The following is a 945,947-nucleotide window of genomic DNA, read 5'->3' on the forward strand; positions in this document are numbered from 1 at the left end:
ACCCTACCCATTACGAGGAGCGTACTCATAAATGTTCCAATTTAAATTCACCTCTGTAGTATTTCTTAAAACAGGCTATGCTGGCTTGTGAAACCAACTGTTTCCTCTTCCATTTTCTAAGTTCAGAGATGTGACCAGCATTTACATTGTTTTTGTGTGAAAGCTTTGTGATGATCCACCAGTGGATGGGTAGCTAAGTCAGCATCAGTCTGCGGGTCCAGCAGTACCACTGCTATGCATGCCTGTAGTGGTGCCTGAGACAATAAACTCTGTTTGATGGCCCAGGCAGCTTCTTTCTTGTGCTGAGTTATGTGCAGCTTTGTTCATCTGTAAAGCTTACAGTAAGCATGACACATGGCTAGAATAGTTTGTTGTAGTAACTTGGCCCAGCTTGCTCAGCTGGCCAACCAAACAAGCTCCAGATTTGTGTGTCATGGTTTAGCTAGTGAGTAGGCAAGATTGGCCATGGAGTAGGAGGACACCCCCCAATAGATCTGATGTAAAGTCTATTTAGTTCTCTAGAATTATTTTTATGGAATGTGGATTAGGTGCTAAATCCTGGAATGGCATTTAAAGGCTTCTCATCTAAGAACATTCAAATCTCCTGAGACACGAAGTGCACCTCTTCAGTTCATTTTGCTGAGACAAAATGAACCCATTGACTGAAAGTGTCAAAATAATATGTGTTTTACTTTTTTTTGTAATTTGTAAGTATTCTGGGTCAGACTTGTGATGAGACTACATAAATTAATCTGAGGAATGAATCAGGCACTGTCTTGTTATTTTTGAGCATCACAACTTGACTATGATGCTTAATATTCCTGATGTTAACGGACAAATTAAAAGAATTTATTTGGCTTTTATATTGCATTTTCTTTCAAACTGCCACACCACCTGCTTTCCTGTAGGAGACTTTGCATGCACATCCATTTTGGTGGACAGTGGACTGGGCAGGTTACTGCCACTGGCTTTTTGTCAGGCTAGAAGAGAGGTAAGATGTCATCTTACCCTGACACCCATCTATGTCTAGATGTGATGTGAAGGGTTGGAAAGATTGAGTGGAAAAGCAGGAATTTGTTCTGTATTAGTGTGACAGCAGGTGTGTCCTGGCCAGCTTCCAAAGTGCTTGAGAGTAGTGTCAGGCGCATTAATGCCTGTTCCACCACAGTATTCTTTTCACAGGGCCTTCCTTCCCGATATGTCCACTTCAGTAGAGGCTGGGCTAAGTGGAAGAACTTGAGATGTTCAGACTGCTGTTTTTGCCCTGGAGACAATTAGTTGGGATGAATGTTTTGTTTACTCTTTGTTCTTGGAGGAAGAGTTTTTTGTAGTCTGGAGAAAAAAAATTCATTAACTGTTGCTAGATTTTTTTCTCTGGTTCAATGAAAGATCTCTCCATAATAAACCTGAAACTACTTTGATGCTGGAAAGACTGCCAAAATGTGAGGACTCTTAAAATAAGAAATACCAGATCTTGAAATCATAACTTTGCATTTGTCAGGGGTTTCCACTGACTGATATTTTTGGGTTTGACTTCTTTTGAGAGTGTTATAAACTGAGTGATGCTTTCTCATATGTTTGAAAGAAATCGGTTTAAATACCGTAACTGGTTTCATTGTGATACAAGAGTTCAACTAAATAAATGTCTCATAAGCTTCTTTGGCTCTGTAGGCTCTAACAAGTCCCGTGTTATTTGAGAGACATATGTAGTAAATCCTGAGTGTTCTCAACTGCAGGTTCTTAAGCCTTTTAAAAAGATCATTGTATGGTGAAAAAATATTAAACTTCACAGAGACATGTCTTGTATGTTTTTCATCCTCCTCTTGCTTGATTTTTTCCAACTAAAGTTTTTGGCATAAAACCACTTCTTTCTGTGTAGGTGTTCCTCTGATCCTTCTGTTTTGTTCTTCACCTGAAGCATCATCATCACCCCTATAAAATCAGAGCTGTCTGCTGTATGAATAATTAAAGTGTTACAAGCAGAACTATGATTTCAAGTGAACAGAGGCAAAAGCAGATAAAACACTTCAAAAATGAGCTTTCAAGGAACATCTCCATACTAGTAAAGCAAAGTGAAAAGAAAAACTAGTAATGCTGTGTATATAGCACTGATTATTTTTTTATGTTGTTTTCAGATGTAGTTTTGAAATTGTCCCAAGGCTTCCAGCCTGACTTCAAAGGTTAAATGAGACTCTGTAGATTTGTGTTCATGCTTGCATGTGCATGCCCAAAAGCTGGAGAGGGACTCTATGTGCGTGAGTGTGTATATACAAAGAATGGTCAAAATACAAGTCCTGAGGTGTAACCTCTTTGTCCTACTGCTAGTACATGTACTCAGTGTTCTGGGGAAAAGCTGAATGATACACAATAGTGCATTAAGGTTGCAAAGTCAAGCCCTCAAAAAAATTAGGAGATGCCAGAACAAAGGTTTTCTTCAGAGTTTTAATTCAGCACCTTTATGTGGATTGCATTAATTCAGTGTTTGGTTGCAGGGCTGAGTTCTTTCTCCCACTCTCCTTTGCTCTGCAGCCGTCATACATTAGCAGAGAAAATGCAGAGAGCAGAAGAGTGCTGGTCTTCCTTCCCTGCTACCTGATGCTAACAGCTACTTCTGGATGAGGGGTAAATATTGCAAAAATACAGAACGAATCCTTGGGAATTTAGTTGCTACATTCCAACAGGTTTCTAAAGGTATTTTTCATGACTTAGGCAGTCACTAGTGTTTTTTCCACAGAAAATTTGTAAAACCACCTACTTGATGCCAAATTCTCTGAGTTGTCTTGAGTTTCAAAGCCATGGAGGCATACAGCTATTCAAACCTCATTATTGTTACATTTAAGGTACCTTGGTTGCTCTCGCTGTTGAAAATGCTCAAATTACTTAAATGCGGAAACTTTAAAATCTGCTTTATCCCCTGTCCCTTCTCCCATCCCTGTTTAAAAAAAAAAAAACCACCAAAAAGCCCACCCGACCTCCCCCCAAACTTCTTTGCAGGAGGCCTTTGGGTTGGAAGGCCAGGTAGCAGGAAGAGCCTTGGGCTGTGGCTGCTGGTAGTGCCAGGAGCAGGTGAGTGTCCCTGCAGTGTGGTGCGCGTCCCCGCAGCCAGGTGTGTGTCCCCTCAGCGTGGTGCATGTCCCCACAGCTTGGTCCGTGTCCCTACAGCGTGGTCCGTGTCCCTACAGTGTGGTGCTTGTCCCCTCAGTGCAGGGCGTGTTCCTGCAGCATGGTTCGTGTCCCTACAACGTGGTGCATGTCCCTGCAGCACAGTGTGTGTCCTACAGCATGGTTCGTGTCCCTACAGTGTGGTGTGTATCCCTGCAGTGCAGTACATGTCCCAACAGTGCAGTGCATGTCCCTGCAGCATGCTGCATGTCTCCACAGCGTGGTGTCTGTCCCTTCAGTGTGGTACGTGTCCCCGCAGCCAGGTGTGGGTCCCTGCAGCTTGGTGCATGTCCCTGCAGCATGGTGCATGTCCCTACAGTGTAGTGTGTGTGCCTACAGTGTGTTGCGTGTCCCAGCAGTGTGGTGCATATCCCTACAGTGTGGTTCGTGTCCCTACAGTGTGGTTTGTGTCCCTACGGTGCAGTGCGTGTCCCCGCAGCCAGGTGTGTGTCCCCACAGCCAGGTGTGTGTCCCCTCAGTGCAGTGTGTCCCTCTGCAGCTTGGTGCGTGTCCCTGCAGCACAGTGCGTGTCCCTACAGCGTGGTTTGTGTCCCTACAGTGTAGTGTGTCCCCCTGCAGCACGGTGCATGTCCCCTCAGTGTTGTGTGTCACTGCAGCACAGTGCGTACCCCTGCAGTGTGGTTTATGTCCCTACAGTGCGGTGCATGTCCCCTCAGTGCGGTGCATGTCCCTGCAGCACAGTGTGGTGCATGTCCCTGCAGCACAGAACGTGTTCCCTCAGTGTGGTGAGTGTCCCCTCAGAGAGGTGTGTCCCTGCAGTGCAGTGCATGTTCCTACAGAACATGTATGTCCCGACAGCATAGCACATGCCCCCTCAACTTGACAAGTGTCCCCACAGCACAGTGCTTGCCCTTGCAGTGCGGTGCGTGTCCCCACAGCTCAGTGCCTGTCCCCTCGGTTTGGTGTGTGTCTCCTCAGCTCGGTGTGGGTCCCCACAGCGTGGTGAGCGTCCCCGCAGTTTGGTGCATGTCCCTAGAGTACATGTATGTCCCCACAGCTCATTGCCTGTCCCCACAGCTCAATGTGTGTCCCTACAGTGCGGCACGTGTCTCCACAGCTCAGTGGGTGTCCTCACAGCGTGGTGCGTGTCCCCTCAGCTCGATGCATGTCCCCACAGCTCCGTGCGTGTCCCTACAATGCGGCACGTGTCCCCACAGCTCAGTGCGTGTCCTCACAGCATGGTGCGTGTCCCCTAAGCTCGGTGCTTGTCCCCACAGCTCAGTGTGTGTCCTCACAGCGTGGTGCGTGTCCCCTCAGCTCAGTGGGTGTCCCTACAGTGCGGCACGTGTCCCCATAGCTCAGTGCGTGTCCCTACAGTGCGGTGCAATGTCCCTAGAGCTCAGTGCTTGTCCCCGCAGCACGGTGCGTGTCCCTACAGCACATGTATGACCCCTCAGCTCAGTGCATGTCCCCTCAGCTCTGTGCTTGTCCTCACAGCGCGAGGAGTGTCCCCGCAGCTCGGAGTGTGTCCCTAGAGCACATGCATGTCCCTACAGCGTGGTGCGTGTCCCCTCAGCTCGATGCTTTCCCCGCAGCCGGTACCTCCCGGCCGCTGGGGAGGCTCCCGCACATCATCCCACGGACGCGTTTCTCTTTTTGTAAAGGCGTGAACGCAAAGTACTTGCTGCTCCCGCGCCTGCCGCATTGCACTGTGCCCGCTGCGCTGAAATGGAGCTTCGTGCGGGGCTGCCCCTTCTCGCTCATCCCTCGGGTTCGCGTCCCGCAGGCGCTGCCCGGTACCGCGCGCAGCCGCCAGGGGGCGCCCCGCGCCAGCCCCGCCGCAGGTGAGCCGGGCGGGAGGAGCGGGAAGAGCCGGGAAGGTGCCCTGGAGGATGTTCCGTGGCCTCGAACCGTAGGTCAGTGCACGTAATACACATCGGGCTGTAATTCTGGCACACCCGCGTGTTTGGGGAGCAGGCAGATGAGTCAGGGGACTGCTGTGTGGCAGGACAGAGGAACCAAGTGCCTCTTGCTCTTAGCAGGTTTCTCTCTGAGTGTCTGTTTTCTTTAAGAACGCGCTTTCCCGGAGAAATACCACTTATAGACCATTTTCTGCACTTATGGATATAAGTAAATGCTAAATTCTTTTCGGGTCAGGGCTTTTAACTCTTCACTCTGACTTTAAATAGTACCAGTCTCTCTGCTGGGTCGCCTTCATGAAAACAGTACATGAAAATCTGCACTGGAGATTTCAGCGGCTGCATATGTATGGTTTAAACCTTCTGTATAAGCAGAGATGATGTTCTGCTTTAGTTTACAGCACTATCAATGCAGAATAATTTTTGCTGGTGGAATCCTCAACATAAGAAGGGTATGGAGCTGTTGGATGGGGTCCAGAGGAGGGCTACAAAGATGTTCGGAGGGCTGCAGTACCTTCCATACAAGGACAGGCTGAGAGAGTTGGGGTTGTTCAGCCTGGAGAAGAGAAGGCTCCAAGGAGATCTTATCACAACCTTCTTTTACCTGAAAGGGGCCTACAAGAAAGCTGGAGAGGGACTGTTTACAAAGGCTTGTAGTGATAGGACGAGGGGGAATGGCTATAAACTGAAGAGGGGCAGATTTAGACTAGACATAAGGAAGAATTTTTCACTGGGAGAGTGTGAGGCACTGGCACAGTTTGCCCAGCGAAGCTGTGGATGCCCCATCTGTGGAGGTGTTCAAGGTCAGGTTGAATGGGGCCTTGGGCAGCCTGATCTAGTGGGAGGTGTCCCTGCCCATGGCAGGGGCGTTGGAACTGGATGATCTTTAACTTCCAACTCAAACTATTCTATGATTCTATGATCTTGTGATTCTATGAACTGAATTTGATGGTTGGACAACGTTGGATAACCCTTCTTCCTGTTGAAACCAACTTTGGCAGACCCATGCCTTTAGGTTGGAATTGCATATTACAAATGGGAGCAGAATATGACTGGCAGGGATTTTTCTGCTTGTTTTTAACATCTGCAGCCCAAATGTTTAGCCTTAAGGAGACTAATGCTAGGACCCTGAATCCAATCACTCTTGGAGTTATCAAATAGGAAACACTAGGCACAGGGGCCCATATGGATTTTAGGCTGTGTGAACCTAGGCTTACACAGATATATCACAACACTCAAAAATACTCCAGTCTGCTTATTCAAGGTGTTATGGGCTCTTAGCCCTTAGTGCCTCTGTATTAGCTATGTAATCCTGTTCTTATTCTAAATCCATTCTTTACAATATCCAAGTCTCTGCAGCCATTGCTTCCTAAATTCTTTTGCAGTCCTGTCTGATATCTGTGTTGCTTCTCCTCCCAGTCTTGTTTCCACAACAAGCCAACAGTATGGCTCGCCTTTAGCAAATGGATAGTATCAATGTTATTCGTAGACAATTATTTTAGTATTTTGCTAAACTAGGGCCTACTTTTTATGATATGCTTTTTGAAAACAGCATAAGGCTTCCATAAGCCTTTAAGCAGAGATATTAGGGTATTTGTGTAAGAATATGGCCTGGAAACAAAGCTTTGCTGGTGGGTTAGAGTATATATTCAGGAGGGAAAAACTGCAGTAACTGCAAAATGAATACCTATTGACCCAGCATTCTTGATGCTATGCAAACAAGTAGGCCAGACTTGAATGTCCCCAGCATTCCAATTTGGAATAGCGCCCAGCTTTGGAATATAACATGCTTACGTTTGTATCTGGAATACAAGTGGGATTCTCATGTTCAGTAATCAGAAGGAGGGAGTGTGAGTGAGAGAAACAGCTGCATGTCTCTGGCACTGGGCTTTGCATACTGACCCTTGTTGCATAACCTCTGTGCTCCAGAAGTTTGAATCCATTTCAGGAGATGGGCATTTATTTAGCTGGAAAAAGTGTTAGCTAGTGAATTATTACAAGTGTATAAATAGAGTAAGGGAATCCACTGCTTGTATGATAGGAGAGTAATCTTAAGCAATAAGCACCTCTCACCCACCGCAAGTACATTTCAGACCTTTGTATGCTATCCTCCTTCCCCCTAAGTGGATTTGGCCAGTGCCTATGTCTAGAAGAATGATGAGAGCGGATGGCCGTGATTGCTGGGAGAAATTATTATGTGTTTAATAAAAACAACTTGGAGAAGAACTAGCCAAAGGCTAGGAAAGGCTAAGAAGTGGTTGCAGGGCCAAAGGGGAGTGGAAATGAATGCAGGACAGTTTTGCTTGCTGATACCTTTTCTGAAGAGTCGTAAACTTGGTAAGGATCAATTATAAGGCTTTGTTTAGTGGCAACTGGCTGCACAGGGTTCCTGAAACCTGGATTCCCACTGCTTGCGCATGCTGAGATGCTGATGTTTGCAGTAGCCAGACAGGGAAAATCTCCTCATAGAAAATAATTTGGTAAGCTATTTGTGCAAACTGGAGCATTGCAGCAGCAGCTGAAACATTGTTATTTGTAGACTTTTTTTTATTCTGTCAAAGTTGTTCTAAAGCCTTTAAAGCATATATCGTAAGGGCTTTAACCATAGGCACCAGATGGGAGGGAACATTCTGCTGTGAGCAAAGTGGGCAAACCTTTTGGGTATCGCAAGTGAGTGCAGAATTCAGCACATGTTAAGACGCTGTCCTCAGTAGGTGACTGTTCTTATACCTTGTTTTACAAAGTTTAGCTCTGTTTACAAACTGTAGTGCTTGATCACTTCTGAACATGACAGGTACTAAAACATTCTAATTGCTACGAGGTTTTCTCAGGTATGTTTGGTGGGAATTTTTCTGACATTGAAGATGCCTGTGCGTTCTTTTTTCAAATGTACAGGCTTGCATGCTCTTAGTTGGCTATTGACCTTCAAAATAAACAAACAAAACCATCACAAGCAGGCACTGGAGGGAACAGAGTGGTAGGGAACTAGGGTTTTCAGCATGTGGCACAGTTGGCACGATGAAGAGTGTAAATGTTATGTGATGATGTTGAATTTAGACTCGTATTCTTCTCTCAGCTCTTGTGTAGCAATCTTTTTGTCCTGCTAGTCCGAGATCTGAAGATGGGTTATATATTTATATATATAGTGTATACGAGTGCTACTTGCAGCAATTTGGGGAAGAGTGTGTGGTTCATGGGCATACCAGTTAGGAAGCTTGAGCCTCTATACCTACTTGAACTCACTGATAACTGCTATTAACTGTGGGTTTTGGAATGGTGTTTGTATAAACTAACACTTGTGCTATTGGGGTAAATAGTAGTAGTAGTAATGCTCAGGTCAGTAGGCCCATGTTAGTAACGCACATGAAAGATGAGAATCTGGCCCTATGTATATGCATGGGAAATCCTGCACTAGGTAACCTTTCTTGTAATGGAACAAGGGCTCTACAGTTTAGTCCTAGAATTAGCCTAATAAGCAGAAACAGAGGTAGCAAAAACATGGGCCTTCCATCAAGCAGTATCCCATCAGCCTTTTTCTTTGCTTGAAATTTCATAATAAACTTTGACAAGTTCTTCTTAGCTCCTTTCTGTTGCGGCAGCACAGAGTAACCGTGTCAGCAAAGGGCTGCTGACACAAGCAAAAGCCTAAGTTTTTTAGAGAACTTGACACAAGAGCTTAGATGTGTGAGAAGAATGACCGGGGCAAGAGTTGTATGGCAGAGCTTCCTCCTGGAGGGGTGGCTCCTGCATTAGGAGGAGGTGTTCTGCCAGCAGAGGTGCTCCACCCTTGTTTTAAAAAAACAACACAACAACAAAACAAACAAAACCACCCAACAAGTAACACCCTTCTCTTGGCAATGCTGATTCTATGTAAGGGGTGGCTATCTCTGTTTAAAAGTATCAGAAAAGTTATTCTGAAGAGGAGAGTTCTGGCCTGAGAGCCTGTTTGGATTGGGGAAATTTATATCAGAATAGCTCCACAGGTGCAAGCTGTTGGGGAGTTTTAGGGGGCAAGAAAATCAGAGCTGGCTTACCTGTGACAATGACTGCAGTAATCTAGTCTGATAGATTCCCGGGATCAGCTTTTTGTTATACCAGCACCGCGTGTGTCCACTGAAATTTGCAACTGTCAACTTTTAAAGATAGGCTTGACCTAAACTGCTATTTTAGTCAAGTCAGTCTGTACCTTTCAGTTGTTCCCCTCTACTACCAAAGTAAAGTTCGATGGGAAATAGAAAAACGATTTCATTACAATTTTAAAGGTGTTTCTGTTTAGCAGGATTTAAAGCATAACTAAACAAAAGGAGTCTTATTTTTCCAGTAGTTGCATTTTCCTCTGGTGTCTGGCCAATCAATGCAATAAAATGAGATAGTGCCTTCTTATCTGCTCACTAATTCCAACCTGCTGCGTATGGGGATGTTTTCTTTTTCATCTCAACAACCCCATCAGGTTTTATTTTCTTATTCTGAACTTTTACAAAGTGGGAGATATTTCAAATTACAGATTGTTTTGAAAATAACAGAATAAAACAGAGGGAAAGAAAAATATTAAAAGCTGCAATGCTGTAATTCTTTTGTATTTATATGGAAGAGGGGGGGAACCATTGAAGGTGTTATTAAAATAATAAAAAAAATTGAAAATGAAAATATTTCACAAATAACATTAAAAACCTAAAAAAAAATAGCAGGTAAGACATTTTCTAGCTAAATCTAATTTTCCATGTAGGTTTTTTTTTTTTTTTAAGAAAAGGACTGGTTTTGTTGCAAGCTGTAAAGCTCTTGTGTTTGCTACAAAAGGAGCCTAATTCTGATAGTGCCTTCTCCCTTGGCCTTATACAGACCAAAATACACTTTATAAACAAGGAACCTTGAATACTGAAAGAAAGCAAGTTGTTACTCTCAAGCTGTGTCTGGACATCTCGCTACTGCCTACTCCACTAAAAAAAATAATTTTCCAGAATGGCCTCACCAGATAGTCACAGTGAAATATTCATTCCTTTCTCTGGGGTGATCTCATCAGTAATAGAGGAAAGGTGAAATCGTTCAAATCAACGGCAAAATTCAAGTTAACGTTCTCTTTGGATGAATGTGGCAGTTTATGTTTTTCTCAGAGTTGTTAATTTTCTCAGGTAGAGTGCTATTCATTATGCTCAATCCAAATGTTAAACCTGTCTTAGAATCATAATTACAGTGTGTGCTCTGTGCTTATTAGAGATAAGATTGTTTAGCAAGGTATTACGTTCTGTTTTCTACTCATGGGCAAAAGGAAGTCATGTTGCAGCAATCTTAGGGCACGTTTGAAACCTTTAAGGTGGTTAAAACTGTAGGAAGCTAGAATTCCCAGACTCCATCTAAAGTGGTGATGAGGAGCTTTTTTGGGGGGTTAAACTGTCCAAGTAATGAAGCCCTTATCTATACAACCTGCTCCCTCCAAGACCGAAGGTACCTTTGAAACTCCCTTTCAGCCCCACACTAGGAGTGGATGAGAACAGGAGACCTAATGTTATCTGAGATGAATCGGAGTACCACCCCTGTATCCCACTGACGGATATAGGAATATTTTTCGCTACCTCTAATGCAGGAAAGAGTGAAAAGAAGTCTTAAAGTATTTACTTTTTTCTTTAAAATTGTTTTTTTCCCCAGCTAGTTACTCACTCAAGTAATAAGGCAGGCAGATCTGTGACTCTAGATGTGCAGATCTTGTGCGTCATGATGGGAATTCTGTTTTGTCCCTTCTGAATTTTAGCAATGACTCCCCTCATGGAGCAGACAAGCATAGTTATTGTATGTGTGTTCTTCAGAGCATGTGTCTATCCGCATTATTAGATTCTTTTTCCTGCTTTTACTGGCGTACTGCAGTGGCTACCATAAAGATTTGTATTCTCTGTCTGAGGCAGTTGGTTTGTGACATTATTTTCTGTTGTTGAGAGAAATTTAGGAACAATCCATGATAACGTAATTTTCTAGCAACCACGTTAAATAGACTTTCAGCAGGTTGTTGAATTGGGGACAGGCTTGAACCAGAATCTGAAAACTTAAACAACTTCTGTCTCCCCAAAGTTTTGAAAACTTAAGTCCTCAATTTACTTCTTAGTAGTAGAGGCTCATCTTTAATGTTAAAATCTATTTTTTTTTGAACATCACATTTAAGAATAAAAGGGCTTGAGTCTAGACATCAGCATAGATGTAATACAGGTGTAACACGATAGAGAACTGAATAGTAAATACAAAATTAAAACTTTGAGGAGTCAAAATCAGGCCTGAAATCAAAGTATCCTAAAGGCATCCAAAAATTGTTGCCATAACTATAGAGTGGTATTTTGCTTGGGGGAAAAAAAAAAATTGAGGTCACATTTTAAGAGTGCAATTCCCAAAGTTGCAAAGAATGAGTCATTGGCGCCAATTTTTACGCTGTGTAGCTCCATAGTTGTCTTTGTTATGCTGACTGCGTAAAATTTTTGGTGATGTGTCTGTAGAGGGCTGATGTTGAGTCTGTAACATTGACACTCTGATATCTTTCCCTCCTCTTTCAGCTAACCAGATATTGGGGAAGATCAAAGACGGTGAGGAGGAGGGCTGACAAGAAACAGTGTGTGAAAGATGTCTGCACTGCTTTGAATAAATAAAAAGGGGTTAAGGCTTCAAATTTGTTGCAGGAGATCTGTGCATGTGGGGCCCTGTTTTGCTGTAACAATTACAGCACACAGAGCATGCTGTTATATTTAAACCTGTAAGAGTCTGGTCCTTTGAAAATCAATGTATTTGAAGAAAATAAAGCTGTATATCACTAGAAATACCTGGGAATATTAAAGCTGAAAAAGCGTATGGCTTCTGGTAAACCAACTACTGTTTGTCTTTTATGTTTCCCTCCATAGCAAAATTAGATTTGTGGCTTTCAATGTCAGCATCTAGTTTGTTTCACTTTCTGATTCGCAAGAGTTGAGGAATGTAGCAGTAAGAATCTAACCTTCCTTCTCTCCAGAAGAGAGCAACTCTGCGTTAAAACGTATGAAATAAAATGGAGAACAGGAGACAATAAATACAGGGTGAAAACTCTATCGCAGTAAAAGATCCTCAGCCAAAATAAGGCCTTGCAGGATGAGCAGGAATGTTTTTGACACCTCACAGAAACTATCAATGCAGTTGCATTATGTAAATAGTAAAAATGTTTGAAATAGAGGTGGAGCAGGAGGGCAGCAGTATGATCTATGAGACATGACACTTCCCAATATGATGAAAAGAAACAACACTATTTTACTTCTGCTTAGGTAGAGACCGCTGCAGTTCTGTACATGGGACCGGAGGTCAGGCAGTGGATTCTGCCTTCTAAAGCCCTGCTCATTCTGACCCCCGCGAGGCAGCATGCTTAGGCCCTGTGTTGTTGCTAATGATCTAAACCCTATGGGTTTATGTCAAAACTTACCCTCCTTTTTTTAAATGTAAGTGTTGACTGCCCAAGACAGCCTCTTATAAAAAAACCTACGTGGGTGTATTTTTAATGTCAAATATTTGTACAGTATTTATGTTTTCTTGCAGCCTCCTTGTTAAGTTTCAGGTGGATGTGGATAAAACTATCAGAAGCAAAGTAGGAATGTAAAAATCTTCTAAAACTAGAAGGAAAATTAATTTAAAAATTTAGTTCATAAATGATCAGTTGATGATGAGGTGGTGAAAATGGAGGAACTACAGTGTGGCTTAACATAGGTTGTCGTGGTTGCCTTACTTGCAAATAGTGATTTTGTACGAGTAAGTTATGTAGTTCATTGCTACTCAGTGCTCCACGCCTGCATTTTTTTCCCAGCTAAAATGACAACCTGTTTTAGAATTCCACATAAAATGCACTATAGAAAAACAGTCTGGACACACGAGCAAAGCTTGATGCCTTTGCTACCAACAAGTGAGACTTCCCACTGTTCTGATACGGCAGCTCTGTCCTTGGGCGTCCTGGAGATTCCTCTGAGCAAGGCAGTGCTGTTGACTGATCCTCCTGGCCAGTAACGTGGGGCCCGACTGGGAAAAGGGCTATCAACAACCCAAGGTCATCTGTGGCTCTTCTCACAGTTTGTTGCTGTTGCTGTTAGCTGATAAAGGCCTAACTGAATAACAGGAGCACCAAAGGATGCACGTGTAGCTTACTCCCATTTTTACAATACACTCCCTTCCAAGCTGCACCAAGAGCTCCCTGCCTGCAGAGCAGGAACAGGCCCATATATCCAACCAAACACAACCAGAGGGACTCATTAAACTCCTGAAAACATCTCAAACTTTTTTTTTTTTAAATTCTCTGAAAACGTCACAAGTTTGCATTAGAATATTTCAAGACTTTCCAGAACTTGGCTGAATTTTGGTGCCTTCTCTCAGTAGCACCAATCTGCCTGCAGTTCTGCAGCAGGATACGGTCCTGGGCTACTTTTTCTTTCATGTGAAGCAAAGATGTTGTTATGTGCAAGTGAATATTGCCCATCCTAGGCTACACACTAAAATGTGGTTGATGTTTGCTATTAGGTGAACATCGTGGCTGTAAGAAAAGCCAAACCAGAAATCCTCATGCAAGATGTGATATAGGGTTCCCTGCTAGCTCAGGATTGCCAATTCAGGTGCACGCTAAGCCTCTCATTTCTTTACAACATATGCATCAACTGTGTGCTTGCAAAAACTGCAGTTTGTGGTTAGCTTTTCCTGTGAACAGCGAGAGAGCACTGAAGAGGAGGGTCTGAAGTCACATTCAATGTCACCTGGGCTACTCCTGTATTAAATAATGTAATGTGATGTGATAATGGAAACATTCTTAAAGATTGCTTCCCAGAACTGTTTTGGGATAGATCTCAGAATCTTGGCAACTCTCCGGCTGACAGGAAGCTTATTTGTCCTAAGCAGTGCCTGTAACCAAATGGCTCAGATTGCTTTGATGGAAGAGGCGATTCCCTCTAGGGATATGTGCTTGGCTCGGTACCTAGGCTGACCTAGTAGCTGGAGTAAGGGATGGATGTTTTGGAAAGAAGAACCCTAAACAAAGTACAACTTTTTGCAAAGCTCTGATGAATCATTAATGAATGGGATGCTTGCTACAGTGGTCTCTTCTCCCCTCTTCACTGTGGGTAATAACGTCTCAGTCTTTCTGTTCTCTATCGCTCTTCCTTTTCTCTTCTGCTCCAGTATTGGGAAGTTCTGTTTTGTCAAACAGGTGACTGTTTGACAGAAACTTCACCTTTTAAAGTTCAACCCACTAGCTCAGAAAGATCGCTGTTTCTACTTCTGTTAACACCTGTTTACCTCACAAACATCGTTACTTCCATTCTTTTATTCATTAAGTTGTGAGTCAAGTTGATTCTGCTCTCTTTTACTGTTACAGCAGTGTGTTTTAACTGTCTTCAGTTGAGTTTCTTCTGGTTATATAAATGCAAAGAATGGAGCAGCAGGCTTAGTTTTAGTGGTTGCTGAGTTTTTTTTAAAGGGATAGAGGATGCCTGAAGGGAGACAAGACCTTTGAGAAAGAGGGTGCAGTAGTAGACAACGAAGCTTACAGTGATATCCGGCGAGAAGAAAACTTCTCGGTTCGATTCTGCTCTCGTCGGCACCCAATTTACACCGGTGTAACTTAGCGAACTTCAGCGGATTTACTTCTGAGAGCGAGAGCAGGCTTAGCACCCCCTAAATCACTCGGGTCACGCTCCATAACTCATTTGCAAGCGCTTTAATTAGTTGCAGGTAAGCCCAGACTTCCCGGAGTTCGCTGACTCCCGGGAGCGGGACCCGTGCGGGGAAACCCGAGCGGGGGCTCGTCCCCCCGAATCCCGGCGCTTCTCCGGGAAGCGGCGGGCAGGGCAGAGCCGGCTCGGGCGCCGCGCGTTATGTAAGGGCGCAGGGGCTGCGGGATGAGTGACAGCGAGAGGCAAATTCCTAGGGGAGGGGGAGCGGCGGATCCCGGAGACCTGGCTAGAACGGCGGCTTCGGAGAAAGGGAAACAACCCGGGAAGGGCGCTACGGGGGAGCGCATCCCTCCCGGCGCGAGGAGCCATCCCGGCTCTCCCCTTCCCGGTTCGATGCGGGAACTGCTGGAAAGCCTCCCCATACCTCGCCCCCGGGCGCTGCCCCTTTAAGACCTGCTCGCCGCCAGTGCCACGGAGAGGGAGTGACCTCTGGGCTTTGACAGCTCCCCTAATAACCGGCAGAGCCGCGGCTCCGCCCGCGCCGTGCGATTGGCCGCGGGGCCGGCCCGGCGCGCCGCGATTGGCCGCCCGCTCCCCCTGAGCGAACCTTTAGAACTCCGAGACACAATATTCTGTTACATTGTAGCAAAATGGCGACTGTCATTCACAACCCCCTGAAAGCGTAAGTAGGAATCAAAAAATGTAACATATTCCGCGTGGTTTAAATATGAAAAAAAAGGCGCCTTTCCGGCGCCGGCTGCCAGGCTGAGCCGGGTGCCCGCAGCCTCCCGGCGGGTCCCTCCTACCTCCCAGCCGCGGCTCCTCGCTCGGTTTTTGTGCAACGCATCGCCTCGCGCCGAAATTAACGAGGGAAAGAAATTGTTCGGTTCGGTTAATTAAGAGGGGAGAGGGGGGTGCCGGCGTCCCGCGGGGATGCGCGCCGCGTCCCGCACGCCCCGAGCCCCGCGCGGGGGAAGCGGCGAGAGGGTCAGGCTCCGGGCTGGCTCCGAGGCGCTTCGGCGGAGTTGGGATGCGAAGGAGAGAGCGGAGCGGCCGCTCCGCTTCCCCGGAGGGGGTTGGCACCGGGGCGCGAACTCGGCGTGGGTGCGGGAGAGAGGGAGGAAAAGCAGGCTTGGGCGAAATGAATGACTCGGGAGTGCCGGGCGTTGATTTGGGACAGGAAGTCCGGCAGATCGCTTTTATACATGACAAGCTTTCGCTTTTCGAAGTGGCCAAGAGAGTTGGTTGTGTTTCCATCTCGAGGGTTGCACCTGCCCCCTCCCTCCCTCCCGGCCGCCGCTGCTCGAAACGCGGCCAGGCTGGGAGCAGGGACCGCGTTGTCGCCTTCTGGATCGCGTCCTTTATTTTCCTTGTGGTCTGCAGCGCACGCCGTTAATCCCTGAAGGCATTAGGGAGAGTGGGATTTGGCACCGTACGCGGGGAGAGGAGCTGCCTTAACCTTTTTAAAGCGACTTCTCCGCTAACGGGGGCAGCGCTCTCGGTAATAGAACGCGGGGAAGCGGAGTACCTGGCGGTGACGCTCCGTTTGCACTTTCTGGCTGCGCTGAGTGGGTGTTTTTATACGTTTGAGTTTTCAGAGATGAAATCAGGGCTGCGAGCCTGGATTGGTTGGGTTTTTTCCCCCTCTTTCTTTCTTTTTTATTTATTTTTTTTTCGCTCCGACTTAAGTCTCTCCGGCTGGAGTTGGAAAAACACTTGAAGGTTTTTTCCAGGGATTCCTGCCGGTGTCTCTCTGCGCTTCGGCGGGAGAGGAAAGCCTCGAGCTGGGAAGGGGTGCTGACACGTTTATCACCTCTCCTGATCGGTCCTGGCGGAAAACCTTCACTTTCGCTTCCCCGTCCTCCCGGTAGCACCTCACACACCCCCCGGGAGATGGGAGCGCAGCTGCCGGGGCGTTGATCAAAGAAGTCCGAGTATCCTCGTGGGGGGGTGCTGTGGGGCTGAGCACGCTCTGAAAAACGCGGCCAAGAGCCGGCGCGGCCCCCGTTTGACGGCAGGTTCAGTACTTGGAGAGGCGAGAGAACAACTTCTCATGGTGCCTCTCCCGGGCGCTGCTCGGGCTGCGCACACCGGGGACCGCGGAGCGCCCCGCGCGGCTCCGCACCTGCGCTGCCAAGAGCCACCTCCGCCTGTTCGGTTCGCCGGGAGAGACGAAGCCCGGGCTGGATGGCCCCTGGGGGCGGCGGGAGAGAGGCGGGGAGCTCTCGGGGGAGCGGGCACGGCAGTGCGAGCCCCGCCGGAGGACGGGACGTCGCCTCCGCTCCTCGCACTTCGCGGCGCCGCGGAGCTCCCGGCGGTGGCGGCGGAGCTGCGGGAGGGGCGGATCCTGCCGAAAGGAACCGGGGGCTCCGATCCCGCTGCTGCTGCCGTCGGGGAGGGCAGGATTAGGCCATTTATAATTAGCTGTCTTCTCCTCCCCTCGCCCCTGAGGGTGTGAGAGGAGGAAACAATAGACATCAAGTGCTGGGTTCGCTGCTCTCCGTGCGCCTTTTAAAGTACTAGTGCTGCGTGGGGGAGACGGAATCGGTGCTGCCTGCCTGACGCCACCTGCGTTTTTAACTGACAACTTGCTTAATAAAACGTTTTATAATTCTCACTTATTCTTCAAAGTTGCTGATGGGGAAACAATACACGTGTAAATAAATTATGCATGGGATAAATTAGGACAAAAGCAGTAGGGCACGTAATAGGGGAAGGGATGCAGTGCACAGTGTTTTATCCTCATGTGTCCTTCTTGACAATGAAAGGGAGCCGAATGACATTTGCATTTCCTCTGCCTGCGTTTTGATTGTATCTCGAGCCCCACAAACGCCCCCTATAGAAACTGGCCACACAAAGGTTTTGCTCTGAGATGGGGGACAATGTAGAGGCTGAGAAATCCCAGCCCAGGTATGGAGCGGCTTCCTGTGTGTGCTCGTGCTTTTAAGTGTGTCCGATGTTCAGTTTATCTCTGGCACTTGGACACACATGTGGCCTTGTTCATGCTAGACTAGTCTGTTGAGATAATGTATTCCAGTGTACCTGAGCATCTGTGGGAATGCATTACAGAGAGTAGCTCAGTGCGTTGAGTCCCTTATTAGTGGTTGGCACCTCTTTACACTCAGCGTCTCTTCTCACTTTCTGGTTCTGTGTTGGTACTTTCACCCCTTTGCTCCTCTCCCCTTCATTTCCTCAGGTGATCCTGTCAACCTGATGTGACTGCCTGTTTTTTCTGCCATTTAATACCTTGTTGCTTACCAACGTGGTGCTACAGGCAAAAATACCAGAGATCCTAAGTTTAACAGATCTGCAAGGGAAAGGCAGCAGGTGTCTGGATAAGCAATTTCTTCATCTGTAGAAAAGACACTATTAAGATAGTTTTGATGGGACAGTGATGAATATGAAGGGCTAAATTTGTTGGGTTGGTTATTTTTTTCCCCCACTACTCTGCTTACCTATCTCCACAGTTTTTCTTTCCATCTTCTTCCCCTTTGGATATCTCAATATGGAGACATTTGAACAGTGCAGTAGAAGAAACAAATGCAGTTAAAAAGTATTCTGAATTACTTCAAATGTCAGTCAGAAATCTCAACGGACTTTGTAAACATTAATTAAACCTCTCAACACCCCAGTGAAGAAAGGATTATTGCCTTTGTTTTATGGATGGCTAAACTAGGACAAAGTGGTTCAGAAACTTTCTAATTCAAAGATCAAGTCTAGAATGCAGTTATTCAACTTTCAGACTTAGCATCTAGTCCCATTTCTTCCATCTCTGCCTTATTAGTGATGTGCATATGGTACTGCAATGCATTTAATGTAATTAAGACCTTGTAATTTACAAAGTCTTATCTAGAAGCAGAGCTGTTTCCCTCCCATCCCTTCTCTGTCTTTATCCCCACAGCCGACTTTTATTTCAGATTTAATCATAGTCACTGGAACATAGGTCAGGCTATTGCCTTTTCTGCGTGTGAGATGTCTCATGCTGTATAGCTCTTTGCCTAGATGCTCACCGGAGGAGCTGTTGCCTTCCAGTAGTTTGGCCTTGGAGCAGCAGTGCTGGTGCTCTCCCTTTCTTTTGCTCAAGACAACCTCTTGGACAAAGGAGGCTAACTCAGGCTCAATTGCTAGGCTGGGTTGTTTGTTGGCTGACTGTATTGTCAGATGACTTTGACAGGCTTGGGGACATTTATTCCCTGCCAGGTGTTTGGAGACCAGATCATCACAGACTTGTGAGCACAGTGCTAGAGCTGGCCTTATAAATCCTACCAGGCCTGTTCTGCCTCTGCGTTCCCGCTGCAAGCACACAGCAGCAGTCAGTTTTCCAACTGCTGTACCTTCTCAGATAAAATTGCCTTGACAGCCAGCTCCGACCCCTGGGCTGCCAAATGGCCATCCTTGTGATGATGAATTCTGTGGCATGAGGAACCTGTGAAGAAATGGGCTGTGCTCACATCCCTGTTTCATGTCGGCAACAGACCGGTATGGGTCTTGGGTTGTTGTATGGCAAGAGTATTTCATTAGTGATAACTCTGGCTTGAAATGAAGCTGTGGATTCTTAACTGGGAGGTCCTGTATCCCATTAAGCATTCCTGAAACAGTCCTGTGTCCTGATTAAGTGCTGATGACAAGTGCTTTTTTTTTTTTTTTTAATTTATTGTTGTATAAGCATCTGGTTGCTGATTTTTATTATTAAAGTGAAAGTATAATGTGCAGTGCTGCTTTCAGCAGGTGGAAGCAATAAAATAAGCAGACAGTTAGGTTGTCAGTTCAGTGTTCACAGGTGATGTGGAGGTGATTTTAATGTGGCTTTGCAGAAGGGAATTTTCTTCTGCTTGACAAAACAGGGTTGTTGGACATATTAAATTGCATACCAAAATATCTACAGCATTTCCAGTGTGGCTTTGATGTCACTTAAAAACATAAATGAGCCCTAGTGTGGCATATTTTGAATGCAAACTATTGTCCACATGAAAAGTGTATTTTCTGTATCTCAGCACCAGCCTTCAGAGAAAATGAGGGGTTGAATGTTGTTGTATTTACACAAGGAAACACAAGCATAAAACCAAAGTTGCTGAGGGGCAGAGAAGCAGAGTTAAGAAGATCTGAAGATGCACTGGTTTGAGTATGAAAGAGTCTGATAGATGGTATGTGACTAGTTACAGTGTTACGTCTGGTTCCATGAGTCGCTTGTGCATGATTAGTTGTTGCAGCACTTTTGTAATTTTTAGGTGCCCCAGCCTTTCAGTCTGTCCAATTGTGTGCATGGATGGAGGTTGCATCACAAAATTGTTGCTGAAGAAAAAGCTTTTAAACGTATTATTTGTGGTGTGTGAAAACAATATTGAACTGTCTGGGTTGTGCTACAGAGGTCCAAAAGCACTATTTTTTGGAGGGTGTAACAATTTCAAGTTAAACACATGCCCAGTGGGTTGGGTGCACGATGCCTGGTAGATTGGATTCACAGTGTTTGAGTGGGAATAGTTTGCCCAGACCATGCAGAAGTCCAGTACACAAAGCAAAATGGGGCTTGGTCTCCAGTCTGAGTCATAGTGAAGGTAATGTGCCTCATCCTTTGTGTAGCCTAATGAAAATTGATTTCTTCCTCTGCTTTCCTAAAACGGCAAGAGTGGTATTCGGAGGTTGCTTTCAAGAGCAGACTTTTCCCATCTTGTATATCTGCCTTTCGCAGTGTATGACAGTTGGCTATACCTCTGCTGTCCATTCCAATGTCTCCACTACTGTGAATAAGCCATCTTTTATTATTTGCAGAGTCTGGTGTTTTCTCACTCTGGTTTGCCTTTCATGTCAGAGCTGAATTTCTTTGCTTGGTAGATCAATTTTACAATCTTGGTATTTATTCTGGGCTCATCACTGTGTTGTCTGTATGTGATGTTGCCTTGAGCAAGAACCATCCCTGTATTGTTTATCCCCGAGGACTTGTAGGAGTGGAATGAATCTGGTTCCCGAGCTGATGTTTCTCTCCCCTGGACAGACTGACCTCTGATCTGAGGATTCCCTGGCTGGGGTGACATACTCCCATGCGCAGAGAAGCAGCTCCAAGGCAACATTGCTTAAGGCCTGTTCCGAGGGCTTCATTAGGACTGTACTGCTCTTCTGGCTTTGCCTGGCAGTTTTGCCCAGGATGCATCGTGTGCTAATCAGTTCCTTAGTGCAGGTCCCAGTTTAAGCACTGGTTTGTTTCAGTTAAGGAGAGTTATTAACACAATCTAAAAGAAATCATACTTTTAAAATCCTTCTTTTTTTTTTTTTTTAACAATTTTTTTTTCAGATTGAAGTGCTTCTTTCTTGTTTTTAAAAACTTCTCTACAATTTGTGGAACAAACCCAAACACACTGGACTAGTGCATGAGAAGCAGAAAGTTTTCTTTTCTTATTTCAAAAGAAAGAGCAGAACTGCCCAATGCAATTTCACTGTCTAAACTGACTGGCATGTAACACAAATATCGTGAGTGCTTGAATACCGAATGTTCAAAATTCTTATTTATGTTTAATAGCCTAAATTATTAAAGTCTGATACTTTTTTTTTCATTGTTATGTATGGTTTATTTCCCAGCAGAGCATATTTTAACCACAGATTCCCATCAGATGTCTCAAACAAGAATAATGCAGTGTCTCAATGGCTGCTGGCAAATATCCTTCTCACACCCCCATCCCCTCTGGTATGGGGATTGCAGGAATATGTCAGCATGTGTCTCGGTTTTCAGGTTACCTGCGTGAGCTGGGTGCAGTCAGAAAGTTGCAATTCCAGCTGCACGGAAGGTTTTACTGGCACCCCAGCACTGTTTGAAGGGACGCTTCACAGGGAGTCAGTGGAGCAGTGAGAGCAGGGCAGGGACGGATGGGTACTGATGAGTGCGCACTAGGTGGCTGTGATCAGCAGTGTGTGCTTGCCAAATCCTGAGTCATTAATTTCGTGTTCTGCTGAGCTGTAGCTGGAAGAAAGTCCCCTGTTCAGGTGTTGATGGGGACGCTGGCTACATCGATGTTATGATTCTGATGAGAAAGGCTGGAAGTGATATTTAGTATTGCAGTCCCATGTGATGTAATTGATCCAGCCTAACTGAGGATCATCTCCCCATTTGTACAACACCATGAGTTGTATCTGTCTTCTACACCTGAAAATGCTGTCTTTGCTTTCTGATTTTTATAAATTAATATAAAATGCAACTGTGTCATGCATATGAAATCTTAGTATGCAAAAGAAAAGAACCCTACACAACTTAAACATTCTCCACCTTGTTTTTTCTCAGATTCTCCCTTATCATACAAGGTACACGGCCTCGGTTAAGACATTGTGCTAAATTCTCTACTAACACAGGGCTTAATGCTTCCTGCCCTTTAGGTCTCAAAAATCTAAATAGGTTGGATGGTGCGAAGAAAATCAGGTGCAGTGCAGTGAAATAAGGCCATGCCCCGAGTTGGTTAATTCCAGTCTGCCCTACTGCATCAGCTGCCAGGGCTGATTTGATCTGATCAGATGCGGGCATGCTACTTCTGCCAAAACACAAAGTACAGTGCTTATGCTGCTTTTATGCTTTGAGTTGGCTTCATGCGAGCCACAGGAAGATAGATTATGCCTGTTGGAACAAAATTTCCTCTTGAAAACATTTTCGGTGCTTTTCATGTTTTGGAAGAGTAAGTGAACACCAGTTCAGTGCTTTGTGTCACGTGGCTGTGAAATTTTTGGTCTGGTACCAGGAACTTTGCAATTTCTAGTGTTTCTGTGGATCTACAGTCTAATAGTCAGAGAGCTGGGAGAAAAGTTTAAATGGCTGGAGTTACGGCCCAGGTAGCTCACTAACCAGTGAACAGTGCTATAGGGAAACTTATAATGGAGACACAAATTTTGTATTATTTCTTCAAGGGAAATGTAATGTCCATATTTCCATTTCCTTCAAGAACAATTCTGAAGAAAGTCTTCCATGGATTTGTGACTGTTGTCAGCGTTGTTTCCTGAGAGACTGTGTTTAGTCAGTGATGGGAACAAATATATTTTATGTTTATGATTACTTTAAAACCTGTGCAATCTGGATAAGGGATAATGGAAACAGTGCTTCAGAAAGCTGTCTTACTGCTAAACTCCTTTGGTTTTGACCATGAATAAAAACTGCATCAAAACTGCATCATGTTGGAGGCTGCTGTCCTCCTGGGTGTTTAGATAAATCAATCGCCAGTGTCCCATATCGGAAATTATAACATGAATCCACTTGTGTCTACAAGATACAATACTAAAGAGTGTTTTGAAGCCTGCATTTATTGTGTGATTTCTACTGGATTCTTTATCCCTAAAGTTTTCAGTTCATTAGCATGTACCTGTTGATGTGAAATAAGGAATAAACCAGGAGCACAGTTTTAATTCAAAGAGTAGTACCTTTTATAGTTGGGGTAGTGCGGGTTAAGAGGCATAGGAGATGTGATGGGTGAGAGTTGGCGGTGGGAAGACTCAGCAGTGAGCTCTTTGTAGGTGTGGTGAAACCCTCTCAATTGCAACAGTGCGATACTTCTGCTGCTTCATCATATCTGATTGACACTTTAATTTTTAGGAGGTGCTTCTCCAAAAAGGATGTGCCCCTCTTAATTTTGGTGATGCTAGTCCTCAGTGATCAAATGGCATGTGGATGAAAGTTATGTTAATACCTCCCCAGGTAGAACGGGGCTCTGAAGACTTCTTGTTTCTCTCTCTTCTCCTGTGCTTATGCAAATGAATGGGAACTTGGTCAGGTTAGCTGGTGTTATGTTGACAGCGAACAGTCATTCCTAATGTTGAAATCTAACCAAATATGTTGATGGGTGGAAATATGTGGAAAACCCTTCTCAGTTTCCTGTCACCAGATCTGATTTGTTTTTGTCAATAGTCTCAGATAAATGTTTTATCTTCTCCCATCTTTCCTCTCTCCTGCTTCCCAGCCTCTTTCCCCCATTGACCTCTACAAGCACAGTCCTAGCTGTTGATTTATCAGCGTAAGCTAGCTCAGCACTGTGTGGAGATTGCTTTTAATTAACTCTCTTCGTTTTTTCCAACCTTCAGGGAGCAGCAACCCTTTAATGATTTTAATATTTTATCTAGATTTATATCCACCTTATGTATGGGTTTGTTTTTCTGCTTCCTCATGTGTTCTTCCTGAGACATTTCCCAAAATGAAATGTTTGTTTCAAGGCCCCTCGTACAGGATGAGGAGGAGAGATTTTAATGGCTTCTGGACTTGAAGGATGGACTCTCTATGATCTACCCTGGTGTTTTGGAGGAGGATGAGGTTATGCATTTCGGTGCTATCTTAGGAAAAGACTCACTTCTGTGTTCTGTCTCCGTGCACACAGAGGGACAGCTTTGTTTTGTGGTTGCAGCATGGCAGATCATAGCCTACAGAATTAAATCTGACCCCTGACTTGTTGTATAGCATAGATAAGTTATGACCTTATTTTCACAGTCAGGTATGACTCCCATGCTAGTCAGGCTGAGTTGAGGAGGCCCTAATGTAATTACCTGTTGCTAAAATGTAGTTAACTTCCTATGCATGAATACAGGTCTAAAGGAGAGTCCCTCATTATCTGCAAAAGGCTACCTTTGCCTACTGTGAGTTGCTCTACCAAGCTATTGTGGTTTAACCCCAGATGGCAACTAAGCACCACATAGCCACTCACTCAATCCTCCCCCGTGGTATGGGAGAGAGAATTGGAGGGGTAAGAGTGAGGAAGACCCATGGGTTGAAATAAAGACTGTTCAGTAGGTAAATCAAAAGCTGTGCACATAATCAATGCAAATCAAGGAATTCAGTCACTACTTCCCATCAGCAGGCAGGTGTTCAGCCATTTCCAGGAAAGTAGGGCTCCATCATGCTATTGGTTTCTTGGGTAGACAAACGCCATCGCTCTGAACATTCCCCTTCTTCTTCCCCTAGCTGTTGTTGCCGAGCATGGCATTGTATGCTATGGAATATTCATATGGTCAGTTGGAGCCAGCCATTCCAGCTGTGTCCCTTCCCACCTGCTTGTGCGCCCCTAGTCTCCTCACTGGCAGGGCGGTGTGAGAAACAGAAAAGGCCTTGACTCTGTGTAAGCTCTGCTCAGCAATAACTAAAACATGCCTGTGTTATCAACACTGTTTTCAGCACAAATCCAAAACATAGCACTGTTCTAGCTGCCAGGAAGAAAATTAGCTGTATCTCAGCCCAAACCAGCATGCTAGTGAGATTTCTACAGACTGAGCAGAAAGCAGCTATACAAAATTTCTTCCACCTGGAAAATTATGTATGCTACAATGAGGATTTCAGGAGGTCCCAGCATGAAAGAATTAGGAAAAATATATGTTATTTGTAATGTAAAGTATGAGGCACTTGCAAGCTAGAGCAGGAAAATTCTTTATGATCATGCATCATAGTCCCTTTTGTGGGATATTTTTCTCTCTTCTTCCGATGGGAGGAATGGCATGCACTTACTGACTTGGTGATGGTCACACTAGTCACACTGTGATGGAATTGGAGGTTTAGAAGCCACATTGATTTGTTTTTGGTGTTGAGTGTTAGACACTGTATGTTGAAAGTGAATTTGAACCCTTCTTTAGCAGCGCTTCTGTGACTGGGCTAAAAGTAAGGGCACAGAGAAAGAGTGGGAAAGTGAGTTAAGACGATCTGCCTGGTCCTGATGGAAGAAGTTCACAGATAAATATCGCCACAGCATCCTTAATGCCAGTGGTTTATGTCTAGAGCTGATAAAGGCACCATTTGGGTGCAAAGATTTTACCATGGAAATGAACCAAGAGGCAAGTAGCTTTGCATTTCAAAATATATATGCTGCACACCATTTAGTTTGTTCAGTACAGTTCATGCATTGAATTAAAAGTTATTGATGTGAGAACAGTTTAACTCAATTTATTTTACAAGACTACTTGTAAGTATAAGTGTATTTAAAGCCTCTTTGTTAAAATGGCAGAATAAATGAAGAAGTTCCCAGATCTAGTCCTCCCTTATTGAAGAAGGTGACCCTGAGACACTAGCTGAAAGGCCCAATCGTTGGTGCTACTTATCAAAATATTGGCAGCACATCACTACATAATATCATCTATGTCATCTGTGGTTTGTCTTTCCTATCTTCATCTGCAGTCCTCTTTACTTTAAAAGAATAATTGTTTGGGTGTATTTTTTTCCATGTTGTTGCTGCGATTCCACAGTGACTAACTCCTGGCGTTCTCATCTGACCAGATTGCAAATGTATCCAGTTCAGGTATTCATTCTGCTGAGTAGATTGGAAAGTAAATTCTCTCCTCCCCTATTGTTAACTTTCTAGTTTTGTTTCTGCAACTGACTTATCCACAAAGTCCTAAGGTTAGGAGAGGCTGCCTCTCCTGACACATCTTCCAAATTCCTTACTGCTAAACACACACACTAGGCAAAGTCAAAACCTGACTAGCCTTCAAAGGGCAGTCTATTTACCATGCTGCTGTTTCTAGCTACCTTCTCCTCCGTGCACCCCTCAGAGAAGAAGAGGAGGAACAGATGAGGGGTAAGCACTCTGCCTTTGGGAAAGGATCTGACCTGAAAATGGATTGCAATTCCAGCCGAATGGTTCTTTCCCTTGGTAACAGAATTGCACGCCTGGGCTCTGAGCTCTTTGCATTAATTCCATCTCTGCTAAACTTTCCCAGTCAATTAACCATGTCCATCTCCTGCTCTAGCAGCCACATGTGCCTTTTCTGCCGCAGCAGGGTTTTGGAACAGTAACTCCCTGCAGCCTTTGCTGCAGCAGTTTTCCTCCAGCAGCTTCCCTCAAGCATGGTTATCAATCAGGACCTGTCAGGTTTTTCTCCCTGGCACATCTATTTTCAGGGCTGTAGGACTTTGACCTTTTGCTTTTGTCTTTATAAGTACTAGTTTTTCCAATAGACACCAGCTCAAATGCTGAGTGTTAGGTCTTTCCACTGATACAAAAGCTGCATGAAAATTTAAGTCTTAGTATGAGGAGATTCTGCTAAACCTGGATGTTTCTTTTGGTTTCTGACATTTTGCCTCCCTTGGATTTTAATTTTGCTTGTCCATAGGGCTGCATTACACTGGTCAGTGGTTCTCGCGTGGTGTTCCAGGCAGCACCTGCAGTGCAGAGGTCTCCTCTGAGAAGCTGGCTAACAGGACTGGACGAAAGAATAGTGAGTTCTTGGAGGCCGAAGTGCCTGGGAGATGCTCACCCATGGGGTTTGATATAGACTACCTTTGAAGGGAATTCTACGCACATCTGGGGAAGAACTGTTTGGATGCTGGCACTAATGGTCTCTTGGTAAAGCACTTAAGGGGCCATGGCAGTGGCTTGAACATGATTTTCTTGCATGTTGTACTACCATCAAGGGTCAGGCTGGGCTAGATTGCCTATTAAAGTAAAAGGCTATGTTTAATTTCTTGTCTTGAGCATATGGGTGAGCCTGGTCATGTTTCTAGTGGGTATGCACCTATACCATAAAGTCTGCCGTCCCAGTTGACTCTAATTGGTTCCTGTGTGAGTACTTTTGGACATGAAGACAAAGATCAAATTGGCCACAGAGGCTCAATTAATAGAAGTGTAGATTTAAAAAAGGGTTTCTGGGTCTTATGTCCAGTCCCCTGGTACCATGTCAGATAATCCCTTTCATAAACTGAAAAGTCCTTGTCTTAAATCCCCACTTGGACTGTTTGTTCCCATTACTCCTCTTGGGAGAGTTCCAGAACCCACTGCTCTGATGGCTGGAAATAGCATTTTAATCCCTCGCCTAGCCCTACTTGTGACCAGTTTATACCTATTTGCTCTGGTGCCAGCATGGAGTTGTTAATTTAAATACTATTTCTCCCTCCATGTCTTCCTCTCCACTATCAAGCGTTTGTATGACACTATTATAAGCCCTCTCAGTCTTTGTTTTGATATACTAAACTGTCTGTGCTATCTTTTCCTTTCCTTTGATCACTGGAGTATTTATTGTCTTTGCCTTCTCTGCTCCAGCTTGGATTACTCATATTCAACTTTGAGTGTGAGTAGACAGAATTGTACTCTGTTCCAAGTGTGGTTTTGCCCTTTGTGATAACTTTTATGTTTTACCTTTTCTGCGAACACCTTGCTTTTACATTTGTTTGTGGTTTTATTGTGCTGGTGGTTCATACCCTGTGGTACACTGACACTGTTATATTTCTTTTCCTGTCCTTTCAGCTATTGTTGTTGTTGAGATGATGATCTCCAAAGTATTAAGTGAAATTTCTACTGAATTCACCTAATCTAATTATTTTTGCTTGATTTTCTTAATTTCCTTGATGTCCCTTCCACTTGTGTAAGTGGCTTTTTACCAGCACACATACTTTTTGTGCCAAGGTCACTAATGGAAATGCTGAATAAGATCAGTCCCCAGACCAATCCTTTCTAGAACTCCAGAAGTAACCTCCCATCAGCCAATACTGTCTTTTTTAGGACTTTACCTGTGTCCAACCCTCCTTCAGTGATTTTTCAGTCATATCTTTTTTCTTGTACTAATCCTCACCTGCTCAGTTTTCAGAAATTTCACATATAGTGCTGTATGAAACATTTTCTGAAAGTCCAAACAGCTAAGAAGAATATGTCTAGAATATCGGTATCTGATGAAAGAAAGATGTCACTTTACTCTGGTTGGATCTTGCATCTTAGTTGTTTCCTAGTTATGGATCTTGCATGTTAGTTGTTTCCTTGTTCAAGAAGGTCCTTAATCATTTTGCACTTAAAAACTGCAGGTGATTCAACTCTGCCTCAGTTAGCCTTACTGCAATCATTTGCAAGGGTTGTGTTCTAAAACAATTAACAAGGCATTTTGTGTTGCTTGCTATATTTCAGTAATATAGTAGTGAGCAGGATTTGCAGTATCTGTTTAAAGAACTTGCCAGTACATGTATGATTTCATGTCACAGTTGTTGGACAGAGATTGTTCAGAATTTATGCCTTCACTGCACAAACGTCTTTGTATCTTCCACTTCAGTCATCCCACTGAAGCACAGCATTCCTTTAGTTCTTGGCTTGTACCGACATTATGGTTAATCTGTGTACCATTTTAACTGCAAAACAGCTGAACTTTCGTTGATCACTTTTATTTTGATGTCTGAAGAATATTACTATTTTTAATAGATTTTGCAAGTTCTAACTCTTGACTTTGGCAATTCTTCCTATACTTCCTGACCTTTAAGATCCAATTTTTCCTTCTGTTACTACTGTTTTCTGTTCCTGAAGGATATCTGTTTAATTCTGATGTCCTTTTCCAAGATAATTATTCAGCCAATAAATTATCCAGTCTTTCCATATGAGTTTCAAACAATTCTTGTGTATTTCTTCTAAAGAAATTTCCCAGGTTCTGCTGTATTTCACTTCTCTCATGCTTTTAAGGAGCAAGTTTGAAGCACTGAGGAATAGGTTTGAAGCACTTTGTGATGGGTATTGTACAATTTTGTACCTGTCCTTGAACTGTAGAAGACTTATGCCATGTTGATCTAGGGCAAGCAAGCAGCGGAAATTCTGCTTAATATTAAGTTGTTTTACTTAATTAGATCATGCCTAAATGTGGCTTTTAAAAGTTCACCAATGTAAAGCAATGCTACGTGTTTCACCAGAGCTGCAACCATTAAGTAAAAGTTGAAGTGAGCAACATAAAGTTGATTTTTTCTCAATTGACCTTTTTCCATTTTTCCTCTGATGTTGTAGGTCTTATTCAGAGGAAACTGAGTGCATGCATGATATATGTGTATTTGTGTGGATGTGTAATATAGGAAAAAAAGAATGTATTTACAGAAGGTGTTTAGGACAATGTGGTATCGTTCATTAATCAATGTCTTGGCTCTTCCTAAACATTTCCATCTCCTCCTTACTGATTTATACCAGCACATAATTAAACTCTTTCTTATTGGTCAGTTTCAAAAACCTCATATAAACGGGAAAATATTATACATATAAGCATTTTTTTTTCTTACTAGAGATCTCTGGGAACTTTTAAAATATTACATCTCTCTCTGGATCAATGCATATCCCAGCAATCCCTTGCATAAGTGACCTAAAATCGTGTGATCAAACCTCTTCTCCCCTCCCCATCCCTGGAGAGATATTTGTAATTAGATAAAATGAGGACAGAATATGCATAAGTATCTGTTATGCTGGGATTCCTGCCCAGAAAGGAAACTAATGGCCTGAGCTGGCCATAATCTTTTGCAACCTGTGTACTATTGAAAAGGCTACGGCTTGAGATGTTGGGAGTTCAGGAGCAGTTTTTTGCTGCTATCTTACGGTAACCTTTCTAAATTGACTCTTTTCCAGAACAAGTAGAATTACACAGCCTATATTTTACTTGTCATTCATTGTCAGGGACATTTTGCTTGTAAGAAAGGGCCTGATTCTTCACTCTCATGCCTAATGCAGTGGAAATGAGTGTAAATCACTGCTTCTGTGGTTTGGAAGTATTCACATTCACTTTGCGCAGGTATAAATGACCATGCGAAGTGCAAGACAGTGGAGAACTTGGAGCAGAGCTGTTGTTGGGCTTTTTCATTTCATCTAGCAACTACTACTTGTCTCTGGTTTGTCAGAGGAAGAGATATTGGGGTTCTATGGGCAGATCCAGCACTCTCCATAAGTAGCTACTTTGAAGTCTGTGACAGGCTGTCTAGTACTGTGATACCACACGATGTAAGAGGATCAGATAGGTGGGACTTCAGAAATCTGGAGGCTTATTTAGGCACTGTTGCTGTTTTCTTCTTTCTCTCAACGCATATGGTAGCTGTCAGCTCCCTCCTCATAAAATTATAATTTTTTAGTCCTCTTCTAGATTTGTGGGTTTTGTCTTGTGACTTGACAAAACTGAAACACAAACCCTGGGCACTTATAAATCTGTCTTCCTCAGATATCCCAGTCACTGGCAAATTGACTGATGAAGTTTTTCTTGGAACAGGTGGGCAGCCTATGTGGTAGTCTTCCTCTCTTGCCTTGCTTCAGTGTCTTTGGGGTAAATGTCACTGAATGTAAGAGAATTGTTTTGATAAAAGAATGGGCAAAGCCATGTAAAAATCATGCCCTCCTGCACATTTCCAAGGAAGGCACTATCCAGCATTTCCATTACTCTGCCCAGTGCAGCTAAATCAGGAAGTAAGAGAGCCAAAGCCATGCTGAAATGTGATTATTTTTTTTTCAATTTTTTTTTTTTTTGAAATTACGTCCAGTTTGGCATGTTTTTGAGCTGAGAAAGTTTGGCTTGCTCTCCTTCTCCACTCACAGTAATTTGCAGAGTGGGAGATTTGGGATGAATCTCTGTTTTCTATGCTTACAAGGCAGCGGGAGCTTCTATGGCTGGGCTGGAATGTGTTGTTTCAACACACTGAATGCAGAAAAAACCCCTTTAGCTTAGTACAGACTGTGGTTTTTGTTTGCACTCAGTCAGTGTGATTTCACTGAGGTCCAAAAAGTTATGCCAGTGTGAGAGACACACCAAGTCTATGCTATTTCAAGACAACTGTACTACCAGAGAAAATTCCTTTTATTCCCCCTCTTTAATTTTCAGAGTCTCCCTGCACCTCAGATATTTAGTAGCCACTGATGCTTATAATTTGGCAGCAAATGTTGACATCAGCAGCCACCTGTGAGATCCTTAGCAGAAGTCCATAGCTTAATGTGCAGGACAGGCAGTAGATGACTTCTAAGTAAGAAGGGTGAATCTGAATGAAATCCTGGATCTCAACACTTCTTGCAGGCTTCAAAAATTGAACCTGGATCTGAAGTTAAATGTCTTTAATGGACAGGATCCAAACACCCACATGCTTTGGCAGAGCTCAGATCCAAATTTTGTCTACCTAAAGAATCAAGGTTCTGTTTTCATGTAGATTCTTCTACTAGCGAGAAGCAAGGGAAGGGATAAGACAGAAAATGTGACACATTGGCAAAATTGTTTTTCAACACTATGTTTTTCAAAGTTGTTTCCATGAGGTGTCAGAAGCTCTTAAAAATCACAGGGAGAGTGCACAATTGTCAATGAGCCAGAATGGTTAAATGCTTTTAAATATTTGGGTTGTGTTATTCCTTCATCTTTCTTTCTCACAAACTTGTCTGGTAAAACTCCAGTAATAAAAACACTTGCTTGGGGAGGGGGATAAAATCCTTTTCCGCAAATAATGATGGTGACATTTTAATCATATCACAGCAACACTGTTAGCAATGGTTTAGGCTTGGCATTGAACATATACACAACATTTGTTCTTTTATACAGTATTGGTATTACACGGTAAAAATAGCACAATTGCAAAACTCGTTTGTTACCCTTGTGCCAACTTTGTTTTGCTGACAGTTGCTATTTGAACTTTTAAAGCCATGTTTCGTCCATATGTTAATACCAACTCTACCTTTAATTCTCTTTGCTTTCAAACAGTCTTCTTGTGTGCTACAACCTTGCAGGGTAGTTACTTTCCAATTTGAGATACTTGTAAAATCACTTCTGTCAGATAAGCTGTGCTCATCCTGAGTAATTCCATGCTTTGAGATGGTAAGGAGCAGCCACTGCCTTTAAATTTCCCAGGACATTCCTGCTCAAAAGTTTGTTACAGGAGCTTCACTTCACCGACCCATTTCAGGATGGTGCTGTTTAGAAATTTTTGTCTTTCTAGTGAGTCATTTGGAGCTACTCTGCAATGTTGCGGATGCTGTATGTTTTCTGATTATTTCCTGACTGTGGAGGGTGCTTCTTGTATAATTTCTCATGTTAGTTTAATAGGAGGGTTTTTGATTTTGAAGAAGAAAGAAACAAAATCAAGAGTGCAAAACCAAGACCAAAAGTGTTCATACATGAACACTACAAGTAGAGTTGCATCGTAACATATGGGCAGCATGGAAGTCTCCACTGGAGCACACTTAAACTAGTTTTGGATTAACAAACTTGGAAACCACAGCAAACGGGGTGGGGGAAGACCTCTACCTGGGTGAAATGGGGCTCCCTTGGGTAGTTACTAGCTGGGAACAGACTGACATACAGATAGACCTGCTGCTGCATCTTCCCAGAATGTTAGAATTCAACTGGAGAAGACACAAGTAGATTTTATTTTAAAACCTTTTGAATTCTTACTTGTTCCTACTGTTGCAGTTAAACCAGACTTTAGTTTAGGAAGGTTGTTGTTGTTTTCTGTGTTTACCTCTTAACAGTTTCTCAGGTGGGGAATGTGAAATAGGTAGGAAAGAATCGATAGGCAAGAGTTTGTGTGTACACTAGAACCTGATCTCAGAGAGGGGAATTGATGGGCTTTCACACTGGGGAGGGCATTGCAAGGGATGCACTTAGAGAGATCAGAAAGGAGCCAAAAATGCCATTGGTACTTAAGAAATACCATTTACCTGCAGTGGTTTTGTTTTCTGACAGGCCTGCTCAGAGTTTCACTCAGTGCTTCCTTTTACATATTTCTAAATATATAAAAAATGACAGTGAACTTGATTGGCATGACTGATATTAGACCTAATTCTTACTTGTTCCTAGATACCACTGAAGAGTCTTGGGGTCGGTAGACATTTGCTTAGTGGAGATTCAAGGGTGATGAAAATTACTTCATAATAAAATTATAGCTACACAGTGGGGGACTGCTTGTGTGAGACATTTGCTTTTTTGCTTTAAGTAGGCAGCACATTTATATAGCAATAATTCTTACAAAATCACTCTTCAGCATGCCTATGCAGGGCATCACCTACTTGAGTTGCATCGGTGCTCTCAGGGACTGCAGATGTCTGCTCTCTAAAGAGACTCGAGGCTTCCTGGCAGTGCAGGCATAGCTGCATTTTGCCTCTCCAAGGATGAGGGACCAAGGCTCAGGAGGTTCAGGGGTTGGAACTAGATCATCTTTAAGGTCCCTTCAAACCCAAATAATTCTATGATTCTAAGGCCAGTGCTATTCCACCTATGGGGAAGGAAGAGGTGGGAAGAGTTGGAATGTAGATCTGGGGGAGGGTGAGGTCTGCTTCGCCTTTTCCTGCCAAGAGGGTCGGACCGGTGGGAATGGCACCTGCAGCTGGGCGGCAGAGCTTCAAGCCAGTGGCAGCCACTGCCACTCAGCAGCCAGCACAACACTTAGCTTGATTTCCAAATGGCTTTTATAATGTTCTTCTCTAGAAGCTTTTAAAAAAACTAAGCTGCCATGGCAAGTCCTCTGGTTAAAACCTGGAAAATATAGGCTAGGAACAACTGGTCAAGTCACTTGTGGAGGCCCAGCTGGATCAGTAATTTGGCTTGTGCTGCTTGATATTTGTAAATGATCTGGAAAAGAAAGTAGAGAGCTGGCAAACTTGCTGATAATTTTAAGTATATACTATAATAATAATTATATGGGAAAAGTACAAGTTTGCAGCAAAGTGTTAAAGATGGATCTCATAAAACTGAATGATTGAGCTCATTAAAATGGCTGTTTATGTTCAGTTTAGGCAATGTAGATTAAGGCATGTGGGAAAAGGATCCCAAATTAATATACACAGCAACAGGGACAGAACTTGTTACTGACACTGAAGAGAAAAGTTTTGGGGTTATAATAGATCTACCAAAATATGAGCTTTGTGTATAATAACAGGGAAAGATAATAATGCGATAATAATAAGAAGAGAGAAAGAGAGACAGAAAGAAAGAGACACAGGCTGAGTGTTAGGAGTTATTCTGAAAGGAAAGAAAACAAAACAAATTTCATTACTATGGCACTGTATAAATGCAAGGTTTGCTGCATGTTGAATACGGTGAACAGTTTGGTCTCCTTGTCTTGAAAAGGATGCAATAAGCTTGAAGATGTACTGAGAAGGGCACAGGATGATATATAAGAACAACTTCTGTATAACAAATTACTAAATTGATTTGGATTTTCATGTTTGTAAAAAGATTTCTGATTGTCTCTATATGAGAGGGGTTCATGAGGTAGGACTGTCAGGGAAGGGGCAAATAGAGGATCATCCTCTCTCCTGAAGCCAGAAGTTAGGACATCAAATGAGATTGTCAAGAGACTGGTTCAAAAAGAATAAAAGGGGATACTTTTTCACTACATATGAAATAAAGCTATGGAACTCTTTACAATGGCATGTTTGAGGTATTAAAATTTACCCAGGTTCAAAAAATATCATCTTGGCAGAAGGAAAATCTTTTAGTGGCTATTGAACACCAAGGTATCTGAGTCACAGTTTGGCAGAAGTTGTCAGGTTATACCAGTATATTTCCTGCAGACTTACACTATATCCTCTCCATATTTTATGCGCCTTCTAAGGATTCCTTACTGGCTGAAGTTTGAGATGGAGTTCTGCATTAGATGGACCTTTGGTCTGACCTGGTATGGCCATTTTTATATTTCCAGAGCTCTGGCAGTCGCATAGTATTTAGCAGTGTTGCAAGAAGTTTCAAAATAAGAGACCAGCAATGCAAGATGGAATCATGATAAATGGCTGAATAATCAGAACTTTATTTTGTTCTTTGCAATGTTTGCTCCTTCATGTCAACCCTAGGGGGAAATCTGTGTGCCAGTTCACTCAGGTCTTGCAACAACCTGAGACAACCTGTTTATTAAACATACGCTTTGGCTGCTGTATGGAGGAAGTGGCATGATCCAGGCTGGTAATGCAGAGACTTGCATTTAGTTTCTGCCTACATCATTGACTTTATATTTTCAGCCAAGTCCCATACCTTGTTGTCCCTCTGTTTCCCTGTGCAAAGAATAGACAAAATCCTTTATATCTCTTTTTAAACAGTGGTTTGAGATTAATGGTTGTAAAGTGCTAAATAAGTGCTAAAAGTTGTGAGTGAATGCAAAATGATTGATGCTGATTTGTGTAATGGACATTGTAGTTAAGAAATTTTCATTCTTCAATGTCTGTTCATAAACCTCTTGTTCAGATGTACAAAGCAAAACCTTATATTCAGATTCATTCTAGAGGGAGAAAATCTATATTTATGAGTTATTAATTTGTTTGTGGTGTGTATGTCATAACTGGCAGAGGTAAAACCTGAGAAATCTGCAGTGTTCTGATCAGCTAGAGGAAGCGTTATTGTTTTGTCCTTTCTATTCTGTTGCATAGTTTCTTTTTGGTTTCGTGTTCTCACTAGGTCACTGTTTATGGGATGGATTTTCTAGTCATGCCTCATCATGTCATTCACATCTAGTCATTCACAATCATAAGTGGCCTCTGCTCTTCCATGTGACTCTCTTTCTGCTCCTGTGACCATTTGCAGACGTGTCTTCTAAGTTATTATTTATAATGAATGGCAGCCGACAGTACTTGCACATAAGGTGCTTGTTCTGTCCTCATGCTGTGCAGTACCATACCTGAATCCTGATGAGAAGACAAAGAGATGCTTTTGTTCATAATTAAGTGTATCAGAGGCTCCAGAACTTGCCTTAGCATTTGCTGCTAAGCTAGATGGCATCAAATTTCAGGGAGACATGATGGTATCAAATTTCAGGTGTCCAGCTGTTGTGCCCAGGGTACCTGCTACTTGCTTAAGTCAGGTTTCATCTGGGAAGTATGAAGCCATGAACATAACAAATTCTGTTCCTAACCTTCTCTACACACATTGTAAAAATGGAATGGATTATTTAAAGCTTTCTCTTATTTGGAGGGACTAAAATCTCTCAAGAGAGGTGACTAGAATCTCCTTGATTCCTGCCTGTCGTTGCTCTTACATCTGAATGCTGTTGTCCTTATTTTGCTCTGATGTAGTTGGGGTGTATGGGTATTTCATCTTGGCCTTCTCTCTTCCCCACTCACAAGCCCTGCTTCTCTCCTTTTTCTAGGAGAGGAGGCCTCCTTATTTGCTGCATTCCCACACTGGGGCTCCTCCACAGGACACCTGTCCTTACACAGGAGTGGCTGCTGCCATAGGTCAGCTGAATGATTAACAGTTGCATATTAGGCACTTGATCAGGCATCTCTCGATGTTTCCAGGATACTGTATGCATTGGGTAAAAGATCATTTAAAAAAAAAATCCATCTTTTTCAGTGCACTAGCTAGGTATAAACACAGCTTTCTACAGTCAGGAGGATGCTCTGCTGTGATCCTTTTATTACCAGCACTTGTGTTCTTAGACATCATGTTTTTGAAAAATCTTTGGAGATGAAACACAAGCTTTGGCAGCACAACGAAGAAGACCTACATGAATGCCTTTACTACTGGGATTTAAGTGCTGGGATTGTGTCAGTCCTCTGCCTCAAAGCAGTTATGGTTCAGGAAGTGTAGGAGAGGATCCAGGTGACTGTACAAACTACTCTGAGTTTCACTAATAAACTTCCAGACACTTTTGAAATGAAATAGCTGCGATTGTGAGGTTCCTATGGAGAACCTTGCTGCAGCAAAAGGAATTAGCAGCTCCTGTTAATGCACCTGCTTGGCTCTTGTACGTGAAACAGTCCGATTGGGTATGGGGGTAGTCACAATGTGCCCTCTTGCTCTTTGCATAAGTATAGAGAAGTGCCTAAACATGACTTAGCAAACAGTTATTTTATGCTATGCAAACAGTACCTCTGTACAAAGGGCATTCATCCCAGCCTATGCTGCCAGCAATGATACTCAAAGTGGTCTTGTCTCAGGCTTCCTTTGTTAACTTTACTTCTGATTGTCTGTGTACATTGCACTGCTTCAGTCTCTGCCCAGTGACCAAAGGCATCCAGTTATGAGGTAAAATAACTGGTTAAAAAAAAACCCCAAACACACAAAACAGTCTAGTTTAGGATATACCACCTTTTCAGACACCTTTTGAGGGGTGTATTGAACACTTGAAGTGCCCATGAAAATGGAGCAAAATGTTGAACTAAAATAGAAAAATTAACTCTAGTTCACTGTTAATGTTTCAGTTTCTGGGAGTATAGTACCTTAGTTTCACTTTCTACCTTTCTCTATGTGTAATCCCAGTTCTAATTATACTATAAAGATTTTCTCTACCTTTTGGGTGTCTGGAAACTATCTTTAGGTACTGTGAAAGTGTTAACTTTGAGTCCCCTCCTGCAGTTTAATCTTCCCTTTTAACAGGCTCAGGGACACTTGCATCGCCAGTCTTCCAAGCTCAATCCCTGATTTTGCTCATTTGATGTTATTTTTAGTGGAAGCAAGTAAAAATACTTCTATTCCTTTAATTCCTGGAAAGGCCAAAGTGAGATGGGGAAAGCTAAGCAAACCCCCAACAAAGTGAAGTGATGAGTTTACCACTGTTAAAGCAGGGCAAGAGGTCAGGATTGAGAGAAGAATTGGAAAGAAAATGTATGAATGTGAGGATGTGGGCATAAAAGTGCGTGCCGCTTTGCTTTGAGAAAAAGTTGGAGGAAAGCAGGTATAAAGGCATCTAAACCTTTAAAAGGTTTGGAGCGTTTTGATTGAAACTGGTATTCCCGTGGGACAGGGGGATGTATGCGTGTGTTTTTTTCCTTGGTTTCCTTGTAACTGTAACAGACACTCTTCCAAAATATAAGTTTTTGTGTCAGTGCTCTCCTCATCTACCAATAAAGAGTAAGGTAGTGGTGATGGGGGAAATCTTGTAAATTTTGCGGAGGGTGTGAAAGCAGATATAAAGGCCGGCTAAAAGGTGTGGTGACATAAGGAGACTGAGACAAGGTGTGGTGACATCAGGAAACAGAGAGGGCCATTGCCTGCATTCTAAGGCAGAACTGTTTTACTGGAGGAGGGCTGATAGGGAGGGCTCTGTATGAGAAAGAGACTGGCAAAAGGACATCGGAAAATGAATAGGAAGCGTGGTGGAGACATGGTAAGGTAGGGAAAGAGGTTTTATAATTGAGAATGGAATTGAAGACACAGAAAGAAGAACTGTAATACAAATTAAAGGCATTTTCTTTAATTAATTCCTTTAAAAATTACTATTATCTAGAAATCAGTATTGTAGGCAGCTCCCATTAGGCTGTGATTTCATTGCACTAACTGAGCAGTTTCTGACCCAGAGAACTTACAACAGGCAGTTACCACTGGTCCCAGTCCCTGCTATGTAGTGGGATGAGCGTATGTTAACAAATGAAAAACATTAAAGCAATTGGTTATCCACAGTGTTCCTTGGAAAGGAACAGCTTGTGGAGTCTGGCATGATATTTTTGGGTATAATGTTGAGATTTTGCATGAGAAGGCTCAGATCTGGAAGAATAACATCAAGACCTCTTTCCCAGGCCCAATACAAAACAGTGGCAAGGAAAAATTTGGGAAGGGTTGCAGTGGGAGGACGCTCATTGCTAAGGGGAGTAAAATACAGTTTTGGCAGCAGGTGTGAAAGCTGGTGATAATTGTATTCCTCTTCCTGAGGGGAGGTGTGAGGCAGAGACCCTTCTGTGCATCTGGATTTTTAGAGACTAAATAGGTACCACAGCTCAGGGGATCTGATCACTTTCCCTCCCACTTGTAATGGAAGGAAATCTCTTTTTCTCCTACTCCTCCCACTGAAGACTGAAGGCAGGAAAATCAGTGGCAACCTTGCTGGAAAGGACAAGAGACAATGTCAGGGATACCTCTACACTGCAATGTGGAAAAAAATTGCACAACTGTCATGTTGAAGCTTGTGGGTTACTGATCTGCAGGGAAGCAGAAGCAAGGATCCTTTTGCTCATAGACTTAACCCTCGGACCTGTTATCTGCCTCATCCAACCCAACTACTTAAGCTAAAGGGACAGCGTATGCTGTCTTCAAAGGTGTTGTATGCTTCAATAGATCCCCTCTCCAGAGCCATTGCCACCCACACTTCCTTCTCTCAGGGATCTGTAGGGACTGAGAAATATAATCCTATTATTTATTTTGCTCATGGGTATAGAATGGATTCTGTAACCACTGAATTTGACAAGGAGTTCCTGCGGGGAAGCCTGTAAGGGTAGCTCCCTCTAGGCCTGCCCACGTGTGAACAGCTAAACTGATCTGACCACCTCTTCTTCTCTGCTCCTCTTGAACAGACTTTCTCCTAAGTTCTTGCAGACTTTGCATGACCTGAAAGCATTTAGTCATAACTATCCAACAACAGCTTTCAACACTCAGCATCACCAAATACAGCAAAGGCAGTTTCCCACCCTTGCCATCAATCTGTCTGCACTAGAGTAATTTGAGTAGTTTCCTATTTTGTCATTTTGTGCGTTGTTTTTCTGTATTGGTCAGTATAAAGGAAGACTTGGTAATTGAGCTTCAGCCTCTGTTGTTTTCCTCGTATGGTGGTTTGTTCACCAAGATAGCCTGTAGAACAGTTCAGTTTGAAACCTGTCACATTTTGACACAGCACAAGGTATGCCAAGAGAGGCGAGACAGGCCTCTGGCTCTCTTGATATATAAAGTATTGGCTTAAGAGTAAATTATTTCATCTTGTCCTAAATAACTATTTCACCCTTGCGTTCTCATTTTTGCGGCAGCGAGTAGCACATAACAAGGCAAACATATTCTTTTCTTTCACATCATAAATATGAGGCAAAGGGATACAAAAGTCCAGCCTATGACTTACAAGTGCATGAAAGTGGAGTGTAGGCATCAAGCTCTTCATCTTCCAAGGGGAAGAATGAAAGCAGTACTGTTTCAGGAAAGGTTTTCTAGAAGGTTGGCATTTGCAATCAGTGTTGCAGTGGTCCTAAGAACATGGTCTTCCAGTTGTGGTTTGGAGTGGTGCTTGTCGGTTGTGTGCAAAAAAAAACATACAAGAAGATGCTACATAGTTTCTTGTAGAAAGTTGGTGGATGACTTTACTGCCCTGCTTTTTTCTACCCTGTCCAGAGCAGGGCTTCAAAACTGGCACTTGACATTGCACTGAAGACCAGGGCAGCTCTGCAGCAGGAGACCTCTCGTGTCCTCTGTGATGTGCACCAGAGACAACTTCTGCTGCTGGTAATGTACGTTCTTAAGAAAGGAGCCACAACCTGCCCTATTTTTGCATATGTTCATTACAGACTTGGTGGTAAGGAGACACATCTTACAGTCACTGCTTAAGTACTAACGGGAGTTTTACTGCATGCACTGGAACTACGGGTGGGAGAGTAGTTTCATGAAAGCAGCTCTATTTTCAAGAACTGTGCTGAGGAATTTTGTGCAGCCAGTGAAGAGACTTATCAGGATTTTTATACTGAATCCACTGTGTACTGGACAGGATTTTGCATGTTTAATGACTGCTATGTGACTATGCGTGTAGTGCAGAAATAGTCAAAAAGCATATAATTATGATACACCTCATTGTCCACTCTTCATGCCTTGAATTAAGGTGCTCACAGTAGCAGTTCACACCTTCAAAGCACCGCACCAGTTCTAATACCAGAAATTCCTGTGTTGAGGCCAAGTGATGTTATTCCATTTTTAGAATTAGGGAACTGAAAGAGAGAGGAGAGAGCTCCTTGGAAAGAGAGAGGTGAAGTCACAGGGCTGGGACCCTACGCTTGTGTTAAGCATGACAGAACATGCCTTTGGATATTATTTATGTAATCTTAGATGCAAAGGTATATTACAATTCCTCGTAAGTGTCAGTCATCTTGGAGGCAGAGCTTGTTAAGAGCTGTACTGAGGTGTTCCTGATACAGATTCACCTGCTTGTATCACTTCATCAGACCCCCTCTTTGACCCTTGTCACAAGTGTCTGCTTCTCCCTCATATGCAGCCTAGGAAATACATGGTCTGAAAGGTGGTATTATTGATATTCCATCTCTTCAGTTTCTTTTACATAACAACATTGAACACGAGAAACAATTAAAATAACTTAATGTTCTGAGAAATCGCAATCTAATGTCATTAGAGAGGAGAGATGAAGCCCTTCTCCTGTGAGGAGTGGCTGAAAGAACTGGGCAAGTTCAGGCTGGAGAAGAGTTAGCTTTGCAGGAATTTAACAGCAGCCTTTCAATACTTACAGAGAGGTCATCAGGGAGATGACGCCAGGCTCTTCACAGCGCTGCATGGTGGGAGGATGAGAGACAATAAACTGAGAGATCCAGGAGTGGGTGTAAGGAAAAGCTTTTTCACCCTGAGGACAGTCAATCAGTAAGAAGAGAGTCAATCAGTGTCCAGAGAGGTTGCACAACCTCTGTCCTTTGAGTTCTTCAAGACCAAACTGAACCAAAGCTCTGAGAAACATGGCTGACCTCAGCTGAGCAGGAGGTTGGAATGGAGACCTTTGGAGGTCTCTTCCAACCTGAACTATCCTTGGATTTTTATGCAGTATTTTGCCTCGTGTGCTGCAAATCAGTGTGCATATTGAATTTCCAGAAGGCTATGTATGCTATGGAAAGGAAGTTGAATGGAACAAACATGGCCGCAGGGATGGTACAGTAAAATGTTCCCCATTTCTGAAAAGTTTCTGGGTCTCTTCTGTTGTAACGGAGGTACACACAAGAATGTGATGAAAACAAAGGCTTGGCGACAGTCCCGTGCCCTGAAACTAGCAGTGTGAAGAACTACTTTCAACTTTCCACTGTTATAAACAAGTAATCTCTTTCAGATGGTACACATAGTTCCTGATAACATTAAAGGAATGTAGCTTATTCTTCTCCCCTTCTCTCTCCTTCCCATCAGAAGCATTGCCTTGGGGTGATTCTTTTTTACAGTTCATGGATGTGCAAAGAGGTAGAGGGAAGTCCTCACAGCTCATTTCTCTGGGTGGAGCACAACAGTGTTTACTTACAACCCCTGTTATCTCCTGAGACCATTGTTTGTGGTGTATGACATGCATATTTCCAAGAAATAATTTCTTTGCTAAACTGTATTTTTGACTAGGGTAAATGAAGACTGTCTAGGCCACAAGTGTTTGCTTTGGGAAATTTATCATACTTTCTGGAGAGAGATTTAATGGGGAAAATAATGGAGTTTTTGCAAATGTTACATTTTGGGAACAGAATAATATTAATCACTTAATAATCGTTCCTTAGAAAGAACAACACATTAAGTATGTTTAATTTTGTTAGATTTTCTTTGCTCAGAATTGTAGACTCCGCTTTTGTTGATTCATTGGCACTATACTCTGTCAGTAGAGCTACTCTGAGTGCTGGAAGCAGTAGGTTTTGCGTGGGATGGGATGTTGTATTTTTCATTTTTGTTCATGTATTTTGAAGTGCTAAGACTTCAGCTTGAAACAGTTGTCCTTGGAACAACTGCACTGTCTGGAGAAATGAAAAATCATAACTTCAGAAAAACATAATGCCAAGAAAAAAGGGCACATCTACAAAATAAGAATACTTGAGATGGGTACACTGTAGGTAGCAATGCAATGATAATGTTTCTGTCTGGAGCTCCTAATTTGGAAATAACTTTATGAAGTCCTTACGTCACTTCCCTCCACCCTTTTCTACCCGACTTGGTATCATATTTTGAACATGTTGCCTAACTTCCCATTTTCTGTGAAAACAAGGCTGTTAGACTGAAATAGAACCTCTGACACCTGGGAAAGGTAGATAGCATGAGGATCTATGCTTATCACTGAACACCCGAAGCTATAAGAGGACACCTCTGCTTTGCTAGGCTGAAGCTCCATAACAATTAGCAATCTCTCTCTTTCTTCCTTTGAACTCAGACAATGCCATTAGGACAGGAAAACTGAGACTGAGGTACAAGTGCATAAAAGAAGAGCCTCTTTCCTTTTCTCTGTCTAGTCACGTTGGGCAGGAAAATCCTTTTCGCAATTCAGAGTATGTGTTTCCAAAAAATGTTAATGTACTCTGCAAGCTACCTGGAGAAGCTAGCATGAGAAGCATGCCTAGCAGTTAGATTTCAGGCACACAGAATCAGAACACCGAACTTGTGTTTGTTGCATCCTTAGTGTCCTTGGACAGTTTGTTTAACTTCTCAGTGACTCAATTTCCTTTCCTATATAAGGAGAACAATAAACCTCACATGCACTAGAAGAGTGTTTAAGGGTTAGTTGATGCATACTTGTAAAAAGCCTTAAAAGGGCCTGTTGAGAGGCAAACTGTAATTATTGTGTGCATCATGATTACCTGAGATTGCTTCTATGTGTGTACGTGTACACGTACGCACACAATTGATTCGGGTACACAGGCTGCTCAGAGCGCCTGATCAGTAGTAGATTCTAAAGGAGTTCTTAGGTCTGGAAGGTAGAAGAGAAGTCTTCTGCTGAAGTCAAATTGTTTGTTTCAGTGGGAGTTGACATTTACTGAGGTATTAAATTTAGGCAAGTAGGGAGTGATGAAGGAGGAAAATTAGTACTCCTCCTTATATTTTGGTGGTTGCTGTTTTTTTCCTTTATCTACAGCATGCTTACAGGCAAGATCTTGCAAGACTCCCTCATTTTGCCTTAAAAAGATCAAGGGATACTTCAGTCAAAGAAATAACAAGATGTTTTATGCTCCACAACCCTTTTAAGGCTATGGCATCTCTCCAAAGGAGGTAATTCTAATGGTGCTTCTAGTGATGTGCCTGCTTGTCCACAGGAAACTAAATTGAAACACCTCTCCCCCCTCCCAGTTCACAAATGCTGTACGCGCCAAGCATGTAAGAATAGATCACTGTCATGAAGAGATGTGTGGAAAAAGCAAGAATGAATTTTGGCAACTGTAGTTGGCAATAGCTGTTTAATAGAGAAGCGTGGACTTTGCTTCAGTTCAGTGGTATTACAGATCTTGGATGGGAAGACAAGAAGTACAAAGAAATTAAAGATGTGGTTGAAGGTGGAGTCTTTCAGTAGGGCATCTTCTTCCTTCTCTGGATTTTCCATGCATTTTTAGTTTTCTGGCCACTGAGACCTTGAAAAGAAATGGAAGCCATCAAAGAAATACTAATTCATTTTTAATTGAAATTCTTAGCTATTTGTGTCTATAATGAGAGAATTACTAAGACACATAGAAAGGCAGAACTAGTCCTTCTAATTGAAGAGTTACCTGAATCTCTCTTTAAGTTGTTGCTCAAGAGCAGAATGCTGTGTGCTCAGCTTGTGAGGTGAGTAGAGGGAATAGTGAGTTTCTGGGGCAATTATTTGAAAACTAGAGAAGACCGGGGAATTTTTTTCACTGATTGTTTTGGAGTGAAGTATGCTGGTTCATCAAAAGCAATCCAGTTCACAGAACACGCTTGATTTTTGATTAATTTCCTAAATAAAGAATTGAAGTTGTTTTTCAGAAAACTTTTAGAACAACTAGGAATATTCCATTTTGATATTTTCTGGTTTATTTCTTTTTAAGTGGAAATTATTTAATTATCCAAAAGACCTCAAATGTTAAAATCAAAGGGAAGCGCTGTAATTGACTCAAAGATTTTTTTTTTTTTAAATTAATTGTCAGTTTATGCATTTATGTGAGATTTTAAATTTTTGTACTCTTGTGGGAGAGGGCAACAAACAGATCACCCAAGATGAGAGAATAATGTCACATCAGATTTAGTAAATGAGAACTATGAATCCAAGAAGTTCTAATAGTTCTCTGAATGTCTGAAATGAGAACCCTACACTACAATTGGGACTACTGCTGCTTAGGTCCACTGTGTAGCGTGGCTAATCTGAAAATTATGAGGCAGACAGATGCTTTTCTTCTCTTCAAGAGGGTTAAAAATTATGATTTTATGATGCCTATTTGAGAGTTTGAGCCTTTAGGGTACAAGTCCAAGGTATTCCCTGAAAATCCAAGAGTTAGAGACAGTTTTATACATATGAAAGCATAGATTGTGTAAATCATATGGCTTTGGAGTTGAACGTTGAGGAAGAATACCATATTGCACAAAATGTGAACTCAATCCATGGAAACTGGTAAGAGCTATTTTACACTTTCTGTGTTACTGTGGGTGAGTTAAGAACTAGTGGCAGCTTCTGAGAATCAGGATGGGAACTTGACTGTTCCTAATTCTTGTGATGGACTGACTATACAGCAGGCATGTGAAGGTGAATTCTTGCTTATAAAGTTCCCTGAAGTTGCAAAGAGAATGTGATTCATGCAGATTTTATTAGCTAGCCCTTTTTTTGTGTGATGAAAGCCTGTGTCAAACTGGAACAAAGTGAGGCTTACTCTTGTTTGCGAGAATATATTTAACTTTCAATTATTACTTTCAATTATTATATTTCAATTATTATTTCAATTATAACTTATTCACCTGATTTGGAAACTAGCTTGTTTGTTTTTTTCAGGAAAGGTGCCTGCTTTGTCCCGCTTTATCATGGGTAAACAGAAATGCAAGTAAGATGAGTGGCCGATACAAGGTCTGAGTTATCTACTTAGCTGAGTTTAGCAGTGTAGACCAGTCTGACTCGGTCAGGTGAATGAGGACCAACATTCTGGTATAATTCTACCCTTCTTTTCTCATTCCTCACATGCAAATAAGTCCTCGCCCTAGTCAGGGATCTCTTGCTTAGATTCTGATGTTTTGCCCAAAAGGCACCAGAATGGGGGCTTTAATGCGTGGGGTGTTTACTGACATTTGTGGCAAGCCTGCTTCCAAACCCAAATGAGTGAATGCAAGAACTAGATTGAAGACTTTATGAGGGCCGGAGTCAGTCATAAGAAGACCATGTCTGGGCAGAGAAAGACTGTCTTCAGCTAAGACATTAATGAGTCAACAAATCAGTTACATCTTCATCCCACAATGTGGGCTCATTGAAGATTTTCAGTAGTTATGGAAGTAAGGCCCATAGATATGATTAGCAGGACAGAGGAGGGACCTGTAGACGCTCTGAGGACAGCCCTTTCCCTTTTTTACAGTTGTATTTAAACAGAAATGATTAACATCCTTTTCCTTCTAACAACGTTCTCTTAAAAATGTATGTACTGTGTTGTGTGCATCTTAGTTTACAGAATGGCTGTTAAGGATTAGGCTCACTGTGGAGGCTGAGGTGGAGAACTGCTGTTGGTGTGGAGTGAATAATGCCCCTGTGCCCTTTGGAGGGGCAATTTGAATCTCCTCACTTAGTGTTTTTGCAGTGTGTTGTTGGAATGGCATCTGCCTGGCTGCTGCTCTCTCAGCCTGATCCCTGCTCCATCAGCTAGGTCACCATTTTAGCCTGTATTTTCTGTTGGCCAGATCAAACAGTATCCTGTTTTATCTTCTGTACTTCATCTCCCGTCATGAAAATCAATTCTCCCATCCCTGTTTGAGAATAGACTATTCCCTTGTGAAATGCCTCATGTCTTTCTCCTTCAAACTCTTACTTTAACTTGTTTATGGTTTGACCAGGTAGTTTGTTGTATTACCACATGTGGTTTATACAGCGGGTCTCTGACAGGGAAAGCCTCCTTCTAAATCTGCTGCTCACACATATTTTCCTCCATCTCCTCTTTCTTCTCTTCTCCCTGCCCCCCTACCCCCCCAAGAACTAATCAACTGTTGCATCTATTAAAATATTAGTCTGTGGGATACTACATGCAAGAGCAAATCCTACAGAAACTTCTTGCACCTGCAGGGGAAACGTTCCATATATGGTACGGGGGCTGGCAGACTCTTGATTCTGAATAAAATTTAAATTATTCTGTTCGTTTTGCCACATCCTGTTTCTCTCATTTATGCATGCACTATTTTGATAACCAGCAAAAATTTCTCAGCTTGCTGGAGCTAAACTAGCCTTGAACTGTAGCACTAGTATCCTACTCTTTTAGAAGTGCTTGGGTTCTCTCCCCCGCAGAGATTAGGGCTAACCTCAAAAACTGGGATGAGCCTTAAGATTCCGTCTTGGCATTTCTTTAGGGTTAGCATGATTTCATAACTAGTTTTGAAGTGTTTCAGAGTAAACCAAACATGATGAGCTACAGAGTTTCATTCTCTGGTTAGTCAAATGACCTGTATCATCTTTCTTTTTATTTAAACCCTTTGCTTTGTGTGAGATACGAAGTAGCAAGATAAAAGTAGTTGGTATGCTTCAGTTTCCTGAGTCTGCCGGAGGGCCTTCCCTTGTTAACTCTGCTTCTAGCATTAGGTCTTTTTTGGCATATGAGCTGTTCTGTAGATCCCTGGGCTGATTTCAGCACATCTCGTGTTTACATCCTGTTTTATTCTCCTCAGAGCATAGGTGTTTTAATACCAGAGAGAAAATTTCATCTTAAGAACTTTGTCAGTGGCCACAGGAGCAATCCCCACGTAGACACCTTGACTAAGATAGCAGCTATGCCATTTCAAGCAGCCTTCCTGCTGCTATCCCTGAGTACTGCAGCTTGCTCTGTAGCAGCCTGTGGTGATTCAGGGTGCTCCTTCAACCTTTGGCCGTGTTTGAATGGCCATATTTTCTCCTTTGCCTCCTCTGCAGACTCCAGTGGTACCTGGGTTTGGGATCCAAAAAGCCAAGCCACGTGCCTAAGATTGGATAGACCCACCTACAGCTTTCAAACTCGTGATGAAAAAGGGACACATCAAGAAGACCCACCAGGGCTCATTGCTTGTACTTGCTCATGCTTTTGTTTATTTGACTTCCAAAATTGTTTGGGTTAAGTATATTTTGTATTGAATAAGTGCACACAGTCTGTTTTGGAAAAACCATAGTGTTATCTGCACTGGAAAGAGCGATGCAGTTTTACTTTCAGTTATTAAGCTCATGCAGAGCTCAAATAGAGGGAAAATCTTCATGAAAATGTGTGGGTTTATAGTTCATTAGCTGTTGGAGTGAAGTGGAACTTAGAGTTTACCTTGATCTGGTAACACGTGTTAATAGGGTAAATGTTTTGTACAGTTGGAATAGTGTTTTCCCAGAAGAAAAGAGGTAGAAGGTTACAAATCCAGTTGAATAACTGGCAGGGATTAGAGTGGGAAATTGGTAGTTTAATAGTGGTCCCCTGCTGAAAAATCTCAGTCTGAGTTTCACACACCATGCAGTTGGTGTGCACGTTCAGGAGCTTATGAGTGCCGTTGGATCCAGACCTTCTCTTGAAACTTAGTTCTAGTTAAAATTAGTGTTTGGTTACTCTCGAATTTGAAGAATGACTAGGCTGGTATTTCGTGTAGTTCTGTCACATTTTTTGAAAACAAAGTTTTTCCTGACATTTTGCAATTTCTGGGCCTTTCACATAATGTATGTGAAACTGAATCAAACTTTGGTTTATGCAGGCTGGTGAGCTTTCTGAGATAAATGGAAAGATGTATATTTTAGCTACATAATTACAAAAGATTTTCAGAGAAGAAAAGTGACAACCAGCTCCTTCTACAGGCTTATAACTTCCTTATGCCTCTTTTCCTTGGTCTATCTGGAGATGCTAGCCTCCTTAATACACTACAGCCACTTAAAATTGCACACCAAAATACTTGGCTGTCCAAAGCATGATAACGCAGAATGCTGCAGCTTCTATGTGGCAGTAACCAGGCACACTAACCGTTATCAACATTTATTTGCTATTTGTGGATAAGTAGCATGCAGAGTAAGTATGAACTCAGTGAGACTGCTCAAGTGAGCACAACTAGAATTTTGGGGTGCCTTTCTGTCATCAGCAATCCTGGAACTACTCAGCTAAGTGAGTCTAATGATATTTGTATGCGTGTGTGGAGAGTTGTGTTCTTTCCATTAAACAAAATGTGACCTCTACAGGTTCTCCTTTTCTGGTGTAAACACGATGTCTACAGTGACCAGGGAACCTCTGTACTGGTGCTACTGATTCCAAATAAAGTAAGTTCCCTTCCTGGGAACTTACCCTGCCAAATTCATAATGCAGCAGTGCAAGAAACTGTACTCATTGGACCAGGTCTTGCCAGCTGTTGTAGATCTTGGTCACCTTACAGACTTTGCTGGAAGTGTGCCAGCATACACCAGGAAACAACTGGGAGTGTTCTCATTCTTTATTCTCTATCACCACCACATACATTTTCTATTACTTTTAGTATTTATATGTGACTGATGCTCTGTCTTGGAGGAAATACTTTACTTGGCTATTTTTTTGCTCAATGGTGCTGCTGACCTTCTGTGAGCAGTTCTGCAGGGCAGAGATGGGGTTTGTTACCAAGTTGCAGCACGCATTGCCCATACCTTCCACTTCCCCCTCCTTCGCGATTTTGTGGAGCAGATGGTGCTAATTCCCATGGTGGCTCTTGATGCAGATAAGATCTCTTCCCTGATGCCTCTACTGTATCATGGGAACTCCTTGTGGTCTTTTTAGAGAACACAGTTGATTACTATCTTTTGTTTATGACTTTCAAGATTCTATTAGGGTTATATTTCATTTTACTGTTCTTTTCCACCTCCCCTTCCAACCTGTCCTGAAGACTTTTGATCTGAAACTCCGTGCAACTTGGGGAACACTGTTTTTTTGTTACTGTTGTTAGTTATATTTGCATTCTTACAGATACTCACCCACCACAGGTTTACCTTTGTAAACATCTACCATTTTGATTGCATTTACATTTTTTTCTAAGCAGAAGTGCTCACTCTTTACACATAACAAAGGTCATTCTTTTATTGTCTATTTCAATTTAGAGGATGAATTACCACTTTAATTTTAAATTAGCCCCTTCTTTAGTGTTCCTTTTCTCACCCTTTGGGCTTGCCCTTCTCTTGCACTGTACAACAGGATGGTTGCTAAAAACATATTCATCTCTACAGGGTCGCCAGCGTATTTTGCCCACATCTCTCAGACTTCCTGTGGTCTTTTTTGGTTTCCTTATCTGATTCTAGCACCATGTCCCTGTCTTCAGCATGCTGCATTGCTCTTTCCAGACCTCTCTGATTCTTCTTGACCATGTGCTTTCCTCTTTACAATTAAGGTGGTGGGTTTATATTGGTGAAATCAGGAATAGAACTTCAACTTGTGTATCTGATTACATTATTTCTTGTGCTAGCTTCTGTGCTAATTCAGCTTGCTATATTGCTCCAGCATTCTTCTGCCATGAATGTTTCTCTGCATTTTTGTGTATAGTATAATGATGCCTCCTCATCCCTGTGCGTTGTGCTGCTCAGCTTTCCTCCAAACCACTCACAAAATCCTCTCGTTTTAGTCTAGTCTTCCTTTACTGTTCTCCACCCTTGCCTTTTGTGCCAGATATGCCTGACATTACTGAAGTAATTTGAAATGTTGCCAGTTGCTTCACCGAGATGAAGACTCAGTTCACTCTCTACAGATTTAAATACCATGAATGGGGGGGAAGCGTGATGCAAGAAGAATCATTAAGTTCTTTACCCTCGCTGAACAGACCCCGTGAACCCTTTCTGTCATGTCCTCCTGCACAACTGTTTTTTGTCATCCTTGTAGTGCTATGCTTAATTTAGATTGTAAATTCCTCACATCAGACTCTTTTCTGTTTCATTTTTCCTTAATGTGGCATGCCCAGCTGCAGCATCGTGCAAATGTAGAAGATATATTCTCCAGAAAATTTTACCCTGTTTAAGCAATTAAAATAATAACAATAAATAAATCACCTTTTCATAGTACCAGACAGGAAAACTCTGAGCAGTTGTCAGGATCTCAGTGGAAAGTCTAGCTTCACTGTGTGACGGGACATGCAATGACCACAGTAAGAGGCAGGACAGAAGCCTGTGGAGGAACATTTTGTTCATCAGCTTTGTATCTGTGCCAGGCTGAGAGGTATAAATCCTTAAAACTCTTTATATGGGCAGATGTAGTTTTCTCTTGAAATTATGCACACAGAAATAACCTTTGTAGGGTCCTGAATAAGTACTCTCCCTGGTTCTGTATTATAGGAGAGGACAAGCAATGATCCTGTATTTTCTTAAAGTACTATGTACAGTCTCCTATATCCCATCAGTCTCTCAGGTGAATCCTTAAAGGCCTAAGCTGTTCCAGTGACATCATGATTTAGAGTAGCTTTTGCTTTGTAGAGAGAATTGGGTTTGGTCCAGGCAGTCCTAATGATGTGCTGAGTGGTGGTTATGTCCAAAATGAAATGGGCAAGAAGTGCTTTGTTCAGCTGGAGCTCAGCCTAGAGGTGGGGGAGTGAAGCAGGCTATTTTCTGGGGAGCTCCATGACTCCGCCGCTCACCCCGTTGTTCATTAGTAGGTGGCCTGTAGCCTTCCTGAGATAAAATGATGTATTCCAGTTACATCAAACTCTGATACTGCCTGGAAGCAACAGCACAGTGGATCCAACTTAATTTTGCAGACATCACAAACTAATTTAATTCTTACTGTAGTCGCTGTCTGAACAAAACCAACATTACTTTTTCCTCCTCCTTTTTCTTTCTCTGCTTAAGGTCCACTTTAAAGCACTAAATACCCGATTCTCCTCTTGCTCCTGGATTTCACTGGTTTAATTCCTACAACTTGCACAGGTCTCTTAGTTTTGAGAGGTGATAAAAGAAAAACGGAGTATCTGTCATATCATGTGACAAGCCAGTGGTGGCATGGTGCGGTGGGAGGGAGCTGCTCAGAGCAGTTGCGAGCAGTGAAGGTCTGACTGTCTTGCTGCATCTGTTTCTTTGATATTTGAACAGGACTCTTCTGAGACAGTCTCTGTTACTCCATAATTAGCCTGTCACTCCAGGGGGTGAAAAAAACCTCAACAAAAAAATCCCTGGGACAGGAATCTAATCTAGTTTTCCTGGATGACAGGGCACAGCACAAGTCTGGCCAAAGAAATATGTATTTAAACAATTTGCTTCACATTTACACATTAACCTTGACTGAGTGTCTTGCATTCCTTAAAGAATCTACTTTGTAATTGACTAATTTCCCATCTTTTGCTAAGGCCAACAAAGGAATGCATCTAGGAGTCCCATCAACCATCTTTTTCTGCAATTATTCCTTCTCTCCTGTCTTTTCTGTCCTAGAAATCCTCCTCTATGTCACTCCCAGACAAGCATCTTGGAGTAGAAACCTTCTGTTCACCAATTCTTATACCGTTCTTAGTGTCCTGTAGTCCAAGAAGTGAGGGTGGGAAGCAGTTTCAGGCAGGAATCTCAGAATGTATCTTGTAAGCATAAAGATACTCATGAGAATAGCGGGGAAGGGAGATTGCAGTCAGTGATTTGCAGCTGGAAGACCTTGTGCCATACACTGTCTTCTAAGGATACTAGTGAAAGCATTGCATGACTCACTGGGAATTTGTGCATCTCCACATGATGTACCTGAGAAACAGCTTTACTCACTGTCCTTGTGGCCTCCACTGGAACAAAAGGTATCACAGGATAAAAGAGACAATATTTAAATACCAAAATATTTATATTATAGATAATATTTATATAGCATATATTATATTTAATATTATAAATATTAAAATTTAAACAGATTATGTTTAATATTAAAAATATTAAAATTTAAACATATTAAACCAGGCTCAAATGACCTGCTATGTGGGAAAGGAGGTTTAGCAGGAGCCAGTCACAAGCTCCAGAACACGTTTGAGCCGAGGATGAGAATGGTCATTGTGAGAATTACAGCAAATGCAAAACACAGGCTTGGCTATTGTCTCAGTCACTATTGAGCAGTCAGTAGTCCATTCATTTAACTCTTATGAACAAGTGTCCCTTTTTTTTTGTAAGAGACAAGAATTCATATTCTCAAGTACACAGCTCAGTTACAGTGCTTTCACCTAGTATTTTTAGCTAATACAACAACTCTAATACTCTGCAAAACAAGTGCTGAAGTCTTAATAGGTACCTTGATTTTCTTTGTAAGGTCAGCTGCCACCCTGCTTTTCCTGCTAGAAAAGATGCCTACAAGATACACTGTGTGAAACATCTTTTTGATTTGTTCCTGTAGCATGGTATTCTCTCCAAACAATATTTAACTAGAGAGTTCAGCTCTGGCATAAATCAAGCTTCACTAGAGTTACAGCAGAAACAAATTTTGTCTCTAGAAAACAAGTAATGGATCAAAGATTTATAATTAGAATCTCTCGTACCCTGTGGTCCTGTAAACATTTTCAGAGGCAAGATCTTCATTAGGATAGATGACATAATGCACTTTACTTCAGGCTTGTAGTAGCCATGTAGACTTTTTTCTCTCCTTATTTAAACAGATTTTACCAAAGTTAGTTCTTGTTATTGGATTTCCAGATCTGTTGACATAAATCTCATTCCTTATGAGCCTGTCCAGTATTGTCAGAAGGAATGGAAGCTTTCCCGCAACCTGTCCTGCCCATTTACACAAGTACTGGGCCTTGACTAAGTGAGATAACTGTATCTTTCTTATTCTTTTGATTAGGAAGTAAATTGGTAAGCAGTTAATTTAAGATAAATCAATATATTACTTATCTAAAGATAAATAAATCAATGTAGTAAGAGGCTGAGTTAAGCACATACGTGTTGTAACCAATGTAGTTAGTCCAGAAATGGACATCGTTTGATAAGTGATGTTGCAATTTTAAGCTGCTTGTGAATTCTATGCTTGCAGAAGTTGCTGCCGCTCCAACCTCCTAGCAGAGCAGTTTGTGTGCAACTGCTTTTATTTCAGGTTAAATCAGTTGTTTTAGTTCTGACCACCAGACTAAACTATTTAAGCTAACCCAATTTGTTTAGCTTAATGCAAATTAGGAACCTCCTTCAATAAAACTGGAGCAGTAACCTCTGATGTGGTGGTGCTGCAACCATTTCAGCTGAAGCTAGATCAAGATATCTGTGTGCCGCAGAAATTGGTACAATTTCCTTAGGTGAATTGCTCTTCAGGATAGTTCTCGGCACATGTGGACCTGGAGAAATAGGTTCACTGTGGTACAAGTGCTCATGGTATCATCACATGACCACTTTTGACTGGATTTAGACTTTGAAGACACTATGTGAGAATGCAAGTTTAATGAAATTCTGTCAAATTATTTTTCTACTTCTCCCCTGGCCACCTTTATTTCAAAATGTGCCTGAAACCCACAGATTTTGTTAGTCTTCACTGCAGAACTAAATGCCTCAGAACTGTGCTGTTTGTACTTTAGAAGGATGGTATTACAATGCCTTGGAACTGGGGCTGTTTGTAATTCACAAGGATGATATTACTTGCCAGTAACTCTTTTTGTTGATGGATCTTCATAGTTATCTATGATTCTCATAGAGAAAATATAATGGTCAAGGAATAGATTGACCTGCACCAACTGATAGTACTCTAGCATCTAGCAGATGAAGTATAACTCCACATTCACTCCTCAGTTGTCCCATCAGTATAAAGAAAAAAAGTTACATTCAGTGGCAGTTGTACAAATTGTCATTATTGCCCTCTACATAAGAAGAATCCTTAGTAACAATAGTACAAACAAGTTCAGATTTAATAAGAGCCTTTAGCTTGAGCCTTTACTAGAATTGAACCATCTTGGAAGAACAAATTTCTGAAAAGTAAAAGTTTCCTCCTCTATTGCTTTCACATTCCAGCTTGCAAAACAGAGTACAGAAGCCAAAACAGAGTGAAAATGCTCTTGCGGGATAGTGAGCCTGCTGGGAAGGCAGACGTTTCTGCTGTCCCGGAGGAGGGATGTGCTCAAGTGGAATCTTAGCTCAGTTGTGCCAGACCAGGGAGTTTGTGTCCAAATCACAACTGAACCGATTTGCTAGTGAGATTCCTAAGTGGCTGCCTAGAGAGCTGTAATAAAACTTCCCAAAGCAGTGAATTAGTCCTGAAACAATTAGCCAGCTTTGTGTGCCTGCCTGCCTCAAATGCAGGTGTTTGAGAGGAGGCTGTTTATTTTAGTTCACAGAGATGTCTATAGAATAAATTTAGTTATGGATTTCCTATATAGGGCTTATTCAAGCGTGAATGTGTATGTAAATTATGAAATATTTATAAGGATGGTTACAACATGGAAACATGTTGTCTGTTTCTGGCTGTACAAGTTTTGGAGGAAGAAGATGGAAAAGTACTCTGAATTGGAGGAATTAAAGAAGGTACTACTAGCATGAAACTCAGATCCAGTGCTCAGACATTAAATTTGCCATATTCTTGTTTTCTAATTGTTTTTCTGTTTTTCATACGCTTTTTTCTCATCTGTTCTGTATTAAAGATGTGAAAAATGGCAAGATCCAAATATAAGAAAGGAATAGTCAAAACTGCAGTGTAAGAAAACAGAGGAGCATTAGCTTTTTTTTATTTTTTTTTACTAGTGTCTTCCTTACAGTGACCTTCAGTACGACTTCTGTTAGCAGGATAAAAACCTTCTGATTGGAATGCGACTTGGAAGTTGATGGTGTTTCTTTGCCAGAAAGTTTTGTTATAAGACACCCCCAGCCTTTCCACGTCACTGTAGAGAGCCCTGGTACCACTGTGAGGTTTTTGTTGTAGATGGAACAGAAGGTGAGTGCTTTTCCCAGGAGAGTTCACAACCTAGCGCAAGTATTACACAATCATCACGCAACTCCTCTTCCTTCTCCCCTGAGAATAAGTGTCTCTTTTGTTTTCATGAGGTCAAATTCACTGCTGAGTTTTAGTGGCATGTCGTCTGCCCCTGGTGTGCATTTTATGCATGTGATAAATTCTATAGGATCTCCAGCAATTATAGTGCGTCAGGACCTCCACCTCAGAACTGAGTTGGGCATCCACGTAGTGTTCCATTAATGTGAGGTCTGGGCTTTGATTCAATAGTGACTCATTGAGAAGCGTTGCTTCATGAAGCACCAGCTCTGCCCTCTGTGCTGCCTGGGGTTTCAAACTAACTCATAGAAACACAGCCCTCCTTTGAAATAAGCGCACAAGCAGTTTGTAATACAGCAGTGTAAGGAGGGCAAATTTTGAGGACCAGTAACCATATTGGTGAGAAATCTTTTATTTTATGGAGCGTCCTAGGAGATTCTAACTAATTTCTGGAACCAATGGAGCTTTGGCAGTTAGGGGCTTGTTCTGAGACTCCTTAACACTTAACACTTAGGGAGTATTAGGAATGGTTGGACTCGATGATCCGGAGGGTCATCCTTTCCAACCTGGTGATTCTATGATTCCTCTCCTACTTGTGATGTACTTGACATCACCAATGATACTTGGTGGTTGTATGGGACACAGTGGCAGCTGATCCAGAAGAAACTAAACTTCTGTGTGTTTGTTTATTTACTGCATCACAGAAGATTGTTGAAGTTACCAAGAGCATTGGAAAGGAATATTTATTTATTTATAGTCACACTGTTTATATATCATAGCTTGATGAAAGGCCTGAACTCTTTACACTTGAACTGAACATGTGACTCTGGTTCTTTGCATCATGCTGGGTGAGTGTAGGCTAGGGCAATATATGTATGTACTCTGAACTGCAGTTGAGCAGCTGAAGCAGTTGGTCTCTTTCAGCTTGTCTGTGCCTCTCTGCTGAACATTAATGTCCCGTTGGTGTGCCAGCTAAGCTCCTCCTTTTAGATGTATTTTAAAAAAAATAATTTAGATTAGCATAAACAAATTATTTTAAAACTAGGTCTCTTTACTTGAGTTCTTCTCAACTGGCGAAGGTTAGGGCATGCTTGCACAAGCTTCTTGACTGGTGGCAAGGGTGGTAACTTCTGGCTGAGGCCTTTGGGGTTAAGTGAGGAGTAGCAGACTCTGTCTACTATAGTGGCACTTAGAGGACATGTGACAAAAGCATTTCCCTCCATAGTTTTTTATGTAAGTCCTGTTTTGCCTAAGTAGTGTCAACTCACAGGAACATTAATTGAAATGGAATACACTGTTCATAAAGGTTTCTTTCTGAATCACCATTTTGATTTAGCGTAATGGCTTTCTGTAGTATGTGAAGGAGGAGAGAGGGGGTAAAAGTCAAAGCAGATGCATTTCTACTTCCAAGCAGAATGATGCTTCGTCATATTCTGCTATGGTGCATCCAGTGTGAATAATATCACAAGAGTTATTCCTGCTGCTTATGAACAGTTGAAGAGAGACTTTTTTTGCTTGTGTTTTATGTTTACAAATGCACAAGAGTAACTGTGCTCCCTCATGACAGGGTGGCTTATGAGTAGCACGCAGACTATGCATTTGGAAAGAATTCCTGTGCTGTCTCTCAGGTGGTGCTGTCTCACTAAGCACTACGTCTTTCTTCTTTGGAGGCTTTTCTATTGGTGAGCCTTCACAGTATCATCTAGTTGAACAGGGAACCACATTTGGACTTGTGTTAAGGGTAATCTCTTAATGAGAGACCTAGTCATGTTTTTTATTATCTTTGCACTTGAAAGTACATTAGTGACTTGCTTGCATACCAAGCAGAGAAATTGGACACAGTGGACAGAAGAATGTATGATTGGTAGTGCAGGATGAGAGAAGAAAGTGGTAAACAGTGCTGCAAGAGGAAATAGCAGGGAAGTTGAACCTTGTTGCCTCATGGAAAGCCCAAGGTGGCAGGTGCAGTAATATTGAGTAGTCTTTTCCTCGGACAACTGTCTCATCCTCTTCAGAATGTCAGTATGATCACACTTAATTTGCAGCAGGGATGGCAGAAATTTTGACGGTGCTAACAGAGTAAAATGAGACTGAAATAACAAGTTCATGACTTCTGAGGGTGAGGATGATGATCCTTCAGACATGTTGAAACAACAGAAACAATTCCTATAACCTCCTTGCTTCTATTTCGTTCAAAATATGAAAAAAATGACTGGTCAGTGAAGGATGTGTAGGACTTGCTGACTGGCAGTGTAGATCCATAATTGTTTTAAGCCAGTGCTGCGGTCTTGTCTTCCAGCTGTTCCTAACTCTTAAGTCCCAACCTGACACTACCTTTTCTTGTACCGGCCAGGGAGTAGTTTAGGTCAGAGAACCAATTGCACTGACAACTTTTTTTTTTTCCCACGTCATTGTTTACATTTAGTGACTGTGTCAGAGCTTATGCTGACATGAAGAGGAGTGCAGTGTGAGGGTGGGAACAGTGGCAAGAGAAGGGTACAGGATATTTGCTTTAAAGGCAGTGCTAGCTGTTTCTGGCTTAAACTGATTATTGTGTGACTATGCATAGAGTGGCTGTGTAGTAGTCAGGGAAGGAGATAAAGTGTGTCTGGTTGATTAAAATAGCATGGGTGTAAAAGCTAGGACTTGTGCTTGGAAACAGTTCATGTCCTCACTGTGTCTTAAGCTTCTCTATCAGCAAAAGTGCAGATAATACCCTCAAGGGGCTCCTATAGGATTTAATTCAGTAAAGTCCTCAGGAGGGGAGGTTTGTAGAGATAGGCAGTGTTTGTACATTATAACCAGGTGCCCACACTGACCAAGAAATGTTGCAGCCTTTACACTTCATTGGGAGTGTGCAAGTTTCTCTGGCGTGGTGCAGACCTTGTTCAGAAATGGGAATCCCAGCTTCATAACCCTGTGTTTGTGCTACACCTGCTCGCTGCAGCCTTTTGGTGATGAAAAATAGGGCTAAGGCAGTGTGCGTTCAGAGGGACGATGCTTGCAGGGCCTGAAGTGACCTTGTCCTCGGTGATGTTTGCTGTTTGCAAATTTGTCCCTGTGTATGTGGTGGAGTGTCAACTTTCACTGAGACTCTACCTTTAAGTAGATTATATCAGGTAGCACCTGCAGCTGCATGATAGGGGAGATGGTACAAAACAATTGACCTAGCAGCCTCTCTGCTGGGAGAACGAGAGTAGGTTGTTATTTGAAAGGTCTTTAGTAGTGAAATTTGCTACTGGTTGCTGCCTTTTGGTATATATCCCTAGGCCCTGTCTAGTCTCCAGACCTGCCAGAAGGGGAGGAATAAGCCACAGTGACAGCAGGGATAATTTGTTGATGATGCTGAGGGGTATGAAGAAGTGGTGTTTAATTTTATTTTGAATGGGGGCTATTGCAACATTAATGAAAGTGCACAGAGGACAGGATAAGTGACCTATCTACTTCTCACTTGCTTCCTTGTAGCTCTGCAAAGCAGACATCTTTGTGATTACTCTTGGTTTTCCCACAACAGTTCACAAGTGCAATAATTTTATTTAAATCTGGTTCTGTTAAAGAGGACAAAGAAAGAGAGATCATTAGGTCCCCTAGAATGTAGTAGTTTTGGAGCAAAAGCTGAGGTCTTCTTTGATTCTTCAGTTTGCTTGTCTGTTTCCTTTGCTACTGATAAGTTCTATGTCTCAAGTCATGTATCATCTTACTATTCTAATAGATTCTCAGATCTAAACCTACTCTTGAATGTAATGTTAACTGTCATAGAATCACATTTAGTTTGGAAAAGACCCTAAAAATGATCTAGTCCAACTGTAAATCTAACACTGCCAAGTTCACCACTAAACCATGTCCCTGAGCACCACATCTACCCATCTTTTAAATACCTCCAGGGATGGTGACCCAACCACTTCCCTGGGCAGCCTCTGCCAGTGCCTGATAACCCTGTATGTGAAGAAATTTTTTTGTAATATCCAATCTAAACCTCCCCTGGCATAACTTGGGGCAGCTTCCACTTGCGTCTCTTGTTACTTGGGAAAAGAGTCTGACACCATAAACTAGCTTCCTCATGGAAGATACCTTTTGTCTCCTTTTATTTACCAGTCCTACAACAAATGCACTTTTACCTTCCCTTGGTCAAGTAGAAGCACCATAACAATATTTTAAGCAGGAAATTGTGTTACTTTGCAAAAATATCCTGCTCACTAGTGTAAATTGAGTGAGCTCTGACTTTGTGTCTGCATCTCTTTTGTTCTGAAGATATTCCTGCCTTCCAGCACATGCATGTGTGAGTGGAGGGGATATCAAATGCCATAGTACTTGGTGTACTTCATTTCTGGTTGTTCTTTGACTCTGCATTTTAGTGCTTTTTCTTTAATGTTCAAGTTTGTATAATAACACCAACTCAAGGCATAATTCTATCTCGGAACAGGTTGTTACCACTATTTTAAAATAGTTCTTAAGATGGCCTTACCTCAGAAAAAATTGTTTTAGTATTTTCCTCCACAGGTTGTTAACCTTGACAAGAAGTACTCTAATGGTATTCTTTGAGCAAGTTTTGAGTGTGTTCAGGAACAGTGGGTGAGAACATACGAAAGTTCTTGCAAGGAAATGGGATGAGAAGTGTGGGCCATCCTACGTAAGTAACCTGCGTGGGGCTCTGCTGGACTCCTCATGCCTTACTGTGCTGCTCAGCCAAACCTGCCTGGGCCCCCTCTTTAGTAGGAATAATGAGCAGTTGGTCAGTACTTTCAGTTCTGGAGGTTTTCCATGTAACAACACCTGTGGTGTTTCTGGGTCAGCTTCCTCTCTGGTTCTCATCTGATTTAAGTGAGAAAAGGATACAGGGACAGAGTGATTTCTGCTGAAAAAAACGGAAAGTATGAGAATAACCCTACCAGACATTGCTTTGACCAAAGCCAGAACAGGGGCAAGAGGAAGGGAAACTACTAGTTCTTCTAGGAAATCAAAAGACTTTCATCAAAAAGCAGTCCTGTGTATCCACCTGGCAGGACCACACAAGTTTATTTTTATTCTGGGAAGCTGGTTTTGGATCTTTGAAATGTAACCCTTGTTATGGCAAGTTTGAGGAGTTTACTGAGAATCAGACGGCTGAGGAATTTGCTTTGTTACATTTTTGTCTCCTTCCTTCTGCTCCTCTCCAAGGAAGACATCTTTTCAAGCTCCTGCCCCTTCCCAAAATACCATAGTAACCCACCAACTTTGCCAGAAAATGCTTAGCACATTAGCGGGTTTAAGTGTCATAGTTGTAATCACTCAGAAGGCCACAGAGCTGCATAGATTTCATTCCAGTATCCTTTCCAGCTGATGGCTTTTTGACAACACTTGGTGGGCAGAGTTACAAACTTGTGAAGTCTGTGGTGCAGATGAAATATGAGTTGCTGCACTGCACAGAGAGTATAGTCATGTATGTGTGGATGTGGCAGAGGGAGGAGGGTTATGAGATCAGCTGGGTGTCTGTAGTGAGAACAGTGTGAAATGGCAAGGGTAAGTTTTTCATTGCATAGTGTCCAAATAAAAATGGTTGTTATTGTTGAGGTTATCTGTTCTAGAGTGAAAAAAAAAATGGGTCAGCACTGCCCTATCTATCATTCTCTGTAAATAAGCTGTATTTATGCCCTGCTGTTTTGGCTGTCTTGGATGATTCCTGTCTCCTCTAACTTCTGTAATTGCCTGTGTGCCAGATTCTGCTCACAGCTTCAGGAGCATGACATCAGGAACCATTCTCCCCGAGTCAATGGAGTTATGCTGAATTTTTTCCTTTTAACCTGGTGCAACTGAAAGCATTTCTTGGTCACTGTATTAACACCTATTAGTAAGAACAGGGAGGCCCCCATGCTGCTGAATGGAGCCAGACAGCTGCTTATCTCTCTTGCAGATGTTTCTGTCTTTTTGTCTGCTCTGTGTGAGGAGGCACTATGGAGCCCAGGAATGTGTCATATCCTTTCCATCCGCCTCCCTGCTGGTTTGAGGCAGCCAAAAATGAGAGGGGACTAGGGACCCATTTAGCAAAGTGAGTGGGGGAATGCTTAATAGTCTCCTATTTTCCTGAGCATGGGATCTGACTTTTGGCTGTGCCTGCAGGCAGGGCTGCCAATGGGGATATATGCAGAGAGAATGCATACCTCTACTTTATTTTCCCCAAACTATGATATTGCAGGCTTTTGGTGTGCGAAAGCTGCTTTCAGACTGCTTGCTGGGTTCAGGGATAGTCCCACTCTCACCTTCCCCTTGTGGGACCTGACAGCAGGCTCACGAACTGGTACAGATTACAGAGGCAGAGGGCTGATGGTTGCACAGCTGATCGTCAGTACCTCACTTCTTTGGAACCAGTGGCCCAGTCCCAAGTTGTTTCCAACCTGGGAGCTTCTCCCTTGAACAGGGCAAACTGAACTTTTGCCTCCATGCAAAACATTCTCTTCCAGTTCCCTTTGCATTCTGAGCTCTGCAGGAACTTGGATTACTTCTCCTGCAAATTGCTGATCATTTCCTGCACTCAGCAATGACACGTGTTGAGTGCTCACCCCAGCCTCTAACAGTGGCATCTGGGCCTACAAGAACTTAACAGCTCTGAGCTCTCCCAAAGAGGTTAAACGCTCCCAGCTGGGTGATCGGAGGTATCCTGCTCTGGTGGGTCCTGAATTCTCTGTTCAACTTTGAACACTAGATGAGGTCTGAATGCCATTAAGGAACAGCATCCTGAGTACTGGCCTGCAACCTAGCCTGTCGCTACTGGGCACTAAATACTTTTAGTAACTCTTCACATTGGCATTTCCTAGCTACAGAGCACAACTGGCTTGTAGCTCAGGGAAGCATGTCTGACCACGTTGCAGGCAGAAAAGCTGTGTTAGGAATGCTCAGGCTTGGGTACAGCTGTACACAAGTGACATGGCCAGATCCCACAAGGGCTGATCTCTTGTTTAATAGAAGTTCTTTTTAATATTTGCTCATCGCTTGGAGACACAGTGTGTTAGAGTGGTTGGACATTCTCTCTGGAGGAAACAGGGCTCGATCAGTCATGTCTACAGGGAGGAGTAGAGTCCACCTAGAACAAGCGAAGGAGGAATGCTTATATTAGTCTGCTTTTTTTTTGCATACTCCTATGTGGTCCACTGAGGAGCAAACAATAGAGTTGCTTACACCAGGTTGTCATAGTTACTTACCCCTCCCCAACCCACAAATGCAAGGTGGAATATTCAGATTTTGCAGAACAGATAGGCTCCTCCAATTTTTTTGTTACTCTGGGACAAGAGTTAAGTGTCTGTCATAGTGTCTGTCTCTTAAAAACATACAGAAGCATCAAAAAAACACAGCTTCAAGTCTTTCTTCCAGTATTTCCCCAACATTGCATAACAGTGCAAATGCAAGCAGCATGTTTCAAACAGGTGTAGAGTTGTGCCTCACTGCTTCCTGTATTTCAGTACCTGTTATCTGATTGGAATGAGAGTGCAGGTATTGAGTGCCTGTGTGCCCTGTGTCTTGGTAACACTTAATTATGCATTCACTGAATCATCAGCCCCTTGCTTTTCTTTGCCCAGAGCTGGAATACATCTCCGTCCACCTTCCTTATCTCCCACTGCTTATATACATGGTGCAGTTATGCACTAGGCTGAGCTTCTGCTTGTGCCAAATCCACCATGCTGTCAAAGGAGGATGTTACAGTGCTGGAACCAATTGCAGTATGAAAGAAGCCAAGAAATGCATGAAAAAGGGAATCGTGTTTAAATCATCACATCAAATAAAAGAAAAATTCAAATGAAAGTGAAGAGCACATGAAGTTTCCTACTTGATGTTCTGTGCTGGGAAGATTTCAATCTTGTTTTAAAGCTCCTCGTCCACTCCCTTGCTTCTTATGGGATTGTATCCAATATTCCAATGTTCATGTAATGCCTTGACTTTGCTATCATTCTTCTCGGGATAATTATAGGTTAGTATAATGTACCTATTGTTCTGTTCTACAAAGCAGCACTGTCATATGGATGGCAGGGGTGGAGTGGGGGGGATCTCTGTGTGTTCTCCTGCATCCACACTGTGTCTTTAATTAGTGTTCTTCCTTGTCTTTCTTTTTCTTTTTTTTTCATTTAATTTTTTTCCTTCCCATGGTGAATGCTGAGCACTTCCCCTTCTCAGACTGCTGGTCTCTTTTTCTAGTTACACTGGGGCCCTGGTTTTTGCTTTTGGATGAGTTCATTCCCATCACAGCCGGTTTGTCTTTCAGATGAAAACAACATGAAACCCAAGTAATGAGCCATTGGTATTTATGGAGAAAGCAGATAAACGGTTCTTTCCCAAACTTTATCAGTTGAGTCTCTTAAATTATCTTGCATGATTTTTCCTAAATTCAGAAAGAAGTAAAAATGCCCATGGGCCCAGGGGCTCTACGCTGCATTTGGGCCCTGCTGCACAAGGCACCATGTAAACATGTACCAACACAGTTCCTGACTCTGAGTGCTCACACTTTTCTGTAACAGCATTTGTCTTTGCCCTCCAGGTGCAGGTGTGGGAGACTGCTGTTGAGTGTTGTAAAGTGGTTTTGGTGCTGGGGCTTTGCTTGTGTTTGCTAGGCAAGGTGCTGAGTATGTTACCGGGTGCTTGAGAAATATTGAGGAAAGGCTGGAGAGCCTGGTTAAATCTCTGTTGTTGTACACAGGAGATAAATGTTGGTTCATAATTGGTGGAGAAGCTGTGTAATCAGTTGCTCACTTTCTATTGTTGCTACCTCCAAGATAAATAATCCTTAGGGCTGGTGCTGTATTTTAGCCAGTAAGGCTGTATAAATAAATAGGTTCATCTTGATTAGCTGCTGTTTATTTCGTTGTAAACTACTTTTTGCCTTTGAGTCAAACAAGTGGTCTAGAGAGATGGTTCCTGGCTAGCCCATCAAAGGAAAACATTAGTGGGGTGTTTTTTTATTTTTCAGGACTTCACACAACTTCCGCCTCTTTTAATATGGGTTTACCAGGACAATGAAATGGGAAACCTCCAAACTATTGCATTTTTGAAACCTATAGTTATAAAAGAGAGAATTATAGATTTTGGAAGAATCTGGATTAAATCCCCTCTGCTAGGGGTGCCTCAAGTGCATGCAACTTCCCACTATAAAAGTGGATAAAAGCATGTTCAGAGGTCAGAACCTTTGTGTCCTCTTCTGCAGTCCCCGAGCTTCCTCTTGCTCCTGATGCACAAAGCCAAACCACACAGTTTTCACCTGACTGTCTCTTTTTCAATGACTTATGTGAATCTTGGAAGGGTAGGAAGGTTCATCCAACACTGTCATTGCTAGGTTGTTCTGTCCCAGGAAATGACTTCCAGTGTGAAGCCTTTAAATAGTCAGTGCCTCTGTACACCTTTGCAGATTTGCACATCTGAAAAAAGGTAGTGTCCATCTGTGGGTGTGTGAAACGGAGGAAAAGGGACTTGGTGGATGGAAGCGGACTTCTTTCTGTGCCCTGAGAATGTGATCTTTCTAAAACAAAAATTAATCTCTTTCATAATGATAATTTGTAGAATTGTGTCTCCAAAACGAAAGAACCAACACAGATGCATTGTTTGGCAAGCCACAAATATGAAAGAGCCAACCTCTTTCTCTCTGGTGTAATTCTATGGACTTGAAGGGAATTGAACCAGTGGCAGTGAATCTGCCTAAAATGCCTTTGACTAAAATTTGTTATTTTATGTCTGGTTTCCTGAGTAATGCTGCATGAGATTAGATGTTTCAGAAGTGGATGAAATATCATGTGTTTGGTGCAGCATGCTGAGAAACACACCCATGTGTGAGCACATACGTGTCCACGCATGCGCATTGATTGCATTCTGGGGATGTTCCCAGAACTGAGACACGCTTGCCAGGTGTGTTTTCAAGCCAGCTCTGGCTGTGTTCTGTGTGTTGCAGAAGCACAGGGATGCTCCTCACAACTGCTGCTTGCTTGGTGCTTGCTTTTTGTATTTTTCCTTTGTGTCCTGAAGTGGAAACCACAGAAGAATCCCAGTGAAATCCTGTAAATCATTGCCTCTGTTGGACCAGACTCAGAAAAATCCCTCCTGCTGACTTAAGTGTATTTACATACCACAGGTCATTACAAGTTGGTGCTCACCTTTGTATTCATTCCCACGTGTCAAAGCAGAGATACTGGTTCATTTTTCTTTTTTTTTTTTCTCCAATATTTCTTCTATTTTCTAGGTTACCAGTTTTGAAGTCAAAAGAGTGATCCCTGTGGGTACTGACATCTGCTGCAATCATTCTTACTCAAAGGAGACCTGGGGAAGGAGAGGGAACAGTCTGGCTGCAGTCTCTTTTTGTTTCTCTTTTGTGGGCTCCCACCCTGCACCCTCCTGGGCCAGCAATATACTAACTAGCTCCTCCTGACTCCACTTGTCATTTTTCCTTTTAATCTACTCCTCTCTCAAAGAACCAAATGTCATCTCTTGTGGTTCCCTTAGCTGGGGTCAGGGAGTCCTTTATGGGCTTTACTCTGATCAAGGATTTTTAACTGGGAATGAGAGCAGTAATCAACCTCATGGTTGGGGAAAGGGAGAGATTAAATCTGAGAATTGCCAGTGATTGCCCCACGTGAAGAACCGCAGCTAGCAAAACAGATGCTATCATTATGCTCCTATGATTATTTTATTCCCTTAGTGACAGTAAAATGCTATCTGTAGCACAAAGGTAGGACAAAGTCCATCCTTCTTTAGGGCTGTGGTATTCAGTGGATTTTCAGTGGGGTGAAATTGTGAAAATACAGATTTACTGTGAGGTGTGACTCATATTTTTGAACTGTCTCTCTGAAATATTTCAAGAAAGGGAGAAAGCAAATCAAAGATATGTGTTCTAAACCAAGGACCTATTTTTGTTCAAAAAAGGGCAGCCATTTTTATTTCCAATCTTGATTCTATAGCTATGAGGAAGTCATGGAAGTGACATGGCTGTGAGGGCAATCTGGCTGCGACATCTGTCACCCCACTGATCTCCAGGATTGATTCGGCTGATCTGGCTGGCTAGGTGGGTGTCCCCTTCCTCCCTCACCACTCCATGTGCGTCCTTCCCGAAGCTACATGGTCAGTCGAAGAGGATGACCTTCCCCGACAGAGCAAACTGTTCATCGGTCCAAGGGTATACGGTAGCTGTGCTCCCCTGCTAGAACCTCCAAACAAGCTCAAGGTCCATTTGTAGGAGAACGTAGGGTAGTCAAGCTTCCAAGTCTGCAGACATATCCAAGTTGAGGCACTGCATGGGGCAGTCTGCCAATGTTTTATATTTTTACCTTTCCTACAAGGACAGGCTGAGAGAGTTGGGCTTGCTCAGCCTGGAGAAGAGAAGGCTCAGAAGAGATCTTATAGCGACCTTCTGGTACCTGAAGGGGGCCTACAGGAAAGCTGGAGAGGGGCTGTTCATAAAGGCTTGTGGGGATAGGGCCAGGGGGAATGGGTATAAACTGGAGAGGGGCAGATTTAGACTGGACATTAAGAAGAATTTCTTCACTATGAGAGTGGTGAGGCAGTGGCAGGGGTTGCCCAGGAAGGTTGTGGATGCCCCATCCCTGGAGGTGTTTGAGGCCAGGTTGGATAGCGTGTTGGGCAGCCTGATTTAGTGGGATGTCCCTGTCCATGGCAGGGGTGTTGGAACTAGATGATCTTTAAGGTCGCTTCCAAACCCTACTATACTATGATCACAGAATCACAGAATCACCAGGTTGGAAAGGACCCACTGGATCATCGAGTCCAACCATTCCCAACACTCCCTAAACCATGTCCCTAAGCACTTCATCCACCCATTCCTTAAACACCTCCAGGGAAGGCAACTCGACCACCGCCCTGGGCAGCCTCTGCCAGTGCCCAATGACTCTTTCTGTGAAGAATTTTTTTCTGATATCCAACCTGAACCTCCCCTGGCGGAGCTTCAGGCCATTCCCTCTTGTCCTGTCCCCTGTCACTTGGGAGAAGAGGCCAGCTCCCTCCTCTCCACAACCTCCTTTTAGGTAGTTGTAGAGAGTAATAAGGTCTCCCCTCAGCCTCCTCTTCTCCAGGCTAAACAACCCCAGCTCTCTCAGCCACTCCTCATAAGACTTGTTCTCCAGCCCCCTCACCAGCTTTGTTGCTCTTCTCTGGACACGCTCCAGAGCCTCAACATCCTTCTTGTGGTGAGGGGTCCAGAACTGAACACAGTATTCGAGGTGCGGTCTCACAGTGCCAAGTACAGAGGGAGAATAACCTCCCTGGACCTGCTGGTGACCGCATTTCTGATACAAGCCGAGATGCCGTTGGCCTTCTTGGCCACCTGGGCACACTGCTGGCTCATGTTCAGTCGGCTGTCAACCAACACCCCCAGGTCCCTCTCCTCCGTGCAGCTCTTCAGCCACTCTTCCCCCAGTCTGTAGCACTGCATAGGGTTGTTGTGCCCCAAGTGCAGGACCCGGCATTTGGTCTTGTTAAACCTCATCCCATTGGTCTCGGCCCAGCGGTCCAGCCTGTTCAGATCCCTATGATACTATGAAGTGTGTAGTGGGATGTAACTTGTGCTGTGTCATGACACTTACACTTCACCAGGCAGTTTTGGGGCTGAATAGAAGTGGGTACAGGAAAGGTTCCTGGGATTACTGCTTCAGTCTCTGCCCATAGTTTATTTTTCTGGTTTATTAAAGGCGGTTCAGGCTCAAGGGACCACAACAGATTGCAAACTGTAAGTTTCATAGTCAAACCTAGGAAGGCAAAAGAGCTAACAAATGAGCTAAATGATAAGAATAACCTTTGGATTGATTAATTACTTTAATTTTGGTAGTCTAAACTGTCTCCTTCAATATGCCCTTTTTGAAGTCTTGTCAGTCCTCTAAAACATTCTGTGTTGTTACAGAGCCTTAGGAAGAATAGTACAAAGTGTCCTCATTCTCCTTTTGCACTGATAAAATTTGAAAGTACTCTGAAGTAGGCAGGAACTGAGTGAGCCCTCTTCCAGAAAAGCATTTTCTTCACAGGAGAAAAAAAGGCTGTATTTAGAGTTTGTTTACTTAAGGGAGACCTGGCTGATGGAGAAAGAGGTTTCACTGAACTCAAATTGCCAACTTTTTTCTAAGATGTAAGGGACTAACACACTGCTATTATTCTGTGTTTATTCTCTAAGCATTTGACAGTGATTTTGTTAATGCTTTCAAAATCTGTTCCTTTTTATCAACTCCAGCTCCTAGAAGTTAGAGGCTGCATGAAAATGTTGGTTTTATAGCTGAAACTTCTGGCTCTGCTGGCTCTAGAAATATCCACATCTAAAATAATCTACCAATTCAGAAACAGGACCCAACTAATGATTTTTTGAGTGGCTTGATTTTGGAAATACTGTAAGTACCAGATGCAGGTGGTAGCCACAATACAGGAAGAAAGATGGGAATATGAGGATAGAACACTTATTTACCATAACTCTGGGATTAAGCTTCTTGAACTTGGACTTTGTTCCATTCTTGTCTGTGTTTTCCAGTTAAAATAGATATGCCTGAATCTCAAGTTGAAGATGGAACCTATTGGTAAAGTCTATCAAATACTACATTGTGAACCTCTTGAACCTGGGGAGACATGGAGTTGTGCCTGACATGACTATTTGTGCTTCCCTATAGCATGGTGTTTCAGCTCTAGCATTTGGAATGGGCCTTCATAGACAGCTTTGAGTTCTAATCATCTGTTGTATCTATTGTGACATGAAAAGAAGGATGGATAGTAGGAGTCCACAGTCCTAGAGATGCTTGTCAACTATCTTCTTGCTCTCCTCCTTTGCTTTTCTCTGTAGCATGGGGTATGGATCACTCTAGAGCACTGGTGATGCCCTTTTTCTGTTTCTGGGGCAGATGATAGTACTTGAGAGTCCTGGTCTTTTTTACTGTACATCTTAAGGTTTTTTAGAATACTGATAATTTTTACTTATTTTTTTTTTGGATCTCTGTGTGCTAAATAATAGCTGTACATTATTTTCTTGGGTTTTTTTGGGCTGGGCTCCATCTTTCAGTTTGTAATTTCCAGTCCTTTGTTGTTCAAAGACACACAGTTCCTACTGTGTCCTGTTCCATTAACTGCTCCCTTTTCACTCTTTCCTTGTCATCTTTCCTTCCTTAGCCAAATTTGTCATTCCCAATGGTTGCTATTTTTTTTTTTTCAGTGGGAGCCATGATTAACAGTTTCCCCATTGGATTTGAATGGACGTCTGTCTTTTCAAAGACTTCTAGGTTGAACAAATACTCAATACACGGGCAAATACCAACACTGAAGCTCCGGCCTAATTATTCTTCCATCTTTTTTTATCTTAGTAGAAAAAGTCTTTTTATTAAACTAAGATTTTTTTAAGTCTTTTTACCTTAGCAAAGTGAATGAAAATACTAGGAGAAATCAAAATGGAGTGCTTGGTCTATGCAAGATTTAATGGCAACCAAGTGTATAATCGCATGAGTAAATGATGTTTCTGAAGTTTAGATTCAGGCCTTAAATCCAGACTGAAGTTAAAATGTAATTTGTCATAATCTATCTATCACTGCAATGCTAAATGTTTTAGAAAATCAAGCTGTATTTTTTCTGCTTCCATCTTTTTTTTTTTCTGTGCTGCTGCTGTACTCAAATGTATTCACTGTTGCAACACACAGAACACTATTACTACAGTAGCCAGTTTGGTCTTTCAGGACATAACACAAATATGTTCCTCCAGTTACTGTAGAACATGCAACCGTGAAGGAAGCAGGTAATTGCAGGAACAAAGCACTATATTTTTACTGCCATTTTTGGAACACTGACAACTCTCTAAGAAGTGGGTATTGCTAGAACTTGGCTCTCTTTTTTCCACAGAACAACATGTTCTGGGATTCTCCTCCGGTATTTCATCAAAATTTTATCTTTTATGTAGGTAAAATGAATAGAAAACAGACAACCAAACAAACTAAGCAAAAGCATGTAGCATAAAGATTTTGAAAAGTGTCAGATTTTGGATATTGAAAACAATCTCAAAACCACATCAGCCTATAGTAAATTATAGCCATACCTACTACCATTTCAAATACTCTAGGAATATATCCAGATGTCTGCTGGATGCTGCAGCAGTTTCCAGCTGTTTCTCCACTTTTGGTTGCACCAGGAAAATCTGAGAAACCTCATCAGTTGATGGACAAACTTATGAAGGGTAAAAAGGACTAGGAACTGCTTAATGGGAACGGACAATTCCATCTAACATGATGGACTAAAGACATAGGTGCCACTTGTTTATCAGCTGGCTTCATACTGGAGGTTCATTTTCCATAAGCATGCTCTGTACTTGTATTTCCCCTTCTTCCTTCAGTCTTTTGGCTTGCTAGACTAACTTAAAATTCATAGAATTGTATAATTTTTTTTATAATTGAGATTCTTTCTGGCAAGAAGTCACATGGAAAGTCAGAGAAGAGATCCTCCAGCTCACCATTGCCCCCCGCAACCAGAATGACCTGGAAGAGATAATATCTAAACATGTAAAATGTTAAATAAATTCAAGGTATTCTTTGCATTGAAAAACCAAATGTGTGTTCCTACAGTGCCTGCAAAGTAAAATATAATGGCAGCCTTATAAACAAGTATCAATGTGGCAGTGATTCATTTGTAAGTACATGCAATCTGTCTCTGTATAGGCAACACTATAGATCAGTGATAGTCAAACCTGAAAAGTTTGGTTCTTGAATGGTATTAATCGCCAAGGTGTGGTAACCCAATGTTGTGCTGTGCTGTCTTTGATGCTTTGTCATGATTGTTGCATACTGATGGTAAGCTGTGAGCAGATGCCTTAGTGCAGCGTCAGGTCATCACATCACGATTAGCTTGTAGAACTCTGCAATTGTGTTTTCTTCCTGACTGCTAGTGAAAATATTTGCTTCTCATCTCTCCATCTTTCTATCTCTCACTGACTACATGAAAGAGTAAAGAACGATCTCAAGTGCTTGTAATATTGGCTAAGATTTCTTGTTTGTTGAGCAAAGAGAGGCTCTGATTAAGCCTACCGATTCCTCCAAACCCCACAAGTGATGTTTTAAGGATCTCAAGTTGAGCATTATTGAGCTAGATAATACATTAGATTATTTCTGACTTCTGCAAAAATATCCTTTGTTTCACTGAGTGACACGATGCTATCTCCTAGTCTTTCTCTTTAGGCTGAGAAAGATTCAGAGTGTAGCCATTTAGTGTATGTTACACAAAAACTCCAAAGAAAGTATATCTGAAGAACTTTTCTCTCATAACTCTCATCAAAGATGATGAGAGTTTTTAGTATTCAGTGAATATGGCTTGTGGTTCTCCTTGGGGAGAGCAGGGGTGAGTGTGTGTTTGGAGAGAAGGGAGATTCTGTTGTGCATGTGATGGAGCCAATAGTATTTCTGTCAAATAGCAGCAGTTCCTAAACTAACCACAATGGAGAAACAGCAGTTGAGGACAGAGGAGATGTTTATCTACCTGTTTTGTGCTCAACAGCAACTACACCAAGATGATTCATCTGTGTGTGATGATTCTCAGAAGCAGAAGACTTCCATATATTCCTTATGTTGTGACCTTTTTGCAGTTCCTTCCATTCTCTTGCTGTCTCAACTCCTGCCCATGGAGGGACTCTTCCCTTCCCCCTTCCATTACCTTGGAGCTGTTTTGCTTCTCCTGATGAATGTCAAGTGCTTTGCGCCTGCAGCCCTGATGGGTGGGGGCTAGCACTTGGATCCACCCCTGAGACAGAGCGGAGCCAGCAAAGATGGGTTATTTCAAATTGTGTGGTGACAAGCCTTTTTTTTCCTCCTCCCTGTTTGTTCCCAGAGGATAGCTGGGGAAGTTTGTTGTGCCGAATGCTTGGAATGTGGTTTTTCTCCCCTTCCTCCGCCTTCAAAACAGAAAGAGAAAACTTTATGCTGTAAATTGTGTTAATTGGGGAACATAAATCCAAACTATAGTGCAGCTTTGCTGGGCCCAGGCAGCTATTGAAGTTTAATGAGGGAATAGCAGCTTTCTCTTGCCCTCCCTTCTTATGCTCTCCCCACATCAAACTCTTTCTTGTGGTACAGTCCTGTTCAGATGGGACTATGAGAATGTCAGGAGAGAGTGTGCGTTGGTCCAAAGTTCTCACGGGTCTGAAAGCAATAGGTGAGTCCTTTAAAATAATGCAAACAGAGTACAGCATGGACATTCTCCCAGGCCGAAGTTAATTGTGTAGGAAAAAAGAGAGAGAGTGATGTTCCTCTGGGCACCTATCTGAAGTGTCTGCAAGCCCATTTGAGGCAAATCCATGCTGTGGCAGAAATTTGATGGTCGGTGTGCCCTGACCATACGTTTCTGCACTGGTGACATGGTCCCGCGTAGGAGGTTATATGACTTTTTACTCCTTGTGTCAAGACTGATACTTTCTCACTATTTCATGATGAATCCTTATGATTACTGACTGGCTGCAGGAATGTGTCATTATATCCAGCATAGAATATGAGAATATTTCTCCCTGTCTCAGCCACAGTGCTGGGAATAAGTCGAGGCCCATCAGCTATACTGGCTGTAATAGTCCCTTACACAAAAAGCCAACTTAGGAGGGCCTTGATCAGAACATGAATTGGGACTATAACTGCTCTAAGTGTAATAACATATACTTAAGTAGAGATGGACAAGTTCATCTGAAATGGCTCTGAACCGAATGCCAGAAGCAAAAACACTTTGGCACTGATGTTTCAAGAAGAAAAGCAATTGACATAGTGGAAGAAAGGTGGATTGGGAAGGTAATGGGAAGAGAGCTTATATAGAGGCCCCTGTGAGTCCCAAAAGCTGTTAAAAACAATGCTGATTGCTTTGGGCTCTGCTGCAATAAAATAATAAACTTTCTCTCAGATAAAAATGCTTCTTATGGTCGTGCAAGACCGGTGCTCATTCTTCAGTTATGAATAACAAAGTATTACTACAGGAGGTATTTTAACCTGCTGGTATTATTTCACTGCATTTGCCCACAAGCTCGTTGATATTTGTGTAGTATTAAGCATTAAAACTCTTTATTTTTATCAACTTTGCCAGCCCTTGCTGATGCCCCACTGGGAAGAACCACTTTCTTTTGCTTTGAGAGATGGGATGAAAGGTTAGAGGGGGTGGATGGCTACTGCATGAGCAATGCAGGTCATGTTACTGGTGGATTCTTCTTGCAAGATAAGTGAGAGCCCTCTGAAAGGTAATTATTGGAAAGCATAAATTCCTGAGATAACCTGTCCAAGAAGAAATACTGACAGGAGCAGAGGCCATGTGCTAAAGGCAAACCATTACTCCAGGGCAATGGGCTAACCTCTCTCTCTTCGTTTTTTTCTGTGACCTCTCCTTGTTCTGGCAGTTGATTTCCTCAGTTCTTTTCCTCCAGTTACTTGTCAGTCTTGTTCTGGTCCTCTTTATAGACCACTGTGACACTTGTCTCCATTCTATACTAATTGGAGTGCAGACAAGTAGAAACTTAGTATGCAGTTTAGTTCCATGTCCAAATTCTCATTTAGTCATTGTCTTTGCTTGTCATTGTCATTGCAGTGTTAAGGTAGCTTTTACTGCATGTCAGGAAAAAAAAAAACCCAAATATTGCTCTTGTATTTCTTAACAGATTTTTGTGTAGAAGTGCTTCAGGTAGCTTTCAGGGATGATAGAGAGTCAGCTTTGCCTCTCGATGAAGAAAATTGCTGGACTGCAGTTGGGGAAGGAAATCTTGAAGAGTGAGAAAACAAATTTCAGAAGAAAAGATGGAGCAAAACTGAGAAATAAGAGAAGTGTCTTCTCTTTCTCTATGGCTTTGTTATGCAAACTCTCTGTGTCTCATCTGTAATGTAGAGATAACGATATCTACCCACCTCCTATTTCCACTGTTTGATTGATTAATGACTGTCTCATGATCCCTGGATTACACTTTTGTGACCTGTAGCTTTAACTACTGCGGCATATTACATTGCAGAACAAACATGGAAGTAATGTGTTAGCTCTGGCTAGTTCCAGCTGGGAAAACATGATAAACTGACCTGAACAGGCTTGCCCATGTGTACCTGCTTCTAAGACCTCATTCTAAAAGTGCACTAAAGCATGTGCTTTTGGTTCAGCTACCATCTCTGTTCAGCAAGATATTCAAGTATCTGCCTAACTTTGATTTGAAGGGGATCTGCACACTCAATGAAGTGCTTTGCTGAACTGAGACCACCTCAATCTAATACTTGAGTTAAGGTGGTGCTGGGAACAGGGGGCAAGCCAGAAGAAAATCATGTACAAGGGAAGTTGGTATATAGTGGAACAATGATCAGATATTTGAGTTTCTGGAAGCTAGCTTTTCCTTGACTTTATCAAAGAGTTCCTCTTTTATACTGCATAAGTACCTACAGAAACAAGGGCACAGAGGTTTCCAACATCACTCCTCAAAGTTAGAGCAATGTGTGTATTAGCAACGGTGGCTTTCTCTGCTTCTATGGGATTTGTTCCAGGTGCAGAAGATCCTGTGCCTAGACTTAGCATTGGTTCAAGTGTGTTCTCAGTACAGGGCATTCTTTGGGCTGAGGGAACTGTGAGATGATGTGTTGGAGGACACAGTGTATCTGTTTCACCTCTTGCTTCTAACTTTTACTGTCCCTTTTCAAGGAGGAATAATGATATTTAAGCAGAGGAATGCTCCTAATCTGCCCTACTTCTATTTGCGGGTAGAACTGGGGGAAGGAGGTGAGAAAAGGAAATGTATTTCACAGTCCGTGTGGGAATTCCCCTATGTAGCATGAGCCAAGTATATCCCTGCTGTATGTCTGCTGCGGTCAGTAGATTTATACAAGTAACAGAACGATTGTTCCTTTGTATTCAAGAGAAAAAATAACTCAAAGAAACATAAACTTAATTATCTAGGTTTAAGATGACTTTGTAGAGAACAGAAAATATTATTTCCCATTGTAAGTGTTTTGTGTGGTTAATAATTATCGACTGGGTACAGTAGATTTTTTGTATTTTCTTATATGTGTATACTATTTGTCACATGTATTGTGACTGAGGAACTGAAAGTGCTGCCCATTCAAGATCAGTAACTTTATCTTTAAAGTATTGACTAAAGCTGATTTTTTTCTCAAGGCTAACCTCAGAGGCAAAGTGAACTCTAAAATGATGTGATTTTTATTCTATATCTATACAAATCTCTGCTTTGCTGCTTGTGTGATCGTTTTCACCTGAGCTAAATGGATTGTTTCCTGCAGTGGGATTTCCTTTGCAGCAGGAGATACAATGTTCCTACAAAAGAGGCAAGTCAGTAGAAAAATGTGAGCTCACTAACTCTTCATAGTGAAAGGACAGGAAGGACCTAGGACGTTTAAGTAGTTACAGTTCTGTGTGGTGGGGAAGCTTGCCTGCCATTTAATGACATCTCTGCTACTCTCTACTTGCATATTTATTTCAATCTCTTCTAAGTTCTTCCATGTGGATTGAATGGCACTGTATATTTCTTCACTAAATAACTGCACAAGGTGCAGGGCAAATCCCAGCCTGGGAACTTCTAAGAGGGCTAAGGGAGGTCATTCAGACCAGGACTGTACTGTAGAGCTTGGATAGTTGTGACTTCGACATAGCTAAAAGTATGCAAACCCCTCCTGTTCCTTGTTCCTGCCTGTTGAGTTCTGATGGAGACATATGGCTTCATGAAATATGAGATGCACAGAGACACATGAAGGGGAATGCTCTTGTCAGCTTAGCTGATGTCATTTGGACTGATGATGTAACTGTGGTGGTAGGGAAAAAATCCTTTCCTTTCCTTTTATTTATGCTGTTTCACCCGAAAGGGCTGTGCTGATTGAGTGACCTAGCTGTTACCACTGATGGTGTGGACAGGATTTTTCCCATTGCAAACAAACAAACATGCTGCTTGAAGACTAACCCAAGCTGGTTGTACTGCTGGAAGCTACCTACCTCTGGTGGCAGAAGGGGTTTTGTGAGCTCATCATCAGCTCCTCCAGGCAATGTCAGCTGGGTTTGATAATATGGCCTTGCCTGAAGTAGATCAGGGAGCACTCATGCAAGTTTTGCTACTGATAGGAGGTGCAGGAGTGGTGAGCTCTAGGAGACAAGGAGTGAAAAGCAGCAGGGTAGGAGGGGAACAGATGATATTTTTAGCCAGCACAGCTAGAGTTAGGTGATGATGTCTGTTTATGATCTAAGCATCATTTAGTATAGACAGTTCCTAAAGTAATGCACATGATTTATTAGTAAGGTAAGTGTAGGGTGTTACCTGTGTTCTGCAGAGGAACTGTTAAAGCTACAAAGGAAGTCACAGCAGAGTAATTTGTAGATCTCTGGTTTGCTGGCTTCCCAGTGCCAGCTCAGGTGATAGATTGTTTTTCACTAATCTACCTTCCTCCTGGATTCAGGAAAGCAAAAGATAGGTTCACTGTGGGAAATTAGTGCTGTGGGAGCTGAATGGATAGACTTTGTTTTTTACTACATCTGGCCTCTAAGGCTATGATTGCACTAAGCCAAACAGACTTCTGGTGACCCCAAGTCCCAGTGGCTTGAGATGCTTCTTTAAGAATACATACAAAGAAAGTCTCTTGGATGTTGTCATGCCCAATCTAATATTGTTGCTAAAAGTTTTCATTAGTTCATTTCTTTAGTAATTGGAGAGAATTTTTGACCTTTCAGGGGAGGTTAGAACCAAGTTGAATTCTGACTACTGTCTTCGGGTACAAAATAGGTCTAGGTTATTACCTTTTGCACCTGTTGTTGGTTTAATTGGATGCTGCTGCATCTTTTTAAAAGAAACCCTGGCCTAAGAAAGAATAGATGCTCTGAGATATCCCCAAGGAGTCTGCCTCTGAGATTAACCTAATTGGTCACTGTGCTGAGTCTAATAGAGATTGTATGCAATGTCTGTCTCTGGAAACACCTTAGATAGCTTGGTGCGTGACATGGAAACTGCTGCTGTTGCTTGTCCATGAAAATGGAGGAAAAGTGGAGAAGTGGACGAATTACAAGCACCGTGGTATAATTGTCATGGCCCGGTATATTTGAATGGGCATGAGAAATTAATCTTCTGGATGCCTCATATAAGCACACATCATCTTGTGTCATACACAGATACCTGTTGCATCTAGCCAAAAGCTCTGTCTGTTAACTGCTGAGTAAGATAGGCATAGTGATCCACAGTGTTTCACCTTTGAGAGCTGGGAATGTCGCTGCAGGTCTTGTGTGAGGCTGTGTGCAGAAGCAAGAAGAGCAACCCCTCCAACTCTGGTCCTTCTTTCTGCACAAGATGGCAGCAGCTCTTGACCAGATTTGGCCTGCAGGCTGCTGTCAGTGAAATATCCTGATGTATCACACTCTTCTTGGCAGTATTGACTTGTGCTGCTCTTTCTTTTCTTTAAATGGAAATGCTGGCAGAATTCTCATGCTTCCACAATACTTATGAGGATGGGGCTAATCAGATCAACTTTCCCTAAATTGTAAGCTATGCTTACCTTTTGTCACTTTACTTCAGAGACAGCTTTTTGTGCATGAAGTGGTCCCTGTAGTTTCATTCTGGATTAAATTACAGTTTAAGACTTGTTTCTAGAGTAGTGAATTTAGCTCACTCTATGAGGCTGGGTTACCTGTTATGATTCAGCATCACAGCAGTGAGAAACATGTCAGTCCTGACCACAACTAACCAGTAGGGATTTCCAACCCACCAGGGGAACTCTGCTGGCAAAAGGGGATTCCTTTGCCCTTCTATATGTAAGAGATAGGCTAATGCTGGGTGCTTGGCGGAAGGTGCTGGAAAATCTCACATTACTCTTTCTCTGATCTAGTATTCAACCTAGACTTGTAGCTTAGTGCATCTCCTTGACTGCTGTAATGTCTGGGCTGTGCCAGTGCTGACTCAGGAACTTGTCATGAGCTCTCTGATGGCTCCTAATCTCTTCCACCACATATAGTCTGTGCACCTGGCACAGTGCTTTTGAAGAAGTGCTTCAAAGCTTGTCTATTTTGACCCAGCTGTATGAGTTCTTCCAATGAAAGGCATTAACTCTCCTTGCAAACCTTTCCTTTCATTTACCCTTCAATCATTGCTGCTTCAGCAACACCGTCTCTGTGTACAGCTGTGTACTGCTTTGTGGTCTCGCTGTGTACTCTATCTACTACTGAAACACTTCTGCTAGTCTTTTTTTTTTTGTCTGACTTCCATGCTGGGGAAAGTTATACAGTCCTCTTCTTGTCCATCAGGAGAAATTATTCAGTATGTATAGAAATTAAATAGATGTCTCAATGACTCTGGCTCTTGGAGAGTCTAGGATAGACATGTGTTTGTGGGTCTTTACAAAGCTGCCAAGTTTGTGTTAAAAAACTGAAAGCCCAGAAAGTTTGAGTCATTCTGTAGCCCATCTGGAAATCCTGCTTTGCCTTTACTCACATTCACACCCCTTACATCATTAAGAAGATGTTGCGCAGGGACAGATGCAACGGACCATTAAGAGAAAACTGAATCTGCACATTCCTTCATCTTCTGGCTTGCCCTCGCAGTTTGTAGTAGGATTTTGAGCAATCCATTGTGCTTCACCTAATGTCAGGAAAGCCATTCTGCATTTCTGTTGAGTCTCGGTATCCTACCTCTGCAGTCACAAAGAGTGCATAATTGTAGCATTTAGGAGCTGCCTACAGACTAAAAGTTCCAGTCTATGATAGTGAGTCATAGTAGGCCGGCCCAAATGTGCAAAACACACATGAACAAGGCCAGAACACTGCTTGAAAAGAAAATTATGCTGACTGGAAAGAGAGAGAGGAAAGCCCTTTTGATAATTGTGTCTATTAAGTTGTCCACATTACTGTCTGTCTTTGGATGTTAAACAATATTAGCTTATAGTTTGTAACACTTCTCTCTTCCAGCCATGCTCACAACTATTTCTTCTTACTTCAGCCTCTACCAGCCATGCTACCCTTGCTCTCAACACAGAGATTTGGGAGAGTCTTGTCTGCATGAGGGAGAAAAGATGCATAAAGTTGTGTGTCTTCAGCCTAATGGCTGGCATTGCTGCCCATATATTTAATCTAATTCCCTGGAGGTTTTGCATAGATATGAAATAGAAGTGGTGGAAGAATTGAGCCCTGTGGCATTCTTCATGTCAAGGCTCACGGAGAGGAGGAACAGCTGCCTGTCAGGGGCCTCCTGGAATCTGCTGGAAAGTGTAGCCAGCTCAGTGCACTTCTCTCAACACTTGCCAAAGCATATGTTTATCATCCCATACCTCTTGGTCTGCAGTGTCACGGGCAGATGATATCTCAGGTAGCATCTATATGATTTCTTAGTCTCTGTCCATCTTTGTGAGAAGGCCCGAGACCTCACCAGTGCTTCATTTCCAGACTCATTCATGAATGTCTCCAAAAGTAGAGTGCAAAGTACCTTCGGAAGCCACCCTGCATCACTTCTTTCCCATCATTTCCCAGACCCTGCAAGTTTGAAACTGGATGGCAGCACTTCTGAAGAACATTTTCTGATTTAAAATGTCTTTTTCGGTTGTCCTCGGAGCTTTTTACAGTATGAAATGATCTGAAATATAAGACTAGAGGGTGAAAGTATAATAACGGAAAACTCCATGGACTAGAGGAGAGAAGTCCCACATTTTTGATCATGCTGGGGACCATTGCAAACTTCAGAAGGAAAAGTTTGTTACTTTCTGTTACGTGATTAGTCATTTCTTTCTATGCTATCAGCTTTTTACTTGCCTAGTCATGTAGTGAGTATGGTGTTAGAGGGAAACATCTAGAAAGAGGCCTGGTCTCAGGAACTAGAGACAATCTCCATTCATACTCCAAGGATCCAGTGGAAATTTAAGTGCTGCTCTTAAGGAAGACTGGTTCTTTGCTGTACAAGTTTTCCAGATGTGATGTGGACCTGTAATCATGGTTGAGCTTGGCTGGTTATTTGTCTTCAGTGAGTGCTCTCCTTCTCTGGATCTCAACCTGAAATGTGACAGGCGCTACAGTAGAGGTGTGCTAGATTCTGCCCATTTTGAGCTTTTGTAAAATTTAGCATGCTCATATAGCTGGGACTTTGTAGGGTGTGCTGGAAAAGTAGTGGTGGAGAGCTGCTCCACTGCTTTCAGGGCCCATCAGGATCTCTTGTCAGCAGAGAAATGAATGTCCTGAAGCAGCTGGAGTGAACTCAGGCTTTTGGTCCTTATAGCTCACAGGCTTATGAGCCAGGCCAGTTCTTGTTTTTTTTCATTGAAGACATGCCTAGACAGACGAGTCATGATACTAGGTATTGTACAGAAAAGTAGTATGTTGAAACCTGCTCAGAAATCCTATGGTCTAGTTAGAGCTGGCAGGTAAAGGCTGAGAGAAGTGTTGTTCTTCACTGACTTTGTTATTAGCTGACCCGATTCCATGAGAGAAAGCCTGTTTCTGAAAGCTTAAAAAAACAGAGATCTCATGAAAGTTACAGGGTCTGATCCTCCATCCACCTATATGCTCTCATGATGGTGACTACCTACAAGGATGCATAGAATGGCACCTGCCTCACATTACTGTCCAAGGACCCAGGAGGGGAGGCTGGTGCTGCTTGGGGTGTCATTCAAAGTGCTCACCTATATGTTCACACTTGCAGTTCCATGGCTCTGAGCCTGCTGTTTAGTTTCAGTTCTGCCCTTTTGCACCAAAAAAGAGCTGCTAACTCCTACTAGATATATACCCCTCCTATGGAGCCTTGCAGAAGATTATAATAGCATAGTTTGCTGTTTTCCAAGCCAGGGAGCTTCTATTAGTGGGTTGTTTTAGTGTGCTTGGGCCGGAATGTAAATGCAAAGCGTGCGTGCATGTCAGCAGTGTCACTGGCCTGCCTATCCCAAGCATCTGGGATTTCACCTGTGGCCCTGCACTGGGGGGCTGCGTGTGCTATTCACAGTGTGCTGACAACTTTATTCTGTATTTCCTGTTGTGCTCTTTTCAGTATGATTTTCCTTCCTTGGCCAACTGTTGTTCATGTCTGCTCCTTGAGCTTTTTGCCTCACTATCTTTGAAATCTACACATACGCTGATGATTTTGTCATTAATATCAATCTAGACAAGTCTGTGTGACCTTTTGCTCCTGTGTCCAAAGGGAAGAATCAACCCCTGCAGTCAGTCACAGCACAGCACTGACTCATACATACTTTTAGTAAAAATAATGCAGAAATTCCCCATAGTTTTTACAGATACTTTTTTCAGGAGAAGAAATGTAAGTCTTCCATAGCAACACAGCTGGGAAAAACATGTAACATCAGATAATTAATCTTTCTGACACATGATATACTCTTTACTATTATTGTTTATTTTTTTCTCTTCATGTATCTCGCTTGCTCAAACTCAGCTGATATGTTCGAGTTTCATTTGAGCTCATGTGCTCTCCAATCTTATTCCTGCCTTTGCCTGTTCTCCAGCTCTGCTGTAAACCTCCTGGGAGAGGGCTGGGTTTTGTCCCACCTCTTTGACTCCACAGTGATGAGCACAATAGGTCCATACTTTCCCTTTTTTTGTCTTGTTCTAATAATACTCTCTGATTTTCCTGCATAAGATAAAATATGCTGTGTTTGGATATATAACACTGAAAACAAACAAACAAACAAAATTTATAAGTTTAAAGAAGTTCCTTAAAAAAAACCTACTGGAATTTGGAACGAGTATCAGTGAAGACTAATGGTAAAACAAAACAACCAGCCACCCAGAAGTAATTGCAGAGAAGCTATTTTCCATGGAGCTATGACTGTCAAAAGAAAATATTGTTTCTTACTTTCCTATATTTGATTATTTGTCACTTTTAAAAAATTCCACTTATAATTAAAGTCAGGGCAAGCCCTCAAGGTCCCAGCATCTGAATACCTTTCTGACGAATACTTAAGAGGCTGAGGTTTTTGATCACATTTGCTGTAGTGTAGCAAGGCAAGCTTTCATAAAGTATGAAAGTGACTAAATGCTTCTCCTAAATAATTATTTTTCTTTAAGGCCAAAGATGCATATTTAAAGTCTTTAAAATAAATGTAAGAAAACATGAAGGCCACAAGATTGTGTCAAGAGTGAATTTGACCCATGAACTTCATAGCTTCTCTGCCATTAGGATCTCAATACCCATCTTCTCCCTCTTAGAAATTTAATCTTACACCCTTCTTGACAAGGTCATTTAAATCCAAATATTTAACATTCTAAGATTTATAGTTATTTTCAGTCTTAGAAGAAGGTGGGAACTGAGGGCATCTCCAGGCAGATCCTATATCTGGGTTGCTGAGATGTATTGTTTTTGTTAATGTGGATGCTTTGTGGTGTGCCTATTCTAATAAATGGAATAATTTTTAGCTTAAAGAAAACATATGCAGTGGTGGCAATTCATTGTCACATATCTGTGCTCTTCCTTCTGGTAAACTCCTTGGAGGTAGTGAGCATCCCTGGCTTAATACAGGCAGAATCTTATATAGCTTTGTGGAAGCTCAAGTATTTGTGGAAAGAGCTGTTAATCTTTGATCAGCTGGAGTCTCCTTGTTACTGACTTTGATTACACAAGTGTACAACTTTAATTACAGCTTTTAATAAGCTTTCATTTCTTCCTAGTCACTTTCTTTGTATGGTAGTGCAGCTTATCTTTTCCTTTCTCCTCTGCTCCCCTTCCCTCCCTTGCCCATTGTGTTTTCATGGAAAAAGAGGTTTGAGGTCATTGTGGGCGATTGAGCATCCGAAGGGATCCCGCTGTAGGTGCTCTGCTTGCGGCTCTGCCTTCTGCTCGCTTGTGCGGTCCAGAGAGTTCTCTCCTTCAGCTGCCCTGAAAAAATCCCAACATCAACTGCTGCCCAGGAGCTAGTGGTCAGCAGCAGGGGAACAGGGCTGTGAAGGACCACATTCACACAGATATTTGCTGCTACACAAAACTGTTGAACAACCCTCAGAAAGGCTCTGTAGCCAATGGATTTACTGACTCCTGTGTGCAATTTCTGCTTGTGGAGGACTGCCTCTTATTCTCCGTTGGGGATATTCTGAAATGCAGAGGCTGGAGTCATAGTGGCAGAGAGCAGCAGGAAGCTCGTAGGGTCCAGCATCCGGCCATGCTGCTCATCCCACATCCATGTGCTCGATGTGCTGGATACCCTCTGCTCGTTAGAAAAACTACCCGGTGGAAGCTTTTTCTCAACCCATGGTCTTCTAAGTGTCAATTATTTAGATATGTTTTAAAAAAAGCATAAGGAAATGCTTTTTTCCCCCCACATGAATCATATTTCAGCTGTGAAGCTCATCATCCTACAATGTTTTAGGTATGGAAAAGATAAGTGGGTTGAAGAGTTGGTTGGACAAATTAATGGAAGAAAGATGCATCAAGGTCTATTAATCATAACATTCCCACCACTGAGTGGGTGATGATCATCAGAAGATAGAAGGAGGAATTAGAGACATCTCCCTCTGTATTTTCCCTGCTCTTGTATTCTTCCCTGAGCTCCTGTCAGTGAGAGGATATTGGGTCAGTACAGCCCAGGGGAAAAGAGTGTATTTCCCATGGAAGTCATAAGATGCAACTGAGGAGTGACTTAAAAGACCTGAGTCAGAAAAATGAGAGAGATAATAAAACACAGCAATTTGCACTGATTTAACGTGCAGAAATGTGCAAATGGAGTATGATTTTAAAATGCCAGTTATGCCTATGGAAGAGGGTAGTGGAGAAAACAACTAATAGAAAAGGAAAGAGCCTCTTTTGTCTCTGTGCGTGCATCCCTTTGGCTTCCGTGCTGTGCAAGCTGTACACTTTTTCCCCCACAGTAATAAATATCAAAGTCAGAGCAAGTTATGCTATGTATCACTCTACTCCTATTTTCTGATGGACTTACCCTTAATGGGTAGCTTTCCTAGATATTCATGTCACGATTGAATTTCACCTTGACAATAGATCAAGAATGAGGTTAGCAGTGTGGCCCACCTACTCTGCAGTGCTCCAGCATGACAGCTGCTTTGTGTCCTGAGGGCAGCTCTACTTTGATGCTTTTCCCTGTAAAAAAATTTTGGAGGGAGCATTTTGGTAATCTCCAGTAGGCAGAGTTTTTAAACATTTCTCAAGGGAAGATGAAGATTCTACAGATTTTTTGAACAAATAGTTATTTATGAAGTAATGTCATTGTCTTTAGAATGGTTCTTTCCACTGGGATCCAGAGGAAAGTGGCATTTGCCATGCTGAATCTTACCAGTTGCCGTTGTTGCCTGCTGCTGTGGGTGCCTCAGGCTTGACTGTGGAAGACTGTGGAAGTATTATGACAAAATATCTAGACTGACCATTGCATACATGCCCCTAGTTGTTAAGGGGTGTGTTTTCATGCCTCGGGAGCACGCAATGTGAGGGCTGTCCTTTACTTTTATGGATTTTATGACATAGAAATGCTGGAGTGAAGTTCTTCTGAACTTGGCTGTCTTTCTGGTTGCTCAAAATATACCACAGGAGTTGCTGTAGGATTGAAATTACTGGTTTGCTGAATCGGCTGGACAAACTACAGGGGAAGAGAAACAATAGAATGAGGTCACTGTGGTGCATATGTTGCCTGACCCAGGGTCATAGACCAGCGTGGTTGCCTCATTTGCTCATTCAGTAGCTTTGTCACTACAAAAAAGATCTGTGTTGAGTTCCTGAGAGTCTGATCTTTTGGTGGCACTTTCTGCATGATCTGCTTCAGCAGAGTCTCATGTCAGCAAGCTTTGCACGTGTTCAGGGAAAGTTTTGCTGCTTGTCCATTTTTAAACCAACCTTATGTCCCTTCTTTCGTAGTCTTCTTTGAGGGGCCAGTGCAATCCTTCTTACACTCTGCCTTGTCTCTTTTGGCAGACTCGGGGACCAGTTCTACAAAGAAGCAATTGAGCACTGTCGCAGCTATAACTCTCGGCTGTGTGCTGAGCGAAGTGTTCGCCTTCCCTTCCTGGATTCACAAACTGGGGTAGCTCAGAACAACTGCTACATCTGGATGGAGAAGAGGCACAGGGGACCAGGTTGGTAGCATTGTGTCTGTGTATGCATGTGCATGTATGGAGATCTGGCCACTGAGCCCTCACGGGGTTTAATTAATAAGAGATCAAACCTGCTACTGGCCACACAGAAGAGAAGCTGCCTAAACCTCTGTGCCTGCAGGGGATTTTCTTTGGTAACTGCAGAGAGCTCATCCTAATTATTATCTCTCTACCCAAAGAAGTGCCTGACACTGTAGTTTCTAAGGCTGCATCATTGTATCTCTTTTAATGCTATTGATTCCAGTCTGTAGCAGAAGACACAATACTGTGCTCTAAGCAGGACTGGAATCATCTTCAGGGTGGAGAGATGGATGTGAAAATGAATGCTGAAAATAAGGAATTATATTGGGAAGGATATAAAGCTGAGGTAAAATATAGGAGAGTCCAATTATTGGAACAAACGTTGTTCTGATGGTTAGAAATACACATATAATTCCTGGTTCTGCTTTGGACAAGTTACTCGGATATCAGTTCTGGACCCAAAGTTTCCTCAGGCACAGAAAGAAGTTTGTATATGTCCCTAAATGTCTTTGGCTAATGCTTGTTTCAAAGCTCAGTGCCGTTCAACAGAAAAGAGCACTGTTGTTTTTGTAAACTTTGGTCAGCCTTCCATTTGCTAGAGTAAATCCATCTGAAATCCTTATTTGAAAGGCAAAGGACAGTCACAAGTCAAAAGACTGGAGATGTTACTCAGACAGAAATCCTCCTGAAATCCCAGTGAGAATTTTGCTATAGTATGGCTCAGTATCTGACCCATCATTAGCTCAGGGAAAAGATTTTTGACAGGAGGTTTCTATTGTTATTTCTTTTTTTCTTTTTCTTTTCGGTACAGACCAGAGAATCCAGGCAGTGAGGTGGCTAGGCTGCATGGGCACTGGAAGCACAGCATGTACATGCATGCATATACACATGCCATTTCCTGTAAATCATACTGAAGAACCTCTCAAGACTCCAGATCTGGAATTATGGGAAAGTGCAGCCTACACTTGCCTCCTCCACTGACCAGTTTGCAAGAGGTGGAGTGGGAGAATTCATAGGATATTTCCCTGCCCTCCTGGGAGCAGTCTAAGAAAGCAGCTGCTGCCTCTAAAAGTTTCCCTGTCTTTCCTTGCATATACTCAGGAAAGGAACCAAAGTAGATTTAGTATTGTCTGACAGTACTATCAGAAGACTTGTTCTACAGTAAAATGCAGCCACTTCTGGTGCAGAAGACAACAGGTGTTTTACCAACATTAAAAATACCCTGAGAACGTTTCAGCTGCCAAAACAACCAGGATAAACTGGGACCGCTGAATGTGGTTTACAAGCTGGGAGTTGTCTGAGGTTTTGGGCTAGCCCTTCTTTTGTAGGTTGCTTCATGACCATAGTTGTTTTTTTTTATGTCAGCTGAAAATTCCCCATTCCTAAGAGATTTTTTTTTTTTTTTGGCTAATCTGTTTACCCAAGAAATTTCTGTTCTTGTAACATCTGGTTATGAGTAAGGTGCTGCTATTTTTATCCTTTTAAATGCAGTCATAGCAGGTGTACATTCCACAAACATTGTTTTGGCAAGAGCATCTGCTACAAAGAGAGACACAGGTAATCTTGTATGGGTCTCCTTGGTGTCTCTGCACTTACAGAAGAAATCATCATAACAGTGTTACAGCATCACACCAGGAACCAAGAGGTCTTAATGCTTTGCCTTTCTCAACCACAAGGTCTGCGGACTAATTTGAGCAAATTCACTGTGTGAATTTTTCTTTCCTCACTTCTGATAGCGAACTGTTTGGCAGCTTACCCTACAAAAGAGGATCAATGGCATTTCTCTTGCAGGTCTGCAGTGAGGACTAATGGTGAAACACTCTTCACAGAGAGTCTTCAGTGAAACAAGCCTCTTGCATCTGCATCGGCTACAAAATCTGTTGCATTTGTTGTTTTGAATTAGAATAATCAGTGTGAAATGAAGCAGGCCTCCTCCCCCATATTTGCTCTCCTCTGTCTTGATTTTTATTAGCCCATTTAGTGCTCCCTTGGGTGTCTTTGCATCATCTATTTCTTGTATTATTATGGTGGGTCAAGGCATCCCTCTGCAGTCTTTAGCACGCCTGTTTTCAAGCTATACAATGTGATTATGCCCATACTGAAGGGCTCTGAAAATTCTCTGCCAACCACCATGGTATCTGTCTTGTGTGCTGTATTCACTGCCATTTACTATCCCTAACCTGAAAAACTGTATAAAGACAAGTGGCAAAACTCCAGGACCTCTTTTCACTTACAGTGGGCTTGAAAAACAGAGAGGAGAGTCTTGATCTCAGCACATTAACCTGGTTTCTTGCTGTCTGCTTTGTTAAAGGAGTCAGAAAACTGCATCTCATGATAAACAGTTCAGGGTTAATTTCACACAGTACTGCACACAACTCCCTCTTTCTTCTCCCCTCCTCCCCGGCCTTTCACACCAGCTTTGAGTTATGGCTCTCCTACACTAATGAGATAAACAACATAACTCACTGCAGGTTCTGCTATTTCCTCTATAAGCAAATGGTTGGAACCTTCTCTGGTTGCCCTATAAGGTACCAGAGGGAGAGACAACTGAGCCAGTACTAAGGATAGTAAGACCTGTTATAAGCATTATTTCCACATGTGCTGCAAGATGGACTGTGGAGGGGCTAGATTTAAAGTGTTTAGGGATGACCCTTTCTTCATTGCCCCTCCTTTGTGTAAACAAAGATCCACACTTCATGTGAGCCAGCACACGTTGGGTCATCCATCTCTTATTGATCTAACTGCCACCTGAAGTGGGCTATAGGTCCTCTAGGGAAGACGGTTTCCTACCTTTGTCTTTTCAAGGATACCTGCTTTGTTTCTTGTTGGGTTTGCAGCATTTGTGGTTGCCTTTACTGCCCAGGCTGAATCTAGAACTACTAATTTGTATAAGAACACTCAATAATTGAACCCACATAAACAGATACTCCCCAAAATTTCAGTAGATTCCCTTCTCCTTTCTCTTTGAGACAAAGGCTCAAAGCTGTGGTGTTTATTTCATTCAAATTACTTCTCTGTGGAGGCCTGTGTAATAGAGAGCTGATTCTCTGTTCTAGTGCTTTGGTCTAGAAACCTCCATTTCAATCTTGTGAGTGAATTCTTGCATAGGATGTACTGTGCAAGGATGAGGCCTTTTGCCTCCACCTCTTTAATTACTCACATCAGAGCCAGACACTATCCACCTCATCATAATAGCAAATTTTTGCAGTGGTTAATGTTTGCAAAGTACCATGGAGAATGTGTCCAAACACTGTAGAAGTGCAAGTTATTCACATTTTTATTCCCAAAACAGTTCCAAATGCCCCACTTTGAAATGTATCCTTCTTGGGGTGGGCACAAAGCCCAGCAAGCTGTGTAGCAATGAAAGAAGGGCATGAAAAGCCCAGATCAGTAGCACTCTGTGCTCTGAAACTGCTAGGATCTCTGCAAATACTTCACCTCTTGGCCATACCCAGGCAGTGTGCTGTATATACTCCATTTATGCACGAAGGCCTTGGAAGTACGTGGAGAGTGCTGGGGTCTGAACTGGCATTCCTAGCAGCTGAAGTATTTCAAACCAGGAGCTTAGGCTTCACTTGTAGAATTTGATTAGCCCATTCTCTTAAGATGAATTATTTTGTTGTGTCTTCCCCCTGCCCAAGTAACAGGATATTGCTTTTTTCATTATCCTTATTTGGTTCAGTGAGTCAGTTTTATTCCCAAGCTGGTACACTTTCCTGGCCGCTTCAGAAGGGATGGCTGAGAACTCTTGGGCCATCCTGCTTCCTTTGCTTCACTGCTTTACTGGCACAGCCTTGATGTTGTCCAGCTGTTCATTGTTGGTACAGCTTCAGATATAGTAACACCACTTCTGCCTTCAATCTTATGTGATCTTACCTGTTTTCTAAGGGAAATGAACCTGGAATTGCAGTCATGTTTTATAGTTCCTTCAAGGCTAACAGAAAGAGCAGGAGGACAGAAGAGCTAAAGCAGAATTGGGTGGAAAAGAGGGCAGGGGAAGTGGAAGAGAGAATGAAATTCTTCTAACTTTTCTATGTCTTGCTGGTTATTTCTCTGTATCATGAATATCTGGGACAGCTTAGGGTACTTTGAAGCACTTGGCAGTGTGTTTCCGTGCCCCTAGTAGCAATGCATTCAGAAAGTCCTGCTGTGTTCTGAATACAAGAGAGCAAAGCGTAGCTTCAGTTTTGGCTAAGAGGTGTCTGTCAGGAGAACCAGGGCAGTTCAGAAGCCAGTAATGCCAAATGAGATTCAATGGAGCATGCACTAATATAAACATTAATGCTGTATCTCCTTCCTCGTTCAGGATGTTGGCATGAGGACGTAATAACTAGAATGAAAAATCTGTCTTCAAAGTCCAGAAATTAAGCAAAAACACAAAGTACCCAGATCTCATGGATCTTGGTTTGCTCCCACTATAAAGATGCAAATCCCCTGAGCTGCTTTGTGCATCAGGGCCTTATGGTTTGCGTGTTGGAACTTCATCTCTTCTCTCCCAAGGGGCTTTCTGTGCCTGTGGAGGAGGCATCACCCTTGTGACCCAGGAGAGTCTGAAATTCTATTTACCCTGAAGAAATCACAAATTATTTATGTGGAGCTCTGGTTTCAGTGAGCTGAGTGAAGTGTATAAGTGAGACTCAGATTCTCTGTAGGCCTGATCCCAAGAGGTGTTGAGGAGCCTCAGGAGCACTGGATGCCTTGAGTGTGTAGTTCTGCCTCACAATTTGAAGGACTGAACCCTTCAACAAGGAGACGCTGGAAGGGCAAGAACAAAGATGCTGGAGACAGTGTTTGTGGTTTGCAGACTAAAATGTTATTACATTTATTTTTTGCCTTTAATCTTCAGGCCTTGCCCCAGGTCAGCTGTACACATACCCAGCACGTTGCTGGCGCAAAAAGAGGCGTTTGCATCCCCCTGAGGATTCCAGGCTGAAGCTGCTGGAAATTAAACCTGGTAAGTATTTGTTTGCCTCTCTCTGTCTCTCCCCTGTGCTGCAGAGCAGCTGGCATACATGCAAATCTGGCATTTAGACCTTGGACTTTATCTTTGTTCCTCTCCAACCATTTCTCTGTAACAATAACCACCAAACCCTCTGCACTCAACTCATCCCTTACAGAAATGGGTACAACTTGTATTGTATGCAATGGGAGCTTCCACAGGGGTGAATATTGGCCTCTATTAACAAATTCATAAGAATGTAAAGTATCAATGTATTACTAGTTATTGCCTCAGTGTGCCATTAATACAAAATCTCACTCTGGCATCCGATGTCTAATCCTTGTGAAAAAGACTGTAGTGTTTGTGGAACAGTACTCTAATAAGATTTTTCATAATGAGGCTGGGGACCAGGGGTGTGAACAGATTATAAACAGCAATTAATAAAATTAGTGACATTTTTGTATAGGTGTGTATGCCTGTATGTGCACCTTAGTCCATTCTTTCACTCTTGTCCTTGGTATTCTTCCTCTACAATTAAACTACATGAAGTGATGAGTCTGTATGCGGAATAAATGGCTGTAAAGCAGATGTGCAGGAGCTACAGCTGTGTTAGGTAAAGCATCATGTTGTGCATTCTTCCCTGCAGTTAGTAATAAAGGCTTGTTGTCTTTGGGGTCAGCTATTATGAGAAAGAGGCAACACATGTGCTCACAGCTGTATGTGGTTTTTAAGAGGTGAGACACTGCCCGTATAAAAAGTACAGGAGAAAACACAAAAATGTAAATTAAAAATACTTAAAAACCCCTGTTTGTCAGAGGAAGGTACCTGGGAATGGAGCTATGCTTGGTAAAGCTAGTGACTTTGCTTCTATGCAGTAGTTGGTGAAGAGAGAGGAAGATGCAATAGAGACAAGTCCTAAACAGTAAAACCAGAGGCAAAATTTCTGTAGATTTTGGTTAAAACAGTTTTTGAAGGCTCCTGTTGTGGTTTGAGCTAAATTAGAGTCAGTTTTGTGGCTATTGCTGTAAGTAACTTCATTCTCTGAAAGCTAACTGTACGTTTTTGAGACAGTGTTCTTGTTCCAAGGTGATAACACAGGGCATTGGTATGCAAAAAGGCCAATGGTTACTTAGCCAAGGCCATCCTCAAATTGGCAGAAAAGGGGCTGCACCTGTGAGGAGGGACGAATGGGGCAGAATAAACTGACCAACAGAGTATTCCATCCCGTATATGTCATGCTCGGTATAAATTTGAGAGATCACGAGGGTCTCTCTCCCTTCTGCGATGGACAACATCCAGTGAGGACCTTGTCTGACTGGTTGCTCCTGATCCCAGATCTGTGCATTCCTGAATACAGCTCCTGAGTCCAGCTCCCTCCTAGCCACGGACCCATGCCCTCGTGTCTGCTCTACAGTATTTGTGGTGACTTACAGTCATCAAGGGGTGAGGTGGGGTGCAACCTCATATATTTGTATATATTTTATAACTGCCTAATTATTTTCATTATTATTATTTTTATTATCATTTCATTAAAGCTGTAGTTTTAGTTTCCAACCCACAAGTAATTTTCCTCTCATTTCCCGCTCCCTTTTCCCTGCAGGATAGGGAGGGAGAGGGATTATGGTAGCTCAACTGCATGGTTTTAGCTGCTGAAATTTAGCCGGGTGGGACTAAACCCTGACAGCTCCTTACCTTCAATGAAGGACATGTCAGCAGGCAGTTGGACAAGAGGAAGAAATGCCTGTAACCAATGAGCTGCGGTTCAAAACAAGGGCAAAATCTGAGCCAGCAAATAGAACCATAACTCACAGGAGAGCTGCTCAGAAAGACCTGGTGAAATTAGTTGGGCACACTGATGGAAATAAAACTGGACTCTAGGAAGAGGATAACGTTGGCCCACAGAAATGTCTATGTCAGGCTTTGTTATGATCCAAACACTCCCGTGCCTTGGTAATTTAGTAAGGTAAAGCAATAGTGTAGAGTTTGACTCTTCTTTGTTTGCATTGTGCTTCTTTCCTGTACTCACTGAATGCGAAATTAGTGCATCCTACATGCCATGGGGCATGAAAGGCAATTACCACAAAGTTATCAGATAAAGAGACCTCTGCATGTCTCTCTCTCGTGTTTTCCCTGGTATAAACATCTCTTCTGCATCTCAGGAGTACTACTTCCGTTGCATTGCCGGTGGCAGTCAAATAAGACAAGTGATATTGTTTGGCTCTACCATTTAAATGTATTTTCCAACGAATTTCTAACTAGTGATTAACTTTCCTTATCAGTTACACCACAAAATAATTTCACTCCATCTGTTCATGTTCAGAATAGATTCAGTAGCCAAGCATGATTTTTCCCTTTTCTGATTTGAAAGCCTAACATCTTTAAAGGTAGCTTTCGACAATTTGAGAAAAACATAGTGTAACTTATCTTCAACATGGACACTAGAAATACTGTATATTTGGGAGGGGGACACTGTGTTAAAGTCTGATGCTGAACCTAGGAAGCTACTTTATGCTGATATCTGTATTCCTTAGTGAAATGTTAGATGACTGGGGAGGCAAAGATGTAATAATTTAAGGTGCCTTAGAAAGCACAGAGATGACAACTGTAGAACACTTAAAATAAATTTGAAAAAAATTTGATCTAAATGTTCTGTAGTTTCACTTCACCTAGGGCTTGGGCAACCTGGTTGTGGCTTTGAGGGGTTCTCTGTTATGTAACATATGCAAATAATGCAATTCTACAACATCAAATTGGGCTAAACCTTAGTTTTATTATGTTTTACGTTTGTTAACTGTTTAGAAGTACTTCTTGTAAGACCACTGCTGTAACAGAAGCAGAAGGGGATCTTAGCTCCAGAAGCTGCCAGTCTAGGAGTCAGTGGGATTGGCATCCGGGGTGTGAATACTTGCTTGGACTGCACCTGAGCTTTTGGAGTGGCCCATTAGAACAGTAAGTTTTATCCAGAAGTTCAAGACTTCTGCATAATTCAAGAGATACATGCACCTAGGATTTTTGTTCTGGTAAGTCACAGCTAGTCACCAGCTGGTCAGTAAATAGAATCAAACTATTGTCTTGCTAGCAGTTCAAGGGTATAATAAATCATTCCGTAATAACATAGTTTTTCTAGTTAGAGCCTACTTTTGCAGTGTTGATACCTTGCAGGTTTAGGTGCATGACACAGCTCAGTGAGTGAGTTTCATACTTCGTAATACCAAACCCTAATCCTGTTCTTCCAGAGGAATGGATGAAGAAGAATAATTCTCAACGCTCCTACCATAGCCTTGAACTGCAGCTGTCATGACGGCAAGCACTAGAGTTCTGGCCCTCAGTAATATCAGAGCAGCTGGAAAGTTGAGAGAAATGGAAGAGATCCCTGATTACACCCAAGGCCCCTTGAAATGTTCATTGCTCGTTGTCCTAAATACCTAGTGGTTTTGTGGTACTGGATAGTATCATGATTTTGTGTTGGGTCAGATGTCAATATTATGGAAGTGGTATTAGGTATGGTAAGCCCTGCTGACAGTCAGGTATTACACAAGCACTGCGGCTATGCAGATGAGAACAGATAGGGTGTGTGTAGCTAGAAACTCTGGTGGACTTTAATTTGGTAGTGTCCTACTTCAGTTTTACAAGATGGCTAAATATAGACACATACATGCATACACACAGAGCTTTTATTTCATGTGCTGTGCTAAGTGTAAAGAGTATGACTGGAAAGCTTTTGTCTCAGTTCGGTGCTGTCCTTTGGTTTGGGACTGAAAGCCAACAGCGATGTCATGAGTAAACAGCCTTCCCACCCATTTGGAGAGCGTGGAGTAGAGTTAGTGTGTGCTGCTACTGTGATGAGATTGAGGTGGTGTCCTGTGCTAGTGTCTGGGGTTTTTTTACCAGTTGTTGTGGAGGTAAAAGTAAATAAAATGGTTTTTCATTTGCTATGATGAACCATGGCAGAACTGTTAGAAGAAAGTACATAAAAAATAACATATCTGATAATAGATTTTTAGATGCCACTTAAACAATTCCTAATCTGTTTTTAATCTGACATATGGGATATACCTGTGTAGGCGTGCTTGTGGATGAATGGAATCCTTACAAATAAGCTATTATCGCTTTCAATCATCTCAATTTACCTTGTAGAGACTGTGTATGATTGTACAAAGTACTGTTTTTTTCCTGGGAATTGATGAGCACCCCCAGCTCTTGTGGAAGAGGTTCAGCATGTCTGTGGAAGTCTGTGCACTTTAAGATGGGGCATTTCACCAAGATAAAGTTAAGATGAAATTAAAAGTAAAGGACAGAATTCACGTTAGTATCACTTATATGATAGTATCTAGAGACTCAAGCAGCATGTTGGATCATTATCCTAGGGGGTCATTTTGAAGGCTTCTTGCACTCTCTGCAATAGTCGTATATTATAACAAATCTTACAGTCCAAATATACAGAATATAGTAAAGGAAGTACTTTGATTCCAAGATGGAGAAATGAGTGACAAAGATAATAAATTACTTCTATGAAGGTTTAACTGCAGGTTTATGGTAGATCTGGAAAAAGAACCCAAGAACACAGACAAAGCTAAGTTGTTCCTAGTTCTGTATTCTCTTTTCTTTCCTTGGTTGCTGTGTCTAGTGTCACCCAAAGATGTTGGAGCCCAAAATAATTAAAAACACCAATTTTATGAGAATTTCCTCCTATCATCTTTCTCAGGCCAATTAGTATTGGCTAGTTTCACTTTTTATTTCAACAATTTCTACACCATCGCATGTAGGTTCTTGGTCAGTGCTACAAGCGGTGATGTTTCACGGTGAACACTGTAAGGAAAGGCACATCTTTTCTTATTGAAAAAACGTTGCTACTATTGCACATGTATGGAAACTTCTCTATGATTAAAGGGTCAGTTCCTGTTATACTATCAAACCTGCCTACGGCTCCTCTTTAAGATCTGCTAAGGGATCAAAACTGGCAGAATGAGAGTACAACTGTAAAATTCAGGTTCCTGAAGGGCACTATAATATCGATGTATTGATTATTCAGATTCTGACAGTTTTCTGCAGATGTGAATTTACCAAAGATTTCTTTTTGTAGAGCCGATTTTAGTTTTTTTTAAAAAAGATTATTCATGGCTTTTATAAACATTCCATAGCATCATAGAATCATAGAATAGTTTGGATTGGAAGGGACCTTAAATATCATCCAGTTCCAAGCCCCCTGCCATGGGCAGGGACACTTCCCACTAGACCAGGCTGCCCAAGGCTCCATCCAACCTGGCCTTGAACACCTCCAGGGATGGGGCAGCCACAGCTTCCCTGGGCAAACTGTACCAGTGTCTCACCACTCTCATTGTGAAGAAATTCCTCTTTATGTCCAGCCTAAATCTGCCCCTCTCTAGTTTATAGCCATTACCCCTAGTCCTATCACTACAGGCCCTTGTAAAAAGTCCCTTCCCACCTTTCTTGTAGCCCCTTGAGGTACTGGAAGGTCACTATAAGGTCTCCTGGGAGCCTTCTCTTCTCCAGGCTGAACAACCCCAACTCTCTTAGCTGTCATGAAACCTAAATTTGAGGCAGATAGGACTTGACAGCCAGCAGACGGGCACAACTTTGGTTTCTCTGATGGCTTGATTTAGTTTCCTGGTGTAAGATGGAGTTGAACAGCCTCTTACCAACTTCTGTGGCTTTTGCTGTTTTCTCTCCAAAGTCTTGAAAGGAATTTTTTTTTTTTTTTTGGTGTCCCGGGGATGGTTCATAGAATCACCAAGTTGGAAAAAAACTCTTGGATCATCAAGTCCAACCATTCCTATCATATCCCTGAGCACCTCGGCTATCCATCTTTTAAATACCTCCAGGGATGGGGACTCAACCACCTCCCTGGGCAGCCTCTGCCGGTGCCCAATGACCTCTTCTGTGAAACATTTTTTTCTGATGTCCAGCCTGAACATCCCCTGGCACAGCTTGAGGCCATTCCGCCTTGTCCTGTCCTCTGTCACTTGGGAGAAGAGTCCAGCACCCTCCTCTCTACAACCTCCTTTCAGGTAGTTGTGGAGAGCAATAAGGTCTCCCCTCAGCCTCCTCTTCTCAAGGCTAAACAATCCCAGTTCCCTCAGCGGCTCCTTGTTCTCCATCCCCTTCACCAGCTTCGTTGATTTTCTCTGGACACGCTCCAGAGCCTCAACATCCTTTTTGTAGAGAGAGGCCCAGAACTGAACACAGGATTCAAAGTGCCGAGCACGGGGGCAGAAGAACCTCCCTGGTCCTGCTGGTCACGCCGTTTCTGATACAAGCCATCTTGGCCACCTGGGCGCACTGCTTTGGGGCGGATTTATTTATTTATTTATTTATTTGATTAAACCTGTTTTTTTTATTCAAGCGCTTCTGCATTCTTCAGTACTTTGGCTTTTAAAGGACGTTTTCCTTCGGCGCGCCGGTTCCCCCCAGGCGCTGGCTGCGGGCTGAGCGCCGCGGGGCCGGCAGAGGGCGCAGTGAGCGGCTCCAGCGGGGGCGCCTGGGGAACCGGGGGAGGGAGGGGGCGCTTCGGCGGGTTTTGCTCTGTGGCAGGAATAGCCTGTTTCTAAATTATTACTTATTAGAAACAAGGGTTGATTTTTAGTAGGCGGTGCCAAAGCAACCGTCCTGCGGGGCATTTAGGTCAGGTGTTAGGCAAACATGAGGTCAAACAGCAGCACAGGGTGCAGGTGATGGTGAGCTTTGTGTCTCAAGAATCTGTGAGGCTCATGTCAAAGAACTTCGTGGTTCTATGTGGGTCATCGAGTTTCTGGTTGAGGTAGAGCAGATCTCATTTTCACCCATTCCCACCAGCCTTTATTTTTGGCACCTCATGTAGGAGTAAACAAAACAAAACCAACCAAACAAAAAAACCTTAACGTTCTGTGACAGGGAGGGTGGAGAGTTTTCATAGAATCATTTGGGTTGGAAGGGGCCTTAAAGATCGTGACCCCTCTATTCCTCCCGTGTGAGATCTCATCTGGAATATTGTATTCAGTTCTGCAATCTTCAACATAAGAAGGATATGGAACTGTTGGAATGGATCTAAAGCAGTGCTACAAAGATGATCACAGGGCTGGAGCACTTCCCGTATGAGGACAGGCTGACAGAGGTGGGGTTGTTTAGCCTGGAGAAGAGACGGCTCCCAGGAGACCTTATAGTGACCTTCCAGTACCTCAAGGGGCTACAAGAGAAGGCTCTGAGGAGACCTTATATCGACCTTCCAGTACTTCAAGGGGCTACAAGAGAGCTGGGGAGGGACTGTTTGCAAAGTCTTGTAGTGATAGGACTAGGGACAATGGCTATAAACTGGAGAGGGGCAGATTTAGACTAAATACAAGGAGGAATTTCTTCACCATTAGAGTGGTGAGACACTGGCACAGGTTGCCCAGGGAAGCTGTGGCTGTACCATCCCTGGAGGTGTTCAAGGTCAGATTGGGTGAGGCCTTGGGCAGCCTGATCTAGTGGGATGTCCCTGCCCATGGCAGGGGGTTGGAACTAGATGATCTTTAAGGTTCCCTCCAACCCAAACTCTTCTATGATTCTGTGATTCTGTGATTCTATGACCATCTAGTTCCAGTGCCAGTGCTGTGCCAGAAATTCTTCTTTCAGTTCTCATGTGATGTGTTGAAATGCACAACTGCATGCTGGCCATGCTACATCCTGAGGTTGGTCTGACGTGTGCCTGTATGTGTCACATTCCTGTAGCGCTTTGGAAGAAAACAAAGCTTTGTATTTTGAATGCAAATCTAGAATCAGGCATGCTGAAGATGTTAGTTTTTTTATTTTTTTTCGTTTTTTTTTTTTAAGGCTAGATAGGAAACTTCAGTGTGTAAGAAAAAAGAAGCATTCATCATGGTTGTAGGAATCCCTAAAATCCCCAAATGTTTTTTTCTTTCCTATAGTTTCTTCAGCAAATAGGAAGCCTATCATGTGGGGGGTGGGAAATTAATTTTTTACCACCTCTAGCTTTTATTTATATGAAAATAAATATTGATTTCTGCTAGGCCTTCTCCTTTGGACTTCATATTCAGCAAAGTACCTAAGTATTGGCCTAAATTTAAGGAAGTGTTTATTCATCAGCTAAGCCTGCAGCTTACAGATGAGTCCATCAATGCTACTGCATCGAAACAGTAGGCTCTAATTCTCCTCTAATCTTGCCTTCAGATTGTTCACAGCAGGACATGGCACTACAGGCAAGAGCTTCTGCTCTATGGCACTTACAAATCCAGCTATGATTTGGGTTAGAAAAAGTGACTTTCTGTTACCAAGAGAAAAATCAGCAGAGTGGGACTTCTTTGTGAATCAGCTTCTTCCTTTTACATGCATATTTAACCAGATGTTATGCTATCTCATCCACCACCTTTAATTTCTTTCTACAGTGGGGACCTTTGCTGATCCAAGTCTCAGGCTAGATAAAGTTTGCTTTCCTTTTCTTACGTGGCACTAAGAATACCAGAGAACCTGTCCCTTTCTGCACATATTTGCTCACACTAGATCATAATGTAGAAGTCCTATGATGAAACATCTTTGGACCATTGCTAGTCTGCAGTAGAGGTACCAACCTCTGCATTTAATGCCCTGCTCCACTATCACATACTTGCACTGCCTGTGCACCCTACAGGACTACACAGCACTAGGGACAATAATGGAATCATAGAATCACAGAATAGTTTGGGTTGGAAGGGACCTTAAAGCCCATCTAGTTCCAACCCCCTTGCCATTGGCAGGGACATCCCATCAAATCAGGCTGCCCAAGGCCCCATCCAACCTGGCCTTGCACACCTCCAGGGATGGGACAGCCATAACTTCCCTGGGCAACCTGTGGCAGTGCCTCACCACTCTCACGGTGAAGAAATTCTTCCCAATGTCTAGTCTAAATCTGCCCCTCTCTGGTTTGTACCTGTTCCCCCTTGTCCTATCACCACAAGCCTTTGTGAATAGCCCCTCTCCAGCTTTCCCGTAGGCCCCCTTCAGGTACTGGAAGGTCACTGTAAGATCCCCTCTGAGCCTTCTCTTTTCCAGGCTGAACAAGCCCAACTCTCCCAGCCTGTTCTCTTAGGGAAGGTGCTCCAGCCCTCTGATCATCTTTGTAGCGCTGCTCTGGACCCGTTCCAACAGCTCCATATCCTTCTTACATTGAGGATTCCAGAACTGGACACAGTATTCCAGATGAGGAATAGAGGGGCAGAATAACTTCCCTCCACCTGCTGGTCACTCTTCTTTTGATGCAGCCCAGGACACAGTTGGCCTTCTGGGCTGTGAGCGCACATTGCCGGCTCATGTCGAGCTTCTCATCAACCAGCACCCTCAAGTCCTTCTCTGCAGGGCTGCTCTCAATCACATCATCCCCCATCGTGTACTGAAATTGGGGATTGCCCTGACCCAGGTGCAGGACCTTACACCTGGCCTTGTTGAACCTCATGAGATTCTCACAGGCCCAGTTCTCCAGTCTGTCCAGGTCCCTCTGGATGACATCCTGCCTTTCTGGTGTGGCAACTACACCACTCAGCTTGGTATCATCTGCAGACTTGCTGAGGGTGCACTCAATCTTGCTGTCAATATCATTGATAAAGATATTGAACAGCACCAGTCCCAGTATAGACCCCTGAGGGACCTCACTTGTCATGGATCTCCATCTGGACTTTGAGCCATTGACCACTACTCTTTGAATATGACCATCCAAGCAGTTTCTTATCCACCATACCATCCACCCATCGAATCCATATCTCTCCAACTTAGAGAGAAAGATGTTGTGGGGGACCGTGTCAAAGGCTTTGAAGTAGTCCAGATAGATCACATCCCTTGGTTTACCCATGTCCACTGCTGCGGTTACCCCATCATAGAAAGCCACTAAGTTGGTCATACAGGATTTGCCCCTGGTGAAGCCGTGCTGGCTGCCATTAATCACTTCCGTGTCCTCCATATGCTTTAGCATATCTTCTAGGAGGATCTGTTCCATAATCTTCCCAGGCACAGAGGTGAGGCTAACAGGTCAGTAGTTCTCAGGGTCATCTTTTCTACCGTTTTTAAAAATGGGCACAATGTTACCCTTCTTCCAGTCACCAGGGCCTTCTCCAGACTGCCATGACTTTTCAAATATCATGGAGAGTGGCTTGACAACCACATCTGCCAATTCCCTCAGGACTCTGGGATACATCTCATCAGTGGGGGTATGTTCTCTTTGACCTTCCTCTTTTGATTGACGTGCCTGTAAAAGCCCTTCTTGTTAGTCTTCAATTCCCTTGTCAAGTTCAGCTCCAGCTGTGCCTTGGCCTTCCTGACTTCATCCCTACACAACCGGGCAGCGTCTCTATACACGTCCCAGGTTACCTGTCCCTGCTTGCACTGCCTATGTAGTTGCTTCTTCTCTTTTAGTTTAACCAGCAGGTCTCAACTCAGCCATGCCGGTCTCTTCCCTTTCCTGCCTGATTTTCTACATACAGGGACTGAGCGCTCTTGTGCTTTATGGAAAGCTTCCTTAAATATTTTCCAGCTCTGTTCAGCTCCCTTGTCTCGGAGGACCATGTCCCAGGGAGTTCTACCAAGTAATTCCTTGAAGAGCTGGAAGTCTGCTTTCTTGAAATTTAGTGTCCTGACTATACTCCTCACCTGTCCCATATTCCTCTGGACCTTGAACTCGACCAGTGCATGATCACTGCAGCCCAGGCTGCCTCCGATCCTAATGTCAGTAGTGGGTTCACTTCTATTGGTGACCATAAGGTCCAGAATTGCATCTCCTCGGGTGGGGGTCTCTATCAGGTGGACTAAGAACTTATCCTCAATGCACTCCAGGAGTCTCCTGGATTGCCTACAGCTTGCTGTGCTACTTTTCCAGCATATGTCTGGGTGGTTGAAGTCCCTGAGTAGGATGAGAGCTTGCAAGCGCGAAGCTTCTTATAGCTGGAGGAAGAAGACTTCGTCAGTTGTTTCTCCTTGATCAGATGGCCTGTAGTATACACCAACCACAAGGTTCCCATTGGTTCTTTCATCTTTAATTTTTACCCACAAGCTTTCAACCTGTTTGTGGCTACTCTTCAATGACCACTCTTCACATTCTATCCTTTTCCTGAGATAGAGGGCAACGCCTCCACCCCTCCTTCCCGGTCTGTCTCTTCTGAACAGCCTGTAGCCATTGATAGCCACATTCCAGTCACGGGACTCATTCCACCATGTTTCCTTGTTGTTAACTAGATCATAACTTTCAACTAGCACAGTAGCTTCCAGCTCCTTCTGTTTTTACCCAAGTTTTGTGTGTTAGTGTAAAGGCACTTCATCTGCCCTTCGGTTGCATCACCTTCCCAGTGGACCCTTTATTACCTATAAGGTGTTTTGGAGAAGTAGCCTCCCAAACACCTGACCCCTGATACCCATCCTTCCACCCCTTGTTAAGGGCTAGCTCGATGTTATCCGCCTCCCCCTTCATATCTAGTTTAAAGCCCTGTGTAAAAGCCCCGCAATCTCCTGGGCAAAGACCAGAGACAATAACATCTCTTTTCGTCTCAACTTCTCAGTGTGTAAAACTGAGGTACTAAAGCATTGATTTCATTTGTCTGTCTCAGAGAAGTGCTTAACAGGTAGCTAATAAATCTTTTTAGAGAGTTTGACAGGGGTAGGGGAGAGCTTTTTATTTAAAGGACTATATGAATAAAGCATGCCACTCGTCAAGCCTTTAAAGTGCTGGTATTAAATATTTTGGCCATCAGTATGAAAGCCTTGAAAAACTGGTATGAAAGTATACCAGCTCTGGTGCAAAATCTGGTCTTATGTGTAGCAGCACGATGATGAAAACCAAGTAATTTATTACACACCCATGTTTACAAATAAAGAAGCTCACCACAGGTGAATTTTTGAGGCAGTTTTCTCAAGGCTGGCTGTGCAGTGTAAGTTTCAGAAAGATATCTCAAGTTTTGCACAGTGTAACTCTTCTTGCTTCATTCTGGCCTTCTTTATGTCATGGCTGCCAGGGCTGTGATAACTTTTCCTTGAAATCATGTGCTGTTCTAGCTGGATATTCTTACATGTGATAAGCTGCAAATTCTTAGACTAATTTGACTCAGTATGTTCAAGGATGTGAGTGAATATGTATTTTTCCCCAAATCAGATTTCATGATTTTGCAGATAATAAACTCACAAATTTCTAGAAAAACAAATAATATTCTATAAATAGTCTAGTCAAGAAAACAAAAGCACTGTTTCTGGTGCTTAACTCTGCCGTCATGATGCTAGAATTTATGGAATTAACTCTGTGTAAATAGTTTCTCTTTAATTTGTGGGATCTGCAACAGGTCACTACAAGTATTTTATATTCATGGCTTTACCAGGAGAACTGTGTTGGGTAGTTAAGATTGCTTGTATGAATCACTTGGGATTACTCCTGCTTCTTGTGTGGCTGAGCCATTTTGCATAATTAGGAGAAAGCTATGTGAGGAAGCTACTGGGCTTTGGAACCTCTCTGGGTTTTGATCAAAAGCCCATTGAAGCCAGACCCCTCTGGCTCTAGTCATCAGGCTAAGGCAGAAGTAGCAACTGAACAAGAGAAGGCAATTTTGGAAACTGTTAAACCTTTATCCAAGTTCTCTGTGCCTCATCGCTGAGAATAGGAAAGTAGGTTGCATGTGTAGCAACCCACAGATACAAGCCTGTTGTAATTTCTGAAGCAATGCAGCCACTTAGAGGTGATTTTTCCTCCAGTGTGTAATCTCAGCTGTATTTAGTATATTTGTGGAAATGGAGTTACGGTGATTTTGGAGCCAGATTGTTTTGGAAAATGTGTTGGTTGCTACAGTAGGCTGTTAAATTGAAGGGATGGGTTGTGCTGGTGAACTCCTCAGAGCCTGTACAGTGTGTCTGCAGGTCGTCTCTTGGGACTTCATTTGCAATATGTGAGGAAAGCCTGGAGGGCTCAGGGAGCTGAGAAGGCATTGGCTTGAAATACCTGGGATGCTTGAGAGAGAGCTTACTTGTGCCACCACCCTTTCTTTATTTATCCAGCCCATTGTTTTGCTTTTTTGCTGTTCTTGGCTACTGTGTGTTTGACCTACATCTGGCTGCTAGGCGTCTTTGGGAAGAGGTTATTCAGCATGTGCCTCTTAAGCTGCCAAGGCCTGACTGTGAATGCCATGTCTCTAGGAGACATATTATTCCTACTGGAGAGGTAAAATGCTGTGGGATTTATTCCCTTACCATGAAGTTAACACCAATGTTTGCAAGTAATCATCAGGGTTACTTATTTCTGAAATAAACAGATTTAACCTTAAAAAGAGAGCAATGCAGGTGAGCTGAGGATGGAATTCTCTTCCTAGGGAAAAGGTGGTTTTGAAGGAGTGTTTGGTGATCTCTGAGTTGGTGCGGGGGGCTTAGGAGTGGGTTGCCCTATCAGTTCCTTTAAGTCTTGTCAGGAGGAAGGGATATGTGAACCTGTGGGGAAGCAGCAGGGGGTGGTACCTGGGGAAATGCTGGAGCCCTGCAGATTCTTTTCCCCTAAAGTACAAGTGATCAGCTCTCCAGCAAAGAGGAAGGCAGCTGGGAAGCTGTCTGCCCTGTAGGAGTCTTGCAGATAGATCTGAACCGGAACAGCTTTGCTGGCAAACCTCCTGGCACTTAGTATAGTCACTATGGATGCCTGAAAAGGAATAAGCCACACTGATGAAAGGATTTCTGTGAAGCACAAGAATAGTTTAGATGCAGCTACTGGGCACAAGATCCTCAGAAATGGGAATCTTTTATCTAATTCACTGCATCCATTTTGTACGTTCATGTGAGTAATCCTGTGAGTTCTCTGGTAATCACATGAAAAAGGGTTTATAGGATCAAGTCCCCGGGGCTTAGTCATGTAAGATGCCAAGCTGTCTAACCCCAGACAAGGAAAGCACCTGAGCTTGGGCTTTTAGAACATGAGTGATCTTTTTGTAATTAATGGGACTTGTCACATGCTTAAAATTAAATCCACATGTAAAGTACTGGGTTGGACCAGACTTGCAGGTTTGGTTATCAGTATCCTGCCAGACAGACTCAATAAAGTCACTGGTCTAGTAGATCAACTGTATAGTAGACACTGTGCACTATTTTATAGAAGAAAATGTTCACAAAAAATAGCAAAGAGATTACGGAATATCATTGAATTAAAAATATGATATAAAAATCCCACTATTTTCAATTTTATTGTTCTCCTGACACTTAGCAAATGAAATTGTTTTGTAGTCTAAAGTATTATAAAATTCATAACAGGTGATATTTTTCTGGAGTGTAATATAAAGGAATGAGCAATAAATGTTAATATAAAGTACAGTTTAAAATCTTACAAGCCAAGCTTCACGGATTTGCTGAGAGTAAAATGGGGACTGTGATGGCTTCCCCTCTCACATCCCTGCAACTCCTGGCACCGTCCTTGGTAGAAGTCTTCAGTCTGTTATTCCCATTCTGTCGGAATTGTCTTGTACCTGAGAGATATTACTGGACTGTAAATAATTTCAATATTCTGTGCATTTTGCATTTGATTGCCTAATGGTTTATTACAGGTGTTTTATGCTTCAGGATTCTGACACCTTTGGTGTTTGCCATGGTGTCCATTCCTGGTAATGAACTCCTTAGGGCAGGGAACGTTGATGTAAAGTATGTTTGGAGGGGAATTAAGAATGTGGTGGATGTAGCTTTTCTGTCTACCAGATTGGAGATTTCACTTAGGATGTACTTGTAGTATGGTTTCCCTCAAACAAACAAGGTAATTTAAGGTCAGAACCTTAGCTTAGCTGTTGTAGGTGATACAGTTCCATTAAAGACTACAGTGAGCAGCAATTCCATCAGATAAAGCTATGATTCTTGATCATAGAATCATAGAATGTTTTAGTTGGAAGGGATCTTAAAGATCATCTGGTTCCACCCTGCTACTATGGACAGAGATGCCTTCCACTAAATCAGGTTTCTCGAAACCTCACACAACCTGGTCTTGAACACCTCCAGGTACGTGGCACGGGGCATCCGTGACTTCTCTGGGCAACCTGTTCCAGTGCCTCACCACCCTCACAGCAAAAAATGTCTTCCTTATATCTAATCTAAATCTCCACTCTTGCAGTTTAAAACCGTTACACCTCGTCCTGTCACTGCATTCCTTGATAAAGTGCCCCACCCCACTTCCTGTAGGCCCCCTTTAAGGCTACTGGAAGGCTGCTCTAAGCTCTCCCCAGAGCCTTCTCTTCTCTAGGCTAAACAAGTTCAACTTTCTCAGCCTTCATTCATATGGGAGGCCCTCCAATCCTCTGATCATCTTTGTGACCCTCCTCTGGACTTGCTCTAACAGAGCACTCCAGAAGTGATGTAGGAGAAAGGCTGAAAACTTTACTCTTCCTGATGAAAAATATGCACTTCTGGATGCATGTGATTGCCCTGGGGAAGTGTGGGGTTAGTGACTTAGGAACACACATGGTCATGATTAATATCCTATGCATCTCCTCCAGAGCTGTAGTGACAATTCTTTTGTTGTTGGCCTAAAATAAACAGCATTGCATGATAGGAATAAAAGACAAATTTTCAAAACTGGCTTATACATTTCAAGTGTTAAAACTACATCTAAATTCTTTAAGCAAGTGACTAATTTCTTTGTGATTTTGAGAGACGGTGAATGCTTTTATCTTCTCATGATTTTCTTGGTGCAATATCTGTGAAAGATACAGTTACAGATATGTGCTATCCTGACAAAGTAAGGTTCATAGTTATAGGAATTTCTGGACAAATTATGCTGTATTTGTAAATGATGCTATGGGTACATCTGCCGTGTAATACTCATTGCCTAAGTGAGGTAGCAGCACAGCAGGAGAACTGGAAGCACAGAGGCTGTATCTATGAGCAGTGCTATAGACCAGGACAGTATCAGCAGACAAAGGCACTATTAACTAAATATAAAGGAGTCAGGATTAAGTGCTTTGTGCCTCTGAAGCTGCTATACCAGGGTTGGCACTATAAATATATTACAGTATATTTTTCCAGGGAGATTTCTGTTAATATCTGAATGGGCAAAATAAAAAAAAATTAACCTCTCTCTGCTAAAGATGATGCCCCAAGTACAACTGCACTCTTAGCAAGTGCTACAGATGGAACCAGAGTGCATCCAACTTTTTTGTTTTGCCTTTCAATCCTGAATCTTAATTAGTTCCCTACTGCTTTAGGACATGCACAACATTTTAATAGTCATAAGGACTTACTCCAATCCTCCATTTGCCATTTCCACGATTCACCCTTTCACACCAGTAGTGGCTGTCTTCACACACACACACCCACCCCCCCCCATTTAGGAATAGCATAAAGAAAACTAAATAGCCAAGAGTGTAGCTGTAGATTGATGAGGTTGTCACACCATTCTCTTCACTGTTTTCTTCCAACCTGCACTGTGCTCTAATAGACGGATGATTGCTGGGGGAGGGAGAGAGTTAGCAAATCCCACAGCCAGATGTTCAGGGATGGACAGAGCGACCTTCTCCAGGAACAGAAAGGAATATAACTGTGTCCTTCTGAGGGAGAAGGACACTCAGGTGCCTCCGGCTGCCCGTGTTTATCTCTCCTTTCAAAAGGAGCACAAATGGGCTCAGCATGGCTGCAAGGATGGATGTTTCTTGGTGCATCAGGGGAAATGACCAGTCATCCGTCTCTTCACTGTGGAGCCTGCCTGCAGCCATCAATCTTGTAGCCCAGCACGGCAGCTCCTTTGGCTTAGTTTGGCTCAACGTTAGATGAACAAAGGGAAATGAAAGCTGAGCAGGGGGGAAGAGAGAGGAGCAACTATTCTCTATTTCACTTCATTTTCCCCTTGCATGGCTCTCTCTTCCCTGTTATCATCTATTTTCACTGTGTTTTGTAAGGTGTGGAAAGGACCCAGGATGTACATTTTTCAGGATCTAGGTGATTACAGTGCTTCTTTGTTAGCAGAGAGGAGAAAGGAAAGAGATACTGAAAAGGCATAATTCAAGGCCTAGAACTTCCATTTTTCAGACTTTTCTGTGGCAGTTTCCAGAACAAGCCTGCCATAGTTCAGCTGTAGTAGGTAAGAAGAAGCAATAAAATAGCTTTCCTGTTTTTCTCCCTTGTTCTTCCAGATTCCTTCCTCAATGTCACTTTAGTGTTTTCAGGTGTGTGCTTAATCTCTCCATTTCTGTTCTATTCAAAAAGCAATCAACAAAGCCACATGATAGGGCTTTCTGGAGAAAGGTATGTACTGATATCCAAAACCGTGATGGTAGCTCTTGTCAGCAATTGCAAGCTCACTTGAGGCAAGCCTGCTTGATGCAGTGGCACGGGGGCTACACAGGCTTGTGCAGCACTTGTGATTCCTTCTGTGAAACTGGAGGTCATGCAGATATCTTTGTTGCAGTTGGTATGCAGCCCATCAAAATAAAAACCATTCAGATATGTCTGCTTGTACACCTGGCATGGAATTAACTGATTCCATCACTGAACTCAGATGGGCCAGTTTTGCCTGAAATACTCAGATTTGATGTACTTTGAGCAAGGCCAGAAGGAAAAGAGATGTGTGAATTCACTACTTGCTGGAGTCGCACAGCTAGCGTCTGCTTTTCCATGGTGACCTGCAATGTGGTTGCTTATACTGTTTTCCCCTAAAATTCTTGCCTCTGGATATCATAGCAGAACACTTGGCTTGTTTTGTAGAAGACTTGTTTAGAGACAGTGTTGTTCCCCTTAGCAGTACCCCACTGTGGAGTTGATGTATTTAAAAAAATGTGTGATTACATTTACTTTTGAATTTTCCTGACTGACCTCAATGATCTAAGCATCAGGTCCCCTGCAGAACCATAGCAGGAAACTTCTCTCTTCTGCTTTCTACTGTAGGCAAAGAACTAAGATTTCCCAGGCATAGAAAAAGGTTATTAGGAGACCCAAGGCCCAACTAGGCACTGAGACGGGGCAAGAGAGCCCTGTGAAAGCAATTATTGGACATGCAGATATCTGAGGAATCTTTACCTGCTTTCAACTCAAACGTGCCATCTGGAGTGAATAGACTTATGCCAAGATAGGGGAAATTTATCCCATCATGGGTTTAAAGGGCTGCTTTGCAGTTTGTGCTGAGATTTTGTTTTGGTTTTACCATAAACCTAAAGAATAAACCATCAAGGAAAACTTTTGTTTAGTGAAAACCAGCTTCTCCTCCCACATACCTTGCATGCACAGGCTTCATGAGTGAGCGCAAGACCTTTCTGAATGGGGATATTCAGGGAATTCTTTCGTATTTTCTTTACAAAATAGATAGCATCCTTTCCAATGCATGCATTTAATGGTGCTCATTTTGAATGAATGATCATATTTTCTGCTGCTACACATTTTGCCTACCTGCAAATTTTGAAAAAAGACAAATCTTGTGCATGTTGTTATGAGACAGACCCCAGATGGCACATCTGTGTCTCGGGATGCCCTCTGGCTGGCCTGTTGGCAGGCATTCCTGTGACTTTGAAGGTCACCTTGTTTACACCTTGCCTTTTTCCCCCTCCCTATTCAGAGTCTTGCTGAGCCTGCAGGCTGGGCTTCACCATCTGCATTTTCTCTGGTGCCATTAATCTTCCTGTTTACCATTCTGTTATTAATTCTAGAGTTCACCTTTTTGTCTAAACGCTTTATAGGCCTCTTGGAATTTCTTACCTTTTTATGGCAAGAGATCTGAGCATCTCAGTAGATGATTTGCTTTGTTCTTTCCCATTTCTGAAAGAATACCTACTAGCATCTCATGCCATTTTTCTATTGCAAGCATTCTTTCTTATAATAACATTTGACAATTATATAGCTTCATCTATTAGGTGCATCTTACCCTATGAGTAAATATCCTCACTCCTTGGAATTTGTGAATTGTCCACTGAAATCTGGTATCTGTGGAAACAGTCCCAGTTTTTCGGTGTTCTTCTTGGCTGGAAAAGAAAGGTGTTTAATCCTGGCTTTGTGAGAACCTGTAAAAACACCTGGCATGTTTGGTGTGCTTTATTTGAATGCCTGAATGCCTATGAATATTAAACAAACCCTACCAAATCCCAAAGGATAGATGAAGGCTATCTCCATTTGACAGATGATGGAAAAGCAGAGGGTGCCTTTGTTAGAGTTCGGTCCAATATCACACGGTAAGACTGCAACAATGCCAAGGGCAGCAAGCATCTAGAATGATTGTTCTCTGTCCTATCCTAAAATCATTGGCACTTTGCTGTGGCCTTTGGTAGTTTATGTAGGTTTGTTATTTACTGAGCCAGGCACACTGAACAAGCTCTGCTTGGTGTGGCGGACTTCTTCAGGCACTGTGCCATGCAAATGTGGCTATCCTTCTTCCCAGACCTGCCCGGGTCACAGAGCACTGTCTTCCTGCAAGTGGGAGCTTTGCAGATGGAGATGCAGGATCAGGACTGGGACACCTGTAATCTGGCTGAGCGGTGCTAATAAGCCCTGCTGCATCCATACTGATGCCTTCAGAGCCGACTGCACGTCTCTGCTGCTCCCCAGTGCTTTGAGTGTTAGAAGGGCCTCATTAACAGAGTTGCCACATCAGGTGGAGCAAACTGGAGCTGAGCACTGCACTCAGGCAAATAACACCCTAGTCTGGAATAGGAGAAATTGCAGAGCAGTCTCCCAAGAATCATTGCAGAACTCAGATTGGCTTTGGCAGGTTTATCAGCTCTGGCGTAGTGCTGGCTCTACTAGGCCTAGACTGAATTAATTGTGATGCTTGTGCACTGCATTTGAGAGATAACTGCATTACAGAGATTTATCTGTTACTAAAGGTATCCCCTCCCCTGTCCTCGATAAGGAAGAGTAGAAGATATGCAGAATCTCACAGAATTTGTAGCAAGGTTACAGCATGGCTGGTTTTATGTGTGGCTTATATAAGTTTGCATTCAGTATGAGTGGTTTTATTCATTGCTGTCACATATGGAAATAATAGAGTTGATTGCAGTGCCGGTCCACTCCATGTTACGATTTGCAGAGCATGCAGTGTAGGGGTGACTGACCCAGTCATGTGGTGTGGGGGTGGCTGGTGTTTGCTGATAGCTGTCAGGTTACTGGATAACAATCAGATTCCAGTTCTCCTGATGGGTCAAAAGGCCCATCCATCTATGTGACTATATCTGTATGACCACTTGCAGATGAGTAGGCCAAGTTATTCTCTTGTACCAGACAGGCCAGAAGCCCTGTTAAGGTGCTGCAAAGCTCAAAGGAGTAGACTTTGTACTCTGAAATTTTCTCTAAATTGTAGCCGTTACCCAGACTCTGTCTCTCAATGCTGCCTATGGTGTTCCCTGATGCTGCAACTGTCCCAGTGCAGTGCAAGCCCGTCTGGAACACAAATGCAAAAGTGACCAGAACACAAATGAGTGCAAGAATAAAATTATTGAATGGAGATGTCATATTCCTTTATGTGATTTGAGCCCTGAGGGTAGTTACCTGATCCAGCATTTAGCCTGATATTTTAATTTGGCAGTCTTTGAGAAGCAGGTACAGTATATTCTATGTGACAATGATTTATATCTGTGCTGAGAACTAAATCTGTACAGAACTTCCAAGAGACAGCTGACAGGAGGGCTGTGGTTTTTTATTGAGAGATTTTATAGAGGAATTCTAGTCTGCCAAAGAAATACAGCTGCTTGTAAAGTCCACATTTTGATGATGGGTTAAACTAAACAATGCTTCACCTTACATTTGAGAACCTCTGCTGTTTTCTGCAGCCTTATTTCTCCCTCCTGCTTTGTTGTAGTCTCCTAGAATATATTTTAGCTAGAGGCTCATAGAAGCTTTCCATTGGATCTTGGTCTTAAAATTCAAAGTTGTCCTCTGATTTTTCTGCAGTTTATGCCCAGGCTGAAGAGTGAAAGTGTACAATCTCTCCATATTACGGTTTCCTCTATCTTCTTCCATCTCTTCGCTTTCTCCTCCTGCTCCCTGCCCAACCTCTCCATGAGACTAGTAGCTTCACAGGAAGAGGTGCTAGGGAGACATTGGGATTTTCCAGTCTCCCAGTGATCCCTAGAACAAATCTCAGGAGTGCCTAAAGTATACAGCAAGTGTTTACTAAGATTCATTTCACAGCTTTATAAGACCCCATGGCTCCAGCCTGAAGAGGAATTTTCACTTAGTGGCAAATAGTCCTCCAAACTATTCTTTCAGCACAAAATGGTTTGTTCTCAGGAAACAAATACTTTCTTATCTTCAAGTAGTCTTGCTTTTAAAACTGGTTTATCATTCTCTTTGACTGGATTCTGTTCTCATCATGGCCCTGTTCACCTTGAGAGTGCAATAATATACGTGAGGTTTGAGGGTGGAATTGACAGTAGAGGCAAAGAGTTACTGGAGTAGCCTTAAAATCTCCAGTACAGCCATGGCTTTTTTTTCCATCAGGTTTTGATTAAAAATAGAGTGAATTTGATGTTTACTACTCTGTAGGGGCATTTGTTTGGCTTTACAGACCCCTTGTGAGAATCTGTGTTATCAGATGTCCAGTCCCAGGGGAGGCCCAGAGCTAGGCTGGCAGGAGATCCTACAGACCAGGGTTGGAGACAAGTTTAAGTCTAGAACTGGTACTGACATGTTTGCCACAGATGGGTGCTGAGTTACAGTAGTTTTGGGAGAACAGGCTGGGATAGCAGGGACCATGGAAGTCAAGATTAAAGCATAACAACAATGTCAGCACCTGCCCCCTGGGATAGCAGGGGATGGTGCAGTGAAAGAAGGGCTTCAGAGATCCAGATGTGCAGGAGGAGTGAAGATCTGTTCTGCATGGCACTGGTAGAGAATTGCTTATGAAAAATGCCTGCAGAACCCTGCCTTTAGTTTACATGGTTCTGGTCACTGCTGTGAATGCATCAGTTCCAAGGATGGTAACAAATAACTGTACTGACCACAAACATAACAAACAAGCAAGCAAGAAAACAAGCTAAGGAGATCCTTAGTCTGGTTGTGCACACATAGAAAAGCTACAAAATCCAGCTATTCACGTAAGGCATTGTCTCCTCTTTCTTTCTTAAGGGATTCCTACCCCTCCCCACCCCCACCCTTTGCACTCCAATGCTATATTTGTGCCTTGGAGATGTAGAGATGAGCATATGATGGATGGATGGATGCTGCTTGTCTGGGTTTTTCACCACCATTTCCCCTGGGGCACTCTGTCTGCTGGCAGAGAGCACCATCCCAAAAGATGGTATCTCTTGCAAACTCGACAGCTAACAGACAGCTTCTCTCTCTGCATATTTCCCCAAAGAAGAGCAGGCTTAATCTGGTTTTTATATGGCATATTTCATTCTAATCTTTTTGACTTCCCATGTTCCCAATACGCCATCATAAATAAAACGCTGGGGGTGGGAACAGCTAAGATGCTGAGGCTTCACACTCTTGTGACACTGATAGATTCTCATTTTAAACTGTCATGGGATTTAATTGCTTGCTGAGCCACTGCACTGCACTTTCAGATACATCCTGCCACATCCTCTTAATGAGCTTAGTGGCTGCATTCACTCAGTGGTAGTTCTGTTTGCTGTGAATTAGGTGGCTTTTTTAGACCACCTATATGATTTTAAAGAGGTAGCAGTTATTAAGGTAATATCCTTCGATTTATCCCTCTTAAGCAGCACTTCATGAACTCTTTAAGCATAGTTTCCTCTGGCACGTCCTATGTTCCAAAAAATCAGCACCAAGAAACAAAAATGCAAGAATCTATGTGCAAAGTCAGTATTTGTCTAAGATGGGTTTTGGAAGCCAGATTGCTTTGGTTTGCATAGTAGCTGTCTCTGGCATGATAGATCATGCTGGAACTCACCCAATAAGTATCTCTGTTCCCAATTAGAACTGGAAATGGAGCTGCTTACGAGTGCACAGAGATGATGGCTTGGGTGGCAGCTGCTACTGTGGAGATGGAAATGATCCATTGTAAAACAAATACGTTGCACTGTATAGAAAAAGGGATGATTGTTTTTAATTTATATTTCAAAGAGACACTGAAAAGTTGCTTAGCTCCCAACATGTTGTAAACCAAATGTAGCATATTTAAGGGCAGGAATTTGCAGTTATTTTGGTGACTCAAAACTTGAAAAAGCTTACCATTTTGTAGGGTTTGTGAAAATGTGCCTCTTTGGAGGCAGCAGTTCAGTAGAAAACAGATAAAGGAATGATGCTGGCGTGGGTGCTCATTCAGTTTCTACCACCATGGTCTACGGACCTCCATAAATAGAGAGGTTGCTGCACTGAGCTGGTAAGCAGAAATAACCATGTTAATTTAATCATCAGGAAAGGGACTCTGCCAAGTTAAGAAACATAAATTTTAATTATATGCACACACACGTATTTGAGTTACAACATATGCACAATATTTAGCTGTGACACCAATAATACCATGGTTTATTAAAGCAGGAAGATTTCTTAAATAAATTTTTCATTTATGACTTTTGTTGATTTGACACTTCCATTTTGTATGGTTCTGACCACTTCCTGTGTCTCCTACACTAATCAAGTGCTATTGCATTTGCAATACTAATCAAAAGGAAATTCATCTACAAACCCTCTTAATTTTTTTTTGTATAAATGAGTAAGCTTTTAGTTATAGTGCTTTTACTAGTAGTTATGATGTGTAACAAAGATTGTTTTCTGAATTGAAATGTCTGAAGAAGAGCTTGTGGTACAAACTAGGAGTTATAAAGAATTTAGAACAATTAGTGAGTAGCAACTATATCAACTACATTTAAAAGAGATTTGGATATAATTCAAGGATTTAAAGACCCATAAATTCTACATGAACATTTGAGAAATTGATTGAAACAGCAATTAGGTATAAGCAGTAAAGCACCTGGGAAATGATGATATAGGAGGTTTTAACTGACTTCTCTTTTTTCCTGCAAAGGAAACCCATGTCTCCCTACTTTCTTAAAATTCTTTGCATGATATATAAAGAACTAATAGATAAGAAGTTCAACAATTTATTTAGACTTTCTGAAGACCTTTGGTATGTAATAGGCTTCCAAAGAGAAATAAAGCATTGTCTTGTATCAAAACTTGTAGAATAAAAGATGAACCAAAGGACAGATTGAAAAAAAAGAACTTTCATATGGAAAAAGGCTAATGGCTGGTGCATGAAGGTTTGGAGTTTGGTCAGTGTTCTGTAATACTGTGATGAAGAAGCTGGAGAAACAGAGTACCTTGTAAGCTGTACAGATTTGCCCGTAGTACAAAGTTATTTAGAGCCATCGTGGCCAAGGGGGTCTGTGTAGACCTCCTTGGGAGGATCTGAATGGACTTCGGAAATAGGAGGCAGGATGGGCATTTTTAATTTGTCACCTGTGTGTTGGAAGTGTTACTATAGGAAGTTCTTGTCCCTGTTATGATGTTCCTAATTCTGCTTAGTATGCAGCTTGGACACTGCAGGACACTGCCTGAGGGGTAATATAAAGAGTATTGTAATGCATTTGTTTAAATGGGCAAAATGGCTTAATCTGAAAATATCAGGTGCAGCATTGGTCTATCTTGGGAAGGTTATTGAAGAATAAGAGGAAGTTCAGAGGGGTCTGACAGGACAAAGCCATATGGAAAACTTACCACAGCAGAGTAATAGAAAGGATTGTGACTGTTTATTCTTGAAAGAAGAGGAATAGAAAGAAATAATAAAAAGGTTTGATCAGGAACTTTGATCAGGCAAGCGATAAAGTGAAGCATTCCTTCTTTCAAACCATATTTTGACTATTGAACTCTCTCAGATGGGAAAAGATCAAGGGCACAGGCGTATCAAAATTCAGAAAAGGCTGGGTTATTTTGTGGATTTCTAGAAAAGCCAGATTTAGGATAACTAGAAACGATACTGCATTTATCCCACAGGACTGATGTCCTAGACATCAGTAGGAAATGTACTATTAGGGCAGGTTATTTTCTTTGCATTTCTCTCCTGAGAGACACTCATACCTTCTTCTGCAGCATCTGATGTGACTGAATAGTATAGGACAACAAATATCAAAGCAAACAGAGGCAAGTATGGGGTCACAGCTTAATTTCTCAAGCCTAGAAGACCCTCTCTGGCCTTGTTTGAAGCTTCTGGCATTGTCTGGTGCCTTCAAAAGCAGGACAGTGGGTGAAATGGACCCGGCTTTGCTTCTGTACAGCAGTTCCTGTGGTGTGGGGGAAGCCTTGATCTTTCACATGAAAACTAGATTTCAGGCATTGAGTTAGCTTCTCAGTTTTCTTTAGGATACAGGTATAAGAGAAAAATTACTTATCTAGCTTTTGTGGGAAAAATCTTGAGAGTTAAATACAAAAGAGAAAATTAGGGTTTAAATGAAATTAATTTAATGATCCATAGTAGTTTTTAACTGTTTGTCTAGATTAACTGAACCATTGTTTAGATTTTTGGAGGCTTTTATCACCGAGGATTCAAAAAGTAGTTTGGAAACATAACTTCCCGTCTTCGTTATGGTATCCTTTACAGACTAGGCACCTTCCAGGAAGGACTGAATTAATTATAAAGATTGAATTCATTACTGGGAGGTTGTCTTTGGGCCTTTGTAGGTTTTTATACAGTAAAATTTATTTTCCAGATAAGATAGTGTCTGCCATTTCCCACTTTATAGAGCTGCTTAGGAATGAAAATGATTACTCTTAGAAGCTGTCAGTGGAGAAGAAAATGAAGGAATTCAATAGCAGTAAACCCAGTGGGCAGATGAAGCAGCTGCCCTGAGCTTCTTTTCACTGGATTTCCTGCCCACTAACTTAACTTTTTGGTGACTCAACCTCCCCATCATTAAACTGGGAACAAAAGTATTACCTCACACCGCCATGTCAGTAGGATGTTAAATTTAATAATTAAAAAATACTCTGAGAGTTTTGGATGAAAAGTCTCCTGGAGTGTTGCTGGTGGGAAGCAGCAGCACCACGGCACACAAACATGCCTATTAAAGAGAGGTGCTGGTTTTTGACCTTCGAGCCTACCTTTCCCACTCACTTAATGTTCAATATCTCTGGAACAAACAGGAAGCAGTTTTACTTTCATATACATTCTACTTATCTCTCATGCCTTCCTTGCTCATTCCCTTTTCTAATGCATTCATTTGCTGAGTGTATCGGTATCCAGAGACAGGCATAGCTTGTCACTTTGAAGACCTGTTTGTTTCCAATGCCCTTGAGCTTGCTTGAAGCTTCTTCTCTTGCTGAATGAGTGATGACCACTTGGGTTTTGCAGTCCCACAAGGTTCTAAATACAAAGCAGATGTCCTTTTGCACCTAAGCACAGCACTTTGAAACCAAGCCAAGGCCACAGCCAGAGATGATTACGGAGGTTCCTTAGTGACTTTAGATTCAAGTGTTGGGATTTGCACATAAATCAAGTCTAAAAATCCCTTGTTTCTATTGAAACGCCCTCATTTAGCATCCAGAGGGAGGTACTAGGAGTTCATAGAGGGAAATTCAATCTATATGATTTTCTGTTGACTGTTTTGTCTGTTTTACGGTTTGAGTAAGGGAGATGTTGGCGAAGGTAGCATAATAGGGCTGGGTGTGCAGCGTAATGCTGAAAACAGAGGCCTGACTGAATGGACCTCCTTGTGATGAGAAGGAGGATCAATTCACTATTGACCGCATCCCATTGTGTGGGTTGTCCTGGGTGTTTCCTTTGAAAATCCCAGTGGTTTGGGTTTTCTGCATGGTTTGTACTCAGCTTTTCCCTCCATGAATAGAATAGGTTTTGCTGGAATTTTTGATGGATTTTCTGTGGTTATTGGCTAAGCAATTCTCTCTCACTTCAGAGGACTTAAGCAAGCGTATTGTTGAAGCACTGATCAGGGACCCTGAATCATTTGCTGGCTTAGAGATTTTCATATGTAGAACAAGCATATTCCTGGGACATAGTTGCCCCCAAGAAACAGATTATATGTTAGTGCCCTAGGTGGAAATGTTCATTCATTATTATTTGGATTGCGGGAGTGATTTGGGGCTTTGTAAACACATGAATTTCTGCCCTGCAGAGTTTACAACTTGTGGTGGTAGAAAGAAAGGGAGCTTCAGGCAGACTGGGGAACACAACGCAGTCCTAAAAGATGAGAAGTGAACAGAGCTATGAAATAAGGACACTAGATGCTGACTTTTGACCATCAGTCCTGTGCTGTATTACTTTATAAACCTGTTGGCCTAGAGTAAGGAATTAATTTTAGAAGGGAGAGAGTTCTTGAAAAATCCACACCTTGGCAGGTAAAAAGACCTTCAGGATGTCTCCCTGACATAGGATTTGCCTGAATGACCTCCTGCATGAGTCAGGTAGAGGCCAAGCTCTGCAAGGAAAATGGAATTCTTCCCCAGGTGTATTTCAACATATTGCTACAATTAGGATGTCGTATTTGCCTGTCTGCTGCACAGCCTCACAATCTAGTGGCAGCATTCAGAAGGGGAAAAAGGCTGTGTTCCTTCACTTGTATGGCAAGTTGCATCAAGCTTCCTTATAAACCTGTGCTGTGTCTTGGACTCCTGTGTCTCATAGCCAGCCTTTGGCTCTTCCTACAGTGGCTGGGGATCATCCTGTTTTATGGGCTGAATTCTGTACTCACAGCTGTGCAGACTGGTGTTTCTTCATTGGTGTAGGACTGTTTAAAACAAACTGAAGATTTTATCTAGTCAATATTAAACGAAAATTTGATACACATCTCCTCGTTTTTTCAGCGTAAGTTCTCAGCACTGGCCCCTCACACTAGCTTTCTACTTCCCCCGATCTGGTACATGCCTTGAGGTAGGAGAATGCTTCGTGTAGCCGTGCTGTGTAAACTGTGCCAGATGCTGAATTGTATTGAAGTACTTTTCTACTTTGTGAGATCAGATCCTCCTACTTGTTATTTCAGTATCGTAGAAGGCCCTGTTTCATTCTCTATTTGAAGCATAGGTAGTTTACATAAAGGAGAAGGATCTTTTCCCCATTTATTTCCTCCTGATACCATATGTCCAGGTTTTTTTTTCCTATAAGCAAACATAGCAATTGAAAATATACCAGGTTTTCAGTAAGATAGACATGAATCCTATGTGGGGATCCTTTGTGGTTAAAAGAAGAACTTGAAGAAATCTCCTTCAAGACAGAAACGAGCTTGAAAGTCTGTCAGTCTTCTGCTTGTCATCTCTGTCTTTGTGCTTGTTAGCTGTCTGTGGATTACACACACAGTCAGTGTGTTTTGTTTTTCAGAAGTTGATCTGCCTCTGAAGAAAGATGGGTTCACATCAGAAAGTACAACTCTGGAGGCCTTGCTACGTGGAGAGGGAATAGAGAAAAAAACGGACACTAAAGAGGAAGACACTATACAAGAAATCCAGGTAAAGGAGAGCCCCATGCCCTGACAACAAGGCTACATCTTACAATTTGTCTCAAACCCCAGCAGATTTTGTCCGGTGGCAAACCAGTGCACGTGTTGATACTTGTCAAGATGTTATCAAACCATTGTACCACACTTTGATGCTCAATATGAACCCAGCACCTCATGTACTTCTGTCACAAAATCTTGGTCATTTGTTCCAGAAGAGCTCCTGTTTCAGAATTGGTTTTGCAGCATTATGAGATGATTACATATAAAGCTGACAGGTAGAGATGAGTCCCAGCCATAAACTGCATTTTAGTGCATCAGATTTAAAAAGAATTTGGACATGGATTTGAACTGGGTTCATAGCTGCTGACTTTAGACAAAAATGTGTTATTGCCTGCTATGTTTTTTCTTACACTGAGAGGCCTTCAGGAACTACACAAGCAAACTAAAACATTAAAAACATTCTAATGTTAATTATCTCTGTTATTATTAGTGATGCAGGTATGAAAAATATTGCTTCTTTACACATTTAATGGCTTGAAAGTTATTGGTTTTGATTCCACTTCATCCTTTAACAATTAAAAGAAGAAACACATTTGTGGGTCTGTCATAGAATGAATTCAGCTAATATAAAGGGTTCTTATATAAGGGCATGACACTTTACAAAGGCATCTTAAATTGCTAGGAAAGCGGGCCTTTCCCAGGGGAGCAGTGGCAGATCTTTGGTGATGCTAAACTACTATCATGATATGAGTCTCTATTAGTGATTTTTAGCAGGACCCATTGTCAATGTGTCAAACTTGGTAACTTCAGCTGGAACACAGGATGATGCATTTATAGCTGAAACTAGTAAAAATTTGAGTGGGCAGACCCATGCCAAATGAAACAGAAGAGCGTGGGCATCAAATCTATATTACTTGGAGCTCACTCCTACTGGTCTTTTTGCTAGAAAGTTCACACATCAGGGCAGTGAGATTAGGTCTCCCATTCCCAGTTCCACAGGTAAAGGAGCACCATCAAAGAGGAAGCATCCCATGCTCGTGGAATGAGGAAAAGCTTGGCGTGAGAGCCTGTCTGTATTTTTTCTTCAGTAGCGTACCTCTGTCTGTTAAGCTGAGAGCCCCAAAGCTCTGTTTATACCTGCTTCCAAGGTCACAATAAGTCATGATGCAGCATCCTTATGAGATTGACAAGTGCCTTTGGATGTTGCTGTGTGATCCGAGCTCCCGAATTATCTCCAGCAGCAGTCCAAGGAGAGAAACTTCAGAGATGATGGAACTGACACAAGCCCGAGCATTGCGGGAAGCGGGTGCGAAAATATACAAAAATTTTTCAGCTAAACTGCCCTAGTGGTGACCTGTCACCTGGATAGTAGTTTCATCAGATACATGTCAAAAGACATGTTTTGCTGTTGTTTCTTACACAAGCACGGCTTATCTGGATTCAGTCTATAGAACAATGATTATTGAAGCCTTTACTAGTAGTCAGCTTTCTGTGTGTACTTTGGCACCTGGCAGCTAGACTGTACCAGATCAAAATCACAATCAGTGTCTTTTATCAGTATGACAAAGAGAAAATGCAAAACTTTCTTTTGTTCCTTTGCATGATTTTCTGCATTTTAACTTGAAAGGGCACAGCCTCAGTGGTGGTGAGAGTGAGCAGGTGGAGTAGACATAGGTGTAGTTCCCAACTCAGTCCTACCTTTTCAAACTCACAGTGTCTGGCAGGAGATGTCAACGTAGTGCTTAGCTGTACTGAAGTACATTGGGCTAGGAAACTTTCAGAAAGGCAGAATAGGAAAAGACAAGTTGCTTTGCTAAAAAGGGTGGGGGTTGCTTCTATTAAATAGATGCAGTCATTGGGAACTGCTGTACAGTTGGTACTTAACAGGGTTGAGGATTTTCCCCTACAGTAAACTGGTATTGATATGTCTCTCCATTGTTTGCTGGAGAAGGCTTAAAATAGCCATTTGACCATGCATCAGAAAGGCTATGCCCTTTCTATCAAGAACTAAAGTTATTACTCTGGCAGCATCACCAGATTCACACTTGATTCCTTATTATCGCTTTCCTAAATTGATGCTGCAATTGTAAACATAGAAAGTGATTTGTAATATTTCTCTTTACTGCCCTTGTGTAGTGTTATTGTTGTAAACTAACTTATTCCCCTTCCATGTACAACATGGTTTCAGCCTTCTCTTTTTATGGGCATATGTTAAGATATGAAGCAATGTGAAAATATAAACTCATCTCAGGAAGTTTGCTTATTTTCGTATATACCACTAGTCTCCTCACATACAACATTTTCCAAGTGCTTCAGTTTCCTAAGATGAAATCAATTAGTGTATACAATTGCACAAATTTTGAAGAAACATTTTATGATTGTAGAATTGGAACTTGCTTAACTTTTACACCCTCTGGTATTTAGTACTGTAGTATTATGTGAAATTGTATTTTGTGATGGTCTGACCTCATTAATAGCCTCCTGATATTTAAAAATAAAAGCAGCAAAACCCAGATAAAGACTCTACCACATTCTAAAAGTTATTTGTACTTTAAAAGGGACACTGTCCGATATTAGTCTTAAAAATTTAGCTGATAAAATAAGAATAAACTTACATAGTTGGTTCCACAAATATAGGATTTTTAAACAGTGAAACTTCTTTTGTATTCTTTCCAACAAATTCAGAATTTGATGCTTGAGGTAAGTAGAAAGGAGAGAAAGCAAGTCTGATTTGCTCCTGTTCTCCCTCTACTGGCATTCAAATAACTGTTAAGTAGAAATTCTGGGGAAGGGACAAATACAGTAAGACTGGAAAACCTCCCCATCAGTCTAATGTCAATGACTTGAATCTGTATCATGGCTACATGTTGCAATTTAAATTAATGTTGGCATGACAAAGATAAATTAGTGATCCAAGATTAACCCCTTAGGAAATGGCACTGCACCATGTATGGCAGGAGAGGCTGGGGCCCATTGTTTATTTCTAGCAGACATGCCAAGGATTGAAGGGATTCCAACAGGACTTTTTTCCACATTGATGTTGTAATGGTTTGTCTTGTCTTTTTCTGTGCAATGTCTGACTTGTGCATGATTTCAGAGTGGCCAACCTGTGTTTGCTTCTATAGAGGTTACATTTCAAAAGATTGAGGCAAAAGGATTGAAATTCCCTGGCCTGAGCATCTCACAATTATGTGAGAGGATGAATTACTGTTCCTATTAAATAATTAATTGAAGGAAATATTGCTATTGTTCCTATTAACCTAAACGAAATCTGTACTTCCTCAGAATTTTCATGCAGCAAGACCCCTGCTTCCAGATTACAGGGATGTACCTGTGGTGCAAGCCCTGAAAGATGTTACTTTCTAGATTCACTAAACATGCTGGAACATATGGGGGAATTTTCTCTATTTTTGCCAAACACAGAAAATTCTGAGCTGCCAAGGAAGAAACCATTGACTTCTGTCTTCTTAAAGTTCTTCTTAAAAAACAATTCAAGATGCAAGAAACCAAACTAAAAAAAAAAAAAAAAATCATGCAAACAATTTCCCATGCCGGATCTGCAGTTATGTGTACTAATACTTGTGTTGTCTTGGGACATCGGTGCTCAGAGATGCCACTGTTATTTCTTAGAAACCTTTTTTTCATAGTTGACTGATATCCATCGTATTTTTTAATAAGAGCTCCCTAGAGAACTGAGTGTGGAAAGGAAAGCAAATTCTGGTTTAGTGGAAACAACTAGGGATTCTGGGATCTGATTTGGAATTCTATCACTAATCAACTGTAATCTAATGACCTGCAGTCTCTGTGGTAAAGAGTCTCTGTGTTGGTTGTACGGGTGATCTACTTTTCTTCTAACTGTTCCTGGTTTTTGTTCAACCACAGAGGGTTTTAGAAAATGATGAAAATGCAGATGAAGTGAATGAGGAAGAGGATTTGGAAGAAGATATTCCGAAACGAAAGAACAGGCCTAGAGGACGGGTAGGTGGAGAGTTTACTGAAATGAAATGGGAGGAAGCAAACCTTTGCTTTCTAGCGTGTATTTGTCATATGTATTTTATATGCAAAGTTATATCCATGGATATATGATAGTGAAAACACTATAGGTAAATTAGGTAAATTGCAGGTGAATTTTTATTTTTTTTCCAGTTTATTTTTGTGAATTACCAAGAAAAAAGACTATATTTAGAGTAAAAAGTTGGGGTAAAATTATTATAGTGCCGTATTTACAATTTTAATGTGAACTGTAATAATGATGATGACATCCTGCTATTACAATGCTCTTACTTTAAAATAACATTTGACAATTACAGAAAGGCAACAAATTTAGTAAAAAAAAATAATAGTAACTTGAACTATGTTAATATGTTTTGCAGTTTTCCCCAAGGTAGCACTTTATGGCTGACACTGGCCCTCTTGAGCCCATGGCAAATCTTCTGTTTGCTTAAAATGGGCAATATTTTATCCTTAGGGGTGTTTGTGTCCCTTCTTTTACCTAAGATGTCTTTTCACAATTTCAGCAGGGCACCAGTTAAGTAATGAGGCCAACATTTTAAAACTTGGAATCAACGTTTTCAATTGTGGCCCCATGAGCTAGGCATCTAAGTAAACACGACCATGATTCTCAGAAGTTTTGAGCATTTTCATCTCTCTTTGGCTCCAGCTGATGCTGCAGGGGCACAGGAGGTCTAGAAGTACCTTTTGATGTGTTTGAGGAGTCAAGCAATATGGGCCACATTTTTGGCCAAATGAGCAGGATATAATAGCTTTTGAATAAGAGAAAAAGGCATGAAACCACATTGAATACTTGCAATGTACTTATGCATCAGACCTTCTCTTTTGGTTTCTTCTGTTGTTGTGTTGTTTCAGTTTTCTGCTCCTCTTTATTTTGGAGCTTAAGTCCTTTAATAATATTAAAGATCAAAGCACTTTAATAATTGGATAAGTATATATTTCACCTTCCTTATTCTCAAAATCACCTGAACCAGTTTCTTTCTTTCTTTCTTTCTTTCTTAGCCAAAGACCCCCACCTGGAAAAAAATTTTCCAGAAAAATGTAAGTTTCAGAAAATTTGTATGAACCAGTAACCAAAACCAGGAGTTAGTGTCAATACATGCACACAAACTTGACTGTAGTGATCAACTTATATTCCAGGCTAACAACTCTTTTCTAATAAGTTGCTCTCACATATATTGCGCGTGCTGGTCAGGATGAGTGAAAGAGATTAAATAGCTAAAAGATATGTACTGCTCAGGACAAGGGAAGTTGCTGTATTCATATATCCCAGGCCTACACAAAGAAATTCCTGAAGTTACAGTTATGTGTGAAGTTTTACTCCCCTGTTCAGGGAACTATTTCAGAATAACTTCATTACTTTTACTCTGCTACTGTCGGGAAAGGAGTTGGAGGATACTAGATCTCCCATCATTTTGAAGCATAAATTTGCATCTTCTTTTTGGCCCTAGAACTGGCCTCCTATTAAGTAGAGGAGTAGCAGCATCTCTTGCTTTTTTTCTTGCAACTAACTCCTGCTTTGCTAGTGCCCTGGCTTCATTCAGTGCGAAAAAGAGAAGTCCGAAGAGTGCCAAATCTTTGAGCAATTTTTGTTTTTATTTAATGCATCAATAACCAAAGAAAAATGTGGTATAAATTAGGATTTCAAAATTAGGGCCAGATTTCTTAGCTGTTGAAAACTGGTAAGCCTGAATTGTGTCTGGTCATGAGCGTTTTGCCACTCCTCAAGCAGCCCTTTTCTAATGTGAGCCTGACCCAGAGTAGAGAAACAGGATTAAGGATTTGAACTTACAGGACGTGCAACCTGGGCAACACTTTGTTTCTGGTAAAAAGTCGATTAGTGTATTTTTGGAGGGCAGAAGAGGGGAAGGATGGACATAGGAAACTAAATCCTGCAAAGCGTGGCCTTTGGGAGTTCTGAGAAGGAGTGAGAAGGTTTGACAGCATCGATGCAGGATTAATGTGACAGAATCGCTGTTCTGGACTTTCCAAATAGCACACATCCCTTCCTTTCCCCACAGCATGGTTTTATTTTTAATCCTGGGCACTCCATCTGGCCCTCTGGCTACTCTTTCTGGCTGCTTCAGGGCTGCTTCAAGGCTGCTGTGCCATGGCTTCCAGGCCTCCCACGTCAGATCTTGTAGTCTTTGCTGCATCCCATCAGGAGAATTAAGGCAGTCATGGATGACTGAATTCAACAGACTGGAGTGCCAGCAGCAAGAACAGGGCACTCAATTCGGTGCCTCTTGGGCAGCTATTCGGTTTACTATCCCCTCAAGGCTAGCCCTGAAATTGTGGGAGCATTAGGAAGGACACCGAAAGCTGAAGATAGACTTATGGAAGGAGCATTTTGGTATCTTTGCTGGGCATGGAGAATATGGTAGGTGCTGTGAAGGACAGTTTACTAGGAGATACAAGGGGAAGGGAGCTGCATCTGTACGGATTGTCTGCTTGTCAGATGAACATCCCGTGGGACAATTTCAAAGGCACTAAAGACATTTAGGAACCCAAGTCCCATTGAAAGTCATTGACTTGAAAAATCTCCCACTGTGTGTTCAGTGCATGAAAAAGTGTATTTGACATGCAGTCATGATACGAATCCTGTACCCTGGTGTTTCGGTAGAGAATGGTTTGAAGGGAAACAGCTGATTGTAAGACTAGTGAAACTCCAAGCAACAGACCTTAAGTTACCATCCTATTCTGAAAGGTCCCTATGTAAAAATAGCACCTTCTTACTCAACAGATCCTCTCTCAGTGTGTAAACAGAGTCAGACTTAATAACTGGTGACAAGAATAAGACTTTACAACTTTTTCGCAGCCCTGAACAGCCAGTGCAGCTGATAGGACAGGGAAATTGGATCCTAATCCAGGTATCAGCAGAAATATTTATTAAGGTCCAATCACTCATGTCTATGAACGCTCTTTGTTGAGCTAAGAGTTGTATAGGATCTGCCATGGACTGAAATTCAGCTTGCAGCATGTTTTGCAATAGTGAGGGAAGAAAGGAACTAGCCTGGGATTGATTTCATAGCCCAGAGGTGGTTCACAGAACTGACAGTGAAAATACTGCAGACTAGTAAGATGATTTTGTGTGATATGGTCAGTAAAGTAGCTTCCACCAAACAGTTGTTGTTGGGACTTTTTCCAGGGTGAAACTGCTTTTCAGTTCACCCTTACAAATCTCATTCTGCATGTGTGTGCTGTCTGCACAGAGGTCTTTGCAGAAAGCAGAGCTATACCTAATAGTATTTACCCTATCCAGTCAGCTGCAAATCCATGTCTTTCCTTCAGGACTGTGCTAAGAGTTAGACTTGAGCAGTGCCAAGGAAATAATGTGAGAAGTTTTTATAAATCCCTGTTTTGACATACTGTGGCAAGCCAGTGTAAAACTGTTATTTGTTCCTTCTCTTTAGATATCTGACAGAATGCAGCTCAAATAGTGCAAGTTCAGTCCCAAATCCATACAAGAGGGACAGAGGTTATATGACCCCTTTGTGTCTAGGGCGCTAACATTCTCAGAATTTCTACATTTTCTCCGGCTTTATTTGATGAAGCTCTCTCCCTTATTTATTTTCACATGTAAAATCTTGAAGCATTTGAGTCAGGTGGCCTTGTGTAGGGTGAGAAACATCAACAGTTTAAAAAGAGGAGCAGCAGAAACAGTTTTCTTGCTTTTACCTAGGAGTACCTGGCTTAATTAATAAATTGCTATCTAGCCATCCACCTGCAGATCACTTCCTCAGATTAAGATCAAGTCTAAAATCATTGTCATCTACAGACAGTACATTAGTGAATATGAAAGAATTGAAGGCCTTGGTTCAGTTCCCAGTTCCATATTGGATAGATATCGGCTGTTGTCGTCTTGGCATCTCAGCTGAGAAGGGTCAGGATGAAGTAACTTTGACGCTGAGTTCCACTCTTACCCCTGGAGCTCAGGACAGAGCAGACTGTGTTGTGGAGAAACACAGCTTTTCCGTTTCCAGGGCTGCCAACCTGGTGTGTTGTAGAACACAGAAATGCAGAGAGACCTTTCTGGGTAATTCCTGTTCTCTGTTATCATATATAGTCATGTTACCTAATCTCTTCCACTAACAGACCAAAGCTCCATTTTATAATTAGCCATGGTATTAGCCATTCGTACCAGAATCCCATTTCAAAACATTGATTTTCAGCTAGAAAACAAAACAAAACAAGACTCCCCCTTTGAAAATATTAAATGAAATAATTTTACCTCTGTTTTATTCAGGGCCTGTTTTCTTGCTGATTTAATGATTATATTTATCCTCCAACATATGTTCATCTATTCATTCATTTATATTCAGTTAAGCAAGGTATTTGAACATCTTCAGAAATGAATATGTGCTAATACTTGACTGAATATGTACTGGCAGCCTACTGATGATCAGTTTGGGTTATCTGTGGAGGGGTTCTCCACTACATTACAGGGTCCATTAACATAGCGTGTATCTTAGGAGATGAAGGGTCAAGCCCACCCTGACAAACCTGTATGGAAGCTGAGGATTTGTTTAGTTTATATTGCACACTTTTCATAGGAGGGTGAGGGGTACAAGACCTGAGGGTTCGTGGAATAATGTTAACATGCCTCTTGTCCTTGCAGGCTCGGGGATCTGGAGGTGGCAGGAGACGGAATGATGCTGCCTCCCAAGATGATCATGACAAACCCTATGTTTGTGACAGTAAGTAGCACCCAGACAGCTGACTCTGCTTCCAGCCTGGTCCTACCAGCTCGGTGCACTCAGGGCTACATTTTTTCCCTTCCAGAAGAATATTATGCTGCTCTCTGACTTGCATGTTTGCCACCTACTGCTGCTGCTGCTCTTGGTGATTTTGCATGAAGGAAATAAAACAAAGTCCTCAGCAAGGCTCTACTTCCCTTTGCTCTATAATAAATCATCTCTTATATTTTCTTCCTCTTCTTCTTTCTCTTTCTCTTTTTCTGGCTTCTCTGCCTTTTGTCTTCCTTTCCTCCATGTAAGATTCACCCTCTATTTCTTTCTCTGTTTCAGATAGTTACAAACAAAAGCATAACTCAAAAATCTCCGACAAAGGTACTTCACCCTTGTGTATCTCTTCATGTAATTGGTGATTCTCTTTCCTTCAGACCTTTTAAAGTATCACTGCACTGAATTTTGAAGGTCTTATTCTCATGCCTCACTCAGAAAGTGCTCTTCTGGCATTATCAGTTGAGCCCTCCTAAGAAACAAACAGAACTGGAATGCTTTGTTTTGTTACATATTCCCTTTGAATACAACCATTCTGTTTGACATCTTGCAGTGAGACTGCAGCTGAAGTAAGACATCGCCCCAGTGGAAAAATTATACCAGAGTCCAATGCCCAAACTGAAGAGGGTTCCCAGAGTCCTAGTATGAGGAAGGAGTCCAATATTTGATACACAATGTATTTTTTTTTTACAGTCTAGTCCTTGGTGCTTTCCTTCTTATTTTAATATTCTTTCTTGCTTCACTATGTAATCTCTGTGAAGGGTACTTATTTTACCGATGTTCTTTTGACATCTCCCATCTTAAGCGTTACTGTACAGTGTACAGGCCATAAGAATTTGTGCTCCCAGAATTTGTGCTTCTATCCTATATGACAATAACCTAACAAAAGTTAATAGAGGAAGGAGAATAGCCCGTTTGTCCACTACTTGCCTATCTTGCAACACTACTGACCTTAAACAACTGGCTGTTATTATGTCAGTCTGTGAGGGTATTTCCTGCTTATTTTTGAAAATATAAAGAAATAAGGAGCATGCATGGTAAATAAGTACTATAGTCCATGTGATGAAAACACTATTTTATTGTGAGATCAGGTGAACCTGCCCAGTGCAGTGATGAGCATGTTGGCTATTTTGCATCAGCAAGGTGAATATCCAAGAGCAATAAGCAGAAGTGGAAAAACTTGCAGTGGAGGAAGAGCTCTTTAGGATATGAGCAGTCAGGAGCTCTGTCCTTGTGTGTTGGATATGTCTTCTGACTTCTCTGGGAGCCCAGTATGTTCAGTATGTATGCTGAAATCCACAGCTTTCCTCAGCAGGTGTATGCATATCACTCTTTAGTTCTTTTCTGGAACATGCTTCTAAATCCAAGGACAATTGATAGTTGTAGTCATTTTGAACATAGTGACTCACTGTTGTCTGGTCTTGCTTTGCTTTTAGACCTTACAGAGAACTCACAACATGTGTAGTGGTGATTTGCATGGAGTAGATTAAACATCTAAGCTATCAAAGCAGGCAGCAGAAATCTGGGCTGAAGTCAAGGCTCTGATACATTGTTGTACTGATGGAATTTTGCACGGGCTTACATTTTGAAGCATAAATTTCCTCTTTAGTTTTGGAAATATAAACTTTCCCATTTGTCCCATTTGTCCCAATTGTAATGCCATAATACTGAATATCCTGCATACAACATACATATTACATACAACTAATTGTGAATAATTGGCTTAAGCTGAGGCCTCTTTCCTGCTTGGGTGGATTTCTTGAATCAATTTTTTTTTTGTTTAAAACTATTTGCTAAATATTTTTATAGATGAATCTCAATCTAATCATGGTAGGTTATAAATTGGTTTGCAGTACTTCATGTGCATATGTTTTGGGCAAATAATTTTGTTTTACATGGAAACATGCAGGTCAGAAATAGCAAATAATTTTCCTGTTTGGGAAAATATGATTCCCACATCACATTATTCGTATAAATAAGAACTATTCTGCTCTTTTTTCATAGTTACACATTCATATTTATGGGAAACAAGAATATATCATCAGGTTTCATCAGTAATAAAAAGGTTACAGGAAAAAACTAGTCTGTGTGTCAATAAGATGATAAAAGAGTAGTACCCAGCTGCCACTGCTCCTTATGCTGGAACATGGCGATGTTATTTCTGAAAAGGCCTGCCTTTTTTGAAGAGGCATTCAGCTATATGCCAATATTAAACATGGTCCCAATATTAAAACTGACTGGAAATGTGGAACTTGTACATGGAGGAAGGTTTTCAAAGCTCATGATGTTTTATCATTCTGTGTTTTTAAGAAAAAGTGATTGATTGCTTATTTCATAGAATGAAATGCTCTGAAATAATTCAGTTGATTTTATTGAGCATGAAGTGTATCAGAAGTTTGGATTAAAATGTTTGACCATTCAAAGCATTGATAAAACTGCTAACACAGTCATGAAATGCCTTGTTTCATCAAATCAGCAAGTGGAAAACTAGCTGGTCATATTTTCAGCCAGTTGCATTGCATAGTGCTGTGCTTTGGCTTAGAGCTCCCTTGAGATAAATGCTTGGATAATGAAAGTGTCAGGGTAGCCTAGTGTGAGATGGGTATAGACTGGGAATGGTAATGTAGCTGAATGGGTCAGCTGCTGTATAAGACCAGACTCAAACACATCTGGAATACCTGTCTGGGAGATAGAGCAGGTGCCTTAAAGGATAGTGAAAAGTAGGGCTTGAGGAGCAAAACAAAACCTCTGATGTCAAGCAGGAGCGGTGGAAGATATGCCACCACAGCTATTCATGATAAAACAGGCAGGTCATTTTTGAAGGAGGGACAGAGTGAATTAATTTATTAATAACCTACGTATATAATTAGAATTGATGTCCTGCCAATGGCAAATAATCATCTGGTGAACCGTCAGTTCTACCACAGCATTATTCTCAAAAATCATTCTACTATTTTTTGTATCACTTATTATATAACATTTGATATCTTTTTGAAAAAAAAAACGCTTCTCAAAAGTTTTATCTGGAAACCTGTATTCTGGTTTAGAAGTTGCAATCAGTTGTACCAACTGAGCTTCATAATTCCAGATAACTATTTCCTTTAGCAAGAGTGGTAGGTTTACTCTGAACCTCTACAAGACAACTTACCTGCTATCCATCCTCATTTACCTGCTTTCATCCTTCTTATGTTCCCTCTAAGACCTACCTACGTACACACCTTTGTTTTCTGTCCCTCTATCTGTGGAAGATTTCCCTTGACCATCTTCAAGAGGAGTTGTTTCTTTCTGTTCAGACAGGCTGAGAGGGTTGGGGTTGTTCAGCCTGGAGAAGAGATGGCTCTGAGGAGACCTTATAGTACCTGAAGGGGCTACAAGAAAGCTGGGGAGGGACCTTTTCAAAGGCTTGTAGTAATAGGACTAGGGGAAATTACTATAAATTGGAGAGGGGAAGATTTAAATTAGGCATTAGGAAATTCTTCACAATGGAGGTGGTGAGGCACTGGAACAGGTTGCCCAGTGAAGTTGTGGCTGCCCCATTCCTGGAGATGTTCAAGGCCAGCTTGGATGGGGCTTTGAGCTGCCTAATCTACTGGGAGGTGTCCCTGCCCATGGCAGGGGGGTTGGAACTAGATGATCTTTAAGGTCTCTTCCAACTCAAACCATTCTATGATTCTATGTCTTTGTCTCCTTTTAGTTTTATTCCTGTATAAACTTCTATTTTAGCGTAATGATGTATGTTTGTATCATATGCTTTATTCACAGTCCCTCTGAGCCTGAGTTATGCATCCATATCCATTCCTTGTGCAAAATGAGAATTGTCTGAGACTTTTCTGTGATCTTTGCTGGATCAGTTGACTAATGCAACCTTGCACATACCCAGAAATGCTGATCCTATAGTGTTTTGTAGAAGCTGATTCTTTTGTCAAAAACTTAATTTTCAGGTTTCTCTAGTTATTTGACCTGAATTTTCTCTGCTACATTCTAAGACCTTGCTCTGTTCTTAGTGGATAACAATGTCTTCTTTCTGTATCTGTAAACAGTTACCAGGGCTTCTTTCAGCTGTGTTTTCTTCCGCTTTTTTACTAAGCTTGTTTCTTTCCTCTGAAAAAGTCTCCAAAGGGTCTTATTTAAGTAGCGGTAGCCAGAAAGAAGCAGAATGTGCTGTTCTGAGAACAGAAGCAATTCAGAAGATGAATGGTTGATACATTTACATGTAACTTAGATTTACTTACAGAACTAGGATTTATGCAGCTAGCTCTGCTATGTATCTATGAGAGGTACAGAGATGGCTGATGGTTGTTTGGTAAACCCTTTTTCAATACAAGATGCTCCTCTCCACTGCTATGTTCACCTGAGTTCATACTTAATGCAGCATTTGCTATAGCTTCTTGTTCCTTCCCTGTTCAACCTGTTTCTACTCAGATAGATTATCTATTATCTTTAGTTTCCTCATTATACTGTTTTTTATTTATTTATACTTGATGCCATATTAATATTTACTAATTACATTACTCTTTGAAAGAATTCTTTGACATATTTTTATTATTACTCCAATATTTTTGCCAGCAATCAGTTCTAAGCACATTTGATTCTTTCACTCTCCATTCCACCCTCTGAATCAATGATATAAACAGAAGCCAGCACTGGACCCAAGCACCCTCAGGTGCTTGAAGATGCAGAAAGGCACCTTGTGAAGTTTTCAAAAAGACTAGGCTCCTAATTCTCACTGATTCTACCTACATGCAGGCTCCTAAACTATTTTTCCTGAATATACCACTAAGTGCCTTTCTGCTTATATTGTGCCCACAGGTCATATAAGGGTTGGTCCCTAAGTCGACACTTTGAACTTGACTTTAAACTAATAATTATTCAGAGCATGGCTTTGTTTTTAAAGATATTTGACCCTACATCCAAATCACTATAGCTTGAAATATCCTCCTGCTTTTATTCTGTAAGTTCATCATCCAGAAGGGAACTGGAATGTCATTATTTTGAGGTTAATTTTTTTCTTTCCCATTCCCTTTCTCCTCTAAATGTATTTAGGGTCTGCAACAAAAGGCTGGAGTCTTCAGATAATTTAAGTGATATAAGATGAACATATTCCAGTGAGTTTCAGTAGGTACTGAGAATATCTCTCTTTTAGTTTCCTTAGAAAATCCCAGTTAAATGTTACGTTGTTCTAGAATGACTTGCCAAATGCAATTCCCTTCTACCTGTTCTTTAGGAACTATTTTATTGTATATGTCCACAGAGTGATGGCTTTAGTAATTACCTTGCTAACTTTGCCTACCTTCTTTTTCATTTCCTTGAAATGGACCTGATCCTGTCATATGGATGTTAAAAAACATCTAATTGATTCTCTGGAAGTTTTGCTGGAATACAGAAGGTCTACAAGATAAATCACAATTTAGTTTGATTTTTACCAGTTCTCTAAATGGCAAGCTGGTTTGAAAGTGCTTTGATTAGAGCATTATGTTTTTACATGCTTCTCGTAAATCTCTATCATGACTTCAGCTTCCCTTTAAACTATTAGCAGTTTAAGCCCTAAATTATCTCCTGGTATTATCCTTTCTAGTGAAACACTAAGTAGTTAATAAGCAATAAGATCTAGAATAAGGTGATTGTTCAGATGAACCTAACAAATAACTCTCCCACCACAGCTGCTACACTTGGCACTCATTGAGCACATTATTGGTAGAAAAGCCAAGATTAAAGAGGCAAGGATTTTAATTTTTTTTATATTTGCATTTAATATTGAATAACACAGGTCTGGAGTAGAGCACATAGTGACAGGGGAACAGAGTTGACTCTGATAGTTGAATGTTTTCTACTCTGAGGGCTCTCAAACAAGGACTATTTTCTACCTACAGGAAATCTCCTATGAAATGGGTTACTACGTAGCTGGTCTAATACTAGAGGTGTGTAGAATGACAGTACTGATCAAAGATGGACAAATGCAGTACCTTTTCATCAGTGGAGTTCAGAATACACTCCAAGTATTTGAGATCTCTAGATGTGCCAGAGTGTGGACATAAGTATGAAAAAAGAAGATTACATAGAATCATAGAATAATCTGGGTTGAAAGGGACCTTCAAGATCATCCAGCTCCAACCCCTCTGCCATGGGCAGGGATACCTCCCACTATACCAGGCTGCCCAAGGCCTCATCCAACCTGGCCTTGAACACCCCTGCTCAAGCGTCTCAGCACCCTCATTGTGAGGAATTTCTTTCTAATGCCTAATCTAAATCTACGCCTTCCAATTTAAAGCCATTCCCCCTCATCCTATCACTATATGCCCTTTTAAAAAGTCCCTCCTCAGCTTTCTTGTAGGACCCCTTCAGGTGCTGGAAGGCTGCTATAAGGTAGGTCTTCCTGGAGCCTTCTCTTCTCCAGGCTGAACAATGCCAATTCTCTCAGCCTGTCCTCTCATGGGAGCTGTTCCGACCCTCTGATCAACTTTATAGTCCTCCTCTGGACCCATTTCAACAGTTCCATATCCTTCTTATGTTGGGGATTCCAGAACAGGACACAATACTCCAGGTCAGGTCTCATGAGAGCAGAATAGAGGAGCAGAATTGCCTCTCTCGACCTGCTGACCATGCTTCTTTTGATGCAGCCCAGGATACGGTTGACCTTCTGGGCTGTGAGCGCACATTACCAGCTCACGTTGAGCTTCTCATCAATCAGCACCCCTAAGTACTTCTCTGCAGGGCTGTTCTCAATCATGTCATCACCCATTTTGTATTGAAACTGCAGATTGTCTTGTACTTGGCCTTGTTGAACCTCATTAGGTTCACACAGCTCCACTTCTCCAGCTTGTCCAGGTCCCTCTGGATGACATCTCATCCTTCTGGTGTGACAACTGTGCCACTCAACTTGGTGTATTACCAAACCAGTGCAAAACAAGGAATGTTTTCTCTGGACTGGAGCTAATGCTGGGACAGGAGGTAACTCTGAAGAATGACTGCCTGCCAACAGTTAGCTTAAGATTTAGCATTTGACACAGCCCAGCTAAGAAGAAAGAACAGGAGGCAAAGGAGAAAAACAAACAAAGACAATGAGGGGTCAAGATTCAATGAAAAAAAAATGTACTCCCCAATTTCCTGTTTCCACTGAAAACATGGATTATTTCCTTCTGTCTCATACTGGTAACAGATTGTGCAAAATATATGTGGAGAGCTAACTGGAACATAGCTCAAAACCTGCCAAGGACCAAATCTATAACAGTTTCAAAATGACAGCAAGACAGCCATTAAATATTTGATGAGAATGTCTCTTAAGTCATAGATTTCAAATACCTTTATAAAGCAAGGGAAATATTTTCTATTAATTTTACTCACTGAGCAACGTACACCGAGTGAGAATTTCCTTATCCAAAGAGGCTGTTACAGGCCAGAACTTGGAACAGAGCTCTCTTTTATGAAACACTCAATGCTTATGATTGAACTGTCTGCAAATCATGTGTTCACCCCCATAACATAGTTGTGTAACCTCTTCGTTTCAGTCTTCAGATTAGAAAGAAAGTAAAGTTCATCATAGGAGAGTGTCTGGTGGCTTAATAAAATCTCCGTCCCCATTTGTGGCATTTGATCTGCACTACTGTATTACCGCTTGCTTACTAACATGGCATTCACATAAGGTTATAGCAAATAATTCCTTTGAACGCATGAGGAATTGGAGTGGGTTACGTTCTACGAACTCCTGCTGTTTTCATTGGGCTCAGCTACCTAATTAAAGATCAAGTCAGCTTCCCAGTGTTGAGATTCAGGATGAAATCTACCACATGCAAGGATGATGAGCCTATCGAGCAAGGAAAATTAAAGATAAAAAAAGTCAAAGCTACTGAAAGAAAGGCAAGGCTGCTTGGCGAAGTTTATGAAAGGCACATTCTCACTTGCTATGTGTGAGCTGCATAACATTAAGAACGTAATCACCAGCGTACATTTCAAGCTGGGGAAACCAGTTCTCATTATGCTTTTGTCATCTTGGAGAATGAGAAAGATGTGGCGTGAGCACTGGTCTGTATGCTGGAACTTACGAATTCCAGTCCTGGTAATGACAAAAGATCACTGTGTAGGCAAGTCACTTAACCCCTCTGTGGTTTTCGTTTTTCAGAAGTGAAATGAGAATAGTATTTCACACTCAGGAATGTGGAGGAAGATTAATTAATATTTGAAAAGCCGGTCTTGCAGTGGGAAGGGTTATATAAGAGCTGAGTGTTTATTAATGACTGCCCTTTTATAGAAACTACTTCTTAGCACAGTGATATGGTAGATTAATAAAATGTGCTCTGTCTGGAAAAGAAGTGATTAGGGTGAATTCAGGAAGATTCAATCTGTTGGAGAAATCATGAAGTTCTGGCTTAGCCGTTATTCTAGAAAGTCTCACTGAAGCCAATGGTTCTTCTGCCTGGCTAGCATCATGATACCTTTTATGCCCTGCAAAAGTCTGATTTGCTTGGGAAACAGGAAAAATTTCAACTCATGACATCACTTCAGACTTTTTCCATGAGAGAATATAAGTTTGAAAGGCAGGAAAATCTAGACACCAAGTAAAAATCCTGCTGGAAGCTGTGCATCTTTCATCCTATAAAGGATCTGCTGGGACTATGTAAGCAGAAATCCTTTGCCTCAGCTCTGGTGATGAAGTCCTCCAAATTCCTTTTTAGCTAGGCATGTCTCAGCTTGCTGCCAACCTTGAAGGCCATCTGAAAGCATTTTGGTAGTGGGAAGAGTTTAAATGCAAAATTACTGCTGCCTCAGCTTATATCAATACTTGCTGTTTTTTCCTGGTCAGCTGATGTATTTTGCTGGAGAAGAGTAAGTCTGCAGACCCATCTGATTTTCTATGCTATCCTGGACCCCTCAGCTATAATCCCTGCAGGATCCTGTAGGGAAAGGAGGCAAGGCCACAGCCTTGGGACTTTCTGCAAGGAATGCAGGTTTCCTTTTATGCTTTGAGAGAGAAAGATGCATGAGACCTGTATTTGGAGACATGGTGCTTTTGTAAGATAACAACAGTAGAGCTAGAATTGTGGACATATTTTCAGGTAAAGCTGAATAAAATAAAATCTGGTAGAAATTTTAGAAATATTTTTGATTTGAGATTTTAAACTTCCTCTAATAAGTAAATAGGACTGGATTTTAGACCCTATCTGATTTTGCAGCTAGGTTAGCATTAATGCTATATAAAAGCAAGGTAGATTTGGGTAGTATGTATCACACGGCTATTAACTTCAAGTGCCTTCTCCTGTGTCAGTACAGCACTGATCATCTGATAGTGCTCTGAAAAGAATTTTATTAGAAGTTTTTTGGCAGGATCAGTAATTCATAGTAGAATTATTTTTTAACTTTCATCTTCAAACACACACAAGCAAGGGGGATTGAGCAGGGTACTTAGTATGATAAATAATTTGCTAGAATGTTACTCTGTCTCTCCCTTCCAAGAAATGCTGTAACATTAGTATGATGAGAGGGGGTTATCTTTCTGAAATAATTTAAAGAGTGAGCAATTTGTTGTCTCCAGTTTGATGATTACTTCTGTGTCATACTTTCTCCAATATTCAAAAAAGCGGCGGCGAAGTCATGCAAAACACTGGATATCTTGTTTGGCTCCCTGTCAGCACCTGTTCCACTGCTCGTTCTTTGCTCTGTAGGACTGCAGAAGAGAAGTTTTCCTCTCCAGGATGCAGAAGGAGAATACATGGCTGTTATCAGAAGAAGTGAGACCAAACTTGCTTTTTATGGAGAGCATTCATCTGAGAGCAGTCTAGTTGTTCAAAATACCTGGCAATAGACTTAGGATTACATATGAAATAAGGGCAGATGCTTCAAAGAATGAATGTGCATATGTATCTAGGCATTTTATTTCTTTCCAATTCTTCCTCTTGCAGGAATTCTCATTTCTAAATCAAGGGAATTAAAAAATTTAAAAGATCTGTGTGTAAGGACTTATTACATTTGGAAAAAGCTTTTGTCCTGTTATGATGACTGTAAGATCATCATCTTGCATAATGGTAGTATCTAATATTCCAGACCACTTAGTCTTAACTCCAGGTTGTTTTACACATTTCTAATAAGGCAAAGTATTTTGCTTCAGGGAGTTTGCAAATCAGCTAGAAGAGATGGAGAATGAAATACGTTATCATGCTAAGCTTTGATTTACAATTTTCTATCATCTGTTCTAGAATGTAGTCCATCAATTGGCTTTTTTTTGAGTAGTATCAGGGAAGTATAATAATGGAAGTCTTACTTAGATGGAAATGGATAATTGGAGTGGATCCTTGGTTTGATTTTTTTTTTATTGGTGGAGCCATATGACATTCTTAGGCTGAGGTGTCTGGGGAATGGGAAGTCTCTTTACGCATTGCAGGACCCATTTTCAGTATTGGGGCTGAGGGAAGTTGGTAGGAATGGATGGTGACTTCCCCCTGGAAGGTTTTTTCAAGGGGTCTGAAAACAAGACAGAAAACTATAGACTTCTGAGTCCTACTCTTTCTTCTGACACCACTTCCTTCGCTTTCCTAAGCAAGCTGTGCAGGACAGAATACTGGGCGTGACATTTGTTCCTGTGTGAAATCCTTGGAGTTAATGAAGCTAATAAAGTGACTGAAAATGTATCTGGGAGTGAAAAATTTCAGGAAGGGCACTAAGCGTCTTCGCCTTTGTTTCCTAATCTTTTAAAATGGCAATAATTGTATCTGGTAGATGAAATAGCTGTATAAAAGAAAATGGACCTTCAGAGACTGCTTTGGAGATGAAAAGAGATAACTTCTAGAGACAATAATATGAATTAAAATCTTTATAGAAGGTGAATCTGTGTGTAATGGATCTTACGATGAAGCTTGCCCTTGTGGTGAGGTTCCTGTGCAAATGTAGACTTTTCCTCACCCTGAATTGTTTGATCCTGTTCTTAGCAATTGTTGACTTAGTCCAAAAATAAGTTCAGAAGGAGGATTCTCTGTCACACATTGTATTATTTATTGGGATGTTGAATATGAAATTTACCTGGACAAAGAAATATCACTACTAAATGTTCTAGCAAGAAAAAGTGGACGATTTCCATCTCCTCGTCTTGACTGTGAATCTGCAAATAAAGCTATTTATTGCCCTTTTACGGAAAGCCTTTTCTTTTTTAAAAAAAACAACGCCCCAAAGTATTCCCTTTTCTCAGAGAGCAGTAATGAAGAAAATAATGTCCTTTCTTCTTAGTCCAGTTCTCATAGGTGTGCATTGTGCAGCACCAACATTGGAACTGGTGTTCTGTTTAATTTTATGTGCAATCTTGTTAGTGATCTCATCAGAGAGGGTTAGGGCTGTATTAGCTGTGGAGACTGAATGTGCATTTGCCTAGGTCTGTAGGAAGGACTGCTGGCAGCATGGTGGGAACAAAGCTTGTTTTGGGACCTGCAGCTGCAGGGCTGCCTTTCTATTACCTTTCAAAAGAGACAGTTGGAAGAATTTCGGGCAGGCCCATGGAGTGTGCAGTGCTGCTCTCGGGGGAGAAGGGAGTGTTATTTGTGAGGATGCTGCCATTGTTGCAGATAACTGATGTTTCAATTTTCTCTTCCTCTTATTTTCCTTCCTTCTAGTCTGTGGGAAGCGTTACAAGAACAGGCCTGGGCTGAGCTACCACTATGCTCACACCCATCTCGCCAGCGAAGAGGGCGATGAAGCCAGTGAACAGGAGACTCGCTCTTCCCCTGTCCACAGAAATGAAAACCACAAACGTGAGTAGTATTTTCTCTTTGCCTTTGAGATCCTTTTCTGGGATGTTTCCTCCACCCTGTCTTTGCCTTAGGGAGGCTGATGTGACTGCCTGGCTCTGTTGTGAGTGATTGGGACCTGGATGCTTGGAGCTAATCAGCCACAGCTCATACAGGTGCTGGCTCAGCTAGTCAGGAATTCATTTCAAACTCAGCATTATCTCTGCAGCAAGTCACTTTTCCATTACTGCTCCTGTGGAGAGGAGGTGGCAAGGAGAGGGGGAAAAGAAGACGTGCCCAACCTGCCCATCATCAAGCAATCTCCCAGTGGCTGTTAGCAAAGATGCCAAGGAAATTCACATCCAGTTTGAGGGGAATTTCTTTTTTTTTGCCTTTGAATAAGATACCTTTTTCCATGTCTCAGTTATTTAGGAATGAAATTCACAGCACTTGTCCCTCTTATCCCTGCGTCTCCTCCCCAAATGACTTACCATCAAATTTACCAAAAGCCACTTCTTGGTTACAGTTTGGGAAGCTCTGTGAAAAAGCATCAGCACTTATCTGCAAGGAGGAGAGCTGGAATATGGGAGGAGAGGAGAGTTATGTGCTGAAATACCCCACACTGATAAAGGGCTGAAAGAAATCTTAGTAGTCTAGATAACCCTATTTGACTTCCTCTGCTTCATAGGCACAGAATTGGGAGTCAAGGAGACTGTGTTTTATTACTGATTTTACAAGTCTCTAAGCCCCTGTTACTTAGTGTTCCAGTATGCAATACTATGTGATGGTTGCTTTCACCTTGGGATTTGTGTAGATGCCTTTGCTCAGTTTCAAAAAGTCCTTTCAGATCACCATGTTAACTGGGTCATTTTATTTCAAAGTAATGAACAATGTGGACAAAGCAATAAAAGGCTTATAGGGAAAAATACCCAGGCAAACACTTTCTAATACATTAAGAAGAACTGAAAGAAATATGGAGGTAGGAAAACATTTTCTTTCTAAGCAGGATAATTGATAATTGTCCCCAGGGAGGTGTGGGAGGGGGTTTCCTTCCTCCGAAGCATCTGTTGCTAGCCACAATCTGAGCTTGAAGGGCCGTTTATTGTGATCCCATTTGGCAGTCCCTGTGTTTCTGTCACTTTCATGCTCTACCTTTTAGTTATTCACATGTTTTGTAGGTTTACAGCAAAAGTAATTTTGACTCTTCCAGCTGTCAATGCACTGAGATCGACTGCTTAGGCAGGCTGGAGAATGTCAGTGTTCAGCCAGTAGCTTTTGTTTATTTAGCATTTACATAATCTCTATTGTTTTGGGTTTTTTTTTCTGTGCCTGCAGTAATCAGTAATAGTTGCATATCTGAGATGCATATTGCAAACCTGTATTAAGTTAATATTGATAGTAGCTTTGCACAAATGCCTAAACAAAGAAGGTTAGTGTCCCCAACCTTTCAGCTTAATAAAGAGGCCAAGGACAGCCTAAGTCCTTATGCTTCTAGTGTTTGGGAAATAATAAAAGTTAACAAGAAGAGGAGCTAGAAAAGCTGTGGTAAGGTTAGCAGCAGCTGGCCTTCACCCATGTAAAGAAACGTGTACTCTACACTATGGGAAAGGGTAGAGCAGGAGCTTCTAAGTCTTGTGTTCCCCCAAAGCTCCTATGTGCAAACGGAAGCTGCTGATGCACAGATCCCCATACAGGTAGAAGCTGAGAGCCAGTGGGGTAAACTACTGTGAGATGCAGATTCCTGAGCAGAAAGAATCTGCTTAACAACCAGCCAGGACCTGAGGTACAGGCAACATCCATGCAAATGTGAAGATCACGCCTGGGGAAAGTCCCAGACGCTGGAAGGTAACTCTCCCAAATGGCTTTGCTGTTGCAATGGCTGTTTGTTCCTTTTTGTCTGTTTATTTGATTACAGCCTTGAGCTCAGATCTTGCATCTTTGCTCTTTCGCTTGGTGGTATTTAATTTATGCTGCCATTTGTCTTCCATGTGAATGCTAATTGTCCACATTGCTAATGTGCAGTCATTAAATGGTCCCTTTGTACAGGGGGATGGTGAGGAGCCAGGGCATCAGATCCTTCCTCTCCCCGAAGAACTGCAAGGCATGTGTTATGAATTAGATTTGACAGGTCTGCAGTGTTGCAGGGCTTGGGCTTCAAGAATCCTCTCTGCATGGGCTTGGGGGGCAGGGGAGGGGGAAGACAGGAAGAAAAGGCGGGAGTGATGTTAATCCAAATAGCTAATCCTTAACCTACTGAACAGAAGGACCAGAGATATGGTATAGAGCAGAGTCTGGTTATTTGCTTAGCAGTGTGTCAGAGAGATATGAGCAGCCAGATTTAGAAAAGGCAAGGAAAATTCAAACCAGCCATTTGGAATTTGTTGTGCTGTGGGAGGTGAGCACTGGGTCAGCAAAGTTCAGGCAGGCGGCTGCAGTATGAACTTCCTTCCTTTGTACCCGCATCTCCTGTGTAAACCCCATTCCTTGTACCTGTGGTAACAGCAGCCTAGCTGATGCAGAAGGGAGCTTTCTGGAGCACTATTTCTGCAGGATTCAGCTACTGTAGTCCTGGCTCATGCCAGCTCAGGAGCTGATGGCTCCTGAGCCATCCATCTTTCTGCAAAGAGAGTCCCCTTAATCTGTACTCTTCTCATTGGCTAATTTGGGTAGTTCGGTAAATTATCCAGGAACTGGAAAAGAAATGCAGATAGGAGGAACCTACCTGTAATTGTGAACCACTTAATATAAGTGTAATGAAGAATGGGGACTGGCCCAAGTCCCATGTGTTTCCTCCTTGGCACATCTATCTGTCCTTGACTGTTGTGGAATGTATGTTTATCTACATCTTTCTCTGCTGTTGTCCTTCTTCCTCACCTGAAGATTACCCTTTGCAATGTGGAAGATATTTCAACAGCCTTCTCTGGCCTTTTACTTTCCTAAAACATCTCAGCCTGTGCCTTGATTGAGCTTTAACCTAGCCCATTGTGACAGATAAACATCCCTTCCTCAGTGCCTAGTCTTGTCTCTGCCCACACACACATTTTTCCCCCCTTTGTATTTTATTTCACCTGAGTATGGAACTGTGAAAAAGAAGTTCTAGAAACCCCTTAAGAAGTCAACTCCCCCTCCCCCAGCTCCACTGATAAAAAGAAATGATCCCACAGCATTCTCAGCTTTTTTTTTCGGCTGGCTTTTCCTGTATGTGTTGGCACTGAGAGTGTGAGATTTGTGAGCCCAGGGTGCACCCAAGCCTGCCACAAAACACCTGCTGTTTTATTCCCTCTCACTCTATGGGCACAGGCCAGCTCTGGGGGCAGCTGGTGTTCACAAATTTTGAAGCATTTCTGATACAGGAATTACATTAGACTTCTATCTATTGAAATGTGTGTGTGAATGAGTGTACTAGTATAAATGCTCTTCCTTAATTCCTTTGAGAATAGGATAGTGTGTCTGCATGGAAAAATACTTCCTCTCCTTTAAATAAGAAGAGTTTTCAGTGGCACTTTGCTGTGTGAAACGTTGGTTACAGGCAGCTGTGCAGTAAACAGCAACTGAACAGATCTTATGCCCACAAGCACTTTGGCCAATGGCAATCCTAAATGAAGCACATTGAGTGGGCTGTTGCTGGCCTGGCTGCTCTGTGCAGGTTGGTCCATCCTGCAACACACATAGTTAATGAGAATGCAGTCCTGTGCCTTCCTGTGACTCTGCTATCTTATGCATCAGACCTGAAAAACTACACTTTCGTGCCATCAGCCTGTTGTGCCCAACTCCATTGCAGATTTTATGATGTGGATAAATCTCTACTGGAGAGACCATCCAAAATCGTTTCTGTACTCTAAGCATAATTGGATATCCAGTCTCCAGAGATAAAAAATTAATGTGTTAACCTCGGTGTGCCTCCAAGCTGTCCTCCAGCTCCCCCACACAGTCATCTTTGAAACATTTTTATTTCCATCCAGGCAGGGGGCTGGCCATGAATAAATGACGAGAGTCAGCCCCTCAGTTGGAGACGAGCTGTTTGTTCCTCTCCACAAGAAGCATCAATTTGAAAAGCTACATCAGGCCTACTTTTTTCCCTGCCTTGGTGCTGGGGCCATGTTGGGAGCTACTTTTAAATGCAAGGATGCATCAATGCCCACCTTATGGCAAGATACTCTGCAGCAGGTGCCTTTTCAGTGATAATATGTACATTACCTTGAGTTGACTTCTCATTAATTTAATCTGTTTAGTTTGTTCTTTTCCAGAGCTTGTTTTCATAAGGAAAAAGAGTCAGAATTCTAAAAGAAGCAGTGGTTGCATATTTTCAACTGCATAACAATTTACACTCAAGCCCTATTTGAAGCTGTAAATTTCTCAGACTTTTGTGCCTGTGTTTTGGGATGCTGAGGAAAAAAACAGATGAGTTGCTTAGAGTTTTGGAATAGTGGAATTTGTCTCCTGTGTACAGAGACCCATAGGGAACATTTTGTTTCGTTTGGTGGAGATAGGGGTTTTTATTTGGTAGTTTGGTCTTTTTTTGATATATTGCTTGGCCAGGACCGGAAATGTTGTTGTCAATGTGCAGCTGTCATTTATGAGATCACCTAGTGCTTCTCAGTAGTTCATGGGAAAACGTTTCCCATTTGACTAATTAGTTTTTGAAAACCATGTGTTACTTCAATATCATGTCAGCTCTGGAGACAGAATGGTATAATTTATGTATTTGTTTTATTTTTTTTTCTTTCTTGCAATCTCACCATGATTTTTTTCTGCTCCGTGTGAAATTTAAACAAAAAAAAATACCAGAAGTTTTGTCTGAATTTGAACTTAGGTGGTCTCCCTTCTCACACTTCTCCAGTGAATAATTTTCTGTTTCAAAGCTTACAACATGTCTCGGGGACTATTTCATGACACTGGCCATTCTTACTTGAATACTGAGGGATGCTGCTGGACAGGGTTATATATTGAGCACTATAATCCCTCCTTGAGATGATGGGAATGATGCATTTCAGTGTCCAGAGGCCAAATCTCAGAAGTACTCCTCAAAGTGAGGAAATCTGTACCTTAACTTTTTTTTGTCTGCCTTATTATCTCCTGCTGTTTATTGTCATGAGGCACTACACAGTTACAATGATTTATTGTGAACTGTGGGATTTTGGCCCATGCTTTAGGTATTCCTGCGGAAGACTCTATAAGATCAGTGCACAGACATTTCTATGATGCACTGTCTTTTGGTGCAGCGATGCTGACTCCCCAAATCTACAAGATCTGATCAGTTGATGTTGTATTTTCCTAGCTGTACCTTCCACTACGTACCTCCCAGCTCATTGATTAGCTGTTCCACTTAAGGGCCATATCGATTCATGTAAAAGACATGATCAAATGCTCTTCTTTTCCATGCGTTCAGAGGCTTCCTCTGACTCCTTCTTGTAGCAATTCTTGTAGCTTGTAGGGTTCCTTGGCCATATCTCTCTGTGAGGAGGAACTGTAGCAAAGGCAAACCTATCAAAGTTGCTAAAAACTGTGCAAAGGCAATAGCTTCTTCTATCTCCACAGCACCAACTAACTCAAAGAGGAAATAAAATCCTGTGACTAGGGAAAACTGGCAATACTTTGGGTGTGTGGTTTGCAGCACCTCTCACAGTAGCGTAGACTGCTTCTGTAGCTACCAGCAAAGGCCGTGTCAGTGCTGTGTGTGGGAATGTGGTGTGAGGAGCCTGAGCTAGTGGAGTCTGATTGGGCTGTGCAGGCTGATTAGTTCAACTCTGGGAACAGAACTGTTTCCCAGTGCTACATCTAAGTTCAGAGTATATTCAGTTTAATACTGTGCCACACAGACACAGATGTGTCACTACCAACTTAAGCTGCACTTGCAGCCTGCTGGAGAGTCTGTATCAAGTACCCCAACACTTCCCGGTTTGGGGTTAACCAACATGCTTATCTCCAGTGTTAATGACAGAGTAAACATGCTCATTTCCTCTCATTCAGTTTGAATTACATTTTTCCTGGAAAACTGCAATGGAATACCCCTGCACTTAATTAAGTGGTGACGAGGCCGCAGAAATGACTGTGCACATCCCTGCCTGGCTGTGTACATAAAAGAGTGCAAAAGTCTTGACTGCATTTCAGCTCATTCCTCACCATGCCAGGGTTTTTTTATGTTTTTACATTTTATTGTACCTTTCCAGAGCAGGCTCTGGCCCTGAGCATAGAGACACCTTCACAACCTACCTCTTTGATCCCTACCATTGCTCATTACACCCTGGCAATGACTGAGGCAGAACTGGGTGCCTGCCCAACCAGGCAGTTCCCTCTTCTTCCTTCAAGAAAAGCCACAGTGCAATCCTTAAATCCATTTTTTTTCATTTAATTATCACATTGTTCTTTCTTGTGCAAGCCTGCTTATCCTCTGCTGATGCATTTTGAGCAGCAAAGGAAGGGATCCACACTGCAATGCCTTACACTCAAAAGATAAACCAGGTGGCAAGGGCAGAGACAGCCCTGGCTGGGCATTCTGGTTGCCATGGAGACGGGCCAGGCATACCAGGGATGAGCACTGGCACTGGGGAGGCAGCGAGCAAAGGCGTAAGAGGGCGGTTAGGTTATAGGTTGGGACTACATGTCATCAAGTCCTCCAAGGAGCTTGATGATGGCAGGGTCAGGCTCTTGGCTGATGATTTGCTGCACAGGCAGGCAAATGTTGGACTTGTGCTTTAACAGTGAGAAAAAGGGAGGCATCAGAAAGGAAAACTGAGCCCCCGTCTTGGACAAAGACTCTTATAGACTTAAAAAATTGCAAAGTGCACTGACTTGAATCAGGACTACACGCATGTTCCCGTGGTCTCTATTGTGCTCTGTAATTTTTTGTTACAAACAGAGTAAATGGCCTGATTCAAAGCCTTTTGAATTGAATTGAGAACCTCCAGTCGGTTTTATTGGTTTTGGATCAAGCCCAGAAGAAACAGGTAAGAGCTGGACAAAATGTAGTTGTTTAAATAAACGATCCACAGCCTTCCACATTGACAGTGAGGTATGCACACTAATCCTCATTCTCCACTGCCTTTCCAGTAGTGTGGGTAAGATAGAAATAAGGATAAAATGCTACCAAAACTAGTTGTATGCCTTAAACCATGGTCAATTATTATGCTGTATTACCTACAGGCTGAAGGAATATATATGCCTGTGACAATACCAAGAAAGAGAGAAAGCAGTTTTTCTTTTAAACACTGCTTCCATCTCCAAGTTTTTAGAGATTGTGGTCCAAATCATCAAAATAACTTCACTTAGAAATTGGAAAATTGAAAACCTAGGATGTTCTATTTATTTAGGGTTCTGCCAGGCTGTATTCAAGAGTCACGTTTTGAAGAAAAGCATAGGTTGGTGCAAAAATAACTGCAGTTTTTATTGTTGTAAACTGTGATGCTTATTTTGGATTAAACTTTTATTTAACTTTATTCCTGTAGTATAGCATTTTAAAGAGCAAAAATTGCTCTACTTATTTATGTTAATGGTTTTCTTTTCACTATTTATTCTTTCTTACATTATGCGGTAAACTGAAGATGGAAAAAAAGCAAATTTGAGTGATTTTGTTGTGTAAGTTCAAAAAGGGGTGTAAAGCAGTGGAAACTGCTAGCAATATCAACCAAGCATTTGGCAAGTGGACCATCAATGAACTTGCAGGTTGACATTGGTTACAAAAATTTTGTAATGGGAACAAGAGCCTTGAAGATGACGGGGGTCATAGGCATCCTTCTGCCGTAAGACAACAACCAATTGAAGGCCATTATTGAAGAGGAACCAAGTAAAACAACTCGAGAGGTTACAGAAGAGCTAACTGTTGACCTTTCAACTGTTGTTTGCCATTTGCACCAAACTGGAAAATCAAAAAACGTGCTGCACAAGCTGAAAAAAATAAAAAAGACTCCGCTATGAAGTCTGCTCTGTGCTGCTTTTGCACAACAAAAATGATCCATTTCTTGATCACATTGTGACATATGACAAAAAATGGATTCTATATGAAAACTGATGGTATTCTGTGCAGTGTCTGGACTGAGATGAAGCACCAAAACTCTTCCCCAAAATGAAATTGTATCAAAAGAGGGTTATGGTCAGCAAGTGTCATCATCCACTACAGTTTCTTGACTTCTGGTGAAACCATTACAGGAGAGAAATATTGCCAGGAAATTGACAAAATGCACCAAGAACTGCAACATTTACATCCAACATTGGTCAATCAGAAAGGACCAACTCATCTCCATGACAACGCCCAACCATATGTTGCAGAAATGAGACATGCAGCAGAAGCTGCATGAGCTGGGCTACAAAATTCTGCTTCACCCAGTTTACTCACCAGACCTCTCTCCCACTAATTACCACATTTTCAAGCATCTCAAAACTTCCTGCAGGAAAAGGTTTTCCACAACCAAGCAGTAGCTCAAAATTCCTTCAAAGAATTAATCAGTTCCAGAACTCCAGAATCCTGTGCTACCAGAATAAATAGGCTTGTTTCTTGTTGGCAAAAATGCATAGATTCTAATGGTTCTTATTATAATTAATTTTATTCTAAGCTTTAAAGTTGATGGGGGAAAACAGCAATTATTTTTGCACCAACCTAATATTTAAAATATCTGTATTCTGAGTTTTATGATTAAGAAACAGGGACAAGAATTGGTTCTTCTGAACTTGCCTTCCATTCAAGATATTCTCTGGAGCCATGAGTGCTAGAAAATTGAGGTTCTTATTGAGTCCTATAGTTCCATGAGGAGATGTAGAAAAGAGGAATCCTAATTTCTTGATGTTATTTCTCTAGAAGCAGTTTTCTTTTATTATTAAACTGAAACCCTAAGGAAGATAACTTCCAAGTTTTTTTGTTTACTTGAGGAGGGGATAATAGAAGCTAGAACTCTGTTTAGAGCTCCTGCCTTCAATATCAAGAAGGCACAGAAGTTATTTTAAATATGGAAACTTAGTCAATTTGTTTAACTTCTTAGGTTTCGTCTATAGAGAAATTTACTGTGTGATATACTACAAAATTTATTTAATTAACAGTATTTATTTTGCAGGAAGACTCCTGTGAATGATAGTACTATATTTTAAGTAGCTCTTCATTCTGCTTAGTTTGATATGTTTCGAAATTAACTTGATGAGGCTAAGAAGGAAAAATATATTTCAGAATAAGTGCATACCAAAGTTATTTAGAAATATTGACTTTGTTTTCCGTCTGCATCCTGACTTCACGTGAATCAGCTTTCAGGTACAGGGAAACTATCATTTAAACTGTGAAGATCTTTCTGTGTCTCTCCTTAATCCATTTTTAAAAGTTTTGAAAAACTATCAAATAATTTATTTTAGGGTAGATGTAGATGTAGATGAAGACAGGGCCATAAATGAAACTAGAAAGTGACTAGTAGAAATGCAAAAAGCACTGATTTAAGTACAACCCCTATAAGCACACCTTAGCTCAGGCAGTACTGCTCAAAGCTTCACAGAGCTTTTTATCCGTTGTTGCAGTTTGTTGTGTGAAAGAAAATCAGAGGGATTTTGAGTAAGTTAGGACAAGATCATGGCTGGTTTATCAAGACTTTGCTTTAAAACAGTTTATGATTCTGGGTGAACATTTTTTAGACTAAATCCTTGGTTGTAGTAACTTGATCCAAATGACTGAGCTAGCAGTGAATTACTTCTTAGCTGAGCTATTGTCTGGTTTAAGCTACTACTTGGTGATTAACATCTGCAAAAAGTGAATACCTAGTTAATTTCTATGTCTCAGGTGAAACACAACTACATATTAATCCCTAGTAATTTAATTGCTTTCTCTTGTGAATCCATTCCCATACTTACTTTTGTAAGTATGTTTTATTGATTAAGGACTGGCAATATGGTTTGGTTTTTGGTGCATGATAACCTTCTTATGAATATTGCATGTTATTATTTCTTTCTACCTTTTCTTTGTTTCTTAATTCCCTCATCATTTGTGAACTACAGTAAAATTGAATTAAAAATTTTAAGGGTGTTCACAAAAAAAAGTATTTGAAAGTAGCAGCTCTGCTTACTATCATCTAGAAACCTCTTTAATTTAGCCTGGGTCTTAATTCATTGCACAGTGCTGATCAAGAAAATAAACTTGAGTTAGGATTGATTCTACTATTTGCATTGGTTAGAATAAAAAACTACTGAAGAGAATAACATTGCCACATTGCCTGGCTTATTTGGCTCTACAAATAAATTATTTAAGACATCATTGATGTAACTTCAGGAACATCTCACCTGTGTATGACTTTTCAGGCCTGACATCTCTATCACACTCCACTAAGCCAGGTGCATATTTATGAGTGGTGAGCAATAGATGAGCACATGGGCACTCACATTAAAAATTAAACTAAATTGGAGTAAAAAAAGAAAAAAATAAAAGAAAAGGAGGTGATCAAAACCCACGCTTGCTCCCTTTCCAGCAGTCTAGGAGAATCTCTTCATCTTCATCACAGTGAATACCCTCCACCTGTCCCACATACAGCAGACAAATTGATTAGTGTATGTATTTTCACAAGGTCTCCTGTCCCATTTCCAGTTTGATGGTCAGTGGATCTTAGGGTCATAAGCTGCATTAGAAAAATTTAAGTCAGTATATGGAGAGGTTTAAATCAATTATACCATTCCGAGTGGTGGTAGAAATAGAACTCTTTCTAAGTCTGCTGGCTGGCACCTTGAATGCTTGTTTTCATTTGTGGCCTCACCACAGAATTGTGTGTTCTCAAGTAAGTCTGTAAATCACTCTGCCTCAAAGTCTTTCAGCTGTAAAAGGCAGTGCTGCCTCCTCACCGCAAGACTTGATTAGGACTTAGAAACACTTTGCTTAGAGTCACTGGCAAAAGAAGTTTTTGACCTTGCTGAAGGATCATAGTATAGATCCTAATATGAAGGATCATAATAGGATTATAGTATCTGTAAGGCACTTTAAGAAACGTGGATGAAAGGTGAAGTAACATAATGAGGAACAACAACAACAAAAAAATAGTCATTGAACGTTGACTTCGCTGAATTTGCATTGCACATGGCCTGTCTGTAGATGCAGCGCAATATAAAGAAGTAATTACTTAACTTTTCCAGAATGGGGCTGTAGTGGGAAAAAATACATGCTAGGGAGATGTACTTTTCATACACAAAATATGTGCAAATAGCAACTTTATGATCATTTTGTTACAGCTCTTAAAATGAGCAGGTGTGCTAGACTTCCACCTGGTTCCTGCTTTTTTTTTTTGCTTATCTTGCACGCCCATACTAAATGCCTCTCTTCAAACAGGCAAAAAGCTGACTTAACACTGGGAGCTTCTCTTTGGTTTTGGGAGAACTGGGCATCTGCTAATCAGGACCATTTCAGAGTGAAGTCCATTGTTTAGTAAATACAGTCAGGGACTCAGCAGCCATGCAGGAAGATTTGTCTATTTGTATCCTTATACGTTTTATTTTTTCTTCTTAACTTCTCCTTACCTGCTATCTTTCAGTGTTCAGTCTCCAAAAAGCTCAGCTAATCAACAGCTGGAAGTAAATAAATAAAAAGATGCACGCAAACCAGAAAAGCAGATTGAACTCAGAGGAAATTTTAATTTTAAGTGTATGTTTTGGACTACTACCAGAAGCCCTTCAGAAAGTCATTGTTCTTTGAGGGAAATTTGGGTGTGGACAAAAAGACCATTAATAAAGGCTGTCAAAACATCTGTTAAAAATCTCCAAGTTACAAAATATGCATTAAAAAGATAATTAAGTAGAGATGGTATGGTTTAAAGGTCTTCATTTTCTAGTTTGCAGAAGTTTTCATTGTGTAGGCTTCGGCTATGTATACCACTGGAATTTTCATGTTAAAAAAGGTGAAACAAAGACAAAGACCAGCCGTTCTCTACAGTTCCCTTTCCCTTCCCCAGTTCCTAGTTAGGGTGTACAGGAACAAGATGTTTTCCCTCTCTGGAGAGTGTTTCAATGCCTATGCATGTTATGAAGTCCCCAAGCTGTACAGGGATCTCTGTTAGCAGGTCCTTGTGAGGGATAAGTCACGATGGAATTATAAAAACAATGAAGTGCATTTCAGGCAAAATAGATACAACGCAGGGTGTACTTAAAATGGAGGTGACTTAAATGGTTCACTTTTTGTTCTAATGAACAATATTTTGGGAAGACTGTAGGCAGCAAACGCACTGAGCTAACATCATAACAAGGAGAAGGGGGAAATGTCCAAACTGAGTGCTCTCTAAGTAAATCTGATTTCTAACCTGACTGCAGCCCAGAAAGGACCAGACGGGGTCATCATTCCCAATAACTACTGTGACTTCTGCCTCGGAGGCTCCAATATGAACAAAAAAAGTGGCCGGCCTGAAGAACTTGTATCATGCTCAGACTGTGGGCGCTCTGGTAGGTGACTCCTTCTTGCAACTTTCTTGTATCAAGGCAATAGTGTGATTTGGTTTTTGCTCCTTCTTTTTTGAAGAAAGGCAGCGCATTTGGGACGGGATAGAGCACAAGTTCTTACTTCTTGTCTGTGTTTATGGGAAAGGATAGCTGGGAAATTTTCTGTCATAAAACCCATTGTTGGATTCACATTTTTAAGATAATGGGATCTTAGAAAATAATAACGTTTTAATGTATTTATTAGCTTCTGTGAACATTGGTACATGTATTAGTTGTTCTTCAAATGGAAGGAGAAAATCCTATGACAATGTTAAAGAATGGGCTCTGTCTTCAAATGCTGCAATTACAACTATAAATTACTTACAAGATTTATGAAAGTTGCCTGACAAGCATTTCAATTGATTACACATTTCATGTGTTTCTTCATCCAAAAAAGAAAGAGGGAGGAAATTACAGGGTAGGGATGGGGGTAGCTGTCAAGAAGTATCCTCTTACAAGATAACTATCATTAGTTTTATTTAAAGACGTTTTTATTTCTCTGTTTTCTTCCCTTCCTTCTTTTTAAATGTAGGCAATTGTATCTTTCCCATTCTGAGTTGTCTTTATTTCTGGGCTGTTGTTTGGACTATCTTTTCTTTTCTTTTCTTTTCTTTTCTTTTTCTTTTCTTTTCTTTTCTTTTTCTTTTCTTTTCTTTTCTTTTCTTTTCTTTTCTTTTCTTTTCTCTTCTCTTCTCTTCTCTTCTCTTCTCTTCTCTTCTCTTCTCTTCTCTTCTCTTCTCTTCTCTTCTCTTCTCTTCTCTTCTCTTCTCTTCCTTTTCCTTCTGGAAATTTTATCCCAAAGCTAAGCAGATACTTATAGCTCATGTGGGAGGTGGTGGTGGTAGAGGGAATGGGAAACTTTTAACACCTGCATATTCCTGCTTTGGTCTGAGTTTCCAGTTGTGATATTTCTGGACAGTGGTGATACTATTGATGATAAGACCATCATATAGAAACCTGAAAACCAAAGACACACTGAAATTCAGTACTGCTGCTGCTCCTTCTGTACTGTAATCACTGAAAGATGTCTGTTGCATGATGGCTGAAATGTGATGTTGAATGTTCTTGTGCCAAAGTAACGGCCTTTTTATGCTCCTCCTGAACTTCATAGTAAGCCTCTTAACCACATTCAGTGAGAGCAGGACTAGACTCTCACTGACTAATTGCCTTCTGCAGTTGTTGTGACCTCTGAAGATTTTCTGAAGCGATACTGACTGGTCACCAGAGGACCAATGGCAACCCCTTTGGTTTTCTCCAGGGGTGTCCTTACGAATGCTGTGCAGACAAGGGCATGGACCTTTTAGTGTATGCATGTTTACTTCTTAATAACTGAAGGGGGAAGCTCGTGGGGTCTGTGGTGCCATCTTGGAAGATCATTGCCCTTCCCCATGATTGTTATAGTTCAATCAAACTCATTTCAGCATTGTCCTGGTATAGCACAGTGAGACGGATCCATATTTTTTTGCTATTTAAACATTGCTATGGTGTTTGTATCAGAATGTAACACAAATACATTAATTCCCTTGATTCCTTATGTGTAGTAGCACAAATAGATCAGCAGGTAACCTAAATTGTGCAAAATCAGTTCCATTACATGTTGTCATTGTACAAATTCTGACCCATCTGGGTCATTCATAGGGGTCTGCAATGGTGTGACTGATGTGTGATGAAAGTGATTAAGGTACAAACACACAACAATTTCTAAGCTAAAACAATGAAACCTCTTTGATGGCTGCCATCTTTCTCTTTCTTGATAATGGAGAACATTTTCATTATACTGAAAGAGAGGTCATAGAAATTACATCGTTTGTTCCCTTCACAAAGTCAGTAAAATCACGTCTCTACAAGGTGGTTCATCTACCAATTATTTTGTTATATTCATTTTATTTTTGCAAATAGGATTTAATTATTTGTTCTCAAGCAATGTAGTGTCCTTGTTATACGGTTGATTCCTGTAGCTGGAGCGGGGACTAAAAAGTTGTTTCCTTAATACTTTGCTATTGTTTCTGAATAATAAAATAGCCATTCCTTAAAATCTGACACTTCCGTTTTCCTGGGGCACAAGGAAAATACCTTTCCTGCAGAGAGAATTTGATGGTCATACTATTAATCATATAACATGTTTGATTAGGGAGCAAATAAACCTCAGTTTCACAGATTTCTGTATATAACTTCTTAAGAGTCTTTTTTTTTCCGTTGTGGTTGTTGCTGCTATTGATGTCCTGTATGGAGAAATTCCTGTTCCATATTGAAAGTTGGATTGACTCACACACATTTGAACTTTTCAGTGTTCCTTAAGATGGGTCACTTCTCATCTTAGTTGTTTTAGTTGTTGAATTATATATGTTTGGGGTTTTTTGTTTTGGTTTGTTTTTTGTTTGGTTTTTTTTTTTACTTTCACTTAATCTTCAGAATGTGTTTCATTTTGTCTACAGAGGAGGCTGTTTAGGATCAGGGGAGGGACAGCGATAAAAAGTAGTCCTGAGGTTGCTGAGCTATCTAGTGGGTTACATCTCTATAGCATTAAATTTGTGGCAGTTGATGCCAGTCTGAAGGACAGTCATTGTGCTTAGAGCTAAGAGTGTCTAATTTACTTATGTGGTCTAAAATTCTTTAAAAATTGATCTAAGTAATCATGTGGAAGTGTTTTAATGTCTTTTTGAAGAGAGGAAAACACGATTAACCCTTTCGCTGCCATAACCATGGGCACCTGTGTTGTCTGTAGACTATTTTCTTTGAAAGAGAAATTAATCCTTTTTCATATTTCTTACTACAATTCTACTGAGCTATGTTGTTGAGGTGTGCGGGCACATACAAGCACACACATATGAGCTCAATAGTCTGGATTGTTTTATAATAAATGATGATTAAAAAAATTATGATGATAATGCCTGTTGCTTAACCCATGTGCTGATATATTCATCATACATGTCAGCTCATTTGGGAAGAGAAGGCAGGAGGGACGAAGCAGCGCCAGCACGCACTACGGAGGACTTGTTCGGTTCCACGTCAGAAAGCGACACCTCGACTTTTCATGGCTTTGACGAGGATGATGCAGAAGAGCCTCTCTTGAGCCGAGGAGGCGGCTGTGGTGGCAGCTCTCCCTCTGCAGACAAAAAGAGCGGCTGCTAAAAAAACTAAAAAGACATACAAACTCTGAGCGATTTGTTGTCCTTTTTACTACTAGGATTATTATTACTTTTTCTTTTTTTTTTTTAAATTTACGTCCTTGTTCTTTTTTTTGGTTTTTTTTTGTTTTTTTTTTTTTGTTGTTATTTTTGTTGTTCTTTTTCCTGTGGGGTGTACACTGAAAGCACAAGCATTTAAAGCTCTTGACAACTACTTTGAAGAGACAGAAGGTTTGATTTTCCTGTTGTTTTTTTCATTTTAATTTGGTTTTCTCCCACCTCCCCCCCTTCTCTTCCTCTCTGGAAACATAAAAGGTGGATTTAATATTTTTTTTAATAGTGAGCAGAGTTGATTTTCTTGTCTTTTAATATATATATCAGCAAACCACAAAAAGTACAGATGGGTTGGAGAGCAGAAAGCAAACCCAAATAGTTTTTTTTTAATTATTATTATTTATATATTCTATATATTATTAGAAAAACTACTTTTTAAATAAAAATAGAAAAAACCCAACAAAAAAACAATGGATATCTACTTGATAATAGAACTATTTCTAGAGAACCACTGTGGGCGGACTCTAATGGAAAACAAGGAAACCCTTGATGTGATGGCTTCTGCGTTTTGAGATTTTGCACACATACTGTAGCATGTGGAGTTCAGCTCTTCTTGTACAGCTGCTACGCTTGTCTTTAACAGCCTGAAAATACAAGCAGCACCACTGAAGACTATGACCTTGGGGAACACATTTCCATCCATCCTTTGGACACCTTTACACTCAATAGATCTCTTCCTCCCTGCACGCCTTCATATTTTCCTCACTCCGTTCTGCTTTTTTTCCCCTTTTCCTTCACCTTTTACTTCATGGACAGCAATTTCCAAGCATAGGGATGGAATGTGAATGGCAAGTCTTAGACGTCAAAGACAAAACGGAGGAGCAGAATTGTGGAAGAAATGATGTGGCAAAATACCTCACCTATACTTTTCTTTCCAGTTTAAAATTTTAATTCACAGAATTTTTTTCCTGTGTCACCCAGTTTTTTCTCTCTCTAGTGTCTTGTGAGACACTTTAGTTGCTTTTCAATAGCTTCTCTTGAAATAAACCAAAGCAATACTCATTAAAGTTCCAAGGGCAATGGAGAAGAGAGTGACTCCCTTCCCAACGACTTTTCCGGAAAGGAGGAAACATACAGCAGGATTTGAAAGGTATGTCTGAGCTGAAATGTCTTTCACTTAATTGTGAAATCTCTGTGCCCTGGATTTTTAACAGACCCTTGACTGAGCTTTCTGGTAGGAGTAAGTTCCATGGATTAAATTTTGTTATGTGTATGCACCACATTCATAACCCTGGTGAAGTTAATGAAGTTCCGTAGGGGCAGGATCCAGCTTCATGTGCAGTCAGAAGTGACTCAGGAGTCAGTGTGTAGCTTACATTTGTCTGTTCTAATGCAAACAAAAATCTTCCCGGGGTAGGGGCAAAACTAGATTCTAAGGATGTATTCCTCCCAATGTGCATAATGCCAGACAAAGTGAAATTATGACCTTGTTTAAATCAGAGGCAAAATTTTTCTGGACAGTGCCTAATCCTGAAACTTGAGATGTGTGTTTTTGTTACCAGAATAAAAATATCAGCCTTGCAATGAATACTTTGGATATATTGTTCTAATCTATGAATCCAAATGGATTTCATTTCTCCTGTTTCTTTTGCTGGGTAGCACAATACTGTTGGTGAGAGTGCTTCCAACTCCCTTTCCCCCTAAACCTTTAAAAAAAAAAAAAGAGAAAGGATCCAGTCTTTAATTTTTTTATTGTTCACTTTAGACATGGAATAAGCAGTGGCCAGATTCTGAATTCAGGTACATGGGCATAACCACAGAAAATGTGCTAACAATGTCTGGATTACATTAATAATCTGCCTTCAGAATGATATTACAATACGTTACTGAATACCTCCATGTGTTTATAACGTAGGACAGTGCATGCCAGAGCCATGCACACTTGCCAGGAGAAAGCCTTGTTTAAGCTTTCCCCATATTAATGATAATTTTCCGTTGCTGTTCTGTTCCTGCTGATGTGTTATAATTGATCCTGTGTAATATCAATGATATTTTGACTTAATACTTTCAATGAGAAATGTACTTTAACTGATAAAACCATTCATTCCTTCCATAACCAGTCCTTTTTTCTCAGAAAGAGCACAAGATAAATTTATAATATTTTGCCATTCTTCCATATTTACTAGAAGCTTCAAACTTCCGATGGTTTCTTGGGATGAGGCACGGACATATAAGTGCCTGCTTTTTCAAAATCGCTGGAACAATTAGGACTTAGTTTGCATATCTGTGTAATTTTATATATTTGTGTGTATGCGTCAGTATAGGTAAACATATATCAGAAATGTATGTACACAAACACATAAGCACATGTAGGTAATGCAGACATTAAAATAAAGAGCAACAGAAGTCAAGATAGAACACACTTCCCAACCAAGAATGGGTGGAACCTGCCCTTGCGTGAGGTAATGTCTGCTCGCTTTTTCCATCCTGACTTTACTGTAAACAAAAAGTAATATTAGTAAAGTCCACTGGACTTTGTTTAAATTTATGCTAATGTAACTGAAAGCAGAATTTGGTCCAGAAGAAGGGTTGTTCCCAGTTCAGAAAGAAATACCACAAACCTGAAGTGTTATAGAATTTTAAAAAGGAAGCTCAAATTTATTTCTTCTGCTATTCCTGCCTTTCACCCCCTGCACTTACATTTCTAAGTATTATATTAGTATTGTATTCTCTTCCTTTCATAAAAGAATTTTTTCCTTTCTCTTGGTACTCTTTGAGGTGCCCATGTAAGCAACAGGAAAAACAGAAAGGGAGCAAGTGTGAAATGTGCCAAATCCATAGTAAACGAACAACATAATTTCTTGTATGCGTCTTGCATCTACTTCTTGTATTCTTGTAGCAGTCATGTCAGACTGATTAGAAGTTTAGAAAAGGAGTTTTAATTTTATTTGGTGTTCCTCAAAATACAATCAGAGTATGCTTTGACATGGAAAGGCACACAGAAGTAATGGACACCTGAATTATCATGAACTTGAAGAGAGATCAGTTTTCATTTGTCCACTTTGTACTGCCTGATATGTGTAGGCTTGACATGCTTGGAAACAGCCAGCTGGACTTGGCCACCGGTGCAGGGATGACAACACAGAGCTCTGCATTTACTAAGGCCTGTATTTATCCAGCTTTTTGCGTGCTATTGCAGCCCATTCTGAGCTCTGTGCTGCTCTGCTGACTATAGTCCTCACAGCATCTGAACTAGCTGCCTGAAACCTACCTAGATACGTCTTTCTGAAGAACTTCACTCACTGCATCAGCTGTAGGGAAGGCATACTCTAAACATATTTTTTTCCAAGTGGAGTCCTTAGCATTGTCTTTTGTGAACACATTCTGGGCTCTTCTGGAATACAAACAATGTTCAGATGCCCATAATTAAGCCTTGATTGAGTTTCACAAATGCAGTTACTATAACAATGCATACTGTTTTAGTTGTTTCGCAACATAACCACCCATCTTTGTGACAACTGGGTAGCACAGTACCCACAGAAAGAAGCCACAACTGCTCACAGAGTGCATAAAAATTGCCAGCTGACATTTATTGCAAATATAGAAAAATATACATTACCATTATTAACATGTATATAGACAGTTGCTTGTTCAATTTCATCCTGAGGGAGGAAGGAAGGTAAAATAACTTCATCGTTATGGAGAGCAGAGAAGTCCTTGGATTCCTCAAGATATCTTATTAGACTAAGATAACCAATATGAGTTCAGTTCAGCAGGCTGAGCAGATTAGTACTGACCATAGGAAAGCATGAATCGCAGGGAGGAAATTAAGATGTAGAGATGGAAGCTAAAAGTACTTTTTAAAGCTAGCTTGTAAAGTAGTGTTAACAGTGAATGTTGAATTGACTGCTGATATGGAAATGAAATATTCACAGGGCAGGTACTGCTGGAGTGAAGGCTGGGAACAGGGAAAGAAGGTTGTAGCTCGTAAGTTAAAGATTAAATCAAAGCCAAGGGGCTGCTACATGAGACCCTCTCAGATGGACAAGGGGAAGATGACAATGTTAATGAGGCAGAAAATATATAGGAGGAGATTACATAAGTGCAATGAGAAGAAAAGAGGAGCTTGACACTCACACAGCCAGATCAGAAACTGGGGAACTGTACAGTGTCAGTTGTATCTTCAAAGGCATATAAGTCCCAAACAAAACTAAGAAGGCCTAAAGACAGTTTTCGATGTGAATTCCAGTTAGTACCTGAAAAATACGGTTATCTTCGAAATCAGAAAGGAATGTGATGCTCTGTATTCCACATTGATTTCAGCAGTTCAATGAGACCTGCTGTTCTGAGCTTCATAAGAAGATCTTTGGAGGCACAGACCTTCAACTAATCACAAGCCTGGCTTTTCCAGTCCTCCGCCAAAGACATCCTTCTTATTAGAGGAAGGTTAGCACAAGGCCTGTCCAAAGATTGTCCTGAAACATGTGCTTCCACTAAAACCATATACCAAAATAAGATGGCTCTGATGTGAAATGTGAATAAAAGGATGTTTCATTTCAGGTCCTAAATTAAGACCTTTCTGTGTTTAATCATATGAGCTGTCTCCTCGGGCACCTTTCTACTGTTCTATACTAGAGGATCTTAGAAAAGACGCATTTCCTGAGCCATCCTCTGCAAACTCTGATTCATGGATGGGAGCAGGAGTAATAAGGAAGTGACGTGCTGCTTGAGCAGCCGATTAGGAGGAAGAAAGGCTACATAGAGTGTGCACTGCTCCTTAGCATATTCCCTTTTGCGGCTCTTAAATTGCCATTTTAGCAGGGACAGACATAAACATGTTGTTGCCATTTTAGCAGGGACAGACATAAGTGCTCTAGCGTAACAGTTAATAAAAGGAGACCATGAGGCATGTGGCAGAACAGGGATGGCACTGAAATCTGTTTTGCTTCACTTTGCATCTCTTTCCTCCACCTGGTAGCCTCCCAGTTTTGTGGGTTGGTTATTTATTTCTTGTATATGTAATGGTGCTTGGAATAACATTATACATATGTGGTAAGGTCATAAATGATGAGCCTAGGCTGCTGAAACAAGATCCAGACAGAACTTTGCCACTGGCTTCATAAGGATTAGCACTGGGCTTTCTTAGCTATTACTTTTATTGAATGAAACCTCACTGTTAATATGCTTGCTAGTATGGTGATAGGCAAGCTCTGAGATGACCATTTGTTTCAGCAGAATATGTTAGTAGAATCCCCTCCCTGTGTTGTTTTGCCTTTGAGCTTTTACATTAGTTACTCATTTTGAGCTCCAGTTTGCCATTTTACAGGCCTCAGCTTAGGCTCTTGATTGAAGACAGACTCAGTTTGCTGCCTGCTGATGCATGGAGCAAATGAGAACTGCACCCAGAAAGTTGTGAGTCTGGACTGTGCCAGGGCACCACTGCATTCTCTCCTGCTTGCTTGGCTTTCCTTTGATTAATTCTTGCAATGTTATTTTGAAATGGGCCCTAAAATTATAATTCAAATACCATGAAACTATGGACCTTTCAAAGCCTGGATCCTCATGCAATTTGCCTCTTCCTCACTGCAAGCAGTTTTACTGAATCTATTCCTCAAGCAAACATTGTATTGACCCCACCGGGAGTTGTATTATAAAAACTGCAAAATCTGCCCAGTGTATTTTGTGCTGCCACACATGTAGATGTTTCCAATAAACACCAATTTCTTATTCTTCGTGATTTTTTCTTATTTATATAAAATCTGGAGCTATGAGCTTATGTAAAGTATGAGGCACATGCATGTGTTCATGTTAGCATGGGATTGTTTTTACAAATCCTCATGGTGCAGGAATGTAGCCAGGCTGAATTTTTGCCATTACAATAAACCCTACCAACCTTTGTTCTCTTTGCCAGGGTTGAAAAAAGCCCAGCCTATATAAATACCATAGAATACTCAGATTGGGTCAAAACTATTTTCATGTCCCTCTCTGTATTTCAATAAGTGTGAAGCTGCCAGTTTCAGAGAAGACAAGTGGTAATAACATTCAGAAAAACACCCTCCAGCTGTCACAATTTCAGGTTCTAAAACCCCTGTTAAGAGGATACTGCCAGTTCGTATCTTTGAGTTATCCTTTAGGTCAGTGGCATCTCCCAAGATTTTGGACCTTCTTGTTGTCCAAAACTGGTGTGAGAAGTGTGGGGAAGACATGAGGGGGAGGCGTTCGCGCTTTGTGGAAATAAAGAGATGGTTTTATTGGCTATCTAATAATGCTTAGGAGCTTAGCATTATGCAACTTAGTCCATTCATGGATTAAATACAATGCAAAATGCAGTCTTTCACTTCCTTCCAGAAGTTACCGCATGCATCCACCCTATGTATATTGTTCAGACTTCTAAAAATGACTTTTGTGCAGCGCTACATACACTTGTGGCTCTATACAAGTTCTTAGTAATATAGCAGTGTAATCAGAGCAGGATTTCATAAGCAAAGGTCTTAAATTCTAGTGAAAAGATAGCTATCTAAGCTGAATGATGAGGGTTATTTAATGATGTTCACAGTAAGAAAGATTGACAGCGTTTGGTGCCTTTCTTTTGGATATGCTTCTTAATATCCTTCTTTTTTCTTTGTATTTGACTCCCATGGTCAGTTGAAAATAAGTCTGTTGAGCTATACTTTCAAAGAACTAGAATGCAAAGAGTGTTGGAAGATTGGTTTCCACTGCTTCTGTATTTTTCTGAACACTTTTGTTTTCTGTTTGAGTTTGTTTAGTTTTACTTTGTATTGCCTTTCCCTCTGCAGTCAGCCCTGCCCTCATGAACTCCACCATCCTTCAAGAAAGATATTTCAGAAGAAGGCCAAGAGAAGCCAGGATGCTTTGATGCTTCTCCTCTCCTTGCCCTGACCCTTCCACAGCCATGTTTCATCTGGCACAGGAGCCTGAACTGTGGGAAGTCAGCTGCCAACTGATGAGAGAAGTTCTGGGGATGCCCTAAGCTGGTGCAATATAAAGAAGCTTTTTACAGTCTTGATTTCACTTTCTTTTAAGTGTGTGTATAAACCCAGGTCAAACTGGAATTGATCTACAGTAGAACTGACTGAAAAACAAACAAACAAACTGAAAAAAGACTTAACTATTTTATTTATTTCGATATTTAAGAGAGAAAAGAAGTGCTGAAGTTGCACAGTATTTTTGTTTGAAATACATTTTACTTCAAATTTTAAATGCAATTTTGTGAAGACGTGAAATTTTGAAAAGCACTTAATGTAAAATAAAGACTGAATATTTACTTTAAGGAAAAACTTTTTTAAATAATGAAATAAAGATCAACTCTGCTCTCTCTCTTACTTTAAAGAAGCCATTCATACATGTGCTGGGTATCTTTGTTTTTGCAAATTGGATGTGGTAAGTGAAGATTGTTCTGGTTTACCTTCTCCTGAATAATATTATCATGTTAGATGCTTAAAACTTATTTTGCTGTACTATGTTAGGCACAAATCTGAACAAAACCTGTTGAAATAGTGCATACCAGGGTCAGTGGCTGGATTTTTTTATTACCAGAATTTGTGTCCAATTCAGAGTGTCTTCTCCCCGTAGGATTGCTGTCTGATGTCTGCACATTAAAAGAGATTCGCTCTTGAGCAACTCTGTGACGTACTTCTGATGAAAGAGGGATTTAAAAAAGGAAAACAACTCTGTTAAGTTTAGTAGCATTTTTTTGCTTTGGTAATTTCACAGCTAATTGTGAGTTGGTTGTAAAGGAAGTATCTAAACGTTTGAGTGCTCTTGGCACAGAGCTTCCTGTTGGAGTCAAGGATGAAGCCATGTGCAGAAAACTTGTGTACTTCAACCCTCTCTTAAGTGGTAGTGTACTTTGAAAAGTGTACAGGTGCACCCCTATGTAAGCAGCAAGCAACAGGGATTACTCAGCAGAAGAATGTGAATTCCCACAGCTGCAATCCTAAATTGTCCTGTAAGGCAGTGGTGAGGGACATTCGCATCTCAAAATCTAAGTTTTTAGTGATCTTCGCAGTAAAATAAGGTGCTCTGCTTTATACAGGCACTGGATGATTTTATTGGCTGCCAAATATGCTCACAGTGGATGGTGCAGGACTGTTTGGTGTCATGCGTGATGCAGTAATAGTAGGGATGTAGAATAGCCTTGTCACCTAAGAGAAAGGTATTGGACTTGGCTCGGAGATTAGCTTCTCCTCTGTAACAGGGATGCCAGATGTACCTATTGGAACAGACCCAGAGCTGAGATAGAAAACGTGGTTTTGTTAATGTGGCTTATGTTGACTTTTGGAGAGAAAAAAAGCAATGTCTACAAAAAATGTATCCTAACTAAATGAATCTGCCAGAGAGCCTGATTCTTCATCATGTTTCTTGCACACCTAAAACTCATTCTTACCTTATGGAGAGGTTTCCGTGTGTCAGTAGCAGCAGATTTTGTCCTCTTCTCCCTTCCTCTTCTCCTGCTGCTTCCCAGATTAACACACACAGCCAAAAATAACCATGTAAAATGTCTGGTAGACCTGAGTCCTGCTCCCACTAAGTTAAATAACAAAAATTATGTCCTAATCAGGCTCTTCTGCAGGATGGTTTAATTTCATTCATTTTAGTGGTTTCTAAACTTGCAGTGGTGAGCTGCTTCTAGAGAAAAAAAAAATTCAGATTTTATTTTATCAAAATATAACAAGACGCACAATTGTAATGAAGATTTGCGAACTGTAGGGTCTGTGTTCAGTTTGTGTAATATTCCTTCCAAATAAAAGTTCTGCTTCCAATGCCCCTACTGTATATTCCTCTGTAAATATTACTTTATCAAACCAATTCCACAAAGTCTTCTTTTAGTGCATCTTCTTTTAAAAAGACATTGTTGAATAACATACTTGTGCATATACTTTTCTAAGCTCTCCATTGTTTATAATACTCTCTTTGAAGCTTAAAATAAAACTTCCTCCTCTATTGATTTTGTTTCCCTTTTCCATTTTGTAAGTTATGACTTTTGTCCCTGGATTTTGTTTTGTATTTCTTAGTGAAATTTGACATTAATGAAGAATTCTCTTCCTTTCTCTCTTTTACTTCCTCTTCATTCGTTGGACTACAGAAATTGGTCCTGTTGCTTGCTATAGAGAAGGTAGGCAGGAAATAAAATACCGCTTTTGTGTAGAACTCATTTTCAGAGTGTTTCCTATCATTTGGTGATAGTAGGAGATCTTCCTAAATGTCATTTTAATAACCTTCTCCCTGAGATTAATAGAGTTGCATCAAGTTAATTTAGATTCAAAGGAGGAGTCTAAATGATATGCAAGTTTTTATATAGATTTTAGTAACATTGCCTTGAGCATTCCTGACCCTACCTATGCCTCTTCTAATCCAGTCACTGGAGTAAGTGGAAACTGTGCTTCCCTTTGGTGCATTTCCCAGTGCAGTCATGAACCCTCCCTTTCTCTTTACGCATGTCAGATTCGTAGTATGGTTGTATAGGATGGAAAGAGAAAGACGAAATACTGTTTCAAGTTAGATGCCATCTTTTTAGTAAACTCTTTGTCTCCTCTTCCCTAATAAGCATGCTGTCATTTTTATGAAGCTCTGTTGCCTTTCCTCTGCCTTCCCATCAATTTCTCTACACTGTAGAGGCTACAGATGGCACTTTTACTTTGGCAGCTGCTTGCAAAAATAGCAGCTGAGGTGCAGTTTTTAAGAGATCTTCAGGTATGGGTATAGATCCTTTACAGCAGTGGGCTGCCCCCTGCCTCTCCAGCAGATTAAATGGTAAATAAGTCCTAAAGAACACATTGGAATTTACTCCAGTCAAGCAATGTAGAAATTGTATGGAGTTGTACAGATGGGCTTCTACCTGCCTAATTTTTAACAGTTGTATGCGATGGAGTATGTGCCTTGCAGCAGTTTTGTTTTTCATCTGTGTAATCTTAATTCCCATTAGCATTTTGTTTCTCCACTCCTTCTTCAGGTTAATATGACTTGAAAATCTCACTGCTTGCCTTCAAGACCTTATCTTTACCTGTGCATGGCCTTTGGCTGATTTATTGGAGGAGGGAGAAAACCAAAAGGCAGTTTCAACTACTTTTGCTGTCCTCAGTCACTGTGACTTTGGGCAACCTCTTTAGGATCCGACAGAGCAGCTTTTGGACTCCTTACTGGCTTGTCCTCAACTGTTCTGTGGCTAAAAAGTCTTTCTTTCCTTGTTACCTGTTGGGCGCTGGGGGCCAGAGACAGCTGAAAAAGTGGGTGCTAACTGTATTTCTGAGCTGTGCTGTGAAGGTAGCTATGGTACTCTCTTTAGAGCGGATACTACCCCTCCTAGCAACTTCTGATTTCCTGTATACAGTTTGCTCTCAGATGCTATTAAAATAATCTGAGTTGCAGGTCTACAAGACTACTTTTCCACAGGCACTTCATAGGGAGGCAAGTAATCTTTTTGTGCCCCAAAGCAGAGAGAAGAGGGAGAGCGTGTGATGACAGATCCTGAGCCCCTGGCCATTGCTCCTTCTGTTGTTGTTCTCCTAGATCCTCTTGAGCTTTCTGCTTTGCTGCGTAGGACAGAGAGACCCAGATGGCGGTTGGACAGAGGGTAAAGCAGAATGCTGACAAATCAAAGAACGGAAAGCTGAAGAAAGAAAGGAAGGAAACTGCTGTGGCATCAGTGCACTTTTCTAGTTCAGTAGGTCATCTCCCATTCTAATTCACTTGTCATTTTCAGTGTCCCCGATGTGATGGATGCAGAGAGGAGAGCTAGACTTTTCTGCTAAGGTAACTGGGAGTGAAAGTTGAAATTGGCCTTTATAGATCTCTGTCAACACCCTGTTTCGATGAACGGGATCCTTCCTACCACAGCAGAACTATTGTTTCAGACTGTCAGACTCCAGAGAACAGCTCTGCTTAAGTCTTATTACTTTGAACATTTTTTGTGCCTTTTTGTTTGTTTGATTGATTTTTTTTTGTTTGTGTGTGATTTTTGTTTATTGGTTTGGTTTTTGTTATTTTTGTTTGGGTTTCTATTAAGCCATAGGCCTGGAAATAAAAATGTTCTGAAGGAAAGTTTTAATTTTGCAGAAATTATGTGAACAGAAAAAAAGACCACTGTTCCCTAAGCCCCAGAGCAGATTTATGTTGACATGCTGACAAGGAAGATAACTTGTTTTTCTGTCTGGAATAAGGTTCTTGCTGGTGAGAGTCAAGCGTGGTAGGAGGATGGAGTAAAAGTATCTGCCAGTGTTGCAGCAGCTAATGGGTATCCCCAAAAGCCAGGTTTCCCTGGGCTGAGACTGAGCTGAAGGCTAGCAAAGCTGAGCACTGAAATCCTGAGTTCTCTGGGTGGGCTGAAAATGACATTGGCTTCTTTACTTTGACCTGAACTAGAATATTGCACTGATTTAAGGTTTATCTCAAACTTAAATCTAGTTGAACTTGCATCCTGGAGTTGTGAGCCCTACCTGTAATCTGATCCATCAGCCTACACATAATAAAAAACCACCATAACCCTTTCTCTCTAAACCTAAATTTTTAACGCTCATTAGCAATGACACGAAATTCTCTGTACCCTGTCCCATCCCGAGTGTTGATGATGGCTGAGTAGGGCATCAAACATGAAGTATACTTAGAAAAGCACATAAGCAGTTACTACTCCCCTTAGCTTTGATGGGCATGTACAAATTGTGGTTTGATGTGTTTAAGATCTCCATTGTGTCTTGGAAGTTATTGCAAAATCTTATTTCCTTTGCTGCACCAAAGCTGGACATTTGCCACAGTTTAGTCTTATCACTGATTTTAATGGCTTAAGATGAGAGCCATCCATCTGTGACATCTTAATTTAAGACCTGACTGCATTCTTTTTTTACTGTTTAAAAAAATACCTTTGCTGTGTGTGTTAGAAGCTTTTACCACATCATCTGTTATTTGATGAAGTTTTGTCCCTGCAGCCTTTAATTCTTTATGATTCGTGGCATGTGCACAATGATGGGAGAAGGATGGCATTTGCCTTTAAAAAAATCAGGTTTCTGGAGCACAGTGTTGTGGCTAATATGACCATCTACGATATAATTAGAAACAGTTTTGCTTCATGTTGTCTAAGATGGCTGTGGTAGCCTACAAACCAACTATAGCACTGCTATGGAAAAGGCAATACACTGTCCGTTGAAGCTGGGTGGTGGGCTGAAGCTCTGGAAACTGCTGCTGCCTGCCAGAGAGAGGCAGCCACTCTGGGGAGCTCGCAGAGGGGTACTCCTTCTTTGGGATCCTGGCTGATGATACGTCTTGAGCAGGAACACACGTAGCGTCTCTTCAATGTTTTATGATCAGTGATTTTTTTGGAGTAGCATTTAATTTCTTAGTGCCGTTCATCTTCCGTAACCAATTCTCAGTGAGACCTTGTAATTTATCTAGTTTGCACGGGTATTGAGTCATATTTTGCTTAGACTGAAGCCCCTTCTCATCACGTTTCTTCAGTCTTCGCTGTTAGTGTCCTGGTGTCAGTGGCTTCATTGTGGATTGCAGGAAGGGAACAAATGTGACCAAATTTTTCAGATGCAGCTTTCTTTTTCTTTGAAAGAGATTAGAAATTTTAAATCATGCTGGAAAGAGTTTTGTCAAGCATTGTGAAGACTTAGGTTAGTAATTTGGATTTCTTTCATTAGCCAACAACCATTAACTTCTTCATATGATGATTTCGGGAGTCAGTATTGAGGCCAGCTCTCTAAAATGAGAGGAAGTCATTGGATGGGAAATAGTTGAAAGCTGCCCTCTCACTAAACTGGTACTTTTATTTTACTGTCACATAGCGAGAGAGATATAGCTTTTAAGTTCATGTAGCACTTTGTAGAGTGGAGTTTACATGAGGTGGTTTTAAGCCTTTTTTTGAGAAATTAGTTTTCCCCTGTTCATACAAATCGTAGTTGCTTCACATCAGAGCTCTGTCTGAGAGTGGCTTAAATGTGTTGAACAGCATTGGTCTTTCTAGCTCTCTTCTTGGGCTCAAGAACTTGTTTTATGGTGCAGTGGATTCTGCAGCTGGATCTTGGCTCAGAAGTCTCATCTCTTACAGGTCTCAACTCTTCTCAAGTTTTTCTACACTGACTGTGTCTCTGAACATATCCATCAGCCTGGAGTCTTAGGAGAGTTCTTAATTATCCAAAAACTCTCTCTAGGCTGAATTCATATTTTTGTACTCTTCAGACATCTGGAGGGTCCAGAGCCATGTATTCCTTCACCTGGAGAAGAGGACTTTCCCTGGGTTAAGGAGAAGCTTTTTCATTAATTAGCACTCCAAGACCCCTGTCTCACTTCCATTAAGGGTGCGATCTTATAAGTACTTAATGATGTGAAAGGAAAAATTGCAGAATTTGCTAAGGACATCTGCACTCGTGAGATTCCTGTGTGACTGTTTGCATATTTATGAATCTGGTATTTTGAGAAGAACTCGTCCCTATTGGGCTCATCGTAGCTATAATTAATAATTGCCAAACATGTCTTGGATGATGGGATGCCACCTAACAGTGAATGCCAAAGGTGATGAGCACCCTTAACAGCTCTTAAGGGTGAGAGGAGTTGGGGTGCCTAGAAACTGGTCAGACCAGCCTGTAGGAGAGGATGCCCCAACCTCTTTGCCATTAACAGAACTCACCAAGCAGCAGTCCTGCTAGCCAATGTAGCAGCTAGCTAAGAGGAGAATCAGAAGGCTCACAGATCCCTGTAGTACTGTGGAAGATAACTTCTGACATTAAATATAATAACATTCTACTTTTGTATCGGCTCTGTTATGTGATTCCTCTGGTGCTGACAAAGAGCAGGACTAGCGAACTGTTTAATGAGGGACATTTGTGCCCAGTGCTGTGGAACTAGCTAATTTGAGTTTAGTCTGATGTGATATTTAGCTGCTATGAAGTATGGTATGTGTAGGTTAAAGCAATGCTACTCACTTGCTACAGGTTAAAGAATAGGCTGCACTTTGTCTTGGCTGATCTGGTGTGGAAGGTCTCGTGAGCTCTGGGGAAGCAAATAATGGATTTTAATCTGGTGTTTTTCCAGTGAAAAGGAAACAAAAAAATTCTTATTGTTTTAGTGCCTCTGGCAGCATTTTATGGGACAGTTACTCAAAAAGGCTGTTCAAATAACTGAACTGAAAAATACCATGGTGAGGAGAAAAGACTTTGGTTTGATTAGAGATGAAATGTGTTCTCTTTTTCTCAATGAAATGACCCTTTCCCTTCTTTTCCCACTGCCAAGTGTGCCCGGGCTTGAATGAGACATTTCGTTTGTGAGTATTTTTCCCTCTCTTAAAAACAGTTCCAATGAGCTCATTTTCGAAGAAAGGTACTGCTCCAAAATGAAAGTCCAACTTCTTGTTCGTGAAAGACTGGCAGAAAATGTCTCACCCTTTCTGAAAAATCAGTTTCCCCCTCTGTTGTATCTTAACCCTTTCTCCCCTCCCCCTTGCTTTTGACAGCAACTACTTAATGCCGATTCATCCCTTCACTTAGATGTTTAGATCACCCTGAAATTGCATTTTTTTTTGAGATAAACCGAGATATTTCACACACCTGTCCTACTGAGCGTGTACTGATGCTCTGCAGGGTGCAGATATAGCTCTTACTGCTCTCTAGATGTTGAAGTTACTGGGACTTTGTTGGGAAAGTGAAAACTGGCTGCCTTATTGATGAAATCTTGATTGGCACTTAGAAATTCCCAACCAAACAAGGGTTTAACTAACAGAGAAATGAAAAAATCAGCAGTCTATGGTATTTTTCCCAGCTAATGGCATTGCATTTCATACAATGGAGGCTGTGCGTGGAGAAGCTGAAGGTGTTTCTTTAAATCAATGAGGTACTGAAGTAACTTGCTTCAGATTGTTTTTGTGTTTAGTTAAGTGAGGCAGTTCTACTTACATCTGAATATGCAATCACATTAGCAATGGTATACATTATGCTTGTGTGGGAAAGTCAAACCTCTTGCATTTGCAGCGTGGTCACATCAGTTATCAACCATTTACCCATCACTTGCTGGATTTCTTTACCTTGATGATACATGGTTACCTCATGTAACAGCAATGAGGTCACTGCCTATGCAATGGTGTAGTGTCTTCTAAGTGGTTAAGTTTATTTAATATTAAAATGATGACATTTAAATAACTCTGAAGTTTGCCATTTGATTTGAAACTTCTGGAACTGTGCCTGCAGGGGATTAGTCTAGAGTCTTTCCTTAATCTTTCTAGAAAGAAAGTTTTCCCAGAGATTAGTAATACTCTCCTTTTCCCATTTCTTGTCCTCTAATTCATCAGCATAATCCCAGCCTACCCCATTTTCAATTGGCAGTAGCTTTTATGGGATGGCTATTCCCTGGCCCATGGGTGAAATCATCACTGAAGTTCTCCCTGCAGCCCTTGGTGTTTGAGGAGGGCTGCAGCCATGCAGAGGGCTTGTCCTGATGCTCTCTGAACTGACTGGGTGGACACGGCCTGCTTTTAATGAGGACATGCCTGTGTCATGAAGCATTGCCTCTGTCGCGCTCTCCTGCCTAATCCCAGTGGAGAAGCCCTGGTTGGAGTGCCCCAGGGAAATGACACGTCCCATCCACTGCTGCCGCTGCTTGGGCCAGACACACGTCGTCGGGTTCAGTGTGAAAATGCTGGAGCCAGTCTTCTGGAGCACTAACTTGATAACACAGGTACTCTGGGCAGCACTGCGTGTCCCTTGCAGGCATGCTACTGTGTGTCTGACTGTGTTAAAAGGGCTGTTTGACACCAGGAATACTGGGGAAGGACCAGGTATTCACATAGCATGGATCCATGGGTTCAAGTAGGTAGCAGAGACCTCATTCAGCTTAAAGGCAGAGGAAGAGGGGCAGAGCTGATATCTTGTTTTATGGAGGGATTTAATGAAGGCAATGCTCCTGCAGAAGGCAATTTAGGCTGCTGTTTCCCTAGCATTTTAAATGCCACCCCACTCCTCTCATTATAGCTGAGGATTTTGGCTCTCCCAGGGGGGAGGAGATGTTCTAAATGGGCAAGGAGGGAGGGAGATTTAATGCACTAGGAAGATCTGGCTTCACCAAGTTAAAAAAACAAAATAAACCCCAATCCTCCATTCCTATTTTTAGTGTTTATGACCAAGTATTTTTGCTTGGTTGCTCATTTTGAAAGGGTTTAGTGAGCCTGCCAGTTGATTGAAAGCTCTGTGGTGTGTGAGCTGTCCTGGCTGGGGAGCCTGCAGTGCATAGTGACGAGGTCGGAGCTGTGCCGGAGGTTTTTTCCACTGCAGTTTGTTGAAGGGTAACGAAAATGTCCCCCAGGCAAAGGGGATGTTGGCTTTCCAGGTTGTGGTGATTCATCTTGTCTGGATAATCAGTCTTCCTCCCACTCCGCACTTTCATCTCCATCTACCTCACCTCTGCTTCGCGGTGCAACCAAATGCAAAACCTGCCCTGCATTGCATGGGTGGTATTTCTGGGGGGTCTCATGCAGCCAACCCCTACAAGATGTACCTGCTGAGCAGCATTAGCATTCGATGCCTGTCCTCCTGGCCAGTATGCACTCTATAAATGGGTTTATTCTCGTTATTAGGAGCTGCGTCCCTGGCATATGGAGTCCGTGGGGTGCCTGCAGGCAGGTTTCCTTCCTGTGGGTGTTGGTAAGCAGCCCAAGTTCCTCCTGGCAATTAGCAGATCATTACCCATAATGCGGAGCGCACTGATGCAGCCTGGTGGGTTTTCTGGAGGTCACTCTGACCTAATTCACCCCCAGGAATTGTACAGTGCTGGCATGACCAGTGCATTAACAAGCTGATGCTTCAGTATGAGGTTATTTGAGTGCTTCCACATTATTTTTCTTAGGCAAGAAATAGCCATTTTGCCTAGTGGCCAACAGGGGCTGGTCTGGAAGAGAGGGGGGGAAGAGTGCTGTCTGGTTTTGAGGTGGGACATCATGGGTGTGCTGCATTTCCTTTCACTTTAAAGGTTGGGGGCTATTTCTAATCCCCCAGGCTGCAAGTGTGCAGAGCCCAGTCTGTCACCTTACTTCTTCATTATCACAGCATCTTTGCTGTGAACTGAGCAGTGTGTGTCAGGCCTGTGCCTGAATTCCTGCTGCACAGCCTTGGACGGGAAGACAGAGGAGCAAATCCGTGCCTCAGCTCTGCCCCAGCTCTGCTGCAGCCCACACCTACAGGTGATATGAAATGGAGCTGCAGATCTCAGCCTGTCCTGGGTGGTTTTGGAGGGGCAAGTGTGCCTGGCCAGAAGGGGGCCCACGCACAGCCGTGGGTACCCCAGCAGAGCTCATCCTCTCTCTGGCAAACCCAAGCCCAGAGCAGAGGGCCTGGTTGCAGCATCACCAGACCACATCAGGGTGTTCTCCCAGGGTGGTGATTTGTATACACCAAAGTTAATTGTCAGTACTATCTAGAGGCTTTTAAAATCTGTAATTTCTGTTTTTCATTTCTCCCTGCTAGGATGTGTGTTTCTGGACTGTGCATGCTAAAGGAGCACTGCGCAGGGAAAGGCACACTCAAACTTATTGCAGTAAAACTGTTCTAAAAAATTTCTCAAGTAGTTTTCCTGTAAGCATCCTGTGGCGTCTGCTACCAAGGGGATGTTGTGTGGGGAGAGAGTGCTTTGACTGAGAAATGATTAGGATGCCCAGAACAACTCAATCCTTGCTTCTCTCTTTGCTTGCACTGAGGTCACCCCTGAATCCCACACAGCTTTTCTCACTGCCCTGTGCCAGACAGAGTTGCTCTGCCTTGTCTGTTCCTAATCTCTGTGGGTGCATGTGAGTCTGTGCAAGCACAGCTCCTTCATTCCTTTTAAAGTATGTGAGCAGCCTTTGAGCCAAGCTTTTCTCTTGGTGTACCCTCTTGTAACCCAGGGTCTTTGTCTTAGCTGATACTCTTGGTGCTTAAAAATGTTTCAGAAGAAATTATGTGGTTTTATAGAATCAAAGATGGGAGCAAGTTGAGCTGGTGGACAGACTATCCTCAGGCAAAATATCTCCAAAGAGTGCCTTGAGGTAAGGGGTGTTTCTGTGGGAGCTCACTCTTGTCAGTGCCCTTTGGTATTTGCACTGCTAAAACAACAACAAGATAGTGTAGGAGACTGAGCTGCGAGTACCACCTTCCATACACCATCATTTTTACAACTTCCTTGAGATCTCTGCTGTTAATTGCTTTCAAATACAGGTTTGTCCTGCTTTCAGTTCCCATTGACTCTAATTACACCTGCCTAACTGCGACTGGGACTATTGCACTGTCTTTTGAATATTTTGTCTTTTGTTTTATTTGTCCCTTGGGTGGGCAATTAAAGTGGGCTCTCTTCTACCAGTGCCGAATATTCAAGCAATTGCTTGTAATTTATGCCTGTTTTTCCACTGGAACTGGCAGTACCAAGAAGGAAACTACCACCTCCAGAGTGCAGCTGTCTGTCAGTCCCAGGAGCTAAAGTGGCAGAATGCCCCTTCTCTTTCTGTGGGCTCGGTTTAAGCTCTGTCCATGCTGGCCAGAATAACTATAGGGCCAGGAAATGAAATAATAGGAACTATAAGCTCTGCTACAGCTGAATGGTTTCAGAGCTCCATTAATTATTAAAGGCATTAATTCTTCCACAATTACTAGCATATTGCAGCATATTAGAGTAGAGGAAAGTTGGTCTCTGACCAAATCAGACTGACCAGCCTATTCACTGAGGCCCCTGAGTCCTTTTGGACTCACTTCTGCAGCAGAGCTGGTGGTGCTCAACACAGTGCCTTGGACACTGGGAGAAAGAGCCATGTTTCCTCATTTCCACCAGGACACGGAAATTCATAGTGCTATTATTTCCTTTCCTCCTCTTTGGTTTAATAGTAATAAAATCCAATGGTGCCTATGAGTGAGACTTCATTTTTGTGTTTATTTCTTTGTTTTTCTTGAGAAGCTGAATTAATCAGGGTTCTGTGCAGGATGGGGTGAGTCTGCTCTTCACCTGCAGACTCTCACACTCACCCCTGGCCACTGAGAAAGGTGGTGTATTTTTCTGTAATGAAATACTTCGGCTTGCCTGTATCACAGAAGTACTGTGGCAGGTGGTGCCTTGGATCCGCACTCCACAAACATTTCTGAAGTCTTCTGTTTGTGATTACCCCCACTGGAGCAGGCAGGCTTCTGTTCCTGCATCCCAACACCTTGGCTTTGCAAGGGCAAGGGAAATGCCAAGAGCTCCATATCCTCATCTCTTCAAAATGTTTTGTCTTTTTCTGGGAGTAGAAGCTCCTGATGATCTGGGATTCTGGCAGAACCAAGCCTTTTGGTGTCCTTGGATGGTTTGGGTTTTTAAGGGCCCTTTCTAATCCGTCTGTTGTTGACGCTACATGTCTGTAAGGATACTGCCTTAGACAGAAAAACAAGAGCAGCATTTTTGTATCATAACCATAAAATCATATCCCTTATTAGAATTACAAGTTACTTTTCCCTTCTTTTGTATGAATAACAGTAATAACACTGTCTAATTATGGCAGTAGTCACAACAATACTTAGTCAGTCTTAGCAGGAAGAAATTTTGCCATTTCTTTGCATGTAAAGCTTCCATTATTTGGATGGGGTTCCTGTGACATAAGTAATTATATCTGTAATATGTATTTATAGTTGTTTAAATACCTGAACAGTTTATGGAATAAATTCTGATGCGATATAGCTAGGAGCCCTGTGAGTTTTCATTATGCTATTGACTAAAAAACCCACCACTATTCAGTGAAGATAAGTGAAAGAATAGGAAACAAGGTGAAAATTCCTTTTACTCTATATAAATAATTTCACATCTGTTTTAAGAAAGGAGTCTTTGCTTATTTTTTTTTTCCTCAAGATAATCTCTGCCTTTGTTTGAAAAAGGTTATTGATTGGATTGTTAACTTAAATAGTCTGTGGCGGGTGTGACAGAGCACATGGCTGCAATTAATCTTGTGATGCAGAATCCATTATTGAAGAAGCACTAATGAGCCGTTCTAAGGCCTTCACTGGTCACAGAGTGCCTGGGAGCAGCAGATTGCTCCTGCCCTTTAATGTTAGTTTTGGTCTTTAGTATTATACTGCTAGAATAGGCAGAAGAGATTTTTAGAGGGCTTTTTTTTTTTAGGGTATTTATGTTAAAATTCTCCTTACTGCTAGCCTGCAATTACACCGGGTATAGGAGACAAGAAATGGTCCCTGAATGTGCTCCGCTCCCACTTCTCCGACCAGATGTCTGGTGGGCAAAGTGTACAATTAAAGGCAGTGGCATGTGAAACATGAGTGTCACTATAAAATACGATCTCAGTCACAGGGTTCAGATCCAGAGGAGAGTTCCGACAAATATGAGGAAGCTTTCAGGCCTGATCAATACTTTGAAATATTGCTTTAGGACAAAGGGATGAGCTGTTAGAAACCTTCTCACTGCAAGTTTTATTATCTATGTTGTTTATAGCTATTGCGGCATAGCAAAAGTTTAGGTAGAGGATAGTTATGGTAGATTAGAAACTGTTGATGTTAACATATCACCTTCTCCTTCAACAGAACTGCTCCTGGGATGTGTTTTAGAGGCCTGTCTATTGACTGTGGTGACACCATAAATATGTGTTATTTCTTCCCCCAGTTAGATCTGTAGAGCTGATACAGATATGTGAGAGTGAACCAGGGTTTGCCAGAGCTGAGCCACCACCTCAATTATTAACTGAGTTCCAGCTGCAGAGTCTTTGCTGCACACCTTTGCTGTAGCAAATGTTGTTTATCTCCAGATTAGTGAAATAAGAGCGATTTCCTCATCTTGACTTCACAAATGATGAAATTAAGCAAGAAAGCCTTTCAGCTCTCTGGCTCATATGCTACCACAATGTCTGCAGCTTGACACACATTTTGGACTGCCATTTGTGTAAATCAAAATTGTTGGCTGAACTAGCCCTTTTTTTGGCTTTTTAAAGGGCATTTGAATCTACCTACAGTAGCCTGCCATATGCAGCTACAGGACTTTGTCTTGAAGTATTCTGCTACAGGGGGAATGCCAAGGAGTGCTGGGAGATGGAGCGGTGATAGCGTTCACTAACAGCTCCAGGTAGCCTTGTACATGTGAATTTTCTCATAGGTCATGAAAAATGCTGGCTTTTGAACCAAAATAGCAGGAAAATAAATAGACAGATTGTGACAAACAAGACAAGGAAGAAGAGGAAAAAGTATTTTGATGTTTTGAGTATCTACTGACACGCTTGCCATATGCTACAGTGCCCTATCCTGCTGCTGGCGTAAGTGAAAATAGTCTTTCCAATGACATTAGGTTGGGGTAGTATACCACAAGGTATTGTTTAACATCAAAGAGGATCTGACTTGGAGGCTGAAGAAAGACTAGTCCAAACTAAATTCTTTTTCCCGAGACGTGCTGTAAGCCCTGGGCTAACAGAGAGCGACCTGTGGCTATGCAAACATGGCTGTGGGCATTTGTTGGATTCTTTCATAGTCACAGCATTTGGAGAGAGACAGCCCAATGGAATGAATAAATTGGTATTTTTTTGCAAAAATGCATCTTGCAGTGCTACTAAAAAGAAGCCACCATGGGCCTCACTCCATTATTAATACTTCCTAAGCGATCCTCAGCCCACAAAAGCCAATTTCTCTTAGGCTTGTGGTGAGTGCAGTTCTTAAGAAGGGCAAAATAGGATGAATCACTTCAAAGATGAGACATCATCGATATGAGATGCAGTACAGAAAACATGCAGAAGTGTTTTTGAGGCAAATGAGAAATGAGACAGTCAAGACTGATAACTGGAAGAGAACAGGAATGGCTGTGAAGGGACAAAGATAAAGTAATGAAGAGAAGCTGATCTTCATTTTGTTTGAGAAAGGGAGTGTTTCTAGCTGAGGTCTCTGCAATGAGTAATGTGTGTACGCTGGAAAGTGAGCACGTGAACGTGTATATGCATTTAGCTGTGATTTATTTCTGCAAGTTTGATTCCATTCTTTCTATTTCTTTTCAGATGTGACTGAAACTATTTAATTCTGATTAACTGACCTCCTTGTATGAGTTGTTTCATGTGATGTATTCCAGCACTGTACAACCTTTCTGAAACCTGACTTGCTGCCATTGGGATGAATTCCTACCCGATGTGTAGTGTGGCATATTTGTTCTATTTGCTGGTGTTGGAATGAGGTTCCACATTTGCTGTAAATCAAATCTGGAGGAAGATTTCAGTGTCATGTCAGGTTCTGCTAGTTTGGTATTATCAGAAACTATATTAGGTCCTCTCAGCATGAGAAGATATGGTGTCACAAAATCTCCTTCTGCACCACTGTGGTTTCAAGGTCCCCAGAACTTTAGTTTAGACTTGGTCCACAGTAAATCTCAGTAAAATCTGACTCTTGTTTTGTACTGACATTTCAAGGGCTCCGAAACCCAGTGATCTTCTTAGCCACTCTGAACTCATCAGTACTGTCAAAGCATTTCTTTGTTCAAGGGCTTAAGAGTGATATGAACAATGTCATTGATCTCTCCTTCCTTAAATATCTCCTTTATTTTCCATTCAATTTCCTTAATAAGTTATGTACACACATTTCTTTGCTTAGTGTTCCTATCCGTGCAAATATAACTGGAAAACCAAAATCCTTATTTCAACTTTTGATGGTATCGTGGGCACATAGAGGAAATATATTCCTTTACCCAGTAATTCTCAGCAACTGTTTGCTTCACTAGCTAGAGAATATAGAAGCTTCTTGTAGGGTGACGGGCGCTGTGATCACACAGCAAAATGCCACTGATAGACCTGTTAGTGAAGATAGCACATCTATATCCACATCTACCATAGCTATGCCCTTTTTTTTTTTCTTATTGGAGAAGCAGCCTTTTGTTTTTTCCACTCTTGAAAAGACATTTAGGCTAGTGGAGGTGGAAAAGATTTTTTTCCTACTACTATCTGTAGTCTCAGAGCAGCAGATCAGCTAGAGGTGAACCTGCACCATGCACCTGATAATGTAAGAGTCTAGAAACAACGCATGGTAGTGCACGATGTGTGCTCCTATATTTTTAAATTTTCTACGGATGAGCAATTGGCGCTCCCCGTCCCATGCCTCCTGCCCCTGACTATGCCTAGTGCCAATGCCTGTGTGTGTCCGAGAGGGATGCTCAGTGTGGGGCTCAAGAAGGCAAGCAATGGATTATTGCAGGTGACTCAGTGTGTTAGGGGTGGTTTGTGAGTACAGCACTCTATTTCAGTGGTGTATTTTTCTTGCTTTGTTTTGCAGAAGGAATGCTGACCCTACCTTTGGTTTGTTTGTTTGTTTGTATTTTCCCCTCCAGAAAACCCATTGCTGACCCTGCCACTGTGATACCGCTGTTTTGCAAAGCTGGAGTCGACACGCATGTAGGGGCGGGGGTTGTAACTCTGGCAATTTGTCCTTCCCGATTAGATGTGACTGTTCTGCTAGCTTTCCCTTCTTTATTCCTTTCATTTAGTTCATTGTGGGAGTTGGCTTGGGTTTTTTTTCCTTTCAGTTTCTTGTTTTGATTCTGGAAGGTTAGCTGTGCAGTTTGGTTTCTTCTGTGCCAACCAACTTTAGTGGCAGAGCTCTTAAAAAAATTAAAAACTGTATCCGTCCATCCTGTCTTGCTTCTTCTTTGTACAGTACTACTTCCATTTAAGCAAAGTTTACCTAATTGCTACACCCGTTTAGACACCAGGAAAGGAAGATCTGAAATGGTGAATAACCTTATTTCCACCAGGTCCTTCAGTCCAGTCGAAACAACGCTAATTGAAACTTGTAGTCCAATTTCTATTAAGACGCATGGCCCTCTCTCTGAAATTGGGTTTGTTTCTGATTTCATCCTTTCTCTTATTTTCTTTCCAAAAAAAGCCCCACAAACCCCAAACCCAATGCCAAATCCTTTTTAAGAGCTCTGAATAAAACTGCTTTGCCAATGGGGAACGGGGTGGGGATGACTCTGATTTTCTCTAGTGCCCGGCAGCGAAAGGGTTAATGCCTGCTTTCCTCTTTGATATCTGTTAGTTGCAGCCCATGTTGTGATCAGTCCATGTCCATGTGCGTTCTGTTCCCAAATTTAATACCGGTTAATTAACAAGCAATAAGTGAGCTTTAACAATGACAGTTGTTTTCGATCTTCCTCAGGACACCCGACCTGCCTGCAGTTCACCACAAACATGACTGAGGCGGTTAAAACCTATCAGTGGCAGTGCATTGAGTGCAAATCCTGCAGCCTTTGTGGGACCTCTGAGAACGATGTGAGTTCATTTACCTTTTCATGCAAATAAGTGTCACTGCAAGCTACTGTCGTGCCTGCCCTGGAGGAACACAGTGGCAATGGTGGGGGCCATGGTTTTACTGCTGCTTCCATACATCTCCGAGGAAAAGCCACCCGGACAGCAGAGGCGGCTTATCCCCAACGCCCCTGTTCTGCTGTCGGTCTCTACTGAAATCACTACAGGTATCATATAGGGCCACTTAAGCTGCTCATGCTAGAAGCCATAAACTCATGTCACAGGGGCTGCAAAAGAGTGTCATTTATATTCAATATCGCAATCAAGACTAGATGTAAAGGGGTGATAACCTGAGAGATAGTAGATGTGGGTTTTTTCTGTCCCTGATTTTCCTTACCTTCTTGGCATGATATTTTAATCTTAATTATAAGACTTGGGAAACATGAAAGCATTTGAACTAGGATGGCTAAGCCTCACTCTAGTCATGTTATCGCTTATCCCAATGATTTCTAAACAATGATCCAGAGCCTGCAATTGTACAGTGTCCTCTCTGTGGGGTTTTCAGTTCAAATCTAATGCTAGTCCATGACAGGCTCTAAGAAACTTGGAGAATGGACAGTGGTTGGAGAACTTTGGAGATGATGGGATAAGAGTACATTCCCTATAGAATAAAGTTGAAGCCTGAGATTTTGTTTTGCTTTAGCAGTAAATAAGGAAATCTGAAGATAGGAAGGTGTTCAGTGTTAGGAGTCATGCAATATTTCAGACTGGGTTTTTTTTCCCCCAGAAGTATGCAAGAGGTGCAGACTACATGGCAGAATCACATCATTTCTATCCGTTTCACAGTCCATTTGCTACTCAGCTAAGTTTTGAAGAACTTGATACACCCAGGCTTTTGATGAGAAAGCTGAAGGGATGAAATTCAGCACGTGGTCACATTGGAACCCAGCAAAGTGGGAATGCCTATCCTCTTATCTCAGTATAGTACATCCTTGGCCCAACAGCTTTTGCTTCTGCATCATGAGGCCACCTTGGAAAGAGAGTCTTGCATCTCTCAGAGAAATTTTCCAGTTAGAAACTGAACTGCCTGTATGAAATGAGGGGTGGTGGTTGATCTCAGACAGAAAATCGTGGGGCCTTTTACATTCCAAATAGTCTCTTCGTCTTTATGTTGCAGCTCTGCATTTCTAGCTGAGCACTGCTGCTTACCATGTTTATGTTTTCATCTTAGCAAGAGACTAATTTACATAATTTTCTCTCTCTCTTCTCTCTTTCTCTCTCTGTTTCCCTACTCTCTCCCAAACAACTCTGCCTCAGGACCAGCTGCTCTTCTGTGATGACTGTGACCGTGGCTATCACATGTATTGCTTGAATCCACCAGTCTTTGAGCCCCCAGAAGGTAACATATGTTAGAAATCTGCTTTGAAAGTCCTTGTGGAGAAGACAAAAATTTCAGAAAGGTGACCTGGGCCGTGTAAAGTCAAGGAAGCAGTAGCAAAGCACAAACACGTAGCACTGGAAAGAAAGAACTTCAACATAGATGGAGGTCCAGTGTGATCTGAGATATCCTGTGCAATCTTGCCTGGTGTATACCCACTCTTCCAGGACATGGCTCTTCTGTGGGTCATGAGTACCTTTAGATGTCCCAGATGACATTGGACTCTTCAGTTTAGTCCACTGAATTGAACTCCTGTGAACTGTGACTTTAGACTTCCTAAGAAGTCAAAATCCTAGAGACAAAGCCCCAGACAGGGAGGTCCTCTCTGGAATAGCTGGAAGTCTGAAGTCAGGAGAGTAGATTAAAAGGAATGACCTTCCTTGTTCTCTGGTTTGTCTGTGCCTCAGAAGGGTGAGAGCTTTATGGTCTGTATTACATTTGATATGTAATTCTGAACTCTGCAGGGAATTCAAACTGAATATCCTGCAACTAGTTGTATTTTTTCACTTGGGTGGGTAGATTAGGAACTAGTCCCTTATCATTATTGATTCTCTGACTAAAATCTGCAGAGCAGTGGAATTGGAGAAGGAGATGTGTAAGTGCAAATGACTGCAGCTTACATGAGGGGTGAGACAAGAATAATTACAAATCAGTCATGCATTCAGGAGTTAAATGTTAGTAAGTTTGATAAAGAGGAAACTAAATCAGGAGGAAAAAATTTCGAAATTCAGCTAATAATTAGCTAAAGGTTTCTGTTTGACTGGAAAGTGGTGTATTGAATGTATAAAAACATCAAATATGTAGTGACAATGCTCACCCAAACTGTGTTGTAACTTGTGTAGAGAGCCTGCATACGCAACACCAAGGGCAGCAGAGAAATACAGAAAAATACAAGCAATTCCATGTTAGGAATACGTGGTGTCCTGTTCAAGCTGATCTTGACATAAACTTTGAGTGCCTGGATTTGATGTCATTCCTACAAGAAGGATTTCTTCATTTGCAGGGAGCTGGAGTTGTCATTTGTGCCGAGAGCTGCTCAGAGAGAGAGCGTCAGCTTTTGGTTACCAGGCCTGAGGAGCTCCAGCAGTCAAGAAACACTTTCCTCCTGGTGTTGCCGTACCAGCACACTGTTCCTATCCAGAACACAAAGACAGAACCCACATCAAAAAGAATGAACACTCAAATACAGGAAGAGGTATCTGTGGTATTCACTGTCACTAATGTCGTGCCTCCTGGGCTCTACTAGAAGGATCATGTACTTCCTCAAAGCTCCAGATGAAATCTCTTCACTGCTATGCATGGTTGCTGCTTACCGTTACAGGCTCACATGCATTATACAAGGGGGGGTGGGTTGTTATATCTACAGGGAGAAGTAATTTTTGTGTGGCCTTGTGCTTTCTGTTTAGTCTTCTTTTTAAAGAAGAAATAAGATATGTCCCAAGCAGTTATTGGTGAGTACTTTGGCTAGGAGCAGCGTCAGTTGTTTCTCTTTACAGGTTTGACTGGAAATCTCTTTACTGCAGCCACTCAGTATTCACAAGGGGCTTTGAAAGTTGCATCAGTTCAAGACTTCCTGAGTCACGAACAGCGTGTTGTCACTGAGAGAAGCAATGATCACAGATTTTTAGGGTGACACTTTATCCTTTGGACCAGATACTTTGATTTCGCAGGTCTTTAGAAATCTAGTTTTCGTATCTCTGATGGAAGAATAGTACCGGTATGTACACACAGAGATACTTAGAAAAGTCTATTATTTTACATATTTCAAGGTATTCAGATACACACTCCCACTGCAGTGCCAGCATACGGTCCAGACTCATCATTGTATTTTTGTTCAGAAAATCGTGAATGCTTATGTATGTAACTGACTTGCTGTTTATCTCAGAAAACTGAACAAAAGAAAATGTCATCATAAGTTGATTGTAGAAAATAAAATTGTCAGTTTTCTGAGCAATCTAAAGTAAGCTGCAAAAAGTAACACCTTTGGTTTAGGGTCAAACGAAGAACTTTTGATTCATTTTTTTAAGTTTCTAAACTAAAATGTTCTGCAATTGAAAGTTGCATTTTATTTGGGGAATTGCCTAATCAGGAATTCCAGCATTTCCAAAGCATTACTGTTTTTTAACAAAGTAATTATCAAGTTCTAGCTGAATTTTCAAATAGTTTTGCTTCCAAATTATCTACAACCACATTTTTTTTTGAAAAAGATGATAATTTGGCAAATAACCTTCCCCATCTCTAAAGAAGGGAATAATTTACCAAGCCTAATATGAAAAGAAAGATTTTAATAATAATTTTAAAATTTAAAGAGAAGCAGTTGTACTTTAAGCAAAGTTCTACATGTGAAATGGAGAAACATTAAGCAAGAGCATCAATTGAAAAAATATTATTACAGTTGAATCTTTTTTGAATAATTTAAGACATCACTAGGAGGACAAGTGAGTACATGAAAGAATTTTTACCAGATATATCTCTAAGGTTAAAAACCTGCAGCTCCCCAAAATATCAAGTAGCCCAGAATGGCCATTTTCTTGGGTATGACTTATATTACTTTCTATGCATAGATTTAAGTGGGTTTATAATACAAATCTAGGAGAGTCCCAAGTAGCCTGTGACTAAGGTTGCTTGTACAAATAGGTAAGGACACTGAATATTTTCTTTGTCATATTTATATTGGCTGAAACTTTTCTGCAAAAATTAAATGTCCCTGAACACTTGAAAGGACATTATGAAAGAATATCAGTGAACTAATTTTTCTTTCTTCTCCTGCTAATTACACTTAGTTAGAATGAGCTGTACTAACCTACTGTATTTTTCCTCATTATTTAGATAGTTTCTTCACCTTCTGCATTTTGTTCAGCTTGCACACTGAAAGTAGCCATGTCAGATGCTGGATTCTCCCACATACTGTCACAACATCTTCCAGATTGCAGCTGGATTATTTTGATCTGTTAGAAAAAGGCTTAAAACCTAGTAAACTAAGGTTTAGAAAGTATTTATCCAAGTCGTATTGGACCAAATCTCTCCCGGAGCAGTCACAGTGGCTGCCTGTAATATTCATTCAATATCTTAGGGTTTCCGTATAGCGGCCCCTCAGACAAGCAGAGACTACAAAAAAATTGAGCGTCAGGTGCAGGGAGGGTAAAGTGGGAGCCCATGGACCTGCGTTAGGTGCCTGGTACCTGTTTGGACAAAACTCTAGAAAAAATGTAAAATTAAGTGTCTTCCTTTCAGTCTTGAGCTGCCCTGGCCCGTGGGAGCACTTGTGGACCACAGCTCATCCACACAAGCATTTGCACCTGTCTGTTGGTGTGATCGAATCCTGCTGACCTGGCACTTTGGGATTATTGCACAGTTCAAGCTCATAGGAAGTCCTGTCCTTGCTGAGGCCAGGAGTGCAAGAGTGTGTTCACCATGACACTGCTGGGCTTTCTCATGGAAAGTGAGTGTTTAGGCAAGAGGGACAGAGGCTGAGAAGTGCGTGCCCTGGAGGAAGGTTTCATGGTGATGGTAGGTTAGTGTTCGGGCTGGTGCTCAGCTACCAGGCCTGTTGGGCTTAAGGAGTTCCATCATAAAAAGACCTGTCATCCTCCAGTTTCCTGGCATTTGAATTGACGTTGGGAGAGGAGTAGGATAACAAAGGGAAGGAAAATGGTCATTGTTTTAGCCAGTGTGTTAGGGAGACAATGATGGCCCATCACCTAAGTCTCAGGTATCCCTGCTGGTGGGACCAGCTGGTGCAGAAAGCCAGTGCTCTCCATTCCTGTGACACAGATGGTGTTAAATGATCCATGCTCTCCATGCACACCTGCTTTCCTGTTTTGAGGTTTTGATCCATAGCGCTGACTGTTTTCTCCTCCCACAACCATTCTGCAGTGAACAGTGTCTGTCAAGCTTGGAAACGTTCCTCAGTGGCCTTGCTGAAATTAATCACTAATGAGGTATGAAGGAAGGAGAGATTGCTAGATCTTCAGTGGCAAAATGTTGTCTGCTGTTTGAAATCAGCGTAACGGGGTACTTTCAGTTGTTTGGCTGTGTTTCATCTCTCCAGTTCTGCGCTTTGTCATTGTGTATCCGGGAAGCTCCAGGTAGCTTTAGTAGCTGATGAAATGCCAGTTTCCCATGCTGAGAACTTCCTCTAGCTACAGTCTCCCTTCTCCACTAGCTTGGTCTCCAATAAGGGTCTGGGACAGACCTCTCAGTGACATTTTTAACATGCATTCAGAGCCATGTGTCTTAGCATGCTTTAGAAATAATCAATCCACCAAGCAGACAACACTGTACCCGCTTTACCGAGATACAGAGAGGTTGTGGCACAGCCATCAGGATGAGGAAGAGTTTAGAAACTCTGATAACTAGTTCCTTGTCACCTGGTATCCCCTTGGGGACATCCCTCTTGCATGGCAGTTGGTGTGAACTTCTTGGGCAAATCCAGCTGCTGTAAGGGAAATCTTGAAACCGCTTGTAGCAGTGGTCTGGTCTGCACAGCAAACGACATGAGGATTCTGGCTCTGTGTTCTCTCTCTTTCAACAGCAGGAATGCAAGTCTGTTGGCAATCCCTGAAGTGATCAAACTCTCACATATTTCAAAACTCTTCTGTATAGGCAAGACAAGCAATATTTTAACACTAAGGACAGACTAACACGGGGGATGGTAGATCCTGCATCCCTTGAAGTCTCCAAATCAAGAATGGGCAGCTTCCCAGAAGATGTATTTTAATTAAATGCAATCTTAGTTAATTACAGGAATGTCTGACTGAAAAAGGCTTGTGTTATAGAGGAAGTCAAACTGGATGATGTAATTGTTCTTCCTTTCCTTATTATAATAACAGATGTTTACTGGGGGAGAGGATGTATTTAAATACAAGCTGTGACTACATAATGGCCTTAAAGTATGTTCGTTAAACATATTCATGTAATCTTTCTCATTTTTAACCCATTTTGGACAACCTAAAAAAGATCAGTTATAGAAAATTGGCTTTACTTATGCAGTAAACTGCACATTACTTCCTTCATGCCTATGATTGCAGCTACATTGATGTTAGCTGCCTCAGGCTGTTTCAGAGACTGAACAATTCAGACAGTATTGCATGAAACCACGGCTTGGTTCTGGCTTTCCTTCCATCACGTTTGTGTGCTGTGTTGTCCCGTTTTCTGCCCCATGGTACGAAGGTGGGCTGGGAAGGGGAGCTGCTGCAGTGGCAACCTTGAAAACCTGAAGGGTGGAGACATGGTCATAAGAAAGGAGTGCATCCAAGTTGTACCCTTGAGGAGGTGAGCTTGTGTAACTGTCACAGAGTCAGAAAAGCTCTGTAGCTCAGAAAAGCTCTGTAGCTCAGAAAAGGCAACACATTCAAGAAACATGAGGTGGGTTCCATTCTGCCTCCAAACTGTGCTTCCTTACACGTCTTTGGACTGAGTTACAGCATTTCTTTACATGTACCTTAGACTAGTTCTTGAGATAGGGAAGCCACCATTAAGTCTGTTCTTTTGAAGCTAAGTAACTTTGAAATCATTGTTTCTCAGCTTTCTTTAAAAGGAGCTTAGTAAATTCTGCCCCTAAGTAAGACTCTCCCACACCTTGCAGTGTTATGGGACTGTTGCATGTTCTTTACGCCTACAGCATGTGTTTTGACAGGGGTCATTTGGGAGGTGAGGAGTGGATGGGGGTAGAAAGGCATATTAATTTAGCTTGTCACTGCCGGAGGTATATTGTGCATTGTGTTCAAAGATCTTCCAGGTAGAGCTGGACATGATTTTTTTTTTTTAGGGGAATAAATTTATTTTTAAAAAAATATGCTTTTGGAGGAACCACATATATTCACATCTCCAAGTTCTGGCAACTTATTTTATACAAAAAGTGTGGAGAGAATATTGGAAGAATTGAAAATGCTTGTTTCATTCAATCCTTTTAGAATGAATCACTTCAATATTAGAATTTCAAAGTTAATTTCAACATAAAGTAATTAAATAGCCTTTATCTGACATGTGGGGCTTAAAAGTATTTCAAGTCTAGCTGAACTGAATTTTGCCTATTTATAGTGTTGTATCTACCGCTGTATATCTGGTTAATTCAGTTCCAGCATGTCAAGAGATTATGTTAGAGGACACTTTATAGTACCTACTGAAAAGAAAGTTAGGAACTATGGACAAATAGGAATCTTTAACATGATGGAACTGATTCATCTAAAAGTAAAATAAGATAAATAAAATGGAGATATGTGATCTGGAATGCTGGGAGTGCTTTCTTAGATTGAGATGTCTTGATTGATATTACTTGTCTGTCTGTCTATCTAGTCAGTTGGCAATGCCAACTGTTACTGTATAAAGCTGTCCTTCAGAGCAGAAGGGGGAAATGCTTTGTGTTTCCCCAATGTACTAAATAACTGAACAAAGCAACAGAGACTATATTGAGAAAAGTTTGACACCAGTCTGAGAGGGCAGAAAATACAAATCTTACAGAGTAGATGGTTAAAAGACGGACTGTCTTGTCAATTTTGTTATAGGAAGCTGTGGGCTGGACAAGAGGAGGTCCTCACCCAAAATGTTGGTAGTTAACTTATTTTTATGAAAATAAGTTCAATGGAGAGGAGTAGGAAGACAAGACAGGAAAGTCCACTTCTCTAGCCATTCTGGGTTTGTTATGGTCTTAGCATTTCATATTTGTGCATGAACAAGAGAACAAGTCTTATGAGGAGCGTCTGAGAGAGCTCGGGTTCTTTAGCCTGGAGAAGAGGAGGCTGAGGGGAGACCTTATTGCTCTCTACAAATACCTGAAAGGAGATTGTGGAGAGGAGGGAGCTGGCCTCTTCTCCCAAGTGTCAGAGGACAGGACAAGGGGGAATGGCTTGAAGCTCCACCAGGGGAGGTTCAGGCTGGATATCAGAAAAAAATTTTTCATGGATAGAGTCATCAGCTGCTGGAACAGGCTGCCCAGGGAGGTGGTCAAGTCACCTTCCCTGGAGGTGTTTAAGGAACGGGTGGATGAAGTGCTTAGGGACATGGTTTAAGGGAGTGTTAGCAATGGTTGGACTCAGTGATCCAGTGGGTCATTTCCAACCTGGTGATTCTATGATTCTATACTTACTACATGGCAGGACAATGGAAGTATGCATTTGTTTTCTTAGTCAGCTAGGCAGGGTGATCGCCACTGCTGGGGCAGGAGTGGACGAGTGCTGCCCCCCTCTTTCCCTGCCCCCCACAACAAGACGTGTCTGTGGAAACAATGCACAGCTAAAGAGACAGAAATGCTCGTACACTCATAGCCATATTTAGGCCTTGGTTAACAACAGCTCACTTGAACGGGAGACAGCCTGTTCTGCAGAGCTGCTGGTTGTCACAGGCTGCCCACTGGTGAGGGGAGTCAGAACGGCTCTGTGGTTATCTGGAAGCACGACATTTCACCACATCTAAGAGGAGTTATAAAGTGCAAGGTTTGTTTCCACTTACAAAAGCGATGGTAGCACCGCTGCAGGCAGGTACCCAAACTCTCTGTGACTCACTTCTGGAGAAAAAGTAGGATGGCAATTCTTAGCTGGTTTTTTAAAGCATTTGGAGTCTGTCAACCGTATGCAAGCACTGAGTGCTGCCATTTACTTACAGTGCTGCAGACCCAGGCTATGGCAGAGCAAGCAGAGCCAAGTCTCCTGTGCTGTTCCCAATGCTGTTTCTTTCTGCCAGCTGTGGGCCTGTGACACTGCCTGGGGCGATGGGAGCAGATGACAAACCAGGAGTTGGATGCTGAAAGTCCAAGACCCTGCAGAGGAAACAAAAAATTTTAGTTACTGTGGCTGTGCTTGTCCTCTGGTCAAAGAGGGCAGGAGCTGGGACTGGCAGGCAGCCAAATCCATCTCCAATGGTGATATAATTGCTAACAATGACCTCCAGCCCCAGCAGTATTTAAATGGCTTTTCAGGACAGGCACCAAACCCTGATCTGGTTTACACAAGATAAACTCGATTTTGCTGGAGGGGAAGGGAGAGGAGGGGGTTTTCAGTTCTGACAGGGACTGATTTAGAAGCACAGCTGCCCAGCCCGCTCCCTGTCACGTTCCCACGGCAGTGCAGGCTCAGTCCACCTCCGTTCTACCAGTGCTGATGCCATCGACTGGGGCGAGTGTCAAGTCCCTGCTCCTGGGGGGCAGTTCTGCAGGCAGACTGCTGGTGCTGTCCCAGCTCCATCCCCTGTGGTGCCGATCGGAGCGTAGGGTCTCTGCACTGCAGAAAAGGGCAAGAGCGACCGATGTCGCCGGGCAGTGTCCCTGGGGGAATGTGCCTCTCTTGAAGTAACCGGGTCGCAAGATGTGGGACCACAATTTGGCTGTCCTGATGGTCAACTCTTAGTGTGGGGCAGAGGAGAGATACATTATCATCCTGTCTCTCCAGCTGCACAACTGGGTTGTTTGGCAAGCTGTGCCCCCACCATTGTATATTGAGGCACTTAAATGAGGGTGAGAGGAAAGGTAAGCAATAGCGATTACTTCTGGGAGATAAGAAGGGTTTTTAGGGTTTACCCTCTTATTGCATAAATGTCAGTAAGAGTGCCAGATATTTTGCAGTTGGGAAATCAAGCCAATAGTTTAATAATGTTTGGTGCATGTTTCTGCCACATTGGATGAAAATGCAAATTATTATTGAAGTATTCACCCATGCATTGAGAATACACATTGTTACTGCTATTTTGACATAAGAAAACTATTTCCAGTTCAGCTTACCTCCCTCTGCATTCATGAAGTTGCCAATAAAACACTTCATACCCTAAATTTACTGATTTTTCAGATATTGATACTTTCTTTCAGACTCTTGTCAGTCTAGTCATCCATCTGATTCAGTTCAGTGTAACAAACCATAGGTTTCAGCTCCACAGTGACTCAGGAAACGTTCCCTCTCTTCCCACTTTTCAGGAGCCAAGGAGAGAGAAGGGCAGGTCTTACTCTTCGCATTCTGAAAGAGTGGTGAAGAATGACAAGTCTGTTTCATGTTCATCTCCTTTCTATGTCTTGAATGAATGAATTGGTTGGCTGGGGGAGAGCTCCTTTCTGTAGCAGTCTGAAAGGTCTTTGCTAGCATCTGTCTCATCTGTGCATGAGATATCAGTCTGGAGTTTTGCCTCTCAGATAGAACTCTTCCTGCTGTTGCCACATAAGACTTTGAAACTGCTAATTCTTATCAAAGAACCATGTGCCTACAGTTCTGAAAACCAAGATAAGGATTTACCTTAGATTCTTCAAGATTTTCTGCCAGGAAGGCAGAAATCCCCCTGCTGATGAACTGTGCTGGAGAACAGATTTGCTTCCTGCCCAGACATCTGCTGCTGTTGGACTCAGGACTGTATTTTGATTTCCACGATGCACTGCAGTGCAAAACTTTGCCAGCAACTTTAAAAGAAAAGTATCTGCTGATATTCATCAAAGGACGGGACATGAATATTATGGCTCATGTACTCTTCTTTCATAGTCCTTCTAGGACTAAAGCAAGAGAGATGTGACCCTGCATACTTTTGGAAGGGCTATTGCAAGTGCACAAGGAATTTCCAAGTGTCATCTCCTTTGAGATTCACAGAATATCTTTCATTTTCTGTTCTCATTTTTCTCATCATCTGGAGAGCAGATAAGATACTGGATGTGGTGGTCACAAACACAAGCGAGCTAATCAATGACATCAAGATTGGAGGTAGCCTGGGCTGCAGTGATCTTTAACTGGTGGATTTTGCAGTCTTGAGGGACATGGGTGAGGTGAAGCCGAAGAAATGAGCTCGCAGATCTTTAAGGATGCTTTCCATAGAGTGCAAGAACTCACCATACCCAGGTATAAGAAATCAGGAAAGCAAGGCAAGAGGCTGACATGATCGAGTCAACACCTGCTGGTCAAACTAAAGGGTAAAAAGGAAATGCACAGGCAGTGAAAGCAGGGACAAGTCTCCTGGGAAGAGTACAGGGACGCTGCCTGATTGGGTAGGGACGGGGTCAGGAAGGCCAAGGGGCAGCTGGCACTCAACTTGGCAAGGGATGCAAAGAATAATAAGAAGGTCTTCTACCATTAGAGCAGCCAGAAAAGGAAGGTCATAGAAAGCGCACCCCGCTTGATAAGCAAGACCGGCAAACTGACGAAAACAGACATGCAGAATGCTCAGATATTCAACAACTTTCTTGACTCAGTCTTCACTGGCAATGTCTCTTCTCACACCTCTGGAGTGGATGGACCACAAGATGGGGACTGGGGGAACAAAGGCCCTCCTACTGTAAGAGAAGTTCAGGTTCTTGACCACCAGAGGAAGCTGAACTTATGTAAGTCTATGGGACCTGACAAGATGCATCCCAGATGCATCCCAGAGTCCTGAGGGAATTGGCCAATGTAGTTTCCAAGCCACTCTCCATGACATTTTAAATGTCACAGCAGTCAGGTGAAGCCCCCGGAGACTGGAAAAAGGGAAACACAACACTCATATTTTAAAAAGGGTAGAAAGGAGGACACTGGGAACTACTGATCTGCCAACATCACCTCTGTGCCTGGGAAGGTCATGGAACAGATCCTTCTAAAAGCTATGCTAAGGCACATGGAGCACAGGGAGCTGACTTGAGACAGCCAGCATGGCTTCACCAAGGGTAAGTCCTCCCTGACTGACCAAATGGCTTCCTATGATGGAGTAAATAGGTCAGTGGAAAAGAGAAGAGCTTCGGATGTCATCTATCTGGATTTCTGTAAGACTTTGACGCAGTTCCCTACAGCATCCATCTCTCTAAATTGGAGAGATATGGATTTGATAAGTGGACTCTTTGATGGTTAAGGAATCGGTAGGGTGGTTGCATCCAGAGGGTAATGGTCAATGGCTTGTTGTCCAGATGGAAATCAGTGACGAGTGGTGTACCTTGGGGTCCATAATGGGACTACTACTCTTTAATATCTTAATCAGTGACATAGATAGTGGGATTGAGTTCATCCTGAGCAAGTTTGCAGACAACACCAAGCTGAGTGGTGCAGTTGATGTGGCTGAGGGACAGGATGCATCCAGAGGAACCTGAACTAACTTGAGAATTGGGCCCATGTAAACCTCATGAGGTTCAACAAGGCCAAATGCAAGGTGTTGCACCTGGGTCAGAGCAAGCCGCAGTATCAATACAGGCTGGGGGATGAAAGGATTGAGAGCAGCCCTGCAGAGAAGGACTTGGGGATACTGGTGGATGAAAAGCTGAATGTGAGCAAAAAATTTGCACTCACAGCCTAGAACTCCAATTGTATCCTGAGCTGCATCAAAAGAAGTGTGCCAGCAGGTGGAAGGAGGTGATTCTCTCCCTTTACCCCGCTTTGGTGAGACCCCACCTGGAGTTACTGCAACCAGCTCTGGAGTCCTGGGCACAAGAAAGACATAGGCCTGTAGGAGCAAGTACAGAGAAAGGGTACAAAAATGATCAGCAGAATGAAACACCTCTCCTGTGAGGAAAATCTGAAAGAGTCGGGGGTGTTCAGCCTGGAGAAAAAGCTCTGGGGAGACCTTATTGCATCCTTTCAGTACTTGAAGGGGGCTTATAAGAAAGAAGGGGAATATTTTTTAGCAGGGTCTGTTGCTAAGGACCAAGGGAAATGGTTTTAATCTGAAAGAGGGTAGATATAGACTAGATTTAATGAAGAATTTTTTTACAGTGTTGGTGGTGAAACACTGGAAGAGGTTACCAGAGAGGTGGTCAGTGCTCCTCCCCTGGAAACATTCAGGGGAGGTTGGGGTGGGCTCTGAGCAACACAGTCTAGTGGATGACATCTCTGCTCACTGCAACAGGGTTGGACTAGAAGACCTTCAAAAGTCCCTTCCGAACTCAAATGTTTTATGATTCTATAATTTTTTTTCTTTTAAAATATATTCCTGGATTTCAGAGACTGTGTATCAAAGCTGATTTTAATGGTCAAGAGCAATTAGGAAATACAAACAATACAACAAACCCTTCATCATTGCAGGGAATCAAACTCACTTGCTGACTTAGTCCCAGATCAGCATTAAGGTCACACATTGGTTCATATAGGTTCTTTTGTAGTGATAAAACATTCTACCCTAACACAAGGAGAAATGCTTTCCATTTTTTTGTGTTGTAGTAGAGATCAACAGACCTCCTGTTTACTCTGGCTTTCTTTCAACACCTCAGCCTGGGTCAGCAGTGGTGGGGACAGGCCTGCGAATAATTTATTTCATTGAATTGCAGATTTAAAGAGAGGATCAAGAGCATTCAAGTAAATTGACATCAGTTCTAAACAGTCAGACCTCCTAAGAACCAGAAGTTTGGAATCATGTTAAGTTATTGTTTCACCTTTTCTTTATCATTCAGACTGAGTATGCTTGGTATGTGGGTTTTTTTTTTTTTTTCTTTCACTAGAAGTAATCGTGAAGGCACGCAACTAAAACTGAGAATGAGGAAGACTGAGTTAGGATCTTTTCTATTGATCCTTTTTTTTTTTTACTTTGGGTCAATATTGTCCCCATTATTCAAAAAGGGAATAAAAGGAGGCTAAATCTGTGACATCATAGTGAATCTCTCAGATGAAAACCGTGATGTCATGAACTTTTAAGTGCACTTTAAAAATGCTCAAGTAATGATCCCAAAATATTGAAATTTCCATTAAAACATCAGTAGGGCCTTAATGTGTGATGCTGTAGTACTGAATTTTAATTAGAGGAAGACTTTAAGTTATATATACAAATACACATGTATTTGTGTATCATATTAATGTTACTTACTGTAGATATTGCTCCCCTATCAGGAATAGATCTGAAGTCCTCTAAGTGTTATTAACCTTGAAGGAGAAGAAGGAGGAGGGAGAAAATCTTGTTTTGCAAAGGTGTACCAGCATTCTGACAAAATAAGGCAAAGCATTGTCCCTTACAACTTAATCTTAGTCCTATTTGAAACATGACTTATCAACACATGAAAGAATACCAGTACTCTAAAATATAGGACAGGTTCTCAGCTGCTCCATTGTCTTTAAGCCAAAAGATTGGGTTGGTGTCTTAGAGTAAGCCCAGTCTAAATAGTCTTAGACTTTAGTCTTTATTGAAATATGCATACTCCTTAACAGTTGAGCACACTCAACATGTGTGAGAAAACAGGTATTTCTATCCCAGATGAGTCTGGTCTGTTTACAGTCAGTTCTGGTTCAGCCGGGCTCTGGTGATGCCATGTCACAGGCTCCAAAGGAAAATGAGAAATCTCAGCAAAAGATAATGATGGAGCAGGCAATAACCAGAGTGAATTTCTCTCTAACTCCATGAAGTTCTGACTTGATTCATCACTTTTCAGTGTAATGCCTTTGATTTTCTGTAAACAGCCCCTTACTGCTGTATCAGGAAACAATAAACAGCAGTGTATGATTTTCCTTTTCCATATCAGACCTCACTTCATGCAGCTCTGACCTCCCCATTTCTAATATGTTCCAGTCTTTTTGATCTCTGTCTCCTCATGTGAAAGCCTTTTCCAGCCCCTATCATTTTTAGCATCTGTCCCTGGAGTCAGTCCTATTCAGCATCATTTGCTCTGAGGCAGCCTGAAGTGAAAGCCTGCATGACCAGGATATGCCATAGGTTTACTGAGTGGTGCTTAAACATCCTAAGCTTTACTGCTTTCCCAACAGTATGTCTTGACAGTGTCTTTGCTTTTTAGCCACTCCATGAGTAGACCCGTTATCAGCTCTGGAATATTTTTCCTTTGTGGTTACAGCTTATCTCAAAGAAACCTGTTTTACAGCCAGTGAAGCCACGCAGGCTTGCTGCCGGCACACACTCACCCTCCTTTCCCCATTGCTCCAGCTGGGGACGTGGTCAGGCTGCTGGCACGTGAGATCACATCCAGCACGGCTACTCCCTGGAAGCCAAAGTGTTGCTTAGTAACCCACTCATGGAAGTACCAGAAGCATTTTTCAATCTGTCACGCTGGCAAAAAACACTAGCTTCTTGATTTAGAGGCATTCTGCTGTGCATAGCTGAGCTGTGCTCCATTACCTTGCGTCCAGAGCTATCTGCAAGTGAGGAAATGATCCTCTCACTTAATGGAGGGGCTGGGGACATGGTGGGGGGGATAAGGCACACAAAATATTTGCCCAGGATTGTGTGTGAGGCCTTTAGCTGGTTCTCCTGGCATCTAGTCCTCATCTTAATGCCTTTCCTGGGGGAGATGCTCTCTCCTTATGAAAGTGCACTCCAGGGTCCTATAGCAATTGGTCAAACAGGACCCTGAAGCACCTTCATTTATTATGAGACATTACTGCAATAAACCACGGTGTGTCATACAGAAACTGGATGAGGTATTGCAATATTTATGTTGTAAGCCTTAGTGTCATGGACAATTGCTACAGAATAATGAACGTCTTCCTTTAATGCACTGGAGTCACAGCAGCTTCACAAGAGCACACAGAATACAGTCCACCTGGGATTACATGGTTTCCTCAGTTATTTTCAAATTATCTCATTACAGAGAGTTAAATGAAAAACATCCTCTTATTTAAAAAAAAGATCATAAAGGCTTTTAGGTTACTTCCCTTTCTCTTTTAAGAATAATTCAATTTGGGAGCAAAGCATCCAAGAGCTGTGTTCTCACTTCAGAAGCTTGCTCCTTTATCTGGCATTGGTTTATCCTTAAAAACAGCTTCAAAAAGTAACTTGAGGGCTTTTATTTGAGATACTTTACTGATTTTGCTCTCAAATCTCCTCAGTTTGGAAGTGAAAAGATATTTTAAACAATATCTAGCTTTGAGGTCTGGGTTCCAGCTGGGCTCTTCCCATCCTACTTCTTGTCATCAAAGAGAGTAGAGCCATAGTCCACGTTCAGCGATGGCATGACTGTTTCTGTGGCTTGCCTCTTGTTGTCAGATTGTGTCCTGGAAGTCCTCTGCAAAAAATGAAAGGGTTTTATAACAGTCATAGAAGGTCCAGAGTGATCTTAGAGGCAATTTTGGTCTTCAGAGAGTCTCTGACCCAGGATAAAGCTCAACGGTGCAGGGATGAAATCAGCAAGGTTTATTTCTTGTGCAAAGCCCTTTCAGTGCAACGTCAGTAACACACAGAACAGTTGTGGGATAAATCTTTACTAAGCTTAAAGATGGAAAAAACATCCCGCAACATGACAAGCATTTGACTAGATTTCTGAGGACTTTCTGAGTGAGCACATTCCTATAATCCTTCCTAGTTTAATAGATAAATTTGGGTATGGGCTAAGGAGTCTTTCAATTTTATTGCACAAAGTTGCATTTTTATTGCGCTTACTTTAATACAGACAGTGATCAAAAAATGTTCCTGATCACTGGTGTGTGGGCAGCCTAAGAGCAAGTGATGACCTGCTGTGGATCCAAGCTCAGAAGTGTCTACATCAGAAATATTCAGAGTGAACTGGCTTCTCTCGGAGGCAGGGAGCATTTTTTGGTATGGAAGCCAAAAGACTGTGAAGGTCTAATCTACATTTTAATTCTTAGAACTGGCTGTGCCAGCTCAGGACTGATGGAAATCTTGCCCTTGTGATGCTTTGCTCTGTGGAAAGAGGATTCAGAGAAGCACGAAGTGTACAATGCATCATTTGTTTTAAAAGTAGCAAGGTATCTGTTTCCAGTCTTCTAATACATTGACCTTGAAGTTTGTTTGTAATTAAATAGTCTTGTCTTACCAGTTAGCCATTGAAGCAAAAGAACTGTTATAAAGAGAGCGGGCTAAGGAAGAGCATTCCGACTGGGTAACAATAATGAGAAAGCACATCCACTCTCTTCATTCACAGGGGAAGAGAACCTCTTTCTTCTCATGCTCTGCACATTCTGCACAATAAAATTATTTGAGCTGAGAGAGATTTTACAGCAACTGAGTTAGCTACGAATCAGGGGACGTTCTACCAACGTTGATTATTCTTTAGTTTTTGAGGTAATATACTCACAATCGTCTTTTCAACATTGGGGATACTTTAGGTTATCTGTCTCACCTAACAGGGGTCTGCCTGCCCTTATGGAAACAACAAAACGTGGGTTGGAACCTGCCCTGCTTCCTGGCTGTACATACCCCTACCTACACACGACATATGTGTTTGTTGAGTAACTGCATCATAATGGCTTTTGTAATGCAGTACAAGTGATGTGAGGATAATGTGGTTGGAAAAAAACTAGGAATACTTAAAACTTTAAATGAATTGAAAATCAAAGTCACTGAAAAGGCAATACAGCTGAAGAAGTTCTCTCACTCTGAGCCAACACTGTGTTTTCTACGATATGCCAACTTCTGTATCCCCTAAATATACTTGTATCCTCTTCGCAGCAGAAAGGAACTTGACTTTTGTGTCTTTAGTGTAAGCCGGAGCCATTGGTGTTCAGTCTTTTCCTAATGTGCTAACGAATTGAAAAGCTAACTTTGTCTTGTCATGGGTTTGCCAACTTCTGCAGCTTCCCACCAAATTAATCTAATGTCAGTCAACGAATAATCTCGAGGATTTTTGGGTGCTGCTGACTGAAGTGTGCCATTGAAATGTTGGTCTTCAGGGCAAGAGGGATAAGGAGGTTTTGAATCCATGCTTGTGAGAAAAACCCAGCAGTATCAGATGAAACTGAATATCCTGGAAAACAGGACAGAGTAAGCATAGAGGCGAACAATGGAATGAGGGAAAACATAAGGGCTCCTGCCTGCATAATACCCCAGATATCACTCTTACTTCAGAGGGAAAACCCTTCTGTGACTGATACTGGGGTGGCAAGTAGGTGGACTCACAAGGCTAGAAAGACACATCACTGTAGTGTGTTTGTCACTGTGTCTTTTATTATGTAAACATACCAGAATAGGAGAAAAATGCCTGTCACATCTTTCAAATTCCTTTTCAGCTATGTACACTACCTCCAGGTTGCCTGTTGCTACCCTCTGTGAGGTCTTATTGGAGTTTACGCTATGCTGCTTGGTATCATTTACTTTTGGTGGCCATGGACTAAAGGTTACAGGTTTGGGAACCAGTACATAATTGTAAGGACAGTTTCTTGTGTTATTTTTTAACTCTTTTCCTCTTTTGTAAAGTGTGAACCTTTCTTTTGATCTCTGAAGTGACTGTATTGTTATAATGTGTGTATGTAGACATTTGTTTTGACATGGCTTGTGTGGATGACCTTTGCTCCTCTTATCACGTACGATATTATTAAGTGCTTGGTAGCTTTTCCAGCCTTTTGTGGGGGAGGAGAGGTGATGGGATGGGTTCTTACACCTCAAAACGTGACATTTTTTGAGGGAAATTTTCTCAGCTTTATCTAGAGCACTATAAGAATCCTGGGTGCTCCTGACTGTTCTTCAGTCAACCTGATCTGGTTTCTTCCAGGAGAAAGAGATTGGTCTTGAAACCCTCAGAAAAATATGTTGTTTAATCCTATAAGCCAGCACTAACCAAGAAGGCCCATCAGTTTTTCATGCACAGGAACTTGCGTGATGTTTCTCCTCTGTCTGAAGGTGTCTATCTGAGCGCAGAGTGAATCATACTCTTCCCTCATGACAACTGACATTGTTCCGTGGACGCTAATGGAACTACCACAGCTTGCACCAGCTAAGGATCAGCCCTTCTGTGTTTTGGTGGTTAGGAAATCCATGAGTGAAATCCTACAGTGGTTTGAGAGAAGAGGGCAATGTGTGTTGGAAGCCTCTTAACTTTGCAGGATATCTTTAATATTCACACACATTTGCAAGAATGTATTCCAAGCATCTTGTACTGTTATTAGTAACTTGTACTGTAGTTTGTTAGCAGTGTTGACTACCTACGTAGCTAATATTCTGTTGCAACTTATAAAACGTGTAAATGATTGCAGAAAACAGGAGTTTAGAACTTGTATGTACTTTCATTTTTTTTTAATATTAAAGCACTTCAATTAAAAGTACAAGGAAAAACCTGCTCTTTTAGACTTTGTTTTATGTCCGAATAGAAGTGTGGAAAGAGAGGGGAGTGCTCTCTTTCTGACAACTTCTCTGTTTGCTTTAGTACTAATGAAAAAGAGATGGTCAGACTCTGGGGAAGGACTCTGAATGTTAAAGTTTATTCCTCAAACAGAAGATGTCAGCAATCTAGTCCAGTATATACTATAAAACTAAAAGGAGTCCCTGTGACTGAAGCCCAAGCCTCTGAGGGATCGTTGAGCCATTACTAAGTAGTGATTCACACAGGCGTGAGTATCTATAAAAAGGGTGGTAGCTGGGGAGGAGTTAATGAATGAGTTCACTGTGTAATATGTTAAATTTCCTTTATTTTTATCACAAAAGACCTCAGATGTCACAGTGATTGTGTTGATGTGAAAGTGAAAGAAAAGCATCCACAGTCCAGGATTATTTCAGAAGTACTGGAAAGTTGTGGGTTTGGGTATCAGAGGAAGGGTATTAGAAAACAGCAGCACATTCAGGCTACAAATGGTCTTCAACACACATCCCAGAAATTGTTTTTCTTCTCATTCCCAACTTCCCCCCTCAAATATGCATATCCAAATACTTTTCTGGATCCCACATCACTGTGGGATCGGCATGCGTAAACAGTCATCTCTAAAGCAGTTTGTGATTTGGTAATCTCAGCTCAGCTTTTAGTAGCCAGATGCCCATAATATGAAAACAACCATCAAAACTGTCTCTTTTGCTGGCGCTGTTTAATCAAAGGGACAATGGGAGAGAATAGCAGTCTTGTTTCTACAAAGAGCCCTTCAATGTCAAATTTGCCATACAGTAGAGCAGCATTCACCTCTGTGGCACAGACCACAGCCACTCCAGGGAGGAACAAAAGCTCTCAGACAGCACGCAATTAATCCAGCATCTATTAAACCAAGCACGGGTAATTTTGAAGGAACGTAACAGATTTCTGCTTTAAATTATTCTAAGCACTATTTTTTTTTTTTAAACACTACGTGGTACACACAGCTCAAAGTACAAAACAGAAGGCTGTGTTTCTGGCAGCTGTTATCATCCTAGTAGCTGTTTTACATCCCTAGGATCTCATAATCCTGAGACAAAAATCAAGTAAAGCACAGCAGTGGAACAACATTAAACTGCCACTGGCTTTCCTGCCGTCCACAGCCACGATCAGGTGCCCAGGTGTAGGTGCAAACAATTAGTTCTATGACCAAGGGAACTATTGAAATCTGGTTTTCTATGGATTTATGGCAATATGTTGCCTTGGTGCCAGAGACTTCAGGAGTCAGTCTTTCTGCTAATATCTTGAATCCAGATGAGGATTTTATCACCACTAGTCTCTGGAATGTCTTAATGAACTTTGAAGTGGTGATGTATTTGAAAAAATAGGTACATTGCACACTACATATAGTGACAGATGAATTTTAGTGGCGGGAATTTACAATATAATTTAGAAGCACAGGTGAAAACAAATATAGCTTGTCTGTTAAGTCCTAAAAATGAGACTGCTGCTAGTTTTAGTTCTGTAATGTCTGTCAACACTTCTTCCAGTGCAAGTCTATTGAATCATAGAGTGATTGCCCATGCGGTGTTTCCAATGAAAGACACAGAGTAGTAGTGGTAGAGTATAGGAGTTGCAGTGGCATAGGGGTGTAAATAAATGATATGGTTTCACAGAGAAGGAAAACTACCCAGATCTAAGCTGAACATGTATTTTTAATCTATTTATAAGTGATTTGGAAAAGAAGATGCAAAGTGTGGTAAGAAGCTTACTGAGAATGAAAAACTGTTCTGGGCCATCAAAACAAGAGTTGGCTGTGAAGAGTTGTAGAAGTTTTTCATGATAATGAGGGACTGGGTTGTAAAATGACAGCTGAAATCTACTGTAGATAAATGCACAGTAATGCTTCTGGTGAAAAAAAAACCCACCCTAATTATACATGCATAATGAGGAGCTGTAAATCAGCCATCACTGCACAGGAAAATGATCTCGGCATCATTGCTAATTCTGAGAAAATGACAGGTCAAGGCTGAGCATATGTCAAAAAAAGCAAGTAAAATGTAAGGAATTACTAGGAGAGGAGAAAAGAAAGAAAAACCAGAGAACATCGTTATGTCGTGTCTTTGCGTAAATCTGTGGTGTGGTCCTGTGCTGTATTTGCAGTTTCTCTATGCATCCACCTCCCCCTTCCTGCAGCCCAGCACACATCCAAAAAATCTTTACAAGACCCAGAAGAGGTACAGAGGATAGCTAGAAAGCATTGGTGCTATGGGACAGATTCCATGAGGAGAGAACAAATGCTCTGGGATTCATTGGGTGTCAAGAGAAATGGCAAACAAGGGACAGGTTTGCAGGTTTGCCAGCAACCAGCCACCACTGCAAATAAGCTGCACCTCCAGCAGCAGACATCACGAAGCATCTGCCTTCCTGCAGCTGAGTGGATACAGCCCAATTGTGGGGTTCAAGTTCGATACACACCCTATTTGTATTTTTGACCTCCGAGCTTCTTTCAGGAAGATCGCCTTAGGAAACTTGCATTGTTAGGAAAGAATATTTCCCCAATCATCCTGGTATGTTGGTTCTCTCATCTTATACAGCAGAGTTTATTTCTGTTCCTACCACTTTAGAAAAAAAAAATCAAACCACTCTATTTTCCTACCACTTTAGAATATGCCTCTACTTAGGGAGGAAAATCTATTTGACAGTTTAACCGTAGTCCTTCTTGAGCAAGTTATGTTGTGCCTGCTTGTTTCATTCAGTACCATTTATAAAAGTTTATTAAACAGCTTATGGTTGAAGCTTTCAGCATTTTTCTGAGCTAAGAACTGTACGAAACAGTCAAGTTCAAACTCAGCAAACTACAGCTAAGCACGGGGGGCACAAACCTAACACCACGTAAGCAGAGGGTAAACCTCTCATCCACTTCTGGATGAGGGTTTGATCTCTAGGAGTAGGAGCTACCTAAGAAGTTACAACAGTGGCCACAAAGACCGAAGGTGGACTTCCACAACAGTAGAAATTGATTTAATGGCTTTTTATAATGTGCTGCCAAAAGGCCCTAGTGCAACTGGCTGTTCTGGTACCACAACAGTTCACTGCTGTGCAGCCTATCTTTTAGTGATTTTTTTTGCGTGTCCATCATATTCTCGGGAAATAAGAATCCATAGGAATTGAAAGAGCTTCCTCCCCAAGGCTGATTGCTTGTGCTGAAAGACCTGTCAGTCTCGAGGAGAAGCTATGGAGAGCAGAAGTACCTTCCTGGCAGCCTGACCTTGGCAAGGAGACTAGGGACTCAACATTCGCAACATGCGGCAGCTCCCTGTAATAAATATTTCACGGAAGAGAACAGCAGACTTGGGGAGAAAATGGAGGGCAGGGTTCAGCCTGTGACGCAAGGTGATGTGACCAGACCTTGTCTAGCAGGGCTGGAGGCCACCTAATTGGCATTCCCGCACCATGCTTATGAAGAACATTCTGTAGCCCTCTGGGAATGCAAAAATAATTAAAAGGCCCCTCAGCACGCAGTGTTGCTAATGGGCTATTGCCTGCCATGTGATGTTTTTGTGCTCAGTTAGAGCTGAGCAACACAGACTGCTAAAAATTCACATCTTCCTTTGAGAGACACCTGGGTGGACCAGGCCTCCTCTTCTGATGCACGATGGCCCTTGTTGTTCATCGCCCTGCAGCGTTTGTGATAAGAAGCTGAAGGCAGAGGCAGCAGCTAAGCTTCATGCGGCAGAGTACACATCACTATATTTACTGTGCTGCAAACCAAGCTCTTGCACTGGCACTCCGAGCAAGTAAAGCCGGTCAGTTCAGAGCAGTCATTCTAGCACACCCAGGCACCTCCACAGTGACCTTGCGCTGCAGAATGACTGTGCATATGGTGTGAAGCAAAGGCCTTGGATCTCTTCCAGGCAAGAGCTCGCTCGTGCATTACATGTCTGTGTGGACTTCTGGCTTCTCCTAGCGCAGTGCAAGGCTTAGTCTATGCCAGCTGCGGCTGCCTGGCAGAAGAATTCCTCCAATACCCCTCCTTTCTCTGTGCAGATTCTGTATGAGATGATACGGAGAGACCTATCAACACCTTTTGTATTTTCTCAGGAGAGATTTGGCCACCTCGAGGCAATTTCTCTGTGTGATCTCTGGTGTGCCTTCTGTCCAGGCACCACTTTTATTCACCAGCTCTGCTGTGGAGGCTGCCTTGCCAGGTCTCTGTGCCTAATGCCTTGTTTCTGATGCTCTCATAAGCCTTGATTTGCTTTGCAAGCCATCCGTGTTTCGTTCAGGCCAAAGCAACAATTCATCTCCAAGGTATGGTCGGTTGAGTATTCATGGGCTAAAGTTTAGGTAATTAGCATTGTTAATGTTCTCTGTGTGATATTACAGCTGTGGGCCTCATTAAAATGTTCTCCTGGGAGAAGCCAGGCGAAGAGTCAGGTGTCAGCATTGCTTCATGTGGAAAAGCATGCCTGTTATTGTGAGAGAATTATTTGTTTAAACAGAGGATTTACACATGACAGTGTATTTAATTGCCAGTGCTTCTGACAGCCTGAGAGGTAGACCGAGCTGCCAGGCAGCATCTGGTGTGGCTCAGATGGCCAGCCCCTGGCAGCATCACTTCCAGGAGGATACCTGGCCAAAGGGAGGAACTCAGCAGCAAGGGTCTCCGTCTTCTGCCTAGGAAAGTCTCGGGCCCATAGGCTCCTCCTCAAAACACAAACAGCAGGGAGAAGCCAAGAGATTGGTCTCCCCTGGTATGTACTGTCTCATCCCATTAGAAAGCCCCATCAGGTCTTACCTGCTGCTTGGTCAGCCTCCACCCCAGCCCTGGTAGCTGACCTGAGCAGCAGGAGATTGAGTACTTTTAAAAGAAAGGAGAAAGACAAAAGGACACAGAGGAGATCAAGCTGATCTGAAACGAGGGATGATCAGATGGTAAGAGAAGTAGAGGTTGCTTTTTGTTCTCTGTTCTTGCTACCAGGAATGCTCTGATGGGGAGACAGGAGAAGGTGGCAGTTCTTTCCACCAAAGACTAACCTCCCTCAACACAGGTTTCCATACCAGCTATCCTTGTGGTAAGGGCCATGCTGTCCTTCAGTATCTTCCTGGGGCAGCACCAACCCCTGCTCCGTGGGGAGGGGACCCATTGCCACCTTCCTGTGGCACCACCAGGAGCAGTGCTGCTCATCCTATCCTGCCTCTGTATTTCATACAAGCAGTGGGCAGCTCGAGCATGTCACCTCCTTGGGCGGAAGAGTTACACCCCAGTAAGAGGCCTGGAGGAGTCCACGTACATCAGGTGCTGGGCACAACACATTTGTGCTGTGCCGAAGGTTCTGCATTTGCTCTGTGACTTTCCTGAGCCCTTTTCCCCAGGCCTGCCAGCAACTTGTTGGGCAATTATTTATGAGAAAGAGCTGAGCTTCTTGAGCTGAAGGTGGTAGCTGTGGACATATGTCAGTACAACACATGGGCTTGCACCAGCTGTTTGTGGGCTCTGAGCACAATCAGGCAGAGATGTCCATTAACAGAGACAGAGATGTAGAGATCTGTGATGGCTCCAGACCTGGCCTACCAGCAACTGCACAGAATTTAAAGCATAGATGCTGGTGCTGTTGTTATTTTTTTAGGGTGTTTTAAAATTTGTTTTTGAAGTTTCACCAATTTTGCCCCCACTATCCTTTACCTGGATGCCTTCAGGGGAACACAGAGAACTCTGCTTTTGCCTGGGGGGAACAGCCAGCTTTGTGGCTAGCTTGATTGCTCTGTCCAGGGCAAAGCGTTGTGTATTGAGACACCACATGTGACTGTCATCTTGCCACCACGTGAAACCAATGGCTTGAGCTTCTAGGTAAGTTTCTCCAGCAACAAATTTTGTTGCTATTTCCCTTAGGGGTTTTGGCAGGCTGCTTGGTTGGGTAATGGCTCTCCCTCCCTTTTGATTTTAGCAAGTTAAATGTCCTCGCTTTCCATAGATCTTCTTGCTGCAAGTGGGAGTGGTAGATAGATGGCTGGAAAAGCAGGAAGATGGAGAAACACAAAGGAGGTATTGGGTTCCTGGTGTGAAGAGAAGCTGAGAGCCTGGATGCAAAAAAAGGGATGGTGACAGGCAGGTAGGAGGAAGCCAAAGAGGCTGTAAAATGGAAGAGAAGGTACAGTAGGATGCTGCTTTGAGTCAATTATGCAAATCACCTATATGCGTTGTGCAATGTTTTCTCAGGTTTGCTGTTTTGGTAGAAGAAAGCTAGCTGCTCCCTACACTGCTGCTGCAGCCACTACCAAAGGAAACTATGTCCTTCCCCCAGCTCTGCTGACACCATTGATTGTCAGCACCCAAACTCAAATGCAAATGAGCAGAGCTGTCTTGATTGCATACGCTCACATACACATAAAAACCTTAGGGGGGAAATTGAAACTGGGCTTTGTCTGGTGAAAACTTGTAGTTCAAAATCTTTGCCCAACAGCATAGATGGTCGAGAGACTTGCCCTCTAACACATCATTTTCAGGTTGCCGTGGCAGGACTGAGAAAAAGCAAAGATCCTCATCTTTCTGGAAGCAAATGTGGTGATGAGGGTGTTAATGGCCATCTGTCTGTCTTATGAGTGTTATTTAATAACTTCTGTTGCATTTCCTGCCTCGTTTTAGCCCAGCTTCTGAAGGAAAGATGACTAGTGGCATCATTAAATCATCTGCTTCCAGCTAATGCTTTCTAAAAATCTTTGTCATTGCAGCCAAGTATGATAAAACTATGTAGTTGTTAGGGTCTTATAAATTTTATGAAAACATATGGATGAGCAGAGGAGGGAGAAGGACTGCAAAACATCTTGTTAGTCCCTTCTGAAGTAAAGGACACAGCTTGACATTACACCATATTAAACAGGGAATGAGATATATTATGAATGCCCTCGTTGAATGGAAATCTGCAATTGAGGCCTGCATCTTAAAGGTATTGGAGAATCCATACTAAACCAATACAAAACCATAGAAAATAACACATCATTTTTTCTTCTGCTCATGGAGCATCATGTTTCTTGCTGAAGTTGAAAGATAAAAATGTCTTTTGGAAATTTTACAGTGGACAGCACAAAGAGAAGAGAACAGGAGGGTACGTGTGATCATCTTGGTCAGCCCTTCTGGTAAACACCTCATCTGGTTCATACTGGAGTACCTTCACTGAGTCATCTATTCTGTTGTGCATCTGCTGAAAATCCGATCCATCAAATTTTGTGCTGAGGGAAGTTTTTAGTTCATTTTTCACTAATAGAAGTGTAATACATCAGGAAAAGTACCTGTTATAAGAGGCTCTGCCTGCTCTTTTAGGAACATTTCACCAGAGCTTGCTGCAAAGCCTGTGCCATACCCAGCCCTTCATACACTTGCAGAAGCTATGGACACAAACTTCACGTAAGAATGGGAGTCATGTAAGAAAACCAATTTTGAGTCAGGAGAATTCAGAGCAGGTTTTCATACAATAGCAGAGGCCAGAACAGTGCGATATCAACTGCTGGCATCTTTACTAATAACACTAACTTTGGAGAATCACCGGGTGCAGGGATTTGATCAAATTTGAAAGTAGCTCTCCTGCGTTTCCTTTGCTCTGAACTTGCACAGATGAAGGGAAGAATAATAACTATCTCGCAGACAAGCAGTTCAACGTACCGGAGATTAGCAGAGGCACTGGCAAGGCTCAGGGCTCCTGCCGGGTGCTGACATTCCTGCAGCACTGAGCAGAGCCTGCATTTAAATTATTCTGAGGAGAGCCAGCTCTTCTGCAGGGGCGGCACAATGGATGAGTCAGGGACCAGGCAGAGGGGTGCTTGTTACTCACATCTCACTGAGCACAGGAGTGTCCACTCATTATCTGCCTGATGGACTTGTGTGTGCATCCTTTCCTGATGCTCCAGTGCACGTGTGTGTTTCCATGTGCATCTGTATCTCTTTCAGGGCTGACATATTCATCTGATGATACATATTTAAATAAAGTAAATAATTGATATGCAATAAGAAAATGTGCTTTATCAAATGAAGTAAGACCAGGCAAGGCCCCATATCAATTCATATTCATATGCAGTGCATTTCCTCCCTGTTTAATCTGTGTTTTAAAGGAACCTGTCCCTACTGGGAATTCCACTGCCAGCCCTTACTGGCCTCGTTTTGTGCATAGTATGCCTTCAAAACTAATCCAGCCTCAAAGCCAGAGGCTCATGTCAGCTTCATTTGGAGAGTAAGCATTTAATTTCTCCTTGCTCCTGTCCTTTAAAGAAACCCCAACATTTAAGCTGATAAAGGGAAAAGAGCTGGGATGGAGTAGAGAAACAGTAACCTGACTCTCTGTCCACCCATCACAGCTAAAGCCAACATTTTATTACGATGACGGATTGCTCCTTACCCTCTTTCGACACTCTATTTGACATTAGGACTCTGTGTAAGGTTCATGAGGCCCATTTCTCCTAGGCTTAAATTCAATGCCCCTGCACTTCTTTCTCCTGCCTCGAAAAGCATCTTCTCCCCTCTGTTCATTTCGTACTGGCAGCATAACATTTTCAATAACAGAACAGGGACTTAAATTGTTAGCACCCAGCAATCCTGATGGCAAGAGCCAGGTGAACAGTACATTCTTCCCCAAATCCTCCTTGTCTTTGAGCCAGCTGCTGTGTGTACCTTTTTCAGTCTCTCTGGCTCTGAATGTTTGCAGCGTTCCTTCTTTGTTTTTGGGAATGTGTGGAGCGGCATTTTTATTAATTGTGTGCCGCAGCTTGTGAACAAATTAGCATGTGTGCACAAAGGTGCTTTCCTGGCCACCCTATCGGTGCGTCTATGCTTAATTGTTGTGAGCATGGCAAGGGAAAAGCTGTCAGGCACGCTCTACATTTAGCTTCACACTTTCTTCCCCTCTCACTCAGGAATTCAGCTACACTATTTTTGAATCGGAGTCTCCAGGCGTCTTGTTTAATTTATGCTGCAACTTTCTTGTTGGAAATGCCACGGAATGCAATTGGAAAGAAAATATCCATGCAGAGGATCTTTAGGAAAAGGCAAAGGAAGGTGCCAATGGTGATTATGCAGAGAGACAATCAGCATAATGAGTGGCTAGTGCCTCTGAACAAACAAGTTACCAGTAAAAAATGGCAGCTTTGATCACTTTGTGTTTTCATTTGCCTCTGAGAGAGGCTGTAACCCTTTAGTTTCAAGTCCAGCTATTGAACTGAGACTGCTCTTCCTTGAAAAAGGAATATGTGGAGAAAACTCTCTTCCCCTCCACCTCTTGGTTTCAGGCATTTAGGATTAGCACAGCACCTCTGGGCTTATGCCTGGTGTTTCTTCACCTCCTCTTGAGCCTGGGATCTTTTCTTTGGCTTGCATTGCTTTCCTGTGCTTTCTCCTGTTTTCACTCACAGGCAGACCACGAAGAACCTGCTCATCTTCAGTGTTTTGGGGCAGGGGGTGGCAGGGGAGGAGGATGCTGATGAATGCACTGCTGGCCAGGGAATATGCACTGCGGAAATCAGCTGGAGCAAGACCAGAGCTCTTCAAAACAGTGTGAGGGAGTGTTTTTGTACACATTGCCTTAGGCATTTGCAAAGCTGCAAGCTGGAGGCAGAGTTCCTTCCATCAGGCAGGGAATGTCCTCCTACACCAGGGTCTACACTCAGGGTTTGTCTCTCCTGTGGGGGTAAAGGAGCAGAAGTCTGCAGCCGTCTCTCAGCCAGGGGGTCCCCCAGCACTCCCCAGATGGAAATCCTGCCACAGCAGCTGGTCCTGGCACCTCACCCCTTGCAAAGGGGCAGTTGGCAGTAGCACAGCACCACCCTTTCCCAGCAGCAGTGCTTTTAGGGAGTCAGTAGCCCAGCAGCACTTCGTGGTCTGTATGGCTGCAGAAGAAAGGAGAAATTAGCATGCATATCCCTGTGCCCCTTGGGCCCATGGCATCCGGGTCTCATAACTCTCCCTTTCTCTGTGCTGTCCTTTTGCCTCTTTTGTTTCTCATCAGCTCTCATTATGTTGATTTAACGTCTTCTGCCTTCCCAGGGCAGAAATAGCACTCGTCCTTCCCCTGCGTGTTCAAGACAACACTGTGTAGCTGCAGAGAGTCCTTGAGAGTGCATTAGAGGTAGCTCTGACCCACAACTATCTCTTACTTATCTGCTCAAGACAAGAGATTGAATTCCCCGGTCCTACAGACCATAATGAAAAGATGAATGGGAGACCAGGGTCATTACCTGGGTAAAGCAGAGCTGTCATGCTCTTTGCAGAGGCACTGATTTAGCTCCCCCTCAGTGGCCCCACTAGGGTATGTTAATGACAATTAGGACATTTGGTTTTGGTACTGTCAAACAATGCCTGTTGCCTGTTTGGACCATGTATAAATGAACAGGATCCCCACAGGGCACAAAATCCCTGGGAGGTGCAATGCTTGGCTTCTCCATGCTGCCGGGATTTACAGTGCTACATGTGAGCAAAGCAGGGTATGGTGCCCAGGGACTCAGTGGAAAGAGAAGCTGAGGCACTCTGTGGTGTACCTCATGACATGGTGAAAGAACTGCAGGTTTATTTTGTGCTGAAATCATGACAACATGTGACTGTCCCAAGTCCATACACTGTAATACAGAATTTGTTCAAGACAAAGTTTTGGCTCAGCTGAAATGAGGGACTTGCTGGAAAACACTGTCCCTGAAGTCACTCGAAGAGATTGCTGGACTCAACAACTCCACACCTCCTGTAGGGTTTTTCAAAAGGTAACAACAAGCTTATTAGAAATGTGGCCTGAGGCTTGCTTGGAAGATAGCTCCAGGCTGAGAAATCTGCTTTGCCCACCAACAACTTGGCCCAGTGCTGACTGTAGCCGGCCACTGCCTGGGCTGACTTGCTTGTACAGCAGCCCCAGGCTCCCTGCAAACCCAGGACCCCTGTGAAACATTCGTCAGTCCTAGACTGCCTGCAGCTGAGTCCAAGCTTAGCTTTGTGTCTTGCACAAAATGAAAAGCGAAATTTTCCTTGGTTTCACTGCACCTCCTGTTCTTAGTCTTTGCCTCTCATATGCGATGCCATTGATGTTCATTTTCTCCTAGGGATGAGTCAGACAGTCAGCTGCATCATGTCCTGCCTTTTCTCAACCCACTGAAGATTTCAGCCTTTTTTACAGAGGTGTTACAATCTCCTCTGGTTTGCAGTTTTGTGCATCAGCTTCTCCTTCCCTCTGCCACCTCTTCCAGCTGCCACAGGTGCATTTGCCCAGGTGTCCTCCCACACGATGGCTGAGTGATGCTCTGTGCACTCTGGCTGCTGCATAAACTGGGCCTGAGGCTTGCAGTTTCATAAATGGGACTGTGCAGCTGGAAGAGACTGTAGCATTAAGGCAGGTACCGTGACACAGATTTAGGGTAACCTGAGCCAGGGGGGATAATTTTTTTTTGGTACTTGGAAGCTGATGGGAAACTCAGTGTAGGAGCTGGAAGATGGTTGTTCCTGGGATTTCCAGAAACAGGCACCACTGGGAATTTTGTGAGTGCAGAAGGTTGGGCAGCTGGAAACTCTGGCCTCAGACAAGAACCATGTTGTTTCCTTGCCAGAAGCTCTTCCTCATCCCTCCTCTTTGGGTTTCTGTTTCCTTGAGGAGGCAAGTGAGTTGTGATCTTGAGGAACTGGCATGAACACAGAGCCGGGGCAAACGATGGCAGCAGGTGATCATGGGAGGTGTCATGGGAGAAGGTTAAAGACAGAGGGAGAAAGAAAACAGACAGGACTCAGAATCCACCTTCTACTGCAAGGAAGACAACCTTATTTTCAGCAGTGAATGACTCCCTTGACAACTTCTTCCCAAAGACTGTCTCAGAAATAATCAAACTATTTAGTTAATATCGCACTAGTCCAAATAAGTACAATCATCTTCCAGGAGTATTTACATGTTGGTCTATAATCAGCAGCCTCCTTGACACCAGCCCAAGTGAGTTGACAGGTCATCATTTCCTTATATACTATATTTTTCCATATCATTGCTCAGTCATGAGTGACTATGGAATGAGTTAAACAGACTCAGGAGAAATGAGAGACTGAGTGAGCTATGGTGGGGATCAGAAGAGGAGTAAGTGATTTTTCTCATCAGAGACTTGTTGAGAATCGTCAACACCCAAGTTAAATGACTGCCTGCTAAACTGTATTTCTTCAAAGGATGGTTTTCAAATAAACTGAGCAGTGGAATTTAAAAATTTATGTATTTCCTCTTGATGATGAATCATTTCTTCCTTGACTGAACTTCTTTCTCCTGCTGAGGTTAAGGGCAATACTTTGTCCAACCTACTGGAAGATGTAGCTTGTTCCAAAACAGGCAGTTAGGTGAAGGAGAGATTGCAGTTAAAAATGACAAAATGTTCTTGGACACCTTTTCCTCCTAGACCTTGCTGTTAGTTGCTCAGTCATGACAGGACACGTAAGGAAACCCAATGAAGCTTCAGACCAGAAAAAGACTTCTGCCTGTGGAGGAAATTTATTTGGTGGTGATCAGAGCCCTGGGAAGCTAAGTCCTTGATCATTGGCTTCCTTCACTGGATTGACTGAGATTTTTCCAGTGTGTGTCTCGTGTATTGCAGCTGTGTCCCATGCAATGCAGCCATGCCCCATACATTGCAGCAGTGTCCCGTGTATTGTAGCTGTGTCCCATGCGTTCCAGTCAACATCTGGGCTATGTTAATGCTACAACTCAGAAACAAAGGTAGAAATGAACCCTTACACAACTTAAATACCAACAGTTCTGTTGGCCTAACTCCTTAAAATAAGGCTTATTTAACTTAAATTTACTTAAATAAATTAAATTCACTAAATTCTGCAACTATAGTCAAGACCAGCTTCACAACGTTATTCTTCCCCTCTCAGGAAAGACACCACCAGCATTAAAGTGAAACTAGCTTAGGATTTTATTTATTCTTTCAATAATCTATTGTTCCTTTAAAAATATTTCTATTCCCCTCCGCCTTATTTCAAGCAACTGTTGCTATATATAATGTATATACATTCAAAGAAGTAACAGCTTTTATGGAAATGCCTCATTATAAGCTGAAAAGCAGTACAGGTCATTTGAATAAATAAAGTTAAAACTTCCATTGAACAAGTGAGATAAATGGACATTTTCCTGTGGAGAGGTTTTTTTTTTCTGTCAGAAAATGTTAATTCATCCAAACTAAACTTTCCCGAGAAAGATGACAATACACTTGTTAACACAATCTTGTGAAACAAACCAGCAAGCAAACAAAAAACCTCCCCTGATTAAAAAAGCCATGTCAGCTTGAAATGGTCAGTTTTGATCATCTTTAATGACACATTTTAAACTGCTTTCTTTTAATTATGTTAATGTCAAACTGAATTAAGTAATAAAATGTAAACGTAGAAGGAAATAATTTCCTTTTACCTAAGTCCAACACTTGGATCAAAATGAAAGACCATTTTTTTCCCTAACTTAAGTCAAAATTACTAGTCATTTTCCGTTTTGTTGTATCCTGCAGCAGAAGAATGCTTAAACCATAAAAATTCCATCCTCAAATGAAAAAAAATATCATTTCCTACATAGCTCTAGGGAGCAACGATAGCACCTGAAAGATTCCTTGTGAAAGCATGAAAACGTTGCCTTGTCTCTGGAGGCACCCAATTGGCATTTGACAGATTTGTGGTGCTACAGTAAAAAGTACAGCGAATCTGCTAAGGACTGCAAGGTTTGATGCCAGAAAAACACGGAGTTTAGAAACTCTATGAAGTTATTCATATATGTTTAAAATAGATGCATACATACATCTAGAAGAAATATCACTGAGCAAATTCCCACCTTTTCTTGTAAAAAAATGTTAGCATTCATATTCTTTTTCTTGGATGTGCATGTTGCTTAGTTGCAAGAGCTGTGAGCTCCAAAGATGCCTTTTCTGTATTGCTCCTCACTGGCCCACAGTGAGGAAGGATGAAGCATTTAGGGTGTGTGCAGACTTCAAGCTGATGCTCTGCCTCGCTGCCATGATGAGACAGGAGCATTGATGCTGAACCCAGCCTATAGGTTTTCCTGCAGCTGCAGCTTGACAGAAATGCTAACAAGGAAAAGCACCTCCTTAGGCAGAAAAAAGTGGGTGAAAAAAGTAGCTGCTGCTTTGCATAAGGAAACATAAATTAGGTGCTTCTTCCCAGTGCCTTACACATGCTGGTCCCCCATGCTGGTGACAGTGGACTGCCCTTCATGCCTTGGAGCATACAGGGCTCTATTATGCACTCACATGTCTCTCTCAAAATTGGCACCATCTGGACCACCACCTGAATGTCATTTTTTCCTGCACAGCTTCCCACATGATTTGCCAGCTTGTGTTTATTATTTGGAGAGGAGAGTGTGAAAGGTGATGAGATCTGGCACAGGATTTTACGTAAGTTGTGCTGCTGACAGAACTTTTTTTAGGGTTTAATTGATCTCTGTGCCTCTTTGGAACTCACCACTTATTCAGAGAAGCTCCCTAAATCTGTGTCACTCAGTCTCCAACCAGGAGTAAGTGGACTGCTGTGATCCCTCTAAAAGAATTAAGACATTGCCTGGCCTAAGGATAAACTCAGAAATAATAAGCAGCTTTTTTGTTTGCAGTGCTTCTAGGGGGAAGGGAGAGTATACTTGGACAGGACTTGGAAAGGCCAGTCAGTGTTGGGTGGCTGGTGGTTCAGGTAGTAAAGGCACTCCCCCTACAAACAGCTTTCACTAACAACCAGCTCCAGGATTCTCGTATAAAGCAAATGATGCTTTGTCATCTACAGTGCAGTTAAAGCTCTGTTCATACAAAAGTTACTAGGAGCACAATCTTCTTTTTAGGAGTTTGCTGTATTCCAGGACACAGACTTCTAAATTAGATTTTCATTTCATAAATCTGACAAATCCTGGCTGTTTAGGTGTTACTGCAGAGTATGTTCCAGTATCAGTGCTGTCTCTACTACCAGCCAGTTGCTGTAAGGATGGCACAGGAAAGTGATACAAAGGCCACCCCTCATATAGGTAACACTCAGATGCTACCTACACACACACTGTGCAGCTGTACAGGATCCAGTTATGCCTTGTTTCTCTTTCTGGAATGAACAGTAATAGTATATTGGACCACAGGAAGTGAAATTGTTTGCATACAACAATAAAACACAAACAGGGCAGACAACACATTTAAAAATGAAACTTTTAAATTGCTGAAGTTTTAATAATATTAAATATGCTACTACTTAGAGGGAAGCTTGGAAACAAAAGAGACAAAAGGTCACAGAGACCTTAAGGAAACAAAACTTCTAGTTATAAACTCTTTGAAATCATGCTTCTTCACAGTGTATGTCAACCAAACAAAGGCTTCAAATGTTTTAGCATATGCAGTTGCGCAGTCTTTTCACTACTCTTGCCATAACTAATGAGCTAACCTGAAAGTCACGTCTCTCTGCCTTCTCTGGTACAAAAGACTGTGTAGTTGACATCATTGTGGAAGCTCTGCAAATAGAGATATTTTCTAGATGCCTGCTAGCACTCGTCCTCAAGGATGAGGAGATCTAGCTATTGCCTCACCAATGGAGTCAATGGAAAGCTAGGAGCTAACCAGAGGATTTGCCATGTCCTTCTGGGAGCTAAGCAGGTCTAGGTCAGCCAGCAGAAGTTCTGCTAAGGAAGGGCCATGTGTCAGCCTTTTATTTAAAACTTAACTTCAATGCAGTGTCAAGAGCTCAGCTGCTGGTTCAGCAGAACCCTAATTAAAATGGTATCTTATGTCCCTTTAATGAATAGTGTAACAAATGAGTAGGCACTGATCACATACCAAAAGTCAGTTCGTTTTGGCTGTTCCAGTAAAACATGAGCAGTACTTGAACAGAGCTGCAAAATAGCTTTTGGCCTGATGCAAATGAATTAAGAACAAACACGGTGTTAACTCTAAAGAAACTTAAAGGAAAACATGTTTTTCATATAGAATCATAGAATCGCTTGATTGGAAAAGAACTTTGAGATCATTGAGTCCAACCATACCTGTCCACTACTAAACCATATCCCCAAGCACTTCATCTACCCGTCTTTTAAATACCTCCAGGGACGGTGACTCAACCACCTCCCTGGGCAGTCTGTTCCAGTGCCTAATAACCCTTTTGGTGAACAAATTTTTCCTAATGTCCAATCTGAACATTCCCTGGCACAATTTGAAGCTATTCCCCCTTGTCCTATCACCTATCACTTGGGAGAAGAGACCAACACCCACCTTGTTACAACCTCCTTTCAGGTAGTTGTAGCCAATGATAAGGTCTCCTTTCAGCCTCCTTTTCCCTAGGCTAAACAACCCTAGTTCCCTCAGCTGTTGTCCAGAGAGCTCCAAGACATAAGACTTGTTCTCCAGCCCCTTTACCAGCTTCGTTGTCCTTCTCCAGACACGCTTCAAGACCTCAATGTCTTTCTTGTAGTGAGGGCCCCAAAACTGATCAAGATCAAGATGCTGGGAGAAGATGTCCTTTTCCTCCCCAAATACAAGTCCTAAGGGGATGGATGGACAGATGGATGGAAAGAAGAAGATAAAAGAAATGATTGTAATCCCTGACCCGCTGCTTGTTTTTAACAGAAGGAATTATTCTGTTTTGCTTTGTTTTATTTTCCAGAAATAATCAACCACATCTTCCCACAAAGTCCAGGGGCCAACAATTGCTCTTTGCCTTCTAAAAGTTGAATGGTGTCAACTCTCAGAGAAATTAAGTGCTAGCCAGTGGCAAGAAAATGCAGTTTAATTTATTGTATACCTTTAAAGTGAGTGGTAGGCCTTTTCTATGTACATTAAAACCAGCAACCTTTTAATTATGGATTGGTTATTTCTAGTAGCCTTAAGATACAATTATTAAATTATTATCCATCTGAATGAAAAACCACATGGATGGCAAAGGCTGGAATACAGGCTTGCTGATTTTTGCCCAAACAAGGAAACTCTAACAACTTTCATTAAAGTTTTAGCTGCATAAATACCGTGGGCACTTACCCTGCAGCTGGATACAACTCTGTACATTCCATGTCCAGAGCACAGAGAATGGCACTGACTACAGTTTTTCAGCAAGTAAATAAACAATTGTTTTGGTTTGGCTCTTTTCACACTTCTTCTCTTTAAGGGAACGTTCTGAGTTAGAACTTGACTCTACAAGTTAGGACTTGTAGAGAAATATTTCTGGAAACAGTCAAATTAAAACAAATATCAGAGAAAGGTTGAGCAAACCCTACTGTAACAGTTATATCCATAATTTTGTGAGGCAGAGACAATACTAGATGACCTGCATGTCCAAGCAAAACTCTGTGAATTTCAACTGTCCAATGACAATAGCAATTGTTTTGTGAATGAGCTGCAGATCAAGGTTTTCTCTAGGAATAACTCTCTGGCAAGTAAGTATTTGGCAGGTATATTCAAATAGTGAATAATTTCAGAGATACTGCAAACTACTTGTGGGGAATTTGTTAACACAAGAAGAGATAGACATCTTTGCCCAGGAATGACAGGCTCACAGGGTAATAGAAATTATTGGGCACTACTTCTGCCTGGTATCACAGACCTTGACACTTCTTTGGCACGTGATATTGAAAACAGCCAGATGCAATTTGTTTTTGTTTTTGAATTTACAGTTTAGACCAGGGGGTAATGAAATGCCTCCTGTTGGGAACAAATTTGCCCCTCTGCTTGTCTCACATGCCCACACAGTGTCTGCAGAATGCTTTGAAGTTCCCTGTTAAACCTCAAAGCAGCCTGGCTGTGTGGTGTAAGCCCCACTAGGCCCTAGATGGAGGTCTGTCGCACAGTATGTGACCTCTCACAATGTGGCTGGGACAGGGACAGGTTGTCTTCAGCATCTTTGATGTTAGCACTTTGTGCTCTGCCTGCGTGTTCAAGCTTCCCATCATCACTGTTGTGTAGTGGCGATAAGCCTAGTATGGTCCCCTCCGTGACAATCATAAATTGCGTTCCTGATACAAGGGCTATCTTAAAGAAACGATCCTATATTCCAGGCCATTATCCAAACACTCTGGAGAAGCAGGAGGTGATGGCCAAGATTTACATACACAGTAGCTCAGCAGTCTCAGGGGATCTGAGATGGTGAGAGGGCAGCAGGCCAAGAAGATAAAAGGACTTTCTGAGTCACCGGCCCATCAACTGGGTCCTTGCCTTCAAGGTAGGGAACAGAGAGAGTAGGAAGGGAGATTGCTGGGAACTCTTTCTCAACCTCCTCTTCCCTGGAGATCTTCCATCAGTCTAAGAGGAATGCCTTCTTTTGTCCTGCGGAGATGCCAATTGAACCAGGTCAAACTCTAGTCTCTCTGCCGCACATATTGCCAGAAAAGACCCCATTGCTGTGGGTGCTCCCATGGTCTTTCAGGGGAACAAGAGAATCGGATCATTTCAAGTGTGCTTTCACACAAATGCTCATCTGGGATGAGTCACCAAGAGCAGGCTGGTAATCTCAGCAACTCCCATGCCTGGCTGCAGTGCCAGTACAGCATTGAGGGGAGCACATACTATCTGCAGATAAAAGCATCTCCAGGGTATACTATTGGAAAAAACACATTTGCCTTATTTTATGGGGAACTTGTGTGTAGAAAGCCTTACTTGACTGTGGAAATATCTGCTTGAATATATCTATGTATTGAGCAAGTGTTATGGTACAGTGTTGTATAAAGCTTTCTCTAACATGACTGCAGGATGGTTTGTATTAAATTCAAACAAAAAAACCCTGTGGATATGACACAAGCGTGTTCTGTGGAAAAAATATTCCAGGAGTGACCTAGGTGGTTTTAACATATTTTATTGCAACTGTCTTCAAAAAGACCTTCACTTATTGCAGCCAGGTGCATTAGTTTAAGTGAGGACAAATGTACAGGAGTTTGAGAATGTCATGCATGTCAACAACAGAATTATTTTCTAATGCTACAGATATTGCAGTTTTAAAGTCTTTGACGAACTGCTCTTCCTGAGCACAACTTCCTGGACTGGGCACAACCACTGATTCCTCGTGCAGTACTGGGCACAACCCCTTTCTGATGGGAGTCAGCTTCCATTTACAGCTACTGTGGCAGAATTGAAAATGTGCCCAACAGGAAAGCTGGAGCGAGTTTAGCATTGACTCTGTCTCCCATTGGCACTCTTGCAAGGGTAAATTTACGACTGAAATTCCAAATTTGGCAAGAAAAGAAGGAACTGTTTTCCTGGCAGCCCTCCATAGGTACTCAGGAGAGTGGATGGGGGTGGTAGCCACAGAACAGATGGCAGTGTGGGATGAAGGTAGGTAAAGCAGTCAAAGATGTGTAATAAATAGATTTAACAAATATGTTACACCACAACATGTGTGACACATGCATGTAGTTTGCCACAAAGAGCACAATGCCAGGCTGATACCTTACTTAGGCAAATGACTGTGTAATTGTGCCGTATGGATGAGTACAGTCCTTCTGTCTTCACATTATTATTTTTTTTCCTGAGTGATCTTTTAAAGAATAAGAAAGGCAGCAATGTTGATAACAATCTTTAGGAAACTGGTATATGATTAGAGCCTCAGCAGTTATAGTTTGAGATGAGGATAAGGCTGAAAAGAGACATGATAGTCCACAAATATCTGCACTGTGTCACCATGTAGAGTGCATGTTGATGCCAAGTACAATAAATTAAAGACAATGAAAAAAATACATTAAGAAAAATTCTACAGTGCTGAACACCTTTGCTAGTTGTGGCCTACAGATGGCTCTCACTGTTTTTAAATCCACTCAGCGATGGCTTTTTGTGTTGCACATCAGACATTTGCTTTTTTCCCTCTCAGTAAGAGTGCTTCAAATATGGAGAAACGTGTTCCTGAGGGCATCTGCTAAGGTCCCATCCCTGGAGGTTTCAAGGGTGTCCTAGATAAAGCAACCTTGGTGAATATTCAGTAGGCAAAATCCTGCTGATTACAGGGAGCAATTCAAGATGAGCTGCCAGACCTTTTATTATCTATGACTCCATGACTATTGGGAGTGAAGGGAGTGCTTGCACAAAAGCCTTTGCTGGCTTTATTTATGCCAATGCTGCTTCCAGGAAGGGGGAAATCCATCATGTCAGAGATGAATGCAGACACAGAGCTTTCTCTTTAGCCCCTCTCTCCTTTCGGACTGTCCTTTCATCTGACATGGAGACTGTGGTGCTCTGAGTATACTCTGCAACTTGATTTGCTTAGGCTCCCCAGAAACAAAGAGTCCATGAGGGCAGGAATGCCTTATTATAGTACCTTGACTGTTTGCTGGAAACTGCTCGCTTGGTTAGAAAAGAAAGTCAGGGAGGAAAGGCCAAGTCCCACAAGAGTGGGCTGTAGTGATGGCCTGACAGCCAGGCAGGGAGCCAAGAGAAGGAAGCTGATCCAGATCCCTTCACCTGCAGTCAGGGCACGTCATTCTTGTGACTCACTAGGGACCTCAAAGCCTTGGAAGATGGGTCATACCCAAACCACTGTTACAGTGATGCAAAATTACCACTATTTTCATCAGGTCAATAACAACTAGGGTGAGAAAGAGAAAGCCGATACAAGTAATTTCATTTCCTATTTGGTGCAGGTAGCTCTAGCAATGCTCTTGCCATTGTTTCCACATTTTAGAAGCCTGTGGTATGCTGTGCTTCTTTCCATATGGCTCTGACAACTCCCTGATTAAAGGATGTCAGAAGGCAGCTAAGCTCTGCCTGGTTGTGGCTGTGAGGGCTGGTTTACAGAGGAGGAAACAGAGCACAGCAGAGGAGTTCAGCATCACGGCAGAACAGCTCTGTGTCCAGAGGCAGGTCATTACAGGAGGACAGGCATTTTGGGTAGGGTAGATATCTATCCAAAATGCATGACATGCAGAAGCTCAGGAGTTCGGCTACAGGACAGGGCTTGTAGTATGCAAGTGGTCCATAGCAGATGTTCCATCACAGCAAGCACAGAAAGATGGGGTTTTCCCGCATGTGGGATATATGTGTGTACGAGGAGGGCTGGCTGAGGATCCTTTCTGGTACTGGCAAGGCAAGGGTTTTCTAGACCATGGAGAGCTTGAATTGGCCAGACCATGTCACAGAATCCGTCTGTGCCTCAGCATGGAGGATCTAACATCTGGTATCAGCCATCAACTTAGAATCATAGGACCATAGAATAGTTTGGGTTGGAAGGGACCTAGAAGACTATCTAGTTCCAACCCCCATGCCATGGGCAGGGACATCCCAGTAGATCAGGCTGCCCAAGGTGCCACCCAATCTGGCCTTGAACACCTCCAGGGATGCAGCATCCACAACCTCCCTGGGCAACCTGTGCCTGTGCCTCACCACTCTCATGGTGAAGAAATAAGTCTTAGGGAAGGACTTGAGGCCTTCCCTGCTGCCATTTGTATTAACAAATATGCAACTGCACTGACAGACACACATCTAGAAAATGGTGTCAGAGATTTCAGCTGTCCCAGAGCTGACAGAATGGCCAAGCAGTCTCAAACACAGTGTGCTGGCAAAGGCTGCTTGCCAAGGTGCTGTCACTGCCTGAGCTCAGGACGTGCCAGTCCTGCACACAGGCCAAATTGCACTGTGGGGCTGAGATTCAGAGACAGGTGAGTCCAAACCCACATACACATCCACTTCCCTCTGTGTTTGTATTTACAGAGCAGATATAGAGTTCAGTAAGGCTAGCATGTGGCAGCCCTTGACGAGTGTTTCTTTTAGTGAAGAGACTAATTCTTCAGCCAGCTGAAGGAGGGAAATGTCAGTTTGACAACCCCTTCATGAGCTGCATAGACCAGCCTCTCTAAGAAGGGGTCAGAGAGAACAAGAAAGAAGAGTGATGAGGGGGAAAGGCAGCTGAGAACCACAGATGCTGAAGCGATGGGACACAATACAGTCCAGTGTGACAACAGAGTGTGCCGGCAGCATGACACACGGAGGAGCACCGATTCTATAATGAGCAGAGCTGCAGAATGGCTTGAAGGTAAACAAACAAAGCAGTTAAGCCTAGACTGCAGGACAAAGGACTGCACATGGCAACACTTTCAGTCCGATACCTTCATCAACTGGACCCCTGTTTGACACGTGTAAGTGTTCATCTTTAATATCTTGGGAATCAGTTTCCCTGGGCTGTACTGGTCCCTTGCTTCAAAATCAGTAAAAGGTACAAGTTCCATGGAGGCAATAAAACACAGAAAACAGAGATGTCCTGAAGGATGAAAGCATGTAACTCCTTTCAGCTCAGTGGCCTCAGGCTGCCACAGTTGGGCACAGTTTGGGGGGAGGGATGTGTGTCGCAGGAGGTCTGGGAAACCGCATGGTCCTCAGAGCAGGGTCACTGGTCATTGCACCTCTCAGCTCTGCAGCTTCACTTCGCACTGGTGTGCCTGGGCTGATCTTGGTGAAGAGGAGAGCTTGGGCTGCAAACACCTCTCAGCTTTGGCACCTTTCAAACCTTAGAGCTTCAGCCAGCTACAGCTCTCCCCTTCCTGCAAGGCAGCTCACCAAGCTTGCTGATGGGATGCTTTCCTGATTGCGTGGGGGAGCAGAGCCTTTCACAGGATGCTGGTGCCAGGGGAAAGGACGAGGGTTACAGAGGAGAGCATAGCTGACAGCAGCAGAGATGTGGGCTGAGGGGAACCAGGTGGCTTCAACACACTCCAGGCATGACAGAGCTTTCAAACTCGGAGTGAAGCCTTTGTTTTCCATGTGTGCAAAAGCTGGAAGGTGCCCCAGGAAGGGTCATATCCCCCGCAGAGGCAGGAGGTCGGCATAGGCTGTGGCAGCCAGGCCGCTGCTCCCACAGCAGCAACTGAGGCAGTGCCCGCAGCAGGCGCAGCTGCTCCCTAGCACCGGCCAGCTGGCTCCCAGCCCTGCACGCAAGTGTCCATAGTCAAAATCCAGGCAACCTCCATGCCTATGTGAGGCCAAAAATACTCAGCAGCGGTGACACATTCACACTGTGCTGGGAGGGCAGTCAATGGAGAGTTCATGCAAGGGGACGCTTCCCACCTCTGCTGCCCTGGCTTTTACCAGCATACTTTGGAGCAGCACGATAGGATGATACTTCATGTCCCCTGCAGCTCAGATTCACAGATCCTATTTACAGAAGTGAGCCCCCACACCTTTGGGCTTCCTGTGCAATGGACACAATAGACCCCCACTGCCTTCCTTGGGACTTCCCTCCACCTGTCTCCCAGGGCTTGCCCTCTGCTAGCATGGGGACACGGCTCTGGAGAGAAGCAGTGAGCCTCTGGTCCTGGACAAGTCCCCACATACAGAACTTGCTGCCCTGGTCTGGAAGCCTTCAATCACACCATAAGTGTAGAAGGCTGTTCGGGTTTTTTTCCACATAGAGGAAAATTCCACAGTGCCTCATTTTTCTGTGTTTGGTCCCAAATGACCTGTGCAGAGAACAGTGTAGCATTTTAGAGCCCCAGATGCATTTAGGCTAAATGATATGTTGTATAAAAGCAGCATTTGAAATTTTTTTATCTGGTGTGCCTTAATCCACGCGGCATCAAACTCACACTGAATTATGACAAGAATCAGACAACCACGGTGCTGGGCTATGAAGCTGTGCAGCATGAGGGAATGACAGGCATGTAAATGGATATGAGAAAGCTTAACAATGATCCAAAAGGGAACAACCATTCCTGATATTCCAGTCTAGATGAGGTTTTCCTAGTCCACCCATAGAAGCTGGTGCTCAGGGCTGGCTGTTGCCTATTATTTATGGAAAGATGGTATGGTTTAATTCCCCAAAGATGAGAGAGAGAAGCTCAGTTTAGGATCTCTGCTGACAGCTAGCAATATTCCGGGATCAATGCCATTGCCCACAGAGAGTGGTTTCAGGGTATCTTCTGGGTTCCCAGACAGGAGTGCACTGGTAAACCCATTATCGTTGCTGTCAACTCCATGTGGAAGACCTGGGCACTTTTGGGCATCTCAAACAGTATTAGACTCCCTCATGTGCAACTCATTTGAGCCTCAAGCCTACAAATTACTCCCTAAACTCTGCCCACTAACATCCACACTCTGTGAAGGGTGAATCTGCAGTTTCCTGTTGCAAATGCGAGAGGGTACCTACTGACACTTGTGGCAGCAGCCATAAATTCACATGTAAAGGCTTCAAGTAATAGAATTGCTGTGTAAAGACAGCTTTTGAAAAGCTTGTTTCCAAATGCTTAGCAGCAGGATTAGAAGGTTGCAGGCCCTTAGCTGAGAGCTTTGCAGATGCTAGGGGCTGGCAAAGCAAAATCTGTATCACGTGAAAAAGTTGATCAGGTCTGACTCTCTCCTGCTGTGAGATTACTTTTCTCACTACAAAGAATTTCTCCTCACCACTAAGTTCAAAGTACGTATGGGCGTGAAGATAGTGTATTGTTCACCAGCTCACTGTTCTGCTGAGCGGCCACCTTGCTTGTTCTCCATCTCAGGCTATAAACAGTGTCGAGAAGCTGTAAAATTGCTCACAGCTTAAACGACAAAAATCATGATAACCTAGCCCATCTTACCCTACCGTGAGCTCTACTTTAATAATCCTGCTTAATCATTAAACCACAATAAGAGTAAGCCAAGGAGTTTAAGGCAAGAGCCCAGCCAAAGCATATCAGAGACCTGCTCAAAACTTGAACTGAGCACAATCAGCTGCAGACAGAGGAAGCCACATAAAGGGGTAGCAAAGCTGTTGTGCAAAGGGTCAGAGAGATGTGGTAGAAAATTCATATCTGTTGGGACTGGATGAAGGAGCCAGAGCCAGCTGTGAGCTGCTCCTGCTAGTCAGGAGTTTGCAGTAGTGCCCTATTTACATCTTTTTCCCAGGAGATCATCTTGTTATCTAGCACATACACTCCATTCAAGCCTTGCTGTTGACACAGATACTTCGGCTAAACCCTTACGCCTGATGATTATTGAGTATAACAGTGGTTGCTGCGTATTTTCCAGGATGCTTTACCCTTCACTGAAGGGTACAAATACAGCAAATGGACACACCTGTTCTTTGCCCTCTGTGCTGCATATTGTCATACGGCAAACTGGTTTTTTTCTAATGACATTTCATACAGAAGTGAGATTAAATTTAAAAACCAAAAACATGGAAAATCAGGAAGGGAGATAATACAAAAAAAGTAAATATTGAGAAGACACACTGCTTCTGTCGCTCAGCTGGAGACACTGAGAACAGTGCCAGGCCAAGCCCTGCCTATGGATGCATCCAGGACTCACACTGATTCCGGCAGGATTATTCACGTGTGCATGCATGCATGACAGACAGAACAGACTTGAGCCTTATTTCTTTGACTTTTCCAGGATGCTCAGTTTATTTGTGCATTTCAGGAAACAGACCAATACAGTCAGAAGTTCTGTACCCGGGTTCCCCTTCCCCCACCCCAAAACAGAAATAATTGTGGGCTAAAAGCATCGCCTGTGCCAGAAGATGAGAGATCCAAATCTTTTCCAAGGCAAAGGACTCACTGAAATCACTGGTGTTTCACCTGAGTAAGGACTAACTGAAAAAATTTCACCACGATCTGTGGCAATTTGGCTGAAGAAACAATGAGTCTAATTTGTATTTTCGAGCCAAAATAATAGACTGGATGGGGAATACTCTTGCCTCAGCTTCCTTGAAAGTGGGGAGTAATAGGATTGGTATTGCTGAGATCATTCCAGAATTTGGGTTACCAGTCGGAAAACTGACTGATCTTTTGCAGTCTGAAATGGGGCATATTTTGTCTTTATTGTCTCACTACCACCTCTTGCAGGATTTGATTGCAGCATGGAAGCATCCTGATATAACTTTATAGTGCGTCATGTTGTTGTTACTGTAGTAACTTATTACTAGGACACCTTGTGTTATCTTTATTGCTGCAGTACAAATGTGCCACTGTTTGTCCACACATACAGTTATTACTGCTTTATTCCCCAAACTAATTTACTGCAGCATCCTATTGTGTCTTATTGTTGCATTATCAAAATGCTACTTTACTGCAGTGGCCTGTGTTACCTTATTGCTACATTTATCCTGGTATTATTATGTCAGCTTACTGCCACTTTTTATGGCTGCCCTGCTACCGTTTTATTACAGTTCTCTATGGGATCTTAGCACTGAGTTATACTGAGAGTACATTAATCCATTTACTTTAGCCCAATGCTGTCTTCACAGGCTTGTCGAACCTTCGTAGTGCTTGTCCTGGTGTCAGTTTGCCACAATCGCCACAAATACACTGGATACTCTGTTATCCAAATAACAGTGTACAGCCATATTTCACAGCCATAGCGCTGTAAGTATGGGAAGCTTTGTAGCTAACTTGCACAGCATGGACGTCATAAAAGCTTTCCATACTGCCTTGCCTTGAAACAATGCCATTTAGAACAGAAATAGAGGTGGAAAGCTGATTTCCTAACTCATCTTCAGAACGATGAGGTAGTTGGAAGACATGGGACTCTTATAAAGCATCGGATTACTGCTTGCAACTCTCAATGGGATTTTGGTGAGAGTACAAGAGCAGCATCGCCTGTAACAAGCAATGTCATTAAAAAACAATAATTCAAGAATGAGGATCATGTGGAAGTAGTTACATGTTGGTATCATCATATGTGAAGTAAAAGACATGTGAAGAGCAGTTCATATGTGTTTCCAGGAGAAGGCCTTCTCTACTCTCATGTCTATTTTAGAGAAATGTAGTCAGGAAATTAGAAGCAGAGCTTTCTTCTCTCCAGAGAACATGCAGCTCTGTCTGCTCAGATAGCCATTACTGAGCAGATTAGCCTGCATGAGTGTGCATTTAAATGGCAAGCTGTTCAGCAGCCAGGCCCTCTGATGTATGCCTATATGCATGCTTTCAGTGCCTGTAAAAATTCCCTCCATACACTGTTCAAAATCTCATAGGCAAAACACTGCAGAAACCAACACAACTGTCCAGTGGGAACGTAGCAGGAAAGAGCAAGTGGGGCTCTACACTCATAAGGCAGTGGCACATCTCCCAGTTCAAGTCTGGCATTGCTGCTCCCTGCACAGACCATAACCTCAATTCCACCTGTCACGTGTATCCACCAGCATCCTTCAGTCCTGCCCATATGTGCTCCCCTGCTGCAGGACACTAAGGAGTACCTCCATGGAGCTACCCCACCCTTCCCCCAGGAGAAGACCCCCTGGTAAGACCTTGCTGACTCCACTCCTTGCTATACACCAGTTTCATGATTTGTGCGTACATCTCGCTCAGGAATGCTCTGCAGACCAACCTGGGGGTTCACAGGACAGACCTCCTATGGGAAATGCTTCAGCCTAGAGGCTGGGCAGCACTGCCAGTAGAGCAGCTGTTGGTTTACAGAGCTCCAGTAATGCGTGACAATGGTGGGTTTGACACAGATAAAAACGATGTCACCAAGGCTCTGAGAAGAGCCAGTCTTTGCATTTTCCTAGGGATTATGTAAGTGGACACATATGAATGTGCGTGAATGGATAACCAGGCCTACTAAGCAAAGATTACCCAAGGGGACCCTTTGGCCGGGTGGGCAACACGGGACAAATGGCTCCTGCAAGGACAGCTAAGTGACAATTTGGAGGGAACCAAATGTCCTGTTCAGAGGCAGGACAACACATGAATGCACAGGTACAACCATGGTGGTTCTGAAGTCCCGGAACTTGCTTGTGTGTCATGTAAGTGTAGGACAATTTGGTTGGAAGACCTCAGACAACAGGCTGTTTGTGGGAACAGGTATGTGTAAAGAACAAGTATCACCCTCAATATTATAATGTACACGCATGCAGGTGTAGAGGTTCCTACGGACCTTAGGTAAAATACATAATAGCAGTTTTCTGGGGGGAGGGGGAAAAGATGTATCAAGATAAGAAATGTCCTAGGGAGAAAGGAAAGGTCCTGTTTCTGACAGAAACTATGGTGGCCTGATTTTGTGCATATATAGGCCTTAGATAGTAGAATAATACTTGCCTCAGAAGTGAGGATTGTTGATAGTCAGCTGTCTACTTAGCTAGATGGCTTTCCCTATGTAGGAATGCAGACTTGTAGCCATACAGCAATTTCTACCACCTGCACAAAAAGCCAATTTACCTTATCACGAGTGAAGAAGATCAAGAGATATCTATTTTCACATACGCTTGATTTGAATGCCTGCAAAATACTGGAGGTTTTGTGGCACTAAGTCAATTGAGTCTTGAAAATCTGCTGTATAGACTATATACTGTATGTGAATGCAGTCCATTTTCCTATCTGCAGCTAGTGTAAGTGGGTTTTTTAATTAAAGTCACCTCCGTTCTGTTCTCATCCTAACCTCTACACTCCCAACAGTTTGAAACAAGCTACTGGGTCACCTCTTGCATTTGTATTTGTGGACTGTAGGTTGATTGAGTTTTAGTGGAAGCTCATTTCTGCAAGAGGTACGATTTCACTCTTACAATGGTGCTTCTCAGTGGAGTAAGTTATCTGAGCTTTACTTCACAGCTGGATGTGCTGCTGTTCAGGAGGGGTTACCTGGCACCCAGTGCCCTCTGCATTCATACCCTGCTTCCACTGGTCCCATCTCTATCAATTCCCTCCTCACTGTAGATTGAATTTTGACACCTGCCCTTATCAGAGTTGCCTTTCCCTGTATACACGTGAGCAGGTTTTTGCTCTCTGCAATTGGAGTTGGAGTCTCCTCTAAGTGGTTTAATTCTACCTACTTGGAGTAAAGCTTGAACATCCATCATTAAGTATGCAAAACCTTAAATAAATAGAAAATCAAATACAATATAAAACAATTCACTCTTAAATGCCGCATGGTGTGTTTGTGTGTGCACTACACATCTAAAACAGGAGATTTTGAGCATCGGGCAGAGTCTGATCACATTTTCACTAGACGTACATGCAGAGTGATTCCACTAACATCAGAGGATCTGCACCAAGATCAGAGTCCGATTTGATGGGGCAGACACTCAGGTGATGAAAATCACTCACATTCTCCTGACTTCAGCTGAGGATCTGGCCATCATCTCTGGACATGCTACATGCTATGGAAGGACAGCGAGTGATGATCTTCCATACTGTCTTTTTTTTTCTCTCCATTGCTTTAAAGGAGAGACATAGGAAAAAAACCCACAAAGCTAAAGTCAATGAATCTGCAGGAAAAATGCATTTGAGATTTTGTGAAAAGGAGAAGCAACTTCCAGCAGATATTTTATTGGATCCAGACAGCCACAAGAAAGAGAGCAAGTGGAATTGTGGCAGCATCTGTTACAGCCATGTTTCTGCAAGGGAGAGAAGAGATGAAGGAAAAATACTGATCTCTCTCAGCTCTTCTTTCTCCAAGTTGTGGTTAGGTCCATTTCCTTACATACCAAGACAGCAATTCCTTGCCTTGTTGACCTTCTCAGTATGGTGAAAAGAGCTCCTCCAAACCCTGCATGGAAACAAGGTAGCTGCACGGCGTCCTTACAAAGCGGTACAGGTAGGAAAGTGTCGATGTAAACTGTGAAGAGGTGCTCCCCCGGTGTGTGGCTTTCCACCTGCGCTGGCTCAGGCTCTGTCCCCAGTGAGGACCCACTCTCCCCAGAATGCCCCGTCCCCAGCAGCGGTCCCAGGTGTCTCCTCTGCGGGGCAGTGGGCTGAAGCCGTCAGGAGGACTGCATCAGGCCCGTGAGGCGCTTGCTTGCCAGAGACTTTCCCTGGAGGGAGGGACAGACAGACAGACAGAAAAGACCCAGAAGCATGAGTGATGCTGTGGGACAGTTTGGCTGCGAGTGAGGGACAGGGGCCTTCCCCAAGAGCAGGGTGCATGACTGCTCGCCCCAGCCCTGCTGACAGGGAGGTGAGTGAGTGTGTCCCCAGCATTTCAGCTGCCTGCAATTTTGCCCCAGGTGGATGGCTTGGCAAGGAGGGGTTGGGGCTAGTGATGTCCAGGTGACTACTACTCAAGGGGGTCAGTTGTGCCCTGGGACACTCTCTCATGAAGATGTTCCTTTTCTCTGTTACTTCGGAGCTGGTCAAAGCATATCCTGTCCTATGCTCACCTTTACTTGTCTTGCCCCAAATCACCCTGCCAGTGACAGGCCATGGCTCCCATGCAGAGCGCTGCCCCAGGCAGGAAAAGGCTGCAAAACTGAGGCTGCAGTGGAAGCTGGGATGCCCATCCTACAGCCTGTGAATCAATGTCACCTGCACATCACCCATTGGAAACAGATCTAGGGAAAAAAAGTGATTTTAGAAATAGCTTAGCCTGTCCCTGCCCTGCCGCCACTCCACGTTGACCGCTCCTTAGTCTCCTGTCTCCTAGCTTGTTGCTTGCCCACTCCTGCCTGCTCTTCCTGCATTCCCCATATTCTCCTTCAAGACACCACACAGCTATGTGGCTGTGGCACCCTTGTTCACTTGCTGCTGGCCTCCACATCAATTTTCCCACTGACTGGCAGGACTAATGACCAAGGAGTAGGTCACCTGCATGTCTGAATCCCTTCACTTAGGCCATGCAGTGTAAGTGGTTTCATTCAGAGCAAGGGAGGACCTACAGGTGATCTCCTCCATGAGCACACAGTAGGAGGGGTATATCTCCACTGGGGATGCTGATGGCTTTTCAATTACTGATCCAGCAGTGAAAAATTGTTTCAGGTATTGCATCAGTTGCTGTGTTTCTTTGGTTAGCTTTCCTCTTGAAAAATGATGTTTTTCTTCAAAGAAAAAAAGTCTTGGCTGAAATAAACATCCAGGGAATACCAGAATGTTGTGGAATACCGAGCAGATCTTAAACAACCTCCTCTATGTTACTATATTTAGTCAAGATTTCCTTTGCAATAGAAAGTCTTACTGATTGCTGTTTGAAAGAAAGATCCACACAAAGAGCAATAGAAACAGATTATACAGTAAAAATGAGTATGTGCACAATGCAGGAAAACTTGAATGTAAAATTTAGCAGGTAATCTGAAATTAGCCTTGTTTAACAAGTTAAAACTCTAAGAAAAAGACACTTTCCCCCCACTTTGATTTCTAATCTCTTCCCATTTAGGGCTGTAGCACGAGGATGTAAAAGTTACCCACAGAAGCCTTATTTCGTTGTTCAGATGAGTGCCTTCTACCAAATAATTTGCTCAGCTGCACAAACACACAAAGCCCAATCTCGCTGTTTTCTGTATATCAGCAGTTGGCTGCTGGAGGCACTGGTGTAATTTGGATGGTCCTGCCTGGGAAGAGAGGGCCACAGTCATGGTTCTGTGACTCCTCCTTCTCTACAAGGCATTAACACCCGGGTAGAGGCTCAGGAAGGACCAGCTCCCCCACCCCTGAGCTCAGCAGACGTGCCAGTAGTGCTGTTCTTCTCCTTTAGGAAAAGGTGCTTTCTTTCACTATAAATCAAATTCTTGAACATTATTGTTTTTAAATGAACTTCTGGGAAGCTCAGCCTTGTGCCAACCCAGGAGGTGGCCAAGTCTTCTGCAGAGCAACATGGCAGTGCCTAGGGGACTGTAATCGTGGCTGTCATTTTGCTGTCATTTAGGAATACTAGAGAAATAGTGCTAAGGAATTATCAGTTCCTGAATTCTCTTTAGAGGAAGGTAAAAGATATGGATGTTAATTTCTGGAAGAATAACATGGCTGGCTTCAAGAAAAGAACCTGTTAGTTTTCACCTATATTTGGATACTTAGGAAAAAACAAGTAAGCCTTGGGTTTGTATAATAACTATTCAGTCAGACTCCAACTAATCTGCGACAGCCAGTTCCTCTTGTTATCTTCTCGCAGGCAGGCAGCTTGGGGGCATGCCAGCTTCCCACATCAGGGTCCACTAGTGAGGAGCAAGTGCTGTGCCACATACAGCCCCGGATTTTGAAATGAACACATTCAAAGAGGGAAGGGAGAAATGCCAGTGCTAGCTTAGGCACAGGCGGGTGGGGGGCAGCTGACAGAAAGGCTGCCTGGAGAAAGCAGCAGGTTGGAAACGGAGACCATGATCGCAATTGTCACGTAGCAAAACCTCGCTCACAAGCTTCCCAGTGCAACTGCTTCCTGTCACAGGCAAAGGCGGTGGGCTCCATCTGCAGCTCCCCCATATTGTGGGAAAGATGTTAGCCCAGGAACCCAGATCTGCTTGCTGGCTCTGCAGCAAACTTCCCACCCTGCATCTCTGCTGGGATGAGTTCCCAGCACGGAGCCCAACTGTCTGGGAGGATAACTGCATCAGGAAAGTTTGAGGTGCCAAACAGCCTCACGCCTGGGGACACGTAGATGGGTGTGAGAAGCTCTGTTTTAAGACAGTGAGAAGCAGGCAGTGATGTTGTCTGCTCAGCTGTCATATCTACCTCTGTGGTAAGACACATGGTGAAAGGATCCCTAGAATCATACGCAGGGATTAACGCTGCAAAATTTTTGGCTACATGGAGAAGCTCTGGAGTGTAAAAAAGTGCAATGTTCAGCTTTGTTACCAAAGCAGCCCCCAACTACAGGATACTGATGTAGGGGATTTTGTTTAAACCCAACACAGAGACAAGTCTGAGCCTCATAGCATAGGTCTGAGCAATATGAACACCTGCTGGCTGGAGGAGGGTCGGATGCAGGCAATCAGTCTGGGATTCTCCCATCTTAGACATCCCCTTTAAAATAAAAATAAAGAGGATCAGGAAAAAACTGCATTTCATTTAAAAAAAAGTGGTATTTGTTTCCTTTTACTAAAATGCACAAGGGAGTAAACTGTTGCATCGCAGGCAGAAATGCTGGACGTGACCCCACTTGCTCAGGTGCATCAACATGGCTCAGTTGTTTTCACAGAACTGCCGCTGGTTTACACCAGCCAAGCAGCTGGTCCATGGCCATCTCCATTTCTGGTTTAGTCCTCCAGGGCTTCTTAGACACAAAGTCCAGCAGGAGACACAAGAGGCTTGTGCTAGCCAAGTGATATAAGCCATAGCAGGCATGACAGATCCTTTGGGGCAGCAGAGTGGCTCACTTCTCAGCCAGCCAAACTCTCCCTGGGGCCCCCAGCGTGTCCAGCCAAACTCACCCACTCCTGCTTACTGGGAAGGCGTCCATGGCCAAACAGTCCAAGCCAGCATTAGTGTGCCTTAGCACCATCACTTTCCTGTGTCCAGAAAAGAGGTGTCCAGATGATCATGCAAGGGTGGCCCATGTCTGCCTCAAGACAGTTGAGGTGAGATGCACCCCTGTATTTTTCACAATCCTGCGACCCTTTCCTGAGGCTTGCATGGAGTAAGAGCCCACGTCATCCAGGTGAAGGTCTGGTCTGAGAAGCTGGAGGTAGCTAAATCACTTCGTAGTTGGGTGCAATACACGCCAAAAAAGTTCAGGCCCAAGAGGTCATGTTGGGTCTCATCCAACACTTGGATGGGATTCCCTTGGGGAAATCTCTAATGGAGTGAGGAAGTTGCAGATTATTACGACATAGAAGTTTGGCACAAAGAGCACCCAGTTTCTTTAAAAAGGTTCAACCAAGATAAAAGACTTTTTTTCTTCCACAATTCGTTGTTTAGCAGGTGGCTGCCCCCACATTTCTCTCTCCTTTCTCCACTGAAAGAAAATGTCAACAACTGCCTTATCTCCAGGAGAAATTTCATGTAAGCTGCGCTGGCAGGGGATCCGGAAAGCATATGATTTCAACCTCAGCACAGTACAGTGCCTCTTTTACACAATTCTGTGCATACACTGAATAACTGAAAGCAAGATTAAGGTGGATGTAAGAAGTAAACTTTTTACATGGGGTCTAAAGCTTATAAAGAAATCCCCAGTCCTCCAGTTGCAAAATATTCGTCACTACTAATTACAGTTATAACAATTAGAAACCCAGACTGTTGTTGCTCAAACAGCACAGCGCACACATACTACAGTAGGGCATAAGTTGTAGGGCATATGTTGCATGTCTTGTTGGGCACAGGAAAGCTTTCTTTTCTCTCATTCCCTACAAACTGCTGAGCAAGGATCACCTTGCTTTCAAGCAAGGATCACCTGTGGCTTCAACCACATCTTGGTAAAGCTAACATTCAATTCTTGCTATGCAGATGAAGGAATGATTTTTTTTTACCCCTGAACACTGGCATGACAGCAGCCTCAGTTGTTAGAGGTAGTGTAAAATCTGAATTTGGAGTAACCTAAAGAAAACATCAAGGATTTCTCAATAAACCTGTGAAACTGCCCCCCAGAATCTGACTTCCGAGTATGTGGCCTATCATACTGCATGACTACATGGCGAGCAGAATACCAGGCCTTGGCACTTGCAGACCATCAGGGCTTTCACTGAGACCCAGTGAAGTGAAGACAAACCTTTAGGTCATGGGAGATGCTTAGCATCTTTGATAGATGAGACATTGCTGAGCAGCTACTAAACTAAAGTGTAAAATGCAATTAGCAATTATTTTAATGAAGCAGAATTCAGCAACTTGGCAAGAAGCCAAGCAAGAAGGAAAAAAAGTACATCTGGGATTTGATACAAAAAGGAGATGACACTCCTTTCAAATGTCTTGCATGAGCCACTGGAGTTTCATAGAATCATAGAATAATTAGGGTTGGAAGGGACTTTAAAGATAATCTCGTTCCAATGCCCCTGCCATGGGCAGGGACACGCCCCACTAGACCAGGCTGCTCAAGGCCCCATCCAACCTGGCCTTGAACACCTCCAGGGATGGGGCAGCCTCACCAGCCAGTGCCTCACCACTCTCATGGTGAAAAAATTCTTCCTTATGTCAAGCCTAAATCTGTCCCTCTCCAGTTTATAACCCTTCCCCTTCATCCTATCACTACAAGCCTTTGTGAACATTTCCTCCCCAGTTTTCTTGTAGCTCCTTCAGGTACTGGAAGGTCGCTATAAGATCTCCTTGGAGCCTTCTCTTCTCCAGGCTGAACAAGCCCAACTCCCTCAGCCTGTCCTCGTATGGGAGGTGCTCCAGCTCATTTTTGTAGCCTCCTATGGACCGGTTTCCATCTCTTGCTCTTTGCTTTTATCTACTAAAACCAGCACTTTGCATAGTTGGGAGAGAAAGCAAAGGCTATGAACTATTTTTTTTAAGTAGAAAGTTCAGTTCAGTTTTGTCCAGTACTTGTGGTTTCACATGATGTTAGTGTGCTCTGCCCAGCACAGAGTGCAGTTCATGTATTGAGCATGCAGACATTCACCACCACCAGCATGCATGAGCCATGCATGCCGCTAACAACTTACCTGAACACCCAGGCAGGATTTATCCCATAGGGAGCTTTTTTGCTGCAGTGACGGGGGAGAGGAAGCATGGAGGGAGTTTCTGGTATGGCAGCACAGGCTCTACTTTTTCTCACATCAATAAAGACCAAAATGCTTTCATGCTGACTCTTCACCTCCATGCTTTCAACCCACTAGCTTAGGACTTTGATTGCTATAGCTGATTCCACTTTTTGCTTTCTACCCCTCTTCTGCGTTCAGGGCTGTCCTTTCTCCAGCCTGCTGTCCAATCTGCTCCAGCTAGAAGCATTGCCTTCCTGAAGGAGAAGCCACCTCCTCAGGACTGGCGTTGCCCCATCCCTCTGTAAGACTACCCAGCAGAGGACTGGGGCTGGTCTGCAACTCCACTGGAGATGAGCAAACCCTACTTCCATCAGCTTGAATTTGAGGTTTTTCACAGGGTGACAGGCACTGTTCAGATTTCCTTCCTTTTGGCTAACATAAAAGAATTCTGGCAGTGGGCAGACAACATCCTGCCACCAAACTTGACTTCTGAAGGAAGAGATTACCATCATCCTAGACCTGCCAGCACTGTCTTCCGATGTTATATTACACTGCAGATCTTTGGGAATTTTTTCTTTTCATTTAAAAAATATTTTTATTAGATTTTTTTTATTAAAAGATACATTGCAAACATAATATAAAGTAACATAAATTAATGAAGTTAAATATGAAACAGAGTTAAAAACATAATAAAGGAAAATAACTTAGTTCAACCAAAATAAACACAGACATGTAAACTATGAACATGTATAACAAAAACTAGCACACAAAATATGGTGGACAATACCAGCAACTACATGCTGACACAGACTGAAACAGGAGTGGTGAAGTGGCTGTACGGGGTTAGGTAGGGGAGTGGCTGCTACTGGTGGGACTGGTGTTTACCCATTCTCACCAGCTCAGACTTACGTGTTACCCCCAAACTCCTGCAGAGTGGGCCCCACTCCTCTTCACAGGCTTGACTGACAAGTTACCTGAGCTTCTCGCCATTACCGCTGATCACAGTGAAGCTGAGCAACCATGGGTCAGGTTCCTGCATTTGATATTGCCTTTTTTCTCTTCCAGCTTATATCACTATGGGAACAGATCAGAGCTGCAGTCCAATTAAAATCAGTGTTGTCCATACCTGTTTTATTTTGTGAGGATTTCCTATGATTCCCAAGCGAGGCACTACTTTGCTTTGAGAAATACCAGTGTACTACTGCGTATGGCACAAACCAGGAGCTGATACAAGCCCTGAACTGATCCACTCCTAGAATAGAGCTTTATAGCAATTGGAGCTCTCCTCTACTGTCCCACCAGCACTGGGAGGAAGATCCTCTTCTGCAGAGGAGCAGTCTGGGCTCCCTGTATCTGAGAATGTGTTCAAGTCCACTTTGGCATTAGCTAAAGCAGCCTATGGATGGCTTAAACTTACCATATTCAAGGAGGGCATTTCAGCAGAGCCCGGCTAGCTGAGTGGCCTCAGGATAGGTATCTGGGGCCTGTCCCTCCCTCAGACAAAAAAATTTAAGATGGAGGCACACATGAATCATTGCATTCGGTATACAATGGTGTAGTTGAGTGTTCTTTTCATGCAAACTCAGGAAATGCCCATACTGCATGCTGCAGGTCTACCTTTCAAGCAGTGTGCGTTTCTGTTCTTTCTTTTGTGTGGAATGGACTCAGTTTCTTTAACTCCCTTCAGTGGGACTTGGAACCAGATATGCAAATACCTTACACAGTCAGAGGAAAACAGAAACACCACCTCTTGGAGTATCAGAATAAGCTTGGCTGAAATCACAGCAGAGTCTAAGCCTGCCCTCCCCGTGAAACACCTTGCTACGGTTCTGATTCAGAATCTGTAGCTAGCAGCTAGATCTGTCTGTAGCGGGAAAATACTGACTTTTATCTTCCAGACATTATATGTAGCTGGAATAAAAGGCAGTAAAGGAATAGTTAGCATTTGCTGGGCTCCATAGAGTACCTTTTGTTCAAAAGGATACCAGAGCACTTCACAAACTGCACACACAAGGATCACTCAACCACCACTGGCAGGTAGCGATATCTGGGGTAAAAGGCAGCTGCCATTCTGCGCCAGCATCACTACACAGCAGTGTTCATAGGAAGGGAAATGAAGAATAACTTATCCATGAGAAATGAGGAATACTTATCCTTTAAAGGAACCCCTGTATACAGAACAGACTATGCATCTCACATGCAATATGTGCAACCCACTGCTTACCAGACTGCAGCATAAGCCCACACAGCTCAGTCACTTTCCAGGTAAAGCAATATATTGGTACCAGGAACAGATGTGTTGTGCTCAAGCATGCAGCAAACAGTCAATATATGCACTATATAGGCCATGCACCCAGTCCTTCGCAGTACTAGGTACTGACACTGACTAGTTTTGAAGAACAATCAGAAGACAGGTTGCAAATGCTGACTGGAGCCCCTCACACTTCAGGTACATTCTGATGCTTTCCATCACCTACATAACGCAAGTGCCATCTCTCAGCTAAAGCCAGTTCTTGGTAATCACTGGAGGAGTGGAGCAAGCACACTCTTTTTAAGTAAAATATCTTCCAAAGATAAAAATAACCCTTTTCCCAGATGTCTTTTTTTTGTGCCAAATCTAAGAGATTTTGGCATATATTCCTATTTCCTTTCCTTCTTGCTGCTTGTTCCAATATCCACTTCACTAGCATCTCAGTGTATCACACTTTATACTTCCCAGCTTTTCTACCACTCTTCCCTACCCATACCCAAACCTTTGCCTTTATTATATTGCAGGTCATAATGGCTTAAACCTTTGCCCTTGTTGTACTGCTGGTTGTGAATATTTTCCATGCTCTCAAATGTTGTTATCTATTTATGCAAGCCGATGAGCTGGGAAAGTGAAAAAGCAGGCAAACTGGTAAGTATATGACCAGTCAACAAGCTTATAAAGGAACCAGTTAAAAAGAGAACCCTAATGATATCAGGCAGCAATTCTTCTTACAGCCTTATGCCTTCTTCATTGTGTTCATGGTTAGCATTTGTAATGCATCACTGTGACACACAGCTGTGCAATCTACCACAGAGTTTACCTGAGTAAGACAAGATCCCATCAACACATTTTGTGCTTATGACACTGTACTCGTGAATTAAGAATAGGACATTTAGAGCACCATTCAGATTCTGATCCAACAGCAGGCAAACCGAGAGGACATAAAAACCAGCACAAGGCAGAGCAGTGGCCAAGGGATGTAGCTGAGGATCAGGAAGATGGGAAAGCAGCAGGGAAGAACAAGGGTAACAATACAGAGCTGGAAGACAAGACTGTTGACAGCATCTAGGAAGGGACAGCCAGGCAGGTGGGGTAGGCACCAAGGCTTTCACAGCTGTATAATGAAAAAAATAGATAAATACAAAACTCAAACTAGATGTGGGACTTCTTTAAGTTTTACTGGGTACTGAATTGGGACACACTTACACCCCGAGCCAAGGTTTGTTCAATATGAAATAGCCAAACACCACCAGAAAACTAAAGCAGAGGAAGTGCTACAGTGATGCCAGTTTGCACCACTGCAAGGAGGAGAAAGGCATTTTAGGCTCCAGAGAGAAAGCATCCTAGCCACTGAGCTTGACAACGGTATCAAACACCAGATCTCCAGTCATATTCTGGTTCCATGTAAAGTCATCCCTGCATAAGAACCCAAGGTGGGACACTGACTCAACACTCATTAAGGATATAATGTGTGACTTTGTCCCCAGTGCTTCTGGATGAGAATACAAAACCATCCTGCTGCTGCTAATGCAAGGGCTACAGCAGCCCCTGCTTACCAGCTTCTGCTTTCTGCCTGCTGCAGCTCTGTCTCACGTTGTTAATAAAGCCAGGCGAGCCTGTCGATTCAGTTATTCACCTATGCCTGGAAACTGAGACAATCAGTCTTCCTTTTCTTGCTGCCCAGTATGTTCTATCCATAACATCCAGGATTCTTTAAAGAAAGCTCATTAGAAAACTTTTATTCTTACATTCCTTATCTACATTCTGCTTCCCGTGTAGCTTGAACACAGACCACCTCCTCCTTTACTTTATTCTCTTTCTGCACTGAGCTGAACTTACCACCTGGAAAAATTCCCTGCTTCTTCGTATCTGACCCCATAATACATTCCACACCACATCTCTTCTCTATACCGGGTGTCTTCTGTTTCATATTAAAATAAACTTCTTGACTCTTTAAAGTCTCACTACATAATCATATTTCCTCTAGGACTTAACAGGAGGACTCCATTTCCCATTTAGTATTACACTCCAAAGACTGTAATTATGAGAGATAAAATACAGCCTGTAGCTTACCATGTGCAAGCATGCACACAAGAGGCTTCGGTAGGCTGGTGCACACTGCACTGGGCTACTGCTGCTTGAGGAAGAGATACAAAAAGAAAACATAGGGAAAGGGATTTTCAACAGACCCCAATCCTCGGCCAAAAGTCTGGCATTTTCCTGTTTGCCCCACTCCATCCTGTGCAGCACTCCCTGGCTGAGGCTGTTCGTTTTGCCTGGAGCTGCCAGGTCCTGTCATTGCTTGGAATGAGTTTTACAGGGCGCCCTGGCCCGCAAATGCCTTGCACTTCTCCCAGGTTGTGCAATTCTTCTCTCCAAGCTCAGGCCATGGAAGAGAGGCACAAGAGCTTCTTTACCTCCTTCAGGTAAAGAGCTTTTACGGTCCAGGAGCGTAATGACTAACAGTGTGCCACTTCAGTCAGTTTAGATAGAAGTTGTAAAAATTCTGAATAAACAATTCTTGGTCTGGTCATTCTCTTGTCCTTTAAAACACAAAGATTGAGAACTCCAGTCCTGTCAAAAGCTGTATGTGTGTGTGCACCTTTTGTTCTTAAAGAAATATCAGCTGGGAATAAAACATAAAGAGATCATCTCTGCATTTGGGTCAAACCTTGAATCAGAGACTTTCAACACCAGTTTTCTCACACGGGAAGTTATTCCTTGGAACAGAACAATTTTGGGAATGTTTGAATTCAAGTCTGAGTAGTGTGGCCCAGGCTTATCTGAGTTACCTGCCAGGGCTAGTATCCATAGGTTCAGTCCTTGTTATTGCTGGAGTAACCATTGCTGCTTTTAGAGACAGTATTCAAGATGCTGCAAGACATAACAAAGGAACTCCCTCCTGTTTCCTCCTTTATTAAAAGTAAATGGCTACCATCACAAGTTAGGCAGAGACTTGGTGACTTCCTTCGCAAGACAAAAGCAGCAGTGTTTGCCCTAAATGTACTCATTAAAATATATTTTCTTGGCCCTGAAGGATCATCCCAGTTTATGAGAACTAAGCTTCTGTCTACCTGATTATTAAATCGTTTCCAAAGCAGATGGGAAACCACAGCAGTTTAAACAGCTAGGCTGAGACTGCATGGCTAAAAATAGTAGAGCAGACTCCTTTTAATTAGTAAGATGATCAAATATGACAGAATAGAGAGATGTAGATATATGGATTTGTGTGTATGTGTGTCTCTAAAATTAAGTTATTACCTCAATACCAGGTATTATTTATAACATATATGATACATGATGTCTGATTTTTATGATGCCATTTATCTTCACTTGGGAGAAAAGACAGGCTAGCTCTGCTTTCACAATGTCAATCGTTGCTGTATTCAAAAGGAAAATTTTAATAAGATAAACCTGCCACCACGCTCAGTGCCATCATGTTTTAAATGAGCTGGATTAGTAAGTGCTTCAATGAAAAAGACTGTCAGATCTGCAACTCCCTATGATTGACCTCTCCCCAGGGCCCCTGTGGAGAGCACAGAAGAGCCAGTCAAGCTTTATACCTGTGGTTTCGTGGCACAAGAGCCCAGCACAGGGCTGAAAGGGTCAGGCCATGATGTTTATCCTACCACATATTTTTGAAGACTCTTCAAAACATGAATGGGGGAGAAAAGAAATCTGCTGTTCCTCTGCTCCAGCAGTGCTAGGCAACACATGCCCTGTAGGGATCTGCTCCATCATGTGGATGTGGCCCTTTGGTGTTCATCAGATGACTGACGACCATGACATTTGGTCCTGGGACCACACAGCTTCTGCCCAAGCTGTGGTGGTGGGCTGCCATGAAACACACACTGATGCCACAGCTGCAGACTTCAGGCAGATAAGCTGAGGAGGCTGAGGATGTCTGTCATGTTGGGTGCTGGGTCATCACCTTACTCCAAGAGGAATGCAGACAGAAGCACTGCAAACTTTACTACAGAAGCACCTGATCAGTGGTGGGCGCAAACCCCTTCCTGGCCACTGCACAAAGGTACCAGCTGACACTTTGAAAGGACATTAAAGTAAAAGGCAAACCATCACCACAGTGAAAATTCTCCTGGAAAAATCCTGCTCTCAGTGTTCTGCTTAATGTGGACTAGATAGTGCCTAGCTTCCAGGAGCACCTGGTGTAAAAACTCCATGTCTTCATTAGTCATGAGGTGCCTTCTCCTGGCTAAAAGTACCGAGCGAAGGAAGATGAGACAGTTGAAGAGTGTTATGAAAAAAACCCAAACCTGTATACCCCTGTTCTTTCTTATTTCCCATTGTTCCCCTTGAAGGCATCAAGTCTTTGGCTTGCCAGCAGGGCTCCACAGTGTCTTTCTAAAGGATGTCAGATGGTCTGAGGTTAATCCCTGTCTCCTGGATTGTGACTCTGCGATGAGTTGGAGCCATGTGGGTAAGATGACTTTCATTTGCTCCAAGTCTGCACTTTCACACTCAAGCTGTACAGCTTTCCTCCCAGTGCAGGAGAGCAACTTGGAAACATTGAAAGATTTCTCTGGGGAGGAGTTTAACCCCAGTAACAGACAAAAAGCCTGCAATATTGTTTTCAGTTTGTCAACAAAGCTTTATTGTTTCTTTTTCTGAAGCCTAGTATATTTTCCTGTCTTTCTCAAACACAGGATGGTGAGATCCAAGCCACTAGAACAGGCAAACCTAGCGAGTCTGATTTTTTTCACTCAAATGAAGACTCACCCTCTAAGGAGTTGGGCATGTCTGGCATTCTGGCTAGAAATCGGCCTTCTCTGGTACTCCTTTAAGTACAGCACCATGAACAAGGAATGGGTCATGAACCTTCACTTTCACACTCCTGCTCTGGCTCTTCTATACCATGTCTTCTACACCATCAGGGGAAAGAAGTCCCTCAAATTTGAATACAGTGATGCAAAAGGAAACTATAACATCATTGATATATGTTTTCCCTGTGTTGCTTATGTTAGCTAAAAAGTTATAGTAGATTTTAAACAATACCGCCTTATTTGAAGAAAAGACGAGGTAAAAAATATTTGGCGAAGGTCCTTACTAGGCCTGAAGTGATGAAGTGTTACAGGAAACAATAACTGATTGATGCAGGAAGGGAATTTGTTCTGTATTTTAAAACCCATTTTAAATATTCTTATAATCAGGGTGGTGCAGGAAGAACAAACAAAACAAATCTGCTTTATTCCTCATTGTAACTGGCTTCAAGCTGTTCCTCAACCAGTAATTTTCCTGATGTTTTCACTAAATGACATAAGCCTTCAGTTAAACTGTGTTCTTGAAATCCATATTTAAATTTTGAAATTCAATTACAGTTTACTTTAAAATTACATTTTTATCTAAATCCAGAGTTCTGGAGTTCTGCCTCAAGTTTTGCATTATGTTTCCAATTCTCATAATTGTGGCAGGGTTTCCTGGTGAGTGCGAAGGCTGTGGAGCATTGCTGGCTGGCCAGCACCTCCCAGGCTGCCCCCACAGGTACCTCATCTGCTGAAGCGCCCAGCATTGTGAGATGCATGGCCCAGAGCACATCGCAAGGCTAAGCCTTCAATCATCTCAATTCAGTCATTTCCCAAAATGCTGGGCCACATGTCACAGCCAAATTTGAAAATTTCCCCGGGGTTCTACTGCAGTCTTCTAGAGCCAAACACAGAAGCCTACGGAGGTGGCCTACGCCCAAAGGCAGCTTACAGGATGGATGGTTTGGGAGCCACTACTTCATCTCAGCAATGGCTCCTTAAGGCAAACAAACTTCTAGACCTGTTTTTTTGAACGTTCCTCTTACAGCCATCACTGGAAATGGGTCCAGGACAACTGTCCACAGCCAACTCTCTGTGGGACACCTCTACAAGGCTGACTCTCTGCAGGGACAATTATAAGCAGGGACCTTGCAGCAAGGGGTCTTGCAGATGCTGCCAATCCTCTCCCCCTGCTGCATGTCAAGCTCTGCAAAGCCCTTGAACATTGGTGGGGGCTCCTGCCAGGTGTTCAGAGCTCCCTGCGTAGAGTTGTCCCCACACAGAGTCAGCTGTGTAGAAGTGACCTGTGGAGAACTGTCCTGCGGAAAGTTGGCCACTGCAGAGTTGTCTGCGTAGAGTTGTCCTTCTGTTGGAAAACTGACTTAATATTTTTCTCTTTGCAAAATAGGCTTAGGGCCCCCTTCTGAAGAAAAATGAGCATTCAGGCTCTGTTCCAGCCAAACTTTAACTGCATGCTTAACTTCAGTGTGCCTTTGCAGGGTCAGCTTGAATATGTTTTCCTCTACAGAGTAATCACTAAAGCATAGTGGAGCTCTGGGAACAAGGGTCTCTGTACTGCTCCATTTCTACGTATCTGAGGAACTGCAGTGCATTTTGGAGAATCTGGGCATGCAGAATTAACATTATCTTAATTTAATACTCTCTGTACACCATGAAGTTACTGCTTTGGTAATACTGTCCTCCAAAGGACATTATGACATGCCAACATTGAGACTACTGCCTCATCTGATGATAGTGACAAGCTGCCATAATGCAAAGTATAAAAACCCCAGAGCCTTCCTAGCTCTTGTAGCTACAGTGCCATCAGAGGATGACATAGATATATATAAGAAAAATGAAAGAAAATGTTTACAGTATGCTAGCCAGTAAGGAAAACAACAAAAAAAAAAAAAAAAAAAAGAACTTAAGTACTGGCCAATCTACATTGAATTTCCTTACAGGTACTTATAATTATAGCATCCCAAACTGTCAAGCTACCCTTGAAATCAAATACAAGAGAAAAATTTGTCCTTGGCGGGGCTACTTTAAACTCAGCCAGTCTAGTGAAGTGAGAGGTGCTCTTCCACGTATTTGGCAAATCTAGGAGCAGAATTTACCACTCAGTGTAAATATTTCTGCTTAGTTTGTTTAAAAAGAGATCTTGCCTCTGCCTCTTTCTGGCAGACTCTTACAAAGTAGTAAATATGCAGATGGGCATAGTGATATATTTTGTATCAACATATTTTAAATGTGTGCATATGCATTAACTATATAAATACATTCCCCAGGAAGTCTGCCAGTGGATATACTACAAAGCTCTGTGTGTTACATTTGGGTTTACTTGTGCAGTAACGTGGCAGCATCAGAAGGAATCCCTCTAGGCTTATTTGTTCTACAACAGCTCACACTTACCCGCATAGTTTCCTCTTTTCTATCTGTATGTACAAATACTATATTCATCCGTCATGCGCATGGATATAGTGTGTACATAAATATACACATATGTACACACAAATGTAATCATATGTACTGTATATACACATAGTCCAGTGCCTTCATTCTAAAGCTGTTATAAAGCCATAACAAGGTCAATGAACTTTTTATGAAATAATTGCTCTGTACAGTGGCTTCTATGAGAATCAACCACTTCATGACTCTCTGCTGTCCCAGTATTACCTAACAACTAGTAATGGGAAACATACAAAGACCACAGCAGTATGCCAAAACCATATGACATACTAAGTCAAAGTGTGCTTGATACTGAGCAACACGAGTAATTCCCCACTGACACAGTTGCTGCAGCTTCAGCCGTAGCCCTGTGCGTGTTCTGTGCCACCCAACATGCACAACCTGCCCTGTCCTATGCTGCCCATTATCCCTGCTCCACCACCCTACTTGAGGAATCTGGCTCTGGTTCTGCCCCCTCTCCCTGCTCTTCCTCTTCCGTAGAAGATCTGCTGCATATGCAGATCCACAAAAGCTCTGGGGTCCTGCCCTGGGGCCTGGAGAGAAGCAGCCCTTGACAGCGCCCAACGCCGCCCTGTGCTGCAGCATCCCCCAGCAGCCAGACCAGATTCCCCCACCACTGGACTGGCTGGAGGCTAGAGACTAGCAAAGGAAAAGATAAAACAAACAACATCTGTCTGCTGCCCTTGAGATCCCACCGTCCCCTTATCTAAAAGATTTAACAGTGTCATATTTCTTCCTGTTATTGGGCTCCTTTTCTGGTATCAATATCATGAATGAGTCAAAGGGTATCACCCATCACTATTTACGTGCGCACTGACAGGCGGGGGCAATGGAGGAAGTGCTGTGGGTGGGATATGTATGTGTATATACATACGGTATCATTAACCATGCACAGAGGTCAATACGGATACTGTTGCAATGGCACTATGAGAACCATGCTCTTCTACTTCATTGCGCAAGGAAAAGCCACAACAAATACTGTAGTGGAACACAGCAAAAAGACAAACTTGCATTTAATTCTAGACAAAAATCAATTTGCTTTTGCAGTGATGATAAGCTAGAATAAGCATTATGGAATTCTGCTTCCCGCTACCCCCTTCTTTAGAACTACTATTTAGATGAGCTACAGTATTAAAGAAAAAAAAGCTGCAAAGATGCTAGCTGCAAAAATAAAGGATGAAATAAAAAGTCAAGCATCCACATTCCCCCCCAACTAAAAGTGAAGTTCTGAGGAAAGGGAAGAGGGAAAAGAAAAGGAACTTACCACACTGCGAGTGAACTTTTCTAGAGAAGTTCTACGACTTTGCTCATTCTCTGGCTTAACAGGGAAAAAAGTGGGAAGAAAAACAAAATACAGAAAAAAACCCTTCAGCTTAAATGCAGTTTTTTTTCAAAACAGCAGTAAAATATAAGGAAGCAGCAAGGGGAAAAAGTTGTAAAAAAGTGTAAAAAGCAGAAATCAATGTTTGCAATAGCAAACATAAGAAACCAAAACCCCTTAAAGAATGACAGACATCACTACTTTTACTCTTGGAGAATGCCACCTTTTCTCCTGCAAGTTTTTGAATGGTTCAAACAGCATCTGTGCATTGCTGTGTCTCACAGCAACTGGTATTGATTTTTTATTCACTGAATTTTCCTTCTGTGGCTGTTTGCGCTGGGACCTCTGATTCTGGTTAATGTCTGCCCAACAGCTGATTGGAGGCTCCCATCTGCTTAGAGAGATGAAAAAAAACCCCAGAGTAACTTCCACAGCATTAAAAAGCAACATGTGAGTGAATACAGCATTTAAAGAAAACCACCACTGAACTGACTGCCAGGGAACTTACACTCTATTTATCCAGAGGATAGAAGCACATTTGCAATAAGTTTGGCTATTTCAAAAGGTAAGATAGTATATGTAAGTCTGCATGAGGCCATGGAGAGATACAGGCAGATCTGGGGCACTGCTATAATTGTATCTGGAGTATAGGACTATTCATAAGGAAGAAGACATTCAACTTCACTGCAAGAAGACAAGTGTGTGCATCATGGCTTTATTAATGTACCCCTGACAAGGTTGTTCGCTGCAGTGCTTCATTCATTTGGCACAAGGGAGATCTAATTGTCACTAACAAGGAACAACTAAATAATTTATTGGCATGTTTGCTGGAATATGTGAGAGAAAAAAAAAATACTTTGGAGAAGAAATTCAATAATATGGAAGAGAGTTCACTACAGTTGAAAAGCTGTGGGCACTGCTGATTTCCAGGAGAGAAACTTATTTTATAGCGGCGAGCCAGTAAAATGGATGCAACGGAAGTAAAGGTGCAGCGAAGGGAATAAGGAGCTACATATAAGGGAAAGCCACAGTAATGACAGCATGACAGTGTGCTGGAAATAAGCACTACACTGAAGGTGCTCATCAGTTTTGCCTACCTGGCATATCATCTGCCACAGACTCAGCTGCAGTAACAATGTCCAGGATAAAGCACCAGTGCAAAACCCAGTTATAGAAAATGTAAGGAAGTCAAAAGCGTATCAGATAAATTGGATGAGAACTTGTGTTGGTGAGTCTAGACAAAGCCTCGTGATATTTCTGCTTGTTCATCACAGCTGCCATAAACAGCAGCATTCTGATGTCTGAAGGGTTAACTGGAAGCATCCCAGGCAGAGATGTGACTGATGTGCCCTGCTGCATAACCAGAGGAAAGACCAGAACATAAGGCCTTGTTAAGACTTTTAATCTTTGTCCAGAAGAAAGGGTTAAGCAACATCCCCACTTACAACCACTTGAGGAAGTCACACCACCATCTCTGATATCCCAAACTGGTAACAAAAGTGAAAGCTAGAGGCACACATTGCGGATGGAGCCAATGCCTCAGATCATGTACCAAGCAACAAACTAGGTCTCCTAGTTGTCTGGGAGGCAGCAACATATGCAGTCCAATGCTCCCCAAAGAAGTATTTAACATGCACTAACCCAAGAATTAGTTGCCTCTCCCTCCATGTGAGAGAGGAAAGGGTAAAAAAATGTCAGCCTCATTCTTTCGCAGATCTCTTCCTTGAAGGAGCCTTGGCTGAATGTGTCATGATAAGCGGGACTGAGGAGAGCAATGCATGGCCACCGGGCCTCTGTGCCGGTCTCCCACAGGGGCAGCAAGACCCACTGGCACCCGGGGCACAATTTCACTCAGGAGAAGAAATACCTAGACAAAAGTCAGAGCACTCCACAAAGCTCCCTAGAGGAGAAAAGTACTTGGGGGTCTGCAGCATCGCATTGCTGCAGACGGCAAAATCTGCATCTGGCCCGACTGCACTTTAAAGTGGGGCTTTGGTGTCCACTGGGGACAAAGGAGAGGGAGCTGCTGAAAACAGGCCACACTGTGCCACTGTGCTTGCCATCAAAATTTAGTGTATCTGTTTTCACTATCAACAAGGTGATGCATCTTCTCATCCAGCAGGAAGACAGAACAGTGGTCACCAAAGATGATGAGCACCTTGTTCAGGTGCTGAGCGCTAGTCTAGTGCAGAGGGGGCCATACACAAGGCTGTTTCTCTACCATGGCTGAAGACATGCCTGAGGAAGCAGGCACAGAAAGCATGGGTGATGTCCCACAGAAGTGCTTTGCAAGCACAGACTGCAGTAACCCTGCACACTTGGCATGGAGATGGCAGGCTGGGACCAGCTGGATGTGTGGAAAGCTCATCGCCATAGCATCCAGCTCTGAGTCAAAGCATGACATTTTCTAGTAAAATAAAAAGCAGCTGAGGCAGGCTGGCTGCAGAGTGATGAGTTGGCCTGAACAGTTGTAATAGCAGTGGGTGTGGGTGCTGTCTGTATGGCTCTGCAGCTCTTCCTGCTTGCTTGCCTGCAGACCATGTGGGTGGCAGCCTGCTACGGAGCTGCCTGCCTGCCAGCATACCTCCAGTGCAGTGCAGAGGTGTGGAGGCTGCCTCGCACAGCAGAGGAAGGAAATTTAAAAATAACAAAATAAAAAAAAAAAGAAAAGAGATCGAGTCAGACCTTTCTCAGTCCTGTGAACAGACCTGGGGAAGTGTCTAACAAAGCTGCAGACCCTGGAGCCGTGCCTGCTGCAGCACCACAGCAGCACCTACACGGACACTGAGTGCAAAGGCAGATAAACACATGTACATACCAGGTGAAGCAGTCCTCCTGGGTGCAAAACCAGGGCATCTTTGCCAGTAAATGCACCAACAGACTCTACCACTAATAGCAAAGGACATGTAAATTTGGAGAAAATATGAAACAACCGCCCTCACTGCACATGAAAACCTCTTAACCCAGGTAGGTGCAGAAAAATAGTTCTCACCACTTATGAGCCATTCACTAATTATTGACTACCTCCTCCAATTTTTCCTTTTTTTCATGATTAATTATTTACCCAGCCATCCCAATTTGAAGGTCCTTTGTGTAGATTCTGCTGGCACAGAGCAGTATAAGTAGAAAAAGCTTATGAAAACCAGCTGACACTAACTATTAAAAGTAATTATAAGGTAATTGCTCAGCATCTTTACAACATTCAAGCCAAGCCCTGCCGTTGAATGAAACTGGTCATGTATGCCCTGAGGGGACTGAGACAGGGACAGAATCTGAAGTAGAAACCTTCCTGGACAATACAGAGCAGCTGGGACGGGGGGGGGTCTGGATAAAAGTAATGCTTCAAAAGGTGTGTGCTGAAAATGCAGCCTGTCCCTCATGGCATGAAGCTCCTAGACAATGCCTTGCTGACACTTTTTGCCAGCGAGAAGGGGTAGGAAATACATCCAAAACTTGGTCTTCTGAACTGCAGGTCTAGAAAAATGTCTTCCTCTCTCTCTCCATCCCAGGATTAACTTTGTTGGCTACTGAATCCCTTTTTTTTGGTGGGCGACTTTAGGGCTTGGGGTGAGTTTTTTTTCAAACTTTAACTTGGTGAAAACCATGTGTTCCAGAGGGAATGGCACCAGATGTAAATAAAGGATAACTACTTTCCTGGCCTTGGTTGAGGAAAAGGCCAGGAACAGGTCCCTGGCTTCTTAGGCAGTCATGTACACCTGGCTAAAGGGAGAAAGGAAAGGGCATGTACAGTGCTACGAAATGGCTGGAACAGTATTTTCCATCTGTTTTGTGTCCATCTGAACAGGATCACAGATATCTCACCTTTCTCTGAAACAGCTGGAGAGAGATGGTCTGGTTCAGAGAATGCTCTAACCAAGCATAATACCAACCTGCTCTTCCCCAGTGCGATGGGGCTCACTCCCATGACTTCAGAGCCAGCCTGCACTGCAGCTGCGGCTGCCTTTCCCGGATGTTCCCTTGCCTGCGGGAAGGGCTGGACAGCAGGAAGCCACCCCATGCCAGGTTGCCATGAACACCAGAGCCATGACAGCTTGGCTGCTGCTTCAGCTGGCTGTCAGGTAGCAGCCTGCTAATGCGGAGATGCTCACCAATGTCATTATTTCACCTTTACGGGGAATAATGGAAAGTACCTTGAGGTCTTTTCTGTTCCTTTCTCTCTTTTCCCCTTAAAAATAACTAGCAGAGCATGTGCCTGGCTGCTCTTTCACTGTTAACAAAGCTCCGGAGCACCCCCACCCCCTTCCATGGTGCAGTAACTATCTACATTGCTCCTTCCCTGGGGAATAACCCCCTGCTCAGCAGCCAAGTCACCCAGCCCAAACTCTTCATTGCCTCAAGCAGGGAGGTTTGTCATGGCACTTGTTCTAACATGAGGCTTGCTGCCATCTAAGGACACCCAGACACCATTTTGGCTACTGTGGAGAAGGGCTGGGGTGCGGTGCAGTGGTGATTAGCTGCTGTAAAGTAGCCTGCAGTAATGTGCATATCAGCAGAAAGAGGAGCAGGTTGATGCTTGACTCTGCACAGCACGAGTGGGACATGTTGCATAGATACACAAATAAAATGCAATGAGTTTGTTGGGGATGTCAGCACCATCCAGCCCTTTGCTGCTGAGCTGGCCACTTTCAGCATCCCCGTGATTTCTATCTGCTGCAGAGGGAAGGCTAAGAGTGGAGGCACAAAGCTCAAATTGAGCCAGTTGTAAGCTGTTCCTGCTGAGGTCAGAGCTCTGCCCTTGTCCCTTCTCTCCTCCAGGCTGGCAGGGGAGGAGGACTTCTGTGCAAGGCAGGGAGCTACACCCATCTTACCCCCTCTGCAGCACACTGTTTCCAATCACACCCTTGCTGGAGGCCAACCTCTTGTTCCCTGCTGAGAACTGTGAATCTGTAGGATTGAGGCCAATAATGCTGTGGTTATTTGTAACGACACTGAGGAGAACAGAGGGAAAAAAAAACAATCTAAAATGGATTAATGAAATATGTATGTCCAGTCTGTATGTAGCCTATGTCCACTGTCTTGCATCAGTTTGTGGTGTTCCTTTTATCCTCCCTGGTGCTTCTCATAATTGTGTTATTGCATCTCTATTCCAATCCATAACTTGTCCTCCCTCCCTCTCCTCTATTATTGCACTCCGAGAGCAAGGAGGGAAAGCTCTTACATCTGTAGTTATTGTATGGTGTGGAAAAAAAGTAACTCTTCAGACTTACAGTACCTTACAAATCTCAAAAATGTCAAGAATGTTTTGAGGCACTAATCAAAGCCTTGCCAGTGCTCCATTGAGGAGGTTATTGTTATTATTCGTACTCAACAGAGGAGAGTGTATGAGGCAGGCAAAGTTGAACCTTCTTTTCCCCAAGGACTCAAAAGAAAGTAAATGGGGGAACCAGGAGAAATGCATGGATTTTTGTGGCTCCCAGTCCAGTGTTTTAGCCACACAGTCAACCTTGTCCCTTCTGCTGCCCACTCAGCTTGCCACAACCCAGTGCTGAAGGGCAAAAGATCCCAAATGACATAAAATTAGCCACAAAATATTAATGTGTCAATCTCAAGCCATAGAGACGCTAATATGCTTTGAGCAAGCAACTCTTTTAGCCCAAGTCCATAATGTTGTGCTTCTGACAGAACTGATTTTCAGTAATAAAAGTAAAGCTGTGTCATATTCGTGTGGTATACAGGCAACATCGGGATAATGTCTTTGGGGCAAGACATACTCATGCCCTAGAGAGATGTACTCATCAAGTCTTAAACAACTGAAGTGAATTTCTACTCACGTCAGTGAATCCAGGACTTTGTATGCAGGCTCTAAACCAAATCCTCCATCCACACAGGCTCTGACATGCCACTGGTTTTCTCTTTTCCTTCCCTGTGCTTTCCAGCTATTTAGAGGAATTTTAAAGGGATGCCTTCTCAAAGCTGCACCAAAGTTACTGAAGATCTTACCATGTAGCTCAGCTTATAGAAGCTTCATGTTCTTTCTGTCAGCATCTTTGTACCTAGGCTGCTTCAGAAATGTTCACTTTCCCAATACAATGCCACGTGATTGCAAAGAGCTTTGCAGATCCTGCAGTAACGTCAACTCCCCTCCTGCATCATATGAAGCCAGAAAACAATCCATTTACATAGATCTACTCCTGCCTTTTTGTGCCTCACTTGGTTTACTCGTGCACCTACAGCTCTTTCTAAAAAGAAACCTGATTCTTAGTTCCATGGCTATGTTAACACGACATCAAAACCTACTGCAGTTTGTGGTAGATAAGAATGTCATGCTGGCACATTCAGGACCAGATGTGGCAGCAAATAAAGGACTGCAAATAAAACAAAACCAAAAATAGAGAACCACCTCTGGTTTGAACGGGCTCAGCCAGGAGGAAAAAAGTCTCCTGCTTTCAAGCACATGAACCCTCATGTGTTCAATGGAGATGAGGGCAGGAGGCACGATAAGCTGATAGGAGTAGGAAGATGGCAAAGGTCTTTATGCTTTACACCAGCAAAAGATTTCGCCTTGCACCTCCTTCTTTCCCCACCGCCTCTGAACTCTAAGTCAGGTCCAACCTTTTCAAATCTAACCAGCACTGGTTTATGCTGTCTCAAAACAGACATTTTGAAACATAAGCCTGACTGCTGCCCTCCAATACCTTCCCCTAATCCATCTGCCAGTAGTCCCAGGTACAGCAGACAGAGGGGTTTGTCTCCTTTTGTCACCGTATGCAAACTTTTAGGGCACAAAATGACAATCAGGACAAAAATACCACCGGGATTTCATTGCATTATGCCAATGCAATGTAATTTGGCAGAGAATGCAGCAGATACACAGAAGGGAAGATGGTGATGGGAAACCACACACTCAGGCTACAGTAGTCAGGAGTCAGCTTATGTATGGTCTTGAAAACAAAATGTAAGTGGGACAAGTACATGTGAACATGCATGCACAAGCACACAGACAGACAAGCAGACTTAGGGGACTAAGTCATGAAGTGCAGGAAACATTTGAACACAGCCACAAACGCATGGAACAGTAGCTTACTTCTCAGCCCCTCAGAAAGAAGGGACACTTGAACAGGAGCTGCTGTAACTCTATGTAACCACTCCTTTAGTACCAATAACTGGGTATTTCTGGCAGAAACATAGTCCCGGCAAAGCACATGCAGACACTGAAAAGGCCAAAAAGAGCTCAAACCCAGTTCTTCTGTAAAAAAAATGTGGCTGGAATTCTTGATTACTGCATGCATTGCAATTATTTCTTGTCTCCAGCAAAAAAGGAAACATCTCTGGGGAGCCAAAAGCAAGAGAAAGGGAGAAAAGGATCATGGCAATTCCTGCAGGGAGGTCTATAGGTAAGGCATCCAAAGGGAAAATCCCATGGTGAGGCTAGGGAAGAGAAAATCAGAATCGGTGATATTTGCACCAGTAATGAATATACTGATGAGTTCTCCTTCTCATAACAGACACCACCTTTGTCATGAGGAAGAGCTGGTACAATTTTAAGTCCCTGCACTGAGTTCAGGAAACAAAAGTGCTTGTGCAGGGCAAACACTTTCACATATTATTTTTACCTTGGGTCACTATGATTTCACCAAAACTCACACTCAGGCTGTGCATATGGATGCCATACCCTGTGACCTCAGTGAAGAGAACAAAAGTGCTCAATCCTTTCTTAAATAAAGGAAACAAAAAAAGGAAACAATATATTCATTTTCACACTAGCAGTAAGCAGCAGATGAGAATCAAGAGGTGCTAAGAGATGCAAGCACGTCCTTTCCAACAGATACCTTCTTCTTTGCCAGCAATAAGTCCTGGTAAGCATTTGAACGGAGGAAGCGTGCGTAGCTGTCACTCTTCATCAGCTTGTAAATGTGCTCCTGTGGGACAGGAGGAAATGAGAGACAGAGAATTGTTATCAAATCTCATTTAGACATCACAGGGATTTAAAACACAGCAAATTAGAAGGAAAAGAGACCGATCAAAGTTCTAATTAAGTCTGCTATTATTGATTATCTGTGTTGTGGTAGTGTACAAGAGGTCCATCCTGGGGCAGGACCCTGCTGTGCTTGGGGCTGTATGAACACAAAGCAAAGAGATGGCCCCCATCCCAAAGGCACATTATTCAGTCATCAGTGTTATTCTGCAAAGACTGCAACTCTCTGAAGTCCCCAGATTCTAAGCAGGTGTCTAGCCAGGCTGAAACTACTGGGATGTCTCAAAAAAGGAAGAAATAAACACCAGAAATTGTCCCATAGATTAGGTTTCATTTTACCACTCACAGATACTTGAACTATCACCTAGCACTCCCCTCTGGTTCATGGAGGGGAACTGATACTTGGACACATTTCATCTCCACTTAAGACACATACTTAAAGCAAGCCAGTCTGTTAACATGCTGAAAAAGCCTGCATCTCTGGTGACAATGCAGGGAGGTTATATAACTAGCTCAGATGTGGAAGGCTACATCATATGTATAAAGTTATACCAGGTAACTCCCTCCCATAGGGTCTTTCTTCTCCTAGCAAGTAAAACTACTGCTACCAGTTTGCTCTGAAAGCACTTACTATGTACTGCAAACTTACAGAGTAGTGTTTCATTGCAGCAGAACTTCATGCCTACCCTTTTCCTATTTCCTTGCTTAGTTTTACTTTCCTGCTGAGAATTCCTTAACACAGTCAGCTCTTCTTCTCCCAATTATCCCCAGATTTGTAATAGATACTATTCCAAACACCAAGAAAATAAAATCAAAATACTTTGACCAAATAAAGACTGAAAACACACCAAAGGAAATCAGGGAAAAAAATGGCACCATGGACATTTCTCTTAGACTTTGCCCAAGGAAGCACTTTTATAGACTTAATGAGTAATTTTATCTACACTGATTTATACAACATGAAATATTCTCTCCTGCCCTAAAGCCATTGTACATGAAACTTTAAAAGAGCCAAACCAGACTGAAATCGCATAGCTTATTTCACACTGCTAACAAGCCAGGCAGAATTCCCTTATCTTCGCCATCATGGGTAATTAGTGATGACCTGTCTATACACAGAAGAACTGCTTAATTCAGCTTTCTTGCACTATTCTATGCAGTCCTAAGAGAGGCATAACTGCCACTAGTTTTCCTACGACACAGCACAAACATATCCTTTGAGCTACAATCTGGTGTGGAACAATTTTTCCTGGTTAATTTCTATACTTGCTTTTAGACCTGACAAATCCTCATTTGTATAGCACTATCTATCTGAAAGATATAACAATATTTTGCAATATAAATGCTTGTATAAAGCCATTTAGTAAATGTCATCCTTCCCTGCTGGAGAAAAACACAAGGGAGGGTATAGCCTCATACTTTTTACCTACAGCACTGCCATGAGATTTCACATCTAGCTATGGGACATCAGTTCTTTTTATTCAGGACAGAATGAGCCAAGTATGGACTAAGACAAGAAGAGGGAAAACAATTCACGTCATGGATATGATTGTCAGAAGATTTCTATTTCTCTAGTGTGAATAAGAATTTTTAACATTAGCTTGCTCTCAAATACTTCAACTAGCAGAAACTCAGGTTTCAGTTGAACCCAACTGTATTGCAACCATTTCACCCAAATTGTTAGCTATTAAGGTTTCTCAAGGACACTCCATGTGCTCCTAATGAGTTCTTCATAATTATCTGGGGAAAAAACCAACCACCTAGCTATATACCTAAAAGGCTTTTTTCCTTCTTTTTCCAGGACCATCATGAGATTGATGAGTAAGCGGGGCAGCCACCTTGTAAGCCATCAACAGTAAAGGTCCCTCCTCTTAGCGGTCCTCCCTTGCAGCACCCAGAACACACAGGGTTCTGGTAGGAGGGAGTGCTGAGGTGGGCAGGAAGGTGCTGTGGGGCTGAGGTAAGGTAGTGGGTCACAGAGGTATTCTGATTAACATTTTGATAGTCATGTAATTAATTATTTTTTTACTACCTTTGAACTTCAAATGATTTCTTTACCTGTAGTTTGACAACTGGGTCTGCTCTGAAAAACAATATCATTTTTGGAAAAGAACATTCAGTTTTCATTGCCATGCAGACACATCACATGAGCCGTTTGCAGGCAAAGGAGAACACACCAGGCTGGTTGTACAACCCACTGACATACCAGCACGTTCTTGCTCGTGTCACGATGACTTCATATATTTCATCTCAAAACACTATAAACTCAATATCTGGCTGTGGGAAGCAGGAAAACTTATTTCAGTCCTGAGATGAAATAAACCACAAGCTGACTTTTTAACTGAAGCCCTTCCCTGAGAAACAGGACTATTGCACACCCGTGGCCCAACTGCCACTGCGGTTAGCTAAGTGGTATGAAGCATTTTCTCTACTTTTCACATCTTGGAATCACCAAAGAGCAACACTGCTACCTTTCAGCTGTTCACCAAAGATACAATCAAACAGGAAATAACTACTCCTAGGCTTTGAATACTAATGAAGAAAGAAGGTTGGGCATTGGAGAAGGGAGGGATATGCATAGCTTCAGAAGCAAAATTTACTGCTTAATTGCAAGAATTTGAAGGGCTTGCTTTGAAGAAGCTCTGGTCTGGAGGCACGAATGATACACTGATCATTTATTTTACAGCACAGCATTTCTGAAGCACCTACTGGAAGTCTGAGCAAGTTGCTCAGGTCAGCAAAGACTGCCTTCCAATTTGCAACAATACAGGACAGCTTACATTGCTGCAGCCAAAATCCCTGCTGAGACTGCACCATGAAGGTTTCTGCTAAAATTGTGGTTGCAGTGTGTGTTCAGCCAAGTTACACAACAAACCTAGCTGCAGGACAGGAAGTGCCAGTGGCTGGGACATTTATTTTGATCTTTAGCCTACTCTGTTCTTCACTACCAAGATATTTTCTATTTTCTGAAACCTGCAACTTGCTAGGGAGAACTTACAGATAGCATTTAGCAGCGCCTCATTTTTTAAATACATTGAGAGCTACTGGAGGTCTAGCAACTGAGTGTATCTGAGGAAGCCTGAGCAACAGGCCTAACAGGAGGTGTCTGCATAGATTTAGCTGTTCTATGCAACTTGTGTGAATTGACTTGTCCCCTTCTCTTATGGATAGACTCATGGGTCTCTCACTTCTCATTTTACTGAGCAGCTGCTTTTGTTCCTCCTCTTTGTCACATGGTGGACAGGGAGCATAGACTGACCAAAGACTGAAATCACCAACTGCAGCTAGCATGTCTAGTGATATACTTCATACATATGCATGCTTCCTGACATCCCTGACACTGCTTGCAAAAAAATTTGAGCATTCCCATCCTTAAGCTGTGAGAAATCTGCATTTTGTGAAGTTGTTTATTATAGGGTAGCAAGCTCATTACTACTAGTTCCCTGTACACGCAAAGCAAATCCACTACCTATGTAACCCTATGTAATTTTTAAGACCGCAGCATAAGCCCTGGACATTACAGTCTCCTGTGCTGCAGGCAGCTTGGCCAGAATTATCACTGTGACATTTCTTTGCAAGTGCAATACGAAGTTCTTGTACCACATCGGCACAGCAGCAGGAAGGAGCAACATTTCATCTGGGCATTGTAACATTTCTCAGCCATTGCTGGGTACCACTTCCCAGGTACTGTTCAGACTCCCAGCTCTAGACCGAAGACAGCAAATCTTTAGGGAGACACATTGCAAAACCAGAAATTCAAAACAATCTCCTAACAAAAATTGCCCAACTTATCTATCAAACCATTATACTAGGTAGCACCCTGCTTTTAAAAACAGATAGCAGGAAAAAAAAAAGCCTTTCAAGATTTGGCTAAGACCTGACAGGCATCATGTATCCCACTGGTCTCCCATGCAGCCTTCCCAGCTATCTCTGAGCACCAAGAGACTCTCTAGGGCCACTGTAGTGGCAGCTGTGAGTTGAGACAGGGACTGACTTGGCATGTGCAAGCAAGCCCTGGCAAGCTGGCTTTTTGAGCTGACTTGTCACTTAATCCCTCACAGTGTGTTTGATGAGTGCTGGCTGTACTGATGCTCCCCTGCAAGGACATATGCATATTTGGAATTGTCAGTCTAACATGGAGGGTGACAAAATAACCTGCTTTTGTAATTACAGTGGATTTTGCCACCAGGAAGCGAACAATTCCTTTATAAGACTCCTGAAAGCAGCAACCGGTTTGCTGTCAAACATCCCTAGAACTGTTGTTCCCCAGACCCTGAACCAAAGCAACAGAGGCAATGGGGTCTACGTGCATCTCTTCTTGAGTAAAAGGCAGACATCCCTTTCATGTTTTGGGCACCCGATCACATCTCTTCCATGGTAGGAAGAATTACGTAGTAGGTCTGACGGTCATCCAGCTCCACGGACCATATTCTCTACACCTAGGCTTATATCATGAGAGTTACACTTCAGACAGCATAGCCGTTCCACTTGCCATTGCCGTTGCGTGATATAAAAGAGAACAATTAGTAAATTTTAGAGGGAAATACTGTTACTTTTGTGAATTAGAATACAAAGGAACCAGCCGGGTAAATCACAATCCTTCGCTACAGTTCAATGAAACCAAAAGGAAATCCCACCTCAGCTACAGTTGACAGCTTAAGTGCAGGGAAATAAACCTTGATAAGATTCAGCATCTCTTGGCTGCTTTCCTTCCACACGCTCTATCTTTAGAAGGAGATGAAGGACAAGCTCTGTAAATTTTCTTGTCAAGAAGGGAAAGGAGGAGGAAAAAAAAAAAAAGTTTGCAATCCAGGCAAGAATGTGGGAGGTGGCTGAGATAGCAGAAACTGCCTCAATGCTGCACCTGCTTAAAATCAATGTGTTGCAATATGATCTCAGGTCTCGCTCCCTCTTTGCAGTCAAAGCATAGTGGAGAGCACAAGTAGAAGCCAGGCAGGGCCTTGGGAACAACTGAAGAATATGTGGGAAAACATCTAAATGATAAAGAAGTAATAACAAAATCTGACTTGCACAAAGCATCTGGTAGACTTCAGGAATTTTGTTCCCTGTTAACATTTCTTTGTAGTAGAAAAACTTGGTTCTTTGCCTCTGAATCATGTATATGAGACAAGAAGAGTGTTGGTGGCTACACTTCCATTTCTAATCCCACCATCCTACCTGTATCTTACCCACTGTGGGACTTTATGGCAGGTTTGAGACTTCTAGGAGCTTGTGAAGGCCAAAACCAATGTTCTCATGACCTTTGAACACCAGTTAAGATTCCAGAAAGCCCTTGAATTTTAACTTGCTGACAGAAAGTTTTCCATGTTTACACCTAAACACAGCTGTAAGCTTTAGATGGCAAGGGGGATACTGCAAATTCCTTGCTTGCTTCAAGCACAGTTTTCCCATTTAGCATATTTGTAGCCCATGCTGGGGGGCTTACGCTAAGGCCAGAAGCTGTTTAGATTCACTTGAGCCTTAAGGGACTACTTTGCTCTTCGTAAACTGGTCAGAAATCTCCTTGCTGTAGCTGTCTCACTAACACATTTTGGATTGTTTTGGAGCACCCCTTCACCCTATCATTAAGGGTGAGAGTTCCTTTGGAGACTTCTTTGTATTGTAAGCACACAAACACAAGCAGCTGCCCCTCTGGCTGACTACAAGGGAGATTTGCAGAATGTCAGACAAACCCATCAGAAGAAAAGTCTACAAGCAATGTAAAGCAGTAGATTAAATAACTAAATGAATAAAAGCAAACTGCACTGAATGTTTATGTTTGTTCTATATGTACAGTGGGCACTGGGGAGGAATTTACTGCAGATTTGCACATGAGAAAGCAGTGCCTCTGTGAATGCCTTGTGGCCTCCTCTGGAAGGATGATAAGGGATGTCAGCTGAGGATCTGCTCAGGGTTTGCTTTTTCAAGAGCTGTCTTCATAGCACAGAGGACATGGGAAGGAGAAAGCAGGGAGGCGTTTTTCTGAGCACACAGTTTGCGATTGCTGCACCTTCCAGTTAGACTTGGGAGCAGCTTAATGCCTTTCTGTTGGCAGCTCTACCTTGCACGGACATCTGTGGTGGAGCGAGTGAGGTTAACACCCGTGCCAGCAGGCATGCAAACTGCAGTCAGCAAAAACTGCTATCCAGAGGCTCTTAAGAGATGTATCCTATTCACCTTGTTGTACTCTTCCCAGCCCACCCTCAGGAACCCTGCCCACCACAATCCCTCAGGACTCCCTACCACACCACCATCAGCATCTTCCAAAAAGCCAAAGAAAGGAATGGAGATCTACTCCTCTTTAGCAGTTACCTGTGCCACTGCCAAACCCAAAAGTTCTTAGGAGCTATTATGATCAATTACCATTCAGTCGAACTGATGGCACTGAAATGCACTCAGAGAGTGCAGGAAATAATGGTGAATCAGCTCTGGAACCTTAAATAGTAGCAGACACAGCTGAGCTGACACAAGCAGTGAAGAAGCAGTTGAAGAAAAGGCCTTCACACTTGCCCTGGCTGAACCTGATGGGAAACACCAGTGAGGGTAGGAGGCAGGGAAACACAGGGTGTTTATTCCAGTTCCCTTTAATATCTCCGAATTCCCACTAAGAATGCCTCTGGATTTACTTCTTCTGGTCACTGCATTTAGGATTTTACTCTTCTCAACACTGTTGCACTGCAGGGTTTGAGCTGTCTGCACACATTAACCAGGGAGAGCCCCCTTTCTGAAGCCTCACTGGTACCTGGCAGTACTGCCGTCTAGCAGGGCGAGGGGTAAACAAGGGCTCTGGCTGCTGCGGGCTTTCCTTGATTTATGGTTTAGAAAAGAAATGTTTCAGGTTGGTAAGTGGCACATAAGGGTCTTGGTTTGAGTGTGAATTACTCTGGAAAATCTGAGCAATATCTTTTTGGCCACTCTCAAATCATTTAAGTGACTCAATAATTTACACCCACAGTTTTAGCTAGTGCATTTTCTTCACGCTTACCCAAGCTAGTTTTGTTACTAAGGGGGAAAAAAAAAAAAAAGATGAATAATTATACTGTAATATAGACTAACCACCCTGCTAAACTAAAAAGCATGAAACCTCTTTTCAGGCCAGAAATGAAATTACACTGGGCTGAAGGCACAGGAACATACGAAAGAGCTTTAGCAGTAGGGATAACTGTAAGCAATGAGAGCTCATTTTGAGTAATACACAGAAATCCTTTGTTTAGCCCTGTAGATACATAGTTGGAAACACAATGTAAATCTTCTGGGGGAAAGTGCATTGATAAAAGTAACACAAATTTAGCTTTCGCTCTGCTGTAAATTGATGAGACAACTGCTTTGCTTCATACTTTCAAACATACAAATGGGAAGGCAGAGCCGTTGGAGGGGGGGTCTGTGGCAGACACAGTGCAGAGGACTACAGAGGCAAAGGGTTGTCAAGTGCTGCACAGTTAAGGGGTCAGCCTGGTACTGCAGGAGGATTTAGTCCTAAATATAGCAAGGGCTATCCTGGGTGACAAGAGTGGGCTGCTGGGAGTATAACGCCATATGAGCAGCTTTAGGTTTTGAGACAATGATCATGGCTAAGAGGCTGATTCTCTCAATATGGGCCAAATCCTGGCTACTGGCAAAAAGCCCAAGTGAACAGGTTTTGCTTGGGAGGAGGGGACAGCCTGTTGTAGCACCTGGGAGACTGGCATCTCTTTTCCAAGCAATACAATATCTAAGAGTTATAGCAATGAAGATAGGTTTTTGCATGCCTATACATGCTGTGGTATAGCTATGAGATGAAACTACTCAGATTTGTGGCCTGATATTTGCAAGGCTGTCTGCAGTTTCCTCTTTCTGTTTTCTCTGGTGAAAATCTTGCCAGAAAGCTGAGTTGTACCATGGAGAGGAACATGCCATGGAGAGGAACATGCAGAATCCCCCACATAGCAGAAATGAAATTCTGTTGCACCGGGGCACTCAGTGACCTACAGGATATAGGGACAAGAGCAGGATGCAGCTCTAAAGAAACAAGCAACACACAGCTTCTTCATAAAGGTGGCTATGCTGAGATGGAGACCATCAGCCCTGTTTGGGTGTCTACCTAGAGAATATATGCTGGATACATAAACAGTCTTCCACACCTCATCAACTTTTTAGCTGTAGGACATCTACTACTGTATCAACTTAGACTTGCCTTTAACTGATTGAGTTCAAGCTTTTGGATTCCATGCTATAAATGCATATCAAATCCTTGCATTTGTTTGCTGATGAATCCTGTCAAGACAGTACAACATTCATACCTGTTGTGGTCTGAGAAGGGGAGATGTGAAATGCAATGTTGATAATTCTCCTCAGGGATGTATTTTTTAAAAGCTAGAAGCATGAACACTTCAAGAGAAAACAGACCTTTAGAAAAATTAGACTGCACTGTTCCCGCAGCACATAACATTGGCATGGTGGAACCAAGTCATCCACAAGAACATTCACCCATCATACACAAGAAGTGGACTTCTGGAGTCCTGACTCCTCTAGTAGAAAGGGATGCATTTACTGGCACCTTCACTCCCTGCTTGGGAGAAACAGAAGAGCATCAGCTGCTTCCTGACTTTCACACAAGAAGGAAATGCTCTTGCTCTGGATTTGACATGCAGTTGTTTCTTGTATTCAAGAAGCACAGTACACACTACTGACACAAGAGTCCCAGAGTCTGAGTGCTGAATTCAATTTTTAAACAAGGTAGAGACTTTCCCGTGTAATCCATTTAAAGGTATTTTCTTGGGCATATGAAGCACTGTTACTGCTCGTGCACGTGGTTCTAGCCAGCTTGGCAGGACTAACACAATGAATAACAGGCAGACTATTGTCCTGTGGGAATACGCTGACTGTTCTTGTCACCCCATTCTCCTGATCTTTCATTTGGAGAGATGTGCTGTCTTCTGTCACTGCATGCGCAAGAAGCAAGCTTACTCACATCTTTTCTTATCTCTTTTCCTGCCCATGTGTAACAGAGGAGTGCTAGCTTAGACAGTCATTTGAACCCTGATGCTTTCAGAGACAGAAAGGCAACAGCAAGACAAAGGCTGGATGTTAGATTTTTTTCATATAATATGACTACTAGACTACAAATTAAAATGTACAGCAAAGGATAAAAGAAGTACTTTCTGATATGCAGTACATATGCACACTTTGAAAAAAAAAAGCAACAGGAAAAGTAATAACACCAAATATCTGCTCCTATGTAGAGCACTGCTTCAAGTCTTTTGTTTCCTGCTTTGTGCAGCATCAGGCACATCAGCATAAGCCTCCATCACCACTTTCCTATTTTTCCTCCAGACACCTAATGGCTCTTCTGGGTATATTTGTAAAGATTCTTGGTTTTAGACTCTGCTTGGTTACACACAGTTTTGTGAAATCCACAATGGAAGGACCTTGCATTTTTGCCTGTGTCTGTAAAAAAATACACAGCAATGATGAAACTTTGCATGAAGGCTGTTTCTACAGTCACTGTAACCCACATACAGGGAAGGCAACTGGTGTGCATTGTATATAAGGAAGGATTTTTTACTTCAGTCCATCAGAATCAGAGACAAAGGAGAAGAAGAGAATAAAGGTCAATTCCTCACCCAGTCCCTAACCCTGACAGGAAGGTTCAGGCTGTCAAAAGCCTTCAGGAGGCCTGGGCACCATTCACATATACCTATGGATAGAGCACTGCAATGCTTTCAATTCCCTGTCGTGCAAGTGCCAGATCTCACCAGGTCTCTAAGCAGCACTGACTCAGGTGGACATAAGCCCCACTTTGAGGCAGAGTGCCTGAGTCTGCCCTGTGCCCCCTTGCTGACTGCCTGCTCTGCCAACCAAAGCTGCTTTGCTGTCACCTTGATTCTCCATCCTTAGTTACCGTCCTTCATAGGCATATATATAATGAGGGTGACTGGGTGAAACTTTAAGAAAATGGGAATAATGTTTCTTCAAGTTCTTATATGAAAGATGATCCAGATGAACAATGAATATTTTCATATTTTCCTTCCATGCTATGATTTTGTTTAAGAGCTACAAAAAGAGTTCTGTGTGCTCACTGAATAGGCACCAGGCATACAATTCTCCATATGCTTGCTTCCATGTCCTGCACATGCTTGAAAAACCAAAGTCAGTGAAAGAGAGGTCAGTCCTCATTTTCCCTTCTTGGTAGAAAATTGCATTCCAGTTCCAAGAGATCATTGCTTATACTTGGAGTTGGTTTTTGAATTCAACAAGATCCTCTAAAGTTCTGTCAATGCTTCCTGATGGGACTGGAATGCAAAACGAGGACTGAGCACTGACCAGTCCTGCAAGGGCTTGTATCTCTATCCTAGTCCAGAACAAACCAAACCAGCACCTGGGGCAGCTGAGAGCATGAATTGAGCCCAAATCATAAATTTCAGACTAGATTCAAGGAAGAAATTTTTTTTACAATGAGGGTGTTGAAACAGTGGAAGAGGTTTCTCAGAGAAGTAGTAAATGCCCCACTCTTGGCAACATTTATGGTCAGGTTAGACAGGGCTCCGAGAAACCTGATTGAGTTGAAGATGTCCCTGATCATTGCAGAGGAATTGGACTGGATGACCTTTAAAGGTCCCTTCCAACTCAAAACATTCTATGATTCCATCATTCTAATTCAAATCTGGGCCAGGTACATTTCTGGTTTGAGCAGCCTGGAGTTTGGCATTATGGACTAAATCTGCTCTGTAATTAGCCAAGGATCTGCCACAGTTAAAATCCCTAACTGAGCCTGGATTAGGACTGAATTTCCCTGAATCATCTTCACAGAAACAAGAGCTGATTAGTTCACATCAAGGAACGATAACCTAAAACTCTATTTCATTTATTAAATAAAAACAATAAACAAAGCAAACGGGAAAGTAATTCCAAAAACAGTTACATGTCTTACCTTATTCTCGTATACCTGGCTCTGAAGCCTGCCAGTAAATGCCTCTAGAAGCAAATGTTACTATCAGGGACACAACGTATTCTTGTGATACTAGTTCCAAACACTAAGGGATTGAGGAAGGGATTAAAGACTTTCTGAAGGCAGAAAAACATTTCAGAGGAGGCAAAGAGATGCTTGAAGGTGGAGGGGGGTGTGTGTGTGTGTGCACGCACGTGATGTTTAAAAACTAATAACATGTTGTACAGATAAGGCACAACTGTCATACTCACAGCTCTGGGTTCCCATGTTAAAGACGAATTACTTTGGCTGTCAGCAGCTTCATTAGCCAAAAGAGGTCATTCAGATGGACCTGAACCTATTTACTTCCCAGAGCTGGCTGTGCCTTCTTCATATAGCAGAGCCCCAGGTTGGTTGTTCAATGATGCTGATAACTCCTGTGGGAACTTACATCCTGCTAAGTAGTTCACTGTTTAATTGAACTGACCTTTCCCGATGGTGCCCCTTGTATTAAAAGCTGCTTTACTCCCCGGAGAAAATGGTTTGATAATCATAATATTTTACTCAGTGGACAGTTGTTTAAGAGCAGAAAATAATCAGCTAAATTGGTAGGCCAGCCTCTGGAGGGGCCCAGCACTGAAAGGACAAAAGGTGCTGCGGATCAAGATAGCTAGCAGAGCTGATGACAGGACAGAGCGGGGAGCAAGGGTTGCAATGCTCAAGGATGGGGGATGCCAGCAAACTGGATGGCTGGGGGAGGAGGCAAATGCAGCCTGAGCCAGCACAAAACACTGCTCAGAGGCAAGGTGAGCTAGCACAGGGTGTGTGAGGGCACACACGGAAGACACAATGAGAGAAGTTGGCTCTGTGCAAGCTGTGCAGTGCAAGCTGTGCAGTGCAAGACTGCCGAATGGAACAGTGGTGAGGGACACACAACAGGGCAAATATCTTAAGCCAGATGGGGAAACAGCAAAACACTTGCATCTGTAATACAGGAACCCATCTTAGAGAGAGCTCTGTCTGAAATAATAAATGCTCACAAATTCAGATTCAGATTAGGACCCTGCTGAAGATGTTTGGAGCTGAGATTTTCAGTGTCACTTTTCTTAAACAGAGGAACCGTTTGCCTCAGAGCGTGAACGGCCTTGGGACAAAGAGATCTTCAGTGAGAGGAATGTCTGCCAGAGCCTCCTTTTCTCCCTGATTTTCTTCTAGGCTAGTTGTCTCACCAGATGGTTGTGCAGCATCTGGGAGAGCTCTTTGGGGCTGGAAGCCAAGGCTGTACAAGAAGCACATCCATGTAGACCGTTAAGTATCTGACAGCAGATGATGTTTTGCTTTCAACTTAAGATTTTAACACAGTCACTGGCCTAAAGTGTACTATGCGTTGCTACACCTTTCCCTTCCCAAGTACAGCAGTGTGCTCATTCCCAGTACATTTTATACAGAATTGGCGTTTTGCATGTCTCCCATGTTAGCATAAGAGCTAGAGTGCCACATCACCTTCTCCTATTTTTCCACTGAAGGAGCAGCAATTTACTTTCCTCAGTTCAGCCAACCCTCTTCTTTCCTCAGTTTTTAGTGTCAGAGCTGCAGGCATTCAAAGAATGTGCTGTTCAGTAAACTAATTTTTTTCTTATTCTTTATTCACAAGGACATTTCAGTTGTTTTCCTCTTTGTGCTAAAGTTACACAGAACAGGACAACACTCATATTTTGCCTCCTACAGTGGGTTGGTTTGACTGGTTGTGTCTGGTTGAGTCGCCAGGAATGCAGAACATGTGGGAGCTCTCATGGGCTCCTGGTGCCATGGTACTGAGATAAGGCAGCTGGGCTACAACCTGCCAGATATTCCTAGACAACAGAGCCCTCGAGGTGGCAGGGTTGACCTTGAGGGAGATGAAAATATGGTTCCTGTGAGATTCAGAGTGCACTAAAGGGACCTACATTGACTCCTGTGAACTGGATGTGCAAACAAAAATGTTCCCTCTTCAAGATGAGGCAGAAACAGACAATCCTGCTCAAGCTCTGCTAGGGCACTTACAGTCTTCAGCAGTGTCCTCTTTCCTCCTGCTTTTGTTAGACAGCCTTAGCTATCTGGTCAAGCAGTCAGAAACAGCTTGCTTGGCTTTTGGAGACCTACCAGAAGTCTACTGCACAAGAAGGTGACTGAGTTCACCTTCCACATTTCTCTGACCTCTCTTGGCACAGACTGTCTCCAAGAAGATCATAGCTAGGCCTTTGCCTCATACTTCTGTTTCCGTGAACAAAAACAGATGAGCTGAGACATCCGCCAACACAAAAATCCTCTGACAGAAAATTAACCCAAGGAGCTAAAATTGCAGTCTAACTGCAAGAGCTCCAACTTGATTTCATCAACTCTCCTTTGAATGGCAATTACATTGTGAACTGATCAGTTCAAACCTAAATCCTACATGTCTTCTTCTGATTAAATACTCATTGTCTAAACATCCAACTTTTTCTCAGTACTTCTACTTAACAATTTAATCAACTCTCCCATTATTCACCTATCTGCTTTAGCCAGCATTTTGCCATTGTCACTTTTTTCAGCGATGCAAATTTGCAGAAGTTCTTGTTCACTGTTACTGCAAAGTAAAAAATACATTTTATCCAAAATGTCTTCATACTCCTGCGTTTCTCAGCTTTAAAAAAAACATTTAAGTTGCCTGATATTCACAGGGGATTGCCTTGAAACTTTGCGTACATTCCTTCTATGCTGGCCCCAAGGAGCAAGACTGCATTCAGAAAAATACCGTATTTGATAGTGGTTTGAAAAATTCATTGCCTAACCTTGTATAAGTGGTCCACAACATCTCCCCTGAGACGGAAATATTTTGTTAGTGGAGTATTTTGAAGAACCGTGTTTGAATGCCAATTTAAAGAAAATATAAGAACGAGGAGTCTTTTCATTTGCTGTTGGTTTTACTACATGCTTTTGATAAAAATGATTACAAGGAGGATATCTTTTAATTGTGTGTCTGTTAATATTTCTCAAATTATCCATCTCCCCTTTTCTTTTTCAGCATTTATAAATTGACATTTTCACTGTCTCAGAAGGTTATGCAGCTTTATCCCTGCTTGTAGCAGTTTTTCTCAAATTATCTGTTTTCCTAGAGGCATTTTCTATGTACAATTTCTCTGATAAAACCAGGGCTCTTAGGAGGGAAGGATTAAGCTTAATACACTGCCTACTGTCCTGTCATTATTGTAAGGTATTGTCTGGTGAATCAGCTTCTAGCTGTGTCAGAGGAAGCTGCTGTATATGGGGTTTGGTGGGGGTAGAGGGCTGTGAGGTAGGTTATAGAATCATTAGGCTGAGAAAGACCTTTGAGATCATCAACTCCAACCGTACCAGTCCACCAGTAAATCGCATCTCCAGGCACCTCATCTACCTGCTTTTTAAACACCTCCAGGGATGGTGATTCAACCACCTCACTGGGCAGTCTGTTCCAGTGCTTGATAGCCCTTTCTGTGAAGGAATTTTTCCTAATGTGCAATACTTCCTCTGATGCAGCTTAAAGCCATTCCCTCTTGTCCTGTCACCTGTCACTTGGGAGAGAACCCCTCACCACAACCTTCTTTTAAGTAGTTGTAGAGAGCAATAAGGTCACCCCTCAGCCTCCTCTCCTCCAGGCTAAACAACCCCAGTTCCCTCAGCCGCTCCTCATAAGACTTGTTCTCCAGCTATAAATAAATGAGTGATAAAAAAGTGCATTTATGAGGATTTTGGTATGATATCAGCCATTCTGTAAATACATCAGACTTTGGTGACAGAATCAAAGACACTCTTTCATCTTTGCTTTCTCTGAGACATGTCTCCAGCTCACTGTGACTTCCAAACTTGTACATTTTGGAGCTCTTGTGCCTACAGGAATGTTAGCCTGTTATAAATGATAGATACAAAAGAAAATAACATTTACCTAGCTTGAACAGATACCTTCGAAGTTACTTCCAACTGTGCATCTCCTTTTACTTAGAAATGAGCAGCGACAATGTGATAGTGGAATATCACAGTAAAACTGAGAGTTTTATTAGCAGTCATTCCGTAAAATCAAAAACAAACCTGTGCATCTTCATATGTATATCTCCCTGGGTCTTTGACATTTTGGCTTGTTTTCTCATAGCTGTGGGAATCCAGGTTGATAGCACTTTGGGCCCCAGGAGCTAGAAACTCTTGCCAGATTTCTTCCACTCTGGTGGTTACATCCTGTAGAGGTTGTTTCTTGAGATCTTGGACAGCCAACCAAAACCTATACACAGCAAAAATTGAAAGGGGAGAAAAGAGAAAAGGAGAGAAATCTAAATAAGACTTTGTGGATAAGCATGGGTGGAGTCCCAAAACACAAATGTAGAGCCTAACTCAGCATCTATCTGAATTCATGGAAGACTCTCCATTTAGCATGATTTCAGGGGAAGGTGTGGTATACTCTACACCAAATCCTTACACTGTGGCTAAGATCAGAACAGTGACTTTAAATTAGTTAAACTGCCCCTGCAGAAGTGTGACATTAAACATGCAAACAGGAAATGTCCAGGGCTGTGCAGCTGAAGAAAGGGAGTGGGCTCTGCCTCCCACAACCCTGATGTAATCCGCTGGTCATTCCTGCCTGTAGGATCGGTCATCCAGAGAGGATGCAGAATGCATTCATATAATTTTCCAGGGAGAAGTTACAGCAATGGCACTCGGAGGCCACATTCCAATTTTACAGAGATATTTTCTTGACCAGACCACACTTACTGACTAAGATAAGTCCATAAACAGCAAGAAGATAATCTCTTTGATCGCTAATGGCATAATCCACATCTTGATCTGTGAAACCAAAGGTCATGGAATAGTTTTGCAAGTGCATTGTCTTTTACGCCAGAACCCCCCCCAGATATTTTGTTGGTGGTGCTGGTTTTATTTATTGTTGACAGATATATGTTCTTTCAGGCGATTAAGTCAGAAGATGCATGGCCCCCAGTAGCCTTCAGCTTTGGTAAACTTTACATTCTAGTAAGAAAAAAAACCCCAAGGCCTTTGCCCTGGGTACCCAGGTCCCCCAACCTGGCCAAACTGGTATAATACTGCTCTGTAGGAAGTAGCGAAAACAACAGGGCAAATAGGTACAGAAGGGACCTTTGCAGCCACCTCCCATAGCCAGCTCTTTCCTACCCCATAGCAAAGGAGCCCATGGCCTGGGGATGACAAGGAGGGCAGGGCTTGCCTTGGCTGTTCCTGCCCTGCAGTGGTCTTGAATATCTACCTATTCTCAGCAGACCGTGCAGTGGGGACAGGGTTTGTTTGGGTCACTGCTCATTCGGGGCAACTGCAAGAGCTGCACAATTTTCAAAATCCTGTGTCTCCTCTTACTTTATGAGAGACTACTAAATATAGCAATTGAACTTTGACTGAAAGCCTCATTTCCCACCCTGAATGATTAAATGGTGCCAGTCTGCTGACACTAAGGCAAATGGTCTCCCATGGTGGAAGGAGGAAGATACAGCCTCTCCCAAACCAAAATCCAGTTGGCAGTGAGGATGGGCGGAGAAGCAAGCAGCCTGCTGGCTTCTGTGCTGGTTTTGACCTCTGCTTCCTTACCAGCTGCAAGCAGTACCTAATTACCCCAGAAACACCACAGTTATCATTATTAAATGAGGCCACTAACCCATTTAGCCTAGCCCCCTACGTGCAATAGAGGGAAATGGCCAATTTGGGAAAAAAAGACATACGTACTGTGTGCAAGGCCAGCCTAAATCCTCCTTGCCTGTCCTCTGTCCTTGCCCTGCTAGGCAGGCACGCAGGGCAAGGATGCTCCCTGCATCCATGCCTCCAATTTGAGCGGGCTGTATTTGCAGGTACACATTTTGTCTCTTGCTCCGCTGCTGCTAGGCTAGCCCCATCTTGTGCCCTCCTCTGTTGCGACAGTCCCTCTCTCTCACCCAAATAATGCATTTTATCCAACCATGAAGCCTGTGAGAGAGAGCAGGAGGCTGTGTCACTGTGCTATGGGCTGGGACCCTGTCTAGGCAGGACGCGCTGCCTGACCCTACCCGTAACTTGCAGAGTGACCACCTGCCCTTCGCAGCGTTGCTCCAGCGCTTGCAGAACTGCTACATGCATGGGGGCTAATGCCTCAGCCCTGAGTCAACCAAGCTAATTGATCATATTCCTTAATGCAGTTTTCTCTGCTCCCTAGCAGGTTGTCAGTAAAATCGACTGGGGTATGTTCAGGCACTATACCAATACCAGCAGAGTCCCATACTGGTGGTGCTCACACAGTGACATCGGGTTTGATAAACCAAAATAAAGTATTTGGGGTTAGTAGAGGGGCGTGTGTGGTTGGCCCTTTTCCATCTTCAAGATGTTAAGTGTGCCTGATGTCCTGCCTTGTTATCTGAACCGTAAGCGACACCCCCATCTATCACATGCACACAGAGAATAAAGGGTGGCATGCACAGTACAACAATCCAATACTATATGTAGCTTTTACTTCAAAAATATTTTATCATTCCATTTCAGATGGGATGGGAACATGCGAACACAGAAAAGGCATAAAGAGAAGAGATGCTAAGTAGTAGCATCTACTCTTGCAGAGTAGCTAGGACACTTCAGACAAACACTTGGCTAGAAAGAACAGTTTCTGCTGGCTTATCTTCTGCCCCTGGAGCTGGGGAGGCAGGCTGGGAAAGAACGCTCATGAGAGAACCAGGCATGCTGTGAAGTGACAGCTTGCCAGAACAGGAACACCATCCATTTTAATAACCATTTGGCTCAATCTGAAAACCAATCAACCAGACCAACCTGACACTAACAAGAACAAGCTCTTTTTACTGCAAGCAATTGTGAATTCATGCCCAAGGCTGGATGCCCTCTTCAAGGCAAAGGGGAGTTTTGTCTTGGTAAAAATTTCAAAGCTATTCACTATAGCTAGCATCTGAAAATTGAGGAACATCAAAGAGGGGTACCCAGCCCTGCAGCCTCAAATCCAAGGCAAATTCTCTGCCACAAGGAATCATCCTGAAGCCAATGCATAGGCAGGGCTTCCTATGGGATTTATACATAATTTACAAGAGAGAAGCAGGTATTTCTGCCCAGGAAAAGAGTAAGCATATGATGGCTGTGCTGGAATTTGTGCTCAATTATAAAGTGCAAATGTACTTCCTGAGTCAGACCCACGATTTCTGAAGCACAAACATAGCCCAAACCTCACAAGGAGGCAGAAGATTCCGCATTGCCTCCTCCCTTTATCTGGGAGGTGCAGGGGCAGATCTCCTGTGGACATCTTGCACAGGACAAAGGAAGAGGGAGATTTCTGCTTGCGTCCTCTCCGCAGGTGCCCTTTAAGCAGAGCGAGATTAGCATGGGGACTGTCTGCACTGAAGGAACAGCAGCATTGATCACATGTTCTTTGCCCAGCACATAAGATCTGGAGAAAAGCTGATATCATGGTGTCCTGAACTGTTGTCAGAGACATAAATCATTACAGCCACACCCAGCATGTAATTAAGCTGCTATCATTTGTAGAAGATATCCTGTAATGGTGCCTTCTCCTCCACAGCCCCCACAAGGCACAGAGAGTTTCAAGGCCTCAGCAAGCTCACTCTGCCTCCCCACTGGGCACTGCAGAAGTGCTTGGTCACCATGGGTTGCTGTGCACAGATGCCCCTTGGTGAAAAGACTGCTAGGGAAGGACAGGGGCTTGCTTCTGAGATATGTAGAAAACCAAAATTAATTGCAAAACCTGATGAAGAGGCAAAATATGGATGATGGCAGAGACTGAAAAGAGATGTATCAACATAAGGACAACTTTATACCCCTTATTGGAGGGGGACATAACACCCTTGGCTTGACAGTGAAATCCCTGACTATCCAATTCAGAAATATGAGCACACTCCTCTCTCCTTGCCTCAGCAGCTCCACGTAAATACCTGGTACCCCTCTCATCTCCCATCTCTCACCACTCACTACCTCGTTCTCTCTTCCTTCCACCAAGAGAAAAACAATCACTTTAACATCACACTTGGGAGGGGAAATGAATGACGGTAATAGAGCTAAATCAACATGCAGTTCAGACAGGAGAAACGTTTAGGTTTTTCTGTTGCTTAACAGCCAGATCCTTGGTATGGTACGTTTGGTGTGGCCGAGACCAGCAGGAATCTGCCCTGCATGCCAGGGAGGGACTGTTTACAAAGGCTTGTAGTGACAGGACGAGGGGCAATGGGTATAAACTGGAGAGGGGCAGATTTAGACTAGACGTAAGGAAGAATTTTTCACTGGGAGAGTGTGAGGCACTGGCACAGGTTGCCCAGGGAAGCTGTGGAAGCCCCATGCCTGGAGGGGTCCAAGGCCAGGCTGGATGGGGCTTTAAGCAGCCTGGTCTGGTGGGACGTGTCCCTGTCCATGGCAGGGGGTTGGAACAGGATGCTGTTTAAAGTCCCTTCCAACCCAAACTATTCTATGATCCTATGACTCTATGATTCTATGCCCGCGGGAGGCTGTGTGCTAAGGGCACGGCAGAGCACTGGTCTTTCACTAATCCATCATTTCCAAGGAAACCGCGGTGCCAGCACGAACAAGGGCGAGCTTCCCGCTGCTCAGCGATGTCTCCCCGACATCACCTTTCTTCTTCTCCTCTCTTCCAAGCCGCGCACCCCTTGTTCCAACTCTTATTGCTGCCTTTTAGTTTCCCGCGGCAGGAAATCTCTCTCTGTACTTAGGCAGCACCCGGCGTGCTTCGGGTGCTTCGCCAGCAGATCCATAAAGCCACAAGGTGCTGGTTGGCTCATAGCGACAGCAGGTGCGGACACACCGGGGTCTGTGTGTGTGTGCGCGGGCCCCCCCCAGGGCCGGAGCGAGCACCCCGGGTACGGCAACCGCCCGGGCGCGGGGCTGCGACGCCGCCTGGCGGCCACGCGGGGAACAGCGCTGCCCCGAGCCCCCCGCGCTGCCGCTCAGCACCCCGCCTGCCCCGCTGCCGGCAGTGGACAGAAAATGCTTCCTGCGTTACAACCCCCCCATTTGTTTAGAAGTACGAGGGGTCTTGGGTGGGTTTCACTTCAGAGATCTGCCCTAACTTGTCATTTCCTGATGAAAACTAAGAAGAAAAAAATAAAGCTAACCCCCGAAAACTGGCAACAAGTTTCAGCCATTAGAGGTTATTAAAGATATAGACGCTTTCTGCAGGTAAACTTCTTTTCCAGATAACTCGAGCTGTTGGAACGGGTCCATAGGAGGCTACAAAGATGATCAGAGGGCTGGAGCACCTGCCATAGGAGGACAGGCTGAGAGAGTTGGGGTTGTTCAGCCTGGAGAAGAGAAGGCTCCAAGGAGACCTTATAGCGACCTTCCAGTACCTGAAGGGGCTGCAAGAAAACTGGGGAGGGACTGTTTACAAAGGATTGTAGTGGTAGGATGAGGGGCAATGGGTATAAACTAGAGAGGGACAGGTTTAGACTGGACATAAGGAGGAATTTCTTCACCATGAGAGTGGTGAGACACTGGCACAGGTTGCCCAGGGAAGCTGTGGATGCCCCATCATGCCTGGAGGTGTTCAAGGCCAGGTTGGGTGGGGCCTTGGGCAGCCTGGTCTGGTGGGATGTGTCCCTACAGGGGGTTGGAACTGGATGATCTTTAAGGTCCCTTCCAACCCAAACTATTCTATGATTCTATAATTTAAGATATAAACACTTTCTGCAGGTAAAATTAACTTACAAATAACTCGATTTTCAACATATGTTCACAATCACACACAAAATGCCTGCCTTTGTGCATTGCAAGCTTTGTGCAGTGCATTCCTATAAAGCATCATGTGTTCTCTATTTAGGTCTATAAACAGGTGTGCAGTCCTTTCCCTTTGGGTAAAATTCCTGTGTGCCATATTCCTACATAGTTGTTTCTCTTCCCAGCTGACACTATTTGAAGTTGGGGGGGGGGAAATCAATCCACCAGTTAGATGAACATCTCAGCAATCTCAAGATGTCTCAAGAGATTTCCAGGTCATAAAAAATGTATAAGAACTCTCTGTTGGCTTTTTTCTTTCTTTTCTCTTTTCTTTTTCTTTTTTTTTTTTTTTTTTTTTTAATTGAGGCTTGGCATATTGTCTGTGATATTTTGGGTACTTCAAAAATCAACAGAGTCAAAACAAATTGTAGATGAAAGATAGCAATAGACTGGAGAAAGAAAAGAGAGCAAGAAAAAGAGTTAAAATAAAAACAGAGCAAAATACCCAACTGACTGGCTTTCCTGCTCTCACATAAATAATGAACAGCCAGTAAATAAATAAGTTACAGGGCTCAGCCAAGCCCAGGAGACTGGTGGACATGATCCTGCAAGTTTATTAGAACACAGAAACACAGCTGGAAGGAGACCTGAGGGGTCACTGAGTCTAGTCTGCTGCTATCTCTGGCAGTGCCTCACTCGAAACCCCCACTGGGACCAATTTTGTCTCAGCTAGGAAGATATGGAAATACCCCACCATAATCAACCCTATGATTTGGGACTTGTACCACTGGTGTAAGAGCAGAATATGGCTCCCTTGGTATTGCACTGAATTACATTAATTTCAAGGCATTCTCAAGTACACACTTCGTGAAATCTTTTCTAGCACTACCTGGCATTTCTAGGTTTCCCAGCAGCCACTTTCTCAGATGTGCCTTGAGGACAACACAGGGGTCTAGAGGACTCCTGCTGATGTTAACAAAAATCTTACTGACATTCCTAAGAGAGAATACATCCCTGTTGCAACAGTTCCCAGACCTCTGGACAGTTACTGGGAGGAGAGTCCTTAAAAGACAACTGCAAGTGTATTTTTTCTAGCAAGGTGCTAGATGCTGTGCCCTCAGAAAGTTCTTTACAGATTCCCAGGTTTGGGTGCAATGCATCTCACCTAACTGTAGATATCTACCGTGCAGACACTGATATTTGAATTAGTGTGTCCAGGCTTATAGATGGTAGAGAGAGACAGGTGCCTTACAGTGTGTTTTAGGTGCTCTGAGTTTTGTTTCCATTTAAAGTTGAAACAAATCCTTCCTGGGCAATTCACTGACTCCTCTTACGCTTCTCTTCTCTCACTCTGAAGGGAGCCTGGATGATAGAGAAGAAAACATATGCTTCCAAGATGCCAACTTAGGTGAGACAGATCCCAATCTTCCTGTTGGGTGCAATTTAACTTTTGCTTGCATGTTTAAGCATCCAGCAGTTGCCTTCCTTTCTGCCACACACTCATGAGAATTCAGGAGCTTTCTCTGCCACATCTGAACTCTAGAGAGCCACCTCCTCTCTAGCACCACTGCTAAGAATGTATACTATTCTAGATGTCTTCATCAATATTTCTGCCTTTACAACCTGTTGTTATTTAAAGTTTAAGCATGCTTGCTAATACTGTTTCAATATTAGAGAATAATGATACCACATAAGCCAATACCATTATAATGATACCGTAAGAATGACAGCAATGTTCCCATATTAACTAATTACAATACCAGTGTCTTCCAAAAAGGATGTGGGATTTAGCCTTTCTATCCCAAGCTCACTGACCTGCAGCCTTCCTTTGCTACAAGCACTCTCAAAACCAAAGGGAATGCACATCAGCAGGTGGAGCAGCTCTGACTGACCAAGGAAGGTACATGCTTCCTTTCTCATAATGACACTTATTCCATTTGTTTGGGTAGGATGATCATGGGGGACATCTGGTAGTCATAAAAGCTGCTGGATTTCATCAGCGCAACCCCAGATATATTTCAGAAAACTCACTTGAGGAGTATTTCAATACAGTATATTAATTTTGCATCTCATCACTACAATTTAATTGCAAATGAGCACCACTGTATGTAAGTGCAGAAGCATATACAAGTTCAGTATACCTGTTCAGCAATAAAATTTCAAGCTCATTTACAAGTTCAGTATACCTGTTCAGCAATAAAATTTCAAGCTCATTTACAAGTTCAGTATACCTGTTCAGCAATAAAATTTCAAGCTCATTTATTGTAATTTTGTAACACTCCCTTGTTTATCTTACAAGTTCAGTTTCAGGTTTTTAAAAATAACAAACAAAAGTGCATTGAATTTTCACTGTTTTGCTGCTGATATGCTTTCTGTATTTCTCCTCAGACAGGCAAATTGCTAAATATGATGGTCAGTTCTAATGTCGTTTAAAGTCACTTTCTGGGGAATTTCCCTTTCACATCTCAGAGGCTGCACTAAAGAGGCAACAGTTCACATGCTATACTAATGTATTTGATTTTCTAAGTGAAAAAAAATTAAACCCCCAAGAACTGAAAGGCTGTGCAATCAAGTTCTTAGCTGCTGTAATCCAAGAACAACATCAAACCCGCTCACTACCACTAAAGACACAAACCCTGACTGACTGCATGCTTAGCTGACAGCAGACTTCCTCATTCCAGGAGCAGACACAGATCTGCCAGTGAAACTGCAAGGTCTCTCGCCATCTCTGCCAATGATCACTGGAGCTACTGGAACAGGCCTGGCCCTAAAGAAAGCAAGTGAACTGTCCCCTGGGCCCGTCCATATGCTGACATGGCAACAGAACACCACAAGGAAGCCTCTGTAGTATAATTCAGAATCTTAAAAATAAAAAGGGGGCTTACCAGCTACCACCATATCTAGGGAAATAACATTACTGCTGGACTCTTCTGTGTCTCCAAGACTAAGCCAGGGAAGAAGCAGATGATATCTGTTGCAGATATCCATGAAGTGCCTCTGACCTGCTATACCTCAGCTAAGGAGCAAGTCTAAGTATTCCACACACAAAACTACAAGAGCACAGACTGGAACCTTGACACCAACTCAAACCCTCACCTTCAACACGTGCCAGTGGCTGCAGCCTGCCCTGCTGCCAACCACAAGTTATCCACTCTGCTGCTAACCACCACCTTCCTGCTTCTGCTCAAATGGATTAAAGTGGCAGTAAATTTGGCTGTTTGTCATACACAGGCAAGTGTCTGAACCATAACCTCATCCACTAAGTATCAATATCTGCCTCTTCAGGCTGCCCCTCCAGCCAGCACAAGCTGCCTCCCATTTTCTTTGGCGCTTCCAGCACCAAGCAATGAAGCTAGCATTTAAATGTCTGCAATCCTGACGACTAATTCCAATGTTTGCCCAGCCCTGTCTCAAGCATAATCCCAGAAAGCCAAATATCTTAGAGCTCACTGTAGTATCTTAGTTTCTGCTGTTATCGGACTTCTTGTGGTTTGGCTGTATCTGCGGGATACAATAATACACTAGCTCTCCCATAGACCTCACCGTCTCCACAGCAGGACAGCTGCTTTCCCTAAAATGAACTTCAGGGTTACGTATGGAATTACATTTATTAACGTGGAACCTGGAGCTATATCCTGGTTAATGCTAGGACAAGCAGGGGACTCAGATCCTTGCTATGTAAGCAGTGCTGTGGGTTTAGCTTAGGGCCTAGGAGTGATAACTAGCTAGACTTTTTTTTTTTTTTTTTTTGTCAGTATGAGAAGATACCTGGTATCAATAAAGGAAAATGGCTTAATACATTAGTTCCGGTGTATTGTAGAAGTGACTAGTGAATCTTGAGGCGCTGAGCTTACCACTTAGTTTTGCAGCTGGAAGGGCTGAAGAGAGAGGCATATTCTTTGAAGGATTGCTACCCCAGAATGAAGCATGCTGTTGGCACTTCCAACGAATTTTCATCAATTTTGCAATGAGATTGTATCTTGGAGAATCTTCTAAGGCCACTGATAGGGTTTAGAATGTTACAGACAAGGCCAGAGGGGCTGGATCTGCTAGGAAAGGTATGGGGAGTTTTTTACTCGGCACTGGTGCGTGGAGCGTGGGGCTGCCCGGCTCCCGCAGCCCCTGCTCTGGGCACCGCTGCGCTGCTGCACGGGCAGCACACAGAGAATTGCCCGAGCTGAAGAGTGCCCTTGAGGGACCTTGAAGAAGCGGACAACAGAGCAACGTTGCCAGGAAAGTACCTGCAAAAAGTACAGTCAACAGCAGAACAAAAGAAACACTTGTAGCCTTCTGATGCCCAAAGAAGGAATAGGGACTGCGTGTGAACAGCGAGTGATCAGTTACCTGTTGACCAGTTATTGTGAAGTTTGAGTGCGTGGACAGTTGTTAGTAACCAAACAGATAATGCCATGTTTTTTGAAATTCAGTAGAGTTGCATAAAAGCAGCCTGCTTTGGCAACAAAGAGTCTTCTGTTAACTCAAGTTCAAGAGTCCGTGCGTTCATGCCCTGAGAAAGGTTTGTTCACCAAAAAATGTCAATTTACTACTGCTGTCTAGTCCTGCTGTAGTTGAACTAACAGAATGGTGCACAATCGATCTATAGACTCTCAATCTGATGTCAGATTATGTGGATGTCTACATAATGTTTCATAGTAGAAGTTTTGTCTTCTTCACAACATGAGAAGGCAGGTACTCAGAACCCTAACACAGAGAGAGTGCTACTAAGGTGTGAGTCAAGCTTTCAAATAGGAGGTGCCACAATTAAAAGTAGCTGTTGCAAATCCAGTTTGGTGAGTGCCAGTACTGCAAGAGTTTTTAGCCACACAATCACCATCCTGTTGCCCTCAGACGACCACTGCCACGAACACATAGGTAAACTTTATATATTCTTAGGGGACTTAATAGCAATATGCTGTGCCTCATCACATTATTACAACTTTGCAAGCCTTTGCATATGATACTTGACAACATTGGCTCTGCTAAACACTGTTCCTGAGATTATTTACATAGTTCTAGTATAGCCATCCGTAGCAGTGCTAAGGGGCAAATCTTGCCATTCTCAATTTTATTCAAATGAATGGTTTTAGCAGTTCAAGACAGACCAAGCATTGCATTTCACCTATGCAAGAGAGTAGGATTATCTCCGTTCATTTACTTCAAATTAAAAAAGGTTTCACCTGAGGTTTTCTGAGCTGAATTCCGATTCCAGGAAACGAAGGAACTGGTCTCGTCCTACTGGGTCCTTCAGTACCTCATCCATGGAGAAACCCCATCTTTTCACACGCTGCTGACTAGGTTCCTTGCTGTTTAGAGAGAGAAGGGAAAAAAACAGATGGAATGTGCATCTCTGCCTGCTGTCTGAGCAGCTGCTGCTGTTTCTGCTAACCAGCAAAGGGAGGAAGATTACCAGATGAGGAGATGGCATTTTTTTTTTCTTAAGATTTTCCAGAAATACAAGTTGGCAAACAGTGTACTAAAAGAAGCTATAAAGACCAGGGTCACCATTAATGCAAGTGTACTATCTGGATGGTATGTACTCAACAAAATAAAAGACAGTGAATGAGGTGATTTTCAAAATAACTTCTGATAGGTTTCAACAGCACACCACACTTGAATGATTATTCATTATGCACTTCTTATATATTTCCTCAAATGTACCATAGGAATGTCTTATATGTCAAAATAGAAATCTGCCAGCAGTGTCACCTGGGCCGCTGATGAGCTCCAGATCACCTCCTTGTGTCCCACACAGTGCTGGCTGGTCACTTGTAACTGGCTTCAGATTTTCAGTTCCACATTCGCATTAAAAAAGCAATTTCACTAAAAAGCATTGCAGACAAGATTTGTAAAACCATTACTGGTTTGTGGTCTTTTATTTTTCAATGCCTCTGATTTTTGGATGGCTAAGTCTTGGAAGACTAAAAAGCAACTCTTTCCTCCCCTCCATGATAATCAGGCTTTTATTGTGTCTCTCAGCTGGGATACTGAGATGCAGAAATACCCAAAATCATTAACAACATTTCTCCTAAATTATTTCTTACTACAATCTCACTTATATAAGATGTTGTTTGAATTGCCAGACATTGCAGAGGTGCCTATGGGGAGAGGCAGTGCTTGGGAATGACAACAAGGATCCTATGAGACAGTCTGCATCAGAGTGTAATCTGGGCTCACAAAGTGTCTGAAAGCTTCTGGTGTGATGGCGTCATACTATGAGACAATCATGAAAATACAGCTCAGCTGCTCAGATTTGTGACAGCAGAGCCAGTGTTAACAGTACATATCTATTAAACTACGTGTCTTGTCATGTCCACAGTGAGTCCTAATCCTAGACCCTTAGGGGACAGTGGTGATCTGTGCTGAAGACAAATAAGCCAAAGGGGTAAATAAAATGCCCACTTTGATTTCCTCTTGGTGTAAAGACTAAGCAAAATTGATGGGCATGTCCTCGCTTGAAGTGCAGAGCACTTGGGATGGCTCCTCCTGTGCTCACCCAGGAGATGTGTGCAGATGCCAGTCTACCTGTTCAGTGAGCCAGACGTGGACATGAGAGTCATTTTTGTGCAGAGCTTTGCACAAGCTAAGCTTGGGGAATCTCCTGCTGATCACAGAGATCTGTAGCTGGTCTTCTTGCCACTGCACAGTGTTCTAACATGAATGAGAAGGCCAAAGTGTTATCTAAAACTGAAGGCTTTCCATGTTGTTTCCCATGTACTGAGTGCCATGAAGCATGACCTGTAGTGGCATAGGGTTGTACTAAGCAGCTGGCCTTACCATCAGACACGAGAGCCTCTTTGCTTTCTTGGGCAAGGTCTCTGCTCTCCTAACTGAGGAAACAGCTTTGCAGGCAAAGGGCTACTGCAGCTCTCAGAGATCATTTAATTATTCATGCAAGTTGCAACTTGATGCAGATGCAGCGAGTTCTCATACAATAGAGAATAAAATGGAGACACAGAGCTGTTTGTTCTTCCATCTTCCAGCAATACAACTTTCTCTTTTTCATCAGCAGGAGAATCACCTTCCTTAACTCCAAAATCATAGCAGAAGACAAGCATTTATTTTAAATGCCTAAAAAGGCTATGACATCAAGTTAATTGTATTCTTTGGGGACACAGACATTCTTTTCTGGGATTTGCAGTTATTTCAACAGATACAGAAATAATGGATGTCTGGATTACTTTGTGGGTGGGGGTTTCACTAGAGAAGTATTTTGCAGGGACTGTACCTGTCAGAGAGGATGGAGAAAACAAGAAACAGACTAAGAAAGGAAATACAAAATATTGAAATTATGCAAAGAGGGGCAGAGATTAGGAAAACTATGAATTTCTTTACCTATCAGAGAAGGAGATGAAAACATCTTTCACATGCCGGACCACATGGGTTTTAAAAAGGGAAATAACTTGCCCTTTCCCTGGAACACTGATTCACTATAAATTGGCTTTCTTAGGCTGGTAGCATCTTAAACTTTCTGTTATTATTCAAGAACAGATAGGATTAAGTTTGGAATTATCTTTTCAAAGATTTGCTAAAGTGAAATCCCAGTTCAGATTTTGGTACCAAACAACAACAGCTAAACACTAGGAGAATGGATTGAGAGCAGCCCTGGAGAGAAGGACTTGGAGGTCCAGGTGGATGAGGAGTTCAACATGAGCTGGCAATGTGTGCTTGCAGCCCAGAGAGCTAACCATAGAATCACAGAATAGTTAGGGTTGGAAGGGACCTTAAAGATCATCTAGTTCCAACCCCCTGCCATGGGCAGGGACATACCACTAAATCAGTCTGCCCAAGGCCTCATCCAACCTGGCCTTGAACACCTCCAGGGGTGGGGCAGCCACAACTTCCCTTGGCAACCTGTTCCAGTGTCTCATCACTCTCATAGTGAAGAAATTCTTCCTAATGTCCAGCCTAAATCTGCCCCTCTCCAGCTTATACCCATTCCCCATCATCCTATCACTACAAGCCTTTATGAATAGCCCCTTTCCGGCTTTCCTGTAAGCTCCCTTCAGGTACGGGAAGGTCGCTGTAAGGTCTCCTCTGAGCCTTTTCTTCTCCAAGCTGAACAAGCCCAACTCTCTCAGCCTGTCTTCATAGGGAAGGTGTTCCAGCCCTCCGATCATCTTTGTAGCCCTCCTCTGGAGCCGTTCCAACAGCTCCATATCCTTCTTATGTTGAGGATTCCAGAACTGGACACGATATTCCAGATGAGGTCTCACAGGAGAGGAATAGAGGGGCAGAATCACTTCCCTTGGCCTGCTGGCCATGCTTCTTTTGATGCAGCCCAGGACACAGTTGGCCTTCTGGGCTGCGAGTGCATGCTGCCGGCTCATGTCGAGCCATCAACCAGCACCCCCAAGACCTTCTCTGCAGGGCTGCTCTCAATCACATTATCTCCCATTGTATACTGAAAACTGGGATTGCCAATAACCATATCGTGGACTGCATCAAAAGAGAGGTGACCAGCAGGTTGAGGGAGGTGATTCTGCCCCTCTACTCTGCCCTTGTTGAGACCTCACCTGGAGACCTGCATTCAATTCTGGAGTCCTCAGCACAGGAAGGATATGGATCTGTTAAAAGCGAGTGCAGAGGTGGGCCACAAAGATGATCAGAAAGCTGGAGCACCGCCAATATGAGGACAGGCTGAGACAATTGGGGTTGTTCAGCCTAGAGAAGAGAAGGCTCCAGGGAGACCTTATTGCAGTCCTCCAGTACTTAAAGGCGGCCTACAGGAAAAATGGGGAGGGACTCTTTACCGGGGAGTGCAGGGACAGGACGAGGGGTTAGAGGACTAGATACTAGGAATAAATGTTTTACTGTGAGGATGGTGAGGCACTGGAACAGGTTGCCCAGAGAAGTCGTGGATGCCCCATCCCTGGAGATGTTCAAGACCAGGTTGGATGAAGCTCTGAGAAACCTGATATAGTGGAAGGTGTCCCTGCCCATGGCAGGGAGGTTGGAACTGGATGTAAGGTTCTTTCTGACCCAAAACGCTCTATGATTCTACTCTATGATGTGAATAGTGAAGGTGACACTCAGCATGGTGATTTCATTCAAACCTGCTGCGATAGCTGCTAGACACAGAGATAGGCAGGACGATTCTAGCCTCACTGAGAGGACTGTGGATGGCCTGTGATGACAAGACATGTAGACACCGGCCAGACTTCTCTTGAACCAGCATCACATGGGCAAAAGACACTTTAAATTGCAGAGCTGTGCTTGTTTTTTTGGAGAAATTCTCTGAGGTGCAAGCCATCGGTGCCCTACAGTCATTCCTCCTCTTTTCACCTATTAAGACACTAACAACTTTTCACCTATTAAGACACTAACAACTTTTCACCTATTAAGACAATGACAGCTGAGACCCAAACTCACTTTGTCAGTCTGTTATAATTCTGACCTTCTAAGTCTCACACATTATGTGTGAGCTACTCTTCTCTGGCTCCTGTGCCAAATCCAGGAATCTATGCAACAGGAAAGGCCACTGCCCTATATAATCCAGCCTATTCTCCCAGCAGCATCTTTCATGGGATCCCAGGATAGGAGCCAAACTGGAGCACTGCAGCTGGGGGATGACCAGACAGCAGGCTCTCAAGGGTCAGAGGAGATGTGCTAGAACAACTACCTCTTAGCAGTATCCTGTGTACTTTCAGACCTGAGTGTATGTCCTTCACAGCCATGAGAACATTTGTTACCTGAATTACAGAGTACCACATATCAAGCCATACGGAAAGACTGAGCAATTCACAGAAGAAGCAGTAAACCATAAGCTCCTGATTAAACTTTAGCTATGTACACATATCTTGTAAAGTTACAGACATAACAACTTCCTATCCAAACATGGCTGTAGGAAGAGCATACAAACAAAACAGCAGGACAACTCTAACATTACTTAAACCTGCCAATTCTTACCTCATTTCAATGTCCCACAGTGCTGTATCATCACTTATCCAGGGATTGGAAGGCTCAGCAGGAGTTATAAAAGGGTCATATTCCACATACTGCTCTGTGTAGGCTATTAAACTGACAGACAAAAAAGAAAAAAGAAAAAAAGAATCAGGGTCTGAATGCTCAGTTATGTGGCAGAGAGGTACAGCTTTTCTTTCATTTTCCCTTTTTTTTTTTTTTTTTTTTTTTTTTTTTGTGTGTGTGTGTGCGTCCTGCTTCTCATTTTTGCAGGCATCAGTCGGTTTCTCAGCAACCACAGGAGTCTCTTCTTCCAGGCCTGGTGCATGCAAGGATTTCTCTGCAAACACCCACCAGCTCACTGCAGTATTTTCCTCAAGCTCGTCTCTGTCAAGATGCCCACAAAAAGCCTGATGAAGCAACAACTGGATTGCTATGGTAGGACTTCTCACAGAGAGTCACGGGATGACTATGAAGTGTGTGTCCTCCTCTTCGTTCGTTGCATGTTGCTATTGCCTCTTGTCCTTTTTGGGTTTTGCAGACTTTTGTACTCACTTAACTTTATGCATTATGAGTAACTCATCTAAATCAGGTCATGCGCTGTAACTAAGAATACTTTTAAATCTTCAGAGGATCACAGTCCTGAGCATAAAAGCTTCATGCTATAGATAATTTTTTTAATTATGCTGATATACCATTTAGTCTAATGGCACTACTGTAAAATACTTCAACAATAGTTTATAATAATTAAATTAGAATGTAGTTAAGTGCTATGCACAATGGAAAAACACTTGGCATTTATACTGGCTTGCTTCATGACGAGTCACATAAGACATATAGCCTCTAATCCTCACTAGGATGAGACTCAAAGAGGTTCCTGGGAAAAAGACTGTCTGGTTGCATAAGTGATTCAGGAATCCCACTGGGGTTGGGGCTAGGAGGGCATTTTTGCAAAAGAAAGACAGCATGTATAAAATAAATCAAAAGAAATTTGTCGTAGTCTATACTGGAAATACTCTAAGGCACTTTTAAATTTTTTGCCTAGGCCTACCAAGTAATTAACTAAGTTAATTGAGTCTCATCATACTGAAAAACTATCTACTTACACTATGATTGTCCATGCTAAATTCTACCTCTGGTCTTCCACACCTCAAAAAGGCAGGATAATGAAAAGACTCTGTGAAACAAAGGGTCACAAAAGGCAGAAAGTTTCTCTGACCTGCTCTACAGTAATTATTTCTTTTTGTTTGTCCTAGCTCTTATCATGAGGCATTAAAATCATACACTTTTTCTAACCACAGCAGGTTCCCATTGCCCCTCAGGGCACTCAGGGCTGTCTCATCTCATTTCATTAATTACATTTCATGACTGCTGTGGGTCAAGGGTTGGAGGAGGGAGCAGCGTCCAATTTCTGAGAGCAGCAGCAATCCCTGAGACATCAATGAGAGAGAGATGGTTAAAAAAAAAAAAAACCAAAAAGGATCAGTCAGGAGATATCTGCTGTGAAACTTGAATCGCTCCTAATAAAATAATAAAAATGCATCAGAGGTGCTAGTACAAGTACTAGAAAAGAATAAAAGGGAAAAAAAAATAAATTAAACAACAGGGAATTGCTAAGTACATTTTGCTGATTCAGTATAATGACAGCAGTGGAATCATTGTCTTACCATCTCAAGGGACTCCTAAGGGGAAGCATTTCTGCCAAAATACAAACCTGGACTTTAGCCTTTCAGGTGATGCACTGTAATTCTGGTAGAAGAGGATAGCACAGATTTTCATCTAGTGAGCTGACATTGCACCTGGTGGCAGGATGCTCTGTTTTTTCCCCAGTCATTTCTCTATTGGGATTGCACCAACACTGTGTGATGCCGTCAGGAGAAACAGTAGGTAAAACCTAATGATAGCTTGGCTCAATAGTCCTCAAATCTCACTGCCAGATCCTAAACCTGTTAGTGTAGCAGTCCCAAGTAGGGAGAAAGGACGTGGAAGAAAGGAGAAAACTGTTTCCACAGTGCCTGAAGCAGCTGAAGGATACTCCCTGTGTTATTTCCTCCTTGTGATTTCCCTCATTCTGCCTGAAAGTGCCTTTGCACTGCATTGTACTCTAATGGCACCGCTGTCAGGTTAGGCTGTCAAAAAGAGTGTCCTGAGAACTCATCTGCTGCATCCTGATCTGCCACGGTGTCCCTTAAACTAGTCCCAAAAGCAGGGTCCTGCCTGAAAATTGTCTTCCTAATAACAGCATCTCCTCATGCAGCAGATTTGTTCCTGGGGTGTGCATGCAGCATTTTACATCAGGCTTTCAGGCCACATAGGTTTTTATTTCAGGCAATAGAACCATAGAATCACAGAATGGGTTGGGTTGGGAGGGACCTTAAAGATCATCTAGTTCTGCCCCCTGCTATGTACAGGGACATCTTCAACTAGACGAGGTTGCTCAAAGCTTCGTCCAACCTGGCCTTAAACACATCCAGGGATGTGGAATCCACAACTTCTCTAAGGCAACCTTTTCCAGTGGCTCACCACTCTCATAGAGAATTTATTCCTTATGTCTAATCTAAATCTACCCTCTTTCAGTTTAAAGCCATTACCCCTTGCCCTATCATGATATGCCCTTGTAAAAAGTCCCTCTCCAACTTTCTTGTAGCCCCCTTCAGGTACTGAAAAGCTGGGGCAAGGTCTCCCTAAAGCCTTCTCCTTTCCAGCCTGAACAACCCTAACTCGGCCTTCCTTCGTAGTACAAGCGTTTCAGCTTTGTGATCATCTTTGTGGCCCTCCTGGATTTGCTCCAATAGGTCATAGAATCATAGAATGATAGAATGGTTTGGGTTGGAAGGGACCTTAAAGATCATCCAGTTCCAATTTCCCCTGCTATGGACAGGGACACTTTCCACTCAACCAAGTTGCTCAAAGCCCCATCCAAACTGGCCTTGAACACCTCCAGGGAAGGGGCAGCCACAACTTCTCTGGGCAACCTGCTCCAGTGCTTCACCACCCTCACTGGAGCATGGCCTTCTTATGCTGAGGTGCCCAGAGTTGAACACAGTACTGCAGGTGGTTTCACCAGAATGGAATAGATGGACAATAGTTCAACTCAAGTGGCCCACATTCATTCCTCCTCACCTATCCCCATCTGTGCCAAGCTACTGGACTCACCATTCCCTCCATTTCCCAGCTGTCCTCTCTGTGATGCTCCACATTCAAGCTGCACTTTCCACCACTCTCCGCACCCTCGGGCAATGTCACCACCCAAAGTCGTCACATAACGAAACACTTCTTCATAAGATATTAATATCCCAATCATGATTTTAATTCTTTATAAATTCAAAATGAAACTTTCAAAACAGGAAAAAATATTTTTTACTGTTTTTACTTTATTTACTTTTATCCTGGCTATCAATTTCCACAGGTTTTGATAGTGGCATTTTCTTATTCAATTTGGGACCAAGAAAAAAAGGCCCATAGCCCTTTCAAACGAGTAAAATTATCTGTCCAGTTTTACTGTAAACTGACGGGGGGTTTGGCATTGACAATATTACATTTATAATGTCAGTAGCTCCTTATGAACTTGAACAACAGGTGCATTACGTGGACAGGATTCAATGTTCACACATCAATGAGTTTTACTGAGTCCATCTTATTGAATAAATACCTACCTAGAAAAAATTCAAGCAAAACAGATCTGCTTACTTGTAAATTACCAGCCTGGAAGTTATTACTGTCTTAGTATATGAAGGTCATTTTAAGTAAATTCAGTACAAAATGACATTTTTTGGTAAAGCACAAATGTATCTCCTTAATAAAAAAAACCCGAGAAAGTCCTAAACATAAATATGAATGCACTAATTTCAGTCATATAATATAGTGTATGCAGGATTGCAGGGAGTCTCTGAATATCTTCTTTTTAATTGAGTAAGTTTTCATTTTAATTGTTGAACTTTACAAGCCAATAGGCACTTACTTTGGGGGTCTCACCTTTTAATCTGCCTTGCTTAGTACATGCATGCTAATTACAGATGCAGGCTCTGCAAAGCACATTTCATAGGGTAATCTTTAACTTACTTAAATAAAAATTATTCTGTTATTTTTCTGCAAAGCACCAGCCCTTATCATGTCCCTCATGTTCAACACAGTTTTGCTCTAAAAGCTATTTACTGAAGAGCACACTGATCCCTACATTTGTCTCAGTAATTTCCCTGCAAACATGCACAACTTACAATATCTAAGTAAAGGAATTGTCGTTCTCGATTAAATTTGAGCTTGTTTTTTACCTGTTCATATTTCCCTCCCAGAACTAAATATTCTACATGGCGTCTCGTGCCTTGATTTGCCTCTATGAGAAATTCACCTCCTAAAACAGTGCCTTGAGTAGTCCAGGTACAACCCCAGTACTCCCACAGTATTTCACATATGTAAGTGGGAGCAGAAACTGGCCCTACAGCCCCAGAATGAACATGGACAATGAATACCTTGTGTAACAAGACACAAATGCAGTTCACTCCCCAGAGCTGTGCTAGAGTAACAAGAAATGAGCACTGAGAGTTCACCCACCAAAAAAAAAAATTTAAAAAATGTATTTTCATATTGAAATAGGAATGACTTTTGTGTAAATAAACTCTGGGGTTGTGAACGGGTGGGGAACAAAAGTACTGCAAGGGTTCTTTCTTCTGTGAATAACATATTTTTTGCTTTTACAGTAAAACAGCATTCTCATTCATCACCTACTTTTTCTCAGCGGCAGAAGAGAAAGTACCGAAGTATCAGTGGTCAGCAGAGAAGCAGCAAGTCCAGTCAAAGAGGGGGAAGGATTCATGCACAGAAAGGGGACCAGTCTTTGTCCTGCCTATTCTCTGTTTTTAGAAATGTCAAACTGGAAGTGAGGAAAGAATGGGAAATCATCCAAATGGGGGCACTTACCTTTCTGCTACTTTGGACATCTTTAAACAATGTCTCTCTATCTGCACATTCAGAAAAGTTATCTGAGGAGAGAGATGACAAGAACATTATCAAACCAGGAGCTCTATAGCATGCATTGATCAACACGCTATTGATTTCTCTTTCCAAACATCTTGAAAGTAAGTCAGAAGGAAATGGGACCCTTCCCTAGGTATTAGAAGAAGCTTATTGACTGCTTTAAACAGGAGTCTCCATTTCTTATGTCAAAGCCTCAGGGAAAGAAAGGTTCAGAAGATATAATTAAAAGTAGGAAAGGCATACATTTGGGGCTGAGGTTCCTAAACTACTCAAGGTGAAACGTGATCCCTTTTTTACGTCACATTCCTCTCATTCGTTTCTCTAACAGGCATCAAAAGACCAATAAGTCCTTTAGAGCACATTTGCACTCTGCTATGAATTAGTTCTCCATAGTATTCTGCAGCTTAAGTAGCCTATGATAGAAATAGATCAGGAAATTCAGTGTTCAGGTTTAGATTAGAAGAATCAGCCACCCTGAACTGGCTGTCTAAGAAATGTGTTCGAAGTTCCCTTTACTAAAATGCTGACCTAGAGATTCCTGCCTGTACCTCATTGCGCACTACTTGTTGCAGGAAAGTAATTTTGAGGGAGAGCTCCCTGTGCTGGGTCAAAGATGTGCAAGTTGGCTGGTCATTCCTTGGATTGATTGTGCAAATAACTTTTTCCTGGTTTTCTAAAAAGCTCTGACTGCACATTCTAACAGTCTTGTACCAAATGATGCATTTCCTCATTGCCCATTCCCATACTGTGCCCCAGTATGCTGGCTTCTTCCCTATTCTTTGTCGCTGCCCACTTTTCAGATATCCTCAGTTATCTGGAATTTGATCTATGGCCCCACAGAGAAATATTAAATTCAAAGGTCAGTATTACCCATTATACATATCATCATACAACTGCACTGCTCAATTAATGTATCTATCTTTAAATACTTACTTCTTTACATAAAGTATGTGAGGATCAAGAACAAGTAACACATACAACTGTTTTTGCTGATATCTCCATAACTTCATATGCTATTTTTTTTTCTTTGGCAGATAACAGTTCTCAGAAGAGTTGCCATTAAGCCATTGACTTACTTGTTTCCGGAAATCCTCCTTTGTAGTTTTGCGTATAGGTTGGGAAGGCATGTGTACAGGGCTCTGAGGCTGACACTCCTCTGTAATCCCATATACTGACTGTGAGAAACCAATAAACAAACAAAAAAGATTAGGGCATTTTTCTCTGTTATGCAATAAGGAAAACTGCAGTATGTAAAAGAGTAAGGTAACAAGACAGCAATTTCCTACCATTTATATCCACACAGGTCAATGATCATTCAGCCTGGAGCAAAATTTACAGATCAGACTGTGCTCACAGGCACCTGCACTTGGCAGGTCTGTGGGCACATTAAAAAAGGGTTTATTTTAATGTTAAAATGCAACTGATAATTTTTAGGAGCTCTGAGGACTCTGTGCTTCAATGCTTGCAGGATGAACACTAGGAATGATCATTGTGGTGAACCAAGTGGAGAAAGAAAAGATGAGAACCAAATCCCATGCCATTTTCTTCCACTTGCTTTTACGTCTTGTAAAACTACACACTGAGGAAAGAGCTTAACCAGGTCTCAATGGGTCAACTTCAAATGAGCTTCTCAAAATGAAAACCTGCAGGTTGACTTGTAGCCATTCATTTTCAGGACAAAGACCTGCACAGAAAGCATTATCAATCACTCTTTCATTTACTACTTTTGTTTTTTATTTAATTTTTATAAGAGACATGAATAGCTCTGCCGCAATTTAACTTCCAATAGAAGCTCAGGAGTCGGGTGTCACCTCCAAAACTAATGTATACACAGAAGAGTTAAACCTTGCCAGAAGTCAAAGGCACCTAAGTTTCTAATGATCCAGCATTGATTAAGGCGAGTAAACAGCTCTGAAAAATCTATGGTCAAAAGACTTCTGATAATGGGACCTAGGTATTTTTATCAATTGCTTTTAATTTTATGGGAGCACAGAGCCAGTAGGCATCTAGGACAGAGAGCTCCTTAATGCCCTTCTCAGCTATGCCAGTCACCTAACTTCTACCGCTGTGCTGGAACAGTAAATTCACCGATTAGAACAAAACAGAACTGATACTTGCAAAACACTTTTTTGGTTCCTGTTGGGAAACTCTGAAATACTATAGGTGTCAAGCATGATTTGCATTTAATTAAAAAAAAAACAAAAAGCAAAACCAGCAACAACAATCTCCCCCCAACAACAACAAAACCAGAAACTGATACTGACCTTTTTCACCTTCTGTGGGTTTTTCATACGACGACACTTTCTGATGTCCATTTCTGTGGTGTTCACACAGCCTGGCTGAAAAGAAATGGTAATTGTATTACTTCTGTGTTTACAAACCACATGCTACCTTACCTTTCTAAAATATACAATTAGATCTTGTCCAAAATTATTTTTGGAAGTTTATGTCCTGTAACCATGTTTGCTAAACAAGAGAGTGCATATACCCAAGTTGGCATCTCAGCATCAGATCCATTTACTCATAACTTTGGCACAAAAGGAAATATCTCAGCTAAGAGGAGAGCTTTATCTAGGAAGTCTGAGCCAAACTAAGTAAGCTGCTTTTCTTTTGTATGCACAATAAATAATCTTCAAAACTTCATGATCATTATCTATTTCCAAATTAATACTTCCATGCACAAGCCTAGAATATCTAAAATAATCTTGTAGACACTTGGCTTGTTTTGAATTGTGAGCAGTCAAGGCAATGTTTTTGTGCAATATATGGCACAGTGTTTACTAGTATTACAACTTTACCCTCAAAGCCTTGAAAGTCTCATCATTCTAAAAGAGTTTTACCACAGGCCTGTGCACATCCCAGAATGCTCTTTCCTGGCTGTCCAAAATCTTTCTTTCTGTTTTATCCTTTTTCCTGTCGATTCTGAAAACAAAAGCATAAACATATGAGTCAACACACAGGTAATTCTTTCTTCTTTGTTACAGGTCATAGCTGGGGTAAGCCCACAACTAAAAAACTGAGAAATCCACTTTTTGTACAGAAATGTCATACTCCAGCTTTCAAGGCCATGTGCCATGAACAAAATATCACTGACGTTTGCTCCAATATGTTCAAAAGAGATTTTCCTATAAAGGTGGAAAATTTATTTTAACATCTGCTTTTTCATCCGGTGAGGAAAACAACCTTTGCTGATACGCTGTTCCTGGACCCTAATTTGACAGTTTGGGGAAGCTCATGTTTGGCTTTGGCTCTATCAGGAGACCCACTGGGACCTCTTTACTCCAGCTGAAGCTCTAAGCCGGTGCCAGTCAGCACTTCTACGTCCAGAGGTCCTGTTGTACCATGGTGTGCCAGCAGCACTGCTGGTATGACCATGGATTGTGAAGGGAAAGCTATCCTAGGCATTCCCAGCAGCAACAGCATAGGCAGCACTTGGGGTCACCCTTCTTAAGGCTCTGATCTCCTGCCCTGGTGCTGGCACAGGCAACTGGAGTCGAGTTTGCTGGATGGCCTCCTGCAAGTCAGCGCTCACTCAAGAAACATACAGCTGAGCCAACACAAGTGCAACTCAGTAGTTTCAGCCCTGATGCAGCAAGTAAATTGACAAAGCGCGCACATCAAAGGCCACCAGAGGTGGTTCAAAGCAAATGTTCCCTATCTCTCAGCGTCATTGGTTGATGCTGCCTACCTCCTGTGCTCAGCTCTACATATGAGCACAGCAAAGCAACCACCAGCTTGGAAGATCTATCTGCAGAGACACTGGATGAAGCACACGAAAGCAGGAACTACTTTCACTTCCAGAGGAGGACTGAAAAGCTGACAGTGTCCGTGTTCTGAGTTCCTACACCACTGCCACCTGGGAAATGAAAGCAGCGAGGAAAAAAATATGCAAATTGTGATTTTTGACCATCAAGTTCTTCGCTCTCCTGTTTTTCTGTTTGAAGGGCAGTGATTCTTGACTAAACCTGTCCTAGAAATGTACCAAGGGGGTAGAAAATGACATACTGAAACTGAAGTTTCTGAACACGCTTCCCCACAAAAAGCCCAAGTCCTCTGATGTTTGGTATCAGTCTCTAAATATCCCCCAGCAAGGCTGACATGAGAAATCAGCTCTGGGACAGGCTCTGTCCCCACTGTCATACAGCAGCACTGTGGAAAACACTGAGGAGCAAACACTAGACACCCAACCCAAAACCTCCTTTTTCTTAGTGAGCCCTTCCAGCTTTGCCAAAGGGGAAGGTGAAGTCTTCCGCCTACCTCATACCACACAGCACACGAAGACTAGAGGGCCTCTTTGGAGGGTCCATAAATTATCTTCAAGGTTGCTTTGTCCTGAACCCAGGTTCTCGGCTCATATCACCAAACTTACTCGTAACTCAGTATTTCACACTTCAAACTATTAAGACACAACACGTCCTGTGGTTGTGGTTTTTGAGCAATGGAAATTCTATGTAAACAAAGTAGAAGGTGGAGCAGAACTTGATAAGCAGGAGGAATGTTTTCAGGTATTTTTGTTTGGTTTTCCTTTTAAGTTAATTCAGGATTGTGAATTACAATACTAATTCCAGCTCTGCCTTGCTAGAAACCTTGCTGGAAGACTGAACCATCATATGAACTGGGAACTAAGAAGTGGAAGCTAGCCAGCCAAAAAAGTTGATAGTGGCCAGCTCATGCTTACGTTTCAATGAAAATGGAACAGAGAAAAGATGAATAAGCAATGGTGATCATGTAAAGAAACTGATATTTACATTTCTTTCACAGGTAATAATTGTATGTCATAGATAGAATGCAGAATTTTGTTTTGACTTGAGGGTTTTTTTTTTCATGTCGGCAATAAACCTTTAAGTAACTGAAAATACAATTGCTATTGTAACTTCTAATGTTCTCTTCCAAACAGAACACTGGTGGTATTCTGGTCAGAAAAAAAATCTCTTAATTACCTTGTTATTTAAAGGATAATTACCATGTACTTAAATAGCACATAATTACAATGCTATAAAGCAAAGAATCAATCAAAATTCCAAAGAGTTAATCGAAGACAGAGACACACACTTCAACCACATGCTCAAGGAATGATGTTTCTTAACTTTTTAGCATCTAATGCTGAAAGCGCAAACTCTTTCTAGTGGTACAGTGTCAGTACTGGTGTCCTCATGTACCATCTTCATCAGCCTTTCTATTTATAGGTGATAACTACATGCATGAAAGAGACACGTAGGCTTTTGCAGCAATAATGAAAACATGCTCAAAACATTAAGAGGCTTCAAACTGTTTTCACAATGGAAGATGAGGAAAAAAAAATGTACATTTCAATTATAAGCAGAGGGTAGAAAAAACCCAGATACTAAATCTGAGTAAGTTTTATGTAAGTGGTACCCATTTTTCCACATTAATTTAGTAGCACAAGTTGAACTGCAGAGAGTGGAGGTAGAATGGAATCAACTGGGGAATTCACATAAACAAGAAAACCAAATGCAGTGTGCTGTAAACACCACCCTTATAATCACTTTGAATGTGCAGTATTTTTAAACTGAGAAATATTTTAGAACCATAGATTAATAGAGACATATGACAAGGTTCTGTTCTATCTATTTATACAAAACAAAAATACTATACAAAAGTAGAAGCAGAATGGGCAAGTGAATTGCACAACCTCCCATGTCGAATCCAAGCTCAGGAACTCCTGATCAACAATTCCATGTACAGATAACTAAATCCATCTTTCAGATTCTGGCACAAACCTTCAGAATTGCCTCTCTGTTCTTTCTAGTCTGCTGGTGATTAAAATTCATCAACACCTTCTGAGCTTAGTTGCAGTAAAGACTTTGACAGAGAAATTTTATCTTTACGGAATCTCCTTCCCTTCACAGCTCTTAATAGTGGTGCAATTCAGTGCTCCAGGATTACTCACTTCACTTGGGCCTCAGCTTGCATGAAGATAAATTCCCACTTTCTTGCAAATGCTCTCTGAAGTCTTGCTAAGTTTTCCTGACAAAAGATGAAAATAGCAAGAATAGTAAGAATGCTTAATCCTTGTAATTCCAACAACTGCATAAGAGCACAGTTAGCATGTTGGGTGTTTATCTAATTCTATATTTTTTTTTTTTTAGGCAAGAAAACTCAAGACACAGAAGTCAGTATTGATTTCAGGTGAACTATTCTGCAGGCAAAGCAAAGTGGTAACACATCCTTTTGGGCTGTAGCTCCATAGCTGCAGCCAAGAGGGACCTGACAGGGAGAAGTAATGGAGTGTGATGAAGACAGCCTGAGCTCTACTGTGAAAATAATGATGGGCTTGTTCCCAAAAGATAACACTGAGAAGCTTTGTGAAGATGACGATTTTCGTTTCGTTCCATAGCAGATGGCTGCCACCTGCATGTTTCCCTCTCATCTCCGCTTTCCCTTCCTGTCCCCCTCCACCCCCACCTCAGGCTTTTGTGAGGGGCAAAGCCTGAGTGTTCCTTGCTTTGCTCAGTCCTGGTCACTGCCCAGAGCATTACACAGCTGCCGAGCACTGAAGGCTAGGGATTGCCAGGATGATTCATGAAAGGAAATAACTTGTTTGTCTGAACAATGAACATCGCTAACTGCAAAGACTGGGTCCAGATGCAGGCTTGCTCTATAGCTGAAGTATCAGCTCTGGTTCAGACTCATTACAGAAAGCATCACAGCTCATGGTCAAACTAAGGCCATGGCAAGAATTCCAGGCTCAAATGGCACCCTAAACTCACATATTCACACTCACCCCTATAAGGAGGCCTAGAAGACCATTAACCTGATGCTCTTCTGCATTACAGCTGGTTCAACTGTTGCATCTTATCATTGCAATGAACACTATTAGTTTTATTTGTTTTTAATACCTATTTCCCTTATTTCAAGAAAGTACTTAAGTGTATGTATTTCGAAGCTAGAAGAAATCTTTTTACTATTTACTTTAAACTCTTGTACAGCACAAGGAATAAAGCTTGGCTTTGTCATCACCAAGTCCATGTAACACTTTCAGTCCCTATACATAGAGAAAAACAGTTAATCAAATGATATACAGTTGTGCTGAGTTGTGATGATTTCCTTAACTGTGGCTACAAGGAAGAACTACTTGTAATTATCCACAAAACAAAGTTTTTGTGTTTTTTTTTTAAAATTTTATTTCAAATAATGGTCACATGAGTAAATATGCTGATGCCAATGAAACATCATCAACTGAAGCAATATTTGAATCATTTACATTTGGCCAATTATAAAAAAAGGTGAATTGTATTATGCAAGCTTAATCATGTCACCCAGACCACTGCTCTACCAGTATAAATGGCAGGTGGAGGGTTCTTTATGAATACTGCAAGCAGAACTTAAAAATGACAAAATGTTCCCTGAGATGCTTTGTAGAGATTGTATTTGGAAACTCCAGGTCAGTGCTGATGCCTATAGGGAAGCATTCTCATACTGTATCTCCAAAAACTACTAAAGGTACAGGGCTACTTCCCAATCCTTTAAGCCTGTTTCTCTCACTCATCCTCAGCTTATACATCCATTTTTTGATCTGTTTTAGCTCCCATAATTATGAGGAAGAGTCAGTGCCATTCTTATCAGATTTTCTCTAATTAAGAGAGCAAAGTTTGAACGCAGAAGCAATCTCTAATTGTGCAATGCAATATTCGCAAGAAAAATGAGAGACTGCCAAGATCTAATTATTTGCCATCACTGGAGCATTGCTACTCTCAGCAGACAACAATGTGCAAAAGTACTTAGCCATAGCCTTGCTGCATGTGTGTGGGAGTTCGTGCGCTGCTGAACAGCTTTTTGTTGCTCTTTGATAGATCTTTAGAGTGCTTACAGTTAATTGGTTGGCTGTGAGCAATTTTAATGGTTTTAATAGTGAAACTGGCAATATGCAGAAGGAAAAATTCAGCAAAAGTATGTGTAAGTATTCCTTCCTTATGCCTGTATTTCAAGATTAGAATTCTTGGGATCTCTGAATACATTTCCAAGGTGGACTAGAGAAGTGGCAATTTTCGCATGCTCTTCACTGAAAGGACCAAATTATGTGTATATACATCCGCGCGCACAGAAGACCCAAAATGCAGAAGTAAAGGAAGAAGTAAATAGTCAATTCTTAGAAAGAAAAAAGCCCTAAAATATATGCAACATAAAGGTTTTCATGGTAATTAAATATGAACACAGAAGTCCACCAGAATCAGCTTTGTAAATAAACTCTCCAATGAAAAGTTCCACTTTTGAAATTCAGCTGCTGAGCTAGTAAACACACAAAAAAGTCAGTATAATAGGAAAAAAATGTTCAGCTGGTCAGTGTTACACTGCTGGTATTCAAAGAAACTCGCATCAGTCTTGCCCCTGCTGCCTCCATCTTCCCATTCCTTTCTACTGAAACACTGCACAATCTGAGGCCAAGGTTGAGGATATTTTTATAGATAATCATTTCATAATAGAAAAAATGCCTTCAATAAGCTTGAGTAATAGTTTTTCGTATGGCATATTGAAAACCGTCTAAGTCTAATATCTGAAAACTTTTGTAACTAGTGGGTCATCAGCAATTTAACTTCCCAATAATGCACCTGAAAATCCAACATTTCCATGTGTTAATATCTGCTATATAAACTAAGAACTGCCAACTGGAAACAGGAAACCAACGTAAACTTCTGTCTAATTTGCCCCAATCTTGGTAGGCTAGCTATACTGTGGATGCTTTAATTTGTGACATTGCAAAGACTAGGGATGTTCTCCAATCATGTTCCTGATGTTGTCTCCAGATCAACCTTCACACAATCCTGATAACTAAAAAAAGACACAGTAAAGGCTGAGCGCAAAGCACAAAATGGCAGCATTCAATTGGCAAGCAAAGCTCTCCCCGCACCCCCCAGCTTTAAATTCTAGCAGCAATATACCTACGGCTTCATAATCTGCCAGCTCCAGCCTAGCTTTGTTCTGCATGGTCCGTTTGCAAAGATAGATGGCTAAAGGGAGAAACAGAATGGAAAACAATGACAGACAGATTATTAGTACCAGGTCTTAAGAAAAGAAAAAACTGGTCCATGTTCTCATTAGAAAGCATCTTGAGCTGAGGAATGAGAAGGCTGAATACCTAGCTGACATTATCCACCAGTAATCTCAGAGGCTTTAAACATCTGGGATATCTCATTTAAAAGTGCTGAGAGATGCCAGGACCTAACAAGATGTCTAAGAAAGGCACAATTGCTTCTAGGCCTCATAAAAGATATAGCATTAACAACCTGTTCCCCTCAGCACTTTGGGAATATAACCACCAAAGTGAGCAGCCCTGCACTTCTTTTCCCCTTCTGTTTACAAAAAAAAAATCAAAATCAAGATATTGAAATGAAAACAGAAATACAGGTCAGATCTTAAAGGCATGATCTGAGAAATTTTTCGTATGCTCCATCCACTTATTCTACTCATTTCAAACCATAAGAAAAGTTTTCTCACATTTTACCACAGCCAGATACTGCAGAAACCACTGTGGTTTGGGATTCTGACAGTCAAGGTAAGCCCAGTGCATGATACCAAACCAGTCCCATGCTGCCTTCTTGGAAAGCCTCAGCTGGGCTGCTAGCTCGTCCCATTTCCATTACGGGCTGAAACACACAGTCTCCAGAGCAAGCTGGGTATACGGTCAGGTCTCAACTACGTAATCGAGGTTCAACGTTCTCATTTTGGGATGAATCTAGATATGAATGTTATAGCTTCCTTGTGTTTTGCCCTCCTCTCTCATGCTTCAGGTGCTGATTGTCCAAGAGAGTACCAAACTGCAGCAGAGCAAAAGCCAAAGCTTTATCTACAGAAACCTGCAATAACCTTTTCCAGAAAATTTCAGCTTTTCTTTGAAAACCACCGGGTTTTGGTTTGCTGATAAATACAATCTTCTGACATCTTCATGGATGCTTTCCATTGGAAACCTATTCTTATATTTAAAATATATGACAAAAACAGTGCTGTTCATGTAATTCTATTCTATGCTACTCCTATAACTCTAACATTCATATAATGAGCTGATATTATGCATGTTAACCAGAGCTGATCAATTCATGTATATTTATATATCTCAAGAGCAGTTTCATCTGTAGGTCATTTACAACACCAAATAAACCAAGGGTCAGTCATCTTTCAGTATTTCTTCATGCTAGGCAGTGACCTGCCATTAGCAAGTTAGTTCCTGTCCTGTGATCAGACCCATACAAATGAAAAAAGTATGAAAAGCTGCTGGGATTTCAGTTTTATTTGGGTCTACTGCTACTCTGGGATTAATTCCTGGGAAGACTCCATCTGTACAGACCTCTGCTGTGCAGCGACTGATTATAAACATACGTTAGAGATTTCTGGGACAGATGAAAATCTGTCACTACAGGGCTCAGAGCTAATGCAGTTGCAGCTTGTCCAGCTGTGGGTCAGCTCATATAGGGTGTCTATTTTGAGGTGTACTGTTCTACTCAATTCCCTTGCAGCACAATAATCGGACTGTGAAACCAGTTATTTATCAGATGCTATAGGGAAAATCAGAACTTCCCTCTTCAGTTTGTTGATCTGATATTTACTGAATACGTATTTGGCACAGTTCAGACAGTAAAATCTGGAAATTGGTGACCGTAAAATCTGGAAATGATTTTGCATATAATAAACAGTATTGTGTGTTCTCCTAGACAGTTCCCTCACGAGGATAAACACAAAAGCCTGTGCTAGCGTCCCTGCAGATGAGGACTGCAAATGAACTATCACATGACAGACACCATAACAGGCTACTTCTCCACTCCAGCAAATTATTTCCAGAATCCATAATGATGACTAATTAAGGCTCAGGAAAGAAAAAAACCCTCATATTCAGGAAGAAGTTCTAAACTGATCTTAGCTTATGAGATGTTTCAGAAGAAGCACTTTCAGAAGGTCCTGTTTTATAAGCACACACGTGGATTCACTTCCTCTTCCAATGCCACACCAGGATGCAACAATTGATTTTATTATTTAACTGTGAAAGTGCAGTTCTGGAAGAGACAGCAATATTGCATGCAGACAGCTAAAGATATCAACACTGATATATTTTCTTTTTGTATTATCACTGTCTGCAGGCACTGACATGTTTAACACACCATGTTCCTCTTTATTAGCTCATAAACCATGCTCAGTCTTCTCTTTTTTACCAGCTATCAGCTGGTAATCTTAAAAAAATGGGAAAAATAAGTCTGATGCCATATATCAGAGAACTTTAACTACGGGTTGCCATGAGTTATATACTGGTTTATTGATCAGCCAGATGAGTGTCCAGATGAGGTAACTTTTTATTGATCAACATATCAGATTCAGCCACAGATCACAGTATGTTCTACCACAAAAGCAATATCGGCATTATTTAAGATTCCCAAGGAGCAGTATTCTGCTTGACATAAATCCTGTTGAAACAAACACAGCTACGGGAGAACTAAGGTAACAGAATGTAAAACCAATAGTCCAACTGAACTCAATAGCTACAGCTCCATGAACTTGAGATACCCTGGGATTTCACTTCATGTATTTGAGATGAGCTCATTTCTGCCTCTGATTGCAGTCTGACAAGAAACTCTGCTGATGAAGGCTGCAGATGGCCAACAGTAATTATTTGAAGGACAATTCCATCACAAAATTTCTGTACTAACATTCTACAATGAAATAATTATACTCTCACCATAATCTGTGTTTTCTGGTTCCCAGCAGTTTGAAGGCCAAAAGTATGGTGCCTAAGAAACAAAATATGCATTTTTGTCATTTAAAAGATTAAAAACAATTCAGATGCTGATAATCATTACAAGTACATAGAAAAGAATTACAAAGTCTATGCCCCAGTCTCTGCCCTCAGGGGAAACACTGCTACAGATGTCAGTAAAAGCAAGGATGCTTTTCCAGGAAAGTATCAATATTTAACATTCCTCACTGCAGGTAAATGAGAATGCTATAATACAAATATCTCTTGAGGAGGATGCCCAGTATCCTGATGCTATTTTAGACACTGTTGCTTTCTCATCTAAATGTGGGCCTCTTACCCTCTATCCCCAGAACCTCCTCTTTCCCCAGGAATTCACAAGTACCCTTATAGTCTTTTATTGTTTGTTTGTTTGTTTTTTTAAGGAGCATGAGAATCATAGAATCATAGACTAGTTTGGGTTGGAAAGGACCTTAAAGATCATCTAGAACTTCATAGCTTTTTCTATAAACTACATAGTGCTTGCATTTCTGGAGCAGCTACGAGTGTGGTTGACAGCCTACAAAATAATTTATTTTTAAAATATAATAGATGGCTGATTTCAGAGTAATTCTGAAAGCAGAAGTCCTGCTTACTGCTTTTGTTTTGTGTCCAGGTCTGCATGTTGCAGTTGCTACAATTAATTCAAAATCTTACTACACGAGGCTGTATTTCAGTTGTACGTGAATGTAAAATAACGTTCATGTGATTACACAAATTATAGAACACTGTTTCGCATTACTGATGTAATGTCACAAATGGGTGTAGGATGTTAGACATACAAAGAGTACTCCTTGCAGCAAAGTATAGTAAGAAAACACGGAGGGATGAAACAATACAACGTTCAATGCCCCATTGATACATATTAACTTCACAAGAGGATGAGCAACTGCTAAAGGAAGGACTGACGCTGAGGTAGAAAGTGGCAAGAAGAGAGTAATGGAAAAGAAAAATTCTTCTATCAGCTTATTTTTTGTGGAAAACGGCTGATGAGAATGATTGCAGGAAATGAAAGCAGGCAAAGAATAAGAAAAAGTTGTAGGAAAATAGAATGGAAAGAAAAGTCAATAAGCAGTCAAAACAATTTGATGATATGGTTCACACAGGCTTAAAACAAGGAAAAGAAATTAAATTATACTCTGCTTTGGAAATCTAGCTTCTAAGAGGTGCACAGACCAACTTTTTTATGGTGTTATTCTTTCAAAATAGAGAAAAATGCAACTAAGTGGGCAATCAGTATTACCCCTGCTTCTGTCAAGTCTTGTATGGCAGGAGGAGCAAGATTTCCAGTAAAAACAAGGCAACTGTCATGAAAAACCTTAGTCTGAATAATGCCAGCTAACCAGAAGGCAGGGAGAGATAAGGGAGGTCTGTGATCTCCTGGGCTTTGTTCACTGTGCCATTGGTCTCATGTGATAGCATAACAACGCATTGGCAGTGAGCATGAGCAGTGGCAACATGAGATGCAAAGAGGAAAACAGGCTTTTCAAATAAAAACTGAAACAGAGAAGACAAATGAAAAGGAGGAACAGGAGGGGGAGAAGCAGAGAGGTTACAGGAAAGATAAGGGAGCTGGCTGGGATCATGTAACACAAATTCAGCTTCCAGAACTACGAAGCAGGACTCCAGGTTTGAACTTATTGCTTCTTTTAAAGTTATACAATCTGCCCAAAAGGAGTTTTTGCAGCATAAGCACTTAGTAATCTAGGTTGACAGCAACAGTTTTTGGAAAGGGTATGGAACTCAAGCACAGGATGCTTTAAAAATTCAACACATCTGGAGACGTGGGGACACTGAGGGATAGAGATGTCCCAGCTCAGATGACTGCCAAGGTTACAATACGCTTTGTGAAAGAGCCAAAGCCTGAAGCTTGCCCCCTCCCACATCAATCCATAAGCAAGAGATGATAAGAATGTGAATTTTTCTGCTGTGCCAGAGCTTGAACATCCAGCTCCAAAGTTTGATTTAGTCCCTTTTGCACAGGAGAGTGGCTTCTCAGTTCTGTGCCAGCATTAGAAGCCCTTTTATTTCTACTGGTTTAGTTGAACTCTGAGTACAACAGCCTTGAAATAATGTATTAAAAGTAATCACAGGACATATTTGTTCATTCATGTAAAAATTGTGGGTCAGAAAGTAGAAGACAGTGATTTGGGATTTTAAAGCAGGTCTTTTTGAAGGGACTTCATAACTTCCTAAGGACTCTACCAAGATAGCCTCAACCCCTGGCTTCATGGACTTAACAGGTGCTTAGAGATAAACAGTAGGTGGATTTCAGCAGTATTATTGCAGAGACAGTAGAAGGGTTGACAAGGGAGACAGAGGGCTCACCAACCTGAAAACGATAGAATGTCCCATCATCTTTCAGGGTAAGGACATGGTCTGAGATTGGAAACACATAACCCTGTGCAGCGATAAGACTTCCCAAGTGTATTGCTTCACCTGTGAAAGACAGAAACATCAGGGATGTGTCAGAAAGACATGTACTGCACAATCCTCTGATTTCAGCAATGGCTCTAGCGATGACTCATGCGAAGACCTGGTGCACACATGCCTCTCAGTATCCACGCTGCATCCTTATACCTTCCAACAAAACCGTGCAATGGAGAGCAGGAATCAGCCTTACTAAACAGATGGAGCATATTCAAATGTTTAACCTGCTGGTTTTATGTTTATAAATTGTCACACACCAGTTCAGCACTGGCCTCTGAAATTTGATTCAAAGCCTATTATCCACCACAGGTAGCAAGAAGCCTGTTCTACCAGTGAACCCGCTTGCCTCTACCAAACCTGACAAACACCTGCAACACCAGGTCATTAGCGACATGTTTATGCCTAAAGACAAATGCTGGCACCATAGCATTACCATTCGCTAGAGGAAACGGTGCTGTGATAAAGGGGAGTTCATATCCTAGCAATGCCAGGGCAACCTTCACCCCCACAGAAGTACATCTGCACCAATTTTCAACCAATGTCAGCTGTCAAAAGCTGCATCAACTTTCTCAGACTTGCAAAACACACATCAGTTTCTCATTCACCCCCAGGGAGATAATAAAGCTATTGTCTGCAGTTGAAATTCAGATTTGGCACTTGACTGGACTCCTAAGAAGGGATGTGTGCACAGGGATGCCTTGGGTGAAGCAATCCTGCCTCTGTCTCTAATTTTAAACGGTGACAGTAGGCAGCAGAAACAAACTGGGAGGTGAAATGCTGTATTATTTTCCTTTCCAGAAAAGGAAAAGAAACTTCTGGGCCTGCAGATCTTTTCTTCTTCTTTTCCCAATAGTTCTTACCTATGTTATGATTTTGGTTTCTCTGAAGAGTGAACTGTTTGAATAGTGCAGATGCAATGATCACTGTTCATGGCTGATTATGCATTTACCTATCTGCTGTGACAAAGTAGCCACCATCATCTGATCCCAACGTGGTGTTTGTGCCGTTCTTGGCCAGTGTGTTCAGTCAGTCAGCTACCTTTCCCTACACCATGAAAACATGCCACTGCATTTGCCTGCTTAACCACACATATCCACCAACCTCTTTTCTAAGTCTGGGAACAACTATAAAATCAATCAGTCTTTCTTATGTAGCAACAATTTCACAGGCAGGTTAAGACTCCTACAAAGCGCCTTCTGTGTATTGCAGTGTAAAGTATTAGACTTAATTAAGATGTTGATTCCTATCTCATTCCCTCCTCTTTCCCACCAAATGCTTAAAATCAACCTTGTTGTTCTACAAGTATTTCAGACTTGAGCAAAATAGTATCTACTGCCTAATGTCACACACAATACAGATTGAGTATGTGGTCAGCTGTGGTCACCTCACCTGGATCCTCAATGTTGAGGTTCTTCATAAGCCACTGCACAATATCAGCACCTGCAAAAATGGAAAAAAAAAAAAAAAAAAAGAGGTGTGTGCCTAAGAAAGCATTAAACACCGAGACCACAGGTTTTCTGAGAGCCCTAGAAAGAGATAACTTTGAGAGAGCTACAACAGAACTGACAAGAATTTTACTCCATTTTTCTTCTTATCTCTGCTGAGGTTTCAAAATGTTTTCCTTTCTTGTGCAATGCTATAATTATATAGTTATTGACAGGTACTAAGAAGCATTCTGTGCAATGGGAGACTTGATATACTTTAAGTCAGATATTACTCTAATGGTTCCATATAAATTCTTCTCTCCCAGTTGTGTCTCTCGCCTCTGCATACAATAAGTTAGATTTCTGCAAGCACTAGGCAGACTAGCAAGGAGATTAAGGAGCATTTACTGGCATTTTGCATGCATAAAGGTAAAGGCAATAATATAAAAGTGCAGGATTGAGTTATCAGTCAAAAAAACCCCAAGAAAGTCTCGATTACACCAAAGACAAGCAAGGTCTTTGAGAAGAAAGTCAATTCACCAACCATATCCTGAGCTGCACCAAAAGGAGCATGGTCAGCAGGTTGAAGGAGGCAACTCTGCCAGTCTGCTCTTATAAGACTCCACCTGGAGTGCCGCATCCAGCTTGGGACCTTCAGCACAGGAGAGATATGGACCTGTTGGAATGGGTCCAGAGAAGGGACACAAACTGGAACATCTCTCCTGTGAAGAAAGGCTGAGAGAGTCTGGTTTGTTCAGCCTGGAGAAGAGGAGGCTCCAGGGAGACCTTACTGAGGCTTTTCAGAACTTAAAGGCGGTTTCTTAGAATGAAAGGGACAGACTTTATCAGGAAGTGTAGTGATAGGACAAGGGGTAGCGGTTTTAAGCTAAAAGAGGGGAGATTTAGATTAGATACTACGAAGAAATTTTTTACTGTGAGGGTGGTGATAAATGGAACAGGTTGCTCAGAGAAGTCGTGGATGCCCTGTCCCTGGAGGTGTTCAAGGCCAGCTTGGATGAGACTTTGAGAAACCTGATCTAGTGTTTCTGCTTATCACAGGGGGGTCAGAACTGGATGACCTTTAAGGTCCTTTGCAACCCAAATCATCTATGATTCTGTTTCTATTTAGAAATTTATTCCAGAACTCTTTTTTTTTTTTTAATACATAGAACTAAGTTCCCAGCCTAAGTTTATTAATATGCAATTTATATGCATTTGATATCATAACTGTATTATTTAATGGAAATTTTTTCTTCCTTGATAGTTTCTCCTGAGTGTTTCTACAGAGGACTAGCACATTGCCTCCCTATCGCCATTACACTCTTCATTAAACTCTTTTAATGACCTCTTAAGATGATCTGTCCCTCTACTTTACTATACAGCAACTTCTCAAATTTAAGTTCCATTTTTTAACACTTGGGTCATCAGAACTGCAGGCAGGATCTTGCAGAATGTCTAATCAACACCTCTGGTGATGGTGCCAGCACTTTCGTGTCCTTACTGAAACCGGCTTGCCAGGTGTATCCTAAAGTCACATCACTTTTTTTGTGAATAGTGAGTTTATTCAGAAAAAGATGTCAGAGTTGTCCAACACTACCTGCTAGATGAGAATACATCTAGTAAACTAGTTATATGTTATTCAGTGCTAGCTAAATAACATATGGGGAAAATATTCAGAGCCAGTAACTGTTGTTTTGACAAGTTTGTTAATAAAATATTGTATTTTACAAACATGGATGTTCCCCTTTGCCTTTTGCAAAAGAAAAAGATTCTAAAGATAGAGCAACACATTTTGGACTAGAAAACCATTTCAATGAGACTCAAACTAAAGTGCTTCTGTATTGTTAGAAACAAAACCAAACCTCACAAAATGCTGTCTTGGTTCAACTTAACCAGAATCTTCCTTAGTTTTTCTGTTCATCCCTCAAATTAAACAGTTCACTATTTCCCTTAACTTTTATCTCTCTCAGTTAACATGTTTGCAGGATCTTATTGCCAAGTAATATGACAGCTGATACCCGAAAATCATCTAGAGCAGGGCATTGCTTCACTCAAGGGCGCTGAAGTGCATTCTGCATGGACCCTTTCCAGATATACAGGAATACTTAATGTCCCCAGCTCTACGCCTGTTTTGAGGAATGCATTCAATTTTCATCAAATTATAATGAAAAATTCAAGTAATACTGGAAGCTGGTTCACGAGTCTTTCTTCCCATGTTATTAAGATTAAAAAAGAAAGGTTTAAATGGGCAAGTAAACTGAAGGCACTGACTCAATCAGAACTCCCATGATCAGCCACTCCAGAATATAAGCAGCACTTGAGATCAGGGATCTTAATTTGTCTCTGTTAAAAACATGAAGTCATTCCTGAATGTTGCCAAGAGCCTGGTAGATTTTATAGCTGTTCTCTGGTTGTCCTGAGGCAGACAGATTATCTTTCTGCTGAGTTTGCTGAACCATTATTTATCACCTGCCAAGACTGATTACTCACCCTCGGGACAATGACAAGTCTTTCCTTCGTCTGTTAATTACTGTCATCATTAATAGCCATGTCACTAATTAATATTCAATCATAATGAAAACTCTTTACTGTCATTTCCCATAACACCCTCACTTTTTAGGGTTAACCTCACGCACTGGCTTTGCCTCTGCTCACGGCTGTTTCTAAGACTGCAACCTACTTTTGCCTACCTAGAAGCACTACTTGCATCCTTCCTCCAATAAGAAAATTCAAATTTGTTCTCGTAAGACACAGTGAAGACTTGAGTGAATCCTTTACAAGAAACTACTCTGTCAGACCAAGACACAGATTCCTTTATCTGTAAGTTTTTCAGAAAACCTCATCTTAACCTCCCCTGTAGGTTAAGCCCAATGGATGGTCTTCACATAACTCAGCTTCCCAAAAAAAGATCTTTTCCGGCTGACTTTCAAATTCCACATTTCACAAGCTCTTTTAGAGGACACCCAAAGGAAACCCTTGACCTTTCCATGTTTCCATGAAACACTAACAGGGCAAGGTAATGGCTCCCATCTCCTCTATGCTCCTCTCCATATATCTCTGAGTCAGTATGCTCAGTTCAAGGATAGTCAACAGCCTGTGAACACCTATTTCCTCCTCACCTACACTGAAATATATCTTTTTGCCTTAGGCTCTTCTTTGAAGCTGAAGTAGATTAAGTTGCTTAATACCAACAAAAGAGCTGTATTTCTATGTGCAAACAGATTCACAATGACCATTTATCCAGCTACCTGGTTTAGAGACAGACTAGTAGTTCTATATTTCTTGCTATTTTCTCCATTTTCTGTTTGGCCTCAGTGATCCCATAATGGTAGCTAGTATTCTCAGAAGGCCATTGCCTGTCAACTTGACAAATGAGTGGCCAGCCATGAAAAGATAAATTAAAAAAAAGCTCACAAGGTGTAAAGCCATCGGCAAGATGCAGTTAGTGAAGTGAGTCATCACCACTGCACTTGATACCTTTTCTGCTAAACTTAAGATGCTACACCTCTTCCAGAAAATCCAGGACTGACTTAGAAAATGTAGAGCCATCTATAATCAAATTTGCCCATCTTCCAAGCACTGTGTGAAAAGATGAAGGCAGACAGAATGATGTACTCTGGTCCAGCAATTTCTAAAGATCTGCTGCCTGGACTGGAGACTGTGACGCTGGTTCTGGGCAAAGGGGCCAGGACCACTGAAGTCTGCGTGTCAATCAGCAGACTGGGCACGTCCCTGACAAGGCACACATATGTACATACACACATATATATGTGTACAAATGAAAAAATATAAGAATGTTTCTGAAACTTCAGCAAATAACTGCATCTTTGCATTTCTTTTTGGGCCTGATAAGAAAACTGCATTTTTCGCTGAGTGTCCTGAGGTGGCAGAGTTTGCCAAGCACTGCCAAGTAGAGCTCCACACTGATCTGTCATGGCACATCTTGTGTTACCCATATGTGGCATCCGTGGCTAAGGACTGAAGTCTGTCCTTTCTCAACGGAGTTTCTAAGTAGAGTCCCGATCATTGGATGCCATCCAGCAACTACAGCCAACGAGGTGGGATGCTCTGGGACTCAGATTCTTCACAGCCTTACACTGCAGTGACAAATACGAACACTGAAGAAAGTAAGGTCTTAAAAGAAGACATCTGGTCACATTATGAAAACATTTGTCATATATACATGTCTACAGGAAAAGACATATGATTGCTTGGTTATTTCCTGTCTTTTTCCAGTGTTAATGCAACCCTAATATTTTCTGAAAATATTTTAATAAACATACTAAATATTTTTTGCATAGTAGGGGGTTTTATTACTATTTTACAAAAGGAATATGAAAAATGTGAAATGCTCAGCTTCTTCCTGGACATTATCTACACATTCCATGAGACAGTGTATGGGAAAACAAGCTATATTCCTAGCCTCTGTAGTCAGTCACCTCCAAACTCAAGATCCAGGCAGTCTTTTGATGCAAGGGTGAAAACGTGTTCCCCTTCCTGTCACTTCATTTTTGAAAACAGATGAATCCATTTTAGCACCAAATTTTCCAAACAATTTGCTCCTGAACTCAGATCAATCTTTAAATAGTTCTATCAATAAAACAGGACTGGAAAAATAAACAGTCACAAGCAGTCAAAATTATGTAAGAATACATGTGTAAGTGTACGAGCAGTGACTCAAACTGACTCCCCTGCCAATCACAGAAAACACACTATTAAATGGAAGCAATATGTTTTGGTCTCTCTCAAAAAAAAGCACTGGGTCCTTGTTAAATCTGGGACAAAAAGGTTAATTAATTACCTACACATCTACCACTGGGCTTGCAAAAATAAACAAATGAATATCATTCACAATAAAGACAAAACAATTTCATACAAAATTTCTCAAGGCCTCCGGCACTCCTTGCTACTATTTTTCTTACACAGAGCCCCCCACTGACTCCCACAGTGATTTCAGCTAGACTGGAAGTATAGGCTCCTGCACTAATTTTTATGTGAGGCAAATAAAAAACAATTAGAAAGAAATAGCTAGGTCCTTCCCTAGTATCGTGTTACAAATATTGGGGAAGCACTTTATAGAATTTGCCCACAATAAGCACATAAATAAATACCAATACCAACTGAAAAAAAATCTTAGCAGTTGACTCAGAAAACGTGGTAAGTGCAGCTCTCCTCCATCAGCATGTGGTAATTGCACCACTTGGTGTCAGCAAGAAGCATCTTCAAAGCTACAACAGCTTAGAGCTTCTAGCAATAGACATTTCCCTTTACATTATATTCACTTTAAATTTGGTTTGTGAACTATTAATAATCATTAGCAGCAGGAGCATTACCCCTTTTGATCAAAGCAGTCAAAGTTGCTAAGGAGTCTCTTTGTTCATGGTAACTTTTGAATGCTTGAATTTACAATTTACTTTTCTTTTAATAAAAAATTTGAAAATATAATACTTTGTGTGGAGTAAGAATGATGCTTCGTGGGAAGGTGGAAAGCAGCACACTGAGCTAAGTTGCACATGACTGTTCCACAATGATAAAACAATGACAAGGACAGAATATTTGTAAATTTAATGGGTTCAAAAACTCCGACAACTAAGTGTTGCCTACAGAAAGCTGTTCAGTATGCTTGCTCATTTATACCAAATATAGCTGTTTCAGAGATGAGACTCATATAAATACTAACCATGGGGTTTTGTATGTAGATTTTTGAACTTAGGAAGCACTGTACATCTGTTGCATGAGTGCCCATTTATCTGTAAACAAAACCATATGGCAATCTGATCAAAGATTTATCAAAAGCCTATTAAAATTAACAGCTACCATGCTTGACTCGTGCATATTCTTGTCCCTGATGCCAGGCCCTGACGAAAAATTAACAGCAAACCAATTAATAAATTCTTTCAGAAAAGGGATTAATGACCCAGACCCATTGCTGCACTGCAAGGCGTTGATAGTCAGGTGTGGTGTTGGGAGAGTGGCAGAAGATAATCTTCCAAGGACAGAGAAAATACCATGGGCTCCTATAGACACAGTAGGGAAAGAAGATGAGCAACTGAGGGAATTACCTCAGGGAACAAGACCAAGAGAAGGACAACACAGCACAACCACAGAGCTGCTTATGTGCTGTAATTAGGAGTTGAACAGGAATTTGTAGCTACTGAGTGCTAAAGCATTTTGAAAAAGCTTATGAAGTAACAAGCTGCAAATTAACAATTTAACCATCAGCACTGCAGTGTAAATTAAATCTTTGTCTCCAAAACATATTTTACATGTAACAACCCCCCCCCCCCCCCGCTCTTCTGCCTGCATTTTAAATATAGACAGACATGAAAGATGAAAAACAGATTTAGATTTGCAAAATCCAAATCCCTCATGTACTTCTATCCTGTTAATAGCTCCTTCTTCTGAACTGCTGTTTGGAGGGACTTTTATCTTCTCATCAAACTGGCCAGGCTTCCAAAGTGCACATACCCTCTACAATGCAGACCTGTAGAGGGAGATTTTCACTAGGCAGAAATCAATAAATGATCCAATATGACAGTTCAGAGCTCTGTGTGGGCTAATTTACCAGGTAACAAAGATAAATTGGATCGTAGGATCTTGGAGATATCATGGCCAGACTGCTTTCATTAAAGTGCTCCCCATCTAAAAATAGTTCAGGTAACTTTACAAGGCGTGAAAACAAGCAGCAGAAGATATACTCAAAGACAGGCTTCTGGCTTGCAACACCCTTCCTCCAACAACACTTAAAAGCAGGCAGCCAGAGCCAAGGAGCAGAAGGATGCCACTAGCTGAGAGCCCTGGATTTAAAATGATTGCTCTACAGTGGTATTAGTAAGGCTGAGTTAGCAAACCTCTTAATGGATGTACGGTTAATCCCAGTGAAAGAGGTCTGCCAGCACAGCTTAAACCAGGTTCTCAACTGGAAAAAAAGCGATACCAGCAAAAGGTCTTTTTCCAGTTGACCTGCACCAGTATAAAGAGTTTGGTGCCACGCCAGCCTCAGCCTTGTTCCCACTCTGCTTCTACAGAGCTGTGTCATGCCAGTGTCCGCCCAGCCCTCGCACTCAGTGCTCAGTGCCTTTGACTGCTTACATACTGACATTTGCTTGCACTGAGAGATGCCAAGCAGCGGTCTTATCACAGGAGCAGCCACAATGATTTATTTGTACTAAATGTTCCTCGCCTGCCTTGAAAAACTTGAGCTGCTATGAGGTCTGTGCTACATACAGCCAGGCCTTACATCAATAAGCATGGCAGTAGACCCAAACACACACACACTCATCCTCCAGAACTCAGACTACACCATAACTCCAGTGCAATCCTCCAACTGTTGTGTTAGTTAACTAGATTTTGACCCGCTCTACAGACATACTGTGTGACTCGTGCTCAAATCTTGTTCTCTCCTCAAATGCGACCCCAAACAAACTGCTGTTATTAAATACCAGAGGAAACTGCAACCTCCCCAAACCAACAAATCCACACTTTGCATCATTCAAACCTGTACCCATTCAAACCTGTACCATTCTCCTATAACACCCACAGCAGATGAGCGCATTGCCTTGCAAGCCACTATAAAGGTATGCAAGAGGCAGGAAAATTGCACCTTGTACTCCCAGCCTCCCAGCAGCAATAGTAGCAGGATTTCATAGTAGCATCAGAAGTTACGTCCTTTTACAAATCACTAAGAACTTCAGATTTCTCAAGATGTATCTTTACACCTAAAATTGATCATAAATTTACAGTTGCTTTTCAGGCTGCTCTGCCTCTGAATTACTCAGACTACTGAAGTGGCTTGTATAGCTTAGCGGCTTGGCTCTCTGCCATATAGTAGTGTTTAGACACTGTTCCTCATGCTGTCAAAATGATTCAGCAACAAAACAGCAAGGGAAGCATCTCTGAGCACTGCTGGAATCAGGGCTTTTGAAGATTCCTGTGTCAGATGTTGTTACGGCTGAAACATTTTTACTGCTATGCAATTCATGCACACAGACTTTAAATCAAAGGCAATCTTTCTGTAATTTCAATCATACATTAATATTTTCAATAGCAAATATTCTTGTCCAGAAAAAAGGAAGACTGATAAAATGTAGAAAGCAACTGGTGTATTTCAGCATGCGACTATTAGGTCACTTCACACTATGCCCTTGTTCGCAAAGTGGGTTTCAAAGGCTGTCACATCAAGGTCCTCCTTGCCCTTCACCAGTGTTATAACAGTTTCCCAGGAAAGGTGTAAATGTCACCAACCAGTGCAAGATAGTAAAGTGTTGTGAAAGCTGAAGCATTTTAGTCATTTTGGCACAATATTTATTTCCTAGGAGATCCAACCCTGTAGTCCTATCCTGTTCTGGGATTCTATGAATTTCCACAGTAATTCTGTTTGCAGAAGCACTTTATTTTTAAACCTCCTAAAGAGCTCTGGCCACAACAGACCTCTCTTTCACAAGACCTCACGCTTCCAAACTGCAAAACATTATTGTCTGTTCTCTGTTACAGGTAGGGATAATTAGCATCATTAAATTCTCTAAGAAACCAACTTCATCCTGACATGTTGCTATTCTTTCCCCTCTTATTCTTTAGGAAAGATACAGAACCACACACAGTGTTTATGGTAATGCAGTAGCAGTCACATTACCTGGAAAATGAAATAACTTGACTTCTGTAGCTCTTTTCCCTCCAGGAGTTCATTGTCCTGAAAATGAAATAATCGGTATTGTACAGCTTTCCTCTCCTTTCCCTGCTAGGTGTTTCAATTGTGTATAACGCAGGGTGCACTACAGAGCAGCTGGTCTCACTGGAGCTCCATGTTTGTGCAGCATCAGTTAGGGACAATTCTCTATTGAGATTAAGGTTGCACATATAATTTCTTTTAGTTAGGGTAATGCCAGATGAAGTACGATCATCTAGCAATTGCTGACAATTTCCATACTTCCATAGTGAAAAAACCAGACAGTGCTGACATTAACGCTAGAGGTCATATTTTAAACACAGCTCCTTAAACCATGTGTTTAAGGCGCTCATACCAGCAAAGAGCAATTGATTTTGTTGGCAACAGCTCGATCCTGCTTTTCAAACTGGGGCAGAGATACATACCAGTGGGAATTTGAAATGTGCAGAACAATTTAATGATAACACTGAAACAAGCACAAATCTGTCAGTACTCATAATTACATAACAAGTTCAAAATAGGTAAATTATTTGTTCTTTCTTACATTTCACAGATTTCACAGAGCTGTGCATAAGAACAGAAGCAGTAAAAACAACAATCAGCTTCTCTTAAATACCTGTATTTTAAAATTGTGTTTCCTGTCTGGTAAATCCTTCAAGTTGATTTCACCAAATAATCTCTGAAAGTAAGAAGCATTTTGAAAAGCTGCATTTAACAAGTACTATTCAGTTTAAATACTTAAATCAGAGAATCATAGAATAGTTAGGATTGGAAGGGACCTTAAAGATCATCTAGTTCCAACCCCCCTGCCATGAGCAGAGACATCCCACTAAATCAGGCTGCCCAAGGCCCCATCCAGCTGGCCTTGAACACCTCCAAGGATACAGCACAACTTCCCTTGGCAACCTGTTCCAGTGTCTCACCACTCTTGTGGTGAAGACAATCTTCCTAATGTCTAGCCTAAATCTGCCCCTCTCCAGTTTGTACCCATTCCCCCTTGTCCTATCATGACAATCCTTTGTGACTAGCCCCTCTCCAGCTTTCCTGTAGGCCCCCTTCAGGTACTGGAAGGTTGCTATAAGGCCTCCTTGGAGCCTTCTCTTCTCCAGGCTGAACAAGCCCAAATCTCTCAGCCTGTCTTCGTAGGGAAGGTGCTCCAGCCCTCCGATCTGTTCCAACAGCTCCATATCCTTCTTATGTTGAGGATTCCAGAACTGGACACAGTATTTCAGATGAGGTCTCACAAGAGAGGAAGAGAGAGGCAGAACCACTTCCCTCGACCTGCTGGCCACACTTCTTTTGATGCAGCCCAGGATATGGTTGGCCTTCTGGTCTGCAAGTGCACATTGCCGGCTCATGTTGGGCTTCTCATCAATTAGCACCCCCAAGACCTTCTCTGCAGGGCTGCTCTCAATCACATCATCCCCACCTGTGTACTGAAAATGGGGATTGCCGCGGCCCAGATGCAGAACCTTACACTTGGCCTTGTTGAACCTCATGAGGTTCTCAAAGGCCCACTTCTCCAGTCTGTCCAGGTCTCTCTACATGACGTCTTGTCCTTCCGGTGTGGTAACTGCAGCACTCAGCTTGGTGTCTTCAAATCTAGTGTCAAAACACCAGGTGGCTTAGAACTGCAAAATATCTCCCTATGAATTTTAGAGGGCATTATTGTTTCCATAATGAGACAGAGAGAACCTAGTAAAATGTTTTCCTTTCCTTCATTTTTTTCCCCTTTAAGAATCTGATGATTTACATTTTAACTCCTTTCCACCTAAGTATGGGTTTGCACTTGGAAAAGCTGATGGGCTGTGCCGAAGCAGCAATGATTTCGGATAGCAGCAGGCCCTAAATTTGGAAAGGGCTCAGAGCAGAAACAGCTACATATTTGGTTGTTATCCAAGCAGGAGCACAAAACACAGCCTTCATAAAGCCATTCATCATGCAATGAGCATCAGCCTTGTTCAAAGTAGCTCACTTGCTTCAGAGCTTTGTGGAGGGACAGGCAGTGCTGCTGCTTTCCTATTTCCATCCAACCATGCCTCAGTCTGAGGCCCAGCATCTTTATGGGCTTCCTTCTGGAAACCTCATGAAGGTGAGGGTAAGTTGTTGACTGTCATCACACACTATTAGAATCATAGAATGTCCTGAGCTGGAAGGGACTCACAAGGATCACCCTGTCCAACTCCTGTCCCTCAAAATTCACAGCACGTGTTTGAGGGCATTGCCCAAATGCTTCTTGAATATTGTTAGGGTTGGCACCATGACTACTTCCCTGAGGAGCCTGTTCCAATCCTCCACCACCCTCTGAGTTAAGAACCTTTTCCTAATATGCAATCTAAACCTACGCTGGCACATCTTCCTGCAATTGCCTTGGATCCTATCATTGGTCATCACAGAGAACAGATCAGTGCCTGCTCCTCCTCACCCCTTTGTGAGGAAGCAATGAAGTCTCCCCTCAGTCTCCTCTTCTCCAGGCTGAACAAACCAAGCCACTGCTCGTATAGCTCCCCTCTAAACCTTTCACCAACTTCGTGGCCCTCCTCTAGACATTCTCCAGTAGCTTTGTACCCTTTTTACACTGTGGTGCCCCAAACTGCACACAGTACTCAACACCTCTGGGGCTGCACCACTGCACAACAGAGCAATCACCTCCCTCAACCGGCGAGCATGCTTGATATACCCCAGGACACAGCTGGCTCATGTTCAACTTGCTGTTGATTAGAACCTCCAGATCCCTTCCGCAGGGCTGCTCTCCAGCCTCTTGCTCCCCAGTCTGTATGTACATCCAGGGCTGCCACATCCCAGGCTCAAAATCTGGCACTTGGCCTTGTTAAACTTTCTGTGGCTGGTGATTGTCCAGCTCTCCAATTTGTCTAGATCCCTCTGCAGGGCCGCTCTGCTCTCAACAGCTCACTCCACTTTCATGTCATCCACAAACATAGTTAGTAAACCTTCAAGTCCTGCGTCCAGGTCATTTATGAAGACATTTAAAGAGTGCTAGCCCTGAGACAGATCCCTGTGGAACTTGGCTAGTGACTGGTCACCAGCCTGGTGTAACCCCATTTACTATGAGCCCAGCCTGTTAGCCAGTTGCTCACTCATTACATCCAGCTGTATGCTGGACATTTGGTTCAGGAGAGTATTGTGGAAGACAGTATCAAAGACTTTACTGAAATCCAGAAAGATTATATCAACTGGCTTCCCTTGGTCAACTAGGTGGGTGACCTTGTCATAGAAAGAAATTTGATTGTCAAGCAGGACCTTTCCCAGTCTGGTACGGCTCCCTAGAAACACACCAGTGGGCACATCAGCTGCTTTGTGCACTCCGAACGCAGCTGTGTCCTGGCGATAGTGGCAGGAATGGCTTTGGTCTGCACAACATTTCTCAGCAGGCACTGTTTGCCTGGGCAAATTTGCACAGAACAGCCTTATAATGCAGGAAAACACATTCCGGTGCTTTTAGTTTCCAGATAGGTAAAATCCTCTCTGTGTAAATCAAACACTTGTTTCCAAGACCACAACACTCTGTTCAATTCTGAGTCCCTCGCTACATGAAGGGTGTTGAGGCTCTGGAGCGTGTCTAGAGAAAAGCAACAAAGCTGGTGAGGGGGCTGGAGAACAAGTCTTATGAGGAGTGGCTGAGAGAGCTGGGGTTGTTTAGCCTGGAGAAGAGGAGGCTGAGGGGAGACCTTATTGCTCTCTACAACTACCTGAAAGGAGGTTTTATAGAGGAGGGTGCTGGCCTCTTCTCCCAGGTGACAGGGGACAGGACAAGGGGGAATGGCCTCGAGCTGGACCAGGGGAGGTTCAGACGGGGTATTAGGAAAATGTTTTTCACAGGAAGGGTCATTGGGCACTGGCAGAGGCTGCCCAGGGAGGTAGTTGGGCCCCCATGCCTGGAGGTATTTAAAAGATGGGTAGATGAGGTGCTCAGGGACATGGTTTAGTGGCAGATAGGAACGGTTGGACTTGGTGATCTAAGAGGTCTTTTCCAACCTACTGATTCTATGACTGCGTTTTGTAAGGTCTTGGACAGTATTTCGATTCATCAGAAGCTTAGAGAGAAGTCTTAAGGTATCTACAGCGAATAAAGTTTTACAAGTGATTGGAGAAACTAGAACTATGTGAATACTTTAAGAAAAGATTTTCCTGTAATTTCTTTTTTTTTTAAAAAAAAAAAAGAAAAAAGCAAATACATTTCACTTACACTTACAAGACTTGTGTATTTGCTTTCCCGCGATACCGCTTCCCATTCCCATTGCACTATCCGCAGGGTCCCAGCAGCAGGCGCTGGGCGAACGCAGATAAGGCAGTCCTGGCTCTGCGCTCCCCACGGCAGCTCTGCCTGCCAGGGTCGCTGCAGAGCGGAAAGCAAACGCTATTCTCTGGATGTCAGCTGGAAACCCATTGTAGCAAGTCCCGAGCACGGCACGCGGACCACACCACACGGATTTTATACCAAATCAGCGCTTATTACAATATAAACAAATCTTTGCTGGGGCTACAAACATTCTTCAAGTACTTTCCGCTCACATTCTCGTTTAAAACACGTATAGCTCCTTCCCTCGTTTCACCTATCGCCTATTCTCCCTTCTCCTTGTCCCAAGCCTCGGGATGGCAGCTGGGAGGCTGAACCCTGACAGTCTCTGGTGAGAAACCGCACGGGGCGGCCGGGAGGTGGTGGTGTTGCTCAGGGAATGGGAGGCAGCCCCGGGCTCGGCGGCCCCTCCGACACAGCCGCTCGGAGCCTGCAAGCGAGGGGCCACGAGGCTGGTTTACAAGCCTCGCTCAGCATCTCCAGAGGTGATTTTCTTAGAATCACTAGGTTGGAAAAGACCTCTTGGATCATTGAGTCCAACCATTCCTATCAACCACTAAACCGTGTCCCTGAGCACCTCATCTACCTGTCTTTCAAATTCCTCCAGGCATGGGGACTCAACCACCTTCCTGGGCAGCCTCTGCCAGCACCCAATAACCCCTTCTGTGAAAAACGTTTTCCCCATGGCGAGTCTGAACCTTCCCTGGTGGAGCTCCAGGCCATTCCCCCTTGTCCTGTCCTCTGTCACTTGGGAGAAGAGGCCATCACCCTCCTCTCCACAATCTCCTTTCAGGTAGTTGTAGAGACCAATAAGATCTCCCCTCAGCCTCCTCTTCTCCAGGATAAACAACCCCAGCTCTCTCAGCCACTCCTCATAAGACTTGTTCTCCAGCCCCCTCACCAGCTTTGTTGCTCTTCTCTGGACACGCTCCAGAGCCTCAACATCCTTCTTGTGGTGAGGGGTCCAGAACTGAACACAGTATTCAAGGTGCGGTCTCACCAGTGCTGAGTACAGAGGGAGAATAACCTCCCTGGGCCTGCTGGTCACACCGTTTCTAATACAAGCCAAGATCCCGTTGGCCGCCTTGGCCACCTGGGCACACTGCTGGCTCATGTTCAGTCAGCTGTTAATCAACACTTCCAGGTCCTTCTCCTCCAGGCAACTTTCCAGCCACTCTTCCCCCAGTCTGTAGCACTACACAGGGTTGATGGGGCCCAAGTGCAGAACCCAGTATTTGGCCTTTTTAAACCTCATACCATTGGTCTCAGCCCAGCGGTCCAGCCTGTTCAGATCCCTTTGGGGAGCCTCCCTACCCTCAAGCAGATCAGCACTTCCTCCCAGCTTAGTGTCGTATGCAAACTTACTTAGAGTGCATTCAACACCTTCATCCAGGTCATTGATAAAGAAATTGAACAGGACTGGACCCAGCACTAAGCTCTGGGGGACACCACTTGTGACTGGACTCCAGCTGGAGTTAACTCAAGTCCAGCCATTCCTATGACACTAAACCATGTTCCCGAGCACCTCATCTACCTGTATTTTGCAGCTAATGACTGTAAACAGACTCCAGGCAGAGAGGAGCAGTGACATATCCCTCCTCTGTGAAGCTGCTTAAGGGCTACTGCTCTGCTAAGCCACGGAGTAGACTGGAGCTAGACACAGGTCTGGTGGCCATACCACACCAGCAGCCACATCAAAGCCCACGTATGCAGCAAGGATGAGTTGGGAAGAATGAACTAGCTATTATGTTTTCCTATCGGGATGACCAAACTGGCCCCTGGTCACCCGGCCCCTTATATCAATGCAGGTATGCAGAGTTACAGCATAGCCACAGAACAAAGAATCAGAGGTGACAGAAGTATCAATAAGATTTATGAATAGGAACCAGTATTTTTTGTACTTGGATGACTTATGGAGGTGGAAAACATGAGTTTTATGTGTTGGAAATGGCTTGATGTATGACCCTGGAGTTTCAGATTCCTACACATTGGTGGAGGTTACACCAGCAAGGGGGACAAAGCAACCCACCGTGTCCCTTATCAGCAGCACCACTCATCAAAGGTCAAGAAGATAAGGAGTTGGTCCAACTGATATCCCAGATGTTATCACTCCAGAAAGGACTATAAGAGAATGAGAGGAGCAGGTAATAATCAGAGCTCCCTCTCAGCTGGTCTGAGACCCCCACCTATGTCAATATCACATCATGGATCTGATTCCCTCTGAGCACCAGAGCATCTGCAAAAACTTCACTTCCAGCAGCCTCATGGAAACATCTAAAAAGACTTTATCACTAAACTCCAGACAGGTCACATAGTCTCTCACAAACCCTTATAGCATACTAATACTGATCTAGTATACTCTTGACATAGAATTGTAACATTATGTGTAATAAACTAAGTGCAGTTCTGGGTCCTACTCTGTCTCCCTTGGTGTGTGACAAGCAGGCACCATCCTCTCCCCACCCTGAGAGAAGCACGGGAGAGGGTTGATGCCTCTGCTGATGTCACTCACAGGGCACAAGAGCAGCGACACAAAAAGGTCCCAAGAAATTAACACACATAATTATAACAACACAGTAAAGTATAACAGGTCACACCATCAGGTTGTACCTGAAAACACGCATGGAAAGGCAGTGGAAGGAAAGGCCTCATTTGCCTTTTGTTTATTTTCCACTTTCACCTCAGGACTACAAATTTCCAAGAAACACGCTCAGCTATGCAATGCTCCTCACTTTCCTCAACGAGTCATCAGCATCTCGCATCAACAGCCCTCCAAGAAAGATGGCGATAAAGTGGACATGGTGCTACCACCACTGCACCATCGGCTTGAGGAGAGCTACAACGCAGTGTCTGTCACCCATCCCAGTGCAGCCAGCTCACCAGCCTTCTCCCCATAATAAAGTTAGCTACATACAAGAAAATTTACAAGACCTACTAGTGGGAATGCCAAGCTTCTCCCTGTGCTATAGACCTTGCCTTTTACTGGGGAGGCAAAGGAAAATCTTTATTTCTGTGGATCTCAGAAATACAATCAGGTAAAAAAGCCTGGACTCAACACGAAAAGATGGATGACCACCTGTAATCTGGACTCTGTCCTTACAGTAGGAAAACAATCCAGCCAAAACCAAATGGGCTGAAGTTATGGCCTTATGAATTAAACTGAATCACTTACGAGAGGGAAAGCGTAAGAAAAGATACAGAACATACTGAGAGGAACAAAGTTATGAAGAAGACTTGTTTTGATAGCAATACAGCAAATTCACCTAAAGAACAGTACAACAGAAACAAAGTCAGCTCCAAAAGAGATCATGCTAAACCTAGAGGAAAAAATGAGACAAAAGTCACTTCTGCCTAACAAAATGTTTTGTCACATAGAGAGAGGCAAGTACTAAAAATGAGATTAAAATACAGGAATCCATGGCTTTGTCTCTAAATACCCATACAATACCTCTCCTTAGTAGCACAGGTCAGAGAGTAAATTACTTGATTTGTCAATGTACAGTCCCTACTGCATGGAAGTGGTGTTTGGAGGAAGTGGGACCAGAAATCCGACTGTACAAAAGCAAGGTAAGTCAATGATAGTTAATCACCACACCTGATTTAGCATAATAATGCTGAGTACATCTATTAATATTATAAATAATACACAGATATCAATACAAAATACTCTTCCAAAGGCCATATTAAAAAAAAAGCATAAATTGAATCAACAAACACAGGCAAGGCCTCCCAAGTGGCCTTCCATTTTCTATGAAAACATACAATTGTCAAGTCCCAAGTCGAGAGTTCCGTCAGAAAAGAACTGTCTTTGGTGGGGTAGTGGAAAGATTTCCTGGATCGCTCCTCTCAGGACTGCCAGACCAGATAGATATCTTGACCACAACAGATACCATAGTGAAGCAGAATCAAGAATCAAGAAACTATGCAGGCTTTCATGCTACTTGTAAAACCAAGCTGGCATGGACTATTCTTCCCTTACTCTTTTCTCCATCAGCTGTGCATTTTATTATCAATATTTACTGATAAAAATGGTGAGAGACAGAATATCTATGATTCAGGTAAAAGCAAAGTACCAGCAGAAACCTTGTAAAGCTTATTCCAGACCACCTCTATGCCAAAACTCCACAGAGGGACTTAGCAGATATTTGGAGGATTATACTCATTTCTCCTTCTGGCCACTTGGCATTACCAAATAGACTGTGGACAGCAACTGCAGTTCTTTCTGATGTAGAAGTTTTTCCATAAGGAGCGTGTCCAGAGAAGAGCAACAAAGCTGGTGAAAGGACTGGAGAACAATTCTTACGAGGAGCAGCTGAGGGAACTGAGGTTGTTTAGCTTGGAGAAGAGGAGGCAGAGGGGAGAACTTATCACTGGCTACAACTACTTGAAAGGAGGTTGTAGAGAGGCAGGTGTTGGTCTCTTTTCCCAAGTCATAGGTGATAGGATGAGAGGGAATGGCCTCAAGCTGTACCAGGGGAGGTTCAGGTTGGATATTTGGAAAAATTTCGCCACCAAAAGGATTATCAAGCACTGGAACAGGCTGCCCAGGAAGGTGGCTGAGTTACCACCCTGGAAGTATTTAAAAGGTGGGTAGATGAAGTACTTAGGGATATGATTTAGTAGTGGACAGGTACAGTTGGACTTGATGATCTCAAAGGCCTTTCCCAGCCTATGAAACTGCAAGCCATAGATCAGTGCACATACAAGCAATTCTGAGAGAAATTTTGAGAAAAGCAATTTTAAGATAAAATATTCCAGAAAGACCAACTTCTTTGATTCTTTCTTTCCTCTGCCAAGTGATGTATGTAGAATAACCCTGTGGCCATAGCTCACATTCCTTGGTCAAATACTGCAAACAACGTTTCTTCAGCCAATTGCAATCACACTGCCTCACCAGTGCAAGTTTCCCCTTCCTTGCTGTGCCCAGCATTTCAGGTTTTGTACAGACTGCGCTGCTAATGGCACTGTCACAACTCTGCTGAAGCCAGTCGAAAGCATGGTCAGTCGAAAATCATGAGGGTCTCCTATATGTTTAAATTTGCAAACACACAGAGAGGTATGTCACAGATGTGGACACGATAGCCGTACAATAAAGTGCAGTACAACATGACAAATTATCTACCCACTTCTTATAGAAACATCTTTCACGCTAATGAGATCTCATCTTCCTTCAACATAGCCTTCCAGTATCTAAAATCATGAGCTACAGACAACTTTCCCTCTATGTCCCACTGAAAATAGAAACCTTTCTTCAAATTACACCTACAAAACCCTTGAATACTGGTCTAGCCCAATGACTGCGTTTCTGCCAGAGATGCTCTACATATTGTGACTTTAACTCTCCTTACATCATTAAAAACTGGTATCACTGAAGCCTCCAGAAAAATCAGAAAAAATCAACAGACTTGTGGCCTCATGAGTAGAACATAAACAGATCAAAAAAAGTACAAATAATTTTAACAGTAAAGATAGTTATTTTAGCATGGCTATACTGCTCTCCTACCCTTTCTCCAGACCATAGGAAACAGAACTGTGGCCCCCAATGTAGACAGGTAAGTAAAGAAGGAAAAGATTTATCCTTGTTTAAAATGTAAACGCAGAATGGTAAGGATATGTTTATTTCACAACTATTTCAGATGTAAGTTTGCAGAAAACTGACTCGTTCAGGACATGCAATGAAGCCCAGGAAGGAGAGCAGTGACAGCAAAGCAGAAAAGTGTACAGCAGGCTTACCATGGGCAACAAAAAAAGCAGCTTTCAAAGATTTGCAGATGCTGAGGAGCTAGACAGTTGTTGATAAGGGCCATGTGAAGCACTGCTTGCAGGAATGGCCAGCTTTTGGGCTACAAGGCACACATGAGGAGTTCAAGTGAAGTTCCACCCTAGGGATCTCCCTTGCATGGGAGCTTCTAGGTTGTCAAAATCCCTGACTACGGGAGGAAGACTGCTACACCACTGGAGGTGGGTATCATGGGAGGCCATAAGACCTCCATCTGCTCATTGTTCTTCCAACTCTTACACTTCTGAGGCTTATAAAGTAGGAATGGGAAGCTGGCTATCTCCAGTCTTTTGACTTGATCCTGTTACCCACTCTGTAGCACCAGAGTTGCATAGCTAGCCCAGAGAATTCTCTGACCTGCCACCATGTCAAGCTGTCCTGGCTAGGTAATAGCTGGTTGAGTTAAGTTCTGGTACTAAGGAAGAATATAATTGCCTGTAAATACAGATCAATTTGACCACTAATTAATTCCTCCCTGAGGAAACTGAGAGCTTCATGCAAAACCCACAACACCCCCTGCCAAAACACGTCCTAATGAAAACAGCCACACTGTTGATGGGGCTCAACTGCTTTCTTAGTACTAAAATAATGTAAGAAAAGTTCCTCTAGAACAAGAAATAGTGTGGTTTTTATCATCTTACTGTTATTTTTTTTTTGCAGGAAGGATATCTGTGGCTATTGGGAATGGAGTTTAGTAGGTTTCCAGGCTGGCTTAGATTAAACTAGATTATTTTTTTTTTCCATGAAGATTTCTTCAATTTTATCATCTGGATATTAAATGCATGTTTTTGTTTTAAATCTGTTTTGGAGTAATTATATAGATTATGCTGGTTTAGAATACTCCCTCTTATGAAACAAAATTGTTGGGTGTTTGTATGCAGTCTGTAATTTGGTATTCTAAAGTAATAATTCTGAGGGCAAAACAATGCACTTCCTTGCCTTCTTCTCCTTTTTGTCTGTTTGCATCTCTTTGCCTCCCTGAATACACAAAGACATGGACATTTCCTTCTGATTATTACTGGGCCATGGAAGGCTAATAACCATCCATGCTTTTGAGAATTTCGCCTAGATATATATAAAAAAAAAAATTTATCTTTTGACTGTAACGAATGTCAATCCCAGACAAAACACCAACACAATAAAAGGATGCCCTAAAGAAAACCTTTCTGTATTTTTAAAAGATAATGCTGGACACAAGTTTCAAAAATACCAAAATTATTTAGAACCCTTTGTTTCATTTTCAAACTGAAAGGTCCTCAGGAGCCCACATCCTATCACCTCTCGACAAATATATATTAGCATAATTGTTACAGCCTTTTTTTTAAATATCAAACTTACTTTGATATTATATTGTTTCACATAGCCATGTAGATACTGGAGTAGCTTGACCTTGGTTTCAAGCATTCAACTCATTCTGGAGCTTTCATATAGTCCCAGACTAAATGTCATAGATCATCAGGTTATCTTTTCCTTTTACAATTCAGCAGTGAGCATTTTGTAAAATAGATCAAGGTTTCTGAGAAAACCTGGGCATATTTTTTGTCTAGCTGCACTTCATGTATAATTACATATTTTAAAAAAAAACCATCCACAATGTGTAAATATCTTAGTTCATAAACAGTAAAATAAACAGCTATGTAACTCACATCAGTCTTACAGTACTACAAAGATTCTAAAATTATCAGTGATATGTGTGAGTGATGTGATTGAGAGCAGCCCTGCAGAGAAGGACTTCGGGGTACTGATCGATGAGAAGCTCCACATGAGCCGGCAATGTGCGCTCGCAGCCCAGAAGGCCAACCGTGTCCTGGGCTGCATCAAAAGAAGTGTGGCCAGCAGGTTGAGGGAGGTGATTCTGCCCCTATAGTTCACTCTTGTGAGACCCCACCTGGAGAATTGTGTCCAGTTCTGGAACCCCCAACATAAGAAGGATATGGACCTGTTGAAATGCATCCAGAGGAGAGCTATGGAGATGATCAGAGGGCTGCATTACCTCCCATTCGAGGAGAGGCACTGAGAGAGTTGGGGTTGTTCAGCTTGGAGAAGAGAAGGCTTCCTGTACCTGAAGAGGCTACAGGAAAGCTGGGGAGGGACTTTACAAAGTCACATAGTGATAGGACTAGGGGGAATGGCTATAGATTGGAGAGAAGAAGATTTAGGCTAGACATTCATCCAAGACTGCTGGTAGATGATGGAAAGGGGTTTGGCAAGCCCCTCTGCCAGCTCCCTTAATACCCTCAGGTGGATCCCATCTGGCCCCATAGACTTGTGAATGCCTAATTGGTCAAGCAGGTCTCTAATCACTTCCTCTTGGATCATGGGAGATTTGTTCTGCTCTCTCTTCCTGTCTTCTAGCTCAGGAGGCCGAGTAACCAGAGAACATCTTACCTTACTATTAAAGAATGAGGCAAAGAAGGCATTAAGTATCTCAGGCTTATCCTCATCCTTTGCCACTATTGTTCCTCCTGTGTCCAGTAAAGGACAGAGATTCTCCTTGGCCCTCCTTTTGTTGTTGATATATTTGTGTGTCCAATACCATCGCAAGAGGGAGCAGCCTGGCATCTGGGTGGCAGTGTGCACCCACTGGGTCTCTGTCTGGGAGGCTGCATCAGTAACAGCCAGTGCAGAACTTGGAGAGGCCTCAATTTTGTGCCAAGTGTACACCATAGTTCCCTGGTCCTTCTGGCCAAGGTCCAGCACCCTCCCTGCTTGCCCTCCCTGCACAAACTGCCGCATCACACTTTTCTGATGCCCCACACACCTGTCTATCTGCTCCTGTTCGCCACACTCCAGTCACTGGTTTTCCCTAGGGGCCATTTAAATCTCCCGTAGATGCTTCTGGAAATGTCCATACCCCTGCGTCAGCCACCACATGGCAGCTGCTGCTTCTGGGAGTCAGGAGCTGCCTGCCCCTCAGTCTCTCCTGGACTTTTCTCACTCCACGGAGCGCTTTTTTGCCTTGATCTGTGCCCGGCTGCAGAACTTACCATCCCTGCCATCGATTCTTGCTGATTTCCTTATATGCTACCCTAAATATCCACTATAGGATCCACGTCCTGAAAGAATATTGGCAAGCATTGGTTTGACTCAGGGTGGTCATTCTTACTACATCTCTTAGAGCCTACCTTTTGCAGTTTATACCTGCTAACTCGCTCCACATTAGTTAAGAGTCTGAAGTCAGAGAAGTCTTCTGTACACTTACATTTTGTTAGGTAACATCAGTCCCTTCAGCAGCTGCAGCTTATGAGGAAAAAGGCAGAAGCAGGAGGGAAGGGACACAACTGAAAAGGACATGGCTTATTTCCCATCCCTCACAACACCTACAGGGAGTTTGCAAAGATATTGCCTTCACCATAATGGTTCCAAGGGCAGCTGCATACGTGGACATCCACAGCAGCCTGGCTCCACTGGAAGCCCCCCTTTTAGAAAATGAGTCTTCCAACACTAGTAGAGATCCTGCAGAGTCTCTCTTGCAACTGTCCTGCATAAACCCACCTCAGAACAGACCACTTGCAGCTAATTCCCTAAATAGGTGAAGTGCAGCCCCTATAGGCTCCAAAGCCCCTTCAGAAAGCTCTCACCCAGATCATGATATTGCATATTATCATCACTACTACAGCTCTACCTGGCAGCTTTGATTATTTGCAGAGAGAAGGCTGTATATTATTCTGTGCCTTTATAACATACCATGAAATTACCACCTTCAACACCAGAAGCTTAACCTATAAAGCTCAATAATAAAAAAGATAAGGTTATGTGACAAAAAAAGCAGCTGCCATTCATGTTAATGTGCAGGTCTAGGTTTTCATTAAAGGTAGGACAGTGCAATTCAGTAATACCTCAAGAAATAAAGTTTGCTATGTGATGAGATAAAGCAGGATGAACTCCGCAAGTGAATCCCTCCCTTAGCAAAGAAGGTACAAAAAGGCTCGGAGATTCAGTCAGGCTGATCAAGCACTGCCAAGTGACACAGCTGAAGAGCAGATGCTACCTTCCTTTAATTTAGTAAAGCCAGCAAGGTGGCTTAACAGACCCATGCAGGCATGACAGAAACCAGATGTGAGTTTTACCTCTCACTGTGGCAGCATTATTAATCCATCTCTCTCGGTACCATCTGTGAAGGACACCCCTCCTGTTCTACACAGCAAACCTCCAGGTCACTGGAGGTGACTACTGTTGTTCGCTGTTACCCAGAGGTAGCCTGAAGTGAAAATTTGTAATTGCAGGTGACCATAACAATCAAGATGTGATGTATTTTCAACCTCTCCCCATATACCTCTGAAGTTCCCATTCCTGTGTGCTGTCTTGCCACCTGTCTGCTCTGATGCCTGAGAAACATGGACTATTTTAATCTGCCTCTGCCCAAGATTCTGTTTGCCATTTCTCCATCCTTCTCATAGTCATAGTGAGGAAAGGTTTGGTGTTCTACCTAGGTTTCCATATTCACTTGCACTACAGGCTTCATGTTTAACAGCAGGCAAGTCACTTTTTATCTTCACTACTTGCCTGAATGGATATAATAAAACCTTAGAAAGGTGCTGTCAGCCTGCACAGTTTAGCAATATAAGACACAGAAGGCCCATATGAAACCTCAGGCAAGGAGTTCAGCTGCTTGCATCTGACCTGCCTTAACTTCTTGGCGAGTCAGGGTGGTTAATACAGGTTTTGATTACTGGAAAATGAAAGACAGTAGAAACATGCAAAAGCTTTCAGAAAGCACCATTTTGACAATCGTCAATGTACCTAGTACACAGGTTGTGAGAAGCTCCTCCAAATACAAGAAATGGCAAGGAAGAAAGTGTGAAGGTGGAAGGAGAAAGGACACCAGAAAACAGTGGGGGTTGATGGTACGAAGTGCCATGGGCAGTGCAGAATGAAATGATTCTGGCGTTGAAGCAAACAGGAGAGCAGTGGATAAGGCTGTGCAGAACATGCCAAATGGGGGGAGGCAACACACACAAATGCAAAAAGAGCAGATGGGTACTGAGAGGTGAGCAAGGAGAAGAAGCAGGATTTCTTCATTTTAAATAAACATTTTTTTTAAATGTGCTAGTAAGGCACTTACTGCAACACACAAATGCAAATCTCTTAACCAACTGCCCCTAAAATGGGCACCCCGTTTTCCAAGAACAGACAAACCCAGCAATCCCAGGAAAGGGGAGTGGGTGGTGACAAAACCAGAATACTTTTTAAAAATAATCTCTTTCGACAGCATGGGTCCTAAGAGAGTGAACCCTACTTTAACAACAATAGTCACAAACTGACAAATCTTGAGAGTGACACTGAAAGAAAAGATTTTTTTTTCTTATCCTGGTACTCTACACCCCAGTGTGATATTTTCCAGTACTCTCACAATCTGCTTTTATAGTGTTGGTACTATTTTAACTCACATAATGTGCATCTGTTTCAGAAAATGCTTAGTGGCCTGAGACTATTTTGAAGAAAATTCATGTAACCCATCCCAGAGTTTCTCCAAACTGGTAACAAATCTTTTAACTGTTGAAGGAAGGTAATGAAAGGGAATTTAATCTTGACATTTGTGGATTAAACAGTCAACAGGGAAGGACTACAGGACTCAGAGGCACAGGGGACAGCTGTTTCCAAATTGAGAGTCTAGACATTATGAATGAGAGCTCAGCAGAGCTGAAGAAGCTTGTCACAGCAGAGTTGGGAAACCAAATATTAATGATTCAATTAAGAAATGCCAAGGCTTGTGGAAAACACTGAGCTATTTCTACCTCTATGTCCCTACGACTGCCCTGACGCTACCAGGGTGTAATTACGTAAGAGACACAATCCTTTGATGGAAGTGGAATTATTTAAGGAAAACAGCTGGCAAATTTAGAGCAAAGTAGGAGCACAGAAACGTCAGTGCTGACCTGAGAGTGTGTCGAACATGACCCAGATACCTAATTAGAAGTTATGCTCAAACCTAACTTGCACAGGGCTCAAGAAACAGGCTGACTGAATACAGTACAGAGGCTGCAAGAGTTATGTTCCTGAGCTCTATTGCCATGATTACATTAGATAATGTTCTGATCTCCTCACTCTTCCCCAGCTTTAATTTCACAATGCTGGCAAATTTGCCAGAGGAGGGGAGAGCAGCATTACAGAATAAGGATGCAAAGAGCCTCATCTGTGAGTTTGATGGCGTGCCAAGGCAATCTGAGAGCTTCCCCTGGCACAGAGAGATGGGAGCTCAAGGCTTTGTGTCTGTCCTCAGCTAACCCTCTTTCAGCCAGCAACTAGCTCTGGGGACTGAGGAGCTGGCAGGGGTTTGATCTCCTCTGCTCTCCTCTGCAGTACAGGCTTCCATAACCCCTCTGCCTTGAGCACCTCAGCCTAACAGGCCCCCGCATCCCCAGAAGAAAGATTGGAGGAAACTTGAGGAAAGAAAGCTGAGGAATGTGGAAGAATGCACTAAGCCTGAACACCACTCTGTCTTGAACTTATTCATGTTCACACAGAGAGCAGAGTCTGCAGCTGAGTCCCAAGCCACCAAAAGGATTAATGATATAAAGGAATATATAACAACATTAATTAGGAATGGCTCTCTGGAAGCTAACTACAATCAGTTGAAATATTACTTCATAAAACACAGCACTCCGCAAGAAGAAAGCTCTGGCTATGTTTATTTTAATTTTTTTTTTTTATGCTATTCTCCACCAGGGGAGAGAGAGACATTCCTTTGTGTTTTTAAATAAAAGTATCCAAATACAGAGGAATACACTCATGGAAGTCTGCTCAGCTGTCTTGTAAGAAAAATAAAAATCAGAGGAACCCACAGAGATCTTCAGTTATCCAAGTGAGACAGTCCCCACGGGACAGCCCGTACAAGTTAATGCGGAAGAACAGTGTGCAAGAAATATTTTAACGTGCCAATATGCTCTCTTATTGGAGCCAAGGTATGATATAATGTTTGTAGACTAGGTATGTTTATTAACTTGATGCTCAAGAAACATTGCTGACAACAGGAGCAGGAAGACAAATGGAGAACAAATGAGCAGCAAGCTGTTGACAGAGATAGTGCTGAGATATGCTAACACACTATATAAAAAGCAGAAACTCATTCATTTGTTTCTGTATCATGGCTAAGAACAAAGGTAATGAAGTACATACTAGACTGTTCTTGATGGGCATCTTCCTATTGGAAAGTTACACCCGGTAGGCAAACTGGTACGTTAGTGCTCAGTGTGGTATTACACCTCTGAGCGGGAAGGTGGCTGTGGAGCCGGATCAGAGAGGTTACACTACCCCGACATTTGGCACTAGTGTAGCAGTCAATGGAAAACTTCAGACTGGTCTGGTACTCACTGTTCAAAAAGTTTGTTAAAAATTTGGGACGGGGTCCAGGGAAGAACAGCAAGAGAACTCAAAGGCCTGGGAAACTTGCTTTGTAGTCAGACATGCTTTCAGGAACACAATTTATTAAAAACTTCACAGATAAATTGAAGTGGCTATTTCACTCTGAAGACTAAGAATCTTTTGGGGGAGAACAGATATCTTCATTGTCAACCACAACATCATGTTCAATACCAGAAGGTGACCTGGACAAAGGTAGATCAGAATTAAGGAACAACTTTTGGGCATATCGCTACTTTTTTAAGGGTGACAGTAACTTTTTTTTAAGGTTACAGGAGACTTTTTATGACTGGCATTTTTTAAAGTGGGTATTTTCTTATAAAATCTACAGCTGTAAAGAAGACTCGAGGCAGAGAAGCTCTATGTAAGCAGACCAAACCTAATGATCACCACAACCTCTTGCTGCAGAGGTCAGCACAATGGACAAAGGCCTCCATCGCTCCTCTGCCCACCCATGGCCAGTCCTCTCTGCCCAGGAACACGCACTGCACTTGTAACAGTTCAAGGACATGCTACAATAAATATGAGCATTCACATATGTATTATTTATTTCTGGGCACACAGCTGGGGTGTCTTAAGATAATTCCTGTCAGCTTCCATGGGGTACAACATGGAACCCAGATACACCCAATTTACGGCAAAGCAAATATCTAAACTCAGTAAACAAAGGCATATTGACAAGCTAATTTTGAAAGAGTGTCGTGTTATCTGTTTGATTGTGAGTTTTGGGGGGTTTCTGTTTGTTTCTTCGTTTTTACAATTTCAAGTTGTTATGCCTTTTCAACTTCTAAGCATGCATCATTTCCAAATACATCTTATAGCTCTCCCAGAAAGCAAGCTACTAAGTCAAGGACTCAACATTGTTTAAAGTTCTAAAATCAACTCTTCCTACTAAAAAAAATGCATAATGCAATATCTATATAGCAATGGCATAAATGATGCTACAATACAAAACTATAAATCATGTTTTAATAGATCTAGTCTTCTGATTCTACTTGACAAAAGAAATAAACTGATGAAAACAAACTAATGATGCCAAGTCATTAGTTTCAGCAACAACAACAACCTTGAACAGCCTTATAATTGAATTTTTTTCAGAATACAGTAACCTTTATTTCTTTTCCGTGGTGACTACTGTTCCCTTAGAAAGCTCACCCATCACTGTGTCTCTGGTAGGAGAAAAATGTAGACTGCACTCAACAAAATAACACTAGAAATTTCCAAAACAAACAAGACACAATTCTACCCACAATAAAAACCGGCACAAAAAAAAAGAAAACAGAATAAGACTTTCTATGCAATACAACACAAAACCCTTCAATAATTGGATATAAAAACTTCCACTGCTACAGACACACATTACTTTTCTTATCAGTCTATGTTCTTTTTTTTATTTTTGTGTGTGTATGTGTGAGTATAATCAGCATTTTACATTAACCCACTTCTCAATGTGTCTTGCATCTTTTATTAACTCTTACCCAGAAATGAGTAATCTGCAATCCTGGCCACATTATGGAGGTATTTGCATGGAGAAAATTCTTATTGTGCAAGGGACCTTGTAAGGGAGCAGAATTGTGAGACTTTCTTCTTGCAAAGCATGCAGCCATCAACAGGAATTAACTGAATGAAGACCTAATTGCTTAGTTTTATTTCTCTGCAGGACCAAAATATAATTTTCTTCCCTGCATGTGGTAGTGAATCATACATCAAAAATATCCAAGCTCATCAATTCACACCATATTCAAAACAAATCCATGGGAAACCAGCATGCAATTTTGAGAGATGTATCAACACAGGAAAAAAACTTTTAAAAAAGCATGCAAATTTGTATTATTTTTTAATGATGGATATGTATGGGAAGCTTGAAAGTTTTTTTTGTTTTCCTGTCTGCTATTTCTAATAGAAGATTCTAACGCCACATCTGATGTGCTTTCAGGTGCTACACAGTGCAAATACATAACAGACCAAAGGGCTGAGGATTTCTACTGGGACAGAGAAAAAAAACCAAGTTCTTCATCAACCATTCTGAGTGTCCACACAAAGCAGGTAATACAGCTTGTTCACTCTAGCTCTATGCCAACCCCCTTCAGCTACATCATCTTCTGGACATGTCATCAGCACAGCTTCTAGCAACAGTGATTTCTGACTGATGTGCTATTTGTGGCTGGTAAAAATAACCTAGTGCACTATGCTATCCTTTGTACTGCTATTCAAAGCAAAAAGCCCAAACCAACCCTTCCTTATCACCACACCACGAACAGTTACATTAATGGTATCTTCAATGTTGTAACTGAGGTAGATCATATATAGAAGAATCATTCACCTATTAAACATAATGTATGTGTAAAATAAGCGAAAATGAATCATGAGATCATATTCACAGTTACTAAAGTTAACTTCTGCATCTCATTGGAATCTCATTAAATGAAGTCAAGAAATTTAAAGTCCAGGATAAACTGTTGCGTTTTACAAAATAAGCCCTTTAATTAAAATGCAAGTGAGAACCTCCTCAATAAATAATACCCTGAAAATTACTTTGACTAAAAAGCCAAAGAATGATAGATAAGAATGAACAGAATATATGCATGAAATAATGAGGCAGATGTATTCACGGAATAATGAGGGGTTTATTTTTCCAATGTCTGGAATGGCATCGAATTAAAGCAACAGATTCAAAGTAATGGTTGTCACACCACACTCAAAAGATTTGCTTCTTCACATTACTGTTGATTACCACTGGGCACTTACATTTGACTGCTTTTGCAGTACCTCAAGGTTAAATGGTTTATCTAAGAGTCAGACCTCCACAAACGCCTTGGTGGCTATGTGGCCTCTCAAGCCCAATGTGAGTAAAGTTGCTCTGCTGGGTATTTGATGCTTAGCAGCCCACAGGAAGGTTGGAGGCAAGGCAGAAACAAAGCAAGAGTTGTGAAGAAAACAACACACTGTTTGAACATCCTTCACCACACAACTCCCAGGTTGCTATGAAGCGAAGACAGGAAAGGTGAAGCATTGCAGCTTGCGTGCAGTCTGCTCAACACTCACATCCAAAAATCCAAGCCACACAATACTTATAATTAATCTCTGCTCTTTTGCAGTGTCATTCAGATCTGGAAACAAAACTTCTGTAATAATGCCACGCTTTTGAAGATAGCAAGATGAGTGCAGAAAAGCATTACTCATTCATCCCTATGAATTTTTACAGGCATTGAAATATTATTGACTTTTCTTTATAATGCTTTACTTATTAGCATGTACAAAGTACATGGTTATGTAAAATTTCCAATTTTGGTAATTTTAAAAGTGGTGCTTAATTTCACTTAGTGATTTAAGATTTACTCCATAATGCGTGCAGGGATGCAGAAGCTTCATGTGATGTATAAGCACATTTATGTGATATGAACTGTCCTGAAGTGAACAGAGAACTATGAACAAGATGCATAGAAGTGGCATCAATCGCCATCTATGAAAACCATCCTTCCTCTCAAAGCTCAGAGTAGCTGTGAAGTCACATATATGGCAATACATGGGTTGGGTTGATAGCACGCAGCTGGGGAGGACCACTACAATGGAAGAAGCTGTACACAAACCCACTACACAAACTACACCTGAGCTGGGAAAATACAAACAGTGTAGCTTGTGATGAAGGTGAAAAGCTGCATGAACTGAAGTATAGTTTGGTTGCAGCAGAGGGCAGTGATACACAAACGCTAGCAGTCCTCATTCTGCATAGAATCTACAAATGTACAAGCCTTTGCTTGTTTATTTCTAGCATACAACACCACTCTTAGGCTTATTAAGAAAAATTGCATGCTTTTTATGAGTAATTAAGTGTACAAATGTGTATATGCACAGAGAGATATATTAAATATTCACTGTTTAAAGTATTAATTCTGGTTGCTTTCTCTTATTTCTTTGACTACCATATCCTATTCATTTAATCTACTATCCCCCCTCATAATCTGAAAATTAAATCCTTTAAAAACCTGTGCTTTGCGAGGTATTGACTTTCATCTTAACAACAGGCAAAGAATTGTTACACTTCAGAGAACTGATTTCTTTCTTTCCTTCCCCCATTCCTCTCACCCTTTGAAAGGTAGAAAGCCAGATGCACTTAAGGAAAAAAAGGGAGGGATGAGGGAGCTGTGGATGAAGCCAGCATAACTCTTCCGCTCCTTAACTGGGTTAATTTGTCTCCTGGCATGGGAATAGAGTGCTTAAAAGAAAGCTACAGAAAAAAAAAAGATTGCAAGGCGTGCACTCTTCATGTAGCGGCTGACATGCCTAATGCCATGTGATTCACAGCACCTTTGAAATACTGGATTAAAAGGTGTAACAACCTTCTTACTGAGAGAAGGATGGATTACATTTCCATCAGGTGCATTTTGTAGAAGAGATGCATAAAAGAAGAAAATACAAGTTGGGACGAAGAAGCTCAGTCTTGATTAGAATTAGTTTAAATGCAGCTTGTTCAGAGCAATTAATTTTTTTATTTGTATGCTTGACCAGTATTTTCAAATCAGTTTCCACCATGCACAAAATTTGAATTTACTGTGTGGGACGTGCTGTACATAAATGAGGAAAACCACCAGAAATCATAGAGCGCTATCTATTCATCTATAAATACATGCCTATTTTAACCCAAGAGCACATTCTTTCTATCAATTATAAACCCTTAAATACACTTAAAATTATTTTGGATATTGACTTCAGTTTTGACAAAAGTTTTTTTCATGTTTTTCTTGTTTTAACTAAATGGGCTCACTCACATTTAAGCAAAAGACTGCACTTGTTTTAGGTTTGGGCCTATCTACATCTACTAACTGCCTGAGACAAAAGTAAATACTGCATTCCAAGTTTTCTGTTTTTTAAAGCCAAACTGCTGGGGAAAGCAAAAAAAAATAAAAAAACAAAATTAAAAAAAAAAAACAAGGAAGGACAGAAGGAAGGATAGGAGAGAGATTGACCTGGGCTAAAAGTTCCAATTCAGACACTCATTTTGACAAATGTTCCAGCTGTTCAGGTTCAGAGATGGGTGTTGTTCCAGATGTAGGGATGGGTGGTTTACAAGTAGAATGAAAGTACCTAAATGTTCACGGAAATCGATATCGAGCTTAGTCCTCCAGTTAAAATCCTATGAGATCAGATAACGCGAGCAGCTGGACACGCAGCTCAGGGGAAGCCAAATCCTCGTGCAGCCAACTTACAGTTATTTGGTCCCAATGAAAACAGTTTCTTTAAGGCACCAAGTCAAGTTCTTCCCCTGAAAAAAAGCATTAAGAAAGCAAACACACTGGCAAAGCACTCAGGCCTTTGCAGCTGCGCCCTACTAGGGCGATGGGTGCTAGCTCTTGTCAGCACTGTCAGTCCTAGTTCTGCTCCCCAAACCACCAACCTCTTTCTTTGTATGGTTCTACTGAATGAGGACCTTCGACCTGGAGATGAGAAACCTGCTCTTCTCCCTTGCACCTCTGGCTGTTGTACGAGATGTGTTTGAACTTCTCTGAAGCAAAAAGGCAATAAATACCATCAAACTGGCACCACAGGAGCTCATTCAGCAAATGGATGCACAAGTCCTTCAGCAGAACTTGGCTGTCCCGAACTACACCATCAGGGAAGGCTATCAATAATAAATTCTCCCTTTCCCAAGACTATGGGATTTCCATACTCCGACCAAATGCATTTTCTTTGAGTAAGCGACATTCTGATGTGTTCTGGCACAACTTCAGAACACATAGGCATTAGCCAAGACACATGCTGGCTTCTTTGGATAGAGGCACACGGCAGTTTAAACTTGGTTTGGATCATGAGTCTTGAGTAACGACAGGCCATCTGGCACATTTCAGTAATACTGGCACTTTCTGCTTAGAGATGTCCGGAACTTAAATAAGACAGACATGGTAGGTCAGGAGTGAAATACATTGGTAGGGCTGTGTGCACAAAGCTTGCATGGCAGCACTTAACTCAAGCCGGTACCACTGAGACATCACCTATCAATCCATTCACAGCCACACAGGCAGCTTAGAGAGCACAGTAGGAAGACGAGTGAGTACTAGGATAAGGGTCAGTGCACAAGCAAGAAAGTGCCATCTAGGAGGTTGCTGCTGGAAGGAGGATGTATCACTCAAGGTGGAGCTGTGGGGACAAGCCTGCTTGAAGTCAGGGGGTTATGGGTTAGGATGAATTTGTGTCAAAACTTCTCGGGAGGAGTGTAGAATTGTGCAAGGCTTCTGGACTGCACGTCTCCCTTGGGCTGCAGTAGCAAATATGCTCGTATAGAGGATCAGACAGTACACAGGACTAGGAGAAATCTAGAATGAGGTTGTAGGCAGATTAGTGAGCATGAAGGAGGCTTTTTGCACTGGAAAGTTCAGCTCTTGCAGCACTGACTCCTGTTTACCCTGTTTCAGCAATATTGAATAGTGCCCAAGCCTCAATCACTAGGAAAAAAAGTATATGCATTGGGTCCTTCTACGAAACGGGATTAGTTTTAAGATGCAATTGTACAGAAATCAAAAAGAAGATTAGAAAGCCAGTTTTATTGCTGGTTAGTATAATGAGATGTTCTTACAAGTCTGATGACTGGGAAAACAGAGAATTGCCAATTAATTTACAAACCAAATCATTACTGAGTAAACTGTTTTCTTACTAAAAGAGAAATGTGAAACTCCGTTTATGGCAGCAAGTATCGTCATGTGCATTGACTGACAACCCAGTTGACCCAGTTTGGGCATGGATCACTGCTGCCGTCAGTTCTTCCTCCTATTTGTCCACTGTATTTGTACTCTAAACTTACTGTCAGACAATGTCATACACATGCGCACAGATGCCACACGGACTGGTTTCATTCTACTTTCATTCTCTGTGGCTTGCCCATAAAAGCAAAAACTTAATGAAGATAATGGTGTCATATGTCTTCCTTTGACTGACCTACTTTGAGCCAAAACCTGAGGAAGGGGATACACAAATCTGCTTCTAATGTGGATTAAAATGTGCCTTTGGCACAGCATTCCCACGCGACTCATCATACATTCAAAAAAGGTTTTTTCATCCTTTTCCCAGATTCCTGTTGTCAAGAGAGGACCATTAATGATAACTCCCTGAGGCTCCTTCTCCTTGTGTTACACAATGTCTCGTTCACAACTTCGGCATCAGGACAGATGAAAGCAAAACAGAGATGAGCAGTTCTTTCCCTGGTATTCCAACTTTAAATCATACACCCACTTCGTGGTACTATAAACAGAGCTGCCTGTTTAGAGCAGCAAGGCACTGCTACAATATTTCTTTTTTTTTAAGATTTTACATTTCTCCTGTGAGAGGTAATTACAACAGAAGTGTCAAGCAAAAATAAACCCCTGTTAATCACAGTCACTGTGAGCCTGCCAAGCAAATCATGTCAGTGTTGCTGTTCCATTTTTCAGGTAGAAATAAAAAGGCCGAGAATACCAAAATCTAGAGATTAAACTTTTCCCAAGAGGGAGGCCAAAGTTTTTGAAAATACAAGCTCTTCTTTTGTGTTTATGACATTGAGTGGAATTAGAAAAGCACTAAAATTGAGTATCCAATGATCATAAGAATAATTCAGATTAGGAGGATTCTCTGAAGGTTGCCTAGACCAACTTCCATCCAAAGCAAAGCCAAAGGCAGTTAGGTCAGATGTACTCGGGGGCTCCCAAATAGCTCCAAAGCCCTGGTTTCACGGCCTCTGCAGGCCACTGGGCTCATGCTCAGCTGCTCTGTCCACAAACAACTATCTTCCTAAATGCAGCTGGGGCTTTTGTTCCGGCAATTTGCATACATTGTCTTTTGTACTTCCCCCATGCACTTCTGAGAAAGGGTCTGATGCCTTTTTCACTACAGCCTCTCATTCCTTCCAGCTTTCCCTTTTTGAGACTGAACAAACCCAGCGTCCCCAGCTTCTGCTAAAATATCGGTGTTTCTGTGTTTTCAAGCATTCCAGCTCTTTGCCCACCCATCACAAATACTGAAATCATATATAAATTTCTTTTTTCAGGGATATGGTTTAGTAATGGACAGGTGTGGTTGGACTCAATGATCTCAAAGGTCTTTTCCAACCAAGCAATTCTATGATTCTTTTCAGTTTGGTCTACAAATAGGCAGGCCTATACATCTGAAAAGAGAAATGAGAAATGGAGAAAAACTTGAGGCTCTCCAAGTTTTTTTCCATACGGTTCAAACTCAAAGGCTTCATGCACTGCCTGGTGCATCACAAGGGAGCTACCTTCAAACCACCTGAAGGGAATGGCACTGAGGTTGTTCCCCTCCAAAGCTGAGAATTTTCTGTCAGCTTTGGAAGAAGGTTTTGTTCCTATTTTATCTTTATCTTTTCACTATTCCCTGTGCTGTAAAAAACCAGCCATTTCAAGGTGATGCAGCTACAGCTGCTGTTCCAGAAGAGCAGAGTGCAAGGGGCAGTTTCCATCACACCAGGCAGTTGCCAACCAGGGTGTTACCTAAGGATAAGTATAAATCAGTTTAAAGAAGCTGTGAGGTTTCCCATTTCCTTTTCTCTTTGAGTGACAGGCAGTGGCTTGGCAACTAGATTATTTGCTTAATCAGTGCTTTGAATATTAACAGGAATAGCAGAAACTTGTTTTAGCAGAATAAACCAGTTTGTGTATTGTGGACTTGAGCTCATGGAACTAGTTTTTAGATCAGATAAATGGTCATTTCCCCAGGAACTTGCAAGAACAGTTAGCTCATACCAGTTTCAGCCATAACTTGCAATTTAGTAACATGATTTTCGCATCTCATACTATATTCAGATTTCTTTTCCACAATAAACCCTAATCCTTCAACTGCCAGTTACACTGAGTCACACCCTGAAATCAATTTCAGACAGAAGAGCATGCTGCACAATAAAAAGGGATTAGCTGGACTGAGCCTTGCTCAAGTGAAAACTTCATTCCAATTTCCATATTCCCTGCCTACTTCCAAGGACTCTGCAGATTTGTATTCCATCCCTGTAGCTTAAGGTGGATATTTTTCTAATACAAGGATATTAAATCACACTCTGAATCAATAATCACAACCTCAAACTCTGCTCAATCCAACCATTCTCACAGAAAAGATATTTTTGAAGTGCTTCAGCTCAGACATGCTCCACCACAGGGAACCCTCTTTACAATGGCTTGACACTAGCCGCATTGCCAGCAGCCCTGTTGACAAGGGGTATTTCCCAATTATTTTACAAGAGTATAAACTCCCTGAGAGCAAGAAAGGTCACTTTGAACTACCAGTCTCCTCTCAGTTATTGGTAAGCTCCCTGTAGGCAACAATGCAACTTTCACATTTTAGCAGTCATCTGAATCTTACTCTCGTGAAGTTGCAGCCGCAGAAAAGGAAGCCTTTCACTTTTCAGAACAGGAAGGGAAACTTCCCTGAAAAGACTCATCAGTGTGTGTATCTGGTCTGATTTGGAAAGAGACTCTGCAGGACAGATAAAATCATATTTACTTTGCAGGCATAAAGAACATGATAAATGATAAGTCATAGGAATAGTTAGGTATCTCCCAATGGACAACAGTCTACTGGTAGAGAGTTAACTACTACAGAGTTAGTGAAACCAGGTACCAGAAACCCAAGTACAAATCCTCCAAGCAATTTACATCACCCTGGATAAACTCAGCATCTATCAATGTCAAAGTTATTTGTTGCACTGGAAGATATTCTGTCTGGAAACATGGGTAGGAATGGTTTGGTACTCCGACTCTCAGTTCACGCATAATCCACGCTTCTGTACATATAGTTTTAATAAAACACGATTCATGCATAAAAGGTATTTCACATTCCTCTATCTGTCGCAGATGCCTGATAAGATTATCTGGGTGTGAGTGAGAAAATGTTGTTTCAACTTTCTTCCTTCAGTTCTTCCCCAGGATTTTCCTACTTCTATTGTAGGAAATGACTCTGGTTATACGTTAATAGCCACAAAAACTATATAACATTTTAAAATATAACTCACACCAAAGAAATATAAATGCTTGCTTACTTAAACAAAATTAAGCAATCTTGGTTCATTATTTCACCACATAACAATGATGTGCAGAAAAAACAACCAGAGGGGCATTTTTTCTTTTGCTTAGAGTGAGCAAGTACCATCTCACACACTCTTCCCTGATAACCAGGGTCCTTACCAGTGACAACGCTGGGGATTTTGGACAGAAAGCTCTTGACAGTGCGGATGGGAACTCCACCTGTTTTGTCATCCCGCATTCTTGTAATGATATCTTCAATCTGTCGAAAGGAAGGAAAGATTTAGTGCTTTATTTAAAATGGTGACTGCAATGTTTATATACCGTGAGTGCTTTGGAGCCCTGCTGGTAGGATGGGCATCAAATACACCACATGTGTTACTGCACAAACACAGACCTAGAGAGTCAGCTAACACCTCCCAAATTTAAACGCTGAGACTAGAATCTGTGAGACAACACAGACGCGCCTGGACAACAGTGGCTTGATAATGACAATCCAGCTGCAATGGTGCTGGTTTTGCTGACCAGGGGAGACAGAACACTATGAACATCAATACCTTTTCCCCTTCATCTGAAATTTATGCAAGGCTATTTGGTGATTAAAACAGTTTCTTTCAGTCCAAGGACACCTGGAAGAGTAACTGCTTCTCTCAGACCGGATAAGCAACATTTCACAGCACCCCACGGTGTATAGAGTTGCCCAACAGAATCTACTGTCGTGAACCCAGACTTATGATGACAGAACACCAGACAGGATGGCTTGGTTGCCTACAAAGTTTGGACCAAGGTGGTCAGCCAGAGTAAGAACCACTTCAACGAGGCAATGAAAAAGCCTTTGTGTGACCAATTAGTCACACACCTCATCTGTATGCACTTGTAGCCGGCACTAGAGAGATTTTTCCATGCATGTTAGGAGGAAAATACTCTAGAATGTGTTGGGCCCCACATCTTCAGGAACACTTAAAGGACTTTAAAAATGCAACCATGAATTTTTAATAAAATTGTTGATTTCTCTTTTCTATTTCAATAAAAAAGTTCAGAACAAAAACTGAGCTAAAACATAACTGGTTTGATGCAGGAAAATAAACTTCTTACTCTTGCTGACTGTAAACTAAAGGGACTACCAGACATGTTTTTATGTCATTGTCACCCCAAGAAAAATTAAATTTCAAGCAAAATATATCTTTAATTATCTTAAAAGCAAAGTATATTGGGTTTTTTTCCCTAAACTATCCCTATTCCAAGCAATCAAGCAAGAACTGGCATCTTAAATGGAGCCACCAGTTTGGGTTTCAATTACAATTATAAAAGCCTACTGCAGTTTAAACCAAGATAATCAAAACAGTCCTAGAGGTAACTTCTTCCCCCAAAGAATCCGTCTTCCACTCTGACTGCTGGCACTTTTTGCTCTCCTTATGTCTGAGCATCAGATGTTTCTTTCTACTCAGTTATGCATCTCATTCCTTCCCTGTCCTCTCATCTGATCCAAACATTACTACGTATATCACCCTCCAACACAACACCAGCATTAGCAGTTTGCTGCCTGACAGCCTGTGGGGCTACAGCCTCAAAGTGGACAGCGAAGTCCATTCCAAGAAACATTTGATGATTGTTTTATCCTTTAAGTTGCAATCAAGTTTTAAATAAAATATTGAAAAACTGTATTTCATAACCTATGACGAGTATTTGTTCAGTCCACTACAAAGAGAAGATCTGAGCCCTTGTACCAGCCCTTGTACTTTCCATCCACCCACGTTTGCAGGTATTATCACTCTACATCCAAATTCCTACCTAGCTATAGAAATGTTTCATGAAATAAGTGATACAGTGACAAGGTGGAAAAAAAGTCATTACTACAGCTTCAAGCGCGGAAAAAATCAGAGAGAACATCAAGAGTGAAAGTCACTTTAACTGAAGCTTTTGTCTTAATTTTTACAAGAGTTACCTAGACACTTCACTGCAAATGATTCTCTCCCTTCAGTTTCTGCATGAACTATCCATTAGTTTTCCCTGTCTGCTAGACAGGCTCCTTGGATAGTTCACTTTATCAGGCTAGGAGGTAGGAACTAGTGAAACTAAGTGTTCCTCATATTTATTGCTCCTAAACCAGTGAGCTTCAGTGAACTAACTTCTGCCCAACAAAAGTCATGGTAAGAATAGGCAATGTTTTTTTTGTGTTTGGTTTTTTTTTCTGCTATGGGGGTCACTGCTATTTCAAGCTGGTTTCATTTCGCATCAGCAAAGAGAAATGTTACTTTTCCCTCTGAGTGGATTCTGTGTTATGTCCCTGACAAAGCCAAAGCAATTTGTGTGTGTGCTGTCACTGTTAGCTACAGTAATGTAGCTAACCTACTGTAACGTAAGACTAAAACTAGATCTGCCTTTCCTCCTGACTGGTTGCTGACAACTCTGCTCCCTACCTTTGTCCAGAATGATTTTTTTTTTTTCAAGTTATTTCACTTTCAATGCATTGAAAAGGACTTTTGGCTTCAGTATCACATTGTCAGTGGAGACAGTACTCTACACCAGGTAGTTTGAGAGCTTACCAACATATTCGCATACACATACATATACAACATATACACAGAAAGTGTTGGGGACTTAATTCTTATGTGGGATTTGCTGGTATTCATCAGACCTTCTTTTTCATTATTAGCACTTTTACTGGCCTAAGGAGGGTAAAGGCATGAAGCAAAAGACCTTGAATTTCTGTCAGAGCCTGAGATGTCTATTACTGGGAGATGAGAATTCCCTTTTTGGATGCAGGGGAAAATAAAATATTACATTTGTTGATGTGTTATAATAAATAAACCATACTACAACTACAAGTGTAATGATAACAGCCTGGCAATTTTGGGTCAGTGCCACACAACATCCCTAGTCTTACCATTATAAGGAGGAAAATTACTCTCTACATTAGCTTCTTTGTCTCAGCAACAAAAATCAACTGGGCACCCAGAACACAGCACGCTAGCATGCACAGCCTTGTTGAGATCTGGAAGTACTCTGCTCATGATCAAGGCTGACCTTAGAGTTGACACACCGAGGGAAGGGCAAGTCACATATGAAAAAGAAAACTAACAGCTCCCACCTCCCAAGACCCCATGCCTGGACACCGACAACAGCTTACTGGAATGACCTGGCTGAACATGCTCATGCTGGAAGTCACCACGGCCCCAGTTTGCCAGCTCATTTTTGTGAACTTGTGGGAGAAGCAGCATCCTTTTCATATTCTAGCCTCTAATGTAAAGTCACACATACTCCCTCAGACCCTACAGCGAAGGTCCTGCAGCCTATTTCTGAATATTTCAGTACCTATTTCTGAATATTTCAGTATGCACCAGGTTCCTGTCTGATTACTTGCAGCAGGCACCCTACTCTTGGGCATTCCTGTCACCACCAGTAACCTGTGGCTGGAGAGTCTCTGAGCATCACTCATTAGTGCCAATATTAAACATACAGGGTTGGATAGACAGCTCTGTGCAATGCCAAATATTCTCTTCACCCTGGCAGATGAGAGCTCTCATGAATATTGGTGAAGCTAGATGATACATGGAGGAAAGGATCAATCTGTTGCCAGCATGCATGATGGCAACAATTATAAATATATCAGATCATTTACTCTTAACTGAAATATGATTTTAAAATAGACTGTTTCTCACATTGCCAATCCCCATGGATCCTATAAGTGCCTCTGACTAGTTCTCTGACACTATCAGAGTGCCTATGCCTTCTGCACCTACCGAGTCTGGCCACGCAGCCCCACACATGCACAGACAAGTAAAGTTAATTTGATAGGATATCTGAAACCAATTTGCTTCACCAGTTCAGATTTCACTATGCTCAAGCACAGGAAGAGGAAAGTGGAAAAAGAAAAGGGCTGATATACCTCCCTTGGGCCACCCTCAGGGAGAAAGGACAACCTTGCCTCTGTGACGGTGCTGGCAAGCAGCAGAGCAGCACCACCAGAGAATTGCTGTGTAACCTTCAGCTAACAGCTTCATTTGTCTTGTCGCCTGTACAGTGGAGATAATACCGAATAACAAAGGGGCAGTGAAACTTCATTCAAAGATGTCAGAGAAGGACTTGGAGTGCCTTGGATAGCAGATGCTAAACAACTACGAAAGGTAACACTTCCCATCTCTGACAACCTTTCACAATCCCAGCAAACCCCAAGCATGGCAGAGCACTGATGGGTCAGCTGGTAGGGCCATTTGGCTGCTTCCCACACAACTAGCCTCTGACACTGGCTGAAGGCAGGGGCACCGATAGCACCTGTCCTCTTCCTTATGGAGCTTTTATTTCTGCTACTTTACAAATTTCAGAGCTCATTTCAGATAAGGGCAATATACAAGGTCCAACAACAACAACAACAAAAGATATTAGCCCTATAGCTCAGGAATCAAGATTATAGAGCATGCTCTGTCAACAGTGAGACAAGGCTCAGCTCTATTGCTTCACTCAGTATGAGTGGACATTTTCTAATCCTCGGCTGGAGAATGTCAGTGTGCACCAGCCCACAACACTTTGTCTATGAAGCAGTTTTTAGCTAATAACAACTTGATTGTGCTTAAGCATCCACCCTATTCACCAAGCATGGCTCCCTTTCCCCAAAGATTTAGTAGATATTCAAAAGAAGCCCACTTTTAGTCGGTTCAAGATGTGAAAGCAAAAAATGGCAGAGAAAGCAAAAAAAGCAGTCTTTCAGAAAATCATCTGTGGAGTTGCTTTGAATGTTGGCAGCATCATATGCAGTTGTGTCAATTCAGAAGAGAACTATTTTGAAGGCGGTCATAGCTGATCTTCTTAATGTGCAAAATAAAGAGAGCAGAGTCTCTTTTTTTTTTTTTTTTTTTTTGCATTGAACAAGTAACAACTATATTTGTCAGATGCTTATTGGGCTAATGTCATCTTGAAACTGGTAACATGCTTTAGCATTTATATATCTCTTTTCTGAATAGAATAGAAGGTTATCGGTGAAGGAAAAACTACCAAGACATGATTATTTGTACACTGCTGCTACGCTAGCTAGAGCTTCACAAAACAAATATCTATTTAGCAAATCATCATGTGTAGGGATAGGTTTCCCAACATCAATTGAATTATAACCAAAACAATACTGACAGAAAAACTGTGACACTTCTTATTCAGCCTTTAAGGTACAACACTGTGCTCTGGGGAGTACCAGGCAGCAGCTTTTTGATGAGCCTGTCCATCCCCATAACAGCACCGATGATATCAGCTCTGCACAGCAGCCCTGACTTGGCCTGGGCTACTTTATAAGAAAACATAGTCATAGAAAATGGGAGCTGGAGTTATTTTGCTCAGGCAGTATATGCATAGATGCAAAACAGGGTTTAATATTCAGAAGAAAACAAAGCGTAGCAAATTAATTCATCAGACAGACATTCTCCAAGTGAGCTGAACTAATGCAATTTTCTCCATCCCCAAAATCAAGCTTTTTAGCCCATCAGTGTCAACACTCAGACGCAGAAAACATCAATGCATCAGTGTTATGCAAACTCAATTATTCATCGAAAACAACTCCTGATGAGCTCAAATTCTACATAAGCTATAATTGCTTAAAAGAGGAGGCTATTTTGGCATGTTAGAAAGCCACACAAAATACTAAAAGTGAACTCTTGTTTACTGATTGTGCAACTGTAATTATGATAGCAGATTCTTGGGACTCTTTCTGTTGCATTTTACAGCATAACAGAAGTTTCTCGTGAATGGAGTGGTTCATTTCTTTCCCATGCTTTCTACAGTTATGGTAAAGATGTCACATATATGCCTGTAATGAGCCTGAGAGATCTTGTACCACTTAGAGCATGGCCATTCCAACTAGAAAACTTCTCAGGTTAGCTGCAAATTAGGCCAGATATTTACTTTGCCCTGCAAGGAAAAGTGTTAGGCTTTTTATGACTGTAGAAAAGTATGCAGTGAAGATGATGTGAATTTTAAATGGACCACTGAAATGGAAACTAAATGGCCATAGAATTATCACCAAGGTGTGATGCAAGTCACATTTCAGTAAAAGAAATTACACCAATACCGCCATACAGTATTTACTGATGGCTTGTGCATGACTTTTGAACTACACAAATACGTATGCAAGCCTAGGCACAGATTGTTTCAGCCAGGAAAATGTAGGGCAGAATTGTCTATAAATTGTTTCTCAGTGCGCAATCTGAATTGGAGGAACCACTTTGGAGAAAAAAAGGATGAAGTTCAGTCCCTCTGTCCCCTAAACAGTGCTACTTAAGAGAGCCACTGGTGCTGACAGCATCTAGGCTGTTGGTTTCTGTCAGCTAGTGTCAGCACTGAGCCTCCCAGATAATTTTTACAGGCCACCAGTCACCTAATACTACTTCTGACCACATCATCCTCAGTAAGACTTGAATGTATAATCCTGAAGGGCTTTTCAGGGGCTATCTGCAAAACAGAAGACTGAATCAAAATAAAGCAGCAGCAGGGGTTGAAATATGAAGGAACAAAGTTATAACAGGAAATCCAGAGCTGCACTTACAGCAACAGAGTCACTATAGTCCCCTTATGTCACTAACCAAGAGTGGCTGAGTGGGAGCACATGAGCATGTGCTTTCTTCTGATGAGCTTTTACTGAAGTCATGGATTGCAGGGACCGACAGCATTCTGCTGCCTCTCTCCAGCCACGGTCTGATGCACAGGTTGCTGTGGAAATGGTAGAGATTTTCTTCTCTGTTGCATCGTTGCACCGAATGTAGAACTATGCAGGTCTGCAGATCGCTTGTGTGGTGATGAATGAGAACAAGGGGAGCAGATGTACCTATCACAGCCCACATGGGGACCATTGTAGGAAGAGTTAACTCCATACACAAGATGACAGAGCTTCTCTGCACACTAGCTCCCCTCTCTCCAGGCACAGACGTACACGCGGGCTTCTTGCTGCATCTAGCACAGGCCGGGCACCAGGATGAAGCCCACTAACCCAGCTCCAAGAATGCCCAGAAGCAAAACTTTGATCCAGCTGCCATCTAAAATAACACTCCACAAACCACTCAAATTGGAAAATGCCAGAAGTAAAAGAGTTTTAGTCCGATAGTTTCAATTTTGTGAGTGCTTCTTTTGGGGGGGTTGGCTCCCACACACTGAATTTCACTTGGCGTTCTGGCCATAAACTAATCTCCACACAAAACAAAGTCAAGCTGAAACCTAGTTTTGTGCTGGGATGACTGAGAAAGCTCTAGGAATCTTAAATCCTCCAACAACACTGCACTGAGTCTCCAGTTTGTAGTGTGGCTTGAGGCCAGCTTTTCAAGCCCGATTAGAAGCAGCAGAAAGGTGTTCCAGTATTATACTAGATTACATGAAATAATCAATGGATGAGGTGATGACAGCAGCCAAGCAACTGCAGTTACATACTAATTCCTGGATTCATTGTCAAGACTCACTTGGGATCCAAGACAACGCTCTCTTCCCTGCCATGGCTAACAAGCAGTAACTAACAAGCTGCAGAAATGAACTAAGGGGAAGCTGGAGCAAGGCTGTTGTGAGATGCTAAATTTTCAGCAGGCAAAGAGTAGTCTCCTCCTGTTCCATTCTAGCCTAGGGGTAATACTGCATTAGGCTTTCCACTGCTAGTATGTCTTTGATGTTAATCTAGGCACAGTTATCATTCCTATATCCCACGTGTACATTAATTTTTAAATTCCTAGGCTGTAGTGGTCTATGCAGGATGTGGCACAAGAAGGCAGCGCCTCCCTCTCCCCTGTGATGCTGAATTGCAGTTTGATAAAGACAGTAATTCCACAGGAAGATAACTTTCCTCTGGAGCATCAAATATAAGGTGCTTCCAGAGAAAAAAACACTAGACTTAGGCAGATGACTGATCTGTTTCCATACAGGAACTTGCATCTCCCTAAATATTGATAAAAACGCAGAGCTGGTTATGAACTGCACCCAAAACGCTTCAAATCAAACCAAACCCACAAACCCAAGCAGACTCCCATTTGCACTTACCAAAGCTGGGAATTGGACAATAACCTTAAGGCTCATCATCATTCACTGGAGCTGGAAGCACACACCTGCCACCTCCCACCCCCCTCGGCTTGTCAACACAAGGCTGAGGAAGAAAGGACAACCCAGCAACCTCCTTCACGGTGCCACTGGCATGTGAAATTGAGCCTTCCTATGCAACAGGGTAGAAAAGGCCATTCCTAGGTCGGGCAGCAAAAAAATTCTTCTAAAAAATGCTGAGCAGTTGTAAAATGACAAGTTGTTTCTCATGAGTGACATTTTTCCCCCTTGCTAGAAGAAGCAGCAACTGTTAAATAATTTGTCAGATGTATTTGATTAAATACATTATTTATTGAATAGGGCAACGCCTCTGTATTTCAGAGACATAAATATTAAGCAGATAAGAAACGAGGATAGAGTTGGTAGATGTATGACCAGGGTTTTGGCATTATTACTGCTGTCTGTAAAAATCTGAGTAATAATGAGTAAGAAGTGTCATTGCACCACCTCCCTCAGAAGGGACTGTGTCCTTCTGCAGTTCTCGCTTTAAAACAAACAGATTTTCTACCCCACTAGCAGATATTGAACAGGGAGTAAACTCTACAGTTGGAGGATGATGTGTGTGTGTGCACGCGTGCACAAATAAATCTGCTGCATTCTTGACCATATTCTGCATACAGAGGAAGAAAACACAAAGAAACTCACTTCCATTTAAAGAGACTGTTTTCTGTTTAAGACTGTAAGGTCTTGGATTTGCACTTGTATGTAGGCCCCATGTCTGAGGGAAGATTTGTGTCCATACCCTCCTGAAAGGGCTGAGAGGTTATTTGTGGTAAAAACAAGGGCACACAAATTGCAATATAAGACTGTTAGACTGTGGAATTCTTATTTTAATTTGAGCTTCAACAAAAGCACTATCAACTGCAGGCAAAATCAGATGAAGCTATGTAGTATGAACTTGAGAATATTGTGATTTAATAAGAAATGCAGCATACCATCATTTCCTATTCACTTTGCCAAGCTTCATAAACACATTCCTAACTTTTCCCACAGTAATGAAGCTACTTGGAGCCATTCAGAAAGTAGTTCATTAGCTATTTCCAGTATGAGATGCAAAAGTTTGGTTTTGTTATTCCCTGCAGAAAAGCTGTATCACAGGCACCGAATCTCCACCATTGCCTTCCCAAATGAACTGATGAAGGAAACTATCCAGCATATCCCCTCCTTCTATTTTGGTAGCTGATGGACTCCTGTGGCTTAGCTAAGATAAATTATGCAGAAATATATATACACACACCAAATGTTTCTCTTCAAATCCACAAGAAGTGGGGCTTCAGAAATTGTTTTTTTCTGTCCTTTCTTTTTTTTTTTAAAGAGCATTCCTCTGTGTATATAATACCGCGGCACATAATACAGTGTGACAGGTCATTTCATGCATCATTTAACTCTTTGCAGAGCGAAGTACTATACAGCAATAAACATTAGATCCTTCCTCCACCCCTGAAATGCTGTGAAGTAGATGCAAAACAGTTCGTTACAGCAAAAAGAGGAAATCCTATTCAGCACCATCAAAAGGTTCTATTTCGTTTGTCTCCCTCTCCATGTGATAGTGTAAACTTGCAATTTTTATACATAAACCTTACACATTAAAGTATAAAGGCAAAGACACAGAAAAAAAATCCCACATTTTCCAACCAGGATTTAAAGGTAACCACTGCAAAAGGAAATGTTATTTTCATTCGAATTTCAGAATAGAGGAAGGAAAGAGGTCTTGTGACAATTTGTTTGTTGGAGAGTGAAGCAATGTAGATCTGGATTTTTTTTTCTTTGCTTACCTCTACCAACTATGCTTTTTAATGTACCTTTAAATACATGTATTTAAAAAATTACCAGTGTTGCAAACTGAAGAGATTGTTTTAGGCCATTATATGATAAAGCTGAAGCGTTTAGCACTGTAAGACTTTCTGTACTAGTGCTGGGAAAGAGTTCCAGATAAAGGCAGTGATGGGCAGGGCTGGTCTGCCCACTCACACCGTATCTGAACATGCTGCAAAGTACAGATGCTATTTTTTTCAGTGAGGTAATAAGGTTTGGACATTCAGCAATTATTGAAAAAAACATTAAGGGCTCTGTTTCACACTCAATAAAAAATGATGCCATGTCTGCTTTGCTTTTAAATCTCAGTGTCAAACTGCTGCTTGATTCAACTCGGGCATTTAATGTCTCCAATGCTCAAACGGGGCTCTGCTGTTCCTTTTAGCCTTCTATTTTACAATATATATTGAAATCTTTCCAAAAAGAGCCAGAAGAGCTCCAATTCTACAGAACACAAGTGCACTTCGGTTAAGCAGGAATGCCTACAATTTCCGTGAACCCTGCTGGAGACACCAATTCCAAAGACTTCTACTGCTTAATACCTAATAGGTATTTTTCGTAATTTGGGGGGTGGGTGGGGAGAATTACCTGTAGAATGAAAGTAAGAAATTACTATCTTCTCTACAGGGACCTGTGTAAGAGGCAACTGAAAACACTACCCACAAAGCAGAATTAGGCAACAAGGACTTGAGGCACTCTTGCCTGCTTCTCCTGCCAGCAGGACAAATTCAAAAGCCTGTCTCTGGCCCTGTGATGTTAACTTGCTGTTTTATTCACTGAGAAAGAACAGAACAGAATAAAAGGGGCAGACACTGCGTCTCGTGGCTACAGCTCAGTGGCTGTTTCAACACATGTGAACATACCAAGTGACAGTGAGCGAGTGAGCTACCTCCAGAGAATAAAATAGCTACCTTATTTTACCCTTATTTATATCACTGTCATGCGATATCTCTATCTATACACAGGGCTGTTATTTTTTAAAAAAATTTAAATGCAGAAAGTATTAGCTCCAGAACACAAATAGTAAATAATCTTTCAGCATGACATAGGTAATTTTTTTCTTATAGAGTTCATGTTCATTTAACTATGTTGTCATGGTGTAGAAAGAAAACATCTAGCATGGGTAAAAACTCCATAAATGTATAAAATCTTATTACACATAAACTCTTGGTTGTAAAACATGGTCTAGACTTCCACTCTACTTTCCAAGCAATGGTTTCTGCACTAGTATACTTTTGCTTGTAGAATATTGATTAAAAAAAAAGTTAAATGCCTATACATGTCAGTTGTGTAAGTCTACAAGAATGGTTAGCCACAACATCTTTTCCGCTACATTTTTAACTGCTTGATGCTGAAAGATGGAATTGTTAAATACAAAATCACATTGGAGGAATAATTTTTTTTAACTCCTGAATGCCAGCTGAGACACAGGTGGAGTATTTGGCCATCGGTCATATCTATCTAATGTACTGGACAGAGTATCAGACTAAGTAACACATGTGACATTGTGACCAGCTCCCGAACCTAAAAAATTATTCACATTATTCAGTTAGTTTGAGTAACAAGCTTTACAGTAGGCTTCAGTAACTACTCAGAACAGTTCAGTAAAATTCTTTTGTCGCCTCCTTTCTATTATACAATCTAAGAGCAGTTTCTTGCTCTGACACAGTGTCATTTTTTCTGTAAGACATGAAAAAACCCAATGTGGATCCTTCCAATAATGCATGAATACTGCAACTTGTACAAAGTCATGAACACATATTTGAAGTAAAACTCTTCAGTAAAGACAGATGCACAAAATTCTTACCTGTGTGAACGTGCTTGGCTAATGAAAAATGCATGCATGTGCACATGTGTACCCCATTAAAAAAAAAATCAGAGTATGAATGACTGTGAGAGAACAGAAATTTCTTTTAGACTCACAAGTCACAGAATGGTTGGTGTTGGAAGGGACCCCTGGAGACTGAGTCCAAACACTACTGCTAAAGCAGGTTCACCTAAAGCAGGCTGCATTGGAATGTGTCCAGGTAGATTTTGACTCAGCCATATTTGAATGCTGCATCTGCTCACATTTCCACAAACATGATTAAATGCAAAACAGTATACTGTTTACAAATACAGCAAACAGTACAAATACAGTAAACTTCTCATTACAATTTTTAATTCGGAGCATTCCTTTAAAAGTGACATTTTATGTCCTGTATAAATGTGACTAAATGAGAAACTTAAGAACTCCCTGAAATAAGTAATACTGACAGAATTTTCTATACTTATTTTAATGTAAGTCAAACAAAAGTGAGTGAGCAGCGAAAACCCACAGGAATTAGACACTTAACCCCCAACTAATGCGGTGTCTTACGATGTCGGTTGTCCAAAGTGCAAAGGCAAGAAACATGAGACAGCATAAATCTGTTATATAAAGGGGGGTTGGAGGTGGAAAACTCTTATACCTGCAGTCAACTCAGCAAGACACAGCTCTCCATTTCTCACCCAGCTGACCAGTAAGATACTAAACAGAAAACTAATGACTGAAAAACTGGCTAAAGAAGAAGGAAAAAAAAAAGTCTCTACAAGTTGTCTTCAGTTTCTGTTCCGGTATCAAGTGGTCCCTATTACTGCTAGGAGGTATGCACGTAAAGAAACAAGACCTGACAGCCTGGAGATCAGCTGCTCAGGCTCCATGCTGGTCCCCACACCTGCTTTGGCCCAGCGGTGCACAAAGGCTCTGCAGGAGCAGAGTGAGGAAGAGTGGTGGAAGGCCATCAATAATACATGTCTGAACAGTCAGAGGGAAGAAGAGAACTGCATGCTGCATGGTGATTTCAAAGCCAGCATTCTTGAGCATTCAAGGACATTTCTGTGAGCATGGCCACTCTGGATTTACCAGCGTCTTCCAGTATATAAATAAGCTCTTGAAAAGAGCTTACTCTAGACTGTATCCCAGACCTGAGCAGCTCTCCAACACACCTGCAGAGATGGAACACTCTCAACCAGAAATTCAACAGCAACTCCTACCCTTTCACTTGAGTTCAGATGCAGGGAGATGTGACTGCATTCTCACATTTGACGCTTATCAGAATTTACCTCCTGATACATGGGGTCCTAATAGGCCTGCAGATCAGACAACTAACACTGCCTAAGCTTCCCAAAAGCCAAACAGTCCATAGGTCTCTATTTTCTGTTGCTCACAGTCCTTAACCAGACAAAAGATCCATCACCAGCTTCCACATATTTGTCTGGTCATGTCTGTTGTTATCCTGCACTCTGATGTATTACCCCATGGAATCAGCAAGAGCCTTTTTTATTTTCCTGGGCCTAAGAACTAGTACACTTCAACACACTGGAGAACACAATCACAGTACTGTCACCCTCTGAAGTCCCAGTCATCATTTAAAAATCTTAAAACAGTAGCAATCCTTCCACAAGTTCTTCTTTTTTCTCAGTATCTCAAGGAATTGTAAAAATGTGACTTAGATGTCTTTCACTTATTAAACAAAAGAAATTTAGGAAGAGTTGATATTCTGCCTTTCTGGTTCTACCAGAATTGTGCATTTCTGTCTGCACAATTTTTAAAGTAACTTGTGATTACACAAATTACAAGATGCTGGTTTGTCCAAACTTCTGCTGCTTATATTGCACTAAATCACATTTATGAATCAGGTCTATCACCACTCTAAGGCATAAGCAACCTACAAACACAAAAGTAATTGCAATTATTAGCATTGGGAGTCCAGAACTTAGTCCAGGGACATCTTGAACCACAATTGACATGAACTTGGTATTTTTGCTCCAGTTAGCTGAGTGAGAAATGAGCATAAATTTGTATTTTGGGAGAGGAAAGCTGCCTTAAAAACCTGCTGCCAGCTAGGTAAGAAATAGTCAATGACCTTCACAGCTGGGTGAGGAATAATGGAAAAACAAACCCCAAGAAGACAGAGCCCCACTGACTCAGACACAAAGTGAAGACAGAATCCAGGCAATTTAAATCCCTGTCTGCTCCAAGTCACTGACAGCAATTGGAGATGAAAAGGAGAACTGCTTGCTTGTCTTTTCTTGAATTTTAAAGGTGCTTTGCTAAGACAATTAAAATTGAATGCCCAAGCATCACTTGAATAAACAAGTAAAAGCTGGAGCAAGCCCTGGGCCCTCACCATCCCTGCTCCTCCCCTACCCCAGCCAGCCCCAGGGAACGGCAGAGGACTCCATCATTCCAGCAGCTTCCCAAGACTGGTAGCTTTTGTCAGTAAGCATTCCCAGCCTCTTCACAAAGAGAAAAGCAGATACGTTTCTGGCTAAGGGCAAACTGGGAACCTAGGGAGGGGCTGTGCCACCTCCTCAGCCTGGTTCAAAACTGCTGCACCGGTGAAGGTGGATGAATCCAGTTACCTGTGCACATGGGACAGGTGCAGCTTCCCGCACAGACACAGCAGATAAAATGGCTCTCACCTAGCCAAGCAAAGTATCTTTAATTAGAAACACACCTTCATTAAGGTCTTAAAAAGGAAAACACAATTTGCACCTAATTTGAAGGTTTTTTACATTGCTTAATTAGTAGCAACTATCCTAGCTAATGAAAACTATCTTCTGCACAAGTTCCTACTTGGGAGGTCATGAGGTGCAGCTGTACATGCCAAGCTTTCACAAGAGCACTCTGGAGATAGAACAGAAAGGAAAACTGCACTTTGCCAAGGGCTGATACTACCGCTGCAGCAGCTTTTTGCAAGGTGCCTGGCCAAGCTCTCTGTGCAGCTGTTCTCTGGAGGGTTTCGATCTCCGCAGCTCTTCTGACAGGCTCTTCCAAGAAATGAAGGAATGGCATTTCTCATGTGAGAAACGTCCCAGCTGAAAGAGGGAAGCTGCCCTAACCATAGCACTGTGCCTCAAAGGGAAAGCAAGCTCTTTTGTTTCCTTGTCCTGTGTCCATCCCACCACACTGCACAGCAGTTCAATACTTCCAAGCTCCTGATCTTCACTGAAGAGAGAGGAATATTCATAGATTGTGTGAGGTTGCCATCACAGTTACCCTCACACAGCTCTTGAAATCATGCCATAGCTTCTGGTAGTCATAACTTACTTTAGAAATGCCAATGGGCATATCATGCTTCAGGGATTGCAAGGTCAAAGGGTTGCCTTGTCATACACGCAAAGTGCTTCAACTCACACTTCCTGAACGAGCCTCTGCAGCAGCTTAGGATATTAGTGCCTCTACCTGTATGTGTGGTAAGAGCTGCAAATTCCACTCAAAGTCTGCAGAAGCAAACCTATAGTTACACAGCAGTTTGTACTCAGATGTATTATGCTGGGCTGTGAAGGGGTGCAGCTCAGGCTTAGAGCACATTCTTTCCAGTCTCTTGTATAGAGGGTAACATGTAGGATAATTGTATCTGAAGTGATTCTAGCAAGACTTCCCTCAAGCTCATCCCTAGCACCCTCACCATGTCATAGCTGCACCGAACACTTGCAAACAGGCAATTTTATTTACAAATTTTCTGTTCCTCCCCTGTCCTCCAGCGTGCACTGATAAGGGCTTCTTAGGATACCACTTTACCGGCTAAACCCTTAGCTCTTGTCTTTTCAAGCTGTTAACCACTCACAATCAGACGGTAATGGGTATGTCTCTTACTAGGAAACACTAGCCTGTAAGCAATGAATCCTAAACTCAGTTCCTAAGTGGCATATACTACAAATTTAGTAACTCAAAAGCCTCAGAGTCTGGGTAGATCAAAGTAGAGCAGGTGTATGCAGTGTGTGCCCCTTTACCTCTCTTCCTCCTCAGATGAAAGCCCACCATCTGAAAGCAGGCTCACCAAACTCCAAACCATGGCACGTACCTAGGATCTTCTTATCTCACGTATGGCACATCATTTCTGCACAGTGACTGGAAAAACAAACGCCTCACTGCTCTCAGTGTCTGACCCTCCAGCTACTTGAGCTTTCTTTGAACTACTCAACTTCAGTAATTTTCTTTTGAGTACAAGTCTTTAATTGAGAGATAATCTGCCCAGTTCATTAAAAATTAGCCTGCACTAGCAAAAATCAAGCATTTTGCTTAGAGACCTTATTTCAGAGGATTTGCTTGTTTTCTTTAGCTATGTATTTCCTTGGCCCATATGGGATGTATGTATTTACCACCTTTGGCAAAGGTCTAGCGGCATTGCAGTATCTTTGACTGTTTTCAGAAGTAACCAATGACAGCAAGACTGCAATGTGGTGGTCACATCACTTCCCCGACAGCCCAGATGACGAAAAATATGCTGTGTTTTGTTCTTGCTACACTTTAGTTTCCCCTTGGTTTTACTTTCATCACCACTACTCCATACCTGTCAGCATCTTCCCACTCAAACCAGACTTTCTTTACCTTAGGTACTCATTTACAACAGTAAGAGCACAGGATGGAACTCAATATGAATACGCATTATATTGCCCTGAACACATTTGTTTTATTCATCACCAAATAACAGGCATCTCCTCATTCAAAGCAGCATCTGAAAACCGCACACTTACTTTAAATGAGACCTCAAACTATTTAAATTTACAATAAAACATCAAAGACTAACAAACTATGCCCATTGAGAACTGTGTGTGTTTAAACTACTTAAAAGCCTAACAGAAAATTGTAGAATTAAAGGAACTCCTCTTACATGCAATACACATTTCCTAAAAAATACTGACAATTTAAAAAATTCACCCTCCTGTGGCAGCAGTGACCCAAGAAAGCACATTCATTAGATCTGTTACTACTGGAAATATTCACTACACCACAGCAAAGAAAAAAAAATACAATATCCATTTTCTGGAATTGCCAGTGTTTCTCTGTGAGGCCTGGAAAGCCTAAAGCCAGCCCATGCTTTCACTGGCAGGTAAAAGTTAGCTGTGTCTACCAGGATTCTTCTTGCCCTAGTTAACAGCAACTGAACTAGAAGTACGTAACAGGGATTTCTCAAAGTTTCAGAACAGCACAAGACAAAAATCGCACCTTATTTACTCCATAGAGTTCAACAGCACTGTCTCCTTCCCTGGCACCGTTTTCTCTGTAAATGACCAATATATTACCTTTATCCATTTTCGGTGCTGCAACCGCTGATATAAATAACAGCACAAACTCACACGTACACCATTCAAGAAGTGCTAGGTTGCTTCAATTTATTATCAACTTAAATTTCAGCACCACATTTTTCCTGGACATCTTTTAACACAAGTAAAGTGCTCTGTCACTCCTGATTATAATTGTGTTACAACTTTAGGAGATATATGCACATTTAAGCTAATTTAGGCATATAAGACCAAGTTATATCACTTTTCCCTCTCCATACAACACAGATTAATGCGATTTGCCACAGTATTGCAGACCTGGACATCAGCAGAGTGATTTATGACCAGCAAGAAACTGTGCTCCAGATCAGATCGGAGTTATGTTGGCAGATCAGTAGCGAAGCCTGGGCTGGATTAAAAACATGGCACAAGAAGGGAGGCCTGTTGTTAAGAGCTGTACATGCATATGCATCTGTTTATGCGCCTGGTGAGGGCCACAGCAGGGAGGAGGTCCAAGACTGAAATAACATCAGGAACTGCTAAAAAACAGGATTAAGATGCATTGGTAGAGCTGTAAAGGAAACTGCATATAGACTGCCTACACTGTGTCTGACTCAGAGCTCTTAGTCACATTTGTATGAATAACAGTTCATCAAATGCTGAAATCCAACTGTTTGTGGAACAATATCAGTGTGACTGGGCTGATTCAAAGTGTAAGTGACTCCCTATAAGTAATTTCAGGATAAATGTAATATTTGCAAAACCTGCTTCTGTTTCAGATACTGCAAGAGGTATACAGAGAGGTATGTAGAAAATACACTATCATGGTCCTTCAACTGCTGCACCTAAATAAAAATAAACATGAAAGGAAGTGCAGTGAATGGTACAACAGAGGCCCAAGCTGTTCTGCCCAGCATGCTCCTCCCTGGTCTATTATTCTCCAAGATCACCCTGAGCACCTTCTCAGCTGATCAGTGATGTTTACATTTACTATTGAGGCAGCAGCAAGCACTAGCAGCAAACAGAAGACAAGACCTGTCTGGAAAGTAATCAAGTGAAAAGGTATGACGAGAGCAAGGCACTCAATGGTGAAGAAGGTAAGGGCTGTCTGGGGACCCCATCACTGTGGCTGAAGGCAAGGCTGCAGGCAGCCAGGGAGCAGAGCTGGGTGCTAGGCTGTCAACAGAGTGAGGGACAGTAGGTGCTGGAGCAGTGGTGTGAGTCTAGATACCGAACAGTCAGTCCCAATAATCACCAAAACTCATTAACTGAGATGCTGAGACTTTCTTCATTTCCATATATCTCTTTAGATCTCTATAACTGCAAAGCACTGTTAAATTTTTTGACCAGGGACGAGACTCTCAGAGGCTACTCAGTCCCAGTGACTTATCGCATGTGACCCCATCTGTCTCAGCTTCTCCATATTTCTACCTCTGACAAAATCTTATCTTCCCTTCTCTGAAAGGTAACCCCAAGGCAGGAGACTCTTCCTCACCTTTAAAATACATAACTTGTCAAATCCTCCAGTCATGTAGCTACTGTACACTATGAATCCGAAGTGACAGCTTTGCTCTGCCCCACATGAATGTGAATGCCTGACACAGGATTTTTGTTTAATCACTGGTGGGTGATGGGAAGACAAGCAAGTGTCTTAAAAGCTTATATCTGCAATTTTTTTTAATGACAGCACTCATCCACCTAACTTCTTTAAGTAATATCAACTAAGATATTTTATAATAGCTGCTGTACAAGATGATTCCAGGGTATACAGCTACTACAGTGCGATCAGTCCCATAGGATTAGAAGCAGTCTGCTGAGCTTAATGCTTTAACATCCGAGAATCATTTATCATCTCATGATAACCATATTTTCTCTAATGTATTATTACTTATATGTTAATGACACCCTTACAACATTTAAAAGCCTGTCACACCCAGCACCATACTGCCATTTATTTCCTGTACATACACCACTTGCTGTCATCAATACCTCTTCTCAAGCCTTTTTTGCTGGTGACCCAATTTAATGCCTTGCTTGAGATTGTCTTCCCAGCTGTAATTATAGTAAAAAATAACTTCACAATAAATTCATTTCTCCAGTGCCCACAGCGCCTGTTAAATCTTCTCTCAGTGTATGTGCTTGCCTATTAGACACGTTCCAAAAAGATACACACTTGGTAGCATAAATTCTGTCTTCGCAGCACTATTCCCCTCAGACTAAATATTTAGATCTTAGTAATGAAAACCCAGCTAATGTTTTAGCTGTCATTTCGCAGTGCTACACTTAAAAAGAGTGCTTAAAAAAGAGTTTGGACATGATAGCAATTTGTAGTGCCTTACTTGCAACACTGCAATCCAGCTTTACCTCTGTGGTGATTACATTATGGCCATCAGTCAATTTAAGCCAATTTGGTTGCTTTTTCTCTGACAGATTGACACTAAGATTGCAACAAGCTCTATCTACAACAGGATAATTAGCAACACACATTAGAATAAAGCAGCTCATACATTTCACTCATTAGCAATCTCTAAGATTACTTTAGCTGAATGACTTTCGGGTATAGCCTTTCAAACGCTATAAAGTAATATATGTTTGGGGTTTATTTGATTTTTCCTGATTTCCCAGGATTCCTCCCTTTCTGCAACTGAGATCTACATTAGAAATAAATAATAATGCTGACAATTTGCTGGATGATCCTAGTAAGTGATCATTCATAGCATCAGATCAGGTGTCTCCAAATACTAAAAAAAAATCCACAAACAGGCCACTACTATTTCTTTATTACCCACCACTCCCTACAGAAGAAACACATTTTGAGAAGAAAAGGAAACTGCACTGAAGGTGCACTTGTGGACCTGTTCTTCTTGTGCTCTTTGTATACGTAGGAGGGACATCATTCACTCTCAGCCTCTCTTCAATGAAAATTATTTCCCTGCCCATATGAACTTACTGGAACTTAGAAAACAGTTTGCCATCACAGTTGGTATTAGAATTTCCAAAGCTGGTGCACAGAGCTGATAGGACCATGCTGTCCTGTACTGATAACAGACAGCAGCTTTGAATGCAGAGTGAGCTTGGCTCACACATCTTATACAAGATATAGGCACATTTCATTCAGGAGCAGGCAACAGAGAGACATGTGAATCCCAACACCAGGTGAAGGAATCCTTTGACATCAGGACACCCATAACAGAAGGATGAAAAGCCTCCTATACATCCATATTTGTTAATTAAATCTGGATATAACACTCCAAGAAAGTTTATTGCCTCTTAACTTGAGAGAGATGGAGGAAAGAACAGGGCTTAGACACCGTCAGGGACAGATGAGAACAAATCAGCCATGTCAGTACCCACAGCATGTGTGACACTCGAAAGCAAAGCTTAGACTGACGTGTTGTCTGCCATTTATTAAATAACACCTTTTTTAATGACACGGATGCAAAGTGATGAAGCACAATTGAGTTCAGAAAAATTACAAATAAACTCACCAAAAGACTAAAAGCTTGTGCCAGTCCTGCACTAGCTCTTATATTTAGTCCAAATGCATACAGAAAATTTTCGCTACCAAATAACTTAATAAGGATAAGAACGTGGTTATGGCAATAGTGTCTCACTAGACTCAATGGAAAAAATAATTAAAAAACCTACCTGTTACAGATAGGCAAATGCTTGATTCTGAGACAGTCGTCTTTAGTACTAAGAACTGTACAGTAGGAAAAGGTTCTTCACCAAGAGAGTGGACAGCCACTGCAACAGACTCCCCAGGGAAGTGGTCACAGCACTGAGCCTGTCAGAGTCCAAGGAGCACCTGCATGACGCTCCTAATCATATGGTTTAGTTTTAGGTAGTCCTGCAAAGAGCAGGTAACCAGACTCAATCTTTATAGGTCTCTTCCAGTTTGAGATATCCTATGAACTGTTAGCTCTAAAGTAAGAACCATTTGTTCACCTTGTAGATAACATGTAGATAACATGTACCTTGTAGATAACATTTCCAGCCACACTTGCCATATCCATATTAATACTGCCCTAGGACAACTAAGCAAGTGTAGCTCATTGAATATTTGTTGATCTCCTATCCTTAGTTTTGTGATGCATCAATAGTTTTATAGGGGCAAACTGACAAGACACAGATTATTCAACCTGCCCTTGTCAAGGGCCCTCTGTATGGCCTCTTCTCAGATGAGAGCTACAAAGATGCTACTTACTTCTCAAAAAGTGAAAAAAAGTCAAAGTTTTGTGGCCATGTCTCTCCCGTGTCAGTATGCCACGTCATCAGAACTCAGCAGTTCTCCAAGTCACTAGTAAGAGATATTAAGCTGCTCTCAGGTATTACCAAAAGTGAGCACCACTATTCAATAAAATTTGCAGCCATGCAATCTTATACAATGGGACAGTTTCATCAAATCTCATGCTTCAAGGCATAATACTATTGCCTACACGATGAAGAAAACACTTCTTGCCCTCAGCATTTTAGAAACAGTTGTTCCTATCTTCCTCCAAAGCAGGAAAAGAAATAGGTGTTACAAATACAGCCAAAACATACAAATTCTGACAAATTGTGCTACTAATTTGCACAAAAGAATTATCAGAATCCTTTTTATCATTTCTACTTTGTTCTTTTTTAGTAAAAAGAGATAGATGGAAAAATCTGAAGTTCCATGAATTATTAAAAGAATATAAAAATGTTCTAGTCTCTGCCTTCTCTATTTTTAACATACACTTAACCTGAGTTCATTCATAGTCTGTTGATTACAACTATTTATATGCAGGTTTTGATCCACCTCGCATTAAAAGACTATTTGTAGCTATGGCACAGCTAAAAAACACCCTCCTCAACTAAATAATCAAGCGTGAAAAAAAGCACCATTAAAATCAAGTGATTTTAAGCAGATATTTTCTTGAAGTGTGGCAATATTGGCTAGCTTTAATTTATGATTCCCCACCCCCCACAGTGGCTAAGCTAGACTTTCTTTTTTAATCTATCCCTTTGTGATAGGCTTGAGTACCTTGCCTTTTAGGCACATCCCATGCAGGGGGGTGAAAAAGGTTAAAGTTGCATTCAGGCTGTAAAGTCAACCTCCAGAAATTAAGACATTCATGAAAGCAAGGAGAACACAATTAATAACTATTTATTTCAAGTGATTTGCTCACCATCAGTCAGGAACTCTTCAGCAGAGACAGAAAGCAGCTACATGGGCACCCATCACCCTGCCTTCTTCTGCTGATTATCCTAATCCTCTACACATCTGCTGCCTTCTGCAACAAGTGCAGCAGAGGCTCGTATGGGAACTGCCAAGCTGTGAGGAACTTCACAGAGCAGAAAAATGCATGGTAAAGAAGGTGCAACTGCAGGCTGAGGTGAGATTTGGGAGATGGAGACATTTAAGATCCAGGGAAGCACCGAGATGAAGAGATGTCAAGCTCTTCAGGAAAAACATGAAAAGACCCCAGCTGAGCAACACAGAGGACCATCCCTTCCCAAGGGGCTCTGGAGCCCATCCTGTCCCCACTCCCTGACAACTGCCCACCACATGCCTGATCAGGGCTGCTTTGCTCCCAAGTCCAACCTACTTACCTTATGTATAGCCCAATAAATACCTGCTTTATGTTTAACACTGAGTACGCTGCTTGCAGAGTCTTTGTGCACAGTAAGACGTACCTCAACAAGCTGACACAGAGAGAGACCATTACTGGGTTGCTGTAGAAAATCTAAGCCTGAAAAGTATGGGAACTGGAAGAATCTAGATTTAAAAGAATCTTGAAGATTTATCAGATTTTTGTAGCAGTAACCAAATAAAATCCATATGGGGAACATTCCTTGAAGAATGAATTTTACTTTTCAAGCATAATATGAATAATATATGACATGAAAGCGGAGCAGAAAAATATACATTAGTTTTTCTTTAAGACAAGATCACTGCATAGATGGCAAGAAGCTCTTATTAATCACAGTAACAATATTCCACTGTTTGCACAATAACCTAAAATGCTAAGAGCAAGACTTTAACCTCAACGCTGTGTAACTATCTAAAGTTATTGTCTAAATTACCAGCCAACCTGCAACGCGATTACTTCAGTTTTACAGGAAAAAAACCACCAGACATGCTGGAGAATACGTAGTAGATAAAGTTGTTCCAAGGTTTACTAGCACCGTGCCGTACAAACTGACAAAAGGTTTTCATGGATAAATCAAAGTTAGCACCAGTGGTCAAATTCCTATTAAAAAAAAAATTCAAAATTTCTCAAATTAGCTTAGCATCACACCATGAAATTCCTCTAAAGTCACAGTCCTCTCCACTCACTGATCTGTGAGTGACTGAAATGAGGGTTTGGAAAAAGGAGCTCTCATGAATACCAGACTTTTGCTTGCATGCTGACCAAATTTGGGAAAAAAATTTCTGTGTTAAGTACAAGAAGCTAATCCAACCATATTAACATAAGATTATTTTTTTTTCTGTAGACAGTTCTTTTTTTGTAGATAATTTGGGACCCAATTCTGCAAATAGGTAATGATAGATTGCAAAGAGGATGGGAGACTATATGAAGCAATTCACAGCCATTTCAAAGCCTCATTGCAGAACAAGGGGTATATGGGACCATTGTAGATATTGGAATCCTGTACAATGGGTTCTATCAGAATCACAGAATCATTCGAGTTTTTTTCCACCTCCTTAAAATTAATTTAAAGCAGATTTTAATTTGAAACACCAAGGTAAAACCCCTGGTGACCTTTCAAATTCAGGAAGAGGCAAGTGCAATGACTGATGCCAAGTCCTTTCCATTCTCCTCCTCATTTTTGTATACATAGCACAAAATGCCACTGAATTTTTTGCCAGTTGCAACCTTAGCACACATTTCTGGGAAGCTATAGTTCAGAGTTCCTTCCACTGCAGTTATATAGGAAGCTTTTCCATTTAAATCCAGGCACTTTTTCTGAAAAAAGGTGTAGAACTGGCAGTGAAGCAGAGTCCAAGACGGCAGAGAACATGTGAAAAAAGCCTGACAGTACTGAAATCTGAGAGAGGAACATTAATATTTTTTTTTTAATCTGGAGAGTGTGTGCTTCTAAATTCCATCTTTACCTGTTGCAGCTCCCAGGGGTGAGCTGTCATTTTAAAGCTCTTTCTTCCAAGTTTCTGAAATGAGGTTATTCATTTTACTATTGTCCCATTTTAGCAAAATTTCTTTTATGAAAACATCTCCTCTTCTCACAATGTGATTCGGAGCAAGCTTTCAATTAACTTTTCATCAGTTTGGATTTTGTAGAGAAACCTGCACGACTACTGAAAGTTTTTCCAAATATATTTTATTAAAAAAAAAATCTATTGCTATCTGAATTACTGTGCTTTGAATCAATGTATTTGTCCTCTGGAGCTCAAGATTTTATAGAAAGTACCTCACAGAGAAAGCTCCTGACACAATCCGCACCATTCTCACTAGACTTTACTGCTGTGATGTTTCAGAAAGTTGTTAAAATAGTAGGAGTGATTTTGACCGTATTTGCTGCATATCACTAGTATTTTATTGATCCTACTGAACTTGTATCAGCATAGAGGAACTAAAACTCAGGGGACACACGTGAAGTGGAAACAGGGATATCTGGGCTCATTCTGCACTGAGATTTCTGAGATTTTTGTCTGAAATCAGCTGTGTAGTAATCTGCGGCGCTATGTTCTGCTGAACAGTGAGTAAGCCCTGCAGCGCTGCACCATGTCCTGCTGCCTCACTTCCCTGCTTGTGGGTGGACCCCAGACCCTTGTTCCATTATATACTGTAGACATTCCCAACGTCCAGTGTCTTGGTACTGACTAAATATCACAGGGTTTGAGTCAGCATGAATTCTGTTTCTTGTTGATAAAATCCTGATGGTTTTATTTGCCTTAGGTTTGCACAAGCCTAAAGCAGCAGTGAATTAGACAAAGCACTTCCAAACTCTAGTTGTGCAAAAGACTGAGCTCTACCATCCCCTGTTTTCAAAACACTTTTTTTTTTAAAGAAGATTTTTAGTTCTTCATGACTGAAAGACTTAATTTTGCTGAGTAAATTAGGAACACATGGTTTGCCTCCTGCATAATCCCTTCAAAGAGCTCTAAAATTTTCCAATCCTTGAAAACAAGGGAGCAATTTCAAAATGTCAAGTTGAATTTGGCATGAAAATAAAATTAAGAAACTGCCTTTTATTTTTCATCATTGTACTGGCAATGCACATTGCAAATATTTTTGCCAAATAAAAGAAACAGGCAATGCAGAAGTACCTGGAAACTTCTTCCTTCTGTGTAACTGTAACCTCCCAGCAAATGATCTTCCAGCTGGCAGCTGGTCTACTCACACCATTTTCTTTCCATTAGTCTTGGTTTAAGCTCAGAGATATAAAGGTTAAGTGGGACACAGCTGCTATGCTGATGAGATCTTCCAGTTGCCAGCTGATGGATGACCCATCAGATCACGGCACCAGCCTGCACACCCTACCCCACCACTGCCTGCACAAGGATGGACATCATTCATGGTAGGAGAGATGAGGGAGAAATGCAAGACTTCTGTACTGCGTGGTTTTCCAAGGAGGACAGACTGGTCCAAGTAAGAAACTGAAAAGTAACTCTCTCTACCTCCAAATTATATGTTGTTCATGTTTTACAGTTCCTGGTAGTCTCTGCTCTGATTTTGTGGGCAGGCGAAGAGCAATAAGTTAGACTGTTAAGACTTGGGATCAAATGCACAGCAGGAAAGTGGGAAGAGTCTATGTATGGACTATATGACTTCAGAGACTTTCCATCAGAATTATGCACTGTAAGTTGCACATGGTAGGCTGAACTATGGAAAAATATTTACAGCTACACCATGAGCTGTGAGAAATTAACATGGTTATTTTTGAGTGTTGATACCTGCCAACACTTTTCTGAAGAGGAGGAACCATTTGATGGAAATGGTGCCTGTTTCAGGTGAGTACAGCAAAGCATGGCTTGGGAGCAATGTCACATTGCTTCAGATCAGCTCTGAAATGAGCCAGGAGCTTTCAAAACTGTAGATCAGGCCATAAATATGCCCATATGTAATTCAGTCTAGTTATTCTAGAATAAAAGCAGCCACATAACTCACAACAGAGACCAGATTACCCCTTCCACCTAACTTTTTCCTGCAGAAGAAGAAAGAAGCAAGCACAGAGACCAAAAGTTATAAAGGGATCAGATTAAATGCTCCTGTGCAACGTTTAAGCAGCCAGAGAGCCACAACAGGTGAGGCTGGCCTTAGAGTGGTGTGAACCAAGCGCTGACACCTCCCTCCCGGGAAGGTGCAGGAGACAGCCACAATGCCATGTCCCACTGCTATGTCCCACAGGGCCTTCTCCATTTCATATTTACGTGAAGGGAGACTCATGGATGACTTCTCTTTCCTTTTAAGCAGCACAACACAAAACCAGCAGTACTGCAGGAATCCACCGACCAAAAACTACCTGCCTAAAACACTGTCAATAGCATATGTCTAGAGAAAAGCATAAGGGCTAGGCAATTGCAAAGATATTGCCTCTAAATCTATTCCTAAGCACCAATTGTGGCTTCTGGACATTTGTTAGTGAGACCTGAGGGTTTTTTTGTTTGTTTGTTTGTTTTTAAAAGGGCTCCTTTCCACTGAGTGCAGAACATCATCTTTACAGGTATGGACTTGACACAGCAAATATCATTCTTGCTCCAGCTGCCCCTTGTAATGCAACACAGTTGATAATTTCATGCCACTTTAAAGTTATGGTCTGCCTTTGAGCATTCAGATCAGTTCATGAAACTAATTTGACAAATGAAAGAAACGAGCTGAGCAGAAAGTGAACCACCTGCCCATAGATATAAGAAAAGTTAGCAAGAAAGTTAAAAGCAAGTCCATAGCTTCAGAGTTTTGATTCTGCTTTAAAACCAGAGACTGTTGTTACTTTTACACTCCATTTCTGAACCCTTCAAAGAAAAACTAGAGAAACTAAAGACTTGTTATTGCTGTCACATTATGTCCAGAAATGCCATCTTCATGGCTGTATAGACAATGACATTACAGATGGTGACAAAAATCCAGGTACTGGTTTGTGAAGCATTGGGAGCGCAGCCAGTTTAACTGTCCAGTGAAAAACTCATCACCAAGATCTTCATTCAAAAAAGCATGAAAGCCTATGCCTACATCATTGCTATTAAGTAGAGCATTTAACTGGGTGTTTAACTTTAAGCATTCTGATTAAGTTCTGAATTACTTATTTGGGGAGTTAGTTGTATATCTAATACCCTTTAAAAGGTGGATGGTTTACTGATGTGATAACCAGGTAAGAACATAACATGTAACTGTTACAGAAATAATCCAGAGTTTTTCAGGAATAACACCATCCCTCCACCCAAGCTAACTGGGCTGGGCCTTAAACTGAACAAGCAGAGGGAACCCAAAAGCTGCACACTCCAGCCACCACCCAGCAGAACCAACAGCATTCATATGCAAGCACAGCAGTGAGAGCTCCCTGCCTTTAAGCTGCAGCACCGTCCTCTCCACTGAGGCTGCAGCAAGCCTGCATCTGCTAGAACAAACTGGAAAGACACTGTTCTTATTCATCTCGTGGTCAACCATGGATATACGGACATTTTGGTCTACATACATCACACTTCTTAAATCCATTTTTAAAGGACAAATATATAAAATCTAGTGTGTTTATACAGCCCAATCTAGCTTATTTAGATTTTACTACTTCATTCACATTATGCCTGTCTTCTATCACACCACATAATTGAATGTGCACAATGATGAAGAACACCTGAAGGAAGACATGCAAGGACTCGGTCCACAACTTTGCCTTTTTTTAATATATATATAGATGTTTGGTAGCACATTTGTACTGTTTTCTCACTGTATATATTGGTTTGAGGGTGGGGGTTGTTGCCATCGATACAGGTTTTTCTGGCACAAAAAACCTCAGACGTGTGAGTTTCTCCCCCCCGCTTGAAAATTCCTTCTGCTCAAGTGTTTTGGAAAAGCTACAGTGGGTTTCCCATGCGTTTTCTGGCAGCCTACATGAATCCCTTTTCAGCATTTTGAACTACATTTGCATGTGAAAGCAGATTATTCCAAGACAATTACAATGTCCACTAATTAAGAAACTCCCGCACTATCTAGGGTTGTGGAGTTTATTTAAAGGACAGTGAAGACTTTGTGGACAAGTGAACACACTTGAAGGACCTCAGGAAGCTTGAAAATTGCTTTATTCTTATAGCTCTCTCCCACAGAATGTGACGCGATCAGCTTCCCATAAGTTATATTCACTCAACCACACACCATTTCTTTCCTGTTGGACAAAGTTTTACATACTCTTTCAACAAAAGCATACCTGTATCCATTCCTCCTGAAGATGGACTTTAAATAGATACTCCGTGGAGTGATAAAGGCAGCAGAGTCACATGAAAAGGGTGTATGGAGTCAGAGAAACCCTCCTTAATCAGTCTAATGTGGATCTGAATAATAACTCTGCACTGGCTCTATTCACTGCTTCCTGGAATCTGTTAAACGTGATTAACTCTCCTTCAGCCTTCTCTCCAAACTCAGAAATCTCAGCCATTTCAGCATGTCCTCATGGCTACTCTCTGTCCTTGATGATTTGAGTTGTCCTTGTCTGTGTGTTCTTGAACTCCACCACATCCTCCGTGAGACGTAGACACCAGAAACATTAGCTTGCATGGACTTCTTGTGAGGCGAAGAGGTATTTGTTGGCTTCTCTAATGCCATCACTGTCAAAAAAACCTGACATCCCCTACAGCTATGTGTTCTCTACAAAGATAACCTGTTGCTGATGCCTGTTGTCAGCAGTAAGGGTAGTTTAGCACAGTGAAAATGATCTAGTGAAAATACTCTCAAGGCCATGTTTCATGTAGCTGGATTTCAGCAACTGCAAATTGGTTATATCCACCTCCACCACCAGAAAAATAAAGGAAATGGTGTAAAAAAATTTTTTTTTTTTGCATAGATGCATACCCAGCAAATTTGTTAGAGATGACACCTGCACAACTCTTCCGCTTCCCCTAGAGACAAAGTATGAACTCAAAGGACTGGGAACCATGAAGTGGGAAGTTCATTCTGCTAATATTTACATGGAAAAAGAAAAGTACAACCCTCTTGCATTTAGACCAGAAATACGAGACCATAATTCATTATGTCAAGCACAGATATAGGTTTGGGCAGGGAAAAAAGGTAGGTTCTGGCTTAATTTGGAAGCACATTGGATGAATCCAAAAGCAGGTCTGCACTTCTGTGATTTATAATAGAATATTTAATAGCTAGATAGAAATAGATTTAGATGGCCCGTATGTAGTTTAGATTCCAGAAGAGATGCAGTGTCACTTATAATGAGCTTTAGCTGTGAGGCATGTCCTCCATTCTCTTGCTTTTCGAACTTTTCAATTATCTTCCTTATACTTTGTTATAAATAAAGCTATAAGGAGACGTTCTAATCCAGGCTGTCCAGAGAAACTAAGGGCTCAAAGGAACCAAGATTCACTCATATAACTGGGTTTTAACTCGGAGCTACTGAAATCAGATTATAGTTAGACACAGAAAAAACACTCAAATTATTTTACTACCACAAAAACGCAGTTGCGTTTATCCAACCACTGATATTCAGTCACCACCATCTCTCAATTTGAAAGGCAAAACACTCTACGATGTGTGTAATGCACACTTCTGAACCCCTCGTTTCCAACAGCTGGCTTTCTGGTCAAGGAAAGTTCAGCCTTACTCTCAACCTTTTTACTTCTCAATTCCTTTCCTCTCCATAGTTTGCCCTGTGCTTTGTCACATGCAATAACTCTCACATTCCAAAAGACTACTATATGAATTAAAAATTCTGTAGCATTCATAAGATAGGGTATATCTATTCTCTGCTTCATATAATACTATACATACATATGATACCACTACATATATATTGCTGAGTTAGAATCATAGAATAGTTAGGGTTGGAAGGGATTATCCAGTTCCAATCCCCCTGCCATGGGCAGGGACATCCCACTAGACCAGGCTGCCCAAGGCCCCGTTCAACTTGGCCTTGAACACCTCCAGGGATGCGGCAGCCACAACTTCCCTTGGCAACCTGTTCCAGTGAGTTAAATGGACCTCCAACTTGCTGCTTTGCAAATAGATTTCCTGGCAAGTCAAGAGCTTTTTACAGAGATTACTTTTCCAAATACTTAATTCAACCTACACTGACAGTAACATTCTCCAGTCCTTTCTCACATACTTCCTTGCAGGCAGCCTTTGCTAAGACTTGTCTCTTATTTTTTAAGGCTCTTTTTAGCTTTAATAAGCTACAGCTTCAAAATATTAACTACAACTACAAAACAGAGAGTTTGAAAGTCAATTCCTGAACTGAGAAGACTACTATTTTCTCACCTGCACATCCATCCAGACCACTGAGATCTCAGAAAAACACATCTTAGAACAACAGTCCAGGACAGAACATTACCTGAGAAAGGTAAGGGGAATGACCTGGGGGCAGTAAATACCCAATTGTAACCACACCCAGAAACAAGGCAGCCTCTCTTACCTGCATTGATTTCACCTGAGCAGTTGAGTTGCTTTCCAGGAGCTTTCCTGGAAATATCTATAAACAGCCAACAAAAACTCATGAAATACAGATAATTTTCAGCTGGGCAGACATCCACTTTAAACTAAAATGCAATAGTGAAAGGTACAACACAATTTTACATTACCAAAGCACACCTTCTGTTTTCACCTCTTGAAATTCAAAGAGCTAATTAACAATGTTTTGTTTTTCTATGACTGAAGGGCAGGTTGAATTTAACCTAATTCCTCTGCCACAGAAGGTGACAGCATTTAAAGGCACCAACACCATCATTTTCTTGCTCTCAGTTACTTACGCTTCTGGACTTGACACTTACTGGTAGTATGAGGAAGCGCATACTGCTCCACTAATGATTTTTTTCAAATTTAAACTAGGAATTAAACCCCCTATGGTAACCTAAAACATCACATTGCACTTTACCGAATACACATCTTCCCAACAACGAGATGAATATTTGGATCCACTGTGTACTTTTCATCTGACATAGCTCTGTTTACGAAGTTTAATTACTCTTCCACAAATGGACAGGAACTGCTACATTAATAACCTGTACTACTCTGGTACAGTGTCTTTAGTATCACAACAATGGTCTGGGCAATTACTGTCTTCTTCTATCCTAGGAATCGTTAAGCACTGGAGGAGGTTGCTCCCTCAAATCTGAGAGCTATCGAGCCGAAGGGTGTCCTGAAGTGGCAAGTGGCAAACCTAGGGCCAGGCCAGGTCCCAGAAAGAGGGCTTTCTGGAAAAACGGCCTCATTAGAGTGACTGTGTGGACATTGGCAGATACCTCATAAAAATGGTGCAACCTGTTTTGTAGTTGCAAAAATATTTTTCAAGACTGCTACTCTTCTCAGAAGGTATAAAAAGGCTGCTGAATTACTGGTTATTATTGGCATTCAACAAAAGACATAAATAATAACTATCATGGAAGTGACCTGGATTTACCAGTTCATCAGCTATGCTGGTCGTCTGCCTCCTAAATTGGCTGCTAAGCAAAAAGTGGTAACTCAGTTCAACACCTAATGTTGCTAATTGTATGATTGTACTGCTTAGAAGAAAGAGGAAAATGGAGCTTTCTCCATACTTTTTTAGTTTGGAGCACACTTTGGAGTTGCACTAAACTATGGATGAATGGAGGCAGTGAAAGATGTGAAGGAACTGGTTGTGCTTACAGGGGATCCCCTGGAATACACCATGTACTTCCCAGCTTAGCTGAGGTAATGAGCAAGCACACACATGCGCATGTGCGTGTGCGCGCACATACACACACACAAAGGGATATATACGCATTTTATAAGCACAAAGGTATGCTCCTCTTTAAAGAAGCCTTTGCAGGGAGGGCAGGAAGCAGAGCATTTGCCATTATTCTATTTTAAAGCACCTGTCTAAAAACATTTTAATTGCTTATCAGCTACAAATAAGTGTACTGCAAGTGGACGTAAATGTAGGCTCATTTGAGAGAATTGGCATGATTATTTCCTTTAAGTGGCGAAAATTACTATGTAAATCAAAGTCATAAACTGAGTGGAATTATTGACTCCCAAACCACCATCCAAGCATTAAAATCTCCAGACTGATAGTAAAACACTTTCATGTTCAAGTAAACATTTCTTCCTTCTACTGATACTTAAATCTACGAATTCATGGTGGAAATTGTTACCACTGGAACTCTTTATCAACAGAATTAATAATGAAAACAACAGCAAAAACAACTGCTAATGATTATGCTATAAATTTAATTAACAAGAGTAAAAAACTGGCATTTTAATTGACTCAAGTGTCATACACAAGTGTAATACAAGACAATTAATCTCTGTGATAACAGAAAAATGTTAAGTGAGGGGGTAAAGGAAAACATATTTTTTTTGCAAATCATCTAAATACCAAAAATGTCATCTATATTATTTTTATAATAATATTATAATTTTTATGTTGTCACTATAAAAAACTGAAAACAAGTTGAAGTTTGATTAGGAAATGCTTCATGAAAGTGTAGAAAGTATAGCAGTAACCTCCCCAAACAAACTCATCTTGAAAGAGAAGCAACAGGAACTGAAAGAGCAGTCTCACATGGTTGTTAGTGCCAATTAAACTGCAGTTAGGTAATTTTAAAGATTCAGAAAATTAGTGCAGAAGAAATATAAGCAAGAACGAGGAAAGGATTTCTATCTTTAATAAATGTAGGGAGGATGCATTTGCCCAGACAGAAGCCAGGAGGACAAAGCAACCCCAGAGCAGAAAATGGCAGCTTCCCAATTCACAACCAGTTTAGCCACCGAGGAGTCTTGTCTTTCAGCATTGCTTAGAACTTCCATTTACAGTTTTAGATTTCCCTTTTCTAACAATGACCATAGCTTTGCATGGAAGAATATGAACTACTTAGCTAGATTAAATCTGTTCTTTTAAGTTTGTTTGATGATATTATCGTTCCCAAGTAACTTGCAATATGCTAGGAGGAATATATCTCCATAATAAAGGAGTAAGAATTCAGCAGCATGATTCCATAGACCGGGGGCTGGGTACAGGGTTGTTCCCAATGTTTTGTCCAGAGAAGAAAGCCCCACTGCCTTCTGCCTTGTGAGGCATATCTTGCCATGCATATCATCTGGATTTCTATTTTGTGAATCCTCAACTGTTTAATTAAAAGGAAGCTGGTAATTATAGACTTCAAGTTTAAACCTTTGAATTATTTCTTGACAGTGGTTTATGTATTTGCTTATTTAAATAAGGTGCCTTGTGTGTGCCTTCCAGCTGCCCAGCAACCCAGAGGCACATAGTAATAATCCTGCCTTGTAGCACTGAAAAAAAGAACTAATTTTGAGTTTATTTTTTAATCTGTGATATTCTAAATCATTGTGACAACAATTCTTGAAGAACAGATAGCTCTTTACCTCCTTGAGACAAACCAGAGGTGCTTATTTTATATCTGTATGAAGCAGGATCAGAGATTTTTTCTGGGTTCCCTTTCTGCAGATTGGGTGTGCTGCTAATCCTTATAAAGCTTTCACTTACTCCAGTGACTGACACATTACAAAAACCATCTAATACCCATAATCATCTGTGAGAAAGAGCAAAGTGAGCTGCTGTGAACACTAAGCAAGGATCTGTCAATTTTATGATTCCAGAATTAGAATAATTCCAATGTTTTGATACAAAGAAGGGATGTCTGAATGAAGAATAACTGTTCTTACAACAGTTTTATTTCTTATACACTCTCAGCTGCTAAAATGTTATAATACCTTCTGACACAAAATTACATTTCAGCATGTTTGGTGGTAGAGCATACTACTTCAGGAAGTACAAGCAATTCATTAGAGGAAAACATTAAGCTATTAGACCTGTGTTTATATATCTTTTGATGTAATACGGACACAGGTGACCCTAAACTGACCAACAGAGTATTTCTTTCCATATACGTCATACTCTGTATAAAACTGAGGGGTCATAAGGGTCATGATCCCTCCTCTTTGATGGCCGGCGTGCAGTGAAGACCTTATCTGTCTTTTTGCCCCTGATCCCAGATCCATGTGTTCTTGAATCCACTTCCTGAATCTAGCTCTCTTCTGCCGCTGAATCCAGCCAAGCACCTTTTTCCCACACCTGCATGGCAGCATCTGAGGAGATGGAGCAACTTTGTATATTTGTATATATTTTACTACTTCATTATTAGCAGTATTTTATTATTATTGTTTGCTTCATTAAAGCTGTTATAGTTCTAGTGTCCAGCTGATGAGTCTCTTTCTCTCATTTCCCTTTCCCCTTTCCTTGGGATAGGGAATGGGTTAGGACCACAACTGTTCGTGTCTGGCTGCCAGTCAGGCTGGGATGGGGCTACCATATATGACACTTTACATAAGCACAAACCATTATTCAATAGGTCAAACTCCAGACCTCAGGAATTGGATACTGCACATATTTGTACAAAAATAAAGAGGTGCAATATCAATGAATTCCTTACTTTCCAGCAGAAAATTTGTTCCATTCTGCATAAATTTGCCTTACAAACCACCTTATTTAGCTGAAACACCCTCCTGACCCACTGGGCATAAAGCAGCTGGTGTGTACATCAGAGACTCATCCAGCCTGCTCATCGCACATGGAGGTGGTCAGTAAAAGGCCCACCAGGCACAGCTGGTATTTGTACCTGGCCAGTATGGTTGTATATAATTTATTCACATGTATATGTACATAGATAAAAACCTGACTCTGTGCACAAGCAGAAATATTAGGAGTAGTTCAAGTGTCTTGTGGAAGCCCAATGTTAACACCATCAACAGCCCATGGCAGTCTCAGCTTAAGTCAGCACCCGTGCTCTCAATCCCCAAGCCACTGGGATGTGAATCACAGTCATGTTCTGCACTTGTTGAAAGAGCAGATTGTATGCAGGTGGCATTGCCTGCTACAAGAGCTTTATTCCATGTCAGCCTACCGCTGCAATTCTTGGACTCAGTATTTTACATGGCTCTTCCAAGCAAGAAGAAACAGCACAAAGGACAGTGGTTGGGGTTTTGAGATCTTCAGTCACTACTGTTCTCAGAAAAATGATTGTGTACAGGTCAAGCTGCTGAACACAGGCTGGCCACCGTGGGCTTCAGGATTGTTATTTCTGTTATGATAATCTCTCTTGGGAAGGCAGGAGAAATACTCTCAAGTTATGTGCTTCCTCCCATGCCACTGGCATATTTCTGTTGCTTAGTAAAAAACGGGCTAGAAGCTGTGAGTCAGGCTCTAGCCAGCCATCCCTGAAAGCCCAATCAGTGTGAGTCCGGAACTACCACTTTGCAGCTGGCATTATTTGATTTCAGCAAGTCCCTTCTTATTGATCTTAGTTTTAAATTGAACCAAGTTTTGAACATATTTCTTGCTTTAAGTATTTGCTGTCCTCACCGCACTTTCCCTTCACTTCCCTCAGCAGGCTGGATACGCTCTTCAAGTAAGTAAGAGTTTCTTCAGGTAGGCATACATGAGGACATTCAAATAGGATTTTTCAACGATCTCCACTCCCCAAGTCTCTTGCTACCACTGGTCTGTCCCCCAACCTGTATCCCCCTCTTCCAGTTCATCCACCATGGAAATCAGAAAAAGCAGGAAACCTCCAATGCCATCTTGCAAATAATAAGTCCTATCTACACTGATCACATAGTCCTAACACGGTAATAAATACAATATTTTAAGCAAAAAGCAAACCTTGTAGCCAAAAGCCATATACCAATAGTTTCCAGGTCTGGGAGCTCAAAAAACACCACCTCATTATACTCATTTCCTCTTCAAAGCAGGGGAAAAATACACATTAATTATAAATATGCACAAAGAAATGCTTAGCACTTTACTGAACTGCTGTGGTTCTCTTGTGTTACACCTATTCAGTGGTCACGTGTTTCTTCTGGGTTTGGAGGACTCAAAGTGAAAGGAAAATTTATGCTATGAAATATCCATGGACACCAACGCAAATCACAGAACATGCCCAGTGGAATTTCCCTTTCAGAAATATCACTTATTACTCATAGCAATAATTCAACCTATAAGCCAAAATATTAGTCTCTAAAGGTTATTTCTTATTTTTTGAGTTTGAGTTACAAACTCAATCAAAAGCCGAGAGCTTTGCCTGGAAGATAAGTAGAGGCAAGGGGACCAACAAAGCCACATTACTTATGTGAACTGTCAAAATGTGAGGCACAAGATATTTTGCTTCTATTCATACTTCTTAGTTAGGACTTTGGCTTTACATAGCTCCACAATCAGTGATTAGGTAGGCATAACAATTCAGATGAGATTTTTCTAAGCTGACCCTTCCAACACGAGTTTAGCAAGACTGCATTATTTTTAACATTGTTCTTTGAATGTGGCATCTGCCCTGTAAAAAGCTTTGAAGGCTTAGAGAAAATTAGAGGAAGTTTTTTTTTTCCTATTCAGTTTCTCACTCTTCATATTAAAATATAAAACCTGAACTACGTGTAAAGATAAAGAAGCAACTTCATAAAGCATGGGAGGAATTTAAATAAACTCATTACACAAATCATTGTATTAGGCTTAGAGAGGCCGTTTACAACATACAGAGTTATTAGACAAATTGTGATTGTGCAAAAAACTCCAACGAAAGCCCTCAGCCTTCATCTCCAGAGGTACAGCAACCCCATGCTGAAGCTTCTGCAGCCCAAAGCAGCAAACCTGGCTCATCCTGTCTTTGTCTCTCTCCAGCTGGGAAGGACCTCGCACAAAGCTGACCCCTGCTGTGTTTCTCCAGTGAAGCCAGTGGTTCTCGCCACCACCTTGATACCACTGCTAGACCCATTACTCTCCTTTATGCTGTCTAATTTATTTACACAAAGACATGTCTTCACATAGCCAGCCACACACGTGTGGATGCTGTGGCAATTCCCACTCTGACTGTGGGAGCCAGCTTCGTTCTCCTGGGGTAGACAGGCTAACTTATGAGCTAACTGCTGAAATAGGGACAGAAAGCTTCTGTGAATTGGGGTAAATGACAATGGTATTTTTATTCATATACATCTAAAAGCTATCATTAATGTGGAACTCAGCATTGCTAGGTGTCAGATCTCCAAGGTGGACTTGTTCCTTGCTCCTCCTCCCATGTCGTGAGTACAAGGGTGAGAAATCACTCATCCACTAAACCCACCAAATCTGACATTCAGCTTGGAGCTGTCTTCAAGCTTATAATTTCGTCCCATCTCCTGCAAATAAGCTATTCTTATTTATAGCAGATGTTAATTATTGTTTCCTTATCATCAGGATTACATTCAAACTGATTTGTGCGTCTGCAAGCTTCATGTTGGTATTTGTTTCTTCATCTGTCAGTGACTAATTTAAAATGTTTCATTAAGCCTGAAACAAAAGAACTGAGGCAGAAGGTTAAACCATCACCGCAGGATTCTCCACTCTCCGACTACTGTTGCTATTTGAAGAGAGAAAGTCCTTCAAATCCTTCAAATTATATCCTTCAGATATAATCAGACAGCCCAGTCTCTTCCCCACAATGAATTTACAACTTCCAGATGTAGCCTTCACAGTTTTTATGTTCTTTAAATCCCTCTGCATGGCACAATGGTCATCTATGGTTCAAGCCACGGTCTTCAAATATATTCCTGCTCAATATGACAGAATATACTATGTTATCTTCTGTCTGAGCAGGGCCAACACTGGCTTTATGCTCAGATTGCTATCTTGGCTAAAAACAACACAGAAGCAAAATATGATTTGTTTGCAAGGAATAGCAGGACTTCGGTATCTTACATCCTTCAAAAATCTGGATCATTTCACAGGTACCATCTCCCAGGCACCCTTGAGCCATAGCTCTAACGTCACCTATCCCAGATGCTCCATTTTCATTCTCTATTAATAAAAGCTCTTCTATAGTTTTCATTTTGTATCTGTACATACCTTCATCTTCTGTGCAAGTGCATTTGTGTGAGTACAGATGTATGGAAAGATGATAGGTGATCCTGTCATCTTTTGCTGCATGATTTGTTGTTTATCGAGTAACCTTTTCTTTTGAAGAGGACATAGTCAAGGAGCCATGCGAAGGGGAAGACAGACCTCTCTCTTCCAGTTATTTTATTTCTGGGGTATGGTAAGGGAAGTACTTCACCTGATAAAAGTCTTGTCTGCTGCTTGCTGAAGTGCTAAAGACGTGACTTGAAATCACACAGTCTTTTAAAATTCTGCCCCCTGTCAGTCTGCTATTTGTCATGTTTTTTCAGGGTGTTGGAAGAACATCCCCCATACTGGGTTTTCAATGGCTGCTGCAATGGGTCCACCATACACAGTGTACTACATATACCATAAAGGGCATCATAAGCTACCTGTGACAATGGGTTATTCTGAGTGTCTTTCTGTTTGCTGTTGATCTGATCATTCTCTCTTTTTCTTTCCCTCTTTTTTTCCCTCCCCCCCCAAGACAGTGCCTCTTCTCTCCTGGAACAGTCATCAGCTTCCACAACCACGCATCTGGAAGATGAATATTTAATGGAAATTAATGAAAACCTCTTGCTCCAAAAAGCATTTCCAAACCCAACAAGCTACATCAGCCAACATTTTCAACCTATGTAGATATCCAAGTAATCAGTCAAGGACCTACAGAGTGGTGTTAAAATGTTGATAGTCGAGTCACAGCTCCTTCCCATTTACAATGTGCTGTATAAATCATATATTTTAACTTACCGAGAGAGCGATGACTTGCAACTAGATCTAATAAATCAGAATTTTATTGTTAACTCAGATTTGTGATTAGAATTTCAGATTAAGCCATCCAAGCACACTTGCCCTATAAAGATGGGGGGAGGGAGGGCCACAATCTCTAGATAGATACCAAGATATGGGAAAAGACTTCCATACGTCACAGGTATTGAGCTTCTTTGACAGGCACATGCACTAGTTTTTGAAAAGTAAGGACTGTAAATTTACAGATGTTGGTATTTTCTACCTAAATACAGTTTTCTTTCCACCAAAAAGAAAAACTAACTAATAGAAATCCTGACAATAGCAGAACTGCCGATCAAAAGCGGTTAGGATTTTCTTGTTCCCCTCTTTGGCCTCTATCTGTTCTACTTAGCCATCAGCAACACCTTCATATTACTGCAGTACCATTTTTAACTTTCCAATTTTAAAAAGCAAAAAAATCTGAAGTATTACTGTTATTTTTCTGAAACTGGCTGTCACGTTTATGTTCCAAGATTAGTGCAGTTATTTGTCAGAACCTTCTCTAGCTCATCAGAACAGTAAGAGAAAAAAAATGTTTATGTTGGAAGCAAAGATTTGTTTGTCCTAGAAAGCCATTACCTGTTCTATCTCCTGACACTTGGCTTTTTCCACAGCACATTCATACAAATTGATAATATTTTGACCATTTTTAACAAGTCATAAAGTCAAGTCATTTCAGTGGAGACAGGAAAAAAAGACGAAACCTTTAAAATTTTTTTCACTTCCTATTTTGCATTGGTTAGTATTCTCTTTTTCTTTTGCTTGGACTGCCTGAAAACAAAACCTTAGATGCAGATAATCTATTTTCAAATGTTTTAAAATAAATGTAAATATAGGAAAGTTTAATACAATGAAACAAAATTATTTATGCAACAACAGAACCTATCCTGAGAAACCGTGACTTAGAGCAGCTCAGATTTTCATAAGAGTTCTCTCATCTCCACTCACACTCAACTCAGCAATGAGAGAAATCATCTCATTTGCTGCCATTATAATTACATACACGTTTAGCACAAGATTCACCCACCTTTACTAGTGTTGAATGTGCCTTTTCCCTAGACTTTGTGTAAGACCCTCCATGAACCTGCAGCCTTCACTGATAGAGAGGCAGTAGTCAGGCTGGTGGGACAAATGAATCCAAGTTACAAACGCTGCCTGAGGTTGGTCTGTTCGTCACAAAAGCATCTCTAAACACCTGCTTGTAAGGTTTCCAGGAGATACCTCAACAAAGGGAGCAAAAAGAGGCCAAATTTAGGGAATAAATCGGGACACAAATACTGTTTCCTTCCTGTCCCTCCTCAGATATGTGAGATAAATGAAACTCCCACAGGAGACTGCTCCTACAGAAGGAATCAGTGTCACTGGCAAGAGTAAAGAACCATGAATACTAGTCTGTACCTATAATCACTGAAAGTAGTTCCATTTCTTTATTCCTTGCATGTCTGTTGTACTTTTATTTTCAGAAGTCCTTTCATTTCACCACTTCCAGCTACTCCTCTAACAGTGACAGCACTTAAATGAACAGCAAATGATTAAAAAATATTCTCACTTACTCATTTTCCTTAATGAGAAAATCAGTCTTATTCAGAGCTAAATAATCCTGAGCTAAATAAACACGCACTTATTGACAGCAACCAAATCATGGCATACATTATGAACAGATTTATTTTCTTCTAGATTCTTGTTATAAATAAAAAAGCAGTTATTACTTTTTTTGATCAGGCATGACTGCCTCTGTCACTGTGTTATGCTGCATGATTCAAATGGAGATACTGTTTTCATTGCATTCGTTGGGATGCTCACAGGTCAGCCTGGTTGGTAACTCCATCAGCCCTTACATCAACTGCAGGGCATAAAAGGCTGTTCTGAGTGGGTTTTTTGGCTTTCTGGGAATATTTCTTAATCTACATGACCCACCACAAAGTGGAAACTGTATTTATGCAGAATGAAAATATGACTCTCCACTTCAGGAAGCAATTTCATAACAGCAAAGAAGCATCCCTCAGAGAGCAGAAAATTCATTAAGCAGTTCAGATTTTAAAACCAGATTACAGCTCATCATAGCAAGTTTTCTTGGTGGTGGCATCCTTTGGCGGGAAAGAAGGAAGAAACTGGGACATCACATAAGAGCATACATTGTTCGGCTAAACCATGGAATGTGATCTACAGGGCAACTTACATTCTATGTTCACATTAATGCTAACTCCATCTAATATCTTACTAGCTTCAGGTATAGAGTGAGGCAGGAGGAATACCCGTATCCAGGGCATGCAGCAGAAGGTATGCTGGGGAACGGATATTGTGCTATTCTGTGCTGTTCTGGAAGACAGCGTCTGTTTCAGAGGATTCTTTATACTTGACAAAGAACAATGATACACTACTAGGTTTTCACACTACTGAGGCCTCTCAGCACAACAACTACACTAAACAGAATGATAACAAAATTCAGGACTGGTAACCACAAAAAGTCTTTCCCCAAAGCCCAGCTTATGCACTTAGCCAAGCCTCAGCAACAGTGAAGTAGTTCACTCCCCAGGGGAGTCTTTGCATAGGGGCAAAGAGCTTCTAACCAGAGCACTTCATGGCTGTGAAAATGGGAAGTATAGAGTCAATCTTGACAGGCCAATTTTAGTCTGGGAAAGCCTGAGCTGTCCTTATACTTTCCCCAGGGTAACAGGACCATATGGACAGAAGTGTTTTTCTTTTTGAATTCCCCTTAATTTCATGTCAGCACATCTTTCTCTAACAGGCATTTTTCCTCTTGCTGTGACCCCCAATCTCTCCTGCAGCCTCACAAGGGGAAGAGCAGAAGCACATCACATGATGCATTAAGGATGAAACTACAGAAAACACAGGGAAACAAGACTGTAGGAAACAAACCGGGCTGACCCAAGGGGACTTGGTAAGATTGCTTAGTACATTTGTCTCATTTTTAATTTTTGGGATTCTGAACCATTGCGTGACTGTATAAAGAATCTCTGCTTTTCTCTTCATGTCCTGCAGCACTGTGTATCGTACAAAAAATCATAGCATGTCTGACTAGAGTGGTTTACAGAACGTATTAATAAATGCTCCCACTGCAGACCAGTATTTCTTTTGACATCAACCTATCACCATAAAAGTGACCTGGAAAAGTCCTGGAGTGGTCTGACATACTGCTGAGTAGATTTTATTCTAGCCAAAAGAAGAACGTGGCAACAATAGCAATATAATTTTAAAGAGAGAATAAGAGAGAGTCCTGAATACACAGATAAACAGCCAATTTGTTGGCAGATGGTAGTAATGAACAGTGAAGCACTGGAGTCTGTAATTTCTCTTTCAATTAGCAAAAGGAATGAACGCCATCACAAGAAGCTATCTATGCCCATTTCCAGCAGCACGTTCTGTACAATGTTTCACTGCACAACCCAACACCCCTTTACTAAATAAGGGATCTGAATGCTTAGCCAGGAGACAGCGTCACAATATTCAAAGGAAAAGCCTACCTTTCCCATCACGGCTGCATCTGCAGTTTATGCACAGATGGCTATTGCAGTGTCTTCCCCTCTGACCTAAATCACACCTGTGAAGTGTGTTAGTTATCTTTGAAATTTCCATCTCTCCAGGTGTTTATTAAAAAACACTTATACAACTCTTTATTCTTCACCCTCCCCCGAGTTTGCCTCTACGTCCAGAAAAAGAATTATTTCACCTTACAAGAAAACATTCAGAAAATTACTCCAAAGTATCAATGGAACTATGATTTTTTAAATCACACCAGGAAAAAAACTAGACATGGACTAATCTAAGAGCACAAAGAAAAAGCCAACCAGTTAAGTAAGTTACTCTATTCCTTTCACTCAATTTTTTTACATTCAGATTTTTAAAAAAAAACACAAACCAAACAATCAGAACAAAAAACTTTAGCTCATCTTCCAGCGGACTGATTGCCCTTGCCTGATGCATGCCTGTGAATTAAAGTGCATGGACTACTACCCAGAACTGATGCCAAATGATTCTTTGAATGCATTCACTTTCCTTCTCCAACTCCTTAAAAGATTCCTATCCCTTTTTTCTTGCTGCTACCAACCATGGAAATTTTTTGACAAAAGGATGAAAAATAACTGCATGGGGCCTAATTAATCTTTCCACTGCACCAGTTTTCAGCATTGCATTGACTTTGAGCAGATGTCTCATCTTTTGAACACAGTCACTAAAAAAGGCCTACAAATTCTGTTGCTGTCTTGCTGCTGCATTACATTATTGACTTAAGCCAAGGAATTAGTATGAATGCCACTAAGAGCAGAAGAGATGGGAGTAAAGACCGGTGACAGTAATAGACAGCAATAGCTTAGGTGTTTCCAACTTTAACAGCACTCAACTGATGTGCTAGAGTAAGTATAACGATAGTCTGTATGTTTTATGTTCTGCTGTTAGGAAGCAATGAATCAGAATTCCCCATAAAGCACAGAGCTCCTAACTCCTATTCTAAGGCCAAGTTGTCCAACCAAGACTCATTTGTAGGTGTTTATATATACACATACACACAAAACTACATGTAATTTTCCTTCTTTCTTGATAGATTTCCAGTTATTTTATCTTTTGCTGTGTCTTCTTGTGAAGCAATGACCAAAACAATATATTTCCACTCATATTTCTCCTCCACTGTATTTTTTCAAGCAATGGCTATTACTTAAGTGACAGCTTTTACTTTTATCTCCCCGAGGAATCCCAGTGGTTCAAGTGTTGGCTTATGTATATCATATGCAACTTGGCTGAGTGAATATCCTGATTCCAAATTCTGAATATACAGAGTATCGCACAATTCTTAATATTTTGCATAAAGAACAGAATAAGGTCTCTCTAGCTTCATTTTAGACATACGAAGAAGCACATGGCACCTGAAATAAGTGAGAGCTCCTAGATCTGCATACAAGCAATGCTGATGGCCAATGGCCATGAAAATTGGAATACTGTACCTTTTGCAACTAAGGCACAAAATACTATAGAGTTGATTTTATTACTGACAACAATCACAGAATCATAGAATCACTAGGCTGGAATTTCACTTCTTCACTTGGGAGAAGAGATCACCTCCCACCTCGCTACAAACTCCTTTCAGATAGTTGCAGACAGTGATAAGGTCTCCACTCAGAGACATACTTAAATAATACGCAGTTAAATAATACACACTTAAAAAAAGGCAACTCCATTTCATTTCCAGAGCGCAGGCTGAATATAACAATCTGATAAGTAAAACCATTATCTTTTAGATGGGCAAACTGATAAGAAAACACTATGGGGAAAAAATAGATAAAATCATGCTGTGTCAGTTTTTTATGTTTATTTCAACACATGGAAGGAGCAGACCTGAAGGCACTTACACAAGATGTTGATTAAGGAAAATACACATTCTAAGACCTACCCCAGTCCCAGACTGAGAACTATCATAATATAGGGCTTGTTCCTTTGTCTTTTTCTTTGCTATTACTGGCTCTCAGCTAGAATGGGTTCCAAGTCAAATACTTCCATCTTCTGTTTAACAAAATTATTTGCACAACCTTCTTTTCTTTGACTGCTCGTTGCTCTCCTGCAACACTTAACTACTTCCAGCTGAGCTGCTCCCTGCATCCTACCAGCCCCTGTTAGTAAGTGAACACCTGAGATAAAGTGTATTTCTTGGAAACAGGCTAGAAGGAACAAGGTTCCACAGTGTTTCCCTGAGGCACAGTGAAGACATATGCCTGAGATGGTGGAAAGCAGTGAATAAATGATGGAAGGCTGGGAGAAATACTATGGCAGCCTTTCCCACGAGTCCTCAGCACGACTCATAAAAGGGCTGGAGAGGCACACAAACTGTCACCCAGTAAAGGCAGTGATGGGAGACCACACTGCTGGATGACAACATCTCAATCTTCTCGGTGAATTGCAAAAATGCATCATCTCCATCTTAATCTCCATCTCTGAATGAACAATTAGTATACTGGGCAACATCGGACATGTCTTATTGTTACAGTTTGGATTAGAGAGCATCAGAAATAAGGTGAAATGTGGCCACTCTTCTTGGAAAAGAAGTGATCAGCTCTTCCAGCAACTGTTGGTACCATTAAGAAGAAAGGCTTTGCTGCTTGCTAACTGCCAGGTAGCCGGGTATGCTAAATAAACAGGCACTATGACAGAATTCACGAACACTGGCAAATGCATGAATTTACATCTGTACTTAAACCTTAGTGCAAAAAGAAACATCACTATTAGCAGGAAAATAAAAAGCCCAAATGCAATGATAATACCCTGGACTCGGCAAACGGAAATGGTCACAGATGGATTTTTTTATGTACTTGGCATATGGACATTATACTTCTGACACTGGCTGTAAACCAAGTGAAAAAAAATAATAATTGGATAAGTAGCAAATCTAAGCAAGACTGCTACATTAAAGGACACATGCTGAGCAAGTGATGGATTTCACTGCTGAAAAGATTGGAGGCTCTTAATGGACTGTTAAAATGATATTATGCAAATAGAAGTCCACCCTTTAGAGAGATGTAAGGACATTACTTCTACACACCAATCTGATGCTCAAGGCTTTGCATACATGGGCATATGGTACTTCTACAGTGGTAATTTGCTGCAACGAACATAGAGTTTAAGCTCATTTAGAAAAACAAAGAAAACAAAAAACGTGCTGATTCAGTACCTTGCACGAAATGAGTTGGTACTGTCAACCACCTTTACAGTTATGTCTACACAGAATCATAGAATGGTTTGGGTAGGCAGGGACCTTAAAGATAATCTAGTTACACACACACACACCCCACCTACCACAGGCAGGGACACTTCCTACTAGATCAGGCTGCTCAAGGCCACGTCCAGCCTGGCCTTGAACTCTTCCAGGGATGGGACATCCACAACTTCCCTGAGCAGCCTGTGCCAGTGTCTCACCACTCTCATTGTGAAGAATTTCTTCCTAATGTCTAGTATAAAACTTCCCCCTTCCAATTTAAAGCCATTCTCCCTAGTCCTACATGCCTTTGTAAACAGTTCTTCCCCAGCTTTCTTGTAGGTCCCTTCAGGTACAGGAAGGCTGCTATATGGTCTCCTTGGAGCCTTCTTTTCTCTACGCTGAACAACCCCAATTCTCTCAGCCTGAACAACAGAACCATAGAATTACAGAATCTTAGAATAGTTTGGGTTGGAAGGGACCTTAAAGATTATCCAGTTCCAACCCTCCTGCCATGGGCAGGGACACCTCCCACCAGGCCAGGCTGCCCAAGGCCCCATCCAACCTGGCCTTGAACACCTCCAGGGATGGGGCATCCACAGCTTCCCTGGGCAACCTGTGCCAGTGCCTCACCACTCTCATGGTGAAGAAATTCTTCCTAATGTCTAGTGTAAATCTGACTCTCCAGTTTATACCCGTTCCCCCTTGAACAACCCCAAATCTCTCTGCCTGTCTTTGTATGGAAGTTGCTCCAGCCCTCTGATCACCTTTGTAGCCCTCCTCTGGACCTGTTCCAACAGCTCCATATCTTCCTCATTTTGAGGATTCCAGAACTGGACCCAATACGCCAGGTGGGTTCTCACAAGAGCAGAATAGAAAGGCAGAATCACCTCCCTCGACCTCTGGGCCACACTTCTTTGGATGCAGCCCAGGACACCGTTGAGCTTCTCATCAATGAGCAACCCCTAGTCCTTCTCTGCAGGGCAGCTCTCAATCATGTTGTCCCCGATTCTGTACTGTAATGGCAGATTGCCCTGACCCAGTTGTAGGACCTTGCACTTGGCCTTGTTTAACCTTATGAGGTTCAGACAGGACCACTTCTCCAGCTTGTCCAGGTCCCTCTGGATAGCATCTTGTCCTTCTGGTGTGAGAACTGCACTGCTCAGCTTGGTGTCATTTATACATATCCCTGAGGGGCACCACTTGTCATGGATCTCTGTCTGGACATGGAGCTATTGACCACTACTCTCTGAATGTGACCATCCAATCAATTCCTTATCCAATGAACAGTTCACCTATTAAATCCATCTCTCTCCAATACAGAGAGAAGGATGTTGTGGGGGACTGTGTCAAAGGCTTTACAGAAATCCAGATAGATTACATTCATCACTTTTCCTATGTCCACTGATTTGGTCACTCCATCATAGAACGCCACTAGGCTGGTCAGGCAGGACTTGACCTTGTTGAAGTCATGCTGGCTCCCTATAACCACTTCCCTGTCCTCCATGTGCTTTAGTATAGATGTGACTTTAAATAACTGAATTTTATTTCAGTCTTGGAATGGGAACACACACCACAGAACTATGTCCAAACCTGATACTCTGCCTTTCATGATGACATGAGGCTTTCTAATGATAACCATCCACTTCCTTTTCCATCTTTCTCTCTACAGCAAAGTGCTGATAAGCTTTGCTGATGGACCTCACTGATGATCTTTTAGAACAGAAAAGATTACTCAGATGTATAAAATTTAAAGATAAGAAATCTCTTAAAAAATTAGCATTTACTACCTGCATGATTAAGAAGAGCTTGTACTCAGTGCCAGGCATCTGATTTCAACTGCTAGCCTATATTCCCAGGGGGCCTAGCTGCAAGTGCCAGATGCAAGACACCAGGCTGCTTCTTGCGGATGCAAGTTATTTTTAGTAGCACTTAGAAGTTCAAGAACAGTGATATATTTCTGAATCTATCCCCATGTTTGGTATTCTGACTGTCAGCCTCTGCAGGGTGGTCAAATATGGAGTGGTCTAAACATATTCACCTCTCCTCTGCCATCCCTTGCAGCGGTCACAGTCAAGTACCAAAGGAAGGACAGCTTGGACAAAGCTGGTATCACCCTGGTGGTATAGTCAGCAAAACAGTGAATTATTTCCACAGTAGACTTCTCAGACCTTGCACTACTCAAAATTCATATTCTCCCCCCATAACAGCAAGATGTGTTCCAGCCTCAGTTTTTTCAACACTCTCCTCACTAGAAGTCTCCTGTTGAAAAAGGATTTCCTCACTGTCTGCGCTTCTAGTGAGTCTGGACAAGGCATTGGCTTTTTTTCATACCTTATCAAATGTGCTGAAGTTATCGTGGAGGTATGTAGTCTGTACAGTTAGGCAGATAAAGCTCTCCTTGAGAGAGTTATTTTCAGAATTAATTTTCCCTGAAGAAACAATGCACATGTGGCAGTACGATCTATGCATCAGTCTGCGTCTGTCTGCTTTCCAGACTTCTTACTCTTCAATCAATTGGCCAGTTTCAGCCCAGTTAGGCAGACTGATAAGAATGAAAAAAACCTGCCAAGTTTATGGATGTGTTTGGAAAATATAAGTGACTAAGTGCAAAAGTTCAAAAATTCCATTAGTGCCATGCTGAGGCAAAGACAGTGAGGGGAATGCAAAACTTAGTGCCATTGGACAATTTAGCATCAAAGTAGGTTTTGTGCCTTTTGTCTCACAGAACTATTTCTGAGTCATTCCCTTTAAAGAAGGATCATAATTTCAATAACTACAGTGAAATTTAACCACAAGTGTCTTAAGAATCTTGATAGGCAAGAATATTTTACATGACAGTTATTCAGTCCAAGTGATGATAACTGCTGCCCCTTTTCCTTTTTCCATCATAATAAGGTGATGTTTTCCTACTACTTACATGGAATTCCCCTTGTTCTCAACCTTAACAGATCCACCTCATCAATCACACAGGCATTACACAGCTGCAAAAGAATAAAATTAGATTCCACCTGTTCAAAAGAAGGCATCTGAAAGCCAATATCTGGGCAAAAATCAGAACATTCTAGTGATAGAATGTAATGTCAGTGATGGTACAAGTAAATTTTTTCCCCTGTCCTAAAGGTGGAAGGTTAAGAAAAAGCTCCAGTACCATCTGCCAAAGCTAGCCTTAACTTCCAAAGACCACCTTGTGGTCACTAGTTTGTCAGAGAAGAGGGAGTGATTTCAACAGCAAACAGTATTTCAACAGTATCAGGAGCTCTCCATTGGGCAAAATACACTACCCCGGCAAAGACCAGCAGTGGTAGCTGTCTGCAGGAAGAGATTACAGGAAAGAGGGATCACTCTGCCTGCCTGGAAGTTTCACCTAACACTTTCTGACAGCAGACTTACTCCCTCTGCCAAGCTCTGCAGAAAGAGGGTATCAGAAGTTTGCAGAGCAAGGTTATAGAATAAAAGAGCAAAACAAAACCAGCCATCTTCAGCCACTGATCTAGTTCTTTGTGGCTTCCTTTTCCAATGACGTTACTACAGCAGGTCTTCCTCTCCAAAAAATTATAAACTTCAAAATAAATATTGAAATACAACCATTCTTATTTATATGGCAATTATAATAATGCTTGCTTAAAAGATCACAGATTCAAAACTCACAGGAACCCAGGCACCTAACTTTAGACCATAAGGTATTATCACAAGCTGGGTAAGCTAACTTGCCCTGTAAGAGCCAAACTTCATGTTCATGAAGGTTTTATTTCAAAATAAAACATATTTGCCCCAAACATTTAATTCAATGAAATGGACAGAAAATTTCAAACTAGTTCCTAGTTTGTCATTTTTTCTTAACCTCTAACTTCTAATTTTTGTGGCATTTTAGACTTCGGTATGCTTGTAATGTATTATACAGTGGTTCAAAATCTGTCTTACAGCAAATATTGTATACAAAGTTATCAGGCATTAGTTATTAGGCATCAGGCATTCCAAATAACAGAATCCTCCCTTTCTGGGATGTATAAAAATGTTATGAATTAGTTCAATTAATTACTTTTTCATATTTTCCTAAACTGCTAGAAAATCTAAAATAAAAATAATATCTATTTGCTGTGTTAGTCTATTACTATTAATAAAGTCTATTACTGTTTTGAAAACATAGTTTAACCCCTAGCATTAAAAGGATACAACAGGCCAAATCAAAAGAGTTTAGATAATTACATGCAAAATTACTTTAACCATAACATATAAAATTCTGTAATGCTATACGACTGAATGTTAAGGATACATATATATTCAAAACACCCACAAGTACTAGGATTTTTCTGGACTGCAACAGAAAGCTGCAAATTCTCACTAGAGTCTTGCATGGTTTGTATTTCTTTCAGCACCTATCTATCACTAAAAGGATCTTCAAATTTTATTCAATTTTTAGGAAGTTCTGTTCCTTCAACAAGAGTTAATTTTAGAACCCTTGGATAAAAGTTCCTGTGAAATAAGGAAAAAAGTTCCTGGATAAGTGAAATGATCTGTAAAACAATTATGTCAAAATTTAGGTGCTTAAGTGCCATTTTATTTATCTATTTACCCTGTGACAGCAGCTTGCAAAATCCCATGCTTCACCTTAGTTTGACTTTGAACAGTAAAACAGCAAACGCATTTGAACCAATATTTTATATATCAAGGAACATTTATTATGCACTATGTCTGTTTGTTTTGGTTATTATCTGGGAACGTTAAGATTTCACCCTTTTAGTTAATAAAAGTAATCACTAGCTTAATGCAAGTACAAGAAAGCATAATAGTTCTGTAAGGAATGCGCCTAAAGTGTGTACTTCTGAACTTAAACCCACGAATTTCACAGAAAACAGAAACACACAAATTTAACCCATAAGATGGTATCTGTGTGAGATGCCAGGGAAGATTTAAACTGGGCATTAGGAAGCATTTCTTTAGCAAGAGGATGGTCAAACACTGGAACAGGCTTTCTAGAGAGTTGGTCAATGCCCCAAACCTATCAGCGTTTCACGGGCATTTGCACAATGTCCTTAATAACACACTTTAACTTTTGGTGAGCCCTGAGTTGGTCAGGCAGTTAGATTAGATGCTCATTGTAGGTCCTTTCTGATTGAAAAAATCTAGTCTAGTCTAGTCTACTGTATTCTATTCTACACTACTCTATTCTATTCTGTCTGTGGAAACGAGTGGTTTCTGAGAGTGACCTGAGATGAAATTGTAGCTACAGTAAGGGGAAGATTTACCATTGGATTTAAGGGCTACAGAGTTTGTCCCTGGAGTAAAATAAAAACATTTTAAATAAACCTAACAAGTGGTATTGTAGGCCTGGCAAACAGAAGAGGCAACAGTGTGGCTCATGAGAGTTCCCAGTAGAGGCTCTCCCTGAGCTCCTCCCTTCCTACTTCTGCACACTGAATGACTACTCCTGTATTTAATTTAGCCTATTGGGACAGTGAATCCCCCCAGACAGGGCTACAAACAACTACCCTGGTTTCTACTTGCTTAAACCAACTCTGGGAGATCTTGTTTTTACATAGAAGCAAAGAGTAAATCAGGTTGGGGAGTGACCTGTGGAGGATGTCTGCTCCAGCTCTGCTCTCAGAGCAGGGCTAACTTAAAAGGCAGATCAGATTTGGAAACCTCCAAGGACGGTGCCCACAGAAGCTCACTGAGTGCCTGTTCCAGTGCTGAACTACTCACACCTTTGTACATCTATTTCCCGTAGTGCATATAAAATCCCTTCAGTCTAAGACTTACAAAAGTACAGATAGTAATATATTCGTCACTAGCTGCAAGGTATTCTTGAATTAAAGGGATAAGCAAACATAAAGTTAATGTCATGGAAGAAAATTAAGGACAAACTATTCACTCTTAGTCACTTATTTCTACACACGTTTTTCTAAAATGAAGATATCGCAGTACGTCTCAACAAAGTCAGTAGAGCCTCAATCTCTGCTCACCTATGCTTTTAAGAATGTCTTGCTTTTCTTCCATAAACAAACACTGCTATAAGAATAAGTACAGGTTTGACTTGTAGCCTCAAGCCCACTACAAACATCTCAAGGTGTTGCAGAACGCATGATACTCAGATGACCATCTAAATTCCCCAAGATGATTTACAGACTGACACCTGGAAGCACCAGTTTGCTGAATCTGTCCTCCTGTACATGTAAGGTTGATTTAAGGGTGCAGAAAAAGACCCAGAAAACAAACAAACAAAAAAAAGTGAGGACACTCAAGCAGCTGCCCAATGGGCTCAAAAAAGGGGGAAAATAAAAATTCAGGAGTGGCCTTATAACTTAATAAGATGAGGAACCTAGCTGCAAACCTTGAACTCTTACTAGGCTTTATATGCTATCTTCTCATAAAGAGGAGAATGCAGGCTGAAAAACTGCAGTACTGATCTTGCACTGAAAGATGGGATGCTCTTTGGGAACTTTTGGTAATTAGCGAAGATTAGAAACTCATGCTCAGGACATCTTCGTTAGGAGTGACACAGACAAACCAACCAAATCCGTGGTATACAATACAATGAATCAAGAAAAAACAGAAAGTAGGCACAAAATTCCCGAGTAGTATTAGTCTATCAATATTAGCATAACGTCATTATTAATTTAAACAAAATATTTTGTATATTTCAATAAACTGTCAATATATCTAATTTTAGCTCCACATTATACAATATTGCTATACTTTTTCTTTCTTCCTCCTGACAAATACATGACTCATTTTATATTCCATGGACATACGAATGGAAATTGCCTTCTTTCACAACAGCTAACAGACTTTTGTAAAGGAAACAATAGAGCACATTTTCAAATTAATACTTCCACAGAACTGATCCTTCCCACTCCAGCCATGCTACTGCCTGGGCTCCCTGCTAACACTCACTGTTCCAGAGTTGTTTAACAGCTTCAGAAATACCTTTGTATTATTATACTCAAGCTGAGGCACAGAAAAAGATGGGGGTGCTGGAGGGGAAAAGGTGTCTCCCACTCCCTTCTCCTGTTTACTCATTCTCCTAGAGCTAGAAATGTCTGTGTTCCCAGCAAAGCCCAAATTACGACTGCCCCTTGAGGAACCACAAATGAGCTGGAGTATTGCATGGGGGCCAAGGAAGGTCTCCACTGTAAGCACAGGGAGCTTGAGATGTCCTTCCAAGCATGGGGGAACAGTGTATATTCTGTTCCCATCTCATGTCCAATACAGGGCAAGGTGCAAATACATCCCCCATGCACCAGAATTGCTGCCAGGCATCATCACCCGCCCAAACACAGCTCTGATCCCGAGGGAAGGCACATAGCAATCATATACTAGGTCACACCAGCACTTTTTCTTGCTCATTAAAATTTTCTGACTGTAATCATCACAGGGTTCTTTGGAGGACGGAGGGTAACTGACCCAAATGGGGTTGTACACAGAAGTAGCTTAAAACAAATGGCTGGAGGTTTCAGTGAATGTTTGGTGAAAAGTCTGCTCTAGGAAATAAAAAGCAGGCCTGCTTCTTCATAGGCAGATTTCTTCTACCGTACAGCATTGCACAACAGCTGCGGAGACTATAATGAAAAAAAAATTCTACCTGACAGTATACACCTCCCTTTTACTTTCTGGGTCTTCAAATGAGCATATAAATTTATAAAAATATGTTTGCACTTGTATGAGTGTTCATATATAACTATATAAATACTGATATACGCAAATGTTTTGATCTCAGTAAAGCTGGAATATTGTTTTAAAATATTTTATGATGGAAAGATCTCTGGATGTTTATCATCCAATTCTGTTCACAGCCAAGTGGGTTACTCCAAGTTTTTGTGCAGTTTCACTTATGTCATGGCCTACTCCTTAAACTGGTAAAATAGAAAGCTGAAAGCAGACATCCAGAGCAGGACCTGCAACCGCCTCAGGGCTGTCTGTTTCTCAGACTGTGACTTGTTAGTGCTTCTGAGAAACATTTTGCTGATATGCGCTTAAATGAACTGTGTATGAAATGAGAGCTCCTTAAAGACTCACACTGCTTCCCAAAAGGATCATTATGAGGAAACGGAAATCTGTGTTAATCTGCCTGTAGAAAGGAGGATGAATGCTTTGTGAAACATTACAGCAAGCAGGAAGGCTTCATTTCCAAATCAAGCCAAAATGGATGGCAATGACTTCATTAACATCTTATTCATGCAAAGCACCAGCAACATATGCAGGACACAGTATGTAATGCTGTCCTCATTCTGAGTTCTGCATTATCAGAAATTATCTCCTTATGTCCCTTCACTATAATAGGAACTATTAGCAGACCTGAAGTGAACTTTTGCTGCTATCTTAAAACAAGCCACAGTAGCTGTCTTTTAACCTCTCAAAGGACATTTAGGTTTACTAATGGTTTTTGAAAAGGACAGTTTGTGCCTGAACAAAATTGCTAATGGAAAAGAAGATAATCATATACTACTTCTGTCATGATCATCTCACTAACGTCATCATCTCACTAATTTTATTGAACAAATATGAAACATAAGCAGTCTATGCACCTACGCAACTTTGATTTTGTGTGAAGTGTCAATCTGTTTCCATCACCAACAACCTGTATACATTGTGGATTTCTAACCTGTCTTGCTCAATTTTACCATTTGCTTACATTAAGGGAGCTGCTTTGTGTATAGGCTTTCAGCTCTTGGGCGATTTCTTGAAGAACAAAAATGATTTAGAGGCACATCAGGGTTCACCTGGCAAGGACAGATTAAAAATTAACAAGCAAAGTTTGACCCAACATGTCCCTGAAAACAACAGTCACATAATGGACTATCACTTAGGATGATAACAACCGGTTCATAAATGTGGTAGGGAAAATATTGAAACAGAAGGGAAAAGCTAGAACAATTGAGGAAACCTTCCTAACGCTGGGGTTTATTAGCTCCAAAATCTTTTTTCAACTGGCTGCTTGACAAGTAGGGTTTGTGGGTATAAAGGACATGGGTTTTCCCCTTCTTCTGCTTTAAACACAAAAATCATCAACTGACTTCCATTCAAAAAACATTCCTGAAAATGCTCACCAAAGGGTTAACTGTTAAAACTCATTTCACAGCAACTTCCTTTGCCTGACTTTTGGAAGTCATCACAGACCAAATCACTATGTCCTGCCAACCGAGGAGTACAAATCAGAAAAGTTGTGAATGCATAAACTACTTTCAGTGTTAAAAGTCGATACTCAGCTCTTCTCCATTGACACTATGCTGTTCCTTGGACCAACACACTAATTTCTGTAAGGATGACACAGAGATGATGCCAATATAACTAGAGATCACTTCTGCAAAGGTTCCCGTGTATAGGATGGCAAAAAGTTTGGAAACATTGCAACTGAAATGGAAGGCTTTGAGAGTCCCTAAGCTTTCTTTGCCGAGCTGATGTACAATGAAATCAATACAGTTTTACTGAAGTTGCAGTTCTGAGCTGTTATGTGAGTTACACAGAAATTTTGCAATTCATGAACATTACACACATCTCTTCCTAAAGAGCCATTTTTACGTTGTTTTAATTTACTTTGAAGAACTTCATGGGATTACAGAATCACAGAATAACGGAATCACTAGGTTGGAAAAGACCTCCAGGATCAACGAGTCCAACCATTCCTATCAACCACCAAACCATACCCCTGAGCATCTCATACACCCATCTTTTAAATACCTCCAGGGATGGTGACTCCACCATCTCCCTGGGCAGCATCTGCCAGTGCCCAATGACCCTTTCTGTGAAAAATATTTTTCTGATGTCCAGCCTGAACCTCCCCTGGTGGAGCTTGAGGCCATTACAGTAAAGTTCAGGTTGGAAGGGACCACAGGAAGTCTCTAGTACAATCATCTTAAACTAGGATTAGCTGTGACATGAGACCAGATTACTAGGGCTTTGTCCCATTGGGTCTCAAAAAACTCCAAGGACAAACATTGCATAATCTCTCTGGACAATCTGTTCCCTGCCTGACTGTCCCTATGGGGAAAATATTTTTAGCAGAGGTGTGAGAAACACCATTTCTTCTATGAAACCTATCAGAAGGAATTTGCACAGATTTGCTTTATGATAACTCGATTTCTCTTCATTTATTTACCTGTCAGTTGCTCTCCCCAGTGCAGTTTCACTATTAAGCAGCTCTACCTACCAGGTTAAAATGAGGTCAGGATCTGCTGACAAAAATATGACTGAAATGGTTCTGCGTTCCAGCCAGAAACAAGTCATTTCACAATGCCTCCCTATTTTCAGTTCAGCTAAAACAAAACAAATCTTTTCAGCATTTCAAAGGCTGAATCTTACTTAGCACAATGTAAAACCAATAGTGTAAAGCTGGCAGGCATGGCAGGAAAGAGGCAGCTAACACGAAATTTGAGGCAAGCTTTCCCAGTGACAGGTGGGCCTGTGCTGGCTGTGAAATCCACCTTTTTTTCTGGGAAGCTTGTGGACCCCAGAGTGCTTGTATGTTCAGTCACCAAACACACACTTAATCTCATACAGCAGTTTTAAGTTGCAACATTATTGTGACTGTAGTTCATTGATGGCTTTACTTTTTCCTCCACCAAATACTAGAGCACAGATGCTGTGCCAAGACAAGTGAATGCATCACACAACCTGGCTTAACATTTGTATTGAGGACAATGACTTCAACCATCTCCACAATGGTGGGCTTAAAACATTCCAGTCTCAGTCCCCTTCCCAGACAGCCCATAAAGGAAAACTTTATCCCAAATACTTGATCAGCTACATTTGCTAATTTCATATCCCACAGTTCAGGCAAAAGTTCCCTACTTGTAACGCAAAATTACTTTAGCTGATATCGTTCTTTTAATGTAATTTCACAGAAATTACATTAGGTCTTAAAACCACTTGGACTTGGATCACTGAATATATCAGCATTCAAAAGAACAAACAGTTCAGGAAAAGGCAGTGAACGTTATCCTTGACCATTACTGAGCACCAGCATCTCCTCTCAAACATAAGGCTGGCCTCAGTCATGGTCTGCTGAAATACTATCTCCATATTAGGCATCACCATCACTCAACCACAAGGCACAGGGCATTAGTTAACCAGGTTTCTTGTCTTCCTGCACATATTTGTCCAGCAGCAAGATATATCCCAAACGGCATCTGTTCCCTCTCTTCCCGAATAAGGTTAGAAGCAAGTGTTTGTTTCAACAGAAGGACAAAGGGGAAAAAATGAGCCTGTAGATAGTTCCTTCTGTCATCGCTTGTGTCACAAATACTGGGAATTTACCAGAGAAAAAGTTTTGTTTCAAGCCAGCCACTCATACTTTCCCCCAGAAACCAAATGTTGGCATTTACAGTATTTATGGCTTCAGCAGATCATGGCAAGGGTAACACAAGGCTTTTCCACAAGAGAAAAGCAACATAAATGCGTTGTTGAAGTTGCTTCCTCCACCAGTAGCACCAGCCATTTGTCCTAGTAATAGCTGTAGATGGGATTGGAAGGGCAAGAACTGCCTCCTTACAGCATAGGGTTGGGATTTTTTTTTTTCCTAAAAAAAAAAAAAGCATTGAGTAATGTTTCATTAATAACTTCTTACATAAAATGCATTCACTATTTTGCTTTTCACTATTGAGGCACTGTAGTTATGCACTTAGCCAACTCATAGCAATGTCTACAGTTTCAGAGGTACAAAACATGACCATAAACAAGTTTCCCAGCCCTTATTTTTGTAGAGAGGCCATATCTTTTTTAAATTTGACCATGTTGTCACAAAATGCATGAATACCATCAGCCTCTTTTTCTTTTTTCACATTCATAATTGGCTTTTGTCAGCCATTACTCCGTGTAATGGTGAGCACTCCTGGGAGGGTGGGGGTGTAAAATCAATCAGGACTCTTCACAGTGCCTGTTGTGAAAATTCCTGCCATCCCTATGAACTCCCCGAGCTTTTAGTTTTATTTGTTGTGTCTTTTAGAAATCATTACATACTTTGCAAAGGCAAAGAACTAAAACATGGAGAACTTACATCTAGGCAGACAGGGGGTGAAGAAGGAAGAAGCACAGTCTCTGCATCAGTACAAAGACCATACATTTCAGACTGTTTATTGTTGTTATGCTCTGGTTGTATTTTTAATTGCTTTAATCTTTTGTTAGTTTACTCATAGCCTTTAAACTACCTTTTCCCCTACAATACTATAAATTGATGTACTACTTGCATGTCAGTGGTGAACTGCATATTGTGCCTTTGGCAGGAACCATACTTAGTAATTTTTCTCCATTAAATGAGTGATAAAACATTGTTACTGACTAACATAAAAATGCAGTTTATTCCCAGCCTTACTGCCAGCAATTATTCCTCTTAGCAGTGTAATAGTAATTTACAGACCTGTGCTGCCAGTTACAGGACAGATCACTGGCTCACTAATATGCCAAATACACAAGGAAGCCCACATATAATTATGACTTCATGCTTTGATCTAGGCTGGGCACAAACACATAGTTCAGACATATAAGATAAGACAGGTTTGAGGGCGGAACCAATTTAGATCAATCCAAACACCAAAATAAATGCAAAGAAAGAAACATCAGAGATAGTGCAAATGCTGCCATAGCACAACATTTTCATCTGCACATTTTATATTAGATGGCATTAACATAATAACTTTCCATTTCAAATGTTTAACCCTTGCTTATATAAAACTTTGTTTCTGTGCTTCTGCTTATATGTATGCACAAATGTAGGAGGATGGGTTGGGGGATTCATTCCTCTTCTTTTCCCTGTTCTAGTCTAACATAACTGCAGGAAATCCAGCTGTTGCCTTGGCCCTTACACTCCCATGTAAACATTTTGAGAGACTCGCAGATTTTAGATGACAACTTCCATTAGACTGGCATGGCATTTAGTTGCTTCACACATATCTACTTATTTCAAAACTCCAGGTCGTCTGATTAAGATAAGCAAACAGCCTTGTCCACAGGAGGGAAAGAGCTGAGACCACTGCTCAATTCAGTGGTTGCCTCAGTCAGCAGGGCAGCTCTACTGGAAAACATCACAAACTTTCAAGGGATGTGTGTGATTACTTTTAGCCTCCCTTATAACTTTTGAAGACAAAGAGATACAGATTACTTGAAAGGTAAAGAGAAAAACTCGTATTGGTCCTGACAACACAAAATGCCACTGTTTTTTCGTTCTCTTTTACACTTCTAACTCTATATGCATCAGCACCTCTTCAGGTCCTGGACTTCACCTTTACCAACACCCTCCTTTCTTGATTACAGCTCCCCTTTCAGATTTCAGCTTGCTGCATGCACATATGGCTGTTTCCTTCATTCTTCCTTTTGCACAGAAGCACAACCTTATTGCATAACTTTCAAACAACTTCCAAGTCACATTGATTTCACGTGGTAGCTCACGACAGTTCATACATTTGGCATCTCCAGTCTCTCTGTTCCCCATTTTGATTTAACATTTAATTCTCATTGCCCATTCAGTTATTCTTGTTGCTGTTAAATACAGTAGCCTTTCTCTCTGCAAATCCTGCCATCTGGAACAGTCTTCTACTTATGTTTCAGCAAATCATTTGCTTTTAAAAATCTGGAAGAATATCTTATCTCCTCTTGCTCAAAACTAAATTCCTTTCTTTATCACTCAGAAAGTGATACCACTGCACATAGGGTTGGTTGTTCCCTTATACTCAAATGCACTCCTAAACTGCTGTCATGAACCAACTTCTTCAAAATTAAGACACACAAAGCAAACCCTAGATCTTTCAGACTGGGTTCACCTCTTTTTTTGTTGCTTTTTTGCTTGTTTGTTTTGTTGTTTTTGTTCATTTTTTTTTTTTTAAACAGGCCATATGACAAAACCATAAGGCATCTGGGGATACAGTTTGCATGAAAGCTTTTACACAAAATAAAGCTGTCTTACTCTCTTAACTGGCTAGTATTGCATGTTCTTGGAATTCCTTGTGATGAAACAGCCTCCAAATAAATAGCAAAAGTCAGTTATTTGTGTTGTCTATTTTGAAAACATTTGCTTGAAATAGAGCAATTAGTAATTTGTCAAACAAATGGTGATAGTTGATAACTGCTGCCGAAATACTGCCTGGCATTACTCTCATGTTTTAGAATCAAAAATAGACAGTAATGCACATGTATTTCAACACTTTGTGCACCACTAGCTATTTCTATGAAGACTCAATATACTATCAGAATTCTAACTGAATGGCCCTTGTTTTTTTGACACCATCACTCTATGAATATGGCAATATAATAATTCAGAAGATAGTGTTAGCCTCGGCTGGTGAATAGGTAACACCACTACCTTAGGATGGCAACTGAAGATACAGACAAAGTTCTACAGTCAAGATTCTCAAGTGATGAATCCCCTGCACGTTAAGTCAAGGATTTTTACTTGGGAGTCCTAAGTTGAAGAGCAAAGAATATCCACTGCACTGATGAGTTAGGAATTGTGAGCCATGAAACGTTTGATACAGGTATGACCGCTGCCACAGTAAAACGACAGCAGCTTTAAGCAAGTCACAGAAAGGTATGGGGTACTAAGCCCATCTCCTAGCTCCTAGAGAAAATGCTTTTATCATGCACTGTTCTCCAGTTGATCTGGCCTTCAGCTGGGGCATCACTTAAAATCATTGCCATGGAGATAGGTCCATGTAAGAGTTACTGCACCACGCAGCTCCATTGAGACAAAAAGAAAAGAGCTGTAAAAAGAGAAAAGAGATGGCACCATTTAATGACCAAGGTGCTGAGGCACACAAAAAAGTCAACAGTAAGATTTTCCTGGAGAGCCACTCCATCCTGGCTGGCCTTGCTGGGTGATCTCACCAAGGGTGAGCACCCATGCCAACATATGTGTCTCAGGCTGAGATGCAGGACTGCAGAAGCCTTCCAGCTCTTTTCATGAGGTCTTCAGTTTAGGCTGAAATTGTTTTTATCTTCTGCAATTTTAAAAGCTGTATTCATTTTCTGAAGTGAAAAAATAACTTGATTTCCCTTACAGTTATGGTACCATTCCAGTGGCCAAGGCTACATTAAGTATATTTTCTAGTCAGTTTTTCTTATTTTCTTACATTTTTATCTTATCTCTGTAAATCACAGAATTATGAATCACTTGGCAAAGTATGACTACCTCCAGTCTCAAGCACAGGAAATAGAAGAAAAATAAAACTCAAAGTTTTTTTTTTTCTGCTATAGATGTAAGAATTAATTTAGGAGAATGTCACTGGAATAAAGCTGCTACTTTTTCCCTTCGGGCACACAAGACTCACCATTAAAACTTAGAATTAGAGAAAGAGTCTGAAAGCAATATAGGTTTTAAGATGGACAACTATTTGTGGGATAAACAGGGAAAAAGCATAGCATCAGCTTAAAGCTATTCACAGCCGGAGATCCGAGGGAGCAAGAGAAACGTATATAGGAGGGCAGCAAAATAACTGAAGAGTCCTGGCACAGGAGTCTTGTACATGAACAGGACAGGACAGTAAGTTTTATTAACATCTGACCTAGAGCAGTGCCTATAGGATGTGTGGACATATACATTGCCGTGGATACATCTTTGAAAATCTCTGACTGGAATAGGCTACAAAATGCTAACAATCAGCCTTCTCTACAAACTCATACAAGGTATGCACACATTTAGCCTTATTCTAAAGTCTCTTGACATCAGACGATGATCTCTTCTCCTAAGGATCTGAGGTTTATAGCTCTATGTTTGGCATGTTTGTATTAGCTTTAGATATTAAGCTGAAAATCATTCCAGGTTGTTTTCACAAAGAAAGTAACGATCAAATTGCTGTTTATAGACAGAATGTTACCACTAGCTGAGACTCAGAAACTATTCTTTAGTTTGCTTGTAAGTATACTACTATTCCGACCCATTATACAGCTATTCCTCATAAGGAAGGATATCCCAGCTCCTCAACTTCATCTCTACATTGGAAGTAGTAGTCCTTACTCTGATGTGAAATGGGCAAGGGAATAAATTAATCTCACTCAGCCTGCACAGCACAGAGAAATGAATTAACTTGATGAGTATTTGCTGCTCTCAAGGCAGCAAACTGCATACTGGCTGAATACAAATAGAGACAATGCATTACAAAAGACTGCTGATTGGTTATACTTGACTGCCAAAAACCTGTTCAGGATGTACCAAAAGAAGATTTCTGCAGCCAGAAAAAAATATTTCTGATGCTAATAAGAAGCAGGGAAAATAATCACTCCCTCCTCCCTAAAGCCTGAAATTACCTAAAGGTTCTGTTGTTCAAAAAGAAAGAAGAAATCACATTGAATTCAGCTACAGACAGATTAAATTAGTCAGTTGCCTGTACTTCCAGATGAAAAAAATGCTACTTGGGAAACACTTAAAAATCTGTATTTTAAAACACCCTGGTTGGACTTTCTGCTTTTTTTTGCTTATGCTCCTTCCCAAAGATCAGAACAATAAGCTTAAGTTTGTGTTTTGTTCATGCACTGCATATAACAGGTTATTTCAGTAACCTCACTGAAAAGACACTGCTGCCTTTTTGTTAGGAATGCATGTGAGGAGAACAATTTCTTTTATTTTAGCCAAAGTTAATACTTTAAGCCATTCTTTTTTTATCTATTTGGAAGAAACATCACTAATTCTAACGAAGTCTTCTACTTGCAGTGCCGTATTAGAAGCTGCCTGACAATGGCTCTACATCCGATTTTGAAAACCATGTATGAAGGGAAAGAGACAAAAAAATTGGAAGAATACCGCATCCCCAGAAATGGCTAGAAATTCTGGATTTAAACCTTGCATCCACTCCTACCAAAGCCTGAAGAAAACCACGAGTATCTCCTTTAAGCCTCATCATTTCTAGGCTTATCTGTACAAAGAGAGATGGAAATATTTAGGTAGTCACATAACCTTATGTAGGGCACTGTCACTGCACAAGCATGTTCTTGGCAAGTTCAACAGTGACAATACACTTGGTGATTAAATAGAGTTGGCCAGCAGAATTCCAAGCCATGCCAAACCACTTGAGCTAAGTGCAGCACGACGGTACCCAGACCCATCGTGACTCTGGGCAGTGAATTCAGCCTTGCAGCAGACTGATTCTGACAAACGATATATTCAAAGCTCATAAACAAACTTTGCTAATAATAATACATGTATTTATAGCACATCCTTCTTCCAGGAATCACGAAGTGCTTTAATGCGTTCTCTGTAATAGACTTCTTGTTTAGCAATCCCAGGATTTATAACCCAGTATATATATAACTGACAAACAACATTTCACTTGAATGAGAGGTACTCCAGTGGTATGACCACTTGCTGGTTTAACAAAACTACTCTATCTTCATTCAAACTAGCATTTAAACACAATCTCTGTGCTTTCCAAAAGAAAAGAACAGCTGAAATCTCATCTCTGGCTTAAAGACTGTTGGCTAGGTTGAATGAAAAGACTATTTCAGTAGAATTGGTAACAGCTGGGAGTAAGTTATCTCAGAGTAACATCTGGGAATACATGAATAAACTGGATTTCATCCTGTTCTTTCAATGTTAAAATTCAACTGAAGCTGTAAGGCTACAAATCCAAGCAGAATAATTGGAATGTATTGCCAAACATATTTATTCTCTTAAGGCCACGTAAGCTCTAAAGCTAAAGAGACATTTGCATCATGATTTACTGAAATCATAGTTCATTTCAGCAGAGTGATTAAGACCCCAGAACTATTTGGACACTGAGCTGGTTGCTATTGCCTATTTTTATACCCGGAAGATACAATTTGCCCTCAATTCTTTTTGTTCATGCCAGGAGAGTGTCTGATCTAAACAAACTGATTTTTTTCAATCATCTCATTGATGGGTATTTTCCAGCCAGCCAACCACAGGCAAAAAAAGACAGCATTTTCTTTACAACCAACACTTGATGACCTTGAAACAACCTGCAACAGCAGCCTGTGCAAGTCTGGAGAGATCAAAGAAACAATTCAAGTTTGTATTCATTTGAGTGCCATCATATGTCTAGTACTGTCTGGAAGAACCACTTATTACTATTATGCTCAGCAAGCATAGTAACAGAGCTGCCGAGGCCAGCAAATAAAAAGCACTGTGCTGCACTCATTTAAAGTGCCAGCGGATTTTAGGAAAATAATATGAAACTGAAGCCAGGCCCACCTATAGATTTAAAACTTTCTTATTTACAAAGCGTCTTTTATGAGAGCTGACATCCAAGACCTCAGCTTTACATTTCAGGCAGGAGATTCTGCCTTTTATGCAACAAAAGGCTCTGGCCCAGCCAGACTACCCTATCTGGAGAGATGAGGAAAGAGAATCCAGGCACTGTGATACATCTCAATATTGGCTGTTTTAGAAAATTAGCAATAATAAATAACTAACTACCTAGCATTTATATATATTGTTTTATAGCATTTTTATATATTTATATCAGGGGATTACTTTAAGTATTTCTCTACTCCCACTTCTTCATACAGGACAGCAGACACGCATCAAGGTGAACAGCAGGATCCTGGAGAGGATCCCCTGGGACGTAACTCAGAATTATGTGGGTCTTCTAGTAGAAAATAACTAACATACATGTCTAGGGATAAGGAAATCCAGCCAGAATTTTCCATTCACTAGTGCAAGAACGGAGTGGTTGCACTTTGCTTAGTGCAAGCAGTTTTGTAACAGTCAAACAGTGCTTCAAAAGCATATCTGGAAAGATTCCCAGACTGTACATTTGATCCTTTGATTCAAACCTCCAAGAACGAGGGCAGCCATAGAAGCAATAAGGATTAAATTACTGATTTCCTTCTCCCTCTCCAGCACTGCTAGAAGAGGGTGAGTCTCACACATTTTTTTCCTAATTGCTGAGCTACAACCCACCTCCTCCCTTTCTCTTCTTCTACCTCCCCAAGCCTCCCCTCCCAGACTTGTTTGCTACTACCAGGCAAATACGAGGCCGGCCCTTCCCATGATAAATGTGTACAGCTGTCAGTACCTATCAGTAAAATAAGCTGCAGTTTCCATTTTCCATGACAAATCCTTTAGCTCTCTCTGTGCAATATAGTTACACAATTCAGTACCCTTCCTGGAAAGGAAGTTAATTCACCCAACTAAAACAGGAGGTGAAACAATGATGCCATTATCACAACTGAAAGGTGGCCAAGATACCAAAATGAGCATCCTTACTGTCACACTGAAGGGATGTCTGTGACATTTCTCACGTTCAGGACACAGAGGGATGCATTCACAATGACTTTTGTTAATTTGCCAGCTCCTTCTCTTGTCACTGGAGAGAGAGGCCACTCCAAGGGGAAATACAGAACAGCAGAAGTTATTCTCTTTCTTGGAATTGCCCTTTCTAGGAACTCTATGTGTCCTGGCTGACAGGCAAAGCAATGTCTGTCATCTAAGTCTCAAGGTATCCCCTATACTTTTTTCTTGGAGAAAAACTATGGGATTTGTGATTTTCTGTGCGACACCCAGAAAAGCTTGTTTTGCCATATTTCAGACCCCTCAAAGTACTAAAAGCTTGTTTACACCCTTTGTCTTTTTAAAACTAATCATACTGAAATGTCCAAAATAGTCTGCAGACCCACTGGACATTTTTTGGTGGAAGAAAAATGAAAAATACTAAAAATCACTTCTCTAGACAAAATCTGAGGATTATAAAATAATCAATCCTTGAAAAGCAGGTGCACAAGACACAATGAGAAGTTCATTATCAAACATGCTTAGTAAAAGTGTGCACGATCTTGTAGCTATTACAGGTGAAATAGTTGCTTAGTTGGTGATCTTCTGGGGTCTTCAGGAGCACAACATAAATTCACAACACCCCAAAGCTTCTTCCTAGTTAAATGAAACTGGCAATTCAATTATCATCAGAGACAAGCAATTTGGTGCATCACATCCAGCAGAGGGTAGCTTATATGCTTCATAATAGCTTAGAAAAATACCCACAGATGTTCTGATGTCTCTAGAAACAACTGTCCCAATACAACAAATAACCCATTTTCTACTGCACTAAACATGCAGCAATGATGTACAGAACCTCCCAGCAAGATTGTCCCAATGTATTTAGAACATGCCCATATACAGATATGTCAGCAAATCTGGGCTCCCTAGCCTCCTCGTTTTCAGCACCATGTCAATTTTAAATGATTCTGGCTGAGTGAGATGGCAGGTTGCTGAAAACACTGTCAGCAACTGGCAGGCAGACTCCATTAAAGTACTCAATATCGCTAACATTGATTCAACAGGACTTAAAAATGCCTCCCCTCTGAAACCAAATTCATAAGGTTCTCCCTCCCACTGCCCACAGTGCGAATAGCTCACAGATTTCTGGCTTAAGTGCTCCCTTGACCATGGGTCATTCTGCATTCAGAGTTCAAACAAAAATAGCATCGCAAATGGAAAAATTACTGGAACCACAGAGGATATAATTTTGACCATTAGTCAAAATTCGCATAAGTTCATACAAAACACAAGGTGTTTCACACACCAACTTTGTAATGATAGCCACAGCAAAGCTGCAGGTAGGGACAGAGGGAAGCGGAGTCCTGGGTTTAATGAAATGTCTTTGCTGAGGGATAGCAATGTCAGACTTTCTTGCATAAAAAAGCAGCTTTAAGGCTCAAAACTGTACTGCCAACTCCACAGACGGCTGAAGGAGATTATGCCACCCAGAGACTGGAGTCTGTGTTCAAATGTATTTCATCACTGAATTTCATTTGGCTTTAAAGTACAAATATGTTTTCATCATGCTGGTAAAAACCCATAAAAAACATGTATTTTGTAAAACAGTAATTTTGAAATTAACAGCTGTGATTATTTAAGAACATCTTATCTCCAAAGCCAGAAAGGCATCACTGTGCGTGGCCTTGGGAGAGTCTACGAATGTGCAGGGGTGGACCATTGAACTACTGCCTCAACCTCCACTTCTTAATACTGTCTGAGATCGAACAAATGCCCAAAACCTTTACTTGGTTCCACTGCACAAAGCTTGTGACATGTACAAGCTGGAACAGACAGTGTTTATGGCCCAACTTTTAAACATACTTATTTGGGCTTGAAAACTGCACAACGCAAACACTTCCATCACCTCACAGGGAATGTGACTGTGGGCTCACTAAACCCCTCGGAGGTGGCATCCTCATGGCTAATGCTAACTGTAGCCTGATTTATCTCTGCATTGTCAGATCAATAATGCTAGCAGCCTACTTCAAGCTGACTGTAGTTTTGTAAGAGTTTACGCTTAACTCTACCTTTGTTCATCCAAAACATTTTGCATTCTACTGGTGTTTAGGCTAGACTCAAACACTTGGCTTTTCAGTGAGACTGCTCGATCTCTGCATGATAGGAGCTCCTAGAAAAAGGAAAGCAATTAACCTCCATGGAATCCGTGGAACATATCAATATTCCACAACTTCCTTTTGAATTTATATACAAGTTGTAAATGGCCAAGTCACAGCAAGAACCTTATGAGGAAGGTGATTTCATTTTTCTAGAATTAATCTGTTCGATATGTATGTGAATGTCTGAATAGAGTCTCATCAGACAGCAAAGAGAACAAACATGGTATGCATCATTTAGTATCAATACATTCTACAGAAAAAGAATAAAATTAACCTGCAAAGTGTAAAGCATCCACATAGTATCTCACCTGAAACTTTCCAGTTTTGGAAGGCTGCAGCTTATTTTCAACCTTACATTTTTAAGATTTTGATGGCATGACCACTTTCACAATGAATTAATTGTTCTGTACACATTCTGTCCTAATTTACTTGCGGGAGTGTGGACCCAACTGCACAAGAATAATCTCATTTTCTTGGAAATCTGTTTTTCCAAGCAAATGGCCAAGGACGGTTAGCAAATTCTGCAGAAAAGTCTGGTTTGTAATTCTGGGGGCAAAACTGCAAATGCTCTTCTAAGTAGATTCACATGGACACTACAGGATATATAGATTTGCTGGATTAAGTCAAGCCTATCTGAAATAGTGATAAAACCAAGGTGTATGGCAGCACAACATCAATACACAGGAGAATTGAAATGATAATGGTTCAGCTATCAACACTATCATCTAAGAGAACAAACCACTGAAGCAAAACCTCTGTGATGAGTAAACAAGCTCCATCCATCTTCACACTCAAGTATGAATAATTTGCCAAGCAATGGTAAGATGTTAAGTCCTCACTGCTGAAGCCTTCACAGCAACCATCATTCCTCAACTCCCCTCTTCTAACCACAAGGGAAAAAAGGCCCTGCAGTCAGCATCCCAATTTGTTCTTCATCCATAACATCGCCTCAATGTGCCATTTTGCTCAGAATCAAAAAAATTTCAGCACTTACTAGTGCTGTAAAAAGAAAGTAATTTCATTCTGGAACTGACAAAGAAGTCTCTTTACCCATTTCTGAAGCAGAGCTAGAGCTGTCCAATCTTAATAACCTGCAAGACAAATCCTAAAAAAAGACTTGCTTGTTTAGAAGTCGTCCTGAATTCCCTATACACCTACAATGAATAAGAGACAGGAAACATTTCTATTAATTAATTTTACTAATGTATGGATTTATACAACCTTTTAGTAGTTTACTTCTTAATAGCAAGAAGTTAGCTACTCACTATCTGGCAGTAGCCTTGTGTACATGACCCTACCCCAAACCAGCATCCCACCTGGCAGTGCTCACTTACTACGCAGTAACTTTGTCTCCAAAGCTGCCATCAGCTTACCTCGCTGGCCCCCAAAATATACATCATGCCCTGTGGATCTCTCTGGGCCTGCCTGGGTTTCTCAACCCAGCATCCCCACCCCTTAAAGCCCTTTAGCAGCAAAAATATTTCCTAACCCAGACACCTGAGCTCTTGCCCCAGACATCCTTCTGTCTCCAGCCCTCTCTCAGCTCTCTCCATCCTTGGCCTCCTCCAACTGGTCCACGTGGTCAGACAAGAGCATCCTCTCCTCGACTTTCTCTGCAGTGGCTTTAGGGTGGTTCAAAAAGCGAGAGCCAGGCTGCTGCTATGAGAAATCCACCAAGGCACGACTTGGAGAGCAGAAAACCATAACAGGTCTGGGAGAAACCCTGGGCTGTATGGCAGCCCCGTCTGAGAAGCAGTCTCCATTGACCCATGCTGCTGCAGCCTGGAGAGTCAGGCCAAGAACGAAGAAGACGACAAGGTGCAGATGCAGATATAATTGGAGGCATTACACTTGCAAGACCAGGAGATGGAATGTAACTAATGCATTTAAGAAAGTGCATGTCCTGAAGGCATCTTATACTCTATTCTACCCCTAAGCAAAAAAGTAGGCATCTCCGGGAAGGAATAATCATAGCCACCCACTCTCCTTTATCCTGACAGACCCTTTTATTTCCAAAGGGCACTTCTGCTGGCCTAAGAGTCTCCCCCTGCTCTACAGCCTGACGCTTAGAGAGCAGCCAAGTAACTTACACAACTGCCTTAACTTGATAGTAAGTCTCCTTAGTTTCAGCATCTTTTATTATCTTTGTCTTTTCTTCTTTTTCTTCAGTTCTGCTGAATTCTTTTCTAAGTGGCAAACAGCAAAGAATTAAAAGTAATTATTAGAAGACAAAGAAGAACATCTGGAAAGTGGTATGCATCATACTAAACAAGCTTTATAGCAGATTCCTGTTTAATCATCTTGATTTATTTCAATATAGTTGATCAGGCGAGTATATTTTATTCTGTATCTAGGCCAAAGTTTTGACATGACATACTGAGATAGCTAGCCAGCTAGGTGCTCATCAAACCTTGAAATTAAAATTGGTGAAATCATGCCAAATGCAATTGAGTCAGATGAAGCTGGAACAAAAAAAACGCACAGTGGCTGACTACTGTTCATGTTCTTCTGAGTCACACATCACAAAAGGTATTTAAAATACAATAAGACTTCACACATTTGGGAGACAGAAGGCAGTCAGTTTTTCAAAATTATGCCAGCTTTGTAATAGAGATGCAACGAAAATTGACTGTGTTTCCTGATCAGCAAACTTTCTGTCTCAGTAATTAAAGCCTCTTGTATTACTGTAAAATAAATGTGATCTACTTTCAGAAGCTTTCAAATGAAGTTGGTTGAGTTTACAGGAGTATTCTCACATCTTATAAGAGATGTGTATGTAGAAACTTTAGCGGCAATAGTGTCTGGAGGTAAATGGCTGGATCCACTGAAAGCGAAGCAATAAACACAAACATATCTGTCTTTCTCTCTGAGAGTGAAGGATGATTTAGCACTACAGAGTCAGTTCCTTCATCTTCATTGCTCAGGCTCTGACAGCGGACACCGTGGAAGAGATGTGCCTCACAGGGATGTCTGAGTGCACTGCACTTTCCAAGCTCCTGCAATCCCTGCAACCCTGCAGCTGCCTCTCCTCCAAAGGATCTTCTTCTCCCAGGTGCCGCTACTTGCATATACTAGCGTCCACCTCACCATGTCCTCACAGCCAGTCTGAGCACTCAAATCAATACCCCAGGACACTCATTCGAAGGTAGTATCAGAAATAGAAACATATTTTTAACTAGAATTGTAAGTCTATCCAGCCTCCAAATCTACAGGAGAATTGTAATCTGATATAACACATTATAATACTGTTAGTAAAACAGTAGAATTATCTCTTCAACAGCTGAAAACTTTGATTAGAAACACTACAAACTCCCCTTTCGACCTTATGTATACTTGAGCCTGTACACTTCTTTGGACTAAAATGTCAATAAGTTATTCTCTTTCTCCATGAAAAATCTGAAAATTAGTTTTATCCCAAACCAATTGCTCTCATACATGGCAGGCACTTCTAGGTAGCTGCTCCAGTAGAAATTTAAAAAAAACCCACAGCATCAGCAACTATTTCTCATCCAATGTTCTGTGAAAAATTCCCACAATTAGAACAGCTTGAAATAAAACTCTTGAAGGAATTGCATCCTAACTCTGTGGTGTCCCACACTTCTCCATCTTGTGAGATGTGACTCGTGTACATCTGCATTTGGAAAGTGAAACACTACTCAGTTCCCCAAGTATGCATCACTTCTCTTGGGCAATACAGCAGCAGAGGTTTGTGGTGGTGCGACACCATCCCCCTCCTCGCTTGGGCCAGTTGCCGATCATGGCCAAGTCAAGCATGTTGTGGGAAGAATTCCCATCATGTCCTTCCCCATTGTAAAAACGCAGTGAGGTGGAGCATTGAGGCACTCCCTTAATGTACCTGAAAGTACTGTGCCTGGGAGGGAACCCCAAATGTCTGGAAAACAGGTTGACCATCAGCCACCTCCTGACAACCTGGTATACCTGCTACCTGGATCGTAGCCCAGGGAGGACAATATCAGAACGATACAACTGGAAAGTCCTGGACATATACAACTGGTGGGAAATGCCTGAATTACCTCATCTAAGTTGTGGCCAAAATGGAAGAATGCTGACCAAAGTTGATTATCTCCCAAGTGAGACCCTTTGAGGTATTCTGGACCACAGTGGGCTGTGACCAGCATCTCTCCTAGAAGTGGGATGCCTGTCAGAATCATCTGCTAATGCAAATGAGGACAGGGTCAGGCTCCTCACGGCTCAACCGTTATCCACTGAGAAGGTCGATGCATTGTATTTCACTAATCTTGAGAGGAGGAAAATTTTGGCCATAGGTTAACCTCTTTATATTCAAATTTATGTATCTCTTTTCTGTGTGGTTTGATTTAACCTTATAGTGAGTATAGTGTGAACTTTGCCATTTTCAAATCTTTAATCACTCTTTTGATTATAATAAATATTGTTGAATCACTTTGAATCACTTTGTTAATCAGCTGGTGATCAATTGCTATTAGAAATTATATACCTTAATTTTTGTGATCTACTTCAAGCTACTAATAAATCTTAAATCCCTGCTAAATCAAAGCCTTGTAAAAATCTATCCACAGTAAGGTTTGGATCCAGAATGTTTACAACATAAGGAAACACAATTCCACCAAACCGCTGTTGCTGGCAGGCATCTTTGTTGGCAGTAGCCAGCTCCACTAGCCATCAAGCAAACACTTCTGATGCAGACTGAGTTTAGGAGAAAGTTTCAGATCAGCTTACTTTTTGCTGTTAATCATGATTTTCTTCCCAGAGTAAACCATCACTCCCAGCCCAACAATGCTCTCATCAGGAGAGGTGGGCTTGACAGCCTGAAGTCTCAGGGAAAAGAAATCTTCCTGCCAGCGAATAAGAGCTGTCGTTTTCCACCCATTGCTCTCCTCCACTCCAATTACAGCTCTCTTGTGCAAGAGACCTGGGTGAATTCTGAGAAACAGACAAAAAAAACCCACGCAAGCACTGCTTACTAATATTTAGTCAGAGCTAACATCAACTTATTTTATTGCCACTCACTTCCCCGTGAACACGTATTGCACAGATGGAATTCCAGAACTGAATTTGCTGCAACACGCTTCCAAGTTTGTCAGACAGATAAGAGTCCAAATGCACGATACAGCCTGATCGCCACGGGCTTTTTCTGCATCAGTGACAATAACAACAGAAACAGAACAGCGATTTATTCACAAAAGTCAAGGCAAGGAGATGGTATAGCACTTTCAAGCCTGCCTCCATACCTCAGCAGGACACAATCGTATGTAATGCCAAACATGGGCTGTTCCTCTGTCTCTAGATATCAAACACCTCAGGACACTTTCAGAAAAATTATGTGTTTTGGTCTAAAATACGTAGCTTGATTCCCTGTAGCCTTGTATCTTCCGCAGTCCTTTACATTAGCATGAAGCATATTGATGGTCTGAAGAACCACTTCTTTGGTGTAGCAGCATTTTACATACATCACACAGTCACCTGTACTGCTGTAGATGTCTCAAATGGTGCAAGCCTCTTGTGTGTTGGAAGAAACAATACAGTCAATCTGTACAACGCACAGGCATACCTTTATAAAAAACTAAACAAACCACTGAAAACAAAAATCTGTCTATTACTGGAAAGAAAATTAGGATGGGAAGAAGACCGGTAGAGTAGACAGAGTCAGTCTTCATTATTACTGTTTTATACAGTTCACAAAAATATCTTAAACGTGGAGACTATTAAAAGAACCCTGCATTAAAATATTGTGCAAGTTTAAAGATTGCATTTTAAACCTTTAAAGAGATGTAGGGGGCCTATAAGACAGCTGGAGAGGGACTTTTTACAAGAGTACGCAGTGATAGGACTAGGAGGAATGGCTTTAAATTGGAGAGGGGAAGACTTAGATTAGACATTAGGAAGAAATTCTTCACAATGAGGGTGGTGAGGCACTGGCACAGGTTGCCCAGGGAAGTTGTGGATGCCCCATCCCTGGAGGTGTTCAAGGCCAGGTTGGATGGGGCCTTGGGCAGCCTGGTCTAGTGGGAAGCGTCCCTGCCCATGTCAGGGGGGTTGGAAGTATGTGATCTTTAAGGTCCCTTTCCAGCCTAAACCATTCTATGATCCCATCAGAATTACAATTGCTTCAGCAGCCTTAATCCAGCTATCAAGCATCCTTTCAAATATAAACTTTAAATGCCCATATAGTATTTTTCTACAGGGCTCTTTTTTCAATCAGTGCATAAAAACTATGGTTTCTATAGCTGCTAGACAACTATTAAGTGTGACTGCTTTCTCATCATGCTTCCACATTTAGCCACAGGTCGGGCATACTGTGTACTATTCACATACTGCTCAGAAGCCTGAAGTATTAATTTCATCCTGACCGTGCCTGTGTTACCACCACAACCGAACCCAATTGCTTCACAAATATTATTTATTTTTCTTGCACTGTATCATCAATTTTTTATATATTTGTAACTGATTCAGAGAGAGATCAAGGTCAAAAATAAATCCACTGACTTTCGGAAATCCCAGCTAGGAAGCACAGGACATGATCTTTTCTCTGGTTTATGTACGACTTGATTTGTGGTTGCAGTGCTTAACCTTTCTGCAAACCAGGACGTAAATCTAATTTGTAAGAGAAGATCTCATCATTACTAATGAATGAGAAGTTTGGTTTAAGCCAGTTCAGGAAAATGATTCAACAGGAAGAAACAGGTTGATGTTCTCCAGGGCAACTCTCACCTGCTTTTAACCATATCATTTCTTCCTGCAGTCTCTTACTTCAGTCACTGTGTACTTTTCAGCTACTGAAGCAAATAAAGTAAGTGCAACAGCCTCTGTTCTGTACTATAAATGAGACCAAGTATTGTGGAAAACTCGGCATGCAATCATGCAGTTAGAAAGACTTTATCACAATTTAGAAACAACAGGGAAGAAAGCAGGGCCATGGAGATACTCTTCTTTCCGATATTTCACAGTCTTACGAGAACCAACCTTTATAGCCTTAATAACAGTCTTTGGAATTACCTTGTTACCTGCACAACAGCCTAGAAAGTTCTGTGTTTTTTTAATAGAGTAATTTTTTAAAACGCCCAAGGATTCTACCACATGCCATAAAATCAATATCTAATTCTGTTTTAAATCTTGTGGTATCTGCAGTTGAGCGAGACAACCTAGACACTGCATGGGAAACTAGAGAGTTTAGGAATTAAGCACTCTTAATCCTCTGTGCTGGTTTTAGAGTGAAACTCAGCACTGGAGCCCATGGCAGCAGAAGCAGGGGCAGTGATGGTCAGTCCTGTGAAATGTTAGTTATTAAATTCAAAGAATTCAAAGCATACTGCATGGATTTCCACCTAGTGAGACAAAGACCAGAACCTTAGCTGAAAGTCATATTCTTGCCCCAAAGCACAGGACTGCAAGTCCTTCAAAGGAAAGTTCATGAAAATATTTACATGGGGGAGAGAAGATATTCTTTAACGCTGTTTCAGAAATGAGCCATCCATTCAGACCCATAATCATTAGCATGGAAAACTTCAGCCTAAACAGTTAAAGTGTGGCAAAGATTATAAGCATCTGAAAATAGGGTCTTAATAATTAGGTAACACAGACAGGGAGTGTATTAATGTTGTGCAGTCCTTACTGTGTTTATGTACTGACACTTTTTCAGTCTTTTCTGATATATCTGATCTAACTACAACATTAGTCTTGTCCTCAGCAGGAAGCTGGACTTGATGACTTCTGGAGGTCCCTTCCAGTCTGGCTCTACAACGACTCTTTGATGCACAGTTAGAGACCAATCCTGCTTTTTCATGAGACAAAGTGACATTAGCTCAAACTCAAGTATTATAAGCAGTGACTCCAAACTCTCAGCATGGGAAATCACCAAATAAAACATCAACAGGCTTTAGCTCATTGATGGCTTAAATTTCAAAAAAAAAGTCTTTTCACTGTAGGCGATCCTAGACTTTGTGTTCGTTTCTTAAGTATCACCTTGTCATACAGTATTTATGTGTAAAGTAAGTCATCGAGTTTTTATGATCACTCTGTGCCCTAAATTACTGTGTGAGAAAAACAGAACTATCTAGGATCTCAGTCAATTTACTCAAAAGAGGGAACAATCTAGGAGGTGCTAGATTTATTTTTTCAGTACTGTTTTGCTAAACCCACTTAAACTGCAATGAGGTTTGCCAATTTGTCATTTGGTCCCCTGGGTACTTGGGGGGCAAAGTGCACTTATTCTGTATGTAACTGCATCCTTAAGCTTGACTGAAATGTGCTTTTCATCTGACACCCTGCAAAGAATTTAAACTTAGCTCCTTTCATTAATACAAGTGCCTATGCAGCTAGAATTTCAGATCAAGCCCTTGAAGCACTGGGAATCTCCTTGGGCTTGCTATTAACAAGCAGATCATGAGGAGAAGGAGGATGGACGGAAGAGGAACAGAAAAGTAAGTGAGGAGGAGTGAATTTAAATATTCCTTCCCTATATAAAAAGGCCTTTCTGCACTCTACAGCATGTTGCCAAATCTAGAGTTTATCTACAGTGTGAGGTGGACTCTCGTTTGCAGATTTTAATATATTAAACTCATGATTTCTAGCTTTGAGGATACAATACATTTTCTGTAAATCAATAAGATAACAAGAAGGGAAGCAATGCCTTTCCAACCAACAATAACACTCTTTAGTTATAACAGATTAATTTCTCAATATTATATATATCAATGAGGGGAACTTAGCTACAGAGGTAGAAGAATAGTGAGGGTGCATTCTGAATAGATGCATTTTGAACCAGGATTGCTCCTCGCCTCGCTCACTTTATTACCAGGATCTTAAACTATGCCTTGTTACTGCAATTCTCTTCTTTTAATGTATCCACATACCAGCAAGAATGAAACCCACTAAAACTCTAATATCAGGAACATCATTGACTGCATCCTTCCCCAATACTATTAACTCTTTCCATACAGATAAATATTTAATTAGAACAATGCAAGATAGAAGGTGGGAGAGAGAACAGAATATCCCATAAGGTAAAATCTGGAGACGATAAATGAAGAGGAAAATAGCACAGTGAGGAAGTACATTTCAAAAGAAAGGCTGCACATGTTAAAGGTAGGATGCTCTAAGGAAGACAAGTTCAAATGAAGAAAACGGATCTCAAATGAGGGACTGGCAAGCACAACAGGATATGAAAGCAACAAGATTTGGCTTAACACAAAAACGCTGGGTCCTGCGTGCAAAGGAGAAGTTGCAGAGAAAGGTGAAGGATGCTTTGAAAAAAGGTAGAGAGATATATTGTAAGAACGACAAAGGATGATTACATGCTAAACAGAAGCTCTCAGTAACCAAGTGAGGTTTATCCAGGGTAAAGGAAGAAGAAAAATACACATCCAAGTATGTTGCCACCATGAGTTAAGGAAGGCACTACAGAGGGATGTGGACAGGCTGGATTGATGGCCTAAGGCCAAATGTATGGGGTTCAGCAACGCCAAGTGTTGGGTCCTGCTCTTGGGCTACAACAATCCTATGGAATTGTACAGGCTTGGGGAAGAGTGGTTGGAAAGCTGCCTGGCGGAAAATTACTTGGGAGTGTCAGCCAATAGGCAGCTGAACATGAGCCAGCAACGTGTCCAGGTGACCAAGAATGCTTCTATCATAAATGGTCTTGCCAGCAGGAGCAAAGAAGTGATTGTGCCTCTGTACTTGGTGCTGGTGAGGCCACACATTGAATAATGTGTTCAGTTTTGAGCCCCTCACTACAAGAAGGACATTGAAGTGCTAGAGTGTGTCCAGAGAAGAGCAAGAACCTGGCAAAGGAGCTGGAGCACAAGTCTTATGAGTCTAGTCTGGAGAAAACGAGGCTGAGAGGAGACCTTATCAGACTCTACAGCTACCTGGAAGGAGGCTGTAGCGAGGTGGGTGTCGGTCTCTTCTCCCAAGTAACAAGTGACAGGACAAGAGGAAATAGCCTTAAGTTGCACCAGGGGAGGTTTAAACTACACAGTAGGAAATAATACTCCACTGAAAGGGCTGTCAGGCAGTGGAACAGGCTGCCCAGGGAAGCGGTGGAGTCATCATCCCTGGAGGTATTTATAGACTCATAGATGCGGTGCTTAGGGACACGGTTTAGTGGTCAGCTTGGCAGTGTTAGGTTTATGGTTGGACATAATGATCTTAAAATTCTTCAAGGTCTTTCCCAAACTAAACAATTCTGGAATTCTGTGATTTGTGGCTGGGGCAGGGCTAGGTGGGAGGGATGAAGCTGTCAGGCTATGCTGCAGCCAGGCAGTGCTGTGCAGAAAGCAGAGCAGTAAGACAGCCACCATGCTGTAGCAGTGGAAAGCACACTTTCTACGGCCTGTCTCATCCCAGTGCTCTCCAAGTTTGCCATTTTATGTTTAATAAGAAATGAAGCAGCATAGCTGAGGATAAAAAAGCAGCAGAAGGCATCAGAGACAGCTGACGTTCCCTTCTCTTCACAGGGAGGCTGACTTCCAGTTTGGAAAACTGAAAGGCAATACTATCGACCAGTGTCAAAGGGAGACTACAGTTGCCAGTTCCCTTGTGTGAAGTCTGGCAAATGTTTATGTTTCTCACTTTGAGGTCAAGTTGACAACTGTACTTTACTTCAGATGTCTTCCAAGAAACAAACTGGATTAAACTGAGCATCTGTAAATTATCGCACAAGTTTCGATTCTCAGCTTTTGCCCACTCCAGGGAAAAAAAACATTTAAAGTTGCCCTGGATCAGCTGTGCCGTAACATGGTGGGGTTTGTACCCACAAGAACCCATACAAAGAGTGAATGATGCCACAGCATTTTAAGTGAACCAAGCCTGAGAGGAATGTAAAGCTTGAGAGGAATGTAAAGACAGACACAGTATATGCCATGTACAATACACAGCCTTGCTGTGTTTCATTCACTGTTTTAACTACCACATTTGTGTTAATACAGACATGAAAACCAAAACAAACGGTGTCCTGCTGCCTGTCAAGGCCTCCGTCCTGCAAAAAGGTCTGGTATTTGCAGATCACAGAATCATAGAATCAAAGAATGGTTTGAGTTGGAAGGGACCTTAAAGATCATCTAGTTTAAACCCCCCTGCCATGGGCAGGGACACCTCCCACTACATTAGGTTTCTCAAAGCCCCATCCAACCTGGCCTTGAACTCTTCCAGGGAGTGGGCATCTACAACTTCCCTGGGCAAACCGTGCCAGTGCCTCACCACTCTCATTGTGAAGAATTTCCTCCTTATGTCTAGTCTAAATCTTCCCCTCTTCAATTTATAGCCATTCCCCCTAGTCCTATCACTACATGCCTTTGTAAAAAGTCCCTCCCCAGCTTTCTTGTAGCCCCCTTCAGATACTGGAAGGTCATTAAATGGTCTCCTCAGAGCCTTCTCTTCTCTAGGCTGAACAAACCCAACTCTCTCAGCCTGTCCTCGTATGGGAGGTGCTCCAGCCCTCTGATCATCTTTGTAGCCCTCCTCTGGACCCATTCCAACAGCTCCATATGCTTCTTATGCTGAGGATTCCAGAACTGGACGTAGTATTCCAGGTGGAGTCTCACAAGAGAGGAATAGAAGGGCAGAATCATCTCCCTTGACATGCTGGCCACACTTCTTTTGATGCAGCCCAGGATACAGTTGCCCTTCTGGGCTGTGAGCACTCAATGTTCTCAATCACATCATACCCCATCCTGCGTAGAAACCACAGATTGCCCTGACCCAAGTGTAGGACTTTGCACTTGGCCTTGTTGAACCTCATGAGATTCAGACAGGCCCACTTCTACAACTTGTCCAGGTCCCTCTGGATGACATCCAGTCTTTCCAGTGTGGCAACCGCACCACGCAGCTTGGTGTCATCTGCAAACTAGCTGAAGGTGCACTCAATCTCACAGGGAATATCACTGTTGAACATATTAAACAGCACTGGTCCCAATATGGACCCCGAGGGACATCACTTAGCATGGATCCCTAACTGGACATCAGGCTGTTGTTGACCACTACTCTCTCAGTATGACCATCCAACCAATTTCTTATCCACTGAACAGTCCACCTATCAAATCAATATCCCTCCAGTTCAGAGAGAAGGATGTTGTGGGGGACAGTGTCAATGGCTTTACAGAAGTCCAGATGGATTACAAACACTGGTTTTCCTATGTCCACTGATGCTACCCCATCATAGAAAGCCACTAAGTTGGTCAAGCAGGACTTGACCTTGGTGAAGCCATGCTGGCTACCTGTAATCATCTTCCGATCCTCCCTGTGCTTTAGCATAGCTTCTAAGGGGATCTGTTTCATGATCTTCTCAGGCACAGACATGAGGCTGACGAGCTGGTAGTTTCCAGGGCCTCCTTTCTACCCTTTTTAAAAATGTTACCCTTCTTCCAGTCACCAGAGACTTCTCCTGACTACTACAGGAGCCTCCCACTCATCTCCACAGGACTTAAACTGCACTGCGGCATCCCCAGCATGCTCTGGGGCAGCAGGTGTAGGGCTCATACCAGTACTCCATCCCTCCAACCACTGTGTGTCCTCCCGCAGATTGTCATAGGTAAGCCTGATATTCTACTTCTCCCCCTTCACATCTAGTTGAAAGCCCTACCAATGAGCCCTGCAAGCTCCTGAGCAAAGACTCCCCTCCCCATTTGAGAAAGGAGGCTCCCATCTGATACCTGTAAACCTGGCGCCAGGTAGGCCATCCTGTTGTCAAAAAACACAAAGTTATTATGGTGACACCAGCCATGGAGCCATGTATTAATAGGCTGGACCCGTCTGATCATTACAATGTCATCATCCATAACTGGAAGGAGGGAGGTAAAAAACACCTGTCCCCAGATTCCCTCACTAGCCATCCCTAGACCCTAAAATCTCTTTTAATCACCCTCGAGCTACATACTGCAGCTTCATCACCTCCCACATGGAACAGCAGTAATGGGTAGTAGTCTGATGGTTTTACCAGACTGTGGAAAAGATCTGTTCAATCCTGTGCATCTGACACAAGAGAGAGAGTTGGCTCCCCTCACATCCATCGGCAGCACAGTCTGGACCTCAGGCAATTAAGGCATAGCTTTTGCTCCAAGGCCCCATGCCACAATGTCCCCAGGCTCAGGGAGCAATGCATTACCACAGAAGAAAGATGCCAGGTCCGCATTTACACAACACTTTATACAAGTGCCAGCAATGGCAAAGGCTCCTAAGGGTAAAGGAATAACTAAGAAATAATCAGGGGGCACAAGATCATCCCCTCTGTCCCTTCTTGCAGTGAATACCTACCTGCAGTGTCAACATTGTGGTAGCCATCAGAAAAGCCATACTGTAGAAATGGTGCTCAAGTATTTGCACCATTAGCCCAGCAGGTTGCCAACTTTCATTATTTCATCTTAGCAGGATTCACACAGCTGATCACTTGAAAGCAATTATTCAGTGTCCTAAATTCCACCTGCCAATGAGCCCTTGTGCACAGTTTTCTCAAAAGGCAAAAATTAAAAATTTTTAATTAAGTTTTTTTCATCAAAAATCCAATCCTGCTGATATGGTAAGGAAGGTATGCAAAAGTAATTATTCACACAATCTGTTTTTCACTCACTCTCTTCTGGGGCATCTATCCTTCCTCTTTCAATTCATTATCACCCCTGCCCTGCCCACAGCGCTTCAGGAACAGCATGCCCCTGTTTTCCTTCTCTTAGATTAAACCCTTTGGCACGTTCACAGGTCACAAATTTGGATGCCTTCCCTCTTGCCACAACTGCATAAATACATCTACATTTGTTGCCTGTTTCCAGGAGGCTGAGCGCAAAGCCACACACTTCCCTGGTGAGCTTTATTAGCATGTCAGACAAAAAACAGGGGGAAGAAAATTTATTAAGAAGCTATTTTCAAAACTGTGCCACCTGCTAGACAGTGAGACTCTTTAGTCCTTCCCCAAAAAAGGAGGGATTGCTGGGCTCAGAACAACCTTCACCTCTCATCTGCCAAAGGTACAGCACTAGTCAGCGAGCGCTAGCTCAAATGTGAAATTTTGTGACTTCAGGGAACAAAAAACAAAGGCAACATGACTGCCTACACCACAGTTACATTCTCCTAGACCCTTCAGGGGAGACAGCAATAATCGATAACAACTTTCACATTTTATGACAGCCATTTAACTTTCAGTATTTCCTACAGCAGATGATGGGCATCTCAGTTTATTAGTTTTGTCAGAAAACACTACACTGTATGGTTAACTGTATAACCTGGGTTGCTCACCATTGTCAAAGTGGAAGCAAGTTAAATCATCAGGGCACAATCTATATGCACCTCAGCTGGTTTGATTTCATTGCTTGCATCAGTGAAATGGTAAGCAAGGTGCTCAGGCATTACCTTCACTGCTCAACATGTAGATTTTTACAGAGACAAGTGATACGGCTTCAGCCCATTTGTGAACTAAAAACCATATCACCCACTTTGGGGAGGAGGGGCTGCCATAGGAAAACTGCTGTAGGAAATCCTTAGCCTGTTGGCCATCTCTGACGTCTTTTATATGGAAAAGACTATCAGTAAGTTATGCAACAAGGTGTGAGTTCTCACTACTAAATCCAAGTCATAGTATCACTCTGGTTATCAATAGCTGCACTGAAACAATCCTTCACCAACGGAAAATTCAAGTGCCCATCTGCCAGTCTGGATTTGGTTTTTATTCCACAAGCAACCTACAGAATCAGACTCGTGGCACTGCAAGGCTGCTTGTCCACATATCCATCACACAAAGGTAACTCAGAGAACATCACCACATCCTGTTTATGAAATCATGGCCACAAGATCTCCACCAACATTCATTCCAAGCTCCTCAAGCCAGGCAGCTAGATAGTCATATAAGGACAACATTTCCTAGTCCCTGAATACTTCAAAATGGAGATTTCAAAGCGGCTTTAGACTCCTCAAACATGAGAGGAAATAGGCAACTTATAAGAAGGATGTCAGCATACTGTTCTTCCCTCAATTCCTTTCTGCCTTTTCCTGAACAATCTCTACATCTTACTTCACTAGACCTATACAAATCCCATGAGACAAGACCAGAAATTCCACGACTGTGTTTTTAGCTTTTAACTTGGAAGAAAGCTTCTGGACAGAAAACCCCAAACCCTTCAATCTCCCCACCTGTTGCTTCTCCTCTAAACTGGTGCTGCTTCTGCTGACGAATCCAGGCAAAGTCTCTACAAACGTACTTTAACATCCAGCAACTTGGCCACCATCATGATAGCTTGCTGTGTTACACCTCAGCAGTTTAAAAGAAGGCATGAGGTGGTAATCTACCACCACCCAGAGACTCCATGTGTCCTCCCATTTTCAGAGTCTGGAGTCTGCAGCTTTCTGCAATGAAACCCATTTCTTGAAACCTATGCAAGTAGTCCTATTTTAAGAGGAAAAACAAGTGGCACCTGTGCCTCCACAGTTCACAGCCAATTCAAGTAGAGAGGCTTCAACCAGTACCTTTAAGAAAATGAGGATATTCACTCAGTTGTCTTACTTCAGGCACTGACATTTGAAAATTTGGTCCTAGCTTATATGAAACACGATCTTTATGGCCAAGATCATAAAATCATAGTGGAGTAGATAGTGTTGGGGTTGACACCCTGAAATTTCATCCTGTTTCTATTTTGTGTAACGAAAAATTCTCAGTTTTTTACAGAAATCTCAGTTTCAGGATTTCTGTTTAAAGCAGTTTGAGGGTACAGTATCCCTTGCTTGATTTGCTTAAGTTTTCAGATTTCCTGGCACTGGAGGAGAATCTGCAAGTTTGAGGTCCATAAGGTGGCTATTAATACGATATTAATGCTGAGTTAGTGACTCACCATTGACCTGCTTCACAGATTTCTCTAGCCACAATGATGACCAAATGGTGGTTGTACAAACACTACAGTTTCCTACATAAAATACTCTGTGGATTATAGGTCTGTATGCATTGCTAGATCAGAAATAAGATTAATCCTTTTAGGGTAAAAGTAAAGGAAAGATGAAAATCTCCTGACCTAGTTTTTCCTTCTAAGCTCGAAAGCAGTATTTTTACTGTGCCCTTATCTTCCTAAAATACACAGCAAATATTAAATCCTTGACTGCGTTGGTTGATTTTTAAAAATACAGCTGACTGCATCTTTGACCAGAGTTACTTTCAGAAAAGCCTGGCTTACTGATTATGATTATTTTTATTTTATAGACTCCCAATATGTTCCCTGACCCATAACGCCCCCCATCACCTTTGTGGCTCTTTAAGGAGTTTTTATTCCACAAACTCATAAATCCACCCACAGACAGACTGCATCAGGGCTATCTTTTGTTTGGTTTCTGCCATTTGATTTTTGCCCTTTCTGTCTAGGTTAAATTATTTCCTAAATGCTTACATTTCTCTTTGAGATGGCATCACCCTTGTTTGCTACATGTTGCTTCTTATATGTTGATAAGGTTTTTTTTCCTTGCCTTTCACTGATAACTCAGGAGCAGTTATACAAGATCTAATAAGTTTTCAAATTCCCAATTTAAACAATTAAGGATACCTAAGTGCTCAGCAGTCTCATAAGCACAATTCTGCCACAAGTTGTTGCTATTTAATGAACTGCTGATTAGAGAGTGCTCTTTCCCTCTGCCTCTCTCTTTAATAGTCCCTGGATGGCCTTTACATACAATTTCGTTTCCAGTAATTCAAAGCAGATGGTCAGGCACCACTATGTTGTGAGCATGCGTGTTAGCAAACATAAACCTGGGTATTTGTGTGGAGACAGATCAAAGATACGTATAAATAAAAATTAATGTAAATCAAAGATGGGGAGGACTATTCTATGCAGGCCTCTGATGAAACAACAGTGCAGCAAGAAACGTGATTGCTTATAGATATCCATAGAGCCAAAGAGTAGAAAATGAACAAAAGCATAGAGGGGTATGAGAGAGCATTTTGGGATTGCATCATCTGTACATAGCAAAGGATCCCCACTTCTGATCGCCACCACTTTTATTTTTCCCTAGATGTATCCTCCATCTCCAAAAACAAGTGACTAAACATAACAGCATCGCTTTGGAGGGAGGGAGGAAACATGCACTATCACAGAGCCACCAATCCATGTCAGGTTCACTACTAGTGTCCTGTTTCTCCTAACATTTTTAGGTTTCCTGGCTGGCGGCAAGCGTGGCTGCAAGGTGGCCACTCCTCCAAGTGAGGGCTGCTCACACCTCAGCTGCTCTTCTATACTCCTCCTGCAGGGACCAAAATGGATTTGGATGGTATGCCCCTTAAACATGCCTATTTCTCTCCACTGACTATGCAGGAACACAAAATAAACATAATAAAATTATTAAGGAAAAACACGAATATTCAAACACCTGCCATGTAAATGCTTAAAGTCTGGTGAAACAAATTAACTTGTGTGTTGGTGTCCCTTTCCCTCTAACAGAGCACTTATTGGAGAAATCTGACAAGTCTTCTGAAGCCCTTGGACAAGCTGCTGTGCAGCATAGGAGCTTGTTTAGGGTACGAACTTTTCCTGCCACATGTTGTGTCATGGGTGTTGTCTTAAAGCCATTTGCTTTCAATCTTTTCCCTGCGAATGGATAATTATCAGACACCTCAACTAATGCCTGTGTGGTTCTGGACAGACTTCTGCACCAAACAAGCAAGCAGCTCTCCAGATAATCAATCCTTTCCCAGTTACCAGAATAATTTTAAGACCAGGTCAGATGTATGTTTTATTTTTTTGCTTTATTTTACTGACTTATTAAAAACTGTTGCACTTCCATTTCAGAACTTCCAATTGCCAAGCTCAAAAATACTTAATTGGTGTCTTCAGCAGATGAGAGAAACAGGAATAGAAAATTAAAAACACTAAGTGTAGAGATTTTTATCATTGCTGTGCAACAGGAAAACAAAATTCTCCTGTTGTGACCTCATTCAAGGGATTTAATTTATTAGGAAATATTCCACCTCCTGTACAGAGTAGCAGGAACCCAAGTGACAGCTCTGTGTATTGTGCAGGTGCTATATCCACCCACTCCACTTGTTGCCAAATTCAATTCTCTTTCCTTAGACAAGGATATTTCTCATGAAGTGGTAAATCAAACACCAGCTCTACAGAGCAACTTGAAATGGGGCCATTGACAAAACTGAAAGGCACCAACTTTGAAAACAGATAAAAAAGCAATATTCTTTCGGAGATCAGAGAGTTAACCAGGGGAATTCACTGCCAGAGGAAATCATTCAGGCAAACAAATTAGAGGGATTTAAGTGCTTTGGGCGTTTTTAAGAACACAACTCATATTTGCATTTGAATCCCAGTAGACTCCATTTAAAAGAATCAACTTTTAAATCAACAAACCTTTAACCTGTACCCACAGTGGCTTTATTGAAAAGCAGAGCATGCAGCCACAGTGAAAGAGCCCCCTTCATGAGACATGGGATGCAGCCTCACAGCATCATCCAGCTGTGCTGTGTGGCCGCCAGTGGTGGCAGCAGAATAGTACACACGTGAATGCCATTAGATATACCCTACTCTGCTCCAATACTGCAAAACACATTTCAGTTTCAGAAAATTAATTGCTTTTACACAATTACACAAAGGACTGTTCTGTATAAGTACACGCAAAATAGGAATTCAAAGCAGAAGCTGTTTTTATCTTTTATTTCCCTACCTGTATAGCACAATTAGTAATCTCACATCCCATGACACAGCCTATGGACTTATCAGTATTTATAAATTGATTAAAATCAGCAAAAATAACTCCCACAGAGAAACCCCAATAGTAGCAATTCTGTAGACTTTTATTACCCCTCCAGAGAAACCAGCGCTGCAGGCAATGCACTGACCAAAATGGATCACACTAATAATTATTCTGAACATGGAATGTCGAAACTGTGCAAGGACAGCAGACTTGCACAGAGGAGCACCAAACTGCAGTTTAGTTCAACAAGAAACAAATACTGATTTTTTTTTAAGAACCTGGATATTCATGATGGATTTTGAAGAGTTTTGTGGAAACAAAGGGATTTAGTTGAACGTATGTCCTTGTATTTAGCACCTCCCTTAATGCCACTGTGGCGATCTTCCTGATCAAAGTTTGAACTCTGTACTGAAGAGCACAGCCAGCAAGACCTGCATTACCTACTGTACTTACACAGTAACACAGAGCAACAAAAGACCTACAAGTCAACAGTTCGATTGCTGTTTAAGATCTCATGTTCTGGTCAGCTACTTGGTAGTCCCACTGCCAGAAATGTCTGCTCATGCATGATCTTTATCAGAGAAGTGGTACCTTCTGAATCCTTCACAGTGCTGAGCACTCACATTACTGAGATGCTTATGAAAGTGAAAGAACACCACATCTATACAACTATATGCTGCTATCCTTGTTATAACACAGCCATCTCAGCCCAGCTCCTCTACTCCCAGCAAATTTTGACCACAAAACTGTACAGAGGAAGACTGGACATTTTCTAGATGGTTCACCTCTCATTACTGTTTTGAGTCTTGTGTACACTTTAGAGTTTACAGGAGACACAGAACAAATATCAGAACCAGCACACCTGTGTAGAAAGCTGTTCTTTGATTTTTATTTAATTTATAATAAAAAAAACACATGCAAAAAAAAACCAAACAACAAAATCATCTGACAATAACAAAAAAACATTCACATGAACTGTTACCTTTTCTAGGCTTGAATGACTGAGGAACTCACACAGGGAGGGACAGAGTGGCACAGAGAATGGGAAATGAATTTTGGCACAGCAGCTCCCTCCTTGCAGGCACAAACCCTGGTGTCCAAGAGTACTGTTTCTGGCAAGGGAGCTGCAGCCTCTCAGCACCTAATTCTCCTTACAAGCTCATGTCCTTCAGTGCCAAACCTTTCCACTTCCACCACAACTGGGAAGGCAGAAAGAAAAAAATCCACATTCTTCTTGTTTACTTATGGAAGTTTGATACAAGCAATAAAAAAACCAAATCTGAATAAAGAGAAATACTGATCACAGAATCATAGAATCACCACGTTGGAAAGGACCCACTGGATCATCAAGTCCAAACATTCCTAACAATCCCTTAAACCATGTCCCTAAGCACTTCATCAACCTGTTTCTTAAACACCTCCAGGGAAGGTGACTCAACCACCTCCCTGGGCAGCCTGTTCCAGTGCCCAATGACTCTTTCTGTGAAGAATTTTTTTCTGATATCCAACCTGAACCTCCCCTGGCGGAGCTTCAGGCCATTCCCCCTTGTCCTGTACCCTGTCACTTGGGAGAAGAGGCCAGCTCCCTCCTCTCCACAACCTCCTTTCAGGTAGTTGTAGAGAGTAATAAGGTCTCCCCTCAGCCTCCTCTTCTCCAGGCTAAACAACCCCAGCTCTCTCAGACACTCCTCATAAGAATTGTTCTCCAGCCCCCTCACCAGCTTTGTTGCTCTTCTCTGGACACGCTCCAGAGCCTCAACATCCTTCTTGTGGTGAGGGGCCCAGAACTGAACACAGTACTCAAGGTGTGGTCTCACCAGTGCTGAGTACAGAGGGAAAATAACCTCCCTGGACCTGCTGGTGACCCCATTTCTGATACAAGCCAAGATGCCATTGGCCTTCTTGGCCACCTGGGCACACTGCCGGCTCATGTTCAGTCAGCTGTCAACCATTACCCCCAGGTCCTTCTCCTCCGTGCAGCTCTCCAGCTGACGTAAGCACTGGAAACAACCTATGTATTCTTTCGTTAATCCTTTAATGAGATTTGTCCTAGTCATCTTAAGTAATTTTTTAAAAAAACTCAGGTGAAATTTAAATATTTAAAAGCCATTTTACTATAATTGTATTTCAGAATTCATATTCAGAATGCTGCTGCTGAATTCAGAAAAACTGAAAGGCAGCACGTTTCACAAAACACCTAGAGTAAAACCCTCAAATGAGAGAACAGCACATACGCTTTTTGGTTTAATACAGGACCTACATATAGAAGGGAGTGGGAGTATTATGATGTAGTAACACTACTGCACACAAAGATATCCTCCTTCCACCCCAAATAACACAGCTGACTCAGCGTCATTTATAATTGTGTCTGAACATTACCTGAGTTTTCACTCATGTAATGTTATTATAATGCATTGCTTAGGTGATAGAAACAGGTGAGTGAGTGAAAATTTCCAACTACTGGGAATAAAGAGCCTGGATCAGGCAATGAAAACTAAGCAGCTGATATTAGATTGTTGAGGAAAGATGCAGTAGCATTTCCTTTCACAAGGTACAGCATGAAACCCTACCTGGGTGACAAATTTTCCTTCCTTCCCCTTATCAAAACCAAGCAAGAACCTGCAAATACTGACAGATGTTGAGCCAGAGTATTTTACGAAAGCACTGCCCTGCAATGGGCTATAATGCATCCCTGAAACATTTATATCAAGTTCCTCAAAGGGACCATGTTTTGAGTCTATCTACACCTAAAACCTTTATCTACTATGAATCAAAGCAAAGCACTGCACTGTCATGTTCCCTGTAGCTGAGGGCATAATGGAAGGAAACCAACCACAAAATACAACATTGGGATGGAGAAAAAGAGAAAGCAAAATAGGGATTGGACTAGATGTACTTTAAAGGTCCAACCCAAACTATTCTACAACTCTATGAATTCATTACACACACCTAGAACTGCATCTCTGTAATGGATTATTGTGTCCTGGTTACATGCCTGACCCCAGCACTCACTGCTTGGACAGAAAAGAAATTACCTCAGAGTTCTTAATTGCTATTTTTTGAAGCCGGAAGCAAAATATTTTATGTAAAGTACCTATACGTACCCATAGATTCAAAATGCATGAAAATAGTACTAGTCAATTTTAAATGCTTAAATATTTCTACTTATAATGACACTGTATTTTTCTGCCACCCACTTAAAGCAGGAGATACAAGAATGAACAGTTACCAGACCAAATACTAAACAGTATTCATTGCAAACTTGTATTTAAAAAAATCAAATACAAAGAGTACGCAGTCAAGAGCATTAGATCCCAGAAGGCCATAATTAATCCAGAAAGACTCATACGTTGTGGTAATACCAACCACATCAATACTTTGGAGAGGTGCACAATGCATCCTACTAGCCAGATGGCCAGTGCTGCAGCACATGCAGCTGGACCACACACAGAACAACCCACCCTGATACTCCAGAGCCACACAGCCTAAGGGAGACAGGAGTCCCCATGCTGATGGATTCTGCCAATGCCTTCAAGAGCAAATATGCTTTCTCCTCTTCCCAGTTGTGAATTTGCTGTCTCACTGGTGCAACAGCACACAGGCTGCTGAAGTGCTTCTGTTTGCAGCGCTTATTTGGGGGCACAGTAGAGAAGAAAGCAAGGAACGGGAAGATGAGAGTGATGGGACAAAATACCACTGACAACTTGGTTAAATTTGCCTTGAATCAATACTTCTATGTGATTACACACATTATTCCTGTCTGCTCCTAAACACTGGCACTTTCTAAAAGAGACAGATTTTCTATATAAAATGCACTACTAAGGCTATCTTCATAGAACAAGCACAATCTGCCAGCGAACTCCACCTTTCCTCCTCCTGTCCAGCAATGCCCTCTGCAGCCACCTGTCTGAGGATGGGAGAGCCAACTTGGAAACATTATGGTGTGGTTTCCATAGATCCCAGAAACTGATTACAAAAGGCACTTATTGCAACATGCACAAAGAGAGTGGATTGTTCCGGTGTGGATGCTTATGAGAGCTGACCTGCAAATAAGAGAAATCTTGAGAGAATTCAGAGAATACAGTTTGGAAGTAAAAGCTGCTGTAAAATATGTCACTTTTTAAACAGACCTCCCCAAAAAAATTGGCAATGCTAAAGTGTTAGTGTAAAATATTTGTAAGTCATAAAATATTAACTATCCCTTAAGAATTATTCCTTAAAAATACATATTTTGCAAGTACATCACTTTTAAGGTTGAAAATGTGATTAGCTCTCTTGTAGGTTTATAGGAAAATCTTATAAACTTTCTGTGAATTCCAAACAATAGAGAAGTTATGAAAAAAAATAAAAGAAATTAAAAGTAAAGGCCATTACCCATTTCACTGGCATTAGTATACCTCTAGAGAATGAAAGTAATCCCAGGGTTAGCTTTCAAGTGACATGAACAGTGACCTCGGCTATTTTTCTTAACATTAGGAGACACGAAGTGACAGAAACATACGCAGCAAGACACCTGCTCTCTAGGTGACGATCTTGCCCAATAACACTTCAGGTATTACTGAGATACTGAGATACTATGATAAAAAAAAAAAAGCAAGAAAAACAAAATGCAATTTCTTTCCACATTGCCTTACACTTGGTATTTTATTAGCAGCTTGCACGTATGAAAATTCATTTGTGATCATAAACATCTTGTGTTCTTAATTCTACTTCATGCTAATATAGCACATAACTGTACACATTTACAGAGGTATAAAGAAAGTTAAGATGACACTATTTTTAGATACATATGCCTTTTATGATTTTAAATGACATAATATTTCTATTCTTCTGCTGTTGTAGCCTTTCTGTTTGCACATAAAAATGCTTTTCTGTTATGTAAATTGTGTCAGAGACAGAAAACTGCTGTTTTTTTATTTGATTTATCAAAGTGAATATTAATTATTCAGTCCATACGATCAACTCCCAACAGAGACAATACCCGAAATGCAGGAAGACTCAGCTTTGGGCAATCAAACTGAGTTAAACAGTTCCCTTTCAGCAACTTACCAAATAATTCAAATCAGAAGTGGGCACAGGAAGCTTGTAAGATGCCGAAACCTTCTTTGTTGCACTTGCCCTATGCATCACTGGGACACTCTTGTTTTATGTCCTTCCTTTACACCTGCCCTGCTTTCATTTCTGCTCATTTTGCACGCCATGGACACATCCTCTTTTATTCCTCCCCTCCTTCAGGTATGCTCATATCCAGCCTAAGGCGTTTTAGCTTTTCCCTCTGCCATACTGTACCACCCTTCCCTCCATACCCTGGGGACTGGGCAGAGCAAACAAGCTCTGAGTGGGACACCACAGACGCAGATGAGACATTAGAGAACTCTTTCTAATGTGAAACACACTAGAAAATTGGAATATATACTCCAATATCTATAGCTCAGGATTTATGCACCTGTGGAGACAAGGAGGTTAAAAAAAAAAAAAGGACATCAAGAACGATGTAGTAGTAAGTTGATCCTGTCTTGAAGTCTAGACCAGAAGAACTCTCACCTTCCTTCCAAGCCTGTATTTGCTACCTATGGTATGTTTTATATGGTTAGTTTTATGTAGGCAGGTTTCTACCAGAATAAAGTGTTTATATAGTATATGTGTGTGCATGTGTGTGGAGAGAGACAGATTATCACATTTCGGGATATTTGTTTTTTCAAATTTTTGACTAATTCAGTTATCAAAAAACATATACTGAAATACAATAAATGAATTTCAGTGAAACACTGAAATTAAATAATGAGATTGGCTGGCTCTGCTCTTCCTTCTACTGATTTTATTTAGAACCTCTCTAACAAGATGTACCCATAAACTCCTTTGAGTCTTCCCCAGCTGCATCTCCAAAATCTAACCCACTTTCAGCATGTGTTATATTAATTTCAAGAGATGAAGGCAGCTTTGATTTTACTCATATTTTTCAGAACTTCGCCACCCTTAGTTTAAATTACTGGCTGGAAATGCTTTTGTCTACTGTGGCATTTACTTTTTTCACTCATCCTGTGAACGTACTTTACAACTCTATTATTCACAATACAATGCACAAACAATAATTCTTGCACAAAGCAGAACACAGTACAAACAATTTTGAATATTGATGGAGGATTGACATAATTCACCACACGGATCAGATTCATATTCAGCTGTAGGTCACAACTGAAGGGAAACAAATAACAGTATCATGAGGTCAGTATGCATGTCACTAAGACAAGAAAATCAATTTAGCACTATAGGTCATCTCTTAGTGGTCTAAAATAACTGCCTATGTCACAGTTCAGCAAGGAGACAAACTAGAGGATGGCAGCACAAGGTCATGTTAGCAGACAGCTTCCATGCACGAGGCAACGAAAAATTTTCTCACTTCAAGAGTGCTACATTTACTCACAAGTTCTCAAAGCAGAAGTCACAAAACCAGAATGAAAACTCATTCAATAGACTCTTTAAAATATATTTAAAAAGGTACAGCAGCAAAATTAAAATGGTTTATCCCAACAGCTCTCCACTCCAAGACAAAGTGTTTGTAAATTATGGAAGAAAACAAATTTCATTCTTCTACTCATTTCTTTTCAGGCTTACTGACTAGTCACTATGCCATATAATTCATCACTTTTGCCAGGAGAGTGATATAAAATATTTTTTCCTGTATCCTCGTAATTTACATCTCTTCCAGAAAACATCTTACATACATTTCTAGTCCCATCATCTGAGTGAAGCCCTAGCTGAAACCAGAAAGCTGTCATCTTTTATTTATCTCTCATCATCATCACATCATCTTCCCTTTCTATGTGGGACTTTCAAGTATTATCTTTCAGGAAACTACCCAAGCCTAATTAAAACCTTGTTTAGCATATACATATTTCACATTTAAATGAAACAATAACACTGTTACTAATTCAACCTTCATTAAACACATTTCTTGGTTTTGTTCAAAGGCACTAAATGAAAATACTAGCTACGCTTGCCTCTCAAAAGTGGTCCTTGACTAAGTTTTGTTGGTATCTTCCACCTAGCAAGTACTTGTTTCAAACCATTATTACCCTTTGAGGTGATAAAATGTCACTTTCCGCTTCACTTTATTTCTTTAATGAATCAAGAGCCTCACATTTGCTGAAGAACACAGGCAGCCACATGGTGAATCCAGCCCCCACGGGTCTGCTATCACTGTGCTAAGGAGGCTACTTCTGTGCCTGATGGTCACTGCTGTGCACAGCATATGCATAAAGACTAAGTAATGCAGAAGGCCAAGGGGCTTTTAGGGTGTAAAAAAGGAGAAATACGCAATAACAGCAAGTCCCACACAGGTCCCATGATAAATATTATCTTGCTGTTTAGGAAAATCAGGGAACAACTCCTAATTTCCTGCTGTCTTATCTCATTTCTCTTCTGCGGTTTATCTTTGGTAAAAATCACAGAGCAGTTGTCAAACTGCTGTTGTAGTTCCCTTGGTTGTGTCAGCAACACTTTCAATAAACTTCATTTGAATGTAACGACTTCAATATCAATAGCGAGCAAGCATGACACTCCTCGTTACTCTTGGACAGAGTGGCAGCGTGGAAAAGCTTTCTTTTGCACCTGGATAAACACCAAAACTGCCTTTGATGTTTTTCTTTGAAGTCAAGGCAGAAATTAGGGTTTTAGTAGCATTAGGAGTGACTCATTTGCTTTGGATGCCAACTGGAATACTGCAACATTTTTATTTTTCCAATCTTTGTGCTGTAAGAGAAGAGACAGCTTTCCAGCTAACTCCTCCAGAAGTCAAGATTATTACCTTAAGGACTCTGCATCCATCTCAAACTTGCTGATCCTCCCTTAAAAGTATTCCTCCATAACCATGAGTCAGAATTCATTCTAAGCTATGTCAAAGCATAGTTTCATCAGACTGTTCCCAACAGTCAGACTCCAAGAGCATGAGAGATGGTCCCCAAGTTGGAGTGCAGTGCTTACAGCACCTCCAAAGCCTCCATGCTGTGGTAGCCCATGTCTCAAATCCAAACAGTAAAAGGAGACATGTCCAAAGAAATTATCACTAGCAAATGTTCCATACTTCAGAGACCAAATTAATCTATGTTTGCTATTCTGGTAGTGGTAATGAGGGATTTGGGACCCTACAAACTGCATTTACATCCATGGCCTCTTCTGTTCCCCCAGCGTGCAAGAACATGAATCGCTGGTGTGGGAGTTGAAAGATCTCCTGGCATTTCTTCAGAGGTGACCATCCATACAACATGCAGGCGCCCAGTCAACATTTGCACATATCCAGTTAAAACATAACCAGTCATCATGAAATTTCTGCAAGAAAACCAAGCACTGCAGAGATAAAGGAACAGTTTATTCTGATTCAAACAGACACACTGTCCTATACAAACAGAGACATTACTGATGTTGGTGCAAGTTTAATTAGTGTGTCATCTGTTCTTTGCAGTTGGTGGCAAGGGCTCCCATCTATTGTCAAATCAGTACCAGATTGATACCATAACTGCCACATTACCTTTCCATGAAAGATTCCTTTAAAGGCTGGTACTCATCAGCTGCAGAAAACCCCTGCTGTTTTCCTCCCACAGTAGCTGATAGTGAACTAGATTAAAGAAAGGCAGTAATTCGAGGAAATATAGACTTTCTAGATGACGAAGGACAAGTATTGTGGCTTCTTTCATAAAGTACTTACAAGCCACTGTAGTAAAGTCTCCTCAGAAAGTGAACAAAATAATTTTCTCTCTACAGTGAAGAAATACTACTACTCTTTATGCACAAGATTTTCTTCCTGCTCCATGGGGTTCATTTCAGTGTATTTGAAATTAAAACTCCTGACTTCAAACATAGCTGGTGCCCAGAGAAAAGGAAACATGGTGGGGAAAAAAACTCCGTGGATTTTCCTAATTAAAGAAAGTAGAATGCCCCAAACTACTGCTTTGCACTTGATTTTTTAACATTTAACATTTAGGTTTGTTAAGGGGAGGAGTCAGGAGCACTAATGCACATTTTGCTTGTTTTTTTACTTGAAAGGAAAGATCCCATGATATACATTACTGGAATTAATCAAGACCAAACATTCACAGAACTACTACATGAATGCACCTGCTTTGTAGCTCACACTCTTGAGCCTGTCCTACCTGGCATATGTTATATCTAACACAAGTTCAGCTTTTTTTGTCAGGTCAGTTCCAACCCTGGCTTACACTCCCATACAGTCTTCTGGTGTGAGAAGGGTCTCAAGGCTGTGTAATAATGTTGTGTAACACTGCTAAGTGCCGAGCAAGCAGATGAAAATCAGGCTTAACATATTTATTGTAAAATCAGAACAAATGTTTGAAGCTTTGACCTTTATCATTTATATAGTGTAACCTCCTTTACCATTTGCACATTTACCACAGTTGCTTTTTAGCATGCAGAGAATGGTCCAGGAGTCGAAATCCCACTGAAAGGTTTTGGGCATCTCAGGCAGGATAGCCGAGGCACTGAATCATTCCATTTAAAACAGAAGATTACTTTAAAAAGCAACACAACAAAAAAATGCCTTCAGAAAATTTAAAAGTGGTTTGCATTGGCCAAGTTCACACAACCCACCCACAGCAGGTAAAGCTGTGCTGCACCAGGATGATTTGGTCAGAAAACATTTCTGTGAAGATGACTGTAATTTTCAGATCAGAATCTCCTTTGGTACTCCACCAGTTAAAGAAACAGGCCGTCAGCACTGCAGGCAGACTGTCCACCTGATCACAATCTTAAAACTGAGAGGCAAGAAAGATCCTGATTTCAAATGTGCAGGAGCACTTCTCCACCCTACCTAGCATTTGATTACAGTGGAAGATTTTTCAGAGATGCTGGAAACTGGCTATTTTTAAAAAAGTCTACAGGGGAAAAGGAAATACAAATTACACTTATACAGAAAGGCAAGTTTAATGGTATGAATCGACTCAGAAAAGCGTTTGAGACATCACAACAGGACATTAAGAATGAAAACTGTATGCTTCAAACTGACAAATGGCAACAGAACTGATACTAAAACCACATGCTTTGTGAAAACCCCATAAATTGAGCACATAGTCAAAGGCTACACAGAGGACACTGATTACAACAGGAAGGCTATCAAAGCCAAGACTGGAATCTAATACAAGGTGAGAACAGAAAAGTAAGGGTATCTGGTTAACCAAAGGCTGTAGGAGAAAATCAATTTTTTGATTGTAATAAATCAATACCATTGCCAGACCATCAAAGAATCAAGGAGCAAATGGACAGGAAATAATTAAACAATTTCAGAATTAATTTAAAAGAAAGAAATTTAATCACAAATATATCTCCAGATTCTGAAATAAGCTGGCAAACAACAAGTCCAAAATTCTGAGTTTAGTTTACTCACAGTTTTTAACAAAACCTGAGGATGTCTCTAACTACAGATGTCACTTAAACAAGAAACAGTTTCAGATAATATAGAACCTTATAAGCAGAGCTCTACAACATTTATATCTAAAGTGAACGCATAGAGTTGCTAAGCATTCCCACCGAATAAAACCAAGAGAAAATAAACCATAGTGGGCAGACTTCTACACGACATCTAAAAATAACTCCTAGAGACAGTACACTGGAACCAGCATCTCTCCTTTGCAGAATGGCGATATTTAAACCGTAAAAGAATTTTGCTTTCACCCCTACAGATCAAAATATAGCATCTTCACAAAATGACCATTTCCAGTTAACATGTTTATTCTTGGCGGATCTGAAGAGCTGCTACTGGCACATGACTGGTTTCTGCTGTACCTCTAGGACAGACCCAGGCTTCAGTGCCCAAGGGACTGATGCTGCTATTGCATCCTACAGATGGGACTGGGAAAACAACTGGTTCTGAAGAAAGACGGAGCCCAGTTGTCAGTATCTGAGCCACATAAGCCTTAGAGCCCAGAAGCAGGGGCTGACTTACCAGTAGCTGCTTCTATCAGACCAGCACCATATTACCACACTACTCTTTTTGGTATGCCTACGTAATGACCCTCACGGGTGGTACAAGAACCGCAATAGGCAGAACACCAACTACAGACATTTTCCAGGAGACAAAAATACGTTCTGCCACCTTCCAAGCAGCTCTGAGCCAGCTTCAAATGATAACTTTTAGTGTGCAATATCTGAATGGTTCTCAGATATCACAAGAGAAGGCATAGGAACCTGGGGTCTAAGATCTACGAAGCTCTGGAGTCCTTCCTTCCAGAGTGAAAAATTACATATATCTCATGCAAAGCTGAACATACCTTAAACCTCAAGCTCACAAGGACTTTCAGAAGGAAGAGCCTCATATAACCACCCATGCTAATCCAAAAGTCCACTGCTTTGCTCCTTGCCCCTCTCGCAATAGTAGAAAATACAGCTGCAAATCTGGTTTTGAATTAATTAGTGCAGAATTTGGCTTAAAGAGGAGTGAGATCAAAGGCTGTGGGCTGCACTGGGCAGAACATGCAATTCTGGAGGAATCTACTATGTCCTAGCAGATTCCTAATTAGCAGGTTATTCTGCAGTTAAAGTATTTTTACAGAAGGTCACGGGTTTGTCACAACTTAATGCTCAAGAAGATATTTCATTCCAGACCTCAAAAACTTAGGCTGAAAAGACTCAAAAGAAATGCATCCTCATGAAAAGTCTCAGTTTAAATGAATAAGCCTTTTGAACAACACTCTCCCCCACCTCTAAGCTAAATTTTTGTAGAAACATCTGTATTTTCTTGCAGACCTCAGACCTTCTACTCTATAAGCCAGATTCAAAATTTGTCACTAAATCATCTGCTTAGGCTGTTCAAATATTTTCTGACTACAGTGGAATACGATCTTCGTAAACAATGAAAATCACTAATAGAGAGGGAGAGCCAGCAGTTTATTGTGTTTGTCTTCCTACTCAACACCAAATTATAAAATGAAACACAGATTGCCTTTGGAAGTAAGCATTCAAAAGTTCAATATTTTCATCTCAATGATATGCTGCAGGGCTGCTCCACTTCTACATATTTTATGCATATGGTAGAAAAACATGAGCACACAGCAGTTAAATGATTGTTAGTAAAATTAGCTATGAGTCTGCCAGCAAGAAAATGTTTTTCTTGCCTACTGCTAAATGCAATTTTATTTTAATTACTGATTGCAAGTTACATAGAAGTGCTGAAGTCAAGATTGCCTGTTCCGCTGATAACACAGTATGTCTGACAAAAGCCTTCATGGCCAATTTCTCTTATCTTGTTCCAGTGCATAAAGCTGATTTCAGCTGATTTCTCTCTCTACTTCTCAGAGAATCATAGAATGATTTGGGTTGGGAGGGACCTTAAACATCATCCAGTTCCCTGCCATTGGCAGAGACACCTCAACCTAGATCAGGGTGCTCAAAGTTTCATCCAGCCTGTCCTTGAACACCTCCAGGAATGCTGCATCCGCAACTTCTCTGGACAACCTGCTACAGTGCCTCACCACCCTGACAGGAAAAAATTTCTTCTTAATAGCTAACCTAAATGCTAAACCTCTTTCAGCTTAAAACCATCACCCCTCATCCTATCACTGCACTCCTCAGTAAAGAGCCCCTCTTCAGCTTTCCTGTAGGCCACGTTTAAGTACCGGAAGGCTGCTATAAGGTCTTCATAGAGACTTCTCTTCTCTAGATTACAAAGCCCAACTCTCAGCCTGTCTTCGTATGGGAGGTGCTCCAGAGCCCTCCGATCATCTTCTTGGCCCTCCTCTTGACTCACTCAAACAGATCCATGGCCTTCCTGTACTGAGGACTCCAGAATGTAATGTAATACTGCAGGTAAGGTCTCAGAAAAGCAGAGTAGAGGGGCAGAATCACCTCCCTTGACCCATTGGTCACACTTCTTTTGATGCAGCCCAGAATACAGTTAGCTTTCTGAGCAGCAAGCACACATTACCAATCCATGTTGAGCTTTTCAACACCTTCTCTTCACCAACACCTTCTCTTCAGGGCTACTCTCAATCCCAGCCTGTATTTGTTCTTGCAGTTGCCCCAACCCACATGCAGGATCTTGTTAAATTTCCTGCGGTTTAGAAAGGCTTGCTAGAACACAGATTTAAACTTTAATTAAAAAAACAAGCAAGCAAACAAGCAAACAAAAAAACCCCACAGAACAAAAAAAAAAACCTGAAAGTGTACATTAATTTCACCAATCAATATTTATTACTCTATCTGCCTTCAAACAGGAACTGCAATGATTTAGATAAATACGTCTTCAGCTCATTTAGTTTCACTGCAATTTTGTTGAAGCACACTTGTTAAGGTCTCCTGGGAATACTATTTTGAAACTTCCTATGGTAATCTCAACAGCTTTATCTCCCTCTGCAGTGTGTATCAGAATTCAATCTGCTCTGAGAGGCCTTGCAATGCAACCCAAAATGTGTGCTATTTATGTTCAAAATTTATCTCTTCAACTTTTACTTCACTTAAATCCAAAATGTACACAGGACAAGCAAGCACAAACTGAGGTAGCAAAACATACCAAGACAATTCTTATTTAATCTTATCACCAATGAACTGTGAATCCATGGCATTTCTTTCTTATTTCCTGCTCATATAGCCATATTATAGACAACATTTCATGTCTAAAAGACTTCAAATAGCTAATACTATTTTAACTAACTACAGACACAGTATTTGAGTCTTATATATATTATATATATAAGTATATATATATATACTTATACTTTATATATATATATTTATATATATATTACATCTTACAAAGTCTAGTGTTGCATACCACGGCACTGTATGAGCGTTAACTAATAAAGAGGCAAAAAAACATTTCTCAGAGGCCAAACAAACACTAAAGGATTAGACATGACAAATACTTGTTTCACTGATTTAAAAGAAACAGAAAAACTGCAAAAAGAAAAGCATTGGTCCTTTTTTCTTAAGTATTTTGTTTCTACAGAGGAATTACAAAGAGAGCTAAATGAACCTTGTAGTGTTCAAGTCATGAGATACTTGCACCCCAAGGATTAAGCCTGCAAATCTGTAGATTAAAACTTCCTTAGACAATCAGTTTTGTACTTGTGTGGCCACAGGAACTTATTGCCTCCCCACAACTGAACCTCAAGTTGGCCAGAGCTTTGACGTGGAAATGCTTAAGACTTCTCTAGAATGAACTTTCCACAGCAGGACAGAATTTAGATCTCAAAAAATCAGAAAGACTTGGGTTTATAGTGACTAAAAACAATTTTTAAATCGACTCAAGAAAATATGGAAGATGGCAAGTAAATAAAAAAGTCTGTGCAAAATGTTTCCCCAAACCTTGAAGCCCTTGAAGGCAATTACTTGCTTTCATGCTCAGCTGCAATTAACTCAGTGGCAGCTGGTAAGTTAGTCAAACTGTTTGACTTCCCAAATACAAACAAAATCAATTAGGTTTCTCTTTACTCACTTTTACTCATTCTTAGCAATACAACCTGTTGTTACACATCCTTCCATCCTTCAGACAGTACAAGCAGGATGTGATTTGAACATACATGAGTAAAAGTTTCAGGGCTTGCTTCTTTCAAGTCTAGTTTCTTACTGGAACTCTCACCACAGAAAGCGTTTTTTTTCTTACAATTCTTCCCTGTGGTCTTTACACAAACAAACACACTGTTCTCAGTTCTGACAACTCAGGGAACATAGCCTGTAACTGCAGTGTTTGAATATCCCTAAAAACTGTTCCACAACTTGAAAAACAAGCATTGATTATAGCAGCAGAATAAAAAACAACTGTTACTAAACAATACAAGAATACATTTTTCTGACTGGAAACAAACAAAAAGGTTAGAATAAAAGTCACAACAACACCCATGATCGTGCACACCGCAGGGCTCAATCTGCTACCAACCTATAAATATGAAAACACTTCAAAATTAGAAAGCACTAAAAAAGATTAGATTAAAAGTCGACCTCCAAAAAGCAGAAAGAAGAAGTTAGGAACTAATGGATCTACAGGTACCGGAGCTCACAGACTGATGTGATCATGATGAATAGCCACACATGGACTACTAACCCACGCCTGACTTCCTCCACCACACGACAACTGCAGTAGCTGCTGGGAGCTCATTACCTTCCCATAATAGTTAGCTCATATCCACAGTGGAAGGAAATTAATTTTGAAATGAAAAATGAAGTGTTCCCGAGCAGACATGTCATTCCACAGCAGACAATTTCCTGCCCAAAAGCACAAGCCCACATTCATTTTCATGGCGCAGACAGGAAAAGGTGCTCAGGCTGACTGCAGATAGAGGGGAGGCAGGCAGAGCCCTTCAGGAATCCACAGCACAGACTGCATGGTATTTTTCACTGTGGCATAACAAACAGTGGATGCTTCTATCTACCACTCTATTTACTGTGATAACAACCCTGTTAAACAGAATGCCCATATTTTAAGGTTTTAAGCACCTAAAAATGTGGGGAAATATCCCTCAGAGTTTTTAAAAATGCTAGAGAAGAAAAACACTAATCCCCTAAAGAAAGAGATGCTCAGCTGTCACGTGTTTTAAATACATGCCCACCTTCAAGATTTCTAAACCATCTAAAACCTAAACCCAATATGCAATCTTTCATCTATTTTAGGCATCAATATGCTTGTTTTCATAAGGCCAGAACTACTCAAGGTTTATCTATGCTCACACTGCCTTATGAAGCACCCACACAGTGTCACACTGATCTCAAATAAGCCCGCACCTTGCCAGGCTCAAACTTGTACTGATGCGTCCGCTCTTGCCACTTCTATTCCTGAGAATTTTGTTTTGCTGAGCATTGAAGATCCAGGACAGAAGACACTGGAATTCCTCCACAAAACATAAGACCACAGATGGTTCTTCCCTATTGATCTAGTGAGTCATGCAGGTATTGCAAACTACCTTTTTTGCCATTTTATTGCCATTTCCAAGTAATCCCACTGAAGATGAAGGTGACACCATCAATTGCTGCAACACTCACAGTTACCAGTGCAAACACGGCTCCTGTGCTGGCAGTGGTTCAGTGACAGCCAGGGTGAGGCAGAACTCACCTATGAAAACTTTTGCAGAGACTTTTCTTTGAGCATTGTTCAATGAACTGTCACTTCCAGTTTCAGCCAAATGTCATGGAGAAGTGCAGCAGCTCTGGCAGTTAAGCTATGTCCCTAGACAGTTTTGGAGCACTCGGAAGGTGTTGCTGAGGCTGCTCTGACTGTATCCACCCATGGCAGCATCTGCACGCCAGAGCTTCTTCAAAATATTTTCTTGCAGGGTGTCTTTGCTGTTGTTCCATGAAAGGATTATATGAGCATCGCAGAGATACATTTACAGTGATAATTTCAACTTCCATAAAAGCCCTTCGAAGATTTCATAAATAGCTTAATTAACAGGTGGGAAGAAACAATTACATGAGAAATGTTATCTTTGAAAACCGTGTTTTAAAAGGCTCTTAACCAGCTTTTCACAGCATCACTTCCTCTGTCCTCTTCCTGCTTTGATGTCCTGAGGACGGAATGACTTAGCTGAATTTAGAGATTAATATACAAAAGTCATTTTGCAAAATGTATTTGCCTGCATTGACAGGTCAAATCAGCTCATCTCACAGCCCTTTTTAGTTTTAAGGTGTAAGAAATAATCTATTTACTGAAATTACCACAAAAATACGCCATATTTTGGAATAAATCAGCAATCTAAGTTATTTATTACTGTACGTAAAATGACAGTAAGTAGTAAAAACAGAGAGAGCCTCAAGCCAAAGTTACGCTCTGCTCAATAAAATTAGCACTTCTGAGGACTTCTTCACTTGGCTTTGCAGTGTCAAATAAAATGTGTAATCTATTGTAGGATGTATGATTTCAGTATGTCATTTTAACTAGTTCACACAACCACCGTATTTTTAGAAATAATCTTAAAAGGACAGTGAGTCTCAGCTTGGGTTAGGGCAGAAGGTACGGGTTTACTTTTCTGCACAGGAGAACACCATCTCATTTTCTAGGCAGCTCTATGCTACTAATTATTTGCTTATGTCTTGATATACTATTATTCTAATTGGGTTGATGCTGTAGAAATGAGTGATAAATTCTTACTTTAAGGAGACAAAAAGGTAAGAGCCTTCCAGAGGATTTAGTAGTATCTCATTCCGTCAAGTCACAAGGAAAAAAAAAAGTGGCTAAGAAATTCTATGGAGTGCACGGGGCTGGGAGAGGGATAAAATGCCAGAACAAAAAGAATATGCCCTGTGACTGATCAAATGTTTCCTTTCCAGTCTATAAATCAGTGCAAAGAAGAAGTACTCAGCAGAATTTAACAAATGCTACAAGCTTCAGTGTGGCTGTGTGGTACTGAAGAAGGAACTGTGAGTGTGCAGGCTAAAAGCTCACAGGGGGCCCCAAAACAGGCACCAGTGAGCGAAACTGGTGATGATCTGGTAAAAGATCTAGGAAGGAGAATAAAATACACAGGAAAGAGAATGACTGAAAGCAATATGCACAAGTTCCCAATAGATGAAAGTAAAAATTCAAAATTTTGTAACCTGGTCAAAACCAAACAAACACTGCAGCCCTGATCCATTTTTAACTCTTGTCTTTTTCTGTTTTAAGATAGGAAAGAAACCATTAAAAAAAAAGTTTTTATTACTAATTTATTTTATAGGTATTGTCTGTATACTTTAACAATTAAAACAATTTGCATCCATATGCCTTAGGTGAATGAAATTCAATTAGTTATCAGCTCTATCCCTTAACACTCCCTACTCCATGATGGATTTCTGCAATTGAGAGAATACACTCAATACAGCAGAGCATTGCACAGTACTTGAGGAGGTCAAAAAATTCCTGAATATCAAAGGCCCATTGTGCTATTAGCACCACTGCCTCTGTTAAGAACTAACCTCCAAAATGAGGATTATTTTAACATTCTGTGTCATCGCTGTTGCTATGACAAAAAAAATTGGGTTACTCAGACAGCGAGTGTCACTGTGCAATTACTACTATTTCTGTTTCACTTCAGCAAACCAAGCATTAAGGACACTCTCCACTAGTGTTAATGAATCATGCCTGTAATTGCATCCAGCTATGATGAACTGTTCATCAGCAGGATGATGCAGGATGAAAGCATTTTAAGGATGTTCAAAAGGAAGAATAATCTGTAGCAGATGCAAAACGACTGCAGATTATCCTTAAAAATAGGTATTATTCCTCCTCTTCTCAATTTGTACTGGACTGGTGCACAATCATGAGACAAGTTCCATCAAGTACATGGAAATTCAAACCTTACTCACTAACAGAAACCTTCCCCATATCAAAGCATCAGAGGGTTTGAAGTTCAAAATAGCAGTGAGAAACAACAGTATTTCTCCCCCCACACTCCAGCAATCAGAGGTGGCTCAAATTTAGAACATTAGTAAGGTTTCTATGAACTATGGTACAAATTAAACAGCAAAATATACATTTCTTACTCCTTCTCACAGAAAGTGAAGGTTGCAGGATTGAATTCTTATGTTGATGTGGATCTTGAGAGTTAGAACTACTCATTCCACCTTGTGCATCAGTCCTCCTCAAATGATTCTCTGGTATTCAGAGCAGCCAGTGGACTGTATATAAGAAAAATATGGAACTGTTGGAATGGGTCCAGAGGAGGGCTACAAAGATGATCAGAGGGCTGGAGCACCTCTGCTATGACAACAGGCTGAGACAGTTGGGGTTGTTCAGCCTGGAGAAGAGAAGGCTCTGAGAAGACCTTATAGCGACCTTCCAGTACCTGGAGGGGGCCTACAAGAAAGTTGGGGAGGGACAAAACGTTTTACAAGGGCCTGTAGTGATAGGACTAGGGGGAATGGCTATAAATTGGAGAGGAGAAGATTTAGACTAGACATTAGGAAGAAATTCTTCACAACGAGGGTGGTGAGACACTGGAACAGGTTGCCCAGGGAAGCTGTGGATGCTCTATCCCTGGAGGTGTTCAAGGCCACCAGGTTGGATGGGGCCTTGGGCAGCCTGGTCTAGTGGGAGGTGTCCCTGCCCATGGCAGGGGGTTTGGAACTGGATGATCTTTAAGGTCCCTTCCAACCCAAACCATTCTATGATTCTGTGAATTTATTAAGAATTAATACTAGGCATTTTTCCACAGCTTAAGAATTGATTTCATACTCAGGCAACAACCAAACTTTGAAAGACTCAACCTGTAAGGGAAGCTTTTGAACTATTACATGTCTATTTTATTAATAAACCCACCTGCCCCTACAGTGACACCCAAGACACAGGCAAAGAAAAGCAACATAAGATCTTGAAAAAAAGCATAAAAATTGCTGCAGTTTACCTTTTTCTTGCTGCTGTCCATATAACATGAACACTGTTTGCAGAGCTGGAATACAATCACAGCCAACAGGTTTTATAATTATCAAATGTCTTAGCTTCACTGTACATTTAATCACCTGCAAATACCATTCATTTCCCCATATACTCCTCCTCTGTGAACATTATCCTATAATTAAGCAAGATGAAAGTAAGTAATGTCATAAGAGCACGAATCTCATTTTATGCAATGACTGAAAAATGACTGAAAGAAAATCCAAATCTTGTCATCCCACACCTTTAAAGATGGCAACTTGACCAAGTGAGGTATCTAAAGAAAAAATCAAGTATTCAAGTATAAAATACAAGCAACAGGCGAACATACACTATTTACATTGCAAGTTTGATTATACACTTTTTACATTCTAGCTTATAAATTTATTTATTATGTCTGCTGTAGGTACGTCTTTGGGTCCCCTGAAGCTTAACCAATGCAGCATCTTCTCCCTGAAATCGCTTGGGTTAAAGATACAGAAATTCAAGTGCTCAATCATTGTTCAATTTTAATTCTCAGTACGCCATTATTTATTAATCCCTCTATATTTCTTTTATGAAGTACTGTTCTTAATGATTTTATGCTATATTGGGAATGATAGTGCATAAGGAAAATGAAGCAATAAAACCATACTCACAAAAATATCTCAAAACTTCATAAGCTTACATATCCACATATTTATTGAGATGAGCGACCTTCATAAAGGAAGGCAATTATATAAAGCTGTAAAGATATCCAGCAGCTCTTAGCATATAATATGAATGTACATTTTGATCTGAGGTTCCATTACCTGAAACAACAGTGACTTGGACTGCGTCAGTCTAGAGCTCTGTGCATTTAGTAATTCCAAGATTTGGCTGGCAATTGTCGACTAGGCTACCAGCTGGTCATAAAAATGACCTCTAGTTAACCTTATGATAGCCAGTCACATTGATTCCTCCCCATATTTCTAGCACAGAGGAATTAACAGCCAATGCTGCAACACTGGTTCCAAAGACTAAGCAGTCATTTATGCATCTTTCATCCAAGTCATCAGGCAGAGAGAATAACACACCTGCACAATGTGAAAAGAGAACCCATGCTGTCTGCCAGCCTTACATGATCTTCCGGTACACCACAGAGACACTACCATAACAAGACTTTGGTGAGGCCTCATCTGAAATACTTTTTTATCAGGTCACTCCTGTTCAAAAGAAAGAAGTATCCGAACTGGAAAAGTGCAAAGAAAGGATTTGAGGATAATCAGGCAAGTGAAGAGCACATTTTTCCTAGAGATTACAAGCTTGACTTGCTTGCGGACTGAAGCCAAGAAAATCTACAATTGCTCTTCCAGCATAACCACTGGGGAGGGGAGAAGCAAAACTAAGTCAAAGGATAATGATAGCAGTGGAGTAAATGGGTGTAAACTTGCCCATTAAGAAGCTTGGCCTGGAAACGTGAACGGGATTTATAAATAGGCTTAAACTTGAGATTGATCACATTATGAAAGGTATTACATTAAATGCAAAAGCAGGAACTAGAGTCAGAAGTCCTTATATTCTTGTACTTCATTAATTTTAAGCAGTTCAGATTACAGCATCCTTCTTTCTCCCCACTGGAGCAAGAAAAGGGCAGATGGACATCCTCAGGGCTCCTGCCTCCTCTGGGCATGCTCAGCTCACCTCACAGTACAGGCTGCTCAAGGACCCTAGCCACCACGTGAATCCCACCCAGTTCCTGAGTCATGCCTTCTGCCCAGCTCCAGAGGAGCCAGCAGGGCATCCTGTGCCACCATGGAATTAGCAGGCTGAGACATGAACACAGGCCTCAGCTACGTAGGAAGAAAGAAAGCAAGCCTGTGACGCAGACACTGTATGGGTGCTGGGAAAAGTTCTCGAGCCCCTCAACAGCTTGGAAAAACGTTCAATATCAGCACAGCACACTACAAAGTCTGCAACACCACCAGGAGAGCTTACACCTTCACACTTCCGTTCAGAATTCATGCAGACTGAATGCTCCAAGGCATTTTCCAGATTGCGCACATTTTCAAGTTTTTTTTCCCAAGAGCATAAGGAACAATTAAGAAAAAAAAAAAAAAAATCTGAAAATTCAGAGCACAGTTCTGTGACACAGTCTGAACTTGCAAGGTCAGTCCAAAAATACAGGATGACTTGGACTCTGTTTTTCATGTAAAGTGACATGGCTTGGATAATACAACTGCATTAACTGGATAGCTATAAAAAAACAGGCAATACTTGTCATTCTCCTGTATCCAAGACCAAGCACAAAGCACCAGGTGCTGCAATCAGAACATTATTTCACAGCAATTATTTTTAATCTTCCAATAGCAAAAAAAAAGCTGACCTCATTAAGAGACAAAGAGGGCTAGATGACTAGTTGAGCTTAAGGAAGAAAAAAATTGAAGAAAATAGAGACAATAAGTGTTTCTGGCAAAGTATCACTACTCTTCATAGTCAATGCTTGCGCAACTGAACACTCCTTAAACAACACAAGAGTTAATGTATACCACCCCAACCTCTTCTGTGGTTTGCTCGACCCATGGGAGCTGAGATTGCTGAGTAACTAATTACCCCTGCTGCTTATCAGTAAGCAGCTTAATAAATCCCAACAGAAGAAACAGTTTCCAGCCGTGATGAGGCTCTTCACAGGTGGTGTGAAAGAGTTAGCTGTGCAAGCAGCAATGCAAGGAAAACAGCGAGAGTCTCTATCTGCGCTTACACCGCCATAGGTAAAATATAGCACTGTGGGGACTGTCATATCTACTTAGGGCAGGGAAAGCAGCACAAGGAAGCTGAAAAAGCCTTGCCCAGGGCCTTCAGACATCATAAGGCTATGCAAATCCCTGAGCTATAGCCAGCCTAAAAGCTGTAGCTTCCTCCTCCAGCACACTGGAATGGTATTCGGTTGCAAGACCACAGAAACAAATGTTATCACTAAAAAAGCACATGGAAAGATTTTGCATCTTACAGTTACATTAGTACACTCAAATTTCTGAACAAAAAAGCATATCGATTACAATTTCATAAACAAAACCCAAGCTCCAAACCAATGAACCATGCTGGTCCTTTCCACAGGACCTGACCCACTGCTGCAAACTCCCGGAAAGGTATTCAGGAATATGTGTCAAGCAAGGGTTGGAGATGGCTGAAGAGCCGTACCATGGATGCAAGCAGCTGAAGAGCCGTACCATGGATGCTCTGTACAGAGAGCAGTTTGTTACCATGTGAGAGGAAGAGAACAGCTGTGACTCATTTCACAGTCTACTGAACATGAAATGAGTTTGTTTCCCTCTGTGATAAACTGTGCTACCACTTGCAATACATATTGGGCATTGCTGCTATCATGTCTTCTAATAGCATGGTAGAAATTAAAGACTAAGCAGCAGTGACTTCTCCAGTTCCTACTGTGTGAGACAGAGCCACAGTTTTGACTCCCACCTATCTGGCTTTTAGATTTGATTATCAACTCTGCAAAAAAAAAGAAAAGGCCAAGTGTTCGTCTACTATTGGTCAAAATGCCCTACTCATGTTGACTGTGAAGGCTTGTTCACTGTGAAATCCCAGCTAGGGCACAAAGAGGGATGTGTGTTTCCAAACATTAAAAAACCAAAATATTCTAATAGTTACTCATAACACAGCATTCTCCTAGCACCAGATCAAGAGGCCTAATAGCCTGGCAATACCCAATACTTTTTTCCAAGAAGGTCTTTCCAAATCGTTGTGGTAAATCTTGCAGTCCCAGCAGTGGAAATACATGAACCTCAAGAGCGTTTAAAAGTCAGACACCACTCCCTCATTATGCTCATCTACTCATATCCACACAGGCTTGAAACTGATACATCCTCACAAGTTCTCTTACTCATCTTTCTACTGCATAGACCTAGCATAACACCAGGTCTCATGGCAATGAAAGCTGCCCAAAGCAGCATTAGCATCACACAGACAGTAACCAGAGAGACACCTTTATACATTCATCAGGTTCAAAGTCTCCATTTGGTCAATCTGCTGTTTTAAAGCAAAAATGAGATGGCATGTAAAAGTCTAATGAATACACACGGACTTCAGCAAATTTAATGAAGTAGCATCCAAATTAATCATGAAATTATCATGAAATTAAATATCTTAACAGTTAAACAGTTGGCTTCACTACCACTGCTACACTTCTTGTGACATACAAAATTATTATATCATTTCATGTCATGGCAGTAAAAATAAGTTTGTGTGCTAGGACATTAAGTGATAACAGGCTGCTTTTCTTTCCAATTCTGAATGGAAAAATCTGAAATATTGTTGACTTCCAGTACAGTGCAAATTTCAGCTCATGGCAAAGTCAATCAAATCCTGGCAAACCAGTACATCACCTGCCTTCTTCTCATAAAGCATTCTATTAACAGAAGGTATATGTACTTTTAATGGAGAAATAAAGCTTCAACAGAAATTCTCAGCAAGGTTTCATTTATGGATGAATTTATGCTAACATTGTGCCAGTATTACACTTGTTTCATTCACACTGCAAGAGGAAAAATATCAAAATTAAAGAAAGAAAAATACTTTTTCTATAGAACAGTACCTTTTTAGGAAGAAAGTCCTCACAGTGGAGGTGGTGAGGCACTGGAACGGGTTGCCCAGGGATGTTGTGGATGCCCCATCCCTGGAGGTGTTCAAAGCCAGGTTGGATGAGGCCTTGGGCAACCTGATCTAGTGGGACATGTCCCTGCTCAAGGCAGGGGTGTTGGAACCAGATGATCTTTAAGGTCCCTTCCAACTCAAACCATTCTACAATTCTATGATCTAGTGGGCCTCTGAAACACAACCTTTATTTTTCCCTTCGCTCTTTGATCAAATGCCAAAGATGTGACAGATACAGTATAACTGTAGGAGTTCCCAAGCTGTGATACAGTTGTACCACAATCTACCTCAAAGTGGTATCCAAACACTATTTCATCAGCCTAACATCTCTTCCTGAGCAAAAGCACGGCTAGGCACAGAGCCAGGAGCCGCTGCTGCTGACAGCAATTGCATCTTTGCAAATTTATTTCAGGAAAGCCAATTTTTTGTAGAATTGAAGTCACAGGCTTCTGAAGTTTAACTGCAGTCTAAAATGATTCACTGAGCATCTTGAAATACCTCATTGGCTTTCATTGATCTCATGCATGCCTTCACCTTTCCTCATTATTTTACCTTGATGCCTTTTACAGTTAGCCATAAAGAGAGATTTCACATAACAAAATCCAAACTCCTTGACAACGAGCACTGTGCTTCAGAAAACTTTTTGAAAAGGCGAACAAGGCATTAAAACAAGCATGTATACTGCTTTTGTGCCACACTGCACTGGTTTCTGAGGAAGCAGAAGGGCTAACTTTCACAGTGTTGCTGTTGTTGGAAGTTTTCAGACATTTGAGAAAAACTTTGCTCTTGAAGACAGAAGAAAAAAAAACAACACTCCAATGTGCAGCCCAAACACCAAAACAGGACTCCCTGAGAGCATTACACCCCAAAACAGGTGCAGCTCGTACAGGAGGACCAGAACACAGCAGAGCTTGCAGAGAGGAGAAATGAAAGCCCAGGAAACCCATTTCTTTGTCTCACCATTTAAGCAGGATAGATCCTAACAGACAGTGACAGTGATCAACAATACCTTAATTTTCTTGCATTTTACTAGGAACATTTTACTCCGAAAGTTGTTAGATACACAAGCAAAGTAAAAGCATTCAATCAGAAATAGAGTGAAGCTCTGTGCTCAAGAAGGAGTGTCTTCCCTTGGGGAAATCCTGCCACAGCTTCACCTATTTCTTCTCTGGAGAAATTATTTTTATGAGCCATTGATGATTCATCCTTGGTAGAGTGATTTAACTTTAGCCAGCAAAACTGAATTCCAGCAAGAGGAGAAAAATCAGCCTAGTCTTTCTGTCATTTTGACAGCAGAACTGAAGAGCTTCTAGTTAGCAAGTCCCCTCCAGAGTATTGTTGGATAGAAGGAATGCTACAAATACAATTTACCAAGGACACACTAACACTGGCAGTAAGAAGCTCACTAAGGGGGAATAGCTATCATCATTAGACAGGTAATCCCACCTCCAGGATTTTCTGCAGCACAAAGCTCCTACTACTCAGATTGTCTCCAAGGGTGTAATTACCTTCTGGAAATGAAGTGTTTGTGCGGGGAAACCTCTGGGAAAGACTCAGTTTCATACAAATCAGTTAAATGCTGAAGGCTTTTCGTGTGCTAAAAGGCTTTAGAAGGCCATGTCATTTTGTCAGTGGGCTGTTTAGCAGCAAACGTTTGCTGTATAAAAGTCATTATCTGATTCAGTCTTCTATTAGCTTTGTCACCACTCCAGAGAAATGAGATTAACTAATACCATCACAGTTGCTGTGTTACTAATGTACAATATATGCCTCAAATTAGCAAACAACTCCTTCATAAGACCAGGTCTATTCCGACTTTGGCAAAAATCAGTACAAGAGAACTGAAGGCATGGTAATCATCTCATTTTAATTCGGTTAGAATTATTTAAACATAGAAAAAGTCCTTTGCTGAGAAGAACTAGCAGCACTAAAGAGAGCATGTCAAAGATAATGACTTGTGCAGCTAATTCTTGCGTATCACATTGCGTATTTACCCCTTGATATAATAAGATCCGTGTTTCTCTAAATAAGAATTCATTAATCCTAATATCATTGGCAGAAAGAGGACAGAGAATGTAAATCTTGTAAACAGGCTTTATAAATAATATCAGTAATGTTTTTTCTTTCCATCTAGTTTCCATTCCAAAACCCATTTGTCACAATTCAATAGCACAGTAATGCTAGCAATCTAGAGGACAGATGATATTTGAAAAAAACCAAAACACCACTTCCCACAAGAAGACACATACCTGAGGAAGCCATTCATAGAATCACAGAATCACCAGGTTGGAAAGGACCTACTGGATCATTGAGTCCAACCATTCCTAACACTCCCTAAACCATGTCCCTAAGCACTTCATCCACCTGTTCCTTAAACATCTCCAGGGAAGGTGACTCAACCACCTCCCTGGGCAGCCTGTTCCAGTGCCCGATGAACTCTTTCCGTGAAGAATTTTTTTCTGATATCCAGCCTGAACCTCCCCTGGCAGAGCTTCAGGCCATTCCCGCTTGTCCTGTTCTCTTTCACTTGGGAGAAGAGGCCAACTCCCTCCTCTCCACAACCTCCTTTCAGGTAGTTGTAGAGAGCAATAAGATCTCCCCTCAGCCTCCTCTTCTCCAGGCTAAACAACCCCAGCTCTCTCAGCCGCTCCTCATAAGACTTGTTCTCCAGCCCCCTCACCAGCTTCGTTGCTCTTCTCTGGACACGCTCCAGAGCCTCAACATCCTTCTTGTGGTGAGGGGCCCAGAACTGAACACAGTACTCAAGGTGCGGTCTCACCAGTGCTGAGTACAGAGGGAGAATAATCTCCCTGGACCTGCTGGTCACACCGTTTCTGATACAAGCCAAGATGCCATTGGCCTTCCTGGCCACCTGGGCACACTGCTGGCTCATGTTCAGTCAGCCGTCAACCATTAACCCCAGGTCCTTCTCCTCCATGCAGCTCTCCAGCCACTCTTCCCTCAGTCTGTAGCACTGCATAGGGTTGTTGTGCCCCAAGTGCAGGACCTGGCATTTGGCCTTGTTGAACCTCATGCCATTGGTCTCGGCCCAGCAGTCCAGCCTGTTTAGATCCCTTTGCAGAGCCTCCCTACCCTCCAGCAGATCCACACTTCCACCCAGCTTAGTGTCATCTGCAAACTTGCTAAGGGTGCACTCAATGCCTTCGTCCAGGTCATTGATAAAGACATTGAACAGAGCTGGACCCAGCACTGAGCCCTGAGGAACCCCACTTGTGACTGGCCTCCAGCTGGAGTTAACTCCATTGACCACCACTCTCTGGGCCCGGCCATCCAACCAGTTTTCAACCCAGGAGCGTGTGCACCCATCCAAGCCAGAGGCAGACAGTTTCTGAAGCAGAATGCTGTGAGAAACTGTGTCAAAGGCTTTACCGAAGTCCAAGAAGACTACATCCACAGCCTTTCCCCCATCCAGTAGTCGAGTCATTTTGTCATAGAAGGCGATCAGGTTAGTTTGGCAAGATCTGCCTTTTGTAAACCCATGTTGACTGGGCCTGATCACCCGGTTCTCTTGCATGTGCTTCATGATAGCACTCAAGATTACCTCTTACCTCAAGATTCATCACCAATACCTCCTTCCTAATCTCACATATCTCAGGGAAACTCAGTATCTCTAGGTGAGGGACGGACATCCCAAAGCCCAGACCAGACTTGCAAACATCTTTGGTGGATGCACAATCAGCATGTGTCTACAGAGACATTGATCCTAGCTGGCAGCTCACTTGCAGTGTGCATTCAGGTCAGCACAAACTAACATATAGCTCACTCTCCAGATAAAGCTCTCCCCAAAGCTTCATGCTTCCAAGCATATTCCTACACTGTAATGCGGTTACAGGGCATAAGCCAGAAGGCTTATTTTTGCTTCCAAATGAGGGATCAGTCTCAAGTATTAAGTGGTAAAACCAGGACCTACACCTTCCTTTTTCCCCTCCCAGTAAACTTTGGGCTTGCAGAGCCCTTTCATTTCCTGGGGAAAGGGCAGAAGAGGATGACATGGCTACAGAAGTCCTCCTAGCATGTTGGCATCAACACTTGATGTCCCCTGAGGGACAGGTCTGCGTGGTTGCCTCAGGAGCCCTTTCCACAGCAAGTCTTCTCCCTTCTATCATTACTTTTTCTTAACTGCTTCGTTTCTATTTTTGAGGGGCCACAGCAAAAGCAGCATTTAAACATAGGCTTAAAATTGCATTTCATTACATTTTATTTTTTGCTGGGAATGGAGTTACTTTTTCCACTAACTCCAGATATCAGTTACTGACAGCCTGTTCTCAGCATCTGATTTACTGCTAATGACGACACAGTGGATAGGATCGCTCCTTAACAATGGCTAAACAAGCATCAAAACATCAACTCTTTTGCGCTGTATATTTTTTCTAGGTTTTTTTTTTTAAAAAAGTAGCACATTATTGTTTTAAACAAACAAAGAAACAAAAATAGAAAAAAAAAATCAAACTCACTCCTGTCTCAGGTTTCCTCCCATCCTTGCTGCATTTAGCACAGCAATCAACAGTACACTGAAACCTTTGTGAAATCGTCCTTCAGGACAGCAACAGATAAAGCCATTATAAACTCTAAATATAGCCTTATAGATATAAAAAATTAAACAGTTATACAAAATTAGTAGTAGTGTGCATATTCTTACAAATCAATACTTACTTTGAATCAGAAAAAGAGCTGTAAAATTATATAGTTAATGAGAGAGTTTCTGGTAACTGGGTATTTTAAGCCACATCAAGACAGCTGGAAAAATTACTTTTTGAACAGTGAGAAAACTCAAAGTAATGAACCAGAGCTGACCTGTGTTGCCCTTAGCAGACTTTGCTGAGAGGAATAAGCCCTCATCATTTATTAGCTTGCATTTACCACAAATCTCTTCTACTCTACAGCTAAATAGAAACAACATTGTTGTTATGCAGTAGCTATTATTTAGCACCTACATTTCAAATTAGTTTAAAATGTAGTCATAAAGGTTCAGGCCTACTGCAAATACTAAAGTCATCAGTTGATGTGGATTTCTTCATCACTGTTTCCTGCATGTAAGGAGAGCTCCAATGAACAGACAGCAAAGGATCCACCAAAGGATTTATTGAAACTGAACAGCAAGGTGATTTGTGGTCTTTCTAGAGTAAAAGAACGGTTTACAGGCAGAATAGAAGGCCCCTAATCAACTGATGAGGGATTTTGTTCTAGCAGTTTTGCTGCTTACATGGCATTATATGTGCCTGTTTCGTGAGATGAATAAAAAAAAAGATGTGTTTGGGAGAACTGAGAGCTTTCAGCTTGGCACTGTTTGACAAAAGATGCTTACGCACACAGTCATGGTTCAGCAATAACAACCTGCCTGTTGCATCCCAGGCACAAGAGTGATGGGCAAGTGAAGATGGTGGAAACACGTCCTCACACCAGCTGAGCTTTACACTGGGTTACAGCACAGTGACTCTGTGAACCAGCAACACATGTAGCCATGGCCTCTTGAGACCCAACAGACATCAATCTTCCATATCAGGAAGAGCCGCACAGCTGTTCCCCACCCTATAAGAGCTAAATGGCAACATCCATTCTTCCCTGTGAAGCATGGTAGAGAAACGAAAACCAGAAATCCTGATCGGTTTCCAAAGGACACCCATGGCAGCGCCACAGCAGCCATGCACTCCTGGAGACTACAGCTGACATTTTTGAACTGGCCAGAGGGAAAGTCTGGTCCATCACATACAAACCTGAGAAATTTGGGGATCTTTCTGACCCTCTGCCCAGAATTTGTCTTCTGAGCCTACCTGTGGCTTTGTCAGGTGAAAGAAAGCTCTGAAGCTCCTGCTCTCAGTGTTGCTCAATAGACAGATTTGGCCGTCTGGGACCAGCAGGCACCCAGTAACAGCAGTCTCAACACAAACAAAAAAAAAACCTACACCAACCAAAAAAAAGGCTTTTAAATGAGTCTGCACCAAAATCTTTCAACAAGCTCCTTTTATGAAGGGTTTAAAATCAATAGAGTAGAGCTCTTGCTGTAATTACTCATTGATAGCACAGGATAGAAGTGCAGGCTGCAATGGGAAGGAGGCAGAAGGCCAAATTCATTCCTGATGTAAGCAAAGAGGTCATACAGAGGATAGCAAAAACCATAACCTCTCCCTGCTTGTCTGAACCTGAGCCACCGTGCTCAAAGATCACTGCTGCTGATCACTCGGATGAGACCATGGTGAGATTCAGGCATCTAAATTAAGCAATAAAGACAGAAAATCTGAAATGCACCATTTATCCACTTTGTGATTTAATTATTCTTTTAAAGAATAGTTGCAGCCGTAATAGGATATTTTCAATTAATGCAAATGGTGTCTGAAGTACTTGTGTATGCTCCATTTTTCTGATATAACTCATTTACAGTTAAGGAAATCCTCTATTTCCAAGGCTACATATCTCCTCTTTGTCAGAGTTAATAGCAATTCCTACCGCTGACATTCAAGCTGTCAGTCAGACAGACATTTGCTATAAACATCTTCATTTCCTTTTACTTCTGCAGACACCTTTAAACAGCACTACCTCACAATTCCTAAGCCATATTAGTGCTGTTACTGCAGTGCAAAATCTCTCTAGACAGTCTCACATAAAATTAAATGCCTGTTTAGCAGCTTACAAACCTTACAGCAGTTGGTTTATTTTCCCTCTTTATTGTAACACAGCAAGCAAGAACAGCAGAGTACTACAGCATCATGTAACACAGCTTCTCTATCAACCCAGTGGCATAAAATTAAATGACTATCAGAAAGATGAAGCAAGACACTCATTTCATTTGTATCTCACAGTTTTGTGAGGCCACAAGGCAAATAACTGCTGCAGAAAGATTTCTAAAAACAGGACAGCTCTACTTGCCAAGAGTTAACCTGTTCACACATCAGGGCCTAAGCCTTTCTCTTGCTTAAGGACTGTTTAATTATGTATACCAAGTGCAATAGCTCCAGCAGGAAAGATTAAAACAACTTTCAAAGCCTAACTGGAGGACATTTAACCAGAACACTGCAAGGCTACGGACCAATGTCTCCCACGTTCATGTGGGTATCAAAGAATCAAGGCAAGAATTTAATTCCCCAAGAAAATAAAAAAAAATATTCTGAAGGGTCTCAGCTACATACTGAGGGGAGGTTTGAAAACAGCTTTCATATGAAACAGGATTATCTGTTCCTGAATGTCTTATCAAGTACTTAAGAAATGCTCAAATGCTTTTGAAGTACCAAAGAGAGTGTGCTGCGTGTACACTGAGTGATATTTTTCACTTGCATGGAAATAAGAAGGTCCTTCAACTTAAAATTGATTTTCACAGGGAACATAAACCCTCAGAGCCAACCATTTAGGATTCTTCATGACACCCCTCATCATTTATTCCATCAGCAGTTTGTCCTCAATACATAATAATTAAGAATACTTTTTGAAGCACTCTCAGCATAACCCACAAGTGATAGAGGACATCCTAACGTTACATATTTTTATTTCTGCAGTATAATCTGCATTAGCATGTTCCTTTGACCAAGCCACTCAAATCCTGCCCACTTTGTCCAGCATGATCAGGATCGTTTTAACATCCAAAAGTCTAAGCGGTTCGATAGTTAATATTTATGGAAGTTGGGGGAACACACAACAACAAAACCCAAACTCATCATCTTTTCTTAAAAAAAAAAAACAAGACACAACTCATCTCCAACAGAAAGCCCAAACCTAACAAATATGCCATGGTTGGGGGACACACAGCAGTGGCAAAAGAATGCATGGAGGCAGTCTGCAGAAGGAAACTGCTCCTTTCTCCATCCGCAGAGAGGGCCAAAACCTCACAGAGCCTCTAAAGAGCAGAATAGGGTTACCCTCCATTCAGTGTATAGGACTATCACACTTCAGCTGATACTGCAAGCCCTGGATGATGCTGGGAAACCAGCAATAATGTGGCACAGCTTTTATCACTTGTGCTGCTCTTTTTTTATCTGACTACTGTAGCATTTTCTTTTACAAGCACTGCAGGGACACATATGCACCAAGCTGAAACAATCATGCGTATGAACATGTGGTTTTCCCCAGAAGATACTAAAATTGTTTCTAGACTGTCTTCCTAGTCCAGACAAAATCTGGTTAAAGAAAATGAAATTTTCTATACATTAATGGAAAGTAAAAAGAATTATATGGTGGTGTAATGAGATTATGGGAAAAAAAAAAAACCCAAAATATTACACGTAAAGGAAAGGCATGCTTTCTGTATTTCTTTTACCACCTCCCAGCCAAAAGGCCAAGCAGCTCTAGATAAAGATCTCTTTTTCCACCCTTTCTACCCATCACATTAAATTTAAGCGAGGGGAAGCATCTACAATTTTATTTTACAAGCCCTCTGGAAAAAATAAGACTTCTCAAGTAACAGGAACTCTTCAGGTCTCTTTCATATCTTTTCTCTTGCAAACAGATGCCTTCAGGGACACACACATACAACCCCACCCCCCTTTTTAAGCCCAAGTACTGATTTAAAAATCATGAAATACAGGCTGACAAGTAGCATATTCCCAGAAGCCCAGGGAACATTAGTATGAAGCTCTCCAGCAAGGTTTCAGAACTTTTCAGGCCTGTTTTTTTTTTAAAAAAAAAAAAAAAAAATCTGTAATTTAAGGTGAAACTGTTAAAACCAGAACACAGGCATTAAATGACAGTAATGTGTACTGGATGCTCAGAGCAACCATCTCTAGACTCTGTTAGCTCCATACCATGGGCTGCATTCTCCAAAATCTATTCACTGTAGGGATTCTATTAAAGATTAAACCACAAAAATATAAAATGCTGCACAGAGATAGCGTAAAAATTATGGTAATGCTCATTTAATGTAACTTTAATAAACATTAAACAAATCATAAAAGATCAGCTACTAGCAAAGCAGCAAAACACTTACATTGAGCCTTCTCCATACCACAATGTAGTTTACTGCATTTGATCTGCTCTTTTTTGAGCCCCATTTTAAGCATTCAAGAGCAACATGGAACTGACCAAGCACCTCCGTTCCCTGAACACATTCATTTGAACTGCAGTTTTCTTCTTCTAAACTTCCAAGCAATGTAGGTTACTGGCATTTACCTTCATAGAAAGCAAAAAATCAGAGCTATACACATCAAAAGTTAGTGAAATTACAGCTGGGCACAATTTGTGGCTCACCATACACTGGAAAAAATGATACCAGCTTCTCACAACTGGGTGCTCAGTCAAACACCTGCCTGCAAACAGCACGCCTGTATGGTAGAGCGTGTTCCCATCAGTGAAAGTGTCATCACTGTGAGCTGCTCCCTGATCCCTAGCTAGCAAATATTTAGAGAGCTCTGGGCAACCCAGTTTTCCATCAAGCAGAAAACCTCGCAAGCTTAGCCAGCATTGTGCATTCTGTCATTAGGGGTGTACCTTACTCAAGAGATTTAGAAGTGCTAACCGCTGCAGTCCAAAGAATAACAGAGTGCCATTTGTTCAGGTGCAGCACACTTCTGAGCACGTTATTAAATGCCAGAAGGCTTAATTTATATCCGATATAGAAGTATCTAGCTGGGCTCTCAAAAATGCAGGTTTATATTGTTTCTGAAGAACATAACCATGTTACTTGCAATATAAATTCATTTCTATGCTTGCTTCATCTTTTTGTGCAAGATCTGTATCCAAATTCAATAGGTCAGTTCTAGAAAGTAGTCGTAAGTCATTGTTCTTGCTTATTCCTTTTCAAACTTTAGTAAGCACAAGCTTTTCCTTTCTAAGGACTTGGCTCTTACAATGATGAATGCTGCAGTGATTCAGTAAAATAGCAAATGGTAAGATGAATAATACATAAAACCAGTTCTCAATTGTCAATGTCGCACGACATTTTGCACTTACTGTATGGGCTAAGGACGCAGAAAACAGGGGAAATCACTTCCTTTAGATGTCTCAGCTGGTCAGTGGCAAAGCCAGCAACAATAAAAATTTAAGCCTGCAACTCTTGTTCCAGCATTCAAATGACCGTATTTGTGCATAAGCACTACTGTGAGCTCTCTCTTTTTTATCCCTTTTTCCACAGCCAACGTAAACTGAACAAAACTGAAAAACTCAGGTTAAAGGACAACAGTAAGTCAAGAGTAAATTGCATCTTTTTCCACTACGGAAGAGCACTTAACTGCATCAGCTTATAAAAGACATCTCCAGAAATAAGGTACATCACACCTTCTGGAAAATGAAGGAAAATGAATGGAAAACTGAAAAGTTTTGACTAAGGTCCTGTGCTGTGGTTTTGGCTGGTTGTTGTTTGGTTTTTTAAGAGACAGCCTTCTCTTGTAAAGAGCACTTCAAAGAGTGAAAGCCCCCAAAATCTCATGTCTTTTCTCTGTATTGGCTTACAGGACAAAACACGAAAACTGAAAAATATTATTTTGTAAGCTCAAGCTGCTGTCAGTTGCACCTGACAGTGCATTTACTTGTTCCTATGTCACTTCTGTGAGGAGTCCTCAACAAACCCTATCAACAATATGAGGTCTAAAGAATCGCAGCTCATCACAGCGAGGGTACTTCCAACACATAAGCATGCCCTGCTGCAGTTTCCTTATGTAGGTCTCCTGGCTACAGGCAACTGTCCAGTTAAAACGATCTTAAAGGATAATAAGCAGAGACTGGTCAGGTCCCCCCCTCAGAAGTTCACCATTTCTAGACAAGGCCAAATGCCTGCAGTTGCAATTCCAGCACTGCATGAGAAAAAGAGGAAAGGGTGAAGCCTTGTTACAACACTAAAATAACAACGTCTTTTTTATTTAACATAGTCGAGTCATATAGGTAGACATTGGTCGGAAGAGACAAGGGCATAAATCAGCACTGCTCATATATAATGCTGCTTTTGTAAAAAGATTGAGCTATTGTATACAAAACTGAATTTTGAAACTTTTTTTTTCCTGTGTTCATTCCTATGAATATGACTTAGAAAATACCAACTATCCTTGAAATACCATAGCAGTATCATGCTTAGTAGCAGTCCCAAGCCAAGCCTGTGATAACTGGGAATGATGCAATCCATCCTGAAATCTACAAGTAATCTACATGTTCCCAGTACCTCACCACTGCTTTGGGCAAACAGAGAGCAAGGCACACTGGGCACCAATTGTCATTGCAGTTAAAAAAAAAGAAAAACAAAAAAAAAAAACCACATTAGGCTTAGTCATATAAGGCTACAAATGGTAGAATTTGAAATCAAGTATGCTAGTGTTGTTAAAAGGAGATATTATGCCATGATCAAACTAAATTTTCTGGAGAATCAATGTGAAAAGAAAGAAAATCTCTTCTTTTTTACGTGAAGTAGAATTGCCAGTTCTCCACCCTTCATGGGCTGGCTGGCCACATCCATGTCTCTCCAAAGGGAAAAAGAGATACATGTACCATCCAGGAAAGCAGAAAAGAAAGCTGTCCCTTACCTATTTAATGCAATGTTCAGGAAATAAAGATAACCATAAAGACCGGATTAAGTACTCCAAGTCTATAAGTTGTAGGATTTCTACTGCTCAAAACAACAGAAATCTTTGAAAGCATCATGCCAATAACTGGTAAAGGGAGCTTTCAGGAACAGTATTGCAGACAAAACACCCCTGACTGCCTGGATGTCAATGTGGATGTTTTTTATCTAGAGTCAGTTAAACATGGCATGAAGAGAACTAAGAGTGAGTTAGACCAAAAGGTTCAAAGGTGGTCGAGTCAATTTGTAGTTGCTGAATTTTTCTTTTAAATAAAGCTCCCCAGGCTTACGGAACTGCACTCAGTGGCAAAGCGGAACTCATACAATTATTTCAGCACCTACTTAACATCAACGATTTCATTAACAAAAATTTGAAGAATATAATTTCCGTAAACAGAACACTTCACTGATCCATTCCCCAAAATGCTGTACACTTCTATAGATAGTTCTGGAATAAGATTTCTTGGCCTCAGCCTCATTCAAAAAAATGGGTCAGAAAAAAATAAAATTCTCCAACTAATTCAAATAGGTGATTGGCTTACATAAACACAAGTCTGGTACCTGCATCAGAAGGTCACTGTAAGACAACTTTACTCAGCATACAAGAGAAGTCAGTTTTCAGACCTTCACACTGAAGAGTGGGAAGGACTACAGATGGTGCAGGCAATAGCTGCTGTCTAACCTCTGCCCCATGGGAAAGCACTGCACTCGATACTGCTTAAGAGAGCTACCCTCTGCTCATGAGAAATAAAACATGTTAAAAAATGACTAAGCAGAATGAAGAATGAAAGAAAGATAAAAAAGAAATTCATTCCAATACCAAACTGTTCTTCTTAACAGTCAAATGGAGGGATTCAATGAGGATTGATGGCTTGACTTGTAAGGCACTCCAGTGCCTCAGATGCTGCACTTTTCCCAAAAGAGGATTAGGGCTTAGGCGCGTTAGGGCTTAGGCGCGTTAGGGCTATCTTATATTTCCAATACTAACAGTAAGCAACAATCAAGTAACAGTAAAAAAAGGGATATAATAATGTGACAAGTCCAATCCCTTTAAGTCTTGGTAACCAGTAACTTCAGCTGTGTAGGAAATTATGCCTCTCACTTCCTCCTTCCTGACAGTCCAAGGAGTGAAAGGATTATTATCTACCCAACCAAGCCACAAATAAGGAAGTGCCACCAAGACAAAGACAAACAATGGATATGGATGTCTTTTCAAGAAACTTTGGATATCCCATATTGGAGTCAATAAACACAAATAAACAAAGAAACAGGATGCTTTGCATACATACACATATACATAATCCTGGTTGTACTTAAGGAAATATCCATGTCAGTGTACTTAATTAGATCAAAGAGAAATGAAATGTAACATAAGATAGTTAGGCTTCAGCATCTGGCTAGGTTGCATCTCGGCAAAACACATTCTTGAAAATCCACTAACAACTTAAAAACATCTCTGAATAATTAAGTAGCATTAAGTTTGTTAGTCCAAATCATCTAAACGTGAATCTTGCTTACACAGATTTCACAGGGAAATTAGCTACATTTCAAGTATAAGTAATAAGTAAATCTTGCAGCTTACTAAGCATGACTACCCCATCCCCAGCAGGTTATGCACAGGTCAGCAGAAACCAGTAGTGCATCTTCAGTGTTACAAGAAAATCATCGGTTGATTCTCTCTGAAGAGCTGACAGCTTCACAACAGACATCAGTCACCAAGAAGTCACCCATAAGGTTTGACCAGCAGTTAGCAGACAGAGCTCAGCACATGACATAGTGCCAACGAACTGGACTGCTACATCCAATAGAGAACATCAAATTTCTGCAGTGAATCTACTCATAGCCTTTGGGGGAGCAACTCATGCTCAAACTGTTCTTCTGGTAGATCTGCTACTACTGATAATACTACAAACACCACCAATAGTGGTTAAGATATAAAAAACCTAAATCACTAATACAGAGTCACTGAAGTAAAAACACATAGGTAAGACATGTCTTTTACCACTACATAGTCTGAAACAGATCACTTTTCTCTTAGCAAAAGTAACTAAAATGCCTTTTCAGAAGAGTAAGCTGACAACATCAGATGAATAAAGCCACTGTCAATGCACACCCCACTTCTGTTGTGCTGACGATTGGGCTTTGGTTCTTTGGTGTAATGCAATCATACAAAAAGAAAGTGTTTCCACAAAATCTGATCTATGGAAAATTCATACTTTGAGGCCATTGTAATTGTCTCTTCTTATTTCATACATGCGTCTTGTATGAAGTACACTCTTCTTGAAAACTTGTTTCTAAGAATGTACCTTTCAAGAAAAAAAATCCAGAAAAGACGATTCTTTTCGTATTGACACTCTTGTTCCACACTAACTTCTTTGTCTAAGGTTAATTTACCCAATTTGCAATTGGATTTTACAAAATTACAGAAACAGACTGTAACATCTACATTGGGTATAGTAACAAAATAGCTACTACAATTTAAATTCTCAATATTTAGATTCCTTAATATCTTTGCCACACTTTCACTGTGAAAACATGGTCCCTGATTTTACCATTCTTATATTGTGAAAAAATAAAAGATTTTCTTTGGCATCACCTTCTCAAATTGAGAGGAAACTGATAGGAACACTTATGGTGAATAGCATAGGCTGCAAAATGCTCCATAGGACAACAAACGCGGAGTGACAGACCTCCAGTTACACACCTACCCACACCACAGTAAAGTAAATGAGAATGGGGTGATTTCTGATTTAGTACCAACTGAACTTCACAAAATTTGGGCCATCCAGAAATTGTCCTCTCTAAGCAAAATACATGCTTTACACAGCTTTACTGCCCTTAAGATCACAAGTATGATCCACACCAACATGCTATTTAAAACTGTCAAGTAGTAAAGCTATTAGCGTCCTTAGCAAGGGTATCTGCATTTCAGATAATGAATCTAGCAGTCAGCCCCATGCTAATGCAACTGAAGGCACTGAACAAATCATTTGGGTCCCAGGAAGCATACTCATTTATGGTACCACCCACTAAGGGTCAAACAACTACGAAACATGTAAAATGAAAGATGTTTACGCATGAGCAAACAACACAGATTAACATGAACATTAGATGTTGTACTGAGCCACAACCCTGAAACTTCTTCAGACTCTCCATGTTCATACTGTATTTCCATTACAAGAGCTTTAATTATCATAAGTTAATCACATCCCCGAGGCATTACAAGGCAGCAGGCAATGGCGGATGCCTCTAATCCCTGAGGGGTGTAATTATTTCATAACCACTACACTTCAGGGTTACCTGATCGCTGTTATGGAAAATTTTATTCTCTTTCTTAACACAAGCTTTTTAAAATTAAATAAATCTCTGACCTATTTTACACAATCCCTATTCTTTCCCTTAACATGCAGTGCAGGACTTTGTTCTTTTTTTCAGACAGTAGAGGAAGGTTAATCTTTTCTTTTTTTTTTTTTCTTTAATTCCCCCCACTTTGTGGCATATCCAGCACAGCATAAACTACTTAGAGGCAGTATTTTCAGAGGTGACAGACTGGATTTTAATAGAGATTTAATCATTGCTTGATTTTGGAAGGATTACGATCCTCAGCTTCTTGATGAAAAGTTTATTAAAGATTCATTGCTGTAAGAAGCCAGGGTTAAATTAATTCAGACATGTTTTCAGCTACAGCTTACCACCCTTCTAGTTGAAGGGATTTTTGACATGACTTGCTCCTCTCAAGTTGTTGCCACATAATCAGATAAAACAAGATGCAGATCAACACGTACTCTTATCAATTATGAAGCCCTCTTTGCTTTGTCCATCTTCAATCTCAAAATCCTGAGGGAAGAGTCACCAAAAGAAACATAAACAATATCACTTAAGAGACAGACCCTCCCTGTTTTTAGAGATTGCCAATGGCAGATGAAAATGCCATTTTCCTTACCATGAAAGATCAGGTTGGGTGTATAAGGAATTTTAGAGACTACAAAAGAAATTACCTTCCTTTCCTCACCCAGTCCCTGGCAGTATGCCCCAAAAACTTCCCATATCACATTTAGGCCTGGGAATAACCAGATCAGACTCAAGGCTTTCAGCCCAGGGCATTGCCATTTGTAGGTCTTTTCAGTATCTGTCTATGCAGCTCTGGAAAAACTGGCAAACTAAATAATTGCAATGACACAGTTCCCACACTGAGACGTACTAGAGCAGTAAATGGCAGGGCTTTTATGACCTCGGTGGGGCTGACAGACCATGTTTGGACACTAGCAGAGGAGAATGAACTAGATTGTGTTTGGTCTGATGATGGAAATTTTGAAATATGCTAAAAATTTATTTCTTCCTCTTAAAGACTAAAGATTTCAAAAACTGCTAATATTTTAGGCTTTCCTCTCTCTGTTTAATAGGTTTGAGGTCCTTACGCATTTGTTTTTCCGAGTTCCCACATAAGATATGGGCAAAGAATAAGTAACAAAAGCAAAGGGATGAAATAAAAAGGGTTGAAAAGTCAATTCTAAACTGACTCTGCTCGTTCAAAAAAACCCAGGTAAGAATGCTGTCACACTTTGGCAGAAGCAATAACATAATCAGTATAAGTGTAAGGTGTCATTAGATGTCAAGCATCTTAGCCAAACCCTACGGTATCCACCATCTGATCTTGCATCCTGACATTTTTCTCTCTTTCTAAAGTACACTTCTAGAGCGGGACTCTAAACAAATATTTTCTCTTGCACTATTCAGCAATAATGCAATAACATTTTAAACTATACAGGAGTCCAAACAGCTGACAACTGGCTCTTGCTAGCATTGTGGCTATTTGGCATGGTAGTCAATAGATGTATCAGTATATTTTATTTATGTGATAAGCCAGTTGGATCATAGAATCACCAGGTTGGAAAGGACCCACTGGATCATCAAGTCTAACCATGCTTACAATATGACAATTTTAGAGCATTTATTTAGACACTGAGGAAAAAGTATTTAGGACCTTAAGAGTTCTGATCTTTCAAAAATGATACTCAAATTTCCTTTCTAAACTCATTGATGGCTCCAAGGTCATCTTTACAATACCTTGATATCCAAATAAAAACTAATGGGCTAAGTTCTTCAGGGTGTGACTTTTAAAATTCAGGCTGCATGATAAACTTTCATTTCTTCTGTTCTACTGCTGGTTTAAGTTGTCACACAAAATGTTTAGAGTAAGCTCTGTAGTTCAGATGCCAAGCCCTGTCCTCTAAGGATGATCAAAGCAAAGGGAGAGGGAAACTGTACCTGGAAAGGGAATTCACCTGCAGCAATTCTCCTGAGGTAAACTCAAGCTCATTAGATAGAGGCAAATAAAAACCAAAACCAAAATATTATCTGCACTTCGGTATTTTCCTTAAAGTATTGTTATTAAATCTCCTATAGATATCCTACAGTAAAATTTCAGATAAATTAGGATAATAGAAGCAAAGACACCATTATTTCAAAAATAAAGATCTAGCCTATGTAATGTGGACTACGAAGCAGGAGTCTTCAGGTAACTGTACTGAAGTTTGAAAAGGAATCTATCGATTACTTTTAAAGATCCTTCCCTTTTCTTTTCTCCAGTGATTTCTTGATGCATTTCTATAAATATTAAAATAAAATACTGATCTCTGTGATAATGGAAACATTTTATTTTAAGATTAATGACAAAGACACTGTAAAGTGCTTGAGCTCATTGTTTGCAAGTTCATGCCAAAGTAAGGTTATGGTTTTTTGATTAACTGGCTAAATTGTGGTGGGAGGAGGAACAGTTTTAGCAACTTAAACATATATATCATCTCAATGTTCCAGGAAAATGGCAGTGCTAATACTTTTCCAAATTATGAAAACTGAAGGTCTTCTCTCTCAAATTGCTCCTGCTCCCACATAAATACAAACATGACTCTAGAAGCCTGAAAATAGCACTTTATCAGGTTGTAGGCTTTTTACTTCTCTGATTTAGTTATATGTCACTGCTTCTATCTCCTCAAATGGAGCAGAAATGAAGACGGGTAATCTGGACAGAAAAAGCTCAACACACTGGTAAAAATAAATGGTTCAGCACAGTTGTATATGCAGCATTCAACCTCTGGATAATTGCTTTGAACCTAGCAAGGAGAGGGTGAATAAGAAAAAAGGTATTTCACTTTCATTAATGAAGTGCTAATACAAATGACCTGATTTAGTGGGGTTACCAGTGTGTAATTGAGAGCCAGTCTTAACACCAACACCATAATGCCTTACTTACCATCAGAACTGTGATCACCGACAGTCTCAGGGGAGACTGATGGGTGGGAAGAAATGGAGATTTTGACCATCTGTTGTAAAGTACGTGCATATATGGAAGCAGACCTCAACAGAAGAAGAACTCGCATATATATGACCAGAAGACTTTGAACTCAAACACCGTCACAGTAAAAAGTTCCACCGATACTTCAATACTTTGAGGGGGGAAGCAAAAAAAGAACCAAACAGAAAATAGCAGTTGGAACTCAGCATTGTCTCCTCTTCCTGCTTATGCACCTCAAGACTGTTCAGACCAGCTTGAACTGTAGGAGAAACATTTACTAGATTTTTCTAGAACACAAGTTCTCATGCAGAACTATAGAGTGCTGAACATTTCATAATACTTGCTGATGGAAAGCAAGGACCAAGCAGTAAAGAACATTGAAGACCTGGTGGAGAAATCATAGAATCACCAGGTTGGAAGGGACCCACTGGATCATCGAGTCCAACCATTCCTAATACTCCCTTAAACCATGTCCCTAAGCACTTCATACACCCATTCCTTAAACACCTCCAGGGAAGGTGATTCGACCACCTCCCTGGGCAGCCTGTTCCAGTGCCTGATGATTCTTTCCGTGAAGAATTTTTTTCTGATATCCAGCCTGAACCTCCCCTGGCAGAGCTTCAGGCCATTCCCCCTTGTCCTGTCCCCTGTCACTTGGGAGAAGAGGCCAGCTCCCTCTTCTCCACAACCTCCTTTCAGGTAGTTGTAGAGAGTAATAAGGTCTCCCCTCAGCCTCCTCTTCTCCAGGCTAAACAACCCCAGCTCTCTCAGCCGCTCCTCGTAAGACTTGTGAACCTGCTGGCTGTAAAGCACTAGGGAGTATGATGAAGAGACATCTGGTAGAAATCAGCTCTAGAAGCCAAAATGCTGGTTCAGAAATAGTCAGTTAATCCCAGTAAACTACAACCATTTGCTCCACTGGCTTTAATCTGCAGTTCCACAAACCTTAGTTAGTCAAACTACAAATTCATTTATGTATTCAGATTTCTGTCACCAGTAGGCAGGAGACAGACGGGCAAATTACCTGTTTTAGAATCGTGCAGCAGAAAGCATATAAGCTTTTTTGTTTATCAGAATTTCAGTTACTCTGTAATTTGATTTCTAGTGCTAAAGGAATACAAGAACACTTTGTTTTGCTTTAAAAATTTTATCTATCTGATAAACCATGTGTGCAGCTCAAGAAATCCAAAATATTACAATTCATCAGGAGGTGAACAGTACTCTGATTTTACAAGACAGATGTAATTAAAGTATAAGCATCTTCCCTTGGGATAGGGCTCCATCTCCGCCCAACTCAGAACCAGGACTGAGCTCAAGTCAGGGGCCATTAGGCTAAGTGCTGCAAAGGCACAGGGAGAAAGGATGCTCCTCTTCTAAAGAATACATAGAAAATACACAAAGGATGCTAGAGGGGATGTAGTAATGCTAATAGACTCCTGCAGAGCTTTTTATTTTTATTAAAAAAAATGCTTTAGAAATTAAGGCTTTTAAACTAAGTAAGGCTGGGCAAAAGGAAATATCAAATGAAAGAGAATGAAGGGAAGTGGTTATAGATGAGAGACTGTAAAAGGAGAAAAATATTTATATGCACAGTAGGAACTAACTAGTTTAGCTAATGATAGAGCAAAACGATAGGTTAAAGTCTGCCTCGATATAGGAAGATACAACTAGAGTAAGCGGTGTCTTCAATTTATTAATGCAAATTTATACAGGTGATTAAAGAATAAAGAGGGGGCTATGCCAAGGAGCAGAGCTCCTCCCACAGTGCTGACCCCAGGTGCTTGCCTGCATGGCCAGTGGAAACCACGCCTGGGAGATGGGGCAAGCTTTAGCCAGGATGGGATACTCACCTAGTAAGTTATCTGATACTTCAGAACTTAGAAGAACTTCACTATTAGGTTAAGTTTATAACATTACACTACTTAAGTGCAGAAATACTTTCAGGCAATACAATTATGGTTTGATTTTAATTCCAGGATAGCAACTCTAGAGGAGTATCTTCATTTCCTTTTTGCTGTTTTTATAGTGTCTTCATTTTCCTTGGCATAAGAAGAGAAAGAAATGCCAAAGCCTTCTTGAAAACAAAACAGAAGTTGTTTTCTGGCAAACTGTACTAGCAAGAAGTGATCACTGATGGAGGATGGGAATGATACAGGAAAAATAGCACTTTTGATATTTTTTTATTGAACAGACTGGCAGAGTGAAGTCAACTGAATTGAAGTAAGAAAGAAAAACAGAATCCCAGATCTGAGAAATTCCTCTCCACTACCCACATCACATATTTCTTCCCCTCTTTTCAAACACAATAAGTCCTGCACATATGCGCACATATATTCAAATACTGTACCTATGCAAAAAAACACACACATGCATACGTATGCAGACACGTTTGTTATACACACAAAAATATTGTACATATGTACATAGACTACATGCAGAGGACATTTTCTGTACTGATTAGACCTAACAATCCAATGACTACACTTAAATTTCTTCTTCCTAGTTAACTTCCCAGCACATTAATATGTAGAAATTATAAAGAGAAGACTTAAGCTTAAAACAACTTAAAAATTTGGTCTTGTCTTACGAGGCAAAATCATGGAGAGAATTTATACTACTGCTGTACACATCCAGGAGGAGTCAATAACAATTTTATGGTATAAAGCAAATTAGAATGATGCCCTAGAGCGACATCAGCAGCTGCCAGACCCTTCCCACAAGCTGAGATAGAATACGAAAAAGGCAATTTTAGATGTGTCTAGGAGGGGCTACAGCCTTTATTCTCACAGATCCCTTTTGCACATTTTCAGAAGCGCATCTATTGAACCACAGATGGTCATGAAGGAGCACAGGAGGGCATTTAGGCCATGGTCCACTCCAGAAGAGGCTGCCATGGACAGTAAACCTCCTCGGACATCAGGTCCAGCATATCTGGGAACCCAGTCAGCACAGCAGTGCCCTCTCAGGAAAATTTTCTCTCCCTAATGTTCAACCGGAACTTCCCAGCCGTGTCCTTTGCTGTATCATCTGGCATCATCCAGAAGTGCTTGGCTCCACCAGCTTTCTAATTTCCCTTCAATTCCCTGCTGGCTGCTATTAGATTTCCTCTTTGGCTCAACAAGCCCAGCGCCTGCAGCCTGCCTTCACCATACACATGCTCTAGGCTCCTGATCATCTTTGTAGCCCATACTATTTGGACCTGAAGCTCTGCACTGAACAAGCTTCACCTTCCTCGTTTCTTCTGGTAGTAGATCTCAGGTTTTAACAACTGTATTGCTCTAACTTTAAAAATGACACAAGAAAACAGTGGTTCCTGCCACGCCTGAGTTGGCATCTAAGGAAAAATGGACTTTAAGGTTTTCACTTGTCTGAACCCCTTTTAATTCACAGCTGACACTTAAAGATAAATATACTTAAGCAAATACCAAAATATACATACGTAAACACTTTTGTTCATTTACAAGAAAATTGAAGCAACATCCACTAACCCTAGTACTTTTACTAGTAGAAGTCCTGATCAAAAGTTTGCTGCAGGCAAAGGGAGCACATCCAATGATTTTAACTGGGTTTGGATCAAGCCATTAATATCCTGAAGACCGACAAATCTGAATTAGTGTTTATGCAAGGAAAAGTCCAATTAGCAGGTGGGAGAACTCCAAAGTAGACATGGTGTGCTTCAGAGGCTGTGCTGGTAATATACTGTGCAAGATCAAATCCTTTGTTCAGTATGGTATTAAGGCAGCTCTCAGACTTTAATGCCAGCTACTGACTGAATACTTATTTCTGCTAATGATAGTAAAGGTATCAGTTCCAGCATCTGGGCCAAATTCCAATTTGAGTTATTACATTTTGATCCAGTAAAATCTTTTTACAGCATCTCCGCCTATAGAACACTTGTTCAGCTCTCATATTGTTATTAAGCAGCTTTCAGCTTTGAACTCTATACTTATTCAACCAAGACTGGCTGCATTTCAGTAGTCCATGAAATTATTATGTACAGTAAAGTTTCCAGAAACATTATGGGTAATTATGTCATTTGAAATCATTAGTTAGGAAGAAGCCCCATTCTGCAGAGGCACATCCAGTTCAGCAAATTTAGCTTTGATTTTTTAACATTATTACCACTAAATTACTTTCCTTCAGAATTATAGTAGGCTGAAGCAAGATATTAATTTTGCCTACATACAGAAAGCTACTGGCCACTTTAATTAGTTCAGCATTCCCAAAACGATCAAAATGAAATAAGTAGAGAAAACCAAGAACAAGTTGGGTGCCACACAATTTCTTCTGTGGTTTCACGTTTCAAGTTTGATGTCAAAGGCGTTAGTTCAGTCAGCAAGAACAAGTCATCTGAACTTGGCACAAACAGACAATAGAAAACCCTGGATAAAGACACAGTAACGCAAGAGAGAGGGCATAGAACAAAGACAACAGCGTGACCTGTAGGGAGAAAAAGCACAGGACTATACGGAAAAGAGTAGGACAGCTTACCCTGTACAGCTTAAAATACCAACCCTCCCCTCCTTATTCCCAACATCGCACAGTCACCCCTTGACGCCACAAGTCAAACACCTCAGCTGACTTTCAGTGTGTTCACTACTCAGACTGTAACACAAGCCTTTTGCATCTATTTCTTTGAAACTTTGTTCTCAAAGGCTCTGTTGATAGAGCCAGACAGCTGACCAGGACTGCTGACACTGTTAGTATTTCTGATGCTTCAGCTGTCTTGCATACAAATTAGTGTAAGCTGCTTCTTCCTGAGTACTTCAAACATGTTCACTGGGATAGAGACACAGAGCAAACCTCTGCATAAACTACAAGACCTTTTGGCTTTAAAAGGGGTCTCCAGCTTCCCCACATAGAATCATAGAATCACAAGGTTGGAAAGGATCCACTGGATCATCGAGTCCAACCATTCCTAACACTCCCTAAACCATGCCCCTAAGCACCTCATCCACCCGTTCCTTAAACGCCTCCAGGGAAGGTGACTTGACCACCTCCCTGGGCAGCCTGTTCCAGATCCCGATGACCCTTTCCGTGAAAAATTTTTTTCTGATATGCAGCCTGAACCTCCCCTGGAGGAGCTTCAGGCCATTCCCCCAATGAATACCACCCAAGAACCAAGGTAGGCAGAGATACCTATTCTTATGCCATGCAAGTTATAAAAATTTTCTTGCACTGAGGAGCTGTGCAGAGACAAAATGTGCATGTCCTAGCATGACATTCCTTGCACCATCTCAGAGCAGGAAAGGCCACCAACCTCAGTTTCCCTCCACACTTATGTAAGGTGTCAAGACGGTAACTTCAAAGGCGCAGCTGGGAACACCAGCACAAACTCTGGCTGTACTTTGTACACGCTTTCTTCAGCTGCCTGCCCTGAGAGAGAACGTGCTGCAGTAAAGGATTAATCTGAGAAGTGGAGCAAGTTGTCCCTCTGTACCCCTGCAGTCCATCTGCAGGTGCTTCCTTTTCGCAGTGCCCCTGTGCTCATTCACAGAGCGCAGGACTATTTCATCAGGCTTCAGCGCACGAAGATCCACTAGAAGGGAGGTGGCTCTTCCTTCATATGCTAAAATGCTACCACACAGCAGCTGTCTTACCTTACACTGCCTGCCCAGCCAGTCATAAAAAATTAAAAAGGATGATCAAAAAGGATGAGCATTTTCCTCACATTTAAAATTGGCTTTGAGGGACCTATTAACCTGTGCCATTATTCTGTCTCCTTGCTTCTCCACAGAACAAAATGTAATCCTCATGTTTCCAGAAATTATCACAATGCTGTATTACATGAAAGGTTTTATTTTAGCTCTGCACATACGCTGCTTCCAAAAGACGTATTTTGTACATCATCACTTAATTGCTAGCACAGCTGCCTGTAGATTTGTGGTCTTTCTTTGATGAGTCTCTCCTGCTGCAAGGAGGTCAGTGCACTGAACCTGAAAAAAGTATCAACTTTATCAGTTTAAAATATTTTTTTTTCCTCCTGTTAAAGTCTGCACTGGCATCTCAAAGTAAGAGATAATTGTATATTACACAATGTTCAGATGCTAGGAACTCCTGACAGCTTCTTATTCAGTCAGAGGAGTCACTAAGTTAGCTGACTTGAAGGGAACTGCTAAACCCTGAAGAAAGCCAAGAGTAACAAATGCAAGGCAGGTTTGTAGTAACAGTTGGATTACGACACTGAAAAATAACTGTATGAACATAGCTGAGCCAAGTAGCTCTACAGCAGCACTGATGAATTGCATCAATTCACTGCTGCCACTCCAATACAGACAGAACAAATATTCTGACCCACTTCATTGGAGGGCCCCCTCTTTATGTAATAAATCTAATACTAGCAACTACTTCCCCTTCACAAAAGCGCAACTCTAGGATGCTATTAATAAGACCATGATCTATCCTGTGCATTCCCAAATTAAACAAAACCAGCAAATTATTATTCTCTGCATTTCAAATCAAGCGGGGAAAAAAAAAAAACCCTAATGAAATACTACAAGAAGCCATTAAAGTAAGAGACAACTGCTTTTGTCATCAAATTCTTTATATATTGGACACAGACCTGGTCAACAGTACCACACCAGCGTTACCCATTTACAGCATTTCCAGTGCCTTAAAGAACCTACATTTAATAATTTTGAGATGCCCTTTATCAACCAAAACAAATACCCCAAAACATTAGATGTGTAAATTGAGGCCACTGTATGATTTTTAATGATGAAACCAGAGTGATCTAATATTCATACTTTCCCCAGAGTATGTCTCGTTGTTTTCAAGTGCCGTCTCGAGACTCCTTGGCAGAGAGGAAGACTACGAAGTGCAGCTGAGCAGTTCTCTCGCCTGAACTACTCTCAAGACAGTACTTTGAAACAGGAAGAGACAGGACTCAGGAGAACATATAAATATCTTATAAGATGCTGGAACATTCGATAATTAATTTTTCAGCAAGGAGAAGCTTTTACTTCAGCAATGTGTAAAAAATAAATTTTGAATTCCATACCCACTGCCTGACTACCCATGCCCTGACCTGAAGTTAACAGTAGAACTGGGAGAATCACAATTAAGGAAATTGCATAAAGCAGGCCAAAAGACCCTGCTTTTACTTGTCTGTTGCTGTGGAAATCAGGTTAAGAGCTACATATCCACTACAGAACTCTGCAGAAACCTTTATTTTTTTTTTCTCTGGGCCCAAGAGAAAAAGAGCACTCTGGCTTTAATTGGGACAAGAAGAGGGTCTGAAAGATCCTGAAAGCTTTACCTGCTTTATTACAGAAATACTTTAGTTGTTCTGGAGTCTGGGGCAGATTAGACAAAGCACAAAAACTTTAGTCACACCTGTAACAGAACAGACTTGCTTGGTCCTGTAAATGGCAAAATAAGCTTGTTTTTTGCAAAAAGAGAGTGATTGGCATGAGGAACATCTGGCAATGGACAACTGCATCTGGTAAAACAAATAGATTGGGTGGTGGTCTCACATTGAGTGGTGCCTGGGTTGTCATGGGCAGAGAGACCTCCACTGGATCAGGGTTGTCAAAGCCTCACCCAAACTGACCTTGAACACCTCCAGGGATGGGGCATCCACAACTTCTCTGTGCAACCTGCTCCAGTGTCTCACCACCCTCATAGGAAAAAATTTCTTCCTAATATCTAATTTAAACCTTCCCTCTTTCAGCTTAAAACCATTACTCCTCGTCCTATCACTGCACTCCCTGATAAAAGAGCCCCTCCCCAGCTTTCCTGTAGGCTCTTTAAACACTGGAAGGCTGCTCTAAGGTCCCCTCAGAGACTTCTCTCTAGGCTGAACATCTCCAACTCTCTCATCCTGTCCTCATATGGGATGTGCTCCAGCCCTTTGATCATCTTTTTGGCCCTCCTCTGGACTTGCTCTAACAGATCCACGTCCCTCCTGTGCTGAGGACTCCAGAACTGAACTGAATAGTCCAGGTCCAGTCCAGTCTCACAAGAGCAAATTTCCAAGATCAAGAAGTCATCAAACCAGAATATGAATTAAAAGAAGGGGAAAAAAAAAAAACCCCAAACCTGTAGTTCCCCAGTTCCTTGATCTCACTGTGAGAAATAAATTAAGTTCCTACACCATTGCTGCAGCCAAACACTGATGCAATAGTTGCAAAATAAGGATCATAAACATGATTGCTTTTCTAAACAATGTAATGGTTTTGACATATTGTTTCATTCCACAAAACAGAAGAGGGAGGGGGTTTTTTTTTGGGGGGAAAGGTATGGGAAGAAGGAAAAAAGTCAATAGAAGTCAAGAGTCCAGCTGTGACAACACATACTTGATGCCACAGGATTGCTCAAAAAGCTGCACTCAATAAGGCAGCAAAATATTTTAAATGAATGCAATGTGTTGGGTTGGTGCATTGCAATACATGAGTTAGTCTAGATCTTCATCTCTGGATTTGACAAAAACACCGGCAGGAACCCAATAAAAATCCTCACTGATACCATGCACACAAGTTCTCAAACAGTTTTTTTAAATAAACGAATCCTGATCTCCCCAGACAAATGCTCCTCACAGCATTTGGTTCCTCTGAGAATTATAAAGCCATCTGATAATGATTCAACTATTTGTTCAGCTGCTTGCAAACTTAGTGAAATAACAATGAACAACAATTCTTAATAAATATTTCAGATGTTTCTTTAAAAAGTCTCACCCTTAAGAAGCCAGGAAAATAGTAAGGATTCCTATTAGGTAAACATTTTGTTAGCAGTAATTCAAGTTTTATATACTAAGTGTTCCATGGAGGTAAAAAATCATTTCTTGTATGAGATTCCAGCATTAGCAATGAATGCTTAAGATCTAAGGCAGCAATGTTGAGAGTGAGGGCAGATCACAGAACTCCCGAACTTTATAGATACCTATGGACACAGACAGTGAGGTCGCTGGGTTACCAAAGATCGGATATCATATAACAAACAAAACATTCAGTGCTTCAGGTAAAAGCATCTACATTTTGCTCTTATAAGTTACAAACTGCTCACTATGGGCAGTAGAAAAGTCCTATTTCAGCAATGCCCAATCACTTCTTTAGGCATTTACCATCATATCCCCCAACAACTTCATTTCATTAAGTCCACATCAGCCCTGCCATGGTCAAATCCTTGAGAAGGGTTGAATCATAGAATGAGTTGGAAGGGACCTTTACAGGGCATCTAGTCCAACTACCCTTGCAGCAAACACAGACATCTTCCACTAGATCACGTTGGTCAAAGCCCTATCCAACCTGACCTTGAATATTTCCAGGGATGGGACATTCACCACCTCTCTGGGCAACCTGTTCCAGTGTCTCACTGCCTTCATTGTGAAGAATTTCTTCCTAAGACGTAGGCTGAATCTACCCTCCTTTAGTTTAAAAGCATTATCCCTTATCCTGTCGCAACAAGCCCTGCTAAAAAGTTTGTCCCAATGAATCTAAGTAATGAAAGTCCGCAATAAGTTCTCCCTGAAGCCTTCTTTTCTCCAGGCTGAATAACTCCAACTCTCTTAGCCTGTCTTCACAGGAGAGGTGTTCCATCCCTTTAATCATTGTCAGGGCCCTCCTCTGGATTCATTTCAACAGGTCCATGTCTTTCCTGTGCTGAGGGCCTCAGAGGAGGACACAGTATTCCAGATGAGGTACCAGAAGAGCAGAGCAGAGGGGCAGAATTACCTTCCTTGGCCCACTGGCCACATTTCTTTTGATGCAGCTCAGGATACAGTTGGCCTTCTGGCTGTAAGTGCACACTGTCAGCTCAAGCTCAGCTTTTCATCCACCAGCATCCTCAAGTCCTTCTCCACAGGGCTGTTCTTAATACCTTCATCCCCCTGCCTGTATTGATATTGGAGGTTGCTCTAAACCAGGTGCAGAACCTTGCACTTTACCTCGTTTAACCTCATGAGGTTCATATGGGTCCACTTCTCAAACTTGTCCAAGTCCCTCTGGATAGCATCCCATCCTTCAGGTGTGTCAACTACACCAGTTAGATTGGTGCAAACTTGCTGAGGGTGCACTGAATCCCATTGTTTGTCATTGATTAAGATATTAAACAGTACCGGTCCCAATATGGACCCCTGAGGGACACCACTTGCCATCAGTCTCCATCTGGACATTGAGCCATTGACCACTACCCTCTGACTGTGACCATCCAACTAATTCCTCATGCATTTAACAGTCCACCCAACAGTCTCTCCCATTTAGAGAGAAGGATGTTGTGGGAGACCATGTCAAAGGCTTTACAGAAGTCCAGATAGATGGCTCCTCTATCTCTTCCCTTGTTCACTGATGAAGTCACTCCATCACAGAAGGTCATTAGATTGGTCAGAGGGTATTTGATGAACTTGCAAGGGAGATAGCTCTTTCCCAATTAATCAAATAAGCAACCATCTGCAAATGTATTTTAAAGATGTTATTCTTGAAAGATGATTCAGATCCACTCCTAAAACAGCCTGGAACTATCAAAATGCCATCAGGCCTCTTTAACATCACTGAGACTCCACATAAAGCTAATTTCGGTTGTTCAAACTGTTCTGCCTGGACTACAAAGGAATGCAATGATGACTTGCACGGCCTGAAGATTTTAAAAGGAAGTAAACATTGATCAGTAAACCTCAGCCATGGGAGTAAAACCATTTGTTAATGCCCTTTATTTCACAGTTGGAGCAAACATCTTTCCTTTCAATGACATAACATGCTTGCCTGCAAGATCCTAGTGCCGGGAATGTTCCTTCTAATCCTATGGTGAGGTGATTTTGCTTTTGGGCTTTGTTTTGCTTGGGGATTTTTGTTGTTTCAGGTTGTTTAGTTCGGGTTGTTTTTTTAAGGGGAGAAGGCTGTTGCTTGGTGGCAGTGGTGGTTTTCTTCAGTGGTTTCCTTCAGTGGTTTCAGGTCTTTTGGTTTATTTTTTTAAATATCAGAGGCAGCCAGGACTTAGTGAAGCTTTACTTCATGGATGGCAGTGACAAAGCCAAGTGTTCCCTGTGCACCTCACAAGCACTCTCCAGCTTCCATCTAGGGCTGGGTTTTCACCTTTCTGTGAGCTCTCCTTAAATTCTGCTGAAGCAAAATTGAAAGATAACTCAAGATCCGGGTATGATTTTTATTCAAACTGTTGAGCACCAGGGGAAGAACAAAGGAACATCTGAAAAGCCCCTTCAGGAGTTAACCCTGGCAAGACAGTGCCTAGGGAACCGGAGGACTTCCTTTGTGCTGAAACGGCTGCCTTCCCTTCTCCATTGCTGATCTCCCACAAGATCAAACTGTTCGGTCCTGTGGATACAGAACCCACAACTGTCAAGACCCAATAAAGAAAAGGCTCGTATTTTCTCGACATCTCAATTCATACTAATTCAGTATCTCCGCTCTTTTTTTGCAGTTGTAACAGAAACAAAAGTACTAAAATAAAACTGCAAAATTATTTATGTTGAGAATAGTTAGAAAGATAGTGAGTTCTTGCTTTTATAAGGTTGGGGGTATTGGGGGCATTGCTTTGTTTTCCAGAGTACTTCTCAAGAAGTTCTCTACAAAGTCAAAGTCCTTCCTGGGTCCCTGGTCTCTCCCTCATAACACTGCTGACCAGGTAATTTCTCTTTCAAAGGACGTCTGTCTGCCACAAAATCAACTGGAATTAAATTATTTTCAAAACAAATTGTTATTGTCTTCTTATCCTTTGGATTCAAATTTGGCTATGAGGTGAAAGTCTAGAAGCTATAACACCCTCCTGTCTTGTTACAATCTCCCTCTATTAAACAGTGCTCAGCCTAATGATTTTGCTTGCCCTGTTCAGAATATTCTTGGTGTGGCACAGCTACCACAGAGAAAGCTCATCAACTGCTGTAATAAGTATGCAAAAAAAACTAAGACACTAGGGAGAAAATTATTAAAGTAATGGAGCTAGTTTACCCATTCTTGCATGTTTCTTTGATTCATTTAGAAAGAAGCATCTCAGCTGCTTGTCCTTGAATGCCCCGCGAAGGTCTCTGCAACTTGAGGTATACTGAAATAGTCCCTCTGGTTATTGAGTCTTTTTGGTTGCACTTTAATTAAATGTATCAAAATCAGTGGAGTAAAGCAGTGCCACCATGGGCTATATAGCCCCTTTCATTTGTCTCCCTCAGTGATATTGAGAAAACAGTGGCTAAAAGGGCACCCAGACTTCAACAAATTTCCACTAACATAAACCGCTAAACCATAAGAACAGTACGACCACCAAATGAAAACCTTGGGGGGGGTGAGGGGGGAGCTGGAGAGGGGTAGTGTATAATCAGGAAATTGCAAAATGCAGTAGGAGCACAGAACCTTGCCCCACACCTCAGAAGTGACTCAGGGCCTCATTCTGTAGCCAAATGTTTCTCAAATAAATCAAGTTTATGCAATTAAAGACAACAATGATAGCAACTGACTACAATTAGAGCTTGCATGCAGCCCACAAGTGGAGTCAGATACTTTTAAGGCTGCTGCTTTAAATAGTTCTAAATATCCTGTGCAATTCTAAGTCAGCAAATGCTGGGTTTTTTTAAAAGCAATCTTGAGTCTTAACTCTCTCTCCAAAATGCATCACCCTTCCAGTTCACTTATCTTTTCTGCACACATCTGGTACACTCTCCTTCAATCTTCCATTTTTCCTCCAAACAATACTACCAATGAATGTCAGACATAAACACGCACAAAATTAACAGTTTAGCAAAGACAGAACCAGAGCATAGGCCACCACAAAACTTTCAGTCTATGATATAATGTCATGCAAGTTTGGGTCAAGGTCTTGCCTACGCCCCCTGAAGCTCTCACACATTTCTTAACTGGGAAGAAAGAAAGTACCATTGATGCTAAAGGCACGATGAGTAACTTAAACACAATTTTTATTGTTACATAAGAAAATTGAGGTTTCTTCTTTGCATGCACAAAACTTGTTGTAAGACAACACATTTAAGTGCAAAATTTAAGTGCACAGTAAAAAATGCTTTAAAAAAAAAAATCACTACCAAAGCAGATCGCCTTTCTTGTCACCAGGACCAAAGAAAAAGGTGCTTGGGCTCCATATTTGTGCAGAACAGATGCTTTCACATTATTTAAAAAAAAGTGGGTTTAGCCACTTTTTTTTTCTACAGATAATTCCAGATACAAGTCAATGGTTGGACTATCTTCAGTGAACAAACAACGGCAGTGCCATTATTGTAGCTCTGTTTTTCTGTGCATGGAAAAAATATAATTAACACAGCTTCAGTTAATTTTACTATTAAAAGCCCAGTGGAGAACAGTGCAACTGACAAGAACCCAGTGCTGCCAAGGTTTACGTGACATTTTGGCAAGTTACTGAATGAGCTAATTTGTCCACACCTACAAGCCCATGTTTAAGAAAACAGTGTGCACTTACTGACAGGGAAAGGCATTTAATCATAGCATGAGTGAAAGAAATGTTCCCTTTATCTGGGGCACCACCAAGACAGCTCCTGCAGCCAAGACCATGCCAACAAGCAGAGGAGAGTCATGGTTGCAAATACAAACATTGTTAAACAGACTCCACAGCCTTCCAGCTCCAGATCTCCTTGCTAAAACTGCCAACTAATGCAAGACGTAAGGAAAAAAAAACGTGAAATGGTAACAGCAAAAGAGGGAAAATCTTAATATGCAATGGCCACCAAAACTATTTTCATCAAAAGAGGAAAAATACAACCGAAAATAGCTGGTAGAAGAGAAGAACAGAAGTGACAACTGTAGCACTGTACTCCAAGACTACTCCAGTACACAAAACTATTTCCAGCTAGAGTTTAAAAACATAGCCACAGAACCCTTTCTAATTTATTTCAATCTCACAGAACCCCATTTTTATAAAATGAAAATATGAACAAAATGGGAATTGTTCTGCATTCTCTCAACCAAGAAATACATCCCAATAATTAATTAATGCATTCCTTGATTAAATTCCACTTCCTACCTATTCCACTCACGCTACTCTCAATTAAAGCATTAGAAAAACATATGCAATATTTTGTAATTTCTTCTTCATATGCCACAGAGATGTATCACTTCAACTTCAGAGGCACCACATTTTTGGTCCAAAATATAATTTCCAATCACTACAATGCAAGGTAACATTAAAGAAAAGCAAAGCAGGGAGACATCTTACTTAAATAAGAACACCTTTGCTTGGTTTCCTCCATGCCCCCAAAGACAGGTGGCCTTTGAACTAAAATACTGAATGCACTCAAGAATGAGAGTACAATTATTTGTTAAGCAGACCTGTGCACTTTAGTGTCTGTTTAAATGGTTAGTTTTCATTTTCTTCAGTCCATTTAACTCTGGAGAGACAAGAAAAGACAAGATACAGGACAACAGCAGCAGCAATAAAGAAAAAAAAGAATAGAAGTAATTGCTTCCCCTTGAACATGATATGACAGCTTCTGATGAAAAAAAGAAAGCATGCTTCAAAATGTCTTAGGATGCAAAACATGAGTTTTTAAATGGAACTTCATTTGCATAGTTTCATGGTCCTGCACGTGTAATTCTGTTTACTGAAATGAATCCTCCCACTCGAACTTTATCACAAGAGCCTTATGGAAGAAATTTGATTAATGAGGATAAAATAAGAGCTTAGCTAAAGTTCTATTACAAAACAAAACAAAAAAACATGTTTTGATGTGCACTTCATCCACTTCCATTCAAACTCTTTTCTGTTTCATCTTAATATTAGGGTTCAAGACTGTGCCTGAAATATGCAGAAGCTACCTTCTTGGAACGAGTAGGGCCAGCAGCTCTTTACTACTTTGCTACTTCAATTTGGTTTGTTTTTAATAAGTGAAACAACTACATGACTAAAATACTGCTTTAGGCAGAAAGAAAATACTCATATTCAGTGTCTTGCCCAAAATAACATGCAAAAGTAAATCAAACAACATAGTGAAAATACTCCAAGACCATAACTTAAAATGCTGACAACAGAGAGAATTATATGAGAAAGATGCTGGGTAAATAAAAAGAAATGTTTCCAAAAATGCAAGACTAACTGCTTCAGCTAGAATAGCATAACCTTACCCTCTAGCTGAACTTCCCCGTTTTATCTCTGTATTCTAAATTTGCACTGGTTGCTTTGCTAAAAATATACTTTGAAGTTGTCATAGCTATTGGTCCTGGCTCATCTTTTTTCTGCCTCTGAGAACAGTTAAAGTAATAGATCACTGTAATTAGACTTTGATGGGTGCAAGAGACAGCTTGTTTCAGTTACAAACAAACTGAGAAAAGATAAGCCAGAGAGGAAACTATAGATTCATTGCCAATCTCTAACTACCAAGAGGGATGCGATACATTAGAGCTAAGGCCACGTTTACACTAGGACTAAAGCCATCTTTTCCAAGACCAGACAGACAGATTCATCCATATACGCAAAATGCAAGGAAGAATTTTTCTGAGCATGCATTATTTGAATAGAAATATTTAAGTCATATAGGATATATAAGCAAATATATCATAGATATATATTTTTTTTTGTAATATATCTTACATATGTTCTAAGAATGTATGTCCTAAATTAGGCTAGATGATATAGCCAGGAAAAATACAAAGTTTATTTGTTGATCGTCATTACTTTAAAGGCATTAAGTATGTGTATGAGTATATATACAGATATGTATTTATATGTCTAAAAAGTGAAACAAGAAAATAGTTGAGGGTTTGTCTACCTGCCTTGTTACCTGCACTTCCCTATTTGTAACTTTGCACATCACCTACTAATCTGAGTCTTTAATCTCAGCCAAGTCTTAACTATTACTGCAAGGCAAATAATGGAAAGAAAAAACCAAACCACAAAGTGTCCAAAAACCCTTCTCACAGGTGGATCACCTCCACCTGATTCTACAAACATGTTACTGACACCTGCGTGAGCTTTACTCATATGTAAACAAGAATGCAAGTCAGCTTCTAAAATTCTCTGGACACTAACTTCTTGAAATTTTACACTAATGCCTTAGATCACTAATCATTCATGCACATCTAACAGATGCAGAAATCAAACCCACAGACCCCAGCTTTATCCCAAGGCTCCCCCAATAGCTACAGCCAAGGTCAATAGCATTAGAATTGTTAAGGGACAACTATGTGCATCAGTACAATTACTACATGCAGCAGTACAAATTATTTGCTCTTCCATGAGTAAAGGTTGTTTCCAGCTATTTTAGACAGTCTGTATTCAAGGTAACACAAAGAAGATACAAATATAAAGCTAGAAAGACTTCTTGGCTCATGGTCTCCCCTTCTATACTTCTTCAAGAAATTATGTTACACGGGCCTCTTCAAAAGCGTACCTACATCTCTCCTAAAACCAGCCGGCTTCCTTGGCCACACTATTTCATGCTGTGGCCACTCCAGAACTCCACTTTTCTGAGAATTGGGAACCATCTCCTAATTCCCAGATTGCATTTATTCATCAGAAATTTAGAAAAGTGTGTGCACGCCAGACTATCCTCAACTCAGTAAGGTCTTCTCCCTGCCTACCATGTATCCCTGTTATTACTCTTGCAAAGTAATTACATCTCTCCTGCCTAATTTTGTTTTGCTCAGTTAAATAAGCCACTTGTTTCTAGTCCATTCTGTGTGAATGTCATGTTTTCTGAAAAGAGGATACAACAACAGCGAAGCCTACACCATCACCTAGCTGAGGCCAGATCAGCAGCCCTCTGCGTAATGCTATCGACACCAGTCATTGCCCCGGAAATATTTCCCCAAGACACTCTGGGATTATATTTGTGGTTTTCACTACCATAGCACAATACTGGACCACAGCTGTCCTCTGACTTACTGGCATACTCAGGTCTCTCTTCTCTGCTGCTCCTACCCTTCTGATGGAAGGGCAGATCCATCGAACATAGCCCTTCCCGTCTTTGTCCCTCATCGTACAGCCTCTCTCTCTCTGTAGGATTAAATTTAACAACACTACGCTGACTCCTCTGCCCACAATTTTGCTATATGAGTTATGGAGAGGAAACTTATTGAACATTATACCTGTTATTACAAGAAATGCCTAGAGGGAACCTCCTAGATAAAAACTGTTCAGCATTGCCTTTACTGCAGCCACAGTTTAACAAATAGCCCATCTTGCACACAGGCATTTCCCCTTCACTATACAACACCCCATGCAAAGTTGCTGACACCGTAAATCACTTGGATAAAGAAACCAGCAAGGTTTCAATAAATGGTCACGTTTTCTTTACAGCCAAAGCACAGGAGTATCTGCAGTGATAAATTAACTGAAACCTGCTTTTCAATGTGCAAAACAGAGCTGTAAAGTTGCCCTAGAGCAAAAGTCGTATGTTAACACATCTTGGTAAGAAGATTGGTTTTAAATTTATTTTCCAACATTAACAATGCTAGTTTGGGCATTACTTCTGAAAAAAATGTTTCAATTCCTGAAGTGCTGATTCGTACTCTCAAATTCAGTAATTGAATCCTGGGTTACTGCTTTTAGTCAAAATCAGGAAATGTCAAGAGCAAGACAGCTTCAAATGCCATAAAGTAATTTCTAATTACAGTATAGAAAAGTCTTTGGGTAAAATTTGAAGACTATAGGTCTGGAGTGTTAAAACTCATGCATTATCATCATAATTTTGTATTTTTATGTCAAAGAACCAGTGACAGAATAGAAGCAACTGTGTGAAAATTTGAGATTTCAGACACAAAAACAAGGCTCAAGAACTTCACATGCACCAAAATCCTAAAATGTAACTCAGAAGAAATAAAAAGAATTCCAAAAGTATTCAACAGTTTAAATACATTTTAGGTTCTGCTGCCTCTCACTAGTAGAGCATAAAACCTTGAAAGAGTTAGGAAACCTCAAAAAAGATGCGGACTGATTTCATTTAATAAGGTATAGAAGTTGTATGTAAGAAATCCATCTGATTTTAACGTACTACAGCTTTTTCTTTCTTTGAAAAAAGTCATAATTTGGACTATACCCTATGGGTTTTGTCTGCTTTTGGTTACTTGGACAGCATCCTACTGAGATAGTTTCTTATGTGCACATGGAAAAGAACTTAAAAGCACAACGCAATACCAGTCTTGGTCTTCTGACTAGCTCCCAATAGTAGCATTTTTATTTTATTTTTTTTAATCTGAACAGTTAATTTTAACAACAGCCTCTTCCCTCATCTTTCTGCTTTGTGGTCCATCCATTTTTTACACGTGTACGTCTTTCTTCACAACTGCTTGTTCCCACATTTTCCACTCCATCCAGGTCAGACAGCAATACTCCAGCTACTTGCCATGACTAGAAACCTGGAATCTGCTTGGAGAAAAGCTACTAATGTAAGGTTGTTTTTTCACTTTTTTTTTTTTTTTTTTTTTTTTACGATTATAGATCTTGAACCATCATTTTAAATGAGCACAAAGCTGCCAAGTATTGAAGGTAGCAAACAACACACATTTTTCTGAAGGCATCTTGTGGCAGCTGCAAGTTTGTATTACATTTACTTAGAACAGTAATTGCCTTTGGAAATCAGATTTTCCTGCTTGTTTAAAAGATTTACGATGAGTAACCATAAAAATTCAAAATTTAACTCACTAAGTGCTGATGTTAGCAAGCAGATATAGAAGATGTGACTGGCAAAATTAAGCAGAGATGGAAATGTACTATCAGATAATCCAGGTCATTTCTTTGGTAATATCCTTTGATATCACACAGTGCATGCATGCTCACAGTGGTTCTAAACATCCCTAACAGTAAGATGGGGAAGAGTCTGCAAACTGAGAGATCTCTCTCAGGAATAAATACACTTTCCTGTCCAATCTAGATTTTCATTTCAGTGTTTTCATCCCTTTATGTTATATTCCCCAGGTACTCCTAAACAATTCTTCCTTATTGGTATTTTCAGTTCTTATTTAGTCAAGCCCTAAATATTTTCATTTTTCTTTTCTGACCATTTTCCACCATTCCTTCTGTAAAGGGATTTGATTTGTCACATTGTTTTGGTAATAGGTCACCTAATAGGACTGGTGCCAGAAGGTGTCCGTGAACCAGTCTTTCAATGCAGTCTGCAGAAGGTGAACTTTCAGACCTGGATTATTGGAACAATAAGCCAAAAGGCCCCTGGGACACAGTAACCTGCACTTGCAAGCCACAAAGGCAATCAAAGGTGGCTGGATTTCAAGGGAAAGTGACAGGTATTTAAAAATCAATTGATATTTTCTGTCACTGTTTGCTTGGAGTGTGGTTTTCTCCTCTCACTGGATTTTTATTGCATTTTTTTCCTTCCATGATACAGCACCCACACAACACTTACAGCCTGAAGTGAGGACTGAGATGTCACTCACTTTCACAGAAGCCCTTGTGTATCGACATTACCTGCTCCCATGGAAAGGAGGGTAGCACATTTCAAACAGTCTTTTTAAGCACTGCGTACCACTCTCCCAGTAATAATCCTAACAAAAAATACATCACCGTCTTCTCCAGATGCAGCCAGACCAGTTAAAGAAAACACGGTTCGTCTATGCTTTACTCACAGAGCAACACTTAAATGGCAATGTAATTTCTGCAGCACCATTAAATATCACTATGTCACGCAAGATAAATGACAGCACATCCTTACTGCAGCACTACTCACAGCCCTATAACCAGCCCAGGGCTAAGCACGGAGACACACAGAAAGATGAGAGAAGACACAAATCCTAGGAGTGGGATGCAGCTTGTATAGATGTCTAACAAATGACATAAGTACCTGACAGCTAAGTGTTGAGGCACCCATGATGATCAGTGGAAACCTAGTCAACACAGCTCATGTAGTTTAGGGTACAATTAATTTTAACAAGTGCAGGTTGAGGCAAATCGCACTCTAAACATTACTTACCCTAATGAGTGCATCTGCACTACCTAATTCACACACAGATGTCTTCCAGAACAGTAGGACAACACTGAGTATTTTGGATTAAAAAAATAACATGCCTTACAATTTGATAAATATCAGCCCCAAAAAGGTTAACCTTGAAGGTAGAAGAAAATAAGATTTATCTCATTGAGACCATCTGCTGTAGCAATCAAAGGAGCAAGAATCCATTTGCCTACAAGAGTCCATAGAGAATATCGCAAACTAATTGGCCTCAATATACACTAGTTTATTTTGTCCTGCACGACCAAAGTCTACCCCATTTAGTCTTTACTTAGGTAGATAAAACAGCCTGTTCTAAGCTTTTCTCCATAAACAAAATGAACAGAGGTTGCTCCAAAGGGACACTCAGCATCACCCAAGACCTATTTGTCCTTTAGATGTGTTATCTCTTCTAGTGATGATAAAAAGAACTAGGCTACCACCACCTCACCTCTTGGCTTATGAGCTTCAAACAGACCTCAGTGAAATTCAGTAAAGAAAATGTGAACAATTTTGGGTTGCACTTGTAGGGTCTTCCGCCCTCAAAACTCACAAACACGACCGCCATGACAAGTTACAGAACAGTTGCCACAGCAGCAATTACTGTGGTCCCATTATTGAACCCCACCCTTATTTCTTCTTACTTAGGGGGATCAACAACTGCATCTCAGGATCCTTGCTCTGAGAAGGAAACTTTTTCTTTTCCTTTGGCACAAGACCAGTCCTGATCTGTACGATACGCTGCCAGATTGCATTCTGTATTTCAGGGAGTCCAGTGCAGTTTTTTTCTCATTCATTACTGGCAATCAAGCTATTTGAAAGGAAATGAGAGATGAAGAGCTAAACACTCATTTGGAGAGGGGAGAGATAATCAAGAGAATAAAAGTCTTGTCTCAGATTTAGCGTATGGTTTCACAACACTAAGGAACCTAACTGATGTATAATACATATAGTTAATATCAAATAATAAATCAGATTTAGAAAGTCAATTGCCAACAGAAATTAAGTTTGAAAAACAGATACTACTAACCCTATTCATAAAAGCAACAAAAACCTTCAACAAAAAAACCTGACACAAAAACCTTCAACAAAAAAACCTGACATACACACGTTAGTTTAATATTGACAATGCAGAATCCAGGATCACGGAACAATGCATGAGGCATCCTATTCTAAAGGATAACGATGTATTTTGACAGATGACTGTATTATGAAGGGCTGATAATACTGGTATCTTAGAAACACCAGTAAGGGGAAGTGAACCAAATGGTATGAGTACATTCTCTGTTGATACAGCAGAACTTGCAAGTCTTATTATAGAGCAACAATCATGAAACTGTAAAAGGCAGAGAAATGGAGAAATCCTGAAGTAGAAATGCCATAAGATGACTAAAAAGTGAGGCACATTCAAATAAAACAATGTTTTCAAGAACAGGTAAGTGGATTCTCTGCAGTCACAGCTTTAATGCCCCAACTCTAGAACATGCAATCAGAAACTTCTTTCCTAGTCTAAATCTGTTTCAACCTGCTGGTGTTGGATCTCTCTGCAAACAGGTTCTAGAAAGATAATCTGACTAACCAACTACTGCTACTTCCAAATTAGCAGCCAAAGTGTGTTCATAACACATTCAAAACAAACAAGCCTACACATTACCCAGAAAAATTTCCCTTGTTAGCAATTCCAGATTCCAAACTAAATATGCAACAACCAAACCAAAATCACGGTTAACAAAAAGTAACACTTTCAACAACTTATGCTCCATATGAAACCTAAATTATTTCCACAGCATATGAAAGTCATTAAGATTGCAGTCACGCAAGCAGAAAACAGTACCACGTACACCCAACACATTTTAATTATTTATAGCTATTTTTAAGGTGTAAAATGAGTGAAAATATAAATTTTACCCAGGATTGTACTCTACAAGGAAATTTGATTTGAGCTAGCGCTGCAGCTCTTGAATTAATGAAATGACAGCTTATTTGAGCTGTGCAAGAAGTTTTATTTTTGTCAAAATCAAGCAGCACTTTTGCATGCTACATAAGAAACATTTTGCAGACTAAATAAAAAATATTCCAATTATTTCATTAAAATTACAAAGACTTAATTTCAGAGATCACAGATATACCTACACTACAGTAAAATAATGCCTTAGCAAATGGATCAATATATCACTTTCCTTCACCTTTTATACCACATCCAAAGTACTGCAGAATAAGACATTTTATTGTGGTGAAAGAACGTTCTTTGACATCATGCACTGCTGCTATCTTAACGTTGTCAAATTCATTTTTCACTAGCACTTGTGAGGTTTCTCTTTTAATTTAAGCAACACAACAGGAAGTATTAACAACTACCAGCAAAGAATCAAACTGTAAATTATGCAACAAAAAGCACAATATGAATAACAGAAAAAAACGTACCAGAAGATTGTTTTATGCCAGATGCTTTATGCTTGGTGTGATAAAACTTGGAAGGTATGTGCAATTATTTTAGCTAGACTTCATAAACTTGATTGATTAGCTAAAGTCACATCACAACCACTCACAAGAAGTTATACATTTCAAGTTACTAGATTATTATCAAATATTTTATAACAACAAGTTTAAATGCTTCCACTGAACAGAGTGGGACTTCCAAGCTCTCAAATGCTTTAGTTTAAAATACCTACTTTCCTGAAAACTATTTCAGACATGCATCCAAGCAGCCTAAAACATACCTCTGACTTCAAAAGGGGCATAGGGTCCTTTTACATGCCAACCATATAAGAATGGATTTTTGCAGACAGCTCCAAATCCTTACCTTCCTGTAGACTATCATATTTGGTGAAGTCTCCTCTGGGTCAGCAGTTTCCACACTACTTGGATCAGTGGGTGCTTGGGCCATGTTTGCCTCTTGTCACTCAGCCTGCAAAGAGAGCAGCAAAAGTCAGTATCACCTCAGACTTGCAGAGGAGCATCATGAAGGAGCATCGTGAAGAACCATGACTACCTCCAAGGCACACAGATGAGGACGGTAGAGAGGGAACCCTGCTCCAGACTTCACCCAGTGCAGGATTTTATCACACCATGTTAAGACAGTTAAACGCCTTGAACCGATCCGCCTAGCTCGATGCCCAAAGAGCAAGGACTGACAAGCTGCACACAGCTGTGGTTTGGGTCATCCCCCCCAAACACACACATTTCTCTGCCGTTCTGATCTTTTATCCTAAGCCCCCATTCAATACAAGACCAATTAGTGCTTTGCACATTTCCTTTCCTTGCTATAAAGCACAAGGAGCTTAGACCTTTCTAGGATTTTTGAGATACCCTCCAACAAAAAGCCAAGGAGGATAAAAACCTCACTGTGAGACAGAGTGAAAACCGACTGGAACCGTGGGTGCAGCAGACCGTCTAGCATGCTGCTGGCTGTTGCCTGCAGACATTTGGAGCTGCCTCCAGCTCTCCTTAACTCTGGGGCAGCAGCCAGGAATGGGGAGGCATAGCTGCTTGCTCAGCGCAAGCAGTTTCTGTCACCACTTCTCATGAAACAGACCAGAAGAGGCAGCAGGACAAAGGCAAACAACCATGCATAATACTCCTTAACCTGAACTATCGTCTAAAAGCACAGGAGAAGCGCTGCCTTACCTCCTCCAGGACACACCAGGCTTGAGGCAAAAATATTAGTTTAAATGAAAATAAGGTCACGGTACAGGAAGGACGCTTTAAATTCCAAGTCAAATACTATATTTTAAAATTTTTCTCCCATTTGACATGTTACGTCTTAGATGAGATGCTGCTATAGAGCCATGTGGTGACCTTGTCTAGCCTAAGAGATAACTTTGCCTCTTACAGACACTGGCATTAAAGCTGTTTGACAAGTTGAATTTCTTTAACATCGAAGGTATTGAAATTTTCCATCTCAACATATTTTATTAAAACTTGAGACCAAAAAAGTCTAAGTATGTTCACACATGCATGAGCTATGTACTCATTCCTAAAACAATTCACCACTACATCATCTCCCTTACATAATGAAAAAAAAACCCAGGACTTTCCTATTCCTTTCTGTATCTACTTTTCCCATTCTGATAGGTAACTAAGTACCTCAGCGTATAGAATCATGGAATGGTTTGAGTTGGAAGGGACATTATAGATCATCTAGTTCCAACCCCCCTGCCACCTGATCCACTAGACCAGGTTGCTCAAAGCCTCATCCAACCTGGCCTTGAACATCTCCAGGAGTGGGATATCCACAGTTTCTCTGGGCAACCTGTGCCAGTGCCTCACCACCATCATTGTAAAAAATGTCTTCCTTATATCCAATACAAATCCGTGCTTTTTCAGCTTAAAACCATTACCCCTCTTCCTATCACTGCAATCCCTGATAAAGAGCCCCCCCCCCGACTTTCCTGTAGGCTATCTTTAAGTACTGGAAGGCTGTATGATATACATATATAGCATAAAATTACATGTATAATACAGCCCCAAGCCATTCTAGCAGTCAGTTATTAGATCCCAAGGACCTATCAGGTGCCAGAATCAGAAAAGCCCACCCCGTATCCCAGCTCTGTCCTGCACAGCAGTGAAAAGGCTATTGCTGTAACATGGCATCCTTCACTGAAGCTAGAAGCAGCAGAGATATCCCTTTAACCAAGAGATAATTGAGACCAAGGATGAATAGTCTACATCAATCCAGAGTCCTTAATTTCTTTTATACACTACACATACACACACACGATTGTGGGCACAAATGCACATGTACAGGCAGGCATACCAATTCTGAAAGGTGATATAGTTTAATTTGAGCTAGAACTGTATTACTCCCGTGTCTTCCTAGAAGCCCAGACACTGCACTGTTGTGCCAGGTCATGAGCTAAAAAGGAAATGGAATTCTCTGAGCAAAATGATTACATGCAAAAAAATGTTAAATGGCACAAATGGTAAAGGGTAAAGCATTTTAAAATTACAGCACTTAAAATTATTTTCACCAAAGTGTATTTTCACAGCATTTCTTAGTTATGATTTCAATGCACTGAAGAATTAGGCTCTGGGTATCATCACTTAATTCACTGCAGCAGGAACTACATAGAGATTCTGTGTTATATTCTGAAAGCAGAGTTGAACGAGTATGTCAAGTCACTCAACTTTCAGCTTCATCCGCAGTATATGAAGACCATGTTCACCCCTCACATAGTACATTTGAGATTATACATGCATACTTCAAAAGAAAACAATCGTAATTGATTTTTAATTGACCAATACTCTCTTAAATAAGACATTTCAAATTTCTAATAAAAAAGCCCTCTGCAGCATTATTTAGCTGTGCATCACTCATTGTGTTATTCACTTTGAACATCCACTTTTACAACTTCTGTCAGTCTTGTTATATTGTCAGCTCACTTGATACTTCAGTACTTTCTCCCATAGCACGTCTTGAAGCTCTTCATCTGCTCTGGTGCAACAAAACAAAAATATCACGCATAATATGTGGTACTGGCTGTCACGCTGTTCACAGTGACATTGTGGGAACAATCAATGGCCTCTGAGGATCTATAGGTAATCAATACAAACAAATCTGTTGTTGGAAGACACATTTTCAACAATATATCCCACTTGTGCCCAGTATCTCCTGCTGGGTTTCGGTCAGGAGCAGCAGGAGCAGGGCTACCTTAGCAGGAACAACAGCAGGATGGGTGATGCAGAAGACATGGCTGGAGACACAGTGACCCAGGTGTAGCCCAGAGCAGAGACAGGCGTGGGCATCCCCTCCACACAGACAGGGCACTGCTGGTGCTTGGATGAGCCTTAGCTCATCCACGGGTCTATCAAGGCCCTCAAGGAATTGTTAGGACTCTGACCATCACCCATGTTTCTTCTCTTTCTTAGAAAAACATAAAATCCTATCTTAGATGGTATTCCTATTTCAGAGGGGAAAAAAAAAGACTGCAGAAGAAATGAGAGTGATAAGATAAGGGCATTGTCTTGCTTCTTCGAAGTGGAGGGGTACCAATGCTTGGTGCTCATGGATCCCATTACACCTGTGCTTTTTAACATCCAGGAATTGACTGATGCTGAGCACCCGGTGATGCAGGACTGCTAACTCTGCACTCCTGCCATGCTTAACTTTGGTTTCAATGCCCCATTTCATAAATGAGGCATTTTCACTAGCCTGGGGATGGAGGCACGGACTGAACACTCAATGAACACAGACAAACTGCCAGCTCCCTGGCAGCAACACTTCCAACCAAGAAGCAACACTGGCACAGCCCCAAGGACACACCGCTCCATCTCTGCTTGGGGAGAGAACAACAAGGGAGAAGGATGGAAAGCTCAGAGCCAGGGCTCCAGTGATGCAGGTTACCTGTGCAAATGCAATGAGACTGCTCATGTTCATAGTACTGGGGTTTTCCCCTAATACTATGTTAACACGCTGCATTTGCAACATTTAATTAATATAAGGGTATTTAAAAGTCTACATCTGAATTGCACAGTTCTGTTAAAAAAAATAAACCAATGAAAACCCATAGCCTGGTGTGACAGAATTGCAGGACTAATTTTTTTAAGGGATCCTATTGAAAACTCTCTAGAACATTTCTTCCTCACTGCCAGTTCAGGCTACTCAAGATGCAAGCAGAAAGTCAAGCCTACATCACTACACAGGTAAGAACAGAGTCTGCCCTCTGAACCTGTCTCTAAGCACATGTTTGCAATGCATCAGCCAGAAGAGAATCCAGTTGGGTTTTATACAGATATTTCAGCTGCACGGGGATGAGAAGAGCGAAAAAAAAAAAATTATTTCAGTTTAAAAAAAAAATAAATAGACTCATGCAAAGCCTCCAGTTAACAGTCTCACCAGTCACTGCCTGAAGAGTACCATCAGCTCCTCACTCCTACAGGCAGTTTACTACCATACATTACCAGGGCGTAACTAATAGGAGCCTGCATCCACACACCAGCAATCTAAATTCCAATGCACATTTTAAAAAAATAGTCTCTGAATTCCAGCTCTGAGGTTTGAAAGATGCCGTTTTCCCACAGCTGTTTTTCTGACAGTAGCCATGCCTGCAATAATCCAGACTCCGCAGCAGCAAAAGTGATAAAAATTGAAAACCACTTGCGCTAACCATTCTCTCACTCTGCCACACACAAGGAGCAAATCAGCAGTCTGCAACTCCTTGTTTATGGATAAGATGTCCTAGGAAGGCTTTAAAAAAAAATACTCCCAAAAATAAGCTAAAATGAGAGGGTGCATTTGCCTCTCGCTGATTTTTGCTATTTTAAAATTGTGTTCTTTATTACAGAGCAGTTCTGCTTTTTCCTGAGAAACATAACCCCACTAGGCTAGATAGGCAGCCACTGACAAAATGCACTGAATTACAGCAAGTTTTATCTCTCACAGTAAAGTTTTATCTCTCTCTTATCTGATCAGGCCCCTCAAACTCTCCCAAAACCCAGAAGCTGCAATAAGATATGGCTCCCATACATTACAAAGGGATCAGCAAACTCTTTTAAATTGGAATAACCAATTTAAAAAATACTCCAAAAAAAGCAAGAAAACCAACTTGTCTTCCACAGCTCACTTCTTCACAGTTTCCAACAGAGGAGTTCAATAACAAAACTTCAGACAATGACCTTTATATTTTCATGCAGAAACACTGTCAGTATATAATCTCTACATATAAGTAAATTCAGTGAAACCAGCTAAGGAGTAAATCAAAAACTTCCCATCAATGTTCTAAAATACCTTTTCTGCTGTAAGAAAATTCTTATAGGCACAAACACCCATGTGCTTCACAGAAATTACCCCACCAAGGAGTCCTTACAGACTCCGCACTTACAGGTAACAGGGAAGGAAAGTAGAATGCTTGAAGAAATTCTACAAAAATATCTACTTGATGAATTGGTGAATGATGATGAAAACATCACCATCATTTAATGATCCCAAGACACAAGCTCATAATTGGGACTCTAATCCTGCATTTTAATAAATAAATAAATAAGCAAAACTGGTACCACAAAACATATCTTGCACATCTGAGATAAAATAAGATCATTTGTTATAACATGCATAAATTTAATCCTGAAAAAACAGAATCTACTACGTGAATCGCTGTGTAAATATAGCCATACGCACCACTCAGCTGAAATTTTGGGTGACGATATGTGGAAGTTATCTTTATGCTATGTAATTAATATACTTCAAGGGCCGCTTATCATTGACACGAAGTGCTGATGTGAAATCGTGAGATATTTGGAGCTTTACCACACAACCGCAGAGTAAAATATAATTTCTTGTCACTAATACTGAGTTAATTTATTTCTAATTAGTGAAATCCATCTAAACTAAAAGAATTCTATGTGTCTAAGAAATCACACAGCCAATCCCTGCCTGGTTTACTAGAATACTTAGATCTAACAGATCCCATTTTATTAAGGTGATGCTTTATTAAGGGATGAGGCGGTGGGGAGGGAGAGGGAGAAATCAGTCAATCTGAATTCAATTAGTCCTCATTAATATTAAGTTGATATTTCCCATCCATTAGAAAAGTCTCTCTAGAATTGTATTGGAAAGAAGCACACTTGTAGCTTCATGTTCCTCTCCTGGCTAACTATTAATCCACTAAACCAGGACTTGGGCACGCCAAGCAGGGTGTGTATACCAGAGGACAACATACAGGGTATGGCAGAAGTCATCCTGTTCACCAAGAAGAATACATCAACCAGAGAGTCCCCAGATCCAACCTGGCCTATGTAGTCTGATTTGAACTGGCATAGCTCACCCAGAGCACTGCATAATTCACCTCTACTCTTCCCTCAGAAGTAAACCCATGTGAACGGCAAAATAACTTTCCAAGCAAGAACCGATACAACACTCATCTGAGTCAGACAGAAGCCAGGAAGACTAGAACTGAGGTCAAAACTCCATCATCGCCTCCGGTATCCTTAATTGTGAGGAGAGGGAAATGCTGCTATTACACACGGCTCTGCTGACCACTGCATGCAGCGGAACAAGACTCTGCAGCACGTTCCTGTCCTGAAACGGCCGCTGAGGAGGACACAAGGGCTGGTGTAACAGGGGCTAGGCATCCCCAGCAGGGAGCCACACCACAGTTAGCACTGACAGTCTGAAGGGACTTGTGCCACTCCGGCTACCACAGCACTGCTTCCCTGCATGGAGAAGCAGTAAAGGGAGTCTACTTTTGATCAATCAAGTACCACTTCCAAAGCACCTCAAAATTCTTCCAATGACTGTTTTGGACATCAAACTAACTTAAGTTACTCCGAAAAGACTTGCCCATTGGAAGATCATCCTAGACCATCTGCCCTTCCTTGCCAGTACTGAGCACTGCAGTACTATCAACAATACTCAATCTGTTGCCTTTTTTTAACTAAGTATAAACACTTTCAGCAACTACACTTAATGCTGGGATTTTTGCCAAAGGAATTCCTCTTTGTTTCTGATAAAGCAGGGGCTTTGGTACTGGAAGAATTAATGGACACCATTCCTCCTCTTTCTAAGGTTCCAGCTCTCAGTGAGCCCCATGTTCAAGTACTGGAGCTCAATGTCTCTCACAGTGCAACCAGCACTGCAGGACAATCTCAAATGTTTTAAACACTGTACTTAAAAAAAAAAAACACACAATGATTATTGTATCTTCAGACCACAGAGATACTATCTGGTGGCCAGAGAAGACCCCTCTGGCCAATGATATGGACTGTGGACACAGCGATCTCTTAGACTGAACTAGCTGTCAGACACAAGACAACCCAAGCCACCCGGCTTCCTGCAGACAGACACAGAGTACAACTTTAAACACAGCCCACTGTGTAATCCAATGTATGTAGTTGCTTTCTGTACGTACTCTTCTTCAACCATTTGGTGTTCCAGATTAGGTATGTCCTTTAATAAAATGAGTAAATGTTCATGATGTGGTGGTCTAAGCAGAACATTACTAACCAGGGATCACCAAGCCCTTGTACCACCTCCAGAACAGCACGCGCTCTGTAGTCTTGAGCAATTTTCTCTCCATCTGTGACAATTGTGGTACTACTCACCCTGTCACATAACTGCACAAAAGATGACTCTAAGGATGGACTGTTCCACTTGTTCCGCTAGTGCTAACTGCGAGTGACCTGTCACAGTCACCAGGCAAATGATCAAGCTGCTTCCTGGTAAACCAGGGAAGGCAATTACTTTCCTCACCTTCCCTCAGGGAGGCACACCCCGTTTTGATTCTATAGGTTTCTAAACCTGCAGACATTTGTAGCTACCTTCATAACGCTGAAAATACCTCTGGCCTGGACTACATCCAGGAATTCTGGGGGTCACAGCCAAGATAAAGTAACTTTCGAGACATCTGATATTGACTAGGTCCTGAATTCCCTGATTCCGAATTTGAGACATTCCTTTTTTTTTTTTTTTAAAATAGAGACATATGTGCTACATGTTTTCATGTTACACTCAAAGGTGTGCTGGATGCACTGCTGTATCAAAAGACCTTTCCCACTTTCTGAGCTTTTAATGTATTATTTGACAGAAAAATAAACATGGAGAGCAAGACAACTAAAAGTAAAAATGAAATGGGAACGGGTGGTAGCAAATGTTGACACATTAATTGTTTATTAGCAAAGCAAACATTTCCCTTCATAAAACCAGATGTTAAAATGGGCACTTGGCTACCAAATTTACTTTTAATGGATCAGAATGGTGTTATGCCTAGGAAGAAACCGTCACAAATACATCCACCCTTCTTCCAAAAAAAAAATCAGAACAAAAAGCAGTACCCACCTGTAATCAATCTACCTTCCAATAAAAAAAAAAAAAAAAAAAAAAGAAAATACTGCTGTGAGCACGAGGACTCTTAGAAAGGCTCTGAGCCAACACACTGCTGCCAAGGATGGCTACAGAGAATGCAAAAGCAAATACACACTGAATATTTAACTGAAACAAGTGTCAGTACTATACAAATTTAGAAATGCAAAGAGATAGATATAGTCCAACTTTGAACTTCATCTGAATTAATGATCCTAAATTACTGCAGTTATTTATAAAGTGCTATCAGTTTGCAAGAAGCAGTTGCAAAGGAAAGAGCTGAAGTAATGTTTTGTTGTTTTGCAACAATGTCGACTTATTGGCCAGAATCATTCCCTGTGGAAAATAAGTACCTACACTGATAATACAGAACATTAGGGTAGACTTATAACTTCTCCAATATAAATCCTTCTTTGAAAAATCATCTTCCTTGGATCAGCTGAGGTGTGCTAAGAGCATCCTATCCACGAAGTTTGTCCATCAAATACACCCCCTCTAAAGGTACTTTGTACTTTATATACCATAGAAAATATTAGTTGCAACTACAGTAAGCTGCTTCTGGGGCATGGATTGCATTTTCTGTTTTACACTGTATTCATTAAATTGAAAACAACTGAGAAAACTGATTCTAAGAGAAAACTGTAGAGAAGAAGCATGAATTAGTGGATGCTCTATTACAGGCTGACAAGAAAATAAAAACATGAAAAAGTAAAGGCCCCAGTACCTGTTCCAAATTTGGAATTACTCCACCTAAACTCCCTGTTCCAAACAGAGCTTGCTAAATTAAAGCTCCCTTCAAGTAGTCTAATGCAAGTTGATTTAGCAACCAATCCACCTCTGCATTGATCAGTGACTGTGCAATCTCATGTTAAACACCCCAAAGTGCTGAGAGTTCTTGCCGATTGTTCATTCTCAAGAGGATGGAAAACTGTAAGTACCTTGCAAGCAAGTAAAATGGAATATTTACTACCCAAAAGCATTGGTGCTTTTGAAGATTGGCACCAGGGATATTGCAGGTGCCACACAAACTCACCCGCTGGGTTGCACCTCACGTACTTCGAGGACATGATGCAATCAATACACTATGATTTCACCACCCTGTTGTTTATTGCAACAACAGTCTTTTCTGATGCAAATTATGTCCAAACCACTTCAGTAATTGCAATGTAAAAAGTGTCTAAGCCACTCCTGAATTAGCTAGCTCAAGTTCAGACACCCACACAGATCAGCAGAGTCTACAAATCCCACTGCAGTGGCTCATCCACCCTGAACTCCCCAATGCCATTACTGGGCTACTGTAAGTACCAATATATGCTACGTACATTATAAATACATATTTTACTACTGCTGGTGTTATATTATAATGCTGCTATAAAGACAGCTCCTTTTAATTGAGCAAATACGTGTCCATGCCAGACTGCCATTACACTAGGGGAAGCTTAATCTAAAACTAGTTGCTCATCTGTGACAGAGGCAAATACCATTTTCTTTTACAAAATGACTACTAAATCACAATGAATTAAGTGATTTCCCACAATCACATAACAGAGGACAAAGCAATAAACTGAACATAAGTCCTGACTTTCAAACCATTAGTTACTATTTATTCAACACACGTCCCCAGAGCACACTAGGTCTGTAGTAATCAATCTGAGCAGCTTTTGACTACCCTGTGAACTTTTCACCGCTGATGCCAGGTTCTATAAGCACTGTGAAAAAGATTAAATACTTTACCTTTCCACTGAGATGATGTTTGTAACATGCAATTGAAGATTCCTGGCAAAAATACAGCATTGAGTCCTCTTCACTGCCTAACTACGTCATGGTCCCCACTACTTCCATGTAGGCAAACTGTAGTACCTGTGCCTCACTCTGCTGCTGCGAAGCTCAGGAACAAACAGCTGTTTCCATCATGTAGAGCTCCTGGGACAACAAAATGTCAGAACCTTACAGCACTGGAATTTTAATCTACCCTTCTCTCTCCCCACATTCTTTGCCACCAGCTACAGCAATGTTAAAAAATAGTATGAGATCTGATGTAACGTAAGTGGGTAGCAACAGTCTCTCTTGACTCCACAATGAGCTTGACAACCAATGAAGAAAACACAAATTAGCTTCTCTTTCTTGGTTCTCTTCATAGAGCACAACAGAAACTAGCTCATTTCCCAGTCACCACAGTACCTATTACACCAGCTGGAAACAGTAACTGAAATCACGGAAAAGTATTTTCATGGTAAAATTTACATAGATTAAGAAAACACTGTGGATTCACCAACATTACCAACATCTTTTAAAAACTATAGACGTCACTATCATTAAAAGAAAACTGCAATTCAATACAGTTTAGGACTCCCCATGATACATCAACTACTAAATTTTCAACGGTAGAAAGATATGCCAAATTTTTCAAAGTACTGTAGCCTGCACGCACTCTAGCCACCTCTAAATCCCCATAAATCCACCACCTTGAGGACACAACATGAGTAGTACTCTGACAGTCACTACACAGAAAGTTAAGAAATGAAGAGAGAAAGCAGAAATTTGCAGAGGTGAGCTTTGTCAACAGATTGTTATTGAGAACATCAAAAAAAAAAAAAAAAAAGAAATGTCCTACAACACCCTTCTATTTCCATGAGGAAGCCTGAACCACAGCACTGCGAGATTCAGAAGTTTCACCACAGACCAGCATGGCATCCCAACGTGCCATGCTGAGATGGCACACTGCAGCTATTTTGTCTTCCTGCTAGTCCACATACAGCAGCTTCTTTTCTTTCCCTGCCATCTGCTAGTTTGCTGCAGTCTGCTGGGACAGGACTGCCCTCTCCTTTTCTCCCCTTCTTGGCTGCTTGAAGGGACAACGACACATCCTATCATTTCCAGTCCATACACTCAGCTTTCTTCCAGCTGCCTCAGAAACATTAACCAATGCAGAGTCGCTCCTGTGAACGAACAGTGCTCCGCTCACCTCTGCCACACTAGTGCACTCCACCTGCAGTACATGCTAGACACTGAAACACCTTGTAAAGGGTTAGCAAGGAGGTAATTGCTGCTTTAAGAGGACACAATTCTTCCTCTTATCCTCAGGTGTCATTGACTGAAACAGATATCTGCACTACTGGCATCACAAGAACCATCAGAGAAACTAAGACAAGCAGTCAACATTGACTATATGCAGCTTTGTAGTATGCCCTTTCTTAGAAGGGAAATGTATTAAGAAGAAACGTGAAAAATCAGTCAGGTTGGTGAACAGCAGTCTTCAAACATCTATTACTGTAAACCTCAGTATGAGACATGTAGCAAATAACTATTTCTGATCACTACTACAGTTCAAAATGAAAAAAATTAAGGGCTACCTAAACTCCACCACACCTGTAGCTGGTAAGAAAATTAATGGAAAGGTTTGTTCTTAATTATTCTATTAGTCAGGTCATTAGAAAAGGGAACAGCTCATCTAAAGACAAAGTCAATATTGGCTGAGTCTGAACACTTTCTTCAGCATTTAACCCACATATTCAAGCAATGACCAGTATTATTATGTACTTGTAACCACATGCCTCCGAGTCAATAACCGCTCTTCAACATCTGACCTCTTTTTCAAGCAGATTTACAAGGGAGATAGTGAAAGTGTTCCCAGTCAGCTGGTAAGAAAGTATTACAGATCATAACCACAGAGCAAACAATTTCTAGTTCTTCTGATCTGCAAGATCAGAACAAATCTGGCACTCAGAAAAAAAAACCCCAAAACCAAACAGATGATAGCAAATATACACAACCTCCTTCCACTTCAAAATAAACCCAAATCGACCTTGGAGGACATTTACAATGACATCAAATGCCTTAAATCCCCCAAAGCTTTGAACTACAGTCAACCTCTTTCACAATGCCCTTCAGCGAGCAATTACAAATAACGCTATACCTTTACAAAGCGCTTCCCACAGAAACACACAAACACAAATGAAGCATAGCTTTCTTTGGGGTGGGAAGCCACGGATATACAGGGTAACACACTAATACAAATGAAACAGCTTCCTTTGGGGTGGGAAGCCACGGATATACAGGGTAACACACCAATACCAATGAAACATATCTCTCTTTGGGGTGGGAAGCCAACGATATACAGCATAACACAGCAACACAAAGGTGAGTTTTACAGTATGGCTTTCTTTTCAAAGATACAATTCCCCATTCTCTGATCCCTTACACACCGGCAGTCAGCAAATAAAAAAACAACAGCAATCATGCATGTCCACATTCTCTAATGTCAGAGAAGTGCTGGGAAGTGCCAGGCTGTTTGGGATACCATTCCGGCAAGCCCCGACTTACCCAGGCTGTCCCAGCGAGAGCGGAGTCGGGGTGACTGGATCAAAGCCAGAGGATCAGAGCCGTGGAGCGGCAGCCCCGGCCGCTGCTCTGCCCGCACCGCACCTCCGTGCCATCCGCTATACAACAACCTGCATCTTCCTCGGAAAAAAAAAGACTTGAAGCTCCTCGCTGGCCCCGCAACCTCCTCCCCTCTCTACGCCGCCGCAGCTAGTGACTAAGGAGATGCTTTTAGTGTCACAGGAGATGAAGACTATGGGAGGAGAGTGCCTGGCAGCTTTACTCTCAGACACTCCGATCTGTCTTGGTGCAAACCCACTTTGCCGGTGGATGCCAGCGGGATTATCGCCACACGCCGCCGGAGCGGAGCAGTTCCTAAGTTTTCCCACGGGGTGCCAGCTCCCCCTTCAAGCCGCACCCCCGGCTCTTGCTCCCACTCGTCCCCACGGATCGCTCTGGGGTCTCCGGGCACCCTGAGCCCTTGTGCCTGCCGGGACACCGCCGCCCCCGCAGCCCCGAGGGGAGCGGGCACCTCCGAGCCCGGGACCCCTTCCCGGGGAGGGCGAAGGGCGCTCGGAGGAGCCCCGGGAAGGGGCAGAGCCGCTGCGCGCACACACACGCAACACCCGCACCGAAGTCGGAGCGAACTCGCCCCTTTCGGGGCTCCAGAGCGCTACGAGGGCACCGCCGAGCAGCAACCGCTGAAAAAACAAATGAGGATAAATAGGAAAACGGCGGCGGCGGCGAGAGCATCCCCTGCCGCAGCCCCGCGCTCAGCCCGCTCCCATTACCTTGGCGACCGCGCCGTCCCCTGCGCCCCCCGCTCCGCCTCCGCTCAGGGGCCGCGGGGGAACCGCACCATGGCCTGAGCCTGCGGGCGGGGGGGGTCCCCGGGGGGCTCTTTCTTCCCAGCCCCCCCCGGTCTCAGCGCTTCTCCGGCTGCGGCGGCGGCGAGAGCGATGCTGCGCGCCCCCCGCCCCGCCCCGCGCAGCAGCGCCCGCTGCGGGCAGCCCGGCAGCCGGGGAAGCTCCGGCTCCTGCCGGCAGGCGAGGGGCGCCGCAGCCGATTGTCTCTCTCGCAGTCCTGCTTAGGTGTTGTATCGCATAGAATCGTAGAGTCATAGAATCATAGAATAGTTTGGGTTGGAAGGGACCTTAAAGCCCATCCAGTTCCAACCCCCTGCCATGGGCAGGGACACCTCCCACCAGGCCAGGCTGCCCACAGCCCCATCCAGCCTGGTGGCCTTGAACACCCACAGGGATGGGGCAGTCACAGCTTTCCTGGGCAACCTGGGCCAGTGCCTCACCACTCTCACGGTGAAGAAATTCTTCCTTCTGTCAAGCCTGAATCTGCCCCTCTCCAGTTTATACCCGTTCCCCCTCATCCTGTCACCACAAGCCTTTATGAATAGTCCTTCTCCAGCTTTCCTGTAGCCCCTTCAGGTACTGGAAAGTTGCAATAAGGTCTCCTCAGAGCCTTCTCTTCTCCAGGCTGAACAACCCCAAATCTCTCAGCCTCTCCTCACAGCAGAGGTGCTCCAGCCCGCTGAGAATCTTCGTAGCCCTCCTCTGGACCCATTCCAACAGTTCTATATTCTTCTTACGCTGAGGATTCCAGAACCGGACACAATACTCCAGATGAGGTCTTACAAGAGATTCCCTCTAATAGAGGGGCAGAATTACCTCCCTTGACCAGTTGGCCTTCTGGACTGCAAGAGCACATTGCCGGCTCATGTTGAGCTTTGCATGATTTGGTAAAATTCTTCCACCTGTAACCATGAAAGTGTTATCTCTGGGTGATGCTCCACAAATGACCAAGAGGTAAATCCAGATGGCAGCTGGTCACAAGGGTGTTCCCCGAGGCTCAGTGTTGGGGTCAGTTTTGTATAACATCTTTATCAATGATCTGGACGAGGGGATTGAGTGTACACTCAGTGAGTCTATAGATGACACCAAATTGAGTGGGAGTGTTGATCTAGGCTCTAGTTGTAGGAAGGCTCTACAGAAGGATCTGGACAGGCTGGATCAATGCGCTGAGGTCAGTTGTATGAGGTTTAACAAGGCCAAGTACAGAGTCTTGCACCTGGGTTACAACAATCCCTTGCAACTCAACAATCTTGGGAAAGAGTGGCTGGAAAACTGCCTGACGGAAAAGCACCCGGGGGTGCTGGCTGATACCTGGCTGAACATGAGCCAGCAGTGTGCTCAGTTAGCCAAAAAGGTCAATAGCATCCTGGCTTGTATCAGAAACAGCATAGCCCGCAGGAGCAAGGAAGTGATCATGCCCCTGTACTCAGCACCGCTGAGGTCACACCTCAAAAGCCATCTTGTGCGGGCATGTCCTGTTATGTCACGGCTGTGGTGTGCCTAGCACGTTGAATTCCTAGCGATGACTGCTACATGAAACTGCTGCAACCATTCAAATGATAAATTCTGAAGAAAAAAAAAAGATCTGGTCAACTCTGCATCACTTCATTTCTAATGGATCTGTATCTCCATCTTTAACATACTTGGCTGCTCCTTCCTTAGTCTTACAAATGCCAGATTACAGCCTGAGCCATTTGCCCATGCTCACTTCTTATAACATATCCTTCCTCTTTACAAGATACACAGTTATTTCCTTGTCATACACAAAACTACATCTTAATGGCAAACTGTGAGCCCCTTGGCCCTTACTGGACTTAACAGGGAGTTGATTCAATTGATTTGGTTCAGGTTTCAGCTGTGGGCATTTAAAACCTTCTTCTGCAGATTAAAACCTTCTGGTTGTGGTGAACCTTCCCTATTTTTTTTTATTATTCAAAGAGCTTGCACTTCTGAAACATCACAAGACAGTTTTTTGATATTTTTTTTTTAAATCAAATTAATCTCAAAATATTTCAGAAGTCTAAAATATTTCTATCAAGGTTGAATTTGAACTACTTGTCATTCCCTTCAGATTAACTTAAGTATGTTATATGTTATTTGCCACACAAAGTTTTGTGGCAAAGGGAGGAAGGAGAGAGTGGCTGTCCATGAAACACAGATTTATTTCTTTTTTTGCAGAGATTTTCTCAGCAAAGCAATTCAAATCAGTAGTTATATCGAGTATGCTGGGTTATGACTTCATGTAACATCAAGGATGAAATATTTCACTGTCTTATATGAGTTCTATTTAGGAAAACTGTTTCTTCTCTTTTCTGCATTCTCCCAGCTGCCTCAAGAGATTATACACACAGTAGTTAACAGGTCTACATGCTTAAATTTATCAGGTTAACTCAAACTAAAATGCAAGTTCTATAGAAATGCCATTTTCAAAGTAGAAGATTGCTAGCAAACATTTCATCTGTGTCTTAAAACTGTGATTCAAAGAAATTATGAATATGTTTCCTGGCAGTGTTTCCAGCCTGATATTACCATACTGTGGTAGCACATGATGCTGGAAAGAAATCTGACTAGAAACATTAAAGCAAAAATGACCACTGTGCTTTTTTAAATCGTGTACAGCAGAAGAAATTACAAGCAAAAAGTTCAAATAAAAGGGAAGGCAAATGATAAATAAAAATACTTTAAGTGGTATTTCAGTTTTGGATAACATTTCATGTCTTATTCCCACTTTTGATTCTATAATTAAATGGATGTTTGTCTAGCAGGTTCTCACAAGTAACAACTATTCTTTGGTCCCTTGAAGTAATAACTGCTATAAAGAAAAATGACATTGCAACATTACTTAATTTCATGCATTAACTACTAAAATAAATTATACATAATTACACCCAAAAGAAACCAGCTAGGTTTTTATTTGCATTGATCCTCATGCTGAAAACTACGTAGTCAGGCTGGGTTCATCACAGAGATAATTTCTCAGTTTAACCTCTTTCCCAGCGGGGGACTCTAGCAATTTGATGAGTATGATTAGAGATGCAGGAACAGTTCCATTTAGATCAGTGGGACATCTCGAGTTGATGTAGAGCTAAGCACACACAGAATTGTTTGCAGAAAAAGACCTTCCATCTGAAACAATTTGTTACTCTCAGTAAATAGTCAGGAAGAATGAGTGGCAAGGGACTGCTACGCATTTTTCCAGCCAGGAAGACAGAGTTTTGTTGTTTCCCTCTCTTCTGTACTTTATGATGAGCTCTTAAATCCAGAAGAGAACACCATGATCCTCACCAGGTACAGAACATTATGTGTCAGTAACAATACACCATTAAAACTGAAAGAAGTTGAGCTAGATTTTCATTTACGCTAATATTTACACCAAAAATATTTGGTCAGCATTATCATAGAGATTGATATTCATATTCAATGACCCAAACACAGCACTTACAAAGTTATCCTATCTTTTAGTGAAGATTACAGCAGTAAAATATTTCCCCCACACCTAGTTAATACTCTCCTAAAGCTGTATTATCCTCTTTGCTGTAATGGGGTCATTTTGTCAGCTTTGAAAGGTACAACTTTCAGCCACTGAGTATTGTGGCTGTGACACCAGAGTTACAGATGCTCACAGGGCCTGTGCCAGCTCTTACGCGCAGCTCAGGAGTGGGAATCTCCAGGGTATTTCAAGAGCTTCTTCACATGGTGAAAAAAGTCATAGCACAGCATGTTCACCTCTGATTGTCTGAAACAAGGAGGTTTAGATACAGCTAACTTTCTGCCAGCAGCAACCTTCTCAACTGGTGCTTGAAGAAAACTCTGGAAAGCAGAGGCTGCAGAGGCTCCAGAGGTTGTGGTGCTCCGAGGTGGAGCCTTTCAGTTTGTAAACCAGCAGCATTGTTGATCCAATAACTAAGTGTTACCCCGCAGCACTGTTACCCAGTGGCACTTACTTCATAAATATTCAACAGTTGTTAATTACAAGAAAGAATGAATGTGCTGGCTCTGGGTTGGATGCTGGGATGCCACTAAACTGGTGCTTTTTCCCCATGAAGGCAGAAAGGCAGAGTAAGTGCCTCTCTCTGACTGAGTGCATGAAAAAAGCAAAAAGGTTTTCAGTTGTTGGAGGTAGGTTCTATTTTTTATAAAATGTTTCATTTAACAGTGACCTAGTTTTACAACAGCTTTCAGTGTCTTGGCTTTTCTTATCTCCCGTGTCTTAGCCTACATCATTAGAACAACAGAGCAATAGGCTTTACAGACTTTGTTAAAGCAAACTAAATAAGACCTCAGCCGGTGGATTAACTCTTGTCTCCTATTTTGTCTCAGGCAGTTGTTATGGCACAGTTTCTTTGTAGTTTTAAGGAGGTTTTAGCACATCTTTTATGGTATGTATTGTAGATTTTTTTTTTATATATACGTCAGCTCAAAGCCCTTTTCTTATTTCATGGTACATTTTTGAGTATCCTTTGTGCAAAAGGATTTCAGCTGGCTTTGCAAACAAAATTTGTGTCAGCTCTAATGCTTCTGACAAACTTCCTGGTGACTTCTTACCATCAGTAAGAAAAGAAATGTGATTAATTTCAGGCATGGATGCACTTGTGTCTTCAATTTAGGGAAATCACAAAACCAAAAGTACTGTGAATGATTTTTTTTTCTTCATAAAACTAAAAAATATCAGAATGGCATTAGTAATGGTCCCTCTGTTCATTTTTATCGATAAAGTACACCGTGGGAAAGCAAAATTCACAGTCTTTCTGCAAATACCTAGGACAGTCTGGAAGACCTTGTTTGCTGGAAGCGTTTAACAGAGGTTTGTGTAAGAAGCTTTGCTTCATAGTGCCTTGCCTTGAGTCCCAAACTGGACCAAGAGCAATGTGACTTATCAGAAGGGGAAAGGCTCGGTTTCCTCAATATTCTAGTTCTTGCTCAATCATATCGGAGACATCCTTTTCTCTCCTGTATTGGAAATCTCACATCTGAACAAATCAGGGCACTGGCTGAATGAGGAAATTAGCAGTCTTATTCTTTCCTGTGCTTAAGGTGCGTCTTTAAAGGAGATTTTAGTTTTTTCTATCTTTAGCAGGTAGGAATCTGCTATGATCTCTGCACTTTGTCTTTCTGTTCACCAGAGGATCAGTTCCTTAATATCTAACAATGTTTCTTCTTTTCTGTCCTTTAGTCAAGAACAGCCTTCTGCCCACCTGCCCACCTCCTCTATCCACCTGGTCTCAAAGTGTGAAGTTCTTCCGGATGAGGCAGGGCCTCCACTTCAGCCACTTTGAGTGCCCAAGTATTATGAAAAATCATGGCACTAAGCAGCAGAAATTGGTGAATTCACATAGAACTCATGCCTTCTCCAGTCAGTCTTTATTTACTGGACTGGAAAAGGTGCACAAGGAATACTTACTTTGAATAAATCACAACATCCTTGGCTATTTTCTTCTGCAATACTACAAAAGTGTCCTGTGGACTTTTTACTGTCTGAAATAGGTTTTATGATAATTAATTACATAAGTTGAGACAGGAGCTGCTGTGCAGTGGGAATCAAGAGCCTGAAGTGTGGAGGAAGGCATGAAATGTGTTTAAAAAAAACCTTAAAATTAGCAAGATACAGTATATGCCTTTCATAGCCCTGATCACACTGTTTGTATGCTACTTCGCTCACCATTATTTATCTGTGTCTTTATTAAACTATGCATTTGTCACAGCAGAAACTATATCATCTGCTTTTGAAAGAGCATTTAACATATGGAAGAAACTGCAAGCATAACCATAAAACATGTTTCTTTTCTGTACTTGGATGATTTATTGAACCCACCAACACAGTTCAAGTAGTGAAATGCATGTCTGTGTGTTTCTGTATCTATTCACTTGTGTACACACAGATTTTCATATATAAAATCATTTCTCTAATAGCTATAAAAAAATTGCAGGGTGTTAATGATTTACATATAAATCACATGGTGCCACTTCTCCCTCTTTAGCTAATTTCTGTAGCTTAACATTGCATTGCATTTTCTGGTTTTGGCAGGGGAATTTAATATTTGACATTTGCTTTCGTTTAATATTCAGTTACTTAATTTTCTTACTTCATTTTTCCTATTGACAGCAATAAAGCCTGAGCAGTCAAACACAGTTTGAATAACAAAAGTCCCTAAAATTCACTTTCAAATTCAAGTGACCATTACTGGATTACTCTTCAATTGTTGTTCCAGTTTGTCTGCTGGCCTGCTCTGAGAAAGTACCACACACGGAGGAGATCTGGCTGAGGGGGGGGGTCAGTTGTGCGGCACTCATTAAACTGAGTGGGAAGTGGGAGGAAAAAGGACTCAAAAAACAGATATTTGCCTAGGAAACATGATTTTTCTAAGCTCTCACTAGAGATGGTGGGTAGAGACAGCTGGAGAGTCAAAGCTGGCTTGTAACCTCAGATGCTCAGAGCTGCACCAGGAAGAGCTTTTCTTTCTGCTGAGTGCAAGAAGACCATAAAGACAATCATTCTTAGCTTTGTGAATCCCCCTTGCCTACAAAGCCAGGTACCCAGATGCCAGTTCTGCAAATCTCAGCAGTGTGAAATACAAGATGGATCCCAGGGCTCTGTTCTGGCCTTGTCTTCCACCTCTCAGGCCAGAACAATTCCACTCTGTCTTTGAAACACACTCTTTACTTCTATACTCAACCTGCTGAGCTGTGATAATAGAGAGGCTGATACAGCCCGATTCAACACGTTTCAAACTATTCCACCCCATTAAAGTAGAACATGAGAACAACACACCTGCACATTTCATAATTCAATATAACGCATAGGGCCTATTTTAAAAAACATGGGTTTAATTTTTTTTTCCTAATTATCCAAGAAATTGCTTCAAATCTGCATCAGCATTAACAACTCTACAAATCTATAAAAGATGTAATGAAGGATTTCAAAGAGCATTATAGGTGCTAATGAAGCAGTGAGTCTGAAAATCCACTTGAAGGTAAATAACTATGGCAGACACACTTGCTTTGGCGGAAATACTTCATCTTCTGGACTGGCATGATACTGGCTGGCTTCCTATTTTGTTTTTTTTGTTTGGTTTGTTTTTAATGTTTCAGCAAAAGCAGTTTAACTGTCTGCAATGATATTTGAGGGGGAAAAAAGGCTTTTTTCCATGTTGAATATGATATTATAAATGAATATTCCCATGTTTTGAGGCTATTGTTAAAAATGTATTTGGGGAGATGAGCCTTGGTGAGAAGGATATGCCATTCTGTGAAAATCTGCCCAAATTTTAACGTTAGATTTTAAAATTTTCAACTTGTTCCTGCTTACATTCTTAGAGATTGAAGGCTAAATTCTCCAGAAGCTGATTGCAGTGATGCATATTCAGAATATTGTAGTTAATTTTAACTAAACATGTAAATTACTCAGTGTGGGGTTTTTTTCCTGCTTCCTATCATCACATTGTAGCACAGAAGGGGATTGAAAATCACTATGTCTGTCCCACTGCTCAGCTATGCCTAAGTCACCCCTGACAAGTCCTTAAAGACATTTAGTGGTGGAAATGCCATAGACACTCGAGAAAATTTATTAGCGTGTTTAGTGAAACATTATCTGCACAAAGTTTCATTCTAACATTGAAGATTAATCTCTCTTTTTAAAATTGGAGCACATTATTTCTTGTCCTTGATCATGGGTGTGAAAAGCAGATTATCTCTGTTCTCTTTGGAGCAGAATTTCACATTTGTTAAGACACTTATGTGGGGTCTTTTTGTGTCAGATTAGACAGCATCAATTTTCCTTCCTTACAGTTTGTTTTCTCAATGTCTCATCATTCTGATTACCCTCCTCTGGACCATCTCCAGCTGCTCCACATTTTTCTTGGGTCCACAAGAGTACACACCACTCTCACTGATGCATCAGCAGTGCTTTACGGAACAATCTGTACCTGCACAGACAGCCAAGGGTGGTGTTCCCTGTTTTTTGCCCTCGCCTAGCATTATTGTCTCCTGTTCAATTTGTGGTCTAAGATGCCTGCTAAAACTTTTCTCACAGAATTGCTGTGAAAACAGTTCTTTTCTGTCCTGTGTTTCTGCAGTTCCTTGTTCCTAACTAAATGTAGCTTTTACTTATATTGAATGCTACCCAGATTTTTCAGATCATATCTGCAATTTATCAAGATCACTGATTTTTAATTCTGACTTCTAATGTGCTTGCAGTCTCTTGCAGCTTATCTTCAGATTTAATAATGATTCTCTTTGTGTCATCATCCAGCTCATTAATGAATTTGATGAATACTACCAGACCTAGAGAAATTCTCTGTGGAACTTCATACCACTCATCCTTACATTTTGACAGTGAAATATCTATAAATGCAATTAGAATACAGTCTGCTAATACAACTCAGCATCAAATTTTCAGTACAATAATTACAAGTTCACAATTTACCTTCTGCAAAATATTTGTTTAAAAATCATTCTCCTTTTTTTGTTTTTCTTTTTGGCAGAAACTTATTTTCCTAAAATATTAATAGGACTCAGACTCCAAAGGAGATTGAGCAGAGGCGAAACAAATTTCATGTTCCAATCAAATACTTAACTGTAGGAAATATTTTGAGGTGCACTTTTATTAGTATTCAGAAAAGGCTGTCACTCTTCCAGATATTGCTTGTCTCCCATTGCTTGTCCTTCCTTCCAAAAAGGTATCTCAGATTTTAGTTCTGCAGCTGATGGCAATAATGTACAGGAAAGCATATGTATTGAACCATGGCGAAAGAAAGTCCTTAATACTCCAATGGACCACTTCACTTTGAGTAAAATCTTTGTGTTTGTAATGACTTAGAGACCTTATGTTACAGCTTTCCTCCTTCAAAACCCCTATTATGCAAAGAAATAATACCCTCCATGACAGCTAGAATATAATTAGAGAAGGTCTACAGATCAGCTCATGTGGCTGTGAGCTATTGTCTACCCACGCATGCTTAGAAAAACAGAGCTCTTTTCATGCTGTTATAATCAGATGGTCCTCCTCATCCTTTCAGAACATGAAGGAAAGTCTTTCTTCCTAGATGCTAAACTATTCAGTTTTGTGAGTGATCAGGAAAATGCAAAAGTAATTCCAGTGTCTCTCCCTCTGAAGAAGGCTAAGTATTCCTTGCTTCTGCGTGCCCGATCTGTGGACTTGTCAGACTGAATAGTTCTAAGTAAAATACCACAATTCAAAAGTGTAGTGACCACTTTTGGAGATCTAGCCTAGCTAGGAGCCCAGATGTCATTTTTAAATGACAGCCAAGCTTTTGTTCTTTCTTAGATCTCATGCTTTTGTTTTGCTTCATAGCGCTAAAAGCTCTCAAAGAAGACGAAACTTTTACCATCCTGTCTACATCTGCAAGGAGTTGCATGTTCACCCAGTGCCATCCCCATGGATGTAGCCTCCGACAACCAGTCTGGCCCACCAGTCCACTAGGGCGAGGAGCACAAATCCAGTATACAACTGATCTAATTGGTACATGCTGCCAAAATGCAATCCACTCCCAGATCCTGGCCACACATTTTCTGCACATCAATCTAGTGGCCACGTGGCCACAGGGCAAGTTGATTTGGCTGGCAGATCTGATGGAAAACAAAAGCAACAAATGAAGCCTATTCTGCGGCTGGAACAATGGGGCAAAACTGCCTTTTTCAAAGGCTAAGAGTTTTTAGCTCATTTTAGATGCAACACAAATTGTTACCTCTACCTACTCTCTGCATATTTATTTTATTCCTTACCTCTAGTATCCATGCTTAAGCCCCTGCCCACATGTTTTAAGTCATCTGTTTTTTATTATGTTCAGCAATTTGGGGGTTTAATCTACAGTTTAAAATCCTGTTCTCCACAACAAAACCCAGGCTCAGCTCTCCCCTGATTTCCCTGGCAGTGCTTTTTTTCAGAAACAGACACACTTGTTTGGTCATTGCTAGACCAATATGTACATTAATCTTCCAGTCAATTTCACAGTAATTGAGACCATCAGAAATTAATTCCAAACAAAGCTAAAAATACTCCTCTCATTCTCAAGCTCAGATTTGAAGGACTCTGTTATCTGATGGAGATGGTGCACAGACCCAGGCAGTAGAGTTCATGTAGATTTCCTACATGAAGTGGTCAATTCATCTTATGACTTCTGCTGGGCAAAAAGTTAGGTCCTCCTCTAAGACAATGTAACAGACTTCCTCTGTGGTCACCAGGAGAGGAGAGTGCAGGGGGCAATTCACTTATTTTAGGTTCAGATTTGATGATGGGGTATATTGTCCTCTGGAGTTGACAGCATCTCTTCCTTCTTTTAGGGAGGGCCAGGACAACCAGCACAGACCAGCTGGGGGAGAAGAAACTCAGCTAATGGATTTTAGTCAGAAGGGACTTGTTTCTTCAAAGCGCTCTGAACTCTCATGGAAGTTTTGGACAAACCATTAGCATTCAGAATTGCTTCATAAACCTGAGGAGGAAAAAAGCACAAAAAAAAGTGGGCTGAACACACAGTTTTGGGGGGGTGCTTAATGATTCTTTTTGACATTTAATGATTATTACCTATTTTTAAATGAAAGTGGCAAAAAAATGACAAAAGAAAATGTAAAAATATCCTAATATTGTGACATCCTTATGGACAGCATGCATAAGATCTGAAGAAATCCAAGGCTTCTAGCTTTGCAACCACTATTAAAATTAGATCATGAGATCGAGTGTTCAATGCATAACAGTTTTCATACACAGCAACACAAGCTACTAAACTAGGAAAAACAGGACCAGCTTCAAAGATGCTTTATACACACAGAATTGTCTGCAGGGGTAGCAGACTTAGTCCATTAGTAGCATTAACCAATTTTCCTCTGTGACTGATCCTGCAGATGAAAATTTTTGGTGCCTGTTCATATAATCATAGAATATCTCAAGTTGGAAGGGGTGTATAAGGACGATTGAGTCCAACTCCCTGCTCCTCACAGGACTACCTGAAGCTAAACCGTATGACTAAGAGCATCATCCAGATGCTCCTTGAACTCTGGTAGGGTTAGTGCCATGATCACTACCCTGATTGCTGTAACTAACCACCTTTTCAGTGAAGAACTTTACCTAATGTCCAATATGAACTTCTTATGCAGCTTCATTCAATTTCCTCCTGTCCTGCCCTTGGTCACAAGAGAGAGAAGACCAGCACCTCCCCCTGCACGGCCTCCTATGAGGCAGTTGTAGACTGTGATGAGGTCATCCCTCAGCCTTGTCTTCTCCAAGGTGAACAACCCAGGTGACCTCTGCCTCTCCTCATAAGTCTTGCCCTCAAGGCCTTTCACCAGCTTGGTCACACTCCTCTGGACACACTCCGATAGTTTGTTGTCCTTCTTATACTGAGGCAGCAAAACCGCATTTAGGATTTTTTTGAGGTGGCATTGCTAGCCATGACAGCCGGATTGCCAGGGAAAAAAAAACTCCTGAAAAGGAAACTGATAACTGCAAAGAAAAAGTGAGAAATTAAAACAGAAGTGATTGCAACTAACCAAACACCATTCTTTTGTCTTCCTGACTGCTTCCCTTGCTGCCTTTGATCATCCTATCCAGGTTATGATACAACCTACTGTAGGGAGGCATTTTCCTAGTTTTCACCTGACTGTTTCCAAGCTTGTTTTTTTCCCCACTTAAGTGTTACAATGCTGGATACGGATTGACATTTTAAAAACATTTCCTATGCAAGTAGACAAGTTTTAGCTATTGTGCCTTAAGCAGAAAACTTTGGCAAAATTTTAATTGACTGCCATATCAGGGAGTTTTAGTTAGCTGGAAATTATCTGGTTTTAATATAGCAGCTAGACCCATGTTCACATTGTCGGCATTTTTGGTCCAAGTCGGGTTAAGGTTCTATGTAGCCTTAGGCAGGGAAAATACCATGGCGGGGTATAGAGGCCATGGGAATCTCCTGTAGTCTTGAACTGCTCGTTGTCCATCCGACAACTTTATTTGTAGAGAGAACACTTCTACAGCAACTGCTGAAAAATACCCAGAGCCATTAAAAAAAGAATGGAGGGTAAACCCCTCTTTTCAGAAGCATTGTGCCATCTGGTTGTTACTATACAGGTAGATACTACCCTTTTACAAAAACTCCCTAGTGCATCCCAGGTTTTATTCAGTCCTTTGTTGGTTCTGCCTTAATTTCAACAGGTACAACAGATGCTGAGAAAAATATATATATATATATGTGGACTGTCAGCACCTTACATTCTGCTTAATCTCAGTATTAAAGAGAGAATTGTAATGTCCCCTTTGTAAGAACTGCACTTCCCTACTTAAGCCTATGCTTTCACAGACCTGGGACTTTGTATGTCGGCTGCTGTTTACAGCAATTAACAGTCTCTGGAAATAAAGACTGTGACTGTTTTGTGTTCCAACAACAATCCTATTTCTCATTCTCCCTTTATTTGGGGAGAAATTTCATGCAATGCTGTTTGCAATATTTTTTTCTATCTTTTGTTTTTGGAAAACAGGTATTTCTGTACTTAATTCTCTTACTTGATATTCAATCTAAGGACTTCAGACAGACCACAACAGGGTTGCCCAGCCTGGCAACTTGCTTGCTGTTCATCATAGACCACAATGAACATGGATGGAAAGTTCAAGTAAAGGAGGAATCCCTGAAGACTTTTGTTGTTTTCCCTCTATAAAAAGTGCCCATTTTTTTCAGCCAGGTCTTATATTCTCATACTTGCCATGACTGTGGCAGTCATGTCCTTTAAGTTAATTCTCCTATAATGTCAACATGGAATTATGCATTTCTCTTAAAAGAAGTGGGGAGACTGGCATCATGACGGCTGGAGGACACCTGGGGCATAGCAGTCACGAGATGATAGAATTCTCAGTTCTAGAAGAAGTATGGAGGGGGTCAGCAGAACAGCCACCTTGGACTTCTGGAGGGTTTCTTTGGACTGTTAAGAAGGCTGATTGATAAAATTCTATGGGAGACAGTCCTTAAGGGCAAAGGAGCCCAATAGGACTGGATACTCTTTAAGAAGGAAATCCTGTCAGTACAAGAGCAGGCCGTTCCCGTGTGCTGGAAAATGAGCTGGCAGGGGAGAAAACCAGCTTGGCTGAGCAGAGAGCTCTGGGTGGATATCAGAAAAAAAGAGGAAAGTACATGAGCTTTGGAAGAAGGGGCAGGCGTCACTGGAGGACTATAGGGATGAAGTGAGATCATGTAGATAAAAAATCAGAAGAGTTAAAGCCCCACTAGAACTTAGATTGGCCAATTCTGTGAAAGATAATTAAAAAAATATCTTTCTGTAAATATATCAACAACAAAAGGAGGGCCAAGGAGAATCTCCATCCTTTGCTGGAGGTAGGGGGGACTTAAGTGACAAAGGACGAGGATAAGGCTGAGATACTTAATACCTTCTTTGCCTCAGTCTTTAATAGTAAGATAAGATGTTCTCTGGGTACTCAGCCTCATGAGTCAGAAGACAGGGAGAGAGAGCAGAAGAAAGCTCCCACGATCCAAGAGGAAATGGTTAGAGACCTGCTTGGCCAATTAGACATTCACAAGTCTATGGGGCCAGATGGGATCCACCCGAGAGCACTAAGGGAGCCGGTAGAGGGGCTTGCCAAACTGAGGGAACTGGGGTTGTTTAGCCCGGATAAGAGGAGGCTGAGAGGAGACATTATCACTCTCTACAACTACCTAAAAGGAGGTTGTAGAGAGGTGGGTGTTGGTCTCTTCTCCCAAGTGACAGTTGATAGGATGAGAAGGAATGGCCTCAAGCTGCACCAGAGGAGGTTCAGATTAGACATTAGGAAAAAAATTCTTCACTGAAAGGGTTATTGGACACTGGAACAAGCTGTCCAAGGAGGTGACTGAATCACTATTCCTGGAGGTGTTTAAAGTTAGGTAGTTGAGATGCCTAGGGATATGATTTAGTAGTAGACAGGTACGGTTGGATTTTATGATCTCAAAGGTCTTTTCCAACCTAGGGATTCTATGATTTTATGATTCTATGTTTACAGGAAAACCCCTAACTCTGATGATGATGGAGCAACAAAACAGTGTGCGTCTTAAGACTGGCACAAGAAATGCTTACACAATTTTATTTACTGTCCAGAAGTTATAATAGTGCTCTTAAACATAGATTTGGGGTTAACTTTGCAGAATTCATGTTCTGAATTCAGTATAAGTAATTAATACATGAACTATGGCTCATGAATAGGCAGTACACAAATAGAGTTCATAAGCACAGAATTCATAGCCCATATTCCTTCTACCGAATTACTACCTTCTGTCTGCAATACTCAGCTCTACAGAAAAATTCTCATTACTCCTGCTTTCATTGGTGCCATCACCTCCTCGGGACTCCATGAACATAAAATAATACTTGGAGGTATAACAGGAAAAATTGGAGCATTAGAAGCTCTCATTAAACATTCATATTATAGACATAGACTGACCAGAACTAGGGGCTGTTATGACAGGCATTTTATAACAGAGGTAAACAATTCATACTCTGCATTACTCACATGCTGTCACAAGACAGGCTCTCCCACTCTCCGAGGCACACAAGCCCAAGCATACCTGCTACAGCTGCCTTTTGTGCCCCAAGCGGGGAAGAAAAACTGAGTGCGTACCCAGCTCTTTGGATAAATGTGGTAACTCAGTCCCTGAAATCTTTGGTGGTCTGGCTCCCCAGCTGCAAACAGTGCAGTGTGGGCATGTCCAGAACATACACAAATAAATCTAAACCTCTTGTCTTTCCAGAGTATAAATTCAGTCCTCATAGCATACGTCCTTTTTCATGATATAAGGAAGTCAATATATCATTTCCTACCACTACCATTTCTTCTCCCCTTGATTTTGACAGAAAAATACGTGGATTGTAATCTGAGATGACATGTTGTTGCAAATGAGGTTTACAAGGTTGTGTAGCCAAAAAAAATCTCAAAGACTACTTTCCTGCAATAAGTACAGGAAAAAAAAGGTGTAGTAAAATCCTTACATGCACTTTCTCTCATCTTCACTCCTTCATCTGCTGGAATAGGTATGGAGAGAGCCTATGAGGTATGAGGTGTCTCTGTGAACAATGGAGAATTCTATGCTCTGTAGCACAGAGTACAAGTCAGAAAAAAATACCTGAAATTCTGTTTAATAGGGTCATGGAGTCAGGGGGTTCAGGTTTGGTTCAGTTCAGAGATGGTTCTTGTCACAGTCCCTCTCTGGCAGGGACAGAGAGCCTCAGGTTACTCTGCTCTCATCAGTTACCAAAAGAGGATGGCTGCGATGATACTGATTTTTGAATGGGTTTTGGACTCCGAGGGAACAGTCTCAGGGACATCTCACGTTGATAAAATGCTAGAGATGAAGATCCTCTCCTGGAGAGCAGCAGCCTCTCAGCCTCTTTGGAAAGGTGAGTACAACCACAGGCAGCATCCACCAAGCTGATGCCCTTCTCTTTTGTCTCTGTCTGCAGAGAGCAGATGCCGAAGCACACCCTAAAGAAAGAAACTGATAATTAGAAAACCCTCACACCTACTAGGTGTTGTCACAGTTAAGTTGGAATCAGGACCCGAAGGCTTCCAAACTCTTGGTGTCCTGTGAATAATGAGAGAAGTGAAAATCTTTTAGCAGTTTTTGTATCGCCCAGCACACTGTTTAGTAACACTTTCCAAAGCTTTCCAGGAGGACGGGTCCTGATACAACTTTGCTTATCACTGCATCATTTGTGGTCATGCAGTTACTAAACTACCCTAAGGAAAGCAATTGGGACTGTGTAAGTCACTGCTGGTCTTGAATTCCACAACGATCCTGAACGACATCTCATGGCAAGGATTTCCATAGGTTCATTTTAAAATGGATAAAAGTACCCTCTTCTCACGTTTCTGTCAGCGCTGCCCTATTACTGCCCTTAGGAAGCTTGCACAGGGCCTGCATGTACTTTCTCTGTATTATTTAGCATTTAGCAAACCACATACACTGTAAGTCATCTTCTCAGTAAAATATGCAGGCTTCACTTTCTCCGTCTGTTCTCATATGGAAATCTCACCATCCTCTGAATTATTTTATTACCTGTTTTGAGGCCATTCTATGTTTCATGGATTTTTTTTTTTTTTTTTTTTGGATGGGTAGCCAGACCTGAGGACTGCATCCTGGGAGAAGTTGAGGTATTTTTCCAGAGGCAGCTGTATTTGCTATTCTTCACTCTCCCAGCTACATATTTTCTACTACTTCATGTTCCAAAACTCTTCCAGAATGTGATTTTCTCTGTTTCCCAATTCCTGGCTTCTCAACCCCAGCAGGAATTTTCTCTGCCAGGTATGGTGAGCAGCTAAAATGAAAGCACAAGGGAAAGGGAATTCGGAGCCAGGAGTGGCAGTGCACCATGTCACCTCCTTGCAGTGATGCAGCTCCTCCAGAGATGCCATAGACCTGGGACACTGGCCAGAACAGCACTTACCTTGCAGACACTGGCAAACCCCACACATTTCCTGACCTAATGGGGAACATCAGGAGCTCTGCTGCCCAAATGCATTGTGTATCTTTGTGGCTATGAGCTGTACCCAAGACAGAAGCCGAATCTCTGCAACCTGAATACTGCAGACAAGCATGGGGCTCTTCCTGTGTAAGGGGAAGAAAGCTTTTAAATTGCTGTTAATTGGACAAACACATTGGCAGTCTTCCCATTAAACTTTTTGGGGGTGAGGGAATGCAAACACTCCCAGAAGGGCTGTAATTAACTATTTCTGAGATTATTTCCCTGCTTTGTATCTCAACAGGAAAAGAAGTTTTCTATCCTTTATATAATTAGGTGAGCATTCGGGTTTGTAATGTACAGATGTATCTTAGAATAAAAGTTCAGTGTCCCATGGTGTCGCAGATTTGTGGAGAAATAATTTTTTAAAAGAACTTTTCACACTTTCCTTTCATAATGTGTAGGAGTATTCCTTTAGTACTTCAGTGACTGGGAAGAAGAAAACTCTGTCCTTCCTTTCCTCTCAAGGTTGCCACAGTCACCTCCAAAAAGGGTAAAGATAAAACCATCAGAAATAATGACCCATTTTCTAACATCCTTTATTACTTACAGGCACAGTCCCAGTTATCTTTCCTTTGGATTTATTTGGAGATTAAATAAACATAACCTGTATTACTTCTCTGAGCATCATTCTTGTCACTCTGCTAGAGGAGAAAAAACCTGGAATAATAATAATACACATGTATTATTACTTTGATCATTTTTTGACAACATATCATAAAATAGGATCTCAGGGACAGTAGTAGGACCTAAAAGACTGAATGACCTTTTCCTAAGATTCAAGTTTCTTATAGGAGCTTGCAAAAGCTGTCTCACCATACTGGCATCCAGCAGGCAGGCTGGGAATCTGCCATCACTCTTACTCTTGCTCTAGACTCAGTAGAGCTTTGACATTTTGCAAAACTTTGAGCTGAAAGAAACTAAAATTGCTTCTTTGCTTGCTAAAGGAGACATATCAACAGTACATTGTCATAGTAAACTAAGGATGAGAAATTGTTGTGTTCTTATCTTGCAGACATCATTTGTCCTGAATAAATTTCCATCCATGAATGCACTTTAAAACACAGAGCAAGAGAGAAAAACATAAGCAACCAGTAATGCCATAAAACAACTTGATTTAAAAAATGAGCATCTCAACACAGCTTCATTCAAAGCAGAGATCAGCCCCAAGGCCTGATGCAGTAGCAGCAGCTGAGCTTGTGTGACAGTTGGGTGATGCAATACAAGTTTATAGCTCTCCTGATATCTGCCTGATATTTGGGCATGATCTTGCTCAAATAAAAGGTTCATTAACCTCAATAGGAAATAACTCTATCTTTTTAATTTATTCAAAATGTATATTGGCTCCATAACTCGAGGATTTGATTTGTTTGATTTTCACTCAGCTGTCAGTGAAGCTGACAGGAAGACACAAACACAGACAACTGCTATGTTTGGTAACTACTAAGTTTGATTTGTACAAAGATATAAAAGTCTTTGCTCTAGGGAAACATCTTCGCCTTTGGCTGTTGCTAATGGTCAGAGCTGCACGGTCTCACCTTGAACTCTACTGAAGCCTTTGACACCATTTCTCGCAGTAGTCTGCTTGAGAAACTGGCTGCTATTGGCCTTGACAGGCATACCTCTGCTGGGTAAAAAACTGGCTAGATGGTCAGGACCAAAGAGAGCTGGTAAATTGAGTTAAATCTATCTAGCAACCAGTCACAACTGGTGTCCCCTCAAAGATCAGTGTTGGGTTCAGTTCTGTTCAATATCTTTATCAATGATTAATGAAGGGATTGAATGTACCCTTACATGGATGACACTAAGCTGGGTAGAACTGTCAATCTGCTTGAGGGTAGGGAGGCTCTACAGAGTGGTCTGAACAGGTTGGATCAATGGGCTGAGGTCAATGGTATGAGGTTCAACAAGGCCAAGTGCCGAGTCCTGCACTTGGGACACAACCTCATGCAGTGCTACAGGCTTGGGGAAGAGTAGCTGGAAAGCTGCCTGGCAGAGAAGGACTTGGGGGCGTTGGTTGACAGCTGGCTGGATATGAGTCAGTGTGCCCAAGTGGCCAAGAAGGCAAATGGCATCTTGCCCTGTGTCAGAAACGGTGTGGCCAGCAGGACCAGGGAAGTGATTCTGCCCCCGCGCTCAGCATTTGTGAGACTGCACCTCTAATACTTTTTTCAGTTTTGGGCCCTTCACTACAAGATCAACATTGAGGTACTGGAGCATGTCCAGAGAAGGGCAACAAAGCTGGTGAAGGGTCTGGAGAACAAGTCTTACCGGGAGCAGCTAAGGGAACTGGAGTTGTTTAGCCTGGAAAAAAAGGGGGCTAAGGCGCTGTCTATGACTACCTGGAAGGTGGTTGTAATGAAGTGGGTTTTGGTCTGTACTCTGAAGTAAGAAGAGATGAGAAGAAATGGCCTCAGGTTACACCAGGGAGGTTCAGATTAGACATCCTTCACCGAAAGGGTTATCAGGCACTGGAACAGGCTGCCCAGGGAAGTGGTTGAGTCGTCATCCCTGGAGATATTTAAAAGACAGGTAGATCAGGTGCTCAGGGATATGGTTCAGTAGTGGGCAGGTGCAGTTGGACTTCTTTATCTCAAAGGTCTTTTCCAACTAAGAAATTCTATGACTCTATGATCTCTTTCACAGCACCTCGGCCCCATGAAACCAGGCACTTCCCAGGTATAGCAGGTACACCTAGTGCAAAACCTATCCAAAACCAGTTTCTGCAACCTTCAATGCAGATAACATAGGTACACACACCGCCAACTGTGTTGTCCTATTCAGGGACTGTGTCAGTCGTGATGCAAACACTCAGTAAAAATTTCATAAAAGTAATAAAACTACTCTATCAAGCGAAATATTGAACCAGGATACTGGAGATAACTTCTCTCCAAAACTTTTTCTTTTAGAGAAAAACTAGGTAAGTATCACTGACCAAAGTCCTTGTATCCTGGTGACAGAGCTTTATAAGGAATGTGGCAGGCAACTTTTTAAACATCAATTTGATACAAGTTGAGCTTGTTGCCAAAGGGCACTCTTTGGAGGGGGAAGCATTAGGGTCACCAGTAGGTTTGGTCATTGCTGTTTAAAACAGAACTGATAATTTAGACAGTCCTGTATTTCCTTCTAACTCGGTTTTAATAGCTGAAGCCTTTCAGAATGTAATTAATGTTTATATATCTGCTTAAGACAGCAAATTAGTCAGTTCCTGAGAAAGACCATTAACTTCATATTTTTGTCTCTGTGCATCATAACCAATAATGAACCCAAGATTCGCAGCCTTAATTCACCTACAAATTCAGAACTTGCCAATAAATTGTCATTTACTGAAGAAAGAATGAAAGATGGACAAATTAATTCAGACAGAATAAAAAACGATCCAATTCTTTGATAAGTATTTGAAATAATACGAGTAGGAATGTCTGAGTCAATTGCTTCTTCAAGTAGCTTTCATCCTATTTAGACTGACTTTGTACATCCACTTCATTCCATGCAAAAATCCCTGTGGCTCCAATGTGCAGATGAACTGTATTTTAACTGTATACTAACTACATACTATAGATTTCATAGATGGTGTAAAGCATGGAAGATCCGGCTCTGCAGTCAGGGATGCTGTTATCTGCAGGAATCCAAATTACTAATAGTAACAATTCAAGCACTGAATCACAGAAAATGTGTAGGAAAAAAATCAATTAATCTTGGAATGTCTGTCCTAAATATGAGATGGAAATGTGCAAGGAAAAGCATGCATAGAGAGGTCATTTGTTTTTTTTTGTAAACCGAAGTTACTAAGCACACTGTGTTATGTCAGAAACGCTCTACTCTGCTAATATTTGTTCCTTTTTTAAGATTCCCTGGTAACATATGACTATTGGAACACTGCAGGCTAGATCTTCTGTTTCCATATTCTAGCTGTGCAATGAGTTGATCTATGCCTCCCTTCCAGTTTAGGATCATGCTTCATGTTTTCAATACCTTTAAATGTAAGTAACATATTCTAAGTTGTGTTTCTAAAGTACATAGTTGACTGGACAGTGCTTATTGCAGAGGGTTGTGTTTGTTTTGCAAGGTGCCTCCTTTGTTTTTTTCCCATAGTATGGTTTGACAGTTCAGTAGTGTAGTTTCCAGTTTTTTTCATTGTAGTAAATATGAGGAGGTTTGGGTGATTTCAGTTTTTCTATGCTTGGGAACAAAGAGAGGCTCCTCCACAAGCTGCAAGACATGGATATACAGGGATTGGTTTGGACAGTTTCAACTGTTAAGCTTGTGCCATGAACCTGAATCTATTTCCTTACACGTTCCTCTCTAGGTTTCCTTTGGGATTTCATTTTCCCAAGTCAGTCATAATGGTCGCTTGAATGCAAATCCTCAATAAGTTATTGGATGGCTATAGAATAAATGTATCCATTGAAAAAATCCATCTGTCTCTCAGTACTGGAGATCCAAAGGTCAGCTGGATTGGTGATGGAACCAAATAGGACCAATATAGTGACACACAAATTCTCTACAGTGCAATAAAAAGCCAAACTCTTTTCCCTACAAAATAAAAAACAGGCCAGAGAGTGGCAGGTGGGGGCTTGCAGAGAGAAAGAGTGGGAGAGAGATTAAACAGCCTCTGGTGTTTAATGCCCGTGGATGAAAGTTTCAAAAATATTTCTAGGGATATACTTGACAGGTAATTTCCTTCAAGATACATATAAAAAGCAAAAGCACGCAAATGGCCTCTTATTGAAAAAGAGAGAGTTATCTTAATTTTCACATGCGTACAAAGATGGTTTACAAGCTGGTTGAGGCATAGCTCCCATCACTGCCCACTTTTCTTTTCCCTCCAGCCCAGGGCAACCTGCCCTTCCAGCAGCTGTCACCAAGCAGAAAGACACGACTTGGGCCCAGGCCTTTGGCATGACAAACTGAAGTGGTTTGTATTCCCCTGCTCCTTCCTCAGCTCTTGCCATCCAAAGGTTTCAGACAAGGTCCTGGAGTCCTGGCATACTTGGGACCTGAGCTCTCAGTCCTCTGTACTCCAAGATCCGCTGAAAAATCCCAGAGTCACAGATTCACAAAGAAATATAAAACAAGTGACAATTCCCTCCAGTGCACAGAGACAGTTTGTCTCTGGGATTGAAATCTAATTCCCCAGGAGAAAAATATTGGGCTATAAAGAAGAGCACGGGTATATAAATGGAAGATTGGGAAGTAGGAAAATAAAATCATGAGAGGGAAGGATGGAAAGAACAGGAACAGAGAGACAAGGAGGAGGAGGAGGGGAAAGTGTCAAAACAGGGAGAGCAAGAATAAAAGCTGGAAAGAATCCTTTTACTGTCTCTCTGATGCTTTCTACTTGGCTCCTATACCTTTTTCTTCTTATTTTGGGGTGGGTTTTTTTCCCCTTTGCCTGAAAAATTAATGAAGCATTTCTAGACATTTGAGGGAGGAGGACTGGAAAGGTCTGAGGCAGAATAGGTGCAAGTGACTTCTGACGGCTCTGTGGTCCTGTGCTGGCTGTGCAGGGGCTGTGCATGGCCACCCCCTTCTTCTGATTTGTGCTGTACACCCAGCTGGGGGGAGAAAAGGGTGGTAGGGGTAAGGGGAGAGAAGAAAGAGTAGTGAAGGAAGGGGAGAGTGAGGTGCACAGGGCTTTGGAAGAAGGTCCTGGCATGGGAGAAGGTAGTCAAGTAGATGAAAAGCATAGAGAAAGGGGCTCATTGGCCTGTCTTCGCTGCAGTGTTTTCAGGCTGGCTGAGGAAGCTCTTCAGAAATGTATGGCAGACATTCACTGCTGGCCAAGTTGCTGCTGCTGGTTCCAACTAGCAATTTTATCTGGGGATAAAGAACAAAGGCAGAAGAGGAGGGGAAGGAAGGAAGCAGGAAGCTGCCTCCTGCCACCTTCTAACATCAAATGGCCACAGGACTTCAGCCTTTGAAGTGTGACTGATGCTCATAAACTACTACAGGGAGTAAAACCTTTTTATTTAAAACAAAGTTACATCAAACTAATGTCACCATTGGGAATGCAAAGCCATAATCCCTGGGTGGAAGCTAAGCCTTGCTGAATCCAGAAGGATACCCACAGGTCCATGAAAGGGGCAGGAAGGAGGACAGCAATGCCCTTCACGGCTTTTCTCCTGATCCCAAGGATTTGTCATGCACGTGTTGTGGCCTTGCCAATTACTTGAAATGTAGGCAGCTCTGGATCACCTCTAAAGCACCACACATGAAACAGGGAGGCTGATAAATACAGAAGTCAACCCCACTACACTTCTTAAACTCTTTGTGCTATATGCATTTTTCAGTGGGGCAGAGATTTTAAGTAGGACTGATAGTTGTGCATTACCAGTGTGGATATTAATTCAACTTTTTTAATTGGCGTGACATTCTATTGCCACACAAACAAATACGATGTACTTGTAAACAGGCTGAACTAAATCATAAGCTTAACAAAACAGAAATGACTGTCTTCCCATGAACACTCAGATGTACGTGCAAAAAGTACCATTGCAATTAAAATGAGAGATAGTAACTCAGAAAGTAGACTGATAAATAATTTGTTCACTCAATTAACTAAACTACTAGCTACACAAATGAAGGGTGATTATAGGTATCATGGAACAGAGTCACACAATGTAATTGCACTGTAATTATATTTGCTGTATTAAAGTGTGACCCTGGTATTACAGTGATAAAGGAGACAAAAAGAAGAAGAAAAATCACACTTCAGGATCCAAGCAGGTGGAACAAGCCACAATGATCCCTATTCAGCTTCCTTTACTGCCTTACCATCTCCCTGCCAGAGGTATGTTCCACATATCTCTAGAGTGACAGTCCTGGTGTGCATATTGATACTGGGATTACACACGCATTGCTGCCCTGGAATTGCTGCTCTGTGTCATTAACAGTGACAAGCAAATTCCGTTAGAGAAGTAAACTGTCAGCTGCTCAAATTTTGTATTTTCCCTGCAGTGTATTTGGTTCTAGCAGGCTTAATGTTAAATGCTGGGCTAGTGCCAAGGTACTCTCCGCCTCCTGGTCCTTTCTGTCTAAAGCTAAAGAATTGGAAGGAGGAGGAGGTACTGTTTTTGTTGAGTTTATGGTTGTTTGTTTTTTATATATTTCTTTCGCAGTGGCAAAGCTTGCTGATTAGCGCTGTGACCTTTCCAGTGCCCAGTCAGCTCAGAAGAGGCATGGGAAACACTCTAGTACACACTAAAAAAAGGAGAAAGAGAGGTGGGAGGAAAGAAAGCATGGGAAAGTAGCCACCAAACAGCCAGCATGAGACAACGAACTAAAGGAGTCTGGTCAGAAGAGCAGTGGATACATCACAATAGACATCCCTTCTGAAAAAACACACATTTCCAGTCAGAGGCATGGCAGGCTTTGTCTTTTCTCCCAGAACTGGAAGAAAGAAAACCTGCTTGAACTTACGTAACACTGCCATCCAGTGCTGCCAGTGTGCCCCATGCTGCAGCTCTACCCCTATGCCCTCCCCTATCCGATCCAGAGCAATGCTGCCATCCCAGCAGGGCCCAGTTATCACATCCTTAGGGCAATCTCACAAGCTGTATTCCCTTACCCATGAACGTCCTAGCGTACAGAGTGTGGAAAGAATTGGACAGTGCTGCTGTTCTTGGTTACTAGGACACCTGGAGCACTAGGGATCACAATCTCAAAAGGTGAACCCATCCACATATTTTCTCCCTTGTTCTCCACTTTTGTTAACAGCTCTAGAAGGAACGTTTCTAGTATGCAGAATACAATTAGTTGCTTGCTTTGGGGCTTGAGAACTCATGTGATAACTGGTGTCCTCTTTCCTGGAAGACGGAACATTGTTGTTCAGCCCACAAGGGAGATGGACATAGACTAGTCATAAAGATTCTGGTTAGGTTTTACCATAGTTAAATTTAATGAGAGACAAATTTCCTATGTTTAAAAAAAAATATGAAAAATTTCATCTTCCTCAAGTAGCCAGAAGGGATATTCTTAGACATTTTTCATCCCTGCCCCAATTTTTTTTCTTCAAACTGACTAAAACCATCAGACTAATATTTTGAGATCCTTTTCAAGACCTCTGTCATAATAAAAACATCCAAATAACTTACATGCAAAAACCTCAACATGTGCAAAAGACAGTCTTTGTCCTTCTCTCGCTTCAAAGCAGAGCTTTTCTTTTTTTGGTGATGCTAATTCAGAGCTGTGTGCAAGCCTCTCCCAGGCCAGCTCACTCCCTTTTGCAGAGGAACATTTTTCTTCTGGATCCCTTTATCAACCTTCATCAAAGAGATGTCTGGAACTTTTTCACTACTAACTAAATTGATATATTTGCTACTGAATAATTACAAAAATAGCTTCCTTCAACTGAACAGCAGCAGAATGGACTGCAATGAATCACAAAAATAGATCTGTTGGCTTTTGAACATGCTTCAGCAAGAAAAGTGCAGCTGAATTTGATAAAATACAGCCACTTTCTCTGCTGACTTGTACAGTTAGGGGAAACTGTGCCTTTCAAATCAGGTGAATTTGAAAGGAAATCTTTGATGTAACACACAGAAAAATGTCCTGCATAGCTGAGAGAGCATAAACAAACAAATGCTTCTTCTTTATTTTACTGTAGCTATATTTAGTTAATATTGAATGGATGATTTGAAAATTTAATGTAAGGATTAATAGTGTGGATTTTATTTTTATACAGAGACACAACATTATTAATTAAAGCAGATGCTGTACCTGCTAAAGTCAGGCAGATAGCACAGAGTATTTTACATTTTTTTTGTGCTTAAGGTTTTTTTTTTATTAATTTCAGGAGTATGCAGAGTAATAACTTCATTTCTGAAAAAGAAAAATCTAACTACTGATTGATGTAGATGGAAAGAAACAATGATTATTTTTACCTAGGAAAGCAAACCCCAAAAGGCTGGGTTTGGTTGCATGCTGTTTCTGGGTATTAGTTTTTGGCTTACTCTATGAAAGTGTGTTAAACTCAGGTGAAAGATTTCAATCAAAAACTAGCAGGAAAACATTGACAGTCAGTCTTCTCTCAGCCTCCAGGCTTTTCTTGATCCATTTATGCTGCTTCCACCTGCTCTGGTAATCTTCAGACATTATTTCCTATTCCCGATAACTAGAGGCCCCTCTTTTGGTGTTGGATAGCAAGACAACACAGCATTGTGTATCACCTGTGATGTACTTCCAGCACCAGCCTCATTTTGGAATCATGGACTATGCTCCCAGTGCTTCACCAACCCCAGCCACTTTCAAATGTTGATAATAAATGCCAGAATCAAAATGCTGTTATGAGAATAATGTGCAGTCCATTAGAAAAAACATTCTGTTTTTTCAAATGCAGTTCATTACTAGCAGCATGCCAGAGGGTCACTGCCCTAGTTTTCCTCGTTTCCAACTTGGAGCAGCATCTCCACTCAGGCACAGTGACCTCTGACACTTCATAACGACAAAAAAAGCAATGTGGAAGAACTGCAGAACTTTGATATAAATGTGCATGGTGTGTAAAGAACAGAATGACAACGTGAAAATCTTCACTCGCAGAGAGCTCACCTTTAAGGACTGAAATGGAAACAGTGTGTGTGTTTATATAGAAGTCCCTGTTAGTATCAGCCTGTTATGGCACTGCTGCCAGTGTGGGCTGTGAAACCTGCTGGCTTGGTTTCCACCATCACTGGCTTCCTTATCCTTGCTGGCAAATACAATACAGAAATATTTTGCCTTAAACATGAAGGTGGCCCCTTCTGTTTTTAGGTTCCCAACAACAATGTTGAGGCAGAATCTGATTAACAGAAGCAGCATCTCTCAAAAAAATCTGGCATGTGAAACAGCTGGGCTACAAGAGGTCAAAGGTCCCAAAGACTGACCTTAAATGACGATCAAGTTGGGCATTTGCCCAGGGCGACACACACACACACACACACACACACACACACACACACACACTTGTTGAAATCTAAATTTTGGACCACAGTCAACTGCAGGTACTTCAAATGCATCATAAAAATTAGTCTTTCACTCTTTTTGCCATCCCCCAAAAACCATTGGTTGCTTTTCTTACCTCTCCCTGTTACCAGTATAGCACTATATTCCACAATTATCTGGAATATAACTGTGCAGGAATCCAGACTTTCATACTCCATCCTCATATAAGCCCTTAAATTCTTCTGGTGCTGTAAATGCTCCCAGTTCAATAAGATTATTGCGTTGAAAGACACTGGAATAAAGCAACTAAGTTTATGTGAAGCAGAATCAATTTGCAGAAGACACAGGTATTTCAGTTACATGTAATGCTTACCTTGTATCCAGACCTACAGTCACAGAGGGTCATGATGGGAAGTCTTGTTCGTTTCCATCAGTCAGTTCTCTGAGACTCAGGGGAGGAATGCTACCCACAGTGTATCTTGGAGATCTTTGTCACATGCATTTCTAAATTAAACAGTCTTCAGCTGTTGAACACAAACTCTGAAAAACAGAAGAGCTGAGGGGAATTTTAGGCTTCGCTTTGCTCAATTAGTATCATATAATGCTTGCTCCCCATTGCCTCCCATCCTGCATAGTTAGGCAGGCTAAGTCTACGGAGAGGTTTTTTCCTTCATTCAAAATGCAAATCCTCAGAGCCTCCTCTTCAGCTGTTGCTTAACTTTGGAGCTGGCTGAATCCCCATGACACCTAAGATCCCATCAGTAAAGCTCTCTGGTTGCTTTAATTTCTGTCTCTGGGCCTGCCCAAATATACTCAAGTCCTGACAGCACTGAATAACTCAATATTTCAGTCCTATGGGGTTTCACAGATAAGGCATTCTTCTTTTAGCAGCTGTATCTGCTAACTGGGATCCCTTAGGAATTTCAATAACCCAGAGCTAGCACAGACCATAGCTGCAGGAAGCGGGTGATGTGGTGGTATAAACTCCTGGTGCTGTAATAAGGAAAAGTAGAGGAGAAAAGCGGGCAAAGTATATCCAAAGAGCTGATTGTGGAGTGTTTCTGTCACTCTTGGACATACCAGCAAACCCTGAGTCTAAATCTTGCAGAAGGATGATTTAACTTACACAGTAAATTTTATGGATAACAGCATGGTAAGCCACTTAGGTAACTGATGCTTTGTGTGAGCAGTGTGAGTGAAAGGAAGTGTCGCCATTATTCAAAATTAAACATGTGGCTCCTGCTTCTCTCTTGACATCTGCTGCTGACCATCTCAGAGGGTCTCTGTATGGCAGCTTTTGTAGCTCTAATTAGGCACCTAAACCACTGCTTACCAAGGTTGGTTGTTTCACTTGGCATTGGGGCACCAAGAACTGAGCAATGAAACCCTAAAATTAAGTTCTCTGCACAGCTTACCCTCTACTTTACAAGTGAGTTAGATAATAAAAAACTTGCAAAGCAGAAAATTAGCCCTCTAGATTTAATTATGCATACACATTAGTAATGAAAGTCATTGCACTATCTCAGTCACATTGCACTGAGTACTTACTTAAAACCAAGGTGAAGAAATACTGCTGTCAAGAATGGGAAGACAGACCAGATAAGAGGACACCAGGTGCTGAGGGGCTACAAGGTAGTGATCTCACCTGCTCTAGTAATTAACAGCCACAACTCTCGCCATGCAGATCACAATTCTCACCATCACTGTCTTCTGATGAAAGGCTACTATCAGATTGTCATCCCACTGTAGAGCATCCTCTAATATGAAAGTTAAAGAGGTGCAGAAGGAAGTTTATCTTCTTACTGTATATTCACTAACAGCCTCAAATTACCTGTCTGCTTCCCTGGCACTGCCTATAGAATAGGGACATGCACTGGGTAGTCACAATCTTAAACTGAAACAACCTGTGGTGCATGTCTATGCTAAGCCAACATGGAAGAGAAATTCTTGGATAGGTCACAGCCCTCTATACCACCATGATCAAACTTAGCTCTTTGCTGACAAAAGGGAAGTACGGTTTTGGTGAGCATACTTCTAAGCACATAAGGAAGATACAACCACCCTTTTGGTAAAAATGACCTATCTGTCACAATGCATATGTTTGTCTCATGAGGTGAGATGCTGATGGTAGGGACTGACTGGTCTATGGACCTAAAAAGCATCTGGAAGAATTCATATCAATTCTATAGCTAGCAAGCAGACTACATGCTTCAGCTGCAGGGTGCATTGTGTACAGGTGGCAAGGTAGTAAAATGACTTGATAGAAATTCTTCAATGCAAAAAGGCTTTACTATCTATTTCTCCATCATCTATAATGTTATGCTGACATTTGTTTTGGTAAAGAGAGTTCAAAACAAGTGCACAACATGACTTCCAACACCAGGGAGTGGAAAACTCTGAACAGGTATGTATGTGCTCAAATCCTGTTCCCCATAAGTGTAAGCAAATATAACGATTACATGACAAAGAAGAGTCAATGCATTTGTTTATGAATCAAGCGAATCACACCAATCCAAGAACAAAATAAAGATCAGTGTCACTCTGCATACCCACATCCTAATCAGGAAAAACATATCATGCTATTACACAAACATTCCAGAGTTGCATATTTCAAGTAAAATGGTATGTTACCGGATAAAACACACTCCTGACACTTTTTCCTTCATCTGTTCTGTAAAAGCCAGAAAAGCTATAAGATTATTTATCTGCATCATCAACTTAAATGCCTTTGACCTAGACACTGAGACTAACAGAGGAGATTTTTGAAGCATCAAATCTATTCTCCATTCACATAAATCACGTTCCTACAATTATAAGCACGGAGCGAGACAAACACCATTCAGCAAACAGATTGACAATCCAAACACTACCATGAAGACATGAGCATTTCATGCATTAAAAACATGGAAACTTCTGCAATATATGACAAAGTGCTCTCTGACCATTTACATGTAACAGGAATACGTAATGGCTAATATGGTGCAGAGGTCTCATCACTATGAATTTTGGACAAGTACTGTGCAAAGGTGTGGCAAAGCGATCAGGTTGCAAAGGTTGCTCCAAGCACATCTCGGTGAAAACTTTGCACACAGGGTAGTTTACACCATTCTTTTACAGCATACACTGCAGAAAAATAGCTTTGAAGAGGTTTTTTTTATGTATGTATTCACACACAGAGTAAAAGGAGGGAGTCAGATTAATTTGTAAAATCATTGCTTTCCCTTCAGGGAATTATCTGAATAGCAAAACCACTATAGGAGAGCTCCACAAAGCTGAAGGCAGTGCTGGCCAGAGGGACAAGCTGGTGTGGTCTGTTCTGGAGCAAGTCCACTGCAGGCAAAGAAACCACTATCAGAGAGTGAGGAAACACGCAGGATGAAACAGCAAGGTGGACATGGGCAGAGCAGGTGCATGCTACATTCAGACTGGACTACCTTTGGGACTGCAGGGTTAAGCAGTGTATGGAAGAAAAAAGGTCCAGCTATCCTTTTCCAGTTCAAGAAACACCTGTGAGCTCTCCTAAGAGGTGACCTAGAGGTCATTTATTTTGCAATACACATTTATTCTGCATTAATGCCCTAATTAAAACGATTCACAGTCCTTTTATTTTTAGTTTTGTTTCTGTTATCTCAGCTGGTGGTGGCCAGTGGGATGAAGGAGGGATATTAATGCCACTTTATATGTCTGGCAAGAGACAGTTTATCTGCTCTAGCCTATCCCAAGGGTCCTGTCCAGCTTTCAGTTCTGCTGTCACTGCTGGCACATCAAATGCCCTCAGCTTTTAGGGCCTGTTTTCCTTTGCAGGGTGAAAAAGATGATGAAGGACAAAGGGAATTCTTTCCCTCTCAGCCACGTGCTGGCAGGCAGCTGTAGCCTACCAGCACCAAGTTGCTTCATGGTCAGACCCAACACCAGCATTGCTCTTTGAGGCACTGCCAAAAAGGACTGTGGTGGCCCTGCCATCCTGCAGTGAAAGGGTGGGCCCCATGGTGATGGTCTGCAGCTGCAGCAGCACTGCCCACCAGCCAGTCCTATGCCTCAAACCCCTGCCGGGGTTGAGTTGTTTCATTGCATGAGACAGTACAGCCAGAATCACAGCCAAATACTGCAGGGAGGTAGCAAATGTTTAAAAATTTATTTAAAAATTTAAAATTTGAGATCTAGATCTTGACTCCCAAGGGAGCCCAGGCACCCTTGCATAGATAACCTACATCATTACCACACTGATGGAACCCAATGGCATCAGGTTTTATCAGCTATTTCAAAGCTCCATGTTTTGCCTCAGATTGCTGAAGTGCTCTTTCAGCACTTTACTGAACTATTGAGTGGCTGATTTATAGCATGACCTCAGAACCAATCCAGATTGTAAATGAGCTGCAAAAAAATTTCAGGCAGATCAAATCCATATGACTATACATCTTGGAAACTGGTGCTCACAACTTCCCAGAACAAATCTCTAGAACTTTCTCCAGCTCTTAGCCAGTGGGCAAATACTGTGATTGTTTGATGCAGAATCTCTGGTACTTACCCTCTACTAATCTTCCAACACATAAGCTTAAAATACAGTTTTCAGAATCTATAAAGATTATAAGTATAAAATATAGCCACTATACTAAGCTGAAGTACTAACTGAAGTCCAAAGCCTAAGGATATTTTAGAGGACAGCAAAATCAGTAATGACATTGTAAAATAAACTAGATGAAAAAAACCAGAGAAATAATTATACAAAAGAGACAAGAGTAAAACAGAGAGGTTGCAAAGAAGAAAGATAGTGTGAAGTTTAATATATCTGCAGAACTTATTTTCCATTGTCTCCCAGAATCAGATGGAGCCACATGCACATCTTTCTCTGTCCACAAGAAGTAGCAAAAGCTCTGCTGACACCTTGCAGTCAGCAGCTATATCTATTTTGAGGCTCAATGCAACCAGACTTTGTGAAGGAGCAATGAGAAAGGGAGCAAGAATAAAGGCTATCACCTCCAAAATCTACATACATTTAAGTGGGACTTACTGCAGTAAAAACATGAGCAGTACAAATCCCAACAGAAGTCCTGTGAACTCTCACAGAGAATTTTCCATGCAGGAGAAGCAACCACTGATAGTGCAGATTCATAGGGCATCGTCCCTGTTCCTACAGCAAACTCCACTGAGACAATCAAGTCAATGGGAGAACACTGTGGATAGCCTAGCTTACATACTCTACTTGGAGCTTGCCAGCGCTTGTCAGGCCACACCTGGAGTACTACATTCAGGTTTGACCCCCACTATACAAAAAAAGATGCGGACAGGCTGGAGAGGATCCAGAGAAGGGCCACCAAGATGATCAGAGGACCAGAAAACCTACCACATTAAGTAAGGCTGAGAGAGCTGGGTTTGTTCAGCCTGAAGAGAAGAAGGCTTAGGGGAGACCTTATTACCACATGCCAGTACATAAAGGGTGTCTACTAAGAGGATGGAGACTCCCTTTTTACAAGGAGCCACGTGGAGAAGACAAGGGGTAATGGGTATGAGTTGCTCCTGGGGAGATGATGATCAGACTCCAGAAGCAAAAATTTCACCATGAGAACAGTTAAACATTGGAATAACCTCCCCAGGGAAGTGGTGGATTCCTGTACACTGGACGCTTTTAGGGCTCAGCTTGACAGGGTGCTGGGTCATCTCATTTAAACTATGTATCACCTAAAAAGTTGGACCAAATGATCCCTGAGGTCCCTTCCAACCTGGCATTCTATGATTCTATGGTATAAGAAATCAGCAGTGCCCATTATTGCCCACATTGTTCAGGAAAAATCAATGCAAACAGGATACTTCCTAGTAATAAAAGAATGAATTGTCCTGAACTGTGGTGAACGGCATCTCTAACTGCCTTCTAGTGTCTTTATTAAGAAGTTAAACTAAGTAGCCATATTCAGGAAAGAGCTTTAAGATTTTGATGACACAAATAAGCAACAGCAACATGAACTGTGGAATGGGTAATAACTTACCCTGTAGACAATGATCATCTTCTGTCTAATATGTCCGCCACAGCAGAGTATTTGTTACCGAGAGAACATGAAAAAATTGATATATAATTGAGTCACAGGGGAATGATTTCTTTTGCTACAGTGGTCAGTTTGAATTACAATGAGCATAGAACACAAATTATGATAGAGAGTCTATGCTGTTGTCCCAGTATTTTTAGGAAGCACCATTTCCACAGATTTACTTGGCCTTACAGGACAACCTTCCAGGTCACTTGTTAAATAGGATATCTTCCACTTCTCTGATAAGTTCAAAGGTGGCCAGTAGGTAATGAGTGCATATCACAGCTTAAATCCTTGCATAAAGTAATTTCATACTAACTCTTAAAAGAAGATAAAAACAACCTACGTTCTGAAGTTCTGAATATTTCTGAGAGCTCCCAAGTGATGGCACGTCAGTCAGGAGTGAGACAGTCCTGCACATCCAGGGTTCCCTGTGATGGAGCTGTGGCAGCTGCTGATCCTGCAGAACCAGACATTCATGTGGGGACATCTCTGTGTGACAGTGACTGGGTCTTCCGGTTGCTTTAGGGAAGGCCAGTAGGATGTCTCTGAGATAATTTAATTCAGAGCAAATAATCTCGCTCCAGAATGGGATCACAAGGGTATGGTGCTTGAGTCTTAATCCTTCCCTCTTCATTCCTGAGGAAGGACATGAAAATATGGAATGGTTCCCTGGTGTAGCTAACAGTAAGTAAAATGCTCTAAAGCATCACGATGGCTCAGCCCTGCCAAGAATCCACATTACCCACTGGCTCTGTTAAAAACTACAGTTACTCCACTTGGGGTAGGGAGAACTCTGCTAGGGTTTTTTTGGAAGTCTGTGGTTTCTGCAGTTATTGAATTGTGTTATAAATAGGTCTGTATTTATTGTGATGCTTTTAGCCCTCTCCTTGAACATGAAGCTTTCTGTTGCCTTTCCAAAAGGTAGAGCTACTGAGCTAGGAAATTACTGAGAAGGCTTCCATAAGAACTTCTAGTATCCAGCAAATCATACCAATCAGTCTAAAAAAGAAATTTAACAGAAATTTTCTAGTAACTTTGTTGGACTAACTACACACTACTGAGGTTATTCACAGTAATTTGGCTCTGCTCTAAGACATCTCACCAGAACACCCTGGATTTTCTGCCACCTGCCTTGCTCCTTAGTCGTTAGCTGACACAAGGTTCAGCTATTCTACCCTTATCCTACTTGCCACACTACTCCAGAGGTGAGGAGTGAATGCAGCAGAGAGAGGGAGGATATTAATGCAAAAATCCTAGAGAAAGCAGATTGGAAAGCTAAATTTATTCATTTCTCTGCTACAGTAATACATATACACATAAATCTGAATTACTGTTAGTAGACAAATGCTGTACACTAAGTCTGCCAGCAACACATCAAACTTCCTAAATAGGAGAGATCAGGGAAGAGGTTCTGGAGCAGTGCATGGCCAGAATTGACAGGCTGCAAAACGGCACTGGCTCTTCAAAGGAGATACTGCCAGTTCTAGATCAGCACGGGGAAGGTAGGCTGATGAAGCACATAAGATAATAAGAGGAGATTGAAGCAGTATGTAAATCCTACACATATAAAATGCTAATGAAACACAGTTTGCTTTTGTGCAAAAGAAAAAAAACCTGAGGCCTTGGAGAATTACTTTAATTCCCTTAAGATTCACTTAATGTGCATGTTACAGCAGAAGCACTTACTATTAAGTACAAGCCATTTACTAAGTTTTTCTTACATTACTATAATTTCATATTTTTAATGGCTTTCCTTTATTGGAGAATTTTCCTATTAGAGTTGATTGTTATAAGTTGTCCTTCTCATGCAGAAAAAATGATAGTCAAGTATGCATGGATTACAGTGCCTGTAAGTTGAACACATAATTAGAGAGCTTGGGTGTGCCGAAGCGTTAACCGGTTTATTGAGTCAGATCTTTGACTCACTAGAAAATTTCCCATCCATCCTTAGGGGGAGCTCAGCCATAGGTTCCAGTGACAGTGACTTCAATGTAGTTCAAACTTCCTGACAGAAGAGGTTTCAAGGTTGAGATTATAAAAGTAGTTCATGCTTAGGTCTGCAGGAAACCATCGAGTCCTTGAGAAACCAACAATAGCAGCATCAAGAAGTTTCAGTTAACAGTGATGATCAAAAGGAAACTATACCTTGGTTTTTCTTTTTTCCTTGGCATGGAGTAATCCTGTAAGAACTCTTTTCTAAAACTAGCAGGTAGATGTGGTGGCAGTTTCATCTAATGGATGCTGTAATTTTTTTTCCCCGTGTAAAGACATATGGTACAGTAGTTACACAACGGATACTCCTAGACTGGAAGAGGATGATGCAGGAATTGGGTACAGACAGCCAAGGTCATCTTGTGATTATACTACTCTCCCAGTTTGCCAGTACTACGTGCTGCCCTGCTGCATGTTCCATTTGCTTCTCCAGATACGGGAGAAGATGGATGAAATCCGGAAAGAGTCTCAGGAAGAGCTATCAAAGATTGGCAGTGGTGCCCACTCTGACCAGCCTGGGGCCTGCCCACGGCACAGCCAGACTGATAAAAACTAAAAGATACTCCAATATTTGTTAAACTTTCAGACTTTTTTCCATTCATTGTTCAAGCAGGACTGTACAGCACAGGTTAATGGACTGGACTACTCTGGTAACAGGATGGTTTTGCTGAACCATACTGTTAATGCTGAATTTATTTGTAAACTTTGGGTGGTCTCTGGTTTATAACAACTGTTTTGCACATACATAAGCATGCAAGTTGCTAAAAATAGGTACAGAACTAAGTCAATACTATCACAGTGTAGTCAAAACTGTTATTTGGCAGCATGTGGCACAGCTTCCCTGCCAACTTCAGTAGCTAGGGCAGAGAGGTGAGATAGACTCTGCACTGCTGACCTCCACACATAGTTACAAGTTCCCTTCTAACCTGCCTAATGATAAGAACTTAATCTGGAATGCTCACAGAAAGAAAAAAAACACTGAATGTGATTGTGTCATTTCAATGAGCCTAATTAGCTAATGAAGGTCAGTCTCATTAGAAGCTCTTCAGGGAAGGATCCACTGAAAGAAATTTAACAGCAAAAGAATTTTAACGAGCTGTCCTCCCTCACCTGCATCAGACATTTCAAGGAGGACTCAATGAGAAACCAAATTTCTTGAGCAAGTGACAAAGGAAGGTGTTGATACGCGGGCATTTTGTGGCAATAAAAATGCATTTCTTAACTGCCAGAAGACATTCCACGTCTTGTGGAGAGGCTGTGCTTACTCTCCGCACAGGGTATACTGGCTGCCATGGATCTATAAAGGAAGCTTGCCCCAGAACTAGATCTCCTGTTTGCCTCTTTACTCAGCAGCAACCAGAATCCCATCTCCCTCTCTGTCCTGGGCAGTTGAGCTCCTACACAGCACCCTAATTATGCCATTTCCCTTCATATCAGCCCATTCTGCCTCCTTCAGCTACAGGTTACTAGAAGTTGTGTACTCATGGGTCTGCCATCCTACTGCTAGGATAACTCCCTTCACATACCCATTCACTCCAATAAAGGTAAGTTGTCAGTTACGCTGACCTCCTACTTCCCTCCTCAGGAGAACCTACCTCCATAAGTCATAAGTGTCGCACTACAAAAATATGCAAGTTATAACAAATACTTTTTTTCAAAGTATAGAACAGATCTTTGCCGCGGTCTCCACACTGATCATCCCAGCTAAAGAAATGCTTTCAGCTTTTTCCCCTGTTCTGAAATGGCTTAGATCAAAGGTGTAGCTGGGTTGGGTTCCCTCCTGTTAGTAGAACTTCCGACAGCATAAAAAGGATAGAGAAAAGGTCAGGCCACTTTGGAAGCTTTAAGTTTAACTAAGAAAGCAACTGACAGCTCACTAAATTGCACTGGCATTGTGAAAAAAAAGAAAAGTGAAGGAAAAGAAAATTACTCTCTGCTTTTTCCATCACTAGACCAGAAGAATCCAGCAGCAGCACTCCTGATTCCTCTAGTTCTACCTGTCCTCTTATCTCCTGTTGTCCTTCTGCCACAGCAGATCCCAGTAACATGAGAGTTTGGGGGAATAATGGGGAGACAGCTGTTGCTTTGGACCCAGAACGTACACTGGTGTTTATAAAGAATCACAGCACCTCAGAGACTTTCATACCTATACCCTTTTAACGAAACATGAAGATATTTTTTAGCTGAGCCAAGTTCATGGGCTCCCATAGCAAGAGCTTTACCGTATCTTCTGGCCTGAGACAGAGAAATGTGACCTAGTCCTCAAAGAGAAAAAGCATATAATTGGGGCTGAGCTGGTGGAAAGACCAATTTTTCATGTCAATAGTCACAGAAGTGAACTCGCTGTATCAGGCTGTCTGTCTCACAGACATCTACTGCAGGGCCTTACAGGAGGTACAGGCATCCCTCAGCAGAGCAGAGTAGTAAATGCATAGGAAGGCTGTGGGTTCAGGGGACTCTCACATCCATTAACCAGAGTAAAATAGGACAGGCTTTCCCCCATAGGGCTGTTGTCTCTCCTATGGCTAGATCTGCTGCAGCAGAAAGCTCTGGAAGAAGAAATGACTGGTCCAACATATACACACATACATGTATATATATCTCCAACATCTATCTATATATAGATACATATGAGAGAAGTAGCTGCTATCCAGACAAAGAAAAGGATAAGGGATATAATTTCTTTACCAACACTAAAGATGAACTTCCTTACCACTGATCCTGTAGTGGTCAGCAGGCTCTGAGGATCCTAAGGCACAATTCTGTATTTCTCTTCTGGATACCTTCCCCATGGGATGAAGCTGGTCGTGGCTGCAGCACCATTAGCTCCTGCTGGTCTCTCCTCTAGATGCTTTGAACAGCTTCAGCGGGGGGAAGAAAAAACAGAGACCATAAAAACTTCCTGAGCGTTCTTTAAATGCTGCTGCCTGTGACAGCATGCATGCAGGAGTGTCTTCCTTTCCCTACTGTGGAAAGAACAAATACATTTTCAACTTGTTCACTCTTTTGTAGTAACCACAACAAAGATGAAGAAAATAGATACAAGTTTTTTTTAGGTAGTCAACATTTTTGAAAATTCCCTGCAATCTTTTGCGTGAAGTGGAGAATGTGGAAGAATCGGGGGTTTATCAAGCAAATTAAGGCAGCAAACCCCCTACATTCAGATTTTTAAACTACTTCCTGTCAAAATGCTTTGGTTTTCTTTGCTCTGTTTTCTTCTTAATTTGTTACTAAAGTATAAAACACACTCACACGCAAATATTTGCCTTGATAGCCAAATTTAACAGAAAAGTATTTGGAATAAACTATCTTGACTAGCTGTTTTCATAGGTGTGGAGCCCTTCCTGACTGATGCTCTGCCTTAGTGCTACAGCACTAAGTTACTGCTGTCACAGGGTTTACAAAGGCAACATTTGGGAAGACTTAGGCTTTTCTTGTTTCTTTTTTAAAGACAGATTTTTAGGGCCTTTGAGGCCCAAAAGTGGCCCCTTCACTCCTGATTAAGCAATAGCTCTTAAAAGAGACTGTTTTTTCGCCACCTTGTTTTCATAAATAAACATTTGCTGGTCTTTTTTTCTGCTAAAATACAGCTTTGTTCCTACCTGTCTAGAAGCAGGTCTTCATTCAATTTTGTCCTGCCCCTTGTCTGTCTCTGTTTTCTTCGTGATTTTTTTTGTTGTTCTTGGATCCCAATCTTTCTGGACAGGGAAGCGGCTGGAAGGCAATAAGCAGTGAGCTGCTCCACCCAGTGGGTGCAAGTAGCAGGCACCACACAGGATTCCTTAGCAGAAAAGCATAGAAATCCCACAGAGTGGAGTGTAAAGGATGCATACCCTCGTCCCTCAGGAGGGGATCACATCCCATCATGTCTCATCTTCCATCCGCCCCAAGTCTGAGTGGCATGATGCAGTTAAGAAATTGGGTCCAAAACCACAGAAGAGCTCTAATCAGTACAGTTTGTTAATTGTAACGCTGAAGCTGGATGCTGTTTTGTTGCCTTAGTTCTGTCTATAAAGGCTGGCCAATTGCATAGATTCTGCCCAGACCAGCTGAGGAAAACCAGGATCCCTGGGCTAACACCACTGGTTCAAGAGACCCAGTCAGCTGGCCCGACTGGGAACATGTGGCTTCATAGCCTTGGCAAGGGAATGATGGAACCACTACAGGCAGGGGCAGGCAGAGTTCATTACACCAAAAGTAGCACAGTGCAAAAGTACTCATGCTAGTCTAACTCCATGAAACCTGGCTGTGAATAAAAGCAGTCCTTAATTTTACTAGTCCAGTATATCAAAGTTTGTGTGTTGAACATGTGACCGCATGAAACACAACTAAAATATACTGATAGAGGGGGGCCAGGAAAACCCAATTCTGCCCATGCCCATGCTTTGGCCTTTCCGTTTTATGCACTTAGCATAAAAGGTACAGTCAGGCAGACTTTTGTATCACTCAATGCAAGAGGTTCTGCAGATGGATGAAGTGAAACCCAGGCACGGGCAGAAGTGATCTTGCTCTGCTGACTCATCCAGATAGGCAGTTCAGGCCAGCCCCACCAATTGTCAGCTTCTAAATGTTAACAGTCCCTTGAGGGGATTATAATTAATCAAAGGAGAGGCAAGGCTAGAGAATATCCAGTTTAGAGACATACTTTAAGGTTGAAACTAAGCAGAGCACTAATTTGGAAGGAGGTAAGCTCAGACAATAAATCCTGAACACCAGAGGCTACTGACAAAAATAGTGGTAAAGCTGCATTCTTGCCCATATCTTTCTGCAAAGATATAAACCTAAGGAAGATTTTTTAAAGCGTGATTTAATACAAGCAGCCCTGGATGGAAAGTGAAGACTTCTGTGCTCCTCACATAAACCAGTCAGTTAAGGCTTGACCTCCAGCTGTACCTTGCAGTAGACTGGAATGACTCCAGGACACCCTGTGCCAAAACACCTTTTAGTTCATGATCTAATCCTTGTATTTTTAGGCAAGAGTCTGCAGCATTACTCTGTTTCCTGTGATAGAGCGGAATACTGTTACTATTATTATTTGATAGCTTCATACTGCAATAGCTACAAAAGCATCAGGAAAGTTCATCTGAATTGTACAAAGTGAGGCACAGATTTATAGCTCATGGTGCCCCCTTGAAGCATCTCCAGCACCTTACAGCAGGCAGGCAGATCTTTGAGAAGATTTGGACCAGGGGAGGATGGTAAGAAGTCGGGGAATCTACCTCTAGTGTGCCTTCACTATGGCATTAAAAATCGCTTTTGAGCAGGAGCTGCCTCTCTCCTTGTCTTATCTCCACATTCACATCAGATTTTAATAGTGCTTTCAACCTGGGCTAGCTGGCATGGTGTGGACCACACACTCAAGACAACTGTTGGGTTTTCATAATCAATAATCTACTTGCCTCGGCAATGAGGATGCACATGAAACACTATTTTTTTCAGCCCTGCTGTGCTAGACTTTATGAAACTGTTCCACAGCTACCACCTAGATTAATAAAATGGTTGTAGGAAAGTGTAAAGCTTTGCACTTGCAAAATTGCACACAAACATGTTCTCTGCTCTGTAGTACTGCGCAGTGCTGCGTATGCATTGACTGCAAGGTACTTGTGGGATATATAAGCCATTTGAACCTGGCTTCAAATGCTGAGAATTCTGTGGGCAGAGGAACGTGATCTGCTACAGGTGGCCATAAAAGGCCTTTTTGGTCTGAAGGATGAGCCCAGCAGGAAGATGAGATGATGTGTGTCAAGCTGTCCTCTTAAGTCTCAATTTGATCTCTGGAGCAGCCCTGCTGACCGACCTTTCAGTTAGTCCCTCATGGTGCAGCTGATTGGCTCTCCAAGAAAAGCAGCTAAGGAAAGACACTAGCTTGGCAGGCTACCTGTTGGTATTTACTCACCTTAATTTTGAATGTAGGAGTGGAGTCCATTTTTGATGGTACCTCCAGCTTGCTGGATCCACATTTCCTTTCAGCAGAAGTAAGACAGGTGCAGGAGAAAGATGAGCATCCAGCAGCAAGGAAATGCAGTTTTGTCTCCGATACTTGCTACTTGTGGCCAGGAAGACTAGAGTGTACTACATAAAAACACCTTTATGAAATCTTGCATCTTGGCTTTACTCCGTTTGCCCTGGTGGGACTATTGAAATAGACTGCTGTTCAGCCAAATCTGTAAGGACAAATTTTTCACCATCCACCAAACAGATCGTTCTTTTTCAGCTTGCTCAACTAAGTTCTGAGTCTGCAGTAAGAAAAGGGCTGGGAGAGTTTGATAGCGGTGGCAGTGGACCTACACAAGAGGAAGAATGGGATGGCCTTCAGAACTTTATCAGGGCACAGGCCTACAGAGGACACATCCTCCTGTTGCCCTTTCCTCTTAATTAAGTGTTCCATGTGGCTGCAAAGTCATGGTCCCAGGCAGTGGTAGCAGCCCCACACTGCACTTAGATGCTCCCTAGGTCTAGTGAGCTGCCAGCTGCCCCCAGGGAAGAACCTGCTCTGTGTGGCAGAAGGTCGGTTTTATAAACCCTGGGAGCAAACCAAGTTTCCAGCTGTTCATATGCAGACAATACATTCCAGCATTGTTTTCATGCTTACATAACTTTACTGGAAGTGTCAAAAACCAGTAAGAAGTTTTCTTTTAGCTGTCAAACACTTGCAGCAGCAATTTTACAGCTGATACTTACAGGTTAAACTGACTCCACCTCCAACTTACACCCAGATGAACAACTAAAAGCTTTGTCCCAAGAAAAACTAAACCACGGCCAGGGTATGTTCTGCAACTGCTGCTGCTGCCTTAAGATTAGCAACCAAACGCATTAGCCCGCAACACTGGATGTAAAAAGCAGGAACTGCCTATTGCTTATCACTTGACAGCTGATTCCACCCGCTGAGAAGAAGCTCTGCTGTCTACAGCCTTGATTCAGCACAGCAGGAGGAAACTGGCCTATGAAAATGACACTACACATCAAAAATGCTTTACAATCATAAAAAGGTAGGAGGAGAAATAGGAATTCAGCAGAGCTGCCACTTATAAAAAGTTAAAGAGACATTCTAGAGAAGAAAGTGGGTTTTGCAAGAAATTCAGGATGTGCAATTCTTTTCATCTCCAACCTGCATCTGTGGAAGATGTGAAGCAAGAGGAGAATAGGGAAATCATGCAATAAGAGCATTACATGCTATCTTTTAGCAGGGAACCTCTGCCAAACTACCAGCAAGCTTTCTTCTTAATCATGACAGCTATGTAATATTAATAGCATTTACTAGATGAGAAACACACAGTCAGAAACAGCTGCAAAAACAAGATAAACGCACCCTAATTTCTTAAAGAAGCAAACTGCAACTTTCATGCTCGACACAATGCATGGACACATAGATTAAAAACTATCCTTGTAAGCACTAAAATCTTTTTCTCAGCAGAGAGCATTCAGACCCACAAAGAACAGCTTATTACAATCACCTGGACTTCAACATAGCCCCCAGGATGTGGTGGATCATAGAATCATAGAATAGTTCAGGTTGGAAGGGACCTTAGAGATCATCCATTGTCCCCTCTACCATAGGCAGGGACACCTCCCACTGGATCAGGCTGCCCAAGGTTCCATCCAACCCGACCTTGAACACCTCCAGGGACGGGGCAGCCACAACCTCTCTGGACAACCTGTGCCAGTGCCTCACCACTCTCATAGTGAAGAAATTCTTCCTTATGTCTAGCCTAAACCTGCCCCTCTCCAGTTTATACCCATCTCCCCTTATCCTATCACTACAAGCCTTTGTGAACAGTCCCGCCCCAGCTTTCTTGCAGCCCCTTCCACTCCCAGCAGCAGGAGAGTCCGTTCCCTCAGCTCTGGGTTTCATCCTTCGGTTTCTGTATTGTTTCACTATTATTGGCATTTATTATCGCCACCAGCGAGAGGAAAAGTGTTCCTCACACGACCACTGAGAAGAGGCGGGAGATGGGGGGGGGCGGGACTGACACTAGCAGGGGGTGGGAAACAAATAAAGAAATCAACTGAAGGGAGAGGGCTGAGCGTGAAGAGAAGGCAGCGATCAGAGACAAAAAAACCGCGCGGCCGAGTGACGCCGTGGCTCCGCGGGGATGCTCCGCCCCGGGGCGCTGCCCGCGCCTCACGGCTCGGCGGGAGCAGCCGCGTGGGGGCGAGCGGGGCCGCGGTCGCCAGCAGGGGGAGCCCCGACCCTTCTCCGCTCCGAGCCCCGGCGGAGCCGAGCGGGGGGGCTCCCGGCTGCTGGGCCCGAGCCATAGAACCGCAGAATGGGTTGAATGGAAAGGGACCTTCGAGATCATCCAGTTCCAACCCTCCTGCCATGGGCAGGGACACCTCCCACTAGATCAGGTTGCTCAAGGCCCCATCCAACCTGGCGCTGAACACCTCCAGGGATGGGGCATCCATAACTTCCCTGGGCAACCTGTGCCAGTGTGTCACCACTCTCATCGTGAAGAAGTTCTTCCTAATGTCTAGTCTAAATCTGCCCTCTTCCAATTATGGCCATTCCCCCTCGTCCTGTCACTACAAGCCTTTTTACACAGTTCCTCTCCAGCTTTCGTGTAGCCCCTTCAGGTACTGGAAGGTCGCTATAAGGTCTCCTCGGAGCCTTCTCTTCTCCAGGCTGAACAACCCCAACTGTCCCAGCCTGTCCTCGTAGGGAAGGTGCTCCAGCCCTCTGATCATCTTTGTAGCCCTCCTCTGGATCCATTCCAACAGCTCCACATCCTTCTTATGTTGAGGATTCCAGAACAGGACACGATACTCCAGATGAGGCCTCTCAAGAGAGGAACAGAGGGGCAGAATCACCTCCCTCTATCTGCTGGCCACGCTTCTTTTGATGCAGCCCAGGACACAGTTGGCCTCCTGGGCTGCGAGCGCACATTGCCGGCTCATGTCGAGCTTCTCTTCAAGCAGCACCCCTGAGTCGTTCTCAGCAGGGCTGCTCTCCTTATCAGTGACCAAACTGACCACAACAAAGTTAACTACCTCCTGAACAACTGGGCCAAGGTAGGTGCTTCCCTCTTCTATTTTCTCTCATTTTGCTGCACAGGATGGAAAAAAAAAAAACTTTCCACACAGCTTACCCCAGCCCCCAACCAGCCCCGAAATCCTTGCCGCTGACTTGAGATGCTCCCCAGCCCACAGCAAGTAGAGGCCTTCTGTCAGCCACCAAAAAGCAGTGGCGAAAGAGCCACTCAAAGTGGGGAGCCTGCTTCCCAGTAAAGTTTCGTGTCTCTCTCCCAGTTAAGTTTAGGTGTGGATGCAGACCCAGACTTTTGATCACTTGTGATGGGTAAGAGGACAGAGCCCCTTGCAAAGCCAGCTAGAAAAGCCTTCAAATGTGCCTGAACCCTTAGGGATTCTGAACTGGCAGCAACCAAAAGTAGGCTGGTTTAGAGCATTAGGCCTAAACCATGTACATGGTACATGTGGTTCTGGTCAAACTATGGGAAGAAGTTCTATACAGAAGACCCACAGACAGACCTGGACTGATTTCTTGTGGTCAAGGTCAAAGATCCTCTGTCCAGTGCACCTGTGGACTTCATCTAGAAGAAGACCTACCCAAGCTGCCACAGGAATGGAAAATGCACAACACCCCATGTATTTCTCCAGAGCACCCACTGCTACCTCTCCAATACAGACAAGCACTGAGAGAAAAACTAGCATTTCTAGCAAAGTTTCTACCTCTGCCTACACTTTAGATATGCAGGAATTCCTGAGCAAAGGTCAGGCATTTCTCAGGTGTTGCATTCTTCATCTTTTCAATCATTTTTTTTTTTTTAAACCATGGCCAAAACCACACTAAAGACAAGGCTAGTATTTCGTTCCTCACCTCCCACTTCTTCCTTCATCATTACAAAACTTGGTGTTCTCAACCATGTCTGATCCCTCCTACTGCATCAGGCTACCTCCCAGCTGCCTGGCAGGCCACAATCTGCTCCTCTTCTCCTAGTTCCTGTCAGCCACTGAAGGTACATAACATCACAATCTGACAGCCATGCAAGCTGCCAAGATCTTACCCAATGTGAGACAGCAGATCCTGAATTCAGTGCTGATCTGAGCAGCTCGCAGCCATCACAAGGCTGTTCCCACAGTCAGCTGCTTGGTAAGCTCAGCGACTGGAGAGTTAAACAGAAGTAGCCTTGTGGCACTCAGAAAGCCACTTGGACCAGGCAATTTCCAAAACCTTTGAGTACCTCTAAAGAAATATTAACAGTGACAGGAGAAGCAGTTAGGTCCAAATTGTTATCTGAGGCCAAAGGAAATAAGAGGGTCCTGAACCCAAGTTCCTGGCTCTGTCCGGGCAATAGCTTTACCACTCTCTTCTGCCGTCTTAGAAACACAGCGGAAAGCTGCCACACACAAACATTTTTATCATTGTCTCTCAATACCCAAAGTATCTGACACAGCAAGAAGAAACCTCTCCATGGAGACCATGCAATCCTGAAGCACATTTTGGAAACAGCTCTCAGGCCTCATGAATATAAAGTGAATTACAAAGTGCATTAGAGTATCACTGTATCAGCTAATACTCTAGTAGAGGTTTTCAGCTTTATCACATACATCATACAGAAAAGATCTTATTAGGCCTAGCTCATCCTTGGGGAACACAGTAGGATTAGTCTCTGTAGGCTAAGTGCAAGTGCTTTGTTTTGCTTGGGCAAGAGGGATCTGTGATTGATTTCCCATATGCAGGGTCCTAAGGAAAGGAGTGCCAAAGAGTTGAGCTGGGCAAGCACTCTTCTCTTTCTGTCCAGAGATTTAAACCATTACTGCAAGCTCAAAGGGAAAACAGTGCTTTGCTGATCAGGTCTCATTTGACTTAATTATAATCCTCCTACACCTAGGTGGTTCCAGTCACATCCTTTTTTCCCTATCATGTGGTAGTATTCTTCCCAACTTTCTCTACCTCTGCCAGAGGACTGTCAAGACCCACAATATGCTTGCTCAGATCAGGGACATCCACAGGAAAGGGAAATGCTCTGAAGAACTAACCGAGGCACCAACCTCTCTTTACAGCCAAAAGAGGATCTGAAAACTGTCTTACAGCTTGTCAGAGCAGTGAGGGGCCTCAGATATGGTAAGGTGTGGAGGGAGGTTCCAGGACAGCATACTAGCAAGGGTCTCTTTGTGTCCTTCAACAACCTGCCACACCTATTTTTCTGCCTTTTCTGTCCTGTCCTTCCCCCGTGACAGCTGTATGTGTCCCAAACTAGTTTTCTCCTCCTGCTGTTTCCTTTTATTTGATTTTCCAATTTCTCCTCCAAGTACAGTGCATGTCCTCAACCACACGCATCATCCTTCAAAGTGTCTGAAGACAGATCAAGACTGTTCAGTAGATAAAGGTGTTCTCTGGGAAGAATAGGAGCAGGTGGATGACGGGAGACTGCACTTCACTGTGAAGACAGTGATGAGGTCTCTATGAGGCAGTGTTGCAAAAGCCAGCACAAGCCTTTTCAGATCTATATCTCAGTCTCTCTCTTAATCAAGCATCCTCATGTGTGGGCTATAAGCAGTTCTGCTATCAGTCTTTTTCATTGTCATTTTTTCCACTTGCAGTTGGAGGAACCAAATATTCACTGAAACAGCAATGGATAAAAAGCAACATAAATGACAGTCACAGGGCTAGAAATATCCATCCCTGAGTCAATGTATATTTTAAGCCAAATCTAAAAGATCTAATAAGAAAAGCTGGGAGAAAATACAAGTTCAGCTAGTAGTCTGGTAGTTAGGAAGCTTCCCTGGGAAGTGCAATACCAAATTCCCTTTGAGAAAGACAGCAATGAAGCAGAGACTTCAAGTGCCCTGGACAAACTCCTTACCCACTGAGCTGTTTCGTAGAAGGGAAATACTCTGGCACCTTCACCCTCTCTCTCTTCCACCTCCTATGTTTCTTCTTGCTGAAAACTCTATTAGAGGTCTTTTAAGCAGCCAACTATGTGGACAAGAAAGCCTCAGTGCATACAAGTGCCTGCTTATCCTACTGAAGGGCCTTGAAGCAAGCTTCTTCCCCAAAGGTTCTCTAGGAAGGTGAATTCTCATGGGATGAGGAGTGGATGAATGAATAACAAATGGCAAATAAAAAAATGTAAATAAGCAGCAGCCTTTCACAACGGAGGGAGTTCACTGGGGAGGCATCAGAGGAACGAGTGTTGAAGGCCACAATGTTTGGTGGACTTGGTAAATTACCTGGAAAATGAGTGGGTAATAGATGTGACAAGCTCCTGGTGACATGAGGGTATGGTGAGTGAAAACAGAAGGTTTATCTGTGAAGAGCTGCAAAACAACCATATGCTACCAAGTGACAAGGTGAGAAAAAGCAGAAAAACTGCAATGTAGAAATTCAAAATAATAGAGATGGGAAAAGCAGTGCTGACCTCATTACATCAAGATGGGCTCTTGAGCTGCTTCTTAGAAATAGTGTCAACTTAGTTTATGTTCAGTAACGGTTAGAAAATGAAGTGTTAAGAATACTTTGGGAAGAGACAGAGAACAGAATGGAAAATGTCAGGATAACAGGGCGGTGCATCTGCATCCCCATGACTGAGTGTGCTTCTGGTCCTGCCATCTGCAAAAGGACTTAACAGAATGTAAAGGGCTTGGAGAAGAGCAACAGAAAAGCTTTGGAAGTGCTTCCATACAAAGAGTGAAATTAAGGCCAGACTAAGACTGGAGAACAGAGTAGTGAAGGATGGTACAATAAATGTATTTTAAATCATTCATGTTTTGGGCACAGTCAATAGGGTGTGATCGTTTGCGTGTCCCTGCCTTGCATAAATGGAGGAAAGGCAAGTGAACCCGTGGGTGGAAATCCAGAATAAACTAATGGGGTCCAGCTTCAGAGTTTCTGGCCCTCTGGGAGATCCCACTCCAACTCCATCAGCCTTGTTGTTCCTTTGAGAAATCTGGCCCCATTTTCTTGCTTTCCAACCTCTGATCAGGCCTTTTTGTAGCCTCCCTAAAGGACACAATTTATTCTGCTTTCTTCCCTAACCCAAAGGGAAGATCTGGAAGCATAGCACTTCCCTTTAAACCTGTTTTGACCCAATCATGGCTACAAAACACAGAAGTAGAAAGCTATGTAAGGGGAAACGTTGTTATTCCTCAGCACACGGGGACAGAGGTGAAGTTCAGGAGGCAGCAGAAGTTCAGCACTTCAGGACCTTGTGAAACCAATGCAGACTTTATCTGTTGATCTTTTCAAACCTGCCCTGTATAAAACTGCTAAAATACAATCCATTTGGAAACACACTAGGCTGCAAGTGGGTAGTATGCCTTAAAACAACACCCCTTCGGAAAACCTGATGAAGCTGAAACAAAATTTTCTCTGTGTTGTCAAATGTATTGTCCAAAACAACTCTGACGCTTCTCAATGGGAAAACTTCAGTAACACAGAGAATGGTGTGTGCTTACACAGAGTTTCAGTCCGCCTCTTCCTTTTCTCTTGTTAAATGGTTGGTGTCTCACAGAGAGCCAGCCCTGGTTTTTCCTGATCTGCCGGCCACTAGGTTGCTGGGAAAATACCTCAAGGGTTTTTGCCCGGGCTGTCTGTGGGTCCTCTGTTGACTGATGTGTGAAAAACTTGGCTGCCTTTTCTTGACCTCAGACAGGGATGGTTTTGCCTGCCAGCACCTTTCTGTGAGGCACTTACCATAATTTCTGCCCATTCCAGTCACAAAGATGCCATGACACAGGCAGCATGCCCAGGATTCACAGGAGTAGCAGGACTTGAGGAGGACACCTTACAGCAGGCTGGAAACCTATGCTACATGCTCCGATTCTGATCAGTCTCCTCTATGAAGGCTGAGATATGTCCTATATTTTGACTATTTAATAAAGATAGCTCAGTTAGAAAACAAACCTGGCTAAACAAACCTGCAGGTTTTGACTGGAGAACATCAGCTGGAATCTAACTGGGAAATGAGGGCAAACCAATCAGAACTCTGGAACTAGTTTCAGCGCTGTTTGTAGGCCATGGAAGCTGCAGTCATTGTGCTGCACCAGATCCCAGGTGGCAGAACTGCAGTCACTGACCACCAGACAACACAAACAAAATCTGCTGGAATAAAAGTGCAGGAGCAGGTGGGAGGAAGCAAGAGGAAGTAACAGGAATGAAGATTCAAACAGTACCAGGACAAGTTCCCCCCTCCCCCCTTTTTTTTTCTTTTTCCCCCTGTGGCATGAAACCTCTTTTTACTTACTAGTTGGTGACATTTACCACTATCACAACATGACATTAGGAAACCCCTAGTCCTTGAACACATCCTAGTTTTAGTCTGTGACTTTGTGTGTGAAAAGCTAACGGGCCTCCTTTGGCTGCCCAGAGCATCACCCACCCAGCAGCTGCCTAGCAGCACTCATGTCCTTTCTTGCACATGTCCATTCTTGCAGGCAGTGCAGAGAGGCAGAACCAGGAGGCTCAACCCAAGCTGTGGTTAAAGCACAGGCAGTACTGAGTATAGAAATGAAAAACCTCAGTGGAAAAAAAAAAATCAGAATTGTACTGTAGGAAGTTTATCAGTGGAGCAAACAAATCTCAGCACGCACCATGCCACAGGGCTTCCTTCCTGCCAGACACAAGCAAATGTGGGTGTTCTGCCCGAGGCAGGGGACAGCTTGCAGGCTGTCAGGGAGGGTAGAGACTCCGGTGTCATGTGCTCTTGGAGGAATGTAAGCAAAATATAGCCTGCAACTGCTGCTGAGGTTACACATTTTTACTGATAGCCTGGATAAAAAAAAAAAATCAACCTATCTTCTTCATGGTGAGGACAGTCATGCATTGCCCATGTGTCAGAGAGAACATGTGATCTCCATCCTTGGAAGTTTTTTTTTTTCCAATTGTATAAAGTCCTGAGCAACCTGGTCTTACCTCAGAGTTGACTCTTCTTGATGGAAGACTTTCTGAGGATACTTCCAATCTGAGTCCATCTGTGATAGACCACAAATTCTTCAGCCCCCACCCCTGTGGTTTGGAAAGGCCACGCAGCTTGCTGCAGCATCCTGGTTTTACTCTGTGGAGGTGCTCCCACTCAATTTGGCCACACTTTGCTATGCCATAAACAGCCCAGCCCACCTTAAATCATTCAGACACCAAACATCTGGCAGAAATACAAGCTGGTTGTGACACAAGTCAATCATCTTCTGGAAGGAGATAGATCCATGGAAGCACAGAAGGCAGAGAGAGGGACTTGCCTGCTGTGACCCTGTATACCAGGTGGGGGCAAAGCCTTGCAAGGCCCCTCAGCAGCAGCCAGACAAATCTCCCCAAAGCTGAATGACTCCCGCAGGCTGCTGCAGGAGAACGTGGGAGAGGGTCTACCTTTCCCAGACAGTGGCTGCAGCTGGTCTTCATTGCAGAAAAGAGGTGTACACAGCTGCCATCAGCCACTGCCTGCCATGAGGAAAAGGGGGTCCAAACTCCAGACCTTAGCCTCCAACAAGTCTGACTCACACAAACTCCTCAGCCTCCCCTCATGCCCAGCAAAAGCTGAAACCCATGCTAGGGGAAGGGGCTCTCCCTGCAGACCTCTGAAGTAAATATTTCTATGAGCATTTTACCCTGTCCAGCATTGCGTCAAACAGCACAGCAAATATAAGGAAGAGGTGAAGCCCTCCGTACCAGCCTCATCACTTCATTGCCCAGCTCCCGTCCATTTTGCCTCAGCAAAGCCCACGTCTTTGCTCCACCTGCAGCAGCAAAGAAGGTCAGTGTCACGTCTTCCCCAGGGAATCCAATAACGGATGCCATACCACCTCTGTTTCCCTGCTGCCTTGCAGCAAAGCAAGTTGCTCACATACAGGACCAACACCATACCAAAGTGTCTGCTAGGAGACAGCCAATTGCTTTAAAAGAGGATTTGTTAACTGTCTACCTGAAAGAAGGCACTAGGCCATGAGAAAACGATTATGTAAAGGTTTTAAAAACAGACAAGAAAACCCTCTTCAAGTTGTACCACATTCATGGGGACCTTTCCCACAAAAGGAAAAGCAAGGGAAAAGGCTCACAATATTAATTCCTCACAATACTAACTTATCATGTCTGGAACACAGCTTTCTAGAGTAATCACAGGCTATCACACAGTAAATCACACTTTAAGAGTACAACATGGATGTGCTGCATTTCATCCCTATGACATTTCCCCCCTGCCCTGAATGAACCAGGTCTCCTGTGCCCTTCCCACCAGCTTGTCCCCTCCTATTCCACCTCCTGCGTGCTTTACCACCTGCCTCTTACCACAGCCTGACACCTTCTGACCTCATGTAAGCTGCAGTCTCCCCACAGTGACCACCTTCATTTGGGGATTCTGAGAGAAGGCAGCTTGCTGCTGCTGTTCCAGCTACACCTGGCTACCCAAAACTCTGTCACAGGGAGAACAGAACCTTCACATTGGAATGCAGACAAGAAATACAACACTGTTTTTAGGAATATAAAATATCACTTCCTTGGGATAAATATGAAGGCAGCCCCTGTTACCCACACTTCCCGCACAGCCACCCGCCTTCTGCTTAGAACAGTAACTACTCAGGCTGCGCGGAGATGCCTGCAAGTTAGATCATGCCCTGGTCGAGGCTGACCTAGCAGCGTCCGTGGTGGAGCATGGGAACCTCTGGCGCAAATTCATCATGACTGCGGGCAGGGCAACTCCTTGACCTGCAGGAAACTTCCTGCTTCAACTCAATTGCCAGTATTCAATTACAAATGGTAAGACAGCATGTAGTTTTCTTTCCAAGCTTCAACCCCATTTGCTCTTGCTGCTTCAGAGCTCTCTTGGTCAGGTACTACCCTGCTATACAGACAGATGTTCTATCCCCACATGCCTCTTAAGGATCCATTCTGTGAACGAGGAAGATATGAACCAACCTCATTCTACATTTTTGAGCCATGCAGAATGATGATCCACCGGGCCAAAGAAAAAAATCTATGCAGAACACGTCCAAGGTTATCTCCCAAGTCAAATATGGAGATCTGGAAAACACAACAAACTCAACATCTAATGTTGCATGCTCACAGTTTTGGCTCTGGGATGCTGAAAGCTGTGCGTGGCCTTGGGCAGATGTGCCAGGCAAGTTTGGTTGTGACCTAAATAAGCTTCAGGTTTTCCAAGCAAGCTTCAAAATCCTGACAAGTGATAAAAAGCCACCACCCCTCCTTTACCATATCAGCCTGGTGAAGCTCAGAGTCACCGTTAAAGGCAGCAATATCTAATAAAGGGGGGAAGAAAACACATTTGTGCAGTGATACAAGTAAAAAGTAAAGGGATGAAATGTTTGTATACATACCAAGTAATGGCCCTCTAAGGGATGAAAAGCAGTGCTAAGCATTAAGGAAAGTGGTACAAGAACAAAGCAGGAAGAAATGGATACTCTGGAAAGTCTTAAACAACAAATGCAACAAAATTGGAAGAAAACTGTTTAGAAGAGCCTTTAAAATGAATTTTATTGTCAGAATTTTACAAGTAGCCTTCAGTGGCATCATACAAGAAGAACTCTGTTGCAAAACTCTAATAAATAGTCTGCCCCAAGTCCCAAAATATTTTTTGAAATAAAATAAAAACCAAACTTAAACCCAAAAGAGAATAAAAGCAAGACTTCAGGATGCTCAGAGATGTTAGCAATATTTCCCATTTACAAATAATATCAGGCATTATATAAATCTCCTTCATACAAGTCATTAAAAAACCCAAAGACATTCTAAACCTTTACAAAAGCACTCCAGAAATAGTTCCAAAGAGATCCATTTCCATGACAAAACATTAGAGAAGAACTCCATGGGGATTAGCATCACAAATGAAGTTTGAGGTTGATGTGTAGTGTGTACTTGTGTGAAGCAAGATTAAAGAGCATGAAAAAGGATTTGAAGAGAATGTGGAAGTTTCTGTGACAAGACTATGCTCAATGATTTTAATGTGTCTTTTTGAGAATGTGGTAAGGAAGGGGGTGTGGATGCTCTTGAAATTAACCCCCAAATACACTACACTTTATGCAAGGCAGTATTTATTAAGGTAGCAACTGTATCCTCAGAAGGGAGTAGAAAAGGTTTCTCAGCACGCTGCACAGTTCAATGCCTGTGCGGACTGCAGTGCCTATATTTTATACTGACACCTAAAAGGTATTTTCTGAACAGACAACAGGTTGTGGCAAGTTAGCCGTTCCTTCAAAGAACAAGAAATTAATTTTCCTCACATGAGGCAGTTTGGGAAGTCTCATGCTAGACAGTTCCACTGGGGATTGGGGATTTCAGAGCTCAAATCCTATCCCAGTACTTTGAAAAATAACTCACCTTTACATATTCCTCTGTCTACCACAGCAAAAGGATTATAAGACCTCTCATGTAATAAAATACAGATTGAATAAACACTTCTCAAATCTGTTGTGATTTGAGAAGTCCAGAGAAATGGAATAATGAGAGGGCAGGTACACAGAGATGCTTTATGTGGATTTTCATGGAAACAGGTCAGGGAAAATAAATCTTAATCTCTTTACAACTTCAGCCAAAGTCTTCTGCACATTTGCAAGTAACAAATTCCCCTAGAAGGGAAGGGGACTATACTTCAGCAGTACAGCAATAGCACTTAGTATCTCTCAGACTACCTGATACAGTATGGACTGCAGCATGCCTAGTTTTGCTGTTGGAAAGTTACTTGCAGCCATTGTTTCCACAGGAAACAAAGGCTACGAGAAATGCTAATGCAACAGATGTGTGATAATATGCCTCACCCATGGCTCATGTCTCTAGTCTCTCTCCAAATGTTATGATGCTGGCTGTACTGAACCATACACTATGGACACGCGTTCTCTGTAATGTATGGGAAGGTAGCACTAGCAATCAAGCGCAAATTGCTAAGGAGACACCTAAAACATTGCATTACATCCCTTCGTCTGTGGCATACTTCAGAAAACAATGTAAGAGCAGTAAAATAAACATTTCTTTCTAATTTTCTAGATGTCATAATATTTGCCAAAGCTGCAAGGAAAAGCAGATTACCTGAAATGGAGAGAAAGGAGTTAATGGAAATAGAGGCAGATGGAACAGCAAGCCTGATCCAGCCTCCAAATAATTTTGTACATAACAGATAAAGAGACAATGTGCAAAAAATAGACATTCACATTTTAGCAGTTAAACTTTTATTTTACCTTTTTAAAATTATTTACTTTGTTTTTTCTACAAAAGGCAGACATTGATTGTTGATCTGCAATTGTTCTGAGTGCACGCAGAGATGCAAAAAAGGGTTATTGGAGGATCAAGGACAGGGAAGTGCTCTGACTATACTTTCACATGTCAAGATTAAGGTGGCATTAAAGCTTAAGTCCCAGTAATAATATTCATAACAGATAATTTCCTTCCCTGGATGCTGTTTTCAGCTCATATCAATTGTGTTGAAAACCCATTCGGTGAATTTCTTCAGTTTCTCAGTTGCATTCTGGGATTCCTCCTGTAACCTCAGGTTGTCTTCTCGCAAGTGTTGCACTTCAGCCTGAAGACTAGCCTTGTCCTCTTTTTCCTTAGGCATGAGGAAAAATACAGATCTTAATGGAAATATTAGGCCATGCTTCCTACCTATACAGAGAAGCAAGAATCTCTTAAGGGAGCATTAGTCTCATTCTTTACAAGGATTTTTATGTGCAGTAACACATGGCTTTATAGCTAAGGGACATTTCTGACATTTGAATCCTCACTTTTTGCTTGAATGAGCAGGATTTCTCTGTATTAAACTCTAACGCAGAGCTGGCTCCCAAGTGGTGAAATAAAACTGAGCATGCCCTGTTCTGTATATACAACACATGTGAAACTGCTGATGGTTAACTAAATAAGGGATAGGAAATATTCCTGCAAACATTTCCCAGCTATGAGACTTATCATCTAAGAACAGCAGATCCTTCTTGCACCAAGCCAGCATTATCACAACACAGGAAACTTCTACAGTAGAAACTATATTTTTAGATAATACTCTCAGCTTTTCAACGTCAGCCCGATACATTTACACAGACTAGCTTCGAGCCCTTCACAGTGTCACCTGAATTAGGAGTGCAGGTACTCTGAATCATCCTTCCAATTTAAACAGAGGAATCAGATGTCTACAAATTCAGACACTCCACCCTAGTCTTGCTTAATTACAAATATAGCCAGAGAAAAGTAGTAAAGAAATGTCTTTTTCTTATACAAGGATGAGACTGTCCATCCTCACGCATGGCAAAGCAGGATTACACAGTTATTAGCATCAGCTAACAGCACCAAATACAAGTCTTACAAATTCTTAGTGGATGAAACATTTACCTTCCTTAAATCCTCTTGCAGCATTTTCAGCAAACCTTCCAGTTGGTCCACTTTAGAGGCAAGAGTTGGAGGAGATTCTTTACTGTTGAAAGTAGGAAACAAGAATAGGTATTGGTATGATTTACTTCACATAGGATAGCTAACAGCCTTGTCTATACCAAGTGGCTTTATGTAGGTATGTGCTCAGGCACACTAAGAATTCACAAAATGAACTAAAACCCAAAGATTACATGGAATATATGCAGCACATTAATCAACAGAACAAACTTAACTCGCGATTAATTGCGGTCATCCCATCACTTGACTTCTCTCTACTTCTACTTATTATGTGTGCCCTGAACTACCATTGCTTTGGACACATTCACAAACAGCTCAGACAAGAAAGAAGCTGCAAAAAGCTTCAACTGGACTTATGATTTTTCTGTTTCCACTTCTCACCACCTTCTTCAGGAGAACTTGTGAAGAGTTCTTCTGTGAAGCCCAGAGGTGGCTTTCAAATACATATTTTCCTACTCTTCTCCTTGGTTTGTAGCTGAGGAAGCCCACATACCTGGTGTATTTACTTGCCCTGTGTAAGGCTTTACGGAAACCCGCATACCTGGTGTAATTACCTACCCTGTATAAGGCTTTATCTGTGCAGTAAGCTGGTCCTCAGCCTGATCACCACTGGAGGCAGCGCTCACAGGTCTGTGATTTTCATCAGCAGCAGCAAAGAATGAAGCTCGCTGAACTGAGAAGGAAAACATACAGAGAAAAACAATGGCAGCAGTGATGATTATTTGTTCATGCACAGCACAACAACTACACTGCAGGATCTCAAAGCAATCTAAGAAGTCTGTGTCAAGCAAGGTAGTGGGACTGTTGGGAACTGGTCCAGAGGATGGCTACAAAGATGATCAGAGGGATAGAGCACCTCTGCTATGAGGACAGGCTGAGAGAGTTGGGGTTGTTCAGCCTGAAGAAGAGAAGGCTCCTGGGAGACCTTACAGTGACCGCCCAGTACCTGAATGGGGCCTACAAAAGGCTGAGGAGAGACTTTTTACAAGGGCACGTAGTGAACAGATGGGGGGAATGTCCATAATTGGAAGCAGGAAGATTTAGATTAGACGTTATGAAGAAATTCTTAACAATGAGAGCGGTGAGGCACTAGAACAGATTGCCCAGGGAAGTTGTGGCTGCCCCATCCCTGGAAGGGTTCAAGACCAGTTTGGATGGGGCCTTGAGCAGCCTGATCTAGTGGGAGGTGTCCCTGCCCATGGCAGAGGGGGTTGGAACTGGATGATCTTGAAGGTCCCTTCCAACCCAAACCATTCTACAATTCTATGAAGTGACATACCAATATCCCTTGACAGAGGCAAACTGGCATTGCAAGTGTTTGCACCTGGTTCTCCACTTTATTGGATTCAACAAGTACTAGCTCTGCACAGCCCTGCGTGCTCACACAGATCATCATCATCATCATCATCAGGTCAAGAAGCTCTCCATGAGGGAGATGCTTAACAGGACAAAGTAGACACCCCAATGGCACACACAGAGTCCACACAAGTCCAGTTTCAAGAGAGGCAAGAAGCCAAGCTGGAACAATAAGCGCTGCGCAGAACTTACTGGGCACAACTGCATGACACTACTTAATAAATCCAGAACTATATTTAGCTTCATTGCATAAAGGATCTCTTTATTTTGGGGAAGAAAAGCTTACTGAGCACAATTTACATGTGGAAACCAAAATGACCAATGCAATATTTCAGAACCTGAAACCTTTTCCTTCTGCCTTCGAAAACACTTTCAGACTGAAACGTGAAACTTCTTTCCTGCTTTATGCCTATGCTTTTTTGTCCTGTAACCTCAGATGTTTTAACACATCTCTTAATAACTATCACATATGGTGTGACTGAACTACCAACTGCCCCAGCCTCTGAAGTTCCCTAACACAAACAGTAACAGAAGTACTGTTTAACATCTCTTTCCCTCATCAGCTGCTGGTCTCTCACTAGAAACAGAACAGTATTATGTTTTTCTGCTTTAAAAATCTTTATTCTGTGCTTTCAACATGGCTAAAATTAATGTGCCTTGGAATTTGATGGAATTTTTCCTGCTCCTCTCTTTTTTCCTCTGAATGAAAATACAGAAGGTTGGTGCAGCTCAGGACTCCAGGCAGCTTTTGTTTCATCTGGCTGCAGATATCACTATTTCTAACTTTGAGGGCTTTCGCCGAGACACCAGTCAACAATGTAGAAGAGAGGTGTCCAGGATCACAAATCAGAATTTAGGTTGCTTGGTACTCATCAATCCCTACTGGCACTGGGCAGAGTCTAGAGACTGGGATTATTATTGCCATTGGACAGGTGTTCCTTCCTGCAAGCCACATCTGAAGGTATTTTTACAGTGGCAAGATCAAGGTGCCAGCCAACACATTACCCCAGCTTTTCTTTATCTGAGCTGTCCATTTGTTTCCTTCACCATACTGACTTTGTTCACAGTTAAAGAAAAACATAAGTGAATTTGGGGCCCACAAAAGCAAGGGATTCAGGTTAATGAGGACAGTCAAATCTAATGAATAAATGAGAAAATCTTCTAAACAGACATTGCCAACTACACTGAGATGCATTAAGACATAGCTTTCATCCCTATGTGGTGGTGAAAAAAAAACTTCACTACAAATTTATCTCATCTTCAGGACTAAGGCTTACTTTGAGTACTCTTTCCCAAGACTGCAGAGAAGAAATCCTACAACTGCTATAGCAATAGAGCAGAGAGCACACATATGTCCTGAACACCAGCTTAGACACGCATTGTCTTCATGATGTTTCTGGCCACTACCAGAGAACAGCCAAGAAAGCAAGTTACTTCACAGCCTTCTCCAACCACGCAGAATAAAGTCTAAAAGATTCAGGATCAGTGAAAACATTTTCTTGAAGGTGGGACAGAATTTATGCTTAGGAAAGGCACTTCTATTTAATAGACGTAGAAGATTTTTCCACTGGATTATGGTAACGGTAAGGTAAACTCCCTTTGGGCTGAAGTGGATTTAATTGTCGATTCAAATTCATCTAGGAAACTTACAGTTCTCTTCCATTTACTAAGCGTCAAAGAGATGGAAAGTGCCAAAGGACGAAACAACACTTGTGTGCAAGTTAATGTTTTCACAGTATGAAAAGGGAAGAATGGCAATGGAAAAGCATATATCAAAAAGGCATATTTCCCAAATTTCCTTGGCAGCACACTTCAGCTGCACTACAGATAAGCAAGCAATCATTAATGTGCTCATATATTTTCCCATGCTATTTGTCTTTACTTTTGCACTACTGTGCCAGATGTATTTTCCACCATAGCTGTGATGTCTACAGCTGCTCTACACGAGAAGAAAAGTAGCCAGTTTCACAGAGATTTGTCCAAACTGTGGCACAGGGGAATTAATGTATAAAGAGAAGGCATATGAATATTACATATGAAATTTTAGGCTGTTAGGACTTGAGTTGCTATTTTCGATGAGCTTAAGCTTCAGACTAACTAGAAACAACAAAAGCAAGAGTCAAGATTAAAGATGAAGCATGCACAAAGACCAGCTTTCTAAGTATTATATTCTGAAAACTTACCTTCAAAGGCTTTGGCAGCATCTACCAAGTTTGACCAGTCCAGATCAGAGGCAGAATCAGGCAATGGCATAAGACCAGGGTCTGGCATGGGCTGCCGTCGCTGCTCCTGCAGATCTGTGAGGGAGCTGTCTGAGGCAGAAAACTCTCCTAGGGTAATGCAGAACAAATTATAAACTCCACAGTAAAACATAACCAAATTTCTTTTTTAATATCAATGAATCTCTTTTTTTTATTTTTTCTGGGACAGCATTTTCAGAACCAGAACAGTAGAACGTTCGATCAACTGTAGTTGACCATATACAGCGTGTTAAAAGTCAGTTTTCTTAGACAGTGCTCACAAGGACATTCACTTCCTTTCTAACCTGCCTGAATCTTATAGCTTAGCATTTCAAAAGCCACTTTTTGATTCCTCCAAGCACCCGGGCTGGAGGCAGTATTCTTCTACCCAACAGTTACTGCCTCTAAACAAGCTGAAGATACTTTGGAGGACTCTGCAGCTTTCTGGGGCTTCTACACTCCCTAGCATCTATTTGCTCTTGTAAAAATAAAAAATTGTGGGTTTTTTTTCCACCTCTCTTCAAAATCTTGCAAATTCATGGGAGCAGACTTAGGCTTACCAAGATGAATCAGAGTAAGAAAACCTTTAAAATGACTTCCACAGCTTTGTACATCTCAGCAGTTTAGTGAAATCTCTTGCTTTTTACTGAAAAAATACCACACCTACCCATAAGCCAGTACATAGGCCACTATGGAAAAACACTGGCAAACTTGAAAGAAGGATATAAACTCCCTGTAATTTTGGGTCAAAGTGGTGCCTAGCAAAGTGAAACACCTGAATCATCGCTACTGAGTAGGGAAAGATCGAATTGTGAACCAATGATTATCTACTTTACTTGAGTTTGCTGGCTGGACAATCAGAAAACAGGCAATGCATGGTTGGTCAGCACACGTGTAAGCTCAGCAGCAGTAATAACCACCTGCTTCCTCATGCCCTCTGTCAGGATGTAAAGAAAGCTTTGAAAAATTTGTAGGTGGTATTAGAAGCACCAGAGACGTAGGGGTGAGAAGATGGACTGGACAACTGTGAGGAAGCTGCAGCGAAGAAGGGTATAATGAAGAAACTATTTGGACCAAAGCAAAAAGCAAGGTAGCGTTGTGGGCAGAACACAGGCCCATTGGTTTTGTCCCCCCTCTTTTTTTTTTCCAAGAGCCTGTATAACTTAAATAACTAAAATAACTTCAGCTAAATAATACTGCTGCCCGGGAATCACTGACCAGAAAAGCTACAGTGCATTCACTTCTTTGCTCAAAAGTCTTGATTTTTTTTTTGTCTCTCTATGCACTTAATTTTATAAATGTAAGCTTAGCTCAATATTAACAGTGAGGATTCTTGTATTATCTTCCTAAGAGGCCAGTTATTTTGGAAGTTCTTAACATGAAAATATTTACAATTAGTGACAAGATACACAGAAGAAAAAACTAACCATTGGAAAGATTCCCTGCTTTAGAAGCGTGAGGTGGATTGTTAAATAAGACAGATGAGTAAATATGAGTATTTTTAGCTCATTGTTTTCCCTCTTCAAAACAAATGAAGTTGCTCTGGAACGGCTGCTCTTTGTTATCAAGATATTTGAATTAAAAGAATTTGAGATAGCTGGAAGCCAACAAATACTTGTATTAAATATCCAGCTCTACTTAATCCTTCTCTCAGTAAAGGCAAGAGCGTGTGAGAATTCGTGTGCTGCTCAGATAGCTCGCAATTCTATCACGCAGGCTCTATGTGTTGCAGGAAATGGAAAATCTTGTTTTGTTGACAAATGTAGAAAACTTGTGTGCTAGGAGGAGTAATTGGTTTGGTGTGGAAGAAAACGTGACAATGAAAAAGGTTTTGTGGTTTTCTTTTCAGAAAATACAGGCACCCAAATGAAAAGAGACCAAGTGTTGCTTTCCACTTCTACTCAGACAACATCATTAATCTTCTCACCCTCAGAAGCCAAATCCACCAGTCGGTTACAAGTGTAACCATGTCTGCAAAGTTATTTTAGTGGGTATGAAAAGAAGAAGAGAAGAGAGCTCAGTTTCCCAACTGATGCAAGGAACATGTTATACAGAAACAACAGCTCGTGAAAACGTCAGGTTCAACACTGAAAACTGATGCCTGGTGATCACAGATGAAAAGACTTCTAAAATAGATTTCTTCAGCAGCCTTCACTGTCAAATGTATCCTGTGTATCTAAATACAGACCATGCTTAGGGCTCACTATGGTGAGTTGAATCTATCGGTAGCCTTACATTTTCCTCTTGAAACATACTAAAACATGAATAAATCACAGCAGAGATGTACTTCTTCAGAAAACATTGCAGAATACTACACCATGAGATCTAGCTCTGTACTTCTGGAAAACACATTAGCACACATTTAGTTATGAGGCACAGTGGGAACCCGTGAAAATTCACTTTCTCACTAAGACATTCACATACAGCAACACACAACCTAAGAGACAGACCTACAGAGACTTTTCAGTAAACTAACGGGGTAAAGCAGAGGGCCTCTTTGACAGCACTTTACCAAGTAATTTTTTCTTGTTGGCTGCTGATGCATGACTAAAATAAGAAACTGAAGTCCTCTACAATGAATAGGGTAAGGGAGTCAGTGCAGTAAAAGCTATATCCGGTGTAGCCATACATCCAAATGTCTCCTAGTATTTGTCCACTTTTATATCACTACTTTCCTAATAGTAATTTGTTCCCATAATTCCACATCAAAAGGAATTGACACCCGAAGTTGTCACCGGTGGATAACCAGGCATACATTATTTTCCCATTGGTTGAACTGGTCCAGATGACTCCTGAATGAAAATTTACAGCCCATGAGGCAAATTTTTGTGCTCCTTCCACAAGGTAACTGTAGGACCAGTCATGCAGTCTTACACCCACTGAAGTGAGGGGAAAAAAAACCCTCATAATTCCTGTCCTACTTTATATTATCAGGCACGTGACTCAACTCTCCTCATTTTAGCAAAATCAAGATGGAAGCACTAATTGCTGTAACATTTTACCTTAACACGATTCGCAAAGGATTCCTTTGAAAGCAGAAAAATGGGAAATACGCTTACCATGCAGTGATTTCATTCCCAAAGTATATGATGGTCTCCGTAATGGCAGCGACTTTGGGAGAGAAGGGTATGTGCTGGTGAATAGGACATCATTTGGCATGGCTTGGTCCAAGAGCGAGGCCCGTGAGGTGAAGAAGTGGTCCCTTTGACCACTGTAAATACTCTCATCTGACAAAGTCCTCTGCAAGGCACGCCTTGTGGTAGGTGTGCTGGGAAAGGGAGACTGACAGGACAGAGTGTGTGACTATACATTCATAAAAACAAATAAAAAGAAATGAGAAAAAAAAAAATCAATAAAGAAACTTTTGAAGAATACATTGACTTTTTTAGAGTTTTTTTTTTTTTAAATTAAAAACCCAAGTTTTAAAGTTGTATTTTTTTGGGGTGAAAAAAACCTAAAGGAATCTGCTTTGAAGGAGATTATAACTACATAGCATATATAGATTTTTTTTAGCCAATCTCATGTTCTACCTTTAAATACTCTTCAAATTTCTCCTAAAGTGGAAATCTCAGGTCTTCCTTGTAGATTCAAGAGCTGATGTGCAGGAAAGATATTTACAGAAACAGACTGAATGCTGCATAAACCAGAACTCTCCTTCCTGCCAGGAGGAGGCTGCCTTCCTGCAGGCAAAGCACCAGCAAATGCCAACTAACTAAAAGTCTCATTGCACAACTAAGAATGTCCTCCATCGCTTTGAATCTTCAGAAGGATTTGAATCAAAATTAAGTAAATAGTCCCATGAGTTAAGAACTTGTGTTTTACCCCCACCATCACCCCAGCTTCTTCCAAGCTCCACACAGGAGCAAGCAATGCAGTGGTTAGCTCGGAGTTCTGTACTCTCTGGCCAGTGCCAGTGAGCTGCTGTCAAAGAACGCATAACCATTCCCATCAGCAGAAACACCAATTTTCATGAAACCTGTAGCACCACAACTATCTCTTAAGGAATAACGTTTCGATACAGTTTGGCTGAAACTTGATCTTTCATGAAGAAGTGGCAAATAGAAAAAAAATGACCTCTAATGCCCTCATTTGCTCTTTAAGCAGGTTTAAACAAAAAAGGAGATAATATGATTTCCAGAAAGTGTAATTAAACTTTATAAAGAGTTGCTTATTTGCACATAAAAATCTTTCTGTCAACTTATATAGACAAAAGAAATGTTTAAACAGACGGTACTCTCTATTCCGGTGATCAAAATCTCACACAGAAGGTGGGAGTGCAGGAAGGAGTCTACTGGTACTGCACAGTGGAAGAAATCTACCAGATTCATTTTTTTGCCAAAACATTACAAATTTCATTATTACAAGACTGCTGCACATTTTGATTTTACAATCAAGGATCAGAAACAATTACGATTACTTCCAAAACCCTGCTATCATCAAAAAAAACAAAGAAGGAAAGAGAAGCCGTGTTCTACATCAACTTCCTATTATGTCAAATTCTACCTTGTGCATTGCCTCCCTCAGCACATGACCATCACAGTACAAACCTTGCACATACAGTTAACACTAAAGAAATGACAACTTCTGGTACGCAGTTGTCACCATGTTACACTGAGGATCAAGCTGCTTTTTTATTCTGAAATATAAAAGCTCAATCAGTAGGTTTATGTTACAATCCAGCAAAATCTCCCAGTACTTGTCCTGAAGTGGCAAAGGAAAAGACAGAGTTCCGCATTTACTTGAGAGTGGCACAGTTCACTCAGTGTAAAGAATTAGGAGCTAGAACCACAAGTTAGTATCAGACATTGAGATTAAAAGGTTGCAGAGATATGAACATCTGATGGGAATTCGAACAGCGGCAATCCAATTAGGAATTGTCTTCTGATAACAGAGCAGAGCAGAGAAGAAAAGAGGGGTGCCTTGTCTGAGAAGATATACTGCATAAGAAGATAAGGAAGGTTGAGAAGATAATAAAATGATGCACAAGAGAGAAAATCACAGCCTAGAACAAAGTCTACCAGCAAACAAAGCCCTTGGCAGCCAACAGACAGGAAGGAGGTGGATTTTTGGTCTTTGTGCAGTGAACTAATGAAGGGCATTATCATTCTTTCTCTTCCTTTCTTTCTTTTTTTAAACTGCCAAAAAAAAATTATGCCATAAAAGCAACATTTTTGTAAGATGCAGTAGAATTCATGCAGCGGGAAGAAATGACAATTACTTTTAAAATGGAAAAAGATATTATTTATTAGTGTGATAGAATCTCACATGCTGAAATTTAACAAACGTGTAACCTGAGTTAACATACTTGTTACATTCCACCAGGAAATAAAGATCGGGGTAAGAATTAATTCACTAACCCTGAAGCAGAAAAGCAACAAACTTTGGTATGTACACACTTTTCATGCTCTTCAGGTCACCTCTTTAAACAGAATGGAATTTATTGGAATGAGAATCCTTGTTCAAAACAACCAACAGAAGATGTTGGCGTCACCCATGCTCCACTCCTCCTGAAACTACCACATACATAAGAAAAAGGTATCTCGCCACTGGCAAGTTTTTTTTCCCTCTGGCCTCAAAGGTGACATCTGAAGTAGTCTGTATACAGAACTTAGCACTTTGAAGTTTTAATAAGCCACTTTGGCTTTTTACAAGCAAAGAAAGAATTTGCAGCACCCTCTTCTGCATCGTTGCTGTGGAAACCATATAGACTCTAGGTGATGAACATGAGCTGTTTGGAACTGATTGTACACAGAGCCTGGAGAAATGATGATGTTCTCTTCAAAATGACAGACTTAAACATTAATATATGAAGTCTTGTGTTATTATTTCCTGATGTATTTCAAAATGCGTGTATTTCTACCTATTTATTCTGGATAAATATTTACTTGACTTTAGGGAACATTCTTGGTCCTTATGCACTAACAGGATTAGAGAGGCATAAAAGAGTGCCTTTTGCAAGGAGTTTCAAAACTGTCAACAAGTCACTGTCTAGTGACACAACCAGAGGACAACATTCAAATGCATAAGACAACACAACAGGATTTTCCATGAGCCAGCAGTCCTAAACGTTCTTTGCAATTTGGCATACTTGTCTCTCTAAATCTGAACTGCAATAATATTGTAGTGATTATAATAATGAAATTGTTCCCCGAATGTACTTCTCTAGTAGATAAGTCTGTGACAAATAGATGACTTTCTGTCCAAGATGAGAATTCAGAGAAGGCCTTGGAGTTTATTTTCCTGTTATGGGTGAGAACAGAAAATATCCCATCTGAGAAACTCTTGAGTCAATTGCGAAGTCTAACTGTATAAGCTCTGCATGAATGAACACTTCAGCTTTGACTGCTTTTAAAGCACTCAGCATTTTCTACAGAGAAATCTTAACAGCTTCACAGTCTTCATCCTTCTTGAAATAATGAAGCATTTGCTGTATTAGTTCATGTGCCTAGGCAGCAATGAACCCAATCATTCCTATAAAGCGTAACCTTACACTTTTCTATTTTGTAACAATGGAACTATGACTTGGATCGGAAGAGGACTTATGTGTTGCTCTTTAAGTATCCTCAGATTTCACTTAACTGTGACAAGAGATAGCCAGAAGGCAGACTCTCTCTTTGACATACCTTAAAATTCTTCTGGGATTCAGGTGTTGGGCTATCAAGATCTATCAATTTCTTCAGCTCTTCTTCAACAGTAGATTTGGATGCTCGTTTTGGTGATGCTCGTAGATCTCTTGCTGAAGCACGCAGCCGAGGATGGGCCATTTCATTGCCATCGCTCTGGTGACGTCTTAAATGAAATGGAACAGAGACATTCAGGTCTCAAAGCCCTGGGGCAGGAGGCATGAATGAAATAAGAATTATAGCACCTTCAAGGTTTGCAAAGGAAAAACCTAGGTAGGGGGCACGAAGCAGGGAAGGAGTTTTGCTAATACAGCAGAGCCTCATCTTTACGAATACCTGTTGAAGCAATAAACCTGTTTAAAAACAGCAGCTAGTAACACACTTAAATGTTGCAGTAATACTACTTCCCAATAAGGCACAGAATCAATTAAAATAACTATTGTGTACAAAACTAAGAAAATACAGATGTCTTCAATGAGCCCCAAAGCAGTAAATTGCTAAGTTTCTCTTACGTTTTAACTGGCTCATTATAATGTAGTTATCAGAAAGTTTCACCACCTCCTTTCAAGAGCCAATTTATTAGTATCATCGAGGGATACTGTGCTAGACCCAATAAAATTAAGGAGGGTTGAACAAATTACTCTGAGTTGGGCAGTTTTCTGAACCACCTGCTCTCCCACCAGACTTAAAGGAATAATATTTTCACTAGTAAGTTGTTTCTCAAATTCTCTTCCAAAAGAGATGGATGCGTATTGTAAGGCAGAGAGATCTTGGCTTGCTTTAAGCCACCTGGAAGGGATACTGGCAGTAATCTTAACAAGGCAACATGGAGTGCCACAGACCTAATGCATAGCATGCGTAGTGCTAAGTGCTACATGGATGAGAAGCTTACAGAAAACTCAGGGTCTACATTAAAAGGACTTTTAATATTTGCTCAAATAGTATTTTGAGTCACCTTTAAGAAGTCACAAGGATATACAAGCTGTAGTAGGACTGAAATCCATACAGTTCTCTAGAAATGATAAAAAAGTCTTCTACAAGTTAACAGGGAATGAGATTAGCTTACTATCAAATATTTAAACCTAACTGCAGAACTCTTGATTAAAGATTAAGTTCTACAGAAAACTAAGCATTCTATCAAACAGTCCTGAGATTTTTTATACACAGAAGTGTCATAGATCTCAATTCTTCTTTAGGATTAAAGCAAATAACCAAACAAGAGAACCAAAAAAACAGTCTTACTTTCTTGAATCCATAAACCCCACTGAGTTTATTGTCCCTTCTGGCTTTTTCCATCCGATCAGATACTTGCTAGTAGCACCCTGGCGAGGGTAGAAGGTTCTAGGACCAGATGCTGAGGAAGAGGAAGAGGAGAAAGAAGGTGCGAGCTGGGGAGAAGTAGCAGAATGAAGCTCTTCTTTAGGTGAGCTTCTGGCGCTGGTGAGAACAACTGGGCTAGCAGAGTGTCGTGAGCTCATGGTACTAGGAGAAAAAACAAATACAAAATTTGCCTTATGTGTGTATATGCACCCTGTTTAAATATTATTAAAGCAGAACTGTGGGCACAAGATGTTACTCTTACTACTAGAAGGTAGAGTGGAAACGCCAGTTTGCTGCTCTTAGAGGCCACCCATCAATGGTTTGTTAAAAACATCCCGCATAACAATGAAAAGTTCTGTAAGCAACCTCTAAAGATACAATATGCCACTGTCCCCTTACTTCCCTTCAAAATGGGAAATCTGCGTTTTAAAGTCATCACACAGATTAAAAATACAAGAGAATGTATCTGAAGTAGCAAAAAAAGAACCTGAGTCCAATGTCTTGCTCAAATGCCCAGCCGTGGAAGCTTATTGTTGGAAGAAGGAGGGGGACTTTAGATGGGAGCTACTCTTTAGTTCTCCTGATATCCAAATCTGACGCACCTTGCATAATATCAGGAGCACTGAGGCTTAAGACAATATTTACTATAACAATCTTAAAAGATACAGCATTTCTAAGTAGAACCATAGGAAAATTTTGCGTACAGCCTTAGTACCGAAATAGCATTATATATGTGGAGACCAGTGTTCTATCAGCTCTCTACACGACTTAGCCACATCATCTTCCCTGTATCTAACACTGCAAGGAAGGAATTTGAAACAGATGGTCCCATGGTAAAGAACAGTTTCTGTCTGAGAATAAAAATTAGCTGGAAGACTGAATAAGTCAGTGAATAATCTTTTTCCTTCTTCACTTAACAGAAAATTCACCACTTTTTTTTGTATCCTGATAAAACATTGCATTTTCATATTTCTCTCTCTTATCGAAAAAAGAAAAGAGTTTAAGGTTAAATTTATGTTGCCACCTGGCAAAATAACCTCACCTACATTTAGACTTATGGAATTTAGTTATTTATGTCGCTTGTCTGGCTCCTGCTGTAGACAATGGAGAAATATCCGTAGGAGGCGATCCTCCTCATATTAAATCAGGTGTCTCAAATACACAGGGAGAATTAATGCTTTGGAGTTTCTCCTCTCTCTCTCTTTCTCTCTCTCTCTCCCTCTCTCTCTCTCCACTGACAACAGATGGAGTCTGAAAAATCACCTTCAACTATATCTCAATTTCACATGGCTCAAGTTAAGCACCGTAAAGTCCCAGTGGTTAAGTGTTGTGGATTTAATGAGGAGGCTGAGCGGACTGCAGCCTTCCCACCTCAAGCAGCACCAGCTGCCACAGCCCACGCTTCCATCTAACGTACACGGGCACGGCTGTGAAGTCCCTCACATCAGAGGCAAGATGCCCCTCTCCAAATGTATGCAAATCAAATGACAGTAATACAGATTTTGTATTATAGATTTTTTTTTTTTTACAATTTTTTTTTTAAGCGTTATTTTATTTTTTCTTCCCTCCACCTGTACATTTCCCAGGCCCACACAAAAGATGGCAGACTGGGAAAACACAGGAAGATTTTTCCCGTCTATCAAAGCCCACCTATGTGGCACTGCACATTACAATCTTTGTGTTTTTAACAGATACAAGTAAAAATCATTTATAGCAAGAATGCAGAGAAAAATAACAGCTAAGGGGAGAGGCAGTAAAATTCTCTTCATCCTCCCTTCTCTCCTTTTTCAATACTGAAAGAAAACTCCTACACATGCTGAGCAAACCAGCCCACCTGTGAGACATCATCACTGCAAAATTAAACCACCAAGATGGGGGGAAGATGCACATCTTTTCTTTATTGTTACTCCCTACTAAATACACACAAGAAATGGAGAAGTCTTTTGCTTTCACGTTAGGAAAAGATCTAATCACATTTCAGAATTCTTCAATCCATCAAGTAGTTCTCAAGGCAAGTACTAGCTGGGAGAAAACATTTCTTGATAAAAACCAGTAACAACTCCTAAATACGCTGGTAGAGTTGATCTTTAATATTACTAGGCAACGAGGGAAAAAAAAAATGTGTTCAGTGTGCTGTACGTAAGATTTATATATAAAAAAGCATCTGTATAATATAATATAGCTGTAATATTTCATTATATATCTTATTGTATATACACATTGTGTATTTTGAGTAATATTACATAAATACTTATTATGTTTCATGGAATAGATTCCAAAAGCAGCCTGGCAAATAAGCAAGAAAATTAGCATACAGCTTTAAATACTCTTTTGTCTGAAATGTATTGCATATTTTGAGCTGTGGTTTTACAATATAGTATTTTGGGAGGATATTCTGGTTTAGGAACTATGCACAAAACTGTGGATATGACTGAAGCTTTTCACCCTACAAGTAAACACAGGCAGATCAAAAGGACGCTGACAGTTACACAGACACTTGTTAACTCAGAGCATATTTGGAGAGCAAAAAGTTTTGGATAAACTCTTAAAAAGAACTACATTGGAGCTAGAGCACTATGGTAGTGATGGGAAGTATTCGACACCAAGAGGCAAACAGAGGATTCCTCATGCTGCAACATGACAGCTGGACCAGCCTGATTGTATCTGGAAGAAATTCAGTCCTCATTCTTAGGACATATAGTCACTGTTGGTTCCCCACCTCCCACCTCAATTATTGAGATAGCAAGGATTAAGTTAAGGAAAACCTCAAGTACTACAAGAATTGCAAATGTCCTATTCATAAAGGTATTCTACAACCATTAAATAATATTTTAAGTATCTAAAAATTATTAGAAGTAATGAAAAAAGATACTTGACTAGAAATAGCCATAATTTTTCTATTAGTTTTGGTAAGAGGACTATAAGAAACTGTATCGTTCAGGTGCAAATAAAGTTTGATTTTATTTTTTTCCCAAGGAATTCACGCCATCAGCACATATGGCTTCATTTAATGATATTCAGATATAATGATTCTGTATAATTACTGGCCTACATAATGCAGTTCTCCTGGGATGCTATGAGAAATCTGCACAATCATCAGGAAGGACTCTGGGAGCGGGGGTGGAAAAGACAAATAAAACTCAGCCAGAAGCTCTGCTGTAAATGTTAATCACTATAATTTACATTTTGCCACCACTTCTCAGGTACAAGTTCTTTTATGCACCATCAAATGATCTGAACACTAATTATTGCTCCTGTCTTCTACAGACACAAACACTCTAATTTGTGATTATTTTCTTTTCTTTTGTCACTGAGTTCTTTTTAGGGCCGAATTCCTTTTCTTCTTGCTCAGAAACCTGACTCTGAAAATGTTACAGACGTTCTCTCATCCACAGGCAAAAGGTAAAAGTAAGAAGCAAGAAAGGGTAACAATTTAGAAACTGACAGAAACACAGCAATTAAGCTCTTCCTTTCTCATTAAAAGCAGCCTGTTCAGAGTTATCCTTTAGTCTCCTCTCCATCTCCTTGAAGCAAGCAGCTGTGGTTACATTTTGGAAGTGCCAATTTAACAAGCCTTTTCCTCCACAGAAAGAGCTATGGGAGAGCTGGGAGCAAATAGCTGGACCTGGGGCTTCCTCAGGTCAGGACTGCTGTTCAGTGTGCAACCACCAGCTGAGGATGCAATGAGAAACCAAATGAAAGCTTTTTAGCCCTCACCACGCCTTTGCGTTATTGTGAAGCATCAAACACAAGTTAGTCTGTTTTTTCTCCACCAAAATAAACAAAGTGGGTGCAAGATTGCAGTATTTCTCAAGTATCATGCCCCATGAGTTCTACAAAATGCTACTACTCCTATTGGCAAAAAGCTGCATTTTTACCATCCAATTATTAAGTGAAACTGGAAAAAAGGCCACCCAACTGTTTTCTTTAGCATAAAGCCCAGGGAACCTTGATCTGGAAATTCCAGTAACAGCCCCAAATAAACATGTAGAAAATAATTTCAGTATCATCAGAGAAACTTCATGTAAATTAATCTAAATCAACCAGAGAAAATACCATGTTAGGAGGCAGAATGCTATCATATAATAAATAATGAGACAGCATTGGAGATTGAAGTTTGCCATTAAGTTGCACAGTATATCCATGGAAGACAAAGAGGAGAGCTCGTCAGGGTATCCTTGCCCTGCAAAGATGTATTTCTTTCTATTAAATTTTCTCAGCTTTTCTACTGAATTAGCTCTATTTGGTGCTCAGAGAAGAGAAATCAGAACCTCAGCTGTAAAAAGATGTCATTCCAATTAGGAATAAATTTACAGTAAAGCTTCCAAGAGTTACATATAAGCTTTGCAGGCTTCTTTCAGTTGCTTCTGAAAAAAATCCTTCCAAATGGAAATGCTACTGACAACTGTATCACAATTAACACTTTCTATAAGAATCTCACACTGAATGTTACTGCTAGTTAAACTTAGACAAGTACCGCAGGGCGCACAGTAATTTCAATGAACGTTTAAAAAATGCATATAAACATTCCTGTCTTAACATAAAAGGTATAAAACTGTAGATAATCATGATATAGATTTTCACCTTCAAGAAAGTGGCACATGCTAATGTTGCCCAAAATTTAAGTAAACCCCTCTGCACAGTGTTTTCTACAGACTTGCTCAAGTCCTTCATGCGTGCATAGCTACTGGAAACACCAGTCTTAAAGACCTGGGTGGGACTGCTACCAACTGAATATGAGCTTCAATGCCAAAAATGGCCAATCAAGACAGGCAAAAAAAACCCAGAGCGGAACCACTATTAATAGATTACATAGTTAAAATTACCATGACAAAGTACACTGAGACTATTCACTACATTATAGACTTTATGACAACCCTCTATTTGCAGCTACTGTATGAGGAGTTGTTAAACTGTCTGATAAACATCTAGTCTTGTATAAACGGAGCTTTGCTCAAAACGATTAGCAAAAATTGCTTCAGAGTTCCAGCCTGTAGGTATTTTAGCTGCACAATCAAAACAGAGGTACCTCAAAAAAAAAATGCAACAGAACAGAACACATCTTCCTTGAAGGAACTGTGGGGTTTTTCTTGTTTCTAGTATGACATGGTATGAATATTTTTCAACAAGCACACTGAATACTTCCTGGGAAATGAGTTAGCAAAATGTTCTAAAATATCTTCTGTCTCTAGCAGCTCTGATTATCTTGTGGGTATCTTTCACGTGAGGTGTTCAAGCACGTTACACATGCACTTGATACTGCCAGTTTTACAAGCTGCAAAACTGAGGGAGAGAGGGAAGGGGACTGTAGTGTGTCATAACCACAAGATTGCAGCAGAATGAGATTAAAACCTACACGTTAGCATTCCCAAGCAATTTTGTCTCAGTGTTGATCATACTGACTGGAATCAGATTTCTAATAAAAACAATGGGGAAAAAAATGCAAAACATCTGAAATGTATACTTGCAAGACTAAGAACCCCATATTAAACTGTTCATTAATAAAATGGACTGATCTCCTTTCTGATCCACATATGAACTGCAGTTGTTTCAAGATATTCCTTATGAACATGAGACACGTCTGTCTTACATTAGTTTAGCAGCAGCAGTATGGAATATGCTCTTAAAGACATTCTTCAGCATTACTAGCATAGCAGGTATGAAGACCAAAGGTGGTCTTAATTTTCAAGCATTCTGCAGAGTGAGATCTTTCTAAACACTGGTTAACGTAAGTAGAAAAATCTCTCTTCAACAATCACTTCTTGCTTTTGATACGTCAGGGAGTGAGAATGAGAAAATCAGTGTGGAGGGGCCAATCTCATAAAAGGTGAAAATTACCTTGTATGTGAGACAGCATCACTAAGACTATAAGCGCTGTTCTCCCTCGTTAGAGGATTGGAGGCTGGTTGACTCTTGCTGTGAATATCCAGACTCAGAGAAGACTCAGTCTTTCGGTCCATGTGGCTTTCTTTTTCTAATGTCCTGTCTGCAATGGAGACCACTTCACTGGAGGAATGCCACAGCGGTGCCACTTTCTCCTTTGTTAGCCCTGTACGGGGAGATGTCGCTGCTCCTAGGGAGGCAGTGCTGCCATGGCTAGGTCCATAGGAAGTGGTATCTATGCCACTATCAGCTGAAGTCCCTTGAAGGTAGTTGTAGCTGTTCATCTCTGATTCGGTGCGTTCTCCACTGTCATACCACTTCTCATCACTGTGAGCACTGGAGGCATTGCTGGAGAGAGTATTGCTGCTGGAATGGCTGGAGTAGTGGCTGTCAGACTACAGAAGAAAAAAATCCAAAAAAAATCCACACTTGTAGGTTTATTTCAGAATTACAGCAACAAAGAGGAAGAGGAAATAAACAGCTGCAAAAGTCACCACTGAACAATAGCAGCTCTTCTACCTTGAGTTATTCCATAGATACCTCGAGAAGACCAAAAGTTTCATTCCAACACAATGCATGTGCTGTGTTCTGAGTGCATATAAAAATCTTGAATATGGACTGAGAAGCCATGTCTCGCCTATCTCGGGAAAGACAAAGTTTTTTGTATTCTGTCCCAAAATACTTTACACCGTTTCCTTTCAAGCACCGTCCTGTTCTGCCCAGCCCAATGAAACTGGGTGAGCCGCGTTCTTTGACCTGGTTTATAACTACTATAATTAAAATACTCTGATTTTAAGCCTTCAGTGTTTTAGAACATTAAACATAACTAATCCACAGAAAGTACACATTATTTTAATAATCCAATTCCCTTTCAAAAGGTTAAAAGTAGGGCAAAATAGCCACCGCTCTTCCTACACCTTTATGGTAGGGTACGTTTCCTCCTCAGAAGGAATGTCCTTTGCAAATGACCACTGAAATGGCATTTAACTAATCTGATTTTTTTTTTTTTTTTCCAAATGGCAAAGTTGGAAGAAAGGAAGCTTTAATGCAGTGCTTTCAAATTGTCCCATCAGGACATGCCAGTAGTCTGGCAGTGTGTTCTGTCCTTGGTTACAGTCAGCTGTTACAAAGAAACCAAATGCATTCAATTCCATAGTGGGCATTGGTGGAATATCCCCTTACAGGAAGAATCTCCTGCCATACTCATCATTGCTTGGTAGCTCACCTCCCTTTGGGGTATTTATATCCATCTGAACTCTTTAATTTTAGTTCCCATCTGTAGAATTTATCTACATTCTGATCATCTATATAATCAGAACTGAAGCAGTGTTTCAGTAGGCAACAGACTTGTTTGGTGACCAGATGGTCCGGCAATAAGGGAAAGGGTGGAAAGGGACTTGGAACCACCTGTCCTATTTGTCTCCTCTCTGGAGTTTTACCAAATAGGTATGGGCAGAGATCTTAGCCAAATATGAAAGATTATACACTCTTTCTGTTTTCACTGGGAAAGAGGGAAATTCAGAATGGATGAGCAAGAAATTTCAGTATCCCCATATCTTACTATACTAAAGCAAGACCGGATAGAAAAACAGGAGGAATATTAAGTTGATCTAAACTCCTAGTTGTCTCCAATTAAAGTCACTGTTCTTCATTAGGAACCGCTTTCATTCCCCTCCATTCGTCTACATAATAAAGATTTAATAATGACTAAACGAGAACATTAGTAATTCCAGCACTATATTTCACATGCAAGCTAACGAGTTATGTATTAGATCATTATAAGGTCAAATACATCTTATGGAAAATATGTCAATCTAAATATGAAAAACATTTCGTGTTCCTAAGAATATGAAGACAGGTGTGATGCTACTGTTCCATTTTTCCTTTTTTTTTTTTTTTTTAAATAATAAAGGTGCATTGTTATGAATTAATGACCTAAAAGCAACACTGCCAATTTTAGTGAAAGAAGACTGCTAAGCAGGAGCAAATAATAGGAACCAATTAATGACTCTCTCACACCTAAACAAATGCAAATAATACTTTCAGTATAATTGCACAACACCAAGCGGCATTTTAGCTGAATGTACAAATAAATAAAAACTCCAAGTGATTCAGTTTATTGGGTCATTTGAAGTTTAAAGGGTGTGGTTTTTTGAGTCTAGTGACTTCAATAATTTTCATGACATTTTAAATTCATGGACAACACTGCATTTATCTCTCTGTATGTAAATCAGGAAGTGAGTCTCCAAAAAGGTGCAACTAAGTCTGTAGAGACAGAAAGGTGGAATTTACGATTTAGATACTAAACGCAAAACAAGAAAGATTTTTTTCAGCAGGATTCCAACAGAACCTTCAGATGACGTCTTCCAACAGTGTGCAAGGAAAGACAGTAATAGTTACACTAGATGAGCAAAGTGGAGAAAAAATAAAACCAAAAGCAAGATCACTATTATGCTTCAAAGAAGCAGCTTTGAGTATTGCATTATAAAATATATTAGTAAACTTTTAAGTCTCACATGTGAGGCCTAGGAATATCTTTGCAAGCTCTGAACAAAGTCCTCGACTATCACAAGAACACAGACAGTTGCTGTTTAACTGGCACCAAAACTTTATTAACTAATAAATATTTCAGTGCTTAGCTTCTTTAGGGTTCAGGAAACAACAGGTCTGCTCTACTGCTCCCTCCACATTCCAGTAGGGAACAGGATTTGAGAATTTTTTTTTTTCCTTTCTTTTTTTAACTGACACTCTAAACATAACTTTGAATAACAGTTCTGGTATCAAGAGCTTGAGGAGCAAGAGCAAAACATTAAATAATTCCTTTTTAGGATAACTTACATGACCCTGTTTATTTGGAGACAAGTGAACCACGGGATCCTGTCTCATCAGTCTTCCACTGGGGCTTTCTCTGAAGGTTGGCAGTACTTTTGATACTGCTGGGAGATGGCACGTTGGTTCTGCAATACAGCACACAAAGATGTACTGAAGAGAATAAACAGGGCAACAAACTAAAAAGATGTGTAATCTGATTTTACACTGTGATTTTGCCAATGTCATCCATTAGCCAAAAAAAACTTCAGATATCAAATACAAAATTAATTCCAAATAAAAAATACACACTGTGACAAAACACAGGTAAGTGAGTACCCATTACAGCCTAGCGTAAATCAGTAAGAACTCACAAAACCCAGCAGCCAATATCCTGGCTTTTGTTAGAACAGCATGAATGCTATTATGTCCCCAATGTCCAATAGCACCATATCAGAGCTTAAAACACTGGAATATTGACATTGTGTCTCTATATGCACATTGCCTGTGGACAAGAGAGTAAAAAAAACTGAAGAATTTTCTTAAATTTTATTCTATGCAAAGCACGGCAAGAGCAAAAGGCTACATCGATCACTTAAATGAACACATTTTCTCCAGTACAACTAATACATATATTTCTCATCAAAGTTAAGACCAGTTTAACAAATGATCTCTAATTGAAGAGATAGCAAAAATCTGTTGAATTCACAAAATTCCCTTAAAAACTGATGGCTGAGAATGTGCAAACTGCACAGATGTACAAAAGGAAAACAAACTAAATCAGACAAAAGTGAACATAATTAAAATCTTCCTTCTTATGTGGACATTTGTAGAAGCACCTTTTGCCAATTAAGCTTATTTTTTCCAAGGAGATAATTATGGAGGTTCTAGAGGGTGTTCAGGTAGGTACATAACTGCCTTCTCAGAGCACAAGGTCAGTATTTTAAAAGAATCTTTCTAAGCTGTAACTTTATATCTTCTCAAAGTGCAATATTCTGCCCTTCTAAAAATGCCGCGTTAAAGGTGAATATGTGTTTATGAATACCAGGTACTTATAACAATACCCACAGTAACTAACAGTGCTCTCCCCACAGATATAGTATGTTCATCCTGATCTGCATTTTTTCCAGAAAATATTAAAAAAAATTAAAAAGCCAAGCTTGATTCACCATGGCAAGTGGTAGCAAGTAATGCTGACACACAAAGAACAATGGTCTTCTGGGCCAATGAAGGAGTAAGGGTGTGGATTCACTGCACCTAATGCTTTACCTCCCTTAAGACTGATTATCCCAACTGGTATTGTGCTTATTTTTCATAAACTAAACTTTCACTCTAGATTCAGACTAGCAATAAAGTCTCCAGTCAGAGATGCAGCCTCCAACTGTGAATCTATGAATGTAGGATGGTGCACAAGGAATGAAATACAAGGATTAGATGTAAGGATGCATTTCTCAGCCTTTGCCAAATTCTGGAGCCATCTCTTTTACCGCACAAATTTTCCTGTTCTTTTCGGCCTTATTTATTTATTTTGCTAATATCGTGACACCTGACATTGTAGAAAAGAATTTGCTGGTAACTCCACAGAGTACCAACACCCAACTGTTGGTCTGCAACAGGAATGCTAAGCAAAAGATCAGTTTTACATGTGTCGTTACCACCACACAGTATTAAAACATATGCAATTAAAAATTGTTCTGTCAAAATAAGAACTGCAGATCAGTATAATCACAGCTTCTGAGTGAGAAGTATGGGGGGGAGTTGTGAGGGAGGGAGTGACAGATGGCTTCAAATACAAGGCACAGCTCAGTGAGGTTGTGAAGGTATGTGAACAAAGTACATCTCCAGAATTTGAGGCTGGCATTTGCCTTAAACTCCTGCTGATTTCATCAAACCTTATTCTATGTTCAAAACTAGACCATTTATATAGAAAAAAACCCCATGATGCAGGAAAATGACTATCTACGTACGACACAGAATGTATGGAACTGTTTAATCTATGGTAGTAAAGAGAGAAAAAACAATCTAGCAATCTTGACCATGGCCATTATGTTGGATCAATGCTGTTTTTAAGCAGGACATTCCCATTGGTACCAATCTCATTGGTATCCACTCAAGTCAACCCATAGCTGTAGCAAAAGGACTATGTGCAGAAATTTCAAATGCAAACTTAACAATGCAAATTCTCAGTACCCAGCTATTTCATGTAGTTAGTATGTTCCCTCTGCTGACAGCTTAATTGCAAAGTGCAATGAAAACGTGCACGCTGGTGCAAGGTAATTAGCAAGCTATAGATTTAAAATTTAATTGCATTTTTTCCATTTTGCACACGGTATTTTTATAATGTCAATGATCAAACAATCAATTTGCATTTATATAGCACCATTTCAGAAGGAGTATTACAACCACTTTAGACAAACTAAGCAAAAATTAAACTAAGCCAAGCCACTCAGGAGAGCAGGTGAGGTCAAACAAGTCTTCAACAATAAGACAAATTAATAAGTTGGTCTACCCAACTGCTTCTAAAACAACAGTGTTACAGAGTAAGAGCATTAAGGCAGATTTAGTCCCACAATCGAAGAACTGAAATCGGTTCTTCCTCAGGTGATACTCACAGGTCTCAAGGAAACAGACTGCAAGAACCAGTATATGCTCCAGACCTAATTATTCACCCTGATGAACAAGGTTAACTTTCAAGGACATGGAAAACATAGCACTTAAGAGGGTACTGTCTCCACATGGTATAATCAAAGTCATCTTGTGGTTAGCACCACTTGCTCACTGTAAAGAATTAATTACCTACCCATCTGGTCAGCAATACTGTCCTCACTTCTTTGCCAGCTGGGTGTGGATTTCCCGCTACCACCCGTATCTGATTGCGTGTTCTGCCTGTCAATAGAAGCGGGGGATCTACGGCTAATTCCAAACCTGTTGTAAAAGCCCAGAAAACAAAGCAGATAACGATGTTAAATATGCATAAATCTCACTTAAGGGGAAAAAGAGTACTTTAAAGAAGTTACTGTAAAAATAACAGAGCAGAGCAACCCATAGCACAACTGCTTGAGGGATTTATGTTTTTTGTTTAATTTTTGTGGCAGCTTTCACGACCCATTTAGGACATTTAAAGAACAAAATTACAGTACACACTAATTTATTGAGCATCTTTGATCGAGAATATCTGGTTACAGTGAATACAATTAAAAAACCAAAACCAAACAAAACGAAAACAGACCAAAACATCCAGAAATAAAATTATTAGTTTTCATTTACATAGATGTTTACACGGAAAGATGACTGGAACTTTACATGGTTTCAGAAAATTGACCACAATGAGTAAAATTTAGAAGTCTGGATAAAAGCCATACAGGGAAATGAAGTGTGTTTATCAGGAAAAGGTATCAAGGATGGATACTTTTAAGTGGGAAAGTACTACCTCAACCTAGCCAAAATGAATATCAGTAAGTTTGGTGAGACAATCCCACAGATCTGAGCAACCTTCCAAGGTTCTAAGCAAAAGACAAGCAAGGTCATTCCAAGGTGATGGAGATAACAGATGCATTTGGGACAATATTACGCTGCCAAATATTTGAATTAACATTTATAAAGTTGACTGTATTGGTTATTGATTCCCTAAACCTGGGGATTATAAATTCTGTAAATTATTAAGTTACTTGATCATTAAATAATTGAGTGGACGAGAGTAGACTAAACAGGGCTGCAGGAAAGCAGTGAGACATGTATACCTATTGCTGCAGAACAAAAAGGAAACTGTTCAATGGACTTTAAAAGTCAGATGGATTTTATAAAGCTCAAGAAAGATAGTAAACTCAAGGAGAGCAATCTAATGACAAAGGAAACACACAGGGCCTCTGTGCCAGACCAAAATCTATGTGCCTTTTATGCTGAAAAGCCTGTAAGAATTAAACCTATAATTCTGCGTTATGTATAAGTTACTTGTAGGTCCGCAAGAATTATAGTTGGGTTCAGAATTAGCGGATCAATCATTAAGAACTCATCAAGAATAATGCATTTCTGAGGTGGGGAGAGTTGTATGTTTGCCAATATATTCTCTATATAACAGGGAGTTTCCCTAGCTTAGTGTTTAACAGAATAACAGAAAATAAACCCCCCCAAACCAGGCTTTCTACTCACTCTACTAGCTACAGACTGTCCCACACAACCCCCACTGTAAAACAGACATCTGCCCAACAGTCAAAAGCTCAATATGGCTACTCCATTTAAAAATTCATGTACTTCTTCATTCTAATGAACCCACCCAAAACAAAATCCCGCTCCCGTCCTTACAGACAAGCAGCTGGAACATGCCAGCACACGCAGGACAGTTCTAAAATGTCACACTTCGAAATTTAGGCCTTCTATGTCTTACCCAAACATGACCCTACTTCCCTTTTATTCACTGCTCCTTGGTATAGCCAACATACGGTTTGGTGAATAAAAAGAGAAAAAAACCCGTAGAAACCTGGATAAACCTGCCTTCTAAATACAAATGATTTAAACTTACATTTCATTGAGTAATGTTTTTTCTTTCTATCCACACAGACTAGCTAGGATTTCACTAAATCAAATACCTACATTAAACATGATGAATTCAGTAACAAGTCAAACGACACATCCAAAGTCTAAACACAACATTTCAAAAGCTGATTAATTCTTTAAAGGCTGATCTCGGGTAATTTTCATACTTTTAAAGATCTGCAAGGTATTTGTGGAAGAGTATCTTCTCATGACAAAATAATTAGAAGTTGTTACCTAAAAGAAAAAGCCCAAACCCCAAGAAACCTTGGTGTGATGAAGTTCCACTGCATTTTAATTTCTATGCATTGTCTTTTTATCCAAGCTTCATAATGTTCGTATGTACAAAAGCAGTCAATTTTTAATCTGGCATATTTTATATGTGGGATCTTTTTATCAAGATTAGAGCTGTACAAACCTGCCAAGTTTCTAAATGTACTTCATTAAAATCATTGCATTACTAACTAAGGAGAAAGAAATGTCTTGACATTTTATTTAATTTTATTTTTACTTTTTTACATTAAATGGGCTATTTAAAAGCAGGAATAATAAATACAGGTTGTACAATATTCTATGCTGCCTTAAGTACATAGCCCGTTAGGGCATGAAGGAACAAATCCCAAAAACTCAAAGCAGAAATCAATCTGGATTAAAAGAACAGTGAAATTCTTTAAATCTACATTTTATACATATTCCATAACAAAAAACTCATTTTGGTAATTCTGAATTTCATTTTTACATTCTACAAACATTTATTACATATATGTAGCTTTAGGTAAACACAGGATAAGTATGCAAAATGTATGTATATACATCAAGACCAACTGGGATATTCTTGAAGACTGTGAAATTTTTGCCTATATCTAGCTCAGGATATGAACCAATAATCTAGAAGAGGCAGCAGTTACTGCTCCTACCAATGTCTGACAGAGGCTGGGCTCACACTTCCAATCATTTAAATTTCAGAAACTCTCCTAACTTGTCATACCATGCAACAAGAAAGAAATGTATACACAAATATGCAGTTGAGATTTCTTGAACTCTGAAATCTCAGGGACCGGCATACCTAGAACACTGGAGTCAGAAGTTTACTCGGGAAGATTACCTTCAGGACACGGCCCCCCCTCAGCTAGGTAACTACTCCAGCCCCACCTCTCTCCAACACCTCAGCAATCAAATGCTACAATCTCTCTCCCCTATTTTAACAACATATAATGGTTAATCACTGACCAGCTCTACCTGGTACATCGAACACCACTACAAAGCTGCTCTCAATCTAGTCTCTTGGAGCAATCTCTACAGAAGATACACATGGATCTGCAATGATGTTTAGTAATGTCACAGACATTACTTTGCTTATTGAGGCAAGGGGAAATTTCCTTCATAATTGCATTCTTCATGCTTTCCACTTAGCCCAGAAGACAATGTTCAGCAAGTCCTAGGTGTAAATATGATTCATATGTACAAGGACAGTATGGGAGGCAAAGTGCTTTTCTATAAGAATAGAACACAATAGTCAAATAATTGGAGATTAATAAATAATTCGTCTCTATTGAAAAAAGTATCCTATAAAGAACATGCAAAGTTCATGTATCAATTACTTCTTTCATCATTTAATTTAAACAGTGTTTCCTTGCACTGAATTAAAACTTCAAACCCCAAAAGACCATAAATGCAAGCTTTCTAGGACACATCTCTGCTGAACTTGCAAAATGCTCAAAGAACGCTGTAGTGAACATATGTGTATAATTAACTTCAAAGATGGAAAAGGGTTGGAATGGGTGCTGGTGTGCTCTGAGGTCAATTCAAAACAAAACAAAAACCCTAGCGTGTCTGAAAATCCCTTCCTACTCAAGCAGTTATGGTTGTGTTTGTCTGAGGACATATGGCAGCAATACCTTTTTTTGTAGGGCAAACAACATAGCTGGAAAAGAGCAGACAAGCTATTGGGAGCACAAGCTGCTGTTCAGAATTCAAGACAACACAAGTGCTGCTGGCATGAATGAGCCAGGAAGTATGCAGTATAAAAAAAAGGGTAAGTGCTTTTTCCAGCTGCACAGCTCTGGACACACTCCTGTTTAGCTTTCTCATAGTAGAGTTTAATGGGTTTAGAGCAAATCTCCTAATGTCAGCAGGACTTAAACACGAACTTAAATAATGATCTCAATAGGCTTGACAGTCTCATGAATCAAAGCCTTCAAGAAGGTGTGCAGCAGAGAAGAGATGGTCTCTGCAGAAAATCTCAAACTGAGCTGGCAAGAAGGACAGAGAGAACAAGCAGCAGCACTTGTCCAAACACATGCTCAGAACAGCATTCTCTGGACTGACACAACACAGCGTTCCCTTACAAGCACCCAAACACGCAAAAGACAGTGCCTTGTGCTAAACAGTTCCTCATAATGCTATTTAACCTTTAAAAAAATCATATATTTTAAAAGATATTTCTACTTTATAAAAGACCCAAACCAGAATTAATAGCACACAATGACCTCAAACATACTAAAGACTACTTCAGAAGGAAGCTTTGCAATGTGAATATCAGCCGTTTTGCCTCTTTTATCTTCTCTACAGGAACTAATTTGGAATGTGGTAGACAGTTCTCCTGCTGCCAATTATTTTTTTCCCTACTTGGAGAAGCTTGATTTATTGTTCCTTTCAGTGCTCTCTGAAATTGATACAGATTTAACTTCTTCCTCTGCAAGTTGTTCCTTACATTGACCATCAGGGCACCTCAGAAAGTTTGAAGATTTCTGCAAAGTTGGGAGAGAGCACCTTAAAACAGAATGAGTATGAACATGCGAAACACGTTAGCTGTGGATTACTCAGCACTTCTGTGCCTACACATCCAAAGTCTTAGTTGCACTCAACACTACCTTGCTTCAACTATTAGCATAGAGAGCAAAGTCCCAAACCTATTACTTATTTTATTTTAGAATCTAAACTTCTGAAATAAAGCAATTTGCAACATGAAACCAGTATCTTAAATGTAGATTTTTAAATTTACAAAGGTCTCTTTGTATAGTAAGCTGCAGTTGTAGACTAGGATCAGAGAGAGGTTAGGTCACCAAAGGAAAAGATGGAAGCAAGGGATCTTTAAAACTGACTTTTAAGAGGCACAATAGTGATATCTGACAATAAACATGTTTTAACGAGTGTAAACAACAGCTGACAGGAATACATAAACATTCCTTTAGTTCAATATACATTACAACAAATGGAACAGAGAACAAAGAAACTGCCTAAAAAGAGTATGAAAAAAGTTTGATGCCTACCCTTCTGGCATAGATTTCTGTCTGTATGTGCCCCCACCAGAACCAGTCTCACTTGAGGATGATAAGTTGCTTGGAGAATTACGGCACTGTTGCGACCGTGCTAAGGCAATGGATGAAACTGTGACATAGACATCAGAACCGGGAGACAACCTGTTCACAGCAAATAAACCAGTCAAATCAGCAATCCTGAACGGCGGGATCATAAGTGCACAGCATGGTGGACACCACCATGCAAACTGTCACATCGGCAAAGAGCATGGCGTCATGGACAAAATAGAATTAAGTTAGTTGAAGGATCAGAGATTTTCTCGTTGTCCATTAGAAACCACGGAAAATCATCTGTAAAAAGCTATATGCACGGGAGTAAAAGAGAGTAGTGAGGGAGGAAAATCCTGGCACACGCTGGGATAACGACCCAGATTCTGAAGTTCTGATTTGTTTTTACAGATTGCTTGTAAGGAATAATGAAGCATGACATTCTTCACCCAAATGCCAAAGAGAGCAAAATATTTCTAATTCTCAAAACAAAGTCTTGCCTGGAATTTAAACTAACTGTACTGAGCTGTCTATGCAAACTCTTCCAAGAGTATCAGGCTTATTTCTATGTAACCAAACATGTCCACATTAAACCACAAAGACTAAAAGATGTAATGTTATTTATAAATACTCTAACAGCCCCCCACCAAAAAAACCCCCTAACATTCTAATATAAACCTATCTCAACATATCACAGCTCTGTTTGAATATGCAGAACTGAGTCACAAGAAGCCTCTCTTGTCAGAATAATCATACAGCAATTATATGGGCTAGAATTGCAACACACACACCTGGGCAGAATAGTTGGAAGCAGCAGGCTTATACTGCTCAACTTGTATATCCTGTTCTGTAGCTGAAGGTTTGTTGTTGTTTTTTTTTTCTTTTTTTAATAATTTTCTGCTTTATGTATTGTTTCCCAAACCCCAACCAAATTCACTGCTGCTAGCTAGTCTTTTTTTTTTTCTTCAACTCAATGGTGACTGAAGCCATTACGAACTTTTGCAGTGATTTAAGTGAAGTTTGAATTACGCTGCCCAATCACATCAAAATCCTACTGTGAATGCAAAGCTTTACTCATTTTAACTAGGAAAAAAATCCTATAACTTACACTAGTTAAATAGCAATTTAACTTCTAACATTTAAAAAAATGCACATTAACTTCAGTATAACACACAGACTGAGTACACAACTTGCGTCTGAGGATTTACAAGATCTTAGCTTAGCCACTTAATCTGTATCTATAAAGGAGTGGCAGATTTTAATCAGCTCTCTCCACAATATTGTAAGAGCTTCTTAGTTCAAAAACTCTTCTGTCTGACTATACTGACCATACTGCTTATGTGTGTGCACATATAAGAAGAGAGAGTGTACGTATATACACCCTCCTCAAACATGCATTTGCAGAAAATCAGTAAACTAACAACATCTTAAGACATCAGGAGAAGTATGATGGGACCAAATGCCTTGATCATCTGAAATTTCATAGAGTGTATATGACTAATACTAAGCTCTTTTTCCTAGATAAGAAAAGAATAATACAACATCTGACCATCACAAGTACACACCAAATCCAGTAGTTCTTTTCCAGTCTACAGAACTGAATTTAACTTCTCACATTTATCAAGCAACAATTCTGAAATATTTGATCGCAAAGAACACAGTTCAAGAGCCAGAAACTTGGGCAGCTATGAGCCAAGCAGTTCATTTTCCCAGTGGCGCTCTTATAAGGAGAAAAAAACATAATTCCACCAACAAAAATATGTGCTCTCAGTAGTATTCACCCATCTATATACATTTAAATTCAGTTATGCTTGCAGAGCAATACACAGTATAAAAGTATGACCTTTCTTCCTCCGATACTAATTTAGAGTTTATGGCAAGGAAACCAATTACTTCTCAAATAACTTCTGTAAAATGATTTCCTGTTGGAAAATGCTTACATTTTCACTTCAGATTCAGCCATGCCTTTTTCTTTACTTCCTATGCCTACCAAAAAGTGACAGCACTGTTCAGAATGAACATCAAGATTCCAAAACTATGTCACGGAGTTATAACTCATTTACAGAAATGAAAGACCTCAAGGGCAAACAAAATTGTAATATAAATGTGGCCTGAAAAACAGCAGTGAAAAACTAGTGAGACAGGACATCCTGTTACTTAAAGCAGCAATACATTTTGTTGGTATAGTTCACAATAACATTAAAGCACTAGAAAAAGATACTAAATGAAACACAAACAAGACAAAAGAACTTCAGAGTAAACTAGTTCAAATTGACTTTCTGAGCTGCTTTAAAATCTACTGATGAAAGGCACTTCCCAAGACAAAAGGAGTACTGTGTTAGCACTGTGCCCCTATAGTTAAAATATTCTCTGCCTGTCTTTAATTTATAATAAAAACCAAACTAAAACAAGCTATTATCTATTTCAAAAGACAGTTTTAAGAAGAAATTCCAAAATAGTTAAGTGCATGAGTCCCATAATTGAATTTAAAAACAGGCCCAGTGTGTATTGCATTAAACAGACACAATTACACTGCAGCCAATTGAACTGGGATTATACCTTGCATGGTTTAGTCCTAAGAGATCCAGCTGATTCTGAAAGGACTGGTTGAGTCTTGCCAAGTACAGGAAGAAAACCATCTTTTGTGAAGGCAGTGAGTGGGATCGGCATACCTTTATTTGGTTTAGTATAACAACACAGACATTGAAAGCATCCATCTTGCTCTTAATGAACTAATTTCCATGTCATTACCAGTAATTTTCCATACGTTTTCAGCGTGCATAGGTATGTAATATACATATCATATGAAAAAAATCAGTCTAGCATGCTTTGTGCCTATGGTCTAAAGCAGTCTTTAGTTATATGATCATACACAAGGACCTCCTTCCTTAGGACCTCTGTCCCATGCAGGTTTTTGTGCTACAACTTCTGTAAGAGCTGCATAGCTCAGAAGTGAAGGTGGCACAGGCTGGCAGAAAAGAAAGGATGACCTTACAGTCAAGGCATTTCAGCGCTGACCTCACAAACTGAATTCTTATTTTGCACTTGCTGCAGCATTCCAATATGACCATCGGTATGTTTTTTAAAGAAGTTTTTTCTTTCGTCACTAGCTGCAAGTTTCTCAAAGCCTTATTTGATTCCAAGGCCAGATGTATCTGAGCTGAAAACTTACCAAAGCAGCCGAAGTCAACTGAAGCTGTAATTTGAATATATGAAGTATTAACAATGCTGGGCACGCTTCCAAACATAAGATGCTCAAAATAAGACACAGCAAATGATTAGAACATAATTTCTCTCTCTACCTTTGTTCTTAATCTGAAGAGGGCCAAAGACATCTCTTCTCACACAAGAGCTTTGAAAATTAAGTTTAATTAATACCTGTGAAGCATTCAAAAACTATAGTAATCGGCGCCACTGTAAAGCTTAGAGGGGAATTAATAATTGCATCTTTATAGCAGGATTTGAATACTGTCCAGTAAAAAAGGGCTGGAGTAATGAAGAGGAAAATAAAACATTAAATAGCACTTCTTTAATGAGCTGCATCCACTGTGTGAATGGAATGAGGCAGATGTCCTCTGTTAAAAGAAATTCTCGCAATTTAATCAAAGGAAGTATCAGAAAATACGGTTACACAAGAGGTCCCAATAAAATTGCACAGCAAATCTTAATTCTAGAATGCTTACTTCCCATGTGTTTGATTTTTGCCATCCTAATAATACTGCAAGATGTGATAGTTCTCTAAAAACACTGATTCAATACTCTCATTTTAAAAAGGAAAGCAAACCATTCAAAAAAAGGAAAAAAGGACACCGGTTTTGGGGAAGGGGATAGTGAATGAAACAGAAAAAATAATTATGCTGTCATACTGTACCTTGTCACATCACACTATGTACCTCCTCAAACATTTTCTCTGATTTGATCACTGCATTTCAGAAAACAATTACTGTAACATGTAAAGATAGAAAGACGGACACTGGGAGAGCCAGAGGTACAGAATGGCTTCCGTATGAAGAAACACTAAATAGGCTATATGGCTCCAGATTGTACAGAAATTTTATCGTATCTGCTTCAATTCATCCAAACAGGAATTATATTGGGCCAAGCAATCAAAATTATTATTCATTATTCCTCATGACAAAAGAACACGTAAATCTGTCTCTTTCTATCACGAGACCAATTAGCAGGCAGCTGGATGAACAAGTACCATCCACGGCTGTTAAACTGAGTGGTACAGGTGCATCTGGCTCCAGGCGACCTTAAACAGGATACAGCCAGGAGAATGCCAGACCTAATAAGGCGTCTTCCTTTATGCTTCTAAGCATCTCTTATGCTTTTCTCTGGCCCTTGCTGATGGCCACTGACAAACAAGGAAGACCAACTCTTGACATGACACAGCACAGCTCTTCTCAAGTGTTTTTAGAACACAACAGTTTGGCCACGTAGCCAAGCACACCAATGAATCTTTGATTTTCCACTGCTACATCCAGCTCTAGATCCTTGTGCCATACATAATATAAAATCTCCTGTTAGGACATGTTTTAATTAGAAGAATGTTTTGAAAACTTCAAAATAATAAATCCTCAAATGCTGTGAAGGCAGGCAGTGTGTGAGCTACAACGCTCACTTGACATGTGGCAAGATGAGCAAAGGCACCCGCTTGTTTATATTAGGAAAAAAGTCACTGATGCAAGCTAAGCAGCAGCAGATTAGGATTTTTATATAACATGGCAACAGTTTAAAATAGAATGTATATGCAGGAATTAACCTATAAACTACTACTGCCACAGCTACTGTCTCTGACTGTACACAGTCATTGTTCTAATTAGCATGAAGTTTTAGGGCAAGACTGTGCCCTAAAGTCCTCAGTAAGACTTGAAACCAGTCTTAATGAATATTGTTACAATCCTTCCTTATTTGGGAATTTTACAGCCAGTATTTAACTGCAGTCATGCTGTAATTTGGTTTTGCATTTGGTTTAAAATATTGACTGTACTCAGAAATTTTGTAGTTAAAGCACTGTTCCAATAGAGTACTGAATTGCACACCAAAGCGCACAAGTCCAGCATCGTGCTTTGCTCACTCGTTTTCACACTTTTGAAACATTTGTTGAATTGATTTTTTAGTTCAGACTGGTTCCAGTTCATTAGGTTATCCAGTTAATTAAGAAGATATTCTCATCTAACAGTATCTCATCTCTGTCCTTGCATATTTCTTATTTTCATAAAGTTTGGAAATGAAATCAACAAAAAACCCCCTGAAAACTGCGAGGAAAAGTATCAAGGTCTAGAATTACATCTCCTTCAATAACATAATATCTGGCATACTTCACATATATGTGGTTTATTGTTGTTAATGTATCACTCCAATATTTATTCCAGGTTATAAGCTATATAGTTTTCCCATGTGGACTAATTAATGTTGTGAAAGAAGCCATAACTTGGAATTTATTGCACTTATATTATTAGATTTTTTAGTGTTCACGTTGCAGTAACATTAGAAATTTATTTTAAGATTTATAAAGTTCTGGTTTATTTTCCCTGCCTACAAATATGTGCACCAATCGTGAATACACTCAAGGACTCGGGATACCATGAGGAACAGGGAGAAATTACGTATAAGCTTGGATATAAGTTGAATACATGACATGTAAGTTGGATTTATGAAGACAATCCAATAAAGGCCAATTTAAGTACTCTGCTGGTTAGGCACAGGACTGGAAATCTGTCTGACTTCTCAGAACCAGGGACTGCCAAGCAAGCTATTCTCACACCTACAACAGTAATCTCCATAGGGAGGCAAGATGTTTTTATGCATATGAAGTGCTGCTTTTATTTACTTTAAAAACAGTTAAATGCACTAAAGTGAAAATATCAACAGGGCAAAAATTAAACTTCTTTCACTCACTATGCCTATTTAGAGACTTCAGCTATATAAAGTGATCCTCAGTCAAATATCACTAGGAGGAAATTCAAAGAGTTACACTTGCACTCTTGTACACAGAGAGCAACTAGTTCTCAGAGAGAAACACTCGCCTGTTAAAGCTATTTTCTTTAAACTAAATCCCTCAAATCTTCAGGGTTTTTTTAATATTGTCATGGATTTGCTGCTGATATGCTACCATTAAAATGAGTCTCAAGTCATGTTTGATACGGCAAAGATATTATAATGCTGCTACTCCATTCTTTGGCATCCCAACCACTGGATCTACAGCTAACCTGAGTGACTGCTACCAGCACTAGTTTCAAAAATCATCTCAGATTGAGAGCTTGAAGACCACATGGATCAATTTAGCACGAGTTTCTCTGCTACCATGTCCCTTAAAACATAGATGACAAACTGTAGACTGCTGTTTCTTAGTGACAGATGAGGTCTGCCATCACTGTCACTGTGCCTGGCTCAATAAACAGATAACCTGCAGTCAAAAGGCAGGAACAGGGGGATAAGTGTCAGCTCCAGTCTCAGAACAAAGTATTAAGATCAGTCAAATATCATCAAGTCTGAACTGCAGCTCAGCACCACAGAAACACAACTGATAGCTAGTGATATCTAGGCCACAATGAAAGATCAAAATTGAGGTTACAGCTATAATTGAGTACTGAAATTACTTATTGATGCAAATCATTATAGAGGTAAGTTTCGAGCCCCACTGACACCTAGACAATAACTTCTTTTCAAAAGCGAAACCCTAGTGGGAGTAAGAAAATTTTAAGATATCAGTATTGCTTTGCTAATAAGTCAAAATAATAGATGCATTTTATTTCTAAAATCTCTTAAAATTGTTCTATAGAATATAAATCTGAGAAAGATGCTGAAATAGCCATCTTGTATACGGTGGGATTGTGTTTATAATCGTGTTAAATCGGAGAGCCCTTTCTGGATCACAGGGATCAGCAGTATAGACTCCAGTACCCATATTACCAGATTACCCTTGGTCCTCCATTTCTCCAGCCAACTTTGAGCTGAGCAAAGAACAAAACTTAGGGAGCAAAGCACAGCAGGGCACCAGCACTGCTATCTGCACCAGAAGCATCACAAATTCCAGCACCTCCTCATAGGTAAACTTTACGCCATAGGAAGTATGGAGGTTAGTGGTAAAAAACTACAATGAGACAGTTGTTAAGAGGGCTAAGAAAATACCATCTTTGTTGATTTTAGATATTTTACACAGTAAAAACAGAAGTATTTGAGCTGACTCAAAAACAAAGCTTTCTTTGATCATGCAGAGAAAAGAAAATGAGTATTGGAGTGAGCTTATTGGTCTCCCCTCTCCGCCCCCCTTTCCTCCAGTATTCCTTTAAAATGACAAAAATGTATTTTTCTTTAACTGGAAACATATTAACCTTGCACAGCTTCTGCTACATTTAAAATTGATCCAGCCAAGGCTAACACGTTTATCAGACCAGAAAGATAAGAGAGAAGACATTTTTTTCAGGCATCCAAAAATTCCCAGCCAAACTTAAAAGCTACTTTGATAATATCCTTTTAAGGATGAAAAGATTCAATAATCTTTGAATAATAATAAAAAAATACTTAGAAGAATGTCTAGAGGAGAAAAACCCCAGCTACATGCCTTGAAAATTAAGGAAATGGAAAGTCAAAGTTTCACTTTTTGAAAACAAATACTAAGTATATGGAAATGTAATTTTCACTTTGCAAACATTTGGCAGGTCATAACCCTGCTCTAGAAGCATCCAGTAACTGGATAAATCTTGGATGCTTTAGGTGTGTGATGCTGCCCACATAGGATTTTATGCACAAGAAAAACACAGTTAATAATACCCCTTCTCTCAGTGCAGCCAAAGGCCCACTCTCCTCAGCAGAAGTTGTCAAACAGCCAACTTGGGACAAAACCATTTGGTTAATACCATGAAGAGATGGAAGCTTCTGAAAAAAACCTTCAACTCAAGTAAATTTGATCTTCTGCCAGTGCCTTAAGCTTTGCTCAGGTATTGCTATGCCTTCCATGACTACAAAGTGAGATTCTGCAGCACTGGAGAGGAAAAAAAAAAACAACAACCCAACTCTTATTCCTTCAAACTTAACATCTGCCTGTCTTCAGCTGTAACAGACAGATATGGTCTGAAGCCATAGGTTTTTATTTTGGTCCAGATATACCAGTTCGTCTTTGGCCTTGCCTGTACCATCTTCTAATGCCTTTTTTTAACCTCCAGTTCTTAAGGATGTGAAAAATGCTTTAACTTAATCCATTAGATGTCTGTCAATTTTCTACAACATGCATCTTATTTCCAATGCTTTATGTTTTTCAGCAATGCAAAGTATGTTCATAATCTGTCTACAGCTATTTTTAAGGAACTGTCCAAAACAAGAGCCATAAGCGATGGATGAGCTTGTTTCCCACAACAAATCTCTTTCTAAATGTAAAAACAGTGATAGATTCGTATAGATAATCAAAACAATGACAGTTCACCTGAATAATATCAAATACATCATCTTCCATAAAAGAATGAAAGTACTGTGACAGGATGCTCCTGACACCTTTATCTTAATAATAATCGCTTTCTTATTTAAAAAAAAACAAAACTACAAAAATACCCAAACCACCCTGGAGAAACACAAACAATGTTTGCAACACAATTAACATTAACAACCTCTTTTCTAGCCTAGAAATTTGAAAGCTCCCCAGCCAGACAAATTTGATTTCTGTGCTGGTCAGAATTCTCTTGCTAAATACTCTGCTAGATGCTGTTCCTGCCTTAGGAGCTTTAAGCGATTCCATCAAGCCTAAAAATAAGCCAGTATTTTCATTTACTTCTTCAAAATGCAGACCTTAAGGAACAATTTAAAACTTCGATTGTAACTAATTTAAAACTTAAGTAACAATACAGATGTTTTAGAATACCACCCAACACAAGGAAAGAGTCTAACAATCTTCATTTTGTGGTTAATCATGCCAGAAAGACATTTCCTTTTTGCTAATAATTCACTTATATTGCCTTTTGACTAATTAAAAACAACATTAGAAGCAGTCTTCAACTACTCAAATAAACATCTGTGCTTTTTTTCAGACAAGATTCTGCAAAGGCATTTGTGAAGAAGATGCGTACCTCCGGCTCTCCAAAGGGCGCCCATCACTAGAGATGCTTCGGGGGATGTTGGCTGCCCGTTCTGGGGGTGGCATTTTCCCTTCTTTTCCAGAGCCAATCCTAGATGTTACTGGACTTTGTATTTGGGATGGTACCTGAGCCACATGAGGTCCCTGTCCTTTGCTTGCATTTCGCTGCCATTTGTTATTATTTCTGAAGGGAAATTTGAATTCATATGACATCCCTTCGTTCACTTTGTATTCCATCACTGGCATACGGTAGTTTTCTGAAGAACTCCTAGAAATGAAGAAATTTAACATGCTGTTACTAAAAAAATATATATATCCTGGTCACAAGGATAGAAATCTGAAGGTAGAAGCTGAATCAATGCTATGAAAGAGTAAATGTAAGATTTTGCTTTTTAGAAACATATATAACATATTTTGATACTCTTCATCTGACTACTGAGTTATAAAAGCTAAAGAAATGCTAGAAGGGCCTCTTCCCTTCCACATTTAAAAAAAAGTCATAGGTTTTAGAACTCACCTGCATCCAGATAAGCAAGACCTAAATTGTTCTTTCTTTTTGAGATAAAACTTGAACACACACACACACATACATGAAAATACAAGATTCCCATGAAATAATGCATTTCTCTTAGTTTTCAAACATCTTTGACTTTGGAGTACCTCAGCTGATAAATGTGCACATTATGAAAAAAAACAATTGCTAAAAATTGTAGATGTCAAGCCCAAAAGAGGGTTTTTGCTTCCTGAGGATGTATAGGAACAAGACATCACAAAAAATGAGAGGACATACGCTAAAGCAGTGCACATGAGATGCAGGGTAAACTTCTGCATACATTTAGAATGAAAGATTTGGTAAGACTTGGATATGTGACCTTCGGCTTGTATGAGGATAACATCCATACTTCTCTTGATACCCCTATTTAAGTGATTCTTTTATTGCAATTACTTTGTTTATCTACACAATTAATTACCTAATGGGAAGGAATAGTAAACAATCAGTGCTAATTTTCTAATCCTACCTCTTCTTCTAAGCCTTTACCCCCTTGATGCTGAAAAATATCAATGTCTTCCCAGCTAAAATACAAAATAAAATAGGTAACTTTTTATCTGGCTACGCTGATGTTAGCAAGTTGTGTAGTCTAACAGGACCAGACAAAATTAAACAGTCACTGATTAGGTTCTGCTGCCAATAACATACAGAGCGTTCGGCTTTACTTTGGCCTACCCTCTAGTCTTGATCTGCAAATTAAATTAGCAGTTGGAAGGCATGAGGTGTGCTTCTGAAGCACGTGTAGTTCAGCATCATATGAAAGGGAATCAGGTTGTGTGCTCCTGGGCCCCTCTCAACCTGATGAAAAGGTTGATATCACCGTTTTTAATTTTCTCTTCATATTTCATGTGTCTGTTATTCTCTCCTGAGTGATTATATGCTTTAGTAGTTTGGGTTTCTCTTTCCTTTTTTTTTTCTCCAGACATATTTACAGTTAAAGAAGCAAGATTAAACAATTCCCTCTGTCTGCTGTGTCCTTAGCTTCAAGGTCAGCAATTAGTCCACTAAATTAATTCAGTGGCAATGGTTTAATGACCAGGTTTCAGCAGAGATACAATCATAAAGCCTGCCTCTGTGTAGGCCATCAGACTGTGAATCAGGCTATTTGGACATATTTTTTATATCTGCTGCTGACCTTGTACATCTGCCTGCTGGCAAGTCATCTCATCTAACTGCACCCTTGCTCTTCCTCCAACTTCATGCCAACCAATTTATTAGGATAGAGACTGCGTCTCCAACGATTGTACTATGCCAAGCAGAAGTGATCTTGGTTTTAGTTATGGTCTGTGGAAGTTACTGTAACAGAAATACTAAATGAGCTCTAGAGGACACAATAAAAGGACTCCAAGTCTGGAAATCTGATTGCCAGAAGAGAAATTGCTTTGTGTAAAGATTTAAGTCGAATCTCTAGTAATACATGTAGGATAGCTACAAATTCAAGACACAGTTCCTAAACCTTAATGATTTTGGATACAGGAAGCAGGACAAGGAGCTGCTTTATTAAATTTTATAACTAGGCAATAACCCACCATGAACATTTGCTCACTGCAAGACAACAACAAAACTCACTGATGCCAACTACAGTATTTCAAAAAGTGCAGTAATTTCTCTTCCTGCTATGATTCTGGATATCTAAAGCTAAGCCTGCTTTTGCCTGTACTTAATTTAGTTCAGGAATAATAGGATCTGTGCTTTCCACACAGATTTTTCTGCACTAATCCCTTTGCTATGATTGCAGCTGAATTTTCCATTTGCTCAAGCTGCTAAACACTGTACAAAAGCTTTCCAAATACCTCATGGGTGACCTTATGCCACTGCTCATTTTAATCCCTGACATGTATTCAATTTTCCACTGACAACTAAAGGACAAATAAAACTCCTTTTCTCTCTGCTCCTATTTTGCCACCAGTTACAAAAGGAGTTATGGCTCACAGTAAAAACAAACATGGATTCTTGTTTTATGCAAGTATACGGTCTTTGCTTGCAGGTTCAATTTCACATCAACGTAATACATATGCACTTAAGTTCAGCCTCAACCTTAATTATACAAAGATTTAGCATCTACCTGTACAAAGATTCTGCCTGATTAAAAAACAGCAGTGCAAAATGCTCTCAGTCTCTCACTGCAAGGAACACAGTGAACTCTGATAAATGTACTTTCTTTTTCTTGGCAAATCTAGCATAAATCTTGAGGTAGCCTGCAGGCAAATTTAGTCTATTAAAGATCTTCCCATTTTCATCCTACAGTGTTTGCAAAATATTAATACAGGATGACAGGAATATGGGAATTTGTAGAGAACAGTAAAAATTATAAAATAATTTAGTGTGAGTTTGGAAAAAATGGAGGCATATGATGTACAACAAGTATTACTGCTTGATTCTGATCAAGCAATATTTTAAAGCTATAAAAGCAATAACAGTTGAAACAAGCCTCAAGCTTTCAATGCATGGGAACAGAGAGATGCATTAAGATCCACTATTGAGTAAAGAATTAAAATTTGCAGCAATTTCTCTGGCCAGATCCATACCTTTGATAAGTCCTCATCATTTACAGCCTTACTTATCTGTGAAAGTAGAAGAATGCAAGTCTGTTCATAGCTTTCCAGAATTACATCTATAGACATTGCAAACTACCAACAAATGAGAAAGCAGGGAGGGAAATTTACAATTGATTTTGATACATCATAAACACACAACAATCAACAAAAAGTTGATTTCCATGTTACATTCCATAGAATTTAAAGGATACACGAGGTTCTTCACACATTTCATTAAACTGTAGAAATCAATGACTATTTTATGGGTCCTGGAGTCTGAATATCGGCATTTTTTTCCGCCCTCTTTTTTCACCTTACAATACTGGATGCTATAACTATGCCATGGTTTACTGAGGTATGGAGGTTAACACTTAACTCTACGGTGTTTCTTCCCCTTGTGACTCCACAAATCAAGATATAATTTCAGACCCAAATTATCTATTTATAGAATACCTGCGTGGTGTGCAATCCTCATATGGAGGGACGATGACGACCTTCACTGTTACTGATGTTCTCAGAAGATCAATCATTTGCTCATGGGTCAGAGTAGCTACAGCCACCTTGCAGATTTCCACCAGCCGGCTGCCTTGTCGCAGTCCTGCCTGCCACGCGTAGCCATAGGGCTCAACATCTGCCACAATGCCTTCATAGTTCACATGGAAACCAAGCTGACCCAGACCATTCCTACGCAGAGTCATCTCCACTGTTTCGCAGCCCTTAGTCACAAGCTGTGAATTGACACGAAGACAGAATTTAATGCGTGGAGACACCTTCAGGTCTAATAGAGGTTTAGTGGCTCCATTTTTGTGCTATCAACCAACTCCCAAGACAATGGTGAGACACCATCAAGGAATATATATCAGAGTCCTAGGTACATAATCAGCTGAAAAAGATCTTGTCACTCAAACTAGTATTTTCAGTAGAGTCTGGTTACTCAAGTGCTGCCTTGAAACTTCGACTGAAACCACAGGAATTTCAGAAGATACATGTCAGGATACAACAGAAAACCACGTGGCACTACGCAAGCATCTTTACTTCATCTTTTATGCTTCAGTAACCAACTAACCATTCTCCATTTCTAGCTGTTTCAGTTATCTGCAAGATTACTTCTGAATGTGGTGGCATGCAGCTACTAAGCACAGTAAACTGCGGTCTATTGCCAACTCTTCTATGCACAAGCATGAATACCATCATGAGCAATTTAACAGGGCCTAGTTTTCCTTTTTTCCTGGTCATTATACAACAACAGTTGTGAAACTACAGGAAAGACAGTAAAGCATAACACATTATTTCATAACTTAATTGGATAAAAAATGAGAACGGGCAGATGTTTTATAGACAGATACTATGATTCACGGCAGTTTATCACATGCATTCAGAAAGTATCTGAAGGTTGCAGTAGGGACTGGGACTGCACCCTGCTGGCAACATAATAAGTAAGCCTCAAAGATTCTATAGCTTCACTTGAAACAAGATACAACAAGTCTATGAAACAGAGAAAGGGAAAGTAAACAAGGAAAAGAAATAAAGTGACACTCTTGTATTTATTGTGTGGTAGCAATTTATGCATGTGAAGGTCCTGCTTGCTTTCTTCCTGTCTTAAAATACTGAGACATTTTTGACGCACCCAACCAGCTGAGATTGGCTGATATCTGATAGAAGTCAAATTAATATTGGATTTTGAGAAATAAAAGCAGGAAAGTCCTTACAGATTTAATGATAAACAATCAAAACAGTTTTACAGATCCCAAGCATTACCAAAATTGAAGCCTTACTCACCAGTGGGGTGAGAGGAGAAAGCAAAGAAGGGGAACCAAACAAGAGAACACATTCTAACCTCCAGCCTTTTGACGATCTCTTTGATGTCATCAATGTTGCTGATGAAGCTCTCCAAAGAAACACATTCACCTCTCTCATAGAATATTTTGATATTTGTGTCCGTTGAAGTCCACCCTATCACATCTCGACAGGAGCAATTGAACACCACGCTTTTTGTGTCCTGTTCAATAAGGACTACAAACTCATTAGAGATGCCTAGGAGACAGTCTATTTCCATACCCTTGCTGTAGTCTTTCGCATGGACACTCCATACAATAGCACCAGAACTATAGATCTCTGCTCCTGGATAGGGCTTGGATTTTTCCTTCTTTTTTGAAGCAAGTGAGATGAAAGGGAACTTGCCAGAAGGGTCAATAGGTGTGTTGGTGACATTCTTCTCTGCCAAGTCTTTCAAGTATTCTTGACGGGTCCTGGTGGCCATCGCACGAAACTTTTCCGATTTATGAGCAGCATTCTCTGCATTAATGACTTTGGCTAGTAAGAAGTCCCTGAACACATTTGATTTCGGAAATGTGACACCTTTCGGAATAGGTGGTCCAAAGGATGGTACATCTCTAGATCTTGTCACAGCAACACTAAAAGAAATAAAAAGATACAGAAGAAGCAGTGTTTCGCTGTAGGCAAATTCAGCAGCTTTGAATACAGAAAATACCTTTCCTTTTTTCCTTAACTCCTCAATTTTTCTCTCCCTTTACCACAGAAACATAAGGCCACTTATTTTTGCATCTAGGCATTTTTCAGTCATCCTCAGTATGACAGTTTAAAAACAGTTTAAGTGCAAACACAAACTTTTTCATAAAGTAATCACTCATGTAGGATAGTTCTGTCTTTTATTTTTAACTACAAACAGATTTTTTTTATCAGACACCATTACAAAGGCTAGCATGTAATTCAGCTACCTAAAGCTAAAAGTGTCATCTGAGAGCCATGCAAAGTGTATGATCAATACTGAAAATACAGATAATATGGATACATTAAAAAAATTAAGACTAAGTCATCTCACAAGGCCAGGTTCACAGTGAGAATCATCTTCTGGTGACTGAATCATACTACTACTTATGTTCTAAGCTTCTGGATTGCAAACTGCACTAACACTTTACAGTAGTGACAGAAGCACATTCCAAAAATAATAAGAAATTCTTATAAGTTTGGAGGCATAGATGCCTTTTTTTTCATCTCTTCTTTTTAGTTTCCATACCAAGTAATGGACTGACAACAAGACTGCCTTAGGCAATGCTGATAAGCTTCACTATTCTCCTTGGTCAATTCTCTTTCAATACAGAGCACATGAGAATTGTTTGGCATCACTGAAGATTTACCATTCCAGTCCAGTATCATAACTTGGCAGTTTCTGCTAAGAAGAGATCAACAAATGTACTGCAACAGTTTTGTGACACGAATCTCTCCAACAGTTTGAATCCGATCTATTACTAGACCTGAAAATGCATTAACTAATTTTGGCCAAAATTCATGGTGAATTATAAAGAAGAATAGGATGGAACTTGAATACACTAAAAATGTATGTGGTGGTCCATCGGGAAGACTGGCTGTTATTATTTCACACTTAGTTCAAACAAACATGAACCTTTAAACAACTAGAGAAATCCTCCCTCCAAAAAATCAGTAACTGAAATTACAAACACTAGTAAAACATCGTGGGGGCACAGAGGAACACCAAAAATAAAAATTAAGTCATCTCCATGTTCAACTGTATCTTCTGGGTTTGGTTGGTGGTTTGGTTTTTTTTTTGTCTAGTTTGTTTTGTTGTTTGGGGGGCTTTTAATTGTATTTTCTGGCAACTGATATTGAAAAATATCATTCACTGTCATATTTCCTTCAAATGTATGACAATATATCCAAAAGTATGAAACAGGGGGTGCTCATCATACAACCATCTGACTTTTGACCATCTCCAGTAGTCCTGAAGGGTCTGTTATTAACAGATAGAAGCCTACATGTTAAAAAATACTGAATGTAAAGAAAAATTCCCAGTTGCTTTTTGTTTGATTAGATTTTCAGTACCATGCATCACATGGATAAGAATTTAACCTTTAATATATGCTAGAGAAGTTTTAAAAAGTGAACGATGCCGACAGAGAAGCCAAACTTCTGAAATATTGTTTATCTTAGTTGGGAGGGGGAGTCACTGGCCAAGACAGTGCTTGATTTTATTCCTTTTATGTAGTTTTTAATATAAATTCCAGTACAGTTTTATGCTACATGGCTTCCTGTTTTGTCTAGAATTATGAGTCTATGAAATAGTTCCAAATAATTCAGTGGAAAGAAGACAAACTTACTTTGAAAAGTTTCCTAGAAAAACTCTCATAATGGAATTCTATAAATTTAAATCAAGTGTTTGCACTGACAGGACAAAAAAGGAAAGGATTTTAAGATTAAAGACAGTATAGAGAACATAAAATGTTTTGGTGGCTTCCTCTATCAAAATGTACACTGATATTCTCACAATTTTTTTCCTGCTCCATGCCCCCCTAAAATTTAAGCCTGTAATATCACTAAAGCTGAAATTCTAAAATATTATTCACTAATAGTAACCACTAAGCTTCCAGCTCTTGCAGTTGTTAATACTTGAAAATTGAAAGTAACTCAAAAATCTGAAGCCCAGAAATAGAACCCAAGATACTTAGAATTGTTACACTGTAATACTTTAATAAATTTTTCTCATGCTTTTTAAAATGGAGAAGTTCAAAATACACAGGCGTATTATTTAAAATAATAACCCAAAACAGATCTTTTCCTGTGTTTGTAATACTGAATTCAAATAGAAAATGCACCTGTAGCTCTTGTGGATATATTACCTATTTTGCCTTTACCTCAAAATCAGATTCCATACAGAAAAAGAGCTAAAACATATGCCTAAAGCTTTAAGAAGCAGCTATGTCCATGTAAGTGGAATTTATCAATAAGGTGCTTAAAATGAATATCAACAAGAACATGCCTACTCCAGGAAAATTTAATGCATGCGCAAAGTTCAGTATCAGTCCCAGAAGTGCTGTGTGACAGAGCTCTACCAAAAACTTATAGGAAAGGAAAAGCCTTCAACCTTACTACAGTTGCTTGAAGAACATGAACACACTGCAGCCAGCTGCCTTAGCTCTTCCTCTAAACAAGCACTTGACTGAATTAAACACTTCCGTGAACACTTGTATTTCAGCAAAGACAAGTTAATTATAAGGCTACCTCACTGCAAGATAACTACTCTAAATCCATTACTCTGACAGTTCATATTTAGTTTTAGAAAAGTTCGCTGAGATCAGCCAACACGTAAAAATAAAAATACACTAACAGCTTAGAATATAACAAAGGTAAAAGATTTCATTGATCATAAAAAGAAGTATAACCTAAACCCATTATTTCTATGTGCTTTCAATTTGGTTAAAAATATACGTTACATATTAAGCTCATTTTGCAATTCTTTATTATATGTTACCATCAACTGCCATTTTCTATTTTAATCATGTTGACTTTAAGGTCACGCTAGTTTTTTGCTACATTATGCTCTGGAAGTTCTTTGTTGGACTGAAATGAGTTAAGAAGTGAAGATACTTCAGACAAAATATTTCAGAGAGCTTAACTTCTTTCTGAAAGATTAGTCGTACTTTTTCACTGTCTTCATTTCAGAAATGGAACATTAGCTCAGATATGGAAATTAACTGAACAAAAGGTAAATTCTTAAGAATCAAGACAGAAATACTCTTCTAGGATGTTTTTAGTGAAGAGAATAAAAAGGAAATGAGAACAGAACTTGAAAATCACTCCTAAATGCTTGCTTTTATATACATGTGTGTGTGTGCATGTGTGTATGTGCATACTAACATACCTCATTGGGCATGTTTCCTTTACACACTCATGTGTGTCTATTTACTTTCTGTAAGGCCTTCTGAATTCACGTCCCACAATATCCATGACCCATATCTTTCATTATGTTTCCCTACTGAGAATTTGATTGAGGAAGGACACCTCCCACTGCACTCCAACTCTGCCTTTTCAGTGAAACTAGTGATAACTACCTGTAACAAACGCTGTCAGTACAGGGACCGTGCACTCTTACAATGACAAAGACATGCTGAAAGTGAGATCGAATGTTCTTCGGGCTGAATGGTTGAGCTCCGGGCTCCTGGAAAACTATTGTCACAATATCATTTCCAATATGTCGTTTTCTCAGAAGCTTTAACAAAAAAAGATGCATGGGTTAAAAAACAGTCTTTTCACAACTTTCAATTACTTATTTCTCATTATTATAAATCAACATAATTCAATTTTATTTCATTCCAAACAAGTCAAACTGAACACAAAAGTTGAGGTTTGATGTGACAATTAGCAGGACGTTAGGTATTTATCTAATAAATTTCAGGCATGAGCATTTCCATTTTCACAGCAATTTAATTTCTACATGTAACATACAGGAATATCTTGTTAGGGAAATTTTTAAGCTAAAGAAAGATCAAAACAAAAAAAATCCTGCTAGTATCAGAGTAGTCAGTGGTACATGGAAGGTAGAAAACATTCCACACTTCACACATTTTTGCAAGCCAGAAGTAGGTTCTATTTCAAGTTGAAAACAGTTGTCATGTTCCTTAAGTCATGCTATAATAATTATTGATTGGCCTTTTTCAGTAAATCCAAGGCTACAATAAAAAAGAAAGGTAAACTACAAAGTACTATAACATTTAGTGTACAAAAGCAAGCTAAAAAGACTGCTGTGTTATCTCTTATCGTCTCCTTTGGAAATTTCTATTTTATTTGCAGAAACACAAAATAACATTGTTTCTACAGTAAAATGCATACACGTCACCTACAACAACACGGTCTAGTAAAAAAAAAAGGGATTTTGCCTCATGTCATCTTGTGTAATGTGCTGTGCAGTGTGCTGGATCATCCGTTCATCACCTCTGATTCTGTGTATGTTACAATTTGCTACAGGCAGTCATTCAAGTACAACAGACTTTGCTGCAGAAGGTTGAAAATCATGTAAAGTACACTATGGTCCTTCTGAGACAAGATATAAACTCTTATTTATGTAACACAGATGTACTATTGACATTAATGTATAATATTTACCACAAAGTTTCAGTGAACAATGCATAATTAGAGAACAGTTCTACAGAGAAAAATCTACCTACAACAATCCACTTTACTCATCTTCCTGACACAGAGATCGACAGTTTTAGTTTTCATACTTTTAATTCTGAAGTGGGTTTTTTTGCTAGTAACAAACTGAAGTTGTCATAAATATTCAACAGTTCACTTATTTTCAAGATGCAGGAAAAAATAATTCTAAAAAGGCATAGTCCATCTTACCTGCTGCTTGTTGTTTGGAGTATATGGCAACATAGTAGAAACGTGGAACATGATTTCATAGTCCTTATATGTTGTGTATAGAGAGTGAGTACCTGTCGAATCAGCTTCAGTTAAATAAAAAAGAGAAAATAAAAGTGTCATTTTAAAAAAGTTTTAAAACAAAGTTTAATTATTATCAAAAAAAACCCATCAGGCAAGGCAAGAAATCCTACTCATCCTTGACCCCAGCAAAAATGTCAGCAAGACTCACCCAGAGTTTATTCACTCGCCAAAATAAATAACATACAGGTTGCATATATAATTTTGCATATTTTTCCCGATGAAGAACTTGTTAGGAATAGGGAATTTATACCAGAAAGTCCTGGAGAAAAGTTATTTAAGCATGAAAGGGATAACAAAGTCTGAAATAACTTTTGAGTATCACCCAATGTCTCAGGTTAATTGAAAAGAAACTGAACTGTAAGGAATGTGAAAAGGACTTCAGAACAGAATTTAGACAGATATTCTGAATTAATACCATGTTCTCAAGTATAATTAAATACTGATGAACATATAATCCACAATATATGAATGAACAGAATGGGTTCTTTTAAACATTAATATCAGGACTCTACAGCAACTGTAATGAAGTCAGATAAAACCCTCACCAACACAGGTGCTTTCTGAAAAGGAGCAGTCAAAAACCCAAAAAAGATGCTAGTATGCTTACAGGCGATGATGGAAAAAGCCCAAAACAATTACATTATGATGCTCATATATTAATTAAATATATTCTCGCGTACTTTGGGTTCTGGCCATCCTATTTTAAATTTTATAGAAAAAGGGATCCAGAAACAGGCCACAAAAATAATTATATGTGGATGGAGACACTTCCATGTGGAGAGAAAATAACAAAAACTAGGATTACAGAAAAAAAAAAAAAAGACCAACAAGCGTTCCATTAATTTAAGGCTCAATGTCTCTAAAGCTGAAAAAGTGAATAACTGCAACTGCTTTCCACAGTGTAAAAAGCCTGTTTTCAAAATGAAATTCAAAAAAGAAATATATATGAAAGAAAGCATTCTGGTTATCTGAAGTTACATAAACATGCTTCTATATTATATAATCTCAGCTATTTATAGCAATCTATTTTAAAAAGCTGTTAAATACTACACTTCGGCATTTTTTGTTAGCAGAGAGATCATGTTACTAAGGAGATCAGAGCTCTGAGATTTGTGAAGCATTTACAATATCATAAATATACAGCTTATTTATCCAGATTTTGGGTATAAGCTTTGACAACAAGTTTTTGTTTTCTGCCATATGAAATAATAAGATAGAGGTACCTTGGCTATAAAATGAAGAACTGTAACATCATCCATAAAATTAAATGGAAAATTTTTCACATAATAGCTGCATAGAGATTTTGCATTTTCAAATTCTATGTAGAATAAAATGTGAATGGGGAGGGGAACCCCACCAACAGAATGTTATCCAAAAATTTTCAGTTAATGTTTCAAAGATTTTGGGCTCTTTTTTCCAGCATTCAACACGGTCATTACAAAAAACTAGCTAACTGCAAAATATTCTTTTTTAATGTTAATTACAACAGTCAACAGCTGAAGTAGAACCTGGTCATCTTGCACACAGTTCACAGCAGCCTTCTGTCCTCTGCCCGCCTGTCACAACGCACGCAGAAGGAGGACAATGTACCTGAAAGTCACTTAAACATCAATGTAACCCCTTACTGGCTTTTTTTTTTTTGGTCTAATTGTAAATATGTTAATCTGCACATCATCTTTCATAAAAAGAGCATATGATAATATAACAACAAAGAGACGGGAAGGGGGAGCGGGTGCAAAAAGAAAGGGAAGAGGGCAAAATGATAGACAAGGGAAGTGTGGTTTGAAGACCCCAGAAAAGGGGAAAGGGCCCAAAAGGGGTGGGAGGAAAGAAGAAAAGAATAAAGCAATTCTGACAAATAATAAGCTAGAACAACACCTATGCATTTAAGCCAAACTTTCAACTTTACTAGAGGGACTTCATTTCAGGCAGAAGAGGGTTCTTCCTCTATTTCCTCCCCGAGGTGTACTGAAGTCTCAGAATAGCACTGGTTCTGCAAACTACATAGTAGGGCTGCAATCCCAGCGGCACATTTAATTATTCCAATTATTTCCAAGTACTTCACAGCTTAAGACCGTGTCATTCAAAGATAACTACAAAGGGAAATCCATATCCACACCAGGGCGTGCATCTTTCTCACCATTCAGATTGTTCCTTTCTTACAAGTCCAGAATACTTTCTCTGAAGTACAACACAATAATCACAGGTGCTTTTTTTAAAGTCAAACTACTGCCCTGCAGCAAAAATAAAAGATTGTGCACAGGAATATTATCCATAAGTTCAAGGTCAGAGCTGTAAGCCAGCACTACAAACTACTTTGATTTCCTTGTATTTAACAGAGGCACGAGGGACCTTCAAATTCATTAGCACCTTCTTACACCAACAACATCCCCTCCTGCCATCAGTTTATGGCATACCTACTGATGCTGCCTTCTCAGTCTTGTCTCATCACTGGGTTTGGTAACTTAGCTGAAGACTTATCTGACCACCTTTCCCTTCCATCATTATTCACCTTTAAAAATTGAACTTATTCTTCTGTCCTTCCAATGTTTTCCAGATACCTTCACAAGGACCATTTGAACAGACTCCCATTTAAGCATTTTCTTCTAGCACCAATGATGCTTAACATCGTGATTGACATCAACAGTGTACCACCGCAAAACTCACCCTGCTGAAGCCACACGATTTGGTTGGCCTGCTCCTACAGCCACCTTTCAAAACTCTGCACTAGAAAACTGTGTAAAAACCAGTATGAGTAGAAAATCCAACGCAGTGTTTCAAAGGAAAGTGTGTTGCAAGGAATTGCAGGGTAACAAAAAAAAAAATAATACTGTGAGATGGGAGAAGGAGAAGCCACTGCTACAAACTCCAGCCGTGCTCACAACCAAAGGCACAAGAACAAAAAAGTTTCAGAGCTAAATCTTGTTACCATTTACCTTTGCTGTTAAAAAGCCCTGCCTTATTTCTAGTTTCTCCTAGTTATTGGCCCAAATTCAGCACCTGTCAAACCCACTCTCCTCTCTGCTATACGCAAGAATTGCACCGAGCAGTCATGTTCACCTTCTGTAACACCCGAGTCATTTTCAGACACTATTATGGAGGACAGGATCTTTTATTTTGTAACATATAAAAGTATATGTGTAACACAAACAAAAAAATGCTGGTCTTCCCCCTATCCCCACTTCTGCTTCTTAAGCAATCAAGGAATCTCTGACCTTCTTTGGCTATCATTCTCCCAGTAAATGTTTCAGATCCAACAGTAAGTCTATTCTTTCTTCCATGTGGTTGAAAAGGTGTTAAATAGTACCAGATAAGAAGGCAATCTGTGTGTATTATTTCATTAGAAACATTGGGCTTTACCGGCAACCCCTAAATGAAATGTAAATTTGAAGCCCTTTCATTCCCTAGACTTTTAATCTTAGTATTTTCTGTTATATTATTCTCATGTCTTAACCGAGAAATCATACAGACAAACATCTAACACAGAAACCCACCCACCATTATTAGCTCAATCTACAACATCATAAAATAGATAATTCATAAACTCCTACAACTCGCAATTCTCAATCTCCTTCATTTTCTGCACCAACCACTCTCTCACTCTGTTGCACGGGGTATCAGGTCTAGCATTATCAGCTGAGCCCATTTACCAATTTAAAATATTGAGAAATAATAGGGGAAGGGAAGTAAGGCATGCATTACAACTAGAAAATAAAGTAAAATGACTGAAGTTATAATTGAAAGAGTACTGTGATGTTTATTGCTTTAAAGTGATGCCCATAAACTTCCTAGCAACCATGGGTTAGATGACATTTTCAAGCTCTATTTCCTATCCATAGTCTGCAGGCTGCCAGGAGATAGACTACTTCCCCTTTGGTAATTCTAGAAATATACAAACAAACTTCAGAAGTAGCAGTGCTTTTCTACAGTGGCACTGGCAGAGATGCAAAGCTAAAGCCCTTGAACGATCCAATACACTTACACAGGCTTTAAGTTAATAGGATGCATGAGATTCCTCCTTTTAAAAAATTGGCTCTGTTACGGATACTTACCTATTAGGCCCCTGATTCTAAGAATTTATAAGAACAGCAAGTGTTCTGAAACAGCCTTTTGCTAGGGCAACTTTACTTTTCCAAATCTGCATCAAATAAAAATATCTTGTGAAAATTTCCAGAATACATATACAAATCAACTTCCCTACACACTGAGAAAATTTATCATGTCTTATATCATGCATCTGATTTTCATAGGCTGTAAAGTGCTGTCATAGGTATAGGAACTAGCAATGTAGCTTGCATAGCTCTGACCTTTCTTACAAGTCAAAGAATAAACATTTGTTTTTAAAACCAACTTTGTAATCAATTGTGCTGACATTAAGCAGAATTTTCATGCAGAAAAATTTCCTGAGTAATAAGACCAAAACAACTATTCCATGACATGATGTGAACAACAGCAACAAAATTTTGTAATTGATCTTGATGCTGCTATGCTGTCCTTTCTGTCAGTATGCAAAACACCAATTATCTTCCACCACTTGAGTCTGTGCTGTGCATACTGTCAGGAAGGAAAACATGCACCATCAAGATGAATTACAAAAGTTTCTTGGCATTGTTCACAGTTGCTGCTGTCTAAACCTGCTTGTTATGAACTCATGTATGCTCTGTAGTCTGTGTGTTTCCTCAGTGAGTCTGCAGACAACATAATCCAAAAGACTTTGGACAATTTAGGAGTTCCTGTTCTAACCAATGAGATCCCATGCATAAGCCTGTAAAACTTTACTGAAAGAAAACACGGAAAATCTTTCACAAAAGCAGCAGCTTCCACTAAGAGCATCCCCCTTCCTCTCCAACCACACTGAAGAGTTCATGTAGAGCCTTTCTGTGTTTTTAGACACAGGATGGGGCTGGTGGGTCTACTGGGCAATGTAAAAAGACACGTCAGCTCTCAACACTGAGTAGAGAACCTTCATTACAGGAAGACAACTCTTAAAACCAGGAGATTCAGTCAAATAAAAGTTTACATACATGTCCATTCACCAGGTGCTACATTGTAGTACATAAAATCAAACCCAGACAAAATTATTTCCTTGACTCAGAAGCAACAAGAAGGAACTCAAACATTAGGGGAAAATTTTGCTGTTACGTTTAAGTAAATATCAAATAAGTACTTCAGGCACAGTTAAAGCTCTCATGGGTATATCTGAGCAGATCAATCAACTCAATCACACAGCATCTACATGTACTTTAAACCCATGTACCGACTGACACCAAAAAAAGCTGGGGTTGTTTTCATGTCTTAACTAAACCAGAAAAAGTAAAGTTCTCTCTCTCCTTTCACCTAGTGAAAGTAACCAGGAGGTCACAACAGAAAAGCAGAAGGTATGAAGTGATAAATATTTTCTGGTTTCCATACGCATTTGATTTCTGACCTACTATATAACTAATAACACTTTGGAGCTGCAGAAAGGGAAAACCCAGCCTGAGAATTATTGTACAATGTTTTCAATAAAGGCAAGAAAATGCTGAGACCAAGAACTGCCTGGATCTCATCTGAAATTGTGTATATAATCCTAGCCACTAAAATTAAAGAGATTCAATTCAAACTTACACGAGTGCAGAGGACGGTTTTCAGGTAATACTGTGTGTGTGTGTGAAGCAGAGAATTTCACACCCTCTGTACTAATAAGAAAGATTTGGCTTAATAAAAGTAACATCACAAAAGCATTGAGGAGACACAATTGCAATGTATTTATACCCTTGAGTGCATTTACACAACAGAGGAAATATAAGTATTGCAAGTAAAAGAAAGCAGGCTCAACAGTAAATGTGTGCAAAATCGGTTCATTTAGGTCTAAAATCACAGTAAGTTTTATAACCCTCTGAGGAGTGATGATTAGGCTGATCCAGAACAGCCTGAGGACATGGCAATGTGATCCCCGTAAGAATCAAGGAACAAGGTAGAATGGTGGAGCACTGAAGAACAGCAAGTTACTGTATTTGTGACAGAAGATCCATGACAAGAACACAGTTAATTGCACTGAAGCTGATGAATGCTTTTCAGCTTTCATGAATCAACTTATTTAATTTCCATTGCTGCATGTGAGCAAAACAGCAAAAGATTTCCGTAGGAACTGATTAGTTTCAATACTGAAAGAAAGACAGGCCAAAATTTCCCTGAGTATTTTAAAATAGATTTAGATTTACATTTACATGTGGTAGGCAAATTGAATATAGCACGCACTAGCTGGTAAACAGGTATTTCACCAGCTTAAATCCAAAAGTAGGGAGTTTTCTATCCATACTTTTACCCAAGATCATCACTTTTGTTGCAATATTTTTCACAGCTAAAACAGATAATGTAACTACCAATTCAGTTGAATTTCCATAACGTAAAAGGAAAAACTGAGGCAGGAATACATTTAATAGCAGGAGTAAGACAAAAATGTCTAAAAGAAAAACCATATGCAGCAGGAAAGCAATAGATCAACTTGTCACGGTGGAGTTACACAGATAGGTTCTCAAAACTTTCGGTGATGGTCTATGAGCATATATCAAAAAAAATTATGACATACAAACTATATTGATTACTCTTTAGACAACACACTGATGATGGATTTGAAACACTGATAACAGTTCCATAGCTATTGTTTCTTCTTGTAGTTTTAGCGAATATTTAATACCGAATTAGTATAAAAATCCAATAATTATCAGAATTGAAAACCGATGTGGGTATGGCTTAAAATACATACTTGCTCTGCTTTAACTTATAATATTGAGCAACTGTCATCCTGAAGCAAAGAGGTTATCTTTAAAAACTCTCTATAAAGTCAGCAAACATATGATGTATTTTGTTCACATAAGGAGGAAAAAAATGAAAAAGCCTTACTCTTTGTATCCAGCTGAGCACGATACTTTTCAAATCCCTTGAGTCGAACTCGTTCTCCCAAGAGCTGAAGAAACTCTTCAAAGGCTGGACCTGCCGATTCATTATTATACATTTCCTCTTCCGTGCTTTGCCCAGCTTTGCAGTACATGATACCCACCTTAAGTTGGTAACTTAACTGCAAAGGGAAAATGGTTAATTTTTTTATGTATAACAAGATGCAGCAACTTATTTATTGAAGTCACTTTGTATTTTTTAATAAATCCATAATCCACCAAAAAAATCCCTAATTATCAGTCTAATTTCAAACGTTAGTTTGCTAATTCCAAATACTCTCACTGTTTCCCACCACAATAGCCTGGACGATGGTGTATTTCGTCTAAAGGTGTCAAAATGTTTTCTGAAGTGAAACAAATATCAATGTTCCTTATTTTCAGAACAACACTGCAGCTTGTAAATGGTGAACATCTTACATTGACCCACATGGAAAGCACTGGCTAAATAACGCCAGGAACTTGACTCTCACTCTTAAGTTGGTACCATGCTTACTATCCGGTGCTAAACCTTCCACACAGAAAGGTAGGGCACAGCACATGCTCATTTTCATAAGTGACAAAATAAGCATTCCCTCACCTCAAAGAGAAGACAAAAAATATTTACCTATTAGTACATTCACTTATTAGCAATGTTGATTGAATCCATAGCACTCAGCTGGCCTACTCTGACTTAAAAATGTAGTAAAAAAGAACATTGCTGAATTGTGAAATGCTGGTAATAACTTTAAAGATAATATTTACTAGCATAGACCTTCAAATATACTTGTGCTTTTCACCTCCATATTTCCTCTAATTTTATGTTTGATATTCTTAATACAGCAGAAATGGAAATGTGAATTTTTTACCCAATCATAACTGTGATTCTTCAGAGCAACCGTTCCCACCAATTCCAAATTGATGCGTCCACAAAAAAGATCACATCTGTGCCCTTTATGTCTACACCACAGAAACTGAAGTTACAGAAGGGAAGAAAGCAACACACACAGCCATTTACTACCATCCCTAAAATCACCTCCACAGGCAGGAACCGTGACTGGCAAAGCGCAAAACTTGGAGTTTACGCATGTAATTAGTCTAGTAAAAATGCACACTTAACTGAGGGGAAAAATTCTTTCCTCCTACACATGAATTTCTGCAGAATCTCCATTTTAAATAAATAGAGCCAAGCAGATCTGCCAGAGCAAAACCACAAAAAAGCCTATCGAAACAGGGATGAGATTTACAAGTTTGGGCTACAGGTCACTGGGAGGTGAAAGCTGTTACTTGCAAAGGTACTGGAGGCAAAGTCATCTGAATATACTGTGATTTGCTCTCAAGATTCTATCACAGGTTGTCACTTGCTGTGATGATGCAGACACATAATTAAACTGAAATTCACTATATTTAAATTATATTTACAGTGGGATAACTTAAAAGGCCTCAGTAAAGGTCCTACTCTGTCTCTAATTAAAGTAAATTTTAAAATTTAAAAAACTCAGAAATTGGCAACTTTACTGTATTCTTTTACTAGCAAGGATGAATGGTGACATGGATAAAGCATTAGCAGTAGGAAAATAAAAGAAGGGGTAAAGATCAACCTGGCTTGATTACTCCCATTGAAGAAATTAAGTGTATGTAATGAGTCAGAGCTCTAGGCTGTTTCTTCTCCATTTCAACTCCTCCTCCAGAACATCTCTTATTCTATCATCTAACAATGACTACCCGACTTGCATCTTCCTAACATCCAATCTAACTCTACCCTCTTGCAGCTTAAAATCATCACCCCTCATCCTGTCACTAAACTCCCTGATAAAAAGCACTTCCCCAGCCTTCCTGAATGCCCCCTTTGAGTACTGGAAACTGCTATATGGTCTGCCTGGAGACTTCTCATCTCTCCTCATCTCAATCTAATTCTTATGAAAGAAACATTCACAAGGCAACTTCCAAAATTGCAGCTGAAAGAATGGGGAGGTTAAACAATTTTGTGCCTTGAAGTAAGCTCCTTTTTCCTTTTCTCTCCTTGTTAACTATTTGAAATGCTTCCTGTGTAACTATAAAGGTCACCTTTAAGACCGAAGACAATTTTGGCTCTTAAGACGTGAAGCAAAGATAATTCTTGGTAAACACGTAGTGAGTGCATGCAAATTAATGTCACAATTTTTATTACCATTTCTTTATATTATTATATTTATCATTTATTTCAATTCACTAAAAATATACAAAGATTTAGAAGAGCCTCCTGTGTATACACTGCTCCAAACAACCCAAATACAGCTGGATCGTACACTTTTATTTGTAAAACATTCTGCACAAGTACTGTTCGATTGAGATTAAAATGTCCTCAGGAATCACAGGAGCTAGATGAGGTTTGCGGGTATATCTCTATGATTTCTGCTTGACTAGTGAACTGCAAGACCACACTCACAGAAGCCAAACTTGGTGCCTTTCATCAAAAGGGCTATGTGCTCTCACTCCAAACCTGGACCAACTCCTGCTGACATGTGGGAAGGGAAGGGAGAGGAGGGGAGGGGAGAGGTAGCATTGCTGCTGCTCCTGCCAAATCAACTACCATCCTTTTCCATACCATCAGCGGCAGCTCTCATCTTGGACCAATTAGGCAACATGCACTGCTCAGATATGCACTCTGTCCAGTCCCAAGGTAACAGGATAAATGGAAGCACTTCACAGGACCACAGTGCTGCACCGCTACTTACAAGAGTTTTTAGCAATTTTACTTAAACAAGCTAGGACCAAAAAAACCCCCAAAACATTCCTACTGGGCACATCTACACTATTTAAGCGTCAATTTCAGGTGAAGGAAAGATTTTCAAGGGCAAAACCATAAATGGGATGTGAAGTATCCATTAGCAATGAAACAACTGTCCTTTATTGCTTTGCAAATGTCAGTCTAAAAAACTGAATAAGGACTATGAAAAGAGCAGGATATGCTGTGTTCTTAGATTTGCTGAACTTAAAAAAAAACAATTCATGAGGAAATGCAAATTGGTATTTCTGAATAAAAGAAAAGTAGATCCAGAGGGAGAAAGGCATGCAGTCCTCATTACTACACCTCCTGATAAATCTAGGGTTCTTAGGAGCACAACTCAAAGTAAAAGCTAAAAACTGAGTTGAAGGATGAAATCTGCTGTGATAAGACTCCTGAAGTAGCAGCTTCATTTTAATAATCTAAAAGTATTTACATATTTATATACATGGGAAAAGCACACTTCAAGTGTTTGTCTAGCACCCAGTGAAAGATACTGGAAAGCATATCTTGGATTTAACCAGTCAGCAAGTTTATAATGTAAATACAGAATTACATTAAAAACTATCTGACATTTCACAGTATTCCTGAGAATGAGTAATTGCCACGAAGATAAACTTCTACTGGAATAAATCAGTAATTGCCCTGATATTCAAATTTTTAATCATATTTGGGAGTAAACCTAAAGCAAGCTACCATGAACTCCACATCCAAGGCAAAGATTATCAGATGGTAATTATTCAGGACGCTACTGGAGCCATACAGAATGACTGGGATGCTTTTTAACACAGAGCCAAACGAATGCATTTTAATTTAACCAATGAAAGAACAGCTAGGTGACAATGTGGGCCATATGTTCCAAACAGCAGATTTTACCACAACACTAGTAATCCAAGGAGAAGTAAGAAACATGCGATTTGACAGACACCAGTACAAAATTGAACCCAGAAGAATATTCCCATTCTGACCCTGGATGTCATAGGCAGACAAAAAAGAAGAGAGAGAGATCACCCATAAAAGTGATTTCAGAGAAGATATGTTGCAGTGAAAAACTTGAAAAGTGCAGTGTGTTTAGTTTATCATAAACAAGATCAACAGATGATTCAATCACTGTATACAAAAACCTTTGCAAGGGAAAAAAAATAATCTCACACCAAAATAGCTATTAGGTTCTATCAGAGAAAGATACCACAAGTCTGGAAGCTGAAAGCAGATAAATTCAAATAAAGAACTGCAAATTCTTGAATATGAAAACAACCAACTGCTTTAAACCTCACTCAAATATAAAAATAACATAGCCTATCTTAATCAAAACTGATGCATGTGAATTTGGCTCAATGAAGGGGTTACTGGGTGAAATTTAACAGCTAAATCAAGCTATGGTCACTTTATAATCTTAACTCCTTAATTTATAATACATCTTATTTGCTATATCAAAGAGGCACCTGTTCCTGCTCTAATGAAACAGTGCAACACTCTCAGCAAGAAGTAATAAACGTTCTGTGTACCAAATTAGTAGAGCAGCTGTTACCCAAATTTTTCTGTTAGTTGGAATTGATAAAAAAACCCAGGTTCTAATTAGTACAGAGTGTGCTTATCCTCGTGTTAGAAACACCAAACTGTTTCTTTACCACAAAACCAGAAAATACTATGATGTAGGTAATACAATTTTAACTATCACTTGCCCTTAATAATTTTCAAAGCTTAAGCAGTAACAGAAAACCATGCCACACACAATAGAGTGGGAGCTTAACGACATGTAATCTTTATTTAATCTCACAATTTTTAAAAAATAACCAATTTCTGAAGGAAATTATGCTAAGTAACTTCTCAAATTTGGTAATTAATTTTTTTAACTAGACCTTCCTGATCTTTTTTTCGTGTGAAATTTTTCCTATCAACACTATTGAGACTGCAGGTTCTTGATGGGCCTATCTGGCAGGTACTAATCTTTGAGTCCAAAGGCTCACTTATGGAGCCACGCTCAATAAAAATTCCATTTTCTCTGCTGCTGAAACAGAAAACTTTGCAAAGAGACTGAAAGATATCCTTGAGTCTTCAAGTGCCTGACAAACTTGATTCTGGATGAAGGGTAAATTAGGCTTAAGATGAGGAAACAAATCATAACACCGAATATGTGAATATTTGGAAATACTGCTCTAATGATCTAAAGAAAACAGCCGGGCCTCCAACTTATTAGAATGTCATCATGTGAAAGCGAGTAGTTACACCAAGCAGTGCAAGCATCTACAGATTCCCTCCTTCTTTTAGCAGGCTATACAGTAAACCGCTCTCCCCTCACCTTAGGTGTTCGCTGGTTCATCACAGTGGTGTTCCCTGCAGGAGCCAATAAGCCCATGCAAGAAATACAGCCAATACAAAATATACTTGAATTTCCAAGAGACGTTTAACAAAGCTTTTTCTTCAAAAACTCTTCAAAGCCGCTAAATAGCCAGGGTATAGGAGAAAGAACTCACTTAGAAACGCAACTGGCTAAAAGAAAAAAATAGAGCTAAAGAAAACAATCAGTAGAGTAAGGCAGATATCCGAACTCAGACATACAGTATTCAACATACACTTGAGCTGTCTGACAGAGGTGATGAATAGGAAGGTCACCGAGTTTGTTAACATTACTGAGTTACTCCTTTATATAGTACTGGGGTTGAAGACTGTGCAGGAAAGGCTATTCATGAGAAGCCAAAAGGATCAGAAGAAAGACAGCCTCAGTACACAGAACTGTTAAATGCCACTATCAAAGTTTTTAATTATAAAACACACTTTACTCATGGCCTTTCATAAGCTATATGCCTACTGAGCCCCGGTTCCATCTTGAAGAGATCAGTGGACTACGATCTGATTGGAAACCACGTGTATGAAGAAGAGGCTTAGAATATTTTGGAATGTAGTTTATTTTGGGGAAGACGAAGAAGAAAAGAGGAAATAAAGAGACAGGCAGCACCCTGGTCATTTTAGTGCCAATACAGTACTACAAAAAATATTAGTAACATGGGAGCTTACTATTCTTATTATAATAGCAATGAGAAAACCAGAACAGAACTCCCTCTTCCACGGTCTTTGAAAAACAATCCCTTAATCTCTTTGAAAGTAAATTAAAATGGACAATTGCCCTAACGCTATTCTGAAACTTTAGACTACTTAAAGCAATTAACTTCATTTAATACATTCCAAATACTCTGCAAAACATGAGCTAAAGACATCCAACAACTCTCCTTACAAATAACAAGTTTTAGTTTAAATGAGGAATTTTAACAGACTGACTCTAATCACTTAAAGCTAAAAGGCAATTTTGTAGATCAGGGCAGTAATCTGACAGTTTAAGACAATGTCTCACTCTATAACTCTGCACTTACCCCTTGTTCATCCAGCTTCATAAGCTGTTCTGTAACTTTCGGAGTATTGAAGGCCAGCCTTAGGCAATGGATGTTCAACTCAGGAACCACGTACTCCAGCACTTCTTTTAGTGGAAGGCCCCTGGCTGTGCAATGCTTTGCAGTTGAAGGGATAGCATCTTCCAGCACAGAGCCTCTTAATGTCATAAGCTAAGCATACAAAACAAAAACAGTCTTTATTTTGAATTCGGCACAGAGAAAAGGTTGATTAGCAATAGCAGTGGAGCTAAATGTGCTATTTTTTCAATTCACAATAGAGACTGAATACATTAAGTAACTTATGTTGCATGAAACAGACACTAACGTGAAATGTCACTCTGATAGCCAACAGTAGTCGGAATCCTTCAAATGGTTAAACAGATTTGGGTTTTACAGGAAACTAATACTTCGTAAAGTTCAGTAGTGGTATTTCTAGCAGAGTATTTTAAAGTACAAAAGCATGCTTCTTAGGTCTAACCACTGTAATATATAAATGTGGAGGAGAAAGCAATTTTCCTCCTCTTTGCTTTTTCCTAGCTAACATAGCTCCAATAACTTTCTCAAGCTTTAACCAAAACAATCTTTGCAGTTTCCTCTGCATTAGATGTTACGGATAATTTACCCACTGACACGCTTACTTGTATTCTGTGAAATATAAACACGTAGCATAACTTTACAAGGAGATTTCTGTATTATATGCAGAGAAGACTGCAATCTATTACCAACGCTGAAAAACACACCCACCGTACCCTCACCCTGTTTTGCCTGCTCACTTCTAGCTTCTTTTACTATCACTCCTGAACTGCTTACCTCACTGGTTCTGAAAATGATCCGGTAGTTATATTGAGGTCCATTTTCTTTGATCTCCTCTGGTTTCTCTCTTCTTATACTCACAGCTACTGGACCCAGATTCTCATCTGCCCCAAAATAGTTCCAGTGTTCTTGCATATAAAATCAGAACAAAAACCACACAAATAAAAGTCTGTCTTATTACATTTCAACTATATAGTCATGCTTTGTTGTTATGTTGGAAATAAAATGCCAGCTCCACTGCACACATAAAAGCATAATTTCAGTTGCACCGGGATTTCCTTCTTGTGAGTCAGTTCTTTAGTGAGCTCTGTTTATACAAGAAGGCTGAAATTCAACATTGCGTCTCTGCTTAAACAGGCCTAAAACAGGACACATTTCTTACATGGACTCTTTCGTCAAATCCTGTTTAATTCACATTGAGCTAAACAAGTACAACCAATATACTCCCCTTAAAAACAAAACGAAGAAAGTCAAATGCACGAAAGTGGGAAACTCACCACTGAATGTTAAAATGGCAGTGGCAGACAATTGTACTGAGCAAAGTAACTTATTTTTGTACGGAAAAAGCAAGAAACGGCCAAACAAGTTACTCAATTATAAAAGGGGAAAACCTGATGACAATGACAAAGAAACTAAAGACTTCTTCAGGGTAAAAGCAAAATCTAGGTATAGTACTATAGAAAAATAGAATAAAATGCAAGAAACAAAGTGACTAGCACAAATACTTAACAGTGAAGTGCTGAACATCCCTAAGAGTAAATTTAAAGTGCTAAGAGTTCAGTTTAAAACAGGTCTAGTTGCGAAGGTGGTAGAGCAGAGAATACAGAACTGGAGAAACTGCTCACTAGCTGAATAGTACATTACTCAAAAAACATTTTTATATATAATTATAAATATACAAAACCAAGCTTTACATGAAAAAATATTAGAGAAGTACACTTACAAAAAATACAGCTCAGCTATTTGATGAGTGTTGAAAGCTCTCCTAATGAGCCTTCTGAGTATTATGAACTGCCTTGTCTTATGACAGCAGTACATAACCATGAATGTAGCAACATATAAAGTTGCACATATCTCAAGTGACAGCAACTGAATTTAAATGTACAATAACTGAAAGTAAAATTTAAGAAACTTCCAAAAACTAGAAGTCAAGCAATGTACAAGAAAAATAAGTCCTGCGTAATCACTTTTCATAGGCTGCACATCCGCATATATGAATGAATTTATACATGCACAAAACCCCAGAAAGTTAGAGCTACATAAAGATTCAATAATTCAAACAAGAAATATGAAATTGTGAAATGAAAAATGAATAACTGCCCTGAAATGAAACATAACCATATTGCCTGAACTATGATATAAAGGTTACTTATTATTCTTAAAATAACTCAAACTTTAAAAACACAAGAACTTTAAGAGTAGTCTCATAAGAGCTATTCTGCTATAGAGATAAAACATAAAATATTTTAATATCACCATCAAGAACTGCATCTTTAAAAATACTAAGACACTGAAATACACGCTATCCAAAGTGAATGGCAGTCATTTTTCCACTGAATAATCACTTGTGGTGTTTAAGATTTTAATGCTTCGTATTTTATTCTTCCTTTTTAAAATTATAGTTACTGGTCTTGCTATACTTTCCCCCAGTACACCAAATGCTTTCAAGTACTTGCTCTCTCCTTATGAACTTGCTTGCTTCCCAAAATTACACCTTTACGATCACAGCTGTCCACTCCTTTAAGTACCTGAGGGCTCTATAATATTCCCCAGCATCTAGTATTTCATTACCCTTTCCTTGCTGTTTTCCACTTAAGATTTCAGAGATTGCAAGACAAAAGAAACATGCTTACAGCATTATAAAGCCTACTTTCCTTCAAATTCCTCCGTAAGTCATCGAAAGCGAAAACTCTGAACAGAGGTAATTAAGGTTTGCAATTCTTCTAATATCTTACGAAATATCCTGCAAATACTATCGTAAACTTTGGGTGATTGAATTAGTCATGAGTGGGGAAATTATGAATAAATTAGACCATCTACATAAGCCTAATTAAATCTTCATATTACTCCACTGATATGAGTCCCGTAAATGCCAGAGAGAAGTTCTGCTGTTTGAACATCCAAAACATCTCATTAGCACGTTGGAGTTTCTCCTTCCTCCATTAAGTCATCTGCTTTTCCCAGGATGTTTGTAGCTGAGCAAACAGTTCATAGAATCACGGAGCAGTCTGAGCTGGTCGTTCAGTTCCAACCCCTTCGCAGTGAGCAGGGACATCTTCAACTAGATCAGGTTTGCTCAGAGCCCTGTCCAACCTGACCTTGGATATTTCTGGGATGGGGAACATACCACCTCCTCTCTAGGCAAACCTATTTCAGTGTCTCACCACACTCATACTGTAGAATTTCTTCCTTATATCTACTCTGAATCTCCCCTCTTTCAGTTTAAAATTATTACCCCTTGTCCTATCACAACACGCCCTACTAAAAAGTCTGTCCCCATCTTTCTTATAAGCCCCTCTAAGTACTGAAGGGCTGCAATAAGGTCTCCCTGGAACCTTCTCTTCTCCAGGCTGAACAACCCCAACTCAACCTGTCTTCACAGAAGCGTTCTTGCCCTCTGATCATTTTTGGCGCCCTCCTCTGGACCCTCTCCAACAGGTCCACGTCTTTCCTGCGCTGAGCCCAGAGCTGGACACAGCCTCTCACCAGAGTGATGCAGAGGGGCAGAATCACCTCCCTCGACCTGCTGGCCACGCTTCTTTTGACACAGCCCAGGATGTGGTTGGCCTTCTGGGCTGTATGCGCATATTGTCAGCTCAAGTCCAGCTTTTTATCTGCTAGCACCCCCAAGCCCTTCTCCACAGAGCTGCTCAACTCCTTCACCCCCTAGCCTATTTTCATACTGGGGGTTGTCCCTACCCTGCTGCTGCAGGGCCTTCCATTTAGCCTTGTTGAAATTTGAGGTTCACACTAGCCTGCTTCTCAAGCTTGTTCAGATCCCTCTGGATGGCATCCCTTCCCTCAGGTGTGTAAATTGCACTACTTAGATTGGTGTCATCTGCAAACTTGCTGGGTGTGCACTCAATTCCGCTGTCTGTCATTGATTAGGATACTAAACGGTACCAGTCCCAATACAAACTCCTGAATGACACCACTCATCACCAGTCTCCATTGGGACATTGAGCCATTGACCACTACCCTCTGGATTCACCAAACAGCCCACCCATCAAATCCATCTCTCTCCAATTTAGAGAGAAGTATGTCAAAGGCCTTACAGTAGTCCAAAGAGATGACATCTTTAGCTCTTCCCTTGTCCACTGTTGTAGTCAACCCATGCAGAGATTGTCAATGAAGAAGCACAGTCACTGAGAATGTGACATCAATTTTCTATCAGCATATTATGCAGCTTCCAAAACCTGAGACAGCTTGGCCACCTCCACATTAAACTGCTTAGTGACTGAAAAACATTGATGCACCTTTGCTTATACAGTAGAAAAATTTAAGGAAAAAGGATATGTTAGTAATACATACTGGAAGAGTCCAAAAATGGCATTAGTCTTCTGTACCAACACCTGCTCAGATAAAATTTGTATGTCTTGTAACAAGTCTAGCCTGCAACCCACATAGAGAGTTTCTCAGGAGAAATTATTCTACATCTTGAAAACAAGATTAAAGAAGGCTGTTAAGATGAATGTCTGAAGCTGCATGAAAATACACATACAATTCTGTATCATTTCACTAAGTTTTTTAACTAGCTCCTATTAATAAAACACACAAAGAAGTGTGTCATTTTACACTTTTTGTTAATAGGAAATGTCTTTTATCCTATCTCTTCACTCTACATTGGGCAGTTGTCTCTTACACTTCTATGCATCTCCTCAGTGTTCTCTTCCAACCACACTGTTTTTTCTTCTATCCACATTTACTTGGTCATTTGTTCACTCTTTACCTTGATCTTTGTCTTCTCTACCCCACCTCTGTATTCATTCTGCACGCTACAGTATTTACACCCATATCTGAATACTTTTCGCTGTGGTACAGCGTTTCTTTCATCTCCACCCGATTTCCCACTACATCCTGGATTTCCTTGCATCCAACTATCTTCTCTTTCACGCATCAGGAAAAGTGGTAACAGAATTTAAGTGCACAAATCTTAATATTCAATCTAAAGGTATTAATTAGGAGTTTCATTGTAAAAACAAGGGCTACTTCACAAGTATAATTAAAGAATTTTATGCCAATCATGAATACTACAGAAGTCAGCTTTTCCCTCAGCGCCATACAAGACCTCATTGAAAACAACACTTCAAGCTTGGCATTTCATTTAAACTAGCATTGAAGAATTAAGACATTGAAGAAACAACAAGCAACAGCCATAAATTCATCTATAAATCCATGCCCAAAACAAATACTGGCATGTACTTGGTCAGTAAAACAGATTATGCACACTTTTGAATATATTTAAATATTGTATTATTCAAAAGACACTTCCAGTGAAAGAACTTAAGTGAAAACACTCATTTTCCTGGCAGATTTTTTTACGAGTTTTCCTTGCAAATGAAATTCAAGTAAATGCAACTGATTTTGAGCAAGGTGGTGCTGTGTGCTCTTATGGTATTCACCTTTGGATATCACATTCAATTGATGTATTTTGTGTAATCAGGCTAGTAGCAAAAATCCCCAACAGTTTGCTTCAGAATGAAACTCCACATCAAGCATTTCCCCTAATCCTATCACAGAGTTCACAGCACTGGAAAACTCTGCCCAGCGTTTCTCTGAAAATAAGAGTATCTTGATATTTAAGAGATAAATAACATTGTGGCCTGGTGTCCAATCAATAGCTTTAGCACTGCTCTTTAAAGAGTCAATAATATGTTGATTTCACCTTAGTATTTTCTTTACATACAATGCTTATCCATTTGCATTCACTGATGGACTTATACAAGACTCATGCATAAATCTCACACGCAAATATTTTATGCTAAATAGATTAAGATACTGTAATTAATGTGGACCATGTTAGCAATACTCCTGATCACCAATATTTCCCTTGTACACTGCTAAAATTTGAGATGCATCTATCATCCAAGTAGCCATACCTGTAAAGAATGAGTTATTACTTCCACATAATTAAAGATTTCAGTCAAGCCACCATCAGCATCCCACCAAACTACCTTGGAGAAATTAAAATTGACTCTAACAATGCAATGGTTTCAATTATTTTTCTTTTTTTTTCAAAGACACAAAACATTAGCAGCGTGGGGTTTTAAGACCTATTTTTCATTAGACCATGCTGACTGGCATCATTAATGATTTTTAACTGCAGTTCTTTGTTGATATAGTCCCAAAGTACCTGCTTTGTTGTTTCAAGCTGGAATGAAAACAAACCAAAAGATTACAGTTCTCCAGGTTATCATTTTTTATTCTTCACAAGCTCTGGGATTATTTCAGTACTTCTCCAATTTTGTGAAAGTTTCCTGGTTTCAGATCTTTAAGTTATCGTTGCTGAATCAGAATTCTTTGCTTCATACTTTTAGGACTACAAAATTACCCAAGGCCTGCTGACTTGACTAGCTGATCCCTGAAGGAAAGTCTTTTGTCACAGCCTATTCCATCCATAACATCATAAAGATCCAACCTCCTCTTCAAACAAGGAAGTTTCTGCATCATTACTTGCTTCATGTTATAGAAGCTTTCAGTTACAACTGACTTTTGATCTTTTTTTTCCCCCATTAAGCTGCTTTAAGTTTTCTCCCTATCCCATCTCTTTCAGATTAGGATTTTTTTGAGTTTTTGTTTTTGTAAAACTGTGGGGATTGGTCACATCTGATGAGGCTTCTGAAATACATCTCTCTGAGACAAAAACTTCTGGTAGGAACACTACCTCGAGCTCGTGTCTGCTGGACTGAACATGGGCACAGTGAATTTAAAATCCAGGTTTAGCGCTTAAGGGAAAACAAAACAATGCACTGCTTCTCCTCTCCGGCTGAACACACTGCCATACACATACTGACACTTCCCTATTTGGTTACCCTTCACCAATACCCTTAGGACTAGGTTATGTCGATTTTATCTAATTTAACTGAATTACAACTAGAAAGAAATAGAGATATAATGGCAACTAGCATTGTACTAGCATGAAGGCGTGGTTTCCTTTAAGGATTGAAACTAAACTAATAAATTGCTGTTGCCTGAAGGCTGAAATCTCACACACACCTTCCTCTCCCGCTGTTCATTCTCCTTGCTCTCCTAGCACTCAGCTTTGCCACTTCTCTGACTGCAAAGAAAGATTATTTGACTTACAAAACCCGGAGAGAAATAACCAAGTAATAAAACCCAAATTTAAGGGTGATGGCAAGATTTCTGCTTGGTTAGTAGACTGAACTGGCTTGTCAAGTTTTCAGAAAACAAGAGAACTGGTACAAAGAAGGGAGATGAATAAAGTCTTCCCCTTTTAGTACTGAAATGCTGTTCAATCAGGTCAGCTGTAACACGAAATTGCATCTTTAGCTGCTGACTGCAAAACTCACCAGAGCGATAAGGAATCAAATCGTTCTGAAGACAGATAGGAAGGTAATCATAGGTAAAGGAGTCTAATCTCAGGCTCTCCCCTCCAAAACATACCTCATCCTATACTGCACATCTGGCTTACTGTTCTCAGGAAACCAAAACTTTCCCTCGATCCTTTTTCTCCAAAGGATGTGGGTCAGCACTCTCATAAAACATACAGCAAAGGATACCTCTAAGCCCTAGACTGCAGAAAGAGGAGCCTATGAAAGTGTGACAAGAGCCAGTCCTCCAGGAGACAATGCAGAGAAGAGGTGGTGAGAGGTGAACATACTTCGAGGCAACAGAAAAATGGGAGATGAGATTATCAGCTGTAACATACAGTTAACAAGTTGAAGTTTCTCTGAATTGGTCATCCATTTATTCTAACCAGGCAATCCGTCTGCTTTATTCTGCAGGAAATGAGCTCTTTTGAGCTGTTTTCACTAAAGAGATAAAACCCAATCCTGATCATTAATACCTAAGGAACTCTTCAGGTCAGTCGTTAGACCAGTTCTATCCCTCAGGAGATACTTTAGCAAGCCACACAACTCCGTAGGACTCTTTAAACAACTTTGGTCTGCACTCTTTTTTAATAATTTTCATACTCGGGAAGAAGAGATGGTGAGATCTGCATCTTGTGGTTCAGCATCATTTTGGTAGGGGTGGGTATCTGGGTAATGTTTGGGGTTTACTTGCTTCTACAGGTCAAAAAGCTTTGATCTGATTTTTTTTTTCCCCTGCGTACCTCCAACAGAAACAATAATTCCTTGATTTCAGTAGAACCATGTGATAAGGGAATTGTACTCTTGTTTTTTTCAGGAACACTGTTGTCATTACACTATATATATGTGTGCATACACATAGAGTTATGTAAATATAGTGTTTGTTTCTTTCTGCAGAATCTGACAAATTAGAACGCTTCCTAGAATAATGGCTGTAATGAAAACAGTGAGTGAAGAAGATTAATTTTTATCTTTATTTATATGATATTATCGACTTTAAATAAAAGAAAGCCCCACATTTTGAAATGGATGATTAAGATAGTAAAATATCCAAAGATAACTGTAACTGCTAACTCTCCAAGCTGTGCATTCCATTAAATTCTCAGCACCTCAAGTCTTGACGTTGAGGGAAGAAAGTTCTCATATTTCGGGTTCTTATTTTCTTTTTTAACCTTTCAAGTGCCAACCCCGCTCACTCTCATCAATATCAAAGCTGTGTTTCACGACATTTGTAATTTGTAGTCATTGCTAATTTACTTGTATCAGTACTAAAATCATCAACATTTTTGTATTCCAAATTTTGTGTACTTTTCACAAACTTGTGAAAGACTAAGACATAGGATCTATTGATCAGTAAAATGTACCACATTTAAGCAATAGTTATTAAGAAGAATGCAATTCTTGCAAATACTATTATACATCAGTTGAATTTTGTATGCTAGAAAAAAAAAAATTAATAAACCACAAGGATAAAGAAAATCTACATACCTTTCTGATAGAAGAATTTTCGATAATAATATGCACCAAGGTCTACATGCTCAACGATGTACCTTTTCACTCTGTCTAGATGTAACATATGATTCTCCTTGGGAACTTCCAGAACTGCTACTCCAGCATTCGTGCAATGAGAACTCAGAGTCGACTCAAACGAGGTACTTTCACATCCGCTGAAGGAACCTGAATTACATTTGGAAAGGCTTATCTTCCTCTCCCCTTCTCCACCAATCTCATTACGAAAATAAGGACAACTCATCACTAGTTCATTGCTTTTATCATCGCCCTGATCCATATTCAGGCTTCCTTTTGAATTCAGGTCTTCAGTGCTGCCCATTGGAGAATTGAAACTTGCAGAATGGGACAAGGGTCCAGAGACAAGTGATGCCACAGCAGCAGCAGACGCACCTGTGGTTGTGTTCCTTCTTTTAATAACATTATGCCTGTTGATTGCCGCTTCATTTAAATCAAATAAAATACTCTGTACATCATAATGGGCAAAACACTTTGGACAAGTCCAAGGCTTGATGCTATCTTCTGATCTGTTATCTTCAAGATCTGAAGACTTCCCAAGCTCCCCTTCCCCTTTGGCATTGCGCAACTTACGAAAAATAGATGAATCTCCTGTCTCTGATTTTGAGCGTCTCTTGAGAGGCTTCTCCCTTTCCTTGAAGAGTCTCAGATTTTCCCTTTGAGTAATAGGTCCATCTATTACATCTAGAGAGAATCCTGACCCTTTGCTGCCACTGGCAATCAGGAGTTCGCTGAGCTTGGTTGTGGCTTGGCTCCTCTGATCAGACTTTTCATCTTTATAGCCCTTCAGTAAGTCAAAAAAACTTTCCCCTGAAGTTCCCTGCTTATCTATGGAAGATGTGCTGCCATACTCCCTGTGCAGAGACGGTCCAGATTTAAAAGTAGGTGAAATACATTCATCAAAACTATCTACATCAAGCTCACTTATAGTAATGTCACTGTTGCTGCGCTGTCTTATTCTGCGGAGAGCCTTCCTTGGGGAACTGGGATAGCCATCAGGTGTGAGAAACCTGGAGTCTAGATTCTCAGATTGTCTGGTCTTGGTTTTAAGTGTGCTCTGGATGCTCTTTAACATGACAGAATCACCAGCATTCAGGTTAACAGAGCTTCCCTGACTCCCAGGACTGCTTTTAGAAGACATGCTGTCAAGGCAACTTGATGTTTCAATATCTTGACTAGATCTGCTTGTTTCCTTGATGTTCTCCTTCCTTGGGGGCCAATCAGCAATCCTTGCCCTGACTCCCATTTTAGGGACTCCAGGAGTAGAGGTAACATGATGGGAACTTTCATTGCGAGGTGGTCCAACTGGCGCCATGACTGCAGATCCTAAGCTGCCATTCTGTGACCTAAAGCGTCTCATATAAAAGTCATCAGAATGGACCTTTGAGGTGCCATCTGTTCCAACTGATACCCCAGTGGCAACAGCCCTTTCAGTCTGGGACCGCTTCAAGCTGGTCATGATCTTTCAGTATGTTCAACCTCAGTAAGTTCCAAGAGAAAACACAGTCATTTCTGCTTTTTAGATGCACAGTTCTCTTTTGGAGAATGGTCTCCAAAATATACAATGGTTGCATGAGATCTTAATCATGGACATTTAAGGACACAGTTAAATGCAGGATGAAAATTCAGATATTTAGTAGGTTCTGATAAGCAATAATTTCCTTCAACTTTTGCATTTTAACAAGCAGCCATGCTCCAACACATTCCTGTTGTTTTAGCATCACTTGCGCTCCAAAATGCCACAGTTGTAATCCAATTGCTTTTGCTTCTTTTAAGCCTAGAACAAAGAGAAAAAGGAAATAAAAACATTAATCATTTCATATACAAATTTTTTATAACCTAAATTGTCAAAATAATTATTACACTGAATTAATATTTCTAACAAACTTGCTTTTAAACCTTATTGAACATCAACTCAAAAACGCAGAGTTGCCTTACATGGTGGTGAATACTCTTCCAGATATTGTTGGTTTGCCTTTTAAAAAAATACTTTTACATTTGGATTCCACATCTAAATACAATTTTTTTCCTTATTAGCTGACGGCTGAAACATTTTAGTTGAGTTGGTGTTCAGTTTTACAAAGCAGTTAGGGAGCTATTATTATTTCCTCGACTGAAGAACACATACAGAATACATTTCCTTTAGAAACTACAGAGGAGCCAGATCAGCATTCCAAATTTTGTTTATACAAGCTTTAAAGAATTTACCATTCATCAGTCAAACATCCTTGGTTGACATTATGTATTAACAATGCCTATTCAACTTTTTCATTAATGTAAATAACTATGATATGTTAACCAAAAAAAAAGGGAAGGAAGCTAATTAGCAAAAAGATTACAAAATTGGAGAGAATGGCTGTCAATAATATTTATTCTGTGTTTTGCACAGCCTTCTTGGCAGATTAACTAGATGGTCCAGAAAGCATGTATTCCTTCTGCCCAGATTTCACAACATATATGAAGACTACAGCTAAGTAGAAGCACATAATTTTAAATAACTTAATATGAAAAGTTCCATTTATTTCCCTGACTAACAAAATATTGTCTTGTCACAGCTCCTGTGTAATCCAGCTTTACAAAGTCGCAGAAATTTAATGCTTTCCTAAACCTCATCAGTACTTAACTTCTTACAAATAGTTCATACACTACCCTTTGAGGCGCTAAACAAATAACCCCAAATACCTCCTTCGTGGTAAAAGACAAAAGCAAGAGATGGTCAAGATAAAAATCTCGAATTGCTGTGTACATCCTTTAACACAAAGAAGTTAATAAGTTTCAAAGGCTGAACCAATTACACAAAATGTGGCCTTTAAATATTTGCCAAATGTGCACAGAGAGATACTGCTGAACTAGCACCGCATTTGACAATGAAGCATTGTCTACAAATCAAGGCTTTCTAATACTTGCAGGGAAATTAGCACACTCTGTAGCCTCTTCTCAAAACTATGGTGTATTTTGCTCAATGCTAATTAAATATCAAGCCAGGGCACTTCCTGCCTCCAAAGGGGGCATGTTTTAATTTCACTTGCTATATAGAGCACCTCTTTGAAATAGCTATTTATATAAAGCTGAACACATAAGGAATACTTAAAACGCAAGCTGACTGCGTCACACAAGAATGGTGCAAGTGATCCAAGGTATTATTGTACCTGCACAGCCATTTACATAGCTGCAGTTACTTTCTTTGTAACTGCTACAGTGGTACTGCCGAAAAAGGTATTTTTCTTCCTACTTTTATAATTAGAATAACTTCAGAAAGACAGTCTATCCACACAGCTGTCATAAAACTAACGAATTTCAGCTGTAACTTTTCATAAATTTCAAATACTCTCCCACCTAGGAAATGACCACACGAGTAAAACAACTTCGTGCACAAAACAGATCAAGGAAGGGAAAACACAAACACTGTTCGCTGTCATATATCCTGATGTTCTGTCTCTGCTTTTTAATGGTGCCATAGCAAACATCATTTATGCAATAAGCTCTACAAAGTAGGAAGAATGCACAGCCCTTTCTAAAAGGCTATATAAGTTTGCTTTTATAGGCACAATGGAAAGAAAACAGAATGGAAACCAATAACGATTTAGAGCAGGAGGAAGACAGGTTAAAAGGGATAGCAAAGGAGAAGTCAAGTTAAGGTTGGAACACAAAACAGGCAGAAGTATAGGTTTCACCATTCCCTGTCCACCATCAATATCTGCAAAAGCAAAGTACCCATACTTCATGTATGAAAGCTTCGTCTATTTGCATCACAAATTCTTACCTGAACTGTAACACAGTTAAAATCCCACACAGGAACATTCATTTATCAGCCAATTAAGTTATTATATATACAATATAATGTCTAATTTCAAAAATTGAATCACTCACAGAAGAAAATATTTAATCTCTAGAAATACTTAGCTCTATGTGGTTACCTATTGTTAACTTTACCCTTTTCTTCCCAGGATTACTCCCATTCTTACAATTGAAGGAAAGTCGAAAGGTTCATCTTTCAGTGGCAGGATTTTATCACTTGAAAAGCTATTTGAAGAATAGTGTTTGGTATTTCACCAACTTAACATTGTTTTATTTTTGCTACACTTGGAGGAATTGCTGGTTTTGTTTTAATTGATTTTTCAACAATTTTCAGCTTCTAGTAGGATGAAAGATAAAATTCCCTATAACTTCTCTTTCTCCACCCCTCATCTCCCCAGTTTATGTTATCTACAAAATTTGCCACTGATCTAAATGTCAGCACAAGTCAGCATTTCTGCCTTTTTCTCTGAATGGTTCCTTGCTTAACTCTCAGAAGAGAACCTTTGCTCTAATGAAACAGTGTGCTATCTGCTGCAATAAACAAAATGATCACCTGCACTGATCTGCTGAGATTTAATAATACCTTATTCTTAACTTCATTCTCTGCTGAAGTAGCTCACACTAAATACTATGAACTTAGTTGAGGTTACATTGAATTTAGAGGTAATAGCAGTTAGTGTGAATTACTACTATCAGTTTCTGCACTCTTGCAATATGCCTTTCCACAGGCAAACACAAGCCTGCTCCATCACATGGCGAAACACCTGGAGACTGTGTGGTCACTAGAGAAGGGTGCTGAGGTTGACCTCACACACGTTGGTACTCACAATTTGCTTGCTTGGGTTTCAAGCCCTGCTAACCATAGTCATAAACCACCAGTCAGCTCAGATCACACCCAACCAGCTGACTTCCCTGTGCAGAGGACCTTGAAATCACAGATGATAGTCATGCTCGCTTGCAGTCAGTGGCAAAATATTTGTGACATAACAGGATGGTAAATTAAGCATAATAAAAGCTGTCAAATTGAGACAGATGTTAAAAACACAGGGGACAGCAAGCCCCTACTACCTGGGCATTTCAGCACATTTTACTCCATTACTATCTCCCACTCCTTAGTCTCCACGTAAACCCTGAATAACTCTCACCAGAATTGTGTCCTCTGTTCTCATATTAATTTCGTAACAATCAAAGTATATAGCAACACTCAAGTAACTGCTGTTGAAGCAAATGCTTTAGAACTCCTTTTAAGGGGGGGGAAGGAGAGAGAGAGAATGTGAGTCATCTTCAATGCTCACATTCCATTTTGGTACCAGTGTCACCTTGTCACTCAGTTAACTAAATGCAGAATCCCTTTCCTGGAGGCTAACTTCTGTACTCTATTCTAACTGCTGTATTTTGTTCCTGGAATGAGATTGTTAATAGCAATAGTTTATTTTCTGATATCACCGCTTGCTCTCTAGGAAGTAACTCCAAACTAGTTCCAAAACACTCTAGGTCCCAGATAGCATCTCTCAAGTAAGTAAATTTGTATCAACTATAAAAGCCATTCCACCTGCACCCCCCACCCCTTTCTTTTTTTAAAGGGATGTTTCCCTTTTGTGTTTCTTCTTCAGTTTCTAGCTGTTGATACATTGCATATTTGGATAATGGTTCCAGAAGCATTCAGATTGCTCTCCCTGGTATGTTTACTCCTGTAAAAGTTACTTATCTGCAAAGCGCCGGAGTTAATCAATGACCAATTTCTGATAAGGTGAGGCTCTGATCTATGTATAGTCACAAACCAAACCAAAACACACACGTAAAAAAAACCCACAACAACAAAAAAAACAATCAAGAAAAACTCCAAAGGAAATGGGCTGATACCTGCTGATATGGGTACAGTTCAGCGTAACTGCTTTACGTTACAGGAAGTACCACAATGCACTTCCCTGAGGTTTGCATCCTTGCTCGAACATCCACAGCAGAAAGGCACACACCACCCTCCTCCTCCTGCCCAGCCACAACTTTGTTTCCGGCATAACTAACCAACACAAAGACAGAACTCAGCCTGTGTTCTCTGCTGCACCGCCAGCTGCGTTCCTGCCAGCCACACTTGGCGCACTCGTACTGGCAGTCATCACCATGTCTCATGACATCCCACAAACATCAGAGTCAAGTCAGAGACCTCAGTCTGGAAGAAGGGGAAAGAGCATGTTTAACCTGCTACCTCTACACTTCCAGTTGCTTCCAAGTAGTCTGCAGTAAAAATCAAAGCTTTTTTTTTTTTTTATGACAAGTGTCAGACTGTGTCACTAACTTGATAACAGGACTATTAGAGAATATAAACAGATCATTTTGCTAGCACTTAAAACATTTTTTCCTCAACAAAATATTATTCCTTTGCTCTGTCACTGCAGTAGCTTCTCCCCAAACTCATTATTTGGCTAAAGACTTGCAAGAAGCTGTTCTGCTGCCTTCACGAAGTCATCCATGCTCGCAAACCTCCATAGAGTACCATTTCTCCATAGGCTGACTGACCACACAGCCATATGTTTAAGGGAGAAACAAAAGCAGCTTTTCAGAAGTGAAAATTGGATTTTACCTAAAATTAACAGGCTTTATTCCCAGCAACTCGCCCATATTAATCATCTTGAGAGCATTTCATATTCACACACATTCCTAAACATGCTAAGGTACTCATGCAGTGCTGAAGAGGAGAATTAGGAGTAGGGAATCATTACTAGATGCCCACATGAGGTGTTCTTGATTGCTGCACTGCCATCCCTCTCCCACCTGTGCCCCACAGCTCCTTAGCAGCCAGCCACATGCAAGCGTTTCACTCGAAGCCCAGCTGTTGGCACTCAGCTACTGCTCTCCAGAACTCGACCTTCTCAGCTCAGGGACCTCTCTGCCCTACAGTCCGTTTGGCCACAGAGCCTAACTGAGCAGAAAAACCCCAACATTGTTGGATTTGCATTTCAGATCTCACTTTGTTCCCTAAACAAAAGGCACTGCAAAGACAGCTGAGCATCTCATCAAGCAAGAGATCATTTTTTCAAGCTTCTAAATAACTAACAGAGTTTCAATGAATTTGCTTCTGTATGTACTGACTGGAAATACGAAGCAGATAATCACTCAAGCCTACTATAGTTCCTGGATATTAGAAATATGAAAAGAAAACAATTGGAAGTTACACAGATAAAAATCAAACACTGTTTGTAAAAGCGAAAAACATGTTCAAGCTATTACTGAAATAAAGATTTTTAAAGTACACAGCTAAAAAAAGGGGTTTCCCTCATAACGCCTATTAAAAAAATGTCCATCGATCTACCTAAATGGTATGACTTTATGACAGCATACACAAAGTTAGTATTTACGCCTAATAAAGGTGTTTTGCTTTTGTGTAGGCATATATATACATCATATACATTTTGTATACATGTATCTACAGACAAGATGATAATGCTATTTCTCAAAAGCAAGTTTCAGAATACTCTAGAAAGAAGTACATAAATTTTACATAAGCAAGCATTGTAATTAATCCTGATGCCATTTAAACAGTAGGTCTCACAACTGCTAATGGTTTACACGCTTACTGAATCTGCATTTGTTACTGTTAAATGAAGAAAAGCAAAGAAAAAAAAAAATCAAACTTATCACCAAATTAACATCATATGTTTCCACAGGACATTTTGAATTACAGAATCTAATAACCTGGGATACGTACGCTCCACAGCAGAACTGTATTAAATATTCATAGTACTCAAATTTTGGTCAAGTAAAGATGGCATAGAAACAATGACACAAAAAAATCATAGTCCAGACACTAAACTCATAAAAGGACTACCAAGAGTAAGAGAGAGATCTCTGTAACAGTTCACATCTTTGAACAAATAAAGAAACATATAATCCTCAAATAATCCTTCCAAGAAGTACAGCAGCTTCTCAGCTTTTGTTTCAAGCGACTGCCACATACAGTCAAGCGTGCAACACTGAGAAATGAAGTCAATTAAAAACCTTGAAGGAAGATACATACTTGTGAGTAAAACCTTGGACAATATTTTGGATTTTTTTAAATGACTGTGGACAACTGGAACATTCATGTTGAAATGTACTCAGCTGAATCCTCTACAGCTTTCCACTATAAATCCTTTTGGGGGAAAAAAGATCCCTGAAATATCAGTTATATTTTTTTCAAATATATGCCATTTACTTTCTTTAAATAACTTTCATATTACTCCCTTTTTAAGTCCTCAAAAGAATACTGGTATGTAGATATGAAAACTTAATTTAGAATTGTAGGATAAAAAGAACCAAATAAAATCGTAAAAAATTAGTAAGCAACAGATTTCACATAAAAGCAAGAAAATTTTCCAGCAACTCTTCATTTTCTCATGTTTTCCATTCTTTCCACTTTCTCTGGTTCTGTCTGGTTTACTCTGGTATCTTTTCACTGGAATAGGCTTCAAAAGTAGTTATGTATTAATTTTCAAAGTATTCTAAATCACTACCACTGGCAAACATCTAGACCAGTATTTTACTGATATTGACGGATCATTATGCTGAATTATCCAATATACTCTACTCCAAAAGGGGAAACTCAACACAGGGCACAATCTTCTTTCTGGAACCACGTTTTGAATTTTCTGAAGCCTAATTTATGCAGTCATGCAAATAAAAACTATAACCAGATGAAATAACATTTTTCTTCAGACAACTATGTTTTTCTCATGGAAGGCATGGCAACCAATTCTGTAAGTCACTACATATTATTTGCACTGCCCTCATGGCCACTCCTCTTGATCCTCCTATATAATGGATATTCCTAAACTAAAACGGTTGTGATCTTTGTCCAAAGAACACATTTATTTATTCACTATGCTTGGTTTCATTCAGACCTAAGCATGGGAATCATTCCACAGACCAAAAAGGAAAACCATTTGATACACATACAGAGTAACTATAAGGCACCATAAATCCACTAGGAAAAAAAAAAAGCTATTAGGCTTCTAACTCATGTTATATAACATAAGTAAGCATGACATCAGCAATCCCACGGGATCATTCACTTCACTATTTTTGGTAAATCACACAGAGCTTTTTGTCCTCTGGCAACCATATGTATTACATATTTATTTTTCAAAATACCTTCTTTATGGCTATAAAGAAATAAACAGCTCAGCTTCCACATAGGACTCTATATAGCTATTCCTGGTAATGTTCCTTCTAATGTCCTTTAAAATTAAGACTAAAAGAAAGTGCTTTAAGCAAGCATTTACCAGTTTTGGGGGTATAAAAATCTATCAGAATATGTATGGGCTCCGTAAACAACTGAAATTAATTTCTGAGCACTAGGCACCTGGTGATAAAAATGAGTGTGTTATATCCATTAATGACATTACTTTAAAAACTGAAAGACATATATGTAGCTTTTAATACGGAATGCAAAGGACTGCTCTAAAAAAATCTAGCAGTGAACATAGTACAACTATGCAAGACTTGTACTTTGCTAAATGAATGAATATTCCAATGGCATTCTCCTTTTGCATAGGACATGTATACAGGAACACAAGACAATATCAGTTGTACATAAATTATTATTGTACATTTAAATGTTTCAAGCCCTAGTAAGAATGAATAAAATGACATGCAAAGAGAAAACACATGCACTTACTCAGCAGAAATCTGTACGCTGCACAATTGCAACAAGTTATGGCTTAGAAAATAATAAAGTTTTGGTTGACTCATTTTTTGTGAGTACTGCCACTGTAAGTGGGTGTTCAGGTTGAATTTCAGAAGACTTAAATAGAGGAAGAGCTCCTCACATGCAGAAAACTGTGAAGTTTTTTTTCATTATTTAGAAATCCTTATCTCAGCAATGACCAGCAAGTAGATGACACCTTGTTGGTTTGATGATGTAGTTACATAATATTATTTAGTTCTAACATACAGTACACAATAAAAGCAACTGAAAACATCCAAATAAGCAGCACTTGGATTTTAAAGATATCTATACCAGTCACCTGCTGAAGGCACAGTTATCTCCAGTAGCTACTAGAGAAAATAATACCTAGCTGGCCATATATCAGCTTTTAAGGACTGACAAACATTGTGTACAGCCCATTGTGTAAAGTGACCTACAACAAACTGCAATATCACAGAGAAGCAACATAACCGATTCTGGTCACGAATCCAGACAGTCAAGCTGGCAAAGCAGGACACAATCTGAAAAGAGCAAGCAAGGTGGCACTGACACCTAAAAAACACACTTCGCAATTTAAATAAGAATCAGTCTATTACAAGCATGCATATGCCAGCAGCACTGGTACTTTATCCACACACCTTTAAATGCAAGAGGCAAATTTTGACAGAAGGTTAGATGTTGTTATCTATCTCAAAGCTTAAATTTGTGTCTGACCTGCCCACCTGTCCATACAGATACCCCTCAGGTCTCACAGCACTACAGGTATCTTTTACCGACTGCCCTTCCAGCTCAAGACCAGTTAATTTATTCTTCAGATTTACTGTATTTTCTGTAAGCTGGCCTATAATACCTCGCAGAAAGAAGAAAAATAAACTTACCTCTTTTTCTATGTGAATCCCAAACATAGTCAAATGTGTCTACTTGAAAATTTTGCATTAAAAACTAAGTACGTATCATGCAAAAGCCTTTTCAACTTGTGTAATTTTTTTCATGGCTATAATCACTACAAGGAAATATCTACATGTGTTCCTCGTTTACATGCATGCAAAATGATTTATAAAATGAAACCAGATTTGAAATCATTTAGATTCCAATACTAAACCTTCAAAAGCAAATTACCTACAGAAAGTACATGTGTGGGTGTATTCCTGTTTCACTGCATCAACAATCTTAATCAGCCCTGCATACTATTTCTGATTATGGTTCATTATATAAAATCATGTTGATAACAGTTCAGCAAGAATGTTTCTTAACCCTTTCTAAAAAAGGGAAATACCATTCTTGCACTAGTTTCCACCTTCGAGGTGTGCATGGAAGGTGACTTTCCCCAGCCACACACTATTTCATAAAAGCCTTAACAGCCAACTTCACAGGAATCAGCTTGAACCACCATCGGTATAAAGGCTGCGGCTCATCTCTGTGTGGAACATGGGATCCTTCTCAGCGATTCCTGCCACTGCAACCCCAGGTCCCTGTAAGAGCCTCTGAAGGCTAACGAACCCCCCTGCTCACACAGAGCGTAAATGATTCCTGCTACATCAGTTGAAGCCACATCTCTCATTCACAAGATGAAGGCTCTGCTAGGATTTCTCAGAAGTTTAAAAACAAACAGTACTTTGAAGCCAAATATGTCTTCTTCAATTTGCAGGGTTGCATTTTCTTCAGCATGCACACTTCTGTGTTTTATATGCTCTTCTATGACTCTGAAACAGGAATTTTATCAATATCACATATCTGTTAGGCAGAACAATATCTGAAAACCAATTGGAAATGTCAGCAATTGTGAAGCATCACAAGTAATTTCTTAGTAGGATTTCTGATCAGAAAGGGATTGTACCTGTATTCCACAATCTGCTTGTTACATTTCAAGACAAATTAGGTCTTGATTTCACACTGTAAAAACCCTATAAATTATTTAATGCCTCCTTCTAATAATAAAACTTTGCTCGCTGATACCATCACTGTTGAAAGTAACTTCTCTGTCTGTACGGGAACACAGCTGTTTTCTGGGGACAACCTTCAAGAAGGATGCTTATCTTTTATGACAATTTCGGTAGCTGGCTCAGTAGCCAGTGTGATGTTAGCACTGCTAAGTCTTTGTCAAAGTAAAATTTCCCATTGGTTACAACAGCAGCAGCATACTACCTATTTTGACAAGCGTCCTTCAGCAAAACCTATCCCAAACCAGAGGGTTTGACCAGAGGCAAACGCAGTGATGTCAGACTACATCACACCACAAAACGGTGTTTAGGGACTGCACAGAGACAATATCAACACCAGCAGATTTCTGAAGTTCAGTATCTACATTCTTCTAAGAACTCTGCCGTGTTACTATTATTTCACTAGTAAGCCACAGGGTGTCAAGCCACAGCCTTTGAATCTAAGCAGGAACAGCAATATGAGAGGTGCCTCTTGTGAGATAAGACTGTCCAAAAGCCCTTCACCGCCAGTGATGGCAATTTCTGAATATCTACAGGCCCAGTGAGAAGGAAGATTTCCAACAGACGAAGAACTCCAGCACATGGGAAAACCAGAGCTCCCAAAACACGATTTATCCTCTCACTAACAGAAATCCTCTTCAATACCTACATAAGTTTAAGACTCTAGGATTTTGCACAAAGATGCCAGTGTAATTAAGCTGTCTTACATACACTCGTGTTTGGGGGAGGTTTGGAGGGAAAGGGAAAAAAATAAATACAAAAACCTTAGATCCTGTCAGCTCAGTTTGGAATGTAACCCTCACTAAACCTCCTCTAATCCTCAAGCCTATCACAAGCACAGCAATGAGGTTACAGCAGACAAATCTATTTGGAGCATGTTACATGCAGCAAAAAGCTGTTACACCTGAAAACATTTTACGGCTAGTGCTATAGATACTATTTTCTGTTTACAAATTTGTTCTTCGTCCTAACCATCCAGACACTATTTACCAAATTCAGTGGGCCAAAAAATTGGGCGGTTAGCAGTGAGAGATGGCTCAAAACAGAAACAGTTTTAAAGATGCTTAGTGAACATGGAAGCGCACACACACTTCAAAATACTAACGCTTCAAAATACTAACTTTTATAATGAGAAAGCTGTTTTCCTTCAAAGTAAAGCTTTTAGATAAACTTCTGTTCATGTTAATACAGACCCTAATATAGAACTTCCAATGGATAAGTGATTATTCTAGTTGCAAATCTCAAACATATGAACTGTGAGGAATGAATGAATAAATAATCTCTGTCTGAAATCAAACACATGAAATTACTGATACTCTGGAGTAGTTCATTACCTCAGAAGAGGGAGTAGACTAATCTTTTTTTCTTAACACAATGAAAAAAATGCAATTACTGGAAGGCAGAAATTCTGCAGTGAAGCACACCAGATTTGAGTCTTTGGACTTCTTTATGTACATAATCCAGCGTCTGTTCTTTGAAAAATGTTGCTGTGAAAATTTCACCAGAGAATTTTTTACAGCCAGACAAGATGTTTCCAATTAATTTTAATCTTTATTAAAGATGCAACAACTACACAGGGCAATTCACTCTATCATATTTGTTTCGTAAAGTCACCCTTTCTTACACACTAGCAGGAATGACAAGTAGTTTAAGAAGAATTCATAGCCCTGTGACAATTCAACTGTTTATGTATAATTCATATTCCTTTATCCTGCAAAGATCAGATTCATCAAGGAAGCAACTGAAAACATCACCACTTCAGAATGTAATGTAACATGGACTAAAATTACTCACAAGACATTCATATTACTCATCACGTTCTTGACTGGTCAAAAATTGTTGCACATCTCCTATGCAATCATTACACTAAACATAAGAAAAACAAATACAATAATTCATCTTGCCAAAATTAGCAGATCAAACCAAAATGATGTAATGGGGAGAGAAGTCCTGCTTTGTGGATCTATTGCAATTCTTTCAAGGAAACATGAAGCATAAGACACATTTCCTATGTGACTGATTTCATAAGCCCACTAATAAGATAACTTCCTAAAGTCTATGAAAGAAAAAAGGACCATTAGAAGATGAAAGGGGAAATTGTCAAGAAAAATTAAATTAATAAAGACAAAGTATAAGGGAAAGGACTTCCATAGAGAAAAGAGGTTACCAACACTGGGGAACATGCAGTTCAACACCTGTGTATAATCTGGAAAAGACAGTAAGACATCAAAGTCTAACGATGATGTACAGTTATTTAAATTGGTAACAAAAGGTTCAACAGAAAATAAATTCAACATTAGCTGGAATAAAAAGCGTTGCAGAGATATCTCTTGATAATGACTAAGTATTGTTTCTTCAATGTTAATCAAAACAGAGAAGAGAGACATTCCCTAACCATACATACAGAGTGGCAAGTCCTCATTGGTTTTTTGTGACTTAAGAACACATGTGCAGCTATTACACACAGAACTCTGAAAACCTTATTCCAATGCTCCTGGGCACCAAAAAAGCAAAATGAACCTTAGAAGTTCTGAAAGGAAAGGGCAGGGGGAGGTTACATGCTACAAAGCCATGATGTGTCTATTGACTGAAATATTACAAGCAGGTTCTGTTACCCTAGACACAGAAAATTTCTATAAAGTAACCAATAAGTATGCATAATTCAACTACAGATCTCTTAACTATAACTTATGGATGCCAAAACTTAGAGAACTGAAAAAGCAGTCAGATAAATTCATATAAGAAAAACCTCAAACATCTTCAAGCACTAATAGTTCAACACGCAGTTGATTAATTTCTTCAGTCAGACTTTCAGAAACTAAGAAAACATACCATGCTATGTATAACTTTGCCTGCTTCTCACCTTTCACTTCTATCCAGAGACATAGCAGTTGTCTGATTAAGAACAGCTATTTTTATGTTCTTACCTAAGATTTAGTAAACTATCAACTTTTATTAGTATGAGAAACTAGTTTAAAGGAATAGATGCTATTTCTATTACCATCTCAGAAGAAAAGCAATAGTAAAGCCCTTAAAACCTGTTGCACTTGTACTGGCTATAAGTTTGAATTAAAAACTTGGCTATTAGTTCTGCCTTGCAAATTTATTTCCCAAAATCAACATGCTACTGTACTGAAATGGCTTGAAAGAAGAAAAGGGTCTTTAAGTATGAGCAGCTAAACAACTGAGAAAGAAAAAAAAAAAAAAAAAAGGGAAAAACCACAAGGTAAGAAGCATACTAGAAAAGGAAAGGATACCAACAGCAGGTTTGAGGTGGTATAGACTAATGCAGCTTCTGGAAAATAAATTATTTTCAGAACCAAGTTGACTTCAAAATACTGATTTAAAGCCTATTGCTCAGATGTCACCTATTCACAAGACTGCCTGTCAAATCACAAAAATTATTTCCACGTTTTGGCAATTTGCAAATGTTTGCAATCACAGTAAAAAGATTACACCTAACAGAGTATTTTAAAAGCGAGTTTGAGGATTTTTCCTATTACAGCAACTGCTCTAACAAAAAGCTTGTCTTTATCCTAATGAATCAAAACCATTAGCATCTAAGGCAGGTCTTCTCTGAATTGCCCCCTATAAAGGAGACTTTGGTTCTTTCCTCGCTGACTGTACATTAAGTCAAACCCAAGCTCACTCGGTTATTAACAGCCCGTGTGGTACCGTCCATCCACAGCTCCCAAACAGTGACTTTTTGCAAAGCTCTGTGAGGTAACATGAAGATGTGAATATAAAAAACAGAGGAGTGAAAAGGTACCAGATTATTTTGACAGTCTGAGAGGATGTGGATAATAAAAAAGAAAACAAAAAGGATGTGCCTGGGGAAGACAGAAACATAACATCTTAATGTTATTTATTGTATCAATTCATTTACCATAGTTGATAGTGAAGCTACGAAAAAGCTTAATCTCTAAAATAGAAAGGAAAGCTTTGTTTTCAAGGTAAAAAGTACATTACGTACCAAGCCACATCAACAGTATCTGTATGAAAATTAAACACCCTGCATACCCTACATGCTACAGAGCTGTACACCGTGACTGTGCCACAGTACTGTGTAACAGACATTTTAAAAAAAACCCACAGGTTTTTATGTTGACATATTATAAATGAACTGCGCAAACAGTGCACTGGGAACAGATTGATCCTGCATTTTTCAAGTCATATTGTTTTAGAATGGATATCATGACTTCCCAATCTTAAAAATTCTTTGTATCAACCCTCACTAACTCTATTTTAGTTAGCTTCAAGGAGAAAAGTCCTCAGTTCAAAGTATGGAATAAGAAAATATTTTAGTCACAAATATATGGAACATGAACAATGGAAGACAGTGCAGTGAAAAAAAAAAAGACAGAACATAAGATGGATACAAATTACATGGAAAGAAACTGGGATGCTGCTTTCCTGCTAATACATGTGAAAATAAAGTCAACAGAATGCCTTCCACTGCTCCTGCAAATAATCACTGAGAAATTACAGCATCTAGGAATCATGGAAGAATATCCTCTCTCATATATGTAATAATCTTAGTTAGATAATGCCAAAATTTTCCAATTCATTATATTTCATTGACTAAGATTATTATCAGTCCTGTGAGAAGTAAGCCATATTCAGCTTGGTTACATACGAAATCCTCGTGAAAAAAATTAGGTATTTAAGAATATTTTAAGTCCTCAATTTTTACTTAGCATTGTGCTTTAATCTAAATGACAAAGTGAGTTAAGGCAATCCTATCTAAAGAAAGAATTTGTAGAAAGGATCCAATCCACTTTGAAAAAGAACGTTTATTTTAAAGTACAACAATTTGAAAATTTCATTTTACATTATGTGGACACTTTTTATCTCGTTACACTTTCTGCTGGAGCAGTAACCCGTGGCACTAGTGTTACCTGCAGAACTCAGCTCACATTCACAACACATCCACACCTACCTCCCATGTCCTCCAACAAGTGTCAGAAGTCCCATAAGGCGTACCCACAGGAGAAAACAAAAGCAACGAAACACAGACCAGTGACCTAAAACTGAACTCTACAAAGACAGAAGACAACCCATAGTACAGAGATTAAGTAAAAGTTTGAGAAATGGAAACAAAGACAAGAACTAACTGTGAAGGAGTGTGCATACATCCGAAAAGATTAGCTTCCAGTCTTCAAATCTAGCCTGAAAAGTGAAGCTCCTAAATACAAAACTAATTAAAATATTAGTAGGAAAAATATTTCTTAAGTGATACAGTCATGTATCAGCACAGTACGTACTTAAAATAGTGTAAAACTACAATTTTATCATAACTCCTATATAGGAATGCCTGCATATACAGACCAAAAAATTACACCTGTGTTCGTAAGCAGCAGAAATGTGAATAACAAACTACTACATTAGTTTTTGAGTTGCTTTTGGTATGTAGTGGTGTGTCAACTTGGTGAATAGTCCAAACTGATGTTGACTGTAATAAGACATTACAGAAGTCTGTAATGCTCTATTTCTAAGCTACTGATCCTAACAAATATTATGATATTATAATTTCCAGCAGAGATGCTGTATTAGTAGATAATTCCTGCAGCTAGTGATCAATAGTTAATCAGCAGAGGAGAAAATGAGCAGAAAAAAGCCTTTGGTGCACACAATTACCAGATACCTCGAAATACTTGCACAAAATGAAATGTTGGCAACAAGAGTGCCAAAGCAGCTCTTTAGTAAAAACCACAGTAATTTTATGCATGAATTGGCAATGTAAATAATTTATTATTACCTGCATCACTATTCAAACCAGAACATAAGTAAGCAGGCAATACAGTACTACAATTTTTTCAGTTTATAACAGTCCACACAGAGCGGAAACTCTTGAAAATACTCCTCTGCATTCTTAAAAGCTTTGAGAAATTGTTTCTTTCAAACACTCCCATGCCGCCAGGTAAAAAGGTTATGGCTGCAAAACTCAGGGACACTACGCAAATACGAAGTTCCTACAAGTGGTTTTAGAAGTCTTGATTTGGGTAACAGGAGAAAAAAAAATAATATTTTTTTAATTCTGGTTATTCTCCTAACTGCATTATCCTTGGTGATCCTTTGAAGCAACCTCATTAATCACACACTGTCAACAACTAGGAATGTCTTTTTTGGAGAACAGATTGTCATGAAAAGCATCTAGGAATTAACAGGTTAAGAAGCCTAAATCACACTTGAAGCTCATAAAAGCTTGGCTTTAAAAAAAGCAGACTGATTTGCTTTCAGCCCATACTCATTCTACTTTTCTGCATTAAAAAAAGCCTTATTGGTATAACTTGAATGAATATCATTCATTCTCTAATTTGTTCAGCCTTTAAAATACAAATGTGGGATCAAGATGACACGTCTTCTGTTACAAAAAAAAAAAGTTTTTTTTTTTAATAAACTTTAAGACAAATAATTACTTGAAATAACCACTTTGTATACAACCAAAGCAAGCAGCACCATAGATAAGCATAAAATTCTTTAAGCAAATGGAAAAAACCCCAAACACTTCAGCACTGAGGAGCTCCCGTTATCAACAGGCAATTGTTTCTGCCAGAGAATACAACACTCTGGTATGCAACTTGCAATACATCGCTTCTCTCATGAAGTCATAAGCCAAAATAAAAATAGATTTCCTAGCAGTATGGATTTATGTTCAAGACAGGGGTCCCCTCTGTATCTTTTCACTTTATAAATAGAAAGAAAATAAGGCACAGTCAACCATTACTAAGGCTGAGGAAAATCTAGCATGAAACAATTCACAAGCTCATCTTCCACCTAAAAAACAAACTTGCAGTTATATTCAATGAAATTGTATATATTTATTTTCAATAGTCTTGCCATTACCTCAAAACCACAGTGTTACTACTTTTTCTTCCAAAATCAAGGGCAAAAGTTGATTTCTATAACCATAAATTATTTTATGGATTTAGTTATAATCCTCAGAAGAAAAAGCAGAACAATAAAGCTGAAGAAATGTAACTGGTATATAAAAGCGTGCATGCAACATTATAAATCAAGAATGCTATGGGGTTTCTTGTGAAGTAGAGGCAGAAACTTTACTCTGTGCCTCTAACAACCTGCAAAGCAACTGGTTTCTATCCATGCTCCCTCCTAAGTATGCACACCGGAATGCATCGAAGTTTTTTACACAGATGAGAATAAAAAAACAAACCAGAAACACGACAACCATATATTTGGAAGATGGAGCAATAAATTGTAGGTGTAACCTCCTCCTCTATTACTTCCAAATTATGAGATTTTATTTTTTTTTATTCTATTAAATAAGGCACTGGAATGCACTAGAAATGAATACAGAAAAGAACATAACGGTTTGTCCAGTAACCTCTTACTAAACTATCTAAAGAAACCTCAAGAATCAGGTATGTCGCGCACTGTGAAACTGAGTATTTTGATACATTTCAATAGATAAACATTGTCAGTATTAACATCTCTGCCTGATTACTCACATTATTTGACAAACCTGACAAGGTTCAAAACCAATCGGTAACACATTTCAGAAAAATAGACCAATGAAATGTATATTTTCAGTCTTAATATGTCATTATAACTAAATAAAAATTACATAAAAATCCTATTACAGCGCCAAGGGCATTAATCCTCCCACATACCGTGCCATCTTCATTTTCGGGTTAAATTTCTAGTAATCCTGCACTATGTTTTCATCACTATGTCACCACTGCTTCAGTGGCAAGAAGCAGTTCTTAGAAGGCAGTGGTATTTCAAACATTTACAGCTACACGGATGAACAGCTTGGACTAAGAGGGGAAAGTCCCACTGAAAGTGGGGAAGAGCATGAAACTAAGATTTTCCTCTGCCTTTTGCAGAAGTATGTTATTTGTCCTGGTTTAGTAACTGAGAGAATTTTACATAGAGGTTCAGGGACTGAGGCCCAAGTCCTGTGCCCTGTCAAAATTCCACTCAGAACATTCACATTCGAAACGTCAGTAATGCACAGAACTTGTGCTGGCCATCATATTAATATCAAGTTTACAATACTAGCAGCTTTATCAACCACATTTGTAACCAATACCAATTGACAAACTATGCAGGAAAAAAACCAACCAAAACCCAAAAAAACAATCAACCCCAAAAAGTACTGACCTTATCTACACTTCCAGATTTTTTCCAAACTAAATTCTTTCTCTACGATTCCTTACAAAACGAAAATTTAGAGAATTTCATTATTTGCAAGGTGCCAGAGCTGGCTCTGCAAGCCACTTACTTAACAAATGTTTATGGTGCTTTAAGAGCCGCTTTTCATTCATAGAAGTTGAGGCAGTTTTGATCTGGAGGAGAGCATGAATCCTATTTAGCTCTGATTTCATCACCAAAAAGATCTGGATCATCACTCTTTGATCTACAGTCTGAAGTTTTCTCAACTTAGTGCTTGATTAAGAGCTCCCTTGCAGAGAACTCATTTATTTGGAGTGACTGTCTTGTGCTGCCATGAGCTTCCTGAATACCCATATGTGTGTAATAAGCTTCTCGGAGAGATAGGAATAGAGGAACTGATCAAGTTACAGAAGTCTCCTGCCAAATATAATTGCTCATGATCACAGTACTCTCAAAAGGAGGAGCTGTTCGGGTAAACCACAGGACTAGGAACAGGTATGCACAAAGTTAGGAGCCTGCATTCTGCACTGTGCAATATTTTCCTCTCCCATCTTGTCTTTCTTAAGCTCTGAGTTTTATATTTTATTTTTTAATTAGATTCTAACAATGATAAATTAAAAATAACAAAAGAATTTCTATAAAACCACAGCTCTGGTTTGTTTTAACACAGTTAAGGGTTTCAACTTTCAAGATAACTGAAGGAACAAACTTCTCAAATACCACTGGCTAGGCAGAAAGTGGATTGAGGAAGGGGGACAAAAGCAAGCATGTTGGTATGAAGCGAACATGCAGGATGGAAAGAAACTAACCCATCACCTGGCTCACAGCAGACCCAACTCACGTTACAGATACTTACTGAGACCAACAGGCCCATTTATTTGTACAGTCCCAGCCGCTTCCTCTCCCCAGTTCATATGTCCATACATCAACTTCCCATACAGCAGATATAACAAAGCCTGCAAGATGCACACTACATGGGAAAAGCAAGGGGCAGCAGTACCTGTGGCCACCAGGGACAGATATGATCTAGATTCTACCTAGTTATTCCTTGGTGAACAGTTGAAGTTCTCTCCTCTACTTAACCACCTGTTTTCACAACAATTTTCAATTTCCTGACAGCTTTACACCAAATCATCAGCCTGTTAACACCCAAAATATTGGCGGATTTTTTTTCTTTTGGAGTGAGGGAGGAGCTGTAAAAGAAAGGGACTGATGGACAGGCAAGTCTGGCCACAAAAGCCTCACTTCCTTAGGAAACCCAGCCTAAATGCAGTCCTCTACAAAAGCTCCCCCCCAAAAATGAACTGAAAAACTAGGGAAAGGATTTCCATAGCACAAGTTCTTGTACGTTGACAACGAGAGCAAACTTCAAAAAGAATGCTTCTCAAAAGACCCAATCTTACAATGCTGAGAGGAAGACCAAGAAATCTTTGCATGACAGAGCTGCTTTTCACGTGTCTTTAAAATGTGAAGCCACTAGCTGCTAATTGATAAGAGCCTAGGAGATCCCACCCTACACCTGCTTCAGCAATTTGGTTTAATAGCAGTCCTTCACCAGCTTTGACAATTACTCCCACACACCCCTGTGAAAGACTAATGATGTGCTAAAAATAAAATCAAGATTAGTGTCTAGAGTGAGCTGCCCAAGAGATATGCTATCTGACAGAAGGCGATATTAACCAACCTTGTGGTGTGCTGATGTCCAGACTTCATTTCAAAGAATTTCATCTTATATCTGGAGATCTGGGCGTCTGGTTAAAATGTCAGCATGCAATATTACTTTTTGTTCATTCTATTATTTTCTACAGCCTGCATCTTAGCACGTAGTAGTAGTGCTCATACTTAGGCAGTGGGGAATAATTCCATATCATCATCAAGCCTTTGTGCATAGCAGCTCATAAAAGCTGAAGTTGTCAATAAACACAAGATAAAGCAGAATACCCTCCACTCCCCACAACATACCAGCAATTCATGACATTTTCCCCAGTATTCTAGTCTTGCCTTTAGCAAGCAGACCAAATACTTAGCAAGTGAGGGTAGGAGGGAAGGATAGGGAAAAGAACAGAAAATACCTTTAATTTTTCAGAATATGTTATATGGTTGCCAAAAACATCACTCAATAGCTTGTACACAGGATGCAAGTTAAGTCTTCCAAGAAAATTGTTCTTATCCATTTAAAATTAAAACTGAACAGTCTGTAACAGACCATAAAAGCAGCCAATTTATAAGACAAAGTATTTCAAAAAAAACAAGGTACTTAATGAGCTCTGTAATAAAAAGTTTAAGACAAAAAAACCCTATGTTTTAAGGTCTGCCCTATGTCAATACTAAGAAATGGATCTACATTTACAGTGGGAAAACGCTCATCTTTTCTAAAATACAGGAAAAAAAAAAAAAAGGCTTCATGTGGTGAGTCAGATACCGTATTAAAAAAAAACCAAACAAAACAGCTCTCCCAAATCCCACAAAACCCCTTGAGCTTGTTTTATACAGGCAAGCCAAATGAACTCCATATTTCCAATCTACAAGATAGCTGACCTATGTCACACAGAAGAAACATTATATTAATTACAGTTGCTACTAGAGAGTGGCCATCATTCCAAATTACTATTGCCCTACCTGGTCAGGTGGGTGAGGATTAAGCAAAGACACCAAGAACTACAAGTGTGGATTTTCACCTCAAAGATAACAAGGAAATTCCTGTCTGCCTTGGAAGATAAAAATAACCAAAACCCTACTTGTTAACCACCCATCTAGAAAAACTTTCATTTTAGTAAGAAAAAGAGACATAATGGATGAGACCACGGCGACAAATACATCTTCCTATAAACTAACATACCAACAGAGCATAGGTGGTTTTGTCAGCAGGTGAGATGAGACAGAAGACCTGAAGAATACAGGGGTAAATCCACAGGAAGACAGTGGAGGACTGTTGGTGGTTAAGAGGTAAGAGAACTGCAGCCTAAAAGCTGCCTCTTAACTGAGTCTCAGTTCTGCCACACATTCACCTCTGACAGGTGATGGCTAAATGAGTGGTGCTACAGCATTTCACAGTTCTTCCCCTACCAGCCCAGAGATGTGATGCCCAACATCTTCATTTAATAATTGTTCCTTGGGAAAAATACCCATCGCTTTCAAATCACATTTGCTCTAGTGCATTTTATTTAGTTTCATAGCTAGGAAATATTTTTAACTGTATCTCCAATACTTATTAAATAGAAAACTGTTAAAAATTATCAGAAACAAGGTAATTAATATTTAACATTAATGCACTGTAGAGAAAGGATCTTTCATTATGGGCAAGCTTCAATTGAAAGACAAAGTTATCTCATGATAAGGATATCTAACCTACGTAGGTTTCAATCCCATAGAAGCTATTAGGTTATTTATTTGCACCTCAGCATTTAGGCCTGGGCAAGAACCACCAAATAAATTGCATTAGCACAATGCTAACACCTCCTGGCAGTGGGCCATTTATTGGTCTCTCAGGCTCCATTAAAAAAATGCGTTGAAAATATGAACCACAGATTACAAACAATTCTTGTGTAAACGAAAGAGATAAAATAACCAAGTTTCAAAGCTAGTTTTTATATGTTTTTATTTTCCCATTCAAATTTTCTCCATCAAAAGGTCAGAGGTAAAAAACCAAGGAACTCACCAGAACAACAGAAAAACATTACTTAAATGGCCTGCAAGGTTAATATTCATTTCTCTATAGAAAGATTCTCTGCAGAGTAACTGTGCGATCTGTATCGGGGCAAAGTACGTTTAAATAAAATGCAAGAACTAATTTAAGACCAAATTGGCAAATGTCACTGTTACTGCATAAGTTTCTTTTCAGAATTGTGTGGAGAAAAATATTACCAGTTGTTCACAATGAATGTCTCCCACATGATTATTTAGCACTCATGAAAAATGTGTTGATTTTAAAGCTTGTATTGATTCCAGATAATTTGCCTTTTCTTCTTCCTTATAAAATACTCACATATGCAAAGAAATTCCCTTCCTTGTATTTTACCACCATCTAAGAGGTGTCCCCAACTTCTACTTTACAAAGAAAAGTAAACAGCTACACAATATGCCCATTTATATTAAATTTTGTATGCAGTATCGCTTTTTCTTTAAATCAACTAGGATTGATTTTAGTAGACAGTGCAAAAAGTGTTTATTTTAAACTTGACTGCAAACTTAGAGAGCAATGGGGATAAGCTTTTGATGCAGGTATTGGGTGTGCCAACGAGAGCTGATGCACAGCTGGATTTGCTGTACACAAACCAGGAAGACCTGGCTGGGGATGTGATGATCAATAGCAGCCTTGGCTGCAGTGACCACAACAGAGGTAGTTAAAATCTTGGACTTTGAAAGTGCTGAATTCACCTTACTCAGGGAACTGGAAGGTGGGATCCCACAGGAAACAGAGACCTGCTTGACTAAACAGAAAAGCCTTGACTGAGGTCCAGGGCAAAATGAGACAGTATACAGCAAGCAAAGGCGACCAAGTAAGAATTAGGCAACACTGCCAAGGAACATAGGCAGTGTCAGGAAATTCACATGATACCACCACCACCAGGAACCATCTGTAATTTAAGACATCTAAATAAATTGAGATAAAAACAGAATCACTGTAGTGAGATAAGAAATAAACCAAAGTGTCAAGAGAGCCAAATATTTTAAAGCAAGCACTTATCTTGATCTTTATTGCTACCAATTCCTCCAGACTGGATTTTTCCTTATTTGTTCTTAAAAACTGTGAGGAAAATGCAACAAGTGACTTATACACTCATTTATAGACTTGCGTACATGCTATTTCAGGAAAAAAAAAAATCAAACACCATAAAACTTGATTTCACCCTGTATTATGGATCTGTGCCAAAACATAAATGTTGAATAAAATACATTTGCTTAAAACACTAAAAAAAAAAAAACCCAAACAAACAAAAAAAAATCCATATTAATGTTTAACCTCGAAGTGACTTTACCTGACCCACAAAGAAAACGTTCATTTGGAAATTGATGAGCTAGAATTAGCTATCAATCAAGCCTGCTACGAGGAAAAGCCTAAAGCTTATAAGGAACTGGTATAGTCACTCAGATAAAAGCTGACATTGTGGCTGTTTAGATGCAATTTCTTGGCAAGCTGCTAGAAAAAACTATCTACACTTTTCTCCCTTATAAAAAGAAAAACAAACCCCAAACAAAACAGAAAAGACAGCCAAAACTGTTGCAATTACATTGGCAAATATGGCATAACCAAGTTTTTGGAGTAGGCTGGCAGCAATGAAAAACTTTATGTACAGCAGATTAATTTTGATTTTTGAAGCTGAGTATTACATGACTCAGGCTTTACTCATCATGTCTATGAAGACACCGTTTTGCTGCTGAAATGTCAGCTCCTCAGCTTCAGCACCCAACAGAAATCAAAGCATGTTTCCTTTCTTTCATAACTTAGCATTTTGACTTGAATTATCCATAGCTATGTCCTTTTGGGAAGTTTGAAGTTAAACCAATGCAGCACTCTATCCACCACAAAGTCACACCAAGAACAACAGATGTATCCACTCCCGCCACAATCTACTTCACTCAGCTACACGATGAATTGCTCTAACCTCTGTTGAGTTTGGTAACTAGTTGTGCTCCCATCACCTTCGTAAGCCAGGACCAAAGACAGAGTTCAGCACAGAGGCACAAGGATTTCCTTATCAGCAATGATATACTGTTGACAAAGATAATAATTTGCAGTTTCTACCCTAACACACTAAAAGACGCGAACAGACAGAATGCCCCAGAAACCACAATAAACGTAGAAGTGTTTCAAAACCTTTTTTGGATAGGTGTTTCAGTTGGGCAGTTCTCACCATCAGCTGAAAAGCAGTAAGGAGGTAAGCATATAAATTGCAATATATCACAATGCCACATTTGTATAAGCCCTAGTGGCATCTCAGATGGTTTAAGAACTTATTTTTTTGAAAGACTGACAACAGACATGGTATTTTTTCTATGTTCTTTTTTTAGCCTCAATCCAGATTTACACATTAATAAGCACTACACCACAGGTTAGCTTCAAAGCATAAAAACCTCAGTGCCATTCCTAAATATTTCATCATGTTTATCAATTTAAAAATTTACTTCAGAATAAAAGCCATTAACAGAATTATTGTATTGCTCCTGAGGGATTGAGCACATTTTATTCTACATACAATACACTTTCAAACATAAGCAGCAAAAGAAACTTAAAAAAAATGCCCTCACCATGCATTTGACAATTGCCTTGTGTTGTTATGGTAACTAAATATCTCTGAAGAAGCAAGAATGCTGCAAATCCTCCTGTAAGTTCTGGAGATATATATTTTTTCCCCTCCCTTGTAGATTCAAATTAATGAGGCACCATATTGCTCTAGGCATCACGTCATCACCCCCCCTCCCCCCAACTCCAAGATGTAGGTAAACATTTTCAAATACTGATGGAGAAACGGGAGCATGAAGCTGAAGGAAAATGTGATCCCTCTACAAGGAGGATGGCTGCTCAAATCAGCTGTTCCATGAGACTATTGAATTCTCAATCCAGCCGTCTTCTAAAAGGCTCCAAAGGAATCTCTTCATGCAATTTCTCTAGAGCCAAGAGCTGAAAAATATCAGAAAAACGCAGCACAGCTAAAAGAGGGCAAAACTATTCTGTTACAGGATACCACATAGAGGGAGTAACAAGCCAAGACATCTCTTCCAACCTTCTGCATCTGTGGTATAATAGATTTATTACACCCTGCGAATGGCAAAACAAGCTTAGTTTTTGCAAGAGTGTGGTTGGCAAGAGGGAACATCTGACAATAGACAAATACATCTGGTAAAACAGATTGGGTGGTGATCTCACATTCGTATCAATGAAGCGGCACCCAGGGTGAGACAACGGCGTCACAGCCTGGTGTTGCTTCAGATAAAAACTCAGACACCCCAAAAAGCCCAAACTGAGCTCCACGCCTCGAAGGCATGACAAACTGCTGAGTCCCCACTTCGCATGACACAAGTGGCCTTGCCATGGGCCAATCAACGCATACCAATTGACTTAGTCCCACCTTGCCAAGAGGCACCAAAGGTTTTCAAAAGGTATAAAATTGATAGATGAAAACCCCTTTTTGGGAGGGAACACCTGACAGATGAGTCAATGGGCCTGGACCTCTCTTCCTCCACCAAGAAGAAATGTCTTGGTAAGAATTGTGCCTCTGACTCCATCAGATGTTTCCCCAGGAAAATAACTACTTACTCGAGTTTTTACTGTTACTTGCTTTATATCTAATCATTAAGTGGTTATAAGTGTTTAAAGCGCTAACACAGCAGTGAATTCATCAAGGCATTCCCAAATTTTTTTTAAATCTGCCACTTGAATTAAACCACTGACTGCCTCCAGCACTGGAAAACTGTCTTTCTGATGGGGTGGCTGCTGGCCATCCCATCCAGCCGGGAGCCTCACAAATTAACCCAGTATGTACCAGTCTCTAAGGAAACTCTCATAAGTAACCGGAATCTGACTTATGGCAAAACCACATATAAGCACACACGCACAACCCTTTAGTCAAACCATCGACCAAGCCTGGGAATAAAATTGGATCCAGCCGCACCTGGGCTCCGCTATGAGAGGATGCTGAGAGAGCAAGGGGGCCAGTTTGAACCTCGTGACTCAACAGAATGCACTTCAATGCTGAAGTGCATTTACACCAATGCACGCAGCATGGGCAATAAGAAGGATGAGCTGGAAGCTGTTGTAGGGCAAGGTGACTATGATGTCATTGCCATCACAGAAACGTGGTGGGATGACTCACATAACTGGACTACAGCTATGTTGGGATATAAACTCTTCAGGCAGGACAGGAAGGGTAGGAAAGGAGGCGGGGTAGCCCTCTATGTCAAAGAGTGCTTTGATACTCTTGAACTGGATTACGGTGAGGACGGGATCGAGTGCCTATGGGTTAAAAATCAGAGGAGCCCACAAGAAAGGGGACTTTGTGATAGGAGTCTGTTACAGACCACCCAGCCAAGAAGAAGCTGCTGATGAACTCTTCTATAAACAGCTGGGGACAGTCTCTAAATCTCTGCCTCTTGTCCTTGTGGGAGACTTTAACTTTCCGGATGTCTGCTGGGAGTACAATACAGCAGAAAGGAAACAGTCTAGGAGGTTCCTGGAGGGCATCGAAGACAACTTCCTTGCACAACTGGTTAGCGAACCAACAAGGGAGGGTGCCTTCCTAGACCTGCTGTTTGTGAATAGAGAAGGTCTTGTTGGGGATTTGACGGTTGGAGGACGCCTGGGATTAAGTGATCATGAGATGATAGGGTTTTCAGTTCTAGGTGGGATTAAGAAGGGGGTTAGCAAAACAGTCACATTAAACTTCCAGAGGGCAGACTTTGGCCTGTTCAGAAGGTTGATTAGCAAAGTCCCGTGGGAAACAGTCCTTCAGGGCAAGGGAGCCCATGAGGGTTGGGCGCTCTTGAAAAATGAAATCCTATCAGCTCAAGAGCAAGCCACCCCTGTGTTCCGGAAAAGGAGCCGGCGGGGGGAAAAGCCAGCTTGGTGGAGCAGGGAGATCTCAAGATGCGTCAATAAGAAGAAGAAGCTCTATGTGCTCTGGAGGAAAGGACAGGCATCTTGGGAGGACTACAGGGACGAAGTGAGATCGTGCAGGGAAAAAATCAGGAGGGCCAAGGCCCAACTAGAATTAAAACTCGCTAAGTCTGTGAAAGACAACAAAAAGTCTTTCTACAAGTACATTAACAGGAAAAGGAGGACGAGGGAGAATATCCAGTCTCTAGTGGATGCAGAAGGAATAACAGTGACAGGGGATAAGGACAAGGCTGAGGTACTTAATGCCTTCTTCGCCTCAGTCTTTAATAGCAAAGGAAGTTGTTCCTTCTGTTTACAAATCCAAGAGTTAGAGGGGCAGATTGAGGCTCCCGTGATCCAAGAGGAGGCGGTTAGAGACTTGCTTGCCCAGCTAGACGCCCACAAGTCTATGGGGCCGGATGGGATCCACCCAAGAGTATTGAAGGAACTGGCGGATGTCCTTTCCAAACCCCTATCCATCATCTTCCAGAGGTCCTGGCTGACTGGGGAAGTTCCACTAGACTGGAGGCTGGCTGATGTTGTGCCCATATACAAGAAGGGTTGCAGAGAGGATCCGGGGAACTACAGGCCTGTCAGTCTCACCTCAGTGCCAGGGAAAGTCATGGAACAGGTAATCTTGAGTGCTATCATGAAGCACACGCAAGAGAACCGGGTGATCAGGCCCAGTCAACATGGGTTTACAAAAGGCAGATCTTGCCAAACTAACCTGATCACCTTCTATGACAAAATCACTCGACTACTGGATGAGGGAAAGGCTGTGGATGTAGTCTTCTTGGAATTCAGTAAAGCCTTTGACACAGTTTCTCACAGCATTCTGCTGCAGAAACTGTCAGCCTCTGGCCTGGACAGGCGCACACGCTCCTGGGTTGAAAACTGGTTGGATGGCCGGGCCCAGAGAGTGGTGGTCAATGGAGTTAACTCCAGCTGGAGGCCAGTCACAAGTGGAGTTCCTCAGGGCTCAGTACTGGGTCCAGCTCTGTTCAATGTCTTTATCAATGACCTGGATGAAGGCATCGAGTGCACCCTTAGCAAGTTTGCAGATGACACTAAGCTGGGAGGAAGTGTCGACCTGCTGGAGGGTAGGGAGGCTCTGCAAAGGGATCTGAACAGGCTGGACTGCTGGGCCGAGACCAATGGGATGAGGTTTAACAAGGCCAAATGTCGGGTCCTGCACTTGGGGCACAACAACCCTATGCAGCGCTACAGACTGGGGGAAGAATGGCTGGAGAGCTGCACGGAAGAGAAGGACCTGGGGGTGCTGGTTGACAGCCGACTGAACATGAGCCAGCAGTGTGCCCAGGTGGCCAAGAAGGCCAACGGCATCTTGGCTTGTATCAGAAATGGGGTCACCAGCAGGTCCAGGGAGGTTATTCTCCCTCTGTACTCAGCACTGGTGAGACCGCACCTCGAGTACTGTGTTCAGTTCTGGGCCCCTCACCACAAGAAGGATGTTGAGGCTCTGGAGCGTGTCCAGAGAAGAGCAACAAAGCTGGTGAGGGGGCTGGAGAACAAGTCTTATGAGGAGCGGCTGAGAGAGCTGGGGTTGTTTAGCCTGGAGAAGAGGAGGCTGAGGGGAGACCTTATTACTCTCTACAACTACCTGAAAGGAGGTTGTGGAGAGGAGGGAGCTGGCCTCTTCTCCCGAGTGACAGGGGACAGGACTAGAGGGAATGGCCTGAAGCTCCATCAGGGGAGGTTCAGGTTGGATATCAGAAAAAAATTCTTCACAGTAAGAGTCATTGGGTACTGGCAGAGGCTGCCCAGGGAGGTGGTCGAGTCACCTTCCCTGGAGGTGTTTAAGGAACGGGTGGATGAAGTGCTTAGGGACATGGTTTAGGGAGTGTTAGGAATGGTTGGACTCGATGATCCAATGGGTCCTTTCCAACCTTGTGATTCTGTGATTCTGTGAAGGGGCCTCCTTAGCCACCTGTCTGAATCTCACCTGTTTAACATGGCAGCATCCCTGCTTTCAAAAGTTTCAGTGAATTCATCCTGATTTAACTGATATTCAGGAAAACAGAAAACTTAAAGAACAAAATACAAAGCAAATCAAGAGTTTGTTTTGCAACAATTGAGACGGTGTGAATGAGATTTATCTGAATATAAATATATTTCCTTACCAACAGTTTATGGATGGGGACAGGAATTTAGGGTTTTAAGAGAAAACCATAGACTCATATTTGCTTTAGCCAACACAGAATAACTGTGAGAGTCTAAGAAGGTTGCAGAGGTGGAATTAGAAGTCTTTTGCTTTAAGTTCTGTATCTCTAAAGCAAGTATCAGAAACTATTTACCAGTAATTCTGTAATATAAAACATCCGAATAACTGCACACAAAGAAAGCTGCTTGGTTTTCTTGCAGAAGTGAAATCAGGTTAATCACACAGTCGATAACTGGAATCAAAAGAGAATCTGTGGAGAATGTGGCTGATGATATCTTGTTTCAGCTCAAGTCCCGTTGCGTAAGTGCATGCACTGAGGCAAACTGAAAAAAGTCACATCCCTCAGAGCATCTTCCAAGTTAAGTTTGTTCTTCAGATTTTAAACAACTATAGTCTAGGTTCAAAGAACACCATATTTTTTTTTTCAACTTACACAAAAGAAAACCCACCAAACCCCTGAGGTTCACTCTTGGAAGTTGCTGGTTCATATTTGAAGTCAGCTGATACACTTAAGGGACTGCAATCAAGCACTTACAGTGGGGACTCTCAAATAAACTTTACTGCAAAAAGCAATGTTACTAACCTTGTCAAAAAACTCATGGTAAGTCATTTGTATGATGTAGCAAGCACTGTTTTAATTGCCTAACCTAGCACCTGACATACAAAACGAAGACAGAATTCATCGGGATGAGGGGAAGATACTGTTTTTAATATTTGCAGCACGTAGCGTCATCCAGTAACTCAGGATTTTAGGAAGGTTACAACATATTTGCAACTTAAGCATTTCATGCTGTCATTCAGAAAACTGACTACAGAGCCACCACATTAGGGACAACTTCAGTCAATGTTTTCCAAAACACTTAGTATAACGTTACACACTGTAAATAAAAGTATATCATAGAAAACACATTTCAACCATGAAAAAGATACAACAGCATCCCTGACTGCAACCCTTAAGGCACTTCAGCAACTGTAGCTCAGACAGAAAAATGCTAATGACAAATATAACCTTGAAACATGAGAATAAAAGACAACTATTAATAGAAGGCTAATCTCAAGTCTCACTTTACATAATACACAAAATCGCAGTAAAGTCAAAGTTCACTAACACCAACAATGTACCTCAGAGCTCCATCAAGGCTGATGATGCCAAGCATGAAAACCTTCCAATTTTTAAAGCATTCTGTATCTGAAAAGAGTTTAATCTTCAGGCCCTTGAAGGAAGCATTTAATGCCAATTTGACATTATAAAAGGAAAGCTGCTCCCGACCATTCACGAAACTACCACAGTTTGCCTTTTTCCTGCTCTTTTCCTGGAGGCCACAGTGAAAACAAACCGTGTGCCTTTATGGCAGAACATCTGACCCGAATCCTAAGCAAAACATACAAATTCTGGGAAGCAGTTATTTCACAAAACTCATCAAGATCACAAATACATTCAGACTTTACATTCAATATGACAAATTATTTTTTCAAGAGGATGCTTTAGGAAAAGGATAATGACTCAGGTGTGAGTAATATCAGAGAGAGCAAGATTTATGAATAAGTTTATAAATATTTTTCAACTGTAAGGTCAATAATTTGCCAAAGACGTTGTTTTACTGCATCCAGAAGTGAAGGAGAGAAAGCATCAGACACTCTCAACCTTTGGGGCTCACAAGATTGCAAATGCTGCCTCAGTTGTAAAGCTTGACATACTCTCTGACCACTGACATAACACAGAAATACTGACAAATCAGTAAAGACTACAAATTAGGCAGAGTTCAGGAAGCCTTTGGTAGACAGGGCCTTCCATACCTTTTAAAAGCTATTTTTTTTTTTTTTTTTTTTTTTTTTTTTGGCACAGTCAGATTTCTAAAGGTACGTTAAGTGAAGGATGGAGTAAACCTAGTGTTTAAATTGACACTAGTTTGGTGGTCCACGCAACTACGTGCATATGAAATCACACAGGCTAAATTAAGCCAAGCTCACCAACTAGTAATGATTTAACTCAACCTATTAAACTATTACTTGGTAACCTTGAAATTCTTTCAAATTACTCTTACTGCCCCAAGCTCTCCAAAGACCCAATCTTACAAAGCAATTATTTTTGAAGAACTAAGGTGGTTCTCAAAGCTCTGAGAAGTCAGTATACCAAGAAATGACATCGAGAAATGAAACAGTTTCTGCCTATCACTGAAATCACAGAAGACACCATCCTGACTGTCCACTTACAGTTAGCGCAGTTCCACATCACAGGTAAATATTTTACTACCTCCCCTATTGCTTGAAAAGGGACCAGACTTTTCATTTAATCACAATTCAAACATCAGCTCTTTACTCAGACCATTTAATTTTTTTTTCCTTCAGCAAAGCCTTTATAGTAAAGACTGTTTTCAAAAAGAAAAGCAATAACTTTCATCACTATTATCTACTTCTCAATACAACCAAATATCGGCAAAAAAAGGTTTAAGCCTTTTAAACTCTGAATGGCATCATATCACTTTCCCCTAACCACTGGAGTTGGATTGAAAACTGAAACAGTGCTAACCTCAGTGAATCTTACTTTATCCCATTAAGTGATCAAGAAGTTAAGACAAGTCTAAAAAGATCATGAAATTAATAACAGAGTATACAGCTCTGTTAAGTGATCAAGAAGTTAAGACAAGTCTAAAAAGATCATGAAATTAATAACAGAGTATACAGCTCTGTTAAGTGATCAAGAAGTTAAGACAAGTCTAAAAAGATCATGAAATTAATAACAGAGCATACAGCTCCAGAGTAGAAACAGATTTTTATCCAGGAATAGAGGATTCAGTAAAACTCCTAAGGACTTCTGAATCTGATCGAGAGTCACTTCAGCTACAACACCCCGGTAACCCTGATTTTTTTGTAATTTGCTGGAATACTTTCATACAAATCTCAAGTGTGTCCACTGCCTAATGCAACGGAAGCTGGAAAAAAACCATAAAGTTCAGCCACATTTGTTAGTAAAATGTTAGCACTGAATTTGCTAAATAAAAATCAGCAACAACTTTTACTCTTCTGTCAGAAATGTAAAAGCTGGAACAATTCATCAATTTTTATTGACACTAGTAATTTCCCCAGTGATCAGAAAAAAAAAAAAAATATAATTCACACAGATTAAACAGCCTGGCTGATTCACTTTGCTGGCAGAATAGATAAGGAGGGTCTGCTTTCTCCAAGAAAAGCCAAACCTTAGAAATGCAGACTGAAGTCTCTGAATGACAAACCAAACTGATTTCCTGTAGTAGATAAACCTTGCATATAATTTAATTTCTCTTCATCAAATATTGGAAGGGTCATTACCTATGATGATCACATAAAGGTATGTTTTCCACATTAACGTCTCACATGCTTTAAGAAGATCAAACAACATGTTTTTTAAGGCTGTATTTATAACAATAGTTGTATAACTGACCTGGCTACACAGGGGCAGAAATGCAGGATTCCAATAGGCCTAGAGCATATCAAAAAGATGACAGAGCGCAGTGGGAGATAGAAAGAAGGTGAAATTTCCTCTAATTCATTTGAGAGAAAGGAAATTTCTTCACACTACGAACGAAGAGTCAATGAACCTCTGCAAACTTGAATTCTTTCTGAATTAAAACCAGTTTTATTAATCCAGCAGTCCTGAAGCAAAACTATCAGCCCAACTAGCAAGGAAACAGAGCGAGATGTGTGTTTCAGCTGGCATTGTGCAACTACACCGCATCCTGTGAGACAGAGCAGCTGTGACAGCTCCTACCCTGCAAAAATAAAGTTCTGAGGAGAGGAGGAGATGGGACAAACACCATCCATTGGCTTGGACGGAGAGTGGACCCACAAGGTTCCCAGGAAATTTCTGAGGCTCTCATCTACTGCAATACCAGTTCAAAACCGGAAACTTCAAAAAAACACCAACTCAGAAGATCTTGAAGCATGAGAGAGACTCTGCTTTATGCTCTTCTGGTCACCTCAAAGACCCGTCAATGCAGATCACACCGAATTCCTGCATCAGACTGGTTGATTTGGGAATATTTTTGTGTGATACAGCCTTGGACAGGAACAAGTAGTTTCACTGACAGTGGGAGAAAATCCTAAGATAGGAGTCAAGTGAATTGTTAAAATGCTCTAAAAAAACACAGAAACTCCCACCAAAACCAGGCTTGAGTAGTGAAGTTAGCTCAGTCAACATTTCACGTACTCTTTCTACTACCGAGCATTTCAGATCATTTGGTAGACATTTCTACTCATGTCTGGTCTTTTTTACCTTATGTTAGAGGACATGCAAGGAAACCCAGTAAAGAAAACACTGAAAATGGTGTATACTCAAGATGGATTTGCAAGCTTCTAACAGTTTCCTAGATTTACTACTGTCCTGGTTAAAACCATACCACTGTCAACTGGGTGCACACAAAAAAGACAATGCATATTTTTAGAACAGTGATCAAGTTTGGCATAGCAAGGCAGGAACAGAAATTTCTTTTCAATCCAGCAGCACAAATGTTTTAACTGATGCCAAACTACCAACAGAATTAATTTCGTCTTTAAAAAAAAAATCTGAGCACAAAACTATACAACCTACACTTGAAATAACAGAACATACCGTTCACTAGTTTACCAATTTTTAAAATGTGCAAGGACACAAGCATAGGACAGAACAATCTCTTCTAGAAAAAGTCATTGCAGATCACTCAGCTGATGATTCAAAGAGGCAGCTGAATCCATTCAAACAGTGAGCACATCTCTGAGTAACTCTACACCCTGTAAAAGTACTCAGTAACAGCAAGAGATGAAGCACAAAAAACAGAGAAACAAACCCTGTCTTTCAAAGAGAAATGCAGGAAGCCATGGTAAAAGGACACAAAAGATTGACACAATAACACAGAGAACAGGGCAGAAGTGCATCCAAAGCAGCCCTTAACCAAGGATACTCACTCTATTCTAGCTGGCTATCACACAGCAGAAAATGATAAATGAGCTGGGTGCTATTTACTTAGCAGATTAGATTCGGGCCAACATGAAATACTTCACTCTGTCTGTAGCTGCCTTCCAAAGCATTTCCATGCAATTTAAGCTGCACTGAAAAAATCCATATGCATCAGAAAAAGAGTGCCAATGGGAACCTGAAAGCAAGACACCTTCAGTTTAATTGTGAAGCTCCATACATGATTAGTACAGCAGAAGAGAAAATTACGTAGATGTGCTCAAGTACGGTTATTTTCAACCTCTGATTCTCAAAACCATAAAATTCATTTAATCAAGGAAGTTAACTCTTTGAAGTCAACAGAACTTCTAATATGCTCTACTTTTTGAACAGGAGGACTCTTAGTTTTAAAGTGACAAATGCTGGCATGCCCATCTAGCTTTGTGAACTGCCAAACATCAATACTTTACAGAAGAATAAACCATTTTAAAGATAACTCATCATGAAAGGCATTCTGGAAAATACATCTGAAGCACTTAAGAGCTGAGATAACAACACTATCATGGAGACTTTCAAAACTTCTATTAAAGAATCTTGTTTTAGTTGACTGCAAATTCCAATCTCAGCAAACATACTTGTATATTCTGGTTCATTAAAGGAACATACTACAGTAATAGCAGTTAAAATTCTCCTCTATACATTATTCTTGTCATTTCCGTTTTCCTGCACACCAGATACTGACATTTATTGCAACTCCTGGGAAAAGATTGGGCAGGTAAAAAAAAAAGGAACCTAATAATTGAAGATGTCTATTTGAGAAGCTTCCATTATACCTATTAAATACATATATACAACTATAATTCTGCACAAATACATCAATGTAGATACATTCATGTAGATGAGAAATACTTATGTGTGTATATATATATACACACACATAGAAGGGGGACTTAGACAAGGATCACTGTACAGCAGCAGTTCTACAACAATTTTAGTACAGTATACTATAGTACTGGCAAAAACTCCACAAAAAGTAATGAGCAATATATTTCCAAAGAAGAAAAAGATGGCAGATCTTACTGAATATAAAATCGTATGCACAAAGCTAATTTAAGAGCCTCCCTAAATAAATATATACATATAATAGAATGGTTAAGGCTGGAAGGGACCTTAAAGATCAACCAGTGCCAACCTCCCTCCCATGGGCAGGAACACCTCCCACTAGATCAGGCTTCTCAAGGTCCCGTGCATACCATATATTTGTAAATTAAGAACCATATATTTGTAAATATATTAATGTAGATTTACAAAGCTCCTTTAGATATTTAAATGAAAGGAGTAACCCAAAAATCTGGTAAGCATTTTTAAGTTCAGCCTTCTATAGAAGGCTGGTTGTACATTTTGGTTGTATGTAAGGATAATTATTAATACTTATGTATAAAAAGACAAATTCCAACACAGATGATAACTTTTTATTATGCCACTTACACTGGAACAACCAACTGTCACTTCTCATTCTTCCACTGTGCTGTGAATTTTGCTGTGCATAACAACTGCTGGAAGACACCAAGTTCTAATCCAACTACTACTAAACTGAATTTCCTTACAAAAAGACCGACTATGCAGTATTATCATTAAATATATCGCTCAATTTATTACTAAAACACATACCTCCAGGGATCCATCTATTTATTCCACCACTCCTCACAACTACCAAAGAGAGCAATAGTAACAGACAACCAGGACGCTGTTGATTTTTTTTAAAGGACACCTTTACATTAAAAACTAAAAGGTCACTGGATAATGAAAAAACAGAATGAGACACATCAGAAAATTTCCATGTCATGAAGTTTTAGTACACAATAGTGTTTAACATAAAAGAAAAAAAAGGAGATATTTTGTTTTGCAGAAAACTCTTTTGAGTGCTGAAAGCTCCATAAGGAAACTGCACATGCAGAGTCCTGAAGACAGTAACCGCTGCTGTGGTTCATTTTTAGAATACAGAGGAACCATATCAGAAAAAGGATTATCCCATAAGATGATGAGTCAGAATAAAATTCTACAGCTGATCAAAAAATTGATGGAGTTTTTTGATTGTTACTACTGTTTTTATTCTAATATTACCATCTCATTTAAAAATGGGCTCAGACCAAATAATTCTGAAATGATACAGCCCAGAAAGAGAAATCAAATTCTTTTTTCAGACCATGATACCGAAAATAGACTGAAGTCCACCTTCCCTATTACTGCCACAAATACTTTCCAAGCAATTTGGGTGTGAAGCATAAGGGAAACAGCAGCTGGAGACTAGGAGACAGCTGAGCATCTGGTGGAATCAATTTACTTAACACCATGACATAACACATGCCATCCATTATAGAGATTATTCACTTTATGGAAGTAGTGCATTATGTTTGCTAGCATCCACAGTTTAAAACACTGACAACTCCTGTGCATGAAGCGTGCAGTATATGTTGGGGGGAAAAACCCCAAAGCCTAAATCCAAAATCCTGAAAACATGGACTCAAGCAGCTTCTTTAAGATGTACTAAAAGTTCTCTAAACACACTTCCACCAGAGCAGCCTACAGGGCTAATAGTGAGTAATCGTTACAGCAGCATGACACTGAGCTAAAAGCAGAAAATGAAAATGCAGTTCCCTACAGAGAAACCAACTCATTCATTTTTTAAAACTTCATGAAATACAGTCAGATCTTAACATTTCTCTACAGGTAAAGAAAGAAACATCAGAACAAAGGAGATGTTTTATCCACTGTCTATTCATATTAGCAGCTGGAAGAAACCATATCGAATGGAAGACTGATAACAAACAAGACAAGAGTGAATGCTAAATAGCCAAGGGAGAAGTTTGGGGGCAGATCTTGCTTTCTGTTCAGTAATGTTTGGCTCAAAGATTTGTTCTGAGGAACTTGGTAAGATGCAGTCAAATACTTCTATAATTCTGTTGTACAAATGAGAAAAAATAATGAGATTATTATGTGGCACACCTCTTGTACATCCTAAAGCAGCTAAAATTAGCCCTTTGCAGGTTAAATAGCAGTAAAAAGTCATAAGCATCTGATTAACTTAGCAGGAAACAGACTGCTGGGAACTGCACAAATACTGCAAGGCTCTCGGAGCCCCATCAGTATGCCTCAGCCCTGATCTACATACAGTCACTCTCTGGATTTGGCATCACTGATTAACTTCCTTTCGCCTCCCAAAACTGCCAAAGATCTGTACTGCTAAACACTCATTTTCTTCTTAACACCATTCCATTAGGAAAGTGTTCAATAGCTTTCAGCTGCAGCCTTTTTCTTTAAATCTGTGGGTGACAATGTGAGAAAGAAAATACATTTTATTAACCAAACCTTTTAAAAAAAATATTAAAGATCAGTTTTAAAACTGCATAAAAGATTTACAAAGGTTCTTGTTAAAGGCTTGAAATGCACATTTCATTTAGCTATTAAAAAAAAGCAAATAATATTTATTATACATTAGGCACTATTATGCCCTGAGGTTTCTGCTTAGAGATGTCAACATAAATACAACTGATAAAACAGATACGAGTTTTAGCAAAGGCAGAAACAGCAGTTGGGGGAATGTTTCATTCTCTCTGGGATGCAACAACAGCACCATGCATCTGCTGTTTCTGGCTACGGAGAACCGGCTCCTGGGAGGACAATGTTTAATTAGTGCAGAAGACATTCACGAGGTACTCATTTTACAAACTGAGTGATAATGCAAACAGCAGAGGAACACTATACACGGAGTGCCACCAAGGTGACTTCTTCACCATACAATAATGGAAAGCCTCAAGGAGAATGGCAAGGAAAAAATGCAGATGTAGATGCTGTGACACTACAGGTATGTCCAAATTCAAGATCTCAAGGGCACAATCTCCTTTCACTTAAAGCAACATTGCTATACCAATATTTTTATATAAAAATTCACACCACTACGTTTTCCTTCCATTCTGTGTTACTGTATCATTAGTACGCATCACATGCTTTTGCCATGGCAGGTATGTTTCTCTCCTCATCCTGCGTAATTCATTGGCCTTTTCTTTTTAAGCCAGTAGCCAGTAAAGTCCAGCCTTAAAGATCTTACTGGAAATGGGAAAGTCTGAGGTGCCCCAACTAAAATTTCTCTTCCCCAGTGACAAGCTTATGCATGGTAACACATAGCAAATTCACAGTCCTTTCAAAATAGAGTTCTCCAAGCGGTAAACAACTTTTGCAGTGCCATGTCTATCAGGTCCAGACACATACAGGACCAAGGAGTAGGTGGCACAGCTGCTTAACAACTGTCACCTAATAGCTCCACAGGACACAATCTGTGGACATCCTTCCTCCATCTTTCCAGGATACAACAGCACTACATTTCACCAGTCACTCTCAGGGAGGCAATAACACCCCTGGATGCTGATGTCCCATGGACCCTTCAAACCAGCAAAGGCCAGCGTTACCATCAAAAGCAGTGGTCAAATAATACGTCCCTTCCCCTCTACTGAGAGCCATGCATATGGGCAGTCAGATTGAAGAACTGATCCAGACAACGTATGCACCTAAAATTAACAGCTTTATGAAAACAAAACTGAGCTCATTTCCTATTCAACTGAACTAACAGTACCTCAAATACTGTCTTCAGTTTTGGGCCCCTCGCTACAATAAGGACATTGAGGTGGTACAGCATGTCCATAGAAGGGCAACAAAGCTGGGGAAGGGTCTGGAGCCCAAGTCTTAGGAGGAGCAGCTGAGGGAACCGGAGCTGTTTAGTCTGGAGGAGGCTGAGGGGGTGACATTATCACCCTCTGCAACTACCTGAAAGGAGGCTGTTCATCTCTTCTACTACATAGCAAGTGATAGGATGAGAAGAAATGACCTGAAGTTGCACCAGGGAACGCTAAGACTGGATAGTAGGAAAAATTTCTTCACAGAAAGGGTTGCCAAGCACTAGGACAGGCCACCCAGGGAAGTGGTTGGGTCACCATGCCTGGAAATATTTAAGACATATAGATGTGGTGCTTAGGGACACAGTTTAGTGCTGGACTTGGCAGCATTAAGTTTATGGTTGGACTCGATCTTAAAGGTCTTTTCCAACCTAAATGATTCTATGATTATAACCACTGGCAGCATTTCAGGGGAGAAGACAGAACCAGAGGGGAGAACTGACCATACAAGAGCAAGAGCCACAATGCAGGTCTGAAATACTGCTGGCAGTATGACATGAAACAAGTACCTGTGTAAAGCGTAATTAGCGTTCCCTCTTCTCTCAACTGAAAACAAAGATGAAAGCTTACACAAAGGTGCACGGTATTTCCTGCAAGAAATAAGACGGAAAAGCCTATAGTGTTACAGCTACCATGCATGATAAAAGTATCACTTACGGAAAGACCTCCTTTCTGCCCTGTTTAACAGGGGCAGCGCATAACCACCTAGATGACATTTGCACAAAGGTGGCAGCAGAGAACTCTGACACTGGAGGAAAAAAAGCATGTCAGAAGATGTCCTTGACATACACCCTTTGTGGGGAACACTGCATTTTCCTATAGCCTAGCAATTAATACTGCAATTCACCTCTAGTTTTCTCTGAAAAAATGATCGAGTAAAACTTTTAAAATATGACAATTCAAAGACAATTCTGGAAAAGCCGTTGCATTGTTATGTAGACAATATTTTTCTTTCATATACATAGATATTACTATGCAAATACTCAATTCTTCTGATAGACATTGCTTTTGCTGCAAAAGCCGTCTCATTCACTACACTGATTTCTATAGTAAATAAAAGCATTTGGCAGAATTATATTTACTATTTTAATTACTAAATCTAACAGACAGTACTTCTTCAAAGTACTGTCAAAATACATCCCACAACCAAGACCTTTCCTCGGACAAGGTATATGCAGTTTGAGATATGCTACACACTGGTCCTCAAGCACAAATCAAAGAACTACGTTTAGGAAGGGATATCCCCACATGCTTTTAAATGTTCACAGCAGCAAACCATACTTTCAAAGAAATCTGATGTCAGTTTTATATGGGAATAAATTAAGAGAAAAGAACTCATCATCTATGTAAGAAAATGGGGTTTATCACTCCTTTAGCATAAAATTGATTTTCAGATAAAAGATAAATCTTTTAGAAAAGATTTAAATAAAAAGTGGGCATTAACTCCAATCATGCCAAAATCAAAATGATTTAGGTGTGTTCCGTTATGCATGCAAGGAAAAAAGAAATAAGTGTAACAGATTCATATTCATTTAGCTGGCCACAAGCATTCTGCAGAGTTTTCAGAACTGAACAGCAGCCAATGAATCTCTCCTGACAGATGATCATTTTATTTTCATTTTGAAATTCCTCTCAGCTTTGAGGTTTCAGTGGAATCTTATTTAGTAAAAAAAAAAAAAAAATAAAAAAATCTTCACTTTGCTGTCTACAGTAAAGATGGGAATGCATACCTGCACAACTTGAAGTGCTGGCTGAAGCTTACTCTGCACTAGGTAACTCAAATGCCAAAACCAACAGACAAACACATTCTTCTTACCAACTGGCCCCTATAATTACACACGCTTTTACCATTTCTACATGTGCAAAGCCAAATTCACCAGGTTCAAATGAAGCCGAATTAAAAAAACTTCATATAATTGCCCTTACATGAGGTAATGGAACATTCAACAATACTGACTTCTTACTATTAACCAAAGCTTTTGCATTTTCAATCCTTTTTTGAAGTTACTCAAGGGTTTTTTTCTGTTGCCTTGGTCTCAAACATACATTATTCAAGCAAGACTCACATCACCATTTTTGCAGTTCAGAGGCCTGCTACTTTAAAAAAAAAAAAAAAAAATCACTGTTTCAGTGAAAACCACAGAGATAGCTGGCAAAGTTGTCCTTTCTCTGCATCAATAAAATATCCTTTAACCATTCCACACTCATCGAAACTTCTGCAATTCATCGTGTTCTATGATTCCTCAAGGAAAACAGAATTTTGAAATATGATATCACAAATACTTCCATTAATGCAAACAAAAGGTTTCAGCCTGCTGTTTACATCAATGTTCAAATCTCTTAATAGGTGACAGGATGAAACTAAGGTTTGACACATTCCAAAGTAAACATAGGTGAAACCTTCTTTCTAGAATATTCAGTAAAACAAAACCTGTGTCTTAATAGTAAAAATCAGCATGGAACCACCATTAAGAGATATGCCAACTAAAAGCATATTACAGAACAGAGCTTTTAAACATATAAAAAAGTAGGACTCTTCTACCGAAAAGTTTAAGGCAATGCTTTGCCTTTTTGTCTCACATAGTGATGTTCTAAAAAAATACATACTTAAAAATAAATAAATAAATAAAACAGGTATTCCATATATACTTAAAAGGGTCATTATTGCCTGCTTGAAAAGAAAACTCTCATTAACCTATGGAATAAACAAGAAGGACAACTATGACAGCTAGATGTCTAATAATGTGATGGGTTGCTGGGTACCCTAATCAAGTAGTGCTGAGAAAGACTGATTTCCAGTAGACATATTTTGTTGTCGATTTATTTACTACATTAATAATACTTAAAATTGGAGCCAACATCTTCCCCATGGCCGCTCAGTCTCCTCCTTTTTTCACCCACGAATACTACCGCAGTCTCCTCAGACTTCCAGCTCAAACTGCAATTCACACAGAAGTATTTTTAGTTTCTACTTACCTTTCTCCTCTTGAATGTCCAGAGATTCATAGTGACTCTCCCAACGATTTTCTGCTACACACCTTACCTGTCTGTTCAACCAGCCAACCACACAAGAGGGGCACAAACAGTGTTGTAACCAGAGCGATAAAGACACTCATCAGCCCATTTAGTGACAACATAAGTGCAAAAGTAAAACCACAGGAGAATTAAGATAAACCGAGGAAATAGAAATACAGCCAGAACTACAACAAATCTACAGCAATGTATGACTACAATAATTCTTAAGTCCAAAAAGGCCATTCCAGAACAGGTGCTACCCACTCTCTGCTTTTGTTGATAATTCTGCTGTAGACTCATTTACCTAACATTTTAATAATGCTGCATTAAACTATCCAATACCAAAAATTGCCATGCTACCACCAAAACAGAAGTACATCTCTTTATTATTAATTCACAAGGTCTTCCATAAAACACATAACATGTTCATAATTAGCAAAATCAGCCCATTCTTCTGGTGGCTCCACAGAACTCACTGCAACTACCCAGAATTCCTCAGCATAAGTCAGCATTTAAATACTTTGTGTGCAAAATATAACAGCATGCAACACATATGCTGCTGTCAACTGAAAATTTCCAGTTTCCTTACAAAGTTGACTTAAGCACTTCATATAGTCTTACGCAGCTCTTAACGTCCTATTTATTTCTTGAGCTAACCCAGGAATCTCTAACGTTTTAAACAAACTTAAATTCTTAGTAACATTTCAGGGGTTTTGATCCTGAGTAAAGAATTCTTGCAGACTTTGGAATAAACAGCATCTATTACTGGGTACTTAAGCCTCCCCTCCAAGCAGTTAAAAATGAAAGGAATGTTGTTTATCATCCTAAAATAGCTCTCGGTTAACATTAATCATTACCATTGGTGAAAAAGACTGTTTCAGTCATATGGCATTTAAGTTCTATCCTTAAAATCCTTCGTATTACAGGTCCCTTCTGCCACTGTACTTTGTGGGCTTGACATGCATTTTAAAATTCCTCTTCCCATGATTTCTCAATTTCTCAGTTTCACAAAAATATCTCATCTCCTTAGAAACCTGAACACAATACAAAGCCTGCTGGCTCTAATGCTTAGAAGCAGGTTAGAAAAAAAACTGCATTCCCTTGCTAGTTAGGATAGGGTTCAATATGTCATTTCTCTTACTGAAGTATCTAACAAGACTGTCCCCTCCATTAATTTTCCTACTTGCCTTCACAGTTGTTCACCCAAATCCAATCAACTCCTTCAGTACTAACTCGCTCTCACTTTGAGGTTTAATGAGTTTTCTAAGCACCTATATAGATTTAGCTATAGAATCATAGAATTGTTTAGGTTGGAAAAGACCTATAAGATCATAGCATCCAACCACCAACCTAACACTGCCAAGTTCACTACTAAGCTAAGTCACTAAGCACCATGTCTACATGTCTTTTAAATACCTCCAGGCATGGTGACCCAGCCACTTCCCTGGGTAGTCTGTTCCAATGCTTGCCAACCATTTCAGTGAAGAAATATTTCCTAATATCAAGTTTAAACCTGCCCTGGCACAACTTGAGGCCATTTCCTTTCCTTCTACCACTTGTTAGTTGGGGGAAAGAGACCATTGTAAACAATTTAAGGAGGCTGGCAATACACAAGCAACACTGCACTAAGAAATAAGCCGCCTTCTGCAAAACGGGTAAGAATACATAGAACCAAGAACCCTTTTGCATAGATATTTAAAACTGTAATCTTACTCCAAATTAATTGCTTTCTATATCAATTACTCTTGATCATCACGAGATACCAAAAAAAGAGCAAAGCAATTTCTTTTGGGTCTGTGCCCATTTGTAGCTGGATAACCCCTAGTTTGGGAATTGCTGTTCAAATATTAGTGTTGCTGCTGCTAACAGCATACAGTGTTTGCCCTCCAGTCCTTTAAATACTACTCCAGTTGCAGTAAGAAAAAAGAACTGCTTCTGGGTTTGGATGTAGGACTGCTAAAGGAGGCACAGACATCTCCCTATCTCCAAAAAGATACTCTCCTCCAGCCCTGCAGCCTGGTGCTACGTTTTCCTCAGAGCAGCACTTGGCTGCAGCACTCCTACAGGTTCAGCCAATCTTCCCCTGGCAAAGTTACCTCCACCATTACAATAAAGCACATATTTCTGAATTAAAAGTTAAAATTCTGAAAGTAGTTCCTATGAATTACACATCTGCATCAGTATAAGATGAGAAAAATTCTGTCACTGGAATCAATGGTGTTTTCTCAACTGAAGCACAGTTGGAAATTGCACCATCCAGTCACTGCAGTTTAGTTGAAAACTTTGCACAGATGGGAGACAAGAATAACAAGCAGCATGGAAATACTAATATAAAAAGGAAAATCAGGAAGAATAAATTTCCCCCCATAGGACAGAAAATGTCACAGAAAAAGCAGAACGAGAATTTCCTTCCCTGAACTCTACGAGAGCAAGGGGTGTTCAACTGAATTGAAAGCTGACAAGTTCACCACCAACAAAAAGGGACACTTCTTCATACCTCTACCTAAGGAATGCATTGCTGAGGGATACAGGATTGCAAAGTCGAAAGCTAAGCAGCATTAAAGGGGAGAACAAAAGATAAAACTGCATTGCAATAGAAAATATTTAGAAACAAAGAGATAGAAAAGATACAAACAACTTTGAGTTTTATGACACAAGTCAAATTAACAGGATCCCAGAGAGACAGACCATGGAGTACATTATTGTCATAACTGCCTATTGCAGGTTTTTTTGCATCATCGTCCCAAGCATCTGTTATTACTCCTAATTAAAGAACAGATGGTATGACCCAATATGGCAATTCCTATGACCCTATATTTATCAGCAGGTGGGGAAATTAAGTTTTGAGGTCTCAAGCAAGCAAAGCAAGATTAACAAAAACTGAGAGCTAAGTAGGTCTCAAAGCCATCTGGTATATGACACTTCCTGAAAATAATATTCTTGAAGATTGCATGGGATGTATTTTCCATGGTCTCTGTACTGAAAAAACAGCCTTCCACAAACTCTACCAGATGCAAATACAACTTAAATCTAGAAACAAAGGGATGATAAAGCTAATAAATTAATCCTTTTTCATGTTAAACTAGTGAAGCACAGCTACTCCAGCTGTACAGCGAAATTTGTAGAAGTGGAAGAAGTCAGCATGTACAGATAAAAGCTAGAGGCCATTTTCAGTAAAAACTTCTGGTGAGGTCATCACACACCAGTAAAAGATACAAAACACACAGGCAGAGGAAATACAAAGCATAAGAAGGTATACTTTCCCTGTATGTTTTAAGTGCTGGATGAAAACATACAGGTACTGTGAAAAGCTGCACTCCTAAATCTAGCAGAGTAGATGGACAATACAGCTTGAAATTATTAAACACTTAAGAAGAGAATCTGACAGAGACAGGTGCAAACCAACAAAGCAGTAGTAACTTAGGAGGTCTGACACAAAAAATCCCAAGACTGCGCCTGTAACTCTCTACTTGACAAATTAAGAAAATCAACTACCATCACCTTCAAAACAGTTCCCTTCTGAGTTGCCACACAGCTGCATACGATGGTGCCAACATTCAAAGCAATTTCGCAGATCATTTTCTGAAAGGCTGTTGAGGATCTGTCTTTTTTCCTTTCACATCTTCTACCAACAAAAAAAAGGTTCCTTTGAGCATTGACTTGATCTTTGTGAAGAGGGAGCCACATCTGGCAAACAGGATGGCTGCTCAAGCATAGGGATGGTGCTATTAGCTAAAAATTGCTTCACAGAAAGTGTTTTGAGCTGGTGCACACTGACATTTTCCAACTGAGGGTAAGAAAATGTCTGTATTTAAATGTGCGGCCACTTGTACTGAGAGAAACGATTGAGTTGAGCAGTGACAGTTTAGATGATGTTCTATAACCACCTCTGTCTCTCATTCTTCAAGAAATCTTTCAAGCTTTACTGGTAAAAAGGGCACTTCTAGTGGTATGCACCTGTATGGATATTCTTTTAATATTCTGTTGGAAAAAAAACTCTAAAATTAAAATGGATGAAAAGTTAAATGTTCATGAGTCATGGAGCTTCTGATGACCTTATGATCTGAAAATGTTCATACCAACCTCAGTAATTTGCCAGGAAATATTATTACAATAACAAAATAAATAAAAATTGTTCTTCTCACTCAAACAGTCATAGGGAATGAGCTAATACACGAGCTCTTCAATTAAGTCACCTGAAGGAGACCAAATCGACAAGGAGGATGGTTACTAGGGCATGCTCCATGAAGATGCTCTACATCCTAACGTGGAAGCAGCATTCATCTGGTACCAGCAATAGTAAAAAGCTAGTCAAAACGAGAGCTTCCTTGCAGTACATGCCAGCAAATCACCTCTTCTATGGCCAGTACCATTTTATGAAACCATTGCCAAGGAGAATGAAGTACTTTGAGCATTCAATATGAATCTTAATTTTCTCTAAGTAAACCAGAGAGATAAGCTGATTTCTTGCACCTAGAGAATTTCCAGATAATTCTCAAAATCAAAGCTTCTCTCCAAATCTCAAAAATGTTCCTATGCTGCAGATCTCCAAAACACAGAGAAGACTACTGTCATGCTCACCACCCCTTCCCTCCTGGAAACACGGATATCATTAACCTGCATCACAGGAAAATCGCTTGCAACTTTCTGTATATATTAGTTCATAAAAATTTCAGCAAATCAGGGCAGGAGGGGTGGGCCAAGCCATTCTAGTAAGTAATTCAATTTTTTTTAATTAATTTTCACAACAATCTTTGAACTGATTTTAGATACATAGTTTTAAAACTATATACTAATAAACCATTGAAATATACTACTTGAAGTTTTATTCACTGCAGTTTTTCTTTTCAGACTACTGTAGCACCCATTTACTTTGTCAAGCTTTATTCCCCTGATATTTAAAATCTACTAATATAACCAGTTGTGAAGCACTCACCTTTTGTAGGGCTATCACTTATCACAAGTGTACTTACTCATTGAAAAACATTAGATGTGACTGGTTTGAGTCAAACTCTCCATCATTTGGTTACCTGACACACCTACCAGAGCTACAAATTCTGTGTCAGGGCTGGTAGCTTACTTAAGTGCCAGTTAAAAAGCACACTTCACACAATCATTTACCACTGAAGAGTAACTTTTGTACTGTATATAGAAGTTAAAAGCCCCCAAATCTAACAGAAATTCATCACTCAGCACATTAAGTATCCCCTTTGTATACTCATGTGCTAAGGGGGTACGTGCAGGGGGAGGAACAGAGCAGAAATAATTATATTTAGCTTGACTCCATTATTTAATGTCATTAATTGAAAAGTATCCAAAGATATTCTTAAACATGGAAAAACTGACACAGAAAAAACAAATCGAATGCTTATCCAGAAGTACCTTGAGGGGAAAGCAAGTTCAATATGCACAAATGACAGCAATTGAATATATGAAGTCATGCTGTAACTCAGTTAAAACAATGTCATCTCTGTGCATGAATGCTCTTACGTAAGGTTAAGTCCATTTTTCAATTTATCTTATTTAGCAGGAATATTTTTACTTCAGGGTTGAGCTCATCTTTTCTAAACTGTAGGAAAAAGACACTAGATATTCCTACGTATTTTCTACAGTGTATTTATAATTTGAAGTTTCACAGCATGTACACACAATTAACTGTGCACCTCTACGAGTTGAAGAAAATACTCCATAGAAACCAACTGGCTGTCCACAGACTTCTGCATCAATCTAAATATACCTGTATAAAGTACTGAATTATTGGATGATATTAGAAAAACAAGTCTGATAATACTTCATTTCAGAAATTATGAAAATAATTCTTTGTTCTTCAAGCAGTTTGTTTTTAAACTCATTGTGAAGAAAATAAGCTTAAAGCATCCGTAAGAGAAAACATTACCAAAACTCATAACAAGGGAAGGGTTGTGGAAAAGCAAAAGCTATGAATGCACATTTCAGGCAGTTTGATGCAGAGAATTGTACGAAAACCAAGAGACTTCCCTTGAACCCAGGCACTTCTCAGACAACAGATCACATTCTCAGCCCATAACAAGGGTTTTCAAACTTACTGTTTTTCAAATTTGTATTAGCAGCAAGAGGTAAATTTTACATGCATTTTACAGCACAGTAAAATATAAATATAAATATTGTGACTGGATGTCCAGGTGAATTAAGTCCACATTTCCAACTTAGCCTACATTTTATTGCACTGACTATTTTAAGTAGGCAGCAATTCACGAGTACGTTTATACCCATTAAAATTTAAAACAGAGTTCTTAGTGTCCCCATGGGTACAGTAACTTTTAATGTGCACACATGAAAAGAGCTATGGTGATACCCTGGCAGGAAATCCGAAAGACACTGACAACCAGCATATCTTTATAAAGACAAAAATATTTTACAATAATTAAAAAAAATGAAGCTATCCACACAACAGGAGTATTTTATTATACTCAGTGACACTTAGAATCACTGTTAGCTTGACTGTCATAATACAATGCTGAAACTGCTTTCATTTCTCTTAACAATTTAAAATGCTGACGCTAAGCGTCAAGGAAGCACTTGAGGCACAAATATTCTTACTGAACCTTGCTTTGAGGGTCTGATATAAACCTATCATACTCAACATCTGTAAATATTGAACACGGCTGTGAGCATTGAAAATTTAATGACAGGTAAAGCAGATCCACGCCATAAAAGTTTCAAAACTCAACAGGAGTCTGACTAGGAAAAAAATTATTTTTATAAACTTCACAGTAGCGATTTTTAACTGACTGCTGTTTCAGACTGATATCTGCATATTATTGTTTACAGCAAAACCTTCTAATTCCTACATCTATGAATAAATCTCCACTGGAATACATTTGTTCACATATTCTTAAACACACAGCAATATTAAGTAGTGTTAACATACTTGATGTCCCAGCTAACACTAACTGGGAAGCAGAATTACCAATTTCTGTGACTCACACTAATATTTTAAGAGAAAAACCTCTCCTGTATTGTTCTATGCAAGCCACTTTCCGTTAACGTGTACATGAGCATAGCAAAAAGAGAAGTCTTCTCAGGACTCTTAAGAACTTGCTCTTCAGCCTCTCCATTTCTGAAAAACTTTTGCTATCAGACTTCAGAAGGTGAGGTCTCTCCCCACCACAAAGATTCTGGGAGAAAATGGGTAGTCAGCACCAGCTCGTGAAAAACTGCCTGCCCTCTTTCAACTTAATTCTTCCACAAAGCCTCAACGCAACACCCTTGGCCTCATTAATCAGACACACATCCAAGGGCAGAGCTCTGAAAATCACCAGTGATGCAGTCGCTTGGGGCAGGAGGGGAACATGCACAACCCTCCACATCTTCTGCAACGAGAGCACCACGAGCACAAGCAACAAGAGCTCTACACAGTATGATACAAAAATATAAACAAGGAAGAAAGTTGATGACTAAAGTTAAATGGGAGCAGTCTCACCGATGACAAGTCAGAGAGTTGTCACCCTGCCTAGTCTGGGGACCATCAAGGATGCTATCAGATGCTTCTAAGTTGATCTTCAGGTTTTCTAATGTCTTTTGTTCTTATTATTTTGCTCAGCATTTTGTAAGACATACTGAATTATTTCTATCCTATTGATCAGTTCCATGGTTACAAAAAATACCTCAGTCCACAGATAACTAATAGGCTCTAAATTCTGCTGCTGGTTCAGGTGCCACAACTTGAGAACAAACACTGGTAAACTATACAAAAGCAATAGATTTTCTTTAATAATTTCTTTGCAAGTGAACTTTCAGGTGTAACCCATCCAACTGATGACCTGTTGGATGCCCTTGCTTCTCTTCGCGATTCTCTAGCTAAGCTCATTGCTACCCCATCAAATAATTTGCAGTTATTTTAAACCAAAACAAGACAGCACATTAGGCATTCTCTTGTTACTCCACACTTTGAGATCTTTGTGGCTGTTTCCCTAGTCACACCTGTGATATCTTTAAGTTCAGCAGTCTGAACTTTTCCATTTAGTTCATTTTTTGAAAACTAAAAGTGCTGCTGGGTGCTTGGATGAAAATGCAGGTAAGACAATTATACTCGTGAAGCCAAAATAGTTTTGGTACAAGTACAGAATGTTTACATAAAGCAAGTGGAACAACAAGGAAGCTCTGCAGTTTGTTGAATGCACTGAAATTAAATGTTATCAAATCCTCTCCTAGTCCAAGTTCCTTCACATCAATTATTCCTATACTTTCACATCTGAAAGCCAAATAACTTGAAATACTATGAAACCCTTTTATATAAAATATGAGCAATCAAGTCAGTAACTAAGGCTTCATCCTTTTTTACGTCACTACTGGCTAGGGGTGGGTTTTCGTGGTTTGATTTTTTTTTTAGGGGACAAAAGGTCAAAGGTTGCCATGTTGGAGGCTTCAATAATATCACTATTGTTTGCTGGTTTTACCACTGAGAGGTTTATGCAGTTAGCCATCTATATTAGTAATTCATTCCGTATACCAAAAAGCCTGATGCTAATTTTAAAATCTGAATTATGTAGAAAGCAATAGAGGTCATGACTGGCATTTTTATGGTACCACTACTACGACTACTAAATTCATACATCTGCTTTCATAATCATAGGTGAACTCCCTCTCCTGAACTATACTCCAGGGAGTCCCATTCCTGAACTATACTCTAGGTCTCTTGGATACAGTTTTCAACTATGGGTCCTGCACACAACGTTCAGTTTAATTATTTTTGTTATTTACACTATAGTAGATGAAAATGTTTCCTGCTAACAGATAATACAAGGACCCATTTTTAGTACAAGATAAACAAAAACTATCTCACTCTTCTTCTACATGAATCTTAGTATAGAAAACAGCCACTAATCATTCAGTTAAAGAAAAACTCATTCACACAATTCTTTCCAAACATTATCACATGTACAAAAACACAACTGGGTAGAATTTGTTAGTGAAGGTTAGGAAAAAAACCAGAGTACACAGCCACAGATGCTTCAACCCAAGAAGCAGCACATCAATCCATTACCACTGCAGTTCCCAAGACGTTCACGTTCAGATCTGTCTTTCCTCTCACACCACAGCACATGGCTTGCCCCAGACCTCTGGAAGCCCCAGATATCCAATCCCCTCCCTCCACCTCTGCCTCATTTAACAAGCTAAACAGCCTTCTGCATTCCTTCTCTCTTCCATCCCAATTCCCGTAACTTCAGCTGAAGCAGCTCTGGCTCTCTCTAACTGAACTCCTCCCTTCTAAACTTTGGTCCTACTTGTGTCCTGCTCCCCTCAGCTCAGCATCTTTTTTCTAGGTTGTAGAAGGAGAAAACTAAGGGCTGAAGAGGAAAGAAGAGAAAATCCCTTTACCAGTGCATGCTGGATGCTTTCAGTAGACTTATTTCATAAAGGAGTTGCTGTTTTATTAGATGAACACAGTATTATTTTTAAGAGACCACAATGAGGTCCTAACAGTAAGACTCTTCCATGAGCACATAACAGCTGGAGCAATGTGAGATACCTACACAACAACACACACACACAAAAGGAAAAAAAATTGTACTAAGACTGTACTACACACAGTCTTAGCTTTTAATAGCCACGATTCCAGAGAATTCAGTGTTTCACCTTAACAGTCTCCTAAAACATGCTGCAGCACAGGATTTCTGAGAATTACTTTACAGTGGGAAAATATAGAGCTGTATTCTCTTGGACTTTCACCTCTCTCTGCAATGCAAAACAATGTCAATTTTATGTGTCTATATAGTCTTGAGCTGTCTAAATGCCACCTCATTGATCTATCCAATCTGTGTTAGGGACGAAACAGATACTGACATCTAGGAGGCCTGCAAGGACTGAACTGAGTACTCACACCAAGTCTGAGACTGCAGCTTAACGTTATGGCTTCAGTCCAGTTGATGGCCTGCCGCTGACAGGAACAGGGAGACTGATCCTCCCATTTCCTCCATTCTTCCTTTCTCTATTTCTGGCCTACAATCATCATCTCATAATAAAAAGACATTCGGCTTCCAAATTAGTAGAAAACAAACCCAGTAGCAAACCCTAAACCAGCGCCTTTTTTTGCTGAGATGATGCAGCAGATCAAGTTATGGTAAGTGTCAGACTAGGAAGAAGAACAGAAAAGGACATCAATCTTTCAGACTAGCGCTTAACTGTACTGCAAGACCATCAACCATAATTTAAGTTTACAGACATTTTCAATAAAATTTACTATACCTTAAATATTTTAAGAACGTGTATGCCTTCCAAGCTAGTGGAGAAAACAAAATATAATGCATGTATATAGAACATGGCTCAACTAAACTGAAATCACCTTGCATTACAGTATGTCCTTGTGAAGGTAAAACACATCTAAGGGTCAACTTAGCCCACAAGTTCCTATTGCACAGCTAATGGTTAAGCTGTTTCCCTGAAAATGTATGATTCTAAATTGGGGAGAAGCAAACACTCCCACAATTCCTCTTACTCAAGATGAAGTAAGCTTTGTTGTAAGCATGCATAGTCCTTTATCCATACTGTACTACATACTGCAAAAAAAAAATCTCAGTAGCCACTGACTACTGCTGACCTTACACTATGAGTTTCAGAACAAGCTTTAGACAAAACATAATGGATTTATAGATTTACACATAATGTACCCAGAGTGTAAAAAAAAAAAAAAAAAAAAAAAAAATCAGTATTTCTACAAGAGAGAAGCTTTGAAGACTGGCCTTCACAGTATTCATATCTAAAGAATGCACCATTCTTCAGCAACCCCAGTAAAGCTCTATTTCCACAACTCAATGTTAATAATAGATCTAAACACAAATTAAGTCTCACTCATGGCCTATGTTCATCTTCATACATCTAGATATTTTTTGCATGGATCTGGGTAGCTGTACTCCTGTGATGATCTAACTAGTTCTGAGACTGCTGGCAAACAATGTTAAGCAGGCAGCCCAAGCCCCTCTCTTTCCCTCTTGCTCAAAATTTCTAAACCAGAGAAATAAACCAATCCCTTAATTCTTTTCCAATAGGGTTCTTACAATCCAGAGGGGAGGTTCTGGCTTTCATTCCAGTACTTATTCCCAAAACACAGCTGTAAAGTATAAAAATCAATTAATAATGTTTTGATATAAGACAGCTCATCCAGACACTAGACAGAACAATTTACTATTCTCATCATTAAATAAAACATTCTGAAATCTCCAGAGACTTGTTTTTCACAAATGTTGACAGACAGTGATATTAAAAGCAGTACTCATCTCTAAGCTTATAATAGAGGTATACTGTTCATTTCAAATGACCAAAGGCAAAAAACGAGCTTCCCTTGAGCATCGATCATATTATGCTCAATTATGAATCATGAAAACCACATTATGCACTAAAACTATCCAGTTTTTAAACCAGACTTCTCTGCACACCCACATTCTTATTAATGCTTTCAACTAATTCATATTATGAATTTTATGTTCTTAGAAAAGATCTCCACTTACAGAAAGATGGTACCTCTTGGAAACATCAAAGGCATTTGAAGAAGGGCACAGGAAATCTATCATCAAAGGTGCAGCAGCTGATAAAATAGAGACAAACCAAAGCATAGATAAAATATTCTTGTTCAGAGTCAAGTAATTCAAGATCTAGATAGCCAATGAGTCAGATAATGATATTCGTGGAAGAAAAAAACAACCTTCCACTGCAAGCATCTGCAACAAAATCTCAGCAGTATTAAGTAGCAGTACTCTTATAGAAGAATGGTGCAAGCCATTTAGGACTTTGAAAAACAAATTATCTGCATTTTTCCTATCCTCAGAACCTCCTTTTGTTACTCATTCCCACTTGCTGCTTACAAATCAACCCCTCCCACCTTTCTCTGTCCTGTTCCCTCCCTTTTCTTTCCCTCTTCTAACGAGTTTCTGGCTCTTACAGCGTTTCCTTCCTCCCCTCGGAGTGCCCAGCCCTCTGTCTCCCAGCCTAGCATCTTCTTCCTTTCTGTTTTTCATCCCTTTGGTATTTAAATCACAATCGTTTCCTCCCTCTGCTCTGCGCTGGATGCCAACACAGACGGCACTACCAGTACCGAACAGGTTGTCCCTGCACTCTCACTTAACAGACCTACAGCTCACGGAGACAGATATTTCAGAGGAAACCCATGGAAGGAGAAGATATGCTCAGCCACTGTAGCCGCACACTGGGATAAGCTCGGGTGTCCCACAGACCACTGCAAATAATAGCGAGTGAAATAAAAAGAGGGTCCTTCAGCAAAGTCAGCAGTCAAAACTGTGGAACTGAACTGTGCGACATCTGTCCAAGCCAAAAGCCTTTGACAAGAGAGCTTAAACTGGGACAGCACTTTCACAATACTAAGTTGCAAGTGACGTACAGCTAGAGCTACTCACCTAAATAACTACAGATTAAGCTAAGCAAAACACACTGTTTTCTTCCCTGCACTGCAAAGCCCAGAACTCCGACTCATGAGTCAAGATAGCACTAACATTCCCAGAATGGCATTTAAGGTAAACCATCACCAATGCAGACCTGCCTCACATCACCAGCCTAAGGACTGAGCCATGAGCAGCTCTGCCTCCTGTTGAGCAGGGCAGGACAGGGCACACAGGGCAGGGCAGACACTTCATGATATGCTACCCTCATTCATCAGGCAGTCACTCTGAAAAGGATCATTTTTAAGTAGTAGAAAGACTCAAGTAAACCCCAATATGATAGTTTCACGAACTAAGCTGTACAGCTTCATACTGTGGGGGATAGTTTTATCCAAATGCATCAGAACCTCTGCTGTAACACAATCCACCATGAAATATTTGATTACCTGAACTAAGCAACACATCTAAGAGATGCCCCCAGTGCTTAACAAGACAATACAGTGCTGTGTACTGGGTCTATGAAGTCTGAACTCCATTCTCTCACTATTCTCAGGTGAAAGAACCTCAAACAACCATTAAAACTGCAGATGGGGGCCGCCAGGACCACCCCTTCCAAAGGGGACACCAACTTAAAACCATTCAGTGAATTAACACATATGCCAAACTCAAGATGTTTTGTTTAACTTAATTTTCTCCATTTGCAACTTATATTGCGTAAGCTGCCTACTTTCTCCCCCGATGGCTTTACCAGCTGAAGCTTTTAGGTTTGCTTTTGCTTTTTAAATCTGAGTAGAAGGATTTATAATCTCAACAGCTGTTCACAAGTGAGATTAATTCCACTAATCATGGGGAAAATAATATAAATAGAAAAAAATATCAACATTCACGCAGAAGCGTAACATTTTCCTAAGGTCAGTAACATAATTCTGTTGGTTTAGGTTTTGCCATTTTTTATTTTTAACAAGCTTCCTTCAATTTTCTTTCTGGTTCAAAAAAAGGCAAACTACTGCAAAACCTTGCTGCACAACTACATTTTCAGTCCTCCAACAATTTGGAATTATTTTCTACTTGTTTTGCACTTCCCAGACATGACAGATTAAACAGAAGCCCATGCATCAAGCAGAAGTTATCAGAAAACTTATACTGAAATAAACACTAAACCAGATTGAATTTGCACCTGTCTTGCGTTGCACTTTAATGTCTTGATTTTACTAGCAGTTTATTTCACAGAATTGAATAAAGGCAGTATCTCCTTGGAGACAGGGTTTCCATGTGCTGTTTGAGCAGTGCTATTTGGCAGGACCAGCAAATGATGGTCAGTACCGATTCAGTAATTCACAGAAGAAATTTATCAAACAGCAGCCATTTAGTAAAAGAGCCATTAGAGATTTCTGGATAATCTCCAGTCGCTATGGCTTCAACTTTCAGCCCATGTAACTGTGTTACGGCTACTTGAACGGAGTTTTTGAACCATGATTCTTTTTACTAAGAGGTTCCAGCCATCACAGGGAGAGAACTATCAGCCAAGCAGTAGCGAGATCTATATTACAGCACACATTTATAAGATACTCAGCAACACTGTATGTTGCTGAAGTTACAGCAAGTAACTTCAAATGACAGATATAGTACAACAAAAATAGTTACACAAGCCACTCGCTTGTCTGGGTTTTTATATCTTTGCAAGTCAAGAACCTCCTCCTCTGTACTCTTTTATGATGTTCTGACTCAGGCAAGAAGACCTTTAAGTCAGTCCTAGTCTTGCCCAGATAGCAACTGCAGAAAAACATCATAGATGCAAGTAGGTGGTTAGCAACACCAACACGGAATTAGCTCTTCCCTCCAAGTCTTCTCAAGGGAAATATTAATCCAGCAAGGCTCTGCAAGACAGTTTTAGGGGTTGTGGGATACAAATCACACTCACATACAACAAAAAAAATGAAGAGCATTATCTTTTTAATTTTATAAAATACTTGCACTGCTCTGAAATTCATTAAGAATGAGTTATTTAATGGTGGCTTTTCAATAGCATGCTGCCTTGGACAGCCTGGATCAATTCAGGATTTCACCCAGGCCAAAGCCTATAGAGAAGGCTAAATGTGCAGTGGCACTCAGCACTGGCAGTCGATTTTAGTGCTACACCTTCTGTTGCATCTGTACTGGTTCTGTTCCCTGGTCATGTAGCATTCCACCAAGATATCACTACTGTCCAGACTGAAGTTTGTGGTCTTCTATCAAGTAGCTGATGCACACAGAGTTAATTTTCTCCTGCCTTTTTATTAAACATTCCAAAGCAAATCACAGAATCAGAGAATAGTTTGGGTTGGAAGGGACCTTGAAACCCATCCAGTTCCAGCCCCCCTGCCATGGGCAGGGACACCTCCCGATAGACCAGGCTGCTCAAAGCCTCTTCCGACCTGCACTTGAACACCTCCAGGGATGGGGCTTCCACAACTTCTCTAGGTAATGTGTTCCAGTGCCCCACCACCCTCCCTCACAGAAAAAAATTTCTTCCTAATATCTAACCTAAATTTCCCCTCTTTCAGCTTAAAACCATTACTTCTCATCCTATCATTGCACTCCCTGATCAAGAGCCCCTCCCCAGCTTTCCTGCAGCCCCCTTCAGGTACTGGAAGGCTGCTATAAGGTCTCCCTGGAGCCTTCTCTTCTCTTCTCTAGGCTGAACAACCCCAACTTTCTCAGCCTGTCCTCGTATGGGAGGTGCTCCTATCCTCTGATCATCTTAGTGGCCCTCTGGACGCGCTGTAATAAATCTATGTCCTTCCTTTGCTGAGAACTCCAGAACTAAACGCAGTACTCCAGGTGAGGTCTCATGAGAGCAGAGTAGAGGGGCAGAATCACCACCCTTGACCCAATGGTCCCACTCCTTTAGATGCAGCCCAGGATATGGATGGCTTTTTGGGCTGCCAGCTCACATTGAGCTACTTATTCATCAGCACCTCCAAGCCCTTCTCTTCCGGGCTACTCGGAGTCCATTCTCCACGCAATCTGTTCTTATGTTTGGTACTGCCCCGACCCAGGAGCAGGACCTTGCACTTGGCCTTGTTGAACTGCCTGATTTTAGGCACAGGCCCACCTCTCAAGCCTGTCAAGGTCTCTCTGAATGCCATCCCTTCCCTCCAGTGTGTTGACCACACCACATAGTTTGGTGCCCTCAATCCCACTGTCCATGCCTCCAACAAAGACGTTAAACAACACCAGTCCCACTGTCCACATCTCCAAGGAATGCCACTCGTCACTGGTCTGCATTTGGACACCGACCCACTAATCACAGCTCTTTGAGTGCAACCATCCAGCCAATTCCTTATCCACTGAGTGGTCCATCTGTCAAATCCATGTGCCTCAAAGTTAGAGACAAGGCTGTCATACAGGACAATGTTGAATGCTTTGCACTAGCCCGGGTAGATGAACAGTTACTCTTCCTTTATCCATCAGTGCTGTAGCCCCTGTAGCCCCTTCTACCCAATTGTAGGCCATCAAATTTGTCAGGCACAATTTACCGTTAGTGAAGCTATGTTGGCTGTCACTTATCACCTTATTTTCCATGTGCCTCAACAGAGTTTCCAGGAGGATCTGCTCCACAATCCTACTGAGCACAAAGGCAAGACTGATCAGCCTGTCGTCTTGGGTCTTCCTTTCTTCAAAAATGGGAGTTGTTTTTTTAACTTTTCCAGTCAGTGGGAACTTCACCAGACTGCCACAACTTTTCAAATACAATGAATAGTGGCTTAGCAACTTCATCTGCTGTTTCACTCAGGATCCACAGATGCATCTTATCACTGAGGGATTTCAGTCTTGTAAAGATTAGCCAGAGGCCTCACAGTATCATCAACACAACTCCCTAACAATAGGGTTTGGGTTTTGTTTTGGGAGTGAGGGTAGGAGTAGTTAAGCTTCTTTTTCAGTACTTTGTCAGAATAAAGATGGTTTTACATTAGACCTCATTCTGACAAATGAAACTTAATTTATTACTGGATTTAGAAGTCTGTACCTGTCCAAATACAAGAAACATCTTGTTTATATGAAAACCCCAAAATATTGGCCTGCGTTATATTTTATATTGATCATACTGCTTTGATGAAGGTAAAGAATGCTGAGGTTTCTCCTGTTCTTACCTGCGACCAATGTATCATTACCCTGTATATTCGCCAATATAATTCATGGACTAACACAACCTGCAAAAACCCTCAGGTGTATAAAAGGGACTTAAGAAAATACTTACTGAATCTACTTGGTAACACAAAATACTTTCCCTGTCTAACAAAGGAATTTATGGCACTATCTTACACTCAGGATCATCTCTGATTCACACAAACTAATGACATAAAAGAGTTTTTGCTAAAGACAAATAAAACTGTTGCTTTTGTTTAAACAGAATCAGATCTACCTAACATGGAGAGGTGGAGAAGGCATATCTTTCTAAATATTCTCCAAATTTCTCTACTACCTGACAGATCTATAGCTTCTGCATCTTCAACACAATTTGCTATTTCTTTGTATGCATTCTTTTTCAATTCAATATCCAATCTGATTCCTGTCCCCAAAATTTGAGGGAATTTTATTCATCTGTGTTAAAGAGCATCCTACATAACCAAAGCATCTCCAAAATCATCCAGATGCACATTTCTCACTAAGGAAAACAGTAATTGCACAGCTTTCCTAAAGCAATGCTAGGTTACAAGTAAAGCCACATTATTTGGTGACCATGGGGTAAAAGTAAAAACAAGGTAATAATAAATAAGTTTACCATAACTGAACAAAACTAAGAATTCCTTTTCTTATTGATTTGCACCCTATGCTCCAAAGCATCTTTTTCCACAACTCACTACTTCTAGTTTCCTGAGAACTCTGCTCACACTGCACAACACCCCATCGGGGCAACACATTTGATTTCTCTCCTATCAAGCTATTACTCTGTGCAAACCATTTGGAACTTACTATCGCTTTGACTTCTATCTACCCATCAAATTGACAGAAGTCAGCACGTTCAAAAGTTGAAAGCCTAGGCAACATTAAAGCAGTTCAAAAAACAGCACATATGTACCGAATAAGAATAGTTCTGGCCAGCACAGATTAGGGGTTTAGTTTGTTTTAAACTTCCCCTATCAAAAATATCTCAACCAAATAAAAGAACAAATCAAAGTATATTTTACCTGTCTCTTTTGTGATAATGTGTTCCCAAAGCCCTGAAGCTACAAAAGTAAGCATCTTTCAATTATTTTTTCTTCTATTGTTATTTGACTTTGTAAATATAGATAATTCTGCATATTGGACATTCATTATGAAAATACATTAGAACAGATACATTTTTATGTGTACAATCAACTACTTCGCAGAAAACCACGTTTTACAGAATTACTTTCTCATAAGTTCTTGAATGGCCATAAGAGCAGAATTAGAGATGCACAGAAGTCAATAGCATGGCAAGCTGGATACTTGCAAACTAAAGAGCCACGTGGGAAAATGCAGGTCAGGTTTCCCTGACCATACAAATGAAGAGCTACTGTAAAACTATGAGAGAGTGTGCAAAATTCATCATTCCGCAACACAAAGACTGAAAGGGCAAGCTGTGCCTGGCAATAACTCAAATGCATCAGCAAAGTACTACTAATGGCAGCACAGACTTTAGGAACACAAGATACAGGGTAACATCTCTGTGCCCTCTGTGCTTTAATATACTTTACATTTTGGTACTATAAAATGGAAACAAACCCAAATGTATTCATATATGGTCCTCTACCACAAAGTGCAAAACCATTTTCACATCGTAGTAAGCATTATCAAAAGCCATAAATAGCTAAAAGCATTACAATATAGCTCTGCAGTTCTTTGTCGGAAGTACTTACTGTGCGAACACTGGGTTTTGTTTGTTTTTTTTTTCAAACAAAACCTAAAATTGGAAGACTAGGGCACTTGTGGTAAAAATAAACTAATATTGTAAGCCACAAAGCTAAACTGTAAAAAAGGCAGCAAATACAGATTAAATAAGAAAAAGATGAAAACTGTTTTATGGCTAAACAGATCAGCTTAAGCAAAAAGCATGAAAGGCACTTTTAACCTCATATTGGCCATGACTGGGATCATCCTGACCTGCACTGGCAATACAAATGCCAGGCAAGAGGTACTGTTTCAATGCCCCACTGGTCAACTTGGAACTGGAGCATAATCACTGCCTAAGTATTAACAGAGCATAAAACTCTTTATTTTTAGGTAAAACCGTATTTGCAGTTGAGATGACAAAACAAGCACCAGTGTCTATAAGGCTTATAGCTGGAGCACCAAAACCAAACCGCAGACTCAAGGGTTAGTTCTGTTGGAAAAAGTAAAGAGAAAGGTGTCAGTTCTCTACAGCTTACTAAAGGACAAGAAAGAAAATTTCTCAATTTTGCAATATTGTTTGCAAAACTAGTAACTGTAGCTCTTTGGTTATAAAAGACTAAACAGCTTTTGTAGGAGCTTAAAATTTTATCTAATGGTGATGTTTGTCAACATTTTCCACACCAGAATTTCCAAGTTTGTATTTATACGCTCTTACAATTTCCCACAATCATGTTAAAGCTCTAAGCATCTCAAAAGGTTTCTTACATTGATTTGCTTCAAAATTCACTCATCTAAGGTAAAGGCTAAATCCTCATTTCCATTCAACAGGCAAAATTAGGAAACAGCTTAAATCCTGATTACATAAAAACATTTAGAAGAAGGTCAGCCACAATCCTCTTTGCTCTGCAGATCAACAAATGCAAAAGTAACTTTAGAGCATCAAAATCATTTTGTTCACTGTCTAGCAGCTCCTACAGACTGAAGGTATGTAGCTGCACAGCTACCCTGGAAAAACGCAGAGCCGTGTTATTTGGTGAACACAGAGTAACAGTAAAAATAAGTAATACAAACGCAGATGGCATACCTTCAGGCATGTCAGTAGAGGTATTATTCATCTGGGGTAAGCATAGGGAATTTTAAGCCCTAACCATGAATAAAGGGATCCAAATCTTAGATTTATATGCTGCAATGCTTCACACCTCTGAAGCTCTAACTGTTAGCTGTTCCAAACAGATAATAAAATATGATAAGCAGACTCATTACAAAGACCACCCAGCATTTCGCAGCTCTCTGCACAATTCACGATGCCAAAGACTATGAAGACATCACTATCCATTAATATATACTCCAATGCTTACCAGGGAACAAAAAACCCACAACAAAACCCACTCGGACATTATTAGGAATTATTCTGAAAAGAACACTGGTCCTTTGTCATAACATTGTACAAAATTTGTAACCTTTGCTACCAAATGCAATTCTGCTTTTCCCAAGAAAAAAAAAAAAGGAGAAGCTACAGGAGAATCAGAAAGCATCAGAGCACAACAAAAGGTACTGGGATTTCTAATTCAGAAAATTTTGAACCAGAACTCACCAGATGTTAAGAAAGCCTACATATACAAACCTGTCCTGTATTCCTCCATCAACATCTGTTGCTGTGCTCTGAGAGGCAGCACCACAAGACTAGAGAGAACTTTGATGTATCCAAACACAGCAAGCTAACTGTAATACTGGATTTCTGGATGAAAGACAGTGGTTAAGATTTTAATGTATGACAAAACGCATCCAGCTTGTCCAAATAGTTAACCTGCTCTTTTGAATATCTTTTAAGTATATATAAAGACTGTTATAAGCCTCAACATTCCTTTCTACATCCAAGTCATTTTTAAAAAGCAAGGCTAAAAAAAACCACATTAGCTTTAACTAATGGTGAAAAGACAAGTGCTTTGCAGAACAAAACAAGGAGGAGTGCCTGGTCTGCAACTTCATTCCACAACAATAATATTGAATAGCCACTGCTTTTACCCACTCTTCTCTCTCAAATTTTTAGTCTTCTCAAATCAACCCTTGCTTCCCTTTCACAGTCAAGGTCAGATGCGAGGAGAAAAAACTCAGAAGGAATACAATTGTCCATCTTCAATCCCTCATATCCACACATGTAAACATTCAAAGAATGCCATAAATTTCTGATTCTAAAGTAATCGCACCTGGGAAGGTGCTCAGGCCATGGTCATTTTGCAGCCCGTTCTCTTTCCAAACAACCTCCTTCCCAACAGCCACTTCTTTTCAGAGAGGTTAATGGAGCCTTCTTGGAAGAAGGAAGGGTACGCTGGTTCTCAACTTCAACTGTTCTGCTCAGTCAGACTCTGCAAAGTTATGCAGGAAGAAAATTGCCTAATAATAGTAGAGAAAATAAAGGGAAAGGCAGGGTAAGAAAATAAAAGAAGAATGAAGACAAAGAAAAAACAACATTAAACTTAAGTCAGTATTTAAACAATGATTATTCACCACTTCCTCATATCCTGAACAAGTCCTATCTTTACTGCCACACATACATGAACACACTTACAGAACCCCTGAGCTATGGGCTTTACAAATACTGTACCAACAGCACAGCAGCCTGAGGAAGCAAGAACAGCAGTGGCTCTTCCCCTAAGGTATGACTGTCACACAAAGAAATCAAAGTCTTTAGGAGCCACGCTATACTGGTTAAATTAAAAAGGCAAAGGAGGAAAAAAAAAATAAGGTGGTGTCTTCTCCAGCATTTCTTGTATCATTGCTGCCCAAGCAGAAGGGTTAGCCCAAATATGACGAAGCAGGTTTCCTGCCTTTATCTTCCATGCATACAGAGTGACACAGCCTAGAGTCGTCGACACAGCCTAGTGTCGTCGACACAGCCTAGAGTCGTCGACACAGCCTAGAGTCGTCGACACAGCCTAGAGTCGTCGACACAGCCTAGAGTCGTCGACACAGCCTAGAGTCGTCGACACAGCCTAGAGTCGTCGACACAGCCAGACATTCCGTCTCTCAAACTATAGGACACTGATGTGGAAGAAGGAGAGGATCATCCCTCACACAATCTGGGAAGGTCTGCACACACACAAGCCATCCAACAGCAATAAAATAAAAAGCCACCACACTATACCCCAATCTAATACTACCTAACCAACTTCTCAACTTTAAAAGACTGTGTGACCCTGGCCTTCACAGTTCAGAGAAAATTCTTCTTTTGTATATTTTCTAATATACACAGATGCAGAAATTTGAATTAATGAGATTTAATGAGAAATCTAGCTCTTTCCCTTTCCTTTTGGAGATGAACAGGTGTGAGAGAGCTTGCAGCTCCAACACACATTAAGACATTCAGCTTTCTTCGGTAAAAACATCATATGTAAAGCCAAGGTTGAGTTTTTAACAACCCTGATGAGTTCAAAAATTGTTTGCAGCTTCCGCAAATTATAAACTTCTTTTTAAAAGTACGATAAATTATGTAAGTTTAAAAAGACATATTCAATGACATTAAATATTAGTTGTTTAACGGTCAATAAATAGCACAGCTTCGATGTACTGAAGAACTGTACCTTAGTACCAAGCCTTCATATATGCAAATGATGGAATTAAGTAGTGACTGATGACAAGTTTATCTAACATATGTAAGATATGAGACCGAGACCAACATGCTAAAAAAACTGTACTAATCAAGATTTACATGAAGGACTATTCACAAAATGTATTACTACTAATGCAAAAGCTAGACAGCATCATTCACATTATGATGTGTATATACACGTATGCTACATTATATACATAAAAAGGTATGACTAAGGCCTCATGCTGATGAGCTCTGTAAAGCTATCATACTGCCTAGTAGACACTGATCTTTATCTTTCATCAAATGAAGCAGAGTTAAGTTGTGGTCTTGCATTATGCATAAGTGGTGAATACAATTAGACTGAAAAGCAAGCTGGTCTTCTCTGATCTCAAGTGGAAACTGTGAACTCTGATCTTCACAAGTGACAGCTTTGTGCATTATTCCAACTTACTCGTTAGCTTCCTTGAATCTGTGTACGCCACAGAAAACTCACAACACTTAGTTGTAGCTGATTTTATGCAATACACTAATTCTAAAACAAGCAGATTATCAAATAAGAGAGTAAAGTAGCTATCTTACTCTGGCACGGAGAAACTGCAATTAGATCTTGATTTTACAGTTCAAGAAGGATGCTGAAAAGCTGGAGGAAAATAAATTGAAAAGCCTGTAGGAAGAACACGAAGAGCAAGAGGAGGGAGGAATTTGATCTCTCATCAAGCAGAGATGCAGAAGAATCGCCAGTGACTGGAAACTACACTTGAACAAATTCAGGCTACAGACGAGGCTTCTGTTTTCAGCTAGATGGAATCATTTAAGAATTGCTCATTGCCAGATTTCCAGAAAAGTTTTCATTGAAACTGGATGCTTTCCAAAAAAAAAATTCTATTTCACCTTGGTGTATCTGTTCCAAGGCATAAATTTAGGAAACCCAATAGTCATTGCAATTATAGTATTAGCAGTTGAATATGTTCTTAAAACACTCTACAAAGGAATCAAGCATTTTTTTCTCAACGGGTGAAAAACAAAGCAGAGAAATAAGTCAAGTGCAGTACAGGAATGAAGTTCATAGATCCCAATTCCAATTATACTACTCTATAGAGTAGAGCCCCCTCCTGTTGAGTTTTTCTTTTTTTTTTTTTCTTTTTTTTTTGTGGGGCAGGGGTGTAGTGTTTTTTGAGGATGGGGTCATTTTTGTTGGGTTTCTTTGTGATTTGTTTTTTTATTGGCTTTTTTTGTTTTGGTTTGTTATTTTTAATTTCAGCAATGAACTGATTTTTTTTTTCTTGCTTCATAGATTTCACTTTTCTGTGTCTCAGATTTCATAGCTGATTCTTCAAGAAGCACAGCACATTGTACTTTAGTAATATGCAAGCTGAGCCATGCAGAATCACAAAATACCAGGGTTGCTCATTCTTCACCAGCCAGTCCCACTAAATGTTAACAGAGCTGGATCAACTACAGAAAACATCCCATTTATTCCGTATACACCTGCAATGATACATAGAACTAAGTACATAGTTATTAGTTCCAAGTTTTACCTTTAAAAGGTGGAATGTAGTGTAACTATGAAAAATTCATACACGGAATAATATATATACTTAATCTAGAACAGCTTTCCACATTTACGCAATCTACAGAACTCAATAATATGAGTTTTACAAAATCTACTCAATTTCCAGGGTACAGGATCACAGTGATTCAGCACACAGCCTCCTTGAAAGCCTCAAACAGGCTATGCTAAAATCCATACTGTTAAATCCTTGCAATCTTGTTTTAATCCAGGCTAGCGAGATTAAAGCTAACTTGGGTGTGCCTAAGCATTCTGAAATTGGGAAGTCTGCAGACACAGCATATGTACCCTCATTCTTGGTCTGCAGTAGACCTTTACAATCCGTAACAGTAAGTCTTCAGTCATTCCAGACTAAGAAAACAGAGATCAAAGTATAAAACCCTGGCCAGTTTATGAGTAGCCAACAACTAATGGGAGCCAGACTCTTCTCTTTCCATTCACTCACATAAACTTATTTTCTGAATATGTAATTCTTTCAGTTTCATACACAACAAACTGAAATAAAAGGTGAGACTTTTCTTGTGAACATGCATTTCCTATTATAACAGAAACATTTACCTATTAAGAACATTACCCAGTGCTGTTGAACGGTCCAACTGCAATTCTCCAGTTTTAGAGTACATTCAATAATCTCCCAAACCCCACATGTCAATTCCTGGTAATTAACCACACTATTCTTAAACTTAAAAGAAGGTAAAAATATACTAATCACTTTCTATTTCTTTTCCATTTACAGGTAGTAACTGTAGTTATCATTGCAATACCATTGTACAAAAACATCACTGACAGCAGTTGCTAACTTCAGAATGCACATGCATCTAATACCCCTATTCCCTTTGTCTCTCAGCTGCATGCATGCACAGGTATGTGTATGCATACAAGATACCTACATGCTCTCCTCAAACACCACCTAAGGAGGCCAAGACTGTAAGCACTAATTGCAGGGTTTTTTTCCTAACTTTCTTCAGATTCCTTAGGAAAACAGCTTTAAGTACAGACCTACACAATGCTAATAACAGAAACCTTTTGCACAATCAAACTAAGCCTTGGGGAAATTTTTTTTAAAAATGAAAGCCTACAAAACATATAGTTGAGGTTTGAGTTAGATTAGGAGTCAGTTTTCTGACTGTTAACTCAGTCACTCTAAATAACTTTGTTTTCTGAAAGCAATCTACATGCTTTCAGTGTTCTCCCTGGAAGTGATAACACAGGGTATTGGTATGCAGAAAAGCCAATGCTTATACTTATCCCTATAGTAACCAAAGCCATCCTCGTGCTGGTGGAAAAGGACAGCCCTTTCAAAGAAAGACAGACAGGACAGGTGACCTTAAACTGACCAACAGAGTATTCCATCCCATTTGCATCATACTTGGTATAAAATTGAGAGACCACAAGGTTTTCATCCCTCTTCCGTGATGGCCAACGAGGACCTCGTCTGTCTGGTTGTTCCTGATCCCAGATCCATGTGCTCCCAAACCCAGTTCCTGAGCTCAACTCCCTCCTAACTGCAGACCCATTTCCCTCCTGTGGGCTCTACAGTATTTGTGGTGATGTATAGTCAGACGGGTGGGGTTGGGGCACAATCTCATATATTTGTAAATATTTCATTACTTTATTATCATCATTTCAGTAAAGCTGTGGTTGTAGTTTCCAATCTGCAAGTCTTTTTCCTCTTATTTTCCTTTCCCTGGGTGGGGCAGGAAGAGAGTTGAAGACCCAACTGCATGGTTTTAGCTGCCAAAATTAGCCAGGCTGAGGCTAAACTGTGACACGTACGAAAGGAACAATTCTGTACATCTCCTTCTGGCCATTCAGAGAAACAGTACCCATACAGCTGCTCATCACAGGGAACACAGCACTAGGTGCTCTTAAACATGTCCCTGTGAAAGATCAAGGAACACCGAAGGCAATGCCCTTCCCACCTTGATCCCACCTCACTCAGCCAGGCCTTATTACTGGCTCTAACTGTAAAACTTGTTCATGAATTTCAGTAAGCAAGACTGGGTCTATAGGATCATGAGCTTATGAACTCATAAACAACCACAACTGTTACTAGTGAAACAAATAAAAATTGTATAAATAGATTAGTTATGAGTGAGAATTTAACAATTTAAAAAATTCCAGTGGGAAACAATTTCCATTAGTAAACAAGAACTGCATGTGCATAATAAAGAGGAACTTACCACCAACTTAATATGAATATTTCAGTGGTATAACATGGTGCCACCATCACTGGCAAAGTTAGTTTAATTGCTTAGACATTCTTTATGGAAAGTGTATGAAAAAAACAACAGAAAGCACAACAACAAAAAAAACAAACAAAGAACAAAAATCACAAACCCACAGCCACAAAAACATACAAGCTGTGGAATCCAAACTAGCAGGGGGGAAAACTGGTCACTTTCCACTAGTAAGTTAAGTTCCTAGCTAAAAGACTGCTTTTACTCCATCACTGAAGTCGGCCCTTTTTCACTGTTCGTGTCCCACTACAAGGTGTTTAGGATCAAAACGTATCTCTTGGGACCACAGACTTCAAAATCAAAACAAACTTTGGTATGGTGTGGTGGGAAAGAGATGGACACAATATTTTCTCCTCTGACTGTAACTTTGAGAGTTACATACTGAAGAAATTCAAAACAATGATCGCATGTAAAAATCAACACTAAAGATGGCGCCAAGACAAAAGGCAAGATGATTCAAGGGAAAAGATAAAATAATTAAAACAGCCTTCTTCAAGGGCTTTTCTGCAAAAACACGTTTATTTCCAACATCTATATTCTCTGAAGGAAAGGTTTTGTTGCTACAACAAATAAAACCCCAGAGGCTAAGCAGGCCTCTATTGACACAGTGCAGCGTTGCCGACAGTATTTCAGGAGAACAAATTTAAATTGACACTTTCAGTAGAACAACTACAGGGCAGATCCTTCTCTCAAGTAAGAAACAGTCCCACAGACTGATGAACTCATGTTACAAGGGAGGGTTTTTTCTTTAGCAGCAATAGTTATACTGCTTGCCACCTCCAGACTGGATCTCTTTTGCACATCCTACACCTATAGCTTTCTAGATTTGTTAACAAAAAGAGCATTGAAATCTGTTCAGCAGTTCTGCGTTTTTAATGCCTGGTTGCAAATCAGCTTAAACTGATACAACTTCAGATCTCAATGCTGTTCTCTCTGTGGTCCTCAGTAAGTCTAGTGCCCTCCCTTCAGGCAGCACTATGGCTTACACAACATGTTAATTCAGGAAGTTGATCTGTCTGACAACAAATCCACCCGTGCCCATCTTCACAAAACCAACTCCACTGCTCCCCATTCCTTCCCCCTTCACCCCACTTCACCCACCAAAACCAAACACTGCAATCTTCCAGCCTTCTTGATCCATCTTGAATCAGATCATTACACAACAGCAAACAACTTGTATTTGATACAAGCCAGTGGGTAAGGCTGCACAGGTAGAACTGCAGCATCCCTTTCATGTTCTCACAAACTCCCTACAAGTATATTAAATTTCTCTGTGAATGGATAGATAATGTACTAAAAGCCAGTCCTTTTCAAGAATTAGGCACATTTAGAATAATCAGCACTTTCTTCCACACAACACGAGTTTAGTTTCACAAGCAGATTAAAAGAAACCACCTACAAGAACTACTGTGTTTTAGAAAACGTGACAAAGCCAGACATTCTGTCACAGCCTGAAAAGAGTCCAACCTGCTTTAACAAACGCTTCTACAAATACCTAGTAGAAAGCATGGAGGGGGCAGCCATCTAGTTCCCATGCATCTCCCTCCTGAAAAAAAGCTCTTGTGTATAGAGGACTTATTCAGCAACAGACTGGGATGCAGTCTGGCACTTGGTGGCAGCCAGCCTACCCGGGTAAACCATTCTGCTCGAGACCACCCCCTTCTGCATTGTATGAACCACCACATGCTATCAGCAGTCATAAAGCCAACACCAATTTTGCGGCAACCAGCACTACTCCAAAGGGTGACTGTCAGACAGTACAGGAAGTGGGACACGCACCCTTACCTATCCAAATTCCTGAGAAGGCAGGCATGTGCAGCTTTATCAAAAACTCCTGGAGGCTGTCACAACCAGCTTCAGATGAATCATATCACAGTGAAACCTAGAAGCAGAAAGACCATATGTGTGAACAACATCTAAATAGGAAATGAAGGGATGAAATATGCAATTTTTTTCAAAAGGTAAATGGTATTGTGGAAATTATTGTAGGAAGCCAGAAGCAACAATGAAGACTTATGAAACTGTAAACCTACTAAGTTTTGCAGCTAAACTTAGTCATCTCAGAAAGTCTGGATGAAAAGCTTCTCACTGTAACAATCCCAACCTTTCTTTTATTATTGTTCCTCTGAACCAAGTTATTTTCTTTCAGCTGGCATTTGAAGATTAAACAAACATTTGGTTACCTCTGAAAGAAAGTGGACGTTTAGCAGTGCTGTGGCCTGCTTCTTTCCTCCCTGCCACATCACACATCAAACACAAGTGAATTCAAGGGAGAGCACAAGTGAATTTAAGTCACCAAATGCAGTCCTCTAAGACATCTTCAAGACTAGCAGGGACAAAAGTTTCAAAGCTGGTCCTTCCTATTTACCAGGTCCCGTAATAAAATCTATATTGTTTCAACATTAGCCTTAACGTCTAGCCTCTGTCTATTGCTGCAAACGGTTTCCATTTGTAGGTGAAAGAAGCCCTCTAAAATTAGACTGGGCAAACAGATGTAACCATGGAGATCTATATTGCATTCCCAAGAACTCTGCAGAGGCACAAGCTGGAGGCAGCGCACATAGCACCGCTGCATTTTTTTTCTTCTTCTGCTCCCACGAAGCTCACACGTTAGAGGAGATGTGGCAAAGCATATCAAAATGAGACAGATTAAAAGCAACTCTAAATAAGGAGACTGGAGAAGATCTAGATCATTTCTCCAACATTGTTTTTCCCAAGGTACTTCACTGCACAGCTACATAAGCACTTGTGCTGACAGGAGGCAGAAAAAGCACAGGATGGGGTAAGCAGACAAGGATGGCTGCTTTCAGTTGCAATGCCAGCTTAAGCTGCACATAAAATGATGCTAAAAGTGCCATCTGTTTTATTATAACAATTTCTGAAACTTGATAGCTTGATAAGCAAATAATTTCCCAGTCACCCATTTCTATTCTTCCATCAGATGTTTCTAGAAAGAGTCAAAAAATGCTTGAATACTTAGTAGCAAGAACATTAGCATCAACCAAAATTCTTTATCAAGTGCCAGAGAGCATTATCAACAGAGCTCAATAAAGTAACTACTGCTATTCTCCTTTAAGCAATTAATAAAATTGCTTTCAGGGTTGCTTTTTTTATTTCAAGATCAGTTTAGGCCAATTACAATATAGGATTTAAAATTTAGACCTTGGAAAAACAAGAACTATCATGAAAAGAGCTGCAGTGAAAACAAAAATAACAAAAATTATCAAGCGCCACAAAAGCGATACCTAAAATTAAGTTTAAAATAAAGTAACATTTCAGGAAGAACTGCATTTTAACTTTCATAGTACAAATAAACTGAGCTGGTCTCTTTCTAGTAGAAACACATTCTAATACTGGGGTAGGAAAGTTCAATTATAATCTAGTCTAAAGAAGCAAATAAAAGGGTTAAAACCTACCTGTCTGTGATTGCTACTGACATTTTGGGCAGCAGATAAATTTCTGCAAGTGATGCCCTTCTGGTCAAGAAAAATTTTCCTTGTTTCCTTTAAGGCAAAATTCTTTACCTATTCCAGCATTACTAAGAAGCATCATAATTCTAACCCAGAATTCTCCATTTTCTTTCATGTTAAATTATAGACCTGCTGCGTAAAGATAACTTGTGGTTGTTTTTTTTGTAAAAGATTGCCTGTGAAGCTCAATTGTGATTGGGAAGGCTGCCTACACAGCAGAGAGAGTGAGAAAAAACACACTTGCAGAGCAGAAAAAACAGCGGTGTAGGCGTATATAAAGGGGGAGGGAAGAAAGAACTTGGTTCTACTGAAAAAGGATATTTTCTTAACACCACCTTTGGAAGAACTAAAATGTTACTTGAGTAGAATTCAAAGGATTGTTTGCTATGTTTCAGATGTCAATATGCAGTACTACAAGCAAGATGAGGAATCCTTGCAGATTCATCCTACCGATTTCAGCATCTGCCACTTCTTTGCTGCATCCTGCAAAAGCTACTCTCCTGGAGCAGCAAATCACCTGCAGAAAAGCAGTTCAAAGCTTTAGAAGCCTTATATAATTAATAACATTAGGAAGTAACGAAATTGTAGCCAAAGCCTTTTCAAAAACAGAAGGGGAAAGAGAATGCTCTCTAGAAACACTAAGAATAACTAGCATTTATTCTCAGCAGAATTTAACAGTATTCAAAACTGCTGAACAAACAGCTACAAGAAATCCAGGTGTTTCGTTGTCAGGTACTTAAACTCATTTTCCTTCTTAGCCTACACAGCCTTCAGTCCACTAAGCAGGCCTTTCAGGATGTGCTATTAACTAATCCAGGCTCTCAAAGAAGAAATGAGCATCAATGGAAAATATCCTTCCCAGTTTTCTTTAGAAAGGCACTACCTGCACACATTGTAATTTCTAAACAAAGAAGTCTACCTAGAGCATTCTCATGGCATCATAAAGATATGAAAATACTTTTAATAGATCTGTCTTTCCCCTCATAATAAAAACAAAAGGCTTTTGACATACATGTGTTAGCCAATTATTAAAGTAATTACTACCAGAGGAATGAAGAAAGCTAGGACAAATTTCACCAATGAATTTCAACAAACACGGGATGACGCATTGCAGGGAAAAGAAGATGAAGCTGCTCCCATGGCATTAAACATCAGCATGCAACTTATTTTGCAAACCCCAGTCACAAGGAGACAGGACTTCAGCACCTAATCCCCTTGAGAGTTCACGTTGGTATTTTCAAAGCTCCGCACCCAGCAGATCACTGAATTCCTGTACTCACAGTTCACTGCCAAAACCAAGAACAGCCTATAGAGCAGTAGTGCTGGAAGGCCATCTCCTAACCAAAGCTTTCACACAGTCCTGAGTTTCAGCTCCAGCCAAACAGATTACTCTTCAAACACAAAACACACTCCTGAAGATCATTGAGGCACAAATTCCTCTGGGTCAGGAAGGGGTAACGGACCAAAAAGGAGCAGCAGCAGTAAACTTCCAAAAGAATGGAGGATCTAAACCAATGAACATGAAAAGGCAAAAACCACAGAAGCAAGACAAGAATTAAGGTGATGTAGAAACAAGTATAAAAAAAAAAAATGGTGTATAATAAGTAGTTAAGAATTGAAATCTCTTATTCTAGGAAAACTGGAGTCATTTATTATAAAAGAAGTTATATAGACTCCTACTGAACTTTGAAATTATAGCCACCTTTCCTTTCACTCTGGTGAATAGTGAAATGCTATTTCTGACACACTGATAAAGCCTCTCTACACACTAATACATGTAAAACGCTAATAAACCAAAAACGTATTAAACTATTACACAACAAATGAATCACAAACAGAATCTGCATCCTAATAAAGCCTATCCTTTCACACTCAGCTTGTCAAACTAAAGAATATTTGCTCTATAAGTCGCTGCCAGAATAATCTGATCTCCAGTATTTTCCATAAATTTCACTTCTAAGTAAAACGAAGTTTTATTTTTTCTTAGCAAGAATAGAACAGCTCAAGGTGTTTTGGAAGGCTGCCTTCATTGCCAGGCTCTAAGATCTGCAGTCAGACTTAAGTTAATAGGAAAGAAAAAAACCTAGAAGAGCACAGAGGTCTGTCAGGGGATTCTCTGCTGCTACTGACATCAAAAATCAGAGAGAGTACCTACCTTTTGCTTTTCCAACACTAAGACCTTCAAGGATTTCTCAGAGAGATGCTACTAACAAGGAAGAAAGCTGAACCAGTGAAACCTTGTTACCTTTATACACCTTTCTGTAAAATGGCAGTATAGGAAAGGGTATTCCCAGATATTAAAGGAAGAAAGATTGAGCACAGGTTGGGTGAGGGTCTGGGTTTTCTCATTTTGTATGGGTTTTTTCCCCCTCTTATCAAGGATAAACTAGAAGCCTGACACAAGTTCGAATACCCTTGACATCATAATTATATGGTATCAATCAAAATTAGTAACATTGCATTTAATTCATTAACTCTTTTGCTGCTCTGTCAATAGGAGTCAATTACAGTAATTCTTAACACTTTTTTTTAAAGGGAGGAATGGTACATCATTTTACTTGAAAAAGCTCCTTCTGATGTTCACATCATGATTTTACTGCAGTACGCCACAGTCTTTCTTGATTATTCACAAGCACCACGGCTTACACGCTTTCACAAAGAGGCCAGTTTTTCTAGACACACAGCATATGGTTAATAGCATATAAATGGTTTTGTATTTACCTTTAATATAACTGCACATCCTACAAGTGAAATACCTGTACCAAGAAGATACTATTGACTGTTCTCACCTATGAGCTAATGCTTTTGTTAATTGCTGAACTAACCAAGTGAAACTAGAGCACAACCACGAAAACGTGAACTTTGGAGTTATTCCTGACAACAGTAAATACTTTAAAGCAGCTAATGGAGAAAACCAACACCAAACACACGTTTTTTTGTCCCCTTACATGAAGCAGTGACCCTTTTTGCTGTCCAATATTCCTTTCTCAAAAGCTATTTTTTCTCTTCAGAAAGGTCTTCCTATTGCTTGTTTTTCAGCCTAGCTTCCCATCACAGCTAAGCTATAGGAGGACAGGACATTCCATCACAGGTGTTATTGCGGACAAGCAAATAACAAATAACCTATGCAGAAAATGCTGGCAGAGCAATCATAAAGGGCAAATTCAGCAAGGAATCTGCAAATTCACAATTTGATAGCTCAATTCCTTTTCCATTTTGCTCTTCCCCCTCTCCTTCTTTCATATATAGTTTCAATCTACTTACTGTTAAGAGAAATACAAAAATGGAGCTGTTATCTGTGTTTGGAATTGTAGAGCTGTTTGTCCATGAAAATAGAGGAAGCACCATGAGAATATGCCATTGTTAGGAAGCTTTCCACTGTTAAGGGTTCAAAGTGCTTTGCAGATAAGGTAAATATCATATAACCAAACACAAAGAAAGGGAAATTAAGGCAAGAGAAAGAAAAGGAGTTGCTCAAAGTCATCAGGAGCCAATTGGCAGTCAGAAATGTTAGTCTTTCAACTTCTAGCACCCATGGCAAAAGACCACAACTTCTCTTCATATCAAAGCTTTCATCAGTACTTTTATGAGCCAATATACACATACTGCAAGCAACAGTACCCTAGCTAGAGAAATTAGATGCCCAAAACAAAGGCAAAGAACTGCCCAACAGTGAACAAAGTAAAAGCCATGAAGCACCACTACTGAACTGCAGCTGCACACACTGATACAACAGGTTTCCACTGACAGGTACTAACACATGTCAGCGCACAAAGCATGAAATCACATTTTCAATTAAAAAAAAAAAAATCACTCTTTCACAATATATTGGCATATTGCATAAACTCCACTATTTTGTGCTTTACCACAATAAAGCGTTTAAGCCAAGAATATCCAAATGCAGATTTCTGTTAACTGCGTATGTGCTGTGAGCACCACTTCTATAAGCCTCCACCCCATACCCCTCCACAGCACAATAGAAATGTACACCATACACCTGATGCAGAAGGCAGTCACAATAGAAGTTCTATAGAAGTATATTGCACGTAAAATTCATTAAGAAGCACTAACTATACTACTATAGTTTTAGAATATCCAGGAGAATATGAAAGATTCCACTCTGTTGAGAAGAATTTATTCAGTCTTCTAAGGCTTTGAAATTCTGTCAAATTGAAAATCCTAGTAATCTCCAAGAAGTTTCACACTCCATAAATCATATCTTCTACCCCCAATTCAATATTCAACTATAATTCAGAAGCCAATTCTTTAGCTATAAAGATTTTTGCATATGTAACCAAACTTCTGCTTTCCTATGTTACAAGCCTTCCTTCAAGGAAAAGAAAATACTCATCCGCACCACTTTTGAGATAAAACAGAACTCTATTTCCATTCTTCTGAAAGAGACAAAATTAATTCAAGATATTTTGTATCACACCCAAGGCTTCCATTTTCAATGGAGAAGCCTCTTTAATATTTGCATATCATGGGAACCAGTAATCTGTTATTTCATAAAACACAAGCACCTTACGTCTCCATCTCCATTTGACTCACTTGGCAGATGGTAATTTCCACTAGAGTGGGGGTTGCTCTGGCCATGAAAAGGACCTTCCAGCTCTTTGCCAGCTTAAGATAAAATTTAAAAGGGTACTTTGACTGCTTTCCCAGGAAAATTACAAACTGCTTTGTACTCTTCTCAACAGATAGTTCACTTACCCACATTTCAAGATATAGCTTATCCTCTTGGTCATGCAACTCTTCAAGAAACAAGGAAGCATTTTTCTGTCTGCTTAGACAGCATCAGTATTATTACAGCTTACATAAAAGAAGTTTGGTAAAGAATTTATTGGAAACAGGCAGAGTTTAGCAATTTGACCGCACGTCTAAGAGCCCCGCATAATTCAAACAAGCAATTTTACTTGTCTGTTCTGCAATTTTCCCATTAATGAAAATAACAGTTACTTCACAGGGGTCAGAATGATTAATTTCCATGAAGAGCTTGAATCTAAAACAGACAGTAATTTGATAGATCTCCAAGGATGGAGAGTGAAGGAAAAACAAATTAGATTTTATATTCATTTTCAAATGAGAAAGGATTTGAGTTGCAGAACCAGCTACTTTTGCATTTCAACAAATATAAGCAAAACTACACACAATAAAGAAAATTCAGTGCTAATATCACTTCTCTCCACCTACATGCCCAGCCATGAACAACAGCATACCCTTCAACGCTAGATTTTTTTATCTGCAGAGACAAGTTTTGCAATCTGCCTTGATTCCCGTCCATTCCAAAGTTGCTGCAGTTTCAGTAGTAAAATGAGATATAACATTTTGAGAACTTGGTGCTCATTCATCCGTGGGAAGAAAAGGAAGACAGTTACAGAACACACTGAACTTATTGCTTTTAATAAGTGCAAACCAACAGAGAAATGCAAGAATGTGCCTTATGAATCCACAGACTATTAATACAGCTAAATATTAAGGATTCATGAAAGTCTATTCCCAGCTTCAACTGTTGAGCTCAAGGCCAGAAAAATTAGACAATCCACATAAATGTGCCACATACTTAATCAAACATTTTTCTCAAGGTGGTCTCACTATTACTAAACCACTTGTGCCCAGAATGAACAGGTATAGCCGAGAATCTGGTTTACACTTTTTCTTCTATTGTTAAAGTGATTTTTGCGTGTCTGTTTTTTCCAACCTTTTTTTTTAGTACAAGCAGGTAGACCAATTTAGATATTTTTAATTAATTTCTGAGGTAGGTTTGATAGACAGTAAAGAGTTTTACGAAAACTGGTCTTTGTAAAAGCAAGTACCTGATGTATTGATGGACAGCATGTTGTATAAGACATATCATATTGATGCAGACTGACACTAGATACATCATCTTTAGAAGTACCAGGGTCAGAAGGTAAATGAGTAATTACAAGATACAAGACTAGACCCAAGTTAGGAGTCAGAGATAAGGCAGTCAGGAGGTTTTTTGCTATTATTTTCAGCAGCGGGAGGGGGCTAACATACCGTACTTGTTCATCTATGAACACTACACTTAAACCACTTCGTAACTAACATCCTTGGATACAGAGAAAAATCCACTACTGAACAAATGATAATTTTAATAGGAATATCAAGAAACCCTTGTTTCTAAAGAAAATGCAGTTCTAGGCAAGAAAATAAGAAATTTGTTAACAAGGGGAATTAGATTATGAAGAAAGAAAGAAACAGGCGAGGTTCTTAATGAATTAGGAGAACATTTCCATGTTGCCACAAACTGAGATTCCACACTTCAGTAAGTATTCATTAGTCCTGAGGAAATCCACAACCTAGAAGTACAACAGCGAAAATGGAAATTACTTATTATAATGCCATAGTATAAAGGTAAGAATGGAGGTTTTGTTGAGGGTTTTGTTTGTTTAGATGCAGTTTACTTTTACTCTACCAAAAGATAGTTTTTAAGGAAAGGTTCCAATGTTGGTGACTGCAAACCTGCAGCACCAGGTCAATGCAATCAAACAGCAGTTACAGAAGTTGCAGAACCTACAGATGTTACAGAACATAAGACTAGAAAGAGTGGAGGACAGGCATAACATTGGCAATTAGGAAGCCTGGTAATGAATGTCTGGCATTTTTTTTCCCAAGCAATAGAAACTCCGTGGCAGAGGCACGACGCCGCCGCCAGCAGTAGCACTCCTCCAGAAGGTAGCCACCGTGTTCTTGGCAGCTCATCTCCATCACAGCAGAAGCACTCTTTTTAGCCACCACTGAGAAGCACCCACTGGTCAGGTCTGTTGCTTAATCAAATACACGCTGTGCGCCAAAGATTTCCATTAAAGAGCAGAAAAATCTCTAATCCTATGCCAGGCTAAAAAAATCAAGTATAAAAGGAGAATTAGTAACAGAAACACAAAACCTGTACCCATTACTAATGAACGTTTTCAGCAATTTCACAATCCAAATGGCATCTTGTGCTCTCGTTCATTTGAGTCACTGTCCATCAGTCATGAATAAACAGGAACAAATCAATTCTTCACCTGCTTCCCGATATCCTTTAGAGCAGAACATGACTACTCTCTTCTAATAAAAGCCTTGAGAAAAAGCCTGTTCCAGTGATTCATTCAAATAAATGTACCAGCAAAGGTTTACGTTCTGAAGATAAAAATAAAGTGACTATAAATCTAAAGGGGGAAAAAAATTAACACACCGTCCTTTATTTTTTTCATAAAAATATTTGTCCAATCCTATCAGACAACTGAAATGCTGCACAGCTCAGTGAGCTATACTAACAGGAGAGCTAGGCATCAGCACTGCTAGGTAGAAGTTATGGACTCCATATGATGCAATTCCTTTGAATACATAGATATAGGTATGTCTTTTTTAAAAAAAAAATTATGGTTACTCTCTTAAACAAGAACAAACCCACTGACAAGTAATTATTCCAAGACTGTCAACATTATTCCTATCTGAAAAAAGCTTGCCTGCATGCCAGCAGTGAAACCCAGCAAGCTTTATTTGAATTTTTTTCAATTTCAAGATTAGTTTCTAAATGCACTGCTTTGAAAACACACAAAGCTTGAAACTGTTTCACAAATAGGAAAACACTCTACAGAGAAGACCATTTCAGCTGCACCGTGGCCATTTGAATCAACCAACAGCAAATTTCTATTTCCTGATATATTTGGAAACCCAATTTGAAAATCCATAGGATCATATAATCTTTAGCCTCCACAAGCACTGCAATGAAGAGCCTAAGGTAGGCTTTAAATTATTTTACCCAATCATAACAACGTGATAGTGCCACTACTACAAATGCATGATGGTCAGCTTCCGATGGGATTAGGCAAACATGCAAAAGAGAACATTAGTAATGCATCCCTTGGAATTCAAACAATCTAGAGCAGGGACATGGGACACAAGCACAACTTAAACAAATTCTGCCTATTAGAAAAACCCAGACATATCATTAAGTGACAGCTGACTTCAGAAACATCCTGTTAAGGCCATAAAAGGACAGTCAAACCCGTTATAAAGCAGGTGCATACTGATGGTCGGGGACAACTCTCTTCCTCTCTTCTTTGAAAGTGTTGGTTTTCAGCAGGATTGACCCCTCACTTCAACCTAGCCTGGAGCTGCATACATCTGCAAGTGGAAGGGGTAAAGAAGGAGCAGCTAAGTTGTTACCGGGGAAGGCCAGAAAAAAAGATGCAGCCTTCCATGGGCCGCATGGGCTCATGTCAGGGCTGGCATGGCCACACCTCCACACCCTGAGTTTCCAAGGGGCGGGGGGGGGGGGAGGGGGAGGAATCTCCATTTTGCTAGGAAAATACAGATCACATCCAATACAGCCGCAACACCAATTGCGAAGAGAGGGCTAAGCTCAGAGACACCAGAACAAAAGACCTCACACCACTGGGACAGGCTTTTACCTGGCTGGAGAGAAGCTCTGTGGAGAGGGACCTGGGGGTCTTGATGAACAACATGCTCAAAATGAATGAACAGTATGCTGCAGCAGCAAAAAAGGCCAACAGGATGCTGGGGTGCATCAAGAAGGTTATTACCAGGAGAGATAAAGACATCATTATCCCACTCAGTGCTTGTCAGGCTGCACCTGGAGTACTACATTCCGGTTTGGTCCCCACTGTACAAGATGCGGACAGGCTGGAGAGGGTCCAGAGAAGGGCCACTAAGATCATCACAGGCCCAGGAAACCTACCATATTAAGTAAGGCTGAGAGAGCTGCATTTGTTCAGCCTTGAGAAAAGAAGCCTTAGGGGAGACCTTATTACCATGTACCAGTACATAAAAGGGTGTCTACCAAGAGGATTGAGACTCCCTTTTTACAAGGAGCCACATGGAGAAGACAAGGGGTAATAGGAAAAACTTATAAGTTCCTCCTGAGGAGATTTTGATCAGATTCCAGAAGAAAGTTTTTCACCATGAGAACACTTAAAAGTCAGAATAATTTCCCCAAGGAAGTGGTGGGTTCCTCTGCACTGGACACTTTTAAGGCTCAGCTTGACAAGGTGCTGGGTGATCTCATTTAAACTGTTTATCACCTAAAAAGGTCGGACCAGGTAATCCTTGAGGTCCCTCCCAACCTGGCATTCTATGATTTGCTTTAATAGTTACTCCAGATAACTATTCATTAAGTTTGATGAAAAGCACACCTGCACTTTATCTAAAATACTAATTTTACCAGGAACAAGCAAGCATCAAATCTGCCAATACACTCCAAAGTTCGGTTTGGATATAGTTTGAATCTTATTCCAAGAGATTCAGCAGAAACATTTCAGAAAGCTGCAGCAGATTTAGTTACCACACACGGCACAGTTCCCTTTTTTAGCATGACTGATGTAAGGAGAATTGAAGATGAGCTTCTGCAGTCCTGATGTCCCATAGATGGGAAAGAAATCAAATCAGTTTTGACTGGTGCACTCTGTTAACGGATCTTCTCCTGACCTGTGGAGAGTAATCTCATAATTCATATGTAAAACTGCTCTTCTGAACTAGTTTTTATACAAGTCACAAATGTTTATCTAAAAGTTACATACAAGAACTTTCTGCTGCCCAAATTTTAAATATTTGGAATATAGTATTAGTGGCATGTTAAATGAAAAGGTATTTGAAATTCAGAATACAGGGATCCACTATTCCATATATCACTTCAGTATCTGGGTACAGAATAATCAGCTGCTGTAGTTTTGATTCTGTAAACAGAAAGGTCTTTTCTTGACAAGGGAAGATTTTCAGATAAAGAGGTATGCATTTTTATGATAATTTAGAGGATATCATATACTTGGGAAGATGACCTAAAAGGAGTGCCCCATCACCAGGGTCTTAACAACCACAGCCACATAAAGCCAGTGTGTTAGGGAAACAGCACTCCGTTTCACAGTGATGAAACCATACAGCACAAACACACTCAGCATAGGATTGCAGTCATGTTCACACAGCACCCTAGAGATGCACAGATTTTTAACACATTTCTAAATTTTACTAACATTATCTCCAGATAGATTGGTTTATTCAAAATAGCTGGTAAGACACCATGGAAAAGCTGTCAACACAGCTTTACTCCAGAAGAGAAGGGTGTCCTATCACACTGCTCACTTGTTCTTTTCTTACATTGCAGCAGGGCCTCAATTTACAGTTCTGGATAGTTTTCAAACCCAAAATATCTTGACCACAAGTATTCGTCACATCTCCTTGACTTTCTGAAATACTTAGGTATCAGTGAAACACACGTAATGGTTCCTTTCCTCAAATCTAAACTCAACACATGAAAACCTCTCCAATCACAAACCTCACCCAAACACTCAACTGTTACTTGAATTGCACTTCTCCAAAGGGAGAGGTTTGCTTTTATCCAAAGGAATGCTCTTTGTGATCCCTGCACAAGGCAGCAGGCTGCAGACACCGTTTTGCTGACAGGACAGGAAAATCAAGATAGCACAAGGCTCCAACAGAGAACTACCTTTACCAAACAAAGCCACCAGGATAGCATGTACTCACAGACACAGTGCTTTCCTGCTGTTCTCACTCAAGCATGTCAGTTAGTTTTGTGTTACAAAAGTTACAGAAAATCAATCTTAATATGCTGCCAATCAAATCTTAACTAACTGCACAGCAACTAGTAAGAGCCCGTATGAAAGAATCATTTCAGGAAAAAGAAACAGCTATAAAGCTGTAGTTGGAAACAGGTAAATAAAGAATGTCAGCATTACTAGAACAAAACAACTCTCCCAAGTAAAGGTAACAAACAAATAAACAAAAAAAAAAACCACACAACAAAACCAAACCTTGCAGATGAGTGACGTCACCACTCAAGTCTTGAAACCCTTCCTCCTTGCAGCAAGTGACAGCACCAGAGACTCTTGTGAGGCCCTGGGGCGACCTTACTCTCTAAGCAAAGCCAAGGTAAACACTATTCCAAGCCAGTTCACCCCAAAAGAAAAAAAAAAAAAAAACAAAAAACACACACAAAAAAAACACCCCAACACATGCTCAGTGTAATGGAAGACCAATTTAGCTGGGTGATAATGAACACCAAATAAATCTGGCTACTGAGAGAATATTATAGGAACTTTCCTCTTAAGAAATTGCCTATCAGCATGTGTGTGCTGTGTTTATACTTCATTTTCCACCTATTCGAATTCTGATTCACATTCACTAACTCGGCAACAATTGTGCCCATATCTGGTAGGAAAGAGGAAGAAATGGGAAAACAGCAAGATGCCGAACCCCTTACTTCAAGAAACCGCTGTGTACAGCCTCTCTTCCTTCAGATTTTTTTGTGGACTTCTAAAAGTTCATAAATATAAGTTGTATTTCTCGAAGACAAGGGCAAGGCTTTCAAACCATCTACCTTTAAGGAAACACTAACAATGGTAATTAAACACCCTTATATTCACAGCACAAATATCACCTGCAGGACTCAAAAGCATTTTTTTTTTTTTTTTGCCGCTGCATTTTTGTTAAGTTGATTTCATAAACCATCTGTTTCTCAGTAAAATCCACACATAATGGGATATCTGCCTTAAAACACACTCTCAAATAAAAGGCCCCACCTTCCTCTCCTTCCTTTCAGGCCTTAGTTGGCAGATGGTCAAGAGGATGTTTATAGTAATAGAGGATGTTTATCAACCAACCTTCATAGGTTGAAGAGGCTGGTGCATTAATAAAAACATTTGACAACTTGGAAAATACTGCTCCTGCACTCGCATCTGCAAAACTGTCTCCTTCACCTATCTAGATCTAAACCCTTAAAAGACAGCTTTCACTCAACCTCTGTCGTATTTAGGCACTACTTTAATTCACAGCAAACCAACAACTCTCTTGGAATTAACAGTCCCAAGTGAGTCAACGGGTTGGAGAACAAAATACTTCTGAATTCCTGGTCATCTTCATACGGCAATTTTGATTAAACTTCCTTTTTCTTTTGAAGGAAGTGAAAGTTTAGTAAACTTATTGCCCAGGTCACAGTCAGACTTGCATAAACTTTACTAAGCTAATCACAGAGAAACAAAAGCTATACCAGCATACTGGATTTGCATGGGTTACAGAAGTTGAACAGTACAGGCCAGGACTAATCCATATGCCACATATAACTTCCTTAATGGAGTCTTTAAGCATTCCTTCTTGTTGCAGTTTTGTGAAACAAGAATTATAGCATTTCAGAGAGGCATCACCAATGCACACAAGCCTAGCGTCAGAGTCTCTAGTTGGGCACATTAGACCCCCTCACATCCCCCCAAGCAGCCACCTCCAGCCCAGTACCATACACTGAAGGTAGCAGTCACCACTACGGAATCACAGTCTGCTGCACGCTACTGCATTTTAACAGGACTTCAGCTGGTCCTCCAATTAACTCACTACTGGAAAGTGACCAACTTGAAAAAAAACAACTCCCCATCACATGCTGCGGCCTGACACCCCAAAAGCATAAATCTGCCTAGAAAAAGCACTTGGACACGCACATCCAAACAGTGTACAAAATCATAGTTTTGCCCTTCATGGTTAAACTGTTAGAGCATAATGCCATGTGTATGCTAGCCTGGAGCAAGTAGCAGCTGGAGAAAACAGTGTCTTGGTCCTTCCCACTCTCTCAGCCCTTTTACATGCTGTTACCAAACAGCCATCTGATGACATGATGACCCAGATCAAGACAGCCAACCCAAATGGAACCTGAAATGTCTTCTTTGGCAGGTTAGCTTTAATGAAAAAGCAGTTTTCAGCCAAGTTTGTTGAAAGGCTACCAAAACACAGAGATAAGATGTGTTTTGGTACACATCTAGCAAAAGGCTACACTGAAAAGTGCAGGCGAGTACAAGATCATAGTTTTTGGCAGTAACTGAGTCAATTCAGGCTGAATTAGAATTGGCTGGGGAGTTACATCTACATTTCCACAAGTCATTTTCCCAAGTCTCTGGTTCTATTGAGAATTTTTTATTATCTTCTGTCCAACAAAACACAAACCAGATCAGGAAGTCTGATCTGGGTTTTCAAACAAGACACTCTTCCCCCTCTTCCATCACACCACCAGGTACACCAAAGTCCAATCACGCACACTGCACACAGCCATTAAACCAGAGCCCAGCAGAAGTACATCTCACACAGGTCAAGAAGAATAGGATCTAGATGAAAACAACTAATACAGGCACTGACGGTTAAAATTTCAGGAAGCCGGGTGTCAGTACCAATTAAAAGGGTAAATAAGCATTTCTCAGATTTGAAGCAGTGCAATTGATGTTTTTTTTCCCCTGTGTACTTTTTTCCCTTTAAATCAGTAGATCCAAGTCCCGTAGTATATGAACTAAAACTTATTATTCATTGAACAAAGGGACTGCTCACAAAACTGTTTACCAAGACTTCCACTTTATAAGACATTAAACTATATTTCATCTCCTAAAAAAAATATTAACTTATAAAATACTTTGGTATATATTGCATTAATATACGTCAAAAAAAACCCAATTTTAGAGTAACTTCTAAACTTAATATACTTCTAAAAAGAAAAATATCATATAGAGAAAGTCATGAAATAATAATGCAAGTGATATGCTCAGCCATTTTCAGACTGGATTATAAGCATAATTGTCACATATATAGGGCATTATAATTGTAACTAATATATTTCACTCTAGGGAACAAATTCATGTTTTTAAAACAAGGGAAATCAAGAGTATTAAGGATTTTTAATTGTCTAGCAAGAATAACTAGTATACTTCTCTCTGGCTATCATTCTAGCCGATTGAAACACCAGTAATTTCCCTGCAGACCAAAGCAGATCTTATCAAATGACTACTATGCCCCGAAGAGGGCATAAATTAATGATGGTATGCAGTGACTTGATACTGTATCGGGGGAGGAGGAAAGTGGAAAAAGAATTCACATGATGTCAATGAATTGCAGTTTGCTTCTGAACAGTGTGCTATCACCAACTTCACCAGCGTTAGACAGATGAAACAGGTAAATTACTTGCAGGCTCTCATGTGAAGGCACGCTGCTGTTAAAAGAAAGTTACCATACAAATCACATCATGTCACCCCTCTGGTATCTACATCATTAGCTCTGCAGTTACTGACAGCAAGTTACATCTTTTAAAGAGCGACTTAGCTTTACAAAGTAAATTTTAAGCTTTATAATATAAAGAACTAAGACCATAGCTGCTGCAGTAACAAAGATAGACAAGGCCACCTAAGCAGCAGATGGATTTTATCAGGGAAACAGAAATCTGTTCCAGGGATCAAAAAATCAGATATACAGAAAACACAACAAAAATCAGAAAAAAGCAACGTTTTCATATTTCGAAGTTATAGCAATACGGGATTGAGTGTAACAAGCATTTAAAAATATTCTGTAAGCACATATATTAGAGGGCTCACACCAGCAAGAGCCATTATTGGGAGAAGTGACATTATTTGAAGAAGCTTGGCTGCCATCTGTACCAAATGAGAATATGACAGGTTTACTTAAATGAATTATTGGAGCTTCAGAAGAACAAAAAACATACCACAACACCAAAAACACTATGCAAGTAAAGAATGTTAGGTGGTCATAGCATCTTATTCCAGCAGATCTGGCCAGAACAGAGGTTCCAGGAAACATGCAGGGACTACACATCATTCAGATAGAAGGGGCACTTCAGGGCATATGTTAAATACTTCTAAAGAAGCAGTGAGCTATGTAGAAACAGGGCATTAGACGTACTAGGAAGACTCACCACTGTGACAGAAGTTACAGACAGCATGAAAAGTAAGTTTCTTTTAGGTGCAAAGACCATAGCATATATAAAACAAATCTTTAAGCTTTTCCTGTTTTGTCGCTTATACTTTTAACACCTTTTTCAAAATGTTTCATATCCAGTGCCTGATGACGAAAACAGCACTTGCTTTTGTTCTGTTTCAAAGGCAACAAATGCAGAATTTTAACACTAAGGATCTGTGCAGAGCACAAGATGATGCCAGATGAACTTAGTAAACTCAAATTAAACTTTGGCAAAGAGATCCACGTACAACCTTCTGGCTACGCGCTTTTGGTAAAAAGAATGCTTGGCCTTCACGGTGAGACAGAAGCTGCAGCTCTGCTATTGTCTCAGTTCTTGCTGGATACTAAGTGTTCAGTGTAACTTGTAGGAAGAGTACTAATTTCACGCTTATGGAACTACATTTTTTTCAGATAACTTTTGCTTACATTTGTCAACCCATATCTAAAGATAGTCTTGCACAAGATACTGACAAGTCAGTCCAGAACTGGCAGATATTTGCATTTTGGATGCCCCAGACATTTCACTCACTGCTCTCATCTGCGCTCTACTGCATTCCACATGGCCACTGCTGCCTGAGTCATTTACAGTAACCAAGCTATTTTCACCACCTTTCAAACTACAGTTTGGTCAACTATCAGTTCACCACTTATAAAATCAAGTTCCTTTCTACATTGTTCTTTTTCTCACATCCAAATAAATTATCTATAAATAAAAGGCCTTTTTTTCCCAGATATTTTTTTTTTAGATAACCAAATCTACATTATACTGAGTTAAATTAAAACTCATTTCTAGAATACTTTTACCAGAATTTCTAAAACATAAATAAAATGCAAACTGCCATCTTCCTTTTTATATACAGAATAAAACACAAACATTCAGTAAGTGATTTTGGAGGGCACTGCAGGACTCTGCTGCAGCTCATTTATATTGACTCTTCATTCTTTTGGGGAGGTGAGGAAGGGAAATAATTACTCAAATTTTCATGCGATCCAATTAGTTTCACACAAATATGTGCATTAATACAGGCATTACTGTCACAGTAAGGAAAAGGCTAAATATCAACAAAAAGTTATATCACACATGATAATTTTAGCATCAGGCTGATTATGTCGTTCTAACCTGTAATAAGAAACTTAAAAAACATCAATTCAAAATGTGTTCTTTTGCCATGCTGATAAAACAGAGATAATATTCCTAACCTCAAAAATCCAAACAAAAAGACAGTAGCTGGTGATTGTGGTCTTTTCTCCCACAAGCTAAGCTGTAAAACCCTTGAACCAAAACAAAATACTAAAATCATTGCAGCAAATATTGGATTTGGTGGACTTTGCAAGTACTGTTCAAGCAAAGCTTGAACTCCAATCAAGAGAGACTACAGGAACTAAACGTTTCACACATCTGTACCAAGGCAAAGGTTGCGTTTACCAGAATTACTTCTAATTGTATGACACAGGTATCAATGCCTCTAAAGCTTTATGCCTAACACATGATGACCTCGCCATTACCAACCAGGCCGCTGGTGGGAATAATGGCATCGTACACCAAGCAGGAATTTGGAAACACATACACATAACAAGACAAGAAGTGCAAAGACACAATCCTGCAAACCTCGCACTCAAGGGAAAAAAAGGAGAATGCTAGAATTTAGAGATGAGGAATTTGTACATTGCAGTGTTTATATAAATACGTTCTTCAGAACAAGGTGTCTGAGCTTTCTTCCCCTCCAACTTAAAACATGATAAATGCTGTCACCTTAAGAGGTACTCTGAGCTCAGAGGAAAGAGGACAAGCCTGGAAAAAAAAAAAAAGTTGGTTAAATTGGAGCAAAGTTGTGAAGCAGTACATGGAGACAGCTACTTGCTACATAAGTGTGAAGACCAAATCATAGTTAAGTGCTCCTGCTTTTAAGCATGTACTCATAAAAGGTACATCCCAAAAAATCATCACTTTACCACATAGCCTTTCTCAAGGGTATAAACTGGGGAGGGGCAGATTTAGACCAGACATTAGGAAGAATTTCTTAACTATGAGAGTGGTGAGGCACGAGGCACAGTTTGCCCAGGGAAGCTGTGGCTGCCCCATCCCTGGAGGTGCCCAAGGCCAGGTTGGATGGGACCTTGGGCAGCCTCATCTAGTGGGATGTGTCTGCCCATTGGAGGGGGGTTGGAACTAGGTGTTCTTTAAGGTCCCTTCCAAAACAAGCTATTCTATGATTCTATGATTTCCAGGTCTCGTGAGAAAGGGATAAGGGAGGAAACTTTACACTGAATTCTGAAACAGGTTAACAACAAGAATTACACAGTCTTCCTGTGTGAATGGAAATTAAAGGCTGTTGCTGGTTTTTGGCTTTTGTGGCTGGTAGAACAGGTCACTCAGCCTATGACAGATTAAGTTACAAAAAAACCTTCAAGTACAGATAACTTCCTTGCTTTGCAACGAGGGAAGCCAGGGCCCCCAAAAGGCTTGCCAGCTCCTCTTCACAGTGCCGCTAACATCTCAAAACCAGAACAGAACACTGTTCACAGTTCTCAAAGTGCCTTCCAGAAACAAGACAAATTCAGCTTATTTTCTATCTACGAAACCTTTGGTAATGTTACTTAACCCTTGACAAACTACCACTTAAAAACATTATAAAATCCAGATTAAAAAAAAATGCAGACCCCAACTATGCTCATGAGTCATTTCACTTCTGGGAATATTTTTGCTGAAGCTAACTGAACTGTTCACAAATTAACACATGTCCTTATGTTGGTACAGTCAGGAACTAACAAACTTCAAAGTAGATAAGATACCTTTTCCTAGATAAGAGAAGAACTTTAAGTGACTTCATGATCTTAAAAGTTGGGGGCGGGGGGTGCTTAATCCAAAGTAGAACATGTTCTTGCAATATTCACCTGCTCATCTGTTTGTATTACACAGGTTGACTCACTCATTCTAATCAAATATTGACATTGACTATAAAATTATCACATTAGGGTTTCAACATGAAAGTCTACACCAACCGAAAAACATCCCAAACCCCTCCTAACAAAATACCTGTATATCAATAGGTGCTAAGCAAAAATATGTATGCCTGACTTGAAAAAACTCAGAGTTTCGTTTTGCAAACCTGTTCACAGGTATTGCCTGGAGTACCTTTACTGTATTCATTCAGTCATTCTTATGAGACTGTACTAGCCATTCCTTGCTTTTAACTCCAGTTAAGCTTTGCTGTTGACTGTTAAGGTAAATCATAATTTCTGCTAAGCCATGTAAAATGGAAAATATTTTAAAAACAATTTTTTTTTGTTTGGTCAAAGGAAAGCATCTTTGCTATCCTCAAATTAAAAATTGTTGCTATTTTATAGCTAAAAAGAGTCAGGCACTCTCACGATGAGTTCTCCTCTTTTTTTCCAAGATATCATCTTAGTACAATGTAAGTTCACTTGACAAAAAGAATCATCAAGCCATAACAGAAACTCAACAACTGCACTGCAACGTTTTTTCTGTATTTCCATGATCACGGAATACACAATCACCCATTCCTCATTACCAATGAATTCTATATAATACATAAAAAAACATTTTCAGGATGTCCCAATTCTGTATGCAGGAAGAGACTGCACAAGTTATCTATTAAAATCTAAATGTTCTGTAGTAGGATTCAAACCAGTGAATCTACTGGAGATATTGTTCATAAGAAGACATATTGAGCATAAAAATCTAACTTTGTTTTCTTGCATTCTGTATTCTTAAACCTGGAGCAGGAATGCAAAGTCTGTTTTCACTTGAAAGTGTATTTTCAGTATAATATGCCTTCAAATTTGAAATACTAACAGAGAAATTATTTTTGCTATTTCAATTAAAGCATTAGTGGAAAATGCTGTCCCAATCCTAAAAAAAATGAAACAAAACAAAAAGCATCGCAGGTATATTGCCTAGTTTTTCTTTTATAAGCATGAGGTTTTGGGGAAAAAAATGTTAGTAAGTAAACAATCTGAAGATGAAAAATTTACAGTGCAGTCCAAAGAAAATATCACCCTGACTAAAAACCAGCATATGCTAGGTCTGAAAACCTTCTAACTTGTTTTGCCAACATAAAAGAGCTCTTTTCTAACTGTTAACAGAAACAGAGCAAGGAACATCGCTTCCTCATCCAGATCTCTCCTGGCTGAACTGAGAAACCCACTTGTTATACCAGACCAAATGAGCAGCATTCTTTATTGCTTGAAAACAACTTTCACAAGCTTCTCAAGAAAGATTAAATTTATCAATAAAGAGCTCATTTTCAAGTGATGCCATGCTGCTATTAGTCCCAACTGTATGCTCAGAGAAGTACAGGTCCACTACAGTGGCATAAGAAGGGCTAATGGAGACCACTAGGATCACCAGACAGCTATTTGCTCTGGCTCATGTATACATAGCTGCACCTCTCCCTCTTCCCTCCTAGCTGGCAGCTACACCCCGGCCTGTACAAATACGATTCAGCTAAATACCACTGCAGTTAATATCTCCAGGTTTGGGGCTGGTTTTTTGTTTGGTTTGTTTTTTTCTTGATAACTGATTCCAGATTTTGCATTTGTAGAAGACAACCAAAGATTCCTTTTCAGTCCTACAGTCTAGGCAGTTAAGGGTAGAAATAGATGAGAGCTCGAAGATATTCTTCTATTCTAAGATAAACTAATGAAAGAGCATGAGTAGGCGTTATAAACCCCTGATACTCCCTCAGCATACACCCTGGGTGTGTCCATTACAACAATCAGTCCTGACACTCCCTATGATTGCGGCTCCGATCTGAAATTCAAAAGCAAAATTGTTGGACTGAAATGAGGCAGAGATTCCCATATTCATTTTTCTCACCTCACCCTTAGAAGATTTTGAAGCAGTGACGGAGCCGTAGGAAGTGGTACATGAGTGCTCCTAACTGCAACAAGGAGAGTGAGTCCCTCTGCTATGTCCCACAAGTGGAAAACACAAGGCACACTCAGACAGATCTCATTAATTGTTTTTGTATATTCAGGTCTTGATTTTCAAATAGCCAGAATTTCATCACAATCATACCCTGTCAGTTAGCACAGAACCTATTCACAGTATGTTTTAGAGTAAACAGATGAGTCACTGAGATCACCATGTTCCTTGAGACTGTTATACATTTCAAATGCCCTTCCTGTGCATGAGAAAAAGCAAACAGGTTAGGGAGATGAATAAATACAACTGTTTGACCACAAATAAACCCATGCCTACATATCAAGTGCATGTATTTCACTCTCCTTTTTAAAAGAAAACAGATCTTTCTCAGACTGGAGATTTAAATACATGTTAAAGATGATTGCTGCAGTCCTTCTAATACCCTTTACATCAAAATACTTAAATCAGTACCTACATAAGAATTACAGTGACTGAATTACAAAAACACAGGTAATGGAAATAAACCAATATAACTGGATTGCAATAACCCAAATCCAGGCTAGCTAGTGCAAAAAAAAAATAGCTTGAAGCCTCCACCAACTTCAGATTCTTTCCATGCACTATCACACCGTGGATAATTCAAACTCCAGCATGATTTGGGATTTTGCCCACGATTCCAAGAAATCCTGCTCTTCTCCATTTGGGACGAAGCTAAAACAACCTTATTTCATTCATACCCACATTACTTTTAACCATTTGGCTCTATTAGCGTAGATCTCCTCCTGCGTGCATTCCAGCATCCCTCTGAAGAAACCTCACAGAGCAGTCTCTATTCCCACCAATGCTATTGCATTCTTCTATCTCTTATGACAAGTGAAAACACACACATGGAGAAAAAAGCATACATAGACTGCTGAGGAAACAGCAAGAGGACAGGCCTTCCACAAAAAAGAATGGCAAAATGTTTAAAAGTGACAGAACTCACAAAAGGAGCTACAGAGAGGCCAGCTTCTAAGGCACATAGACTGGGTACTGAGATACTAAAGAAAAGGCAAGGGAGTTTGTATTTTGGACTTGAAGATCTTAAACACCATATGGCTTTAGCTGTTGGAATTGGATACTTCACACCACTATCAAACCACCAGCAGGTCAGTCCAGTCCCCAAACCCAGTGCATGTTTAGATGTCTGACTATTCCAATGGCAGTACAAAACTTGAGCACACAAACAATCTGCAGACCCAACATACAGACAGCTCATCCATAGCAAAAACAAGCCAAAAATTTTGAAATGGAAGCATACAAAGATATGTTTCCATGAAAGACAGGGGCATTCCGTAATGAAGATACCACAGGGCAGCCCGTCACAAGAGCCCTGAAATTTTGATTTGTGATTGCTTTCATTTACACTTCAGAACCTGAAGATTCCTGAATATTTCCTAGAAAGAAGTTTCACCAAAACAGGGAATCTGATGCAACAGCTTTACTTTAAGGTGCAACTTAACTGAAAAACTGATTAGAATCACCCTGGAACTAATACACATTTTCCTAAGGGGGAAAAAAATTAAAATTGTACATTTCTTTTTTTTAATAGCATATCTGACATTAACAGAGACCGCAAGCAGCCTTGACAGTAAGAACTTCACTGCAAAGAGGGAAGAATAAACAGGCTGAGAACTGCCAGATTTGGAAAATGACAGAAAATACCTCTTACAGGAAGGAGAAGGGGGCAGGAATCAATCCGAGGACTCATATAAATATCAAACATCCCATTTTTATGAAAATATATACCATATTAAACATATAATTTTACCTACTACATGATGAATTAACATTTAAAGACTTAATCACAAGCAAAAACCCTTTAAAACTTTTGTAGGCATCTCTGGCTGCCAAAGTTACATAAGCAGATGGAAATGCAAAGCTTAACAGTATCCACAAATCTATAAAAAAAACAGATTGTGGAAATTTTTGCAATATTTGAGTTAAACAGAACACTTCAGAGCTTTGCCTTAGCCACATGTAAGAGGCAGGCTCCAGAAATCATGTGAAGGCGTGATTAAACCCTCTCAATTACAGACAGACAGGTTCATCTTGTAACCAAGGTTTGAAACCAGGCTTGAACACCCACATCTGATCACAGAGGGGATGTGTTCTTTGTTATTACTTAACTTTCATAAGTTTCAGAGCCCCACATTTCCTGGACTACAATTTTTTTTCCTCGTATTATTAGTTAATAGCTCCCTAGAAATACTAACATAAAATTTACTGCCAAATTAAATATTGTTCTCCAGCTTAACAGCTTGCTCTCTATTTGAATATCTCTTGGCAGTTGCAGTTGACACGGTCACATTTACACACCTCCAGAAGCTAGACAGTCTCCACTGCTCCCCTCTCTCTGTTGCACTAGGTAACAAGAGCAAGGGCTCCTGTTTACACACTAGGCATGGCAACAGAAACTGGAGATTCAGATGGGAGTTCTGGCATTAGACTAAGGTTAAGAACGGCTTTTTGATGGGGTAGTCTCAACCCCATTTTCTAAACATTACACAATTGCATGCATGTCAAGTATTGGAAGGATTCCATCATTTATTACAAGTCCTTTTCTTTAACCAACAGACAATCCAAGCTGGACAGTAACATCCAGTCTAGTCATTCAACCACAGAATACAATCCAAAGAAAGCAGCATATCCTACTGAAATTGGTCTCAACAGAGCACTTTGCTGGGACACAAGAAGACAACCAGTTACTGGGAGTTACAGTCAGAAAGCTATGGTTTGGCACATTCATGGTCTTGGGCAATGTACGAGCATGCCCAAACTACCAATGCAGGGCACATACTTATTATGTTACTATTGCTTAAGAGCCACTTTTATTTTTATGTAAAGGGAAGCGTACTACTACAAAATCAAGACAGAAATAGATTTTCTTTTTAATTTTTATTAGTTTAAATAGTAGGCATTCCTGCCCTCCTGCAGCTACTAAATTACCAAATGTTAGAAGCAATCATCCAAAGAGTAGTATGGTTATTAGGAAAATGATGCTTTACAGATAAGTACATTTAGAACAAAGCTGAGTAAACATTTAGTGAATAACTAAGCATATGATTTTTGACATAGTCTTAATTTTGACTAGCTACTCCACCTCTTTTAATAAGGAGAAAGTCAAGCATCCAGTAAAGTTTCTAGACAGAATCAGGTGTTAAGTATCAAAGAAAACAGGGAAAGAGGAGTAGTAAATTAGGTAACTGAATAAACGAAACACATATCCTACATTTTCCTATAATAAATATGTCTTACCTTACCGAAAGGACCATCTGAAGTCATAAAGAATGAAATCGTATCAAGTGGAAAGAGTGCTACAGCACAAGTAGCCCTTAACCTTGGTAAGTCATTCCACAGGCAATCAAAAGTCAATTATTATACTTATTTCACTTCCCCATTGGGTCTCTCCATCTCTGCACTGCTTTGTACATAAAGTATCTGCTGTGGCTTTCATTCCCATCACTGAGCAAACCAATGAACTCTGAAATTCAGTCCCAGCTACCTTCTCCGCAATTATAGGGGATCCAAAGATCTTCCAGACCTGTGTCCCAGCAAGAGATTCCCAAGGTAGGAACACCAAACACTGCCACAGGCTACTAGAGAGTCTGTAGGAACTCCACCCTCAGAAACAGCCTATACTTATCTAGAAAAAGCCCTGAGCAACCTAGATTAACTTCTTCCTGGCACTGGACTACATGACTTTGTCGTGGTTCCCTCAAACCATTATTCTATTAACATCTTAAAACATACTCAATCTTCAATGTCCACAATACAAATATCCTAACAACAGAAATCTTTCATTATACTAGCCAAATTATTAGTAAACTGACATGTAACTACACTTAATAATCCACTAGCTTCCTTCTGTAAACCCTTTAACAACAACAACTGGACTACAATAACCAATACAATCCTAACCTTATCACTATAATCATTAGTTATGAGTCTTACAATATCAATGGATTTTCCTAGCTGAAACTTACTGCATTACTGATACTTTCTTTATTAGACAGCATCAGTATACATTAGAAAGAAAAACACAACATTAGATCAGATTTAATTAATATAAAATGTTGGACAAGAGATGATCAGACAAGAACAAAATCTAGATCCAAGACTTCATTTTCAGGCTCAAGTCTTCTGATTTCTATCACAACTCATTAGAAAAGCAACCATTCCTAATTAATCATCTCCACATTCACTGTGTAATTTTTCATTACTGATGAAGCATACACTTCGTAACATCTGCAATAAAAATAGGACCAAAGCAATTCTGGAAATATGACTTAGAAACTTAAGCTGTGTGCCTAATGTATACTTCAGTGCCAAATCACAATACCATTTCAAGATGCAACTATGAATAAAACTCTGAACCTTGAGGTGTCACATTTACTACAACAATTCACTTCAGCTTTAAGCCATAGAAAACTACATTAAAACTGCAAATGCATGGGAATAATCCATCCCGGGAGGAAAAGATGTTTCATCAGGACTTGCTCTTCCTCTTGGATCAGATCAGTTTAGTTGCTGTCAAACCTGAAGCAGTCTTATAACAGAAGAGGGATGACCAGATTGTTTCCCTACTCCTAGCAAGAGGAAGTAACACTGTCCACGTTCCAACTTGCTAAGTTTCCTCCAATCAACTAAAATTTTGATTTAACTTCTCAGTACTACTGAGAAGATCTATGCACTGTTGCACAAGAGCTGTATACCTACCTTGAGTTTTACACTTAAAATCAAGCAGAGGTACTCATAAACCAAGACAGATCCAGCCTCTTAAACAACCACCACATTAATGAAGCCTGTACTAGCATAACTCTTCTCTATCTAGGCGGTTGCATGTTTTATGGAAAGACGCATACTTTCTGATTTATTTTTTTGCTTTACTTTTACAATATATACCAGGATTATCAACTGTGTGTGCATGTATGTGTATACATATATCTTGCAGAAGAAAGGAGAAAAAAAAAAAAAACCCAAACAAATCTTCCTGCCCCTAGAATCAAAGCTTGACTCACTAGAACAGCAAACTCAGCCAGGGAGAGTTAACACAAAGCTTTTAAGTTAGGCAGATGTATCTTGACCTCTAAAAAGAAAAAAAACCCAGAAAGTGGAGGCGTGTAAGATTTTGAAAAGCACCCACTCTGAGGATCCTGGGAGCACAACTGCGGTGTTGTTTCTCCAAGTAGGAAGGTAAGACCACAAGAGAGATAGGACCAACATAAATATACAGGAGTAACAACAGTTCAGGAAGCAGGAAGGTACATGATGGATTTCAGAGGAGGCCTGAAGAGAAAACATTCCCTCATCTGTGCTTCCCAGCACAGTAGCTCACGGCATGCCTTTTTATTTCTAGTCTCACTTCACAACAGACAGCCAGAGGACTAGGCTCCCCAGGCTTGAGAAAACTCTATTAGGATCCTCCTGTATACCTGCAGAACGGCACAGCCATCCTAAAGCACAAAATCCGTATGTAATTGATGCTTCCAGCCATCAGGAATAGCACCTTCCATATCCTGTATCACAGTTTCCTTTGTCCAATTATTACCTCTCTCCTTTCCACGGCATAGCCATTTGTGGCCTGAATGTTGGGCGTATATATATTTAAAAGGCAGTCACACTGAAGGCTCATGGGGAAAAATATTTATACTATACTGCTTCCTCAAGAACCAAATTAACCAGTTCTTTGACCAGTTCCCCTTTTAAAAAAAATACTGTTATTTTCCAAGTTCAAAGAAATTCGTGAAACCAGTAAATCTCTTATTTGAAAAAAGTGAAATTGATTTTACTGCATACACTCTTGTTCCTATGGCCACAAGAAAAAAAATACATTAAATGGCCATCTCATTCACCATTTCTACTTTCATCCTGACTATTAAAGCACAGAATGGAAAGAGCAAGGAAGACATGTTATTTGAGAAGAACCTTTACAAGGAGCTTTTGGATCAGGGAGGGATTTCCTTCATTCATTCTGTTTTTAAAAACCTATGAAATAGATCTTATTTCCTTTAGATGTCAGTTTGGAAATAAGAGGAAAGAGTTGCTTTCAACTTTCAGCAGCTTAGCTTGCAGGTCCCTCCCTGAGAGAGGCTTGGCTATTACTCAAATCCACCCAGCCGCAATGAAGTGACCAACTCCCCCTGATGTGCTGATGAAACCCAAGAAATGCATTACGTAATCACAATGGCAAACACCAGAATAAGGATGTGTGCATGCATAAATATGGCACATCATGATTCTCTGTTCTGGTGAGCTACAACATTTTGTGTATTATAGCAAATTATGCCACTTGACTGTCAAAAGGTAGTCTGTCTTCAGTCGGTCAGATGGTAAATTAATGCTCTGACATGCCATAATATATGCATTTCCACACAAACCCCACAACCCTCAAAGTCTAGACAAAAAAGGGCACAAGAGTTATAGCTGAATAGTCACAGAACCGTTAAAGAATGTACACATCATACTTCTGAACAGCAGCTACTTGAAACACGGGGTGCAGCACAGTGTTTGATTTTATTGTGAAGCACAGTACTTTAGATTTCAGAAAAGGATATCAAAATGTTCCTCAAGGGGAATAAAAATTCCCTGTGATTCTGATTTTAAAGCACACATAGCAAGAATTAACACTATTAAAATACTTCTATTACCATAGTGCATAACAAATTAAATCAAAATAGGATCTACTTTGTATTAGGTGCAGCAAAACCAAAGCCAGTTCCTGACAATTACCTAAACTACTTGTCATACTGTGAGTATTAGGCAATTAATACTGAAACTGCGTTCTCTCTGCCAGAGGGAATGATGCCATATAGTTAAGGATGTACAAGTTAATTTTCTATTGTGCAACATCTTGTTTGGTTTGCTTGTTTCAATCTGATCTACATAAATTCAGTGAAGTTATAATTTAATTATGCAGTATGCAAATCCCTACATTTCAGTTGGTCTAAGCTGTTGCAGTCAGAGCACAGGAATTCATCGTCTCCCTAGTAACACACACCTGAAACAGAAAAGACAGATTCAGGCACAGCAACGCAAGCAGGCAAAAGCAATTTCTGGAAGTGACTTTAAGAAGACCTTGCCCCTAGTGAAGGAAGCCTGCTGAAGCAGAGGGGGCTTAAAAGCCTGAGGCTATGTATTTAAGCTGTTTGGAGCAATGTTCAGAAGTGTTTTCCACCAACCTAAGCTAAACTACTACACCCATCCTTGCCTGATGATGGTAAAAAACAAACCAACTTTGTAACCACACCAGGGGCAGTGTTACAAAGGAAGTCACCCGGGGCTAACTCAAGGAAACCCCTCACCATGCTGACCTGGTGCTCCTCAAGCAGCCAACTGGCCAAACAGATCACATTGCATGACAGTGCCATCCTCTGACCTGGCTGTTAAGCATCACTGCAGCTCCAGCTTACAGCCAAACTCCTATACCAGCGGCAGTTCCTGACCTCATCTTCCCTTTGTGGATGACCCCTGGATAAACACCAACAAATATTGCTGCTAACAGGCAGAACATTCAAGTCCTTAATGTCTCCTCACTACATCTAAAATTAATTGGGGGGAGGAGACAGTAAAATCAGCCCAGAGTCATCATGAGACCAAATGCCACGCAACTCCTCAGGCTGCCTGAAGGTAAATGTATTCAAAGGTAACATTCCCCCAGAAAAGATAGCAGGACTGCAATACATCCAACAGTCCTCTGAACTGACAGCATCTGTTTCTGCACATGTAGAAAAAGAACAGGAACAAATAGAGAAGTAGTTCAGATGATTCTGCTTTGTTGTTGGGAAGCACCACAAACTCCTCTTAAACTCCCTAGAAAAATACATGTTGCCAAGTTTCTCTTTATACACAAATATCTCGCCTTTAATCTGTTATCTTCTAATTTAATTCTAAATACTTAAAATTTTTCAAGGAAAAAAATAAAGCTGTTCATCATCCGGCCAATTAATAAAATTGTATTTTTCTCTCAGAAAGGCAAAAATGAAAAAAAGCCTAGTAACAGGTATACAATTTCTCAGCCTGGCTTCCTCAATTCAACTGTATAATTCCAATTCAGGTGTGGGTTCTTCCCCAAAAAGGGTGCAGCACAGTAGCTAGAAAAGGCAAGGAAAATATCGATGGTGACCACCATTTACAACATGAAAACTTAACTGTCAGGATAATATTTAATGAATTAGTTCCGCAAATACATGAAAAATGCTATTTCAACTCCAATACTCTAGAGTATTTACAGCCCCCTAAAATCATCCCAAGGGCCAAATTATTTTACAAAATTAATTAGTGAAAAATCCCAGTGAACCAATTTTTAAATGTATGCAAGAACTATAAAGCACTTTTTTTTTCTATAAGTAGCAGCTGTCCTATTTATTTTTCAGGCTTTTTACTTCACATTGGGATTGTTTACACAAACCTTGACAGAAGTGAGAGAAGGTATTTTTAAGAGGCTAGGGAAAACACTCTATGTGTTTCAACAGTTTAAGATAAGCATCAGAAAATAACCTTTAAAAAGAGCTATTTAACTTCCATATTGTTTTTAGCTTATTCCCATAAACACTGTTAATTCCATTTACACTACAGAAATCTAGGTCACCCTGTGGGAAATTAACAGATTAGCCTATGCTTACAAAAACTCATACTTTAAACTTTTAAATATATATATATATATTTATATATATATTTCACCCCTACAAAGGCTTTCCTTCCCTGCCACCAGCTCCCCGGTAGAGCCCCCCCCCCCATAACGCTCTATAGACTGGCAAGATAGATATAAAGTAATGCCCATCTGGCAGTCATTTGGCCAAGTGAGAGCACGTGAAACAACAGGCAACCAAAGTACTAGTGAAACAGTTTAATGGTCTTACTGCTGCAGCATAGTTTTCACATGCCATCTCAGTTACACAAAATGCTCTGCTGGTGCTGGAATCATGAAGGCAGGTGACATTTCCTTGAAGTTATCACATATTTATAAACAAACACTCCCAAGCTTTAGCATTATTCAGATATTTGTGAACTATAACTGAGGCAAATAGAAATAACACCAGATCCCCGAGTTTTCAAGCTTCCATAGAGACAGAGATGTGTGATTCCTTCTTCTCACAGTGCCTTCGGTGCTCAATTTCTACCATGCTCTCTTGGAGAGAACATTAAAAAAAGCAATCTGAAGGAAACATCATCAGTTAAGTACCGTCCCCCCCCCAAATGGATGAAGTTAAATTAATTCAAGCCACATTACACAGCAGTTCACTATTGCCACAAGCCATAACGCGACAGAACTTATTTCCTCTCCACATCCCATCCTTCGGTGTTACCTCTCTACTGGCTTAGCCAACCTGCACCAGGTCAAGTCAGACACAGCCTTGTCACGAGAAGGGAGGGATGGGGAAAGATTAGGTTCTGGATAAGTAGTTATGGAGAGGTTTTCTAATTATCTCATAATGGTGTTTGTTACTTACCAATAACAGGCGTCTATTGGCCTCGGATATCACCTACAAGTAAGACCTGATGGACTCCATGAAGGGCATAACCCATCATCAAAAAGGGAGCCAACACACACAATGCATATACACAGAATATTTAAAAGGTTTTATAAAAAAAAAAAAGCAGCAATGGTTTTCAAAGCAAGAAGTTAAAACTACACAAGCCATACTTCAATATGGGTTTTGTGATAGTCTTTACATAAAATCAGAAAGTCTCTTACTTAGTTTCAGAGGGCACTAGTGCAATGTTTCCCAGTCTCCACCAAATCTCAGACTATGTTCTGATAGAAGCTTCAACTGACTAGCACTTGGGGCTTGGAGTTTAATAAAAGGATATGAATTTTTTAATATATATCAATATTACTATTACCCTTCAATTAAAAATAAGAACAGGAAAAGGCTACACAACAGCATAAAAAGTAAGAAATTTCCCAAGTGAATCCCAGAAAGTTTTTAACAGTGAAGAAAACTGGAACACTAAAATGGCATCAGTACTACCCACCTTGCTTGTAAGGAAAAGTTAATCTTTCCCTGTTAATACGAAACAAATTTCCTTTTTAAAAGCCTATTTAGTACACTTGCATTTTGGACCATGAAATTGCTAGAGTTTACAAGGAAGCATACCTGTCAGAATCAATTATTCAACTTTAAGACCCTTATGACTTTTCACCATGACATGAGAAGTGTTATACCTCCTGTTGCATCTTCCTGGTTTTGTTCCCTGGTCATGTAGCATTCCACCAACACATCACTACTGTCCAGACTGAAGTTTGTGGTCTTTTATGAGGTAACTGACACACAGAGAGTTAATTTTCTCCCACCTTTTTATTAAACATGTTGCTTATGTTGAACTTCTTCATGAAAGGAAAAAAAGTGCCAGTATTTCAAAGCAAATCACAGAATCAGAGAATAGTTTGGGTTGGAAGGGACCTTGAAACCCATCCAGTTCCAGCCCCCCTGCCATGGGCAGGGACGCCTCCCGCTAGACCAGGCTGCTCAAAGCCTCTTCCAACCTGCGCTTGAACACCTCCAGGGATGGGGCTTCCACATCTTCTCTAGGTAATCTGTTCCAGTGCCCCACCACCCTCACAGCAAAAAAATTCTTCCTAATATCTAACCTAAATTTCCCCTCTTTCAGCTTAAAACCGTTACCCCTCATCCTATCACAGCACTCCCTGATCAAAAGCCCCTCCCCAGCTTTCCTGCAGCCCCCTTCAGGTACTGGAAGGCTGCTATAAGGTCCCCCTGGAGCCTTCTCTTCCCGAGGCTGAACAACCCCAACTTTCTCAGCCTGTCCTTGTATGGGAGGTGCTCCTATCCTCTGATCATGTTAGTGGCCCTCTGGACTTAGAGCTCTAATAAATCTATGCCTTCCTTTGCTGAGGACTCCAGAACTAAACGCAGTACTCCAGGTGAGGTCTCATGAGAACATAGTAGAGGGGCAGAATGACCTCCCTCACGGTCACACTTCTTTGGATGCAGCCCAGGATAATGAAGGCTTTCTCGCCCACACGTGCACACTGCTGGCTCATGTTGAGCTTCTCACCCACCAACACCCCAAGCCCTTCTTTTCCGGGCTACTCTGAATCCACTCTCCACACAGCCTTTACTTCTGTCTGGGACTGCTCCGACCCAGGTGCAGAACCTTGCACTTAGCCTTGTTGAACTTCCTGATTTTAGGCACAGGCCCACCTCTCAAGCCTGTCTAGGTCCCTCTTGATGGCACCCTTCCCTCCAGTATGTCAGCTGCACCACACAGTTTGGTGTCTCAGCAAACTTACTGCGGGTGCCCCCAATCCCACTGACCACGTCTCCAACAAAGAACTTAAACACCATCATTCCCATTACCAACCCCTGAGAAACATCACTTGTTGCCAGTCTCCACTTGGACATTGAGACATTGACCACAACTGAGTGTGACAAACAGACAAATTTTACCTTCAAGTTGCTGAGACTTAATAATTTTCATGTGACACTGCATTCTCTCTGTCCATTGTCTTATTTCTGCTTAACCTGGACTTACCCAGCCAACAATAAATGCCAGTCTTGTTTTTAGCGTGGTACACATTCATTTGTTATGCTAACACCAGCTAGACTTAAGCAATATTGAATGTGTTAATTGACAAAACTCCACACTTAAATTGCAGCACTTTATCTCTGGTTTTGTGTGTTTCCTAGAAAAGGAAAAAAGCATTGAACAAGGAAGCCAAGAATTACAATGTAAATGAAGAGCTGATATATTAAAATAATTTCACACAATTTATTACTCTTTTAGTTTAAGAATGAGCAAGAGTCAGGAAGAAAGTAGAAAGCTAACCTAATGAAATGGAAAGCAACAAACATCTAGTTGTCTCTTGGCCACAACTTTGAACATCAGCACCAATTACAATTGTACAATGTCTTGAAATAAGAGTTGCTAACTAGTGTTGGTCTCTATATATATATAGAATTCCAACATATCAGCCAAATCTTTCATCAAGAATGAATATGCCACTGAAACATTTTCATATATGTTCAGAAGTCTAATCCTGTAATTTAGATTTCGTGAACTAAATCACATGGCCAAAATACAATCTACAACTGCCTACTGGCCTCCACTTCAACTGCAATACATGTTTAGATTACAGGATTTCTAGCTTTAACCAAATAGCCCCCAAAACAATCTGTGAAACCGTCCCACTGTAACAGAGCTGAATGTTTAGCAACTAAAGTAAAATGCATTTCACTTCACACTAAAAAAATTTTCATGTGCTAAAGGAAGAAAAAGGAGGGTTTGGGGTTTTTTTTCTGTGTTTTTTTTTGGTGCAGTTTTTTAGTTTTCAGGTTTTTTGTTTGGTTGGGGTTTTTTTTGTTTCATATACTGTAGTTTCTTCATTCATTTCTTCACTCACTACAAAGGTACTGCTTAAATACAATATAAAAAATAACACTGCCGTATGTTTCTCAAAAATACTAACAAATTTCTCAGAGAAAGCAAGAATTTATTTTTCAGTGGCACCAACTTAGGATTTAAAAAGATTAAACCCAAAATCTTTTAGGAATAACTCAGTATTTCTACCAAAGATATCAGTTCCTTCTCTCAAACTTCATTGATGATAAAAATTCTGGAGAGGGAAAATCTCCTATTCATCACAAGCCTCCTACAGGTAAACTCCAATAAAACTGATGATTCTATTACTGTTCTTCATCATATTCTAGCATTGCTACTGACAAAAAATGCTAGTATGCACATTACATGCTTGCTACCCACCTACATTGAGCTGACAAACCACATGTGATTTCTCTGGCAGAACTCTTGCCCAGAGAAGTATTCTGTAGTCAACACCTTGGTAGATAAGTTCCTAACTTCTCCCACTGGCTTCTTCCTTCAGCATATTACTTGCACCTACTAAGTTTCCCCCCCCCTCCTTTTTTTAATGATAAAAAATTAGAAACAAAAGTTCTCCAAGAAGAATTTCACCTAGTACTCTCATTTCAGATTGCATAAATCCACTTCACTGCCTTGTGGCACATGATGGGATTGCTGAGTAGCCATCTCCATTTCTCTGCTGCTTTTCTGCTGGCAAGCTTTGGCACTGCAGTGGCCTTCCTTGGCTCACACAAGTCTTTCCACTATACTCCCAAGAAGTTTCCTACCAAACCCCAGCCCAGGTCCTACCATCCACAGCTACCAGAGAAACCTCCTCAGATGAGGCAGCTCAGAAACTTCTTTTCTCTTGCAAAAAAAGCTGGGTGCATGTTAAAGGCAAACGCAACGCAAAGAAACTCCAGACAAGAAGTTACTACGGTAAATGAAGATCAGAAAAAATTTTAAACTTGGAGAGGTAGAGTGTTGCTCTACAGTTGTACGAAGTTAAACAACTGGCACTGAAAAGCCTGCAAAAAAACTAATTTCATCAGTTACCAATGCTTTAAAAAAGGAAGTGAGTTGAGGAAGAAAAAAGTTGAGGAAGTAAATTGTCATGGATTGAGTTGCCAGCTGGAAAAAGAAGACCATGGCAAAACCAGATTAAATATAGTAAAAAAAAAAAAACAAACAAACTAGCCAAAACTGCACACAGATGCCCTACACTCTCTTCTTCCTTTTCCCAGAAGGTAGATATGCTTCTCTTTTGTTTTGTTATTGTTTTGGAGGAGCTAAAGATTAGGGGGAAGCAGCAGAAGCAGCTATGTTTAAATGTAAAGACAGCATTTGAAAAGGAACAAAACCTTAAGTTTTCACAATGCTGCAAGAATTACATTGCAAATTTTTCTCCTCCTACCCGCTATTATTCTGTGTCATATAATCATATATTACATACAGACGTTAATCAAAAGCTTCTCAAAGCTGTTCACAAACATCTAGTTAGGCCTTACAAAAGAAATTAGTAGTCTTCCATCTTTCCAAACAAAGACAACTCACAGACACCGACGTGACCCGAGACAATACCATGTCTCGACCAGAACCTGTCTGTCTATTCCTCACTGCTGTGCTGCCCAGCACTCACCTAGGTGTTCTTCCTATGTCCCTCAAAGAGCTCTAAAAACATTTACTAATAATGTTAACATTATTAGTAAATTATTAGTACATACACTTTACAACATACACTTTACAACTATTTACCAGACCAATCTATCTGCAGAGAAACTGTTCTCTGAATAAGCTGCAGTGTTTTCTTTGTATTAGGACCAAAGTATATTACACAATGCATTCTAGTTACCTCTGAACAACAGTGGTGGTAAAAACCAGTCTGGCTAAAACAAGCTCAAGCCCAGCAAGATTTGTAGGAAGTGAATATGCCACAAAGAACATTAGCTTCATTTGAAAAGAAAGTTTAGATATCAGCCCCTTCCCTTCCTCGAAAGCAGACCACAATGAATGCATCCCTGTACAACAAACGCAGGCTCCATTTCAGCAACATGATGAATATTGGTGACCTTTAAAGACTCCTTCCAACCCAACCCATCATGTGAAGCATTCTAGTATTAATCAATTAGCACTACATAAAATGAATAACTGTGAACACCAAATTCATCCCCTGAACACGAATACAGTAAGAGACAAAGGTTGTATTTCGAAAACAAGGCACTCGCCATCTTCCTTAGACATGCTATTTTCACCTCTGCATATAATAAAAGCAACCTTGGTTGTCATGCTGTGCTTTATAAAGCAGCTATCTGAAGGAGAACCTACTCAAGGCAAAAAAGGAGAGGAGAAATCTAACCAAATCCTCCCTGCAAATCCAGGTCCCACGCAAACTCGTTTTACACATGATCAGTTTATCTGGAAATACTAATAACCCAAATCGCTTGCTTACACAACCAAGGATGATACAAGTGAGACAGACAACACTCACACAACCCCTGCAGCTGAAATTGGGAAGATGGCAAGGGAGAACTATTTGGTGGTGGGACAAGGAGAGGGACCTTTTCATGGACACCAATGGTCTGTCTCAATATGGTGTTTCTCTCTAAGAATCTGAGAAGTCATTCTGTGATGGCATGCATCAACATGTGTAGACATCTTTCTCACCTGCACAAAGGTATAAACCACATCATCCCTCCTACTCTCAAAATTTTCTCAAGACAGGCAGAAAGTCTCTAATAAAGCTTTGTATAGACAACTCCTTTTCACTGTTCTATAATGTTTTATACTTTAAAAGAACCACATGCCTAATAGTAATTTACCAGATATTAGACTTAAAATTAAAAAGGCAACACCCTTTTCTTTATAGTGATCTGACAAAGAAGGTGAACAAATTAAAACTTTAAAAAAACACATAATAAATTTTACAACATTTATTATGCAACAGTCCAAACTATTATTAAACAGCTAGCACTGTAGCTGAAGATACAATATGCCAACAGAGAGTTTAGAAATACTTTTTATAATAAATCAAAACACAGTTAAAATATGACACGAGAAACCATGGAAACATGAAGTGTTTATGAACATGAGCACCTCAGAACAAGCCTAAGTATCTACTGGGTATTTCACTCCTCACTGCTCCTTATCTATTCAGAGTCTCACAATCCCTACAGAAAATACAAACGTTCAATTGTGAGTGAGCTGCCATGTACATGTGTAAAAGCAGCTGGTGCCCTTCCACACCCATACAGAGGTCAGGTAACCCTGGATACAGACCTCTATCACACACATCATCCAAAGGACACTTTAGTCTTTTTAGCTCCAGGACAAAACTATGAATTCCTAATGCAACAGTGCACTCAACACCAGTGACTGAGCACATTTCAGTGCTATTTTTTAAAATAGGATCAGAATACATCATGTTCAATAACCCAATTATGAGCATCTGCACCATCTCTACAGTAGCACTCATGCCTACACTCTGGAAAACTATTTTTAGCATATTCATTTAGAAATTATCACTATCTTTTCTATTTCACAGCCTGATAATGTGCTATTCTTTATCAACCACAAGATTTAGTTATCTGAAGGGCTGGACAAACAAACCTTAGCAGTTTACTTTAGAAAAATTCATTTTATTTGTTTTAAATGACTATGGAAATTAAGGGAGACTAAGTCAAGTTCCACTTCATAATTACTCATTTCTATGAACATGTGTTGACATTTTTCAGCATATGGCCACTTCTTCTGAAGCAGAACCTAAAGTTAAATTTCATGTAAGTGACTTAAACTGTTTCCCAGTACTCACGCTTTACTCTTATCTCTACCAGACACGGGACTGAAAGATTTCCCCGATAACCACCCACTCGGAGCAAGGGATAGATAAATCGACACAAACCAAGCAACATTCTACCATTCTTACTTTCCAAATCAGCATACTTGGTGCTTAAAAGAAGCACTACTGAATAGCTCAATCACTTTTTTTTTAAATAGAAAAAGTACAAATAGGAAAGAAGAAGGATGAACATCTAATATTACCACAACACTGTTGCACTTCCTTGTCCCAGTCACACAGGGCTCCTACACAACAGCCTCACTTCCTAACAATACTTACATGTTGTGACTTTCCTCTGCTTTATGCCTTTCTTTTCACAGCTGATGTGCATCTATTCTAAACACTTCATAACCCCCCCTCCCAGAGTAATACAATACTCATTTCAAATACTTGCTAATTTCACTTTTACACCTAGTTTTAGTCTAGCTCTTATTTCAAACCTTCTGTAATAATCAACAGTTCAATAACTTGCTATCATCAAATCTTTTATCAGTAGATAAAAAGTATGAAAACATTAAAAGCAATGGCATTCGGAAAATTGACAAGCAAGGACAGCAATCCACACATGTAAACAAACAGAGGACATCCTTTCCATAAGCAAACCAAGGAACAAACAAGCTACACAATGCATTTTATAAAAAGCAACATTCAGTTTTTAGTGAAGGCATAATACAGTAGTCTTTTACAGAGGCACAGCAAATTAAAACGTCGAACAGGAATATGAAGAAAAATAACTGACATGCACAAAACGCTCTCTGCCTTTTAGAAGTTATTATGATTTTGATACAATTATTTTACATTACTTTTACTTGAATACATTCCCTCAAAAAGACACTATCATCAGCACTAAATAGCATCTTTCATGATGACATGCTGTTCTTATCACTAGTTTAAAATGAAAACCAAACTTTTTACTTTTGTTGTATAGGCCCTAACAGTGATAGTGTTATCTTATGATATTTTTAAATAAAAAAATATACTAACCTGTCATATCTCTGCTTTTTGGAAATAATCATCAGATACTGAAAGGAAGTTGAAGCAACAAAACTGCAGAAACCAAATCAGATTGGTTTTTATAAAGGAGAAAAAGGAAGGAAAAGAGCTATTCAGAATTTGGAAGCTTTTCTAAAAAGATTTCAGAAACACAAACTAACTAGGCTTCAATTTTATATACCTGGATTATTAATTAAAACATATGCAAAACAAATTCTATAACACCATAAGCAGTAAAATACTAAAATTTCACAAGTGCATCAGGACCATTCCACACTCCATTGATTAACAGAAGATGCTGTGTCTCAACCACACAATCTCAATCCTCCCCTGTGTCCGCAACAGTATGTGGCGAGCAGCAAGCCAGATCACCTTACTGCTCTGGCCAAGAAGCAAAAAAAAGTATTTGCAAAATCTATGAGCTGAGCTGATTCACTGCCTACACGCCAATCTATTAGTACTACTGCATGAAAGGCAAGTAGAATGCTTCAGCAGAAAAATTAGCTAGCAGAAGTGCAATTTGAGGCTGCCTCCAGCACAAAGCCTCACCTCATACACGGGATCCCCATTCATCTTTGGCTGAAACCAAAGAGCAGCATGTTCTCCAACTGCACACACTGTGGGAGTTGCCTTTGGAACATGGTGCACATTTAGAGGTGGTCTGGAATCAGTTCTGTAACCTACCACAAAGATCAAACCTCATTTACAATACAGGTTTTAAACTTCATTTTAGGACACTGCCAAATTTTAGCTAAATTACTTTTTTTACTCATGGTTTCAGAACAATGCATTTCCAACTAGGGAAATCAGAACATGTATTAGAAAAGTATGCAGCAGGAAATCAGATCTTTAATGAAAACATTATATTCTCTGGCATCTCAAATCCCACTGCATTCATGAAATAACTTGCATGATCTGCCCCCCACTTCGCCTTTTGCACTCACAAACTAAGTGCCTTATATAACTACCATAGAACTTTGGGCTACAGAATGCATTGACTTTAGTATTACTCCCTCCTGAGGGAGTAAACCAAACGCTGAATTGCAAAGTGTCTAATAACTAAAATTCTACCTAAAGAAAGCAGCCAAAGAACCTAATAGAACCAGATAATACCCACTTTCAAAATTTCCTGCTTGCTTAGCACACTACTGAAAAGCTTTATTTTTAATTTTTTTTTAATAAATCACTCGCTAATTTCAAAACGTTTTGGAAAAGGTGTCTAAATATGAAGAAATAAACAACTGGTTTTTATTTTTCAGCATTTCTATAATGAAAGACTAACTTATTTAATTTTCTTTCAAAAATAAACAGTCTCAGCATTGTTTTTCGCTTCCACTTTTTGTGGCTTAATCCTGGCATCAAAAAATTTCATCCAAAGGATGGCATTCATGCCACCAACCCACATACACTTCTTGGCAGGCTACAAAGAAGTTGGTGCTCTTCACAAGGCAGCTCTGTGCTATGCAGCAACTGACAGCCGTAAAATATTACCCCAAAGTGAAGTTGAGTAAACAACACGTATGCAAGCATCAGAATTCATACTCTCATGAGTAATCAAAGTCTTCAAAGGCCTTATAACTCAAAAGAAAGAATTTACAGTTTCTATCACCCTACACTTCAATTTTAATCAGAAAAAACACATTAAAGAACAGAGAAAACACAAAAACCACTCATGAAGAGCATGAGCAAAAACAGACTGAAGATTCCAGTGTAAGATATACTTCTCTCACATGCCTTTAAGTAATTATTGCTTTCAAAGTTCTTTGTCTATCCTTTGACACCGGAAACAGACGTGGAATTGTACCCTGAACAGAAAGACAGACTGGTTCACAAAAAGGATTAAAAGAACAGCACCGGAGGGCTCTGCATTATTTTTTTCCCCTTAGAAATGCATAGTAAGTGATAAAAGTTTTTCAGCTCAGCTCATCTTTTACAGAGTAACAAAAATCTGATAGGAACATTAGTAGCAGTGCATAGAAACAATAAACAAAACACAGTAAGAGACAGTCTTCTAATCTCCAGCTCCTCAAAGGTTGATTCCTTGAAATCTAGTACTTCCATGCAGTCACAAGCTTAACTGACTTCTTTGATGAAATAGACTCATTAACCACACATGAGCGTAAATAACTGGTATTGGTACAGTATATAGCAACTCCTTCTAGAGTGTGAAGGCTGCAAGCACTCTAACATGTATATATACACGTACCTAAAATACATGATTAACGTATGCTTATAATATACATGGTTATAATAACGTAGAGGCTAGTCTCGATGGAATAATGTTTAGCAGATAAACCAAGTTCTCATGTTGTTTTGCACTACTTCTTGTTCCTATCATTTTCTAGAAACTAGTAGAAACAAGACATTACATTTGTTAACTGAACTTTGTGTTGTTTTAAATTGATGTCTACTGTTTAAACACTACAACTAACTGAATCTGGATCAAACTATTTGGCTCCAAAACATCTTCTACCCCTACTCTACATTGACAAATAAAAAAAAAATTACCACGCAGAATGTAGGACTATGCTCACAACCAGAGAAGGCAGTTATCAACTACAGCAATAAATAAAAGCTCAAAGCATATGTTCATGGCCACCACAGTTGTATGACACGCAAAAACAGTCTCCTGCTCATTACCCATGTAGAACTCCCATTAACTCAAAACTTCCTTGCGTGGATACCTATACATTCACATGCAATTATGCTGTGGCAACAAGTAGATTTAAAAGGTCATAACACTGAGATCAGCTTTCTGTTTGAGATGCGTTTTCTTAACAAGCACTGAAAAGCCATTTATAATAAAAATTATAAAAATAAATAATAAAATATAAAAATAAAATAACTTGTACTTGAAAAATATGTTAAGAAATTAATCAGAACACGTGTACTATTGTTAATTAAAGTCATTCAACTATTTGCCTACTCAAGATTAGAAAGATGTCTTAATAAAAATTCTCCCTCAGAAATAACAGAAACATTTTATGAGGCTGTTAGAAACATCTCAAAGTTTCAAATAAAAAAATAATTACCATAGAAATGCAAACTCTGAAAAATTAAACAAGTCTACAATTGAAATTCTTAACAGTACTGATCAATATAATTTGTTACTGAGTATACTAAAAGTAACAAAAGAAATAATCTTTGGCAGAATAGCACTGTTCTACATTAAATGGTCATACCAATCAAGTTTTCCTTTTAAATCCATCTAATAATGAAATCTTTCCAGTAAACTGAGAATGCAGTGCAGCTTTTCTTAAGAAGCCAAGAGGCCTTAGTACACTATACAGATGAGACCCTCAAATACCAACAGAGCTGTTCCTGATTATCAGTGGAGATGAGTCACGCATGCTTAGCAGGCTGCAAGTTTTATGAAAATATTATCGACACATAAAAATCCTAAGTAGACTCCTTCAAAAATACTTCAGGAAGAAACACCATTTTCTGTTTTACCAACTCCTCAATTTCAGAAACTTATAAGCCATCCCTAAAACCTAATATGTAATTTTAGAAGATAAAAATTCTTACATTAAATCATTCAACATCACTAGCCAACAGTAACTCACCAAGGGAAGTTCAGAAATAGAAGCATTCATTAAACAAACACACTGTTCTGTACCAGGCAGCCCACAGAGATTCAACTCCAGTCCTAAAGTCCATGTATTTTCAACTGCCATGATCATGTGCCGAGTGAAGCTTGATCTCATCCACAATTAAAATGTACTCGTATTGTATTTGTTATCCTGGATGTGTCAGGGATGCCTCAGATTGCCAAAATTCATTTAAAAATATTTTTATTGCCAAATCCATTAACTATTGTCTTTCTCATGTAAAAAAGATGGCTAAAATTTCTCTACTGGCACACAAAACTCCAAATGCTAAAAGTCTTGTTGAATACAGTATCAGAATTACCTTTGCTTTATTATCATAGTCCTTTATGCACAGTAACATGCTATAGTGAGATAATACTGCTTCTGTTTTTAAAACTCAGATGACTGTAGAAGTATAATGGAAATATAATTACTTACATTAAGCTAATTAAAACATAGAGAAATACATTTAAGTTGTTCTTTTATCTGTGAGGAACCACTATACATTAAGCTAATTAAAACATAGAGAAATACATTTAAGTTGTTCTTTTATCTGTGAGGAACCACTATACAACCATGGTTCTACTTATTTTTAATGTAGGACAGTCATATCACACTACTTCCTGTCCCAATGTTTAATGAGAAATAAATAGCAGAAAGTAGTACTAGTTTTCATAATGGGGGAGGTATAAAAAAATACAGTAAATACTCATCAATGATAGTAGGGCTATATGTGCTATTCCTGGAGTTTGAGTAACTTCCTAAATCTTATATTGTCCCAGATTATCCAAAACAGCTCTGTTTCAAGAAACAATTGCAGCCAGGTAATTTGGAGGAATCCTTTTGTCTCCAAGTAACTTCCTGGCTGAAGTATTCTGTTCACAGATTATTTTCATTTCCTTACAGCAGTTAACTTGGGCAGTTCCTTGAAGTCAGCTTGTATGTTTATGACTAGCCTGCAGTTCACATGTCACCTCCATATTCACAAATTGTCATGACTAACAATTAGCATCAGCAGAGCAAGTCAGCAACAATCAACAGAAAAACCTTAAAAGCATCAACTTCAAAATAAAAGGCAATATATACAAGAGAGTTAGTGTTTAATTACGGAAATTCACCTGCAAAAGTTTTGTGTTCATTGTTACACACACACACACTTTCACAACATTTGAATATCCAAGAATTGTAGGTAGATTTACCATTCACCTCCAGACCAGCTCATCTATGAAAGCTGAGGCAGATTTTTAGAAGCTGAAACCACCAATTCTTCAGAACTACCATCTGCTGGACATCAGCAGAGTCCCAGGACCTATTGGGGTACGGGATGCCAACAACAGCAAAGGACAAGTAATAAAAAAAAATATAAACCGAAGGCTTTCAAGCACAAAGAATGATGTACCCATTTAGACAGTTTCCTACATTCTTCGTGCTTCAGAATGAATCACATCTGGTTATTTCACAGGAGTTCTATGAGCTGGCACATTTTGATGAGAACTGCCATTCTGTATTCTACTACTTCAGCTGCCATCAAAAAAAAGTTTGACAGACCCCTTACAGCAGCACAGAACTTCAAAAATAATGTATGCTTGCCAACTATCTGCAACTATTATTTCAGGCATAAAAAATCATTTCGAAGTAACAGGACTGGTTAAAGCAATACCATGAGAATCTATAGAACAACGGAAGAAGCATTATTACATAACAAAGATCTCCTTATTCAACTACTGAAGCATTATGTTTGGGAGCACACTTTGACAGAACAACACTTGGGCGTTTTCTCCATCAGGCACTATTTTCTAACTATAAAAGCACCTAAAAATAAAAGACTAGATCCTTTGGTAGAAAGCAATGTAGCCATCAACAACAAAAAAAACCCAGCCACCAGTCTTTGGGTACAACTATAATAGAAGCAGTAAATGCCCTTGTTATTTCCATGATTTTATGCCTAAGAACAGGTCAGAAAAGAGGATTTTCTCTCTGTGGATAACACCACAAAATTTTGGAGGATTTGTTTTGTTTATCTTGTACTCATGTCATTTATTTTTGCAATACAAAAGAACACTTATCTCATAAGTGGGCATCACAGAGCATCAAACTGTACTTGCAGTTAATTTTCAAAAGCAAAATGAACTTACATAGAACACTATCATCCACAAAACACTAATTACATTAAGATTATGTGATTTTAATGAATATCATTCTAGAATTAACATATCACTTGAGACACTATCAGAAACAAATTCATTCATGTACTACTTCACAATTATCATAGTTGGCACTTTACAACCCCATAGCCCAGCCAACAGATTTCCCTTTTCATGTTATCTAGAAGTCCCAGAGAAATACTTCTAAAGACAAACATAATATAAGTATTCTAAGCATCTTTCCATTGCTATCTGAAATGTAACATGATGCCTCAAAGATATTCTGAAAATCTAGTGCAAATAGTTATTCCACATTATCATAGTGGCTCTCAAAACATCCTTATTAGCCACCTCTCTATGTAGCACAGCTCTGACCACCAGCCAGCTACTAGGACGTGACAGGCCTAAAATATGCCTGTGTTTATTTTTTTTTCCAGCATTGTTGATTTACCCAGCCAGCAAGAGGATGAGGAGGAAAGTTCAGGGAAGGCAGTAGTACCTGGGAGACCTCCCCAGCCCCTAAGCACAGCGTACAGGCACAAAGAGCTGCCTTGGTGGTATCACAGTACTACACATGCAGTTAACCTTAATTGTGGTCACACATTTTATTCAGTAGTTTGAAGTGTTCAAACAAAAGAACCTGTTAAGTAAAGCTGAGATTTACAGCACTTGTTCCTACCAAAAATTTCACTAAATCACCTTCTTATTGCACAGCAACCATGAGGAACTGTTTACAATATATTATAAATGCACCTTCATAAGTGTAGCAAGTCTGGGTGCAGTTCCCTCCCAACTGGCAAGGAACACGTGTCTTTCAAATATTTCCAGTTCTTCTGTGCAGCAGCCTGGGCTTAATGCAGCACAATGCAATAGGTTAAAACTCATTCGGAGTTATCTCATGCCATTGCCACAACTACAAGGTGTGCCTTTTGGCTCTGCTAGAGATACTCTTTATTATTCATCTTCCTTCGTCTGCCTGTTCCAAGAAAAACACCACCATTTCCTTAAAATAAGGTATGTAGTAAAGCACCCCAATTTCCACAAAAAAGTAGAACCATTTAGGATTTGCTAAAGGAGAGAATGAGCATACATGTTTGATTTCATACATCCGAAAAGTTAATAAAAATACAAGAACAGCAAGATTTCTCATTTATAGGTCTTAAAGAAACCAAATTCTCATAGGATGAAGGAGCAACAAATGACTTGAAAATTATAACTAATCAACAAATATGAACTGGGAGATAAGCAGAGGCAATAAGCTTTTTAAAACGGTGACCCAGGGAGAAAAAAGGGAAAAGTATGATGCACTGAACCTTTTTCAATGATCTTCACTTTGACCCATGCTCGTAAACATGGAGTAAACTGAAAGATACAGAAACTTCTGTAAACTTTGCAAAGCTAAAAAACATGACATACAGAATTAGTCAGAATAACCCTGGTCTGAATGTCACTACTGATACCTACAGAAGGTTTGCACAGTGACAGGCTAAGTGTGAAATAAAATGCAAGATGGAATACATTGCCAATAAATGCAACAGGAAGGGAAAAATAACCTTGAGTGAATCACATATTAACAAGATTCACATTCATTGTTAACCCTTCAGAAAGGCTTGAAGTCACTACAGATAATTGACTCAAAATATCAGCTTTACACAACCAAAAGGCAAGTGAAAAGAACTGGAATATTTTAGAAAGGAAAACAAAACAAAAATCACCACCACATTTCTTGACTACTATTTGTTACTAATGTTACACTAAAAGACAGGGACTAGAGGAAAAAGTGACAAACAATCCAAAGATACAGTATGTATCTTTCTTTTTAAAGAAAGAGACACAGCTAAAATCATGAACACAAGCAGGAAGTACTTATCCACAGAATGAAAGGACTGGTGAAATGTTGGTAAGATAATCAGAGTTTAACAAGAAATCTAAGAGCAATTTTCTTCTCCACAATATATTATTCTGACCACAGGTCAATATCCAAGTCAGAATTATAGTTTGATTCAAGAAGTGAATCCACTGAAAGTCAGGCATTTTTTAATGTAACACCCTTAAGTATCTCCAGTGCTGGCAGCCCTGAAGCTAGAACACTGTAAACAACTGCTTGTAATATACTGTTTCTTACGTTTTTCTCCTCATATTTAAAAAAAAAAAAAAAAAAGGGAGAAGCTGTTAGGTGCAGTTTTAACAAAAAAAGCTGAAAAGCTTAAGGCTTGCATCTAACAGTCACCCAAACAGATACATGTAAAACAGCATTGACTGATAAGCATTTAAGTCACTCTCAGATTATCAAAAGAAATGGCCTTGTCTCATTTTTCAGTACATATTATATTCAGCATTTCCGGAACACCACCAGAACTTTCTCTTATTAAATCAAAGTCTAGCCACAGTCGGGGGCTAGGGAGGGGGTGGAATGTCACAGGGGTTACAAATGAGTCACCTGAAAGTACAGATGAGCAACCAAAGCTGAACAAAATACTTCATTAAGGAGCCCAAATAAAACATGAAACAAATCCCACACATTCCTGTATCATCAGAAGATTCCTATTAGCTTGAACAATGCATAAAATGAAGCTTTTAAAGTAAAGCCCAGGATAATGACAAGAAGTTAGATCCTTTTTCATGGACCAAATTTCTGACTGCTCAAGGTTTGCATTCAATCCTTATAAACATCTCTTATTTGCAGGCATATAATTTAAGATAATGCAATTGCGTTATTGCTGCCCCAAAATATTATGTGCTGAAAGCACGAAAGTGTTTACAGACAAAGCTTGCCAAACAATCATTCCATCAAAACCGCAACTCAACCACTACTTGAACTAAACTTGTTCGAACGAGACTGAAATACAGATGTTAAGTATTATGTTCATACTAAATTGCAAAATAAATGCCAGGAAAACAAAAACAACACACCTGTTGGAATGCATTCACAGAAGCAATCTGCCCTGCATAGAGCTGGCAGTGACACCTATGCTATTGTAATATAGATTTGAAAGAGGAGAGGAAAAAAGCAGAATATTAAGTTACATTATAGGAACACACAAGATTCATAAATGCCTCAGATCACTAATAGGTGGGTTGCTCCCCTTCCCACCCTCTAGAACTGCACTCAGACATGAAAGGAGTGACACACTCCCAACGAGGTAGGAGGGAAGAGAACCAAGGAAATCTACCACCTATCAATTTAAAGTACAGCTTAAAACATAACTAGATTACTCTCATCCAACAGCTACATATGGCATAAAGAAAAATACGTAGCCTCATCCCAGTTTGTGTCCAAAGTGACCCAGAGCAGCCTCAATTAACATCCTCATTGCAGAATTATTCTATAATTTCTTTGGGTTTATATAATTCTTGTGGCTGTGAATTATCTCAGAATGAAACAGCAACTGCAGTATATTCGCAAAGTAGCATTTATTACAACCTATGTTCATTTCGTTCTACAAACAAAATCTGAAACTGGTAACTTTCCAGACAGGCAACTTCCTTTCCCAGCTTGATCTGTGGCTCTTTAAAAATATATTTACTAGCTTTGCCCATCTTCACAGAAGGCAACATATAAAGACATACAAACACTTGAAGTTACCACACTCTTTTGGGGATGTGGTTTGATGAGCAAATCTTTTGGTGCAGCTTCTTGTGTCTCTACTTCCTTCTCAATTGTGCAAGCATGTATGAGTTGGAGGAGGACAGAGACGACAGCAAAATGACTCAATGACTGGTGCAGCAGTGACATACCTGGGACAGAGGCCCACAGGACATAAGGCACCCTAGTTCATAATTACGTATATTACACTAAGTTGCAGGTCCCTTTCCTAGGCTGTGAAATAAAAATTTGAGAGACATCTCTATAAAAACAGTAAAAGACAGCAAGTGAAATCTTGGCCTCTAGCACCTGCACTTAAGCACATTAGATTTATGAATGTTAATGAGCCAAAGAGGGCCATTCAGCATGCAACAGACATCTCTGTATAGCTTAGCTAAGGTAGCAATTATGGAAGAAGTTTTGAAAATTCACAAAATACCCTTTTAAGAAAACCAGCCCAAAATACAATCAAAGTACAAACCGTTTCAGGGAAAACATAACTGAACTCATTACACTGAAGAGCCTCCTTAAGTACTCCTCAGAAGAAGGCACTAAGGAAAGACATTTTCAATAATTTTCCAATCTGCAAGGAGCAAAAAGACCTAAACTACTGTTAGCTTATCTCTAACACTACACTGCATGTTAGAACTACCTTTACTCTTCCCTCAGGTGTCCTTGTTTTAGGAAATATGATAAGAAATCCACCTGCACACAGGCAAATTACTTTTCCCTGTTCCATCATGTCAAGCACAGAAACTCATCATGTTTAAAAATAAAACTTAAGCCAATTCCATGTTAGCACTGGACTGCAGGAATTACATTTTCTTTGGTAGAAATAGAAATAGAAGAGCTTCAAACTGTAAAATACCTAGTGTCAATTTTGCCACACAACGAACCTTCCTGTCCATCAAGACCCTTCTAAATTCCTATAAGGTATTTTTCAAAAAGTCATTCTACTTTTGAGTCCATTAGCAACAGAGCCCATAGGAACAAAATGACAGAAACTTAAAATGAATTGCCTATAGCTATGAAGCTAAAGACTATAAAAGAAATAACAGAAAAAAACTAGATAAGGTTTGACTATATACTGCAAAAATAGACCTTCAAAAGAAATGAGAGGTTTCTTGTTCTCAGCCCACTCTGCTTAAGCTTCTTCCCAATCTGAGCTTTCTACCACAAGCCAAAAAAATATCAGGCAAAACTAACATCTGACAAGAAAAGAAAGCTTTCCAATTCAAAGAAATGGATTTGGGGATATTTAAAACCCAAAGTAATGCCCTGAAGTTATTCCTCAGTAATACTCATAACTTCCATACAGGAGAAACAATTTAAAAAATGCTGTTTCCCCAGGTTTCATAGTCAACACGCCACTTCACCTTATTCTTACATTTCAAAATAAACTGACACCAAAAAAATCACCTGTTTCCTTCAAACTTAGTGTTCTGCCACCATTATCTGTACTGTGTACCACTACCATTTTCCAAGTTTAAATATTCAGAGCAATGATATTTTGCTTTATGCAGGAATGAAGACAGATTGGATTTGACTGCTGTCTCTACCCTTCATGATTTCCATTGTTCTTTCCACTTCCATAGCAGGAAGTGCCATATTCTGTATTATAATAGCTAATAGCCACAAAAGCACGGTTTACAAAACACAAGTGAATTCTTACCCTGATCATCAATTCCTTTAGATAGTTGTAGGTTCACGAAAGCCTTCAGATTTTCATTCCTGTCAGAGTTAATATCTGGTCAAGTCCAATGAATGGTCTTCACCTAAAACACATCAAAAAAACAGAGATTTGATTTTATGGCAATAGCATCACGACACACAGAGAAAATAACATATCCCTCTTTTCTCCAAAGTAAATATTCTAAACTTGTTTTCTTCTTTTGTAAAACCCTTATCAAGAATAATTTTAGTCACAGCTATAACCATAAGCGATTCACAGAGCAAACTGATAAACTAAATAAGGCTGCATGGCAAGTTCAATTATTGATGCACCATATGCTTCAATATTCCTTTAGGTATACAAAAGGAATCAATTTGTGCAATTTGTTCAAAACACAAAAAGCCCTTATGGCAAGATCATCCTTTAGCTGAACCATCAGTTTGAACATTTGCCTGTTTAAAACATCAGCCATTCTCACCCCGCAATAACAACATAGTAACTTAAAAAGCACAGGAGTTGACACAGCTCAACCACTTGGTTCTACTGAACCAAGATACCTTAAAACAGCAGGACAACTTGCCAGATCCATCTGTTTATTAGCAGAAATAACCAGTCATTTTGCACTTCATGATTTTGGGCTGGTTTTTTTTCCTTCCTCTGACACTTAAGGTAACCTTTACCGAATTCTCTTGGCAGTGGTACAGCAGCAGCCTTAGACAAGAGCTACTTCAAATTTTGTTACTCAAACGTACACAGCCAAGAAGATTCTTACATACAACTGAAAGTAGTTACACAATAAAGTATGAAAACTAAAAGCATTAATAATGTTTGCCATTAGCCTCAATTTAAAAATATGGAAATATGACCTGGATGAAGGCATTGAGTGCACCCTCAGCAAGTTTGCAGATGACACTAAGCTGGGCAGAAGTGTGGATCTGCTGGAGGGTAGGGAGGCTCTGCAAAGGGATATGATCAGGCTGGACCACTGGGCCAAGGCCAATGGCATGAGGTTCAACAAGGCCAAACGCCGGGTCCTGCACTTGGGGCACAACAACCATATGCAGTGCTACAGACTGGGGGAAGAGTGGTTGGAGAGCTGCACGGAGGAGAAGGACCTGGGGGTAATGGTTGACAGCCGACTGAACATGAGCCAGTAGTGTGCTCAGGTGGCCAAGAAGGCCAATGGCATCTTGGCTTGTATCAGAAATGGCGTAATCAGCAGGTCCAAGAAGGTTATTCTCCCTCTGTACTCAGCACTGTGAGACCGCACCTTGAGTACTGTGTTCAGTTCTGGGCCCCTCACCACAAGAAGGATGTTGAGGCTCTGTAGAGTGTCCAGAGAAGAGCAACAAAGCTGGGCTGGAGAGGGGGCTGGAGAAAAAGTCTTATGAGGAGCAGCTGAGCGAGCTGGGGTTGTTTAGCCTGGAGAAGAGGAGGCTGAGGGGAGACCTTATTACTCTCTACAACTACCTGAAAGGAGGTTGTGGAGAGGAGGGAGCTGGCCTCTTCTCCCAAATGACTGAGGACAGGACAAGGGGGAATGGCCTCAAGCTCTGCCAGGGGAAGTTCAGGCTGGGTATCAGAAAAAAATTCTTCACAGAAAGAGTCATCGGGCACTGGCAGAGGCTGCCCAGGGAGGTGGTCTAGTCACCTGCCCTGGAGGTGTTTAAGGAACGGGTTGATTAAGTGCTTAGGGACATGGTTTAAGGGGGTGTTAGGAATGGTTGGACTCGATGATCCAGTGGGTCCTTTCCAACCTGGTGATTCTATGAGTATACCTGGAACACATGTTCTAATATCAACTTTTACTTCTGCCTTTCAGGAGGCAGTGATCAGTACAGCAACACTACAAAGCAGTATGCCAAATCAGTAGCATTTTTCCCGACAGCTTTTAGGGAGAGAGAGTGGTGTTTTGGGGTTTTTGAGGCTTTTTTTTTTTTTGAGGGTGTGGAAATCAAGAGCTAAGATATATTTACGTTCGCTAGATTATTTCTTTGAATTTGTCAGTTGAGAAGGGACTGAAGAGAAATAGGACTGCATTCACCTTGGCTGCAGTTGCTTTACAGCAGGTGTAGTTTCCATAATCCTGCATTTGATATATACTGAAATGCAAATACAACCAGCCATGTCTTCAGTTTCAACCTTCCTAGCACAAGTAAAAAACAGCCTAAACACTTACTACATCTCGAATGGAATATGTGAGTTATGTGGTGTAGATCGCTGTCCTAAAAGGAAATGATGACAGAAAGCTGCTTTAGAATGATTCCTGCACATATGCAAACCTCTCATCTCCAACTAAAGATGGGCCTAGGCTACACATCCTAAACACTGCCAGTAATTCTAATATTTTGCCACTATGAGCATCCAGTTTTTAACAAAAAAAAAACCCAAAACATTTAATAATGCATTTAGTGGCAAAGGAGAAAAAACTAATTCAAATTTACCATACTGCAATTTTCTTCAGCTTATCCATCCTACGAGCATTCCACATACAGAACAGTTTGCAGATAAACAAAGTAAAGCCTGAAGTAACAACAGTTTTATTTCCCTTCCTCCTACTTTTATCTCCCAGTCCTTCAGTCCTCAACATACCATTTGTATTTCAAGATATTCAGTACACTAGACAGACCTTCACCCAAGAACAATGCCTGCACCATGCCATATAAAAGTCAACCCTGTTTCATACATACAAAGGCAGAGACTCCCTACCCTAAAATACAGCCTTGCCTTCTCCTGCAACGTTCATGAATTACAGATATAAACCAAAACATAGATGACTACAAGTTTCATGAGTTTTAGTTGACCCACACCTATAATTTCAACAGTAAGGTTAGGAATATGAGCAACAAAAATGAAAACCATTAAAAAGAAGCAGGAAGTACCACCATTAGATATACTAATATAGAATCATAGAATGGTTTAGGTTGGAAGGGACCTTAAAGATCATCTGGTTCCAACCCGCCTGCCATGAGCAGGGAAATAATAAATAATAAATCTCCAGTGATAAGCCTTTCCACCTCCACTGTTCTTTAAGAAGCTCCTAAAGAGTGAAGAAATGCATTTAACAGTTTCAAATGTAAAACATTTGTAAATATAAACATGGTGGATGTTCTTTTTCTGCAAGTGACATGAAAGGGGGGGAGGGAGACACAATGCACACCAGAGAGATTAACACACATCTGAAGCCAATCTAAAAGCAAATTAAGCAAAAATTACATGCAGTTTTTAAAAAATGGTCTGGACAAGGCTTTGACTTCAGTTTTAACACAGACCAGTTTCTTGTGGACAGTGCAGACTTAAAAGGTTTTTTAAAAGAACATATCACAGTTTAGAAAGTTCATACCTCTGACTACAGCAAGCAAGCTGCAGGTGCATTACAAAAATAAGCTTGTTCTTTACAGTTGATTAAAAAAATGAACGTTCCTCATGGGAATTAAATAAGCTCTAAGAGGTAAAAAAATGGAGTTAGTTGAAACTCCATACAACAATCAACATTATGTCATGGCAGACTTAAAAAAAAAAAATCATTTAAATAATCCAAGAAGCATGAAGCTATTCAAATAGGCACTGTTTATTTTTTTTCTATCACATCTGTGCCCACTGATCAAATTAGCAGAAAAAAGTAACAATGGCAGGATAGCAAGAGTGGTTCAATTAAACATAATTAGGCCTGGTAAATCTTTTCCCATGAGGTGAAAGGCAAGACAGCTGTGACAAGCACAAGCTGCAAGCTGATTTGTCCTTATGTCCTGAAACACCACGCTGTCTCTAATAAACAAAGTTAGTGATCCAACCTGCTGACAGCTCACGGCACAAGTGCTGCAGTTGCCAAAAAATAATACTGTACAGGTCTCAGCAAGTTTTAGATAAAGTTAGTCTTTGGCAAAAATCGAAGTCATATGACTGAAAACATTACCATAGGAGAGGTCTGAACCTAAGCCAAGGGTCTGAATTCTGAATGGCCTGGACTGAGCACCAAGACGGTTTCTATCATGGCTCACTACACTTCTGGCAGCACGATGCAGCCTGCTACATGTCACAAGTAGCATGGTAGAAGAGACAAGTAGCAAGGGCAAAGTGTCTGTGTTTTACTGGCTCATGTGAAATATTGAGCCACGCTGGACAAAAGTACACTCACTGTCTCTTCTCTGTTTCCCACCACTACTTTGCTCCCCTTCACACAGTTTCTGAGAATGCCCACTTCATGTTTCTCCCATAAACATTTATTCAGACATTACTTTTATTGATTTTAACTATGACACATTAAGATATGGTGCAAAGCGCACCGCCACATGCAGATAAAACAAACAGTAATGTATAAATTGAAAGCTGATGCTAAGAACAAAGTGAGCAGAAAACTACTTTTTCTACTCCAAGTCATGATGGTTTGTTTGATAGCTGGCCTTAAGAAACAGAACATAAACCAATATAACATGGCACACGAGGCAAAAATACATTGGCAGGACAACTAAAATGATGTGTGACTACCCAGTACAATTGAGACCGAAAAAGACTTCAAAGAGCAGAGAAATATATTGATTAAATCTGCAGCTGTGTTAAACAAGTTTGGCTATGAATTAGAAAGTATACTTCAAGCTGGACAAAGTAAATAGCCCCTTTCTAGAAATAGCAATACAGTAAAAAATTATTCAATTAAAGGTTCTTCATACGTCTAGGAATAAAAACAAACACTCCTGAAAATGCACCATCTCAAGCTGTAACAAGCTTAGGTTACTAATATTTGCATTTGCAGTGCTTGTCAGCGCTCTAAGTGACTAGCGAGATCGCTGCTGAACAAGCACGTCCAGTTCTAGACTGGCCAGTTTAAAAACACAACTGATCAAGTCCAGCAATGAGACCACCTAACGTGGGCTGAAGTACACAAAGGATGGGCTGAGACACTTACCTTTGTTGCTCTGTAGAACGCCTGGGAAATCATCTTGCTTTCCACATCTACCTAAAGGGAGTTTATAGCAAGGACTAAGCCAAACTCACTATCATTGTACATTGCCAATTTCCACTGGCCATGCTTTCAGCGAGGCAAGTTGGACCAGATGACCTCCAGAGGCCCTTTTTAGGCTAAATCAATCTACAACTTGGAGATCATCCATCAAAGTTTTCATCCCCGTTTTTTATATTGCTTTCTGATTACTCAAATTATTGGATTATTACAGCACAACAGAAATATCTACAAAACACTGGCTTTCTGTGGAATGAGTGAAATTTCCAAATCTGCCTGTGTGGCATCACATTTGATACAAAACACCTAAAAATAAGTAGTAAATTTTGCTGTAAAATTGAGCCTCACTTCAACTACTCTTGCAAGTGCAGTAAATAAAAGAATGAACAGCAAGGCACACAAAATACTAGTTTTCCTGAAGTATTACAGTTCAGACCATGGTATCGAGCTTTTCCAAAGTCACAGAGATGCAGGAGTAAACTGTCATCTATGCATTTTTGCCCCCATTTTCATGTGAAAAAAGATGCCGCATTTCCAGAAAGGAAAAAAACAGACTGCAAGCAGACTGACTCACATGTATGCATCAAAGCTAACTCTATAAATCAAAGTCTCAGATATAGGCATGTCATATAGACTATAAACTGTGCATGTTTATACTGTCAAGCTTCCACAAGACTGGAAGCTTCTGTGCATACCTGCAGAAGGACTACATCCCCTGATTCTACAGGCCAGCAAAAAACACCAATGAAATGGATGAAGTTATGGTTGGACTCGATGATCTGGTGGGTCCTTTCCAACCTGGTTATTCTATGATTCTAAATTGTTTGAAAGCTTTCTCAAAAATGTAACACATTAGACAAGAGTTGCATCAGACTAGCAGGTCAAAAACTTAGTTTGTCATTTTGTTCCTTATACAATAGAGAGATCCAACAAACAGCTCTAGCTTGCAATTGCCGTAAAACTTACAAACAGAAAAAGAATGTAAATCAAACAATGAAACAATTTCTGAACAGTGTCCTGGAGAATCTTTTCCCTTGACTCCTGATAGGCTCTGTGCTGAAGCAGAGTTCAGAAATGCATACAACAGCAGCACGTTAAATTTTTCTTTTTTATGTTAAAAGGCAACTGAATCCTGAAAGAGGTCACACAGAGAGACTGCAGTGTTTCCATCCTCAGGGATGTTCAAAACCCAACTGGACAGTGTTGGTAATTGCACCTGCAGTTACCTCAAAACCAGGAGGGTCGGTGTATACAAACATCTGGCTAGAAAGCTGTCTAGAGGAGAAGGACCTGGGGGTGTTGGTTGACAGCTGACTGAACATGAGCCAGCAGTGTGCTCAGGTGGCCAAGAAGGCCAATGGCATCTTGGCTTGTATCAGGAACTCTGTGGCCAGCAGGTCCAGGGAGGTTATTCTCCCTCTGTACTCAGCATTGTAAAACCGCACCTCGAGTACTGTGTTCAGTTCTGGGCCCCTCACCACAAGAAAGATGTTGAGGCTCTGGAGGGTGTTCAGAGAAGTGCAACAAAGCTGGTGAGGGGGCTGGAGAACAAGTCTTATGAGGAGTGTCTGAGAGAGCTGGGGTTGTTTAGCCTGGAGAAGAGGAGGCTGAGGGGAGACCTTATTGCTCTCTACAACTACCTGAAAGGAGGCTGTGGAGAGGAGGGAGCTGGCCTCTTCTCCCAAGTGACAGGGGACAGGACAAGGGGGAATGGCCTCAAGCTCCACCAGGGGAGGTTCAGGCTGGACATCAGGAAAAAATTTTTCACGGAAAGGGTCATTGGGCACTGGCAGAGGCTGCCCAGGGAGGTGGTTGAGTCACCTTCCCTGGAGGTGTTTAAGGGACGGGTGGACGAGGTGCTGAGGGGCATGGTTTAGGGAGTGTAAGGAATGGTTGGACTCGACTACCCAGCGGGTCCCTTCCAATCTAGTCATTCTATGATTCTATGATCTATCTGCAGAATTCAAGATAAACCTGCATAGTATTTCATCTATTTTCTTTTATGCCTCTAAACATGATCATACCATAAACTTAAGCTACTGAAATGCAATAGTCAAACCAAGGGAAGACTCCTCAGCTTGTAGGAGATGTAAACAGAAGAACTCTGCATATTAAAAAAAAACCACTAAAATAAACATTTCTGATAAATGCCACTAGGGGCAGGACATAGAGGAAATATGAAAGGAATGCCTACAAAAATAATTGGAAACTTTTAAAACCTGCCATAGAGTAAAACAAATAATAAAAAAATACCTGAATCCATATCCTTAAATATTGTCAGAAGTTTCACATCAGAAATCTCCTCACCCTGCACATTCTGACACCATAGATTCAGCCAGGTTCCGTAGCACCCACTACACTACTTATGAACCAAAGCACCTCCTACACTGTAGGAAACTGTCCCCAGGCTCGATGTGATTTTTTTTAGTTTTTAAAAAAATACTCTTATAGGGTTGTGATTAAGTGTACACTTCCCCCTTCCCAAAGAAAGGTCAAAAGACTTCAAAAGATAGGACCAATTCAAGTCTTGAAACATAAATAGCTGCTCAGTAGAATCAGGACAATTACCAAGAACTCAGACTATGTAAATTCCTTCAAAAGGAGATTCAATTTCCAAGCCATCTAATAAGACGGGTCCAAACAGAACATTTATGATTCCATTAAAATCTTTTCCTTTAATGGTCCCTTTTTTAAAAAACATTTTTCAAATAGAGAGATATGTGACTCTGCATCAATCAAAAAGATTAAAGAGAATTCAAGAAAGAACCTGCTTTACTAGGACTGAACTATTTTTCCCCTTTTACAAAATTAGAAATAGGCCTTGTTTTCAACGTAAGATTAAGAATGGATGAAGAAGAAAACGAAGATAAATGTCATGAAGGTTAGCATTCACCACACCCAAAAGCATCCTTCAATAACTTTACAGAATGCATGCAAATTTTGTACAATACATGTAAAGACCATCCCTTCTTCAATCACTGAATAAAAAAAATAATAGTTATTTGTGACCTAGATAAAAGTGGAAGGCAAACTTTCTCAAACATTTGTAAAGATAAAGTTGTCAGGAAGTTACAGAAGATGAAATGTTGGTTTCACAACCACCACTAGCAAATCTCTTCATTATCACCACCAACCATGACAAATTTGATCCAAAACAGACTCAGCCACTTGATCAAATTGTATAAAGCATGCCAGAATATTACACAAAATTGGTATCAGTGGCAGGACTTCTTCATAGCTAATCTGGTATAAAAATATAGCGGCCTAAATAAATAATGCTTAATGCAAATAAATCATGCTGCTACCAGGTATGCGTTTTATTTTTCCTTTAATTAAAGCAAATGGTGTAATTTATGAGACTGGTACTTTACAAATGACACTATACTTTTGACCCTGTATTGGGAATCCTAAAGCACTGCTTGTAGCATAGTTGGACCAGTATTCAAACTTTGCAACCTTGAGGTAAGCGTGGATATATTAATTAAATGTTCTTTCCACCAACTAACACAGCTTTCTGTGCTTTTTTTCCCTCCACTTTTTACCAAGAGGAAAGTTAAAAGCATTGTGTGTTGCAGCAGCTCTACAAACCAACACTCCAGATCTGACTTACACTGAATGGCTAAAAGAGGTTCAGACTACCGAACCTGACAGTCAGACAGACTACTGTGAATCATTATGGTCTAGTATTAGCCCTTGCAAATAGCCAGTGCAGCTGAAGAAACCTGCATCTGTCCTCTTGAAAGGCAAGGCGATCAAAGATCCCCATTCTCAGGAGCGGTGGGAAGGCAGGCAAAAGCTTACTGAGCCCAGATTGCAAATCATATGGCAGTTGCTAAGATTGAGAGGCAGAAAGAAGAGTCTGGCCCAGTTTCTGCTTCACATGGTACCAGTGTCAAAGACAACCAAAGTCAGCAAGCAGCTTACTCAAAGACCTTCCCCTCTCAGAGGGATATAAACACTGTTTTGCCTCAGAAGGGACAGATCTTACATTGCAAACTTACCTTATAATCAATCCCAAGTTTAAAAATAAATAATTATAAGCCCTGTGTTACCTACAGCCATATTGCCCAACATTCAAAAGTCCTACAAGTGCAGAAGATACAACCTTTTCTCCAAGTCAGGACAGTCTCTTTGGATGTCACCCCTACTGCTCCTTCAATGACACCTGGAGCAACTATTATCTGCATCCCTTGACTAGATACCAAATCAACCCATCTGGCTTCTCAAAGAGAACAGGAACAATTTGAAGAAGAAAATGCTTAAGTTTTAACTGGTGAGACCAGCAAAAACAAGAACAAAACCATCTTTCATACTCATCAGATAAACTCCTTTCAACAAAGCCTTACAATGCAATTGCCAGTAAGCACCGGGCATCTGAGAGGAAGCCAGGAGCACCTGCTCACACTGAATTGGCAGAACAGCGAAAGGGTAGGATCCAATTTGTGTTTGTGCTCCTCAGATGAATCCCAGTTGTTCAAATAAGCTTGCAGGATAAGCTCAACCTTTAGCATTCATACACCTCAGTAGCACATGGACAAGATTCTTCTTGAGAAAACCTCTATGAGAAAGCTTTTGATAAAAAATATTCTCTTTTTCAACAACACCGTTATACTTTGGGAGGAAGAAGGAAAAGAGAAAAAAGTGTTTCCCTGATACAAAGTGATCGCCTCTACAAAAAAAAAAAAAAAAGCAAAAAGCAACACAAAAGCTGCTCACGCAATCTTAGTGTTAACAGTTCTGGAGGGATGATGGGGGTGTGGAAGCAAAGTCATAGGACACTTCACGGCAGAAACTATTAAGCAGCCTAAACACAGATATCACTACAGGCTCCGATTACATTTTGTCTTCTGTTCTTTTTTTGGAAGCAAAAGTTGACCGAAATCTGTACAGAACAAGTAGTTGCATGAATTAACAAAGTCTGGTATCTTCAAATCTCTTGGATTTGACCAGATTCAACATATTAATACACACACTCCAGCTGAAGTTTCTCCAACACAATCATGTTAATCACACCACTTCTCTGGTGACTAATAACATCCTTGTGCATGGCACAGCTCTTGCCACCACTGGGACTCAGTATCACAGACCCAGTAGTCTGCTTTTACAAAGCCTCTTGGACTCTGTGTGTGATAAGGGTCTAGAACAAAAGCCACCAAATTCAAAATATTTAGAAGGTTAGGGAGAAGGAAGAAGTGTTAGAAAGGAAAAAGCAAAGAGGCTGGCACACACAGTGCATAACCACACAAGATGGTTTCCATAGGAAACCAAAAACTTTTAAGGCAACCTTGCCTCAAACCTGTTATCAGAAATCTAGAATACAGAAACTGCAATCTCAGCAGGGACTGCCATGCAGCAGCAGCTAGCTCTGAGCTAAAGAATGTTATCCACACATTTGCTAGAACCAGACAAAAACTAAAATAGAAAAACAGCAAGACTGACAATGTGATGCTCACTGGCTGACTCCTGCAAGGCATGGTGTCAGCAGAGACATTCTCAGCAGTACTTCACATGTAACATTTGAACACAGTTCTTCCTGAACGCAACCTCAGAGCCTACTCCAGATATTAAACCAGATTTAAAGGAATTCTTTAAAATACATTTTAATGGCCTTAGATTTGACAATTTCTATATATTTTGTTTACTCATTTTGGTGCAGTGTTTCATTATTTTTGCAATTTTCTAGACCACCTCATTCTATACTGCTATAGGCAAAGATGCACAAGAGTTCACTAAGATAGGGATGTCCAGCAGGCAATTAAAACCCAAAGTAATCTATTCCTTTATTACTTTCATTTGTAGCATGACAGCTATTGTGCTGTCCCTATTGTTCTTCTGACCTCTGAGCTAAAACTGCCCGGCTAACACCAGAACCACGACAGACACATTAAAACAATGCTGTCTTCGAGCTCACTAAGCCCCAGTGAAGAGGAAGGCTGGTTGGCTCATACGCAATGCTATGCTACTGCTTATTAAATGCTATCCAAATGCAAGCAACAAACTCAGCACAGTGTTGCATTATGCCATGTAGGCACTGTGAGCTAAAGCAGTAATACTAAATAAAATCAGAACAGGGGACAGATTTCAGCACTAATCCACAACTGTCATGACTTTCTTCAAGCTGTCTAACAGATACTGATGTACAGGAGATCCCATGAGGGTAAGGACTGTTTGTTCCCAGTGAACAGTAGGGACTGGAGATGTGCAGAGCCACTCTATGGAACAAAAAGCAGGCTGCAGACAAGTGCAGATGTAGCCACTAGATTCCTTGGAGCTGTCTGAAGGGTCTCCAGCACAGCTTTACAGCTAGTTTTGAATAAATTTGTCCATAGCAAGATGAAATCTGAAGCCCAAGGCAGCTTCTGCTTTGAACACCATTACAGATTTCTCATGTGTGTATTAAAATAACTTGCTCAAGGGCATATGCATTTCCTTATTTCATAAAGTCAATGAGGTAAACGAATGAATAGAAGGCACCGATATTACAGTAATGTCACATCAAAACACAATCTCATTAGTACCCCTAAGTGAGTGAAGATGAGTGCACTCTGTGGAGTGCTGTTAAATTATCATGTGACTACACTGCACATTACCTATGTAGATGATTCTGTATTTTGCCTAAGATGTCAGATTAGGGCTCTGGCCCTTTCCAGTCCTCAACAGTACAGACACAAGTATAAAATACTTACTGTCAATGTTGTAATTATCCTGCTTGATTCACACCCATCCCCTCCCGCCCCTTTTTTTTTTTTTCCTTACATCAAGTCAGGTAGTATTGCCTAAAACTAAGCTGGGAGGTGTATGAAAATCAAACTGCATCCCAAAAGATTGTTTCTGCTACTAGCAAAAACAATTTACAGAACCTTCCCCACATATACCCCTCTTTCCCAGCAGCCTTTCAGATGCAGAAAAGGAGCAGATCAGATTATATTAACTTCACTATAACCAACAACCCGCTCTTCACATGTGATCACAAGATTGGGATAACTATTTTTCATTCACAAGGCAAGAAAAGGCCCCAAGACGAGAGTACTGTCCAAGCCATACACTGCTATTAAAACAGTCCCTCCCGCTGCAGCCTGGTCCGTGACCACAGCGTCTCAGAGAGAAGAGGTGACCGAGACCAGATGATCTGTTCCCAAGGAACAGCTATGGCTCAAGAGGCACACTGTAAGCTCTTCTCAATTATATTTCCTCCTGGGAAAAGTCAAGCAACCTTTCAGTACAGCTGTTCAGTGACAGAATGACAACAGCTCAATTTCACAAGTAGTTTTATTAATATTGCATATGCTAGGATTAATGACATTCTGCACTAATTTACATTGTTATAAACTGAACAGTAGTGGCACTTCAACAGTATCCTAAGTCTTCGGTTCCAAATTTTGAGCACAGGGATAATATAACACACTACATTGCCACTCTGAGTGCCAATATTCAAGCGACTAAGCTACCTGAAGCTTCCATGCACTTCAAGAGCCTTTGGCACTCCAGCTAAGTACTGAGGCGATAACAAAGAAGGGTTATAGCAAACAAGACAGCCACTGCTACTAACATTTTTAGAGTCAGAACAGTGCAAACAGAGCAATCACCCAGCACTAACACAAGATTCCAAGAGAAAAAAAACAAAACCTTTCGAAAACTTGACTACCTATCAAAACTGCTTTGAACCTAACATGGAAAGCCTTTTGTGCCTCCTTTATCTGCAACAAGACAGTGTAATGCAGAACACAACCAATATTTAAGGGTATTTTACATTATACTATGCATGCAATTACTTCATTTTCAAAAGTACTATTAAGCACTAACATTACACGACTTTACCTGCAAGCACCTAACACCCACTTATCTGTCAGAGAGCCAAGAGTTTTTATTGCCACCTGCACAACGTTCCTGAAATTGAGCAGCACTGTTGCACATGCCCTTTTCTTTCCCTCTGTAAAAAAGGGAGCATAAAAGACCACACAGTCAGGTAAACTGTCTATGTTATATCCTCACGTAACTTACCTGTTACAAGCAATAAAGTTCTGATTTGTAGCTAAGTTCCAAGTAAGAATTAATTCTAGCCATGTTTTCTGACAATACTTGGAAAAAATGCTAATCGTTCCAGAGGAAAGCAGGATTCAAAATTTAAGAAATCAGTTATAATTTTAAGTGTTTAGGTTCATCGTTATAGAGTTATGCTGATTCTTCTCCCACATCCCTTTAAAGTAAATCTTCAATTCTTCTCTGACTTTTCAAGCTAGAAAAACAGAGATATCTTTGGACCCTTCTTTTCTAAATTATAACATTCAGAAAAAAGAGGGAGGGGGAGGGGAAAATAGAACGTATTATTCAGTCATTCATACAGTCTCAGCTACGAAATAAATAATTCAGAAAATTGCTTTTTCAGTACTGTTATCTACAAAAAAATAAGTATCAGTCATGCTTATTCGAGATGCTTTAACACCGTATCAAGTAGAAGCTCACTGTTCTGCCAATAAACTTTTAGTCCTCCACATTAGAAAAACTGACAACGGTACGGCAAACAACACGACAATCATTTACAACTCCTCATCATCTTATTTCAGCTTTTTCTATTTTTCTTATTACCCTCTTCAGCGTCCCTAAGTTTTGCAACACTACTTCTGCTTTTTCCAAACAAAAAAATTATCAAAATGCTACTTTATCTTAAATCTGGCTACTAGCCCTCCTCGTCATCAACTATATCTTCACATTTAACCCCCGTTAACTCTACATAACTGAACAATGAAAGGAGGATTTTATATACAAATTTCAACTGCTCCTTAACTTCTCTCCTTATACCAGTCAGTGAGGCCTGTCTTATTTAGCCCTACATCACTTAATCCCTGCCTCAAGAACCTGAATAAACCTGTCACCTAAAGTTAGACTGCATCTTACTTACGAATATTTGGCAACCATTATAAACTGCTTTGGATTTTTTTATTTTTAAGCAAAGCGCATGTTTACAAAAAATAAGGAACAGCCAAGTTTTTCCCCTCCCCCAGCACTTCAGACATTTTCTGTCTCTGATCATTTTATACTTTTACAAGAGGCAATGTTTATCTTGCATACAATTATTTTTCATGTGGGCATCTCTGGACAACTGCTGAAATAAACTGACTGCTCCCCACGTACAAATTTTCAGAAGAGATGCTTTTTGTCTGCTAGTCAAAAAGCACATTCACGACATTGCCCTTGGCCTGTATAAAGTCGTTGGCAGTCTGAGGAAAGACGCCACACTTGACATCTGAAAACTTCAGAAAAAAAAAAAAGATACTTCAACGATGCACAGAAAATTTCAGCTCAGCTGCTCAGGTATATAAGCACTGACTTACATACTAAAAAATTGAGATTTAATAATGCCAGCAATCAGCACATAATGACTAACTTCTGTTAAAATAACAGTGATGAGCACCCTTACAACATTTAATTACTAATTATTATCCTTCCTTTGTTTTACTGGAGATGTGCTTTAAATTACCAACAAAATTGAAAGTCTTTACTGCATCAACACTACATATACAAGTGATTAAATCTGGAACATACAGCACAATGTTGCACACTCACACAATTCTAGTGCTGCTGTTTGGAGACAGAATAATCCCTTCTGTTCTCAAATGTTATGCAGCATATGAATTAACCTTAAAAATTCTGGCTGAAAATAAAAGTAAAATAGTACAGGATTAAAAGAAGGAGTCCTGACAATCTTAATGCACAATAAAAAAAACCCTATGTAGCTCTGCAGTCTGCCAGCTTTGCCTAGATAGGGAGGCAAGAATTAACTTGTGGCTCTCAAAGTATTCCACAGAGTTTGTACCACAGTTGAAAAAACAGTGGCACTATCTGTGGCAGTCAGCACTCCAGAGTACCAGAATCATTCATTTCACTGCACAGATATGCCCTAAAATACCACAGAACTTAAAATCCCCCAAAGCCCTTTTCAATTTCAAATAAACAGCATGTTTTAAGATTATATTAGCATTTACCTTTTGTTTATATTAACAGAGGCATCCTAGCAAAGATCTTCCTACCAACTCTCTATATGGCAATGCAATAAACAATATATTTGGGACATCATGGGAATTTCCAGAGTTATGTCAATTATGAGTCAATTACTATCCTGCAAGATGCTGCAGAAGTCAACGGAGGGAGGGTTAAAAATCCTGACTTTCAGTCAACACCACCTTCTTCAAAAATTGCAAAAGAAGGGCAACAGAAGAGAAAGAGTGAAGAAAAAAAACATTCAAGGAAAGGACAAACCACATTTATATCATTTACATCCCTCTTCTTTTCTCACTTCTAGTTGTTTGCTGGGGGAAACCATCAGGTTTCACTCTTTATTCCAGCTGCTGTATAATCAATACAGTGCAGTCTATTGAACTGTTTTATTATGATTCATGCAACAAGCTGTTAAATACATTTGCAAAGCAGACAGTGCCAGTATCACGTCATTCTTAAAGACAAGTTTATTTTCAAGGCATGAGAACCATAACTTTCTTCTACACAATTATGCAGTCCTGCATGGACTGAGAGCATAAAAGAAATCTTGGCCGCTTCCAAGCTGAAAAAAACCAACCCCAAAGAAAACAACCAAGCAATCCGAAAGAAAACAACCCAAAAAACCCCAACCAAACAACACCCTCAAACAATCAAATTGTTAATTCAGAAAGTGAACAGAGGCCTTGTCCAAAGAGATCTTTAACAGTTCAGAGATAAGAACTGCAATGACTTTTGTGTAACAGTAACACATTTAAGATGGCAGCTTGAGTTTCATCACCTGTATCATTTTTAGTTTTTTTAAACATGTAGACAAAGTCATGTTACACTTCAGAAATGTGAAAATAGTCTGATTTTTGCCACAGTTTCTTCAGCAAGAGCAAATTTGTGCCCTGCCAAAATACAAGCATTCAAGACCTGTACGGTTCCTCTTACATAGGCCTCTTCAAGGAAAATAAATAAATAAATACCACCCCGCCCCCCCTTTCTGACTTGCCCACAGATAAAGGAAATGGGGTTTCCTGCTGCAGGTTTGCAACCTGAGAGCCAGCCATTTCCTGCTGCAGGTCTGCAACCCGAGGACACTGTGATAAACTTGACACCTGTGGTAGTGCTGCTACCCAAGTGAAAGACATGACATGGGCTGGATACCAAACTAAAGGCGCCTCACAGTAGTATAAAAAAAGATAGAGATATATATATTCACTACATGGACATCTTGATTCTCAGAAGTTGTTTAAACTGTATTTACATCAGCATTTCAAACAGTAGTGACCTTTGAGAAGGCCCTCCAGCTAGCAGTCTGCAGACCCAGTACGGTTTAAATCAGAGGTCCAACCTCCTGCTCAGACCAGAGATGACCTTCATAATAATTTTTATAGTCACTTTGGTGTGCATCAACTGTATTTCTCTAGAGGAAACTAAGCTAAAAATCCCTCCCCAGAAAGTCACCAAACATGGCCCAACCTTTAATGGTCATAAAAGTCCAAATTGACAAACCAGACCCATGTTGGGGACATCCAGTTTAGGAGACCAGACTAAATTCTGTCAAAAGTAAACTTACTGAAATACTGACAGTGTCAATCTGGAAACTTATCAACCCCATCTTCAGCCAAAGGTCTACTTCTATCTACTCTGCCAAATTATTTGCTAATGTAAGACCAAGTGACAAAGCCACAAACACAGACAGGAGGACTGAAGGAGAAAGAAGTTATCACCTAGAAAGTTAAAATCTCTATAAACACCCACCGCCATGGGTCTGCACCGAACACTTCATACGATGGTGTAGAGTTAAGACTTTGAGTGAGCGCAAAGCAAGACCAGTAGCTTGTAACTAGACCAAAAAAAAAGCCCCAGACAATGCAAAGACACAACTTCAATAATTTCAAAAAGTTCCAAGAACAATGTAAAAATGTTCTTGGGGCTATACAACTTTTGGTCAATACAACAAATGTACACTGGTAAAAATGTTTGTTATTTAGAGGAGCTGTTTGTACTACCACCAACAAGAAAACCCAAGATGTCTATCAGAGCTGCTGATGTGAACAATCGGTATGCAGAAAGTTCTGCTACCACAGCAGTTGTTTTATAGATATTATCTGCTGCTATTAAAAAAAAGTTCTGTATTAATCCCATTTTACATCACATCAGCACACAATAAGCCTGCCATTTGAATTCAAAGGTCAAAAGACAATTGATTTAGCTGATGGTGCTGTAAAATACATTGTGACTCGAGAAATTCAGAGAACAGAGCCCTGCTACAAAAGCAGCCCTTAGTACCTCCTGGAACCTCACCATCCGCCACAAAGAGACGAGCAGCAAGGTAGGCTACAGAGCAAAGGAAGATGCTTGGCAATTTCTCCCATGCAGAAAAGTAAGCATTAAGATTATCAAAATAATGCCAGCCAATTATATCAAACATAACTAAGTCTCCCAAGCAGACTCAACAGGCAACTTTTCTCTGAGTTACACTCAGTTTTTGGCCTGTGCTTTCAGCAGCCTGGAATAAGAGCTTGTTTTCTGTTTCTTCTGAGGCTTATAACACCATTAATTAAGAAAAATATGATATTTCAGGGTTAACTTGAAATGCTTTCATTAACTTAAAAGTCCACATTAATGCACAATTTCAGTATCGCCACATTTCTCTCACAGTTGCAGTAAAAACTAGTCTCTCAAAGTTGCAATGGATTATTTTGAGGTAAAAAAAACTGTTTGTTTACCTTTTGAGGTAACAAAACAAAAATTAAAATAAATACCACCAAAAGGCTTTTCAGCACTGAAGGTAAACCATAAAGAATCATGAAGAACAGTCAACCTTAAAACTATCATGTGCTAGTAGTTAATTTAAACGTTGACAAGTTATGAAATGAAACTTGATCTTCAAAAAGCACTTCACTAATCTTTAATAACATCCATCTAAAAAGAAAGTGTTACGCTCTTTCTACCAAGCCCAAGACCAAAACATAAGAGTATTAAAACATCAAAAAAAAAAAATAAAAGTGCCTCTCAGGCCAAAGCATGAACCACTGCTCCCAGTAACAACTATTGCTTCTTTATTATCTTTTTAAATAACCCACTTTCAGAAAAGTTGTTCTGTAGTCATGCGTTTTCCAGGAACTTGATCTCTCTCTTCAAAAAAAGGCATCCATCCACTGTGGAGGGAACAAGAGTTACTACTGTTGCACCGCAGCATCCAACGCAAGATTAAGTACTAGGAAGAGATGAAGCCTCGATTGATTTTGATCCTGCTAATCAAACAAGGGTTTCTAGAGAGGTTCCACTTACATACACAGATCTTTGAAACAATACTGATGAATACTCCGTTAGCAATCATACAATTCACCAGCTATGAAGATTATGAAAAGCCTTATATCACCACGTTCTAATGAAGTGCTCTTTAAAACATGCTTCCAAAGAAAACAAAGCCCTGAAAACACTTAGTCTCACTTAACACTTAACATAAAAGACGTGGCAGAATCTAAATCAAACAACCCACCCAGCAAACTGCTGCCATAGAATTCAAAATTAAAGACACTGAGACAATGACATAATTTAGCTTTACATATGCAAAGACAGACATCTAAAACCATTTTATATGCTGATTCATGTTCAAAAACACATTTAAATAACCAAGCAATTCTAGTGTCTCTGCAACTCCTAAAGGGTTTCCCAAAGTTCAGAAAGCAAAACTACTATCAAAGCTAACACTGGAACTGCCACAGACTGTGTTAATCTTGCACTGCCACCTGCATAAGGATTAAAAAAAATCAGAATTAGTCAAAACCACAAAATTATTCTCACTCAGCCTGACTAATGGCCACAGTGTAGGTTTACAACTATTCCTTCAGTTAACCACTGCTGGTAAGGTTACACTCCCAGGAAACACTGCCTTTCATTAAACAGAGAATATCTCAACTTTCCTAGACGTATAAAATCCCACTTTCTAAACCTCCTGAACTGGGTGAAATATAAAGCTTAGATTTATGAAAAAATTCTATTTAGAAGGATATACTTGAAATCAAGTCACTGGAGTCCTATCTCCCTAGAAACATACAACACAGAACAATAAAACATTTTTCCCCCTTGCTCAGAGATATTTAACATATGATTAATTTTACATGACAGATCTATCAAAACCTCACCTAGCAGCTTTCAGAATATACACATTTACACAGATAAAAGAAATAAGCAACCATGCTTACTATTGCTGTATTTCTGGCATAGCTTATTAACAAGAAGTTAAATGAATGGGTTTCAGAATAAATTAATAAAATAAAAATCTAAATTATAATTAAGCAAACAAAGCGAAGATATGAAAATATATTAACAGAATACTAAGTCATGCCTCATTGACTTCTTAAATATTTAAATCAAGGAGCTGCTGAGGAATAAAAGGAATCTGCCTAAAGCTAAAAAATCCAAGGAAACAACAGATGAAAAGTGATTGCCAAGTAGCCAACACATTGGGTCAATGAGAATAAATTTAAACCTCTGAAAACATCAGCATTAGGGAAAAGAACTTGTGTGACTGAAATTTTGATGAACACCCCAGTAGGGTATCCAGGGTTTCTAACCAGTAGTAATAAGAACTCAATAGATTGCAGCAAGCCCCTTGCTGAAGGGATTAAACTACTGATATGGAGAAAACTGTTCCTTTTTCTTCTCTACAATAGAAATGCTGTAGAACAAAACAGATAGAGGCATAGAAAAGAAGTTCAACTGGGCCTCAACCCTTTCTCTTACCAGCCTACCCTCTCATTTTCTAAATGTATTTCCAAAACTATCCTCCTGAACTGGAAGGATATGATCCTACTAAAATTTAAAAAAAAAAATATTAGAATTATTTTATGATCTTGAAATTAAGTTCTGTTCTCTCATCTTGAAAATAAAAAACGTATTCATAAGCAGCAGAATTAATAATTCTGAAATAGACATTTTAAAAGACGTGAGATACATTTACAAAACTGAGAAGATAAAAAGAGCTACAAAAGAACAAACGCTCTAGGCAGCAGCAGAATGCTTATAAACATAATAAAAAGAAATCTTGAAAACATGGGGGAGGAGGGATGCAGCCACTTTTGGACATTGTTATTTTAAGGTTTGGGATTAACCTTTGGATAGCTGTTGTTTTAAAAACATTTTGGATAAATAAGAGAGTAGGAAAAAGGTCTTCAAACCTAAAATCAATTATGCATGAGTGAAGTGGCAATCATACATTGTATTATAGAAAAAATATATTAATTATACGTCCCTGCATTAAGCTTTTTTCCCTGACTGCAGCTCCACCCTTTCACAGTTCTGTGTCAATGCCTGCCTCTACACCTCCTAGCCTTTTTAGTCAAGCAACTTATTACGGCCCTACAATAGTCAGAGCTGACATCCCATTTTGCTTCTGACTTCATCAGCTAAGAGGTTCTACAAACCACAACTGAAAGCTAGGGATGCCTATCCCAAGTAGCATTGTTAAAACCAAGCACTTTATTAGCATCAGTCCCACCTTCTTAATATGCTGTTGAGCAACTAAGCACACCTTTAATCAACTGGCCATAAACACTGTGAAAATGGGGGGGAGGGGGAAATCTTTTGTCCCTAGATACTTACGGATAAAGCAGAGACACAGTATTTACATAAAACATTCAATCACAAAACTTTTCTTTATAACCTTACCTAAATAGAACACGTGCTTTTATAACTTTATTATATTTTAAATAAATAAATAAATAAATAAATCTGAAGTTCCCACACTGTATCTGGGTTAATAACTGGTATGTTAGGATGGCCTAAGGCATAAAAGCCTTGACAGAGAAATACAGCTTTCAGATCTCTCTCTCCCCGATTACAACTGCCACAAAGTTCTACCTTAGTACTTTCACCAGTCTCTCCCACTCCAGCTGAAGAGGGGTGAAAGCCAGCCCAGCAAGACCTTCCAAATACATAACAACCGAACTCTCCACCCAAGAAAACACAGATGCTTATTATTCAGGCAGTACCTGCGGGAACAACAGGCAAAAACTGGGGATAGCAGTGGGGGGAAGGCTGTCTTCCTTTGACAAAACTGTTTTATGCCTTAAATTAAAATGGAAACTAATGCTTAATTCCCATAGTTAACAACGAAGAAAATAAAACTCAATCAAAATTCCATCATGAAAAGACTGCTCTCTAAAGAAAAGACCAATCTGGGTTCATCCATACAGCTCTGGAACCTAATGAAATCTGACACTTTTACTCTGAAAACAAATTTGCATTGTATCATCACCAAGGCTCACAGACACACTCCATTCAGCACCCAGTAATGGGTTCATTAAAGCACCATCACTAAAATTATTAAGAGTGATTTTGTAGGCAAGGTCACCAAAAAAGAAACGCTTCTGTGCTGTTCTCTAGGTAAAAACGTGCCTCCTCCACCTCCACCGTGGTGGCCAAGGTTTTACAAGGAGATCTTCATTAAGTTGAGCGATGCCCGTTTTCTCTCCCTGCTTTACCGGGAACGAATGGGCGAATTCCTCATTAAGCGAACTGAAGCTGCATCGCAGTCACCCAGAACAAATAATACGGTTATTTTTAACTACACCACGAGAACATCAGCATCGACCCTTAGTACAGAATAAAATGGGGGAAGAGCAGACAAACTCAGCTTTGGAAGGTTACCCCTGTCTCGTCTACCTTTCCTTGCTTCTCCATCTCCTCCTCACGATCTCAGTTTAAGGCATTCCCTCTTTTCCATGCTCCCAGTGAAGGAATGAACCACCGGCACACACTGTATTTCACCACCCCGGGTGCATTCGAACATCCAACCCAGCTCTGCCGCCGCATCGCCCGACTCTGATCGGTGCTGCGGGCTCCGCACCGGCTCAGAGACCCTCGCTGGATACCAAAAGTCAAGAAAAAAAAGAAAGAGAAGAAAAATAAAAAAAGAGATAGATTGAGGTAAAACTCGCAGCGCCGAAAGATTTATTTACCGCGCCGGGAAAGGGGAACGGAGCTCGCTCTGCACGCGGGGTGCGGAGCAGAGCGGCGCGGAGCTGCGCGGAGCTCTGCGCGCACGGCGCGGAGGGGGCGGCGCGCGGAGCAGCTCGGAGCGCTGCACGCACGGCGCGGAGGGACTCGGAGGGGCTCAGAGCTACGCGGCGCGGAGCTGCACGGAGCTCGCTCGGCGCGGTACTCACCGCCTCCTCCGTCCCCCCGCCGGGGCGCTGCTCCCACTCGGGGCTGCCTTTCCTAAAGAGAAAAAGACACAAATCCGGAAAATCGCAGCCGGCTCGCTACGACCCGCCCCCGCGTCGTCTGCTCGGCGCGGTCCGGGGCGCTGCGGGGGCTCCGCCGGTCACTTTCGCCCGGGCCCCCAGCGCTTGCCCTCGCCAACTCCGGGTCGGCCGGCTGGCGGTGGGGGGGGCACGGCCCTCGGCGGGAGGGAGGGAGGGGCCGGCGCTCCCGCTCGCAACTCACCCAACAAAGTTGCCGCGGCGGCTGCGGGCGGCTGGGTTGGGCTGGGCTCCGCGCGCGCTCCCCGCCCGCGCCCGCGATGAGCTCACCCGCCGCCCGCGCCGCGCGCCACGCCCCCCTTCCCACGCGGCTCTCGCGAGAGGCGGTGAGGGGCGGGGGGGGGGGAAGCAGCGCCGCGTCCCCATAGCAACGGGGAAGCGGCGCGGCAGGAGCGCCCCGAGGCTGCGCCGAGACCCGGCGGGCACAGAGTCGGGGAATCGGATGTGTGGGGCCGTCGAGTCCAACCGTACCTGTCCACCACCAAACCATATCCCTAAGCACTTCATCTCCCTGTCTTTTAAACACCTCCAGGGATGGTGACTCAATCACCTCACTGGGCAGCCTGTTCCAGTGCCTGATAACCCTTTCTGTGAAGGAATTTTTCCTAATGATCTATCTAAACCTCCCCTCACACAGCTTAAGGCCATTCCCCCGCGTCCTCTCACCTATCACTTGGGCGAAGAGACCAATACTCACCTCTCTACAACCTCCAGGCAGTTGTAGAGAGCGATAAGGTCTCCACTCAGCCTCCTCCAGGCTAAACAACCCCAGTTCCCTCAGCCGCTCCTTTTTCTCCAGCCCCTTCACCAGCTTCATTGCCCTTCTCTGGACACACTCCATGACCAGGGTCAAGGCAGCCCAGGGGGCCCCCACCTCGTGACCCACGGTAATTTCAGGGTGTGGGGCCAGGGGCGTAGAATTACTAGGTTGGAAAAGACCTTTGAGATCATCAAGTTCAACTGTACCTGACCACTACTAAATCATGTCCCCAAGTACCTCATCCACCCACCTTTTAAAAACCTCCGGGGATGGTGACTCAACCACCTCCCTGGGCAGCCTGTTCCAGTGCTTGATAGCCCTTCTGGTGAAGAAGTTTTTCCTAACGTTCCTAACTTCCCCTGACACAGCTTGAGGCCATTCCCTCTCGTCCTATCACCTACCAGTTGAGAGAATAGACCAACACCCACCTCTCTACAACCTCCTTTCAGGTAGTTGTAGAGAGCAATAATGTGTCCCCTCTGCCTCCTCCAGGCTAAACAACCCTAGTTCACTCAGCAGCTCCTTCACCAGTTTTGTTGCTCTTCTATGGACACGCTCCAGGACCTCAACTTCTTTCTTGTAGCGAGGGACCCAAAACTGAACACAGTGTTTGATGTGTAGCTTCACCAGTGTGTCACTTGAGACAGCGCCTTGTATGTGCAGAGCTGGTGACCAGGCTCCCCGAAACATACCAGATACACTGCAGTGTTGTGCCTCCCACAACTTTTTGTATTATAACAGTCTTTTATCTCTCCCCACCCCCATTATGATCATTACATCAAATTCCAGCTTCCTGGAGACCTGTGGGAAGAAGGTCACAGCAGCTGCTGGCACACAGGCAAAACCTTCTGATACTGTATTGATAGCATATACCAAGCTCTTCTATTGCCAGTCAAATTCAATTGAATTCTCTCTCTAGATGCCCGCTGGAGGTAACGAATTAGTGACATGGGTAGGCACATGAGAAAAATGAGCAAGGAACAACATCACTCCTTGCTCTGCAGGAACACAGCTCTCTTTTCAAATAGCCAGAATTTTGAACAAAATCAGCTGTGAGTAACCCATTCTGGGTACTCTGCTGGTTGTTGTTATCATCCTTGGTTTGGCAGAACATTAACAATCTCAGTTAAATCAATTTAACTTAAGGGTTCCCTGAGCTGTCTTTGAAATTAGGAAGCTCCAGGAAACATCTCTGATTTGGGCTGGTGACATTCCAGCAGCCTGCAAAATGGTGATACCTAGAGCAACCGACTGTGGTAAGCAGCTGCTCCACTGCCGAGTTGTTAGCTTCACTCCCTTCCACTTTCCAGGAATGTCTGGATAGCATAGACCAACAAGACTTACATGCAGATCCAAATAGCTTGCAAGCTTCTGAAGATGTTCCTAATGGATCCTTAGTACTGACATTTAAATACCACAGTGTGAGGTACTGTAAAAATAGATTCCCAGAGAGCAATCATGCTCCTATGGGTTCCCCAGCTTGAGGTCACAACTCCTGCAGTTGTTACAGAGTCACAGAAATACTCCTTATCTCATTTTGCTTAGTAGAAGGAACATTCTGGATGGATGAAGAACTGATTCCAGAGCTGCCATGGCATGAACAAAATGAGAATCGGCAATCCAGAGAAACAGGAATATTTTTGGTACTTAAACACACTTATCTTATACCACCCATCTGAAAAGCTCGGCCTATTTCATGTAAATGAAATGTTTATTATTGGCAACTTCAGCTCCACTCTTGCAAATGCGATGTCCAAACAGGCTTACAGTCCTCAGGTGTATAAGTACAGCTGTGCTGGATGTGACTGCAGCATCAGGAACTGTGGCGTGCGGTGATTACTGAATTTGTTTCCATGAGAAGAATTCAGATAGTGAAGCCATGGCCTGCAAGCTTTTTAATGAGGTTAATGAGGCTAGTGCATTCCCAAACCATTTCTGTGATCTTCCTTCACACACTGCTGAAGTGTCAAATCATTAGATGAGGGAGATATCAAGGAGGGTCGCAGAGTGAACAAGAGGCTCTGATATCAAGCACCAACCCAGCCTCCATGCTATCTGAGATAGGGCACACACCCTTGGCTCAAGTCCCACGCTGGAGCTGGCTCCTGCTCCTGGGCCCCTGCAGTGTCTTTCTAAATCCCAGGTCTAAGAGGTCAGCATCTGGTAGTGCAGGGGTCCTTGCATGGGGGGCTGATGGCACGAGACATGGCCGAGCTGTTGTTCTTACCATGTTCTCCCCATGCATGATGTCTAGAGCGGCAGTTAGCAGGGCAGCAGCACTCAAAATCAATGCATGTTCTCACCAGATATCCAGATATCCAGAAGTCATCTGTTTTCTTTACATGGAAGTACAAACATTTTTATGCCTTTATAATTAACTAGGTTGGAGAGGTGGGAGGAGAGGAGGGGAATTTAGAGTTTACCTCCTGCCTGTATAAGGAAGTAATCAGAATAGCTGATCTAGAATAAGAGGGCTAAGAGGGGGTTTATTCCAAAATAATTACCTTGCCTTAATAATGCACAATGAATTCCGGAACAAAAGGACTCTCTTCCCTTTGACATAGTGCTCACACATCAGCCTCTGCTTGACTAGCTGTTACAGAATGAAGGATGCACAGTCAGCATCCAGTTGATTTCCCTGTGTAGACAAGCCCCAAGAGCCCCAAGAGTTTCTGAACACCAACCCATCTTCTGCCACTAATTTGCTGTGTCACTTCATTTCTGGTTTAATTTTCCCCTTTAAACTAAAATGATACAGTTATTTACCTCAGAGGAGTGAGGTGAGAGTAAAATAATTCACATTTATGTTGCTCTCTGAAGGTCTGGCTTTATGAAAGGATGAGTAGTAGGAGTGTTTCTGGTTAGGGCTAGCCAGAGCTACTGGGGGCACAGCAAAAATTTAGTGAAGGATCTGAACCACCCTGAAACAGAGTGCATAGTTTATTCATTGATGAACAATGAATATGTAAAAGTTTGTATACAGCACACCCTTCCAAGAAGCATTACGATTTATATATACAGTGCACCAGAAAAGTAATCCGCCTAGAGATGATTTGCTAGACCCCAAAATCAGTGAGTTTCAGTATATGGAAAAGGCTCACGTTCTCATTCATGGTCCCAGGAAGTCAGTATATGTGGGAAAGGTTTAAGGGTCTCAGAGTAGTTTCTACCGTAATTGGCTTGGGGAGTTTAGAGGATTGTCTTTAATGCGGATCATTTCAGTGATCCAGTTTATAGCACATAAAGAGTTATACTGCCATGGGAAAAGGCCAATTTTGCTTTGAGGCACTGGGGGCAGGAATAAGAGGCAACTTCTTTAGCCGGCTTGGGCAGGAAAGGCAGTATCTTGTGAACTATAACTTCTGCGTTCTTTTTCCCACTCACCAACAGGACTTTTCTGACATGAAGCAGGTACGTAACACACTCTGACTTCACCAGTTGTAACTCTGTGCAAGTCATACAGTCATCTTTGAACTCCCTAAGGGATTTCGCACGCATTTTAAAGCAACCCTCTCTGCAACTTATAAGAATTTGCCCTGAAGTAAACCTATTCCATTTACTGGCATGGGTAATTACTAATTGAGCATAAAGTATTTGAAGTAATTTAAACTCAAGATAATAAATAGACAGTAATTTCAAGTGGGGGAAATGTATTTTTTAATAAATGCAAAGAAATGTTTCTGACTTTGGTCTTTTAACTTAGTAGAAATATTGCATATCTCTCAAAAAATACTTGAAAAGAAAGGCAGGCTGCAGGAGCATTTGCAACAAAGCAGCACCATGGAAGAAAGTGTGCAGGCAAACCTGCACTCTGGTGCAGGTATTGCCAAGTAGGAGATACAGAATGAAATGGTCAGTGTCAAGTCTGACCAGACAGAATTGCAACCTCTCAGCTGTACATGGGCTCACAGAGGCACATCTTCACATTGCAGTTTCCTCCTACCAAGCCTGTCTGTCCTGCTTTGCAGTCAGTAGCCTCTTTCTCATAATTTGCAAGGATCTGCATTATTCTTTTGCATTTCAGTGGACTAGCAAGCTACTGAAAGAGAGAAGAGAGGCTTGGAAACTGCACTAAAGCAGGAGCCACTAGTTAGACAACTATATAATCATCAGAAATCACAGAACACACACTCAGGACATGTCTGGAATCTACAGTCATGCACATAGAGCTTTACAAATCGAGAATGCTTTTCAATAGTAAAGGCACGATTAATAACCTTGAATAATTTAATAGAAAAAAAACCAGAAAAAACACATTTTACTTGGATGCACATCAAAATACTTAAGAATATTATTTTGATGTCACCTTTTGTTTTTAATTCAGTTCCTGGAACAAGGACATATCTGGTTAGACCAATGCCTGCTAAGTCAGCATAGTGTATCGAGTAGTCTTAGTAATACAGGTTTAGGAGAAAGCATAAAGAAAGAGAAGGAAAACTATAAGATCATGCAAAAGGAATGTTTGTGGAGAGAGATTTTTCAAATCTGATACATTGTCAGTCATCAAATCATACTGTTAAAGTACTTGGACACAAACATAAGCAAAATTCCAAAGTGCTTTTTAACTGTATTTAACAAAAAACCCCATCCTTGTGCATTAAAAGATTAGAGGTGAATAGTCGAACACTCAAAAGTAATAAATGCCAGATGCCATCTGCTTATACCTTTATTTCAGATTTATTTGGAACTCGCACTCTATGATGTAAATTGCAGTTACATGATTATACAACTTGCTCCACAGTTTCTCTGAAGCCTGGGAGCTGGAGCACAGCTCCACACCTTCCTTTGTGCACACTATTTCAAAAACAGCAACAAATGCATTTTAACCCCTTTCCTGTAAGATAATACTATTATCCCCATTTTACAGATCAAATAGCTAGCACCTGGTTTTTCAATACAATTAGCAAGGGACAGATAACTCTTCTTTTCAAGGAAGCACATCTCCCCTGGAATTCACTTGTAATTGTGAATGCTTCTACAAATCAAACCCCAGGCACCTTGGAGAAAGGCTGTGGCTTAAGTAACGCCTAAGGACAGCATACATAGGCACTCCTAGTGGAAGAAGTAAATCTGTCTACTTCGCATCCTGCTCCTTCTCCCTCCTGGCTGCCTATTCCTGCCCCTGTGCTGCCTGTATGTTCGTGTGACTCTATGGCCAAACGACTCAGAGGACTGCTCCAACTAGAAACTAACCCAGCAGTTAGGAAAGCTAGTAACCACTAGCTTTCAGCCAGAGGAGTTTCCTGATTCAGTTTAGAGTGGAGCCTCATAAATGCCTGTCTTGGTGAAAGAGAGGACATGATACAGAAACAGACTGCCATGAGGGCAGGTAAACAGCTCAATGGCAGTATCAGCTTACTCTGGACAGAAGCGCTGCTTAGCATGAATGGAACAAACACATCAGTTTTGTTCAAGGCCTAGACTTAAAGAGAAAAGAGGGAAGCTGGAATAAGGCATGGTAGGAGTGGAAAAGACACGGCTCCAGCTCAGTTTACAGCATGTGCCTGGGAAGTCAGGGATGTAGCTGGAGATTCATCTGGTCCGGAGTCAACATGTAACCCAAGTGCCCTATATTTAGGGCAGGTTTTGTCCAGGCAGAAAAGAGCAGCAGCGCTTCCGCTAGCAACATATGAAAATGAAAGTGTGACCTTTTCTTTCTGTTGGTAATGAACATTTATCTCCAGCTAATGATTCCAGGCATTCAATACCAAGGAATGGAGGTATGTCCTAGTCTAGTCATGGACTTTAATAGAAGACTTATTTTAAAAGAGAGGAAAACAAAAACCACTATCCTTAGCAATGTCTAGTAAGTTTGGGCAGAATTTTTAAACAGACTTGAATTATTCATTCTGAAGAAAATATAAAATAAAAAGACTCCAGATACATTTCCTTTTTGTAAGTCCATAATTCAAGGTGGCTATTTTCTAAACTATTTTATACGCAATTAGCCTGAAATATGGATTTCTAGCTCTCAGTTTTCTGAGCAAAATATAAAATGACACACTTATTAACCTTTGGGAAACCTCTTCTACACACAACAGAATTAAATTCTACAGAAAACTGAATAGCATTGGGAGAAATTCCAAATGACTTACCACTCATTTGCTTGATGGATAGTCGGGCTAGCTATTGCTTTTTACAGAGCTGCCAGTCACCAGAAGCCCTGGGATATATTCTGAGAACTCCTCTAGAAGCACAAACTGCAGTTGCAGGTTTCTGTGGCCTAAGTTGTTGTGGAAGAAACAATTACTTTGCAGAGAAGGAGATGGTACTGTTACCAAGAGATAGTAATGTTGTGGTATCAGCAGCTTCGATTATGCAGCAGAGTAAGTTGCTGCTTTTAATACGACATACAAGGAGATATTATCTGTTTGGAAATCTGTTCTGTCTGGGGATTTCTGTACTGATGTTGAAACTCAAACTGAGATCACCATAATAGACAGAAAGGGGAAAAATTGTTATATCAGTTTATTTATTCTGCTTTTGGCAACTCTCTGAATACTCAGTTTCATTCTTTCCATAGCAAAGGGTGTTAGTCATTCTGTTATTTGTCTGAGGATTTCATATACCAGAAGGAAGAGAGAAAAACACTTGTGATTCTTGAAATCCAAAATCTGACAAAAAGATTCCGGAGCATGGCTAAAACGTGAAATTATTTTCCGCACTTTCTTTAAAGAGTTAGGTCTCCTGTAGTTACTATGTATGTTATAAAAGTGTATTTATACTCACAGAGTACATTAAATCAATGAAGCAAGTTGTGCTAACTAGCTACATTTCTGTTTTGGTTATTCATTTGTGCGTGGGTTGTCCTAGATCACCCTGGGTCATGGTTTCTTTGTGTAGGTCTTGGGCTTGAATCCCACCTTCTCTGTTGAAAAGAGACCTTCCCATCTTGTGTGCACTTTGTCAACACAAAGATATTTGGGGGTGGGGGCACAGACCAGTATTTCCTCTCCCTCAGTATCCATTTTGTAGGGTTTCCATAAGCCAGATGACTTTTCTTCAGCCATCACCTTTGCATCCTTAGGTTCCAGCATGCCTTTCTGCCTCCACAGGGTTAGAAAGTCCTTAACGGGATTTAGAAGGTTACCTGGAAGAGATTGACAAATTAAGATCTTGTAAGATCAATTCGTGCAGTCCAAAACTCAATATATGTTTTCCTCTTCTCTTGCTGTGTATGCATCAGGCTTCAGCTACTTTGAAATCATCTTCCAGATATTTTACCAAAGTAGCCTCCACTGAAAAGGAACATGTTAGAACTGAAATTGCAAATCAACTTACAACTGCAATTGGAATAATTGGAATTCACCTTAAGAACAAATAGGAAATGGAAATAATCTTTAAAGGACAGGTGCAGAGATCTGTAAAGGAGAAGTGCCAGGTGTATGAACATTTCTTTTTTCCTTTTTTTGCAGTTTATATTTCATACAGTATACATAGAACAGGGAGAATTGCAGTTTTGCCTTGTGCCATAGAACTTCTTCACCATAATATTTTTCAGCATGCTGTAAGAATCACACACACAGAATGACCTGACTCAGAAGAGACCCACAAGGATCACTGAGACGGACTCCTGTCCCTGCGTAAGACAACTACAACATTCACACCATGTGTATAAGGGCATTGTCCAAACGCTTCTTGAATATTGTTAGGCTTGGCACCATGACTACTTCCCTGGGGAGCCTTGTTCCAGTGCTCCACTACCCTCTGAGTGAAGAACCTTCTCTTAATATTTAACCTATACCTCCCTTGGCACATCTTCCTGCAATTCCCTTGGGTCCTATGATTGGTCACCAGAGAGAAGAGATCAGCATCTGCTCCTCCTCCTTCACTCGTGAGGAAGCAGTAAACTGCTATGAGGTCCCCCCTCAGTTTCCTCTTCTCCAGGCTGAACAGACCAAGTGATTTCAGCTACTCCTCATATGAATTCCCCTCTAGACCCTTCACCAATTTTGTGGCCCTCCTCTGGACACTCTCCAGTAGCTTTGATATCCTTTTTATACTGCAGTGCCCAAAACTTCACACAATACCTGCGGTGGGGTTGCACCAGTGAGAAGTAGAACGGGACAATTACCTGCCTTGACCAGGTAGCAATGCCATGCTTGATGCACCCTATGACATGGTTGGCCCTCTTGGCTGCCAGGGCACACTGCTCTCTCATGTTCAACTTGCCATCAACCAGAACCCCCAGATCCCTTTCCACAGGGCTGATCTCCAGCCTCTCACTCCCCAGTCTGTATGTATATCCAGGGTTGCCGTGTCCAAGTTGCAGAACCCTACACCTGCCCTTGTTAAACTTCATGTGGTTGGCATTGCCCAGCTCTCCAATTTGTCTAGATCCCTCTACAGGGCCTCTTTGCCCTTGAGTGTCAACAGCTCCCCTCAGTTTCCATGTCATCAGTGAACTTGGTTAGCAAACCTTTGAGTACTGCATCCAGGTCATTTGTGACAGTATTAGAGTACTGGTCCTAAGATGGATCCCTACGGAACCCCACTGGTGACTGGTCGCTAGTCCGATGTAACCCTATTCACTGTGATCGTTTGAGCATGACCCATCAGCCAATTGTTCACCTTCTGCATTATCTGTTTATCCAGCTGTGTGGTGGACATTCTATTTAGGAGGTTTCTGTGAGAGGCAGTATCAAAGGTCTTGCTGAAATCCAGAAAGATTATGTCAACTGATTTTCCTTGGTCAACTAGGTGGGTGACCTCGTCATAGAAAGAAATTAAGTTTGTCAGGCAGGACCTTCCCTTTATAAACCCGTGCTGACTGGGACCAATGACTGTGTTGTCTGTCAGGTGTTTTTCAGTAGCTTCCAAGATAATCTTCTCAATAATCTTCTGGCACTGAAGTGAGACTGACACGCGTGTAGTTACTGAAGTCACCCCTACTGTCTTTCTTGAAGAGTAGGACAACATTTGCCAGCTTCCAGTGAACTGGTACCCCTCCAGATTTCCAAGAGAATTAAAAATTCATTGAGAGAGGTTTCACTATGACATCAGCCAGTTCTTTAAGTACCTGTGGATGAATCCTATCAGGCTCCATCAACTTATGGGGATCCAGCTGGAGCAGGAAATCATGCACAAGTTTGGGGTTGATTGAGAGTCTATCATTTGCAGAGTCTCGGTCCTCTAGCTCAGGGGGCGGGGTGGGTGGAGGAGAATGGGGGATGGTGAGCCCATCATCAGTATTGAAGACAGAGGTGAAAAATGCATTAAAAGTCTGCTTTGTCTATATCCCTGCTCATGAGGTGTCCATGCACATCAAGTAACGGGCCAATGTTATTTCTGGCCTGCCTTTTGTTATTAACATATTTTTAAAGCCCTTTTTGTTATACTTCACAGTCCTGGCCAGACTCAACTCTAATTGAGCTTTGGCCAAATGAATTTCTGCCCTACAGTGGTGAACAGCATCCCTGTAGTCCTCCTATGTCACCTGATCTTGCTTCTGCTGGCCATACACTATGCTTTTATGCCTCAGTTTGAGTAGAAGATCCCTGCTCAGTCAGGTCAGCCTTCTACCTCACCTGCTTGACTTCCAGCATTTCTGAATTGCCTGGTCTCGTTCTCTTTGGAGGTGATACTTAAACAGTGTCCAGCACAGACGGACCCCAGCACCTTCAAAAGCTTTTCCCCAGGGGAACTTACTAAGCAGTTCCCGGAGCAACCTGAAGTCTGCTTTCCTCATATCCAGAGTTGAGGTCTTGCTGTCAGTTTTCCTCCTGTTATCATAGAGGTTAAACTTGACGGCTTTGTGGTCGCTGTGTCCAAGGCAGCCTCCAATTGCCTTTTCACCCGTGAGACCTACCCTCTCTGTTAACAAGCAACAAATCAAGGAAGGCACCTTTCCTGGTCAGTTCCGTCTAATTGCAAGGTTTTCATTATCTAGTTACGTTGTAATAGCACCTATATTAACTTGTATCTATAGCCAGCATAATCTCCAAATTTACTTTACATTTCCCCTCACTGCGAATCACAGAATCACAGAATCACAAGGTTGGAAAGGACCCACTGGATCATCGAGTCCAACCATTCCTAACACTCCCTAAACCATGTCCCTAAGCACTTCATCCACCCATTCCTTAAACACCTCCAGGGAAGGTGACTCGACTATCTCCCTGGGCAGCCTGTTCCAGTGCCTAATGACTCTTACTGTGAAGAATTTTTTTCTGATATCCAACCTGAACCTCCCCTGACGGAGCTTCAGGCCATTCCCTCTTGTCCTGTCCCCTGTCACTTGGGAGAAGAGGCCAGCTCCCTCCTCTCCACAACCTCCTTTCAGGTAGTTGTAGAGAGTAATAAGGTCTCCCCTCAGCCTCCTCTTCTCCAGGCTAAAGAATGTCCTGAAATATCTCATATTTTCAGCACTGGCTCTGTAGGTATTTTGAGTTTCAACAAAATATTATCCTTCTTTTCTAAATTTCAATCTTTTGTGTTTAAAACAAAGCCCAGGGTTTTACATGCCATTTAGCAGAGTAATATATGTTCTTTCAGTTCCGTGTTCCTTAAGTCACCTAATGACACAGGTGCATCTGCTGATCTATTTATAAGGCACATGGATTGAAGGACTTGCCATCTTCACATCCTCCTTACAAGTGTAATGATTTTTGCCTTTTTTTTTCCCCCCACAATTTTTGTTTTATATTGTTCACTTTTGTACTGAAATACATATAGAGCTTCTCTTCTTGCCCTGGCAGGCAGATATTTCAGTTAAATTTACAGTGGCTGTTCTACTATAATATTGTGTGGTGGAGTTAATTTCATTTCTGTAAAAAAACATAATGTAGTTGAATCACAGTAACTATGACTCATTAATCTGAGACATCTGTTGATAACCCCTGAAGTCACTATATTTCAACACTGCAGCAATTCATAACCCTCACACGAAACAAATGGGGAACACTGATGGATTACTAATTTTCCTGTTCTGGCCTTCTGTGATCTCTAGACTCAGTAGAAATCTGAGTGCATTGTAAAAATGAGGTAAGTGTTAGTCGCCTAGACATCCTATATGTGGCAGTTCTCTGTGGTAGTTGCCCTCCGGTAGTCATTAGAAAATCTGTACTTAAGGAGATTAAAGTTCCCTGTAAGTGTCATTGTTGGCAATGCCCTCCAAATTGAAGGCAATAGTTGCAAAGGCAGCAGTGCATTTTTCCTAGCTTGTATTTCTTGCCTAAATGCTTAAATAGCCTTTGCTGAGATCAGAGTTTCAACATTACAGAAATTATTTTTGAGTGCAAATACTTTTTGTCTGCTTTTCTAATTTGCTTTCCCCTCTTTGTTTCACGTCTTTTTGATCTCTTCATTATAATTTACTGACAAAGAGCATAAAAATTAATTATTTTTTCTACTGGATCACTGTTTTAAAATTCAGTTATATTAATAATTTTATGCCTTGATGAAATAAATATAGCAATTATGTAAGGAACAAATAATGCTACACATATTTTTGCAAGCAATCAAATAGTACATGATCATCATACCTAAAAACGCACGTGAAAATTTTGCAGGTTTTTCCTGCTGCAGATCCTCCAGCATATTTTTTCATCTACCTTTAATGCTTCTGAGAAATAGGGGAATGAATGTTGTTCAGTGAAATCCATCACCAACATAAAATTTAACTTGCACAGGTTTTTGAGTGTTGTGCTGGTTTAATAGAAATCAGATTCCTGCTCTGACATCAGAGAAACACTTTTGTTTAGAATGTAAGATATGGTTGCTGGTGGAGGATTCTTTTCTGTCTGCTTTTACATAGGTTCCTGCTGCCCTTTTAAAAATGTAATCACACAATTAGTGCAAGCACATAGAGTGAAATATTCCTGACATTATTTTGCAGGTGAGAGCTTTACTGCTCTAGCACTGTGTTCTGTGCGGATATTAAACTTCCCATAATGCTTCTGACTGTCTTCAGTATTTACATTAATGTCTTTGGCTCAAACTCCCTGTCTTACATTGTGTAATATTAGTTCCATTTCAGTCTATACCCTTCCTTTTGCAAGTGGCTATATTGATCTAGGCACTTCTTGTGTCAATATGCACAAACTATCACAGCTTAATGCACATGACAGCTCAGCTCAGCACAAGTCACTACTCATCTGAGCCTGGGCAGGAACGGGATCCGGTTTGTACAGTGCTTTGTGGCTCTTACCTCGCCTTTGTCGTTTACAGTAATTTCTAATTGCCTGTAGAAGGATTTCTAGGTAACACGGTAAAGCTATACAACATACGTAACCTTACTGTTGAACCTATGCAGAAACCAATCCTCACTCTGTCAGCGTGTTTTGTATAAACTATATGCAACCCTTTAGGGTTTAGTGATTGCCAGTGATTCCAACATCAAAGCCCAGGACCAGGCAAGAATAAGACACTCTCTATCTGCTATTTTTTGAGACTGTTATTATCCTTTATGGTTGGTGGTTTGAAAAAAAATAAATCAAAAATTGTCATTAACTCTGCTTGCATGGATTGGCTTCATTGTCTGTGAATAGTGTTCTGTACAGCTACTGTAAAATTCAGTTTCAGTTATTTGATTTTAAGAATGCTACCTGAAGAACAGCTACTCTGTGGCTATCTACCTCTGTTGGCTGATCAAATATGGGTTGTCAGGATAGGATATCCTCTGTCATTTCTTTCCTCAGAGGACAGACACATGCTTAACTTTAATTGTGAGCAGTCCCACAGAGTTCGATATTCATCTTACAGTTCACCTGCTCGGGGTTCAAATCACTGGATACAGCTGAAACAGGAAGGTTTGTCTTAAAGATTGCTGGTAGAGACATGTGAAGGAACAACAATTCCGACAAAAAAGAAAAGGAAACTAAGGAAGCTTACAAACAAGGTCAACCAAGTAATGCTTTCTCCAAGTGATCTGTAGAGGTTGAAGAGCACTGCTAGCAGGAATCAGCCTCTTTCCTAAGGAAACTGTTGCAACTGTTGCCATCGCAGCAGACTCTTCACTTAGCTGGCTTGGTTGATTTTGTAATCTCCTCCACAGGTCTTCTCAATGCTATTTTAGCTATCAGCTAGCTGCAAGCCCTTACCATGGAGGGCTGTGTTAAATCACTTGTCTTCCCTGATGACCCTAGCTTTCCACCACTCTAAAATTGAGTCTTCCCATTATCCTGCTGTCCTGCATGGCAACCCAAAGCACTGCTGACGTGATGCTGGATGAGCCACCATTTGCTCTTTTTGTTTAATGTTATTTCTGTTTTCATACTCCAAAAAACACAGCTGTAGCCAAGAGGATCTCACACCTGGACTTATGGGACCTGATTGTCACTTACACAAGATGCCTCTGCGGCTCTGACAGCCTGAAGAATGGGTTTAAATGACATTACCAGGGTGCTGTAGAAGGGGCAATTCAATATTTACAAGCAGTCACGTCTATAATGTGGCCCTCATGTCATGGCTTAAAACAATATGGAAAAGCATGAAAGGGAGAAGTGAGATTTTAAAATTTTGTAAGACCTAATCAGACAGAAAAAAATTAAAATCTTCCAAGGGAGAAGCAAGACTAGAAGCAGCTGGTTATGACAAATAAAACATGTCAACAAGCAAATATCAACGTAGTAAGTCTGAATAAGCAGAGTTTTGAAACTGTATATTACAGTCTGATGATAGTAAAATTTACTCAGTGATTATTTGACATCTTAAAGGTAGATTTGTTATCTTAAAGATAGACACATATGAAGGAATAACAGCTTGTGGTATACTCTTTCTTCAGACTGACCGAAAAAAAAGCCAACCAAAAAAACTTACAAACAAGGTAAAATGAGCAAATGAGATGTTCTGTAATATCAAGCTGGATTAAGAAACATCTCATTCATCTTGAAGAAAACCTCACATGGGCACCACATTCCTGAAGAGTGGTGCCAATGGCCACAGAGGATTGCTACAAAGTGTTGGAACAGGCATCTGTGTGATACATTAGTGGAGGCTTTAAATATATCTCAATAGGTTCTCTAGAGGAGGTAGCGTTTCATTTCCTCTGCTGTGAGGACTGAAACAACAGGGCGTCTCTAAAATCTGCCACTGTGTTATGCATTTCGGCAACAACCAAAGTACACAAACACTTCTTTGCAATGAGCTGCATATTACAAACTTCAGCTAACTGGAAGCCCTGTTACAGAACCCACCATCACATAAAGCTATAAGAACAGTGTCTGAGCTCCTCATTCTTCAACAAAGGTGCAACACTCTTTACCACAATCTCCACACCTGTCCTTGCTGTAGACTACTTTACAGTACACTGTCCTTTGTCATATTACGGAAGCTGCCACTGAAATAGGAAACTGGAGGCCTTTGTCCAGAAACAGTCTTGCTCTCATTGCAGTGTACAGGAAGGAATGAATGCTGCCAGTAGCTCGGTTTATTCCACTATAGACCTGAAATTCTCTCCAGCATCAATATCACTGAGTGAATTACTGTTGTCAAATCAGTTTGTGCCAATTCTTTCTGCATACCTGCTTAATTCCCTTGAAACCTCTGGAGCTCTGTTCCTGTCTTACCACTGAGCATTTCTTTTACAGCAGACAGTCCCACTGATTTGGCTAGGACATCTCCTGGGATCAAACCTTCCCTGGTTTCAATAAGAACAGCAGACACTGTCTCTAAACATCTGCCGGCTGCTGGAATGGCTCTCTGATTACAAGCAAGCAGCGCCAATGAATGTAAAATTACTTATCAGGGGGAAAAAAAAAAAAAAAAGAAAAGAAAAAGGAAAATATTTGAAGAGAGCTACACTAGGGTTGGGGGAAGGATGGGAAGGCATTTTGGAGAGATCACAAAGACAACATTGTCAAAAATTGATTTGCCTTATTCAAAGCACTAAGATATGTGATTGTGAGCAATTGTAAGATTTCAATTCCCCTATTCAGCTTAGACTCTCTTTAGATTCTAATTACTACAGCTTAGAAGAAAAGAAAGCAACTAACAGAGAGAAAGTGACCCTTTATGGAATCTTGGCACTTAAATCCTGTAATATTTGAGAGTGTTATTATGAGAATTTGTTATATAAAATAATACTAGTAGCATTTTACATTAAGTAATTCGGACAAAATACTCTTCACTGTGTCAACGGAAGTTACTGCTGAACTGCCACTGACCTACAGAGCCACTTATGATCTTGGAAAATGTGCTGCCAACTAGAGGGAAGAGACATTACATTCTTAATACAAAACCACAAGTTCTTGGATATGGTGCCGAGGGTTTTGAAATGCATGATTTAACCAACGCTGTTACTTCATTGTTGCTCTGGAGATGGGGAGCACCTCACAATGCCCACCACAAGTAGACTACCCAGAGCAGCTCAGATGTAACCCAGCAGTGCTGCAGCTAGGGCAACCTGGTTTGTGCTGTAGTGTTTTTTTTGCATTCCCACAGGCTGCCTTCTGTATCTCCAGGGGACTGGAAATGGCAGCAGTGGATCACTCAGCTGGTTGTTTCCTGTGTAATGTAAGGAAGGCTTATAAAAAGCAACACAAAACCCCAATTGGTCTGGCCAGTAGTGAGGGAAATGCTTTTCACACAGAACCACCAAGGAAAGGAGCAAGGGGAGGCAAAGAGAAGTTGATCCCCCACTGCAGACCTGGCCCAGTGCGGCTGATCTGCACTGAACTCCTCCACTTGGGTTCCCAAAGGGCTGAGCTCTAGTGGGGACTGGTGCAAAACATGTCAAGGACACCATCAGGAGCACTAAATGCATGAGACAGTCTTTTTTCAACACCTGCCCAGGATGAGCAGATGAACAGGAACAGTCACCAGAATCAACTGCATGAGTTCTCCACTGTACCTTGAGAATACTGTCAGTGGTTTTGTATATGCTTTCTTCTGCCTGTGTGTTCAAATAAGTGCCCCTAAAAGAATGGGATTGAGGCAAGGAACCTGACCCAAGGTATTGACATTGCAGCCTTCTCACCAGCCCAGCCATCAGGTGGTTTTCACCCGTAACACATAGGCAGAGTAAATGCTCCTGTGCAGCAAAGCTGCTATGCCTGGCAGGTGGCTGTTGGGATCCAGGCCCATGGCTGTCACACACCAAAGGGTTCCTCAGCCCTCACATGACAGGACAGAGATTTCAAAGGATATTGGAGTACAGTTTCCTCATAGACAGAGGAACTAACTTGTCAACAACTACTTGCAAAGATATGTTAACCTCTAGCCAGAAGGCAATTTTATTGCCATTTGAGATGAGGCTTTTTTTGTGTGTGCTACATGTCTGGATTACTGTCTGTGTTGTGGCATCTGCAAAGTTTGATATCTTCTCCAAGAAAGAAGGGCAGACAGTTCTGGAGACTTCACCTCTGAAACCTCCCAAAGCTTCAAACACCAGCCATATACCCAGATCAGCACTATGAAAATGGCCTTTCTCATTGTGTTGCATGTTTGAAAGTCATATCCAGATTATATGGCTTGAACTCATTTTGAGTTATAACGTAACATAATAGACTAACATGTACTGTTCTGTCTTTCCTTTGATAAAATAGCAACAAAAAGTTAAAGAATGCCTGATTGATTCAGGCAGGAGCTTCCCATGGGATAAAATTAAACAGCATTCTGTGGATGCATCAGTTATCATTGCAGTGATTTAATTACACAACATTGGAAAAGAGATCAGCAGCATGTATGCCACAGAAATATTAACAGAGAACCTTACAAATACAACACTTTTGGACAAATAAAAAGGAATTCACCTTTCCCTTCCTGTATGATCTTGGGTATTTCTTTTTGATAAGAGAGTTTTGTCTTTTTTTTTTTCAGTAATAAGAGTTGATGAGTTGTAAGAAGTTAAAAGGAAAATCTTGCCACTTCCATTCCTTCAGCAGAGCCTGCATTAACTGAGAAACCAGCCTGTTACTTCTTCTTCTCCTATCATCTGTTTGCAGAAGTTCATTACTTAATTCTCATTCGTATCGCCTCTGTGGAGAATAACAGGCTGATGACATTTCAGTTAATCATAATCTTCTCCTTCTGTGACAACCTGCCAGCAGTCTTTTTGAAAATAAACTTGCAGAATGAAATTTTTAAAAAGCAGGATTCTTCATACTCTCATGGAGAAGGGAAAACTGACAAGATGAATACATGAGAATATTTCATAAATGAAAAAAAATTCTTCGGGATTTATTACCATTTCCCTTTCAACACTTCATGTGCTATTTCCTTGCCAAGCAAAACATTATTGACTTAACTTTACATTTTTGCCTTTATGCCTTTTAGAATTTGGGGCCTGTATTTCCTCTGTAAGATGCTGCCTAGGAAGAAGGATACCTTAAGTTTCCATCAACTGACTTAATTATCAGGCAGCTATAGAAGTAGACATAAAACTGTGCCTTTGTGGGTGTGGGTGTGTAGAGAAAATCCTGTGTAGGGTAAGAAAGCAGGAAACTTTAAGATTTCAAACCATTACTGCTAGCCACCTTATATGTCATGCAGTCTTATAAACATGGCTATTTTAACCCAGTTAACGCATCAGTAAAGGAATGGGAAGTGGAAGACTGAATGAGAAAGAAAGTGGGAAAGCTTGGAGGATTTACTGGCAGCAATAGGCTCACAGAAGCCATCACCAACAGTTGAACTTAGGTCATGGTAAGGGTAAGACTTGGGTGGAGGCTACTGAAACCCAGGGCAATACTACAAGCTGCAGGCAAAACCACAAGCAGGCATCACTTATGAACAATGAAAAAAAAAAATCAAAGGCGGTCTAATCCACAGCGACAGCTTTTGTGAAAGTTAAATCAAAGCTGCACAAGTGTCAGCACCATTTGTTCATGGCAACAAAAGACAGGATGTTGAGCTACCTCGAAACAGCCTATCTTGTAAACAGCTGCAATGGCATCAAGAAGAATAAATTCAAGTTTCTATCAGCAACTGCCCACTGCCAGCTTAAAGTCAGGAAGAATATCCAAAGGCAGGACGAGTGAACAGCTCTTTCATTAAAATGATTATTTAAACAATGAAGTCTGAGCAACAAATGCTTCACTCCTTCCTAAAGTCCAACCCACAGTTGATTTTTATAGATCAGAAAAAGACTTTCAGAGACAATCTAATTTTAACCCAGAGGTATGTTGCAGTACAGAGTGAGGTGAGGCTATGTCAGTCTAGAAGCCACTGCAGAAGTTGTCCTTGAGTTTTAGCAGAAGCGCCTGGCAAGGCAGCACCTCCTGCCTCTGCAGGGCTGGTGGGCAATGTCAAATAGTCCTGAACAAGCTTTCGTGTCTGTGCAGAGTCAGGCCAATGGCAGCAGTACCCTTGCCCAGAGAAGAAGCAGACCTTTGTCAGCAAAGCAGGGTCTCGGTTGTTTATTCATGACAAGAAGAAACAAAGAGGACTGGACATAGTCCACCAGCCTTAGACCATACAGGCTAAGAAAAAGTGAAGGAAAGAAGGGCATTTGTTGCATGACTCGTAGAAAGACACCCGTCCCAACTTATGTCTAATGGTAATACGGTGTCACAATATAGCTAAGGATTTTGGAGACTGAGATCTTGAGCTATTTTCAGTAAATCCAGAGCCTCCAGGAGTGCAGATACACTTAAAATAACGTTAGGATACCCAACAGAGTCCTGAGGAAATCCATTCTATGCTTTCTCTAAGGGACAATTTCCATTTAGAGAGACAACCATTGTGGTCTCCTGGTCCTGCAGTGTGCATCCTAGTACCCAAAGATCTTATAGTGCTGACTTCAGAAAAATTCAGCCTTTTACACCACAGTGACAAACATCTGATTATTGTAAAGACTTAGTAGCCCAGCTATGTGTTAACTCATGAATAGCTGTTACCTCATTGCTGAGGGTCAACTGCACACATCAGTAGATAATTAATTCCTTTGGACAGAGTGCTTAGTACCTTTTCTGTATGACAAAAGCTTTTTAATTAGGTTTTTTGGAGAGATACCACTGACCAAACAAAAAGTGGATTCTGGTGAAGGAAGGAACAAACTTGTTGACAAAACAAGTTTACACAGGTCCACAGATAACCTCCTGTAATGTCTGTCATCTCCCTCCAGTATTTGGTTAATGCAGGAGGATACTGCCAGTTAGGGAAACTACTTATTTAGCCTGAACGGCGGGGCAAACATACATAGTATCTGCTGCACTGAGGTCACTGTACCATCAAATGCATAAAAAGTTCAACATTAATTTGCATTGGCTGCAAGGTTAGTTAGTTATTTTGGCATATCTGCTTTTCTTGGTTTTTTTTCCTCAGAAGTAACAGAAATGTCAACCATGTAGGCAGTATTAGCTTTTAAATGTATTTCTTTCAGACAACTTTCCTTCCAGCTCCTTCTGCCATGGGTAAGAAAAACACACACACACACACACACACACACACGGTCTTTCTGAGTTCTTCACACAATGTACAGCATAATCGCACTGTAATTCCACTACAGAAGGTGACCAACTGTGTGACTGGTAACCATAGCAGCTGCAATAACTGAAAAAAGAATTCCAGTGCTGAACGTATGCACAAGTCTGTTGTTTTAGCATCGCATAATTTGCCCTGAACAGCATCAATAGGTGTGTCTCAAAATGCCCCAGTGTTTGATAAGGAAAGAGATGTTGTTCATTGCCACACGGAAAACAGCATGTCTCACACAGAAGGATGTTTTCCTTCAGTCTCTTGACTTTCGTAACATCTAGAGATATTTTTCTGGAGCTGTAATCTCAGGCATTCAAGCTGGGATTTCTATTTCTTGTATAGGAAAGATTGGTCCTGGAGATTTTCCATGCTGGAATCGCTGGTCTTTTTCCTATCATGTGCTGAGCGTTGCCTGCCAGGGACTAAGTAGTATTGACAGGCAATAACATCTGATTCTTTCCCAGTAAAAAAACCAAAATACAGTATCACAATACCACTAGGTATTTCAATGCTATTAACTCCTTCATACAGAATAAGTGAACTTTCCACAGATGGTCCACGTGGGTAGGGAATTTCTCCCTTTCCTCTCCCTAATACTTACTTTCCAGCCGATCTGACGGCTGGGAGAATATCGTCCCTTGGAGAAGGCTGCGGCAGGATGGGGCTCTTCTCCTAGACCATCCCATCCCACCTTATGTCATCTTTCTCCCCAACACAGCCTGCCTCAAGGACCTACAGAGCCTTGTTGACCTGATACACAGAGCAGCTCTTGTCTGCTTGCTTCTGTCTCCATTGCTGGAGCGAGAACATCATGGATATAGTAGCACACCAGTGCTGTAGAGCAGAGTGAAGGCAGAAGCAGAATAAAGACAAGAGCAAAACGAAGCCAAGTAGTGTCATTGCAGGCAATGCAATGGAGCTAAGACTGTTGCAGATACTTTAACAGAATATCCTCTTAGTTTTGGTAACAAATTTAGTACTGTGGGCATTTAGAAGCCTATTATTATTATGGTGCTGGTTTATCATCCACTATCAAAAGCATTCAGTTCCCCATAGTGTGTCACACTTGGATATAATCCAAAGCCAGTGACAGTTTGAGACCTGTGAGTTAAAAAGCCAATCCCTGCATGCTTATTTATATTAGAAAGCTCACATTTCAAACCAAAGCCCAAAAGCAAGATATACTTCAACATGCAACAAATTACAGATGACTCATGAAATCCGAATTCAAGTCTCTTGGACTCCAGCACAAAAAACTATCACCTAAGCAGTTTCTTGGCTGAAGATTTCCTTTCTCCTATGTTTCTTCAAAAAGCAGCATCATTAATATGAGGAGCCTCATAAACCTTAGTCCTATTATTTTCAACATATTTTGTTTAAACGAAGGAAACATAGCAAGTAAGGACTACTTAGCAAGTAATTGAAAAATTTAATGCTGCAAATATGGTATTACCAGAAATCCAGAGTGCTCAGATAACATTTTTACAGGACAGACTTGTTTTGCTTTCTTGTAAAGAAGTGGAGACATATAAGGACACTTGGCCAACAGGGAGAACAGCTGAACCACACACCTCCAGAAATAAAAGTGTAAGTTTCTACAGTTTTAGTCAACATGCTGTAGCTATTAGTTGTAATAAGTATTAATATTTGCAAACTAGCATAGAAAAAGGTTACCAGTTGCAACTTCTCCTTTGGTCTGGAGCCTCCTCCACTGATGTGATCCGTAATTTGCTCTCAGGAGAACAAGACAGAAGTATGCAGGAGAATGTAAAGACTGTAACTGTATCCTTCCTTCACAAAGCCAAAGGAAGAGCAGGCTCCCTACAGGCCTTCTCTGTTAAGCAGGGTACTGCAAGCAAAAATGAACCAGCGATATTAGGCTAGAAGGGGCTACTGGGAGAGCCCAACACTCAGGTTTCACAGACACCTCGTTAGTTAACCCCCTTCCTGGGATCACCTGGGTAGTGGTTACACTTGCTGCTCTTACTGGGAGCTCCCCTAGTGCCTCATCAGGGCAACCTATTCATGAATTTCAAACCCTTTGAAGGATCTCTGTTTTAGGCGGAGCAATAGCTATACCACAACCTACCTAGTTTGTTAAAGCTTGGGGTGATAACAACGCACACTGCTATGGATGAAAGATTCATTTTATTAATACCATATACTTTTCATTATTTCTACAGCATAATAATTGCACTGTAAATACCAGCATTTTTATATGACTATGAAAAATTATAGATAAACAGACGATCACTTAATTTAACTCATTCTATGTTTCCACAACTATCTTGTGCAAATGCTTTTGTTCCCACAGATCAACAGTCTCTCAGTTGGTTTTTAATTTGGGAGAAACAATTAACTTCGCACTCTATCTTTCCTGAGAAATTTAGCCAAACCAAAGTCCCTTATTAAAAACAGATTTCCAGTCAAGGGAATTATAATTATGTCTCTTCTACCCAGACATTTTCTATTGAGGCATGACTCCCTTTATTCTGCTGTCTTCCTCACAGAGCAATAATTACTGGCACAATAAAAAATTACATAGTTTTAAGTTTTGCCTTTTATTGAAAAAGTTATACTTTTAAATAATAAAGTTGGTCTCTTCAGGACTAAACTTATCTTGTACATTGCAGAGATTTTAAGTATTTGTCAGTATGAGTGGTGTCACTAAGCAGTTTGCCTGTAGTTAAATAAGTGGGTAACAGATGTGCTCACATCAGCTCTGATAAGATTCATAAATTCATTTAACAGACTTCATAATATCTGCAAAATTATATTAAAAAATAATTACTTTCCTTGCAGCATTCAGTGTGTCTCACTGCTGAATATATTTTTCACATACTAGAGTACTGCACATTTGGAGAGGAATTGGTGAAGTAATTGCTAGTATAATGAGGAGTGATCATAGAATCATAGAATCACTAGGTTAGAAAAGACCTCTAGGATCATTGAGTCCAACCATTCCTATCAGCCACTAAACCATGTCCCTGAACACCTCATCTACCCATGTTTTAAATACTTCCAGGGATGGTGACTCAACCACCTCCCTGGGCAGCCTCTGCCAGTGCCCAATGATCTTTTCTGTGAAAAATATTTTCTGATGTCCAGCCAGAACCTCCCCTGGTGGAGTCTAGGCCATTCCCCCTTGTCCTGTCCCCTGTCACCTGGAAGGAGAGGCCAGGACCCTCCTCTCTACAACCTCCTTTCAGGTAATTGTAGAAAGCAATAAGGTCTCCCCTCAGTCTCCTCTTCTCAAGGCTAAACAACCCCAGTTCCCTCAGCTGCTCCTCATAAGAATTGTTCTCCAGTCCCTTCACCACCTTTGTTGCTCTTCTCTGGACACACTCCAGAGCCTCAACATCCTTCTTGTAGCGAGGGGCCCAGAACTGAACACCGTATTCGAGGTGCGGTCTCACCAGTGCCAAGTACAGCCGCAGAATAACCTCCCTGGACCTGCTGGCCACAGAGTTCCTGATACAAGCCAAGATGTCATTGGTCTTCTTGGACACCTGGGCACACTGCTGGCTCATGTTCAGTTGGCTGTCAATCAACACCCCCTGGTCCTTCTCCTCCAGGCAGCTTTCCAGCCACTCTTCCCCCAGTCTGTAGCACTACACAGGGTGGTTGTGCCCCAAGGGCAGGACAAAGAATTTGGTCCTGTTAAACCTCATACCATTGTTTTCAGCCCAGTGGTCCAGCCTATTCAGATGCCTTTGAAGAACCTCCCTACCCTCCAGCAGATCGACACTTCCACCCAGCTTACTGTCATCCACAAACTTACTTACGGTGCATTAGATCCCCTCATCCAAGTCATTGATAAAGACACTGAACAGGGCTGGACGCAGCACTGAGCCCTAGGGAACACCACTTGTGACCAGCCTCCAGCTGGAGTTAACTCCATTTACCACCACTCTTTGGGCCTGGTCATCCAACCAATTTTCCACCCAGGAGAGTGTGCTCCTGTCCAGTCCAGAGGCAGCCAGTTTCCTAAGCAGAATGCTGTGAGAAACTGTGTCAAAGGCTTTACTAAAGTCCAAGAAGACTACATCCACAGCCTTTCCCTCATCCAGTAGGCAGGTCACTTTTTCATAGAAGGCAATCAGGTTAGTTTGACAGGACTTGCCTTTCATGAACCCATGTTGACTGGGTCTGATCACCTGGTTCTCTTGCATGTGCTTCATGATAGCACTCAAGATCACCTGTTCCATGACTTTCCCTGGCACTGAGGCCAGACTGACAGGCCTGTAGTTTCCTGGATTCTCCCTCCTACCCTTCATCATTCATCTTACACTACAGTCTTGCTTTAAAAGCCTGGCTTTTAGAACAACTAGCCAAAAAAAGGTAACCTACATGTTAAAGAAATGTGTGAGAGACTCAGATAGTCTATAATTTAATTGGTTATTAATAATGAGTAGGCTTTCTATTTGTAACACAGTATACACAGCTATCAGAAATTATGGCACCATGCCTTCCTTTAATTTGATGTTGCTGGCAACCGCTGTGGAAGTTGCCTTAGCATCGATTTTTTAACACTCCAGAGATTCAATAGACACAGATGCACTTTTTAGAAAAGCCACAGGAAACGCCTGACTCTTCATGCGCTTGATGCCACTGGAAGAGGACACCTCAACAGCACAAAGCAGAGAAGCACTGCATCTGATAGTGAGTTTGGAAGATCAGACCTGCCCTTAGCTGCCGTGATCACTAAGCTGCTCTTTTACCTGAGTATGTCTTCTTCCCATACACACTCTGTGATAAAATGTATCACGCTGTTAAGGATGAGGAGCAATGGAATCAATACTTTTGCTTCTAATTAGGATAAACCACTTGTGACTGTAACTCCCTTGGCGATGCAGTTACTCACATGGATCATCCTGTTGAGTTTGACTCAGCCAACAACCCTGAGTAAGACAAGCCAACTCAAGCCTGTTTCTTCAGAGGGCAGAGCAGAGTGAGGAAACAAAACTTGTATCGTTCAAGTACAGAGCAACGACCTGTGTAAACTCTGTGATGATGCCTGTTTGGTATGTCTCCTCATGAGCAGGCTGTGGAGGCTTACGTGACTTTGCCAGGATTGCAGAGGTCACTTGTTTCTTTAAATAAAGCATCACCTGGGAACAGGGAGAGAGAGAAAGCTTTACAGTCACTGTAAAAGCACTATAACCTTTATAAAACATTTAATAAAGCTTCACCGGGTGCTTTTCTGTTGTTTTGGGGTTTTTTTTCAAATTTCTGAACGATCAAGGTAAAAAGATCAGAAATTACTGATTTAGCTCTGGCTCTAATTCCCACTTCTGAAGGTTAGAAAGTTGAATTCTGCTCAGCCTTTCTTTCGCTTGAAGGATCAGCCTTCGATTACACACTGCCAAAAAGTTAATCATTACTCTGTTTCTCTTTGTTCTTGATTACTAGATATTGATGGCAATGCTTTTATAGTCTATCCTCTTCAGTTCTCCAAGTTGTACTTCTCCCTTCTGTTGGCGTGTTCCTCCTCCCCCTTCTCTTCTTCTTACATTGCAGGAGGATTTGCACGTTGTTAATCTTATTTTTATCACATTTTGCTTTGTTCCCAAGTTAAAAATCATTTTTTGCTACACAGAAACTGCTGACCAGACTGAGCTTTAGTCCTTGTTCCCAAACCATTGTTGCCACTACCCTAATACCATTCCCATCACCTAGAGCAATGAGGAGGGTAGAGCTGTGGTGGTCAAACAGAGATTCCTAGACACTTTCTTCACGTCTCAGCCATGCAGGATGGTTTAGGGGCCCCCAAGGCAGTATATGCAGCCACTTTCCTTGGGTCTGGCCCAGGAAAGAGCAGTATGCAGGATCCTCAGTCCCTGTTGCTGTATGCCAGCAGGAGAGCAGAATGACCAGGAGGCTGAAAAACCCCTCCAGGGCCCAGAAGACAGCTCAGCTACCACCTCTGCACCAGTGGGATGTTTTGTCACAGCCCCAGCAGTCCTTGCTCTGGGTGGGCTGTAGAGCATGGAAAATTGCAGGCTGCTTCTCCCTAACATCCCTGCTCACATACAGAAAGGGAAGATGGACCCCACAGAAGGACTAGCTCTGTTTTCCCTGTTCAAGGACATAACACAGTGGCCTGGATTTCTCAGCAGTCAAATATTTGCCTGGTGGGCTGTCTCCAAAGCTGTTTCCAGCAGCAGGGCTAGACTGCTTCCTGCAGCGGCAGAGCTCCACTCCTCCCCTTGCCCATCCCTCCTCTCACACAACATGCCAGAGAGTATTTGAACATCCACGCAGAAGCCCATGTTTGAGATTTCATCCAAAATACATCCTTCTACCACCCACTCAGAGCAAACTCGTTTTATTTGTCTAACAAGGACAAAGGGCCAAGTGAGTTAACCCTGCCAAGATTACAGCCATGAATCCAGACTTTCACATCCCATTTATAACACCCAAATCCACCCATTCAGCTAATCGTTACACAATTGTGATAACTCATCCTGCCAGAGGCATGGCAAGAGCCATTACTTTACTTCTAGCAACCTGGAAAAGAAATAAAAAGAAAAGAAAAGAAGGAAAGAAGAAAAACCAAAAACAGCCAATGAAGAGAGGCAGAGACCCCTCCCCTTCTTTGCATTCTGGAAAGATGGATTCCAGCAGGTGCAGGATATGGATAAATCAGAACGTATAGGATTAATAAATACACACCCTCTCCATGTTACTAATTACATAGCCAAAGCATTCCAATTTTAGGAATAAAAAATAATAAAGGGATATCTTTTGTACTGTCACTCAGAAGAAAAAAATCCTTTGAAATAATTTTCCTGTGGCTGGCAAACCAATATATCCCTGAGATTTAACACAGGGTGTCAGATGTACAGTGGTGGAGGAAGAATTGTGGAGAGCAGTGTCGGGATGCTGGCAGGGCTACTGTCAACGTGCTGCCTGCTGCTCCATGGGTACCAGTTGTCACTTTACTTATTAAATCTCCACCTTGAAAGATAAACTCAAGACACCCCCAGTTCATCTGTCTATTTAGAAAAGGTGCCTACAGGTATCCCCAAACTTTCTCTTGTACTTTTAATGATCTGTAACGCTTACAGACGCATCAGCTTATGTAGCTCAGTGCAGAAAGTAGGGCTCTCTAGAATGACAGTTTCCAAACGCAAAGTGAAAACCATGTATTTCCAGACCGGATGGTTTATTGCAGTGGAGGAATTGAGGGAAAAGTAAAATACGAGTCTGGACCAGAACGAGCAGTGCCTCCATCTTGACTCAGTTCACAGCCCCACTGCTCTGCAGGAGGGCTTTTCATTTCAAGGCTGCTATACAAAGAGCGTACACGATTCCCACGTAAAGATGACTAAGACCCTGACTGTTCTATTTGCCAAATAATCCTAAGTAAATATACAGCTTTCCAGAATCCCCTCAAGGTCAAAAATTTCACAAAGCCTCTCTCTTCCTGCTAGCTGTTCTCCTTCCAGGAGAAAGCTTGTAGCCACACCAATAATATTTTATCCAGAGAATCCTATAGCTTCAAAGGAGTTACTGATATTTTTGAGATCCTTGGGACCAGTTCCCTGACTAGTACATTTTGGTTATGATTTTTCCATGTGTACAGCATTTTAAATGTTAATAATGCAAAGAAATTGTTTACAGCAGTAAAGATGTGTGATAAGAAGAGAATTTGCAAAGATGCTGTAACTGACAGCCTTTTCCGGCCTTCTTGTGTTGTTTGGAAGAGGGGGTTGGTGACAAATATTAAGGAAAAAGAAAATAACTTGGACGTTTATGTCAGCAGCTGAAGTTCATGCTGTTAGAGCTGCTCTGCTACCAGCATGTGCTATGTTTGCTTGTGCTGTGCCTGCACTTCTAACTGCACTCTAGGTATACCCTTTCTTTACTCACCTCATTCTTTGCAGCAAATTGGTTTCAAATCCATGTTTTTCAATTGTAGACACAGAAAACTGGGACTAATTCTCATTCCTGTACTGCTGATTTCTTCCAGCTCCCTGCCCATCTGCTTGGCTTCTGCCCTGAGTAGATTAAAGCACAGCCTGTACCTGTGAGTCCTTTCTTTGTCCCTGGATGTGCCACAGCTATAAGTCTGCTCTAGCAATGAGCCCCTTTTTGCCACCAGACAGGTTTGCATGCATGTAGGGACCGCAGATTCAAAGCACATCATCTTGAAGAGAGCTTTCCAGTATTGCATTCCTGCCACAGGATGGATTCTAACACAGGAGACTGAATTTAAATCTCACCAATACTTTCCTGGTGTTTAGGGATGCTTGTAGGTGGGATTTTGGCATAGTCCATTAGGGAGACAGGATGCACTTCCTTACAAAGAGGAAAACCTCCCGAGAGCCTAATCAGCAGGAGCGCAAGGTTGCCTTAAAATTTCTGGCAAATTCATTTTGGTACGAACGAAATACACAAATTCATCTCTCTGAAGGAAAGTATCTGTTAGGATTGTACATCTAGTTCTTATGCTCTCTCCTGTGGGAGGAAATGAATGTTACTTTTTTCCCCTCATCCCGAGGATATCTTCATTATGTTCTGCTAAGAGCTCAGCATTACACGAGGATGTTGCTAATGAATGCCTTTAGGCTTCAAAGGGGAGAGTCTCACGAGTTCTATGATTAAATATAATAATTTGCAGTTCTGTAGTATCTTCCATCTGAAGATCTCTTCTGTTTGTACAGACTCTTGTGAATTAGGCTCAGTCTCTCACAAGTGTGCTATTTCTGATAAATACCCAATACCCTGGTAGCAAGGACACATTCCCAAGAGGTCAGACAGAGTTTTGAGCACTTCTAACTGGAGTGAGAATCGAACCTCACTGTCCAGTATTTCGGGCAGGTCCTCTCCGCAGAAGTGCATGATGATGGGGGAAAGAAAATATTCCACCTTGTCTTCTGGCAGCTTGGAAAAGGGTGACCTCTTCTGAGCCTTTTCAGAGAAGGCTGTAGATAACAGATCCCAAACAGATAGATATGCCTCCTGGTAGACTACCAAGGTGCTGGATTTAAAGCTTACCTATCCTGGTTGGTTCATCATAGCCTGAACATAAGAAGGTTCATCTTATGGTTTGTTGAGGTCCCATTAAAAATGAAATTTAACTTTGTCCCTGCACTGTGTGTAGGATTCTAATGCCTAACACATGGCTCTAAATTTCATGCAGTCCATTTGATCTCATCCTCCATGATGAAGTAATTCAAGAAAAGTTGCAGAATGGCTTGACAAGGCATGTTTCTTCTCTTTATTTTTTGTCTTCTATTCCAGTCAATGCTTCTCCAACTCCAGGAAAGGTGATTATTGGCAAAATATTTCCAGATAAGAATGAACACACTATTGTCCTATTTGATGTGACCAATAAAAGTTGTTAGGTAAAAAAAACCACCCACATCACCTCTGATTATTCTAGCTGCCTTTATTTCAGCAGTCAAAACTGAGAATAAGTTTAGAATTCAAATCTTCAAAGTATCAGTATGAAATGATGCTATACCATTAGACCAAATGTTTCACTGCCAAATGTCTTAATGAAAGAATTAAAGCCCCTTATAACAACTAGACTTTTCATGCATTATTTTATTAGTAAGACGGGTTCAGTAGCCATGAGGTACTCTGTCAAGTGGATGCATGTTCGTGTTGCCAAGTTCAGATTCCTGTTTGTTCAGAGTTTTAGCTGTTTTGAACAGGAAATCCCACTGATCTGCAGATTGTGGAAAAGTCCAGAGTAGCAGAATTACAGTAATTACTGAGTTAGCTTTAATTAACACTGAGTTGTTAAGTAATACAATGAATCGATAAAATATACATCAGTCTTAAAGGCTTTTTCTAGTTTGTTTGGTTTTTTTCTTTTTTTTCCTAGCATCATTTGATATATGCTAGAGGAAAAAGAACAACATTTCTTTCAGCAAGATGGGAAGAGAAACACATGGCTGAGGCAGGGCAGCTGATGAAAACCTACCAGAGGGGGAGGTCTGAGACACGTCTGCATCCAGGCAGCTGGAGGGAAAAGCGTCCACCCAGCCAATAAGAAAGACTATCCAAAGGTCACGAGGTAGCTAAGCAACAGAAAGGAAAAATCTTCCATCACTTCCAGCTGGAAATAAAGTGAAAAAGTAACATTTCTGGGATTTAATGGCAGTGTTGTCCAGTGGGTAGGCAGCATAGCTATGGGAGCAGACAGTATCTAGTTTTCCTCATTTTGCAGAGTTGGTATGTGACAGTAGGAAAATTAACTGTTTTGTGCCTCAGTTTCACCACTAAAAATATATACGGTATGCCTCCATACCTACAATACACCTTACCACCATAGCAGGGCTGGGAGGTCTCCATTTCTACACTATGTTAAGACCCTCAGGTAAAAGAAGCTGCAGAATTTGAGACTAATATACTTATTTTCTGTTTATTTCTAATAGGTAGACACATAGTAGAAACCATTTTGCCATGTGTTAGTGTAGGTGGAAATGACTCATTTGGCTGCACTAGGAGCTAGCTGCTGTAGACTGGCTGCTACAGTCCTAAATAAAGCCTGTAAAAGAGATCTTGAAAAATAAAATGAATCCTGCCACTCTGTCACTAATTAATATATTTATCATGTGTACATATAAGCATGTCTTAATGTATACACATGCAAACATACATACACTCATTATATTGTATCCATTCTATAAATTACTTCAAAATGGACAACTAATGCCAGAGAGGGATCCAATGTTTATTTCCCCACTGTTCTTAACAATATCATAAGACAACCTAAAAAAAAAAATACAGAAATTTCCCGAACATTGCCTACATGCTTTTTAAGAAACCTGTTATATCCTGGATGGGTTTTAGCAATAAATGTATTCTAACAGTGTGGACAAAAATGTAAGTGATAAAACTAAGGCTCAGCTAAGACCAGAAAAGCTCAAGAATTTAGTTCAGAGTTTAATTTCCAACTCATTCAGGGATTCTCTGAATGAGGAATTCAGAGGGGCTACAAACCGTTACAGTGCCGGGTTGCAGCTGGGATGCATCATAGAATCACTAGGTTGGAAAAGACCTCTTGGATCATTGAGTCCAACCATTCCTACCTGTCACTAAACCATGTCCCTGAGCACCTCGTCTACCTGCAGGGATGGTGACAACCACCTCCCTGGGCAGCCTCTGCCAGTGCCTGATGATCCTTTCTGTGAAAATTTTTTTCCTGATATCCAGTCTGAACCTCCCCTGACGCAGCTTGAGGCCACTCCCCTGTGTCCTATCACCTGCCTCTTGGGAGAAGAGGCCATCACCCTCCTCTCTAAAACCTCCTTTCAGGCAGTTGTAGAGAGCAATAAGGTCTCCCCTCAGCCTCCTCTTCTCAAGGCTAAACAACCCCAGTTCCCTCAGCTGCTCCTCGTATGAGTTCCTGCGAATGGCTGTACCCAACAAAAAGATCCCGCAGGCTGCTCCTCAGGGCATATCCACTTCCTTACGTCTGCACAGTGTCTGTACAAAGTAGCTATCAAGGACTTACCAGCTGAATTCTTATCTTCAGATCCGCCTCTTTGTTTTTGAGGTGAAGGCTGCAAAGTGTCTTCCCTGGCAGGCCAAGAAAGGTAAGTACTAAGCTGTAGTCACCATTTCTTTCCATTTCAAAGGGATGTAGGTCACAATTTCAAAAAAGTAGATGGTCTTGACAGCTCTCACCCAGCACAGTGCCATGGGAAAGATATGACATATATCAATATCCAGTAAACAAGAGGTTTTTTTCTGGACTGCCTCTGCTGCGCTCCATCCGGGTTGTCAGACTGGGAGACACCTGAGTGGGCTGTTGTTGGCCTGTGTGGCCCTGCCTGGGAAGGGAACACGGATGCCTCAGCACAGCTGGGGTACTGCTGGTCCCTCCAGCCAGGCGGGACAGTGGAGCTGCCCACAGCCAACGGGAGCGAGCAGTGCACCTGGCTACCTCAGGGAGGAGACTGAAAAGGGCCTGTCAGCCTCTTTGGTTTCTGTTCACGTCCCAAGCACTTCTCTTGCCTGCTCCCACACATCAGTATGCAGATATTAAAGCAACTGCTAAGAGGCAGCTTATCAGAGATCCACTGATTTACGTCACGCTTATTGTTGGCAGAAGCCAGCGTGGAGATGGAGGCAAGAATGTTTCAGAGGCCGTGTTTCAATGCCAGGTTTAAAAATCAGGGCTTAATGTTTCTGTAAATTAAAATGACCCAATTAGTCAATGGGCGAGGAGAGTTTTCAGGGCAGGAGAGGACTGTAATTGCAAAGCCCTGCTCTGAGGTCAGAGTTGGGCAGCTGATAACGTTCATGAATCTCCCCTCACAGAGTGTCAGTGGGTTAAAATACTGAGGAGTGCCTGCAGATAAGGCTGCTAACCCCACTCCAAGCTACCTCCTGCCAGAGATCCCAAAGGAGTTCACTAAACAGACCTTCTGCCTTTGTGCTTGCCAGGAAGGAAAATTAATACTGTTAAGTGTAAGTCTACAGCTACTCTATCTGTTTCACACTTACCCACTTCCATAGTCCTCCATGCCTCCCATCAGAGTCTCACCTACCTTGGGAAGGATCTCAGGGAAGCTCCCAAGCTACAGAGCTGGGATTATGTTTGTATTTTGAATTTACCATGAAGAGTTTTGCAGTTTCTGGCATGATAGTTTAGAGAGGTCACTTATTCAGTTTGCCTAGAAATACAGGGCGTAGAGTAGCATTTTCAGAGGCACTCAATTTTGAGTGAGTCAATGGAAAGCATTCATTTTTTTAACTCTTTCTTACAATAAATCTTGCTGTAAATTTTCACATCCCAAACATCCTGGGAGGATAGGAATGCATGCACAAAATGGGTGTTGGAGACCCAGCATAAAGGTGAGGATGCAATAGCAAAAAACAAAGCCAACTATAGAGTTTGAATGCTTTGTGAACTGAAGAACAGGCGCACAGAAAGCTTGTGACTGATTGCTCTGCATAACTACATTCCCAAATACTCTCTGTAGTAAATAAGTCATTCCCACTTTGGCATATGAAGTAATATGACCCACCCTGAGTTGTGTGAGTAGGGGGCAGCTGGGCATGTGAGTGTGTGACTTACTAAAATAAGACACAAGCCCTTGAAAACAGCTTAGTATAATCTTTCAGAGGGTTGGTCAAACCTTCTAATGAGAAACCCTTATTTTTCCCCTGCATCTGGCCAGGAATGTGCTTCTACTAATGATAGAAAAAGATCTCTTCCTTCATTGATTTGTCTTTCTGGTAAGCGTCCAGATAGATGAGATTTCAGGCAGTGGCACTGTTTCTCCAGCCTACATTTGCTTTACTTCTCTGGGAAGGTATTAATACACGAGAAGGATCCAAGAGAAGAAAGTGATTTTCACTCTGATGATCTGGGAGGGATACAGAGAGAAACAATTTAAAAACAAAACTATCCCCGGCTGGAAAGCAGAGGTTTGTCCTGGAAATGCAATACGGAGAGAAATTGCTAAACTTCTGCTGAAAATAATGAAAAACACCTGCAAGATAGCTCCCAAAGGAGGCTAATTAAGTGAGAAAGATTGGTGCCTATTGGAATGCACAGACTCACAGGAAAATTTAAAGTATTATCTCTCACATGACTTATTTGCTTGCTATTTTAGGGAAACATTTTTCCTTTGTTATACTGATTAAATGACAAGATTGATTGACTTCCTATGTTACTTTGAGTGACTCACATATATCTATACCCTCAAAATAGATACATGCTAAATTATTTACACCTTCTGCATAGCAGTGCCCCAAAAGCCCATTCCTGTGCATCCAGCCTGTCACAGCAGCAGAACTGTGCACTCACAGATGGCCTCTTGTCTTGTACAAATGAGAAATGTAAAATCACTAAAAAGTGCCTCCCCCCCTTTTTTTTTTAAATTAGGTCCCATACTTTAACTTTCCCCATGCATAAAATGGTGATATTTATCTGTGTCACAGGCTGTCTGGATCATTTCAAGGTTATGCAGGGTGTTTTGCACATACAGAAAATGACAGTTCCAACTCCAAGAGGTGTAATATACAAAGAATTAAAACACAGTGGAGAAGAGTAAAAGGACAAATGTGCAGGCAAGCAAAGTAATCACACTGCTGATGCATAGCTAACTGGCTTGTTCTGAAATGCTTGCAGCATTTATTTGGCAACAGGTTTTTTTCAGTTCACTGTATTACTGTATCTGTTGATACTTTCCTTGCTTGTAATCCCATGGCAATGCATCTAGAACGTATGGTACATGATGAATGAGATGAGACACTGGCTGGTGACATGGTTAGGGGTAGATAAACATCAAACTGCACAAATACATACTGTCCCAATCTCTGACACAGATTTTGTGTGTGACGTTGGTTAACTTGTTCAAACTTTTCACTCATGGTCAGTCGTTACATGTTTATTGTTTTCTGGGAGCCTGACTTGAAGCTTTGAAATTGCAGAAGGTACTGAAGGACTAGAGGCAAAGCAAGCTGGAGCATGCAAGGTTCTGTGAGTCACCAAGTGCTGTGAAACACGGAGTCACAGTCTAATATGGACACTTGAAATCACAGACTTCTCTTTAGCTTCTGCTCTCCATTTCTCAGCTCTTCATTCATCAAATACAGCTCCACATTCACAAAACACAGGTAGTGCCCTGCCATCTTGGAGGGGAATAGACAAAACAGATGAGTTGGTATTTGCGAGGCACAGTTACTATAGCAATAAGCAGCACAGAAAAAAACTCATGAGGAAAGTAATTACCTTCAACGCAGATAGTACGCAGTCAATAAGGCACAGAGACACACTCCAAATGATGAGGGGAAAAATACTGAGCTGCTGCTCATTAAGTGAGCATCATCCATCTTGTGCACTGGGTGAAGCAAGGGCTCTGTGCAGTGCTATGTGATCACAAAATTAACTGTGGTCTTTTAACACATATGTACAGGCAATCTTAACCCTGGCATTTCCAAATTCTGAAAGGCCTGGCTTTGAAATCTTTTTGGTGAGGACAGAGAGGGTGCAGATATCCACATTATAAAGGCAGAAATTCCATATTGTAGCATCAAGCTGATATGCACCATCTGGGACATTCAGGTGTCCTACACTGACTGCAATAACAATCCCTCACCCTTGTGATACAGAATGATGAGAAGGTACAGAAATCTTGGCTTTCTTGGGGGAAGGTGATTATTACAGAAAAATATTCTCCAGCCAGTTTTTTTTTTCCCCTCTTGTGCCTTCTTCCCAAACTGTCTTTGCTCTTCCTCCCCTCCATCTCCTTGCCCAGATTTTTCTCTGACTTCATGTTTGTTTCTATTGTCAGCTTCACGCTCATGTTCTGGCTAACACCCAGTTTCCCATCTAGGCCACCATGCACAATTTTGTTAGTCATCCCAGCCAGTTCCTTAGCTGCTGCTCCTAAACAATGTGAACTCTGCCTTTGAATCTTGGCTTCTTGTAAGCTCTGTCTTCCTTTCTCCTAATACTTACTATCTTTGCCAAGTCAGCTTCAGATTCCTCTTCCCCATCTCCTCCTCTGATTCAGTTTTCATGGCCACCCATTAGTGTCTATTTTCAGAAAATGGAGATTCTCCTAAGAAACCCGTTGTAGCAGTTCTGGCTGATGAAAATACTCTGTCTTGTGAGGTGAATTAAAAGTCACATGTACTGGTAGCACTGCAAACTTTGACAAACACATTTTTACATGCTAAAAGTATGCAAATAAGTTCTGAGATCAACTCCTGTCACAGGGCGTTGTTGCAAGTGTTGCATCATGGCAGTTTTCTGTGATTTTTGGTAGGATTCTTTGCATATCTTGAGTGTGAGGAAAATCTCTGCAGACACTCAAGTAATTAGCTCTATGAGGCTTTCTTTAAATACAATTTCAAGGAAGAAAAGAAAAGCACTTTACTAATAACTGCAAACTATATAGCTAGATTTGGTTTTACATTTGCTGACAAAGTATGTTTCCTAACACTCCCTGACTTGGGTCTTAATAGCAGGCTGGTAGTGAGGTGAAAGGGGAAAAAGTGTCTTTGTGACCAAAGCCTTCCTTCCACCTTTGGGATAAAGACCTAAGAAGATGAGGATAGCCACACAGGGTGCCAGAAAAGGCCAAGCTCCCATGGCCAGTAAGGGGTGCTTAGTAAAGGGCAAGCACGGGGCTATTCTATCCCAGGAATCTCTCTAGCAAGCTGCTCTGAAGGACTTATGACCCAGTCAGGGTGTTGGAAGAGCAGCCTTCAGAGTTTCATGTAACTGTTCCAGCTGCCAAATCTGTTTTTCTGATTTACATCTAACAATCAAACATACACTACCCAGTTGTTAACTTCTTTTGTTTAGATCATTTGTATAATTAAAGTACCACAAATTCCATGGTGTTAGCAAGTCTCAAACAGACCTCCTGCAGGTTCTGCAATCTCATTCTGAGATCAGAAAATGAAGCAATGAATAATACTAGAAGAAGGAGTCCAAGTAACTTAATATTTTTCTAACGACAAGGTCAAATAGTCAGCAGTGTGATCAATGCAAATACAATATGCCTTTGGAAAAAGGCCAGTATCTGCCTGTGGAAAGGGCAGTCAAGGGAACTGTTTCATAGTAATGCAGTTTATGAGTAGATAGCAGAGATCCCAAAGCTCTTCACCAGAAGGGGCTAAAAGCCAGTAACTCAAGTTTTCAAGTTAAAAAACACAAGTGACTGGCAAGTTTCTGGATACATATACATGGGTATGATGCCCTCCCTGTCTTTTGAACGCATATCTCTCTCTCATGCATACTACATTTGTGTCAGCATCATTTTGCTGTGGCTCAGAAAGCCTATCCTCAGCAAATATCAAGAGCTAACAACTGTTTTGCATTTAGTTGACATGCACATGGCCACAGTAAGCCTGGCCAATCACTGCTGTCTCTGCTAAGATACAGGAAAAAAAAAAAGAATCCACAGATGTTAAATTGTGTCAGCTTGCCTAACCATTTGAAGTAATTAATTCTTCATACTATTTTTGAATAAGTCTACAAAAACGACATCATTCTTTCGCATTGCTTGTTCTTCACTTATTGTGTATATTGCATCTTTCAGAATTGCAGACAACACACAAATGCTGCAGCACGTGACACCCTCAGCAAAGCAGATTCCCTGCTTTTCCTAGTCCCCTCTTTGGCTTTTCATGATTATGTGAATGAGTAAGATCCTTCTTTTTGTCATCAGGATTCTGACCATATGAAGAAGATTTTAAAAGCAGATAAGATTCATTTTTTCCAAAATGTAGATAAAATGAAAACAGTTGATGACAAAGATAAAGCTAGAGAAGGATAAAAAAAGGCTGTAGTGAAAAGTAACAAGCTAGAGAAAAGTGGACTGCAAAGTTCAGTAGCACTGTGGGAAGCTTCTGGCGGCAAGTTAGGAGTATCTGATCGTTTACAAGACTGAGGAAAGGGACATTGGTGGAATAGGTGGAGTTTTTTCTGTGTCTTGGATTGGCATTTATAAGAATACACCAGCTCAGTATTTGGCTCCTTTGTTCTGTCCTTATGGCACACAAGACACACAGAGAATATTAGGAAGCAGGAGAACTGCCCCCACACTCCAGTGGGACAGAGCTCAAGTTTAGTGTGCTCTGGTGACCTTAAAATGGGAATTCAATATAAAAGCACAGTAGAATTTGTGAGTAAATGAAACTGCCCATGTAGCAATATTTGTAATCACATCTGCACACTTCTGGCTCTACTGCTGTCCACAGGCCACTAGAGTGCAATTATAAATTTGTATGCAATCGATACACTCGCTCTCTGAAAGTAGGCCCGAAAGTCCAGCATTTTTACAGCCTTGTTAGCCTCCAGGCCAACCAGCTGCACGCCTGTGCAATGCAGGCTCCCAGGGGCTCTGGGGCAGGCTGATCCCATTCCCAGCCTCAGCCAGAACAGCTACTGCTGCTCTAGCTACAGGGGGGGCAGCATTCCTCACCGGATCTCCAACTATCCAGCGTTTTTGGGGAGGGCTTAGCTTCTCCTGTTTGCTTCATCACCTGCAAAATCAGGCATTAAGCTGCCTGGACTATTTTCAGATCACTGTTGCCCAGTTGCAGGAAGGTTGCTCTACAGTTGTACATCTCCTCTTGGGACTTCAGTGCTAGAGGTTGTCACAAAAAAAGGATTATGTGCATTTACAGTGCCTTACTTGTTCTTCCAAAAGACCCTATGCTCTGCTTTTTTGTAATTACCGAGTGATGAAGTAGCTGTGGACATCTAGAAGCAACAGGTGAAGCTGTTGTAGACCTTGGGAAGGAAGACAGAAAACAAGCATTGGTGTTCAGTTTTGCTTTGTCATTTTAAAGTGAAGTCGAGTCATGTAGTTTTAGTTGGGTTGAACATAACATCTGCACTCTTTGCCCTCAGAGTTGTGAGGACAGACTAGGTAAAGAGAATTTTAAAAGCTCATACGCAGAAATTAAATGCAGATAATTTCCCTCCCTTTTCAAAGTCTCTCTTTTTTTGGTCTTCTCTCTTTAAATGTTTGGATTTGCCACTGTTGAAACTTCTGTTCACTGAACTTTTCCCCTAAATGCCAGAAGGCTAAACTAGCCACCCAGCGAGCTGGAAATGAATGCAAAGGCCGTAACTGATGCCAGAAAGGTAAATCACTATGACAGTAATAGTTTGTGGTCAAGACGCAGTGTTCAAATTGAATAGGAGAAGAGAGGATGCAAAAATGTTCTTTCTTTTATTAAGTGCTGGGTTAAAAAGCTTGGGAAAAATGGAGAGTTGATATAAATATGGAAAACTGGAGTTTGAGTTCAATTTCTGTTTGATTCTCTCGCTGTTTTTTTCTGGAAAGATAATTTCCAGTCTTCAGCTCCAATATTACTGGATGCCTTTTCCTACATTATATGCTCTTTTATATGATTTCTTTCTCATATGGCTTCCTTCAGCTGTCTGCAAGCTCCAAAACTGCTGACCCTGGCTTTCCAACCCTTTGCACAGTGCAAGGCTCGTATGCATCTCATAAAGTGATAATGCAAGTTTGCATCGTTCATTTTGGGCAATAATAGAAAGAAGACAGGAGGAGGCCATGATGGACAGGACTAGTGTCAAGTGTATTTACACACATTAATAAATGTCTAAGAGAAACGTGGGAATACATTCAACCAGACAACCATCAAGAGGCAGAAAAGCACGAAGAGACAGGTCTGCATATGGAAACACAATATAGTAATTAAATACAAAGGTTAAATAGCCAGTGCCAATCCTTCCTGCCCAACAGGAAAAAAGTTCAACAAAAAGTATTGTGCTCTAATAACTGTATCCAGTCCTTCATTGCCAATAGAGATCTATCAAGAATGTAAAATAGGAGGAGTTCTGAGACATATGTAACTCTGCAGAATTTAAAAAAAAAAAAAAAATCCCATTTATCTTGTGCAGCATGAAGGTCACTCTCCAAAGCCAGAGTGGTTTCCTCATGTTAGCACACATTCTCAGTGTGAATGACTGCTTGTGTATGGGGCACCATGTTCACCAGTCTCTAGCAGATTGTTTTGCAGAGCTCAATCCAGTAGGAACCCATCCATCTTCTGTGTGGAGAAAGGCTACTTGAACACTTGCAAATTCCACCTGCAGCAAACAAGGTGGAGGCATTAATCCCATCTGCGATGCAAAACCTGGACTGTGAGAACTATTTCACGTGTGTGGAGAAAGGTTGCAAGGTGAGGAGTGCTCAGATTAGCCTCAGGTGAGGCAAAAAGCAGAAAGTGTGTGTTTACATACACCAGACCTAGTCACTGGCATTTAAGCCTCAAGATGCAAGCCTGGGGCTCTCAGCATTTGCTAGCATCCTTGGAGTGACAGATTTTTCATTTTCTCTGGGGGACATTAGCAAGGACAAAAAAATTTTGAAGAGTTCCCACCAACATAACCTATTAAATATTTCCTTGGTTGGAGCTGTCAGCATCAGGAAAGAACAATTCAGTCAGGATGTTTGACACATAATGGGTGAAGTAGCTGATAACCTTGAAACCGTGGCCCCAGAGCCAGCCTTCCTTCAAGAATTAAAGCATTCCCACAGCATGGAGATGGGATTGAGCAGGGAGTGGAGGGTCGGGAGCATTTCTGAGGAGTATGATAAACCAGCACTCTCGCAGATAGCTCAGCCAAACATCCTCCTCCGTGTGACTACAAAAGCACAAACAGCACCTCGCACTGCCAGCTGACTGTGCCTGCTCAGCATGAGCTGGGGAGTCTTTGGGAACTCATCGCTGCTCAGGGTCAGAAGTCTGCATTAAGAAGAGACCAGAGGAAAATGAGCTCACGCAAGTTCAGCTGTGCAGCTGCTGAAGTTATAGAAAGTTTAGTTAGCAACACAGTCAAGCCTGAAGTCCATGTGTCCACATGGAACAGATCCACTTCTCCTCCTGTGGGTTCCACAGGAAGCCTGGTACAGACAGCTCTTTGCTGGGCATACAAGACCTCAAATTACTGCTGCTAGGTCAAAGTATCCTCTTTTATTTTGGTGGAAAAATCCATCGGAGAGGGCCAGGAAAATGTGGTTTCTGCAATAGCTTTCTGTCTCCCAATTTTGAATGGCTCTCCCTCTACCGAGGCTCACAAACAAGGTTTTCAGCAGAGCGGGATTGTCACAAGTTCTGCTTCTGGCTGCTACCGTTTTGGAGTATCATTTTAAAAGGAAAAAATAACTTGGTATTAGTTTGAAGCAGATTAACGACTGGTGCCCACAAATAAAAGCCCATAGTTAGGGCCTCAGTTACCACAGCTTCTTTCTTTCTTTGGATCCCTTATGCTGCCCAGAGGGACAAGGAACAGGAGGGATAACAGGAAGGTGGCTGAAGTCCAGGTGTAAGAGACTTAAAAATTCTTCATTTCAAACTATGCCTGGCAATTTTGCATGCATTCAGAATATGAGCCCTTCCTGGCGAGCATTATTTTTCCACAATACTGAAAAAAGAAGTATGACTTTGTGAAAGAGCTTCAGGGCAGGTTTTAAAGAGCAGCTATCAGGATAAACAGCTAATTCGGTCATCAGGAGTATCCATATATCCCCGATAGGTTTTTCAGGGGGTTTTGTGTTGTTTTGACAGGCAAACAGCTGCAGTTTTGCACTATTAGTCTTGGCATGTATATAGCAACACAGATATCCACCATACACCATGAAGACACTTCTGCCTCACCAGGAACAGTATCAAGGCCAAAGTTGCTATTTTACTGCTTTATAATATCCCAGTACACCCACAGCACCCATGTGCAGCTCAGGTCTCAACATCTCAGGAAGGATGAGGCAGGTTTAGAGAAGGTCAACCAAAACAGCTGAGAGGATGGAGAAGCTGAGTCATGAGAAGAGACTAAAAAGGCTAGTACTCCCCTGTTTTAAGAGAAAACCAAGGCTGAATATGATCAAGGTTTATAAAACTATGGACACAGTAGATAAAATATGAATACAGAGATGTTCATGAAACCTCACAATACGAGAAGTTGAAAGTAGAGCACTCCATGAATCTAGTAGGAGATCCATGTAAAACAGATTTTTTGAAGTCCAGCTTTACACAGAGAGTGGTGAACTTCTGGAGCTTCCTCAATTTTGACAGGTGTCCTATAAATGAAATCAGATGTTGTATTGCCAGTTCCCTTAAGGCTTTTAGGCTTCTGCCTTACAGAAATTTGTTTTGAATTCTTTTCCAACAAATAACTACATTAATAGATTTTAGCAGATGTCTTAACTGGTCTTTGTTCTCAATGGGAAACTTACACGAATTAAAAATCAAGGCTTTTATAGGTTGTGAAAAATGTAAGTGATATTAGGTTACTGAGTAAAAAGGAACCCTTTAGCAGTCAGATCTCAGCTGAAATCCTGCAATTATGCAAGGTGGGACTCTTAAAAGGTCTCAGAGGAAGACATGCCATTCTCACCATGAAAATATACTTTCAGCAAACAAATTAGAGCTTCTGTGTTGCTGCTGCTGCACAGAAAGGGAAAGAAGAAGTGCTTTGGGGGTACTGGTAAGAAAAGAAAAAAGAAAAAGTAAAAAAAAGAACACCAAAGTAGATGCCTGTGGAGAAACTTCTAGACCAAAACTTCAATCTCTATGGAGAAGATAAATGAAGGACAGGCAAGAGTGAATCAGCAAGCCTGTGGGCCCATTGCTCTGCTGTTGAAGCAGTATCTAGCCATGCAAATTGTACAGCTGCAGTGCCTCCATACTGATTGACACATCTCTAGACAGTATATTTTATCAGTTTACTGCATCCTTTCTAATCACTTTCACAGCACAAATGTGGGTTCCAAGTTGTTCTTATTCACTTGAGACATCCCACTGACTTGGGAGGGTACAAGCTGGCCCTTCCAACTGCATGCTGCAAGGCAGGAGCTTGTCATTATTACTTGTCTATAAAATGTGACACTTTGTTGTTGTCATGGTATTTTACCAGTTGTACAAGTAATTAGCTCCCTGTAGACATGGTATTGCCAACCCCAGCAATCTTTAATGGCTTAATTGTCAGCATCTTAAAACAAAAAGCATTGTGTTTTTTGCTGTCTGAGTCATTGTATTTCACCTTTGCTCTGCAGAACTGCAGCTTTAAGGAAAACCACCAAACACCGTGCATTTGATACATATCTTAACAAAAGAAACCATGATTATAAGCATGGTTTCAACCACATTCTCCAAAACTTACTTATGGTCAACCTGTTTGTATGGTCAACCCCTTCATCCTTCAGTGACTTCTCTTCCACTCCTCAGCACTAAGATTCAGCCTAGATCTTAGAAGGTATTAAGAATCTTGTTCAGATCCTCTTTGGGGACGCCAATTTCATCCTTATAGCCTTTAGGAAACAAAATGTGATTTAGAAGCCTGAACCTTACTGACTTTCAATATAAAAGTGATATGGCATAGCAGGTTTAATAGAAACAGAGAAAAATGTAAATTTGTGGGTGAAAATCAGGAAGAATCATCAGTATATCCTCTATCTTACAAACAAACTGCTTTCAAACACACAGGCTTCATTCAGTTCTTTATTGCTGCCTGTCCCTTCCTAGATAATAAACTCCACATGTTTAGCAAGAATTTACTGTGACATCCCTATATGTTTTGTTGTTATAGAGACTTCTGTAAAATACGCCCCCAAAATTATTTTTAGTTTGCTATCTGCACTCTCATTACAAGCAGATTGGAACATAGCCACCTGCCGCATAAACAAATCAAAACAAAGAAAGGGGAAAAAACCAAACCCTGAGTCATATCCTTGTCCTCCTGACAACACTGAATGCAATTTTACACACTACTGCCTTAGTAAGGGGTAAAAGCAGTTAACCTGCCTTTGGGCTAGGTAGAATGACATTGAACTGCTGGCCAGTTTACTCACAGACAAGCAGAGAAACAGTTGCAGATAAAACAAATAGACCCCCTCACCTCCCTAATAAGCTCAAATGTCTGCGATCTATTCCAGATAATTCATCTTTGTCTGCCGCAAAGTACACGTCACATGTACCCCACTCAGGAACCATAAACACTTACTCACTGTAATGAAGAACATTGCCTCTGGCAAATTAATTGCACTGACTATCCTCCTCTCCCAGTAAAACAGTGTCTCATTTTTTACTGGTTATGTTATTACAGTACTTCATCCAAACACTTGGCAGAGGGGCAAGCACCCTCCATTACTCCTTGAAACTCCAAGACTAAGCTCTTAATTTTATTTTTGTGGGCTTCAGTTAAATAAACAGTCCTTTATGGTGCTACAGTTTCAAGGAACCTTCTCTGTACTTTGTGGGTATTTTTAATGATTTTGCTTAATTTCTTCCTTTTTATTTTTTTTTCCCTTAAACTAGTTATGTAACACAAATCTTTAACGAAGATATTCCTGTTCTTGGCTGCTGTATTTTTGTAAAGTCCTCCCAGGGAAGTCAACCTGAGTTACATATGGTCATATCACTGATCTTGGGTGAGCCTGGCACCCACGACAGCAGAATCACTGCATGGTCCATACCAGCCTTGCATTTACTTTTGTGCAATTCCAGGTCTAGCAGGAACTGCAGCCATGTGGTAGGCTAAAATGCACTAAAAAGGCTTTTCATAGCACTGCAGGAGAATTTGCTTATCTTTTCTGGACACCTGGCAGCGAATTCTGGTAAGGCCATGGAGGACCGAGTGTGGTCTATGGCAGTAGCCTGCAGCCACTCTACAAAGCCCTACAGTATGCCTACTTGACCACCTAAGCCAGCTGATCCAAGCTACAAAAAGTTTTTGTGTGCAGATGGCAGCTAAAGTAGGGCAACACCTGTGCACTAGCTCAAGTTAGCACTGCAAAGAGAAACATTTTCGAAGTAATAGATAAAGGGAGTTTGAGAAGCCATATGGTCAAATGATGACAAAGGAACTGGGTGATGGCATTGAGATTACCTATCACTAGCCCGAATGGGATGTGCTTTAGTGAGGTACAGGTCAATATCCATGCAGCTGGCTTTAGTGATCTTGTTTGTAGCCATCTTCTAGGTTTATGGTATGTAGCTCCTGAGCTTTGTGTGATTCAGCAGAGCAGTTCTGTGGTCCTGCCCAGGACAGCAGAAATGATCAGTGGTGCAGTAAGCTGGACACCTTTCTAGCAGAAGGCACCAGCCTGCCACGTACAGTGCAGAAAGCTGGCTCTGTCAAGGGAGCCCATCTTGCTCCTGCAGGCAGTGGAAGGATGCTTCATATGTCTCTATACAAGACATGTTCTGCACGGTCCAATAGAAGTATGGGTTTTGCCAGTGACATGAAACCTCACTATATGATAAGGTAAGGATGATTCTTGTGCCTTAAAAGGGACAAGAATATCACTGCATGTTATAGGAAAATGTTGAACAAGAGACTGTCGGATGTGTAGGACTACAGGATTCAGTTCCCCCAGCTGTTCTGTACATAGCCCTGTGCTGCCTGTCAGTGGCATTCCTCTCCTCCTGACAAAGAAACAGGCATGGCTGCCAAAACAGCTGAGGAAAAAAGAGAATGACTTTTTAAAACATTACGTTGAGGTCTGAGGACCACAGAATCATTTTGAGAAGATTCTGTCCAAAGGGTCATTGGACAGACCAATGCGTGGTTTTCTGCCAGGGCTCCCCAGCACTGCTCATAAAGCAGAGGGTGCAGCCCACTGCACTAATGGTGCTGCTTTCTGGGTGACTGAATTTCAAAACTGTAGTGACAGCATAATGACCATCAGTGTCAGCTCACAAATGTTGGGACTTCTATGCCATGGGTGATAATGCATTCTGGAAGCAGGCAAGCTTCCTATGAACTTCTGAATGTTAAAATCTTCTTACAAAACAAATAGGCTTTGGAGAAAGCCCAAGGGCATATTTCAGAGCACTTTGGATTTTAGCCTGTTTCAGTGTCTTCTGCCTGCTATCCATCTGTCCTGCTAATGTACTTCATTATGCAGCTAGGTAATGAGCCTACAGTTCCTTTACTGGCAGGATTGTAATTGTGAAGGGACAGAGAGACAAACTTATTACACAGAACTAAGAGGGGAAAGATCATGAGGCGATCTTCTCATTTTTCATTCAAACACAGTTAGAGTACGTATCATTCCAGTGAGGTTGTTCCCATTAATATGTCCCCTTTCCTTAACATGGGGAAGCTGAACTCTTGTTCAAAGGACTTGCCACAGGGGGTCTCAGAGGTGATGTTTCACTGACATTAAGTGGTGTCTCTGGATCTGGCCACACTGCCTCAACAGACCATGGTAATGGGCAGACTGATCAGGGCAAGAGGAATATGCTTTTTCCATTGTGTTTCACCTGAATACTGAAAAGCAGAGAATTTAGATGCACAGCTCAGAAATGTTCCAACTGCAGGAGTCACAGCTTGCCATTTGTTCATGCCTGGAAACTACTCAGCACAGGCGTCTTCCTGAGGTCCAGCCAGCAAGGATGAGATACAGCAGGATCAAGTTTTGGCCAAGCACCTGCTGCTCTGCAGCTCCCCTTGCCTCCCACTGTTCCACTTGCTGCTTGAAGAGATCTGTGCAGGTCCCATTTGCATGCCTCAGCCTTTCCTATGCTGCTTTGGGAATTTCCTCTTTTGCCAAGAAATGATTACAGGAGGCACATACAGCCATTATCACCCTTTACCACCCTCTACAATGGCTAGAAACTGATAGTGGTTTATGGTTTTAAAAGCTACTGTACTTTCAGTTAATTCCTTGATTTTAGCTGCCTGAGCCACTGATGACTTGACTATTTTGATTTCAATGGCTTTTATTTTGTCTTCCTTAGAATGCCACTGCCCAGTGGTAGCCAGTTTACCACCTAAATGGGAAAAATATGGAAGTGCTGTTATATCTTGCAGTCATGGTAGGGAAGGAGGATTTGTTTTGTTTTGATGAGTCTAAATATTTTCATATCAGAATTTGGCATTTTGAACGCAGAAAGGGCTGCCTTTGAACTCCAGTTAACTACTGAGAACTCGCACTTCTGCTTTATGTCACTGAGGCATCATCTTCTGTGGATTTCTAATAAGGTTTGGATCTGGCCTACTGTGAAATCACTATGTCAGAACAAGTTGACTGTTTTCAAGTTTCTTATGTAAGTGCTTGCCTTAGTTTAAAAAGAATAGCTAAACTGATATTTCAGTAATTTTACTTTTCTCTTTGATTATGAGCTTCTTGGGATTATAAAAGTTAACTGTAGTATAGTCACGGGAGTACAATCACATAAAGCTGTATTTCCAGAAGCAGACGAGGACAATAGAAGCTGAAAATTGTCATCAACTTTGACAATGGAAATCAAAGCCTTCAGGAAAGGCACACAAATACTGAAACTTCCAAAATAAGAGGCTATTCAGAAAAGAGCTCCATCCCAATGATTTTCTCCAGAGCACATGCAGGCTGACCTCACAGGCAGCTCTGGTCTCCTGACAGTCAGCAGCACTCCAGTTTCAAGGTAAGAGTTTCTTTTACACTATGGTGCCTCAATTGGAATTGAGTATCCTCTAAGCTTTATGCTTGATGGAGCGAAATAATGTCCTAATTGTTGAAAGGTTGGCTATTGGCTGTAGTAACTTTAAAAAAATATTAAAAGGAGTCTGAATTATAAAATAGACAACAAAGCTTATACTCAGGCTGGCTTTAATGTCACCAAACAGACAGTGTTAACTGTGGTTCTGCCTTTAAATATCAGCTTGTATCCAGCACCATCAAAGAAATACCCCCCTCAGAGAGCCCACTTCCTCAGCAGGACCACTCTGCTGAGGAAAATGTTGGAAGAACAATGCTCGGGCAGAAATCAAAGGCCAAACTGCTGTGGCTGCATCGCTTGAAAAAAGAAAAGCCCACACTGAAAGAACAAGGGCTGCCTTGGGCTGTTTGGACAATCAATACCGTAGTGACTGCAGGAGGCAAAGACAAGGTGTAATTCTGCCATCAGTTACACAGTGTAATAGATCACAGTGGTGACCACATTACCAAAGACCTATTTAAGCTGTATTCTGTTTTACATCAGGATAAATATCTGAATTGCTTCGTTTTTGAGAAAATAATGACATTTATTCATTATTTGGTTTAGTAAACAAATATTGCATGCCATATGTATGCGTATGGGATGTTTCATCAACTCATCATAAGGCCTTTGAACCTAGATATGTCCTCATCTTTTGTACACAATAAATCTGATGTGTAATGACCATCACTCTTCAGGTGGATGTTAAATATCAAATGCCTAGGCCATGATGAACGGCGACACAGGCACCCACATACCCTGCATTTATGTCCAGAAAGTCCCATCACCTATTCACACTGGCTTGCCAAGCCTCAGAAACCAGAGAGAGGCTGTTAACATTGCTGGCAGATGTATCCTATACATCAGCATCTCTGCTTTGCCAGGCTGGCCTAGTATTATGGGGAGCTTGGGGTGCCCTACCCAGCAAGGCAGCAACTCACACACACACTCACTCAACCCCTTTTACAATTGCTGTGCAAATTATTTCTCACCTCACCAGGGCTTTGTGTGAGTTTTAACAAATGCTTCACAGCTTTAGTAGTCTTTGCACATTAGGAATGAACTATCTTCACCTGGAAGGATAAAGCCTGGGACTCAAAGTCTTCAGATTTTCTTTTACATTTTCAGGCTCATTTTTCATAGGAAAAGTGAATGACCTCCATGCTCATTTCCCTTTTTTTCCCTGTTCAGCTCAGGTTGTCCTTTGTCCTGTCTAAGCTAGAAACAGAATCAGCAAAACATGCTGAAGCAAGTTCCACCACCATTTCTGCAATCCAATCAAGCAGAGATTCATCCTGCTGAGAACTCTTCTAGCCAAATTGCTTCAGACCTGTGCCGAATGCACCGGTCACGCTCAGACAAAGTAGGACACTCCTCAGTGCCAGCACTGCTGAAATACAGTCTGCCACAGATTTGCATCCTTCCCTGCAACTTCCATTGTGTCCCATCCTTGACCCTTCCCTGTCTTTTCCACAACCATCGCCTTCACGCTTGCAAGGACAAGTCCTGCAAGCCCTGACAAGGGCAGGCCAGAGAGCACCAAGGCTGAATTATTGCTGCATACCTGCCAGCAGTGGGTTCATGAGCAGGTGCATGTGTGTGTCTCTCCCCTACCCACATGCCAGTGTCATGAATAATCCTTCACAGCTCCAAGACCTCTGCTCCCTCTCAGATTGTTTAAAATCTGTGTATGGATGTAAAAGCTATGAGTGCTTGCATGCGAGGGGCAGGGAGGGTAGGGTTGCAGAGATATAGTTGTGTAAGCATAATTCACTAAGGAAAATAGGCTAAAAATAATAAAGCTACATCATCACATTCTTTCACAATGCTTCAGAAGAACTGGAGTGGCACTTACAGCTGCATGAATCCCTACTAAACCCAAAGCGAAGTAGGTGAGGATGGAAAAGTGATCTCTGTGTCCTGCTTACTCTGCCAGTCAACACTGGATCCTTTGTCGCATCCCACCCACAGCCCCACTTACGTGCAGGTTGCAGCATGGGGGCTGAGCAAAGTCCTCGCTGCTCTGTTCTGGGTTAGCATACACAGACCTTGTTAAAGCTGTCTCTCAGCTGAAAGGCTCCCCAGCCTCCTGTAAAGGAAAGAAACCACAATGAGTGGCTGAGGCTGTATCTGTTAGTGCAACAGGCAGTGGTCTCAACGTGCCAAGTGCTGAAACAGTGCAAAACACCGTGAAGTAGGGTGTAAATATGGACCAAGCAGCATCTACTTCAGCGCAGCTTGAAGAAAGAGAAGAGAGAGCCTTTAGCCGTGGGGACCTGGCACAACCTTATAGGAGAAAGTGAAATTAAACCTAGAGGAGAACCGCCAATGCCACAGTAGGCGGTTCAGAGATGGGAGTTAAACTCTCAATGAGTGATGAGCAGGAAAGGAAGGACTCTTGTTTCTCTGCTCCCATTTTCTATCCCTTTCCCACATTTGAAACTGTCCTGGTAATCCTGAATGGGATGGGAGTGGGGCTGCGGATGAGCTGCATCAGCACCATCTGTGGCACTTGTGCTTCAGGACTTTGTTTTTCTTGCTGAACATTTGCTGTACTTAAGATGGGTAGAAAATTTTAGGACATGTTACAGCTAATTCCTTTTCTGAAGCTATGTTCTTCTGTGGAGACACTCAGCTGGTCCCATCCCCTTAGTGGTAAGGGATGCTGCTGTAGCAGAGGCACTTATGTCCCTCATTTATATTCACCTCCTGGGAATGTCTTTTTGGTGAGTTGGTTGGTGAAAAGGAACTGAATACCATGCTGGGTGTCTTGTGCTACACAGGACCTGAAGGAAAACAGGGCAGATGCTTTCTGGGAAGGAGAGGAAGAAAAGGCTGACAACTGATGTGGTGCAAATCTGTGAGGAATGCAATAAGAAAAGGAATCAACATTTCTTTTTGACAGACCCATATTCCAATGCCTAAACAGACTTTATAGTCAAGAAAAAGGCACATTTACACTAGAGAAGGAAATAGTGAGTGCACGCTTTTATTATCTTATTAACACCCTCTCCTCCCTTCCCGGGATCATTTAACTCCACGTCTGGTAGCATGGTACGGTAATGTTTCCAGCAGAAACAGCTGGTATGGAGACGGGATATTGTTTGAAATGGCCTGAGGTATATCTTCACCAGGTGGCATTTATCAGCTGTATGCAAACCTCACGCTTGAGTAAGGAGGTCTAAGAAAGGGTATATATAAAAAGGAAAAAAAAAAACCAAACGGGAAGTACAACTTATCAAAGAGAGGATTTGTAGCTTAAACCTCCTTTTTGGTATAGATGGAAGGGGAGGGAGTAATAAACATCCCTGCTAAGTTACTCTGTTGGCTTTAAACCAAGGTAATGAGGCATGCAGAAGCTTTGACAAGGAGCCAGAAACTGCATTTTGCCACCAATTCGACTTCTACCTTTTTTGTTTCTCTTAATCTGACAGTAAATTCCTCACAGTCCACTGAGCATATCAAAATGGAGCTCAGGCTAGGTCTAATGCATGGTTAATTTGGGATATAACCTCTTAAAGTACTACTAGGAAAATAATTCACTTAATTAAATATTTCCAGTTCTGGAAACCACCCTCTAGGCAAATTACACCACATCTTCCCACTTTGCAAGGGCAAAATGTAGAAATAAAAATGGATATGCTCATTTGATTCCCTCACCCAACATTTCCCACACCCATTCCTTCTCTACTGTCCTTCCTAGGGCTACTTCTTCTACAGAAGGGAAGAGGGTATGAGGGTGAGCTCCTGGCTCTGCTGCACACTTGCTTTGCAGCCCTGGTCACATTTCTTAACCATCTTTGTGACAGCTTCTGCATCTATATGGCCCAGACACAAACAGTGTCCTTCCAACCCATCACTGCTCATTCATTAAGTGTCCACAGAGCAGCTTAGACCTCCTTTGGTAGGAGTTGTTAGGCAGAAGAGGATTAAGAGTTTGTTCAGGCTAGTCTGTTCGTTGGACAGGATATTGTTCAGCTCTAGACACAACAGACAAACCCTGCCTTTGGGGAACTGCAGGTAACATGATTTCACCACCTATCAAAGGTGCCTGATCATACCAGGGAGCCACCGGTAGCCTGCATTGGCAGAGTCCATGTAGGAGAACAGAAGCAAACAGGAAAATAGGCCAAATCACTTTGTACAAATTTGCCTGACACTTTAGAGCAACTATTCATGAAAGCAAACCTGTGTTTTGTACAGACACAAGCCTCCAGTAAGGAAAGCAGCAAATCTTAAAGTCTCCCGCAGCAGTGCTTTTTTTTTCCTGCAGTTGTAGTATCATCACAACCAGACTGAAAATGTCACCACTGGGCTTTACATACCTTTCATAAGATGAACACAATGTTTCTACTGGAGAACAAAGCCTGTTAGCGATCTTTCAACAACCTCCTCTAACTAACTTGCAGTACTTGCCCTGCAGTAGATAGGCTCCTTACATCTACAAGGTGCCCCGCAGCGAAAATATTGAATCAAAACATACCTGTGTCTTTGTGCACAGTAGCTGCTCAGTGTATAACCCGTATCAGGTCCCCAAGCAATTCCTAGTGCCTGTGTTTTGTCCAAGGGCATGTCTATGCTGCCACTGACATCTGCTAATGTTTCTTTTTTCCAACTGAAAAAATTTCCCCATCTCCACGCATTTTGCCTGCCTCCTGCAAGGTACCACTACAAATATTTACAAATTATGGTTTGTAAGTGAGGAAGGCACAGCAGGTCAGGCTCGTTTGTACTGCTTGCAGACTTCTTAGCTTGCTCTCTCCTGCAAATCTTTCAAAGGCTGGGAGATGCATTCTCCAGTGCCCCCCATCACAGCAGTGCAGGAGGCAGGTGACAGGAGCCCAGCTTGGGCTCACGACACGAAGTGCACAGCCTGCTGTGCATATCAGGTTTGAAGGTGGCACCGAGAGTACTTTGGGGCATCCTGATGGTGCTCCTTAGCTGGCAGGAGATGCTTACCTCAGATCTTGCTCACTCCTTGCAAACAGAGAGCTGGCCAGCTGCAACACAGAAACTGCATTTCAAACTGCTTGCACAAAAGCAAGGAAGAAATGGATTTGGGTTTTGTTCTGTAAAGAAAATAAAGAGGAAGTGGGGAAGGCACATTTATGACCTTGTTAGAAATTTTACTATCCACTCAACAGGAAGGGTTTCTGAAAGGCTCTTCAGGAAACCTGTTTTTTTGCTGCAGTCTACCTCCCAGCAATGCCACTGCATCTCTTGGTGTGCTCTGACCAGGAGCATTCCTTCTCCTATTATAAACTCAGAAGAGGCCAGGGCAATCTCTTTGTCTACCTCCTGTCTCACACTGGACACAGAAGAGCCCAAATTCATTATGAATTTATTCTACATGAAAATTAGTCTGGAATAACCACTGCAAAACTTATCTTTAACAGGTCTCAGAAATAATAAGCCCTCAGAAAGACAATGTTCTACTGTCTGAGTGAAGCAGTAATTATTTGATTATATGGAACATTGCAGTCCCTTTTGTATGCAGCTGTTATGAGTTGTCATACCTGTGCCTGTTTCTGAGTGAGTTTTAGGTACAGTAATTGATGCCACATGCTGCCTCCATAAGGGAAGACATGAGTCATTTGGCAGGTCATGTGAAGTGAGTTGGTGGGTCTCAGCCCAGGTCATAGTGGAGAGATGCCAACATCACAGAGTGCTCCTAAGCATCCATCCTGCAGGAAAGGTCATAGCTTAAATCGCTGGCACCCACCCACACTTTAAAGAAAATCCTCATTAGAGAGGTTTATGTAACATCTGGATAGATGCCTTTGGTCTCTGGCCTTGTCAGCGTGGTACCTTTCACTGGCTATAAGCTGGAGATATTTTTAGGATTCAATGGGGAAACAAACCTTCCAGTGGTCTTGTTGCTTAATCGCTCTCAATTGTAAAAAGGCTAACAGCTAAAAAGGACTTTGGGGTGTTGCTTACAGAGCTCTGTAATGGTTTCCTGACTTTTCTTTCTATTTGCAGTCTATTTTATGTTGTTCTACCTTTCCTGGACTGCCCAAGAGGAGCTGTGTTGTGCACTTTTAACAGCTGATTCTGGGAAATGTCAGTTATGCTGTTCTTCTGTTAGTAATACATTTCTCAAACAGTTTAAAAATAGCACAGTATGAAAAAACTCCATCTTCTCTCTTTCGGAGAAGAACTGAGGGGGAGCTTGACTCTTCTGCTTTGCTGGAGCAAGAAGTCTTACAGCATTCAGGTGCTCTGGGGCTGGAGCAAGTAGCTGGTGTCAGCACAGGCAACCTGAGGAGGGTGCCTGGTCAGAGCCTGAGCTAAAGGAGGACTTGCCATTGTCAGAGATGTTGACAGTCCTGGCATACGCAGCAGTTGTGTCAGTGCAGGACACAACAGGACTGGACATCCAAATGCTGACCTGTCTTTCTGCTGCTTTTACAGCTTGCTCAGAGGGCTTTCTGGACAGCACTGATGTAATTGGCTCTTGCTTATCATGGTAAAGCTCCACTCCAACACACACTAACCCTAGTGTCTAAACCTAAGCTGGGAACTACCACTCCACAATGTTCACATCAGTCCTACAGTGCCATCCTATTTTTTAAACCTCGTTAACCCCATCACTGGCTCCTTGATCTGTATCTTGTGTTCCTTGGTGTCTCCTTCCTCAGCTCTTCAGGTTCCTGTTCCCCCCCAGTCTTGTCTTGACCTTACGGCATCCTTTTCCTTTGGTTTTGGTCCTCCCCTTCCAGCTTGTTCCTTTTGGCTCCTCCATCTCTGACAGTTCCTCCAAGGGCACCTTCTCCCACACTCTCCATCTGAAGGCAGCTTGAAAGAGCAGTCCCTGACAGTCATCTACAGTGCCATCCGAGGGTGCTGCATGGCAGCAGCCTGCTGTGATAAACCTGTATTTGCCTATGTTAGAGACAGCCAGAAAGCAGAAGGAGAAGCAAGATCATTTTATCACACATGCAGTAGAAGCATATATTCACCAGACACAGCTTCCCCTAGCTGTTTGCACTCGCCGCGCACTTTTTCTCTGGTCTATGGCCCCTTTGGGACTACTCTGTTAACCACAAGATTGACAAATTCTGTTTGAACCACAAAGTGCAGCATCCTCTTTCAAACGACAATTAAATTCTCTCTGGTGCCCATGAGGAGCCTAGAAACATTTAAATAACAGCTGGTAAATGATCTTGGTCTGCTTGTCTAAGCATCTCCAACATGCTGGCATAGTTACACTGATTTTTACCCTGGTGGCTTTCTCTGGACACTTGTCTCCTTCAAACTTTCCCTGCCAAATGCAGCTCCTTCCAGCTTTACCTCCCCCTCCGTGTGATACAGATTTTCTAGGCACAAGTGGTCATCACAACTACACAAATGCAACTTGCCCACATCATCCAGAGATGGAGGAATAGTAGAGGTAAGAGTTTACTGGCACACGCTGATGGTTGAGGGGTGAAGGGAAGAAACAGTGATGCAGTTAGCTACAGATAACTTGTCCCGGTTCTGGCTGAGGTTTAGTGCTCCCTTTGGTCTGTGCTACAGGGACACAAAAGGAGAGCATTTGCTTTGCAGCTTGCTCCATTGAAAAGAATACAAATCATAGAATGGTTTGGTTTGGAAGGGACCTTAAAGATCACCTAGTTCCACCACCCCTGCCATGGCCAGGGACACCTCCCACTAGATCAGGCTGCCCAAGGACCCATCCAACCTGGCCTTGAACACTTCCAGGGATGGGGCATCCATAACTTCCCTGGGCAACCTGTGCCAGTGCCTCACCACTCTCATCGTGAACAATTTATTCCTAATGTCCAATCTATAGCCATTCTCCCTCTCCTATCATCACATGCCCTTGTAAAAAGTCCCTCTCCAGCTTTCCTGTACACCCCCTTCAGGTACTGGAAGATCGCTATAAGGTCTCATCCAAGCTTTCTCTTCTCCAGGCTGAACAACCCAAACTCTCTCAGCCTGCCCTCATCGGGGAGGTGCTCCAGCCCTCTGAGCATCTTTGTGGCCTTCCTCTGGATCCATTCAAACAGTACCATATCCTTATGTCGGGGATTCCAGAGCTGGACACAATACTCTAGATGAGGTCTCACAAGAGAGGACTAGAAGGGGAGAATCCCCTCCCTCAACCTGCCAGTCACGCTTCTTTTGATGCAGCCCAGGGTACGGTTGGCCTTCTGGGCTGTGAGTGCACAAATATCCCTACTAGCCTCTAGAGGTACATCAAGGGTTCAAACTGCTTTCAGAATGGTGCTGTCTTGTTTTGTTTTGTTCCTTTTCTTATAGGCAACTCAGTTCTGGTAGGTCACCTTTGCTTTCCCTGCCTGCCCATAACTGCTTTAAAACACTGATTAGATGGTTATAAATCACAAGGGATCTATAGTATTTTGAATCAGTCTGAACTTTGGCATTATAGCTGAAGCCTTGAATGCACTTTCCAGCAAATCCGCTCAATATTGGTTTCTGTTTATTCAGCAGTGATGTCATATCAAACTTTCTGGAGCACTCTAATGGAGACTTAAGTTTATTAAAAAAAGTCTGGATGGCAGAACCAAGTTTAACTGCAGCCAAGTTATTCAATGAGACAGTAAGTTGGATAGCATAGCAGAAGGATAACTCTCGCCTCTGTGCTGATGTCCGGCTTGGAAGCCTGTGCCTGCTCTGTCTGTAAGTGCTGCTATGTACAAGTGTCTGTCCTGAACAGGAATAATCCACACCAACAGCGACACAGGGTTTCATCCTTAGCTCATTTGAAGAAGACATCTGCATGCTTAATTTACCTCCACTTCAAAATAACACCGGCCAAGATGGATTTTCCACCAAATAAAGGCCCTGCAGACATAAAGAGAAACAGTAGTAAAGTTTGCAATAAAATGTTTTCCGGTGGTAAAATATTAAGTTGCTAATATTTCTCAGAAACAACTTAATTTTCACGTATTTTCAAACAACATGAAGGAAGGCTTCAAAGGTTGTTTGGCAAGCAGCATTGCATGGGTACCATGCACGGATTTTCCCACAAGTTCTGTTGCTCCTTAGGATCCCACTGATATTTGCCACACTTCCACAGCTCTTCCCTGAAAGAGATGCAATAGCTGGGAAAGCAAGGCTTTTATACTCCCTGATAAATAGTTTCCTGGGAGATATGGACTCAGGAAGCCCTTTACAACTGCTGATGAAAACTGGCATGGTTCTAGTAACCTCCACCGCTCTTTACAGTTGAATATCTGCACTCAACCTTCTCCAGTGTAATGGCAGAGATTGTGTCACGTCCAAGCAGCAACTACCCCATGTCTGTGAAGAATATTTTGCCAAAGGGAAAAAAAAAAGGGAGCTACATCTGCAGTATGAATTTCCTATGATTTCCATTTCCTGGGCAATTCTGAATAGACTACGTTCATTTAAGCACTGAAACAAAACCAAGAATGAAGGCTCCATACAAACTGTAAATGCCAAGTTTAGAGCAGCCCTTTGCATCTCTCCTGCCACGTCTGATGCTCCCTGTGCAGCCAGGCTAGGAGTGGAGGGAGTGTCTTCTCAATCCAGCTGAAATGCTAGCTCTTCTTGGGGGTGTGTGGGAGGTATAAGGAGTAAAAGTGAAGTATGTTCAATGGATTATTGTAATGCACTTAAAACAAAGCCACCAGGACTAGTTGCAGCCATGGCTTTCTTTGAGTATAGTTTCATTTCCCCAGTAGCAGCAAGTTGTGTTTCTCTTGCAGGTTGAAGTATGTTTTAAAGTGCTTCATGCCTGTTCAGAATCCTGGTAGCCTTTCTGAGCGGCCGGGAGGGGACTGTTGGCTCCTGTGGGGCCAGGATAGAGTGCCTGGGCTGGGAGCCCTTTAAGAGCTCTGCTGCATATTCTTAGCTAAAGCATTTTGATGGTGCCTGCTAGGCTCTCAGGCAGTGTATTAGCAATAGCGCAAGCTGCTTCACACGGGGAAGTTAGTGTAATTCAGTGTTTATAGAACACAAGCAGAACACCCTAGGGCAGCATAAAATATTACCTTTTTTTCTTTGTAGGTACTCACAGGAACAGTTAATGCTTGGTTTGGGTAGAACTGACAACTCTGCTGTTGTTCATCATATCTCATGTCTAGATTATTGTGGTTGCAAATCATTTCGCTTATTTCTCTTTTTATCTGTTTCGTAGACTGCAGTGTTCGTGAAGTATGAACCCCTTGCAGGCATCTGGCTTAATGCAAGGCAAGGACCTTTGGGGATAAGATGACCCCCAATATTAATTGACCTCTAATGTTCATGAACTGATGCACTGTGATTTGCACAAGCCTTCCTGATACAAACTCTCTCTGCCTGGTTCTCTGTTCGAAGACTCTGCTGCTTCCAAGAACAGCCTGCTGGTGATGGGCCAGTACACGTATGAGTGTAGTTTTATTGCTCTGCTACTTACTGTTCTTGCTTCAGCTCCAGTTCAACCTTTTCCAGGGTGTGGCTTTAATACACTTGAACTCTAGCTAGACTAAGGCAGTGTGGAATAAGCCCACCACTGTAATTTTATGTGAAAGGAAACATGAAGAAGCTGTACTTCTCCACCTGATGTCCTGTTTTTTCCAGGGTGGATGGCTAACAGAGCTGAGCGGCTCCTGCAGCTGCAGTGGGAGGGTGTTTCCAGCCCCAAGACACACTGAATCAGTCAGTGTACTGTTCTCTTCTGCTGCCTTATTAGCAGTTAAAAACAAAGAAAACACAATGTCTTCCCCAAACATCTGCCTCATTTGCCTTCCTCTCAGCATAGCAACAGCCCCCCGACGCAGACCAGCCCTCATTACAGCACCTCCGGGGGGAGCGTAGGTCAAATTCTTCTCTCATAACGAGCTGCAACGCTGTGATCTTTAATAGGATTATACCGGGGGAAAAGGACAGGACTCAGACTTGTGATTACAGAGCAACTTATGATTCATGGACACCAGTGTACTATCTGGGGACATACTGAACACTGCCTATTCCTCCTCCTATTAAGATCTCTTTGTTCAGAGACACAAGGTTTGTTCAGCTGTTCCTGACTTCAGTTCCTGACCCTACAGCTCCCCAGGGCCAGGCCAAGTCCAGGGTGGGATGCAGCAGCCCAGTGAGCAACAGAGATGACTAGGCATGATCTTCTGGGGGTTGTGCCTTGGAATTGACTGAATTTTGCACTAAATCGCAGTACAATTCCATCTTATCTCCTTCTATCTTTATAAAATGCAGCTTCTTTCTGCCTTACAGCTCACCCTGGAAGACTACTTTGGTGACAGCACGCAGGTTGACGTGTTGCAGCACTGAAGACTCGGAGGCAAACTTGGGAATGGTGGCTCCTCTCTCTTTCATACAACTTTTTTTTGTTAAACTTACAGTATCCTTTCTGTCTTTGAGGCCCCCTTAGCCAAATTCAATTGAAATTGGCTAACAGACTTGACAAAACGGATAGTCCAAGAGTTCACATGAAACATCCTTCCAAAGGAAACAGGTCTAAAACATACTGAAAACTAGGTAAAGGGGTGTAGTGCGTTAGGAAGAAGGGCATATTACAGGACAGAGACAGAGGGTACGCAGAGCACATGCTCCTCTCCCAGGAGCATCTTTCTGGACCTCCCTTACAGCCAAATAGCCCATTCCCACCCTGAGTTAAAAGCTCTTTCATCCATGTGTGACAGCCCTGTACTGGAGGGTACAACACTGAATCATGCATTTGCCACCTCCCACTATCACTAATGCACTGTAAGCCACTTAGGAAAGAAAGTTTGGAGTTTCTAAAAATAGAGTGAAATAAAATATCATGTCATCTGCCAGAAAATTCAGCAGCCCACAGGTTCTCCCACACGTGCTGCTGTGAAGGCACCATGCCGGTACTTCGGGCAGTCCTCTGGCTGGTCCTTCAGTAGCAGATTAGATTCAAGTTTTAACTCCTGAGCAGAACGGTGCTTCAGAGACAAGCAGCAATTACCAGGGGCAGTGGTCCTCTCTGCGCTAGGGTGAAGCTTATGTGGGCTCAGAACAGAGGAGTGCTGACAGCAATTTAATCTATACAGCCTTCAGTTTTCTTTTGCAGGAGTGGGATGATCTTACTGCAATCAAGCCTGAATACAAGTCCCTTTCCTCTCAATTTAGCCCATCCCTTCACTGCAAAATACAAAGGCTGGTAAATAAAATTTCTAACATAATCTAGTAGGGAGAAGAGTTTCTCTAGAAAGTATCCATTTATATAATCTCTGCAGTGCTCTGATACCATGGAAATCAGTAAAGAATAATATCTTGGCAAGCCTGTTGCATTGCAGCTTTATGTATCATTCACTATTTGTTACCAAAATTAAATCTCTTTTGGGATTTCTGTTCCCAGGCTTGCTCCAGTAAGCAGCTATATCTTGGGATCAGGTTGCATTTTCCACAAATTTCACTCTGTTTTTTCTAGCTATTTTTCCTTCCTCTGAGCCCACAGGTCCCCACTGTACAGTACTCTCCAGGAAGAGCAGCCAGGTAATGCTTATTGCTCCACCTGGCTCCTGCAAAGGAATATTTCTCAATATAGATTGCAGACTATTTAACATTGCACATCTCAGTACCACTCCATAATTCTCTTGTACTCTTCCACTGATATCTTGCCACAGGCTGCCCTTTATCAGCAATGCTTTGGGCAGTTATTAAAACTGCTATGTCTCTGTGAGAGCCAAGGCAATTTCAATGATTTTTGAGGAACTCCTCTAAAATATTTTACTGAGACCCAAATATATTCCACCTCACCACTTGCCCTCTGAATCTACTAAGCTTGCAATTCTAACTAGTAGATTCATTTAAAATTCATTTTTCTGAATACGTTTGTTAGACTGCTTATCCCATAAACTGAGGAAACTGCCTTTTAGGCAAGCTTCTCTTACTGGGAAGTCTGAAGATTGAAGTCCAAAGGTGTTTAGTTCACATCCAGCCCCTGTGGTGGTTCACTAACTAAAACGGATTTCATCTCTGTTTGCAAATTTCTTGCTGCATTTTGATGGGTCACAGGCTTGTTAGAGACTCCTGTCTTCTGCTTATTCTATATGATCGACTGTGATTGCAAGTTCCTAACCTTGATCCTCCACTTGCCTGAGTCCTACAAGAACTCCAGCTTCTCCCGGGCCCTGGTGACTGCTGTGGAACTCACGGTAGCTCAAGTCAGGCAGATGGACAGCGTCCAGAGGACCTACCTCGGGGAATAAAGACTACGCTACAGCTTTACATGATGGTCTACCAACATATTTATCTGATGCCAGTGAAGACATGGGTCGTTTTCTTTAAGCATTTGGGACATTAGGACAAAGCTTTGGACTGTCTGTAAATATGTGCAAAATATCAGCATTGCTCTGTTATTCAGAGAGCAGTCCAATTAAAAAAGCTCTCCAGATGTAAAAAACTATGAAAGAAATACTCAGATAGAGAGAAATAACATTATGGTTTAAACTATAAACAGACATATTAACAAAACATACGACAGACTGTAGCGCTGGGTTTGGTGGCCCGCTGGCCGTGGGTACATGCACGTTGAAGTGGCAGCTGTACACGCTGTGAGGAGAGAAGGATGTGTTTGCCTTGTACTTCCCTACTGATATGTCTGCTACGAAGCTCATGGTTTGCCAGGCGTTCAGATATCCTAACTGTGAAGTGATAGGAAGACCCAGAGGATTGCAGAAAGGAAGGGAAGACATTTTATGGTAGAGAAGAGCAGATCACTAAATACTAAAATCCTGAACACAAAGAGTGAGTAGGTAGCAACAAAAGGAATGTGTCACTGTGCAGACAGCACTTTTGATGTACCGGAATCACATGTGGAAGACTGCTTTTAACATCCCAAGTCCTCTGTCTGTTCTTCCCTGACAGCAGTTTGGGGGACCCTGTTTGAATACAACTTTGTAGGTATGGACCAATTCTCTCAGTGAGAGAATTCTACTTCAGTGAGGGGTTTCTAGCATGGCTCCAGTCTCTACACCCCTGGTGAGCTTCATACCTGCCCCAAGAAACAAGCCACATTCAGTATTAAAGGAGCATGTCCTTCAACACATGCCAAATGCATCTCCTTGCAGTATTTGCAATGATCTATTGTGGCTTCTCAAACAATAAAAACGCAAAAGAAATCTTTCATGCAGCAGGTGACTGGAAACACTAAATCATCTTGGCTATTAACCTTCTTACCTGTGAGTGCTGCAAACCTTTAAAGATCTGCATGGCTAAGCACCCTTTCCATAGTTCATGTAGCTGGAAGTTAGTGGAGAGATACAAACAAGCTAAACAAAATGCAACGAATGACTGCAAAGAAGATCTAAGTGGACTGCTAAAAGCAAAGTAGTTTTATTTTACAATTAAAATCAACATTTTTATTAGAAATCTATATACGTGATGATTAAATATATTATTCCTTGAAAGGAAGCAAATTGCCCTATTCATGATGACATCATTTTTCTCTTTATTTTTTTGTACCGAACTGTGAATCAAAGAATAATTTTCACCACTCTGCTTACGAGGCAGGTTCGAAGATTTGCAGTGTTGCCTCCCAAGTCAATGGCAAAAACTTTAATTGCCTGCAAGCAGAAAAAGACCAACACTCAAAGAGTTAATTCTTGTAGCACACTCAAGTGATGACAAGGGAGACTTGACAGGCTTTAAATACTATGAAGAGCAAGGAGCCATTTAGCAAAACAGACCAGGATAGAATTATCATTCAAGGGTAAATACAGGAAAGAAAAATGTAGAGTATCATGAAGGACTTCGAGGCAGTGAGATATGCAAAATTATCTCCCAAGAGTAAAGTGGCAGAAACTCCACAGCCTGGTACATTTAAAATTAAGTTGGACAAAGCGATAGGGAGTGAATGCAAGATAACAGTTCTGCTCCAGCAGGAAGACAGGCTCAAGCTATTTTCATCTTCAACTCCTTGGAGCTGGCTGTTAGCGTGATCTTTACTAAGCAGGAAATAAAAAGTGTTCACCCAATAGAACATAACAGAGCTATGCCTGCACCCACTACTAGCTCTGGCATTTTGCCAGACAGATTTATGAAGAATAGGAAAAACCAGGAGGGCTGAGACTGCTTTTCAACTCTGCTAAATTGAGAGAAATATAACAAAAAGCAAAATTCTAAAATAAAAATTGCACAAGAGAGAAATCTAGAAGCAGATGGAAAAGAAAGTAATAGCCTATATACACATACATGGTAATCTAATCAGTTTACTGGATAATAGACAGTCATTATAGCACTCTAACTAGAATTTACACCTATGAACTATTGCTGATACTTCTCTAGTGTGCCATGTAGAACCATAGAATCCTTTGGTTGGAAAAGACCTTTGACATCATAGAGTCCAAATGTACCTGTCCACTACTAAACCATATCTCTGAGCACCTTGTCTAACTATCTTTTAACTACCTCCAGGGATGGTGACTCAACTGCTGCTCTGGATAACCTGTTCCAGTGCCTGATAACCCTTTTAGTGAAGAAATTTTTCCTAATATTTAATCTGAACCTTCCCTGGTGCAATTTGAGGCCATTTCCTCTCATCCTATCACCTCTCTACAGCCTCCTTTCAGGTAGTTGTAGGCAGTGATAAGGTCCCCCCTCAGCTTCTTTTCCTCTAGGCTAAACATTCCCAGTTCCCTCAGCTGCTTCTCATAAGATTTGTTTGCCAGCCTCTTCTGTAGGTTCGTTGCCCTTCTCTGGATGCGCTCCAGTGCCTTGATGTCCGTCTTGTAAGGGAGATGTATTGTCAGTATTCTCTGGTCCCAGACTAAATTAGGCATTTTGTACAGGAGAGGTTGCAAAACAGCGTCTCTCTTGTGGCAACGGAGGCATCAAAGCTGGGCTGTGATGGGTTCCATCACCGAGTTCCTGCAGGACCCAAAACCACTCCCTCTGTCTTCACCAGGGGCAATCCTGGTAACACGACTGTGAATAGGACTGTTTGCCATATGTGCTTCATCTTATATTTCATGCTCAAATCCCTCTGCAGATAAAACTCTCCTAGCTGTAACTAAATATTAGAGTCATGCACAGAAACAGGCACTTCAGTGAAGTGCAGTCAACAAAAATCACAGCCTACCTTGGTTAGAATTTAATATGAATATTTAAACTTCCAAAGGTTAAAACATCTCCCTTGAAAAGAAGCCAAGCCAGATGCTGAATTGCAGGCAGCCTTAACATGGTGGTGAACCAAGAAGCCATGTGGGAGGCAGGGGTCAAGGGCAGTTCTCTGCAAACACGCTCCTCAGCATCCCATTTAGGTTATAGTGTAACACACCATGGATCTGGCTCTATAGCTGTTTGCAGGTTTGGTGGAGGGGTTTTAGGACCTCTCATCCAGCATTGCAAGAGAAAGAGACAACTCTCAGGAAAAAAAGGAGTTGTTATGAAAAAAGCCTGCTATAACTCACGAAGGCAGCAGGTAGCTTTGAACTGGTACATATCCTACATAATACAAACAACCTACTCATTTAATAGATTTCCTTCAATAATAGCTGGCAACGATAAGGCCCAGTTGTGCAGCACGACACACCATCATGCAGCCAAGCAGATACCTACAGATCTGACTTCAGCAAATAAAGCAATCCATTTATTGCCTATTTCTGCTGCTACGGAGACTTGGATACAGTTAGCACATGAGGAGAGAGCAAAGACACAGCAAGATAGATCTGTGCTGCTGAAAGTGTCTGTTATCAGAGCAGAGAGGAGCACTGTTTGGTTACTAGTTACTAGGTCTTGAGATCTTGGCCAGAGTCATCTTGAAGCTGTGGGATAACTTCAGTCAGCAGCAGCTCCCAGGGAACACCTAGGCTGACAGCATTGCCGGCTGTACACGAGAAGGACTGGCCGGATGGAAATCAGGCCTAATAAGCTTTATGCTTGACAGTTGTCACTGTTAACAATGGTTGTGACTGATTTTTCCTCAATCCACATTTTCAAGTCTCAGGCTTACAGAAAAGAGAACCAGTCACACACACCATCCTCCCCTATACATTTTTCTGGGAAAAGTCACAAGGTTATAATAGAAAAAAAGGGAACAAAGCTGAAACATTTCTCTGCTACAAGCCCTGGCCAAGCAGTGGGAACTGTTGAAGTGTGGGAGAGTTTTCAGAGAGAAAGGACACAGCCCAGTCTCATATTCCATTCAAAACTAGGAGCATTGGGTAATACACTGTAGGCAACAACCCTGCAGGGCATCCACAGAACAAGCAAACAGAAATTAGAAAAGTAGCCAAAAAAACATTCGTTTGAATTTCCTAAAGTTCCACAAAACCATGCGCAAGGAAAGCCAGCTATCCTGGTGGAGGTAATTTTATCTATGCCACATCTGTACCTGTTGTCCTGGAAGACCATCCGGAAGTAGCTGGTACAATGTTCTCCATTGTGCTTCCATGGCTGAAAGATTAGAAACACTTATTTGTCACATATATTGACATTCTTATTACCTCTGCCATTAATCTCATTACCTCTTTTGGCTAAGCTATTGCTTTCTTAAGCAGCTGACTGTACCCAATTAAGGAGTGAGCTGTCTATATCAAATCACATAGATCAGACTTCCCTTCCTTCTTTCAGGAAAGGTGATTTTAAACAAAAGTTTCTGTTAAGTGAGGCTGGAAAGGAATTCATCCTAGCTTTTATCTTAATGGTTTTCTGAATGTCACCTTTTGATTTAGATCCTCTTGTGATAATCAGGGGCTTCCCACTGATACAAAAAAGCTTTAGCAGCTCTTTTCATAATACCTGTCCCTTTAGGCAGTGCACACAAACTTCATCCACCCTGAGCCTCATATATTATTCCCTGGTGAAAAGGATTTCCAGTTCCTTTTTATGGAAGTGGAACCTCATGAATACAGAAAACCCAGTGGATCGGTCTGTTAGTCATGCCATGTCCCCTAGCCTTCCTCTAGGATAATAGGATGCCTCAATTAGGCACAAAAAGAATTAGTGAAATATCAGCACAACAATCAGACATCAGAGATCTATGTGAGCCTTGGTAATGAAGCACAAAGAATTAATTTTTGTCTAGAAGGCTGTATCTGTTATTGTTACACGGCACCGCAGTCCTGTCTGAAATAACCTCTCTGTATCTTTACAAACTTTGCATTTAAATCCCTCTTAAAATTTATTTAATTTCTGCCCCTTCTGCAATGAGAAAACAGAAGGTACTGGTTTGGGGTATTTTTCTTTAATAAGTATATTTTAATATGCCTGCTACAAGACCCATCAAAAACTACACCCTCATTCACAGTAGCAGATCTCTTTCTTCACTCTGTCTTAACACTTGTCTTCATCATCAGCTCCTGCTGTAACTTCTGAAAAATACAACAAGCAGCAAAGGAAAGCAAGCAGCAAATCTTCTCATACCTCTCATCCAGCTTTCTGCCATTACTAAAACAAGTCTCCAGGGGTGACTTCTTACCCCAAGGTGTTCAGTGAGGGACACATTGTTCCTGTAAGCAATGGTATAATCATCATGGCTTGCCCTTATTTTTCATCACAACCTCACCTGAGAGTGATTGCTTTGATCATTGTTAGTGCTGTGGGCAATTAATCTATCAGTGTCTCCTTTTGGCAGCATTTTCAAGAACGCTGCACTTGCAGGGCCCTTCTCCAGACATAAACTGATGTAGTTCAGTTGCGATGTGATAGTCTGGCCCAATGCAAATAAAAAAGTAACGATAGCTGCATGTTAAACTGAAAGATCAAGCTGAATCGCAATGTAATCCTCATCCAATACCAACACAGAAGCATAGGCACTGCCTAACAGGGTACAGACAGCCAAGAGCACAGAGATGCTGATTAAACAAATAAAACAGCTCTAATGAGCAGAGAAATGCCGAATGCTTCCATCAGCAGTTCACTTAAGCAAGCTCTCAGTACAAGAGTAAACAGATGCCAGATGCCCCCCAGAGCAGTGCAATGATATCAGGAAAAATGCAGGTGATGGATGGATGACTAAAGTGTCAAAAAAATCAATTTTACTTGCACCACTTTAGAGTGATAAATGAAGTATACCTAACAGAAAAACTGGCCAGCAACACCAAGAATGCTGCATTTCTGCCTGCTTTCTGAACATTTCAGTTCATCAGCAAGATTTTCATGAAGGTCAACACATTTGGCCAGAGAACAAACAGTTTCCAAATCAGAACAATTACTTTGGAAAAACTCAGGCTAGCATCCCCATCCATTCATGAATTTGTCATTCTGTGGGAACTTTAAATTGGGCTGGAGGCCAGATTATAAGCTTATGACAAAAACTCATTAGGCCCTACCCTCAATGAGAAAAGTATTGCTCTCTGCCATTCCCGTACAAAGTAATGCCCGGGACAAAGCTGGCCCTGCAGCAGGGCAGCTGTACGCTGCTGCTCTCACCTGGTGCCCCACAGTTCTTGGGGTGCCTCATCCCAGTATGCGCTGGTGCAGCTCCAGCTCATCTCTGCAGCTCTGGCAGGCTGGGCATGCAGAGCAATGAATATATAGGTTTTGTTCTTGTGCTTCCCCCTGCACTTTTATGGCATAAATTATATCAGCATGTTCTTACCCCTTCCTATCTAGCCATGCCACGTCCTTCCCAAGGAAGATTTATTGCTCAAGGCTTTCCTTTTCTCTTAGTATTAACACCCTTTTCTCAGAAAGTGGCAACTGTATTTAGACCAATCTCGTACACACTATTACCATCCTGCCCTTCATGGCAGTGCCTCTCCAAGAGACTGGGACTGAATAATCAGCCTGACAAGTAGTTCTTTTGGGGATTTGAAAGGAATTTGGTATGATTCTAGAGATAAAACCCACAAATATGTATGGGTTCATCATTAGCTCACCCACAAGTGGCATAACTACTTCAGGTACCAGTGAGAAACCAAGGAATTTCGCAGGTGGAAATAAATCATCCTTTTCTGACCTCATGTCTCAGGAGAGAACAGCTGTGAAATGCCATCTTCAGCATTTATCTGCATGGAAGACATTAGCTCAGCTTTCCGAACTAGCTGTCACCTTGGAGCAAGGGAAAGAATACACTGTCACACCCATACTAATAGACATACAGGCTTACTTATTAAAGGTATTGATACCTGACATGCCAAAATAACCTCTGTTTTTCTTACTCTTTGATTGTTTTATTACAAGCACAATGAGAAGAATAAGACCTTTTTTCTCTTGGTACCTGGGCCAAAGCCATCTGAATAGGCTTAAATCTTTCCATCAAGTGAACCAAATACATGCTCATGGAAGTCCCAGTTACAGCCCAGTTTGAGGGAGCAGGAGTCTTTATTTTTTTGTACCACTTGCATTATGCTTACATCATATCTGAATTAGCTTTATAAAGCCTAAGGACTTAAACTATAAGGAATTAGATATAGTATTCTGTTTAAATTGTTGATAAAATGCACATAAACTATTTGCAAATCCTAGTACAACAGCATGTCCAAAATCACGCAAATTTACTTTCTCCATTAGCAGAATGATATGAGTATTCCCAAACACAAGAAGAACAGTTGACAGTTTTCCGTGTTGCCATAATTCTTTCTCCTAGTCTGTGTCTCATGGACTCTGAAAGAAGCAGAGATCTGTGGGAAGAAAAAGAGTCTAATTGTGTCATTAGAAAGGTGATGTCTCAGTGCACACACAACATTTTGAATCCACTCCTATCAGCTACTCACCCTGGACTAACACCATGTGCCTTGTAAGACTGGCTGTGTTACCCAAGAGCCAAAAGGGGTTTTCTCTGAGAGGAGTTGGGGTGGTCATGGGAACCATCCTCATCCCCACCTGCCAGTGCTGATGGCTGTCAGGATGCAGGTGGGTCCTTTGGACTGGCTCACAGGGGATTGTTGAGCAGAGCTCTGACCTATGAATTTGCCCATCTTGACACACCTTCTGCTTGAGCTCACACTGGGCTGGCTTTGAACTACTGATGCTCTGTGGGTCCAGAGTGAGGAGAAAGCTTTAATAATTGCACTAGGAAGCCCATGGTTTTCTGTGCCAGCACGTGTAGCATTCGCTTTAGGATGTTTTCCTGTACTTAGGAAACACATTTGTTTGCCGGGTTTGTAGGAGACCATCATTTTTCTAATTTATGCTAAGAAAAGCAAAGAAATAAGCTCAATCTACCAAAGTGGAATGGCATGGGGCAGGTGAGGGCTTGTTCGTCCTTCCATAGCACAGCTGGGACCTTCTCAAAGAGAAAAATTGGAAGAAAGGTTGGTATTGAAAGTGAAGGCACCCTGAGTATATAGGCTGCTATGAGACTGAACACTCATCCTCTTATATACAGCTTTGTTAAATCTTCTTTATAAGTCATCAAATAAAACTGTAAAAGTATGTTACAGCACTACAATAAGGAAATATTTGTTGTATTCCCAAAGTGCTAAGAAATTTTGGTAGTGGAGCACATGGGGTTTAGCAAGTATAGATCCATCTAACACATAAATGTGGAAAGGAAAAGAGGATGATGCCTCAAGGACAGGATGCCATCCAAAGGGACCCGGACAAGCTCAAACGCTGGCCCATGTGAACCTCGTGAGGTTCAACAAAGACAAGTGTAAAGTCCTGCTGCACCTGCATCAGGTAACTCCTGGTGTTAATTCAGGCTTGGGGGGTTGAGAGATTTAGAGCAGCCCTGTAATGAAGGATTTGGGGGTACTAGTGGATGAAAAGCTGGACATGATGGACAATAGTGTGGCCAACAGCACTAGGGAAGTGATCATCTCCCTGTACTCAGCACTGGTGAGACCACACCGTGGATACCACGTTCAGTTTTGGGCTCCTCACTACAAGAAAGACATTGAGGTGCTGGAGCATGTCCAGAGAAGGGCAGCAAAGCTGGTGGAGGGTCAGAGGATAAGTCTTATAAGGAGCAGCTGAGGGAACTGGGATAGTTTAATCTGGAGAAAAGGAGGCTAAGGGAGACTTTATTGTGCTTTACAACTACTTGAGAGGAGGTTGCAGTGCTGTGGGTGACAAGTAACAAGTGACAGGAAAAGAGGAAATGGCCTCTTGGGGAGGTTTAGATCAGTTATTAGGATCTGATTGCCTGTGGGCAAACAGTTCTCTCATCCAGGATAGGATGTGATAAGCAGGGAAGTTCATTTTGCAGGGACATTATTTTGTACGGAAGTGAGTTTGTGTGTTGAAGCTTAGGCAGTTCTCGGCAGAACCAAGAGCAGTTTTCCTGGGGCAATGTGCTTGCTGGATAAAGACCTTCCTTAGAGGGTGCAGCTCATATTATTTATAGCTTGAGATGACCTAACAACTTGCTGTCAAGGAAAGGAAAAGTCCAATTTTCCCTCCAGCCCTCTGAGCTGGCTCTGCTCCCTGAGCTGGCAGAAGCAACCTCCCTAAATCCCAGAGGAGCAGAAACTGGGAGCAGGAGGACCTCTTGCCTGGGAGCCATGGTAGAGGGAAGGCAGCAGAGAGCTGCTAGATCACATCAGCTGCAAGGTGCAAGTTCCCCTTTGGTGCTAACAGAGGTGAGATGAAATCTGCTTGAAACACCGATCTGGCTTCTTGACATACACAAATAACAATTGAAGCTGACTATAGCATTATTTTCTTACACCCGCTGTTTCTTTAGGCAGGATGGGCTGTCCAATACTCTGTTTCATTCACTACACAACATCCAGCACCTTAGGCAAGAAACGTATGCCAGAGAAACTATTGAATAATGAACCACCATTGTAAAAAATAGTCACTGAATGACCAAGTTAAGGAGGAAAGTACAGCTTTCTTTCTGTAAATGCCTTAATTCAGAGTGCTCCAGTCCAGGAGTGTGTCCTTTTACATGTAGGTCTTAGCATAATATTTTTTGATGGTAAAGAATCTATCTAACAGAATGATTTACCAAACCACAGCAGTGCCAACTGGTGCATAAGCTTATTTGAGAGTATATCGATGTGCCTCCCTCCCGCCCCAGCATAAGAAACAGTCCAGTCTTTTAGCTAATTGATCTTGTGCTGCTTGGACCATTTTAGGGGGAAGGAATGCTGCCAGCATCTCCTGTGACTCTGGTTAATAGGCCTGAACTGCTTCACGTTCATCATCTCAGCATCTTGGCACAGGTCTGGAGGATCAGAGCTTTGAACAGAGGCACCTGTAGTGACCAGCTACATTTTCATAGACTCTCAGAATAAGAAGGGACCTTAAAATCCACCCAGTTCCAACCCCCCTGCCATGGGCAGGAACAGCTCCCACCAGACCAAGCAGCCCAAGGGCCCATCCAACCTGGCCTTGAACACCTCCAGGGATGGGGCATCCACAGCTTCCCTGGGCAACCTGTGCCAGTGCCTCACCACTCTCATCATGCAGAAATTTTTCCTTAGGTCTAGTCTAAACCTGCCCCTCTCCAGTTCATACCCGTTCGCCCTCGTCCTATTGCTACAAGCCCTTGTAAACAGCCCCTCCCCAGCTTTCCTGTAACTCCTTCCAGTACTGGAAGAAATTTTCTGTCTAATACTTCTGTGGACCAGATTTCAGCTCCTGTAATTCCTGAATTAACCCATTTCCATGACCTATAAAAGAATACATTTTCTACATACACAACTACGGTGAATCTCAAGGTTTATCGCGTCTCTCTAAATAAATGTTGTTTTTCTTAAATCTCTTGCCTGTGAAGAATGTGAACATCTTAAATTCCATCAAAAATGCAGAAGTTTTGATTATTCTGTTTGCAAAGAAAAGCTTGTGGCCCGGGTACAGTCTGTCAATGCAGCAGCAGAAGGCAAACCTCACCAGGGCTGCTCAGGTGCAGACATCCTTCACAGCATCCCCCTTCCTCTTCAGCCACTTGCCTCAGTACAAAATTACAAGAAGTGGGTTTTAATACCTCTGCAGGCGATTCAGGATTTTACAGGCAGGAACTCGGATGACCACATGAAGTACAGATTCGCACAGGCACATTGTGGCATGACAATGTCAGGCAGAAAGCAGGTGTTCAGGTGGAAAGGTCAGCTGGTGAGTGAGAGGTGCCCTGAGGACCTGTCCTTCTGAAAGGGTCACACAGCCCTTCCAGTTGGGCACTCACGGCTATCGAGTGTGGACGAGCCAGGCACCAAACGGCTGCTACAGGCGCTCACTGGCAGAAGGTTTTGCCCCGGGTCAATGCTCCACGCAGCTGCAGTGGGTCTGTGACTCAGGTATGGTGGGGTGGGTCGGGGGTGAACTCATGCACTGGCCCATGCCTTCACTGGTGATGCTGCTGCAGCACCTGTGAGGGGTCCTTCAGCTTCATCCCATTACCACATACTACACTGCTGCTAGAAAACTACTTTAAGCATGACACTATATGAAATCCTTACAGATGATACTTGTAATTTGATGTAATTTGTATTTAGAAAAAAACAGATAAATGAAGAATCATAGTTTTGCTTGCAATCCCGATTTCTTGCTGCTGACTTGAATCTAGGGGCAGTGGTCAGAGAATCTCCGAGAGTGTTTTGCCTGCGCTGCCTGCTCCCCAAAGTTCCTGTCTACCTCCTTGGCTGCGCTGGCTTCCAACCAGCAATGACAATACACGTCAGTGGGTTTTAACACAGATGGAGTATTTATAGTTTAGGGCTTCTGTAATCTCTTCCATAGCTTCATTAGCAATATAATTTCCTGCAGATCTCCCAGTACTTGTGGTAGCAAAAGAGAGTAGCAATTACTGTGGAAAGCCAGGGCAGGGGGCAAGAGGGAGAAAGACACACACATACCCACAGAGCCATTTCTCTGCAAGTGGCGTAATGAGGAGTCGGCGTTGAGCTAATGTCAGCGGAGAGGGCCGTCTGTGGAGGGCTTATAAGGGAGTAATGACTCATTTTGTGTTTGACTTCACAAAGGTTCCTATATTGCACAAGAAGAAATCTCATACATATTGAAAAAAACTGTCTTTAGTCTGCACCACCAGCACAGGCTGCGTTATGGATACTTTCACATTTGAAGAAAAAGAATCTAAACAATATTATAATCTTCCCAGGAAGTCTGAACAGATGCCAATGCCCTAAATAATTGTATTATGATAAGCATTCAAAGACCATATTGTCTGAGGATCTGTGCAAGCATAAAAGATCAGATCTTTACAATTAATCTAGCTTATGGCAAGGTACAAAAAGGGAGACAAAGGGAAAAATGAGAAGCGGTGATATGGGGAAGGAAGTCCAGAGCAGAGTTCCTGAGACTCATTGTTCCCATGGTGAAACAAGCCAAAGCAGATCCTCTTCACCTGGGCAGGTATTTCTTACAGAAAACCCTTTTCTAACCTCCAGCCCTCTCATGGGCAACTGGACTTATGCTGGTGTGTGTGGCATGTTTATATCACTCTGAAGGCTCTTCTCCTGACCCTTGTGAAGGGCTTCAGCTGCAGAGAACTCTCCCACAGTGCTCTGGCTCTACCTGTTGTAGGGGAAGGCGCTACAGCTGCAAAATTCAAGGCTGTGAGTTCAGATTTCCAGCACCCCTGTGTATGGCAGCACTCGTGCAGCTGGGTTGCTTTCTCAGCTGGCTTCTAGCTCTGTGTTGAGTGAGTTGATTCAGAAACACTGCCTCTCTGCAAAAGTGAGAAAATCCAAAGCTTCCATCTACCTCAGTATTATGCAAAATGTTATAGCACGACATGCATGTAGAAATTGTAGAAATTCTTTCCCACAACACTTCTTTCCCATGAGATGGATAAAACTGTTTTGACCTATGAGAGGGTAAGAAAAGGGAGGTGGAAAGAATTAAGATGATTCAAAAGTTACCATAGCAGCAGAATTTTGACTTCAATGCAGACCCCTGTGCCTTGCTGCTCAGCTTTAACCTCTGCACAGACACCTTCTCCCAAGGCATCCTTGGCCCTTGCTAGAGCAGCTGCCAGCTGAGTCAGAATTCATATTTTAAGCAGCTCTTGTTCAAGCAATTATGTATTTTACATGACTGTTTTGTAATTATGTGCACAACCGAGGCATAGTTCTCTTCACTGCCACCCTTCGCATCCTCCCAGCTGTCATTTAAAACCAGCAAGGAAAACAGGGCAAGGAAAGGTGAGCATCTGCATGTTTATGAATGAGAAAGAGAGAGCTGGTAAAGCCATGCTTGTCCTCAGGCATTGTTTATAAACCATTTGCATGATGAAAATGGAAACACAGTTGCCACAGAAGATGTGAGTGCCCCATAGCAAATCCCCGAGGGGAGCTCAGGCAGGAGCACTAAACTACAGCTGCAATTCTCTTCGACATTCCAGTTCATGAAACCCATGTACTTCCTGCCCAAATCCTCGTGCGATGCCTGCTTTGCTGCAGACATCCCAGGGTATGGCTCGGTATATACACACACACACACACATACGGAACGATGTGTCCTAGGATCTCTCTGGCAAAGGAGGGACTGCCTCCGAATGGCTCCGAGAGGCTCAGACACCAGCCACAAGGCTGAATCATCAGTCACTCTACCCCAATACCTCCTGCAACCAGGAGAGCGAAGGCTCTCAGCCAGAACACACTGCGCAGTTTGTGCTTCACATGGTGCCCGTCAACCCCTCCTCCTCTTTCTCCATCCCTCACCTCTGACCACAAAAACACCTCGGGCAGCGCCGCCCCAGAGCCGTAAGCAGATGGGGACCGATACTCCTTGAGCATTTGGGTGCACATCAGGCACGTAGCCGGCACTCAGGGCATCTTTAAGCAACAGCACTTGGTGGGTGTGAGCAGCCCACACTCCTGGGGGAGGGCAGGGGGTGCTGGGGGCGAGGGGAGTAGGCGGTGTTTTCACCTTCCTTCGAGGCGCTCTTTATATAGCTGGTTACATAATGCTGTGCAATTTGGCTCCTGTTGGGAGAGAAATGCGGGTGTGGGAGTACTGGTACACCAAACCCGACTGTAAAAGTCATCTGTACGCTTTGGGGTTTTTTTTTTTTCTATCATTCACTGTTAATCTCTAGAACAGTCGCTGCTAAATATTTAACAAAACAGAGAACGATCTAGCTGTAAGCCATGGCACGCCTCTAAATCCCAAACTGGCAGCCAGAGGATGGCCGCTTGTACACTTTTCCAGCTGTGCCTGTGCCAAGACCTCTCAGAGGCAGTGTTGTGGCTTTCACCCCTTCCCTGCAGTGAGGGGACCAGGGGTAGCGAGGGGTGACAAGGAGCAGAGAGGAGCCTGTCTGCTCCCTCTCCAGAGGAGCTGCAGTGGCCAGAGGCGAGAGAGGTGAAGGGGTCTCCCCCTCTTTCATCTCCTGGTGCTGACGGACCTTTGGCCATGGGGAAAGGTGAGAACACATTCCTGGGCTTGGCATAGGAGTGGAAAAAAGCACCGCTCCCCCCACATTTTAACATTTATTTGTGTTTACATGGTGCGTTTCATGCTGGAGACGAAGCCTTGCTTCGCAGTGCCGCTGTGCAGCGCTGCCAGCACCACTGCCTTTTCCTGCAGGGAGACACATTTTCCATCATGAAAACCAATTTTGTTGAAAATAGTTAGGAAGTCATGCAGCGTAACATCACGTACAGATTAACTCATAATCGCGGCCAGCACCAGCTCTAAGCCAATTATTCATTACACTGGTCACTTTCAATCATTATTAGCCATGAGGGGGGTTTTATACAGCATGGCATGAGAGAAGGTTGGCTGGTTGCACACGGCAATCCCTGCACACATGTGCGACACCAAAGGTCTCCAACCTCTGCTGCAAGAGCAAAGCTGGAGTGCCGACAAGGCCCAGGCAGAACTGCGTAAGACATTAAACTAATTGCCCCTTGGGTTGATCCTGCTTGGTTGTTTAACATCAATCTTAGTTGTTTATCAGCTCCACAGCAGGTAACATTCTTTCTGCTGCCTGGAGCTCCCAGCACACCCAGTAGGCACCTTGCCTTTAAGTATATAAAGGGGGCCCATAAGGAGAATAGAGGCATTTTACCAAGGATTATAGCGACTGGAATGGGGCAACAGTTTGAAACTGAAAGAGGGAGGGGTTTGGTTTGGACATAAGACAATTTTTATGCTGAGTGGTGAGGTTAGAACAGGTTGCCCAGAGAAGCCATGGATGCCTCATCCCTGGAAGTGTTCAGGGTCAGGATGGATGGTGCTTTGAGAAACCTGGTCTAGTGGAAGGTGTCACTGTCCAGGGCAGGGAGGTTGGACTAGATGATCTTTGAAGGTCCCTTCCAGTCCAAACCACACTGGGATGTTAACCCACAAGTACTCATACAGCACGCTTGTTATCCAGGCACAAGCTCCCAGGCAGCTAATCCTTACCTAGGATGGAGGGTTTGCACAGCAGACGAAAGTCCTCCCTGTGCGCAGGCTGCCTCCTTGACTCGGAGATCCCAGGCAATAGTGCTTCTATACGGCATTAGGGCTGACGCTTCTCAGGGGCGTTTGCTTCCTCAGTCCTGATGCACTCTGCATCATGCTGAACTGAAAAAAATAAAAAAGATAAAGCAAATCAGCCCTCAAACCTCATCCATGGCTCCCTGTGAGCTGCCATCAAGCAGACAGACTGGTAACGGGGTCTGCTGGTGGGCAGTACAAGCAGAGGGGCCAGGAGGGGATGTGGATGCAGCACATGCAGCTGTGGGGTCACACTGGGGAAGGTTCAGCACAGATGCCACCAGCAAATGTTTTGGTGCCACTGCTTTTACTGTAGTTGGGTCAGCCTCTCTCTGCCCAGCCAGCCCTGCGGCAGCACCAGGCTGACACTGTTTGCTCTGGAACAAATCTATGCCAACAGGATGTGTTAGTGGAGCTGGGGGAGCCAGGCTGTAGCTCCAGGGGCACATCCAGGCTCCCTGGATGGCAGAGAGGATCTCTATCTGGCCAGGGGACCTTTACCCAGGTACTTCCCAACAGCAAAACACAGTCTACCTTGAAGTACAAAGCATTTTTGAAATTTTTATATTTTTTTTCTAATAAACTGGGTGACATGCCCATAAAGCAGATCACTCAGGCCATGACCAGGGGTCATTTTCAGGGATAATTCTTGCAGATCCAGTGATAAAAGACAAGTCTTCTGCAGGAAGCTACAGCCCAGAGGTCTCCCAGCCTCAGGCAAAGGTGAGCGAAGAGCGTTTAAACCAGGGTGCAGCAAGCAGGTCGCTCTGATGTTCATAGAAATGATCCTGAGAAGGTGAGAAATACAGGTTGCCAGGCTCCACCATCGCTGGGCAAGGGAGCCTGGGAGAGGCCGGGCCACTGGTCACCACCAGCCTCACCAGGTTAACTTCTTTGCAGCTCCAAGGGAGGAAAGAGCCCCAGTCTTGTAGATGTACGCAACATGCATCGATGGAACAAAATGCCCCATTAATAGCAAACAACAATGATGACAAGAAGAGACAAAGTTACAATTTGTAATCACTCCTAGTCTATCAGAGTGCTCTTTCTTCTAGAAAAAGCTGACATCTTATAACCCGCAGAGGGACAAGCTTCTACTGATTTTGTTTTTCACACATCTGAATGATGGGGTTTGCAATTGCAATGGCAAGGAGAGACATGAACAGTGTCAGCTTCACATCTCAGCGGGTGTCAAGGAACTTCAACAGCCGATTGCTCAATGCACTGGTTAAGAGAAAAAGTTAACATAAGATAGCAGTTACGGAGGTGGTGGGGGAGCTGGCATGCTCCAAACTTGTGATGTTCCCACAGTGGAAAAGGATTAGGGCTAGCATGGTTCCTGGTGCTGAGGAACACCACTACAGGCTCTCTCTTTCTGTGGCAATGAAGGCACAGACTCCACTCAGGGTGAAAACAAAATCACTTTATTGTGCAGAGGCAAAGGCTTATACAGTGTTTCTCCACCTAACAGCTACCCCAGTGAATTCCCACTTCTAAACATCCTACAGCTACAGCAATAAAGTGCAACGACTGCTGCTACAGATGTGCCCCTTATCTTCGTGGTTTTCTTCCTTCTTTGCTTGTTTGTCTTAAGCATTCTTTTCTTACTATCCCACGAGTCTTACGCTAACGATTCCAAGGTCTCAAGCTAGCGAGAAGGAGAGCATCGGCCGCTTGCTCTGTGCTTGCTGATGATACTGCAGGTATGCCAAGACATCAGCCGCTTGCCCTGGCAGACGCGCGGCAGTGGAATCTTTTATTCCCGCATGTCCCCAGCAGGCAGATGTGTAAAACACGCTCCACTGACAAAGCGGCAAATTGTTTTCCACAAAAACAGCATTGACCTACCGGTGACAATTTCTTGCCTGTGTTTTCTGGCACACACATCAGATGGAGCAGGTAGGCTTGCGGGAGAGATTCACGAGGGTGCAGGTCCCAAGGATTTCTCTCCATGACAGCAATGAAAAACAGTTATTGAACTCTATGAAGGTTCGCAGTACGCCTTCCCAATCCACCCGGTGAAAACCGCTGCACCAGCAGAAGGGGTGCAGGGCCTGGACAAGCAGCAAGGGCCACACAGATCCTCATTAGGCTACATTTCAAGCAACTGCAGTACGTGTGTGTGCTTGGGTTACAGGAGTTAGCTGCGCATTTCTCCAGGTATGGAGAAACAGCAGCCACTCCATCCCAGCCCTGAGGAGGAGGAGGGATGCTGTGCTCTTGAACCAAGGTTTAATCTGCAATTTTGAGTGAGAGTGATAATGCACTGTAACACGTACAAAAAACTGCAGTGAAAAAAGTGGCCTACATGACCTTTTTAGTAGTTTCCAAGACTGGTGTTTGGTCAATCAGGATTGTATTCAAAATTAATTTTCACTTTTGAAGAATACACCTCTGGTTCATTTAAACATGGGAATTACTGAAAGAGGCTGAGATATCACACTCGAGCTGCCCGCTTCATTGCTTCTGTCTTCCAGAAAAACAAAGGTAGTCTCTTTCCTCACAGATCCTTTCCCCCATTTATTTTTCTTCCTTTTTCTTGCTGTTTGTTCATCTCTTTTTATTTCTCTGGCCACGGGATCACTGACAATCAAAGAAAATTATTGGGTGGGTGAGTGTTTTGCTTTCATTTTGACATCTGAAAGGACGTTATAAAACAATGCCAAAAAATATCCAAATCAAGCTCACTCATCCCTGTCCTGGTCTGTGGATTTAAGGACATGGACCCAAGCAAAGCCAGCTGGCAGCAGAGCTGACCCAGGTAAAGGGCTCCTAGAAAACAGCTGTGACTTCATGCTAGGGCTGCACGTGGTGGGGCACACGCTGCTGTTGCTCTCAGAATGCCTCCCCAGGGCAGGTCTGGAGGCAGCCCAAGCCACCTTGATGCATCGTCCTTCAGGGATATGGGATAGTCTGCTCCCACACCATGTGAAGCCTTTCCAGCATCTTTTCTTCACTGGTGGCTGTAGGGAGTTTATCAACGTTAACGCACAGCAGCCCAGTAAGGCCCAAGGTACCCTATTTCAGACTGTGAGATCCCTCAACGAAGTGTTCAAGCTCTGCACTTACCGGAGGGGTTGTTGCTGTACCTCTTGGCAAGTTCCCGTTGCTGGAGTTGAGGGTTGGGGTTGCATTCCCACCTGGAGGGAGGGAGGAAGGGAAGCCTTCTATTCTTTAGAGCAGTGTCCGTTCCCTGGCAATGTAAGGGAGAGGTGGCAGCCCCAGCAGAAGGCCACAGTGGGCCTATGGGACTAATGGGGCAGCTCGGCACGAACCCATCGCGTGCGAGCGCTGCTCCCAGCTCCGCTGCGCGGCTTAGCAGAAACATCTGGATGCTCTGGGAGGGGGTGGAGAATAGAATCATAGAATAGTTTGGGTTGGAAGGGACCGTAAAGATCATCCAATTCCAACCCCCCTGTGACGGGCAGGGGCACCTCCTACTAGATCAGGCTGGTAAGAATAAAACAGCACTACTAGGGGAGGAAAAAACCCGAAGAGAATAACGACAAAACGAAGGAAACAAACAGAAACCAAAACAAACCGCTAACAAACCGCAGGTGGGGATTGAAAACGAGCTCTCCGCAGTCACTGGGACTGGATTTGCAGTCACTGGGGCTGGCGAGCATCTCACAAGCAGCCCCGGTCCTCTGACCGCCCCCACCCCTCACCACCGACCCCCCTCACGCCGCGGGCTCCGAGCGCCCCCTGCCGGCCCCGCCCCCGCCGCAAAGGCAGCACCGCGGGGCCGCGAGTTCGAGGCCGCCCCCCGCCGGCCCCGGGGCTCGTTCGAGGGTGCCCCTTCCTCCCCGCAGCGGGAAAGCGCAGAGAAGCTTGCGAGAGCATCACAGCGCTGCCCCCCGCCCCCCCCGTGTCATAAATGCTTTGCAACTCCACTCTGCTTAGACAGCTGAGCTCCTAATGCTTTCTCAGTGGTTGGAAGCCCAAAATATCCTGACTTTTCGGTGACAAATGCACACAAAAAGGCCGAAATACTCAGATAAAACACCTGTCCATGCTATGTTTTCTCCTTTACAGTCATAGCAGAGCTTGGTGTGCTTTCTGCTTACGAAGCAAAGACAGGAAAGCAGAATTACCAAGAAAAAGGTAAAACGAACCTCTTGCACAAGGAGTTTGAGAGTGTGAGCTCGCTTCTTGAGTAATTTGAGTTTCCACAAAAAGCATTTGGCATGGGATGCCGTTAGCGCTGCGATACAACGAGGTATTCTGCACAAGTACGAGCAAAGTAAACAGACACGAATCAATCAACCAACCTCACAACTTTCTAACGAGTCAGAGCAAAATCCTTTTAAGCTGATCCAACAAAAAGGAAAAAAAAAACACTTTTAAGAAATGCTCCGAAGTAAGGGTGGCAGCATTCTGCTGCAAAGCATCACCTGCTCAGTCACGGGCTCCTTCTTTCTATGTAAGAATTATTTTTCAGAGGCAACACGATTAAAAACAAAATACAGGATCACTTTGGCATAGCAAGAAAGCCAAAGCATTACACTTTGCACAGACTAGATGTATGCTTTGGAAGCAAAGGTTCTGTTGTTCCCAAACATTGGCTCACACAGATAGTCTTGGAACATGTGAATTGGACTCTTCCCAGGCAAAACTAAACTGGTAAATAAACTTCAAGCACTAACTGAAGCTCAGGCACCCTGGTTTTTAGCTGCTGCAGTCCTTAGGCTGACACCAACAGCAAGAAACAGTGGACTACAACATAAATCCGTCTTCTGTGCCACCCCAACACAGCACTGGGATTTGCCTTGGAAAAACAGTGCTTCTTGCATCCTTTTTTTGATACAACAACTGTTAAAAGTACAGCTGGAACCTCAGCTGCTCTCTGTAAGTACTAGACTCACTACCCTTTATTAAAGCAGACTTGTTTTTCCTGAAGAACATTAGATTTGTAGTTTCCCCTTTCATTCATAAACTAAGGCTTGAAGAAGCTGTTAGTCAAGTCACTTTGTCCAGCAAACGAAATGAGAAGCAAGTTCCAGAAGAAAAGTGTTGATTTTAAAGAGGCAGGATGATGATCTAATTCTCTGTACTAATGTGAAGAAATTTGAGACAGTGTGCAGATGGCAACTGCGTATTTTTTAATTATTCTCACCATATCAACAAAGTGCTCCACGTAAGCAGTTCTGGCTTGAGGCAAAGCATAATTAATTTTCTAACTTTTCAGGTAGGCCTCATCTAAGCAACTTCATTTTCTGGAAGTTAATGGCATGGCTTTCTATGTATCTCTCTAGAAGTGATAACACTGGGTATTAGTATGCAAAGACCACTGCTTATATTTATTCCAACAGAAACCAAGGACATCCTCAAGCCAGTGGAATGCTGTAGGTGAAAGGGGCAAAAAAGGGTTGCACCGGGAAGGAAGTGAGGACAGGACAGGTGACCCTAAACTGCCCAACTGAGTATTCCATCCCATCTATGGCACAGTCCATACGAAATCGAGGAATCACAAGGGTCGAGCCCTCTTTTTTGATGGTTCATGTCCAATACAGACCTTGCCTCTTTTTACCCCAGATACTGGATCCATGCATTCCTAAAGCCAGTTTGAGTCCAACCACCTCCTGTTGCCAAGTCCAGCCCAGGACCTCTTCCCTGTGCCTGCTCTGCAGCATCTGTAGAAACGTAGTCATTGGGGGTGGGGGACAATTTTATATATTTGTATATATTTTCTTAATAATCTTTCATTAAAGCTGTTATAGTTTTAGTTTCCAACCCACAACTCTTTGTTTCATTTCCCTTTCCCTGTGGGGGAATTGAAATCACTGCATTTCGTTGCCAACCAGGCTGGGTCACAGCTAAACCACGATGTAAGCAGAGTGTTCACCAGGATTTCAAACAATGCTGCACTTGGCTATCAGATCAAGCACAGCAGAAAGTTAGAAATCACTGATTAATCCACACTAGTTAAATATTTCCATGGGAGGCATGAAGAATAGCTGAACATAAAGACAGCACAATAGTGTCTGGGCTTTAAAAAAAAGATTCCGAGATAACAGAAATCATGATAAATACAGAAACTCCTTCAACAAAGACAAGAGAAAAACATTTTAACTGTAGAAGGGACGGCACAGGGCACAATTCACGTAAAAGCCTAAAATCGAATATGATGCTGGCAGTGTAACAGGAATAGCTGAAGTTCTCCTTTCTACTACAACTACATAAGAGAAAGAATTTTTAAATATGAGAATCCTTCATTAAAGGGTGAGTTGAGTAAACCTAAAACAGTGATTACAGGGAATTTGAGAGATTGACACCATAAGAGAATGTAATACTGCAATAAATGACAACAAGTGAAAAAAGGGTTTTTTTATTTCTCAGTGTTTCTCCACTGTCAATACTGTCCTTTTGCTGCAACATGTTGCAAAAAACTCTCTGCCTTTTCCATTTTAAACAGCTACAATATTTACAGGCTGTTTCCAATAACACACGCAGACACACACACTCACAGACACGCAGGTACATGTATCCCTATCCCTGGAAAGCTATCCATTTGCTGGTAGAGGCAATACATATTTTCATTGTCCATTAAAAAACAAAGCCATCCTTTCATTTATATTCTACTCCTCTCTCCCTCCATCTCCTAACCAGCAGCTTATTGTCAAGCTTTTGGGGGTGTCTGTGTAACAAGTTAACTTCTCCAGCTATTTGATTGCCATCTTTCAGAGTTGTAGACTAAACATACTGGGATTATCTACTCAATCTGTACATACCAGAAGCCGCAAAGTTGCTCATATTCAGACATTTGTGACCCAGTGATGTATGCATACTCCTGAAATCTTTTGGAGCAGCCATCTTAATCACCTTTTTGGAAATACACATATCATGCTGGGGTGAAACAAGCCACATGCTTTACTTTCCACCAAGGTGTTATGTACCCACTGTTTTACTAAGGCACCAGTAATTACTAGTATAATTTCTGAAAGAGTCCAGCGTCACTGAATGTACTGCATTAGATTATCAAATAGCAAGCCAGACAAGAAAAGAAAAGATGCCTATATAATAGGTATAAAACTCCTTAATAAAATTAAGTACATAAAACCTATGGTGGTATAACCCCAAATCCAATGCCAGTTGAACAATATTTGAATGCTATCGTTAATGGTAAGAAACAATCTATCCTGCTTCATTTTATGAATGGAGAGTTTTGTAATGAAGAAAAGATCTTTAAAGCCATGTCTTTGTATTTACACTCCTAGGCCTTACTGTGTTCTGCACATCATCAGAGAAACGATCTTGAAGTTGAATCCAATCCTAAGGCATCTCTTCTCCCTCCTCACCAAAGTCCAGACAGAGCTTTATGGCCACCTGCCAAACAGCCAAGGGCATGGACCTGTGCCACACAAGTCTTCATCTTTCACCTTGCCAGTCATCTCAGCTTCTCATAACAGTTCTTCAGTTCCCAAAGCGGTGGTGAACATGGGGGTAAGGAATGCCTGGTGATGAACTACACAGCTGACCTGAAAATAGAGATCACCACTCAAACATGCCAAATGTCCCAGGAAAACAGGCTGTAACACCAGCAAACCTACAGGGAGTTACCTTAAAAAATAATCACTATTATCATCTTCCCCTTTGCTCTACCCTCAACTCTGAAATCATTTCACAAATGCTGAGCCACAAGACACATGCCCAGAATTTATCAAAAGGATCATACAGTGCAGAAGGTCTCGGTGTCATCAGTGGTGGTGCATGTATGTTTTAGGGTCAGAGCATTTCAAACAATTTCACAAGAAGGTGAAATGGGAAGAGGTTTTAAAAAAAAAATTAGGCAGCAGCCATTTTTACCAATGAACATAATCTGGTTAGTGTTTTTTTTTTCAAGCACTTCACTAATTATTTGTTTTAGGGAGCACAAAGTCCTTGTGTATGTACACCTAGATACCACCTTTAAAAAGGTCTAAGAGAAACAAAATAGATTGGGATCTACCTGGAAATTAAAACAACAGGACTGGACTGGAATGTTCTTGTGGCAAGAGAATATCACACAATGCAAGTGGACAGAGTTAAAGCACTCATCTACAATGGGTTTTCATGAAAGCTTAGAAAGATTAAAAAAAAAAAGTCTGCTCTATGTTGAGCTCAATCTGGACTGACAGGACTAATTCGAAAATACCCATCTTTTCTGTAGTCATAACAGGAGAAAAATACTACACATCAAGACCAAGGCCAAAGAGAAGAAAACAACAGATGAAGTATCTCCATCTAGAAGAGCAGCTTCCATAGACAGATCCATCTTGCAGGGAGTTAGAAGAAAACATTGCACAGTGGAAATCAAGACACAAACTTTGCACAAACAAACATACAATCATACATGAATCTGAAGAGTTCAAAATGTACAAAATCCTTAATAAAAGTTACATTATCTAAGGCCTTACAGAAAAGCAGAATTTCAACTAGGTGGCTTCAAAACAGGTGTTGGCTGAGTATCTGAAAGAAGGTATTAACCTGTTATAACGGGCCACATTAAAATCCACCTCCTGAAGGCAACACACCAAAAGCCTCGAGATAAAAAGAAAAAAAAAGAAAGATCCACCAGTTCTCTTTGCCCCTTAGATAAAGCCTTTCTTTTTCCCCACCTGCTGTTCACTAATCCAATTCTAGGCAGTTACATAGTCTCTAGAATTTTTATGTTAATGTCTGTTATCAGCAATGGACATTGTCATAATCTCACCCTGAAGAGAGTGAAAGAGATTGTTCAGAGCCTGGATTAACATACTGAAAGTTGCTTCAGCCAAGTTTGGTTTTGTTATTTTTGTTTGGTTTTGTTTTTTTTTTTTAAAAAAAAAAAAAAGTATTTTGGTTCTTAGTCATTTGTATACCTCAAGACTGGAAAAAAACGTCATGCAACTAATATCAAATGGCAGCCTATTTTCAAACAAATTCCTCTGTCTAAGCAATAATTCTAGTGATACAAGAAACTCTGTAATTACCTGAAGGGAAGGATACAGAATAAAAAACTTAACTAAAACACCTTCAATTCTAAACTTATACATTTTCTTCATTCCTGACAGCAACATTACTAGACTGCTGAAGAAGGTTCATCTACTGTACACTTTCAGATATGCAGGAGATGAATTCAACTACACTATAATGTGCACATACGACAAACTACGTGGAACAGCAAAATTATTTCAATGGTGGCAGATCCAGAACTGTGCATTTATACCAAGATTAAATGGGGACGCATATGCATAAACCAAATAGTAATTCACAACTGTAAGATGCACAGTACTTTGACTACAAATTTGCATAGCATACGATGTAACCAAGGTCCCAGTTTAATTAATTCTCTGGGAACAGTATCGAGAATTGACTAGCTACCAGGCACACAGGCTTTACCCTTTCACGGCTAGATGGCATACAGTGATTTGAGTTGGAAAACCAGTATTTCTTGGGTAGCTGTTTCTTCCTTTTTTTTTTTTTTTCTCATCCCATTTAACTTTACTCTTACATTAGGTACATAATGGACAAGGTTTCTCTGATGTCAGAAAAACAATTACAATAACCTCTGCAGTTTGTCAGAAATCTCTTCTGGTCACGTTACATACGAAGAATTGGAAGTGACTGGGAAGAAGATGGCTGCTCCCAAAAACTAGGACCGTGTGCAGTTTCCCCACGGAGTCCTATGTAACTACAGGTCAGAAACAGGAAACAATCACAACAGGTACATCTCTTTCTTATGGATTAAGAGAAGTGAGTTATAGGAACTGCAAGTCAAGAACAAACCAGCTTCCTTCTCACACTCCCGTCATAGTTCTGAGTTACTTGTTTCCCTGAATACACACTTTTAAAAAAATACAATAAAACCTAGGATATGTAACACATGAATAATTCAACTTCACAGTCATAAATACTCAAATTACACTTACATAGAATATATATAATCACAGAAAATAAAATTCAAGTCATAGAAAAGAATGAAGACTAAAGGGAAAGAAAAGGCAAGGTGGTAAGAGTGATACAAGTTTAGGGCTGTGCCTTCTATAAAAGCTCTTTAAAAGTTGAAGTCAAGTTTTTGTTGGATTTTTTTTGTTGTTTTTTTTTTTTTGTCATTTTGTTTCTGGGGGAGGGGTGGTTGTTGCTGTTGTTTCTTTTTAAACCGGATGGAATAAAAACCCAAAATCCTTCAAGCATCCATGAAGTAATCATGGATCTGTACCTCCCCCTACAAAACTCAAACAACTGTCTCTGCCAGAGAAGAACAAATGAAAGAACATTGCCAGCTCTTGGTGTAAAAAAAGCAAAGTAGCCATGGCTAGCTAAGGGAGGACAGGTGAAAGGTCGTATATTAGGGTCCACTTTAAAGCTAGACATGTTGTACAGATTTGAGGTACCACTGCCACCACAACAGTCTGATGTAGTACAGGGATACTCAGGTGCTTATCTATATTTGTTATTTTATCATTTATTGTGAAGAGGATGCAGCAAATGCACTTGTACGAAATACAGAACATAGAATCGAACCCATGGCACAGCCCTTACCATCAACATGTATATGGAGAGGGAGGGGATTAATCCCAAAGGCAATTTAAATAATGGTATTTTATATACTTATATTTATATATATAAATAAATGTTCTCAGCAATCTCAGGGTTGTTTTTAGTGCATTGCTGTAAAAAAATTAGTGCAGTTCTCATTAATGTTTAGCTCATAAGGAATAAGAATCTATACATCTGTTCAGTCTCTTCTTGCCACACCTGAAATCTTTACACTGTTTCACCAAACTGAAGATTTGTAGTCAATTTCTTTAAAATAAGGTGGATGAATTCCACACACTCTGTGACAAGACATGGCAATTTTTGGCAAAACAATTAGAAAAATATGAGGTGCTCTGATCTTAAAACTGAAAAATTTGTTGATTTAAAGCATTATGCAATGCATAAACAAAATTTATAAACAAAAGATATGTCTCAACAAATCTATCCTTCATGCAAATGTTTCTTCAGCAGCTAACAACTTAAAAAAATTTCTTACACTTGTTTATTTGGGGAAAGGGACTTAGACAAATCTGAGTTTCAAGTCCTTTCCTACAACTGGACCAAAGTTTCATGTCCTAGGAGCTGCTTCTTCTGGACCCTTCTCTCTTCTGAGCCATTGGAGAAAGGGAAGTTTCAGTCTCAAAGATTTACACTTCAGCCCCAAGTTCAAGGACTCCAGTTTCAACAACAGCAACATATTTATCTTCGATTTGAACCAGCAGGATGGTTTTATCTATATGGGACCGACTACTTGGATCTCTGCTGCAAGGCACCCAGCGGTGAATCACCTGGAGGGGAAAAAAGTAAAATAAAACATAAGTTCCATAAGGAGATTCGCCATATCAATCTGTGGCTAATAATTCAAGATCCTTAGAGGGCAAAAAGAGCACTATTATAAATTCTATACTGATTTAGTTGCTCATTTTTCCATGACAGCATACCCACAAATAAACCACCCCTTAAGCCTCACTGGAGATCTGCAGTTTACCTGAGAACAAACAGCCTTTGATTTGAGTTTCAGCAGGAATAAAACTTCACCCAAATCAGAAACAAACAGTTCATGTAAAGTGACTAACAATTGAAGAAACTCTACACATACAGATTGGGGATATTTTGATGCTCTAGCTCTAATGGAATTAAAATACTTCTGTGTTTTCCAGCATAAAATTGCACAGAAGTGTAGTTTATCAGGAGTTAGGTGCAAACTATTGTCTCCTTTAAGTCACATCCCTTGCCCTAATTTTCTTCCCTACTCACCATGAATTTAAGGTTGATGTTTTAGATTAAATTATCCAAAGATAATTTAAAATAATAAAATGATACAAAAAAAGAAGGGTTTCAGAGACAGTGCCTCAAACTACTGTCCCACACTCCCTTGGATCTAAAGAATTCAGCTACTCTGATCTGCTGCTTCCAGAGATCCTGCCTGATACTGAACACATATTGTACGAGCAAATGTCTGCTTGGCTGCCTCCAGAAAAACGTAGCCTTAACTTCTCGGCAACCCACAGGAACTACAAGGATGCTACAGTAACACATCTTTTGGCATTTCCAGCTCCACAGAAACAGAATTATCTCATATCTGCCAGATGTGGGAAATGAGCCCTAAATTCAAGACAGGGTGAAGTTAAAAGCAACTTGAATTAACTTTTATAGACTCAAGGACAAAACAGTTTAAGAGTTCTAAAGATACAGACAGGAGAAAAACCACAGAAAAGTACAAAGAAGCTACATCTTCCAAGATCAAATCCAAGAGACTTCCCTTAACTCTCACTATACCGAGCTGATAGCTGCCAATTTCCCTAACACTGGGTGCAGAAGACTCAGCTATGTCCACTGCACAAGATCTAAAAGGGATACACAGGGAGATCACTTCAGCCAGGGAAGCAGGGCATCTATAGCCCCCCTTTGTTTGGTGCAACAGCATATTTAAGTGCTCTGTTTAAGTCTGACTTCAAAGTCTGTTCAAATAAACTTTCTATGCTGCTGTGAGTGAGGCCAGGAATATTCTATCCTCAGACACAAGGTATTTCCCAATAAAGCCCAAGTACTACATACTTGTCCAACTTAAAACTGGTGCTAACAGCTGATCCCAAAGGCATCAATATTATGGCTCCAGAAAACTGTGTATATGCACAAGTTGTACATAAAATTATAACTCACTGCAACCATGCCCCGACACTCGGTTTTACCACGTGTTCTAGCGTGACTGACATTTATTTGATGCCCATAAATGACTGATAATAGGCAAAGTTAAGTAACTAGGATCATCAAGAGAAGGCAAGAATCTATTGGTAGGGAAAAGGGCTCTTCCGCAAGCCAGGGCCAAGTATCACAGAACAATAATGCAGTGTATGTCTTAAAGTCCAGAAAAAAGTAGCTACAATACAAATATGCTAAATTTCCCTGATGAAACCTTATTACGTCTTTGTGTAATATACATCCTGTACCATATGCTCAGCAAAATAAAAAGCAAAGTTAGGAACAATGTTTTTTTCTATGTAGTAGAAAAGTTTTAAACAAGTGAGATGTGCTCAGAAATTCACCCACAAACGTCACCCTTAATATCACCCTTAGATGAGTATTGATTAAGGGTTATATCATCAGGTCCAACACCATCCTACTCTTCAGTCATTACCACAGTAAAATATACTTTGACGCTTTACACAATTCAAGAAAACAGATATTAATACACACACATCCTAGTGCAATGACTCAACAGGTTGATCCCTGAATGCCTTTCCTATATCCCCATGCACAAACTCCAGGAACAATGTGACTGTCTCTTCTCATCTATTCTCTCTTTCTTCCTGTCTCTTACCATTATCTTTGAATCCTTTATTCGCTTACTTCTGCTTTCGACTAGTGCTTCTTTCCCCCGATACGCAACAGGGAAATGTATAAGCCGCTCAGAATGTTGCTGTAATTATTGCTACATAGGTAGAAGCAGGGCATGTTTTTCTGAAGCTGATCTTCATACTGAGAGCAGTGACATAAGGCTTTGGCTGGTAAACAGCTTGATGGGCTAAATCTCAGCAAGTAAGAATCATTTCTGTCTGTTTGCAGAAAGGCCTGCAGCCACAGGATCAGAAAGGGAAGACTGCCCCTAGAAGCCAATGGCCTTACTGATACTAGTACATTTAACCAGCGGCAGCTGAAGCAGGCAGTGAAAACTGTCATCAAATTCAATCCTCTCCCCCTAATCACATGTAAGATAATCTAGTGCTTTTCCCCTTTCTTTTTCGGTTAAGAGATGCTCTTCTAAAAAAACCTGCCAGTATGATGCATCAAAAACAGATGGGAAACACTCAGAACAGCAACTTACTCTGACCTTCAAACCCTTTTGTTTTAATCTTTCTGTAATATCAATCACTGTACAGATCATCGCATTCCAATTTGTAAAACACTCCTGAAACAAGTGTCCAATGACAACAGGCAACAGGACATATTTTGATGCAACTCTTCACATCATGATCTTTACAACCTTGGTCTGCAATAGCTAATAAGGAAATTCCAAAAGCATAACATCTAAACCCAACATAATGATGAATGTTCAAAACACCATTCAACTGCTAGGTGTTATCTACTATCTCAAGAGGAGACTATCAACTATGAAACAATAATTCGTGGAAAGAATTTCTTTCCAGGGCCCTTCATTCATATTAATATCAAGGCAGATTGGGCACACACTATGTTATCAGCGTATTGTCATTTCTTACCTGAAGTCTGCACATACATCCACAGTGATATGGATGTAGACTTTCAGAGAGCCAAGTCCAGCTCCTGAGTCTAATAAATAATGCCTCCAACTAAGGTAGGCAGTCAAATTAAGTTCTAATGAACTGTCAGAACTGACATATGAAAATACAGTTGCATTGATGAACCAACAGACACAATGTCACTGACTCTTCCCCTGTAGTACTTCTCACTGGAAGAATAACTCACTGGAGCAATCTTTACAGAAAAAGGTGTAAAAAATGTATGCCTAAGTGAAAATTAAACGCCTTAAAGATAGAGCTGAGGTTTCTTCTTCCTAAAGAGAGCCTACTTTGGGACATAAGTTTCCTAACTAATGCAGTGAATTCTTATGAAAAAACAGGTAAGACTGCCTAGGGAAAAGGGAGAAGGAGTTCCAAGTCACACGCCTTCTCAACTTTTAGTTACAGGAGGTTTCCTTCTTAATAGAAGGTAAACATCAACATCAACCACATACCTACAGACATTTAAGACAGTCTCACTTGGCTCTATTTTCATCAGAATAATTTAGAAGCAAAATACTGTTGGCCATTCAATTAAGGACTCAGAACTAAACTGACCACCTGCATTTGACCAAGGGCTGGCAGTTTAAGTAAAGGAAAATGAAGGTTGGATGAATGAGTACAATGCCCGAGAGTTCATGACAAGAGCTGGAAGAAGGCAAGGTAGGAGAAGTGGTTGACAACATCCGAATCATTCTTCTGCACCTTTTGGATACAGTTGCAGAAATATCCCTCAGCTTCAAACTAGGATTCTAGACCTGCTCTTCCAGCAACTTAGAGGACAGCTGCTGATCAGGCTTACTATCACATTTAGACATCCAGACAGACTGCCACAGAATCAAGACACTGCCTGTTTAAAGATTTGCTTCTCAGCTTCTAAGCAAAACTTACATGGCCTTCCATGCCTTCCTGAGGACTCCAGTCTTTCCAGCTGTTTCTTCCAGCTTTTAGCCGTATCACCTCATCTGGCCACTGCAGCTCTTTCCTTTTTGACACGTTGATCCCTTCCAGTACTTGACTGGGATCCATTAACTATAAGTAGGAATTGAGTTTTGACTGTTAGTTCAGCCAAAATTTAAGAGAAAATGATAAACTGTAACCGTTTGCATACTTGCAGAGAATTAATTTAAACCCACAGAGATAATTTTCTGACAAATTTCAATGTTGGAAACTCACACTACCAGGCTAGGAGAAAGTCTGAGCAGCATAAAATTTGGATATCAGGCTACGATTTCAGACACAGCTGACAATATATCACTTCACTGCTGTCTGAAGTAGCGGCTCTGGTTCCCTTCCCCCTTCTTTCAGTCCTTAGACTGGCTCATGGCAGGGTCTGTGAGCTGGCACAATATAAGCATTGAAAGCACATGCTCCAGTAGCAGAGAAGAGTTAACAGCTCATCATCACTTAAAACTAGCTCATCAGTTCTTACCAAATACCTTAAGAAACAGTCTTGGAACATTTACTGTTAGGCTGAAGAACTACTAATATTTATTTACTAGCATGGTTAGCAGAGACCCATCCCACGTTTTGAAGTGAACTGGCCTTTCCACAGAGGCAGTGAGAAAAAACTCCTGAAAACTTCTTCCTATTTAAGGACAAAAAGAACCACATAATGTCCACTAGCCAAGGGCACATAGCAACTTCGCCTCTATCCTCCTCACACAGAGGAATGAAGCAATTTCCTAAAAGGTCCCTTGCCTGCAAACAAACGCTAGTAAGACAGCCCTGCAAAATTAATTTAACTTCGCCCACTATGATGCAGTTTACTAAGTTTACTAAGGATTACAATAAAATAAGGCAACAAAATCATGATATGATCTAGCCTATTAAGTACACTTCTTGATGTCTCCCACTAATATACTGCCAAACACATGTATGCAGGGCTGCTAAAAGCTACAAGAACAAGAATACAATTTTCTGGATTTTCACAAAACAATTAAGGCCATGTGATTAACTCAGTTTACAGTGTACTGTTTGCTGCTTAGTGAACCCAGACTTGTGGCAATAACCAAAGAATAAATACATATGAAAATGAATGAATATGAATGTGCAAGTGAGTATTTTTACACTTACTTTTGCAGAAAATCTATTTGGTTTGAAAAAAAAAGCTAGTTGCTTTCTGCCTGCAAGTGAAGCTGTTTAGCTTTACATGTTGTAATAAATAGAAGTAAACTAAGCATGAAGTGGAAATGAGTTCAGAGAACTTCATTCTCAAAGTTGCACTACAGCAAAACATCTAAGTAATGTAAACATGGATGCCTAAGTATGCAGGAGGACTGGTTCTCCATAAAGCCTTCTCCTCACATATGGTCTCCAAATGCTCTATACAAAGACATTCCAGACTGCATGTGTATTTAAAAGTAGTGATTTCAACAACATACAAGGTAACACTAACAAAAGCACATGGAAGCATAAGTTAACTTGTTCTTCTGGACTATTCACCTGGATTCTGTAAATAACGTCATCCTTTTTGGCTTGCATTTGATTTGCAGGGCTTGCATTACCACCTGACTGAGTTTCAGTTGCATTACTCCCTCCTTCTGTCCCTAGAAAGCCCACAAGGGCATGCTGTTTACAGGCTGGGATGCTTTGGCTGGAGCTGCTGGAAGAGGGCAGTCCATGCTGTGCGCTGACCCCAGTCTGGCCAGTAGGTTCCATTTGGTTCACCATAGATAGGCGGGACTGGATGGATGATGGGAGGTTACGAAGAGATATCTGACTGGTGGAAGAGCGCCGACAAGGCACAAAGCCTGTTGTGGATGTGCGAAGAGATGAGTGACGACTGCCGTAGCAATAAGATGAATGGCTAGCTACTGAGGCACGGGCAGGGGAATGTCTGACAAGGCTTGACTGCACAGAGTGAGAGCTGTGACTGGTGCCTAAAAGTAAAAGATATAGAATCAGGAGAGTTTGATAAAGCCTCCCACACACATTAGATTTCTGACACACACGTTTTAGCACTTTGATACAAAATTGATGGGTCTAATCAACATCATCTAAAACAGCTGTATTGCAGAAGATCCCCATTGCATTTCATCTAGCAGAGCTTTCAAATAAATCTCATTTATCTTATGTCGGAATTTCATATTCTTTTCAATTCACAGTTCCTGCAAGTCTAGTAGCTTCAAAAATGCTTCAACCTTGCTCTTCCTGCAAAAACAATTTGCTTCTTAACACTTGAGTTTTCCATACTTAAAGCATGAAGGCGTGTTTCGAAATACTAAACATTCTTTCTTAATATGCTTGACTGGATGTTCAAAGATTAGAGCCTGAAAATTTGCTAGAGTAAAAGCTGTTTTTAAACAAATTCAGGGAAAATTCAATGCATTTAAAGTGAAAAACAGGAACTGCAGTTTAAGAGCACTGCTGTCATTGCTTTTCCTACAGTAAGTACTTGGAAATACCTCTCCACAACTGAGGGACCTATGTCATGTGAAAAAATGTTCATTCGATCATGTGCACTTAAATTCTCTGTGAGCAAAGGCAGCATTTGCAATTTTTTTTCTCAGCTCTACTGTTTATCACCTCCCCAACTACAGATCGCTACAGGCTCTTGGAGAGGATTCAGCTAAAACGTTACAGAAATAAAGAATCCATTCCACCATATACAGAAGAAATATAAAGACATTCACAAAAAATTACAAGTTTAGCATCTGCAGACAATGTGACAGAAATTACAAGATCCAATCCATAGAGATGTGTTAGAGTTATTTAATCTATTTTGCCAGCACAACTATACCCCTATTGCTTACATCACTGTTGGAGAACGCTGCATTGCATAAACTAGCACTCTAGTTTGGAGATGAATCCAGCAGGTGTTAGCACTAGCTAATAAGTCCCTTTTGTCTGCTTTTTCTTTTAACTTAGGCCTGATCCAAAGAGCTGAAAGGCCAGTTCTGACTATAGGATGGTACTTGTATAAAATTGTTGCTTTGTATTAACATTACCCAGAGTGGAGGGATGAGTTGGTGGATGAGCTGCAGGAAGTGTTGTAAGATGAGCTCCAACAGGAGGGTGCTGTACTGCTCCAGGTCCCTGCCCTGTAGTTGCATTCCCTCCTCCTTGCGACACACTGCTCTGTGACTCATTGATAGTTGGATTGTTACTTGTGCAAGAAGCTCCACCTCCAGCATCTGAATCTTCAATATTTCCACCACTATTACAGCCAGCTCCACAACCTTTCCTTAGTCTGAAAACATAATGCAGTTGACACATTAATTGAGGCCCCCTAATCATCAGGACTCAAACAAATGCCTTACGATGACAACAAGCAAAAGACTTTACTTGGCACAATCCACAGCATTCTCTAAAATTGGGTAAAACTGGACTTTATTTTCTCAGAATATGCTTTGCAAGTATAAACACTGCTTTCTAAGAGATTGCATTTTTGTTTATGACAGCTGTTCAAATAACATTTATGACAAGTCATATACTCACATAAAATAGCTTTTGAAAAAATGAAGCCATCTCTGAGGTACAATACAGTGATAAAATTCTAAGCATAAAATATATAAACATAAAATACTGGTAGAACACCTTGGTTATTTTGTAACAGCTTAGTAAAATTTACATTCCTTAATAGAGCAGCTTATGTGTATTCTTACACTGTAAAATCTTTGTCTATTCACACGAGCAGGAAAAGAATATTTGTTGGGTATTTTTTCTTTTTGATATACTTAGTTTCGCATTACCTTCACTAGCGTACTCAGCTGTTTAAAGCACATTTCACAATTATTTGAATCACAAATTTTGATCATTCAGACACAGTACGTTAGCCAACACTTTCCAGTGTACATACAGGCTTTTCACCACATTGTTTGTACTGATAAACTTCAGATGGATGGAAAAACACAGCACACTCCTCCTCCCTTCAATTCCTAATTTTCACTCTTCTTTTTTTCCATCACATTGAAATACCTGAGCATTCCTTTCCAGTATTATTTGCCCCTGGGATGCAGAATTCCAAAGCATACACAGTTTGGATCCAAATACTGTTCTGTGTCAAACTTTTACCTGTTATTTCCTTTATGTGTTGGAAAAGCAGATGGTCAGAGAAAACAACTGCCACTGACTGTAGTAAGTGCGGCATATTTTGGGGTGAAGCAGCACATTCTGTTCTATGTGCTGTAGATGTCCGAGTGTAAACATGACCACCAGAACAGCCACAGGACTGTTTCAACTACAGCACCAGCTCCTGGAACTGCTAAGAACTGGGATGCACATTTCTGAATGCTACATAAGGCTGCCACTGTTGCTTACGGGGCCACAGTCATAAGGGGCCAGAGGTACAGTAGAAGTTCTCATAGCCTATAAAACACAGCACAGCAAGAATTTGTACTGGGTTACTGAGAACTCATGTGGAAGGAAGACTATATTATCATCACTCCAGTTACTTGTTCTGGCTCTGACATACAGGGTGTTTATAAACTCTCATGAAATTCTGAGCAACAGCTGAAGCCTGTGTTACTATGTATGAGCACAGCCTAACAATATTAATATTGGTACTTGCACACTAATGTTTGCCAGACAGGACACTTACCTACCAAACAGTCCCAATTCTATGAAGATGGTATTATAGACTGCAAAAGTGATTGTACTGAAAAAAATATAGAAGTTTCATTGTCTCTCATGATCAGACCTGACATTAGAACTGAAGTTCTAGTTCTTCCATGTAGACTCTTTCTTCTGTTTCTTTTTGAGCTCTCATTTACACGATTAACATAGAAGATTAATCCAGTAGCAAAGCAGTTGTTTTATTTCAGCTGTAGCATATAAGTTCAGGCTTATTTATTTTTGTGACTGAATATTATAAGTTATGATGTGTCAGGCATTTACAAGACTAGTTAGTGGAATATAAGAGCATGAACATACACTGGTAATTCATTTCCTCAGCTCACCTGTGCCACGTAGACACTATGAAGTTTCTGATGTTTCCTAAGCTGATAGCTCCCCCGAGAATCTCCTTAAGCTGTTCATGACTATCTGAATAGGAAGTAGTCAAAGGCGAGACGTAGATTGGGTATCCTATTGGCTGGTCACAAGAGGAGTTGATCATGTTCCTCAGAGCTTGTTTTGCATTTTGGATACTTCCTCTTTCTGGATTACGATTACGCAGGAAGACAAGCTCCTGCTGTTGTCCTGCCCACAGGCCACGCACACACTCCTTATTTACCTGCAAAAGCCAAGTAGAAAGGTTGTGTTGCAAAGTTTAACAGTGAGCGTAAATGACGACTGCTTTGCTATACCTAAGCCTTCATACGTGTATGCAACAGCACACTGCAAACTGTAAACACTTAGAAGGATGTGGAGGCTCTGGAGCGTGTCCAGAGAACAGCAACGAAGCTGGTGAAGGGGCTGGAGAACAAGTTGTATGAGGAGCGGCTGAGAGAGCTGGGGTTGTTTAGCCTGGAGAAGAGGAGGCTGAGGGGAGACCTTATTACTCTCTACAACTACCTGAAAGGAGGTTGTGGAGAGGAGGGAGCTGGCCTCTTCTCCCAAGTGACAGGGGACAGGACAAGGGGGAATGGCCTGAAGCTCCGTCAGGGGAGGTTCAGGTTGGATATGAGAAAAAAATTCTTCACAGAAAGAGTCATTGGGTACTGGAACAGGCTGCCCAGGGAGGTAGTCGAGTCGCCTTCCCTGGAGGTGTTTAAGGAACGGGTGGATGAAGTGCTGAGGGACATGGTTTAGGGAGTGTTAGGAATGGCTGGACTCGATGATCCAATGGGTCCTTTCCAACCTTGTGATTCTGTGATATTCACTACCTGAAAAGGCTGAACTTACATACACAGGCTGCAGCAGTGAGAATAAAATAACAACAGGATGAGAAGTAAGGTATTTAATTAGAAAATCAACTCCTGATTTAAAATATTTCCACTACATGAGAAGCAGCCCCATAAGGACAAATCATTAACAAAAAGTAAAGATTTGAGTTGAAGCAGCAGTTTGGTATAGTCATTAAACTATACCACAAAACTCTGTCATTTTATGGAAAGCACACAAAGCTTACCTTAATGACCCTGAAACTGAGATACCGCTTATTCAGCATAATTATTTTATATTCATTGGTACCATCATCCATCACATGACGCAAAGCAAGAAGGGAGGGAGAATTGGAAAGAACTGCACTCCGCCAAGCAGGGTCCCCTTCATGTGCTATAACCAGATTTTCCTCATGGGTTGTTATGGCTTCATAAAGAACAGAAGGGTCATCATATTCATCTGGAGAAGTGAAGTGATCCTGTTTCCAAGGAGACACATTCATTAGATATGATTAACATTTCAGATATAACTACATATAAAAATCAAACATTTCACACCTCAAACACTTGGAAGGCTCAGTGCCTTGCACACAGACAAAGGTATCAGATATCTAAAGAACATTATTAAAAAGGACCTCTTTTCCAACAGATTAGTTCTGTTTGCTTACATTTGTTTCCTTTTTGAAATTAAACCCAAAATTATTGGAAAGACGTGTCTATTATTGACTCAAGCACATTGCTAGTTGAATTTCATACTAGATTTAAATCTATCCATATTGCATGCTGAAGCATTTTAGTTTTAGCTTCTTTGCTTATTCACAGGTCTCCAGCAATAAACATGCTTAAAGCACCGATTATTCATTGAGACTATACAACACGAAAAACAGCAATAAGAACAAAAACCAATAAAGCTTATCTTTATTTCCTATTTAACAGTTCATGCCAATACTTGATGAAAAAGTATTTGAGCATCAGATAATATCACACAACTTACATTACTGCAAATCAAACAGAAACAAAATCTGCAAGTTCAACTCAGTATTAGGTCATGTTACTTTCTTGTTAAAAGAGTAGCATGGTTACTATCTACATTTCCACCACCGGCAGAAGCCTCAATATGCCACTGCACTGCAAGTGAATAAAATCATCCTTTATAGATTGTTAGAGATACTTGTGTTTTTCTCACTTTTCACTCTCCGACTTAATTCAACCCTGTTCTGCACAGTTACCTAAATATACTGAAAAGAGTTCAGATTTGTTTAAGTTGTACTTCTGCTGGTTTCAACAATAATTTAGTAATTATTCTACTTTGCTACATGTACTCCTAACACTCATACACACTCTGATAAATTCAGGGAGTTTACGTCATATGGAGGAGTTTATTTGTTCACGATCAGCTTTGGGAGACTTCTAAACTCTTCAATAAAGGCAAAAAAAATATTGAAAAACTGCAATTAAGATTTGTCTACTTGATTTTCAAGTAACCTGCTCTTTTAGAGAACTTTCGCCCTCACAGTGCTTATCTCTCAGTACATGCTTTCCTGTACTTGCTAAGCTTAGGTAAGAGATGTGCTAGACAGAAATTAAGGTTGTTGTTTCAACCTCACTTCACTATGAAGACCAACCCTAACTTCAGCTTACTGAGAAGCAACCTTCTTATTCTCACCTGAAACCTTACCAATGGGATCAATGAGTAACACCAAAGTGTCTGTTATTACAATGCTTCAAATAAAGAAAAAAAAAGTACAAGAAAAACAACAAGAAAAACAACAAAAGGAGATGGCTTTGCAGCTTTGACTGGCATGATAACCTTTTAAGCCAATTATATATACACGGAGAGGGTAAGAGACAGGAAAAATACCAGAGGCTGTTCATAAGGGAATTATCTCTAGACAGATATGAAACAGGGCTTGACATGTTCTCTGATCTACATTTGATGTAATTTTCAAGCTCTGAATGTAAACTGCATTCCCTTTTCTTCTGTATCGCCTTCCAGATGAACTATAATGAAATAAAGGACAAAATATTCCCTCATTTTCAGTTGTCCATCCCTACTGCATGCCTTTTTATTCTCTTCCTTCTCTTTCACTCTCCTAGCTGCTTATTTTTATTAAAAAAAATAACACACAGAAATAAAAAGAACAGGACACATCATCTTGTAACCTCTCACCTGATGTAGCTTAAGTGACATCCGTATTCCAGGAACCACTACTTTCCTCAGCAATTCCATGTCAGCAAAGATCCATTCATCTCTAATTGAAGATATACGAAAGTCACCCTTAAACAGGGCATGCAGGCCATATAAGAAGGATTCCAGATTACTGTTGAAGGGGAAAAAAAATAGCCCAAATATTTCTGTTAGAAACAAATCCAGATCCACAATTTTCATCACTGACAGGAGCAGAAAATACTTAATAATACCAAAAGATACACAATTCTTATTTATCCAGATAACTTACAGGATAAGACATGGAGAAGTGACGATATGAGTAAAGATGCATGAGCAAAACCTGGACACTAAATGTCTATGTGCACTGAAAGGGTAATAAAAACCACGCACACACCAGACTATTTACACAGACTAAAGTAAACAGGAACACTGTGAGGAATGCCTGAATTTATTTCTGAAGGTTCTTAAAAGTAAAACTTTTCAGGGAATAGTGGACCAGTTAAAGAGGATATGTAGTTTCAGTTGTGCTTGCTTTTAGTACAGAATAAAAATTTTGACAACTTCCTCATGTCTACAGGCATTGTTCCCTTCTACTAAGCTAACTTAAAACAAATACGCTCTGATCACTCTTGCTCTTCTGCTGCTTAGAAGAATTAGTCAACAGTTTCCCCAAAGGTGAAGTAGAACACGTTTTACAGTCAATACCCAGCTGACCAATAGCATCCACGTCTGATTACGCTTCTTGATTTTGTTTCTAAACCATCCCCTTGTGATTTCCTGAATCATACAACTATATTTCACATTGGCTTTCTGAAGTAAGTTAAGACTATCAGTCTGCAAGAAGTTGCCATATGATGACAGAATTGAGCTTAAGGAGATTTGTACAAAACTGCTTGCCACGGATCCAGCTAAACCGTGAAACTTACAACGTTCTGACATAACTTCCACCTTGACACACTTGTTCTTAATTTCAAGCAGCTGTCCTCTCCCTTATTCCCATACAGGGCATATATTCGAAGCAGGAAATGAAGCTCACTTTTAGAACTCAAGGCGTTCTCGTTGATTTTTTATCAGTTATAATTCTCATCTTGCATTAGTTTGATAAAACAAAATGGTCAAATTCAAGTTCCTTCATTTGCTGTTCTTTGCTTATGTTCCAGTAGCTATTATACCAAAGGCAGGTTGTATAACAGATCTGCCCAGTTGTGCGAAAGTTGACATTATATGTGTTTCTTTTATGAAGAGGTACTCATTTAATACCTAACCTAGGAACCCAGCAGGGTTTTCAGAAAGGGATACTTATAACGATATTTTATTACCTAGACATATGATGTGAAGCTGTTCCCAATGCTCTCCGTCCCAGAACACAGAGTCCATAACACAATGTCACCAGGGGCGAGTCTTTACTTGAATCCAGTGGCTTGTAATAACAAAACAAAAAAGAAGAGTGAAGTGACAAATCACCACTGAAAAAAAAAAACGTTCTGCCAGGAGGAGTAAACAGACCTAAACAAATACAAAGGTACAAAACTCAGGTGTGTGCATGTATCTACCACGAGTTACTCTTGCTCACGCTATCAGTAAGGAATTCTTTTAGAAATTCTGCAAGTATGCAGAATACTTTTGAAGGCAGGCACAAACATCTTGTATTTAAAATGAGATAAACTGTAAGCTGAAGAGATGTATACAACATTCCTCATGGATACTGTATCTTCTATGCAAACTGTTGATTAGCAAAATTAGCTAAGAGAAAAATACTCTCACTTACTGGTTAAGAGTACATAATTCCAAGTTAGCTGAAAATTTCTCCACTCTATGCTTTATTTGGGGGAAACCACTTCTGCTCAAAGCCAGCAGCAGCTGTGTAGGGTTTATAATGCCCTAGACAATAGTATCACTCATATAAAGAGATTTAAATCTGATTTTCAATATCTACACAATATATTTCACAAGATTATCACTTCAAGGAAACAGTTTTCTTCAGCTGCTGTTTGTTGTTTGACTGCAGAACACTTCAAATCTTACACCTCTTAAAATGGGCTTCTAATTAATCTTCTACCTCCAAAGTAAAGATGAACTCTGAAGTCGTGGATTTTTCATTAAATGCATGCATTACAACTATATTCCTGTTTCTTTAATCTCAATCAATTTCTGCTTATTCTCAAAGGCAATGCTACTTCAACTAGACCACATAGAGGTTTTTTGTAAATATTAAGAAGTTAAGGCATTCCTCTACATACATACTAAATGTTTCTATTTAAAAAGTGAAAAGCGTTGAACGTGGGAATGATAATTTTCACAAGTCAATAAGTCTGGGGGTCCAAAGGAATTGTTTATCATGACCATTAAGAAAAAAGCATTTAGTCCTGTAAGCTGGCAACAGATACTTTGAGGGGTCGGGTGCTTTTCTTAGAGTTTTTTAAGTTAGGGTTGGTTTGTAAACACTGACATCTAAGCACAGAATATCATTCTATAAACATACCCTTTTGTACGTAGACAAATGTCTAAGACTCAACTGATTCATTTGAGCTCATAAATGAGAATTCGTTAATTACCAGGTTAAATCATATACTATTTAGAGAATTTATTTAAATTCACATCTCAAGAGCGAAAGATCAGAACCAGTAAGCTATAAATCAATATTTCAATTGTAAATCTTTATTTTAAAAAACAGTATTAAACCAGCCTATAGGTAAAACCAACAGGGAACAAAATTAATCCATCCTAGAATAGTGAATGACTTTCCTTACACGTTCATGCTTACCTTTTCTCTTCGCGAGCAGCAATATTCTATCCAGTTCAAATATATCATGCAGAAACTCTCTCTTGAGATCCCTGCTAGACGGTGGTCATAATCCTCATCAATATTGGGGTTAAATGTTGGGTCTACATCAACATAATTGCGATCTGTGCACAACCGCAGTCCTTCCTGCATTGTCTCATTAGCTAACCATTCCTCTAGCTTGGGGGATGTTGTGACATAATAGATGATTCCCTGAAACAGTAGTAGTTAAAAGTATGAGTCAGCACTGCAATTAAAAGAAAACAAACCAAAAAATCCCAACTATTTCAACTCATTTGCATTATTTACCTAGTAATGAACAAAACCGATACAAAAGTAGCATTTACTTAGCTCACAGATTGAACAAATTTGCATGGAAAACACAACACAGGTTTGTATACAGGCATATTTTTCAAAGACTATCGATAAAAATTTCTGAGGCACGCACTAAAGGAATAAGGAAAGGAAAACAGATGGGACATGACTCTTGCTGCAGTTTGCAGAGTGAGAAAAAAATACAGAAGAATTTTTACCTAGTTAACAGGGAGGCTTACATAGTGAATTTCTAAAGAATCCAAGTGGTAAATAAAAGACCAGAGAGTTCAATATCCTTGTATTTAGCGGGGGGAACACAACAACTTGTATGTGTGAATAAACATCTTGGAAATACTTTAACCTGAAATTTTTCAGCTCTCTGAAGGAGGGTAGCTTATGAAAGGTCAATTACTGAACTGATTATCCAAAGGAATCTGAGGCCTAGGGTCCTCTTACAATGGCAAAGTAGTAATTTTTTAAAAACACAAACAAACAAAACCCAAGAAGATGGATTTGGATAGCTTTTTAAGATTAAAGTAGCTTGTTTTTTTTCCAAGAGAAACACACTGTTTAACTTCTCTTTTACAATACAGCTATTACATTTGTGTAACCTCTTTTAAGCTTCTATTCCAGCTTCAGCTAGAAAGTGTCCTCTCTCTTGTTCTAGATCATTGTCCTGCTCATGCACCAGCGTACCAAGTAATCATCACTAGAGCAAACTCTGACCTCCTTTGATGAAGATATTCATACATCTACAATTTGGATCATATTTTATATGATCTTCATATAAAAGGCATTAGAAGACAAAGACATTAAGCACTTCCTAGATGTAGTTCAGTCTACCTCCCCCCAAGGGTTGTACTGATCCGAATCAGACCTTTACATAGTAAGTGGTGAGAATTTTCCGGAGATCGAAGACTTGAAGCATGGAAGCCGCACTGTTGTCTGTGATGCTATAACCCTCCAAAACATACTTTGTCACAAGCACCTCCCAAGCCAACCAACGCTGCCCAAAAGCGGCATTAAAGGAAAGCATGTGAGGAAGGTGGCCTGGTTCACAGCAACAAAAACCTTCATCTTCCTCTACACCTTCAGTGATGGCCTCTACTTCTCGCTGCTGGCAATAAGTTCCTTAAGAGAAAACAGAGAAAAGCAGAAAGAGTTAAATACTTTTTATGATAGTTTTAATGCTGACTTATATTTAAAAGTGTTTAGAATCCAACCCATCTCCAAGTATGTTTCTATGACACCAACTGAACTATCTGCCAATGAACATGTAAGAACTGGATGGCTTAATTTATCACTCTAGGATTGCGTTTGAGCTAGATGTCTCTAAGAATCGATTGTAGTAGCCATGTTGAACTAAAAGGGAAAGAGAGACTTAGCATCAACTTCCCTAAAGCAAGCTAGTTTTCCTCACAAGTGACCGAGGCATAAAGAGGCCCTACAGCCCATTTCAAAGCAATTAATTTACAGAATGGAGTTGAAAATACCTAAAGTTTCCCAAGCAGAGTCCACCTTTTAGTACAGGCAGTTAAGGAAGTGTAACAGACTCACCTCTGAATTCAAGCCCTCTCAGCTGGAAGGTGACCAAGCCATTTCCTATCTCTATAAGGTGTACAAGTGCATTGAGGTAGTCAGAAGCTAGGATGAAGCAGTCCCCAGTACTATAGTTTCCCCATCGACCCAACAATAAGTCTCCACATAGGCTGTGCTGAAGGGAACGGGTTAAATGTTCATAGAAGATGGAATTCAGGTTGTTATCATCTGAACCTGCAAGAAGATTGGATTTGGGTCACTATCTGAATTTGCAGAAAAATCGAGCTTCTATGTCAGTTAACCCTTTATATTAGATACCGCGCTTTCAATGATAATGTTTCAACATCATTCTCCACACTCCAGCCCCGCTTTTCTTGAGATAGCTACTCAAAATGAACGCTACATCACATTTAGTATTTTTTCCCCTTCTTAGCCACTTCATTTTCTAAATTATTCCTTCAGTTCCACTCATGAGTGTCCCATCAATCTATTCCACATCATAAAGTGCAAGAGCAAATAAGCACAGAACTATCTCAGTAACGACTACTTGTAATGATCTCACTGTCATGACATTGAGGTCCCCTCAAATAACATTTGGCTTTTTTTAATTACTTACAAAGAATTAAAAGCAAAACAGCTTAACGCATACTACAATTACAACGACAGATGTAAAGCACACATAAAGGCAAGCAGGAAACAAGAAAAACTAGTAGTCTAAAGAATAAAGCAATTGATGGTGGAAGAGAAAACAGTAGACAGAAAACCACAAAGGCTGAGCAGAACTGGAGAAAACTTACCATAAGTCCTACAAATCCTATAAAAGTCACTCACATTTGGGGAAAAAAAACAAACAAACAAAAAAAAAAACCACCACTACCCCCTAGTAAAACCCAATCTCACAAAAAAAAAAAACCAAACAAAAAACGCAAACAACCACCCACCCAAAAAACAATCCCACACACCCCAAAACCAATCACCGAAATCAGACCAGAAAAGCTACCTGGATTTCTATCAAGCTGTGAAGCCAATCTTGTATTCGAATGATCTACACGCTTTGTGCTGAAAATAATGAAATAAAGCGTTCTTAACACAATTTGTTACTGTAAGAAAAATCTAACGTAAGAAATTACTAGCAGAATAAAAACTGTTAAAGGAGTATATTCCCACTGATAGTTTTTAAAAACTTACTTTAGAACAATCTTATATGCAAATTTACTGCTCTTCTCACACATGAAACTATTTTCTGCCTATAATAGCATTATGATTCAATACCTAATAAAGTCTATCCACGATAGGTAGCCACAGAATAATCTTTAGCTTTAGATATAAGCAGATATAATTTTCTTAGATATGGTCTTTGGCTTTAGATGTGACCAATAAACTTAAAAACAATTAAATCAGCACAGCTAACATTCCAGTAGACTTTACAGAAAAGCAATGCTCGAAAAATTATTTAATTGTCTAAAGTTTCAACCTTAACCCTTTAAGGTAAGCTTTCGATTACTGCATTTAAACTACTGTATCATGAGAATGGAAAAAAGCAACGAGGCAGTGAAGTGAAAAACTATTGCCCATAAATACCAGAATAATCTGCTCATTTTGCCCTAAGCTGTTTATCTAATTTTTCACTGGTCTGACACTCCATCAACAATAGTGGACTTCAGAAAAATAAAATACAAGGAGGTACAATCTGACAGGAAGAATCTTTTACTACTGATCCCATTTTAAACAAAAAAGATTTCATTTGAAGATTTTTATATTGAGGTTCGCCAGTTTTAGCTGTGAAATGAGCAATAATGAACACAAATACATTTATGAACTGCCTTCCAAAACCCCGTCGTATGCAAATTCACTTTCTCAATAAAATTTCACTTCACAACAGTAATTGTATTTAACAAATATTACCAAGACCACACACCTCTAGGCAGAAATTACTCAAATGATAAAGCAAATGTTAGTATGAAAGCCAGATGCTACAACATTTCAGAAACAAGTTCTTTGAAAGCTTTCAGTGCTACAAAGTTGTTCTCTCCTGAAAAAAAAAATGCAGCACTCTGAGAGGAAAAAAAACCACCCACCCTCCTCCCACCCCCTGCAATCAATACATTTAGTCATAGGTACACAAACTTTAAACTTCTTATTTCACCTACTTGTAGTCTCTTTCCCAGAATTTGACAGGCCTGGCATATGAAGTGATGAATATTGCACTTCCCAGAAAAGGATTCAGTGGAGTAGAAAAGAAAGCTGACACAGCTGCTTGGACAAACAACATTGCAGAGTCTGTAGGAGAACAGAATTAAGGAAAGCAAAGCAACAACTAATTTTTTTCAAGCTTCTGTGATAGTACTGAAAATAGACTGAGGCAGTAATTAAAAGCAAAACAAGATCTCCAAGAATTTATACGCAACAAAGTATCTTTATAGTATATCCAGCAACAATGGGATTATTTTTGTTTTTAAAAACAGAAATAGTTAAAAAATTGGCATTAGACATGGTGGTCATAGTCCTTCTCAAATTTCTACAGACAATACTAACTCAACACTCCCATTCAAAGCAGTCTACAGAAGCTTAAAATACAAAACTCCAGCACTAAAACCATAGTTAGCAACTCTTGAAAAACTGGAATGACTGTCAAAAGAAAAGCCGTGTCATTTTCAGAACGAATTAACTCCTGAGACATGCTTCTTTTAGAGTAGGAATACAACTGTCACATCTGCTACTCTATGATTTACAGCATTGCAGCAAAGCAGAAAAAAATGCATAAACAGTCACTAGACAAATCTATTAATTCAGTAGATTTAGCCTATAACACATAATCCATTAAAATACAACATTCAGGAGTTACAAATACCCGACTTCAGGAAAAAAATCTGCATTTTCAAAGGATACGTGGCACAGCAAAGGGCTGGGCAAAAGCATGAAAGGCAGATCCCCATGTGATCTGCCAAGGAGCAATGTAGGTATATACAAATCTCAATTTATAAAAGAGTTCCCAAAGCTATAAGAAAAAAAAAAAAAAAGAATATTTAGTGATTTCGATGAGAATCAACATGCTTTGCAGTACACAAATATCCTGAGGAGTTTACTGGTCACTCTAGGGTTCTTGCTGGTCTATCAGAAGCCTTGAGGCTTACAAAAGTGATACCATAAGAAGCAAGTAAGATCACAGAAGATAATAACACACTTCATTGTTCTAGTAACAGAAACTGATGAGGTATTTAGAAAGTTACACATTCTTTCCCAAGCAAACATAAGGACTTTAGGAAAGGGAGGTCTTAAATGTCTTACAGCATATTGATTTCAGTACCAATAGGACTGATGAGCTGGAATATCACCCATCAGTTAGGACTATCCGTTTTTCCTTTTGGATGACCCGAAATATCCAGAAATAGAGAGTTAAAGTTACCTTGCTGAAGAGTATGGACATGAAGAAGAGGTCTAGCAGCATGGTCTCAGTAAAACTTTTGTAATCAAAAGTAAAGAAGAGCACTGTGAAAATGACAGTGACGTACTGGCACGTTGGGCTACTGAATGATGAGCGAAGTAACTTCAAGCCAGCTATTGTGATCATTAAAGCACCCAACCTGTATAAGAAATGCACACAGAAGTTACTTTTCTGCTGTCTGAAAGGAGTTTAAAGACCACCTAAACTGTTGCTGTCATGTAATGCCAATCTCTCCAAACTCCAAACAGCAACTTAATGACAAGCTTGTATTCTTTTTCAGACATAGCAACAGATAGATCAAAGCATTATAAAAATGTTAAAAGTAATGTAATACAACACTCTTCCCCAAAGGTCTAGTAGTGACAAGAGTAATGAAACCAATTGTACTGTCCACAGTGCAGATCTGTACTGTGTACAGATTCTGAAGATCAACAAGGAAATTCTGATATTACACTACTAGATAATTCTGCTGAAATCTTTATAGTAGATGCTATGAATTGAATGATTTATCTTTGTGAGTGATCCTAGCTCAACATTATAATACTCCATCCAGTTTAAGTCAGCAAGGTAACTTAATTCTATAGGAGCTGTCAAATAAAGAAAAACTTCATTCCTTGCCTTCATTTTAAGGCAATAAGATTAACTGCTTTTCCATTGAGGCCAGAACTCACTATTTGATTTCCCACCATAGCAGAGATTACTTGGTAGCTTTTTCTACTTACTCAGTATCCAGTTTCTTTGGACTAGCAATGTTCTTAGCGCTGCTACTAAGCTCATTGAGAACTATCAGTGGATAGATAACATTCTTCTCTATAAAAAGGAGCCAAATGTGAAGTTTCTCAAACCACATAACATGTGCAGCATCTATCAAGATATATTAAAAATAATTAGATATATCAAGCTATATAAAAAATTATATTGCACTGTCTAATTTCTTGATTCCGGTAATTTGTGGAGCTGAACATGAACTATATTCTCACACCAGACTTTATATTACCTAAGAGAAATGGAGGGAAATTCCTTCAAAGCCACTGTCTACAGCCCCAGTAGAACTTTCGCAGGGTTACACATCTACACAAAATGTATTACAATGTAACAGCTTGTAAGCTACTTGTTTAGTGCTCCTTGATACTGATGAAGCTGTTGGACATTATGCATTTTATCTCATGCAGAAGGATGTTTTCCAACCATATTTTAACCAAAAGACTTCTGGCTTATGACTCTACAATACGGAAGAGCACACACAATCCACCAACACAAATGTCAGACTTAAGAACTTCTTTTAAACTTCTACACTAATTGCAAGATACATAACAGGATTGCTATGTTCCAAATTAATGCAAATTAACATAACAAGAAAATTTATTTTACAAGGCAGTACAAACAGAGGCTAGAAGAGCCTAAGTACAAAGTTATGTTAAACGTTGCTGAATACATAAAGTGTTAAAGAGATACTTGAAAGCAGCTAGAAGGCAGCCCACTCTTCATTGCTATGAACGACTGCCCTTGTCTAGATGAGCCTGAGCAAAGACTGAAGTTCCTTTTCTACGACAGAAGTCATAAGGACAATCACTCACTGACACGCCGTGGATTCTCTTCAAGTTACAGGGACCAAACTGAGAGATGCTAAAAATTAACTTTAACATTACAGTACGACTTTAATCTTTACTGAAAACACTACTACATACGGAAATAATGAAGACTGGTATCAGCAAATCAGCACCAACTGTAGATTAGCTACTTTTGTGCACTGAAGATCTAGGGCATACAATTTCATTTTTCACTTCTTCCTCCAAACAGACTTTGGCATCATGTTGCATTTACGATATATGTTTATCCCTCTTTACATTCAGTCACTCAAAAAAGGACCCACATTTCAGACATTAGTGAAAGGACCACCCTGTACAGCTGCTACAAAGACAGGAGGTAAAATCCAGAACTGCTTCAGTTGTTTCCAAGTAATTTTTGGTAGAAATCTCTACCAAGTCCACTGTTAACAATAAAAAATTTCCAACTGTGAAATTTCACCATCCACTGCTATGTTTATCCATACTTCACATTTTCTGCACCTTCCTGCGAAACATTTCATGAAAACACGATTTAACAGAAACTGCAAGCGCATGCCCAAGCAGATCAACTAGCAAGACTGGTCCTTTAGTGTGCTCTTCCGTTAACAGGCCACTTGTACTACTTCCTGAAGTTAAAGATGTCAACTCCATTAAGAACCAAATTCATGTTGAGATGAAAGCTCTGACAGCGTTCATTGTAACTAAAACACTAGAAAACTTACTATCTTGAACAAATACCTAGAGTAACATACTCTGCCTTCACAAAAAAATAAGGCAAACATTAGCACAAACTTTGCAAATTAAGATTTTGAACACTGAGCTTTGAGGGAACTGCTCTGAGATAGCATTAGCGCATGTAATATATTATCATCACCAGTTAAGAGATACATAAAACATTATGGAAACAAAGCATGATGAACTGAGAAAATAAGACAATTCTAGATGAGATGTCATTATTATTCTCAACACTAGAATACCTAAAGAAAAGAGATTTAAGAGTATCAACAGGTAACACAAGTTTTTCCACCATTACAGTAAGTTCAAAAGTGTCATGAATAATACTCACTTCTGACTTCAAACTGATAGTATTCCTTGGTTTTCAGCAGCGGGTGAGAAAAGCAGTGCCAAGGAAGTTGCTTTCGGAGTTGAGGCAGAACGTAATGGGTCACAAAGCCCACTGTACCCACCAATGCATAGAGAACATAACTTAAAATAGGCTAAAAAAAAGAATAATAGAATAAATTAAGGATTGTGTTTATTATTAACAAAATCAGGCACTAATAATGTAATACCTTCTCCAGTATATAGGCAGATGCTCCTGTAATAGTAAGCGGGGAACGTGTTTCTTCATGACAAGCTGTACTACCAACTTCAAGATTAAACAATAAATGCTTGTTTCTTCTAAGAAATTTTCACATATTTGACCAGCATTTTAAAATATAAATAGTACTCCAACCATCGTTAATAGTCCATTGTTACTGACTCACCTGCATTTTATTTTATAAATGATAAAGCTATTATCCTCTCAAGGCTGAACTCTATATCTATTTTCATCTATTACATAAAAGGAGGTATAAGCATAAGAAAAAACAAATGATTAATCTTATATTCCTTTCAGGAAGTGAATAAGAAGCCCTGCACTAAGACCACACACTTTCACAGTTATGCTTTCTAAACAAAAATATTCTCCAAATACCTTGGCATGTCATAGCAAAATGAGGATTACATTACCTCGTTATAAGCTCTTGATTCAGAAATTGTGAAGCCTAAGCTTATCAAGCTATACAACAGGCGAAAAGCATACAGCAAAGATTCTCAAATGTCGGAGAAAGCAATATTCAGGAGGTGTGCTGAAGTTCAACCATACAATGAGAGGTGCTTTCTTCAGGGGAAAAAAATAAGTACAGGACAATTCTGCTTCAGAAACTGTCTGCCTCTGGCCTGGATGGGCGCACACTCTCCTGGGTTGAAAACGGGTTGGATGGCCGGGCCCAGAGAGTGGTGGTCAATGGAGTTAACTGCAGCTGGAGGCCAGTCACAAGTGGGGTTCCTCAGGGCTCGATACTGGGTCCAGCTCTGTTCAATGTCTTTATCAATGACCTGGATGAAGGCATTGAGTGCACCCTCAGCAAGTTTGCAGATGACACTAAGCTGGGAGGAAGTGTGGATCTGCTGGAGGGTAGGGAGGCTTTGCAAAGGGATCTTAACAGATCCCTTAAGTTGATCTTTTAAGAAGTTTCATTTTTCCTTACTCCAAAATGATCCTGAAACTATCTAACTGAGATAGATGAGGCTAAAAGGGGCATTTTGTGTCAGAGACTAAAATTAAAATCTAGAATGTAAGAAGAAACTACAAAAGAGCAGGAGGAGAAGAGTTTTTGAGCACATAAAACTGGAATGTGAAGAACTTCAGTCATGTGCTTGTCACACGGTATGTTTAAAGACCATCTAAAACAAGTCAGGGGGCGCATGCACTATCAGAATAAGCGTTGTATCTCATTAGAGTATTTGTATATAGAAGACAAATTGCAAACACAATTAAACACCTTACCTGTAAAACTGTAAATACTGTACTAACGTGAATTGCAAAATAGAGTACACCAATGACTATACACACAATCAGGTCAGACTGCAGTCGTTCGCTCTGGGGAGTAAAACCAAAATATTATTAGGAAATATCAGCTTCAGTTATCCTCTTGAGACTCTTATAGCCCATCAGAAGCAATACTGAAATCAATTAAAAGATACTAAAATTATGCCACTGTTAATTACTTTCATTGAAATTATCAGAAATTTTACAAGATAAATCTTACAGCTAAGAGCATTAGTTCAGGTAAGTTGAATGGAAAGAAATATACCTAAAGCGGAGCAGGAGAAACTAATATACACAATATATTATCTCTCCCATTCTGGACTGTGAGGGGGACCCCCATAGAGCACTGATGAAAGAGCTGGAAGGGCTAAATAAATTTCCCATTTACAATCTAAGAGTTGCTTAGCCTGTGAGGTAATTAAGAGCTCTGGAAGACAGCTGCCTAGACAGAAATAATGACTACGTGGAACAACTAGGCCAAGGAATGAATGTGAATATTCCGTTACCCTTACAGAATGAACACAAGCCGTTTATAACCCAGGGGGTGGGGGTAACTGGTGGAAATCACAAAATGAGTAATGCTAGACTCAGTCACAAGGGGGCAATGCCTACTTAGGGCCACTACCACTCCAACTTCAGACTTGTTCTCACTCTAAAAGCAGTATTAGTATTTTCAGCCCAGAAAAACATTAAATGATTAACTACTATGAAATCAGCCAAATAATTACGCGCAATTACCAAGATCTAAACTTCTTGGTATAGAACTTATTTTTTTCAATCAGTAAGTCCTGATTCAAAAAACATTGAAATAGAGAATTGTATTCCTCAGCTTTCCTGCCTCCTTGGTTACCAACAACAGTCTGAGAGCCAAAGAGCAGCTTGCACTTCCTACGGTCACTCTTTCCTGTTAAGCATTAAAAGAACTACAGTTTCTCAGCTCTAAATATTTACTTGCAGTTCTCACCTTAGTGCCCGCTGTACTAGGAGAAACTCACCTATACTGTTATTCCCCTACAACCAAGACCTACACGAGGTTAAATCAATGTTCAACCTTCTTTTGTAAAAGTTAAACATATTAAGCTTCTTAAACCCTTTAATTACTACTCCATCATGTGAAAAAGAATAATGTTTAAACATTACTACTTTCACAATTAGAGTGAATTTGTACTGAAGATCCAATGTATGTGCTAAAGTAAATGGAACAAGTTACATCTGCTTTTAACAACCAACCAACCACAAAACCAAACCAAACCAAGAAAGCAAACAAACAACCCCACCAAAATCCCCACAATGCTTTGCACTGTATTTATTTTCTGCTTCTGGAACACTGAGTGCAAAGCTTTTGCTTGCAATTACTAGAAATAATGAGCTAATATATTTTTGCCACCATTAACTCTTTCCCACTTTTGCACAAAAGCAAGTATCATTTATTATTAGTAATATGAGCTAGAAGAAAATCATCAATGATATCTCACTGAATTCACACTAGGGAATTCCAATTTGCTCACATTCCTCCTTTTACTTAACTTGAATTGCATTTATAAGCTTTATAGTGTATGTAGTACCATTGCTTCATCTGCAGATTTAAACAAAATGCTCCGATATCCATTTTAATCAACATCATGGTAATTAACACCTGTTGTGAGCTAAGTAGGATCCAGATTAATGCTACACAAGCCAACAAAGTAAATATTTAGACTGAAACAAAAAAAAATTAAAAAGCCTACTTACCACAGAATTTCTAAGCTTCTCAGGTAAAGGATCTTTTACTTCAGATAGAGGATCCTCAGGGTTCTTGTCTTCAGAATTTGGGAAAAATTTTGATTGCACTAAAGAGCTTAAAGTAAGACAAAAAAGAACCCACTGAAAAGTATGTATTGTTCTATGTAGTTTCACAATAACAACAAAGTCAAAACTTCTATTACAAGTTAATGATGAGTAAAAAAACAATCCTCACATATTAGTGCTTTCACACAGCTGAGCAAATTTGAAAAGATAGAATCTCAACTTTATAAACAATTAATTATCGAGTTGCATACAACAACCACAATTAAAGATGAGTAGCCACATGTCATTCAAACAGCAGTTTCTCCAGTACCAACAGAAGTAACCAAAAAATCCCGCATTCTAAGTGGAGTTCTTAGTACTCACGAAAGAAAACTTTAGTTCATAAATAACTGAACCAGAAATGTAACTTGGTGCAAAGTTCAGAAGTTGCCCATTTGTCAAAGCTGATTAGAAAACCAAGACTTCCTTCATCTCATTCAAACTTCAACAACAACAAAAAAAATGTATACCACTCTGATTAATTCATTAATTACCTATGCTGATATAACTACTAAATTCTTAGCAGACCTTGCTGGTATTAGAGCCCCATAAAACATAACTAAGCTTCTGGAAGACCATATGTGGCACTGCTGGCCATACCTAAGTGTCTCACAACCCCTCAATATGACCTTTCTTACAAAATCCTATATAGTACAAAAATACATATTATTTCATCTTATGGACTGGACATTCACTACAGAAAGAGCCCTAGATCTTCAAAGGCAATTACATACTGCAATGTAATGCAGAGCTTAACTGTACCACATCTGACCAAGCAGGTGAACCTGCCGGTCTAACATATGCATTCAGGCTGTCGTACTTGGAAAGAAATGGATAAGTATCTAGGCATGACGTCAAACCAACTGAGGAAAGTCACCTGAACTAAGGAGTAACAGGACAAGGTTTAGTTGTCAACACAAAACTAAGAATTTGCCTTCTGTGTAAACACTTACAAATCATTAATCTGTTCACAGAAGAGGCCCCTCATTATCTGTCCCAGACTACTGTTTCCCAAATTCATCCAACATTACGGCTAAATTTAAATCCAAGTTCAAGCTCTGCCTAATCTAAGTATGCAACTGAGCCTCTACTGGCTATTCTGTGGGAGGTGTTTCTCCTACTGGAACCACCTTGCTTTACACACAATTATTAACTGAATCAGAAATACTCCCATCATCAGTTCAATACTCCAACTTAGAATAGTAACATGAATACACATTTTCCTATGACAGACAGGAATGCTCATCACCCAAACAGTTCTTTAGTGTTTTGCATCTGAGAAGAACTTATTTGAACAAGTGCTTTGGGCATACATTCAAGATAAGAACACAGTAACAAATTAAGTGAGAGAAACTGTTTAAGAACTCCACATACAGGCTTCAGGTTAAATTAGTGCTTTGGAGTACTTTAAATACAGAATGGGTCCAGGCTGTTCAGCAAACAGGGGCCAGCAGAAAGATGGTACCTGACCAGCATCTTGGAGAATATTAGCAAGCAGTTATATCAGATTTTGCATGTAAGTGGTTTCTGAGAAGTTACAAAGAGGTTGTCATTAGAGGAATTAGGTGAAAAAGTTTCATAATTTCTAACTAATGAACCAATACCACACTTGTTTTTTATAATGATGGTGACTACCAGTTCAAACAGTACTATTACCTATATACTTATAATGTTCCCTTGTGACTTGACTGTTCCTTAGGGGGGACATAAATTGAGTCACTTACAAAAGTACAGAAGGGTCACTACTTTGTCTGCTGAGATGATACGATATTGCCACTAACAAACCACAAAATATGGAGAAGAGAACTGGAATATGCTGCCCATCCCAAGAATCCTGGAAACAGAAATGAAATGTTAATAAAAAGGAAACAAAGTATACAACACATTTGACATACGGCAATTATGACATTTGACATACGGCAATTATGTATATCATAGCAAAAGAATAGAAAAATTAACTACAATTCCACAAAAATCCAACAGGAACTTCAATACAAAAATATTGCTCAATATTTACCTATGTCCAACCATAGATCAGAAATGTTAACATAATGTACATTCCTTAAGCCTATACCACGTTCACCATAGAACAGTCATCAATTTTCATAACCCTTATGAACAATTTTCTGCATTCCTTGAGAACACCGTTTAGTCACATCTTAATTTTTAAAGTTACAGATGTCTTTACTCTGTGTAATTTTTTTCTAGTATGTTGAATTCATATTAAACCAGTGGTTTTATTTTTATCATCTCTATACTGCATATGAAAAGATGAGACAGTGATTCTTTGCTAAAGCTTGTTTATCTTGAACAGTTGTGTTTACAAAAGGCTAATGAGAATGTACAAATTCACAGAAAGCTAATGATGTTCTGCAGGTAACAGCACCATGGGAATATTCCCTCTAGCAATTTTCTACAGTCCGCAACAGAGTGGAAAAGAGCCAGTCAGCTCTGAGTTGGAAGATAAACAGGGTAGAGTTAATGGCAAACTGAAAGCATTTGATTATTGGCACACGCCAGAAACCAACAAACAGATCCAACACCACACTGTTTTCAAACAGAATGATATGATGCAAGCCAAAAAAAGTTGTTGATTTAGGGTTTTTCTTCTTCTACCATTTGGTCAGCTTCCCCCACCTTTTAGACAAGTACACATCTTCATTGACACTACAAACTATCTCCTGGTTTCTTTTCAGATAAAGATAAATCTGAAAAGACTATTTCTGGTTTTCAGCTTTGGAAAAAAATAGTCACATGAACCATTCTAAAAAGTTAACAAACCAATATAAGAAGACTGTGATAGAAACAAGCCATTCAAGTGATTTTTTTCAAGAACCAACATAGAATGGAACTGAAGGTAAATGTCATGGTTTTGGACAAAAAAAAAAAAAGCCTGTTAGTGCAGGCACAAATCATACACTTCGAAAAACTAATAATTCTGGTTTGTTCCTACCCTTTATCTCCTTTATTGACCTCACAGCTGAGCAAGAATAAAACTGTAACAAATCACACGAATATTTCTAACTGACTTTCTGCATATTTAAGTATGTAAGATAAAAGGAAGTGGAGAACAAACCCCAAAACAGTAATGTATACCATATCTAAAATTTTGCTCACCTTTAGGGCACCATAGCACAGTCCATACAACAATGCTACTGCCACAATACTACAGATAAAACTGTAAAGTGCTGCAAGCAGGCTTGTGGTAGCTGAATGTCATAGAAAAGAAAGAATAATTAAACAGTGTTACGTAATTATATAAGAACACAAAATACTTTGGACAGTTTAAGAAAGACATCAGCCCCCCTAGTTGCAACACCTCTCTAATATAAAAAAAAAAAATTCCAATCCAAAACAACTACTCATTTTCTCCTACAAATACTCCTCTTTTTAAAGAGCAGTTCACGTGGCTTTATTTACCTCCTCATTTACTCAACACCATTACCATAAGAATGGTTAACAGTTGCAAGAGAAACCAGCTGAAGAAAGCATACATTTTTGACAGGCTTACTAAAACAGTAATTGTAATTCTCAATAATGAATCAGAAGACCTTTAGCCTTTTTGAATTTATTAGAATTCTATATTTAGAAGGTAAGAATAAAAATAGTGTAATCGTCATTTTTTAACTAGCCTACTAGTCTGATGGGTGCTCCTAATCTACTGGTTTTGCCATTGACATAAAACCACTCACCATTGCCACCGAAGACATGAATATCCAGCTGTTCACAGAGATACATCACAAACGTATTCACCTGAGGCAGGAGACCAATGAAGAATACTATAGGGAAACATAGTGTAAACACTATGGAGGAAAAAAACAGTTGAATAAGTGGTGAATATGAAAAACATAGCATGGTAATGTACTCTTAAATTCTGTAGTATCACACACATTTAACTGAACATCGCTGAATTATTACTACCATTACTTCTAAGGAAAAATACCCATGATGTAAATCTCTACTTCAATGACTTGGAACTGACTGAAAATAGAGATTACATAAACCAACATTCAAAAGATTTTACTTCCATTTTAATTGCTGTAGAAACAAATATGGGTCAATTCAGGCTTTCGATTTTTATTTAGCAAATATCAGCCAGGAGCCTCTACAGATTACAAATTTCTAAGTTTTCACTCATTGTAAATAAGGCTTACCCAAACCTAACTGCCAGTCATGAGTTACAGGACCAAGCTCGCACCAGTCACACTCACATAGGAGAGGCCAAGCATTTCATTTCCCACCACTAATAATGTCTGACAATTTTACTCATTTTCCCACACCACTTCTGAAAAGTTCTGATCCTAAACGACTTGGTTTTAAATGAAAGCAGGTACCCAAGAACCATTTAAACCTCTGCAAATAATAGGATTTAAGAATGCAAAGATAAATGAATGTCACTTAATTTTAATACAGACAATGGTATGTCCCAACCTGTACATATCATTTACTTCCCAACTGAAATGCAGAAATGACAGACTTTTCATAAACTTAAGTAGTCCAGACATAATTCACAAGCAGCAGCATATTACTAGTTCTAGATTCTGAGGGACAGAAGGCTCAAACCATTAAACTAACCCTGGCAAACAAATCTGACAGTTCAGGGAGGATTTTCTATAACCTTATTTAACTTGTAGCTTCAGTGAACAAATGAAGAAACCAATATTAAATTATCCTGTAAAGAATTACAAATCTCAATTCTAACTTTCTAATTTATATCCACAGAATGGTTGGATACTAAAGTATATCACATTAGAAATATCTACAGTAACATAGGGACTAACTTGAGGGTTATTTTTCCTTACTCCTTGGCAAAGTTAAATTATTAAATATTTTTTAAAAATATACAGGTTCAGGACTTGGGAAAAAACACAGAGTTCTAAATCTTTTTACTGACAGAAATGAGGAAATGTAAGGCTAAGGACCAGCTACTCATGACCTGAAGGAAATATTTTTCAGAATTTGAGACAAACCTCGACCTCAAATCATTACTCGAGGAAGTTTACATAGGGGGCAAATAAAGTGTTCTCTTGCTGACAGGTTAAAAAATTGCTTCTGATGGTCTGTAAGCTGAACTACTTTGGGGCCATTAAAAACATAATTACAAAAAAGATCTGGACATACACAATTTATAAAAAGCAGCCAATTCCGATGGCTTTTGAGTCCATAACAGAATTGTTTTCTAATGAGAACCACCTTGGTAAAAAAGAAAATGTTATAAACGTGGAGAAGATTTACACCAATTTATCAACTCCAACATGTGGGACACAAAATAAAAAATTTATACTACTCCTCAGTTGCCTGTTGGCAAGGACACAGTGATTATGTTATCTGAACACAAAGTTCGCCTTGCCCAGCACCTGTGTTGTTCTAGTAGCTATGCCTGGGAATGGGAAAAAAGGCAGCTGAGATTTACTTTGTGCTAACAAAGTAGATTTGCTAGCAGCCCTCTTGCTTTGGGATATACACAAAGCTTTTTTTGAAACAGTGTTTCAGCAATTAAGAGTTTCTCTAAAGGCAAGGGTGGGGCAGTAGGGAATGGCGCACAGTGTGGTTAAGCAGGATAGGGGGTGTGGTGTGGTGTAGGTTTTTACTCTGGTTTAAGAAATGACAGCTGCTCTGGCAGGTGTTTTATTGGTAGAACTGCAAAGATATATAAACCACAAGCTGGTGCAAGATACCCAAGAACAACAATAAAACATAAGGAAATTTGAATCCTAATCCCAAAACGGACGCAGCTCGGTGAAGATGCCAGCACATCTTTTTAAAATTAGAAAAGACTTGGACAATTTTTAAAAGTATGTCACTTCCACTATACAACACAACCTACAAATACACACTTATGTACTAGCTTATAGAGATATGGGTATACATTATGGCAATGACCCAAGATGTCAGGAAAAGGAAGAAAAGACTTCTGGAATTGACAGAACATAAACAAGGGGAAACTAAATTAGTTATCTTGAATGAATCATAAGTATCTGCTGTCTTAACTTCTTTTTCCATCACAAATACAGAATGAGGTATGCCAGGACAACAACAGAGCCGTAGATTCTGTAGAAAAGCACCTTTGGAAATGCCTGGATAACACTGTTCATAAATAAGAAGCTTAGACCTTTCTCCTCTGGACATCTAAATCAACATGCAGGTTTACTAGCAGAAAGTTGAAGGGGTAAACAGTATGAGGTATGAAACTCAGTATGTTCCTAAAATAAAGGAGTAAAAACTAATTCTCAAAACACTCAAGTAAGTAATGATTCTCATTAATCAATTAACAGTAAAAAATAACATAAAAATCTTTAAAAAAAAGAAGAATCAAAAAAGAAGAATCAAAACCAAAGCTTTACTTTTTCTTGAGCAGAAGACTGTCCAAGAACTAGAGGCATGCAGTCCTAATATTCAGCTGCTGTAATCTTTCACGCACAGATATTTTGGTACAACAGAAGGGTACGTGTGCTCAATGTAGATTAATTCTAACACAATTGCTTTCCCCTTGAAAGAGGTGGTCCAAATACAATCACCCAAATAACTTTGCTCCGTTAAAGAATACGCATAAAGTTCCCATGATAAGACAGTCTTCAAATATTTGCTCGCTCTCTCTCTCTCTCCTTTCCATGCAGTCTGCCCGAGATTACATAACCATTATTATTTCCAATAAATTCTGATAAATTTTGAAAGTAAACTGGGGAAAGTTTTGTTGATTAGAGGTGGGGGTTTGTTGTTGTTTGGTTTTTTGGGTTGGTTTGGAAGCAGGGAGGTGGGCAGGACTTAATTGCCAGCAGTATGGTGAATGCACTGTGCCACTCTGAATACAGCACAAGTACCTCCTACAGCCAAAAAGTAAATTTTTGGCATTGCTTATAGGCCTGTTCTGAAAAAAGACACATGAAATAAGATTGCATCTATCTGTAACGTTTTTTAAATTGTGTTCGTACTGTTCTATCCAGTTGCTGAAACTCAAATAACTAAATTTAAGAGAACTCATATCCATTTGCCACAAGCCTTTCTACAGAGTATAAATCACAGAACAGTTTAGGTTGGAAGGGACACTAAAGATCATCTAGTTTCATCCCCCGTCATGGGCAGGGACACCTTCCACTAGGTAAATCAAAACATTTCTTTGAGCAGAGAGCAGCTAGGTCCAAGCATGGGGTAGTATATACAGGTCCAGGCTAAGAAGTAAGAACAGAAGGTTCAAGGATGAGGACTCAGATAATTAAGAAAATTGCTTTTTTTTTTTTCTCTGACAAAGCAGTAGTCATCTCTGCCGTTTGTTACAGAAGGAGGAATCTTCCCATAAACTGCAGGAAAGCTGAAACTACTCTTTCCAAAGGAAACTAACTGAACTGCATTTTGAAGGTGATGATACAACAGCGTCATAACAAAAGGGGAGGGGGTATTAAAAAAAAAAGGAATTCTACTGTAGTAAAGCAAAAAATTAAAATCCATTAAAAAGCCACTCACCTATAACTAAGTCCCTGGCTGACAGCAGCAGTAATGGGTTGGTAAAAGCCATTCCATACAGCCTGAACCTTGTTGTAGATATATTTCTGCTGCCATAATCCAACAGCCAAATAAGACCACAACATAAACAGAAATATACAGGCCTACTATAGGCTATGATACGATTATGACCCTGTTTAAAAAAAAAGAACATTTGATTGATTATTAGCAGAAAAAGTAATTGTTACTCTTTTGTTACAGATAATTTCAGAACTAAAATAAATCATTTTTTTCTTCAATTAACATGCTGTCCCATCTTGAAGTTCTGTTCATAAAACCCTTAATGCAGTGCCTTGCAATGATGTAAGTTTGGGTCTGTTTTTTTTGTGGCTTTGATATAATGAGGACACAGCAGTTAGAATAAGTTAAACAAAGCTATGTTTACCCTTCTCCCCTAAGTTTTAAAGTATGTTTCTTGCAGCACTAAGTGCCAGAGAAGTTCTGAGAAGATATCATAAGCCAGAAATATATTAATTCTGAAGAAAAAGTTTATTACTCAGATACTACTAAGGTGAAAAAAATACGGCATTTGTGTTCATGAAAACATACAACTTGAATATTTAAAGTAGTATGAATGACTTGCTGCAGAGGAATAATGCTTTTTCATGTCTTACTTAGGACATAAAAATATTTTGTCTTGACAATCTAGCAGATGCACAATGGAATATAAACATATTGTGCAACACCAGCACATTAACATTTGCATGTTTAAATGCTGATGCTCACTAGAGCATTGCATAGTCAGCGTAGAGCAAAAAAATAAGGCTGTGTGCACACACTAGGGCAACTGAATGATCTGCAAGACCAGAACAGAAAAATCAAAGCTGTGTCAGTTTATACCAGCACAGCAAATTACAACATAGAGTACCCTTCAGTATAATTGCTTGAATACTAAAGATTTATCAATAAACCTATAATGATATGGCTCTATACCAAAAGCTAGGCTTAAAAGACGGAGGATGTGATTTGCTAATACAAAGCGTATGGGGGGGAAAAGAATAACAGGATCACAGTTTCCTTCTTGCACACTAAGGCAACATAAGCCTCTTGTGCCTTATCAGAACACATAAAAGAGAAATGCTGAGAAGACCAAATGACGCATGACCATGGACTTACATGTCTAGGGGAAGAAGAATCTGGCTGAACGCTCTGAAACCAAAATGGAAAAAGTAAAGTTACCGAATCTACAATTTAGTGTGTTTACTTCCCCTCCCCCAGCTTTCCAGATTAATGTTCTTCTAATAATATCTACAACTAATTTTGTGCAGCTACGCTACAGCCTTTTAAAAGTACAACGTATTAAGTTATAAAATCTGTTCAAAGAGTATATGTCTAAACCCAAAGTTTTATGAAAGCAAGCCCAATTCTTAGAACTTCTACATTTTTTAAACACAAGGTATTATGCACTTACATTTGAAATCTAATTTCTACCCTAATAGTCTAATCATAAGGAAACAGTTGCTCTTAAATCACAACAGTATGAACAATTGTCTAATAAAAACTAAGACTGATTAAAAATAGGCTTATAATTGGTCGATATGAATGCACTGAGGTGTATCCACTAAAAAACCCAACCTAACAATAAAACTTCAAGAGTTTGCAGGCTTTTCTCAACCACTAAGAAAGTGTCCTCTTTGGAAAAACAAAAGGTGCATGAGAACATCAAGTAAAGCATTGTTTTATAAATGTACGTAGAACCATTCCAGTGAAGTGACCTTGTATGATTATCTATCAAGATTTCCACGAAGTTTAAGCCTACTCATTTCTTTTAAAATCATAAAGAAAATTGTTTCCTTAAAGCTCTAATTAAGCTGCAACACCGAATCAAGTTTATTTCCATTGTTTATAGAAAGCAAATATAGAAATTAAAATACCTTCAACAGCGAGTACTGACAACTGGCTATTACCAGGCAGAACTGGAAGACCCAAATATCCTTGAAAAAGCCCTCTATAAGAAGTACAGAGCCCAGAAACGCAACTAGAATAGCTAGGATGACTGCTAACACATTTTCAAGGATCTCACGATTCCTGTATTAGAGGAAGAGAGATAGGGGGAGGAAAGAAGAGAGAGAAAGAATTAAAATCGAAATAGCCTATATAAAAAACACCTGATAACTGCAGGGGACATCGCCTTCATTTTGTTTCACTATGTAAACTCAGTAGGGACAAAAAGTTACACTTATTAGATGACTCTCTGGAAAAATGCTTTGAAACAGCAGGTAAATTCTCCCTGCTTCCTGAAATAGTAGAAGCGCACAAGGTCCAACACAAAAGAACTGAGACTAACCCTGTAGCTCAAGAACCAAGAGAGGGAGGGGAGACAAAGAAATAGTTCTAGAACACATTCTAACCTGACACAGTGAGACAAGGCTAAACTTTCACTTCACTTCATACAAATGGACGCATGTTCAAATATACACCATTTCTCACCCTCGGTCAGAAAACGTTGGCATGTGCCAACCAACACCACTATGTCTGTGAAAATTTTTAGCTAATAACATCACTGTGCTTGAGCACCCCCTCTGTTCACCAGACCTGGCTCCCTCTTTCCAAAGATCAAGTCAGTGCTCAAAGGAACCAATGTTTTTGTCAGTAGAAGGTGTGAAAGTAAAAAAACGAACGAGATCCTCAACAGCCTTTGAGAAAATGATGTGTGGAATTGCTTTGAAAGTGGGCTGCACTGTATGCAGCTATGTGTCAACTCAAAAGGGAACTATTTTCAAGGTGACAGTAGCTGATTTTCTTAATTTGTTAAATAAAGAGTTTCAGGCACAGTCTTCAGGTTTTTTTGTGTTGGACCTCATATGCCACACTCTAGACACTCTCAGTTTTTGGAGAATGTTATTGTCTAGCATGAAAGATTAGCAATTAGTCTCTCTTTCTGATCATTCAAATAAGTTGGTTTGGTTTTTTTTCCTTTGTAGCATTGTTGGGGAAAAAGGGAAAGTGATATTATTTTACAAAAACTGCATTTTGTATGACTCATTCATCTTTCAGAGTACCTTAAATAAGTATAATACCCTAAAAAAAGCTTTATCTGTATCAAGCTTAGTTAACATTTTTAATCTTTACTTTCTGATGTCTAGTAACATACAAGGAGCTCACCTATCAAATAACGCCAGAAGAGTTAATCTATCAAAATTTATACTAATCCAAAGCTTAGGTAGAATCCAAAAGCGATAGTACTGCTTGACTTTTTGAGCTGCCTCCTCTTGAGGCTGCATGTGGTCCTGAAGGTCAGGGCTCAGGTCTATATCTTGCTGCTCCAGCAGATCTGTATCCATGGTTAACAGCCTGTTCAACCTGATCTGAGGAAGAGAAAGCTAAAAGAAAGTCAGTATTAACAAAAGCTCATTTTTATTCTCTCACTTTGTTCTACTGAAAATCACTTTGGAAAAAAAACTGCCAGAATTTAGTTTCACTTTAAAGAAGTTATAAGTTAAACACTGTCGATTCTGAGGCTTCTACTTACTTTTCCTGTCCTTATCATGGCAAATGAATAGCACCAGCAGCATATAACTTTGCATATAACACAACTGTTTGGCATTTTAGCATATGCCTTACTTCAAATGAAGCATGAACGTGCTTTCCAAGCACATTATCCCATTTACCCTGAAAACTTCAAATTTGAAGACAAGTAAACTGATTTATGAACAGGAATAACATACTAGAAGAATAATCCAATTCCGAATTTAAATAAAGTTCGACACATTTCTTGTAGTCAGCTAGTCTGCATGCACTCCCATGCCAAATGGTTGGTTTTGCATGACAAAGCAACATATGCATGCATCAGTGGTCAAACTCAAACTCACTGTATTCAGAATATACTTACAGAAACTAAAAAAAGCTCTGTCCTAACTGGTCAAGTAGTATTTATGACTGACTATATTTCTCACTTATTTTTATAGTTTGTCACCCTAGAGTTCTAGAAATCACAGTAATACTAACAACCACACAGGACATTGAAGCAGAGTACTCAAAGTAAAGTTACAACAACATGTTTTTGTCACTTAATCCACTTAATAAATTTCATTAACAGGCCAAGAAACATCTTAAAGCACTGTCCTTCTCTCTCAGACAATATCACCATTAAAATGTCACTCCATGAAAAATCTTCATAAACTTTCAAAGTAATGAGTAATATTTATTAGGTTTTTTGGGTTTTTTTTTTTACAATTGCAGTAAAATCAGTGTACTGTAACTATGCTCAGCCAGCTTTTCCTTCCTAGAAAAACACTAATAAAAACAAGAAGCAGGAACACCCACTTTCTAAAGGCACTGCAAAAATACAAAACATGCTTATCACTGTGTCAGAAAACGGGTGCCTTTTTGGTAACCTTTTAAAGACTTGGTTTCTTGTAAGGTAGTGTCATCATAATAAAACACTCATTGCACTAAGAACAAATTTCAGTGATAATTCCCATTTAGGCACACAGGTTAAGCCTTTATAAATACAGAGATTGCCCTAAACAGAATCATTCCCTCTAATGTCACCACACTTGCAAGCCAACAGCTAATAAATAATGCAGATTTTTGAATGCAACATTTCTGAGGGAGATGGCAGAAAGCAAAAGAAGCCCCTCTAGAGCAGACATCCAGTCTGAAGAGCACATTCTCAACCAAAAGTATGGTTGGGAAAATGGGGATCTTCTGTTCTCTCTGCCAAATGCTGAATCCGTATCCTCTTTTCCCTCTTGATTAGGTCATTAGGTATTTCAATATAGTTTACTTTGGCTTCCTAGCTTAAAGAATCATGACCTTAAGAAACATGACAATGTGCACTGTTTTCATGACACAGCAATATTGGACATATTTGTACTCCTAATTCTTAAGTCTGAACTTGACAGCAATATAAAAGGTTTGAGATCACAAAACTAAGAAATTCTAGAGCTATTTCCAGTATGAAACAGCATAAGCCTTTGTCTTTTTTTCCTCTGTTACTGTTGCATAGGATTTATACTTGTACAGACTCCAACAACAGATTTTTAAATTCCTTTCAGGGAAATTACTGAAGTTTCTCTCGCTCAGAACATGAAACTTATTCTGCTGCCCGCTAAACTCAGTAGTGCATAGAAGGAAAACTCTGTCCAAGAATCTCAGAAAAAACAGTTTCCACGTGATTTAGAAGAACAGTATGCTTTGGGTAAGAGGAAACCACTGATATTTGAAGTACTACGCAGAAAGATTAATTTGTATGTATATACGAAGACACTGAACAACACTTTATCTTCACTTAAACCCAGAAAAAATCCTTCTTAAGAACAAAGAACTACCACACAGGATGATTAATCAGTGCCATAAAATTGAAAAGTCTTCTGATTTTTTTGCATGCTCTAGAAATAAGTAAGAGAAACTTACTAGATCATGTGGATAAAAGCGAACTGAGGTAGAACTCGATACGTGAGAGTCCGTGTCACTATAAGAACAGGGGAAAGACTTCAGATTATAAAACTACATTTTATTTCAACAGGCCACTCTAATTTAGTGTCCTAAATTAATTTGTACTCCTTGCAAATTCTAGCTAAAATTCTTTCTATAAGTTCTCCCTTCAATCACATATTTTAAATACAAGTATCCACTTAGTCTTGTGTATTGTGGTGAATTCTTTAGCTATAGTAAATCAGGACACTCTTTACCTTTACCCTCAATATAATTTTCTCAACACCTAGTCCCTAAGTTGTCTAACAAGGATTACCATGATAGTGATTATTCCACTCAAAAAACCAAACCCAAACCTGTATTATAATCTGCTAGCTACATATGTGTAAACACGCATCACATCACTAAAGGAGGGTGGTCTGTTACATACAGAGTTTTTGTTAACACTACCTTTTTACCAAGGTCTCAAAACCGCCAAAAACTAAGTACATACTTAACACAAGTTTATTAAATGACTTGATCTTGAATTGCTTTTGAAAAACTTAACTTTAAACAAACTTAAACCTCTGGTAAGAAGAGCAAAATTACTTTGTCATTTCCATTCATTAGAGATGAAGAGAAATTGCTCTTACTGTATGGATGTCCATATCCAACCACTGCTTTTTTCCCCCCAATTTTGGATAGATTTTGGATGTTTGTTTTCCATGTAAATCACATGGCTGTAAGACCTGTATCAAATTTATGCAACTCCCCTTCAGTTCCTTGCCTTAAGATAAAAACATTCTTTGTTATCAATTTTACTTCACTGAAACTCAAATATTCTCTGAAGCCAAGATCTGGCTGTTTGGATGTGGCCAGTTTGTTCCTTCCATTAGCACATATAACTTCCTAACAGCAGCCATCAGCAAAGCCATTGCATCTGGAACATGCAAAGCAGTAGAGGCAGGCATTGGCAGCTTTGTGCAAGGAATACAGAACCTTCTGTCAAAGTTCAACTTTACAAAAGGCACTTGCACACTTTCGTAAGAAAGATTTAAAGACGAGCTTTCATACTTGTTACTCCTTAATTCCAATAGTTATTACACATACATGTGGGGGAATTCGTAGCATTCAGCATGACAAAAGCTTCAGAGCAGTTTTATGCAGTGAAGCAGATTGAGGCAGGGGCACATGGAAGGTTTTGGGTTTTCCTTCTTCTGCTTCCTGTCCCCTTCAGGGAAAGAAAGGGCATCTTTCCAATAGCAGATGAACTTTCCAGTTTGTAGCTGGCTATTTCAACTGTAAGTCAAATTTAACCTCAGACATGTTAATGCCTCCATGTATTGTTTCGTGCCATGTACGAACTCGAGAACAAATTTATCAGTTTACATTTGCTTCACAATTGGAAGTTCATTTCTAAATATGTTAATGGTAATTCTGGTCAACAGCCACCTACTCTCCCAAAACCTGGGTTAAATCCTTGAAGAAAAGCTTTCTATAAGCCAATCAAAAACATGTTTGTCAAGTTCTCAGTTTGGATATTTAATGCTTAAGGTAATAGTGGTCTTCATTTTCAGAGACATTTAAGTGGAGAAGATTAACTATGCAGTTAGTGTCATCTTCGAGTAAAAAAAAAAAAATCACTCAGATTTCAAAAGTAAAGGTACATGGATAGCATTTTACATTGATTTTTTGTTGTCCGTACTAAATAACCTTTTAAAATTAAAGTATTTTTTTGCAGTAAGACATGAATATCACTCTTGACTGGCCTTCACACACACCAGATGTTGGATGCTCTTCTTGCAGCTGGTTCAAAATTCACAAGTGACATGTCGCAGCCCCCTGTCTCGTAGAGTGTAGAACTGAACTTACCTATTAAAAAAAAAAGTCAAAAGCAGGTCAAAATTTCATGTTTCAATCCAATGGCACTAGTTTCTATTTACTAACTATCGAGATCAATTTAGACATCTAAATTTACATCACTGTCAGAATATAAAAATGTGATTACACATTAATGTGTCACCACTGCAGACAAGACATCAGCTACTCAGTCCTCTTCCATACCATTTTACATGACATATACACAGGGAACTGCAATATTGAATTAAATTTTAAATTTGTTTGTCACCATTAACAGAAGCACAGTGTACAACTCCATCCAACCCCTTAGAGAATTAACAGGAGAACAACTTGCAGTGACCAGCTATTTCACTTTATTCCTCCAAGCCTCCCCACCTCCAGCAGAACAATCGGTATATCATTTGCAATCAGCATTTAAGAACCATGGCATTTGGCTAAGACAGATTGCTTAAGTGCCCTGAATAACATTCTTTTGAGAGGCACATTATTATTTGAAAAGAAACACAAAAAGAGTGAAAGAAGTGGCCAGAGATTTTTCATAAATTACACCTCTACAAAAATTTCAGTGGAAAAAGGAATGGCAGACTGAGATTTATTCTGCAAGCCAGAAGCAAACACTTCAGTCTAAGAACAGAAGATTGCAAACCAACTTCTCAGATAAACCATTTGGAGCTACTGGAACTCCATTAACCATAATTTCCTGAAGTTGTTATTAAAACCTTTTTGAATAAACAATATTGAACTACTCCTAAATATATAATTAACAAAGATGTACCCAGAAATTAGAATGTAAAAGACAAATTACATTACTCACAATGTGCTATTTTCACAGTGCCCTTCTCCCACAATAATCTGATCAGAGAGATAAGCACTGTAATATCCCCCGAGGGTAAGGTTCAATATATTTCAGCTCTGAATGCAGGAAGCTGATTTTGAAATAGTGATCTCATATGAAATGTTCTGCCAACTTCTCCATCTCTTCTAGCTCAAAACCATTCTTATGCCATGATGCAAAGCATGCAATATTTTAAGGCCTGCTTATACAGAACAAAACCCCCACTTTGGAACATCTGAGGCAAGAACTGTGGACATCTCAGCTGCGTGTCTTGCAACTCTTTCTTCTGTTGATACAGGATAACAGGCAGTTTCAGGAGAAATACTTAACAAGATGAGAGCTTCCAATCTTTCCCTTTTTTTTGTGAGAATATAACCCTGCTTCTGATATAGGCGTTTTTTTTCCTGTTTTTTAAAACTACACTGATCCTGCTCCAACTTCTCTTCAGACCCACAAACAACGAAGTTCAATTTAGAAGTGTATAAAAGCAATAAGGTTAAAAATCTCAAACTGGATGCTCAAAACCAGTGAAACTACAGAGAACTACTGGTATGCTGAAAATACCTTCACAAAGCTTCCTACTCTCAGAGAGGGCACTTCCAACCAACCAGACATACTGCAGTTGTGCTAAGACCAAGCTTTCTGACAAGACAGTCAGCTACGTAGTTCGAGAGTCATGTTCAGCGTGCATCAGAGCTCAGTAACACAACAGTGCCCTCTCAATATTATACCTGCTATAGGCCTTTAAGAAAATGAAAGGAGAAAGTTCACTTGTTAGGTTTTTTTCTTCCCCCCTCAATAACTAAGACTTTGATGAAGCCCTTTGGTCAAATATCCTTTGGGTTTTAATGCAGTATAGTAAACAGTTGTTACTGAAGTTTAAAATTCAAGTAATGCATTAGGAATCTTCCTCCCCACAACTAATAAGCAAACTCAGTTACACAGGACTATTTCTGAACTGCACCAGTAAAATCTTTTCAATGGCAAACATGAAGGTATTAAGAAAGACACTTGAGGTTCTAGTACAGGCAGTATTATGCACAAAATCTCCCTTGTAACTAGTCCTTAGGAGACAAGCCAGTCTGGGTTAAAATCTTTATCTTTTTGCACTACTGAATTGAGAGCCTGGAAATTACACTTCCTGAATTTTAAATGAATGAAATTCTAGTCATAAATTAGAATAAATTATTTGCAAGATATAGCTTCCCATTTTCTTGGGCTGAGATAATACATCAGATACAACTGTTTCAAAGAAGCTTGCTGAACTGTAACACCTGGCAAATGTCTGAAAACAGCTTTAAGCTATCAAAAAAAACTTAGCATAAACCTCTTCATGTTAGAAAATACCTCCAGTTCCCTCAAATCCAACTCCTCTTTAATCCTCTTTAATCAGAATCTACTGCATTTATGTTGCTGCTGTAAGCACTGCATGGCTGTGTTAGGATAAAACAAACCTGGTTAATAGAGACAGAGCAAACAGATGAAATATCTAATTCCAGCTGTTTATACACAAACTACAAACTCAGGTTTTGCCATACTTGGAATTCACCTCCCCTACTTATGCAGACTTCCTATTTAAGGTTAATTCTGTCAAGAAAAGCATAGCTTCTCAATAAGACAAAAGTTGTCTCCCTGCCCCCTTTTCCCTGTTTAAAATCGAAAAATTCTCCAGAAAAGCCTCAACTCATCTAAAGCAGAAAATAATGGCAGGACTATGCAATGCTGTTGAGGATGCAGAGCCCTGAGCTGTGACTGGATTCTATAGTTCAGCTCTTAAGTCCCATCAAAACAACACTTTCTAACTGTGCAACATAGCAGCAGCTTCATCACAGCACTCTCAAACTCTAATGAAGGATCCCAATGCTCACAGGATTCAATACATATGGATATACCTATACTAGTTACTCTAGTGATTTTTGTTTCACATTCCCAGCTCTCCCACAGTAACCTCCAACAAACTTGTAAACAGCATCACAATGAAGAAGCTTTAAGTTTTTTCTTTCTCTAAGGACTGTAGTTTTATCAAGTTGTAAACAAAAGGCAGACTCAAAGCTTATTTTTCAAATCAAGATTACAGCCAATAGCATGCTTGCCCACTAAACAGAAACGCTTGTAACTTCACACACTCAAGGGGAGAGCTGCAAGTTCTTAGCAAACTCAAATCACTCAGACAATATCCTATTTAGACCAGGTTACAAAAATAACAAAACCAAGTCAACAATACTCAGGTGTACAAATCCAAACTACATCTTTGTTCTACTGTCAAGAGGAAAAAAAGAACGCCACTTCCTCTGAAACAAGTTTCCCTGTTTCAGAAGACAACATCTCATCTCCAAGCCCAGAGACAGAATGTAATAGTTCACATTGTACAAACTGGTGTTCCCGCAGTTACAGGAATCCATGAAAGCAACAGGCTGATGAGCTTGCACAGATGAAGCCTGGAAGACTCAGGATCCAGCTAAAAAGGTGCAACTAAATGGTTATTTTCAGCACATTTCCCACTTTCCCATCTAATAAATACTACTTTGTTTTAAAAAAACTCTCAAAATATTTCGAAAAATTGTTAATGCTTTTTGACATGTTGAAGCCTAGGTCATTATTAGACCATTGAGATATAGTCAGTTACTACTCTTAACAATATTTAAGTCCTAGTAAGAAAAACCAAAGCCATCAGAATTCAAATACTCTGTAGCATGCAAGGAGCTATTGTTTCCAAGAGTTAAAATCTTACCTTCAGCTGCAGTATAAAGATTTACTTTAAAGTTTCCAGTTGACAGACTTGAAAGTAATTTATTTCTACCTGAAGTTTCTCAAAAGAAAAACCTACCTATTACGTAGAATTCCACAGACTACAACACTGATATTTTCAATAGAAACAATGGGAAGTGAATACTTATTTTCTACTTGTACCTTTAGAAATAATTCCCCATAAATTAAGTCTACTTAATTACAAGAATGTATTGAGGAACCAATTCTAGATTTGCCTTAATCAAATAAGTGATCAACGCATAGTCATATTTAGAAAAAAGTTTTGATCTTCAAGACCATCCATCTTCATAAATAAAGATATTTCAATACATCTGAAAGATTATCACTTCCATCTAAGTGGTACAACCAGAAGTCCAAAATCATAGCGTAACTATCGTAAAGCTCCAGATGACCGTAAAGCTCTTTAATCACAAAAGCAATATTCCTCAAAAAAACCCCAAACCCTAGCTGAGGACAAGGGGCTGTGTTATTCTACCCCAGTTTCAGAAACTGGGCATCTGTTCTAGTGATTCATTATTTGGTTTCCTAACTACTTCACAAATTATAACATCTACAGCTTTTGCTGCAAGGACTGAGAAGTCCCACATCATCATCATCTACATGTCTCAAGAATCAGATATTTGTGAGAAGAAAAAGGACCAGTACTCCTACACTGTGCTCTGAAGACTGCCACTCACCTAAGCCATGGTACGTATCTTGCTGTTTTCTGGATTCATATTACATTAATCCTACCTATAATCATGGCACTTGATCTGCCACTTTTCCCTTCTGTCTTGCATTCCTTCTGTGATACACTTCATGATTACTGCTCCACATCAAGCTCCTTTTCCATCCTTGAACAAAACACATCCTCATCCCTTGCAAAACAACAATATAATTGATAAAAAGTCTTTCTACTTCAAACCTGGAAGGGTAAAGATGATGTCTGAAGGCATGTCTCACCACCTCGCTCTCAGAACAATACCCAGTTAAAGACAACTGTACTTTCACCAGACCAGATGCAGGCTAGGTATAATGCAGTAAAGTTCATCCTTCATAAAATAAGCTAACAGAATCAAGTTAAGAGACAAATCTTTAAAGCAAATGAAGAAGAGCTGCAGCTTGACATCAACGCATAAATGTAAAGGGAAAAAAAAAAATTGTAGAAGCAGGCGCTGCCTTGGTGCCAGGAAAAATTAAAAAAAAAAAAAAAAAAAAAAAAAAAGAGTTCTACATTAAAAGCCCTGGTATTTAAATTACCACATGCCCTATTTGTCTTCCAGAAGAGCTGGAATACGCTAGCAGAATTTCAGCAAGAAGTTCTTATATGCACTGTACAGATATATAACCGTCTCCTACACTTGTCACTTATATTTCCAGTTGCTGTAAATCAGGTTTTGTTTTACCCAATCTCCATTTTCAATACTACTTCTGCCCTGAGCAGCCACAGCATTTTGCATAGCGACAAAGAATTGATCATATCACCTGCACAGCTTTGATCAGCATCAGAAAAGTTAAAAGAAAAAAACAAAATACTTCCACTACCCCCAAACAATACGCAATCTAAAGTAAAGTAATAGTGTTATCTTTCACAGTAAGGTATCTTGAGACAACACAGCAAAACTAAGAGCCTTAGACTTAAAGGAAAACAGAGCAGTCGTGTTACTTCATCTCCGAGTACAGGAAAAAAAGACACAAAAAAACCAAAAAACAAAATGCAACCAGTTACAGGGTAGCTGGAAAAACTTATTTTCCTAAAAATAATAAAAATAGATCTTGCCTATAGTAGCTGCTTTCACACATGCAGGGTTTCTAAAAAGATGCTTAGAGCTTGCAATCAGGAATAAATCCCTACTATATATCAGAGTTTTAACTAGCAGTTCCTGGAAGTACTGTGCCTCCCAAAGACGATGTGCCGCCCCATAAAATCGTAAGCACAGTACACACAAAAATTCAGAACTTAACTGTATACATTTCTGAAGACTCCAACACACACCCAATGCAATGAATACGCTTTTTTAGAGAGTCTGAATGGAATGCTGAATTTCTGAAGTGATTCACTTATTTCTATGCTGTAGTAGAAATCAAGTTCTTACATAACTCAGACTTAACTAGATTGTATAGTAAACCTTGAATTCCATGAAATCTGACAGCATTATTTTGGGTGAGACAAACCAAATCCTTCAAATACAGTAACGATGGCTTTAAGAATAAACCTCAACATTAACCTCGGATATATACAACCAGTATCCCTGAATTTCAGAGTTATAATCCAACATTTTTTCAAACACGAAGCAAAAGGAGTCCAAATTAAATAAAGAAAACTATAGTTTCATGTCATAAACTTTCACAGGTCAGCAATAACATACAAGCATTGAGATCTAAGTCTTGATTTTTCTGTCTAGAAACTAGCAGAGCTGCAGACTTCAAACCAAAAATTATCAGCTAAGTAGACTGAGTGTTTTTAGCACAACCATAACTGAATTTTAAAACACACCTCAGAGAACATCAGGGTTGTTTTCAGTTTCACTTACATTATTTTTTTTCCTTATATTGCAGCTTTATCGTACAGAAGAATGGAAACTTGTTAGCCTATTTGATATTTAAATGCCTGGAAACTCCTCCTCACTACTTCAGCAAGATGACAATTCAGTGATCTTTCAGTACAGGATTACAGTAAGGTCTGAACAAGTAAGTGTTTTGTCAGTGTTCTGAGCTTTTAAATTATTACAGCTTACATCTGCTCAAAATATTGTCATTAATAATTGTCAGTTCTATAGATTAATATATCAAGGAAGACTTCCATATTAATGCTGAAGTCATGCGTAGTTCAGGCCATGTACAGATTGCTGCAAAGATCACTGCCAGAAATCTTTCCACATCTGCTCCTACATTACCGTGTCACAGGAGGTCTGTCACCTATGACCATCTTAACTTCCTTCTCCCTAGCAATTTTATTAGCTGCAATGAAGTTAATTGCTAAGAATACTATATAAAATAGACCATAAAGAACTAAGGGGCACTATAAGGCTCCATGAAATTACAGTATAAGAAAGCGTCCAGATTTTCTTCCAATTTCAAGCTCTTAAAGTGTACATGAAAAGTAAAGCACTGATTTACATGGGCATTTATTTTTAAACAGCAGCTAAGCAAGACTCATGTAAAATACAAAGATCAAGAATTACTAGGGACCAAAAGAAATTTTTTTTCAGGAACCAGAAATTACTCAAAGTTCATACCACTCTTTACCCAACTACCAATGACAACGTTAGAAAGCTTATGTTTTACATGTTTTACATTTGTCAAGTCACAAAAGTTCCCACAACACCACTACTTTTATCTACGCAGCCTTACAATTTTTCCCATCATGCATTTGTTGGAGAAAAAGCCTGGAAAGGCTATTTTAAAAGGGAAGGAATTTATAGGCAATATGGCCTTCTAAGAAATGCACCTACAAGATTTAAAAACAAAGCTAAGGTTAGCTAATTTTCACCACATTATTACCGATATATCTGCTGTATTAAAACTTCCATGTCACCAAGGTTACATAAGGCCTGCATACCAAGTTCATCGTGTAAACTGCTACCGCCTACAGCAGATGCAGTGGCATGTGATGCTTCTAAGTGGACACTCCCATTTCTCACCAGCAAGGAGGCACTAGCGCTGAGCACAGCTGCCTGGGAAGGGGGGCGGGACTGCACTCTGACCTGGGAGCAGGGCTGCTGGCCTTGCTGACCATCTTGAAGGCTACGAGAAAACACGGATTGGGGATACATTACCAGGAAGAAGAGAAAAACAGCCAGAAGTGAAGCAAAACAAGACTTTCTAGTTTGAAGAGGAAAACTTAAGAGTATAGCATTAAGAAGTCACTTATTAGGGTTAAAGATAACCCATGAGGTCCATATAACAGAATACGTTTGGACACTAGTTAAATCAGTACAGTTCCTTTCCTACTTCTTAGAAGCCATACTGCCTTCTAATATCTCCCAAATTCACCCTTTAAGTACATTATTACAAGTCTTAATTCGTGGGTGCAAAAGCAATTAACTAACTAAGCAATTAAAAGTCTAACTGCAGACTAGCCCAAATTAGCACCTACAAACAGCAGTGACTACTCCAGTGTTCTCACAATCAGGATTCTTTTTGCTTACTGAGATACAACTTGATCAACTATTTAGTTGGTCATCTGGGGTTTTTTTTTGGCACAATGATATGACCTGTCTTGCTATTAATCAGCACTTGAATTAGAAGTCATTAAGCTTTGTTAGTGGCCACACACTACCACAGACCTTGTAGATAACTGTAGTTAAACATCTGGATTCCAAATGTTTTTGAACATACTAAAGAACGCTTAAATTGGCAAAAGTTTTAAGTTTATTTTGAAGTTATTTTGACAGTACAGCAAACCCTTATTATTCAGTACTACCACTGCAAAGAAATTCTTATACACCCAGACACATACCTACATGAGAAAAAAACCAGTTTTAAAAGTCAACTTGGGCTTCAGAGAAAGTTTTAACTTTGCAGCCATTTAAATAGACAACACTTGAAAAAGTTAATTCTCCTCTTCAAAGCCTTCTCATTACCAAACTATTTTATAAAGCTATTTAATGAAGTTAAGGGGTTTTTTTAATAGCTTGTTTAATATTAAGCATGGCAAAGGTCAGAATGCATGATTTTATTCACATTTGTATATCTATTTTGCAAGGTTAGAATTTAATGAAGTTGCACTTTATAAGTTGCAAGATTAGAATTTAATGAAGTTGTTGTTAGCTGTGGGATATGATGAAATTAAGAAAGAATTTATTATTATTTACAATAAAGAAACAAAATAACATTTTAAAGACTGGAAAATCTCTTGAACAGTCTTGAAAAACAGTCTTCATCACCTGTTGTTTTTAAAACTTCACTGCTTACAGTATGATGCTACAGTTGGCAAATGAGGCAACTGAAAAAGCAAGATCTTACTAAGAGTTGAGGGGTTATATCTGATGTGCTTGCTTTTAACAATATTTTCTAGAACATCTGCTTTTCAGTTCTTTTGTTAGAGCACCACTGGAAAACAAAATATGGATACAAGTATAAGAATAGGTGTCAAGAAAAGCTCATGCAAAATAAAGCAGACATGCACACAGCTCAAGAGGTAAAAAAACTGCAAATCGTCTATTATATTCTAATATACTTTAACCTGAACTTTAAATTCAGTGTTTTACTGCTGTACACTGGGCTTTCAGTGCACTCCATAACAACAGAAGCCCTAAGGAAGATCACAGATGTGCCAGCCTTCATTGTCTCTCAAGTATCATCAGCAACACCAAAACAATGCTAAACAATACTGCTTTTTCTTAAACAGTAGATATATATCAAAAGGTATATAACAAAGATGCCCTTTCAGTTGTTATCCATATCTGTCATAAAAAAAAAAAGACATGAACAGACTGCACTGATATGGAAAACATACATTTATTTTCTGTCTAATTAATAATTATTGAAACATTTTTTTACAGAAGCCACTTTTGTCTGGGATCACACATATGCATACACCATTGATTACATGGGATGCCGATGCATTGTTTTGTTTAAAGTGCCCAAAAGTGCAATGGTGGTCCATAGTTTTGTGGTAGGTTTTAACTTACTAAGCAAAGTACTCTCCTGCCTAACTTAGCATCTAACCAGCCAGTTTACTAGACTAGGTTTTACGTAAGTGTCTACCACTGCCAAACACACACATATATAATGTCACTTTCCATGGAGGAAGTGAAAAATATCTGCAATAACGGATAGGAAATTTTTTAAAAAGTAAACAAAAGTAAATAATCAACATACACTAAGGGAGCATTCCCGTGACAGCCACTTTTATGCCAGAGTTTGAAGATTAGGATATTAAAGCTTTGCTGGCAAGAATAAGAAAGAACTAACATCAGGGCAAGTAAAGATTAGTAAATCTAACACCGTTAGAAGTTTAACAACTGCAGTCATGGATTAGCAATATCAGAAAATAGACCAAGGCAGCTCACCACTAGCATATACAAATAATGCCAGCACAGTTGCAGTGATCTTTGGAAAATATCTTGGTGGTCACTGGCTAAAAAAAAAATTCTCTATATTTCTCCACATTTCTTTTTTATGCTCATTTTTTTTTCATTCATTTCTTCTTCTAGCAACACAGAGTGTACACAAAAATTAAGCTACTTACATAAAGGAAAGTTTTTTTCAGACTATACATCTAGAAATCAGAACAGTAATAAATACAATTTTTCAGAGACATTCCATAGTGGGTAGTTCAAATTGAATTTATGCCAAACAAATCTGAAAGCACCTAGGTGTTTGGTTGGACTAAGGCAATTCACCTCTACTCCAAGGGACAGTCACTTAGCATCACAAACAATGCTTTGAGTAAAGTACCCTCAGTAAGTATTCAATTCTGGGCATATGCTTACAATACAGTTATTTCTGAGAATGTGTGTCATTATGTCAGAGAAAGTACAGTGTTTGGTTGGGTTTTTTTTCTAATTTAGAAAGGAAAAAAATAGGTAATTGGCAGATACACAGAGGAAATAAGGCTAGAATATCTGATCCACTTTTTCACCCTTGAACATCTTGTCTGATTAAAATGTTACTTCCACCAACTTCTACTTCCTCATGATCTCTCACTGAGGTCCATCTTAAGCCACGGGAACCTTAACGACTGCACTAGCACATGAAAACAAGGCAGCTGTCAGCGTTAATTTAAAACAGTGTCCTTTATTTGTCCTGCTTTTTACCTAAGAGAAAGAAAACTAACCATTTTCTGGCTAGTACACAGTAAAGGACCTCTAATTGTTTGCACAGCCTCTTAGGAACCACTACACAAAACCGTATTATCCTCCTCAACAGAAAAAACAAAGTTACAGCATCCCACACTATGAAGCAAATCACCAAAAGTTGAACAAGCTATGTTCAGCAAGATCAGAAGCTTAACAAAAGGTTATCTGAAATAATGTGATTACTGCTGCGTACTCCAGTCTTCAGTAAAAACCCATCTAACTAGTTTCAGTAGCAGAAGTCAAGCCTTTGTTTGTTAGATTTTAGCTACCCCTGTTGCAATCCTCCTGCCTGAGGAAAACTTACAAATTTAGTCCTTCGTTATTTCAGGGTGCCACAAAGATGACAATTCCTCCCCCGTCCTCTATTGTATTTTCTTTTTATTCTCTGTTCCTACAACTTTTTCCAGCTAAAAACTTTACACAATTACTCCTGAAACACAAAAGCAGACTGCTCCTAATATTTAAAGGTAGATTAGCATATGAAGGAAGATCCTTAAGAATATGTAACATACAATTCTTCCTGCATGTTTGTCATGTCACTGGAAGAATTACTTTGATACATGTGGGGGAGTGCTCCTTCCTTTACAGGGAACGTTCTGCTCACCAGATTCTCCAACACCATCGGCAAACACAGGATTCAAAGATCTAAATAGTAAGTTCAAAAACTTATTGTGGCTGCTGCTTCTACTGTTCAAGCTGACAAGTCGCTGTATGCAACATATCACTAGGCTCAGTACTGTTAACAAATGGACCAGTGAAGGCTGGGGACTCCTTGGATATATGGATAAGTACATTTTAAACATCACCAAGGCATGAGAAGTGCCACACAATTAGATGTAATACTGAGCACTACTGTGCACCCTCAAACAAAGGCATTGCTATTACTTTGTCATTTCTCTTTTGCTGTAAAAAGCATTGTAGGATGTCCATACAATGGTTTACCTGTATCTTAGATGTGGAACCGTTGCATGTACGATTTAACTCTTTATAAAGTTCTGCCACTTTGTTATGATGCTTATCTCTCACTACCTACAGACAAGAAGAGTGATTACAGTACTAATCCCTAACGCTCACTTTCTTAAAGGAACAAAAACCAAAAGAGAAGTGGAGAATATTACTTTCTTGGGTTTTTCTCCTTACTCGAATGTAAGTTTCTGAAGTTTTTGACAAAAAACACTCAGCCTAAGCTTGTTAGCATTAGTTCATTTTATCAATCTGAAGTCAGCTATAGCACGTTAGACTGGCTATCCTGATCATTTTGCAGATAGTGCCACATATACATGCACAATTCAACAAGCCCACAGTGACATGCAGTGACAGCTCAAGGAGGTTATGGTGGGGAAGGAAGTAAAAAGTGCTTTTCTGGCAACACTGGTGGGTGTGGGGAGAAGTGGTCTGCTGCATGCATACTAAATATGGTGGAACATTTAGATACCCTACCTGAGGGGTGATCCGATGAGCAATGTAGGAGGGGTAGGGTTACTCCCTGCATTGTGCCGGCGTCGTACTGCCTGACGCCTAAATGTGCTGCGTTCACGACGAAATGTGACAGTCTCCTCGCTGGCTTGTGCTGCTGCATCAAGACAGACTTTAGGTCAAAGAAAAACCCATCCTAGTTACGAACACAGTAACTTAAGACTCCTTTCTCCCCCCTGACCCCTCCCCAAGTTAATCAACTTGATTTGCAACAAAAGTAGCTTATGCACTGGCTGTTCAAACCTATTTCAAGATAGGATCACAACACAATGATTAGCAAAAATTTGTGTGTTTGCAAGGGTGTGTGTTCTTGAATATACAGCTTACTAATCTCCAAATAGCAAGGTTGCAAGAACCACTGGATATCCCAAATCTCTTCCATTACACAGGGCAGGAAGAGACAAGACCGATTTCACCCTTTATCTCGTTTAATAAAGAGTTAAAGGAGACACCTCAAGGACAACCTAGAAAAGTTATCTGCCAGTCCTCATCATAGTATTCTCTTCCTCAACTTTATAATTCCTGTCAGTCAGCGTTGAGGTTAACAACATCACACCTCTCCAGGGGCCAAAACAGTTGCTTTTCTCTATTTTCTCATAAGCACAAAGGGATACATTTTGCTCATCTTAGACTAATTGCACTAGGATTTGGAGGAGCGAAGGATTGAAATTAAGTGACGGAAGAATTTATAAGGATTGGGGGTTTTGTTATTTCAACTTCCCAAACCAAACAAAAAAGTAACACCGTTAAAAACACTCTGTATGTACTCAAGGGAGTCTATAAGATTTTTTTCCCCACATATTAACCCCCAAAATCCACCTAAGCCTCCCAAGACTGAACAATTCTGGATTTGGACTGCTTCATGGTGCGTCTACAATCTCAGTCTCTTGAAATAACGAAGCTACTAACTAATTCGAATGCAAAGCACTAGAAAGCTCAAATGAAAGGAACACAGAGAAAATAGGTTTTGGCAGGCAAGTGAAGGAGGGGAAAAAAAAACCAAAACCACAAAACACCCTGTCGACACAAAGTCAATACAAGATGAGAATCACAATCTTGAATAGGAAGTTACAACTTGGTAGCCAAGACGCCTGTTACTAGAGGGAGAAAACGAAGGATTGTGTCAAGCCAAAATAAAAAACCAACCACAATACTAAGGGAGCAAATGCTTTTTTATGGCAGAAAGACCACAGGCAGAGTAGTCTATGTTCACTTCAGTACATTTCAAGTTACAACTTTTGTTAAGCTTTCAAAACTTTCCAGTAAAGATTCTAATGCTGGTCTACAGCTAATAGAAACCTATTTCCACTGTGTATTACAACCATAGCTCAAGCAATAAAGACTGCACGGAACAAGAGTCTAATTCCACCCATGAAACACAGGTTAAGTGAATACTGTATATGAAACTTCATCTGTAGATAGCTTTAAAAGCTAAAGAAGCTACATGAAGAGATACACTTTAAGACCAACATTCAAGTTACAAGCATTTCATTACCAAAACGTCAAAAACTAAGGACATACTTAATTCAGTCCTTTCCTATATTTTTAGGAAAACCACAGGATTGGTCACTTCCTCCTTGCTCCTCCACAACTGTTTTTGTTACTCCGAGCATGAACAGATAACCCTTCCTTTTCTGTGTATTTCAGTAATAATTCAATAAATTTCTCTGGTGATTTAATACACAGCTTTATGATTTGTTTTAGTACATAGCATTTCAGAAATTTCTTTATAGCTCTCACACTTGAAGCACCGGGAAAATGCAACGCACTAAAGCAAATACTACGAATCTTGGATTAAATTAACAAGAAGTCAAAACTGCCCAATTTGTAAAGCTCCGTTTTTCCAGTGTATACATCAGTGTATACAGCTCATATATTCATAACAGCTTCCACTGACTTCAGATGCAAAAGCAATTCCACGCATTTCTGCTGATCAGACCACAGTTAAGCACCATGAAATAATGAACTGTGACCAGTCTTAAGTGAAATGCAAACATCTTAAATACCATTAAGACTGTAAAGATGACTATTACATCTTAAATACGATTTGAAACTACTTAGCAAAAGCAGCATACAACTGCACTTCTGCAAGGCAGCATACTTAACAGCGACAACATGTGGTTTTCTTTTCATAGCCTTTATTCAGTAAGCATCACCTTCTGCAATAACTGAAGCCCAGATTACAGAAACACTAGAGGTCATTCCTACACAGCTCCAATTTATCTTCAAAAGCAAGTCTACCTCAAGCATCAACTGAAGCAGTGTCCTGCAAGGAAAACTGAGAAATATGTTTGAAGGTAAAAAAAAAAATCCGTATGTACTTGGGGAATAAATTCAAAGCTGCAGAGAAAAATAGTTACGGCATTTGCTATCTTTTCATTATTTCACTTTGACCTTTAAAACTCAAAGCAGATTTTGGTGGAGTTTTCTACCTGATCTACCAAGGGTTTTTTGGTTTATCATAAACTTTTGTTCAATGCACACTTCTACATAGTTTTCCTCAATGAAGGTGGTGACGTTCATGATCACTAAGCATGTCTGAGTTCTTTTGAAAAGACGGCAGAGCTTTTCAGCCCAATAAGCTCTGAGTCTGCTACCATTATGCAACATCTCAAGCAGCTCATGTAGAAACAATGACTAGCGTTAAGTAAAAGAAAACTAGTTGAGCAGAAAAGATGACAGTTTGATTGAACTGTGGAAAGCTAAACTTAGCCAAGTTTGGGTTTCTTTTTGTCAGGATGTGTGGTTTTTTCCTCATTTTAAAGAGCACACAGGATTTTAAAAATTATACTAGTATGGAAAGGCACTTATATTAATATGTATTATTTGTGTTTCTGCTTGTCTTTAATGAGAAGGAATAGTACAGCTGCTCACGAGTCCACCAACAAGATCCCCATCACACACCAAGAGCTGCTTCATCACCAGGGAAATGGCCTTCTTCTAACATAAGTAAGCTTCCTTTAATACTTATAAAATAACATGTTTTCATGTTTAAAACCAGAACTAAACAATCAACACTCACAGTTCTCTAATGCTGCTACTTATAACTACTTACTCTAAACCAGAAAGGCAAGATCCAACATCTATGCTCATGTACAAATTTCACATTGAACAGGGTGAGATAACATAGGTAAATTAAGCAGGAACTTTAAAAGTTTAATTAAATCAGTGAAGACAAGCCTTTCACCTTACACAGTTTTTGAAGTCCGTTCTGTTTTTCTGTTTTATTTTAAAAACGTTAAATTAATTAATATCAAGAAATCTAAGTACACATTCCTTCTGCATGTTGTCATGTGAATTTGAGCATCCAATAGTATCTGTTCTTAATAACAGAAAAATCAGGGTTTAAGTTCAAAGAGCATAAGTCAGAAATACAAACCTATGTACCAGAGATCAATAAAATAAGAGGTGGAGACCTAATGACAAGTCTGTAGTGAACTTTACCCTCCCACTGCTATTCCTAATTACAATATACCTAATTTCAAAGAGGAAATAACTCAACTTTTGTATTTGTTAATGCAACTGTATGTATGAACACATTTATTAAAATTCATCTTTATTTTTTCTTTCATTCCATTTCTGATAAGTAACAGGTCAGCTTAGTTATACAGTTGGAAAGTCATGAGGGTATTATTTCATCATTACATATTCATAATGGTATTTTCCCAATAAAACGACTAGAATTCATTGAAGAAAAAATTCTAGAATAACAAGTAATTCATATGCCTTTGCCAAAGAGCTGAGAATGTATCTGAACACAGGCTGAACTACCTTGCTTCCAGGTAAGGCCCTTCTACAATTTCTCTTTCTATACTACACAAGTGATTTTCACGTCAAACTCTAGTTCGTCACATTTTTAAACAGAACTGGAGACTGAGAAGTTTCACACTATAACTATATAATTGCTGTACAACAGAAATAATTTTAAGAAACACAAAATGCAAATATTTTCTTTCAAATGGGAACATTTACACATACAATCCAAAACATTTACAACATCACCCTGCATGTATACATCACTGCTTCTAGCCCAAACTTAAAAGATAGAAACTGAAGAAGCACAAGATTAAGAAGCAGATTTCTAAGTCTTATTGCATCATCACGTCCCACTTAATTTTTGCTAGGCAAAAACACTGAACCCATGGCCTCAGATGAATTCTGAAATATAGATAAATTCTTCCCAAGTAGGTAGATTCATGGAAAGATATGGTATTAAGGTAATACATGTAAAGTATCCACATGGACATCCTTAAAGGTAAAAAATGCAAACTTCAGTCTGCCTCCTGACTGGAAAGACAGAAAAACACAAAAGAAAAACACCACACATCCACACTCAAGGGAAACTGTGCCCCTCACTCTCAGGAAAAAAAGATGGTTTTGAACATTAGTCAGGTTATGCATTGTTAAACACATGTATGGAACCCAAGAGCTTGGATATGCCATTTCTCTCCATATCAAACGGGAAATTGTGATCTAACTATTTTCAATCACTTGTAATGACCAACCCTACAAATTCTCAGCAAGAGCTGAAATTAATAGTTTATGGCTCATTCACATACACAACGAAATGTGTCTTCTAACACCGAACATACCTGCCAAACCAAATAGCTGAGATTTTCCTCTTCTGTATTAAGCATCTATAGCCTGTTTGTGCTTAAAGCCTAAGAAGAGCCATGCTTCTCACATGTATTTATGGGTTAAAACCACCACTCTCCTCATGGCCGAGGCATTCTTAGTTTATACTTACGTGCCCTAACACTAACTCAAAAACAGTATTTGTAGGATACCAAGTAGAAAGGAGTCCGTTCAGTCCAGATATTCAGTATACAGCTATTAATCACCATGGATCATGCAGCATTATAAGACCTAGAATTACAGAGATTGCTTACACTTCTCGGATGAAAAACCAAAGTACTGGTACATAGTCTTATAATTACTGTGGGCATTTAATAAAAAAACATCACTAATGCCAGTTTCTGCAGAATGGAGATGTGGGCAGCAAAGAAGAAACAATGCAGGACAGAGGGGCATCTCCAAGATACAAACTTCCACTAGAAAATAGGGCAGAGGAAAACAATACACAGTTTAGGACAGAAAACATGCCACACAAAAAAAAAAGTAATAAATTAAGAGAAATGAGGGAAGTAAAGCCCAAGATTTCAGTATTGTGGTTGAATGTACGCAAAAACAAGCCGGAGACTAGGTCAGAGAAATATTTACTATTACGTCAAACCAGTCACTACAACAATCTGAAAAGCAAACCACTGTCAAGCAGGGAATAACCAGGACAATGAAACCATCTGTTTTGAATTCTGAAACAAACATTTTTACAGACCAGCTTTAGAGACAAATTTCTACACTAATGCCAAACTACAAGTCTGTTCTTCTATTTCATTGTACTTTCCCCTTGAATTATTCCACTTTTAAAAAGATTAGGTGTTACTTACAAAAATTTCTTGAATATCACATTGATGGACTTAGGGTCAAAGAGCTAAAGCTATGACCTAATCTGACATCCCGCCCGATAACAGTCCCTATATACAAGGATTTGGTTATCAGTAGCTAGTAGTATGTTCATGCAGCAGACAAATGTTCATAATCTACAGCAATCTCCCTGAAATTTGGATTTGGATTTATTCACCTTAAGGAAAAGATGCTTTCAATCTCTAGAATACACAACTCTTCCAGCACAGGTGGTATTTTGTATAAGTACATCATACACAGAAAGTCATGTTTGGTTTGAATGGGCTTCTACTAACTACATCACCAGATGTTAATTAGTGGCCAACTTTCATATATTCTAGAATGACATCTCATACCTACATTTGGCTGCCACATTAGCACTTTCAGTACAGTTCAGAGACCTCTCAGAACTTTCTTGGCTGTATGCATAACAAAAAAATCCAGGTACATCTACAAAGGTACATGAACAAAGTGGCTTGTAAACTTAAGTTCGTAGACGCAGCTTCATTTATACTAAGTATCAAAAATTGTTATTTAATTCCTCTTTGAGATGAATACTTAGCAAATTTATGAATACTACTTTTCCACAAAATAAAAATATCTTTCCCAATCAAGTAAAAATTGAGAAGTAGTTGCACAAACACTACCAAATCTAAGACGTGAAATAACTCTCTTTCACAGCAATGCGAAGTATTTTAAGAGAACTACTGCTTCTGTTTTCTTTGGGAGGCTTGAGAGAATTTAACCAGGGTCAAATTTTGTAACTAATATTCCCAGGACTGGGGTGGCGGGGGGGGGGGGGCGGGGACACAGAAACTACATGAAGTGTATTTTGCTTCTTTTTTAACTTTTGGTATATGCTGTAATGTTGCAGCATGCATTTTACAAATATCCTGAATATCCCTTATGCAGCCCTGCAGAATTTTAGGTACAGTATCTACTACTCTGTAGACGACACACTAAAGGAGCCTGTTTCTACCTGTAACAAAGTTTAATCACCAGCAGTACTCAGGGCTTCTAACTCAAGAGTTTAAACTAAACAAATAAATATTAAGTTACAGCAAGCTGTATAAGGGTAGTAACTTAAAAAGTGCATCTTTTACAGTTAATGTAGAACTGGGTGAGAAAATTACTTCTCAGGCCAGCTCCAGTTTTACAAAACATCACCACGTCATATACAGTATTAAGTTGGTTCTTTAAACCTTTACAAACAGCAATCCAGAAACAGCACACATCTGACAAATCAGGCATAGGAGAGTATCAAGGTGGCATTTCCAAAATATCATTAAATATCTAGGCAAACTTTTAGATTTCTCAACATCAGCTAACCCATAGCCCATCAATTCACCAGTTACTTTTAAAGGCTGAGTAGTTAAACAAGGATAACAACTAATGCAAGACACCTTCAATTTTTTTCTTATACATCCACCACATGTATAATTTTCAGGTGCTCTTTGTCTGCATTTTAATGAAATGCAACTTCTAATCAAATGCACAAGTTATCTTGTAAAAAGTGAGTCATTCACCACTTCCTGGCATAACAAGACAGAAATGAAACTCCTGTGCTGTATCTGCTGCAGTAAAACATGCAAAAGTTCATATACCATCCTGATTAGTAAAAGATTACCAAAAGCCACATCCATTACAAAACACATTTTAGTGGTTACACAAACAAGAAGGTATTTTTTAGTTTACTCTGCAAAGACTTACAGAATTCATAATTACTGACTTAAGTCATATTTGAAAAACAAGAATTGAAACCTGCTGACTGAAAAAAAAAAGAGGCAGTATTAACACAGTCTTTTGGTTATCCAGTATGCATCTATTAATTATTTGTTTCAGAAAGTTATCATAAGCAATCACAGAAATTAAAAATATGCATACAAAATTATAAAATAGTCCTTTTAGCATGAGGACGGACCAGGCTTCTAGAATCTCATCCAACCAATATCCTCTCATATTATTAAAATCTGAACCAAGTTTATTCTGCAATTCATCTGCTACATGCAAATTAAATAGTTTAATTTTCTCAACTGATTTTTATATACATACACACATATGATGTACATTTATATTACACATGTATGTCTCCCAAAAGGAGAGGACAAGTCAATAGTGAGAAATACTGAATATAAAGCAATAGATTCTAAGATGTTAAAACATTTTCTCATTACTACTGGTCACAGGTAAGGCCAAAGAAAAACGCCGTAATTAAAGACATAGCTGTTACAAAACTTGTAATATAACCTATGCATTCCGAAAAAAACAAACAACAAAAAAATTCAAAACTACACTCGATGGTAGGCATGACAGCTTAAATACTTTATTAATGCTGAAGTTAATTTTTTTTTCCGCTTTAAAAAAAGCGGACCAACATTAATTTCTTACTATCATAAAGGAAATATTTCCTATTCTATTGGTAATAAGAAACATAAGATACAGCGAGGATTACTTATGCTATGATGTCATCAAATCTGGAGAACCTCAATCCAGAGTGCTACTTAAAGTTCTTAAAACCCATGGGCAAGTAGACCTGGGTGCTTGCCATTTCTTAAAAACACTAACAAATTGAAAATTACCAGTATCTAAATGAAGTTTAAAGGGGAAACCCAAGACAACAGTCCAGCAAGAAAGACAGCTACGCTTCCCTGCTTAAGCTGCTACACATATGCAGCTTTAGCACTGCTTTTAAATGCCTTAAGGACAGCCTTTTCACTTGAAAGAACCATAAAAATATTTGGCAATATACAGCATCAGTCACGCACTGAATCTTCAGACTACTGATGACTGGTGTGTATAAAATCTGACATGTTCTGTAGGTAAGGTATATTAACCCTCCTTTGCCTATAAGGAAAGAAATTTAGCAGTTTTAAGTTGTAATAACACAAACTAAAATAACATCTGATCATACACTAAGGAGAGAATCATAGAATCATAGAATCACCAGGTTGGAAAGGACCCACTGGATCATAGAGTCCAACCATTCCTAACACTCCCTTAAACCATGTCCCCAAGCACTTCATCAACCCGTTCTTTAAACGCCTCCAGGGAAGCTGACTGACCACTTATCAAGTCAAAATGGTAAACACATAAAGAAGACATTTTATTAGGCAAATCACTCTCATCAGATACTCAGAAGAGCTGTCATTCTAACACAGCATAATAAGAATGTGTATTAAGTAGCCTGCAGACTGCGTACTGAAAGAGGAACCTGGACTCTGTTACTCTCTAGGAGTAACAGAAAAACAGAAAGTACCGATACACACAGTTGTTTGTGGGTTTTTGTTTAAAGTGAAGGCACTTAAATAGGTCTAACTAATTTTATATCAGATTTCATTAGGAATCAAATGCAGCTGAACAGTGTAGCACATCTTTCCCCTCCCCAGAAATTAATTGTACTGATTTTCAGAGTTTTCTCTTATGCTAGTATTGGTGGGGGGTGAACTGTCAGTCATTTCATCTCACTCTGAGTTGCAAGTATCTCCTTTTAAGGTGGAAGAGACACTATACTTTGCTACAGCAGTCTTGCTTATTTACTAAGTATTTCTTACAAGGACAGTACATTTGCTACAATCACTTAAAAATATCTATATTCTGATCTAAAATGGAATTTTATGAAGCATTTGTGTGCTTAGCTGACAAGATCCAGATTGTCGAGTAAGTATTCCCCTCGCATTGCCCCAGAAGTCAGACTAAGCAATCCCATACTGTTCGAAAAATATATTATAAACCCACTTATCTTCCATTACACAAAAAAGCTTCCAGTTAAGGAACTCAATGTGACTAATCAAGAAGAGACTTAAACATCATCACAGGTGATAAAAAAATTAGAAGCTTCAAGATTTTATTTTAAAAACGCCCCTATTAATCTCTACTAATATCAACTACTAAAGCTAAACTTAGTACTCCCATTACACCAAGCAGAGCAATGGTCCTGAAAAGTAAGAGGAGAACACAATCCTCTCTCCAGCCCAGGAGTGTTATTGTGTTCTCATAATGAGGACAAAAAAACCAACCCCAAAGTAAACAACACTACCTAGTCAACAATGGCAAGGCCAAGTAAAATCAAATCTCTAGAAGAATTCAGCTTTGTAACCAACTATAACAGGAACATACAATACTAGGCAACATGGTATGGGTTTGGGGGTTTTGTTTGTTTTTTTCTGGTAATATCTCAAACCATGCTAGAGAGCTCATCTAAGAGGAAGCAGTAAGTTCAATCACTTCCATGTTCCTAATTTTCTGAACCACACAATCTTTAAAAGTTAACAATAAAAGAAAGACTATTTTTATTTGAAAGCAGTACACATAATTTGCGGCTTGAGTAACACAATGGAGCAGGTCCAATTCGATGATAAATAATAGTTTGAAGATACAGCTCTGGTTAACATAGACTGCCATTTACAAACTAACACCTCTATCTACAGATTTCATAACGTTTGTTTGAATTCAACTCCATCTCTGTAGATCTTCCAAAGGATTATAAAGGAAATGCTTTGTCAGTTTTACTAGGCAAGAACAAAGAAACAGGAAGACGTTTAGGTATAACTGTAACTTAAGTTACTTAAGATACTAGACTCACTAATGAAATATGGCAAGGTACTTTTGGTTGGTCATTTACTTACCTCCACTTGCGGATTCTTGCTCTTCCCCTTCAGGAAACGTAACCTGGCTCGGTAAGCTATTCCTAGAACGAGTGACTGACTCTAAGTGTGAAGCCCTTCCCAAGAGAGAGAGCTCATCTAGCACCTCTCCTTCTTTGGCTTCCAAATCAGATTTTGAAGTGGTTAACTGTTTTATGTTACCTGGTGCCATTAAACTATTTGGGTCATTTAAACAAGCTACAGTACCACTGTCCAGGCTTAATACTCTGGCACGATTCTTGGCACTGTTTGTGCTAGAAGTCCGACGTGTAGACCGTTTTTTGCCAACTCCTTCAGAGCTTACATGGGTTTTGTGAGCATTTTCAGAGTCTGTGCCCCCACGTTCCTTAGAAACATATTTGGTCTTTAGAGCACTGTACTTTCCCTCAGGAGACTGGCATGAATGGGAGGTGGTGCTGGAAGAGCTATCACTGCTGAACTGGTGAGCTGACTGCATACTTGATGTCCTGCTCAAGTCACTTTGATCACTGGAGTCCTCATCATGACAAAACACAGCACTGTGAGGTTTAGTACCCGATACACCTCGGAAGGAAACATATTCCCTGTGCCGACTTGAATCAAAACTACTAGCCCGCTTTTTTCCTGTCCTTCTCCGGCTGGACTTATGGGTAGAGGCTGTTCGATGTATTAAACTAGAAGATTTTGGTCGAACATCTCCCTCTTTTTGTTTTCCACTTGTCTCTTTAGAAGCTCTTGTATCTACTAACACAGCTAGTTTCTCACTCTGCTCATCTCTTTGTTCAGCAGCCTTCCCAAGTGGCCTGTCAGCTTGCGTAGTCAATTCATTGGCATGTGGGTTCTTATTAGCCTCTTCTGAGGCAGAGGCACCAAGACCTTTCTGACTGTGCATCTCATCAGATGCACTAGAACCCTTTGCCTCTTGAATACCACTGTTAGCATCCACTTCCACAGCAGTCCTTTCACTGTTAGTCCTTTTGTCAGTAGTACAACTACTGTCATCCTCCGAGTCAACACCACAGTCCTTTTTCTCTTCTCTAGGAGACTCCTCCTCGTGCTCTGATAACACAATTTCTATATGCGTTGAGCTAGTATGTTCACTTTTATAGCTACTGATGGTACTGTTAGTGTCACGATCAGTCCCACTGCAGTAGCTTTCTGTTGAACCACTGCTTCTAGTACTCAGGCTTCTCAGACTGTCCACGCTTTTGTCTGCCTTCAAGGATTTGCTCTTCCCACTCTTAGCCAATGGTTGAGGACTACTACTTTTCAGAATGTCATCAAGTTGAAAAACTCCTGAAATGCAAGAGTTCTCAGCCAAGGACTCTCTAGATCCAGAAGGGGGCTTGGAAGCTTCCAATTCACTGACGGGATCTAGTCCTCGTCTTTGCTGATATAGTGGGAAGTCATTTAGCGAAGCATCGGGAAAAGCAACAGCAGAGCTAGAAGTCCTTGGTACACCTCGTGGTCTATGATCCTTCCTGTAGGAGTGAGAATGCAGAGTTACAAGCGAAGCTACTTCTGTGTCACATGCACTGGTTTTAGACTGGTCCACAAGCTGGTTGTTCGAGAGGCACACTTTGTCACTGCTGTCTCTTGGCAAATCTTGTCCAGAAGATAATGAAGGTTGGATGGAGACAAATGAGTCATTCGACACCAGACGAAAAAGCTTCCGATCAGTTGCCAAATCTGTTGAAGTACATATTTAAAAATATTCATGTAGAATGTTCATGTAAATTACATAATCTGCTTTACAACTGCCTGTTTGTATCAGATAAAGTAAATAAACTGACAAATTGATTTGCAAATACTATGAATCACATTACTAATTAAAATATTTCCCAGCATCTGGGCAAACCTGACAGACTTCAATAAAAAAGTAACCAACACTGGTTTAATCTTAGCAGCTTATAAAAAACAACACAATTCTAACAAGTCCCCAACCACCTCTATTGTTCAGGTGTCTCAATGTTTTTATGTACCCCGAAGTTTCTTAATTATAAAAGGGTACCCTGCCTTTTATTTTATATCCTACATGCACTGAACTGTTTCATGTACACTGTAATATTATTAAACAGAGTAAACCTCATTAACTTTGAAGTCATAAAAAAAAAAAGACACCCACCCCAAATCACCTTCTCTACCAGATACCAAGTAAGTTCACAGTTAGCAAGGCACTGGCACAGGTCTATTGGTACTATAACGAAATGCCCTACAGAGTTTTACTACCTCTAAAACTTGTGCTGTTAAAGCAAATTATGAGGATTTGCAATTAGCTTTTGGTCAGAACAACTGTTTGTTATCTATCAAAAGCAGTGTCCTGTAAAAGTGTGCACTTGCAGGTTATTGATGAAAGCCAGGCTACTTTCCTTTTTGCCACTAAAAACAGAAGATCTGGAGGCCAAGTTAAGTTACTACAATTGCTAAATTTTTGTAGCGTATATTTGCACACGTGTAACTTGAGAGACTTCACAAATAGTTCCATTACTCAGCTGAAAGTAGTAGAAAACTGATGCCTATTACAACAACGCCACCCATAATTCTCTATTTTAAACATACTTTCTGCACTGAATCACACAGTAGCAAAAAAGGAATCCATCAGTCTAATTAGACTGGCCAAAATGTATAGTATTCCCAGAGTTTACTTCCTGCTAATCACCAGGTACTTTAAAAACGGAAAATGGATTTCCCCAGTCTGAGCAGATTTCCCTGGCAATGATTCTAAATGAAAAATGTGATCTGAAACAAACATGGACAACTGAAGAACACAAGCTATCAGTTTCCTTACACAGTAGGAAAAAGGAAATACAAAACTCTGATATTAGAAGCATTCTATTAGAACTAGAAGCAGTCTATTGTTCCAGAAACACAGACCTCCGCACGTGATTATTTAGTTTAACATATATATATATACACATATATAAATCATTTGGTTGTACTGTAAGGCAAAGCAAAGTAGTCTACAATGAAGTCCATGAATCCCAGGTCACTTTTAGCAGGAGAAAGACTATCTAGAGACATAAGCTAGCTATCTTCCAGCAGCAAGAACATGTTAACTATCACCAGCTGTAAGATGACAAAATAAGAAACATGCAACCAAGGAATAGTGAAAAGTATTTAAGCTCTACATCCCAGGAAATGATGAGTAATTAAGAAAGGAAACAGAACGCTTTAAGATAAGCTTTCTTAGAGTCTATCAAACTGCATTAATTTATTTTAGCATGCTAAGGAAAGGGTCTCTGGTAACACAATACACATGTTTAATATGCAGAAGAAGAAATTTTACCTTGTTCTTCACTCCCTTCTTTACATAGGCTAGAACTTTGCCCAAGACTTAAACTGATATCGTCGGAGGTCTTAGCAGTGTCAGTATCTCCTGTGAATTTTAAGAAAGAAGAGTACTAGTGCTCAAAGCATTAACGCACAGATTTCTCACCTGTCATGAAACACTTGTTTTTATTTCTTCATTTGAAGACAAGTAATAATAATTACAAGTAAAACAATATTTCTCTTATATTTTAGCGATAAGTATTGCCTGTTCCATTTTTTTTATTTTGTAGGTAAGAAAGTTTTCATTCAACTGCACATCTCTTCCATGAAAAACTGAAAAGGTATCTTACATAGACCCCAAAGGAAATAAAGATTTGCTTTCTTTTTTTCTTAAAGATATATCTATTGGAGTATTCCTTCTTGCATGGTTGCTAGTAAATATGAGTGGGTTGACTGTAACAAAACACTTGTTAAAAATAAATAAGGAAGAATCAGTAGAGTGACATTCATATCTCATTTTCTTTTGTAATTTTTTTTAAGGCAATAATAACACAAGACAGCAACTTTCAATATTACAAATAATTTATCTTCTCATCTCAGAGGAGTTCACAAGGGCTGTCCTGGACAATACTTTTGCTAGATGCCAAGCAACTAGAAATAATCAAGTTACTGGAAAACCATACCAGAAGGGCAATTGGTTGCACAGAACTCAAAACAATAGGAAAAATTTCACTCAAACCAACCCCTTACCTACATTTTCAGGCAAAAGAAAAAACTGTTTGTACATGGAAAACAGAGCACAGATACTAGGATATCCTCTTCTACTGTTTTAGACTCAACTTGCAAGTCTAACTACTTCCAATTAGTAAATGCTGTCCTTAGTTCACAAAAAAGTTCTGAAGATGAACAAGGCAGACGCTATTTGGAAACAGCATAGTAAACACCAGTAATCTGAAGTGCTACTGCAAGGTCATTTTAGCTGCCAGACAAAAAAAAAAATCTCACCTTTGATAGTTGCTCCTGTTCCCAGACGAGATAACCCAGATCCAACCTAGAAACGAGGAAATACGTAAAAAGATGTAAACTTTCAGGAACTGCCCAACTGTTGTCTCCTATTAGTGCAACGCATGCATTTGCCCATACACCTAGGAGAGATTTTCAAAGGCATAAAAGCATCCAATAGCACAGTGCTGGAAAATAATTTCTGATAAAGAATGTTTCCAGTGCAAATAGAAATGACAAGGCATCCAGTTCTGCACTAACTATATAACTGCACTATTCTGTCTACAGTCAATATGCTTGCAGATTTTACTATGCCGATTTTTAAACAATTTTTAAACTAGGAATTTTCCTTGAAAATATTTAATGTGGAAACCAACTACTAGTGCTGTAGGACACTAGTAACTGCTGTTGTAAAGCTGAATATTTAATGCAGGGATCATGGTTGCCTAAACTGCTTAAAGAAAACATGATGTTAATATAAAAAAAACTTATCTGTTCAACATAGTAAACACCAAGTTAAATCCACAAACTGCTCCCACTGGAAAAAAATACATGTTTTTACCAGGATTAGTTTTCAAGTCTGCCAGAGTTGATCTAATGACAAGGTAAGCACAAGCACCTAAGCACTAGTATGTGGAAAGTAGCAACAACATGAACAAGGGATGGGGCAGGATGATCCCTGCTGGCAGCTAAAGAAGCTTAAATCAATTTAGTCTAATCATTTCACTGTATCTTATTCCACCCTATCACTCCTGCAAATGCAATTTTTATTTTGAAGACAGTTTCCGAGTACACAAATTACAGTTACCTGAAAGCAAGCAAACTGGTTAGTGGAAGACAGTAGTATTCTTTGATCTATTCTTGGATATTATTTACAGTCAGATCTCAAATCTATAGAATCTGCCATTCAGCCATGTTCAATGGCCAACCAGCAGGCATGTACCTCCTCATATGAAACCTAGTAAGCCATTTAGGTTTGCAGCCTGCCATTTGACATCCGTCACAGATTATTTTGCAGAGAACATCGTCTTTCTTTCAACAGTATTTCCAATACCACCTCAAAGAGCTTCAAATAGCACACAAAAATGCTATATGTTACGTCAAATAATTAAAAAACTCAGAAATAAAAGAAAAGAGCACTCAAAGGCAAAATCTGAATGCAAGACACAAAAATGACAGCAATCTGACTTTACTGTATGCTTACTGGGACTATGTTTTTCAAAAATCCCTAGAGTTCAAATGACTTGGAAAAGAAAGCATAGTTCTATGTATCTAACTCATCTTTGCAAGCACAGCAAATTTAAGATAACCTGAAGATGTGTGCAGATTTTTTTCAGCCTTACTATAGAATAATAATGGCTTTGCCACGTGTAACACAAATAAAGCAGGCAGAGCTTGTTAAAACACATTTTCTTTACTAAACTGTCACGCACACTTTTAGTCAGTAATTTTGCCTAAACGTTTCAACTTTTTCCCCTCCACTTCAATAACACGCCTTGCTGAATACTGTATCTGAATGCAAATGCATCAGCATGGGAAAGCTATTGCACTAAAAACTGAACACAACTCAGATGCTTACTGTTCACATACTGTTTTGATGCTGCAAAATCACACGGGACTAGTGAGCAATAATTTTATCAGCATAAAGACATTTTAAAAGCTATACTTCCTTTCACAGTAACTTTAATTGTGTTTTGTTGTCATGAAAGAATACAGAGCTTCTTCACATGCTTCAACATTAAAACTCTTACAAATGTTTGGAATTTTTTCTGAAGACCAGTCAAACATCACCCCCAGACTAGTTCTGCCTCCCTACACGGACCATTGCTTCCTTTTTCTTTCAAGGCTACCAAATACCCGCTCTTTTCAAAGGAGAGAATCGCTTAAGAGCATCTACACTAGATAATGGAGCATAATTCATATAAAACACCAAAATTAACATAACACTGCACTACATTATACACTGCCTGCTCAGAGAGCTAACTGGAAGAACTTGATATTGTAATACCCCACCACATCCTTCAAAAAGAGCTTCTATATCTTTAATATGATGCTGCATTGCTCATTGTCAACACAACCTTACAGCATAACCACTCTATCTACCTGTCCTCGTGAAAGCTGGTAAAAGGAAGATGCCACAATTGGCTAAACATCACAAGCCAAAATAGAAGGAACAGGACTTCCTGCGATATAGGATTTCGATGCATAAATCTAGCAGACAATCAGGAAATAGAACAACTTCCCCAGAGAAATAAGAAAACAACTAGAGCATACTGAGGTTGCATTAAAATCTAACAAAGCGAAGTTCTTCAGCACCTCTGTCTAGTGTGCAGGAGCCCCTATTTATTGATTTCTTCTCATTCCTGTTGAAGTGTCAAAATAGTGAAGATTTTGCAGAGGTCACAAAAAATAAAAAGCTTCAGCCTTTCCATTTCTACCAGTTTATTTTGTGTTGAACTTCAGCAAATTAACATTTTTTTACTGCAGACTGAGCTGTCAGGAATAACTACTTCCAGAAAGCCATTTATCATTGCAATAGATAAATCAGCAGTGGATCTGTTCTAAGACAACCTAACAGAAGCCTCCTCAAATTAAGCATAACTGAAGTTTGCCAATTAAGCATCTAAATGAAAGCTCAAACAAAAGTAAAAATAAAGTTATAACATAGGTTGAACTTACAGCTAAGGTATCTAACCCCTCACTGATACCAAAAGGAAGAAGGAAGACAACCACAGCAGGTCTCGGTACTTATCTGACAATGCTAAGAGTTATTTTGATTTACTAAATCAAAAGAAACTTAACTGAGCAAAAGGGACTATTTTCTGATCGAACAGTGGGCTGCCATATAAAACCCAGCCATCCCCAAAATGAACACAAGACAAGCTACGAGCTATGCAGCTGGAAGTGCGCAATGCCACCCTAATAAAGCAGTTAAGAAATACAGAAACGGTAAGTTAGTTATTCTGCTACAACAGAAAAAGTTCAAATGATAAGGAAAAAAACCGAAAAATATTATTCTGCAGATTGCAAAGCCAGCAGTACCAATGCAGCAACCACAGTGGCTTTAATTCTTACCTGGTTGTTTGGATCTATCCCAGCATAAGAATTACGTGAACTACAGCCAACAGGAGGAGTTGCTTCTCGTATGAACTCTGACATCTCGATCCCTCCACCAGGGTCACTGAAGGACACATAAAAAGAAAAAAAGAAAAAAGAATATTAACCTACCAGTTAAACAGAAGTTTCTGTCTACATTCAGTGCAGGTTCAAAATAACTTCTCCCTTTTTAAGTATCAGGGGATTAAATATACCCCAGTATCTCCTGATCAATACTGCCCATTTGACACAGGAAGTTCGGTGAGCTGTTGTACTTTATACACTGTCACAAGCTGCTACCTTGTAAAGTCCGCTGCCACCAGCCAAAACAAAGATTTAAGATCTACAACGTGTTTGGAAATGTTGGTATATGAAATTCTCTGTCTATACATCCACACATGTAATTTCCAGATCATCTGTCCAACTATAATACCCGGAAATCAATAAATAAAAATAGTATTAAATAGAATTCTTCCAAAAAGCAGGGAAAAGGACTCCAAATATTTTCCTTATATTGGATCTAGGAGCAAAAATAAGGATGGGTTAATCAAGAAAGCCACACACAGTCAGTAAAAGTTACTGGAAAGGCAGACACATGCAGGGAGATGGTATCTCTCCCAGGGCTCCAAATCATTTTCTTCTACCAGAAACCAACTTCCCTTCAGAACATTTACAGATGTTACAAAGAAATATTTTGAGGCTCTAAACATGTAATTGTGTCCTAGTGACTTCACCATTCCAGGATTAACAAGTGTTGGGTTGAAAGTATCTTTTAGATCAAACCAAAGTTTAATTCAACCTAATTCAGCTTGTCAAAAGCAGGCATTTATGAAACAAAATCACGCTGGACCTGCCTGTTAAGACAGCAGGGTATGAAATGAGTTGGGGACTACAGCTTGGTGATCCAACCTAGCACTGTTTGTTAACTGCAAAGAGGGAGAAGTTGCAGCACGCTTTTTCCTTTCCCAACATAGCTTTCGTCAATCCTTTCGATCTGGAAGACTTCTGAATAGAAGTAACTGCAGTGTAATTTAGAATCTGATGATCTCCTTCTCCAAGATAAACAACTGCCTCCAAGCAATCAATGATTCAGAGCTGTGGCAAGTCCGCTCTAACATTTTACTGGAGAAAACATTCACACAGCCATTCTCCAGCTGGACTAAAGAAACTAAAGATGAAGCCTCTCTGGAATAGGGGATAGAAATGGACAGAAGCACTGCAGGACTTACTTAACAAACATTTAGTCTCATAGAAAAGTCCCATGTAATAAGACGAACACCTAATAATTTTTGTAGTACATGGTCATCATTGTAGGATATTATAAGCAAACAGTTTGTACACTTAAGGACCTGAAACATCATTCATTCTACAGCACAATTTTCAAGCTGTTGCTCATCTCAAAGGCATAGAGGTACAACCGTGGCAACCATTCTAGATCATACAAGAGGTCCCTAAACCTTCCTACACCAAAGAAATGACAAAAAGAGACAGTTCGAAGTTAGGAATGTATTACTTTAGCAAAGGTAAGTTAATTAAGAGACAACCAGCCATGAGTTAGCAGAACCATTAGGGTCTGACACCAGCCAACTGAAGTGAAAAAGCATCATTTTGATACTGCTCAGCAGTGAGTCATAAGCATGCTCTTACTGATGGCTGTTCACAGAGCCCTCTCTGACCTGATATTATCAATTATCCTAAGGCAAAACCAGGTGTGGGGGGAGGAGTGGCCATGGAAGAAAAAAATCCAGCTCCAATGATTTCCAACAGCTGTAGCCAAAGTATTATTTAGGTAAGCATTTAAAGAACACATAAGAACAAAGTCAAACAACCAAACAAAAACCCTTAGTTATGTTTCATTTCAGCATACACTATGATGACAACTGAGGATACAAAGAATGATTTCACAAAAAGATGAAAATCCCTTTCCTATTTGAATAATTCATTCAGAAACACTGCATACAACCAAAGTACGCCCTATGAAATTGAAACATAAGTCAATGCAAGTAAGCTCTCATTCACAACTGGGTAGTTAGCCATGGTGGGAAAAGGAGGTGATTTTTGTCTATAAGTGAAACAATATTTATCAGCATATGTAATAATACAACCCAACACCACCACTCTACTCACAGCTGCTATATTCTGTGACAGCACACAATAACTAATGGATTTACAAAAGCTAGCAATGAAAAACAACAAATGAAGTCTGCAAGAGCAAGCAGGAAGTGCAGATTTCTAGGATTAATCATTGTATGCATAAGCATCTGGACTACAACAGCACATAGAATCTTTTAGGAGCTATTTTTTCCTAGCACTGTGGCTATTGCTTTCTGCTGTTAAGTTCCACAATTTCTTAGTTTGCTGACTTCATACCTTACAACAAGTGCTAGCTTTTCAGTTTGCAAGCAAAGAAAAACAAGTGAAGTTACTACAGAAAATAAGACTCCATAAATTACAACTAGCTACACAGAACAAAGACTACTGTGGAAGAGGATCCAGAGACTGTGCAAAACAAATTAAAACTAATATTTCTAATTATTAACTTGTCCTACCTAAAAATCACCACCTGCAGCTCTATAAAATTAACGTGTCAGAGACTAACAGAAAGTCTGAAGAGGCCGTAAGCCGACATGAAATCCAAAGTTGAAAACTAGACTTTGGCAGTTTGACTACAGAAATCTGATATTCGGACTAGAACTTTCAGAGAGAATTTGGAATGAACAGTTTTGATTTCAGGACAAGGTAGACAAAGTTATATTATTTTCTTTTGAACACCTTCTGTACTTAATTTGCAACTAAATTAGCAGGACAACTAGTCAGGAGGCTGCTCTCAAAACACAGAGGGACCACAGCATGTACAGCAAATGCTAGACCATGGCAGTTTCAAGTATTAAGAGAAGTTTTCTTTAAGGCTTGAAACATTAATTACAGACTCAGAAAGCCTAAACAACTCCAAGCTCAAGAACAGGTCTGCCAGCCACAGAAAGCCACAAGGAGAGGAAATAGCAAGAGGTAGGGCAAGAGCTAGAGAAATTACTGTTTTTATTATTTCTCTTGCTCATACTTAAGTAGACTGTATGTAACTCAAAAATGCAACATCTTCCAGCTGTCAGTTTTATTTTGCAGGAAAAATAATTACGAAATTCACATAGCATGATTACAACTCTCCTACACTGATGAGGATCAGCAATGGCAGTGTCACCAGCCTAATGCTTTATGGTACTTTGAACCATAAAAGTTACTGACATAAGAAAGTAGCCATAAAAAGTCTTGCTCCCTAAAAGCAAGACTGATTTACACATTTTAATGCATCTATTTGGGTCCACTGATGTCCAATAAAGATTACACTTGCACTGTTCCTTCTACCTTTTATGTGAGATTAGAAGCCTGTATTCCCATTACCTGTTTTCATAAAACCTCACAGAAGCATTACAAACACCCTTTTAAGAATGAAAGCAGCAACTGCACTAGAAGCTACAGAAGAAGATAAATCACATTCCTATCTCCAAGTTAAGACTAAGGTCTTTCAAAAATATTGATTAGAGAATCAGATTTATAAAGACCAGGAAAAAACAAACAAAGCATTTCTTAAGGAATAGCAACTTGTTCTTCACTTAAGCACATCAAAGTTTTATGAAAAGATTAAAAAACTCATAGTTCAATGCTATTCACAAACCAACGTGAACTGAAGATAAACGAACAGTTCATGTAAACCTACAAATGACTGCACATCAAATTTTTGTCAGATATCAGCATCACTTCGCAGAAAAATATCTTAAGAAAGAACAGCAGTTCTTAGAAGCTAAACAGAATCCTGAACGTGACAGAAACCAGACTATTGCTTGATCCTTAAAAAATACCAATATTAAATATCTAAAGCGGTCCCCAGGAGGGGGTGTGCAGCAGGATGAAAACTTTAGGACATCTTTGCACACTATACGTGTATTTATTTGGTTAACACTTGCTGTAGCCTAAGCTACCAAAATTAACATTTTAACTTTAACTATGCAAATATTTAAGGTACTTAGATATACCCTATATACACCTTACAATAGGGGAAAAGAATTAAAGAAAAAAAAAAAAACCACCCTACATACACACTGTCTCACAAGACAGGCTGTTTTTTTTTTTAATAGTGTTCTGATTTAACTTACTAAGGCAGCGACAGTTCAACATTAAACACTCACTTTACATCCCCTCTACTAGTTTGAATGTTACCCCAGAGTTCTCGTAAGCTTCTAGGCAAAGGTTAGTATATACTGTACATCCCACTTACCAAAAAGTAACTCCGTAATTTCTGCATTGACCTTGTTCCCAGTTCTAGTTAAGAGACCTGAAAGTGGGAACAAGGATCATATAAAAGTTAATGGAACTTTAGTTGGCAAGCAGGACACGCAGCATCAAACTAACCTCTACTTCTGAGCCTATAACTAATTGTAATGTAGTAACTTGTCCCACTTCAACTGTTCCTTAGACAAAACAGAACTTCTGAAACATCCAGAAGCAATCCACAATACTAGAAGTCCCTTCGCAAATCTTGGCTAGTTTTGGAAGCAAAAGCTACATGGCTTATAAAAAAATAAAAAAATCCAATGATCACAGCTAAAACGTGTTAGAAAGGTTGCATTGAAACAGAACAGATGACTAGTGCGGGCATGGAGGATTCCACCGCCACGTATGTGCAGGACAGTATGGCCGATGTCCTTGCACTCCTTCACAGGAAACTGTGGGACCATTAAGCAAGAAACCATGAGACAGGTGAGTGGAAAAAACACGAGCTGAACTATGCGAGAAGAACTTTTGGGACTTTTTGGTTGCTAAAAAGATACATTTGTAGCAAATACAATTGTGCTTAATGGCTGCAGCTGTGAGATCTTTAGAAGCAGAAAATCACTGGGGTAGCTGCTAAGGAGGCAGGTATGGGTATATAAAGCTTTGCTTGTGCATAATAACAGAATTTCATTACTGCACTTGAACGGAGTCCATGCCTTCAATCGCCACACACTAGTTTACTTGAATAAATTTTATTAAACAGGATAAGCATTAAAATACATTTAGGTGATCATACTGCCAAAATGGCTCAAATACAGCATTAGTAAGGTATACGGTGATCTAAATGGAGTCAAAATTAAAATCAGCAAGTCCAGTTACCAAACACAACATTGAAAAAGAGTCAAGTTATAAAAGATCAATAGAAGTTATTGCCTATCAACTTCAAGAAATCTAAGACTCTGTTTTTGCCAACAATACCAGAGATGAGAGCAGATACAGAAGCGCGTAAGACCCAACCCATGAGAAGCTACACCATATACACAAAGTCCTTTTGCTTCTAGGCTTAGCTTTCTAAAGAGCACCATTTCAATACTTTCTTTAAGCATCCTGATAAACAGACTCAAGAGGCTTCTTTCAAGTACATCCTTATACCATGCATTTCCACATATAAGTTGCAGGTTTGTTTTGTGGTTTTTTGGGGTTTGTTTTTAAATAAAATACACACAACCTCTGAAGACACCGCATGGAAAAATATTCATATCTACTAGTACCAGAAAGTCACAGACAAGAGAAAAATTCTTTAAAAACTAATAATTCACGGTTGATTTATTTCATGCAGTTTAACTCTTAAGAGGGCCTCAATTATCTGGAGCCAGACGGAGGCTTTGATAATACAGCTCATAACACATCCACAGTCTGATCAGACTGGTTAGGCTGGCCTTGTTGATGAGTCATCTTTTCCTCTTCTTTCTCCGAACGGTCTGCTCACAGGAGGAAAATCTCTGGGGTTTGTTTTACACTGGCAACAGCAAAAATTATCTGTGGCAAGGAATCACCTCCTATTGACAATACTTCAGAAACATCATCTTCACTACTGGGCAGAGCAATTCCAGAATTTCCAAGTACACAGGACAGTGAAGTAAGACTGTGACTGGAGTCAAGCATTGTATATGACTCTTAATTTTTGCAAAATGAAACAAATTGAAACCTGATCAGACATTTCTTACAGTGATAAAAGACAGCACATAGTATGTGCTCTTTGACAGCTAGAATTTTAAAACTAAGTCCATTGCTGAAATAAGATTACTTGTACTGGTTGTGTTCATTAAGTATTTACTGAACTAATCAGCACGCATTTTCCATGCTACTGTTTCAATGCTTCCAGCAGTTTCAATACTGTTCCAGAAATCCTTTGTGAGAAGGAACCAGGAAATTCATATGAATCCATCATTTTCAAACCTAATATAAAATAAGTTTGTTTTTAAAGACCAGACTTAAAAGTCTTTAAGAACTACAGACGTCTACACATCTATATTCCTCAGCGTTTATTTCAACCACTATTCCAGTTACACATCTGATGAAGGTAGGATGTTTTTATCATTTGAAGCAGTATACAAACATCAGCAGACACCTTACCTGGGCCCATTGCTGTCTTTCCTCTTGGCTGAAAGATTGCTTTGTTCTGTTTTTGCACCTCTGTCCATACACTCACTGGCATTCCTCTCCACAATTTCTCCCTCATCCAATGCCCTGTGCAAACGGTAATTCACCATCTTCAAAACGATAAAGAGAGCTGCTATCACCGGGCAGTAGACAGCTACTATCATCATGGAAGAAGGAAGGGCCTTTCAAAAAAGTAAGAAAGAGTTAATGAACACAAGGTCAAACATTCATAAAAACATATAAAAGCTATCTAGAGTTTAACAGTTTCTTTCATACAGAAAATACTGATTACACTGAAAATGAAAGTTTAAACACTATACAAAGTTCGTCTATCGGGGAGATTACTAGAAGTCTAGCAGCACAGAAAAAACCAACACTTGGACTAAAGATACCAAAGCACCACAGCAGCGTGCTAAGCAGACCCACCACTGGAACTTGAGAAACAAATGCAACTCTTGTTCTTTCTTTTTCCAGGCTACTAGAATGCAAGACCTACACTGGGCAACCTAGAGCTAGCACATTTTTTTTTTTGTGTCGCAGGCAATATTTTTGATCAGTTGTTATGAATAAAAAGAGATGGGAAGATTTTAAGCAAGTTGAAAACTAAGCCAAGTACAGGGCATGACCTTATTTCAGGGCTAGCACACAGTACTAAGTCCATTTTCGAAAAACTGACGCAAGTCTGACAGCAAGGCAGATTTGAGAAAAACTTGCTTAACTACGCACTACTGATGCTTTTACTTAGCTTGTCAGCTTCCAACAGCTACTCTTGCATGACAAGATACTTGGTCACAAGCCAAACTTTTCCCTATCTGCATACAAAAATGCCTGTTTACATTTGTGATGGGCACATCCGAGCAGCGGTCCATAATAACCTGCAAGACCGCACAATACAGAGATTACTTGTGCTAAATCATTACATGTCCACAGAAAGGCGGAAGAGAATTTCATCTGTGTCAAAAAAGGCCAGAAGCCACACAAAAACCTCAGTCTTGAATTCAACTTTTGAGAATCCACTTAGAGTTAAGACTTGTCATGCAAGTGAGCTAAGGCTCACAAGGCTTTTACAGATCAATCACTTCAGCAACTGATATCAAATGTGTCCTAACAGCTATTTAAAACAAGTGTTCAGAGTACTAGTTAAACTTCAGATTTCAATTCAAGGCCTTCTAATTCACCTTTTATTCAGATGTATAATTTTGCCATTTCCTTAGACAGTCAAAGTGAGATACTAACTCCTAGTCTTCATCTACAAATAATCATTTTCCACAGAAAAGCAACAAGAGCCTGTTCTCTCGAATATTTTGCAGCACCTCTATAGTTTCTATCAGCCATAAATATATGTATACACACACAGACCTATAACAATCAGAATTAAACAGCATTTGTTAGCTATCACAAACATAATTCAGCAGATAAGAACAAATTAACTGTCTCCTTAGACCTCCTAGCCTAAGGAGAACTCCAGCTTGTTTCGTACATCTAGTCACCCTCCCTATACAGATCATTGCAAGACAGTCTTTATGGTGACCAAACCCACTCACATTCTGCAGAATCAGAAAGAGAATATGACTGAAGGATAAGGCAGAGTGCCCTCTCTATTCTGCACATAAAGCTAGTTTTAGCCATTTAAAAGAGATTAGATAACAACATTAATATTTCTACATTTTTCAAGAGCTTATTAGTCCTAAAAACTGGCAGTGCTTGTCACACAATTTAAGCCAGGAATTTAGCTAAAAACACCACTTGAAGACATCTCCAAAATACTGTACTAATAAAGAATATAAAAAAAGGGAACATTTCTAAATACTGTGTTGACTGTTGACTTCAGAACAACATCAATCCTTCATCTAGTTGCTCACCTTCTGGCAGTAAGCAAAAACAATCAATTAATGTAACATTTCTAGAGCCAAACAAGTATAAATAATTGAGTCTTGAGTCACTCATGAGGCAGGTTACTTATTAGGATTCTTTTCTTAAAGAGATCAAGTTTAATGTACCTTCTCTTTCAAAAGAAGTTAAGTCAACACCTAATATAACATGAAGTGGGACAGGCAAACTAAGCTGAGGCATACTAACTTAGATGTCACGTGCTCAGCTGGACAAGACCCTAAACGATAGGAGGATTTACTTATCAAGAACCACCTCAGGAGGAGGAAGAGGAAACAAAGCTATTTAAAACCAGCATCAGTAAGCAACCAGGAGCCACAATTACGCTAATGGCAACCATACAATCCCTGAAGCAACGCTACAAGGGTTTCCTCCAGAAATGCAGTGCTTCCACTTCCAAGAACTTCACAGGCAGCTAGCTCCCTGCAGACAAGGGCAAGCCCGTTAACTTTGGCAAAACATCTGCACTTCCTGTACGTACTAAGCAGTCTGCTACTGAGCCACAAACACAATTTCAACTATCCTCTCCTTTACCAGTACATAGTATTCAAAAGGCATTACCAGAAGAGTCAGTTTAACACTAGATAACAAAAGCTAGAGTCAATCTGTAAGAGAAATGCCTACATTTCCTTATCTGGAGAACTCTTCAATTTCTCCCCTTCACTACATCTGTAGTGAGGTCACACAGCATATCCAGTTTACCTTGCGGAATGCAAAATCTACACCATCTGTTCTGCAAAGGAAAGCCTGAAGACCAAGTAGGGGGGAAAAAACCAAAATACCTCATGCAACTTGCAGCAAAACTAATAAATAATTAAATGGTGCTTTTTCCCCACATCCCATTTCCACAGCACTGCAGAAAGCTAAAAATAATATAAGCTAACTCACTACTTTTCATTCTCCATACTCATTAGTAGTTATTCCTCTCTGGATAGGGTATATTTTCAGGGAACTGCAGAAATTTTAGCACATCCAACATAATAAAAACATTCAGACAGGAAAGTAAGTCTCATGCTGCGGTACAGCTGTGCTACCCATGATACCAGCAACACAGTGGCCTTGGGCTGATGGTTGGACTCTATGATCTTAAAATCACTGAGGTTGGAAAAGACCTCCATGATTCTACAGTTCTAACTCCTCTGCATTCCAGCCTCAACAGCAAGAGTTACTGCAACCTGACCTAAACCACTGGTACTTTTTCTGTTTCTCTCTGCCAGACTCGGAGGCATTTAAGTTTCATTAAGGGTCTTCTCTCCACAAGCCCAGGCAAGTTAAAGTGATTACTGTTTTAAAAGAGATTACTATTTTAAACCGTGCTTGACATTTTACCTCATTTACCTCTCACCATCATAACTGAGCGTTCTATAGAATACCATCTTCAAAATGGTTCTATAGAACACCATCTTCAACACAAATCCAAGCCCTACAAATTTGCAGCTAGATCTCATTTTGGTTCTTTTCACAAGTATTTTTATTGGGCACAAGAGACTAAAATCCTCAGGTTAGAACTTGTAGCCAGCTGATGTCTGCTAACAAGTCCATAGCTGCAACAGCATTTTAGAGAACATTCCATTTTACTGTACATCTCTAGTCACTTCCATTGGCACCAAAAGAATACAGACACTGAACAGAAGAAGTCACAATTGAAGTTCTTGTAGAAAAGACAAGAGGTGGACATGACCACACAAAAGCTGTCCACCTTAATTACATTCTATTGAAAACTCCAGTTATCTAATGTTGGAACAAACCCAACCATTAAACAAACTTCTAGCTGGAAGGTATTGCCCTAAATCTTAAAGAGAAATTAAGTAATACTCTCAAAGATGGACAGGGAAGGGACTTTTCCCTCAGAAGTTACTTTCCAAATTTAAACTTTTCAAGACAACTTTGGAAATCCATACTATACACATGGACAAAGGTAAGATACAGGAACATACAGGTGAGGAGTGGGACTGTCCTTTCAGAAAGCTGCTGGCAGTTAGGTCAGCTCAGTTGTATCACAGCACATCTTTTATGAGAGAGTGGGTAAAAGAAGTTTTAGGCACTCCTAGATTCATTGATCACAGGCTGTGCTGCATATGAAGAAACAAAACATATGGATCTTTCCTAACCACACCCAGCTTTAGCTAGACACTATAGATACGCTGAAGTTTCCAGATTATTTTCAAAACAGAGGTGTGGTGTTACCTGTTGAGAACATTCATAGTAAAGTCTCCCAACTCAAACCAGATTGCAAGTCCTTACATAAAAGTGATATCAATCCAACATTCATTAAGCAGTAAAAGTCTTCTTGTAAAATGCTTTGAAGTTCAAGCATTTTGAGGCAAGTATTTTATAGAAATCTTAATATCAGAGAAGAGGAAAGACCAAGAAATAGCAGATGTAGTTTTGTCACTATTTTTTGTTTATGAACAGCCAGAGGCCTTGAGAACTGCTGTTATCAGGAAGCATGTTCAGTTATAAGTCACCTAGTTTTTGACTGAAATCTCAAGGTGTACAAATGAAACTTGAGTAGCGAAGAAACTAGATCTGACTTAAAGCAATGCAGGATACAGGGGATTCTCATCATACATTCAACTTTAAGTACTTAAACTCTCAGTTTAAGAAACAACATCAATCTCAGAAACTTCGCTAAAAGCTACATTTATATGACCTACTTCTATAACTATGTACACAAGTCAGAAAAATCAAGTGCCTATTATGTGAACTGTTGTCTGTCAAAGTCAAGCTCATTTAGACAAGTTCTGCAGGTACATATGAGCCCATTACCCCAAGTAAGGTACAGTCCTGGCTCCTCTTCAGTCACTGGCAAAGTTCTCCAAGTACCGGAGCCAAGATTTCACCCTCTTCTGTGCACATGGTGGGGCTGAAACAGCATTCCGACTAGGGGAAGTGCTTTGGCAGCCTTCTCTCTTCCCCTCCTCCTTGCAACACTAATGCATAACAGTGGCCCCTGCATTTAGGGTATTTTTTCCAACTCTACCACTATATTTTGTAGCTTAGTTGTACAGTCTCCCCATATTTTCTTCTCCCAGCTTGAGTTTTGGAATAGAGTGAAAACAGGGATCAGCTCTTACAACAGATATGCAGATCAACAAATACAGTTGATGCTGTTACTTAATACAAATATCCAAACAGAATAGACTTAACAAGTCTAGAAAGCACACATGCTGCCAAACCACAGACTCAAAAGTACAGAGTCAAGCAGCATCACTCAAGCAGACATTTCTCTTCCTCTACATCCCAATTCCTTCATTATCTACACTTTTATTTTTGCTACACTTGTGACAAGGAAAGGTTAAGTGTGAAGTACAAAGAAATACAGGAGGGAAAAGTATCCAGAACTGCATTTATGTATACAGCTGTCTCAAGTCACACAGACTGCAGACTCCACTTTCACCTTAAAACTCAGAAGGCAGATGAAGGATCAAGGAAGAAAGGCGAGCTACTGCAATTTCTTCAGTTGCCTTTGCACCATGCATTAAACCCATCAACCCTAACAGCACTGGGCATACACGTGGCAAAGAAACACACAGACTTATGGTCGCTGACCACAACCATTACCAGATTCCATTCTGAAAAAAACAGGATCAATAAAAGAAATGCACAGACCAAAGATTAGCAATGTAAGGTGCAATAAGCAAGTCTTTAATCAATAAGTGCATCTAAACTACCATATCCAAAAGAGATTAAGTGTTCCATTCCTGTTGGGGGTTAAATAACGTGATTAGCTTATTGTAAAATGCATTCAGCCTTGAAAGCCTGCTACAAACAAAGTTCTTGAGGGACCCTTTTGCCTTTGTTGCTACAAAACTTAGGAATAACTACACTTATTGCTGCTCCAATACATCAAAGCAACACTACGATCTTGGAATTCCTTATGTGAGGAAGTTTAATAAGTAATACAAAACCTGCCAGCATTTTAAGTCTTTCTACATACCTTGTATTTTTAAAATACACAGGGTTGTCTGCCAGCAAGTCATCTGAAGCTAGCTTAGAAACTCCCTCCTACACACCAGTGAGCCATGCTCAGAATTCAGAATACCATTACCTAAGACTTTTTAAGCAAGTTCTGCTTATTTATCTACACCCCTACAGTAATGCAACATCTACTGCTTTTTACTCTGAAAACGAGCTTAAGAGATGGTAAAGATCTAAGATGGCCATCATGGTTCTGCCTGTTTAGTTTATGTCTAGACAACACTTAAAACTGGAGAGGGTGGAAAGAGGGAAAACAGCCAAATATGATTCAATCTGTTTTAACTTGTGACTAATCTCCTTACTTATTCTCAGGGAAGTTGGCACTTCTTGTTGTATCTTTAACTTGTCCAGAGCTATGAAGCAAGGTAATTTCTCAGACCTCAACAAAACCAAAGCAGCTTGCTTTGGCCTGTCTTTTCCCTTTGCACAGGGAAAGAAACAGCTCTGAGCTACACTGAGGTTTACCCCATAGCATGGGCAACTGAAGCTTAACTGCTGCTTTAAGAACAGCAGGAGACTTAAATGCTGGTCCAGATTTATCAGTCGTCAAAAGACGTACCTGCAGTATAGATCAGCCCCCCAGCTTCAAAAGTCTCCTATGCATGTATGACAAAGCTCACCATATCTTTATGAACAGCCTTCTCAGCAAGGCAGTACTAATTAAATAGACTAGCCTGCCAAAGTCTTTTTATTAAATAAATAAATAAATAAATAGAAGTTACATCTAAAACCAAAAAGGACTCTCCTCTTCCCATATTCAGTGGAATTCCAGAGAGATATAAATTCAGTTTCTACAGAGAGATTCTGCCTAAAGTTTCATGTAGCTGTTACAATAACTCTGGTTATAAGTGATGTTTGTCTCAGCCTGTGGTTTCCTTGCCAGAAGTCTAAAATTTTCAAACAAAAAGCCTTGGAGCTATCTTTTGCAATACACAGTAGTATGAATTAAAAACTAAGCATACAGGGCTGTAGCCTTCTTTTCACACTAACTAATTCTTAGTACGAAGTGTCTCACACCGCACTCTTACAAATTGCTTTTTAACAAAGCAAATGCCTGACCCCAAAGCTCTGAGTCTCTGCAATTGCACTCATAGTTTCTCTTCCCGAGTTTCATTCACTAACTCAAAATTTTTCACAACGTAGTTCCTATTTTAAATCGGCACAAGATCTGTACCCAATAGACTTGCAAATTACATTCTACCTCAAATGTTCAAATCTGGACACAACGCACCCAGTAAAATTACACTTTTCTACAGAGAAATCTGAAGTGAAACATGAGTATTTCATAAATTATACACAACTTAGAAATAAAAGCACTGGCCAACAGAAAACTGCCTCCTTCTCTCATAACTGGTCATTCCTCTCCTATATTTGTTTCCAAGTCCAGATGCCAAGAAAGTTTCTAGGTTTAAAGGTCGGTATTTTAACAGCTTTGACTGAATTGTCAGATACAAAGACATACTCAACAGCAGTTTTCCCACCAAACTAAGTATATTGCAGTCTGGACACAAGCAAAACACAAAGCCAAAGCAACTTTTTGTTAGTAACATACAGTCCAGACACGCTGCCAGCCAGCACACTACAGCCAAAAAAACTTCCAGGTTATGGACCCCGAGTACAGAAGTCAGAAGAGAAAGTAACAGCTGCCAGCCAGAAATACTGCCTAGATCTGACGGACTCTTCTCAAACCGTGCTTTTTCCTGGACTGCAGTAGAAGCGAACGGAGTTATGCCCAACTCTAAAGGGAAGTAAACAGCACAACGAAGGCGAAGCCCCCGAGGTCCCTCCACCACCCCTACATCCCCCGCTTTCGAATCGGCGCGGCCTCAGGTGCGTTCGGGGCGGCCTCCGTCCCTCGGAGCGCGGGCAGGGGGCGCGCGACCACGGCCCCTCCCGCACCGCTCCCCCCTTCGCTCTTCCCGCACCGGGACGCCTTCCCCTCCGCCCCTCGCTCGTCCCGCACCGGGTCACCCCCTCCCCACCCTCTCCTTCGCTCTTCCCGCACCGGGACCTTCCCCCCCTTCGCTCTTCACGCACCGGGCCGCCCCCCCCTCCGCCGCCCTGACCGGCTCTTCCGGCACCGGGACCAACCCCCCTCGCCAGGCCCTTTCCGCACCGCCGCCCTGCCCACCCCGGGACGCCCCTCCATTGCTCTTCCCGCACCGGGCCGCCCCCTCCTTCGCTCTTCTCGCACCGGGACCCCCTCCCCCCCCACTCCCACCGCGCCCGCCTCTTCCCGCCCCGGCCTCCCCCGCCGCCTTCCCCCGCGCCCACCATGTAGAGGGTGAAAGGGAAGCCGAGCAAGAAGAGCCACAGGTAGAGGTGCAGCGCGTTGACCCCGGCGCCCTGGTGCGGGTCCTGGTACCAGCCGCCGCTCAGCGCCGCCCACACGCCCTGGCGCAGGATCTGCAGCACCTGGGAGCCCATGGCGGCCCCGCTCCGCCGAGGCGGCCCCGCTCTATCCACCCTGCGAGCCTGGGCGCCGCCGCGCGCCGCCCGCACTCCACAACAGTCCGCACGGTCGCAGCCGTCGCCGCCGCCTCCCCAGCAACGCCGCCGCCATCTTATGTCCGGGCCCGGGGCCGGCCGCCCGCCCCCGCGCCGCCGATAGACCGGCAGCCCTTGCGGCAGGGGACGCGCGCGCCGCCGCCGCCACCGCCGGGGGAAGGGACGGGGGGGGGAGGAGACACTGCGCCTGCGCGCAGCCTCTCCGCTGGGCGTCGCCGCCATCGCCCTCTGCCGGCGCGGAGGGACACGGCGTGGGGCGCTGCCGGCCCTCGTCCGCCTGTCGCCCAGGTGACACCACCCCCGAGAGATGCTTCTGCGCCTCTGCAAGGGCCATGCTCCTTCTTGTGTCGGGGCAGAAGGGGCTTAGAGTCACAGAATCACCAGGTTGAAAAAGACCTCTTGGATCATCGAGTCCAACCATTCCTATCTGCCACTAAACCATGTCCCTGAGCACCTAATCTACCCATCTTTTAAATACCTCCAGGGATGGGGACTCAACCAACTCCCTGGGCAGCCTCTGCCAGTGCCCAGTGGCCCTTTCTGTGAAAATTTTTTCCTGATATCCAGTCTGAACCTCCCCTGGTGCAGCTTGAGGCCATTCCCCCTTATCCTGTCCCCTGTCACTTGGGAGAAGAGGCCAGCACACTCCTCTTTGCAACCTCCTTTCAGGTAGTTGTAGAGAGCAATAAGGTCTCCCCTCAGCCTAAACAACCGCATTTCCCTCAGCTGCTCCTCGTAAGGCTTGTTCAAAGGTTGCCCCATTGCACGGTTTAATTCCTTAAGACTAAACCAGGATGATTGTTTTACCATTTTGGTGTCCTTCCAATACACAAATTTATCAAAATCCTGGCATGCCTGCCCTCACTGCTGAGTCTGTTGTTGATTTCAAGATGTACAGAGCTGGAGCAGGTTTATTAGAAATGAGAACACTGAGCGGCAACTCTTCTGGGCAACCTGTTCCAGTGCCTCACCGCTCTCATAGTGAAGAATTTCCTCCTTAAGTCTAGTCTAAATCTGCCCCTCTCCAGTATATACCCATTGCCGCGAGTCCTATCACTACAAGCCTTTGTAAACAGTCGCTCCCCAGCTTTCCTGTAGGCCCCCTTCAGGTACTGGAAGATCACTATAAGGCCTCCTCAGAGCCTTCTCTTGTCCAGGCTGAACAACTCCAACTCTCTCAGCCTGTCCTCATATGGGAGGTGCTCCAACCCTGTGATCATCTATTAGATGATCTCTTAGACAATCACATCTCAGAAGTCACGCATCAGATAGAAAGGGACAGATTATTCAATGATCTTTTGGAGTGCCATCAAGCAGAGGAATGGGCAGACTTCTTCCTTCCAGCCCCAGGAATGAGTAATGCTGAGGACTCCTCATTAAATTACCCAACTTTCCAGTCATATTTGGGAAAAAGGTACTGTCACTATGGTGGCAGAAAGATCCCACATAAGTTCTGTCCCAAAACCCAATTACTGTCCCAGCCCAGCAGATAGGAGATGGGAGAAAAGCACCTTCTGCGTCTCTTCTGCGAAGGAATTGCAGGTATGAAAGAACCTGAGCACTCAGTTGTGACTTATGACGAGCATGCATTTGGGCTGGTGGCTGCGTTAATGCCACAGTCTCCACAGTGTTTTTCTCCCTGACAGTTAGCTAACCAATGGCAGCATTTGGCTATTCTTGGAAAACTAAAAGACAAAAGTGACTGACTCAAAGCAGATGTAGAGGATCTATATTTTGTTTCCCCAGTGGGAAAGCAGTGAGAAGGAATGGACACAGAACCCCAGCCATGATTGCTCTCTCCCCCCAGAATAAACAAATAAAACATTTTTACCTTCATTGTTTCAGGTTGTGCCTTTTCAAATACAAGACTCTTAGCAGTATTTTGCCAAGGAGCAGTTTTTCACTGTCAAATAGACTTGAGATACGAAAGGAAAAAGGGTGGGGAAAACAGAGAAACAACAGAGAACAGAGAAATAACAGAGAAAACCTACAGAGGATTATCACGGATGGGGATGGGGAGTTCCCTTTATCCTTTAGGGATAAAGCCAAGCCTCACCAGCTACAGAAAAATTAAACCTATGAAGCCTATTTCAACAACATCATTTGCCAAAATAACATTAAAAACTAAAATTAGAAATACAGCTGTTAAAAGATGAAGTTTTCAGGATGTATTATACAGAGTATACTATGGTACTGTAATGATCAGGATTACAAAGTGTTAGTTCTTCCAGCAGCTGTTTTATGAGTGTTACATAAAAGCTGTTCACCTTCTCCACAAAGAGGAGGCAAAAGGGATGGCATTAATTAATAATGTGTCTGAAGGCTGCAGTAACTGCTTTAAAAACATCTATGCTTCGGTCTAGGAGCCATTGATTAAATCTAGACAGATTAGCCTCTGCTAATGATTCACGTTAAATAGTGACCCTGTGCAAGAGGCTGGATGCTGTGGAAGCTTATGGCTGCTTCCCCAGCCCTGGGTCCTAAGAAGTCATTGGACCAGCCAAGAAGTGACAGAGGCTTTGGGAGGAGCAGGGGGTGAGGGTTAAAGCAAAAAAAAAAACAAACAGAGAAAAAAAGAAAACCCAAACCATTAATATTATAGGCTCAACCCTGATCCAAACCAATATAACCTAGTTTAGCACTGATAGCCCTGTTCAAGAGCACCTTCATTGTGGGATGATCTAGTCTGCATCCAGTAAAATATACAGGACAATTAAATTTCATGGTTTAGCTATTTAAATGAAAACAGGCTGAAAACATTAAGACATGAGATGGGGAAATAACATTATTGGAATCCATCCATGCCTAAAGGTAAAATTGATAACAAGCCCAGTCATAGACCTCATTAACGAAGTAAGGAAAAAAAATCATTATTAGCTTTTAAGGGAACCAAGCAGTCCACATCTGGATAGAAAATAAAAGCAGTGGACTCAGTCTATGCATCTAACCTCTGCAATTCAACAAATAACTAGCTTATCTTCTGTGCTCTACTTAAGCCTTGCAGTAATTCTTTTGGATGGGTATTACTCTCTGTACAGGAAAAGAGTGTACTCTCAAAAATAGACCATGACATCAGTGAAGAGTGAACAATTTATTAGATAAAATACTTGAGAGAAGGGGCATTAAATCAAATTATTGGAGATCAACCTATTTTTTTTTTTTTTTGCAGCATTTCTCTTGCCATTTAGTAGGCCAAGACTAAGGCGAAGAAGTCATTTGCTACTAAAGCCAGCTTTACACAGGAGGACACCAACTTGGAATTGTAACTTATTGCAACCAGATAATACTTCGATTACATTTTTCCTCACATTCTTTACACGTGTATATGGTCAAGTGCCCTCCTTACAACTGCAGGCTGTTGGGGAAACTTCTGTAGCAAATTAATATTATTGGCTCTCTTAGGTATGCCGTCGTATTATAGATATGGCTAGCTTGACTCAGACTTGGCCAAGAAGGAATGATCTTGTAATTGTATACAGCAACATTTTTCTTTACTTCGTGCCACAATCCAGTGGGTTGAAAGGACATTTGCGAAACCAGGGCAACACCATGTGTGGCGCACAGTAGAACGTAGGTTATACCAAATGCTTAGACAGATAAACTAATCACCATTTCTTGCCCAGCCTTATGAGCACACTTTTCCTAATGTATGATATCGCAAGAACAGGAAGTTCACCAAAACAGTAACAAAACACTGAAACCTGCCACAGAAATGCTTTAACGTGTTGCTGTTTCCAAAAATAATACTGCAGCATGCTTTGCACCATCAGTAGTACTTTAGTTTCTCTTATCTACCCATTCAAAGGAATTAAGTTCTACAGTTTCCCTCCAGATATCTTTTATGGGATACACAAAATTAGCATTTTTAAATTAGTCATCAAGAGAATTCTTAGGTTTTATGAGAGCAGAACTTAGATAATTAGGACAAGAGGTGAAACAGAAAGTTAAAAAGAATATTTTGCCTAATTTGGATGAAATGTTTTATGTCCAGAAACAAACTTATGATTGGCACTTTCTTGTAATTTTTTTGTTACAGTAGTCAACACAGGATAATACCAAGCTGTAAGAGGCTAATAAAACAATCAGTAGAAAATAAAAAACCCCCACAGATTTACTCACTTGATAATTATGAGGGTTAACACTTCTCTCCTTGCTGGATACAGCATTTGTTTTCAGATAAGGATTGACAAACTAGGCCTTGGGGGCTCACTAATACCAACTTTTATTTACTTCTTCCTATTGATTCCTTGTCTCATGATCTATAGTTAACAGCATTTCAATCCAAAGTTTTGGATCCTGCTGACACATACTACTTACTGTGGATTGGATACAACAGCAACTCTGGCTCTGAAAAGAAAGAAATAAAATTACAAAGATCAATTTTCTGTCTAATTAATCATCCTGGAAGAGAAGCATGCTTGTCTTTTGATTTCTTGAAGAAAGAATAGTTAAAAATGTACTTGCTACTTGGGCATTAAGAATCTCTGCGTGATTTTAAGTCTTGAATTTTTTCCTGCCATTCCCTTGTAATTGCATCTGGTTAGACAAGGGTTTATCTGAATTTGGAACATTGTCATAAATGGTGATAAATGTATTTTATTATCTCATGTGAGAATTGAGAAGTAGGCTTATTTACAAGGGTGACAGAAAACAGTCATTCTTCAATGGTATTTGTTAGCCTGGTTTCACTGCTGATCTTATAAAGCTCGTCAGGAGGTTGTTCTAGATTGCTTTTTATTACAGCGAGTGGTATTTGACATCTGCAGGACTCTATGGAACACGTTGCCATCACATTAGTATCTGATGGCAGTTTATCTGCTATTTGCACAGTTTTCAAACAAACTTCTAAACAAGAGCCAGATCTTTTCACAGACCACACTCTCTTTCTAACAGAAAAGTCACACCAGATTCAGCCTTGCACGTCAAGAGATCCCAATGAAATCATTCTGTGAAATTCAATCCTGTAAATTACTCCTCCTCCCAACTGGAATACAGCCTTTAAAAACAGCAAGGAAAATGTGCCTATTATCTAGAGTTCCAGCACAGATCATGCATGGATTTACCAGCAGGAAGGCAACATCACAGGAGACCTTCTCTCCCTGCTGTGCTGCCAGGTTCACTGCTCACAGCACATCTTGCAGCCTCAGCTGTGTGCCAGGGTACTGCCTGCATCCACCTTTTTCACAGCCACGGCACCAAACACACTCCCAGATCCACCTGTCCTTTGGGGATACACCCTGCCCCACTTTTTGTGGGGCAAACCATTTCCTCTCTCTCTCTCTCTCTGTGGAAGAACATACTTCTTGCCCTCACAAACCAAGAAAGGGGAAGAAAGGCTTGGATTTTGGTGGTGGTGGGGTTTGCAGCTATCCCTATGACGAATATAAGTCTCCATAGTACTCCACAGCACTGCTTAGAGAGAGATCAATTCACTGGGTGGAGGATGCTAATTACTAATCTGCACACAGCTGAACCACAGAGCTCACAGTCCTATTAATCCTACCCTTGCATTTT

General features: G+C 40.8%; 4 protein-coding genes and 1 long non-coding RNA gene across 34 annotated transcripts; 1 reads left to right on the forward strand and 4 right to left on the reverse strand.

Moving 5' to 3' along the window:
* The first annotated feature begins 15,280 nt into the window (after positions 1 to 15,280).
* Positions 15,281 to 198,581, forward strand: DPF3 (double PHD fingers 3). 10 transcript variants are annotated; one of them, XM_054067025.1, is made up of 14 exons: positions 15,327 to 15,374; positions 26,747 to 26,851; positions 85,598 to 85,758; positions 90,644 to 90,751; positions 118,905 to 119,032; positions 122,905 to 123,000; positions 124,036 to 124,074; positions 127,652 to 127,730; positions 128,061 to 128,102; positions 139,367 to 139,504; positions 151,736 to 151,864; positions 179,205 to 179,317; positions 180,611 to 180,692; positions 181,735 to 198,581. In XM_054067025.1, exons 3-14 carry the CDS (start codon positions 85,734 to 85,736, stop codon positions 181,803 to 181,805), a joined length of 1,050 nt encoding a protein of 349 aa, XP_053923000.1. In that variant the 5' UTR covers positions 15,327 to 15,374; positions 26,747 to 26,851; positions 85,598 to 85,733; the 3' UTR covers positions 181,806 to 198,581. The 10 variants fall into 10 exon arrangements, 6 of the variants coding, with proteins under 6 accessions (XP_053922998.1, XP_053922997.1, XP_053922999.1 ...); XR_008449951.1 differs by lacking the exons at positions 26,747 to 26,851; positions 180,611 to 180,692; positions 181,735 to 198,581 and adding exons at positions 154,836 to 156,232; positions 161,880 to 162,483 and having other exon boundaries at positions 15,281 to 15,374; positions 179,205 to 179,301; XR_008449950.1 differs by lacking the exons at positions 26,747 to 26,851; positions 179,205 to 179,317; positions 180,611 to 180,692; positions 181,735 to 198,581 and adding exons at positions 154,836 to 156,232; positions 161,880 to 171,974 and having other exon boundaries at positions 15,281 to 15,374.
* A 25,320-nt stretch (positions 198,582 to 223,901) lies between these two features.
* RGS6 (regulator of G protein signaling 6) lies at positions 223,902 to 502,804 on the reverse strand. Of its 6 annotated transcripts, XM_054067563.1 has the most exons (19): positions 502,629 to 502,804; positions 501,841 to 501,974; positions 489,526 to 489,630; positions 339,889 to 339,988; positions 303,573 to 303,623; positions 302,086 to 302,192; positions 299,700 to 299,751; positions 296,921 to 296,985; positions 293,928 to 294,004; positions 290,857 to 290,938; positions 290,281 to 290,355; positions 289,093 to 289,191; positions 287,960 to 288,021; positions 283,049 to 283,159; positions 278,320 to 278,445; positions 267,503 to 267,689; positions 252,368 to 252,457; positions 244,521 to 244,574; positions 223,902 to 228,250 (listed from the first exon to the last, which is right to left on the reverse strand). In XM_054067563.1, exons 3-19 carry the CDS (start codon positions 489,607 to 489,609, stop codon positions 228,200 to 228,202), a joined length of 1,473 nt encoding a protein of 490 aa, XP_053923538.1. In that variant the 5' UTR covers positions 489,610 to 489,630; positions 501,841 to 501,974; positions 502,629 to 502,804; the 3' UTR covers positions 223,902 to 228,199. The 6 variants fall into 6 exon arrangements, with proteins under 6 accessions (XP_053923538.1, XP_053923537.1, XP_053923536.1 ...); XM_054067562.1 differs by lacking the exon at positions 501,841 to 501,974; XM_054067561.1 differs by lacking the exon at positions 502,629 to 502,804 and having other exon boundaries at positions 501,841 to 502,418.
* Positions 502,805 to 554,575: 51,771 nt separating this feature from the next.
* Positions 554,576 to 769,347, reverse strand: SIPA1L1 (signal induced proliferation associated 1 like 1). Of its 8 annotated transcripts, XM_054067202.1 has the most exons (26): positions 769,233 to 769,331; positions 768,953 to 769,004; positions 746,834 to 746,936; positions 697,315 to 697,411; positions 690,335 to 690,521; positions 681,405 to 681,481; positions 626,894 to 628,709; positions 618,852 to 618,982; positions 618,024 to 618,212; positions 611,857 to 612,031; positions 604,870 to 604,973; positions 603,579 to 603,736; positions 599,549 to 600,125; positions 598,165 to 598,439; positions 594,617 to 594,892; positions 585,516 to 585,665; positions 580,514 to 580,638; positions 577,744 to 577,862; positions 574,861 to 575,300; positions 568,945 to 569,184; positions 567,703 to 567,868; positions 564,139 to 564,382; positions 561,023 to 561,169; positions 558,042 to 558,156; positions 557,427 to 557,508; positions 554,576 to 556,653 (listed from the first exon to the last, which is right to left on the reverse strand). In XM_054067202.1, exons 7-26 carry the CDS (start codon positions 628,389 to 628,391, stop codon positions 556,510 to 556,512), a joined length of 5,355 nt encoding a protein of 1,784 aa, XP_053923177.1. In that variant the 5' UTR covers positions 628,392 to 628,709; positions 681,405 to 681,481; positions 690,335 to 690,521; positions 697,315 to 697,411; positions 746,834 to 746,936; positions 768,953 to 769,004; positions 769,233 to 769,331; the 3' UTR covers positions 554,576 to 556,509. The 8 variants fall into 8 exon arrangements, with proteins under 8 accessions (XP_053923177.1, XP_053923182.1, XP_053923176.1 ...); XM_054067207.1 differs by lacking the exon at positions 690,335 to 690,521 and having other exon boundaries at positions 564,139 to 564,361; positions 769,233 to 769,332; XM_054067201.1 differs by lacking the exon at positions 690,335 to 690,521.
* Positions 769,348 to 798,408: 29,061 nt separating this feature from the next.
* On the reverse strand, positions 798,409 to 847,823 carry LOC128852390 (uncharacterized). Of its 2 annotated transcripts, XR_008450211.1 has the most exons (7): positions 847,395 to 847,823; positions 844,251 to 844,412; positions 834,553 to 834,696; positions 833,380 to 833,441; positions 818,071 to 818,178; positions 811,789 to 811,936; positions 798,409 to 803,768 (listed from the first exon to the last, which is right to left on the reverse strand). It is a non-coding gene; the product is annotated as an uncharacterized LOC128852390 (long non-coding RNA). The 2 variants fall into 2 exon arrangements; XR_008450212.1 differs by lacking the exon at positions 811,789 to 811,936.
* A 5,933-nt stretch (positions 847,824 to 853,756) lies between these two features.
* PCNX1 (pecanex 1) lies at positions 853,757 to 940,539 on the reverse strand. 8 transcript variants are annotated; one of them, XM_054066697.1, is made up of 36 exons: positions 940,200 to 940,539; positions 932,028 to 932,236; positions 925,602 to 925,707; positions 922,530 to 922,575; positions 921,541 to 921,630; positions 918,258 to 919,943; positions 908,134 to 908,263; positions 903,450 to 903,634; positions 896,226 to 896,316; positions 894,445 to 894,502; positions 892,192 to 892,409; positions 890,961 to 891,114; positions 890,203 to 890,235; positions 889,048 to 889,219; positions 885,279 to 885,389; positions 884,704 to 884,795; positions 883,311 to 883,420; positions 881,491 to 881,596; positions 879,718 to 879,810; positions 878,233 to 878,383; positions 876,321 to 876,462; positions 875,560 to 875,737; positions 875,043 to 875,151; positions 874,304 to 874,433; positions 873,154 to 873,212; positions 872,172 to 872,387; positions 871,492 to 871,745; positions 870,282 to 870,512; positions 868,837 to 868,937; positions 867,518 to 867,668; positions 865,596 to 865,826; positions 864,484 to 864,758; positions 862,534 to 862,775; positions 861,029 to 861,465; positions 859,475 to 859,615; positions 853,757 to 855,613 (listed from the first exon to the last, which is right to left on the reverse strand). In XM_054066697.1, the coding sequence occupies exons 1-36, from the start codon at positions 940,350 to 940,352 to the stop codon at positions 855,473 to 855,475; spliced, it is 7,032 nt and encodes a 2,343-aa protein (XP_053922672.1). In that variant the 5' UTR covers positions 940,353 to 940,539; the 3' UTR covers positions 853,757 to 855,472. The 8 variants fall into 8 exon arrangements, with proteins under 8 accessions (XP_053922672.1, XP_053922673.1, XP_053922671.1 ...); XM_054066698.1 differs by having other exon boundaries at positions 892,192 to 892,394; positions 908,134 to 908,266; XM_054066696.1 differs by having other exon boundaries at positions 908,134 to 908,266.
* Positions 940,540 to 945,947: the final 5,408 nt, after the last annotated feature.

Source organism: Cuculus canorus, chromosome 5 (genome assembly GCF_017976375.1).
Source record: "Cuculus canorus isolate bCucCan1 chromosome 5, bCucCan1.pri, whole genome shotgun sequence".
NCBI lineage: Eukaryota > Metazoa > Chordata > Aves > Cuculiformes > Cuculidae > Cuculus > Cuculus canorus.

What these genes read in the sequence shown, in the direction of transcription:
- RGS6 (XM_054067562.1), bottom strand. Translation starts at nt 489,609, where the DNA reads ATGGCCCAAGCACCCACTGATCCAAGTAGTGTGGAAACTGCTGACCCA. An exon ending in AATCCCCAGCGTTGTCACTG is followed by an intron (nt 303,624 to 339,888) that starts GTAAGGACCCTG and finishes CCATTTTTGCAG; the next exon opens with GTGCTGATATTGTGCAGTGG. An exon ending in GGGATGTGCACAGGCCTGTG is followed by an intron (nt 290,356 to 290,856) that starts GTAAAACTCTTT and finishes ATTTCTTTTCAG; the next exon opens with CCAGGCTGTGTGAACACCAC.
- DPF3 (XM_054067022.1), top strand. Translation starts at nt 15,343, where the DNA reads ATGGCGACTGTCATTCACAACCCCCTGAAAGC. An exon ending in ATTCACAACCCCCTGAAAGC is followed by an intron (nt 15,375 to 85,597) that starts GTAAGTAGGAAT and finishes CTCTTTTGGCAG; the next exon opens with ACTCGGGGACCAGTTCTACA. An exon ending in GAAGAGGCACAGGGGACCAG is followed by an intron (nt 85,759 to 90,643) that starts GTTGGTAGCATT and finishes TTTAATCTTCAG; the next exon opens with GCCTTGCCCCAGGTCAGCTG.
- PCNX1 (XM_054066696.1), bottom strand. Translation starts at nt 940,352, where the DNA reads ATGGGCTCCCAGGTGCTGCAGATCCTGCGCCAGGGCGTGTGGGCGGCG. An exon ending in TGTCACTTAAGCTACATCAG is followed by an intron (nt 865,827 to 867,517) that starts GTGAGAGGTTAC and finishes CCTTGGAAACAG; the next exon opens with GATCACTTCACTTCTCCAGA. An exon ending in AACTCATCCCTCCACTCTGG is followed by an intron (nt 861,466 to 862,533) that starts GTAATGTTAATA and finishes TTTTACTTTTAG; the next exon opens with GCACCAGTCACAGCTCTCAC.
- SIPA1L1 (XM_054067203.1), bottom strand. Translation starts at nt 628,391, where the DNA reads ATGACCAGCTTGAAGCGGTCCCAGACTGAAAGGGCTGTTGCCACTGGG. An exon ending in AAAATTCTTCTATCAGAAAG is followed by an intron (nt 618,983 to 626,893) that starts GTATGTAGATTT and finishes TTTATATGCAAG; the next exon opens with AACACTGGAACTATTTTGGG. An exon ending in AGATCGTCAAAAGGCTGGAG is followed by an intron (nt 598,440 to 599,548) that starts GTTAGAATGTGT and finishes GTCAATTCACAG; the next exon opens with CTTGTGACTAAGGGCTGCGA.